Source organism: Lissotriton helveticus, chromosome 4_1 (assembly GCF_964261635.1).
Source record: "Lissotriton helveticus chromosome 4_1, aLisHel1.1, whole genome shotgun sequence".
Classification (NCBI taxonomy): domain Eukaryota; kingdom Metazoa; phylum Chordata; class Amphibia; order Caudata; family Salamandridae; genus Lissotriton; species Lissotriton helveticus.
The window spans coordinates 545,999,243-547,152,675 of NC_136063.1; the positions used below are offsets into that span (position 1 = coordinate 545,999,243).

The following is a 1,153,433-nucleotide window of genomic DNA, read 5'->3' on the forward strand; positions in this document are numbered from 1 at the left end:
TTTCTGATGATCCTTAGGGTATTAAAACTGGCTGAAACAACCAAGCTGAATGTGTTTATTAAAACTTAATTTGTCGTCTATTATTATGCCTAAATTTCTTTCTTTTTGTACAGGAGTGGGGAGAGGTCCCATCTCTGTTGGCCAGCAAGCCGGGTTCCAAAAGAAGGATTATTGCCAAAGAGTATAACCTCAGTTTCCTCAGCATTTAGCTTGAGACAGTGCGTTTCCATCCAGCCACTTACTGCTCTCATACAGTTGTGAAACTGAGAGGTAGTTGCTTCTGTGTTATTTGAGGCTGCCACCACAATTTGGGTGTCCTCTGCATAAAACATAGGGGAAAAACCAACAGATCTAATCAGAGGGGCTAGTTCTGAAACATAAACAATAAAAAGCAGAGGACTCAATGAAGATCCCTGTGGGACCCCACATGGGAGTGAGAAGGAATCAGATGAAAAATTCCCCAACATCACTGAATGATTTCTGTCAGTCAGAAATGATTGGAGTAGAGCCAAGGCGTTGTCGGCTATGCCCAATTTACTGAGACGGTTGACAAGGGTGACATGGTCAACCGTATCAAAGGCCGGCGACAGATCCAAAAGGATGAGTGCTGCGGAGCCCCCCCTTATCCAGGATAGTTCTTAACTCATCCGTTGTTTTTATTAGAGCCGTCTCTGTACCTTGTTTGACCCTAAAGCCGAACTGAGAAGGATCCAACAGATGATTATCCTAAATAAACTTTGATAGTTGTGTGTAGTAATCATATATGAATGCATGTACTTCTTAATAATACAAAGTATTATGATCAAGTTAAAAAAACGGGTAAACCCCTATTGGGCCACCCGCCATCACACAATCAAAAAAAGTATTCATAAAAGGGAAAGAGCTAAATGCTCCACCTTGTTGTATATTGGTTTCTTCTGTCAAATGCAATTTACCACCAATTCAAAAGAGGTGGTATCAGGGACCAAACTATAAAAACAGCCCCAGAAGGCATCAGGGACATGCACAATGGCTGCCCTATATATAATAGCGAGGAGGATGTGGATACTGACTGCTCAGCAGAGGAGGAGAAGACAGGAGAGGATCACGGTTCGATCCCCGGCACCGGCGGCAGATTAGCCCAGCACCATGTGACTCTGGGCAATAGCTTGCTTAATCTTCCCGACGGCCCCCAGCGCCTAGAGACCCTAACGGGTAATTGTGCGCTTTACAAATGTGGATATTATTTATTATTATTATTATGTTTGAGAAGACAGAGGAAGAGATTTTTGAGCAATAGCGGCTGAGTAGCAATAGGATCTTGGAGCTAATGGCTATCCTAAAGCTGCACCTTGAAAGCACTGAGCAGCGCAACAATGCAATACCCACCCATGTCCAGGTTTTCTGCCCTCTCCACCTATTGGCCCGTAGTAGTTACTAAAATGTCATAGCAGTGGCAGGAGGGGTGTCGCAGAGTGTGCTTTCGCGATTCTTTCACAAATTCCTAGATGCCATGCTCCTCTACATACAAAACACATCTATCTACCAAGGGATTATATGAAAATGCAAAATACCAACATACAATTCTACCGGCTAGCCAGATTCTCAAAGGTCATTGAGTGCATAGGTGGCACCCATGTGCACATATGTACCCCATCCTGCTTGGAGTGCATATTTAGGAACCACAGAACACCCATTCCCTGAACATCCAAGTTGTCTGCAGTGCACGCAATATCATCACCGATATTGTGGCCAAATATCCGGGGAGCACACATGACTCTTACATGTTCAGGCACAGTGGCATATACCAGTGACTAGAAAGAGGGGATTTCAATGAAGGATACCTACTAGGTACTGGAATGTATTGTCCAAAGTAAAATGTATGAGCACGATCATTACTCTGTTTATGTTGTCTCACCCTTATATGTGTCTCACCAGGTGACAGTGCATATGTCCTGAGGCCATGGGTGCTCACACCCTACCTGTTTCCCAACAACCCACATGAAAAGCACTACAAAATGGCACATAGACGCACCATGTTCATGATTGAGCACACATTTGGCCTCCTCAAATTGCGCTTCCGGTGCCTTCACAAGAGTGGGGAAGCCTTGCAGTATGTGCCAGAGACTTCGAGCAAGATAGTGGCAACCTGTGCCATACTCCACAACGTTGCCTGCAGGAGAGGCTTATCCATTGAAGTGTCTGGATCATACTCGGAGGATATTGACCCTGGCCCACCTGCCCAACAGACAATGGAGGAAAGCAGAGCTGCATAGGAGGGAAGGCACAGGGACCACAGAAGCAGACATTATTTTGAACAGTAAGAAATTGCCATTTACATATACTCCCCATTAATGACAAAACAACTATTTGATTTTTCAAAATATGCAACCGTTTATTGTGAGGGTTCACTGAAACATTGATGGACAACCTGTCCATCATGTCCATCATGACAAACATAACTTAAAAAGGTGCAAATGTTGTGTACTCCACTGCAAGCACAAAAAATAAAGCAAACACCACAAAGGCAGTGATTGGTTGCTGGTCATGTGAAACGCTACCACTGTTGTGACCCATTTTAATCTGCAGGGCCACGGTACACTAGGAGTGCTGAGTGGTTGCCTGCACTAGCCTACCAACTGCCCTGGTCATTGCCTCCAACCAGATTGCTAGGCTACGCTCTCTGCGCCTTTGCTGGCTTTGATCCTCGGCCAGCTTGTTGCATACTTGCCCAATCACCTTTGTAAGGGCATTGAATTTTGCGACCAGGAGGGCCTGGTTGTCAACTAAACTGCTGGGTAATGCAGGTCAATTCCAGACTCAGCTTGAGATTAATTAACCTCATCTGTTTCAGCTGCAGGCGCAGAACCTGCTGCATGGCCTCCTCTAGGATGCCAAACACCTCCTGGTTGCCGGATCTTGCCTGTAAGCGAGAGTCCTGTCTTGCCTGCTGGTACCTCTGTGACTATTGTGGTGAGCACAACTGCTTGACCCAGGTGACAGGACTGCGTTTGAGGAGTGGCTGGTTGTTGGAAGTCTGGGGCCTCATTAGCAGCTGGCTGGGGTGAGCTGGACTCATGAGAACAACTCATCAGATTCACTGTCAACTCATCCTGTCCTTCCCCAATCTGGGCCTGGTCTTGGTCTTCTCCCTCATCCTCAGCCTTTTTCTTCACTCCAATAGGTGTATCTATGTGGCAAATGGGGAAATGAATAAAGGGAATGTGTGAGATACTATCTCATTGTTTGAACTACATTATTCAACTTATGTCTGACAGTAACTGCACAGTTTATGTATATGACTACATTTCCCATCATGCACCAGGTGTGACTTTTTGATCATCTAAATGGACCATCCAGGTATATAAGTGTGAGGGTGTGTTGCATTCATGTGGAAAGCAGGTTTTTGGTCGGAGTGTTGACATAGTGGTATTACTGCACTTACTTAGGGTTGGTGGGGGTGCAAGCGTGTTCAGGGACTCAAAACCGGCCACTTCCTCTGGCGCCAGTGTAGTCTCCACCATTGACTCTGCAGTTGATAGGGGGACATTAGATGGACCTCCTCCAGTTCCCTGGGTGTCCTGCAGTCGTACTGCCACCCTCTCCTTGACCCGAGTGCTCAGGTCATACCGGCGCTTTTTAATCTCATCAAACGTTTCATTAAGGAAATTATCTTAACTAAAAAAACAAATTAGTCTTCGTAAAAGTTTTCAAAACATCATTATTTAAGACAACCAATACACATTCTTCATTTACGGCACATAGCAAACTTGTACATTTTTTAAAACTAGACACCTGGGAATCAAGGGTGGGATTACTTGCGTTACTCTAACAAGGTTAGTTTGTTGCCCAGAAACTCTTGTAACCCTCAAACTTTGACTTAAAAACCCCACATTTCCCTCATATTCGTGTGATGAAAGGTTCTGGAAACCGTGGGGAGCCACAAACTTCTTCCCCTCAGCATTCCCCCAAGTCTCCCGATAAAAATAGTATATCAATTGTGTGGGTAGGCCTAGTACCTTGGACAGGAAATGGACCAAAATGCAACAGAGATGCATCACTTCTTTCCACTCAAAACTGACATTTTAGCGAGGTGCAACGAAGAGAAATGTTTTCATTTCTCCTAGTTTTTCCCTCTTTCAACGTGTGCTGCATTCTACAGCATGCATCGAAAGAGGAAATCACCTCAAGTGATTGTTTTTGTGCAAGAAGGTACCCCTTCCTGCATAAAAACAATCTCCCCATGACGCAGACATCCTTGCACCATGGTGCAAGGGTGCCTGCTGTGGTGTTTTTCAAATAATGCAAATGAGAAAACAAGTGAAGTTCAGGAGTCCAGTTTAATTGCCTCATCCACCAACAGCTTCAGGTCGTAACTGACCTGGAATATCAAGTACATTCCTATTCTAAGAACATAGAAACATTCCTATTCTAAGCAAGTGAGGTTAGAATCTAATGAGGGAGATGCAAGATAAGGAAGGACAACATAACACATCTCCCTTCTTTACAATAAGTAATGACATGAAGAATAAACCTAAAAGAGAGATAAAAGAAGTTAATAATTAAGAAGAAAAATTGAACATTGCTTACACATAATCTTTCATGTACATTGGAGCACTGCGTAATCTTTGACTCCTCACACGAGTGTTGGGTGAAGAGTCGGCACATGAGCGAGAAGGGTTGCTTATACCAAAAAGATTAGATTTGGTATCCGAGTCAGACTGAGTAATGTTTTTCGATTTAACAACCACTACTCGACTTTTGTTCCAAATCCTCCCATCTTGTGTTTTGATAGCATTACCAAAAACTTTAATGACGGGCCTGACATTAGTATACTTTGACCAAGGCCTTCTCCCTACAGGTGCCTTTATTCTTATAAGGTCACCTACCTTTACCTCATGAAATTTAACACATTTAACTTTGTCAAAATATGCTTTCCTGCAAGTTTGTTTTTCCATTTCTCTCTCCCTCCAAGCACCAACACGATTGTCCACAAACCCCTTCCTCAGATTCATCCAACCTGGACACCACATCGTGTTCGGAACTCTACCCCTGAATAGCTCAAAAGGAGATTTTCCAGTGGTTGAGTGAGGGGAGCAACAATAAGCATCTATTCTTTCCCTTAGTGCATCTTTCCAATTCAAACCACTAGCTCTTGCGAGCTGAATGCATTCTTTCAATGTACGGTTGACCCTCTCAACTGCACCATTAGTTTCAGGGTGGTATAAAGATGTTCTCTTGTGTAATATTCCACATTTTTTAAGATATTCTTCAAAGAAGCTAGAACAGAACTGTGGACCGTTATCTGATAATATGCTATTTGGGAAACTCTCTCTCAAGAATATATCAGATAAAAATTTGATGACAGAATTTGACGTAATCTCACTAACTGCGCGAACCTCTATCCACCGTGAATACAAATCAATTAAAACTATCAGGTAGGGTGTGTCAGAAACTCCAGAAAGAGGCCCTAAAATGTCAATGGCTAATTCATCCCAAGGATGATTGGGTAACTCTCTACATACCATAGGCATTTGCCTGACTTTTAGAATCTTGTCACTTGCACAGCATTCAACGCATTCTCTAACCATGCGTTCTATTTCTAAGTCCATTCCTGGCCACCAAAACTGGGTACGAACCATCTCCTTGGTTTTTACTATTCCCAAATGTCCAGAGTGTGCATGTAACAACAACTTTTTCCTTAAAGAGAAAGGAGGTATAAGCCTCAACCCACGAGTTAGCATGTCATCTGAAATTGATAGCTCCTGAGAAACCAGGGACCAAGGTTTGTCCAGACGTTTGTTATCTTTTAATAGAGACATTACCTTAACCAACTCCTCATCCTTTAACAATTCCTCTTTCCACTCTTCTTTACCTACTACACCCTCTGTAACCTCACAAACATTTAGATAATCATCTTCATCAACATAGTCATCTTCACACCCTGTATCATCACTTTTCACCAATCTAGAAAAGCAATCAGCGGCCTTGTTTGACACACCAGGTAAATATTGCACTTCAAAGTCAAATTCCTGTAAGGATATGATCCACCTTCTAATCCGAGAAGAGATAGAATCTAACCCCTTTTTACAAAAATCTTCTTTTAATGGCTTATGATCAGATTTGACAATAAATTTAGTCCCCCAAACCAAATTTTTGAACTTTTTTAGAGCCCAATATATCGCTAATGACTCCTTTTCAATTACGGAATAGTTTAATTCAGGACCACGAAGACACCTGGATGCACATGCAATTAAAGAGTCATGGTCATGTTTATTTTGTACCAACACCGCTCCTAATCCCTTATCACTTGCATCAGTGAATATGAACGTAGGTAAACCAGGAACAAATGCTTGTAAGCATGGAGCTTTCTTCAATTCCTCTTTTATACCCTCAAATTCCTTTTTGCACTCATCCGACCAGATAAAAGTGACATTTTTCCCAGTGAGTCTCCTCATGTTCTTTGTCTTGTCCGCAAAATGTATGATAAATTTCCCATAAAATTCTACCATCCCGAGAAAGGATAACAACTCCTCTCTATTAACAGGCTCTGCCACATTATTGATGGAGGCAACTAGATCAGATTTTGGAAAAACCCCTTGACTCTTAATACAGTGACCTAGGTAATTTACTTCTTCCAAGCCAAATTTACATTTCTCCTTTTTGAGAGACAAACCAGAGTCAGTCAATCTTCTCAACACATGACACACACGTTCATTGTGTTCTTGCAAGTCTGACCCATATATTAGAAGATCATCTTGGTAACATTTTACTCCTTGAAGACCTTTAAGTATGTGTGTCATGATTCGCTGAAATACTGAGGCAGCTGATATCAATCCAAAAGGCATTCTTTTGAACCTAAACGTACCCATTGGTGTGACAAATGCAGTTAAGTCTTGACAAGAAGAATCCAATTCAACTTGGTGGTAGGCAGATGCCAGATCCAGGGTGGTAAAGTATCTCGCTCCCTCTAATGTGCCTACAATTTCATCTATATTGGGTAACGGAAATCTGTCTACCACCACCTCCTTGTTTAACGCTCTTAGATCAATGCACAAACGAATCTCTCCAGTTGGCTTCTTCGCTACCACAATGGGAGCCAACCATTCTGTGGCCTCTACAGGTTCTATTATGTTATTTGCAATTAACTTCTCTATCTCTTCTTGCACCTTTACCTGTTCTGCAAGTGGAATCCTTCTAACCTTTGCTACTATAGGGATTGCATTTTTCTTAAGCTTAATACAATGCTTATAGCCAATTAAACATCCTAACTTATCCTTAAACACAGAGGGAAACTTTTCTGCAAACATGTCAGACAGGTTTTCTACTTCATGAATTCTCACCTGAGGTGTGGCATTCGGATCAAGTGTAACTCCCAGGTCACGTTGGTCCTTTCAACTAATTAGGGCATCCCCAAAATTGGTAACATAAATTTTCCCTGGAATGATTCTGCATCCCAATTCCATAGTGGCCATAAAATACCCTAAAATCTTAATGGGTTTACTGCCATACCCTAAGGGTAGGATATCACTCTTGAACAATTTTACATTTTTCCCAAACGTTTTGTGCAATAACTCTTCATCAATCATGGTGATTTGGGAACATGAATCAAATTTAAATTCAATCATGGCATCATCCACTTTAACTAAATGTGTGGGATGTTCTAATACCCCACTACTAATTTGAAACGTAACCGTTTTCACTTGTGGTTGTGTCCATTTCTTGTACGTATTGTCCCTTTTATTACCTTTTGTCCTACAACATTTTGAAAAGTGACCTCTTCTCCCACACTCATTGCAAATAGATTTCAGTGCAGGACAGTTTGGTGAATTAGCTAAATGACCGGGATTGCCACATCTGAAACAAGAAAATTTGTTAGACATATTAAAGCTCGGATTAAATCTATTCATCCCATTGTCATTTTTTCCATTGTCTTCTTTTCCCTCTTTTTGAACTTGACAAACAACTTCTTCTACTTTGGACTCAGTTTTCTTTTCAGGTTCCACCATCTTCTCTTTTTCCCTTTTCAGTTCATCTACACATTTGGTCATGTGTTCTACTTGTTTTGCTATTACAAGTACTTCCTCTAAGGGTGGTTCATCCTTTAGCCATAGTTCCTTTCGAATGCTGTCATGAGCACACTTTAAAACAAACTGATCTCTTATTCTTTCCTCTAATGTTTGTCCAAATTTACACGAAGAAGCCAATTTTCTTAGGGCAGATACATAGTCTTCCACAGACTCATCCCTCTTCTGACCTCTTAGGCCAAAATGGTATCTCTCCATTATTGTGCTCAACCTTGGGAGGTAATGACGATCTAATTGTTCTATGGCTATTTCATACTCATTCAAGTTTCTCTGTTCTGCCGCTGTGAGCTCTGGCAAGTGTTCCAATACATCTTGTCCTTCTCCTCCTAAACAGTGTAACAGCAAAGAATGTTTTCTCTCTGCACTTAGGTTTGTGCCGCAAACCCTCGCATAATTTGCGAATATCTTCTTCCATTTCTGCCATTTCACATTTGGTTCACCTGGACTTATCAAAAAGAATGCTGGTTGGGTTACATTCTGCATTTTCTTTCACCTTCTTTGTTTTTTTTTTTTTTTATGTATAATACACACTTTGTTCTTCTTATGTTTTGCTGTGTTCTTTTAATTCTTTTTTTTTTTTTTTTTTGATTAAAAGAACTGTCTTTGTTAAATATCTTATAGTATGATAAAGTTCTGCTAATTTGTTTTCTCTTCATCTCACTTTTTTTTTTTTACTAAAGAAAAGACCTTTATTTCAGTAACAATTGAATTTGCATTGTGAGATCAACCTTCTTTTAGCTTTCTTAACAAAGCCACGTTCTAATCTTTTCAAGAGAACGTTCTTTCCCTTTTTGTTCTTTCTAATTATGAATACGAACAATCAGTGTTCTTTCTTTTCCTTCAGAATGCGCTTTGCATCATTAGTGCGCAGCGAGGCTTGAAACGCAGCGGGACTTCCTGTTTACGTTGCGTGATGCGTCATTGAGACGCACGGAGCCTTCCTGTGACACGCGCTGTCAACTGGATCGCGCTGAGACACGCGAGCAGCGCGAGCGTATCTAACGGCTACACTTTTTAATAACGCGCGTTATATATTTTCTTTCCTTTACGTCCCCCTTTTTTTTTAAATAACCTCCCGCCGTACTCCTCACCGCACCACGGAGTTTTCTTTCTTCTTTTCAATTCGACACTTCAGCCGCTGGGAAGACTTCGCTTCCTTTCTTTGAAGTACAGCCGCTGGGGAGGTAGATCGAGTTGGGGACAGCTGCGTGTTGAGGCTTCCAGAGGTAGGATCGTCGCCAATATTAATGTGGTGTTTTTCAAATAATGCAAATGAGAAAACAAGTGAAGTTCAGGAGTCCAGTTTAATTGCCTCATCCACCAACAGCTTCAGGTCGTAACTGACCTGGAATATCAAGTACATTCCTATTCTAAGAACATAGAAACATTCCTATTCTAAGCAAGTGAGGTTAGAATCTAATGAGGGAGATGCAAGATAAGGAAGGACAACATAACACCTGCGCTAGCACATGTCAGCAGTTTTTGCACCAGCGCAGGGAAAAGCACAGAGATGCAACATGTTGCTGTAAATATGTTGCATCCCTGTGCATCAAAACTAACGCAGTGTGGCGCAGCAAATTAACTTGTGGCAACGCGCTGTGTTAGTTTCTCATAAAATAAGCCCCAGATTCCCTTGCAAACTTCAAACTGTGACAAAACAAAAGCATATTTTCCTCACATTCCTGTGATGTCAAGTTCTAGAATCTGCTAGGAGTCACACACTTCTTTACACCCAGCACTCCCACATCAATTGTGTGGGTAGACCTAGTGCCTTCGACAGGGAAAGGCCCAAAACGCAACATGAATACATCACATTTTCCACTCAAAAGTGATTTTTTTTTTTGTAAAGTGGGTAGCTTTGGATTTTGGGCACTAGCTCAGCCAGCCCCTAGGGCAACATAGAAGCCTGCACATAATTTTAAACTAGATATCTGGGGGAATTCAGGGTGGGGTTACTTGTCTGGCTCTCCCTAAGTAATTTTACCCAGAAGCCCTTGCAAACGTCAAACTTTGGTAAAACATACATATTTTCCCTACATTTCTATGATGGAAAGATCTGGAATCTGTGGGGAGCCAAATATGTCCTACCTCTCTGAGTTTCCATTTGTTCTCCGATAAAATTTGGACCCCACTTATGTGGATGGGACACGAGACTACAACACAAAAAGGCCCATAAAATGCTACATTGAGAGATAAGCAATAGGGATAGCTGTGGTATTTGGGGCTATGCTCTAGTGCTACCCATGCAAACCTACAAACCACAGACATTTTTGAAACCTAGACAATCAGAGGATTCCAGGTTTCCTCTTTCTCTCCAGCAATAGTTTCAATATTTGTCTTGAAATCCAAAGGTAAGTACACCACTCTTCCTTTCAGCCTGCTTTGCAAGTCTCTTGGTGGCAGTTTACCTGTTTTAGGCTCCATCCGAATTATAGTCTGAAAAGGATGAACAGATTGAATTAGACCAGACTCATATGTATTCAATTTGGCCAGCTCCTCCGGAATAGCTACTAATTCCAAGTTATTATGTACTGCTCTAGCAGGCATTTTGTTCTCTTCTAATTTGTTGTAACAATATTTACAAATATACGTTGATCACTACATAACTCAAATCGACCTTCAACAAACAAGTAAATTGCAAATTCTTCCCACTTACCATTGTTCTCCTTTTCACTTTTCAAATACAAATCAACATTCCTACTTTGACTTTTATAATGAGTACGTCGACAACAAACACAACCATAGTTTGCTATTTCAGAGCACACTACATTAAACTTGCAATTTTTTTCTTCAAACTGATTAGTGCTATTCACTTTCTCATCTCCTGCAACATCTGTGCTCTTCTGAACCAAAATAACGCATTTCAATATCATCACACTATTTGAACATCTGATAAAGACTTGTATTCAGTTCACTTAAACATAATGCAGGGCTTTTTACATAGTACAGTTTCTTTACAAACCTCTGCATTTCTGAATGGTGTACAGCTAACATCCTCAAATGATGAAAAACACTTTTACAAACATTTCTTGAAAGACAAGCCAGATAACGCCCATACTTCTCAGTATATTCTCTTACATTACATGGATCTAGTCCTTGTAACAACTTCATCTTCTGTTTAATACTTCTCTGAGTATATTCTCGTAGCAGATTTCGCATTATATCAATGGATTCCTGTTGAATACTACAAATACTACTACAACTCCACTTATACACAGGAGCTTGTGAACATTTCCCTTGCACTTCTTCAGCTATTAATTATTTTGCACTTTTACCAACCATTGCCTCCTTTGGAAGAGAACAACCATCCTGAACTTCGTGGCAAAGTCCTCCAGTATCAACTGCAAATGATAAACTATTTTCCTGGAAGTAACTTTCCTCATTAAAAAAAGGCTCAGTAGTATCAGTATGTCTCCATTGTCCACTAATGATTTTACAAAAGTTGATTATGTTCACAAGTCTCTTATTTCTACTTTTGTCTTTCAATACTTTGACTATTTTATCCAATAGTTTCATTTTCTTTAAAATCAAAATGAATACCTTCTGTTTGAAATTGAAAGCAGTATCCACTATACTTTCAGTAGGCTGCTTCTCTTTTAATTTTAACACTTTTCTTTTATAATTGCAGCATGTTTTCATTAAATTCTGAATCACTCTAGATCGAAAAAGTCTCTGACGAATTTCTTGAAATTGCTTTTGTCTCCAAGCAACAGATATTATTTCTTTATCAAGTTTCCTTTTCCTCGTCTTTAAAATTGAACTCTGCTTCACCTTACATGTAAAATTCTTCTTTTTGCTTTGTATGAAGTTTGAAGATTTTTTCTTTTACTCAAATATATATTTTTCTTCACTTTTCTTTTTCTTTAACTTCTTCTAAGCATTTCCAAATTGTAATCCAAATGAAAATAATTTTCTGAAAAACAAAAAATAGATTCAATTATTTTTCACATTTGTTCACTATGTTAAAATAAAAACATACAATTACAAAACTTCCACTAACGACTTCCAGACCCAGTGCTGCAACGTGATGGAGCAACGCAGAGGAGCACTAGGATGACAAGTAGTGCCATAGAACATACAGCAAGTATTTATTTAATTATTTACATACACCTTTACAATTTATATATAACTGCACTACCTCATACTTTTCACCTCTCCACCACAACCCACCACCCACAGCACTTTCTCTGCAACCCACCGCAGACAACTTCATAAACCATCTTTTTTAAAACTGTTTATGTATGTACTTAGGATAATATTATCAACCAAACAGCACATACAAACATTTCCATTATTAGCCTAACAATTTTATCTACAACTTCACAAACATAACACTGCACCAAGAGCTTTAGGTGGGGGGGGTCTGTGGGGATCTGACCACCAGTTTATTTTGGGGGCCTCGAAACGGGTCTTTATAGGGCTCTATTTTCGGGCCTCACAAACGTAATCCTTTTTTTTCTTTATTGCACTGTAGTGACACTGTGAGAGCATGCACATTGCTCACTATTTAGAAGTGCAGACATCATGCCAAGAAACTCACATTGTAGGAGAATGGAAATCCTTTAAAGAGAGCCAATCTCAGGATTTCCCTTCTCTTTTTGCAACGCAGGAGCAACATCATCGTGGGGTAATAAGCACACAGACCACCAGGAGCGCAACGCCCATTGACCCGAACTCTCTGAGACAGCTTCCCTGGCGCACACACAGAGCCGCACCGAGTACTTCACAATTTTTTTGTAAAGGACACTCTGTTCTTTTTTATCCCTTTTTACAACCCCTACATCCCCACTCTGCCTCTTGCTGAAAGAATTAGGCTCCCTGAACTTTTGCTCTGGTTGCGCCTCTGCAAACGACCACAAGCAGGCAACTCCAGCACGAACCTGCTCTCATCTTACACACGGTCTTATTTTACTGCTACGAAAACACACGCTGTGCCTGCCTCACCTATTTCTCGCACCCCCTCTGTAAATATAGAGCTCAAGGTTCTCACCACTCCAAATTAGCTCTCTGGTATACTTTCTCAAATGTAAGAAGTACATTATTCAGTACCTGTCAGTCACAGCCACTTTAAAAACAGTGTACCTATATACAATTTGACAAAATGCTATGTTTCTAAATTAACATCTTACACTTAAGAGCTCCTTTACATTTTTTTCGCTAGATGTACCTTTGTTTAAAACACCACCAGAGAAGGGTGGTAAAGTATGCTCCACAAAGAGCAACTCAAAGCTTTGTTATTCTTCATAAAAAAAATCTGCCTGTCAATGCTTTTCGCAAGCCTTTTCAACCCCTTAAGAGGCTGGGTGAATGAGTATAATACGTCGTATTTAGGATCGGGCGAACGATGCACGGAAATAAGAACGTGTAGTTGAATAAAGGGCGAGTGGATGCATGGCCAGATCCATCAATACATAGATACATAGATGGATGTATCAATGTATGTATGGATGGAAGGATGAATGAATGAATGCAGGGACCAGTACTTACGATAGACGGGTGGGCTGGTAGATGCTTAGGATTGCTTTTGGGGCAGATGTATCTATGCATATATAGGTGTATGGCTGCATGAATGGCACAGTGCTTACTATAGGCGAGTGGGCTCATAGATGCTTAAGATAATCGCAGGAACATATGTATGTATGTATGTATGTATATAAGTAGGAATATAGGCATCAATTAAAAGATGGCTTTAATTGGGCCGGGTCTGAGGACCAGCACTTATTTCAGGCTCTCTATCGGGCTCTATTTTCGGCCCTCTCAAAGATAGTCAAATTTGTTTTTTAGTACACTGGAGTGAGAGCATGCACATTGATGTATGCATGCTTATTTTTCTCACTACTGAGAACTGGAGACATCATGCTAGGTTACCCACATTGTAGAAGGAACGGGAATCCTTTAAAGAATGTTTTTTTCCGAATGTAGGATAATTGGAGAGGATTATCTAAAGCACACAATGATACTTATCTTGAATTAGACAAGGGCCCAACTTGCATAGCCCACACCCCTTTAAGAGCGTTGCCCCCCCTTTTAGAGCACCCCCACTTTTTTTCTCCCACTTACAACCCTAACTACACCATGATGTTGTGAAGTTAGCACACCAGTAGTTGGGAGTGGGAGGAGCTAGGGGGCCAGAGGAAGAGGAGGAGTGGACGCAGGATATAGTTAGTTAGAGCAGGGACAAGGCAGGGGGCAGAAGCAAGTAATAAAGATCCAGTTAAAGTAATTGCATGTGTATGTGCTAATTGTAGCAGGATGCTACAACTGGCGACGAGGGTGGGATAGATGTCAGCCCCCCTGCACCCAAAGCGCTGAGAAGACGCCCTGCCCGAGCAGCTCTGAAAACGCTGCTGGTCACCGCCTGGAGATCGAGAAAACGAGCGCCAAACTGCGTGAAGGTAAAGCAGTCTGTCGCGCTAAAAATAGCCTCACGCTGGAAGCGTGTGCCTGGTGTGGAGAGCCTGTGTGCAGGGATCGGGAGCCTACTCCGACCCTGTGAAGTGCCCAGAGCGGTGAGAAGAGTGCCTCTGAAGTGTGGACGGCGTCCACAACGTGCCGCCAGCAAGCGCTGCTGCGAGCGCTGAAATCCGAGCCCGGGAGACATCGGACGTCGGAAAACCTCACGCCCGATGCGTGAGGTTTAGGAGGCCATCGGCGAAGACGATCGGGAACTGCGGAGGCGAGCCGGGAGCCCACCCCGATCTCACCTGATGTCCGTGGTGGTGGTGGAGAAGTGAATCCTGGCGTGGACTGCCCCAGAAGCCGACCGCCGGTGAGTCCTGAATACCCCCGAGTGAATGAGCCTGGAGAGCCAGCCTCGTGTGTGCCTGCAAGGACGGCGGCCATCTTGAAGTCAGGCGCCTTGGAAGGACAACCCTGTGCAAAGCAACGGCGGCCATTTTGAAGTCAGGCGCTGGGGAGAAAACAAGCATTGGCAAAGCAAACAAGCATTGGCGACTGTAAGAAACAAGCATTGGCAAAGCAAACAAGCATTGGCGACTGAAAGAAACAAGCACTGGCGAAGACAAGTGAGATTGCTGCAAAATGGCTGACGAAGATGTTCAACTTCCACCCAGTGGATCGCTTTTGCGAGCACCCGCCCCTATCAAGGTAACAACGGAAGGGAGCATGGGCCCCAAATGGCAAGAGTGGCTGGAAGAGTTTGAAGACTATATTGAAGGTTCGGATATCACTGATGAGAAAAAGAAACTGATTGCTCTGCGCAACCTGGCGGGGCGAGAGATAGTCAAAATACTCAAAGACCTGCCCGCTACCGACGTAGATACTTATGTTAAAGCATGTGAGGTCCTGAATAAAAAGTTTCTTCACAAGCGAAATGTAGACTATGAACGACACACATTTCACTCCGCTAGGCAAGGGAAGGATGAGCCCATGAGTGCATTCATGGTGCGTCTGCGGAGACTAGCCAAGTACTGTGAATTTGATTCCTTCTCTACAGATGCTGCCATCAAATCTCAAATAATAGACGGATGTCATTCGGATCAACTTAGGAGGCGACTACTGAGGAAACCACATGGATTGGATGAAATAGAGGAAATGACACGAGCTTATGATCAGGCGGAGAAGTACGCAGCCGTCATGGAAACGGAACACAAAGAGAGTCATGAACACGCGCGACGCGTACACGCCAGGAGTGACAGTCGAAGAAGCTCTAGAGACAAACAATGGAGGTCGCACACGTCCTCCCGTCAAGAACAATCAGGCTATCAACGTCGAGAACCATGGAAGAAGGAGAGAAGATTGGAAAGAGTGAGAAAGTGCTACCGATGTGGGTATGATTACCTTCATGTGGACAGCTGCCCGGCCATGGGCCAGAGATGTCGAAAGTGTGGTCGCACTAACCACTTCGAAGCAATGTGTGGGGACTACAACAAAGAAAAACGAAGTGGCCACTCAGGTACTACACGACCTGACACACGAAGCAGAGCCCCAAGAGTGTCGCGGTCCGACACTCGAAGACACCATGCGCGAGCTGTCCAAGATCAGAAGGAACAGTCCCCTGGATCGTCACATTCCAGCAGAGAGTCACGTCGGTCTCGGTGGGAGAGGAGGTCACCTTCCAGAGAATCCAGACCTTCCTCCCGAGACTCTGCCTACACCATTGAATACCTGAATTTGGCAGCAGATCCGGACCAGCTTAAGAGATACCCTCGGCTGGACATCAAAGTTGGAAATCACGACTCAAAGTTTGTGCTAGACTCTGGTGCCTCCTTAAACTACATTCCAGTTACTGAATATGAAAGGATGAGTCCACGACCTCCACTGACATTTGCACCCGTGAGGGTTTTCACGTGGATGGCTAAGAAGCCACTTCCCTGCCTAGGGAAGTTCTCAACGACGCTTACACACGACAACATAACTATATCAGCGGTCATCCATGTTATCAAAGGCCCTGAAGCAGACTGTCTTTTGAGCCTACCAACTGCTGAACGGCTTCACCTGGTAGAAATTCTTTTCAAAGTTAGCGACATCCGAGACGTGACTCGCCTGTTTCCCAGGTTGTTTCAAGGTTTGGGCAAATTGAAAGACTGTCAAGTGCGACTGCACATCAATGAACAAGTCAGGCCTGTTGCCCAACACCCTCGGCGGGTACCATTTCACCTACAGGCCGCTGTTGAGGAAGAACTCCAAGATTTGTTAGCTGCGGACATCATCGAACGCACTGATGGCCCGACCCCATGGGTTTCGCCAGTCGTCATCGTCCCCAAAAAGGGCACGGCCAACAAAGTCAGACTCTGTGTGGACATGCGCCTGCCCAACACTGCAATAGAACGAGAGCGACACCCGGGGCCACACCTGAGCGACATGATCGCAGCACTTAATGGAGCCACTGTGTTTTCCAAATTGGATTTGAATAAAGGTTACCATCAATTGGAATTGGAAGCAGGGTCTAGATATATCACCACCTTTGCAACTCACCTGGGGTTGTTTATATATAAAAGACTGAGCTTCGGTGTGTCCTCGGCGGCCGAGATATTTCAGGAAATGATTCGGCAAGTCATTCAAAATATTCCAAACACGCTCAACTATAGCGATGACATCCTTGTCTATGGTTCTGACGTCAGAGAACACGACATTGCACTCAATCGTGTCTGCCATGCCCTATTGGCGGCCAACTTGACTCTGAACAAAGAAAAATGCGAATTTCACCAGGCCACGCTGAAGTTCTTCGGTCACATCTTTTCTGGTGCCGGCATGAAACCTGATCCTGACAAAATTGTGACTTTAAACAACACCAAGAGTCCCCGAGATGTCAGCGACCTCAGGTCGTTCCTGGGAATGGCCAGTTATTGTGCTCGCTACATTAGGGACTACGCTACGATCAGCCACCCCCTCCGCATGCTAACCAAACAGGGTCAGCCTTTTGAATGGACTCCCCAATGTGAGCAGACATTCAAGGAAATCAAGAAAGCGGTGGAATCGGCGAATCACTTATCATATTTCAACCCAAAGCGAAAAACTGAAATAACTGTAGATGCAAGTCCGGTGGGACTTGGAGCGATCCTGGCACAGTATGAAAATGACTCAGATCAACGCCGCATCATTGCCTACGCGAGTCGTAGTCTGACTGAGCCGGAACGAGCCTACTCCCAACCCGAAAAAGAGAGCCTAGCCGTGGTATGGGCATGTGAACATTTTCATGTCTTTATTTATGGCAAACATTTCACCCTAATTACAGATCATCAAGCTCTCATCACCATCTATGGAAATCCAAGATCCAAGATGCCCCCGAGGATTGAAAGGTGGGGCCTACGGTTACAAGAATATACCTTCACTATACTTCACAAACCAGGGAAGTCTGAAAATCCAGCGGACTACATGTCCCGGCATCCTCTTCCATCATCAGCTTCCAAATCCTCCATTGCGGAAGAGTACATTCATTTTGTAACAGATCAAGCTCTTCCTCCAGCTATTCCTATGGAGACCATTCGAGAGATTACAGCACAGGATGTCATCTTGCAGAAAGTCCTTCACAAAATCCGCAACAATAGATGGAGGCATGATCCTCAGGACGATAAAGCCGATTCCTTGACCCAACGTGAACTACAAGCCTTCCGGCATGTGAGTGGTGAGCTGTCGGTCACGACTGATGGCATACTGTTGCGTGATCAGAGGATTGTAATTCCTACTCAACTGAGACAAGGAGTGGTTGCTCTTGCACATGAAGGACATCGAGGAATAGTGTCGACCAAACGAGCACTAAGGGAACGAGTGTGGTTTCCGTTCCTCGATCAACTAGTGGAAGCCACCTTGAAAGATTGCCATCTCTGCCAACTCACCAGCAAGAGCGATCCTCCAGCACCCTTGCATATGACCACCCTGCCCAGTGGTGTGTGGCAAGAAATCGCCATAGACTTTTATGGACCCCTGTCATCGGGCAAATATGTGCTGGCCATCATCGATGAGTATTCCAGATACCCCATTGCCTGTTTTGTGTCATCCACGAACACTGCCAGTACTCTTAAAGTCCTTGATGAAGTCTTTGCAACGTGGGGAGTTCCCAAGATCGTTAAATCAGACAACGGGCCTCCTTTCAACGGAAATGACTTTGCTGCTTTTGCGAAGCACCTAGACTTTCATCACCGCAGGATTACGCCTCTCTGGCCACAGGCGAATGGGACAATTGAGAGGTTCATGGCCACGCTCAAAAAGACCTTCCAACATGCTACCGTGGAAGGGAGAGACTTGCAAACAGCACTCAATGAGGTCCTTCGAGCTTACCGTACAACTCCTCATGCTACGACTGGCCAATGCCCGGCGACTCTCATGCTGGGACGTCCCATGAGGAATCGCATTCCCACGTGGGATGGAGCCCTGGAAGCATCATCATCTGAGAAGGACCCGTGTGAAATAGGAGCCACTGATGATCGCAACAAAAGAAAAATGAAGGCCTACGCAGACCACCGGAGGAGAGCAAGGTCATTATCATTACATGAAGGAGACAATGTTATCGTCAAGCAAGAGACGCAGAAAAAGACTGACTGTCCATTCAAGGATGAACCATTGGTGGTCACCAGAAGGAAAGGGACTATGGTAACTGCGGAGTCCGAGCAGCGGCGAGTTACGAGAAACATCTCGCACTTTAAGAAACTGCCACCAGACACCTCAAGAACCATGATGAGTGACATGGACAATCCCAGAGTGGAAGAACCACATTCAAATGGTCAAGAGAACATTGCTCCGATCATTGAGACACTGAGTACCGATAGTCTGAGAGCCAGGTCGCCACGACCTCATCGTGACGTACGTCCACCCAAGAGACTGATCGAGGAGATGGACTAAGAAGTCAGTATGTTCTGTTTGTTTTGTTACAAAGGGGGAAGATGTTGTGAAGTTAGCACACCAGTAGTTGGGAGTGGGAGGAGCTAGGGGGGCCAGAGGAAGAGGAGGAGTGGACGCAGGATATAGTTAGTTAGAGCAGGGACAAGGCAGGGGGCAGAAGCAAGTAATAAAGATCCAGTTAAAGTAATTGCATGTGTATGTGCTAATTGTAGCAGGATGCTACACATAGTAACAAAGAAACAGTGTAAGCTTCCATTGAAATCTACAATGGCACTAAGTTTCATAATTTTCCATCAATGCTATCAGTCTTCTACCACAGTACAAAAGTGTCTATCAGCACAAAGATTTCTTATCCACAGAAATGTTGTGTAATTTGTTTAGCTCTCTGCTGGAACACTCATCACCAAAAGGTATTAAATCATGGGAATTTGCCAGAAAAACATATACCAGAACATAAATGATTCATAAATGGGCACACTGCCACTGCACCACCCTCTTCCCCATCCTTCCTTAACCTTACAAAATCAAAGAAAGAGCCACACCAAATTTAGTAGACACACTATAGCAATACAGGAACTTAATTTCAACAACTGTCTGCTGGAACGCTGATGAGCAAAGTGTATTAAAACATGCAAACATGCAACAGAGCGCTGAGATGCCCATGAGTGGTCACGCGCTTTATAAATCCCACAAACATAAACATAAACAGATGTCTCCCGAAACGCTCAACAAAATGTATTAAAACATGCAGATTTGCGACTAAAACATATCCCATGCCACACGGCGCTTTATAAGTACTCCCAGTGGTATTATATCACCTTTAGCAGCTCTACATCTGCCTGTTACTATATTCTGTGTTTTAATCAGCAACATAACGACTTCCCCATACCCTTCCCCGCCCTTGGTTAACCGTACGAAATCAAACAGAAACCCCCCCCCCATTCCTAGTAGCGCCACTATACCCATACACAGGGTTAACTTTAACAGGTGTCTGCTGTAACACTTATCTGCAAAAATTATTCAAACATGCAAATTGGCGGGTAAAATATAAACCATCCCATAGCATGGTTTATAAATGGGCCCAGTGAAACTACATTACCTTTACTAACTACACATGCCCCCCTTACAAATGTCCGTCTTATAATCAGCAACATACGCACCTCCCGCACCCCCACCCATGCCCTTGCTTAACCTTACAAAATCAAACAACGAGTCCCAGCATTCCCGTTACTGCCACTATAACCATACATAGACTTAATGTCAACAGGTGTCTGCCGGAACGCTCATCAGCAAAAGCTACTAAAAACCTTCAATTTTGCAACTCAAACAAACACCGTACCATAAGATGGTTTATAAATAGTCACAGTACCACTACACCACCTCAACACCCGCCCTTGCTTAACTTACGCAATAAAACAAAGAGCCCAAGCAAACGTAGAAGTGCCACTATAGCCATACAGAGGCTTCATTTTAACAGATGTCTCCCCAAATGCGCATCAGCAAAACGTATTAAAACATGCAAATTTGCAACTAAAACATATCCCATGCCATAGGGCGCTTCATAAGTGCTCCCAGTGGTACTATATCACCTTCAGTAGCGCGACATCTGCACAATACTATATTCTGTGTTTTAATCAGCAAAATAACCACCTCTCCCACACCCACCCCCGCCCTTGGTTAACCATACAAAATCAAATAGAAACCCCCACCATTCCCAGTAGCACCACTATACCCATATACAACGTTAATTTTAACAAGTGTCTGCCTTAACACTTATCAGCAAAAAGTATTCAAACATGCAAATTAGAGGGTAAAACATAAACCATCCCGTAGCATGTTTTATAAATGGGCCCAGACGAACTACACCACCTTTAATAGCTAGACATCTACGTGTTACGAAAGTCGTTTAAACACTCTGTAAAGTGTATAGCAGGGGATGGGGAGAGTAAACAAACTTCTAATTCCCAAACTTTTGATATACCGTCCCTTTACTGTATCTATATTAAAGACATAAAATGAAATGAATACATTGACGAGTGTCTCAAAAGGGATAGTGAACCTGAGCATCGGTAAAACCCGGACCACTTCAACACCTACATATATCCAGCACAGGGACACAGCCCAACAAATAGTATCACTTAAAATCACATGTAGTTTTCTAATGTCAACAAAGTCATACAGAAAATATACCGTACATTTTCACTTCTTTCTTATCTCTCACACATGTATAAAACATCTCTTCTAAAGAAGCACTCCCCAACCCCTTTCTATTCCATAAGAACAGACAATCATTAATAAGTTTACTACCATATATTTTAGTATATCTACCTTTTCATTAATCACTAGTAAGAAACTATAAAAACTGTTAACTATACCCAAATGCAATCCAGAAACCATGTTCATATTATATCTCAACCTAGGAAGACATGATTCAAACTATGCGTACATATAAAAGGAACGTATCACTTTTCCTATCTCAATCTCCTCTCCATGTAATCACCAAACACTGTAGACAGCCTCACAGTACAACAACCTACCTTGACGTACATTCAAATCTACCTCTCAGTGTCAAAAATGAAACCACAACCTGCCCACATATCATTTCTGGGTTTCGTTTTATCGCTTTTAACTTAATAACACATACATCTCCTACCACCACCCGCCCACCCCACTATTTCCACAAAAAGTATAATTTGAAAACGTGCAACATTTTCTTTATCTCCCCGAATACATTACAAATCCAAATTAACGCTGTACCTTATTTTCGAAACTATACAGTCCTATAAAGATGACAAACCGCACTTTTGTGAAAAATTCCTAAACATATATAAAGTATTTAACAACAGCTCAAACTTTATGCATATTTTATAACCACTATCAAACACCACACTTTACTAACTCTATATTACTTTGAAATAAAAAATACTTTCAAAATTAAAAACATCACCTCAAATACTTAATCACTACGACAGAACACATAACACACCTTGTTCATTTCTAACTCACCTTTGTAGTTGTTATGCAGATTTCAAATGTCACACACGCATACATTTCTTTCTTTGTCACATAGTACATGTAAAGCACTAATTTCATCAAGAATGGAACCAGGAATGGCACAATTTCTCTGTTGCTCCACACATAAATACATGTAAAGAACAAATCAGAATACTTCATTCCTTCTACGACATTCCAAAATAATAAAAAATAATAAATGAGTTTCTAAAGCGCATGGTTATACTATACAGTATGTCCCTGCGCTGCAGCAAAATAGACAGTTCTGGACCGATTACGTCAGATACCGACCACCCCTCCCTAAGGCATTAACTGTGGAAAGAGCCATGTTTTTTGCTTCTTTCGGAAAATCCCCTCCGATGGTTCATACCAGAGTGACTGTGGAAGGTCGTTCCATAATTTCGCTGCCAGACATCTAAAAGATCTTCCCCCCATCCATGCTCTTTTGACTATTGGCAGTTCTACCTTTCCTGTACCCATGGACCTCAAAGTTCTAGTCGGTCTATAAGGGATCAGTAGGTTGTGGAGGTAACTCGGGCCCACTCCCTGCAGGATGCGGTGACTGATGCACATTGATTTAAACACAATTCTCTCCCTAACCGCGAGCCAGTGTAGCGTTCCGAGAGCGTTCTTAGATGGGGCCCTTCTGGGTAGCCTCAGAACAAGGCGCGCTGACACATTTTGAATACCTTGCATTCTTTGGGCACACCTGCTATTTACCTCTATATATAGCACATATCTTATCTCCAACTTATCTCCATTGGTTAATTTTGAATTTTCCATACAAAAAGCTACTTAATATTCCGCGCCACATACAGGTCACAAGTTCAACTTATTTTATCACCACACTTTCTGGAACATTCTGACACCTGCAGATTAAAAGTTCATACATTTTTTTTGTAACCTAACAATATACTTTTGCAACATTTTATCGAACATTTAACAGCACGTGCAGGTTAAAAGTTCACAATAGGGGTCAGTAGTTCATCAGCTTTATCCCCAACTCCATCAGCACTTCAGCTTACGCCACCAGCACCATCAGACCCGTAAGAGACACACTCCGAGTACGCATAACTACATGCTGACACTACTTGGACAGATATGGCACAGCGGCCAGAACACATGACTTTATATGACACACAGTTTGGGATCACTCTTTCATCCCCGAGTCCGACAGCACCTCACCGTAGCAGCATAAGACTCCACACACTACCTCACATATTTTCCGTACCCCAGAACTTTCAGACCAGTACAGGTCAGTAGTTTGTCCTAGTAGTTATAAACACAGGCTGACAGTACTTCTACAGCAGCCACTGCACATGACTTCACAGCATAAGACACACAATTTGGGCTCACCCTTTAATCCCTGTGTCCCGCTCCAGCTCACCTTAGCAGCATCATACTCTAGGCAATACCTCACTTAATTTTCGTAGCCTAGGACTTTCAGACTGGTAGGTATGAGTAGTTCACTTCACACCCCTGTATAGAAACCCTAAACACCCTACAGAGGTGACAGTGCTACCACCCTCCTCTTTACTACTTTGTTTGCCCTTTTTTCCCCTTACTCGCTTCAACGGAATCACAAAATGGTGGCCAACACTTCCTAGTTCCATGAGACTCTAGACAGTACCTCACATATTTTCCGTACCCAGGACTTTCACACCAGTACGGATCAGTTCTTCATCCTATTAGGTATGAACACATGCTGACACTACTTCCACAATTATAGCGCAGCGGCAACGGCAGATGACTTCACAGCATAAGACACACAGTTTGGGCTCACGCTTTAATCCCCGAGACCCGCACCACCTCACCTTACCAGCATCAGACTCTACGCAATACCTCACTTAATTTCCGTAGCCCACCACTTTCACACCGCTAGGGGTGAATACTTTGCACCCCCTCTATAGCACACCCTGAACACCCCACAGAGGTTACAGTGCTCCTACCCTCCTCTTTCCGACATTTTTTGCCCTTTTTTCCCCTTACTCGCTTCAACCGAATCACAAAATGGCGGCCAACGCTTGCTAGTTGCAACCGCTCGCACCACTCGCACCGAATCAGCAGCAAGCTTGTGCTTGTAACGCCTCACCCAATCAGATGGCCGAATTCCCAAATATTTATATCTGTATATTTCGATATTTCTCAAAAACTACTGAACGGATTTACACCAAATAAACAAAAGCATGCTTTTTGGACCAAGACCCTTCTCCCTGCCAAATTTGGGGTAATTCCGTTCACACGTTCGACCTGTAGCCTTGTCTAAAGTTTCCTATGGAAATTAAGATAGAGAAAACATGTTTTGGGACCCCCTTTTTTCTCGGTCCCCCCTTGACGAATCACCCCCAAACTTTCAACATAGGAGCTGATATCAGCAAATAATTAGTTTTCAAATTTTCACGAAGATATATCAATCAGCGCCAAAGCTATTGGGATTAGAATGATGCGGTTTTCTTATGGTAACTAGGTGCTAACTATAACTACCTACTGGCGACCGCCAGTAGATAATATACCTTCCATGTACTTATGTATCTATATATTTATTACTTTTCTTCTCATTCAGCATATCCAATGCACTACCTTATTGCTCACCCTACACCCTTCTCAATATGTCCTCTACCGAACTCTCTGACTCATCTCAACCCTCATACTACTACTCTTTCCAAAGCACTACCCTATTCTCACCCTATACCTCTAACAATATATCCTCTACCTCCACTCTCGCATTCATTGCAAACCCTAAACCAATACTATAATCCCCCAAATAACCCTTTCCGGACTCTTCCATCCTTAACCTCGCTTTGAATCATCTCATACCTCTTTTACTATTCAGATCTCCCAAACAAGCCTTTCTAAAACCCTTACATCTGACTCTCCCCCCCCACCTCCCTCTTACTCATCCCAAACCCCCTCCTACTGCTGTGAACTAAAAAAAAAATAAAAGGCTCTGGGCGTGTTAGACCTCCCTTCCTCTCTTCGCTTCCTATTTCTGATGTTAGCTGGATTTAGATGCTCTGGGCGCCATGCCACTGCTACTCAGTGCCACAGCGTGAATGCTCCCTGTGTAAAGATGACTGTATGAATTAGCATAACCATAATGGCAAGATCTGTGTAGCATGTTCTAATAGCGAGTTACCCTCCATTTCACTGTTACTACTGTGAAGCGATCCGTTCTCATAGGCCGGAATGGGCAGGTTGAGGATTGCCTTCTATAATCCTATCTGACCCCAGGAACCTGATGGGAACTTTGAGGCTGATATGTTTATGCTCAGGACACTGAGATACACCTTTTAGTAAAGACCATTTATAGATCCAATGTTTGGAAATGCCTCTTCTGAAAACGCGATAGTTACTTGCCTAGGCTTTACTGTAGACTTTGCTAATATGTGTATTGGCCGTCTGGTTTTGGAGCGGCAGGGCCAGCTGGGTCAGACCTGGCTGGAGACACAGATCGGTATTAGGGCATGGGGAGGGGTTACTTTTTGATCCGAGCAAGGCCGTGCCTGGCAAGGTGAATGATGGCTCCACCTCCCACTGAGCGTCTGATAGCAGACCCCCTCATTCTGAAAGGGCAGGATGTCACCTCGTAAACCAAGTGCTCCCCGACCCGCCAAACTGGTTTTGGCTGGATGCAGTGATTTGTGACTTTAGAGAAAAAATACTTTTTAGGTTTGAAATGCTGCCCTGAAACCTTGTTCAAAAGTGTTTCTTTCTGGATGTCAAGACAAAGCTCTGTCTGAGTGAACAGAAAGCTTGCCGAAGAAACTACCCGAGGGCCTGAATCGAGAGTGCCTCCTGTTGAAGTCTCAGGAACAATAGACTTCACCCTGTCAGCCATTGGAATTCCTGTGCCAGGAATCCTACTTGCAGGTGAGGCCTCCGTCGAGTAATCCGGAGCTGAACCTGTGCGGTCCGCTGCAGCTAAGAGAGAGCTGCTGCCGCTGAGAGCCCGCCTGAATTTGAACCTTCGGAACCTCCGCTAAATCTGTGTGGGCCACTGCAGCTAACCGAGAGCTGCCGCCGCTGAGAGCCCGCCTTCCTTTGAACCCTCAGAACCTTCGCTAAATCTGTGCGGGCCACTGCAGCTAAGAGAGAGCTGCCACCACTGAGAGCCCGCCTGAATTTGTACTTTTGAAACCTTTGCTGAACCTGCGTGGGCCGCTGCAGCTAAGAGAGAGCTGCCACCTCTGAGAGCCCACCTGAAGTTGAACCTTTGGACCCTTAGCTGAATCTCTGTGAGCCGCTGCAGCTAAGAGAGAGCTGTAGCCGTTGAGCGCCCAATGTTGTGCCAGCCTGGTCGCCAGGATCATCCTTCATCCTATGGGCCGCCGCAGCTAAGGGAGAGCTGCAGCCTTGAGTGCCCGCACCTTTGTCAACTTTGCATCATCGTGGTTCCTCATGTAGGCCACCGTAGCTAAGGGAGAGCTGCTGCTGTTGAGTGCCCACACCTTTGCCAACTTTGCATCATTGTGGTTCATCCTGTGGGCTGCCGCAGCTAAGAGAGAACTGCTGCTGTTGAGTGTCCACATCTTTGCCAACTTTGCATCATCGTGGTTCATCCTGTGGGCTGCCGCAGCTAAGAGAGAACTGCTGCTGTTGAGTGCCCGCACCTTTTCCAACTCTGCATCATCGTGGTTAGTCCTGTGGGCCGCCGCAGCCAAGAGAGAGCTGCTGCGCTTGAGTGTCCGCACCTTTGCCAATTTTGCATCATCGTGATTTGTCCTGTGGACCGCCTCAGCTAAGAGAGAGCTGCTGCCGCTCTGTGCCCGCACCTTTACCAACTTTGCATCATCATGATTTGTCCTGTTGGCCGCCGCAGCTAAGAGAGAGCTGCTGCGCTTGAGTGTCCGCACCTTTGCCAATTTTGCATCATCGTGATTTGTCCTGTGGGCCGCCTCAGCTAAGAGAGAGCTGCTGCCGCTGTGTGCCCACACCTTTACCAGCCTTGCTTTATTGTGATTTGTCCTATGGCCGTCGCAGCTAACAGAGAGCTGCCGCCGCTGTGTGCCCGCACCTTGTTCACCATTGTCCAGGATTGTCGCTAACGTCTTGTGGGCCGCCGCAGCTAAGAGAGAGCTGCTGCCGCTGTGAGCCCACCATGGAGCAGCAAGATGAGAGTCATCACCACCACCAGCCCGGGCCACAGTAGCCGCGTGCTGCTGCGAGCCCGTCTGTCCCCGAGTGCCCGAATCATTGTGTGTGCACACTGCGGACCCCTGCAGCCAAGATTTGTGGTTGCTGGGAGTCCACCTGTCACCGTCTCCGCTTCTTTGAGAAGCTGCGTGCTGTGTCCCCTTCCAAATGCAGGTATCTGGTACACAACGGCTCGCGTAGGCCCCGGCCTTGAACTCAATTTTGTATCGCTTTGTTTGCCCTAAGTGTGGCAGGGTATGCTCAGACGTGAGTCCCTTGCTCACTTGGCCACTGGATTCAAGATAGCCTGGCTGATGAGGATTATGAATCCGAAACCGGTCCCAGGATGCTTGTTTCCGGTCCAGGGAAGACATGGCTTGGCAGTTCCGGCTGGACTGTTCCCATGAGGCACAGGGTCAGACTGATTTGCATAAAGCCATGTCTGAACTGGGGTGGCTGAGTGGGCTAAAGAATGGTGATGGATTAAACCCAGATCAGTTGACTGGGGGTGAGTGTTTGATTTGCTCAAACGCTCCGTCCATCATCCCCTTTTGTATCGCTTTGTGTGCCCTAAGTGTGGCAGGGTATGCTCAGACGTGAGTCCCTTGCTCACTTGGCCACTGGATTCAAGATAGCCTGGCTGATGAGGATTATGAATCCGAAACCGGTCCCAGGATGCTTGTTTCCGGTCCAGTTAAGACATGGCTTGGCAGTTCGGGCTGGACTGTTCCCATGAGGCACAGGGTCAGACTGATTTGCATATAGCCATGTCTGAACTGGGGTGGCTGAGTGGGCTAAAGAATGGTGATGGATTAAACCCAGATCAGTTGACTGGGGGTGAGTGTTTGATTTGCTCAAACGCTCCGTCCATCATCCCCTTTTGTATCGCTTTGTTTGCCCTAAGTGTGGCAGGGTATGCTCAGACGTGAGTCCCTTGCTCACTTGGCCACTGGATTCAAGATAGCCTGGCTGATGAGGATTATGAATCCGAAACCGGTCCCAGGATGCTTGTTTCCGGTCCAGGGAAGACATGACTTGGCAGTTCGGGCTGGACTGTTCCCATGAGGCACAGGGTCTGTAAAAACCTGAAGGCGGGTCGGGGACAATCGATATTTGCCCGGCGGTATTGCCTCTGTGACCCTCTAGTTATGTAATCAAATGAAGAGGCAGGCGCTGGAGACTGGAAAGCAGGAAACAAGGTTTTTTATTCTCTCCGGAGGAGAACACAACGAAACGGACAGAAGGTATCGTTCTGAGGTGCTCTAACTTATGTTTGAGGCCTGGCCCCTTATATACAGTGTTTGTGGTTTTTATTACAGTTTACATACATGTGACAAAGCTTTGATATACGGAAAGACATTCCCGGAATCCCCCTTTGGGGCCCGTTCCCACACACATTTACAGTTGAAGTCCCCACCCTAGTCATAACAGGTGATGAGTATCACGCAGCTGGATATTCCGCCGATTCACGGAATGTGGGGGGTTTGATCGGATCTCATGGAGTGGGGGCTTTGATCAACCCGGGGATCCTTTGATGGGGGAAGCTTTCTATTGTACGGGGAGGGGCAAGGAATGGTATCGGCAGAGCTGGGTGTCGGCCTGGGAACGGGGAAGACAAAAGGGGCACACAGGGAAAAAGGGGTTTGCATCTAAGGGCCGGAGATCATAAAAAGGGAAGCAGGGAGGTGTCGCGCTGGGAACAGGATGAGGGCCTGGGGCAGAGCAGCGCCGAAGAGGGGTTTATGATTCAAGGCAGGTGCAAGCAGGGGGGGGGTGGTCAGCGTGCAGGTTTAGTGAAGGCGAAGGGCTACGTCAGGGGGCCAGCGGCATGAAAAAGGGTTCGTTCTGATCGGGGCATCTTAAAAAAATGGCGGGCGCGCACGACAAAAGTGTGGCATCAGGGGAAGAGGCAAGATGGCGCAGATAATGTTCACCAAAACGTACTAATTTTCAACAGTCCTCCCTTTAACATATTCAAGACATCTTGCTGGTTCATTTTCTACTCGGTTCTATTGTGATGGGCATGAGAAAGGAAACGGTAGGAACCCTAGAGGAAAAGAGTTGTAAACAATACATTTTAACATTTCTAGTTTTTTTTAGGAGGTGAGCCTATTTGATAAACTTTGATCAATTTGTTTTAGCAGGAAAGTCATAGAAATGCAATACAAAAACGATTCTGTAGCGTGAGCAGCAAGCATATTTCATACTGGCAAGTTATTACATATATATCAGGTTCGGATTGGAGCATGATCAATACAATGGCGGCTGGGAGAGAAATGAGGTCTAGCAGAAACGGCGATTGGGGATGTCAAATGTTCGAAGTTAACGAGTTCTCATTATTCTTTGTTGTCTTTCGTTGGCGCTGTTGAGCACCGGCGGTGGAGCTACAAGTCCAGCTCTGTTCTAAGTTCTGCGTTGCAGGGCACGACCCTTTCCTCGCGTTTCTGGTCGGAAAGGTCCTTTTCGCCCTGTGTCCTTTGAGGTGATTGTCAGAAAGTTCAGATGGAAGAAGAGCGTACAAAACAGTCCATAGGGTAGGTCAGAGGAAAAGGGGGATGGAGCAAGGCCAAATTAGGAACAAACTAGGGGAACGAGAGACTTCAAATAGGCGGGCGTGTGACCGAATTCAGAGAGCGGGGACTTGTCGACAGACACTGGACACCGAGCAGGGGCATCAGGTCGACCCTTTCTTCTCATGTTGTCGAAAACAGTGCCTCGTCCTGCAGCTCTTTTCTGTCGTGGTCTCGCCTTGGCTAATGTCGCAGGTGTTCCTTAGTCTGCAGTCAGGCCTCGTGCTCCCACATCCGGTCCTTCTCTCCTCCAACAGCAGTACCCTTAAACAAGTTTGAAAAGACAGTCTTTAGAGAATTTGCAGATGAAGATAATCAAAAAGTCTATTTCTCTCCCAGCTCCAGGCAAAGAATGAAAAATGCCCGTTATGTTAGTGTTTACAACTGGCATATGAATGACCGGTGACGGGTTTGTTGGATTTACTATGACTTTCCTTTACGATTAGTTACTACACAGGTATTTTGCTGAGAGACGAACATGGCTGAACATTTCCTTTCTATTGATGCATCCTGCTTTTCAACTACTACGGGGTTCATTTTGATGATTTCTTTACCTTGGACTAGTCTGTTAACCTTGTAAAACATCATTCTGGGTCCTACGTAACCTTTTATAGCCCGATTACTTAATTAGGAAGGACAGGGGTTTTATGGGAAACAACCAGGGACATAGGAAACTTGTGGTAAGGGCACAAATCGACCCATCTCTCACAACCGGAAATGGGGGGGTAGTTTCATAATTCCAGTTTTGGGCGGCTGATACAGGGGAGGTAACAGGGGTGATCATTCTTTCGGTTTGGGTATTGCGACAATTCGGGGAGGGGAGGGTCGCGTATTCTGAGGTTCTTGTTTTATTCCATAGGAGCCGTTGACAGGTAGTTCCCTTAGTTCGGGTCAGATTAGGGAACCTCTGTCGTCTTACCTGTCCTTTCCCTTGCGGTCCAACCTCGGTTCATTGACTTCTAGCGGAAAAGGAGAGGTAATGACGCGGCCTCAGGGTGATTGTATTAAAGACAAGTTTTGTGCAAATACTGACGGTATTTGAAGCCAATTAGGTGGTGTGCTAGGGGTGGCAATCTGCCAATTTCGGGGCTAATCACTCGGAAGAGTGGGAGTGCAAGAATAGAGAGAGAGAGAGAGAGAGAGAGAGAGAGAGAGAGAGAGAGAGAGAGAGAGAGAGAGAGAGAGAGAGAGAGAGAGAGAGAGAGAGAGAGAGAGAGAGAGAGAGAGAGAGAGAGAGAGAGAGAGAGAGAGAGAGTGAGAGTGCAACGGCAGGCTAAATAGTACACGTGCAACAGAGAGGGTGGCAGTGTATTCAAGAAAGGCTATTTAGTGCATTACACAGTAAAGGGCATTCACGGGTCTGCGTTAGAATCTTGTAATCATGCAGTTTGAGCATTAGACAGGGTAGAGGGGACGTGCCTTGAGAAAAAGGAAAGAAGAAAGGAGGTACCATTTTGTCGCACTTTCGCATTCTCGGTCCTTCGACCAGTTGGGTCGACGCCTCAGTCACACACACACATTCCCTCATAGTTTCGCATCATACGTGACATGGGTTCATTCGTCCGGTCTGGTTTAAGGGTGATCGCTTTGTATCAGGTTGTGCTAATTTTTCGGGTTTGTTCGATACGTGAGTAGTTTGCAGGCGTGCTTAGACACCACCTTGCGGCGCTAGTCCGCTTCGTGTATTAGACATGGCAAAGCTTCAGATCTTCGCCACACCTCGGCTGTAATCTCTGATGTAACCTGCAGAGGGAGGAGAAAGGGGGGTGGGGGAGACAGCATTCGCGCGCATTCAAATACATGGATTCATAAGTCCTTTACTTACCTCTTACTCGTCTTTCCTCCTCGGGGCAGGGTCCCTGGGGATATGGTTTCTGGAGTCGAGGGGGGTAGTGAGTCCATATAGGTCGTGTGCGGGGAAACGTAAAAAGGAAACCAGAGGTGCCTAGTGCGAGGTATCTAGTCAAAAGGGTGTATCTCACTATCGGGATCCTTAAACCTCTTTCAACGCTGTGGCGTTCTAAGGTTCTTCGGTTCTTGGATCAGCTCCGTTCCCTGATACTTTGGAACGTTGTACTTTCTAACATTTACATTATTTCATTTCACCCTCCTTTTACATTCCCTCATTTACACCGTTCGTTTTACCCATCCTTGGAGGTCAAGGTCTTCCTCTACGCGATAGTTCATGGGTCAGTCGCGTACTTTGAAGGCGGAGTGTCGTGTTGTCGATCCGATCCGTCCTCCAGGGCTGGGCAACCATCTTCTTTTAACCTTAAAGAGAGAGCAGAGTAGGGTGCACAGAAAAGAACTTTCCCACCGACCCCACATTTTTAAAATAAAGCATGCAATACCCGTCCATGGTTTCAAAAACTTTATTTTGCAAAATCATTTCAGCATGAGGATTATGAGGATGCGGTCGTATTTTGGCCGGTCGTGGCAATGGCTAAAGTGCGTACAGTGGGGGGTGTCGTTTGCGGCAATAAAAACATCGGAAAGTTTTACTCATTCATTTGTAAGAAACTAAAACGTCTATTAATTGGCTGGGGGTTCGGGGGCATTTATTTCATAATTTAGAAGCATAATCATAATAGTGGTAATCAGATTTCCTATATGCATACCGTACGTGAGCGTCGTAAATGAGGTTTACATCAGTTATAAAAATATAATACATTGTACATTTGTAATCAACATTTGTAACGGGGATCCTTTCATACTTGTTCGTCGAGTGAGTTCTCCTTGTCTTTTCTAGCCAAGTGTACAAAGGATCATATAAAATCTCAGAACATCAAGTTTATATTAGTGCGAAGGAACACCACGAGGTGTTCGTAAGTTCCGATTGATACCAGCGCCATTTTGGGCGGGGCCGGCTCAGTCCGGAAGCAGCATCAGGGGAAATGTTTCCCATTACTGGCAGTTTGGACCAGAGTCCTTTTCGGCAGTTCTAGAATTCATGCTAACAGAAGGAGTGGCAATGTCATGTTTGTTTCGTTGGCGATCAAGGCAGCCGTCCCTTACCGGAAGCCTGCAAAGGCCGAAGGTTCCGTCGGGGACCTTTGTAGGATCTTCAAGGCTGCGGAGATGCTGTCGGAGATGGGGGCTCGTGCTCCAGAGGGCAGATGTTCGAGTTATATTGCTGGTCAAAGTTACTCTAGTGGCCGGGGCCCGCCTTCCAGCGGACCCAGACGCCATTTTGAGGCCCTACAGGGGCCACTCTCGTCGAGTTTGCAAGAGTGGGAGAGATCCTTCGGAGTGAAAGGAAGAGGTCTCTGTTTTGTGAAAGCGGGACGTTCGGCTGGGGTGCGGCTGTGATGCCCCCACCTGGGGGCGAGGGAGACTCGTTTGCATCGTCTCCTTCTCCCGGTGCACTCCATGCCGCTCCTTTTCATCGCCCCGCATGAAGGTCTCTCCACATCCGGTGTTCCCCGAGTCCTGTGCTCAGGGCTGTGGAAGCATGGCCACCTGTGGCGCGCATTCGGCGCGGCACGAGTATCAGTGCAGTCATTGCAGGTTCGGTGTTCCGAGAATATGGCCACCATTGTACGTTCGGTGCTGCGCAAGTACTGGGGTGCCACCATGGTGTGTTCGGTGCTGTGGAAGTATTGGCACCATCGCCTGACTGGGGGTGTTCGGTGTCGGGCCGGGGGCTGGGAAACCTCCTATCGGTGGAGGTGGGAGAGGCTCGTCCGCGTCGCCTCTCCCTCCCAGCCCTATTTGGACAAATTGTTGTGGAGGTACGTGCAGGACATCCCGCCGTCCAGAGCTGCTGCGGCTGTTACGGAAGAGAAAAGGAAAAAAGGTGCCTCGTTCTCCTCTGGACATGTGGCGGGACTACCTACAACAGCCCGGGCTGCTGGCTCCTGCCTCTCCTCCGGCTCCCCCATACGTTAAGATTTCCTGACCAAGAGTTGGCGGCCGGGCCCGCCTTATATGGGTTGCCGTTGGTTGGGCGTAGCCGTAACCCTGCCCAACTTTGGAAGGTTCCAGAATGGGGGGGGCGAATGTTCTGTTTGACTTTCATTTTCTACAGTTTACCGTTATTATTCCTTGTTTGTTGTGTTAAATTAAAAGTTCAAGTTCATTAATGGTCTACGGATTTTGTTTTACCATTTCTTTCTTTCAAGGTTGCTTTTATGCTAAGTTTCTGCTAACAGAGGTTGAGTAACACGGAAACACGTGTAGAGGGATGACGCAGATTTGTACATTACATACACACAAACTCAGACGGGGGACAGTACAAGTACGACATACAAAGACCCAAGACAAATATAAAACAGTTATTGGTCATAATTATCTCTTTCTGTCTGTGAATTTGAAACGAGGCTGGGTTCCTGTCTTGACATTGCCCGACCTAGGAGAACTTGAGCATGCCGCTGAGATTTTCCTGGCGAAATCTGTGCCATCGGGCATAATCAAACGTGGTGGTTCTGTCTGGTCTGTCTATGTAAGTCGGGTTCTTCTTTGTCTCGCGCTTTTTCCCGTACTGCCGGTCTGTCGTTCCTGTCGGCCCTTTGCCTTTACTCACGCTCAGTAGAGTCGGGCATTGGGCTTTCCAGTGTCCGACATACCTACAGAAAGCGCATTGGTCTGGCCCTAAGTCTAGTCGTCTTTTGCACAGTGTCGGGGGATAAGTCGTGGGTAGCGGTGTCCTGGGGTTGTCCTGTCGGTATATTTCTCTACTTGGTTTGTCCTCGTCTTTTCTCTGTCGTTTCGTAGCCTCTCTGCGCCACATACCGAGACTGTCGAGCATAATTGGCGTTGTCTTATTATTTCGAAGGGCTATTTCTAACGTTTCTATTTTATCAAGGTCAAAGGATCCTGTCAGTGGCCACTGTTTGTCTTGACTCTCTTCGGTATACCTGTGCCACAATTTATTATAGGCTATGGTGACTAATCCATAGTTTATGAACATGTCCTTATTAGGGGTGCCTTCTAGTGGAGCTATATGGTCCACCTCTAATACGCGGTCCGGGCTAAACAGGCTATTTATCAGTGGGGAGAAGACAGACATGACGGCTCGTAACGAGGGACTAAAAAGTCAGCACTGCCTATCTTATCACTAGGTGCAAAGACCGTACAGAATATTTCTATTCGACGTTGTTTGCAGGCAGTGAATACCTCATGGATCAAAAATAATAATAAAAACCAAACGACCAATAAATAACAATGGGGAGAATGAGTAGGTCCGCAAAGATCTGCGTTACCTACCCTTTTCACTATCTGCAAAAAGGGTGGTCTCTTCCCTGTTTGCAGACAGGGAATCTCCAGGAAACAATAGTTTTGCGAACAACAGTTCAGTTTCAAGTAATTATTGAGTGGGGGAGAAAAAATAAGCACGGCTGCTGCCCTACCTATCCTCCACTGCTTACAAAGAGAGAGAGCCCGTTGTTTCTCCGTTTGCAGACAGTGAATCTCCAAACAAATAAAAAATTTAAAAAAAAGGAGCAATACTAGTATTTTTAAACAAACAAGCAATCAAGCGATTTTTCGCAACTTGTCGTGGTAACACGACCTTACCCGGACCGTATGGACAGTTTCTTGTCTTCCGAATCCAGCGCCCGATCGTCCTCTTTTTCTCGTATTTCTCACGGCACTCCTGATGGTTCCCAGTCAGGACCGTAGATCACTCGAGAGAGGTCTGTTCGGAACTAGTGAAGTTCGGATGATCGGCTGCCAGACGAGGGTCTATTAGGCAAGAGCTCTCCCGATCGTTGCAGTCGTTCACTCTGTCGTCGGGACCTCTCCCACTGGATCCACGAGTCGCTGATGGGCCCCACGCTTGGGACGCCAATTGTAAAAACCTGAAGGCGGGTCGGGGACAATCGATATTTGCCCGGCGGTATTGCCTCTGTGACCCTCTAGTTATGTAATCAAATGAAGAGGCAGGCGCTGGAGACTGGAAAGCAGGAAACAAGGTTTTTTATTCTCTCCGGAGGAGAACACAACGAAACGGACAGAAGGTATCGTTCTGAGGTGCTCTAACTTATGTTTGAGGCCTGGCCCCTTATATACAGTGTTTGTGGTTTTTATTACAGTTTACATACATGTGACAAAGCTTTGATATACGGAAAGACATTCCCGGAATCCCCCTTTGGGGCCCGTTCCCACACACATTTACAGTTGAAGTCCCCACCCTAGTCATAACAGGTGATGAGTATCACGCAGCTGGATATTCCGCCGATTCACGGAATGTGGGGGGTTTGATCGGATCTCATGGAGTGGGGGCTTTGATCAACCCGGGGATCCTTTGATGGGGGAAGCTTTCTATTGTACGGGGAGGGGCAAGGAATGGTATCGGCAGAGCTGGGTGTCGGCCTGGGAACGGGGAAGACAAAACGGGCACACAGGGAAAAAGGGGTTTGCATCTAAGGGCCGGAGATCATAAAAAGGGAAGCAGGGAGGTGTCGCGCTGGGAACAGGATGAGGGCCTGGGGCAGAGCAGCGCCGAAGAGGGGTTTATGATTCAAGGCAGGTGCAAGCAGGGGGGGGGTGGTCAGCGTGCAGGCTTAGTGAAGGCGAAGGGCTACGTCAGGGGGCCAGCGGCATGAAAAAGGGTTCGTTCTGATCGGGGCATCTTAAAAAAATGGCGGGCGCGCACGACAAAAGTGTGGCATCAGGGGAAGAGGCAAGATGGCGCAGATAATGTTCACCAAAACGTACTAATTTTCAACAGGTCAGACTGATTTGCATATAGCCATGTCTGAACTGGGGTGGCTGAGTGGGCTAAAGAATGGTGATGGATTAAACCCAGATCAGTTGACTGGGGGTGAAGGTTTGATTTGCTCAAACGCTCCGTCCATCATCCCCTTTTGTATCGCTTTGTTTGCCCTAAGTGTGGCAGGGTATGCTCAGACGTGAGTCCCTTGCTCACTTGGCCACTGGATTCAAGATAGCCTGGCTGATGAGGATTATGAATCCGAAACCGGTCCCAGGATGCTTGTTTCCGGTCCAGGGAAGACATGGCTTGGCAGTTCAGGCTGGACTGTTCCCATGAGGCACAGGGGCAGACTGATTTGCATATAGCCATGTCTGAACTGGGGTGGCTGAGTGGGCTAAAGAATGGTGATGGATTAAACCCAGATCAGTTGACTGGGGGTGAGTGTTTGATTTGCTCAAACGCTCCGTCCATCATCCTCTTTTGTATCGCTTTGAACTCAATCATTGTCACGTTCTGGTGAATACGCTACTGCCTTTTTTGAGTCCCTACTGGTTGACGTGCATTGTAGCCTGTTGAAACCCTTTGAGAGTCTTGAGTTAAACTTTAGATACATATATTATTTTTCTATACCTACTTGAGTTGTGTCCTTTTGTGGTGTTGTTACTGCCTTATTGTGCCTGGTCACACACTGCCTCTGAGATAGGCCTAACTGCTCATGCTACGTTGCCACAGGGTTGAGCAAGGGTTGTCAAAGGGGGTATGCCACTTGCCCTGACTTAGGGAGAAGGGTCCCTATTTGGACATTGGCACCAGCCACTGCCAACTAGAGACCCCATTTCTAACATTGGCGGTCAGCGGTGAGGATCAGGACTTGCATTTATGATCCACGTACAATAACTGTTAGACACCACTGGTGAGCGTAGACCAAAGTGCAGCCTCAATTTTTTTCTTTTTATTGTTTGGTTGGTTGTCCTAGGATTGAATTGTTAGTCACAGCCATGAGTACTGCTAATATGGGAAGGCCAACCTTCAATGCTTCGGAGGATCTCACCTTTGAGGAGGACAGATTAGATACCTATACTGCCAGACGGCCAAAGTCATTTTGTAAGCAATTCACCGTTCCAGTGATAGACCTCTCTAGGACAGAGGAGTACCAGAAGGCGCTGATGGCCTGGTGGGAAGCGAGAGAGTCCACTGGGGATGAGGAAGAGACTGCTGGAGGGCAGCAGGATCATGCAGTAGAGGGGGGAGATAGCATACCCTCCAGTCCAGGTACTAGTTTATCCCAAAGGAGCCTGACCTCAGAAGAGCTGGAGGACAGGGAGAGAGATAGGAGGCATAGTTTGGAGATGGCTAAATTGGAAGGTCAGAAGGACCTTGAGAGTAAGAAGTTAGACATTGAGAAGAATCGATTGTCAATTGAACTTAAGTAAATGAAAATGGAGCATGAGAGTATGTTGAGGGAGATAGAGATCAGGGTGAGGAGTGTCCCAGTCTCCCCCTCTGGTGGCAGCATACCTTTAGTAACTCTTGAGAGTAGAGTTTATATTCCTAAAGATGTCATTAAGGATTTTCACAAGAGTGAGGATATTGGGCAATGCTTTGCCACATATGAGATAGCAAGGGTGTCCCACCCTGTCCCTGAGAAGGATTGGGGAGTGGGGTTTTGGGGACGCTTTGTGAGTGATGGTAGGGATGCCCAGTTGGACCTGCCTGAGGAGAGCAGGATAGTGTATGCCGATATGAAGGAAGCTTTGATGACCCGTATGGTGTGACCCCAAAAATGTGCAGGCAGAGGTTTAGAACCTGTAAGAAGTTAGAGGGTACCACATGGGTTGAATATGTGTCTTATTTCTGCACAGCAATGGATCGCTGGGTAAAAGAGAGCAAAGTGGAAACTTTTGAGCAGCTGTAGGATTTGTTTCCTTGGGAGCATTTTTCTAGTAATTGTTTTCCAGAGCTATGCCAGCACCTGATTGATACCAAGCTGACTAACCCTAGGAAGCTTGCTGAGGAGGCAGGCCGCTGGGTGAGCACCCGGGTCCGCAAAGGTTTTGTGGGCGACTTCACCAGAGGTGGGCAGGGTGCCCAGCAGAGAAGTGGGGGGGACAGGGGTAAGCCGAGGGAGTTCCGGAGAGGGCCCCAGAGTAATTCCCATGGGAACCAAGCAGTGGCGTCCCAGCCTCCCCCGGAGAAGAAGTCAGTGTCCGCAACAGGTAGGCCTGTTCAGAGGGGGCCACTCGCGTGTTTCAAGTGTGGTCAAATGGGCCACCGGTCTCATGATCCCCGTCCCCAGAGGGACTCCAAAGCATCCCCTAGTCCATCACCCCATGCACCATCCTGCCAGATTGCCAGTGTAGCCCTGGGGGGGGGATGGAGGTCCAAGGTGGGTGGGATCCCGTAGAGTTAACCCTTGTCTCACTAGCAGACTTTGAGAAGGGCCCTAATCCCACACTGCCTAATAACACTAAAAAGTACCGGCAGTTGGTGACCATAAATGGCCATAGGGTGGAGGCTCTCAGGAACACCGGAGCTAGTGTGACTGCTGTCAGCTCCATGTTGGTGTCCAAAGAGCAGGTTGTCCCCCATGCATTCTGCCCCGTAGTGTCAGCAGACAACTCAGAGAGCCAGTGTGATGTGGCTAAGGTTCCCTTCGAGTGGGGGTGGGGGGGGTCTCAGGAACTCTTCAAGTGGCTGTGAGACCCGCCATGCTTGTAGAATGTCTGTTGGGCAAAGATCTAGAGAACTCTCTGTGGGCTACTGTGGCGAGAAAGTCTCATTTGGAAATGTTGGGCCTGCCCGAGTGGGCATGTGAGACCACTCGGTCCATGACAGCTCAGAAGGGTGTTCAGGAGGGCCTGGAGCTGGAAATTATGGCCCAGGTCCCTGCCTTAAAGAGAAGGGGTAGGGAGCACGGGAAACCGGCCCCCACAGTCCCTACGGGGGATGCCCTGGAAGCTACAGAAGAACAAGTGGCTGAACTGGGGGACCTACCAGAGCTGACCCGTTGGAAGCAGAAAGGGGGGCCCTCCATGGAGGAATTTTGCAAGCAACAATGAACCTTCCCTACTCTTGAGGGCGTGTGGCGACAGGCCGCTGCCCAGGCAGCAGGTGATCATACAAGGTCACGTTGGATCTATTGGGAGAATGACGACCTACACTACAGCGAGCCTAAGGTTGCTGAGCCTGGGTCAGCCCATATGCTGGTGGTACCCCAGCGCTTCAGGACCTTCCTACTGGGGTTGGCTCATGATGTGCCATTGGCCGGACATCTGGGGCAGACCAAGACCTTTGAGAGGCTGGCCACCCTCTTCTGTTGGCCCCAGATGAGCAGGAGCTCATTGCAGGACATGTGAGACTTGCCAGGCAGGTGGGAAGAGTGGGGGGACGCTTAAGGCCCCACCACAGCCCCTTCCCGTTGTGCGTACCCCATTCAAGAGAGTGGGCATTGATATTGGGGGGGCCTCTGGATCCCAAGTCAGCCATGGACAACAGGTTCATCCTGGTCTTGGTCGATCATGCCACCCGGTACCCTGAGGCCATCACACTCAGGACAGTGATGGCGCCCGTGGTGGGACGGGCACTGATGGGGATTTTCTCCCACGAGAGATTCCCCAGAGAGGTGGTGTCTGATAGGGGAACTAATTTCATCTCCAAGTACATGAAGTCTCTGTGGGAGGAGTGTGGGGTAAGGTATAAGTTCACCACTCCTTACCACCCCCAAGGTAATGGGCTGGTTGAGAGATTTAACCGGACCAGTTAGGGCATGATTATGGGCCTAGGTGAGCCTATGAGGCGTAAGTGGGATGTCCTCTTGCCATTCCTGTTGTTTGCTTACTGGGAGGTGCCACAGAAGTCCTTAGGGTTCAGTCCCTCTGAGCTGCTCTATGGTCACCCGGTAAGAAGGCCTCTGAGTCTGGTCAAGGAAGGCTGGAAGCAATCTACCAGGAAACCTCCCCAGGATGTGTTTAGTGACATGCTGGCCTCCGGAAACCAGACTCAGCATTTCAAGAAACTTGTTGAGGCAAACCTGGAAGGCAGCCAGGAAGAGATGAAACGCTGGCATGATCAGAATGCCACTCTCATCGAGTTTCAGCCTGAACAAAAGGTTTGGGTCTTGGCCCCAGTGGAGCCCTGTGTGCTCTAGGATAGGTGTACCAGACCCTCTGAGGTGGTGGAGCGCAAGAGTCCTGTTACCTACATGGTGGACTTGCAGTCTCCCAGGAACCCCTTGTAGGTCCTACAAGTTCACCGCCTGAAGCCCCACTTTAGGAGGTCAAAGTCAAAGTCAAAAAGCCTTATATAGCGCAAATATCCTCGTTAGATCTCAAGGCGCTTGCAGACCCTTCAACTAGCTGAGTTCTGTCTCATTTCACTTAGAGAACAGCCATGTTTTTAGTTCACTACAGAAATGTTGATTGTCTGGGATGGACGTAAGGTGGGGTGGAAGCTGGTTCCGAAGATGAGGGGCAGGATAGGAAAAAGATCGGCCACCGTTGCGCACAGTGCGAACCCGCAGGGGAAGTAAGAGGAGTTTAGAACTAGATCCAAGAGTTCTGACGGGTTGGTATTTTTTCAGTTTTTCCCAAAATAACCAGGGCCGGTGCCATAGAAAGCTTTTATGTGTTAGGTCTGAAGTGGACATGCTTCTGGCCACAGATGCTGGGATGGAGGAGGAGAGCAAATCCCTTCCTGATCTCCTGTGTGCCGGGGAGCGACATGGGTCAGTAGAGGGTGTGGTCCTCTCCACCACTCTGGCTCCAGAGCAGCAGGGTGATTGTCGCCAACTGTTGGGACAATTCAGTGATCTGTTCTCCCTAGTGCCTAGTGTCACTGATTGGTGTGTCCATGACGTGGACACCGGGGACAGTCCTCCCATTAAGCAGTGAGCACAAGGCCTACAGTAACTGACCGAGTAAGGGCATACATTAAGGATGAGTTTACCAACATGTTTGCCCTTGGGGTGATTGAGTCTTCTAGCAGCTGTGGTCCAGCCCAGTGGTCCTGGTCCCAAAGCTGCCGCGCCTGGTGCCACCCCAGAACTTCGGTTCTGCGTGGACTATCAGGGCCTCAATTCAGTCACGAAGACTGGCGCACACCTCATCCCCAGAGCTGATGAGATCGTAGATTGGTTGGGGGCTGCCAAATACCTCAGCACATTTGATTTGACATGTGGGTATTGGCAGATCGCCTTGACCGAGGGAGCAAAGCAGTGGTCAGCACTCTCCACACACGATGGGCACTACCAGTTCCGGGTGATGCCCTTTGGAATGAAGAATGGCCCTGCCACCTTTCAGAGGTTGGTCAAAAGGGTGTTGGTTGGGCTGGAAGACTTCAGTGCCGCCTACCTGGATGACATTGCGGTGTTTAGCTTCTCTTGGGAGGACCACCTGCACCACCGCTGGAAGGTATTGAAGGCATTGCGGAAAGCAGGCTTCACAATCAAAGCCAGTAAGTTCCAGATTGGGCAGGGTTCTGTAGTATATTTGGGGCACCGGGTGGGGAGTGGCCAGGTGGCATCCCTTCAGCCCAAATTTGAAACTATCCTGGCGTGGGAACCCCTCAAGACTCAGGCGCAGGTGAGGGCCTTCTTAGGACCCACGGGGTACTACAGGAGGTTTGTCAAGGGATATGCAACATTGTTGCACCCTTGACTGAGCTGACTTCTAAGAAGCATCCAAAGAAGGTTAACTGGACTGACACCTGTCAGAAAGCTTTTGACGCCCTGAAGACTGCAATGTGCACTGCAACCGTGCTTCAGGCACCCGACTTTTCAAAGGAATTTGTTGTCCAAACAGATGCTTCAGAGCATGGTATAGGGGCTGTTCTGTCACAGATCAATGAGGAGGGACGAGACCAACTGGTTGCCTTCCTAAGAAGAAGGTTACTTCCCCGGGAACAGAGGTGAAGTGCAATTGAGCGTTAGGCATTTGCTGTGGTCTGGACGCTAAAGAAGCTGAGACCATACCTGTTTGGGACTCACTTCTGGGCTCAGACAGACCACAGGCCCCTTAGATGCTTGATGCAGATGAAGGGTGAGAATCTCAAGTTGTTGAGGTGGTCCATTTCCCTACAGGGTATGGATTTCACGGTGGAAACCCCCCTGGCAGAGAACACGCCAATGCTGACGGTCTGTCCAGATTTTTCCGCCTTAGTGATGAGAACTCCCAAGGGGATGGTTAGTTCTCCCCACATTTCCGCTGGAGGGTACGCGTGTTAGACCTGGCAACATTGGCGTGGGTCCCCCTTCCTTTCTTCGCTTCCTATCTCTCATGTTAGCTGGATTTAGATGCTCTGGGCGCCGTGCCACTGCTAATCAGTGTTCGAGTTGGTGCGAAATTGCACACCAAATCTAGGGGCACAGCGGAATGTCACATATTCAGTAACTTTTTCCATTTGTTTACCATACTAATTAATCCAAATTCAATCCATGTACTCCAAAACTTTTAATTTCATTCCATTTTATTTTGATCTTTCCACACGTGATTTGCGTTACGTTTTTAAACAGCTGCTCATGCCTTGGATATGCAAATCCATGCCTTTTTCCAGGCACGCAAAGACGTAAACCATCCTCGACTGTTAGTGATAATGTTACCCAATGCATTTCGGCTTAAAAATAGCCCTTCCTCATGGGTTCACTAAAAAAATAAAACAACGTGGCCGTTAAAATTTAGTTGCAAATTACTGTGCTTCACATGCCAAACACTTTACCATATTTCAAAACGACCCATGTATAGCGCTCTCCCTCTAAACCCGGTGCTGCTACGCTACCATTATTCAACATGAAGAATCCTTGAACCACCCTCCTTGCTCCTTATTTGAACCTTCCTTCATCTTTCAAAACATCCCCACTGTTCGATCCCTTTCTAATTAATCCAATCCATTTTCTCCCAATTCTATTCGTGGTCCCTTGGATAATTCAAAACTATACCCCGCCCACCCTATTGATGTTATCGTATGCGCTATAACACTGAACCCTTAATTATATATTTTGCAGATTACTTTGCAACATATACAGCAATAAAAACATGACGACAATAATAGTGTCCAAAAAATCAATGCAACCAAACAATACATGCAAAACGTTCTTCTATGTCTTGACAATAATAGTGTCCAAAAAATCAATGCAACCAAACAATACATGCAAAACGTTCTTCTATGTCTTGCATGCACGTGAGAAGCACATCCAAGACATAGAAGAACGTTTTGCATGTATTGTTTGGTTGCATTGATTTTTTGGACACTATTATTGTCGTCATGTTTTTAATGCTGTATATGTTGCAAAGTAATCTGCAAAACATATAATTAAGGGTTCAGTATTATAGCGCATACAATAACATCAATAGGGTGGGCGGGGTATAGTTTTGAATTATCCAAGGGACCACGAATAGAATTGGGAGAAAATGGATTGGATTAATTAGAAAGGGATCGAACAGTGGGGATGTTTTGAAAGATGAAGGAAGGTTCAAATAAGGATCAAGGAGGGTGGTTCAAGGATTCTTCATGTTGGATAATGGTAGCGTAGCAGCACTGGGTTTAAAGGGAGAGCGCTATACATGGGTCGTTTTGAAATATGGTATAGTGTTTGGCATGTGAAGCACAGTAATTTGCAACTAAATTTTAACAGCCACGTTGTTTTATTTTTTAGTGAACCCCTGAGGAAGGGCTATTTTTAAGCCCGAAATGCATTGGGTAACATTATCACTAACAGTCGAGGATTGTTTACGTCTTTGCGTACCTGGAAAAAGGCATGGATTTGCATATCCAAGGCATGAGAAGCTGTTTGAAAACGTAACGCAAATCACGTGTGGAAAGATCAAAATAAAATGGAATGAAATTAAAAGTTTTGGAGTACATGGATTGAATTTGGATTAATTAGTATGGTAAATAAATGGAAAAAGTTACTGAATATGTGACATTCCGCTGTGCCCCTGGATTTGCTATGCAATTTCGCACCAACTCGAACATTGTTTATTTTCACGTGACAAAAGGGCAGATCACGTCATCCAGTGAGCACGCATACAGACTTAAAACTGAAAGATGCAGTTACAAGGTAAAAAAGGTGAAAAGTGGTGTGCATGGCACTCTTCGAGTACTGCTAATCAGTGCCACCGCACGAATGCTGCCTGTTTAAAGATGACTGTATGAATTAGGATAGCCATAATGCCTAGATGTTTGTAGCATGTACTAATAGCGAGTTACCCTCCATTTCACTGTTACTACTGTGAAATGATCCGTTCTCATAGGCCTGAATGGGCAGGTTGAGGATTGCCTTCTATAATCCTATCTGACCCCAGGAACCTGATAGGAACTTTGAGTTTGATATGTTTATGCTCAGGACATTGAGATACACCTTTTAGTAAGGACCATTTATAGACCTCATGTTTGGAAATGCTTTTTCTGAAAATGCTGTAGTTTCTTGCCAATGCTTTACTGTAGGCTTTGCTAGTATGTGTATTGGCCCTCTGGTTTTGGAGCGGCAGGGCCAGCTGGGTCAGACCTGGCTGGAGAGAGAGATCGGTATTCAGAGCATGGGGAGGGGTGACTCTTTGATCTGGGCAAGGCCGTGCCTTGCAAGATGAATGATGTCTCCAGTGACCCACTGGGCATCTGATAGCAAACCCCCTCATTCTCAAAGGGAGGATGTCGCCTCGTAAACTAAGTGCTCACCGACCCCATCAAACTGGTTCTGGCTGGATGCAGTGATTTTTTACTTTAGAGAACAAAGACTTTTTAGGTATAAAACGCTGCGCTGAAACCTTGCTCAAGTGTGTTCCTTCTGGATGTCAAGACGAAGCTCTGTCTGAGTGAACATAGGAAAGGACTCTGAAACTTTCACCAAGCTTGCTGAAAAAAACGACCCGAGGGCCTGAATCGAGAGTGGCTCCTGTTGAAGTCTCAGGGACAATAGACTTCACCCTTTTTAAGTCACTACAGAAACGTCGTTTGTCTGGGATGGACATAAGGTGGGGCAGAAGCTGGTTCCAAAGATGCGGGGCAAGATCGTGATTTGTCCTGTCGGCCGCCGCAGCTAAGACAGAGCTGCTGCTGCTGTGGGCCCGCACCTTTACCAGACTTCGTTCATTGAGATTTGTCCTGTGGGCCGTTGCAACTAAGAGAGAGCTGACGCCACTGTGTGGCCCGCACCTTGTTCACCATTGTCCAGGATTGTTGCTAACGTCTTGTGGGCCACCGCAGCTAAGAGAGAGGTGCTGCCACTGTGAGCCCACCACGGAGCTGCAAGACGAGAGTCATCACCACCACCAGCCTGGGACGCCGCATCCGGGCGCTGCTGCCGCTGAGAGCCCGCCTGTCCCCGAATGCCCGAATCATTGTGGGTGCACGCTGCGGACCCCTGCAGCCAAGACGTGTGGTCGCTGGGAGTCCGCCTGTCACCGTCTCCTCTTCTTCAAGATGCTGCGTGCTGTGTCCCCTTCCAACGGCAGGTACCTGGTGCGCAACGGGTTGCGTAGCCCACGGCCTTGAACTCAGTCAATGTCACGTTCTGGTGAATACGTTATTGCCATTTTTTAGTCCCTACTGGTTTACATGCATTGTAGCTTGTTGAAATGCTTTGAGAGTCTTGAGTTAAATTTTAGATAAAGATATTATTTTTCTATACCTACTTGAGTTGTGTCCTTTTGTGGTGTCGTTACTGCCTTATTGTGCATGGTCATAAATGCTTCACACACTGCCTCTGAGATAGGCCTAACTGCTCGTGCTACATTTCCACAGGGTTGAGCAGGTTGTCAAAGGGGTAGCCCACTTTCCCTGACTTAGGAAGAAGGGTCCCTATTTGGACACTGGCGCCAGCCACTGCCAACTAGAGACCCCAATTTCTAACAGGACCCTTCCTTCTTCTATCCTTCCACTACTCCTTTTCAATCCAAAAAACAGAATAACATGTCCACCACTCAAATAAATTTCATATTTCCGTATACTAACTCTCTTCCACCTCCCCTTCACTCACCCCAAACTCACTCCTAAGGCAATAAACGCCCCAAAAAAAAGATTATCTAGACCTTTCCCTCTTCCTTCTCAATTGAAATAACTGGCCTTTCCCCTCTTCTATCACTCCATTGTCCTTCTCGATCCAAATAACTAACTAACATATCCACTGCTCAAATTACTTTCGAATTTCACTACACTAATTTAGCACTAATCCTTTGTGGGTTCCGGAGTAGCATGCCACTCACCGAATAAGCGCTTTAACACCTCATCAGGGCTAGCAAGCACTATGTAAATGCAAACACTTTCCCTCCTCTATCCCTCCACTATCCCCATTAATTAAAAAAACTGACTAAAATACCACCACTCAAATTACTTTCATATTTAACTATACTAATTCACCACTAATCCTTTATGGGTTCCAGAGTAGTGTGCTACTCGCCAAAAAAGAGCTTCAACATCTCATCGGCGTAGTAAGTGCTATATAAATGCAATTACATTGCAATACACTTGTAGATTGCGGTAGAGCAGCCTCATAATGTTTCCTATCGTTGGATTCACAGTGAGAACCCCTCTCCTGTGGTACAGGTGGTTTGGCATTACTTGCTTAGAAAGGCCACTTCTAGAACAAGATCCTTCCTGATCATATTAGTTGGTTTTAATCAAGATAAGAAATTAGTCAACATAGCTGGGTGTATTTCTTGTTCCTTCTATTTCAATCAAAGTACTTATTTCATTGGGGGTTTACAATCAAACAGTACATCAATGCATTGATAACATAATAAAAAAATAAATTTCTCTACTTTATTGTCTACTACTCTTTTTAGTCTCCACATTGAGCACACACATAATCATGGAAGAGAATCTAGAAATTAACTTCAGCTAAGTTGTCGTAGCCGAAATATTGAAAACACCCTCACTACTAGGGGCAGATGGACTGTACCCTGACTTGCAGCAATCAAAGAGATTGGAATTCCATTGCAACCCTTACAAATAATAGATCAAAATAGCACTACACAGTGCAATGATGACTAAATATCTACGGGCAAATATTGCTCCAAATGGATTAATAGTCACCACAGCTCCTCAACTGTTCCTGGAAGACATTATCTTAGGAAGAGAGTGGATCCAGATAGCCTGGAAGTGTACTGGTGACTGGTTGGCTATAATCATTAATACCACTAAACGCATGTCCTACGCCCTGAACATTAGGATCAACATCTCTGAGAACACGCTCAAAACAGGGATCAGTATTTCGTCCTTCAAGTCTAGGTTGGCAGAGGGCAACATAGAAATGAACGAGCATAAAGATTACATCATGAAACAAAAATTATCCAAGTTACAAAAGGACATCAGGAGATTTGACAAAGAAAGAGTTTTCCCATACATCAAGGAGGACTACCAATTACCTGGGAGTGACATCTCCTCAGATGATGGATCCACATCATCCCGCAAGTCGTATTACTCCTCCAATACAACAGTGAGTCGAGTAATGAGAGCTGGGAAAGCAGGAATAGCCGACAAGGACTACTCCCCCCACAACCAATATACAGATATCAACCGCCACCCCTCTCTGTCCCGACACAAATGTGGTCTCAAGGATTTCTTGTCCTCAACAGCCACTGCAACCGTTCTTTCAACACCCCAAACTTTTTGAGGCAGAGGCCGTGGCAGGGGCAGCGGAAGACGAAGAGGCAATCATAAACAAGTACCATGTAAAATAGAGATGAACACACAATGGCAAACCCGGAGTCAGAACAAAAAAAACAAATAGTGAACCTTTCGGAAAGGACCCTCATGACTTATGAAGAAGAGGTCCTAGAAAAAGGCCACAACAAAAGAAGACACATTCAGGTTAATAGGAGAACTACACCAGTTCTTCAGAAATAACTGCCTATGTTCCTTTTTCCTAGACAAAGAAACCCTGGACCTCCATGACACAGGGCTATGACCACCATCCAAATGTACCCCTACTGCTGCGATGACACCCAGCAAAATTATCACCTTTGAGAAAGCAATACTTAAAGAAACCAGTGTGCTCAGACCTCATATAATAACCTTTCTTTAAGACAAAGGCGAGCGCTGATAACACTATCAGATGACTTCTTGATCATGATAAAACCAGCAGACAAAGGGGGAGCAACAGTGATCATGAACTCCATTGATTACGATCAGGAGTACCTCCGACAACTGACTAACACTAAATACTACCTCAAATTGGAAACGGATCCCACTGACAGACTTACGACACAAATCAAATCCATGGTTTCCACTGCAGAAACACAACAATGGATTTCCCAGCTTGAAGCAGACTTTCTAGTCAACACTTCTTCCAAGATACCATATTTCTATGTATTACCAAAATTACATAACGGAAATCATCCCCCATCAGGAAGACACATCATTTCGGGTATTGGATCACTCCTAGAACCTCCTAATCAATTTTGTGACACTTTTTTCAACCTCTTGTCCATAACATATCGTCTTTTTTAAGAGACACAGGAGACGTCCTCAACTTCATCACCAATGTGAACAACCCAGAGGAAATCAACAGAAATCAACATCCTGATGACTTTAGATATGGAGGCCTTAAACACGAACATTCCACTGGATGCAACGATTGAAGTGATGGAGACCTGCCTCAGAACTGCAACATTGACCCCAGACATCCCAGTCGACTTCATCATGGATTGTGAGTCGATGGCCCTGAAATACAATTTTTTCAAGTATAAATCTCAACTATTGCATCAAGCAAAGGGCACCTCGATGGGCAGTACCTTTACCCCAAGTCTGGCCTGTTTGTACATGGCCCACTTTGAGACTCAACATATATTTACACCATCCAACCCCTACCAGATGAGCATCATCATTTGGAAACCATGCATCGATGAAATCCTGATTCTCTGGAGAGGAGATGAGACTATATGCCATGAATTAAATGAAAGAACCCACTCTTATAAAAAACTATCAATCTCCGGCATTCTGGTCTCCATTAACCAAGGAGAACTCAGCACAAGAACTTACAAAAAAGAGATTGTAATAGTCTGCTATCTTTTGACAGCCACCAACCAGGAACTCTACACGAGAACCTACCACTCGGCCAATTCTTACTTATAAGAAAGAATTGTAGTACCATGAGTGATTATGCCATACACGTCAACACTCTGAGTAACAACCTCCTGGCCAGGAACTACCCTTTGAAAGTTGTCAGATGAGCTGAAAAGAGGGCTCACAACAACAACCATGAAGCCCTTCTAGAAAACAAAACACGACCCTTGGAAACATCCTCACTTGCATGACCACCTTTACGCTGATCCAGCGCCCCTATAGAAATTCTGTCTCGGCAATGCTACCCAACACCAGATACTCACCATTAATCATAATCACTCATAAGGCCCATTAACCAACTAGACAGATTTTGGGCAACTGAATCATGTGACCTAATTAATCAGAACCTATTCACAAACTATTTACACATTTATATACAATGACCATGGTTTTGCGCATAAAACATTTTAATTAAGTCACTAAGGTAAATGGATCAACTAATGGTAACAAGACCACGAATAAACAAGGCCAGCTTGTTTCTTCAAAATCTTATTTTATTAGCTTTATTCATGTAAGTGCATTTATTAACTCTTTATTAGCAATGTTTGCAGCTTTATTAAGGAATAGCACATTAGACTGTTAATTCAAAGTAAAATCAAATAGCATGATTTAAGTAAAATAAACAGTTCTCATAACCTAAGATCTATTTTCCCTGTCTAAAACTCACTTATCCTAAAGAAAAAGTCAATAACCCTATTGATCCTTATGTGCTCCAAAAAGTCCTTCAGCACGGCACGCCATACAGGATTCAGAAAGCGAGAGACGCCCTCCTGCCCAAGGGGGCAATTTTTATACCTTTTTCCCTAGCTAATCTAACTAGAAAGAATACTTTTTTCCTGCCATCCAAAGTCCTGATTGGCTGACAGACGTCAGTCCACATGGTGTCATCATCTTTTTCGAAGCCTAGTTCGGACCTTTCTATGAGTCTATTGTCTCTTATTCACAAGTCACGCAGCTTCCTCAAAGAGAAACATTTTTGTAAATGACAGTCCGTGACTTCCTTAGCTTGGCAATCTCTGCCGGTTTCCAACCTTGGCTTAGTCCTTCCATGAGCTTGTATAACACATTCTTCAATTGAACTTGCAAAATAATGCCAACGTGATAAAACTTTCCACGCAGGGCTCTTGCTCTTTCTGGACAGGACTCGACAACACCATCTTAACAACGTTAGGCCTCAGACTTTAGGCCTCTCTCATGGAAAACTAGTATTCAAAGAAACACAAAAGAATAATTAATGAAAGAATTAAAATGTGTTCTGTTAACCACCCACCTTTGCTAAATATTAACCCATTAATAAATGTTACCTAGCCAAAGCATTTTAGTACTTACACTGTATAAAGACAAAAAGACATAACATAAGCACACACAAATAAGCACATGCCATTAATTAAACAGCCGCATTTTAATACTGACAAAGACAATAGACAAGGTTAGTTCATTATTTTTCACGTACATGCAGTTGCAACATAGAGCACAAATGTTAAACCCTCATGTCATGTATGCATTTTAATCTAGGTTGATTAATATAATTCACTCCATGCCAATTAGTACAATTATTTAATTATGGAAGTTTAACTTTGCGAGTCGAAATAAAATATATTTCTAAACCTCGCTCCATCAACTCCCTCATCTGGTGATTTGAAAATCACCAAACTACACCCAAAAATGTAGCAAAATTTTATTTCAGAACATGTTTTGATTTTCACTGTGTTAGTATTTCTAAAGTCTTGTCTCAGCTGTTTGCCTGCAACTCTCATATTGAGTTCTACGAAACTCTTCCAGTTCTATTTCTCTCTCCTGCTCCTTTCTGAGCTTATAGATCCTCTTCTTTTCCCTTAGGTACTTCTTTCTCTTATGTAGCATGCAACTGATCTTCAACAAAAGTATCACAAAGACTATAACTAATAAAGGTGTCAGTTTTTTGCCTAAGATTGAACTACCTATCTCTTGAAACCAGGTTTTGATTGCTGAAATTCTTTTGGTCAAACGTTCTGAAAAATCTTCCTCTTCTAAAGGTACAATCTCTGAATGAATCTCTGAAATGTTTTTGATGTACATCTCAATACTCTCACTCTTATCAGGGATATAGGTGCAGCAGTGTTGGACATGTAAAATGCCACAAACTCCTCCCTCTTTTGCTAGCAGAATGTCTAGTGCAAGACGATTCTGCATTACCATGGATCTTATACCAATGAGCTCAGTATCTACTAATTGGAAACCACTAGCTGTATCGGTTGACAACCTGTCAACAATCGTGTACAATTTTCTGATTTTTACTGCATTCAGGGTTATACCTACTATAGGTATGACTGCTTCAAATATGTCTCCCAAAATTTCTGAGAAACTTTCTCTTTTAAATCTGCTCAGATGACTGTTAATCTCAAATGAACCCTCTGCATTTCTGTCAACATGAACATTTTTTGGAAAAACTAAACCAATAAAACAAGTCCCATACCAGTGGTCTGGGAGATTGTAATAAGCTTTGTCCACACATACAAAATAAATTCCAGGGAAAATTGGATCCTTGCCACCTTTGAATCCCCAACCCCCCATGATCTGATAAGTGTCTTCACATTGACTGGCACCTACAAAGTAATTATCAAACAGTGTATTATATCTCCTAATACAGAATTTACCACTAACAGGTTTATCTATATGTATTGCAACATTTTCAAATGATTTGCCATTTAGCTTTTCGTCCTCTATCTGCCAAAATTTCGATTTAGTTTGTTTAAGCATTTCATTTCTCTTATAAATTGCTCTTCTCTCTTCGACCAAATTCAGAAAAGTCTTTTCTTCAGTTCTCAATTTACAAGTCAAATTGTTTTTAAAAGCATACAATCATAGGTAAGCTCATTGGTAACAATAAAAAATTCCCTCATCTGTTTTGCTTGTTTATGCTTGTTTAAGCTTTTGTCAATTTTCAAATTTGCAAAGATTTCATCATGATTGGAATAGTAATATTCTAAACGACCAGTCTGATAAAATAAGCTAGCTATCACACTACAGGTTATGCCATAAGTAAGAGGAAGCATATTATACGTTACTCCCTCCAAAACAGAAGCAGGCAATTTTACACATATATAACAATCCTTGACTTCCATGACTTTTACATACTCAGCCAAAAGCCTTGAAAAAGTATTACTAGAAATCACCAACAGATCTATCTTGGTGGATCTCTGGTTTGTGTTCAATAACTCTGTTAGTTTTGCCTGTTACATCATGATTATCTTGTTTAGCCATAGCTTTACTTGTCATATTAGATTTGTACGTTTCCTTATTAATCCCAAAAGGGAAAATGACAGCTAAAATTAACCAAAGCAAGATTATTAGGATCACACAAATAGAAGACATTTTACAACATCTCCTTAAAATGGAGCATCTAGAATTAGTATTAGTGTAAGTATAAGGCATCTTTCCTCTATTAACAAGAGCCTTGCAAAGAAAACAAAAATCAAAAATTAAAAAATTCTAAATATTTTCTAAAATTTCAACACCCCCCTATTTTTGATTTTTTTTTTAAAAGACCTTGCGTCACATCAATTTGTTTTCCAGCTAACACAATTTCTTCGACCTTGTGTCACCTAACACAATTTCTTCAGCCTTATGCCAAAAACAAAACTTTAAAATTTTCAGAAAAACGTCAATCATTGTCACTATTGTCTTCAATCTCTTCCTGACTACTACTATTCACCTCCACCACAGGTGGGATGATGATGTATGTCCACTCAGGGGACTTGTACTTCTGGTTTGGTTTTATAGCTCTCGTTGCCCTACTACTAATGACTTCTATTTTCTTTCCTGTTTCACTTTTCTTTTCAGGATCACCTATTTGACTTGACACCTCATTCACTTGTTCTTTTGATCTATTCACCAATTTGAATTTTAGGCCTTCATTTTCACTTGGCCAGTTATCACCTTTTCTTGGTAATTTCTTCTTTGGCTCGGTCACATTACATTCTGTTCACCAAGCTCTTTTTCTGAAATTTCTTATTTCATTTTCTTCATCACTCTCTTCAGTTTCACTGTCAGAAATTTGAATTCTAGACTCAGGTACTTCTTTACTCTGCAATTTCACTCTGTTAGGAACTCTATCCTTATAGCTGGTACTTGGTAATTTGTCTTCTTCTTCTTCTTCAATCACCTTCAACTTCCCAGTTTCAGAATTTCCGTTCCTGCTTTCAGAGCTTCTCTTCTGCTTTTCAATACTCTCCTGATCCTTGATTGCTTCTTGTTCAGACTCTTTTTCCGCTTCTTTTCCTAGCAGATCTTCATCATTATCAGAGTCTACTACCACAATCTCCAAATCTTTTCCATTCAATGCCTTATTCGCAGTTGAATTTTCCAGATATCGACTTTCCTGTCGATCTTCAGGATCTGGATTTCTCTCAGGTTCTTCTTCAGAAGCTGAATCTGCTGTAGTGTCACCTTCGTCAGGATTTTCAGGTGGTGGTACACGAATTGTGTGATTTGCGTGAATCCACCTTTTCAAACCCTTGCACTTTACTGCATTTGTTGTGACAAGAATTATCTGTCTTGCCTTCTGCCACCTGGGTACCAAACAATTTCTTCTTCTGTGAACTTTTGTTCTTACCCAGTCTCCTGGTAACAGATCATGTGCTTGCTCTTTGTCTCTTGTTATCACTTCAGTTCCCACCTGATGGAACACAGAAGTCACGATGTCAGAAAGGTTCCTACAATACTCCAAAATGACGCTATCAGTTATACTCATCAGTTTTCCCACAGGTACAAATGCGTGTCTCATGACTCTGCCCATGACAATATCATGTGGGCTTAGCCCTGTCTTTTTATCAGGAGTACTTCTTAGTGACATCAAAACAAGTGGAAGCGCATCTTTCCACTTCATTCATGTAGCTAAACACATTTTTCCAATCCTGTTCTTAATTGTACCATTTACTTGTTCAACAACACCTGATGCTTCTGGTCTGTATGCGCAGTGTAACTTTTGTTCTATGTTCAATGCTTCACAAATCAATTGTAACAATCTGTTTTAAATGTCATCAACTGAGAGTGATTGCCAGCCGACAATCCCGTTACTAATCATCTCTCCAATTTCAGGTCTCAAGCCATAAACAAATCTGTATATGAAGTGGCTCATGTCCTTTTCACTTAATTTTCCATAGCCACTATATTGTTTAAACACCAACAGTAATCTTTCATAAAATGAATGTACTGACTCTTTTGGCTCTTGATTTGTTCTGTCAATTTTAACCCAATCCACTTCTTTCGGGGAATCTTATTTTTCAACCAATAAATTACCTTATCATACAGACCCATAACTTCTGATGATGGAGCACCTGTTACTTCATCTCGAGCAGGTTCTACCTTTGGCCAACTTACAAAAACTTTACATTCTGTCCAAAGATCCGACGGGACAACAATGTCAAAAAATCCATCAAGATCAATCCACAGAACTTTTGAAACTTTTATGAATCTATCCACCTGTCGATACCATTCCACAGGGTTTTCTCTGAGCCGAGGAAAATCATTTGTAAACAACAAGATGTCCTGTCTTGACCAAGGAACATGCACATATCCACCTCCTGCTATTTCCCTCATTGGATACTGATTTGCCACCATGCCTCTTTCTCTCCTTTCTTCCTCTCTTTTCTTTGTCCATTTTACTCTCCATTTGCTTAAATCTCCCAATCTTTTTATATACACAATCAAATCTTTTATATGCAAAATTCTTCCCATTGTATTCAAGCTCTCAATGTCTCTTTCAGTAAAATCTAATCTGTAGTGTTTTCCCACATTCTTCTGTTTGCTCAACTCAATCTCTAATTCAGTAGCTAATTCTTCCAACTGCTCATATTTATTTTTCGTTTTCCATTGTACACTTTTACAAATAAATAATAATTCATCATCTTGATAATGCTTTCAATTATCAGGTCCAATTGTGCCAATGATTAATTCCTCCAAATCTGCTTTTAATCTAGCAACGTCAAGTTTTGGGGAAGTTACATTTGATTTCTCAACACTCTTTTCTGGGGTTTCAGTATCAGATTCTGCACCAATTGGTGTTCTGCATAATGAAGCTGGATTAAAAGTTAAATCCTGCATCATTGTTTTTTCTCGATGTATTTCTGTTAAATCTGAGTAAAATTTTTCAGCTACTTTCTGAATTTCTGCATTTAATGGAATAGTCAAACCTGGATGTTTAATTTCTCCCTGATCGAATACAGGTTGAACAGGACCAATTGTTACCGGAACTGTTACTGCTTCCATGTCTTTAGTTAACTGTCGAATTAATTCCTCTTTTGGTCGTAAATATTCTGAAGCACTTGGAGTTTCCTCCTCTCTTCCAGTTCCCATTTGACTTCTTGAAGTCTCATTTCTCGAAACTGGAGTTTCAGGAAAATGTCTACTTTCACCATATGTACTAGAATTAGTTCTCGTTTCTACTCTTTCAGGAGTTTGCGTATTATTCGGGTAAAATCTGGGTGATTCTTCATTAATTGGTGGTGCACTTGGAGTGATTTCTGTAGAAACCATCGGGGTAGACCATGCGCAAGCTGGTTTAAAAGGAGTCTGTTTCCTATTTGTAAGATAAATCTCTTCTAAAACTGGATCTTCTAATTCACTTTCCTCAATATTATTTTTCTTTTGAGTATTCTTTTGACCTGGTATTTCAGTAACCATTACTCTTACTGGGTAGAGACCACCACACATGTCTGCTTGTCTCCATCGACGCATTCTATCTTCATGAGTTTCTCTATTAATGTTTAATTTTGGACCTTTTGTTACACCTCTGGTTTCTCGTGGAAGTTCAAACATCTTATCTTCCCATTCAACTAAAGCTTCAAATCGTGTAGGTCTAGGCTTTGGCACAAGAGCCATCATTTTTTCTCTTAAATTTTTCAAAACCCTCATATTAAATGATCCGTCTTCCGGCCATGCTAATACACCATCATCTTTAGTATAATCCATCCAATTATCGAGCCAAAGGCAAGTATGATAACCATATTCACCTTCCATATAGGCTGCAGGTGTTTTGTACTTATGAAGTAGTTTTCCACCTCGCGTTTCAATTTTCTTATCAGGTGAAATTATATTTTTCAATTTCTGAAGCCATGTAAGCTTTTTCTCCTCTTTTTTGTAGTAATAACTCATGTTTTAATCAAATCCGCTTAATTCTAAATGATCGTAAACGTTTCCTGGTTGTTCCGCAAAACCAACCAATCCGTGCGCGAAATTCACCAACAAGCCAATCAGGTTAAGCTACGTCACCACCTTGCTCAACCAATAGAATTGCTCTTTTCAGGATGAGCCAATCAGCTAACAGCTCGTCAGAATCACGTGAGCCAATCAGCGCGCTAGCTGTGACGTATGTTAGCCAATCACAGCGCGGACCCTGTGACATACACTGCTGCTGCAGCTTCTCGTCTCTCACTCCTAGAGCTCACCCCTCCTTCACAAAATATTTTCACAGCGCCATTTTAAGAAAACTTTTTCAATGAATTTTGATTAATAACGACAGAAAAACAGACCATTTGTCTGTTTCACTAAAATAAAGTAATAGTTTTTACAATCATTCAAGTATTCTTTGCGTGGAATAGACGTCACTATTCTCACAGAATATTGATTTGTTGATAAAGTAAGACTACTCTACCCTTCCAACAGGTAAAAACGAACTCGCTTCTCTCTGAATGCACATAAAGTGTCAATTCAAAGTTTAACTTAAACGTAATTACAAAATCATTTGCGCACTTTCAAACAGAAGAAAACCTAACCATGCATTCATGAATCTTGGTAGGACTTTAACCAACCATATAAATCCACTTTTGTCAGTAAAATAAACGACGTTACCTTACCCTTCACACAAGCTCAGATAAATTCTATTACTCTTTTGGCAGTGAGTTTTAAAACAGGCTCCAAGTCCGTTTACTCGAAAGCTACGATTTCATGGACAATCCTCACTATACATTTTACCTAACATACCTAAAATCCCTAAACTCGTGTTGTACGTCCACAACACTAGTGATATATAACAATACCACTATTTTGAAACAGAACAAATGCACTGTGCAACTTTACTTGTCACACTACTCTTGTACCGGTACAAAACCAGGAATTTTCACACTGCTGGAAAAAACCTTTCGACTACATGTAACAAGTGAACAAACTCAACATATGTTAAACATTGATCCTATGCAATTACCATGTAACATGTTAGTTACTGTTGGACTTGGGCCTTAGGGCAGGTTCACCCCTAATCTTTTTCCTTTTGTTTGTGACCCAGAGTTAGTGATTTTTGGGTCTCTGCGCACTTTTTCCCTGTGTCCCAGAGTAAAGTGCGTGCGTGTAGTATGGCTGGCCTGCCCTCCCATAGGAATGCATGGGGAATGTGTGTGTCCATGTTAGTTCCTGATGCGTGGGGAGTGCAGGCTCGAGTTTAGTATGTATGAACTCGTGAGAATGAATGCTGCACAATGGTATGTGCGGCTTGTATGTGTCTAGAAGGGAAGTGCTACTTCTGGACATTGATGTATGTGTGCAGTGAGGGTGCTGGAGCGTGATTGGCTGGAGCTGGCTGGCATGCCAGGCTCCAGGAAGTCTGGATGGGTCTGCCCGGTGGTGAGTGTGAGATCAGCATGAGTGATGTGTGGGAGGAGTGCACCTGGGTCCTGGATGGTCTGGGTTTTCCCCACACAATGCTGGCTCCGGTTTGTCTAATGACCCAAGCCTCCCCAGTGAATGAAAGGGGTGGTTGGGCCATCAAGGGTAGTCCCAAGCCAGCTGCAACTGGTTTCCCCCCACCCTGCACCCTGAAACAAAGGATTTCACAGTATAAGAAGGGGCTGTGTCCCCTTACAATTTGTTCTACTTTTGGATCCTGCCAGAGGGGGCTGTTGCTGCTGCTGGGGCCAGGAGGACCGCCACTTGGACTGTCTCCCTGCCTGGAGACCCAGTGTGCTGGCTCTGGCCCTGCCTTGCCCCCCTGCCTGCCTCCAGACTCTGCTGGAGCTTTACCTTATGCCAGAGCGCCTGAAAGCGCTTTTATTTGACTTTAGCCGGTGCCACCCGGCATCTGCCCGAATTTGCGGCGCATCGCGAGTGCCTACCTCGCTTTATATTTCTTTTGGACGCCGGTGCCCACCCGGCATTGCCCCGGTTTATTTTTATATTTACGAGCCGGTGCCCACCCGGCATTGCCCCGTGATCACCGCCGCAAGCCCCGGAGCCGTGAAAACTGTTGCCGGGCCGCTGCCTGCTGCGACCCGGAAGTCCCGCCTCCTGACCCCCAGGGCCGCGCTGCCATTGGCGGCCCCAGCGGAAGTCAGGCGGAGGGCGGCGAGACAAGGCCAGGCGGGAGACGAAGGAAGCAGCCGGCCCCGTCCTCGAGGCTCCCCTGAGTGAAGGAGAGCCCCGCGCCGGCCTGCAGAGGAGACGCATCCGGCCCAGGAGACCCGGTGAGTGCAGAGTGGGGCCCCGGGAGAGCGAGGGAAGGGAGGAGGGCATCGGGGCACATTGTCGGTGCCCGCCCCTCCCCTTCCATGTGCAGGCCGGGCCTGAGAGCGGCCCAAGTGAGTAGAGCCGCCTGAGGCTCTGGGGGCATTATCTGTTTCTGAGTCCCCCGTGAGGGACTCCACCGAAGCTCGCAGTGTGATTAGGAGCCCCGAGGCTCCTGGGGGCAATTTGGTTATTTAGAGCCCGAGAGGCTCCCGCCCTAACTATATTTACGAGCCCCGAGGCTCGAGGGGGCATTTGTTTTAAGAGCCCACGAGGCTCCACCCGCCCCCAATTATTGTTCAGAGCCGCAGAGGCTCCTCGAGGCACCACAGTTGTTGTTTAGAGCCACGAGGCTCACAGCGCCTTCTTGTTTCACGAGCCCTGAGAGGCTCTTGCGCCCACAGTAACTTTGAGAGCCCACACGAGGTTCGAGGGGGCAGTTCTTGGTACAGAGCCCCGAGGCTCCCATGCAGTACTTGCCCTCACCTGTGTTCTTGAGCCCCAGAGGCTCCAACGTTGCCCATCTGTATTTACAACTGTCCAGCACTTAGTGGACAGTTGCTACGTTTAGGCTTTGTGTTCTTGGCTGCCTGCGCAGCCTTCCCTGACATTGAGACTCAGGGCATTTAAGCCCCTTGCGAGGCCAGTTGGCCTGAGGGACAATTCTAGTGTTGTGCTACAAGCACCCTGCACAATTTATGAGTTACTGCTTATGTGATTCCTGCGCAAATGTTCTACCTGCACCTCTGAATGTGTTTTAATGTTTTCATGTGCAATTGTTTGTTATTACCTTTGCTAAAAGTGACCTGCTTAGGTGATTCTTTATGTGTTATTCCCCTTTGCTAAAAGTGACCTGCTTAGAGGAATGTTTGTTGTTACCTTTGCTAAAAGTGACCTGCTTAGGTAATTGTTTGTTTTATCCCCTTTGCTAAAAGTGACCTGCTTAGAGGATTGTTTATGTTATCGCCTCAATGGCGAAAAGACAGAGTTGTTGGTGGTCGGGAGAGCAACATCTACATGGTCAAGGCTATGGTGGCCCAGCGAACTTGGGGACCCCCCCATTCCGAGGGAGTCGGTACGTAACTTTGGCGTTATGTTGGACACCGACCTCTCGTACAAGACCCACGTTAATAAAGTCACAGGGAGATGCTTTGGCCTACTTAAGGTCCTTCGTAAGGTCTTAGACCTCCTACCTGCAGTAGCTAGAAAAACTATTGTTCACGCCCTAGTGACTCCACACCTTGATTACGGCAACGCCTTGCTGTTAGGGCTAAGCCAAAAAGCACTACACCAACTTCAGTGCGTGCAGAATGCTGCCGCACGTCTAGTGCTTGGCCTCCCGCGCAGAGCATCAGGAAAGTCTGCCCTGGCTAAGCTCCACTGGCTTCCTGTCAGGGAGCGTATTAAATTTAAAGCCCTCTGCTACGCACATCGCATAGCCCAGAACAAAGGTCCGGATTACCTTAAGAACCTCCTGGCCATACATCGCCCTACTCGCAATTTAAGATCTTCTGGTGCGATGCTGTTTAAAACACCTCGTATTCTTAGGGCCAGAATGGGCGGACGCTTATTTAGGCACTTAGCCCCCAAATACTGGAATGCTCTTCCACTGAACATGAGGATGGAGCCATCTGAAATAGGATTCCGGAGGAAATTAAAAACACTCTTTTTCCCCATTTCATAATCCCGATCTCTCCGGTCCTCTGTAGAATTTATCAGTGATTAGCGCGGACACACACTGTTCTATGTGTAGCCAGGCGCTCTATAAATGATGTATTATTATTATTATTACCTTTGCTAAAAGTGACCTGCTTAGGTAATTGTTTATGTTTTATCCCCTTTGCTAAAAGTGACCTGCTTAGAGGATTGTTGATGTTTTATTGCCTTTGCTAAATGTGACTTGCTTAGGTGATTATTTTAGGTTTCCTTCCCTTTGCTAAATGTGACTTCCTTAGGTGATAGGTTTTCCTTCCATAGGTCCTGATGATAAGGTCCTAGTTCCCTGCGTGATTTCCCTACAGTGTTTAGGGTGGCGTAGGAGGTATTTACCCTTTACCAGTAGTTACTGGTTGTATGCTACATTTACTATTTCTGTGTTACAGTCATTATATGTTTATGTGCTAAGTGTTATACCTACAAGTATTATTTCTAACAAGTGCATACCCCTGACAGTGGTCCAGGTGGCCCTGTCCTGTACATAATCCCTTGTAAATCTTGCCCGTGCCTGTTGGCACATTGTAAAGTGTGTGTGTTATCTAATGTGTTTTTATTATTATAATACAAAGGCTATTTTTGATATAACCTTGTGTGGAGTTTCCTTTGTGGTGGGCCTAGGGTGTTGTTGCTGGGGTGCGCGCGCGAACGCTTTACACATCGCCTCCGAGATTAGCCTTGCTGCTCGCGTCACGTTACCTAGAGGGTGAGCAGGGGGTGTCTTGGTGTGTAACTCCCTTGCCCTGACTTAGAAATGGCGATCCCTGACTGACTTTGGCGTGAGCGTTGGCCGGCCGGGGGTCCCGTTTCTAACAGTTACCATAGTAACCGAACTCTGCTACCAGAGAATTGATCCAGCGCCCCTATAGAAATTCTGTCTCAGCAACGCTACCCAACACCAGATACTCACCATTAATCATAATCACTCATAAGGCCCATTAACCAACGAGACAGATTTTGGGCAACTGAATCATGTGACCTATTTAATCAGAACCTATTCACAAACTATTTACACATTTATATACAATGACCATGGTTTTGCGCATAAAACATTTTAATTAAGTCACTAAGGTAAATGGATCAACTAATGGTAACAAGACCACGAATAAACAAGGCCAGCTTGTTTCCTCAAAATCTTATTTTATTAGCTTTATTCATGCAAGTGCATTTATTAACTCTTTATTAGCAATTTTTGCAGCTTTATTAAGGAATAGTACATTAGACTGTTAATTCAAAGTAAAATCAAATAGCATGATTTAAGTAAAATAAACAGTTTTCATCACCTAAGATCTATTTTCCCTGTCTAAAACTCACTTATCCTAAAGAAAAAGTCAATAACCCTATTGATCCTTATGTGCTCCAAAAAGTCCTTCAGCACGGCACGCCATACAGGATTCGGAAAGCGAGAGACGCCCTCCTGCCCAAGGGGGCAATTTTTATACCTTTTTCCCTAGCCAATCTAACTAGAAAGAATACTTTTTTCCTGCCATCCAAAGTCCTGATTGGCTGACAGACGTCAGTCCACATGGTGTCATCATCTTTTTCGAAGCCTAGTTCCGACCTTTCTATGAGTCTATTGTCTCTTATTCACAAGTCACGCAGCTTCCTCAAAGAGAAACATTTTTGTAAATGACAGTCCGTGACTTCCTTAGCTTGGCAATCTCTGCCGGTTTCCAACCTTGGCTTAGTCCTTCCATGAGCTTGTATAACACATTCTTCAATTGAACTTGCAAAATGATACCAACGTGATAAAACTTTCCACGCAGGGCTCTTGCTCTTTCTGGACAGGACTCGACAACACCATCTTAACAACGTTAGGCCTCAGCCTTTAGGCCTCTCTCATGGAAAACTAGTATTCAAAGAAACACAAAAGAATAATAATTAATGAAAGAATTAAAATTTCTTCTGTTACCCACCCACCTTTGTTAAATATTAACCCATTAATAAATGTTACCTAGCCAAAGCATTTTAGTACTTACACTGTATAAAGACAAAAAGACATAACATAAGCACACACAAATAAGCACATGCCATTAATTAAACAGCCGCATTTTAATACTGAAAAAGACAATAGACAAGGTTAGTTCATTATTTTTCATGTACATGCAGTTGCAACATAGAGCACAAATGTTAAACCCTCATGTCATGTATGCATTTTAATCCGGGTGGATTAATATAATTCACTCCATGCCAATTAGTACAATTATTTAATTATGGAAGTTTAACTTTGCGAGTCGAAATAAAATATATTTCTAAACCTCGCTCCATCAACGCCTCCATCCAACAAGATCAAAAACATCATTGTGTATCACTAGAATATCCTGAACAAAGACGGTTTGCACCTGGCACACCCACGTTTTGCGTTCAAGAGGACGCAGAACTTAAAAGATGAACTGATACACACTAGACCACAATCTTGATAAGATCCAACACAACCTATTCTCTGGGCCCTACCCCCAGTGACTGGGGACTGCCCATGTGGATCCTGTAGCATCTGTCCTTTCACCACACTCAAAGAAGATTAAACTGGTCAATGATTTCACATGGACGCAAAGACAACACACCAACTGTAACATCAAGAACTGTGTTTACCTCATCACTTGCACATGCAACCTCCACTACGTGGGGATAACGGCCACGACCATCAAGACTAGAATCAGGAAACATAAAAGTACCATCCGATGTGCCAGCAGTGCAACTAAGATGTGCAACCAATTTAATGAGTCAAAACACTCATCAGACGATTTGACATGGACAGTCCTGGAAGTGTGGGACACAATTACACTGTTTAAAACAGAACAGCGTTGGGTGTTCCGCCAGAGCACACATAAACAGAGCTTAAATGATGAAATACCTTGGGTCAATCTGTAAAAGATCAAGCACCCACCTGTTTATAAGACGCAACAATCTCACTTTTTTAAGGACTTCATAAAAACATTCAGGTATGTGAGCCAAACAGATCCTCCACTCTGTCTATTCCGTCACACCTTGACCACCACACACAAATATTTTTTCGTGATCAGCCTTGAGGGTAGCATCTCCTGTCTGTTGAAAATACACAAATACACACACCATGTCAGAGGATTTACACGGTACACTCCGTTATAATATGGCTGTTGGACATGCACGTAAACAAAGACTAATTATAATGACCACTCCGACGACCACACATGTTATATGAACATGTAACAACTCTTAAGGCAATTGCCACAAGTCTAACATTGCTGTGTGCATTGGATACAGAAGATCATCATCAATTTTTGAGAATCGAAAGTTTTTATTTCAGGCCACACTCCGCAAAATCATGGCTGCTACACCTGTGCGGTGCATACCTTCCCATGATTTCCTCCATCTATTACCTCACACTTTAACCACCTCACACAAATATTTATTTGCGTTCATTCTTGATGGCAGCATCTCCAATCCATTGATAATACATACACTATGTATGACTGCCCCTTGATAATAACTATTAACAGCTTCAAACTAGAGGGAGAATCGAAGGGTAACACCCTGCTTCAACATGGCCACCACACTTGCGTGGTGTGCACCTACCCAAGAACCTCGGTAGCTATGCCAACAAAAGCAGCACGCCTCAAATACTCTTCCTAGACCCGGGCAAGCAGAGGGACTGGGTAGGTGCATCTAAGAGGGAGCACTGCAGACAAGTGAGTATCACAACCTATAGATGCTATGAGGGTATCAAATGTCACCATGGACTCCCCCTACTCCTTGCGCTACTTTACTTATTACGGAAAACCTATTCCTTCCTCTCTAACCTCTTACCCTGTCCCCATGCATTTCCACCCTATCTCCTTACAGTCCGCATACAGTGTGCGTCCTGTGCTTCGACCGCTGAGGCATAGCTGATCACCTCTCAGGTAAGAGTATGTGAATTAGGTGACTGGGAGTACTGAGACGAGCACAATTACATACCAGTGACACCAATTATGCACTATGGAAACCAGTGACACCCTTTTTGCACTATGGCACAAACGTATTTAACATACTATACATGGTATGAGCACGAATAACATCGGAGAATAAATGCATGAAAGCTAGAAATTACTCCTTGTGTATATGATTACATTTGTGGTGAGCATGCAACATACCTGTCAATTGATGCATGAGTACTGGGATTTACCCGCTATACTAATATTTACATTTTATTGTTTTACGCATTTGATCCATGATTAAAAGGCTAACTGTGTGCAGAATATGTGAACTTTGGAAACAATATTGCCAGGGATAGACCCTTGGCACACATATGAGTCCACTATTGAGGGCTTTGCCTGGTACACAAAGATGACTATGACAGACACAAAATGAACTAATCAAAATTGTTATGACTATTTTCTTTTTACCGCTCTTTCTCTTGTAGGTAGGACAAGCATTTTTACCACACAAAAAATAACAGGTACCACTCGCAATAGGGTGACCTAACTTTTAGTAATTCCAAGTGGGGCAATTTCACTTGCTATAAATTCCGGCGCCGAGGATCTTTCATAGACCATAGAGGTGCGAAACATGCCGACCAAGCCATTAATTACTAGCTACTTGGGCACATCATAGACCTCATAAGTAGCACTAGTGTTTTTATACCTGACAGGGGAGTCGACAGAATAAAGTCAGTCCTGACATCACTTAGCCAGTTTTAGCTCACAATCACAACACTTCACTGATCACCCTACTTAGGACACCCTCGCACTCATTAGACAGCAACCAAAATGAAAAGACCCGTAGAGCATTGGAGCGCTGGCACAATGAGGAGCACCCGCCCAATGACGAAGCATGACATCCCTAGGGATGTGTGAGGGCAACAAGAAACAATCTTGTTGACTGTCACCCTTATGATCTTTCCACACTTTCTTCTTAGGAACAGTTACCCCAAACCTTGATTTACCTAGAGAGCAATGCCCTCTCAAGTTCCCATAACGTCTGCTGGATCCCAAATGGAAGCGCGGTGTGAACGCAGAACTTTGAATTGTGCCCGGTGACCAAATTGCTTGGTGCAGGGCCCCAAAACCATTACCACATCTAAGGAGTGGGGCCCCTATATCGTGGGGACTTCAACACAAATAAGCATCTTGGATTCACCAGTTGCGTAATCCCGTGTGACCGGATTCGCCGATCGTGCCGTCTCTCTCATGTGACACGCCAACTGCATGCTCATTGCGTGCAGTGTCAGGTTCACGGGGTGGGACCCTAGGAAGTGAGGCCATACCCTTAGTGGTGTGGCGTTCTACCTTGTGTGGCCCTGCTGAACTTGCACCTGAGTGTGTGACCGGAATCGCCTGGTGCAACCAGTATCAACGTGCACCACGCATTGTGCCTCATTTCCAAGGAGGTACAGAATGTACAACTCTTCGTTGTGTCTGACCATAATTGCTTGATGTGACCACTATCAGAGCGCACCAGGCGTTGTGCTCATTTCCATGGAGGTACGGAATTTGCAACTCTTCACTGTGTGTTGCCGGTATCGTCTGGCGTGACCCGTATCAATGCACACCGAATGATGTGCTAAATTTCAAGTAAGGTTTCATTCCGAGAGGTTTCCCACCTTTTGAGTGACCGACTTTTACCCTCAGTCCGCTTCGGTTCGGCATCCTGTGGGTGAACTTTCTGAGTGGTGGACAAATCTCCCATTTAATGACTAGCTCCTTTATAGTCTTGCTACCTACCCCAGCCATCTTCCCTGGGACCCTAAACTAAGTGTGACTTTGGCCATGTACGGCCTAGTATCTGGGGCAGGGCTGATTATCTTTAATCTGTGGGTGTAGGGTTGTCGGGTGAGTTGGAGGGTAGAGGGAAGCTTGAGCCCCAGGGTCTCTGCAGTTTGTTACCACTTGACCGGCTGGATATCAGTTGCAACGCATTACGGTACTGTGTGTGTACATGTGCGATTGCGTTCCACACAGGCTTGCCTGATATCCGTTGTACCGTGTATTTGTACTGAGTCAGTGTGTGTGTGTGGGAGTGACAGTCTGCGGACCGCTTGTGATTGATGACACTGGCCGGCGGTGCTGCGCTACATGTTGATTTCTTGCCAGAAGACCACTACATTTGACATTGGTTTTACTCGTGTGGCCTTGGCCCGCAGTGCTGCTAAAAAGTATTATAATTTCTTGCATAAACATATTTCCAATATTGCTGTGACCTCGGGTGCACCCTATAACTGTGTTGTATTGAATTATAAGAATTATACGAATTGCTATGGTGGGCCTAGGTTTGACAACGTGTTGCACTGCATAAGGGTGCTCTGAGGGTGGGGTAAAGTAGGATCTTTCCCAAGTGTGCATACTACTGATGTAATTTCAACAAGGTTTGACCAGGTATTGCTACTAATATCTCCAAGTGAATTTATGTCCCGAAATACATGATGTTCATGTTGTGTTGATTATTGTGCATGTTGAATACAAACGTTATTTACCTACATCACGTGTGAAGTCTTTTTTGTGAGGCTCAGTATATTCATTGTGAGTGAGTGCTGTGCCAATGCTTTACACATTGCCTCTGTGATAAACCTGACTGCGTAGTGCCAAGCTACCCAAGGGTGAGCTCAGGGTATAACCACCCCTGATGGGAGTTCTAAATTCTGCCTGGCTGGGGCCTCGCCTCAGCCAACCAGAACGTGCCAGTTCGAAAAATGATACAAACGTCTCATTGTTATAGTAACATTAGCCCAAAAATGAGTGTTGTAAAATCACAGCGGGTAGATTTATCAACGTTTTGTGCTGCCAATTGCATGGTGCAACACGTTTTAAAATGAATCTCCGATTTGAAATACATTTTTAAAAAGCCACGCAATATTTAGCTGTGCTGCACCTCTTGCACAACGCATAGTGAATTTAGCCCTAGAAGTCCTTCTACGTGTAATTTTAGGGTGAATACAGCTCTGTACACGTTTACAGCCTTGACTAGTGTGCCAGTTAGACTACCGTCTCCACTGAGCGCTTTAAATACTCCAGCAGGCCTGAAATGAAATATTAACCTGAGGCTGCGCCATACGTTGTCCGTCGCCCCTGCGTGTGCAGAGGCCTCATCACTGCAGACTGCGGATGGAGACCCTCGGCAGTCGGCTCTCGTTCCCCTGTGTCAGCAGATTCCACTCGCCGCCTTTTTTTTCACTCGCCCATATAGACGTTCCTTAATTAACTCTTACTTTATCTCATAACTAGTAGAAATAGATTAACAGTCACCACGGGTCATCTTTCCAAGGTTAAGCAGCGGGGCACCCACCTGCCCCTGTCTGTCACGGATAAATCGACATAGTGCTGAGTGGCCCACTACTGCAGCCATTTGAAGATAGCTATTCCTCAGCGCTGCAGAACGTGAGCAGCCTTTGAGATTTGCTCTTCAGTTTGAGGTCTATATTGCTGGGAGATACATTTTCTCTGGTTGGTTGCCTGGGATGGTTGCCAGTAAACACAATGTCCGTATGCCCAGCTTGTTACCATGAGGCCATTTATTTCTTATTTACACCCTGCCTCAAATGTCCAAATGGACCCAGATTACTTTAATGTGCGAAACTCAAACCCCCCCACCCCCACCAAATGTGTCGAGGGGCCCCTGAGTCTCCCATATCTCACAGATATTAATTGGGCTTTAACTGAATGTGATGAGGGCTGAAGGGTTGGGGCTCCATTGCTGGGGTGGCCAGATCTTGAGAATCAAAAACCAGGACATTTTGGTATAATAGAAAAAGGACTACAATTTTCATCCCCTGAATTTTGCAGAATGACAGCTCTCCTTAACATAGGATCACATACATGTATTAAGTAAATAAAATGTACACACAACATACTACCTGTTATTTAAATTGCTTACTGATAACAGCTGCCAACTAGCACAGCTTTAGAGCAACCAAAAAAGTGCCTCTCAAAGTTTTCAATCGACCCCCTCTAAAAACAGGGACATGAACCAAAATTGCAGAAATCTGCCGGGCAGTTTGTGAAAACCCGGAACTGTCCGGGTAAATTCGGGAAGTCTGGTCACCCTCTCCACTGCGCCTCTGGGTCGCGCGTCACGCCCCTGTTACCGCCACTTCAGGCGGAAGGAAAGTTCTGGCCCTCATTTATGAAAAGTGACGCATCGCTGCGTGAAAACAGCGATGCGTCACTTTTCATTGCGACCTCCTTGCGACACTAATGATGCGTCATATTTACTGTATGACGCATCATGTCGCAAGGAGTTACAGATACGTCAGTATTTCTGATGTATCTGTAAGCACAAAAGTGACGCATTGCTGGAGTGTGTCACAAAAGTGACGCAACTCCAGCAATGCGTCATTTCACATGAGGCAAGACCCATTTGAAAGGGCCTGCGTCAGTCTTACGCCTGCTGTGAGGCAGGCGCAAGATTATGACGCAATGGCGTCCTAGAAGTGGCGCAGTGAAATCTTATAGATTTCACTGCCTCACTTCTACGACCCTTTCTTGCGTCAATACGCCCCCCTTGCATACATTATACCTGGCGTAGATATAATGTGGCGCATGGGTTTACAAAGTGACGCATCTAACTAGATGCGTCACTTTGTAAATATGGCGCAACAAGGCACACTTTTTACGCCACTGGTGCGTCACAAAAAGTGACGCACCGGTGGCGTAAAAGTGACGCACAGCCTCATAAAGGAGGCCCTTTGGCTGTAGGATATATCTGGATTATATATAGGGGCAGATTTATGTTAACTGGCGCATCCCCAGGGATGCGCCAGTTAATGTGCGCCACAGTGCGCCACAGCTCCGCCACCCATGGTGCGCCGCATTTACAATGCGGCGCACCATGGGGCAAAAACGGCACAGATGCGTGACGCATCTGTGCCGTAAAGGCGGCGCATTGCTGGAGTTGCGTCGCAAGCGCGACGCAGCTCCAGCAAGGCTCGGGGGTGCCCTATCTGACCAATGCTGCATCAAGACCTACGCCTGCTTCAAGCAGGCGCAGGCTTTTGATGCAGCATTGGCCTGAAAGTGACTGAGTGAAACCTTATAGATTTCACTCAGCCACTTTTGCGAGGCGCACCTGCCCCGGAACGCCCACCCTGCGCCGGAACGCCCACAAGCGGCGCAGGGCTTTACAATGTGACGCATCTGCCTAGATGCGTCACGTTGTAAATCGGTCGTAGGGATGCGCCACGTTTATGCCGCCTTGCGTGACGCAACAGCGGCGTAAACGTGGCGCAAGCGCCTCATAAATCTGCCCCATAGACTTTTTATGCGCAACAGAGGATCTACAGTTAAATAACGGGCAACTAGAAAGTTCGATGATAGCGCCGCGGTGCGGCTAGTCTCAGAAAAAGGAGAGCGCAGTCCGTGCGTAGCATGTAAGGAGCTAACAGATGGCCATGACGGTTTGAATTGTGTCAGTCCACGAGGAGGCCACTCTCGCACCCCGTTTTATGCACAGACTATCAAACCATACCTGACTAAGTCTTGTCAATGTGGCGATTTATGGCTTCTCGACTGCAGCATCGTAAGTGGCTTGGGAGAAAGGCTCAAAGGCCACTTTCATCCATGATTGGAGTTAAGTGCAATCATTTCCGTATCAAATACCGTCTGTCCGAAATAATGAACCACAGTGAGAGACAAATACACACAACAAACCTAAGCTGAAAATAACCAATGCGTGGAAGAAAGTGGCACAACACAGATTGCCAGGTTGAAAGGTAACACTTAGCAACAGCATCGAATGCAGCAGAACAGACATAATAGATGTTTTTGCACTGCTGGCGGAGACGTCTTCTGGCCACTGCAGAAACAGCACAGAGAGAATAAGAGAACAATGAGTTTCAAGTATGACAAAATTGACATTAAACCCCCGTACATTAGGGAGCAATGCTGTCAATGAAAGCGATGTCGGGGATTTTAATGTACGAGAACACTGTATCGCCATTTTACATTCACTATTATGTAATAGCCCTCCCCCCGTGACGTATTTAATGGTTTGAGATTGCCATCATGAAAGGGTCAATTGCACTTTTATAGCATAGATGCTCTTTATATACTGGATATATGTCATGGGTATTAGTTGAGCAATTATGCTAATGGAAGTACTAGTTTTATCAGTAATTTGCGCGAGCACATATTTGCCTTTTAGATGTCCATCATTATTTAAAATGCATTTTTTTCTCCTGTTAAGTAAAAAAATTGTATTTATTGTTTTTTTATATTCGTAATATGTTTTTGGTTTATCATGCTCAATAAAAAAAGTTTCAGCTATGAAGGGAGAGTCAGCAAACAGGCTCAGAATAAGCTTAACTATAGATGTTAAGTAGGTCAACTATACAGGTATACCACCCTTCATAAAGATCCTGTCTGCACTCTAATTACCAGAGTTATTTTTACTTCCGGTCATTGGCCTGAACAATATGCAAGCTGCTGTCATGGACCCAAAAGAAACAAACTGCGCCAAGTGTCACACAAGAGAAACTAATCTCATTCAGGCGAAGTAGGTCATCTACGGGGTAGTTAGACTTCCACATGTAATAGATGCGATAGACTGAATGCACATATTTGTTTATTGTAGGTCCTTACAGTAGGAGTGATGCAAAATGGCGAATGCCATGATATTTGTATTTTTGGGAAGTAGACTTGATCAAAATTTTAGGGATTCCTCACCGACATTTCCAGGGGGAATCATTTATAACATGGAACATCAGAATTTAGTAAACCATAACCAAATGAATAAAAGTACAAGCAAAACAAAAAGTGGCTCACTCCATAAAAGTGACAGTAACTCAAATCCTACTTTTGTTTTGTAGCATTTTTTACCATTGACTATATGTCATTTGCTAAGCTTAGCAGGGCTAGGAGAATATCTGGGTAGCAAAGATCTTTGCAATAGGTTTGTAATCTGTTGAAAGGTAGCAATATAAATATAATAAACTGTGTACAGCAAAGAGAAAAACGGACTCTTCCGGCCCTAATTGTGACCAAGTACTTCTGACCATAGCCACGATTAACAGCAAACTCATGTTCTTCACCTAAGATACAACACACGAGTCAAACCTTTAAGCAGTCTTTGAAAATTCCCCCATCAGCAGGATGCCTTTAAGTTTCAGAGAATGTTCAATCTCCCTCCCACATAACATATGAACCACAAATGAACCACCTAAACCTGCCCACATTAGGCTACACATTTGAGTCACTGAACAAAACAGCCCCCACACTCACAAATATGAACACTCGAACTCCATCGAAGACTTTAACTCGCGTTTATAGCTCACCCTTAGCCCCAACTGCACAGCAGCGTCTGATGCTACATGATTAATATCTTTGGAGAGACAGAAGCCACAAAGAACTGTGCCTAAAATGAGACACTACAGTGCCATGTCTTCTAATTTCCCACAAGCTAAACCACGTCAGCCCACAAACCCAGCTACACCAAAGGCAACATCAATGGCTGGATTATAGAACTATTCTGTCAGCAAAGGGGCCATTTGCACACACTTTCTACTCTCCTTGGATCCTTTCTTTTCAAACAATTATCGCTCACGTTTCCCCACTGCCTTCCCTGTCACTGATGAAAATCTTGGCCCACAGGTCATAAACCAGTACAATCACCAACTAGAAGAGACATTGTTAGGTGTCCTTCTCAACCCCAGATAAGGTAAAAAGAAATGCCAAATCAGAATCACAAAGCGCTCAAGGAAGGCTGCCTAGAAAAGGAACTAGAAAGCCACTATAGACTACTTTTGGCAGTAGTGGCATTTAAACTCAATAGGCGAAACATGATATTGTTATTGGATTAGTGGAATAAGCATGTGCGACATGGGTTATGTTGTGCATACTCACTGAACAATGAATATATGCAACATTGCATGGGAATGCCCAGAGATCCTCTTTTATGTAAAGTGATGATGCCTTTATGAAAACAATTATAGTGAGGGCAGGGTTTATAGAAAGAGCTGCCGTAGTAGGTATTTGATAGGAAGGGGGGATTGTTTGTTAAAGGGAAGTGGAGATGAAAGATCACCTTTCCTGCCTACAGCCTTGTGGTTCATCACCACCTTGGTCATGAGTGGGAGGTGTCCCTTGCCATCACCTCAACCACCAAAGAAGGATGGAACCCAGATGATATTGTGGCACTTGCATCTCTTTCTTCATTGATTACTGTGGGATTAGTGGGCTGCACACCACCCTCTTTGCCCTTCGCTTTTCTACCAGACCCCTATCGGATCTGAAGCCTTTGGTTTGCTGGAAGGGGTTGGGGCTGTCTGCTCACACCGGCACCAAATGCCTTGCACTTTTCCAGGTCCCCACATATCTGGATATGTGGCACATAGATTAAAGACTCTGGGTTGCCTAACATCTTGTTTCTTGCCATATCATTCTGCCATCTCTGGCATCATTAGTGTGGGCATAGGGGCTCACACTATAGTGTGTGATACCTTCCAAACACTCAGGGCCTGAATTAGATCTTGGCCGATATGGTCCCGCCTTAACTTTTCCGTCGGTTAAGCTGTCCGCCTACTAGGTGGTCTGCCTCCACTCTACTTAGATAGATTGGGTCTATAGACGATAGTCCGTCCGAGTGCCAACATTTCCTCCCACGTCGACGGCGTCATAGGCAAAAGCGGCTGCCAGAGGAAGTTCAGCCAATATTTCCGCTGGGCCAACCACGGATTTCCTTCCCGCTGACGTAACTGTATCAGGTAAACCTCAACACCTGTGTTGGCGATTTGAAAGGGATATAAGTTATAAACATACCTGTTTTTATTTTTTGCACTTCCATTATGAACCTGATTATCCAAGTGCTTCCTTTGCTGCTGCTACTTGACCACACAGCAAATCAACCCAATTGTCGCCTGTATCAAAGGTACGTGTCATTTTTACTTGTTTTCTTTTTAATTATCTCTTTATATTTACTCTGGACTTATGCATTTTTAAATTTCTCTTACAAACATGTTTTTTCTAATGTGTAATGCATATGTGTGTCGTTTAAGAAATTTAAAGAAACACACTTGTATTAATTTCTTATTTTTGTTTTTTTTATTTTTTGCAAGTCATGAGAATGGACACCAAATTTGACATAATACTCCATAATGTGTTTCATACAGGTGTGTTTAATTATAAACATATACTTTACACATGTATTGACTAATTTAAATTTAATAATTCAGTAATTGCACTAGACAAGGTAAATCGTATTTCTTAAATAAATGTAAAATCAATGTTAGTTCTAAACTTAAATCATATTTTTATTTACTTATGTAGCATTTTCCATAATTTAGTGCATCTTCTGTATTTTATTTCATTTTATTTTTTAAGGTGCAATTCATATGTGTATATTTGTTCACTAAGAAAGTTAAAATAAACCCACCTGTATGAACACTTCAAGTTAAAAACTTTAATTGTTTGTTTGGTGTAAGTGTTCATTATCATGATGCATGCTTACACCAACATTTTAATGTCCATTACATTTTCATTTTTTTCTAATGTTTGGACTTAAGAAATATGTAATTTAAAATAATGTTATATATTTTTGGTTATAACTGTAAATATGATGATGTATTTCATATCTTCATCATAAATATTTCTAATAATCAATGAATTGTAAATGAATAATGTTAGGACAAACTTTGTAAAATATTTTTTTTATTAATAAATGAGATAATTCACTCATGAACCATTTTTTAATTAAAATAAAAGATCAGAAGAAAACAAGGATTTTCAACAACTACAACTTGTGGCTTTGTTGCCCATAACTTGCCTTCTAAGCATAGTCCAAACGGCAACTTACTCTGGAAGGGGTCTCTGTTGGACAGATAGCAGGCACCTCAAGGCTTTTATTGGGAGCAATGGATTTAGGTTTGGAAGGGGTCAAGCATAGATAATAGAGTAAATCAGAAGGAGTTGTAAGGGTAGGAGGGCAGGTAGAGGGCTGGCTTTTGGAGGTAGAATAAGCTGGAGTGGGTGATGTGCTTGTGTCTGTATGTTTGAAAGTTTCATGTGGGTCTGGTGGTTGTTGTGTATTTTTGGATGTGTGTGTTTTGGCAGGTGTTTGATATTCTGGTGAGTGTGTGCGTTTGCTTTTAGTTGGTGTTGTTTTGTGTGTAGATTTGTTTTTGTGTGAGTGTGTTGCTTTTGATGAGTGTGTTGTGGTGGATGGTGCAGTTATGGTGCCTGTGAGTGTGGTGGTCGTCGTTGTGCTTTTGAGTGTGGCAGTGGTTGTGGTGGTGGTTGTGAATGTGGTAGTGGTGTTGGTTGTTGTACATGTAGGAATGGTGATGGTTGTGGTGATTGTGAGTGTGATGATTGTGGGTGTGATGGAGGTGGTTGTGGGTGTGGTTGTCGTGGTTGTAGATGTGGTGGTCGTTGTGGGCATGGTGGTACTTGTGGTGTTTGTAGGTGGCGTGGTGGTTGTGGTGTTTGTGGGTGTTGTGCATGTGGTGCTTCCGGGTGTGGTTGTGGGTGTGGTGGTGGTTGGGGTGCTTGTGAGTGTAGTTGTGGGTGTGGTGGTGGTTGTGGTGCTTGTGTGTGTGGTAGTGGTTATGGGTGTGGTGGTAGTGGTGCATGTGAGTGTGGTGGTTTTGGTGGTTGTGGCTGTGGTGGTGGTTGTGGTGGTTGTGGGTATGGTGCTGGTTGTGGGTGTGGTTGTGGATGTGATGGTTGTGGTTGTGGTGGTGGTTGTGGTACTTGTAGGTCATGTGGCGGTTGTGGGTGTTGTGGGTATAGTTTCAATAGCGTGTGTATGTTGTTTGTGTTTCTTGGTGTGCTTCAGTTTATGTGTGTGTGTGTGTGTGATTGTGCTGCTTGCGTCTGTTTCAGTGGGTGCCAGCAAAGAAATGAGTGTGCTTGGGATTGGAGTGGGAGTTTAGATTTGGGTTGAGGAAGGGATCTGAATTGGTGCTGGTTGGGAGGCCGGGGTGAGTGAGGAGGCCGGGGTGAGTGAGGAGGCACTCTCTGCATGCCAGACATTGAATTGTGAATTGCATTCAGAATGCAACTATTTGTTGCATTTGGCAGGATAGTCCATGGATGCCATTCAGTATCGCAGTGTGGCCTACATCGATTCTGCATAATAGGTCAATAGCCTCCTCAGCGCAGCTGGGGTGAGAGGGGGTAAGGTGAATGTGGCAAAGGAGACCCCAGTTTCTTTTGGGTAGCATGTTTGGCCAACTGGGGGGGACAGGAGAGATGGTGGGAATGTGTCTATGGGTGGTGGACAAGGATGGGGCTGTAACAGTTCTGGTAGGGTCCACACCACTAGGGACTGGTCACTTGTGGAGGCCTTCGATGACAATGACAAAGTGGTGGCCTCTGTTCCAGTCCCCACACCCTCCATGCCACTGTGTCCATCGGTGTCCAGCTGCTTCCCTGCCATCTTGACCATTGTCTCCTTCGCCTGCTCTTGAAAATGCTGTAAAGATGTAAACAATAATTCTGTTGTGTCTGTGGAAATATAACTGAGCATGAAGATTGTTCTCAGAACATTTTCTAAAGTTATATATTTCACCTGCTCCAAGGCTTTTAAAATTAGGCGTATTCTTATCTATATCGCCTGCATGTAGGGAACATCTTCAGAAGCCATTTGGTCATGGTTTTGTAATTTTCTGTTATTACTGCAATCTTAGTTTTTTATTATTTTCAATTCTCTTCATGAATGGTTCATATTTGTTTAGTTGAATATTGAACTTATGTTACAACATTTTTACATAAAACAAAATCCTTTTGTATATTGTGTGTTCAAGGTAAAAAGAACTGATTTCTTTAAAAAAAAAAAAATATATAACACAAATTTGATACACAGCCTTTGCTATACAGACAAGGGCCCCACCTCCATCTATTCCGAGATTACTTATGCCAAGCATAATTACCTGCAGAGTGATTTTCAACTGTACCAGCAGATTCCTCTGAAAAAATCCCTCTATTTGTCTTATAAGCGGGATAAGTTCAGTGCAGGAAGCAAACATATGTACTAAGTCTGCTTTGTATAGTGCACATCGTGGGCAGAGCACCCCTTTCCCCTCTCCCCATTTAGCAATTTGATGCGGTGTATAATACAGATCAAAACATGTTTTATAAAACTGTGCTTGGAGATTTGCAAGCATTAAAAACCCTAGATTATTTAAAAAGGCCTCCTGAAACTCACTCTCAGAAATTCCCAGGTTTTCTTCCCATTTTATTGCACATCTATCCAAATCATCTTTCATATAGTTATTTAATAAAACATATAATACCCCGATCCTTGGCATGTCCTATTTTTTTAACTTATCTACCAGGTTGTACCTCTTACAATTCTCACCTCCTTTTTTTAACAAGAAATCTCTAACCTGCAGATATTTAAAAAAGTGTCTCTGAGATAGATCATAACTCCCTCTCAATTCCTCAAATGACTCCATTCTCCCTTCGTAATAATTACTTACTTGGGTTTCTGCCCGCAGGCAGACCGCTTCCCTCGGGATTCTGACAGCGAGGGAAGCGGTCAGCCTGCGGGCAGAAACCCAAGTAAGTAATTATTACGAAGGGAGAATGGAGCCAACATGCTCCGCTAAGGTCGAAATGCCCGAATTACAGAAATCTTTAACCTTTGTTGTTTAAATAGACCCTGCCGCCGCCGCTTTAATAAACCTGATTACAGAATAAAAAAAGTCTCTGAAACCCGACTACCGCAATCAAGACAAATAGGCAAATGTAAGTCCTGACTTTTTAAACTTTCAATAGAACAACAGTGACACCATGCATGTTGGATATACATGGTAAATAGATATAAAGTGTGCCCTTTACCTCTGCAGAACGAGTTGACAGTCAGAAGTCGCCATCAAAACAGACTCATACTTCGTTCACCGCAAAGGTAACAATGAGCGTAACTGACTTGAGGCACTTTTCCAACAGTACAGAGAGGTTCCCTGTCTTAAACGTGTCCCATATTGTTTTCACATAGGTACCCACTAACAATAGCCCTGAAGAAGAGCCTGTTGACCAAGACACAGGCTTGAAACGCGTCGGCTCACCTTTGCTCACTCCAGTTGATGAACCGATTTATCGCAAAGGGTTCTATACATTAAGTGACTTTTTGAGTCAACAGGACAAGTTTTGTATTTTTTGCCCTTGCGATACCAGACCGTAAATATACCAAAGACACTTGATAAAGGTCTGGCGCTGAAATCCGTTAGTAGGGTACAGCCCACACAAATGCAGATTGTAAATGTTGATGTATAATTGTATTATAATTGTTTGTTTTATGTTAAATGTATAAATTTGTATTTAATGAACATCATGTTGTGTATGACAAAGTAAGTCCTCAGACTACTATAAACATTGTTCAAGTGAAGCAATTCGCATTTCACACAAATAATTAAAACACCCATTGATTAAATACAATAAGGTGTAAAATATGCCCAAAATAAAATTAGTGGCAGAATCAAAAAGCGACTGGGTCCTCATTGGTTTTTTCACATATTGTCGTGTCCTACCCAGCGCTATATCGGACACAACCCCTCTCCTGTTTTATCCCTATTCAGGGAATAGCCAGATACTAGGCCAAATCTCTGGGCCTCTTTTTCAATTGTTTTCATTGCCAGTTCGGGATTTGATGTAACTAATGCCACATCTTCAGCATATGCCAACATCTTTTCTTCCTGTACTACATCAAATAGGGGGGGGAATATCTGTTGAATACTCTGTTATATGGGCTGGCTTCCTTCTCGTAGGTAACTAAAGAGTAAGTTGGCTCCTTATTAAGTCGGGTAAAATCTGGTTCGCCATTGGATCCTGAACCACTGGCGGTCATGTCAACACTCAGTCCGGTCTTAGCAGATGCGCTTTTCACAATATATAACATCTCGTTGGAGACGGCCATATTTCCGAACAAGTGGAAAACTGCGCGTGTAAAGCCACTTCTAAAAAAAAAAGGGCTAGCAGACCCGACTGAGCTGCAGAACTATAGGCCAATCTCGCTTCTTCCCTGCTGCTCGAAGGTTCTGGAAACTTTGGTAAATCAACAGCTATCCCTCTATCTGGAACAAAATAACCTTCTGGATCCCTCGCAGTCCGGCTTCCGTGCATCACATAGCACGGAGACCGCACTGTTGGAGGTCACGGACACCATAAGGATGACGCTGGATAGAGGAACCCCAGTGATCCTAGTCCTCCTTGATCTGTCTGCAGCATTTGATACCATCTCGCATAAGCTGCTGTTAGACAAATTGGGGGGGATTGGGGTGAAGGGCAGGGCTCTCAAGTGGATACAAAGTTTTCTATCAGGTCGTACCCAGAGTATTCAGCTGGACTCATTTGTATCGCAGACCACAGGGGTGGACAGGGGTGTTCTGCAGGGATCGCTTCTGAGTCCTACCCTGTTTAATGCATACATGACTCCCTTGGCCAATATCATCAGAGGCCACGGTTTTGCGACCATATCATATGCGGATGACACGCAGCTAATTGTCCCCATTGAGGAGGACATCATGTCAACTCAACTAAAATTTAGGAGCTGCATGTCTAGCATTGTCAGCTGGATGAGGAGGAATTTTTTACAACTCAACTCCTCAAAAACAGAGATTCTGCTGTTCGGGACGGCCGAAGCAATCTGGTCTCCTGAATGGTGGCCTGCCGAGCTGGGTGCAGCCCCCCCCTAGAAGTTGGGCCAATAACCTTGGTATCGGGATAGATGATAAATTGTCAATGGACGAGCAGGTTAAGACCGTGGTTGGTACCTGTTTTGGCATAATGAGGATGCTTAGGAAGGTCTTTCCCTGGGTCCCTCTGTCAGCGAGAAAAACCCTTATCCAGTCACTCCTGGTGAGTCGTCTGGACTATGGCAACTCGCTGCTGGTGGCGGCGAGGGAGGATCTCCTATCAAGAGTCCAGGTGGTGCAGAACACAGCAGCCCGTCTTGCCCTTAACAAACCGGCACGGACCCCTTCTTCCCCCCTGTTGAACCAGTTACACTGGCTCCCGATTAAGAAACAAGCTATATTTAAGATGTTTTGTGTGGTCGTCAGATCATTACAAGGGAGTGGCCCTGCCACAGAAATAAATTTAGCTGGTATCAACCTGCCCGACAACTAAGATCTAGCAATACTAACCTCTTGCGTACCCAGAGAATACACAGGGCCAGGATTGGTGGGAGAGCCTTTTCCTATTCGGCAGCCAGTCACTGGAATAAACTGCCACAGAACGTTAGGGCTTGTAATGAGGTAACTAGCTTCAAGAAACTCCTAAAGACATGGCTGTTTTAGATACGCTCACTCAACTATTATCTTTTCCTCAAAGCGCGAGAGATGCCCTCGGGGATGATTCGCTTGTACTTTAAAAAAATCCACAAGTAACGTAAAGTGAATATTCCAGATAATTCAGGAAAGGATCAATGAATATTGCAAACAATACCAGGGTGCGGGGGCACCCTTGCTGTGTTCCTCTTGTTATTTTAAAAGGATCGGTCAGTCCTCCATTAACCCATACCCTCGCCTCCGTATCTTTATACAAGGCTTTTACTACGCTAATAAACAGTACCACAATCCCTTTCCAATGCAAAGAGGCCAAGGACATTGCCAGGAGACCCTATCAAATGCCTTCTCTGCGTCTGAAAAAATTGCAGCCATAGGGTCTCCTGCCACCTGTCTCGCATCAAAGAGTGTGATGATTTTTCTAATATGTTCTATAGTACCTCTTCCCGGAATAAAACCATGTTGTCTCTGGGAGACAATTTTATGGATTACTAGTGACAATCGGGAGGCCAGGCTCTTAGAATAAATGTTCACATCCCCGTTAATAAGGGTTATAGGTCGATACAACCCTAACTCCTCACTAGGCTTGTTTTTCTTCGGGTAAATAATGATCTTTGCCATTGCCCATGAGTCTGGCGGGCTTATCCCCTCCATAATTTGTACATACTAGGACTCCATAACTTCTCCCAATTGCTCCTGAAATGTCTTATAAAATTCAGTGGGAATCAGATCCGGCCCATAGCTTTCCCTCTTGGTTGGCCAGACATAGCGTAAGCTATCTCATTCCACACTAATGGTTGATCTAGCTGACCGCTCTCTTCATTTGTTAGTATCACTTCAGGAGAATGATCCAGATACTCCCCTATTAACTCCTCCCTTTGCCTTTCATCTCCCAGTAGTTCTTCCATATAAAGAGACCAATAGAAATTACAAAAGGCAGCCCTAATCTCCTTTACCTCTACCCTCCAACCTACCAATGGGTCCCTTATGGCTTTAATTTCATTTTTAGTAGCTTCTTGTCTTCTCCTAACCGCAAGAAGATGACTCTTCTTTTCACTAAACTCATTCATCTCTTCTTGGCGCATTGTGGCTTTGTCAACCGCTTTTTTCAGGAGTTTCTCCCCTATTGCTTCTTTATTTATTGCAACCCTTAGACAGGTATCTTCTACATCATTTTCTGATGTATGGCTTTAATTAAGTCAGATTCAGCCTTGACCAAGTTATCTTTTAATATAAGAAGCTCCTTTTTTTGCTTATTATTGTTTGCTAATGCATATTGCACTATTTCCCCCCGTATCCCAGCTTTTAAAGTATCCCAGACTATGCCAAGGGGAGCAGAATCAAGGTTCCTACACAGGAATACCAGAATCCATCTCTTCATATGTTCCACATAGCCTTTATCCACAAGTAACGCTCTTTTGAACATCCAAGATGAGAAGGTTTTCTCCTGTTCATTCTCTCCCAGCACTTCGATTATCAGCGGATTGTGGTCTGAGAGAAATCTGGGAGCCATTTCAATCAAGCTTCTCTGACTGACCGACTGTGAGGCAAAGAAATAATCTAGCCTTACATGTTTTTGGTGGGGCTCAGAATAGTATGTAAAGCCTTGATCCTTTGACCTTAATTCCGCCCAGACATCCCTAATTCCATGTTCTTGACACATATTAACTAAAGCCTGATACCCTTTTATATTTTTACCTGTATATGATTCATCGAGCCCCCACCCACTGTCCAGATTAATGTTGAAGTCCCACATAATTGGAAACTGCCAATGTGCCAGCTCATTCGATACCCAGCCCAGTAAGGCCGGATCATCAACAATACTGCCATAAAGAGAGCATAAAGTAAACTTAAACCCAGGGGCACTACAACCAGCAATAACCCAGCATCCCAACGTGTCAGCTTTCACTGAGGCAAAATTCAAATTTTTATTACTGGCCAGAATTGCTACCCCCTAGTACGCGAGCCTTGATTGTTGCTCCTATTATACCATATCCTAACTGTTTTAACAGATCTTTTTGGCTCCCTTCCACTTGCATTTCTTGAAGGCAGACTATATCTGCTTGTAATAGTCCAAGCCCTTGGGATACCATTTGTCTCTTTTTTAGATCGTTAAGTCCACAGATATTAATCGTTGCAATCCTTAACTTAGTCATCAATAAACTTTTTTAAGCTTTCCTTCTTCAAATAACTTATTTATCCCAGTTTCATTTCTTACGCCATCCCATTCTGTTGTCCCGGCACCTGAACCCACCCCAAATCTTTTCAATTACCCTCCCCATTCCCCCGCCCCAGAGCCCCCGCTCTCCCTCACCATTCCACACCCACCCTCCCCACATACCTAGGCAATCAGGCATAGCCTGAATGATGTGCGTCTAATGTACTGACCCGCCATCCACCCGTTATACCTCACAGTTCAATCATTAGCGAAAACTCTAGAATACTTTTCATATGCCTTCAGATAACACTTCCTCAATTCTTAGAAGCACCCCCTACTTTTTCTGATTTTACTATTTAATTCAGGTCCTCTTGTGCTAGAATCTCCAAGACAAACATACAAGAAGTCCCTTTATATTTCACTTTCAGGCTCGCCGGATTATGTAGGTAGACCTCTGCCCCTGCTTTTTCGAATGGAGTCATTAGCTGTCTTAGCCTCTATCGCCATTCGACTGTTGCGTGGGCCAGGACTGGTTTGACAAAAAAGAAACTCCATCATATGTTTTTGGCGAGTTAGGTCGGGCTTGGTTGTAAACAAGTTGTCTCAATAAAAAGTTTCCAAAAAATACCAGTAAGGCTCTTGGATGCTCTTGAGGTTGCTTCTTCCACGTTAGGGGACCTGGTGTGCACGTTGTATCTCACAATCCCAGTCCAAATTTACTTGCTCAGAATTTACGATGTATAATCTCGGGTTGCTTCCTTCTACCCTTTCCGGTATCCCCAGGAAGAGTAGGTTGTTTCTCCGCTGTCTATTTTCCTGCTCTTCCAGTTTGATCATGAAATCCATCAGAGCACCCCCTGCCCGACCTTCTGCTCCCTTATGGTTTCGATTTCTCCTTCCAGAATCTCTGTCCGTGTCTCTACTGATGTTAATCTTTCTGCTATATCCACACACTTCTTGTTTATCTTCCGCATCCCTGCATGCACCTTTTTGTATACCACCCTAGCTCTGCGTCCATCTGCTCTCACTTCTTCTTGCATTTGTTGAATAGTACTGAATATTGTGGTTAGAGAGGGTTCTTTCTCTGAACAGTCCATTTCTGCCGCCTCGATTGGCCCTTCCATTTCTATTGGTCAAGTGTCTGAATAATCCGATTTTAGCTGTTTACTCAGGGGCCATTTCCTATTATCTTTATTTTTTATTGCTGCCCCCAGTACTTTTCTTCCTCTAAGTTACTTGAAATGGGTCACTGGAAGAGGTGCTGTCTGAGTCTGAGAACTCCTCGCTAGTGGTAGATGTATCTTCTCTCACTGGTGGGTCTAATTCATCTGTTAGAGAGAGGAAACAGTCCCCCATTCCATCATGAGACAGTTCCCCTCTACGCTGCCGGCCCATTTTTAGGAGGTCACCATCCATCAGATGCTTACACATTTCCTCCCCTTGTTCTGCTCTGAGCTTTGTGTCGTCCGCCAATGTTAACTCGTTGGCCATCTCCACCTCTAGCAGTTCTTGGCCCCCAATATCACCTTCATTTTCCCCTTCTTCAGGGTTTACTATCTTGAGGGCTTCCATTTCTCGTCGTTTGGCAAGAGGGCGTCCCCAATTTCACTGACCCCTAGCCCCTCCACAGGTAGGTCATCTGATTGTTTTTGAATTGTTCTTAGTATAGGTGCATGAGTCTTACTTGTACTTCCTGTAGCCACTAGGTTGGAGAACATGGCATCAATGTGGGCTGAGCAGGATCTTCCTCCTGTTGTTTGCCCGCTTTCACTGCAGTTTGCTTGTTTCCAGGCTTTCCTCTGCCCGGATCTGCACTTTGTTGTTTGGCTTCAAGGGAGCTCCTGACTCCACTCGTATTAGCAGCTCCCGCAGATGCAGGAGAGCTACAGAGGGAACCCGCCGCTCTGGCCTTTAAGGTTTTCCTGCTCCTGGCTGCCATACTTTCTCCGACCGCCCTTCGGAGGCACCCAGCCACAGCGCCTCTCATCAACCAGTGGCAGGGATACACCGACGCGACCACCACACAACTTGCAGCAGTGCCAGCAAAACGTCCACCACACAGCTCGCCTCACTCGTCTTCAGTAGTGGCATTCCAAGTAATCGCCCATCGAAACACTGATCCATCCGGGTGAGACAGCAGGCTACGGCAGTCAATTACACGCCATCTTGCCCCCCAACGTTTCATCAATGTTTAGCATGCCTATTGAGAATATTCAGCCTTGAGAAAGCTATTTATATGCAAAGGGGGTATAAACGTAAAAAAAAAAAGGAATACAAACATGGCAGCTTTTTTCTAACTGGAGAAACACAGTAGATGGGTAAATCTTAAAGAGAGGCAAGATATTCTGAAGATATTCATATGCATAAACTTTAGATTATATCATGTTTTAGAAAAATGAGGGAGGTGAGAACAACTCAATTGGTAGGAAAAGTGTCTACAGAAAGGAAGTTTATAAACTATGTTGAATTTTGCAAAAATAATTGAATTAGGCTGCTAGTCTTATTATATAATAATACAATATTCCTCATTTGCACTTGCACTTTTGCGGTTAGGAGAGACAAAGGGTTTGTATATATTTATGTATTAATGTAATGCACTTTAAATAGGGCTGCTAAAATAGCTGAGTGGTTACGCACTTGCACTTTTGTGGATGGTTTAAATTCAGAAACATTCTTGAAATGGTTATATTACAGTGTATCAGAGTGATGGGAAAGGTAATATTCGTTATCTGTCCATGTATTTGTGGAGGAAGGTTGAGTCAGAAGGGGTAACTAAAGATGCTGATGCCAATAGTAATAATATGGGAGTTCTATGATGAGTTATGTGTTAAGTGAAAAAAGCAAGATTTATGAAATGTAAAATCATATTGAGGTGAACCCACTCAGAAAGTCGACGGGGATTGAGGGAGGGGAGGGTGGAGGGTCTGTATGGGGTGTTAATAAAAAACAAAGAAAAGGTGTGTGGGAAGGAAACCGAAAGTGATTGTACCGTGTTTTCTTCTCTGTTTTTACACACGATAAAATATAAAAAAATATATATATACATAAATCAATGTGTATTAATATTTACTGTAATGTTATACTAATATTTGTATAAACTGAAAGCCTGTTTTTGTTTGGGCTTTTAACAATGGAAAACTTACTTTAATTAACTTAAGTATTTTTTTAAATGTAGAAAAACATTTTATTTATACAGTGTTTAAGTTGCTTATTAATGTATCATGCCCTATTATGCTTATTTATGCTGTGGAAAAAATCCAAAAAATAATTAGTTTTTAGTTTCAAATTACTTTTGCAGCATAAGTAAATACATAGGGCTTGATACTTTTTAAATCCATTTTAGTACAGATATAAAACAATTACAATTTAACTCTAAAATATCTTGTTATTTTTAGTTTGTTTTACCATTGTGAAAACAAAATAAACAAATATTCTGGCTTTCAGTTTAGGCATAACATTGGTACAACTAAAACATCAAAATGCAATTTACTATTTAAAAAATCTAATTTGATGCATTTTAAAAATATTTCTAAATGAGTTATTTTTTCATTTCAATAAGCTGTTGCAATATCCGGTGGAATGTCACAATCAACTTTCAGTAGTGTGCTAAAAGAAGTTCTTTCTTCAATGATGAGACACATCAACACCTTCATACAGTTTCCATGAAATTAGGATGTTGCAAATGTGAAGGGAGACTTTTGTGCTTTGGGTCACGTACCACATGTGTTTGAGCAATGTAAGCAGCACATATTGACTTGGTGAAAACATTAAAGAGAAAACATATCAAATGCAATCTTAAAAACTACAATTCAATCACTCTGCACATTGTCTTCATACAATATATGAACATCCAGCAACACAGGTCAGCTCCCCCAGTGACAGCAGGCTTCGGTGGCTATACCGATGCCGCGGGATGATGATGCCCTTTTCAGTGAAAGGAAGGGGCCACAAAGCAGGCTGGGAGTAGTAGTTATTCCGTTCTCCTTGTCACTCCTGGCCTACAGCAACACAGGTAAGCGACTCCATAAACAGCAGGGCCCAGCGGCTATACCCATGCCATGGGACACTGCTTTCGGCCTCCAAGAACACAGGTCAGCTCCCCCTGTGACAGCAGGCTTCGGTGGCTGCACCCACACCACTGGACGATGAAGCACTTTTCAGCACGAGGAAGGGGCCTCTAAGCAGGCTGGGAGGAGTAATTCTTCCCATCTCCTGGTCACTCCTGGTCTCCAGCAGCACAGGGCAGCTCCCTCAGTGACAGCAGACTCGGGCGACTTTGAATTTATAATTTTGATTTAATTCAACAACTTACAAAAATAAAAAAATAAAAAAACAAACCAACAAAAATAAAAATTCTGGTGACTGAAAATCTTATTGAAGAGCACCCATTGTTTGAAATCCAATGTACAAAATACAACTGGCATCAAAAAGTTGTGTGTACAGTAAATAGTTCACAGAGTGAATGCTAGTCACACACTGGAGAAAATTAGGTTCCGTGTCTCTTGCTGGTGGTGGTGGAGGTGTTGCCATCCTCTCCTACTGGTCTGAAAGAACATCCCCTTCTGAGGGGGACTGGTGGATCCACAATTGCAGGGACTGAGGTGGATGGGGGTGTTTCCGCTTGTGACAGGACCTCCATTTATGTGGCTGAGGCAGATGTAGTAGCCCCAGATGTTGTTGTACCACAGAAAGGGGAAGATGTTGCTGGAAAAGCGCTGCACATATGGGTGAAACAATCATGCAGCACCCCAGTCAGGAAGCCCAAATTCGATTTCAGATCTTTCATCTGAACATTGTGCTCCCTCTGTAACTGCTTCATCTCCCTGAGCTCAGTAAAGACCTGGCCCACCATGTCTTGGTACTGATTGCGAGATCATAAGACTTGGTCAATGGTTGCCTGGATGACAATGAACTCCATGGTCTCACTTGGCTGGCCCACATATTCCCTCCCACGAACCCTACCCTACTACTCTGTGCCCATGACCCAGTGTGCCCCATCCCACTGCTTCCTGTTTGAACTGGAGGTGGCGGTGGTATTGAATCAACAGCAGCCAGAACTGGGGGTTGCAAGATTGGTGTGATGTTGCTTTGGACACAGGAATTGGAGGTATCCAGAAGATGAGGCGAGGTAGCAGCTGCGGTGGGAGATGTAGATGTGGTCCTAGTGAGACTCACTGGAGATTATACATCAAATTAGTTTGAAGCAAAATATAAAGGAACCTAAATGGAAAAATTAAATTATTTAATTATTGTACCTTTTAGTAGTATTATAATGAATTACAAAAACAGTTTAATGTACACTAAAAACGAGTTCAAAATTGCAGGTAAACTGATGCCCTGATATGATTCAACAAATTAGAAAGTATACATGAAATATACCAAACAATTAACACAACACAGTAGAGAATATATATATATATATGTGAAAGAAATAAGTCCAAAGCCTAGCAGGGTAAAAGTCACAAAAAGAAACAACTTAGAATACATAGCATAAGTCATCATATAAACAGTGCATAGTACATTTATTAAAAAACAACTTATATTCTGCATACAAATTAACATACATTATTATGTTGAAGTGAACATACTTTGATTTGTGAAACAAATAACATTAATTCAATAAAATAACAGGAACATTAAAACATGCAAAATTCAACAAAAACATTTCTAAACATAGCATAAAATAGAGATTGATAAATACATAACACTTTAACATATGTGAAAATATGAAAAAAAGAGAGAATGACCAAAAGAACATTGCAATATTATTTTAACAAACAAAAACAACATTATGGTAGTTGTAGTTATTTCAATTATACATTACAAACACTTGCAAAATAGTCAGTTAAACATACTTGGTAAAAAATGCAGTTTAAATAAACAGACTTTTACAATGTAAAACACATACTTGAATTATGTTATTAGGTGAAAAAACACTTACAAGCACCATAACATCATGTGATATTTAATGGAGATTGAAACCTGCAATCTAAAATTAAAAATAACACGAACAAACAAACAAACAAGACAAACAAGGAAAAAACATGGAGAAAAACACACATAATGACATGACATATTAACAATTAGTAAAACAAGAGAAACAACAATAATGCTACAAGTTTCCAAACAACAGCATAAACAACTAATTATATATAGGTTTATATGTTTACAAAAAGGTGCAAAACACATTAGCAACAGCTAAAGTAAAAGCAAAAGTGACATTTAGGTTTAGTGGCGCATTCAAAGGCATAACTTACCAGTCTCCACTCAACCATGGATTCCTGTCAAGCCAAAAGGATGTAGGTTCTGCAAGAACTTATCCTCCCAGTGTAATAGTTATAAGGGGTGGCAGGGAGAAGCACCACCGGTCCTCTAGGCCACCAGGTGATGCTTGGATGCCAGGGAATGAACTCCACCCGACAGGTCGTTCCAGCTCTTCCTAACTTACTCCTGTGTGTGCAGGTTGCTTGCTTCAGCATTCACCCTGTCAACTATGCTGGCCCTCATTTGCCTTTCTGAACTATAATTGTATTTTGTACTTGGGCTCCAAAAAACTGTGGCTCTACTCCACCATGATTGACAATACTCCATCAGTAAAACATGGGTTTATCCTCCATGCCATTATCAAATAATACACTTAAATACATTTGATAACCAACAAGCACAAAAATAAAAATGGATAAAATAAACAAGAAACAAAGAATGTAAAAAAAACTGACTTCACTGAAAAAGTTCTCATCAACAATGTTCTTCTGCAATGGAATGGCAAAGGATCATGGCCTGAAATGGAGTGTGATTTATAGAGTGGTATGCAGGTGAAAACAATTAGTCAAAAAGCATGAGGTGTGTGATGCTAACATCCATCCAAAAGCCACAGGAATAGTACTTAGTTAAACACGTCCCACGATGGAATCCCGCCATCAGGAATCCGCCTCTAGGACAATGCCAACACAACTTAGGAATTTAAAAAGGGTCAGAGCAATCCTGCCACCCTGACGGTGACTGAGTAATGTTAGCCAGCAGAGGAGTTCATCACGTCCTCGGAGGTGAGCTACTTACACAACGGAAAACACTCTGTTAACGTGGATGGAGGATCAACCAGCCCACATCAAAATAGGGCAGGTGGAGTCCATCAGCTTTATGGAGTATCTGTAAACACCGTCATGGAGAGGTCGATGGGAGTCCTGCTAACATCTAAATCAGGCCCTGAGTCCTGCACTGCCATGACATACTAATTATTTCCTAAATGTGCAAGAAATTGATCAACCCAATGAGAGACACCTATAGCTGAAGATTGTAGCACCTGCCATAAAATACAACAAAGCTAGCTTCTTCTTCAGCACCAGTCATACTGCTGAACCAAAAAAGAGCATACAATGCTGAGCCAACCTCGTCATCTAAACATTAATAGTTGAAATGCAATCCAGGATATATAAATGGTGGCTTGTGCAGATCTCCCTTACTTTCTTCTTAGGCACTACTCTAAGAGGAGGCACTATATGACTGATAGAAGTGACTGGTTCCCACTCCAACTTTATTTCTTACAAAATGTTGTCAAGCAGCACAACGGTTTTAAGATACCTGTCAGGTATGCTTCCCTCAGCCCCATAAAATGAATCTGGAAGCCCCTAGAACACATTCTATAAGGAACTTGGGTTCCTCTTTCAATACCTTTCAGGTGATAATTTCAATTTGCCTATTATATGGCAGGAGGCCGATCTGCCTGATTCACCCCATGTGTGACTCTGATGCACCATTCTTTCTATGACATCATAATACATTAGCAACTTTATTGTGTTCTTCCTTATTTTGTTTCTGTTGGGACATGGATGATGCTCCTTCGATTATTTTCCCCATTTTGAATTGTCAAAAAATAACTATTTATGGGTGGAGTGCTAGTATGAATCTCAGCCACTGATTCCTCGGAGCTGCATTCCATTACATCATTCATATTCTACTCAATGAGATGACAAACAAGCAAATCAGCCTCTGTACTATACAGGAACTGTCCATCCCGATCTGCCAGGCTGAGGTCTTTCCTGCAAAACAGTTTTTGTCTGCATTGTTTGTTAGTCCTACCTTCTGGATGGTCTCTACCACATGGATGTACAGTCCCTCTAATCTGCACAGTAACTGTTATTCCCCTTGGTCTAGAAAAATGAATGACACTTTTCCTTGTGCCTCCTGAGTACATTGTCATAATAGCATAGTTTTCATTTTTATTATTTTATAGGGGACGTTTTGAAGCACAAACCTGGTCCCAATGTGCAGCAGAGTGCTGTGAATGCCATCAAGATACAAAGACGGCATGAGAGGATGCAGTAAAATGCATACATTAACGTGAACAGAAGACAACAATAGGAGTTCAGAAACATAGCCTCACAGTGGGATGAGGTGGAGTAGGCAAGGAATAGGATCTAGGAAGGTATGAAGATTGTGAACAGTTATACCTTACAACCTTTTGTTGTATTCTCTTCACTTATGTTTCTCTGTACCCCTTTAAGTCCTGCATTCCATTTTCCCTGATGTCATCTTCTCCTGTGTTCTGCCCTGTCAGTTAGCTCCCTGCTTTCTGATGGGAACACCAGTTATTCTTTGTGGTGCTTAATAAATAGGTATTAAGCCTTACATCTGCCTACTAGCTTCATTTACAACACATGGCGACATCGAGCAGAAGGAGCTAAACAACCACAGAGGGAGGAGTACTCCACTGGTGAAAAGAACCACGCGGATTTTGAAGAAAAAGGAAAAAAGCGCTCCCATTTCAAAGAACCACGCAAGTTTTGGAACAAAGAAGAACCTTTTATTCCATGTCAAAAGTACTGTAATGGAAATATCTTTGCTACCTTGAGGAAGAAGAAATATTACGTTGTGAACTGAGGCCTGCATAGTTTCCAAAACAACTGGTGAGTTTGAGAGAACATTTGCCTATTTATATCTTGTATCTAATAGAGACTTCGTCATGCTGGGATTATAAAGAAACGCACCTAGCTAAAGAAATTGTATCCAATGCTACATTTCGGAAACTTTGGACTAAAAAGAAATTCTTAAGCACGTTTAAAAAAAAAAAAAAAAAAAAAATATTAACGAAAGCGAGGGCGCACATTCTTAAAAGGAAACGGAGCGATTTGTGTTGTATTTGTGTGACATTCAAGATATATTAGACTTTTCCCTCGTCTGAACCGGCATCACCGGTACAAATTCACAGGTTGCATCTTTTAAAAGTCTCCTCGAGCAAAGAGACACACGAGCAGACTCCTCGAGCGGAGAGACACACGAGCAGACTCACCGTTCGATTTCACTGGCATTGTTTTGCTTCAACGGAGCCGCGTCAAGAAGGAAGCACTCGAACAAGAGAGGAACAAACGTCATTGACGGAGATGACGTGCCGGCAGTGACGCGACTGCGCAACGCAACGTACGTGGCGGCCATCTTAAAACTTCTTTGGTATCTTAGCAACTGACATCTCTCCTTTAACATCGCACCAAGTTGAAACCGATGCTTCAAACAGCATACCGTGTGACTGGAAAGAGCCTCTAAAAACGAAAACGAGTGTCAGCAAGAGAAATTTAAGGGTGAGAGTGTCATTTACAAATTGAATTTATAATTTGTTTTTTTGGACTCTAAACAGCGTACATGGAAAAGTCACCACAAACACATTTCCCTACATAGTTAAGGTAGAGAAAGAGTAGGGAAGCACATATTGCACGTTTTAATGAGGAAGAGTTGACATTTTAATCGAGTTTCACTATCTCTGTGTCAAAGAGAACAGTGCTCCTCTAAAGAATTTTGGAATGGAAAATCTGAATGTCATAGCACCTCCATTGTTCCTACAAGCTACTGGAGATCCACCCATTGAGTGGGATGAATGGATAGACATTTTTGAGAACTATATCGAGGCACTTGATGGGAAAGATTTCAGTGCAATTAGAAAAAAAGCCCTCTTGTTAAGTACATTAGGCAAAGAGGGTCAACATTCCTTTAAATATCTTCCAGTAGCAGTTAATCAAGATGGTAGGGCAATAACCAATGTATACACAGAAGCCAAAGCTCGGATGAAAAAACAATACGCAAAAGAAGTAAATATTGTCATGGCGAGGCACAAATTTTACACCCAACCCCAGAGGAATGAGGAATTAGTAGACCAGTTTGTAGCTAGGCTACGTGAGCTGTCAATAAAATGTAATTTTGGAGAGATAAGAGACGAAATGATAAGAGACCAGCTGATAGTACAGTGCCGAAACAAAAAAATGCAGGAGAAACTGTGGGCGGCAAAAAATCCTACCCTACAAATGGCCATCGACATAGCAAAAGTGGTTGAAGAATCGAATGCATGCATGAAAGAGATGGAAAAGAAAGATAACACAAAAGAAAATGTTCAAGGGAATGGTGTTTCTTGTGTTGATCATGATGAAGTTGCTGTTGTGAATAAGAGAAGTATAGATCAAGGGGGAAGTGGTCAGAGGAGATTTAACAATACGTTCTCAGGCAGTGACAGGAATAGATCCCAAGGAAGAATGTGCAGTAGGTGTGGGAGTACTTTTCACAGTTCGGACTTCAGGAGATGCTTTGCTATTGACAAGATGTGTAGGAAGTGTGGGCGGAAAGGACATTTTGCGAAGATGTGTAGGGGTACAAATGTTGATAAAGTAGCTGTTGTCGAAAACAGGGATGAAGTAAGAGACATCGTTAGTATTGAGGGTGCCAACAAAATATTGTGTCTAGGTGGGGATGGTGTGAATGAAGGTGAGCCTGGGAGAAGATTCAGACCAAAAGCCCCGTTCCTTATTGATAAAGTTGAGGTCCAGCTGATGGTTGACCCTGGATCCTTATGGACCATTATTCCCAAGAATATGTATTTAACAAATTGGAAGGATGTGCAGCTATCTCCTAGTGACATTAATGCCTGTGGTTATCAGGGCGAAAGTATAGAGGTGATTGGGTTTATGGTGTGCGTAATATCATTCGAGGATCGCTCAGCCGAAGGAAAGGTGTATGTAGCCAAATCTGGTCCTGCAATTTTAGGATGGGGACAACAGTATGACCTCGGAATAATAATAAATCCTAGGGCAGCACAACAAGTGATGGTGGTAGATAACATAACCACAGATTCGATAGTTGAAGGAATGAATGGTCTGTTTGATGAACGCATAGGAGAGTTGAAGGGTTATGTGCATAAAATTGTTTTGCGGAATGATGCCATACCCATGCAACACAAGGTGAGAAAAGTTCCTTGAATTTGAATTTAAAAGTACTTTTAGAGCGCACGTATACCAGCGGTTTCTTGGCGCTATAGCTAACGGACTCTGAGGTTGCAAACAAGGAGGGCAAAGGGAGTATTTATTCAAAGGACTTCGTGAATAGGTGGGTTTTAAGACATTTACGGAATTGTGGGTAGAGGGCAATGGAACGAAGTTCAAGGGGGAGGGAATTCCAGAGGGTGGGGGCAAGGACAGCGAATTTAGAGCCTCCCCATTTCTTTCTCCGGAAGCGTGGGATGGTGAGGAGGGACTGGGAAGAAGAGCGAAGATCCCTGGTGGGAACATATAAGACAATCTCGGAGGAGATGAACGCTGGCGCCATGCCAAGTCGGGCCAGGAAAGTAATGGATGCGAGCTTGAATTGGATTCTAGCTCGTACAGGGAGCCAGTGTAGGGATTTCAGAAGAGGGGTAGAGTGGTGAAATTTAGGGAGATTGAAGGCCAGGCGGGCCGCCTGGTTTTGTATCTGTTGTAGGCGACGCAGACTGTATGCAGGAATACCGGCATACAGGGCGTTACCATAGTCCAGGCGGGACACCACCATGGCCAGGATGATAAGTTTGAGGGCAGAAAAGGTAAAGAAGCGAGACACCCTGCGAATAGTGCGTAGTGAAAGAAAAGAAGAAGATACCACGGAGCTAACCTGGGAGTGAAGGGTGAGTTGAGAATTAAGTTTTATACCTAGTGTTTTGACTGAGGGAGAGGGAACAGGAGAAGGACCAAGAGAGGGGGGCCAAAAGAGGGAGGACCAGGGGCTGGATGAACCACCCGTCAACACCAGCTCGGTTTTGTCAGGGTTGAGTTTGAGGTGGTTGTGGTTCATCCAGTCCCTGATATGGAGCATCACAGTTTGAAAGTTTCGGACAGCAGAGGGAGAAGAGAGATTGAAGACCAGCTGGAGGTCGTCTGCATAGTTGAATACGGCGACCTCCATCTGTTGAAGAGAGAAAATCAGGGGAGCAATATACAGATTGAACAAGAGGGGAGAAAGAGAAGATCCTTGGGGGACCCCGCACTGAACTTCCCGGACGTCCGCCGTGAAGTCACCCAGGCGAACGGCCTGGGTGCGGCCGCTCAGGAAGGAGGATAACCAGACCAGGGCAGTCCCTCCGATCCCCGCCGCCTTGACACGGGAAAGTAGAATGGTATAATCCACCGTATCAAAAGCGGCTGAGAGATCAAGGAGCACAAGGGCCTGGTGCTGATTAGTATCCATACCCTCCCTGAGGGTGTCCAGGACCGACATGACGACGGACTCCGTAGAGTGTGCGGGGCGAAATCCAGCTTGGCGGGGGGCAAGAGCTCCATACTTCTCCACAAAGGAGCTCAGGGCGCTGGTGACGTGGCGCTCGAGCACCTTGGCCAAAAATGGCAGGAGGGAGATGGGGCGGAAATTGGCGGGGACAGAGGGATCTGCCCCAGATTTTTTCAGGATGGGCACAATTACCGCAGATTTCAAGGAGTTAGGAACTATGCCTTGGGCTAGAGAGCTGTTAAGGAGGTGAAGGGGGGGGTCTGGACAAGAGACAAAGATATGACGGAGGATGTGAGCGGGGCAGGGGTCGAGCGGAGAGCCAGATTTGATCAAGGGCACCAAGGAGGTCAAGCTTTCCAGAGTGATAGGGGGAAGGGTGGTGAATACACCCTTGGGGGGGGGGACAATGAGGATCAACAAAAGATAAGGAAGGAGAAGGGATATTGGCCTTGATGGTGGTAATTTTGTCAATAAAATAATTATTGAGAGAAAAACAGAGTTCTTCGGATGGGGCTGGTTTGAGAGTGGTTCTGTCCGAGAACGCCAGGTTGTGAATGATGGTAAAAATTTCCTTGGACTGGTTCTCCGCGGCTAGGATTTTGGAGGAGAAGTATGATGTTTTGGCCCCCAAGATGTCTTTTTTATACTGGATGAGTATGTTGGTATATTCCAGTTTCAAAGCGGGGCAATAGTTTCTCCTCCAAGCCCGCTCCGCGCGGCGCACTGTTAGTTTGGTGGCCTTAAGCTCTTCATTGAACCACCGGTTGGCGTCCTTATCGCGTTCAGAAGTAATGCGTTTGAGCGGGGCAACAGAGTCGCGGCCGTGGGAGAGCCACTGATCTATGGCTTCAACCTGGGAGACGGTGGTAAGGCCCTGAAGAGAAGGGAGAGAGGAGGTGAGGAGAGCAGAAAGATTCTCAAGGTTGACACGGCCCCATGATCGGACCCAGGTGTTTTTGGGTCGGGGAAGCTTAATTGGGGGAAGAGTAGGAAGGAGAAATGAGATCAGGTGGTGGTCAGACCAAGAGCAAGGAGAGATTGAGAGTGATTGTACAGGGCAGTTCAGGGACCAAATCTGGTCAAGCAAGTGACCTTTAATGTGAGTGGGGGAGTGGACATGGGGTGTGAAATTAAGGGAGTGAAGGGTTTCAGAAAATTCCTTCGAGGATGGGCATTCGGCGGGGTCGGAGGGCCAGAAATTAAAGTCACCAAGGAGCAGGATAGAAGAATTGTTTACTGTAATGGTGGCCAGGACCTCCAAGAAGTCAGGGAGAAACTGTAGGGGGGACTGAGGGGGACGATAGGTAAGAAAGCAAGTCAGGGGAGGAGAGGTGGAGACTGTGCGGATCACCAGAAATTCGGTGGTCGCAATGTTAGGCAGGGATAAAATTTGAAAGGGAAGATCGGTGCGTGCGATGACCGCCACGCCACCCCCGGCTCTACCTGATGGACGGTCCGCCCTGAGGGCATAGTAGGTGGCCGGTAAGGTGGATAAAAGGGCGGGGAGGGAGTCATCGCTGAACCATGTCTCAGTTAAAAAGAGAAGATCGGGGGAATGGAGATCCAGTAGGACCGAGAGCTCATGTGCATGAGCGACAGCGGACCGGGTATTAAGGTAGAAGGCCGTAAAGGTTTTGGGGGTTGATGAAGGAACCGTGCTACCAGACGTGGGAGAGAAATCAACTATGGAGAGAGGAGAGAGAGGGGCGGTGGGGGGAGTTAAACCAAGAGAGGAGATGCGGGAGCAGATGGAGACCGTGATGGGCCAAGGGCCCTGGAGGCTACGAAGTAGGTCCGGGGTGTAGGTGATAAGTGGGGCGGAGTGACATGCCCCTAGTCCCGGCCAGTCGCGGACGGGCGCAGACGGGCTTGCCTTAGGCGCGCCTTCGGCGCGCAATCGTCGCGCCCGCTGCGCTCGTCCGCTGCGCTTCCTGCCAAGACACATGATTTAAGGCAGTGGGACAGGATGTTGGAGGGGGCGTGGCCAACAGAGGGGGCGTGTCTGTGGCGCGCCTCGCGCTCGAGAATGGCGGCAGAGAGAAGGGGGTCGTTGCAGCGTGTAGCGCTGTTTAAAAGATGCCAAGGAGTGCAGGTAGGAGGGAAGAGTTACAGGAACACAGTACACAAACAAGTTTTTTAAAATCAAACTTATGCTTTCTCCCGGCTATTTTGCCTCAGGAGTCCAATCGCTAGTGAGGCGCCTGCCGTCTGCGCATAGTATTTATACAATTTGGCGAGGGGGCGTGGCCAACAGAGGGGGCGTGTCTGTGGCGCGCCTCGCGCTCGAGAATGGCGGCAGAGAGAAGGGGGTCGTTGCAGCGTGTAGCGCTGTTTAAAAGATGCCAAGGAGTGCAGGTAGGAGGGAAGAGTTACAGGAACACAGTACACAAACAAGTTTTTTAAAATCAAACTTATGCTTTCTCCCGGCTATTTTGCCTCAGGAGTCCAATCGCTAGTGAGGCGCCTGCCGTCTGCGCATAGTATTTATACAATTTGGCGAGGGGGCGTGGCCAACAGAGGGGGCGTGTCTGTGGCGCGCCTCGCGCTCGAGAATGGCGGCAGAGAGAAGGGGGTCGTTGCAGCGTGTAGCGCTGTTTAAAAGATGCCAAGGAGTGCAGGTAGGAGGGAAGAGTTACAGGAACACAGTACACAAACAAGTTTTTTAAAATCAAACTTATGCTTTCTCCCGGCTATTTTGCCTCAGGAGTCCAATCGCTAGTGAGGCGCCTGCCGTCTGCGCATAGTATTTATACAATTTGGCGAGGGGGCGTGGCCAACAGAGGGGGCGTGTCTGTGGCGCGCCTCGCGCTCGAGAATGGCGGCAGAGAGAAGGGGGTCGTTGCAGCGTGTAGCGCTGTTTAAAAGATGCCAAGGAGTGCAGGTAGGAGGGAAGAGTTACAGGAACACAGTACACAAACAAGTTTTTTAAAATCAAACTTATGCTTTCTCCCGGCTATTTTGCATTGCACGCGAGGAAGTGAAAAAGATATTGAAAGAGATGCTAGATCAGGGTGTGATAGAGCAGATCGAAACGTCACCCTGGATTTCCCCCGTAGTTATTACGACCAAATCCGATGGAAAATTTCGTTTTTGTGTGGACCTTCGCACCCTGAACCAAAACATTGTAGTAGACAACTTCCCCTTACCGAACATCAATGAGTTGGTTTTATCACTTAAAGGTGGAAAGTATTTTTCCAAATTGGACCTTCGCAGCGCCTATCATCAAATAAAACTGCACCAAGGCTCAAAAGCACTGACAGCGTTCATAACAACCGAGGGAATATACCAATTTACGCGAATGCCTTTTGGACTCGCCTCTGCAGCCGGGGTATTTCAAAGGATGATGGGTGCTGTACTGAAGGGCGTGAACAATGTAGTGTATTTTCAGGACGATGTCCTGATATTTGGAGCGACTATTGAAGAACACAATGTGATCTTGAAGACCGTTTTGGAGAGGATGGAACAAGCAGGATTGACTCTTAAGAAAGAGAAATGTAAATTTGCGGTGGAGGAGGTTGAATATCTTGGGTATACCTTGTCTGTTGACGGGGTAAAACCCAAGAGAGACTTATTAGACTCCATTAGAAATGCACCACCTCCAGGTGATAAAGATCAGTTGAGGTCATTCCTTGGCCTCATCGAGTACTACGCTAAGTTTGTAAGAGATTTTGCAAAGAAAACCGAAAAGATCAAGGTGCTGTTGAGGAATGGATGCAAGTTTGTGTGGGGTGTGGAGCAAGACGAGTGTTTTAAAAGAATCAAGGTGGAAATTTGCGAGGCAGGCATTTTAACACCGTTCGACACCAACCGCAAGTCAGTTTTGACAGTAGACGCGAGTGCTGTGGGTGTTGGTGCAGTTCTGGCTCAAGTACACGAATCTGGTCTTAAAACTGTAGCGTTTGCCTCGAGAACACTCACTACAGCCGAGAGGAATTACTCTATAATCGAGCGTGAAGCTCTAGCCGCAGCATGGGGTTGCGAATATTATAGGATGTACCTGTGGGGGTTCAAGTTCACGCTATTGACAGATCACAAACCCCTAGTTAAAATACTTTCACCTGGCGGCGCTGGCAAGGGTTCTGCCAGGTTAGCCAGACTCGCTGCCAGGATCCAAGAGTACTTGTACACTGTGGAATATATTCCCGGTTGGAGGAATTGCCAGGCGGATGGACTCTCTAGACTTCCACTACCTTGGGAGAGGGTGGACAAATTAGGAGTAGAATCTCTCAACTCAGAGGGTTCTGTTGCAGCTGTAGACGAAGTGGTAGATATGTGTGCTGGGGCAATTAGTAGGAGTTTGTGGAATACATCTATGGCTAAAGATGTGGTGTTGTGTGGAGTCAAAGACCTGATAGCGAAGGGTCCAAGGAGAGAGAGTTGCTTATCTCCCGCACTTCGTCCCTATTTAAAGGTTCTGGAACAATTGTCTATCTTGGACAAAGATGGTTTCATGATTTTAATAGACGACAAATTCATTCCTCCACAAGAAGTGCGTTTTACTTTATTTAAGTTAGCCCATGAGGGTCACCTGGGGCAGTCCCTTACTAAGAAGAGAATCAGGGAGAATTTTTGGTGGCCCGGAATGGACTCCGAAATCTCGCAGTGGGTAGAGAGATGTACCGATTGCTTGGAAAGCGAGAAGAGACTTAAAGTGGGTAGCCATACTGGTTGTGGTTCAATAGTAGATCCCGGGTGTCCTTGGCACACCATATGTCTTGATTTTATTGGCCCATTCTACCAGTTGAGTCAAGATATGAGGTTTGGGTTAGTAGTAGTTGATGTCTTTTCCAAGTGGCTGGTAGTCAAATTCATGAAAGAAATCACTACGAACAGCACCATTACTGTGCTGAGTGAGATCTTTAAAGAGGAAGGTTTTCCCACAAGGATCATTACCGATAATGGGATGCAGCTCACCTCCCTAGAGATGGCTAATTTCTTGGGAAGATGTGGTATTGCACACTCAAGGACCTCACTTTACAACCCCCAGGGGAATGGCATAGTGGAGAGAGCCAACCGCATGGTTAAAGGTGCCATTCAAATGGCGATTTCTTCAAGAAAGGATGTGAGGAATTTGGTTAATGACCTGGTTTGGGCCTACAGGACTACTGAAAATAGTGTGACCGGTTTGATCCCGTTTTCTGTCATGAGGGGACGTTCAGCAGGCACTAAACTGGTGGCTGCGTGGATGAAAGAATATCTGAACGCTGACCTTCCTGCTGCTCCCGATGAACCTGACACCGTGCGTGAATCAGATGGCGCGTGTAGATTTGCTGTGAATGATTGGGTGAAAGTCAAACCAGGTCAAGTGAGTGTCGGATTGACGAAGTTCAGGGGACCATTCAAGGTCAGGTCTGTTCATAAAAGATTTGTCACTCTATATAATGGTGAGAGTTGGAACTTGAGACGTGTGGCACTGTATAAAAAAGCCGAGCAAGAACCGGTGAGAACCGATGAGTCAAATGCCAGTACTACCAATGGGTCTTATGCCAATAGAACTCAGAGAGTAAGAAGACCTCCAGGTTATTTACATGACTATATTTGCAAGTAAGGTTTCTCTCTGTAACAAAGAGCATGTACTTATTATGTTTTTTTTAGATTTACTTTCCTTTGTTTTTTTTTGTTTCTCCATATGAAGGGAAGAGGATATGTTGTATTCTCTTCACTTATGTTTCTCTGTACCCCTTTAAGTCCTGCATTCCATTTTCCCTGATGTCATCTTCTCCTGTGTTCTGCCCTGTCAGTTAGCTCCCTGCTTTCTGATGGGAACACCAGTTATTCTTTGTGGTGCTTAATAAATAGGTATTAAGCCTTACATCTGCCTACTAGCTTCATTTACAACACCTTTCTTCAATTTTACTAACAAATGAGTACATCTGATGTGCAAGGGGGAGTTGTCCCAGAGTCTGGTTCCCTGTGCACAGAAAGCCTGGAATTCCAATGTATCCAAGGATGTGAGCCTAGTAGTGTCTTGAATACTAGATATGATAAATGTAGAGGTGAGGTAGTCATGTTTACTCTTGAGGCGCGCATTATAAATTACACAAATGAATCTGAAGTAAGCTCTTTCAGGAAAAGTAAGCCAATGTAGTTATTTTAAGCTAGGGAAGATAAGTTTGAACTTTCTCTGGTTGATGATTAATCAAGCTACTGCATCGATGTGTGGTAAGGTGGGAGCCAAACCCCAAAATTACAGTTTAACCCATTGACGCTTCTCATTGATCCTGTGATAAGAGACTACCCCCCCTTCAATGCCACAAATTGAGCAGAGTAAAATCATAATTAGAACTGGAACCACTCAAGAACTGAGTTCTAGATCAAAAGTACATTTTAAAAGTTTAATTCAAGATCGTTAAGAAAATCAGTTCAGAGAAAGACATAATTTGCCATGAAGTCTCAGATACAAAAAGCAGTATCACAATTCATGACAAAATCCCTAATTCGCTAATTTCAGTGTCAAACTCATAAAGAGTACTGACAGCAATCTGAAAGAGGAAAAATCTCAAAATTATCAGTTAAAGTTTCGGAAAGAAAATGGAAAACCATCCCTGATCTTTCAAGACCAAGGGTTTTATTTTGATACACAATGTATGCATATTAAATAAAAAATCTGTAAATTCAGCATGGCACAATAATGTTTGGGTTGCATTGGCAAATAAAAAGCATTTTCATAAATTTAAAAGGTTCTTAGCACTAACCCATTTCTTAAGTTAAGAGAAATCTTCTGCTTGCTTCGTTAGCAACTGCTCGCCGGAGATGTACAACACAATATGAAATATTAGAAATAGCTCATAGAATTATGTTCCTCAGCACACCTACAACAGAACTAGTGGAAATCGTTCAAAATTATACATCAGGTACACAATGGAAAGTTTCATTCATAATGCAGGTTTTCTAATACTGCAATCTATTTGTGTAACAGTGCTCTGTGTTCCGCAGATCCTGTGGGGAAAGAGGACTCACAGCAAGTTGTGGGGCGTTGTAGTAATCCAAATGACTTAAAATCACACTGCCGATTACCAGTGCTCTAGAAGAGTTTGGAAGTCAAGGGATAATCTGATACAGTGCTTTAATTAGAGCAAAACAGATCCCTGCTGTCTTATTAACGTGGGGCTCCAAGCTAAGCCGCCTGTCAAAGGTGATTCCCAAATTTGCTGATGGCCTCCGATAGTAAGGAGGTCTTAACAGCGGGCACTGGTCAAAATCAGATGGAAGAGAGGCTGGACACGTATTCATCGGACAGCGAGAAACTCTGTTTTATCTCTGTTGAACTTCAAAGAATACATTTTAAACCAGTTGGTGATAGGTCTCCTTCTAAGGATCAACTGAGTGTCATCAGCGTAGTTTACCAGGCTGATCTTATGATATTTAATAAGTGAAATCAGAGGGCTCAAGTAGATATTAAAAAGTATAGGACTAATCAATGACCCTTGTGGAACACTGTCTTTAACGGTCCTAAACTCGGAGCAGAAAGGAGGGAAACTGCCTGATATGACTGAAACCAACACATCACTGAACCCTTGATACCAATTGAGGATAGCCTGGTCAGTAGGATATTATGGTTAACAATATCGAATGCGGAAGAAAGGTCCAGTAGAATCAATACCTCTGAATGGCCATTATCTACAGGCATTTTAAATTCGTCAATGGCAGTAACCAGAGCTGTTTCTGGGTGGAACCCAAATTTCTCCTCCTCTAAGATTTGGTTGACTTCAAGATACTGAGATAAGGTATTGCTCATGCAACATTCCAGGAGTTTATGGGATAGGGGAGAAGAGAGATATGCCTGTAATTGCTTAAAATTGAGGGGTCCAAAGATGCCTTCTGTGTGTAATCACAGCTCTTTTCCAGTTTTCTGCAACCTCATGCCTAAGCAAAGATTGACCACAGGTAAGGAAGAACTTCATCTGCCAGTTCCTTCCAGACTCTATGAGGAAAAATATCCAGTAGGGATCCATAGGAAGTGGCCATTGATACATCTCTAAAATGTTCTTCTGTAATATTCAAAGTGTTCTAACTTGCTCTTCTGCTTTAAAAATCCCTATCAGAAGGGGAGTAAGCATCTATGGCATTAGATTGAGGGGGACTCATAGGAGCCTGGGACACTAAGGCCGATCCCATCAATAATGTTAACAATTTTCTCCTCAAAAGTTTTTGTCACAGAGATCCCGAGATGCAGGCACATTCTGCTTTAAACATTCTGGATTAGACAATTTGCGCTTGATTTTAAAAACTTCTCTTGCACTGTTGGGTGCGGGCAAGATAGCACCAGAGCAGTGTTCCACTTTCACTCTCGCGATTGCTGTCTTATATTTCTGTGAGGTGGATTTTAAAGCTGATCTTACCTCTTTTCCATAAAACCTGCACCATTTTCTCTCTGCCCTTTTAGCAGCTCAATTTTAAGTCTTTCAGTTTGGCACTATACCAAGAAGCAGATAGTCTCTGTACACTTAGGTCTTTAATAGGGATGACCTTGTTTAAGGCAGTTCTAATATGATTAAGGATGACCTGGTTTACAGTAGTTCTAATGCTCGTTTTAAGTCCAAAATAATCAATCAGTTACGGTCATAAGCTACATTAAAATACTACTTCACACAAACAATAATTATACATCAGAAAAAAAGTTTTCCCCGCAATATGAGGGGTTGTCCCATGGACCGGCAGATGTCTGTCGGTTAGAGAAAATGCTAATTTTGTGCGGTAATGAGGACACGCTCAAACTATGTTAGTTTGAATTTGTAGTAGAGAGAAAACATCCAGATTTAAGTGAGGAAAAGCAAGGGTCTGAATTAAAAAATGGTTTTTGGTGGTGACACTTTGAGGAATAGTTGGGAATCACCTATTTATTGGTTGATATCAATGGAATATTGGCTAAGTTGCACTCCTAGTGTTTCTGTGTGCAGGTTAAACGTCATAGAGGTTAGTATAGAGAACTGGGGAATCTGGAAGGTGACAAGAAGTGGTGGAAAGCTATGGGATTTCAGCTTTACAAAACAGATTTCTGCTAGTGAGATATGAGAAGAACCAATTTAAGAAGATGTTGTGATGCCCCATCCTGAATGACAAGTTTCAAGTGAAACATAGTGGTTGATGATATATAGGCTACAAAAAGGATGAAAATGCAACAAGAGACTTGGACTACCAATATCATTGATTGATAGAATGCCATCTACCTGGATCTTAGCATGCCTCTCTTTATTACATTGAAAGATGGGTAGGATTGGAAAAGGTTGTGGTGCCAAGAACTCTAAGTAACCCGGTATGTGTTGCGATAGCTGATGCTGAACTCCAGCTGCCATATCTCTCAGCTGTTTAAGCCCAGGACTGTTCTCCAGATCCAGCAATATGCTCCCATACTGTGCCAGTGTTCTCCTCCCTGAGCTTTGTAAAAAGGGCAAATATTGGGAAGCATTAACATTTTGAAGCAACATCCCATCAACTTACGCTGCATTCTGACCAATGTAGTATCCACCTTTTCTGAAACTGCAATTTAAAATGATACAAACCAATCTTCCATACATTCTCTGGTAACAACTCTTTTGAGCACTTTTGTCTCACGTCTTTCTACTCCTTGCTCTCTTTCCTTCATCCATCAATAGCTGCTCCAACTGATCTTTCTTTCTGCCGGAGCTCTTGTTTTTTTCTTACACTGATCAAGCTAGTGATATAATAATCTCTATCTGTATCTTTTTCTACCATTTGCATTCTCTTCTTTGTCTCCTACTTCTATGCATGTGTGTGCTACCACTCCTCTGGCTACAACATCTTGCGCCATATTTATGTAGCAGTGATGACGTGCAGCGCAGCAAGTCACCTTGCTGCGCTGTGTGACAGGGAAAGGGCAGGAATGTGCCTTATTTGACACAATACGGAGCATTCTTGCTTTTTCCCAGTGCTGGCGCACAAAGTGCTGCCTAGCACCAATGCAGGCACTCTTGCACCATGGTGCAAGGGTGCCTGTGCTGTAAGCTGTAATCTGGATTGTTTTTGTGCAGGAAGGAGCGCCTTCCTGCACAAAAACAATCCTTCAATTCATTTTTCTTTTTCTATGTGTGCTGCAGAATGCTGAAAAATATTTCACCTCATATGCCTCCCTTGGGATGGAGTAGCATTTTGGCAGATTCCCAGGTCTACCACCAATGGTAAATATGGGAATGCCTCAAAATCCATGGGTGGTGTGTGGGAACACACACATACGCACCACTCATGGAACACCTCTCTGCGGCAGAGTAACACAACTCGCACTTTTTCACCACATTGCGTGGCGTAACAGCAATGCAACCCCTTGATAAATATGGCTCTAAATATTTCCTCTCTTCTCAGTCTTACCATTCTCCCTAATCTTGTCCATGAATGTGAGTTCTCCTTCCCTTCTATCTCTTTGCCTCTTCTTTCTCTCATGACGCCTGTGTATGTCTTCTTTTATTTAGACAGGCTTGCCCTAACCTTTTCTGCATCTTCTGTGCCTTCATATCTTGCTCTAAATTATGTGGGGGCCAAAAAGCCCACACTTGCTTCACCTCTCACACAAAGGGTATTTAAGTAAGTGAAATTAATTAAACCAGAAGCAATGGGCCTGATTTAGAAAGGTAAACTTACACTTCTGTGTAGGTTTACGATTGTTTGCTATTCACAAAGGAATTTACGAGTAGTATCTTTACAAGTACCAAGTCTGCGAAGATAAAAAGGCTTATATTTTTATATGCAGAGACTCCACACTTGTAAAGCTTCTACTCATAAATCCCTTTGTGAATAGAAAACGTTCGTAAACTTACGCAAAAGTGTACATTTACCTTTGTGAAACAGGTGCAATATTTTTAAAGAAACAGTGACAACGTGCAATATTACCTTAGTTCCTACACATGGGCGTTTGTTTATGCAGTGTTAGAATGTATTTTTAGTTCTGTCAACAACGTCCCATTCAGGATATAAGGAGTGAACTTTGCAGACTTTGAACTGTTTGCAAACAATGCCTGGCAAATGTTTGCGCTACTTATCAGAACACTGGTCGGACGTTTGCTGCAGGCAAATAAAGTCTGCTACTTCATCAAATTTTTCTGCAGTATATTCTTTTCTCTTGTGCAATCATTTTACAAATGTGCATTGTGCTCCAGTATTGAAATAAAGCAAAGATCTAGTTAGAAAACTACTTGTTAACTTATCATCATTTTCTGCATACATTTCTGACACTTAAAACATGTTTAAAATGGGTATTTAACTTTCTTATAAGGCCATAGTATATGGTGCAGAAAATACATGCATGCCATAAACGGTTAAATGTCAGCTGTGGACTACAGCACTTATTGTGCAATTAGTAGGGTGAGAAGGAAAACATGACTTCAGGCCTACCACTATAGCCTGACTGCTGCAGTTTAAGCCTTCGCATGCACAGCCCAGCGTTGCATAGTACCACACTACTAAAGCCTTACAGCAGGAGTACATCTTGAAATCAATCAGGCATGTTCAATAATTCATCTTATCATAGTAGAATGAGGTTGCCTATGACAAAGCATGTCACAAAAGTGTGGTGAGGCTTCCTCATCCAATAAAAGTGTCAGAACACCTTTCAGAGGGCCACAGGGCATGCAGGGGTTATTGGGCCCAACCGTGATGGTTGAGGTCTTTTACTCCTGATGTCTCGGTGCCCAACCTACTATGGATCCTGCTCAACTGGGCCAAGTACCCCTTCTGCACTTGATTCTCATTAGTATCTGTGGTCGAACAGTCAAGGTACCTTCAGGGGGGATTTAGATACAGGTCAGTGAACTCCTAGCACAAAGTGCAAACACTACAAACAATAAATCAATGTCCAGCCACTTACCTGCTTTTATAACAAGAGTACTAATTTGTTTCTAACACTACACATGCAATGAAGTAACCCTGGGCATAGTTCGCTTAGTCACGCTACGCGTAGCTACACAAAGATGTCCTTGCACTATGTGAGCTACGCGTAGTTGCGAACACGTGCGTAGTTGCTTGTCGCGCCCGTTCGCGATGCGACTTTCTTGTTCGGGAATGCGTTGTGTGTGTTCGGGGCGCTGTTTGCATGCTCGGGGGATAGTATCTCGCAAACTTGCCCATGCGGTTGCCTATAGGCGCGGCCATCTTGTTTTTCAATTGTCCTGCCCGCTCGCGATGCCTTATTTCCTGTTCCGGGTCACATATAGCGTGTTCGCGATGCGCATGTCATGTTCAGGAACTTGTTTTACTTGTTCGCTATGATTATTGTGTGCTCGGGGAAAATATCGTGCGAACTTACACACACGGTCGCAAAGGGCGCTGCCATCTTGTTTTTCACTCTATGCTATGGTTCTGGGCCTGCTTTTCTATCCTCCCTCAATCTTTGCAATCCTTGGTTTTTTACACTGTTTTTCTGACTTTTATTATTTATCATCTATCTCTCTCTGTCCCTAAGTTTATATTTTGCATTTTATTTCTACTTTTACTGTGTTTTTTTACTTTTCTACTGTTTTATATCACTTCTTTATTTAAGCTCCTACTTCTTCCCCCTAACTTTATTTTTTCCTTCTGACTTTTCTTTTCTGCCTCCCACACACCATAGAACCATGGCAAAGGGTAGCACTACCGGCTCCAAGGGCAAGGCGCCTGAGCCCAAGAGCCACCTGCCTTGCAGCAGAATGCGCCCTGCAGGGGTGTAGGCCTGGCAGCTTTTTTGCGAGGCGAAGGGTGCCACCCTTGTTTTTTTGTCCAGCGCCACCTCCCCTTGACCTTGGCAGCAGGCGGCAGGCCAGGCTCCGGGTACTCTACCCAGGAGCATCACTGTCGGTGGGCGAAGGTGCGCCGGGCAGTGTTTCGCTGTTCTGGGGTCCGGTGCACCCATAACCAGCTGGCCCACTGGTGGTCAGACATCCTGGAGCGGGAGCAGGACGGACTTGCTAGGTGTCGTGGTCATGGGGCTTGGTGAGTAGCTGATATATAGTAGTATAAGTCTTGTGTATAATTACATTTTTTGACGATTAACGAGATTACTGCTGCTTACATTACCGGTAAAGTACGTTTGAAAATCTTCTGTGATTGTAGGACACAGGCGCTCGGCGCTACTCTTACTTGTTTGCAACTTTGCGCTCGCTTGGGCTGATTATTATGTAAGAGTTTACATAGAGAACTTAAGCTAGGTAATGCTATTGCTAGACTCTAGTCCTTCCATTGTCCTCCTGTGAAATAGTGGTGGATGGATTAATACTAGGTTAAGTTAGTATTCGTTCATAATTTTTTTGCGGTCTGCATGACGCCTTCTCTGTCACTGAGTGCTGCTTACCCCAGTCCTTCATTGAACCTTTTGTAGTTTGTTTAGTGAGTGGTAGGCATAGCAGTGTCAGTCAGTAGCAGAACAACATCAGACGCAACCAACCAACAATTTGGTGTATGCACACATTTATGCATGTGTTCTCCATCTCATCTATGCATTTTTGAAGGCTAACAAAAATGGAAATGCAGACTTAGTGAACAATTGGCACGTCTGGAATAGGTGGTCTGGGTCAGGTGGTACTTAGGCTCCTTTAGTATTCTGGAATCAGAATGATTATGGAACACTGGATTCGTTTTCATAAATAAGTAGACGGTCCGTGAATCCCGCAAGCCAGTAGTCGATCTGATTAGATAGGTCAATTTTATTGCAATTGTTGATTCCTAAAATGTTTTTTGAGCGTTTTTTAAAATAATGTATTTGTTTCACAGCACTCATTAATGTTTGTCTCTTTCTTTATTATATCTTACATGATCAGCAGCACCCAGGGGCAAGAAGACGGGGTCCAAGTCGGCGGGACAACCAGAGGACTGCTCCTCTACTGAGGGCCCTGCTGCTGGCCCCAGTAAGTCCTCCAGTGGTTAATATTAACAATTATATTTCCCTAACTTTTACTGCACCTTATTTTTTCTGAACTATTAATTCTGGTTCCACTTCCTAATTCTATTTTTCACAAAAGCTTCTTTGATCTTGACTATCTCGTTCCAAATTCTGGTTATCCCTGCCTCTAAGTTACTTCTAACTGCCTCTGCTAAGACTCTCTGTACTACTACTATTAGTCTGTCTGTAGATAAGCTTCCCCAGTTGTCCACTCTTTATTTAATGTTTTTTTTTTCAATAAAACTCAGATTGACCAATAGCTCTAGCCACCGGGTCCTGTCCTTTGGGTTCTTCTCTTCTAGTCTTCTTAATCTTGAGGCTTTGACAATACCCACCAATAAAATGCCCAACCAGATATTTGACTAGTATTTTTGATGGGATAGTACATACTACTACTGCTGTGGGGATTCTGCACAGCCACATACAGAACTATGCACAAGAAAATAGGATGTTGGTGATGGGAGGTTGGACCTTACTCACACCTCAGTCAGAACCCACAATCCCCTGACGGACTAGCTATAGTGTCTCATTTGGTCCCGAACCCCCACACGAAGATACGCAATTATTACACAATCCAGAACATAACACCCTTTCGCGCACTCACTCGTGTAAGTGCACATTACCACACCAAATACCACAGAGTCTATGTGTAAGTTCAAAAGGTTTCTTTTCAAATAACAAGCTCTGTGCGTTGTTCTATGAAATTACTACAGCCAGCTCCAACAGCAAAATGCATACGATTAAAACAGTAAACATTTGTTACAAGTGCATGATAGAAGACAAAAGATCAGTGTGAATTCTGGGAGACCCCTCACCGTAGAACGTAGAAATACTGGTTACATGCATCATAAGCTCTGCAAAACTCTGGTTTGCAGAAGGGAATTTCCCGCCTATTATGAGAAAAATGGTGCACGTTAGATAGTATGATGCAATTATGCAAGCATTTCACAGTCATGACAAAAAGTGTAACATGTTATGGCTAAGCAATACGGACTAATCGAACTCCATAACAAAGTATCTTGTTTTTCGACCTCTTCATTTGTACGTAACACTCATGTGGGCTCAAAGGCATCTTACTGCACAACAAGCTGCGAGGTAAAATGCTCAAAAGACATGAATCTAAAATTGTTACATGGCTCCGGCTAACTTTCCAAAGAGTAGAGTAGGCCTATATGACTCCAGGGACCATAACACTAATACTGTCTACTGACTCTACTCTAGTACCCGATTTGGACTAGTGATGATGTATGTTGTATATGTATGTATTAACTTTTTTTTCAATCTTCCTAGTGAAAACAAATAAATAGGGGGAGGAGTACAGGCATCTAAAAATGTGTCATGGTTTTTCTAGGCGTACTACCAACAACCAGTGCCTGCGGGGCCAGCGGCGATGGCGATGGGGCCATTCCAGAGGGAGCAGGAGAAGATGCAGCACCTGCAAGAGCTACAAGGGAAGAGCCAGCAGCAGTGGCAGGCGGTGGTAAGTTATATTCATTACTTATTGACATTACAACTAGCTGGAAGGGTACTCACTTCACTCACTGTACTGTTGAGACTTATTAAGTATGAAGTTGCAGTGAACATTATACAACGAAGAAGACCCCTTTACTTAGCATTAGCAATGCATTAGCAATAGCATTAGCAGTGTGAGTTGAGTAACCAATGGCCTCTAGCTGTGAAGGTTTTATGGAGAAGACTAAAAGTCATATCAGATGACTTTGATGGATGTGTTGAACAAAAAGGGAAAGAAGGGTAGAAGGAGGAAGGACGGGCGAGATGTAATATGACTGGCAGAGAAGGATACGTTGGAAGCATGCATAGGTGGCTGATAGGAATCAGATCAGATGCATGTGTTGTTGAAGGATGGGTGGAAGGTGAAAGAAGATGCCTGTCTGGATGGGCGACACAGTATGGGTGGATACTAGATAGCAAGAATCATCAGAGGTGTTTGGGTCAAACTCAAAGCCAAGGTAAGCAAGGAAGGAGCGGACGCATGGGTGGTTGTTGGTAAAACCAACTAATGTTTGTTAAGAGATATATAAAAAAGAATTATAGACATTTACTTTTAATGGATGGATGCCTGGATGTATTCATCATAGACAGCATAGGTGGAAACTGTCACTGGATGCAGAGTCTTACTTTGAAGAGAATGTAAAAGAAACTGCACCAGAGTAGCAAAGCGGAGGGGAGTATAAGTTATATTTTCAGAATACAGTTGACTCACAGTAGTTTGCAAGCACATCATGTATATACATCACATATATATATAATCAAGCACCTTCCTCCGACTTCGAGGACCGCTCCCTACCTATTTTAATTAATTTTCGATTGTGTCAGCCAGCCTGCAAAGGGTGGCCTATCTGTTGGTTACACAATCAATGAAAACAAAGTACCTTATGCAGTAGAAGTCGGTGGTGGCAGTGCTGGCAGGCGGTGATGTGGGGAGAGGGAGGGGCAGGGTGGGGGTAGTAAACTATAGATTGCAGCCAAATACAGGTAAGTAAACATAAAAATAAATAAAATGAATTTCATTGTGCGCACTGCACCGCCAAATGCGATGCAGTGCGCGCATCAAAATTTGTTTTATTTATTTATATGTTTACTTACCTGCAATTGCCATAATCCATAGTTTACTACCCCTACCCCACCCCATGTCACCGCCCGTGAGCACTCCCACCACTGACCGCTACTGTACTGACCTTATGTCGTTGTTCCATATGTAAGCAATGATAATTGGATCAGATATATAATAATAATCTGCCTTTTTGTAGTAGCCAGGGCAGAGTGAAAGTGAAATTGAGCAATTGCCCGTCATGTAACACAGAGAGTATGGCCAGTGCCACCCGTAATAGAAAAATACAAGCTTTCCCACCTGCAGACGTAGCAAATAAAACTAACGGGAGTCTGCGTCATGACTCGTGTGTTTGTCTTTGGTGCAAGCTTAGCTGACTGAGCTGGCATGCCGGCTACAACTAGGTTATGTAATTTAGCTAAACTAGAGATAAGAAAAAGACTGGTGTTCTGTCTACTGGAGTCCATAATGCTAGTATAATGCCTGAAACTCCTACAAATGTTAGAGGCCGAGGAAGTGGGAGGATAGATACTTACCACAAATGTTATGTTCTGCGCTTGCTAGTGCTACTGTGCCACTAGGTGTTGAATACATTTTGTGCTACTGTTTTGCTAAGAGTATTGGTTACAAATATTTTTCTTACTTGATATAGATCTTCCTTCCAAAGAGAAACCCACACGGAAGAAGTTGGCAGCCAGGGCCCGGTGACGGAAACTGGAGGCCATCTGCCAAGAGTAGCGTCGGCTGGTGGCTCAGGCAGAGGAGGAGGAGGAGGAGGCAGCGGCAGCAGATGCAGACTCCTCCAATGCCCCGGACCCCAGCCAGGCCCCACCTCCATTGGTATAGCGCCGCGGTCAGGCAGCTGCCCACCACCGCACTTTGTCAAGCACTGCTGCCCCCACCCTGGATGCAACTGCAGAGCATTTCGCCGCCAGATGCTCCTCCGGATGGCACGCCTAGAGGAGCGAGTTAATATCCTGGTAGACAAACACCTTAAAGCCAGACAAATCTAGAACTGTCTAGGACCCCTTTGCATTGCCCCTTTTTTATTACTTTTATTGGTGGGTGGGAATTGGGCGTTGGGGTTTATAGACATTGTTTGGACTTTTTCGTTTTGGACATTGGTTGGGTTAGGGAGAGGGGTGGGTCAGGTTTGGGATAGTTTATTTTTGTTAGGGTAATAAATTATATTTATTTTTTGCTTAAACATATGATGTCAATGTTTTGAGGGTGGTTTACTGTTTTACAAATGTATGTTACATGGTTTCCTTCATTGTTGGATGTAAATAATCTGCCAATTTTGTAACACACAAACAGATAGATGCGGTACCCCTCACTGAGGTATTTGTCCTACTAGTACTGTCTGTCTTTCCTCCTAGTCCATTATACCTCCATCCAAACTTATCTTACCTGTGATTGATGATGATTAAGTTTGGCACAGTGATGGCTGCATGGTTTCCCAAGAAAATGGAGAAGATGCCATGAATGTGGTGGTAGTAGTAGACACTGGCAGTAGCATTTGCAAAAAGAGACAGTCGCTTGCCTGAGAGACTGTGGTATGAGTATTAGAACTTAAGTAAAGTGTTGTACAGAAGAAGACTGCCAAACAAATAATATTGCAACTGCTAAGGAAAAATAAAACATAATGGAGGTGGGGACAGCCTAATACAAAGAAGTTACAAACTGTAGTTGTGTCGAGTGAGTCACTTAACACAATTCATAACCTTTACTGCTGTGTCGTAGGATGATGATAATGATGATGATGAAATCAATGCCGGCAATTAATTATGATGTATTAGGTCCCTTTGAAAAAAAAAATTGCCTTGCACATAGACTGAGCATGGGTGGGAAAGCAGAAGAAGATCCTCACCCTGCCTTTAAATTGAATTAGTGTTGCTTTCACCACATCTGCCCCGTCAAGTGTGTGATCAATTGTTGGTGTACATATAATGTAGTCACATCACACCTCAATATAAATCACATGGCCCGGGGGAAGAGGGTTAGGGTTTGATGAATGGATGGGAAGGGGGGTTTGGGGAAAGGTTTGAAAAAGAAAAACAGTATGCATGGACACCACAAAAGCAAAACACAATCTTGCCAGACGCGCATGATCTTAACCAATAAATCTGTAAAGGGAGAAAAAAGAAATGCATGCATGATGTATTCATTTTGCCTTGCCTGGGTGTATGCCCTCAGAAGACCCAAATTACATGTTGTATCAGGCTTACTTTTAAAGATAGCGAAGAAAATTAAAAAATAGTTGTAGGGGTCAGTTAGCAAACAAACAACAACAAAACACACAGTCATAATGATTGAAGAGAAAAAAGGAATAAATTAATTAAAAGACGAAAGATGAACGATACTAAAGTTACTGTATTATCCTGGTCAAATTGTGGAGTTGAATCTTGTCATTCCTCTTGGTCCTCCCTTCGATGGACGCTCCGCAGAACAATCTTGGTTGGGTGCCACTGCATGACTGATGCAGATTGAGAGGCAGGTGTGAGATGTTTCTCCCAGTATAGCACAGGGTAATGGCCGGCATGTAAGTGTAGGTGGAAAAGCAAAAGGGGTATTGAAAAATCAATGAATAAAAAAAAAAAGCATCAATTACAGTGGAGTGCAAGAAGAGAAGAGAGAACACTTTCAGACTGAGGCGGCTTGGATATATCGTGTCTACTTGTCTTTTTACAGCATTAAGCTACAACAACAACAGGACAGAGCAGGCCCACATGGCACTGGGCCATGTCCCAACCTCCATTTAGCTTAAATTTTGACAGAGCCACACAAAGGCATATACAGCAACCTTGCATTTTCAAAATAAAGTGACTAAATCAATGCGCCGCTGTCAGTCATACCACTACACTCGACTCCACCACTACACGGACATGTAGGTCTGCTGAGGTTCTGGTTGAATTGTTGTGTTTACCTTTTATGCCACTTCATGAAACGCAGTTATTCCATCAACCATCTCCGATCCTACTGACTGACTGCAAAGATATTATGGTCATTATCATGGTGTTGTACGTGTGTTGTTGTCCAAGTCCAACTCAGTCTGTAGTGTACCGAGTACAACTCTGACTAAGTCCACATTCCATATTAAAAAATGCAACGGATATTGGCCTGCAGTAGTAGGAGTACAATTCAGTTATTTAACAAGAAGGGAAACATAACATTGACTGTCACTTGAGTCACTTTGAGTTGGTAAATAAATTACTAGTACAGTTCGACTTCATTCATGCATAACGCGTCAACACAAAAACAGCAATCACTCAGAGTCTGCATACAACGCATGCCATCATTACCTGTTTTGCTCTTCGCTTTGGCCGACAGATGCCTGCATAGTTCTTCTGACAGGTGTGTTTTTTTTTACAGAGGCAGTGGCCTCATTATTACTCCACATACATTTTGAGTGTTAGTCATTGTTTTGGTTTTCATATTCATCTGTGGCACTTTGTCGTTGTTAAAGTTGGTTCAGATGGTCAGTGCTGTGAGATGAGCTGCAGCCTTGGAAGCGGTCATTGGTCAATTGAGTTTGCAGAAATGTGACATGTCAGGCATCAGCAAGTTATTTGAAGAGTCTTGTCTTTCTCTGCCAAGTACCTTCTGTTCTGACATTAATGAGCTTTTGAATGCCTGCCGACTCCGAGGCGGTAGCCTAGTTCTGACAGTGATAAGTTTCGGCTCGGAATCAAAAGGCGGATAGCTATAGTCACATTCCACTTGTTCTGGAGGGACTGTTAGAGGCAACATTTTTTGTTCTGTTCTCCATCCAATGTCTGGCTTGAGGGAAAAAATGTATTTAGGGCGAGTCAGGAAGATGGAGCAGGACTTTGAGGAGTGGACAGTGAAATGCACAGAGGTGCAACTCCAATATGGAAATCAAATAACAAGAGAAGACAGTGGTGATGGGTTTGTTTTGGTGCGAACCATAAAGACAGAGACACACACAAATAAAGTAAGGAAGAAAGTAACAATTTGAAAGTCAAGCTGTCAGGGAAGAGGAGCTCGTCATCAAACTCTGGTGGTTCAACCAAATGTAGTAGATCATCTAACAGTAACACACTACTTACGTCACTTAAGTCGCTCTCCTCTTCATGCTGTGATTCAGGTATTTTGTAATCCAGTGGTATAAAGAGCTGATTCATTTTGATCATGGTTAACCTCTCCACCATTTTAGGGGAGAGGCTGGTCCTTTTCTCAGTTACAATGGCACCAGCAGCACTGAAAACACGCTCAGAAGAGACACTTGCGACAGGGCAAGCCAGATACTTTATCGCCAGCCTGCTGAGCACTGGCCATTGGCTTCTTTTCCCATACCAATATACCAATGGGCTTTGGTCCATGAAGACCACTGTTGTGTCATCCAGATGGCCTGGACCATCCGCTCAATGTTCAGGGGTGCTCCGATTTGCTTGGCCTCTTTTGCTTTTGCATCAGCAATGGACTTACCATACCCTTTCCGTAGAAACCAATCAGTTGCCGTTTTTTTTTAAGTGACTGATGATCCTGTTGCTGCTGTTGTTAATCTTATTGGAAGTGTTGATGACTGCTGGGAGCCAAACGCACTGCTCTCAGGCTCTGAAGTAGAACTCGACTCTGGATGCCCTGTACTTGTTCTGGCCTTGGGTGGCGGGCCTCTAATTAGGAGTCGTTCATTTTCTAAGTCAGTGGCTTCCTCATCTCTCAAAGTATTGTACTTGGCAACATCCACTTCTGAAAAAGGAATTACTGCATTACTGTTTAGAAATACTTTGTACTATGGATCCAAAATTGCGGCAGTAATGTAATGTGGATGTGACACAATGTTGTTTTGATTCCTTGTATTTTCAGATAAGCGAACAGCTATGGTGTCTGCCAAATAATATGCGTCTACTTTGTCATCAACACCTGCATACGTTTTAGACACCTCCTTCAGCTCTTGCTCTAGCATGTGCAATAATGGGATAGATTGGCCCATAGTACAGTCCTCCATGCTGACTTCACTGTTGAAGACCTCAAAAGGAAGTAGCATCTCTGTCAGGCATTTAACAAGGTCCCATTGGCCCATCTCAACGGTCATGCCTTTCACAGTAGGATTCCCCTAATCTTTTCATGACATATGCATGGAGTGGTATGTTCTGCTCAAGCAGACGATCAAGCATGTTATAAGTTGAGTTCCAACGTGTTGGCAGCTCCTGGATGAGTGCTTTGACTGGCATTTTATGCTCACGTTGAATGACCCTCAGCTTCTTTTGGGCTTTAAAAGAATGGTTGAAATGTGTGCATATTCTTCTGAGGGTGGTCAGTAAGTTGCTGACTTTGCTTTTATTTTTCAGAAAGTCTTGAATAATAATGCTAATGCAGTGTGCCTAACACGGGACCCTGAAATAGCCACCATCTTTCATGGCCCTAACTACATTACTGCCATTGTCCGTGGCAACAAAACCAAAGTTAAGCCCTCTTGGGAGCAGCCACTCAAAAACCTTGCTGTTGAACCATCAAAATGTTTGCAGCAGTATGAGATTTCTCCATAGCAAACATGGCTACAGTTGCATGTTTGCGAGTGTCATTAAAAATCTCATCAGTGTCAACACCTGCAGATATCTTTTCTCTAACACCCGAAAAAGAGATCCAGTGTGCAGTGATGCACATGTAATCAGTGGCTTGACAACTGGTCCACATGTCTGTTGTCAGGTGGATACTCTGAACCGAACTCTGTTTTAAGGCTTTTCCACGCAATTCCAGCACGTCGTGATGTAGTGCTGGAACAGCAACTCTGGCGAAATAGTAGCGGCTGGGAACCTTCCATTTTGGGCAGATGGTTGTCACAAATTCCAGAAAACCCACCCCTTAAACAAAATAATAAGGGAGAAAGACCAGCGCTAACATTTTAGCCAGCTTCGCATTGTACATACGTGCTATTGGGTGGTTGCGTTCCTACTGCCCCTCCGGCCTAGTAAACATGCTAATAATGGTAGGCTGTGGGGTATTCCTTTCTGTTAGGCTCAAAGCCGCACTTTTTTTCATTGCAGTACTCCTTGGTGTCTCAGGATGACTCTTACTCTTGTGCCACTGAGATGTTGCTAAGGATGTGGGTGGTACCACTGCAGTGCTGGGGACAGAGCTACTTTGTGTACCACAACCAGAGAGAATGTCTCCCTCTTCTTCCTGTTCCACCGTGATTGGACCTTCTACTCGTTTAGCGCCACCAACAGCAATGGCTCCAGTTTTTGCAGCGAAGGTGGTCCTCCCGGTTGATCAAGTGGTGTTTTTCAGAAGGGTCATTTGACCTCCGGTACCATAGTTCGTACCAAGCTTACCCCGACTAACAGAGGTATTACAAATGGAGCATATAGCAATGTTCTCCTCTTTTTCGCTAACCGTAAAGACCCACACTGGGGAGGTTAACTTTTGTCTCCTGCTGGAGGTGCCACTTCCAATGTCGGATGAACTGGAGGGTGTGTGTTGAATTTGACTCTGTGCTGTACCACTACCTACTTCTACTGAGGCGGTGCTTGTGCTGGATGTAGGGCACTGCCGGCCTTTGCTAATGTAACTATGGAAGCTGGAGTTTGTGTTAGTGTTACCTGTGTTGGAGTTATGCGTGCTACATCCCTCGCAGCCATTTTGGATAGGGTAATAATGTTGTTCTCCATCTCCTCGGGGCCGGGAGTGATGTTCATGATGACTGGCTCATCATCATTATACTGCTGTTCTACATAGACCTCCATAAGTGTAAGGCTTTCTGGAACTTTCCTTTTCCCTAGCCTGGTCTTGGGATGTGTCTCCCTCTCATGCTCAGGTTGTTGTGGCTCCCAAGTGACATCTAGATCATCAGAACGGATGCTTGGCGAAGAACTTGATGGACTAACCCTCCTTTTCCTTTCTGGGGATTTGTAAGAGAATGGATCTCCTGAATGAGTGGCTTCCTCTTCTTCTTCCTCTCCATGATACTCAATTTCCTGAACTGCGCCTACTTCGGGAGGAACAACAACTACTATTGCGGGCGGTGGTTGCGGCTGTTGTTGTTGACCACTTATCTGCTGTGTTTCCTCCTGCGTTGATTGTGTACTACTTTGAGATAGCGATAAGTTTAGGTCATGCTCAGCATCACTGCTTTCCACCATTAGGCTGGCTACCTCTTCCACACTCATCTGCTTGGGCCTGCTTGGACCTGGGTTGGTGGGTTGGGCCCGCTGAAGCAGAGGTGCTGCCCCCAGCTTGGCCCCCGAACACCGCTGCTGGAGGCGTCATTTTTGGTGTCCCATAAAAGGTTTTGGGCAGCACACCAGACTTAAGTGACACTTCCTTCTTCTTCTGTTCCTTCTTCTCAATAGCAACTTTCTTGGTACTGCTTTCTTTGGGGGCATCTTCTTCTGATGTCAGCAGCACTCAGTTGCACAATTCGCAGAGATGGCTGGTCAGGTCACTCACACGTCACGTCGTGTACAGCAGTAGGATGTCTGTCTGGCACCACAACAGGTGATGATGACACACCTCCTCCTCAGTCTTTTGTGCACCTAAAAGCAAAAAAGCCAGAAAAACATCAGTCAAATGATAGTACAATCAAACTAATATAATATATAACTTCTTAGGGTGTGGTGGTCACAAATATTACATTTTAGTAACTCAGTGAACAACAAAAGTGTAGCAATTTATGAGACTTTGACAACAAGGCCAGGGCTTTCCTGGTGTACTGTACTGTGTACACTCAGGAAGAATAAGAATAGCAAAGAACAAAAGTATAAATGTAGTGGAGCCTGTTTGCCCTAAATTTGTGCATCACGTGGGATGGATGCAGCATCAGGGAGCAACAACAACACATACACAAAAAAGGCATTATTTAACACACTTAATACCCCAGGAAAAAAACACACATTTTGAAATGCAATCCAATGCCATCCATGCCATATATGATGTTAAAATTCAACAGACAACACAAAAACAGTTGTTGTTCTTTCATGCACCCATGATGATTGATGAGTAGTACCTCTGGGCCTACTGGCAGACTAGGCCACAAGCTTGGAGGCCTATGGCAAAAGCACAGTGGTCCCACAAAATGGCCGCCACCACATGGCCAGGCCACTCACAAAAACAAGAAAAGGAATACAAGACAGACAATGCAGGCCTATGGCAAAAGCACAATGCCTAGCTTCACAAAACGCCACCCCCCACATGGTCAGTCCACCCACCACAATAACATGACAGTGAATACAAAGGACAGGAACAGGAAGTTGGAGTCTCTGGGGAACTTCCTCTTTTAAAAAATTAAAAAAAAAAAAAATGACTCCATGCTCCAAAAACCACAGTCAAATGACAACCTGGGGAGTTTTTTAGCAAAATGAACAAAATCATCATTTTCTAGAAGGTTTTTATGCAGCTCTATATTTTTCGCCAGATTGCAAATTCTGCCTGTTCAGCATTGCGAACTGTACAAAAAGTCGTTATTGCATGTGCAAATACGCATATTGAGCACGCAAAGAAGACAAAAACTATATGTCCGCGTTGTCGCGCTGTGCAGAGTTGCCAAAACTATGCGAGCTGAACGCCTAGGGTTACCTACTGGCTGAAAAGCCCTATTTATTTAACACACACCCAATAACTGAAATTCCACTGCAAAAAACACATTTTGCAATTTAATCCAATGCAATCCATGATGTTAAAATTCAACAGCAACACAAAAACAGTTTTTATGCACCCATGATGATGACTACCTCTGGACCTACTGGCAGACTAGGACACAAGCTTGGAACTGCAGCCTACGGCAAAAGCAAGAACACTGCCTGAATGGCTCCACAAAATGGCCGCTAGCCACCCACAACAAAAAAGGAATGGAAGACAGACAATGCAAGCCTATGCCAAAAGCACACTGCCTAAATTCACAAAACGGCTGCCACCCACATGGCCAGGCCACACAAACAACAAGCATAAGCCAAGGGAAACAAAGAAAAGACATGCAGGCCTATATGGAAAAAGAAGCACACTACTAAACTACCACCACAAAATGGCCCAAGCCACATGGCCATTCACAGTCACAACAGGCCATGGAAAAGAATGAACTGAAGCAGGCCTATATATGACCAAACAAAGGAAGCCTGCTAAACAACACAGCTTTAATACAAAAATGCAAAAAAGAAAATCAACAGGTCACCGAAAGGATTGGAAAGTTACACATCAAGCACACACACACATCCAACAAAGGTATTTAACACACACACACAAGCAGTAAAATACACCACAACCACATTTATCAATTCAATCCTATGCCATCCATGCCCTACATGATGTTTAAATTCAACAGACACCACAGAAACATGGACCAATAGGTACCTCTGGGCATACTGGCTGGAATTTCAAAGAAAAACAACAACCAGGCCCCTACTGAAAGTATAGGCCACCTACAACAATAATTTTTTGAAACAATGAAAATCCCAGAAAACTGTAGGTACAAACAAGCCCCAATCAAACAAACATGTACACCAATTCTCCAAGTTACGTGTAAAATGAAATCTCAAATCCAAAAGTCCTCAAATACAACTCAATGATATGATGCAGCAGACAGACACAAAAAGTGATCCTTCCAGATCCAAATGAAAGTGAACAGCACATGGACAAAGCACTGGGAGGAGCCTGCTGGACAGGAACAGGAAGTTGGAGACTTAGGGGCACTTCCATCCTCTTGAAAAAAAGAGTAAAAAAAAAAGGACTCCTTGCACAAAAGACTACAGCCAAATCACAATCTGAGGAGTTTTTCTGAGCAAAATGATCATTTTCGAGAGCGTTTTATCGTGCTCGAGAGATATTCTTTGCCAGATTATAGTTTCTGCGTGTTCAGGAATGCGACCTTACCAACACTGCCACCGGAAGGAAGATAGCGCGTCCGCTTGATGTGTTCGCGTTCGCACAGTCTCGCGGGATCATGCGGCCGGATTCTAAACCTCGTGGCGGCTGAATTCTAAACCTCGTGTCACACGCGAACAGATAGAAAATCGAGTCAGCGAATGCAGAATCACGGTAAGTTGTTACCGCGCCCGCGAGAACGCATTTTGAGCGCGCAAGGAAGAAAAACAGCTACGCTTCGTTGTAGATTGCGTAGTATTCGGCAACTACGGGTTCTACGTGAATCGCGAAGTTACCAAAACTTTGCAAACTCCGGTAGCGGAGCTTAGTTCACCGCCAAGGCTTACAATAAAGTAGGAAATCCAGGAGCATCACCACAATCTTCCTTGAGCTCTAGTAGTTGTCATGCGAATTCCTCTCCCACTCACTTCATGTAATGTGCTCAGGTAATTCCCCATTCACTGGTAGCCATATCAGAGAATGCAAACTATTAGCTGTTACTCCAGAGTTCTCCCTAATCCTGGTCACAGGCAGAGGTATTCAAGAGCTTCTCCTTCTCACACAACCCATCTAGCTGCTTGGAAGATGACAAGTTTTTGGGGACTTAACCTCCCCTTCTCATACTCCTTTTACAGACACCAAGGGCCGTATTACACATTATCATTGTTTGTGCACGGCGCACCTTTTAAAAGGTGCGCCCTATTCAGGCACTCCACACCACTGGAATCAAGCTAGCCGGGCTGATGAGAGGTGTTACCTCGAAACCGGGCCGGTCCTCGGATGCTTGTTTCCGTTCTGGGAAGGACATGGCTTTTGTAGTTCGGACTGGACTGTTCCCATGGGGCACAGGGTCAGCGCTGATTTGCATATCGCCATTGTCTAACCCAGGGTGGTGTGGAGTGGAAAAACGATGGATTTGGGCCCAGATCTTTGGACTGGGGTGAATGTGTGACATTGATCCACATTCTGTCCATCATTGTTGTGTTTGCAGCTATTCAGGGGCGTAACACAGGCCCCCGGAGCCCCTGCGTTGCGGGGGGGCCTTCGTGCTCCAGGGGCCCGCGAGGGACCCCTCACTCAAACTCAGTAGTGGAGCTGGAAGCGCACGCCTTTTCATCATGATGGTGTGCACTGCGCAGTACGCCTCCTTAATAAATTAAATGGTGCACAGCGCCGGGCGCCGGGTGCCGGGCACCGGCGGGGCCTCAATGGCTCTTGAAAATGGTGTGCAAGTTCAACTGCGCACGTGCAAGGCCCCGGCCGGGCCTCCGAGGCTCTCATAAATTAAATTGACGGCGCGCAGTTTATTGTCTTGGCGTCTGCGCAGTCTTCAGGGTGGGTGGGGCTGGCCTGGTCCATTGTCATGTGCATTGCGCACTGAAGCACAATTCAAAGTACGTGTAACTTGACGTGAGGCATCCGATCACAAGCCATGACCGTCCCAGCCAGGCAGCCACGCCAGAGACTAAGAAGGTCCCGAGAGTCGGGACCCAGACCGTCCGTCACCAGCCAGACCATAATTTAAATAATTGCTGCAGGCCAGACCGACCTCAGCCCTCCTCAGGTGAGTGAGTGAGTGAGTGTCTTGGTCTGTCCGAGGCAGCCGCACTTGACTGCTCCGTGGGTGGTGGCTCAAAGCAACCCACTAAATGTATTCATTTCTATAGTTCCCCGAAGCCTCTTGACTTCCTCTGCTTGCAGCTGTCAGTGGGTTCAACCCAGGGACACACTGCAAGCAGAGGAAGCAGAGGAAGTCAAGAGGCTTCGAGGAACTATAGAAATGAATACATTGGGACCAGATTTTGCGATCTAATTTAACCCTGGAGCCCGCGTGTACATTCAATAAGGACAGCTCAGACAGGCGTCCCCAGTGTGTGGACTGCATTGGGCGGTGCTCCAGCCGCGGGCCGTGGAGGGAGTTACGGTGGGGCAGGGAGGCGGGAAGGGGGCGGGGCAGGGTGGAGAGGGCTAAAAACCGGCACCTGGATAATTACAGGTAAGTAAACAATTTAAATAATAAAACGAATTTCGTAGCGCGCACTACATCGCAAAATGAGATGCAGTGCGCACTACGAAATTCGTTTTATTAATCAAATTGTTTACTTACCTGTAATTATCCAGGTGCCGGTTTTTAGCCCTTTCCACCCTGCCCCTCCCTCTCCCCGCCTCCCTGCCCCACCGTAACTCCCTCCACGGCCCGCGGCTGCGGTGCTCTGGTTTGTTTAGCCGGCATCTTGTTTTGGAGGACAGGTAATGCCAGGACACATATTTGGTGAGATTAACATGCTGCAGCACAGCCTTTGGTTACCGGCAGTCATTGGATTTGTGCACATCCTCTCCACTGGCTCAGCTTGTCTGAACCTGTTTCAAATTGTGTAATCTTGAGTGAATCCGTTTATTTCCCTATGCCTAGATCCCGTAACTGACAAACATTTAGAGCTCATATAAACAATCCACTTTGCAAACTGTGCCATGCCTAAAATTACATTCTATAAAAATCATGTACTCATTATGGATAATAGCAAGAACCGCTAGGAAGCACACCTCTCCTTTGAGTGCTTGAAGAGCCAGTCTCTTAGAAATAACGATTGTTGCTGCAGCATGTTGCAAGGATGTTCTGGAAACTCACGGGGCTGCAGTTTCCTTCAGCTCGAAGTCTAAAGACATATGGACAGATGAAAGGTCCTGCTTTGTGCTGAGGATAGAGCTAAGGAACCAGACACCGCATAATGTCTCACTAACAGAACAATGTTTGCTGCTGACATCTGGTGTGATCTGCAGGCCGTGAGTTTGAATGGTGCCAAGGCCTCTGCATGCTTCTGAGGTCAGTTAATTGAGTATCAATAAATTGGGAAAAAACAACAGTGCCTAGAAATGCCAGATTGTGGTATGAAGCGTTTTTTTAATAAAAATGCTATTATTCAACACTGTGATTGTAGTGGCTGGTGGCACTTCACTGTTCCGTCGAGTGTCAAAAGTTGTGTCGAAAGAACCCAACAAAAATATTGAAAAAGTACCCCACCACAGCCTTGAAACACCTCTATGTTCACCTTCCACAGCATGAAGCTACTTAAGACGAAGATAGGAGGTTGCTGTTGGCTTCACATATAGGGAGTATGTGATACCAACACGTGACCTGACAATTTCCAGGCGAGTCTCTGCTCCAGCACATGCCTGTTGTGACTTCTGATACAACAAGATGCAGTTAAACACTCGGAGCTTTGTTTTTGGGTTGGTCTTGGAGACAGCTTTTGCTGCTTTCTCCCCAGAGTATTGTTCTTGCACATAATCGATACATGATATACATATGTAGAGGGATTTAGGCTTCATCCATTGGTATGTTTGTCATTCACATTTTGCGCCCACACACCACACACAACATACAGCATGGGACAGTGGGGCAACCCACTTCACGAGACGACTCGCTTTGAGTGCTTGTACAAAGTCTATGCATATTGTTCAGTTATACCTAAACAGAGGTCCTTTCTCTTCTGTGACAAAGCTGATTGAAAGGGAACTTTTATATTATTTTGTAAGAAAACTTTAATGAAATAGTCAATAAAACTTTAATTATTGACTATATTACTTGCACTGCCGGTCAGATTATATGGTGATTTATTCCGCCCCTTCCCCCGTTTTAGGTCAAGCCTGCAACAGCGCAGGCACTAAATGCGCTCTCACTTGTGAGACACTATTGTTTACAATGAAGGGCTTGGAGCACGTCCATTGCTTACCATTTACTGACTTCAGTGTTACTATTGTTTGCAGCCTCATAATTGGCCAGCGCAGGCCAAGCTTCACTTCCCTTTCTTTCTGTGGAGCACAGACCAAGCACAGGTTGATTCAACCTAATTAGTGCCCATCCGCTGCTCCCAACGGGAACGACGTACTATTGTTCTTCCATCCTCCAACTCTCCCTGCCCCCGTCTGGTGCTCCCTCCCTCCCTCCTCGTTTTGTTTTCCTTATAGTCCCATCTCCTGCTATCCGTTATTGCTGCTCCCTCCCCCTTTGTGTTTCTCCCCCCACATAGTTTTTAACAAATTGCACAGCAGAGTGTGTGCTGTGCAACATGGCCTAAAAAAAGCGATATGATGAGGTCAACAATGGACGTGTCATAACACTTTTTTCTTGACTTTCAGCCATGTTGCACAGCAGCATGAGCAGCTGTGCAATATGTCTTATAATCATTGACAAAGCATATAGATCGTGCATAGGCGAGACCTATTGGCTTTGCCATTGCTTGTTAAAGTTGCCATTATAAAGTGACATTGTAGCTGCCTGCAATTTAAGTGCTTTGTTAGGTGGTGATTTATTGCTGTCGAATAATAACTAAATGCATGGCGCAACTGAAACGCTTTTTATTTTTATTAAAACCACTGATTGTTTTTTATATTTAAAATGTGAATTGCAAGCATATGTAGGCCACATTAAGGTGTTGACCTTCTTTGGGCATATGTTTAAGATTGAAAAAAACCCAGAGATAATCATATTGGCCAATGGCTGGCTTCTCTGACGGTGGTGGAGTTAGCCCATTGATCTGAGATGCCACTATTTCTTTGTTTCACAAACCAAATAAGAAGCCAAAGCTATGTGCTTTATAGTAGCCCACATTGTTCCTCAATCTAGATGCCAATATGAAGGTCCAGGATCCAGGCAAATTAGCTGATTGAGAAGGCTTCTGTTGCCTATACATGTGCATGGAGCTGGTTTTAATCTGGCCGGAGGGGCCCCTCCATGTGCTTTGCAGGGGGGCCCCCTCAAGTTTCGTTACGCCACTGGCCCTATTATGGTGAATGCGCTGCACCCAGGGCAGCTGCAAACTCGTGTTGCCCTGGGGGAGGTGCATTCATGTGAAAACACGGAGCAGCTGCTCCGGGTTTTCACTGTGCAGGTGGGAACATCCTGCACTTTCAAAGGGGATGTCTGCTGGGCTGATAGAACCATCTTTACCCCCTGCAGAGGGCTGCTCTCAGGGGCGCACTAACAGTGCACCACCTTTTAAATGGCGCACTGTCAGTGCGCCTCCTGCATTCTTCTTTGACTCTGCGACCCTGTCTGTAACATTGCGCAGACGCAGAGTCAAAGGAATTACCTCATTTGCATAGGGCACGCCCCTATGCAAATGAAGGAACACCCTCTGAAGGTAGCGCTGGCGCATTAAGTGTGACAGCCCTATCTGTATTATAGAAGGGGTCGCACAAGCGTCTGCTCTCCCTTTGATAATATCAAAGTGCCCCCGGGTCACCTTCTGTAATACGGACCCAAATGTGATTTAGTGTCTGGGTCTTGGAATTTGTATGTTGTGGTGCTGCTTCTTTTGAAGTGGGCACTTATCCCTTTTCTTCTTTCTTTATGAACGATGTCTGCAGGCATGACCCTGAAGCTGATTGTCCACAACACAAATTGTGGGAGTGACCAGAGTTCACACCTGGATGTCAGCCACAGTGAGATATGCATTAAAAGGTTAATCCCAGCCCTACTTTTTATGATTCCCTTAGCAGTCCCGTTACCCTTCCTGAGATGTGTCCAGGCCCCTTCCCTGTGATCTAACACTGAATTAACCCCTCCCATGCTCGTGACGGAACCGTTCCGTCACGAGACTCGGGTGGGCTGTGCTGGTGACGGAACGGTTCCATCCCGGCCCGCTCGCCGCGCCTGCGCGGCATGAATTCCGCACCTGCGCTGATGTTCTAAAGAGCGGGCGGGGCCGTGACGGAACCGTTCCGTCACAAACACAGCTCACCCACGGGCCGTGACGGAGAGGTTCCGTCACGAGTACGGGAGCACCGCGCGGCCCCGCCTCCCCCTTAGCGCTGCGGCGGAATAGCCGCCGCAGCGGAGGGGTTAAAGAGCAGTATTTTTGAAGTGTAAAGGCAGTCTCTTCATTTTTCCTCCAGTATGTCCCTACCCAGCTCCCAGCAATGCAGCAATACACAAATCTGGAGAGATTCCTCTCATTCTCATGCCTTCACCAGGCAGGCCTTGACTTTCCAAAAGGACCCCAGGGTCCACCATACAATGCACTATTGCAAGCGCATTCACTCAGTATACATTCTAAGCACACTTTGGGTGCAGAAATGTTACCTCTATGCATTGTACCCTTATATGTATACATGCATTCAGTACACACATTCAATATGCAGAATCTGTTCTGCACTGAAGCTTTTTTATTTTTAACCGGGGTCTGTTATTTAAAAACACACACACTTCACGCAGGCACCCATAAACCCAGCACATGCTTCCATGAGCACGTACTGCAAATCAGAACATCTCTCAGGTAATGCATTCTTCTCAGGCTTACATACACCAAGCACTTGTACTAAGCACACATGCACGGCTCTGTATTGCTCCATCCTTGTTCTGAACCCTTCCCAGGCACACATACAATCAACAAAGAGTCACTACTCCTACTATACTGCGGAGCACTCCACATCTTATCAGAGGTAGGCCGAGGGTGAGTTAAGCACACAACAATGGGACTTTTAAAAAGGTGAGTGAGTCAGTAGGCCTCACTCTAGTGACACAGGGTAAAAAAGTTGTGTACACTACTACTGATCACTACACGGTATCCTGCCATCAATGCGCATCATGTGCTGCTTAACTCCTGGTGAGTCGTTAGCCTTCTACCACTATGAGATGAGTGCTTTGGGCACCCATCCCAGTCCAACATGGCTGCAATCCCTGAAACAGGCCTATGTAAAGGCGCACACACATGCACCTTTACATAGGCATGACAAAAAAGTCAGCATTAGGGATCCAGACAACAAGTGGGGCATTCAGGACAGGGGTACACGTCTTTACCATGCAGAAGACGTTTTCATCCCAGCAATAGGCATTGTCTTTCTTGTCGATGCAGCCTATTCATTAGTTTTTAATATTATCACCCTGGTTGTGTAGTTTACTGTTAGGTTTAAGAAGGAATTGCGATAACAGTTGACCCTCTTACTCTCTTTTTGTTATACATCAGTAACAGCATCCACCCACACACTCGGTTTTTCATGGTATGATTGTCATATGCAAGAGTCCCCTGCGGTACGGGAATATGTTTCAATATTCTTAGGGGCAGATTTACAAGACCCTTGCGCCACTTTTGCGTCACTTTTCTCATGTTAAAAGTGACGCGAAAGTGGCGCAATGGGCTTGTAAATCTGCCCCTTAGTATTTCATTGCTTCAACATTATTTCATTGTCACACACACACTTTGTATAAGTGTGTTTTATTGTATCCCGAAGAAAATCATGTTGAAATCACAGCAAGGTCACTATATCATTTCTTAATTCCTAGTAGCTTGGTCCCCACCTATTTTTGTAGAGGCTCTAATGAAGTTTGATAAGTGAGCTGCTACTGTGAGGGAAAATGGTTCACAAACTCATACTGCTGGGAAATCATACATTTGCTAGGGAAAGTCGAGTGAGCTTTAGGAATCTGAAAATACAAAATCAACACCACATTTGGTGAGGAAGCCGTGTATTCTCATTGACTACACATATGTATTGCTAACGCGGGATTACTGGTTACTAGTTACCTTACCAAATCCCAAACTAAGTCGACTGAATCGTTGGTACCTGTCATTGAGTAAAAGGTAATCTAATAATAAGTCAATCAATTTAAGAACTTACACCACTCTAAATGACCACTGACCAAATTTAAGTTTCAAAGATTTAATATAAAGTCAAAGATAACTGAAGATACAAACTTCTCAAAATGAGATTCAGAAGATAAATGGGTATCACTATGAACATGAACTTTTTGAATAGTCTGAGTCTGAAAAACAGAATAATGAGTACAACTTCCAATAACATGAGCGTTGCCAAAATGGATACAAGTTGCAACCTCAAAGTCATTACAGAAAAGAAAATTAAGGTTAGTCTGTCCCTACACTATACTAAGTGACATCCCTACTTAACAAGATCTTTACCCCTCTAGGTGTCAGCCGTGATGACTTCCTAAGAAGATCACTCACTTCTCTTTGTCTCTTCTCTGATAATGGGTCTCTCCTGATCAGCCTATCTGCCTACCCATCCGCTTCCTTAGGCTCCCAAAATCATCTGCTCTGCTCTCCTCCCGGGTCTCTTTCCCTAATACCAAATTACATTTCGGATAGGAACGCCCCTTGGGACGCCCCTCACGTGGTACATCTTTGCGCGGTAAACTCCATGATGGTACTCTTCAAGACCCTCGTTAAAGGTGACCTTGGTTCCCGGGCTTCTTCTCCAGTGCGCTGATACCCCCTGAAATTCCTGGAAACTCCTACAGGCCTGCGCCAAGCGCCACTGAACAAAGTCCCTTTCATTCGAGCTGATTAGGACCCTCGCACCTGCATACAGTTCGTCCTGCAGTGGGCCTCAAATTCCAGACTCCACCATATCTTTAGGTCGTAAAACACACTCAAAGCTCTGTGCTGGACACCTCTCGACTTCTTCCCTAGCGAGCACATGGCAGTTCAAACGATATGACATTATCAGTTCAGGCCTACTTGATTTACATGAAGCAGGTCCCTGCACTCTTAAAACATTAACTTGATTTAAACAGCAACATTCTTAACTAGCATACGTTTCTAAAATAACACATCTATAAAGCATATATTTTAACCCTAAGTTCAATAATACATTTGGAAGAACCACGTCAACCTCATCTCACATTATTTAAGCAGCACGTTTAGGTTTGCTGTGAATTGCCCTGAGGCCTACACATTTAACTGGATTTCAGAGTTACATTTAATTCTGACATGATTCTTTTAACATGAGAACGTGAGGTTTTCCTATTCATTCCAACATTTCTACATTAATCTCACACAGTTATGATTATTGTTACTCTACTTAAACCTTCTATACATTTCACTACTGAACATAAGACACTCTGTGTATTTCAATTCTAAATATAAAACACTCGTGTGTAAACATGTTTAAACTAACTACGTGCTTGTAAATATGGTGCACTCATACATTTTTCAGACTTGTGCTCTCTCAATCCCCCCTTTGATGACCTTCAGGGGTCATCACCATCAAGACACCATTACAAAATGTAGAACCCTTCAAAGTGAAGTCGTGGCAGTGCCACCTCTTTTCATTGTCTCTAATGCCTTTAGACTCCTGTATTGGGTGTCCTGCATCGCTGTCAACTTTTCCTCCTGTTTCCTCATAGTTCTCTGCAACCTATTTGCTCTATACCACTGATACAAACGCACCAATCCCCACAAAGTGATTACACAAATCACAATTATGATGATGGGTTTCAGTATGTACCAAACGATACCCTTTCCTAAGTTTGCAAACCAACCTCCAACTTTACCCATTCCATGACCTACTTTTTCCCACACGTTTATCTTTGTCAGATCCTCGATTTCGTAGTGTATGGCAGTAATGTTTCGTATGTACTTCTCTAGAGGTTTTGAATTGTCTGGAATGTAAGTGCAGCACTCCTGGACCTTCAAAGCCTTACAGACTCCTCCCTCTTTAGCTAACAGAACGTCTAAAGCAAGTCGGTTCTGAAGAACCATTGCCCTAATCGATTGCATCTCACCTTCTATCAGCATCAATGATCTAGCAGTACTGGCAGATAGCCTATCTACGACTGTAGCTAACCTCCTGATCTTAATGTCATTCAATATCAGTCCTAAGATAGGGAATGCAGCACCGAGTACATCTCCAACTACTTCTGCTGCACCCAGCCCTCTCTTCCACCTAGTTGGTATTTCTTTCTTTGTCGTTTCTAAATTCTCAACATGATATATTTTAGGGAAGACAACAGCCAGATGGCATGATCCGTACCAATTATCTGGTAGCTTCACATAGGCATTTCTTCCACATACAAAATATACATTTGGAATTGCTTGCATCCCTTTCAAAAAGTCCTTAGAGTAATACTCCAGTTGAAAGGCATGTTCACAATTGACTTGACCTACATAAAAATTCTCATAATAGGAGTAACTCCTGTGGATGCACAGTTTCCCCCGTTTCTCCTTATCTAAAGCAATTGGACCAATACTACCCTTTCTTTGATGTGCCCTTTCCTCCTTGGTCCAATCAGTTTCCCATTGTCCTGAGGCCTTCAGAATCTTCTGCCTCCTGTATCTAGTATCTACCTGCCCTATAAACTTTTTCTCAATTTCTGACACTTGACAAGTCCGATTGTTTCTTCGAGCATGTGAAGTATCTAACGTTTTCCATGGAATAAACCATTTGTGTAATCTGTCTTCGCTTTTGTAGTAGTCCCACTTGTTCAAATGCTTGAAATTCGGGACCTCTGGCAATGTCGAGTCGAAATTCGAGAAATAATACTCAAATCCTTCTCGTCCATAAAATATGCTCAACAACAAACTGCACGTGATTCCATATGTCAACGGAAGATGATGGTATCTGATACCCTCCTCTACCGAAGCTGGTAATTGCATACAAATGTAGCAATTCTTCACCTCCATGACATCAACGTATTCATAAAGCAATTTAGCATAAGCATTTGACCTGAAATTTCCCTGTGACTCATCTGTGTGTAACCTTTTTATTTCTGCATCTAACAACGCTTTGTCTTTATCATTGATGTTTCCCTTATCATTAACAATAGTGGTTCTCGGTGTTGACACTCCCTTGACCTCCTTGACTGCTGTTGCATCTCTCTCGTGTCCCACTATGTATGAGACAGTAACCACTAAAATTATCAGGGAAATCACCACTCCCAACAATGTGCCAACTATACATTTTGCCCTGCGGTTCGGGTTGCCAGCCTCCATGTTCTCAAACAGTGTGGTTCTGGACACTTTTCCTGCATCAACTTCTTCCTTTTTTCGAACAAAGTCTTTTTCTCTTGCAATGTCTCTCTTTTTGAACACTTGGAAGCTTGACAATTTATTTCTGCAAAACAGTTCAAAGTCCAGTAGAAAATAGACAACCCTAGCCCTTCTCCATCCGCTAAAAGGAAACCCCTACCATTTTTCTTCTTCCACTCGGCGCTAGGTTATCTTGCAACAATTTTACAATTTCCTTTCAAGAGTCTTATCTCCGTCTGAAGTTATGTATGGCTCAAGGAGTGACACTACGTCTTCATAAATGTCCATCCGAAGGAACATTCCCTCAAGTTCTGGGCAGTTCGTACAACAACATGGAAAGTCAACTGTTTCTAGGATTATTCTCCGTATTTCGCTCTGGACAAGTGGACGGACGAAATTGAGAGTTAACGTTTTTTTTCAATTTCTACTCCTGGTACTATCAGTTCTACATCCACAATTACAAAGGGGTCCGTTCTAATCAGGATCACTTTCTTCACCTTTCCAGTTCTGCGCCCCTTTGAAGACATTCGCAATATGGTATTAATCCACAACAATGAGCATTCCAAGAACTTCTACTACTCGCTCAAGCATTTCCAAACGAAGAAGAGTTCCCTCCAATATTGGATATCGTGAACAGCAAACTGGAATTTCAACTGTCTCTAAAATCAATTTTCTTATTCCGCTCAGGAGAGGAGGATGAACGATGTTAAGTGTCAGCAACCTTTCGGTCTCCGCTCCTGGCAGTAGAAACCTTATTTGCACTGTGATGATCGGGTTAGTTCTGACCAGGTCCACTTCCCTGATCCTCCCGGTTCTGTGCCCCCCCGACATCTGCAACGAGGTAGGTCCAATCAGGAGTAGAGTATCTTCTACTAGGCACTCGCACCCTCCTTGATCTTCTAAGGCCCTCCTCGGTTCCCTCCTGGGTATCTACTTCTTGATCCGAGTCTTCAGATATAGGAGCAAGGGTTTCTTCCTGGGCCGACCTCAAACTTAGCCTCCTGTCTCTTCCCGGCCAAGTGGCAGCCTCACACCTTGTTCTCCGATATCTCGTCCTCACACTCGGTTCTTGATCACTCTGGTACTGATCCGTGTCTGTTTCGTATTCACTGCTGCTCTCTCCTTCAGTTGCGTCTTCAGTCTCACTGCCGTCCTGCCTTCGCTCTCCTTCTGAATCCGATGCGTTCCCAACTTCTTCCGACACCCCCTCAGCTGCCTCAATCCCTTCTTGCGACTCTTCTTCCACTTCCGGGCTTTCGTCTGGGATAGGAGCTGTTCCTTCTAGAGGTGCTGGAACTCTTCGAGTATGGGATGCATGGATCCAATTTGGCAGCCCCCCGCACTTCACCGCGGTGTTCGTTATCAGGATTACCTGAAAGGGCCCACGCCAGCGAACATCTAGGCAGTTCTTCCGGACGTGTTTTTTAACCAACACCCAGTCCCCTGGGTTCAGGTCATGACACAGGTTCCTCGATGCTGGAACTTCAGCCGCATGCACCTGAAGGGACACAGAATGGATGGCGTCAGACAGTCCTTTACAATAATCCAAGATCAGATCATCTGTAATATTCAATAGGGCAGCAGTTGGAACTGTGGGAAGTCTCATGGCCCTCCCCATCAGAATCTCGTGTGGAGAGAGACCTGTCCTCCTGTCAGGGGTGCTGCGCATGCTCATAAGCACTAAAGGAAGAGCATCTGGCCAACTCAAAGATGTGGATGCCACTACTTTAGCCAATCTATTCTTCAAAGTGCCGTTCACTTGTTCCACAATTCCTGAAGCTTCTGGTCGATAACTACAATGCAGCTTTTGATCGATATTCAGTGTGGAGCACAACATCTTCACTATTTCGCTGTTAAATTGTTTTCCTCTGTCCGATTCCAAAGAGGCAGGCACCCTGAAGCGCGGTATCAACTCCCTGAGCAACAATTTAGCCACTGTGAGTGTATCGCACCTACGTGTAGGGTACGCTTCAACCCATCTGGAAAATACGCATACAATCACCAACACATACCGAAGGCGATTGACTCTTGGCATTTCGATGAAATCTAGTTGCATTCTATTGAAAGGCCCCCCCGACCTCCCAATGTGACTCAGTGTGACTGGTGTTCGTTTGCCTACGTTCAGTTGTTGGCAGGTAACACATCGCTTACATACTGATTCTGCTGCTATTCTAAATTTAGGGCAATACCAAGTTTGCCTAAACACTCTCATCATAGCATCCCTTCCTAGATGTACTGGACCATGTATTTCTCTCGCCATGGGATTAGCTAATTCTTCAGGTAACACAGCCCTCCCATCTGCTGAAACCCAAAAATCCATTTCACTTCGCACACAACCTGCTGTTTCCCATGCCTTTTTCTCGGTTTCTGGTGCATTCTCCTGCATTACCCTCAAATCTTCCCAGGTATCCACGGTCTCTAACATCATGCTTAATTCTGTCCTTTCTTCCGCACCTTCTATTTCCACCTTTGAGAAAGAATAATTTTGTTCCGCACAATAACGTGCGACTTCATCAGCGTATCTGTTGCCTTGTGACACAAAATCTGTATTCTTGGTATGAGCTACACACTTTACTATTGCGATGTCAACTGGACCTTGTAATGCTTCTAACAACAGTCGCACAAATTCTCCATTTCGAATGGGCGAACCAGAGGAGGTCATGTAACCTCTCTGAGACCACAACTGCCCGAAATCATGAACCACACCGAAACCATATTGGCTGTCAGTGTATATGGTGACTCTCTTTCCGTTTCCTGCTATGCAGGCACGAGTTAGGGCAATGATTTCTGCTACCTGTGCGGAATGTACTCCTTCCAGGCAAGCAGCTTCCACAACTCCAGTAATAGTACAAACAGCATAAGCTGCTCTCAACCGACCAGTATCGTCTCTTAAACATGAGCCATCAACAAAATAAATTTCATCGGGGTCAGACAATGGCTCATCCACAATATCTGGTCTGGGTTTCGTGCATAGTTCAGTCACATCAAGGCAATCGTGGTCTTCACATCCTTCGCCTTCTATTACAGTAGGTAATGGCATTAAAGTAGCAGGATTCAAGACAGAGCATCTCCTGAGGGTCACGTTCTTCGCGGCAAGAATAACTTGCTCGTAGCGCGTGAGCCTACTATTGGTCAGATGCTGCGTCTTCGTCCTGGTCATTAACAATTCAACTGAATGCGGTACATACACCACTACTGGATGTCCCATCACAATACTCTCACTCCTTTCAATGCTGACACCCGTTGCAGCAACGGATTTGAGACATCCGGGCAACGCTGCGGCTACTGGATCTAATGTAGCCGAAAAATATGCAACTGGTCTACGGGCATTTCCGTGGGTCTGTGCCAAGACTGACAAAGCACATCCCTCTCTCTCACAGCAATAGAGTGAAAATGATTTCTCATAATCGGGCATTCCCAGAGCCGGAGCACGACATAAATCGTCCCTCAGCTGCAAGAACGCCACCAAGCATTCTTCGTCCCATGGTACCGGATCACTCACCTCCTTGTGCGTCAGTTTCTGTAAGGGCTTCGCTTTCAGTGAAAAGTTAACTATCCACTGTCGGCAGTAACCCACCATTCCTAGGAACATTCTAACTTCTCTCTGTGTTGTAGGCGCATTCATCTTCATTATCGCCTCAATCCTCTCTGGGGACACCTTACGTTTCCCTTTTTCTAACCGATGCCCTAAATACTGTACTTCTGTCAGACAATACTGCAACTTGCTTGGAGATACCTTATGTCCATTTTCAGCTAAATGGTTCAATAAGGCAATCGAGTCTGCTTTACAGGCTTCCTCTGTCTCTGACGCAACAAGTAGGTCATCTATGTACTGGACCAGAACCGAGTTCTGGGGCAGTACTAGATTTTCAAGATTCTTTTTCAACAACTGATTGAAGATGGATGGACTGTCTGTGAATCCTTGTGGGATTCGACACCATGTTAAAACGCGATCTTCCATTTTAAAAGCAAAAAGATACCTGCTCTCTTCATCCAATGGGATTGAAAAGAAAGCCTGGCAAAGATCTATCACTGTGAACCATTCTGCCTGACATGGTATTTGAAATAGTATCACTGAAGGATTCGGTACCACGGGACAACATGAAACGACTATGTTGTTAATCTTTCGTAAATCCTGCACTATCCTGAATTTTCCGCTAGGTTTCTGCAAACCCATAATCGGGGAGTTACAAGGACTACCCACGATTTCTTTCAGTATTCCCTGTTGTATCATTGACTCGATCACAGGTTTTATCCCCGCAATCGTTTCCTGGGACAATTTGTATTGAGGCGTTCTTGGAAACTCGGCATTTGGTTTTACCAGTATTTTTACCGGTTCTACCCCTTTAATCAATCCTATTTCTTCTCCTGTGAAATCCCATACCTCTGATGCCACTGCATCTCTTAAATCTTGGGGAAGATCTTCAACTGTCAGAGTAGGATATAGTTCTACACAGGATTTCGAATTGGCCACCTTAAAGGTAGCATCATCGTCAGTAGTCTGTACCTCCACTCCTTGCGGGGTGCAGTATATGGTGCAGTTCAATTTGCACAACAAATCCCTTCCTAACAGACATACCGGACTCGAGTCACAAACCACAAACTGATGCTCGTTCATGTGGTTTCCTATTTTCACAGACACTGGTTCTGTCAAGGGACTAGTCAGCCTTTTGTTCGCGACTCCTACCACTTGAATTGTTTCCCCTGACATCGGCAAGTCTGGAACCACCGCTGATCTCAGAGTCGATCGAGTAGCCCCAGTATCCACTAGGAACGTAGTGGGACACCCTGCCACTTCTGCCTCAACAAACGGCCCTCTCTGATCCACCTCTAGGACAGCCCCGAGGGTACAGTCCTCTTCACTGCTCACACGTTGTCCTGTCAATGGATCAATGTAATAACACTTTTCTTCCTCAATGAAGAGAGGCATCTGTTTAAAGACCTTTCCCCCTGTCGCTACCTTCGGTGGCTGTGGGAACTAGGCCCGTGGGGCCGAAGTCCCCCCTTTGGCCACCTTGCCTCCTGGAACTGTCACCTTTGGAGTTGGGACTTCTTGAACCTGCTCTTCTACTTCTAGCTCTCCATTTTCAGGGTTAAAGGGACACTCGCGTCGCCAATGCCCCACCTGGTGACACTGATGGCACTTTGTCGTTTTCTTTAAAGTGGCAAAGTCTATCCTAGGTCTCTGCCCGTCCTCATTGTCCTTATTCTGACCGTTTGGCTTTCGTCCCATCCCCTGCTTCTGCTGGCCACCCTTCCCGGCGGACTGCATTTGCACCACCATCAATTTCTCCTTTAAATTCTTGACTTTAGAATCTATCTCATCACTACAGTATCTCGCATAACGTAAAATCTCATCTAGTGGTTTGTTCTGCCAACAGATTAAATGTTGCTGTATCATCAAACAAATATCAGGTCTCAGCCCCAAGACAAACTTTGACACAAATTGTCCTATATCTTTGGGATCCATTACATCGAGTCCACTGTATTGCTTGAATGTTTTCAACAACCTCTCATAAAACTCATGCACGGTCTCCTTCGGTTCTTGCCTTGTTCGATCTATCTTTACCCAATCTATATCCTGTGGCGGTACCTTATCTTTCAACCAAGCTATTACCCTTTCATACTTTCGCATGACAATCTCGGACGGTCCATTAGTCCGAGCATCCCTCACTGGTTCAGAATTTGGCCATTCAACACTAGTCTTGCACGGGGTCCACAAATCAGATGGGACCACGATGTCAAACAACGTGTTCAAATCAATCCACAATACTTTCGAGATCTTGACAAACCTTTCTACCTGCTTATACCACTCTACTGGATTGTCCCTTAACTTCGGAAATGAGTTGGTAAATGCAGCTAAATCTCCTCTACTCCAGGGCACATGTACATAATTTCCATTTGATATTTCTCGCAAAGGGAATGCCTCCATCTGCATTACCCTTCCCTCAGGGGTCATCACATTTGTACTTCGCCTAACCGTGCCCCTTTTCGACCACCTTTCTTCCCATTTGTCCAGTTCTCTCCACACTCTTATTCCAGATATCAACTCCCTTATGTGAGTTTTCAATCCAGTAGTCCTCTTCTCATCTAGGTCTTGGTCTGAGTATTGTAATCTATGGTTACTCTGTAATGCCCTTGTCCTAGATAAATCTACAGCATACCTGTCGGCCAAATTAGTCAGTTTCTCATGGAATGCTCTAGCTCTCCTAGTAGTATCCTTTGCTATGAACAGCAATTCATCTTGTTCATACAAATCGATCCTTTCTAAAGGCACCGTTCCTTCTATAATCTCGTCTAGATCGGATTTTAGACTGGAGACATCAAGCCTTTTAACCTTTATCGCAGCTTTCAGCACCTCTGGTCCAGATGTACCTTCCACATCCTTCCCGTCCCAGCTCCTAGCCCTGCGCCTAGGCACTGGTGAGTTAAAGGGAGTCCTCCCCTCTTCCCATCTCTCTAGGTCCCATGCCTTTCCATCCTCTCGGGGTGGATGATGAAATACTTCCTTGTTTCTCAATTTTCCGCCTTCCCCGATCTGCCTGTTTTCTCTGGGTGCATAGTAAGGCATCCCATTGCTCCCCCTTTCCTCACTATTGCCCTGTGATTCTTGATTACTCGAAGCATGGCGGGACCTGTCACTGTTCTCCTTCCTCCAATGTTGAACGTTTTCTCCGAGTGCATGATGAAGGCACCTGAACCTATTCTGGAAAGCATGTACCATTTTGTCTCCACCTTTCTCCCAGAGACGGGACATCTCCTCACACTCTACATTCCTAGTATTTTGTTCCGGCTGTTCTCCCTGATTTGTAGGATGTGCATCCCCTCTATTCTCTGGACTTTGGCCTTCCCGGCCCTGACTGCTTTCGCTGGCCCCACAATGAGATACAGTCCCATTGCCCCTGGTTTCCCATTCTGGTTCTGTTCTTGTCCTGTTACTCGGGGATACTGTGAACCCGTCCCATTCCCTCAGATCAGCTCTTAATTCTGAATAGGGTCTTGGCCGCGGTCCCCTTAGATCCATTGGTCCTCTCGGACCTCCCTGTTCTGAATTGGGACCGACAGTTGTGTCTAATGGGGTATTCCATGTTACCGATCCTGGCAATTGTTTCCATGCATTTGTCACATTATTCCTCCTTTCCATCTCAATCCTTTCTCTATCCAATTGCCTCTGTTCTTCCTCTCTATCTCTTTCTGGGTTATAGATCGATACTATAGGTCCTATGGTAACAGGCACTTGAAGAGCATCTGGCAATCCAAAGGACTCAACCTTTTCGGTGGCTGGCGTTTTCTGCACCACAAACCTTCCCACTACACTCTGTACTGTGCTAGGTTGAGGTGTCTCCCCACCTTTGGTAGGTGTCCATTCCGATATAGGGAGTGGTGTATACCCCTCTATGGCATTCCCATCTTCCCTTGCGAGCCCTCTATCTTCTATCACCCCCACTCTCGGAGGTGGTCTATCCATTAACAATCTGTTTATCAGATTGTCCTCCGACTCGCTTTCCTCGTCTTCTTCCATGAGGTTTCCTCCTCCTCCTGCCACCTCCCTCATTGGATACATTTTTTCCACCTCAATAGCCTGTACCCTCCACCGCTTTGCTTCCTCATCCCATTTAGAATCTCGCACTGCTCTTACCGATCGCGTCAGTCTTTGTTGACGCCTGTTCAAATTTCTGTCGTGTGCAGCCCTAATCCATGCATTAAGGGCCTCAAACTGTGTTGGTCTGGGCGAGGGTTTCAATGAGGACATGTTTGCTTTTAGCCGATGTAACACTTCTAACTTAAACGTCCCGTACCTCGGGAACTGCATTTCCTCATTCCCTTCCGTAAGCTTATTCCAAGCCCCGATCCATAATATGGTATGCAGCCCAACATTCGTTGCCATATAATGAGCTGGCGTACCCTCCGGCGGAGCCTCTTCCCCAAAATAATGCTCACTTCTTTTTCTTTTAAAAATCCCTTTCAAACACTTAAAACACTTCATGATTTCTCTTTTCTCCGCGTTTATTTACTTCCTGATGATATTCCACCAATCTCAGCACCGTTCTTTACTAACTGGCCTATCTGTACGCGACTTTCCTCCGACGTCACTCTAGCCGCCCAACCAGAGCGCGGCTCTAGCTAACGTCACACCAACCGCTCAATCACAGCGCGGCTCTAGCCGACGTCACCCGTCCCACTTCGCAGCAGTTCCCCTCCTTTCTCAGCTCGTCTCCTCGGTCATGCACGCGTCCCATTCATACTCTGAAAAATGATTACTTCCGTCCAAGCGATCACCTTTCTTGACTGTACGCCCACAGTCTTTTCTGTAGTTGTCACCTTAACTTGGCAAAATGTCTTTCCGTTTACTTCCAGACAATCGCCTTCTCCGATAGGTTACTCACACACAGTAACGTTCGACCAGCGTCCGTTACTCATACACTCACTCTTACTCTCCCCCTATCTTGGATCCACGGCGGTCAATGGTACCTCGTGACCTCCGTACTATGGTCGACAACTACCCTGGATGTTCGATACACCCAAAACCACTTAAGCTCTGGCCTGAACTTAAGATTTCACCAGTTCACCCGTTTACCAGGTAACCAGCTTACCAGGTTGCGCGCGCTCACAACCTTCTCTCATTCACACTACAGGCATTCAACTCCGCAAGACATTACAATACAAATACAACACAAAACACCGCAATCTGTTCACGCATGACCCTTTTTATACTCACTCTCCTCCGATACTGCTGCTTTTCTCGCCCCGTCTGCACCTTTCGGCACACGATTCTTCCGCTGCTCGTTTCTCGACGTCTAGGGGCCTTGGGGTAAACTAACCTCTCTAGATTACCTTCCTCAAGAAGATAACCATCCTCACTCTGCTACCAACTGCTAACGCGGGATTACTGGTTACTAGTTACCTTACCAAATCCCAAACTAAGTCGACTGAATCGTTGGTACCTGTCATTGAGTAAAAGGTAATCTAATAATAAGTCAATCAATTTAAGAACTTACACCACTCTAAATGACCACTGACCAAATTTAAGTTTCAAAGATTTAATATAAAGTCAAAGATAACTGAAGATACAAACTTCTCAAAATGAGATTCAGAAGATAAATGGGTATCACTATGAACATGAACTTTTTGAATAGTCTGAGTCTGAAAAACAGAATAATGAGTACAACTTCCAATAACATGAGCGTTGCCAAAATGGATACAAGTTGCAACCTCAAAGTCATTACAGAAAAGAAAATTAAGGTTAGTCTGTCCCTACACTATACTAAGTGACATCCCTACTTAACAAGATCTTTACCCCTCTAGGTGTCAGCCGTGATGACTTCCTAAGAAGATCACTCACTTCTCTTTGTCTCTTCTCTGATAATGGGTCTCTCCTGATCAGCCTATCTGCCTACCCATCCGCTTCCTTAGGCTCCCAAAATCATCTGCTCTGCTCTCCTCCCGGGTCTCTTTCCCTAATACCAAATTACATTTCGGATAGGAACGCCCCTTGGGACGCCCCTCACGTGGTACATCTTTGCGCGGTAAACTCCATGATGGTACTCTTCAAGACCCTCGTTAAAGGTGACCTTGGTTCCCGGGCTTCTTCTCCAGTGCGCTGATACCCCCTGAAATTCCTGGAAACTCCTACAGGCCTGCGCCAAGCGCCACTGAACAAAGTCCCTTTCATTCGAGCTGATTAGGACCCTCGCACCTGCATACAGTTCGTCCTGCAGTGGGCCTCATATTCCAGACTCCACCATATCTTTAGGTCGTAAAACACACTCAAAGCTCTGTGCTGGACACCTCTCGACTTCTTCCCTAACGAGCACATGGCAGTTCAAACGATATGACATTATCAGTTCAGGCCTACTTGATTTACATGAAGCAGGTCCCTGCACTCTTAAAACATTAACTTGATTTAAACAGCAACATTCTTAACTAGCATACGTTTCTAAAATAACACATCTATAAAGCATATATTTTAACCCTAAGTTCAATAATACATTTGGAAGAACCACGTCAACCTCATCTCACATTATTTAAGCAGCACGTTTAGGTTTGCTGTGAATTGCCCTGAGGCCTACACATTTAACTGGATTTCAGAGTTACATTTAATTCTGACATGATTCTTTTAACATGAGAACGTGAGGTTTTCCTATTCATTCCAACATTTCTACATTAATCTCACACAGTTATGATTATTGTTACTCTACTTAAACCTTCTATACATTTCACTACTGAACATAAGACACTCTGTGTATTTCACTTCTAAATATAAAACACTCGTGTGTAAACATGTTTAAACTAACTACGTGCTTGTAAATATGGTGCACTCATACATTTTTCAGACTTGTGCTCTCTCAGTATTAACGCCCTTTGGTCGTACTGGCCTACTGGGCTACATACGTAGCTTTCTCAATAGATATTGCTACTTAAAGTTAAAGTGCTTGGAAGTTTTCAAAGAACAATCTTCTTCTTATAGCCAATTCTCCGACAGAGAAAGTGTAAAGCGGTGTTGGTGCACCGATTTCCCACGTTTTTCCCTCTTTTCTCCACTGGTCTGTGAGTTCATTCACATATCGTCAGGGTTTTCCTGCCTAAAAGAAAGGAGGGAAAATTCAGAATGTGTAGGTTTTAAACTCAAGCCTTATTTGGACACGAGCTCCCGAATCGGAATTTCCCCACCGCTTGTAGAGAAAGCATCAGCGTTTTAGTAAACGTTAATGTATGCAGAGTGCAAAACCACACGTGATTTCTGGAGAGATTCAGAAACCCGTTGTCAAGAATGGGCTGGGCATACAGAATGAACTGCAGTGTTAACTACAGACAATAATTCCAAAGAGAGCTAGGATTAGACATTATGGGCCAGATGTAGGTGGCCAATTACCGGTCGGTAACGGCCGAATTCGGCCGTTACCGACCGGTAATTGGAATTTGAGATGTAGGGCACTCAATTTTACAGAATCGGTAAATTTACCGATCGGTAAATTTACTGATTCTGTAAAATACCGAGTCGGTATTTTTACCGAATCTGTAAAATTGAGATGTAGGTGGGACTCCTCTGAGTCCCACAAGCCTTACCGAATCGGTATTTTACCATCAAATCCTATTTGATGGTAAAATACCGATTCCGGTGTGCATGCACATGTGTGCATGCACACCTGTGCCATATGACAGGCAGACCTGCCCTTAGGGCAGGTATGCCTGCCACATGGCACCCGAACCCGTTTTGGGGGTGCTAGAGGGTGTCAAAGTGACACCCCCTGCACCCTTGTGAAATTCGGTATTTACCGATTCGGTAATTACCGAATCGGTAATGCCCATTCATTCCTATGGGCTTCAAAGCCCATAGGAATGAATGGGCATTACCGGTCGGTATTTACCGAATCGGTAAATACCGATTTTTACCGATTCGGTAAATGCACATCTGGATTTACCTACATCTCGGTACTTCTATTTTACCACTTCTTAAATACCGAATCGGTATGATTCGGAATTTAAGAGGTGGTAAAATAAAATTACCTACATCTGGCCCTATATTCCATAACCCTGTACAAGTATTTTCTCTAAGAATAAACTCCACTCCTTCCTCTGCTTAGAATTTGATTTCCTCCAGGAGGGACTATAGAGTAAGAAAGCATAAAAAAATGCATCATGTTCATCATCTTTATGTCCAGCCGCAATCTTCCCTTTTCATCTGTGCATTCATCCATTTCCCCCTATATTCACTGACTCTCCTGTGTGTTCTGGTATCTGTTTTGTCTGTGTGTGGGTGGTTTTTCAGTTTGCGCGCCTGTATTTTTATTGTGCTCTGAATGAGAGACTGTATGTTGGACTGCAAGGACCTTTTATCTAAGTGAGACTATTTGTATTTTATTTGTAACAATATGTGACTGTGTGTGTGTCTGTTGTGAGGTTTGTGTATGTATGTGCCTTTATATGTTTCTGTGTGTATGGATGCTTCTAAATATATAATGAGAGTGTGTGTGCGTCTGTTAGGATGCGTTTGTGTGTATCTGTCTATTGTGTGCGTGAATGTCTGTATTTGATTTGTACTGTGATTATGGGTGACTATGGCTGCTCTCCTGCCCTCTTATATGTCTGTTAGGCTGTGAGCATGGGTACCTCCATCTCTACTGTGTGCACTGGTGCGATTTAGTTTCTGTCTGTCTGAATGGGTGTCTTTATTTTTTCAATGGTATGTGTCCATAGGTGCTGGGAAGTTTGCTGGTTTGTGTTCTGTATGTTGTGGTCTGTGTGCAGTGGATTATGCTTGTTCATTTGTCTGTGAGCATGGGTGTCTGTCTGTTGCTCTGTGTGCATTGTGTCTTTGGGTGTGTGGACTGGGTGTGCGTGGATTGATGTCGATGTCTTATCCATGTATTGGTCTTTTAATCTGCCCTTCCCTATCTCTTGTTGGTTGTCATGTTCATCAGTCTGTCCATGTATGTTTTCGATCAATGCTGGGATGTGTGTCTATGTTTTGTGTTGTGTGTGGCTGTATGTGTATGTGTACTTGTGTTCATTGCATATGCACGTGATTGACCTTATGTTTGTTGATCTTAGTGCATGGGTACATTCATGTTTGTAGCTTTGGTGCAGGAATGTCTGTTTGTATGTCATGTTTGTGGGTGACTGTATAGCCTTTGCTCTTTATGTCAGTGTTTGTGGGCTTCCCGGCGTTTGTTGGTCTATGTACATTTGTAGATGTCTCTGAAACTCACATTACTAATGGCCTTTAAATGCTGATTTGGGTGGAGACGTGTTTCCATTTGTTGATGGAAAAGATGTTATTATTTAAAGTAATGTCTGTAATGGTCCTGACTTTGGGAAAGTGTTATTCTCAGCATTACTTGCTGGCTTTTGATGACTGTAGGAAATTGGTTTACTGGTTGAGTACGATGCAAAGGGTGCTAACATGTATGTGAGTCCGAAGGGTTGGACTACGAAGCTGTCACTCTATGTGGTCGAAGCAAAATATTAGAAGATTTTCACTTTTGCCTGTATATCACACTATTTCCCTAACGGTAGACATAACTTTTTACACCTTGTGTGGAGTAAAGAATGGCTCCTGTATGTGTTAAATTAGACCGCCAGTCATGCACTATATTTAGCAGGCTGCTTATCCCACAGAAACGAGCAGTGTCAGTGTGTAATCTAATTTGGCCGAGTAGCTGCAGTTTTTCTTGATTGCAGGGGTACTTTGCTGACAGCTGTGCAAACATGCAGGACTTCGACTTTGGAATGCAGATACAAAACAGCAGGAAACAACGTGTAGTGGCATTGGCATTATATACAAAACCTTGACGTTAGCGAATGTGGAAGAGGTGAATTCTGTTTCATTTCACTTGTTTGGAAGCTTTCCATCTTTATCTGGCTTATGGTGCCTAATAGTCTTTTACATTCTGCCATTTAAGGACGTATATACTTGCACCACTAAAACTAGAAATGTTCAAATTAAGTGGTAAAGAAAATTTGGATTTTATCGATGGGTCTTCTTTTTAGCTCTGGCTAAACCGTGTAATTGTGAGTGTGAACTAATGTTACCAGTTGCAATTAAACCTATTCATTTTGCCAGTGATAGTTTGAAAATGTGCTTTCTAACACACCAGTATTGTGTGAGAGAGTGCCTCCTCTGCTCAGTTTAATGCACTGCACCGAAACCTTATCGCTCTCCATTGTGATGGCCTTCTAGTGACAACCAGAGCAGTCTACCATCTAGCAGGATTCAAAATACACAAGGGACACACACACTCACACACACGTATGCACGCACATCCAGAGAGACACCCCCACACTAGTAATACAGTTATTCAATTTTCAGCCTTATAAAAAATCTTTAAAGATCTTTGGGGCTTTTTGACAAAGGTAACACTAGACGTCTTTATTCACTCGTGTATATTTACTATGCAGCATAGATGTAACTCTACACTATTTCGCTTTTCACCATTTCCGAGTGTAGATTTACATTTAGGTGTAAGATTACATGTCTCCAGACCCTCAAATAAAATGGTGGAGCTTCCCACAATAGGATTTACAAGTGTAAAGTTAGTGCTACTAACTTTTTATCTGTCGGTGGAGATCACCATCACCATGGCGGAGATCTCCTCCTAGAAAAGCATGCAAAATCAGTACTTTGTTTCATTATTTCAAAGAAAATGTAAATGTTTTATTTAAGATTCATATGTACAATAATTTAAATTTTGTATTTGTAATCTAGAACTAATACAACAGTTTACAGTGCAACAGCTCATCAAAACAAATGTGTATTAGTTAATTAAAATATAGTAATTTACTTCATAAATGATCATTTAAAAAATACTTTAAAAAATCCCAACCTCAATAATATGTTACTTAATACATTCAAAAAGTTGTTGTGTTGAATTCATTTAAATTATATTAAATGTTTTAACAAAGGTTTAAATGTTTTATTTATTTTTAAATTATATTCATTATTATATTTTAAAACAATGAGCTAGAATGTATATATATTTTAACACTTGAAAATATGTATATGTGCTTTTTATATAATTTCCACAAGTGTGTGTATCTCTATATATATCGCTATATATGTATACAAATGTACATAACATGCATATATATTATATATATATATATATATATATATATGTGTGTATATACATACATACATACTGAAAAAACAACGGTTAAAGTGATGTTATAGTTACAACTTAAAGGAAATAAATATGAAATTCACTAAAAAAAAAACAAAGGTGTATTGTCTTGTTTCTTTGACTTTTTGACTCATTTGGAACTTTGAAATGTTTTACACATTTTCTTTAAGTTAAGCCTGAATTCTGTGAACCATCTCTACCAGTGATTGAGCTAAGGTTTAATATACTGAAACCTTTGACTATATCTCCATATATCTATCTATATCTGTATTTATATCTATATCTAGTATCTACATCTATATATAAGCACTCACATGCACAAACACAAAACACATGCTAAAGTGATGTTATAGTTAGGTATGTAACATAACGTTTTGAAAGCAAAACGCCACTGAAATATGCCAGTTGTAGTAGAGCGAGTTAAGTATAACTTAAACTTACGCTTCTGCCATGCCGTGTGTATGACCGCACACATTACATAATTCATGCCATGTTCAATGACATCATTGATGAAATCACTGATGACATCAACTAAGTAGAGCAATATGTAACTTTCATGCTGTGCAAGAAGACACAGAGTAGGGCTAACTGAGGGAAATACAGCTTTTGATCCACATAGACTCACAAGCATTTTAATTTTCTACATAAATCAGACCCCGGCAAGATTTTGCAGCCTGGGATGACAAATTTTGCAGCAAAAAAAGGTACATTTGTGATTCCAAACCTCAAAACTAGCTGTACTTTTGCAGCAAGCAGAAAATCACACAAATACCACTTGTTTCTTGGTCTGCACTTTTGGAGACTCTGACAAGTCACAGTCTATGACCTGGCACAGTGTCTATCAGCACCTCTCCTTGAAACAGGAAGGGTATCTGATGCCAGTGAGTGCATTTCTACGTTTGAAAAAGCTTTTATCTCTGGCATCCAAAAACTACTATTCTAAAGCGGCACAGGGCAGCAGGGGGTTAAGGGAGTGGCAGGAGCACAGGAGACTCTGCAATCTGTGAGGGAGGGTTGGGCAATCAGGGTAAGGCGAAAGGTGGGACGAGTCTCCTGGAGTTGATGGGAGAAGAGTAACTTTGGCTCATATATAACTGAAACACAAACAGTATTGCAGAGATTACATTACAAAAGAAATAAAATAATCATGGTGTTCTGGGTGCCACTAAACAAAGGACAGTGGTGAGGGAGGGACTGGGCTTGGCGAGAAAGGCAGGTCATCAGTGAGCGCGGGCCAAGAGGTGGCCCTGCACTTTCCAAGTAATAATCAGAGGCAGGTAATAGAGGATTTTAATACTAATGTCTGGCACATAAAACAATTACAGTAAGATGAAGTAATTATCCAGTTTGATGGGAAGCAAAACTTATATATTCTTGACAATGTTATAATTACAAAACATGATATAGAAAAACTTTGAATTTAACACCTCTACTGCCTGTCATTCACCCTCCTTTTATTGTCTCACATCAGAGCCAACAAAAGGAGGAACGGTCTTGGGGCCTGATTATGAGTCTAGTGGTCCACGGACCACCAGACTCACCTACCCTTCATCTGCAAGATCATTGACAAAGCAGTCTAGGCTCACATCAGTTCCAACCATCTCCTTCATGATTACAACTCTGAGAGCACTGCAGCACGGAGAAGTCTACCTTACACATTGTAGACAATGACTTCCTGCACACAGATGAAGATAACCCCTGCTTCCTTGGAATCTTGAATTAGATTCACTAACATTATCCTTCACTAGTTCCCCTCCTGCCTTTCCAGTCAATTATAGTCTGTTCACATGGGTGTTTTTGTGTTCTAAAAGATCCCTATCGCCTGCAGAGTTGTCAAGGATTCCATAGTGTCTCCTTTCATCTACGATACTACATGGAGCCTCCACAACAACATCAAGACTCACCAATATGCTGAAAATAGACAACTCTATCTAGGAGTCTCCTCTGCTCCAGACATCCAATGCATCAAGCAGTGCCTGTGCTTCATCAGGACCTAGATGTCCAGCTTCTCCCAAAGCTCAACCCAAACAAGACAGAATTACTGTTATTTGCTATCAAAACAAGCAAAAAAGTATCCCTAGTTTAATTACATGAACCTTGATGACTTCGAACTCCAACTTTCACCATCTGCTAAGGGATGTATGACGTTACAACGCAGGCTATTACAACGCCTCCCTTTACAATGCGGTTTTTACATCGCATAGCGCTTTTGGGTGCTGGATAGTGAATAGTTTAATTTACTATTCCAACTCCAGTCCCCGTGGACACTAGGGAAGGTTATTGGATAGTAAATTAACCTATTCCCTATCCTAGAGCGCCCCCCAGAGCAATGCGTTGTAATAGTTTGCGTTGTAATGACCGCGTTGTAATGGTAGTGCGTTGTAAAAGTTTCGTTGTAAGTGATGTTTACCTCTGTTAAGTCTTTTGAACACCAACTCCAACTTCAAGGAACACAATGCCAACACAGCCAAGATGCCCTGATACCAGCTCTCTCTTATAAAGTCATGGTCTGGCCGCCCACCAGATTAGGAGTTTCCTTGTGTCTGGCGGGCTTTGTTTTTGACTTTCCCTTGGCAGTACCCTAAAAATGGGCATCACAATGGGAAAGTCAAAAACAGTTCCTGTACGGCATGGACTGTAAAGTCTATGCCGTGCAGGAACTGGTGTGCGTGCACACAGGGGGGCACATGCTGTTGAACCACCTTTGTTTCCTCTCTGCCACGGTATTCATGGCGGTTCACTACCATGAAAACCATAGCGGAGAGAAAACTCATGATATGCTTGGTGGGACCGCAGTGGTCCCGCCAAGCTTATTACTGCCTCTACATCGCTGCAACACCACCAGGGACTGGCAGTTTCCTGGCGGCGGTAGCAGGCTGTGGTGGTCCAACCACCTGCATTATAGTAGGGCTGTCGGGAGACCGCCACAGCCGCACCCCACGAGTCTGGCAGTCCGTAGAACGCCAAACTCCTAATCGGGGCCTAAAAGTGTGCCCAAAAGCCTAATGCAAATTTGAGAACTTTGTTACCTCCTCAGAGATATGAAGTGCTGTATACATGCTACAACACAGTACAATATAATTCATCCTCGAAGATGTCGATAGATTTGTTCTCCTATCATGTTTGAATCTTAACTTTATGTTTCATCGAACCATAATTTCAGTCAAATTGTGCTTCTCTCCCAATTCCTCCTTTTGTCCTTGTCTGTAGATTATTTTTAAAACCAGAAGCTTACTTTTATTCCACTTTTGGTAATTTACTGTACAATGAGATACCAAGAACTCTAAGGTCCTTCAGAAATTCAAGGGAGGGCTGGCTGAAACAAACTCTCAATAATGGACAACAGGTCTTTGGCAAAGAAGGGCCTATTACCACAGTTCTCATACTATTTTGAGACCATTACAAAATACCTACAATTATATTTGTAGGTAATATTTTATGTAAGCTATGGGCCAGATTCACAAAACATTCAAAAATTAAGTCAGGAATTTCGATTTTAGGCAGTTATACGTCATGAATTGCTGGCTTTACTCAAATTCTCAGATAATTCCAGAACTTCTTCTGGGATACTGTATTTGTCATAGCTTCCATATTAATACTACCATGTGTAATGTCTCACATACAGAAATGTAATTGTGCACCTTAAAATGTATTTCTGTTTCTCCAAGGGGAAACCACATTTTCTCTGTGTAGAAAGCCCTTCCTCCACACCTCCACCTATTTTGGAGGTGAGCCTCTCCATTCCTACCATGCATTTGAACTCACAACTGCTCTTAATAAATCACAGATTATATCCAGTGGGGAAATATGTCTGCCAAAAGATTGTGAATACCCTAAAGATTGCAAGTCTGTAGGTGTTCACCTTCGTAGGTGTGGGACTTCCACCATAGAATGCCGTCAATCCATGCCTGTGAGCAGATGTACTCACAGAGAATATTCTGCAATATTGGCACTGTTGGACCTGGCCTTTTTGTGGAGGGTCATCCACAAACCTTTTGCCTTCACTGCTCCTATTTTTGTTGAATTTGTCTATGTTGGTGTTAGGACTCTGCACACTTTACCATAGCTAACCAGTGCTAAAGTGCTTGTGCTCTCTGCTCAAAACATGATAACATTGACTTATACCAAATTGGCATATCTAATTTACTTGAAAGTTCCTAGTAGAGTGCACTACATGTGCCAACGGCCTGTAAATTAAATGGTACTAGTGGGCATGCAGAACTGATTGTGCCACCCACTTTAATAGCCCTTTAAATATGACTCAGGCCTGCCATCGCAGATTGTGTGTACAGTTTAAAACTTCTATTTTGTCTTGAAATGTAAACCTTTTGCTAGGCTCAAACCTTCCTTTTTAATACAAGTAAGGTACCCCAAAGCTTTGTATTACAGTGCACGGAGCTAGCACTTACAAAACATTTTTTGCCATATAAGGATCAGCTCTACTTGCATGTATCCGGGTCCTCGATGGGAGCGACTTTTGCCCCAAGTCTCGCCTGTATTTCTGTAGGGCAATTTGAAACCCACTATGTCTACGATACCGTGAACCCCTTCCTGGCCAATATTGGCCTTTGGAGGCGGTTCATAGATGACATTCTATGCATCTGGAGTGGCTCAGAAGAGGACCTCCTGAGATTTCTCAACTGGCTCAACGATCTGGACCCATGTCTCAGATTTACATGGACTTACAGTAAAGATGCTGCGGTCTATCTAGACTTGGACATCTACATACAAGAGAAGAAAATCATGACAACAGTCCATCTGAAGCCAACAGACAAAAATTCGCTGTCGCACTATAATTCATTTCATCCACGCGCGCTTCGTGATAACCTGCCGGTGGGACAGTTCTTGCGTTACCGCAGGAACTGTTCCGAGGTCAAAAAATGTGTGGAACAATCAAATGACTTGGCGGTGAAACTCGAGCAACGGGCATACCCTAAGAAAGTGATCAAACAGGCTAAAAAAAGAGCTATCAATACCCCCAGATCAGCCCACCTGGAAAGGAATAAATGTGACTCCAACAAATGCATTCCGGTGGTCACTACCTACGACCCACTGTCGACCAAAATCCGGGGGATTATCAGGAAGCATTGGCACTTTCTTGATACTGCTAACATCAAAATGCCACCCCCCAGATTTGCCTTCAAACGCTCCTGCAACCTTCGCGATAAACTGGTCCACACGCGCCCCATCTCCACTGGCAGAGATATGGATCTACCTAAAGGACATTACCCTTGCGGGGGATGCTCGGTGTGTGAACTGACTGAACCAGTGAAACAGGTGACACTGAATAATGGAAGGATTTGGTACTTAAACAGTCTTAGTAATTGTAATACAACTAACGTTGTATACAGATTACATGTCCGTGCCAACTCCACTATATAGGTCTCACCACCCGCAAAGTAAATATCAGAATTCAGGAACACCTTAGTATTTTGAAAGCCATAAAATTGACAACTAAATTGGTCCAACACTTTGTACAACAGGACCATCACTACAAAAGTTTCAAATGGACCATTCTGGAAAAGGTGACGGGGGACAAGTTTAATATGGACAGCAGACCAGCCACAAAGGAAGCACGATGAATCTACCAGGAGGGTACAGATAATGAGGGGCTCAATGACACCATTGAATGGAATCGAATTGGTCACTAACAATTTTACCACTTAGGAATAGCCTACCCACCAATATCCAGTCATGGTCCCTTCCAGATAGCTCCCATCTCTATACTATAAAATCTCCAACAGATATAGTAATGAGTGATAGCCATTTAGGAACAGTTTCTGGGCTCTGGATGGAGGTGTCAGCCTGTAAATATGTAAGAACTTCTCCATAGGTGAAAATTCAATATAAGTAGATATTTCACTCGGGGCACACATTTTATCGAGGGACCACGCAATGTTAATCTGAAATGACTGAACACTGAATAGGTTCCGCAGTCCTAGGTTTTTAAATCACTGGGATAGACATCTGAGCCAATAAACTCCCATAACGAGCCAGCTATCCTTTACCAGTCTAAGATGGCGCCAATTTTAGCCTTGAAATCATCACGGGCAGTAAACAGGAAGTCAGAGGCGGGACTTCCGTGTAAACACGCTGCGACGGCGCCCAGCTCCAAATATTCGCGCCACCCTTTAAAAGGAAGCAAAAGCGATCGCAATGGGGTGGACGAGTGAAGGCGCTACACCAGCGTGCCCCGGGTAAGGAGTAGTGGGCGGGTTGTACACACTTTTGTTAATGGCGGTATACCTTTAGAATGATACAGATGAACGGTTCTTTACCGGCTATTATCACCAGCCCGTATCCCTTAAAAACTTCCAGTGTCCGAGCTTACCAACATGCAGGGACACAGGGAGCCAATGGGGAGAGACTAGAGGGGTCTGCTTGAATAATGGGACGATAAACTTTGAGTGAGCACGAGTTTTGGAAAAATATCCACCAGACTTCATAGGCTAATTAGTCTTAGGCAGAAAAGGCTCACCATGGGGATTTGTTTTATGGCGTTATTCTACAAACGTGTGATATGACAAAATTGAATATCACTCATATATGCTTTCCTTCTGGCAGGCTAACTACAGTAGTAGGGGCAAGAACCGCAATAGTGACACTAAAGAAAAGGAGGTCACCGGTATGCTCAGAGTGAGCACCCAAGCGGTAACTATGATGTATATGGTTGATTGTCCAAAGGTGCAGCAATGTAACAGCACCACAGGAGGGATACCAATGTGTGTTTTAATGGTGTTGTCTGTTATTTTTAATCTGTTCCCTAGGTTTACACACAAATGTGAAGGAACATTAGAGAAATTGGACTGACCCACGCCCTGAAGAAATTGCCCTTAAATCTACCGGCAATGAAACATGTTGGCCCTCTATGACACAAGGAGGCAACAGAGTGTCTTTTTAATATAAGCAAACCCACAGCAGAGAATAAAGGTGGCTAGCTAGTGATAGCTATAGCTCGTTTTTAACACATAAAGGGGTCCCCAGATGAGAGGATCTTCTTTATGGGGTCAGTCTTAGTGTTCATAGTACCATTTTAGTACACGCAATCAGTATACTCACCACTGATACTATTGCGCACGTGCACTTTGTTATCACTATTATATTTTGTGTGGTTAACATTCCTTTCATGGTATGGATGTGCTGATGATGAGAACCTGAGTCTACTGGTGAGTACCAACCAGTTAGACTCCCATGGTGTTGTTTCCGTGAGGCACTCCATACCACTTTACACATTTTTTCTATCATTTTTCCTATCACAACTTGGGACTCACTGGCACTATTAATTTTTCAGATTAGTCCACGTGGGGTTGCACACCTTGGGAACATGTTTTAATCATTTTCACATAGAACCAGAGACCTATTTAGACAGACATAGGAATATACACCTCTTTTACTGCACATAATAGTATGGCAGTCATTGATTGATATTAGGTCTACGTGTAGAGGTTCTAGTTCTTAGGCCAGGTCCACTATTGTTTTTTGGTTACCCCTAGAATAGGCCCTGGACAGGACAAAAGGCAGGGTGCTATGTATTTAAAAAGCAGAACATGCACCTTTAGTTTTTCATGTACTAGTAGCTAAACACTCTAAAATGTGTTTTTCACTACTGCAAGGCCTATCTCTCCCATAGGATAACATTGGAGTGACCTTATTACATTTTAAGTGTCATTTCCAAAAGGGATGAAATTACAATTCTGACACTTTTAGAAAGTTGACATTTTCATGCCTGATCCAGTTGGTACCTGTAGTCACATGACTAGTTGTAACTGACAACATTGGGATTAGATGTGCCTGGATGGGCCATCTGATGGCAGGATGGGGAGAGCAGAGCTTAACACAGCACCACTTGCAACTGAATAGCCTGTGCTCTGCCTTCACACATAGGGCCTAATAACCCCACATTGTTACTGCAGCCAGCTTGGAGCCAGGACAGTGGAGGCAGGGAATTTCATGCACTTCAAAGGCACTGAAGAATTTGACCACTGCTAATTGAGATATGTTTTATGTATTAATAATTGATGGTATATCGTCTAGATTGTAAATGTTGTGATTTCTCCCGATGAATAGAAAAAAAAAACTTGCCTTTGCTGTACCGAATTCACAGAGTAAGCCAGGAGTAATCATGGCTTACTCCTAAAACACAGGATTATGCCGGGTGTACTACAGAAATAATTCTCACCTACTCAGAGCAAAATCCTTATGGCTTGGGCCCTTTGTTTCTACATCTCTCATTTGCTCTGGACTAAGTGGAGATTTGGACAATCGTAGCCTGGGTGCAAGTATTCACAGATTAACTAACCTGTGCACTTGTTTCAGAAAGAAATCACTTTATCTGCAGCACATGCTTTCACTGCACAAGATGTAGCAACCACAAGGTAATGGAAGGAATGCTTGAATTAATCTCAGCCAGTGGCAATCGCATGGGGCCTCATTTCAGTCCATTGTTTTTTAGGGGTGATTCCTTCACAATGGCAGAGGACCATCGCCCCACTTCTCTTTGGTCAAGAAAAATAAAATGCTAATAAAATAGTTATTAGCATTTTATTTTTTGCAGGTTCGGTGCTTGGTTAGGGCTGGGCAGGCTGGAGGCACAGGGGTGGAGTGGCTTGCCCACTTCAAGTGTACATGATTAATTGACTGGCCCTCTCAGACCAGACAAATAGTCATGCTCATTTTGCATGTTCCCCACCAGGCTGCATTACACAGCCTGGTGGGTAACATGCCCTGGCTTCCAATCCCCATCTGAGCGCCGATCCATGGTGCTCAGACCAATCACAACACTGCACTGCAACGTTGTGATTGGCTATGGGGAGCCTGGGTGCTTCCTAGTTCAGGACTCACCGAGATGCAGAGAAGAGATGCAGCTGGCAGAAGAGGTAAGTGTTTTTAGGTCTCGCGACCTATCGATGCGCGCAAGCGCATCGAGCGGAGCGAGAATTCAAGTAGCCAAAATCCTCGTCAAACCAAGGGCTTTCTGCTGCGGTTTTGTTTAAGTTCACGTGAATCACGTGATCAAACAAGCACGCGCATCAGCCTCCCTCCCTCCTAATTGCATTTTTTTAACGGCCGCCGCACAGCACATCAAAGGGCTTCGCCCAGCGTGCGCTCTGCGGCTTCTCGGCTTCTCCTCCCCTAATTAGTCATGGCTCAGTTTCCCGGCGCACGCATTTGTTGACATTTTTTTCGCCGCTCTCCCCACTCGGCCCCCTCCCCTGCCCGCCGTGTCGCATTTCTCCCCCCCCCTCCCCTTCTCTGCCTTCCATTCCGTCTTGTTTTAATTTATGTTCCTTCGTCCACACTAATTTTTACTATTATTTATAAGTATTTAGTTTTGCAGCACAATATCATTGGTGCAACAAGGATATTGTGCTGCAAAACTAAATACTTATAAGGTCCCACAAGCGAGACCTATTGGCAATGCCAATGCTTGTTTAATTATTTATTTTGCCCTAATTGATAATTGCAAATTAAGTAATGCAAAGCCAAGGGACTAAGGCACCCCGAAGCACCTCCCAAAAATCATTTGCACATGTAAAGTGCATACATGCCACAGGTTCATGAGTGTGCTACATGTATTTTTCAAAATTTGCATATGGTTACCATCGATTTGGAGACAATGGTAATAGCATGTTCCTAAATGCACAGTTTGCTTGCAGAAAATGCTTTGTACATGTGCTAAGGGAATTGCAAGTTGCGATTTCCTATTTGTAGTCACAATTTTAGGTGACAGCTATTTTTGCAATTACCTAAAATTGCGACTACAAAGTCTTTCATACAACTTGATAGAATATTTTGCATTTGCAAACAATTGGAATTACCGATTTGCACCGTTTGCGAATGCAAAATTTTTGATACATGTGACCCTTTGTGTATTTGATTAACCGCATAAGATATCACATGTAGTGCAGACATCGCACCATGGAAACATGGACTGACCAACACCACTAAATGACAGACCATCTGCAGTACGTGTTGACCCATGGAATTAGGATTTTAGCAATGTGCAGCATATGGAGTAATTTCGTAAAAAAAAATGGGGGTTATAGTTCTCTTCTCTTGGTGCACAGAACCTGATGTATCCTTTGTAATCATCTAAAATGATTTCTGAACCAAAAGAGCCACCTACATCAATGTGATGTGGTCTAACCACTACAGGTTTCTGGATTTGTCTTCTCAAGACTTTGGTTCTGGGCATTTGACCAAAACTCAGGATGTTCCAGACCCATCACTTTATGTTCTTGAACATCAAACTGTAAATATATGAACATTCTGGTGCTGTTTTAGCTACTTGTTCTCACAACTTCATTCCCCATACATTATGGTTTCAGCAATGTGGTCTCAACTACACTGTTGGAAAGGGGATTATTAGTAGTGGCAGATATGCATTTCCCATTGGCAATATAGCCACTAACACGCTATAGGGCTCAGATCAGATCTTAGAAAAATGATTCCCATTTGCATCCCTTGGTAGCTTGGCTGCAAGGAGGCAGGCTTATCTTCAAAGACAGGTATGTAAAGCATTTAAAAGCAACAATTCAGTACATAATTAAGACACAACTCACAATAAAAATCCAACACCAATCAATTTATAAAAACAGGAAATATTTGTATCTTTAAAATGACACCAAAATGAAAAAAAATCCACTGTAGGGAACCAAAGATATGGCTTTTTTAAGATTAGTCACTTTTTAGTGCTTAGAAACGAACAGTGCCACTTTTGGACATTTGGTTGCCTCTGAAAGGGACACATTCACATTTAGCAATTGTTCTGGAGCCTTTCTCACCAGACTTGTGCAGTCTCCTCCAGCAGGCTTGATCCTGTTAGGAACTCCTTCTTGAAGTTCCGCTTTGGGGCTAAAGTGTCCTAAACACAGTACAAGGGTCTCAAATCTCTAAGAGGGTCCTTGAAAGTTTGGGACTTCAGTTTCCACAAACCACTTGGACAAAACCCCTGCAAATCCACTGGTAGTACTCCAGGCTGAGGATTCTTTGTGGTGATGGTCCGGGTGAGCTCTGGTAACCTGTAGCTTGCAAGGAGTCCACTCTTTAGTCCTTTTGAAGCAGCTTTGATCCACAGGGCTGTAGCTTCAGATGGTGCAAAAAGTGCAATCTTCAGAGTGCAGGGCCTGGTGAATGCACATCAAACTCTTCAGCGTGGGCCTTTCTGTTTCTTTTAGGTTTCAAAAAACAGATCTGAGAGGCACTGCCCCTCTCAGAGACTTATTCAGTGTTCTCTGGGGTCAAGCAGGAGGGCACTCCTCTCCAATGAGGTGCAGGTCAACACCACAGAGCTTGACCACTTCCTCCAAAGTGTGGCCCAATGCTAACCTAGAAAGCACTATTCCTCCAAAATTCAATATGTCAGAATTTCCAGCAGAGGGAATAGAACTAACTAAACCAGCCCAAAAGATGGCTTCATCTGCATAAATCCACCCCCTTACATCTGGGAAATCTTCCTTAATCCCCTCATCCGGCTGCTGGGCAAAGGGGAGAGGTGCAAATGAAAACTGGTTTCTTTACCTTGTCTCCTCCTTCCCTTGAAGAGCATTATTTACTACTCCTTCCCCCACCTATGCTCAACAACCTCTCCTCCCCGAAAGGCATCCTAACCACAGGGATCATTTATCACCTCTTCAAAGCAGCTACGCTAATCCACTTATCTCTCACCAATAAAGGCAGAGCAATAGAGGGCTGAATTTTGTCTTACAGACAAGAAAGTCATAAAACTTCTTGTCTGTACATTTTAGAATACATTCAACAATACCATATTGTTGGAATTATCATTACAATTCTTCTGAGTCCTTTAATCCTAGTTGTATGGCTTTTCTTTCTCCAGTTATGAACTAATAACCTTTTCCAATGTTAACCTGTGGGCTTGGGATCTGCAATGGAAAATGAACTGGGCAATTTCTCCAGTACCACGGCCTATAAAACAGGTTTTATAAGGACCCTGCTTATACCTACAGGACGCCCCCCTCCGACCCTGGAACACCTAGAAAAGACTTTAGGGGTTCCGAATATATAAAAATATTGCAGATGCTCATTTTTCAGTGCCACTGCACAAAAGTCGATTTTGAGAAGCACCTTACTACAATGTGTGGAGTGAAATGTATAATTTCACTTACCCCAGGGCATTTAAAAACCATTTTATAGGGATTCTCCTTATAAGTACCTGAACTCCACCCCCACCTCTGGGGCACCTAGGGGATACCCACCATGCCCATACATTTTAGTATATCCATTTTAAGTGCCCCAAACACCAACGTCGAGTTTGGGCACAATTTGCATTTTAAAAAGAGTCCTGCAACACAGGGCTGCTTTTAAACTGTCCTCAGGCTCCAGCAGTGCACACATGTAAGAGCAGAAAAGGCTGCTGGCCTATAAACGGGCCTTCCATATTCCACACTAGGGATTTAAAGGTAGTTTTATTCCCCCTGCCCTATATGTACCAGGACGTTATAGGGGAGGCCATGCCAATCACAGGAGTCCCCTAACCTAGAGTGTACCCTAGTGTATGTATGTGTTGTCACTGTATTCTACATGTGTCTTCAGCATAGCACTGGCCCTGGGCCTGGTTAGGCAGAGCCCAAGGTCAATCAGAGGCAGTTACCATCAGTGCCACAGTCAGCAAAAAGTTGGGGTATGCCCAGAGCACAGGATGGCATTGCAACATGCACTCTACAAATCATACAGCCAGATTCATCAACGTAAAATCCGCTCTTAAAGGACCAGATTCTGAGAATCTGGCCCTTTGCGAGCGAAATTTTTGCATTTGGGATTCATCATCCCAAATGCAAAAATCGCAAATTATGAAATCGCTAAATTGCCAAGAATTGCATTTAAGGAATCTCTATTTGAGATTCCTTAAATGCAATTCATGAACCATTTTAGAATTGCGAATTCGCAATTTTTGGCCGCTATTTACCGTGAAGTCTGACTTCGTGGTAAATAGCGAAAACTTAGAAAAATGCACTTTAGGGCATTTTTCTAAGTTGTATGTTACACACACACACATGTCCTTTGGACATATGTGTGCGCAACACCAGTGTAAATCACCATTTCAGGGGTGCTACAGGGTGTCCTTTGGACACCCTGGCACCCTTGAAATCGCTTCCTTATTTGCGATTCGCTAATTGCTAATCGCAAATAAGGAATGACTCCCCATTCAGTCCTATGGGCCTTTGGCAATTAGCGAATCGCTAATAAGAAAGCAGTAGAAATCGCGCCGAAGTCAAGCCAAAGTCCTGCCCGTCTGCGCCCGTCCGCGGCCGGACAGGGCTAGGGGCGCGGCCATATGTACCTCCCTATTCCTCCTCGGCTCTCATCGCTCTTCGTGGCCCTTGGCCCTTAGCAGCTTCTACCATCAGACACATCACTGATTCTGGTCTGTATCTTAATCCCCATTATCCGGTATCCCCCACTTTCTCACTCTCCTCGTCCCACCCACTTGACCCTTCCCCTGCACCTCCTCCCCTCCCTCTATCTCTTATTTTACTTAATACCAGGTCGGCCGTAAAGCACCATCAAGAGCTATTTGTGCTGTTGGACACCCACCGGCCTGATATGTTATTTCTAACAGAAACATGGTTCTGTGAAACCTCATTGCCCTCTCTGTTGGCTGCTCTCCCTACCTCTTATGTGGCCCTTCGTGCCGATCGATCAGGGGGTAAGTCAGGAGGTGGAGTAGCCCTTAATTCTAGAGCCGAGTATAATTTTCAACTCCTTCCTTCCCTCACTATCAACTCCACCGAGCACCTGGTAGCTCGTTCTCTGGCTTTCTCTCCCCCGCTCACTTGCTTACTGATGTACCGCCCACCCCAACCTACCCAGTCATTCCTGCCGGCTTTTCAGGACCTGTTAGCCACCTTAGCTATAAATCATGCCTCTATTCTGGTACTAGGGGATTTTAATTACTGGCCCTCAGACCCTCAGGAAAGCTTAGCTTTCAAACAATTTTCCGACTCACTCACTTCCCTTAACTTTGCCTCTCACTTACACACTCCCACCCACACTCACGGTCATGTACTTGACCAGGTCTGGTCCCTTAATGTATCGGTCTCTTCCATGACCGTGTCCCCATGTCCCTGGTCAGACCACGCCACGGTATCCTTTTCTCTCCACCCTAGGTTGGCAACTAAGACTCCACCTGCCAAAAATATCTGGGCACGCAATTGGAATAGGGTGGACTTTCCCGCCCTGTCATCTTCGCTGCTAACCTCCGCACCTAACCTTGAGGGCCTATCTTCCACCTCCCAAGCCGCCGCCATTGACACTTGGCTTGCGGGAGGCTGTGATAAGGTAGCCCCACTACGACGGATATCCACTCAAAGACCTAAGGAATCCAATCGCTGGTTTGGTGATGATCTAAAGGCAAAGAAGCTGACTCTTCGGCGTGCAGAAAGGCACTGGAGAACGGACTACTGCCCCTTATTAAAAAAGTCCTATTTATTTTTGCTGAATGACTATAAAAAAGCTATATTGAGCGCCAAAACAGCTCATTTCTCAGCGAAAATATTGGCAGCAGAGAACAAGTCCAGGGAGATCTTCTCCATTGTCCAGGACCTGGCGTATTCTGACAGAGCTTCCCCCAAACCTCCCCCTTCCCAGTCCCTCTGCGATTCATTGAACATCTATTTTTTGGCAAAAATTGTCAATATCAGAGCTAACATCCCACCTCCTTCCCACGCTTTTGTGGAGCCTACTCCTCCGACTGTTCATTGCTTTCTTTCCTCCTTTCCTCCGCTCACTGAGGAGGCATTCCTTGCAACACTCCCCAAAATAAAATCTGGTTCCCCGGCGGATACCTGCCCTGCTTATATCCTCCAACAAATCTACTCGGTCTGCCCCAAACCACCTTTATCCTTTCTTAACAGCTCGCTGGCTCAGGGTGTAGTAATTCCAGCCTTGAAATCTGCCACCGTAGTCCCTATTCTTAAGAAGCCTGGGCTGGACCCTTCTATCCCAGCCAACTACCGCCCCATTTCCCTCCTGCCCTATCTGGGCAAGGTACTAGAGCGACACGTTACATCAGTCCTCAGTGCCCATGTGGAAGCAAATGGTGGCCTTGCGTCCAGCCAGGCGGGCTTTCGGCCTAGGCACTCCACCGAGTCCGTCGTGGTGTCGGTCCTGAACCATCTCAGGGAGGGCATGGACCATGACAACAACCAGGCCTTGGTGCTCCTCGACCTCTCCGCCGCCTTCGACACGGTTGATCATACCATCCTACTGTCCCGTGTCGGAGCGGCGGGGGTCGAGGGCCCAGCCCTGGTGTGGTTAGCGTCCTTCCTGAGGGACCGTACCCAGGCGGTTCGGCTGGGGGATTTCTCGGCCACTCAACTTCAACTCACTTGTGGTGTCCCTCAGGGCTCTTCCCTTTCTCCCCTCCTATTCAATCTCTATATCTATCCTTTGATTTTTGCCCTTCAACAGCTGGAGGTCACTGTGTTTAACTACGCAGATGACCTCCAGCTTATCTTCAACCTTTCCTCTTCTCCTCATTCTATCTCTAACTTTCAGTCTATTATGATTTTTATCAGGGACTGGATGAACCACAATCATCTTAAGTTGAACCCTGATAAAACAGAGTTGGTCCTTACAGGTGGTTCATCCAGTCCCTGGAACTCCCTCTTCTGGCCCTCCTCTTTGGGACCCCCTCCCACACCCTCTTCCTCAGTTAAAACATTGGGTATCAAACTCAATAACCATCTCAACCTCCATTCACAAATCAGTTTGTTGTATCTTCTTGCTTTCTTGTTCTCCGCACCATCCGCTCTGTTTCCCGTTTCTTTTCTCCTTCTGCCCTCAGGTTAATCATGTCCGCCCTGGTTGTTTCCCGGCTGGACTACGCCAATGCCCTTTACAACGGCATCCCGGCTTATAGTCTCCAGAAGCTCCAGCTGGTTCAAAACCAGGCGGCCAGATTGATCCACGGACTTTCTCGTTTCCATCATTCCACCCCCCTGCTGAAAGCACTGCACTGGCTGCCTGTGAAGGAGCGAACCTTATTTAAGACTGGCTGCATGGTCTTCCAGGCACGCCAAGGGACTGCTCCGGCCTTCATTTCTTCTTTACTCAAAGAATACACCCCTGTTCGCGAGCTGCGGTCATCTACCCAATCACTCCTACAAGTCCCCAGATACAGACGTAAGAAATGGGGCGGATCCAATTTTTCTGTTTTGGCACCTTCCTTTTGGAACTCCCTCCCTGACCATTTACGTTCGGCTACTCACTACCCTGCCTTTCGAAAAGAGCTCAAGACTTTTCTTTTTACCCAAGCTTTCCCAATGTAATTCCTTCCCCTCCCTGTTATTCTCTAGTCTTGTTTGTGTCACTGCTAAAGTTTGCCTCCATAGCGCCAAGAAACCGCATGGTGAACGTTGCGCTTAACAAATACTTCTTAAATTAAATTAAATTAAATCAATTTTGCGATTTCTACATGCATCCCGTTTTGCGAGTCTTTAATAGCGATTCCTTAATAATCGCTATTAAGGACTCGCAAAAGAGGAGCATGATGAATCTGGGGGATAATGTTTTATTTAATGCGCTACATAATGGGACTGCTTCTAAAATTAAAAAAATAAATTGTAACATATTCTTCAGCTGTCTGGAGAAAGCTTCACACTATATGAAATTACTTAAATAACTTTAAAAACGACCTTTAACTGTAACTGTTCAAAACTGGGAAAGTATCAAATGAGCTCTATGTTTTTCTTTGAATTATTTATGTATTCTTATATTTATACTGTATTTATATCACCGTTGCTTTCTGTAGCAGTGCATGAGCAAAGGTGGTGGAGGGTGCAGAGAATCAGGTAGAGCAAACCAATCCTCAGATCCAACATCTAATGTCAACAGTTGACTCTTAGATGAGTAGTCAGTTATGATGTAACTCAAAGGTGTGCCAGAACAGTTGTGCCTTAAGATATGTAGGTCATGGTTTAGGATGGCACACCACATGTGCCGGAGAGGCTGTTTCAGAGAGCACTGGATCCAGAATGGTGGCCAGAGGATGAAGCTCCTGTTCAATGGTACATCATGATCAGGAGTAAGCTTGCACAGTTATGATATTAGCGGCAGAAAGGTTTTTGGAACAAGGGGGGGTATCGATTTTTTTTTGCCAGACTTCTGCATGCTATTTGATGTCTTTAAAGCCATTTGGCATAGAGTTACAAAGCTTTGGTCCTTTTAGCAGTCATATTTTCGTCTCAAAACATGAATTTGCTAGTGGTTGAAATGATGTTAGAATTGTCAAAGCAGTGTCTTAAGATCCTGTTAGAGTGGTACCCACAGAAGTAATGCAGGTCAGCCTCGTATATCAAAGTGCATTGTTGTGCTGCAACTCATCATGTAATGGATGCCGGTGCCTCCTGGCAGCCATTAGAGGCATCAGAGGACTGGCTTGATGTGATTAGAGGATTTAAGTTGTTGGAGTTTAGTCTTGAGACACTCTTTTGACAGCTCTACACATTTATTTCCAATTATTACATAAAAAATGCAGATTACATCAGGACCAGCTTGGTGAACTTCACTAGCCTAGATTAAGGATTACGTTTTCTCAGAAGGTTCATTGATCTCTCAGATAAACTCCTGGAAGTAACTACAGTTGCGTCAATCGTGGGTTTCCTTTAGAGAGCTGGCAGCATTCCTCCTATTGCTTGAGGTACATCTGTCAATGATTCAGAAAAAATACTGAGATACAACATTCCATGCAGTCTCTGCATGATGTCAATAAGGGTTGAGCACAGTCCTTTGACATGTTCAGTCCAAGAATATAGGTCAACATAAAAGGGCCATGTATGCACTTTGGTCCCAATTCACAAAGGCAAACTTAGACCTGAAGTCTAAGTTTAGGCTTAAAGTGTAAGGGTATCAACAACAAAAGACCTGCCCCTCTATTATGTAGAAACAGCCATTCCCCATACACCTTAACTGATACCTATCATAAGGTGTCAATCACCAGTGAGTAATTTTTACCCTACTGCTTCTATATGCTATAATAGTCATTAACTCAAGTCAAAAAACATCTATAACTGTGTGTGATACTGCAGCAACCCACGCCCCCTCACAGACCCTTCTAGGAAAACAACTTTCAAACAAAGGGGGGAGGGAAGTCGGCAGGGCTTCACGGGAGGAACACCCGGGGAGGAATAAACAGACTGGTACTCGTCTGTGTCCTCATGTTCTCATCATCAGCCTCTGCCAACTTGTAACAAAAATGGGGGGTAACAAACTGTGCAGAAAACAAAAACCATATATGTGCTCTGTATAAGTGACCCAATGCGGTTTGAACCGCTCTGACCTCAAAGTGTGGCACCACCACCGTTTAAAAAGAGCAGAGCTACACTAGCTAAATTACTTTTATTCCATGCTGTGTGCCCACTCTATTAAAATCAAACCAACATGTTTCATTGCCGTGATAGATTTACCGGCAATTTCATCAGGGGTATGCGGAGGCCATTTACCTGCACAATATCGTACTGACCAAGGGCAGTTTTCTGGTACCTGCAACGAGGATACAGGCACCGGTTTTGGCTGATTCTTCTACGGGGACGCTGATATATACGAACACAGCTGCTACCTAGTACAATAAATGGAGAATTAACGTGCAGAGACCGCGCAGACCCAAAACCCTGATGAAATTGCCGGTAAATCTATCACGGCAATGAAACATGTTGGAGGAGAAAGAAAGGTATTTCTCCTTGTTGTGCCACATTAATGCCTTCCCTGGGGAGGTGTTAGAATCTGACACATTCCGAGGTTTATGATACCTTGTAAATCTGGGAATGCGTCATATTCTATGGATGTTGCAATGGAACACCCACAGCAACACCCATGGAACGCTCCTTTTACACAGAGTAATAGATGAAAGGGGCCATAATAACAAGGCCATGAAAAGTCACGCAGAGTGGCTTTTGGGTGGCCTCGTAAATATGGGCCAGCACACTGCGCCACTGGAGCATCAAAAAAGTGACACTCCAGTGACACAAGGGGCTTGTAAATATGTCCCTTAGACTCCAGGTCTAAACTGAGGGGCAGATTTACAGGAACTGGCACATCTCTGCACATTTGCAGAGATACACCAGTTCAATTGCTTGACGGAAAAATAGCCTTCTGCTTTCATGGATGCGCTGCATTTACAATGCGGCCCACCGTGGGGCAAGGACAGACAGATGCGTGATGCATCTTCTGTCGGAAAGGCAACACATTGCTGGAGTCATGTTGTAAGCACGACGCAATGGTCAGAAATGGCTATTCCAACCATGCTGCGTCACTCCTCACGACTGCTTCAAGCAGGCACAAGGTTTTGATGCAGTGGCATCATAAAAGTCACTCAGTGAAATCTTGTAGATTTCACTGCATCACTTTTACGAGGCTTCCTTGCGACGGAACGCCCACAATGCATATATTATACCTGACGCAGGTATAATGTAGCGCAGGGATTTACAACTTGACACATCTCCCTAGATGCATCACGTTGTAAATAAGTAGCATCATGGCACATTGTTTACGACGCCGCTGCGTCACAAAAGTGGCGTAACAGTGGTGTAAAGTTGGCGCAAGGGGCTTGTAAATCTGCCCCTTAGACTTCAGTTCTAAGTTTACCTTTGTGAATCAGGCCCTGTGTGTGTTGAGATCACAAATCGCATGAGCCCACTGTGGCCCATGGCTTTATCCCAAACACAAATCGAAAGTTAAAATAGAAAAAAATACTTTTTGCTGCGAAGTCTGATAGGAAAATGAAAGAAAAAATAAGAGACAAACGAGAAAATAACAATAGTTAGCATCGTTTTATGTATTTATTTATTTTATGCAGCCTATATCCAAAAAGATGCACATAGCGGATGCACAATAGCAGCACGCATACATTCAAGAAATGTTGGCAGTTACAAAATAAGTACCTGGTTTTGAGTGGGCCAAAAGCATTGGAGATTTAAAAGAGTGTTGCTTTTGGAGGGGAAGGGGTGTTTGAAAACAAAAAAGGGTATGGACAGAGAATTTTTTGGCATTCTTAGGTGGAGGAAACGTTGATATTCAAGAGGGTCATTGTGGGGTTTGGTAAAAAGTCACGGGAAGCAGAAGTGAGTAGGATGGTAGTGAGAAATGAGAGATGCCATAGAAGAGGAACCAGGTGAATGAGTGCAGACACGGCACCTATTTTGGGGAAATGGCACTTAATTTTCCATATGAAATATTTACCGAGCTCAGGAGAACCTAAAAAACAGAGTGGCATATTATCAAGAACTATTTATAGGAAGAACAGGAGGAAACCCATAAACCACGTTGGGATGGGTATGTTATGTAAACAAAAAACAATTCCCAACAGGTATTATTGAGAGACAATTTCAATTATGTATGCTTAAAGACATTACTGAGAACAGAGACAAGGAGTCAAATTGGATTTTGAAGAAAGGTGGTATTATTCACCAAGGACAAGGGGTATTAGATGTACATTTACAGTTAGGAACAGCACTGTAAAGATTAGATCTTGTGACAACCCAGTGGCACTTGGTGCAAGGTGCTATATACAGTTTAAAGTGAAATAAAAAAGTGCAAGTGCTTAAAAAACAGCATTTGGTGGCGCATAGAGTATATTGTATACATCAATTACAGCTTCAATTACAGTACAAGTTACAGTCACTTGGAAAGGGTTAGTTTCTTGTAAGAGCTGAATGTGTCATATGCGTCTTTTAATTCAAGCTGTGTGGTCGACGGCGTTTCGATCCCCTTTGGTCGGGATCGTCATCAGGACGGGGTTGTCGATAAGTACAGTGCTGTGGAAGGATGAAGGGAAGAGTGAGTGTGGTTCACCTGGGGGGCGGGAAGTGAGGGTGCAGCAGCACTCAAAGGGTCTAACTCGTAAAGGTATACTGTGTTTAGGGAATGGTGGTGGTGGTGGTGGCCAGAAAGGGAAGAAGAGTGAGATTGGGGGTGCCTATTGTGCAGGTTGGGAAAAATTCTCTCCTGGACAGAGACTACGCCCTTAGCTCGCGCTGCTCAATTGCACGCCTGTTCCACAACGGTGGCATTTCTCCCGATTGACCGCACGCTATCTGTTTCCCTTCACACAGACGCTGCCCAACTACGTGAGCAGACCCAGGACCTCACCGCGACCAGGTATTAACTCCCCCTGCGCCATTGGTTACTCTCACACAAGCGTGCCTATACTTATACCTACCCTTTTTCCTCCAGCTACCGGCGCACAGTTCCCCCGAATGCCACAAGCCACGCATCCCTGCTTGGCTTCCTGTAAGTGTTCATCCAATCATTTATTATTGTGGAACACGTTCCCACCTAGAATTTTTCCCAACCTGCACAATAGGCACCCCCAATCTCACTCTTCTTCCCTTTCTGGCCACCACCACCACCACCATTCCCTAAACACAGTATACCTTTACGAGTTAGACCCTTTGAGTGCTGCTGCACCCTCACTTTCCGCCCCCCAGGTGAACCACACTCACTCTTCCCTTCATCCTTCCACAGCACTGTACTTATCGACAACCCCGTCCTGATGACGATCCCGACCAAAGGGGATCGAAACGCCGTCGACCACACAGCTTGAATTAAAAGACGCATATGACACATTCAGCTCTTACAAGAAACTAACCCTTTCCAAGTACTGTAACTTGTACTGTAATTGAAGCTGTAATTGATGTATACAATATACTCTATGCGCCACCAAATGCTGTTTTTTAAGCACTTGCACTTTTTTATTTCACTTTAAACTGTATATAGCACCTTGCACCAAGTGCCACTGGGTTGTCACAAGATCTAATCTTTACAGTGCTGTTCCTAACTGTAAATGTACATCTAATACCCCTTGTCCTTGGTGAATAATACCACCTTTCTTCAAAATCCAATTTGACTCCTTGTCTCTGTTCTCAGTAATGTCTTTAAGCATACATAATTGAAATTGTCTCTCAATAATACCTGTTGGGAATTGTTTTTTGTTGACATATTATCAAGAACAGCATTAAAATTATCGCCGCCTTAGCAGCAGGAAACTGCCGCTAAAGCGGCGATAATGGGCTTGATAATAATGGGCTTGAATTCCCGTAGAAGCCCAGGTTCACACCAGAACCTGGGCTTCTATGGGAATTCACAACGGCGTATCAAGCCCATTATCGCCGCTTTAGCGGCAGTTTTCTGCCGCTAAAGCGGCAATAATTTTACCTCCATTCCTTGATCATATGCCCCTACTTTCTTTCACAAATTAAGCTATTACTTAAGACGACAGAGGGCTGCAGAGCATGCAAAACGCATCTATTAAAAGAAGAAACAGGTTGAAAGCACAGGGAAAGGAAAGCACGCGGCACAAGGCTGCACGGTCCATTGATCCTAGAACATGGGGTGTGTTACAGCTGGTGACTCATATTTTCGTGCTTCTAAATCTGAACCTGGCACCTGTACGTTCCACTATCTGAAAATCAAATATTAGGCGCTGTAATTGTATAGCTTGCAGGCATTAAACCATGTAACGTAATGTGCTGTCTGTGAAAGTCAAATTGTAATTGGATACTTCCCAGCCACATGAAATCTCTTAATCCAGGCATTGTAAAAGTTATTTCTAGGGCAGAGGTCTGGTTGGGTTTAACCGCGCCTCACAAAGCATGTGGAAAGTCAGCTTTGTTTAGCAGAGCATGACAACAACCGCTGGGATTAAAACTTTGTATCACAATAGAGAAGGCGTCTGAAGAGAGAGAGATTACAAAAGCGTTTTTATCAAACTACTTTGTTGTGTGTACTGCATGCCGTCGATGTTGCGGAGTATAACACGGGTTGACCTTCGCGTAATGAGATTTTCTCTGAAACACATTGCCCTTTCTGCGATCCTTAAATGTCTTGGATGTCATATTCCTCTTATTTTCTGGTTTCTCATAGGTTATAAAGGTAAATTCATTTTCTGTGGAAAAGTGATGTTTAGGATACATACTTACTTTTGATCTGTCTCTCCAAACGGGCGAAATCAAATTTGTAAACTGTGGAGTAAATTATGAGTGAGTTATAAGTAATAGATTTCTGATTGTGGTATGTTTTGGCCCCAGTATGAAAGAATGTTCAAACTTTATATGTCCCGAGGACTACTTCTGTGATATTGCTACAGGCTGGTCAAGGGTACCACTGACAACATTTTTAAAATCTCTATTTACATAAAGCAAATACATGTTCGCATGCGTAATTGTATGTAGTGAAAAAGCAGAAATGTGGCAATGCCTTATATTTGTGCAGTTAGCACTCTTAGATTATTTTCTTTTCATCTCCCCTTGAAAATGGTTGTTCCTTAGAGAAACACATTAGCCTGCATCCAAGCCTACTTCAAGGGTATTCCCATTTCCATTCCCACCCGGTAAGAGATTTACTACTGACCTTCACAGGAGTAAATCCCAAGCCATATCCTCAAAGGGAATGAGCTGAGAAAAGGTATGTGAATTACCCCAATCTCCCATTCTTTATATACTTGCTGGGCACCCCACAATGCAAGCCCATATACCCCACCCCAAAAAGGGCAGTTTTGTCTTCAACATTATTTCACACCATACATTCCCATTTTGTTAAAATATGAATGTGCGCCCCTAAACCTGGCCATTGGCAATATCAAGCTGACCAAATGGCTTTATGAATTGGGGCTAAATGAGTCCCAAATAAGCCAGCAGTTCTAACAAAGATTAGGAAAGCCCAAAGGTCTGGGTATGTGCATGGTTGTGTGGATTGGAGATTGATTGACTGCTCGGAGCCAATGGTTGGATGAATGGATGGTTGAATCAGTGACTGATGTTATGGATGACTGCACAGAACGATGAAAAGGTGAGTGATGGTATAGCTGGGGATGCATGAATGAATGAACGAGTGAATAAGATTGCCTGAATTGATGAATGAGCAAATACAGAGTTTGGTGGGCAGGTAAGTTGATGAGGGACCGCATGTACATAAGTTATATTATCTATATTTGCAGAGTGCATGCAATTTTATTATTTCAGCCTGCCATCCAACCCCTTTACCTACATGCAACTGGTAGAATATGTGAACTGATATAGGCAACATGCCAGGAATTGTAACCGTTAGCCAGGGTCAGCACTATGCAAGGAGTGGTGTAAGAAATTGTGGCATTTGTTGAGGATGGTAAGTGCCTATCTCAAGTAAAAAACCATAAACATTCGTCAATGTGAACACTTAAAGTCTCCAAGTTAACCTGAGCTCATACACATGGTAGCACTCACACAGAGCAGACAAGCTTATTTTGGAGGCAATGTGTAAAGTATTTATGCAATAGTCAATCAGTAATAAAGTAAAAACACAACACAAGAAGAATCCCAAACTAATTTAGACAAATAGAGTACATTTTAATAACTAAAAAGACATAAAAACAACAACAATCCAACAATGGAAACCAGGGGAACCGTTCCCTGGATCTGCAAGACCAGGACCTGAGGAAGATGCTTCTCCTACTTCTCCACCAAGACCTGGAACACCTTGCCTTTTCACCTCTGCCTATGTCCGTCACTTACCCTGTTTGGGAAGGTTCTCAAGACCTGGCTCTTCGAATGAACCTCAGCACACAGTAGGACCTGCAGCCCCGTGCCTTGAGATCCTAGCGGGTGAGTAGCTGCGCTTAACAAATACTGATTAATAGAATGATGAATTTATAAAGTTGAAGGGCAAAAATAGCTCCAACCGCGGTCATATAGTTGTGTAGAAACCTATTAATAAATTAATAAAAGAAGGGTAAGTACGTGGTAAAGCTTAAAGTAGGACTTTCATGCAACACAACTGTGTGAGGACAGCTTCTGTAGGTGGCTGACCTAAAGTACAATGATTCACATGGGTTTTTATACCTTTGGTATGTCTTGTAGAAATAACACAGCCGATCCGGCATGACACAGCATTGGGTCTTTCCAAACATTTATCTAATCATTAATCGAAAACAGGCATTTAGCTATATTTGGATATTGACTTATGAAATGTTCTGCAATTGAAGCAAAAAGGCAGTTGAGATGTACACTCATAGTCTCATGACGTTTCTAGTTTCTGAAGGCCGTGCAGTTATTGCAAGCTCAGTACAGGTCAAATGGCCAGTAGGATTCACAGAATGGAACCTGAAATAAGATTCCACAGTTGTGCTTGATCTTTTTCTAGGCCCAAATGAAGGCTGACTCTGATAGAGGGAGGGTTGGATACAGAGACCAAGTTCCACTTGGTCATACGTTTTACCTTCAGACATTATCTCTATGCTGTGGCCAAAAAGGGTTCAGTGTTGTCAGATGGCCACTGAATGAGGTCTTAGCAAAATTGTTGACTTTTGGCTCTGAGCTGGAGAAAAGTTTCGCACCCAGAGAAGGTCCCTCAATAGACAGATACTTTTGTGGTCTTTGCCCAGTTAATATTTCTACTTTTGGATGTACTCACTTTTTTGGAGATTCGATTCTACCAGTGGACCAAAGCTCCAGGCAAAGAGGGCTTCACGAGACCTGGTACCTTTCTGCGAGGTCCCTCTGACTCAGATTTGCTGATGCGAAAAAGTTCCAAGCAGGAGCAACATTAATTGGATCAGATGGTATACAACCTTTATAACGCAACTTTTACAACGCACTACCATTACAACGAAACTTTTACAACGCAAAAATTATTACAACGCATGTATTTACAACGCATGTTTTTACAATGTAGGTACCTTTACAACGCATACCATTACAACGTAAGTATATAATTATAATTAAAATGTTATATGTTTGGGTTTTTTCAAGGGGTATTTTTAGGGTTCAGGGTCAGTTTTGGGTTTTTGGGTAAAGGGGTATTTTTAGGGTTCAGGGTAAGTTTTGGATTTTTGAGTAAAGGGGTATTTTTAGGGTTCAGGGTCAGTTTTGGGTTTTTGGGTAAAGGGGTATTTTTAGGGTTCAGGGTCAGTTTGGGGTTTTTGGGTAAAGGGGTATTTTTAGGGTTCAGGGTCAGTTTGGGGTTTTTGGGTAAAGGGGTATTTTTAGGGTTCAGGGTCAGTTTTAGGTTTTTGGGTAAAGGGGTATTTTTAGGGTTCAGCGTCAGTTTTGGGTTTTTGGGTAAAGGGGTATTTTTAGGGTTCAGGGTCAGTTTTGGGTTTTTGGGTAAAGGGGTATTTTTAGGGTTCAGGGTCAGTTTTAGGTTTTTGGGTAAAGGGGTATTTTTAGGATTCAGGGTCAGTTTTGGGTTTTTGGGTAAAGGGGTATTTTTAGGGTTCAGGGTCAGTTTTGGGTTTTTGGGTAAAGGGGTATTTTTAGGGTTCAGGGTCAGTTTTGGGTTTTTGGGTAAAGGGGTATTTTTTGGGTTTAGGGTCAGTTTTGGGTTTTTGGGTAAAGGGGTATTTTTAGGGTTCAGGGTTAGTTTTGGGTTTTTGGGTAAAGGGGTATTTTTAGGGTTCAGGGTCAGTTTTGGGTTTTTGGGTAAAGGGGTATTTTTAGGGTTCAGGGTAAGTTTTGTGTTTGTGGGTAAAGGGGTATTTTTAGGGTTCAGGGTCAGTTTTGGGTTTTTGGGTAAAGGGGTATTTTTAGGGTTCAGGGTTAGTTTTGGGTTTTTGGGGTACAGGGGTACAGGGTAAAAATAAAGTAAAATTAAATTTAAATTAAATTAATTAAATTAAATTAAATTAAATTAAATTACATTACATTAAATTATATTAATTTCAATTAATTTACCATTAAAAAATTAATATATACTTACCAATACTTACGTTGTAATGGTATGCGTTGTAAAGGTACCTGCGTTGTAAAAACATGCGTTGTAAATACATGCGTTGTAATAGTATTTGCGTTGTAAAAATTTCGTTGTAAAGGTATGCGTTGTAAAAGTATGCGTTATAACGTCATATATCCGGATCAGATAGGCTTGGCAGGTTGGTCCGGGTCCTTCAGCGGTATCTGGAGGTATAAAGTTTCTAAATCACAGGTTTCAGGAAATGTTAGTAGGAGTACACTTTGACATCAATCAAGAGTACAGGACCTCAGGGCCACACATGCGGGTTAAGACTCACCCCAGCAGAGGCCAGCAGCATTATTTAGGGCAGGTCCAATTGGAACTAGTTAGAGGAAAATTACATAAAAGTCCTCTTTTAGCTTGTTGTGTCCCTGTAGATTGAATAGGAGGTGATCCTTAAGAACCATGCACTCCACTTCTTTGTCTTGGGTACAAGCAGAGCAGAGCTAGTCTTGAGGGCTCTTCTTTGGTAACAGGTCCAATCCTCGTATGTTCTTCCATAGCTCCAGAAGTGTTCTGAGGACGGTACTCTCGCTGTCGCATTTATACCTGACACCAGCTTGTAGGTGCCAGTGACTCTAGGCTTACACTTTACCAATAGCGAAAAGGTTCCTGGGCAAACACACACACTTTTGCAGAACTTCATGTGTGGCCCACTTCAAACAATCCCATAGTGCTCTTTTTTGCCTATAACCAAGATGGCAGAATCTTTTTTCCTCTGTGCAGAGCTCCCATGCCCACCTAAGAAGTGTATCCAGGAAGTGAGCAAGCCCTCTTCTGTGGTCACTCAAAGCTAGTTCTTGTAATAAAGTTCCCTTCTTCAGCAGGCTCTGTGATACACAGATAGGATCTGCGTTAAGATGAATCTACCTGTATAATGGTTGGTGTGTTCCCTCCATACTGTTAAATCTTGACTTAAGGAAGAGGGAGGGACCCTAATCCAAGCCGGAAGGGTAGAGAGGTTCTTGCACTTACTAGAAGAGGTACTGGAGAGATACATCCTTCCTGTTTTTATTATATATTATAGAGTGTCAGGGTTATTTAATAAAAAAGAATTGCTTCCTTCCCAGTCCATGAGTGGATGGTGTACCACCTGATGAGAGTAGTGCCGGAATTTCAAATAAGGTGGGATACTTTTTTGTTTGCCTCCATATACCTTTCTAATGTTCGCTCTTATCAATGAAAAAAACTATCATCACTATAAATATTCTTCATTTAGTATGCACCTGAATAGTTTACAATCTATAGATGCATGATTGTGTATTCATACTGACTTGGGAGGTAGGGAGACTGTCTTGATGTTAACAGCGGTGAGGGGATTAAAATGATCTCCTATCCTTTATGTGAATCTTTTTTGGGGGAAAAGAGTAGGATAGGGATAAATCTGAAAACAAAGTGGATGAATCACTGGGCCAAGACACCTAGTGCTCGGGTCAACATGTTTCGGCCTTGAAGAGCCCCTACAGATCTATGACCTTCATCAGGACCAAAGAAATATATACGGAGGCCTTATACTTCAGGGATTCTTGGATAGTGTGTTAATAGTGAGTGGAAGCCCTCACCTGTCTTTGTCAGGGAGCACACTTTGCTCCAGATGGAACATAGTTATAGGTCACTGGCAGTATTTATTGCCTGTCTCTATACCGACCCTATCTGCACTATAGCTTATGGAAGGGCCTGAGAGACCTATGTCCAATCTGTTCGCTCTGCAGGGTACATAGGGCTACAACTGTTGGCCAAGAGGACACAAGAGATCTACCTGGTGTGACTGAATCCTTGTAATAAATTACAAGAGAGGTGTGGCGCCGCGGCCAGGGCGACTGACGCTGGAATCTGAGGATCACGGTTCGATCTCCGGCGGCAGGTTAGCCCAGCACCATGTGACTCTGGGCAATACCTTGCTTAATCTTCCAGACGGCCCCCAGAGCCTAGAGACCCTTATGGGTGATTGTTCGCGCTTTACAAATGTGGATTATTATTATTATTACAGCTAATGTAATAACAATGTCTAGTAGCTGATGAACAGGAAATACTTCACTGGGCTACTCCAAAATGTGAAATACGCTTTCTTCAAACAAATGCTGATATGGCTGACCCAAAGGAACGAATGGTAGCACTGATAGACAGCTAAAGCTGTCTCTACTACAGCCTAAAACAATTATGTTTATTTAGCAATTTTAAACAAGTAAAGTAGTTTGCAAAAAATAAATAAACACACTTGAAATAGTGTAAATTCATCGGGTTCACCGTGAATTTTTGTTTTCAGTCATTGGGTAGCTATATCTGTTTGTAATCATAACTATTACAATTGAGGGGAGAAATGTAATGTAGGGGGCGAAAAAGACGTTAGCCATATCAGCTCAATCTTAATCTCAGCTCTCTTCTAAATGAAAAACAGCTAAACAGATTCCCACCAACTGTTTCTTAAATTAGATTTTTAAATAGGAAGTTTATGTTTAGTGGTTTAGTGTAAGTCCATTCAGTAGTTTTTGAGAAATTCACATTTCAAAATGGTGTAGCGTGAGCTTGAAAGGGTTAATTCTTTTGCATATTTTGTCAGTTGCCTTTGCTAGCATGAAACTCAAGGATATCATCAATCTCTTTTGAATGTTTAGAGAGATGTGATTGGTTAATCAAGAGCTTGTATTTAATTGTTCCCAATCTTGAAATCAAAAGTTTGATGTAACCCATGAGTTTGCCACGCTGGAATTTTGTTTTTCAGACTAATAGTCAGTCGTGATCAACATTGGTGGAGTTCAGCATGAAAGAAGGTAGCCGTTGAAGTTGTGAAATTGCCTTTTGTCTTGAGGAAAACATATATTTTATGCAAAAACATAAATTCCAGACCACCATTATGATATAATAAGGTAGTTAGTTATATTGTACTTTCCATTGAAAAATAATTGTTTCATTTTGTTTATAATGTTGGTGTTTATAACTTAGGTGCACTTTAACGAGAATGCATAACATTTGACAGACATTTAACATGTTTTTCTTATCTTTGGTATTTTGAGGAAGGGCAAAGTTTGGTGCTTTTTTCATAAATCTGTATCAATCAATCAATTAATCAGGGGTTTATAAAGCGTGCTACTCACCCGTGAGGGTCTCAAGGCGCTGGGTGCAGGTGGTGGTGGGCAGCTCTGTATCAGTCGAAGGGCAAGGTCTTGAGGTCCTTCCTGAAGATGTGCAGGTTGGGGGATCGTCTGATGTTTATCGGGAGTTTGTTCCAGATTTTTGCTAAGAGGTAGGAGAAGGCCCTTCCACCTGTTCTGCTTCTCCGGATGCGGGGGTGTCTCTGCTAGGACGAGGTCTGCCCAATCAGTGCTGCATAATAATAATAATCCACATTTGTAATGCCCATTAGTAGCATTTAACTTACAGGTGCTGGGCACAGGCAGAGCCACCTTCCTAGGGACTTATAAGTAAATTAAATATGCCAATTGGGTATAAGTCAATTCTATTATGTGTTATGTAGAGAGCACTGGTTAGCAGTGGTAAAGTGCACAGAGTCCTAAGGCCAACGAAAACAAATTCTGCAAAAATGGAGGAGTGAAGGCAAAATGTTTCGTGATGACCCTGCAAAAAGGGCCAAGTCCAACATGACCACCCCCTCTTTGCAAAAAGCCAGGGTAGACTAATCAATAAATTGATGGGTTTCCCTGCTTCACTGATAGAACATAGACAAATGTCCTGCTATTCAAGGGGAACTTGTCAGTCCTAAGCCTCTCTGACTTCCATTGGATACTTCAGTATGCATTCTCCTGAGCCACTGCACTGACCAATGGGGAACCTTCCTCCTCATCTGTGTACCTCATTTGTGCAGCACCTAACCTTAAATTGCGCACAGATTCATCCCAGTAGGCAGACAGTACCACCATGGCCCATTCCACTCCTTGGATCAGACTTATGTCCCTAACCTAAGAAAAACTCTGCCCATAAGGACAGCAACCAACAGATGCTACAGACAGCTATCAGTGTCAAGGGCCAGGCCCAGTCCATCTAGGGTTCTCTGACCTCTAAGGTTTCTCAGAGTGGAGGACAGTAGTCCCAGGTATTTTATAACTCACTTCCACTGGCCACTCAGCCCAGTGTCTGTACCCTGAGGCTGAATATTTGCCTGGTGAGCCAGTACTTCCAAGGGGGAGCCATCGGCCCCCTCAGGTGTGACACACTCTGTGTCATGCAGGAGTCTGCCTGGCACAGGTCTCCAGCCCTGTCTCTGTGACAGTCCATAGAGTACCCCCTAGGCAGACATAGCCTCAACACTGTCAGTCTTGGGCTGCTCTGTGTTCAGAGCTGGCAACTCCTGATCCACTGGTCCTCCCACTGTGGACTATTTCCATCTCCTGTCCCTACATCTGGGCTTCAGTACCCCACTGTGGAGTGGTACCCCCGGAAAGCCTGGCAGCCCCGTCCACTAACCCAGACACTATGAAGTTGCTACCAGTGGATGGTGTCTTGGTACAGACCTGATCCCCTTGCTTGTGCCCTACTGAGCGCAACCCAAGCACTAGGGCTTGAAATTGGGCACCCAGGGACTCTGCCCACCAAAACATCCCCTCCTATGCTTAGAAGAAGCATGGGAACCTTCCTCCCCTCACCATACTTGGACCTGTCTGGTTCACTGTGGACACCCCCCCTCCTGTGGGGGGAACCTGAATCATCCTCCTTAGGATCACTCCCCAATTCCTTTCCAGACACTCTGGTAGTAACACAGAGGTCTGCCTCCTTTGCAAGCTCCCTGGGGTCAGAGAGCTTGCAGTCAACCAGGCTGTGGCATAGCTATGGAAAACAATGACTGGACATGTGCTCTCTCCCAAGTCAATTGTACAGCCCTTTAAAAGTGTTTACCTCACTACCCTTCATATTTCCTTAGAAATGTAAACTTGTTTATGTCAGGGAACTGCTAAAGACACGTCAGTCATGATAGGATACTGAACTACAAACTGATGAAATAGAAAGACTGAGAACAGTAAAATATCCTTGGAGCCATACTACCTGTCTTCCATGCTTTCATTTGCCATTGGTCCAGATGGAAACCTGTGGCTAGGGCTACAAATCTGCACATTGAAGATATATGGACATTGTATGTCGCTGTCATCACTTCTGTCAACTCACTTTTATTTAGCTAGGAAGGATGGTCATAAACAACAGGATTAGTTGTACCTGCCCAGATAAAGGACTTTGAAACATAAAGGAAACTGGGGGTTTGACCAAGATTTCTCTTGTTATTTGTGAAGAATTATTCTGAATTCCTTTGGCAAAACAAATTTTTGTTTTTAGCTCTCTCTTTTACCTTTCATAGGGGCATATTATCAAGAAACAGCGTTAAAATTATCGCCACTTTAGCGGCAGGAAACTGCCGCTTTGTGAACATGGGCTGCTATGGAAATTCTCAAGGGCATATTCTCAAGCCCATTATCGCTGCTTTAGCGGCAGTTTCCTGCCACTAAAGCAGCGATCATTTTTACGCCCTTCTTGATAATATGCCCTTATATTTCTAATGAAAGGACTCTACATGGACTGCACTATGTCTTGTTTCAGAATATGAACCTGCTTTATGATTCTGTTTCACTCTCAGAACCCAGCTGCACTTCCAAAACTTCATTGACTGTATCTTTGCCTTTGGCCCTGTCTAGAAGGATGCTGCCTTTTGGCTGGGTGCATGCTATGCAGAAACCACCCACATACGTACATACGGACATTCATACATACCCTAGAAGCAGTTTCTGTTTCAATTTTTGAAACAAAACAATGGTACTATTGTATTTCTTTGGCAACTGATCATGTCTTCTGCAAATATATTAATTTACCAGACCATGATTTATCCACAGCATTTGTTAAGTGTTTTTAAGTGTTTTTTTGTTATTGTAATTTCTAATTAAGGGCCTGATTTAGAGTTTGATGGATGAAGTTAACCCCTTAGGATAATGGAGGACAATACCTTTGCCATTCTAAGGGACTCTGCCTGCCAAATTTTGAGTTGTCCTCGGGCCTGGTTAGGCAACTCTCTACATAGATAGGAGCCTCCATCATGGTGGTACTGGCAGCTCCTCTCAATGTGGGAAACATTTAACAAACAGAAACAGTACTGTCATCCATGATGTCCAACCTTCTCTTTTTAAAAGTTTTAGGCTTTTCGAAAATAGCCTCCCAAAGAAAGGAGTTTATTTATTACCTGGTTCCTCCTTTTCGTGTTCAACAGGAAAAAAAGAATTTACATCCTAAATATGGTGGGCGGTGTAAAATGTATTCTCTGACAGCCCCTAACTCCGTCGGGCTGTTGACAGAAGTAATCCATGGACGAAATCACTGGGGGCTTTGATGATGACGACTTACAGTCTGCTTGACTCTAAATCAGGCAGGTGGACCGAGGGTTTGGCAGACAGAGTATTTTGTTGTGTTTGTGACAGAGTTCATGCCTGCCAAGCTTTAAATCTGATCCTACGTTATCCCCCTTCTTTTGTTTTCCTATTGGTTAGAGTCGCAGATTATTTTTAAGCACAACCAGACGCGATTCTTGGCCTTGTTGGAAGCCTAAAGGAATGAGTTCACAGAAATATGTCTACATCTGCCTATTTGAAAGCCCATTTAAAGTGCACATTTGAGGTGCTTGAGAGAAGTTCCCCGATTTGTTTTGCCGAAAATCAACCTTTTCATTAGTGAGCTACAGGTAGGAATATTTAAGATCTTTTGAATGTTAGAATAATAGTCAGAATCCAATAAAGCTAGTGATGGCTTACTGCTTACATCACCAACAATCACCAGAGACTTAGGACCCCATCAGATTTGTGGGTGCAAATGGTGTAATACAAATTTGCATTCTTCTTTTCCAAGGTCACACACCCCCTCAAAGACAGATCATGTACGTGTGTCTCGATATTTCGGTCTTGCCTATCTTCAAGAGTATTCAGCTTTTTTTGGTAGCATTCATTAACACTATGGAAAATTTCAGTTCCTCTTTGTAAGTATGGCCAGTCCTCATTTAGATTCCAGCATTGAAGGTGCTTAAACCCGAATCATCCCAATTGTTTGGTGCTTTAAAATTCAAGGAACAGTAAATATATTTTCAATGTCCAAGGTTTCTCACCATCAGAGGTGGGGAGAAGCAGGTTTGTTCTTTTGTGAGAACTCCTTAAAAGGTACTTGTCAAAGTAGATTTGGCCTTATGTCATGATTTGGAATGGAAGCTCGAATCTTCCAAGAAACTCACTGAAAGCATTGGCTCATTTTTTCTTCCTCTTAAGATTTTTTGGTCCATTGGGTCAATTGAAGAGATTTATCTCAGGCCTATGTGTAATTTTGTCATATTGTTTATTAAGGTCAAGTGACCCACTTTTGGTGACAATTCAGCAACACTCCATGGTAACAATTTCAAAGACAGGAAGTGACTGAGAATTATTTCCAGTTTATGTTCTTAGTTCGGTGGAGCCTGTTTTGTCAACCTGTCTATCAATGATTGTGCAAAAATCTTTTTTCAAATAGGTCAGCAACCCTGTTTTTTGTGCAAATGATGACTTTGGAGAGTTTCTAAGTCTTGCTTGGATGTAGATTCATTACTCCATCCAGGTTAATGAGGGGTTTGGGGACAGACACCAGAGAAGAAAAAAAACAAGTGATGTGAAAGTGAACGTTGATAAATTCAGTGGCCATAAACCTCAGCTTTTTATTGCTTCAGTGGTCCCTTCTATCCCCACATGTAACCTAACCTACAGGCCATGAAACAGAGTAGCTGCCAACAAGAGGATTCTTGCCTGCACGGAAGCCCTGTATCTCTGGAAGGACTACAACACCCAGCAGCCTCCAGCCAGGAACCCCCCTTCACTGTCACAAGCGCGTCGCTGTCTCAGGCTAGTGTAGCCACCAATGAGAGGATTAATGCCTGTGCAGGGCCTGTATTTCTGGGAGGACTACAACACCCAGCAGCCTCCGGCCAAGACCACACCCCCTCGCACTCATAAGCATGTTGTTGTCTTGTGGCCGGTGTAGCCGTCAACTAGAGGACTTTTGCCTGTATGGGGGCCCCGTATTTCTGGGAGGGCTACAACATCCAGTAACCTCCAGCCAAGACCACCTCCCCCTTTGTGCTCATAAGTGCATCGCGGACTCTCTGCCAGTGTAGCTGCCCACGAGAGGATTCGTGCCTGAATGGGGGCCCTGTATTTCTGGGAGGACTACAACACACACCAGCCTCCAGCCAAGACCACGCCCCCTCACACTTATAAGTGTGTCACGGTCTCGCAGCACGGGATGTGTCCGGGCGAGGTGCCCGTCAGAGTCCAGAAGAGGTTGGGCTGGGCCAACACCCTGACACCTGATTCCCGAGATCAATAATATTGCCAGTATGGGGAAAAGAAAGACCAAGCAAGCGGACTCGGGTGGGGAGACTATTATGACTCTTGATTCTTTCTTGACAAGGGCTGCTGATGTCCTCTCAAAAGAGATAGGACTTACAGAAAGTATGGTGTTCCCTGGAGAGCCTAATAGCAAGGACTCTACTAATGAGAACTGAGTACACTTCTGGACTTTAAACGAACTTCCCAAGAAGAACTGCTGTGCTAAGGACTGCCACTCTGCTGGACTGCTGCTCTGGATGTCTGCTGCCTTGCTGTGCTGCCCCTCTGCTCTCTCTGACTAGACCTTTATCACTTGACTCAGGGTGTCTCCAATGACTAGCTGACTAGCCTTGTGTTCTCAGAAGACTCAGGGACATCAAAGTCTTCCATCCTGCTCCTGTGCCTGGTTCATTGGAAGTGTAACCAGGTCCTTGCTCCAGTGGAACTGAAGCATCCTATACCACGGGAGCAGAATCAAAGCATTGCTGCTGTTGTGGGAACAGAACCGGGTGCATCGCACTAGGAATCAGCACATCGCCACAGAACCGCTACATTGGCAGGGTCGGACTGGAAAACAAAGTCAGACCTGGCAAACTGCTCAGTCGGTCCCAGGGTAAGGGGTTGGTGCAGCCAAGCTGTATGCTAGGGCTGGTTTAAACCAATTTTGTTACAGGGGGCCAATATTGTCAGCTCCCGGTAACAAAAATGGCCCCCATGGGCCCAAAACTAATCCCACCTTGGCGGCCTACTGGGAAAATGCCCGGTGCCTGCTACGGTCGGTCCAGCTCTGCACATCGGAACCAAGGCATCGCTGCAACTGCAGGACAATTGATGCATCCCTTCAACTGTGTGAAGAAACCCAGCACATTGGCTTCAGAGCCAATGTATATCAGAACTGGTGCATCTCCTCGACTGCGGAAGTGACACCCACACATCGCTTGGCTGCACCCCACATCTTGTTAAGGCCTTCGTGGGTCCTGTTTCAGGCCTACCCTCCATCGCAATCCGGCTGAACTCTTGACTTTGTTACAGTCCAGTGCGACCAATTAACTCTTTAGCCGCTTACTGCTTCTAGGTGCTATTTTTGCTTTTAATCTTTAAAAATTAACATCTTGACTTCTAGTTACTGGAGTTACTTTGCTCTTGTTTTATTTTATGAACTCATACTATATTTTTCTAAACAGGAATGGAGTAATTTTGTGGTGTATTCACTGTATTACTGTTTGATTTGTTGCACAAATAGTTTACACATTGCCTCTTAAGTTGATCCTGACTACTCTGTGCTAAGCTACCAGAGGGTGAGCAAAGGTTAACTTATGGTGTATATTTGAATTACCCTGACTAGATGTGTGGCTCCTGCTTGGGCAGGGTGTATACCTTTGCCAACCAGAAACCCAGTCAGTCAGTCAGTCATGCCTGTTATGTGCTTACAGGGAGGTACCGCAGAAGGGAGGTTGGATTCTCCCCCTTTGGGCTTCTGTACAGTCAAGCTGCCAGAAGGCCTCTGAGCTTCGTAAAGGAGATTTGGGAGCATGCTCCAAAGAAAGCCCCACAGCCTGTGGTCAGCTACAAGCTGGCCCTCCACACCCAGATCAAGTGCTTCTGGAAGAAGGCAAAGGAGAATATGAAGCCAGCCACAATGTTATGATGCTCTGGTATGACCAGAAGACCACTCTGGTTGAGTTTCAGCCTGGCCAAAAAGTAAGGATAATGGAGCCAGTGGAGCCCCGGGTCCTGCAAGACAAATGATCTGGGCCTATGAGGTAAAAGAGCGTAATGGGGAGGTCAATAACCTGTTGGACCTCAACCCTCAGGAATCCCTTGTGGGTTCTGCACATCAATGACCTTAAACCCCATTTTGAGAGATCCGAGGTTACCATGCTCCTGGTCACTGATGATGGAGTGTAGGAGCGTAGTGAACCGCTGTCCAACCTTCTCCTTTCTTCCAAGGAACTGGGTGGGTCAGTGGAGGGTGTCAACCTCTACCCTAGCATTGCCCTAGAGCAACAGAGGGATTGTCCTCAAGGGAGAATTGGTGTTGGCAGGATGAGTCATCTCAGACTTGATAGTTGCGGTGCAGCTGTCACCTACCACACTTGCATATCATAAAGGCTCTGCCTCAGCATACTCACAAAATGTTTCACACTAGTCTTTTGTTTCCTCAAACAAGGTGGGGCCAGGGCGGGGAGAAAGGAAATTCCAAGCACCTCTGGCAGTTGACCCTATATAAAAGTCTGTTTCTTCAAAGCTGGCACCAAGGATAAGTAGTGGACCCTCAGACCCAAGTCTTCAGTACACCTCTGGACCTATGGAAGAGTCAGAATGATTGATGTGCTGCTCTGCTGCAAGAAGGACAGCTACTCTGCTGCCCTGCTACCCTGCAACCCTGCTGCATGCTTTCCTGCTGTCCTGCTGCCTAAGTGAAAAGGAATGGACCTGCACCTTGAACCCAGGACCAGCAGAGAGACGCCTAGGGTTAGATTGCTGACCTCCTGATCAAACCCTCTGGGAAATAAATGGCTTCAACCACCTTGAACCCAGCACTGGGACTCTGTCTTCTGTGAGTCTTACCTTTCAAGTGGTGCCACCCCAATCATGAATGCTTGGAGATGGGCATGAAAGTGCTCTGCCAGCCATGCCATGTCTCTTGGGTAAAACCAATGCAGCATGATGTATCTCCTTGTAGCGATGCATCCCCAACACAGGACCTCACATCACACGCCGATGATTTCACTGAAACGCAGCTGCACTATGTATCCTCGGCATGGGATCTTGCACTGCTCCTTAAAGAGGATTTAAGATACTTTGTTCAGAGTGCCCAACTTTGTACCTGTATCTGGCCCACACTCCATCATGGTTGTTCTGACCTTCTGACTTTATTCCTGTTCGGTGCGACCAGATGGCCACAGTTGGCACTTAAATCTTTAAAATTGCATATCTTTGGTCCTTCTGATTGCAGTGGCGGCCAACACATAAAACAGTGTTTGACGGGTGGAGAGGGGAACGGGGGAGTGTGATGGATAATACAAAAAATCAACGTACAAATAAAAGTTACCTGATGATGTTTCAGCCGCCTGGCACCTGCTTCCTGGTCTCAGCAGTACCTGGGACAGCATCAGACTCCCCATCCAATCCCGCACTGCTCTCAGGCATTAAAGTAGCACTGGGTTTGGTCAGAGTGGGCTGGTTTGATGCTCCACTCAGGACAGGGAGTCTGTGCTGTTTTTCCAACCAGGCTGGAGAAACTAAAGTGCGCATGTCAGTTTGCCGACCAGAGAAAGCCAGCCTGATATGTGCACTTAGAAGTGCACAACACTCCTCCTACCCCCTTCCATGGCCTGGTCCCACCCCTCCCTGCACACACTGCTGGCTCAGCCAGCAGATGAGAAATAAAATGAGGATGAAATATCGATTTATTTTTCAGCTGCTGGCTCTCAGCCAGTGGGGCAATGCTCGTCCGCCATTGCGGAAGAGCTGCCGCTGTCTGATTGGATTTTTCTCATTTTGGTCTCACATAATTTATTACATATTACTCTATTGTTCTAAATTAGTGTGGGATTTTTCTTGTATTGTGTTTTCCCTTTATAACTGTTTGAAGTGTTGCATAAATACTTCACACATTGCCTCTAAGTTAAGCTTGACTGCTTGTATGCCAAGCTACGGGAGGGTTGAGCACAGATTAATTTGGGGTTTGCTTATGTTTCACCCCACAATAATTATTTTGCTGCTTGAGTAGGGTTTCACCCCCTCAACCAGCAACCCAATTTCCCATACCCCCTGAATATTATAGCAACAATGTGGTCTCTCAAAGAGCCTCAGTTGATGTGGCAGGGAAGGTGGACAGAACCTCCGGTATAAGCTTTAAATCACAACACATAAATTAAAGTTGCATTAGAGGAAATGCTTTTAATAATGTTTATTATCACACGCAAGTGAATACACCTACGCCTTTCGACCTTCATGGTTGTCCCTTAGACCGTTGGAACTTCACTTTTTGTGCGATTCTGCCCTATGGTAAAACCCCATAAAACCTCAGAAATTAGGCGCTATGGGCCTCATTTATGAGGTTTTACCATAGGGCAGCGCCGCAGGCCTCCCGGCTGTACTGCCCTACGTTAAAAGTAAAGGGCAGGAATGTGGCGTATCTATGCGATACGGTACATTCCTGTCCTTTTCTCCTGTGCTGGCTCATAATGGGCTGCCGTGCACCAACGCAGGCACCTTTTCACCATGGTGTAAGGGTGCCTGCGTTGAGGGGATGATTGTTTTGGTGCAGGAAGGGAAACCTTCCTGTACAAAAACAATCACAAGAAGCTTTTTCTATGTCTGCTGCAAAATTCAGCACACATAGAAAAAGGAAAAGCAAGGAGAATTAAAGATATTTCTCCTCGTTGTGCCTCTTTGACACTGCATCAAGATTCACGATTTCTCGTAAATCTGGGGCAGTGTCAAAATGCCATGGATGTTGCTGGGACCGCCCCCAGCAACACCCATTGAACACCCCTTTAGCGCAGAAAACTGCGTTAAAGAGGACAATATTTACTAGGCAGCATTAAGCCAAAAAAAGTTGCTTAGTGCTGCCTCATAATATGGAGCAGGCTCCTGCACCACGGAAAATCACAAAAAGTGACGTTCTGATGCCTCAAGGGGAGTTTCTAATTCATCCAAATTGGCCCATTTTGGGACATTGAGTTTTGGCACACATTTTGTTGAATAAACATAAAACTCATAAAACAAAACAATTAAAAGTAAAACTGAAAAAGTTCATTAGAAATCACCGATTGTATACATTGTTTTCTGCCTGGTGGCTTCTCATACACGATAAAATATTGTATCATGTAGAAGTTCACTTTAACCCACCTCTTCTTTTTCTGTCAATTTATTGGTCTCGGCTGGTGATAGCAGCGCGCATGTGCTGCTCTGGGCATTCGAGAGCTTCTTGAAATCAATACGGTTGAGGAAGGGGACTTCAAGCCTGAAATGAAATGAAATGAAAAATTATTTAATAAAGCGCACTGCGACCAAGCGGCTTCCTGGCGCTGGGGACCTGATCAGAGCTCACAGGGGGAAACCAGGAGAACTAAGAAGGGAATGCCTGAGAAAAAAGGAAAGTTTTGAGGGCCTTACGGAAGTGACTGTAAATGGGAATGGAGCGAATAGAAAGTGGGAGGCTATTCCAGAACTGGGGGGCAAGGACCGAAAACCGGGTGCCTCCCGTTCTGGATTTGCGAAAGCGGGGGATGTGTAAGAGAGAGAGGGAGGAGGAACGAAGGGTGCGACTGGGGGCGTGAGAGGAGATGAGAGAGGTGATGAAGGAGGGGGCAGAGCGAGAATGAGCCCGAAAGGCTAAGCAAGCCAGTTTAAAGAAGGATCTAAAACGAATAGGAAGCCAGTGAAGGGATTTGAGAGCGGAGGTGATATGGGAGGATTTAGGAAGGGACAAAATGAGGCGAGCAGCCTGATTTTGGATGGCCTGGAGCCGGCGAATTTCGTGGGCAGGTATGCCCACGTACAGGCCATTCCCATAGTCAAGGCGAGAGATGACTAAAGCCATGACTATGGTTTTGAGTGCGTCGATGGAGAAAAATCGCGCGATTTTCCGGATGAGGCGGAGGGATAGAAAACAAGAAGACACGACGGAACTGATCTGACTATGCATGGATAAGTCATGGCTGACTTTATTGCCAAGGGTGCGAACAGAGGAGGCAGGTGAGGGGGGGGCAAAAGAAAGGGGCCAATGTGCAGGGGACCAAGGGTTAGAGGGACCACCAGTGAGGACAAGTTCCGTCTTGTCAGGGTTGAGCTTAAGATGGTTAGCACTCATCCACTCGGAAGTGAAGGTTAAGGTGGAACGAAATTTAGAAAGAGAGTCCGGGGAAGAAAGATCGAAAATGAGCTGGAGGTCATTGGCGTAATTGTACACAGAGACCCCCAGCTCAAGAAGGGAAGAAATGAGGGGATGGATATAAAGATTGAAGAGGGGGGGAGGAGCTTGGCGGGCATCCGAGATGGCCGCTTGAGCACAGCGCTCTCCGGACCCTCGCCGCTCCCGACATTTTATCCTGGCTGAATCCTGATTTCTTGCAAGAATTCGTGTAGGGGACGTTTGGCTGATTACCCTGGCACTTTTCAGAAATCGATTTGGGTCTCGTATTCCTGAGATATGGTGCTCTGAACTTTTGGGCTCCGCCCTTGAGGTGCGCCCGGGACAGGGTGCGGTACTGTAGCCGTCCGCAATTGAACAACAACGGCAGGAGATCTGGCCTTGTGGGTCCCCCCTTCCTAAGTTTCGGTTTCGATTCCGTTCCGACTTGGGCCACGGCTGTGGATGTCGTGTTGCGACTGAGACTTGGAGGCAGATCGGCTGTTGGGCTTTCATGTGACCTATTTGCTGGTTTGGCGACCTCTACCCGAGTTGTGCCCCCTTTTTCTGTACTTTTGATCCTGTACTTAGGGTGTCGGGCCCGTCGGACCTGGTGGCTTGTCCTGTGACGCATCTTCAAAATGGCGGGCAGAGGGGACAGAGAGACGCGCAAGACGAAAACACCTCTGCGCGGAGCTCCAGTTCAATCAAATGTCATGGACCGTTATACCCATTCTAAGGGGTCCCCCGGAGCTGCCCTGCCTGGTTCTAGTATTGCGTCTGAACGAATTTTGGAAGAGTCGGCGGAGCCCTCCTTACAGGATATCATGGGCGCCATCTCGGGTGTGAGGGAATCCATCGGCCTACAGTACGAGGCCTTGGCCCACAAACTTGACACCGTGGCTATCGAGGTGAATCTGATTCGTGCTGACCTCGGCAAGACGAATGAGAGGGTGCAATCACTGGATATTAAATCCTCTAGCCTTACGAATGACGTCTCGGAGCTCCAAACAGAGATTGGAAATCTCCGTCGGGGGAACGACTTCATGACCCGTCGCCTGGAGGACTTTGAAAATAGGGCGCGTCGCTGCAATGTTCGCCTGGTTGGTGTACCGGAAAACCCTGAACCCCACTCGGTGGATCTCCTGGTTGAGGATCTGGTCTTGAACCATTTGGCCCCTTCTGGTCTCACAAAATTTTTCACGGTGGAACGTGCACATCGTGTTCCAGGGGGCAAAGTCAAGCCGGGAGCCCCGCCGAGACCCATTGTGGCGAAGCTTTTTCATTATAGAGACCGGGACGCTATCCTGCAGGCCTCGCGGGTGAAGGGCCCGGTGGCCTTTGAGAATGCTACGGTGAACTTTTACCCGGACTTTTCCCAACAGGTTCAGAGACAACGTATGGAGTTTCGTGGTGCCAAGAAACGTCTCCGGGATCGGGGCCTACGTTACGCCATGCTCTTTCCCACTAGACTCCGGGTTGAATACAATGAACGTACCCTTTTCTTTGATCGGCCAGATGCTGTTAATGACTGGCTGGACTCATTGCCTGACTGTCCTCCTGAGACAGACTCCGCCGCTCACCCTGGCGGTGCCGAAGGTGGTGTGGAGATCTAACTGTTCGGCTCTTATGTCTTATTTTGAATACATTCTCAGGAGTGTTGGCCGGCGTCCCTCTACATTGTGATCATTCTGTCTTTTCGTTTGTTATTTTTGTTCTTGCTGAGGTCGGGGGGTGGATGGAACGGAGACCTTTCCTCCTCCGGGGTCTTTGTGTAGAATAGGGGTTCTTGGGCGACAGGCACACTGCAGGTTGGGGTGGCTCTTTAGCTTTTTGCAGGGGTGCAGGGTGGGGGGTGTTTCTCTTCAGTTTGGGGGAGGGGGGTTGGGAAGTTTTTTCTTTTCTGTGTGTTGTTTTCAAGGCGAGTTGCTCCTGTGTTTGCTGCTGTTTCTGATGTCTAGCTCATGGACGAGGGGTCTTGGCTCGGGTGGTTGGGATGGGGGGTAGAGGGTTGAAATTTCTTTCCTGGAACGTTAATGGCCTGGGAGATCGTATTAAGCGCAGTGTGGTCTTAAAATGTATACGACGTTTGTCACCGGACATTGTTTTCATGCAAGAAACCCATTTGATTGGTAATGTTTGTTATGCGATGAATAGATGGGGCTACCGCCTTGTGGCGCACTCAGGGTTTACCTCCGGATCTAGGGGTGTGGGTATTCTTGTTCGAACCTCCCTCCCCCTGGCTATCGATGAGGTGATTCATGATGACCGTGGGAGATATACTGTCCTGGTGGGTAGATATGAAGGCCGCACCCTATCTCTCTTCAATGTTTATGTTCCCCCGGGTTTGCAGGCCTCTACTTTTACTGACTTGGGCCGTGTTCTGTTGGATCTCCCTGATAGCACTCTCTTTCTTGCCGGTGATTTTAATTCGGTGCTTTCCGGCCTTCACGATCGCCATCCCCCTAGAGATACCCCGCAGGCTCAGCAGTGGTTGGGTGGGTTTTTAGATACCTTTGGCCTTGTGGACTGCTGGCGACTGTTGCATCCTACTCAGCTCCAATACACCTTTCATTCTGGGGCCCATGGCAGTCTGTCCCGGCTGGATTATTTCCTGATGCCCGCAGCCCAATCATCGGCGGTTCGTGAGATTTTACACTTGCCGAGGGGTATTTCTGATCACTCGCCGCTCTGGCTCCGTTTCGAGGTTGGAGTAGAGGCGGCGGGCCGAGTGGCTCCCATTAACCCTTGGTATCTTTCCTCCCCTGAGACTCGTACCCTCTTGCTCAAGTCCATGGATGCATATTTCCTGGAAAATGAGGGGTCGGTCTCTTCGGCTGTGTCCCTGTGGGAAGCTTTTAAAACTGTGATTCGTGGACAGGCCCTTTCCTTGATTGTTGAAGCTAAGAGGGCAGGGAGGAAGGAGGTGGTGGACCTTGAGGGGGAGATCTCTGCTTTGGAGGACGAGTTGGAATCTGGTGTCACGCCTGACAAACTTCATGCCCTGGGTCTAAAACAGTTTGCATATAAATCTCTGGTCACTGACGCTGCGAAGGTGATGTTTCGTGAGCAGCAGGGCAGATTGTACGATGTGGGTGACAAGGCGGGCAAACTCCTAGCGTGGTTGGACAAGAAAGAAAGAGTTAATCGTGTGGTGCCCGTGATTCAGTCTGCGAGTGGTGAGAATGTGATTGATCCGACCGCCATTGTTGATCGTTTTGCAGAATATTTCCGTGTGGTATATGCTCCCGTGTCTGTGAGGGATGTTGCCGACTCCCGCCTTCTTCTGCGTGATATCACTTTGCCCTGTGTCACCGACTTGGACCGTATTGCTTTGGACTCCCCTTTTACGAATGATGAGATAGCCAATGCAGTTCGATCGCTCCGTTCGGGCAAAGCACTGGGCCCGAACGGTTTGCCTATTGAGTTGTACAAATTATGCCCCGATAAGGTGGCGCCGTATCTCCGCGCCATGTTTCTAGAATCTCGTGAGCGGAACATGCTTCCCTATGATCAGCGTCTGGCGACAATCGTCGTCATTCCCAAAGAGGGTAAACCGCGTGACCTCTGTTCCTCGTATAGGCCCATATCCCTATTAAATGTTGAACCTAAGGTGTTGGCTAAACTTTTGGCGACCCGTCTCCTTTCGGTTCTTGGGGAGTTGGTCCATCCGGATCAGTCTGGCTTTATCCCGCATCGCAACACTGCTCTGAATTTACGTCGCCTCCACGGCGCGCTGGCGAGGGCGGGGCTTTTGACTGAACCGGCCATTTTGGCGTCCCTGGATGCCTCCATGGCCTTTGATACTGTGGAGTGGCCCTATTTATGGGCGACACTTGAGAAATTTGGATTCGGGTGCGAGTTTATTAGTTGGGTTAGACTGTTGTACGCGGAACCTCTGGCGCAAGTTGTAGTGAACGGTAGAGTGTCGACCCCCTTCTCCTTGGGCAGGGGTACCCGTCAGGGTTGCCCCTTGTCCCCTCTGTTGTTCGCGCTCGCTCTTGAACCGTTGGCGGCCTGGCTCCGTTGGGAACCGTCCCTTAAAGGTATTCGATGGGCCCCGGACTTCGAAGACCGCGTCTCGCTTTATGCGGACGACATCCTCTTGTATCTTACTTCCCCTCGCAAGTCTTTATCTGTTTTATTTGACGTTCTTGCGTCCTTTGGTGCTAACTCAGGCCTCGTCATCAACTGGTCTAAATCCTGTGTATACGTTTTATCTGGTATCTTGCCTCCGTTGCCGAGTAGACTTCCTCTTCGGGTGGTCCGGGATGGTTTCAAATACTTGGGGGTTTTCGTTACCCTGGATCCGTCCCTTCGTTTTGATCGTAATCTCCTTCCCCCGTTGCTTAGGCTCCGTTTGGACGTTGCCCGCTGGCGCAAGCTTCCCCTGTCTCCACTGGGTCGGGCGGCCCTGTTTAAGATGATGTCACTACCGCGGTTTCTCTACGCTCTCCAGAATTATTATGATCCTGTCCCCAAGACCTATTTTCGGGAGATTGAGAGCCTTCAGAGGCAACTTATTTGGGATGGGCGACCGCGCATTGCTCTCGCGAAACTTTCTATCCCGTGGTACGATGGGGGCATGGCGCTCCCCGATATTAAGAGATACTACTGGGCTTCCCATCTGTCCGCTATTAATCACGCTATGTTCTCTCCGGGTCGTAATCCGGCGTTTGAGATGGATAAGCTTCAGCTTCCGGGAGGTGACTTTAATAGAGTACTCTATTCTCGCTCCGCTGGGCGCCATCTTGTGGGACCTACTTTGATTGCTTTGACAGTGTGGCGTGCTGCGAATGTGAGCCTGGGCTGGGAGGATCGCTTGACGTTGGCGACGCCTCTTTATGCTTCGGAACGTCTGGGCGGTCTTTGGTCTTCCAAGGGTTTTGACCGTTGGGACTTGATTGGGATCTCTAAAGTGGGGGATGTATATTCTAAGGGTTCTGTGCGCCCGTTTCAGGCCCTCCAGGCTGACTATGGCCTGAGTAGTCGGGAATTCTTTCGTTATTTACAGATCAGGCACGCTTTGGTTTCGGTGTTTGCTCCTGGTGAGATTCCGCCTGACTCTTCCCCACTTGAAGACCGTATCCTTGACGGACATCTTCCTGATAGCACTATCTCCCTGATCTATAAAAAGTTGATCAACAATCGGACTGACTTATTGGCCCGACTTCGGGAACAGTGGATGGGAGATGGGTTGGAACTTGATGATGAGGATTGGCAATCGGCCCTCTCCTCTCCGAAGGAAGTGGCTATACCGGCTCGACTCCGTCTGGTCCAATTGAAGATCCTTCATCGGGTGTACGTGACGGGACCGCGACTGATAGTGATGGGCTTTTCCTCTGATGGACTGTGTAAGCGTGGATGTGGTTTGCGTGCTACTTTCCTGCATATTCTTTGGGAGTGCCCGATGGTGGCTGCTTATTGGGTGGCCGTGCTTGATCTGATGACTGTGGTGACGGGGATATCCTTGCGACCGGAACCTCGTCGCTGTCTTTTGAATGTTTGGGAGCCCACGGACTATTCGGTGGCACAGACTAGATGGGCCACCCTGGGCTATATGATTGCGAAGCGAGATATTGCGCAACTCTGGGGGGCCTCCAGGCCCCCTGCCCTCGCGCAATGGGAGGATAATATGGACTGGTCCATGTTCCGTGAGAAAACTGTTTATGTGGCCAGGGGTAGACCCAGGGCATGGGTGAAGGTGTGGGGTCAATGGAACGAATACCGTGGCGACATTTGTACTCCTCCCCTTGTGGACACTATCGAGATTACCCTATCTCCCTAGGCTAGCGTTCCCGGAATCTTCATATAGGGACTGAGCTGGTGTCACCGGCTCTTCCCCCCTTCTTCTTCCTGATATCTGCCCCCTTCCCCCCCCCCCCCCCGCTCCATACTCCTTAGTGCTTAGGATATTATTACTGCACCTTCGCTGCTGTCCCCCCCTTGCGTCCCTTGGGCTGACCTTCAGTGATACACTCTCGCCTTTTTGTATGTTTGTTCTCTCATATATATAAAACCTGTTTTGGTCCTGTATTTAATGTGGAGTATTGCATTGTTGATTGACGGTTACCTCTGCGGGCTTATGTGATATGTGTCTACTCCTTTTTAGCGGCTGGCCCGTGTGGTTGTAGGCCCATCCTTGTACGTTTCTGCTTGCTCAAATAAAGGTTTTTAAAATTAAAAAAAAAAAAAAAAAAAAAAAAGATTGAAGAGAAGGGGGGAAAGGGAGGAACCTTGGGGCACACCACAGGTGACCGGGCGAGGAGGGGCAGAGAAACCAGAAAGGTGAACAGCCTGGGACCTATCCCGAAGAAAGGACGCAAGCCAAGATAGGGCCGCGCCCTGAATGCCCGCTGCGCCGACACGGCCGAGAAGAATGGAGTGGTCAACCGTGTCAAACGCAGCGGACAAATCGAAAAGGACCAAGGCTTGAGGAAGGTTAGAGTCAGCTTTCCCCTTGAGTTCGTCCAAAACCGCGAGGACCACTGCCTCCGTGGAGTGGCCCGGGCGGAAGCCCGCCTGGTGGGACGCCAAGAGGCCGTTCTCCTCGATGTACGAGGAGAGGCAGGTGGTAACATGAGCCTCAAGGATCTTGCTGAGGTAGGGAAGAAGGGAAATAGGTTGGAAATTGGAGGGGAGAGAGGGATCCAAACCAGTTTTTTTTAGAATGGGAAGAACGATTGCAGATTTAAAAGATAAGGGAACAGAACCGAGAGCCAAAGAAGAATTGAGTAGGGCGAGAGGGGGAGCAGAACAGTTAGTGAAGAGGGTTTTGAGAATGCGTGCCGGTGCACAGTCCGCGGGAGAGCCCGACTTTACTTTGAGTAGATATTTAAAGAATAAATCAGGGGAAATAGGGGGGAAAAGAGCAAAGGAGGACAAGGGAGGGGTGAGGGGAAGGGTGGGGCTGGGTTGAGACACAGTGGGAATGTTAGCTTTAATCTTCACAATCTTGTCAATAAAAAAGTCATTGAGTGACAAACAGAGGGACTGAGAGGGAACCAAACTGGGGGAGAAACGAGCGGAAGTGGCAAGATTGTGAACCAAAGAGAAGATTTCACGGGATTTGTTAGCGGAGAGAGCTACTCTCTCCGTGAAATAGGAGGTTTTGGCCGCTAAAATTGTTTTTTTGTATTCGATGAGAAGTTGTTTGTATTTGGCACGCAGAGAGGGGCAGTACTTCCGTCTCCAGAGACGTTCCGACCGTCTAAGGTCGAGTTTTAGCGCTTTAAGCTCTGGAGAGAACCATTTGTGCGAATCATAGGGGCGAACCGCTTTGATCTTTCTGAGCGGGGCCACTAGGTCACACAAAGAAGATAGCCATGTGCTGATGGCATTGGCCTGAGATTCGAGGGGAAGATCAGTGAGGTCAGGGGCAGATGAAGCCAAAGAACATGAAAGAGCGTCAAAGTCAGTGTGATTCCAGTTGCGGGCTGAGATATTTTTCGGAAGGGAGGGCTTGTCGACCACACCCAGGTGAATAGAAAAGGAAATGATAAAGTGATCCGACCAGATGCAGGGAGATATAGAAGGAGGTGAAACAAGAGGACAGGAAGACCAGATTTGATCTAGAATGTGACCTAGAATATGGGTGGGAACTGTAACATAGGATGTGAGATTCAAGCATTGGAGAGTGGCAGAAAAGTCTTTAGAGGGAAGATCTTCCCTAGGATCACCCAGCCAGAAGTTAAAGTCGCCAACAGTAGGACTGAGGAGTTATTGACCACCAAGGTGGCCAAAAGGTCCTGAAGGGAAGCTACAAAAGAAGGCATAGATAGAGGGGGACGGTAGACAAGGACAATAGTAAGAGGGGCAGGAAGGTTGAGGGAGCGGGCCACCAGGTAGTCCACATTAGGTATAGGGGGATGAGAAAGAAGTTGGAATTTGAGAGTCGACCGGATGATCATTGCCACTCCTCCCTCAGCCTTGCCAGCCGGGCGGTCAGCTTGGAGGGCGTAGTAGGTATCGGGGAGGACGGCTAGAAGATCTGGGAGAGAGTCAGCAGTAAACCAGGTTTCAGTCAGAAAAAGAAAATCAGGGGAATCAGTAACCAAAAGATTGAAAAGTGCTGTCTGGTGTTTAACTGCAGAGCGAGTATTAAGTAAGCAGAGGCAGCGGTAGGAGCAGGGGGAGGGTGGGAGACAAGGGAAGGTTTAACAGAAAGAGAGGTGGGGCTATGAGAGGCCCGTGACGGGTGTGACGGGGGAGAGGTGAGAATGCCAAGTGTGTTGAGATGATGCAATAAAAAGGGTGAAGGTGAAGATGTGGCGGAGAGAGCAGTGAGTTGAGCGGGAGTGTAAACCAGTAAAGGAGCAGAGTGTGTGGCCCTTGGTCCCGGCCCGTCGCGGACGGGCGCAGACGGGCTTAACTTAGGCGCAACTTCGGCGCGACTTCGGCGCGCCCGCTGCGCCCATCCGCTGCGCTGCCGGAAAAGAGGAGCGATAATATGGGGACACATGAGGGAAGGAAACTGGGGGCGTGGCAGGAGGGGAGGAGCCAAAGAGCAGCTGCAGCGAGCCCAGACCCGCCCAAGATGGAGCCGCCCGTCCCACTCCGAGCGACCGGCAAGGAGGGGGCGATCAGCGGAGGCGGTCTGGGTAGCGTGCAGGAGAGGGGGCAGCCAGGGAGGATCTGAGCGCTGAGTCCGAAGCGCTTGAAGGCAGTGCAGGTAAGCAAAGCTTAAAAGTCAAGTGAGTAAAAGATCGTTGCTCCCGGAGAAGCCTCGGGAGATCTGGAAGCAGGTTTAGGCGAGCGAGCAGGTGAGTGCCTAAAGTACTTGCCAGGAGGGGAGGAGCCAAAGAGCAGCTGCAGCGAGCCCAGACCCGCCCAAGATGGTGGAGCCGCCCGTCCCACTCCGAGCGACCGGCAAGGAGGGGGCGATCAGTGGAGGCGGTCTGGGTAGCGTGCAGGAGAGGGGGCAGCCAGGGAGGATCTGAGCGCTGAGTCCGAAGCGCTTGAAGGCAGTGCAGGTAAGCAAAGCTTAGAAGTCAAGTGAGTAAAAGATCGTTGCTCCCGGAGAAGCCTCGGGAGATCTGGAAGCAGGTTTAGGCGAGCGAGCAGGTGAGTGCCTAAAGTACTTGCCAGGAGGGGAGGAGCCAAAGAGCGAGCCCAGACCCGCCCAAGATGGTGGAGCCGCCCGTCCCACTCCGAGCGACCGGCAAGGAGGGGGCGATCAGCGGAGGCGGTCTGGGTAGCGTGCAGGAGAGGGGGCAGCCAGGGAGGATCTGAGCGCTGAGTCCGAAGTGCTTGAAGGCAGTGCAGGTAAGCAAAGCTTAAAAGTCAAGTGAGTAAAAGATCGTTGCTCCCGGAGAAGCCTCGGGAGATCTGGAAGCAGGTTGCCCCCTCTTCCCATTGGCTCACCTCATAGCTTAGGCTAAACGCTGGCATTCTATTGTTAAGGAGGCTTTTTAGTCCTTGTTGCCGCCCTGTCCACTTTTGGCCCCCCCCACCGGGACTGGATCTTTAACATGCAGGGTGATATTATCTCCTTTAACTGGTTTGAATGCACTCTTCTTCTTTTCCATCAGAAATGAGGGGCCTCCTGCCCCTGCCCTTGAATAAATCTCTTTCACACCCTGCTCTGCTCATTGTTGTGTCTGCCAGTTGTATGTAACGCCAACTCGCCCCTAAGGCGTGGAAGCTATTTACCCGAGTACCTTTTACATTACACAAGGACACATTCATTTTCAGTCATGGCTACGTAGCCGATGCGTGACTTTGATCTAATGGTCCATAGTCTCCCACTCTGGCCGTGACTTCACACCCTCCTTCACAACACGTTATATTGCCCTCTCACCTCCACACTCTGCGCCGATCTGCATCCGCCCTCACCCCCCCATGGATTTGTATCCCTCTCTACCCCTGCAGCGGCACAGCTCCTTTCCCTCCAATGTCCCTACGAGGATGTGCTTCACTCCCCACCACACTCTCCATCACCCTCCACAGGTGAGATTTTCACTCCACGCATGCATCCTCCACTCTCTGCCCTTAACAGGCCCTCTCCACCGAACACATGCACAACCCGCCCTACACCGTACTACACATGCACTCTCTGCTCTCCACTGTACATAGGCACTCTTTGCTCTGGCACTTTTGTTAAAGCGTTATATTTTTAGTTGTTTGCTGTATGTGCACAAGGTTAAAGCATCTGTAGTGTAATCACAAAGGTTATATGTCCGCCTTATTGTAATTTTTTTGTTAATGTCGCGCTTGTTTGTTGTTTGTTGTATATGCACAACGTATTTTTGCAGCACCTTCTTGTTTTTTAAGACTGCTGTAATGTTATGTGGAATGTAATAGCCAGGGATATATGTCTGCTTTTTTTTTTGTATTGTTAACATTGCACTTGTCTGTCACATGTGCAAAACATGTTTTTGCAGTGCCTACTTGTTTGTTAAACCTGCTGTAATGTCATGTGGGTTTATCTGCTGCTTAAAGTTATTAACTGACAGAAACATTCTATTTTATTTTGTGTAATTTTTTTTGTGTACGGATGGAAGTGTATTTTTGGGTACAGAACGGATTGTGTTTGTATATTGTTTACGTATCTAGATTTACGTTTTATATTTGTTAGATCTGGGGGTCTCTAGTTGGCAGAGGTAGGTACCAATGTCCAAATAGGGACCCTAGCTTCTAGTAAGGGCAAGGGGATACCACTTTAGATAATCCCTGCTCACCCCCTTGGTGGCTTGGCACGAGCAGACAGGCTTATCAAAGGCAAGGTGTAAAGTATTTGTACCAACACTCACAGTAACACAGTGAAAACACCACAAATGGACTCTAGACCAGTTTGGAAAAATAAAGTATCTTTATCTAAACTACACAAGACCAAAACGACAAAAATCATACACAGTTCAAGAATATGATTTTAAAAGAGTTCTAGGGTTTGCTTCAAAATAATCCACAGTTGCATCACGTTTAGCCCAAAGTACCTGTAGATGCGACAAAAGTTCCAAATGGAAGATGCAGCGTTGAAAAACAAGCGATGCGTCACTCCTGAGACCCTGGGGAGGCGATGCGACAGCCTCCCTGCACGCAGCGGACGTGTTGCCACGAATCCGGTCTGTATGGGGAGGGATGCGATACCTTGTATGGATTCCGATGCGCAGGTTCGATAGGAAGCTTCTTGCACAGGCACGATGTGACGATCTTCGGGACGGCGACGATCTCAGGTGCGGCGGCGATGCGCAGCGCAGCATCGATCTTCTCCTCTTGCGGCCCCTCGATGCGATGGCTCTGCGACGATGTTCGCAGCGATGTGATTCGGTACACAAGCAAGCGGTGCGGCGATCTCACCCTGCGACGACAGGCTCTGCGACGATACTTGTAGTGACAGGAATCTTCCCGCACCGGGGCAATGCATTCCGCAAGCAAACGATGCGTCGGTGCTGCGACGATCTCGATCTTCGCAGCGGCAAGAATTTCCTCGCACTGTCGGGGATGCGCTCCGCAAGCGAGTGATGTGTGAAAATTGCAGATTTTCTTCTTTTCTCCTTATCCAGTTCCCCAAACAGCAGGCACAACTTCCAGAGGCCCCACAATTGGACCAAACACTCTAGGAAGGGCAGAACTCATACAGCAGAGTTCAGGGGGAAGTTGGGGGTGAAGTCTTTTGTTCCTGGGACTTCTTAACAGGAGGCCAGCTCTCTTCAGGCCCTTGGAGATCTCTTAAACCAAGGGGACGAAGCAACAGCAAAGCCCTTCCCCTCTCCTTGGCAGTAAAGCAACTGCAGGTCAGCCCACAAACACACAGCAGGACAGTCCTTCCTCTTCAGTCTTCCAGATTTCTCCTTGGCAGAGGTTCCTTCTTGATTCCAGGATGATCTAGTTGTCTGCAGTCTGGGTAGCCCTTTTTATACCAGTCTTTCCTTTGCTCTCTAGAGGCAGAGAGGCCTTGGCTTGGTCAGAACCAGTTCAGGTCAGTTCTTGAGCACTTTGTTTTTCTGTCTTCTCCTCGCCTTTCAGAGAGAGGTGCAGGGTAGTTAGCCACCCAGCAGGAGGTGTAGCCAGCATTGTGGAAGTCAGACACAGCCCTATTCAGGTCCAGGTGCTATCCCCTCCTACCACTCAAGATGCAGATGCAGTCATTCAGCCTAGGGCTGACTCATCTACCCTCTTGGGGGCTCTCCAGCCCCTGTCACTCACAAACCAGACAGTCAATTCACGAACAGACCAAGGCACACCGAAAGGTTAGACAAGAGAACAGCCACTTTCTAAAAGTGATTTTCTCAAACACAGGATTTAAAAACCATCAGTCCTAAAAGATGGGTTATTAAATTCTGAGTACGGGGATACCACACTTTAATTTTCTATCTTGCTCCTATGGGAAGATATGCAGGTAACATTATACTCAGCATTCCCCATTATAGCCTATGGGCAAGATTGCCCTCTCAATAGTGAACAACGAAAATGGCTGTAATTCACTACTTGAGCATGTCACACAGACCAGTACATGCTCTACCTTTCATTTACACTGCACCCTGCCCAGGGGGGTACCTAGGACCTTCTATAGGGGTGTCCAATGTGTACAGAAAGGGAATGGTCAGGCCAGTCCAGTGTGGACACTGGCTAGGTCAGCAAGGCAGTTAGCAACAGCAAACAGGCACTGCGGTGGCAGGCCTGAGACACCATTTTAGGGCTACTCGTGTGGGTGGCACAATCAGTGCAGCAGGCCCACTAGTAGCATTTGAATGACCTGCCCTGGCACACTCAGTGCACTTTACTAGGGACTTCCTGGTAATACAAATATGCCAATCATGGATAACCAATCACAATTACAATTTACTCAGGGAGCACTTGCACTTTGACACAGATCAGCAGTGGTAAAGTACCCAAAGCATCTAAACCAGCAAAAACGAAATCCAGCACAGCGTCAAAAATACAGGAGGTAGAGGCAAAAAGTTTGGGGAAACCACGCCAAAGATGCCAGATCTAACAATACTGTAATAATATGTTTACTTTTTAACCACTGATGCCACATTTGTGTGTTTCTAATATGGTGCTTTTTAGAAAACTTGAAACATGTATCTGCTTTGTAGCAAGGTGAAAGCTAGATTACATTTTTAGGTATGTTTATGTTGTGTTAAATGTGTTTCATTGGCCCTGGGAAGGTTGCGTAGCTTTCCATTTAATTTATTTATTTACAGTACAATCTGTTCCAAACCTAAAACAAGCAATAAAAATGGAATAGGTCTCGCCTTTCATTAAGTTAAAGCCATTTGCTTTGCTATACAATACCATTAGCAAAGGAAATGGCTTTAACTTAATCAAAGGCGAAACCTATTGCATTTTCAATGCTTGTTCTTAAGGCCCTCACCCCATGGTCCATGTCTGTACCAAAAACGCATGGTTATAGTATGTTGACTCCTACCATCTGGCTGCTTTGTCTGCTCCTCCGAGTGTGTATGGAGGTAGGCCATGTATTTCCTTGCAATGAGTAACAGCAAATGTAACTGTAAGGCTGTCTCCTCCTCAGTGAAGTTCCTCTTGAGTATGGCTGCCTGCATCTTGAGTTTGTAGGTGTTGTGTGATGCCCTGCTGTTTGTTAGGCAATCCGAGGGGAAGAGGGCAGAGCCTAGTGCTTGTACTTGTGCTTGATGTTTGTGATTTGTGTCTGGTGACTGTGTTTCCCTATTCCTTCAATTCGGAGTTCTCCGCCCCAAAAGCTGAGATCTTCTCTCACGTGGCAGTGAGGAATTGTCAAGTAGAAACAAGGGCCAAATAGAAATACGACTGGAAATGTACTGCTCAGTTATATTTGTAGGAGGCTCCTCCTCCTGTATGATAAGGAAGAGACTTATAAATCTTACTACTAGGTGGAGATTTCTGCCCAGAAACGGTGAATATCATCCGGGTGGATCTCCACCTAGGCATCGACAGACAGTTGTATGCACAGAGATTTCTGAGCGTAGATTTCACTTTTTGAACCAGCCCACAGAATGGATTGTAGTGTATGTATTTGACTCACATTATAATTGTGTGTAGCTACGTTAAATGCCAAAATTGTAGGCAGGGTTTCTCTTTTTAGTGTGCTAGCGCGCGATTCATAAATATGGCGTTCAGTCCTTTATTCACATGTGGGGCATTTCCAAAATATCTCTTCTCCTCTCGATATGTCTCCAAAATATTTCACAGTATTTACAGTCCCGAAATTGTGTTCTGTTCTTGACTCGTGATGCTTACAATTTTACATGCATTTTTAACTCAAAGAAGGAAACAGAAAGCATTGCAATTTTAATTACTTTTCATTTGGAATGTGATTATTCAAATACACACCGCACAATTCGCCAGGTACATACTGATTGTATGAATCACGTGAGGCCCACATTTAAGACAAAGTTCCAGTCTCATTTACAAGGTGGCTGACGTACCACGTGCAGGTCTTCTTTTAAAGGAAAGCAGGGGGCTGCAGTACCACTGTGTGGTACCATTGTAGGCCTGGCGTGCAGTCAACATGTGCAGTAAGTGACACACCAGAGGCATTCTGTTGAGCCTTCATGTAGTTTAAACAGGAGTATTGACTGATGGATGCTGTGACCGTCAAGCACATGGAGTAAGACTCCACAGCAAGCGTGTCTCAATAGTAGTGTAATTACTATGAAGACCCATGCATTTCACAGTAAATTTCCTGACTTCTAGTGTGTACATCTAATTACAGCACACATATGCTGTGTAATAAGAGGATGCAATGAAGCAAACGGTGTAAAACATGATCAAATAACTAAGGAAACAAACCCGTATTATAATGATTCGTGTTATTATCATTATTATTGTTATTTGTATTATTATTATTGCTGCTGTTATTACTATAGAGTCTTGAAACAAGCTAATGCAGCGTTTCCAAGCATATGCGCTGGAAAAACACACCATTGTAGACCCCGCTTAACAAAGTAGATGGCTGCAAGATGTATTGCTGCAAAGTATTTAAAATGTGCATAAAATGAGCTTTGGCTTAAACCAGAGGACTATTTCTTCCCCATCTCATACTATTAGCTATGGGGTGGAACATACGACCTTCCAGTACGTGTTTCCATTTTGATACATGAGAAACAGTTTTACATTTGAAAAGTACAGGAAATCATCCTCCTGTTTGTCACATTTAGTTGTATTTCCTATATTCGTTATATACAGAAGAGAGTCCTTTTCAGGTCTAGCTTCGCAGCAAAGCTGTTTGCAAGACATATTGCTACCAAATCTTAAAAATATACATAGGGTGGACTTTGGCTCCACCCAGAGAATTATGTTTATGACATCGTCCGTGATAGAGCCACCCTATCTGAAACACCCTGCACCCATTTTAAACCTTTTCACTTGGGCATCAATCTGGAGCCATTCTACCAGCAGTCTAATGGCAATGACAAAGAGAAGGGGTGCTATTGGACATCACTGTCTGTACCCCTTCGTACTGGGGAATGGTCTGACGTTTCCAAGCCCACCCCAACTCTGGCTGACAAGTCTTTGTAAAGAGGTTGTATATATGCAATATATTTGTGACCAAAATTAAGACTTTGAAGAAGGGTGAATAGGTATTACCACCTCACTAATTCAATTCCTTCTCAATGTTTGCTAGCAGGACCACTGCAGGGCCATCCAATCAATACGCCACGGTCAGACCATTGTGAAGCTGTTGTATATTGTGCCTAGTTGTTCAATGGGACATGAACCCAGACTGATCCCACTGGACCAGAACGGAGATGACCCTGGAAAACTAGTCTTCCAAAGCCTTTGCCATACACTTGACCTCAAGCTTCAGAGGGGAGATGGAGCAAGAGAAGGGGGACAGCTCTGGCGAGTGCCCAGGTTTTGGAATCACCACTATTTCAGCTGTGGCCAATCGAGAGGCAAACGATTCTTGTCCCCGGCCTCACAAAGGGCATCCCCTAATGATTCCATGAGTTTAGCTGCATAAAGTTTAAAGAACTATTCCAGGAACCTATTAGGATCCGCCATTTTTCCAAACTGCAAACGGGCCTGGGCCTCTGAAATCTCAGAGGCTATAAAGTCAGTCTTCTTTGGGGAAGGTCATAAACATACTCTTCCAGGGCCTTAGTGGTCAGTTCTAATCTGAAGACATACAATTCAGTAGAATAATTCACAGATTGTATGGGCCATTTCTTTATCTATTGTAATCTTTGAGCCATCTGTCCGTGAAAATGTATGCAATTGGGGTGTAATGCTTTATATTTTGGCCTAAACAATGGTGCATCGTACTTGTTTTGCCCCCCCCCCCCCTGGTAAATGTAACTTAGGGAGGCCAGCCATGCCTTCTGGGCCTCCTCTATCACAAGCTGCTACAATAGCCTTGGAGTATGGTTTATATTCCTACAAATTAATGTAGTGGAGTGTTGAGGTTCTGCGACTCCTGGGCCAGCATGTGGGACTCCAAGTTGGTCACTATTTGCAGTTATTTACATTTATTGCCCATTTGGAAACTTATAATACCACCACTCATGATTGCCTTCAAGGCTTCCCAGAATACTCCAGGGAAATCAACAGAGGTCTGATTAGGTACTACATGCTCAATCTCCATCCCATTTCTGGCTGTTGGCACCCCAATTGGAGGCAACGCGGTAGGAGAATAGATAGTTTGTTGAAGGGGAGAGCGATTGTGTTGGATGAAGGTCTATGTCTTGTCTCTCAACCATCAACTGTCTTATCTCTGCCTCACTCCTTTAATTGCCCTTCTTCAGGTTCTGCAGTGCCAATGCCCTCCAACGTTGCAAGGATCTGGAGCAGTTTCTGCTTCTAGGATGATTCTAAGCTACCTTGGGTGGGTCTCGAGAGGCCAACTTCAAGGGAGGATCAAGGTCCAACTGCAACATGTATAATGGGACCCCCTCAGAAGGACAGGATGTGGCCAAGGAACAGAGGGGAACGTCCAACTGCGGCAGAGAGTTGTAATGGATACCTACCTTCCAGTGTTGGAATGGAGATTAACCATCTTTGCCACCCCCTTATGTCCCTCCTCTGGAGTCTCAAAGAAGGTGCATGCCTAAAATATGACCTTGAGCTTGGCCAGATAAAAGAGCATATAATGAATATTGAGCTACAAAGCTTTCTTTTCGCATCCAAAAATTATTTTATTTGCTATTGGACAAGCCGGGTATATCCGGGAAGGTGAACAACCTTTACAACGCAACTTTTACAACGTAGTGCCTTTACAATGTGGTATTTACAACGCAAACCATTACAACTCATTGCGCTTGGGGGCGCTCTAGGATAGGGAATAGATTTAATTTACTATCCAAAACCTTCCCTACTATCCACGGGGACTGGAGTTGGAATAGTAAATTAAACTATTCACTATCCAGCACCCCAAAGCGCTATGCGTTGTAAAGGCATGCGTTGTAAATACCGCGTTGTAAAGGCATGTGTGGTAAAAGCATGCGTTGTAATGTCATACATCCATCTGGGAAGATTGTGATTTTATGGGAGTCAAAAATCAGAGATTCCTGGTTGCATGCAAAGTGGAGAATTGCATACCTTTCATTGTAGTTAGAAAGCTGGGTTTTCATTTGGTGGATACAGGCCCCTGGGTGTGGCCCTTGTATAAGCCGCAAATGGGACCTGTTTTCTAGTATGGCCTTTCTAGGCTTCCAGCTCCTCAGTAGGTCAGTAAAACTACCTAAGGATGCCCCCATTTATTCCGCCATGAGAGCATTAGTTTAGCCCCAGTCAGTCTCACCGCACCCATATAACTTGAAGGGCCCACTAGCCATAGCAGTGCAGCTCACCAAGAGAAACCTGCCACTTCAAGTGCCAGACTGCCTTCAGCGCCAATCAGACTCACCTCATATGGTGGCTAAAGAGGCACTTGGCCCCCATGGTATCCTGGTACCTCCTTTAATTACTCAGATGTTGAAATGAATGGTCAGAAAAAGTTTATCCATCTATGAAAATTAGGTAGCTTAGCATCCTTATATTTTGCACTTCGTTATATTTATTGGTTTACTTTTTTTATGGGGGTTTTCCCATTCAGTATATCAGATTGTAAATTACTTTGCTCGCTTGGTCCTGCTACTCACTTTTACTCCCTCCATATTCTCTTCCATAGAAATGTGGGTATTATCAACTCTTGGATCATCATCTTCTGCAGTCACACAATCTATCGCCATAATCACTTTTCTCTTCTTGTAGATATTCCCATGAGACAACTCCTCAACAAGTCTACTATTTCTCACAACTTTTAAAATCACAGAAAATGTATGTTATGGTCATTGTTACTCAAAAGGTGCACTAAGCACCTTGTTGGGAAAAATCAAAAAAGGACATAAGGGGGCGGGTGTTTTTAATCACAAATCCTCGACCACCCTTCCCTGCCAGGTCTTGGGGCCCTTCATGGGGTTTAAGGATTCACAAATTTGGTGAGGATTTGTGAATCCTTGAAAAAATTGAATGAAAAAAGCACTACAGCTGTGCTTAGTCCACTGCCACACAGAGGAGTTGAAAACCAATAGGGTTGGCTCCAGGGCCTGGTGTAGGGCAGGCTCTGTGACCAATCCCACAGCACACACCCTTCAACCATCAGCAGCAGGGTGGACTGTAGGCCAGGCCCTGTAGTCATGTGCTATAAACAATAATACATTAATTAAGGGTAATGTAATATGAATTCCAGCTTTAGGATTAGTTAGGACATTTGTAATTGTACATCAATGGTGAGTTTAGCTATAAATTCATTGCAAATGAGTGAACATTTATAACGTGTTTCTGCTTTAACTGAGCCTTGCACATAATATCATAGTGAGTCCTACCATTATAGTTTGTAAGCGAACAGTGATTCGAGTGATTGCATATACACCGAAAAGGTACTATACTTTGTATTGAGATTCCTAACATTTGCAAATCTAACAAGTAAATAAACTATGAATTATTCATTGTTTGTTTGATCTATACACATTGACACCTGATACAATGCAAAGCCAGCTGCACTAAGAGTGAAGTGAATTGCCTTTTTTGACACAGCCCACCTTCCTTGGACCACAGCAGTTGGCGATTAACATCGCCAACATTCAAAAGCAAAACAACTGGGGAAGAAATTGGGATGCGGAAATTTCTAACAATGGCATATTCCTGTAGTTGAATTTTAGAGAGGTTGACTCTTTGTAATCCATTGCTTATGTGAGGAAATCTTCTTTGTAGTACATTGTTTATGTGAAGAAGGCCTTGATTTGTTTCACCACTGACGATTTCAAAAGATAGCCCTCGACTGAGGCGCCATTTATAGCACATTGTCCAAGATTCTTTTCTGCCTTAACCAACTGAAGTAATTGCCATTGCAGTGGCTTATGACAAAAAAGTAGAAGCGCTGTATCTGTAAAATGAAGTTAATTTAGCTGATCCTCTCCCTTAACACCAAACCCACAACTGCCAGAACCAGCTTCCGCAACAGAATGAAGGCTGTCGCCACTTGGAGGAAAGACAGCTGCCTCAATCTCAACTCGCACAATACCGAAGTACTCATCCTGGGTCCCTCCCCTTCAGCCTGGGACAGCCGATCTGGGACCCCATCCCACCCCTACAGACCATGCATGCAACCTGGGCATCATACTGGACTCATCACTCTTTATGAACTGCTAAATAAGCACAGTTTCCTCAGCCTGCTTCTAAGCACTCCGCCTGCTTCGAAAGACATTCAAATGGATCTACACAGAATCCTGAAAGACTGTCACCCATGCACTCATCACCAGCAGACTCTACTCTGGCAACGCACTCTACGCCGGCATCACCCCGAAACAACTCAGGAAATTACAGAACGTTCAAAACGCCGCCACCAGACTGGTCCTTGACATCCCTGGCTGCAGGCACATCACGCAACACCTCCGACAACTCTACTGGCTCCCGGTCAGCAAGAGAATCACCTTCAAACTCCTCACACATGCCTACTAAGCTCTCCACAACATAGGACCAGCATACCTGAACCACTGCCTTACATTCCACTTATTCGCCAGCAACTCTGTTCCTCCCATTGCACCCTAGCCTCCGTCCCCAGGATCCACAAGACCAGAACCTGAGGAAGTTCCTTCTTCTACCTCACCTCCAAAACCTGGAACACCCTGCCCTTCCACTTCAGGCAATCCGTCTTGCTGACCCAATTCAAGAAGAACCTCAAGATCTGGCTCTTCGAACAATCCTCCACACCCAGAAGGACCAGCAGCCCCACCCCCAAGACATGGAGACTCTCATGGGTTGATTGATTGATTGAGTAAACCAAACCCTTCCCAGGCACAGGAGACCAAGTCCCAAGAATATTGTGGATTCCTAGAAAAAGTTGAAGATCGACAACCAGCGGAGTTTGAATTGTATTCTGAGGGCCTACCTTCCTTTTTGATGTGTTGAAGTCCCAGTGGAGGGTGTGGTCCATGAAGCTACAAATACTGCCTGTGATTTTGTGAAATCAAAGAGCATCTTCACATGTACATTGGTTGATGAGAACTTGGGCACGATCTGTACACCATCTAGTAAGGGATAGGGGCATTTTTACAATGCTTTGGCATAGGGCAACACCCCAAGACCTCTGGCTGCGCTGCCCTAAGTACAAAGAAAAGGGCAGGAATGCATCCTATCTACAAGATACAGTGCATTCTTGTCCTCTCTGCCAGCGCCTGTGCACAAACTTCAGCCAAGAGTCAACGTAGTCAACCTTGCACCATGGTGCAAGGATGTCTGTGTTGTTGGCATGATTGTTTTTCGTGCTGGAAAGTACACAACAGCAAACAAAGTAGGCATTTTCTTCGTTCTTTGTGTGCTGTGAAACATAAAAAACGTCTCTCCTCGTTACGCCTGCTTTGACAAGGCATTAGTCTTGGTGCTGCCCCAGAGTTACGCTATGCTGTAAACCAGGGGTAGTGTCAAAAGCATGGGTGTTGCGTGGGAACACCCACGGCATCACCCATGAAATGCACCTTCCACGCACAGTAAGGCATTGCCTTACTTCATATTTACAAGGAGATGAAAAGCCACGCAGGGTGGCTTTGCGTGACCTTGTATATATAGGCCGGCACACTGCGCCTCTGAAGCGTCACATAAGTGAAGCTCCAATGTGCAGCAGGGGCATTGTAAATAAGCCCAATAGTGTGTAAACACACAAAGCCAGGTAGGATGGGGTGAAAATCAACATGCATTCCGAATGAAGCATCTATAATCCCATGTGATTAGAAATAGGATTTTACCGAAGGTCCAATGATATAATATGTGCAGAGGGAGCCTCGCTGTTAGCTCACAGCTGCCAACATTAGCCTTTATCCAACCATAAAATATGCAAAATGTATGAAAATTATGTACATGTAAATAAAACCTGACCTGCTTACTATTGTTTATTATATGTCCTGATTTCCTTCATAGAGGCATGTGTAGATCTCTGACCTTCACCTTGCTTGGTTCAAGGCCAACTCAAGGGTAAATTAATAAATACATACATAAATGATGGAATATGCATTCGATGAGGGGCCTAGATATTGTAGTGACAAATGAGAGATGGGCAGAAATCATGCCCAATTCAAATCTGGGAATACCTGAAGGTTTGACACACATAGGAATGATGATGGTGAAAATTGCACACTGTCAAAACTTTTTAAAAGTAACACTCATTCAGCATCTAGAGATTCTTAGATCAATATAGGATGCTGTATAAGTACATTCAACCATCCATGTATTTATGCAGTCTTCAAGATAGATTGAAACAAAAATGTAATGCATTTCATTGTCCTTCATAGGTTGAAAACACATTTTTGTGAATTCATTAAGCGACTTCTGAGATGTTGATAATGACTTGTGAAAGCTGCTTACAGTACAATGCAAAAATGCTCACACCAGTGTGATATTGTATGTATGTGTGTAAGTTTTGGTATTTCAAAAGTGCAAACCTAGCTGGCTAGCAATCAAGCGCTATAATGGGAAAAGCCCCAATGGAGATACATAGCAGGAGAAAGGACAGAAGGAGGGCACAGAGCTTGTGGAAGGACTGAGTATTCACCTGTTTAAGGTAATTTCCTTTAAAGGGGTAATTCTCCAGTTTCTCCATGAATTTGAGGAGGGTTGGTGCTATTCAGATGTCAGGGAAATGTTGCTCCTGATCCTTAGGGGAGGTGTTAGGAGTTCCTGAGAAGACTTGTTTTCTCCTTCCTTCTGTGTTTAGTCTTTAATTTGGAGAGGTTGTAGCTCCTCAACCGATGTTGACCTACAGATATTGTTAGTTTACTAGCTCTTGGTGTAGAGGGGCTTGTTAGCAATGCATCTGATCTTGAAGATGATCCAGGCTTGCAGGGAGAGTAATTGTAGACCTTTTAGTATGAAGGAGATGTGGCCAGATTTTTTAGCTCTTGATGCTGTGTGCTGCGTAAAGGATGCCTTTCAGGTGAGTAAAAGTGGCCTGTGGGATGCTGTTGACTAGGATGTTGTATCCATTTACATGGGAGAAGGCTAGAGTTCAACCTGTCACTATGTAGTCTTCTCATAGGAGAAAAAGGTTTAACTTTTCTTAGGAGAGAGAGTACCAAGAGGCTTTACTCATCGTTACAATGCGTTCTTTGAGAAAAAAAAGTTCGATTTGAGGGTAAATCCAAGGGAGTTGGCCTGTTCTGCCAGATGGATGGTGAAGTCTGTTAGGTTTAATTTGGAGAACCATGACAGAATGGGAGAAAGCCTGCCATTGATAGCAAATGAGAGGAAATGGGTCTACATGGGGGTTAGCACCATATAGTTTGTTGACCTCCCAGTTTGGATGCATTAGAGGCAGGATTTGAGCCTTTGTATGTTATTGGTTGAGGAGATTTTTGACACAGAGGTGGGTGTCATAAGCATTCTGATGGATCTTGGTGCTGCGCAAACAAAGATGTCTTCCAGGAATTCTATATAAATGCTGAAGATAAAGGGTGATAGGATTGGAACTCTGTGCGATTCCACAGGTGATGGGGAGTGTCTGGGATCTGGTAGTTTCTACCTAAAAGAGATGCTGTGGGTTGGTGTGGTAGGATGTGAACCATTGTTGGATTGTGCCAGTGAAACCCATACAAGGTTTCAGGATATAGATCAATCTTGGGTGATCTCTGACAATGTCCAAAATTCCAGAAATATAATGCAGGGGTTGTTTTTTATCAATGAAGAAGACTTCGTGGACTTGGAACATCATGAAGAATAGTAAGCTAGTGGAATTTTGGGATACTTTTACTGTTTGTTTATAAGAATCTATTTAACATACTCGAATGAGTAAACCAGTTTGAAACTCAAAAGATTTTCAAAGCTTTCAGTCAAAGTTGAACGTTGGCAGAATTATTGCTACTCCTGACCACCCTGATCTCTCCAGCTCTGTATTAACCACCTGACACTAGGGCTGTCTGCAGATACAGCGGATAGCACTACTCATTTGTACAGCTCGCTCTCCCTAAACAACCTTACTGCACCTTTTCCCAAATGTTATCTTGTTTTGGTGGCACTGAGGGGTATATTTACAAGCCCCTTGCGCCGCCTGAGCATCACTTTCATTGGCCCACCAGTGGCGCAGAATGCTTCACCATATTTCCAAGGCCATGCAAAGCCTACCTGTGTGCCTTTTCATGGCCCCCTTTCATGCATTACTCTGCGTGAAAGGGGTGTTCCATGAGTGTTGCTGCGGGTGTTTCCATGCAACACCCATGGATTCTGATGCATTCCAAGATTTACAAGTTTTTGTAAACCTAGGAATGTGTCAGATTCCTATGCTTGCCCAGGAGAGGCAGTAACGTGGCACAACAAGGCGAAATACCTTTACTTCTTCTCGTGTGCTGCACACATAGAAAGGAGGAAAACGCCATCAATGATTGATTTGTGCTTCCTACACAAAAACAATTTTCCATAGTGCAAGGGTGCCTGCGTTTGCACTAGGCAGCCAATTGTGCTCCAGCACAGAGGAAAGCACAGGAATGCGTTGTATTGCTGTAAATACAACGCATCCCTGCACTTTCCTAATGATTCTGCGAAGCAAGATCGGTTGCAGCACCGCACTGCATAATTTTCTAGTAAATATGCCCCTGGGTGTGTGCACGCAATTAGTGCCACTTAGATAAATGGTTGTGCGTGACTGCATGAGCCATGATCTCATGACACAGTCCTCTGCATCACTACGTGCAGCTGCAATATTCGGTGTGCATGAACACCATCCAAAAAACACATGCAATGCACATGGTGCTACAAAGCAAGTTGTCATCTTAGGTAGTGCAGAACATTTTTATACAATGCTGTGAAGATATCTGACGCTGTGAAGGAAGCATTTGGTGACATCTTACACACTCGTTATCGGGTTAGGCTATTAAAATGGCCATCGCTGGATGCTGAGTAAGAGCAGTACAGCTGTATGTTTTGTCACGTCATTTTGTTGAAAATATTTCTTATAATCATTATTATGATAGTTGTTGTTCATCCATCTTTGATAAAATACATTTTATAAATATCCAGGCTTACTCAGGCATCCCCTTTATTGCATCAGAGGCTACTAAACATTTGGCACTTGTCCATGAACCTAGTTTTAAGCGCCATTTGTTCTCTCTGCAAACTAACTAAAAGAGCATCTGTGCCAAAATTGAGCCCTGCCAAATTAATTTCTCTGTCACCACCTATTTTCTGATAATATCTTGCCTCTCTGGCTTCAGGCATTTCCAGATTGTTTGCTATGTTTCAGGAAATAATGTCACAGATATCATCTCTAATTCACCTGAGGCTGGGGTGCTTCCACTCTTTTGGCCATCAAGTAACAAAAGGATTAATTGAATGTGTGGCCAGTAACTGGACAAGGAACAAAAGTGGACTATATCTGAAGGACTCTCAATGTCAAGTGGAGATGGTGATTCGCGGTATCTACCCAGCAGTGCAGTAGTTTTGTACTCTTTGCTATTCAGGCACTATTGCTGAACTGCAACGTAGAAGAGTCTGAGACTATCCGCCACATTTGCCTCCATGTGTGAACGTGCATCACTGCATCACTTACATGTTTGCTGTTATCTGAAGCCTGGTGTGATGGCAGCCTGCATGTATAACCACCTGCAGCCTGGACCCAGGCAGAGTGAGGGCGAGGCGGTGGCCGCTACCACTTCCTCAGAGATGCACTGCCCATGCTGGCTCGGGGCTGCAGCCAGCACAGTGACAGAGTGTTGCAGGGCCCGTCGAAGGACTGTGTTCAGGCCAATAGTGTCCTGGCCACGTTGTACCCCTGATTGGGTGTCAGGCTATAACAGGACAAGCCTAATTAGTGTATTTTCTGGTTAATAGTTAGGTACAGGTCAGTAGCAGCCGAAACAAACAAAAAGTGGTGGATGGGGGAGTGGGTACAGGGGGAAGCACAAGAGAGGGAGCATGGTTGTAGTAATAATAAAAAAAAGACTGAAGTTGCCGGCCGCCTTGCGCCTTGGTGTTCCTCTGCTTCCTGGTCCCAGCAGACACTGGCACAGTGTCAGAAACTCCATGTGCAATCCCTGACTGCTCTCATGCTTTAACACTCGCTCAGCTAACGGGAGTCTATGCTGTTTCTGCAACCCAGCTGTGCAATACATCTGGTTTAGAGAAATCTAACTGTGCATGTTTGTTTGGCCATCCTAAGACAGCCGGTCAATCAGACATGTGCACTTAGAAGTGCACCTACAAATTCATTCCTCCTCCCTCCCATGGCCCGGCCCGCCTCACCCTACACAAGCTGGCTCAACCAGCACCTGAAAAATACAATTATAATTAAATATTGTTTTCTTTTTCAGCAGCTGACTGTGAGCCAGTGGGGTGACGCTCATCCGCCATTTCGGAGGAGCCGCCGCTGGTACAGGTGCTTCCGGTCGGGTTTGGTGAGGTGTCGGTCTGATTTCACCAGGACTTTTTACATACACACAGAGTAAAACGCATACACCCTAGCTCCATCTCTCGGTTTTAAAAGTCTTCAAAAATGTTGGTTATTTTACAAAATATAGTGATTTCTCTCACTGAGTACAACTACCAATACTCTTTTCTCTCCCTTTTTACTGCCTCTGAAACCCCTCTCATGCACCCTGCTTGTGGTATAATGTATTTTAACGTTATATTGTTGAAAAACCTGAAGCTCACACCCACCAATCTTACTGACCAAGCTATGCCCCTGATTACAATAATGAAGGCCATGGGTGTGAAGCAGCACAGAATAATTTCAGATAAAAACTAAAATGCTGTACATAACTGACACTGACCTGGTTTGTGGCTAGACTCGCACCTATCATGCCTGCTTGGAGGGAACAGTTGGGGTTCTTTAATCACACGACACGAGAAGCTGGGGTACTGCGGCCATTTCTCCTCTTGGGACAGCTAGAGCAGCCATTTTGATAGTGCATGCTCTAGCTTCTTGGTGACTCCACATGCACTTAAACAGGGTCGCCATGCGGACGCGCCGACGTCGCGCTAAAGGTGTGCCAAAGACAAGCCTGTCTGCGCCTGTCAGCGTCCCGGAAGCATCCAGCACACTAGCCGCTATACTCTGACCCAGATGCCTCACATGGAATTGGAGAAGGCAGAGATATTATGGTTCACTCTCTCCCTTTCTTGTAAACAATCGATACCTGGGGACCTTATATATAGACCTCCTGGCCCTTCTGGAGGGTTTGTATCCTCCTTCTGTAAAGTTTGTACTCCACTGGCCCTCAGATACAGGCATTGTATCCTGCTGGGGGATTTTAATTTGCATATCGACTGCGACTATGTAAAAGTTTGCCAAAAACTCCTTGAGAACTTATCAGATATGGTCCTTATGCAAACCATCCTTGCTCCTACCCCCGTGGCCGGTCACATGCTTGACCAAATTTTCACTTCAATACCGCCCAAAGCAGATTCCCCTATTCCACTAGTCTGGACCGACCACTATATGCGCAGGTTCAGATGGCCTAAACTTAGCAATGTCCCTCCTAAGGAAAGCTAACTACCCCGTACGGTAAGAGCCTTTCACGAAATTAAATCGGAACTATTAAGTAACAGGTTTGATGCTACTAAGCCCTCTTTCACTGACAATATCACTGAGGATGTAGACCAGGTAGATAGCTGGATTGAGTCCGCCTGCCAAACCCTGGCACCAGTAAGGAGCACCCAACAACATTGTTCGAAAGTGCCCAGCCCCTTAATAAAACTAAATTACCCTGCAAACGTAAAGAGAGGCTTTGGAGGGCAAACTACTGTCAAGAAGTCAAAGCTGACTATAAAGTAGAATTAGGGAAGTATCATAAAGTAATTAAATTAGCACAAGAAGCCTTCTTAGAGTCTAAAATTCTAAAGGTGGGAAACCACTCCAGAGAAATCTTTAAATTCGTTAAATCCTTTTCTGCTCCCGAAGTAGGCTCTAATCAGAAACCCCCTCAGAGGATTGGTGTGAAACACTCGCCTTGTTCTTTCGTGAAAAAATAGATACAATTCAAGCTAGCCTCCCACCTCCCAACATGGGAAACGACATACATGAAAAGTGTTGTCGCTCCAAGGGCAGTAGGAAATCAGGACGACCCGGGCCATGAGCCAACCATGAATGTGGAAGTGTGCTCTCTGAACTCCTTTTGTCCAATCCCCTTGGATAATTCCTTGCATGCCTTAAAAAGCTTCAAATCACGTTCCCCGATGGACCCAGCCCCATCCTTCATTCTTGGTTTGAGGTAGATGCTATAAACCCCCTGGTGAATCAGATACTGAACCCCTCCCCCTCATCAGCCACAGTGCCATCAAATGGAAGCAAGCGTAGGTTATCCCGCTGCTAAAAGAAAATCAGGCAGACCCCTCCAAACCATCCAACTATAGGCCGATGTCCCTCCTTCCAGTTTTTATCTAAACTTTTAGAGAAACCTGTGAACCAGCAGCTAACATCATATCTCGAAATGATAAGATTACTACATACCAGCCAGTTAATCTTTCACACTAATTAAGGTACCGAAACTGCACTGCTGGAGGTAGTTGATTCCATATGACTTGGTCTGGAAATGGGGGACAGGGCGCTGCTAGTATTTGTATTTTGTATTTGTATGGGGTATTTCTAGAGCGCTACCTGTCGCTCCGAAAGGAGCATCCTGGCGCTGAACATGTGTACAAACCAAATGATAAGATCTAACTGGCAGCCATTACAAAACCATCTGACAGACTGAAAATCCAGGTCTTTAAATGCTTCCTGAAGGCGTTTTCCTGTACAAGGAGTCTGAGGTTCTTGGGCATGGCATTCCGGGCATTAGAGGCTGTAAAAGTCCTTCCTCCTTTGGTTTTAAGCTTGAATCTAGGGATGTTGATTAGATTGCTGCCTGACGACCTCAGGCATCTCGGGGGATCATAGCGAGTAAAACGTCTCGCAAGATATCTCGGGCCTGTCTTATTAAGGGCTCTAAAAGAGGTTAGCAAGATCTTAAACAGAATCCTTTTATGCAAGGGTAGCCAGAGCAGGGTCTAAAGCGCAGCTGAGGCGGAAGATCTTCTAGGTAATTTGAGAACTAACCTTGCCGCCGCGTGTTGCACACTCTGTAGTTTTTTTAGCGTGGCTTTTTTTACTCCGGCCATTAGGCCATTGCAATAATCTAATCGCGATAATATCAGAGCCACTGCAACCAACTTTCTAGAATCAGTAGGCAGGAAGTCAAACAACTTCTTAAGAGACTTAATGATGCTAAAGCAGCTTCCTGCCGTATTCCTTAAATGTTGGTCAAAGGAAAGGGAGGAATCAAATAAGACCCCTAGATTTCTTGCAGTTTTTACTGAGTGGGGCGGAGCAGGTGAGTCCTCAGGCCACCAGTCCTTGGGACAAAAGAGGGCCTCCTTGCCCAAGGGCAAGATCTCGGTTTTGTTGGCGTTACATCTTAGGTGATTATTGGCCATCCAACGGAAGAGCTCCGTCAAACATCTTAAAATTTTGTTCCGAATTGGTGGAATTTTTATCCATAGAGACCACAAGTTGGGTGTCATCGACATATGATGTTACAAGTATGCCGTATGACTCTATCAGTGCAATAAGGGGGACCATATAAATATTAAACAGTAAAGGGCTTAAAATGGAGCCCTGCGGGACCCCAGATAAGACCTTTTTTTCGTTGGAAAGAAAAGGGCCCAAAGAGACCGTTTGGGATCTGTTGGTCAAAAAGGATACTATCCAGGTCAGGGCAACGTCTGTTATACCTATACCTATCTGTCTATCAATCAGGATTTCATGAGAGATGGTGTCGAATGCTGCCGTGAGATCCAACAAAATCAGGACAGCCTTTCTCCCCTCATCCTGCACGAATTTAATAGAATCAATAAGCTCAATAAGGGCAGTTTCGGTCGAGTGTCTAGGTCGAAAGCCTGACTGTTGTGAGTGTAGAATGTTATGAGTATCGACAAAATCGTTTAATTCTTGATACACTATCTGCTCTGTTATTTTACCTAAGACTGGGAGGAGCGATATTGGACGAAGATTAGACAAGTCGGTGGTGGGTTTATTGGGTTTCTTCATTAACGGCTTAACAATCGCTTTTTCCCATTCCCGAGGTACAACCTCTGAGCCTAACGACGCGTTGACAATTGCATTAATGGAGGGGATAACTGCATCAATTAACTGATGAAGTATCTGAGGAGGGCACGAATCAGAGGGTGCTCCAGACTTACAGGCCAGAATGACTTCCCTAGTTTGAAGAAGGGAGGCCGGTTGGAAGGCACTCAAGGTGTGTGTCGTATTGTCCCCCGCCCTCAGATGACTAGAGGGAAAAGTAGGGGAAAGGACAAGAAAATCCCTCTGAATGGGCACAATCTTCTCCTCAAAAAAGTCAGCGATTTGATTGCAGAAAGCTGCAGAAGGAAGAATTTTCGGCTGAAGGGCTTTAGGATGCGTAAAGGATTTAACTATGGAAAAGACCGTTCTCTGCTTTTGCTGTGCCTCATTGATGGCCTTGATGTAATATTCCTTTTTGGCCAATTTAATGCTGGCCAGGTAGAATTTTCTTTGCTGAACATAGGAAATTTTGGCTGATTGGTCATAGGATTTCCTCCATTTACGTTACATTTTTCTACATAGCAGGTGACTTTCTGCCAACGCCTGCGAAAACCAAGGGGCATTCGGTTTTCGCCTTATACCCTTATTTTGGCGTACTTTAGGCGGGGCGCATTCTGTGATGACTAGTCCAGTTAGACCTATCAGCCGCCTTTGATACGGTGTCACACCATATTCTCCTGACTCATCTCCACTCGATTTGCATTGGGGGCTTGACCTGGAAATAGTTAGCATCCTTCCTTGAGGGAGGAGTCAGGAGGTACGGTGCCGTCCCTTCTCAGCCAGGTCCCACAAGCTGAAGGTTGGTGTCCCTCAGGGCTCTGCCCTGAGCCCGACCTTGTTTAATATCTATCTTTCACCTATGGCTACTTTGGCTAAAATCCTTAGGGGCGAAAATTGTGGCTTATGCAGATGACACCCAGCTGTTGTTCACATGGAAGAACAACAAGCCCAGCCCAGGCAAGGTAATTAGTACTTGACTCTCAGCGGAATTTGGGTGGCTGTCTATGAACCAGCTGAAATATAATGGGGGGAAGACGGAGCGGCTCTTCATTGGTTTGGATGCAGAAACACCTTTGCAGTCCTTCTGGCCAGCAGATACCCACTCCCCTCATCAAAAATCAGGTGGTGAAAATCTTGGGCTTTGAACTTGATAATCAGTTTCCATTCCATACTCAAGTAAATCCGGTGGTGGGCACTTGCTTTGCCCTCCTGAATCTTCTTTGGAAGTTTCTGTTTGTTTTGTCTGTGGCTGCCCGACAACAAGTGATCCAAGCCCTGATCATATCTCACCTTTATTATGGGAACGGCCTTTACTTAGGCATGCCTAGGTATCTGACAGATAGACTTCAGCTTGTCCAGAATACTGCAGCCCGAACTATCATCAAGCTCCCCCGGGATGCTCATTTGTCAAGCCTGTTGAGGAGTCTTCATTGGCTTCCAGTATGGAAAATAATTATCTTTAAGACACTACTTGTGACCCAGAAAACCTTATACGAATGGGCCCTAGCTACCTAAAATACAGGATCTTGTTCCATGCCCCGCTGAGAAATCTCTGCTTCTCTAATCTTTTCTTAGCCAGTACTCCATGTGTCAAAAAGACTAGGTCGGGAGGAAAGTCCCTTTCCTTCCTGGGCCCGTCTTATTGGAACAAACTGCCTCTGACACTTAGAAGTGTTAAATCAACACCCTTGTTTCAGAAGAAGTTAAAAACATGGCTTTTCTCCTCCCCATAATCCCTTCCTACTCCATCGCTACTTTTTCGGCATTTAGCACCAGGACACTCCTTGGAGTAGCAGCTGAGCTTTACAAATACCCTGACATAGACACACATAGACATAGTGCACAGAGGGTTTCCTACAGCAGCAACATCATCGAGAAGGGCAGTTCTTCGGGCAGTGGCTTCGGGGTGAAGTTGGAGGAGGACAGGGTCATGAGATTGTCTTGGGGCACTACAATCTCAGTGGCAGCAGTGACTTTGGTGCTAGGAGGTGATATAGTCTATAGGGGGAGGGGGGGGGGGGGTTCAGCATGGAAATGATCTTGTGTGCAGCTAGGATTTTTCACAGTGCCAGATGTGCAGCAGGCAGGTTCAGGGTGGCTAATGTTAGCCTGTGTGGAGGCTTTTATGTAATATTCAAAAGAGCTCATTATTAAAAGGGTGCAGAATAGTAATATACACTTTAATTCATATGTGTGCTGAGATTAAACAATTTCAATATGACCTGTTAAAGTGTACTTTCCAGACCTAGGCTATCTAGTCCCCAGCTAGACCGCAATGCCATCTTGATCAAAATGGATGTCGTATTAACTGTTTAATATTTCTGCTGCACATAGTCAAGCAATTCATGTTTGTTTATTTCGGAATTACACTGTTCTTGAAGAAGACTCTCTAACATGGGTTCATTAATGTATCATTTATGAAAGAGTCTTCCTATTGCAGGCAGCATTGCATTCATTCACAATGGTTCACTGTTGTTTTAGTAACTTGTTTGTTCTGACACCTCGGGATGACTATGTCAGAGGAAGCTGAATCAATATTCATGTAGGGGCATACCATCAACGGCCAGCGATAATTATCGCTGGCCGTGTGTAGCATGCAGAAAATTAACGCCGCATATCGCCGGATTTTATCGCCCAGTGAGTGCGCTATCAGCAACGCGCATCGCAGAGGCGATCCAAATCCAGGCAAAAGCTGCGGAAAGTGTAGATATCGCCGGAATTCCAGTAATAGAAAAACACCTTAGGGAGAAACCTTATAGATAGGGAGACGTGGACTCAGGAAAACAATCCACCTCCCATTATACATATGGCTTACTAAGGAAAATAGCAGGCGTTACAAACCGGCAAAAAACCCAGTTAGTGCTGATTTTAATATCGCTATTCGTGTTAGTAATACACTTGAAAATAAGGAGAATCTGGGTAAGCAATAATATCCCATGTTGTTTCATGGGACACACCTCCCTACATCTCATTAGCGATGCAAGGCGATGCGATGTTGAAGCAAGGGGTAATCCCATTGAATACACGTTAGGGTGCTCTTGTAAATAAAGCTATATTTTTATTGATGCATTTCGTCCAAAAACGGTCGCAAACGTGGCGATAAAAATATCGCTAGCCCTTGATAATATGCCCCCTAGTGAGTTAGTTCTTTGAGAGTAAGGATGTATGGTGATTCTAAAGTCTTTTTTCTGATTTGTTGAAAATGTATATCTTTGCTTTTACCATGATGATTCTACTCGTTCTATCCTTGTCTACGGAAACATTTTCTATATAAACCCTCCAATTTGGGGGTGAGCAACAGCCTTTCAAATGCTCCAGGGGGTGTTGTTCGATTTCTTACTAATTTGTCGCATTATTGCAACTTTGTTTATTTTTGATTTAGCTTTTTTTTGGGATGGTATTATTTCTGAGAGCCTTCATGGTAATGATTTTATGCATTTAAAGAAGAAATTACATTGACGCTTTAATTATCCTGAGATGTAACTTTTACATTTTTGCAATAGATCTTTATAAATTTCTCATTCCGCCTCTCATTTAACTGCATTTTTGATATGTTACTTTGCACCATATCATGAGACACATAACCTAATGTAATTGAGGTTAACACCATCCCTGATCCACCCTATTCATTGGCGTGCCCAACGGGCTCCCAGTACAGTTCTATCTCAAATACTTACATATACTGGCCCCTAGACTGCTAGTCACATATGAAGAGGCATTCACAAAGGGCAGACTGCCTCCGTCTAAGTAAGGGGCCCTCATGATAATGCTCCAAAAGCCAGGAAAATCCCCAACAGAGATGGATTCATATAGACCTCGCTCTTTAATAAATACAGATAATAAAATACTGACTACTCTAGTAGTGACTAGATTACAACCACTAATTCCCTTGTTAATCCGACCTGATCAAACAGGGTTGTCCCTGGAAGATCTACTTCAGATAATCTCAGGACTCTATTTGCCCTATTACACCAACTGCGCCCCAACTGTCAGGCAGTCACAGCCTTTCTAGATGCCCTAAGGCAGTGGTTCCCAAACTTTTGACTCCTGAGGACCCCCATTGAGTCACCACTGGAAGCCGGGGACCCCCAAGCAATTTGTATGATTTAAATTTCAAATATTAAAACAGTAATTCGAAAAAAATACACGTGTGCACACAAAACAAATACTCAAAGTACTAAGGATTTTGGGGCCAGATGTACGACCATTTCATTTAGCGCCTCGCAATTGGCGACACATTATGAATGGCAAATTGCGAGTCGCTAAATGAAATGTACAACAGTGTGTTTAACACTGTTTGGGATTCCCAATGGGGTCGCAATTTGTGAGGCTCATTAATATTAATGAGCCTCTCGCAATTTGTGAGCCCATTGGGAATGCCAGCCCTCCCAGGGATGGTGGCCTGCTGGGCTCAGCAGACCACCATGTCTGGGACTGCTTTTAAATAAAGCAGTGTTTTTGTTTTAAAAAATGCAGTCCATTTTCCATGCATTTAAAAAAAAGTAAATGAAACGTTTTCATTTAATTTTTTAGGGTAGGCAGTGGTCCCTGGGACCGCTGCCTGCCCTTAAAAATTGATTTTGCATGCATTTGCAAAGGGTTGGGGGTCCCCTGGGGACCCCTTCCCATTACCATCTACTTGAAGTAGGTGGTAATTGCAATTGTTTTGCGAACGCAATTGCAGTCGCAAAACATTTGTACATGGTTTTGAGGCTCGCTATTTTGAAGGGAATGCCCCTTCCAAATAGCAAGTTGCAAACCCTATTTAGCGAGTCGCAAAAAAATTGCGACTGGCAAAATAGGCTATGTACATGGCCCAATAGGTTTTTGCATGCGCAAACAGGTTCGCGAACCCGTGTGCGCATATAAAAACGGGTCGTACGTCTGGGCCTTAGTATTTTATATTGAAGGATTTTTAAAGAGTACTTGGTCTGGGAAAGCACAAACTCAGGATTCAAAACATAACACAGTGGCTAGCTCTGACTTTAACATTAAAAATGTATTTCCACCCAAATAAATATTTTTAGCAGCATCAGGATAATGAATGACTGGGAAAAAACATAAGTTACTTATGCAGTTTGCAAGCAGCTCTTTGATGACAGTGTATGGGTCCCTCTGCTAGATTACGAATGTCACTTATGAAGTGCACAGTAACAAAAGAATCTCTGGGACAAAAGCAGTAACCACAGACCTATGCACATAAAATACTGCTTTTTAAAATGCATGTTACACGTTCTTAGCAGTAGGCACATTAACCATCTGTGCTACATTAGTTAATCAAAGCTGCCACTGAACAAAACTCTCCTCTCTCTCCAGCAGGTACATTAATCACTGGCATTATCTTGACACTTGTATTGTTGCTCGAAAGCTGCTAATTATACAAGAAACTTTTCAGTGCTTTTAAATTGCTGCCCACGGACCCCCTGGGAATGTGTCACGGACCCCTGGGAGTCCGCAGACCCCAGTTTGGGAAACACTGCCCTAAGGCATTTGCTCATAGAGCCTTATCTCTTCTAAGTGCTGCAACGTAAGGGCATTAGAAGAAAATTGTTGCGCTGTATCCGATTGCTTTATGAGGTACCCACTGCTCCCTTGTAACAGAATGCACATCGCTCGTGACACCAGAAAAGGATATCCGATGTCCCCCATAATGATTGCTATAGCCATGGAGCCCCTGGCTACCAGCTTGTGTCACCACCATGCAGACAAGGGGCATATTCACAAGGGACTGGTGAAGCATGGCATTAAGAAAACATTTCGAACACCACGCTCCGCCATTCTGAAAATGCAGGGATGCGCCGCATTCACAAGAATACGGCGCACCCCTGCCTTTGCCCTAGCGCTGGTTCTAAATCTAGCTGCCTAGCGCCAATGCAGGCACCCTTGCACCATAATGCAAGGGCTTCTGCATTGGGAGAAATTATTGTTTATGTGCAGTAAGGGGGGCCTTCCTGCACATAAACAATCCAGAATGTCGATTTCAAAACTCATATGTGTTCTGCATTGTGCAGCACCCATGAAAGTTTCAAATCGCCATGTGTTTAATGATTGTTTATGTGCAGGAAGGGAAACCTTCCTGCACATACACAATCATTTATTCTGATTTGCTGTTTCTTTGTGTGCTGCACAATGCAGAACACATAGTGAGGAACTGAAATCTGAATTAGGCCCTGTGAGCAGACTACAGACACATAGCAGTAGTTAGAAATTAGCGTGATGTACCTATTAGTTCTGTGAGAGTGTTCTTAGCATTAATAAACTCACACACGTAGTAGCTTAGTGATTGATGTACGCCTTATTTTAGTTTTCGTCTCTCAACGAGCAATATAGATTAACCAGACCAACGCCATTTTGTGGCCTAGCCTGCTCATAGCATTAGTGGAAACCTATAATTACACTTAGCGAGAGCTGTTTTCTCTAGAAACAGCCTGACACATGTAACAAGCTGCTGCTTCTTCATGTTATCGGAAAAGGGGGTGGTGATGGACAGAGCATCTGAATTAAGCAGAACACTCATACCCAGTCAAAAGATCAGGGCTTGATCTATCACCGTTTTTTAGCTCACTGCACCATCCCAGTTCAGAACCTGGCTACATGCAAATTAGTCTGTCCCTGGCCCAGTGCATCATGGGAACAGGGCAGACCAAACTACCAAGCCAATTCTTTACTGGAAAGGAAACAAGCTTCCGGGGACCGGTTTCTGGCATTGCAGCCGTCTTCGGCCCAGCTTGCTTGAATCCTGATGGTGCAGTGAGCAAGGGACTCATGTCTGAGCATACCCTTCCAATCCTATAGTGGCCAAAACGATTCAGAAAAGGGGGTGGTGATGGACAGAGCATCTGAATTAAGCAGAACACTCATACCCAGTCAAAAGATCAGGGCTTGATCCATAACCGTTTTTTAGCTCACTGCACCATCCCAGTTCAGAACCTGGCTACATGCAAATTAGTCTGTCCCTGGCCCAGTGCATCATGGGAACAGGGCAGACCAAACTACCAAGCCAATTCTTTACTGGAAAGGAAACAAGCTTCTGGGGACCAGTTTCTGGCATTGCAGCCGTCTTCGGCCCGGCTTGCTTGAATCCTGATGGTGCAGTGAGCAAGGGACTCATGTCTGAGCATACCCTTCCACTCCTATAGTGGACAACACGATTCAGAAAAGGGGGTGGTGATGGACAGAGCATCTGAATTAAGCAGAACACTCATACCCAGTCAAAAGATCAGGGCTTGATCCATCACCGTTTTTTAGCTCACTGCACCATCCCAGTTCAGAACCTGGCTACATGCAAATTAGTCTGTCCCTGGCCCAGTGCATCATGGGAACAGGGCAGACCAAACTACCAAGCCAATTCTTTACTGGAAAGGAAACAAGCTTCCGGGGACCGGTTTCTGGCATTGCAGCCGTCTTCGGCCCGGCTTGCTTGAATCCTGATGGTGCAGTGAGCAAGGGACTCATGTCTGAGCATACCCTTCCACTCCTATAGTGGCCAAAACGATTCAGAAAAGGGGGTGGTGATGGACAGAGCATCTGAATTAAGCAGAACACTCATACCCAGTCAAAAGATCAGGGCTTGATCCATCACCGTTTTTTAGCTCACTGCACCATCCCAGTTCAGAACCTGGCTACATGCAAATTAGTCTGTCCCTGGCCCAGTGCATCATGGGAACAGGGCAGACCAAACTACCAAACCAATTCTTTACTGGAAAGGAAACAAGCTTCCGGGGACCGGTTTCTGGCATTGCAGCCGTCTTCGGCCCGGCTTGCTTGAATCCTGATGGTGCAGTGAGCAAGGGACTCATGTCTGAGCATACCCTTCCACTCCTATAGTGGCCAAAACTATTCAGAAAAGGGGGTGGTGATGGACAGAGCATCTGAATTAAGCAGAACACTCATACCCACTCAAAAGATCAGGGCTTGATCCATCACCGTTTTTTAGCTCACTGCACCATCCCAGTTCAGAACCTGGCTACATGCAAATTAGTCTGTCCCTGGCCCAGTGCATCATGGGAACAGGGCAGACCAAACTACCAAGCCAATTCTTTACTGGAAAGGAAACAAGCTTCCGGGGACCGGTTTCTGGCATTGCAGCCGTCTTCGGCCGGCTTGTTTGAATCCTGATGGTGCAGTGAGCAAGGGACTCATGTCTGAGCATACCCTTCCACTCCTATAGTGGCCAAAACGATTCAGAAAAGGGGGTGGTGATGGACAGAGCATCTGAATTAAGCAGAACACTCATACCCAGTCAAAAGATCAGGGCTTGATCCATCACCGTTTTTTAGCTCACTGCACCATCCCAGTTCAGAACCTGGCTACATGCAAATTAGTCTGTCCCTGGCCCAGTGCATCATGGGAACAGGGCAGACCAAACTACCAAGCCAATTCTTTACTGGAAAGGAAACAAGCTTCCGGGGACCGGTTTCTGGCATTGCAGCCGTCTTCTACCCGGCTTGCTTGAATCCTGATGGTGCAGTGAGCAAGGGACTCATGTCTGAGCATACCCTTCCACTCCTATAGTGGCCAAAACGATTCAGAAAAGGGGGTGGTGATGGACAGAGCATCTGAATTAAGCAGAACACTCATACCCACTCAAAAGATCAGGGCTTGATCCATCACCGTTTTTTAGCTCACTGCACCATCCCAGTTCAGAACCTGGCTACATGCAAATTAGTCTGTCCCTGGCCCAGTGCATCATGGGAACAGGGCAGACCAAACTACCAAGCCAATTCTTTACTGGAAAGGAAACAAGCTTCCGGGGACCGGTTTCTGGCATTGCAGCCGTCTTCGGCCCGGCTTGCTTGAATCCTGATGGTGCAGTGAGCAAGGGACTCATGTCTGAGCATACCCTTCCACTCCTATAGTGGCCAAAACGATTCAGAAAAGGGGGTGGTGATGGACAGAGCATCTGAATTAAGCAGAACACTCATACCCAGTCAAAAGATCAGGGCTTGATCCATCACCGTTTTTTAGCTCACTGCACCATCCCAGTTCAGAACCTGGCTACATGCAAATTAGTCTGTCCCTGGCCCAGTGCATCATGGGAACAGGGCAGACCAAACTACCAAGCCAATTCTTTACTGGAAAGGAAACAAGCTTCCGGGGACCGGTTTCTGGCATTGCAGCCGTCTTCTACCCGGCTTGCTTGAATCCTGATGGTGCAGTGAGCAAGGGACTCATGTCTGAGCATACCCTTCCACTCCTATAGTGCCCAAAACGATTCAGAAAAGGGAGTGGTGATGGACAGAGCATCTGAATTAAGCAGAACACTCATACCCAGTCAAAAGACCAGGGCTTGATCCATCACCATTTTTTAGCTCACTGCACCATCCCAGTTCAGAACCTGGCGACATGCAAATTAGTCTGTCCCTGGGCCAGTGCATCATGGGAACAGGGCAGACCAAACTACCAAGCCAATTCTTTACTGGAAAGGAAACAAGCTTCCGGGGACCGGTTTCTGGCATTGCAGCCGTCTTCGGCCCGGCTTGCTTGAATCCTGATGGTGCAGTGAGCAAGGGACTCATGTCTGAGCATACCCTTCCACTCCTATAGTGGCCAAAACAATTCAGAAAAGGGGGTGGTGATGGACAGAGCATCTGAATTAAGCAGAACACTCATACCCAGTCAAAAGATCAGGGCTTGATCCATCACCGTTTTTTAGCTCACTGCACCATCCCAGTTCAGAACCTGGCTACATGCAAATTAGTCTGTCCCTGGCCCAGTGCATCATGGGAACAGGGCAGACCAAACTACCAAGCCAATTCTTTACTGGAAAGGAAACAAGCTTCCGGGGACCGGTTTCTGGCATTGCAGCCGTCTTCGGCCCGGCTTGCTTGAATTCTGATGGTGCAGTGAGCAAGGGACTCATGTCTGAGCATACCCTTCCACTCCTATAGTGGCCAAAACGATTCAGAAAAGGGGGTGGTGATGGACAGAGCATCTGAATTAAGCAGAACACTCATACCCAGTCAAAAGATCAGGGCTTGATCCATCACTGTTTTTTAGCTCACTGCACCATCCCAGTTCAGAACCTGGCTACATGCAAATTAGTCTGTCCCTGGCCCAGTGCATCATGGGAACAGGGCAGACCAAACTACCAAGCCAATTCTTTACTGGAAAGGAAACAAGCTTCCGGGGACCGGTTTCTGGCATTGCAGCCGTCTTCGGCCCGGCTTGCTTGAATCCTGATGGTGCAGTGAGCAAGGGACTCATGTCTGAGCATACCCTTCCACTCCTATAGTGGCCAAAAGGATTCAGAAAAGGGGGGGGTGATGGACAGAGCATCTGAATTAAGCAGAACACTCATACCCAGTCAAAAGATCAGTGCTTGATCCATCACTGTTTTTTAGCTCACTGCAAGAAAGTTATTTTAGTAAGTGCACACCTTCCCTTCTCTGATGAATTTAAATTGTGGCTGTAATTGCAAATAGATGCGTGCATAACAGCGCCGTGGCCGTCCCTTTCCACAGAATATCTGTAAGATGCTTCCAAAGGGGGCAACATTGGTGCCCCCGCTGCTGCACTGCGACAATGAGGAGACTTTCCTCCAACGTAAACCATATTTCTTCCAGTAATCAATATTAATCCATTGTAAACAAGTAGAGTAATCCAAGTAATCCCAGTTTTTTTATTCACTCCAGAGACAGCCTGATGGTACTAGAATGTTTATTCCGCATTTTCAAATATCATATGTCGCTGAATGAGCTTAAACATTGATACGTGCTTATAACATTCCTTCGAGCCAGCACAGTAAAAGCCCAATGCATTTCAAACTCTTATAAGTTCTTCCTCAGGGGCACTGTAATGAATCAAAAAAGCTGTATAAACAATGAGACTAAAGCGCAAAATGTATATGGACCATTAAATATGATAACGTAAACACAAACTTCCCCATAAAAAATTACCATAACCCACCCTCTGCTGCACTCCCACAAACAGATCCCATGTATAAATAATCGAAATAATGTGAAGTCCTCTCCCTAACCCTTGCGCTATGCAGACATAAAAACATAAACCTTTCCCACTATTTCATCCTGTTTACTTCCCCAGTGCTTATTCTAAACAGCAAAGACACGACATCGTTCAAATGCTCTCCCCTTTCCCCATGCTGTTCTAACATTCTTCAAAATACAATGATGTTCCCTTTACCTCGCTGCCGAACACGATGGCTTACATTCTGCATGTCTTCTTACGTGTGTAGAAAAAATGAATAAACCAACCGCCCACCACAATCTTCTTTAAATCCCACACGCACATGATCCATCACCGTTTTTTAGCTCACTGCACCATCCCAGTTCAGAACCTGGCTACATGCAAATTAGTCTGTCCCTGGCCCAGTGCATCATGGGAACAGGGCAGACCAAACTACCAAGCCAATTCTTTACTGGAAAGGAAACAAGCTTCCGGGGACCGGTTTCTGGCATTGCAGCCGTCTTCGGCCCGGCTTGCTTGAATCCTGATGGTGCAGTGAGCAAGGGACTCATGTCTGAGCATACCCTTCCACTCCTATAGTGGCCAAAACGATTCAGAAAAGGGGGTGGTGATGGACAGAGCATCTGAATTAAGCAGAACACTCATACCCAGTCAAAAGATCAGGGCTTGATCCATCACCGTTTTTTAGCTCACTGCACCATCCCAGTTCAGAACCTGGCTACATGCAAATTAGTCTGTCCCTGGCCCAGTGCATCATGGGAACAGGGCAGACCAAACTACCAAGCCAATTCTTTACTGGAAAGGAAACAAGCTTCCGGGGACCGGTTTCTGGCATTGCAGCCGTCTTCTACCCGGCTTGCTTGAATCCTGATGGTGCAGTGAGCAAGGGACTCATGTCTGAGCATACCCTTCCACTCCTATAGTGCCCAAAACGATTCAGAAAAGGGAGTGGTGATGGACAGAGCATCTGAATTAAGCAGAACACTCATACCCAGTCAAAAGACCAGGGCTTGATCCATCACCATTTTTTAGCTCACTGCACCATCCCAGTTCAGAACCTGGCGACATGCAAATTAGTCTGTCCCTGGGCCAGTGCATCATGGGAACAGGGCAGACCAAACTACCAAGCCAATTCTTTACTGGAAAGGAAACAAGCTTCCGGGGACCGGTTTCTGGCATTGCAGCCGTCTTCGGCCCGGCTTGCTTGAATCCTGATGGTGCAGTGAGCAAGGGACTCATGTCTGAGCATACCCTTCCACTCCTATAGTGGCCAAAACAATTCAGAAAAGGGGGTGGTGATGGACAGAGCATCTGAATTAAGCAGAACACTCATACCCAGTCAAAAGATCAGGGCTTGATCCATCACCGTTTTTTAGCTCACTGCACCATCCCAGTTCAGAACCTGGCTACATGCAAATTAGTCTGTCCCTGGCCCAGTGCATCATGGGAACAGGGCAGACCAAACTACCAAGCCAATTCTTTACTGGAAAGGAAACAAGCTTCCGGGGACCGGTTTCTGGCATTGCAGCCGTCTTCGGCCCGGCTTGCTTGAATTCTGATGGTGCAGTGAGCAAGGGACTCATGTCTGAGCATACCCTTCCACTCCTATAGTGGCCAAAACGATTCAGAAAAGGGGGTGGTGATGGACAGAGCATCTGAATTAAGCAGAACACTCATACCCAGTCAAAAGATCAGGGCTTGATCCATCACTGTTTTTTAGCTCACTGCACCATCCCAGTTCAGAACCTGGCTACATGCAAATTAGTCTGTCCCTGGCACAGTGCATCATGGGAACAGGGCAGACCAAACTACCAAGCCAATTCTTTACTGGAAAGGAAACAAGCTTCCGGGGACCGGTTTCTGGCATTGCAGCCGTCTTCGGCCCGGCTTGCTTGAATCCTGATGGTGCAGTGAGCAAGGGACTCATGTCTGAGCATACCCTTCCACTCCTATAGTGGCCAAAAGGATTCAGAAAAGGGGGGGGTGATGGACAGAGCATCTGAATTAAGCAGAACACTCATACCCAGTCAAAAGATCAGTGCTTGATCCATCACTGTTTTTTAGCTCACTGCACCATCCCAGTTCAGAACCTGGCTACATGCAAATTAGTCTGTCCCTGGCCCAGTGCATCATGGGAACAGGGCAGACCAAACTACTCACCACCCCCCTTTTTGAATCGCTTCTTCATGTTAGGCCTGTTAAGGTTGTAGGTGGGGGTAGGCCAGATAAGCACATTCCAGGAGGCGCTGTGCAGACTCTCCTAGAGCTGGCAGAATGAGTCACCCTCATCGACCTTGCTATAACGAGCTGAGCTAAACTAAGGATGCTTTGTGTCCCATATATGGTCTTTCCTTTGCACCAACCTGTACCAACTTGTATTTTTCCTTCTTGGGTAACGGTTTCAAAATGTAACAGTATATATGTGATCTCTTGATAATGTGCTGGCAGTCTTCTCGGCGGACCTCGTGGGGTTAGGTCGCGAGTTGTTTAATAAACGATTGAACCTTCTACACTGCCAACTGACTGATTATTGGTAATTGGCATTGGGAGCTATTAGTAAGTATAGCTCTATATGGTCTAATTTATTTTTCGGTACTTCAGTAGTAACAGCAAAATACGGAAAAATTAACCATGTCGCTTAGTTTTGCCAAGGTAAGACCAAGCTTAGCCTGGTCTTAATTTTGGCGCGGCCTCCTATTTGCGCCACCCTTGTAAATAAGGGGCAGCGTCAAAATCAATGGGTGTTGCGGCAGAACGCCCACTCCAATTCCCATTGCCCACCCCTTTCACCGTAAGTGTAGCATGAAAGGGGGCCTTATTTACAAGATTACGTTAAGCCACATTAAGTGACATAATGCCGCCCTGTAAATAAATCACAAAAAATGTAATGTGAGCTTCAGTAGGTGACTGACTGCCAAGCAGCTCACCACTATCAGAGGTCTAATCCACAAAACACCTTCATCCCACTCGAAATATTTATGACTAAGGAGGACTATAAACCATCTGACATTTTGATATGCTACAGACTCAGTAGCGGATGCTACTGGATCGAATGGAGAAAAAAGTTAACTTACCTGAAATGGCCAACATCTGCCTCTCCTCTGTCCTCTTCATCTTCTGGTCCCAGTACCGGCCAGCAGCAGCAGAAGGAAGCACCTGGGCAGCAGGTTCTCCTGAATCAATCACAATACAGCAATGCAGTATTGTGATTGGTCTGAGTGCCGTGATTTGGCGCTCAGACGGGTACAGTGAGGCTTTGAATGTTCCTCACCAGGCTGTGTAATGCAGCCTGGTGGGGAACATGCAAAGTGCACAGGACTGCTTGGCCGGCTCAAGACGGCCGGCCAAGCAGTCATGCACACTTAGGGAGTGTGAACCACTCCTCCCCCTGTGCTGCCCAACCCCACCCCACCCTGTGAAACCACTGACTTCCATAGGAAAAATACAATGATTATAACAATACGTTATTACCATTGTGTTTTTCCTTTGGAGCAGTGGGGCGATGCTCCTCCGCCTTAGCGAAGGAGTTGCCACTGTACAGACTCAGAGCGGCATGCCATGAGCTTGGCCGGGAGTTTCCAGCACCACCCAGCCACCTTCAACACGTTAGAGTAAGTGCCGGCCTTCCCCTCGGCTAAGAGACTGATGTAACGCATTTATAACCTTGGTCAGGGAGAGACCAATACGCTGATCCTCCCGGTAGAAATGGGAGTAAGGCTTATAAATGGCACTCTCTGATGCAAAATGGGGCTATTGCGGCAGTCAGAATGGAGAACTATGTGTGATCTACAAGCAACAGCTTATACAGTTTAATTTTATAACATGAACATACATTACATCTAACAAACTACACAAATTAAGGCTCAGCTGTGACAGGTGTAGGTAGGAGCCTGGGAAATGCTAACACTTAGCATGGTTGTGCCCACGGGTGCATTCCTATTGGAGGGTATAGGGATTTTATGTTATGTTATGTTATGTTATGTTATGTTATGTTATGTTATGTTATGTTATGTTATGTTATGTTAAATGAGCTTGTAAACCGCACACACCAAACGGTTTCATGGTGCTGGAGTCCAGGGGTTACGGACGATTGAGAGGTGTAGTCATATGCCTGGCGGAAAAGGCAGGCCTTTAAGTGTTTCCTAAACTGAGCTTAGGAGGTCATGGAGGGGTGGTTTTGGACATAGTAAGTGAACTGATTACCCTTCCCACTCTTGAGGCAGTCTTAACCCCTTTGCTGCAAGCCCCCCCCCCTGTGCTAAGCCTTTTTTAGGCTATTTAAGGGAGTTTCTGCTTAGTCCCTGTAACTTTTTGACCACATAAGACATCCATGCCAAATTTGTGTCCTTTTCTTCCAACATAATGGGGATTCTAAAGGTACCCAGGGTTTGTGGATTCCCCTGGAGGGGACCCAGAAATTAGACAAAATACAGCAACATTTTTGTTTTTTTGCGAAAAAAGTGCAGCAAATGAAAGTGTCTGGGCGTTTCCCTGCAAACGGTATCAAAAAAGGGTTTGTGGGGCTGAAATCAGCATTTTCCCAATGTTTAGGGAATGACAGACTTTTTTCAGAAAACTAACAGATTTTACACAGTTTTGGCATTTTTCAGGGACATAGCATATTTTTGCTATTTTTCTGCTTTCAACCTCTTTTCAGTTAATGTTAGAAATGGGTATGACAGCAAGAATTGATCCTGGAAAGCTATAAATTTTTAAAAGTAGTCAAAATTCTGAATTCAGCAATGGGTCATTTGTGTAGATACTTCAAGGTTTCTTTATAGAAACTAACAGTTAAGTAAAGGGAAAATTGAAAATTAATTTTAAAAAACAGCCTTTTGTGTCAACTTTTTAACCTGTAATTTCTTCTAATTATGACAGCTCTTTGAAAGCAATACACTGTTACATCCCCGGGACCTTACTTTTTGCGGGGATATATAAGACTTGTAGGTTCACCAAGAAACCGACAAACCCAGAGCCAAAAACTGAGCAGCAACTTGCTATGGTTTTTTATGTAGCAGGTATATTGCAATTACTCTGGGAAAATGTATACATGGAGAAATTGGTATGAAAGACATCTATGTATTTCTGAAATGGGAACAAAATATAGAGTTTGGAAACAGTAGATATGTGCACATTTTCGAAATAGGGAACAGTCATACTAGCATGAGAATTATCGGTTATTTTTCAGAATGACTTCTTTTTTATACATTGTCTTTCATTTGGAAGGCAAAAATGCATTGAAAGTCAATAGGTAATAACAGTTGATTTACAAATCTAAATTACACTAAGTCTCCCGATAAAAATGGTATCTCATTTGTGTGGGTAGGCATAGTGCCCACGACAGGAAACGGCTCAAAACGCAACGTGAACACACCACATTTTCACAATGAAAAATTACCCTTTTTTTGCAACGTGCCTAGCTGTAGATTTTTAACCCTAGCTCTGCCGGCACCTAGGGAAACCTAGCAAACCTATACATTTTTTGAAAACTAGAAACCCAGGGTAACACAGGATGGGGTGACTGGACTGGCTCTTGCCAGGTTCTGTTATCCAGAGTCATTTGCAAACCTAAAAAAATGGCAAAAAAATCACATTTTCCTCACCTTTCTGTTGTGAAAAGTTCTGGAATCTGCGTGGATCCACAAATTTCTACCCAACTCGCGTTCCCCAAAGTCTTCCAAGAAAAATGTAACCTCACTTGCATGGGTAGGCATAATTTCCATGACAGAAAACGGCGCAAAATGCAACATGGACACACCACATTTTCACAGTGAAAAATGACCCTTTTTTAGCAAAGTTCTTTGCTGTAGTTTTTTAACCCTAGCTCTGCTGGTACCTAGGGAAACCTACCACACCTATACATTTTGATAACTAGACACCCAGGGAAATCCAGAATGGGCTGACTTGACTGCCTCCCACCAGGTTCTGTTACCCAGAATCCCTTGCAAACCTAAACAATTGTGAAAAAAACACATTTTCCTCATATTTCAGTGGTGGAAAGTTCTGGAATCTGCGTGGATCCACACATTTCCACCCACCCCGCATTCCCCAAAATCTTCCAAGAAAAATGGTACCTCACTTGCGTGGGTAGGCATAATGCTAGTGATAGGAAACGGCTCAAAACGCAACATGGACACACCATAATTTCACAGTGAAAAATTACCCTTTTTTAGCAAAGTTCCTAGCTGTAGTTTTTGAACCCTAGCTCTGCTGGCACCTCGGGAAACCTAGCAAACCTATACATTTTGAAAACTAGACACCCAGGGGAATCCAGGATGGGATGACTTGACTGCCTCCCTCCAGGTTCTGTTACCCAGAATCCATTGCAAACCTGAAACCTTGTCCAAAAAAACACATTTTTCTCACATTTCTGTAGTGCGAAGTTCTGGAATCTGTCTGGATCCACAAATTTCCACTCAACCCATTCCCCAAAGGCTTCTGAGAAAAATAGTACCTCACATGCGGGGGTAGGCCTAGTGCCCGTGACATGAAATGGCGCAAAATGCAACGTGGACACCCCACAATTTCAGAGTGAAAAACGACCCTTTTTTAACAAAGTGCCTAGCTGTAGTTTTTGAACCCTAGCTCTGCTGGCACCTAGGGAAACCTAGCAAACCTATATATTTGTTAAAAATAGACACCCAGGGGAATTCAGAATGGGGTGACTAGGCTGCCTCCCTCCAGGTTCTGTTACCCAGAATCCATTGCAAACCTAAAAACTTGTCCAAAAAACCCAAATTTTTCTCACATTTCTGTGGTGGAAAGTTCTGGAATCCGTGTAGATCCACAAATTTCCACTCACCCCCGTTCCCCAAAGTCTTCCGAGAAAAATAGTACCTCACTTGCGGGGGTAGGCCTAGTGCCAGTGACATGAAATGGCACAAAATGCAACGTGGACACCACGCTGCCTCAAACCTAAAAAATTGACAAAAAAACAAATGACAGAAAACGGCGCAAAATGCAACATGGACACACCACATTTTCACAGTGAAAAATGACCCTTTTTTAGCAAAGTTCTTTGCTGTAGTTTTTGAACCCTAGCTCTGCTGGTACCTAGGGAAACCTACCACACCTATACATTTTGAAAACTAGACACCCAGGGAAATCCAGAATGGGCTGACTTGACTGCCTCCCACCAGGTTCTGTTACCCAGAATCCCTTGCAAACCTAAACAATTGTGAAAAAAACACATTTTCCTCACATTTCAGTGGTGGAAAGTTTCGTAATAAGCACGTATCCACAAATTTCCACCCACCCCGCGTTCCCCAAAATCTTACAAGAAACATGCTACCTCACTTGCCGGCGCAAAATGCAACGTGGGCACACCACAATTTCCAAATGAAAAATGACCCTTTTTTGGCAAAGTGTCTAGCTGTAGTTTTTGAACCCTAGCTATGTTGGCACCTAGGGAAACCTAGCAAACCTATACATTTTTGAAAAATAGACACCCAGGGGAATCCAGGATGGGGTGACTTGACTGCCTCCCACCAGGTTATGTAACCCAGAATCCCTTCCAACCTAAAATATTGTCCCCCAAAAATGTTTTTCCTCACATTGCTGTGGTGGAACGTTCTGGAATCTTCGTGGATCCACAAATTTCCACCCACCCGCATTCCCAAAAGTCTTCCAAGAAAAATGGTACCTCACTTGTGTGGGTAGGCGTAGTGCCCACGACAGGAAACAGCACTAAACGCAGCGTGGACACACCACAATTTCACAGTGAAAATGACCCTTTCTTGGCAAAGTGCCTAGCTGTAGTTTTTGAACCCTAGCTCTGCCGGCACCTAGGGAAATGTCCCAAACCTACACATTTCTGAAAACTAGGTACCTGGGGTATTCCAGGAAGGTATGGCCTGCGTTGATCCCCCAACGTTTCCTTACCCAGAATGCCCTGCAAACCTCAAATTTAGCGGAAAAAAACACGTTTTTCACACATTTTTGTGTGGGAAGTTGTGGTATCACTGGGCTGACACAAATTTCCTACCACCTAGCGTTCCCCCAGGTCTCCCTATAAAAACAGTGCCTCACTCATGTGGGAGGCCCAAGTACCCGCGACAGGCAAGGGCCCAAAACATATAGAGGCGACATCAAAATTGCCTATCTCAAAACAACCTGGTTTTGCAAGGGGGGTCCCCTGGGTTTTTGGCCCAGTGCTCGGCGGCCATCTAGGGAAACGTACCAAGCTCACACATTTCTGAAAACTAGACACCCGGGGATTTCCAGGGAGGTATGGCTTGCATGGATCCCCCAACGTTTCCCTACCCAGAACCCCATACAAACCTCAATTTTAGCTGAAATAAATAACTTTTTTCACATATTTTTGTGTGTGAAAGTTGTGGCATCCACGGGCTGACACAAATTTCCTACCACCCTGTGTTTCCCCGGATCTCCCGATAAAAATGGTGCCTCACTTGTGTGGGAGGACCAAGTACCCGCGACAGGCAAGGGCCTAAAACGTAGTGAGGTGACATCAAAATTGCCTATCTCAAAACAACCTGGTTTTTCAAGGGGGGTCCCCTGGGTTTTTGGCCCGGTGCTCGGCGGCCACCTAGGGAAACCAACCAAACCCCCACATTTATGAAAACTAGACACCTGGGGAAATTCCAGGGAGGTATGGCTTGCGTGGATGCCCCAACGTTTCCTTACCCACAATCCCCTGCAAACCCCAAATTTTGCTGAAAAAATCACTTTTTTCACACATTTTTGTCTGGGAAAGTTGTGGCCTCACCGGGCTGACACAAATTTCCTACAACCCAGCGTTCCCCCGGGTCTTCCGATAAAAACGGTGTCTCACTCATCTGGGAGGCTCACATACCCGTGACAGGCAAGGGCCCAAAACATATTGTCCCCTCAATATGTTTTGCACCAGTCCACACACAATCCACCAGCTAAGCTAAGGGGTAGGTGGCCTAAGAGTATAAATAAAATATTCACCCCTGTAAAAGGGGAGCAACCCTTGCCCTTGAGGCCACTCCCCAATTCAAAATTTTTAAAACCCCTGTTGTCTAGTGGCTCCTGCCCCCCTTGGGGCAGATGGGCCTAAAAAGATACTGCTGATCTGCCACCCAAAGAGGACAGAAATGGCCACAATCATCCTCACATAAAGGGGAGCGGCCCTTGCCCAAGGGGTCACTCTCCCCCCAAAAAGTCCCTGGTGGCCTAGTATGCCCTAGATAAAAAAAAGGCGAGATCTGCCCTCCCCAATGGGGGCAGACAGCTAAAAACATAGCCCCGAAAGGGAGTGACCCTTGCCTAAGGGGCCACTCCCCACAAAGTATTCAATGGTGGTCCAGTGGGCCACTGTAAAAACAAATGACGAAATCTGCCCCCCGGGGGGGCAGACAGAGCCAAAAAACATTGCCCCCATAAGGGGAGCGTCCCTTGCCCAAGGGGCCACTTCCCACAATTAAATCCCTGGTAGTCTAATGGGCCAAAGGAGAGCCACCCTTTCCCAATGGGTCACTCACCCAAAAACAATTTCCTGGTGGCCTAGTGGACCCTAGATAAAAAAAAGGCAAGATCCACCCCCCCATGGAGGCAGACAGCCAAAAACATTGATGACATGGGGAGGGGCCAGGGGGAGGCAGGGTAAGAGCTTCCCCTGCCTTCCCTGAGAGAAATAAAATGATCGGCGTCCCACGGCCTGGAGCCGTCATGAGCACACGCCCACTGTGCATCATGATGGCTCCAGGCCGTCATGAGCACCGAAGGGGTTAAGATTGGTGAAAGACTTCCTGAGCTCTAACAGGAAATTGATTTCCCTTCTGCTGGTGCTAGCTAGGCACAGAGTAGCCATGAAATGGAATTGGGTGCAGCTGTTCATATTGTGGACATTAGGCAAGAGCGGTGGTGGAAGCATGATAAGGCGCCACATGGGTTTTTGGCTGGGGAGTCCAAGGATGTTTTGCATGCCACAACTCTCATGCCCAGTGTAAAAGATGATGTCACTTCTCAATCTATAACCAGACCACCCAGGATATAGCGGCATGGATTAGCAAATTTAGCGGCACAAATATGGAAATTTAGCGGCATTTTTGCGGCACTTTATTTTACTCATAAACATTTATTTTCAGGCTGAAATCGCGAAATCCTTGAGGGTCTGTATAGGGAAGTAAGATAATGACTATTATCTCATATTAAAAAATAAATTACTCTCCTTTGATTTAGGAACTGAGTACATTTATGTTAGTTCATTACTGAATAATATTTGTTTATCGCATATTCTATTATATTTTGACCTCTCTCGACTTAATTCAATTTTCTGCATCTTTGATTTGGAATTGAAATCGAACTCCTTTTTTGCCTATCGGAATTATTCTTAATTTTGATTTAACATTTACAATGTTATAGTTTGTTCAAGGGCCTCTGTTTTTTGGGACTCACATAACCCTGATCCTGCACATCAGCCCTTTACATTTATTAATGAAAGCATTGACAATTGCAAGTCTGCTTGTGTATCATAATGCTTATACTGGGGCTACGTTCTCACTACCCTTTCCAGCCGAGCTGCTGGAGAAAGTGTAAATTGTTCAAAAGCAACAATGCACTTGCGTGAAATACATCTTGGACTATCTGTACAAACAGAGGAACACAAGCCATGCCTCGGTCTAATTACCTTGCATCCAGCCAGTGTCACAAACTTGAAGATGAAGGTCATGGTGTTATGCCAGGGATGTCTTTCTCAGTGAGGGGCGGAGTCGGCCACCCAAGCATGGTCAATATCCCCTTGTATATTTATGTTTTATATTGCATATTTGCCCCCTGAGACAAGAAAACCCCCTGTGCCCCCAGGGAAGGGAAAGCTTTGAAGGCTTTTTTGGGTGTTTTTTTATTGTTTAAAATGCCCAGGGCTTTTGCTGCCATTTAAAAAGGCTTTTCTGCTGCTCCACAAATTGTTGCTGTAGCCACTCTCCCCAAAAGCCTGGAAGGGAAAATATGGCTGCCGGCATCTGAACAAAGGACTGACCTCCCTTACATAGGTCCTCACTGGGAGACTGTGAAGTGCCAATATTTAGATATACAGGTGGAACACGACTCAAAGACAGCAATATGACCTGAATATAGGATGAGTGGTGACTGGCCTGTCCGCTTCCATACAGTTTTGGAGAACTCTCCTCTGTCCATCATGGGCAGGGTTGCCTTGAGTAAAATTATGTTACTACCCCGGTGCCTATAACCTATGCAGGACACATTCTGTGCTCTTCCAGGCTCCGTGTTCAAGAAATGTAATGGACTGCTGGTATCATTGGTATGGGCGGATAAGAGAAGTAAGAGTCAGATTAGATGTCCTGAAGTTAGACCAGGCGAATGGCAGCCTGGGACACCAGGATCTATATTTATACTATAAGGCAGGGCTCCGGCAGTATGCAGCGCTGTGGTGCACTGAATGAGCTTCACTCGGAGAAGAAGCTCCTGATGGGTCTGGTGGCAGAAAGAGACTTCCCCAGGTAATTCATGTGCAGACGCAAAGTGCCAGAGGACAAACCTTTCATAGTATGACAGGTAGCACAGGTTTGGGAACAAGCAGTAACTCTGGTGTTGAGACGGGCGCTATATGCCAGACTTTCCCACTCTGGTTGCTGCGACCTATTCTCCACATCTGGTCCCTGGTGGACATGCCTCAGTGGACGCTTGCCTGCTGTCAGAGGGCAGTGGATCTGTACCTCAATGGCACATTTGTAATGATAGAGGAGGTAGGGACAATATTTGGAGTGACATCGGAACAGTTCCTACAATATGAAAGTATTTTCTGCACAGCCCAGGAGATACGGACGACATGTCCAGGGGAACCAGAATAATCTCGCGCCCTGAGTGTCATATTGGATGTGGGTTTGTGTAGGGGTCTCTTATCCTGGCTGTATGATGCCTTGAAGGACAATAGGCGCACAGACGCCCACTCGTGATATTTGGACTACTGACCTCGAGGATTTACTCCCAGATGGAGAATGTAAATGGGTTAGGGCCCAAGTGAAGGTAGTCGCCAGAAATAAACAATTGAGGCTCATGCAATTTTATTACCGTCATAGGGCTTACCTGAAGTCATGGCAACTGCACAGACTTTACTTTGGCCATATTTAGCTGGACTTCTTGGATTACCGGCTAAAGCACAACATAAATAATAATGAAAGTCTTGAAATGATGCCCATCGACTAAGGCGCTCTGGTGACCAAGAAAGAGCCTCCCATTACCAAGGCTCGACACAACACAGCATGTGTGTTGTTGCCCTTGCATAGGTTACACGTTGCCAGCAAACTAGACTTGTGCAGAATTGGATGGATTTTTTTTTTTACAAAATTGCCGATTTTGCGGGCATTTTTGCAAAAATCGCGGCATTTTTGCAAAAGTGCTGATTTCGAGGCAAACCGTGAAATCGCGAAATCCTGGAGGGTCAGTATAACAAAACTTTCACTGCTGTTGTACTTTAAATTTGTTTTGCTGAGTTAATAAATTCTTTAAAAAAACTAGGGGATAGAATTGCGTATGAACGGAAGATCGATGAGGACAGGACACTTTGGGAAACAGGGCTGTGGGAGAACTTATTAGAAGCGGCAATAACCAAGGACACCAGAACATTTTGGCATATAATAGCCAATCGGGGTCGTAATACACTTTGAAATTAGACACACAAATTCATTACACAAGTGGGTTAAACATTTAAAAAAGACTGGTATACAGCACCTCCCAAGGTACTCACATGGAAACCATTAATTTGAAACCTAGCTATATCCTCATGCCATTTAATATGCGCCTCCATATGATCCCACTTGAATATGATTTTGTTGCCTCCAATATAATCACCAATGATTCCTCTAAATCTGGTAAAAACCATGCCTCTTTAATCTCTATGGCTGATAACCATTTGGCTGTACTTGCTCAAAGATCTGGGAAGGATGCCGGACTAGATAAAGTTCTGGGGCACTTGTACCACTCAGAGCTGTAAATATGAGTATGCACTGTCAAACGTTATAGCTACTGGAGCCCCAGTTCCTAATTCTTGGGAAGGAGAGGAGATCATTTCAATCCACAAGAAGGGTTATCACAATGTCCCTGGTAATTACCGCCCTATCAATCTAATTCATAATATCAAGAAGATTTTCTGCAATCAAGTCCTTGATAGACTCACAGCATGGAAATCAGAATACTATAGTCTTAGCTACTTCCAGCACTGGGATGGTGGGCCAGGATTTCCGTTTCCTTTTGATTAGGTGGAAGGCAGTGGATGTAGGCCATGGCAGCCTTTATGTGGCTTTCATTAATTTGAAGAAGGCTACGTTTGATATGGTCCCTAGAGGAAAGCTCTTGTAAATATTAAAGGAGGTGGGAGTCCCAACTGATTGATTAGATAGTATACGCCTACATACAAATAATTTTGACAAGGTATGTTGGGGACCAAATGATGAACTTACTGATTACGTACCAGTCAGCAAAAAAGTATGCCAAGGATGTGTCTTGGCGGTACAAAAGGGGGTGGTGATGGACGGAGAATCTGAATCATTCAAACACTCACACCCAGTCAAAAGATCTGGGTTTAATCCATCACCGTTCTTTAGCCCACTCTGCCACCCCAGTTCAGACATGGCTATAGGCAAATCAGTCTGACCCTGTGCCTCATGGGAACAGTCCAGCCCAAACTGCCAAGCCATGTCCTCCCTGGACCGGAAACAAGCTTCCGAGGACCAGATTCTGGCTTTCCAGCCGTCTTCAGCCCGGCTTGCTTGAATCCAGTGGCAAAGTGAGCAAGGGACTCACGTCTGAGCATACCCTGCCACACTTATGGCGGCCAAAAGCGGTACAAAAGGGGGTGGTGATGGACGGAGCATCTGAATCAATCAAACACTCACACCCAGTCAAAATATCTGGGTTTAATCCATCACCGTTCTTTAGCCCACTCTGCCACCCCAGTTCAGACATGGCTATATGCAAATCAGTCTGACCCTGTGCCTCATGGGAACAGTCCAGCCCGAACTGCCAAGCCATGTCTTCCCTGGACCGGAAACAAGCTTCCGAGGACCGGTTTCTGGCATTCCAGCCGTCTTCAGACCGGCTTGCTTGAATCCAGTGGCAAAGTGAGCAAGGGACTCACGTCTGGGCATACCCTGCCACACTTATGGCGGCCAAAAGCGGTACAAAAGGGGGTGGTGATGGACGGAGCATCTGAATCAATCAAACACTCACACCCAGTCAAAAGATCTGGGTTTAATCCATCACCGTTCTTTAGCCCACTCTGCCACCCCAGTTCAGACATGGCTATATACAAATCAGTCTGACCCTGTGCCTCATGGGAACAGTCCAGCCCGAACTGCCAAGCCATGTCTTCCCAGGATGTGTCTTGGAGCCTACTCTATTTCATATTTTTGTAAATGGTTGTGTTGACTACTTAAACAACTCTAAGAATGATTCGTCAACTTTGGCTGCCTTGAAAACACTGGCACTTTTGCTTGTGGATGTCACTCTCTTGACATCAAAAACATTAAGAGGGCTGCAGATCTTGGTAGAGAGGTTTACCTCAACTTGTATGACACACGGTCTAAAGAATAATGCTCCATAGTGAAAATTCATGTCTACTAACTTCCATAAGAAGTGTAGGGGCAAATTATTATTTGGTGACACATACCTTAAGAGAGTATCTGAATTTGAATATTTAGATGTTAGATAATCGAACTCCCACTCCTGGCCTTCACAAATCTCTAAGAGCACCATTTTGCTCAACCAAAGGGCTTCAGCCATACTTAGGTTTTCTAGGTGGTAACAGCTCCACTATCACCTCTACTAGCACAATGTTGTGAAAGAAAGATTTTGGCATTGTGATGGGAGAAATTGCAAAGAGTCCCAGCCTTAGGCAGTCAGTCATGTCAAGTCTTTTCTTTTCACTGACATGTGAGCCACATTTTTAGGACCACTTGAATGATATCAATCCAGTTCCAACAGAATGTCTGTATATTAAACTGAGGCTGGAAATGTTACTATTAGCTTATTTCACTAATGTGTGATGGTCTTAAGAAATAAATACCAAACAGTGTCATGCTTGTCGCTCAGCTGAGGAAAGTGAGGAACATTTACTTTTCTTTTGCAAACCTTATTCAACTCAGATATCAAGATGGGTTGTTCCTCTCTGTTGTTTGTTGGGAATCAGGCATTATAATGTGGCATTGATGATTTTTAAGTATGACACCAGCCTTCCTGTTGTATTTTCTTTCTTAAAATGTATAGAATCTCCCTGACATGTAAGATCTAAACTACGCAGAATTAATTGTTGGACAGAAGTATTCCTTGTGTCAATTATATTTGTTAATCTCATTTAATCATAGGTTATGCATCATAATGAAGGAGCCCTAAATGTTGTATTCTCCTTGTCTTTTTAAGATACACCTTGTAAGTGAACAAAAGGATTGTAATATGTGTTTGTTTTATTTGTCTTTGTTGATGTATTTTATCTGAGGTGACAAATAAAGAAGGGAGCCATTTAATGATTTCCACTTCAGCTGTTGTGCATCTGTGTCTGGTGAAGGCACTACATGACTTTAGTTGTGTACACAGTGAAGGCCTTAGGGTGATCTATTTCCCTTCCCATTCTGGAACGGAGTTATTCCTACCGTAGCCTGAAGTACTTTTCTTACCATTTCCATGGTGCAATGAGGTCGGGAAGGAGTTCTGAAATGGCCACAAATGTATGTTTGTGAGCATTACTACATTTCAAAGGTAACTCATGCCTTTAAATGCCTATGTCTTGCCCTCTGAGTGTGATTTATGAGTGCAGATTTCTCTGCACTCAGAGCAGAGAGATCCACACTTGTGTGACACCTACTGTGACGTAAACGTGTTGGGCCACAAATGTCTTTTTACTACTGAATATATTTTCCCAGTATAACCTCAGCTACCAATTTCTGTTCCCCTTAGGTCCTCCAATAGATCTTGTTCTGTGCTGAAAGGGACTAGAATATTAGGGAGATTAACTATTATAATGTGAGAATCTGGAATAAGATAATAGCATGTATTCATTACCAATGGACTTGTTAAGACAGAAACTGTTCAGGTCAAAAGAATTTGGAAAACATATTAAATGACCACAACAAATGAATGAAAGAGAATCATCAGAATAGTTATCTCAATTGGTATCTTTATCACATCTAATGAAATTTTAATGCTAAATTTAATTTACGATTTATAGAATTTTAATAAGCATTAATAAAGCTGTAAGAATCAAGTTAAAAGGAAATTCTGTCTACGCAGAGGAAGATTGTATCATGAGAAATTAGTCTTTTAAAACAAATAACCCTTATACAAACCCTATAGATGTAAGTTCATAATTCACCAAAATGACCATTCCCAGTTCATATACAGGATTGTCCGCCCCTATCCGCTTCAGCATCAAATGCCACAGCTGTTGTCGGGAAACCTTTCAGCCGGAAAGGTTTCACTTACGCAAGCATACCAGCCGGCAGCAGACACAGTAATATGTCCCAGTTTGTGTTAGTTTCTGGAAGTCCAAATCATCAGTCTGTGAACAACAAGGTGGGTTAAGAAGGTGGGCAAGATAGGAACCGCCCCTGCCCTTACTTTAGGCAATTATACTCCATTGATTTCTGGTTGACCCCACCTGATATGAATTTGATTGGACCATTCTATCCCATTGTCCAGTTTCAAGAGGATGAGATGATTTAGTAGGTAAAGTACACAAATCCTGAAGATTAAGTAATCCATTACTCTGCATTTCCATAAACCCACTGATTTCTATTAATCCAATTGGTTATGACATCTAGGAAGTAGGCAAGTCCATGCTCTCATCCTTTGTCAGTCCTTCCACAAGCATGTACTCTAGGAAGTAACACATTTGTTACAAGTCTGGTGAAGTAAGCTACAAGCGTGAAAGGACTTATTGAGTGTTAGAGCACAAGTAGAAACTTTATGAAAGGTTCTCATAGGTTTCAGTCTATTCAGTTCATTAGTTCATGCTAGGAAGGAAAAGATGTTTGAGGCCTGTACGAAACACATCCTATGTGCACTGCGTTGTGCTAAAATATGAACTTCACATTATTGAATACACTCCTTTAATTCTTTATTTATGTCAATTAATACTTGCACTTATATTATGTAAGTATGAAATACTTATTACAAATTTTTTATAACACTTTATAGCCAGCTCGTATATTCGTTTTTCAATACTCTCTTTGTGTTACAAGCTTATTACATCATTCAGTAATTAGAAGTATTGCTAGGTTTTAACCTTTACAAAGCACAAATTATTATAGCATTTATTTTTCTCATGAATATCAGTGATTCACGTTACTCATTCTAATGTTAATGTCCTTTTTCTGAATACCTAAAACAACTTCATTCATACACATATAAGGGAATTCATGTTATCGTTTGTCTGTTATTGTACACTGATGCATAAAGTAAAGATATACAAATAGCTTTACTTACTTCTCAATAGTTTGATCTGTGGTTAGGTATCATTACAAATCTACGTCTGACATTCTGCATGCATTTACGATGCAGTATCTAAATCAAACTTCAATTCATGCATGGTCTGAAAACATAACTCGACTCACATTTGGCATATCCGTACATTATTGTCACAATCAATTTTTCCAGGGTGAATTCATAGAGATCAGATGAACAATAACATCCAGGCTCTATCACAAGAGTGAAAAATATAAATTTGATCAGAAGACAACACAAGGACAATGCAAAGGCTTCAGTAATATTTACAAAGCCAAGCAAGGGGCGATTTGCTCCACCTTCGTGGCTTTGTAAAGAAATGAAAAGCAACGCAGCTGATTGCTCTGCGCTACATTACATTTCAACATGGGCAGCATTCCATGGTGGAGCATTGGCATTCCCATGCATTCACAAATGGATGTTGGTGCATTCCCAGATTTACTAAAGCTAGTAAACCTGGGCATCCGTTAACCCGTTGGCTGCTTCCGCTTTTTTGCGGCAGTGCGGCCGTTTTAAAAAACGGGCGCGGTCGCGTCGGCCATTGGCCGACGGCAGCACCAGCGAGGTAGTGCTGCCGTCGGCCAATGGCCGACGGCAACAGCCAACGGGTTAAAATGCTAAACCTTCTCCAGTGAGAAGAACAATGTGGAATATCTTTAGTTCTACTCGTTATTTCCTCTTTCCACATGTGCTGCATTCTGCAGCACATGAAGCAAGACCAAAGGACATGAAAGACTTTTTGTTTTGCAAAAGGTGTCCCTTTCTGCACAAAAACAATCCCTGCCTGTAACACAAGCACCCTTGCACTATGCTGCAAAGGTCTCTGCATTTGCGATAGGCTACACAAAGTGTGCCATCACCAGGAGAGAGCAGAAACGCTCCAAATCTTTCTAAATATGGAACATTTCTGCCTTCTCCCTTTCCTGAACGCAACACAGCAACTTTGCTTTTGCTCTGCATTGTGTGATGTGCATAGCTACTTATGTTGGAGGGGGCACTGGAGCATTGTCCATGATGATCCACAAGATACAATCTGGGACAAACATGCATCATCAGGATATATTCTGGGAATTCTCCTTTATATTGGATTAAAAGAGAGTGTCAGTAAGAAAAAAGTCTCTACAGCCTATTTTCTCTTGTCCCTTTTTGACTGTCTACCCGTATATGTCTCACTGCAATCCTCAGTGTCACCGTCGCCCATCATCTTTGCCTGTTCAATTTCTTAGTTTGTCTCCCCGCATCCATGCTGACATATGTTCTTTATACATTCTTGTCATTCTTTCTGTCACATTGTCACTGTCTCTGTGTGCCAGGAAACAAGGTGTGCTAATGAGAATATCCTAAACATATTAGAAAGTAAGACAGCCATCTCCATTGAACATACCAAACACCCCATCAACTGTGAGATCTGTTAACGCTGGAAGTGGGATTCATAGCAAAATAAAACTCACAGAAGAACAGAGATTTAGGGGTACAAATTAGGGAAAGCAAGTTATTGATTACATTTCAAAACGCATTGTCAAAGGCAATTGGTCAAGCCTTGGCAAGCTTTAAATATTTATTTATTTTCCAAACATATGCAATACGTATTAATCGTGTAACCATAAAAAAATAGTAAACATTTTGCCATTTAAATTGCTCTGCATATATTCGCAAAAATGTCAAACATTATGTCTTGATTTAATAAGTTTAAAAACATGAGGTAAAGGCAGACGTGAAGGTAAAAAGCAATTGGTTGTAATGCTAACCATAGTAATTGCTATTGGCTTAAACCATTTACAAGCATTTCTTACATCGCCCTTTGGATGTTTGATGTAATGCCTGAAAGGGCCAAGCATATGCCCAAATATTGGTCCTTTGCTCGCTGTGCCACAGAATCCAAGATATACCTCAATGAGGTAGCCAAAACGGATCTGGGGCTGCTTCTGTTCTCATCAGGCAGTGCAGGATAGACTTCCCATAAGTAGCAACATCAGTAATGATGGACATAAGGTAGGCCACTGTCTAGAATGGCACATTGAGCAAAAAACAATAGGCTGGAATGCTACTCAGAGGGACTGCCTGTGGTTGAGCCTATTTGCAAGCATTCCTCCAATCAAGGTATGTGTGTTTGAAACCTGGGGGTACACCAGTGAGCTTGGACCCTACAGAAACGGATGTACTGAAAGTGGCATGCCAATCACCCCTAAACTAATGAACTTGGAATTTGGGTTAGATTTCTGTCTGGGACTATTATGGTTGGCATGATGGACCCAGAAAGAACAGATGCTAATGGGAATGGTGTTAGGAGGGGCCACAATGTTTTTCCTTACAACACAGCGGGCAATGGCCCCGGTGCCAGGAACAGCACAGTAACTCACACTTTAAACTAGGCTGAGCGAACCATGAGGAGAGCAAACCGGGCATCCACCAATTTTTGGCGAACATCTATTGACATCCCTCCTCTTAACCTAGATCGCAAAGCTTTTCAAGACACCAACATGCTTGACTCTCACATTCCAGAGTAAGGCACGATATGATATGGTCTGGTTATGGGATTTCCCTTTGCTAAAATGATTTCCCATCACTGTTGTGAATGTCAATATAACATATCTTCACATGAGATTCCAAATAGCTCTGAACAGTGCCTGTCACAGTTGCAGGGAATCTCAGATTTTCACACATTGGAAGAAATACAGGTATTTGAATTGTTGAAGAGAGACGGGCCAGAAGTGTCTGTGTTAATTAGTGCGGTGAGGTAAGTTGGGTTTGAGGTAGGTTGGGGGAAATGAATGCAGGTCTCTGCAAGGTAGTCTAGTGAATGTGAAGGAACAGGTTGCTTTGATGAGTGTCAAATGCATCAACCACCGGGCATGAAAAATACGATCAGATTTAAGTAAGTCATAGAGGTCCCTGACAGTGGACTGTAATATTTGCTTTTTTTGAATGGGCTGAAAAGGTAGGTTGATGTAGAGAGACAAAGTCCATTGCAATCGTCAATCCTGAGGAAACAAATGGACTTGTTAGTCTTGAATAAAAGACAGATTATCCGCTTAAATATGAATTTTTACCCAATCTATCTTCCAGTAAAGACTGACCTTTCCAGCACATTCACTACAAAACACCGTCACTGTTTTATGTCGTAGACAGAAAGGGACTCAAATAGGAGCCTGGTCTAGCGGAGAGTGCTAATAGAGGATATGTCAAAATTGTGGACAGTCCAGCCTTGAGTCCTGGTCTGAGTAGACTCAGTAGTGGGCCCAGCAGCCAGCACAGACACTCCATCTCTGACATCCTCGCGACCACTACGGCGCAATGCCAACTCCACCAGTTATGATGCGTTTCGACCGCCCCCAACTCCAGTATCAGGTGGGCAGTTATATGCGTAAGACTCTGAAAACCCACAATTTCTACTATTTTATCTATGAATTCCATTGCCATCTATTGACCTCTAATCGATTCCCTTTTGACCTCTGACCCAAAGTCTTGAATGACGTCTAATCTCCTCACACTATTCTTTATTGCACTGATAGGGATCACTACACTACAGGCACTAAACATAAAATAAATAAACTATAGCGTGTGTTACTTTCAGAATTATACCTGCTAAAGAACTTGCACAGCTTGTTTGGCAAGATGACTTGCTGCTGCTTTCCAAAATTCACAAGAGTTGACACAGTTTGAAAAGAATGTAAATTGCCCTTTAGCTGACAGCTTGTGCTTTGTGAGACCAGGTGAGCACGATCCGATGAGCCTTGCAGCGCTAAAATCATATAAATAATATATAATTGTTGAAATGAATATGTAAAGAAAGAGGCTGTCATCCATGCAATATTTCAGGAAGAAAAAATAACAACAACACAAATCCCATTTTTAGCAAGACGGGTTTGGCACAAAATTTCAACAAGACAGATTTTGCAACATGCTGTTCCCTGTCCTCTGAGATCTAGCGAGAAGGCTTCATAGCAATGAATTGTAATTAATATTGTAAAATGAGCTCGTATTAACATTATCATGTGAAATTCCGCTCAGTTTTTGTGATAGATGTGTTTAGAATTTCACAAGACGGCCCAAGATCAACAATAGCAACACATTGTATCTTAGAAAAATGAAGTGCTTAACATAGGTAGTACTTTTTTAGGATAACCAGTGTCTGCAAAAGGGTAATGTCAGTTTGCATCTAGATAGTTTTTGCATAAAGTAAAAATGATATGCAGAATTGCAAAAAAAAGTGTGTTTGTCACAGAAAAGTTTTAAAATCTGGACATATACTATGTTTGTAGGATATATCTTGTGGGGCAATGGACGCAATAACGTTTCACATATATTGGCAGGCATAACATGTAACAACGAATCCTTTATACACTACTATTCAGGGACGATGGGTAACAGCCCTATGCTTTCTTGCTCGAATGCCAATATCAGTGTACACATTTGCGCCAAGAAGCCCACTTGCGTTGTGTCAAACTCCCTTGAGGGGGATATTTCAGCACATTGATTGCATTTGCATAGTTGCCAACCAGTTCTTCCCACAATACATACGTACATGTAACGTGGGCAGAACTGTTTGGCAACTATGCAAATGCAATCAATAATAATAGAAACTGATTTTTTTAGAAGCAACATTCTATTGCCTTACATAAAGCATGAGCAATTAGCGCAAATGATGCGCCACTCAAAAACCGGTGCAAGCCCTGGGCAAATGCAGTCTATAGAAAATCGGTGCTGGAACATCCCCCTCAAGGCGAACAATAGGAGCAACTTTGGATGTTATCACATGTAGGAATAGAACAAAACAGCAGCACATTACAACAAATAAACCCAGAAGAAGCGAGCGCAGTGAAACAACGGACAAACGGAGAGGCACATTCACCATGAACGGTGCAAATTAAGGAGTGCAATAATTTTAGACATCGTCCAAAAAATACTTGATTCTTGCAGGCAACAACAGGTAGAACGCATAAGATTCCTGCATATGTAAAAAACAACTTGCTGTTCTGCATCTGTTGTCTTCTGACCCCTTCCAGAGCAGATGGGCAGTATTTCTGCATATTTATTATATGCTATTCAGGCTATGATGTTATTAGAGACAGCGATCCCTATCAATGAGCATACAAAACCATAACCACAAAACTACAATCAGAGGTGGGTATATTACTGTCCAAATTGAAGGTATTGTATTTATTTACATAATCAATAAACATGAAGCAGCATATGTAGGGGAGAGGAGTTGGCCTAATGGCTAGGGCGGTTGACCTCGAACCTGAAGAATTGGGTTCGAGTCTCGGCAATGACGCTGAACATCCAGTGATTCTGGTCAAATTCATTAATCTCCCTGTGCCTAACAATAAATGAATGTGTACTCATGTAATGCAACTGGTGCTATGTAAAGCGCTCTGATACCAATTTGGGACAAGTTTGTGCTATATAAAACTCTGCAAAATAAAAAAATACATAAAAATAGTATCAGGAAGTGACGGGGTTCTGGAAATCAACAGATTTCCTGACCTCAGGCTTATAACTGCAAAGTGACTTTTGGTGATACATACTGCTACCCTTGGTCCCTCCTGACTTACAGGGTTCCCTTGTCCTTTGTTCACACGCTTTCATGCTATGATAGCCATCACACCCCACTGCTCTGAAGAGTCCTCAAACCTAGGACCCAAAATGCATCTAGAGAAGAATAGCTTATTATATGCCATGGCAAATTACCTACCTGACATTGTGGCAATAGATTGTACACGTCTCATTTGTACCTCCGATCTCATGGCACTCATATACAGGAGGAGGAAGAGCACATTACATTAATATTACAACAATGATGTGGATATGTTTCCAGGGTCTCAGCTTCCTATCTAGTGCATTCTAACAATATCTGGAAAGTAAAGTTTGAAAGGTGAGCATGATGCATATAGACACAACATGATATCAAGACATTCTACGTTGCACATCTTGCGCTTGTGCATGCGCATTCGCAAGATGTACAATGTAGGGGTTATCCAGTTCAAGCAGGAGGCAGTAGAGTGCAGCCATGGCGAGGAGGAGGCAGCCGAGGCAGCCACAGCAGGTAAGTGCCTTTTTAATGACTTATAATAACTTTGGAAGGGTGGAGGCGCCGGCTTACTGCGCTCCGCTACGGAGTCGTACTTTTGCCTGAACTCCACGTTCACAGCGGAACGCGGAGTAGGCAAAACTCCGCAAACTCCGCTGGCGGAACGTAGTTGCCCACCCGGGGGTTAACAAACACCCACTATTCTCCCAAAACACTGTAATATGATCCAACATCTGGAACTATGCTGAGGATCTATTCGCTCTCTTTCATGTAAGGTAAGAAGAACTCACCTTCTTCTACATCAATCTTAGACAGGAATTCCCCTTTAAACATGGCTGTCTCCATGAAATACCGGAAGCATTCTCTTGTATCACTTAAACGTTAGTGAGACTTTAAATATTTTTGTCTAGGCATGCAGGGAGGCTTTATGCTGTTAGTATTACTAGATTCCGAAATAAGAGTTGGAATGGGTGCATCTGTTTGTTACAGTGTTGAAGTAAAAAGAGGAGAGGTCTGCTGGGCAGTAGACCAATTTCTGCTTTCATACTGTTGTATAGATACAAGAATTGCTAAAGTGTAGCTCGACTGCTGTGAATCCCCTTTAGCGGTGCATATTCAACTCAACCTGAACATAAAATGAGGTGCCATTCATTTTGTGATTTGCATTAACCCCTGTTTTCAGGCTGACATTTTTTACCCTGTTAAAAGAACAGGACCAAGCGGATGATTGATTGGGTGAAGCAATGCTTCCTAGCCTGTGCCGTTCAGGTATTCGGAAATAAATTGTTTCAATGCAATCCATTTCCTGAGAGATAGGAATTCATAGGTGACATCTTACCCACCCTAACCACTACCCTCCAACCGTCTGCTACAACTATAGGATTACATGGTTTACTGGCCCCGCACCAACTACAGGGACAATGGCCAAGTGGTAGAATATAGGGGGCTTCAGCGCTGACTCACAGTGAATACCCACCCTGTCATATAGCGAGCTCATCCCAGGGACTTGAGGCAGTTGCCTATTCAAGCCACCTCAGATGAACAGGAATCAAGCACTGCAGTTATATCATAGCTCGGGCGAGAACCCGTTGTGTGCCCTTATCTCTACCTCAGAGCAAGCTGCTTGGACAGATGTTAAGTGCCAGCCTCGTTGTCATGCTCTGTTCAGTAGCCTTTTTCTGGGTTAATTGAGCCCTCCACTCCATTTAATAGGCTGCTGAAGCCTCATTGACAGAGAGCTAGTGCCACAGGTTAAATACATCGCGGTACAAAAGGGTGTGGTGATGGACGGAGCATCTGATCCAATCAAACACTCAGATCCAGTCAAAAGATCTGGGTTTAATCCATCACCGTTCTTTAGCCCACTCTGCCACCCCAGTTCAGACATGGCCATATGCAAATCAGTCTGACCCTGTGCCTCATGGCAACAGTCCAGCCCAAACTGCCAAGCCATGCCTTCCCTGGACTGGAAACAAGCTTCCGAGGACCGGTTTCTGGCATTACAGCCGAGCCCACTCTGCCACCCCAGTTCAGACATGGCCATATGCAAATCAGTCTGACCCTGTGCCTCATGGGAACAGTCCAGCCCGAACTGCCAAGCCATGCCTTCTCTGGACCGGAAACAAGCTTCCGAGGACCGGTTTCTGGCATTACAGGTTAAATACATCGCAGCACCGCGGTTAATCCCCTCATTAAGTGCGCCACAGTCCGCCAAGCAGCAGCCACTTTGCATATATTACCGCCATTGCTTGGCGCCCACGTCCCCTCCTCCAAGAGATGGTTCCAGTTTGCAAATAATGGTCTTGGAGCTGCCAAGAGGTGACATAACTCTTAATAAAAATATTTGCAATGCTATAGGTCGCACATTCAAATGTGAGACCTTTGGCATTGCAAACAAAGGTACAAGGTACAAAGGTAGTTTATTATGATGATTATTTAAAATCTTACAACATTTTGAACTAAAAAAAAGAAAGAATTTAAGCGTTAGGATCCAGTTTAAAATCATATAAAATAACATTACATCGTCTTTACAACCCATTAAGTATTTGTAATATCTACATCTCTCAGTTTCTTTTTGGCTAACTGTAGGTACTTTACAAAGGCGGAGTTTAAAATGATATCATTTGGGATCATACATTTCATTACGGCCTGCCTACATGACCGTATACCGCGTGACTTGAAATGAGCTTTTAGCAATGATTTTCTCTCTTGGAGGAGTTCGGGGCAAATACACAAAAGATGTTGAATGTCTTCCTCACCCCTATTGCAAAATCTGCATTTCGTTTGGGTTACTTGAAATTCCCATGGGGGGAGATGGCAAAGCCCTGGCATGGATACGAATCTCGCGTTGAGGAGGATCTGCTTGTTTTTTTGCGTCAACGGAGTTATTATATATTGTTGTATCTCCTGCTTATTGTAACCATTTAGCACCATCCAAGCGTGTTTCCTCTTTGTAAGGGTAGCTTTATCCTTTACTATGGATAAGTGTGCTGCGGTTTTGTTAATGATTTTCTTGAATGATGTCTTGGTTATATTCGTTTCCCATATAGTCGTAGCCCCAAACTCGTTAATTGAATCTCTAAGCTATAGAGCTGCAGAGGAGGTAGTATCCTTCTTTATTTCTCTCCATAAGAGCAGCGATATCTCATTTTGTTGGTCGCTTTTTATTTGATTCCAAACTTTTATAAAATGACCTTGCCTTGCATATTGTTGATTGGTTAAACCAAACTCCAACCTTACTTGCGCCGGGGAAGCGTTCACTGGGAGGTGAAATAACACTCGGTATGTTCTGGTTATAATTTTGTTCAAAATATCACTGTCATTACCCATTAAGGCTTCGCTACCATAAGCGATGGTAGGTAGGAGTTTTGCACCGACAATGCTCAAGAGAGGTCCATACGACAAAGAGGGAAGCGATTTCTGCACAGTTATAAATGCAGCTGCTAGTGAGTTCGCTTTTCTTTGAGCGTCACTTTTATGTAACTGGTAGTTGCCCCTTGAGTCAAATAATACGCCCAGGTATTTATAGGCCTCTACTTGTTCAAGTTTGATTTTATCCATGAACCATTGGCTTTTGTATTTCAGCTTAACCTTTTTGGCTATTACCATAATCTTTGTTTTGGTCTCGTTTATAACCAATCTGTTCTCTTTAGAGTAGGTATAGGTCCTTTTCATTAAGCGCTGCAAGCCCACTTTTGTGTGGCTCATAAGTATGACGTCATCCACATACATCAGACATGTGAGCCGCTTGTCAGCTAGTTTGGGGGGGTGCGCGTTTTCCTCATCCAATATTCCTGGAAGGTCCGCAAGAAACAAGTTAAAAAGAAGGGGGGCTAAAACACAGCCTTGCTTCAAACCTTCGTTAGCTGGGATCATCTCGGATAGGGTTTGACCATCCCCCATCCTCATACTCACCCATGTCTCTGAATATAACAGGCGGATAAGATTAAGTAGGGAGACTGGAATTTTCATTTTTTCTAATTTTTTCCAGAGTAGTTTGCAAACAAACATCCGCCACTGTCCCAGCTGCTTCGAATGTGAAGTGGGCATGGCCCACTGAATGTAAGCAAAGCACGTTGTGGTGCCTAACGTAGGAAAAACTCAATATATAGAAAAGAACACGTACAATGTAACAACCAAGTAAAGGGGCCAGTAGCCATGGGAAGATACCAATGACGACATGGCCCTACTAAGGAGGGACTAACAAGCCTCATAATGAATCAAAAGACAGCATTTACAAAGGACAAACACACAAGCCAATAAAAAACAAGGGCGGGGGAGTGGGCGAAGCTTCTCCATAGTGAACTACCACAGATCTTCGCAGAACAGCAATTGCACGCTGGCTCAGGCTCGACCTATAAAGTCCTCCTTTTTAGAGGAAATGAGACTATTATATATAGACCAAAGACCAGGCAGCACATCAGGAAGAGGTAGAAGAAGAGGGAGAGGACAAACCCCCAGACGTAGGTGTGAAAGAGGAAAAACAAACATCCAAACAAAAGAAACAGAACTCAAGTTTTTTTAACAGAGGATACAAACAAGCATATGTAAATGAAGGGAAAAGAAAAGCAGACATGATGACTTGAGTACAGATTTTATTAGATAAGACTAAGGAAAAGAATAAAAAAGTCACTGAGAGAGATAATACAAACTTAGAAATCAGACTCATTCTAACATACAGCAAAGAGAATCAGGAAATCATTAGGATTATGAACAAACATTGGAATATCCTTATGAAAGATCCGGACATTGGTTGTAATCTGAATAACCGACCTATGATAACCTACAGAAAAGCACCATCATTAGGTGATATATTGGTGCACAGTCATTTCACTCAGCCACAATCTAAGACATGGTTACAGAAACATCAAGAAGGCTTTAACAAGTGTGTAAAATGCAAAGCGTGTTGTAGTGGAAAAAATGTCAGAGAAGTGGTGGATTTCAAGGGACGCAAATTCTTAATCAACGAGAAAATCAGTTGTGATTCAACATATGTGGTTTACATGCTAGAATGAAATTGTGGCCAAAGATATATTGGCAGTATCATTTGCCAACTAAATAAATGAATCTTGGAACATATCCGAGCTATTCAAAACAATGACCAAAACTATGCGATGACTAAACATATGACTATTCATCCCAGATACATCTGGCAACACATGAAATACTGGGGCATAGCAACAGTACCGGCAGATGGCAGAAGTGGTGATAGGACAACAAAGCTCAGATGCCTCGAATCCAGACTGATAATACGGTTTTCGACCAAACAACCGTATGGATTAAACGGGTACGAGGAGTTATATGTACAGCTCTAACTGCATACGAATCCCTCCACTACAAAGACAATAATTAAACAACTTATCTTCCTATTACTAGGATCACATTAGTTGGGATGTATGACGTTATAACGCATACTTTTACAACGCATATCTTTACAACGAAATTTTTACAACGCAAATACTATTACAACGCATGTATTTACAACGCATGTTTTTACAACGCAGGTACCTTTACAACGCATACCATTACAACGTAAGTATTGGTAAGTATATATTAATTTTTTAATTGTAAATTAATTGAAATTAATATAATTTAATGTAATGTAATTTAATTTAATTTAATTTAATTAATTTAATTTAATTTAAATTTAATTTTACTTTATTTTTACCCTGTACCCCTTTACCCAAAAACCCAAAACTGACCCTGAACCCTAAAAATACCCCTTTACCCAAAAACCCAAAACTGACCCTGAACCCTAAAAATACCCCTTTACCCAAAAACCCAAAACTGACCCTGAACCCTAAAAATACCCCTTTACCCAAAAACCTAAAACTGACCCTGAACCCTAAAAATACCCTTTTACCCAAATACCCAAAACTGACCCTGAACCCTAAAAATACCCCTTTACCCAAAAAACCCAAAACTGACCCTGAACCCTAAAAATACCCCTTTAGCCAAAAACCTAAAACTGACCCTAAACTCTAAAAATACCCCTTTACCCAAAAACCCAAAACTGACCCTGAACCCTAAAAATACCCCTTTACCCAAAAACCCAAAACTGACCCTGAACCCTAAATACCCCTTTACCCAAAATCCTAAAACTGACCCTGAACCCTAAAAATACCCCTTTACCCAAAAACCTAAAACTGACCCTGAACCCTAAAAATACCCCTTTACCCAAAAACCCAAAACTGACCCTGAACCCTAAAAATACCCCTTTACCCAAAAACCCAAAACTGACCCTGAACTATAAAAATACCCCTTTACCCAAAAACCCAAAACTGACCCTGAACCCTAAAAATACCCCTTAACTCAAAAACCCAAAACTTACCCTGAACCCTAAAAATACCCTTTTACCCAAAAACCCAAAACTGACCCTGAACCCTAAAAATACCCCTTAAAAAAACCCAAACATATAACATTTTAATTATAATTATATACTTACCAATACTTACGTTGTAATGGTATGCGTTGTAAAGGTACCTACGTTATAAAAACATGCGTTGTAAATACATGCGTTGTAATAGTTTTTGCGTTGTAAAAGTTTTGTTGTAATGGTAGTGCGTTGTAAAAGTTGCGTTATAAAGGTAACATACCCATTAGTTGTAATGGTGGCACTCAGCCCTTATATGAGCAAATGATTATCCAGGGGACTACTAAGTATGAACCATTCACTGGCTGGTAACAATAGGTGGGAAAAAGGGCACTTAGCTGGTGATTCATCTACAATAAAATATTGTAATACCTAAAAAATAGTGTAACACAAATAATCACAGTTGTCGAATCAAAAACAATTTTGAAAATGACAGAGTGACTAAAAGCCAGGAAGTAGTCCCAATTAGATATACTTTTCAAATATCATTACGACAATTGTGTAAACATTTTATATGCTTCCTCCCAGTTAGAATTGCTGCATATGTGATACTGTGAAACTTGTATTTTAATGAAGCAAAGTGTTAGAGAACTGCAATTCCCACAATGCCTCATTGTGGGCTAAGTGGGCTAAATTATAAATATTGAAACTGAAAATGGACCAATCTCACCATGATCAAGACCTCAGGGTTGAAACGCGTTGGTTTAGTATGGTGGTGGTGGTGGCAATAATGAAATAAAATTGCCTTGTACAGTGACTCCCTGGAGTGCGAATATTTTCTTGTTTGTAAAATTGTCATGCGGAACTAGATCCATCCCGCTATTCGCACCGGGTCAAGCTGCGCGTTACATGGCAGATCAATTATTGGTTAGAAAAATAAATAAAATATATATATGTATACATATATTCACTGAATAAACCATAGGTTTCAGGGACGTTATAGTTAGCTTAACTAACTATAATGGCAGAATTTCTCAGGTTTTGTATGAGTGAAATGTCCAACTAACAAAAACATCCCTGAAACCTATGTTTTTTTCAGTGAATTTCTATGGTTTTCTAAATGCTAATTTCTAGCTATAATGTCCCTGAAACATATGGTTTTTTCAGTAAATTTCAAAAGTTTTTTAAATGCTAATTTCTAACTGTAACGTCCCTGAAACCTATGTTTTTTAAGTGAATTTCAAAGGTTTTTAAAAAAAACATGTTTATTCGAGATTGTATTCAAAGGTTTTTTAAATGATAATTTCCAACTATGTCTACAGAAGTAAAACATGTGAAGAAAGAGGAAGATAGGTAAAGAAAGAAGCAAGAGAAATGCAGAAAGAGGTAACAGAAGACCAGAAAGACGAAGAAAAATGTAGGAAGAAGCAAGAGATATGCAGAAAGAACCAACAGAGGTGCAGAAAAAGACCTTGTTGCAAAGTCAACCTGTGCCCTCAACGTTTTACTGACTACTACTGCTGGTAACTGACTCTGACTAACCAGGCCCGTAGCCAGTGCGATGCTGAAAGACACTTAGAATACAGTGAAAACACCTACATACACTAGGGTACACTATGGGTTGGGGTACCCCTGTGATTGGCATGACCTCCCCCGTAAGGCCCTAGTATATAATAGGGCAGGGGGATTAAAACTACCTCTAACTCAGAGGTGCAGAAAGAGGCAAGATAAGTGCATAAACAGGCAGGAAAGGTGCAGAAACAGGGAACAGGGGTGCAGAAAGAGCAAAGTGAGGTGCAGAAATAAGTAAGAGCAGTGCAGAGAGAACCAACAGAGGTGCAAAAAGAGGCAAGAGTGGTGCATAAAGAAGCAGGAGAGGTATAGAAAGAGGCAGGAAGGGTGCAGAAACCAGGAAGAGAGGTGCAGAAAGAGGCAAGAGAAATGCTGAAAGAAGCAAAGGTGGTTTAAAAAGAAGCAGTATAGGCAAGTGAGGTGCAGAAAGAAGTAGGAGCAGTGCAGGACTAACCAAGAGAGTTGCAAAAAGAGGCAAGAGGGGTAAAGAAAGAGGTAGGAGAGGTGAACAAAGAGGTAAGAGAGGTACAGAAATATGCAGGAGGGGAACAAAAAGAAGGAAGTTAAGTGCAGAAAGAGGCAAGAGAATTGGTGAAAGAAGCAGCAGATATGTAGAAAGAAGCAAGAGGAGTGCAGAAAGAGGCAAGTGAGGTGCAGAAAGAAACAAGAGCAGTGTAGAAAGAACCAACAGAGGGGCTGAAAGAGGAAACAGAGGTGCAGAAGGAGGCACAAGGGTACAGAAAGAAGGAAGAGGAGTGCAGAAAGAAGCAACAGAGGTGCTGAAAGAGGCAAGAGGGTGCAGAAAGATGGAAGAGAAGTGCAGAAAGAAGGAACAGAGGTGCTGAAAGAAGGACGAAGGGTGCAGAGGGAAGAGAGGTGTAGAAAGAGGCATGAGAGTTACACAAATAGGGAAGAGGGGTGCAGAAAGAGGCAGGAAAGGTGCAGAAAGATGCAAGAGAGGTGCAGAAACAAGTAAAGAAGTACAGAAAGAGGCAAGAGAATTGCTGAAAGAAGCAACAGAGGTTTAGAATGAAGCAAGTGAGGTGCAGAAAGAAGCAAGAGCAGTGCAGAAAGAACCAACAGAGGTGCTGAAAGAGGCAACAGAGGTGCAGAAGGAGTCACGAGGGGTGCAGAAAGAAGGAACAGGAGTGCAGAAAGAAGCAATACAGGTGTTGAAAGAGGCGCAAAGGGTGCAGAAAGAACAAGAGAAGTGCAGAAAGAGGCAACAGAGGTACAGTCAGAGTCAAGAGAGATGCAGAAAGAGGGAACAGGGTGCAGAAAAAGGCAACAAGAGAGGTGCAGAAAAAGAAAAGAGGGGTGCAGAAAGAGGCAAGAGATCTGCAGAATAAAGCAACAGAGGTGCTGAAAAAGGCAAGTCAGCTGCAGAAAGAAGCAAGGCAGATACGGAAAGAGGCAATAGAAGTGCAGAAAGAAGCAAAAGAGGTGCTCAAAGAGGCACGAGGAATACAGAAAGAGGCATCAGCAGCAGCAGTGCAGAAAGAAGCAAGAGAATTGCAGAAAGAAGTAACAGAGGTGCAGAAGGAGGCACGAGGAGTGCAGAAAGAAGGAAGAGAATAGCAGAAAGAAGCAACAGAGGTGCTGAAAGAGGCACGAAGGGTGCAGAAAGAGGCAAGAGAAGTGCATAAAGAAGCAACAGAGGTACAAAAAGGGAAGAGAGGTGTAGAATGAGGCTAGAGTGTTGTACAAAGAGGGAAGACAGGTGCAGAAAGACGCAAGAGGGTGCAGAAACTGGTAAGAGAACTTCAGAAAGGGGCAAGACAATTGATGAAAGAAGCAACAGAGGTGTAGAAAGAAGCAAGAAAAGTGCAGACAGAGGCAACTGAGATGCAGAAAGAGGCAAGAAAGGTACAGAAAGAGGGAAGACAAGTGCAGAAAGAGACAACTGAGATGCAGAAAGAAGCAAGACAGGTGCAGAAAGAAGCATGTAAAGTGCAGAATGAAGCAACAGGGATGCAGAAAGAGGCAAGATAAGTGCAGAAAGAAGCAACAGAGGTGCAGAAGGAGGCAAGAGACCTCCAGAAAGAGGCAAGAAAGTGGCAGAAACAGGCAAAAGCGGTACAGAAAGAGGGAACAGAGGTGTAGACAGAGGCAAGAGAGGTGCAGAAATAGGTACAAGGGTTGCAGAAAGAGGTAAGAGGGGCGCAGAAATTTGCAAGAGACGTGAAGAAAGAACAAGAGCAGTGCAAAGGAACCAACAGAGGTTCAAAAAGAGGCAAGTGAGGTACAGAAGGAGGCAATAGAACTGCAGAAAGAGGCAAGATATTTGCAGAAACAGGCAAAAGAGGTACAGAAAGAGGGAACAGGTGGACAGGCTGAGGCAAGAGAGGTGCAGAAAGAGGAAAGAGGGATGCAAAAAAGGCAAGAACAAATTTGGAACAGAGGTGCAGGAAGAAGCCGCAGCAGTGCAGAAAGAACCAACAGAGGTGTAGAAAGAGGCAAGAGCGATATAGAAAGAGGAAAGTGAAGTTCAGAACGATAATTATAATTAAAGGGGATGGGGGCCCTGTGGCCCCCCTCCTGGGCCATTTCTGGCCTCGGGGATGCCATCCCTCAGGGCCTGGCCTCACCGTTAGGGTCCATGGGAGAAGCCCCAATGCCCACATGGTCCCGCCGGCTCCCCGCCTCCTGTAGGAGCCGGCATTGCTTTGTACTAGGGGAGCTGCTGACATGCAGCTCCCCTTTTTCAAAAGCAATTTTGCTTTGGCTTTTGGAAGCGAGAGCAGGTTTCCTACTCTTGCTTCTAAAAACCAAAGCAGAGTTTGCTATGGAAGGGCGGGAGCCATACTCCCACCCTGCCATAGTAAACAGCAATGTCCCGGGGGTAGACACCCAGGGACATTGCAGTAGCCAGCCCTGGGGGGGTTGCGGTCTACAGGGCCATCGAGGGCTTCAGGAGGGTAAATGCGCGGTCCCCCTCCCAGCATTTGTAAAGCCCCGGGGAGCTTAAACAGTGCCCAGGGGAGGTTGTGGTCCCTGGGGCAGTGTGGGCAGGTGTTCGAGCCCCACCACACTTTAATTTTGAATGTAGCCCCGGGAAGGTGCTGGTCCCTAAAAGAGAAAATAAATTGAATATCATGATTAGAGCTTTTGGTAGAATTGTTATTAATTGCACAAACAGTTTATGATTCATACAAAACTATTTCAAATACACAGATAAGAAGATATCCTGAAATGAAGATAATAAAGTAGCAAGTATACATGAAATGTACCAAGCATTCAACACAACATTGTAGAGAGAAAATATGTGAAATTAACCATTCCAAGGCTTAGCAGGCTAAAAACACAGATATTTACACAACGTAGAGGGATGTTTAGCATTAGTCATCATATAAACAGTGCAGAGTTAAGTTTTCACATATGCCACTTAGATTATAAATGCAAATGTATATGCCTTTAAATTTTTAAGGCCAACAAACTTTGATTTGTGTAACTAATGACATCAATTTGACAAGTAAAGGGCAACACAAACAGCTTACAGAAGAGAGCATTAAATAGAGATTGATCAATACATTACACTTTACCATTTGTGAAAATATGGTCGAAAAGGAAGAATGAGGAAAATTAAATGGCAATCTTATTTTCACACAATTGAAACAAGGTAGTTGTAGTTATTTCAATTAAACATTCACAACACTTGCAAAATTGAAACTTGAACATACCTTGTGGAAATCTGCAGTAAAAAGAAAACACACATTTCTATGTGAAACACATATATTTTATTTGTTATTTGGAGTACAAACATTTACAAGCACCATGACGTAATGTGAAATGTGATGGCTATTGAAATCTTTTACTTAAATACAAATCAGTAAATTCAGACAAACTAACATAAAAGCAAGATGTTACTCATATATTTAAGTTTCTATGTGAAAAGCAAATGTGCAGAAGACATTAGCAACAGCTAACTTCCAATCAAACAGGACATAGGTTTAGTGACACATTGAAAAGTCTAACTTACCACTCTCCACTCCACCAGGGATTCCTATCAAACCTTCAGGATGTGGGATCTGCAACATCTTCTCCTCCCAGGGCAATAGTTGTATGGGGGCCTGGGAGAATCGCCACTGGTCCTCTGGGCCTCCAGGTGATGCTTGGAGGCAAGGGAACACACTTTCCACTGCAGCTAATTCTCCTCTACCTAATTTCCTCCTGTTTGAGAATATTGTTTGCTACAGCATTCCCTCTGTCAACTATTCTGGCCCACATTTGCCTTTTCTGAGATAGGGGTGTATTTTGGGCTTGGGCTCCTAACAAATGTGGCTCTACTTCCTCAGTGAAATGTGGATTTTTGGTCACTGGCAATATGAGATTCTAAACTTAAATGATAGTGATGACACAGAAGATAATTAATAGCAAAAGAAACAAGTGACACAGAAAGCAAAGAAAATCTCACATGAGGAGTGATAAATCGATGTGGGACAAGGTTGTGCTGCTGTTGAATGGCAAAGAATCATAGTCTGAAATGGAGTGTTTTATAGTGTGGTATGCAGGTACAAACAATTAGCCAAAACACATCAGGTTTGTGATGATGGCATCCAGCCTACAGCCACAGGAAAAGTCCAATTCTGACCGCGTCCTGCGACAGAATCACTCCATCGCCAACCTTCCTGTAGAACACCGCCAGAACAACTATAAAATGTAAATAGGCTCGGTGCAGCTCTGCTGCCCTGAAGGGGATGAGGGACTATTCACAAGCAGAGGAGTCTGCTGTGTCGGCTGCGATGAGCCGCATACGCTGTGGGAAACACTCTGTGGATGCAGACATAGATTCAGCCTGCATACATTTAAATAGGGTGGGTGAGATTCCATCAGCTCAATGGAGTATTAGGTAGAGATTGTCGCTGTGGTGGGACAACGGTAGTCCTGTTTGTCTTGATTGACACAAGAGAACTGAATCTAGATTCACGCAAGTATGTTGTTGCAAATGGAATGAGTACACGACGTGCTTCTCCACCAAGTCTTGGGGACATCTCTTTTGCAGAACACCAAAAACTCCTCCAAAGTCTTGCTTTCAAATTGCATTTCAAGAGCTTGATTTGTCCGCAAATCAATAAGATCTTCATTCAGCTTCAGGTTTCAAGCGCCAAAATATCCATCAAAGGATTATTTCTGCATTTCCAAATGAGTCCCAATTTCTTCACGCACAGTAGGAGTTATGAATCCAATTTCATCAATCATCTCTTCAAGTGAAGGAAACCTTAAGGTAAGTTTGAGAGATTGCCTCTTTCAATCATTCAATGCCAAAAAGGTAACTTTTCTTTGAAGGAATTGAACTTTTTGAAAGCTTTCAATATATTTATCCCTTTTCCTTGAGGAGAAACACTCAGATCATTCATATAAATGAAATTGTCAGCCAAGTAAGCCAGTATTTGGGCATATCCCTGTGATTCCAGTGCCCCAAGCAGATCACATTTACGCTCCTGCAGAAAAACTATGATTTCTTCCTGCAGTTTAAAGAAGTGTGTTAAAGCTTGTCCCCAAAGACAAGCAACAAACTTCTGTGTGGAAAAGCAAAACTGAATGCTCACTTCCTTGATGTTCATAAAGTGATTTGAAGATGCAATGGTTCACAGCACACCCCCGGTCCATTTGATGATCTTCACACAAGTATCAAACAGGTACATGCATCAATGTAGGCTTTTGCGATTCCTTAATTGCGATTATTAAGGAATCGCAATTAAGGAATTGCAAAAGCCTATGCATGTTAAATTGCGAAGGACTGACAGCTTGATGCATCGCAGAAGCCCTTTTTGCAGGGGCAAATGGCAGATTTTTGCGAATCGCACCGTTTGCACTCGCAAAAATGTTTGATGCATGTGGCTGATAGACTTTCTTCAAATTTGGAGGCAATGCTTTTGATGTCACAGCATGCTGATGAAGAAAACAATGGGTAACCTGCAAGTCTGGAATCTCTTTTTCCATCACTGCAGCAAAGGCAAATTATTTCAAAACATTGCAGGTGCCCCTTCAGTGCACACAGAACCAATCACTTTTATATCTAAATCATGTTTGGCAAAGAAGTCTTTCACCAACTGCATCACATCCTTTGCAGTTGTGGGTGTTTTCAGATCTTCACAAAACAGGAAATCTTCCTTCACAGCACCATCCTTGACATACCTCACGAATGTAATGGGTTGACTACAACTGGAGACATCAGTTGACTCATCAAACTGAGTAGAGATTTTCAGAGGACTAGCTTTGACATTTGAGATAACTCAACTGATTTGATTGTGAATGACATTATTTAATAGAGGCACTAGTTCAAATTTGTTTCTCGCTTCTTTGCCCAGGGTAATTGTTGCCATTACCAGTGCACATTGATTGATGAGATCGTCTGCAATTGCATGGATCTTTGAGGGTTTGGCAACCTTATATGCCACTGGGTATAAAGCAAGAAGTAGTGGTTGTTCAACAGAAATGAAACCCAACTTTGGAAAAGTTGCTCAAGAAACTACACAAGCTTGATGATTTTCAATGACCAAAAACTATGTCCTTTATCATCAGCTCTGCCGTGCTTGTTCTTGAAGTACTCTTGAAGCTTGGATGGCTTCAGATTTAAGTGAGAAAATAGAAAACTACAAAGAATGCAATGAGATTTTTGCAACTCATTTACTGTTGTGCAAGTGAAACCCAAGTGCTATATAGTCATCATTCTATTTCCTTCTTTTTGACATGATGAAGGGTTAATCTGATAAATAGAAGGAGTAAAATATGAGCTAATTTACCTGTTCAAAAGCCAATTTTATATCTAAATCATGTTTGGCAAAGAAGTCTTTCACCAACTGCATCACATCCTTTGCAGTTGTGGGTGTTTTCAGATCTTCACAAAACAGGAAATCTTCCTTCACAGCACCATCCTTGACATACCTCACGAATGTAATGGGTTGACTACAACTGGAGACATCAGTTGACTCATCAAACTGAGTAGAGATTTTCAGAGGACTAGCTTTGACATTTGTGATAACTCAACTGATTTGATTGTGAATGACATTATTTAATAGAGGCACTAGTTCAAATTTGTTTCTCGCTTCTTTGCCCAGGGTAATTGTTGCCATTACCAGTGCACATTGATTGATGAGATCGTCTGCAATTGCATGGATCTTTGAGGGTTTGGCAACCTTATATGCCACTGGGTATAAAGCAAGAAGTAGTGGTTGTTCAACAGAAATGAAACCCAACTTTGGAAAAGTTGCTCAAGAAACTACACAAGCTTGATGATTTTCAATGACCAAAAACTATGTCCTTTATCATCAGCTCTGCCGTGCTTGTTCTTGAAGTACTCTTGAAGCTTGGATGGCTTCAGATTTAAGTGAGAAAATAGAAAACTACAAAGAATGCAATGAGGTTTTTGCAACTCATTTACTGTTGTGCAAGTGAAACCCAAGTGCTATATAGTCATCATTCTATTTCCTTCTTTTTGACATGATGAAGGGTTAATCTGATAAATAGAAGGAGTAAAATATGAGCTAATTTACCTGTTCAAAAGCCAATTTTGACACATAGTTCCTGAGCAATGTTTCTACATAAATATAATGTCAAAGTGACTTAGCATTCAGAGCAAAAAAAATGACCTACAAATGCCGGCATACTGCAAGGCACCGATTGCACCACGAGTTGGACAACACACCTCACTCTTAGACATCCAAATGCACACTCGAAAACATATTCCAATAATATTTTATTTTCAGCTTTTCCATGAAAATAAGATTTTGAGACTACAGTTTTTGTGCAATAGAGCTTATAAGCACAGCAATTTTTTTTATATACATATAAAAAAAAGCTCCACCAAAAAAAACCTCACCCCGACTGCAATGACAATCTGATGTGGATTGGCGCTCAAGCAATTGAGAAAAGTAGAGGGGAAGGATCACCGATATGGCATGTGTGGGTGTTGGTGACAACGCAGTGCGAGTGACCCTAGCAGCGGATTCAGATACCTGTACTTATTCCCAACGGATTCCTATTATGCATACAGTCCATACTTTCCCTCTTTGTCGCACCCCACAGAAGTACCATCTCGTACCACCTGGTTGGGAACCCCTGGTTTACATGGATTCATGAACATTGCACCAAAGAAGTACCTAGTAAGAAAAGATGAAGCATTTCTGCAGCACATTTCTTGACACTAATCAGGGTTGGAACTGATCGTAGAGAAAGTTGAAGTTTTATTTTAAACTTTATGAGCTAACAAGGCAAAAGACACGTAACCGGTTGACACACAATGGGTAGAGGGTCAGTAAGATATGAAAAAGCACAATGGAAGGTGTGGATGGCAATGTTTAGCAACATCATGGAACATAGATATGATGGAGCAAGAGAAAGGAGAAATTAAAGCTGACCAAGGAACAAATTTGCATTGTTAGCAGACAGGTAACCAGTTAAGGCTCGCAAAATAGTGAGAATTGCGGGTACGAGTGGGAAGGCAATGTACACAGGAATATTGGAAAGATTGGAGCGAGTTAGTTAAATATTTAGAAAAGCCCACATACAATGAAGAACAATAGTTGATACATGACAAGACCAAAGTTTGCAAAAGCATTTTCAGAGTAGATAAATAAAATCCAGAGTTGAGTTAAACTTGAATGGCAAGATCCGAGCAGAGAGGAAAAAGGAATCTGAGTGCGAGGGAACAGAATGGATGAAGGAGGAGATGTTACAGCAGTAGTGGGGAAAAAAGCGACTTACATATTTTTAGGTTAAAGATTAAGAAATTGGGATGTCATTCAGGATTTAGCTGCAGACAATCACTGATGTGGGGAACAAAAAAGAGAGGAAATGAAAAAGATTTTTGAGTCATTAGTGAAAAATTGAGATTTAAAACTAATGATGAGACACTAGAGTATACCGACATTTTCAATGTGGAAACAAGTGAGAGGACTGGGTCTTGTGAAACCCCAAATTGGACAGAACAACAGGTAGTAAGGGAGCCATTTCACGTGACGGAAAGAATGTTTAATAAGTATATAAAAGAGCCAGTTTAAGGCAGAACAAACTAATGCCCAAAGTAGAAAAGAGGAAAATTGTAAACATATGGAAGCGTTTTTTTTCTTCGAGTTTCATAATAATAATAACCAGATCGGACGTCAGAGAACACATTGTATAGAGAAAAAGAAAAACTGGTGCAAATACTACGCACTCAATAATTTTAGACAGATACTTGAATGAAAAATACGACGGAAATTAGAGAGGTGATCAGGATTCAAAGATGGTCTCTTCAAAGTATGGCAGATTTAAAGAAAAAACAAAAACAAAACATACATGCCAAGATTTTAGAAGAGGAAAGTGGGAGATTTACAACAAAATAGTTGGGAGAATCAATTTTTCCATTGGCTTTTATTGAGGCCTGAATCGGGTCTATTTTGCATGTATGGGACTTGCAAGTGTGCTGCTGCAGAATCGGATAATTGAAGGACAAACATATAGTTTTTTTCCCCTACCTGTCAAGAGCACAGAGAAAGCGCTATGGCAGGCAGAGAGAGCGTGACAAATATGTTGTGCATTGGCCTGCATGAAACTGGTTACTGGCAGTGCATACCACAAATCACAGAAGGCCAGTCCCTTTCTGAAGACCACTGAGAGATCAGGTTTTTGCATACAGGAATCAGGAGGTCGGAGACTAGCCTTGAAATCACTTGTCTCCCGCCTTAATCAGGAGGGTTGGTATGTATGGTTAAATAATGGACAGCATAAGAAAAGACCATTTTTGCAAAAACTGCTGTAGGAGGGTCACTTGTAGAAGCAGTAGGTATGGTCCTCTGAATTAGAGCCCAAACCTCTGCTTGGAAAGCAATTAAAATAGTTATGATAAGAGGGAGAAGCTGGTGCAGGATTGTAGAGGTAGGGACGCATAATATTGAAGAAAGAGAAGAAATAGACAAAGTGGTAGAGAGAGAATAAGAAATGTATTTTTGAGGTGAAGTAAAAAGCGAGATCATCTGAGGTACGAGAAGAGTGTTGAGAGAGCTCAGGAGGAGATGGAGAAATAGGGTCCTGAGGGGGCAAAACAGTTGGTGAAGATGGTGAGTCTCGCCCATAAAAAGCTGGTGATAGAAAGCTTCCTTGAAATGTTAAAGTTTAAAGGTATTTGAATTATGGGCCTGCAAAGAAGCATGATATAAGACTGTCCATCTAGTATTTATAAAATTGTTTACAATAGAACCTAGATGAGTAATAGCGGTCAGCCAGAACTGAGGGGATATACGGGTAACTTTAAAGGATTTTAGTCAGGTAAAGGACTTGTGAGAAGAAGAAAGTATATCAAACAAGAGTTTGAAAGATAAGACTAGACAAAAAATGTATAATAGCCAATTTCAGCATGTTTTAAACGTTTCCTGGAGTTATTAGTTATAGCTGGCAGATGTATTGTTTTTGGTGGAATTTTGCACAGTAACCTGGCAGCAAGTGGTTACCAGAGAGACCAGTGTTCAGACCAGGACTTCTCCTTATCTAACCCAATAACAGACACTTTTTCAATTTTGGAGCACTACTGGAATGTTTGGGATTAGGACCTTAAACATCATTTCATATTCACACAACTGATGAACATTTCATGAATGCTACATTGTAAAGTGTTGTGTATATGATAGGCCCATACAACATCTTTGTCATTTCATTTTTTTAAAAGAAGGGAATTGTTCGAACTTTTTCTGTCCTGCATTATTGCATGTGTATACTATAAGGTAAGCTATTTATGATAGCAATAATGTGGTTTGTGATTTTATGATGTGATCTATGTTATACCCAACATGTGTGTACTTCATTTGTTTTTGACCTGGTGTGGGTTCTTCCTCAGTCTCCATGTTAACAGTGTCATGTCCTACGATTTATTTACCAATTTTATGAACAATTGTGGCTTCCATCTATGCTAAATAAGGTGTGAGTTTTCTTGGACCTTTTAATAGCCACCTGTTAGTGGTCAGTGGTCTCTGTCCCTTTTGAATTAGTTTAGTGATTCATATCATTGCCATTGTTGGAAAATGGCCCTCTCTGAAAGGTCTCCCCAAACCTTGTGCCTTCCTCCTCCTCTTTTGATTAACTCTTTTTGTTGACCTTAGGACTCTGAGTACTTTAGCACTGCTGACCAGTGCTAAAGTGCATTTGCTTTTTCTCTACACGTGTGTAATTGATGTATTAATGATTGCCATATTTAATTTAACTATAAGTCCCTTGTAAAATGGTATACCATATACCCAGGGCCTGTAAATTAAATGTTACTAGTGTTCTCGCAACACTGATTGTGCCTCCCACAGAAATAGCCCTTTAATCTTCTTCTGGCCTGCCATTGCAGTGCCTGTGTGTGCAGTTTCTGCCACCTCGACTTAGCAGACTTAGCATTTAGAATTACTTGCCAAGACTTAAACTCCTCTTTTACTACGTATGGTTCAGAAAAACTGAGGGTTGAGGCAATAATACCGCACCTGTCACCAAGAAAGATTTGGCAAAGTGGTGATGGTGCAGGAAAACCAGGAAATGCACCCCTCTCCACTTCCTGTTAGGGAAAACCGTAAAAAACAGTCACAAAAACATGAAATCCACACCCATCAATTGTATAAGCATTTAGAGTCCATTAGACATTGATTGTTTATGATGATCTGAAGAATATGCCAAGTCGTTATGTTCTTATTTCCTTAGTTCCTTTATTTGACATATAAAGTTCTTAAAATCCACTATTCACAATCTTTTTAACCTTTTTAACCAACACGTTTCGTCCCAATAGGGACTTCTTCAGGGCTCAAAGTTATAGACACAGTATATGTTAGTTTTCTGGTAAAAGTCAACAGAAACATCCTAAGACACAAATGGGTAAAGTGTCTTCAAAGTCACCATTATACGGCACGGTAGCCAGGAATAGTTGTCTCTGCCTCCGTTTCCGAAGTGTCCACACCAAGTGAACTAACTATAACCATTCAATTTGGTGTCCTTGCATCAGTTAATCTTGCCTTGTCTGCAGTGCATTGTTCCCAGACACAGAAGGCAGCTTTAATCAAATTCTGCTGCTCGATTCTGTCTCAGTTCTGACATTGATGGTTTGATACTACACTCCTAATGAGGCTCACATATTTTGCTGCAGGTTTGGGTGTGAATGCAGGCTTCTGTCGAGGCTCACTAGCCTTGAAAGGAGTTTAAGGTGTGGGCCCAGAGTGCAATAGAAGTTCAGTCATTACTCTAAATGTATGAAGCAAAGTCAGCCTCCTTTACCGAATCTCTGACTCTGCATGGAGTTCCATGAGTCAGTCCTGCCTTTTCACATTTCTCCAGCCTGGACTGTTGAGGGTGTGAAGCTACCTATCTGTTAAGGCTCACTGTTAATGCATTGAGGGTAGCTTTGAGTGTAGCCGTTTTCAACTTGTGGAGACCTGAAAGGGTTGCACAGCCATAATCTGGTCTGGAGACCACTAGTGAGTGTACTGATAGTTTGAAATCTGGTGATGGCAGGAACGGTTTCACTTTCTTCAGGAGGTTGAGTTGGAATTAAGCAGTGAGTGTGGTTGCATTGACAGGTACTTGCATCACTCTTATCCAGTGTTATTACAAGGGATTTAGTGTATTCTACAAAGGTAGTTTTGCAGTTCAAAAGCTACTGTTGTAAATGTTAGGGAAATTGAGGGGGATATGCTTGTCATAATTACCCCATAATTGATCTTGCTGCCAAATAAATAATTAGTGCAAATGCAGGGGGATATTAGATCTGCTTTTCATCCTCTCCAAACGATAGCATAACCCTATACACAGAGAAAAAAATCTCAGAATAATACAGTTCATCAAACAACTAATTTGGATGCTTCAGCACTGTGGTGATGGCACTGGCTTTCTTCAAAGTGAGGTGGATCTGCCTATAGGCGGGTTTGTGAAGTCAAAGGGCATAACCAACACTAATCATAGTTCTCTTGTCTTTAATGAAAGCAAAATTTGCTTCTAAGACCCTGATTACGAGTTAGGAGAAAATATGTGAGGTGGTTCCAAGTGGCTGGACTTACAGTTTTCAATTTGGTACACGTTTACTGCTATTTTTGTTACACCTCATCAGAATGGGGACTAACTGCACGGCCACAGAACTACTGGGTGGTTTTCTGAGGGGCTTAAAGTACACACGTACCATTTGCTATCAGCTCCTGTCTGGGCCGAAGTCGAGAGTAAGGGGTAGGAATAGCATGAGAAGAAAAAGGAAGATTAGTTCTAGCCGGATCAAGAATGCCCCCCTCTGCTAGAGAAAATAGTCAGGTGAAGCGGGAAACTAACCTTGGTTGTTGTAGCAGCCAAAGCCTCAAGCAATGTTACCATCTGGAATTACCAGCCAGTCCAGTGTCCTTGCAGCCAAGAAAACCAGAAGCATGCAGGAATTCCACCCTGCCTAAATCATAATGAGGTCTTGAGTAGCGTTTCCCCATACAAGTCACTTTTCACATTCTGTACATTTTAAATAGATTTCAGCTTCTTTTGAACATGTACGTTTCTTTTTACTTGAACTTTGATAAATCTCTTCTTTCCTGTGACTTTTTTTATATATAATTGGTTACATTATAGTCAGGAGAAGATAAGAAAATGTATTGTAAGTTTGCAGTATGTGTTGAAGGACTAGCCTTGGCAGAAAACAACTGAGGCCCTGGCCAATCCCTTCATGTGTAGTCACTCCTGTTGCTTGGCATATCAGAATTACGAGTTTAGCAGCAAGCACCACTCCCCCCTCTTTCTTCCCAAGATTAATGTTAGCAGGTCAAACCTGACAACATTTCCTGGGGTGGAAAATGGGTGGTTAATACCGGGACATGCGGATTTTGGTTGTTAAAAGCACAGCTATCACTGTGCTATACCTAATTTTAAGCGCTATCTATCAAACCAGATACATTCCAAGATTGCAGTGTTGGAGTTTACTAGGCGCAATAAATATTGCACCCTCATCCAGGGTACTGGTAATTAGGACCTAACTATGTAAAATGTATTTTGTTCTCATTATTTAGATTGAACTATTGAGACCATATTACAAGAGGTCATGTGTCAAGATGTTAGAGTATGCAAGAAACTTTGGGGCATATTCACAAAGAAATGCCGGAGCACACAGCTGGGCCAAATTTGGCAGCTTCGCGCTCTGATATTTTCAAAATGCAAGTATGTGCCGTGTTCAGAAGAATACGGCGCACACTGTGTTTCCCCTAGCGCTGGTGCAACAAAAGTTGACTAGCGCCAATGCAGACACTCTGCCGCCATTGTTGCAAGGATGCATGCGCTGCAGTGACATTTTTTTTTTTTATTTCCTGCACATATACGTTCAATATTGGAGATTTGCACCTTATATGTGAAGTGCAAAAAACGAGGAGAAACTAATCATTTCTCGTCGTTGCACCATTCTAATGCCTGGTATTCCACAGCGTTCGTTTTTGGCGCTGCCTCAGCCTTGTAAATCTGGGACAGCGTCAAATGCAATGGGTGTTGTGGTGGCATGCCCAGAGGTACACCCATCACACGCCCCTTTGCCTCAGAGGACTGCGACGAAAAGGGGCATATTTACAAAGTGGCGTTAAGTTACGCAAAATGACTTAGCACAACCTTGTAAATATGGAAAATGACGCTGAGCCACCAGAGTTTCAAAAAAGGTGACGTTCCATTGGCACTGAGGGCTTGTAGACATGCCCTTTTATCTTTAAAGTATTGCAGACGTTTTTAGAGGGGTTATATGTAAAAAAACAAAATCTTCAGCTCATACATCGTTCTTAGATTATACAGTGTATCCCTTAGAAGAAAACCTCTCCTCTATGAAATAAGGTCTAGCTCCTTACGTCAGAAAAATCTTTATTTCCTAGATTCAAAGATTTAAAAGGAAAAATACCACGATATGTGTATTACCATATCAACACAAATATATAAAAGTTTGAAAATGTTACTACATTTGCTCAAATAGGGATAACATATGATTTTATTGAGATGAATGGTATTGGATTCTGGTAGTTAGTTCAGTTGGTCCGAAGAGGCAGTTAGCATCAGGAAATTCGGTTGAAGGAAAGCATTGATGCAACATGTTGCACAACTTGATGGGAGAAGACACAACTCTGTCCATATTGGCAGGCCTAAAGTACTTTCAATTACTAGTAGTCAGTCTCTCATTTAAAAAAAAGCTTTCAAAACTTAAGCACCAATACTTTATGCTGATCTAAATTGTTGTCGCTTTTGCAAATTAACGATAATGTAACTAAATGGTGGGGTCATTTGTGAAGTCTTCTTTCCTCCAATGTAGTCCAAGCCTTCCTAGTTCCCGATTCATGAAAAGTGACTTGTGCCAAATACACGAAAACATGGAAAGAGATTTCCCACTTAATTACAGGCTAATTACATTTTGAGACTCAAGCACACACAATTGTGTCTAATTCTTTGAGCATCTAACTGTGCAGAAGAAAAGAACACAGGTTAAGGAAGGAGTGTTCCATAATTCAAATTTTTTGTCACTATGTTTAATGGCAAACCATGCACTTTCGAAGAATTTCACAGTATTAACAGCCACTTTGCTGATTTTTCATACACATTTGAAAAAGTACACAGACTCCTTTTTAGACGCACCTAAAAAAGGTCGGTCTTCTCAGTTGGTGTTCTTATCTCTAATACAAGTTCTCTGCAGACAGTCTTTTAAACTGAGGCAAGGATGCTTCAGATGGAATACAAATTCTTAATAGTTTCTTAAAAAGGTGAGTGTTTTCCACTGTACATATACATATCAGATCATCCAGGTTACAAATGATGCATTAAAGTTGAGGACACAGAATCATGGACTGTTTAACAATGACGTACTTTGATCGACACATATAAGATGGGCATGAAAAGAGGTATAGAGGTCGCCTTGGTGTATTGGGAGGCTCATTTTAATAGTATTTGCTTCCAGGAATTCGAAAAAGCTGTACACCAATATAGGGTTTACACATTTGGATTTCTCATTTACATTAAATTGCACATATTTGCAATCACATTCCCTTTCTTACATATTTACAATGTCTACGTAAAGAGAGATTAAGTAATTTTCAATACGTTTTACTGAAGCCAGATTCATGATAATTATAGATCCCGAATCGGAGGCATAGCTACTAGACCACATCTCCTCCAAGACTATCATTTTTGTGCAAATGTGAGGAGTGTATACCTAAAACACCGCCTCTCCTTCTACACTTCCAACAGACAGCTCTGCTCCACTCAACTGGACCTGGCCACCCTGCTGCAAGGGTAAGTGCATCAGCACATGACAGTCTAAATAATGGCAGCACATTAAGGGGCACTTGTATCAAAATACCTATTTGCGATTCTCAAATAGCGATTTTTTGAGAATCGCTATTTGAGAATTGCAAAATGATATGTATATAAAAAATCGCAATTTTTTGGCGATTTCTTAAAATTCCTTAATTGCGATTAGCAAATTGCTAATCGCAATTAAGGAATAATTCCACATTCATTTCTATAGGCCAGGAGGCTCATAGGAATGAATGTGGAGTTATTCTCAATTTGCGATGCGCAATTTGAGAATCGCAAATTGAGAATAATTTCAAGGGTGCAAGGGTGTCATAAGGACACCCTGATGCACCCCTGAAATTTACATGTGTGCGCATATGGCGCACATACATTCCCTAAGGGCATGTATGTGCACCATATGGCACCTTCACAAATGCCAAAAAGTGCATTTGTGAAAGAAATCTCAAATTACTACCAACTTGAAAATGGTGGTAATTTGAGATTTCTTAAGGAGAAATCGCAATAATTGAATGCTTGATGGATAGCATTTAAGGAATCGCAATTTGCAATACCTTAAATGCTTACGCAAAATTAAGGAATCGCAAATTTTGCGATTCCTTAATTTTGCTATGCAATTTCCTTCATACATACCGTTTAGCGAATTTTTAGTCACAAACGCTGCTTTTTTGCGAATCGCAGCGTTTGCGACTAAAAATTGCTTTGATACATCTGCCCCTAAGTCATGAAAAAGGTTCCATATTTTATGAGATAAGCAGCAATTATGTTCTTTTTTTGTGACACACTGTAGCACAGTAGGTTTTGGTTGCTGTGATGCATTGCATACAAATGTACTAAATGTGAATGATAAGTTATCATATATATTTATTATTAACATTATGCTATGTATCGAAAGCGTTGATTGTATATATACAGAAGTATACATTTTTGATTTTTATTTAGTTTATTTTTTAATTTTACAAAATCCATTCATGTGTTAATTCTTTAATTTTATGTTTAAGATTACTGTTAGACCTGACAGCCTTCAGGTGGTCTTCCCCTAAAATATTTCCATTACTCCTCCAGTTGTGTGAATATTTTTTTTGTTGGCCGTAGGACTTTGTGCACTTTATCACTGCGAATCAGTGCTAAAGTGTGTGTGCTCTCTCCTCTAAACATGGTCAAATGTACACATAAAGTGCTACCACTTTTACCTAGGTCGTGTCATCAAGATGCTACTAGGAGCCTGCAGCACTTATTGTGCCACCCACTTAAGTAACTTTAAACATGTCTCAGACTTGCCACAGCAGCCTGTGTATGCAGGTTTAAACTGCCATTTCGACTTGGCTAAATAAACCTTTTGCAAGGCCCAAAACCTTCTTTTTAATGCACATAAGCCACCCCTAGGGTAGGACCTAAACAGCTTACAGGGCAGGGTGCAGTGTACTGAAAACGTTGGACAGGTACTTTTAAGTTTTACATGTCCTGGTAATGAAAAACTCTTACATTCTTTTTTCATTACTGCAAAGCTTGCTTCTACCTTAGGGTGATATTGGGTTAACTTATTACATTTAATAAGTGATGACTTTCAATTAGGAGGTAGGTAGGAATGTTGAGTCTAGTGTCAACGGATTTGTAATTTAAACCCTCTTTAATGGTGAAGTCAGATTCTAAATCACAATTCTGAAATGATCTATCATTTAGTGCCTGCTGCCTGTATTCTGGGTCACAGGGTGTCCCAGACAATTAGCCAAAGGGCAATAGGCAATGGCAGGTTGGGCCATCCCTGACTTGATGAGGGAGAGGAACTGTCACCTACCACAAGTCACAAAGGCTCTACCTGGGCACACTCACAAAGAGTTCGGCACTAGTCTTTTGTAACCCCAGTCAAGCTGGGGTCAGGGCAGCGAGGCAGGAAATTCCAAACACTTCTAGGGGTGGAAACCTCTAGCATCCTCTCCTACTTCAAAGCTGGCACCAGGTATAAATAATTGACCCTCAGACCCAACTGTTGAGTACATCTCTAGACTTGTGGAAACCTCAGAAGTACTGCTGCCCTGCTGTCCTGTTGACCCGCTGCTTGAGTGAAAAGACTGGGCCTACATCTTGAACGCAGGACCACCAGAGTGACTCTTAGGGCTAGATGGTCGGCCTCTAGATCAGAGCCTGAGGGGCGGAAAAGGAACCAACCACTATGAACCCAGCACCCGGACCCTACTTTCTGTAAGTCTTGCCCCCCAAGTGGTGCCAGCCCCATCCCAAACCCTTGGAAGTGGCCCTGAAGGACCTCTGTCAGTCCAGCTGTGATCCTATGGGCAGAACTGACACAGCATTGATGCATCTCTTTACAGCTCCGCATGAACTGCCGCTGTGTGACACATCTGCGATGCAGGACTTCACATTACAGCCTGCAGGCTCCTTGGAATCGCCCCTGCATAATGCATCCTAGAAGCATACTTTCACATCACAAGCCCCTCGTTAATGACCTCCTCGATGATGATGCAAGACTCCACATCACAGCTGCGCAGTTTCTTCATAACCACCAGTGCATGACACATCTTTGACACCGGATCTCACATCACTCCACAACCAGGTGTTAAGGAGCTCTTGTTCAGCTGGCTTAATTTGGTCCCTGTGCCCAATAGCGATTGCCCTGAACTTATGGCTTTGTCTCATTCCACCGAGACCTTATGACCACAGTTAGGCTTTGTATTTATAGGCACGAGTTGCACGTAAATCTTTAAAAATGCATATCTCTTGTTCCACAAATTGTAATTTTGTCATTTTGGTGTCAAATAATGTACTAGATTGTACTCTAATTTTCTAAATTGGTGTGATATTTTTCTTGTGTTGTACTTTCTCAGTGCTATGTTGAAAACACAGTGAAAAATACGCACATTTATTAGGGTACACTATATATTAGGGTACACTTACAATTGGCATGACCTACCTTATAGGTCCCTAGAAGATAATAGGGCATGGAGATAAAAATGACCTATAAGTCTCTAGTATATAATAGGACATGTCAGTTTAGAGACCAGCTGCCACTTCTGCACTGGCATGCAGGGCCGGACTGGTCCTTCCGGGCACCGGGCAATCCCCCGGTCGGCTGGATGGGGTGGGGGCCGGTTTCGTGACAGGGGGCCGATTCTGTTGTTGGGGCCGATTTGGACCGGCCCCAACAACATAACACAGATAGTTTTTACAGCAGTAGTTAAGCACATCACAATCAGGCTGCCTGGCTGCTGCCTGAGAGAGGCCTGGTGTGAGCTGCGGTGTCGCGCCGATTTAAAGTAAATTATTTCATTTTGATCACCACCTGACCTCACCTCCGTGACCCCCTCCTGTCACCTGACCATGATGTGTTGTTGAAGACGTGCGCAGCGCGCTTGTGTCACTGCCTCCGCGGCGCCGCTGTTTTTTTTTAGGGTGAGGTCTGCAGTGATGCTCATGCGCATTGGGAAATGCGCGTAAATGAGGCGAGGTCGAGGCAGGCATTCAGAGCAGTACAGCCAGGAAAGAGATCCGCACCCCGTAATGTAATCTCCCCTGTCTGCCGCCCGCAGCGCAGGTGAGTGTAGAGTATTTATTTGTTTGCAGTGGTCAGGGGCCAGATTTGATTTATGGGTGGTGGGCGGCACAGCACTACTGTGCAGTGTGCTAAAAAGACATTTTTAACAGCTGGGTGTGAAAGACGGAACTAGGAAAAACACAGCAATCAGCGGAAATTGAAGTGAAATAATCAGGATGGATTTTTTGACTTGTTTATCGACATGGTCTCTCTGTTCAAAGTATAAGCATGTAGTCCTCTTCTTTTATTTTACCTGTAACAGGATGCATACACCCATTGTGTCCCTATTAGACTTCGAGGCGCGCACATCTGTTTCTCCCCATAGATGAATGAAATAATTCAATGTAGATGTATAAAGCACACAGACACAGAGACGGGCGTCCTCGAGCTAGGGAGCATAGGACAGAAAGAGAAAGTCCAACCCATTTAGCAGCTAAAAGACATGATCTGAGGACTTTGTGAAATGAAGTGTGGGTTGTCAGAGTTCTCAATAATAAAGAAAGCATGTTCAGTGACAGCGTGCACCTTTAATTACTTTCCAGAATATAAACGTGCCAGTGTGCAAATGCCTATTTGCCTCTGTAATAAGTGACAGTTTGCTCTCAGTTCGCCCCCTATAAATAGAAAAAAACGTGCACTGTCCTTTCTCACTTGATGGGTTGCGTGAGAGGTTTAAATAAAATCCTGGGTTTCCCTCTTTAGAATAACAAAGCTCGCACTGCCTCGTTTTTCCCTGAAGCACATGACAGGTTGCAAACTCAAGTTTTTTCCTATAACACTTCATAGCCTGCACTTTGCTACTGTTGTCTTAGTGTAGTAGCAATCTTTCATTGCTCTTCTGTTAACTACAACAGGTGTTGCTGGTCTCTACTCGCTGTGCTTTCTTGCGCCACCTCCTTGTTGTAATGCATGTCAGCTCGCACTCTCACTGTTGCTCCCTACACGAGGTGCTTGCTTGCAGTCTTGTTTTGCTTTCTATGGTATTCGATGTTGCTCCTATGAGTGCCGGCTTGCACTCTCCTTGCTGCTGGAACAATTTTCCGAGTACGGCTTCTGCTGACCATTAACTGCACCAAACAAAGGTTCACAGAGGTCGGAAAAAAACAAGTACTACTGAAAATTCAAGTGTAACACATATGTCAAACCTGTTGGGAGAGGGATAGCACACAAATATCCTCGATCATGTGCCATAGATGATCCAGATGTAATGTACGCGTTTGCAGAGGCGTAACTCAGGCCCCCGCAGCCCCCCCTCTGTGCGGGGTTGGGCCCTCAACACAGTACTGAGGCCTGAGAGCTCCAGATGAAATCTGGAGTGTCTGGAGTGGCAGGCAGTGGTGCACGCTGGCACTGGCAGGCTTTGGGGTTGGGCAGTTTCGCACTCGGAATGACAGCTCCTGCAGTGGTTGTCCTCAGGTAGTCCTCACAAGCTTGTCCCAGTGACTCGAAGCACGGCGCAGCATTAGCTACGCAATTAAACTCGGAACCGCAGTTCTCTGACCTTATAGACGTAGTTATTAGTGCTGCCAACTGAGCTGATCCGGTAATTAATAGAAGAGGATCTCACAAAAAACTATTCAAATCTTTTAAAGTACCACTGGGATCATTTAACTTAACACATTTTTTAAAAAAACCTTTATTTATCATTTTATAAATGTAACTAAAATAATTTGGTGAGCCAAGACAACAAATGGAATCCCTGTATTTCCTTCTGCAGCTTTGTAAATATAATCTTCAATTCCTTGAAGAATATCAGTCTTTACCAGGTGTAGTATTATCACACCAAAAGCTGCGTAACTCGCAGTAAGCCCCTAAATATTCTGAACAGAGGGACAGAATATTTTGGTGCACAGGATCCCCAAAACCATTAGGATGGGCATATCATATGATGTGGCTGTGTAGTCATGGTCACCTCTTTAGAATGTTAGAGATGTAATGAGATGGAATGTTGGAAGGCCATAGGGCACTTGATGAAGGCTGAGGTGTCTGAATAAATAATACCTTACTTGAACCGTTTCACTGCCTTTCTTTAATGTGTAATTGAGGTCGACATCCCAATTTGGCAACAAGGGTGGTAGGCAGAAGCTAAGTCATACACCTCAAAACGGATGAGGTGTTATTTGTCAATGGTAAAGAGACTGACTGCAGACTGCTCTGTGTCACTTAGGAGTATTGCCATAGTGACAACTCGAGTGGAAACAGGACCCGGACATATTCCCAGTGACTGCAGCAAGGTGTGCAAAGAGGCATTGAACTAAGTAAGAGGAGGATTTTGGATGGTTATGTCAATCGGAGTGGTGTGTGCATGATCAGCTTGTTGAAGCTCGTGCATCATATTGACTCAGCAGTGAGGTTGGCAAAATGTGTGTGTGGCCTCAACGAGTGTATAATGTCATCGTGTGATGACGTCATGTCCATTTTGGATTGGGATTCAATTACAGAGGAGTGATAACTGCGAGCAGCCATTTTAGAGTGGGTCACTGTGATATTTTGGAAGCATTTACTGAAGTGAAAGGTCCAGACGAAGTTGTCCATATAAAAGTGTCCACTTTGGAAAGTGAATTTTATTTCTTGCACTATGTGTGAGCATAAGGCACTTTATAGTAGTTAAATTATGTAATTTTGAGCAAACAGACAACAATACCCTGACACTTGCTTTTTGCTCTTCTCTATAATATATTCAGGTGTCTAGTCAATTTAAAGGCATTCTTGTAGTAATTTCTGCAGAAACTTTCAGCTCCAATGATTTTTCTTGACATCACAGGGCGAACCAAATCTTAAATGGAAGAAGGTTTTCGGGAATTATGTTTGAGTTTGTGGCACAACAGCGAGGAAACATGCACTGTTATTACATGATTTAGGCACAGAAGGCAAGAGGTGTTAGAAAATGTACCTGAATTGTCTATAGAAGACACAAGGAATTTGAATGAGTACGAAACTGTCTTCCAAAAACTAGAGGAGTCTATGGAAGATCTTCTGACTATTTTGCGCAAACTGACATAAAGCTTCAATTTTGGCAAACCTACAGAGCACAGAATTAAAGACTAATTTGTTTTAAAAAGCGGTAGTGACGAAATACTAGAAGAATTTTGGTAGAAGGTTGACCCACCTCTAGAAGAAGTGATTCTGGTGGCTAAACGTTTAGAACTAATGCTGAAGTATGGGGAAGAGTTGAGTGTAGAGAAGGATGTGAAAACTACTGTGAAAAAGAGGGCACACGTGTTGTGTGTGTTGTCAAAACTAATAGTTAGTTTCAAAAAAGGAGATTTAGAATTTATAGGGACATTTTACAGATGTGGAATGGTGGGACACAGAGCCAGTGACAAGATGGTCCCTGGTTTGTCTCTAATTTGCAATACATGTGGCAGGAGAACTCATTTTAGTAAACAGCCATGAGTAAACAGCGTTGTAGTGTTTTAGAAAAAGTAATACAGCCAGCCTGAGGCCACCTGGCTGTGACCTATGTGACTGACATGTGCCTCAGTCTGTGTTAGCCTCGCCTACACTGATTCACAGACTTCTCAGAGACTTATTGTCCCATGTCGTCGGCTTGAGTGAGTCCACTGACACAATCTAACAGTGTCTCTCTATAATTACTAGGCAGCTGCTAATGTTTGGGGCCTCTAACATCCTGATGGAGGCTCGAGTGTAGGCCCGGCCCGCACGAATCCCTGGCCTGGAGTCCAAAGTGCTGTAATGCACATGCCATTATTATGATTATAAATTCCATGGTAGGAGCCAGGGGGCCTAGTCGGCATAGATTGGCTAATTGTTTTTCCGCTGGCCTGGCAACACACATGTCCAACTAGTGCAGGTCCGATGTTCAATTTCCTGCCTCAGCCTGTGTGGTACAGTGAGCACCAGCATTGATGCCAAAGTTAAAGCACAGCAGTTGAATGTAGTGTATACCAGAACACTCTATAGCACTAAGCCCCAGGAAAGATAACTTCTGCCTCAGCCTACCTACTAGCATGCCAGCACCATTAGGATTCATGTAATTTATCAGATAAAACAGCTCTAGAAGCGCGACTCCGGTACAGTAAGTATTTTAATATTCTGGCAGATACAAAAGGTATTTTTACCCCTATCTGTACATACTTTAAACAGTGCATATAAGAAGAAAACAGTATAAAATGTGTTTTCAAACAAACTGCCCTTATGACCCCTGACTGATAAAGTAAAAAAAGACAGAAAGTGCATTTAAAAAATGAATGCAGACAATTTCTTGCAAAGTTCCCTAAAAACTCAAGTCCAGGCCTTTGCAAACTGTTAAAACCAGGAATGGTAGTATGTATTTTTTCTCCAAAAGGTGGCAATCCTAAATGAGCAACAGTATTGAGGCCGCAGTAAGAGGACAACAGTTGAGTGTAATGTATGTCAGCACTCTCTGCAGCTCTGAGCCCCTGACAGATGGCAGTACAATCCTCTTAGAACGGGGCAGTAGGTTAGTGAACTTATTTTTCAGGTATTTTGTAGTAGTTTCAATATCTTTTTAGAACTTCTCATTATTTGAAAGTGTGTAATTTTGGATATTGATTTCTGTCAATGCACTTCATTGATTGATTTTTCTTGTGAAAGTGTCACTCTAAGTGTTACACATGTTGTCACATATTGCTGTTGAATGTCACTCATAAGTACAGTTAAATCATGAAAATGTGACACATGAGAAGTCAGAATACTTGGCAGCTATGAGTAAGTGCTTGAGACCGAGTGACAGTATAATCTCCAAGTTCCACTTGCTATGTTATAAAATTTGCTTTTTAGGCTGCCATGTGGTCATGAAGAGTCAGATTAATGAGATCAAGTTCTGAGCAGCTGCAGTGCCTACCCTCTGTTTCTGAGAACTTAAGTCACAAAGTCTCTCTCCAGTTAATGCCCTTCCATTTCCCATACTTTGCAGCAGTTTTAAGATCTTCTTAGAGTTTCTTGTTGCTCAAATGGGTGTAAGTTCTGATATTTATATGTTTCCCATGTCTTAATTGCTTGATTTCGCTCGCAAGAAAGTGTCACTCATAGTTGTTGAAATGTCACTCATAATTACACTGAAATTATGAAAATATCACGCATAGCAATCTGAAACCTTTAAGGTCATCATCTACTATTTACTGTGCTTTGAAAGTTGATACAATTTGAATATGTGATGATATGTAATGAAAATGTGCTGTAAAATTCCCCATTTTGGTCTGTCGTTTTCCAAAATTTTCTTAGGGGACAACCCCCCCAAACCCCCATTATTAGCGGTCAGGCTCGCTCGCTACGCACAACGGGGGCTGGTCTGGCAAAATTTGCAAGGGCTGCTTTCAGTTCCCAGTCCGGCCCTGCTGGCATGTGTGCACTGCTGAGAGCCTGAGGTTATTTTAAAGCAGCCCTGTGTTGCAGCACTGCTTTTAAATGTAACTTGTGCCTAAACTTGAATTTGGTGGAAAGGACACATACGTAAAACGTGATAAACTATAATATTTAGGCATTTTAGGTACCCCCATGTACTCCCCTAGGTGTCCCGGGGTGGGGAGTCATGTCATTATAAAGAGGGCCATTATAAAAGATGTTTTATATACCCTGGGGATAAATAAATTGCACATTTCACTTTTCCCATTGTAGTAAAGTGCCTTCCAAAAGTGACTTTGGTGCTAGGAGCACTATCGAGTGAAGATTTACACGGTTATTGCATATTCAGGAGCCCCTAAAGCCTCCCCTATGTGGCTTGGGTGGGGGTTAATGGTTAGTCATGTAACTATAAGCAGGACCCTTATAAAAGATGTTTTATATGCCCTGATGATGGAGAAATTGCACATTGCAGTTTCCCCATTGTAGATGCCTAGGGCCAGATGTACGACCATTACAATTTGCGACTCACAGATTGCACTCCATTGCGAGTCACAATTTGCGATTTGCAAAAAGCCATGTACAACAATGTCTGAGACACTATTTGTGATTCCCAATGGGGTCGCAAATTGCATGCCTCATCAATATTCATGAGGCACTCTGAATGTGCCACCTCATTGGGAAAGGCTGGGTCTTGCAAGGATGGTGGCCTGCTGGGCTCAGCAGACCTCCATGTCTGGGACTGCTTTTAAATAAAGCAGTTTTTTTTAAAGCATCCAATTTTCCTCAAAGGAAAACAGGATGCATTAAAAGAAAATGAACCGTTTTTATTAAATTTTTTAAGGGCAAGTAGTGGTCCCAGGGACCACTGCCTGCCTCTAAAAAATATTTTCCCCTGCATTTGCAAAGGGGAAGGGGTTCCCTGGGGACCCCATCCCTTTTGCGAGTGCATTACCACCCTCCTGAAAAGGGCAGTAAATTGTGAATGTTTTGCAACCGCAATTGTGGTCGCAAAATATTCATACATGGGGTAGAGAGTCGTTATTAGGAAGGGACGCCCTTGTAATGCCCCTTCCTAATAGCGAGTCACAATTCCTATTTAGTGAATCGCAAAATATATATATATGTATATATGGAACTACAGCCCTGTGGGTGTACCCTGTTTCAAGAGGAATAAAGAGTGGACTCCCTGCTAGCTACAGGTTAACAGACCTAACTTGGACCATCCCCACCAAGAATCCCCTGCCTGGAGTGTGCCCAGTGAATTTGTTAGGGTTTTGTTGCAGTGCATCATGGGAATTGTGGTCCCAACCTTTCAAGGACAATCTTGGGGATTCCAGACCCTTGCATTGTGTTTTGAACACTTTTGTACACTCAAGAGGGACTTTAGGAAGAAGTTCCAGAAGTTTGGAGCAACTTTGAAAAAAAGCTCCATAAAGGGACCGACTCAACCGAAAGAGCCAAGCCAGCCACCTTCAACCACGAGCCGGCCTAACCTGATGGTTAATCCTGCTGAAAAGCCCCAAAGGTCCGACTTTCAGAGTTTGTCTGGGAGCTCCCTGAAAAGCAAGCCGGTGATCCCTCATCGAATCTGGACTGGTGAAGAGAATCGAGAGACCCCGGCAGAAATAGCTCCAGAAACGTTTCTAAGCCCGAAGGTAACATTTCGACGAGGCCTACCACAAGGGGTATCCGAGCAGGGCTTAGTTGCAGTTGGCCTCAAACTTTGACTTTGTCCCGGTCAATTGTGACCAGACGTCCCAGAGTGTGGGACTATAGGTTTCTAACTGCTATACAGAGTTAAATCTTTAAAAAATCATATCTCCAGTTACCTACCTTGGATTGTTGCCATTTTGTTGTCATTTTAAAGATAAAAATATTTCCTATTAGTATATATTAGTGTGGGATTTATGTTGTGTGTTTTGTTTTAATTATTTACTGAATTGGTGTTTTTAAATGCTTTACATACCTGTCTCCTAAGTTAGGCCTGCCTGCGCCCAGGTTAGCTACCCAGGGTTGAGCTTGGGAATAATTTATTGAGAACTTTACTGAGCCCTAGACTTTGTTAGTGGCCTTATTGCCAGAGGTAGATGCATATTTACCACTACCAATAATCCACTCTCCAACATTCGGTATATGCAACATTATCTCACAAAGTCAAAAAAATAGTTTACACTTTAGATTAGAAATGTTAATTTTGGGGGCGTGACTTGGGAGGCAAGCATGGTGGACATGTCTCGCAAGAGCTCCGCCGCCCTGAGCCCATTATCATAAACATCTGCCGTCTTTCCTGACCCCAGTGACTATCTGGACTGCGGGACAATACGTGCGGACATCGCCGCCTATCACAGGGCTTGAATTTGGCGGCAACAAGCTTTATTGACCTGGGTCCATCCCAACGTAACTTGGGCCTAGAGCGGAGACAGCATGGAGGGCGTGGTGGGCCGCAACCTTGTGCACCCGAGACGGCACACGACGGTGGCGGCGGAGACCAACAGCTGTGCAGTGTATGCACACGTACCTCTGCTGCTGCCTGTGACTCTCGGTTGGAGAGCCCATCCAGTTCAGCGGGCCAGAGTCGTCCCCATCACGGGACCAAGACACCAGTAAGGCCTGAGGATTACTGGACTTTGCTTCGCCTGGAGCGCCCTGAGGTCGGACGTCTCCTTCTTTCCCCCTTAGTCTCCTTGGAGCATTATGACTGCAGTCCCCGGTCCCTGAAAGGAGGGTCTGGAACTGGACGGGACCCTCGTGAGTGCTGAGTGTGCTAGGCCCCGGGGCTAAATTCCTGATAGGCGTGGGCCTCCCCTCCCGTATACATCCCCACCTGAGTGTGTGGGGCTCCTGAGAAGTGCGCAGGGGTAGCATTGGAACTGACCTGGGTGCCCTCATCGCAGACACTGCATCCATGCCCATGAAGCATTGGGGTGGCCTGCCAGGACGAGGCTGAGGCAGGTCGATCGCAGCAATCCTGAGTGCTCTTGACCGGGGTGGATGTCTAGGCCGGGGGTCTGGCAAGTCTGGTCCCTTTAGGGGGCCTACTTGGCTGCCCTCCCTAGGCAGCGAAAGCGGCTGGGCTAGACCTTGTGTGGCTTGCTGTCGGGGAGGCCAGATTCCGTCAGGCCTGGCCTGTAGCTCTGCCCCGGATCGGATAAGGAAGTTACAGGTGGCATAGTAGGCCTGGCCTGGAGAATCCACATCCGTGAGCCACGAGTTGACAGCGCCGTGAAGGGGCATTCTGGCTTATCTGATCTACCTGTGCTTGCTATATGCTCTTCGTCTCATATCTCCGCCTGCCTCCTCCTCCAACAATGGGCAAGGACAAAGAGGGAGCAGCTGCCCCCAAGCAAAGCACGATGGACCACTGTACCACCACAGGTTCAGGGAAGGAAGACACGAGGGCCCTTCCCCAAACAACGCTGCCCTGTTAGCGGCCATTACCCAGTCACAAGCAGCGCTCGAAGCCCAGATCGGGGCGGTTGAATCAGAGGTATCATTCCTCCGCCAAGACATCTGTAATGCTGTGGATAGGATCACAGAAGAAGGTTGACAAGCTCACAGTCGTCTCACAGGAGTTGGCTTCGCGGGTCGAGGACGCTGAAGGTAGGGCACGGTGCAACAACATCCGCTTGGTGGGCTTTCCGGAGGCTGGCTCAAGTCCCTACTGCCGTCTCATGCTATGTCTCCTTGCTTTGTGATAGAGAGGGCCCACCGTGCCTTGGCCAAGAAGCCGCCCCGCAGGCGTGATCGCCCAGCTCCTCAACTATGCTGACGGCAATGTTATCCTTCGATTTGCCCAGACTCACAAGGAAAAATTGGTCTATAACTCCCATGCAATCATGGTACGCCCTGATTATACCAGACTAGTGCAGCAGCAGCACCATTCCTTTGTGGTTGCCAAGCGGTGACTTCGGGAACTAAATCTGTCCTATGCGCTGCTGTTTCCCACCAGGATGAAAGTAATTTTTAATGCCAAGGCGCTCTTCTCTGACTCTCCTGAGGAGGTATTCGTCTGGATTGACGAGCGGGGTCATCTCAAACCACACTCGCTGCCACCGTTGGATTCCGACTCTTCACAGGGATCCCACGGGAGCCGACAAAACAGAGGCACATTGAGACAACGGCATAGATCTATCTGGGTATTGGAATATAATGCACTGGGGTCCACTATACAGGCTCTAGGCAAGACGGATGGTCCATGTCCCTGGACATCTTGGGTTATGTTTTGTAATATTGGGTTGGGTGGGGTTGGTTGGAGGGACTGCTTAGGTCTTCACGTTTGGGGCCTGAGTTACGTTTCCACCGCAACTGGTACTGCTTATTTTTCGATATATGGGGGGGGTGTGGGGGGGTGTATGGAGTGGGGGTCTATTGTTATAAATGTTTTAAACACCAGACACACTCTCACACATAACGCCTTGGATAGTACACTAACAGCTATGGACGGTGACATGGGGGATGACACAACATAAAGGTAGCACTCCTTTGGGAGAACTAAACATAATTTCTTGCAATGTACGGGGGCTGCTGAACAAAGTCAAGCATGGGGCGGTGCTCCGCCTGGCAAGGCATTATGAGGCTGATGTTATTCTGCTGCAGGGGACACATCTCCTAGGCAACAAAGCTCCTTGTCTTAACAGGTTTGGCTTCGCCACTATATACCATTCCAGATTTTCACAGGGTGCACGGGGCACAACGATCCTTATTCACAGACGTGTGCTGATCCACATCGCTTTACCACAGTCTAGGGCACAGTGGCAGGGGAGCAAATAACGATTGTTAGTATTTATGCCCCCCTTCATTAGGTCAAAGATTTGCAGACAAGATTACACAGCTATGGGGTGGCCTTCCTGGTGGCTTGACGATCCTGAGTGGTGACTGGAACGATACCATGGCCCCCCAAGATAGATGGCACGCGGTGCAACCTGACAGATCCCCTCCGACTTCCAAGCTGAATATACTCGCACACACATTGGGATGGTCCGACACATGGCACACTCTCCATCCTACAGAGTCGGGGTTCTCCTACTCGTTGGCCAGACATCATACACTTTTGCGGCTATACTACATATTTCTTCCACACAGTTATACACACAGATTATTGCATGCCTCTATCTTGGCTAGAGGACTCTCGGATCACTCGCCTGTTCAAATTAAGCTGCGCCTACTGGTCGAACGGACCCCGTGCAGGTGGTGCATGTCCCCATGGCTCCTTCAGGATGCTGAGTATCAGGAGACTTTACGCCTCGCCATTGTAGAATATCTCCGATTTATTGTGGATACCTCTCCTTCGCATATAACATTATGGGAGGCTCTCAAGCCAACGATCAGGGGGACCGACATCAGCTTTCATACAGGGGAGAAACGTAGACGCCTAGCACAGGTGCTGGAACTGGAAGACCGCCAAAGCCAGTTAGAGTCACAAATGTTAGAGGGGTCAGACCCCAGCCCACAATGCAATCTGTTACATAGCACAGGATCTATCATTTGGGCGATAAGTACAGCCAAATGCTTCATCGGCTATGCCCGGCTAGATCGACCCCGGTACAGGTCCTCTTCTGAGGGCCCCGGATGGCACATTATGTATCTCCCCCAAAGCGGTGGTCCAAGCCTTTGCTTCCTTTTATTCCGATCTTTACCGGGAGTGAGAGATGATAGCGGAGCCTCTCATCGACAACTTTCTCTCGGATATTCCTCCCGCAGGCTGTCTGATCAAATGCGTGACCTGCTGGATAGCCCCATATCGGTTGATGACCTGCAAGTTGGAGGCCTGCAGGCAAGGTTCCTGGCCTGAATGGCTTTCCCAGTGACTTTATGCGTCCACACATGGCGATCCTGGACCCCCACCAACTAAAGGCCCTGCATGAAGCCTTAGAACAAACAGTGTATCTTATCAATGGACTGGCGACATGGCGAGATCATGTTGTTCCTTAAGCCCGGTCGTCCCACGGAGGACTCAGCCTCATATCGACCTATCTCATTGCTGAACTTCGAGCCTAAGCTCCTGGGGAAAGTCCTGGTAGACGGTCTCCGGTCTTGCATTCACGAATCCATACACCTTGACCAGGTGGACTTTATGCCGCAGCGTTCCACCAGACAAGGCACAATATCAGGCAAGTTCACAATGCTATCGTGAGAGGGCCCAGCTTAGATAGCCCGGCGGCTGTCTTACTCACCGATATACCTAAGGCGTTTGATTCCCTGAGCTGGACTTACCTTTTCAAGCTCCTGGGAGCTGTGAATTTGGGCCCTCGGTTCATAGCTTATACGTGGCTGCTTTATATGGAAGGTCTGCTATTTTTAAGAAGGTGGCCTTACCGCGCCTACTATATCAGCTCCAAACCTTTCCATACTCCATCCCTCCATTGTGGTTTACGCAACTCAATGCACTCCTGAACAGGTTCCTATGGCAAGGGGGTGCCATTCGGGTTGCGCTTTTCACCTGTACACAATCCACTTATTACGGGGCATTGCAGCGGCGGATGTCCATGCATATTACTCTGCCTCACACCTCTTTGTGATAAACGAGTGGTGGTATGGGCCCCAGTTGGACCCAGCCCACGCAGTCGAGCGGATCGCCATGTCCAGCACCCCCTTGTTGCACCTCCTATATAGTAATGCATCACTAGATACTCTACCTCCGGCATGCCGGACAGTCATACAAACCTGGAGGTGGGTGGTTCGGTCCATGGGTTGGTGGGATGGTGGGGTAGACTGACTGGCTCCACTCCCCTATGGAATTGCACTTATCTACTGCCTATTGTGGCACTCTGTGGGTTCGGTAAATGGGACCTTATTGGGATTTCCACCCTAGGCAATGTCATGCGGGGCACCACTCTTAAATCCTTTCAAACGCTGCAATCAGATTACGACATCCATAAATCACAGTTCCACCGCTACCTGCAGCTTCGACATGCCTTAGACCCCCTGATACGCCTACTGGAGGCCCTGCCTGAGTTCCACCTGTTGGGGGGCCGCCAACTAATGGGGGACATCGGGGATCACAAATTAGGCAAATTTATCAGACACTCAATACACACTCTAAGACCACTATCCATAAAACCAGAGCAGCATGGGCAGTCGATCTGCCGGCCCTCACAGTCGATGACTGGGCCGAAGCCTTGGCCAGCCCCGGTGCGCAGCGATGTCTGCTAGATACAGGCTCATCCAGTTAAAGTATCTCCATTGAGTGTATTACACTCGCCATCGGTTATGGAAAATGGGTGCAATTCAGTCCCCTATGTGCCTCCGTTGCTGCTCTGAGGATGGTTCCTTTTTAGGTCGAGCAGACCTACATTCAATGCGTAAGCATTGATTGTGACTGCTTCAGACCTATTGTGAGCCGTATTTGGGAATGTGGACAACAGTCAGACGCGCGCTTTTTCCTAGTCAGTTTTGACCGCGTGAGCGCGCCTCTGGCTGCTTGCAGTCTGTGCGCGGTTTCGCTTTCTGTTAGAAGCGCGCAGGCAGGCACGCACACACACACACACGCGCACGCGCGCATGCACACGCAGGCACACACATGCAGACACACATGCAGGCACACATGCAGGCACACAGGCCCCCCCCCCTCCCCCTTACCTCACCGGAGTCGGACTCGGGCTCGCACCATCTGCCAAGGGAGCCCCGCAGAGCACTCGAGCTCCTCTGCCACTCTATCAAGAAGCGGAGCTCTCCCCATAGGCATGGGGGCCCTGCAGTCTCCCCGCTGGTCTTCACCCGGGCCCCCTCCTGGGACCCGGGACTTCATGCGGCACTTCTCTTCTCCGGGCTCGCGCTCATCAAAACGAAACTGAAGAGTGGCGCGCATGCGCAGGCAGCCCCCGCCCTCCCACTGCTCACAGGCCAGCAAAGAGCTGATGGCAGCGCAGGACTGGAGTATCTTAATAGTCTTGAATTCGCAGCGCCGTGGCTGAATCACTTACGTCTAGAGAAAGGGAAAGTGCTTACTGGCTGTTGCACGGCTGGCGCCGCCAGCAGGAGGGGCGGGAGACGTGACCTCACATACTGGTTCTGGGAGGAAGTGAGGTCGGGGATTCAGGAAGCGGGAACTCTAGGTGTGCTGCGCGCTGGCGGGCAATCTCACTGCCCTGTCCGTGTCCCGTCATCTCCATAAACACACTGGCTATGCTATGGCAGCTCTGTTCCTTGCATACCGCATGCATTCTGTTAAAATAATCTGACCCAGCATGCAACGTGAACGAAGTCTTGGAGCCGTCCAAGGTGCTGGTGTCCGAGAAGGCCGGTGTCAAAGCATAAGTACACAGACACCGCAGTGCAAGGAGAGTTACCGAGCCAGGCCCAGAATCGTGGCCAAGCCGACGATTGCTGGAGTAGTTGCCGCGGCCACACGGAGGCTGCAAAACCAAGTAAGTTAGTGATTAATTTAACATTTACCTAACCATAGCACCATCGCACTGCTTTCATAATGCCAGTAGCTCACCGCACGGTCCGTTGCGGAGACAGCTAAGAGTACATCTTAGTCTGTTAGACTTGTGAGACACGGCACCCGGGATGTAGGGGTATAACAAGTGGAAGTGCTAAGAGTCACAGAACAACACAGGCCTGTTTAAACTAGCAGCACTGGGCGCGAAACAGGGTAAGACGTCCAGATGCATGTTGTGACCTGGCCTTCTTGACATTAGAGGTGAGCGATAGCTGTAAGAATGCACCGCGTGCGTCCTTTCTCCTGGTGAGGTAGTAAGGCCGTCGGACCCCGCTCCTCTCACGTGTTTGTCATTCTCACCTGGACTGCTGCAGTGTCAGGCAAAGATTGGAACCCTGGGAAAGGTAAAAATATCTGGTTACCTGGTGCGACCCCAAATAGTGAATAACTTTTATCGGCTGAATTTAGTATAATCGCGGGTTGTTGTGAGCAAAAAATTAGATTAAAAAAATCATTTGCAAAATAAATTCAGTAGTTGGCCTTTCCGGGAGAAAAAGCAAACCGACTATTTCACTTTGCAGTGTGTTACAAAGACCATTGTTAAAATGTGTTTTCCTGTGTAAAGTCGTCTTGCAACATATGAGGTAGTAACCAGTGTGATTCTCGGATCAACTTCCTCCCGCCTGACATTATCGTTGTCTTTATAGGAGCTACATCAAAACACAATTTCATGAACGGCTGCTTAAACCAGCTGTAACTCTTTGATATCTAGTTTTCACGTCAGATCTTTTATCTGTGTTTGCCCAGGCTGGTATACAAACAAAGTAATCACAGACAACCATGCCTTTCGCTGGTACAATTTAGTGCTAGTTGCTTCATCCATAAATATATTTAAATCAACAATGACTGTTATATAAATGTGAACCTACATACCCAGTGTTATTTGGGCATCAATCTTTGCAACCATTTAACAACAACTAGTCCAAATATATTCTCTCAATGTTTCAAGCTTTATTACAAATGTCAGAAAAAGATGTTAATATTTCAATTCTATTCTTGGATTTTCGTCACAATAAAATACAATGACCATAATCTTCACAAAAGTTATTTACAAAAGTTTAAACTATTGCAATTATAAATTACCAAAACTTTTATTTAAGTATTAATTATTAAAAAAATGAAAAGCCATTGTTATTTGTAATATCAATACATCTAAGTCACGTAAATACAACACATATCGCATTACAAATGCTTTAGGTGTCACATTTGCGAAAGTTGAAACTATTGGCATTGTAAGTAACAAAGGTATTAATTTAGCTATTTTCAAAACCAACACATAAATAAAAACATTGTCATTTACAATACCAAAAGCTCAAAATTTCCTAATGCGAAACCTATTGCATTGCACATGCTTGTTGCATATGGTGTGAAGTTGCACGGTGATTCAGCCATTCTGGACCAGTGTGGTGTCCTGCCTGGGCCAGATACTGGCGTGGACTATTCCGCTGTACCCCAGACTGGTGCTTCCACATGGCACAGACGACATTGGGGGGAACCGCTATAAAAAGCAGCTTCTATTTTTGGGCCTCACTTTAGCCAAAAGGGACATTGCGCAGCACTGGAAGGACTCCTCCCCGCCCAAGGGTGACTAAATGGAAAGAAGCTTTGGACAGATGTATAAAGGACGAAATTGTGGTGTTTCAGGTGAGAGGGTGCCCTCAGAATCACAGGAAGAAGTGGGCCGGTAGGGCCGCTTATAGAGGTAGAGATCTGCCCCCAATGTCACAGTCTACCTCCCATGCCTCATTGAACAATTGGTGGTTTGCAACTCACTTGGACAGTGTGCTGATCCTGTATATCTGTGGATGGAAATTGGTATATATTGTATGTGTAATGCTTTATAAGTGTGTTTGGTGCTGTTGATGTACCTACGTACGTTATCTCATGCACAATATTTGTATTATCCCCACTGGGCTTAGCCAATTTGGTACGCTGGAAAATCAATAGAAATGTACTGTTAAAAATAAAGAAATGTTCATTTTGTCTAAAGAAGTATTGGTATTTTTTCAAGCCATTAAACTTATTGTTAGTCTGCGAAATGCATGTGTTCTCTTCAATTGAAATATTAAGTTACATTACTTATATGTAATAAATATCAATTACTTTAAGGTTAATAGTATAAAGTATTAATTGTTGTCATAATGCAGCAAAACAACCAAAGATGGGGCTCTGCAGTGCACGTAAATGAAATACAAGAACAACACCATAAATATAAAAAGATATGGAGCTGATTTAATTTCCAGTGGTGCCATACTTTAGGAAGTCATGCGCCAATGCACACACTCTTCAACCATATTAAAAAGGTTTGTGCATTTTCACAAGCATAGATTTGTAATTGAAAATGTACCCTTCCAGGACAGGCATTATGCTTTAACCCCTTCGCTGCTAGGGCTCCCCCCGTGCCAATCATTTTTGGGCTATTTGGTGTAGTTGGCGCTTATCCCCCTAATATTTTGTCCACATTAGGCATTCAAGTCATATTTGCATCTTTTTTCTAAATCCTGGGTATTCTTAAGGTACCCAGGGTTTGTGGATTGATACCCCTGGAGGGGACCGAGAGATTAGCCAAAATGCAGTAAAAGTTTGGGGGGATTTTGAGAAAAATGGGAAAAAAGTGCTGCAGCAGAAAGTGTTTTTCCCTCCAAATGGTAATAATGAAGGGGTTGCGGTGCTAAAATAACCATTTTCAGGAACAGGCACATTTTTGTCATAAAACCAAGTTTTTTATCACAGTTTTGGCATTTTACTGGGACTTAGCCCATTTTTCCTATTTTCTGTGCTTTCAATCTCCTTCCAGTTAGTGGTAGAAATGGGTGTAAAACCAATGGTGCATCCCGGAAAGCCATACATTCTGAAAAGAAGACAGAATTCTGAATTCAGTAAAGAGTCATATGTGGGGGGGTGGAGCTACTCGCCTGATGAAGATGGCCACGTAGACCCTCGCCTCCGCCGAGACTGTCTGCTGGACCCATCATCCTTTTATCTATCCTGACCCCCAAGCCTCGCAGCTAACACCGGAGGTCAAGCGGAGCATGTACAGCCTGCTCCGGAGTCCTGGGGACGTTGTGGGCCGGAGCGGTGCCCGCCACAAGTTTGGGCCTGTGTGGGAGCCGGAGCCAGGGACTGGGGTTTGCGACCCGGCCACTCCCGAATGCAATAACAACGGCGGCCCGAACCGGAAGTCACCGGCCGGGTCCGCCAGAGGGGGAATTGAGGAGAAGGCAGACAGCCGTATAAAGAGCCACGTATAAAGAGCCCCGCCACCTCGCTCCACAAAGCAAGAGGAGAAGCTGAGGGCCCCGGGTCCTGCGGGGCCCTTGGGATCGTCTAAAAGTGGGGGGTAAGTGAAGATCGGGGGTGCGCGGTGCCCCCCCCCCCCCGAACTTCTTATCGAGGCCACGGTGTAGCAAGCAACTGGGAGAGACCCGGTATATTGGGAGCCACCCTGTGTGAATCTGAGGTCCCGGTTCCCTTGCCCATGTGCTGAACCGGATGCTACGGCAAGCGGGCAGACCGGAGGATAGAGTCGCCTGACTGGGAGCAGAAGGAAACACGGTGGCAAATCCAGCATTGTGTGTACAATTGGCCCTTGGGCGCGCTGGTAGATGGAGCTGCGCTGGTGCTGGTGGCGATTGATTGCTACTGGGCAGCGGAGTGTGCGGATGACCCCCCCCCCTGGTGGGAGACTTGTTTGAAATATCCTGCTGAGGGGTGTATCGTTCCTGAGACCCTAGAGCAGCGTGCTCGCTGGCAGGGGAGACTGGACTAAAAACCAAACTGTCCTGTGCACAACACATGCAATGACGTCCAAGCAAGATGGGAAGAGGCACTCCTCTAAGGGGGCAAGGTCACTAAAGCCGGTACAGTCAAACAAGCTTGACTGTTATACTCTACCGAAGGGTCCGCCGGCCGGCCTGGGGTCCTCGACTGTCACGGCTGAGGGGTCCCCAGATCAGGGGGGATATCACGCTGCACGACATTATGGCTGCCATAGATGGTGTTGAATCCTCCCTGGGACAGCAAATGGTAACACTGGACGCCACGCTGGATACAGTCTTCATGGAAGTTAACCTCATAAGAGCAGACCTCACTAAAGTTAATGAGAAGGTTAAATCACTTGATATTAAAACTTCCAGCCTGGTAGATGATGTGGCCCAACTGCAACAAGACGTACGTGTGCTTAAATCCTCCCATGAACTGGCAGAACGCAAGCTGGACGAATACGAAAGTAGGGCCCGACAAAACAACGTTTGTATTTTAGGGGTGCCGAAAGATTGGAGGGCCCTGCCCCGAATCTATTTGTGGAAGACCTTGTCCTCAAACCTCTTCAACCTAAAGGCCTCAGCAAACTTTTTACCATCGAGCGTGCCCACAGGGTTCCAGGGGGGAGGCCGAAGCCTGGGGCCCCGCCACGTCCTATGATCGACAAGGTCCTAAACTTCAGAGATAGAGATGCTATCCTGCAAGCTGCAAGGTCCGGGGACCCTATCCATTATGAAAATGCTGCCCTCTCCTTTTTCCCGGATTTACGCCGGCGGTCCAGAAGCAGTGACGCAACTTTTTGGCTATTAAGAAGAAACTGAGAGAGAAGGGGTTGAAATACGCCATGATTTTCCCAGCACGTCTAAGGGTGGAGGTCAGTGGGAGGGTCTGATTTTTTGACAACCCAGATGCTGTGACAGATTGGATAGGCACTCTCCCTCGGGACGGAACAGGAACTCCAGACCGATCAGAAAAGCATGAGACAGTGGAATGTGAATAATAATGTTTACAATTTTGATGTGTGGCTTGAACCTGTCAGGTATCAGTGATCGTAGGGCCATGGACCTGCCGCAAGACTCTCTGGGAGTTTTGTGTGTTATTGGTGGTAGGGGCTTGGGGGGGATTCACTAATATTAGAAGGGGTCTGGGGTGGGGGCGGTGAAGCTGAACCCTCCCTCCTTTTTTTCTTTCTTTAAATCGTTAGGGGCGACATGCACTCTGCATCTTCTATGGGCAGTTTGAATCCCAGCGGGCAGGGCAGCTGAGTGGGGGGATTTTGTGGGGGGGGAGGTTTGGTTTATATGTTGATTGGTTTGTTTGTTGCAGCAACACAAAATCCTGTTTCAAAAGACGGAATGCGCGGGGCGCACTGGAAGTACCGGGTAGACAATGGTGGGTAGTGAAATAAAAGTATTACGTTGGAACGTTAACGGGTTAGGGGATAAGTTCAAACAAAGTGTAGTTCTTCAATTCCTTAAACGGCAGGCAGCGGAAGTGGTCCTGCTTCAAGAGATGCATCTTATTGGGAACTCATGTAATGGTCTGCACAGAGTGGGGTACAAGGTAATTGCACACTCCGGGTTTACGTCAGGCTCAAGGGGAGTGGGTATTTTAATTCGTAAAGCATTTCCACTGGCAGTCTCCTCCACATGGGCAGATGGGAGGGGCAGGTATATTGGAGTCACGGGCATGTGGGAGAGACAATTTATTTATTTATTTCACGGTGTCCCCCCGCGCTGAGACATATCTAGATGAGAGAGATTGTAATTTCCCCTGGTACTTATTTTGTGCCATCCTCAGTTTTTGCGAACAGCCATGTCTTCAGCTGCCTGCGGAATGAACCTTCACTAGGCTCTGTTCTTAAGGTGATTGGCAGAGTGTTACAGCTTTTGGCTGCTAAATACCTAAAAGAACGAGCCCCATACGGGCCTTGAATATTTTTGGGATGCTACTAACGCCATGTCCCTGGATCTCAGATTTCGTCCTGGGGTATATTTAGTCAGCAATGGTTGCAGGTATCTCGGGCTTTTATGTGAGAGGATTCGGTGGCAATAGCACAGTGCCTTGAACATGGTTCTCTTCTCCACTGGCAGCCAGTGTAAGGTGGACAGGGCTTTCTTAGTGTTGGCTCTCCTTGGAAGGCCGAGAACCAGGCGTGCCGCAGCATTTTACACGCTTTGTAGTTTAGCAAGGCCTTTTTTGGAAGCGCCTAAATACAGTACATTATCATAGTCTAATTGTGAGGTGATTACTGCGTGCACTGTGGTTTCTCGGCTTTCGATGGTAGTAGATCTATGATTTTTCTCAGGGTTCTCATGGCACCATAGCACTTCCCCGCTGCCTTCCGTATCTGGTTGTCGAAAGACAGTTTGGAGTCGAACCAGATTCCAAGATTTTTCACCTCTGATTTTGGGTGCGGGACTTGGCCTAGTACTTCTGGGCACCAAGCAGATGACCAGATGGGAGGTGTTTTACCCACCACCAATACCTCCGTCTTGCTCCCATTTAGCTTGAGGCAGTGGTTCGACATCCAGTCGGCTACCTCCTCTAAGCATTTGGCAAAGTGGGTCGCTGCCTGAGCTTTGTTCTGGGATAACATTACAATTAATTGCGTGTCGTCTGCATAGGACACTATCGACACCTCATGTTTCTCTACACATTCTGCTAGTGGTCCCACATACAGATTGAACAGGGTGGGACTCAAAATTGATCCCTGTGGGACTTCTTGAGGCAGAGAGTAGCTATCAGACTGAAGCGTTCTCTGGGCAACTTGGAAGCTTCGTTCATCTAGGAACGAGGTCAGCCACTTCAGAGTGTTGTTCCTGATGCTGCAGGCCTCAAGTCTTTGAAGTAACAGAGGGTGTGAAACGGTGTCAAACGCCGCGCTGAGATCCAACAAGATCAGCGCAGACCTTTTTGTCTGTTTATCTTCCGCCGGGGTTACAAGGTACAATACTGGAAGATCTGGGGACGGTCCTACTTTCGCTCCCTGAGGGGCTATTACTCTTGGGAGGCGACTTTAATGCAGTCTTCTCTGGAATGATGGACAGGTTCCCCCATTGGAAACAGGGAGGGCGATGCGGTGGCTGCCTGACTTTATAGACGCAATGGGACTTGACGACAGTTGGAGGTTACTCCACCCAGATCAAAAACAGTACACTTTCCACTCTGGGGCACATGATAGTCTCTCGATCCTGGCCTACTGTATGGTCCCCGCTGCACAAGCCTCAAATATAGCGGAGGTTACACATTTAGCCAGAGGCATATCAGATCATTCTCCACTTTGGATTCACATTGTTATAACCCGGGGCACAGCGGGAAGGGTGGCTCCAATAAATCCGTGGTATTTGCGTAACCCCAAGACCCGCAAAGACTTCCTCGCTAAGCTAGATGATTACTTTGTCAATAATGGGGGTTCTGTGTCTTCGCCGAGATCCCTATGGGAGGCCTTTATGGCAATGATCCGGGGCCACGCCCTGTCTGTGATAGCGGGAATGGGGAACATCGTTTACAACAAAACTTTTACCCCGCACTACCATTACAACGCAGAAACGACTTTCGCTGGAGGGCGCTGTTGGATAGGAAATAGTTTAATTTTCTATCCAACACCTTCCCTACTATCCACGGGGACTGGAGTTGAAATAGAAAATTAAACTATTCCACTATCCAGCGCCCCCCAACGCAAGTCGTTGTAATGACTTGTGTTGTAATCCCCGCGTTGTAAAGGCATGCGGGGTGTCCTATTCGTAGGACACCCCCGCGCCGCACGGCCACCAGCTGTCGCGTGTCCCCCCCGCCTGCCGCTGCTCTTAGCCTCGCTGAGCCTTCCCTCCTTCTGGCCACGCCCCCCGCCGCCGCTCGTTGTTGTCCCGTATTTCTGCTATTAGGGTGTTCATTGTAAAAATTGTACTGTATTTTGTATTTCATTCCTTGTTTTCCTTCTGCTTGTATTGTATTGTTGCCCCCCCTGTGCTGCTTTCCCCTGCGCCCACCCGCCCCGCTCCCCGCTTCCCGCCGACGGGAGTGTGGACACGCCCCCTTCCCTCTGTGCCCTCCCCGCTCCCGCCTCCCAGCTGCTCCTCCCTCCCTGCACTTGGCCATAAATGGCGACCGTGCGGCACAGGTGAGTGTGACCTATTCGTAGGACACCCCCGCGCCGCACGCCCACCAGCTGTCGCGTGTGCCCCCCCCCTGCCGCTGCTCTCAGCCTCGCTGAGCCTTCCCTCCTTCTGGCCACGCTCCCCGCCGCCGCTCGTTGTTGTCCCGTATTTCTGCTATTAGGGTGTTCATTGTAAAAATTGTACTGTATTTTGTATTTCATTCCTTGTTTTCCTTCTGCTTGTATATTGTTGCCCCCCCTGTGCTGCTTTCCCCTGCGCCCACCCGCCCCACTCCCCGCCGACGGGAGTGTGGACACGCCCCCTTCCCTCTGTGCCCTCCCCGCTCCCGCCTCCCAGCTGCTCCTCCCTCCCTGCACTTGGCCATAAATGGCGACCGTGCGGCACAGGTGAGTGTGACCTATTCGTAGGACACCCCCGCGCCGCACGGCCACCAGCTGTCGCGTGTGCCCCCCGCCTGCCGCTGCTCTCAGCCTCGCTGAGCCTTCCCTCCTTCTGGCCACGCCCCCCGCCGCCGCTCGTTGTTGTCCCGTATTTCTGCTAATAGGGTGTTCATTGTAAAAATTGTACTGTATTTTGTATTTCATTCCTTGTTTTCCTTCTGCTTGTATTGTATTGTTGCCCCCCCTGTGCTGCTTTCCCCTGCACCTACCCGCCCCGCTCCCCGCTTCCCGCCGACGGGAGTGTGGACACGCCCCCTTCCCTCTGTGCCCTCCCCGCTCCCGCCTCCCAGCTGCTCCTCCCTCCCTGCACTTCGCCATAAATGGCGACCGTGCGCACGCGCAGCGGGCACGCCGATTGTGCGCCGAAGGCGCGCCAAAGGTAAGCCCGTCTGCGCCCGTCCGCGCCTGGACCGCGCCCAGTGCCAGGACCCCTGGCTCCCGCAGACACCAGCCCACCCGCCGGACCTACGCCGCCACCGAACTCTACGCACTCAACGCCGGTCGAATCCCGGGCTGCTATCAAGCCACCCCGAGACGCACCCACGGACCTTCCGCTGCCACTCCTGCAAGTTCGCCTGCATCCGGACCTGCACTACACCAGCACCGACCAAGCCAAACACCAGCAGCAACCACCTCAAGTGCATCCTGCTCAACACCCGCTCCATCCACAGACACGCCGTCGAGCTCTGGAACCTGCTCGACACCACAACCCCAGATGTCGCCTTCCTCACGGAAACCTGGATGAACGCCTCCTCATCGCCCGACATCGCCATCGCCATCCCGGATGGCTACAAGATCATCCGGAGGAACCGCGTCAACCAGACAGGAGGAGGCATCGCCATCATCCACAGGAACACCATCCGCATCACGACCAACACCGACGACACCCTCGCACCCGCCGAACACCTGCACTTCCAGATCCACGTCAACCCCAAGACCACCCTCAGAGGCACCCTCATCTACAGACCCCCGGGACCACGCACACAATTCAGCGAAGACATCGCCGACTGCATCAGCCCGCATGCCCTCCTCTCCACCGACTACATCCTCCTCGGTGACCTCAACTTCCACCTGGAAAACAACAACGACCGCAACACCACCACTCTGCTGGACAACCTCGCCAACCTCGGTCTCAAGCAGCTGGTGTCCACCCCCACCCACTACGCCGGACACACACTCGACCCCGTGTTCTCATCCAGCAAGGACATCACCTTCAGCCACGCCACCGGACTCCACTGGACGGACCACAGCTGCGTCCACTTCAGCTTCAGAAGGACCATGATCCACCACCACCAGCAACAGGTTGCACGCAGAAGCTGGAACAAGATCACAGCCGACCAGCTCGCGACTTCCCTGAGCATGAACCCTCCCACCAGCGCAACAAACCAAAGCCAGGCGGCCACCAACCTCGCGAAGTGGATCAGCAATTGCGCAGATGACCTCGCCCCTCTGAAGACCCCGCCTAGCAGACCCAGCAGCAAGAAAACACCATGGTTCACCGACGAACTCAAGAGCTCCAAGAAGAACTGCCGAGCACTTGAGAAAGCCTGGCGCAGAGACCCAACACCGAACAACATGACTGCCCTCAAGCTCGCCACCCGAAAACACCACCAACTGATCCACGCCACCAAGAAAACTGTATTCAAGGAACGACTGGAGAACAACGCACACAACAGCAAGGAACTCTTCAACATCGTCAAAGAGCTCTCCAACCCAAACGCCGGAAACAACGACATCACCCCTTCGCAAGACCTCTGCAACTCCCTCGCCTCCTACTTCCACAACAAGATCGCGGACATACACAACAGCTTCAACACTCAACCGACGCACGCCATGACTGAACCACCACCCCCCACCACCACCCTCCGCGCCTGGACCCCGATCAGCACCGAAGACACCATCCGCACAATGAACTCCATCCACTCCGGATCTCCGACCGACCCCTGCCCTCACCACGTCTTCAACAAAGCCGACACTGTCATCGCGCCCCACCTGCGGGACATCATCAACACCTCCTTCGACACCGCTACCTTCCCGGAGAGCTGGAAGCACGCCGAACTCAGCCCTCTACTTAAGAAGCCATCAGCAGACCCCACCGACCTCAAGAACTACCACCCCATCTCGCTGCTCCCGTTTCCTGCAAAAGTCATCGAGAAGACCGTCAACAAGCAGCTGGCCGCCTTCCTCGAGACGAACGGATCCCTCGACCTCTCGCAGTCTGGCTTCCGGGCCAACCACAGCACCGAGACCGCCCTGATCGCAGCCACCGACGACATCCGAGCCCTGCTCGACAACGGAGAAACAGCAGCCCTCATCCTCCTAGACCTCTCCGCGGCCTTCGACACTGTCTGCCACCGTACCCTAGTGCAGCGTCTCAGCAACGTCGGAATCCAGGAGAAGGCACTGGAATGGATCATCTCGTTCCTCGCCGGAAGGACACAGAGAGTCTGCCTCCCTCCATTCAGATCAGAAGCCACCGAAGTCATCTGCGGCGTTCCTCAGGGCTCCTCGCTCAGCCCAACCCTCTTCAACGACACCCAGCTGATCCTCTCCCTCACCAACGACCCCGCCACCGCCAGAGCCAACCTACACGAAGTGTTGACAGACGTAGCCAAGTGGATGATGAACAGCCGCCTGAAACTGAACTCGGACAAGATGGAAGTCCTCATCCTGGGATCTTCACCCTCCGCCTGGGACAACTCCTGGTGGCCCCCCGCCCTGGGCAGCGCACCCATACCAACAGACCGCGCACGCAACCTGGGCTTCATCCTGGACTCCTCCCTCTCCATGACCAGACAAGTCAATGCCGTCTCCTCGTCATGCTTCAACATCCTGCGCATGCTACGTAAGATCTTCCGGTGGATCCCCACCGAGACCAGGAAGACGGTCACCCAGGCCCTTGTCACCAGCCGTCTGGACTACGGCAACTCGCTCTACGCCGGAACCACCGCCAAACTCCAGAAGAGACTCCAGCGGATTTAGAACGCCTCAGCACGACTCATCCTGGACATCCCCCGTCGCAGCCACATCTCCGGACACCTGAGAGATCTGCACTGGCTCCCGGTCAACAAGAGAATCACCTTCCGTCTCCTCACCCACGCACACAAAGCCCTACACAACCAAGGCCCAGGATAACTCAACAGCCGCCTCAACTTCTACGCTCCCACACGCCAGCTTCGATCGACCGGCCACGCCCTCGCCGCCGTCCCCCGCATCCGAAGAGCCAACACAGGAGGAAGGTCCTTCTCCTACCTGGCCGCCAGGGCCGGACTGGGAACTGAAAGCAGCCCTGGCAAATTTTGCCAGACCAGCCCCCGTTGTGCATAGCGAGCGAGCCTGACCGCTAATAATGGGGGTTTGGGGGGGTTGTCCCCTAAGAAAATTTTGGAAAACGACAGACCAAAATGGGGAATTTTACAGCACATTTTCATTACATATCATCACATATTCAAATTGTATCAACTTTCAAAGCACAGTAAATAGTAGATGATGACCTTAAAGGTTTCAGATTGCTATGCGTGATATTTTCATAATTTCAGTGTAATTATGAGTGACATTTCAACAACTATGAGTGACACTTTCTTGCGAGCGAAATCAAGCAATTAAGACATGGGAAACATATAAATATCAGAACTTACACCCATTTGAGCAACAAGAAACTCTAAGAAGATCTTAAAACTGCTGCAAAGTATGGGAAATGGAAGGGCATTAACTGGAGAGAGACTTTGTGACTTAAGTTCTCAGAAACAGAGGGTAGGCACTGCAGCTGCTCAGAACTTGATCTCATTAATCTGACTCTTCATGACCACATGGCAGCCTAAAAAGCAAATTTTATAACATAGCAAGTGGAACTTGGAGATTATACTGTCACTCGGTCTCAAGCACTTACTCATAGCTGCCAAGTATTCTGACTTCTCATGTGTCACATTTTCATGATTTAACTGTACTTATGAGTGACATTCAACAGCAATATGTGACAACATGTGTAACACTTAGAGTGACACTTTCACAAGAAAAATCAATCAATGAAGTGCATTGACAGAAATCAATATCCAAAATTACACACTTTCAAATAATGAGAAGTTCTAAAAAGATATTGAAACTACTACAAAATACCTGAAAAATAAGTTCACTAACCTACTGCCCCGTTCTAAGAGGATTGTACTGCCATCTGTCAGGGGCTCAGAGCTGCAGAGAGTGCTGACATACATTACACTCAACTGTTGTCCTCTTACTGCGGCCTCAATACTGTTGCTCATTTAGGATTGCCACCTTTTGGAGAAAAAATACATACTACCATTCCTGGTTTTAACAGTTTGCAAAGGCCTGGACTTGAGTTTTTAGGGAACTTTGCAAGAAATTGTCTGCATTCATTTTTTAAATGCACTTTCTGTCTTTTTTTACTTTATCAGTCAGGGGTCATAAGGGCAGTTTGTTTGAAAACACATTTTATACTGTTTTCTTCTTATATGCACTGTTTAAAGTATGTACAGATAGGGGTAAAAATACCTTTTGTATCTGCCAGAATATTAAAATACTTACTGTACCAGAGTCGCGCTTCTAGAGCTGTTTTATCTGATAAATTACATGAATCTTAATGGTGCTGGCATGCTAGTAGGTAGGCTGAGGCAGAAGTTATCTTTCCTGGGGCTTAGTGCTATAGAGTGTTCTGGTATACACTACATTCAACTGCTGTGCTTTAACTTTGGCATCAATGCTGGTGCTCACTGTACCACACAGGCTGAGGCAGGAAATTGAACATCGGACCTGCACTAGTTGGACATGTGTGTTGCCAGGCCAGCGGAAAAACAATTAGCCAATCTATGCCGACTAGGCCCCCTGGCTCCTACCATGGAATTTATAATCATAATAATGGCATGTGCATTACAGCACTTTGGACTCCAGGCCAGGGATTCGTGCGGGCCGGGCCTACACTCGAGCCTCCATCAGGATGTTAGAGGCCCCAAACATTAGCAGCTGCCTAGTAATTATAGAGAGACACTGTTAGATTGTGTCAGTGGACTCACTCAAGCCGACGACATGGGACAATAAGTCTCTGAGAAGTCTGTGAATCAGTGTAGGCGAGGCTAACACAGATTGAGGCACATGTCAGTCACATAGGTCACAGCCAGGTGGCCTCAGGCTGGCTGTATTACTTTTTCTAAAACACTACAACGCTGTTTACTCATGGCTGTTTACTAAAATGAGTTCTCCTGCCACATGTATTGCAAATTAGAGACAAACCAGGGACCATCTTGTCACTGGCTCTGTGTCCCACCATTCCACATCTGTAAAATGTCCCTATAAATTCTAAATCTCCTTTTTTGAAACTAACTATTAGTTTTGACAACACACACAACACGTGTGCCCTCTTTTTCACAGTAGTTTTCACATCCTTCTCTACACTCAACTCTTCCCCATACTTCAGCATTAGTTCTAAACGTTTAGCCACCAGAATCACTTCTTCTAGAGGTGGGTCAACCTTCTACCAAAATTCTTCTAGTATTTCGTCACTACCGCTTTTTAAAACAAATTAGTCTTTAATTCTGTGCTCTGTAGGTTTGCCAAAATTGAAGCTTTATGCCAGTTTGCGCAAAATAGTCAGAAGATCTTCCATAGACTCCTCTAGTTTTTGGAAGACAGTTTCGTACTCATTCAAATTCCTTGTGTCTTCTATAGACAATTCAGGTACATTTTCTAACACCTCTTGCCTTCTGTGCCTAAATCATGTAATAACAGTGCATGTTTCCTCGCTGTTGTGCCACAAACTCAAACATAATTCCCGAAAACCTTCTTCCATTTAAGATTTGGTTCGCCCTGTGATGTCAAGAAAAATCATTGGAGCTGAAATTTTCTGCAGAAATTACTACAAGAATGCCTTTAAATTGACTAGACACCTGAATATATTATAGAGAAGAGCAAAAAGCAAGTGTCAGGGTATTGTTGTCTGTTTGCTCAAAATTACATAATTTAACTACTATAAAGTGCCTTATGCTCACACATAGTGCAAGAAATAAAATTCACTTTCCAAAGTGGACACTTTTATATGGACAACTTCGTCTGGACCTTTCACTTCAGTAAATGCTTCCAAAATATCACAGTGACCCACTCTAAAATGGCTGCTCGCAGTTATCACTCCTCTGTAATTGAATCCCAATCCAAAATGGACATGACGTCATCACACGATGACATTATACACTCGTTGAGGCCACACACACATTTTGCCAACCTCACTGCTGAGTCAATATGATGCACGAGCTTCAACAAGCTGATCATGCACACACCACTCCGATTGACATAACCATCCAAAATCCTCCTCTTACTTAGTTCAATGCCTCTTTGCACACCTTGCTGCAGTCACTGGGAATATGTCCGGGTCCTGTTTCCACTCGAGTTGTCACTATGGCAATACTCCTAAGTGACACAGAGCAGTCTGCAGTCAGTCTCTTTACCATTGACAAATAACACCTCATCCGTTTTGAGGTGTATGACTTAGCTTCTGCCTACCACCCTTGTTGCCAAATTGGGATGTCGACCTCAATTACACATTAAAGAAAGGCAGTGAAACGGTTCAAGTAAGGTATTATTTATTCAGACACCTCAGCCTTCTTCAAGTGCCCTATGGCCTTCCAACATTCCATCTCATTACATCTCTAACATTCTAAAGAGGTGACCATGACTACACAGCCACATCATATGATATGCCCATCCTAATGGTTTTGGGGATCCTGTGCACCAAAATATTCTGTCCCTCTGTTCAGAATATTTAGGGGCTTACTGCGAGTTACGCAGCTTTTGGTGTGATAATACTACACCTGGTAAAGACTGATATTCTTCAAGGAATTGAAGATTATATTTACAAAGCTGCAGAAGGAAATACAGGGATTCCATTTGTTGTCTTGGCTCACCAAATTATTTTAGTTACATTTATAAAATGATAAATAAAGGTTTTTTAAAAAAATGTGTTAAGTTAAATGATCCCAGTGGTACTTTAAAAGATTTGAATAGTTTTTTGTGAGATCCTCTTCTATTAATTACCGGATCAGCTCAGTTGGCAGCACTAATAACTACGTCTATAAGGTCAGAGAACTGCGGTTCCGAGTTTAATTGCGTAGCTAATGCTGCGCCGTGCTTCGAGTCACTGGGACAAGCTTGTGAGGACTACCTGAGGACAACCACTGCAGGAGCTGTCATTCCGAGTGCGAAACTGCCCAACCCCAAAGCCTGCCAGTGCCAACGTGCACCACTGCCTGCCACTCCAGACACTCCAGATTTCATCTGGAGCTCTCAGGCCTCAGTACTGTGTTGAGGGCCCAACCCCGCACAGAGGGGGGGCTGCGGGGGCCTGAGTTACGCCTCTGCAAACGCGTACATTACATCTGGATCATCTATGGCACATGATCGAGGATATTTGTGTGCTATCCCTCTCCCAACAGGTTTGACATATGTGTTACACTTGAATTTTCAGTAGTACTTGTTTTTTTCCGACCTCTGTGAACCTTTGTTTGGTGCAGTTAATGGTCAGCAGAAGCCGTACTCGGAAAATTGTTCCAGCAGCAAGGAGAGTGCAAGCCGGCACTCATAGGAGCAACATCGAATACCATAGAAAGCAAAACAAGACTGCAAGCAAGCACCTCGTGTAGGGAGCAACAGTGAGAGTGCGAGCTGACATGCATTACAACAAGGAGGTGGCGCAAGAAAGCACAGCGAGTAGAGACCAGCAACACCTGTTGTAGTTAACAGAAGAGCAATGAAAGATTGCTACTACACTAAGACAACAGTAGCAAAGTGCAGGCTATGAAGTGTTATAGGAAAAAACTTGAGTTTGCAACCTGTCATGTGCTTCAGGGAAAAACGAGGCAGTGCGAGCTTTGTTATTCTAAAGAGGGAAACCCAGGATTTTATTTAAACCTCTCACGCAACCCATCAAGTGAGAAAGGACAGTGCACGTTTTTTTCTATTTATAGGGGGCGAACTGAGAGCAAACTGTCACTTATTACAGAGGCAAATAGGCGTTTGCACACTGGCACGTTTATATTCTGGAAAGTAATTAAAGGTGCACGCTGTCACTGAACATGCTTTCTTTATTATTGAGAACTCTGACAACCCACACTTCATTTCACAAAGTCCTCAGATCATGTCTTTTAGCTGCTAAATGGGTTGGACTTTCTCTTTCTGTCCTATGCTCCCTAGCTCGAGGACGCCCGTCTCTGTGTCTGTGTGCTTTATACATCTACATTGAATTATTTCATTCATCTATGGGGAGAAACAGATGTGCGCGCCTCGAAGTCTAATAGGGACACAATGGGTGTATGCATCCTGTTACAGGTAAAATAAAAGAAGAGGACTACATGCTTATACTTTGAACAGAGAGACCATGTCAATAAACAAGTCAAAAAATCCATCCTGATTATTTCACTTCAATTTCCGCTGATTGCTGTGTTTTTCCTAGTTCCGTCTTTCACACCCAGCTGTTAAAAATGTCTTTTTAGCACACTGCACAGTAGTGCTGTGCCGCCCACCACCCATAAATCAAATCTGGCCCCTGACCACTGCAAACAAATAAATACTCTACACTCACCTGCGCTGCGGGAGGCAGACAGGGGAGATTACATTACGGGGTGCGGATCTCTTTCCTGGCTGTACTGCTCTGAATGCCTGCCTCGACCTCGCCTCATTTACGCGCATTTCCCAATGCGCATGAGCATCACTGCAGACCTCACCCTAAAAAAAAACAGCGGCGCCGCGGAGGCAGTGACACAAGCGCGCTGCGCACGTCTTCAACAACACATAATGGTCAGGTGACAGGAGGGGGTCACGGAGGTGAGGTCAGGTGGTGATCAAAATGAAATAATTTACTTTAAATCGGCGCGACACCGCAGCTCACACCAGGCCTCTCTCAGGCAGCAGCCAGGCGGCCTGATTGTGATGTGCTTAACTACTGCTGTAAAAACTATCTGTGTTATGTTGTTGGGGCCGGTCCAAATCGGCCCCAACAACAGAATCGGCCCCCTGTCACGAAACCGGCCCCCACCCCATCCAGCCGACCGGGGGATTGCCCGGTGCCCGGAAGGACCAGTCCGGCCCTGCTGGCCGCCAAGACTTGGAACTCCCTCCCGACCCACCTCCGCCTGACCCAGGACCACCTTGCCTTCAGGAAGCAGCTCAAGACCTGGCTGTTTGAGCAGTAGCGGACCCCCCCTCCCCTAGCGCCTTGAGACCCCCCCCGGGTGAGTAGTGCGCTATATAAATGCTTTGATTGATTGATTGATTGCGTGGTAAAAGCATGCGTTGAAACGACATACATCCCAGACAACTAAGAAGGAGAAGCAGAGGGAAGTTGTGGAGTTGGAAACTGATATCAGCAAACTGGAGGGTGAACTGGAACAGGAAGTAACGCGAGCTAAGCTTCATCAGCTGAGCCTAAAGCAGCACGACTACAGGGCATTGGTCACCGATAGGGCTAAGGCTCTTGGTAGGGAGCAACAAGGTAGATTGTACAAGCTGGGGAACAAGGCAGGGAAGCTTATTGCATGGCTAGATAAGAGAGATTGGGCTTGTCGGTTGGTCCCTGAACTCCTGACGAAGGAGGGGACGCAAATCACTGAACCGCAGGTGATAGTAAACGCATTTGCTGCACACTTCCAGGCTGTATATACATCGGTTTCTTCCTGCCCGGAAGCGTATTCCCACTTATTGCTCCAAGATATACAACTCCTGTGTCTTTCTCTTGACGATCGGCAGTTTATGGACAGTGCGATGACAGCTGACGAGATTGCCCTGGCCATTCGTTCGTTGAACTCGGTAAGGCACTGGGCCCCAACGGGCTGCCCATTGAACTTTATAAGCTTAAACCGGATAAACTAGCCCCTTACTTGAAGGAAATGTTCATGGAGTCCAGTGACGCAGGGATACTCCCTAGAGATCAGAAAATTGCGTCGATAGTTGTGATCCAAGATTAAAATAAGCTGTGCCTGTCGTAATTTGGCAGTGATTAAGTTAGCATTTAGCACAGCTACACGAACTTTCATTATTAACTTGACTATGCTTGCGGAGGCCATTTTGTATTTCCTGGCTTCCATTTCAATGAACATGCTGCCTCGTGGTCAGCATGCCCTTTTGTCCTTTCTCTGTACCGATGACCATTTAACTTGCCCAGCAACTGGCTATTTTTAGCACTGGTCAAGCTCACGCATGCGTGCTCGAACATTTAGATTAGTGAATGGTCACCTCTCAGGAATGTTCTCTTAAACTGACCAGTGGTACTAGATCCTCCCACATGTTGGCTGTGTCCCAAAAATGTCCTTATATGTACCTAAACTGTGCAAAAGTATACCGCCTACCCTTTTTATTGCTGTAAAACTCTATAAAAGAGGTCACGCACCGATGTCCGGTGTGATACTTCTTGCATTACCGAAGGGTGCTGTAGGATTGTACCACCACCCCATGGGGTCTTAATAAACTTGTCTTTCGCATTTCCAGTTTCCGTGCCAACTTCTATTCTACGGTGCTTGAGAGTTTTTTGCAGAGTATGTAGACCTGCTGAAACCCAATACCACAAATTGGCGACCACGAAGGGACTCATCGGCGACTCGGATGCCCGAAGGAGTGGTCGCGACGAAGGATTGGAAACTCGCCATGGACGCGTACGCTGCCACTGAGTGACCCGAGTCTTGGCACCCACGGTGTTTTTTCCTTTCCTTCCGACCTGACCTTCCAGGTGGCGCCAGTCCTCGACTGAGATCCTGATCGGTTGGGTTGTCGTGCAGTGCCCGTTTGGCTGATTCGATTAAGGAACTTGGCAGTTGGAACCTGGACGTTTGAGAATATTTGGTAAGCTTGTGATTGGTAAGGTAGTCTATTGACACTTACTGTGGCTTTTTGGATTTGTTTGAGTTAGCTAACATTTGGACCTATGATTTGAGTTATATGTGGAGTGCACCTCACATAGGCAGGTATGTAGAGATATTTCTCTGACTTTGTATTTGTTTGAACGGCACATCATGTGTAACACATATTAAGTGCCATTTTATGTAATATTGCGCTTTCGTGATATTTTGACATGCCTGTTTTAAGCACACTCCGAGGAATGTGCTGTCTTGGAAAAGGTACCAGTTATCGATTAAATGAATCTCAGCCGGCTCCCCCAGAGGGGACACCTAATCATGAAATGTACATAAAATTTGGCCTTCCCCCTATTATGTACAGTACATTGTGGCACAAATACACGAAAACTGATCATGAATTGCAATGGCCACTACATGGGTCGTTTGATTTGCGAAAGGTTCAATATGTGGAGCAGTGTTTGTTTCAGCGCAGGTCTAGACAGGATGTGTTTGATTGTGTGCGTATGTGGGAGAAAGCGGTGCGTGAACGAATGAAGCGTGCACAAGCCTGGGCAGACAAGGAGCAGCGAAAGGCTGCTCGTGACAAAGCTTTACAGTTGCAGGAAAAAGAATTGCAGGAACAGAAAGAGAGGGAGACTCGAGAACGTAATTTGCAAGTTAATGGTCAGTTTCCTATTCGACGTCCTCTTTATCCTGTCCTTACTAATGAATCTGATGATTTTTCATTGTTAGATCGTTGCCCGCCTCCGTATGTTTTGCCTACGGCTCCGGATGAGGACTCAAGCGAGGATGATCAGAGGGATACTCGTATCAGGATTAGTGTTGAACGAGCTGTGGAATTACGTGGGTTGACTCGTAAACTTAATCTTAATGCTATAACTATTTCAGAGATTGATGACCTTATGCGTAAGTGGTCTGAAAAAGAACGATTGTATTTTCTAGATCATTTTGGAGAAGAAGTTGTTGAACGGTTTAGAAAATACTCATCTGAGTTGGAATCTAAGGATATATCAGTTGGTCATGAAAATTTACGGAAAGGTGTTTTTGTTCTTACAGATGCGGATATGTTTTTCCAGCGTTTGGTTCAGCTACGGGATGAGACGTTAAGACTACGGGCGGCGTAAAAGGCATCGGGTTCGACTACGTCTGGATCGACGGATGTGTCCAAAGAGTGTCCTATCTTTGGTGCAGATAAGAGTGCTACAGTACATATTATGCCTATGCGAGAAGCTGCGCCTTTGTATGTTCCTCCTAAAGGGCAAGGTACAGATGATAATAAGTTGTCTGCGGATGCAAAGGGTTATTTTATATATAATTGGGTTTATACGCCTTGGAATAGAACAGATGTTATGGCGCTTAAGAATGCTTTGCCTGACCCCCGTAAAAATCCAGCAGCTTTCTATGAAGGAGTGGAAGGTGCTATTTCTTCATGTGTTATGACATTAGTTGATATTGATCTTTTCTTTGGGTTAATATTGCCTCCTGATATGTGGAGAGCGATTCGTAAGTTTGATGATCGAACAACTTTAGGTGCAGATTGGAAGGAATTAGCTTGAGCTGATTTGGATAGAGAACCCGCATGTAAGCCATGCCAACTGATTTTAGATCTTCCTGTGGCTATTTTGAATAAATTAAAAACGCTTGTTCCCCCTAAGAAAATAGATTGGACGATGTTGTCTTCTTGCAAACAGAAGCCGGATGAATCGGTTTCTGACTTTTTTTCACGTTTCGAGGAAGCGTTTCATGATTACAGTGGTCAATTATTAACAGAGGACACGGGCAGGCATTTGTTCGTTGATAAGTATGTGGCTAATCTCCTACCGGAGATTGCAAAACGTTTAAAGACTAGTGAAAGTTCATGGACCACGGCAACCCCTGCTTCTTTATTGACTATGGCTCAGTATTATGAACGACAGGAATTGGAGGCTAAGGAAAGTAGTGATAAGAAAGCAAAGGATTTGAAGACGAAGGTGATGTTGGCTCAGGTTTACGCTACACAGCCGAGAGGGAATGATAGGGGTAGACGTGGATCGTATGGTACGTCTTCTGCTCGTTCCGATATTTCTGAGGATCAGTGTGCATACTGTAAACAGTTTGGACATTGGGCTTCAGATTGTCCGGTGCTTCGAGAACAGCGTAATCAGCGTGGTCGAGGAAGTGGAAGGTCTCGGAATAGTTATTCAGGGTCGAGGAGTGGAGCGAATGATCGTGGTAGGTTTGAAGCGAGGGGTCGTGGTCAGGCTGATCATAATACTTTTGATCGACGGAATCAGTATCAGATAGCTGAGGGTGAGTCTTTTGAGTCTCAGGATAATACATATACATTGGATTGCGTAGGATGGGGTGTGGAATCGGTTGAAGTACCAGTAGATCAAAGGGGTCCATATATATCAGCGCATGTTTTCGGTTCTACTGATCAGTTTCTGGTTGATACGGGAGCTACTCGTAGCGCTCTGTCCAAACACTTGGTTCCAAGGGCTCCCCCTGTCTGGCGCAACGATTACATCAATAGGGTTCGATGGAACACCTTCTCTTAGCCCATTGTCTCAACCCCTTACATTTCACATTGATAAGTTTACTGCCCCATGCCCGTTTTTGTTATCTCCGAACACACCAGATAATATTGTGGGACTCGATATGCTTAAACATTTTCGAGCAACTATACGCTGTGCCCCTGCAGGGGTGTGGGTCATTTTGAATGAGAACTATCCAGAGGTTGAGAGATTGTGCCTCATGCAGGAGACCGGTGCGTTAGCTTCTCTTCCAAATACTTTGTGGGCTACTTCCGATACTGATGTGGGACAGATGATTATCCCTCCCGTACGTATTACTGTAAAGGAGGGAGTGTCTTTGCCTCACGTACCACAGTACAAAATTTCCAGAGAAGGTGAAGTTGCCTTGACACATATCGTAAATGACTTGATTATGGCAGGGGTGGTGGAGGAAGTCCCCTATAATGTTTGCAACAGCCCAATTCTTCCAATTTTAAAGAAAGACACAGACACTAAGATTTATCGTTTTATTATTGATTTGAGGGAAATGAATAAGATAGTAGTACCCCAGTATCCGGTGGTGTCTGATATTACTACCTTACTTACTTTGCTTCCTCCTACGGCCACTACCTTCACTGTTATCGATTTGAAGAATGCTTTCTTCTCAAATCCCATTCATCCTGATAGCCGATATTTGTTCGGCTTTACATTAAATAACAAATAATATAGATTTTGTCGGGTTCCTCAAGGCTACACAGAAAGCCCTAGCATTTATAGCCAGGCTTTAAAAAGACAGCTTGATTCTTTCGACTTACAGTCTGGGGTGGCTCTTATTCAATATGTTGATGACATTTTATTAGCAGCAGACACGCAGGAGCAATGTGAGGAGAGTACTCTTTCCCTGCTTTCTTTTCTTGCCAAGAATAATCACAAGGTTTCGAGGAAGAAGTTGCAATATTGTAGACCAAAGGTGACCTACCTCGGTCATCTTTTGTCTAAGGGGGGACGTGCATTGACATCAGATCGAATTCAAGCAATTTTAGATACACCAGTCCCTTGCACTCAGAAAGATGTTCGTGCTTTTATAGGTTTGACGTCCTTTTGTAGACAGTGGATATTAGGGTTTTCACATATTATAAAACCTTTGTTAGCACTGTTGTCCAAAACTACACCGATTCCCCTTGAATGGACGGATGAATGTCAGAATGCTTTTGAACAATTAAAGCAAGCTCTTTGTTCTGCACCAGTGTTAGGTATGCCAGATTATACAAAGATCTTTACATTATATGTCCACGAGAAGGATGGGTGTGCATTGTCAGTCTTAGTGCAGACACACGGAGACAAACAGAGACCTTGTGCGTACTTCTCAGCAGTACTCGACCCTGTGGCTCGAGGACTGCCTGGGTGTTTTCGAGCAGTCGCAGCAACAGCAGTGGCTATACGACAGAGTGAGGGAATAGTTTTGTCACACAAATTGTTGGTGTTAGTTCCCCATGCGGTAGATGACTTAATGAACCAAACGAAAACGCAGCATCTAACTAGTGCTCGTTTAACAGAATACGAGCTAACGCTGTTGGCGCCACATATTACACTGAAGAGGTGCGCCACTTTGAACCCCACTACTTTATTGCCATATCCTGTTGCTGAGACCCAGAAGGAAGAACAACATGATTGTGTTTTTCTGACTGAAGAACAAACAAAGGGTCGTATCGACTTACAGGATACGCCACTTCCAGATGTAGATGGGGAACTGTGGGTTGATGGATTGTGTTTAAAGTTGCCAGATGGTACGACTTCCGCAGCTTATGCGATCACGACACTTAAGACAGTGGTAGAAACAGCACGAATACCGCAAAAATCGGCCCAAGCAGCTGAATTGATAGCCTTAACGAAAGCATGCGAGTTAAGTGCTGGATTATGTGTGAATATCTACACTGATAGTCGTTACGCTTTTGGAGTAGTGCACGATTTCGGCCTACTCTGGAAGGAACGAGGGTTCCTGACCTCGCATGGAGTACACATCATGCATGGAGAATTGGTACGTGATCTCCTGAATGCGCTATTATGTCCAAAGAAAGTAGCGATAGTCAAATGTAGTGCACATAAGAAGGTGACAGACAAAATAGGACAAGGAAACGCTTTTGCAGATCGCATAGCGAGAGAGACTGCAATGTTACAAAATGTCTCTCCTATGTATGTGGTGAAATCACAGGCTGAGCGATGGCATGTTGCCAGAGAGGAAATATTAGACATACAGAAATCGGCATCTGAAGCAGAACTTGCAATCTGGGCAACAGAGGGAGTGTTGGATGATGAGTCGAGAAGTGTGGCTCAGGGGTTAGAGGCAGCAGACCCGGAAGCTGAGATCGGTCTTGGACCAGGGCTCAATTCCCCGCCTCGGCGGGGTCTTGGGCTAAAAATTCCAAGGACTCGATAATTCTCGCCCCGGTGCCTCCTCGACTCACGGGTTCACACTCTGCGACTCTGGGCAATAGCTTGCTTAATCTCCACAACGGCCCCTCGCGGCGGGATGCCTGACTTTCACCTTGTGGATACCCTGCTATCTCACAGGGGAATACCAGGAAGGGTTCCCTAAGCAAGCGCCGGGAAACCCACTGCGGGTAGCTGTGCGCTATATAAGCTGAACTACATTTACATTTACATGAGGGTTGTTGGCGTAGCAAAGATATGGAGAGATGGAAATTGCCTGCTGCTTATGTGCAAGCAATGGTTCAAATGACACATGGGCTGGCATATGTTGGAGCTCTTGCAATTACTAAATTGCTTACACGAGTTTGGGAGCATCCTGAGATTGCCAGCATGGCTAAGAGAGTAGTGCAGACCTGTCTGATATGCTTACAGTACAATCCTGCCAAAGGGACTTATACTCCTAAAGGAGGGTTTGTTCCACCTACTGCACCATTCGAAGTACTGCAAATGGATTACATCCAGCTTGAGCGCTGTAACAATCTCAAGTATGTCTTAATGGTGGTGTGTGCCTTCAGTAAATGGATCGAGGCGTACCCCACGAAGATAATACAGCATTGACAACAGCTACGGTGTTACTCAAAGAGTACTTCCCGCGCTTTGGTGTTTGTAAATTTTTGTGGAATGACAATGGTCCTCATTTTGTTGGGAAAATAGTGGAGTATGTCCTGAAAGGATTGGGAATTAAACAGAAGTTTCACGCTGTATTCCACCCGCAGTCAGCAGGTTTGGTAGAAAGGTATAATGCAACTCTGAAGCTGAAGCTAGCAAAGATCGTGGCATCCACGTCTTTGAAATGGCCGGACGCCCTGCCCTTGGCATTATTGTCTATTAGATCAGTGCCACATTCCCGATCTGGCCTCACACCTTATGAAGTGGTGTTTGGAAGGCCTATGAATATCTGGGGAGTTCCTAAGCCTCGGTTAATACATGATGTGCCTGTATAATGATGAACGATTATTTGGCACGATTAACAAATGATTTACTTTCTATTCATCAGCAGGTTCGAGAAGCGCTCCCAGATAATTCTATTGGAGAGGCTCACGATCTTCGTCCCGGGGATCATGTAATGGTCCGGTCGTTCGATAGATCCAGCAGTTTGGAGCCGAGGTGGCGTGGCCCTGAACAAGTGTTGCTGGCAACTCGGACGGCTGTGCGAGTCACGAATAAGAAGCGGTGGGTGCATTCCACTCACTGTCGTCGTGTCTCTCCGGATCTGGTGAATCCTGTGGTGCTGTCTGATTATCGAGACATCTTGGATGCAGAGAAGAGCCCAGCTACTACGCCTAACGAATCGGAGGGAGCCTTCCCGGACCACACTGTTTCTGGTGGAGCGAATTATAACCTACGGCCAAGAAAATAGTTGTTTTGTGCGAGACTGGTTGAGTTACCTTTCTGAGGTTTGTGAAAACGGAAGCCGAGAATATCAAGGGGGGGGGTCAGTTTTGTCCAGTGTAGCGACACCCGTCTTGAATCTCGGAGAAGAAACCAGCGGCTACCTCGGAGCTCAGCACTCATTTTTATTTTTTAGCTTTGTTTTGAAGATTTTGTTTTTTGAACTATGGCACCTACTATGACGAGAAACAGAAGAATTCTTGGTGCTGTGCTTTTTGTTATGACTATAGTGGTAATAGCAGTAATAGCCTGGATCGTAGAACGATTGATTCCGGCAAGGGAATATTTACTGCCTACCACTCCAATCCCATCTGAACATTTTCATTTCACTCTGCCTTATCATGAAGAGAGACATAGACAGACTTACTTAAATAACAGCTTCATTCAAATTCTACATCATACCCATAATATGACGAACACTTCGAACTGTTGGGTATGTGGAATGTTGCCTGGACATCAGAAGAAAGGAGGAACTCCACTTATTCCTCTTCCGTTCTCTCATAATGGTTCTTGCAATGCTTGGCACACTCTTCTCTTTACCTTGAGATGGCCAACAAAAGGTGGACTGCTTTTTCGACTTAATAAAGTTTGTTATAATGATAGAGATGGTTACCCGTAGGCAGAAGGAACTAAATTTGAATGGGAAGAATATCGGCCGGACAATGTATCTACACCCCGTATTTTCACTAATCAAAGAATTGCAAATATGTCCAGTTTATATGTGATTACAGTTATTGATACTAAAGCTGACTTATGTGTACGAAATAAAGGTACTATTCCGGTAGGGAAAAGTGAATGTACTACTACTCTAACATTTGACACACCAAATGGTATTGCCTTTGTAGCCTCGCGAAATACTTACTTTATCTGTGGAAATAAGGGATACCACCATCTTCCCATTGGGTGGTTAGGAACTTGTTATATTTCTTTTGTACTACCCCCTGTATTTATTGCCCCACCCATGTATCATAATGACTTTGTATTATATCATGATTTTATATTAAATAGAAAACATTAGAGATTGAGAATATTGATCAAACTGACACCTCCTTACAGCAATATGTAGATTTTAATTTAGGCCTGTTTTCCTTTGTTGGTGCTGCCTTAAATAGCAGGAAAATAAGACGGCTAACACGTGTTGTGGAAGCTGTTGCTAATGAAACTGCTTCTGCATTAGGGAACTTGACTGAGGAACTCCAAATTACCAGAATTGTAATGCTTCAGAACCGAATGGTTCTGGACGTAGTATTAGCTGATCGTGGGGGTGCATGCCGCATTATCGGTAGTAGTTGTGTGTACGTTCCCAGATAAATCACCTTCTGTGTATGATGCCATTTCTAAATTACCCAAAATTGCTGCTGAAATTCATCCTGAAAATGGTACATGGACATTCTCTAATTGGTTCTGGACTCTGCTTAGTACTTGGGGTTGGAAACTATTAACTTTCCTGTGTATGATCATTGGAATACTATTCTTCCTTTGCTTATGTATTCAATGTGGCCCTACCTTATGTTCTGTATGTATTACTGCCTGCATTCCGTCCAAACAAGCTATTGCCAAAAATGAGCAAATGATTAGTAAAGAAATCATGAATATAATGTTGATTAATACTGATGATGAATATCCTGATACATCCGTTATGAGGTAGCTTCAGCTAAATGCTAAAAGGGCCGTCTGTCGTAATTTGGCAGTGATTAAGTTAGCATTTAGCTCAGCTACACAAGCTTTCATTATTAACTTGACTATGCTTGCGGAGGCCATTTTATATTTCCTGGCTTCCATTTCAATTAACATGCTGCCTCGTGGTCAGCATGCCCTTTTGTCCTTTCTCTGTACCAATGACCATTTAACTTGCCCAGCAACTGGCTATTTTTAGCACTGGTCAAGCTCACGCATGCGTACTCAAACATTTAGATTAGTGAACGGTCACCTCTCAGGAATGTTCTCTTAAACTGACCAGTGGTACTAGACTCCTCCCACATGTTGGCTGTGTCCCAAAAATGTCCTTATATGTACCTAAACTGTGCAAAAGTATACCGCCTACCCTTTTTATTGCTGTAAAACTGTATAAAAGAGGTCACGCACCGATGTCCGGTGTGATACTTCTTGCATTACCGAAGGGTGCTGTAGGATTGTACCACCACCCCATGGGGTCTTAATAAACTTGTCTTTTGCATTTCCAGTTTCCGTGCCAACTTCTATTCTACGGTGTTCGAGAGTTTTTTGCCGAGTATGTAGATCTGTTGAAACCCAATACCACATGCCTCCTACAGGCCCATTTCACTCCTTAACGCCGAGCCGAAGATTTTGGCCAAGCTCCTGGCAAATAGACTGGTAAAAGTCATCAGCGATCTGGTACACCCCGACCAGTTGGGCTTTATTCCCCATAGGAACACTGCCCTAAATCTGCGCAGACTGCACAGGGTGTTGGCCAGGGCTCACACTCTACAGGAGCCAGCTATAATTGTGTCACTTGACACAACAATGGCATTTGACACAATAGAATGGCTTTACTTGTGGGCAGTTTTGGCAAAGTTTGGGTTTGGCCCCGGGTTTATCGGATGGGTGCGTCTGCTGTGCTCGGAGCCGCTAGATCAAGTAGTAGGGGATAAGAGAGCTTTGGCTCCCTTCTTCCTTGGACGGGGCACCCATCAGTGTTGCCCGCTGTCTACCCTTCTTTTCTCTCTGGCTCTTGAGCCTTTGACCCCCTGGAAATGCTGGGAACCTTCGATCAAAGGTCTGCAGTGGACCCCTGAATGGGAGGACCGGATATCACTGTATGCAGACGATATACTGCTTTATCTGACCTCTCCGCATAAATCTCTTATTGTGGTCTTTGATGTCCTGGCTTCCTTCGGGAGAAACTCGGAGCTTTCCATCAACTGGGAGAAATCCCTGCTGTTTGTATTGAAGGGAGACTCCCCTGTCCCTCCAAGAAACTGTCCTATACAGGTTAACACAGAGGGGTTCAAATATTTGGGTATTTTTGTTTCACTGGATTCCTCGCTTAGGTATACTCGAAACCTTCTTCCTCCTCTCCAAAGACTTAAGAGTGATGTTTCCAATTGGAAGAAACTTCCTTTTTCACTGTTGGAAAGGGCAGCCCTCTTTAAAATGATGGCCCTCCCCCGTTTTCTCTATACCCTGCAAAACACCCTGGATGTGGTGCCGTCTAGATACTTTAGTGAGATAGAGAGCCTACAGCTGAATTTGTTGTGGGAGGGTAGGCCCCGTACTGCTTTGCACAAATTAACACTCTCCTGGTATGACAGAGGCATATCCCTTTCGGATTTCAAAAGATATTACTGGGCGTCCCACCTGGCCGCGATCAACCATGGCACATATGGCCGGATTGATGACCCTGGATATGCCATGCATAAATGGCTTCTCCCTGGTGGTAGGTATAGCAGAGCCCTATGTTCTCGACCTAATAGACTGGCATTGACGGGGCCGACTAAACACTCGGTCAAGGTTTGGCATGTGGCCACGGGTGCACTGGGCTGGAAGAACAAGCTGACAATGGCCACCCCGCTGTGGGATTCGGAACAATTAGGCACGCTCTGGAAGACGAAAGGCTTCAACAAGTGGGATCTCACAGGAATTTCCACGATTAAAGATATCTGGGGCAGGGGGGGAATTAAATCATTCGAAGACATGCAGGTAGAATATAAACTTGCGGAGTCCGAATACTTCAGTTATGGACAGATTCATCACTCCCTTCTCTCTGTGCTTCCCGGGAAGTCGGAGCCACCAGAGGCGTCCCCCCTGGAGGACAGGATACTAGACGGGCACCTACCTGACAAAACTATCTCCTTGATTTATAAGAAATTGATCAATCACAAGCCTGACCCTCTGGAGGTGCTGAGAGACAAATGGACGCAGGAAGGAAGAGAGCTGGATGAGGAAGATTGGCAAACAGCGGTGTCCTCCCTTAAGGAGGTCCCAATTCCTGCCCGCTTGCGATTAGTTCAGCTTAAAATTCTCCATAGGATCTACATCACTGGACCGAGGCTGGTCCATATGGGACTCTCAGACAGGGGGCTATGCAAACGACAATGTGGTCAAGTGGGTACCTTTATACATATCATCTGGGAATGTGAGCTCATCAATAATACATATTGGCGCAATATACACAATAGTTTTAAGGTAGCAGTCCCAAGCGCTCTTGGACTGTCTCACTGTGCACAGACTCTATGTGCTAAATGAATCTGCCAGAGTCTATTGTTATATCCATTATTGTTTTTTTTCATATAGTGTTGTCTTCACACTGATATGGTTCTTCATAATACTTGTTGCATGACAGTTGTTTAAACAACTACATTATCCATAATGCCTTATTCTCCTTCTTTAGTTAGTGTCACAGTTCTCCCAATGCATTTCGGCACACTGTGCCTTCATCAGGGGATACCTAAACAAAAGATACCTTCCTAATAATGTTTAACATGAAGAAAACTTATCGATTAATATACCACCACCTTTGTGTGGGTTTTAGTACCAGTGAGCTGGCTTCGCTACTCGCTTCGAGTGAGATGCTATTGGTGTGTTTTAAGAAATGAGTTTGTGTGTTTAAACAATGACCCCAATTCTACCCTAAGATCGCGTGTGGAACGCGCTGCTGATTATTCGTTAATGTTTCCGTTCTGCCATTATGTTAGTTAACGTGCTGTTTCCATTGGCTCTCTGCATGCATGCGTTCTAATGTTAACCCAGATAATGCTTGGTGTCGTAACGTGCTTATTCTCATCACTACGTGCATAATATTAATGTCAAAGGACGCGCTTACCGAGTCCTCTATAGTGCCGCGCTCTCCGGTTCTCCTATACTCCGTTCTTGGTAAACGCTGCAACTTCTGTGAACAGTTACGCCAAGCGTGTGGCATCTGATGTTTAGTAGCTCTCGCCGGCCACATTTAAAGGGGCTGTGCGCTCCATGTTAATGCAACTGGGTTAATGTGTAAAGTTATATGATTAAAAAAACAAAACAAAAGTGTCGTGCGTGTTTCTATGCATCTAAGGAATCAAAACTTTATGATGTGTTGCAATTGCTAGTTGTAGTATATCCAGAAATATAAACATTAGTATACATATATTCTAAACACTAGTTATAGATAAAGCATACTGTATACCGGTTTCCTGTGAAGATCGTTCTATTGGTTCTGACTAAAGATAACACATGAGTTCAACCCTCTCATTTAATCCATGCGGTTTTAGGGTGTTTAGATAATATATCCAATGATTTTCCCTCTTCAACAGGGTCTTTTTGTTATCTTTGCCTTCAGTTCTTGTTATTAGCTCCAAAATGCAGGCTTTTAGTTGGCTTATCTGGTGTTTGGCTTCCAGAAATTTGAGCAACTATGCAAACAGGATATATCCAAATTGAATACTGGCAAAAAGAAACAACACAACAATTTAACTAACAAAGAGTTTGGCATATTAAGATATATAGCTAACAACACTCAAGTGATATGTCAGAAAGCAGACAAGGGAGGTGCTCTCGTACTAATGAACAGAACATATTATGAAGAACAGGTAATAGACCACTTAAGTGATGAGAACATCTATATGAGATTGGATAACAACCCTACGACAGAAATACAACAAACTCTGGAACAGTTACTTTTGAAAGCCGTTGAATCAGGAATCATACAGGACAAGGTCAAAAAATATCTGACTAAGGAACTTCCTAGGAGTCCTAGCTTTTACATGGTGCCCAAGGTGCACAAAGATCTACACAAGCCACCTTGTCGTCCGATAGTATTGACTAGAAACAGCTTGCACGAACCAGTAGGCAAGCTTTTAGACAAGTATCTACAACCATTCGTAACCAAAATGAACTCCTTCATCAGAGACACCACAGATTTTCTTAAAAAATTGTCATCAATAACCAATACAGAAGAACAACCAACAGTAATGGGAACCATAGATGTCAAAGCCCTGTACACATCTATACTGCATCAATTGGGAATTGAAGCCGTAGAGAGGGCGCTTTTATAGATGGATTAACAGGAAGAAATGAAAGTACTGCTTATGGAACTTTTAGAATTTACACTGATGCACAGTTATTTTACATGGAATGACAAGTGGTATCTCCAAAAAAGTGGGACATCTATGGGTAATTGTGCGGCCCCCACGTATGCTAATATCTTTATGAACGAATTCGAGGAGACACACATTTTGGTAAACAAGAGTTGGAATGAACATATAGGGCTAGACGTAGGTCACCTAATACCGGTCGGTAACGGTCGATTTCGGCCGTTACCGACTGGTATTTGGTATTTGACATGTAGGTGGCTTCAATTTTACAGAATCGGTAAATTTACCGATTCGGTAAAATAACGAATCGGTAAATTTACCGATTCTGTAAATCAAGATGTAGGTGGCACTGAAAACAGTGCCACAGGCCCCTAAGAATTTGTTATTTACCATCAAATACTATTTGATGGTAAATAACGAATTCCTGTGTACATGCACATCTGTGCATGTACACCTGTGCCATGTGACACACATACATGCCCTTAGGCATGCATGTGTGTCACATGGCACACAAGCCTGAATCAGGGGTGCAACAGGGTGTCAAAGTGACACCCTGTCCCCCTTGACAATTCGGTAATTTTACCGAATCGGTATTTACCGATTCGGTAATTGCCATTTGTTCCTATAGGCCTCAAGGCCTATAGGAATCAATGGCAATTACCGAATAGGTAAATACCGATTCGGTAATTACTGAATTTTAAAGATTAGGTATTTTTTACCGATTTTTTACCTACATTGGATTTACCGAATCATAAATACCGAATCGGTAAAATTCGGTATTTATGAATTGGTAAATTCAATTTACCTACATCTAGCCCATAGTTCTATATGTAAGATTAAGACATTTCTACCATCTGGCAGAGTACAAAAGAAGAGTTGGCAATCCAAACAGAAAAGCTCAATATCATAGATGAGAGAATTCAATTCACTTCTGAAATACAAGATAAAACCATCCATTTTCTTGACCTAGAAATAACCAGACAACCCACAGGGTTTTCAACAAACCTTTACAAAAAGAAAACAGACAGAAATAACATTTTAAGGTATGAAAGTTATCATCCCAACCCATTAAAACTTCATCTTCCGTATTCTCAATTTTTTAGGGTGAAAAGGATTGTCTCGGATCCAAAGGAGCTTTCCATACAGAACGCATTGATGACAACACGTTTCAGACAACGTGGGTATCCAGAAAGAGTAATAAAAGATGCCATTGAGAGAACCACTAGAGTGCACAGAGAAGATTTATTTAAAGTCAAGTCAGCGAAGGAGGGAGGAGGAGCTTCGCGGGCATCCAAGATGGTCGCGTGAGCACAGAGCTCCCCGGACCCACACCGCCCCTCACGATTATCCTGGCAACATCCTGATTTCGAGGCCGTTTTTTTTCGCATATCCTTGCTGATCTTCGAACACTTTCAAAAATCGAATTTGGACACTGGGGTCCACTTTTGCATCGTCTCTATTTTTTGAGGCCCACCCCGAGGCGGACCGGGGGCTCGGTTGCTGCACAGGCTGTGGAGTAGTTGATCAACAACGGCTGCTAGGGTCCCCTTCTGGTCGACCCCTCTTAACTTTCGGTTTCGATTTCTGCTCCCGGCTCTGATTGGCAGAGGACTTCACCTGTGGATCCCGGCGTCTGCACTACTTGCTGTATCAGCTGAGTCTGGACTTGGGTCTTTGTTAGGCCTAGATCAGCCTGGGGGTGGCGGGGGGTGAATGGGGACTCTTCCTCCTCCTGGGTTCTTTGCGTAGCTAGTTTAGTAATGGGGCGACAGGCACACTGCAAGTTGGGGTGGCTTCTTAGTCTTATGCAGGGGTGCAGGGTGGGGGAGTAACATGGTCAAGTTGGGGGGTGGGGGTGTGTGTGTGTGTTTTTGTTAATTCACGAGGCATCTATGCTGATCTGTGTAGAATTCTATTGGATCTTTCTGAGGGGCTTCTGATCTTGGGTGGAGATCTTAATTCGGTTGTCTCCGGCACCTCTGATCGTCATCCTCCCAGAGATCTACCTAGGGCGCACAGGTGGTTGAGCGATTTGTTGGAGACCTTCGGGCTTGTCGACGCCTGGAGGCTGCTACATCCTACACAGCTGCAATACACCTTTCACTCTGGGGCACACGGTAGTCTTTCTAGATTGGACTATTTCTTAATGCCGGCGGTCCAGTCCTCCTCCATCAGAGAAATTCGTCAGCTCCCTAGGGGTATTTCCGATCACTCCCCCTTGTGGCTCCGGTATGTGGTAGGGGCGGGCGATGAGGGTAGAATAGCTCCTATTAACCCGTGGTACTTTCAGAACCCCAGGACCCGCTCTGACCTTGTTAAAGCCATCAAGCATTATTTTGATGACAATGTGGGGTCTGTTTCTTCTGCTGTTTCGTTGTGGGAAGCATTTAAAACTGTTGTACGTGGTCAGTCCTTATCCCTGATTGTCGCTGCTAAGAAGGCTGCAAATGTGGAGGTTGCGCGCTTGGAATCTGAGCTATCCGTTCTGGAGGACGATCTCCGGCTGGGCGTATCCAGTACTAAGTTGCACTCCCTTGCTTTGAAACAAGCTGACTACAAGGCTCTTGTGACGGATGCTGCGAAAGTGATGTACAGGGAGCAGAAGGGACGACTGTATGATGTGGGTGATAAGGCGGGTAAATTGTTAGCGTGGTTGGATAAGAAGGAGAGAGTGAATCGTGTGGTCCCCGTGATTGAGAAGCTTGATGGTGAGTGTGTCACTGACCCTGTTGGAACCGTTCAGTGTTTTGCAGATCACTTCGAGACAGTGTACACTTCTGTTTGTGACAGGGATGAGGAAGACTCCCGTTTACTGTTGCGGGACATTGCTTTGCCTTGCCTCTCTGACGCTGACAGAGACCTCATGGATGCTCCACTTACAGTCGATGAAATCGCGGTGGCTATCCGTTCCCTCCGTTCGGGCAAGGCGCTGGGCCCCAATGGTTTGCCCATTGAATTGTACAAGCTGCGACCCGACAAAATGGTGCCCTATTTACGAGACATGTTTCTCGAGGCCCTGGAATATGGCTCCCTCCCCCTTGACCAACGACTTGCTACCATTGTTGTCATTCCCAAGGAGGGTAAGCCTCGGGATCGTTGTACTTCGTATAGACCAATCTCTTTACTCAACGCCGAGCCCAAAATTGTGGCTACATTACTAGCTAATCGCTTGGTAGCTGTGATCGGGGACCTGATCCATCCAGATCAATCCGGTTTTATCCCGCACCGCAACACAGCTTTGAATCTGCGCAGACTCCACGGGGTTCTCGCGAGAGCTGAGACGCTTACTGAACCGGCCATCTTGGCTTCTCTTGACGCTACCATGGCCTTCAACACTATTGAGTGGCCCTACCTTTGGGCGGCCCTCTCGAAATTCGGGTTTGGGTCGGGCTTCATAGCCTGGGTGCAACTTCTTTACGAGAGTCCCCTGGCCCAGGTAGTTGTTAACGGAAGAGTGTCTTGCGTTTTTGCGCTTGGACGGGGCACCCGACAGGGCTGTCCGCTGTCCCCTTTGCTTTTTGCTCTCGCTCTCGAACCGTTGGCGGAGTGGCTCCGCTGGGAACCTTCTATGCGGGGCATCCGGTGGTCCCCTAATTTTGAGGATCAAGTCTCGCTACATGCGGACGACATCCTCCTATATCTCACCTCCCCTAAAAAGTCCCTTAATGTGCTTTTTGATGTTCTTACTTCCTTCGGTAAGAACTCCGGTCTTGTTATTAATTGGGCTAAATCCTGCGTCTATGTTTTGGCTGGAGATCTCCCTCCACTGCCGCGTAGATTTCCGATTCAATTGACGGAGACTGGTTTCAAGTACTTGGGGATTTCTGTCTCTTTGGACCCCTCCAGGCGTTATGAGCTTAATTTATTGCCCCCCCCTTCAGCGGCTCAAGCTTGATGTGGCTCGCTGGCGTAGGTTGCTGCTGTCGCCTCTCGGTAGAGCGGCGCTTTTCAAAATGTTGTCTCTGCCCCGATTTTTGTATGCACTTCATAATTCTTTTGACCCGATTGTTTCGGGCTATTTTCGTGAAGTGGAGAGCCTACAGAGACAACTGGTCTGGGCGTACCCGTATCGCCCTTTCTAAACTCACTCTTCCATGGTACGATGGCGGTATAGCGACCTACGCTCCGGGCCCTGCCCCGGCATTCTCCATGGATAGATTTATTTTGCCAGGGGGGACCTTTAGCAGAGCGTTGTACTCTGGTGGTGTCCGCAGAGCACTGACCGGTCCCACCAAGATTGCTGTGAGAGTGTGGCATGATGCAAATGCGGCTTTGGGCTGGCGGGGCAGGTTTACTCAGGCCACCCCTTTGTATGATTCGGAATGCTTGGGCCATCTGTGGAGATCGAAAGGCTTTGATAAATGGGATATGATCGGTATTAGCAGAGTGGGCGACTTGTGGTCGCAGGGTACTGTTAAGTCCTTTGATGTGCTGCGAGTGGAGTATGAGCTTGGTGATACTGAATTCTTTAGGTATGCCCAGATCCGCCATGCTCTGTTGTCTGTGTTTGCAGCGGGTGTCGATAATCCCCGAGTCTTCCCCTTTGGAGGACCGCATTTTGGATGGTCACGTGCCCGACAGCACGATCTCCCTCATCTACAAGAAACTCATTAATAACAGAGCTGACTTGCTGGTCCGCCTCCGGGCTGCGTGGAGTGCAGACGGACTTGAATTGGACGATGAGGACTGGCAATCTGCATTGTCCTCTCCCAAGGAGTTCGCCATTCCTGTTCGATTGAGGTTCGTCCAACTAAAGATATTTCACCGAGTGTATGTCACTGGGTCTAGCCTGGTTTGAATGGGTTTTTCTTTGGATGGGCTATGTAAGCGTGGCTGTGGGATGTCTGGTTCATTTCTCCACATATTGTGGGAATGCCCGGAGGTGGTCAGGTTCTGGTCTCGAGTGCACGATGTCATGAAAAGTGTCACAGGTGTGTCCCTGCTGCCCGAGGCCAGGCGTTGTTTGTTGAATGTCTGGGAGCCTAATGACTACAGCTCAGCTGAGATTACATGGGCGACCCTTGGAAATATGGTTGCGAAGAGGGGCATTGCCCAGCTCTGGGGTTCGCATAGACCGCCTACCCTGTCCACGTGGAAAGACAACATGGACTGGTGCATGTTCCGGGAGAAGACTGTGTACCTTTCCCGGGGACGGCCCAAGAAATGGGGTAGAATTTGGTCCCAGTGGAATGCTTACCGTGGTAATATATGTACTCCCCCACATGATGTGACCATTGACGTGTCTTTGTACCCCTAATTGGCATTCACTCGACATCTATTGTACTGTGGTCACTTGTTTCCTTGTCCGCCCCTACCCCCGTTTCATCCGACTGTACTATATTAATCTAACCTTTGAGCTCCGCCCACACGGACCCGTGTCAATGTATTATTATGTCCCTGCCTTGTGAAGTTTGATTGTTTAATTGTATTTATGTTTCTTTCAATAATTTTTTTTTTTTTTAAAGTCAGCGAAGGAGGATAAGAGAATAACGTGTGTGACAAAATATTCAAATATGAGCCAACAATACAGAAAGATCATCAAAAGACATTGGGAAATTTTAAGAGTGGAACCAGACTTCAATAATATTTTTTCACAGGATCCATTGTTTGTGTACACAAGATCAAAGAACATTGGAGAAATTTTTAAAACACCCACACAAGTGGACACCACTAAATACATGGGAACAAAACCATGTTGGAATTGTAGCAATTGCCACAACATCATCATAGGTAGTGTTATCACTCATCCCATGAAAGGACAGAAAATACAACTGAAAGTGAACGCAACATGTGACACTATGAATATCATCTACATGCTAAAATGTCCCTCGGGGAAAGCATATATTGGACAGACAGAATGAAAATTAAAGACAAGATTGTATGAACACAAAAGTAACATTAGAACGAAAATGATGAAATCAATTATCACTACCCATTTTCCGGAAGCCAAAAACCAGATAAGCCAACTAAAAGCCTGCATTTTGGCGGTAATAACAAGAACTGAAGGCAAAGATAACAAAAAGACCCTGTTGAAGAGGGAAAATCATTGGATATATTATCTAAACACCCTAAAACCGCATGGGTTAAATGAGAGGGTTGAACTCAAGTGTTATCTTTAGTCAGAACCAATAGAACGATCTCCACAGAAAACCGGTATACAATATGCTTTATCTATAACTAGTGTTTAGAATATATGTATACTAATGTTTATATTTCTGGATATACTACAACTAGCAATTGCAACACATCATAAAGTTTTGATTCCTTAGATTCTTAGAAACACGCACGACACTTTCGTTTCATTTTTTTAATCATATACCTTTACACATTAATCCAGTTGCACTAACATGGAGCGCACGGCCCCTTTAAATGTGGCCGGCGAGAGCTACTAAACATCAGATGTCAAACGCTCGGCGTAACTGTTCACAGAAGCTGCAGCGTTTACCAAGAACGGAGTATAGGAGAACCGGAGAGCGCTGCACTATAGAGGACTCGGTAAGCGTGTCCTTTGACATTAGTATTATGCACGTAGTGATGAGAATAAGCACGTTACGACACCAAGCATTATCTGAGTTAACATTAGAACGCATGCATGCAGAGAGCCAATGAAAACAGCATGTTAAGTAACATAATGGCAGAAAGGAAACATTAACGAATAATCAGCAGCGCGTTCCACATGCGATCTAAGAGTAGAATTGGGGTCATTGTTTAAACACACAAACTCATTTCTTAAAACACACCAATAACATCTCACTCGAAGCGATTAGCAAAGCCAGCTCACTGGTACTAAAACCCACACAAAGGTGATGGTATATTAATCGATAAGTTTTCTTCATATTAAACATTAATAGGAAGGTATCTTTTGTTTATGTATCCCCTGATGAAGGCACAGTGTGCCAAAATGCATTGGGAGAACTGTGACACTAACTAAACAAGCAGAATAATGCATTATGGATAATGTAGTTGTATAAACAACTGTTAGGCAACAAGTATTATGAAGAACCATATCAGTGTGAAGACAACACTATATGAAAACAAATTCAATAAAGGATATAAATAAGAACAATAGACTCTGGCAGATTCATTTAGCACATAGAGTCTGTGCACAGTGAGACAGTCCAAGAGCGCTTGGGACTGCTACCTCAAAACTATTAGACACACTCCCGAGTAGGGAGAGTATCACTGGAGCATGACAAACATTTGAAATAGCGTTAAAAACAAGTGGTGCACGATCCACTTTCATAAGCAATATACACAATACCATACATAAAGGCCTTGGTGTCTCTCTTTCACTAGAGGCAAGGAGGTGCTTACTTAATATCTGGGAGCCTACTGATTTGAATACCGCACAGACGCAATGGGCTACTTTGGGATTCATGATTGCTAAACAAAATATTGCTCAATTGTGGGAAGCTGGCCAACCTCCCACCCTGGAATGTGGGAAAACAATTTGGACTGGTGCATGTTTAGGGAGAAAATGGTATATCTTGCGAGGGGATGCCCTTGAAAATGGTCATTGATTTGGGCGCCTTGGAATAGCTACAGAAGGGGAATTTGTACACCACCCCTTGCTGCCACTTTGGACGACCCCCTTCTCCGTGAAGTTCCCATATAATCATGAAGGGAAACATCACTTACAACGAAACTTTTACAACGCACTACCATTACAACGCGGTCATTACAACGCAAACCATTACAACGCATTGCGCTGGGGGGCGCTCTAGGATAGGGAATAGGTTAATTTACTATCCAATAACCTTCCCTAGTGTCCACGGGGACTGGAGTTGGAATAGTAAATTAAACTATTCACTATCCAGCACCCAAAAGCGCTATGCGTTGTAATGGTATGCGATGTAAAAACCGCGTTGTAAAGGCATGCGATGTAAAAGTATGCGTTGTAACGTCATACATCCAATCATGAACGTTGTTTAATATGTTGCCCCCTGATGTATGCCCAGCTGCTTTAATTGACCCTCTGTAATGTGAGTTAACTGATGCTTTTTCAATAAAAAAGAGTTATAAAAAAAAGAGTGATTTGTGTAGATCCTTTAAGTTTTATTATAGAAAGTAACAGTTAAAAGAAAAAATATTGAAATTGATTTGAAAAAAACAGCCCTCTGTGCAAAAGTTTTCACCTCGAAGTATGCCAGATATTTTAAAGCAATATACGGTTACGTCTGCTGGACACTTCAGGTTGCGGGGAAATATAGAGCTTGTAGGTTTACCAAGAACCCGAGATACCCAGAGCCAATAACTGACCTGCCCTTGCAAAGGGTTTTCATTGTGTAAAGGCTAAAGGCTCCACAGAAATTCATTTAGAAAAATATAAAGTGAAAAATAGGTATCAGGGAAACCTACGTATTTCGAAAATGGAAAAAAGATATGGAGATTAGGAGCAGTGGTTATTTGCACATCTCTGAATTTCTGGTACCCATACTAACATGTCAATTAGAGGGCATTTTTCAAAATGCCTTCTTTTTTACACACTGTCTTACATTTGGAAGGCACAAAGAAAGACAATTGTAATAACATTTGTTCTACTATTCTGTGATCTCCTAGGTTCACTGAAAAAAATGTTACTTCACTTGTATGGGGAGGCTTAGTGGTCGTGCCAGGAAACGGTCCAAAACGCAACAGGAACACATCATATTTCTCCAACGAACACGGACCCTTTTTTTGCTATGTGCCTAGCTGTGCTTTTTTGGGCCCTAGCTCAGCTGGCATCTAGGGATACCTGTACATTTTTTAAAACTAGACACCCAAGGGAATTTAGGGTGGGCTGACTGCATGGCTCTCATCAGGTACTGTTTCCCAGAATCTCTTGCAAACCTCACAATTTGTGTAAAAAAAACAAATTTTCCTCTCATTTCTGAGATGGAAAGTTAGGTAATATGCAGGGAGCCACAAACTTCCAACCACCAAGGCCTAGTGCACACAACAGGAAACAGGCCAAAATGCAACATGGACGCATCACATTTTTCCACTGAAAACTGTCCCTTTTTTTGCAATTTGCCTAGCTGTGGATTTTGGGCCACAGCTCAGCTGGCGTCTAGGAAAAATGTAGCAAACTTCTACATTTTTTAAGACTAGACACCCAGAGGAATCCAGGGTGGACTGACTTATGTGACTCTCAGCAGGTTCTATTATCCAAAATCCTGTGCAAACCTCAATATTTGTCTAAAAATACCCATTTTCCTCACATTTCCGTGATGTAAAGTTCAGGAATCTTTGGGGAGCCACACACTCCCAACCACCCAGCATTTCTCCAAGTCTTCTGCTAAAAATGGCGCTTCGCTTGTGTGGGTAGGCCTAGTGCCCGCGACAGGAAATGGCCAAAAACCAACATGGACACATCACATTTTTCCACTGAATATTGACCCTTTTTTTGCAATATGCCTAGCTGTGAATTTTGTCATATACAAAAGAGGTTGGTATGGAGGAATTAATATAAAGAATTTTATTTACGAATAGAGCACATTCAATTACCCTCTCATTAAAAAGGAAAGAGCCCGCCCCGGAAAACAAGGTCTGAATCCTGGAAGTGGCTTTCCAGCCACACCAGAAGTGATTGCCACAGTCCAGTCATCATAGGTGCAGCGGAAACAGCGAGTCGGTCTTGTACATAGAGAAGTTTTGGCACGCACGACGGAAAGTCCGCCTCTGTGAAGGAGAGGTGGTTTTACCTCGTGTGTGGGGCGCACGTAGAGGCGTAACAGACATGGTCTGTTTACACAATTGACCGGTACAAATATTGATTTTTTTTTCATTGCCTTTGTCCCGAAGAGGCCAAGAAGAACCTCTAAGGCTGAAACGCGTCTGCGTCAACATCTATTAAGGAGGAATCTTTAGCATATTCATAAGGAGTGGTTTAATAACAATTTGATGACACAATAAGAGCTATAGAAAATAAACCCCTTTGCCTTAAGTGTCAATCTATACTACCTCTAAGTGTATCGCCCAGAATGAAAGGGTGAATACGTGTATCAATTGATATGGGTATTGGCAATGTATAGTTGATTGTATGATTTTTGTATATATATTTTTTACATGTTATTCTGTCTGTAGTTACGTGTTGTTAATTGACTAGATGCCATTGTATATGTGTGCCGTTAACAATGAAATAACATGTGTTTGAAGGATAAAAAACTGATGAGAGGGTAATTGAATGTGCTCTACTCAAAAGTAAAGTTCTTTAATTCCTCCATACCAACCTCCTTTTGTATATGATAGTGTCCCATACCCAGGTAGAGGAGGGTAATTTGGGTATATGTTATGTTATGTTACATACATTTGTAACGCGCACAGCTGCCCCAGCTAAGGGGCGTCCTGGCGCGTGTCATCAGTGATGTCATTTGAGATGTCATCAGTGATGTCATCAGTGATGTCATATGAGATGTCATCAGTGATGTCATCAGTGATGTCACTGACCATGTCATGAATGATGTAATATGTGACATGATCAGCAGTGGATTGCGGGTGCGCGATATATAGTTAGTACAACTAACTATATATGGAATTTCAATGGTTTTGTGTGAGTAAAAAAAAGGTTTTTTAAATGCTAATTCCTAACTATATATGGTCTATAACCTATGGTTTTTTCAGTGAATTTTCAAGGTTTTGTAAATGCTAATTCCTAACTATATATGGTCCATAACCTATGGTTTTTTCTGTGAATTTTAATGGTTTTTTAATAGCAAATATCAAAAGCTTTAAAATGTATTCTTCTTTAAATCAAAAAATATATTTTATATGTTTATTAATAAAAAAAAAATTATTATTATGTTTTGGTTCGCTCCCGGTCCGCGAACCGGGTAGCTTCCTGTTAGCTCAATTTGGTGCCGCGACTCGGTACGCGAACCGGTAAACGTTCCGTTAGTGGAACTGCCGCGTTAGAAATCAACATCGTGACGCGTCGCGGAAGCGCGACGTACCGCGTTGTCGCTTAATGCGTCTTATGATGCGCCGCATTAGCGCACCCGGAAGTGCTCCGGTACGCGAACCGAGGCGCGAAGCGCAGCTCCCCGGAAGCAATCCGGGGCGCGGCCCGCAGCGCGTAACGTAAGCGTAACAGGTCATGTGACTTGTTAATAAAACTTTTCATTGGTTCATTTCACTTTTGGTTTCCTAATGATGTAAGGCTAGGTCATGTGACCTAAAAATAACACTTTTCATTGGTTTAGAACTATTTTATTTCCAAAATGATGAAAGCCCCCACCTTTTTTCACACTCTGACTTTCAACTTTGTGAAAGGAAGACCTATTTTGCTTAGTAGAAAATGGCTTCAGTAGTAGCTGCAGCTGGTGCACCCCCACCACCACCACCAAGGAAGAGAGGACCACCTCCACAGTTCCTTCCCAACACAGAGGAGGAAGAGGATGAAGAAGAGGAAGAGGAAGTACAGCCAAGACAGTTTTTACGTGAGGAGCCCCGGATATCTCACCACAAAAATAGTTTTATTTGGCAGTTTTTTTCTTTTCCTCAAGGACAAAAAAAAGTGAATGCTCGCTATGTGACATGCCTCATATGCAAAGAAGATTTATCTAGAGGCACAAATAAAAAGTATAGTTTCGGCAACTATACTATGCACCGTCATATGCAGAGGTGGCATCCACTGAATTACAGCATGGCAGAGATGCGTGACCTCCAAGACAACCCACCAACTCCTGTGGCCAGTACATCGGCACAGGTAACTCTGTCGGGGCCAGAGGCACGGGAAACAGTGCCAAACATTCAAGAAAATTTTGTGCACATGAAGATAGTGTGTCTTTATTGTGGTAACTTACTCTTAAACAGAGCATATGAAAACCACAAATGCTCAAAACTCGTTGTTTCCCCCCCAAAAAACCAAAAAAAACATAAAATTGTTCAAAAAATATAAAAAAAAAAAAAAATGTTCAGAAAAATAAAAAAATATATAAAACAACAAAAACATGAAAAAAAAGTTATTTTCAGAACTACCTCCCCTTTATAAAAAAATTGCTAGAATGTTTAGCACTCTGGCAACCTCTATTTCTTTTGGTTCGCTTCCCGGTTCGCTCCCCGGTACGCGAACCGGGAGCGAACCAAAACATTTTTTTTTTAAAAAGAAGAGTAAGTATAAGGGAAGTAAACAGAGAGTAATGTTAAAAGAAAGACAGCTATAGGGACTAAACCAGAGATACTGTTTAATAGATCTATTTACCGAAGAAAAGATGGAAGAGGGTATAATTGTGAAAAACAAAATAGATAAGGAAGTGAAAGAAAAAAAGGAGAGTAGAAGAATAACAAAGAAGAGTTTCTTAGAGAATGTGAGTGAATGTTCAAAATAAGATTAAAACATGTGGAATAACAGAGAGAAAAAACAGAAAGCAGAAAAGAAGAAGTAACGGAAAAGGAATAATTGAAACAGCAAAGAAATGTAAATAACATAGGGGCATATTATCAACATAGGCAATAAAAGTTTTGCAGCTTTTATTGGCAGAAATGTGTCGCTAAAGCCGCTTTTGCAGCAGTTTTCTGCTGATAAAAGCAGCAATAATTTTATTGGCTGTGTTCATAATATGCCCCTTAGTGTGCTTCAACTACACAGAGAAAGCATAATGAACAAGTAGTGAAAGAGTGATCAGTCAGAGACAGTGAGAGTAATAGAGACGTAGTACAAGAGTGAGGAACTATGAGAAGAGAGGGACTGAGAAAAGGAGTGGAAGGAGTAGAGTAAGTAAGTAATAGAGAAAGGAATGAGGGAAGTAGCAAAGGCAGGAAAGTGAGGGTTAAAGAAATGAAGCAGTGGAACTAATAGTAGTTAAATGTGATAGAAATGTAACGAAAAGAGTACAAAGAGTACAAAACATTTACCTTATAATTGTCGTTAACTTAGTCACTTGTTATTTTTATACTTTCAATCTGTGAAAGAGAGAACAAACATTTGAAAAATATTAAAACATGTATTTAAAAATTAGAAAAGACAAGGGAAAAGATTGAAGGACAAACAGTTTTTCAACAACTTTGACACTTACAGAAGCCTCTGCTTCTCCAGGCCCCCCACACAGTCCTAAAGATATACATTTTAAACTAACAGTATCTTGATGCAGATGAAGTGAGGCCTATCTTGGAACATGGTGCATCTTTTGCACTGCTGTTGTCTCACAAAAGTGACGCAATGGCAGCGCAAAAGAGGTGCACAATCATCATAAAACTGTTCCTAACATTTTAAATGATTATTTCAGGATGGCAATAAGGTGTGTCCTATCCAGACGTTTGTTTCAGGTGAGGCCTACTCAGGGTTGCAGATGAAATTTAGGCTTGTTGAAGAGTACAGAGGAGATAATACATGTGCAGGCCTACCAATAAAGTTCAGACCTCCTCTGTTTCCCTGGACAAGCCTAAACTTCATCTGCACAATGTGATTCGTAATGTTAGGAAACACAGGTGATGTATTTGAAAAACGTGCAATTTCTTTTGCTCATTTCACAATCACATCACTTGTGTTTCCTTTGGTTAGGTATCTCATTGTGCAGATGTAGTCCAGCATATGAAAGAGTATGCACTGCATGCAACAACTTTGACACTTACTGAAGCCTCAGCTTCTGCATGCCCCCTACACAGTCCTAATTATATACATTTTAAAGTGACGGTATCTTACTGGAAATGAACTGAGGCATATCTTGCAACATGGTGCATCTTTTACACAAAAGTGACGGAACAGCGGCGCAAAAGAGGCACACAGCCTTCATAAAACTGCCCTTAACAATTTAAATGATTGTTTCTAGATGCTGATAAGGTGTAGCCTATCCACAGATTTCTTTCAGGTGAGTCCTACTCAGTTTTGCAGATGAAATTTAGCTTCTTGAAAAGTACAGAGGAGATAATACATGTGCAGGCCTACCAACGAAGTGAGTCATGTCCACTGCACTCTTGAACAAAGGCCAGACCTCCTCTATCTCTCTGGACAGGCCTAAACCTCATCTGCACAATGTGATTCGTAATGTTAGGAAACACAGGTAATGTAATTGAAAAATGTGGAGTTTCTTTTCCTCATTTCACAATCACATCACCTGTGTTTCCTTTGCTTAGGTATCTCATTGTGGAAATGTAGTCTATCATATGAAAGATTACGTAGAATGTGAGCACTGTATGCAACAACTTTGACACTTACAGAAGCCTCAGCTTCTTCATGTCTACTACACATTTCTAAATGTATATCATAAATACAAAAAGTACAGAATTAATTATACATGTTAAATGGTTTATTTTTGCTGTTCTCAGAATTTATCAAATTTCACTAAAAACAGTGACTTGAAGGTATTCATCATATAACAGCGGGGAAAAAAACCACAATCAAAATGATTGTGTTTAAAAAACCCATACAACATGACAAATCAGAAATCAGAACTCCTTAAAATTAACTTACTTTCCATGACGTCGAATGATGTCCTATGAACAGCTTACACTCTGTTGTGCTGCTATTATTTTCAGCCCGCCACTTTCTGAAAGAAAACCTCCATCGTTTTGAAAAATATGTTACATACAATAAATGACTTCTCGCTCTCTACCACACGTTTCCACAAGGCCAAATCGTGTAAGAGCCATTTATAACTCTTGGAATTCTTCTAAGCAAATCCCGTCATTTTGTATTTCCGCAACTTTGAGAAAGAAAACGTTCAAGATCGCTTTCACAATCCTGGACTAGTAATATCTTACCCTTCTTGCTCACTTATGTTCCACATTTCCTATGACACTGATACTGCTTACTATGAAGCAGACTTACACTACCTCTATGACTACTACAATTATTTAATTCTCTACATCACTTTTAATCACAAAGCAATTTAAAACAGTAGATAACATTATATCAACCCCTAGAATCATTATAGACCAGTTACCTACCCTAAATTCTCTTTCCTGAAAACAGAAAGTAAGAATATTTGTAAGTAAATAGTCAACATTGTATCGTAGTCAAATAGGAATCATTTACGAAACAGCAGCTTTTTTTACATTTTCAATAAGCTGTGTAATAAGCGGATCTTGTCAAAGGACCATCATGTCATATAATAGCTGCAGTTAAAAATGTTCTTCCTAAAATAAACGACTGTGTAGCCACAACATTTGTAATTAAAGTTGAAGACTTACTTTCATCAGGTTTATATAGTTGGAATTTTAAAATGACATTATAACCAAAAGTTTGGTCAAATAATCTAGACAGCATTGCAGACTTACATTACCTCTACTCCATGTTTTTATTGGCTGCTTGAATTAGCTTATAAAAAGAAACAGTTTTTCTGAACTCATTCAAAGTGCAGCTATTTTTCCATGACGTCAAGTGTTATGGTAAGAACACCGTTTGCTTTGGGAAATACTCTGTTGTCCTTTAACTAATCCGTGCCCACCACTTTCTGTAAGAAAACCTTCTTTTTTTCCAGGAACTATTTAAAACTCAAAAATAACTTTTGACTCTGTACTACACTTATCCTCAAGGCCAAATTGTGTAGGAGCCATTAGAACCTCTTGAAATTCCTCAGAGCAAATCCTGAGATTCCTTCCCTAAAATTTTGGTTTTAAAAACACCAGGTAAGAATTTTTAAGGTCAAAAGGCAATTTAAAAAAAAAAGTTAAAACAGAATCATTGCAGAATGACCAGCCATTTCTAGACTTTAAATAAGCTGTGTAATGTCCTGATGTTATTGAAGGACCGTCATGATATATAATTGCTGCAGTTACAAAAGTCCTTCCTGATATTGACAACTGTGAAGCCACAAAATTTTTAATCAAAGTTGTCAATTTTGTTCCATCAGGCCTACATCGTTGGAACATTAAAATAACATACTGGCCATATGTTCGTATAAATAATGTTGACAACATTTCAGACTTACATTGGCTACACTCCATGTTGTGATCAGCTGCTTTTACTAGCTTATTAAAGGACACTGATTTACTGTCTGGCAAAGTTAAATATATAAATTTTTCTGAGTCTACACTAGTAGTACTTGATACCCTACAGTTCTCGCAGTCATGCTGCCATTGATAAGAAAGCCCAAACAGGTGATCTACATCTACACCTTCATCATGCAATACATCAAGCATATACATTAAAAACCCCTGACAATCTTGCTGAATGTTTTGAGAGAATTGTGTTTGACCTGAACATCTGGCTAACAGATTTCGAATTTCAGACACACTTTCTATTTTTGTTCTATCAGTGCTACATTTCTCTAACACAGAATTCAACAAACTGCAAAATCTCTGATCCGAATTGACCACCATCTCTTGTTTTAAAGTTTCTAGAGAAAACAAAACATTAACCACTACATTAGCATAGCAGTTGACACCAGAACTGTTTTCAAATTGAAAACCAACAACATCTTCAACAAAATCCTTTTCCTTTCTGCTTATAATTTCTGGTTCATCGACTTTTGGTCTTTTTGCTACAACCTCCCTACTATTGGTCACATTTCTTCGTTTCCGGCCTACCACACGTTTCTCAAACAAAGGATATTGAGGCAAATGTGGCGCATACTCTCTTCTTAACCTATTGTATTCCTTAACACAGTCTAGATCCGCACAAATGTTTGTGACATCACACTCAATCAAGTACAATCCCGATAAAGTTCTGACTCGTGACAATGCCACATATGCCATACCCTCCTTGAACACAGAACTGCCAATATTCACCAATGCACTGTCTACACTTAAACCTTGCGATTTATGGATTGTCACCGCATATGCCAAGCAAACAGGAAACTGCTTACGGCGAACATATAAGTCTTTCACAAGCAAAAACCTAGCAGAGCAACGACCAATTAGCTGTACTTCGTCAATGCCATCAAATTTAATTTTTAAAAATTCAATTTCATCCCTATTTCTGTATTTCACAAAACCAACAACATTACCCATTGATCCATTTACCAGACTTCTTTCAACATGTAAATTCCTTCTTAAAATTATACGGCAATTTAAGCACACATTCAGAGTCTTTTCAAAACCCGCAGTTTTAGATATACTCTTCTCTAATGAATCCAATTTTTATTTCAAATTCTCAGACAAAATAATTGTTGATCCCATATGCTCTACTCTGTCAATAGCTTCCAGTTTCACAATATCTTGGTTTTCTAAATACAACATTTTGTTGTTGAAGATGGCACATTCTGCAAGAGTTGGCATCAAACATATTCCAGATTTCTTCTCAGTAATTTTCTGAAAAATATTCTCAGGCACAACGTCTTGTTCTGGATACAAATTTGACAGTAATCGTGCATGTAAAGCTTCTTTCCCATGCTCGGTCACTTTTCCGATTCTAACATCTTGTAGAATATTCTTGTAATCTTCATCCTTCGCCTGACGCATATTTTCATGCAGTTCAGCATAATTGAAGTTTAACCATATATTGACGTTGCCAATGCTCCCTAGGCACTTCCTGGTATCTTCATGCGTGAGCATTTTGAACACAGGTTGTCCTTTCACTGGTGTCAGCTGCAGAAGATCACCGAAAACAATGATGTGTTTGCCACCAAATAACACATCATACTCTGTTTTGAGAACTTCTTGCATTCTCAAATGCACAAAGGCAAGCATGACATTGGAAACCATGCTTACTTCGTCAATGATAAGAAGTTTCATTTTCTTCAAGACTCTTGAAACTTCACAACAAGCATCTCCAGATAACTTGTGGTATTGTAATTTGTTATCATGCTCCACTGGCAGCATCAGTAGACAATGCAAAGTAATACCTTTAATGTTATGTGCTGCCAGTCCAGTTGGAGCGGTGACAACACAAGACAGCGATGACTCAGTCCTTTTCTGCAAATAACATGAAATTGCTTTAATGAGGAAACTTTTTCCAGTTCCCGCTTCTCCACTCACGTACAGTCGGACAGGTTTCAACGACGTACATGAGCACTCTTTCTTCTCATGACTTAATCCATGATCAATTTGGTTGGTAACTTCGTCATATATTTTCCTCTGCTCAATGTTGAGTTTTCTTGCCAAGTCTTCTAAGTTAACCGCATCCTCCTGAGCATGTGCCATGGCTCTTTCCACTTCAATCATGGCAGTGGCAGCTTCATTTTCGATAACTGGTCCTCCTAGTGGATCCTGACTCAATGAAACAGAACTCTGACTGTCTTGAGAACTGTCTCTAGCAATCTCGGCTGCAATCGTTGCTTCCTGCTCGATTTCCGCATTCAACATTTCTAGATATTTGAGAAAAACAGGACATTCTATGGTCTCCTTGGCGGCATTGAAAGAGTCTTCGTAACAGAGGAAATCTCCAAGCAGTTCCTCTTCTGCACGCCAAGGCTTGAAAAGTTGCAAAAGTGCTAAATAGAAAAATTCTTTTTTTTCAGGAGATTCGCCACTCAATTTTCGATGGTTTACCAAGTGGCATTTTCTTTGCTTCACGAGACATCCCTCACTTCCAATTACAGCATACACTCCTTTATCAATATCTTCTTTGATGTTCCTCTTGAATATGTAATTTTGTAGAACCTCATACAGACAAACATTCTCGAGGTGTCTGCTTCTATTTGGATAATATGTATCCAACATGTTGGTCTTCAAAATATCAGTACTGTTTGGCTCCTTTTCCGCCAAATACTCAATTTCCCGCACAGGTTTCAGAACTCGATTACGCGTTGCAGCAAGACCAAGACTCGCCCAAACGATACTCCTGGATTTGGCATAGAGACTTGCTGAAGACAACCGGTCAGAACATTCGTAAGCTCCGATTTCTCGATGTGACAACATCTTCAGACTGAAACTGTACAACTTCTTACTGAGGCTCTTTTCATGGGAAATGTCCTCCCACATATCCTTCAATTCTGTCTTTTCTTTTTTGGTGATGTAAGATGTCACATACCGAGCCACAGCCATACAGTTATCAGCCACGAACTGTATATCCATGTTAGCATTCCACATGGACAAAATCACTGGGTTGTAGTCGTTGATATACTTGGACTCTTCGTTCCTTTTCAAATTGTATGTGTTTTTAGGGGATTTCTTCATCACATTATGTCGCAGCGAAGACATCAAACTGTTCACTCTTCCTTTAGAAATCACCGGTCGTGGAAAGGCGAAACGACATTTGGTGTAGAACTTGTCCTTGTTTCTGAATTTACGACGACAGTACTTTCCGCAACGATGGCTTTGGAAGCGTAAAACTTCTTCTCTTAGGCTTTTGTCCTCCTTTGCGTTTGGAACAGCACATGTAGAATACTGTTCTATGAAACTCATCACTAAGTCTTCTGGATCTGTTCCAAATTTAGGTGCATCCTTGATCCACAGCAGCATATGTATATGAGGAGCACCTCTTGCTTGGTACTCCTTTCTCCAGAAGAAATCCAACACCTCTCCAAGAGGTGGATTTCTCTTGTTCATGATGAAAGACATCATAGCTTCAAATCTATGATGGAAGTACCTGCATACATTCACTGGATCCAAAGAGCACAGTGCTCCGGGTGTCTTGAATTCGATATTTTCAATGTTTCCATTTGCCTCTCGTAGAAATTCAAGTAAGTCTTCCCAGCCATACTCGGCACAGCTGAGAGTGAGGAACCATGTGGGAGTTCCTAAGTTCCTCAGCATACATTTTAAATCACCATGACGACGGTACCAGTACTCATTAGTACCACGCTGACACGCCATGAGATTAATCAGGTGAGAATCCAAAATACTGTCTTGCACATTGACTTTATCCATAAAGTCACTTGCCGAGATCTTTTGCAGCTGTACACCACTTTTCAAGATGTGGTTCACTGCATATGACAGTCCAGACAGATCGCTTTCAAACAGGAGATGAAACAAATAGGGAATGCATTGTCGAAACCTAGGATCTTCTGCATACAATCGTAAAGTCCGGTATTCAGAAGCAGGAATTTGATGAGTTCGCTCATCATATCTTCCTCCTTGACCTGTTGGAAATAGCTGTGGGAAACACCGACCTTCCAAACTTTCCTCCCAAACACTAATGGGACTCCCTTTGGCTTGTTTCATTTGAAACAACTCAATAGCATTCCCCATGACTTCCTTGGAATGCAAAGGATGAACACTATAATGTTCATATATTTCTTCACTTTTAGAGGGTTCTACTTTCTCAATTTGACCAGCACACAAATCGCTATCCTCTTCTTCACTTACTTCCTCTTCTGCAACATATACATTCTTATAGTACTTATTGTTTTTTTTCAAATACAATGTTGCCTTTTTGACTTTCCTAACATCCACTAAATCTTGCCATATTTTCTTACTCTTTGTTGGAACCCCATTAACTAAGATAACCAGAGGTTCCTCTTCCACTTTTCTACTCCAATTGTATTAATGTTTTTCTTCAAATCTAGAGGCAAATAAACAACTCTTCCCTTTAATCCTCTCTGTAAATCTGATGGAGGCAATTTTCCTGTCTTTGGCTCCATTCTTACAATAGCCTGAAAGAGATGGATACTTTGAATCAAAATAGATTCATAAGTATTTAAATCCTTCAATTCAGAAGGAATCTCAACCAATTCCAGATTATTATGAACCGCTCTAGCAGGCATCTGGTTTTGATTTAATTTGTTACAACAATAAGTACACACACGTTGATCCAATCCCAAATCAAAACAATTTTCTACCATCAAGTATGTTGCAAAATCCTTCCATTCACTATTATTTTCCCTTTTACTTTTTGCATATAAATCCACTAACTTAGTCTGATTCTTATAATAAGTGCGTCGACAACACACACAAGTGAAATTAGGCCTCTCTCTTGATTTCACCTGAAACGTGGCAATTTCCTTCTGAAAATTATCTGTACTGGAAACCTGTACACTATCTTCCACATTACCCTCTTCTTCTGGGTCAATTTCAACATTCTCCTCTTTACTTCCAAAGTAACAAAACTCAATTTCTTCACAAATATTCTTCACATCTATTTCAGAACCATGCAAAAGAGCAGTGCATAATTGTTTAAGCATAATTGCTGGACTCTTAGCATAATACAACATTCTAACTAATTTCCTCACTTTATTATGATGCACTGCTAGCATCCTGAAATGAAACAAAACACTCTGGCATACTCTCCTGGAAAGACAAGCCAGTGAATGACCATGCAAACCTGTCACTTCTCTCACTCTGCAAGGATCTAATTCTTGCAACAACTTCATTTTCTGCTTCAAACTTTTCTAATTAAATGTCCGTACAAAATCACAAAGCAAATTGATGGAATCCTGTCGCACACTGCAAATACTACTACACTTCCAGGTGTACACAGGTCCCTTAGGACGTCTTCCTAAAACCTCATTACCTAACACCTCTTCTGCCTCTGTTGTCACAAGTTTTTCTTTTTCAACTGGACAACCATCTTTCACCTCATAAGCTCGACCACTGATGTCAACTGCATGCACCAAATCATTATCCTGGAAATAACTCTCCTCATTAAAAAATGCCTCACAACTTGAACTATGCATCCATTCTCCTGAAAAAACTTCACAAAAATTACTACGATTAACTGTTCTCTTCCATCTACTATTTGTTTTGAAATCATAAATTGCCTTGTTTAGCTTCCTAATTCTATTGATTATCAAAATAAATAACTTTCGCTTAATTTCAAGTGCCTGATCAATAACTTTCTCAATTTTTTTTTTCTCTTATAAAAAACCACTTTCTGCTGACCTTTCTTAATATTTTTTAACAAATTGCCAATAATCCTGTTGCGGAACATTCGTCTACGAATGTCCCTAAACTGATTTTTCCTTCTACTACCATGCACAGAGTTATCTCCTGCTCTAGCAGTAACATTTTTGATTGGCCTTCCCTTTCCGTTTAAATTGCTTCTCTTTTTCTGGACTAAAACATTTTCTGTAGTACTACTTTTTTTTCTACAAATGTTTCTTATGAATGATTTCTTTATCTTACCCGGACCTTTCTTGGTGACTTGACAAGTTTTTATTGTAGAGGTCTGCTGCAATAATTTTTTAAGCTGCTGTCTTTGATGTTTGGTAGCCTTTCGCCTTCTGTCCTTCGAAGGCATTCTTTAATTTTGAAATGATCTGCAGTTGAATCTGTGGTAAAATATAATAAAAAATGTTATTAACCACTATTAGCAAACAGTAAATCAATAACAGTCATCAAAAATTTAACACACTACTTGTCATTTTTAGTGCATTGGCAAATTTAGAAATCACAAATAGTAGCAAAGAAATGGAATGCTTCTATATTTTACCTGTGCTGTTTTATATGTGAATCTGACCTAATTTTATGAGCATATTTTACTATTTCATTAAAGACACTACACATAACCTGTTTTTAAGTTGTGTTTAATTTTAAATGAAACGGTTTACATTTTTACTTTTCATTTCAAGTAAATTTAAAAATAAATGTTTATAGTTCCATAGGCTCAAGCAGGTCAGCTTCCCACCCTATGTCATACAATTCTGACAAATCGGCATCCTCATCATGTTCTTCATCATCCTCAGGATTTAAATCATCCAAGGGATCTACTTCCACTGACGTTTCAATTACAAGTTCAATGATAAGGTCGAGATCAACTGATTGCTCATTATCACTCATGGTTGATGTTGTCGTTATCTTTAAAGAAAGAGAACAACAATGAGATGTTGCAGAGTAAGAGACAAATCTCAGAGATTATAATAGTAAAATTGTTTAACAAGAGTAACATTTTGCAGCTATTATTTAGCCATGTCCAGCGATGCTGAGGAGGTGAGGCCTATGTCCAAGTTTTCAGTGAACAGGACTCATCTCTTCTTAACCTTGGATAAGCCTCACCGACTCTGTGTCCCCTGCTCATACTTAAATGTAAAGGGGCAGATTTATGTTAACTGGCGCATCCCCACGGATGCACCAGTTAATGTGCACCGCTGCTCTGCCACCCATGGTGTGCCGCATTTACAATGTGGAGCACCATTGAGCAAAAACAGCACAGATGCGTCACGCATCTGTGCTGCAAAAGCAGCACATTGCAGGAATCACGTCGTAAGCGCGACATGCATACTGCAATGCACAGGAGGAAGCCTCACATTGCATGGTGCATCACTCCTTATACCTGTTTCAAACAGGCGTAAGGATTTGATTCAGCAATGCTATAAAGCTGACTCAGTGAAATCTTCTAAATTTCACTGTGTTAGTTTTACAGGGCTTTCATGCAAATAAATGCATACCCTGCAACAAAACACCTATATGAAAACTGACGCAGGTTTCATGTGGCACAGGACTTTACAGCATGACACATCTGCCTAGATGCATCAAGTTGTAAATATGTTGCCACATAGCAAATCTTTTGCACCACCGCTGCGTCACAAAAGTGACGCACAGTGACGCAAAAGAGGCACACACCTATCATAAATCTGTCCCTAACATTTTAAATGATTGATTCAGGATGACGATAAGGTGTGGCCTATCCAGAGGTTTGTTTAAGGTGAGGCCTACTCAGGGTTGCAGATGAAATTTACGCTTGTTGAAGAGTACAGAGGAGATAATACATGTGAAGGCCTACCAATGAAGTAAGTCATGTCCACTTTACTCTTGAACAAAGGCCAGACCTCTTCTGTGTCCGTGGACAGGCCTAAACCTCATCTGCACAATGTCATTCGTAAACTCAGGAAACACAGGTGATGTAATTGAAAAATGTGGAGTTTCTTTTCCTCATTTCACAATCACATCACCTGTGTTTCCTTTGCTTAGGTATCTCATAGTGCAGATGGAGTCTAGCATATCAAAGAGTACACAGAAGTTCAGCAGTGTATACAACAATTTTGACATTTACAGAAGATTCAGCTTCTTATCTTGTTGGAGATGAAGTGAGGCCTGTCTTGCAACATGGTGCATCTTTTGCATCACTGCTGCATCGGTTTCATGTGGCACGGGACTTTACAGCATGACACATCTGCCTAGATGCATCAAGTTGTAAATATGTCGCCACATAGCAAATCTTTTGCACCGCCGCTGCGTCACAAAAGTGACGCACAGTGACGCAAAAGAGGCATACACCTATCATAAATCTGTCCCTAACATTTTAAATGATTGATTCAGGATGACGATAAGGTGTGGCCTATCCAGAGGTTTGTTTAAGGTGAGGCCTACTCAGGGTTGCAGATGAAATTTACGCTTGTTGAAGAGTACAGAGGAGATAATACATGTGAAGGCCTACCAATGAAGTAAGTCATGTCCACTTCACTCTTGAACAAAGGCCAGACCTCTTCTGTGTCCGTGGACAGGCCTAAACCTCATCTGCACAATGTCATTCGTAAACTTAGGAAACACAGGTGATGTAATTGAAAAATGTGGAGTTTCTTTTCCTCATTTCACAATCACATCACCTGTGTTTCCTTTGCTTAGGTATCTCATAGTGCAGATGGAGTCTAGCATATCAAAAACTACGCAGAAGGTGAGAACTGTATGGAACATGGCTATGTAAGTCAAATAATCAAAATCTAAATTTGCCAAGCACACATGGGGGTGTATTTACAAGGACCTTCCACCACGGGGAAATGTCTTTAATTAAAATGGGAAAAATAACATCAAAGGGACTCAAATGCCTTTTAAATATACCCCAAGCAACCTATGAAACTCTAGCACTACATATCAAGAAACCTAATTGATTTCAAAACTCGTTTTTAAACACATCATCTAAATCAATGATATACCTACATTCAAGGGGAAATGACTTAAAATGGCCTCAGACACATGAAAGCGTTTTTTTAAGGCCCTTGCACCATTTTAGGTCGCTTTTAACATGGCTATGTTAGTCAAAGAATTAAAATCTAAATTTGCCAAGCACAGATGGGGGCATATTTACAAGGAACTTGCACCACGGGGAAAGGTCTTAAATTAAAATGGGAAAAATAACATCAGAGAGACTCAAATGCCTTATAAATATGCCCCAAGCAACCTATGAAACGCTAGCACTACATATCCAGAAACCTAATTGATGTCAAAAAACGTTTTAAAACACATAATCTAAATCAATTATATACCTACATTCATCGGGCAGTGACTTAAAATGCCCTAAGACACATGAAAGCGTTTTTTTAAGCCCTTGCTCCATTTTTGGATCACTTTTAACATGGCTATGTAAGTCAAATAATCAAGATCTAAATTTGCCAAGCACAGATGGGGGCGTATTTACAAGGACCTTGCACCACAGGGAAAGGTCTTAAATTAAAATGGGAAAAATAACATCAGAGAGACTCAAAGGCCTTATAAATATGCCCCAAGCAACTTATGAAGCTCTAGCAGTACATATCAAGAAACCTAATTGTTTTCAAAAATCGTTTTTAAACACATCATCTAAATCAATTATATACCTACATTCAAGGGGAAATGACTTAAAATGGCCTAAGACACATGAAAGCGTTTTTTTAAGGCCCTTGCAACATTTTTGGGTCACTTTTAACATGGCTATGTTAGTCAAAGAATTAAAATCTAAATTTGCCAAGCACAGATGGGGGCATATTTACAAGGACCTTGCACCACGGGGAAAGGTCTTAAATTAAAATGGGAAAAATTACATGAAAGGAACTCAAAAGCCTTGAAAATATGCCCCAAGCAACCTATGAAACTCTAGCAGTACATATCAAGAAACCTAATTGATTTCAAAAAACGTTTTTAAACACATCTTGTAAAGCAATTATATTCATACATTCATGGGGAAGTGAGTTAAAATACCCTAAGACACATGAAAGCATTTTTGTAAGACCCTTGCACTATTTTTGCGTCACTTTTAACATGGCTATATAACACAAAGAAACAAAATCTATTTCTAAAACACTTGACACAAAGCAACATTTTAAATACACAACTTTCTTCATAATTTTCTCCCTAAACCATACTATTCTCTATCTAATTTAAATGAATCTTTTCTCACCTTAGCAAATACTTTATGAGTTTCAAAACAGTCTCAGAACACACCAATTTGTCTTTAGCAGAGCAAAAGGTATGCACTCCAGAGTCTGCAGCCATAAAAAGCACAGAAAAGCTGTAATTCATCACACATATCTCTCATGTCACCCAATCAAAACTCTTCCCTCACTTTTTTCAAATCAACACCCTTCCCCCCTCTGCCCTTTCTGCCTTTTTTGCATAGCAACCACCTCCTGAAAGACCTCTCATGTTTGCAAGTTCACACAACAATGTTTCAATTGAACTCTGAACTCTCAGTACACCTGCGTATCCAGTGCAATCTTTCATAAAATGATTTTTTTTTCACCATTCAAATTACATCTTTCAAAGAACTCATCCATGCACCCTAACTTTCTGTTTTCAGCAATCAAAATCCACCAATCACTGCTACTGATTAATTACCACAGAAACTCCACACTTTTTTTCATTATACACTCTTATTTTTTCAACTGCCATTTCATTGCCACACTTCTTCTGACTGCAGCAGAACCTTCTCTCACCATGTTTTCTGTCTGGATTGTTGGACATAGTTATATCCACTGGGCTCAAAGGTTTGCTGATAACAGAAATTTACCTAACCTCAATTTACAAAATGTGGAAATTAAGTGGATTAGCCACAGAGGATTAAAATGTCACCAATTGATACCATTGGTGAAAACCTTTATGCATTTGCCAACACCTGACCTGTTAATTGTGCACTGTGGAGGAAATGACTTGGGCACTTTGACTGGGGTAGGTCTGGAAATGCTTTTAAAGGACACCTTTGACCAATTGATGGCACTTATTCCTCAAACTGCCTTGGTATATTCAAATATATGCCAAAGACAGAAATGGAGGTGGTCGAACCAATTTTGTCCACAAATTGAGAAATCGAGGAAGCATGTAAATAAGTCTGTTTCAGCTTACATGAGAGACCATGGAATGGGCTCCATGTACAACAATAACTTGCGTTACTACATGCAAGATATCTACAGAGCAGATGGAGTTCACTTCTCAGATGAGGGGAACAGAATTTTCATCCTGAATTTAAGACTGTGCATTGGTACCTACTTGTAGGTACCTAAATCAGCCACAGGACCCAAAAGCTCTTTTCAGAGCTACCCTACATCTGATCACTCACAATTATTATTTTACTCTAACTTTTTTCACTAATTTTCAAAAAAGTACGCTCCCCGGTACGCGCACGGGACGCTAACCGTGCGAAATTTAAAAAAAATAAGTTTTTTTTCTCGCACATATGGGCCTCCTCAGCCACCCTCAGAAAACCTAGGGGTTCAAGATACGTCTACCGTGCCCCCTTCTACCCATTCTGAACATTATTTGCCCTCCATCTTGTATCTTAATTCGACCGAAACACAAAATGGTGGACTCCCGTAACGCTGCCGGTTCTCGTACCGGGGCGCGCACCGGGAAGCGCTCCATTAAAAAAGGTGGGAAAGTAATTTACAGAAAAAACCCTGGAGACAATGTCACCAAATATAGATTAACTCATACTACATACCAATCCCTACCATTTTCACAAATTTGGTTGGAATACCATTTAGCCATTTAGCCTGTAGACCTCTCTAAATACCCTGAGGTAAATTACTTCACAAAACACATCTGAAGTGTTGGAATTGACAACCAATTAAAATGTTACTTTCATTTTCTACTTTTTTTACCTGACATTTGATTGGTTATATACCTGAATATATATATAAAAAAGAGAGAAAAACACAGCCATTTTGACTACTACTTCCTGAACTACATTGCAAGATCATTTTCACTCACAACTTAAACTTGTTTTTAAAAGGTAAGATATTATTTTATAAATTTGAAAACATTTTCAGATAGTTATATACTATCCCTCTGTAAGAGTTAGACATTGAGAAAGGCTTGTTTATTATAATTATGGATTGATTTAGGTTTCTGTGGTATAATTATGAATTTACATAGGCTTTTTCACAGGCACTTTTTAATAGTACTACTTCATGCCTCAAAAGTACCTGTCTGAACTTAAACCCAACAGTGCCCTATCTCTACTGATATATTTATTTTTTATTCAAATTTCAGCACAAAAATGCAAGGAGAACAGAACGTTTCCTTTGAAATTGTCCTAGACATGAACAATGAGGAAATAATTGAACCCATTGACTTGGAATTCATGGATGAATCACGAGACCATGAACTTCTACAATGTGTAGAATCTGTGGATTGTTTACTTCATTATGATGACGGTCAAATGTGGGAAGTTATGTTCACTCAACAAGAGGACATATCGGACAGTCAAATGTTAGACGTTCTATTAAATTTTGAAAAACAATCCGAAAAATACAATTATATTTAATATTAAAAAATTGTTTGAGTCTTTAATCATTTTTATATGTAATTCATAAACTAGTACCAAATTGATTATAATGTAAATTCATACTTATAGTATACTGTGCACAATTCCAAAAATACATTTATATTTAACAATCATTAATACTGCTACTTAAATAAAAAAAATAAAAAAGAACAATCAATAAACATACAATATTTCAAAATATCATAGTCTGCGTACCGGGCGCTCCCCATGCAAAAAAAACAATTTTTTATTTTTTTTTGCCCCGCGGGGCCCTTTTAAAGCCTCCACATCAAACCTAGGGGGTCAGGGAGGATCTACTATGCCCCCTTATGGTCATTTCCCCCTTTGTTTTGGCCTCCTCTTGTCTCTCGATCATACCGAGAGACAAGATGGCGGCCGCTCCGGACTGTTTAGAATGTTGACAGACACCGGAGAGCCAATCAGCTTCGCTTCGCGAAGTCAGGTACGCGAACCGGGGCGCTGCCCGGAGCGCGCTTACAGATATATATATTTTTTTGAACGTTAATTTCTCAAAATCCACTGGAGCACATATATTGAGACCTAGCAAAGGCACATCGGGCTACCAGTCCCTACAATTTTGCCAAGTTTCGTGCAAATCCATTCAGCCGTTCGAGCTAAAAGTGAGGCCAACCGCCCTATGGAAATTAACATGGGAAAAACGCGTTTTGGGACCCCCCTTTTTTCTCGGCCCCCCTTGACGACCCCCCCCAAAATTTCAGTGGCTGCTCAGAAACAAAATGTTCCATTTTCCTGAAAATTTCAGCCAATTCCGTCCACAAACGCCAAAGTTATTAGACATAGAATTTTCAAAAATCCCATAGAGAAAAAATCCTAACTATATATACCTACTGGCGACCGCCAGTAGGTAATATATATATATATATATATATATATATATTCCAAACACAAAGTGATCCAGCAGATCATGAGAGCGCTCAACAGCGTGTGCAGCGCTCAGGGGTCGGATCCAGACCCTTAAATCATTTTTTAGCGCAAAAGGAGCGGCACACCCAGGATATTTTCAAAGCTTGTTTATTAGAGCTTCACCCCACCAACGCGTTTCAGCCTCAACAGGCTTTGCTCACGGTCAGTTAGTCCTTCCACTCTTTTTCTATTTATACTTGCCCATTTTAGCCTTTAGGTGGCATTATGGGATACGTAGTTTTTTTACACAGTTACACAAAATTATTTTCAAAAGAAAGACTGGTGTATATCTGATTTTTTCGTTTTTGGTAAACATGCGCTACATATTCAATTCATATGGGCTAAGTTTAAGTCTCAAAGTTCATTAGGGGAATAGTTCCCAATTAGTTTTCAAAGTTCATCGGGTGTAGTACCCTTTTGTATTTGAAAGAGTCTAAGCTGGTATTAGTAACAGTCACTCTAAATGTACGTGCAGGTCCTCCCCAAAGTTCATTCCTCTCGGCATTTTTGTGCGTAAACGGATGATTAGGCGTGACTCCATTTGTCTCAGTTTACGAACTGTGTCACCGCCTCTCTCTGTTTTCGTAAGCATTTTGAGTCCGTAGAACCTCATAGATTTCCAATCACCGTTTTGGCATGCATTGACATGTTTTGATGTTGCATAGAGCATGTTTTTGTTCTTAACCGCTCTAATGTGCTCCAAAATTCTTTTTTCAACATACAGGTCGTGCTGCCTATATATTTACTGCCGCATTTGCACTCAATGACATATACAACATTTTTAGAAGTACATGTGATCTGTTGGTCAATGTGCATCATTTTGCCATTGGGTTCCTCAATGCATTTTTTGTTCATGCCGATTTTGCAAGCCTTGCAGTTGGAGCAAGGTTTGAACCCCTTTCGTTGATTTGTCAACCAATCTATTTGTGTCTTTACTTGAAAATGGCTGTTCACCAAACAGTCTTGAAGAGACTTATTTTTCTTGTAGGTTATTTGCGGTTGCCTTCCTACTATCTGTCCTATATCCGGATCCCCAGATATAAGATGCCAGTATTTCTTCATTTTGTTGGCAATCATTCCACTTTCTTTGTTGTATGTGGTTATAAATCTTGGCGGGTCTTTGTCCACTGATTTTTTTGGTTTTTCCACCAGTAGTTCTGATCTTGTTTTTTGGTCAACCTTCTTTTTACAATTCTTTAGGACTCGGTCTTCATATCCTCTCGATTTGAATCTCATCTTGCTTTCATTTATTTTTGTTTCTGCATCATCCGATTTGGAGCAATTTCTTTTGAGTCTAATGTATTCTCCATAAGGGATGCTTTTCATCAATGCTTTCGGGTGAAAACTGGTGCCATGCAGCACACTATTGGTGGCTGTCTTCTTGCGGAAAAGAGTCGACTCTAGTTTACCATCTGAGATATAAATCTCGGTGTCAAGAAAGGCAATTCTTTTGGTACTTGTGGCGCATCAGTGATGTCATCAGTGATGTCATTTGAGATGTCATCAGTGATGTCATCAGTGATGTCACTGACCATGTCATGAATGATGTAATATGTGACATCATCAGCAGTGGATTGCGGGTGCGCGATATATAGTTAGTGCAACTAACTATATATGGAATTTCAATGGTTTTGTGTGAGTAAAATAAGGTTTTGTAAATGCTAATTCCTAACTATATATGGTCTATAACCCATGGTTTTACAACGAATTTTCAAGGTTTTGTAAATGCTAATTCCTAACTATATATGGTCTATAACCTATGGTGTTTTCAGTGAATTTCAATGGTTTTTTATTAGCAAATATCAAAAGCTTTAAAATGTCAAGTACGTGGTAGGTAAAAACATTTTCGTGTTTATGCACGCTGATGTGCTTTGAACGCTGCCCCCCCCCCTCTTTTCTTTTAGGAGTATTCTCTCTTTGCAGATAGTGAAGGGTAGGTAACGCAGGCCTTTGCCCCCGTTGTAATCCGTCGTGCCTGCTTCCCTCTCCATTTGATTGATTGTTATCCAAGCATTTACTGTTTTGGAATTGCTTCTCTTTGGTTCATTCTCTATTTACAAACAAGCACAGAGTCGCAATACTCTGTTTAGTCTTTGCAGATAGTGAAAAATCGTTAGAAAAAACAAAAGGAATCAAGCAAAATCAGTAGGCCACTAATGGGATCTCTTTTTGACCTTGCTAAAATAGAAACATTAGGAACAACCCCTCATGAGAAATATGAAACTAGTGAGAGGAACCGAGCTCGACGCCATGATGGCTGCAAGACAGCTCGGCTCCGCCGCCCACCCCGCCCAAAATAACGACAAACCCTATGCAAATATTATAAATATATACAACACACCAGCAAAGTAACAGGGTAAAACGTTTTATTAAATAACTATTTACATGGCAGCCTGCTGCAACATCGATCCAAATGCATGCCGCCGTTCCCGGGATTTCTCCCCGACTACTCTGCTGCCTACGAGATGGAGAGGCCGGGGCGTTGACTAGGCGGGGCCTCCGGCCGCAACCACAGCGCCAACGATCGCTGCTGACGGAGGGGAGCCTTGCCGGTGAGACCACTGATCTGAAGAACCGCTGCCTGCGGTGCCTCCCTGAGCCGCTTGACGGAGGCCCCCGAGGGGCGGTGTGGTGGCGCGGACTCGGAGGGGGCGCTTGGCTCCTGCCCCCTCCCCAAGTCTTGTTGCCCTGGTGTGGCTTGAGATCTCCCCCGACATAGGCGGCCGGCTCCCGGGGTCCGGCGGAACTTTTTGCCTTTTGGTGACTCTTCCATTCTGGACCTTGTCCCACAATCCGTTTGACCTGAAGACACGTCCTGCGGAGCCCTGGTCCGACCATCACATATACCTGCGCCAGGAGACGGCGTGGGGTGCACTGGAAGGGAGAGGCGGCGTGAACGAGCCTCCCCCACCTCCCCAGGTGGAGGTTTCACAGCTGCACCCCAGCGCTTCACTCGACATAGGCGGCCGGCTCCCGGGGTCCGGCGGAACTTTTAGCCTTTTGGTGACTCTTCCATTCTGGACCTTGTCCCACAATCCGTTTGACCTGAAGACACGTCCTGCGGTGCCCTGGTCCGACCATCACATATACCTGCGCCAGAAGACGGCGTGGGGTGCACTGGAAGGGAGAGGCGGCGCGAACGAGCCTCCCCCACCTCCCCAGGTGGAGGTTTCTCAGCTGCACCCCAGCGCTTCACTCGGCAGCTGAGTTACGCCCACTCTTGCGGCACAGTGCCTCTCTCGGCCAGCTGAGTTGCGCCTGCTCTTGCTATTACAGCGTCTCACCCGCCATCCGGCTGAATTGCACCCACTCTTGCGGTACAGCGACAGGCGGCTGCCACGGAGCTCACGAAATGGCGGTCGGTTCCACAGACTTGGGCCTGGCCTGCAAGGATGGCTCTGGGCAACCCTGGAACTCGGACGCTTGACTGCTAGGGCATGGGCCCCATTCCCAAAAGCGTCCCCTCAGCCTTGAAGATTCTACAAGAGTCACCGGGGTCCCCGACTCCCGCAGACTTCCGGTGGGGAGCGACTGCCATGATTGCTCGCGGAACGGTCACGACGTAGCCACGGGGTGCTCTCATGCTGATGCCAGCTTCAGTCTGAAACATCCAGAAACACTGTAGTATCGCGTTGTCGCGTAATGCGTCATATGATGCGCCGCGTTAGCGCACCCGATGCGCGAAGCGAGGCGCGAAGCGCAGCTTCTCGGAAGCGATCCGGGGCGCGGCGCGGAGCGCGTAACGTAAGCATAACAGGTCATGTGACTTGTTAATAAAAATTTTCATTGCTTCATTTCACTTTTGGTTTCCTAATGATGTAAGGCTAGGTCATGTGACCTAAAAATGACACTTTTCATTGGTTTAGAACTATTTTTTTGTCCCAAATGGTGAAAACCCCTCCTTGTTTCCTCACTCTGACTTTCATCTTTGTGAGAGGAAGACCTACAGTGCCTCGCTCGGCCACCTGAGTTACGCCCGCTCTTGCGGCACAGTGCCTCGCTCGGCCAGCTGAGTTACGCCCACTCTTGCGGCACAGTGCCTCGCTCGGCCAGCTAAGTTCCGCCCGCTCTTGTGGCACAGTGCCTCACTCGGCCAGCTGAGTTCCGCCCACTCTTGCGGCACAGTGCCTCGCTCGGCCAGCTGAGTTCCGCCCGCTCTTGCGGCACAGTGCCTCACTCGGCCGGTTGAGTTTCGCCTACTCTTGCGGCTACAGCGTCTCACCCGCCATCCAGCTGAGTTGCGCCCACTCTTGCGGCCTATGACATGGAGAGGCCGGGGCGTTGACTAGGCGGGGCCTCCGGCCGCAACCACAGCGCCAACGATCGATGCTGACGGAGGGGAGCCTTGCCGGTGAGAGCCACTGATCTGAAGAACCGCTGCCTGCGGTGCCTCCCTGAACCGCTTGACGGAGGCCCCCGAGGGGCGGTGTGGTGGCGCGGACTGGGAGGGGGCGCTTGGCTCCTGCCCCCTCCCCAAGTGTTGTTGCCCTGGTGTGGCCTGAGATCGCCCCCGACATAGGCGGGCGGCTCCCGGGGTCCGGCGGGACTTTTAGCCTTTTGGTGACTCTTCCATTCTGGACCTTGTCCCACAATCCGTTTGAGCTGAAGACACGTCCTGTGGTGCCCTCGCAATGCGGCCTGGTCCCTGAATGTGTGCAGGGGGACGGTATTGATTGGATCAAGATGGCGGCTTCACACAAAGCTGACTCAAGTGTTGCTGCTGATGCTATGCAGACAAAAACTGGTTTTCAGTTTGTACATTCTTCCGGATTTTTCCATCCAAGGCTGGTTGAGAGTTTGTAGAACGATGGCTTCAGATTTTCAACATACTACTCTTCAACATTCTTCATAAATGTAACAATGTGAGACTCACTAGGAGAACGGCCGTTTATCTTTCCTTTAAAAATGCTGCCAACAATATTTTCTGAATGGAAGACACCATCTTGTAGCATAAAGGGCTGCGTCCAGGGTGGTATTGCCCAGAATGTCTTGTTTTCTAGTGCTCGTAATGACGAAGCCAGAACTGCCTAAAGGGATTCTGGTCCTGCCGCTACTTATTGGAGACATTGAACTATACTCTGGACCTGCCTGGCCTCGACCAAAATGGCGCCAGTATGGGAGCGACTTGCAACTCCTTATGACGTTCTAGTTACTTAGCCTTGACGTTATGGGAGATGTATGCGGTCTTTGTGCACATGGCGGGCGGGGAAGGGTACTGACTGGGAATACGGACAACCCTATTGATGTCGATTTTTCATTATTGATTATTGTATTAATAAAGCTTCGAAGTAATGTTACCCATGATACTCGCCCATGGTGTGCGTATGGACGATTTTATTGTAACTGATCCTGTTATACTTTCAATTAAAAAATCAACCTTCACTGATTCTGCAACCGTTTGTCACGTTTAGTTTTTTCAATTAAATGGCTCGCTTGTTACATACTCCTATACCCCTGGCTTTTGAAAGACACCATCTTGTAGAATAAAGGGCTGCGTCAAGGGTGGTATTGCCCAGAATGTCTTGTTTTCTAGTGCTCGTAATGACGAAGCCAGAACTGCCGAAAGGGATTCTGCTCCTGCCGCTACTTATTGGAGACATTGAACTATACTCTGGACCTGCCTGGCCTCGACCAAAATGGCGCCAGTATGGGAGCGACTTGCAACTCCTTATGACGTTCTAGTTACTTAGCCTTGACGTTATGGGGGATGTATGCGGTCTTTGTGCACATGGCGGGCGGGGAAGGGTACTGACTAGGAATACGGACAACCCTATTGATGTCGATTTTTCATTATTGATTATTGTATTAATAAAGCTTAGAAATAATGTTACCCATGATACTCGCCCATGGTGTGCGTATGAACGATTTTATTGTAACTGATCCTGTTATACTTTCAATTATAAAATCAACCTTCACTGATCCTGCAACCGTTTGTCACGTTTAGTTTTTTCAATTAAATGGCTCGCTTGTTACATACTCCTATACCCCTGGCTTTTGAAAGACACCATCTTGTAGAATAAAGGGCTGCGTCAAGGGTGGTATTGCCCAGAATGCCTTGTTTTCTAGTGCTCGTAATGACGAAGCCAGAACTGCCGAAAGGGATTCTGGTCCTGCCGCTACTTATTAGAGACATTCAACTATACTCTGGACCTGCCTGGCCTCGACCAAAATGGCGCCAGTATGGGAGCGACTTGCAACTCCTTATGACGTTCTAGTTACTTAGCCTTGACGTTATGGGGGATGTATGCGGTCTTTGTGCACATGGCGGGCGGGGAAGGGTACTGACTGGGAATACGGACAACCCTATTGATGTCGATTTTTCATTATTGATTATTGTATTAATAAAGCTTCGAAGTAATGTTACCCATGATACTCGCCCATGGTGTGCGTATGGACGATTTTATTGTAACTGATCCTGTTATACTTTCAATTAAAAAATCAACCTTCACTGATTCTGCAACCGTTTGTCACGTTTAGTTTTTTCAATTAAATGGCTCGCTTGTTACATACTCCTATACCCCTGGCTTTTGAAAGACACCATCTTGTAGAATAAAGGGCTGCGTCAAGGGTGGTATTGCCCAGAATGTCTTGTTTTCTAGTGCTCGTAATGACGAAGCCAGAACTGCCGAAAGGGATTCTGCTCCTGCCGCTACTTATTGGAGACATTGAACTATACTCTGGACCTGCCTGGCCTCGACCAAAATGGCGCCAGTATGGGAGCGACTTGCAACTCCTTATGACGTTCTAGTTACTTAGCCTTGACGTTATGGGGGATGTATGCGGTCTTTGTGCACATGGCGGGCGGGGAAGGGTACTGACTAGGAATACGGACAACCCTATTGATGTCGATTTTTCATTATTGATTATTGTATTAATAAAGCTTAGAAATAATGTTACCCATGATACTCGCCCATGGTGTGCGTATGAACGATTTTATTGTAACTGATCCTGTTATACTTTCAATTATAAAATCAACCTTCACTGATCCTGCAACCGTTTGTCACGTTTAGTTTTTTCAATTAAATGGCTCGCTTGTTACATACTCCTATACCCCTGGCTTTTGAAAGACACCATCTTGTAGAATAAAGGGCTGCGTCAAGGGTGGTATTGCCCAGAATGCCTTGTTTTCTAGTGCTCGTAATGACGAAGCCAGAACTGCCGAAAGGGATTCTGGTCCTGCCGCTACTTATTAGAGACATTCAACTATACTCTGGACCTGCCTGGCCTCGACCAAAATGGCGCCAGTATGGGAGCGCCTTGCAACTCCTTATGACGTTCTAGTTACTTAGCCTTGATGTTATGGGGGATGTATGCGGTCTTTGTGCACATGGCGGGCGGGGAAGGGTACTGACTGGGAATACGGACAACCCTATTGATGTCGATTTTTCATTATTGATTATTGCATTAATAAAGCTAGAGGTAAGTCAAGTACGTGGTAGATAAAAACATTTCGTGTTTATGCACGCTGATGTGCTTTGAACGCTGCCCCCCCCCCATCATTTAGATTACCACCGCCCATTGCACAAAAGTGTACCGGGCGCTCCCCATGCAAAGAAAACGATTTTTTTATTTTTTTTTGCCCCGCGGGGCCCTTTTAAAGCCTCCACATCAAACCTAGAGGGTGAGGGAGGATCTACTATGCCCCCTTATGGTCATTTCCCCCTTTGTTTTGGCCTCCTCTTGTCTCTCGATCCTACGGAGAGACAAGATGGCGGCCGCTCCGGACTGTTTAGAATGTTGACAGACACCAGAGAGCCAATCAGCTTCGCTTCGCGAAGTTCCGTTACGCGTCAAGTACGCGAACCGGAGCGCTACCCGGAGCGCTGTTACAGATATATATATTTTTTTGAACGTTCATTTATCAAAATCCACTGGAGCACATATATTGAGACCTAGCAAAGGCACATCGGGCTAACAGTCCCTACAATTTTGCCAAGTTTCATGCAAATCCATTCAGCCGTTCGGGCTAAAAGTGAGGCCAACCGCCCTATGGAAATTAACATGGGAAAAACGCGTTTTGGGACCCCCCTTTTTTCTCGGCCCCCCCTTGACGAACCCCCCCCCCAAATTTTCAGGGGCTGCTCAGAAACAAAATGTTCCATTTTCCTGAAAATTTCAGCCAATTCCGTCCACAAACGCCAAAGTTATTAGACATAGAATTTTCAAAAATCCCATAGAGAAAAAATCCTAACTATATATACCTACTGGCGACCGCCAGTAGGTAATATATATATATATATATGTATATATATATATACATACTTACATGTATATATGTATATATAAATATATATATATCCACAACAACAGGAAACCCATTCGAAGTGAAGCCACACAAAGGTAAGTTTCAGCTCACATTTATTGATGCACAGCCTGCCAGCAGGAACCATCAAGGATTAGCAGAATTCAGTGAATGTACGGCAGACGAGTTTCAGGGGTAAACCTTTCTTAAGTGGCGTATCTTGCAGAACGACTGGAAGCGCTGTTGAGAGCACACCAATTATTTCCAACACCTGCCCCCGTGGGCGTGGCCATCCTCATGGTCTTATGGGTGATGTAGTCCTCTCGTTTGTTACCCCAGTGGGAATGTTGTAAAAGTAGTGGCCTGGCACACATTTCCTACCACCCGGCATTCTCCTATGTCTCCCAATAAAAATGCTTCCTCACTTGTGAGGGTGGGCCAAATGTCAGCGACAGGGAAGGACCCAAAAAGTATTGTGGGGACTTCAAAATTTTCTATCACAAAATGACCTGGTTTTGCAAGGGGGCCAACTGCGTTTTTGGACTGGTCTGTGTGCCATCTAGGAAACCAACCAAACCCAGATATTTCTGAAAACTAGACACCCAGGGTAGCCCAGGGAATTGTGGCTTGCATGGATCACCCAACATTTTCCCACCCTGAACCCCCCAAACCTCAAATGTAGCTTAAAAGACCACATTTTCCTCACATTTCTGTGTGGGTCACCATGCTGGCATAAATTTCCTACCACCCATCATTCCCCTTGGTCTCTCACTAATTGCCCAAAGCAGAGTCAACCTAAAAACATGCCCCCTCAATCTCTACATGTTTTTGGCCCTTCCCTGTTGGAGAAAATATGATTATTCCCTGGCTTCTGGTGGGTTTTGGCTCCCCGGGGAGCTGATCGACCTAAAAAATGGCCGAATCAGCTCCTGTGGGGGTCAAAACATGGACCAAACATGCCCTCAGGGGAGCGAGCCTTGCCTAAGGGGTCACTCAAAGTTGGGCGTGGTGGTGTTTTGGTTGGCTAAGACGATGATATAGCCAAGCAGAATTTACCACTCCTGTTAAGGGCAGGTGATTACACTCACTGTATAACCTGAGCTCACCCATTGGTAGCATAGCACTGAGCAATCATGCTTATTACAGAGGAAATTTGTAAAGCATTGGCACAGCACTCATTTACAATAAATACCTGGTGCAGTACAAAAGAGACTTCACACAAGACTTATGTAAAAATCATCATTTGTATTCAGCACATGTAAATAAACAATGCAATATGAACATATTGTACTTTTGAGAATGTCACATTTAGAAATATTTGTAGTAGTACCAAACCCACTTGTGTTGTGATAAAATGAATAATATGCATTCAAGACAATTCCTAATCTAACCCCCCTACCCAGCACACAGCACCCTTATGCAGTGCAACACAATATCTACCACAGGCCTCCCCAAACAACCCTTTTAATTCAATCCCACACAGTTATGGGGATACCCTGGGTCACAACGAAATCAGAAACATGCACATTCAGGAAATTAGACCACTTTTTAGCGGCACCTCGGACCGGGGCCACGGGGGGTAAAACCAGTGTCAAATGGAAAGTGCTTTTGGCATGAAATCAACATAGAAATCCTCACCGCTTACCAATGTTGTGATACACCGGCCAGTGCATACTGTGACACTCCCACACACACACAGTCACTCACTCTGCACCCCCACTGATACCCACCTAGACCGTACATTTTTCCGGGTCCCTCCAACTTGCCTAAGGGGTATTGTTCTGCTCACCTTGGGGTGGGAATTGTTACACTGCAAGCATTCAGATGCAGTATCATACATACTGAGCGGCCATCCTTTATTAGAGAGGAGGTCTCATGCCCCTCAGGAGGCGATAAATCACTATATATGGTCCTGATGGATTGCCAACTGACCCTTTGGGCAATCAAGGCCTGAAACATGTTGCCATCACTTTGCTGACAGCTACCTAGGTACATTGTGACTGGATGATAGTGCCACTGTTTTTTATTTAGTCCTGGTACCCTTACCCCTTAAAAAATGTTTTTAGGACACCAGAGTCTATTTTAGACACTCCTCACTTTTTACTTGACACACTTTTGTGCAGCCCCCTCTCAAGTATTCACCTAAATGGTGAATTTGGATCAAAAGATCCTGCAGGCATTGCTGTGCTGGCCAGACGAGGAGTGCCCAATGATGAAGCATGACACCCTAACAGGCGTGTGAGAGCATTTAGATCTGACCTTGTTTTCTCCCCATGATAGCAGTACTAGTCACGTCTTCTCACCACTTTGTGACCACTCAGACTATGAGGAACTACCCTTACTTTGGTGGTCAAATAGTTTACATCGGGAACATAGGTGCAGAATCTCCATAAATATTGAGCCCTTCATCCACCTTTGATATAATAGGCAAGTTCAGCAGAGCCACATGAGGTAGAAAGACGCCCTACTACTTCAGAGGGGTGTACCCGATGAATTGGTCGCCCCATACAAAGAGCATGCAGTCGCCATGATGCATGAGAGAGATGCAGCACAAACGAACAAACTGGCCATGCAGGGTCCCGCAATAGGTGATGCCACTCACCACCAACAAGATACTTATGAATGTCAGGGTTCCTGCAGTACAGGAACCACACACCTTAGATTCAGGCAAGATCCCTGGGGCTCCAAACTAATAAATTCGGTCTCCAGTGACAGTTCTTGGTCCAGCGCCCATGCCTCGCTGCCCCATTGGAGGAAGCAGATGAAGTAGGAACCCCCCTCCAGATGTCAAGTAGATGGTGTAGGCCTCTTGCAGGAAATCTTTGATGTCCCTGGTATCTCCAGGAGAGCAGGAGGCTCACCGACAGGTCCTTCGAGAACACACTTCAGGGCGCCACAATCCAGCAGGTTGTCGGCCCAGGCCAGCCACTAGTCAGACAGTTATCCGCCATTTGCACAACAGAATTATCTGGCAGTGTGCACTATGCAGTCCGGATTCTCTTGTCCCACGTTCCCGAAAGCATATCTTACCCTTTTGCTGAAGCATGGCACCAGTCGTTAAACTGATGTGTGCCTTTGAATTTGGGGTTGGTAGAGGGATTCTCCCTTTGAACCTCAGATGTCTCCCCTAAATTTCAGCCTGTCTGCCATGGGGCCCTGGAATGCAGATCCCAATTGTTCGTGGGGCTATGATCCGGCCCGAGAGGCTATGTTTCAAAACCTCACCTACCAATCAATTCCACTCAGCCCTGGTAGGGGTGCAAAAACCACAGTTGATAGCTTGATTCCAGTGGCATAGAGAGCACAGGACCCACGTCTGGACATACCCGTCCAAATGCAAAATCAACAGTTGATGAACAGAATGCAGAACAATGTCATATCAAATGGTAGAGGTCTGTTGTTCCAGGGCATGCCCATTGTTTATAGTTGCCTTCGAGGAATGCAAAGATGTGCTCTCCTGGTGTCCTGGTATTGACTGGAGCCAGGTCCCAAGTCACACAAAGATTTTTAGAACAGAGAAATGTCCATATTCTATAAGTGGAATTTATAAGCGAGCTATGCCTGAATCCCCTTTACCATTGGAAAGGGGTTGGCATTGTGAATCCCTTGATAGGAAACGCCATGAGGCTGCTCCACTGCAATCCACTGTTGCAGCCCAAAGTAAAGTCAAATACGTCCTCATGTTGGCTTATGGGAAGAGCAAGCCTAATAGGTAGAGAAAACGCACTTAGGTATTTTACACTTACTGAGTGATCATGCGCAATTGATCAACCAGGCCTGAGATGGCAGGCTGGACACATGGACCCTGGCATCAATGGTGCCAGTGCACTCACAGAAGCCTACAGGGGCAGGCTGGGTACAGATTTAACCATTTAAGAAGCAAATGTACTCTCACAGGCCTGAAGAGCCAGGCCCGGCCACATAGTCCTGGGCACCATAGGTGCAAGTGTATACGCACAGGCCTGCAAGAGCAGGTGAGACATGTAGTCTCTAGTGTCATTGGTGTGAATGCACACACACAAGGCTGCAGGGAGATGGGACACGAGTTCCTAGTGCCATTGGTGTGACTACGCACGCACAAGCCTGCATTGGCAGGCTTTACACAAGTTTAGCCCCCACGGGGGCAAATGTGCTCACACAGGCCTGCGATGCAGGCAGGCCACCTAGTCACTAACACCACATGTGCAAGCAGATCTGGGAACATCATAGTGGTAGGTATGCACACACTGGCCTATGATGGCAGGCCAGGCACCTAGGCCAAATACCATATAGGCAAGTGTGCACCCTTCAGTCTGCAACTGCAGGCTGGACATATATTCAATCCAGCACAAAGGCCAGGGCGTACACCCAGGCCCGCAGCGGCAGGCTGGGCACCCAGTCTATACCCCACAGGTGCAAGTGTGCACACACAGGTCTGCAAGGGCAGACCAGCCCAGATCTCAGAACATCATGTTGGCGCCTCTTCCTAACATGTCTAGGGAAGTGCTTGCCCTACCCCACTGTCTTTATGGAGAGGAAGTGCCCCGGGTCCTAGGCCACTCAAGAGCATCGGCAACACCTAAGGAGTACCCCATATGGAGTTACTCTAAGGCAGGGGGAATCCCACATGGGGGCTCCTCACTACCTGGATGGGGGACATCCACCTTTCCCTGCCCTGCATTCAGCCTACCACCCCTTCACCCCTAAGGGATTCCCTGGGGGTTGATCTCATTGTATCAGAAGGTCCACTCAGGATTGGCTGAGGCTTGAGTGTTACCTACTAAAGCAGGGGTGCAATGGAGCCCCACAGGCCTACCATGGCAGGTCCCATACATGGTTGAAAGGGTATCTAGTGGGTGGCACACTCACTGCTTTGTCCCACTACTAGCCAGTGCTGTACTCACCCCGGGGTGTGTGGGGTACCTATTTAAAGGCCACATAGAGGTACAGTACTGAAATCCACCATGTATGCACCCCCTTCCTGGTGAGTGCACGACAGGCATGTGCACCTTCCCTCTGCAGCACATCAGGAAGGTGCCCAGAGTCCTAAGGTCATGTAAAGAGAGTCAGCAAAAGCTAGAAGGAAAAGGCAAAATGTTTAGGGGCAATTTCTCTAAAAATGTCCATGTCCAACACTCCCCCAACAACGAATAAGAAATCCCTGGTGTTCTAGTGTTGTGGATTCCTGCTCCACGATCGCGGCCCCACCCGCGATCATGGAGCAGAAATCCACTATAACCAGACACAGGCGGAAAGGAAAAACTCTTTCCTTTCCCCCGTGTCTGCTTTCCCCCACCAAACCCCCCGGGAGAAGGACTCAATTGAAAGGCTTCCTGTCTCTGGACGCGTTGGATGCAAATGGTTTCCAGTGCATCCCTAGCTACACTTGATGACGTCAGCGCAACTTGTGTTCACTGACGTCATCAGATCACCAAAGAAGGGTTGGGGGTGGTAGTGGAAGCTCATCTGCTGCCATCCCCTGTGGGGGCCTGTAGTTGGGAAGAGCATGGGGGACCATCAGCGCTTACCCCCTGGGTGCGTGCTAGGACGGAACAGTTCCATCCTCAGCCATGGTTCTCATGTGCTGAGGACAGAACTATTCCATCCATAGCACCCAACTGGTAAAAAAAATTAAACACTTGTTATGTTCGCTGGTTAGTACTGCGCTTGCAAATTGTTTTCAGATTTGAGTGATTTTAACTTTTCTGAAACCTTTCGCCACAATCATTGAGGCACAAATGTTATATACTAAATCCTTTGATTATAGTAACTAGTGGTGTTTGGTTGGTAAATCACCCTAATATGGAACCCAAACTTGACTGAAATGTACACAAACTAGCTCATAGCACTAATTTGATTTACTTTGCCTAACTTACAGATGCAAATCTATGTTAGGCCTTAGAGCATATAGTACAGTTAGGTAGATGTTTTAAAATATCTTGAATCTTCATGAATCAGATAGAAGTGAGCTGAGATTTACAGAAAGGTTTGCCTTTATTCAGAAATGATTACTGTAAGCGTATTTGTGGAGCTTAATTTCTGAGGGTACGATCAATAGAATCGTGTGTTCAAATGTCATGTTTAATAAGAATAAATACACTTGAGGTACAATCCAATGGGACTCCACATATCTTAAAAAGCTGTTACTAACATTTGAAAAATATAGCAAACAATATGTAAGGATCTTTTACATGTTTTGAACATACCCTTACAAAGTCTATATTGTCCATAACCTTGTACAATTTGTCATGCTTCCAGGGTCTTTAGTATTTTGCCTTACATGTACTTAAACACTGTGTGAGAAGTTTGTTTTAAAAGGTTATACTAATATGGCATTACTGATTCTAAAGGAAAATTCGGATTTTCTTCTGAAAAGTTGTTTCCACTGAATGAAAAATATTAAAAAGCCCCACTTAGCAAAATATTCAGTGAATGGGACATTCCAAATGTGTGACAAATTGGACCTTCAGCTGCAACTAAGAACGTTTTTATGCAAAAACTATTATTAGAAAAATGTTTTCTATGTATGTTTTTGCCAGTACTGTAGCACTAGCCAAATTATGGATTCAATGCCCCTCTCCCCAAAATCGCCCTGCATACCTCTACCACACATATCTATATCTAAACTAACACCGCCCCTCCTTAAAAAGTACGCCTAAACAAAAGAATTGCTTATAAACAATGGAAATACAAACTAGGACAAACTCATATTTCCGCACAATGTGACCCATTTTTCTGCAAAATATAAAGCAACTTACCATTATTAAATTTAACATAAGAAAAATTTGCAGTGCTTATTAGTTCTAAATAAATGATACATGTATTCAATCTGCATTTTACATATATTAATTTTCATATTTTTCCGAAATTAAAAAACAATATTCATGTTGGGAGATAAATATATATAAATTCACAAATATCTTCACAAATCAAAACATTTGTTAATTTTGACAATTATTGATTCTCACAAAATGTGAAACATACTTTATCATCAAAGATTATAATACAGCTCTAAAATGAATATTAATATAAAACTTCAAATTAAGATTTTTTTAAAATTGAATTTATATTTCATTTATAAAATGTGTTTAATATTATATTTATTTGGTACATTATTTAACAATTTCAAAAATGCTTAATTTTGATTGTGATAAAATCATATCACAATATAACATATATACCTTTGTCTGAAGGCAGTTATATTCATACAGTGCAAAATATTTGCTTTATTTCAAGTAGTTATCATCACATTTACACTACGATCATTATGTTGTTATTGTACTTTTACTCATGAAATCATGAAATACGTTTTCTGTTTTTTAGCCATCTCAGTGGAGATTTATTTACTTTCTATCTGTGTGCAATACATCATAGCAGAGTAACTAGATGAGATAATGCGTATTGTATATTTTAACAATGTGTTATTATTCATGGTCTGTAGGTACATGGGTAGGAGATGCATGCATAATAATCAGAAATATATTCAGAAAAAGCTCTTTAGATGTCAACATATACACATTATAAATTATGTTGATTTAGCCCATAAATCCCAAACCTGGAACAGCCAAGGAAGAACAACAACAATTGAATCTTATGTTTCAACTATAATTAATATTTAGATGATGTCATTCAGGCAATTTCATCAGCATAGTAAGGTCATATATAACCAGCCAAACACAGTTTAAACATGAAGACCCCCATATAAGGATTTGTGGACATGGCAAAGAATTTTGATGTGTTTGATTTGATGGTATTTTGCCTGTTGAGGTAGTACTACCGGGCTTGTATATGTTTGACTCTCAAATATGCAGTGACAAATAATACATCACATCCTCAATTTATAAAGGAAGTGATACCACTTCCTGACGTCTGTCTACTTTCAAAAACATCTTCATGGTGTCCTATCGGCTAAGCGTCTCCAGCTAAGGTAGGCACCTTAAAAGGGCAATATTTTTTTGTGATACAGTACCTCTCCCACTGATACGTACATGGTAGATTATAACCAAAAAAACAAAGGGGGGAGTGAAGAGGTAGCGCTCCAATAGCATAAGAGATGGATACGTCCTTCTCTAGTCAATATATGTTAAACAAAGGGATCCATCCTTATAAACATGGAAAAATGGAAAAAAGTGACCCTCCAGAATTTGTGTGTCTCCTACGTTCAGGGAAAGCACACAGCTTTGTTAAAATACCCCTCACCCACCAAAAAGACCCCTGGTGGCATGCTTCATCATCGGGGTCTATCCACTGCGGGACAGGGCGTGCTATGACCTACGACTACGCGGGAGTACTGATTACAATACTATGTGTGATGTAGAAGTGTGAGTGGAAGGGTCAGAAGTGTTTAAAAGTGATGAATAATTAAAAAATACCTGGCTCAGCGGAAAAAATAAACTTTAATGTTCCTGTAAGCTGGTATTATTAAAAGTGGGGAAGAGACAGACGTACTATGCTTTGATGGGACGTACTTCCTTTGCCGACATGTTTCGAAGGCCTCCCGTGGCTTCTCATCAGGACCTAGTGAGATCCCTGCTACACTCTAAATACTAAAGATAAAAAGTGAATTGTTTATAAGGTAATCACTATGTGGTGCTGGATACTACCTCACCGTCGTTCTATGGAGCCACGATGAGGTAGTATCCAAGCGAGGTAGCAACCTTGATGACTGTCGGACTACAGGTGCTCATTCCCTTCCGTTCTACAGGTTCATGGGTCACTAGATGGGCTAATTAAAAACTCATACCAGCACAATACCTATTGGTACAGTATACAGGGCATGTAGATTGTAATATGCAGCACCATATAGTGATTACCTTATAAAGAATTCCCTTTTTATCTTCCACTCACACTCCTATATCACACAAAGGGGTATATTCACAAGAACATGTGCTAAACGTCACCATAAAATGTTAACGCACCTTTACACATCGCAGCCCTTCGCGGGAAAATAAACCCAAGTTAATGTAAAATTCAGAACATCGCAGTACCATACGATAGTTCACCAAAAACGTGGCCAATGTCTGCGATACAACCACTGCGAAGGCGATACAAACACAAACCTCAACGCGAAAAAACGTGCGATGAGCCCATTCGCGATGAGTAAAGCAGGGATAAGCACTGCCAGGCCTGCGACACACACAGAAGTGAAAACCACACTGACTGAAAGAGAGAACGGTGAGCCAAATCAGAGCATAAGGGACAACCCACAAACAATGCAGCACACACACATAGAAGCAGAGCACCCCAACATCGAACATAATGTAGTACAAACACCAACATTTGCACTACCGAACACAGGACACAAGTGCACCCACCTGTGGCCTGTAAACGGCCATACACACCTAGCAAAGCACAAAACAGTGACACGAGAATGCACAAGTACATACCCACAGTCCTAATGGGGTAGCAATGCACGTATGGCTCACTTTAAGTTGTTGGTAGTTCCGTGGCTATAAACCCCACAAGTAACACACTCCATTCTAATGAAATAGGATTCTTTCTTAGGCACCTGTTTTCTTCCAGTTTGATCTCTGCACTTTCGGCTCTACCCCATCTGAGAACTTCATCGTAGCATCCCTGTATTGTCGGGGCCTTAGTCGCCTTCCATCGCATTGTGATTGCTCTTTTGGCCAGTATCAATGCCAGGTTGGTAAAACGTTGTTGTACGTTCTTCTTCTTGTGTTTGGGATCGAGACCTAATATACAATTTTCAAAAGTAGCTCGGTCCCTTCCTTGATCTATGTCATGCAGGATCTTTTGCACCGTGGGATAACTGTGGGCAAGCCCATATCATATGCAATAAATCCACGTTTGAGGCGTGATAGCGTGCTCATGAGTCAGGCATGTCTGGAAACATTTCATGCAATTTATATGGCGTCAAATAAGTGCGATGTACCATCATGGTTTGGATTAGCTTAAACTTAGGATTGCGAGATATCTTCTTCGGGTACTCTAGTATCACCCCACATTCCTTATCTGTCAGTTCTTTTCCTATATCTTCATTCCATTTATCCTTAAGCACCTGTAGTGAGTTGGCAGCATGCGTTCTTATCCCCCTATACAACCATTTGGAAAGGTGTCTTCCAGTGCCCATTAAATACAGCATGTGTACAAGGGTGTGTGTCGGAGGCTCATGTCTGTCCAGTGCCCAGGTATTTCTAGTATATCTACTATAGTGGAGAAGTGTGGCTCAATGGTTAGAACAGGCAGACCTTGATGCAGAGCTCTGGCCAGGGGACCAGGGTTCGATTCCCGCCTCGGCGGGCCTCCGGTTCATTAATTCCCCAGACTGGATATACTCGCCTCAGTGCCTGTTCTGATCATGGGTCCCACGCTGCAACTCTGGGCAATAGCTTGCTTAGTCTCCACAACGGCCCCAAAAGCGCTGGGATGCCTGGCTGCACCTGGGGGGGTGACCAGGAGTGGACATTTCCCAGGAAAGCCAGGAAGGGTCCCTAAGCGGTATACGGACAGCGCCGGGACACCTCCGGTGGAGGTAGCTGTGCGCTTTACAAATTCCCACATTTACATTTTTACTAATGCTCGCGGGGAGCAGATACAATATGTTAGTTACACCCTGCTCTCTGACAAATGAGTCATGGTCCAGTAGTGTGTTAGCTGCAAATAGCATTCCCACTGTATTTACTCCTTCATCTGCCAATTTGGATATACATCTGCGGGTGATTATCCCAGTCGGTGTGGGAAGCCCCAGTAGTAGGATGTTGGGGGCATAGGGGAGTAGTCCGTTTGTGTAGCGAATCCCCTTACTCCAGTATGCCAAGGTCGCCTTTAATAGCGGGGACTTTATCGTTTGTGGTTCACTATTTGGTAGCAGCAGCTTGTGTAGCTCTGCTCTCTCCCATGCTCGTTTTGTCATCCCTATTTCTTGTAGATGACAACCTGCTATCCAGTATGACAGCCATTGTATTTGGCAAGCGTAACAATAGGCTTTGAAATCAAGAACCTCCAGCCCTCCTTTGTCTGTGTCTAACTGTAGCTTGGACAATCCTATACGTCTGCGCCCCGTCCACATATCAACTCTACCTGCAATGTATCTATCTGTTTGAACACGGATGCTGGGATGAATATTGGCAAGTTAGTAAAGAAATATAGTAACCTGTGGAGCATGATAATTTTTGAGATGGCCACTCTTCCTGCGATCTCTAGTGGTAGGGAATTCCAAAACGCTGTCTGAGTTTTTAGTGTGGTAATCGCTCTGGTCAAGTTACTATCTAATAGATCTATTGCCGTCCTGTAAATGTGTATACCAAGATATCTGAAAGTAACCGCTGCCATGGGGACCGTTTGTGGGAGTGGATATAGATACATTCTGTGATATCACCCCCTCGGCATTTGGATAAAAAATTCAGGAGAAAAAGGTAACCCAATACTCCTCATCCACATGACAATCCAATGTTGGTGCTATTGTTGATTTGAGGAAAGGGGCATTGATAGTACTCCAAAAGTCCCTAGAGGTTTTTGAAATTGCAGCTAGATGGAGTTTTTCCCAAGCTTCCTCCTTTAGAGATTTAATTCTAATCTTCCGGGTCTCTTTATATTAGAGACGAATGAGCTTAACTAGAACCGTATCTCTGGGGCTCATTCTAAGACCCTGGTGCAAAGCTGCTAGGGACTCGGTATATGATCGGTCAAACCATTTGGAACCTGATGTTTTGACCTTCTTGAGAAGAGGATGGGGCTATTGGATCCCATATTAAACTGGTTGCATCATTCCTTTATAATATATATATATTTTTTATTTATTTAGTTTTTTCTTTAGCACGAACAAGACCCAAAATGTGGGTGTCAGAGTGCTTTACATTTCAATCCCCTTCAAAATCCACAGAAATGTAATTCTATAATGTCAAGAACATGTATACGCATTCCAATAACATTGGCATATGCTTACCTATATACAAACCACATAAAATGATGAATACTAGAATCATTAGATTATAGTAAAGCATGTCTTATCATAATTACATTTAAAAATAATACCACTCTTGAGGTCTTAGATATCCACACTGGTCGAGGTACCTGTCCATAGACAACATCGCTGTTGGTAGCTGAGGGACTAACTGTATCCCCTTAGCTGAATATAGCCATTAGAGCTCAATCCATGGCAGTAGATTGAATCATGAAGTGATCAGATTCTTTGTTCTGCGATTAGCAGGACTTTAGTCCTGCTCACAATAGCTTACTTGAACTGCTGAGTGAAGAGGATTGCCGGGACGACTGAAGATTTCCCAAACATTTTAGTAATCCCAGTTGTTTGTTATGGGAGAAATGTACCCATCAGAAAGGAGTTAGTCTCCTTTCTGAACCGTGGAGCATCGGTGATTCTCCTAATATTTGGTGGGAGCGAATTCCAAATCCTTGGTGCATCTCCTGTGAACGCTATATCATAGGTTCTTTTCTTATGGAAAAGTGCTGGTTTCAGTAAAAAATCCTCAGATCCACTCAAGGGTCTACTGCCTCCAGACAGCTTAATTTTATGGGCCAGGTAATGTGGAGTTTTGTGGTGTATTGCCTTGTGTGTAATACATGCAATCTTTAGCTCTATTCTTGCCTCGTACCCTAGACTTGAAGATGAGGCTTGGAGTGCCACCCCTAACGCAAGCAAGAGAGCTGTGGCATCCAGCATTAGCATTCTCATGTAAGGCATTTTCCATGCAAAACTGATGTATGATATCTCTCATGCTACTTGGTGAGGAGTCACTGATGAGGTATAAATGCATGAATAAAATGTGAACGTGGTCCAGGAAAGCAGAATGACTACAAAGATCTAGTTGTCCCAAAAGGCATTTCATTCTTCAGGGTTAACCAAAAACCTAAATATTTTTTTTTACCTGAAGAAAGGGAAAAGATGCTGATACTTAAAGGAAAGGATTAGTTATAGACAATTCAATACTGTAGAAAACAAAACATAGCTTATTGGACCTTTTCATGCATGACAGAACCTGGAAGCTCTTTTTATCTATGCTCATGGTTGGGATCTAGTCTACTGTCTGGGAATTATTTTAATTAATAACTTTTTGAAGTAAGCATTGCATTTACCTACAATAGGCACACCAGATGATCCAAGCCCTTTACAAGGGCTGTTGGGTTATGTCAAAGACACGCCAGTTAAAATTCGGAAACTCCATGCTATATTACTTCTGTTCGCTAAATGGTGCATGGACATACATTCGGGAAGGAAAGGGACTCCCAACGTAAAGGATTGGTTGCACAACGTAACATCTGGCCATTTGCAATTAACCACCTTTTGAATCAGTTTACTCCAACTCTGAAAATAAAAAACTTAGGGGTCATTGTGGACAATAGATTGACTTTCAATGATCACATAAGCTCAGTAGTTTCCTCCTGCTTTTTAATTTTGCGAATTCTGAGGAAAATTAAACCCTTTCTTTCTCAAACGGACTTTAGGACAGTAGTCACAGTCCTTGTTATGGCATTTATCTGAATGGTACAAAAGGAGGTGGTGATGGACGGAGCATCTGAACCAATCAAACACTCACACCCAGTCAACAGATCTAGGTTTAATCCATCACCGTTCTTTAGCCCACTCTGCCACCCCAGTTCAGATATGGCCATAATCAAATCAGTCTGACCCTGTGCCTCATGGGAACAGTCCAGCCCGAACTGCCAAGCCATGCCTTCCCTGGACCGGTAACAAGCTTCCGAGGACCGGTTTCTGGCATTTCAGCCGTCTTCAGCCTGGCTTGCTTCAATCCAGTGGCAAAGTGAGCAAGGGACTCACGTCTGAGCATACCCTGCCAACTTATGGCGAACAAAGTGGTACAAAAGGAGGTGGTGATGGACGGAGCATCTGAACCAATCAAACACTCACACCCAGTCAACAGATCTGGATGTAATCAATCACCGTTCTTTAGCCCACTCTGCGACCCCAGTTCAGACATGGCCATATGCAAATCAGTCTGACCCTGTGCCTCATGGGAACAGTTCAGCCCGAACTGCAGCATGCCTTCCCTGGACTGGAAACAAGCTTCCGAGGACCGGTTTCTGGCATTTCAGCCCTCTTCAGCCCGGCTTGCTTGAATCCAGTGGCAAAGTGAGCAAGGGACTCCTTGTGGAACCCCAATTTGAAATGGAGATGGTGGGGCTAGCTTGTTGTTCACAAGGAATCTTTGTGATCTGTTCTTTAGGAAGAAATGAAACCATTTCAGCACTGTTCCTGAGAAGCCCATCCTATTCTCTAGGGGTTCTGATAATTAGGGATGGTTTACTGTGTCAAATGCAGACGATAGGTCAAGAAGGATCAGGAGACCGGTTTCATTACGGTCGAGAGCCAACAGAGCCTCAGCTACTATGTGTAGAATTGCTGTTTCCGTACTGTGATGAGATCTGAACCCTGATTGGCAGTCATTTAGTAGCTCAAATTTAGTAATGTGTTTACTTAGTTGTTGTTGAGCACATATTTCTAGTACTTTGGCTTGTAGGGGAATGGTTGTTACCGGTCAAAAGTTGTTTGGGTCAGATGGGTTCTTAGTAGGTTTCTTTAAAAGCGGGATGATCTGGACAGTTTTTAGACAGTGCAGAAGAGATCCTTAGGCTAGCGATTCATTACCTCCTCGTCAGCCCTCCCCGTCCCAGTCCTAACTACATGAGCATAGCTCCTCCCACCAGAAACTCCCAAGCAACTTGAAACCCATCCCTTCCCTCCAGGCCACACCCATACCCTGAGGCATATAACCCAGTGACCTGCCAATCAACAACCTGTTTGTTTTTTCTGCGGAATCACTTCCGAGCAGACTTCGTCGAGGGGGGCACTGGAATTGGCCTCCTATCTGGTAAGTGTGAAACGGGATGTTATGTGTCTGTTTTTATTTTACCTTGTGGGCATTTACTTTGAGTCCCTGCTGTAGCGGGACCATGGGGTTGGGGGTCCGGACTGCCTGGTGGTGGTGGCTCCCTGCTGCGGCCTCCCCTCTTCCGGGTTCGTTCCCTGCTCTAGCGGGTGCTCCCGGGGAGGGAGGGGGGGTGTGGCTGGCTTTTTCAGCGCGCCGAGGGCGTGCCGGTTTGGCTTCTCTGTCTCTTTCCATACTCTCGGTGCTCGTTTCTTTCGTGCCCGTGTTTTTCCCCTTTTTATTGCTTCCTGCAATCCTTGGTGGTGTCTGGGGTTGCGGGGAGGGGGGGGAGGGACTGCCTTTGTGTGGTCTGTGGGGGCCCGATGTTAAGGTTCAGTCCGACTTTGATTTTTCCTAGGTTAGGTTCTCTTCCCCGCGTTTCTGTCGTTGGAGCTCCCTCTACTGGCGGTCCTAATTGCCGTTTTTGTGTTGCTGGTGGGATTTGCATGGGGCTTGATTTCGAGTCTTGGCCTCTTGCTGCTCTGCTGTGGTGGGGCCCTATGGTGTTTTTCCCTGTCCTTGGCCTGTCTCTGCTGTCTGTGGGGGTCATGTGGGGTTTGGAGGCTCTGCTCTCCTGCAGTTCTGCTGGGGCGGTGGGGAGTTCTTACCTCTGGTTTCACTGGTTCCTGGGGCGGGGTCTTCTGGGTTTCTTCGTGTCCTTACAGTTGGGCCCTGTTCAGTCATTTCCTTTTGTAGGTTGGTGGTCTTCACTGATAGGGCGGTTTGAAGCCCAGCCTTCGGTCCTGTGTAGGGATTGGCTCCCGGTCTAGGTGGCGTTCCCTGGTTGGCCCTTGGGGATTTTTGCTGGAGTGGTCTGGGTATATCTTGGGGTCTGGGTTTCTGTTCTCCTGTTTACAACATGGAGGGTAGAGGTGCAGACGTGCGTGAGCTCGGCTGTGAGGGTGGAGAGGTTCTTCCTCTGCTCCTTCCATGGCGGATATTCAAAAAATGATTGAGGCTGCTGTGGCGGCGGCCTTTATGGCTCATGTTCCCAAGGGGCCTAAGAGACAGAAATTGGATGCCTCGGCTGAGGTAGATCCGGATGTTGACTCTGATGAGGAGGTGAAGGGTCGTTTTGTCCAAGGGGCTGACCTTCGCTGTGTTTTGCAGCATGTTCGAGACAATCTGGGATTCCCTGATCCTGTGGGGGGTGGAGAGTCTGAAGACTTCTTCGCCAATTACCTGAAGGAAGATCCGGAAAGCCTCCCCATTCATACGTCTGTGAGGAAGGTGCTGGAGGGGGAGTGGAAGGATGTTGACAGGCATGCCTTTCCCCGGTTTCTGGCTAAGAGGTATCCCTTGCAGGGGTTCACGGAGGAGTTTCCGGCTGTGGTGAAAGTGGATTCTCTGCTGGCTGGTATGGCGTCTCAGAGCCTGGTGGTGTCTGAGGATGCGGTACCTTCTGATCCTGGGGACAAGCGGGTTGAGGGGGCCTTGAAGCGGTCCTTTGCGGCCTCCAATCTGGCTGTTCGGTCTGCAGCTTACACCAGCTATCTTGTTCAGTCGCTTCTTAAGGACTGTCAGGGTATTTCTGCGCAGCTCATGCAGGATGAGGATCCCTCTGAGTCTTTGTCCATGTTGGAACAACAATTGCATTTCATGGCTGACTTGTCCTTCGACTCCCTTAGTGCTGCGGCGGCGGCTGCTGGTGCCTCGGTTGCTGCTAGGAGGCAGTTGTGGCTTAAGTCTTGGAAGGCGGAAGCTGCTCAGAAGGCGGCCGTGATGAAGATTCCCTTCACGGGCTCTAAGCTGTTTGGGGAGCCGTTGGAAGCTTTGATTAAAAAGACAGCTGAGGACAAGAAGTTGTTGGCTCCGGTCCGCTCTTCTCAGAAAGGGAAGTTTGCGGGTTATAAGCGGGCTTTTGGGCAAGCGTTTCAATCTAAGATGGCTGCTCAGCCCTTTCGTGGTAGGGGACGTGGCCGGGGTGTCCCTTCCTTCCACAAGTCCCGGGGTCAACAAGGTGCTTCCTCTTCTGCAGGTCCCTCCAAGTCGTGACTATGTGATGGATTCCTTGAAGGTGCCGGTTGGGGGTCGCCTCACCTCTTTTTTGCCAGTCTGGGAGGAGTTCGTTCGGGATCTGTGGGCTCTGCAGGTGGTACGGCTGGGCTACAGAATAGAATTTGGGACTCCTCCGGTGGATGTGTTCAAAGCTACCCCTGTTCCCAGGTCTCTGGCAAGATGTTGTGCTCTATTGGACGGAGTTCGGGACTTGGTGTCAAAGGGTGCTGTGGTGAGGGTGCCTGTGAGTCAACAGGGTCGGGGCGTGTACTCAATCCTGTTTTTGATCCAAAAGCCAAATGGGGACTTCCGTCCGGTCCTGGATCTGAAGGCGGTGAACTTGTGTGTCCCTCATCGGTCCTTCAAAATGGTGACTCTACAGTTGATTCTTCCCTTCCTGTCGGTGGGGGATTTCCTGACTTCTCTCGATCTACGGGACGCCTATTTTCATGTGCCAGTGCACGCGGATTCGCAGAGGTTCCTGCGTTTCTGTGTGGGGGTGGATCACTACCAGTTCCAGGTATTGCCGTTTGGCCTGTATGCCTCTCCGAGGGTGTTTGCTAAGGTGTTGGCGCCCTTGGTGGGTTTGTTGCATGCTAAGGGTATACAGGTTTTCCCTTACTTGGACGATTGGTTGATTTCTTCCTCTTCTTTCCTTCAGGCTCAGTCACAATCCCGGGAGGTTTGCAGTCTCCTTCAACGGTTCGGGTGGATTCTGAACTTGGAGAAATCCCATCTTCACCCCACTCAGGAACTGTTGTTCATTGGGGGGGTTTTCAACACCAGGTTGGGGAAGGTCTTCCTGTCGGAGCCCCGCAGACTGACTCTTGTGCACGAACTGAAGAAGGTGTTGGGGGCTCGGTCTTCCACGGCTCGCCAGTGGTTGCGTGGTCAGGGGCTGATGTCAGCAACTGTGATGATTGTTCCTTGGGCCCGTTTACACTTATACCCCCTTGTGAATCATCTTCTGGAGCATTGGGATCCGGCCTCTCTGGATTACGAGCTGTTGGTTCCGGGGAGTGTGTCCATCGCCCGGGAGTTGTCCTGGTGGCTGGTGGATCGGAACCTCTTGCAGGGCTCGCCCTTTGTGTCCCAGGTGAGGTTGGTCCTGACGACCGACGCCAGCGTACTGGGTTGGGGTGCGGTCTTGGGTCAGGAGTCTGTGCAGGGTCTTTGGTCTGTGCCGGAGGCGGAAATGTCCTCGAATTGGCGAGAATTGAAGGCGGTTCAGTTGGCGTTGTCTCATTTTCTGCCTTGGGTCCTCCAGAGGGATGTAATGGTGCGGTCCGACAGCACGGTGGTGGTGTGTTATATCAACCGCCAGGGGAGCACGAGGGTGGCTTCCCTCAATTTGTTGGCTCAAAGTATAGGCCTGTGGGCGGAGTCTCACTTGTTGTCTCTGAGGGCTTTACATCTGCCTGGGATTTTGAACTCGGAGGCGGATCGCCTGAGCAGGGTGTTTCCCTCCCTGTCGGACATGTGCCTGTCTCAGGATGTGTTTCGCTGCCTGATGGCCTGGTTCAGGGTCCCAGTGGTGGACCTGTTTGCAGCCCCGGGGAACGCCTTGAGGGAGACGTTTTGTTCTCTGGTTCGCTCTGCCGAGGTTTGGAGGGTGGATGCCCTGTCCTTCCGGTGGGAGGGGGGCCTGATGTATGCCTTTGCCCCTATTGCCCTGCTGCCGCGTGTTCTGCTAAAGGTCAAGTTGGATCGGGCTTCCGTGATCCTGGTGGCTCCGGATTGGTCCAGGCGGCCTTGGTTCCCTCTGTTATTGAAGTTGGCAGTGGGGCCTTGCTGGAGGTTGCCAGTGGTCCCTTGTCCCTTGTCGTTTCCCCCTCTGTCTCTGGAGTGTCTGGTCCGCCTGAGGCTGGCGGGTTGGCTGTTGAGAGGATGAACCTTGTGGCGTTGGGGTGTTCTCCTTCTGTGGCGGAATTTATTCAGAGGTCCAGGCGCCCTTCGACTCTCAAATCCTATGCCCGGCATTGGGTTTCTTTTCAGTCTTGGTGTACGGCGCGTGGGTGGTCTGCGTTGGCGGTGGATCCAGTATTGGTCTTGGACTTTTTGAAGGACGGCTTTGACTTGGGTCTGGCTGTGTCCTCCCTGAGGGCTCAGTGGGCTGCTGTTCGGGCCTTTCGGGGTTCGGTCTGTGACCCGGTGGTTCCCCTTGTGTCCCGTTTGTTGCGGAGTTGCTTCCTTCAGAAGCCTGTCATTCGGTCCTTTGCTCCTAGTTGGGATCTGCCTCTGGTTTTGGGGGCTTTGCAGGGGGCTCCCTTTGAACCTCTGCTGGAGGTGTCTTTGAGGTTTCTGACGATAAAGGTGCTGTTCCTGGTGGCTATTACGTCGGCTAGGCGGATTGGGGAGTTGGACTCCTTGCTTTGTTTGGCCCCTTTTTTACGTTTCTTTCCTGATCGGGTGGTACTGCGGCCTGATCCTTCCTTTGTTCCCAAGGTCCCTTCCTCTTTTCACTGCTGTGCGGATCTGGTGCGGCTGCACTGTTTGGACGTTCGGAGGGCTCTGGAGATCTATTTGTTGCGTACTGGGCCGTTTCGTAAGGTGGAATCCCTTTTTGTGACCTTTGGCCTGGCTGGTCAGGGTCTTAAGCCTTCTGGGGCTACCCTCAGTCGTTGACTGCGATGGGCTGTGGGTGCTGCATATGAGGCCTGTGGTGTGTTGGCTCCAGGGTCTGTTCAGGGGAGGTCGACTCGGGGGGTGGCGGCTTCCTGGGCTTGTTTTCAGGGGGCTTCCATGGCTGAAATCTGCAGGGCTGCTACCTGGAGTTCTCCGCACACCTTTATGTCCCATTATCGTTTGGTGGTTGGGGGGATTGATTCTGCTGGGTTTGGGGACGCTGTGTTGCGTTCTACTCCGGTGGTGTGACTTTCTGTGCTTTAATAAAGTCTGTTTTTTGCTACTGAGTGAAGCCGATTATTGCTTTGGTATCTGCTCATGTAGTTAGGACTGGGACGGGGAGGGCTGACGAGGAGGTAATGACCGGTTACTCACCGGTAATATTCATTACTCCGAGTCGTAGCCCTCCCTGTCCCAGTCCAGGTTCCCATCCCTCCCTCCCTGTTTCGGCTTCTTGTGCTTGTTGGGTACAGGTTGTTGATTGGCAGGTCACTGGGTTATATGCCTCAGGGTATGGGTGTGGCCTGGAGGGAATGGATGGGTTTCAAGTTGCTTGGGAGTTTCTGGTGTGAGGAGCTATGTTCATGTAGTTAGGACTGGGACGGGGAGGGCTACGACTCGGAGTAATGAATATTACCGGTGAGTAACCGGTCATTAATTATCTTAGTCCAAGAGGGTTATTGTAATGGTTTTTTGGTTTGAAAGATAGAAAGATTTTGGTAATGCCATGCTGATCATATAGTTTGAAGGTTGACCGGTGAGCATTATTTTTGGGCATTACTTGAGCCGGTAGGGCAGGATTCTTCCCTTGTTTACTCCTTAGATTTAAGGCTTTTTCAGTGGTATTTTTGAGTTCTCCCTCCAAGGAGCTGGCTTTATCGGTAAAGAATGTTGAAAAATCTACTCAGTTCAGTTCTGATGTAGAAGTTAATAGGGAGGATTTGGCTAATTTGTTTGATTGTTCTTTTAGCAGATAGAAGAGTTGCCTCGGTCTGTTCTTTGCTTTTTCAAGTTTATTTCTAAAACATTCTTTATTTGATTTTAGTACGCTTTTATTGTAGCTTTTTCTGGGCATTCTTAATTACTTTAGGTGGGGAGATGAAGGATTTTGTCTCCATTTTCGTTCTGTTAGTCTGAGTTTATGTTTTTCTTCATTAAGTGACCCATTGAATCATGGGTTTTTATCTTTAACCTGTATTCTTTTAAGTTTTAGATGGGCTATATTGTCAATTATTTTAGATATCGTACAATTGTTATCATCTCCAAGGTCGCTGACATCCGTCAGTTCAGAAGGGGGATGAAGATCATTCTCGCCTTGTATTGTTAGACTTTCTGAGTTCAGATCTTTGGTGTCTCTCACCCATGTTTGGGTTTGGATGGTTATGACGTTGTTTACTTTTTTGTGGCTGGCATTTGGAAAGTGATGATGTGGTGATTAGACCAGTCACAAGGAAAGATTGACAAAGATTGGATTGGGTTTTCTTTGGAGATGATCCAGTCTAATGTAGCTCCTTTGGAATGGGTTGGCAGAGCACAAGCTTGCACTAATGAGTGGTCGGCTAGGAATACTTTAAGAATGTTGACCTGATTATCCTGCATGTCGTTCCAATGAAGATTGAAGTCCCTAGGAAAATACCATTAGAGTGAGGTTCTGATATAGCTGTAATAATTTCCATTAGATGGTCTATGAAAATTAGGTTTCTGCCTGGGGGTGAATGAATGTGTGTAATTTGTACACTTGGTTGTATGTGAATTGTACTGAGAGCCCCAGGCATCCACATGAATCGATAGGGTCTGAGAGAACTTTAGAGATGGTGAGGTTTGATCTGTGTATACAGGCCACATATCCTCCTGTTTCGTTTAGCCTCTCTAGTCTTACAATATTATATTTTGGTGGCACAATTAAGTCTAGGCATGGGGAGGATGATTCAGATAGCCATGTTTCCATTAAAATAGACATGTCAATGTCTTGGTTCATGATTAGGTTGGCAATGTCAGTGGCATGTTTCATTGCTGAGAGGCAATTGATAAGTAGGCATGAGATCTTTTTTGTAGGGTTGTCTAGGTTAGAGTTAGAGTCCTGTCCCTTTGGGGATAGCATTATTTCTTTCAAGTTATTGGAGTTTGGCCTTCTGTGATTAGTATGCTTTATTCTGTTGACATTAGTTGGAACAACTTAAATCTTCTGTTTATTTATCTTATCAGGGAGATTGGAAGTCGTATCGTAGGAAAATAGTAGGTTTTGTGTTTCAATGTCTGACAGATATCTAAGGAAAATATGTGGACAGTAAATCCTATTAGACAGGGGCAGTGGGGTAGTGTTGAGCTTATTGCGGGGAATTTGTATCAATTTTTGACTCAGGATAACTTTGGAGAGATAACTTTGTGAGAGAAGTAGAGTAATCTTCGTGTTCCTAATAGCGTTTTGCATATCCATAGCTATCCTATCTCTCTAGGCAATGAGAATTTCTAATTCCATTCTTGGAGGGTGGAGGGAGTTGATGCTTTCGAAACGTGACTGCAGGCATGTGGAGTGGTAAACCGATGGTTCAACTTCGACAGTTTGTGGATACCTTTAGTTCCTTCTGAAGTTTTTCTTTGATCTGAGGGGCAAGTCCTATATTATTATCAGTCTTGTGTTTTATTATCTCGGGGTACTGATTGATGGGTGCTGAGTCCAAGAGGTCGGCTATTTGTGAAGTTGTGGAGTTATTAGGCTCTGATGTGTGCAAATTTGACGGCTTGCTAGACTTTAATTGGTTTGCTCCTGGGGATTCATTGATGATTGCTTTGTCTATGTCCAATCTTGGAATGTTTGCTATAAGGCGTGTCTTTGTACTTTGTCTAGTGCTGGAGGATCTAGATTGTTGACTCTCCTGAGCTGTACTTATATCTCTTATTGCCTTTACCCTCAATGGTTTATGGGTGATGGTGTCTAAGATGTCACCTTGTTGGTGAGCTAGGAGAGGGATGTTATAGACCTGATCTTTTAGTGTGGTAAAGTATTCATCAAATAGTTCAAGATCTTTGTTGGCAGCTTGGGTGAGTACTGTGCCATTTTTGTAGTAGGTTATATTTAGTGTGGCCTTTAGATTTTTCGAAGGTTTTATAAGCAGCTTCGTTCCGTAAAGGATGTTTCTTGTTTCTTTGATGTTTAGCAATTTCGACATCGTAGTGCACCATTTAGCCAGTGATCTAGTGTAGAAAATGAAGTTGTTAATAATCTCTCCGTTTTTAGAGTTGAAGGAGGGATCTGAGATAAGTGTTTCAGGGTTTTTCCTGAGCAAGTTGTATTTAAAGGTTTTGGCTGCATTTTTAGAGAGATTGGAGGGGTATGCTATTGCTCTGCATTATTGCCTGCAGGAATGAGATTTGCACCTTTCATTTTGTAGCTGATGCGTATAATTCCTCTTGAGGAGTTTCCTCCGCTAATTAGTGAGCGTTTATGTTTTAATGCAAGTGGTACTCGCTTAATTACTTCTGAGAGTGCCCTTTAATGAGTGATATTATCTATGTTCTTGAACATAAGCATTTCGTTAACCTATTATCATGGCCTACTATTTCCTTTAAACATCCTGACCTCGTCTTTTGGTGTTAGTATTCTTTGTGTTCCACGTGTTCATTTATTTATTAAATCAACGTCCTCTTTCTGCTGGTTATGATTGACGTTCTTAAGTATTAATATGTTTTACATTTTTATATATTCTGGGAATGCTGGATTATCAAAGTTATTAAAATAATTATTTATGCAATTATTTATTCTGGGAATGCTGGTCTTTCCTAATTATTTAATTAATTATTAGATAGTTATTTGCACTGGTTTTTTTTTTTGCACTGTTCATACACATGGGAGAGCTAATAACAATCGTCTTTCATTCCTGGTTTTCTTGATGACTGTCCTTTTTCAGTTTCCTGGTTCCCTTGACCGTTGTCCTTTTTTTCAGTTTTGTTGGTAATAGGGTGTTAAATCCAACCTCATTTGAATGGTGTTTTCTTAAGGTGTTGCCAGTCCAATTTCTGTTTCTGTGTATTCTTGATCCCTTCTCCTTAGTCTTCCTTCCATTACTGATGTGGGAGGGGTTAGATTAGAGCTCTGCCATTTTGTTGTTTTTGAGTAGAAAATGTGAAGAGCATATCGTAGCAAAATAACCAAATATCGTGGCAGTAAATAGTGGTTATGTTAGTCTAGATGAGCTCATATCGGGTGCTTTATGTCCCAATCATCTGTGACTGTCTGTTTGATCTTCTCCCCTACAGGCCTCCTCAGATGTCCAGGTGTCTCTGGAGCCTGCCTTTTCTGCCGCCTCTGGATGCTCCTTCTTATGTTAGCAAGCGGCGCTCTATTTTAGCATTTAGGGCCCATCCGGAGACGGGGAGGGGAAGAACCGACCAGACACAGGTGTAAAGTGTGATAAAGGCCGCTTTTATTGGAAAACAGGTGCATCCTGAAAACATACCCCAACCTTGGCCTTTGCCGTACAAAACTAGGCCTAACTAAATATACATATACCTGACCAATACCCCCACCCCCACCCCTAAACAGTTCCCCGACAACATCATAAAAAACCCTTATCAGTTACCCAAACGCCTGCCTCAACTGTTTTAACATCTGCCATATATACACTCCCTCCCCTTCAACCAGTCAAGCTCCTTCCTCCTATCCTACCCCCCCATTATAACTAGGGAAAAGCGCCATCCTACATAAACTCCTCCAGCACCTGCTCCAGCGACAACACTGTTCAACCCTAACACAGAAAGCACCTGCAACCAACAAAAACCCCCTCAATGTTCCCAACCTTGGAGAGAAGAACAGAAAGAACCCCCCCCCCATCCCAAGGGAGGGCGGGTGGGACAAAATACTCCGAGCCCCCCGGCTGCTGGGTCACTGTCCCATGAAATGGTGACCAGTGACCCAAAATGGCAGTTTTTGTAACCAAAAGCCCAAAAGGAGCCCAAAACCCACCAGCAAGCCCAACCAGCCCAAAGTCCCTTCCTGGTGTCCCTCCTAATCCTTCCCCCCCTCCCCTTCCTCCCGGGGCCCCAAACTCCCCGGGGGGGCGAGCCTCCCTCCGGTCGGCCACCCCCGCAAAGCCCCATTGGGGTCCATCGGGAGACGGGGAGGGGAAGAACCGACCGGACACAGGTGTAAAGTGTGATAAAGGCCGCTTTTATTGGAAAACAGGTGCATCCTGAAAACATACCCCAACCTTGGCCTTTGCCGTACAAAACTAGGCCTAACTAAATATACATATACCTGACCAATACCCCCACCCCCACCCCTAAACAGTTCCCCGACAACATCATAAAAAACCCTTATCAGTTACCCAAACGCCTGCCTCAACTGTTTTAACATCTGCCATATATACACTCCCTCCCCTTCAACCAGTCAAGCTCCTTCCTCCTATCCTACCCCCCCATTATAACTAGGGAAAAGCGCCATCCTACATAAACTCCTCCAGCACCTGCTCCAGCGACAACACTGTTCAACCCTAACACAGAAAGCACCTGCAACCAACAAAAACCCCCTCAATGTTCCCAACCTTGGAGAGAAGAACAGAAAGAACCCCCCCCCCCATCCCAAGGGAGGGCGGGTGGGACAAAATACTCCGAGCCCCCCGGCTGCTGGGTCACTGTCCCATGAAATGGTGACCAGTGACCCAAAATGGCAGTTTTTGTAACCAAAAGCCCAAAAGGAGCCCAAAACCCACCAGCAAGCCCAACCAGCCCAAAGTCCCTTCCTGGTGTCCCTCCTAATCCTTCCCCCCCTCCCCTTCCTCCCGGGGCCCCAAACTCCCCGGGGGGGCGAGCCTCCCTCCGGTCGGCCACCCCCCGCAAAGCCCCATTGGGGTCCATCGGGAGACGGGGAGGGGAAGAACCGACCGGACACAGGTGTAAAGTGTGATAAAGGCCGCTTTTATTGGAAAACAGGTGCATCCTGAAAACATACCCCAACCTTGGCCTTTGCCGTACAAAACTAGGCCTAACTAAATATACATATACCTGACCAATACCCCCACCCCCACCCCTAAACAGTTCCCCGACAACATCATAAAAAACCCTTATCAGTTACCCAAACGCCTGCCTCAACTGTTTTAACATCTGCCATATATACACTCCCTCCCCTTCAACCAGTCAAGCTCCTTCCTCCTATCCTACCCCCCCATTATAACTAGGGAAAAGCGCCACTCGAAAGCCCCCTACCGCTTTCGACCCCCCCCCACCCCCAGGACCCTTGCACCTTTGGATACCTTTGCACCCCTATTGCCCGATCCAATGCTTCCTTCATTTGTACAATATAGAGCTCCATCCCGTATCTCGACAAATGTACCCCATCCTCCATAAAAAAGAAGACCGCCCCATACCTCAGTTCCGGATGCTCCATTCTACCTACCCCTTCCTTCTCACAAAAGGCCCTCATCTCCCTGTTAATCTTCCTCCTAGTCCTGTCAATAGCCCCTGGTCTCTCCGCTCCCCTCCAACATCTCCTAGGTATGAACTCCGACCAGATGACGTAACACCCTGCCCACTGCCTCTTGATCTCCAGTAAATCCCTCCTCATCTGCTTTACCAGTGCCAGTCCCTTACACTGAACCAGGTCGTTTTCCCCCAGGTGCACCACCAAAACATCTGGGCACACCCCTCCCCGCACAACGTTATTCAACACCGGCACCAACTCGTGCCAACGCATGCCCCCTTTACCCCTCCAATGACACCTAAACAATTGCTCATCCAATTCCAGGTTAAGGTTCCTGTATTTTTCCCACTCAGCCTTCTCCGCTCTCTTTACAAAAGAATGGCCCACCACGTATATAGACACAGCTGCCGCTGTAGGCCCCGCCACCGCACCTGGAAAGAAACATATATGAGCAGCAAATCCAAAATCCAGTTTAGTCCACCACTACCCCTCGCAACCTGACATACGTCTTATAACAGTCCGATTTCCATCGTCCCAACTGTTTAATTTCCTCCTTCCCCCAACCTTTACGCGCCGCCTCCGTCGCCGCCCCGATGCGAAACGAATGCGTCCCGAAGTCTTTTGGCTCCTCACCCTTACACCGCAGGGTGTGCCGCAGGACCCATAACAACTGCGCAGCCGTCACTCGTCCCGCCTCTCTCCTGCCAAACACCTCTGCCCCAACCTGCACCCCTCCGTCCGCCAGCCGTCTCCCCCATGCCACCGGACACACCGCCTCTGTTCCCCTAGGACCCAGCAACACCCAAGTACCCCTCCCGCGCTGATCAGTCTTGGAACGTTGCAGCCGCACTGCGACCTCCATGCCTCGGAACTCCACTTCCCCCCACGTCAGCCCCGCCTGCCCCTTCAAACCCACCAACTCTGACACCCGAAAGGCCCCGAAATACATCCATGACATCAATGTGGAAAAAAGCACCGTCTCCCCCTGATCTCTGCACACTACCGGCAAACAGCCCACCAGTCCTTCCAACATCACCTCTGTAATTGGCCGTCTCCTCCGCACCTGAGCCCCTCTCTCTCTCTCCCAACCCTCCAAAAGACGCCCTCCCACTTCACCCGCCGAGGGGGCATAACCCCACCAAAACTTGCCCATGAGCGCCAAACCTGCCAGTTTACCCGCAATTGTCACTCTCGCCAGACCTTTGTCCATTAACCCCAGCACGAATTGCACCACCTGCTCTTCCCGACGCCACTTGTCCTGCTGCCTTACCGCTCCAAAACGCAGAAACTCCAGCCAGGCCTGTTCGTAACTCTTCCACGTGGACGCAGCCATGGACGACCTCACCAATTGAACGACCCGCGCTCTCCCACCAACCACATCTCCTCCGGCACCTCCGTCTTGACCGCCGCCGCCTCCGTGGCTAGCCCATGGAACCTCTGCCACTGTTGACGAGACAAAGCATCCGCAATGTCATTGTCCACTCCCGGCACGTGCTGAGCCCGAAACAAGATATTATGTACCAAGCACCTCAACACGAACACGCGCATCAGCTTTAGCACCTGGGGCTCCCTCGCAGACTGCCGGTTCACCACCTGCACCACCGACATATTGTCCACCTTGAACAACACGCGCCTGTGCGCCAACTCACGTGCCCACACTGTCACAGCCACCACCAGCGGGAACAATTCCAAAAAAGCAATGCTTCTCCCCCCCGCCTGCCACTGCTCCGGCCATTGTTCCACGCACCACCGACCCGCCCAGTAGAGTCCGAAACCTCCGACGCCCGCCGCATCCGATGACATCGTCACGTCCCACTCCCATTCCTCCGGGGGCGCCATGGGAACACCGTTGAAACGCTCCAAAAAGGCCAACCACATGCACAGATCTTCTCTCGCGCCCGCCGATAGCCGTACGTGATGGTGAGGCAGCGACAAACCGGACAAGGCCAATCCCAACCGCCGACAAAAGGTCCGCCCTGCTCGCACAACGCGGCACGCGAAATTCAAATGCCCCAGCAACACCTGCACCTCTCGCACCAACACCTTCCGCTTGGCCAACATGCCCTTCACCAAATCTATCATCGCCGACCGCTTGTCCTCCGGTAGGCGTGCTTCCATGGCCGCTGAGTCGAGCTCTATCCCGAGAAACGACAGCACCGTGCTGGGCCCCTGCGTCTTCTCTGGCGCCAAAGGCACCCCCAGGTAATCCATCAGGTCCGTAAAACTGCTCAGCTGCTGCTGGCAGTCCGTCGAACCGGGGCTGCCCACCAGGAAGAAGTCGTCCAGGTAATGCGTAATCGCCTCAGAGCCTGTGCGCCAGGAAAAAGCCCACTGCAAACAACACGGAGCACCCCATTGGAAGCGCTCGATCGACAAAATTGAACCCATCCAGCTGGATCCCCAGTAAATGATGATCAGCTGGATGAACCGGAAGCAACCGAAATGCCGATTTTACATCGCATTTTGCCATGAGCGCCCCCTGACCCGCCGTCGTCACCAACTTCCTCGCGACGTCCACGGACGAGTAGGACACCGATGCCAAATCTGCCGAGATAAAGTCGTTCACTGACGCGCCCTCCGGCCACGATAGATGTTGAATCAGGCGGAATTGACCTTGCTCTTTCTTTGGGACCACACCAATGGGAGAAATTATCAAATCTCTCAACGGCGCCACCTCGAAAGGTCCCACCATCCTCCCCTCTTTCACTTCCTTGAAGAGCTTCTCCCGGACGATACCCTTGTGTGCGTTCACGGACTTCAGGTTCTCCGCCCATCGAGCGATCCGCGGACCCTCGTACCCCAACCGGAAACCCTCCCTGAAACCCCGACGCAGCACCGTCGCATCGTCCGCCCGCGGATACGCCTCCAAGAAAGGTTCCAGCCGATCCAGCCTAACCGGCGTACGAGCCTTTTCCCAGGGCACTCGCTCCCCCCCTACCCCCTCCCCTCCCCCTGCCGGGCCCGGGAGCCGGGAATTGACCCTGTGAGGGGCCTCCCCAAAGCCCCCAGCATCGCGCCTCTGGGTGACGTTTTCCACAAGCGGAGCACTCATGCCGGAAGCGGCACGTCTGCCGGAGACAGGAACCCCTGTTAAAATCCCAGCATGTCCCAAAACCGGGACTGCTCCCGGCTCCCCCCGTCCCCACCCCCCCACGGGTGGGGCGGGCCGAAAAGGGGGGAGGAACCAGCGGCAAGCCACTGGCCGTGTAGATAGTGCGGCCGAACTTCGCCCCACTCATCGTCTGCTGGTACAGGTCCGCGTCTAACTCCCCCCACTTAGCCTCCGGGTCGGACGCCATGCGCGCCCGGAACTCCTCGTCGTAATGCGACCAAGCGTTGCCCCCGTAGGTCACTTGCGCCCGCCGCACCACGTCCATGTATTTAAACAGCACGACCGCCCTGTCCGGGTACTTCTCACAGTACACACTCGCATAAATCAAGAAAGCCGCCGACCAATTCTCGATAGTAACCGGCACTTTCGGCCGCCTCGCCAATTCCTGTTCCTCCTCTTTCGACCCTTCCTTGGCCATCAATTCCCGGTGGAGCAACTTCAAAATCTCCACGTACTCCCCCTTCCATATCTTCTCCCTAGTTGCCAACGACAAATGCGCCCCCAATGGCTTCGCTACCCCCATGTACGGCAGCTTCTTGACCGGAACCTCGCAGCTCTCCTTCGCCCCGGCGCCCACCGCCGCTGACCCGCCAGCCGCCACGCCCGTCCCCGAACTCCCCGACGCCGCGCCATCCGCCTCCGTGCACACCCCGGCATCCATCACATACCTACCCTTCAACAGTCTCACCTCATCACCACCCACCGCATCCGTCCCCACCGACACTTGGCAACTGCCAACCCTACTTCCACCCGCCTTGCCTCCATGAGGCGCGCCCAAGCCACTCCCCGACCCCGTACTGGTCTTACCTGGCGTCAATGCTGGCGTCCTCACCGGATCCCGCCGCCTAACCATTTCAGCTGGGGGGGCCGTCACTCGCGGCACCACTTGCCGGGGGCATTCCTGCAAAACACTGCCAACAACATTACTGACCTCCCCCCCATCCTCCTGCAGCTCCCCCTCTTCCTCCGACTCCATCTCTGCACTCCCTTCTCCGACAGCCACAACCCTTCCCGGGGACACCCTGCTTAAACCTGCCTTCGCCCTACACTCCGTCATCAAAGTACCTAGGTCTACACTCACTCTCCTCCCATGCTCTTGGTGGTAAGCTGAGTAACCTGGCACATCGTTGCTCCATCCCCGTCCCCCGGCGGCCGGATCGACCCATCGGGAGGGGGGCGTCGGAGAGCTATGGCCCATCCAACGGTCGTCTGTCCACACCAGGTCCCTCGTTGGAGCGCGACCGCCCGTACTAGGCAGAGCCGGCCCATCCACTCAGCGGGGTGGAGCCGCATGCTGCTCACCCGAGCCCCTGCCCCACTGCTCCTGCCAAGAGAAAAAGGGGGAAGTCCAGCAAGCCGAGGCAAAACCATCTCCGTCGCATCCCCAACCGCCTCTCCCCCGAGCCGCGGAATGACCTCCTGCCCTCTCCCCGCCCCCCCTGCCACCTCAACAATCCTGTGCACCCCCCCTCCGCCCCCTCTCGGCGCCCGGCCACCTCTTCCCCCCGCCGCCCCCCCAAAACTGGCCTCCTGGCTCTGCACGTGCACGTCCCCACCACTCCCCTTCCCCCCTTCAGGGCTGCCTATTTCCCCCACATTCCCCGTCGCCCCCCCAGGCACCCCTCCTCCTCCCCCCGCCCCCCCAGGCCCTCCGCTCCACCAACAAACTTCAACGGCGCCTTCTTACGGCCCCCGCGCCTCAAACCAGCTCCTCCTCCCTTCTTGGGCGCCCCAGCCGCCCGCCGACCGCCACCTCGCGCCGCGCCTCTCGCGGCTTCCGCTCCCTCCCCCAGACGCGCCCGCGAACGCGGAGGCTCGCACGCCGCCACAGCCGCCGCGGCGCCATCAGCAGCGCGCCGCGGCGGCCTCACCCTTACCTCGTCGCGCAGGAGGTCAGTCCTGCCCGCCTCGCCTAGAAGGCGCAACGCTTCTCGGACCCTGGGATCTGCCATCGCCTCCGCCGCCATCACGACACAGGTAACTCCGCAACAGCCCGCCGCTCACAAACTGCCACCACAGCCTGTCGCACACCACCTCTCACAAGAACCCTCCTAAAAACTCCACGCTATCACCCAGAAGCCCTACAGCTATCTCAATACCCTATATCCCGCCCAAACGAACAAACGCTCAAAACGCTCGCCTCAGCACAAAATACTCCGAGCCCCCCGGCTGCTGGGTCACTGTCCCATGAAATGGTGACCAGTGACCCAAAATGGCCGTTTTTGTAACCAAAAGCCCAAAAGGAGCCCAAAACCCACCAGCAAGCCCAACCAGCCCAAAGTCCCTTCCTGGTGTCCCTCCTAATCCTCCCCCCCCTCCCCTTCCTCCCGGGGCCCCAAACTCCCCGGGGGGGCGAGCCTCCCTCCGGTCGGCCACCCCCCGCAAAGCCCCATTCTCGATCCTCATGCTTCCGGATGCCCAGAAGGCTCGCTGAGCTTTGGCTCACCTCCCAGTATGTGGAAGGAGCAGCCGTCACTGCTCCCGTTCCTGGCGTCTTCTTTCTGCTTACGGTGTGTCTCCTCCCCCCGGATTGTGCCCGGCATGACCGTCGCTGCTTCTGGCTTTCTCCTCTCGGCTCTCTCCTCTCCCCTTCTCCCCTTCTCCCCGGATGTAGCAGTATCAGCCGTCTCGACCTTCTGCGGGGTAGGTGGGGTCAGTAAATCGCTCTCCTGTCTACACGTATGCATGTGAGGACAGGTGGGTGAGTACAGACCACTACTACTTCATGCCTGTCTGGCAGCCCAGTAGTGGGGAAGATCCAATCCAGCTATGGACTCGTTGCATATCCCGAGCCTCCCTCCTCCAAATCCACAACAGGAGCTCACCTCGCCTCCTCTGGATGCAGCGTCGAGGACCCCGTGAGACCCAAGGACAGTGCTAGCAGCTGTCAGTCCTTTGGGGCTTAGATTTCTCCTTTCTGTATCTTCTGGCAAGCTGGTAGGGATGAGTGTGTGCGTGATCTACGACGGGTGTGTGCAGACTTAGCGGGGATTTTTGTTAAAAAGTTATCCCCAGCCAGGAGCTCCTTCTTCAAGCTCCTCTCCGACCACAGGCCATCTTTGAAGATAGACCCCAAAGAATCAAAATCAACCATACCCTTTTGGATGCCAAACCCGTCACGATTGGAGTTCCTCAAGAATCCACACTCTCACCCACTTTATTCAGCTTGCTTATGGAACCTCTTACCGATCTGCTTAAACTCTCAAACAATCACTACCACTTTTTACGCAATTGAAGCACAATTGTATTTGCACATTTCCTCTTCCGAAGATATTAAAATGCTCAACTACACCCTAATGAATACCCCACAATGTCTAACTGGCAATCACCTACTTCTTAACACCCTCAAAATGGAATTCCTCCTGTCCCCCTCCCAACCACTCTGTACCCATAGAAGAATGTCTCAAACGACTAAATGCTCTTAACTGCGCTTCACGCATGATATATACACTAAATCACTGAGTATAACTCTGGACAAATACCAGAATATGCCAGATCATGTTATTGCTACCACCAGGGAAGCCAACTACCAACTAAACACACTAAGGAAATCAAGCTTTTCTTGCAGCAAACTTACTTTCAGTTAGCATTCCAATCCCTAGTCATATCCCAATTAGATTACGGGAGCGTTACTTGCTGGATCTTCTTAGGGCCACTTCCAACTCTGCTGCTAGGCTAATCTCAGGTTCCAGAAGATTCAACAACATTACACCTGACCTAAACAAGCTGCAATGGCTCCTGTTTGAAGGAAGAATCCATTGGAAGATACCTTGCATTACACACAAAGCCCTGCACCACAACAAAACTGTCTACCGGGCCAAAAAAACGTGTACTATCTGAGGGTAGTCACACCTCAAGAAGCTTCTGAAGAACAGAGTCCTTAACTAGTTATCCTTAGCCACTCAGCATGACCATTTTCATGTGGATTTTGGTATGCTGTGTCTGTATTTGTTTAGTATTGCTTACCGCATATTCCTTCTTGTACTCTCTTCTTATATGTATGAGCTTACTGCTATACGCTAGTGCTCTGATACCCTGCAGGGTCACGTTTATGCTATAAAACTCCTCAAATAAATTAGTAAATACCTGGGATTGGTTAGAACCTCAACCCTAGCTAAAAACCACAAGAGGAGTCTGGGAAGCCTTCTGCATTCCACAAATGTCTGACATGTCTTTTAGTAATCCGACCTAGCGCTGGCACCTGACACTGATAGAATGATTCCAGGTTACAACTAATTTGTGTGGTTGAGAAGCTTGGGTCACATAACATCTGGGAAGGCAATATAAAATGATGTATTGCGTGGGAAAAAAGACAAAAGTGGATAAAAGACTTCTAAAATTACTCCAGGAAAGAGGGAAAGGTTTATTGAAATGTTACAAAAGATGTATTGTTTAATATTCCATTTCAATATATTATAGTTACAAATGAGTCCATTAGATCAAACTACTGCACTTCCGACTATTTCAGTGTTTACATTGATCTTCTGAGACATAGCCAATGTGTCTAGGGCCTTTATATACATCAGCAGCTGAGAAAAACCTCTTATAAAGTACTACATCCAAAAGGAAAGATTTATTGAAATGATGACTTACTTTTTGCTTATTTATATGCAGTTTGATATAGCGTGCGAACAACCAGCGTGGATAGCAAAGCACTTTACTCACTTTAATTACATACAGGGTGAGACTAAAGGTTGGGGAAATTATATAAAAGACACACAATGTAAGGAATTAACAACAGGTTGGGGACATTTCCACATGGTTTATATACCTGAGCCAGCATAAGGGATCTGTTGGCGGCATTTAAACATAACAACGCTCCAGCATAAATACTTAGGTTACTACATGACCTCAACAAGAAAAAGATTTATCATAATAAAAGGTTTAATCCTGAATGGAAGTGGTGATGGAAAAGTAGATTTTTAAGTTCTTTCTTGAAAATAGAGTATGAGGGTTTGGTTCTAAAACTGACGACATGCAGTTCCAGATTATAGGGCACAAGAATTACTCATTACGAGTACAGGCATTTTTGAAGAATGGAGTTTCCAGTCAATGAAAGTACACATTCAGCTTCCCAGTACCAACAGGACCTGCCTGCACCAGCTGGAGCCCTGATGCTGGCCTCTGCTGAGGTGAATCTCCAAGTGGTGTCCCCCAGGTTCTGGACACTTAGGTGACATCGGAGAGTATTCCTTCTGAAGAAAAGGTGAAGATACAGATGTTTTGTGCCCCTGCCAACATGTACCGCAGGGCTTGAAAGGTTTATTCTTCATAGAGACGATTCTGGTCTGTATCCACCCATGATCCATCGCAGTTGGCCTGAGCTTGAGACTTGCCCCCGGTGCAGCCCTCTTAGATAACAGAGATTGGCACAAAGTACTATTAGGTGATATTTTCTTCTGAAACCTTAAAAATTAATATCTCCTGTTCTACTGATTCAATTTTGTCGTTTTGGTGTCATTTTATTTATTAGATTTTACTCTATTTTTATCAATTGGGTTGGTAGTTTTCTTGTGCTGTATTTTTATTTTATTACTCTTTTAGTGCTGAATAAATACTTTGCCTCTAAGTTGTTTAACTGCTTTTGTGCCAAGTACCAGAGGGTTAAGCACAGGTTAATTTAGTGACTTTTATGCTTCACCTTGACAGGAATGGTGTTTATTATTCGAATCGGATTGGCCATATCTTCTACATCTACATATCCTCTGAGCTGCAGCATTGAGGGAATAGCACTCGTTACAATGCGTACCAATATAACGCATACCATTACAACGCAGGTATTAGTACGGGTTGTCAATTACAACAAGATACCATTACAACGCAAACTTTTACCCTGACTATGCCTTCACCACGCATGCCATTACAATGCAAAAACATGCGTGGTAAAGCTGTAGTCATGGTAAAAGGTTCTAAGGTAAGTGACAGTCCTCTCACTACATTTACACTACCCTGCACGACCCCCCTACACTAGCCTAAGTCCTAAAACACTACACTACACTACGCATACACCACTACACTACCCTAAACCGTAAAACACTATCCCCAGCACGACCCCCTACACTACACAAACAACCCACAAATACCCTAAACCCTAAACCCTAAAACACTACCCCCAGCACGACCCCCTACACTACACAAACACCACAACATTACGCTAAACCCTAAACACTGCCCCCAGCACGACCCCCTACACTACACAAACAGCACTACACTACCCGAAACCCTAATACACTACCCCCAGCATGACCCCCGACCTCCAGTCCTGTCCCTATACTAAAACACTACCCAGCACGACCCCCCTACACTACCCTAAACCTTAAAATACTACCCTGAACTACACAAACACCCTAACACTGCCCTAAACCCTAAAACACTACCCCCAGCACGACCCTCTACACTACACAAACACCAGTACACTACCCTAAACCCTAAAACACTACCCCAGCACGACCCCCTACACTACACAAACACCACTACACTACACTACCCTAAACCCTAAAACACTACCCCCAGCACGACCCCCCAACTCCCTAAACCCTAAAAAATAACCCTCACCCCATGCCCAATCCCCCTCATCTCTCTCTACTCATTGTTCCTCTTTCCTCCTGGTTCCTGCTTCACATCGATTTTTACACAAAGTACCTCAAATGCGTCTAAATCCACAAGGCAAAAACAGCCGCAGTAGAGGGAAGCATGGGAAAACACAGCAATGCGTCAGTTCCTGAGTCCTTGGGGAGGCAACATAACAGTCCTGCTGCACACAGGAGAAGTGATGTGTCGAATCCAGACCATGATGTGTCGATTTTCCAGGCGATTCTGGTCTGCGGGTGTTGCATTGGAAAAACTTGCCGCACAGATGTGATGAGTGAGTAAATTCAGATGCTCCGGTGCTGCGTGGATTTCCATAGCCACTGAAAGGTAAGGCGTAAAATTTGTTTAGCCTGCTTTGGAGTCGGTGTGCGGTGGTTTCTCGGGTCGCGGTCAGGCACTGAGTCAATTTTTTCAGCCATATGGGGCTATGCGTCAGGAACTGCTGCATCAGAAAATTCAGCCTCAAGAAGAGTGAAGCATCGATTCTATAGATTTCTTCAGTTCTTAACAGCTTTCTAAAGCAGTAACAACCTCCAGGGGCTCAGAACCGGAATAGGCACCCACCCAGGCAGGTCAGAACTCCCACTAGTGGTGTTCAAGAAGAGTCTAGGTGAAGTCTTTGTGTCCCGAAGCCTTAAGAATAGGCGGCTAGCACACACAAGCCCTTGAAGAATCCTCTTAAGCAGGATACCACAGCAATGAAAAAGTCCAGTCCTTTCTACTGTCCACAGACCTAAGCAGCAGCTGCAGGTCAATCCAGCAAAGCAACACACAGCAAATGGGCAGAACCCCTCCTGGAAGCTCTTCGGTTCTTCTTTTTGGCATGGTCCTCTTAGTCCAGAAGCAATCTAAAGTTCTGGGGTTTTAGGTCTAATACGTATACCCCTTTTTCCCTCTGAAGTCTTTCTTTAGAAAGTCTTTCTTGCTCAGTAAATCAATTTTTTTCTCCCTCATCAAGTTTCACTACAGGAGGTGGAGACAGCATTGTGCAGAGCAGCCACAACCTGTTCAGGTGCCAGTAATAACTACTCCCACCACTCTATCCCATGATGGCCCAGCAGCATATGCAAACTGGGATGGTGCAATGAGCTAAAAAACGGTGTTGGATCTAGCCCTGATCTCTTGACTGGGTGAGAGTATTCTGCTTAATTCAGAGACTCTGTCCATCACCACCCCTTGTTGTAAATATTTTTGTCCACCCTAAGCGTGGAAGGGTATACTCAGATGTGAGTCCCTTGCTCATTGCACCATCAGGATTCAAGCAAGCCGGGCCGAAGACGGCTGAAATGCCAGAAACCGGTCCCCGGAAGCTTGTTTCCTTCCCAGTGTAAGAATTGGCTTGTGTAGTCTGGTCTGCCCTGTTCCCATGATGCACTGGGCCAGGGACAGACTAATTTGCATACAGCCAGGTTCTGAAACTGGGATGGTGCAATGAGCTAAAAAACGGTGTTGGATCTAGCCCTGATCTCTTGACTGGGTGAGAGTATTCTGCTTAATTCAGAGACTCTGTCCATCACCACCCCTTGTTGTAAATATTTTTGTCCACCCTAAGCGTGGAAGGGTATACTCAGATGTGAGTCCCTTGCTCATTGCACCATCAGGATTCAAGCAAGCCGGGCCGAAGACGGCTGAAATGCCAGAAACCGGTCCCCGGAAGCTTGTTTCCTTCCCAGTGTAAGAATTGGCTTGTGTAGTCTGGTCTGCCCTGTTCCCATGATGCACTGGGCCAGGGACAGACTAATTTGCATACAGCCAGGTTCTGAAACTGGGATGGTGCAATGAGCTAAAAAACGGTGTTGGATCTAGCCCTGATCTCTTGACTGGGTGAGAGTATTCTGCTTAATTCAGAGACTCTGTCCATCACCACCCCTTGTTGTAAATATAGGAGAAGCCAGAGGGCACAGGGACTGGCACGTGGCTTCAGAATGCAAGCACAGATACCCTAGACTTGAATATGAGGCTTGGAGTGCCACCCCTAACGCAAGCAAGAGAGCTGTGGCATCCAGCATTAGCATTCTCATGTAAGGCATTTTCCACGCAAAACTGATGTATGATATCTCTCATGCTACCTGGTGAGGAGTCACTGATGAAGTATAAATGCATGAATAAAATGTGAACGTGGTCCAGGAAAGCAGAATGACTACAAAGATCTAGTTGTCCCAAAAGGCATTTCATTCCTCAGGGTTAACCAAAAACCTAAATATTTTTTTTTACCTGAAGAAAGGGAATAGATGCTGATACTTAAAGGAAAGTATTAGTTATAGACAATCCAATACTGTAGAAAACAAAACATAGCTGATTGGACCTTTTCATGCATGACAGAACCTGGAAGCTCTTTTTATCTATGCTCATGGTTGGGATCTAGTCTACTGTCTGAGAATTTTTTAAATTAATAACTTTTTGAAGTAAGCATTGCATTTACCTACTATAGGCACACCAGATGATCCAAGCCCTTTACAAGAGCTGTTGGGTTATTTCAAAGACACGCCAGTTACAATTCGGAAACTCCATGCTATATTACTTCTGTTCGCTAAATGACGCATGGCCATACATTCGGGAAGGAAAAGGACTCCCAACCTAAAGGATTGGTTGCACAACTTAACATCTGGCCATTTGCAATTAACCACCTTTTGAATCAGTCTACTCCAACTCTGAAAATAAAAAACTTAGGGGTCATTGTGGACAATAGATTGACTTTCAATGATCACATATGCTCAGTAGTTTCCTCCTGCTTTTTGATTTTGTGAATTCTGAGGAAAATTAAACCCTTTCTTTCTCAAACGGACTTTAGGACAGTAGTCACAGTCCTTGTTATGGCATTTATCTGAATGGTACAAAAGGAGGTGGTGATGGATGGAGCATCTGAACCAATCAAACACTCACACCCAGTCAACAGATCAGGGTTTAATCCATCACCGTTCTTTAGCCCACTCTGCCACCCCAGTTCAGACATGGCCATAATCAAATCAGTCTGACCCTGTGCATCATGGGAACAGTCCAGCCTGAACTGCCAAGCCATGCCTTCCCTGGACGGGAAACAAGCTTCCGAGGAACGGTTTCTGGCATGTCAGCCGTCTTCAGCCCGGCTTGCTTGGATCCAGTGGCAAAGTGAGCAAGGGACTCACGTCTGAGCATACCCTGCCAACTTATGGCGAACAAAGTGGTACAAAAGGAGGTGGTGATAGACGGAGCATCTGAACCAATCAAACACTCACACCCAGTCAACAGATCTGGGTTTAATCCATCACCGTTCTTTAGCCCACTCTGCCACCCCAGTTCAGACATGGCCATATGCAAATCAGTCTTACCCTGTGCCTCATGGGAACAGTTCAGCCCGAACTGCCAAGCCATGCTTTCCCTGGACCGGAAACAAGCTTCCGAGGACCGGTTTCTGGCATTTCAGCCGTCTTCAGCCCGGCTTCCTTGAATCCAATGGCAAAGTGAGCAAGGGACTCACGTCTGAGCATACCCTGCCAACTTATGGCGCACAACGTGGTACAAAAGGAGGTGGTGATGGACGGAGCATCTGAACCAATCAAACACTCACACCCAGTCTACAGATCTGGGTTTAATCCAGGGAAGACATGGCTTGGCAGTTTGGGCTGGACTGTTCCCATGAGGCACAGGCTCAAGACTGATTTGCATATGGCCATGTCTGAACTGGGGTGGCTTGGTGAGCAAAATAACGACGGATTAAACCCCGATCTGTGACTGGGGGTGAACGTTTTGCCATTGTGCAACATTCCGTCCATCATCTTGTCTGTTTTGCTGATCACCCTATGTGGGAAGGGTATACCCAGACGTGGGTCCCATGCTCACTAAGTCACTGGAGTCAAGCCATCCTGGCTGAAGACGGCTGATAGCCAGTAACCGGTCCTAGGATGCTTGATTCTGGTCCAGGGAAGACATGGCTTGGCAGTTCGGGCTGGACTGTTCCCATGAGGCACAGGGTCAAGACTGATTTGCATATGGCCATGTCTGAACTGGGGTGGCTTGGTGAGCAAAATAAAGACGGATTAAACCCAGATCTGTGACTGGGGTGAACGTTTTGCCATTGTGCAACATTCCGTCCATCATCTTGTCTGTTTTGCTGGTCACCCTATGTGAGAAGGGTATGCCCAGACGTGGGTCCTGTGCTCACTAAGCCACTGGAGTCAAGCTATCCAGGCTGAAGACGGCTGATAGCCAGAAACCGGTCCTAGGATGCTTGATTCTGGTCCAGGGAGGACATGGCTTGGCAGTTCGGGCTGGACTGTTCCCATGAGGCACAGGGTCAAGACTGATTTGCATGTGGCCATGTCTGAACTGGGGTGGCTTGGTGAGCAAAATAACGATGGATTAAACCCAGATCTGTGACTGGGGGTGAATGTTTTGCCATTGTGCAACATTCCGTCCATCATCTTGTGTATTTTGCTGATCACCCTATGAGGGAAGGGTATGCCCAGACGTGGTTCCCCTGCTCACTAAGCCACTGGAGTCAAGCTATCCTGGCTGAAGATGGCTGATAGCCAGAAACCGGTCCTAGGATGCTTGATTCTGGTCCAGGGAACACATGGCTTGGCAGTTTGGGCTGGACTGTTCCCATGAGGCACAGCGTCAAGACTGATTTGCATATGGCCATGTCTGAACTGGGGTGGCTTGGTGAGCAAAATAGGGATGGATTAAACCCAGATCTGTGACTGGGGGTGAATGTTTTGCCATTGTGCAACATTCCGTCCATCATCTTGTGTGTTTTGCTGATCACCCTATGTGGAATGGGTATGCCCAGACGTGGGTCCCGTGCTCACTAAGCCACGGGAGTCAAGCTATCCTGGCTGAAGACGGCTGATAGCCAGAACCCGGCCCTAGGATGCTTGATTCTGGTCCAGGGAAGACATGGCTTGGCAGTTCGGGCTGGACTGTTCCCATGAGGCACAGGGTCAAGACTGATTTGCATAAGGCCATGTCTGAACTGGGGTGGCTTGGTGAGCAAAATAACGATGGATTAAACCCAGATCTGTGACTGGGGGTGAATGTTTTGCCATTGTGCAACATTCCGTCCATCATCTTGTGTATTTTGCTGATCACCCTATGAGGGAAGGGTATGCCCAGACATGGTTCCCCTGCTCACTAAGCGACTGGAGTCAAGCTATCCTGGCTGCAGATGGCTGATAGCCAGAAACCGGTCCTAGGATGCTTGATTCTGGTCCAGGGAAGACATGGCTTGGCAGGTCGGGCTGGACTGTTCCCATGAGGCACAGGGTGAAGACTGATTTGCATATGGCCATGTCTGAACTGGGGTGGCTTGGTGAGCAAAATAACGATGGATTAAACCAAGATCTGTGACTGGGGGTGAGTGTTTTTCCATTGTGCAACATTCCGTCCATCATCTTGTGTGTTTTGCTGATCACCCTATGTGGGAAGGGTATGCCCAGACGTGGGTCCCGTGCTCACTAAGCCATGGGAGTCAAGCTATCCTGGCTAAAGACGGCTGATAGCCAGAAACCGGTCCTAGGATGCTTGATTCTGGTCCAGGGAAGACATGGCTTGGCAGTTTGGGCTGGACTGTTCCCATGAGGCACAGGGTCAAGACTGATTTGCATATGGCCATGTCTGAACTGGGGTGGCTTGGTGAGCAAAATAGGGATGGATTAAACCCAGATCTGTGACTGTGGGTGAATGTTTTGCCTTTGTGCAACATTCCGTCCATCATCTTGTGTGTTTTGCTGATCACCCTATGTGGAATGGGTATGCCCAGACGTGGGTCCCGTGCTCACTAAGCCACAGGAGTCAAGCTATCCTGGCTGAAGACGGCTGATAGCCAGAAACCGGTCCTAGGATGCTTGATTCTGGTCCAGGGAAGACATGGCTTGGCAGTTCGGGCTGGACTGTTCCCATGAGGCACAGGGTCAAGACTGATTTGCATATGGCCATGTCTGAACTGGGGTGGCTTGGTGAGCAAAATAACAATGGATTATACCCAGATCTGTGACTGGGGGTGAATGTTTTGCCATTGTGCAACATTCCGCCCATCATCTTGTGTGTTTTGCTGGTCACCCTATGTGGGAAGGGTATGCCCAGACGTGGGTCCCGTGCTCACTAAGCCACTGGAGTCAAGCTATCCTGGCTGAAGATGGCTGATAGCCAGAAACCAGTCCTAGGATGCTGGATTCTGGTCCAGGGAAGACATGGCTTGGCAGTTCGGGCTGGACTGTTCCCATGAGGCACAGGGTCAAGACTGATTTGCATATGGCCATGTCTGAACTGGGGTGGCTTGGTGAGCAAAATACCGATGGATTAAACCCAGATCTGTGACTGGGGTGAATGTTTTGCCATCGTGCAACATTCCGTCCATCATCTTGTGTGTTTTGCTGATCACCCTATGTGGGAAGGGTATGCCCAGACGTGGGTCCCGTGCTCACTAAGCCACTGGAGTCAAGCCATCCTGGCTGAAGACGGCTGATAGCCAGAAACCGGTCCTAGGATGCTTGATTCTGGTCCAGGGAAGACATGGCTTGGCAGTTCGGGCTGGACTGTTCCCATGAGGCACAGGGTCAAGACTGATTTGCATATGGCCATGTCTGAACTGGGGTGGCTTGGTGAGCAAAATAACGACGGATTAAACCCAGATCTGTGACTGGGGTGAACGTTTTGCCATTGTGCAACATTCCGTCCATCATCTTGTCTGTTTTGCTGGTCACCCTATGTGGGAAGGGTATGCCCAGACGTGGGTCCTGTGCTCACTAAGCCACTGGAGTCAAGCTATCCAGGCTGAAGACGGCTGATAGCCAGAAACCGGTCCTAGGATGCTTGATTCTGGTCCAGGGAGGACATGGCTTGGCAGTTCAGGCTGGACTGTTCCCATGAGGCACAGGGTCAAGACTGATTTGCATGTGGCCATGTCTGAACTGGGGTGGCTTGGTGAGCAAAATAACGATGGATTAAACCCAGATCTGTGACTGGGGGTGAATGTTTTGCCATTGTGCAATATTCCGTCCATCATCTTGTGTGTTTTGCTGATCACCCTATGAGGGAAGGGTATGCCCAGACGTGGGTCCCGTGCTCACTAAGCCACAGGAGTCAAGCTATCCTGGCTGAAGACGGCTGATAGCCAGAAACCGGTCCTAGGATGCTTGATTCTGGTCCAGGGAAGACATGGCTTGGCAGTTCGGGCTGGACTGTTCCCATGAGGCACAGGGTCAAGACTGATTTGCATATGGCCATGTCTGAACTGGGGTGGCTTGGTGAGCAAAATAACAATGGATTATACCCAGATCTGTGACTGGGGGTGAATGTTTTGCCATTGTGCAACATTCCGCCCATCATCTTGTGTGTTTTGCTGATCACCCTATGTGGGAAGGGTATGCCCAGACGTGGGTCCCGTGCTCACTAAGCCACTGGAGTCAAGCCATCCTGGCTGAAGACCGCTGATAGCCAGAAACCGGTCCTAGGATGCTTGATTCTGGTCCAGGGAAGACATGGCTTGGCAGTTCGGGCTGGACTGTTCCCATGAGGCACAGGGTCAAGACTGATTTGCATATGGCCATGTCTGAACTGGGGTGGCTTGGTGAGCAAAATAACGACGGATTAAACCCAGATCTGTGACTGGGGTGAACGTTTTGCCATTGTGCAACATTCCGTCCATCATCTTGTCTGTTTTGCTGGTCACCCTATGTGGGAAGGGTATGCCCAGACGTGGGTCCTGTGCTCACTAAGCCACTGGAGTCAAGCTATCCAGGCTGAAGACGGCTGATAGCCAGAAACCGGTCCTAGGATGCTTGATTCTGGTCCAGGGAGGACATGGCTTGGCAGTTCAGGCTGGACTGTTCCCATGAGGCACAGGGTCAAGACTGATTTGCATGTGGCCATGTCTGAACTGGGGTGGCTTGGTGAGCAAAATAACGATGGATTAAACCCAGATCTGTGACTGGGGGTGAATGTTTTGCCATTGTGCAATATTCCGTCCATCATCTTGTGTGTTTTGCTGATCACCCTATGAGGGAAGGGTATGCCCAGACGTGGTTCCCCTGCTCACTAAGCCACTGGAGTCAAGCTATCCTGGCTGAAGATGGCTGATAGCCAGAAACCGGTCCTAGGATGCTTGATTCTGGTCCAGGGAAGACATGGCTTGGCAGGTCGGGCTGGACCGTTCCCATGAGGCACAGGGTGAAGACTGATTTGCATATGGCCATGTCTGAACTGGGGTGGCTTGGTGAGCAAAATAACGATGGATTAAACCCAGATCTGTGACTGGGGTGAATGTTTTGCCATCGTGCAACATTCCGTCCATCATCTTGTGTGTTTTGCTGATCACCCTATGTGGGAAGGGTATGCCCAGACGTGGGTCCCGTGCTCACTAAGCCACTGGAGTCAAGCTATCCTGGCTGAAGACGGCTGATAGCCAGAAACTGGTCCTAGGATGCTTGATTCTGGTCCAGGGAAGACATGGCTTGGCAGTTTGGGCTGGACTGTTCCCATGAGGCACAGGGTCAAGACTGATTTGCATATGGCCATGTCTGAACTGGGGTGGCTTGGTGAGCAAAATAGGGATGGATTAAACCCAGATCTGTGACTGGGGGTGAATGTTTTGCCATTGTGCAACATTCCGTCCATCATCTTGTGTGTTTTGCTGATTACCCTATGTGGAATGGGTATGCCCAGACGTGGGTCCCGTGCTCACTAAGCCACGGGAGTCAAGCTATCCTGGCTGAAGACGGCTGATAGCCAGAACCCGGTCCTAGGATGCTTGATTCTGGTCCAGGGAAGACATGGCTTGGCAGTTCGGGCTGGACTGTTCCCATGAGGCACAGGGTCAAGACTGATTTGCATAAGGCCATGTCTGAACTGGGGTGGCTTGGTGAGCAAAATAACAATGGATTAAACCCAGATCTGTGACTGGGGGTGAATCTTTTGCCATTGTGCAACATTCCGTCCATCATCTTGTGTGTTTTGCTGATCACCCTATGAGGGAAGGGTATGCCCAGACGTGGTTCCCCTGCTCACTAAGCCACTGGAGTCAAGCTATCCTGGCTGAAGACGGCTGATAGCCAGAAACCGGTCCTAGGATGCTTGATTCTGGTCCAGGGAAGACATGGCTTGGCAGTTCGGGCTGGACTGTTCCCATGAGGCACAGGGTCAAGACTGATTTGCATATGGCCATGTCTGAACTGGGGTGGCTTGGTGAGCAAAATAACGACGGATTAAACCCAGATCTGTGACTGGGGTGAACGTTTTGCCATTGTGCAACATTCCGTCCATCATCTTGTCTGTTTTGCTGGTCACCCTATGTGGGAAGGGTATGCCCAGACGTGGGTCCTGTGCTCACTAAGCCACTGGAGTCAAGCTATCCAGGCTGAAGACGGCTGATAGCCAGAAACCGGTCCTAGGATGCATGATTCTGGTCCAGGGAGGACATGGCTTGGCACTTCGGGCTGGACTGTTCCCATGAGGCACAGGGTCAAGACTGATTTGCATAAGGCCATGTCTGAACTGGGGTGGCTTGGTGAGCAAAATAACGATGGATTAAACCCAGATCTGTGACTGGGGGTGAATGTTTTGCCATTGTGCAACATTCCGTCCATCATCTTGTGTGTTTTGCTGATCACCCTATGAGGGAAGGGTATGCCCAGACGTGGTTCCCCTGCTCACTAAGCCACTGGAGTCAAGCTATCCTGGCTAAAGATGGCTGATAGCCAGAAACCGGTCCTAAGATGCTTGATTCTGGTCCAGGGAAGACATGGCTTGGCAGGTCGGGCTGGACTGTTCCCATGAGGCACAGGGTGAAGACTGATTTGCATATGGCCATGTCTGAACTGGGGTGGCTTGGTGAGCAAAATAACGATGGATTAAATCCAGATCTGTGACTGGGGGTGAATGTTTTGCCATTGTGCAACATTCCGTCCATCATCTTGTGTGTTTTGCTGATCACCCTATGTGGAATGGGTATGCCCAGACGTGGGTCCCGTGCTCACTAAGCCACGGGAGTCAAGCTATCCTGGCTGAAGACGGCTGATAGCCAGAACCCGGTCCTAGGATGCTTGATTCTGGTCCAGGGAAGACATGGTTTGGCAGTTCGGGCTGGACTGTTCCCATGAGGCACAGGGTCAAGACTGATTTGCATAAGGCCATGTCTGAACTGGGGTGGCTTGGTGAGCAAAATAACGATGGATTAAACCCAGATCTGTGACTGGGGGTGAATGTTTTGCCATTGTGCAACATTCCGTCCATCATCTTGTGTGTTTTGCTGATCACCCTATGAGGGAAGGGTATGCCCAGACGTGGTTCCCCTGCTCACTAAGCCACTGGAGTCAAGCTATCCTGGCTGAAGATGGCTGATAGCCAGAAACCGGTCCTAGGATGCTTGATTCTGGTCCAGGGAAGACATGGCTTGGCAGGTCGGGCTGGACTGTTCCCATGAGGCACAGGGTGAAGACTGATTTGCATATGGCCATGTCTGAACTGGGGTGGCTTGGTGAGCAAAATAACGATGGATTAAACCCAGATCTGTGACTGGGGGTGAATGTTTTGCCATTGTGCAACATTCCGTCCATCATCTTGTGTGTTTTGCTCATTTATCTGAATGCCCAAAATCAACACCTTAATAGGCTTCAGATAGCTCAGAATGCAGCCGCCAGGCTTCTGACCGGCATACCAAAATTTGTTTTGGTAAAAAGAGAGTTAACTCGGCTACATGGCTTCCGATGAAGCAAAGGGTTCATTTTAAGGCCTTATGCATAGCATTTAAGGCTCTCAACGGTACCATTTGAGGCAAAAATTCAAATGGTAAGCCCCGACCAGGACCCTGCGGTCTAAAGGAGCAAAAAATGTCCAGATCTCCATTGTTAGGAAATCCAACTGGGAAGGCAGGAGCTTTATTACCTGCGCATCCAAGGCTTGGAACGAGCTTCCGTTTTTTCGGAGAAATGACGGAGACCTTCACTCCTTTAGAAAGGGTCTGAAAACCTTGCTCTTTACTCATTGAACCCTCTCCAACTCTTGTTTAAGCTGAACTCAGCGCCAGGACACCCGAGGGTAATCATGCGCTTATATTAATTGAATTAACATAACACAACATAACATAACTAATGCCATCAGCATCCAGGCCTAGAGACATATGGGAGCAATTTGTGTAATGGGCTCATGAGCAACAGGAGGCAAGTGGGGGGATCCGGAGACAGCAGAGACTACGTTGACCAGTGCAGCAGGGTCTGGGTATGCGGAATGGGTATGCCCAGACGTGGGTCCCGTGCTCACTAAGCAAAATGCAGCACACATAGAAAGAAGAAAAACTAAGAGAAATAGAGGTATTTACCCTCATTGCACCTCATCTTGGGAGGCGTATGGATTTGGCACTTTCCCGGGTGTACATGATTTTTTAAATGTAGGGCAGTGTCAAAATCTATGGGTGTTGCATGGGGAAACCCACAGCAACACCCATGGAATGCCTCACCGGCGCAGAGTAAGGTGATGCATTGATTTGCGCTGAGTTGCCTTACTCAAGATTTATGAGGCCATTGTAAGCCATGCAGGGTGTCTCTGCGTGGCTTCATGAATTGGATTGAGAACCCTGCATGTACCACCTTACATGCAGCAAAAGTGGCACAGTGCTCTCATAAATAGGCCCCTGGGTGTTCCCACGCATCTACCCAGGGAAAAAGGAAAACACCTCAGATGATGGCCTGCACAAAAACAATCCTGGCTGTAATATAGGGGGATCCTGAATTAGTGTTTGTCAGCCACAAGTTCACCAATGCAGAGAAAGAGCAGGAATGCACAATATCTTAGTAGATATGGCACTTTCCTGCCCTTTCCACTTGAAGCAGCGCAGCAAGTTTTCTTGCTGGTTTGTGTTAAATATTAATAAATATGCTCCTCCATATTTTATCAAAGGAAGATCCACACTGCCCCTTTCATTACAAATAACTAAATAATGCCATTGTATATATTCATCTCTTCCCCATACTTAACCATTAACCCTATCCTTATCCCTTATTAAAAATGTGTATCTGTCAATTTTTGTCTTCTCGATTTTTTTCTCCAAAAGTGTTGTAGCCCAATATTTGTTCCCGAAAATGACGTCCTTCTGGGCTGTATTATGAGAGCATTATCTATTAAATGTATTGTAATGGTTAAATTATAAAAATACATAAAACCAGTCTATTGAATACTGTTTCTTTGACACAGAAAACTCCGTGCTTATAACTATTAGTCACACAGGATGACATTTTGACAAACAGAAATTTGTTTATTGAAAATACATAAACTAGAGGTCAAAACATGTCTCTGTTCACCTGGACATCAATCAGCAGCAGTCGCCTGGATTAGCTTGTTTTCTGACTCTATGGATCAGATGTCTCCCTTGAGTGTTAAAATAAAATTTAAGCACACATCGTCGTTCTTCTTACCATCAACAAATCCTTTCATGGCAAATGTGTAGGTTCCCTATGAGGAAATAACATGTAACACAAATTATATATGTAAAGGCTCACCAAACAAAATCTAACATCTATTTGCCAAAGACATACAATTAACTGATGTGCGTCAATTAATGGAAAATGAGAACTAAGAAACCACATTAGGGGAAATCAAATCATGGAAAATCAATTTTAAGGAACGTCAATTTTAAGGAAAACACACAAATAAACAAAATTAAAGGCAACATTTCAAAGGAAAGATAATTTTAAGGAAAAATCCCAAAATGCATTGTACTTGGGTGGAGTTTAGGACTACTGCCGGATTTTTGAGTTGAGGGGAGGATAATATTGAGGACGATGAGGAGTTTTTAGGGGTCAGGAATAACTGAAGTCCAGGCATAGAAACAGGTTTTTGGGGTTAAGAGATGGGTAAAGTGTAGGGGTGGTGAGGGTTTTTTAGGGTTTTTGGATGTGGTGTGTTTAGGTGTCTGAGGTGTTTTTATGTTTCAAAGATGGGTGGAGTGTAATGGTTTTAGGGTTCATGGATGGGTGCAGTTTAGGGCTGGGAAAGGTTTAAAGATTCATCTATGGGTAGCGGCTGAGGTGGTGAAGAAATTTTAGGGTTCAGGATGGGGTGGAGTTTGGGTGGTGAGTGGTTTTAAGGATTCAGGGACGGGTGGAGTTTAGATGTAAAAAGGTTTTTATAGGGTTCAGGTATGAGCAGTTTAGGGTGATAAGGAGATCTTATGGATCATGGATGGCTGGTTTTTAAGGGCACCTATTGTTTTAGAGATCAGGGATGGGTGGAGTTTGGATGTGCTGAGGTGTTTTAAGGGGTGTGGGAAGGTTGGGGTTTAGGCGTAGGAAGGGGTTTTTAGGGTTCAGGAATGGGTGGGGTAGTGAGTGAGATTATGGTTTAGGGATGGTGGATTTTTGGGATAGAAAGGGCTTTTAGGCTTCAGGGATGAGTGTAGTTTAGGTGTGGTAAGGGGTTTTAGGGGCATGGATTAAAGGTGTTGAGGGGTTATGAGGGGTCAGCGATGGATGGTGTTGAATTAAAGTCATCCAAAATAATTGTTTGATAATGTAATAAATATAAATAGGAAGTAATGTCTTCTAAAGTAAAGCACTGGAAAACATATCTCTGACAAAACTGTTTCCAAAAGTATGACCTGCAACCACGGAATTTACACTTAAGAATTAAGCATTCAAAAGCCAATTTCGACCAAAAGACATTCTATGAATTGATTTCTCCAAAAAGGTAAATGCTATTCAGTCTGAAAATTTCCATTAAACAGTTTAGATTAAATGGTTTCTCAGTAATGGTGTTCCACGAATTTATTTTTCTATGAAATCACATGCGAACGCTTTTAACACAGTTCAGTATTGGATTAGAACTGTGAACCTTTTCTGACTAATAGGAATATGCTTTCATTCTTTTTTTGTAAATGGGTAAGTACAATTTGATTTTTCATGGGTGATGTAATTAAAAATATATAGTTATGAACAATACTGAGTTTTCTCACCAGGTAATACTTCTCAATGTGAAGTGTTGTTTTATGTGCTCTGATTTGCTGATGAAATGCTACAACTACTCACATCACAATGAGTCTGCAGATCCTATGATTTCAGATTCAAAAATAACAACCTTGATTCTGTGAGTAAGCCAGAAGACTTTGCTGTTGTACTAGGAGTGCTGTCCGACACTATCTCAAGTTTGCTGCCCACTTGAGACATGCAATTATTTCTGGTTTTGCTTTCTCCGTATAATTTTTATATCAACAGCCTTTATGACTTTGAGTCTGTATTGCTTAATTTCTGTAGTAAAACCCTTTGACTTCATTTACTTACAAATTGTATTTCCGAATTTTGATGCTTTGGGACGTGCCTTGATGTGGGGACACATTGCCTCATGAAATTGAGCTATAACAACATCTAAAATCCAGTGAAATGTGGGCATTCTGATTTAGAAAAATGTTGCCATGTCTAAAAGTTTGGAGTACCCTGCGCCCACAGTGTTTGGTAGCAGAGTATGATTTTGCATTAAAGAACACCTCATTTCTGCTTTTAAAATTCCTTTTTTGTCCAGTCCTTAGTGATAATGGACTTTCCTTTGTGGATTATCCAGGAGGGTTTTACAGAGAACCTGGCTAGCATGCTATTCATAAACAATTTTAATTGTAAGTATGAATAAGATGGAATGATTCTGGTGGCTGTGAGTGTTTCTGGGCGTATTGGCAAGGTGTGAATCTTATCCTGACAAATCGATGGTTATGATGTAAGTGAGGCATTTAAATATCTGATGTTGGTTTTGGGTTCAATTGCTGGTTTGATCACTGTTGTTCTTATGAACTATTCTTATTTGTAGTTTACAATGAAGGTTTGGTTTATTATGGCTTGGTTTAATCTAAATTCAAGATCTTGAGATATGGTGGTTTTGCTTGCCTGCACAAAGGTAATATGTATTATGATGTGCTGCTTGCATGCAGGTAGGATTTTTTGAATTAACAGATTTTCCTTCTGGGAGTTTGTGTGTCTCATCTAGGTTAATTGTGGGTAAAAGTGCTAGGGATTCTTTCTCATAGTAGTGTTCATGTATTCTGAAATAAATCTTGATAAACTCTGAACAGTAGCTTATATTTAATTAATATTACAAAATGATTCCTTATTTAAACATGAATCAATATTAACAAAACTTTAACTTGAAAAGAACAATACAAGACGATGTATACTTATTGAAGCATACATTTATGTTAAAAAATGAGAAGTTGAAGCGTACACAAAACAAATTCACATACAGACAAAAAGTAACCGAGATTTAGCAATTTTTTACAGCATTTCTCATTTCATTACTACTTTTGTAATCACCCATTTCATATGTTATATAAATAGAGAACTAAATAGAGAACTTGTCACCAATTTTGTAAGGAACAATTCCTATGAAGAAAACAATTACAATGGCATGAATATACCGCTTCTAGTTTCCATTAAATGGTATCTTTAACATAAGAAAACTATATTTCTTGTGCAAATTTCTGAATGAATGAAAGTTGCTACCTAGACCAACAGAGTTTGAGGCATTAAATTAATGTGATTGAATGGTTACAGAGAAGGAAAGACAGAAAATGTCATGGCTGGTGAAGCGTTTATTTAGACAGTCGCTTAAAGGCAAGTGAGATTGAAAGATGCGATGCTGGAGGGATGATATAATAGAGGGAATGATAGTTTTCCCTGCAATAGTCATAGAGACAACAGACAAAAAGAAAACTGATGAGGGAGATAGAAATAAACAAAATTAAGATTCAGATGTGGAAGATAATATAAAATGTCCTAGCTATCATGAAGGAAAGTTTCAATTCTATTAAGAGCGCAGAGGCGAGGATTATGCTAAACTCTCTTTTATTTTATTACTCAGCAGCCTTTAACAAATAGCAACAAAAGACTACAAATCCCATGAGTCTTTGTGCAGCTCAAAACAACCATAGTGGCAGTCTCATATAAACAACATCAAGGCATAGCACTTCCTCTTATTTCGGGCATAACACCTGGTCCCACATTCTGTTAATAATCTTGTTTCTGATTAAAGCCTGGAAAAATCCATGAAACAGAACGTCAATGAAGCAGAATAATCAGCGATCCACACATTAAATTCAGCCCACATATCGAGTCCATGATAGGCATCTCCCCATAACCCTCTGGAACTACATTATGTAGCCAACATGAAGCTTTTCAATATCGAGGGAGAGTAGGAATAATGATTACTGTGGGTGGGATTATCCTCGCCTCTGCGTCCTTAATAGAATTGAAACTTTCCTTCGTGATAGCTAGGAAATGTTATATTCTATGTCATGACCAGAAGCTCGGATTATGCTATTTCAAAGTTGATTGACACAGGATAGGTTTAAAATAAAAATTCTTAAAGGTGGAGTCCGAGGATCAACCCGCTGCTCTCAGTATGCCCTTGATCCACCCCCCAAGGGCGAAGGCTTTCGAAGCCATGGCTTCCCTTGCTGAGTGGGCCCCAAAGGCCGTTGTATCAATGACAGCTTCCTGAAGCAGCCATCCCACCCATCGGGCAATCGTGGCAGCTGCCACAGCTTTGAAAGGCTGCTTGAGTGAGAGAAAAAGTTGTGATACCCCTGGAGGTCTGTATTCCTCCATCATCATATGCCCTAAGACATTGAACAACACACAGCTTCGGATGACCCGGGAAAGCCGGATAGTGAACCACTCTAGTGTTTGACTTTGTATGTTGCGCCACCGTGAACGACACCCCTTCCAGTGTCAGACAACTATGCACTCTAACCTTGTTTTGTGCGTAGCTAAGTTTTGCAGAGAAGCAATGGACCAACTTCCCAGGCCCCTATACTATAATCCGTGACTATAGCCCACTTAAGTTACGTGATAGGAATAGGGGAGGAGGGCCGGATACTGAACGTTAGTGGGCTCTGGGCTCTTGTTGTCGACCTGCAAGGCAGCAAGATGAAGGTCACATCAGAACAATTTAACAGTTTAACATAAAGGAAGCTCTTTTTGTATCTTTTTCAGCTAAACCTTTTTTAACCAAGATTCCCTACCTGCGAACTAGAGCTTGTAAGAATAACGTCCGAGTATTTCTTTTAGGGGTCAAGGATTGATTGCAGAACTGGTAGAGTTGAAAGGATGTGATTTAAGGACGATTCTTCTGAAGCATCATCATCCTTTGAAGTAATAAAACACAAACTCTTATTACTATGATTAATTCTAATATATAGTATAGTTTAAACTGTTGTACTTTTGTGAGCAGCTTACTTTCTTCAATTCTTTGTACAGGACCGTTCTGCTTCTAAAACAAAAAAGAAACAGAAATGAAAACCCAAACAACAAATTCACAATACGAATTCTGTTGTGAATAAAATGTTCATCAAATGTTTTAAAAGTAATATTTTTCCTATTATAAAAAATATTGCAATTAAATGTTCACCTAATGTTCCATGTAGTCCTTTTCCTTATAATAAAAAGTGTCCAAAAATGTTCTTGAAAGATGCTGCTAAATGCTTCTTTCTTGCGATGGGCGCCAATAAGATGAAATTGTACATAACTTTCTTTTTTGTCTTTTTCTTACAGGTATCACTGCTGCCAGGATCTCCAGAAGACTCCAGAAGAAAGAAATCCAAAAACAGGAACTCTGAGGCATTGAAGTCAGGTAAGACAATCCCAATGCAGATCCGTTCGTGAAGGCGAGAAGAAGGCTAAGCACCTTCTGGGAGATGGGTGTGGCCTTAAATAGTAAGACTACACACAAAATGGCCGTCACGTTCGTTCCCGTTTAACCTGACGTGACGAGCAGCAAGATCGGAATCTTTTGCCAAAGTGATCACCAAAGAGGAGCGCCTCTGCCTCGTGAGTGTGCACAATATGCAGTTCTTTTATCCTGCAACCTTACTAAGCGTGATTTTCTTCTGGCAACATTGTAGCTAGTATTCTCCTGTGTTGAAATCAATGTGAAATTTCCAAATGCTTGATATTCGGAGCGCAGGTGTCCCAAATACCGAACAATGTCCAAAGTCAAAATACATTAAAAAACTAAGTTTTCACATTGTGCACATAATGTTAAAACACTACACATATCTTCTAAAGACATTACATTTCAATCCACATACCAGTGGTAAAGCTGGATGCACGGGAAAGGGGTGGGGGTTTTATATATTAATAACTTGCACTGTACTGGGGAAATGCGTGCTTTGCAAGTTACTTATGCTTGATCAGGGTAATCATGATATCCAGTGTGAACACATGCTCTGTAACCTCCAAGGCTCGGACATCCAATACCAGATTGCACGAGATAAGGCAAAGGAGCATTGCTATCTTTCCTGTCAGCGCCTTACGGGAAAGATATTGATTGTCTTGCCAAGATTGCAGAAGACGTAGCACCGTATTAACGTCCTACAAGAAGAAGTACCTCAGAAGGGGAGGAAACTACAGGCATATGCCCCTCAACAATCCACAAACCAGGGGATGTTTCCCCACTGGAACCTCGTGAATGGGCAAGTGGCCTGCTGATATCGTGGATCTACTCACGTTAATCGAACGATAGGCCAAGCCCTGATCCACTAACTCCGACAAGTAGTTGACTACATAAATTACATCGACCCCCCATGGGATCCAAATCCCGTCACACGCACCTGCTTGACCACTTTCTCCAAGATGATCTATATCGCTTGACCATAGATTCTGCCCATGCCTTCCTGATAAGGGAGGAAGTTCTTGCCGAAAGGCCCGGGATCTCCCAACCTCCCCTGTAATTCTCCAACCCATAAGGCTGAGGCTGCCCTCCCAAACCAGAGGGTGCAAGTTGCCCTGAGAGTCCGTCAGAAGATGAGGTGTCCGGGGAAGTTGGATTAGAAAATCCATAGAAAGTTGCAGAAGAACTGGATACCAGACTTGAGATTTCCAATGTGGCGCCACCCAAATTACCTCCGCCTTCTGCCTCCAGACCAATGCTATGAGCCTGCGAATCATAGCAAATGGGTGAAACTCATAACCCCGGAACAGGCTCCAATCCTGCAAGAAGGCGTCCATTGCCTCCACCAGTCCAGCTGAAGAAACATGGAATCTAATAGTTGAGGCGTGATGAAAAGAGGTCCAGCTGACATGGACCCTAACGAGTCATCAGAATCTGAAAGATGGTCGAATCCAGCTTCCATGCACTGTAATCTTGTAGATGTCTGGAATACCAGTCCACCGTCTGTTTGAAAGATACCGGAAGTTATTCTGCTGTGACCAACAGTTTACTAGACATGCAGTACTCCCAGAATTTTTTGGCCAAATCTGCTAAGAGTTTGGACCAGGTGCCTCCTAGCCGATTGGTATATCTCACCGCCGAGATATTGGCCATCTTCAGTAAGATGGCACAGGAGATCTTGTTGGCCACTAAGCTCTGAATCACAAAGGAACCTGGCCAGGAGCTCTAAGCAATTGGTGTATAAAGATTGTTCGTGCTCGGACCAGTGCCTGCCTGTACTAACGTCTCCACAGCGGGTGCCCTCCCCTGATGACTGGCATCTTACTCGATCACCAAATCAGGGGCCGATCCGAAAATGGCCCTCCCGTTCCAGGTCTGCATGTGTTCAAGCCACCAAAGGAGCTTGTGATACGTGAGACCACGATGCAGGTGTCTTTAAGCGTTGTAGGGCCAGGTAATGCAACAGGCCCGGAAAGATTGCCTGTTTTGAAGGTGACAACAGGCCGATGATCCAGGCTAGAGGACGTCTCTTTCGCCAGAGTCCGGCGCAGTTCTCTGCGGATCAGGCGCATTGTCTGTTGGGTTAATCTAAGGCACTGCTGAACCGTGTCGACCTCGAAGCCCAAGAAGGATATCTGGTGGGACGGTACATAAACTGAGTTCTGGTAGTTCAAAATGAAACCTAGGCTCTGCAGGAGGTTCTGAGTCAGTCGGAGCTGAGAGACCAGAGTATGCTCCACCTGGTGCATCAAAAGGATGTCATCCAGGTACACTATGAGCCTAAAACCTTCAGCCTGGATTCACTCCATGGCTGGCTTCAGCACCTTGGTAAAGCAGCAAGGAGCTGGTGATAGCCCGAAAGGCAGAAACGTAAACTCGTAAATGAACCCGCCCCACTGGAATTGAAGAAACCGACTGAAGGGTGGAAAATTGGTATTGTAAGGTAGGTGTCCTTTAGGTCAAGCCTCACTAACCAATTGTTTGGGAGCAACACATCTCTGAAAAGGTGAATGCCCTCCATTTTGAAATGGCGATACACTACCCATTGGTTGAAGTCTCGGAGATTGATCACTAGCCTGAATCCCTTGTCCTTCTTCTCGACAAGGAAAATATTGCTCAAAAAACCTTCGGGATGTAGGGATGTCTGTACGATGGCCTTTTTGTCTAGGAGATCCGGAACCTTCCTGTATACCACTTGGGCGCCCTCCCATGAGAAAACTATTGGGTGGGGGTGAGAGAGTTGCTGAGGTATCCCATGGAACTCAATATGGAAGCCCCCACCATATACAACACCCAGGCATCCCCTGTAATTGCTGCCCAGTTGTGTCCAAACCACTGCAGCCTTCCCTCCACCTCTGGTAGGAATAAAGGGATAAGCCTTACCGGTGGGTCCACCTGGTGCGTTGTTAGCTCCTATGGGGTTGCCTCTTCCACTTTGCTGCATCCTCTCGAGGGGTAAAACCCTCTGAACTTCTTTTGGTCCTGCTACTGCATAGATCATTTGGTCTGGAACTTGTGAGGGTAGTTAGTGTAAGGATGGCTGGTGGAGCACCCCCTACTTCTTTCTGTCCATCCACAAAGTAGTTGGCTAAACACTTTCTTTATAGTCTGTTGGGCCTTCTCAAGTGAGGAGAAAGTATTGACAAAATGGGATAATTCCTTAATAAATGGTTCTCCGAAGAGACCTCTGTTTGCCATGGCCCCGGCCTCCATAAAGGCCAACTTGCCAAGTCTGGGCTCAATTTTGATTAGTAAAGAGCGCCTACGCACTGTTGATAACACACAATTAGCATTGCCAAGGAAACACAGGGCTCACTGCGCCCAGCCCGAGAGAATCTTGGGCTCTATAATGAGGTTTTTCTCTTTGGCATCTTCTGCCACGTCTAGAATCTTCGTAAGTGGCCCCAGTACATCAAAGAACTTATCCTGAAAGAATCGCTAGGATCAGTCCAGACCCTTTTTAAGGTTTTTGATGAACTTGCCAATAAAGGTGACCATTTTGGCATAGATCTCTGGAGTACACGCCACTTTACTTGGTAGGGATGGTCGGAGACATTCCCCTTTCAGCCGACCACGGACCTCTTGATCCATAGGCTTCCGAATCCGGCTAGCCACATATGATGCCACCAAGGGTGCCAGAATCCAATCTGCAGAGCGGGGGTGTTATATGTCCTCTGGGTTAAGCATACCCAAGATATCTAAAAACTTCTGGGTGTGAGGCACATCCAACCGGGGTTTTTTCATACCCCCTTCCATGCGCCAGGGTCTGCTCGGACTAGGCTCTTTGTCTGACTCCCCATTAGAGGTGTCTGTGTCATCCCCGGTATATTCATCTGCCCCAGCTTGGGGGCAGGAATCGTCTTCAGGGGTCCCCTTCGGCTGGGAATCCCCTTGCCTTTCTAGGCCGTCCGAGCGTCTTTTAAGGAAGGCCTGCCGCAGCCTCTCAAAGGCATAGGAATAGGCGGTACTCCTGGTAGCCTTGGCCATGGCTTTGGGCCTTGCCCTTACACTTGGAGGATTCTTTTGTGTTTGGGAGCATGGACTCCCTCCAATCACCCTCAGTAGAGGAGACCACCCTGCCTCGGACCGTAAGTTCAATGACACAGCAGCTCAAGGGTTCAAGGGCCGAGGACACCTCCCTCTCTAGTGCTGCGTTTATTGCATCCACCAACCCAAGTGAATGGGGAGATGTGAATGATCCTCCTCTTTGGGTTTCCAAGAGTTAAACTCACCCGCCATCGCAAAGAGGATTAGAAAATGCCCAGAGTGTGTTGGCAAAAAATGGCCCAGAAAAACAAATAGATGATTGGAACTGCACCAGCACAGGCCCAATGAGGCGATTGGAAGTGCCAAGGCTTGTGCGCTCCATTGCGGTGGTTTCTGCCAAGGCTTGTTGCCCAACAAATACAGCGACTAACGTAGAATATGTCCTATTTCACAGACGCACAAAGAAACTGACAGTCCGCTCTACGGGAAGCTGTCAGAAGCGCCAATGGGAGCAGAGGAATTACAAACATGCGGAGGAATACCCCCTCCCTCCTTCTACCCTCTAACAGGGCTGACGGTGCACCGCAGTGTGAGGAGAAGGGAGCCACACCGCAGGGTGAAGCCCCACCCCACAGCCAGAGTGACCGTCAGGTCGGAGTGCAAACGAGGTGCTGCAACATGCTATTGCATCGGCCGAAGGCAGAAGTCGTTAAGGGCTCGTAACACACACCACGCAATCCTGACCTCCCGGGAATCCCCCCCAGCCCGCGGATTTCTACAGTGGCTGACAGTGACCCTCACTTAGAGAAAGGTTAGTGCTGGCACACTGTTAATGAGCACAACCACGTCTCGAATGCCCCCAATGTTCTCACAGTAAATATAATACGATGTCCCTACAGACATAAACAAGATCAAGGAAAAGCACTTATCTGGCTGCTGAGCAGCAAAGAAAGAGGAAGTGCTGTTCCTTGATGTTGTTTATATGGGACTGCCTCTAAGGTTGTTTTGAACTATGCAAAGGCTCCTGGCATTTGTAGTCTTTTGTTGCTATTTGTTTAAGGTTGCTGAGCAATAAAATAAGAGAGAGTTAAGCATAATCCTCGCCTCCGCATCCTTAATAGAATTGAAACTTTCCTTTATGATGCATTTGCGCTAGGATGCAAAACTTAGGGCCAGCGCAGGGGAAAACACAGGGGTGCACCATATTCTTGTAATTATGGTGCAGTCCTGCGTTTCTGAAGTGGCGGAGCGTGTCGTTAAGCCAAGGCGGCTAACGACACGCTCCGCCACCTCTTTGTAAATATGGCCCTATGTGTCTTGGAAAAGAGATGATGTTTATACTTTTATGACAAACTTTCTAAAATTGTGAGAGGAACCTGAAAAGTGATACAAGGAGGTTCATAGGTTGACTACTTATGCAATAATGCTCTGGAATGATTTGAATTCCGTTGTTTGAGATTGTAGTTCTTAGTGATTTGTGGTCCGAGTGTAAAGTTGCTGTAGCTTAGCCAACTGAAGAATCAGCTAGAGTAGAGCCTAATAATGCTTCTTCTGATGTAGTTGCTGACAAATACACGGAGAATATAGAGCATTTGAAAAAGAAGGTGCCACAGAAAGACATTAATTGGACAACGATTTTAAGACCTTCATAATAGCTAAAGGAGTCAGTACATGCCTATTATGAGAGACTCGTGCAGATTTTTAAAATGCACAGTGGAGTTAAGTATCCTTAGAAAGATGGTGCTAGCGTTTTTATTTCTTCTTTGGTGATTTGCCCAACCAAAGTAGTTTGAGAAAAATAATAGAAAGCAGTTGATGAGCTCTGATTTTGGATACATCCCATCTGGAAATACTAGAATAAATACTTTAAATCTCACCTTTGGTTTAAGAGCCTGTAACGGCCGTACTAGGTCTGACATCCCATCCAAATGTACATTCAACAAAGTAGGGAGACAATCTAGATTAGATTACTTCCTGGTACAAATGCAGGCATGGAAAAGGGTAGTGGATTTTAAAATAATAGACAGGTATGACAGTGACCACAATGCCTTGGAGTTAGATTACACCGTCCCTTATTCGGGAGAGACGGAGTTATGTGCCCCGGAACCGATAGGAGGACACCTCCTGGAGAACAACAGGAGGCGGATAAGATGGGAAAGGCTCGCATCCAGTGGAGAGAAGCTATCTGCCCTCTACGCAGGGATTATTCCTTTGCTCGAGAGGGCTTTTGACCTAGGGAACCTTGACCCCACGAAAGATGTTAGTGAGGATTTAGCTCAGTTACATCTACACCTAAGTAAGAAGCTCGAAGACCACCTCTTCAGCGCAGGGCAAATAAGAACACAGGGTTCGACCAAAAACACCTGGTACAACAGTACTTGTAGACTGGCAAAACGAGACCTTCTTTCTACTATAAAAGAAGGAGGCACTAGGGAGGAGATCCGCTCCAAAAGGAGTGCTTACAAATCACTTATAGCTAACGCTAAAATAGAGTGGGACGTACGGCACTGGGAGAACCTAGCGGAGTCACTAGCCGAAAGGGACTCCCGTAGATTCTGGAGAACAATCAACCATGGAAGTGGGGATCTTCCATCGGCTATCGAACCAAACATTGCGGCGAATGTTTGGCAGGATCACTTCCAGCAGCTATATTCTTCTGAAAATGAAGAGGTAGTAGCAACAATCACCCACAATACATGCACTTCTGTCCCTCTTACCATCAAAGAAATCAGGGTGGCAATAGCAGGGCTTTCCGCCGGAAAAGTCCCGGGTTTGGATGGGGTGCCGGGTGACCTGTTTAAACAGGAACCTGGGATTTGGGCACCCTACCTGATGGTGTTGTTCAATTCAGTGCTGGGAGGGATGAAAATACCGGATAGTTGGCTGGGAGCGGAGGTGGTCCCGATATTTAAAAAGGGGTCGCCTCTGCTCCCAGTCAACTATCGCCCAATCAGCCTCATTGATATAACTCAAAAGCTGTTTGGTAGACTAATCCTGGACAGGCTTCAAAACTGGATGGAGGAGACTGACATTCTGAGCCCTCTCCAGGCGGGATTTAGAAAAGGAGTCTCAACAGTTGATCAAATACTTAGATTAAACATCTTGTACTGGAAGACAACGCTTTTAGAAGGTGGAGCACTGTATGCGGTCTTTGTGGACCTCCGTGTCGCCTTCGACTTGGTCCCGCGGGCCAAGTTGTGGGCGGTACTGGCAGACCTGGGCATACCCGGGGACATACTCCAGATTCTAATTAGGCTACATACAGACAACTATGCCCGTGTAAGATATGGAAAGGGCGGTCGACTGACAGATAGGTTCCCTGTCCAACGAGGGGTAAGGCAGGGATGCGTGTTGGCCCCGACCCTTTTCTGTCTATTTACGAACGGGGTGATAGAGCATCTAACCAGGATCCCTAATATTGACGCACCACAACTAAACAACAGCAGGGTGCCTGCGATCATGTTCGCGGACGACACCCTGCTGTTGTCAAAAACACCCATGGGACTGCAGAGAATTTTGAATGGGTTCTTGGAGTTTTGTGTATAAAGGGGATTAGAAATAAACCCCTCCAAGACCAAATTCATGATCCTCAGCAAAAAACCCAAAAATTGCCCAAATCCCTGCCTGGGATCCATATCCCTAGAAAGAGTCTCCGTAATTGAATACCTGGGTATAACTCTGAATCAGAATTTAACTTGGCTACCACACAAGACTAAGGCAACCACTAAACTCATCCAGAGGGCTGGTGCTATTACGAGAATTGCCAACAAATCCTATTTGCGCCCTCTGACTCCTGCAATACATATTTATAAAGCACAAGCTCGAGGATGTATCACCTATGGGGCCGAGTTATGGGGACATACACCGCTACAGACTATACAGGTCGCAGAAAATAATGTTATTAGACAACTAGCGGCCCTCCCACAGAGTAGCCCTCTTCTTCCCCTAAGAATGGATTTGGCACTTCGTCCAATAACTGAAGAACTGGGCCTTAAACCTTTGGCATATTGGAGACGTCTGTGGAGTAGTCAGGACCTGGGACACTACAGAAGTGAATTACAGGAGATACTTAGGTCAACACATTCGTCCAAAATTCCTTGGCTGAAATACATCAGGGACATGTGTACGACCCTTGGAATCCCTGAACTATGGTGTAATCCGGAAGTGACGTCCACTAGGCTTCCGAGGAAAGAACTCTCCAGATTGTTTTACAGCTTTATGCTTCAGAGATCTCTGAGCTTAATCCGGGAAGGTTCTTTGACGGACACATTTATCAAGGTAAAAGACTCCTATAGCCCGGAATATGTCTTAGATGCCATGTGCCCCGTGTATGCAAGAAAGATTTTTCTGCAATGGAGATACGGCTCGCTTCCGCTGAGGTCCTTTACTAAATCCTGGGATGGTAACTCGGGGTTGGTTAACTGCCCAGCATGCAACTATAAACTGGAAAGCGACCTTCATGTGGTCCTGTTTTGCAGAGCCTACAGTAAGATTAGGAGCTACTGGCTGGTCCCCTATTTAAGGAATCTGGGTTTTCGATCTTATGCCCCAGCCTACAGAGTGCTTAAAACGGACGTAACACCTCCAACAGTGTTTGTTATGGCGAAATTTTTGTTGGCAATGTGGAGAGTACGCACAAGAATCATAAAGGATGTTATTTAGGCATGTTTTATTAACTCTTAATCTTAATCTAATATGTACTTACTTTTCTAGACTGTAATTACGAACTTTTAAACTTTCTAACCCGGAATCCTTTTTATAAATCTTATGCTTTGTTTTTGTGTATATCTTTGATGATCTGCGATGATCGAAATAAAGATTATTTGAATTTGAAAAATTTGAGAATGAATGTGATGTCCTCAATACAAGGTGTGAAAATGAGTAATGGGATGGTACAGATGTGGGGTCGAGTAACAAGGAATGTGAACAATTCTGCTACAAATGCAAATATGTTGAAGAGCACTGCTTGTCATTTCTATAGTGAAATAGTTAATTGTAAGTGGGAAATGTTGACAAAATCCAGATCGACTTCAAAGTGATTTTTTGCCCCAGATGCAGAGAAATGTAAATCATATATTAATAGTCATAGGCCCAAGCCCAACCTGCACCTGTAGAGAACATGTATGATCAGAGATATATTAGTATGAATATGCTGTAGCCCCACTGTTGCAGCAAAATATGAAAAACAAAATACCATTTGATCCAAGGTACTAACAGAATCCATTGATTCTGAGTTATAGTTTTCCTCAGTTATCTCCAGAGAATAATTCTCAATGACAGTTCCTGAGGGGGTAGGGGTTGCTTACTTGGAGCAGTCTTGGAGGTAGACCACAGTGACCCATACATTGATGGTGAAGTCAATGGCCAGACTATTTTTATCTTGAAATATGTGGGGGCTTTATGATCTACAGTTCGTTCTGTAGAGATTCCAAACCGACCCTTCTTGGGGAGAGAAGTCCACCTTGTGGCATCAGTAATAAACAGAATGTAGGTAACAGCAAATGTTCTTCTTAAAATAGGGTCAATTTAGAATAATCATCAGTTCATTCTGTGTGATCTGAGCCCTGTAAATGTGTTGTGGTTGCTTCATTGCCAAAGAAAGGAGAAAATGACTGAATGTGCTTTCTATCAACTTGAAGAAGAATCTCCAAGGGCTTGAACTAGAGCTTGCCTCTGGCCTGAAATCTCAGGGATACAAGACTTCACCAACCAGCTCCCCGCTGAATTCCCTTTCTGGGAATTGTAGTGCCTGCTGTTGTGCTGGGCCTTCTGAGAGACTGCGTGTTGCTGGGAGCTGGAAGCGCGACACAACGACAAGAAGCCTGTCGCAGTAGCTGTCGTCGTATCGTTGAGGAAGCGAGCCGCCACTGTCATCATCGCATCGCCGAAGCGCAGCGCATCACCGGAGAAGCTGGTCGCCGTCGCATCACCGGCGAAGCACGGCGCAGGGCCTGTCGCGGCTCCAAAGATCATTGAGTCGCCGCACAGCCGTCGGGCAGGCACGCATCACGCCAACATTGTCGCATCGCAACCAAGATGCCAGTATCGCATCGAGGTGCCATCTTGTCGCATCGTACCGGAGAGCAGTAAGAAACCGATGCATCAACTCCCCAAACAGTAAGGAAGCAAGCATAAACTCCCCTGCACAGCCGTAAGGAACCGCCGCATCCACTCCCCTGCGTGTAAGGAACCGACTCATCACCTTCCCTGCGATCCTTTTGTTTTCTTTGCATTACGCATTCAAGGTACATTGAGAGTAAAGTGTTGCATTCACAACTTGAGAGAACTGAGCTATTTTATAACATTCTAAAGTCTATTTTTGAGTACAGCATTGTGGATATTTGTTGTTTGGTCTTGTGTTAAGTCTATATAAAAACACTTATTTTTATAATATAACTTGTGTGGTGTCCATCTGTAGTGTTGTCACTGTAATACTGTATGTGTTCACCAATTCTTTACACACTGCCTCCGAGATAATCCTGCCTGCTCATGCCAAGCTACCAAGGGGGTGAGCAGGGGTTATTTTAGGATTGTAGCCCCTTTCCCTGACTAGACGCAAGGGTCCCTATTTTGTCAAAGGTACCTACCTCTGCCAACTAGAGACCCCCAAATCTAACAAGACCTAATTCCCGAAGCTATTTCCTAGCTCTTTAGTGTCTTCAACCCCTCTTTTTAGTTTGGGTTCAGAGGCGCCCCCCTCTGTAAATTCTAACAGCCAGGGTAAAGCCTAGCTTACCCACAGAGGTCACCCACAGCTTGATCAACCCCACCATGACCAATAGGGTCAGGGGGCCTAACTTGTTATTTGGCAGGGAGCTAGGCCACCATGCCAAGGACAGTGCTGCCATAAAGGCTAACACCCAACAGAGGCTACTGACAGCTGTCAGTGCCCAGAACCACACCTTTAGCTCCTCACTGGTAAGTGAAGGGGCTACCTTACAGGCTTCTTGGGGTCCTGCTTGCCTCTCTGCTGCTTTAGGGTAGGGGACACCCTTCCTCCACCCTCTGTTGTGCCAGCAGAGGAGCCATCAACTCAGGCAGGACAGTTGCCTGACTAGTCAGTTCTTTTTGTTGGATAGGGGGGACTTTAATAGTGACACTTTTGGAGTTCTCCCTTACTGGGATAGAATCTCCCTGGCCCACTGAAACTGTGGCTAACAGTTGCCCACCTTTCCTACACTGTTTCTTCTTTTTCTTTTAGGGCTGAGTAACTAACTGCAGGTTGAGCCCCCCCAGATTTCTTGGGTGAGGTCTGGCATTGGACCAGCACCTCTCTTTGGCTTAGACCAACCTCTGGGTGGTCATTCCTCAGGAGACAATCAAGGGGGAGGTCTTTACTGACTACCAACTTTCTCCATCCAAGGGTCCCAGCTATTTCTAGGAGCACTACAACCACGGGCCTTACAGTGACCCCACCCGGGACAGTCCTTACTCTTTTTGTTTACATTGGGACATACGGGGTTGAGAGAACCAACGAGGCATGCACCACAGTGTGAGTGGCACAGGTATCTCTCAGGGCAGTGGCTGGGATTCCATTCGCCAGTAGGTGGTGGAAGTGTCTACTCCCCTCTGGAACTTCCAGCTTACCTCATGGGCCCATTTTCCAGTTGAAGGCCAGAAGGACTTCCTCATCTGAGGACCCCTCCTCCAAAGCTACACTGGCAACCCCTGGAGCTACACTGTTCACCCCTGGACCTGTACTGGGGCCTTTGTTTTTAGGACAGCTAGGGTCCTTGGTGTGGTGTCCTTCCTTTTGACAGTTATGACACCATACTCTGTTGGGATTCCAATTCTTACCTTGGTACACTGTTTTAATTTGTGAGGTGTCTTTGGGCCCACCATCCTGGACAGGTTTTTGTGGATCTACCTGGGACTCTTTCCTCTGGGGAGGCTTTGTAACCCCTTTCATTTGGTCACCACCTGTGGACGTCCTAGTTACCCTTGTTTTGACCCAGTGGTCTGCCTTCTTTCCAAATTCTTGGGGAGAAAGTGGACCTAGGACTACCAGGTACTGATGCAACTTTTCATCAATGCAATTACTTAATATGTGTTCCTTCATAAACAGGTTGTAAATTCCATTAAAGTCATGCACATTGTTTTCAGTTAACCAACCACCTGGTGTCTTTACTGAGTAGTCTACACAATCAATCCAGGACTGGTTTTGGGTTTTGTGAGCCCCCCTGAATCTAATTCTGTACTCCTCAGTTGTGAGTCCAAATCCCTCCATCAGAGTTCTCTTCATGAGGTCATATGACCAGCATCTGCCTTAGAAAGGGTCAGGACTATGTCTCTGCAGTTACCAGAGAACAGTTCCCAAAGGAGTGTCCCCCAGAAAGTCTTCTTCACCCTTCTGGCTTCACAAGCCCTCTTAAAGGCTGTGAACAACTTGGTGATATCATCACCCTCTTCATATTTAGGGGCAATCCCTTTGGGGATTTTAAGATTATAAGATTGCTTTTCATCCTTGTTATTTTGATTGTTTCCACCATTGATGGGTGCTAAACCCATCTCCTTTCTTTCTTTCTCTAGAGCCAGGAGTCTGGACTCTAGGGGCCATATGTATCAAGCCAAATTGACTTTAAAAAAATTCCTAAATGCCCTTAAGGAATTGCAAATTACCACCAACTTGTAGTTGGTGGTAAAATGTGATTTCTTTTACAAATGCACTTTATGCAATTTGTAAAGGTGCCATGTGACGCTTATACATGCCCTTAGGGCATGTATGTGCGCCATATGCGCACACATGTCATTTTCAGGGGTGCAGCAGGGTGTTCTTGAGACACCCCTGCACCCTTGAAATTATTCTCAATTTGCGATTAGCAAATTGCGAATCGCAAATTGAGAATAATTTCACATTCATTCCTATGGCCTCCTGGCCCCTAGAAATGAAAGGGAAATTATTCCTTAATTGCGATTAGCAACTTGCTAATCGCAATTAAGGAATTTTAGGAAATCGCTAAAAAGAAGCGATTTTCTACATACATACCATTTTGCGATTTCTAAATACCGATTCCTTAAAAATTGCTATTAAGAAATCGCAAAAGGGTATGTTGATACATATGGCCCTAGATCCAGTCATTTGGCCAGTCTTAATAAAAGGCTGTCCTCCTCATTGAGGCTGCCCTCAATGTCCTCACCAGGACCTGAACCACCTGTGTGGCCTCCAGGTCCCCAGAGGTTAACTCTTCAAAGTAAGTGTACAGGGACACTTTCATCCCATTGAAGTGGTAGAGGTGGGTACCTATCTCCATCCTCCTCACTCCTTTCTTCCTCTGACTGGTCATCTCCATTTTCAGAGGGGTGGACCTTTACATACTCAGCCAACAGCTCCTGGAGCCTTTGTTTGGTTGGATGTGGTCCCATTGCTATGTTTTTAACTTTACATAAGGACCTTACTTCCTGAAAAGACAAGTGAAGGTAAGGGGTGAGGTCAAGGTCCTCAACCATGTCCTGTATGTCATTATGGTTATCTTCACTAATAGCTGGATTCTGTTTTCTAACAAAAAAGTTCTAACCCCTCTACCGTTGACTGTATTGACTTTTTATTTTCTAAAATTCTAAAGGGTCTTAAGCAAGGCCCTAACAAGACTCTTAGTAGTTTGGTAAAAATACCAAAATGACAAAATCAGATTTCTAAAGGTAATTTAAGAGTTCTGTTGTGTGATCAGGTGGTAACTAAGTAGTCCAACAAATGCAAGTTGTGTATCCCACCGCTGATCCACCAATGTAAGAAACTGGCTCTATATATACTACACCAAAATGAGGAATACTGTGTATGGAGTCCAAGTACTAAGCTCAAACTAGAAGCAATTGAGTTCCGTCAAAAAATAAGACTCAAGGCTTTTTTTGCTAACCAACCACCAGCTTTGAGTAATGAGGCTACAGGGCTTAGGAATAAATCTAGATTAGTACCCAGCCAGAATATCCCAAAACAAGTACATGCATTTGAACAGGTATTGTTGTCATCTATTAACAAATTAGAAAAGACTAAAAAATACGTACAACAAAATATTAGTCTTGGGCAAGGAGCAGCCATAAATAGCTTAAAAGAAGACTCTTCAGTAGTGATAAAACAAGCCCGACAAGGGCGGAGCAGTAGTGATCTGGCCCCGCGACATGTATTTATCTGAGGGATTAAAACAAGTTAACAATAACATATGGGACCGTAAATTGTTGGAAGACCCGGTTAAACAGATTCAAGGAATGATTTCAGACATTTTGCAATTAGGTAAAGACGGTGGTTTCTTAGGTCCTAAAGAATGTGATTTTTTGGTAAAAAAATTCCCCAGAACCCCTGTTCTTTATCTTTTGCCAAAGATTCATAAAAATCTTAGTGAACCCCAGGACGTCCAATAGCCTCGGGTGTGATTCCTGCCTCTAGCCTATTTCGAAATACGTTGACTTTTTTCTAAAGCCATTCTTCAAAGAAGTCAAATCGCATCTAAGAGATACCACTGATTTTCTGACTAAAGTAGAAGGGACCCCTTTTGACCAGGCAACTAAAATAATGGTGACGATGGACATCACATTGCTCAACACGCAGATTCCTCAAGATGAAGCGTTGGAGGTGATGGGACTATACTTAGAAAGTAGGGAGAGACCACATAGAGTGCCAACCTCATTCATTCTAAAATTGGCTGAAATTGCTCTCAAAAAGAACTACTTCTCCTTTAATGATCAATTTTTCATGCAAGTAAAGGGGACGGCCATGGGCTGTCCTTATGCTCCAGAAATGGTGGTTCATTATATGGCCGAGTGTGAGAAAAGATTTGTGGAAACCAATAATCCATTTAAAGATCACATTAGTCAATGGTTACGCTATATTGACGACGTCTGGCTCCTGTGGCAGGGGAGCCAGGCGGAGTTACTAGCATTTCATGGATGGCTTAATGCCAGACATCAAGATATAAAATTCTCAATTGAGTATTGCCAAACCAGGATGACATTTATGGATGTAGAATTAACATGTGTAGAGGGACAACTCAAATCATCTTTGTATAAGAAAAGTACTGACAAAAACACCATCTTACATCACAGAAGCGCACATCCCAGGAATCTAAAAGCTAATCTGCCATATGGGCAGCTCCTGCGGATAAGGAGAAACTGCACGGAAGTAACGGACTATGAACAACATGCATACACCTTCTGCGGAGAAATGGTACAGAGAGGGTGCCAGAAAAACGTCTTAAACATACTTTTAAAAGGGCACGATTAACTCCGCGGGAATGCCTTTTCCAGGTCAAAGAGAAGCGAGAGCTAGACAGGCTGGTATGTGTTACAACGTTTGGACCTGATACCCACAGAATGAGACAGATGGTACTTAAAAACTGGCACCTCCGTGAAGGTCTTGAATGTCACACCAAATGGTTCCAATATGGCCATGGTTGCGGTGGAGTAAAAGGCGTGGCGCTGTGTAGCTGGACAGAGAGGAAATGGTTTAGCTCTCTAATCCGGCGTTTGTAATATATCAAGGTCGCGCGTGATTCTTAACAAAGCGCTAATGACATGTGGTTGCGCACTAAGAGTTGGTTGAATCGGGATATTGAGACACTACTAGTTCCACAATTCCCTAGGTTGTGAGGAAGATACATATTCAATGATTCCAATATGGCCGCGGCTGCAGTGGAGTAAAAGGCGTGGCGTTCTGTGACTGGAGAGAGAGGTAATGGTTTTCCTCTTTGCTTCGGCATTGTAACAAACTTTCAAAGTTTCTCTGGATTTGAAACAAAGTATTAATGACACGTTGTTACGTACTTGGAATCAGCTGAAATTGGCAGGAAGTCGGATTCTCGACAGTGAACCGGTCGAGTACTACAATCAGGTAGGCAGGCATGAGAATGTGCGCCTCCGGTTGTTTGCTGGCTCGAATTTGTTCTGTGCTTGATTATAAATGTCCCCCCCATTTGCTTTTGTTCGCCAGCTTGATACACAAGAAGCTGTGTATAGTACAAAGCGTGTTTGGAAAAGAAATAAGTCGGCCCGTGCAAAATTGTAAAGGTATGTGAAACACTCACAGTTTAAGCACCTCATGTAGGAAGCATATCCAAAGTGGGCAAGTGTAGTAACCACAATGGTTGTTTATTTATTAGTAGATTACGAGTGGAAATAAAGATTGGGCCCCTCCGTTTTCTTCAAACTGAGACATTGACTCGATAAATAGAGGTATGATCTGAGAGTGCCATGTTGTCAGTTTCAGCAGGCTTTAAAAAGAACGTGAAATAGACAGCTTTATTAGAGTGCAAATTCTTTCTTTTAGGAACCAATAACTCAGTCGATTGAGAAGAAAAACCAGGATAGTTTAATCCGAACACCAAGAAGGCATAGTTGGCCTAATTCACGCAGCTATATATATAGATCGCATTAGCGTAAGCAGTGTAATTGGAGTGAGAGAGGCATTTTTGAATCAATAAATAAAACTTTATTGTTTTAACACCTATTACAGATAAGTGACAAAGTCCTGATGAGAATCCAGGAACTAGTTTCCCTGGATTTGAAACGCGTCGGCATATTTGAAGGAGCAAGTAACATCATTTATTGTGTGAACTAGCGGTTGCTAGGTCCCCAATTGGTCACCGTTTGGTGAAGTTGCCTCCTTGTTTGACTTTGTCCCCAATTGTTTTGGATATTGATTTATTCATCAGTCTGTAAATGTACAAATATATATTGTTTGTTTGTATCGAGTATTGTGATTTAGGATGTATGTTTTTTATTTTTTCACTAGTAATGATGTGGATTGTTAATATGTGTTTGTAAAGTTTGTTGTATATAAGTGTATATAGTGCTGAATGTATAATTGTTCCTTTTCATACACAAATGTGTTAAAAAGAATGTACAAAAAAGAATTAAATAATTCAAAGGGTATAAATAAAAGTACCCGGACAAACTAAAATAATTATTATTTGATCCTTAAGTAGATTTTTTGAAAGTAAGTTTGGTGTGGGCACATTTTGTATTTTTTTGATAAATAAGGTCCAGCCCACTCCATGTCCAGGGCCTAACTCCTTAGCTTTGCATAGATTCAGTACTAGGACATTTCCTGAAAATAGGTAAGAAAATAAGTTTTGGTTATTTGTGCGATTTTTAAAGAATATTTTTAGTTTTCAAAACTTCACACTTTGAAACTTTTTGGAAGAAAATTGTCATTGTTATCCTGTGTAGGATAAACAGGTTATCAGTTTGCAGGTAAGGAATCAACTGTGGGAGTTAAGGTTATGGGGTTAGACTCAGGGGTCCCCCAAGGTCCGTGATGCACTGGTGTTGCACCCTCAGCTGCACTAAGGTGGCTGGGTACAGAGTGTTGAGGCCCAATGTTATCCTATGGAGGATAGGGGGTCTCCGGTTGGTGGCTGCTGGCAAGCAGGCCACACGGCTGTGGGAGCAAAGCTCCTTGGGTTTAGCTTATGGCAAATAGGGGACCAAATTAGCACCAAAGGTGCACCCTCAGCGGCACTAGGGCAACCGAGTACAGGATGCAGTTTTGAGGTTGGGTGCCCTGTTGTTTCCAAAGGAGAGCCTCCGGAACAAACAAACACAGCAGGCTCGGAGACGGGGATCTTGTAGGTGCGACCACCACTTCGAGGGGTAAGTTGGGATGTTGTGGGTTGGTTAGGCACCGTCAGTTTGGGCACACAAGGCTGTGGGGCGTCGGGTACAGGGGTGCCTTGGGACGTCGGAAAGTCTTACCTGCTCTAATCGCGGGAGAGGGGATCCTCTGGATTAAGGCTGCAGGCATCGTCTGGAGGCATGAGGCAGGTCACGAGTCCCCGGATCTCGGGTCAGAATTGCCGGGGTGACGTCCTCGTGGTGTTTTTCCAATCGAGCTTGGGCCGGGTTCGGCGGGTGCAGAGTGGGCTGGATTTGCGGTGTCGGGCCAGAGCCAGAAGCTTCAGTTTGAACAAGTCCGGTGATCACAGGAGATTCAGTCTTTGAAGTGAAGGCAGGCAGGTCCTCTGGGATTTTTGAGGTTGCTGGCTGCAGGACATACCGGGATTTCGCAGGAGCAGGTTCGAGGGGAAACAGGCCTGTAGGGCTGAGGCCAAGTCAGTGGGTGTCGTCCTCTTGTTAGCTCTGCACAGCTCTTCAGCCCTTCTTCTTATCTTCTTTTCTTGTTGTTTCTTGATCTGAAGAAGCAAGGTTCAGGGTGCCCCCTAAATACTATATTTACTGGCGTTACAGGTAGGTAAAGGACAGGGACCAATGGGTCCCTTCCCTGGTTTAGGTACACCCCCTATTCTGCCACTCTCCAGTGGGAGGGGGCATGAGCCTGTCCCTGGTTGGCTGGTTCCCCCCATACTCAAGATGGCAGGGACTCGAAATTGTCATTCACCGCGCCTCCCCCACCTGAGGGGTGGAGTTGGCAGAGGTGGGCACACCACCTTTCCTCACTTGTTTTTCCAGATGGTTCTCTCGCCCAAAGTGGGGGGTAGAAACAGTGGGGACCAGTTGCTGAAAGCAGCACATGGTCTGGAGAGGCTCACAAAGGCAGCATGCCTTTGAAGCTTCTCCTTTGTGAACCCTGCCCATCCTGGGGGAGGAGGCTTGGCACCTCGTCCTAGGATGTGCATTGTTTCAGGCCCCGAGAGCAGCAGGCTCTCGACCCAGGTTTCCAGAAACATGTCAGGTGAAGGCAGCCTAAGCAGCCACTCAGTCAGGTCACTAGAAGTTGGTCGAATTTCAGGGGGCATCTCTAAGATGTGCTCTGGTGTGCATTTTACATTAAATCCCACACTGGCATCAGTGTAGGTTTAATGTGCTGAGAAGTTTGATACCAAACGTCCCAGTCTTCAGTGTAGCCATTATGGTGCTGTGGAGTTCGTATTGACAAACTCCAGGCACCACATACACTTACTGGCAACACTGCACTTACAATGCCCAAGAACGGACTTGGGCAATTTAGGGGCACAGGGCTCATGCCCTTCAGCTCTCACCACTGGCATAGTGCAACCATCTGGAGGGGTGGCTGATTCTAGGCCAGGCCAGTGGTTTGTTAGGCATGACACACAGGGCTGTATGCCATGTCGACTCTTCACTTTGTTCTGCACCAGGACACTCAGCCTGCAAAGGCATTGTGTGTGTGAAAAGGAGCAGGGTCCCTAAAGGTGGCACTCTAAGTGCGGCAGCCTTTAGGGGACTGCCCTGGTCACAGTACCCTGGATACCTATGGTACCATTTACCAGGGGCCAACCTGTGGCCAGGGCTACCAATTGGGTTGGTTTTGGGTAAAGAAGACAGGTCCTGGGAACCTGAATGGCAGGGACCCAGGGCACACCAAGATGAAGTGCATCAGTAACCAGGCAAAAAGTGGAGGGATGTTATTGCCACAGAAACCCACTTTCCTACAACAGCACACTACAGGCAGTGCTCTGTTGCTGGGCTCTGTAGTCACTAGCATCTGTGAGGCTCTAGGCAGCTGTCCAAGGGCAATGTCAGCCCCGGCTGGCACATAGCATCCACCCTTAACTAAATTGACTCTACACCACTCCTGTTACTGGCTGAAGTTCAGACTCCTTGCATTAATTGAGCAAAAAAGGAGATAGTTGCAGTGCATTGTCATACTGAAAAGCTACACCTTCGGTTGTGTCACATGAGGGGGCTAGAAGGGGCACTGGATGTCCAACCACACACAAATGTCATTCACTCAGAATGCACTAACAGGACTTGACATAGCCTAGCAGCATTCCCAACAGGACAATTAGATGGGCACAAAAATACCCTTTGAAATGAATGGTGTTTGCCTACATGTCTGAAACATAAATGACACACAAAGACCATGCAGCACCCGGCATTGTCCCTGAACAATTAGATGAAATATCTTGGACCTAACAAGCACAATCCACTTCAGACAGTATTGTGAGATCTCCTAATCCATATGTAACTAAGTCACATGTGTGCCACCTAACCTGATATGGCTATTACACCCTTTGGCAAATATAAACTGTCTGCCGTCTTAGGTACAATGTTAGGTGTGTCATATCGCATCTCTGAATCAAATGCCTGAAAGAACAACATTTAGAAAGTGTGCCCATATGTGAAATGCACTAGCAAATTGCTCAGTTGGGTGGAAAAGGTAGACACATACTCATGATACATATCCCTATGACGACACAAATAAACCCTTGTCAGACCAGGATACACAGAAGGTTTCATTGAAGCAACAACATTAAGCTTATCACAATTGAAAGAAATGTTGAACAAACAACAAAAACACAAGCCTGAAGTATCATGCATTGTGTCTTGGTTACAGTTAGCTTGTCACACATCCTCTCTGGCCATGTAGACACACTCAAAGTCACTTTTTGCACAAATACTCATTACAAAGCTTGTACAACATATTGCAACTAACATCAGCCTGCGATAGACCATTCATTCAGATACCTCTGCTTAACATACTCTGGTCTGGTGCATCATATATCTGGCTGTAGGAGTAAACGTATGGCTCTGTGTGCCCCAATGCAGAATCCAAAGAAACATCAAATGAGCATGATGTGGCAGAGTCCATTTCTCTGATTTGTGAAATGGCCAGACTCTCACGCTCTACATGTGTCATAAGGCCAAAATGAGATGCAGATTACAACACTGGGTACTGTACAACTCTACAATCACTGCATGTCATCACTCGCATTCTAATTGTGACACAACCATTCATGCACCATATGCTGTGTACACATGCAACTAACACCTACAACAATTGTGTCTCTGTAAGGACAGTAAAACACTGTAACTTACTGAGACATGTCCTGGACACACATCATCCACATGATGTCCCCAAACAAAACCAGGTTGGAATGAGTGACATCTCATTGAACAGGCCCTGGACAATACAGACCTCAGACACCTTGAATAACAAGAATATCTGCAGAAAGTGCAGTCCTGGGAGGCAACTTTTTCGGGACACTGCCAGAATAATGCCTACCTTACACTCACCATGGGCACAGGAACTGTATCAGATGGGTCCACAGCCTTGAAGGGTATTAGCCTACTGTGGCATGCCACCTGTGCAAGTCTGCCAGATCTATAGAAGACACAGACATGGGTCCATCACTATATAGACACACATTGTACCATTACTTTGTGTACGTGGGTGTGTCCATAATCACTACCATGTAGTCAAAGTTCCTATGTGTCCAGGTGTATTGATGAGACAGTTGCCAATCTGCACAGTACAGAAATATGCAGCATGCTTCTCCTAAACTGTTGCATGTTACGACACTTGTACTATGTTGACATCTGAAAGCATGAACCAAGTGGAAGTGGGTTTTCCTAAACAAAGCGTTGTGACTTCATGTCACACTCATAGCCAACGTAGGCACAAAAATATAGATACATACTAACGAAGTGCTTGTACTCTATGGACCATCTGCAATCCACGCCATACCAACATCATTGTATACTTACATCACAAGTTACACATGAATGACTGTTAACCAGAAATCCATTAGGAGGACACAGAAATATTAAATGAAAAACAGAAAATGCTTTAATCAGAAACATAAGTGGGATAGTGAGTTAAGAAAAAGTTCAATAGCCAGTCCAATATAGTTCATGGCTTTAATGGGACAACCATATCATGGCCTTCATTTCTTGCCTGCACTTCTCCTGCAAAGGGACACCTCCCATAGGAGGGGCATCTATGGGGCAGGCCAGGCACCAAAGGGACAAAACCAGGGAAGGCTGGTTTGGGTTTTGGTTTGGATGGAATCGGGAGGGGGTGGGCAAACTGCAGAGGTAGGGTCAGATTGAGGGGAGTTGGCCAACTGCAGTGGGAGGGTAAGATTGAGGGGGGTGGGTCAGCTGCAGCGGGAGGGTCAAATGGAGAGGGGTGTGTGTCAATTGCAGTGGGAGGGTCAGAAGAAAGAGGTAGGACAACTGCAGTGGGAGGGTCAGATGGAAGGGGGTGGGACAATTGCAGTGGGAGGGCTGCATGGAGCTTGGGATGGGCTGGGATTTACAAGTTTGGGGATTCTGTAATTGTCAATGGTGTGAATGTGAATAGGAAGTGGATGTGACTTCTTGGGGTAGTTTTTTGGGTATAGAGGTACTGGTCTGGTGTGGGGAAGTATGGATTTTTGGAGGGTGTTGGGTTTTCACAGACCAGGGTGATTTTCTACTGGAGGTGATTTTGGACTTCTTTGCTTCTCAGTGGGTGGGAGAGAGGGGGCAGATGGAGATGGCAGGACCTGAGAGTGGATTAACTCTTCTTCTTGGGAGGGGGTTGGTAGGTATGGGTAGGTATGGCAAAGAGGTGGAGTGTCTGGTCAGGGGGGTAAGAGGAGAGGCAAGGGTAGGGGTTGTGGAGGAAGAGTGGTGTGAGGTCTGCAGCGTGGCTGTGGGGGCTGGTATGGTGTCTGGTGGTATGTCTGTAGGGGTGAGTGTGCTGTCTGTCTTGGGAGTGTGCGTGCTTGTGGATTTATCCTTGTGTCTATGTGTTTGTATGCTGCGTGTGGCTGTTAAGGGGGATGCATGCCTATGTTTGAGTGTACTTGTGTCAGGGAGGGTAGTTGGGACTGTGGATGGGGAAGAGGCAGGAGGGGTGGGGGTGAGACAGCTGGAGCTGAGACACTGCTGCCAGCAGTGTGGAGGCCAGAGCCTGGTTTGATCTCTGTAGGGCAGATATTTCAGATGTGAATGCCGTCCAGGATTGATACCATTTGTGTGAGATGATTGGTATGTACCTGGAAGACATTCAGCACTGCTGTCTGCCCCACAGATATCTGTCTCAGGATGTTGATGGCCTCCACACTTAGGGCAGCAGGGGAGACAGGGGCCAGGGAAGAGGTGCCTGGCATGAAGGAGATGCCTCCCCTTCTAGGGGAGCAGCCACTGACAATGGGCTGGGGAGTACCTGGAAGGGTAGAGATGGTAGGGGTGGTGGTGTACTTGGATATAGAGGATTCAGTCTCTGGGTCATCCACCACCACATGGGAGTCCTCACTGGAGCTTGAGCTGGTTGGGGATCCGACAGATGTTGTGTCCGATGTGCCCTCGGTGAGGCTCACCCCACCCTCCATGCCACTGGTTCCCTCCTGCTTGGACTCAGCACTGGAACCAGTCTGGCGAGCTGCTTCCTCTTGTTCCGTGGCACTTCCTCCTCCGCTGGCTAGTTCTGAATCTGTGAACAAGAGGGAAAATGAATCACTTGAGTCATCCTTATGTATTCGACACATAGGTATCATCGCAAATATTCATATATCAACCAACTACATCATTTGGACTTGTGCAATTATCTTTTGATACTGTTACGTAAATACCACAGGCCAGATTTACAAGCCCCTTGTGCCACTTTTGCGTCACTTTTCCCATGTTAAATGTGACTCAAAAGTAGCACAAGGGTCTTGTAAATCTGCCCCCAAATGTTAGTACGCAAGTTGACTTATGCACCTTCACACATGATGTTGTCTGCAACATTGGATGCAGCAATATCAAAATCCACAACCACAATGTTCACTTCTTCAATATGTACCAGGTGATGTATTGTCTTTTGCTACTGAAGGTCTTGTGTCATGACATACCTGTTTCATCTAATGCCAGGGATTTTAAACCTCACAATGGGAATAGGAGTCACACAATTGAATTAAGACATGGTATCCATTCTGCAATCCCAAGTCATCAATTTGGGTACCATTGTGTCTAATGTTACAGGTCATATAACTTTATTGTCATACATCAAGCTGGCGTAGTCATTGCATAAGTCATATCACACAGATAACAGTGAGTGTGCTCATTTGTCCTGTAGCTTAAGTTCTTTCCTGTCAGGTCGCACATCTAACTCTTATTGTGGAGACACCAAGGTAGTAGGCATAGCTAGGGTGAGAGGTATGTCTCCCACAGTCTTGTGTCATCTATGCACAGTGTTAGGAAGATGAATCAGATTATTGTGCACAATGGAATCATCTCACCAATTTCACACGTGAACCATGCTCAACACATTCCCAAGTCCAGTGACTGAATCTTCACAATGATTTAGGTTGATCACTATGCCACTGGGCCTTCTGGGTGCATCGTCTGTAAATAATATTAGTATTTAACATATTTTCTTTAAAAGTTTATTCAACATTGTGTACCATTCTGTCCAGATTGCAGCGGTCCACATTTGTAGAGGCCAAGTCTGAATGTCCCTCACTTCTTTTTGCCACCCTGCTTACCTTGTACAGCTTAAATTGCCCTTGTTAACATCTCATTTTGTTTAATTACTTCCAAATGAGGCACATGTGAAATCACTGAATCGAACAGTGATGCATCAAACACATTATTTTAAAAGGCATCAGGTATGAATAGTCAAGAGCATTTACACACATGGGAATCATTGTGAGTGTGTATCTAACATCATACCTTACAATTACTGTCTTTTCCACCAGTGAACACCTTTGTTTGCCACAAAATTGCATGTGTTGTCACCATTACAGAGTCAGGCACATGAGCTCATTCTTTGGAATAAAGAGAATGAAATATTATACCCAATCATGTGAAAAGCTAGTGTGACAGGTGACCAAAGTTAGCATACCTGTATTTAGCCCAAAGGATACATTGGAATACACTGAGCACCGCAGCTGGGACCTAACATCGGCACTCTGACAAAACAAAACTAACCAATGCCTCAACATTGACATCACCTGCTACCGGGATGTATAGCATGGGCTTTTTACAGTTGAGTGCTCCAACAAAAACATACTTCACAGATTTGATGTGACCACACAGAGAACGGTTCAGACATTAGTCAATGTGCTGACTCATGTTGAGCAATCACATTATTCCGGAAGGTTATCTCCATGCACATGTTTTTGTAATGAGTTCAGATCACATGAACATAGAACTACTGTCACTACCCTGAACATATTTTCCTCACATGTTCCAGATGAAAGGGGCATAACCAGGCATCTACTTATCCTTGTGCTTATGCATTCTTTAAGACTGAACAGTGTTTTTGTGTGTCTTACAACCTGTGAAAGGGCCAGCAGGCTAAGAGACTTCAACATGCATGGTTAAAACATTATGCAAAAAGGCACATACTCACCCCCTCCTTGCTGCTGTGTGGCTTTCATATTCCCATCCAGGTCAGAGAAGAAGCATGTGCGGGGTCAGGGTTCGACGGGTGCCCCTCTTTCCTGGAGATGACAGGCCCAGTTGGACTTCTGCAATCTTATTTGTCCAGCCTCTCAGGGCCTGCCACAGTTTGCGACAATGATGGGTGTGCCGATTGGCGACCCCCACGGAGTGCACCTTCCAGGAGATGGTCCTCCTTCTGATGGGAGTTGACCTGTAAGGATGACATGGTTAGAGACCCTTAGTTCACATGCAACATGTTTCTGAGTCAAAAAACTGGTACACATAGGTCATGGTCAGATTGGCAACATATCTAAGGGGTTGGCAAGTGGCATTATGTGCAGTTCTCCTGTGTTCAATGAGGATTCCATCCCATGAGAACAATGATAAGATGTTTACAACAGTACATACACTTCTACAGCAGTGTACTTGCCCAGACCAGTAATCTACACACTTTGACACTTTCAACTAAACAATTTACATGTTTGTCTGTGAGATTCCTAATGCCAGTAGTGCATGGTTATTGAACATGTCAAATGACAATGCAGTGTGATCATCACTCACCTGCTCCTCTTTTTTGCCATAGAGCTGCCTGCACAGAGGCTGGGGGGTGTCCAGCAGCATCTGGTTTTCCTCCTGGGTGAAGGCTGTGGCCTGGCCCTCTGTACGTGCCATAGTAGCTCCCAGAGGACAGCAGCAGAGAGATGGGTAGGTGCAGGAATAATGCAGGTACTGTAGGCATGTGAAGTCTCTAAGGAACAGACAGACTTATATCTAAACCGTAGAGGCATTCTTCAGTCCATGCGTCCAAAGCGATAGGTTCGCGTCGGTCACATTTTCCGAATCGGTCCAATGCATTACATTGCTTGCAGTTGACAGGTCTACCGTGCGGTTTAAAAAATAGCAACGAACCACGAGTGACTTTGATACATTACCAATGGGAGTTAACAGCCAATTTCTGCATCCCAACCAGTTATGATGCGCCTACAGCCTCCTTTGAATAATTGGCCAGTAGTGCATACACTTTTGGAAATGTTGTATCATCGTGAAAATACATGGCTGGAGGCAGATTTTTCCTGGTGAAAAGGAAATCTAATTGAATCACTCACACTCCTATGAGGATCTAACCTTAAGGGGCATATGACACACTGATTAAGAGGCTCATACTTACAGGCAAACAAACAATTCCATTTAGCCTCTTAGGCTTGGTCAGAGTCAAAATGCATTATTGGGGCAATTCAAGGACAGTCTGTACCTAGTCACTGCATTACGGGACAGTGTGACCCAGTGTGCAATCCGTGTGATGTGAGACTGAAAAGGTGGTGTTTTTATAAACACCTGGATAATGGATTTTCCAAGGAATTACTACACAGTGACATTAAGCAGCCACATAGGCGTAGTTTTTATGTGTGATTTACTAGTCTATATTTTTGTACCACACTTAAGTGGCTAACCTCATCACATGCAACTCTACATAGTTAATGGTTTGTGTATGTAATTGTTTTTGTAACACAGACATGACAACATGACATTGTCCACCGTGTGACAGTAGTGTGCATACTTTACTTTGTGAGATGCTGTGTATGTGGTGTCCCACATATCAGGCATTACATGATCCTATTGTGGGTACATTTGAACCATATGAATGTTTTCACAAACCTAAATCTAGGTTTAATGTTTATGAGTTGCTGTGTAGGTCATGCTTTTTTTTTAGTCCTCATTTATCCTTAAATATGCTTTAAGTTCAAGAATGGAAGTTTTCCGCCTATCACAGGTAGCCGGATGTTTGGGGAGGCTTCCGGTCACTCCTTACAGGGAGGTGGAATGTCCTGAGACTCCGGAAGAACTTCCCTCCAGCTTTGTTGTAAAAGGGCCAACCGCAATCTTGATTCTTGAAGGGGGCTTGCCCCACTGACATCCCCGATCCTTAGGGTCTGTTTACAGCATATTTTATAATCATTGGACCCGACAACGCTAAATAATCTGCACCCGTGCCCCACCACAAACCCAAAATAAGTGTATAGGAAAACCATGAATCCACATTTCAAAATTGTATAATACCTTAACTAGTGTAGGACCCCCTGACCAGGAAATGTAAACCTAAGTCCCAGAACTCATCTTCACCCACTTATCCCAAATTTCCCAAATAATAGTTTTTTCCGCTTTGTGCCAGCTTGATCCAATTTTGCTTCCCTCTGAATGGAATATATCCACTCACCTTCAGTCGGAGGACATGCTAAGATTAATGTAATGCACAGTTCTCTTTGTGCCAGAAGTATTAGAGTGAAAAACAATGCTCTATCTTTTTTTGTTAAAAAAAACCCTTTAGATCCCTTGGCAGAATCCCAAATATTATAGCCACCGTTGTTAATTTTATTTCCATGCCCTTAATATCTGAAATGGTCATACCTATTTTCTGCCAGAACGAATATATTACAGGGCAACTCCAAAACATATTCACCTCATTTGCTTTTTCTTCCCCACATTTTGGACACTTCTTGATTTCTTGACTTCCCATTTTCGATAATTTCTGGGCTTTCCAGTAGGATGTATGGACTGTGAAGAGGTGATTTTTTTTTTAAGGGTGCAACATTCACATATGACCATAAAACGACATAGATACTTGCCCAATTATATCGAGGTCTTCGTCCGGCAGGTTCTTCTTCCAAGTCTCATTGAATGCGACCTGCATATCTTCTACATTTTGGGCTAGTAACCAGTACCACTCTGCTGCTTCTTTAGGCTTTGTTTTGTACACACAACATTTTGATGCCAGTCCCAAATTCCCTTGTAACTCTTTGCCCACAGATCTTTCCCAAATGCTCAACTGCTAATATTTAAACTTCGAAACGGAGTCCTCACATACCGCCGAGAAATGAGGCCAAGAAATCAGTTTTGCTTAAAAAAATCAGTTGTCCCCAGGTAGTAATAGCGCACGTGCGAAGGGGGGTTGCAAGAACATCTTCCAGACATAAGGGTGTTCCTGGAGAATCCCAAACGGGAGCTCCCTCATTGTAGTATGGTATCTTTAAAAGACGTCTAACGTGGTTCCAAAGCTTTATAGCTGAGACAAGCATCTTTAATTTGACCTTCCTAAAGTATTTTGGGTGCCCGAATTTTAATAAGAAACACCCTGCTTGTTGGGAGAACTCTGCTGTGAGGGCCTTATAGGGTGGAGAAAAAAATTCACTTTCCAGTGGTAGTTGTCGAAATTTGTTTAAATGGAAAGCGCAGAAGTATAAGAATAGATATGGGATTGCTATGCCACCGTAAGCTTTTTTCTTTCTAAGTTTTTTTAGGGAGATTCTGGGATTTTTTTTCCCTAAATAAAACTTGAAAAAAGCCCCTGCACTTTTTTAAACCACACTTTTGGAAAATCTAGGGGAATGGAGTTAAATAGAAAAATTTACTTTGGCAGGATCAACATTTTCAGTAGATTTTATTTACCTAATAGTGAAAGTAAGATTTCAACTGTGATCTGAATTTTTTAGTAACTTTTTCAAAATTCACCATTGCTATTTTATCAATATTATGGACTATTTGTATGCCCAGATATCTGATTTCTTTCTTTGTATATGTACTCCTAAAGTTGGTGTTCCATTTCATTAATTCAGTTTTTTGTTGGCTGATACTATACCCAGAGACCTTACCAAAGTTCTCAAATTTAGACCATATCTCTGGAAGCGATCTTTCTAGATCGCTGGTATAAATTATGAGGTTGTCTGCATATAACCCAATTTTTTTACCCAACCGTTACAGCTGAAAGGGATGATGTTCTAGCAATCTCTCAAAATACACGCTAGGCGATCAATGTAGATATTAACAAGTAATGGGACAGGGGACACCCCTGTCTAGTGCCCCTGCCTATTTGTATTGAAATGGTTAGTTTCCCATTAATGAGAATTTTGGCAATAGGATTCTTATAAATGGCTTTGATGGCTAACAATAGATTTTCACCTAAGTCATGATGTTGGATTACTTTAAACAGGAAAGCCCAATTGACCTGATCGAAAGCGTTGGCAGCATCAAATGTAATTGCTGCCAAAGGGATTTTATGGTTCTGTGCCATATCTATCGCCGCAATTAGGTCATTAGTCAATTCGCTGAGTTGCCTCCCTTTCATAAACTCATTTTGGTCGGGGTGGATTAAGCTACCCATGACTTTATTCAGGCGTTTGGTGTTTATCTGGGAATAAAACTTGTGATCACAATTTAAAAGTGAAATGGGTCTATAAGACTCACAGAGTCTAGGATTGTTATCTAGTTTCAGTAAAATGGTTATCGTGTCCTCTTCCCATGAAGCCGGGGGGCTCAGACCTTCGAAAAAGCAAGAATTAAAAAGTTGAAGGAGGAAAGGAACAAGTTCATCCATTAGACTGATGTAAAATTAGTTGGGGATTGAATCTGGACCAGCCGCTTTCCCCCTTGTTAGAGAACTGATCGATTGGATTATCTCTTCTTTTAGATATGGTGAGGTTTAATTGTTCCTTTTCATCTCGATGTAAAGAGGGACAGAAATTCCTCCATTATAACTTCCTCAAGTGGAGTCTCATCGGTGTATCAATTCTGAAAGAACTGAACAAAAGCCTCCTCTATTTCGGAATCATCCAAAATGATTTTACCAGTGCTCGAACATCGGAGGTCCCTAATCCAGTTTCTTGTTTGGTCTACCTTGGTTTTCCATGCCAAGAGTTTGCTGCAACCCTCGCCATACTCATGATGTGATAATTTACTGGCGTCCCACTTTTTTTTTTTTTTCGAATTCCCAAAAAGTCAGCGAGCTTGTGTTTCGCAATGTTTATTTCTCTAAGAATGTTAGAATTCCCCTGATCTTGTTCTAGATGCTCCTGCAGCTTCTGAATATCAGCTTCCAATTTTTGGGATTCCTCTTTCACCTTTCTGGCCTGGAAGAACGATATAGCTGTAAAAGAACCTCTTAAGTAGGCCTTATAGGTGTCCCAAATTATTCGGAAGGATGCTAAGTTTACATTATTTTCAAAAAGTCCCTTTGTCTCCTCCTTCAACTTTCCAATTACATCTTGTAGTAATACTCGGTTAATTGTCCATCTCCGAGGGGGAGAACTTACTCCCACTTCCTGTTCTAACACAACTGCTAAATGATCAGAAAGATGTTCCGGGACGTGACTAACTGAATTGGTGTTTCTGCTTGTGGCAATGTCGACTAAGGAGTCAATTCTGGAGCAATGTCCACACTTTGTGTTATAAAAGGTGAACTTCCCACCAAATGTCTTGTGTTTATTGGACTTCTCTCTCCAGATATCTACAAGCCCGATGTCGGACATTAATTGTCTCAGGGCTGTTCTCATTTTTTGAGTATTAGAATCTACTCTAGTCGATGTGGAGTCTTGATTTGGGTCAAGGACCATATTAAAGTCCCCCCCTACTATAATGCGCTTGTTTACATTTGTTAGGTGGAAAAGTAAAGTATATAGGGTGGCAAGGTCGTCTAGGTTTGGCCCGTAATAACTTACAAAAGATGTCCAGGTATCATTTATCTTAACTCTTGCAATAACCCACCTTCCCCGGGGGTCTACCATACATTCCCCTAACATAGCCTGGGCTGATTTTTTTATTAAAATGGTGACTCCTTTGACTGTACAGGATTGTGTTGTACAGAAGCAGTGTTCAATCCACTTTTGCTGTTTTACAACCCCCTCCCACTCCTCTTTAAGTGCGATTCTTGAACCAAAATAACATTACACTCTGACAATTTTAAATATTCTAATATTCTTTTCCTTCTGGAGAGACATGGTTCGTATTTTATTTATTTTTCCCTTGCACATAAAAGCCGGCCCAGGACATACTGAATTCCCTGCTGTCATTTGTATTTTAACAAAGGCCCCAAAGGTCTACATACCACCCTTGACATTGAAAGAATAAATTAGGACCTTTTTTTCTTTTTTCCCACTTGCTTCCCCACCCTGTGTGTGATATTTTTAATTTTTCCATTTTATATGTGACCCTCCCACACTCCCCTGGGGAACCCTCCCTCCCCTTGGGAACCCTCCCTCCCTCCCTCCCCTGGGGAACCCTCCCTTACTTCTGGTAGAGGTGAGATTGGATATCTCTGATTTTTTGTTTCTCTCTCTGATCTGGCACAAAACTCATAAATCTGTTCATTTGGATGTGCTCTTTATTTGCTTAATTAATGCATTTGCCTCTTCCGGATTCTTAAAGTTGAACACTTTATTGTTCCACATGACTTTGAGAGAGGCGGGGAAACTTAAATTTGCTGTGGCACCCACGTTTCTTAGTCCCTGCATCGATTTCCCTAACTCCCACTGTTTGTCCTGAGTTATATGGGAATATCTGACCTTATGCAGAAGGACCAGTCTGCTTTCTTATACATCCCTGCTTTTAACCCTGCTGCCAAGATTTTCTCTTTGAGTACATAAGTTTTAAAGTTTACTAAAATACTTCTTGGATTTTTTCCCCCGGTCTTTTAAAGAACGGGTCCCGATGTATTCTTTGTATGTCATCATCAAGGGTTTGCTTCTCGATTTCAGGGTGTAGTTCTGCAAGCAGGTTGATTATAAAGGTTCTGATGTCCCCACACTCTGTATCTTCAGGAATATTCAAGAGCCTGATATTATTTCTCTGTGCGTTATTTTCCAAACTTTCCATCTTTTCCAGCAATATTTTGTTGCCTCTCTTTATTGTTTGAATATCCCATGTATTTTCATCTACTTGCTTTTTAAGTTCCTGTACGGCTGACTCCACTTCCCCTACTCTTTCAGATATCTCATTCATTTTAGCCTCTAGAGTCTCACAGACCGTTTGTATTTTCAATTGGTTACTCTCGGAGACAGCACATTTGTCTCTTATTTCTGTTAGAAGAGTCGTTATTAAGTCCTCTGTAACGGAGTGAGCTCCTGTGAAGCTTGTTGTTATTGGGGTCCCCCTTGGTTCCGGCTCATCTACTACAGTTAAATTGCCTCGTGGGGGATTTGATTGTATGCTACCAGTGCTGTTGACCAGGATCACTTCTCCACTAGGTTGAGTCTCCATATTGTCTTTCTCTTTAGAGGGGGGAAGTGAAGAGATACTAACACTGGCACCGACATCAGTTAAAAGGGCCAGGGGATCAAATCTGTTCTTTAGCCCTATAGGCCCTATGGAATCCATTGATGTATTGATTATAGGCAGTGTATCTTGGACTTTAATGTATGATCTTTTGTTTTTTACCAATGGGAGTCTTTCCCAGGGGAGTCTTTTTATACTGAACCAGGGCTGAATTTTGGGTTTGTTTTGAGTTCTTGGTTCTAGACATTGACACCAGGACTCTATTATCCGTCTCTGGGGGGGACTGGTTTTGGCCCCAAATATCCCTACTCATGAGTGTATATGTATTTAGTTTATTTGGTCCTGTTCCTAGCTCTTCCTGTTTTTCTTCCTCTGCACCACCATGCTCAATCTTCAGTTTGGGCCCCCGGCTCGCCCCTTCCTCCTTAACGGGGTCATCTGAGGAGGCCAAGCATTGAATACTGTTTTCTCTGGGTCTAACAGATCACTTCCCTCACCCTCAACCCGTTGTCTTTCTATACTTTTGATTTGTTTTATTTTATTTACTTTGTTTATTTTATGGGTATGATTATTTAGTAAGCTTTTTGTGGGTGTTACTCCTGACCTAGTAACCCAGCGCAAAAAGGTGGAGGCGGTCGTCCTATCACCTGCACCCCTGAATCTGATTTCGTCGACAGCACGTCTCCCACACGAGATCCGCTCTGCCGCTTCCAGCCAGCACCCCCCACGGTGTCGTTTCCCCCCTGACCGCCACCTCTATTTTAATATTTGGGGTGCTGAGCCTGAAAAACCTAACGGCCGCCATTTTCCCCAGTCAGCTTCTCCACGTGGCCATTGTGTAGGTCAATCTTGCTTTACATGAACAGTGACAGACACTAGTGAAGTTTACACTGCTGCACTCTAATTACTGTGTCACCATACCTTGGAAACATGTCCACAGGGGTCAGTATGCTGTGCTATGTATGTGAGGTCAACCTCATACATTGAAATGTGTATTTTCATTGACATACAGTTTTAGGTGTGGTCATTTTTGATTTGCTGTTTGTTGAAGTGCATGCTGATCGGTATATTGTGAACTAACACCAACTGTGTTTATACTCTCCACATAGGTATTGCAGACAGCCTCCAGTGTACAGGCCCTTTCCAGACCTACAAACAATGGAAAAATGGGACATAATCAAGAAATATTGTTTCACAAGGGCAACAATTGATGAGTTTTGCCAGCAGTGGTCACCTCATTTGCGGGCTGGTCACACTTATCCAACAGCACTGAGCCCCAGGCTGAAAGTGATGGCAGTATTGCATTTCTTTGCCACTTGAATATTCCAGTACACAGTAGCAAGCGGGTGGAATGTCCTAGCACATGTTCAGCAATGTCCTCTGGGATGTGTTGCAGGCATTGCTCCGTTACATGGACCACTACATAAAGTTTCCTAAACCTGGAGTGTTGTCTGACATCAAGGGTGACTTCTAAGCCTTTTGAATGGATACCCCATGTCATTTGAGCAATTGATGGCACCTATGTTGCGTTGATCCCACCCCAGGCCAGTTAATAGGTCTATCGCAACCGCAACCATTACCATTCCATCAATGTCCAGGTAGTGTTTTTGGTTGACATGTGCATCACACACGTCTGTGCCTTTTTCCCCGGCTCAGCACATGATGCATAAATCCTGTGAAAAATGTCATCCCACATTTGATGAGTCAACTGCAACCTGACCGGGCCTGGCTTGTTGGTAGGGGACTTATGTGTATGTTGCAGTGTGTGTTAGTTGTGTATCAGAAAGTGATCTGTTGTCTTTTATGTGTTTAATGTAGCAGATTTTGGATACCCCAACCAGCCATGGTTACTGACACCACTGCGCAACCCAGTCACCCCAGCAGAAGTGTGCTTTAATGAGGCCTATGGTAGGACCTGGTGGATAGTGGAGCAGAGTTTTGGCTTCCTGAAGACAAGATCCTACAGTCTGGACAGTAAGGGTGTATCCCTCCAAAATCCCCCATTTGAAGGTGTGCCAGATCCTCACGGCTTGCTGCATGCTACACAACATGGAAATACGTGTGGGCATACCTCAGATAGTGGACAACGGAGGCCAGCAGGTGCCACTGAGGGAGGATCTAGGACTGGGCCATGATGACAGAGGTGATGATGATGGCATGGATTTGAGACAACAGCTTATCCACAACGTTTTCACATGACTGTAGATATGCAATGAGAGGAGGTGATTAACCCCAATTGTTTGTTGTTGTGGTTCTGGTGGACAATGTGTATGTATGCTTGTGATTGTCTGATAATTGTCTTAAGGTTTTTTCTAAGATGGGTCTTTGAAATAGGCAGATTGACATTTACAGTGTTACCGTGAAGCCTAGCTAGTGTTCACACTGACATTTCCGTGCTCAGAATTGTGCTACCTTATTCCTGATTTCCTGACTCTGTTCTATGTTTTTTCTTACCAGGGTACTTTGCCATGTCATCTACAGAGTGGACTTGCAAGTTGTGACCCCACCAGACACATGATGCTTTGACAGACTCTAACATGGAACTGTTGCTGAACTCCCTGGCACATACTTCCTTCAGACCTGATAGTCAGTTAAATTTGTTTTTAGTGCCTTTTGGTACTGTGTGATGTGATGTGACTTTGTGTTCCGGCACCAGGTTTTATATGGAGAATAAACCTGTGTTTCACATTGAGGTGTGTCTTGTCTGTTATCACACATACAAAGTTGTGTCAAATCAAAAGTTGACTATGATGAGCTGGAATGCTAACAATGATTGCTGATTGTGCTGGCAAATGGTGATAGATTTGTAGACAATTGACATTCCAGTGAATCTGTATTGTGTACTATGGGTTGTGTGATAACCTAGTTGTGTACATCTATCATGCTGGGCCAAGGTACATTTACTCACTTACTTTTTGGAAGTAATTTGTTACCAATGTTGTTGACACTTTCTACTTTGTGATTTTGTGGGTCATTACATGTACATTTGGAATTCAAAGGCACAACAGCATTGTATTTCGGGGTAAAGTGTTTTTTTGTGTGTATAAAGTAAGACGAAGGAGCCCGTCATTTGCGCCCTTATTCTGTCTTGGCTGGACTACGCCAATGCCCTGTATGTGGGCATCCTGTGCTATCTGTTACAAAAACTCCAGGTGGTTCAAAATGCGGCAGCCAGACTCCTTCTTGAAATTCACGCCAGGACTAGCATGAGACCCAACCTGTGTTCTCTGCACTGACTCCCGGTAGTCGACCAGGTCAAATTCAAATCCTTGGTCATGTCCCATCGCGCTCTTCATGGTCATGGCCCCATCTACTTGCAAAACCGCTTTGCCTTCTACACCCCAGCGCGTTATCTGCGTTCATTGTGCCAGCACCTCACTCTGGTCCCCCGCTTCAAACGTCAGAGGCTTGGAGGCAGCTCTCTAGTGCGGAAAGCTGCTGTTGCCTGTTGCCTCTCGCCCTTCGGAATATTCAGGACCCGCTGATCTTCAAGAAGTATTTGAAAACGTATCTTTTTGCTTAATTCTCTGATGGTTGCCCCTCTCTGCTCCTCGCCGGGACACTTCCGACTATCTGTGTGCGCTACAAAGTAAATTAACATAACATAACAAAGTGATAAAATAAAGCCACACAATGGTGGTGTGCTCACAAAAAATCAGGTCATGCAGATAGGAGTTGATAGTGTTTGTAGATGAAATTCGCCAAGGTAAAGCCACAGTTATCCAAAGTCCAACTGTGTCTAATGTCGGACAGTTCTTGCTAACAGTCAACAAAGTGAACGCTTGGCACACACTGGATGATATCCGTGGCACATTGTCACTTCCTGGGGGTGGTGCATTGCCATCCAACTCTCACTGATTTTTCCTCGGAAAACCCTTTCCACGTTTGGTTGGGGGACCCACAGCTGCAGGCTCCTGGGGTACTGGGGACTCTCTGCCAGACTCCACGCCCCTCCCTGTGACTTGTGCAGATGTTGATGCACCAGATGCTGTGTGCACACAGGGAGCTGTGGTCAAGTGAGTTGCAATCTGGCGGAGGCTGGTACCAATGTCCCGCAGCACCCCAGTCACCCCATCAATTTTTTTATTAGAAATGTCCAGCTGTTGGTTTTGGCCTGACTACAGTTGCTCGATGTTACATGGGATCGCTATTACCTGGCCCATTTCTCCCTGGTTAGCCTGGTAGGCATTGATTACCAGGGAGAGTTTTGGGTGATCATTATCGGCAGCACCAGTTGCTCAAAAGCAAAGATCCACTCGGCCCCTCCCACCACTCCTACCTACCCGAGCAGGCCCAGTTGTGTGTGGCACAGTCAACACTGAGCCTCCTTCCTCATTGATGTGTGTGTTGTTGTGAGTCAACTCCAGAGTGCTCTGTGTTGCTGTGCTGTTGGCGGTGTCCCTGGCTGCTGTGTCCGTCAGGGTAGGGGTCAGGTGGGAGTGGTTGCAGTGGATCCTGCTGTAGTTGCTGGTGCTGTGTGCCAACCCAAACCTGATGGACCATGTTGGTCCTCATCATTTGAGAATGTGTAAGAGTCTGCATTGCCAGAGAGAGACCTCCTGGTCGGCCAGACTCTGGGAGTGGCTGTCCAGGGGTGTCCCAGCTCGCCCTGTGGGTACAGAAATGACACAATCATTATTTTGAATGTCCAGTGCACCTCAAATCATACCCATTACATAGATGACTGAACCTAACAATAAGTTAATAAAAATAGATTGGCCTCCTTCAACCCTGATGCTGGCCTATGTTTTTGGAGAATAATGAAAAGATGGGGATTGATAATCACGTCCACCTATGTGCATCAATGTGCATGTTGTGTTTAGTTCTCATTGCATGTCCAAAGACATTGACTGGTATCTGACGCTTTGTGGATGACACTGGTGGATTTGTGTTCTCCACATCTGTAGTTTAACATTGCCACACAAACTCTTTAGTGACCAATGTTGGAGTTTGTCAGGCCTGTGTACTGGGCTCAGTCCATGTCTCAGCAGTCAAATAGGTATGGCTGCCTACACACTCATAGTCTGTTGCATTCCCTTGAATTTTGTGGTCATGGTATGAATGAGGTGCTTATGGTTCTCATCTCATGTCACACAAGTGAATGCCTATAAGGAGCCAAATGTGTGACTGCTTAGCTTTGTGCCTACACAGATAATGTATTCTGTAATATGTCTTCATAGTCAGATGAGATCACAAACTCTGCTTTCTGCTATTCTGTGACAAGCTAATTTCATGAGCTGAGGTTTGAGTGCTGATGGTCTATTTGTGGAACTTACACTCTTCCTCCCACCCAGCCCGACCAAGCCACTGGGAAGAATGTTGTCCAGACAATGATGGGAAGTGTACTTACAAGATGGTTGTCACTGGTACCTAGTGTTTGGAGCACAAGGTCCAATGTGGTAGTTGTGATAGGGTCAGATAGCAGTCCCCAGTGTCAGCCATCTTGCTAGTGCACCTTCAGTAACTGTCAGGTAGCCATAGGCCCAGGTCAAGTGGTTGTGCTGGGTGTGTGGATGAGTGGATGAGTGTTTGCTGTTACTCCATCTCTCATCAGGCCCGGTCCCTTGCTCACTTTGCCACTGGATTCAAGCTAGCGTGGCTGATGAAGGGTGTTAACCAGAAACCGGTCCCAGGATGCTTGTCTATGGTTCAGGGAAGACCTGGCTTGGCAGTTTGGGCTGGACTGTTCCCATGAGGCAGAGGGTCAAGACTGATTTGCATATAGCTGGGTCTGAACTGAGGTGGCGAAGTGAGCTAAAGAATGATGATGGATTCAACCCTGATCTGTGACTGGGAGTAAGTGTCTGTAAAGTTTCAGCACTCCGTTCATCATCTCCTTGTGTTTGCCCCGGTCCTACATACACCTTTCAACCCAGCCCAACCAGCACAGCTGTAGCTCGGTTTTTCTGACAGTGAGTGGACATCTACTTGCAAGATGGCTGACATTGTGTACTGGTGTCTGACTTGACCACAACTTCCATCCAGGCCCCAGTGTCAGCCATCTTGCCTGTACAATTTCAGTCACTCTCAGGAAAACAGAATCACATCGGTTCTGTTTGGAATGTGTGGGATGTGTGTGTGTATGACATTGCCTGGAGGGAGTTGGAGTAATGGAAACCACTCATCCCCCCCATAGCACAACCACTTCATCTGGGCACAGGCTAACTGACAGGGAGTGGAGCATGGACTAGCAAGGTGGTTCATACTAGGGACTGAGCTTTGGTGCACACAGCCATGATGGTAGTTGTGCTCAATTCAGATACCAGTGATCATTGTGAGCCATCTTGCTAGTACACACCCCCTTGCTGTCAGATAAGCATAGTTCCAGGTGGGCTTGTTGGGCTGTTTGGGATGAGCAGAGTTTGCACTGACCCAGGCCTTGTCCTACACACACACCTTCCCACCCAGCCCAGCCAGCCCCCCTGGTACTCTGCTCTCCTGACCATGAATGGAAATGTACTATCAAGATGTCTGACACTGGTGTCTATTGTATGAGTTGACCACAACTCCCATCCAGGAATTGTGTTCCAAACACCAGTGCCCACTATCAGCCATCTTGATAGTACACCTTCACTCACTGTCAGTAAAGCATGGCTCCAGGTAGGCTTTTGGTGCTAGGTGGCAGGAGGAGTATTTGCAATGGCAACATCTCCCATCAGGCCCTGTACTTCACACACTCTTCCCCCCTGAAACTATGATTACCTGACTGTGAGTGGAAATGGACTAGCAGGATAGATGACACTGTTGCATGGTCTTTTACTTGAAGCCAACTCCCATCAAGGCTTTGTGGTCCAAACACCAGACACCAGTGTCAGTCATTTTGCTACTACACTTTCATTCACTGTCAGGTAAGCATAGTTCCATGGGTGCAGTTTGTGCTGGGTGGGAGGAGGAGTGTTTGCACAGACTCCCTCTCCCATCAGGCCCTGTCTTCCACACACCTTCCCACTCAGCCCACCAAGAAGGGTGTTGTTCTGATAATGAAGAAAAGTGAAATGGTAACATGTCTGAGACTGATGCCTGTGTTCTGTGTTGACCCCAACTCCCATCCAGGCGTTGTGGTCCAAACACTTGTCCCCTGTGCTAGCCATCTTTGTAGTCCCCTCACTGTTAGGTAAGCATAGTTCCAGGTGGGCTTGTTGGGCTGGTTAGGATGGGAATAATTTGCAATGACTACATCTCCCATCAGGCCCTGTCCTACAAACACCCTCCAACCCAGTCCAAACAGCCCACCGGAAACCATGTAAGTAGAAATGTACTCTCAAGATGTCTGACCGTGGTGCCTGTTGTCTGAGTTGCCCACAACTTCTATCATGGCCTTGTGCTCCAGACACCAGTCCTCAGTGTCAACTATCTTGGCAGTACATTTCGGCTCACTATCCGTGACAGCTTAGTTCCAGGTGTGCTGTTTGGGCTGGGTGGGAAGGTGTGTTTAGGACAGGGCCTGATGGGAGATGTAGTTAGTGCAAAGACTCCTCCCAGCCAGCCCAAACAGCTCATCTGTGCCAAAGGGTACCTAACAGTGAATGGAAGTGCACCATCAAGATGTCTGATACTGGTGCATGGTGTGTGGAGCACAAAGCCTTGATGGGTGTTGGCTTTAAGTTCAGCACCAAGCAACAGTGCCATCTTGCTAGTTCACTTCCCCTCATTGGGAGGTAGGCATAGGCCCAGGGAGTTACCTGGGCTGGATGGGAGGAGGTGTATTTGCAATGGCTACAACTCCCATCAGGCCCTGTCCTACATACACCTTCCCACCCAGCCCCAACAGCCCAGCATGAATGATGCGTTCCTCACAGTGGTTCGAAATGTTCTATTAGGATGTCTGATAGTGGTGCCTGTTATCTGACTTGACCACAACTCCCATCAAGGCCTTCTTCTCCATACACCATGCAGCAGAGTCAGCCATCTTGCTAGTACATTTCCATTCACTGTCAGGAAAGCAGACTTCCAGGTTAGCTTGTTGTGCTGTGTGGGGGTAGGAGGAGTGTTTGCTGTCACTACAACTCCCATCAGGCCAGTGCACACACACACACCTTACCACCCATCCCAATCAGCCTACCTAGGATTCAGCTTTACTTAGAGTGAGTGGAAATGTGCTGGCAAGATGACTGACACTGGGGTCTGATGTTTGGTGCATAAAGACTTGTTGTGAGTTATAAAGAAATGTGTAGATAGTAATAGTTTTAAGCGTTTACATTTTCATTGCAGGTTTGTGGTTTATATACATATGACATACACATCACCTGCTCATTGACTATTGTTTTTAAAAAATGTAAAAATGGTCAATTAGTTAACTCTGTCCTTTACAGTGATGGCTGTAGAGGTGTAATTGCTAACTTTAGTGGAATGTGGAGTAGCTACTCACCAGACTCTGGTCCTTCTGTGAGTCCACACACACTTTCCGGCAGAAGGACGGCACACACCTTCTCCTTCCAGGAAGTAAAGTGCACAGGTGGTGCAGGAGGGCCTCCTTCAGTCCGTTGTGCGTTCAGATGTTCTTCTGCACACAGTTTTTGGACCATCCTTCTGACTTCTTACCACCATACCTTGACATGCTGACTATCCTATTTTTTTAGGTGAGGAGGGTCTTTTGGACTAGGTCCCAGATAAAGGTGGCTCTTCTCTGATGATTTCATCTGCAAGCACTATCAACTCCTTCTCTGTGAAACAGGGCTGCTACATCTGGGGCATGGTGAGGGTGAAGTTGAGGGTGAGGGTGAACATAAAATAGAGGGAGTATTTGAAAGAAGGTATTTAACAAAAAAGGGATCTGTGCAAGTTGTGTGGTGGATAATCCTCTATGGGTTGGCAGCAGTATTGTGTAAGCAAAGGATCATGGTCATTTTTTGCTGTTTATATAGGTGAATTGATGGGGTGCCTAATATGCAAATTTTCTTTTTTTTTATTGGCTCTGTCTATGCTTGTTGTTGTGACTGATTTTGGCATTTTACACTTGCTTTGTATAACGCAAACTGACACGGTTCTGAAACCTAGCCGGATGCATCATTATCTGTTCGGCTGGTCAACCGAGTCTTGTTTGTAACCAGAATTCCTATGCGACGGCATTTCCGACCGACTCGGTAGGTTTGGAATTGCTTCTGACCGACACGGTTGAACGGAATGGTTTCAGACCGACTCGGTCAAAGTTTTATCTGCTATGCATCGTAATGCAGCAGTCGGAGAGATCGCGGTCGAGTCGGTCGTAATATTTCCGAGGACAAGTCGGTCGAACAGTCTTTCCGACTGACATCGTAATAAGGCCCTTGGTGTTTAAAATTGAATCACATGGTTCAGAGTTCAGTTATTCCCAGGTGTTACAAAAGATGACTTACCTCTGCATTTAAGACATACTGTCAAAAGAAGAGCTATGGGATTCTACAGGAAAAGAGACAGGACTGAAACCAAATGCAGTTTTCCCTAGAATTAAACAGTACAAAATAGTATTGGGAAAAACAGGGGGGAAAAAATATTCACAGAGGGGGTACAAGATCTATAGGTTTACAGTTAATGGAGGGGTGGTGGGGAGAGAGGAGCGATCACCACTAGTTTGTAGCGGCTACACATAGGTCCCACGGACCTATTTGCCTGTAAAGGGGGGGAGGGGGGTAGGAGACTGAGGGGGGGAGGGGGGGCTTAGGGGGTAAAAAGAGGGCTGAAAATACAAAAACAGAATGTGACTTAGGGGATAAGAAACTGCACAGGAATTCACAATTCAGCGCGCAGGGAGCTAAAATATTGCAGTACGCACTAAATACAAGTTGGCAGATACTTGACAAATATCAGATCGCATGGTTGGCCAAAACCTATGATGTATTTTAATGAGTTGTAGAATCGCTACTATTAACATCTGTGGTTTGAACGATTCTGGCAAAAGGTTAAGGGTTGCGGCATTACTTAGGACACTACAATTGGATTTGGTCTGCTTCCAAGAAACACACGTTGAAGCCGCTAAGAGCTATCTGTTAGAGCAATTAGGTTTTTCCCTTCTGGCAAATTCTAAACAGGGTACTAAGCATAGGGGGGTGGCAGTATTAGGGAGATCCAGTGATGTAGAGGTGATAAAGAAGAAGGAGGATCAGTGGGGAAGATGGGTGATATTAGAAATAAGGTTTAAGGGGGAGAGGTGCACTATAGTCTCCGTGTATGGTTCTACAGAAGACGATCCGGAGATATTTCAATTCTTGGACACTGAGCTAGCTCTGTGGCTTGAGCCTATTGTTTGCTGTGGGGACTTTAACGTCCACGATCCCAGTAGCTCTTTTTTGCAGACGGGGAGGATATATGTAGGGAGAAAAAAAAGAACCCACAGGGCATTGACAGATATGGTGGCAAATGACTCTCTAGTCGACCCATGGATTAAGCTAAAACCAGGAACAGATGGCAGCACATACTACTCAGCTCCCCATAAGTTACTTGTTAGGTTGGATTACTTTCTGATATCTACCCCCCTGCTGGCAGGGGCCCAGATAGAGAAACAGCCTCGAATCGTTTCGGATCATAGCCCATTGATTTTAACCATGAAAATAGGTCAGGCTCAGCGCAAGGTTACACAGTGGACATTTGATAGAACCCTCCTGAAGGATGAAGCATATAGGGAGTATATGACAGCTTGGATTAGGGTTTTTTGGGATATCAATAAAGGCACGGCTCCCTTGGGGGTAGTATGGGATGCCTTCAAGGCCAGGATAAGGGGGGAAACAATGAGTTATGTGTTCTCAGCTCAGAAAAGGGCCCGGCTCAAAATTAAGGAAATTTATCAAAAGTTGACAAGAACTGAGGAGGAACTGGCGCGGGATTTGCGGGAGAATGCTCCAATCGAAGAACACTTGCTTAAAATCATGGCCCTTAGGGTAGAAGCGGCAGAAAGCATCTCAAAGAAAGCAGCAGAGAATGACCTAACTAAGAGGGAAGCTGTTTACGAGTTAAGCGAGAAGGTGGGTCACTTATTGGCAGTCCGTACTAGACAAAGGCTAGCAGCATCAGACATTACGGAGATTATGGATGGGAACGGGGTCATGGTCACTGAAACAGCAAAAGTAAGGGAAGTGTTTAGGCAGTTTTATGAAGAATTGTATACTAGGGATAGGACAGGAATTGTAAGTGAGGTTGAAAATTATCTCAGCGACATTATCCCTTCGGCTATATCTAGGGAAGAAAAGCTTAGATTGGATTCTCCCTTTAGTCTTGATGAATTTATAACTGCATTGAGTACCTTACCATCAGGTAAAGCAGCCGGTCCAGATCAACTCCCGGTAGAGTTTTACAAAGTATTTCATCAAGCTATAGGAATGGATATGTTTAACGTCATGCTGGAGGCCCAGAAGGGGGTCATGATACCCGCCTCATGGGGAGAAGCGGATATCATTGTTATTTTAAAAAAAAGGTAAAACCTCAACACACACAGGTTCTTATAGGCCTATTACATTGATGAACGCAGATACCAAGGTGTACTCTAACATTTTGGCAAGAAGGCTGGCAGAGGTGATAGAGGGGTTAGTAAGCCATACGCAGCATGGGTTTATCCCAGGCAAAAGTACTACGCAACACATCAGGCAGGTGGTTACAACTTTTGATGCGGCAGACGTTCTGGGAGATCCTATTTCGGCACTCTTTCTGGATGCCGAAAAGGCGTTTGATAGGGTCTCCTTGGAATATCTGTGGCAAACGCTAAGGTGGTATGGAATGGGGAACAGCTTTATAACTGCGATGCAGACTCTGTATAATAATCCCTCGGGAAGGATCAGAATCAACAGAGGACATTCATCAGCAGTTAGGATTGAGAGAGGGACTAGACAAGGCTGCCCGTCTTCCCCATTGCTCTTTGCTCTTTATCTCGATCCCTTGATAAGGAAACTGGAGGGCAACCCAAGGATTCCATCAATAAGGTTGAATGGGACCGAGGTAAAGACGCTAGCCTATGCGGACGATGTGGCTATTTTGACATCCAATCCTAGCATGGCTATAGGGGAAATAGAATCCGAAGCGCAAAGGTTTGGACAGATATCTGGATATAGCCTAAAGAGTTCAAAAACTCAGATAGTCTGTAATCACCACATCATCTGTAATGATCCAAGAGTTGTGAGCTCAGCGGTTTACTTGGGGGTCGCAATTACAGCTGATTTAGACTCGCTGGAACAGAACAATCTTGCACCCCTAATGTCAAAGGTCAAAATGGATCTAGATAGAATGAACAATTTGCATTTGTCATTAGTAGGATGTACCAACGTCATAAAAATGTTAATATTGCCAAAATTTTTGTATTTTTATAGGACAATACCGTTATTTTTTGAGTCAAAATGGTTTAGCGATCTCGAAAGTATCTTGAATAGGTTTATTTGGGCTCACGGCAAGACTCGCAGGGCGTATCGTTTTATGTCATTGCCCAGAGAAAGAGGAGGGTGGGGCGCGCCCGATTTCAGATTATATTACTGGGCATCTGTATTGCAATATATGCGGGGACTGATTGGAGGGGGTGGGTTGGACGATAGAACAACAAATGATTCAACTAGGATATATTCAGTAGTGTTGGGACCTGAGGTAGAAAATTCTTTTCTTAATTGTACTGATTTTGCTTATTTTAAAAGAACGAGGTTTAAGACTGTCCAAGCCGCAATCAAGATATTGAATGCTGTGATGAAAAAAATTGGCATGGGCCGATATAATTGGTATACCAGATTGTATAAAAATATATCCTTTCCTGTACAGATATTTGGGGATACCACGATGGCAGGTTGGACGGAAAAGGGGATTGTTCAAATAGGGGATCTGAGGAGCACGGAGGGGATTGTTCAATATACAGAACTAATGAGCAAATTTGGATTAGACAGGAGAGACTTCTTTAAATTTTTACAAGTAAGAAGCTTTCTCGGGAATAAGCAGGGTGGGGCTGTGGGGTTTGGTAAGGTAGAAATATTGGAGAAAATCAGGGTAGGAGGGGATTGCTCGATTCGAAGCTTCTATGCAAGCTTGTTAGCAGTAAAAATAGATGATAGAGACAAGTATAGTGTTAAGTGGGCAGATAAACTGGATGGGGAGGTTAGTTGGTTTCAAGAGTCATTGGACTTAGGTCGCACTCTGCTCTGCTCTGCTCAGCCCCGCTCCAGTCGCAGCAGTATAAAACTCTTTATTCGCTATACTACACACCAGCAAGGATAGCACAATGGGGCGATAGTGTAGGTATCACGTGTCCAAGATGTAGCTCCCCCGATGCAGATCTAACACATATATTTGCTACATGTCCACAACTGCATACAGTGATAAAAGAGATAGAGAAGTTTCTAGATACCTCCTTGGGTATCCAGATTACTCTAACACCGGTAGAAATATTGTTAGGAATAGTTGTGGATAGCAATATTACTCAGGGGGACTTTGTCTTTGTTGCTATGGCAGTCTATAGGCTCTGCATAGCCAGGGCCTGGTTGCATAAAAATCCCCCAGCAATGCAAGTTTGGCTGTCTAATCTCCTGTCAACTTACAATCTGGAGAAAAACATATATGCTCGGAAGGGTAGGAAAAGGAGGAGACTGGGGTTAAGGATATGGGACCCTATTATAAAATGGAGAGAAGGTTTGGGGATGGCTGATTAGGTTAGGAAATAATGGAGGTTTTTGGCTCTAGCCATTGTAGGAATATGGAGATGATGTTAACTCGCTGAACTTAGTAGGATGTTTAGATGAATAGTGATCTTGATGAAAATGATTCTGATAAGTAGTGTACTGTAAGAAAATTAATTGCATTATTTGAGATTGTGCGTTGTAATGTGAAAACTGTGCGCTGGTTAAAATAAATATATTTAAAAAAAAAAAAAGAATTAAACAGTACAAACTTTCAAAAGAGGCAGCAGAAGGAATGAAGCCTGTTATTAAACAAATTATTAAACAGGGAATTCTTAGGGTAGTGCTTGGTAGTCCTTCCAACACTCCTGTGAAGGGAATTAAAAACATGAGTGGCAAATGGAGAATAGTGTCGGATTTGAGAAAGATAAATACAATTGGGATTACATGTTGTCTGGTGACACTGAATCCAGCAGTAATGCTATTACAGGTTCTATCAGATGCAGAATGGTATACGGTCATTGACTTATGCCAAGCGTTCTTCTCTATTTTTCTACATAAATATAGCCAGTACTTTGTATTTCAATTTCACACTAAAGGGCCTGGTTTATAAGTTGGTGGTAAGCATACACCATAGCAACAGAGTATAATTTCCATCAATATAATGTTCCACCTGCTGAATTTAGATGTGCGTTGACATTTGGTTAAATCATGGCAGAGACTATTCTATTTCTATCATGACTTCATCATCAAACCTTTTATTTCGGCTAAAAGCCATAAAAAGTTACACTCAGAAAACATAAAATTCCGTTTCAATAAAAACATCATACAAACATCCTTTTGACATCAAGTTAAAATCAGCGATGGTTAAGATTAGTACTTATTAAATAGAAACAGTTCTATACTATTGCCAATAACAACTGAATTAACCTATTGTACAAGTGTTCATCATAGGGAATAACAAAATTCATGTGTAAATAAAACAATTTAATAAACAAGTCATAAAAATTACATGATCGCCAAAGTCGACACTTAGGAGTATAGGACATGGAAGAGGGTAAGACGCTGGATAAACCTTCCATGCCTTTCACTACGGACTGGCTATCATAAAAGGCACATTTTCTATGGGCTTCTTCTGCTGATTCCAAGCACAGTGCAAATAATGCGAGACTGCCACGGCTAGTAATTCCCTGGTGTCGCTCTTAATGAGCCTTACTGCTTCCCTACAGCGTCTCACTCCCAAAGGTTCTAGTGCCGGTTTTAACTATTTCTTGTGTGCGTTTCTATACTGCTGGCAGGAGAACATAAAATGTTCCACCGATTCCGCAATGTAGGGGCAGTTTAAGCAGAACTTGGAATTTTAAAGTGTCTTGTCCCATTTCATAGTGCGGGTTCTCAGGAGCAGTATGCCACACCAGAATTGGACATATAAACGTTTGGAACGGCTTGGGTACATTCGATCCATATAGGGGTCTAGGCTAGGTGTACATTTTTTGGTTAAGGAATTGACCCGTTATACTGTTTCCCTGGTATAATTTCCAAGTTTGCTGTTGAATTTCCTCCCAGAACTGTTTTTTTGCTTCCTGAGCATCACTTTTGATAATCAGCTCTGGGGTGTTCCATAATTTAACCATGCCTATTCTCTGTGATATGTCTTTTACCACCTACAGCCAGGGTATGCTTTGGTCCCTATCAAGAGACACTGGCTCTTTCACACAGTCCCTATAGGTTACTAATTCCCTAGTGGACCAAAGTCTAATCCAATATAGCAATTGTTTAAGTAAAACCATTTGGTGTATTGGGTTAATGGGTAGGTCAAATCTCAATGGGGTGATAGGAAAACTTGGGGAGAGTTTGAAAAGGCCCCTTATAAACTTATTTTCAATCCTTGTCAACATCTCTGCCGGGGCATAACCCCAGATCTCAGCTCCATATATTGCTGATGCTACAGCTGATGCTCTGTAAACGGTAATAACCGGAGACAGAGCACCCCCCAAAGCAGCTGTGTACTTTCTCCCTATGGCTGTGGTTTTTATTTGGACGATGGCTTTACTTTTTTTACTTGAGGACCCTATGTCTGGCTCTCACTTAAACTTACTCCCAGGAAGCCAAATACAAGATTTTCTCGAGGGGGACCCCCGCTATAAACACATTTTCTCTATATGTTCTGTGAGGGTTAATAGTCATTACTTTAGACTTCAAAGAGTTTAATTCTAAACCTCTTTCCTCACAGAAGGAGACAAAGGCATTTAATTCTTCTTGTAGCCCCATTGGATACGTGAAATTAGCAGGGTGTCATCCGCGAACATCAAAATAGGCATAGACACACCTGCTATTTTATGAGCATCATGTTTACAGTCCATCAGTCTGCCTACTGCTCCGTTAATATGTAGGTTAAAGAGGGTGGGGGCAAGGACACATCCTTGTCTCACACCTTGATTGATCTCAATCTTATCTGTCAGGACCCCTGCGTTATTCCACCTGACCTTTGCAAATGTGTTTGTGGGTAGGGCTTTCAGTAGCCTTAGCAGGTCTAGGGAATGCCATTCCCATCCAATACCTCCCATAGTGTTTCCATTGGGACCAGGTTGAATGCCGCTCTCAGGTCTATAAAGGTGACATTTAGATGGTCACGCTTCAGGGTGACATATTTCTAAGTTATCACCTTGAAACTGAGGACCTGGTCCAATGTACTAAACTTTGGTCTGAACCCGGCTTGTGCCTCTTCTAGGATATTATTCTGATCTATCCAGTTGTTAAGTTTGAACAACACCTGCCTGCAGAATTTTTTTGGGGTGTTATCCAGCAGGCTGATGGGTCTGTAGTTGGAAGTATTTGCTATTTCTCCCCTTTTGTAGACCGACCGATTACGATGTTTCCGAACACCGTTTGGTCAGACTCCCATTGACTTCAACGGGAGCCTGTGTTCCTATCAACAGTGCAGGCTCCCATTGAAAGAAGGGGTGAGCGCAGAAAACCTTGCACCCTGTGGTGCCTGTCACACCATGCATGACTAGAAACAGAGGACCCATGGGTACTCCCATGGGCCCCAACCGGAGGTCTCCTGGTGAAGCGGGCCCCCAAGGTCGGATTTCAACAGCCGATCCGTTTCAGACAAACCGATTCGGAAAGGCTGTCCGAATCCAACATTATAATGCGTCGGTCGGAAATGCTGTCCATAGGCCTCTACGATTCGTCTCTGACTGACTCGGTTTCTCCAAATGCTGAACGGAACCGATTCTGAACGACTGAACGGTTTCCGACTATCATAATTGGCCGGTCGGATGCGTTTTCCGGGTTGATCAGAAACTTGGGTTCTGAATCGGATTCAGACAAACCGTTCAGAGCCTTTCCGACCAACATCGTAATGAGGCCCTTAGTGTCAGATCCCAAAATGCTATACTCCAAATCCTTCAATTTTTTCTCACATCCTATTGAATGATTTAGAAATGTTAAGGTTGCCGTGCAACTCAGTCCTATTGCAATATAAAGATGATTTACGAGTTGCATCTGAGACAAAGAATGATTGTAAACTTGACATAATTGCCCTGTTGAATAATTTGGTTGACAATTGTCACAACGTTTCACCTACAAAAATGCAGAACTGTAAAAAGGAAGTGGTTTATATGGCGCATTACATTCAGAAAGGAGCAAGGAAAGTCTAAGCAAAACGTGTTTCTGCAATTATGAAAAATAAATCCTACCTCACAGTGGTGGATGAGGATGCTCCTAGGAATAGTTGACTACTATCATGAATTAATTCCAAACTTGTGCTTGATTGCCAAGTCTTTAGTAAGGCTGACCCAAAGTGTTATCAAAATTCCAGTTCCATTTGATGGAAAATGTGTATAGGCCTTCTGGGTGTTGAGGCAAAGTTTATGTAATGCACCTGGAAGGCCTGACTATAATTTAGAGTTATACCTTTTATGTCATGAAAAAAGCTAAATTTGCTATTGTAACACAAAAACACGGAGGAATCATATAGCCAGTCCCTATTTTTAAGCTGCGTTAGATGAAGTAGCTGTAAATCTTCCTGGTTGTTTAAAAGCGGATTGTTTGAAAGCAGACTTAGCAAAGTGAGGGGATTGAGATGGGACATACATTAATTGCGTTTGTTTGTTCCACACTCTGTTGAGACTTTGCTGACTCATAAAACTCAGCACATGAACAACTGTTTTGATTGACCAGATAAGTCATACTGCAGCCGAAAAAAATCTCAATCCGATTAAACCCTGCAATGTTGATTTCCTGTTCCAAACAAAGTTAGTGAAGATAAAAACAGGAGTGATGATAATAATGATGATGATGATAGACCAGAGCATGACTGCATCAGTGTTAAAGAATTAAGGGGCATATTATCAAGGGGGTTTATCACCGCTTTTTTGGCTTTAAAAGCCAAGAAAGCGGAGATAAAATTATCTCCCTATTACCTAGCTGTCGCTAACAACAGTTAGCGACAGCTAGTAGGAGATAGCGACCATCTTGGGCTCCGCTTTGCATGTCAGTGATATTTATCACTAATGACATGCAAAGTGGGCGTGCCAAGATGTTAGCGACTGGAAACAGTCGCTAACATCGCTTTCTCCTATTACCAACTTTTGGAGATATTCGCGCTAAGCGCGAATATCTCCAAAAGCTAACACCTGCCCCTGAGCAGTTCTTAGCCATGTTATCCAATGGTAGGTGGATAACATGGCTAAGAGCATTAGCTCGGTAATGCATGAATATCGCGGACTTTTCAGCGATATTCATGCATTTCGGCCGATTTTTATCGCTTAGGAGATATACCTTGATAATAGCAAGGTTCCTAAGCGATAAAAATCGCCGCAGCTCGGCGATAAAAATATCGCCGCTAAACCAACATAGCGATAATTATCGCTAATTGTTGGTAATATGCCCCTCAGGGCCTTATTATGAGTACAGGGTCCACAGGACTGCCGTACTCACAGTGGCAGTCCAATCACTGCCACCACTGTGGGTCCGCCCGCAGTATTCAGAGTGTGACGGTTGGACTGCCGCATCTGCCAGGGATTCAGGATTCCGCAGCGGTTGTGCAGTGAAAGGGGGCACCAATATGCTGGCGATGCCGCTGAAGCACCGCCATGCATATTACGAGTTGCCTGTCCACCGCCACTCTCAGGTCAGTGAGCCCACCATGAAAAGGGTGGTAGAGAGGCAACTAAAGGGTCCCTAACAGGTCCCCTACTGCTCCTTGGTGTACATGAGGGGGGCACATGCCATGCCACCCTGGAATTGCACCCGAGTTCCTGCATGGTGTGATATACATGTCACCCTTTGCAGAAACGCGATGCAGGTGCTGTCAAGGCAGCGTCTGAAAATAAGGCTCACCAATGAGCCTTATACAACCGCAGCCGTGAGACCGCTGTAGCACCACCCGCACACCATGGATTATAGTTGTAATCTGGTGGGCGGGCTCCACAGGCGCGCCAACAGGAGGACCCCTAAACTCATAATAAGGCCTTTGGTATCAAACTAAAACCAAATATTAAAAAAATTACTCTTCAAATGGCCAATCTGACTGTGTTTGTTGATGGAACCTATTTAAGAGATCATTATGGAGTTTTATAGGCTGCTCATGTTCCATTTCTGTTGTTCTTGAGGCATCACACCTGACGGACATAACTTCAGCAAAAGTGACAGAATTGGTTATTTTAACAAGAGCTTGTTGTCTGTCAGTAAATGTAAATATGACAGACTATCCAAACAGCATATATGGTTTAGGAGTGGTCCATGATTTTCAACAAATGTGGTGATAAAGGGAATTTAAGACATCTTCTGGAGCTCCCAACACGAGCAGATTCTATATACATCATTTATTAAAAGTAATAAAACAATCAAAGGAAATTGCTATAGTCAAGTGTATGTAAGGCTGGAAACGATATCGCCACTAAAAATAAATGAATAAATATTCTGATCAAGTGACCAGATATTGAGCACTTGAGACTGAAATAGTCATTCAAGTAATGAAACAAGATGAAGCAAGAGACAATTATATGGTGGATATAGAAGATGTGAATTGTTTCTTTTTATTTCCAGATGAGACTTATTTAAGTCAATTTAGAGATCTCCAGGGGAAAGTTCCAGAGGATGAGAAAAGACAAAATGGGAAATGTTAGGGTATAAGAAAAATTACCAGGCTACAAATATCACTCCTGAGTATACATATGTATTACCTGACACAATGCTACATTGTCAGAAAAAATACTTAAGGCAAAAGATCTAGTGATCTTATCAGCCATATTGACAAATCGGAGGACCCATTTACAAGACTTCAGGCAAAGTTTGTTGAAATGCCAGTATGCAATGGCCTGAAATACATTCCTGTGTTTGTCTGTCTGTTTTCTAAGTGGGTCGAGACTTATCCCACCCAGAGATCAGGCAGTCTGACTCTTACTAAGAGGATTGATTCCATGATTTAGCTTCTGACTTATACTGAGACAGATCATGGCTCCCATTTTGAAAGTGAAATTGTACAATTGATGTGTAGAGCTCTCCAAATTGACCGGAAGATCCATTGTAGTTATCGTCGTCAGTCATCCAGAATAGTTGAGAGAATGAACAGAACCATAAAAAACAAACTGGCCAAAGTATTTATTTCAACTGGATTTAAATGGCTAGATGTTCTTCCTCATGTCGTGATGAGTATCAGAAGTACACCTGACACAAAGACTCGTCTCTCGCCCCAAGAAGTATTAATGTGCAGAGAAATGAGATTGGCTTAATCTCCTTCAGCTGCACTTGTTTCGATTACTGGTGACATCGTTCTACAATAATGCAAAGGTTTATTGCATGTTGAAATCTGTTTCTCATCAGGTGAATTTGGCAACAGCACAGATCAAAGAAACGTAATATCATCCATTAATTTCAGGTGATTGGGTGGTTATTAAAAGAAATAATCACGGTAATTGGCTTGTAGAAAAATGGTGTGGTCCTCTTCAAGATATACTAGTAACTAACACTGTTGTGAAGTGTGCTGAAAATCCACATGGATCCGCCATCACTCACACAAAAAGAGTGAAGGTGGTGGATAAAGAAGTTGTGAAAATAGCAACTGATTCATAGGGGTCGATTCCGATGTTGTTCGGAAGGGTGTCCGAATCAGATTGAGGTTTGATGAATCCGATCCAGAACCCTTGTTTCCGACCGATTTGTACACACTTCCCACCGACCAATTATGATGCCTGGAAACCGTTAGGGCTGTCCTAATTGGTCCCAAAAGGCATATGGACAGGTCTCGTCTATTGGAGCCAAATAGCACAGCTCTATGGACTCGGTTTCTGAGTGAGCAAGTACGATGACTGATTCGGACAGCTGTTCTGATTCAGTTTCTTCTGAACAAATCTGCTGCCGAAATCTCTCTATTTGGGGGCCCATAGCAGTTCCCCCTTCACCCAGAGGTTTCCAAAAGGGGGCCCAGGGGGGTACCAAAGGGACCACCCTTTCCAACCATCCACAAAGTGGCAGGCACCAGGTTTTCCTTAGCCATCCCTTTATTCAATGGGAGCCTGTGTTCTCGTTCGGATTTCAGGCTCCCATTGAAGTCAATGGGAGTCCAGGCGAATTATATCCAGAAGCATCCAGATACATCCAAATTGCTTGGTTGGACCCGTCTGATCTGAGTCGTCCAGAAAGCATTCTGGAACCGATTCAGTAGGACGGCTTTCCAAACGACACTGAAATCAACTCTATAGTGTCAAGCTCAAGATCACAGCTTGGATCCAAACAGGGTGGAAACTTTGCAAATTAAACAGGTGAAGCAGATAACGAAATAGAAATTCTTGATGAAAGTGAATATCCTAGTGGAGGTGCTAGGGGTAAGTTTCAAGGCAGGGGTCAGTTTCAAGGCAAGGGTCAGAGCAAAGAGCTGTTGCCATGCAAAAGTTAGACATGAGTGGTAGTAAGAAAAAGTAGTCTCTGAAAGTCTGTAGTTGAAAACGTGAGTTTCAAGAACCCACAAAGGAAGAAAGCAGTTCAATGCTGATCGAAGTTCAAGTCTATCAGTGAGTGGAACACAATCAGGGGTAGGGCTGCCTGAAAATATAAGGGCTGAAGCAACCAAGCGGTTAAAAAGTAATGCAAAAGAAAGCACTGGCAGAGTGAAAGATGAAAGGCATTCAATGAAAAATCTTCAGTTACTGAAATTGACACAGAGAATTGTGAAAGTGAGTCACCAGCTCCTATAAGCCCATTGAGGAAAAGAGCTCCGAACAAGAAGTATGTTTCAGCTGAATGGGTATATCTAGCATCTGCAAACTAAGGAAGAAGAAGAGTGAAAAACGTAGAGCTACATTCTAATAAACTGTTACGAATACACCTTTGATAATGAATTTGAAGGTGAACTTGAAGAAGAAGAAACACCTTGAAAATCTTAAGAGACTGTTAAGGACTAAACCTGGATGGTGAAATTGTAAGCAGGATCTTGATTAAGTAGAAGAAAATTTTCTTTTTCTGTTTTTTGTAAGTCTGTTTTGATTTTGATTATTGTTTTCAAAGAAATATGAAGAAACAAAGAAAAGCTATTATTGTTTTTTTTAATTGTTAATTTAGGAGTTTCTGATAAGTTTCTGTTGCTGATCTCCGTAAGAAATGGTATATTGCAAATGTTTTAAATATATCAGTCTGATTACCTTTCTAATGATACTTATAATATGGCCTGCTGTTTTGCCTCCTTTCACCGATGGGATGTGCCTACACAGAAGTTAAATTAACTACAGTACATTCTGAAATATATTATAATACACTGACATGTAGGGAACATTTAGCTAGTGGATTTAATTATAATATCTGTTCTGAAATGTCAAATAAAATGTCCAAAGCATGGAAGTCAAAGATTGCTTTCTGTGTACTTCTGTTCCCTTTTCTGCAAGTGAAGGTACTACATACTTGCAGCTACCAATGTCTGATAGGTTGTTATAGGAAATTGGGTTAGTAGTTGTGCAGGATTTGCACAAGTAATAGGAATACAATTTCCCCCTACTGGGACCCAAGCACCACGTTGCAGAACTTGACTCTGTCAGGGTATTGAAGCAGAGCAATCCAAGGCCTACTCAGGGAGGTGGTGTGGGCTAGTAAACATCATTCGCTGGTCCACAATACTAACACTCAATAGATGGTTGTCCAGTCAGTGCATATTCTTTGAAAAGGGTGAAGAGAATTTATTACACACAATACTAAATACTCTGTATTCATTTACAAATACATGCATAAGGCAGATGGTGACACTCTGAAATCACACTTAATCAAATAGGGGTCATGACTCCCAAAATCACAGTACCCATCTCACCTGCATCAGATAATACATCATATTACAGGTGGTGTCACCTTAAATAAAACAGGCCTATTAGCTTTGTCAAGGTGTCACTGTAACAGCATATCTGGAAAGTCTATTAGTTTTGTTAAAGGTTTACCATATTAAAAGACAAATAATGCACATGGTAAAATCATCATCATTTCCCTGCAATCAATACTCATGGGTAAATGCAATTGTTAATGTCAATAATACATTTCAATATTTATCAAAAATCATTGTCAGCATTAGATTATTAGTAAAGCATTTGATTTGAATATCATATGTATCCGAGTCTTTCTTAATACATTCAGGCCACATACATGGCAGCCATATAGCCAACTGAGAGAGGGCATTTCAATTCCAGCTGGAAAGTAAAAGCTCCAGCCTAAGGAATGCTTTGAAAACTATTGTAAAAGCCTGGGGATCATGCAGAAGCATAGGGTCAATTCTAAAAATGTACTTGGAGGGTGGCTGCTGGGCCTTTTACAGCCCCCACAACATCAGCTGGTGGTGCCCTGGCTCTTCAGTGGCACAATCAGAGCCACATTTAGCACTGTTACATGCCCCACATACATTATAGGGCGCTCTCTCTGAGGAGCAATGCATATTTGAACAGTGGCTCCAGCTGCGTTCTTTTAACGGTGTTGACCTCACGCAGTGCATCATTTCTTCTTTTTTTGTTCTTTTTTTTATTTTAAAGGAGGGTGCCCAGTCCCAGCAGGACACCCCCGTCCTTTAATTTGGTGGAACCTTGCAGGGAGACCATTCCTGTGAAGCTAGGCCGGCTCCTTGTATGACCGGCACTGTCCTCACTGGCACACGAGCCGGCAGTCTTATTTCCACTGCCCGCTTCATGCATGCAGAATATACTTCTGCAGTGGTGGCTTCCCCACTCCCCCCAGTCTAGGGCAGAGGACTGGGGGTGAGGCTAACGCCATAAGGGGGGCTCAATGATGCTCCTCTGGTCTCTCTGTGTGCATCAGGGCCCTTAATTGGGGTGCCAGGGTGCTTTCTTGTGTTTGCACCTGGGGAGATGGGGGACGCTGCGGCAACTGGACCATGGGGGAGGAGGCCATTCACATACCCACTCTCCCCTCAAAATAATAAATCTTGGAATCCTGGAGCCTGTGCTGACCCACTCCAGGGGTTCTCTGCAAAATTGCTATGGAGACCCATGTGCTCTGTTGCTTAGGTGGGAAATCAATGATCACATGTTTTGGAGCTGAATATAACAGAACCTGATGGGCCAGTTTTAAACCTCTGGGGCTCATGGCGCTCCTGGTGACAATTCCTAGGCACATGGAGCCTCTTCAGCAAGCCTCCTGGCCTAAACCATGATGTACTTTGCAGGGGGCTGTTTCCACTGGCTTCCTGCACCAGCCTTCCTCTCTTCCTGGTGTCCCTCTCCCCCTGCTGGGCACAGAAGTCTAAATCTGCCCTCCAACATGTCCTTATGTGGTATAAGGGAACCAACCTCACTGATCCTAGAGAGATCCATTAGTCCTGGGGTCAACTGTAGGCAGAATCCTTAGTACATTAGGGAAACAGGAGGCTTGTCCTTCCAGTTGGCCATGGTGTTGCTGCCGTCCAATTCTAGTGTCAAGCTCCAACAACTCCCTCTTCTTTGTACAATATTTTTTTAACGGGGCAACAAGTTCTAGATACCTGGCACCTCATGCCAATCCTATAGAGCCACATCACCCTTTCAACCCATCTCACTCCTTCTCCACAGCATGCTGGGGCAATTCAAGATGGCACCATCGAATGGTTGCTGTTCACATCTTCTCTAGAGACCTCAGCCTCTACCCTAGCTGCCTTCACTGCCAGGGACTTTTCCACCAAAACATCAAAGGGGAGCTCCCTACTGTGTTGGCTACAAAGGTCTGGACTTCCACCTTTATTCAGTGGGCTGGGGCTGTCACAATCTTAGCACAGTGTGACAGCTAATTAACAGATGCACATTTTCTACCCCACCCCTTCCTCCACAGGAGCTGAGTGAAGCACTATTAATTGTTCTTTTTGTGTGGGGAGGCATTTGTTTTCCCTGCTGGGCAGCAGTGTCATTAACTTGATTCGGCAGGGTGACAAAAGACCTGGACTGTAATCCTGAGCTGCACCAGAGACATATGAAGATTCTGGCTGACCCATAAAGTGTACCTGTAGGAGATTGGGACCTTCATGATGAAACTTGGCACACATGTTTCACCCAAGTTTCATACCTTGCCAGACTTTGTAGGCTTAAGGGAAGCAAAATTGCACTTTAAGGCAGATTTTGCCATGTGTGCATAATATAGTATCACTGCAAATAAACCAGTAAACCCTACTGACCTTACTTATGATTGCCCACTAATATTATAACAACGGAAAAATATGATGGACAAAATGCTAAACACTGTCAAACATTCACCCCCAGTCAGAGATATGGGTTAAATCCATATTTTATTTTACTCATCATGTCAACCCAGTTTGGCTATGAATGATGTGATAATTAAACAATGGTCTACCCTTCCGGATCAGCTTGCTTCTAACATGTTTGGAGCCCTAACCAAAATTAAGTAATTCTGTGATAATTGCAATGCAGGCAATGAATATGCAAAACTGCTTAGTATTAGATATCCTTCTTGTGATATTTCCAAGATACTGAAGTTGAAGGAGTGCTGTACCTTCATACCAGATAAGAGAAAGGTTATTAATAAAAATGTACAAAATATTACTAATATTTCTCATGAAGTCAAAGCTTTAGAGGATCATGGCTTGTGGGAAAGAGCAGGTTTCTGAGTTGGTGGGATTGTGGTATAGGAAAGGGTTTTAGCAAGGTTTGTAAATGGTTTGATAGTGAGAGGGGGAATGCTAAGACTAATTCTAACTTCTGTAATAATTGGAATGCTTTGTACAATTGTCCTATTTCTCTTGTTTAAAGCTTCTGGGTGAGCCAGTAGACATTCCTATTCTACTAGGGATGTCCGGTACGCTCTCAATTTTGCTACCCACTTGGACTTAGAATAATTTCTTATTTTGCATTTCCTATATAACTTCAATATGAAGAGCCTTTATGGCATTGACTCTGTATGCTTATTTTTTAATTTAAATAAAACCCTTTAACTTTTGTTTGATAGTGAACTTTTTGGAGTGAAACAATTTCTTTACAATTTCCAAATTTGTATGCTTGGGAAATGCCTTAGCACAGGGACACATTGCTTCATGAAACGGAGATTTAACACGGTCTCCGATCCAGTGAAATATGGGCATTCTGATTGAAGTAAATTTGGGGTTATCTAAACATTTGGGTTACTCCGCACCCACAGTACCACTAAAAAGGGTCTTTTCATGAAGGTTACCCCTTTTAACATATTAAGAGAGGTACATCAATTAGAGGTAAACCTTTTGGGGTCATCTCATGACATGACGATTATACATACCTGAAAGACCATATTTTCAAGTTTGAATATATCCATGTGTATTATGCTATGGGGAAAGACTTGTAGTAAACTGAAAGCAAAACCTCCTAAAGGTCCCACAATACTGGAATAACCCTTTATTGAGATAAGACATCCTCTTACTTCAAAACTTGTTCCAAGGGGGCATTTTCATACAAAGACTTAGGACGCTCTTTCTGAAGCACTGTCACGTTATGCAGATTGACTAACCTGGTTTGTTCAAATACAGCGGGAGCGATGTTGAAGCTAGTTTCTCTCCTCCCTAGATGTGTACCACAAGTGAGTCTTTAGCTGAACATCACTTGAGAGGACACCACCCAGGGAAGGGGAAAAATGGAGAAATAAAATAGAAAAAAGGCTGGCAGCCATAAACCATCCACAGGGCTCGACAATAGGAGATACACCTCGCCTACGTCGGGGTACAGGTTCCTGTATGGAGACACAAAACACACAGGATTCACTCTCTGTCTCATATACAAGGCCACCTCTACTTGTCTATACTTGAATACACAATATGCTTACATGTCAAGGCTCCAGCAAGCACTCCAACACATCAGGGCAAAAAGTAGGAAAAATAAAGTAAACAACAAAATATAGTAGGTAACTGCCCATGAACCCTAAACGGAAAAAGACTAACAGAGTCTCTGTGGATTACCCATAGTCAATGTAAACGCTACTTATCTGAAGCGTAGTGTGTTCTCTGTAAATGCAACTCGACCAACCCCTGGTCAGCTGCAAAGTTCCTTGTGGAGAAAACCCGGTCCGAGCTACTCAACAGCTCAATGGAAAACCAAACAAGTTCAGCAAAATCCAAAATCAGGAAGTAGCAGATAAATAAAACAAAAGTACACTCCACACGCTAGTCCGCCACTAGCTTTAGTTCCAAGAAAAACGAGAAATTAGGCGAGGCAAAAGGGGAGCTGGATTCAAGTCATCCAAAGCGGGTCACAGCGCGGCTCCAAAGCGGGTCACAGCGCGGCTCCGAAACGCGGTTCCAGAGCGGGTCACAGAGCGGCTCCCCGAGCGATTCCAGAGCACGGCGCTCGAAAGGTCAACAGTTTGCCGACCCCCTGCAGATCCAAAGGAGCCGGATATCACATGCAAGAAGAAAGCGCCCAACAAGGTTCCAAGTGCAGAAATATGGCTAACACAGGTGACAAGCACCGAGGGCTTCCTCACAGACGGAGTTATAGAAGTGGTGAAGGACAGAGCAGAAGAAAGGGAAAACAGACTAACCACCAAGCATTCTGGGACCTGTAGTTTCCCCCATAGGCGCCTAAGTTGTGACAGAACCCCCTCTCAATGACCGACGTCCCGGCGGTCCTCCAGGCTTAAAAGGATATCTGGAATGGAAACGTCTCAGTATCCCAGGACAATGCAAATTAGAGCGAGGTTCCCATGAGCGTTCCTCAGGTCCGTACCCTTTCCAATCTATCAAATATTGTAAGGCACCCCTCACCCTTCTGGAGTCAAGCACGGCTCTCACCTCATACTCGACATCCCCCTCTATGACCACTGGCTGAGGTCTGACCATCGGTCTCGTGCCCTTCACATAGGGTTTCATCAGAGATACATGGAACACTGGATGTATATGCCAGGAGGAAGGCAGCTTTAGTTTCATGGCGACTGGATTAACCACGGCCACGATGGGATAAGGACCTACAAACTTAGGTTGCAAGCGTGTATTCCCCTTAAGCCTCAAATGTTTGGTACTCAACCACACCATATCGCCCACTGCATAGACCGGCTCTGGAGTTCTCTTCTTGTCAGCCTGTACTTTGTCGCGGTTTCTGGCTGCCGCCAACTGTTCTTTAGCATCATGTAAAACAGAATGAAGATGCTCATGATGTTGCTGTATGGTAGGATGTGAAGAAGGACATGGCTGGTCAAAAGGCAAAGAATTGGGATGATAACCCGTAAGACAAAAGAAGGGGGAGCATCCCAAGGAAGAATGAGTGGTGTTATTGTAGGCAAATTCTGCCATCCACAATAACGTTCTCCATTCTTCTCCCTGTTGCAGTGTAAAGCATCTCAGATACTGTTCTAGCGTCTGATTTAGTCTTTCTGTTTTACCATCTGTCTGAGGGTGGTAACTGGTTGATAGTCGCGCATCTATTTTCATAACTTCACACAGAGCCTTCCAGAATTTAGAGGTGAACTGTGAGCCTCTGTCTGTGATAAGCACAGAAGGAATGCCATGTAAACGTACCACATGTTGCATAAAGGTCAGAGCCAATTCTCCTGATGTGGGTAACTTAGTCAGTGCAATGAAATGACCCATCTTAGTGAGATGGTCAATCACCACTAGAATAGTGTTGTTGCCGAAACTGAGAGGCATTTCTACGATGAAATCCATCGAAACCGTGTGCCATGGAGCTGAAGGTACCGGTATAGAACGTAGTAACCCACTGCTTCTTTGATGTTGAGCTTTGGCTTGAATGCATATAGGACATTTGGATACATACTCTTCTATGTCTTTCCGAATGTTCTCCCACCAAAAGTACCTCAATGTATGTTGGAGGGTCTTGAGGATTCCTGGATGGCCGCTCAAGGGAGAATCATGTGTCCATTGCAGAACCTGAGACTGTGATTCCTGATCAGGGAGATATAACTGGTTGTCTCTGAAGAGAAGCTTCCCTTTTTGTTTTCTTTGTCTGGGTTCGTTAGCTATCCATGAGGGAGCATCCACCAAATTGCTTTTTTCTTCCACATGTCTCAGGAAATCAGTGGGACTTGTTATGGCTGACACATATGGACTAAATGTCGCTTTGTTAAGAAGAAGGGGAGGTTCTTCAACTTCCAATGTCGACTCCGGAGATACTGATTCTGGTCTTGATAAAGCATCAGCCTTTCCGTTTTGAGGGCCAGGGCGATATTTAATTACAAAGTTGAAATCCGAGAAAAACAAGGACCACCGTAACTGGCGAGGTGTTAACGCCTTTGCACTTTTCAAGAAAAGAAGATTACGGTGATCTGTAAAGATTTCCACGGTGTGTCTAGCCCCCAACAGATGATGTCGCCACTCTTCACACACCCGTTTGATGGCCAACAATTCCTTGTCTGTAATGCTATAATTAATCTCACTGGAGGACAATTTCCTTGAGAAATAGGCGACGGGATGAAGTTGGCCTGTGCCCGGATGTCTTTGGGATAAAATGCCTCCAATAGCGTAATGTGACGCATCTGTTTCCATCACGAAAGGTTGAGTGGCATCCGGATGACGAAGAATGGGTGCGGAAACAAAACGAGCCTTCAACGCCTGAAACGCCTGTTCAGCAGGTTCCGTCCATTTGAAAACTACTCTCTTCTTTAGCAAATGTGTCAGAGGCTGGATGATGGTAGAAAATCCGTGAATGAATCGGCGATAAAAGTTTGCAAAACCTAAAAAGCTTTGCAAGGCCTTCACACAAGAAGGGGATTCCCATTGTATTATTGCTTGAATTTTCTTATGATCCATCCGTAGCCCATCCGGACCAATGATGTACCCTAGAAATTCGACCTCCTTGGTATGGAAGAGACATTTCTCTAATTTGGCAAAGAGTTCGTGTCTATGCAGTCTTTCTAAAACTTCCATCACATGCTGAAGGTGTTCTTCTTGCGTGGCCGAGTAGATGAGTATATCATCTATATAGACGATGCATGACACATCTAGCAAGCCCCTTAACACCTCATCCATAAAAAATTGAAATGCAGCAGGGGCATTGCACAAGCCAAACGGCATGACCTGGTACTCGTAGAGCCCGTATTTTGTGCGGAAAGCGGTCCTCCATTCATCCCCACGGCGGACCCTCACGAGATGATAGGCACCACGCAGGTCAAGCTTGGTAAAGATTTTAGCGTCTTTTAATTGGTCCAATAGGACAGGTATCAGAGGAAGAGGATATCGATTCTTTCTGGTGATTCTGTTGAGAGCTCTATAATCGATACAAGTACGCAAGCCCCCTTCCTTTTTCGGTATAAAGAACAGAGGTGACGAGGCTGGAGAGGTAGAGGGGCGTATGAATCCTGATGCTAAAAGTTTCGTCAGATACTGTTGCAGATAGGCGTTTTCTGCTTCTGTGAGGGCATATATTCTGCTGCATGGAATATTGGCCCCCGGTTCCAGGTCGATCACACAGTCATATTCCCTGTGGGGGGGTAACTTGTTGGCCTCTTTTTCGTTGAAAACGTCCTGGTACTTCCTGTAGACCTCTGGAAGGATAGAGATGGCGTTCACACTCAAAGTCCTCCCTCCACTTGCTAGAGTACTTGCAGGGGTTTCCATCCGGATGTCCTCAGAAAAGCAAGGCAGGGCACAATGTTCAGTACAGTAGAGAGAACTGAGGGTGATGGTACGAGCAGCCCATTTCACTACAGGGTCATGTAAGGTTAACCACGGCATACCCAAAATTAAATTGAACTGAGGGGCATCTATCAAGTCAAATGAAATGAGTTCGTAATGGTTTTGTCCTATTTGCATCATTACTTGGCGCGTATGATAACACACAGGTCCTGATGTTAAATCAGACCCATCCACAGCCTTCACAGCTTCAGGCGTTTCTTTCAGGATGCATGGGACCCCCAATCTCTTGGCATATTGTCGATCGATGAAATTGCCAGTAGCTCCACTGTCCAGCATGGCATGCACCATCACAGGAGTTTCCCCCGGCCATGTGATGGTGACACATACATTCATATGAGGCACAGCAGGTTGCATAGTGTTTGCAACAGCGTGAGAGACCTCTTTGTCAATATCATGGCTCAAACGAGGGGTCTTGGACTCATTTGAGCGTTCTCGTTTCCCGAAGTATGTACAGGATATTCCAACGCAGAAAGATTTCTTGCCCCTTTCGTCTTGACTCTGCAATCCTTGATGAAGTGTCCAGGTTTTCCACAGTACATGCAGAGTTTCTGCATCCTTCTACGTGTACGCTCTTCTGAACTCAAAGGACCTCGTATTCCTCCTATTTGCATGGGTTCTGTGGTATCTGAGGTAGGAGGGTTTTCTGAGACTGCTCTGGGTTTGGTAGGAGGGAAGCGGAACTCATGACGATATTTGTCGCCTTTCCGTTCTTATAGTCTGTGATCTAATTGAACTGTGAGATCTATTAACTCTTCACACGTAGTAGGCAAAGACACCACCTGGGCAAGAACGTCCTTCAGTTCTCCTTTCAATCCTTGATAAAACAAGGACACTCTCTTTGCTGGTGGCCAATCAGTTTCAACAACAAGACGATTGAAGTGTGTTATGTAAGACAGCAGATCTTGCGATCCTTGTTTAAGCGTAATCAATTCTCTATCTAAGGATAGCATATGTGCCTTACGATCAAACAACTTCCTCATCTCCGCAGAATTCCTCAAAATTATTCAGAACAGGATCATTTCTTTCAATCAGAGGAAATGACCAACTAGCTGCATTACCCCCTAGATAAGATAACATGAAAGCTGTCTTGGAATGATCGTCGGGAAAGACAGCAGGTTTACACATGAAATGTAACCTGCACTGTCCCAAAAATGTACTGAATTTTTTAAGATCCCCTAAAAACCTTTCGGGAGGTGCCAAAGGCAACTGCATTGGTTGAATGACATTAATGGTGGAAGGACCTTGAACTCCTTGAGCAACAGAAGATTGGGACTGAAGAGGAGGAGGTAACGTGGCATCTCTGATGTAATGGGCTCCTCTACCACTAGTGGGACCTGACCGTGCTATCCCCGCTACCTCTTGTCGTAGAGTAGTCATTTCAGTCCTCATATCGTGGTTCTCTACCCTCACAGCATCTACCTCTACTCGTAATGCGTTAAGAGTTTCTAGCATAGTAGCCAGGACTGTATTAGTATCCATCGCTCAGGCCGTAATACAACGTGGGCTTGTCACTCTGTCACGTTATGCAGATTGACTAACCTGGTTTGTTCAAATACAGCGGGAGCGATGTTGAAGCTAGTTTCTCTCCTCCCTAGATGTGTACCACAAGTGAGTCTTTAGCTGAACATCACTTGAGAGGACACCACCCAGGGAAGGGGAAAAATGGAGAAATAAAATAGAAAAAAGGCTGGCAGCCATAAACCATCCACAGGGCTCGACAATAGGAGATACACCTCGCCTACGTCGGGGTACAGGTTCCTGTATGGAGACACAAAACACACAGGATTCACTCTCTGTCTCATATACAAGGCCACCTCTACTTGTCTATACTTGAATACACAATATGCTTACATGTCAAGGCTCCAGCAAGCACTCCAACACATCAGGGCAAAAAGTAGGAAAAATAAAGTAAACAACAAAATATAGTAGGGAACTGCCCATGAACCCTAAACGGAAAAAGACTAACAGAGTCTCTGTGGATTACCCATAGTCAATGTAAACGCTACTTATCTGAAGCATAGTGTGTTCTCTGTAAATGCAACTCGACCAACCCCTGGTCAGCTGCAAAGTTCCTTGTGGAGAAAACCCGGTCCGAGCTACTCAACAGCTCAATGGAAAACCAAACAAGTTCAGCAAAATCCAAAATCAGGAAGTAGCAGATAAATAAAACAAAAGTACACTCCACACGCTAGTCCGCCGCTAGCTTTAGTTCCAAGAAAAACGAGAAATTAAGCGAGGCAAAAGGGGAGCTGGATTCAAGTCATCCACTCACCCTAGAGCCATATCATCTCAGCGCGGCTCCCAAAGCTGCTCCCAAGCGGCTCCCAGCGCAGTTCTCCAAAGCGGGTCACAGCGCGGCTCCCAAGCGGCTCCCAGCGCAGTTCTCCAAAGCGGGTCACAGCGCGGCTCCAAAGCGGGTCACAGCGCGGCTCCGAAACGCGGTTCCAGAGCGGGTCACAGAGCGGCTCCCCGAGCGATTCCAGAGCGCGGCGCTCGAAAGGTCAACAGTTTGCCGACCCCCTGCAGATCCAAAGGAGCCGGATATCACATGCAAGAAGAAAGCGCCCAACAAGGTTCCAAGTGCAGAAATATGGCTAACACAGGTGACAAGCACCGAGGGCTTCCTCACAGACGGAGTTATAGAAGTGGTGAAGGACAGAGCAGAAGAAAGGGAAAACAGACTAACCACCAAGCATTCTGGGACCTGTAGTTTCCCCCATATGTGCCTAAGTTGTGACAAGCACTTAGGGCCTAATTTAGACTTTGTTGGTCCTGCCGCCACTTTTTGGTAGTCCGACTGCCTGATTATGATGTAGGCGGTGAGCTCACTATCTGACCAACTCCACACTGCCACCACTGCCGAGATCTGAGGTCCTGCGGCACTGGGTTAGCAGAAGCCAATGGTGGCAGTGCCAGCATGGGCACCGCCATCAAGATTACAACATGCCTCTCAGCCAACCCGTTCATTACAGGGACACTGCCATGAAAAGGACAGCAGAATGGTAGGCTTTGGGGTACAAATATTTCTCCATGGTGAGTGTGCATTGGAGGCATGTTCCTCGTACTTTCCTGTGTGTGCCCTCATCGTTTGTGCAAGTTGGCATGCACTGTTCCTCCTGCAGACCGTGCTGCAGGAAAACAGTGCACCCATCTGCCCGGAGTCTTCTAAGCATGGCCAGCATTGGATGCGCTTCTTAAGTAGAGCAGTAGCATTGTGCCGCCATGACTGCACCACAGGCACACCACCAGCCCTGCGGTGCTATCGTTTTTTGTTTTCACATATACCCTAATAATACATAAAAGCTGTTCATGGCTATGAACACACACCTTGCATGGAAAACTTTGGGGTGTGAACTGTGCTTCAGCACAGGCTTTCTGAACTGTATTAGCTCCAGTTGTCACGTTGATGTTTTCTCATGTTCACTGAGATCCACATGTAAGAATGATAAAACTGACATTTTAATGGCAAGTGTCCTCTTAACTGGCAGATAGCGTGCATTGTACTGTAGCATTTATATAACACTAAGGGCCAGATGTAGGTGGCCAATTACCGGTCGGTAACGGCCGAATTCGGCCGTTACCGACCGGTAATTGGATTTTGAGATGTAGGAGCATGCTTTACAGAATCGGTATTTTACCGAATCTGTATTTACAGATTCGGTAAAATTACCGAATCGGTAAATACAGACTCGGTAAAAATACCGAGTCTGTAAAAGCATATGTAGGTAGCACATCTTTGAGTGCCGCAGGCCTTTCAGATTCGGTATTTTAACACCCAATCCAATTCGGTGTTAAAATACCGAATTCAGGTGTGCATGCACATGTGTGCATGCACACCTAGCCATGTGACAGACAGACATGCCCTTAGGGCATGTCTGTGTGCCACATGGCGCACATGCCTATTTTTGGGGTGCCAGAGGGTGTCAAAGTGACACCCCCTGCACCCTTGCTAAAATCGGTATTTACCGATTCTGTAATTACAGAATCGGTATTGCCCATTGATTCCTATGAGCCCATAGGAATCAATAGGAAATACCGATTCGGTATTTCCAGATTCGGTAAATACCGAATCTTAAAGATTCGGTATTTACACATCTGGAAATACCTACATCTCCCCCCTTCATATTTACCACTTCTTAAATACCAAATCGGTAAAATTCGGTATTTAAGAAGTGGTAAATAAGATTTACCTACATCGGGCCCTAAGTACCCACCAGATTACAAATTTTCTTATGTTTGGCAGGAATTTCATTGGCGGTACCCCTGAAAAAGGGCACCACAAGGGGAGCGTCATAGGCAGTTCTTGCATGTCATATATCTGCAGACCCTGCTGTGGAGGAACTGGAGTGCATGCACACATCGGGGTAAAACATGTGCCCCCTGCATGCACCCCATGGCCCTGAGGTAACAGGGCCCCCACCCCTTTGTTTCCTCACTGCCACAGTTTTCATGGTGGGCTCACCACCATGAAAACTGTGGCAGAGAAGAAACACGTAATATGCTTGGTGGTGCTGCATATGCACAGCCAAGCCTAATGCAGCCTCAAGACAGCCGCAACACCATAAAGGATCTCTGATCCATGGTAGTTGTGGCAGTCCAACTGCCTAAGTTGTAATAGGGAAGTTGGACCGTAGGTGCGACGGTGCCCGCACCGCCACCGTGGCTACAGCAGTCAATCGGACCGCTGCAGTCATAATCATTAAGAAATCTGGGTAAACCAATCAACCCTTGTAGGCTTGGGCAATAAACAGTACAGTGTAAAAGTTGTCTACAAGGGATTTTGTTTATAATCCAGTTCAGGTTATTTGTTGACTTTTAATCGTTGAGTGTGTCATATACGATCAAACTCGAATGTGTCCAAAGTAACCCTGGGCGGGCAACTTCGCTACGCCCACGAAGTGGGCATAGTGTTGCCTACTTCGCCCTTTGCAAAGTAGGCGAAGCAAGCAACACTACGCCCACTCCTTAGGCGTAGCGAAGTTGCCTGCCACCCGCCTCCCTCCCGCCCTCCCGAACATAATGCGGGCGGCAGCGCATGCGCATTTCTGACAAGAAATGCGCATGCGCGGCCGCCCGCGCATGCGCATTGGTTAGTAGATGGCGGCGTGAAAGAGCAGAGGGAGCCACGGGACGCCGCGGACAAGGTAAGTGCATTTTATTTATTTTTCTTTGCCCATTTAATTCAATTAGGGTTGTAGGGGAGGGGGGCATGCGGCGCGTAGTGAGGCTACGCGAAGTGCGCAGGATGGCGTAGTTTCTCGCCCACTTAGCGTAGCTTCGCATAGCCCCACTACGCACACTACGCCCAGGGTTAGTCCAAAGGGCAACAGCATTAGATGTAGATATTGAATCAAAAGAGAGGAAGAAGCACACGGAAAATCCTATTTATATGAAAATATATTTGTATCAGAAGTTGATTCAAGGGGATACAGCAAGTAAGATATATTAAGCAAAACTGTCATGAAAAGATGTATAAATCAATTAAACAAATCAGTTCATAACAAACATCAGCTCCTGGAAATGAAAAGAGAGCAACTGAAACCAACAATGAACAAATGTTACTCTTCAGAAAATAAATCTCTTTGGAGATGATGGAGAGGTCGACGTTTCGGTCTTTGTAGCAGTAGTCTATAAGACCCTCATCAGGACAATTGAATATTGCAGAGGAAGCCCCTTAAATATCAAAATGGATGCGGAAATGCACAATTGATGTCACCTCAGAGGTAGATTAACGTGACCGCAGAGTCTGTCGGTCTCTCGGAGTAGATTTCTACTAGTTGGAACCAGAGATCCAGCATCAATGATGGAAAGCTCATATGGAACGAAGTTGTCCGTATTAATTTCCGGCACGGTGTTGCAGCAAACGCGATTCGGCAACCCAAAAAGTTATGGGGATTAAAATCCTGGATCATTTCCAGGAGCTGATGTTTGTTATGAACTGATTTGTTTAATTGATTTATACATCTTTTCATGACAGTTTTGCTTATGATATTTTACTTGCTGTATCCCCTTGAATCAACTTCTGATATATAAAATACAAAATATATTTTCATATAAAAAGGATTTTCCGTGTGCTTCTTCCTCTCTTTTAATTCAATATCTACATCTAATGCTGTTGCCCTCTGGACACATTCGAGTTTGATCATATATGACTCACTCAACGCTTAAAAGTCAACAAATAACCTGAACTGGATTATAAACAAAATCCCTTGTAGACAACTTTTACACTGTAGTCATAATCAGGCACTAAATCTGCTCCTGCGTTCCTTTCAGCAACAAACAACACGGAAGATGAATGCTAATCTGTCCACCATTTTCAAAACCATTGTTTTTTTGGGGGGATATTTGACTTTAGCAACATATTTAGGTCCTCCTTTAAAACTTTTTGGTGCAGGCGGCACAGGAAGGCTTCTTGCTGCGCTGCCCTGCATCAAATGAAAAGGGCAGGAAGGTGCAGTATTAACGAAATACAGCACATTTCTGTCCTTTCACCCTGTGCCGGTGCACAAATTGGTGCCCAGTGCCAACATATCCACCCTTGCATCATGGTGCAAGGGTGTCTGCATTGGTGGCACAATTGTGTTTGTGCAGGAAGGAACACCTTCCTACACAGAAACAATCAATGGAGGTATTTACCTATTTCTATGTGTGCTGCAAATGTCAGCACACAAAGGGGCTTATTACGAGTTTTGGCGGTCCGAGGACTGCCAGACTCACAGGGGTATGGCGGTGGTGGTCTTCTGACTGCCCTATTAGGCCCAGGGTGGTCAAAGACTCAAAATGAATCTCTGATCCCTGGCGGTTGCGCTGGGCTTGAGGTCGCAATATGCTTGGTGGGGCTGCTGAGACCCGCCAAGCATATTACCAGTTTCCTCATGCCACATTTTTCGTGGTGATGGGACGGCCATGAAAAGTGTGGTGGTGAGGAAACAAAGAGGGTCCTACAGGGGCCCTCGTGCCTCACACCATCTGGATGCACATAGGGGGGCACAACATGTGCCCTCCTCTGTGCATGCACACCAGTACCTGCACAGCATTGACTGCAGCAGTCTATGCCATGCAGGTACTGCCTTTGATGTTCCAACTGCAGTGCCTATTTCATAGGCACTGCCATGAGAACAGCAAAGAACCACCGGCCAGATAGGAGAAACCTCCTGATCTGGCAGGCGGTTTCTACACAGGTTTGGTGGTGCAGTAGCAGGGCAGCCCCACTCCCGCACTGCTTAAAGAGAAAAATACGAGGAGAAATTAAGTTATTTCTCCTCATTACGCCTCCCCTGGGGAGTACAGTTTTGACTCATTCCTAGGTTTACAGATCCCTGTAAATCTGGGAATGTGTCAAAACCCATGGGTTTTGCGTGGGAAAACATACCACAATGCCCATGGAATGCCTCCTTGACGTAGAGTAAGGCGAGGCAGTACTTTTCGCTGCCTTGTCTTACTCCATATATGAGTGCTGAGTGGCTTTGCACAGCCTCATAGATAAGATTGAGAAGCCTGCGTCACCAGAGTGTCATAAAAAATGACACTCTGGCAGTGCATGTCTCTTGTAAATGAGGCCTTTAGTTTTTGTGTTTTTATTGGTTGTAGACTATATTATCTCAATGTATTTGAAGGCTTTACTCTGAGAGCAGACACAGTACAGCAACTCCCATTCAATACCCTGCACATACATACTTTTAGCCTACTAGCCTTCTTGCAGTTCACAATTTTGTATAATTGAGCTTTATGTTAACCTTATTGAAAACAACTTGTTTTCTATTGGAATAGGTTTTTTGGGGGGAGGGGGGTACGCCTATTTTTTCCAGCCAATCTCATAATGATTTCACTACAATCCTGAGGATTTCACATCTCACTCCTAGCTGTACTTTTCCTCTATGTTTGGATATAGAGCGACACATAACTCTCCCCATTGCCAATACCTTATACAAACTGTAAGCAAATGGATCTCCGCGATAAACTGCTGTACTCTGTGTAGAAGGAAGACTTACGTCAACGTTTGCAAAATGTTGCCAAAAAATCGAAAGTTTAATTTTCAGTCAATCTTTTCACCAATTAGTCAGGCAGAGAGAGACTTTTTCCCATCTATATATTTCTTCAGATTTTAGATAATTTGGCTATTGCAGTTTAGAGTCCTTTGGTTAGTCGCTCTCAGCAAATGGGGAATAGTAGCTGCCAGTTCACCTGAAAGAGGGTTTTTACAAACTGTAGACATGACTTAGTGAATATGGAGCCAAAATTTAAAAGCAGACTGTAAGAAATTGGATTATTGGTTGAAGGGGCAACTAATAACCACAATCCTTGTCAGAGTGAGCTAAAAAAAAGTCATTAAATAAATATGTGCTTAAATCTCTGGTTGCTTGGCACAAAAGCAGTCAGGTTTAACTTAGGGGCAATATAGAAAGTATTTATGCAGCAGCTGAACAGCAATAAAGTGAAAAACATGACACAAAAAATCCAAATATATTTCTTTTAATAGAGTGCATTTAATAAATAAAATGACATAAAAACTGCAAAAATCCAATCAGTAGAATTGGAGTTATGAGTTATTAAAGTCTCATGTAAAAATAGCACCAAAAGGTGTGAAGTACTGACTGCAGGTATCTGATCGCACAACACCGGGACAAAGTTACAAATTAAAGCCGACTACAATGGAGTGTGGGCAAGATACAGGACCAGGTTCGTCCCTCCAGAAGTTTTTCTTTTGACTTTGATGTGATATCTGTGCAGCAAGACTTTATGGTGCTAGATGTTGCTCCGCGAAGTTCTGTGTTGGATCCAGTGAGGTTCTCAGTCGGAAGCTTCACACTTAAGCACGTGAACAAAGGGCAAAATATTGTCACATTTCAATGCCTTTTTAATTCCTACTAGATCTGTGGCCAGGAGAGACCAGACCTACTTAAAGCCCCACCTTCAGCATAACTACCATTGGAGTGGATGCACTGAGGCACAGTGGAGTGCTGATCAGGGGTTATTTGTTTTCTCACTTGCTCTGCGTTCATTCTTGCTTTACTCAAACTCAAAAATGTAGTTAAAAAAACTATGCCAATCCACAGTCTGTAGGTTCCATAACAGACCAAACTATTTTTTTTTAAAGAACCGTTCTAGGAAACCCAAAAAACAAGAAAATCTATTTTTAAATAACTAATTTATAAAAAAACAGAATCAGATTTGGGACGTCCAAATTCCCTTAGAACCATCCAGGAAAATTAAACCTACAAATAATAGACAAAACACCCCCCAGCACATACACTACATTCCCAAATATATATACATTCATATTATTACTCTACACAAGACTAGTCAGCAATACATACAGTACACATAACTTACATTCAAAAAACACTTTAATTAATACAACAAATAATATACCTACGCATCACCAAATAGCATGCAAAAACTATAAAACATAGAATAAACTCAACAATTAAATCCACACATATATACACAACTGTCCTACCACCCCCCCACCTTACAAATACCTTAAAAATAGATAGAAATTAACTTACTGTTACCGACGAAGAGCAGCACCCAACCACCACTTCTTTCCTCCAAGAACTCCACGAATGACACAAAATAACACCAATAGACTACTAAATTGAGTCAGTGGTAGAAACAAAAATGGCCCCAAGCAGGCGAGAGGTCGGGTAGGTGCAAGAATCGGTGCCCTCCGATGAAACTATTGTGACGGCCAGCACTCTCTCGCTATGATTGTTTTTTAATTATTATTTCTTTTAGAGTTTTATATAGCGCAAACTAGACCCGAGACATTGGGTATCAGACCGCTTTACATGAGCACCAGTTTGTGTAGCGCGCACTATTACTCTAGAGTGTGCTGGTGCAGGGGAGAGCTGGGGTAGAGGCGAGATTCAGATTAGTAAGTCTTGCTGAACAGATGTTTTTTTTTTAAAGTTGAAATTCTTGAATGAGTTGAAGATCAGGAGGAAGCGTATTCCAGGCCTCAGCAGCTTTGACAGAGAGTGACTGGCCACCCAGCCGCAATCTGCGGAAGCGCTGGATGATCATCCGGCGGCGACACGCCGATCGCAAAGGGCGATTCGGCACATAGAAAGCGAAGTGCTTCCTAAGGTAAATGGAACCCAGCCCATGAAGGGACCGGTGGGCCAGAGTGATAGCTTTGAACTGCACCCGCTGAGCCACCGGCAACCAGTGGAGTTCCCGTAAGTATTGGCACCCGCTGGATCTCCTTGAGGCATTAAAGAGGAGCCTAGCTGCGGCGTTTTGAATAATTTGGAGCCTGGGCAACAGGTATCCAGGCAGGCCAAGGAACAGAGTATTGGCATAATCCAGTCTAGACAGGATCAGAGCATGGGTGATCGTCTCCTTGGCTACTCTTGGGAGAAGAGGAAATATTTTACTGAGTGTTTTGAGGGTGCCAAAACAGACCCCTGTCAATTTTTTTACATGGTCACTAAATGGTAGGTCCTCGCTAGCCCATACCCCCAAATTTTTTGCTGGCCCGCCCTCGGACTGCGGGCTAGGGTGGTTAGGTGGCCACAAGCGGTTTTCTGAAGTCTGCGGGGAACTGGCCATACAGGAGGACCTCCGATTTATCCTCATTACATTTGAGAGAGGCCTGGGCCATCCAGTGAAATACTGAGGCTAGGCACGTCTGGGCGCTACCGTATTCAGGTCTGAGCCACCCCAAGTAAAGAGCAGCTGCGTGTCGTCAGCATACGCTATTACTTTCGCGCCCAGCTCCTCGGCCAGACAGACCAGTGGAGTTAAGTAGATATTAAATAAGAGAGGGCTCAGGGTGGAGCCCTGGGGAACCCCGGTAGCCAGGTTCCTGACAGAGGAAGCACAGGCAGCCATGCAGACCTGTTGCGAGCGGGAATCCAAAAAGGATTTAACCCATTCCCAGACCAAGCCCGAAATCCCAATTGCAGATAGTCTGGCCATGAGCAGCTGGTGGTGCACCGTGTCGAAGGCGGCAGAGAGGTCAAGTAAGATCAGGGCCGTCCTGCCGCCTCCGACATCTCCACCAGAGCAGTATCTGTGCTGTAGGCAGATCTAAATCCTGACTGAGCTGGGTGGAGCACCCCTGATGTTTCCACAAACGTCTCAAGCTGAGAGCCAGACTTAAGAGATCCCAGAATGGCTAGAATATCTGCCTCAGTAGTGGGCAGAAATTAGGTGAACTGGGCGGAAACTGCAGAAAGGTTAGGGGGGGACCCCGGAGAAGGGGTCTCCACTGGTCTGGAAGGTGGGCCAACACTCTCCTGAATCTTAAGAATCTTATCAACAAAAAAAGTGGATAGCTCCTCGCACCACTCATGCGATACTGGTAGCGAACTTTGTTCGGCACAGGGGGATAGGAAGCTCCGGATCACAGGATGTTGAGCATCGTTGCTGAGACTCAAACCTGGTTCCCCAGCTTCGAGGTCAACCGCTATAGCCGCAAGGCTACATCCTCTCCCCATATGGAGTAAACTACCTTTACTAAATAGATAGCACCACTACGTGGGTTCTCGAGTGGAATGACTTGACTCAATAAGGCCACCGCATAACCCCTTTTTCCCATTACCTTAATCACTTCCCTATAGTCCTGAAGAAGTGCAAAGGATCTCCTCCTGAGACCACACTATAACGCGAAACACGTCGACCCCATTCTCTTTTTAAACAAACACTGCACTTGTCTAGCTACTGAGGATCATAACTACCCTCAAGCAGCACACAACCGTTTTTTTTTAAAACTATTACAGAGGGATCCCCCTCATTAAATGTAGTCTACCTTAAATACTCTATAGTCATTTTTAATTGTCACCCCTCACATAACACTGTACACTGACCCGCACACACTATATGACTAAATCACAAAGAAGATCTCTGACAAAGTGACCCTTCAGGGGACCCATAGGGCATTGCAGCACTGGCCCGATGAGGAGCACTGCCCCATTAGAAAGCATGACATCCTTAGGGGTGTGAGAGAGCATCAAGTAAAAGTCTCTCCGACTCTTTTCAATTTCTCTAAAAACAACTTTTTTCCTATACTTATCTCAGGAACAATGACTCCTTAATAAATGTAAAAAAAATTAATATTCCCCCATAGGAATCAATGGGATAAATTGCAGAGATGTTTGAAAATATTAACAAAATATAGCACATGAATAATAGTGTTCCAAAAAGTATTACACATTTTGTAAAATATATAATAAATAATATTATAACATATATACAATTATTTAATATATATTAATAATGTTTATGATAAATAACAGTATGAAATATATCTAAAATATGATTGTGAAAAACATAAAAAATGTCAAATGTTAAAAAAAATATGAAAATGTATATTCCTGAAAAGGTATTCGGATACATATTTGCTGTATTTAACAACTATTAAAGAATGTGTTATAGATTAAATAATATTATAACATTTATAAAAATATTTAATATATATGAAAAATAATTATGTTAACTAACAGTAGAGAAAGGTATGTAAAATATGTTTGTGAAAAATAATGAAAAATGAACAATGTTTAAAAAAATATAAAAATGTATATTACTGAAAAGGAATTCAGAAACATTGCATCTGTATTTGTTTAAAAACTATTAAGAAATATGTTATATATTCAAGAAAATAAGGATAACTTTTTTTAACAACTATATATCGGAAATATAAAAATATATTTAAAAAGTTGCAATAACTATTTCAAATTTGCCACTCCAATAAATAAGTCAGGAAGGTGTTGGATACTAAGGGGCAACAATTAAAATTCCTACTCCAAAATAACATAACACAGCGAAGGTGCTGCGCACAAAAATAGCAACATTACCCAGTCCCACTGCAATAAAACTTATCGCAGGGAAGGTGTGGACACTCAAAGGGTATAAGAATATATTATTCCCACTCCAAGATAAATTATGTCAGGGAAACCTAACACAGGGAAGGTGCCGGACACTAAAGGGGCAACATTAACCATTCCCACTGCAATAAAACGTATCTCAGGGAAGGATTAGGACACTTAGGGGTCGATTCCGATTCGGGAAAAAAACCGTCCGTACGATTTGTATCCGGAGCCCTCTCCGTACGAATCGTACCCGTCCGTCCGAGTCGCGAAGTACGATCCGTATTCCGTGAATCCGTCCGAATCGTCACGATCCGTACGTATTGCAAGGTTGAAACCGTGAACCATACGACTCGTACACATACCGTACGACTCGTACACATGCCGTACGACCCGACGAGTACGATCCTGACCGGGGTATGAGGACGCGATTTTAGGTCAGGGAAGGTTTTGGACACTAAGGGGGCAACATTTACTATACCCACTACAATCTACCTTAACTCAGGGAAGATGGTGGACACTAAAGAGGCAACATTAACCACTCTCACTGCAATACAACTTATCTCAAGGAACGTTTTGGACTCTAAAATAGTTAAATACACTATTTCCACTCCAAGGTAAAAACAACTCAGGGGATGTTTTAGACACTAAAGGGGCAACATTTACTATACCCACTCCAATAAAACTTAACTCAGGGAAGGTTTTGGACAGTAAAAGGGATACATATAGTATTCCCACTAAAGATAAAATAAGAAAGGGAAGGTTTTGTATACTAAAGGGACAACATTTACTATTCCCACTCCAATCTAACGTAATTCAGGGATGATGCTGGACACTAGAAGGGAAACATTTACTATTCCCACTGCAATATTAACTAATTCAAGGAAGAAGGCGGACACTGAAGGGGCACCATTAACCAATCCCACTGTGATAAAACATATACCAGGGATGGTTTTGGACACTAAAGGGGCAACATTTACTATTCCCACTCAAATATAACTTGATTCAGGGAAGGTGCCAGACACAAAAGGGGCAACGTATCATTTCCGACTGCAACAAAACTTATCTCACAGAAGGTTTTGGACATTAAAAGGTTTAAATATAATATTCCCACTACAACATACACTAAGTCAAGGAAGGTGTTTGACACTAAAGGGGCAAAATTTACTATTCCCACTCCAATGTAGCTTAAGTTTTTCAATAATTCGTTCCAATTTTCTGAATTAAAAAAAAAATTATCCAATTTTCAAAAACAAATCTAAAATGTTTGTAACTTATGAAAAAAAGTAATATTAATAGTTTAACATCACATAGCACAATTCATTTGAAAAAAAAAATTATTGTTAAAAATAATAATTTACCTATTTTGGGGATTTTTTTTTACAAATATAAAAAAATTTAATTAATTTTCAAAAAATTATCAGATTAAAATATAATTTTTCACATAAGCGCCCAATATTAATTATAAGCCCCACTTCAAAAATGTTTTAATATGTAATTTATTAAATTTAATAAACATGCATCCAAAAATACACACTAACACAACATTTTTTTAAATACTCCCCACCCATATCCCCCATAAACCTAACATCCCACTCCTAAAATGTAAACATGTTTTTCAAAAAATTGTTTTTTATTAACATTAAAAAATACACAATAATATAAAATGTATCCCGCTCTTATATCCTATAAACCCAATATCACACTCCTAAACATTTCTTTTTTTTTCCTAAAAATGTAAAAATAAACATATTACAATATACACTAATACCTTATTTTTAAAATACTCCCCATCCTTATCCCTTATAAACACAACATCCCACTCCTAAAAAATATAAGTTTGCTAAATGAAAAAATAAAACAAATTAAATTACAAGGAAAATAGTATTAGAACAAAAAATTACAAAACAAATGATAAACAATTACTGTAAATAAAAAAGACATATAAAAACAAAAATAGAATATATTACATACTATTTATCACTAAAAAAATATATCATAAACAACAAAATAAACTACATCGATACTAAATACATCAATATTAAGTACGACACCAAAAACAATAATATATCGCTATTGCTTTTGCGTTTAATCACATTAAACGCAAAAGCAATAGCGATATGACACTGCGACTCCTCGATATGGGTAAACAATGTGACTCGCTTCCCCCACAGATCTACTTGAGTGCCCACAAACCGTTATCAGGAGGCGAGTGGTGGCCCAGTGACAGAAGGATAATCACGGGGAAGGGAATACCCTGAATGATAGAAGGTACGTATAGATTAGACTAAACATCTAGGGCCCGCATAGATTTGAAATAACGAAGTACAACAAAAGATTTTTACCCCCATTGTTTTTTATCAGGGGCCCCCATGTGCAACAGAGTGGGGATATAAGCCATAACCTGCAAAATCCGGCTTTTAATTAATGAACTAAGGAAACTATATCCACAAACCTGCGTGACGAAACAACGGTAAATGCCAAACCTGTTAATGATGTTTATGTATCAAAAATTAGGCAATTTGAGGCCAGACCAATAGTTATTCATATATTTACACATTTTGTCATCAGATCTAATCAGAGCTAGTATCGAATCGATCTACACCAGTGTCTGGCTGTGTGTGGAAATTGTCCATCACTGTGACGGGAAAACCATAATCCTTAATTAAAGGTCAGTATATCTGAGGGAATGGCACTACAGTTAGAGTAGAACTGGTCACCGACTATATTATAATGGAGGGATCAGCAATCAAAGATGTGTTATATGTTATTGAATTTACAGAGAATGAGATAATTTAAGATAAAAGAAAGAAATGTGACGAGATCACTTGAACAAGTAGGCTAATATTGCAAGAGAAAAGGTTTATTCGAATGTACAGAGGTAACTAACAAATATTATAAATTAACCTGTAGTTCTCCGGTAATATAGTTAGAAGATTATGCCAATACACAAAAGTTACAATATATTGACTGATACTTCTCTCACACACAGAAAGGATATCTGTTAACTGAATCAGATGACCCCAAATGAATTTGATTTGTCCTGATGAAGGTGTGACCATATCTACGGGCCGATACACCGAAACGCATCGACGCTTTTGTTCCAAATAGAATTCAAGCTCAGGGGATTCCTGATATTTTGCATATTTTAATACTGGAAACCCTAATGAATTACTGTGAAGGCTCTTGAATCTGATAATCTGCAACTATATTAGGTGTTCCATTTGTATGAGGGGTTTCTTTTTATTCCTTTTTTTATTATTCTCTCTTTATTAATGATAAGATCATGTTGACGATTTAGAGAATGTACTCTTTTTCCTTTTGATATGTAGTATAATGTGAAAATGTTTCTAGTTTCTTTTTTAATCCAGTGTAGTTTGACATGCTTTTATTTCATATGTTTTCAGTAGAATCTAATCGACTCTACACTGAAATTTTAACAAATATGTGTTTTAATAAAAAGACTGTGAACGTTATAAACTAGTCTGTGACCAGTGATTTGAATAGCAATTTGAGTATATACTGTGAGTGAGCGCTATAGTATTCCTTTACACTAACTCTTCCAGGGATAGTTCCTTGACTTTACATTGTCCTAAGTACCCTGTTCCCTGGAACTTGTGGGGTCTTCTCTCTTTTTATCAGCAGTTTCTGACCACAGAGCTCCATGAGGCTTCACCGTCAGAAACGTCAAAATGTAATGCATAAACTAAAACTACAAGGTTGGTAGATGCAGTACTGTTGCCTGCCTCTAAATGAGGCCACTGACCTATGCTGTATACCAACGTTGGGGCTCATTACGTTGGTGGACGGACTTCAGTCTGTCCGCCATCATCACCTATTTGGGACCGCCCGCCAACCATGCGGCAGTCCCACAATAGGATTTAACGATGCGACTGCCATTGTGGCGGTCGCATTACCCACCTTTAGCATTGCGGCGGGTGCTGCTGGCTGCAGCACCTGTCGCAATGTTAAAAAGGGATGTTTTACATATCCCTAGACTACGTGACAGGCACCATGCGGTGCCTGTCACTTGGTACAGGGTTAGGTTGGGGGGCACCATAGGTGCCCCCAAACACCCACAGGAATGGTACAGGGTGGAAGAGGGCCCCGCTACTGGCCCACAGTGTCCATCCCCACCATCCTATTCATGGCGATTGAATTGGCATGGAAAAGCAGACGGGATGGATATCATATTCTGTCTGGTGGTGTTTACCAGGCACTGCCACCATTCTGGGTATTGTCGGTGGTCCATTTGGTGGTCGGATTCTATCTGACTGTCTGGACCGTGGAAGCCGGATTTACTGACTGCCCCTGATCCGACCGCCATCATAATGTGGCAGTCTGATCGGCCCCTAGAATAGGCGGGCGGACCACCACCGACTGGCTGATGGTGGCAGTCCTCCCGCGAACGTAATGAGCCCCTTTATACGGTTTTATATTGATATGTCTTTGCATCTTGCCTGTGGCTTTACTGAGCACCAAGTTGGATTAATTATTTCTTTTTGAGTTCAAAGTATTTTATTGGTTTTTAGAAGACAACACAAAAAAGCATACGATATTATATATAACATAAATATGTTAAAACTTTAAAATACCGTATTTGAGTTCTAAATATACCTATAATAACTAAGGGTCTGATTATGAGTTTGGATTAGTGGCAGAGGGCCACAACGCCAGTGCCCTGCTGCAACGCCGCAAAACCTGTAGTAAGATCGCCCTCCGTATTCCAATTGAAATACAGGTCGGACGATCCTGCGGCAGCGGTCCCACGGCGTTGCCTATCAAAGGCTCGTATGTGAGCCTTAGAAAAGTAGCACCATGGGACCACCACTGCATGGCTGGGTCTGTTAAGTTAATTCTGTGCAGGAACTGGGGGTGCATGCATAAAGGGGAGCAAAACATGTGCCCCCTGCAAGCATCCCCTGGCCCTGAGGTAGCCCTTAGTTTCCTCACTGGCACACTTTTCATGGCAGGCTCACCGCCATGAAAACTGTGGCTGTGAGGAAACTCGTAATATGCTTGACAGTGCTGCAGCGGCATCACCAGAATGTTGCAGGTCTCAGACTATTGCAAGACCGCCAGGGATCATGGATCCTTGGCAGTGACAGCGGCCAAACTCATAATACAGTGGTTCGACTGCTAGTGTGGCGGTGCCCGCACTGCCACTGTGGCTACAGCAGTCCATCGAACTGCCGTAGTCATAATCAGGCCCTAAGAATCATGTAGCTAAAAGAATAGAAATGAATACTATGGAACAAACAAGAGCTTCCCCCTATGAATAATAAACAATACATTCAATTAATAAATATATTACATGTATATATCAATATATTTATCAACTAGTCTCAAAAGCTTTTGAAACACTGGAGAATTTGTACATATTCCCGTAAAAGTTAATTTAGCTCCACGCCTAGTAAATGTGACCCAGGACAACCATGAATGAACTGATATTGCTTCAGTGGATTTCCACTTAGTCGTAATGGATTTAATGGTATAGAGATAATAAGGTCAAGAAGTTTACTATGGGGCTCGGTTAGTTATAGAGATAATAAGGTCAAGAAGTTTACTATGGGGCTCGGTTAGTTTAGAGGTAAGTGCAATAGATTTACATATAGCCATGCTATATGTCAGTGTATCAGTGAAGGGAAGAATTTTGAGTATAATACTCCAAACATTTCTACAAAACTGTGATATTATTGTACTTTCAAATTGAACATGTTTTAGAGACCCTACATGTTGTTTGCAATGCCAACAAAGAGGGGAGTCAATAAGCTTAGCATTGTGTAAGTTTACTACTTTTTATTATTCACAAAGGTAATCTTAGACCAAAAGTCAAACTTTACAAGTTTTCAATATTCACAAAGGTAAGTTACTACTAGTAAAGTTAGACTTTTGGTCCAAATTTACCTTTGTGAATACCAAAAAGTAGTACACAGTTGGACTTTTGGTCTAAGTTTACCTTTGGGAATTCTGAAAAGTAGTAAACTTACTCAAAAGTGTAAGTTTACCTTTGTGAATCAGGCCCAGAATTTCTAAGTATTGGTCGCAGAGCTATCTTTACTGGTGACAACTGTTTCCTTAGCAAAGTCTTGATGAATGAAGACTTTATTACCATTAACCATAAGTGAGGGGATCTCTTGTGCTGCTTTGCATATAAGAGCAAGATGATGATGACGAAGAATTTGAAAATTACTTGTAGCGGTTTGGCTTAGTGAGGTTTGCGAAGAGAATAATGCGCTATATCGATTTAAAATTTTTCTGTTAATTTTAAAATTTTAAGTGATTAGGGAGTAGGTTCTCATGATAATGCCTGCAATCACTTCCCTCTATGTCTTCAGGTAAATTAAAAATCGCCAGTTATATTGCCTATTTGGATTTTCCAAATCCAACTATAATGTATTCGAAGGAGGAATTATTGCAGCAAGTGGAATTAGTTGGTCAATTCTTGTTTTATTGTCATTAATTTTAATTTCACTATCTTTAACATTCATGGAGAGACCAGTCATGTCTTTATGAATATTTTATATTTCATTAGCAATATTGTCAGTGTTAGATCTACCAACTTGCAATTCCTCCAACTTAGGGCCTGATTTCGATGCGGTTAGGAAATCATTCCAACCGAATTAGTTTGGGAATGGTTTTTGACCGACTCGGATCAGGAGAGTCTGACCAACTGAGTACGATGCTTCCAGATGCTTCCAGATAAGATTTGGCTGGACTCCCATTGACTTCAATTGGAGCCTATGTTCCGACCGAATGCATAGGGTCCAATCGAAGAAAGGGGTGGCTGGGGAAAATCAGGCACCCTGTGGCGGGCACCCCCTGCTGCCTGTCACACTGTGCATGGCTGGTAAGGGAGGGACCAATGGGTACCACCATTAGTCTGATTGGGAAGGCTCAGGTGCAGGGGGGCCCTCTACGGGTCCCTAAAGTCTGGTTTCAACTGCTGATTCAAGTCGGGCGGCTCAGTTGGAAAAGACTGTCTGAATCCAGCATCGTAATCGGTCACTCGGAAACGCGGCCCGCAGAGACGTACAATTCTGCTCTCTACGGTTCGGTCATTCCAAATGGCGTCTGGGTCAGTTTGGGATATTCCTAGCGCTTAAATCGTATTGTACTCGGTCAATCAGAAATCTTTCCGATTCCGGGCCCAATTTGGATCTCGGTCGCAAAGCATCCCGACCGATTCAGATCTGGAATGCTTTCAAACCAACTCGACCACGAGCCTTCCGGTCGACGGAGTACGATGCATCCCATCTTAAACACAACTGAGTCGTACGGGACACTATCATTCCGAACAAAGACTCCTTAAACCACACCGATGCAACTGACTCATTTGCAAACGCTCAAGAATAGCATTCCACTCGTCTCAACACACGAGCAGATGACATTGCATGAGACTTGGTTTCGGAACTGTGTCGGTCTGTGTATTAAATGTCAGGGAGGAGTCAAAAACAGTCAAAACAACCATTGGCAACGCCCAAAGAAAAATTAGTAAACCACACCCACAAATCCACGTATATAAAGGGCCAACACCATGACCATGTTCCTTTGACACAACTGCTAATATGTCCAAGGAGCTACCACCACACATTCCCTGCTCTCTGCCTCACACACTCACACACCACACACCTTGAACAGATTTAATTTTATACAAAACTACACAAACGTACACTTTTTTCATATTCACAGTCACCGCCACACTCACCCTCACCTTCACATTCACCCTCACCATGGCCAAAAGGAAGCAGCCAAGTTTTACAGATAAGGATTTGGAAGCGCTCGTAGATGAGATTGTCAGAGTAGAGCCACAGTTATTTGGGAACCTAGTCCAACAGACCCCCCTTTCCACGAGAAATAAGATGTGGGAGAGGATAGTTAACAAGGTGAATGCTCAAGCACCTTGCCTGCGTACAATTAATGATATCAGGACCAGGTACTATGATGTGTGAAGGAGGGCCAAGAAGCTGATGGCCAGGGAACACTTCTAAAGCCAGCAGACTGGCGGTGGCCCTCCAACACAACCTGTCCACTTCACCTCCTGGGAGGAGAAGGTGCATGATATCCTTCCGCCAGAGGTTGTCTATAGAATACAAGGAGCAAAAGAGTCTGGTGAGTACACAAAACACATTCAAATAAAGTTATTAATTACACCCTTAGAGACATCACTGTAAGGGGTACAGTTAAACAAAGGACAGTAAAAATCTATAAAATGAACTAGATTCTAAGAGCATGTGATATGTATGTCAGATTAACAAAAATACCTAAAATGAAAATGCACTAAACGATAACCATGTATATACTTCTCACAAACTCACACCAAGGCCTTTTGCTCCAAACAACATGCACCAAGGTCAGACATCTTGGCCCAGTACTGTTCCACTCACTCACTGGAAAGCTCAGTCATAGGTAGGCTGTTTGGGATGGCTGGGAAGGTGGGTGGGGCACAGGACTCATGGGACTTGCAGTCATTGCAAACACTCTTCCTCACATACAGGCCACACAGTCCACACAGACACACTGGGACTATGCAAGCCTCACAGTCAGTGGAAATGTACTAGCAAGATGGCGCTGACACTGCTGCACAGTGTCAGGAGCACAAGGCCTGAGGGGAGTTGTAGTCAAGTCAAACAACATGCATCAGCGGCAGACATCTTGGCCCTGTACTTTTCCACTCACTCACAGGAAAACTCAGTCATAGGTAGGCTGTTTAGGATGGCTGGGAAGGTGGGTGTGGGCACAGGCCCCATGGGACTTGAAGTCACTGCAAACACTCCTCCTCACACACAGGCCACACAGTCCACACAGACACACTGGGACATGCAAGCCTCATAGTCAGTGGAAATATACTAGCAAGATGGCTTACACTTCTACATGATGTCAGCCTGACCACAACTCCCAACATGGCCTTGTGCTCCTCACACCAGTCCCCAGTGTCAGCCATCTTGATAGTATATTTCAGGGATAGCATAGTCCCAGGTCTGGTGCCTGTGCTGGCTGAGAAGGTGTGTGTAGGACAGGGCATGATGTGAGTTGAAGTTAGTGCAAACATTCATCCTCACACACAGCCCAAACAGACCCACTGGAACTATGCCAACCTCACAGTCAGTGGTAATGCGCTAGCAAGATGGCTGACACTGCTGCATGGTGTCAGGAACACAAGGCCTGAGGGGAGTTGTAGTCAAGTCAAGCAACATGCACCAGCGGCAGACTTCTCGATAGTAGACTTCCATTCACTGTCAGGTAGCCATAGGCCGACTTCCATTCACTGTCAGGTAGCCATAGGCCCAGATGACCTGATTGGGTAGTGTGGGAGGGAGGAGGAGGGTTTGCACTGACAACATCTCCTATCAGGCTCTATCTTACTCACACCTTCCCACACAGCCCAATCAAGCCACCAGGAAGAGTGGTGTCCTGACAATGAGTGGATGTATACTTGCAAATTGTCTGACACATGTGCATGGTGTCAGAGTTTACCACAACTACCATCATGGCCTTTTGCTCCTCACACCAGTCCCCAGTGTCAGCCATCTTGATAGTACATTTCCATTCACCATCAGGGACAGCATAGTCCCAGGTCTGCTGTCTGTGCTGGCTGGGAAGGTGTATGTAGGACAGGGCATGATGGGAGTTGAAGTCAGTGCAAATACTCATCCTCACACCCAGCCCAGCAAGACCACAAAAAATTGAGCTTCCCTGACAGTCTATGAGAATGAACTGGCAAGATGACTTGCCCTGGGGATTGCTGTTTGGAACTCAAGGCGCTGTTGGTGAGTTGTGGACAAATCAGACACCAGTCACCAATGTCAGACATCTCTGAAGCACATTGTCACTCACAGTCAGGTAGGTAGAGTCACAGGTTAGATATTTAGGATAGTTAGGAAGGTGTGTGGAGGACAGAACATGATGGGAGATGGAGTCAGGGCAAAACTCATCCTATCAACAACACGAGACCTGTCCCTATATTATGTAGAAACAGTTGTTTCCCATAAATCTTAGCAGAACCCCTTCTTAGGGTATCAATAAGCGTGGGTAAATCTTGCCCTACTGCTTAATTATGCCCTTGTGGTCATGAGTTTCAACTTAAAAATAGTGTCTAAAACTGTGTGTGGCACTAAAAACAACAACACAACCTCACCGCACCTTCTAACGAAAAGAATTTAAAAAAAAGGGGGGGGGGAGGTGGCAGTGCCTCACGGGAGCAACACCCGCGGAGGAATAAACAGACTGGTACCCGTCTGTGTCCTCACGTTATCATCATCAGCAACTGCCAAGTGTAACAAAGAAAAGGATAACAAACAGTGCAGACAACATAAACCAAAAATTTGCTCTGTGTCAGTGACCAAATGGGGTGCAACCACTCTGATCTCATAGTGTGCCTCCACCACCGTTTAAAAAGAGCAGAGCTCCACTAGCTAAATTACTTTTATTCAGTGCTGTGTGCCTGCTATATTAAAACCAAACCAACATGTTTCATTGCCATGATAGATTTGTCGGCAATTTCGTCAGGGTTTTGAGTCTTCGCGTTCTCTGCACGTCAATTCTTCATTTATTGTACCAGGTGGCCGCTAACCACTTATGTACCAGCGCCCCCGTAGAAGAATCACCCAGCCCGGTGCCTGTAGCCTTGTTGTAGGTACCGGACAACTGCCCTCTGTCAGTGCAGTATTTGTGCAGGTAGCTGGCCTCCGCTCAACCCCTGTGTGAGCGGAGGCCAGCACAAACAGACCACCAAGAAACATACTTACCTGATTGTGACTGGAAATCTACTGATGAAATGGCTGACACTGTGGACTTCTGTCTGGACAACTACTGAACAAGAGCCTGAAATATTGAAAGGCATACCAAACCGGGATAGGCATGTGTATACAACGGTCGCCTATGACTTCCCTGCCAAAAAGGAGCAAAGAGGATTCTTGTAAAAATTGTGTGATATGTTTTTAATAAAAGCCGATATTTAAATCGATGCGGCTACAGAGGTCACCGAATTAAGACTAGCCCAACGCGGTATATCAGACGTGCGGTTCTGCTATAAGTTGACCAATTTAGTAACCAGATAACGGGGACGTGTTCACAAGAAGTCGTCCAGAGTGGGAGGTGTCCGCATAACGCTAGGGCAGACTTGGTCTATATTGCCTCATATTTTAAAAGAATGGGAGTAATAATCCTACAGTCTTGAAAAAGAAGGTGTATGTGAATATACCTTCGAAATGCGTCGACGCTTTTAGTACAGCCACAAATCTAATTGTTTAAATATCACCTTAGATGCAGATAATGTGGTATGCAACAAAGTGCATATGATAGAATTTTGGTTGGGTTAGATTGTGGCAATTAATATCAAAGAACATTGTCTGCTCATACTCTCGTGCAATACATATTTTTCATGCTTTTAACTACGATTTTTTTTATATTGAATGTATTGCAATCGTCTCGTGATTTCTTTGACCAAGTGATTTACTTTTATGTAATTATTTTTTTAAATACATTGTATTAATAAATTTCAACCATCATTATATACAATATGGGTATTTTATGCCAATATTTAGTGGACTTTAAGATTCAGATGAGGTTGGTATGAATGAATATGTATGTAGAGGATTGAGAGTAGGAGAGTGATTTGAAATTGAGGCCAATGATTAGAGATTTCCCAGAGGATGTTTTTACTAAATAGTTCTTGTTTGAACCTAGTCCTTTGGGTAACCAAGGGTCCCTCTCTTTTTGATACATTCTACACAGTATGCCACAGGATTATAGTTACATCAACTTTCGATATGAATTTGGCATGGGTTTCCATGTTGGCCATGACAATCAGGTCGCACCTTGTGTGTGATGGTGCTCTAAGCACCTGAGGTTTGGTTAAGAGCATGTATTATAATTGTTCTATGAAAACTGTGTTATATATAGTTTTTGGAATATAACGTTGCAATTTGCATTACTTTTAGCCCTGACGATGTCATAGGGATATTTCCCAGTTACGACGAAACACGTGTTCGCTAAGGCTAAAAGAAGATCATCTGACGAAGATTAAATAAAACACAACACCGGAAGACAAGACAACCGATCATTTGTATATTTTGAAATCTGTTGATCCTTTGTACAAAACTGTAATTGATTGAATGGCGTGTGCTTCAAGCCTTTAAATTATGTCATGTTGGGTTGTACGCCCTGGGCAAGAACGTGTATATAGGACTGCCCTGGTGTGACTTGGAAGAATAGTAAACAGTCCTACACACACAGCACACCCTTTTCATCAAGGGCTATGTCTATCTCACAGTGAGTTCATGTGCACTATGTGCTACAAAGACCAGCCAACATAGACACATATCTTTCAAATACACTTACAAACATTGTCTGGATAACACTCTTCCTGGTGGCCTGGTGGGGCTTGGGGGGAGGAGGGATGTAAGTTTCACAAATGGAGAACAAGCACCCAAACATCAGTTTATCATAGTTCTTTGCCACAAAGTGGCACAAAAATGAGTTTGTGAAATCATTTGACCATGGAGCCAATGTACATGGATCTGTGTATCTACAAAGTTAAACAGTCACACAATTTTGCTACTCACAGCCATTCACATGTGTAGAGTAAGATGATAACAAGAAGCACCTCCCACACTCAATTCCCACAACTTTCTGGCTAAGTTAACAGAATGTGAGCGTGTAGGCAGCCACACCAATGTGACTGGTGAAGACATAGCCCAAGACTAGTAGACAGGCACAAAAAGTACCCACATAGGGAGAGAAAATGTATGTATCACACTGTGAAAGTAAAGATCTGGGCAACCTAAGCACACCTGTATCATTCACAGGTTGTCAGGAACCAGTAAATGTCTTCTGACATGTAATGTGAACTAAATCAACAGGCCCATTTATGTACCTAACTGCTCATGTCCATCAATCCCCCTATTGTCCAAAAACATAGTCAGCCCAAAACATAGGCCTGCATCATGGATGAATGAGTCCAATCTATCTACAGTAACTCATCATGAACTTATGTAGCCTATGTAATGTGTATGATTTGAGGGGCAGCAGACATTCTTAGAAGTCATTGTTTTATGTTTGTACCTACAGGGCCAGCTGAGGACACCACTAGAACCATCCGGGACAGCCAGGCCCAGAATCTGGTCCCTCCAACGTTGATGACTCTCATCATTCTTCGGACGACAGGCCTGGCCCTTCAGGTATGGGTCACCCCACAGCACCAGTGGCAACAACATCCGGATCCTCTGTGACCACTCTCACCTCAGGTGCCAACACCCAGCTGACCGCTACCCCCAGGGACACAGCAGCCCAGGACAACATCAACAGCACAGCAACAAGGGGCACTCTTGAGTTGCCCCACAACACCAATGCCAACAATGAAGGATGTTCTGTGTCTACTGTGCCAGCTCCAGCTGGTCCTGCTTGGGTGGGTACGGGTGGTGGGAGGGGTCATAGGGACTGGCACCATCATGCAGCTGGTGCTGCTGATGCAGAGACCCAACACCTCTCCAGAATCCCCCAAGCACATGAGGATTCACAAGGAGGGATGGGCCAGGTCATAGGGATCCTCAGGACCCTGCAACTGCAGCAGGCAGAGTAAAATGAATAACAGGACAGGTTTACTGACAAAATTGGTTGAACAGACTGCGGTGTACAGGGACATTGTCACCTGCCTCCGCCAGATTGCCACCAACATCTCCACACCTCCTGTGTGCCTACCACATCTTGTGCAACAACATCTGCACCAGCCACAGGAAAGGATGTGGACCCTGGAGGAGAGCACCCTGCAACATTGCTGCCTGCACCTGAGGGTCCCCTGGAAAAACGTGGGTCAGTCATCCAAAGAAGAAACGTGAGCGACAGATGGCTACGCATCACCCCCAGGAAGTGACAAACTGCTCCTGATATCCCCCATTGTGTGCCAAGTATTCAATTTCTTGACTGTCACTGATCTCTCCCACATTGGATAGAGGGTCCAAGTTGGACGATGAACTCAAATAACTGTAGATCTACTTTGGAATACTCTGCACCAAAAATGTGCACATGTCGTTACTTTGAATAACAAATGTAATAACTGTAATGATGTTAAAAAAAAGTCAAAGAAGAAAGTGTCCAACATTGCTAACACATCACTTTGAAGAAGTGCATTACTGGATTATGAGTATATGAATATTGTCAAAGTATGATAGATAGACACAACAAGGTCATGGCACAACCCATAGGAAATGTTGCAGATGCAATGCAAGTCTATTGCTTAAAATACTAGCACCATTTTCAAGCTCAATAAACAAACATTTTTAGCAAACCAGTGCATCATGGAGCATGTTTAGTTTAAAAATAACCTTTGGATGTGTGAAAACAGACAAGACACAAATCTATGTGTATCCTAGGTTATTTTCCTGATACAACCTGGCGCTGGAATAAAATTGCTGGAAGGGGAACATGGCGACTGTGAGCTAAACAGTTGCGGACCGCTGGGGTGAGGAGCACATCGGATCGGAAAAATTGCTGTATAGCATGCGGTTTTCCCCTGCCTGTAAAATGTACTGTATTGCTAGGCTTCCTTTCGACTCTTTGAGGACCAATGCTGTTTTCTCTGGCATTGTGCGGCAACCTTCGGAGTCATTTGCTGCTCGGAGTCGCCGCCTTGACATGGAACAGAGTGGCAGTAGAGTGGAGACGTGCATGGGGCTGTCCGTATCCTTGCACGTAGAGGCAGAGGCAGCAAAGGTTGGTCAGAAATCGGCAAAAGTGGCGTTCTAGTTTGCCAGGACAAAAGGAGATCTGAGGTACAGAGGGCAGAGGCAGTTTTTGGTGGGAGTGGAGGTGAAGAAGTGGACATCCCTGTGTATGGAATACAGATGCAGCAGGTCGGAGATCTAAGGGACCCGGGGTACTCTAGTGGGCAGGGGAGAGCCTGTATGGAGAAACCTATAGTGCCACTGGATAAAACAGGTGCCCTGCCATAAAAAATCTCTAGATACACTCTGCGCACTCGTGCAGTGGGGAAACCTGGGACAAGTCCAGACCTGTTTGTACCAGCGGTTTCAGAGGCTCAGACTGAGTCGGTTAGGAATAGGGTGGTGTAAACTTAAAAAATGGGCAGGCCGGCAAAACAGCAGGGGAAGAGCCCTCGAGGAAGGGGAAAGAGAATCTCGCACTCCCCAGGTTAGAGTAACTCCCTTGCTTAAGACCTTTTACAAAGTTATATCTCACTGTACCTCGCTTCCTACCTCAAAGGGGATGAGTAAGGAGGACACGGCGGCTAAGACTCAGAAGAAATTAGGAGGGGGAGGAAGCATGGGCGAGGCCCCTGAAAAGCCCATCTCAGCACCAGTAGATGTAGGTGGGCGAAGAGGCAAGAAATGTCCCTGAGGGGCCTGTTGGAGGTACTTTCCAGCTGTTAATGTAGAATAGGTTTACCGCCCTCGAAATTGGGGGGGGGAGTTAAAGTTGAAGATGGAGATGTGGATGGAGATGGAGAGACCCCTACCCAAAGGGGCTACCCTGAGATAGCACCAATCACTGAGCCTGGGATTGAAGCTGGGTCTGGGAATTTAAACCTATACACTGAGACTCACTTGACTGCCATACTACTAGGATTAAAAGAAGAGATTAGCTCCATATTTAAAATGTCAGAAGCAAACCAAGCTGATACACAAGCTTCCTGCACTTCTTTGGCACAGAAACTGGATGAAGTTGTAGTACGCACCAAAGTGCTGGAGGAGGAGGTAGAGGTGTTGAGACATGACATTGCTAAAAACTCTGAGGGGGTGGGTGAGCTAGCCAGGGGAAAACATGGGACTCCGGGCAGATTTGGAGAGAATTAAAAATCACACCCAGAGGAACAACCTGAGGCTTTTAAACATCCCCGAGGCGGAAGAAGAGACAGAGGCTTTTGTCATTAAAATGCTCTGCGAAATGGCCTTAAAAGATAGGCCAGAGATCGATCTGGATTGTGAAGTGCAATAAGTTCATCGCGACCCCTTCAAACGGAATCCTCAGAGGCAGAAGCCGAGGAAAATTCTTATACATTTTCTATCATACTCTGTTAAAGAACTAATACTGTTGGCAACCCTTAGAAGCAGTGCATATTCATACCAGAATGTTTCTTTCAGTATCAGGTCAGACGTTTGTTGAGCCACAGATTTGAAACAATGGGAACTTGGCAAAAGGATGGACAAACTAAATAAACTCGGAGCTAAGGCCCAATTAAAGTTCCCAGCAAAGCTTCGAGTAATGTGGGACAATCAAATGCAAAACTTTAGGTCAGTGAAAGAGGCAGATCACCTAATAGCCACTATAAAGAAGCGGGGCACTCTCTGAAAATCCCTGAAAGTAAGGCAGATGACACAATAGCTACTATAAAGAGGTGGGGCACTCTCTGAAAATCCCAGGAAGTAAGGCAGGATATTTCGCATAATTGACTAAACTCTGGACAAACTATATAAATTGAATATAGAACTGTATAAGTTGAGGTACACCTCAAATAGTTTTGGACGGGAAAAAAAGGGGAAAAAAAGGCACACATTCACACACTGCAACATCCACATGCAGCACACAAACACAAGTTGCAAACCACCCACACGCACACTCAGGATACAGATAACATACTTCCCCCGGGACGTGACAGCATATGACACCCATGCATCCAGTGACACCCTGCATACCTCACAATCCTCTGCCTCCACAACCCCAACCATTTCCTCTCCTGTTCCCCTCTCAGCCCAGGCACCCCACCATGTTCCCATTGAATTCTTCCCTCCCCAAGCATACACCCCCTCCTAAGAAGAGATAGTACCTCCTACCTGACCCACCATTGGCAGCAGCAACCCAACCCTCCCCTGAGTAGAAACAGAATACAACAACTCCCCGCAGAAAATCCCCCGGTCCCAGAAAAAAACTGCCATTCCTGCATCACATAGCTCCCCAGACCTGCCAAGTACCTCTGCCACTAAATACCCCTCCCCTAAAAAGACATCCCCCATCCACATTCCAGACACACCCATGAAATGGTACAGAATTCTAAAATAAGTTGGGGTCCCCAGATCCATCTGCCCATACTGCTACAGCTGCCCCCTCACAATTAGAGCCTAATACTGCAGTGGTATGATGTATTCCTATAGGTTCTGTATCGATCCCCCTATTCCTGACCCTATTCTGGTTAACAAACTAACAAGTTAACTAGCAGCCATCCCATGAGGCAGAAAACCCCCATGATGCAGGAACCGTTATCTGATAAAGCCACACTACGGCACAGGAGCGTGTTATCTGATTAGGTCATAACGCTTGCCATCTAATTAGACAAGCGATATTCCTCCAGCCCCTGATAAGGCATACGGAGTTCTCATAACAAATCAAACCTATGACACCTTGGGAAAAACCCTGCGGCCATTGTTTTGATTTCACCGAGAACTTCAGCAAAAGAATGTGCTAACGACCTGGTCGTATGACATCCTTATTGACGTATCTATGTCCATCCTTACGTCAATCTCGGCACCTTAAAGGTATAAATATTACCGATATTGCCCTATGCAAACACACGCGGTGGTGACGAGGACGGAGCAGCCAGACTTGCCGAAGCCCAGAGCAGAGCAGACCCCGCTGGCGCAGCCCCGCCTTCCTGACGCGCTGAGAACGAGAAGCCGTTTTTCTCCTGCCGAGAAATCCAGCTCCGGCGCTTCCGGGTAGCCCTCGCAGGCAGCCTGGAATATCGAGACCAGAGACGAGAGATACCATCCCTCATCCATCCTAGATTCCAGGTACAGAACTGAATAACCCCTCACAGAGAATTCTTTAGTCAGTCACTTGGCAAAAACAAACTTAACTTAAACTGTAACTTTCTATTCCCGCCCACGTATTAGACTTAGGTCAGGTACACAGGGTAGGCTTAGCTAGAAACACCAGTTGAGTACGATTAGTCAAATGTATATGTGTATGTAATATATTTTATTCATTTTAAACCTTCATATGGCTTAGAAACCATATCAATGTTTTTACAGTATTATTTTATACTTCTGCTTTTAATGTATGCACTTTACTTAATCATAAGTATTGCAATAATATCGATCCATTTCTCTTGTACGAGAAAAGAGACTGATCAATAAATAACATCTTTTATTGAACACGCCCGTCTCTTCCTTTTCTCTACAATCTGATGAGACTAAGAATGCACGTACTGACTGAGTAAAATAAATTGCCTTTCGTTTTCACACGACTCTCGAGATACACTCTTGATTAGGGGAGAGCAAAGTTGTCATGTTCTATGGTTGTCAGAAACTAAATCCCTTCTTGTCTATCCAGGGAGGTTCAACTCCTCCTTGCCTATTCGAGAAAGTTTCTAGTGAACTCTGAGCTAGCTGGCAAACCCAAAACTTTAAGTCTAATATCGACAGTAGTAGACCTAGTTAACGTCTGGTCTAGGCCTATACTATTGAAGGTATTATTCCAATGCGCAGAGCCTATTGGGATAATAGGAACTACACTACATGGCGCCCAACGCGTTTGGAAGGGCGATAAAACTAACGTAAGACATTTAGAGTAACTCAGTCGTGCTTTCTCACTCAGACCCCTTTCTCCCATAATACTCCAAAGACGTCTGGAGTGGGTAAAAGGTAATATCCGCCAAACCTCGCAGGAGGAAACTCCTATGTATGGTACTTGGTTTAGTCAACGTTGAAGGATACACCGTTCCAAAATATTGTGCATCTAATCTTTGTTTCCATAAGAAACCTGATCTGCAAACAAACAAAGTAACCATCCTGTCGGTAAAATGGTAGACAGTGATGATGAAAGAGAGGCAGTTAGATTAGCAACTGAACTCGCAGCAGCTGATGCTGCACTGCTAGACGCAGACCAGGATATAATACTCATCCCGGTCATTAAAAGGAAATCTATAACCATAAAACTTATAGAAAATGGACTGACACCTAGAGGTGGTACGGTCATATTCGTAATTGAGGCACACGAATATCGGCAGACAGAGGTATACTATTCATGGATACATTTTCCAGCAGCAAATGCTGTAACAAAGTACTTCCACTATTACAAAACAGAGGAACCTCCTGGAGATTACACTCCTTTCGAGGAGGTGGAAGTACCACTTAAATTTCAAGAGCATTTGCTCTTATTTAATGGCGCCCTAAAACATAATAATCACATCACCAGGCTCGGTCCTTTAGGTAGACCAGGAGCAACGTGGCCGGTCCTAGCCGGATACACACCACATCCAGACATCAATGGGATGTCTCAAGCAGAGCTTTTAACACAGCTAAAACAATTAATAAAACTACATAGACAATTAGTCCAATATGTGATGCGGACTTCAACAATTCAACCAGCAATTAAAATTCCACAACTGACCCCTCACCAGGGGAACACAAATAAAATTACACCACAGAACATACAATCCTGCCTAGGTAAAGTACCAGCTAAACGCGAACAAATACCATTCTGGTTAGCACAAAAAATCACCCAAATAGAGGCTGTGTTTCCAGACACCACCCCGTTAGAAAAACACAGGATTCTGACTATCTGTCTTCCAATGGGAATCGCACCACACATTGAGGACTGTGACACTTGGGGTACAGTCTTTGCTTCCATCTACACAAAAACGCACGGTGTTCCATCCATTTCGGTAATACCAGATGTGCTAAAACAAATTCAAGATGAATATGGTCCAGAGCCCGCTTTAACTCTTGGTATGAAATTACTAAAAGACTTCAAGCAGGTCTCGGCTATATTATTAGCCAACATAAAGGGAGAAGCAGCAAACGTGGCGATTCGCCAGAGGTTAAAAGAGACAGATATAGCAGACCAACCAGCTGAAATAGCCAGAATCATAGAAAAATCCTATGAGGAACTAGGTAGAGATAGTTTAGGTGGAATACCAGTAAAACCACAACTGATTGAAAGTCCTGAAAAAATATTTTTTAATAATAATTCAACATCACAAAAAAAGAGCTGGGATGGAAACAAACAATCCAATCCTAAAGAAAAGAAATTCCAGTCCAGAGGAAGGTCTCCTCGGCGGAGAGAAAAATCTCCGAACCAGAGACACAGGTCACCCCAAAGTGACCCCTCTGGGAAAAGATATAACCTTAGAAATAGGGATAATATTAAGAAGCCTGATAGATATCAAGACATTGATACACGTCCCTCTCAATCTTTTCAGACTTCCTCGCAGAAATCGGAAAGAAGAGGACGATCAGAACAAAGAGAAGAGCACGCCAAGTCCAAAGACAAGGAACCTGCTCATCTAAAAAAGAAATTACAATTTCCAAAAAAGAAGGTAGCCAGTATCAAGGTAGTTAACAATGCCGAGAATACTGAGGACACAACTGAAAAACGGAGAATGGGCTCAGACAATGCTAGACAGCGCAGCAGAAGTGAGCATAGCTCGCAAAGTCCTTATGAATCATCTGGAGACAGTGGACACGAATGAATATCTTCAAGTGGAAACTGCAGACACCAGAGTTAGCAAACCTCACAAAATATATGAAATAACTTTACGTATAGAGGGGGATAAGACTAGAAAAATAAGGGGACTATTTTGGGATAATCTCTCCAAGGGTTATGACATCCTTCTAGCTGAAAAAGACTGGCCACCAGAGTTTGTCAGGGAGTGCCCTCATGGCGAAGAAATAATTATGCCTGCCTTCTCAAATCACATCCCAATTCATAAAAAATACACACTTGCTAGAAAGTGGGCAGTAGCCCTAGCTCCTGCTTTATATAAAAATCACGTAGGATGGGATGAGGACTCTCCTCCTCACAAAATCCAGTTAAAATCTCAACCTACTGCACAAAGGCAGTACCCAATTAAGCAAGAAGCTAAAAAACAGGTAAAAGAAATCCTAGATCAATTAGAATACCAGGGGGTGATTGAAACTTGCACCTCACAAATGAACAACCCTTTGTTTCCGGTCTCCAAACCAGACAATTCATATCGTCTAGTTTTGGATTACCGACACCTTAACTCATGTTGCAAAACTTTTGCAGTACAAAACTCGCATAGTGCTGCACTAATGAATAACATAGTGCGCAAAAAATACAAAACAACATTAGACATCTCTAATGGATTCTTTTGTCAAAACATAGCACCAGAGAGCAGATATTTGTCTGCATTCTCAATAAATGGCACTCAGAAACAATTCTGTCGGTTAGCCCAGGGGTACAAGAATAGCCCAGGGGTATTCTCAGCGAGAGTAACAGAATTACTACAAACATATGACGACGAAGCATTATCGTATGTCGACGACATATACTTAACAGATGATGACTTGGAGACTCACTTGAAGAGAGTGAACACCATAATACTTGGGTTCGCAGCAGAGTGTTACAAATTCAACTTTAAAAAATCCAGAATTGCCCATCTAACAGTCCTGTTCTTAGGATACGAATTATCAAGTGAAGGCAAAAGCCTGCCTGACAATTTCCTAGAGAAATATGCCGTACTCCAAGCACCTAGAACACTAAAAAACCTACAGTCAATTCTAGGCTTCCTAAATTTCGGAAGAACATACATTGCAAATTACGCAGAAAGGGTCAAACCCCTTTATGATCTAATAAAACCAGATTTTAAAAGAACCAATTGGACTCAAATACACACAGAAATTCTGAGATCCTTACAAACAGACATGCTAATTAAAACTAAATTAGAAACACGTGACAACACACGCAATCTTGTGATTCGAGTCATCCCAGGAAGATGCGGATTCACATACCTGACCTCTAATGAGGGAGAAAAGGTACCAATTGCATTCAAATCACACTTGTACACTAAGGCTGAAATGAAATTCAGCCCAACGGAAAAAATTCTAACTGCACCACAGACAGCTATAGCAAAAGAACGAGCCCTGGCACAAGGTAAACGAATAATAATCGTGACACCGATACCAGCCCTGGAGGCGGTAACAAAGGCAAGCATTCCAAATGCTAAAGCGCTCCATCCGAGATGGATACAATGGGCTAATTCTCTTGCTGCAACAGACGTGGCATACGAATTTGATCCTAACTTAAAAACACAAGAATTTCTCCAATATGAATTTGAATGTCCTCCGCCGACCGAAATTCTGCCTCTAGACCATTACGGCTGTATAATATACACAGACGGATCAGCACAACCCGCAGTAGGGGGTAAACAAGCCTACAGTGCTGCGTGCGCGATCGTTAAAGGTCGCTGGCACGAAGGGAAATTTAAACCAGCTATCACTAAAACACAATCTCTAGGAGATTGTACAGCTCAGCCAGCTGAATTACTGGCGTTCAAGATGGCGCTTGAAAATACCGATCGAGAATTCCTCACACTCATAGTGTGCGATTCGTATTATTGCGTTCAATCTTACAATGAATACTTGCAGATCTGGCTTCAGAATGGTTTCAAGGATGCGAAAGGTGGCACAATCAAGCATAAAATGCTCTGGGAACAAGTAGTTCTTTTACAGAAAGAACTACCAAAGACTCACGTGATACATACACTGAGTCATCAACGTGATGGCGTTCACGTTGCAGGGAATTCATTGGCTGATGAGGCCGCGAAAGCAGCTGTGCAAACGGCTTCCGTAGCTGCCATCACACGGTCAAAAACAAAAATAGACAGCGAAATATTACAGGCTGTCAGCGCTACAGAAAAGGATTCGATAGAAACACTCCCGAAAGGCTTTCCGGTAAAATACTCATACATAACTGATGCAAACAATGTTCCTTTTGCTCGAATCCCTGGAGTGGGGGATAGGGCAATTCCAAACATGGAACATAGGTTAGGACTAATAATAGCGGCACACGAAGGGCTTGCTTCTATACATGCTGGCATCTCAGCCACAGTATCATTATTAAAACAGAGATACTGGTGGCCACAAATGAGAAGACAAACAAGGAACTATGTTTTAGAATGTGAAATATGTCAAAAAATGAAAGTATCAACGGTGAGACGTCCAGCACAGACGCCCCTTCTAATCTCGGATAAACCATTAGCCTGTGTTTACCTAGACCACTGTGGTCCCTTACAAAGGGATGGTAACTATAAATATATCTTGGTTGCAGTGGACTCATGCACGAGATTCATATGGATGTGGCCCCAGCGAACGGCTGACGCCAGAACTGTTATAAAAGATTTGCGAGTCTTTATCGGCACATACGCAATTGGCATGCTGCATTCGGACCACGGTCCTGCTTTTAGCTCTAGAGCTTATAAGGAGGCCATGGTCAGCATGGGCGTGACATTGCGGTACTCTTGTCCATTTCACCCTGACGGGAACGGAATTGTTGAAAGAAAAAACCGTGACATAAAGCAATCTATAACGGCAAAGGTATTAGGTTCGGGAGCTGGGTGGGTCAAACATCTAATAAGTGTCCAACGTAGTCTAAATAACCTGCCAAGAAATTCTCTGAAGGGATTCAGTCCGTACGAATTATTATTTGGAACTAGGATGTTAATCTCTGACCTTGACAGTCAGACTTCAGTGGTAAAGGAAAAAAGCTTTGATATCAAAGATCGTTTGGCTATTTTACAGGACTTAAACGAAACAAGAAAAGACCTGAGCAACATAAAGTTGAAACAGCAGCCAACAACCACTGAAGAACCACCACGTGTCCCAGCAAGACCTGTCTGGATTCCAAAAGTCGGGGATCTAGTCAGAGAAAAGATCGCGGTAAAGAAGGAATTTGGGCCTTCTTACAGAAAAGCAGTTCCTGTCTTGTCTATCAACGGGACAAGATCAGTTGTACGACCGCCGCTTGCTGGTAAAAAGGAGAACCGAGTTGTATCCATCGACCTGGTAAAACCACAATCATGTGGCCGATAACAAACAGTAGGCCAAGTGGACTCCCCATGAGTAGCAGAACACCAAGGTTTGCTACCAGTACAGAGGTCCTAACAAAGAGGCTAATCACATTCGAAACGCCTACAGAAGAACAACAAGGACTATGCAACAATGCAATGGAACTTAGACCTCTGAAAACCCAAATAAAAACATTTAGCAGAGACACACCAATCTATAATGAAGTAACAAACGACTATGCAAGAAACAGTAATCCTGAAACAATTGGAACAATGGACAGAACTGCATCCGGCTACTTCATAAACTTCGATGATTCCTCTGAAGGCTTCACTGAATCAAAGACACAGCCATCAACAAAAACCTTTAAAGATAAAGTTAAAGAACTTTTGAAACAATTGAAAGAAACATATCTGATTTCTCCATGGATTGAATTTTGGGTGGGTTTTGGTGCATTTATCCTCATACTTTGGCTCTTCATGATACTAACTTTGGGACGCTTCATTGAGGGAAAATATGCTAAAATGGACACAGCAAGTCAGAAAATCAACTTGATCCTCAAACCACACACATCTTCACACGTCGAGAAAAGAGAACTTTCTTCAGTCAACTTCACAGCCAATCCTATACCGGGTGGGGTAGCATGGGACAACACTGACTACGAAATCTATGGTCCGGTTGAAATCCTGAAATATCCACACCAAATTAAAATCTCATTGAGTGACTTCGTAAAACCAAGCACATTTGCTGATGATTGGGACTTTGAAAGTATAAACAATATGATGTCTGACTTAGTGATGTCTGCTAAATTTACCGAACATGATTATTTGCAGGGTTCGACAAATTATGATAGTATGTACTGTTATAACCACTATGGTAACCATTTTCTACATAGATCTGCACAACCTAGAAATGTTTTTAATTATAATCAATGGGAACATTGTGCAACCCCTCCAAAAGGAAGCTCAAGAACCGTTTATGACAAATATTCATACTTTTCAGGTTTTAACATAAGTAATGCTGAAACATTTTATTTCAAATTGTCAAATAAGACAGGGACAAAGACCATGATAACCAACACAAAATTGATATATTCAGACTCATTCTTTGAACAAATGAATACTTTTGGTTATGATTATTGGGACAAAAATGTTGAATTGAAAAGTGTTTGGGGCACAAAAGAATGGCAAGTACAGGGTATAGAATCTTTGTTTAGAGCCTGCATGATGCCAGAACAAATTATATTTTTAAATGACACTGTTCAACAAACTACCTGTCTTGGCCTAGCCAAAATCAAAGAGTTAAATAAACCGTCTATTCCAAAACCAACATTGAACAGCAATAGCTCCACAGATGAAGAGATAGACGTAAATTATGTACTAAACCAAAACAGAACACATCCTGATTGGAAACAGTGGTTGATCTGGCCCACAGATACTAATAACTGTCAAGACAGATTCCTGAACAAAACACAGGGGTTCAAAATGACCAGGCCAGACCCTAGATATTCCCAAAGACAACACCCAGGAATAATAACCACCTACAGTGTGGGCAAATTATGCCTTCAGTGGCTACAGACTTCCACACTGGCAGAAATTAAGCAACACCTAACTTTACTTACTGATGGTGCTGACTTGCGTGATTTCATTATGGGACCGCGCAAACAGCGTCAGAAACGTTTCATAGCAGCCTCTGTATATGCAGCATATAACGAGGCCTGGAAGGTTACTCAAATTGAGACAGCAGAAAGAATACGGGAAATTGACCGTATTAATTTGGAAAAATCACTTTCTGTAGTGGACAATGGGTTAATGACTCTGTCCTCCAGAATTTTTTCTTTGGACAGCATTGTGTCTTCAGCAATCGACATAATATCGCAAGACTTACTGTTGTTACAACACGGTCAGTCTCAATTGCGTTCTATTGTACAGCTTGGCTGGACGTTACAAAATCTGCGTTCAGGCTATGTGCCTTGGCGTTTAATCAACACAACGTCACTTTTCAATATCTTTAACCTTACTGATAAACAAATCAGTATGGCCCAGAAGGGTGCTGATTATACAATCCTGAGCATTGAAAAACTCGAAAGATTACCAGTGACAATGTCAGAACGACCTGTCAGTGAATGGATAATACATGGGATAATTAATATTCCAATCTCAACCTTCAGGTTTCAATACTGCCAGCAATATATACAGGCTGGCATGTACGAAAAATTGGGAAAAGGGTACATTAAAACAACATGGAACCTGCCCTATTCACATGCATGTGTCAGTAATAAAGGACAGAAAGTGTTTCTTAGTGGCAATAATTGTGCGATGTCACTAAGCGGTACACTTCTGTGTAACGGAATTAGTTTGCATGGAGCCTGTGAAGGGAACTCAAATAACCTTTCATGTCACCAGCTAGGCACACCTGCTACAGAGATAGAACCATTCTTTCAAAGACTCTACAATGGGAGTTACATTCTAATTGTGGACCGCAGATGCTGTAGTCTTATGCCCGGGACTCCTTATCTCGTAACTACGACTGCGAAGGTCAAGTGCGGTGGACGCCTTTTGTTCCCCAGCTCCTTTCCAGACAGGGAGGCAAGGGCATGGCCCAACTTGAAAATTACTTCTATTCGAATAGATACTTTAAGCAGAATGAAAACAGTGCTTCTTCAGACGCCGACCAGACTCACGTCATCAAAAGAAACGTATGATCTCCTAGTCGCAAGGACGACTGCAGAGATACATTCATTGTTAACGACTAATTCCCCCATACATTTAGCAGAAATCCTGAATGAAATCTTCAATATTTCTGATACCAGTGGAGTCTCAAAAGTATTTAAGACAGTATTTTCGATGGCATTAACACCATTCAAAGCCATACTGGGTATTTTTCCAGATTTCGTCCACTCGATTTTTGGCGGACTTCCCCTCATTTTGGGACTAATTGCAGGAATCCTATTCTTAGTCCTCATATTTCGTTATGGCAAACCATGTCACAGACAAAACACCTGCGACAAGGGAAGAAACAATCCTAGCCATTGGATACCGGGACCGGATATCAAAAATCCTGGGACTATCCCGGCTTAGAGACCTGAACATGACTTGGTTTCTATCATTTCGACCAATGTGGCAACGATGTGTTTTACCTGTATTAAGGTGCCTGCTATGCAGAGAAGAATGCGTGTTAGACACCTGTCTGATGCTACAATCGGATGCGCCAATGGATGCAGAAACATTGTTGAGTCCAACAAAGGCTCATGCTTTGTGCTGCCCTCAACGGCTACCAATCCTGATGACGGCATTCGTGGAAGCTTCACCACTACGATTAAGGGGTAGTGAGGTTCAAAATGAAAGCAGCATCGATCAGGTACGACCTTCTGTCAGCAATCCAAATCAAAATGTCAATGGAGACAATCATGCGCACAAATGCATGGTTACACCTATTTCCGAGTTAGTGGAACTCTCCCAGGAAGCTGTTGACAACTTTTTCGAGAGTCTAAATGATATGATGTTCTCACCAGAGCAGAAATAGAGACTTTTGAGCAAGCTCGTACACGGCCTTCCCTGAATTTGACCTTCAACTAGAATAGCAAAATACCATGAACAATTTTCCCTCCAGTTCACGGACAGCAAATTTTTTCAGCAGCCCCAAAATATTTTTGCATATTTTTCGGGACACTTTCTTCTGCTTAAAGTAAGGACTATTCTTAGAGAACTAAGATTTCTACTTTTAGATAGCTTATAGACATTAGCTGCCCGCTGGTATGTTCGTAATTATTGTATTCTGTGATGGAATGGTCTCGAAACTTTTTTCTGTATTAAGAGCCATTTCATGTGTAAATTCTCATATACCATTTAGCAATAATGTATACATATGCGTGATTACTTTAGCATTATTTCACAGCTTGAGTGCATACAATACATGTAAATGCTTTTTTTCCCGTATATTTGATAAATTCAAAATGCATTTATGTATTTTGGGGTGGTAAGGTATACACGATACTCTACAGTATGTTTTACTATGCATAGATTAGTAAATATGTCCATAGTTAGCGTGGAGTGGGTGTGATGTATTCCTATAGGTTCTGTATCGATCCCCTTATTCCTGACCCTATTCTGGTTAACAAACTAACAAGTTAACTAGCAGCCATCCCATGAGGCAGAAAACCCCCATGATGCAGGAACCGTTATCTGATAAAGCCACACTACGGCACAGGAGCTTGTTATCTGATTAGGTCATAACGCTTGCCATCTAATTAGACAAGCGATATTCCTCCAGCCCCTGATAAGGCATACGGAGTTCTCATAACAAATCAAACCTATGACACCTTGGGAAAAACCCTGCGGCCATTGTTTTGATTTCACCGAGAACTTCAGCAAAAGAATGTGCTAACGACCTGGTCGTATGACATCCTTATTGACGTATCTATGTCCATCCTTACGTCAATCTCGGCACCTTAAAGGTATAAATATTACCGATATTGCCCTATGCAAACACACGCGGTGGTGACGAGGACGGAGCAGCCAGACTTGCCGAAGCCCAGAGCAGAGCAGACCCCGCTGGCGCAGCCCCGCCTTCCTGACGCGCTGAGAACGAGAAGCCGTTTTTCTCCTGCCGAGAAATCCAGCTCCGGCGCTTCCGGGTAGCCCTCGCAGGCAGCCTGGAATATCGAGACCAGAGACGAGAGATACCATCCCTCATCCATCCTAGATTCCAGGTACAGAACTGAATAACCCCTCACAGAGAATTCTTTAGTCAGTCACTTGGCAAAAACAAACTTAACTTAAACTGTAACTTTCTATTCCCGCCCACGTATTAGACTTAGGTCAGGTACACAGGGTAGGCTTAGCTAGAAACACCAGTTGAGTACGATTAGTCAAATGTATATGTGTATGTAATATATTTTATTCATTTTAAACCTTCATATGGCTTAGAAACCATATCAATGTTTTTACAGTATTATTTTATACTTCTGCTTTTAATGTATGCACTTTACTTAATCATAAGTATTGCAATAATATCGATCCATTTCTCTTGTACGAGAAAAGAGACTGATCAATAAATAACATCTTTTATTGAACACGCCCGTCTCTTCCTTTTCTCTACAATCTGATGAGACTAAGAATGCACGTACTGACTGAGTAAAATAAATTGTCTTTTGTTTTCACACGACTCTCGAGATACACTCTTGATTAGGGGAGAGCAAAGTTGTCATGTTGTATGGTTGTCAGAAACTAAATCCCTTCTTGTCTATCCAGGGAGGTTCAACTCCTCCTTGCCTATTCGAGAAAGTTTCTAGTGAACTCTGAGCTAGCTGGCAAACCCAAAACTTTAAGTCTAATATCGACAGTAGTAGACCTAGTTAACGTCTGGTCTAGGCCTATACTATTGAAGGTATTATTCCAATGCGCAGAGCCTATTGGGATAATAGGAACTACACTACAGTGGAGTCCCACCCCACCATCAGACCCTACCACTGAAGTGGACCCTAAAACCTCTCCTGATCCCATCCCTCCGAAAACACAACCGAGTCCCCATTAGTTTGTCCCCTTTGGTTCCTGGCATGCCTCCGAGATGCCCCTCCCAGGGGAGGTGTCCCCTAGCAGAACCAGTGCAGGCAAGAATATGTCGGCAATATTTATTTGTTGCTCATCATGAAACTGGACAATGATGGACTGGCCAATGGCCATTTGCAAATCCTTGGATTTTTATTTTGAGGCTGAATAAAGCATTATATATTTTTGGTTACAATTTTATGTGTCCACAAACTTGTTTATAGTTAACTGTATGAAATGTACAATCAGTAGTTTACATTTCCAATGATGTTATTATGTTATGGATTGCATATGTTCCATGGAGTCAAAGCACTTTGAGAGTCTGTATACAAGAATTCTGTGACTACATATCCTGGGTGGCATTGTCAACATCAGTTTTGGGTAAAAGTATGACATGAAGTCACAAACTTCATAATTCTCTACACACACGTCCACATACATCATGCTTTCATTTGTCAACATTGTGCAAGTGAATCTATGACAAAAAATCGAGGTACCAAAATATCGCAACAAAAATATTGATGACAATAATATCGGGATCCTATCTCTAACAAGGTAAGTACAAAAATATTGAAAAAATATATCGATGTCAAAAATATCGTTTTTTAGAAAATATTTTTTTTATTTAAAAAATGTAATATTAACAAAATAATACTTATAAATATAATAAACATAGTTCAAAATATATTATAATATTTAAAATTAATAAATAATGTAATTAAAAAAGTAATAATAAAAATATAATACATAGTACATACTTAATTAATATACATAAAATAATAATATAAATACCAATTAATAACAATGTAAAACTAATAAAAAAAATTAATTACATTTTGGATAGCGTACGGGTAAAAAGGACTATTCCCACTCCAGAGAGTGCAACAGTAGGGAACGTGTTGGATAGCGTAGGTGTAATAATTACTATTTCAACTCCAGAGAGTGCAACAGTAGAGAAAGTGTTGGATAGCGTAGGGGTAAAAATTACTATTCCCACTCTAGAGAGTTCAACAGTAGGGAAAGTGTTGGATAGCGTAGGGGTAAAAATGACTATTCCCACTCCAGAAAGTGCAACAGTAGGGAAAGTGTTGGATAGCATAGGGGTAACAATTACTATTCCCACTCCAGAGAGTGCAACAGTAGGGAAAGTGTTGAATAGCATAGGGGTAACAATTACTATTCCAACTCCAAAGAGCGCAACAGTAGTGAAAGTGTTGGATAACGTAGGGGTAAAAATGACTATTCCCACTCCAGAGAGTGCAACAGTAGGGAAAGTGTTGGATAGCGTAGGGGTAACAATTACTATTCCCACTCCAGAGAGTGCAACAGTAGGGAAAGTGTTGAATAGCATAGGGGTAACAATTACTATTCCAACTCCAAAGAGCGCAACAGTAGTGAAAGTGTTGGATAGCGTAGGGGTAAAAATTACTATTCCCACTCCAGAGAGTGCAACAGTAGGGAAAGTGTTGGATAGCGTAGGGATAAAAATTACTATTCCCACTCCAGAGAGTGCAACAGTAGGGAAAGTGTTGGATAGCGTAGGTGTAAAAATGACTATTCCCACTCCAGAGAGTGCAACAGTAGGGAAAGTGATGGATGGCGTAGGGATAAAAATTACTATTCCCACTCCAGAGAGTGCAACAGTAGGGAAAGTGTTGGATAGCGTAGGGGTTATAATTACTATTCCCACTCCAGAGAGTGCAACAGTAGGGAAAGTGCTGGATAGCGTAGGGGTAACAATTACTATTCCAACTCCAAAGAGCGCAGCAGTAGGGAAAGTGTAAGATAGCGTAGGGGTAAAAATTACTATTCGCACTCCAGAGAGTGCAACAGTAGGGAAAGTGTTGGATAGCGTAGGGGTAACAATTACTATTCCCACTCCAGAGAGTGCAACAGTAGGGAACGTGTTGGATAGCGTAGGTGTAAAAATTACTATTCCCACTCCAGAGAGTGCAACATTAGGGAAAGTGTTGGATAGCGTAGGGGTAACAATTACTATTCCAACTCCAGAGAGTGCAACAGTAGGGAAAGTGTTGGATAGCGTAGGGGTATAAATTACTATTCCCACTCCAGAGAGTGCAACATTAGGGAAAGTGTTGGATAGCGTAGGGGTAACAATTACTATTCCAACTCCAGAGAGTGCAACAGTAGGGAAAGTGTTGGATAGCGTAGGGGTATAAATTACTATTCCCACTCCAGAGAGTGCAACAATAGGGAAAATGTTGGATAGCGTAGGAGTAAAAATAACATACTTATAAATAAATGTTTTATTTTAAATAATAGAAGTATTAACTATTAAGTAGATATAAACCATTTACAAATACCAATACATAATTATTAAAACCATGATGAGCAAAATATATGTAATTAAAAAAAAAAAAAAAAATACCATTTAATAATATTTAATTAACAATTAATAAATAATTACCAATTAGATAATTAACAAAACAATTAATTAAAGAACATTACTTAATTACATTTAAATTACTTCCCAACCTATTCCCCTATAAACCCACAACCCACTACAGAACATAATTATCAATTAATCAATTAATTAAAATTAATTACCAATTAATAAAAAATTATTATCAATTATTAAAAATTAATTTATAATTCCTACTAATTACTAATTATTTTAACATAATTAAATTACTTCCCACCCTATTCCCCTATAAACCCACAACCTGCTACAGAACATAATTATAAATTAATCAATTAATTAAAATTATTTACCAATTAATTAAAAATAATTACCAATTAAAAAATATTAATTTATAATTCCTACTAATTAATAATTCATTTAACATAATTAAATTACTTCCCACCCTATTCTCCTATAAACCCACAACCCGCTACAGAACATAATTATCAATTAATCAATTAATTAAAATTAATTACCATGTAACTAAAAATAATTACCAATTAATAAATAATCATTTATAATTCCTACTAATTAATAATTAATTTAACATAATTAAATTACTTCCCACCCTATTCCCCTATAAACCCACAACCCGCTACAGTACTAAAATACAAAATGTAGTTACATTTCATAAAATTAAATTAAAAACATAATAAATACATAATAATATACACAAAAATATTTTTAAAATCGATATTAGTAACATCGAAATTATTAACATCGATATTACTTACATCGATATTTTAAACTTCGATATTACTGATATCGATATTAAATATATCGATATTACTTACCTTCTATATTTTGTCCCTTCGATATTAAAACTTCGATATTAGTGTATGTCGATATTAAAATTTCGATATTTTGTCTGCATACCTGTGCAAGTGTCTCAAAGTGCAACCATTTATGCGTTGCATGATGCATATGTTTGGGATGTGCAGAAAGGCACCTGTCTCATCAATTCATTTGGATACATGTGAATGTTGACTACATGTCAGTGACTTTGGGCACATCCATGTACACAAAGTGATGCTTCAATACTTGTATGTGACTTGATGGTGGTGGACCCATGTCTGTGTTTTCTTCAGATCTTGTGGAATAGTGAAAATGTCAACCTTGCAACAGATGGCATGCCACTATGGCCAAAAACCCTTCATGGATGTGAACACATCTGATGCATTTCCTGAGCCCATGGTGAGTTTAAAGTGAGCAGTATGCTCACAGTCTTCCGACCCTCTGCCTCAACAGGACTCCAATTACTACATGGATTTTTGTTAAGCAAGGTGTGTGTTTTCTTAATAGTGTATTGATCACTCATTTAGAACTTGTTCATGCCATCCTGCTTTTGTTTTGTGAAATTACAAGTATGTTGTTTATGCATTGTCCCAGCTTAGATTGCATTTTGCAACCACACACCAGTTGTAGTTGAGCATATGAATTGTGTGTAATATGTATTTTGTGGATGACTGCCAAGGGTGTTGATTTGAGCTTAGATGGAGGCTGTTCCATGTCACAAAAAGCTGAACGATGAGTGCTACGATGTATGTTAAATTGCCAAGTGGTCCATGTGGTAAGGCAGGTGGACAGTGAGTGCACAGAAAGGATGTATGTCTATCTACTGTGCAGATGCTCCAAGATCTGGAGTCTCCGCCATGCTCTTAGTTGCCACACATGGGAGAATATGTTGATGGAAACATGCGTCCTGGCAGCAGATATATATATAAGGGTTCATGCTGCAGGTACAGAGCTTGCTTGAACAAGGGTGAAGGTGAGAGTGACTAGTATTTTAAGTATTGGTTTGAGTGGATACACATACGTCATGGTGGCAGTACAAATTTAGTGGTTGTCAGAGAGTATGACGTATGAGTTGAGTGCATAGGAAGAGCTTGTGTTGTAGACATGAGTTGGTTCCATGTTTAAATATTGATGTGAAAAATATCGATGAAAAAAATATTGATGTAAAAATATCGATTACAAAAATATCGACTCCCTATACTTAATCAGGTAAGTACAATAATATTGACTCAAAAATATCGATGTAAAAAATACAGATGTAAAAAATATCAACTTTAAAAAATAACATAACTTAAATTAAATTAATTAAATAATAATATTATTAACAGAATTAATTACATTTGATATATTTTAACTAATTATAGCAAATAAACTTAATTTAATAAATATAAAAAACAATGTGTACATATGTTATGTTAAATATATTTGTACAGCGCACGTACACCGTCATGGCGATCACGAGCAAGAAAGGGGCTGCGGCACCAATGCATTTGACTTACAGATATGCCTGGGTAAAGATAAAGGTTTTAAGCAGTTTCCTGAACTGCACATATACATATTTATACTTAAATACATTTTATTAACTATTATCTTTATTTAATTTATAAACTTTTTCAATTATATAAAAATAAAATATACACATACATAAATAATGTAAAATAAAATAATATATTCTATATTTTAATTAACACAATAAACTATTATTTTTTTAAATATATACATTTAATAATAAAATCAAAACATAAGTAGTTAAAACACTGGGTAGCGAGGGGGTATTACTATTCCCACTCCAGTGCGTGCAACAGTAGGGAAAGCGCTGGATAGCGTAAGGGTAAAAATTACTATTCTCACTCCAATGAGTGCAGGAGTAGGCAAAGCGTTGGATAGCATAGGGGTAAAAATTACTATTCCCACTCCAGTGAGTGCAACAGTAGGGAAAGCGCTGGATAGCGGAGGGGTAACAATTACTATTCCCACTCCAATTAGTGCAACAGTAGGGAAAGCGTTGGATAGCGTAGGGGTAAAAATTACTATTCCCACGCCAGTGAGTGCAACAGTAGGGAAAGCCCTGGATAGTGGAGGGGTAAAAATTACTATTCCCACACCAAAGAATACAACAGTAGGGAAAGCGTTTGATAGCGTAGGGTTAAAAATTACTATTCCCACTCCAGTGAGTGCAACAGTAGGGAAAGCGCTGGATAGCGGAGGGGTAATAATTACTATTCCCACTCCAGTGAGTGGAACAGTAGGGAAAGCGCTGGATCCCAAAACAATAAAAAACAAAATCATCAACATTTTTATTACATTTAATTTCCAATATTAACATAATTAATATATACATTTAAATATATTGTTATTAACAAAGATAATAGAAAAATAAATAATTACACATTATTTAACACTATAATATCCACCACACACACCTACAATTAATTGCACAATGAAATTGAATAATTACTAATTAATTAATGAAAATTAATGTATAGTTATTTATTAAATAGCCAATAAAAAAGTAATTCCTTACCACCTTTCACACCATTTACACATTTAAACACACACAACACACACCTAAAATTAATTACACAATTACAATTACTAATTACTAATTAATTGATGGTAATTAATTTCAAAATATGTAATAGTTAATCAATAAATAATTAATTACTTACCACCCTTCACATCATTTACACATATAAACACCACAACACACACCTACAATTATTTAAACAATAAACATAATTAATTATTAATTGACTAATTGAAATTAATGAACAACTAATTATTAAACTATTATTAATTAATCAATTAACACATTAATTGTTCAATACATTTTATATAATTAAAAATTGCTTCCCACCCTATTCCTCTATAAACCCACAACCCGCTAGAGAACTAAAAACGCAAAATTCTAATTTATGGCGGCAGGACAAATTTAGTGGTTGTCAGAGAGTATGACGTATGAGTTGAGTGCATAGGAAGAGCTTGTGTTGTAGACATGAGTTGGTTCCATGTTTAAATATTGATGTGAAAAATATTGATGAAAAAAATATTGATGTATAAATATTGATTACAAAAATATTGACTGCCTATACTTAATCAGGTAAGTACAATAATATTGTCTAAAAAATATCGATGTCAAAAATATAGATGTAAAAATATCAACTTTAAAAAATAACATAACTTAAATTAAATTAATTAAATAATATTAATAATAAAATTAATTAAATTTGATATATTTTAACTAATTATAACAAATAAACTTAATTTATTAAATATAAAAAAACAATGTGTACATATGTTATGTTATGTTATGTTATGTTACGTTAAATATATTTGTACAGCGCACATACACCGTCATGGCAATCACGAGCAAGAAAGGGGCTGCAGAACCAATGCATTTGACTTACAGATATGCCTGGGTAAAGATAAAGATTTTAAGCAGTTTCCTGAACTGTACATATACATATATATACTTAAATAAATTTTATTAACTATTATCTTTATTTAATTTATAAACGTTTTCAAATATATAAAAATAAAATAAACATATATAAATAATGTAAAATAAAATAATATATTCTATATTTAATTAACAATACATACATTTAATAACAAAATCAAAACATTAGTAGTAAAAACACTGGGTAGCGAGGGGGTATTACTATTCCCACTCCAGTGCGTGCAACAGTAGGGAAGTCGTTGGATAGCATAATTGTAAAAATGACTATTCCTACTCCAGTGAGTGCAACAGTAGGGAAAGCGCTGGATAGCAGAGGGGTAAAAATTACTATTCCCACTCCAAAGAATGCAACAGTAGGGAAAGCGTTTGATAGCGTAGGGGTACAAATTACTATTCCCACTCCAGTGAGTGCAACAGTAGGGAAAGGGCTGGATAGCGGAGGGGTAATAATTACTATTCCCACTCCAGAGAGTGCAACAATAGGGAAAATGTTGGATAGCATAGGAGTAAAAATAACATACTTATAAATAAATGTTTTATTTTAAATAATAAAAATGTTTACTATTAAGTAGATATAAACCATTTACAAATACCAATGCATAATTATTAAAAACATGATGAGCAAAATATATGTAATTAAAAAAAGTAGTGCAACAGTAGGGAAAGCGCTGGATCCCAAAACAATAAAAAACAAAATCATCAACATTTTTATTACATTTAATTTCCAATATTAACATAATTAATATATAAATTTAAATATATTATTATTAACAACGATAATAAAAAATAATTAATTGCACATTATTTAACACTATAATATCCACCACACACACCTACAATTAATTACACATTTAAATTGAATAATTACTAATTAATTAATGAAAATGAATGTATAGTTATTTATTAATTAATCTATAAAAAAGTAATCACTTACCACCTTTCACACCATTTACACATATAAACACCACAACACACACCTAAAATTAATTACACAATTACAAATAATAATTACTAATTAATTGATGGTAATTAATTTTAAAATATTTAATAATTAATCAATAAATAATTCATTACCTACTATCCTTCACACCATTTACACATATAAACACCACAACACAAACCTAAAATGAATTAAACAATTAACATCTTTAATTATTAATTGACTAATTGAAATTAATGAACAACTGATTATTAAACTATTATTAATTAATCAATTAACACATTAATTGTTCAATACATTTTATATAATTAAATTGCTTCCCACCCTATTCCCCTATAAACCACCAACCCGCTACAAAACTAAAAACGCAAAATTCTAATTTAAAAAAACAAAATTAACTACTATAAATTATTATTTAAATCCATATAATTAAATTACTTCCCACCCTATTCCCCTTTAAAGCCACCCCCGCTACAGAACTAAAAACGCAGAATTAAACGTAAAATAGATTAATAACTAGTAAAACTCTAAAACATATAAAAAAATGACAAACAATTCTCATTAGAAACACTAAAATACATATTATCAATAAATCGATATTTTTGTCAACTATATTTTTGTAAACGATATTTATTACAACGATATTTTTGTAATCAATATTACTTACCTATCAGTCGATATTCTTGTCAAATATATTTTTGTTGTCGATATTTCTTCCCCACAATATATTTGCAGCAATATTTATGTCCTAGTATATTTCTCCGTCGATATTCCTGCTCTGCACCCATGAGGTATCCACATTCCCTTATGTGAGTGTTTACAGATAAAATTATGTGATTCAGAGTATGCAACTGGTTACATTTTGTGCAAGGTATGGGATGAATGGGTAGAGGAGATAAGTGTTGAAGCACTTAGACAAGGTTTTATTCTTGCAGGTGGTTAGCTGTAGTCTGTGCGGTGAGGGATAACTGTAACAAGGCATTTTCAAATGAGTGAGGATAGTTGTTGATGTGCAATAGTCAATGGTGGTATTGAGCATATAAGTCATATGTGGATGTGACAGTGCATGTGAAGGGTATACGCCAGTTGTGTGCTTTAGTGTGCAGAAAGGTGAAATGTGTAGTGTCATATAGTTGATGTATGTTGTTATTGGATTTGTGTATGCATATGTTTCTGAAATGACAATCTGTGTAACTTAAGCAGAGTAGGGTGGGTGTGTGGTGATCTATGAATGACTGAGAAAATATCTATTGAGCAATGTAAGTGTCTTGTTGTGAGATGTGGTGATGTATTACGTTTGCTTGTCAGAGTGGGCAGTGATGCTGCACGTTGTGATATGATTGCAGTCCAAATACATTGCTGAGGGTGCTAATGGTGATGAGCGTGGCCATTTTTACATGGAAAGTTTGCCGTCTGCTGAGGAGGTGATGAGTACAGTACACAGTGTACATGTCATGTTTGTGAGAGTTGTGTACATAGTCATGGAGAGTGGTGCCATGCATGTTGGTGTGTATGTGAGAAGGGCAGTGCATGAGTGAGATTGTGACAATAGTGTTTGAACAATTTGAGTACAAGGCTGTAGCTTGAGGGACATACACGTTTTTCCAACTAGCTGCAGCAGAGGTGGCTTATGGCATGCTTGAGTGTTTGATAGTTTTGAAAGTAGAGAATGTGAGAGGGGTGGATGTGAGAGGGGTCATACCTGCACAAGTAGAGTTCATACATGCCATGAGGTAATGTTGATTTGTACATATGTGTAGGTTTTGTGTATGTAAGTAGTCAAATACAGTTGCCAGAGTAAATATGAAGATGTGGGATGTGTTGTCTGCAGCTTGCTGTCTGCCAATGGATTTTCATGACTGATTGTGTGAATGTCCACTTTGAGTACACTGTCATATGCAAGACCTATTGACATCACTGGAAAAGTTTTTTTTTTTTCCTTTTATAAAACCGTTATTGAGCATTTCAAGTGTTTACACCGCTATTCAGCCAACAACCCGGGGGCAGGCAGCATTAGAATCATCAATTGGACCCTATTTTGCAGTCTTGTTTATACACACTTGTACAATCCGTTCAGCATAATATTCCGTAGAAGCAATAAAACCAAACTAACCGAGCTATGTGCATTGGTGTGAACAAATAGTCAACTCAATTGTGATATGTCAACGCCACCAGAGTATCATTCAGTGTCGTACAAGAGGAGGGGGGGGGATGGGACCAGCCATTCCGGAAATCCTATGTCATGCATCCTCCCCTACCGTCTCCACGTAGTCCCACGGTCCCTGCCCACTCATCCTCATCCGCCACAACACCCATACATCTCCTCACTGCCCCCGCACATATAGCACTCGAACCACCATGCAACCTATCTATCTCCAAGTTCCTGATGCGTGCCTGCCGCACCAGTCGCATCACTCGTCCATCTCCTCCCCAGCCAACCAGGTCGTCAGGGGTTGCCAAATATCCGCAGGTCTGGATCTCAGAGGAAGGAGTTCCCAATATGTGTTCAGTTGATCTCGACAGTACATCGCTGAGTTTATCCATCCCACAGTTGTCGGAGGTGTCCTCCGCTTCCAATGTAGTGCGATCTGCCTTTTCGCCAGTAAGAGCAACAATGCGGCTAGTTTCCTTGAGGCACTTGGTATGTTTGCCACAAAACCCAGGAGGGCCACGAGTGGATCCGGATCTAGCCGTTCCCCTATTATGCGTCCCAGTTTCGAAAACACTTCTACCCAATATTGCTGTATTGGCGTGCATTGCCATGTTAGGTGAAAGAAGGTTGCGCCCTCCTCTCCACATCTCCAGCAGCTAGCCTCAGATAGCAGCCCCATTTTTAAGAGTTGCGCCGGCGTACGGTACGTTCTATGGAGGTTGAAATGAATTAATCTCAGCCTTTAATTTGGCGACAAGTTTTCGAGTTGGGTGCAGCAAAACTTCCACTGTTTGTCTGATATGCATATTCCCGCCTCCGCCTCCCATTGCGATTTGGAATTAGGACGTATCCACGGCGCCGTGTCCTGTGTAATTTTGTAGATCCGGGTAATCAGCTTGCACGAGGAGCTGTTACCTAATATGTCCTCCAGCGCCGAAAGCGATGGGGGCGCCGCCGGAAACATTGGGTATCTGGTCTTACATGCCGCACGCAGTTGGTAGTAGAGGAGCAATTCAGACGCCGTAGGTACTTCCGACGCACACATATCTTCAAGCATCAGGAACGTGTCGTCCGGGTAAAGGTCACTAGTGAGCGATAGCCCACAACTACGCGCTCTCTCTGTTATTGCCGTATCCTGTAATGGCCCCAGCAGCGGATTACCACCCAGTGGCATGGAAGAAGCGTATAGTTCAGTAATGTCCGCCCGCTTCGCAATATTTTGCCAGGCCCATCTCACTGTCTCCACCGTGTCCACGTCCTCCGGGGAACATTTGAATTTACGATAGAGCGTCGTATTCAAGGGGGTGGGCGCCGATATGTCCTTCTCGATCGCCACATGCGGCTGATACGGGATCGGGTGTTGCCAGTAGTACAGGTACTGGGCCTGGGCGCAGTAGGCATACAATTCAAAGTCCGGGGCCGCAAGACCTCCCTGACAGAAGGGCAGCGTCAGAACTTTCCACTTAACTCTAGGCTGTTTGCCCGCCCACACCAATTCCAAAAGTGCGGTTCGTATGCGTTTAAAGAAAGAGAGTGTAAGCGGCAAGGGTATGTTCGAAAATAGGTATAGGAATTTTGGTAATATAACCATTTTTGTTATGGCTATACGCCCCGTAAGGGAAAGCGGCAGGGCCACCCATTTCTTTACCTTGGTCTCGAGCCAGTCCACCGCAGTGCCATAGTTTAAAAGCCACAAGTCTTGTATAGAGCGGCTAATGTGGATTCCCAGGTATTTCACCTCATCCTCTACCCAAGCGATGGGGAATTCCGTGTGACACTTGGCCGTGTCGTCTGTCAGTGGTAGCATCGCGGATTTAGACCAGTTAATATTTATGCCAGTCAAACCACTATACCGCACCAGTTCCCTCATTAGTGGGTCGAAATTTTCCGCCGGGTTCTGCATAAAAATGGTTATGTCGTCTGCGTATAGAGACACCAAGAGCCCCCTAGACGTGAAGCCAACACTGCGTTGGGAGTGGTGCTGCCTCAGTCTTGCCGCTAGTGGTTCTGTGGCTATTGCAAATAACAACGGTGATAAAGGACAGCCTTGCCTGGTCCCCCTCGTGATCTGTATAGGCCTCGAGACCTGCCCATTTACCTTCACCCTAGCCGTAGGGCGATCATAGAGGATGCAAATTTTCTGAATAAACAGTCTGCTGAACCCCATCCTGGTAAACAGCGCCTGCAGAAATTTCCACTCCAGAGAGTCGAAGGCCTTAGTGGCATCCAACAAGGCCGCTGCAGCCTGAACCTTGGGGTCCAGGTAATGAAGTAACCCAAACAGGGTGCGCAGGTTATGCGAGGTTGATCTGCCTGTCACGAATCCTGACTGGTCCGACAGTGCTATCTGGGGTAGCATCGGCTTCAGTCGTTCCGCGAGAAGCTTAGCATAAATCTTGGCGTCTAGATTTATCAGGGAAAGTGGCCTGTATGAGTCCGGATTTGTAGGGTCTTTATTGGGCTTTAGGATCGTAATAATCATGGCTTCACGAAGCGATGGTGGTAGGCTCCCGGCCTCAATCGCTTCCATGTACAATTTATGTAACCTAGGCACAATAATATCAGCGTATTTTTTGTAAAACGACGCAGTGAGACCATCAGGCCCGGGCGCTTTACCAGAAGGCATGCCAGCTATGGTCTGACGTATGTCCTCCTGCGTGATTGGCAGAACCATGTACTCGCGCGCTCCGTTGTTAACCCACGCCAATGCTATAGTATCCAGGTAGTCCGTAATCACCTGGTCATCCGGCCGCACCCTAGAGGTGTACAGCGTCTCATAGTACAATTCCATAGTTTTCAAAATATCCCGCGGCGCCCGGACAGGCTCACCAGACTCAGCTGTGAGTTCCAGAATATATTCCGAGCCCCTAGGTTTCCGAAGCATAGCGGCTAGTGTCCTTCCAGGGCGGTCTCCCTCCCCATATCGCCTAGCCTGTGCATATTTATGCAGGAATTTCACTTCTCTTTCAGCTTCCTCTTGATACTGGGTGAGTTTCGCCCTAAAGTCGGCATGGGCTGCAGCAGTGGGTGATCTGGTTATAGTGGCTTCCAGAGCCGCTAATTCCTTTTCGAGCCCGTCTAGCGTGTTTCTAATGGATCTCAGCACTTCCGCTTTGTGCGCCATGCAGTGCCCCCTTGTTACTACCTTACAGGCTTCCCAAAGCGTCCCAGGTGAATCTACCGTCCCCTCGTTGAGAGTAAAATATTCCTCTAGTTTGTCTCTCAGCTCTTCCCTGAAGACCTGGTTCAGTAGGGCCTGCGATGGGAATCGCCAGCTGAATGGTTGTATATATTGCGTGGGGGTGGCAATCGTCACTCCCACTGGTATGTGGTCAGATAGCGATCTCGGAAAGTGTACAGCTTCCAATACCGAAGTATGAAGTCTCTGGACAAGAGCCAGTAGTCAAGTCTCGACCATGCAGCCCTGTGCGCCGTAATGCAAGTTCCCGCCCGCGCATCGGGGTGTAACAGCCTCCAGGAGTCCACCAGGGAAGCCTCCTCGATAATGCCTCCCAGTGCCTCAGCCACCTTCGGGTGGTGTTCCCGGGCAGCGCCCTGTCTGTCAGCCGCATCGGACAGCACTACATTGAAGTCTCCCACCCACATTATCGCCACATTGCCAAAGGTACGCATTTTATCCCATAGTCTCTCATAGAACTCAGGAGTGTCGCTATTCGGGCCATACACATTCACCAGCAACATCTGAACACCACACAGGACTCCCAGCAGCAGTATGTATCTACCTTCCTCATCCCTCAGTACCTGGTGTGTCACCCAGTTCAGGCCTCTGCGGATCAAGATCGCCACCCCTCTGGCATAATTCGAGTATGGGGCATGTATAGTCTCACCCCATCTAGTGTGTTTCAGCTGTGAAGCATCAGTAGTGCGGAAGTGTGTTTCCTGTAGCATACAAATGTTGAAGTGCTTCCGCGATAAATACGCATGGACAAGTCTCGCTTTCCTCCTATCATTCATTCCTCTCACATTCCATGATAAACAGTTTATCGATGAATTTGGAGCATTCGCACCAGTGTTCGCTGTCTCACCAGTTCCCAATCCACCTCTTGATTCCATCACAGTACCAAGACAATGTAAGTGAATATCAATCGGATCATCAGAGTGCACAATGTAAGCTGTTGGTGGGATATAGGTTCCAATTCCACAGGCAGCAGTAAGGGTGTCAACGACCACCCCTTCCTCAGGCATTCAGCATCGGTGTCAACTAACACAATATGAGCAAAGTTCGGTATCATTTGCATCATAGCTCTTTCAGAATTTAACAGAGTGAACCAAACAGAACAAAACCCCCCTCCACCCCTTCCCCCTGCTCCAACCCCCCAATCAGGTCGTGCATTTACCCCCCCACTGCCCGCCCCATCAAAACCAGAGAACAGCAATAGTAGATGGGAGAACCATACTTTGGGAGTCATTCCTCGGGGTACGCAGGTATGGGCCTACTAACCCTGTGCTCATGACAGGGTGATCGAGCGCGGACCTGAGCCCTAGTGCTCCAGGACCCCCCCAAACCCCAGTCCAAACGAAGCAGTAACCACCCATGAATGTGGATCGCAAGCATTAAACTGGAAGTGAATATGTTCCATCTCAAATTTACAACGTGTCTCTAACTGTTACAATCATGAATACAGAGCATTATTCTACGTCACTTAGCTGCTCAGTAGCACCCCGCTCCTCCGCCGCCAGTTGTCCCTTCTGGTCCTTAGCAAGCTGTTTGGCAAATTTCAGGGCCGCCTTTGCGTCTGTGAAGAAAGTGGGTTTTCCCGGCCCTTGCACTCTTAGTTTAGCCGGGTAAATCAATGAGTATTTCGTGCCGGTCTGTTGAAACACCTTTTTCGCGGGCAGAAATTCTCGCCTGGCCATCTGCACTTGGAGAGTAAAGTCAGGGTACAAGGCTATTCGGTTGCCTTTGTACTGCAGATCCACCATGTTGCGCGCCAGTCTCAGTATAGAATCTCTATCCCTATAATTCAGAATGCGAGCCAGAATGGGCCGCGGCGGGGCTCCTGGTTTGGGCGTCGGCCCCAACGTGCGGTGCGCTCTTTCCACCTAGAACATTGTCGAAAGGCCATCTCCAAATAAATCTCTCATCATCTGTTCAACATAGCATTCCATATTCTCAATGTCTGTTGATTCTGCCACGCCCGTGATGCGGACGTTATTCCGTCTGGACCTAGCTTCCAAATCCTCGTTCTTCATTTGTATCAAGGAGAGCACCTTGTCCATGCCTCGCAGCTTCTTGTCTAGGTCTGCTTGGCATTCTTCCGTCTCCGTCACTCGAGTTTCCAATACACCGATCACCCCTTCTTGCTTATCCATTCTTCTAGTCATGCAGTCCATCCTGGCAGCCAATGCGTCCATTTTGCCATCTATGCCATCTATGCCTTGCAGACTTGTTTTCAGATCCTGGAACATAGCCTTTATGTCATCTGCCGGCAGCACATTGCGGGCCTCTCCCGATGTCTCCTGGTCCAGTGCGTCCGGGTTCGGAGTCTTTTTAGTCATTTTATCGAACGTGATCCTGGGTTGTCTGGTGTCAGGCTTTCCCATGGCGACGTTTAGCTCCTCCGTACTAGCCGGTAGCCGCCCTGAACCACTCTCCTTCCTTCTGCCCCGGGCAATCAGGGTGGGCAGGGAGGCAGTCACCGCGGCCGTCGATCCTAGCGTGGCACCTCACTTCCGTGCCTGCAGCAGCAGTACTAGCCTCCACAGCAGGCCTCTGCCAACAGCAATCACGTCTCACGGTGTAGAGCGTCTCCGCCTCTGACTGCACTCCGGCAGGGTCCGATGCGTCCTGGCAGGCTTCTCAGCACCGCGTGACAGTACTGACCTCCAGGCCCCTCCAATTCGCCCCCGTGATTATGCGGGCCTGTGTGTCGCGCTCCCACCAGAGCCGTCAGTAGCTTCAGCCGTAGTGTCTGCCACCCGGTCAAAATGGCGGTTCGCGCCTTTTTTCCCCCCGGTCCGCTGCTAGCGCCGTCGGACGTTTCTCGTGAGCCGGAGGACTCACTAATCATGAATTCAGCAGCGGTCGCACAGACATCACTGGAAAAGTTGCCTCAACCTAGCCTTGCCTTGTCTGAGTTGTGTGTTGGCCTATTTGGCATTTCACCCTTTTGTAGGTATTTGTACTCAATAATTAGTCATTATTGGCCTTGCAATGAGCCCTGGGATGGATGTGGTGATTGCTACATTTGTTATATCATGAATCTGGAACATTGGATGGCATTCCATTCCTTTGAGGAGTTACAGCCCCATCAATGTTCAAGTAATGAATGTGTGTTGTTGTTCTACCTGGGGTGAGACTACCCCAGGTACGCATGCCCACACTTGCCAGTACACTACACACATGGTTATTGCTGGCATTCTGACTTTGAATGTATGAGGTGTGGTGACACCAAGGGAGATGGAGTCATTGTGATGATGTCTCTGGTTGTGCTGAGGAAAACACATTGCACTGTGGACAAACACACATTTGATACTGGAACCAGACACCCAGTTCCATGAGTGTTTGCATTCTCAAAACTTTTTTTACCTCTGATCTGGTTAAGCAAGTGTCTCCCTTGTGTGTGTCTATGAGAGCTCCCATTGTGCACATTAAATACTGACTTAGGGCCTGATGGTAATATGTGTTTGTTGAAAGTCTCCTTGATGTTTCCATAGATTTTCGGACATTGTTTCAGTGCCAAATGTGGACAAAGCGGGCTTAATTCTGCACATGTCCTTCATCCTCACAAGATGTACCCATATTTCCTGGCTTCAGGATGACTATATCACTTGTGTTTTTGAGCACAGATTGAGCCACCACCCTATCATCCTCACCCATGCTGGCAGCTTATCTTACACAATGAGCTGTACTAGACAAACCAACACTGTTTGTGGATCCTACATCCTGTGACTCATGCGTACTCCTGCCACTAGGCAGGACACAATCTGCACATTCAAAATGGGATTATTAATTTCCGGGATACACTATAGATTGAGGGGCTAGATGTAGATTAGATGTGAATGACATTCTCAAAAGATAACCGTATACATGCAGATTGGCATTTGTGTACAGCTGCACCAGTCCACACATGGGGACTGCATCCTACACTGTTGTTGGCCCATGCTTTTTTCAAAACCAATATGGAGTTTGACTACAAATATTTCCCTGACAATTCTGACAAAACCACTTCTGTGTTGTTGTAGTTGGAGACAATGAACTCAGTACTTAGGGGCTGTGTCTGTGGACATGTGTGTTGTCTGGGCCGATATCCTCTGTGCTTTATTGTACACCAAAGCATTACAATGTCATACTTTTGTGTATATTGGAGTTCTACTGTCCTATGATGTTTCTGTGTGCATTGTGGTGGATTCAGGCATTCACTTTGTGATATCATGCATTCACTTTGTTATACACACATATGTGTGGTTAAATATTGCAATTCCTGGTCCAGAATCAAATGTGTTATTTCCCTAGTATTTAGCATGCTAACTGTACCTACCTGACGATGACATTCCCTCATTATACCTACACGACATACTATTGACCCATGTTTGTATTGTGATCACAGTGATGCTCAGGCCCTCAGAAAGTAATCAGCACACAATCTGTGATCATCTCTTGAACCTGGCCTCTGTACTTTTACCGGTCAACGGTTTTGTTGTAACATAAACACTGCTGCTGATCAAGGGTGTGGTATGTAGGGCAGACTGTCCAGTTGTGAGTTACCTACCTGCAAGGCCCCTAAATTCAACGCAACCTCCCTGCACCCGCCGTGACCTGAAAGTGATATTCGTGTGGTGGAGATGACACAACCTCTGTCAAGGCATGTAAGGTAGTGCACGATGGTGGTTATGCACCAAAGGCTGACCCCCGGCCTCTATTTACAGACAGCTGGTGATCCATGGAAATTGTGGTCTAATGTTGCAGTGGCCTGGTGGGGACTGTGTAATTGGGTAAGTCCATTTGTGTGGTATACGAAGGTCCACCAAACCATGGCCGACAGGTGACCTTGGTGCACCTGCCCATCGACCAATGCGCAAATGTCATCATGGTGATTCCAAGGGTATGCTGAGCACTTCATCCCAGGCTAAGACAGCTTCTCCACACACACATACAGTCCTTGAGTTGCGGTAGGTGGCTGGTCTTTCTTGTTTGCATATCAGCCCCCAGTATTTCCCAGGTTTGTAAGGGACCATTTAGTAGATGATGAGTCTTGGTTTGTTTGCTAATGGTCCCTGGATCATTTGCATCTCCACTCTACCCATTCCTCAACATTCTCAGTTACTTTTGCTGCAACAGTGTGTGAATGCATTTCATTGAAAAAGACCTATGTGATTGTTTATGTAGACATTCCTGCAGGATGTATTCCACCTGTAGGAATTTAGGGACTTTGTTTGAGCAGACTTTACATTGCCCATTTACACATTGCTGGAGTTAATTTCCCCCCCAAACCCCATATATGAATTTACACGCATGGGGGTTTTCCCCCAACCCCAGATATGCATCTAAATGTATGGGGATATTCCCCAAAAATCCCAGATATGCATCTTCACCTATGGGGGTATTTCCTCCCAACCCCAGATATGCATTTACACGTATGGGGGTATTTTCCCCAACCACAGATTTGCATCTACTTGTATAGAGGTATTTCCCTCAAACCCCAGATATGCATCTACACATTTGGGGCATTTTCCACCCCCCATATTGACTCTACATTGATTCAGGGATTTGCCACCCCCGTATTGATTCTACATTAGTGTAGGTATTTGCCCAACCCACATATTGACTCTACATCGCTGTGGGTTTTTGCCACCCTCCATATTGGCTCTACATTGGTGTGGGTATTTGCCACCTCCCATATTGACGCTACATTGCTGTGGGTATTTGCCATGCCCCATATTGACTCTACATTGCTGTGGGTATTTTCTACCCATAAATACAAAAACAGTATGCAGTTCCTGACCGGGAATACAGGTCCTGTGTAAGAAGAGGGAAATATAGAAAGAGGAGGGAATTCCTCTTGTCAGAATTGGGACCCTCAAGCACCCAGCCTGCTGGGTGTCATGCTTCATCATTTTGTCAGGTCCGCGCTGCAATACCCGAATGGCACTCATGAAGGGGCTCTTTAGCGGAGATCTTTTATTCCTTGCCGTAAGGTGCAGTGCGTGTAAGGGGCCTAGTGAGTGTAGATGTAAGTGAGGTTAAAATAGGAGGTTAGGGTCCAATCAGAACAATTTTAATGAGTGTGGCTACTCTCCTAATTAAAAACAAGTGAGGCACGCCCCTGTAATAATGTCACAGGGTACAGCGTTCAAAAGGTTAACATGCTTCATGCCAACTATCTATTGGACGGCAATTCTTCAGGACCAGTATTAAATTATTCTACACTATTAAGAGTGGTCAAATGTGTTATTGTGAGACCACAAACAGTCCCCTAAAATTAGTATGTGTCACTCTAGAAGGACAACTCCATTAGACTCATACTGTCTCATCTACATATTCCAGCAGGTGTAGACACTGTAAAGATTAGTGACGTGTCTTTTCCGTACATTGGCTGACGACCTTCTCCTCACATTCCTACCCCACATATTGACTCTACATTGGTGTGGGTATTTGCCACCCCCCCATATTGACTCTACATTGCTGTGGGTATTTGCCCAACCCACATTGACTCTACATTGCTGTGGGTATGTGCCACCCCCTTAGTGACTCTATATTGATGTGGGTATTTGCCAGCCCCCATATTGGCTCAACATTGATGTGGGTATTTGCCCACCCACATTTGCCCACCCAACCACAAATTTGACACTACAATGCAAATACTATTCCCCCTCCTCTTTTGGCTGTGCTTGCGACCCTGCTTTCTGTTGTATTGTCTTTCGAGGGGTAGTTACGTTCTGTATGGGTAGGTGTCGGATTTACCTTCTGTGATGAAGGTGTTGGTTGCGGTTGTAGTATTGCTCAAATAGGTAGAGTATAGGGATGACATGCATGATGGGATTCATGGCTGCACCGTCTTGTTCGCAGGGTTCGTGTTGTGGCGCAAATCGGAGCTGGAATACTCCCCTTCAGGCTGGTCTGACATGTTGGTTATGGTGACAGATTCGGTGCATGGGAAGTACGCATCCCACTTTGGCGTTCAGAATCTGCTTTGGAAATGCCTCCAGACGACTCCATTCTGCGTTTCCGGAGGCTTTTTATTTGGACAACGAGGACGGAATTGGAGTGACCATGTCGTTCGGTAAGTAAGCGGTTTTGGGCATCATACTATGTAGTTTGGTTTAACTGGCTCCCAGTACAAGTCGGATGTACTATGTGGTTCCGGATGCATCTGGGAGGGCCTTCCACACAACATCGGAATAGGCCTCTCGGTCGGAAAGACACGTTCCTGCTCCGATTTGGACGGAGCAAATGTTATTGGGAGGCCGTCCTAACCGCATCAGAATTGGCCCTCAGTATTAAGTGAGGGTTCAGAAGAGTCAACAATTTTAGACTTCAGAGGTGGTGGAGATATTGCTTTCTTGTGTTTATTAGCAGCGGAAGATGTAGGTTAGCCCTCCATATTAAAATATAAACCAGTAAATATATATATTGATAAAAGTGAAATGAAAATATAAAAAGAGAATCCAACCCAATGTTAAGCTGCTATTAACAGGTGCTACAGCTAAAACTGACTGCAGTGGATTCAGACCCAAAGCCCAGCCCTTCTCTGGTGGAACTCTGCCTTTTCTGACAGAAACGCCAGACTGAAACCAAACTGAGCCAGGGTAAGATTCCTGGTGCTCCTCGGAAGAGACAGGCAAGGAGCTCCACTGTAGAAACCCCACAGAATATTCCTCATGAAATGGGGGTAAGGTGCTGATCAATATTATGTATGTAAGTAACTAAACTTTATTGTATATAGTTATTTAAAACTGATACAAATGTTGCGATAAAAAAGAGCGTACAAGTGATGCTTGTGAATGACTAAGACAAAATATTAAAAACAGATAAGAACATTTGATGATTAAAAAAATTGTCATGCGAATTGCCAGGCCCAGTTAAGACAATGTTCATGAGTGTTTGGGTTCTGACCCTCCTTTGCGATTGCTTGATTTGTTCTTCAGACAGATTTTGCAGAGGTTCATATCAGTTCATTGATCGTTTGCGCTTTTCCCGCTGAGCAATGGACTTCTAACATTTACCTGTGATATTACCACAATTTCCCAGCTTCTCGTCTATCCATGTTAAGAATTTTACTAGCTTGCAGTTCAACTGTGGGTCGTCTGAGTTAAAGCAGGTTATCACTTCGTGATAACCTCCGTGTTCGGATCCCTCGCAGATTGAAGTGGAGCTTGAGCAGACACGATCTTTCTCTTCTTAGGCTGGGGCAGGTGTATATCAGGTGAGCCATCTCCTCGAATCTGTTACTGCACAAGCTGCAATCTGGAGACTTTTGACCCTGTAAACATGTTGTTAAATGATGAAAGGCTCGCAATTCTCCTAATCGATGTTTAAGGAATTACTCCTTAATGGTCCTGGAGTACCCTGCGCTAAAGTATGGTTGAGGTCTCAGTGATACATAGCCGTTTATTGTCATCCAAGCATGTTTTCTCTGCACGAAGGTAACTTTATCTTCTACAAGTGACATACTCCTTATTGTATTCCCCACAATTTTCTTCAAGATAGCATGAGCGGTCGGAATTTCCCAGACCTGGCTGAGACCAGTTTTCTTAGGACACTAAAATAGATGTTTGCTTGCCGGAGCCGCTGTTCTCTGTTGTAGGTCATGCCACAGTAGATGGCTTAGACTGTTTTTACGATGGCATTCTTGATCTTGTGCCAACAAGTTATGTGCGTACCTGCCTTGCTTACTGTGTTTGATGAAGCCAAATTCTAGCCCAATCTGGTGGCGGATGCCTATTCGGGGATGTTAAACATGATTCTGTAGGCCGTGATTAAGGAGCTGTCCAGAGTGTGAGCATCTCTTCCTTTTAGCACTTCGCTGCTGTATGTGATCATGGGCAGGATTTTGGCTGTCGTAATCTAAAGAAGTGGAGAGAGCCTCGCGCCCGTGAGCTAGGTATTTATAAGCCTCAGCGTTGTCGTAAGGGCAGCTCCTTTCCTTTTATTTGACTCTAACTGACTTGTAAACTGGCCTCTATTGTCAAATATTACCCCTAGATATTTGTCATTTGTTGTGTTCTGTAATGGATTGTTCCCTAAGTGCCAGTGGTGGGATTTTTCCCCTCACCTTTTAATGGACATTGAATACATCTTTTCCAGATTTACTTCTAGAAGATTGGCATTCGGAGTATTTTTGAAGAGCGTTTAAAAGATGTTGCATACTCACATACGTGTGACTAATTAGGACTACATCATCAGCATACAGGATGCTTTTCAGAGTCTTACCTCCTAACCTTGCAGCATGTGCATTGCATTGGTCTAAGGTCTGCGTCAGGTTGGCCATATAAAGGTTTAGCAGAGTTGGTACATGCACGCAGCCCTGTTTAAGCCCTTTAGTTGTTGGAATTCACCTTGACAAGCGTGTGACGTCGCCCAGTATGACCTGCACACAGGTGTCTGTGTGAAGGGATATTAATGCACCTAGCAGTGCTTGCGAGATCTTCCAGTTTGTCAGCTTTTCCCAAAGTTGTGCTCCCATGATGTTATCAAAGGCAGCCTTAAAGTCTATGAAACACAGATGGAGTGCCTGTTTTGTTGCTGTTGCCTTGCCCATGAGTAATGACAATGTTAAGATATTGGTTAAAGTTCCTGTGTTTTTAGCGAAGTGGGTTTGGTTGAGTGGTATAATTCCTGGCTCCGTTGCCCATTGCTGAAGATCCTCAAGTACGGTGACCATGTAGTATTTAGGTTAGTTATCAATGAAAGCAATTAGACAGTTGTTTTTGGGAGCAGATTTCTCATTGCCTTTATAGCTAGGGTCAATAATGGAACCTTTCCAAGAGGCCTATAGTTGTCCCAATTGTCTGACTTCCTGGAATAGTGGGACAAAGGCACCTGCCCAAAAGTCGACGTCCTGCTTAAAAAGAGCGGGGGGATCCCGTTGGTCACAGGGGCTCCTTCTCTCCTGCCTTTGGCGATCTGGCGTTTAATTGTAGCGATGTCAGTTTGTTCTTCCATACCATTACACAGTGTGTCCATTTTAATTTCATCCTTAAAGTCAGTGGTTTCTTTCACCTTTGGGGCCTGTCTCCTTGCGCCATTTCGGCTAATCCCGATGATTGAAGTGAGATGTTAGAAACTCTGACTATACCTCTTCTGTGATATATGAGGTTTGACCACTGTGCGACGAGCGCATTATTTTATTTGCTGTACACCAGAAACGAGTGGTGTTATGAGTTTTGGAATCATGCCATAATTTTTCCAATAGCTTCTCTACCTTGGATCTTCTTAGTTCCCATTTCAGCTTCTTGAGGCTTTTCCTGTGTTGTTGCAGGGATGCTGTGAGATCAAAGTCTTCCAGTTTAAGCCTCAGAAGTCTCAGAGTTTTGTTTAAATCTTTTTTTATTTTTACCAGAGAGCCTATCACTTTCCACAGGATCATTTGGCGGCCGATATTTGGCTACTGTTGAGAAGGTACTTGATAAACAGACTGTATGTTGTTCTCAGTTTGCAATTGGGCATTTTATGTACTCTTTTGGGTTCTGTAACATGTCTTTTGCAACCTGGAGTACCTCCCCCGTGTTTACTAGGCACTATTTTATTCTTCTGAGATTAATTGTATAGTTGGAGAGTGGGCCCCTTAGTAATGGCTCAAAAATTGGAGAAGCCACCCGGAGAATGACTTCCTGGGGGGCAGTGGTCCCTATCCGCCTTGTCACCAAGCTGGAAGGTGACCACATGGTGAAAGAATGAAAGGGAAAGCAAAGTGTAGTCCAGAGTTGAGTCTGCCTTTTTAGAATAAAAGGAGGTAGCAGCTGGCGAGTCATCAGGAAATCTGCCATTGAGGGCCCTGAAGTTGATGTGCTCCAGGTCATCCAGAAGCCGTTTTGCTGCAGAGCTCACTTTACGTTGAGGTTTGTGGTTTTGTTCCAAGCTGCTCCATGCCACGGACTATGCCAGGGTCTCTCAATCCCCTGAGGAGCCTAAGAGGTGGAGAATAAAATCCCCTGAAAGCACCATATTCGGGGTTTCAAATTTTGTAATGTGTGTCAATAAACAGTCCACCAGGAGATTTGCTTCTTTAGATTTAGTTTGCGGATTAAGGTATATGTTCAAAATTAGCGCCTCCTTTCTTTTCCCTTTGGAGTTGAGATTCATCCTAATCGCACTGACATTTGACTGAGGAACCAAGAGTTGTTTTATTGCGTTTGAGATAGTAATTGATACATAAGTGGCCAAGCCACCTGACAGGTGGCCATATTGTGAAGTTCTAGTTGCTGACATGTGAAAGCAGATGTAGCCCTGCTTTTAAATGGTTCAATTGTTCATGTTTCCTGGAGTAGAATTATATTGTGGGTTCTGAAGTATTGAAAGAAATCAGGATCAGCAGTTTTACCTTTTAACCCATTTACGTTCCATGAGCAAAGACTGATGGTTTTGTTGCTCTTTCTAGTTGACCCTTGATCTTGCTTGCTTTGTCATTGGGGAACTCGGTCCAATAGACAGTTCAGGTGATTTGCTCTGGTACTTGATGTGTCGGTGATTGTCGCAGGGGCTGCTGGCCGTGACTGTAGCAATCATTTCTTACAGGGTTCCTCATAGGAGATCTGGCACAGGACCCCTTGAGTATTGAATTTTTTTTTGTTTTGTGGTCAATATTATGCCCTTTGTTGGTAAGTAGTGGAGATGGGTATCCTATGCTCTGGTAACCAGATATGGTTATACCTCATGCCTCAAAGATGGCTTTTTTTTCAAGGACTTTGTTGGCATAGTCGGTGAGCCCCATGTAGCCTTGGTTGTCACCCTCTCAAAGGGCTGATCTTGCTTAATAAATTCTATTGAAAGCAGGTATGTTGATCTTATTTCTTTTAGAGTTGGTATGGCTGATATTAGTTGCAAAATGTTGCTTCTTTTAAGGGTTTTCAAGGCCCTTTACAGTTGAATTTTGTCTTCAGAAGCATGATGCAATTATCCATTGGAGAGCTTAGCAAGTTTGCCCTTGGGCCCTCTGGTCCCTGTAGCGGCCATTAGGAGAAGTGGCACTTTCTTCTCTCCACACCTGAGTTTGTTTCAGTTGTCAGTTCCAAATGAGGGACACTCCAGTAAGTAAAGCCTGGCATCCGTTGGCTGCGGATTGCTTAAAGTGCCTGTTTTGTCCCGTTTTTGGCACTTGCTTCATTGAGCAGTTTTGACAGGTGGTTATAAGCGCATAGCTGCCCGTCGTGTCCGCTTTTCCGCTCATCGGAATTACTTGTGCGATCGTTGTGAAATCCCTGTCCTGTTTTCAGTTATTGCACTTTCTCTCAATATTTCTGATTTTCTTGTGTAGGCCTGTCGCATGGTTTGATGGACAACTGATTGAAGTGTATGAAGTTAAGAGCGGTGTATCTTGATCTCCACTTGGGGAGTTAAATCCTCATGATGAGGGGTGTCTGTAAGTAAGCTAATTACTCAAGTGTTGGCTTTCCTTTGTGCAGTGGTCTCTGTGTAGTGCAGGGCCCTAGGCCCCCATTCACTTAAAGTAACCCATGGATAAAGAGGATGCAGGGTACAACTGACCACGAGCACTAGCGCTCTGCCCCTTTTATTGTCAGGGCCACCTGACTGGTGACTCCTGTGAGGGGTGGGTGTAAAGTGTGGATTGCAACATCATGCTGAAACACTAGAACAGTGATCCGACGATCACTACATCCCTCTCAAACTTTCTTAAAAGTCAAAACAAAGTCCAAACCTGTGGGAGGGAAATATAAGGGACTCAAAATACAATACAATAACAAAAGTCTCTTTAGCTGCTTGCCAATCACCAACAATGGCATCCTTGCAGTCGGGACCACTAGTTGTCTTTGGCACGATGTCAGGGTGCCCTGTGGATCTATTCTTTCTTGGACTCACAACATAGAAGGGTATTCCACAGTCTGGAGGCAAAGGTATGTGTTGTCTTCAGCCACATGGTCCTGGTTAATGTATTCTCTCCATATGGGTAGTAGTGATTCTCTCGGCAGATAGGTTTGCAGTTGCAGGACGTCCCTCTCACGGATGCCCCTCTCTCGGGGGTATCCCCTCTCTCAGGATGACCAGGAGCCTCTCTGTCACCAAGCTTCCATTGGACCGGGTGGACCTCCAGCGTGTCCCTCCAACCACTTTGGAGGATTCGCTACGGCCACCTCTCGTGTCCCACGCTCCGCCTGAAAGGTTTGTTGTTGGCTCCTGCCCTTTTGCATGCTACCTCCGTCATCCTGGCATTTTCATAGTGAGCCACCATAGTCCATCTCTTGTGTCGGGACCCGCTGCCACTGGCATCCCTGAGGCCTTTGCCCCTTGGATGTCCACGGTCTGGTGTCCGTTCCATCCCAAAGGTAGTTGTTACCAATGGACCAGCCTGCTCGCCTCTGCTGTCACCGGGTGATCTGAGGAGTCGCAGGTAGATGGTTTACTCCCAGTGCTACTGATGTTCTCCAGTCCCTGTGCTCTGATGTTCATGCACTTTTCATCTTTCCCTTCAGGTGTTTCCCTTCTGGTGCATGAGTTGACCTGTCACACATACCTCTTTACTCTTCCCCTCTGCTTTTCTTCTTCACCATGTTGTCTTGCCATTCAACGTTTCTCTTCTCTTTTCTTCCTTCGTGACGCGGTCTGGTCTTCTCTCATGCTTGTCTGCCCTAACCAGGCTTCTCCGTGTAGCGTGCACTCCACACGTGTCTCCTTAGTCTTGTTCTAACACTAGGACACTGCCTTCACTTCACTCTGTGACTGGACCTGTCGTCGTGACCATCTTTCGTTCAATTACTTCTGACTTCGTCAATATCCATAGATTTCTCCTCGGTCCTACTCTAACACCACGGTATTACCTCTAGAAAAGTCTATCACAGGTGAGAATCCTGTTTATGGTACTCACAGATGTGGCAACTGTCACACATGTAGTTCAGCAATTGTGTCTGCGGAACTGATATGGGGTGAGAGAAAATTTACTATGAAAGAAATGACAAATTGTAGGTCGGCCAATGTGGTTTACCTCATTTTATGCCCATGCCCCATGGGGTTTGTTGGCGAAACAAGCCGCGAGTTTAGGATTAGACTCAATGAACACAAGTTCGCCATCAAAAACAACAAAAGAGGGGCCCCTCTAGTTGCACATTGGCAGGAGAAGCAGCATTCACTGTCTGACCTGAAATGGAGAATTCTTGAGGAGGTCCACAAACCGCAGGATCATAACATCAATGGCCTGAGAGCGAAAAGAGAGGTCTTTTGGATCTATACTTTGCAGACAGCAACTGCTGGTCTCAATGAATCGATTCCCTGGCAGAATGCCTTGTTATGATGGGGAAAATATTTATTTTTCCCCATTGTAAGTTGTTTTTTTTTGCGGTTATGTTCCCCCTCCTTGTGGGATATATCCTTGTCTTCATCATGATTGGAGTCATTCTTTTCCTATTTTACAGACCTTTATTGTATTATTTAGTGTCGGTAATATTTCTCTTTCCTTGATGGAGGCTTCCATCTCTTTTTCCATCTTGGTCTTTCATTGCCTTTTTGGCTGGTTTCCATGTATTTATTAGATTCTTTAGTATTCATGAGTAAAATTTGGGACGGTCTTTTGCTTTGGCCGACCACTGGGTTCTTGTACTCTATGTCTGTGTTGAGTTACAGAATTATTCTTATGACTGCTATGTAGTCTTTTTAATTTCTTTTTTCAGTTTTTTTGTTCTTTTGTTAGCCTTTATTGCATTTTTATTTACTATGAAATTGAGGTTTGATTTCTTTATTTAGTATGTGTATGGACCTATTCGGGGCTGCTTTGTGAATCCTTTAGGGGGCTTTCTGCCCTCCATCTTGGCGCTTTCGAAGAACTCGGTCTGTCTGGTAGTCTTTTTCTCATTGTAGCGACCTGTTTAGCTATGATCCTCTTCTAAGATGGCGCGCGTCGTTCGAAGTCTTGGGCAGCCGTTGTAGTCCGCACTCTGTGTTGGCATTTCTCCCGAAGATCACAGGTGGCCTGTATTCGCTTCCGTGAGGAGGTATTTATACGGGCACACTTCGCAGGTGCAATCTGCCCTTAATGGCATTCCAAAAAAAGTTACTGGCAGTGAGGACCTCTTTATTCGCCCCAGGTATAGAAAAGGCTCTTCGTATTAATTTTGAGTTGGTCCCGGTAACTTTATGGTAGAACCTGGGGACGTCTAGGGTGTGTCTACCTGTACTTCTGACCAAGGTAGTGATTAGTTTTGTTTTATCTTTTCCTCAGTTACCGCTTAATGCGGGGGGGGGCCAGTAGGTTGTGGATTATCTGTCTATTCCCTGGACCAGGTGCTATGCTCCGTGCTCATTTGATTAGACGTGCTCATTAGATTCCCTGCCCATTTACAATCGTTGCAGGTATGTGCACTGCCTCACTTTGTGCGGTATTTTTATGATCTCACTGTGACTAGGGGTATTAGGTCCGTTTTTAATATGTCCCTGTGTATTTTGTTTTCTATATCTTTTAATGCAGTTATCTGGACACTACGTATAGTGAAATTAACGTACATATATTCCGGGCCCTTGGGATACTCCTTGAGAGGGTTAGTCACTCTGTATTCTATTTTTGTAGCGCGATGACGCCCAACGTATGGGGTTGCCTCGAATTGATTGAGTTATGCCCAGATCTATATGGGGTGTTTGGAGTGGAGTATATCTATTTCAGGCAGGCCTATTGTATGTGTGGGCGATGTTGTCACCTGTAGTTGAGGAATTCATTTGGTTGTTCCTCCTCGGTGTAAATATCTTAGGCGTGCCGGATCTTCACCACTTGTATCCTTTTAAGAGCGTGGCTTTCATCCCCTTATTCGATCTCAGGAATATGGTGCTGTGATAATGTAGCCCTAGTTCAGTGTACATCTAATTATGTAGTGTATGTTTGTATTTTCTCAGCATCAGGCCCTCAAGTACATCGGGGTGTGGCTGGCTACACACCTAAGCGGCTTTGATTCTAATGGCTGTATTGGATATTCAGTAGGTTCTCGTGATATCCTGGATATGGGATTAATGTATGTATATTTGTTGTTTTTATTTTCACAGGTGTTGGTTCTAATCACGTTCTAACCACTTTTTATATATTTTCTTCAATTTTTACCCTTCGGTGTATGAACTTGGGGTTTCTTTCTGGCCTCTTTTATTTTTTATCACTGTTCTTAATGCATTGGACATGGAGGTCTATATGGTTCTTCTGGATAGTGGCTTTATATTCTTTTGAGGTTCTCCAGCAGCTTAATCTTTTGATTCTCAATTGAAATATGTATATGTCTGCTTATTCTTGTTCCATTGTCCCAACAGATATTCTCTATTTGTATATATTGATTTCGAGACTGAGGCCCCCAGTCTGGTTACATCCTGAATTATTTACCTGAATTATCTACATGATTATAAACTGAAGAAATTGATTCCTCAAGAAAGTCTACTGAAAATGTATTTGCGCCCTGACGAAGGAACTGTGGACAGTCGTCCTTTCCGAAATGCGCGTCGGCGCTTTCTCCTTTGTTTGCTTGTGTTTGTTGAGTGTTTATCATTGTATTGTCTTTCTTCCTTTTTTGTATTGTCTTTCCCATTTGTATTGTAAATATTTTATGGAATTGTATATGGTTGTTGAGTGACTGTGAGGATGTTTGGGTGCTTCAGGATGATTGGGGGTTGTATTGTATATTTATATTGACAGTGTATTTTGAAATATTTTGATGATACTTTCTTTGTGTACCTATAAAAAGAAATAAAATAAGAAATATGTTTTTCAAATAACTCTTGGTGTGTGTTGGACAATGTTGATATATATGGATCTATGGGTGTATCACCTTTAGACTTATTGTGTTCTAGGAGAGGTTATGTGTTTCTGCTTGTATTTGCTCCCTGCCTTCTTCTCCTAGTATTATTATTACCAGGGACCATTGTTTGTTTTTGCTACTCTCAGACTGCTCCTTGTTCTTCTTCGCAGACCTATCCTTGTCAGGTTACTTCTCTCTGACCTCCTCCTTGGTGCCTGCTCTCTGACCTCTTCTTCTGTCACTGCTTTCTAACCTCTTCTTCGGTCACTGGCTTCGCCGACCTCTGCCCAGGTCGCTTCTCGCGCTCGAGATTCATCCTGTACCATCCGCATCCGGGGTTCATCTTCTGCGCCACGCCACTTTGTGCACTCTTTGCTCATCTACGCCAGTCACTTGCAATGACTCTCCCGTAGCCACTGCCCGGAGCACGAAATGGATTCATTCCTACAGGCACCTCGAATTACACAGGTCCTGCAGACCGCATAATCTTTCGGATCTCCTTGAAAACCTGAACGCCTGAGTCACACGCCAGCGTTGACCCATCCAAATTCTGACCAGCAAGATTGTCTTCCGCTCTGCCTGCCTGTTACCGAGGGACACACAAGCAATTCATTGGTCCACTACCACGAGAGACACAACACTTCCAATCAAGACAACCAAGTCCTGATGACGATCCCAATCCATTGAGGATCGAAACGCCGTCGACTTCACAGCTCATTTATTGGCGCATTTTTCTACTGTGGCTATTACTTAATTGTAAATTGAACATCAAAGTCACCTGATTTGTTCCCTTGACCCAGCCACTCACTGTATGATATTCTCACTTATGTTTACACTGCGCCGCCCTTTGCTGTCTTTCACACCTCTTGCGTCTCCCTTTGTCACTCATGCACCTTTGAGCACCAAGTATAATTTTGGTTGTCATTTAATTAGCCTATTACAGTGCTGCTTTAATTGAATAATCATGACCCTGAAAATTTCTTTTTTCTAAATACAATTTGAATAATTTCGATATAAAAAATGTACAGCTGTCTCCTTCATTTCGGTTCTTGTAATGCTTTTTGCATACATATTTAATTGTCTAGTGAATATTACCTGTTGGGATATTGTTTTTCGCTCCAGTCACTTGCAATGGCATCCTCCTGCTGCTGCAGTGACAACCTGTGGCCACCAGGTATCACTGCACTCTCTGTCTCAGCCATGTTCAGTGCCTCTGGTGGTCTGCACAAACCACTCCTTCGACCTCTCTCTCTGGTCGCCTCTTTGGCGCGCTTCTGATTGTGCCCTTCGTTTCGTCTTGAGGTTCCTTTCTGTTTTCACTTGACACCCCAGGTCTCTCCTATTCCCCTTGCTGATGGGTACTTGCTTACTGCCTTCTTGCAAAAGCACAACCACGTCGTGGGGTTATCTGGCCATTCACTGAAGTCTTTTGCGCTCTCTTTCCCATCACGTTTGGGTTCCTGGAACTCCCCCTGTGCTGCATTACTATCCTCCTGTCACACCGTCACCTTACAGCCCAATAGCTCATGTAACTTATTGCAGTCCCTGCTGTGTACTGCTTAGAAAAGTGAAAACACCGGGCACGGTGTGTTTTACATTAGGCTGGCATATCAACTCTAGACTACATTAACTACTCAATCAGTGAAAACACTAATACTAATACAGAATAAGTATAAACAGTTTATTGTTTTGTTTTCTTATTAATATTCTTATACCTTTTCTGTAGAATTTTTTGGGAAATCATGTATAGATAAAGATAAATATATTTACAATCTTAATACTAGATTATGAACAACATGTATTCTCTCCCTTTGACAGTTGGTACGTTTCATATGCTATCATTAATCTGTGTTTCAAGTAGCGAGATTGACATAATTTCAATTCATTTGTACATACATCATTTTTTTCCCTTTTTTCAACTTTAGTCAAAAGAAGTGTATATTAAAACCCATAAATAACGTAAATCTTTATGCACAGAGACTGGCGGCTTATTGACAAACAACACGTGTTGGCTTGGCCTTCGCCAGGACTCCGTCACAGTGGTTACTCGTAGGTGTCTAGGTAGCACTGTCCTCGAGTAATATGCGACATATAATGTCTCTATCCTGGATATGTGGTGGCTTCTTTTTAAATCTTCTATTTATGCCACTATATAGATATCATTGCGATGCAGCTGCAGGTACACCTCGTCAAGATGCTATCCATATTTCTTCCTTCCTGCTGTACGTCTAATTGCCTCTCACCGGCTCAGAATCTTTCTGCCAAGTGGTTGCACAATATTGATGTATGCATTACTTAGGTAGCAGAAACATAGGTTACCACTATCCTGATGGCGTTAGGTTGAACTATGCATTAATGCAGTATATTTTTCGATGGGTCAGGATAAGTTCTCTATTTAGGTCACAATCACATGACGATACTATATTTTCTTTCATCCGTGCTCTCTGCTTTCCCAACGCCGAAACAATCAGGGGCCCGTCCTTTTCAAAAATAGTCCCTGCTGTGTACGCCTTCTGTCACAGTCTTCTATTTAGTATTGTTCGTTGTGGCCCTGGCTTCCTTTTCCTTTTCATTTTGACTACTGCATGTCGATAGGTACTTCTTTCTTTGCTGAGGAAAGGCACGGGTGTGCTGTCTCTCCCTATCCTTGCCTCTGATTATCGTCCCCTCCGTCTGCCTCTTTGCTGCAGATCTGTCCTTGATGGTAATTGCTTAACCCCTCCCATGCTGGTGACGGAACTGCTCCGTCACCAGCCTCGGACGCACTGTGCTGATGATGGAGCGGTGTCGTCACGGCCTGCTCGGCGCGCCTGCGTGGCGCTGATTCTGCGCCTGCGCTGGACGTTCTGTTGAGCGGGCGGGGCCGTGATGGAACCGCTCCGTCAGAGGCTCGTGACAGAGCGGTTCCGTCACGAGCATGGGAGCACCGTGCGGACTCCCCTCCCCCGTAGCGCTGTGGCGGAATTGCCGCCTCAGCGAAGGAGTTAAAGTCAATAGCGCAACACCGCCACATGGCCACTAGATGGCAGTGTAGCACTTATTTAAAAAACAAGGGCGGCTTTGTACATGCTGGTGGTCTTCGTGCTGTTGCCCTCGGCGGTTTACCTGCTTTCTACCGGTGCACATTCAATGGGCGCCTCTGCTGCAGACGACCCTATGCCCCACAGCCCTCGTGTGCTTTGGCCTTTTGCACTTGAGTGCCGCCTGGGCTACGATCTCACCTCCAGTGTTCTGATCGGCCTCAGCAGATTCCCCCATGCTGCCGGCCTCGCGTTACTGTCTCTTTACCGTCGTGGCCGCTCCTGCTGCTCCCCTGCAGTCTTGTTGCTCCGACTGCACTGGCACCACACAGCAGGCTGGCATGGCCTACACTTTTGCTCCTGCCAGCCACGCATTTGTAGAGAGCCACCCGGCCTCTTGACAACACTGTAACAATTCGCACACACGCACGCCTTCACCCTCGGGACAGGCACGCCCGAGGTATATAATAAAAGCGTGGAAGACTGCTCGGGGTCTTTCCGGCATACCCTCCAGCTAACGTGTGTGTGTCCAATTACTATAATATATCACTGTGCGTGAGGCCCTGACCTCGCCCACCACACTGGCGACGAGGCCGGTTCTGCTCCCACGCGTGCCTGGCCGCCTGCCGGAGCCGTTCGCTCCTCACCTGCTGTCTGCTGCCGGCCGCTTCTGCCTGGCGGTACCTCTGGCCGCGGAGCTCGTCCGCCGGCCTGCTTTGTCCGCTCGAAGTCGGCTCCCCGCCCACGCGCCTCCCAGGTCGGAGCGCGTTCAGCTGGCGGGAGCCGCCTGGTGAGTGCCTCGCCCCTGCGGCCTTTGCCCGGCCCCCCCCGTGCTGCGAGAGCTGCTGCCTGGGGCTCGCCCCGCTCTGCGCGCAGCGCGAGCGCGCCTTCCTAGCGTGCTGCCCCGGCGGGGGAGGGGTGAAGCGGGGAGACGCAGCACGTCAGCCCCGAGGCCCGACCACGTGGTGCCTCCAACGCCTGTCTGGCCCTCCGCCTCCACTCGCTGTGTCCTGCGCGACGGTGCCGGCCTGCTCAGGCCCTGCACGCTGGAAAAAAAAAAAAGGAAAGGGAAACAAGCATTGAACACTACAGTGAAGAGAAGGGGAGTGAAAGGATTCATCAAGCACTGGCAAGTGCAACTGCTGTCTCGCCTGGAGACATTCAGTATAAGGTGGCTGACCGACCACCACCCACGCCACTTCCCCTGGACGACACCCGTGTTCACCCATCCACCCACACAGAGTGCTAATCGCCTGCGCCGCCGTTTGCCCACCTCACTTCGCACTGCGCAGCCGGCGCAGGGGTGGAGTGACTCAAAGGAGAGGTCACCAACATGTCCAACCCCACCACAGGTGGCGCATCCACGGCACCAGCCACAACTGCCCCCACAGTGACTGCCACGACGGCCGCAGTGCCGGGACCAGCTGGACCTACTCCACGCCAAGACGCGGTTTCCCACGTGGTCAGTCATGCCCACACCGGGGCGGCCCCCATCCCGCCATTCAGCGAGACTGCGGACCCTGCCACTGCGGCGCCGCGATGGAAGGCATGGTTGGGGCGTCTAAACCTGTACTTTAGGGGAACCCGAGAAACCGATGACACCGTGAAGAGATCGCTCCTGCTCCTCTATGGAGACCCCGAAATATACGACCTCTTCGAGTCTCTCCCGAACACTGGCGAAGATGATGACTATGATGCGGCAGTAGCCGCGCTGAATACCCACTTTGACCCCCAGGTGAACACCGACTATGAAAAGTTCAAGTTCAAGCGGGCGTGGCAGACGGAGGCTGAATCCGTGGACATGTATTATGCGAGGCTGCGCCGGCTGGCCAGCAGCTGCCCATTCGCCGACCCGCGCGAAGAAATTAGAGACCAAATCATCGTGAATCATCGGGAATCACTTTGGACGCCATTCTTGTCCTCGCTCGCTCCCACGAACTGTCGAACTCCAGAGCTGACGAGATGGAACTGGCGCTACGGTCCCCCATAGCTCCGCAGGCCGTGCCCAAAATGGCGCCCATCAAGGAGGAAACCGTTGACGCAATACAAAGAAGACCGACGAGCGGAAGAACACGACAGTGGCAACCCCGGGACGCTCAGTGTGCCTACTGTGGGGGAGACCATGCAGCGACCGCCGTGTGCAACGCAAAAGGAAAGACGTGCTCGAAGTGCGGCAGACTCAATCATTTTGCCGCTGTATGCCAAGAAGGAAGATACAGGCCCAATGCCCCGAGGTCGCGAGGCCGTTACGGGTCTCGGTCGGCGACATCCAGAGTGAGACAACTATCACTAGAACAAGAACACCCGCCGCCAGACACGCAAGCCCAGGGGCGGAAGCCGTATTATGAAGACGAGGAGGACGATGAGGTGTATGTAGTATCCTATGTCAGCAGGATTGCCACCGGAAGAGGCCGCCGCCAATGTGCACGATATCCGTGGAAGGCTCCGAAATCAGAGCACTTATTGACACGGGAGCCTCCGTGAATGTCATGGACTCTGACCAGTATGACCAAATGTCGCCTAAACCCACTCTCAACCCGTCGAACGCCCGGATATACACCTATGGGGGCACAGAACCCATGCCGCTACGCAGCGTCATCAGCACCACCATTCGCAATGGTGAGTACACGACAGAAGCCCGGTTCCACATAACCGAAGGGAAGAAAGGTACATTGCTCAGCTGCAACACAGCAAAAGATCTGGGACTGGTTTTCTTTGCCAACCAAGTCCACCAGTCACACGCCGACAACATGCTTGCAGAGTTCCCTGCACTCTTCAGTGGCCTCGGAAAGCTCAAGGGCAAGAAAGTCAAACTGCACATAGACACTTCCATCCGTCCTGTCGCCTTGCGACACCGAAGAGTGCCATTTAACCTCCGCCCTCAGGTGGAAGAAGAGCTGAAGAAGCTTGAAGACCTTGACGTCATCGAGAAGGTGTCGGGACCGACTCCCTGGGTGTCCCCACTGGTGGTAGCCCCCAAACCCAAGCAGCCTGGCGCCATCAGACTGTGCGTCGACATGAGATTGCCAAACACAGCAGTGAAAAGAGAGCGCCACATCACGCCCACCATGGACGACATTGTCGCTGACCTCAATGGAGCGAAGTGGTTCTCTAAACTTGACCTCAACGTGGGGTACCACCAGTTAGAACTTGAACAAAGCAGCCGGTATATCACGACTTTCTCCACCCATGTCGGACTTCGGAAGTACAAAAGACTCAGCTTCGGAGTGTCGTCAGCGGCCGAGGTGTTTCAGAACGCAATTAAGGAAGTTCTGTCCGGGCTGAGTGGGGTCATCAATTTGAGCGACGACATTCTCATCTACTCAAACACACTGGAGGAACACCATGCACATCTTAGGGCCACCCTACAAAGGCTACAGGAACACGGACTAACCCTCCACAGAGAGAAGTGCTCATTCTACCAGGAAGCAGTAGACTTCTTCGGCTACCGATTCACCCGCGAAGGGCTCAGGGTTGACCCAAAGAAGGCGGAAGCCATCCAGAATGCCAGCACGCCCAGGAACCCCACCGAAGTGAGGAGCTTCCTCGGGATGGCCACGTACTGTGGCCGATTCATACCCAACCTGGCCGACCTGGCCGAGCCCCTTCGCGCACTCACAAGACAGGACCAAGAATGGGAATGGACGTGCGCGGCGAACCAAGCCTTCCAGGAAATCAAGGCGAGCCTTCTGGATAAGGCCACGATGGCCTACTTCCAACCGCGCCGGAAGACCGAATTGGTCGTGGACGCCAGCCCGGTAGGTCTCGGCGCAGTTCTACTGCAGGAGTATGGCCAGAACGAATGGAAGCCCGTAGCGTATGCGAGCAAGGCCCTCACAGACACCGAAATGCGGTATGCTCAAATCGAGCGGGAGGCGCTAGCCATCAAGTGGGCCTGCCACCACTTTCACTTATACCTCTGTGGCCAACCTTTCACCGTCGTAACTGACCACAAGCCGCTCCTACCCCTGTTCACTGGATCCTCCAGGCTTGCCCCCCCGCGGATTGAACGATGGGCCATCCAGCTACAAGGCTACAACTTCACCTTGGTCTTCCGGCCGGGCGCCCATAACCCCGCAGACTATCTGTCCAGACACCCCGATGTCACCAGGAAAGCAACCCCGCTGGCGGATGGTCAAGTGGTGGAGGAATTCGTCCACATGGTATCCATGGCCGCCTGCCCGGAGACCCTCACCCTGCCGGAGATCGGAGAAGCCACTGCGGAAGATGAGACTCTGACCCGCGTCAAGAAAGCCCTGGAGACAGGAAGCTGGACTCGTTTTCTGGACGGAGCACAAGGACTTCGACCGGAAATAAGTCATGCCCGACAGCAGCTATGGCAGATCCGCCATGAGTTGAGCGTCGGTGATGAAGGCATTATACTGCGAGGACATCTCATTGTGGTACCTGCAAGCCTCCAACAACAGACACTCGCGATCGCCCACACGGGCCACCAGGGAACAGCCAAGACAAAGGCCCGGCTACGCAACAAAGTGTGGCTCCCAGCCATGGATCGCATGGTGGATGAGATGGTGCGCTCCTGTCATGCCTGCACCATCACGGGGTCAGATCCAGCTCCGGCCCCAGTCATCACCGAAGAAGCGGCGACAACACCCTGGACTCAACTGAGCATAGACTTCGGGAGCTTCCCAGACGGGCGGCCCACGCTGGTAGTTGTGGACTCCTTCTCGAAATTCCCCGTTGTGGAATTGCTATCTTCCACAGCATTCGGACCCGTCAAAAGGGCATTGGACTACATCTTTGCCACAATGGGACTCCCGGAGGAGGTGAAATCGGACAATGGACCCCCTTTTCAAGGGCGAGAATTCCAGGCGTATCTGGATGGACTGGGGATTAAACACCGCAAAATCACACCGTTGTGGCCGCAAGCGAACGGCGAAGTAGAGAGGCTCATGCGGACTCTCAACAGGGCACTCCGCATCGCCGTCAATGATGGCAAAGATCCGGAAGCTGCGCTGGACCAATTCCTGAGTGCTTACCGACAGACCCCGCATACCACCACCCATTGCGCACCGGCACATGTCTTGTTCAAAAGGGCACCAAGGGGCAACATCCCTGCGTCCTCTACGTGGACCCCTGAAGAGAGAGATGGTGCCGCCATCCAGGCACGGAGAACTGTCACGAACCAGAAAGCCAGTGAAAGGAGACATGCAAAACACCCCGGGTTGCAGGAAGGAGACACCGTTGTGATACACGATCGGCACCCTGGGTGGAAATTCAGAACCCCGTTTGAACCGGAAAGATGGATCGTGGAGAAAATTCGGGGAACAATGGTGACTGCCCGTCTCGCCCAACAGACCGTCACACGCAATGTGTCCTGCTTCAAAAGGATAGGGGGACCAGACGGGGTTCCCAGGGACGTCGATGAAACCATCGAGGCCGGATCAGGCGGTCAGGATGATGTAAGATCGGGGGACCAAAACTCAGAGCCCCTCCAGAACCATGACCAGCCACGAGAAGACAGACGACAACTTGTCAGGCCCCAAAGTGAGACACCCGGGTATACCTCTTCCGCCCGAGACGATGAGACAGCTCCGGCTGGAGCTGTTGGATCTCCTATCCGGCACAATCACCGATATCACCTGCGGCCCAATCCCGGGCCCAGCCAAAGACTCCGAGACTTTGTGTGCACTTCCCCTTAGCTATGTGCATGAGCAGTCTGGGACATGATCTAAATTGAAGGAGGGATGTAGAGAGCCACCCGGCCTCTTGACAACACTGTAACAATTCGCACACACGCACGCCTTCACCCTCGGGACGGGCACGCCCCGAGGTATAATAAAAGCGCGGAAGACCGCTCGGGGTCTTTCCGGCATACCCTCCAGCTAACGTGTGTGTGTCCAATTACTATAATATATCACTGTGCGTGAGGCCCTGACCTCGCCCACCACAGCATTCACTCTTTCTTCGGACGGTGCACTGACACCAAAGGCTGCACTCCTGCACACACGCCACCGGAGGCTACCTCCTCAGTCAGTCGCAGCCTCATCCACGGCAGCTTCCAGGACTCACACAGGCATACAGACCCCGCCGGAAAGCTTCGGCTTCCGCACCATAAGTGTCCTGTCTTTTCTGTTTGTTTCACTTGAGAGCCGGGCCCTTGCTAGGGTGACCATAATTTTAAAACCAAAAACCGGGATATTTCCCAAAAATAGAAGGACTACAATTTTACTTCCACACAGCGCACAGAATGACAGTGATCCTTAGCAGAGAATTACAGAAGAGACAGTAAGAACAAACATAAAATGCTATTTTTAAAACTAGTAGCATGCCTGTTAATTGAACTGACTTCTTATAACAGCAGCTAACTATCTCTGCTTTGCAAAACTTAAAAAGATACCTCCAGGCGTTTTCAGCTGACCCTCTCTAAAAACCCGGACATGAGCTTAATTTCTTGAAATTTCCTGGGACAGCTGGCGAAAAACGGGGATTGTCCGGGCAAATCCGGGACACCTGGTCACCCTAGCCCTCGCTGCCACACGCGTTTTGGGGCTGGTATCTCGGTCAACTTTTCTGGGCACTTTCACTGCAAGTTGGGCTCTCTCTCTCACTGGCTGCTCAGCGGCGCCCCCGCTCACCTCTCATTCCGGCTTTCAGAGTCAGTTCACTCGTGACCTCCTCCTTTTTTATTTTATTTTTTATTTATTTAATGCCATTTTTAGCGCGAACATTACCCGAAGGTGTCAGAGCGCTTTACATAAGAACCAGTTGCGATACATAAGGGCTTAGGATTACATGCGTTACATAAAAGATACAAACAGAAAAAAATAGCAAATCTACAGTTATAAAGTCACACAAGGAAGAGATATTCAAGGAAGGGATTCAAATGGATATACTCTAAGAGTCACATAGGAATGGTAGATAGTACACAGGTCTACTGCATATACTAGTGATTAGAGTTATCTCTATATACATAGGGAAGGGATATGAATGGATATACTCTAAGAGTCACATAGGAATGGTAGAGTACAAAGATCTACTGCATATACTAGTGATTAGAGTTATCTCTATATACATAGGGAAGGGATATGAATGGATATGCTCTAAGAGGCACATAGGAATGGTAGAGTACAAAGGTCTACTGCATATACTAGTGATTAGAGTTATCTCTATATACATATATATACAAATAGTAGATTTTCTCAGGTCAAGACCCAGAAAACCAGGAGAGCAGAGTTCCATTAAGTGGGGTAGGAGGGGGGACGCAGTCACAACACCAAGGGAGGGTAGGAGGTATACGAGGGTATGGAGAAAAGGCAAATCAGAAAAAGGAAGAAACATTTAAGGATCGTCAAGGCGGAAACGAGGAAAAAGGGCAAAGGACGAGGGGAGGGACAAGATGGCGGGTCAAGGTCCAGAGAAAAGCGGCCGAGAACAGCAGCAAAATGGCGAGCAGGGCAAAGGAAAAAACGTAAAGAAGTCCATGAGAGTGACCCAGTGAGTATGAATACCCCCACCGCCGCAGCCTTGCTCATTCCACTTTGCTGCTCGGGGGGGGCTGGGGTTGGCACCAGAGACTGCTTGCTCCGTGGTGGGGCATAGTTTCTCTTCCTTGCCGGGCGGGGGAGTGGGTAGCTACTCCACTCTCCGTCCTCCCGCTATAGGTTCACTTCCTTGCCTCCGGAGCCAGGGCTCACCTTCCGTCCCCCGTCTCCTCAGGCGTCTCTCCACTCGTGGCAGTCTGCGGCCGGCATCTACACACTCGGGAAACATCCTTTACAACAAAACTTTTACCACGCAGTGCCTTTACAACGCAACTTTTACAACGCAAACCATTACAACGCATTGCGCTGGGGGCGCTCTAGGATAGGGAATACGTTTAATTTACTGTCCAACACCTTCCCTAGTGTCCACGGGGACTGGAGTTGGAATAGTAAATTAAACTATTTACTATCCAGCGCCCCAAAGCACTATGTGTTGTAAAGGTATTCGTTGTAAATACTGCGTTGTAAAGGCATGTGATGTAAAAGTATGCGTTGTAAGGTCATACATCCACACACTCTGGCCTTGCTTGTCCTGCGTCTCCGTCACCACGGGGGCTCACTCCATCCTAGACAGCTCGGCAGCCGGCTCTTCGACGCGGGGTGGGCTACCGCTCGGCTCTTTCACCCTCGGGGCTCGTTACACGCCCGCTGGACTTCTGCTAAGTTTGGCGCCTGCTACCGGTGGTGCCCTCAGCACGGTCTACACACTTTCCCCCTCACCCCTATCCAAAAAGGCAGATGCACACGTAGGATTAGCTCGCTCCTCGCCAATGTGATAGTGCATGTAAGGTTTGGTGAGGGGCTCTAGGCCCTCATTATGCTAAGGTTTGGAATCAGACACGGACACCAGAGTAAGGGTTAGGTAATGGGCCCTGAGCACGTGCGCACAGCCCCTTTTATTGGCCAGGGTCATCTGACCTATGACGCCTGGTGGTGGGTGGGTGTTAGGTGTGCTGATACATGCAACTGAGACACTAGACCGTGTCTTACGTTACTACAGTGCAGGGCCCTAGGCCCTCATACACTAAAAGTAACCACACGGACAAAGTGTACAACTGGCCAAGAGGACCTGCGTTCGGCCTCTTTTATTGTCAGGGTCACCTGACTGGTGACTTTTGTGAGGGGTGGGTGTAAAGTGTGGATTGCAACACCATGCTGACACACTAGACCAGTGATCCGACGATCACTACAGTCTCTATGAGTCCTTCTTTGCCGGAGTTGGCCCCTTCCTAAGGGCTTGGTCCACTATCCCGTCTGTGATCAATATTATGAATTAGTGGCCCCAGAAACTGACGTAAATAGCTAGTCGGGCCTACGGATGTGCAGCATTGTTCTGTGCAGTCTAGTGCTTGGGAGGGCGGAGCCAGGAGGAGGAACAGGAGGAGCTGGGACCGGCCGGCGGGCAGTTAGAGTAGGGACAGGGAAGAGACTGGATGTGTATAATAAAGCTCCAGTAAGATACCAAGCAGTGTCTGTATTTATTTGTAGCACGATGCTACAACTGGCGACGATGGTGGGATAGGCATGACCACTGCCCACAGAATCCCACGAGAGTGCCCTGTCCCATGCAGCATCGAGGAAAGGAGAACGCTGCCGTGTGGAGCTGCCGCCTGAAGAAACAGGCCAGCAGCAGGTGACCTTCTCCCCAAGCCAGACGACGAAGGGAGCACGAAGGAACCGGGAAAACGAGCGCCAGAGCGCCTGGAGGAGAAGCGCTCGTTCGCGCCAAAACGCGACTCACGCGTGATGCGTGGGAATCGGCGTGCCCTGAAAGAGCAGAAGTCGGGAGCCCACTCCGACTCTGCCTAGCGCCCCGCAGTGGTGAGGATCGCCGTGGAAGAGGGCGCTGCCCCCAAGAAGGCCAGCCGGTAAGCGCTGTCGAGCGCAGGGAAACGGAACTTGAGCGCGCCCCGACATCGGGACCTCACGCCCGATGCGTGAGCTTCGGCGCGCTGTCGCCGAGTGAGCGCGAAGCGAAAAGAAGCAAGGTGGGAGCCCACCCCAACCTTACCTGAACGTGCTGGCTGTGGACAGGTGTGGAGAACTGGAGAGGTGCTGGTGTTCCTAGGACCGGCAGCCGGTGAGTCCTGTTTTGAATCAGACAGGGTCTGAATGGACAGAGAGAAAGTCTCGTGTGAACTGGGATGTCAGAGACGGTGGCCATTTTGAAGTCAGGCGGCCACAAGGACAGACCCTGTGCAGTGTGAGAGCGGCCATCTTTGAGTCAGGCAGTGCCAAGTTAACAAACCTTGATCAATGCAAAAGTAAGATAAACAAACAAGCACGAGTCAGTGCAAGGAAGAAGCAGCAGACAAGCACGGGCAAAGCCACAAGTAAGATAAGCAAACAAGCACAGACACATGCAAGAGCAAGATAGAAGCGATATGTAGACACAAATGATCACGAGCAAATGTAAGGAGTATAATAAGAAAACAAACCCAAGCCAACGCAAGAGACGTAATAAGGAAACATAAACAAGCACCAGGAAAGACGAGGACAAATACAAACAAGCACGAGTGAATGCAGAGAGTGAACCAGAAAACAAGCAGTGACAAATGTAAGTGAACTGCAAGGACAGGCATTGGCAAGTCTAAAGGAACAATCAGAGGCAAAGGTATAGAACCAAGCACTGGCAAAAGCAAATGCGCGAACACTGACAAACGTGAAGAGAACAAGCACATGCAAAGGAAAGGGTGAAACAAGCCCGAGCAAACACAAGAGCTAACAACACAAGCAAGCATGAGCAAAGACAAGTACCAGACAAGTACCAAAGTAAACTTCAGCACCACGTGAAGACAAATAGCTACGAAAGCAGAAGAAGTCAAGAAAACAAATGATCCAGAAGCAGGAGCAAACAAATATAAAAGAAGTCTTCTCCCGTCAACTAAGTGACTGGTTAATCTGCATTAGTTTGGAACGAAACGCAAGAACACTGACAACGTTGCCACGTATCATTGCGGAAGCACCACCGACCACCTGCAGTTAGCACGCAACACCAAGGAAAGCGGGAATTCGCAGAGCCACGAGTCACGTATGGTGCAGCTGAATGGTGGCCAGTTGACCTCAGGAAATCCATATCCAACTCACAGAAGCATACCGAGACAGTCGTGCCAAGGGCGGACAACATACAGTATTCACCCGGGAGCGGCGAACCGTACCACAATTCAAAGGAGGAAACAGTCCTGTGACATCGGCATGCCAGCACATTCCACCATCATGTTGGTGAAAGAAGAAACACATACATCGAGCCCCTGCATTGGAGTGCCGCCCCCAGTGACACAGACCAGCGACCAGAGTTTGGGTCCAGAATGGAACCGGTGGCTGGAGTCACTGGATGCATTCCTGGACGTGATTGGAGAGCGAAGAGATAGTAAACGTCTACTACTACTACTCCAATTGGTGGGTCACGAAGGCCGACGCCTGATCAGAACCTTCTCAGCAAAGGATACCGGAACATATACGAAACTCAAAAAGGCGTTATGTGCTCATTTCATCACAAAGGAAGATGTCGATCATGAACGCATTGTTTTCAATGCAGCACGGCGGGAACCAGGAGAATCCTTATCAAACTTTGCAACGCGGTTACACAAGTTGGTACGATACTGTCAATTCAACACATTCACAAATGAGGAAGCTATCCGCCTGTGGGTGATTGAAAGCTGTTCAGAACCGGACGCACAGCGCAAGATACTTCAAAGGCAATTCTCGTTGAAGGAAATTGTCAGGAGGGCCAAAGCTGGAGAGCAAGCCGAAACAAGAGAATTGTCAAGAGAGTTGCACATCAACGCAAGAAGAGAAGATAAGCGAAAGGAGACCTCCCTCAGGTCTGAGCATAAGATTCAAGAGGCAACTGAAATCAGAAAAAGGAAGGGCGAAGGTAGACTAGAGACAAGACAGTGGGAGAGGCAAAGTGACATAAAACACTCCGAGTCAACAACGCGAAGACAAAAGACTGGGATGATCCAGAGTCATGTCAGCCTCACAGACATAACCTCAGGGAGTTATTCAACTTCAAGGAGTCACTTAGCAAATGACACAAACTATTCTGAAGTAGAGTCAAGTGAGATAGCTCACAGGGATGGAAACGATGTCAGCCTACTCAACGAACATGAAGAAAAGACAAGCTATGGAATATCGGACCAGTCATGTCAACTCTGGGAGCCGGTACACGAGCACACCCGAGCAATCTGCGGGTCACCGACCTTCACAGACAAATCCGAAGAAACATGCAGTCGTAGAAAACACCACTCCCCGGACACAGACATCAGGGCTCCCAGCGAGCCAGAAGACGAAAGAGACCTCACAAAACTGGGTGATTCACTCCGACACCAGAAAGTGAGAGGCAAGTACACTCAGGACACCCATGAAAGTGAGGGAACTGAGAGGAGACTAGCAACATCATACGAGAAGGGCAGCAACGAAAAGCCTCGCGATCGAACAAAAGAAATACACGCTTGGCTTTCAGACAATCATTTTACTGTAACAGCATGGAAGACATGGCGAGACACCTACCCCAAGAAGTGTCCCACGAACGACTCTAAAACTGAGAGTCGTTTGTCACAGCCGACCAGTTCAAGAAGTGCATCTGTCCAAACACATTTGAAAGAAGGGTCTCGTAGAAAAGCAACAAGAGATCTCTCTGATTCAGAGGACAGGTCGGTACAATCACTGAGGTCAACAGAATTAAGTTCACGACAACGTCCATGGCACCGATCACCTGAACGGACCTTAAACTCAGAGACTACTTCACTCATCCAAAACGGCATATTGCACGCAGATGTCTCGGAACATTTGATTACCCCGTCAAGCAACTTGTCCTGTCTGTCGCAGTCATATCCGGACTTGAGGAGGATACCGTCACCCCTGACGGGGTTTGCGAGGCTGACTCCAAGAGTTGTCAGAAAAGGGGCAGCCATATGGGGCACTGCACATTGGCGTGGGAAAGGACTGTCTCATCACTCCGTCAAGGAGACAAGGTGTGTTGGCAAAGATGGGTCCGCATCGCGGAGACAAGAGGGGACGAGAACTGAACTTGCCCATACTCCCATGCTCGAAGAGTTCAACATCTACAAACGCAAGTGGGAGCAGATAGAATCAATAGGATCTGAAAACCCCGTGCTCAATGAGTTCAACATCTACGAATGCGGGTGGGAGCCGAGAGGATCAATAAAATCTGCAGATGAGTCCCGCAACCGAACCAAGACACTCGGTGCTCTATCCTCCAACATGCAGGATCGTGAGCACGAGAGCATTGATGCCCCTGACCGAATGGGTAAAGGAAGTGAACTCACAAGCGGATGCTCAGGTAAACATGTGTCACAATGGAGAACGGACTGCCACTGCCACGCCGAGATACCAGTAGTTACACAGCAGAACGAAACCGTGATACCTGTGGAATCTGGGAACAAGCCGTTCACGCACGATATCTCACGCTTTCAAGAACGCGTTCCCGTAGTCAAAGTTGTTTGTGGTGAGACAATCGAAAGATCGACCAAAGACAGACCCATCACTGATTCAACCTTGCTGATGCTTGAAGACAGGACTGAGTCTGAGTTCATGCATAGAGACACCCTCCTGTGGCCCACACAGACTGTTTGCCGACTCATGGGGCCGAGTGGACAATTGCGAACTTGGTAGAAGTTAATTTCATTTTGTTAAGAAAGGGGGAGATGTAGCATTGTTCTGTGCAGTCTAGTGCTTGGGAGGGCGTAGCCAGGAGGAGGAACAGGAGGAGCTGGGACCGGCCGGCGGGCAGTTAGAGTAGGGACAGGGAAGAGACTGGATGTGTACAATAAAGCTCCAGTAAGATACCAAGCAGTGTCTGTATTTATTTGTAGCACGATGCTACAGGATGCGCCCTAGATCAGCCATGGGTGGCCAGCTTGAATTGCGTGCTCTCGCGTTTCCTACATTTATTATTTCTGAAATTCTAAAAAACGCTTGAATAATGCACTGGAATTAGCGCTGTACATTGACAGCTCTCTTCCCTTCAAATCATATATTTTCTCTATTTTTCCAATGTACTTTTGTCAACGTTACCTTTAAACTTCATTCCAACCATGCACATCCCGAAATGTAACTGCTACAATTAGAGACGTTTTTTTACAACTGTCTTCCTTAACTGACTTCTACATTAACATTCTGGAATGGCCATGTGGAAAATGCCCAGCTCAACAAAGTGTAGAATTGTAATTAAAGCTCATATCAAAACACTGTGTAAAGAGAAACACTCGTTTCACACAGGGCATTAAAACAGAGTAATGGAATTTGTATGTTTTGATTGACTGCCATCAATTTAGGCATTTTAACCCAAAAAAGGTGAGATGAACAATAAAAGTTCTCATGTTTAAATGTTGTCTTTCACATCCTATTCTTGTCCTGTTTCTTAGAATTCAAATTGAATTTGTATCAATTGAAAATGTTTAGTTTGCTCGAGCATATTCGTAAGGAGTTATATTAAAATGTATTCACCATTTTCTGCCCTACAGCGCCATCAAGTGTAGTATTACAGTACTGAACTCTTTTTACAGCACTATAAAACATCTAAAGAAGAGAAACATACTTGGTGATTGTTCATCTCATACATTTATAATACATTATATATGAAAGATGCAGTAATCTTTGAGTGCAGAAAGGAACAATTACATATCTGCGTTGAATTTTTCTAACTCTCTGTCTCCACTTCATTTATTAGTAGGAATCTTTTCAATTGGAAACACGTGAATTTCTGTTTTATCATCATGATGCTCTCTCTGGGGCAGATTTAGGAGCCCCTTGCGCCACTTTTACGTCACTTTTCCCATGTCAAAAGTGACGCAAATGTGGTGCAAGGGGCTTGTAAATCTGCCCCTCTGTGTATATGTTCTGCAAGCACATATTTAAAGTTTTACTTTGTACTATTTCAAAGTGTTCTCTAATATCCGGTTTGCGTAAAGGTGGATAGCGTTCCTCTATACAATTAAAACCAGGAGCAAATTATGCTATGTACAACAAAAATAATAAGGCTGTTCATGAATAACATGACCTGAAATTTAAATTTCTGTTTAGCTATACTTTCAAAACTTTTTAATGATTTGTGCACATTTTGCATATTGTACGGCATCGGAATAAAAAGTATCCATCTTGAAATGGGGGAAGACAGCAAATGTCTGGGTCATCGTGGGAGACGAAATGTGATCTGGTTGCTAACAATGTCACCTAAATTTGGTAGCTTTCTGAATCCAGCACATTTAATTAATTTAATTCAGTGTTTCATGTAAGCATGCGCCCGTGATTGCTTAAGATTTTACAGATTTTTATTACATTTCAGAAGAAATGGAAACAGAATATGCCTCTCAAAAACGTAAGATGAATAACAATTTAACCCATGCATCAGTCAAGCTTTATTAAGCTACACAAATAATAAATGTGAATGTCCTGTTTGATTACCATATTTAACAAACATTTGCAAAACGAATACGCCTTACCTTTGAAATGCATTAGCTACCCTTTTGGCTTTGCCAATGCTTGCTGTTGATGCAGCATTGGTTAAAATATGCTTTTTAAAGTTTGTTGCTGCTTCTACACAGCTTTGGCAAATAAAATGTCTGACTCAGCATGATGATGTCCACAAGCGCCTGCATCAACATGAATGCACAAGTAATTGTGAAGACACTGCAGCATTCATTTTTGTACTTTTAATTTATTATTCCAAGATGGTTGGTGCCAATCTTGCAGTAGAACAGTAAACAGTTAATAAAAGCTCATTATCAAGAAAATTGAGATAATACTACTTAATAGAGACCTCCTGAACATGTTGGTAGAAGAATATCGAGGACTGAATATAGTGAAAAATATATCAAAAGGTAAGTAAATTTAGGGAAGTGTAGATTTACTAGGTAATGAGACAGAATATTGAGGCAAAACATTCGAACCACATTAATATAGAGTGAGAAATATCGTGGCATGGAAATATCGAGTGCAAGAACATCGTTGTCAAGAATATCGATTTGAAGGTAAGTAATATAGATTTTAAAAATATAGAAGTCAATAATGTCGTTTGCAAAATATAGTTGTGTAAAATATCTATGTTTTAATTAGTGTTATGTATTTTAGCATAGATTTTAAATGTGTCATATAATGTTTTGTATAAGTATTGTTTATATTTTTTAATATATGTGTTACATTTCTAGTAGTTATTACATTTTATTTAATTACATTTTGCGTCTTTTGTGGGTTGTCGGTTTATAGGAAAATATGGTGGGAAGTAATTTAATTATAATAAATTAATGATTATTTTGTATTTAATTATATTTAATTGATATTTAATAGAGTTAATTGTGCTTTTAACTTCTTTTGGTTACATTGTATGTGTGGGTTGTGGTGTTTATAGGGGTTAAAGGTGGGAAGTAGTTTATTTTTAATTCGGTATTAGGCATTAAATAATATTAATGAATTAATTTACAATTAATTATGGTAATTGGGTAATTTTTTAAGTGCAGGTTGTGAGGCTAATGGGGAAAGGGTGGGAAGTCATTTATTTTTAAATAATTAATAATTAGTTGGTAAATAATATAAATAACTTAATTTATCATTAATTATGGTAATTGCTTAATAAAACAAATTTGGGTGTGGGTTTGGGTTTATAGGGGTAAAGGGAGGGGGAAAAATGTTATTTTACTTAATTTATAAATAGTTGTTCAATACTATTAGTTATTTAATTGAAAATGTATTTTAATTGTGTAATTAATGTTTTTACAGTTCAATTTTAGGTGCAGGTTGTGGGGATTATGGGGTAAATGGTGGGAATTTAATCAATTTTAACACATTATAATGTGGTTTTTAATTAATAATACTTATTTACTGAGCAAAGATATAGAGGGGGGAAAACATGGCGGCCGGCTAGGTAGCAGGTCGCGGATGTCAGGAGCAGTGGCGGTGCCTGAGGGGTGATTATCGGTAGTGAACAATACCGAGTGCAGATGAAAGAAAGCGCTTACTTTCGTGATGATATGGGCTGTGGCTGGAAAGCACTCATTGTGATAACGCTAGGACTGTGAGGCTGTTTTGTTTAGCGGCTTCTCTCGGCGTATGGCGGCGGCTGGGTCGGAGACCTCCGTGCAGTTGTGGGCGGAGAACGAGGAGGAGTCGCGTCTCCCAGCGGGACCGCGGAGCGGGAGCTGGGGAAGGGTGGCTCTGGAAATCAGCAGAGGACGCCGAATGATAGCAAGAATTGGAACGCGAACGAGTGGAGGTCGGGGAAGAGGAGAGGAGCCCTTGGATAAGATTGTGAAGGTAAAAGGTGGTGAGGATTTGGTGGGAGACACTCAGACATTGATTAGTTTGGAACAGCCGAGGAGTGAGGGACAAATTAAAAAATTGGCGGCAGGGCGTTCGAGGTATTTACTAAGGAGTATTAAATCAGATGTTAATGAACCTGCTCTGGGTAAATTAAAAACGCTACAAAAGAATCTTAAGAAGTGCTCCATTAAAGAAGCTAAAAATACCAAGACAGGAGAGCTGGCTTTAAAAAAAGAGACAAAGAAAGGAAAACAAAAGGGGCCTGAATACAAGGTAGCTACAACCCCATCACTCAATACATATTTTAAGCCAGTTCCTAAAGTACTGGTTTTGAAACCTCATCATACAATGTCAACTCAGGATACCATCTCTGATAAAGGTGCAGAATCAGCACAGTGTATACTTAACGGCTCAGAGGGACAGGATTGGTCCGCGCATGAAACTCAAAATCCCTTCCAGGCTTTGGCAATCGAGTTGGAAGAAGAAGAGGGAGTAGCTACGCAAATGACTGTAGAGATGACTGATGTAGAGACTTGACAACAGTCGAATATAACACTAGTATCTGATGGTGTTGCAGGGGCGGTAGGAGGAGTAAGTGAGGAAGTGCTTGAAAGAGGGAACGTTGTAGGAAAAGCAGATGAAGGGATACCCTCAGTTATAACAGTGAAAATGACAACAGGGGAAATTTCGACACCCCAGGAAGATTTGGAAAAGATGCAGAAACCTCTCCAGCAGAACAATTCAGACCCCTCAGATGTGCCTGTGCTAGCATCGCTAAGGAAATTGGAGAGGGATATCCATTTGGGCTTCGAAGCCTCAAAGAAAAATCAGGAGCGTATAAGTGCTACATGTAGCCTACTAGAGGATAAACTTGATAAACTGAGTACTCGTACAGAAGTGCTTGAGACTAAGCATGGGCGTAAAATCTGCTCCGCTCGCGGATTTTTCGGATTTTCGGCAAATTCGCAATCCGCGAACTCTCGCGAATTTGTCGAAAATCCGTGAATCCGCTCGCGGCGGATTTTTTGCTTGGTTGCGGCGCGCGGCGTGGTGCACGGCGTTCACTTTCCGTCATTTTAGCGTTTGCCGAGTTGTTTTTCTTTGCGAGTGACGCGCCATTTTAGATCTTGCTGCGTGTTCCCGCGGGAGTTTGTCGCCCGCGAATACGTACTCGCGGCTTGCCACCTTGCACAGCACACCTCGCGAGAGTTAGCAATTGCGAACACGTAGTTGCGGCGGAAAGGAACAATCTCGCACTTGCGAAATAGAGATTTTGCAATTTCGCACAAGAAAATCACCAGCAAACAGGATAAACCTTCAGAAAATTATGATTTTTATCAGAATCACTCCTCAGGTTGACATTTGCATGGCCTTTTTTTTTGCAAGGAGTCCATTTGGGGGGGGGGGGGGAAGGAAGTGCCCCACAGTCTCCAACTTCCTGTTCCTGTCCAGCAGGCTCCTCCCAGTGCTTTGTCCATCTCCTGGTCACTTTCATTTGGATCTGGAGCTGGAAGGATTACTTTTTGTGGGTGCTGCTGGATATTTGGATTTGAGGCCTTTTTGACTGTCTTTGGATCACTTTTGGATTAGAAATCAACTTTCACAAGTAAGTTTGTTTGGGGCATTACAGTTGCTGCAAGTACAATTTTTGAACTTTTTCAGAAAATTAAATAAATTATATTGTGGGTAGCCACAGTATCCAGTAGGACCAGGGTTGGTTATGGGTGCATGATACAACTGTTTTGTTGAATTTAAACACCATTGAGGCCATGGATGGGCTGGGATTGTGCAGATTTTATTGTTTTTTGTCGTTTTTTTGGGCCTGCTGGTGTGGCCCTTTGCCCAGGGGTGGTGAGTGAGTGTTGCATGGGCCTAGTCTTTCTGTGGGGTGTCTTCTTGAATTTAAACATAATTGAGGCCATGGATGGGCTGGGATTGTGCTTATTTTATTGTTTTTTGTCGTTTTTGGGGGGCTGCTGGTGTGGCCTTTTGCTTGCCCAGGGGTGGTGGTGGTGCATGGACTGAGTGTGCCTGTGGTGTGGTCTCACTCTCTTTGATGTAAACATCATGGATGGCATTGGATTGTGGTGATTTCTGGCTGTTTTTCTGTTTTTTGGGGGTGTACTACTGTTGATGTGGACTGGCCATGTGGGTGGTGGTGGTGGCCATCTTGAGTGCTGGCTGGTACAGGCAACATGTGCTTGGGGTGTAAGGGGGCCATTTTGAGGAGAGGCAGTGTCTGAGGCCTGCACTTATTTTGCCTACTTTTCATCCCTTATGCCCAGGGGTAGTGAGTGTTGCATGGGCCTAGTGTTTCTGAGGGGTGTCTTCTTGAATTTAAACACCATTGAGGCCATGGATGGGCTGGGATTGTGCAGATTTTATTGTTTTTTGTCGTTTTTTTGGGCCTGCTGGTGTGGCCCTTTGCCCAGGGGTGGTGAGTGAGTGTTGCATGGGCCTAGTCTTTCTGTGGGGTGTCTTCTTGAATTTAAACATAATTGAGGCCATGGATGGGCTGGGATTGTGCTTATTTTATTGTTTTTTGTCGTTTTTGGGGGGCTGCTGGTGTGGCCTTTTGCTTGCCCAGGGGTGGTGGTGGTGCATGGACTGAGTGTGCCTGTGGTGTGGTCTCACTCTCTTTGATGTAAACATCATGGATGGCATTGGATTGTGGTGATTTCTGGCTGTTTTTCTGTTTTTTGGGGGTGTACTACTGTTGATGTGGACTGGCCATGTGGGTGGTGGTGGTGGCCATCTTGAGTGCTGGCTGGTACAGGCAACATGTGCTTGGGGTGTAAGGGGGCCATTTTGAGGAGAGGCAGTGTCTGAGGCCTGCACTTATTTTGCCTACTTTTCATCCCTTATGCCCAGGGGTAGTGAGTGTTGCATGGGCCTAGTGTTTCTGAGGGGTGTCTTCTTGATTTTAAACACCATTGAGGCCATGGATGGGCTGGGATTGTGCAGATTTTATTGTTTTTTGTCGTTTTTTTGGGCCTGCTGGTGTGGCCCTTTGCCCAGGGGTGGTGAGTGAGTGTTGCATGGGCCTAATCTTTCTGTGGGGTGTCTTCTTGAATTTAAACATAATTGAGGCCATGGATGGGCTGGGATTGTGCTTATTTTATTGTTTTTTGTCGTTTTTGGGGGGCTGCTGGTGTGGCCTTTTGCTTGCCCAGGGGTGGTGGTGGTGCATGGACTGAGTGTGCCTGTGGTGTGGTCTCACTCTCTTTGATGTAAACATCATGGATGGCATTGGATTGTGGTGATTTCTGGCTGTTTTTCTGTTTTTTGGGGGTGTACTACTGTTGATGTGGACTGGCCATGTGGGTGGTGGTGGTGGCCATCTTGAGTGCTGGCTGGTACAGGCAACATGTGCTTGGGGTGTAAGGGGGCCATTTTGAGGAGAGGCAGTGTCTGAGGCATGCACTTATTTTGCCTACTTTTCATCCCTTATGCCCAGGGGTAGTGAGTGTTGCATGGGCCTAGTGTTTCTGAGGGGTGTCTTCTTGAATTTAAACACCATTGAGGCCATGGATGGGCTGGGATTGTGCAGATTTTATTGTTTTTTGTCGTTTTTTTGGGCCTGCTGGTGTGGCCCTTTGCCCAGGGGTGGTGAGTGAGTGTTGCATGGGCCTAGTCTTTCTGTGGGGTGGCTTCTTGAATTTAAACATAATTGAGGCCATGGATGGGCTGGGATTGTGCTTATTTTATTGTTTTTTGTCGTTTTTGGGGGGCTGCTGGTGTGGCCTTTTGCTTGCCCAGGGGTGGTGGTGGTGCATGGACTGAGTGTGCCTGTGGTGTGGTCTCACTCTCTTTGATGTAAACATCATGGATGGCATTGGATTGTGGTGATTTCTGGCTGTTTTTCTGTTTTTTGGGGGTGTACTACTGTTGATGTGGACTGGCCATGTGGGTGGTGGTGGTGGCCATCTTGAGTGCTGGCTGGTACAGGCAACATGTGCTTGGGGTGTAAGGGGGCCATTTTGAGGAGAGGCAGTGTCTGAGGCATGCACTTATTTTGCCTACTTTTCATCCCTTATGCCCAGGGGTAGTGAGTGTTGCATACTTGCATGTCCCTAGTCTTTCTGTGGGGTGTCTTCAATGTAAACATCATGGATGGCATGGGATTGTGCTAATTTTTCTGTGTTTTGTCGATTTTTTGGGGTGTATAACTGAACTGATGTTCCTCTGTCTTCCATTGCTTTTAGGTGCACAAGGAGACTCAATAGAACCACCAGTGCCAGGAAGAAGTCCTGCAGCGGTGTGTGCAGCATAACGTCACGCGACGTCACGTCTGGACACAGAACCCTCTGCAACTCGTGCAACTGCTGCCTGCTGACCTGCTCTGAAGAAGATGGCCCCAAAAAAAGTAACCCGTAGCTCCTCTAGCAAGAAAGATGCCAGTAAGGAGCAGAAGAAGCAAGTTACCAAGGACACTGGTGTGCCGCCCGCCCCTTTTTTTGGGAGTAAAAAGAAAAGTATGCCTGCAGCAGCTGCAGCGGGATCTGCTGGGGACCAAGCTGGCAGCAGCACCCCCGCTCCATTGGGCTCAGTGCCACCACCACCACCACGCCAACTTAAGTCCAAGCCCTTGAGTGCTGCAGAGGCAGCCAGTATACTTCTTCAATCACCATCGACCAGTGATGTTGGCTCATCGCAAGAAACCAGCAGCAATGTCTCTCAATCAACACAGGTTGTTGTAGCTCATCTGACGAGTGTTGAACAACCACAGCCGCAACAACAATCACATGTGCAAGTACAAGCCCAAGTACATGTGGAAGGAGAGGCAGCGCAAGGAGATGCGCAAGCAGAGGTGCATGGAGGGTCACAACAAGTGCCCACAATAGTTGTTCCTCCCGAAGTAGGGGCACATCAGGAAATCGACAATCAAGGCGAGGTATCATTTGAGGAAGCCACTCCTCCTGATGATCCTTCATTGTCTTCCACACCCCTAGCAAGGAAGAGATCAAGGGTGGTGTCTACATCCTCTTCAAGCACACCTCCTTCTGATGATACGGATCAAACTTGGGAACAAACAAAGGTAGTTAAGCGTAAAAGGAAGCTCGTCCAAAGTCTCAGAGTTATGGAGTGTGATGAGTCTCAACAAGAAGTGGCGGATACTGCTGCTGATGAAGACTCTGCCAACGACGACCCAGTCATCATAAAGGTCACTGCAGCCCCAGCGGGCATGCAGCAAACAGACATTTTGACCCTAGCCCGAAGAGCTGCTGAGCGTGATGATGATGTTGTCGATGAGGAGGCAGTGGAAACACCACAATCATTGGAGTTAAGTAGTACACCAACTCGTCCCGCTTCCATATTTCTTTCGGGCAAGAAGAGACCTCCGTCAACCTCGACCTTAATTAGTGGCGGTGAAAGTGCAAAACGTACAAAAGTTGGGCAATCCACATCCTCCACTTCATCTGGCATTAGCTTCATGACCACCACCACCAGTATCGCCGCCTCCTCCATGTCCCACAGACACTTCAAGTCCCCAGTTTGGGACTTCTTTACTGTTTGTCCAAAAAATCCAAAGTTTGCCATTTGTACCATTTGTAAGCAAGCAGTTAGTCGTGGTAAGCCAGGTACCAACTATGGTACCGGAGGCCAGAGAGGTCATCTTAGGAGACAGCACACTGTCAAATGGTTTGCGCACCTAGATGCGATCAAGAAAGGCCAAATTCAAGGAAACGTTGATGTTTCATCTGATGATGACGAGCAGGAAGAAGACGTGTCAAACACTTCCCTTACACCCAGTACCCCTGTCAGCAGCACACCCAATGTGAGGCACACTAAGAGTGTTGGAGCGAGTGAGACACCAACGCACAAAAGTTCACCAGCGAGCAAAATTGGGTCAACGAAGTCATTATCAGCCCGTAAATGCTTGGTCCAGGGCAACATTAGAACAATGCTTACTTCAGACGTGCCATATGAACGCAACCACCCACTGACGCGTCTGTATAACACTAAGCTGGCTAAAATGCTAGCTGTGGACCTTCTACCTTTTTCTTTTGTAGAAGCGGTAGGTTTTCTTGAATTAGTGGCAACGCTCTGCCCTAAATGGAAGGTTCCGAGCCGGTTCTATTTTGCCAAAGTTGCGGATCCAGCACTACATGAAGATGTGCTGCAGGCGATTGGGGCAGCTTTGCAGAAGAGTGCTGTTCACACAATACATCTGACAACAGACATGTGGACCAGTGGCGCAGGCGCTGATTACATGTGCATCACTGGACACTGGGTCTCTTTTTCAGGTGTTTTAGCAAAGCTAAACGCAGGTGTTGACCCGGACAAAGTTTTCAAAGCTGCTCGGAAGCATGCAACACTAGCCATGTTTGGCTTGGAGAAAAGTCACACAGCAGAAAACCTTTTGGAAGAGTTTAACAAAAAGGTCTTGAAAATGCTATCCCCCCTAAAACTCAAGATTGGTTATGTTTCCACGGATAATGGCGCCAATGTAGTTAAGGCCATGCAGATAGGTGACCATGTTAGAGTGCCGTGTTTGGCGCACTGTATCAACCTGGTAGTTCAAAAATTCTTGAGTGATAAAGACAGTACAGCGTTCGAGGTAATGGCCACCTGCCGCAAAATGTGCAACCATTTCAGCCATTCTTTTAAGGCCCGGAAGCATCTGCGGAGACTGCTATTTCAACGTGGAATGCCAGTGAAAGCACTCATCCAGGAGGTGGCAACACGTTGGAACTCAACCTTCTACATGCTTGAGCGTCTGTATGAGCAGTATACGGTACTCGATCACTATTTCTTCACAGAGGGTACATCTCAGAAGGAGGACCTGCGGATGAGTGCGGCGCAATGGGACATAGTTAAAAGCCTGACAGACATGCTTCGTCCTTTTGAGTTCTTCACGCGTGCAGTCAGCCAGGAGGACTGTAATTTGGGAAAAGCTATCCCATTGTTGTGCATGCTGGAGCACCAACTGATGGCGGTGTCTTCTGAGTTTGAAAAAGATGTACAAAAAAAAGACCATTTTATTTTGTCTGAGAAATTATTAGAGCGCCTACGTGGTGATGAACGTCTTCAAAAGATCAAGTCAGATCAGCATTACATTTGTGCTACTATTCTGGATCCACGCTACAAAAAGGCGCTGGCAGGCGAAGCATTCTTTCCTTTTGCTGATGCAGATGTTCAAAAGTACAAACATTGGTTAGCCTGGTCAGCCAAGAGGTTTGAAAAAGAACGGCAGGTTATTGAAGGAGAAGCCAGTACATCAGAATCAGCATCAGCAGGCCATCCCCAGTCACAAGAATCCACTTCTGCACCTGTGGCTGGGGCACAAGTGACCTCTCAGCCGTTAAAGACACCGGCAACTGGATCATCTGCACCACACACAACAAAAACAGTGGCTGTTGTAGAGGATTGGCTAAGTTTGCTTGGGTATGGTTCTCGAAAAAATGTCACAGCCACAGCAAAAAGTAAGCAAAGTGGAGGAACCGTTGCTGACCTTGAGTCGATGGTGCAGGACTATCTGAATGACTCAACAGTGGTCTTTCTTAATGATGAGCCATTGCAGTATTGGCATGGCAAAAAACAATTGTGGCCACAGCTCTTCAACCTGGCTATAAACTATTTGTCTTGCCCACTCGCAAGTGTGTCTTCTGAACGTGTTTTCAGTGCTGCTGGTGGCATTGTAACTCCCAAACGGAGCCGCCTCTCGCCCAAAAATGTGGAGCGGCTGACAATGATCAAGATGAATCAGCACCTCATACCACCAGATTACAAAGTACGAGAAAGCACGCCGCATGAAGACGAGGAGGACGGCAACGTAGATGAGGGGATTTGTTCTCTGTTCGGTGTCACTGACCTCATCCAGCCTGAATTCGCAGAGTATGATGACGAAATCTTGTTCTTATTCCCTGACACCGAGCCCTGAAAATGAGACAATCAATCAAGAACTTTCTTTTTCGTCCTTATTCACTTTTATTCCTGTGTGCTTTGTGTCTCTCTTTCTTTGTTTTGCACAGTTAATTTAATTCAAACTTTAATCACCTAATCCCAAAAACAAGACCATCATCAGAACTGTCTTCACTTGTTTGCTTATTGATTTGAAGGTGCCGCAGTCTACATTCCTCAGGTTCACAAGTTCTGAAGAACATGCTCCTCTATCCTCCTCCTCCAGACTGCGATTTCCCTCCAAGCAGAGTGCTGGATTACGCCCAATGAAGAAAGACTCAGCACTTGTGGGGGTGTTGTACTTCTTTGCGGGTGAGTTGACGGATTTGGGCCCATTGCTGTGAAGCTCTAATAATGGACAAAAGTGTTTTGGACCAAATATGAGGTGGAAATTTCTTGCCGTTTTTGCTGACTTGCTTGCCTTTGAGGTGCTCTTTGGCGGGGTTCCGGGTGTTTGTGGGTAATTTTTGGTGTCTGTCAAAGCACTGATGCGACATTCTAATCTTGATTGCATTTGCTTTTCAGGAAATCCGTGGTGGAAAACAGGAGTTATGATGATTGATGATGATGACCTAGCTGAACAGCGCCGCATTTGGACCGAAGGCCGAGAGATATTGTAAGTATGAGATTTAGCTTTTTCGCTGTTTGGGGGTGTTGTCGGGTGCTTTTTTGCGGGTGGGTTGGCGGGTCTTGCCTGGGGCATTCCTGGGAAGGTCTAATACCGGATAGAAGTGTTTTGGACAAAATCCATAAGGAACAGCCTTTTTTTTGCTATTTCTTCTGACATCTTGCTCAATGTAGCGTTTTGGGGGGCTTCCTGCTGTTCGTGGGTGGGTTGCAGCCGGGGTCTCTGTCTTGTCGAAGCACTGCTGCGACAGTCTAATCTTGATTGCATTTGCTTTTCAGGAAATCCGTGGTGGAAAACAGGAGTTATGATGATTGATGATGATGATGACCTAGCTGCACAGCGCCGCGTTTCGACCGAAGGCCGAGAGACATTGTAAGTATGAGATTTAGCTTTTTCGCTGTTTGGGGGTGTTGTCGGGTGTTTTTTTGCGGGTGGGTTGGCGGGTCTTGCCTGGGGCATTCCTGGGAAGGTCTAATACCGGATAGAAGTGTTTTGGACAAAATCCATAAGGAACAGCCTTTTTTTTGCTATTTCTTCTGACATCTTGCTCAATGTAGCGTTTTGGGGGGCTTCCTGCTGTTCGTGGGTGGGTTGCGGCCGGGGTCTCTGTCTTGTCGAAGCACTGCTGCGACAGTCTAATCTTGATTGCATTTGCTTTTCAGGAAATCCGTGGTGGAAAACAGGAGTTATGATGATTGATGATGATGATGACCTAGCTGCAAAGCGCCGCGTTTCGACCGAAGGCCGAGAGACATTGTAAGTATGAGATTTAGCTTTTTCGCTGTTTGGGGGTGTTGTCGGGTGTTTTTTTGCGGGTGGGTTGGCGGGTCTTGCCTGGGGCATTCCTGGGAAGGTCTAATACCGGATAGAAGTGTTTTGGACAAAATCCATAAGGAACAGCCTTTTTTTTGCTATTTCTTCTGACATCTTGCTCAATGTAGCGTTTTGGGGGGCTTCCTGCTGTTCGTGGGTGGGTTGCGGCCGGGGTCTCTGTCTTGTCGAAGCACTGCTGCGACAGTCTAATCTTGATTGCATTTGCTTTTCAGGAAATCCGTGGTGGAAAACAGGAGTTATGATGATTGATGATGATGATGACCTAGCTGCAAAGCGCCGCGTTTCGACCGAAGGCCGAGAGACATTGTAAGTATGAGATTTAGCTTTTTCGCTGTTTGGGGGTGTTGTGTCGGGTGTTTTTTTGCGGGTGGGTTGGCGGGTCTTGCCTGGGGCATTCCTGGGAAGGTCTAATACCGGCTAGAAGTTTGTTGGACAAAATCCATAAGGAAACACCAGTTTTGTCACGTTTTGTAAGTTAGGGTTCGTTAGGGTTAGCCCTAGCAGCAGGATTGCATGTGTTTCGGGGGGTTCTATTGCAACGCCGTTCTGTTGTTGTAGAGCACTGTTGGAGCGATGCTGGCTATGGATACTTTTGCTTGCTTGCAAGTGGTTTGAATACAATCCACGGTCTGTATTTGGGCCTACTGTTACTTTCAAAGTACGTTTTGTAACCATTTTTCTGGTAGGCATCGTTTTTGGAGATATGATTGGGGTTCTTCTACATTTTTGCGACTGGCTTTAGTAAGGGTCTTGGTGGGAGCATTGCTGGGAAGGTCAAATATTGTTCTAAAACACAGTAGTACACCTACCTTGAGGGGAAAGATCCGCTATAATATTTTGGCCATACTTATTGATCCTTAAAAAGGTGACTCAGACAGAGCACGCAATTTCAAAAATATTGTACTGTCTATTAGGGAAATCAAAGTGTCACTTTTTGAACCACACAGCGTACATACCTTTTATTTATTTATCAGTGTTATTGTAATAGCACTTCCTGTTTTCCGTTCAATAATTACAGGCCGGGTTTCAGTCAACATCCGCCAGGCAGGCAGTGGACAGGGTGTCTTCTGTCAGTGGTCACCACATTGATGGACGAAGCGTCAGCTGGAATGGAGGAGTGCCGCCAATAAGAGGAATTGTTTGCTGCATGCAACTTACTTACCAAATTCAACAGGACAACTCCAACAACATACGCAATACAGATACAGTATCCATTTTTGGCTTTTATTCTATGAGTGTGACTGCATGTGCTTACCTTTAGTTTGTAACCAAAGATTGTCTGTATCTTCAATTATTGTTTGTCCATGCTCTGCTTTTTTTTTCTTCTCTCATCAAAACCTACCCAAAAAGAAACCCCCATTCCCATCCATTTTACAAACCCTAACCCTCTTCCCCCGGGCTGTGTTGTTTTGCTTGATGTCTGACTAAAATGACATCAATAATTCCACACACTTGCTGGGGAGGATAAGGTCATAGCAACAGGCTGGTGAAGGAATACGAGGATATCTTCTAGACTTACTCAGCTTCAGTACTATATCTTCTAGTAGTAGTAGCCAATGTCAAATAAATTCAACGCAAGTACTAGTTATACTTGCAAGCAAATACTTTATCATTTGTTAGGCTACATTATGGTACTGTTCTAGTGTATTGTCACCTGCTATTTTCTCGATCGTACCGTAACCGTTGTAATGCTACAGTAAGGAGGACAAACAAGGTTTCGTTTTCTTTTTTTCCATAGGCATGCAACTGCCACTGTGTCACACCACTAGTACCACCGCAATGAGGAAATGTCACCCGCCCAGGATTGACAACGTTAATCCCCATTTCACCTGGAGCCAGCCCTGGGCCTAGCCCTAATTTCTAACACAAATTACAGGTAAGATAAGCGTTTGGTGGGAGGTAGTATAATGGAGTATTATTTCGGAGTAGACAAGAGATTGACGGTTGTACTACTAAAGTCCTACGACTGTTCAGGAAAACAAAGTTACTGTTACACCCCCGCCCCCCACCCACCAGACTGAAAAGCAGTAAAAAACAGGTATGGTCAGATAAAGTTGAAAAATATATTTATTTAGCCCTAACAAAATAATCTCCCTCACCCACCCTAACCCCAACGATTGTCTCTGAAACGTCCCAAAACGATCCCAACTCCCAAATCCCACCCCCCAAAAGTCTATAAAAAAAGGGCAAGGGACACTCCACTACTGGAGGGTGCTGGTGCTGGTGCATGATGCGGCATGGGCATCATACTCCTTGCGGAGGGTGGCAAGCTCGGAGCGGAGGCCCTTAACCAAGTTCTTATACCTCAGGACCTCCTGCTCCAGGTTGGACATGCGGACTCGTAGGCGGCGTTGGCGGTCCTTGCAGCTCCTGTGGGGGGCAGCTGGTATTTCGGTTGCTTGGCGGTGGCGGTCGTCTTTCTTAGCCCGGCTCGGTCCCGCTGGCTTAGTCACGGAGGAGGATGCAGTGGTCACAGTCGAGGATGTCGTTGTTGCCCCGCTCGACTGCGTGTCCTCCTCCTCCTCCAGGGCCACCAGCCGCCGATATTCGGCGACAGTGGCCTCCAGCCTCCGTTGCCGGGCCAATCTAGCCTGCTCCCTCCTTGTTGTTGATTTGGAAGGAGCAACTATATGAAGAAAGAAAGACATAGTCTGTAACCAATGCTCCTTATTAATAACACAAAGTGATTGAGCCGAAAGTTGGGTCACAGAGTACAAGTAGCAAATTGAAAGCACAGTACATAACTATTGAGGACAGTATCTATGTAACCTCCCACTTCTGCAACCTTGCTCTAACATTAGTGGTAGTTCAATGAACAAATTCTACGACCACTATGGACTTCCATTACAGTCGACTATGACAGTACACCAGTCTTATTCTTCTTCTTCTCTGTTGTTTAGGGAAATTGGTACGTTATCTTATGCAAGCCGGCAGAATGACATGGACAGCACAGTGAACTTGCACCCGAGAAAAAAAGTTGCACACCATGATGAGTGAGACAGACTTGCGTTACTGTACCGGTCCAGTACATGCAGGTGGTGAAGCTATTACTTTTCTATTACGGGTGGCACTGAGAATACTCTGTTACAAGGGCTACTGCTTAATTAATTTACCTTTCACCCTACAGTGCAAATGAGTACTAGAAAAAGAAAATGAAGAAGCTAACTAATTTGATTATCTATCACTTCACATGGGACGTATTTAATGACAGATGAGATGACTTTAGGTGCTTTGCTTAATATTGAGTGAACAGTGATACACCCACACATGAATGACGTCATACAAGTAAACTAAAGTTATTAAGAGAGGTACGGAGTGTCCACCGTAATAACCAGATATATGCTGTGATTGCAAACGCAATACAAAGTACTGCTACTATTCATGGTAGTATTGGACACATTTACAATTTCTTTTCCTTGCCTTCCCTGCACTGGAACGGACGTGCGGGTGCGGTGGTACATGCTCTTCAAGGTAACACTTACTTCACCTGGCGACCATCTACTCTCTCTAGATACACATGTGCTATCTAAGAGTCAGAGAATACCATGCTCCAGGCATCCATTCAGTCAAAGTATACGCACACATACAGTTTCTGTTTCACCCACCCAGGCTGCTGTCCTTCCACCCATCCTTGCTTCATCATTGACCCAGCCATGCACCATACCATATTCTTTCCTTCCCAGCCCCCTCGGGGGCCAAGCAAACACATATCGTTCTTCTTTGCCAGCCATCATACAAGTTCGCGTCCCACTTACTTACACCCTTCTTTCGCTTTTCGTTCATCCCATCCATCACGTTCGTCTAAGAACTTATTGGGATTCTTCTCACCAAAAAGTTCACAGCTAAGTCGGAGTACATTTCGAGGAGGCTACTACCTGGTTGATTTGTAATACACCCGTGCAGAAAGCACACTATGCAGTCTTCAATCTCAATAAGTAAGGAATATATAGCTTACCTGTTTCCGCCACCACCGTTTGATCCCCCACAGGACCGTCCGCCGGCTCTTGCACCGCCTCCTCCCCAGAGGCCTCCGAGTCCTCGCCCAACACAGCCACCTCCGCGCTGGTCCCGTCACCAGATGTTACACCTACAAAGTACATTTAAGAATGTTAGAATACACCACTCACTACTATATAATATTTGGTCTAGGAGAAATGTTAAAAAAACAGAATACAATGTAATAATTTGTGACTGTCTACTCCATAGTAAAAATGTCCCATTTTCCAGGGAAGGCTGTTGTCTTGCTGCACTTTTATGCACAACTGATGAATGCTTGCTTTTGATTTTTAACACGCACCACTTTTTCTCCTAACAGACAGAAGCTTGACTCCTAAGAACACGACCAGGATCAAGTTCAAACAAGGTGAGAGCTCGGCTCGACCACAAGAAATGTGTCCAATTAATCGTCAGCACTAACCACTTTTCCGTTTTCAGTTAAATAGTTTTATGACAAAGTAGATTTTAATAAATGTGTTTACTTTTAATAAAGCTTTTAAACTTAAATAGACTCTGTGGTTTTTGTTCCTCTAGACTAGAGTGGATGAGCTAAAGGTTTTGGAATTTTTGCAAGCATGAGTGCCTCTGACACTTCTTGACTGTGCTGTGACTCCGTACTACTCTCTTGTCCTGCGTACGATAATCTAGAGATCATTGGGGATCTATAATCGGTGACTTCGGGAGCTGAATGACTCTGCCACACTATCTAGTCAGTAAGGAGACAGTGCATAGAGGTATTGCTGAATATAATGGGAGTCCAATGGAATTGCCAAATGTCCAATCTTAGTTAGCTACACAGACAGACTAATAAGAATAGTCTAGTAATACCACAGGGAGTCATATTCGAGGCAGGATAAGAATTTATATCCAGTCTACAAGAAGATCAAAGACGATTTAGAAAAAATCGAATGAGGAACGCTAGGAAAAAATAGGTACTGTTTATTAAAATGTAAACTTACTGGGGCCAGCAAAGGAGCCCTCGCCTGCCCGATCCTGGCCTGCATCCTCAGCACCCTCCTCCTGTGTCCTCTTGCCCTTGGGGGGAGCTGATGTACAACATGAAAGAAAGAAAAACCAGAAAACATGGATGAGATTTTTCAACCAAATCAAACATTTCAAAAGAACAATAACAAAATATTTTGGAAAAATAGCAAATAGATAGACCACTATTCCACGGGATCTATCTCATGTGGTATACTACGTTATTCGTATTGCCTGATTTGCGGAACGTTGACTTAGAAAGTTCCTATGTAACTCAATAAACAGACTACTAAAGAGGTTTGCCTAGGCCTGGCACTGCAGGCAGCAGTGCGCAGCACGCGAAGTGACAGACAAAGTCCATCCTGCTTGCAGATCAGTGAATACTCAACCTATCAATCCACCCGCCACCACCGCCACTATTTCTTCTTATAGCCATGTGTCTAAAGGAAGGACTGGACTTCAGTCTGTTGGGGCTGATTTAGAAGTCCCTTGCGGAAGTTGCGGCTCATTTTCCTCCATTGTTGCGTGCCTTTTGTGACGCAGCGGCAGAACAAAAGACTCGCCATGGTGTTGGTGCGGCGTATATATTAAAAAAAAACACATATGGGCATATGGGCGATGCATCACGTTGTAAAGCCCTGCGCCATCAGGGGGCGTTCCGGCGCAAGGGAGGGCATACCTGCGCAGGAACGAATCCTAAAAGTGGCTGAGGGAAATCTACAAGATGTCAATCAGTCATTTTTAGGACAATGATGCATGACTCAAACCCTGCGCGCTTGAAGCCGACGTACGGCTTGATGCAGCATTGGGGAGATAGGGTACCCCAGAGCATTGCTGGAGCTGCGCCATCGTTGGCACGCAACTCCAGCAATGCGCTGCCTTTACGGCACAGATGCGTAAGGCTTCTGTGACGTTTTGGGCCAATGGGTGGTGGTGGCATGGCACACAATTACTGCCGGATCCCTGCTACTTTGCAGGGATGCGCCGGTAATTGAAAATATGACCCTTACTGTCTAGCATTACGCAGTTCTTTTCTTTACACTACACTCATACATAATTTCTCAGGCCAATGAAATGCTTCTGAACACAACATACAAAACAAAGAAGCATAGTAGCAAGCAAGGCTACTGAGAAGGAGAGCAGTGCACCTCAAATGCATAGAAGATTTTGAAATATAATTTACCTCAATGTAATCAGCAGCATTATTGCTCTTGGTAAAGAACAAAGATTTGCAAATAACAGAGCAGGATAAAACAGAGTAGTAAATGTACTACTACTACTACTCACCAAGCCCGGGGACCTCTACGCCGAGCGCGTCCAGCAAGTCCCGCTCCCGGTCCATGACATCGGTCCAGCGGTGGGTGGCCTGGTTATATGTGCGCCGGACCCCAGAGATCTTGTACATGGCCCGGCACACCTTCTCCCACCACTTGCGACGCTCCCGGATGCCATAGCCAGTCGCGATCTTGCCGCCTCCCAGGATCGTCTTGGGGAGGCGGCGCTGGACGTGGAAGATCAGTGCCGCCACTTCCTCCGCGCTGAAGATCTCCCTCGGGACCACTTGCTCCCCCCTTAAACGCCCGCACGGGAGCCGGGCACGGGGTGCGGGACCCTTCCCCTTCTCAGGGTGCTTCCCGGCTCCCTTTACCATGGTCTGGGCAGAAATAGAGTTAAATGATAAACAAGAAATAGAATAGTGAAGAAGAAAAGAAAAGAGTTTAAAAAAGTAGTTTAAAAGTAACTAAAAGCTGCAGAAAACACAAAAATATAGAGCTAGAAAAATAGAGGGATAGATAATAAGTAAAATTAGATCAAAAAAACTTCAAACAAGCAAAGGATGGCAGAGATTGAGAGAGGATAGAGAAAGCATGCCCAGAACCATAGCAATGAATGAGAAACAAGATGGCCGCGCCCGTTCACGACCGCGTGGGTAAGTTCGCGCGAGATTTTCCTTGCGGGTACGCGCGAAATTGTACTAGCGAGCAGCACACTTTGCGAGATTACACATAGCGGGCGGAAACGGAATTACGTCAGGCCAACAAGATGGCCGCGCCCGTGTACGACCGATAGGGTAACTTGGCAAACGTATAGCTAGAAGCGCCTCGCGAACACGCGCAAGATCACGCGAACATACACGTCGCAAAAAAACAATTTTGTATTCGCACGTATTCGCGGCTTCCGAAATCGATCTCGCACGGATTTGCGCCCCAAAAAACGCGCGAAATTGCAGAAAAAAACGATTTTAGCTAAACTGAAAGCAATGAGCAGGTGCAAAAGTTCAAACTTAACATTAGTAACATTCAAGGTAGTGCTTCCTGAGGGGCCCCTCCAGAGTTTGCAACTATTCTATGACCCTGCTATGACCCAAACAGCAGGCTCATAGAATAGCTACAAGTAGACCATAAAGGTCTCTTAAAAAAAAAATTCACTGCAACAAAAAGCAAATTACAGATAAGGAAGGAAGCAGGTGCCAGCCAGACTGGAAGTTTCAAAATTACTGACACATTAATGACCCACAAATTAATTGATGGCAGTTGAAGAAGGGCAGGTGTGCTTGCTTTTTTCAACCACCATAATCTACAGTGATAAATAAACCTAATGGGTGGCAGTGAGGATGTACCAGAGGGTGGCATGGGTGTCCCAGAGGGTGGCAGTGGTGAAACAGAGGGTGCTGTGAACCTGTGATGATAAACAAGACGTAGAAACAACATAGTCGCGGCCGTTGCGAGCCGAAAAGTAAGTTCGCAATTGCGAACTTGTCCCAAAATCGGCGCGAACGCGCGCCAACACAAGAAACGGGAAAATCCGCAAATCCGCTAGAGTTCGTGGATCTTCGCGGATTGCGAATCCGTAAATCCGCAATTTCGCGTACGCGAGATCCGCTAGATCCGCCCATGCTTACTTGAGACGGAAATGAAAGTGATGCAGGGGAGACTTTTGGATAATCGTAAAGAAATAGAAATCATAAAATTTAAAGAGCGGGAGAGTGATGAAAGAGTTGAGAGATTGGAAAATATGCAAAGACGCAATAATTTGAAGATCTTAAAATTACCAGAAGGAAAGGATGGGACAGATATAAAAAGATATGTAGTACAACTACTAAAAAAGGAGTTACAGCTAGGAGAGACAGAAGAAATGTTACTAAGACATTCAGAGGATTCACCGTGATCCCTTCCGGCTGAATCCAAGCCGCTCGAAACCTAGAAAGATACTGATTAATTTTTTAACGTATAATTTAATAGAGAAGATTCTGACAGCAGCCCTCAAGAAAAACAATATAATTGTGGATGGAACTGCTGTAAATATTATATCAGATTTATCACCTGCTACAGCAAGTAGACAATGGGAATTAGGTAAGCGAATGGTGCCACTCAGAGCATTGGGGGAAACAGCTCAACTGAAGTTCCCTGCTTTTCTAAAAGTAATGTGGCAAAATAAAATGTATACGTTTCGTGCAGTGGAAGAGGTAGATGCTTTTTTGGACCAATGCTAAGGAGTATAGTACTCAGGTTAGGGTAGAGCATACGGGGGAAAAAAAAGTCAGACTACCGTTTAACACCCATGAATCACTGAATAATGAGTATAGGAAAGAAGAGGCACCGCTACTGCGGCATCCAATGGCCTAGGCCATGGGAATTTTGGTTGGGTTTTCCAGGGAGGGGAAAGGGGGGGTGGGGAACACGGGGTTCTGGGGGCACGGGGGGAGGGGTGAGGGGAGTGGGACTAAAAAATAAAATCCTCAGGAGCATTCTTGCCACCAAAAAAGGGAAATGCGGGCTAGTCTTTATAAGTGGGGCTAAGATTAGGGAACTAAGGTTCCTTACATGGAACGTTAACGGTTTACGAGTAAAGTCTAGGAGGCAATTAATATTGAAGTATCTAGAAGATTCTCTTGCCCACGTGATAATCTTACAAGAAACGCACTTGACTGAAAAAGAAAGTAAGGAGATTTTCTCCGCTCAGAAATGGATAGCTAGTGTGCTTTTCACACCCCAAGAGATAGTTACGAAAGGGGTAGCAATTTTGATTAGGAAAGGGGTGGACATTGTCATGGAAGACAAGATAGCAGATAAGAGAGGAAGATGGGCGATTGTCAAAATAAGATTGACAGGGGAAGCGTTAGTAGTAGTTGGTTATTACGGACCGAATGTGGATGATCCATCAATTTTAGATAATCTAGCGGCAGAACTTCTAAACTTTTCGGGAAAAATAATTATGGCTGGAGATTTCAATACAGTCCTAGATTGTAAACTAGATAGGACAGGAAACAGTAGAACTGTGGTAAATGGCAAGATGTCATCTAGGCTAAGGTGGATTATGGCACAGCAAGGGTTATGTGATATTTGGAGACATAAAGCAGGCCAGCAGCTAGGATTTACTTTTCATAATAAAAAATATAATCACAACTCACGAATAGACTTCTATTTAATTGATATTAGGCTGAAAGATTGGGTAACTAAAGTGACACACTTAGGAGCGCATATGTCGGATCATTCGGCTGTTGGATTAGATTTGGAATTAGGAACAGATGGCTCGAATTCAATCTGGAGGTTGGACTGTACAATCCTTCTAGACGAAGACTATTTAGGTATATTAAGAGAAGAGGTACAGGTCTTCCTAGATAATAACGAAGGATCAGCTAAACAAGATATAGTTTGGGATACATGTCAGGCTTTCCTGAAAGGGAGATTGGGAGCCCAGGGGGCTAAAAAGAGGAGACTATATTATAGTAAGGTTTCGGAGTTGGAAAAGGAAATATGATCTTGGGAGGGTAGAGGAATCAGAGTAGGGGGGAACGTAATGGAGGAGGAAGTTAAAAACAAGCTCTTGAATTTAAAAATAGAACTTACAGTAATTTTATCACAAAGAGTTAAAGAAAGATGGGAAGCCAGTCAGTTGGCTCACTTTTCATATGGAGAAGGATGTGGTAAACTGTTAGCGTGGAAATCCAAAAAAGATTTAATACGTAATCAAATTAAAGAAATAAAAAAGATGGATTCAGGAGAAGTCATAACAGACAGCAAAGGAATTGCAGATGCTTTCCATGATCACTTTGTAAAAGTCTATACGGAAGATCTTCGTCCAAGACAGGCTGAAATGGACATATGGTTACAACTCTTGAAACCTCTCTCTGAGGACTTGAAGGGAGCACTAAACAAAGAAATTTCGCAAGCTGAGGTGGTCAAGGTGATTAAAGGCAGTAAAAGAGGGAAAGCGCCTGGCCCTGATGGCCTTCCGGCTGAAGTACCTAAAGGTTCAGTGGATTTGATAGCTCCTACAATGTGTCAATTGTTTAACCACATTTTTAGAGGGGAGGTATCTATACCTAGCTCCTGGAACGAGGCAACAATTTCTCTAATACCTAAACCAGGAAAAGCACCCAGCACTCTAGACGCATATAGACCTATGTGATTATAAGTTTTTCTCAAAAATCTTAGCAGATAGACTCAGTAAGGTTATTCATAAACTGATACATGAGGACCAAAAAGGTTTTGTTAGAGGGAGATATCTGAAAGATCTAACTTTCACTCTGATTGGAAAAATAGACATGGCTTCAACACATGAGTTTCCCTTGGCGGTGATTGCTTTAGACGCCGCCAAGGCTTTTGATCGAGTCAACTTTGCCTATTTAAAATCACTCTTACAGTATCTTAACCTAGGAAAGAATTTTACTGAATCCCTTTTTTCTCTTTATTGTTCTCCGACATCACGTGTTTTAGTCAATGGGACACTTACTCAGTCTATTAAAGTAATGCGTGGAACTAGACAAGGGTGGCCTCTATCACCCTTGTTGTTTAATTTATATATTGAGCCTCTAGCCTGCAGAATTAGAGCCTCAGAGGAGATACCCCCTTTCATAGTTGGTGACTAGTCAAAAGAATTGGGCCTATACGCAGATGATATTATTATTTACTCATCTAATTTACATAATTCTTTAGAACACTTGGTGAAAATAACGGAAGAATTTGGAACCGTTTCAGGCTATCAGATAAATCAGGATAAAAGTGAGATAATGGCTTGGAATCTAAATACTGAAAGGATAATTAGTAAATCAGAAATGAGGTATCTGGGGGTTAGGATAACCCAAAATGTTGGAAATCTGGCTAAAGTGAATTTTTTTAAAATTAAAAAAGAAGTTGCGGCCATTTTAAAAGGGTGGATGAACCTTTCCTTGTCGTTATATGGTCGAACTAATCTTGTGAAGATGGTGGTTGTGCCAAATGTTACGTTCTTATTTGAGACTTTCCCCTTGGATTTAGAAAAGAATGGATAGCTAAATTACAGAGTGAGATAGTATCATTTATTTGGGCTTCAAAAGGATCACGATTATCGTGGAAAAAGTTAAGGAGGAGAACCAACAAAGGTGGTCTGACGGCTCCAGAGTTGCAAATCTACGCTTGGGCTTTTTGTTTAAAGCACTGTAGGATGCTGCTTGGTACCCTAACTAACTCAACGATTGGAGAAATACTTGGTGTGATGTTGAAAAGCTGTGGATATAATGATTTTGGTTTTCTATATAAGTTTGCAGACCCTACATTTTTCAAAAAGGTGAGATTAAAGGTTTTACGGGATTTGGCGGAGGTATGGTACAAGATAAGAAGAATATTGAAATTGCCTTATTTCAGTTATATGGCCCCAATATGGGACTCTCCTGGAGCGCCACTCTGGACAAAAGATGCTCTGGCTGTTCAGTTAAAAAAAGAGGATGATATGCAGAGATGGAAAGATTTGTTCCAAGAGGGTGAATTAGTGCCCTGGGGCCATTGTCAACAATTGTGGGGCCAGGTGTTTTCAAGATATAAGTATGTGCAGATTCAGAGTTGGGCAAACGATCCAGAAAACGTAATTGGGACTCAGAATGACTTTGAGATGAAGTTGGGCCTAGAGACCTTTAAAAAGGAAGTGGCTACATGGTATTGGACGATATTGGAGATGGAAGATGGACCCTTTCTACTTCCGGAGGTGCTGTGGAAGGAGTGCTTGCCGAGGATCGTGACAGAGAACCAATGGCAAGTAACAATGTCTATGCTTCACAGTATTGTTAAACCTGCAAATTTAAGGCGAAACCTTTTGTTTACTATTCATAGGGCATATTGGTCCCCTCGTAGACTATCTAAATTCAAAAATGGCGGAGTTGTGGTGTGCCCGAAATGCAAAACCCCTAATGTGGATGATCTACACATGTTCGCCTTTTGCCCAAATATAAGACAATTCTGGCTGGACGTAAGTAATTGCTTATCCCAAGTTCTGAATCTGCAAATGGAGGTAAGCCCCGAATTAATAATAACAGGAAGATACGACTTAGAAAGTAAATGCATGAATGATAATGTAAGACTCACTTTCTATGGTTTTTCATTAGCTCGAAGAGAATTATGTAAGTTATGGGTCTCACCGCTTAGCCCCAGCTTAATGGACTGGGTATTAGCTATGAGGTATATAGCTAAGCTTGACACTTCAGATCACACCAAGAGAAATCTGAATTTTTGGGCACCTGTTCTGTTATGTTTTGGTTAAATAGTATTATTTGACACAATTTCCGATGATTAAGCCCCCGCCTATCTCGCTGGTATTTATTATATGGGACTTCAGGTCGGAATGGAGTAAAGGGTGGACACACCTGGTGAGTCAAACGGGCTAGAAGGAACGATCGACTGGGGACCGGACTCAAAATAGGTGGAGTTTATGCCTCAATACTCTAAGTAGCTAATGAGATAAAAAAGCCCAGTGGTGGTTTAAGTTAGAAGATATGGGTGGCGAGACGGCAAATGAGGAAAACAAAAATAAAAAAAATAAAAAAAATAATACGTATTTATTTGATAATTATGTTAATTGTTCAAATATTTTTTTTTACATTTTAGATGTGGTTTCTGGGTTTTGTAGGGGTATGGGGTGGGAAGTACATCAATTTTAAGCAATAAATAATTAAAAAAATATATATTATTATTGATTTGATAATTAATTGTGTTGTTTGTTTTGTGGGGTATATTGTGGGAAGTACATTTAATTATAATTATTAATAATAAATATTTAATTATTGAAAATTATTTTGTTGATGAATATTTATATCAATTGTGTAAATATTTTTTTAGATGCATATTGTGAGTTTTGTGGTGTTATAGGGTGGGAAGTAACTAAACTAAATTAATGTAATTAAAACATTTATGTTTTTGTAAATAAATAATTTCTAAATAAAAATATTTATTTGTATGAAAATCATTTTAGTATTTTATTTTTTATAATATTTGTAGGTATTTGTGATATGTATTTAACATTATAATACATTTTATTTTTTTAGATTTATATTATTAAATATATCTTTTTTTAACATATTTATATATTTTTTCATTTACTTTGTATGTAATGTTGATCTGACTGGTGTGGGAATAGTAAATTTTACCCATCTGCTATCCAACTCTTTCCCTAGTGTTACATTTACTGGAGTGGGAATAGTAAATTTTAGCCCTTTGCAATCCAACACTTTTCCTACTGTTGTACTGACTGGAGTGGGAAAAGTAAATCAAATTCATTTCCTATTTTATATTTTATGTTTCTGGTACATTTAAATATGTTTACATATATTTGTGATAATATTATGCTATTTAAGATTTTTCAAATCATAATATTGATTAAAATATTTGTTTATATTTTGTATTTAGGTATAGTTATATATTTATATACACATATATATAGATATATATAAATTTTTAAAAGGAAGTGTATTTCTTGTATATGTTAAAATATACATGTAATTGTATTGTGTCTTATGAATTAATGTTAGTATTTAATTTATGTTCATTTTAATATTTTAAATTATATATATCTTTAAATCGATATTTAATTCAACTATATTATTGTAAACTATATATTTTTTTGATATTTTTGTACTTACCTGTTTAAGTATAGGGAGTCGTATTTTTGCATTGTATATTTTTACCTCAGTATTTTTTGCATCTATATTTTTGTGGCGATATTTTGTCAGTGAACCGATTTTCTATTCTTAACTTCACATCTACTTACAATGAAGATATATGTACCTCGTTGCTTCATATATGTGGAGTGAGGTATAAAATATCTAGACTTGCTTACCTGCTGATATTTCTTTTTTGATATTTTTTCCTCAAAATTGTGTTTCATCAATATTCTGGGGTTATTATTCAGGGTGCACACCGAAAAGCGGGCTCTGAATCAAATTGCTGCTACAGGGCCCACCAAAAAGGAAAGAATTGTATAAACGTGGACACAGAGGGTTGAAAGGGCAATTAATTAGTTTTGGTCATAGTTGCAGATGATTTTCTAATAGTAGTTGATGACTGATTGTTAAAGATCTCCTTGTGTTGTTTGATAGGCCAATCATTAATTTTTTTCTTGACTCTGCCACTGCAGCTGTATTGTCCAGCAAGAAAGTGGCTTATTAATTGCGGTGGATGGGGTGTCCAGCAGAAGGAATAAGGCCACAACCTGTTACGGTAAAACATAGTATCAATAATTTAAACTTGGGCTCAATCCCCTAATAGCTATGGCACAGAGCAGACAGGTATAACTTACAAAGATTTGTAAAGTATTTAGCAGTAACAAAGCAATTAAAAATTCAAAACACAATTAAAATCCCACAACCAATTTAGGAAAACAGATAAAAATGTAATCGGTAAAACGACAACAAAAATATAAAAATCCAATAATGGGAACTGGTGCTATAAAGCTGAATCTTTGTAGCCTCCAAAGTCTTCTCTTTCGGCAAATACTTTTCGGGCCTTCACCCAGTCAAGATTTCTAACTTCAGACTGAGGGCCTGATGAGTTACTCTATCACAACGGTAAGGGATATTCCGTCCTCTAAAATATAAAACTCATAGGATATAACGGGATTTATATTTTGGCGGTCCGGATATCCATCACTGTTGTAACAAATTAATCCATCTGCAAAGTTCTAAATCAGGCCCTTAATCTTTTTATGGAGCTCAAAATCCTTCAGCGGGGTAATCCTGAAGCTGTATCTAACAAGGTTCCATTGAAATTGGACACCTTTGCTATGAGGTCCCGCTGTCGCTCTGGAGTCTTGGAGGTCCAAAAATGTATAAGTCCCAACATTTCGGAATTTCTGATGCAGCTCCTCTTTGTCACTTCTACGGCTTTCAGGACCTTGGGAACTTCACTTAGGGAGCAGTATTCACTCCAGCGGAGGCTACCAACAGAGTCCAGTACAGTTCCAGTTGCTTCTGGTTGTGTCCCTGTAGCACACAGGGGATCAGCCAGCTGACCTTTGGCGTCCTGGTTACAAGTGGGAGCAGGTCCTCCTCTGCTAGTCCAGAGAATGTTCTCATGAGCTGTGGGTGTGGTGTCAGTCTTGTAGATATCACTAGCCTGTGAGTAGGTGTGACTCTTTGACACTCCCTAACCAATGCGGAAAAAAGTTCCCAGGAGCAACCTTTGCCACTTTTGCAGCATATCTTGTTTGCTTGACTCTAAATTAATCAAGTTCATTTTTCTGAGGCAAATCCAATATGATAGAATTGTTATGCCCCTTAAGGGAATTTGACAGCCAGCCAGGGGTGTTTTTAGGGAAATGGGCAGTCCTTGCCTCTACAGCTACACCAAAGTGGTTTTCGGGCCAGCTCTCCTTCCTACTGGGCTGCTGTCAAGCTGGATACAGAGGGCCTACAGAACAAAGTCTTCTCTTCCCCAGGCCTCCCTTTACACTTAACTCTGATTGGGCAGGCCTTATTCTAGTCCCTTTCAAGTCAATTAGGTTCATGGACCCTCCCCAGCTGTCCTACCTGAGCTGTCATCAATCACGTGCCTCACACTTCCTGTGAAAAATCGCAAGCCATTGTTCGTGCTTCCTCATTAAGGGGAGGCGCTGGCAGGACCATCTTCCAGTAGGCTAATGCTAATTATCTGACTATAGACTGAGGCAGGTAAAAAAAAATGTTTTTAAAGTCATTTTTCCTAAATACTTCACCACTGAAATGGATTGTTAATACATTTTAAAAACAGTGTTTGAATCAATCCAATACCCTGTCCCAAACTGGAGGTATCAAATTGTATTCTGAATTCTAGTTTTTCTTTTAGGACATTTGCAGTCCTTTAAGTAAAAATAGCTTTTGGGGACTTGTCAGTGTTGGTATATGCCAACGTTGAATTAATTCTTGCTTGTACTACTTTTAAATATGATGCACCATACTTTGTGGGCTCCTAGGCTTGCTTAGGAGTGAGTTAATATTTAAAAGTAGGATTCTTTTGTAGAAAAAAGGATATTTTGACAGGTTTGTCTGCAGGTGTAAAAGCTACAGGAGTCAGGCTAGATAGGTAGTCCTGAGGCTGTGTGTTCTTTCTTAGGGACTTAATATGAGTCTGGTGGTCCATGGACTACCAGACTCGCAGGGTCACAGTGGTGGTTGCCCAGCCACTGCCGCACCGGCAGTCCGACTGCTGTATTATAAGGTTGGCAGTCAGAATGCCATTTGAAAACCACAACTGCCAGAGAACTGCGTTCCCTGGGTGGTGTGGCAGTCATGGTTTCACAATATTGTGTCAGTGCTGCTGCGGCTGTGCTATGCATATTTTGAGTTTTCCCACCACCAGCCTTACATGGCGGTCAGCACCACCATGTAAAAGCTGGCGGTGGGGAAACAAAGGGGCCCTTAAAGGGCTCCCCTTGCCCCATGACGGTAGGTGCATGCAGGGGGCACATGTTGTGCCTCTCTGTGTGCAAGCCCACTGCAGTTCCAGTATGGCATGGACTTTGATGTCCATGTCATGCTGGAACGCGCTGTGGCGGTCCCACGGTGGGGCAGTTTTAAAGGCTCATTTAGCCTTTTTACTGCACCGCCTTGGGAGCGCCACACTGCCCACTTCCCCAGACAACGATTTGTATTGTAATCTGGTGGGCAGGCAGCGTTTAGGTTTGGCGGTGCCGCAGCGGGTGGTGGGGAACGGCCCTACTCCCACACCGCCAAACACGTAATGAGGCCCTTAGTCTAGTGAATGGCACAACATGGGCTGCAGTTCACAGGTGACTTCTAAGATTTCAATGCTATTAGTGTAATTCTTGCACCATACACTATGGCCACATTGGGAAATTATATACGCCATTTAGGAGTTAGCCAATGTTACCATGTCTTAGGGGTCAGAACACATACAGTGGGGATTGTACAGCAGTTCTACAGTGTGCAGAGATTGAAATGCAGGGATCGAAAACCTGCCGCATCAATCCAAATAAATGACAGTGACCATGCAAAACGAGGCACTTTCTCACATGTCCTGACACTGAATGATTTAATTTCATTTTTGTCAGGTTAATCCTGTCATGTGCTTCCTAAAGACCCACTGTCTTTTCTCCCTTATGTTAGCTTAACTGCATACATTAAAAAATAACACACTTGTTTTTGTGCTACATGTTTAGTTTGGGACAAGGCTGCACATGTTTTTTTTTTTCCCTGCTGGGATTCAGACGGAACATTTCTTACACAAATCAAAAACACTATGCTCTGTTTTCTCGGTGGTCAGACACTAATGTCTAGCCCTAATAGACAAGTCCAGTTGTTGTTTTGAATGAGAAAACTGTTATCATATAACCCAGGACCTGATATTTTGTGAACAGAGAGGACACATTCTTGCAGAGCTGAGGTTTTATTATGAGGAAGTGCTCCACAACCTGACATGTAGAACAATTACCTATGTATGGCAAGTATGGGGTCCCCCGCTAATCCAAGAGATCGCTAGATATATCCCTGTGCTTTCAAAGTGAGTGTAAGGTTAGGCAGATTTGTCTTCTATAATGACAGGGATTTTTATTGTGTATGGTTTGCTTGCTAGACTTATTATATTTATTATATGCATATGTCTACTAATTGAAGCACAGTCATTGCAACATAGAGCACGATAACTTTCAATAAATACTGTATTGTTTCTTCGTGTCTCTTTAGTGTTTATTGTAGATATGTATGAGTGAGAGGACAAAAGGTGATGACCTGCTACTGCAATCCCTGAGAGTGTTGTGCCAAATTACCTGTCTCTCTGGGAAGGTTAGTAGGGCAGGTAAGGCACTATGAGCTAGTCTGGATGGGCCCATAGGTACTGATTTGGTATGGGGAACTAAGGGCCTGATTACGAGTTTGGGGCAGCGGCAACGGTGCAACCCTGGCTCCGCTGTGCCAAACCCGCACATGGACCGCCAGCCATAATACGAGTTGAACTTGTGTTACACAAGTTCAACTTGTAATACAGTCAGTGGTCCTTTCGACTTTCCCATGGCGGTGCCTTAAAAACAGGCACCACAATGGGAACAGCCAAAATGTTCCAGCAAGGCATGGAAAGTACGTTCATGCTGTTGCTGGGGGAATACAGAGAGGGGGGCACATGTTGTGCTTCCCCGAATGTATTCTCATGGCGGGGGCATGGGGGCCCTGTAGGATCCCCTTTATTCCTGCAATGCCAGTCTTTTCATGGTGGGGCTCCGTCATGAAAAGGCTGGTTGTCCAGGAACTCAAAATATGCTGAGCGGGACTGTGCCATTCCCTGCTCAGCATAAAGCTTTGTGGCGCTCCTGGCCACCACCAGGGAACGACTGTTCCCTGACATAGCCGGTAGTCCACCACTGATGCAACCTACAAAGTCGTAATTAGCAAAATGGTGGACCACCACTCGTGCGCCACCGTGAGTCGGGCAGTCACAAGACCGCCAGACTCGTAATCAGGCCCTTAGTTCCTACATACTGATGTTCTATGGCCCCGGTATAGTTCTGTTTCTAAGCAGATCCATGCAACAAGTCACCACCAAGATTTTGGCTGGTACTTTTTTACGGGTCTCCTGAGTAGTGTTGTGTGTATCCACAATAACCTCACACCTTTACTCGGAGACATCCATGGTGTTTGGGGTTCATCCTACACACTGTTTAGGAAGCACTGTAGGTTTTTGAAGCTTGAAAGTTTCAAATGATAATACCCAGTTTTGTGTTGCACTTTGTTTTACATTCTGTTTATGTATTGGCACAGCCTGTTGCTATTCCTGTAAATAATAGACCTGCTGTCCATGCACACCTAATGTAACATTGTCTTGCTAATGTGGGTGGTGCTTTTATTTTCATGGTGAAAGCAGATCCTGCTTTCCACTTTGACAGGTCTATTATCCTGCTGAGAATGTGAACACTAACAAATTCCACACATACACTATACCTCCAGTACCTAATTTATATAGACCTTATCAGCTTATAGAAATACCACTGACTTACTGGAAACACAATACTTGGTGCCCTACCCCACATGGATACACCCGTACACATGGGTCCCCCCAGTAATAACGGGGTGACCTGGTTGGCATTAGCCGGATATTCGCCCTACCCTAATATGGTGGCTCTTAATTTAGTTCAGACACAAGCCCAGCATGAAGCTCCAGTTGTCTTGTACATATGCTTAGCTCAATTTATTTTGCGTACCTTGCTGCAACAGCCAGCAAGAGTTGGCATGTCAGGGCTAGCCCAGTTGCTTGCAGTGCCTACAATAAATCCTGTAATGTTTTATTCAGTATTGGGCAAAATGCCCACTAATCATGAGAAAATTCTATTTTGGATCGCCCACATAGAAGACCAACTAGAGGCAGTGTTTCCCCTTATGAGAACGTAAGACAAGCACAACATTTTGAATATGGGATTACCACATGGAATGGTTGCTGCTATTGGAGACTGTAACAACTGGGGAGGGCGGTGTTCACAGCTGTCTATACGATCAGTCACAACACTCCCTCAATGTCCGTCTTATCAGACATTTTAAAACAAATAAAGAAAGAACACGGGGCAACTGCTACCCTGGATTTGGGGATGAAACTAATGGGACATTTTCCCACAGTGTCCTCGATGACTCTGTCAAACATTAAAAGAGAAACAGCATCTCTGGCTTTACGCTGCGACTCGCAATGGTCGCAGTAGTCTACTCTGTATGTGAGTAGCATATAAATATTGCTGATGTTTATACATCCCTAGGATGCAATAATTTGGGAACCAGACCTACAAAACCGCCTCTTAGCAAAACTAGCATTGACAAGGAAGCCAAACAAACCTGTGAGTCTGTTAAAAAACCATGGGCTAAATCTAAACAAATACAGAACGGTAAACTTCGCGGAGGTTCTCCACCTTCTGATTCGTCTGAGAGGCGATAAGATTTTCGTGATTGCACTAAAATCAAGACTCCAGACAGGTGTCATGTTACTGATGCACGTTCTCATCATTCCTTTCAGGAATCGTTGACAAGCAGTAAAATGGAGAAGAGCGATATGAACACAGGCAAGAAGAGTACATGCCACCGAAGAAGGAGACACAATGCTCGTCTACGTGGGGATAAAACTAATGGCACAACCTTCTCAATATAAAGCCCCTTCTTCGAAAAAAAAAGTCACCACCATAATCGTTAAATATGCCACAGATCCTGAGAACCCTCCTCCTTAACAGAAGCTGGGCTGTGACTCTCCTCCACAGCACAACAGAAGTCACCATAGAACGCTGAAATCTCCAGGAGTTTCTGGAAGTGAAAGCAACTGATACTTTTATTACAGGTGAGAACCCAGAAAAGTGCATAGCCTCTCCAGATAGGTTGTATCATCTTGATATTCAAATTGGAGGTGACATACGGTGCACCATTAAAGCTGTATTCTGGGAAACTGTAACTCTATCTTATGACATTCATCTGGCAGGGGTTGATTGGCCCCCACAAATTGTACAGTTGTCCCCACAGGGTGAGGACGTAATACTTCCTTCTTGGAATGGGAACTTGCACTAGCCCCTGCATTATACCGCAACCATGTTGGCTGGGATAAGGACTCTCCTTATCATAATATACCTAAACGATCCAGCCCTCAAGTGCATACATTATACCCAATTAAACGGGATGCTAAAACGCCTGTTAGAAAAATACTCTCCCAATTAGAGAACCAGGAGTAATTGAACCTTGTGTCTCTCAAATGAACAATTCTCTTATAAAACCTGACCATTCTTATTGTATAGTCTATATATATTTAAATAGTCATAAACACAATTTTGCAATACAGGACACACATAGTACGGCACTTACAAACAATCTGGTCTGTAAAAAATACAAAACAATCTTCGACATTACCAATGGGTTTTTTCAGTCAAAATCTCACACCTAATAGCAGAGATTGGATGGCATTTTCAGCGATCGGTTTCCAGTGTCGATTCCCACGTCTGGCTATGGGCTATAAGAATAGTCCTGGACTATTTGCTGCACACATAACATCAATTATACACAATATTGATCATGATGTGTTGTCCTACGTGGATGACATCTTGGGATTTGCTGAACTTGACTATACGTTCAACTTTAAAAAGTCTAACATAGCTTTTCTTAGGATATAAAATCTTGCCCCTCATTTTTTTGAGAAATGTTCACAATTGCAACCTCCAAATACATTAAGGAAATTACAGTCCCTGAAAGGCTTTTTTAATTTTGGTACAAGATACATTCCAGATTATGCACCATGCATCACACCTCTTTATGAATTAATACATCCTGATTTTTCCACTACAAGCTGGACATCAGAACACACAGATATTTATTTATTTATTTATTTATTTATTAATGGCATTTATAGAGCGCATACAATTACCCTTGGGCGTCTCGGCGCTAAAAGAGCATCAATGTCTCACCATGAACAGAAGTACGGAAAAGAATCACTGATTAAATAACCATGTTTTCAGGTTTTTTCTAAACTGAAGAAGTGTGGGACTTGTTTTTATATGATTAGGTAGGGTGTTCCAGAGTCTAGGGGCCGCGATAGAAAAACAGCGGTCACCCCAGGACACCGTACGACTTCGCTGAACCACTAATTGATTGAGAGATGTGGATCTGAGGGTTCTGGATGGATTATAAGGAATCAGTTGGTTTTTGAGGAAACGAGGTCCTTGATTCTGTAGAGACCTATAGACTGTGCATAAAGCTTTAAATTTAACCCTATTTTGAATAGACAGCCAGTGGTAGCTTTTGAGCGTGTCTGAGATAGGTGCAAACTTGGGTTTTTTTGACAGAACGCGAGCGGCCGCATTCTGCGCGGTCTGTAATTTCTTGGTAACTCTGCTCTGGGCATTGAGCAGCAGACCGTTACAGTAGTCTAACGCTGGGAGCACTAAAGAGGTGACCAAGGTTTTTGCTGCTGAGTCTGGTAGATAAGGTGTAATTTTTCTAACCATTCTCAGTTTAAAATGGGCGTTAGCTGCTACCTTGTTTGCGTGGGCCATAAAGTTAAGCTGGTCGTCGAAAGTGACCCCTAAGTTTCTGACTTTGACCGTAGGACTGGGAGGCGTGCCCAAGGCTGTTGGCCACCAGGTTGCCGACCAAGCTGGAGAGAGATTACCAAAGATGACCACCTCCGTTTTATCGGAGTTAAGCTTCAGGCAATTCTTTGCCATCCACTCACCGATAGCCATCATCCCTCTTTGGAATCTCTCTGCCACCTTCTGTCCATCGCCCTTTATGGCCAGCACCAGCTGAGTGTCGTCAGCGTATGAGGTTAGGCCCATCCCATGTGCTTTGATGACACTAGCAAGGTCCGACACGTATATATTAAACAGTGTCGGACTAAGGGATGAGCCTTGAGGTACCTACACTCAGATACTTAAAATCTGATTTACCCATGTACACGTGTCAATATCACAAACCAGGTTATCAGAATTATACTGGGTGTGATTGGATTTACCTATATCACCTTTAATAAAGATGAAGCAGTGTTGATTGCATTTATATTCTAATGCTGAAATGTGTTTTGCTTCCACTGAAAAAATGCTGACTGCAATGCAGATGGCAGTTCTTAACGAAAGGCCACTAGCACAAAGTAAATGCATTATTGTCTTTACTACTATGCCAGACTTAGAGACTGTCACAAAAGCTAGCATTCATAACGCTAAAGCCCTCCATCCTAGATTGATACAATGGGCATCATCCTTATCAGCTGTTGATGTAAACTTTGGAACATCGCAAATAAAATGATGAGTGGAGTGTTGAATCTTTTCAAACACTCACCCCCAATCACAGATCTAGGTTTAATCCATTGTTATTTTGCTCACAGTGTCACCTCAATTTGGACCCAGACATATGCAAATCAGTCTTGACCCTGCTTACCATGGGAACAGTCAAGCCCTAACTGCCCAGCCAGGTCCTCCCTGGACTGGAAACAAGCATCCTGGGACCAGTTTTGGGGAATCACCTCTCATCAGTCAGGCTAGCTTGCCTCCAGTAGTGCAGCTAGCAAGGGACCCACGTCTGGGCATACCCTTAGCCACGTAGGGCACACCTAGTAACATCACAAAATGAAATGATGGATGGAGTGTTGAACCTTTTCAAACACTCACCCCCGTTACAGATCTGGGTTTCATACATTGTTATTTTGCTTGCCACGTCACACCAGTTTGGACCCAGCCATATGCAAATCAGTCTTGACCCTGCTCTCCATGGGAACAGTCAAGCCCTAACTGCCCAGCCAGGTCCTCCCTGGACCGGAAACAAGCATCCTGAGATCAGGTTTGTGGAATCACTCCTCATCAACAGGCTAGCTTGAATCCAGTGGTGAAGCGAGCAAGGGACCCACATCTGGGCATACCCGTAGCCACTTAGAGCGAATATAGCATAAAATACAAAATAAAAGTTTCAACACTCCGTCCATCATTTTATTTTGTGATGATGTAGACTTTGGCCTGATATAGACCTTGGTGGATGGGTTACTCCATCACAACAGTGACGGATAATCCTGCCCGCCGAAATATAAATCTCTTAGGATGTAATGGGATTTATATGTCGACTGATGGGATATCCGTCACCGTTGTGACAGAGTAACCTCTCAGCCAAGATCTAAATCAGGCCCTTTGTCTTTGACCCACTTTTGCAAACACACAAATTCTTCCAATATGAGCATGTATATCCCATGCCCAGTTCCATTTTACTGCTTAATCAGTATAAATACAACATTTACAATGATGGTTCAGCCCATCCTGCAATAGGTTCTAAACAACATAATTCAGCGGTATGCACCGCCATTGTCAGTGTGATATTGAACAGCGATTTCCAATCACAAAAAACACGCATTCAGTCCCTGTAGGGTCCCTGCTGGATTTCACTGTGCATTTGGCTCAACTGAATACCTTACTTCTTGCACTTGTCCTGAATTCCCAACACTTATAGTGTGTGGTTAGTAATAGGGTGTGCAATCCATTTAATGATAATCTAAATTACTGGAAATTAAACTAATTTACAGATTCTAAAGGCAACACAATTAATCATAAGACGCTTTGGGTAAAAGTGGGGGACCTCAAAAATAGGTTACCACAAACTCATGTTACACATACATTGAGTAATCAACTGGTGGGCATACACATTTTAGGGAATTCTCTGGCTGATGAGGCTGCCAAATCTGCAGTTGTGATTGCCACTGTTGCTACAGTTACTCATTATGAAATGAGAATAGACTCTGAAATCTTGCCTGCTGTTAATGCTAAAAAAGAGGGCACACCCTTACCTAAGGGATTTCCATCTAAATATATCTACCACTTAAATGAACAAAACATAGCTTTTGTTAGTATTCTCAGTAGTTGGTGATCGCTCGATTCCCAACCAATGTCGTAGCCTAGCATTAGCTTTAGCTGTGCATGAATGTGTCACCTCTGCACACGCAGGTGTGGCGGCCACTGTTACAGAAACACTATTGGTGGCCAGGGTTATATCAATAAACTACGAAATATGTTCTGTGCTATGACATTTGTCAACAGTTTAAACCTTCCACAGTGCCTCACCCACCGCAGACACACCTGTTTATTTCTAACTGACCATTAGGCTGCATTTATTTGGACCACTGTGGTACTCTTGCTTCAGATACAGTGTTTACATTTATCCTAATTGCAGTTGACTCATGCTCCAGGTTCCTCCGGGTTTGGCCACAGCATTTGGCTGACGCTTGAACTGTAATTAAAGACTTGCGAGTCTTTATCGGCTCACATGCATGCAGTACACTCAATTCGGACCAGGGCCCGCTTTTATGTTCAAATCTTACCGGGATGCTATGGCATACTCATCTTTGCAGACTCAAGAATTCATTACAATATGAGCATATATATCCCATGCCCAGTTCCATTTTACTGCTTGATCAGTTTAAATACATCATTTACACTGATGGTTCAGCCCAACCAGCAATAGTTTCTAAAGAACATCATTCGTCGGCATGCACCACCATTGTTGGTGTGATACTGAACTTTAAATCCCAATCACAAAAAACTCACACACTGTCCCTGTGGAGTCCCTGGGGGATTGCACCCGGCAGTTGGCTCAAACCAAAACTTTACTTCTTGCACTCGAACATACGGATCCCGAATTCCCCACACTTATAGTGTGTGATTCATACTATGTTGTGCAATTCTTTAATGATAATCTACATTACTAGAAATTAAATGAATTTGAAGATTCAAAATATAAGAACAATTAAGCATAAGACGTGTTTGGGCAAAATTGGGAGACCTCAAAAATAGGTTACCGCAGACTCATGTTACACGTACATTGAGTCATCAATGTGTGGGCACACACGTTTTAGGTAATTTTCTGGCTGATGAGGCTGCCAAATCTGCAGTTGTGACTGCTACTGTTGCTGCAATTACTCATTATGAAATGAGAATCGACTCTGAAATCGTGCCTGCTTTTAATGCTAACAAAGACGGCACACCCTTACCTAAGGGATTTCCAGCTAAATATACCTACCACTTAATGAATAAAACATAGCTTTTATTAGTATTCTCAGTAGTTGGTGATCGCTTGATGCCCAACCAGTGCCCTTGACTAGCATTAACCATAGCGGCGCATGAATGTGTCACCTCTGCACTCGCACGTGTGGCGGCCACTGTGACAGCAACGCTATTGGTGGCCGGGATTATATCAACAATATACCAAATATGTCCTTTGCTATGACATTTGTCAACAGATTAAAAGTTCCACAGTGGCTCGCCCACCGCAAACACACTTGTTAATTTCTAGCAAACTATTTGGCTGCATTTATTTGGACCACTGTCTTCCTCTTGCTTCGGACTCAGTGTTTAAATGTATCCTAGTTGCAGTTGATTCTTGCTTCAGGTTCCTCTGGGTTTGACCACAGCATTCAGTTGACGCTTAAACTGTTATTAAAGACTTGCAAGTATTTTTGGTACACATGTGTGCAGTGCACTCCAATCAAACCATGGCCCTGCTTTCGCATCCAAATCATACCGGGATGCTATGGCATCCCTGGGTTTACAGGTGTATTATTTTTCTCTATATAGGCCAGAGGGCAATTCTGTTGTGGAAACAATGAACCATGACTTAAAGCAGTCATTAACAGCTAGAGTATTAGGCACTGTGGGCAGTTTGATACATCACCCCTATGGGGTTCAACAAGCTCTTAATAGCCTCCCTAAGAGATCTCTAGGTGGACAGACCCCATACGAAGTACTTTTTGTCATCAAGATGTATGTTCCAGGCCTTGACTGTTCATACATTGTGGCGGCTGCCATGGCCTTTGATGTAGGCAATCATTGTGCTGTCTTATAGGATCTACAAAAGTTGATTCACACCAATTCTAATGAATAGTTGAAGACATCTCCGTCTTTGAGAATTTTGGAGAAAGCCCAGCCCTCTGTCTGGATTCCAAAGATTGGGGCTTTTGTTTGTGAGAGGGTTGCAGTAAATAAGGAGTTCAGACCATCAGACCAAGCATTGGTGCTAGTCCTTGGCATCCAAGGCAAAATAACTGTTATCTTGCTACTGTTTCCTGGTTCCAAAGACAATCATTTTGTCTTTATTGATTATGTCAAACTATACCATGTGGCCGATTCTTAACAGTAGGCCACGAGAAATCCTTGGTAGTCCCCTAAGCCCTCTCGCCACCATACAGGACAGTCCTCTACAGATGGTAAGCACCACCAAAGCTGTTTCTCCCCAGCTGGGGGTGGGGGGGTGGTAAGAATTCACTGCAATGAATTCCTCCATCCACAACCAGCAACACTACTGAAGTGAGTACTGCTGTTACGACTGCCCCTTCTGTATATGATGTTGTTTATGCTGATCCACCTTTAGTGGAGACGATTCTTGATGATTTTTCAAGAGATTGTGATGATTTTTCTTCTGACAGTTCTCCGGTTTTTTAAACTCCTCCTTTACGGATCTGGTGTTTTCATTTCATAGGTAAAACATACTTATCTAGTCCCAGCTTGGATATATGTTTGGATGGCACTTACCTTGTTTTTTTATTTCTGTGGATTGGATTCCTGACTGTTTTCTTTCTACTGATTTATGGCCATTATCTTCCAGAACGTTCTGCTACAGAATTAGTGATGGGTTGTTGGCCCCCTACTCTTCTTCTCATAGGCTAAAGAGAGACTTACCCCTCATAAATATTTCTGTGGTTCCAGTAACTGATGGAAATCCATGGGATAAAGTTCCATTTGATATATTTTGCCCTACGTAGATCCTCCAAATACCATATGTGTTTCGAGTTTCTATAGGTGATGTAAATTTGGCTGGCTTGCATTCAAATGGTTGGGAAGTTGAAACTGCAAACTCTATGCTCTCGGAGCTGGAATATTATACTGTTTTTTAATCATGGGACTTGTACCTGAACTTCTAATTATGGAAAATGTTTTGTTACCATCATGTTCTACACCAAACTACTGCCCCATTATTAATTATACACAATGGGAACATTGACCAACTCCGCCACAAGGGAGTTTTAAAACATATAAAGATGAATTTACATATTTTGCAAGGTATGATACATCAAAGTCAAAGTCATATTATTTCAAATTAGTACCTATAACCCCAAAGAAGTACATGTTTACACAAACTAAGCTAATATATGCAGCTTCGTTTGTTACAGAATTAGCCGTTTAAAGATATGATTATTGAAAAGACACCATTGAAATGAAATCGATTTGGGATACCAAACCTTTGCAGGTTCAGGAGACAGAAACTATGTTTAGAGTATGTTTAATTCCAACACAAATGATCTTCGTGAATGACACCATCCAACAAATTACATATCTGGGACTGGCTGAGATCAAAGATATGAATGCTCCAACTATTCCCTCTATTGCCCGCTTTGAAAATTGGCAAAATCTTACGGAATATACCGAAGAACGGCTCAATAGTATGTTGCAGAGAAGTACATTTAATTCCACATTTTTTGGTCCTCATGGGTGCTTATTGTGGCCAGTAGACACCAATGGTTGCCGTGCTCATTTTTTGAATTCCTCATCAGGGTTTAAAGTAAGCAGACCTGACCAGCAATACTCCCACTCACTACTATCAGGTATCATTAACACCTATTCCATGGAGAAATTGTGTCATAATGGTTGGAACATTCCACACTATCTGCAGTGAAACAACATATTTCTCGCCTGTGTGAAGATATGGATTTGTCTGATTTTTTATTAGGCCCAAAATTTCCATGTTCTAAAAGATGTATTTATGGCACATATAATCAAATGTGGATTTTGTCACAAATGGAAGCTGCTGCACGCTTAAGACACCACACCAGACAGAGTGGAGTGGTGTGGCTCACTGGTTAGAGGCGGCAGAACCGGAAGCAGAGAACGGCCCGGGACCAGGGTTCAATTCCCGACGCGGCAGGGTCGTGGACCAGGGTCAGCGGACTCGACAATTCTCACCTCGGCGCCTACTCTAACCAGGGATCACACTCGGCAACTCTGGGCATTAAGCTTGCCTCATCTCTACAACGGCCCCCCACAGACGCCGGGGATGCCTAGTTTCACCTTGGAGATACCCAGAAGGGACCATCTCACAGGGAAAGCCAGGACGAGTTCCCCAGCGGTCTCCAGCGCCGGGACGCTTACGGGCAGCCGTGCGCTTTACAAATCCAACACATTTACAAATCCAACACATTTACATAAAGATAATTTGGGTAAAGTGCTTGCTGTTGATGAAAATAGAATTAATATGCTGGCATCTTGCATTTATAATATGAATAACATTGTGTCATCTGTTATCGATAATATGCAAAGTGACATGTTACCATTGTATCATGGGCAGAGCCAGCATAGATCTGTAATGCAACTTAGCTGGACATTACAAACCCTTAAGAATGGGTGCATCCCTTTGCGCTGTTTGAACACCTGCAACCTCTTCTTGCTCTTTAATTTGACAAGTAAATCATTTATGGTGAAAAAGATGCCACATATACAATCCTGCATTTAGAGAAGTTAGAACAGCTCCCATTTACAGTGGCTGAAACACCTTCAGCTACATGACAGCTATATATGGAGTAATATCATTACCAATTTCAAAATTTCAATTTACAGCTTGCATTAAACTTTTCGCAGTTGGTAGATATGAACCCCTGGAAGGCAGCTACTCACATGAGTTATGGTCACTCCCATTTTTAGGTCGAGCGTAAGCGTACGACCTCTTGAATGCTTTAGTATACTTCACTTGTGGGCTTAAACCCATCTGATTAGTTTGTTGCAGTGTCCTTTAAAAATCTTTGATTGCTAATGGTCAGTTCTGCCTCTTTGTCCCTCCTTTTCTCTTTCTTTCCTCCCACACAGCAGGGACTAACAACTGTATCATTACACTTTGAAATGTTCATGTGTCCTTTGGGGGACTTTCTTTTCTTGGTTTCGTGCTTGTTTCTGGTGAAGCTTCCCTTTTCATTCACAGAACCAGGCCGTTTACAACTGCAAAAATGTTTTTTATGTACAAAATCGCAATTTGGGTTTGCAATTCGGTATTTTGAATAGGTGTGTTTACCGAATCATAATGTCATGTATTAATGTTTACCAACCTAAATATGGTCTCGAAACATTAATATTTTAAGAACACCTCAAAGGAGGTGGTAACCTGTTCGCAAACTATAATGTTGACAAATACATTTTTACGTTACACTGTTTTCCTTTATGGAAAATGGATAGCATTTTTAAAAAAATGCTCTATTTAAGGCAGTCACAAACAAGATGGTCTTCTGACCTCATCAGACGACCATCTCTGTGATGGGTGTCATTCCTAATGGGTCAAAAATTGCAACCGATCTCATTATTATTTATGAGGAATTTTGATTTGCCTCCCACTAGGACTAGGAATAATAAAAAAATAAAAGTTTCACCCATTAAGAATAGCGTTTACCAAAAAGTGATTCAGGTGCAACTGCCAAGAAAAGTGTGGCGTGAGGCAGCAAAGGTTGCCTCAAGCCATGTGGATGCACCCTGTGTGCATGCACACCAGTACCTGCATGGCATGGATTGCAGCAGTCCATGCTGTGCAGGTACTGCCTTTGACGTTCCCATTGCGGTGCCTATTTAATAGACACCGCCCTATGAAAATGCCAAAGAACTGCCCGCCAGACAGGAGAAAACTCCTTATCTGGTGGGCAGTTTGTACATGGGTTTGGCGGTGCGGGTGCGGGGCGTTCCAGTCCCACATCGCCAAACTCCTAATAAGGCCCCAAGTATCTGATTAATGAGGGCTAGTGAGTCCAGCAGTCAGAGTCCAATGGGAGAGACCAGTTAAGATCTCAAAGGCTTGGAAATGAGCAGCAAGGTGATGAAATCTGTTAATACACACACATCTATTTTCTTCCTATATCCAAATGTCAGAGGCCTAGATCCTGAAAAGAGCTGGCATAGACATGATTTTGAAGTGATGGGAAACTCATCCAGACTGAGTGCACCCGACGGACTAACATGCTTCACTGGTGCCAATTGGAAACTGCAATTTAGGGCATTGCTCCAACCATAACTCTTCTACACTTCCATACGTGTTGGTGCTAGAGAGATGGTTGAAATGGTTCATTGATAAGGGAAACCCTCCTCAGCTCATTGAGCACAACTACAAGTCCTGGGGTAAAGTTGAAAAATCTCTATGGGCATGATTTATCAAAATTTGACACAGTGTAATGCAGCAAGACAACTTGTTGTGCTGAGCTGTGCTGCACCATGGTGCAAGGGTGCCTGCATTGCACGCAAGATTATGCAGAAATGGACAGCTTCCTGCACAAAAACAAACCTTTAAAACTTTCGGAAACAATGAAGAGAAATAAAGATTTCTCCCCTTTCCTCTGGGAAGGCATAGCATTTTGACGCCTTCCCAGGCTTACCAGTCTTGCTAAATCTGGGCATACACCAACATCCATGGGTGGATGTGTGGAAACATCCATGCCCCACCCATGGAACTCCTTACCCGGGCAGGATAACGCCAGGCAGCTATTGCGCTGCTTTGCATTACTCCAGATTTACCAAGCAACGCAGGGCCACACAAGGCGGCCTTGCATTGCTTGGTAAATCTGACTTAAGGATTGGATTGCCAATTAAACACCATCCATGACGTAAAGGCAACTCAATCTAATGATAATTCTGGCCCTATGGGTTTTGGGCAAATATGGGATGATGTAGACTCATCAATTACTTTGTCCTTCTAATGAAGCTTCTCAAGTTTGGGTGCACTTTATTTTCTTCTTGATCAAGCTAGCAAACTGGGCTACAAGTTTCTCATGGTTCCTTGAAAATTCACATCCTTAATACACCTATGTCCTCAAGTACCAGTCACATTACCCCAGTCATAGTACGAGTGAGTAGTAGCTGCCCTCCTTTGCGGATGATGGTACTTGTAATATGCACCTCCTAACCAGTTAAACCTGGACTCTACCATAGAATATCACACAGAATCATGAAACACCTCAAGTCCTCAGGTTTTCGAGTACAGAAGAAGAAAAGGTAAGACTGGCCAGAAAAACAAACAGAGGTGGGCATATACTATTACCAGTCCATGCTAGGGCTGCTTTCACCACATGTGCACTATACAAAGCAAGAAAAAAAAGTTGCCACGGCCTCAAGTCACTCATGAGTTGGGCAAACTATGCGTTTTATTCTTAATTGAGCCTTAGAGGGTTTAAGATTGATTTCACAATGCCAGAAAACAAGCATTCAGTGATATATGACACAACAGAAGATATGGTATAAAACATGACATTTTTTTTATAGTATCCACCTTCCATGCATAGTGACATATTTTGCATGTATGTGTGAAACAATAAAAAAGGCAAGAAGAGATTTTAGCAAGGTTAAGCAATGAGAAATCATACCTTGTTGAGTAGTCTTATGGGCAAAGCCTTGTGAAAGTTAATCCATATAGTCTCTGTAAAATAGACCAAAGATATTGTTAATCTCGTGGACTATCCAGTGAAAACTAGTCAACAAACATGAATACAGGTGAAGTTTAAATAAATGAGAGAATTTAAGGTGTCACCAAGCACTCAGTAGAACTCTGCAGAACAATCAACCCTCAAAGCACAAGGTGCGCACCAAGGGCCCGATGTAGGAGCCCTAATACCGGTCGGAAACGGCCGAATGCGGCCGTTTCCGACCGGTATTACGGTTTTCTTATGTAGGGGGCTACATAAGTACAGATTCGGTAATTTTACCGATTCTGTACATTTACCGATTCGGTAAAATACCGAATCGGTAAATGTACAGAATCGGTAAATAGAGATGTAGGTGGCACTCTGAAGAGTGCCACAGGCCTTCAAGAGTCGGTATTTTACCACCCAATCCAATTGGGTGGTAAAATACCGAATCCAGGTGTGCATGCACATCTGTGCATGCACACCTGTGCCATGTGACACACAGACATGCCCTTAGGGCATGTCTGTGTGCCACATGGCACAAAAGCCTGTAATTGGGGTGCTAGAGGGTGTCAAAGTGACACCCCCTGCACCCTTGCAAGAATAGGTAATTACCGAATCGGTAAATACCGATTCGGTATTCCACATTGATTCCTATGGGCTTGAAGGCCCATAGGAATCAATGGGGGATACCGATTCGGTATTTACAGAATCGGTAAATACCGAATCTTACAGATTCGGTATTTACCGAATCAGAATTACCTACATTTCCCCCCCTCTAATTTAGCACTTCTTAAATACCGAATCGGTATGATTCGGTATTTTAGAAGTGGTAAATTAGATTTACCTACATCGGGCCCCAAGTCACTACAAACGCTGCCTGGCTTGAATGAATTAATTTATTAACGTCGATTAATTCAAATAATTACAGTAAAAGGCAAGAACATTGTTAAAAAGCAGTTAATGTCTTTGACTTATAAATGTTCATTGACCTTTGGCATATTTGTGCAAATCCTCGGAGTTACTTATATTTTCATATTTAAATAAACAAATAAGAGCTGGAACTTTTGAAAAAAACTGGGGGCCAGATGTACGTCGCTTTTTAGCGTGCGCAAACGGGTCTTAGACCCGTTTGCGTATGCTAAAAAGCAAGGGCCAATGTACAAACAGTATTTTGTGAGTCGTAAATAATTTGCGACTCGCAAAATACTGTTTTGCGTCTCGCTATCAGGAAGGGGCGTTCCCTTCCTAATAGCGACCGCAAAGCTATGTGCCAATGTTTAACGACCGTAATTGCAGTTGCAATACACCCGCAAATTACCACCTACTTCAAGTAGGTGGTAATCATTCGCAAATGGGAATAGGTCCCCACGGAACCCCCTTCCCCTTTGCAAATGCATGAAATATTACTTTTTAAGGGCAGGCCCTAGTCCTAGGGACCACTGCCTGCACTCAAAAAATAAAACAGAAACGTTTGATTTTTAAATGTATCCCGTTTTGCTTTAAGGAAAACAGGCTACATTTAAAAAAAGAAAGCTGCTTTATTTAAAAGCAGTTCCCGACATGGTGGTCTGCTGGGTTCCATGTTTAAATATCGATAACAAAAATATAGTTAACAAAAATATTGATGTAAAAATATCGATTACAAAAATATCGACTCACTATACTTAAACAGGTAAGTACAATAATATTGACTCAAAAATATAGATGTAAAAAATATAGATGTAAAAAATATTGACTTTAAAAAATAACATAATTTAAATTAAATTATGGAAATAATATTAATTTCATTAACAAAATAAATTAAATTAAATTTATATTTTAACTAATTATAACAAAAAACTTAATTTAATCATTTATAAACACAAAAAATGTGTACATATACATTTATTTACTTAAATACATTTTATTAACTGTTATCTTTATTTAATTTATAAACTTTAATAACTATTTAAAATACAATAAACACATATACAAAACATTTTAAATAAAATAAAATATTCTATATTTCATTAACACATTAAACTATTAAAAAAATACATACATTTAATAACAAAATAAAAACATTAGTAGTTAAAACATTGGATAGCGAAGGGGTAAAAATTACTATTCCCACTCCAGTGAGTGCAACAGTAGGGAAAGCGCTGAATAGCGTAGGGGTAAAAATGACTATTCTCACTCCAGAGAGTGCAACAGTAGGGAAAGCGCTGGATAACGGAGGGGTATAAATTACTATTCCCACTCCAGTGAGTGCAACAGTAGGGAAAGCGTTGGATAGGGGGAGGGTAAAAATTATTATTCCCACTCCAGTGAGTGCAAAAGTAGGGAAAGTTTTGGATAGCGTGGGGGTAAAAATTACTATTCCCACTCCAGTGAGTGCAACAGTAGGGAAAGCGCTGGATAGCGTAGGGGTAAAAATTACTATTCCCACTCCAGAGAGTGCAACAGTAGGGAAAGTGTTGGATAGTGTAGGGTTAAAAATTACTATTCCCACTCCAGTGAGTGCAATAGTAGGGAAAGCGCTGGATCCCAAAACAATAAAAAACAAAACTATCAACAATTTTATTGAATTAAATTTCCAATATAAACATAATTAATATATAAATTTAAATATATTATTATTAACAAAGATAATACGAAATAATTAATTACACATTATGTAACACTATAATATCCACAACACACACCTAAAATTATTTACACAATTACAGTTAATATTTACTAATTAATTAATGAAAATGTATGTATTATTATCTATTAATTAATCAATTAAAAATTAATTACTTACCAGCTTTCACACCATATACACATATAAACACCACAACACACACCTAAAATTAATTACACAATTACAATTAATAATTACTAATGAATTAATGGTAATTAATTTAAAAAGTATTTAATAATTAATCAAGAAAAAAGGAATTACTTACCACCCTTCAAACCATTTACACATATAAACTCCACAACACACACCTAAAATTAATTAAAGAATTACCATAATTAATTATTATTGACTAATTGAAATTAATTACCAAATAATTATTAAACTATTATTAACACATTAACACATTAATTAATCAATTAATTTTATATAATTAAATTACTTCCCACCTTATTCCCCTATAAACCCACAACCCACTACAGAAATAATAACACTAAAATACATAACATTATTGATAAATCGATATTTTTGTAAACTATATTTTTGTAAATGATATTTATTACTACCATATTTTTGTAATCAACATTACTTACCTGTTAGTCGATATTCTTGTCAACTATATTTTTGTTGTCGATATTTCCTCCAAACTATATTTCTGTGGCGATATTAATGTACCACGATATTTCTCCGTCGATATTCCTGCTCTGCACCGTCTGCTGAGCCCAGCAGGCCACCATCCCTGGGAGTGCCTGTCATTCCCAAAGGTTGTCGCAAATTGTGAGAGGCTTATATTCATAAGCCTCGCAATTTTCGACCCCATTAGGAATCGCTAACAGTGTTAAATACACTGTAGTACATGCTAAATAGCGCTTTGCAAATTGCGAGTTGCAAATGTGACGCAATTTGTGAGGCGCTATTTGGAAGGTCGTACATTTGGCCCGAGGACTTTAAAATTCTGGTTTGCGAGTTGGCCTTTAAGTAAGGTGGGGAAACGCCTTGGTGCCTGTCAGAGGTCACCCTGCCTCCTTCAGCGTGTTATAAGATGTGGCGAAACAGATGGAATATCTTCTGGTGCCTCATTTCAGACGATCCTGATCAGATGCGTGAATTTCCTGAGTCTTGCTAGGTTCGTTGTCTTTTGTTTCATGAAGCATAAGGCAGAGACCTCACTACAGGACTTTGCACCATTAGCAATAAATATCGGGCAGAGAACGCACCGACGTTCATTATTCAGTTTACCGCAACAGCACAGGAGGTGCCGCCAAGATTCCTTGTGGAAGGAACATTGTCCGCACTCAGTGTTTTCACCTGGCGTGCCCATGCTGGGTTGATGTCAATGACGCGTGACGTAATAAGTCTCTTAGTGAGAATATACCTGCGGACCTGTGACGTCTAAGCCTCATTTAAATAGTGGTTTGGCTTTCAAGGAATGTATGATTTGTCCAGTGGCTCTAAGATAGACCTCGGGCAGAGGACTTTGGTGTCTTGAGCAAAAGATGTTTCCAAGACCTGCTTATTTACTGCTTTCTTCAAGGCGGAGAGTGGAATTTCCAATAGTTGGAAGCTTGCTGCCTCAATCCTCAGTGTGTTGATGGCATGCTCAGGGCTGGCACGCCAGGCTGTTCCTACCTCTTTGAAGACAGATCATAGCTGGTATTTGAATGACTCCACTGGAGCCCTCAAGATCCTGAGGTATAGGTCTATCAAATCCCCCAGGCATATCTGGTCGGGCCTCCCGAGGCTAAGCACCAGTCTCAGTCTTGATTTCCTGGCTGAGCGTGTGATTAGCAGCACTGATGTGTATGCTTTACCTTGAGGTGTATTTAAGAACTCATCCAGCCATCTAGGAAAAGCCGAATGTCCATAGGTTATGGCTGGTAGCAGTTTTGCTTTTAAGAGTGTCAGTATTGGCTCGGCTGATGGGCTAAGCAAATGTTTGGTCAGTTGTCTTATCAAGTGTAGAACGTGGTTAGCCTTAGAGTTCAGATGTTTTTTGATGGATGTTTAAGTTGGCCCTTTCTGAGAGCCAACCCCCAAGTTAATAGTAGAATGTTACTTTACCAATTTGCAGATCATCCAAGGATCACTTGGCTTAACTTTTAAGTTGATGTCTCCCAAACACAATTGCCTTGGTCTTCCCTTGGTTAACCTACAAGTAGTTGGCTTTGTTAAAGTGTTCCTGTGCTTGCAGGGCTCTTTGGAGGCTCACTCTAGTATGGTCCATTATTACTGTATCATCTGCGTATTGCAGTACCGCCAACCTCACACTTCGCAGCCTTGGTGCTGCTAAGCTGGCACCTTGCAAAGCGACCCCCAAGTCTGCGGTATTCAGATTAAACAGGAGGGGCGCCAGCACGCAACCCTGTATCAGCCCAGTGTTTGTTAAACTTTTTGAGGTCACTGTATTAGCACTTGTTTTGACCCGCACCCAGGTATCTTCATAAAGCGATTTTATTACATTTAATAATTTGGGTGGGATTCCCTAGCTGTCTAATTTACACCATATACTTTGATGGTCCACTTTATTGAAGGCTGTGCTATAATCAATGAAGCAATTGAATAATGGAAGACTGACTGTGTTGATAGGTGGGCAAGCGCTATGATGTTGACCAGGGTCTGTGACCTAACTCCTGATTGATAGAAGGGAATTATGCCTTTTTCTTGTATCCAAGACTCCAGATCCTTTAGGAGAAGTTGTGCATAAGCCTTTGCTTTGATATCTAGCAGGGCAATCAACAGCCAACTCGCCACATTCATTGAAGAACACAACATCCTCGACCTCTCCCAATCCGGCTTCAGAAAAAAACACAGTACGGAAACCGCCCTCCTAGCCGCAACAGACGACATCCGCACCCTACTGGACAAAGGCGAAACAGTAGCCCTCATCCTCCTAGACCTATCAGCGGCGTTCGACACAGTCTCCCACCGCACCCTAATACGCAGACTCTACGACGCAGGAATCCAGGACAAGGCCCTCGACTGGATCTGCTCCTTCCTCTCCGGCAGGACGCAACGGGTCAGACTCCCCCCTTTCCTCTCAGACCCCACACCTACCACCTGCGGACTCCCCCAGGGCTCCTCCCTCAGCCCGACGCTCTTCAACATCTACATGGCTCCACTTGCCCCCATCGTCAGAACCTACGGACTCAACATCGTGTCATACGCAGACGACACCCAGCTCATCCTCTCCCTATCCAACGAGCCCAACACCGCCAGACGCAACTTTCGAGAAGGCATGGAAGCCGTCGCCAAATGGATGAAAAACAGCTGCCTACAACTAAACACCAACAAAACAGAAGTACTCATCATGGGCCCAAACCCCGACGCCTGGAGCGACACCTGGTGGCCCACCGCCCTCAGAAACCCGCCAACCCCCACAGACCACGCACGCAACCTGGGAATCATCCTGGACTCCGAGCTCAAAATGGACCGCCAGATCAACTCTGTCTCATCTTCCTGCTTCCACACCCTCCGCCTCCTTCGTAAGACCTTCAAATGGATCCCCCTCGAACACCGAAAGACAGTCACTCAGCCCTGGTCACCAGCAGACTCGACTACGGCAACGCACTCTACGCCGGAATAAACAAAAACCTCATCCGCAAGCTACAGAACATCCAGAACGCCGCCGCAAGGCTGGTCCTCAACCTGCCAAAACACTGCCACATCTCCCAGCACCTGCGCACACTCCACTGGCTCCCCGTCGAGGCGAGAATCACCTTTAAGATGCTCACCCACGCACACAAGGCCCTCCACGGCACCGGACCAGCATACCTGAACAGCCGGCTCAAATTCCATGCACCCCAAAGGACCCTACGATCAGCCCAGCTCTCCTACGCCGTGGTCCCCCGCACCAGAAAGACCAGATCGGGAGGCCGCTCTTTCTCCTTCCTCGCGGCCAAATCATGGAACGCCCTTCCGCTCCACCTCAGACAGACAACATCGCTCCCCATCTTCGCAAGAAACCTCAAAACCTGGCTCTTCGACAGACCCCCTCCTTGATGGAATGGAACCTGCACCCCCCCACCCCTAGCGCCTTGAGACCCTTACGGGTGAGTAGTTGCGCTTTAACAAACTCCTGATTGATTGATTGATAAGCCTTTAGTTTAATGGCTTCATCCGGTCACCTTTTTTGTAAATAGGGACAAGTATAGAACCCCTCCAGGAGTCAGGCGTCCTTGCTGTTGAAAAAATGTTATTAAAAGACGGGGATAGGATTGCTGCCCTAAATCCGGCGCTGTTTTAAATACTGGCGCTGGTAACCCATTTGGCCCTGGTGCTCCATCGTTCCTCATTTTCCTGAGTGTCATGATAACCACGTCAGCATTTATTGTTGTACCTGGCGACCTGCAGAAACCCTCTTTCAAGCTGATGGATTCTGTAGGGCCTTTATCAAGGAGGGCGCTCCAGTCAGGTTGTTTTACATTAGTTGACCTGGTCTGCCCCACTCCCTGGTTAATCACTTCTGTGGGGTCTTTGTCAGAGGAAGCATTCAGATATAGTTGTGTTACATGATTTCAACCACTCTTGCTCCGCTACTCCATTTTCTCTTGGAGCACCTCCATTGCTCAACTGACTGATATGTCTCTACAGCCCAGAGGGGTTACTCACTTTCAGTAGAGAGAACACTTTGAGCCATTCCTTATCTGTGTGTTCCCTTTTCTGTTCCCAAACTTTCTTTCTATAAGCTGACCTCAAAGCGGTAATGGAACGGCCCCGTAATTATGTCCCCTCTTTTCTTCACTTCCAAGTCCTTATGTAAGGCATGTTTGCATTTGAATATGGCCATCGAAGCGCGTTTGTTTCCAAGAAGCTACGACAACTTGGTACACACGCGTTGGTGTCAAGCATTTCCCAGCTTTTGTTGGAGATCCCCTACAATATTCTCCCAGTCCTTTATTGATGATGCATAAGTTGGTGGGGTCCCTTCCTTCTTTGATTCCAGCTATGTTTGTATCTTCTCTCCGATGTTTCCAGACCATTTGATCCTTTGGAGGACCATATGCTTTTTTCCCCTCTCGTTTCTCCTAATGGCTATAAGATGGTTGCTGTTGGAACTTCAAGCTGAAAACCCGCTCTCAGGGGTCTGTGATCATTTTCGGCACTGTCCTTGACTTCGAATTCTAGCTACAATGGTTTCGCTGACTAGGATATCATCGATTGGAGAGACATTCTGGAAGGTTGGTTTTGGGTGCCAGGATGTGGAGCATGCTTCCTTTAGTGTATGAGCTGAGCATAGCTTGTGGTTTTTGAGGAGATTGAAAAGGGGTTCTGCCCGGCCCCTGCACCAGGGCGTGTTGTTAGTTTTGTCTAGATTCCTCAGATTAAAATTCCCCACTATGATTACCTGATAGGATTTATATTTGATTAAGAGATCCTCTAGAGTACGTATCAGAACATCCATTAAATCTTTCATGAAGGTCTGTGCTGGGTTGATGTAGCAATTAATTACCAAGAGGCGAAGCAGTTGGGACTTTGGATTCAGGCCACCAATCCATAAAACTTGAGTCTCTGATGATTTTGATTGGATTTCTGTAGCCATGAATCTGCAGGCATGATTTAGGAAAACGGAGAGTTCACCCGATGGGCGCCCGAAGATGTTCCTTTTTATTGCTGCTACGTGGTGCTCGTATTACCCTACCAGGGTGGTACTGGACAGGGCCCATGTCTCGTGGAAGAATAGTATATTGCCCTTCTCTGGAAACTCCTTCGTACTTTCTCCTTTTGTGATTTTACTGATCCCTGCTATGTTCCATGAAATTATGGACAGTTGATGGAGGGGCAGGTTTACATCCATTTCCTCCACCCGACCAAGCCTACTGCCATGTTTGTTAGGAATAGTGATGCTGCGATCTTTGCGCTCCTATTTGATCTGGGGCGAGGTGGTTTGAGTATACTGTCTGATGATTATTGCGGCATGTGATCCTGATGCCAGTATTGGCCTTAAGGCTGGTACGGCTGCTGCTATGGACTCCATAACTGTTGGTCCCATGCAGTACGGGCCGGACACCCTTGTCTCTTTTGTTCTCAGCGAGGATGTTCGGGTATTTTCATTTTGACAGAGACTGGGCATCTATACCCTATTCAGTGAGTTGTTGTGTTTCACCCAGTGGAGAGTCAGGTGTTGGTTTGTCTATCGGTGAAAAGGGGCTTGAGATCGGTGGTGGTGGCTCGGTTTTCTGGCCATCTTGGCCAGAACTTTTAGTCCAATGGATTTGTACCACTGTCTCTAGGGTGTGTTCCAATTTTGGCTGTACTGCCTCATTGTTCCTGCTAATTGAGTGTTCAAGCACCTTTTCCATCACCTTTTCTTTCAAGATAGGTGTATATTTTCACCAAAGTGCAATTCAGGGATAACAAGTGAAGTATCGACTACCTGCTCTCTCCAACTTGCAGGACTTGAGAGTGATCTCCTTTTGGGGATTTGTGAGCTCTGGGGAGACTCTTGGCTCGCTCTTGTGTTGCTAGTTGCCTGTAAGATAGAGGTATCGAAGCTGGGTGTTGCTTCGTCCTGAGGTCAATCCCATTGGTAGTCCTGAGTCGTGCTAGGATTACCACTTTTTGGAGAAAGTGCATAACTGATTCCCTTAGCGGGCGGCCTGGAGGACTTTATTGGAGCACTGAGGCTGTGTTGTGGATACCTAAGTACTGCCAAGTGGGGTGTAATGAGGTGTAGTGATGCAGACAAAGAGGGAGGGAGGGAGAGGTGGTTCTCGCACTTGCATAAAACTGGCAGCCTCTGTGAGGTTTGGTGATGCCGCTGCCCTAGCCACTGGAGTGCCGCCCTCCGCCTGCCACCGCCGCCGTGCCTCATCGTGACTGTCATGCCACCTTGCCGACCTGCTTTGCCTTTGAGGTGGGGGGGGGGTTGGTACATGGCCAGCAGGCAGCACCTCACAGCAGCTCACAGTCGTCACAGCACTTGGCACCCGCGCCCGCAGCATACTGCACAACTCCTGGCTCCACCCTCTGAAAATGATCATAGCCAGTAACCCTTCACTACCTAAGCAAAGCAAAACATCCTGTCAGAAATGGCTTAGCCAACTCTGTTTTGATCCTGTTCCTACCAGTACTTTTAAACAGTTTCCTCTCTTACAAAAACCTCTTCCCAAGACAGTTTTTCATTCTTCTTTATTTAAACTAACAACACAGATTGGGTGCACAATTCAATCTACTTTGGCTTTGTTCTATTTTATTCTAAAAACAAACTAATAGTGATATGTCTGTTAGTAACTGGCCAATGCAAGCACACACATGCTGGCCTTTATTTCCCTCTCTCTTGAATGCTTATTTCTCCATTAGCTCTATGAATTCATTGTACAGGTGTGATGATGGATTCTCAGACCTAACCCTCCCTACAAACATGTTTTATGCTGTTTTTACGGTGCTATGTTATATGCAATGTTACTTTATGTTCTATTATGTCATGTTATCACAACTAATAATGTGTTTTTAGCAATGAACCAGTGTCTTAAAGGGCTTCAAATCTGATACAGTCTGGAGGTGCACAGTAAGAATATTTAACAGTGTGTGCCTCTGGATTACAAGTCTCCAATCTAGTGTGCAAACTGGGATGAACATTGAAGACAACCTTTTGCGTTTTCGGGGGAAAAAGTCAATAATTAGAGTGACTATTGTGTTCTGACAATATTGTGACTTTATTAAATTGAAATGCCTGATTCATTTTAAAGTATGAAATAGAAGTATTATTTGCCTGACTTTGAAGGATTTAAATTAGGAGTGATATTAAAGATAATTTACTTGGAGAGCCCATTCACATTGGGGTGGTCTGACCCTGGACTGTGTTTCACTGTAAAGTCCATTCCCTCTAGGGAGATGGACCACCTCAACAGTTTGGGATTCTCACCCCTCACTCATCTGCATGAGCCATCTGAGGGGCCTGTGGTCAGTCTGAACTAGAAAATGAGTCCCAAACAGGTAAGATCTCAGCTTCTTCAGTGCCAAGTCCACAGCAAATGTCTCTTTCAATGACATTCCACCTCTGTTCCTGTGAAAGTAGCCTACTACTAATGAAGGCTACTAGTTTTTCTACGCCCTCTTCATTTAGCTGAGCTAAGACTGCCCTAATGCATTGCTCTGAAGAGGTGCAGAGATAGAATATTGAATCAAAAATATTGATTTACACAAATATAGAGTTAAAAATATCATTGCTCAGATATATCGAGAGACAATTTCTTGTGGTCAAGAATATCAAATTTAGGTAAGTAATATCGATGTTAAAAATATCGAAGTGTAAAATATTGTTTGCAAAAATATAGTTGTTAAAATATTTTTATTAATTTATGTATTTTAGTATATATTTTATATGTATGTGGTGTATGTTTTTTTTTATAAGATTTGTTTGTATTTTTAATATATGTGTTAAATGTTTAGTAGTTATTAGTTCGTTTTTTTATTTGAATTCGGCGTTTTTAGTTCCGTGGTGGGTAGTGGGTTTATAGGGGAATAGGGAGGGTAGTAATTTAATTATATTACATTTATTAAATATTTTTATTTATTAATATATGTTTAATTGAGATATCATAGTGTTAAATGGGTAAAGTAATATATTATAAATTAATTAATAATTGGTTATTAATTAATTTTCAATATGTAATTGGTAATTAATTATGGTAATTGTGTAATTATTTAATTATTGTAAAGGGTGGGAAGGATGGGAAGTAATTTATTTTTAATTGCTGAATTAATTAGTTGTTAATTAATTTTAACTAATTAATTACTACTTAATTATGGTAATTGTGTAAATTATTTTAGGTGTGTGTTGTGGTGTTCATAGGAGTTAAGGGTGGTAGGTGTTTAATATCCAACACCTACCCTACTTTTGCACTCACTGCAGTGGGAATAGTAATTTGTACCGCTCTGCTATCTAACACTATCCCTACTGTTGTACTCTTTAGAGTGGGAATAGTAATATATTCACCCTTCCGCAATCTAAAACTTTCCCTACTGTTGCACTCACTGGAGTGGAAATAGTCATTTTTGCCCCTCCACAATCTCATATTTACCCTACTGTTGCACTCACTGTGTGGTATTGGGTATTTGTGGTATTGGGTTTCGTCAGGTCTACATACTCTGCAAAAAACTCTTGAACACCATAGAATAGAAGTTGGCACGGAAACTGGAAATGCAAAAGACAAGTTTATTAGGACCCCATGGGGTGGTGGTACATTCCTACAGCACCCTTCGGTAATGCAAGAAGTATCACACCGAACATCAGTGTGCGACCTCTTTTATACAAGTTTAACAGTAATAAAAAGGTAGGCGGTATACTCTTTTCACAGTTTAGGTACATATAAGGGCATTTTTGGAACACAGTAAGCATGGGCGCAAAATCCGTTCCGCTCGCGGATTTTTCGGATTTTCGGTAAATCCGTAATCCGCGAACTCTCGCGGATGTGGCGAAAATACGCAAATCCGCGCGCGGCGGATTTTTTGCTTGTGTTCACACTGCTCGCGAGCCGCGGCGCGGGCAGCAACAATCTCGGACTCGCGAAATTACAAAAATTACAATTGGGGAGGGGTGAAGGAAGTGACCCAGTCTCCAACTTCCTCTTCCTGTCCAGCAAGCTCCTCCCATTGCTTAGTCCATTTCCTGGCCACTTTGAATTCGATCTTGACTGGGAAGGATTACTTTTTGTGGATGCTGCTGGAGATTTGGCTTTGAGGCCTTTTGGATTACTTTTTGATTAGAAATTTGATTTACAAGTAAGTTGATAAGTTGATGTTGTTTGTTTGTGGTGATTTTTGTGTTTGTTTTTCGACTTTTTGGGGTGGGTTTGGGGGCTGGCTATGTGTGGGAGGCCATTTTGAGGCATGGTCCTGCAGGTCCTGGCCATGTGGATGGGGTCAATCGGCCATTTTGAAGTCAGGCAGTGTGTTTTGTGCCCTATGCCCACCCAGTCTGCTCTGATTGCTTTCATTATGCCCAGGGGGCCTCGAACTCCCGCGGATTACCCGAAAATCGGATTTTAAAATTTTTTTTTGCCTGTGTTCGCACTGCACGCGTCCCGCGCAGCAACAATCTCGCACTCGCGAAATTGTAAAAATTACAATTCTGCACATGAATTGAAAACTACCAGGCTTAGTTATGGGTGCATGCATGATACAACTGTTTTCTTTAATTTTAACATTATTCTGGCCAGGGCATGGATGGCATTGGATTGTTGTGATTTTTGTGTGTTTTACGACTTTTTGGGGTGGTGTTGGGGGCTTGCTATGTGGGTGGGGGCCAGTTTATTGCCTGGTCCCGTGTGGGTGGGGGTCTAGGGGCCATTTTTAAGCCAGTTTGTGTGCTTTGTGCCATAGGCCTGCACCCAGTGTGCTGTGATTTTATCATGCCCAGGGGGCCCAGAATCCGTCTGTTCGCGGATTTTGCTGGTTATTCGCCACGTTCGCGTCGTGAAGCAACAATCTCGCACTCGCGAAATTGCAAAAATTGTAATTTCGCACCAGAAAACCACCAGCAGGCAGCATAAACCTTCTGAAACTTGATGGATGGCATTGGATTGTGGTGATTTGATTGGTGTTGTGTTTTTTGACTTTTTGGAGTAGGGGTTGGGGGCTGGCTATGTTGGTGGGGGCCATTTTGAGGCATGGTCCTGGCCATGTGGATGGGGGTCAAGTGGCCATTTTGAAGGCAGGCAGTGAGCTTTGTGCCATAGGCCTGCACCCATTTTGCCTTGTTTTCACCCATTTAGCCCAGGGGGAGTCAGTGGTACATGAAACTATAACCCTCTCTGTGTGTGCTCTCTTGGATCAATGTTAAATTCCTGTTTCCCAAAAATTTAGCAAATCCTAATTTTGAAATTTCCATATTGTGTGGTGTGCATGTTTGTATTCATAAATGCCTACTTGCAAACTATTTATTGAATCGCTACATATGCAACATATATTTACTGATGTTCCTCTGTCTTCGTTTGCTTTTAGGTGCACAAAGTCAATAACTCCGCATCATCGTTGAGCATCAGTGCCAGGAAGAAGTCCTGCTGCGGCCTGTTGTTCCAACATCTGAAGAAGATGGCTCCAAAAAGAGGTGCCCGTAGCTCCTCTTGCAAGAAAAATGTCTTTACTAAGGAGAAGAAGCAGCAAGTGGCACCACTTACCAAGGAGACTGGTGGCTCGACCACTACATTTTGGGGGAAAAAACAAAGGCCCACCATGAGTGCTGCACAGGTAGCCTGTTTAGTAGTTCAATCACCAACGACCAGTGATGTTGGCTCATTGCAAGAAAGTAGCAGCACACCATCAACACAGGTTGTAACTCATCTCACAAGTACTATTCAACAACCAAAGCCGCAACAACAACTGCATGGGCTACTAGTACAAGCACAAGTACATGCGCAAGGAACTGTCCGAGAAGGAGCTGTCCGAGAAGGAGCTGTCCGAGAAGGAGCTGGCCGAGAAGGAGAAGGCAGAGAAGGAGAAGGCCGAGAAGGAGAAGGCCGAGAAGGAGAAGGCCGAGAAGGAGAAGGCCGAGAAGGAGAGGTCCATGGAGAGTTGCAAGTAGAGGTCAGTGAAGAGGCCCATGTAGCGGCGCATGGAGCGGTGCAAGTGCCCACAATGGTTGTTCTTCCAGAAGTAGGGGCACAGGAGGAAATTGACTTTGGAGTCGGGGTATCATGTCAGGAAGACGAAGGCATTCCTCCTGATGATTCATTTTCTCCCAGCTCCCCACCAAGGAAAAGATCAAGGAGTGTGTGTAGAAGTTCCTCTTCAAGCCCCGCTCCATCAGATGATGATCTGGATCTAGATTGGCAACCATCTCCGACGTCTGAGAGGGAGGCACACCATGAGCTGCGAAAGGTATCAAATGTTAAAAGGAAGGGCCCCGGAAAGCTCATACTTATGGATCCGAACGTCGGACTTGATGAAGTGGTGCATTCTGATGTTGTTGAACAGGATGACAGCAATGACCTAGTCATCACACACGTCATTCCAGCCACACCGGCCATGCAGCAGACAGACATTTATACCCTATCCCGACGTCATGCTGAGCGTGACCCTGGCGACGTGGCACTGGTAGCACCACCAACGCAGTCAAGTAGTACAACAAGTTCAACAAAACCTACAGCTCCCATATTTTCTCCCCAGAGGGGGACTCCATCCAGCTTGACTCCCTCAAGTAGGGTTGCTGCAATAATTGCACAACCCAGTAGATGTCTGCAAGGCTCATCCAACACTGCTTCATCTGGCATTGGCAGTATCATCTCGTGCGGCAAAACCAGAAGTTTCCAGTCCCCAGTTTGGAATTTTTTTAGTGTCCATGCAAAGTATGATAACATAGCCGTTTGTTGCATTTGTAAGACTAGAGTTAGCCGTGGTAAGACTGGTACCAACTATGGAACCGGAGGCCAGATAGGTCATCTTCAAAGAAGGCACGCTATCGAATGGTTTGCGCACCTAGCAAACATCAAGGGAAAGCAATCCCAAAGGGCAAGTGGCCAAAATATACCCATACTAGGTGTTTCATCTGAAGATGACGGGGAGGTAGAAGAAGCGTCAGACATTTGTCCGGTTGCACCCAGTACCCCTGGCAGCACCACACCCTCCGGAACACATAGGAGGCACACTGAGAGTCTGGGAGACACACCAATGCGGAAAATGTCAACACTGAGCAGAAGTGGGTCGAAGAAGGCATCAGCATCATCCAGTAAATTTGTCCAGCGCACCATTTCAGCCATGTTCTCCTCAGATGTGCAATTTCAACGCAACCACCCAACTGTACGCCTGTATAACACTAAGCTGGCTAAAATGCTAGCGGTGGACCTTCTCCCTTTTTCGTTTGTCGAAAATGTGGGTTTTCTTGAACTCGTGGCAACACTGGCCCCTAAATGGAAGGTTCCTAGCCGGTTCTATTTTGCCAGGGTTGCTGTTCCAGCACTACATAAAGAGGTGCTTGAGTTGGTTGGGGCAGCTTTGCAGAAGAGTGCAGTTCACACTATACACCTGACAACAGACATGTGGACCAGTTGCCAAGCCCTTGATTACATGTGCATCACTGCACACTGGGTCTCCTTTTCAGGGGTTGCACAACAGATAAATGCAGGTGGTGACTTGGTCGAGATTTTTAAGGGTGCTCGTAAACATGCAACATTAGCCATGTTTGGCATGGAGAAAAGTCATACTGCAGTCAACATTTTGGATGACTTTAACAAAAAGGTCTCACAATGGCTGCCCCCAAGAAATTGCAAGGTTGGTTATGTTTCTACTGATAATGGCAGCAATGTAGTTAAGGCCATGGAGAACGGTTACTATTTCAGAGTGCCGTGTTTGGCGCACTGTATGAACCTTGTCGTGCAAAAGTTCTTGAAAAAAGAACTTGCAGTCGACCAAATACTGACCATCTGCAGAAGAATATGCACACACTTCAACCATTCTTTTAAGGCCCGGAAGGAGCTGAGGCGCCAGCAAAATGTACGTAGAATGCCAGTGAAAGCACTTATACAGGAGGTGGCAACACGTTGGAACTCAACCTTCTACATGCTTGAGCGTCTGCATGAGCTGTTTCCAGTAGTCAATGAGTATTTCTACAACCTGGGTGGTGATACGACAGAAATGATGCTAGCGGTGGAGCAATGGCAGCTAGTTAAAAGCCTGACAGACATGCTTCGTCCTTTTGAGGTCTTCACGCCAGCAGGGAGGACTGTTCTTTGAGCAAAGCTATCCCATTGTTGCTGAAGCTCGAGCACCAAGTCAAGGTGGTGTCTTCAGAATTAAAAGATGCTGGAAAGAATGAAGCATATGAGTTGGCGCAGAGATTATTACATCGCCTAGTTAGCAATAAACGGCTTGTAAATATCAAGAAACAACAGCACTACATTTGTGCTACTATTCTGGATCCACGTTACAAAAAGCCATTGTTTGGCAAAGTAATAATTCCTTTTGAAACATCAAATGTTACAGAGTACAAAGGTTGGCTAGCTCAGTCAGCCATTCGTTTTGAAAGAGAGCGGAAGGAAACTGTAGGAGAACTTGAAGACAGTACTACTAGTGATTCAGCAGGCCATCAGGCGTCCCAAAAAAACACTTCTGCATCTGTGCCTGTGGCAGAAGTGAGTGACTTTTCCTCTGAGCCGTTAACCACACCAGCAACCGTATCATCTGCACCAGGCCCAGGAGATATGTCTGAAGCGGATTGGCTAAGTGAGCTAGGGTTTCCTTGTCCCAGAAAGGACACAGAAGTGCAAAGTACAGGAATCCGGGAGAACATTGTTTCTATGGTGCAGGCCTATCTGGATGACTCAACAGCGGTCAATATTACTGAGGACCCATTGGCGTATTGGCATGGGAAAAGAAACATATGGCGAGAGCTCACCAACCTGGCTATCAATTACTTGTCTTGCCCACTCGCAAGCGTGTCTTCAGAACGTGTTTTTAGTTCTGCTGGTGGCATTGTGACTTGCAAAAGGTCCCGCCTCTTGCCCGCAAATGTGGAGCGGCTCACCATGATAAAGATGAACCAGCACTTCATACCACCAGATTACAAAGTACGAGAATGCACGCAGGAAGAAGACGAGGACACCGACCTACCTGAGGAAAGTTCTCCTCAGTTACCAGAAGTACTACCGACTCAATTTGCAGAGTTTGAGGACGAGCTCTGCTTCCCTGACAGCGAGTTCTGAAAATGAGTCAATAATTAATTAACTTTAACATTAGTCCTTATTCATTTTTATTCCTGTGTGTCTGTCTTTCTTTTTTTAGCAAGTGCTTGCTCACATTCACAACAAAACTGTAATCACCCCATCACAAGCAACAACAAGCCCATCAGCAGAACTGTCTTGATTTTGATGCCGCAGCATTCCTCAGGTTCACAACAGTTAGTTGACAAGAACTCAGTCCTGGTCGTCTATCCTCCTCCTCCAGACTCACCCTATCCATTTCCCGTAATGCTGATGCCTGGAATCTGCACAATGAAGAAACTTACGTTGACGAGTCCCCTAAAGAGGGACTGTCTGGAAGTAGCGAGTCCTCATTTTAATACATTTTGCTAAGTGTGACTTTTTTGCGTTTGGGTTTACAGGTCTTGGCTGGGCCATTGCTGGCAAGGTCTATTAAGGGATGAAATTGGTTAGGCATTTACTTTGGAAAACATTTGGCCTATTACACGTGAACGTTTAGGCGTTATTATTGCTCGCTTGCCTGTCTTAGGGGTGCTGTCTGTGGGGCTTCTAGGATTTTGGGGTCTGTGAGCACCGCTGCCATATTTCTAATGTTGATTGCTTTTGTTTTGCAGAAAATCCACGCCGGGAAACTCCAGTTGGGGCCCTGCTGCAGAACGCTTTAGGACACCGTGAATTCCAGGTGGAGCCAGCCCTCAAACACAAATTACAGGTAAGATAAGCGTTTGGATGGGAGGTAGTATAATGGAGTATTCGGAGAGGCGAGAGAGTGACAGTGGTACTAGTAGTAAAGTCCTAGGGCTCTTGAATTAACAAACTCTGTGACAGGCATTTACTTTGGAAAACATTTGGCCTATTACACGTGAACGTTTAGGCGTTATTATTGCTCGCTTGCATGTCTTAGGGGTGCTGTCTGTGGGGCTTCTAGGATTTTGGGGTCTGTGAGCACCGCTGCCATATTTCTAATGTTGATTGCTTTTGTTTTGCAGAAAATCCACGCCGGGAAACTCCAGTTGGGGCCCTGCTGCAGAACGCTTTAGGACACTGTGAATTCCAGGTGGAGCCAGCCCTCAAACACAAATTACAGGTAAGATAAGCGTTTGGATGGGAGGTAGTATAATGGAGTATTCGGAGAGGCGAGAGAGTGACAGTGGTACTATTAGTAAAGTCCTAGGGCTCTTGAATTAACAAACTCTGTGACAGGCATTTACTTTGGAAAACATTTGGCCTATTACACGTGAACGTTCAGGCGTTATTATTGCTCGCTTGCCTGTCTTAGGGGTGCTGTCTGTGGGGCTTCTAGGATTTTGGGGTCTGTGAGCACCGCTGCCATATTTCTAATGTTGATTGCTTTTGTTTTGCAGAAAATCCACGCCGGGAAACTCCAGTTGGGGCCCTGCTGCAGAATGCTTTAGGACACTGTGAATTCCAGGTGGAGCCAGCCCTCAAACACAAATTACAGGTAAGATACGCGTTTGGATGGGAGGTAGTATAATGGAGTATTCGGAGAGGCGAGAGAGTGACAGTGGTACTAGTAGTAAAGTCCTAGGGCTCTTGGATTAACAAACTCTGTGACAGGCATTTACTTTGGAAAACATTTGGCCTATTACACGTCAACCAACACGATGACAGTGTTCAGTTAAATGAACTTACTGCAAAACCACCACCCACCAAGCTCAAAAGTAGTAAAAAAACAGGTATGCTCAGATAAAGTTTGAAAAAGTATATTTTTATATCCCTAACAAAATAATCTCCCGCAAGACCCTCCCTAACCCCAACAAATAAATAGTCATTCAAAAGTCCCCAAAAAACCCAACTCCCAATTCCCACCCCCCAAAAGTCTCTAAAAAAGGGGCAAGGGACACTCTAGGGATGCACAGTGTTGAGTTTGGCCTCCAGGGCATCATGCCTTAGGGCCAGGGCATCGTACTTCTCCTGGAGGGTGGCGTGATCTAAGCGGAGGCCCTCCACCACATGCTGATAGTCTTTCCATTTCTGGACCTTCGCCTCTAGGTCGGACACTCTGCGGAGTGCTCGGCGCAAGCGAGCCTTTACACTGCTGTGAGGTGCAGCCTTTGCTGCTTGGCGGTGGCGTCTGCCAGCACGGCTCCGTTTGGCTGGAGCACTGCGCTTACCGGCAGAACGTGGGGTCACGGAGGAGGATGCAGATGTTACATTTGATGCACTGGACTGCGTGTCGTCCCCCTCCAGTTCCACCAGCCGCCGATATTGGGCAACAGTTGCTTCCAGCCTCCGTTGCCGGGCCAGTACAGCCAGAATACTCCTCGTCGGTTTTGAGGTTTTAGTATTACCAACTATATGAAGAAAGAAAGACTTAATATGTAACCAATGCTCTTTAAGAATATGATTAACACAAAATATTTCAGCAGGAAGTTGTGTCACAGTACAACTAGCAACTAGCCAGCGCAGTACAAAACTATTCAGGCCAGTATCATGGGCGTCCGCAGGGAGGGGCAAGGGGGGGCGCTTAAATCACCATTTCCCTTCCCACAACTCACTTGTATCCTTGGTTTGATGCTCTTTCATATGAAAGAGATCTGGCAGAAGCCCAGGCGATATGTCTGTTTCCCTCTCTCTCTCTCTCTCTGTCTCCCTCTTTATGTCTCCCTGTGTCTCCCTCTACCTTGCTGTCTCTCTCTCTCTGTCTCCCTCCCTCACCCTCCCTCTGGCTCCCTCCCTCTCTCTCTCTCCTTCTGTCTTCCTCTCTCTCTGTCTCTGCCTCTATCTGTCTGTCGGTCCCAGCCTGCTGTAATTACCATATTGTAATTTGTCACTGAGCCAGCACTGGATACACATCATATCCTATCTAAGAGTCAGATAGTACCATGATCCAGCTTACCTGTACTCGCCACCGCCACTGTCTGCTTCCTCACAGTCTGTTCATTGGCCACTTGCGCTTCATTCTCCCCAGAGCTGTCCTCGGACTCAGAGTCAATGATCACCACCACATCCGAGCTGGCCCCGCCACCAGATGTTCCACCTACAAAGTAGATTTAAGAATGTTAGATTACACCACTCACTAGTATTTGGTCTATGAATGAAGAAATGTGAAAACAACAGAAAAATTAATTGACTGTCTACTCTAGTCTAAAGTAAAAATGTCCCTCCTTCCAGGGAAGGTTGTTGTCTTGCTCCATTTTTTTGTCATAATTGATGAATGCTTGATTAATTTTAACACACATCATTTTTCTCTGAACAGACAGAAACTGGACTTCTAAGGACAAGAGCAACATCAACTTCAAACCAGGTGAAAGCTCGGCTCGACCACAAGAAATGTGTTCCATTACTCATCAACTCAGCACCAAGCACTTTTCCATTTCCAACTAACTTTATTTTAATATATGTGTTTACTTAAACTTTTAATAAAGCTTTTAAACTTGAATAGACTCTGTGGTTTTTGGTCCTCCAGACTAGAGTGACTGAGCGAAAGGTTTTGCAATTTTTGCAAGGAGGAGTCCGTGCCGCTGACACTACCAGGTTTATACAGTGTGCCAAACACGCCACTCTGAAATATTATTACTCTGGTCTTTGGTGTCCATAGTTCGGTTTGTGGAGAATTGTCCCTGCAACAGTAGTATTATTGATTTTGCTCCTATCTAAACACTATTTCAAAAAAATTAAATTAGGAACGCTTGGACAACAATAGGTCCTCTATATTTAAATGAAAACTTACTGGGGCCAGCAAAGGAGCACTCGCCGCCCTGGCCTGCATCCTCCTCCTTTGGAGCCACTGCATCCGTTTTTTCTGTCCGCTTGCCCCTGGGCGGACCTGACGTACAACATGAAAGAATGAAAAGAAAACATTGATGATTGCTGCTTGCCGATGTCCTTGTCAGCCAAATCAAACATTTAGAAATAACAAGATCCAACTATTTCAGCCAAAATGAGGGCTACAAAGGAAGGACTGCACCTGAGCCTCTACTCTAGGGGCAGATTTACAAGCCCCTTGCAGCTCTTTTGCTCCGTTCTTGCGTCACTTTTATGACGCAGCGCCACAACAAGAGAGGCGCCATGATGTGGCGTATATTAACAACGTGACGCATATGGGAGATGCATCCCATTCTAAAGCCCTACGCCATAAGGGAGCGTTCCAGCGCAAGGGAGGGCGTTCCTGCGCAGGAACGCATGCTAAAAGTGGCTATGGGGAATATATAAAATTTCAATCAGTCATTTAGGACAATGATGCGTCACTGAAACCCTGCGCCTGCATGAAGCAGACTTACGGCTTGACGCAGCATTGCTGGAGCTGCGCCATCGTTGCAACGCAACTCCATCAATGAGCCGCCTTTACGGCACCGATGCGTAACGCTTCGGTGACGTTTTGGGACCATGGTGTGCCGCATTGTAAAAAAGTTAAAGCAAACATTTGCAATATAACACAGTCACACAGAGCAGGAGAAAAAACAGAGTAGTGAGTGATGAAAAAATTGCTACTACTACTCACCAAGTACGGGGACCTCCACTCCCAGCACGTCTAGCAGGTCGCGCTCTCGGTCCAGGATATCGGTCCAGCGGTGGGTCACTTGATTGTAGGTGCGCTGGACCCCCGTGATGTTAAAAAGGGCCCGGCACACCTGCCCCCACCGCTTCCGTCGCTCCTGGCTGTTGGTATAACCAACAGCGATCCTGCCGCCTGCCGCGATGGTGCTGGGGAGACGGCGCTGCACATAAAAAACTAGTGCGCCCACCTCCTCAGGGCTGAAGATCTCCCGGGGCACCACCATTTCCGCCCTCAAGCGGCCACACGGGAGCCGGGCACGGGCTGCGGTGCCCGTCTTGGGCAGCTTGACAGCTGTCTTCACCATGTTCTGGGCAGGTGTTAGCAGTAAGGAGACAAAATGAAAAAGAATAAGAGTAGGGAAGAAGGAAATAAAAGTTTAAAAAAGTAGTTGAAAAGTAACCAAAAGTAGCCTAAAACACAAAAATATAGACCTAGAAAAATAGAGGGATAGAAAAAAAGTTAAATAGATCAAAAAAATATTAAAACAAGCAAAGGATGGCAGAGATATACAGAGGATAGAAACACCATGCCCAGACACATAGGAATGAATGAAAAACAAGATGGCGGCCCGAACACGTGCGTGTAAGTAAGTTCGCACGCGATTTCTCTCGCGAACTCGTGCGAACTTGCATTCGCAAGGCGCTCATTGCGCGAGATTACACATAGCGGGCGGAAACGGAAATACGTCACGCAAACAAAATGGCGGCGCCCATACTCAACCTTGGGGTAACTCGCACGAGTTTGCGGCTTCCACGGTCGATTTCGCACGATGCCGCGCCTCGCGAATAGGGCGAAATTACCGAAAAACGAGTTTTGCAAAAGCAAAACCAACGAGCAGGTGCAAAAGTTCGAGCTCATCATTTGTAACCATTTACATGTAGTGCTTCCTGAAGGGGCCCTCCAGAATCCGGTTGCCTACTTGCAACTATTGTGTGACCCTGCTCTGACAGTCACAGAATAGTTACAAGTATGCCATTGCATCCTGTTATTGCAACAAAAAGGAAAGGGAGCAGACAAGCAGGTGCCAGCCTTCATTAATGTCAGTTGGGGCAGGGCAGGTGTTGTTGTTTGCAAAACTTAGTGCAGGTGTGCTTGGCTTTGCCACAATAATGTACACTCACTAGTCAATCAGAGGGTGCTGTGATGACACCGAGGGTGGCATGGGTGTGCCAGCCAGAGGGTGGCATGGGTGAACCAGAGTGCTTGGAGTCAAGCTAGCCGGGCTGAAGAGAGGTGTTACCTCGAAACCGGTCCGGTCCTCGGATGCTTGATTCCGGTCTGGGAAAGATATGGCTGTTGTAGTTCGGACTGGACTGTTCCCATGGGGCAACAGGGTCAGAGCTGATTTGCATAAAGCCATTATCTGACCCAGGGTGGTGTGGAGTGCAAAAAAACGATGGATTTGGGCCCAGATCTTTTGACTGGGGGAGTGTGTGACATTGATCCACATTCAGTCCATCACTTGTTGTTTTTTGCAATTGCCGCCCTAAGTGCGCTGGGGATGCCCAGACGTGGGTCCCAGGCACTCCACACCACTTGGAGTCAAGCTAGCCGGGCTGAAGAGAGGTGTTACCTCGAAACCGGTCCGGTCCTCGGATGCTTGATTCCGGTCTGGGAAAGATATGGCTGTTGTAGTTCGGACTGGACTGTTCCCATGGGGCAACAGGGTCAGAGCTGATTTGCATAAAGCCATTATCTGACCCAGGGTGGTGTGGAGTGCAAAAAAACGATGGATTTGGGCCCAGATCTTTTGACTGGGGGAGTGTGTGACATTGATCCACATTCAGTCCATCACTTGTTGTTTTTTGCAATTGCCGCCCTAAGTGCGCTGGGGATGCCCAGACGTGGGTCCCAGGCACTCCACACCACTTGGAGTCAAGCTAGCCGGGCTGAAGAGAGGTGTTGCCTCGAAACCGGTCCGGTCCTCGGATGCTTGATTCCGGTCTGGGAAAGATATGGCTGTTGTAGTTCGGACTGGACTGTTCCCATGGGGCAACAGGGTCAGAGCTGATTTGCATAAAGCCATTATCTGACCCAGGGTGGTGTGGAGTGCAAAAAAACGATGGATTTGGGCCCAGATCTTTTGACTGGGGGAGTGTGTGACATTGATCCACATTCAGTCCATCACTTGTTGTTTTTTGCAATTGCCGCCCTAAGTGCGCTGGGGATGCCCAGACGTGGGTCCCAGGCACTCCACACCACTTGGAGTCAAGCTAGCCGGGCTGAAGAGAGGTGTTACCTCGAAACCGGTCCGGTCCTCGGATGCTTGATTCCGGTCTGGGAAAGATATGGCTGTTGTAGTTCGGACTGGACTGTTCCCATGGGGCAACAGGGTCAGAGCTGATTTGCATAAAGCCATTATCTGACCCAGGGTGGTGTGGAGTGCAAAAAAACGATGGATTTGGGCCCAGATCTTTTGACTGGGGGAGTGTGTGACATTGATCCACATTCAGTCCATCACTTGTTGTTTTTTGCAATTGCCGCCCTAAGTGCGCTGGGGATGCCCAGACGTGGGTCCCAGGCACTCCACACCACTTGGAGTCAAGCTAGCCGGGCTGAAGAGAGGTGTTACCTCGAAACCGGTCCGGTCCTCGGATGCTTGATTCCGGTCTGGGAAAGATATGGCTGTTGTAGTTCGGACTGGACTGTTCCCATGGGGCAACAGGGTCAGAGCTGATTTGCATAAAGCCATTATCTGACCCAGGGTGGTGTGGAGTGCAAAAAAACGATGGATTTGGGCCCAGATCTTTTGACTGGGGGAGTGTGTGACATTGATCCACATTCAGTCCATCACTTGTTGTTTTTTGCAATTGCCGCCCTAAGTGCGCTGGGGATGCCCAGACGTGGGTCCCAGGCACTCCACACCACTTGGAGTCAAGCTAGCCGGGCTGAAGAGAGGTGTTACCTCGAAACCGGTCCGGTCCTCGGATGCTTGATTCCGGTCTGGGAAAGATATGGCTGTTGTAGTTCGGACTGGACTGTTCCCATGGGGCAACAGGGTCAGAGCTGATTTGCATAAAGCCATTATCTGACCCAGGGTGGTGTGGAGTGCAAAAAAACGATGGATTTGGGCCCAGATCTTTTGACTGGGGGAGTGTGTGACATTGATCCACATTCAGTCCATCACTTGTTGTTTTTTGCAATTGCCGCCCTAAGTGCGCTGGGGATGCCCAGACGTGGGTCCCAGGCACTCCACACCACTTGGAGTCAAGCTAGCCGGGCTGAAGAGAGGTGTTACCTCGAAACCGGTCCGGTCCTCGGATGCTTGATTCCGGTCTGGGAAAGATATGGCTGTTGTAGTTCGGACTGGACTGTTCCCATGGGGCAACAGGGTCAGAGCTGATTTGCATAAAGCCATTATCTGACCCAGGGTGGTGTGGAGTGCAAAAAAACGATGGATTTGGGCCCAGATCTTTTGACTGGGGGAGTGTGTGACATTGATCCACATTCAGTCCATCACTTGTTGTTTTTTGCAATTGCCGCCCTAAGTGCGCTGGGGATGCCCAGACGTGGGTCCCAGGCACTCCACACCACTTGGAGTCAAGCTAGCCGGGCTGAAGAGAGGTGTTACCTCGAAACCGGTCCGGTCCTCGGATGCTTGATTCCGGTCTGGGAAAGATATGGCTGTTGTAGTTCGGACTGGACTGTTCCCATGGGGCAACAGGGTCAGAGCTGATTTGCATAAAGCCATTATCTGACCCAGGGTGGTGTGGAGTGCAAAAAAACGATGGATTTGGGCCCAGATCTTTTGACTGGGGGAGTGTGTGACATTGATCCACATTCAGTCCATCACTTGTTGTTTTTTGCAAATGACACCGAGGGTGGCATGGGTGTGCCAGCCAGAGGGTGGCATGGGTGAACCAGAGTGCCAGTGTTGACAGAGGATGGCAGTGCTTTGCTTTGCCCCAATAATGTACACTGGTGAACCAGAGGGTGCTGTGATGACACAGAGGGTGACATGGGTGAGCCAGAGGGTGGCATAGGTGACCAAAGAGAGTGCCAGTGGTGACAGAGGGTGGCAGTGATGAAGAAAGCCTTGCAAACAGGCTGGGCACGTAGAAACAACAAGTTCGCAAAACTGGCGACCCGACAAGTAAGTTCGCAATTTGCGAAATTGTACAAAACCCTCGCGAACTTGCAGAAACCCGTGCGAGCACACACCCCCCCCAAAAAATACGCAAATCTGCGAGAATTCGCGGATTTTGCGGATTTTCGCAATCCGCAAATACGCAAATACGCAAATTCGCGGATTGCGAATCCGCAAAATCTGCCCATGCTTAGAACACAGCCAACATGTGGGAGGAGTTTAGTACCACTGGTCAGTTTTGGAGAACATTACTAAGAGGTGACCGCTCACTAATCGAAATGTTCGAGTACGCATGCGTGAGCTTGACCAGTGCTAAAAATAGCCTGTTGCTGGGCAAGTTGAATGGTCATTGGTACAGAGAAAGGAAAAAAGGGCATGCTGACCACGAGGCCGCATGTTCATACAAAATGGAAACCAGTGAATACAAAATGGCCCCCGCAAGTTTGGTCAAGTTAAACACGAAAGTTCGTGTAGCTGAGCTAAATGCTAACCTAGTCACTGCCAAATTACGACAGACGGCCCTTTTAGCATTAAGCTGAAGCTACCTCATAACAAAAATAATCAGGATACTCATCATCAATGTTGATCAACATTATATTCCCTATTTCCTTGCTAATCATTTGTTCATTTTTGGCAATAACTCGTTTGGATGGAATGCAGGCTGCAATACATACAGAACATAAGGTAGGGCCACAGTGAATACATAAACAAAGGAAGACGAGTATTCCAATAATCATACACAAGATAGTCAGTAATTTCCAACCCCAGGTACTAAGCAAAGTCCAGAACCAATTAGAGAATGTCCATGTACCATTTTCGGGATGAATTTCAGCAGCAATTTTATGCAATTTAGAAATGGCATCATACACAGAAGGTGAATTATCTGGGACGTACACACAACAACTACTACCGATAATGCGGCATGCACCCCTACGATCAGCTAGTACTACGTCCAGAACCATTCGGTTCTGAAGCATTACAATTCTGGTAATTTGGAGTTCCTCAGTCAAGTTCCCTAAAGCAGAGGCAGTCTCATTAGCAACAGCTTCCACAACACGTGTTAGCCGTCTTATTTTCCTACTATTTAAGGCAGCACCAACAAAGGAAAACAGGCCTAAATTAAAATCTACATATTGCTGTAAAGAGGTGTGAGTTTGATCTGTATTCTCAATCTCTAATGTTCTCTTAACCCTATTTAATATAAAATCATGATATAATACAAAATCATTATGATACATAGGTGGGGCAATAAATACAGGGGGTAGCACAAAAGATATATAGCAAGTTCCTAACCACCCAATGGGAAGACGATGATATCCTCTATTTCCACAAATAAAGTAAGTATTTCGTGAGGCTACAAAGGCAATACCAGTTGGTGTGTCAAATGTTAGAGTAATAGTACATTCGCTCTTCCCTACCGGAATAGTACCTTTATTTCGTACACATAACAGTAATCACATGTAAACTGGACATATTTGCAATTCTTTGATTAGTGAAAATACGAGGCGTGGATACATTGTCCGGTCGATATTCTTCCCATTCAAATTTAGTTCCTTCTGCCTGTGGGTAGCCATCTCTGTCATTATAACAAAATTTATTAAGTCGAAAGAGTAGTCCACCTTTTGTTGGCCATCTCAAGGTAAAAAGAAGAGTGTACCAAGCATTACAAGAACCATTATGAGAGAATGGAATTGGAATAAGTGGAGTTCCTCCTTTCTTCTGATGTCCAGGCAACATTCCACATACCCAACAGTTCGAAGTGTTCATCATATTATGGGTATGATGTAGAATTTGAATGAAGCTGTTATTTAAGTAAGTCTGTCGATGTCTCTCTTCATGATAAGGCAGAGTGAAATGAAAATGTTCAGATGGGATTGGAGTGGTAGGCAGTAAATATTCTCTTGCCGGAATCAATCGTTCTACGATCCAGGCTATTACTGCTATTACCACTATAGTCGTAACAAAGAGCACTGCACCAAGGATTCTTCTGTTTCTTGTCGTAGTAGGTGCCATAGTTCAAAGAACAAAAGTTTCAAAACAAAGCGAAAAAATAAAAATGAGTGCTGAGCTCCGAGGTAGCCGCTGGTTTCTTCTCCGAGATTGAAGACGGGTGTCGCTACACTGGACAGAACTGATCCCCCCCCCCTTGATATTCTCGGCTTCCGTTTTCACAAACCTCAGAACGGTAACTCAACCAGCCTCGCACAAAACAACTGCTTTTCTTGGCCATAGGTTGTATTTCGCTCCACCAGAAACAGTGTGGTCCGGGAAGGCTCCCTCCGATTCGTGAGGCGTAGCAGCTGGGCTCTTCTTTGCATCCAGGATGTCTCGATAATCAGACAGCACCGCAGGATTCACCAGGTCTGGAGAGACACGACGGCAGTGAGTGGAATGTACCCACCGCTTCTTATTCGTGACTCGCACAGCCGTCCGAGTAGCCAGCAATACTTGTTCAGGGCCACGCCACCTCGGCTCCAAACTGTTGGTTCTCTCGAACGCGCGGACCATCACATGATCCCCAGGACGGAGATCGTGAGCCTCTCCAATGGAATTGTCGGGGAGCGCTTCTCGAACCTGTTGATGAATAGAAAGTAAATCATTTGTTAATCGTGCCAAATAATCGTTCATCATTATACAAGGCACATCATGTACTAAGCGAGGCTTAGGAACTTCCCATATATTCATAGGCCTTCCAAACACCACTTCATAAGGTGTGAGGCCAGATCGGAAATGTGGCACTAATCTAATAGACAGTAATGCCAAAGGTAAAGCGTCCGGCCATTTCAAAGACGTGGATGCCACGATCTTTGCTAGCTTCAGCTTCAGAGTTGCATTATATCTCTCTACTAAACCTGCTGACTGCGGGTGGAATACAGCGTGGAATTTTTGTTTAATTCCCAATCCTTTCAGGACATACTCCACTATTTTCCCAACAAAATGAGGACCATTGTCATTCCACAAAAATTTACAAACACCAAAGCGCGGGAAGTACTCTTTGAGTAATACCTTAGCTGTTGTCAATGCTGTATTATCCTTCGTGGGGTAGGCCTCGATCCATTTACTGAAGGCACACACCACCACTAAGACATGCTTCAGATTATTACAACGCTCAAGCTGGATGTAATCCATTTGCAGTACTTCGAATGGTGCAGTAGGTGGAACGAACCCTCCTTTAGGAGTATAAGTCCCTTTAGCAGGATTGTACTGTAAGCATATTAGACAGGTCTGCACTACTCTCTTAGCCGTGCTGGCAATCTCAGGATGCTCCCAAACTCGTGTAAGCAATTTAGTAATTGCAAGAGCTCCAACATGTGCCAGCCCATGTGTCATTTGAACCATTGCTTGCAAATAAGCGGCAGGCAATTTCCATCTCTCCATATCTTTGCTACGCCAACAACCCTCATCATCCAACACTCCCTCCATTGCCCAAGTTGCAAGTTCCGCTTCAGATGCTGATTTTTGTATGTCTAATATTTCCTCTCTAGCATCATGACAACGCTCAGCCTGTGATTTCACCACATACATAGGAGAGACATTCTGTAACATTGCAGTCTCTCTCGCTATGCGATCTGCAAAAGCGTTTCCTTGTCCGATTTTGTCTGTCACCTTCTTATGTGCACTACATTTGACTATCGCTACTTTCTTTGGACATAATGGTGCATTCAGGAGATCGCGTACCAATTCTCCATGCGTAATGTATACTCCATGCGAGGTCAGAAACCCTCGTTCCTTCCAGAGTAGGCCGAAATCGTGCACTACTCCAAAAGCATAACGACTATCAGTGTAGGTATTCACACATAATCCAGCACTTAACTCACATGCTTTCGTTAAAGCTATCAATTCAGCTGCTTGGGCCGATTTCTGCGGTATTCGTGCTGTCTCTACCACTGTCTTAAGTGTCGTGATCGCATAGGCTGCGGAAGTTGTACCATCTGGCAGCTTTAAACACGATCCATCAACCCACAGTTCCCCATCTACATCTGGAAGTGGCGTATCCTGTAAGTCGATACAACCCTTTGTTTGTTCTTCAGTCAGAAAAACACAATCATGATGTTCTTCCTTCTGAGTCTCAGCAACAGGATATGGCAATAAAGTAGCAGGGTTCAAAGTGGCACACCTCTTCAGTGTAATATGTGGCGCCAACAGCGTTAGCTTGTATCCTGTTAAACGAGCGCTAGTTAGATGCTGCGTTTTCGTTTGGTTCAATAAAGCATCTACCGCATGGGGAACTAACACCAACAATTTGTGTGACAAAACTATTCCCTCACTCTGTCGTATAGCCACAGCTGTTGCTGCAACTGCTCTAAAACACCCAGGCAATCCTCGAGCCACAGGGTCGAGTACTGCCGAGAAGTACGCACAAGGTCTCTGTTTATCTCCGTGTGTCTGCACTAAGACTGACAATGCGCACCCATCCTTCTCGTGTACATATAGTGTAAAGATCTTTGTGTAATCTGGTGTACCTAACACTGGTGCAGAACAAAGAGCTTGTCTCAATTGTTCAAAAGCATTTTGACATTCTTCTGTCCATTCAAGGGGAATTGGTGTAGTTTTGGACAACAACGCTAACAAAGGTTTTATAATGTGTGAAAATCCTAGTATCCACTGTCTACAAAAGGACGTCAAACCTATGAAAGCACCTTTCTGAGTGCAAGGGACTGGTGTATCTAAAATTGCTTGAATTCGGTCTGATGTCAATGCACATCCCTCCTTAGACAAAAGATGACCCAGGTAGGTCACCTTTGGTCTACAATATTGCAACTTCTTCCTCGAGACCTTGTGATTATTCTTGGCAAGAAAAGAAAGCAGGGAAAGAGTACTCTCCTCACATTGTTCCTGCGTGTCTGCTGCAAGTAAAATGTCATCAACATATTGAATAAGAGCCACCCCAGACTGTAAGTCAAAAGAATCAAGCTGCCTTTTTAAAGCCTGGCTATAAATGCTAGGGCTTTCTGTGTAGCCTTGAGGAACTTGACAAAATCTATATGATTTGTTATTTAATGTGAAGCCGAACAAATATCGGCTATCGGGATGAATGGGAATCGAAAAGAAAGCATTCTTCAAATCGATAACAGTAAATGTAGTGGATGTAGGTGGAATCAAAGTAAGTAAGGTGGTAATGTCAGACACCACCGGATACTGGGGTACTACTATCTTATTAAGTTCCCTCAAATCAATAATAAAACGATAGATCTTAGTGTCTGTGTCTTTCTTTAGGATCGGAAGAATCGGGCTGTTACAAACATTATAGGGGACTTCCTCCACCACCCCTGCCATAATCAAGTCATTTACAATATGCGTCAAGGCAACTTCACCCTCTCTGGAAATTTTGTACTGCGGTACGTGAGGCAAACACAATCCCTCCTTCACAGTAATACGTACGGCAGGGATAATCATTTGTCCCACATCAGTATCAGAAGTAGCCCATAAAGTGCTTGGAAGAGAAGCTAACGCATCGGCCTCCTGCATGAGGCACGATCTCTCAACCTCTGGGTAATTCTCATTCAAAATAACCCGTACCCCTTCGGGGGCACAGCGTATAGTTGCTCGAAAATGTTTAAGCATATCAAGTCCCACAATACTATCTGGCGTATTTGGAGATAACAAAAACGGGCATGGGGTAGTAAATTTATCAATGTGAAATGGAAGGGGTTGAGACAATGGGCTAAGGGAAGGTGTTCCATCGAACCCTATGGATGTAATCGTTTCGCCAGACAGGGGAGCCCTTGGAACCAAGTATTTGGACAGAGCGCTACGAGTAGCTCCTGTATCGACCAGAAACTGATCAGTAGAACCCAAAACATGTGCTGATATATATGGACCCCTTTGATCAACTGGTACTTCAACCGATTCCACACCCCATCCTACGCAATCCTATGCATAAGTATTATCCTGAGACTCAATAGACTCTCCCTCGCTATCTGATACTGATTCGATCAAAATTATTATGATCAGTCTGACCACGACCTCTCGCTTCAAATCTACCACGATCATTCGCTCCACCCCTCAACCCTGAATAACTATTCCGCGACCTTCCACTTCCTCGACCACGCTGATTACGCTGTTCTCGGAGCACCGGACAATCCGAAGCCCAATGTCCAAACTGTTTACAGTATGCACACTGATCCTCGGAAATATCGGAACGAGCAGAAGACGTACCATACGATCCTCGTCTACCCCTATCATTCCCTCTCGACTGCGTAGCATAATCCTGAGCCAACATCATCTTGTCTTCAAATCCTTCGCTTTCTTATCACTACTTTCCTTAGCCTCCAATTCCTGTCGTTCATAATACTGAGCCATAGTCAATAAAGAAGCTGGGGTTGCCGTGGTCCATGAACTTTCACTTGTTTTTAAACGTTTTGCAATCTCCGGTAGGAGATTAGCCACATACTTATCAACGAACAAATGCCTGCCCGTGTCCTCTGTTAATGATTGCCCACTGTCATCATGAAATGCTTCCTCGAAACCTGAAAAGAAATCTGAGACCGATTCATCCGACTTCTGTTTACAAGAAGCCAACATCGTCCAGTCAATTTTCCTAGGAGGAACAAGCGTTTTTAATTTATTCAAAATAGCCACCGGGAGATCTAAAATCAATTGACATGGCTTACATGCAGGTTCTCTATCTAAATCAGCTCGGGCTAATTCCTTCTAATCTGCACCTAGAATCGTTCGATCATCAAACTTACGAATCGCCCTCCACATATCAGGAGGCAGTATCAACCCAAAGAAAAGATCAATATCAACTAATGTCATAACACACGAAGAAATAGCACCTTCCACACCTTCAAAGAAAGCTGCTGGATTTTTGCGAGGGTCAGGCAAAGCATTCTTAAGGGTCATAACATCTGTTCTATTCCGGGGCGTATAAACCCAATTATATATAAAATAACCCTTCGCATTTACAGACGTCTTATCATCATCTGTGCCTTGCCCTTTAGGAGGGACATACAAAGGCGCAGCTTCTCGCATAGGCATAACATGAACTGCGGCGCTCTTATCTGTTCCAAAGATAGGGCACTCTTTGGCTACTTCCGTTGATCCAGACGCAGGCGAACCCGATGCCTTTTTTGCCGCTCGTAGTCGTAACGTCTCATCCCGTAGCTTAACCAAACGCTGAAAAAACTCATCCGCATCTGCAAGAACAAAAATACCTTTACGTAAATTATCACAACCAACTGATATATCCTTAGGTTCCAACTCAGGTGAATATCGTCTAAATCGTTCGACAACTTCAGCTCCAAAATGATCCAAAAAATACAATCATTCTCTTTCGGACCACTTACACATATGGCCATCAATCTCTGAAACAGTTATAGAATTAACATTAAGTTTACGAGCAAACCCGCGTAATTCCGTGGCTCGATCAACACTTAGCCTGGTACGATTATCCCTCTGATCATCCTCGCCCGAATCCTCATCCGGGGCCGTAGGCAGAACATACGGAGGCGGGCAACGATCTAGTAATGAAAAATCATCTGATTCATTAGTAAGGACAGGATAAAGAGGACGTCGAATAGGAAACTGACCATTAACCTGTAAATTACGTTCTCGAGTCTCCCTCTCTTTCTGTTCCTGCAATTCTTTCTCCTGCAACTGTATAGCTTTATCACAAGCAGCCTTTCGCTGCTCTTTGTCCGCCAAGGCTTGTTCACGCTTCATTCGTTCACGCACCGCTTTCTCCCACATACGCACACAATCAAACATATCCTGTCTAGACCTGCGCTGAAACAAACACTGCTCCACATATTGAACCTTTCGCAAATCAAACGACCCATGTAGTGGCCATTGCAATTCGTGATCAGTTTTCGTGTATTTGTGCTACAATGTACTATACATAATGGGAGGAAGGCCAAATTTTATGTACATTTCACGATTAGGTGTCCCCTCTGGGGGAGCCGGCTGAGATTCATTTAATCGATAATTGGTACCATTTCCAAAACAGCACATTCCTCGAAGTGTGCTGAGAACAGGCATGTCAAAATATCACAAGAACGCGATATTACATAAAATGGCACTTAAATATGTTTTACACACGGTGTGCCGTTCAAACAAATACAAAGTCAGAGAAATATCTCTACATGCCTGTCTATGTGAGGTGCACTCCACATATAATCAAATCATAGGTCCAAATGTTAGCTAACTCAAACAAATCCAAAAAGCCACAGTAAGTGTCAGTAGACTACCTTACCAATCACAAGCTTACCAAATATTCTCAAACGTCCAGGTTCCAACTGCCAAGTTCCTTAATCGAATCAGCCAAACGGGCACTCCACGACAACCCAACCGATCAGGATCTCAGTCGAGGACCGGCGCCACCTAGAAGGTCGGGTCAGAAGGAAAGGAAGAAACACCGTGGATGCCAAGACTCGGGTCACTCAGTGGCAGCGTACGCGTCCATGGCGAGTTTCCAATCCTTCGTCGCGACCACTCCTTCGGGCATCCGAGTCGCCGATGAGTCCCTTCGTGGTCGCCAATTTGTGGTATTGGGTTTCGTCAGGTCTACATACTCTGCAAAAAACTCTTGAACACCATAGAATAGAAGTTGGCACGGAAACTGGAAATGCAAAAGACAAGTTTATTAGGACCCCATGGGGTGGTGGTACATTCCTACAGCACCCTTCGGTAATGCAAGAAGTATCATCCCGAACATCGGTGTGCGACCTCTTTATACAAGTTTAACAGTAATAAAAAGGTAGGCGGTATACTCTTTTTACAGTTTAGGTACATATAAGGGCATTTTTGGAACACAGCCAACATGTGGGAGGAGTTTAGTACCACTGGTCAGTTTTGGAAAACATTCCTAAGAGGTGACCGCTCACTAATCGAAATGTTCGAGTACGCATGCGTGAGCTTGACCAGTGCTAAAAATAGCCTGTTGCTGGGCAAGTTGAATGGTCATTGGTACAGAGAAGGGACAAAAGGGCATGATGACCACGAGGCCGCATGTTCATACAAAATGGAAACCAGGGAATACAAAATGGCCCCCGCAAGTTTGGTCAAGTTAAACACGAAAGTTCGTGTAGCTGAGCTAAATGCTAACCTAGTCACTGCCAAATTACGACAACTAAAGTGGGCATATTCATTTTTACCTCTTCGCTATCCAACATTTTCTCTCCTGTTACACTCACTGGATTTGGAATAGTAAATTTAATTCCTCTGCTATCCACCACTTACCCTACTTTTGCACTCACTGGAGTGGGAATAGTAATTTTTACTCCTCCGCTATCCAACACTTTCCCTACTGTTGCACTCTTTGGAGTGGGAATAGTAATTTTTGCCCCTCCAAAATCCAACACTTTCCCTACTGTTGTACTCACTGGCATGGTAATAGTCATTTTTTCCCCTCCGCTATCCAACATTTTCCCTACTTTTGCACTCACTGGAGTGGGAATAGTAATCCAACACTTTCCCTACTGTTGTACTCATTGGAGTGGGAAAAGTCATTTTTGCCCCTCTGCTACCCAACCTGTTCCCTTCTGTTGCACTCACTGGAGTGGGAATAGAACTTTTTACCCCTCCACTATCCAACATTTTCCCTACTGTAGGACTCACCGGAGTTGGAATAGTAACTTTAATTCCTCCGATATCCAACACTTACCCTACTTTTGCACTCACCGTAATGGGAATAGTAATTTTTACCCCTCTGCTATCTAACACTTTCCCTACTGTTGTACTCTTTGGAGTGGGAATAGTAATATATTCACCCCTCCGCTATCCAACACTTTCCCTACTGCTGCACTCACTGGAGTGGGAATAGTAATTTTTACCACTCCGCTATCCAACATTTTCCCTACTATTGCACTCACTGGATTTGGAATAGTAAATTCAATTTCTCTGCTCTCCAACACTTACCCTACTTTTGCACTCACTGGTGTGGGAATAGTAATTTTTACTCATCCGCTATCCAACACTTTCCCTACTGTTGCACTCTTTGGAGTGGGAATAGTAATTTTTGCCCCTCCACAATCCAACACCTTCCCTACTGCTGTACTCATTGGCATGGTAATAGTCATTTTTACCCCTCCGCTATCCAACATTTTCCCTACTTTTGCACTCAATGGAGTGGGAATAGTACTTTTTCTAAAAAGCACAAATGACTCACCCCCAATACCGAGAGAAGGGATGTACTTGTACTAATAACATAAAAATCCCTTTTCAAAGTAACAACCCCTTGGCCGCAACGGTAATTCCGCCGCGGCGCTGGGGGCGAGGGGGGGCGCGCAGCACCGCTATGCTCGTGATGGAACCACTCCTTCACGAGCCACATGCGTGCTGTGCTTGTGATGGAGTGGTTGTTCCAGGTTTGGTGCATAGCCAGGTGCATCGAGGGGTGCTCCTTTCGTTGGTGCGGCAACCTCCTGCTACGTTACCACGGCTTTTCACTGCACAAGGTGGGGGACACGACGCTACGAGGCTGGAGGACTCCATCCTGCCAAATGCTTCTTCAGCTGAGTTGAAGAAATGTGTGGATCCCTCTGCCATCACTTGGAGTCATGCAGAGAACAGAAGCACAAGAAACTAACGTATGTTAATTCTTGGAGGTGCCGCTTAACTGCAAGAAAGGGTGGCAGTGTATGATAGTTAGTCCTAGGCAAGTCAAGCACTGCCCACTTCCATGCATTTTTGCATGTGATGGAGTGCTGCAGGGAGGAGGGCCCAGTGTGACATCAGGTTGGCATTCCCACCAGTAGTGCATAGGGTTGTTGTAGCCAGGGCATGCTTGCTCGCGCCCTTAGAGCTTCTCTAATTTGCGCCCACCATTTTGCACCCGTTGGTAACACCCTGCCAGTATCCTGTTGTCAAATCGAAGGTACTGAGGAACTTGGCAGTGTCCAGCCTGTCGATGAGCTCTTATGCTCGGGGAAGAGGGGTCATATGTTCTGGTGACTGAATTGAGAGCTCTTTAGTCCACACAGAACCAGAATTCTGGTGTGACGCCTGGCTGGGCAGCCTTGGGTACCAACACCACAGGGCTGGACCAGGACCATTTAAGGGTTCAATCACCTCTAACTCCAGCATCTTCAAGACGTCCTCCTTGATGCTAGCTCTCACCCTGACTGACAACCTGTAAATTGTGTTCTTTACAGGGGGCTGTCCACAGTGTCAATATCATGGATGCACAGATGTTTGAGTTCAGTGGTGAGAGAGAACATTGAGGCAAACTATTCCAGCAACTGTTAGCAGTCTCTCTGCTGTTGTGGGGTCAGGGTAGAAGAGAGGTTGACACTCTCTTCTCTTCTCACCTATCGTGTTCCTGTGCAGAGAGAGGTTCACTCACCTCCTGCCTCCCTCCTTGTCACAAGGAGCATGCTCACTTCAGACATCTCAAAGTGAAGCTTTAAGCTGTTGACATGGAGCACCCTTACGTGTTTTCTAGGGGTCTGGAGGTCCACCAAGTAGGTACCCTCCCCCTTACTCTCCTTAATTTTATATGGGCCAGTCCAGCAGTCCTGGAGAGCTCTGGGCTCAACTGGCTCCATGACCTGTACCTTCTGGCCGGGTTGAAACTCTACCAGAGTAGCCTTCTGGTCGTACCAACATTTAATTACTTCCTGGCTGGTGTTGAGATTGCTCTTGGCATTCTTCCAGAAGCGTTGCATCTGGTTGCGGAGGGCCAGCATGTAGCTGACCACATCTTGGGGGTGCATCCTGGGAGCTTTCTTCGACCCCTCCTTAACAATGCTCAGAGTTACTCTAACAGGGTGGCCTTAGAGGAGTTCAAATGGGTTGAACCCTACTCCTTTCTGTGGCACCTCCCTGTAGGCAAAGAGAAGGTATGACAAGAGGACATCCCATTTAAACCTCATGTGCTCAGGTAGGGCCATAAGCATGCCCTTCAAAATCTTGTTGAAGCTTTGGAAGTCATAGGGTGTGGTGAACTTGTACGTTACCCCACACACATATCACAGAGACTTAATGTACGCAGACATGAAGTTAGTGACTCTGTCAGACACTATCTCTTTGAGGAACCCAAAATGGGTAAAAATCCCCATCAGAGATCTAGACACCACTGGTGCATTTACCGCCTGCAGAAGGATTGCCTTTGGGTAGAGAGTTGCATGGTCCACCAAGACCAGGATAAAGCTATTGCCTAGGTCTTGTCTTGCCCTAAATGTCCTGCCAGGGGCATGTTGTGAGCCAAACCCAGTAGTAAGATCTGGTAACACGGGCTGCCGAAGTACAAGGAACTTAGGCTCACTGTAAAGGAGATTATTCTCCCAGTAGATAAGGTGATCCCAGAGCATTCACTTGCTGCATAGGTGGAGGCCTATCACCTCGAGCCCTCAAGAGTGACACACTCTCTCTGCGCTTTGCAGAATTCCTCCCTGGTGGGCCCACCCTCAACTTGTCAGCCAGCATGTTCAGGTAGGTCACATAGGATGACACTGTCCTCCCTGGTTGGTTCAGGGGCCTTCACTTCAGGGACCCACTTCACCATGGGAATTTCAGGGACTGGTTTCCCATGTCCCCTGCCCCCTGCCCCTTCCTATGGCAGCTGTCTGGGCTATTGTTGAGGGCTCCAGATGCCCTTGACTCCCTTCCCAGGACGCCATGGATTGTGTGGGCATACAGACCCACTCAGGCAATCCCATCATCTCCATGTGAAACTTGAGCTCTACCTGTTTCCAGGCGGTATGCTCCAGGTCACTGCACAAAAGACAATTAACAGGCTTGGCAGAGCTCACAGCAACTTTCATGGAATCTGAGACCCCACCTATCAAAAGGAACCAGACCCACTGGTAGATGGCTCTCTCAATGCTCAACAACTATAGCTTGGTATAATGTGTTTGGTAGAACCTGATCTGCGGACACCTGGTGACACATGCTCCTGTGTCTCGCAGAGCCTTCACCCGTTGCCCATTAATGGTGACCCACTGCCTATAATTGGAAGTATTTGCAGGCATGTTGACTTTTGGCACAATTTCTGTAATCACCAGGGAAACTAGGGTCACCTCTCAGAACATTTGGAGTCACCCTTGGAGTGCCTATATTTGTAGCACTCAGTGCATTGGGGTACACACTTCCCTCCCTCACGGTAAAAGAATCCTTTCTTTTTAGAATCAGACTAGGACTAGTTACCACTATTATTCCCTTGGGAATTATTTTGGGGGCCTTTAGAGAACTCCTTATTTTTAAGTGTATCTCCCCCCTTTTTCTTCTGTTAACGATTATGCCTTACATTGATTGACAGTTGGAATTGTCACAGTAAGTGTGTTAAAAACCTTTGAAGGTACCTTTTAATATAAATTATATGATTGGTGGTCCTACTTCTACATGCATTCATTTGGTAAATTAGCTCTTCTATTTCTTTAAATCAATGGCTTGAAAACCCATGCAAACATTGTGAAAGGATTTGCTAACTTTTGTGAAATATTTACCTTTGATGTTTCTGTGGAAGTGACAGATGATATGTCCTTCTTTTGTTATAATATGTGGAGAATACCACTTTTTGAGGGTGACATACTTCACTGGCCTCTTCTGCTGAAAATGCTAACATGCAGTGGAAATGCAATAATATGGGATCCCATGCTGTGACTGAAATTGGTAGATGGTGCGATCACATCACACCGATCACTAATTTCTTTCAGGTCTTTTTGTAGAAAGTTAGATTGGGTAGCAGCCTGGACAGAAACAGTCTCCATATGTCAGACCCTGTGGCATAAAGGACCTGGTGGTTGAGCACGGAGGTCTCATGGGGAGCACAATTTAAACTTGTTACTGTGGCACCAAGTCAGAGTGCCCACTGAAGAATACAAAGAGCAGTGCGCTGTTTACAAGCAGAGAGCATCAGAGGGAGTGAGCCAAACTGCCCCAGTGACATAGAGACACAGAAGTAGTTGTGCTGTTACATTTTGCAGCCACTTCAGATGATCAAGAAGAAACTGATGGATAGCAAAATATTCCTCATTTGCAAAGTATATTCTTGAGACTTCCAGAGCGATGCTGCGCAATACCCTATGTCAGTGTTTCCCAAACTGTGCGCTATGGCTCCCTGGGGAGCCATTAAACCTAGCCAGGGGACCCGCACACCAAGCACTTTAATGTATTTAATGTTAAAGGGTCTGTTGGCTTCAGTTAAACTAATTAGACTTAAACGCATGATGATGATGATGATTTGTAAGTGACATGCTTAAAGCTGCAAATGTAGTGCTTAATTCATGGCATGTTGAGGGAGATGACCTCCATATTTCCCTGGATCTCCACTTTCCAACACTCCCAAAGTAAGCGGAAGATGCCTGAATAATTTTGTTAGACTCGTTAATAGTTTTGTTTTTTTCTAAATGTATTTTACACCAATGCAAGTTATAAGGAAAGTACAGTTGTCCTGTCTGTTAAACACACTACGTATTATTAAATATTGACATTTGTACTTGAATCATTAGTACTTCCAGTACACATTTCTTTTCAGTACACACACATTTCCAAACAGGCCTGCTCTCTCCTTGAGCACAGGGAATAGCAGGCCTAATGACATAATGACCAACATTTGGAAAAAAGCAAGAGGGGCGTTAAAAAAATAAAATAAAATCAGAGGAATTTATTTTACTTGCATGGATTTAGAGGATATGTACACGCAAAAGAAGCTACCCTGAATAAAAATCGGATTCTGTAACCAGGCGCACTACGCTTCCTTATGTGGGATGCTAGGCATCTAAAAAAATGTGAAGGACTGTCCTCACACACCACCAGGTGCCAAGCTTCATCATTGGCAGTCCTCGCTCTCTAGAAACCACGTTTGGTAGAGAGCGGGCCTTCGCCTGAAGACAGGGAGGCACTTCTAAGAACGAAGTGGGGGGACCCGTGAAAAAGTGAGAGTTTTAAAAATTAATGCTAACACCGAATGTAATTTATTTATTAGATGTTGACTTAATATTAAAACTAGAGTGTGGGGATCAGGGGGTTTAGTACCCCATCATCATCCATGTCGTCACCATGTTTCTGCTGTGTTGGCCCAATGGGTCCATGGCTAGCTAGTCTCTTGGGACTAAGATGTGTCCACGAGGTCGGCTGACCATTGAAATAGAGGGTTTTTCTTGAAACCCCGGATCATGGGGTTGGGATGCCCCATGGGAAGGGGGGAATGAGAGACCCCTGTAGTCACACTTGCCTCAAGGTGCGTCCCTGGTAGTAACCGTCCTTGCCTCTTCCCCGCTTACAGAAGAGACAGCAAAAATAAATCTGTATGTGGCTTAAAAATCGCAAGTCACCCTGCTTTTGCACAAATGACATGGGTAGAAATGGAAGTGCATGCAAATATTCTTCAAGCGCAGAACCACTTTGGAAATGGGGCCTTCACTCATAGAGGTGCTATTTAGCACTGTAATTGGGATAAAAAAGTTTGAGAGGGGACCATAAAAAAAGCATGGGCAAAGAAGTGTAACTAGGAATATTTTATTGGAGGCAACGCCTTAGTAATATGAATCACCCTGTGTATATGATTGTAATACCTTCATCAGCTTCATCACAAATATTTTCAGGAAGAAAAATGCAAGTACTCCCAAGGCTGGCCCACCCTTCTAAAAGTAACAGTGGGGAGCCAGGGGCAATGGCCAATGGGTCAAGGGAGCCGCGGGTCAAAAAAGTTTGGGAACCACTGCCCTATGTAGAAAGGCAAGCATTTAAAATACATTGCACTTTGGTTTTCAGGAAAACAAATCCTTCACATTTGTAAACTCATCAGGAAAGGTTATAGAAGTATAAAATTAGCCAGACCAAGGGGATCACAATTGTTCGGATCCCCCAACAAGGCACGCCATTGTTAAATCTCAGACCACCATGATATTGTTCTCTCTAAAATGTAATCTTTAGTATGTTGTTTGATATTGATTGATTGATGGGAAGGAGTAGTCTGAAAGTGGACTACAACAGATAGAAAATAGAACTTGGAATAAAACTTGCTGTATACAGCACTGCTGTAAAAGCCAACACTATAAGAGCGCAAGATTGAACTTGAGTTTACTATGCTCTATATTCTGTGTAAATTTCAAGTTTAATCAATGCTATTATGTGCATGTATGATGTGGCAGTCTCCACTTTGTTTAGCTAGGTCAGAGTTTCCATTGGAGGAAATTGTTTTTGTTTTGCTAATAACTTTGGTGCCATTTGACGAATCTGAGCAAAGCGTTTTAAAAACAAAGTTCATCCACCTCAGCTCTTTCCTGTGAATTTGTGCATCAATCAGTTAGATAGGGTCCAAGAGAAAAGTGAGGGTCCCAAAACATTAATGTCCCATTAATCCTTTAGGAGCCTTTGCTCTCTTATACTGAAAAAAACAGTTGACCAGAATTACACCAAGTCAGGCATGAACAACTTTAATCAGAAAGCATACTTTTTGTGATTTGATGTGAATCAGTTCAGCCGATTTCGAGAAATTCTCAAAGAAGTGCTGAGAGTTGCTTGAAGGGGTTAAAATGCTAGGTATTTCTGGACAGTTCTTCACATGAGAGTAGAATAATACAGTAAATTAACAAAATAGGGCCCTCTGATAGGCTGGGGGAGCTTTTTCTCCTGTGGCCCATTGCAATACCATGGGACAGGGCCCGGGACCTGTCCCATGGTACAGAACAATCTGATTGGCTGGCCCCAACCCATGGAAAAATGTTGCAGCTGCCATTACAGGACTTGGTGATTCAATCCCTGTGTCCTGAAACTGTTTAAAAAAGAAAATACAATGTGTCAGGATAGGGGCACTCATACCCCAATGCTTGTAGGGGGACACAAGCATACGCCCCCTCATCAAGTGGTCCAAACTATTGAAACAAGTTTTGTGCTGCGGATACCCCAGTATTCCCATGAGACCGTATGTGGCCCTCCCATGAAGTACTGCTGTACTCTCACAGAAACTTGTACCACCACACCTTTGGGGTGAAGCTTGAGCGCTGGTACCGCAGGAGTACTGCATTAACTGTAATTAAAATTAAATGCAAAATGTGCGTTAGGTGTCTGTGTTGGAAGGGCATCCATAGGGCATTGGCCACTGAGCAACCTCCTGATGTGCATGGCTGAAGGCTGTAAACAAAGGGTGGTTGGCCACCCATGGGGGGTTGGGTGTAGGGCCTAGCCAGATGTTACCAATTGTGTCATCTGAGATGCCATCAGTGATGTCATCAATCATGAGTGATGTAATATGTAGGGGTGGGCGATATATTCCACTACACCAACAGAATTGGTATAATTTGGGCCACTCCGCGTTATGCCAAATTCTACCAACCGCCGCGTAGCTGAGTTTTTTCTCGTGTGTGGCTCAAAAATGGTAAGTTGGGGAGCAGGAGGGATATTTGACCTCCCCTAGCGCGATTCTCACTTGCTGGAAGTGCACCCAGTGAGATTTCTCCAACGTGGGCGGTCACAACCGTTTGCCATCAGAAAGCCGCAGCTTGAGTAGAAAATCTGCTTGAGTGGCAGCAAAATCAATTAGAAGAGCCGCTCCCTCTGGCATGCTGTGGGGTGCTGTTTGGGCTGATTTCTCAGCACGGAACAAGTTCATGGAGCTAAATCACAGTGCGAACAGCACTAAGTGCCTATTTCCACCTTCCTCCTTTAGCGGAATTCCTGTGGAGTTTTATTGTATCTCTGAAGATTTCTGTGGCGTGAAACTCTGGGAGTTCTGTCCAAGGCTAGTAGTATCCCACGTCATAAGCAGTATATGGCGGGGCATAAGATATAGTTAGCTCACTGAAGTCTGTTTTGTATACCTAATTATAACGTCACTATGTGGAGTCTCTGAACATAAAAAGGTAGGAAAGTCCTATCTTTTTTGTGCGGAGACTCCACGGTCGTAAAGATAGTACTAATAAAATTAATTTGTGAATAGCAAACAATCGTAAACTTACACAAAAGCATAACTTTTCCTTTGGGAATCAGGCTCTCAGTTTTTTCAGTAAATTCTAATTTTTTGAAAAGTCAAGTATAATCAAATTAACAAAGTTAAAACATATTATGAATTTTGCCTCTATATTTTTTATGACTTTACAGTCAATCCTTTAATGCTATAAAATAACGTGTGCTGTTGATTTACTTTCCATGGTCATGCGGTAGTCATGCAGGACGAGTACAGCCAATGGTGGGCCCAAATCGGAGTTCCGTATTGGTTTTACTTCCTGTTTGGGTCTCACAGGAGTACAGCGAGACCACCGAAAATAAAAGGGTTGAGCTGGGAGCCTTTCCAATTGGGTCCATTCATTAGGATCTCTTGAGTCTCTTTTGTATAGTTACCTGGTTTTTAAGTGTCTCAAGGGTCCCAAGGGGTACAGCAAGAGTATGGGATCGATACAATGTATAGCCCTGGTTGATTGATTGAGGGTTAAGTCAGTGTGGAGAACAACTGTTCCAAGAACAATTCATTTTCTTTTTCTCTCCCCAGGTTTATATGCTCTGTTTTTGTTGCTTCAAGTTGGTCCCCCCCAAAAAACTAAAATACAAAAAGAAATGTAAAAAGTTAAAATCTACCAAAAAAGGTTATTATCACTGTAGAATTCAGCAAATTGCAACTGCCCTTTCTTGACATTCTTGTCTTTCCCAAAGATGGTAAACTGGCTTGTGAAATCTATAAAAAACCAATGTCCAGAAACTCACTTTTGGCATATACCAGTCATCATCCCCAGGCCTTACGGGATAATCTCCCGATAGGACAGTTTCTACGAGTTCGTAGAAACTGTTCATCTAAACCTTTGTTTGACAAGCATGCACGGATTCTATCTAGACAACTGGAAGATAGACAGTACCCGCGACATCTGGTTCGGAAAGCTTGGAAACGTGCCTCTAATAATAACAGAGAGGCACTTTTGGAGAAAAGACCAGATAAAGAATCCTTAGACAGATTGACGTTTGTCAGCACGTTCAACGTCCTGTCCAACAAGATTCAGAAGATGGTGCGCAGACATTGGGGAATTCTTAATACAGCCCACACCAAGATAACACCACCTTTATTTTCTTTCACAAGGGGCCGTAGTATCAAAGACAGTTTGGTCCACACTAGACCAAGACTGAAAACGCCAGAAAATCACAACACACTTTGGAATATCCAACCAGTACGTGGCCACTTTCCATGTGGCTCTTGTAGTGCATGTCCTCAAACATATAAAACTGACCATGTTGACATAGGCACGGGGAAACCGTGGTTACTCCGAAAACATACCAACTGCAACACAGAAGGAGTGATTTACTTAATTACCTGCCCATGTTCACTGCAATATGTTGGTCACACAACAAGGAAAATGAAGGTTCGCATTAGCGAACATAAGAGCACTATCCGGTGCCACAAACAATCCACCTGTTTGACAAATCATTTTTTGGAGATAAAACATCAAGCTGAAGATATGAAGTGGGTGATTTTAGAACAACCATATATCCCACCTCATATCACTGATAAATCCAAATTCCTCTTTGTCAAGGAGCAGAAATGGATATTTCGGCTCCGCAGCGATAGTAGAGGACTGAATGACTTAATTCCGTGGATTTCAATCTGAACGAGGTGGAGATATTCTATCGATGTCTATTAACTAGGCCATCACTATCAATAGGTATTTTCATGGGAACTTCTCCTATCAACCAGCAGTGACATGTTGCACAGAAATGGTTATGATTATTATCATCATTGTAGTTGTGCATTCAACCTTCAGCACGTATCATCCTTTGGGCTCTAGACTGGACTCACACTTGTTCTTCCCTGTTTCTAGAAGGATGTAGGGTCCCATATACCATTATAGTGCCTGCCACCCAGTTGAGTCAGTATTTTTGCTCAACAAGTATTTTTGTTACCAGACTTACACCACCATCACTGTCCTTCGCGCATTGTACGACGATCTTTGTTCTGTCAGTTCACGCACTGTCGGCATGCGCGTGCGCGTCCGAACAGTTATTATTTTTAATAGCACATGCCGTAACAATGCATACACGCCTCAATCGATGTTTACCATTCAAGCAAGAAGTCTGATAGTGTATCTCTTCTTTAAAGAGTCTCTTTTGGCCAACTTACATCGATATTTACACTGCTCTCTGTGACAGTTATTATCAATAGGGCATTCATTTCTCGTGCATTTAACCTTCTGTATACAGCACGTATTAAACAATAATAATAAATGTGGCGTTACGTCTTTGTGCCCGCCGAGCCTCGCAAGCGACCGGGTCTTTTGTTTGTTTATTTACGTACGCGTCGCGTTGTCACTACACGCATGCGCGGTTGAATAGTGCTGTGTACTATACACCGGGAACAGCGCATGCCCAGGAAAAGAAGCAACGATGCGTCTGCACACGCGCATTCTTTCATGCATCTCCAATACGCATGCGAATGACTACACCCTCTCTGGTTTGGTGGGTCATTAGCTTCTTAATGAGCTAATTACACAAAGTGGGTGGACTATAAATAGGTGGATCCTGTATCCGGTCGGTACCTCCACTTCCTCTCGGACGCCTGAGAGAGGTACCGACGGACAGGTAAGGACACCCTCTAACTGGATACCAACATACTCGCTATTCTAGTTTTTTTACATTGATATGTTTTAGTTACTCTTTAGATAGCCCTATTTTAATAAGCTATTGACTGAGATTTAAATAATTCTTTCAACTGAAGTGCCTTTTGCTTGGCAAATTGGTCCTTGGTTGATGTTGACTTTGTTCACAGTTAGTGGGTTTTGTTTTAGGATGCTTTAATGAATTAGATTAAGCAATTAATTTATTTTTATAAATAATTGCTTTTTATGCACCTTAGAGCGGGGCCTCATTTTCCCGAGCGGAGACCGGGTGAGGTGAGGTGTTTCTCCACGCAATGCGCGGTGAGTATTCACAGTTAGCAAAATTATTCTGTGAATGAGTAAAATTACTCTAGAACCAACAAGGCATATTTTCACCTTAGTTGTAGAGTGTTTTTGTACAGTTTCAAGTAGGAATGTGGCTTTATTAATGAATGCACATTGTCTTGTTTATTTTTTTCACAGGATTGTTACCAGAGATTTATCTCCTACATGGACATTGGGGCTCCAAGTTCATGATAGATATATGCATTTCATATTTTTCTAGCACTATTTTTCTTGATATTCACGTTGTTGCAGTAGCCCATCATTTAGGTCCTGATGAAAGCCCGACAATAAGTCTGGAGGGCTGAAACATGTTGACCATCTGCTCAAGCGCCACAGTGTAGTCATAAACTTCAACTACCTGGCGTGTTTTTAACATTGACACTCAGACATCTTGATTAAATATAATTTTGTCTGAGTCGTCAATTTTAACTTTTTCACCACAGCACTGCACACACACCTAAGTATCAGTTTGGCTTGAGTGTACATCTTCTCATCCAACTCCGCACCATCGGCTGATGGTTTGGGCGGCACTTTTTGGATGTTATGACAATATATCCCATATGATGAGACTCCGCCAAAATATGGGTGGTCGGATGGGAATATCTCAGCCTACGGATACTCTCACATTTACCTTAGCCTGATCTTGCAGTCATTTGTACAAACACACACCTTAGACCTCTCATTTTCTTTTGTGTATTAGATATTATCACAACCACCTTGACTGTTTTAAACATAGTAAAAATGAATCTTGTTTTTCATGTGTGTCTCTTTATGTAAGTGTATCATAATAGGCCTCTGTACCAGACTATACATAATAAAAGGTATGTCTATTGTTGTAAGTAAAACACTAATAGATTTCTGTACGATTGTCAAAGATTTAGCTTCAGGTTTGCGTTACTTTTTAAATGCAGCCCTGACACAAAATTCACATTGGTATTTATAAACCAACAAGAATCACTATTTGTGTTGGTTTATAACCAGAAACTGTCAAGGGGGCATTCCATAGTTAGTGTATAGACGTTCATGAGCATCCACTTATAGAGTTTGATACCAATTCATATCTACAAACACTTGTAGATACTGATTTGTGCTAAAATCGTGTGCCATCTTGAGGTTGCTATAACACAGATTTCTTTTTTCCCCCTTTGGAGTTTTTCTCTCAGCATATGTGCTGCATTCTATGGACAGAGCATCTGAATTAAGCAGAACACTCATACCCAGTCAAAAGATCAGGGCTTGATCCATCACCGTTTTTTAGCTCACTGCACCATCCCAGTTCAGAACCTGGCTACATGCAAATTAGTCTGTCCCTGGCCCAGTGCATCATGGGAACAGGGCAGACCAAACTACCAAGCCAATTCTTTACTGGAAAGGAAACAAGCTTCCGGGGACCGGTTTCTGGCATTGCAGCCGTCTTCGGCCCGGCTTGCTTGAATCCTGATGGTGCAGTGAGCAAGGGACTCATGTCTGAGCATACCCTGCCACTCCTATAGTGGCCAAAACGCATTCTATGGTAAACATACATAGAGGAAAAAGCTTTAGAGGATAGTTTACATGGAGGAAGAGACTCCTTCCTGCACAAAAACTAGCCTACGCACAAAGCAGACACACTTGAGCCAAGGGGCTTGAGTATCCTGAGGTAGTGAGTTCTCAGTGAAGACTTCTGTACAAGGTGAAGAATGTGCATAGTGTGCCCCTGTGTTGCGGTCCAGAAAGATTCATAAGCTCTGGCCATGATTTGTCTATGAAATTCCATGCGTTGGTCATGACAGCTATCTGCTTTTCAAGTTTCCATATTACCTATGGATACCGCTATTATAGGGCTGAAAGTCCTACATTAGAAATGTTTGTGGAATCTCCAGAACCACAGAATCATGACCTTTTCACTCTCCCGCCACTAATCTGTTATTTGACCTTTGGACTGTAGTGGTAATACCTGACAGTATCCCATCTATGATTGATGTATATCCGACAGTGTGACCTCACAGGGAGTTGAGCGTTCTCATTGCTGTATTGACCAATTTATTTATGTAATGCTCGAGTCTTGTTTTCTCAGGAGTGTCGTGATCCCATAAGCTAAGTCCCCAACTTCACTCTGTCATCAACACATGCCAGATTCAGACACTGATACATGTGAGGGTGACTAGAGGGAAACAAAACAAGGGTAGGAAGGGGAATACAAGAATTCTTCAGTCTTCACTATAATTGAATATAAGATTCTTCCTCAGTGTTATAGGTGCTGTTGTTAGATTCTCCCTCAGTGTTTAGGCGCTGCAATAAAAAAAAACAGAGAGTGAATAATAGCTTCTTCCTAGTATCTCCTGTTTCTATAATCGTCTTTAAGATATATGTATACCTGTAATATGCAATCTGTGTTTCTGTATTCTGTCCCCTAACCGAGGCGTATACAAGGGTCTTCTGATTGATGTGAATTGAGAATTCTAAACATAGAAGGACATGAATTAAGGATTATGAATCTTAAGGTCTCAGGATCTATATTTACAAGCTTCTGCTTAGGCTCACCTTAATTCGTTAATAGATGAGGCTTAGAAGATAGGATTCAATACTATTATAATGGAACACGCCAAGATGGTATTCCGAAATCATATGGCTCAATATACGTTTCTCATCAAAGCCTGTTAACCTGTCACAGACTCTTATAATATTCTCGAATTAACCAGAGGAAAGCTTTAACATCAGTGTTCCCTAAAGAATTCTGTTAGTAAACAAACAAAACTCCAGGAGGAAATCCCACCAGGGATCAAGACTTAATGCATAGAAACATTTGCGCCATTAAGCGCTAACTGAACAAACAACCCGTAGTATAAACAATCGCTAACACTACGGCGGACCGGAGGCCGAGTTCACGACCTAATGCAACAGAAACGTAGGATCAGAATTATGCGCGGGTGCATAGATTGCAAATGAACCCGCAAAATACACTTACGCGCGGTGACTACTCACGCTATAAGCCGCCACAGACCAACGAGCTTCACGCAGATCTCCTACCTCCTCGGACGCCGACAAATGACCCGGAATGGAACAGGAACCTGGCTCATTAACGCGAAGCAAGTCCGTAAGCGTGGGGCGGACTTAAATTTCTCATTCTTCGATACTGCGCATGCTTTGATCTAGCGCATGTGCAGTAGTAGGAACTCCGTGAGTTTGCCAACCACCGTCCGGGCTCAAATGCCAACCACGTCTGCAATCATGACAGAACACCCCTCCCACAGAACCCCCCACAGGTTTGGGCTTGTGAGGGTATCGCCTTTGAAAAGCCTTAACAAGACGAGGAGCATGTACTTGACTGGCAGGCTCCCACGAGCGTTCTTCAATGCAATAGCCTTTCCAGTGAATTAGATATTGGAGACGGCGTCCTACCCGTCTCGAATAAATTATGGCCTCCACTTCGTATTCGTCGGAATCATCGACCAATGTGGGGTAGGGTATGGCAGGAAGACGTGTGCCAGGTACTACAGGTTTTAAAAGGGAAACATGAAACACTGGGTGTACTTTCATTGACTGGGGTAGTATCAATTTCATGGCTACGGGATTTATAATTTTCTGTATGGCAAAGGGACCTACAAACTTAGGTTTGAATTTGCAAGAGCCTTTCAGTGCTAGGTATCTTGTAGGGAGCCATACTTTGTCACCTAGTACATAGACAGGTTTGGCTTTTCTACGGGAGTCTGCTTTTTTCTTGTAGTCTGTTTTTGCTTTATTTAGATTACTCTGTATGTTGGAATGTACACTTTGAAGGTGAGCAACCAGGTCTGATACGGCAGGAGTGGCACAGGTAGTCGACAGTGGCAGAGGCAGTTCTCGAGGATGAAAGCCATGAGATCCATAAAAAGGAGTGTATTGCGTGGAAAAATGACAGCTGTTATTGTAGGATAATTCAGCAAGCCAAATTAACTCATCCCACTCGATATGTGTTTGTAGTAATTGCCACCTAAGGAACTGTTCAAGACTCTGGTTAACCCTTTCAGTTTGTCCATCCGTTTGGGGGTGATGGCTGGAAGATAAACGCATGTCTATGTGTAATGTGTTACATAATTGTTTCCAGAATTTTGATAGGAACTGTGTTCCTCTATCTGTAATTAACACTGAAGGTAAACCATGCAACCGAACAATGTTCTGTAAAAAGACCGTTGCCAAAGTACTAGAAGTTGGAAGACTCTTTAGGGGGATGAAATGGGCTGTTTTAGTGAACATATCCACCACAACAAGAAGGGTAGTTTTCCCTTTCTTAGGGCCAGATGTAGGTAGGGATTTACCGGTCGGTAACGGCCGAATTCGGCCGTTACCGACCGGTAAAAGGAATTTGAGATGTAGGGGGCAAATTATTGCAGAATCGGTAAATTTACCGATCGGTAAATTTACCGATTCTGTAAATTACCGAATCGGTATTTTTACCGATTCGGTAATTTTGAGATGTAGGTGGGACTCTACTGAGTCCCACAAGCCTTACAGAATCGGTATTTTACCATCAAATACAATTTGATGGTAAAATACCGATTCCGGTGTGCATGCACATGTGTGCATGCACACCTATGCCATATGACAGGCAGACCTGCCCTTAGGGCAGGTATGCCTGCCACATGGTACCCGAGCCTCTTTTGGGGGTGCCAGAGGGTGTCAAAGTGACACCCCCTGCACCCTTGTGACATTCGGTATTTACCGATTTGGTAAATACCGAATCGGTAATGCCCATGCATTCCTATGGGCTTCAAAGCCCATAGGAATGAATGGGCATTACCGGTCGGTATTTACCGAATCGGTAAATACCGATTTTTACCGATTCGGTAAAAAAACATCTGGATGTACCTACATCTCCCTGCTTCTATTTTACCGATTCATAAATACCGAATCGGTAAAATTCGGTATTTATGAGTCGGTAAAATAGATTTACCTACATCTGGCCCTTAGTGTCTAGTAGTTCGACAATAAAGTCCATTGATACTGTATGCCAGGGATTAGGGGGGGTAGGGATAGGACGTAACAAACCTACTAGGCCTTCATGTGAAGGTTTTCCTTGTGCACACACATGGCATGTGCGTACAAATTGTTGTACATCTCTTGTCAAATGAGGCCACCAGCAATATCTCTTGACTAATTCCAGTGTACTTTTGTATCCCTGGTGACCCACTATACCAAGAGTGTGACACCATTCTAGTATCTGTTGTTGGAGGGTGACTGTAGGGACAACTAACCCTCCTTGTACGTAATGTAAGCCTTCTTTGATGTGTGATACTCTTTGTCCTACTAGTTGTGACATTGAAGGGTCTTGCTGAGCGTCATGGATCTGTTGTAGCAAGAGTTCCTCTCCTGAAAGTGCTCCTATCATTTTATGTGAGCCAACAATGTTAGGAGGGTCTTCCGTGATAGAGGAAGGTTCGAATCCTAAGCGTGACAAGGCATCTGCTTTTCCATTTTTTCTACCTGACCGGAAATGAATAACAAAATCATACTCATTAAAAAATTGTGTCCATCTTAGCTGTCTCATAGATAACGCTCGTGCTGTCTTTAGGTATTGTAGATTACGATGATCTGTTATGACTGTTACTGTATGGTGAGTCCCCAGGAGATATTGGCGCCATTCTTCTAGAACCTTTTTGATGGCAAGCAGCTATCTTTCTCCTACCGCATAGTTGACTTCCGCGGGTGTCAGTTTATGGGAGTAATAAGCTATAGGGTGTAACTCCCCTGTGTTCTCATCTGCTTAGGATAAAACCCCTCCTACTGCAATCTGAGAGGCATCCACTTCCACTACAAAAGGGCTTTTCGGGTCAGGGTGTCTTAAAATTGGTGCCTGAGTAAATGCATTCTTCAAGAGATCGAAGGCCACCTGTGCTTCATTAGACCACAAAAAGGGAGTTCCCTTGCGCAATAACCTAGTAATCGGAGCCACAACACTGGAGAATTGGTGAATGAATCTCCTATAAAAATTCGCAAAGCCAATGAATTGCTGGACTTCTTTGACATTCTTAGGGGATGGCCATTGTAGAACAGCTGCAACTTTTAGGGGATCCATTTGTAAGCCCTGAGCTGAAACAATGTAACCTAAAAAGTCTACTCTATGTCTATGAAAAAAGCACTTATCTAGTTTACAGAATAATTGGTTATTCTGTAACTTGCTCAACACGTCATGAACATGTAAGATGTGTTCCTCCAGAGTCTTGGAATAGATAAGCAAATCGTCAATATAGGCTATCACGCATTTATCGAGGAGATCTTTCAATACCTCGTTGATAAAATATTGAAATGCGGAGGGAGCATTACAGAGCCCAAAGGGCATCACTAAGCATTCGTACAAACCATACTTAGTACAGAAAGCGGTCTTCCACTCATCTCCCTCTTTAACTCTGACAAGGTGATAGGCTCCTCGCTGGTCTAGTTTCGTGAACCATTTGGCATCCTTAATTTGATCTAGTAGAGAGATGTGTGGTAACGGGTATTTGTTCTTAATAGTGATTGCATTGAGCGATCTGTAATCTATGCAACAGCGCAGACCGCCTTCTCGTTTAGGGATAAAGAGGAGAGCTGAGGACGCAGGTGATCTAGAGACACGAATGAAACCTAATTCCAGCATCGTATCAAGATATTCTCTCAAATACAGGTTTTCTTTTTCGGTTAAGGAGTAAACTCTACTAGTAGGTATACGTGCCCCTGGTTGTAGATCTATACGGCAATCGTATACCCTATGATGTGGTAAACTGGTTGCTTGTTCTTTATCAAAAACAGACTGAAAAGATTGGTATTCAATAGGCAAAACCACGTCTGGTGTCTCAACTGTGTATTCCTCAGGTATGGGGGCAATCGGATTCACCATTGTGTTTTGAAGATCAGGTTCAAGAGAGCCTTTTACTGTGATAGCACCTGTTGTTGGCGTCTTTATCATTTCTGCCGAATCTTTTAAGTGGGTCATGCAATTTTCATAATTGAACAAGATTTGAGAATGCTGCCAGTCAATAGAGGGATTTATGATATCGTAACCAGGTATCCCGAGTACTACAGGGAATTGGGGTGATAAAATCAGATCAAAAGTGAGCGTCTCCCAATGAGTGGAATAATTACAGAGTTCTAGAAGAATGGTATTATTCGTAATGGGACCTGATTTGAGTGAACTCCCATCAATAGTGAATACCTCTTCTCTGACCTCTTGAATACATCTGGAATGGAGTGTTCTATAGCCCATTGTTTATCTATGAAATTTCCAGATGCTCCTGAGTCTATCATAATGGAAACGTTTACAGTACAATTATTCCAATGGAGTTGTGCAGGAATAAAAAAGTGGTCTTTGTTAATCAATAATGATGAGACCATGTGTCCAGAACGAACCGATGGTGCAGTCTCTTTAACCTTCGGGTCTCCTAGTTTTCCGCCTTACGAAACTGTTTGGGCTTTATTGTGCATTATTTTAGAAAATGTCCCGCTTTCCCACAATACAAACATAATTTGTTGTCCCGTCTCCGCTGTTTTTCTAACTCAGTGAGAGGCCCTTTAATGCTGCCAATCTGCATAGGTTCAGAATCATCAGGTTTTGTTTCAGTTTCTGGTTTCTTCTCACGATTTCCTGTTCTACTGTAATCTAAACGGAATCTATCCCTTCTTCTCTCGCCTAGTCGGTGATCTAATTTCACGACTAGATCAATAAGAACGGTACAAGACTCTGGAGGATCGACTACATGTGCAAGAGCATCCTTTAGCTCATCGCGCAAACCTTTGTAGAAGAGGGCACTTCTTTTCTCAGCTGGCTATTCTGCTTCCGCTACAAGTCTACTAAATGTAGATATGTAGGTAGTGATGTCTTTAGAGCCCTGCTTCAGGTTTAACAACTCTGTATCCGCAGCATATGTGAATGTATGTTTATCAAATAATTTACAGAGTTCTTTCTTGAAATCCTCATAGTTTAATAGCAAGGGATCATCTTTTTCAATAAGAGGAATGGTCCAATTTGCAGCTGAACCCCCCATATAGGAAATAACGAATGCCACCTTAGCTTGATCGTTAGGAAAACAGGATGCTTTACATAGAAAATGTAACTGGCATTGGGTGAGGAATGCTGCACATTTTGTGGGATTGCCATAAAAGAGTTCAGGAGGGGATATGGGGATGGTTTGGGGAGTTACTACTTGCACTACTGGATTTGGAGCACTAGCCCCGGCACCTCCTTCTCTCTCTCTGTCTCTGTGTAAAGTTTCTACTCTATTAGAGAGGGCTTGGGTTTCTTGTTGGAGATTCCCTATCATTGTGGCTACATCGGTAAGCGTGAGATCCATGGCACTCGGGAGACAAAGAGATAAAGGCTTCGCGTTCTGTAATGCTTGAGTCTTGTTGTCTCAGGAGTGTCGTGATCCCAGAAGCTAAGTCCCCAACTTCACTCTGTCATCAACACATGCCAGATTCAGACACTGATACATGTGAGGGTGACTAGGGGGAAAGAGGGAAACAAAACAAGGGTAGGAAGGGGAATACAAGAATTCTTCAGTCTTCACTATAATTGAATATCAGATTCTTCCTCAGTGTTGTAGGTGCTGTTGTTAGATTCTCCCTCAGTGTTTAGGTGCTGCAATAAAAAAAAACGGAGAGTGAATAATAGCTTCTTCCTAGTATCTCCTGTTTCTATAATCGTCTTTAAGATATATGTATACCTTACCACGACTTGCGTTGGAGGGGGTGCGGACTTAGGAATTTTTTAATTTACTATTCCAACACCATCCTACGTACAGTAGGGAAGGTGTTGGATAGTAAATTAAAAAATTCCTTGTCCTGCAGCTCCCTCCAGCGCAAGTCGTGGTTACGACTTGCGCTGAAAAGACCGCGTTGTAACGGCACGGCGGTGTAACAGCCGCGTCGTAAAGGCTGTTCACCGATAGGATTCAATACTATTATAATGAAACACGCAAAGATGGTATTCCGAAATCATATGGCTCAATATACGTTTCTCATCAAAGCCTGTTAACCTGTCACAGACTCTTATATTATTCTTGAATTAACCAGAGGAAAGCTTTAACATCAGCGTTCCCTAAAGAATTCTGTTAGTAAACAAACAAAACTCCAGGAGGAAATCTCACCAGGGATCAAGACTTAATGCATAGAAACATTTGCGCCATTAAGCGCTAACTGAACAAACAACCCGTAGTATAAACAATCGCTAACACTACGGCGGACCGGAGGCTGAGTTCACGACCTAATGCAACAGAAACGTAGGATCAGAATTATGCGCAGGTGCATAGATTGCAAATGAACCCGCAAAATACACTTACGCGCGGTGACTACTCACGCTATAAGCCGCCACAGACCAACGAGCTTCACGCAGATCTCCTACCTCCTCGGACGCCGACAAATGACCCGGAATGGAACAGGAACCTGGCTCAATAACGCGAAGCAAGTCCGTAAGCGTGGGGCGGACTTAAATTTCTCATTCTTCGATACTGCGCATGCTTTGATCTAGCGCATGTGCAGTAGTAGGAACTCCGTGAGTTTGCCAACCACCGTCCGGGCTCAAATGCCAACCACGTCTGCAATCATGACAGAACACCCCTCCCACAGAACCCCCCACAGGTTTGGGCTTGTGAGGGTATCGCCTTTGAAAAGCCTTAACAAGACGAGGAGCATGTACTTGACTGGCAGGCTCCCACGAGCGTTCTTCAATGCAATAGCCTTTCCAGTGAATTAGATATTGGAGACGGCGTCCTACCCGTCTCGAATAAATTATGGCCTCCACTTCGTATTCGTCGGAATCATCGACCAATGTGGGGGAGGGTATGGCAGGAAGACGTGTGCCAGGTACTACAGGTTTTAAAAGGGAAACATGAAACACTGGGTGTACTTTCATTGACTGGGGTAGTATCAATTTCATGGCTACGGGATTTATAATTTTCTGTATGGCAAAGGGACCTACAAACTTAGGTTTGAATTTGCAAGAGCCTTTCAGTGCTAGGTATCTTGTAGGGAGCCATACTTTGTCACCTAGTGCATAGACAGGTTCGGCTTTTCTACGGGAGTCTGCTTTTTTCTTGTAGTCTGTTTTTGCTTTATTTAGATTACTCTGTATGTTGGAATGTACACTTTGAAGGTGAGCAACCAGGTCTGATACGGCAGGAGTGGCACAGGTAGTCGACAGTGGCAGAGGCAGTTCTCGAGGATGAAAGCCATGAGATCCATAAAAAGGAGTGTATTGCGTGGAAAAATGACAGCTGTTATTGTAGGATAATTCAGCAAGCCAAATTAACTCATCCCACTCGATATGTGTTTGTAGTAATTGCCATCTAAGGAACTGTTCAAGACTCTGGTTAACCCTTTCAGTTTGTCCATCCGTTTGGGGGTGATGGCTGGAAGATAAACGCATGTCTATGTGTAATGTGTTACATAATTGTTTCTAGAATTTTGATAGGAACTGTGTTCCTCTATCTGTAATTAACACTGAAGGTAAACCATGCAACCGAACAATGTTCTGTAAAAAGACCGTTGCCAAAGTACTAGAAGTTGGAAGACTCTTTAGGGGGATGAAATGGGCTGTTTTATTGAACATATCCACCACAACAAGAAGGGTAGTTTTCCCTTTCTTAGGGCCAGATGTAGGTAGGGATTTACCGGTCGGTAACGGCCGAATTCGGCCGTTACCGACCGGTAAAAGGAATTTGAGATGTAGGGGGCAAATTATTACAGAATCGGTAAATTTACCGATTCTGTAAATTACCGAATCGGTATTTTTACCGATTCGGTAATTTTGAGATGTAGGTGGGACTCTACTGAGTCCCACAAGCCTTACAGAATTGGTATTTTACCATCAAATTCAATTTGATGGTAAAATACCGATTCCGGTGTGCATGCACATGTGTGCATGCACACCTATGCCATATGACAGGCAGACCTGCCCTTAGGGCAGGTATGCCTGCCACATGGCACCCGAGCCTCTTTTGGGGGTGCCAGAGGGTGTCAAAGTGACACCCCCTGCACCCTTGTGACATTCGGTATTTATCGATTTGGTAAATACCGAATCGGTAATGCCCATGCATTCCTATGGGCTTCAAAGCCCATAGGAATGAATGGGCATTACCGGTCGGTATTTACCGAATCGGTAAATACCGATTTTTACCGATTCGGTAAAAAAACATCTGGATGTACCTACATCTCCCTGCTTCTATTTTACCGATTCATAAATACCGAATCGGTAAAATTCGGTATTTATGAGTCGGTAAAATAGATTTACCTACATCTGGCCCTTAGTGTCTAGTAGTTCGACAATAAAGTCCATTGATACTGTATGCCAGGGATTAGGGGGGGTAGGGATAGGACGTAACAAACCTACTAGGCCTTCATGTGAAGGTTTTCCTTGTGCACACACATGGCATGTGCGTACAAATTGTTGTACATCTCTTGTCAAATGAGGCCACCAGCAATATCTCTTGACTAATTCCAGTGTACTCTTGTATCCCTGGTGACCCGCTATACCATGAGTGTGACACCATTCTAGTATCTGTTGTTGGAGGGTGACTGTAGGGACAACTAACCCTCCTTGTACGTAATGTAAGCCTTCTTTGATGTGTGATACTCTTTGTCCTACTAGTTGTGACATTGAAGGGTCTTGCTGAGCGTCATGGATCTGTTGTAGCAAGAGTTCCTCTCCTGAAAGTGCTCCTATCATTTTATGTGAGCCAACAATGTTAGGAGGGTCTTCCGTGATAGAGGAAGGTTCGAATCCTAAGCGTGACAAGGCATCTGCTTTTCCATTTTTTCTACCTGACCGGAAATGATTAACAAAATCATACTCATTAAAAAATTGTGTCCATCTTAGCTGTCTCATAGATAACGCTCGTGCTGTCTTTAGGTATTGTAGATTACGATGATCTGTTATGACTGTTACTGTATGGTGAGTCCCCAGGAGATATTGGCGCCATTCTTCTAGAACCTTTTTGATGGCAAGCAGCTATCTTTCTCCTACCGCATAGTTGACTTCCGCGGGTGTCAGTTTATGGGAGTAATAAGCTATTGGGTGTAACTCCCCTGTGTTCTCATCTGCTTAGGATAAAACCCCTCCTACTGCAATCTGAGAGGCATCCACTTCCACTACAAAAGGGCTTTTCGGGTCAGGGTGTCTTAAAATTGGTGCCTGAGTAAATGCATTCTTCAAGAGATCGAAGGCCACCTGTGCTTCATTAGACCACAAAAAGGGAGTTCCCTTGCGCAATAACCTAGTAATCGGAGCCACAACACTGGAGAATTGGTGAATGAATCTCCTAAAAAAATTCGCAAAGCCAATGAATTGCTGGACTTCTTTGACATTCTTAGGGGATGGCCATTGTAGAACAGCTGCAACTTTTAGGGGATCCATTTGTAAGCCCTGAGCTGAAACAATGTAACCTAAAAAGTCTACTCTATGTCTATGAAAAAAGCACTTATCTAGTTTACAGAATAATTGGTTATTCTGTAACTTGCTCAACACGTCTTGAACATGTAAGATGTGTTCCTCCAGAGTCTTGGAATAGATAAGCAAATCGTCAATATAGGCTATCACGCATTTATCGAGGAGATCTTTCAATACCTCGTTGATAAAATATTGAAATGCGGAGGGAGCATTACAGAGCCCAAAGGGCATCACTAAGCATTCGTACAAACCATACTTAGTACAGAAAGCGGTCTTCTGTGGAAAAGTAAATTTTGCCATGTTCTGTGTCCCTACGTGTTCCCCATCTTATGTTATATGTGCATGATTAATATGCATATGTATTCCCTTATGATCGATTAAAGACGCAATTTTAGTTGTGTCCATCTCTAGTATGCCAGTTTTCAGTTCTCGTTAAAGCTACGAGCATCAGGCCTATGTAAAGTTATGTTGCCACGTTTCACAGTGTGCACGTTATTTCATTGCAAAGTCCCCGTTTCTAGGCCTCAAAAGGGCCCGGACTCAGATTCAGCTCCTGTCTCCTGAACCCTCGCTGAGGAGCGATACAGCCCCCACCTGTATCCCTGACCCTTCACTTACTTACTGCCTCACAGTGCCCGGCTCGGCCTGGCTCTGCCTGCCAGTCTGCCAAGAGTATGTTATGATTCCAGTTATCAGTCCAGCTCTCCTTCCCTGCATTCCTAAGCTACTGAATCGCATCAATAGTTTCAGTCATCGTCTAGCCTTTACGTCTCCATGTAAGAGAAATACTGTATTTATGGTCATTTAATATTCCTCAACACACACTACATGTAGAATAATGCATGCACCAGTCTTAGAATCTGTTAGCCTTTACCCTGATAACTTGTGGATTCTATCAACATGTTCTCTAAACATCAGATACTAGATAGCGTTTAGGTACATGTCGCTCTGACTCTCCAGACTTCAGTCTCTCCTTCTAGCGCAGAAGTCATAGCCCCCAGCTTCTCCCTAGTAACACGTCATTGTCAGTTTGCGCGCACCACTAGGTTAGAGGTCCCGGCTCCTTAGGTAGCCCCCTCCATGTTTCCGCCCCATTCATGACATATTCTGTTACGTTTACATCACATGTCTATGTATACGCCCTGTTCACGCCTCTTGTTACACCTACTTTCACCCTTATCTTTCGCGACTGCTACAGGCCCTGCCCACTGCTACGCCTATTGTATTGAACATCATGTATTTTGTTTAACTATATATGCTTGTGCACTGTTATTAAAAGTTGCTAGCCATTCCAGATCTTGTCCGTGCAGGTTGTCCTGTTCCTGTCCTTTATGCTGTATTAAACCTGCAAACTCCTACTACCTCGAATCTTGACTCTTATTTATTGAGCTATCTGTTATTGTTATATCCAGTCAAAAATAGAGGTATTATTTATTTATTTACCACATAATGGCGCCCGAATAGGGACTTGCCCTTTCCCCACGCGTCGGTGAAGCCACGCAAGCCCCCTGATCCTCTGCAGCCGTGACGGAACCATACCGTGCACGTGCAGATATTTCTGCTTCAAGTATCCCTCAGGCCCACGGAGGAGACGGAGGTTGTGGTCCAGCATCCAGACGAGGCGGTGGAGGAACGCGGCGAGTCCCGACCAGAGCCCAAGCCGAGAGTCCAAGGTCCGAGGTACCCGGAGGCCCACCCGTAACAGAAGTCCGAAGTTCGTCCGTCCGTCGTCGAAGCAGTCCAGTCCAGTCCGAGGCCTTCCGTTCTTGCTGCCCGGTGAGTACCGTTGCTGGGGTAGTATCTAGAAAGGGTCAATTAATTTGTCTCTGGTCCGTGGGTTTGGGTACGCAAATCCAACACGAAGTGTCCACTTAGGTGGATGCGGGTCCTGACGTGTCTCTTTATGAGACCGGTAAGTTTCGTACTGTTTTAGCAGTGCATCTAGTTTCTGTTCTAGTCCGTTCTGTTCTCGAGAAATTCATGTATTCTGTTTTCAGTATTCCAGGTAGTATTTTGTCAGAACTGCTATTTTAAATGTCATTCATGTATTTCAATGTCGTGGTATGAAAGTGGTGTATCTTCAGTAATTATCGTGTTCATTGTGTATTGTATTGTGTCTAGGCTCCAGCCCAGTCATGCCTTTGTTTTCCAAACTACGTCAGTTAAAAACTAGAAAAGGTCTGTTAGAGGAAGCAGTTCCTGTCCCGCCTAGGGATAGTCCAGGTCATTTTATGTATCAAAAGCATGGCATAAGTGCCATATTATATCTAGATTTATGGGTGGAGTACACCAAACAGTTAGAAGAAAAGTACAGATGGCCCGTATCGGGTACATGGGATGCCGAGTGCATCATGCGAGTAGAGGAAGTATTATGGAAAAAGAAAGCCAGACAGTCACAGAAAGATGCCATCGAGTTATGGCGCAAAGAATCTCATAAAAGAACCGAAAAAGAAATCAGAAAGTCAGAATTAAGTAGAGAATCCTTAGAAAGAGCCCAAGAAAGGGAATTAATCGAAATAGGTGAACGAGTTAAAACCGAACAATCAGACAGACAGAGGAATGCCCTCATTAAGGGTATGTATCCTCTTCTTGCCGAGGGCTTGTCGAAAGCAACCCCGGAGGCATCCAGAAATTTTCCGCCACCTTTAGTTCCGACCAAGCTACGTCACAAACCGACCGCAGCTGATATTTTTCTCTCGTCCTATTTGGACGACACAGTCCCAGAATATGCAAATCCTGTTCCGCCAGCTCCTGTAAATAATGTAATTCATGGTCTTCCAGTCACCGGGGCACCTGTAGCAGGACCTGTTACGGTACCCCCGGTCCAGCCCGTAGTACAAATTCCCGCCACATCAGTCACTCTGCCAGCACGAAGAGTATCAGTCGACGATTCCAGTTCAGGGGCCGCGGGAGGAGGTCCTCCTGGTACCCCGCCGCCAAGTAGACGTTTAGGAGCAGTCGAGTTACATGAACGTGCGTTACAGCATACGCCCAAATATAAGTCTATTGCAGAAATCAGGCGACTTCTTACTGAATGCTGTTATGATCCAGTCCCAGGCGAGGATAGTATGGTTATATATTCCGTACGTATAAGACATGTGTCCGAGTATTTGGTCACCCTACCGAATATGAAAGAAGATCTAGACAGAATGTATTGTTTCATTCGTACAGGACAAGATCCAGAAAGTATTGCTGAAGTCATGTCTCTCAGGAAATCTGAGATCCAGTTCATGTTATTAAAGTTTCTGATCAATTGTTTAATACGGGAACAAGATTCCCCGACTAAAGATCCGACCGAAATGAAAGTTCTGACAAGGTGGAGTGATAATATAGCCGAGGGTAAGCACAAGACACTCAATAGTATAGAGAGTATGTACAAGAAAATACGTAAAGAAATAATAAGGTTACACGAACAACGCAAAGAAGCTCTAGGGAGCGAGAAAGAAAATGACTCTTCTACTGAAGAGGTAGAGGACGAGAATACCGCCAGAATAGCGTATGTAGGTAAATCTAGATTTCCAGACCGACAGTCACGCCTAGAACACAAGAAAGTTTTTCATCTTCCAGCACCGGAACAAGGTTCCCTAGAACAAGTATTTAAAGCTACCGATCAAATTCTGAAATCGCGAATCGGTTATAGTGAGTTAAGTACTATGCATGAACAAGAACTAGCCCGATCAGCAGTCCGATGGATTACTGATTCTACCACTTTTCCAGACGAAATAGTGGCACAAATGTTTCTGAAACTGCCCCCAGCCGAGCAGCGACTGGTGGGTATGTATATGATCCAGCACCTCATTACACTGTATGAGGGTCAACATTCTGATCCAGGTCCGTTACATGATATTCTGAACGAGTTACTCCAGTATAGATGGAAAGGTTTAGGTACTGATTTAATTAGTGTCATTCTAGAACAACGCCATAAATATAGAACGTTTCTGAACCCACATTTTGTTCATGTCTCACCTCCAGAAAGTAAACCGTTTTATATAGATAGACAGCATCCGTTACGAGAAGTACACCCAGTTAGGACACCAGATGGTGAAATGCAACGAGTATTTGTTTACACCCCAGTTACCAAGATGGAACTCTTAGAGATGAAGAAATTAATTCCCTGTCACGACAAAGATCCAGCAGGGTTCCACCGAGAATTAAAAGACATGCTCCGTATGGGAGAATACACGTATCCAGATATTATTAAAATGTTAAAAGTCCTGTTGCCTGCGGGCATATATGAAAAACTCAAAGAAAAAGATTGGGAGGTGGGAGAGAAAAAGATCGATTGGACAGCTCTAGAAGCTGAAGATAAGATACGAGTACCAGGTACCGGTCTTGGAGATAAATGTAAAGAATTACCTGAACTGTTAATACAAGTTTTGCCTAGATTATTAGCCACTAAAAAGGAAGACTGGGATGCAATCTCAGCCTGTAAACAGAAACAAGACGAAGACACTAGTGATTTTTATTCCAGATTTGAGAAATGTTTCATAATAAACAGTGGTTTGAAGACGAGTAGCGAGTCATACCCTCATCTTTTTGTTACTAAATTAGTCGAGAATTCAAGTCCACAAGTTAAGAATCGAGTTTTGAAAGTCGAAAGTACATGGCAAGCTAGTACTCCGTCCCAGATGTTACAGATGCTCCAGTATCACCAGAATAGAATCAGAGAAGAGCAAGAACATGAGAAAAGACGTATGAAAGACACGAAAATGAAAGTACAAGTTGCACAATCTGTTCCTCAAGACAGTCAGAAGAGGGGTCCGCATCAAGCCAGTCATCCTGCAGCTCCCGTTAAAGGGACATGCAATTATTGTAAACAGCCAGGTCATTTTATAAACGAGTGTGCAGTTCTGAAACACAACATAGCCACTGGTAAAACTAAAGAAAGACCACGTCCGCCTAGACAAGAACAAGTTTCACAGACTTCTCAGTCACCCCAGAACGCACAACAGACAGTTCCAGCACCGCAGCCTATTGCTGCAACACAGCATGTTACACAGCAGATGTACCAGTATGCCCAGACAGAGTATCCAGAGTATCAAGCGTATTCATGAAACAGCCTAGAGAGGGAGGTAGGCTTGCCTCTCATCGAGATTCCTGTAGATCAAGAAGGTCCCTATGTTCATAGTCAAGTATTAGGGAAAGACAGAAAGTTTCTGATTGATACAGGGGCAAGTAGGACTACTATAAGCCACGACGAGGTTCCAGGGGCTCCGCTCTCAGGCTCTAGAAATGTTTCCCTTGGATTTTCAGGAAAGCCTATTGTAAATGAGATATCAAAACCAGTTACTCTAGAAGTAGGTCCATTGTCCCGAACTACTGATCTATTGCTTACGAAGTCATGTCCAGAAAATTTGTTAGGCATTAAGACACTGAAAGAATTAGGTGCAGTTATTTGCTGTTCCCCAGAGGGAATACGTTTGTTTTTACGTGACTTCAAGGGTCACTATGTATTACGGGATTTTGATCCAAGATTGTCTAATGTCCCGCAGCATCTATGGGCGCAAGGTCCAACTGATGTTGGTTTCATGCAAATCACACCCCATCGTGTGACTCTCAAGCAAGGTATAGTCTTGCCACGAATCAGACAGTACAGATTGCCACCTGAGGCTGTAGCAGCCTTATCCAAAATTATTGACGAGCTCATGGCTCAAGGAGTAGTTGTAGAAACTGACTCCAATGTATGTAATTCTCCGATCATTCCAGTCATGAAACGTACTGATCCAAATGCACCCCCAGTATATCGATTAGTGATTGACCTTCGAGAACTCAATAAATGTATCATTCCCCAGTATCCAGTTGTTCCAGATATCTCATCCCTATTGACAGCTATTGATTCTGAGGCAATATTTTTTACAGTAATCGACCTCAAGAATGCATTTTTCAGTGTCCCCATTCATCCAGACAGCCAGTACCTTTTCGGTTTTTGTTTAAATGGAAGGAGCTATAAATTCACACGAGCTCCTCAAGGTTTCACAGAAAGTCCTAGTATTTATAGTCAAGCACTTAAGAGACAACTAGACAATATTCACATGCCAACTGACACTGCCCTGCTCCAATATGTCGATGATCTACTGATCACAGCCCGTTCTGAACGTGCTTGCGAGCGAGCATCACTTACAGTTCTGTATTTCCTAGCCGAGATGGGGCACAAGGTGTCCCCTTCGAAGCTTCAATTCTGTGTCCAGCAAGTGATCTACTTAGGCCACTTACTGTCCAAGTGGGGTAGGCAGTTGACACCTGACCGTATCCAGTTAATAGCGAGTCTTCCTCAGCCCAAGACCCAGAAGGAGGTACGTGCTTTTATCGGCCTCACTTCTTATTGCCGACAATGGATTCCTCAGTATGCATTTCTAGCCAAACCGCTGATACAGTTAACGACACAGGAGGCAGCCGTATCGACTGTCCTCCCTTGGACATCTGAACATACACTTAGTTTCAATGAGTTAAAGAAAGCTTTATGCCAAGCACCCGTTCTAGCTACACCGAACTACAGTAAGCCTTTTACACTTTTTGTCACAGAACGTGATGGTACAGCATTATCTGTTCTCACACAAGATCAAGCCGGACAATACAAGCCCTGTGCTTATTTTTCGAGCACACTAGATCCAGTAGCCCAGGCTCTGCCTGCGTGCCTCAAGTCAGTTGCAGCCACAGCACTAGCTATCAGACAAAGTGATTTCATAGTATTAGGACACTCCTTGACAGTACAAGTTCCACACTCTGTGGAAGTTCTTTTAAACCGAACACAGACTCAGCACTTGACAATTGCACGTTTGACAGGTTATGAACTGACACTGTTCCAGCCACACATAGAAATCAGACGCTGCAACGTTCTAAATCCTGCTACACTGTTACCGTCAGTTACTTCGAATCCTGCCACACATGATTGTGTGGAAGTAGTTAACACTATGACTAAACCAAGACAAGATCTGACAGATATTCCATTACCAGATCCCGACCTGACACTTTATGTGGATGGTTCATGTATGAGAACAAGTACAGGAGAACTAGTAGCCGCGTATGCAGTGACTACTGACACTGAAGTTATTGAAACACACCGTATTGACACCCTGTCTGCTCAAGCAGCAGAGCTAGTTGCTCTGAAACAAGCCTGCATACACGCCAAGAACCTGAAAGTTAATATTTACACAGATTCACGCTATGCATTCGGAGTTGTACACGACTTCGGAGTGCTCTGGCAGGAGAGAGGTTTCATGACTTCTCATGGAACCAAGATTCAGCATGGTCTCCTTATTCAAGCTCTGTTAGATGCAATACATTTACCGACATCCATCGCTATCATGAAGTGCAAAGCACATACTAAAGTTACTGACATTATTTCCCAAGGTAATGATCTAGCAGATCGAACAGCCAAGCTTACAGCTCAGACACCAGACATACCAGTTAACAAGATACCGACATCCACTCTAGAACAGACTACTTGTATGACAGTTAAGGACCCTACTCAAGATGTCATAGATATCCAGTTACATGCTACTCCCGAAGAAATCAAGAAATGGTCCGAACAAGGAGGGGTCCAGACAGATCAGGGATGGTTGACGAAGGGAAAAGCCACATAGTTTCTCCCCGACTCAATGGTTCAAGTCATTATCAATACCGCACATAGTCCAGCACACTTAGGAGAAAAAGCCATGTTAGACAGTATCCAGAACATTTGGTTTAACAAGCATTTACGAGCTGCAGCCAAGCAGAAAGTCCGTACCTGTATGATATGTTGCCAGTTCAATCCAGGTAAAAGTGTCCCGGTGGAACAAGGTGGATTCCAGCCCCCTGACCACCCTTTTGAAGTCCTCCAGATGGATTATATTCAGATGGAGCGATGTCGAGGTTTCAAGTATGTCCTTGTAGTTGTATGCGCTTTGTCCAGGTGGACAGAAGCATATCCAGTCCCAGATTACACAGCCACGACCACTGCCAAGCAGTTGGTTCGTGAATTCTTCCCCCGTTATGGACTCCCTAGGGTCATATATTCTGATAACGGCCAGCCATTCTCATCTGAACTAATGAAGCACGTTTCCCTTTTGTTAGGGTACCAGTGGAAGTTCCATTGTGTACGCCATCCAGAAGCAGCCGGTCTCGTAGAGAGACATAATCAAACCTTGAAAATCCGTATTGCTAAAATCTGTCAAGAAAAAGGTGTAGACTGGTTAGTTGCCCTGCCAGTCGCCCTATTCTATATGCGCATGGTCGCACATTCCAGATCAGGTCTGTCCCCTTATGAGGTCGTATTCGGCCGCCCCCGAACATGTGGGGTACACCTAGACCCCGAAGTATTACAGATGTTTCCAGTAATATGCTGACAGATTACCTAGCTTCCTTGATGTCTGCCCTACACTCTTGTCGTTCACAGGTTGCCGCCGCATTTCCAGACAATACCGAGGTGAAACCGCATGAAATCGTTCCAGGAAGCTTGGTTCTCGTCCGGAATTTTGATCGTTCAAGTCCGCTGGAGCCTCGCTGGAAGGAGCCGAAGTTAGTCCTTTTGACCACCCGTACTGCCGTCAAGTTAGAAGGCAGGAAGGGGTGGGTGCATCTGTCACACGTCAAGAAATTTCATGGACTCCGACTACAAACTGTTTCCAAGAATAATTCCAAGGATTGTCAAGATTTTAAAGACTGCCAAGATACTATTATCAAGGACTGTCCCGCTAATGACTTTGATTCAAAGCCTCCCCTGTTAGAGAAAACTCCGCAGCAGGAGTATAAAAAGAAGCTCCGGTCTAGTAAAATAAGTCAGCCAGTTTAATTGTCTAAGTCCTCCCCTAGGTGAAACGGTTAGACAGGTATCTGACATGTATGAAATAGACCCCCATAGTGAGAGAGTTAGTCAAAACTCAATCCGATGTATCGTTTTCCTAAGTTTCATATTGTTTCTCAGCCTGATGGTTACCTGCACGAGTTATGCATTTCATTTATGTTTTCCAATTTCTCATGTAAATAAGTTTTCTAATGCTACAGTAGAGCACACGTTTAGTGATCTGCCTCCTCACGAACTATCTTATCGTCTTGCTATGCGCAACAATTCCTTTATCCGTATGTTACACTATTCACACCAGACCAGCAATGCCACTAATTGTTGGGTGTGTGGTCGACTCCCCCCTTTTCAGACACCGAAGGGAGTTCTGCCACTGTTTCCTTATCCATTTTCACATAATGGTTCCTGTGGAGCCTGGTCCATGTTAACGTCATCCACAACAGATATGTCTTTTTTGAACAGTACATGTTTTCCAGACAAGCAAGGTCTTCCCCACAGAACAGGGTTAGATCTAGAAAATGAAGTTTATAATTTGGGTAATTATTCTTCGAATTTCATGGTCCTGAATGTTCAGTCTGATCCTACTCCAGACTTACCTGCTATTTCAGTACTACCAGTCAAAGGCGAATTATGTGTCAGAAATAATGGTTCCGTACATGTAGGACACAGTGATTGTATTACTATTGTCGAGTATAGTGACAGTGGGAAATCTATTTTCAAAGCTTCACGTCATTCTTATTTTGTTTGTGGTCAGACCGCATATGTTCGTCTGCCCCTCGATTGGGAGGGAACCTGTTACATTGCATTCCTACTGCCACCAGTTTTCCTAGCCCCATCTGATTATCATAGAAACACACATCTAGTACACATTAGACATAGACGGGAGATCGAGTCCCCAATTGTCGATCAAACTGAAACTGCTCTAGAACAATATACAGATTTCAATAGAGGATTCTTTTTCTTTATAGGACCTATCCAGAATAGTAAGTTAATACGTAGATTAACCAGAACCCTTGAAGCAGTAGTGAATGAGACTGCCTCTGCTCTAGGTAACTTAACCGAAGAGCAATCTGCTATGAGATTTGTCGTGCTCCAAAATCGTCTCGTTCTTGACGTCATACTGGCCGATAGAGGAGGAGCATGTAGAGTCATCGGATCTAGTTGCTGCATTTTTATTCCTAATAACGCGCCGTCTGTTTATTCAGCTATAACCAGACTTCATAAAATTGCCCATCAGTTACACCAGAATCCAGGCACCTGGACATGGTCCGGTTGGTTTTGGAGTATAGTTTCCGCCTGGGGATGGAAAGTATTATCATTTCTAGGTATTGCAGTAGCGATCATATTCAGTTGCTGCCTCTGTATACAATGTGGCCCTGCGATTTGCGGCATTTGTGCTACCTCTTGTATCCCTAGTCCCAAGTCCCGTCCTAAATCCCGTTCCAAGACAATTCGAGACGAGCAAATGATACTATATGAAATGATAGATGGTATCATGAATATTGATGTTTCCTGATGGAAACGTAGTGACAAGGAGGGAATGTGGAAAAGTAAGTTTTGCCATGTTCTGTGTCCCTACGTGTTCCCCATCTTATGTTATATGTGCATGATTAATATGCATATGTATTCCCTTATGATCGATTAAAGACGCAATTTTAGTTGTGTCCATCTCTAGTATGCCAGTTTTCAGTTCTCGTTAAAGCTACGAGCATCAGGCCTATGTAAAGTTATGTTGCCATGTTTCACAGTGTGCACGTTATTTCATTGCAAAGTCCCCGTTTCTAGGCCTCAAAAGGGCCCGGACTCAGATTCAGCTCCTGTCTCCTGAACCCTCGCTGAGGAGCGATACAGCCCCCACCTGTATCCCTGACCCTTCACTTACTTACTGCCTCACAGTGCCCGGCTCGGCCTGGCTCTGCCTGCCAGTCTGCCAAGAGTATGTTATGATTCCAGTTATCAGTCCAGCTCTCCTTCCCTGCATTCCTAAGCTACTGAATCGCATCAATAGTTTCAGTCATCATCTAGCCTTTACGTCTCCATGTAAGAGAAATACTGTATTTATGGTCATTTAATATTCCTCAACACACACTACATGTAGAATAATGCATGCACCAGTCTTAGAATCTGTTAGCCTTTACCCTGATAACTTGTGGATTCTATCAACATGTTCTCTAAACATCAGATACTAGATAGCGTTTAGGTACATGTCGCTCTGACTCTCCAGACTTCAGTCTCTCCTTCTAGCGCAGAAGTCATAGCCCCCAGCTTCTCCCTAGTAACACGTCATTGTCAGTTTGCGCGCACCACTAGGTTAGAGGTCCCGGCTCCTTAGGTAGCCCCCTCCATGTTTCCGCCCCATTCATGACATATTCTGTTACGTTTACATCACATGTCTATGTATACGCCCTGTTCACGCCTCTTGTTACACCTACTTTCACCCTTATCTTTCGCGACTGCTACAGGCCCTGCCCACTGCTACGCCTATTGTATTGAACATCATGTATTTTGTTTAACTATATATGCTTGTGCACTGTTATTAAAAGTTGCTAGCCATTCCAGATCTTGTCCGTGCAGGTTGTCCTGTTCCTGTCCTTTATGCTGTATTAAACCTGCAAACTCCTACTACCTCGAATCTTGACTCTTATTTATTGAGCTATCTGTTATTGTTATATCCAGTCAAAAATAGAGGTATTATTTATTTATTTACCACACTTCCACTCATCTCCCTCTTTAACTCTGACAAGGTGATAGGCTCCTCGCTGGTCTAGTTTCGTGAACCATTTGGCATCGTTAATTTGATCTAGTAGAGAGATGTGTGGTAACGGGTATTTGTTCTTAATAGTGATTGCATTGAGCGATCTGTAATCTATGCAACAGCGCAGACCGCCTTCTCGTTTAGGGATAAAGAGGAGAGCTGAGGACGCAGGTGATCTAGAGACACGAATGAAACCTAATTCCAGCATCGTATCAAGATATTCTCTCAAATACAGGTTTTCTTTTTCGGTTAAGGAGTAAACTCTACTAGTAGGTATACGTGCCCCTGGTTGTAGATCTATACGGCAATCGTATACCCTATGATGTGGTAAACTGGTTGCTTGTTCTTTATCAAAAACAGACTGAAAAGATTGGTATTCAATAGGCAAAACCACGTCTGGTGTCTCAACTGTGTATTCCTCAGGTATGGGGGCAATCGGATTCACCATTGTGTTTTGAAGATCAGGTTCAAGAGAGCCTTTTACTGTGATAGCACCTGTTGTTGGCGTCTTTATCATTTCTGCCGAATCTTTTAAGTGGGTCATGCAATTTTCATAATTGAACAAGATTTGAGAATGCTGCCAGTCAATAGAGGGATTATGATATCGTAACCAGGTATCCCGAGTACTACTGGGAATTGGGGTGATAAAATCAGATCAAAAGTGAGCGTCTCCCAATGAGTGGAATAATTACAGAGTTCTAGAAGAATGGTATTATTCGTAATGGGACCTGATTTGAGTGAACTCCCATCAATAGTGAATACCTCTTCTCAGACCTCTTGAATACATATGGAATGGAGTGTTCTATAGCCCATTGTTTATCTATGAAATTTCCAGATGCTCCTGAGTCTATCATAATGGAAACGTTTACAGTACAATTATTCCAATGGAGTTGTGCAGGAATAAAAAAGTGGTCTTTGTTAATCAATAATGATGAGACCATGTGTCCAGAACGAACCGATGGTGCAGTCTCTTTAACCTTCGGGTCTCCTAGTTTTCCGCCTTACGAAACTGTTTGGGCTTTATTGTGCATTATTTTAGAAAATGTCCCGCTTTCCCACAATACAAACATAATTTGTTGTCCCGTGTCCGCTGTTTTTCTAACTCAGTGAGAGGCCCTTTAATGCTGCCAATCTGCATAGGTTCAGAATCATCAGGTTTTGTTTCAGTTTCTGGTTTCTTCTCACGATTTCCTGTTCTACTGTAATCTAAACGGAATCTATCCCTTCTTCTCTCGCCTAGTCGGTGATCTAATTTCACGACTAGATCAATAAGAACGGTACAAGACTCTGGAGGATTGACTACATGTGCTAGAGCATCCTTTAGCTCATCGCGCAAACCTTTGTAGAAGAGGGCACTTCTTTTCTCAGCTGGTTATTCTGCTTCCGCTACAAGTCTATTAAATGTAGATATGTAGGTAGTGATGTCTTTAGAGCCCTGCTTCAGGTTTAACAACTCTGTATCCGCAGCATGTGTGAATGTATGTTTATCAAATAATTTACAGAGTTCTTTCTTGAAATCCTCATAGTTTAATAGCAAGGGATCATCTTTTTCAATAAGAGGAATGGTCCAATTTGCAGCTGAACCCCCCATATAGGAAATAACGAATGCCACCTTAGCTTGATCGTTAGGAAAACAGGATGCTTTACATAGAAAATGTAACTGGCATTGGGTGAGGAATGCTGCACATTTTGTGGGATCGCCATAAAAGAGTTCAGGAAGGGATATGGGGATGGTTTGGGGAGTTACTACTTGCACTACTGGATTTGGAGCACTAGCCCCGGCACCTCCTTCTCTCTCTCTGTCTCTGTGTAAAGTTTCTACTCTATTAGAGAGGGCTTGGGTTTCTTGTTGGAGATTCCCTATCATTGTGGCTAAATCGGTAAGCGTGAGATCCATGGCACTCGGGAGACAAAGAGATAAAGGCTTCGCGTTCTGTAATGCTCGAGTCTTGTTGTCTCAGGAGTGTCGTGATCCCAGAAGCTAAGTCCCCAACTTCACTCTGTCATCAACACATGCCAGATTCAGACACTGATACATGTGAGGGTGACTAGGGGGAAAGAGGGAAACAAAACAAGGGTAGGAAGGGGAATACAAGAATTCTTCAGTCTTCACTATAATTGAATATCAGATTCTTCCTCAGTGTTGTAGGTGCTGTTGTTAGATTCTCCCTCAGTGTTTAGGTGCTGCAATAAAAAAAAAACGGAGAGTGAATAATAGCTTCTTCCTAGTATCTCCTGTTTCTATAATCGTCTTTAAGATATATGTATACCTTACCACGACTTGCGTTGGAGGGGGTGCGGACTTAGGAATTTTTTAATTTACTATTCCAACACCAGCCTACGTACAGTAGGGAAGGTGTTGGATAGTAAATTAAAAAATTCCTTGTCCTGCAGCTCCCTCCAGCGCAAGTCGTGGTTACGACTTGCGCTGAAAAGACCGCGTTGTAACGGCACGGCGGTGTAACAGCCGCGTCGTAAAGGCTGTTCACCGATAGGATTCAATACTATTATAATGGAACACGCAAAGATGGTATTCCGAAATCATATGGCTCAATATACGTTTCTCATCAAAGCCTGTTAACCTGCCACAGACTCTTATATTATTCTCGAATTAACCAGAGGAAAGCTTTAACATCAGCATTCCCTAAAGAATTCTGTTAGTAAACAAACAAAACTCCAGGAGGAAATCCCACCAGGGATCAAGACTTAATGCATAGAAACATTTGCGCCATTAAGCGATTACTAAAGAAACAACCCTTAGTATAAACAATCGCTAACACTACGGCGGACCGGAGGCCGTGTTCACGACCTAATGCAACAGAAACGTAGGATCGGAATTATGCGCGGGTGCATAGATTGCAAATGAACCCGCAAAATACACTTACGCGCGGTGACTACTTACGCTATAAGCCGCCACAGACCAACGAGCTTCACGCAGATCTCCTACCTCCTCGGACGCCGACAAATGACCCGGAACGGAACAGGAACCTGGCTCATTAACGCGAAGCAAGTCCGTAAGCGCGGGGCAAACTTAAATTTCTCATTCTTCGGTACTGCGCATGCTTTGATCTAGCGCATGCGCAGTAGTAGGAACTCCGTGAGTTTGCCAACCATCGTCTGGGCTCGAATGCCAACCACGTCTGCAATCATGACAATTTATATACTCATGAATGTATTTTGATACAGAGCCCCTCACACCACGTAATTTATATATGTTCAGGATCTACGGATGGTATCTGATCACCAAGTGAATTGTATCTTCTGCACCCTGACGTATGAACTGTTGGCAAAGGTTCCACCCCGAAACACGTGGCGGCGCTGTTTTTTGTCTTGAAATTATTTCTGAATTTCATTTATTGTAACTTTTTTGTAATATTGTGAGTCGTGTTCAATTTTCGCCTCCCACAATTGTTATATGTATGGTATGATTGGTGTCTTTGTGGTATGTGGTGTTATTTTGCTGTTGTATATTTTTTTAATATTTGCTTGGGGCTGCTTTACTTGAATTCTGTACAGTAATGTTTTTTATACAAATGAATTTATATATAAACTAAAAAGAGATTTTTGATCAAATAAAAGTTAAAAAACAACGATCTTGTGGGACAAAGTTGTGTTTTCGAATTTAGGATGTATTACCTGTGTATTAATGTGTAGGGAGAGGTTCTTTGTTTTTGTTCATAGTAGGGGCATGACCATCTAATGGGATTTGGGTGTCTGGAGGCTGAAGGCAGAAGGCTTCTGTGAAGACTTCTGTACAAGGTGAGGGATGTGCATAGTAGGCGCTTGACCACCTAATGGGTCTTGGGGGCTTGGAGGCAGTGAACTTTCCGTAAGGACTTCAGTACAAGGCAAAGAGTGTGCATAGTAGTGAGCACAGGAGGGACTTGCCCACCTAATGGGATTTCAATGTCTGTAGAAACTGGCCTCTCCATGATAATAGGTATTCGGCTATGTAATGGGACTTGGCTGTCTGGAGGGAGTGGGCTCTCGATGAGTACTTCTGGAGAAAGTGAAGGGTGTGCGCAGTAGGGGGTTGTCCACCTAATGAGGCTTGGGTTTCGGAAGGGAGTGGACTCTCTGTGACAAATTCTGTACAAGTTGAAGGTTGTGCTTTGTAGGAGGGTTTTGCTAGCCCAATGAGGCTTGGGTTTCTGAAGGGATTAAGTTCTTGATGCAATTGAAGACAACACTAGGGAAAGTGTTGAAGAAGACTTCATTCTGTTACACGACCACAAGCCAGTCAGCTGGAGTCAGCTGTGGAATCTTCAGAACAAGGTAAGCATGAACCAAGGGGGAGGAAGGAGGGGGGGTCGGAATGTACCAACTGCCAGATTATAACAGTTCTCCATGAAGACTTTTGTACAAAGCAAAGGATGTGCTTAGTAGGGGCTTTGCCCCCTTATGGGGCATGGGTGTTTGCAGGGACTAGGCTCTCCATGATGACTTAAGTACAAGTTGAAGGGTGTGTGTAGGAAGGGCTTGACTACCTCATGGGGCTTGGCCAACTAAGGGGGCGTGGGTGTCTGGAGGGATTGGGCTCTACGTGAAGACTTCTATACAATTGAATCGTATGGGTGGTAGGAACTTAGCCACCTAATGTGGCTTCACGGTCTGGAGAAATTGGCCTCTCTATGAAGAGCTGTGCACAGAATGCTAAATAAATACTTGAGTATCAAATTCCCATTTCGAATAAGTGGACTTTCCTTGATGTCTTCTATTCAAGTTGAAGGATGTGCATAGTAGGGGCTTGGCTGTCTACTAGGTCTTGGATGTCTAGAGAGAGGGGTCTGTCTGTGAGGACTTCTGTGAAAGGGGAAGGGTGTGCTTAGTAGGGGCGTGGCCATCAATAGTGTTTGGTTGTCTGAATTGAGTAGGCTCTCTGCGAAGATTTCAGTACAAGGCGAAGGGTGTCTGTAGTAGGTGCTTGGTCACCTAATAGAGCGTGGGTGTATGCAGGGGGTAGGCTCTCCATGAGGACCTGAGTACAAGTTGAAGGGTGTGGATAGTAGGGACTTGGCCAGTTAAAGGATCTTGGGTGTCTGGAGGGATTTGGCTCCACATGAAGATCTCTATACAAGGTGAAGGGTGTGCATAGTAGGGACTTCTGTCTCGAGAACCTGCCATTCAGTGAAGAGTGATTGAGTATCGAATGCGTCTTGGATGACTTGGAGGAGTGAGATTTCCTTAATGACTTCTGTAAAAAACAAAGGGTGTGCATAGTTGGGGCTCGGCCACCTGATGAGGCATGGTAGTCTGGAGGGAGCGGGCTTCCATAAGGACTTTTGTACAAGGAGGGTGTACTTAGTAGCGTGGTTGCCACCAAATGGGCTTGGTTTTACTGGAAGGAGTGGTCTCTCTGTATATAGTGGGGGCTTGGCCACCTAATGGAGCTTAAGTGTATGAAGGGAGAGGGCTTGTCTTATCGACCGGAAACGATTGTTCTTCTATGATCTTATTTCTATTTTCTTTAACTCTTGTCTGCCTCTGGCATTTTTACGGCCTGCGCCGCCCGGCCTCCGGGATTTGGGCTAAGTGGCTGTGTGATGTTTATTTATGCCCTGTGGACAACAGCTGCCAGAGGCAAACCTGTAGAGATGATTGCTTGTATACCCCTTGACTCTGCAATAAAAATATAATTTACAGTCTGATGTAAATGATCAAAAAACAAAAAATGAAGGGAGAGGGCTCTCCATGATGACTTCAGTACAAGGCAAAGGGTGTACATAGTAGGGGAATGGCCACCTAATAACTCTTGACGGTCTGCATGAAGAGCTCCATGAAGATCTGTGCACAGGGCAAGGTTTATGAGTAATAAGTACTTGGCTATCTAATGGGGCTTGGGTGTCTGGAGGTAATTTGTAATCGCACCAAGCAGCAGGGTCCTAGACGACTGCACTGCCAACCTACTGCCTGAAAGACGGCTTCCGGACACGGCTCCAAGTACATGCTGCAGCTGCTATGGGACTCGGGGATACCCAGTGAGAATTCCTCTCGCTTACTCGAGAGTACAGCTTTTCTCCATTCAGAAAATAACAAGTTCTCGCTGCCTCCTTCACTACATATGAAGGAGTATCTTTTGACCCCAAAAAATGTTCTTGCCCTGAAGAAGCCCATGATTGGGTAAACGCGTTGGCTGGTTGCGTCATCTGCATAACTTGCATAGCTGAAAATAAAAGACGAAAATCAAAACATCTGATTATGTTGTGTCATTGAAGACTAACACTTTGTTCTGTTCTATATATGTTGTCTCTCATCTAAATGAGCTGTTGTCTGGAGCTAGTAGGCTCTCAGTGAGGACTCCTGTACAAGGTGAAGTTTCCCGGAGGAAGACGATTCCTAAATAGGTAGCCTGTGGGTCAGTGCATGGCACCAGGCTAGGTTAAAGGATAGCTGCTGCGAGTGGGGCAGGGGGTAATGCAGAACAGTCAGTGCATAGTAGAATGGAGTGGAGTGGAGTAAAGTAGTATGGAGTGGAGTAGCTCGGAGTGGTGTAGAGTGAAGTGATGCAGAGTGAAGTGGCATAGAGCGAAGTGGCGTTTAGTAAATTGGTGTGAAGTTAAGTGGTGTAGAGTAGAGTGGCATAAAATGGAATGGAGTGGCGTACAGTAGAGTGGACTGGCGTAGAGTGGAGTAGAGTGCAGTGCCATAGAAAGCAGGGGCATAAAGTGGAATGGCATAGCGTAGAGTGCCATCGAGTAAAATGGGTAGACTGGAGTGCTACAGAATGGAGTTGGAAAGAGTAAAGTGGAGTGGCATAGCGTAGAATGGTGTGGAGTGGAGTGAATCGCAGTAGAGTGGCATGGAGTAGAGTAGAGTAGAGTGGCTTAGATTAGAGTAGCATAGAGGGGAGTAGAGTGGCTTGAAGTGGTGTAGTGTGAAGAGGTATAGAATAGAGTGACATTGAGTGAAGTGGAGAGGGGTACAGTGTAGAGTGGCACTGTGTGGAGCAGCGTGGTATAGAGTTACATACGGTGGAAGGGAGTGGCATAGAGTTAAGTGGTGTAGAATAGCGTACAGTAGAGTGGGGTAGTGAAGAGTAGAGTAGAGTGCAGTGACACAGACTACAGATGCATTGTGTGAAGTGGTGCAGAGGAAAGTAGAGTGGCGTAGAGTGCAGTGACCTAGAGTGCAGTGGTGCAGAGTAGAGTGCCATAGAGTGGAGTAGTATAGAATAGAGTAGAGTGGCTTAGAGTGCAGAGGCATAGAGTGCAGTGGCATAGAGTGGAGTGGTGCAGAGTAGACTAGAGTGGCATAGAGTGCAGTGGCATAGAGTGAAGTGATGTATGTCTTTCCCATCTCACACCTTTCTCTACCACATGCTACATCTCTCTGTGCCTGCCTGTCTCAATATATTTACTTCTATATACTCCTTTCTATTGCTCGACTCTCTTGCTACCTCACCTTTCTCTCTGCACCTCACTGCTGTTTCACCACGCTGTATTTCTACTCATCTATTTCATTATTGTCTCACTTCTCTCTTCATCTTCCTGTATTGTACCTCTCTCTACCTCCCTCTCACCTGTCTCTCTACATCACCTTTGTGCACCTCATTTCCCTACCTCATATTTCTCTCACTATATTATCTTTCTCTACCTTGCCTCTCTTTAACTTCCTAACTTTATCTAACCATTTGTCTAACCTCTTCACCTCCTCTACTCACCATACCTATCTCTACCTCACCTCTCCCATTATATTACTCCTTTCTTGCTACCTCTCTTTTTCTACCTCTTTTGTTCTGTCAATATATGTTTCATTGTCATCTCTCTTTGAACCTCCTTCTATATTGCAACTACCCTCTCTACCTTGCCCCTCTTTCCCTCACACTCCTTGTACATTTCTCTACCTCCCCTCTGGGAATATCTCACTCTCTATGTCATAGCACTCCCTCTACCTAACTATCTGCCTATCTACCTCTATATCACCTTTCATTGTCTGTCTGATACTGTCTCTTTAATTCACCTCTTTTCTCTCAAAACTGCATGCATCTTTCTACATTTCACACCCTCACTACCTTTCTCACTGACTAACTACTCTATTCGCCTAACCTGCATTCTTCTACTTCTTCTGTCTGTGTCCTGGTGTCTACCTCAAAACTCTCTCTAGTCTTCTCTTGCTACCTCATGTCTCTCCTTCTAGCTCTTTCTGCCTCTGCCTCTCACTAACACACTTGTCTTTCTATCTTACCTTTTGCTCTACCTCAATCCTTGTATACTAAGATATTCCTCTCTAAATCGCCTTCTTCCTCTTACATGGCAGAATCAGACATCACTTTCTACAGAGCTAAGTGAGTTTGGCGGTCCGTGAACCGCCAAACTCATGGTGGCAGTCCGGCCACTTCTGCACCAGCGGTCAGACTGCCATTGGATCTCCGCAACTTTCAGGGAACCGCGTTCCCTGGCGGTGTAGCGGCAGTCAGTGGCTCACAATATCCTGGTGGTGCCACTGCGGCACCACTATGCATATTATGAGTTTCCAGACTGTCTGTGGTCTCATGGAGATTCTTACTCCATGAAACTGCTGTTGGTCAGGAAACAAAGGGTTCATACAGGGCCCCCTTGCCGCATGTGTGTTGGTGCATGCAGGGGGGCACATGTTGTGCCCCCTGTGTGCAAGCACCCTCAGTTTCAACATGGCATGGTGCTAAGCTGGAAAGCGCTGTGGCAGTTCTGCTACAGTGCAGAATTATGGTTTCACATTTCAGGCTTTTTACTGCACCGCCACAGGACCACCCCTCCACCTGCTCACCAGACTATGATTTCAGTCATAATCTGGCAGGCAGTAGCCCTGTTTGGCAGTGTGGGAACGTGGCAGTGGTGTGGCAGCCTGCTCCCACACTGCCAAAACTCATAATCGGGCCCTAATTGTGGACATAGAAAGACGAAGGAAGGCAAAGAGAGTGGAATTTCATTTTGAAGACTTATCAGATTTCTCCCAAATGAAATGGTGAACATCCTCAAAGCATTATTTTGATTGTCACCATTGCTGTGAGAATGCCGGATGTGAATGAATATTTAATTGCGATTACTCAGGGCAGTTATTGTTAAAGTAACAAGGATTTGGCTAAAAATGAATAACAAAATCAAATTTGTTCCAAATAGTGTCAAAGCGGTCTGGGGGTTGACTACAGCAGGAGCAGCCATGCAGGCAAGATCGGTGGCGCTGTGGGCAGGGTGGCTTCGGATTTGACAGAAGACAACAAGGGAAAATGAAATAAATAATTAATTTCCCCCGTCGTCGTCTTTTGAATCACCCACCACCACACCACTCTTACCTGCACAGGATGCTGACAGTAGAGGTGCACTCATAGGTCTAGTTGTGGGGCTCTCCATGCTGATGGTGCAGGTGAAATTACAGCAGAGGAAGGGGAACTCATTCTGAGCAATTCTATCTTCATCTTCAAAAAGACATCGGCACATTTGAGGTGAAAGTTCAACTTTCAGGGGCCTATTCCCAAACTCCATTTGTTAGTATGTTTTGTAGTACTAAAAAAGGTCCTACAAAATGCAGGTCACAAACCTACGTGCAGGGTTTAGGCCTCTACCTCTCCTATCTTTTTCTGTGCTTAGATCATTGCCCTGGGTGTGAAGTCTCTGCACAAGTAAATATACATTTCTGTTGTAAATGTGGGAAGAACAGAGGGGAGTGTACAGAAAATGCAGAATACTTACTAATAGAGAGGGGAATGGGGAGTGAGGGGTTAAAGGATAGTCAGGGAGGGGTTTAGCGAAGGACGTTTACCCACCTACTTAAGAATACCCACATACCTATTCACAAACTGCCCTTATAAAGTTACAACAGCCAAGGAGGGTCCCAACATGGTAGTACTCAGAGCTGGAGTAGGTCCAGTATGACATATAGCCTACCACTGGTACTTCAACACCCTTCCATAGAAACCAATTGAGTTAGGGACATCAAATAAAACGCTATAGGAAATAATGTTAACTTAAATTAAATTCATTCACTATAAATAAATATAATTTAATGTTAAACAATATATACAAATAGTGCATACTTTTAATTTAATCATAAAATATGTTTGGGGATTTAAATATTGATGTGAAAATAACTGTTTTGTATTATTTCTGTACATCACTTTTAACAATTATTGATGCATATAAATGTAGGTGGGAAATTATTTTTTAATTTATTTCAAAGAACTAATTGTAATTGAATTGAAACTATTTTGAATAATTACATTTTTAAGTAAATATTTTGTCAATAGTGCTTTAGTTTTACATTTAAAATAAATATATAGAATTAACGGAAATTAATATTTTTCATAGCACATATTGTTATAGACTTTTTCAAAGTTGAATAAACCTTTTTACTTTTCTCTATACTTTGCCATAGGGAGACTCCATAGTTGGGGTGGAGATCTCCGCATGGTAAAGTCTAGGAACAAGTTTTTAAAAAAGCTATTTCAACTTGGTTAATGTTAGTAAAAATATTTTCACGTTAAATGTTACTGCAAATTATTTTTATGTTTACTTTAAATGAAGAAATAAAGTAAGAAATGCAACATCAATGTTAACTAAATTTTGAATTAAAAATAAACTATTTAACATACATTTTTATGTAGGTTAAATTAAAAAAAATATTTTTACATTATTTTTTAAATGCAAAGAAGTTATTAAAATATTTGATAATTAAAATAAATATGAGCAGTGTTTTATATATTTGTTAACATTAAATTATATTTATTTATATTCATAACTATTTGAAATATTTTAATTTAAATTAACATTATTTCAAATGTGGATTACATTTAAGTCCCTCCCTCTATCATTTTCTTTGGAAGGGTGTTGCACTGCCAAGGGTTGGCCATGTGTGGTGCTAGACTTAGTACTGTTATTTCATTGTAATTTACACCTGTAATGTAGGCTACTCCCATTTTTTCAGGGGGTGTGGATGTGTAACTATAAACTTCTGAGCAACTGTACACTAATTGCTATGTGTGCAGATTACACACAAGCCTAAGCTAACTTTGTTAATTTGTCCTGTACATCTTTATTGCACAGCAAACAATAGGTGATGATGGATGGAGTGCTGAAAATTTCCAACACTCACCCCCAGTCACAGATCTGGATTGAATCCATCATCATTCTTTAGCTCACTTTGCCACCCCAGCTCAGACACAGCTATATGTAAATCAGTCTTTACCCTGTGCCTCATGGGAACAGTCTAGCCCGAACTGTGAAGCCATTTCTTCCCTGGCCCGGTAACAAGCATCCTGAGATCGGTTTCGGGCTAACAGCCCTCATCAGTCAGGCTAGTCTGAATCCAGTGGCAAAGTGAGCAAGGGACCCACGTCTGGGCATACCCTGCCAACTTAGGGCGAACAAAGCAAACCCAAGGAGTTGTTGAACGGAGTGCTGAAACTTTCCAAACACTGATCCCCAGTCACAGATCTGGGTTGAATCCATCATCATTCTTTAGCTCACTTTGCCACCCCAGGTCAGACACAGCTATATGCAATAAATGATTCAACCCAGATCTGTGACTGGGGGTGTTTGAAAAGTTTCAGCGCTCCGTTCATCATCTCCTTGTGTTTGCCATCTTTATTGCACAACACAAATCCCTCTTTTGGTATGGAAACATCGAGCCGAGTTACATACCTCCTTTTAAGTTTCCACAAAATTCCATTTCATCATCATGTCCAGTGCATGCATCGAGTGTGCGTTCCAATATTTTCATACTCTCATACCATATGTCCAGGATCACGTAGAAGTTTTTTACATCAAAACCTAGACAAAACAGAAACATTTTACTTAGTGTGCTAACTTTAATTCACACTTGGGCGTACATTGTTGATAGTTGAGGATGCTTGTTTTATTAAGAATCCTACAGCTTGAGCATTTTGATGGATGTGAAGGTATTACCAAATCTACCATGCCAACTGTCACTGTAAAACCTCATAAAGCACTGTATCAAACAAAGATCTCAAGGTATCATACAAATGCTCCCCCTGAAGTAATGTATTATTCTGATTCGCTAAGGCACTTCACATCTTGATGTTCGTTTCTTTAATTCTAGCATTTCCCTCTAGTCATAATGTTCCTAGAACACCTGTCCATAAATTATGACCCAACAGGGCGGAAATATAAATAAGTTTGAAATAAAAATAGCGCCAAAAAGTGTTAAGCACCTACCGCACTCAACTGGACATGGTAGATTGCAACCTAGGCGCACATTGATGCCAACCAGTGAAAAGGGATAAAAACAAGGAGAAATAAAGATATTTCTCCTTGTTATGCCTGCCCTGGTTAGGTGTACAGTTTTGACGCATTCCCGTGTTTACAGAGCCTTGTAAATCTGGGAGTGCATCAAAACCCATGGGTAATGCGTGGGAACACCCACTGCAATGCCTCCTTGAAGCGGTGTAAGGCAATGCAGAGACTTGCGCTGTGCTGCCTTGCCTTACTCCATATCTACAAGGCCATGAAAAGCCATGCAGAGATACCTTGCATGACCTCGTAGATATGAGCCTGCACTCTGCGATGCCAGAAAGTCATAACAAATTATACACCAGTGGCTCAAGGGGCTTGTAAATAATCCCCTAAGTCTCAAAAATGACTGGTTGGTACATTTGTAAATGGGCTGATTCTGTGAATTGGTCAGTTTGCTAACGCAAAATAGCTTCATGCGTGTGGCCCTCGGTTACTTATTTCAAATAAGCACAAACGCCTCTTTTACCTCTTTCAGAAGTAAAACCAATTGCTGAAAGTCCTTCAATACAAATTGTATTGAATTGACAGGCAGCCTCATTTTGCAATCTTGATTGGTTGGCATATCTAAGTGTGGCTTATTTTCCCATATTAAAAGTGATGCACTGGTGGCGAAAGGGGCTTGCAAATAAACCCCCTAAGTGTGCTCGTACTTCACAGATCTTCAGTTTTTCTGGAAGCATTCTTGATCCAAAATATGGCACACTATGTTGCTTTGCAATTCCCTTCGCGATTTTATGCTTATCCCAAAAGGATTGGATTTGTTCAAAATGAAAAGCAAGGTGACTTACTTAATGAAAGTTGCCGCAGCGGGAAAATATCAGAAACATGGAAAAGAATCTTGAGTCTATAGACATTTTTGATTCCGTCGTCGTTTTAAGATCCTATATTTCTTTACATTTCTAGGATTGGCTTTATCAGTGCCAAATTATTCTGAAAATACAATTAGGAGTGCAAGCTAAGCTGCTGGCTCCGTAATTAGCGCCATGCTTCCAGAACGGACTACCACTTCTGCACAACATTCCTTATACAGCACTTTTTATTGGTCCGATGTTGGTATTTTTTTTATGTGACACCAGTTAAATAATTGTATTTGTTTCAAAGCATAATATAAGAAAGGTACATAAATTGACCCAAACATTTTAACAAGCGTATATCTCATGATATAAATCAGTAATGCGATAATAAAAGTATCTATTTACATATCAAGATTCTATCTTCGATCATATGAAGAAAAGAAAAGTCTTTGTGCTTGAGTGCTATGCATTTAGAAAACAGAATTACTGGGGATTACTAGTATTAAAGAGTGAAACATAGTAAAACATAATTTTTAAGATTTTAAAAAATGTCAGATGAATAAGGGGGCCCGAAAAAAGGTAAATTAGCAAAGTAATGCCAGTTCTATTAAATATTAACTACTAACACGTGATATCAAGTAATATGATCTAAAAATTAGATTACAATAAAAAAGCATATCATATCTAAACCTATGTAAATTTATGGAGGCTTTGGAACCTCATGGATTGATTCAGATGAAACATTCTTCGTGTACTCTTATTTTTTTCTTTTAATATTTTTTTATTATTGCTTTTTTCCAAGAGACATTACAACCAATCAAGGATTTAACAAGCCAGTGCTCCACAATAAGCTGGACCAACATTGACATCATTTCAGATATAAACGTCCTCTTGCAAACAACACAAAAACTTAAACTATTACAGAGGACCAAAGTTCACATAATGATCCAACAAAACAGTTACAGTACAGGAATCTTACGAAATACAATCACAGTATTATCACAGTCACAGAGTCTCGAATAGTGCTCTCATTGGTTGTATCTAATGTTGGACATATTACCAGGTTGACGTGATAATAACATACCACCAACGTGTAGATGTACTCATGGTCTTAGATCTATGGAATGGGCCTGTAGGTAGCTCTTGAGCAGGTGCCAAATGTCACAGGGTCGCAATGTGGCGGGTAAAAGTGTGGCATATGTATCACACAGTATCACAATAAATGAGATCCCGAATCCATGTCCATAGTAATGGTGTTTGCGTTCTGCCCCAGTGTAGTGACACCCGTCGCTTAGCTATCAACAAGGCCATTGATCTTGCCTCGTACACAGACGACACCCAAATTGTGCTGTCCCTGCTACCCGGGCAGGAGGTTGGGATGGAGAAACGTTTTCAGGACTGCATTGAAGCAGTAGGCAACTGGATGGGGGACAATTGTCTAAAACTTAACTATGACAAAACAGAGGTAATTCTATTTGGTAATGACCCTATCTTCTGGACCCCCAACTAGTGGCCGTCATCCATGGGCTCCATTCCTGTACCTGCGAAGAAGGTGAAGAACCAAGGTGTAATTGTTGATGACAAACTTAACTTCGGAGACCAAATAAATGCAGTTTCTTCTAAAACCACATTTGTACTTAAAACAATAAAAAAAATCTGCTTTTTCTGCCATTGGGCAGTCGACAGACGGTGGTTACCGCTTTGGTCCTATCAAAGCTTGATTACAGCCTGTACTTAAACATCCAGGAACGCTTTATGAATAAGCTCCAAACGCTGCAAAATGCTGCAGCTAGGCTTATTACCAGCATACCAAAGTTTGCCTCAATTTCTAGAGAAATAAAAAAAAATCATTGGCTCTCAGTGAGAAATAGAGTTCGCTTCAAGGCGCTGTGTACGATTTATAAAGCTCTACATGGAATTGGACCTGAATATCTCATTAAACAATTCACATGGTATACATCGAAAAGGAATCTTCGCTCTTCTGGAGCCAAGTTGATTACAGTGCCAGCCATTAAAAAAGCCACTTGGGGAGGTCGAAGCTTCGAACTCGGGCAGCAAAACCCTGGATTGACCTCCCTGACTATCTCAAACATTCCACTGATTTATTTTCTTTTGGGAAAAGTCTGAAACATGGCTTTTTGACAAATAGTTCTGTTAAGTAATGACACATTCATCTCCCATTACGCCTGCTGTTTTATGTAATGGAAGGGTAACTAGCGCCAGGACACCCCTGGGTAATCGAACGCTATATAAGCTGCCAAAACATAACATAACATTGCTGAAAATATTCTAATGTTTCTCTTCAACGGCTTGACATATCCCAAAAGGGCCATCAAAGGGTTGGGGGGTATAGGTTGTTCTATGATGATGGACAGTTGTCAAAAAATGTCTTTCAAAATGTGCTCACTGATGGGCAATGCCATGCAAGATGTAAAAAATCAGCCCCAAGGGTGCCACAGCGCACACACGTGCTTGAAACTGCAGGGTTCATCTTTGCCAATAGCTTGGGAGTAACGTAGGCTCTATGAAGATATTTAAAATGTAATAATTTATGTCTATAGTTGCCTGGGACATAGAGCGTCTGGGAGCAACTGTAGTTCCACATGTCGTCAGTGATAGTAATATCTAAATCTTGCTCCCAGGATACCCGTACTTTAGAGCCAACAGGTTAGCATAGGGAGAGCGACATGTGATGCATGTGTGATACTAAATGTGCACTGTCTGGTGAAGTAATAAGAAGTGTGAGTGGTGGAAAGTCTAATTGTTCACAAGAGGAGTAAGGGAGGGTCTTCAATAGGGAGATACGTATTCTATGGAGCAAGAAGCTGTCCATGTGAGTCGCAGTACCACGTGCGGGCAAGTCGGCAGTCGAACATGGTTTAGAGTCATTAAACAAGTCACCCAGTTTTGAGAGTCGATGTGTAAGTTGCGTTCGTTTAGTGAGAGTTTCTATAGTAGGGGGTATCCATGGGTTAAATGTGGTAAATGGGTTAAACCAGTGGTAAATGTGGGGAGTATAAAGATGTGTATTTTAGGTATTTGTGCAACTTCGACCATGCCCAACATGTGTGGGGACATTTTGAATTTCTGTAGGGCATCATGGAAGGCCCATGGGCAGCAGTGTAGATAGTGGTTGGGGATGTACCTGAGAGCCATCAGGTTTGAGGTATTGAAGTCGGGCATCTGGATGACACCAGTAATATGTGAAATGGACTTGGGCCACAAGATAATATAAATAGAAGTCCGGGACACCAAATCCCCCCCACTCAAATGGCATGGACAAGGTTGATCAATTCACTCGCGGTTGCTTATCCGCCCATGCCAATCTTATGAGAAGTGACCGGAGTGTGTTAAAAAGGTCAAGGTTAAAGCAATGGGGATATTTAAAAAGGTATAAAAATGGTGGTAGTACTACCATTTTAATGATGGCAATCCTTCCCGCCATAGAGAGCGGAAGCATTGTCCATTTGTTGATTTGTCTTGAGGCGGTCCGCTGGGCCATAATTTAAACGGATGACCTCCGGGGCTTTACAGTGTAAGTAAATGCCTAGATATTTAGGTGAATCAGTGCACCATTTCAAGGGAAATTCCATGTCACTCCGGGTCGTGGCGGGAGTCAATGGGAATATTTCGGACTTGGTCCAGTGGATGACCAGTCTCAAGTAAATGTCAAAGCGGACCACCTCCCGCAATAGAGGGGGCAGATTATCAGCAGGGCTGTGTACAAATAGCATCACATCATCCCTGTCTGGTGCTCCGTGTCAAAGCTAATGGACAAGTGATCGTACCATTCACTTTCAGTCTTGCAGTTGGGTCAGAAATATATTAAATGAAAAAGATTTAGAAAATCAATGGGGATTCCTAATTTTTACATGACAGCGTACAAAAAGGACCATTCTAGGGAATCAAAAGCCTTCTCGGCATCCAGCATAACTGCTGCAGCTGGTAAAGAGGTCTCCATTTAGTTTATCACCGAGAAGACTGTACGAAGGTTAAGAGTGGTAGACCATCCCTGAATGAATCGAGTCTGAAAGAGGCACAGGGTGGTGTTGACTAGTAATGCCAGTCAGGTAGCAAGTATCTTGGCTAGCACCTTGTAATCATGATTAGTGACAGTGGCATATAGGATTGACATTTTTTGGGGGGATTTATCCGGTTTGAGTAAAAGTGTGATAATGGCTTCACACATTGTAGGTGATAGTGATCTGCACTGCAGGGCCTTGTCATATACCTCCAAGAGATGGGGAGCAAGTTTGTGTTAATAGGCTTTGTAAAAATCACCAAAGAGCCCATAGGACCCCGGGGCACAACTGCTGGCCATATCATTAATGGCCTGCTTGATTCCATCAGTGTCTATCGGGGAGGCCAGGAACTCCTGCTGTCTCTTGTTTAACCAGACCATGGCTATCTCTTGTAAATAGGCAGACAGGGCTTGGCCCGTAGGTGGGTTTCGCGTTTGGTATAATTTGAAATAATAATTGAGAAAAGCTGTGTTAACGTCTGACACATTTGTGAGTAAGTCACCAGAGTCTGTAGATAGGTGAGTTATGTATGTCAACTGGTATTGTGTTCTAAGGAGGTGTGCAAACGTTCTACCAGGTCGATCCCCCTCGCCTTACACCCGGGCTCTAGAATATTTACCCATGTACTTGCCTTTCCGGCAGCTGCGTCAGTAAACTCAGTCAGCAGCTGGCAGCGGTCTCGGAGTAGTGTCAAAGACGGAGAGTTTTGCATGGTAGTGTCGATATCCTTTAACTTACTCTCATTTTTGAAAATTCATCTCAAATTGAGCTCAACACACCAACATGTTTTGAGTGCAAACACCCAGAATAAAGGCATTACACGCATCCCATAGCACAAGTTGGGACTGTACAGTGCCCATATTCAATTGAAAGAATTCAGTGATAGCTTCCCCCACCTCACTGCAAAATGCAGATTCCAATAAGGATTTAGCGGGGAATCTCCATAAAGGCCGCTGATTAGGGACTGTGCCAAAAACCATGTCTAGTAAGACCAGGGAATGATCAGATATGGCACAGGGTAAATATTTGACTTTCTGTACGTCTAAGAGAAGCTGTGGCATAAGGTACCAATGGTTAATTCTGGACCAGGTGCCATGTAAGGCAGAATAAAAGGAATAATTACGGGAGCCTGGGTAATTGCTGCACCAAGGGTCTGCCAAAAGTGCAGCCTGCAAAAGATAGAGGAGGTCCTTTGTAGCCTGTGGTTGATGACACAATCAGATCCGGTAGTGTCAGTGGCAGGGTCCAGTATAAGATTGAAATCCCCCCCATTAATATAGTGTGGAATTCAGTCGGTCTATATGTGAAGCTATCGTGGAGAAAAAAACAGGCGTGTCAACATTCGGAGGATATATATTGACCAGAAGCAACTGTGTCCCTCCAAGGGATCCCTGAACTAAGAGAAATCTGCCCTCTGGGTCCCTCACAACCAATAAAACTTGGAAGGGGAGAGAGGGATGTATTAAAATGCACAGCCCACAGGAGTAAGTGATGTAGCTGGAGAAGAAATGGTTTTGTCCCCATGACGCAGCAATGCCATGGGCTCGCAGTGATGCATAGTGTGTCTGCTGTAGGAAAGCAAGTTGAATGGAATGCCTCGCTAGATAAGCTATCACGTGTATACCTTTTTTGGAGCAGGAAAGTCCTTGTACATTCCAGGATAAACATCTAAGGCGTAAGTAAGCTGTATGTACCCTCCTAACACTCATCTAACCACATATATTTCTGTGAAATGCATCTGGGAAGAGTGGATCGTGCCGTGTAATGTTGCACAAGACAATATACTCCTGATAATTGTAAATCGCTAATAAAAACTAAACCAAAACAAACATCCCCATTCAGCCCCCCCATGACCCCCTTCGGATACACAAATAAATGGCACCGGGTGAATCCTTGAAGAAGAGCATGAAACAGAGGGAAAGGAAGGGGAAAAGGGGGAGGGAGGAGGGAAGGAGAGAATACAGGAGCTTATCATGGGGGGGATGATAGCACCTCTTTGGTAGATCCATCTGTTGAGGAAATAGTTACTGCTCGAAATGTGTCCACCCAGCCCGGTAACTGTCAGTTCAAACCCATACTACTAGTTGAAGAGGTGACATGGAGGACCCTAATTTCAATCCTTATATAATTTCCAGTAGACTCTGCATGGTTCTGCCATACCATACTCTGTTGGTAAGTCAATGCTATTAATGCCTCCGAGATGTGCCACCTCAACCAATCCAGCCAAACATTCAAGAGTTAGAGTGAAGCCGTCATTCTTTTTCTTGTCACTATAATTGAAGAGTTTAGCAATAATAATCCTAGGGGTCGCCCGGGTGGAGAAGGGGGACCCAACGATCGATGTGCTTGCTCGATAGCGAATGTAGCAGAAAAGGATTCCCTTCCAAACAGGTCTGTCAGGATGAATTCAATGAATCTGGGCATAGGGCTGGTGTTGGTAGATTCTGCAATTCCGGCTACAGGCAGAGTTTTCCTGCTGAAGCGCGCTTCTAAATCTTCCGCTTTTGTTGCAATTTACTTGAGAAGGCCCTCAGCCCTATCTAATCGTTTCTGGACATAGGGTTGAGTGTCCTCCAAATCAGAGATCCGGTGCTCTGCTTTATCTATCCTGGTGTCCTGTGCTTCGAAGCGGCCAGAAATAAAGTTGAGGCGGCTATTAAGGGTGTCTAAGCGAGCGGCGATTGATTGGAAACCTGCTCTCAGTTCGGTCATAATGGCCGCTGCACCATCCAGCTGGCTCTGCTGTGGGTCGGTGGCACCCTCAGTGTCATGCCGCCTGGGAGTCTTCCCACCATCAAAATTCAATTGCTGTTGCTTGGTGTCTGTGTGGCCCATATTTGCTGCCCAGAATGCAGAATGGAGATCCAGGGAGAATATTATACTGTATTAGGACACTTAATATATACAGCATGCAGTCAGCCGGGTCAGTGCGTGGTTTGTGGGGCTAGGGCGCTCCATTGCTGTAAATTCAAGCCTGCTCGTGAGTTGTATTTGCTTGTAGCCGATGTCCCCTGCATGGGGAAGATTATGCTGAAGCACTTAGCAACCATACAATCAGCAAACAAGGCAGTCTCGGGCAGATGGAGGCAGCGTGCATGTGCGCATATAGTTAGAGCAGGGGTCTCCAACCGGTCGATCGCGAGCTACCGGTAGCTCGCCATCAGCCTACTAGTAGCTCGCGGTCCAATGCCCACTTTAGTACCCTATCACTGTCATTATGTCTTTTTAGGCCTTTTTGGCCTCTTGTCTGTTCTTGTCGGTGTTTCTTCCGGTTTCACAGTGCTGCTATTGGCTATTAAGTTAGCATGGGCGGGGAGAAGTGGGTGATGTCGACCTGGCTGAAGCAGGGTTAGTTTGCATCTCTACGGGGACCTACAATCAAGGTTGCCAGGTTGGGCTATTTCCCACACTATTGGGCAACTTTTTTCACAGTTGTGCGAGAAAAACCCATGCCTGGGGGGTCTAGTTTTTGGGCTACATTTGTGTTCATGTGCGCAAAAAAGTGGCTTGGGCGGGCGCCCACAATCACACACACTCTCAAAGCGGATTGCGCTTCGCGCAAAGTCAGTAACTCACTGATTGGAGGTCTGAAGATTAATGGGCCTGCCTCTGCGCAGGCACCTGATGACCCCGCCCACCCCTAGAGCAGAAGGCAGGCAGCCATAGAGCAAAGTCTGGCATCCATCAATGATTGTGGCCTGCTGCAGGCCTGGCTCAGTCCTTGCTACATTCTTGCTTGTGTGTTATCTGGTTGCTTGTCACTGTAATTCATTTGCTGGACGGCACGGTGCACACACACTCACTCCGCACATGCGCGCTGTACCTGGACGCCCCCCCCAGGTCACCACCTAGCTTTGTTGTTTGCTTGCAGTTGCAACGTTACGCCTGGAGCCATTTGCCACAATAAATTAGCCAATGTGAGGGTCCCCCAGGGCCGTCATTCGTGTAGCGCGCGAAAACGCTACCAATGACGGCCCTGGACAGCAGTTGTTGGTCAGCCCCCGAGCGCTTCCCATATATGCGGGGGGCTGACATGAGCACGCTCTGTTTCGGCGCGGGCCCTGGGGCGGCGGACGGTCTGTGATGTTAGTGGTGGTGACTAACAGACGGACTGTAGACCCGGGCTGCTTGCTGGAGAGGAGCGGAGGTCGGGAGGATGACTCGTGAGACGTGACACTCGTCGTGTGTCACACACCACAGTCAACTTGCGACAGCGCCCAGGCCCAGCCCCAGCCCCAGCACCAGCCCTTGAAGAGCACAAGACACGGTGACGCACTGACTCAGCAAAGGTAGGCAAACTGAAGCCGACACCAGCCTCGGCCCCAGACGATGCCAGGCCCAGCGGCCCAGCCGGGCCATCCTTATCTATTTTATTTTATTTTATTTATGCGTTTTTATATAGCGCAGACTTTACCCGAAGGCGTTGGAGCGCTTCACAATAGGAACAGTAATGATACATGAGGAGAAAAGCTCTCTGTGCCGGGTGATGGAGTCATTACGTTTCAGGCCGCGGGGTCTATCTGGACCCTTTGCAATTGGGTCATCATACAGTGCATTGCAGTATCCCAGCTGAGAGAGGACAGCAGAAGGTGGGACAGACAGAAGGTAAGTCAGTCCGATACTCATCCCTTCATGCCAATTGGATGTGGTCTGCATATCACGATAGTAAGTGCTGCATCGAAGGCGGCGCTGCGATACAGGATCACCACAGCAGCACTAAGGCCCTCGTCCCAGAGCATGGTCAGGGTGTCAGGTACTGTTGGCAGGGAGGGTTCTGCACCGTGCATAGGCCGGAGCCTACTTGGGTCTTATCCAGGATTGTATTAGCTTCCATGGATGGTAGACGTTGTTTACCACCTTCCTATTACAGAATCTTCACTTAGAAGGGAAATCGAGAAATTGCCCTTTAACAGCTGCTGAGGGTACATTGTACAGACACTGTACAATGCACTATGTGCTGCACTATAAGGCGCTGCAATCACACTGCACTTAACTTCACTGACCTACCCCGCATGCATTCACTGCTCAATGAACCTACTGTACAGAGCACGGCACTCAACATACTAGGCTTCACACAGGAAGGAGCAATATGTTGCAGATGCTGACCGCCAGTCCCGCCGGCGATCGCGCGAGCATGAGGAGAAAATTACAAGTGAACAAATTACAAAAGCAGACGTTAAGTTACATGAGGTAAAAGTGACAATTGTGAGCAAACAAAATACATGAGGTAGCAAACAGTTCATTACAGGAGGAAAAGTGACATGTGTGCAGGTTACAAGAGAAAACAAAGTACAATTAGAGGTATAATACTGCAATATATGCTAGACACTCAGGCACAAGAACAAACGTTACGTAGGCAAAGGTGGCACTTGTGCAAGTATCAAAAGCAAACAAAATGTGAGAGGTAGCAAACAGTGTGTTACAAGAGAAAAGTGGCGTGTGCATGTTACAAAAGAGTACCAAACACAGGTACAAGGATGATACTGCAATAAATGGCAAACACTCCAACCACAAGAACACACTGGGAAGGCACTTCCATAGTCATGGAGAATAGAATTTTCAGAAATGGGAGGTCTTACTTCAGATAATAGAGAGGGCGTGAATTACTTTTGGTGGTGTCTTTGGAGGAGGAGAACTTTGAGGTCCGTTCTGAAGGCCTGGGAGGAGTCACAGTTAAGACTGGTCTTAAAATTGAGTAGCATTAATCCAGGTGCCCAGTTAACGCCCTCCCACCATCTGTATATTGAATACAATGTATATTTGTCCTTAAAATTGTTTCTGATGATAATTTGTGCATAATTTCAGACTTGCTAATTTGGGCTGGTTTTTTGGCTGGAACTGGTCTGATTGGGCTATTTGTGGGCTTATATTTGAGCAGCTTTGGGCTTGGGCCGGGTATAAAAATCTGATAACACTATCTGCCTACCATGCACAATTTGTACATCACTGCGGCATTGGGGCTGGCTGCGTGATTCCAGCAATCAAATGGAGAATCACTCAGCCCTGCTACGGCCTCCTTAATACCACGTGGCCTGTCACAGCATGAGCATCACCGAGCAGTGCCCTCATGAATCAGCGGGACGGTTCTTTGCCTTTTATTTTTGGCAAGGCGCGCCTGCCCAACCCCCATGACCCCGCAGGGTGTCTGGACAATGTCGATAATAGCTTAAATTTGCCATTCCTGGTGCCAGCCGCTGCTAGGCTCAAGTAGCACCTTTTAACTATGTAGTAGGCAGAGGAGGTCATGCTCTTTGGTGCTGGATGTACTATGCATCGGAAAATGTGTGTTTTATTTCTGGGGCCACCCCACCCCAAGCACTAGTGGACAATGATTGCCGCCCAGTGAAAACAGGAGGAGCACTGACCTGAGACTTCCTGCGGGGGTTGGAGGGTGCATAGGGCACACTGTCGCCCCAGATTGTATAGAGAGGGCCCTCTCCTGACGGACCTGCATGTTGGAGTGGCTGGGGCACACACCTGTTGTCTGAGCTGTCTTTAAAAAGACTGCTGCTGCCGTTTAAAAGACTCCTCTGCAGCCACGGTAGAACAGCATTGCAGGCAGCATGCAGTCCGTGCACTCTGCTGAGCCCCAGGCTCAGTCAAGAGAGAAGTCTGCATTTTTGTCTAGCATGACGCCATCAGCAGAGCAACAGCACTGACTGAGGCCACAGAGCGACGAGTGACGCCTGCAGCCAGCAGTGTCCTTGACATGATACCACTCCACCTGCAGGAGCATGCCCCCTTCAGAGAGAGCGCCTCTGCCCCTGTTGTACGTGTGATGCCAGCAGATTAGCACCGCAACCACCAGCAGTAAGACCAAGTTATGGTAAGTCTACTCTACATTTAATAATCATCTGGGTGCACTTTGTGGAGAGCCAAATAAGTAAGTCATAAGCTTAGTTTATAACAAGTCTTAAGTAGTTTAAAATACCTTGGTGCAGCCTACATGTGTAATCGTTTTTGATTTATGCTTGGCCTGAGGTCGCTGTGTAGCATTGCATAGAGGGGCGTCTGTATCTGTATAAATTAAACAACAAGAGAGTAAAGTATGCATCTCACCCTTAATTTATCCTATTCTTTTTTTTAAAAAGAAAATAGACCATGACGCCTTCTACTAATGTCCATAAGATCATGCATTTTGTGCGGTTACTTTTTAAGTCTATGACCAAACTGCTTTATTTTGACACTAAATAAAAAAATATGCTTTCCTCTTTAAAGGGTGAGCATATAAGTGAAGTTATTTGAACTAATTTTTCGAGGCCTGCTCTGTTTTAAGGTCAGACACTGTGGTTCGTGACCTTCCATTTGAGAAGTTTTTTATCTGTTTCAGAACTTTTCATGTTTCAGAAGCGGGCAATTTGTGATATTTGTTTCCATGGATATTATGCTTAAATGTCATACATAAGCTGTTTCTGGCCACAAACCGGTCCCAGGAACATCATTTTACATCATTTTACATTTCTTTTTTGATTAAAATGTAATGAAATGATGAGAAAAGGGTATAATAACTTCCTGGCTTCGGTTTGTGCCTAGGGACAACTTACAAGAGATACCTTATTGTAAAAAAAAATCCCTGAAAAACACGGCTTTAATTTAATGAAATACTGCCGCTCGTAGGCTGGGATTCTGTTGCCTGCATCCGAGTGCTTCGTGACCCTGCTCGTAACTGCAACCTGAGGAGTATTACCGGAGCGCATCTTTGACTTTTTCTGCCAGCGCCGATAGCGGCGAACTAAGGGCTTCGCTTGCCACGTGGAGGACACCAGGGACTCGGGACTGCGAGGTCCAGCGGGCCTTGCTCCATCGATATTGGCCACAGCTGGGGCCTCTTCCCGAGCCCGCCCACTGGCCACTGATCGTAGCTCATTAGTAGTATAAATCACGCCCAGGTACGCGCATGTGGGACGCGCACCGGGACGAGGACCGGAACGAAGCCCGGACAAAGGGCGGACAGTCTTAGACAGTAGTCTGAGACAGGACGTGACTGGACTGGGCCAAGAACCCTGCCCGAAACTAGCGTGAGTCGTACTATCTTAAATTCTGCTAGTCTCTGATAACTTTTGCAGCTTCGTGGACAAATTGATTACACGTTTAGCTCAGGACCCTATTATATCCTTGGGGATTAACATACTTGCATAGGTTGTTATGTCCAAACTAAAGAATACCATTGTACCTAATAATACCATGGATAATTACCTTGTACAGGTTGTTGCAAAAATTAATAATATGAGAAGATCTTCATTGGGCCTGAGTCAGTCCCCTATTCTCCCTTTGTCTGAACCTATTAGAGGTGATTTACTGGAACTGGATACTAGCATCGAGGCTCCTGTGGCTGACCAGACTAATAATTATGTTTTTGTACAGAATATGTCGGCAACTACCGTGACTGAGATAGTAGCTGAGGATGACCCAGACTCAGAAGAGGAACAATCCCCACCCCCAGTACCCGTGCCCGCACCTAGAATCACCAGAGGGAGTAATAAGGGCCTACCCAAACAAGGTGGGCTACGTTCAAGTAGAAAACGACTAGCCTCCCCACCTAAAAAATGTGATATAGCCGAAGGAAGGGGGAGAACGGTGGGTGTAATTCCTTGGATGATGCCCAGCTTAAGAAATTAGTAAACATGTTCGACTCGAAGTTGAAGGGTATTATTAAACCACTAATTGCAAAAATTGATCAACTTACAGAAGAGGTTCATAGACTAGGGGGGCTTCTAAAGAAAACTATAGAGGAGGTGGGTGACATTCCGAACCAAGTGGTATGTAGAGTTGACCCAAAAATAGCACCTGTGGGACCGGTGGTGGGGGGTGGTGAGAAAACAGTACCTAACCCTCCCCCTGGTCATTATCAAGAGGCAGGGGGCCATGTACTATCGGAGGAAGGTTCCTCTGCAAGGCTAGCGGGACAAATTACATTGTGCCCAGAGAAAGGCCCAGTAGAGCTGATTGTAGAGTCCTCTCCCCTTGTTTTGGTTTTGGCTAATGTACCACCCCTGAAGCCTGGCCAGATGGAAACTACACCATCCCTAGTAAGTAAAGCACTATATTGGTTATCCAATAACATGGCTATATCCCCATGGGGTAAGCAGCAGCTAACAGGGGAAATAGTCACGGCAAGAAGAGTTGTTTGGATAGGGAACAACCCCAAAAAATTTGGGGGTGACTGTGTAGTGTTGCATTTTTCAGGGCCCGAGGTACTTCGCAATATCCTGCCAAACTTATTTCCCCCTCAACGTAGAACTGCAGATATAATCCCACTAACTCTTGATTTCTTTTACCCTAGAAAGGGAAATATTCTGAATTCAAGCATACTGAGGACTAAGTGGAATTTGGTGTCAAAGGGAAGGGCTAGGGGTGGACAAACCTGTGACTGGGGTTTGAGTCTTGAAAATAGGTTCGCAGCACTATCCAATCTCAATGAATGCGATTGACTTAGTTGTGGTGAAAGCACTGTATTCTATGATTTAATAGGGTTAGATGGCCTTTGTACTACTGCTGATAAGGCCAATGTGGTTACTGTGCCCCTAGTAAGAAGGAGGGAACTATCTAACTTAAAAGAAAAAGGGCCCAGCAGGGAAGTCCCCGTACTGCGGATTGTGAGCAATTTGGAGAGAAATACTGGTTTTGGGCTTGTAGCCTCTTCTTTTGAAATATTAGACCATTCCCCCATTAATCTAGACCCTGAAGCTGATTTGGTATCGGTAGGTTTAGACAGGCTGTCATCTCCAGGGCAGGCTTGTCTACCTACAGATAAGTCAAGGCTGTCTTTCCTTTCTTGGAATCTCGCCGGGATAGCTAATAAATTGATTTCCCCAGAATGGTGCGACTTTGTTGACCAACATGATATTATCTTGTTTCAGGAAACATGGTCGCTGAGCCCAGTTTATCGGGTTGGGTTTCTTAACTTTCATATTCCAGCTATTAAAAGTCCCAAAGGGCGCCCATCCGGAGGCCTGATTATATGGGTGCGCCAATCGTTACACTGTAAAATCCAACAAAGGACCCTTATGTCGCATGATATATTACCAGTGAACATTACATGGGCCAATGGCCAAGGGTTGGCTATTTTTAACATCTATGCCAGGGGGGTCGGGGGGGAACACATCTGAAGTAATATCTGCCCTTGATCATGAGCTTGAGATGTTGCCAACCAAGCTATCTATAATAGTAGGGGGTGACATAAACACCACCTTTGAACCCCTAGGACAAGAGGACCAGTTTTTGGCCGTAGGTGAGGATAGCAAATGGGGAGTTCCCCAGCTTGAACTGGCTATGGTCAAGAGATGGTCTGCTGTGGCCATCCAAACAAAGAGTTGATGCTTAGCAAGGGGTCTTAGAGCAGCAAATGGCCGCACCCTATCTGATCGTCAAGGGAATAATACATTTGATAATAGACGGACAACCAGCCGAATAGATTATTTTCTTGTGGATGTTAGGGATTGGCATAGGCTGCAAGATATGATTGTAAAAAGTAGAATTGAAAGTGACCACAACCCAGTTTGCATGGATTTTCTAATTAATCTAGGAGTGAGAGAATCAAGCCTTGGGAATGGCAAGGTGACCCTGGATATAGTTTCCTCAAACAATCAGCGCCATGTAAAATGGGGTAGATTGATAGAAGACCCTAAGCAGATTGAGGATCTTAAGAGAGTGTAGGCTGAGGAAATAAATATTTTGAAACCACATAGCGATAAACTAAATTTCCCTGAAATTATGGCTGAGTCTTACCCACATTTTTTTACTAAACTCCAGGGGTTCTTTTTGAAAACAGTAGTGCAAAGCAAGGTTAAGAAAAAGCTTCCCAAGCTAGGATGGTATGATCAATCTTGTAGAATAGCCCGCCAGAATCTAGGAACTGAGCTTAGGTCTAGGAATATTATAGGAGTAAGGAAGGCCAGGGATATATATAGGTTAGCCCAAAAAAAAGCTAAGTAACAGTGGGACGAAGACCATTGGCGTGACTTGAAATCTGCTTGTTCCACCAATGATCAGAAGCAATTTTGGGCAATCGTTAAGTGGGACAGAGGAGGGTTACCAGATGCACCTCAAAATAATGTTGCCAAAAATCAGTGGATAGATTTTTTCAAGCCTCAGCATGCCTGTAACTTAGCTGTAGATTGCTATCCCCTACACCCCACGGTCTCCTACAGCTGCCAAGTATTCACTACAAAAGACGTCAGCATTGCATTAGACTGTGTGACAGGGGGAAGAGCGCCAGGCATGGATGGCATCCCTGCTGATGTGTTTTTAACCGATCGGGAATCATGGTGCCAGTACTTTTCATGGCTAGCCAATTCGGTGGCACAGGGTGCTCCTATACCCACTTCTTGGAAGGGTGCGGAAATAATACCAGTATATAAAAAGGGTGACAAATCGCTACCCAGTAACTAAAGACCCATCAGTCTTATAGACTCAGCACAAAAACTGATGAGTCGATTAGTGCAGAACAAGCTTCAATCCTGGATAGTCGAAAAATATATTTTGTCTCCTTACCAAGCAGGTTTCCGTCCCCTGACTAGTTCAATTGACCAGGTTTTCTATTTTTTTCCCTCTATTGGAGGAACGTGACCTTGATTAATGGCCCGCTATATGCTGTATTTGTTGACCTAAAATCAGCTTTTGATTTAGTACCCAGGCCAAAATTATGGAGTGTACTTGCTGAAGCTGGTATAAGTCCAGAATTACTAGCGCTGCTTGTCTGCTTACATGAAAACAACTTTGCTAGAATTAGGTGGGGGGCACAGGGTGAAGTGACTGATCCCTGCCCTGTGGAACGTGGGGTTAGACAGGGGTGTGTCCTGGCCCCTACACTGTTTTCCATATACATTAATGGTATTGTGGACTATTTAAGAAGGTTCCCCACCGATGCACCAGTCCTAGCAGGGGCTCGTGTGCCAGTGCTCATGTTTGCGGACGATACGCTAATAGTATCACGTATTCCTAGTGGGCTTCAGAAGGCAGTTAATGCTTTTGGTGAGTTTTGTCTGATTCGCGGGCTAGAGTTGAATACTTCCAAGACCAAGTTTATGTGTATGAATCAACGGAAGGCATTTAAAGGCTCAATTACTTTCAATGGTGCTCCCTTAGAGCAGGTAGAGGCTTTTACATATTTAGGAATATCCCTTCAGGGTAATATGAGATGGAATAGTCATATTGATATGGCAATCTTAAAATTCCACCAACTAGCAGGTGTGGTAGCGCTTAAACATAGAGCATCACTGACCAAGCCAATCACCCCTGCTTTAGAAATTTACAACATGAAGGTGATAAGTGCCACACTGTATGGATCGGAGTTATGGGGATTCTCTAATCTGAAGGACTTGTCATTGGCATAGAAGAGGTTCTTGCGGTGCCTGGTTGGGGCACCACAAAGTACTCCTACTGTTCCTTTGCTGCTCGATCTTGGCAGGAAAAGTATAGAGGACCTAGCTCGCTTACGCCCCCTGTTATATTCGAGGCGGATAATGACTACCCCGGAACTAGCTCACTACGCTGCCGCGCTAACAGACATTAATAATACTGACCGCTTCCATACCATTTTGTGGCTTAAAGAAATTAGGGGCCTATTATCCAAGCTGGGTCTCGACCATTTATGGGCTAACACCAATGCATCATGTTTTCCAACAAAGTTTATTTTGAAGAAAATGTATTGGGACATGGTTCAACAATCTGGTTCTTGTATTGGATTTAATTCCAGATTAACCCGACGTTTTCTTGACATCAAAACAGTACCATCATGTGAACCCTATTGGGATACCATTGAAAAGCCGTTTGATAGGAAATTGTATTTCCAATTTAGAATTGGAACTCTTCCTTTAAACGCATTTACACAAAACTGGTCTGTAAACCGAGAAGAGAAATGTCATTATTGCAAAGATTTAACTGGGAATGTTTCCCATTTACTATTTGTTTGCCCTCTTTACGATTGCCCACGCCGCAAATGGATAAAACCAGTGTGTCTTAATCTAGGAACACGCAGACACACAGAGGCGCTTAGAATACTGGAAACAGATTGTACACCTTACTTTGCGATTGCTGTTGCAAAATTTTTAGGATGGGCTTGGGCTATTCGCACCCGTAGTTTACAATCACTCGATGCAGCCAAATGAATTATTGTAACCATGTTTTTTAAATATGTTCAGTTTTTATAATAATTCTAGATTAATTATTTTAGATCATGTATTTTAAGTGACAGCACAAGTGTTTAATGTTTGTTTTAAACTGTAGGTTTAGTATTTATTGTGAAGAGGTAGGATGTAACTGCTTTTATGACTTGCTGTCGAATAAAGCTTTTGAATTTGATTTGGAAATACTGGGAGAAATTTAAAATCAAGTTTTAATTTTATGGCACAATCAGCATTAGGCTCAACACCTCACTTTTTTTTTAAATGTATCCCATTTGAAAAAAGAACCTAACCCCTGCAGTGGCTATATTTTTCTGAGGCCAATGAACAAGGAAAGCTGAAACATGAATCAAGCTTAGGTGTATGACCCCTTCCTTGCACTAGCACATGTTGTTTTAAAATATTGCAAATGAGGACACAAAAGTCATGCAATAATGGTATCCATTAAAAAATGACGTTGTTTTCTTTCTCCAACATGGAGAAGCATTTCAACAAGTTTTTAAACATGAAACAGTCATGGACTGCCACCGTCCCTTGTGTTATGACAATGCAATATTAATGTACTAAGATGCAAGTCATGTGTAACAGCTTTATATGAAATGAATGAAATGAAATGAAAATGAGTTTTGTAAAGCACAGATAGCTGCCCGGAGGCGTCCAAGCGCTGTGACTAAAAGGTGATCCAGCAGATGGGCGGATAACACGAAGGATGGTGAAAACCTATTTATTGAACAAAAATGTTTTCAGTTGTTTCCTGAAGGCGGTCAGGTCGGGATTGGACCTTAAGTAAGGTGGGAGAGTGTTCCACAACCTGGCCACGTTTAAGGTGAAAGAGCGTCCCCCAGCTCTAGTCCGTTTAACCCTGGGCACAACAGCAAGAAATGCATTAGTTGAACGCAGCTGTCTGCCAGGGAGATACGGAGTGATTAAAGGAAGATTAATTGCTGGACCTGTTTCCCAGAATGACCGGTGGGCGATACAGAGGGACTTGAAGCTAATCCTGTCCCTAACAGGGAGCCAGTGCAATGATTTCAGGCCAGGTCTAGCAGAAAGCCTGCGGGGAATTTTCAGTAGGCTGCGGGCCGCACAGTTTTGGATAACTTGCAGTTTCCGCAATGTGGTGTCGGGGGCTCCAAGATAAAGTGCATTCCCGAAATCTAACCTAGAGTGGATCAGTCCCTGTACAACAATTTGTTTGGCCTTGAATGGTAACAGGGAGAGTATCCTCCTTAGCATTCTGAGAAGGCCAAAACAGGAGACCGATAGCTTGGTGGCCTGATAATCTAATGTCAGGGACCTATCCAGCCAGATGTCCAAGCTCTTAATGGCATTCTTGGGGGCTGGAGGGAGCCCAGACAGGCTGGCCAGAACGAGTCTACCGAAGATGGAGCTGAGCGACCCAAAAGCATGACCTCTGTCTTGTCCCCATTAAGCTTGAGACAAGACAGGGTCATCCAGCTGTTCACTTCACTCAGGCAACCTGCCAGATCTACCATGTCCGCAGAGCTCTCGGTCCGAGTCAGAGAGACCACTAGCTGGGTATCGTCTGCATAGGTAACGATCTTAATACCATATGGACGGACGAGCCCAGCCAGCGGCCTCATGTAGATGTTAAACAACGTCGGGCTAAGCGAGGAGCCCTGCGGGACCCTCTTGGGTGAGATATTTGCACAGTGCACACCCTGACCTCAAGCATTTCAAGTTACAGTTATGTGTGATAATAAAGAAAAAGAAGGCACAATATAATAAAATAGTTGTATCGCAGCATTTATATTTAGAGCTTATTACCCCTTTGTGGGGCACTGAGGTACTTGCATACATGGCCAGCAAGCTATGCCATGTAGGGTGTGTGGTTGGTATGGTGTTGTCATTGTCTTGTGATCCTGTGTGGCAGCGTTTCCGTGTCATACGTGATGACCACCAAGGTACCTTTTCTGTGTTATGGGACGGAGCAGGAGAGTGGATGACCAGGTTTGAGAGACAGACATTCAGTTTATGGCTTTCAACATGCCGGTAGCTTTACACAGCTTCTTGCCGGTCGGAACCACTTGCTGTCGGGATTACGTTGTCGGTTTCCCACAGCCATTCCGTGCCTGCCTGTCCGACACAGAAAGGTTTTGCAAAGTGACTTTGGGGGCCACTAGCACTACGGTTGGTGGTCGAAGGGCCTAAGGTACCCCCCTGTAAAAACTGTGTGGGATGCCTGCCACAGGGTGCAGGGTGTTACACATACACACACACATTTCTCTATAAGAGCCTGCATTATGGCTGGTTTACAGCAGTGACTCAAGCTCCCATAGAGAAAAGTGAGTATCTGAACAAACAGTGTTTGATTGCATGTCAATTAGGCGGTCGGAACCGCCGACCAGAGGTTGGTCAGTCGGTCCGGGGACCAAGACTGTGTAGTTCGGAGGCAACTCCGACTGACATCGTAATATGCCCCTTACTCAAAAGTGAAATTTGTGAATCAGGTTAAGTGGTGCTACAAGCTGAGCGAATTTTATAAATGTTAAGATGTCTTGTGAGGATCCCTTCCTGTTTATATTAATTAGACATGTTGTTCTGTGCTCTCTGCCACACCCGTCTCCCATTTTGTTCAACAAAGAAGGTGTATTTACTGGCCTTTTTTATCTCTGGGCTTTGAGTCAGCCTTAGCTCTCTCACTAGACTTGTTTTCCCCAAAAAGTCATAAATAATACACATATATAGAAGACATTTTGGTCAGCAAGCCTCATTCATTGATCTGTTAAACTATCACTTATATTTTGCTTCTGCCCACCACTGGATTCGTTATTCAGCATTCATCTTGGGAGAATGAGCAGGCCACTTTACCCACTGGCTCTGTTCACTTTGAGTGGCTGCACAAAGCCTGTGTGAATTGTTCACATCTGTCAAGAAATAATGACTCTCTCTTCAGTAGCACAGTATTTTCAAAGTGCAATTTTGTATTTATTGTATTTTTATATTAACATTTACCTTTTGTTTCTGGAATCCATTGTAACAGTTTTGTTACAAAGGGCCCCATTATGATGTCGAGCGGAAGGCCATCCGTCGGCTTGTCAGTCCCACCTCCATATTATGATAAGGGCGGTCTGACTGATGCCTGCTGGGGGAATCCGCTCCACCATCAACAGGCTCAAGGAGCCCGTCGGGGCAGAGGGTGGATCGTAATCCCCAAAATGGGGGTAGTGACTGCTCAGGTACCATCGTGGGATTACGATGAATGTCTCCTAAAGCCTTTCTCTGGCAGTCCAACAGCCATAGAAAAACTGATGGAAACAGACAGTGGGGGCCCCTAGCAGAGCCACCGTCAACCTGCTGCCTCAGCTATGAGGCCTGAGGGACACCATCCATGCTGTATGCGGAAGGAACAGTGCATGGATGTTTGAAAAGTGCAATAGGAACAATACACTTTCCTACCACCGTGAAGGCAGTTGCATCCTAATTTGGGAAGCGGGACCACCGACTCCTTGTCAGGTGGTTCCATTTCCAAAACAAATGCTTGTCTGACCGGCATCGTAATGGAGCTTAAAGTGTTTAAGTGACATTGTAACTACCTGCTGTGTCAGAGGTCTGTTAGGTAGTGATTTATTCCTGTCTCCTTCACAAATAATAACACAATGCATAGTAAAACTAGTTAATCAGCTGCATTGGTGAATGCCCATTAAATTAAAAATTATTGCAAGCATAAATGAGACACATTTATGTAAATACATAATTAAATGTTTCCACTCTGTTCTAGCTTCATATGCTTGCAGTAAAAAATAGCCATTTCATCAGCTTGCCATAGCAACAACTATTGGTTCTGCCAAAGCTTATTTAAAAATTAAGTGCAGAGAAACAACAATGTGATACAAAGTGATATACGAATGAGGAAATAAATTAACATATGGTGACAACAGCGTCGTGGTCTCCTTGTTTAATGTATCACAGCTTGAAAACAACCAGCCGACACGTGTTTCATCGCATCACGCGAATCTTCAGGGCTCTAAACGGTTGTGCTTGGACCAGGAGGTCGCTCTTCCGGTGATAATTCCAATAGTCAAGTAGTATTGTTAAACTTACGAGCGTAGTGCGCTCTTTGAATCACCCGGGAGATAGTTTAGCAATTGAGCGGCAGGAACACAGAGACCCGGGAGAAACGATTATAACGAGACGCCATCAGACACCAACCGCCACGAGGCCATAGAGCGACCTCTATCAGCTTCGGTGAATGTTTCGGATACCGAGGGTAACGGCACCGCTCAATTGCTAAACTATCTCCCGGGTGATTCAAAGAGCGCACTACGCTCGTAAGTTTAACAATACTACTTGACTATTGGAACTTCTCATGGTTTTGGGTCCATCCGGGTTGGAATTATCACCGGAAGAGCGACCTCCTGGTCCAAGCACAACCGTTTAGAGCCCTGAAGATTCGCGTGATGCGATGAAACACGTGTCGGCTGGTTGTTTTCAAGCTGTGATACATTAAACAAGGAGACCACGACGCTGTTGTCACCATATGTTAATTTATTTCCTCATTCGTATATCACTTTGTATCACATTGTTGTTTCTCTGCACTTAATTGTTAAACTAGAAATGGCCACACAGTGACCTTTTTACTTACTAAGTGTGTGCATAGGGTATGTCTTCTATTTTATTTTTGGATTAGGACAGTTCGCTGACCTCTCCATTGAGTGGTTACATGGTTGTCCACTCGCCCAGTTGCACCATTATCTATTATTCTTTTCAAGTGCTTCCATATTGGCAGTGCGCCCATTCTTTGACTTCCAAAAAACCATTTTCCCTTCTTAAAGCTTATTTAAAAGTTGATCTCATATCAGCCTATCATGAGGTGAAATGACGTCTTGATTCTAAAGATTTCACAGCCTTTTTAACTCCTACCGGCTCATTTCACTTTACATGGATGCTGTTTGGTTTACTTTCAGCAATATCAGTGTTGCAGAGATCAGTTAATCATCTATTGAAAATCTTGGTGGGTGTACAGTTGTTTCAAGATGATGTGCTAATTTATGGAAATACCCTGCAAGAGCACTATAAAAGAGCATGAAATGCATTAAAAAATGTAAATGTGAATTTGCTCAAAGGAAAATAAAGTATTTAGGTCATTTAGTGAACTACCAAAACCAGAATTAGTTAACATCTCTGGGAAGTTTTCATAACCGAGAAATAAGGAAGGACATGTGTTCTTTTAAGCCATAATCAGAAAATATTTTAAATTTAATCAAATGTTTGCAAGTAAAAATGTGTGCCCAAGGATGTTAACAAACAACATCTGGTTGGCATGACATTTGTTAGAATTAGTTTAATAAGGTGAAAAAAATCTAAAATAGGTCCATCCTCTACAAATATGTGACTCTGTATACCCTTACAGTGTTAGCACACATGCTAGAGAAAAGGATCTGGGGGCAGTTTTGAAACAAAAAGTGGAAGGCAAGGAGTTATGGCCTTTACTCCAAGCATTAGGTCGGTTGGAACTGAGATATTCTGTGAAAGAAAAAGAACCATTGACAAAAGAGAAATGAAAAAGAATTGTGATGGACAACATTTTGCATTTTTGCAGATCATAAGTGTTTTCTAAAAATGGCATAGATTCCATCTGTTTAAGAATTTGTAAATGGGTGATCAAGATGCAAGATCATGATTGTGACATAAGATCTATATTCCAAGTGTACATACTAAAACTGCTGACTTTGTACATATTTATTTCTGAAGTAGAAGATAATATAATCATACATGATGATGTTGAGAAGGAATGGGAGTATGTAAAGGTGTGTATAGTTTCTCTTCGTGTTATTGCTGAGTATCAGTGGTGTGAGGACCTACTCAAGGATATTGTATTGATGTAAGTTCCATAAACTGTGAGAAAATCAAGAAACAATTTAATTAGTCGTAGACTATTTTTGTTAATCAAAGAGGAACTGTCTGGGTCTGTATCAGAAGAGGCATCTGGAAGTTTCCCAGAATGTTCACTGGAGCAGAATGATGCCTTTTCCCAATGCCTCTCCAGAAACCCCTCCACGCTCCCCCAGAATATTTCTAGAGAGTATGAAAAAACTCCCAGGGGGGGAAGGGGATGGGAACAGAGAAGGGACAGCCTTATCTTCTGAATGACATCTTCAATTTACTGCTACTTCTAGACCTCTTCCTTCGCAGTCTTTCTATCAATAGATACTGTAACACAAGAAACACATTTAATTAGTCTATTCTATACTTTATGACAATCTTAGTGTATTCTATGCTTCTCCTCACTACATACCCATAGTCGACTTGGCTATTGCCACCCTTCTAAGTAGACTTAAAAGTATGGTTGATAGAATACTCCACAGAAGATTGGGTGAAGCTCACTTAGGAATATAAAGTGATTTTTTTATTCTACACCTAAATGCCTTCCTTTCTAACGTGTGATTGTAAGATTAAGAATTATAAACAGATTCTGAAACTCTTTACTTTGTGGTAGATTAAACGCTGAATTAATAAGTCTTTTCATTCTCTATTTCTCTTGTAGGTTGCCTGGAACTATGCTCAACAGGAATGACTGAGATCCATGTAAGAAATAACGTATTTTTAGTACATAATGTACTTTGCCTCAAATCAATGGTACTTGCGTGACAGGAATAATCAGGAATGGAGCAAGGAACAAACTTCCGATAACTCTTCAGGAATTCTTCTTGACCAACCCTGAATCACTCACTCGTGAAAGTATTCCGACGCATAGCTAAACTCTAAACTACCGCCGGTAAATGTGCAACGAAATACTAGGCTACACTGGGCTAACCCTGACGAACGTTGAAAAGCTGCCGTTCGCCTTACGAGCTTGGTGAAGTGCGCATTAATGGGGAACAGCACGAGCCTCAGCTGTGTCTGGAGACTCGCGCTCAGAATCAGAAAGCTGTAACGCTAACTCTGCATTAGCGGCCATCTTGGAGTACTGCAAATTGAATAGCGCAGTCCATAATAGGTTGTGCTTCTTTCTGTGAGTGCGGGATGCCTTGAAACATCTTTTGATGGAGGGGGCAACGGTAGAACCCACTAACTGGCATGTCCCTGTGCTTCTTAGACCTCAATCCCTGACAGTCTGTGCTGATCTTTTGAGGATCTAGAATAATCCCTCCATCAATTGACAAAGAGCATACCATAGATCCCCAGGGACATATGGGCATATGGAAGACCAAAGAACAAATCAAATGGATTTTCTGTGGTCACGGTGTGATTTATATATAGAAAGTAAAGTTAGACATCATTTAGAAGGCCCCGGGAGTGACATCATTTGTAAGAAACGGATGAAATTTTATTTTGGTTACTGTTAACTTGTTATCTTGGTGGCTGGAAATTTTAAGTATGTCAGATATTACAACTCAGACAGCAATTAAATTCTTTAATTATGTTTTGGATAAAGAACATTTTCCAAGGACATTACTTACAGTTAGTTAGTATACTTTATTCAGCTCTATACAGACCCATTAAAGTGCAATAGAATGCAAAATACAAAATAAAACAGCATGTGATAATATAAATAGGATAAAATATGATATACACATAAGTTACATGCATTCAAAATATCCGCCATTAATCAACTGATAGGTGCTATACCCCTAAATAGCAATTAAAATGCAGCACAGAGGATAAAATAGATAATACAGTAGTTAGACATTTATACTTCTAGGATTAAACAGAGAGAGCACCGGATTAATGAGTGGCATATATAAGTCTAGTTCACAAAAACCTCAAAAAGGTCTGCCAAGTTCATGAACTCTTGGAGCAACTATTTCATGATTGCACATAAATTAAGTTCTTTGTGGTCTATAAATATTTGTATCATGACCTAAGGGTATAGTCAACACTTGTGCATGTATAAAAGCTGCAAATGTATTCTCAAGGATCCATACCAATAACAAGTTAAAAGGACATAATTTCTCAGCCTGATCCTTATCCTCTCCATTGCTAGCACTTGCATGATAATACTATCAGGTAGAAGCTCAATCACCAGTGCATTCACACGAGCTGAACTGCAAACAAAAACCTACCCAAGCTAAAGACAATATACATAGATGAATAATTTTTCAATAATCTTAAAGCTTGAGCATTTTGTCTAAAACCAAAGTTGAGACGTAGTGGGCGTATCCATTTCTTTCTGGGCTTCCCATACACTGGACAAAAAAACCCAAGACATGCACCACATTCTCTTTTATAGAAGTAGGGCACAAAGTGCAATTACAGTCATCATGCTTGTTATCGCTATTTTTCCATTTCAATATGGATGCAAAAGGGCGTTACTTTATAGTCAAAATTTAAATTGATGACACAGTTCTTTATTTAATTAATGTATATGGTCTGACAATTGATGATCCTGAGTTCTGGTCTCTTTTTACTACGAAGTTGCTTCAGTTATGTAATGTTCAACTTATCATTGGGGGAGATTTAACCTCTTATATGGTCCTTTATTAAAGAGAACATCACAAACCAAATATCATCCTCCCAAAGCTTTTTTCAAGTTAAAGCCCTTTTTTTCAAACAACAAAGTTGGTCGATATTTCATGGTTACATCATTTGACCGAGACTTTTTTTTAAAAAATTCTAATCCTCATAACTCTTATTTAAGATTAGACTCTTTTTTAGTTTCTCATCAATTAATTCACTCAGTTTCTACTCCAGTTATCTTAGTTCCACTTAACTCCCTTAATACATATGGCTTATAAACACACATATTGTTCTTAATGAAAATATAAACCAAAACACTTGTCAGCACTACAAAATTATTTTAATCCAGAAGGCTTTACATCTTTAATGACTCGACAGGATGCATTTAATCTATTTATTAGAGGGGTAATCATTTCCCTCATGGCTCATGAAAATAAATCTTATAACTCTAAAACCAAAGATTTGGACAAACAGTTTGCAAAATTTGAGAGACTCTTTATCACATTTAGCAAGTTTACAGATAAAATACAATTGCAAAAACTTTATGAACTTCATTCAATTTTAAGCAAAATGGCTGGCATACAACTTTCTAATAATAAAGCCAAGTTCTGTTTTAATGGTGATAGGTCTGGTAGATTCTTTACAAATTTTATGTGTATTAAAATAGATAAAACAAATTAATGCAATTCACAAATTGAATTGCAAGATTGCTTTAACCCAAAAAGATATAATTAGTGAATTTTAAAATTATTATTCAACCTTGTACAATAATCCTACTTCTGAGGATTCTTCACCTACTGGCACCTTTTTGCATAAATATGGATTAAAAAATATCACAATCAGTTAAAGATGACTTAGACTCACCAATTACTACTGAGGAGATTGATCTGGCTATTAAATATCTAAAACTCCATAAATCTCCTGAACCTGATTGCATCCCAGCTGAATTTTACAAATAATTTTTTTTGCTTCTTATTCCTCATTTTTTAAGACTTTTACCTATTTTAGTTCCTCTGGAATAACATTTGGATCTTTTACTGAAGTATTGATTATCGTTATTCCAAAACCTAACAAACATCCTAGTATTATTTCGAATTATTGTCGTGTCGCATAAATAAATCAAGATTGTAAGATCTATGCTGAAATTCTTTCAACCAGATTAAACTCTGTATTGGATTCACTTATACATACTGATAAATCTGGATTCATGAAACATAGGGCCTCATTACGATGGTGGTGGGACTGCCACCATCAGCCCCTAAGTGGTGGTCCCACAGGTATCAGAACCTACATTACCACCCCCGCATTATGATGGTGGGCAGATGGTTGGTGGTCGGAGAGACCGAGGCCAGGGATCCGACGGGTTCAAGGAGCCCATTGGACTGTTGAAGGGTCTGCTATCCCTACAAATGTGCCGTGCCTGCCAGGAACCTCCATAGGGATTACGATGTCCCTTCCCGCAGGCCGTTTCATGGCGGTTTACCTACCATGAAAAGGTAGGTGGAGAGGGACATTAGGGGCCCGTAGCGGGCCTCACTTCCTCCATAGCCCTCCGACTTGGGGCCTGGGGAGCACCTATGGTGCCCCCCTACATATCCCTGCACCATGTGGCAGTCACCGCATTGTGCCTGCCACATAGTGCAGGGATATGTACAGTGTGTATATTTTGTACTACAGCGTGTGCTGCAGCCTACAGCACATGCCGCAATTCAAAAGATATACATTGCGACCGCCTTGAAGGCGGTCGCATCGTGATACCAGTTGCTGGACCACCGATAGCTAGTTGGGCTGTCCCGTTTCCGAAGGGATCCAACCGCCATCTTAATCAGGCCCATAAAAACTCTGTAAACAATACTAGAGTCTTAATACATACTATTGAACAAGGGTCTTCCTTATCCTCACCTTCTGGAGTACTGGCATTAGATGCTGAAAATGCTTTTGACAAAGTTCATTGGCAATATTTATTTTGTACTTTATTTGCATTTAATTTTGGGGATACGTTTACTCACATGATTTCGGCTCTATATTGGCCCTTCGGCTCACCTGTTCATTAATGGACACATTTCTAATCAATTTTTTACTTTTTATGGGGTACTAGACAAGGTTGTCCCTTGTCTCCTTTTTCTTATAGTTGTTGAACCTTTACTCACTGCTATTAGAAATTATATAAATATTAATGGCATTAACCTTAAAGGCTTATTCTGATGCTCTACTTTTGTTCATTAGCCATTCAGAATCTTCCCTTCCTCCTTTGTTTAATTTAATTTCTTTATAATCAAAGATTTCAGGTTAAACATTAAATACTAATAAAAACAGAATGTTTTCCTTTAAATGTTAATTTCTCCCATGATATGGTACTTATAAAGGAAATTACTTGTCAAAAGGATAAACTTAAATATCTTGGTAGATTGTATTGCCATAATATAAAAAAAATCAGATTAAATTGTGAAAAGTATTGTAAATTGTACGAAAGATAAATTTAGCAAGTGGACCGCATGGTGGAGGAAAATAGATTCAATGAAAATGGTATTAGGGAGGCGCTAGGGGGCGCACAGCGGGATGGCTGGGTGATACCGCAGCTCTGCCGGACGACCACGACAATGTTGGTTTTTTCCTGCCTGGAGCCCGCAAACCCGCCCGTAGACACCGCAAACGGGTGAGGGAACATCCAGAGCGCAATATGAAGGAGCGACAAGATACTGCAGCGTGAGAAAGCAGTGGTACACAGCGGAAAACGGAACTCACCGGACGGCGGCTGCAGTTAAGATGGCGGCCGGCTCCAGCGCCGTCCCGGGCAGGGGACTGGAGCATTAGTGAGGGGCCGATGCCTGGAGTGTGGGTGTAATTAGGCAGCGAGGCTGTCATTTGAGGGCAGACAACAGCGCAGACGTCCTTGGTGCCGGTAGCGAGCTCGCCCCACATCGCTCGATCGATCATCGGACCAGGCTGTAGCGAGGTCAAGATGGCGGCGCCCTAACGGATTGATCGGAGAGCTGCTGGAGCCGGAGGTATTTGGCAGACAAATTGCGCATTCACGTAGTGTCGGCTGCCGCTGCTCGGAACAACTGAAGCCCGCATGGAGAGATTTGCGGTAGACGACTGAGGCGTGGTCTGAGGCGCATCCACCGCCAGAGCAGGTACGAGCTGTGTTGTCTGGGGTCCCCGCGGCGCTGCGATGACGGATGCTTGTAAAGTGGACTAACGCAAGGCACTTGATGCTCTAACTTGCTACCACCGCAATGAGTGCGATCTATAGCCCATCAGCGCGTCCAAAGAGACACACAGCTACGGCCTTCACGATGCATTGGCGGCATAATGGCAGTGATTGCATCACCAAAGTTCATTAGCAGAACACCACACTCCTCACGCAACGCTACCGAGCTGAGGGTCTAGAGGGAGTTTGGACGCCGGCCCTGGAGCAAAACAACGAACTGGTTGGTCGGGGCACAAGCAGTACTGCTCAAACCACGCAGCGAGTAACCACAGAGCGCGCCGGCTGGCATTAAGAGCAGTGATAGGACCCACAGAAGTACAGCAATCCAGTGGGAGCTGAGCAGTGTGCAAATCGGCGGGTACCCACCCTCTGATCAAACGTACATGCAGTGTCCCCTGTGACACCGGGGTGCAAAATCTCGGCGCTTCTCAAGCTCAGCTCTGGGCTCAGGGCTGCGCAGGGCATCGTGTTCTTGCCCAGACTGTGAGCGAACTGCAACTAACCGCATTAATTGTGGGCTGACGCAACATAATACTCTCCGCACCCATCGACTGCCTATTTCACGTTACGGGGAGGCGCGGGGACCGGAGACACAGGCGTCCCAACCCAAGCGTGCAACACTCGGTCAAGCGCCGCCCCGCGGTAAACACGGCGACGTCAGACAGAGTGACCAGATCATCGCTCCAAGCTGCACAGACGTGGCGCCCGCCCCAGGCGAAGATGGGCAAGCCTGATAGGCAACAGCAGAAGATTTCCTTTGAAAGCAGGAAGGTGCCTAAACCCACGGAACAGATGGCTGACAGTGACGTACCGACTGACCTGGCGCCTCATACCAACATGGAGAAAATACTGCTGGCCATACAGGCGAACCTACAGGACATTAATGGCAAGCTGGATAATTTGACATGCAGGATGGATGGCATGTCTGCGAAACTAGGCAAGCATGGTGAACGGTTGGATATGGCTGAAAACAGGATATCCACGGTGGAGGATGAAACACGTGCTGCTTCCTCTAAATGCACCGGCATGGAACGCGTCTTGGAGGTGATAAAGGCGAAGGAGGAGGAGTTGGAAGCGCGCTCCAGGCACAATAATGTACGCATCACGGGCCTGCCGGAATCGACCAACACCGGCCGCATGGAGGTCTATATAGAGCAGTTGTGCAAGAATATATTCGGCGTGTAAGCACTCTCACCGATCTTCATCGTGGAGCGAGCGCACAGATCCCTAGCACCACGCCCGCCACCGGGAGCTACACCGCGACCTATAGTGGCTAGGATTCTAAACTATCGTGACAGAGACACTATACTGCGACTGGCCCGCGAGAAGGGCACGATTACTCATCAAGGGAACACTTTCTAATTTTATCCGGACCACACTGTTGCTGTACAACACGCGAGGAAGGAATTTGCGTCTGCAAAGGCCAAACTCAGAGAACTTAACATCAACTACTCCATGCTGTACCCGGCCAGATTGCGGGTGTCTTGGGAGGGTAAACCAGTGCTATTGTCCACGCCTAAAGCCGCACAGGAATTTGTAAAAAAGGTGCAGCAGCAGTCTAGAGCGCAGGCACGTGAGGAACAACAACGGGATCCGGACTGAAGGTGAAAAGCGAATGGGCCGAACTCCTTCATGTTCTGCGGTAAGATGTTGGATGCTTGATATGTGGACTGCTGTACCCCAAAGAGGGTATGACTATGGCTGCGATGTGATGCCCCAGATTTGTTGTCCGGGATCACGCCCGGCGGCCAGAATTGACTGTTTGGGGAGGCTGCTGTCCTTCCAACCTTATACCTGGATTGATAACGTGTGAGTGCGTTCAGAGTGGCAGCACTTGGAACTGATCAGGTATATGGCCATGTGAACTGAGATGCCCATACGCTCATGACCATGGTGGCACTGCGCCTTAATTCTAGACTTTAGGGGGCCCATTGTTAACACGCACTACCTTGTTGACCTCATGTGCTTCTGCTTTCAAGATACCAGACACTGCTAGATGATGGGTCGATTCGGCCGTCTGTACTGAACAAGCCCCCCTTTGGTTGACATATTTGGGCTGTAATTGTCTCGCACTGCAGCTTTAATGGTGAACGTGCCAATGCATCGCATGGGCTGTTGTCAATTCTCTGGTTGGGACATTGATGGACAGTGACACTTGCACTATCGGCCTGAAACGTATATGGGGCCCATCGTTGTCTTCCTCAATAAGGTGCTATGAGAGGGCCAATGTCAACTGTAAACATGTATACAACCATGTCACACGTTGCTGTCCATACTACATACCAGCTCTCTCTGATCGGAGACCGCACACTAAACTGATTTGTTCATTGAGTGTACTACTGCTACTATTCACACTTTGTGTCATGACGTCATGACACTTATGGACTGCGGGCGGGACCGGGGTGGATGGGCAGAACACACATGTGTGAATCGTATGATATGTGAGTCGTCTGCACCCATTCAGTTGGGAGTAGAGTTGGGCCCCAAGCGGACCTCCACAAGGGTGATCCCCACAACAGTTGCTTGTATTTGACTACCTTTCAAGGGATGTTTAAAGAGGGTGAATGGCTTCGGCAGGTTTGGGTTGCTGGAGTGGGAGGGGGAGGGGGGATTAGGGGAAATGTTCATGTTAAGAGACCAAAGCAGCTAATACATGTTTATTTACAAGGTATTGTGGGGTGACGGGTTGCCCGGGAGCACTTGACCTCACCTGTGAAAGCACTGTTGGGCGCTGTCTGTGCTTCTAGTCTGTTAATGGAGTGGACCCCTCGGTCTTATAGATGGCCCAGGTAACCAGAGCTACTGGGAGAACTCATGTCAACTTCCTCACGTGGAATGTGCGAGGTTTCACACAGCCGAAAAAGATAAGACAGGTGTTTGCCTACTTGAATAGATGGAAAGTTGACATTGCTGTGCTACAGGAGACGCACATCGCGCCTAACACACACAAACATATAGGTGGGCGCTGGTCGGAGTCCTCATATATGGCTAACTACTCCTCGTATTCAAGGGGAGTGATCACACTAATTCGTAGGGGTGTGAATTTCACTGTTCACCAAGTTATCTGCGACCCTAATGGTAGATATGTGATGGTGTCTGGCACCCTACGTGTTCAACGGATAACGCTTCTTAATGTGTATGGTCCAAATATTGATGCACCCGAATTCTTTCAGGAACTATGGGGGCATTTACAAACGCTCGCAAACACACACATCATATGTGGGGGTGACTGGAATGTGACTGTAGAGGATGGGGTGGACCGTTCCGTACATTCATCAGAACCGCATAGGCAGGCCAGGGCGAAACTCCTTCATATGCTCACAGATCTGTCGTTAACAGACATTTGGAGACACAAATTCCCTGATACACCGGGGGCCGCACACATTTCAGCACTCCATCATAGCTGGTCACGCCTGGACTATTGGCTGGGCACGGACAACATTGCACTATGGACACGAGAGCTGCGAGTCCTACCCAGAACACTGTCAGATCATAACCCTGTGTTGTTAACCCTAATGATCCCAAATTATACTCCGCCCCCTTTTCACTGGAGGTTTAACTCCCGCGCTCTCACAGATACAGTCTATGCAGATGCCATCCACAAAGCGATTACAGACTACTTCCAATTAAATGAACCTGTGGTGGAAGATCCGGGGCTACTATGGGAAGCCTTCAAGGCCACAATACGGGGCGTGTGCATGAGCACCACGATAGGCATTTTAAAGGATATACGGCGGCAAATTACACGTTGCGAGACACGTATGAGGGAGTTGGAGACAGCCTATGAGACCACTCGAGATATCACCCTTTTGGGCGAATTGCGAGAGCTGCACTCAGAACATCAGACATTTGTAGAAGACGAAATAAAATACATGGACAAGAAACACACGGCCAGGTCTTATGGGGAGGGTGGTAGACCACGAAGCGTACTGGCGGCCAAAATATGTGAGGGTAAAAGTCACACAGCTATACTACGCGTTAAATCTGAAGATGGCGTGATCCATACACAAGCCCCGGAAATTTTGCACTGCTTTGCGGGCACATACGAGGATCTATATAGATCGCGTCCGATCGCGTCGACGGACGAGATTTTTAGTTATCTAGAAGACGTGGCAATAGGGTGGCTGTCGGATGGACAGAGGGAATTATTAGCATCACCCATCACGGTAGAGGAAGTAACTGAGGTTATCGGATCTCTCCCTAATGGGAAAGCGCCAGGTCCTGACGGATACTCGAATGAATTTTATAAACGATATGTTGATATCCTTGCCCCCCATATGGTGGAAATGTACGGTGCAGCTTTTGACAGGTCGGAATTGCCCCCAACACTACGTGAAGCAGTAATAATCGCTCTTCTCAAACCTGCCAAAGACCCAGAAATATGCGACTCTTACAGACCGCTTTCACTTATCAATGTGGACTCCAAAATATTGGCGAAATTATTGCCGATCCGACTGAAACCACTGATGACGAATTTGGTCCTCCCGGATCAAGCAGGCTTTATCCCTACGCGGTCCACTTCCCATAATACTAGATAATTGTTTGCTCTCTCGCATTATCTTCAACCATCCACAAGAGCAGTGGCGGTGATGCTGGATGCTGCCAAGGCTTTTGATTCTATTGAGTGGACATATTTGATTGCTATTCTACAGAGAATGGGTTTTCCCAAGCGCTTCGTCCAGTGGGTGTCACTGATATACACCAATCCGTGCTCGCGAGTTCGTATTAACGGTTACGTATCAGACTTATTTGACATCCAGCGTGGTACTAGGCAGGGGTGTCCGCTTTCACCTTTATTATTCGCTTTAGCACTCGAACCCCTAGCCTGTCTCATCCGACAGAATTACAAATCGTCAGCTCTACAGTTCCCATCCAGACCATTACACATCTCTCTGTACGCAGATGATATGCTGTTGTATTGTCCGCGATCCCAACACGCATTTAAACCAGATATTACGAGAATATATCAAATTTGGTGGGCACTCAGGTCTGGCCATAAACTGGTCCAAATCCTCCATTATACCACTAACAGATTCAACAACTCCTCAGGACACTGAATACCCATTGGAGTGGCAATCTGATCCCATAAGGTATCTGGGTGTGATGTACCATAGAGATCCCGAAGTGGTTATCAGGTCTAACTATGGGCCAGTTATATCCAAATTGGAAGATAAGATACAACGTTGGATACAATTGCCACTGTCCTTAGCGGATCGTATAGCGATCGTGAAAATGAATATCTTGCCTAAAATACTATATCTTTTTAATAATATCCCTATTACGCCCCCTGGCGAGATGTTCCGCCGCATAAAATCGCTTGTACTGAAACTTATAAGGGCAGGCAAACAAGCACGTGTGGACCTCCAAACACTAACACTTCCTTATATTCGGGGAGGTTTCGGAGTACCGGACTTTCTACTGTACTATTTATGCGCACAAGCACAATACGCTGCATATTGGTACCACGAAATACCATACCTTACACACACTGCTATCGAGGAGGGAGATGCATTGCCGATACCGCTAACGGCGATCCTATCCCATGTACGGCAGCCCCTGCATGCTCAAGACATCAACACCGTGGACACCACCGTTAAAGCCTGGAGGACATTGGGCCGACTGGCACATAAGACTCCATTAAATGCGCCTGCAATGCCTCTACATGACCATCAGGCACTATCGGTCACAAGTGAAAAAGTGGGCATGTCCCTCTTACAGCAAGTGGGCATTGAAAGACTGGGTGACCTGTTCCACGAGGGCACATTTGTAAACACAGAGGACCTAACATACATCCACAATAAAACACTTATGTTTCGATTCACGCACTATAGATTGAAACGTGCAATGCAGGTACACTATCCAACATTCCCTACCGAACCTGATTGCCTAGACACACTACAGATGATCATTACAACCCAAGACTTATCACACCTGGTTTCTAGATTGTACACCACAGCACAAGCTGAGATAACACACACCACTGACAAAGCCAAAGCTAGATGGGACACGGTACTAGTGGAGCCGCTGTCTGAAAAGGAATGGCAGCAAACTTGTGCATTAACGCAAATACTTACTCCTAACGGAAATCTAAGAATTATCCATTACAAGTTTGTGCACCAGGCATCCTACACACGCGCGTATGTGCAAATTTGGCCTGCAGGATAACGACAGGTGTAAAAGGTGTAACAAGGAGGGTGCAGGGTTTGTGCATTTGGCATGGTCCTGTCCTAAGATCCATGATTATTGGACGGAAGTGATAACTGCCCTATCCGCTATGTTAGGGGTGGAAAGGGAATGCACAATACGCACTTGCCTGCTCGGTATCGTACCACAACTCAAAGCTACCCGACGTAAATTTTGTGTGATATCACTGTTGTTAGCCAAGAGACAGATCGCAAAGTGCTGGCACAGCAGGCAAGTGCCCAATACGTCCGTATGGTTACAGGATATGTCCAGCTGTAGGGACAAGCTACAGACCTACGAGGAAGAACTACCTGCAAAATCTAGGCCCAAGGACTTTTGGTGCTATCTCACAGACTATGTGCTCACACTGGATGCAGGTGACGAGGAATGACTCATGTACGCAAACTACTATATAGGAATTGTGCGCCTTCCAGCCCTGTATGCCTATGAATACCATGATTCGCAATCATTACACTGTTACAACAGTTAGCTTGTAAGGGTCTCATATTTTATGTTGCTACTTTGTTTTGTTTTCTGTTCACTGTTGAACATCTCCAAAATCATAAAACTGTAAGACCTCAAGTTCTGCAATACAATGCCGGATCTGACGTTATTGTACTGAGTAATGTATGTATAACTCATTGCTATGTCCTATCTACTAATTTGCTGCCGGCCCCAGGGTTGTAGGCTCGTGGCTGTGTACGAATGACTAGTTGCAATAAAGGTCTTAAAAAAAAAAAAAAAAAGGAAAATGGTATTAGCTCCAAAAATATTGTACTTTCTTGCTATGGTTAATATTCAATTCCCTTTGCAATTTTATAAAAATGTTGATAAACTTTGTTCTAAGTTTATCTGGAACAACAAAACTCCACGTATATATGTTATAAAAAAAATTAAGATTGCAAAATGCAATGGAGGTTTTGGTATACCAGATTTTTTTTTTAATTATCATACAGCATTTATGTTAAAGCAAAGTTTTCGTTGGTTTGGAGGCGCTAGGGGGCGCACAGCGGAATGGCTGTGTGAAACCACAGCTCCGCCGGACGTCCGACATCCATCGACGAAACACTCTGCTGATCCGACCGAACATGCCCAACAACCACTGATTTCTGGAGCGGAACACATAGCGCTTCGGATGTGGTGAGAAGCTTTCGGTCAGCGGGCCGACAACGGGAGATATCTGCTGATTTTCTCGCGGGTGCGAGCGACGATCGTGATGGCGGCCGTCCGATAATTTGACTGTCCGGGACCCTGGCCGAGGTCATGGTCACATTGCAGTCCAGCGGAGTGGAGGGGTCTGAACTATATGGCGAAATGCACCCCCACGGCGGCACTGAACTATAAAGGTGAGACGAGGATTAATCCCTGACTCTGTGCCCCTTGGGACCTGAAGGCGACAAGATGGCGGCGCCCAGGCCGATGAGAATCGGCTAGCTCCGTCCGGGAGCATAGGAATCCAGAGAGTTGCTGCTGTACCTGCGGCGCTGAGGAGCGGTGAGTCGCCCTTCGCCCCCTGACATTCCTGCGCGAATATTAGGGGTGAGCGCTACACCCAGCGTAATTGTCCTTCACTGCTCGGAAGAGGGAGCCCATTGCTGAGGCGCTAAGAGGCGTGAGACTGACTTTCATAGAAGCGCGCCCGCCTCACAGAGATCGCACTGCCCGGGGACACCTGCTGAAGCGACGGCATACCACGGATGAGCGCGAGGGTGCAAAATAAAGAAAACAGGGGGGAAAAATAAAGAACACAAACAAGGAAGCTAGCGGGGAGCACTATGAGGAGTACCCTCGACCAGTGGGGGGCTTTTTGATGGCGGCATGTGAGAGGCGGCACTCTGAGGAGGTCTGGCTGGGGACTCACTCCATAAACTGACACTGCTTATCACCACAGTGCCTGACAAACCAGAGTGCCTCTGTTGTTACGTAGGCCCTAACACTGCACGATAATACATTTCCAACGCGACCGGGTGTCCCGCTGAGCCATCCTTCCCCCACCTCGAGGCTCCGTGGGAGTAATTCACTTACCACGATCTTCGGCGACGGCCGGGGGGGAACAGGTGGGCCACCAAAAACGCTGTGCATCCGAGGTCGCCCCCCTCAGCCACAACCAACGAGAACATTCACGGCCAAGACGGGGTCGCCCACTGCACTACCGAGATCCACAAGGCAGACCACCAAAGCCCAGCTTGCCTCGCGAGGTATGATGGTGAGACCCGATAGGCAGCAACCGAAGTTGAGCTTTGAATCAAAGAAGCCCACTAAAAACGCGGAGGCCATGGCGGAGGGTGGAGGTCACTCTGAAGCGCCCGCAAGCAACAACATGGAGAAGATTCTTCTCGCCATACAGTCAAACCTGCAAGACATCAATAGCAAGCTCGATCTTCTGACGTGCAGAATGGATGGCATGGCGGACAAGCTCGAAAAACATGGGGAACGGCTAGATGCGGCCGAGGCGCGGATTTCAGAAGTTGAGGACGAATCCAGAACCACCACAGCGAAATGCAATGGAATGGACAGGGTCCTCGAAGTGATACGTGCCAAGGAGAAAGAGTTGGAAGCGCGTTCTCGGCGCAATAATGTACGCATCACGGGAGTTCCGGAATCGACCAACACTGGGCGCATGGAACTCTACGTTGAACAACTGTGCAGGGATTTATTCGGAGCAGAGGCTCTGTCTGCAGTCTTCATTGTTGAAAGAGCTCACAGGTCCCTCGCACCGCGGCCTCCCCCGGGTGCGACTCCCAGACCCATTGTCGCGCGCATTTTAAACTACCGCGACAGAGACACCATCCTTCGTCTGGCGCGTGAAAAGGGGCAAATAACGCACCAGGGAAACAAGCTGGAATTTTACCCAGATCACACAGTCGCTGTTCAGCAGGCTCGGAAGGAATTTGCTTCAGCGAAAGCGAAATTACGGGAGTTGAACATAGTTCACGCCATGTTGTATCCGGCCAGACTCGGGGTGACATGGGAAGGGAAACCTGTCATTTTGTCGAACCCTAAAGCAGCAATGGAGTTTATCAAAAACGCCAGGAAACAGACGAACAAGGCATCCCGTGATGACCAAAATGCGGACGCTGACTGAGATGGTAATGTATCACGACGCTTAATCCCTACTGGGCACTCCCTACCTACTACTCGGTAGGGGGGTGTCCATCATCGCCGTTGTTTTCCTATCGACTTTCACTCTATTGCCACGTTATTGCACCCACGTGCGATAGACATTGTTGCTGAGCTGGCTCCTGACAATAACTTTACTCCGAGCTCTGCTTCCTCCGTGGTACTTTGTATAATGTTCTTGTTGACGATATACCTGTAGCCCCATAAGCTCCTTCTTGTGCCTTATTCTGTGTCGCCAGGTCTTCTAATTATGCAAAGTTACAAATGTACATATGATGGCCGTTCAACTCTCCACGCTCTTACTGTATTGCTTTTCACCGGTCATATGGGAGACGTCTAAATGCTTGCAAATGTTTTCATTCCTGATCACGCTGCCTCCCAGCTGCCCTTTCCTTGATAGGCTATGTTGCATGGTCCCAAACATGCTGTTATTACTTTGCTGGCTGTTGCCTATCTATGCTACTCCTCCCATCCATTTGCCTAGTTTTGCAGGGTGAACCCCCCCCCGACCTATGCCATGGGCTGGTCTGTGCCTACCCCCTCTCTTGGAAGGGCGTGTTCCACTGCATGGCTCTTGTGACTTTCGACCCCATATGGGGGTACTTATCTGACGTTGGGTCCCTTACCCTTCTTCTGGTCTGTTGCAGTTGACTCTACTAATAGGGTCATTGGTGGTGCACTTGCACTGAGGTGGTAGACGCACAGTTAGTCTGTACTCTGTTGGCTTGCCAGGTCCCTTGCTGCGCGGCCTGGCCGCATTTAATAACGAGGTCACGGGGAGGGGGGTTATGAGATGGGGAGGTTGTGCTTGGTTGCGGCCCAGTGTGACTGGAGAGTGGGCGACATGTGAATAGGTTTATGCAGTGTTACCGGCACAAATCCAGATGCATTAGAGACGTCCGCGCCCGTACATTCGGGTGTTGAGCTGTGCCCCCTGCGGTCCTCCAAAAGGGTGTTCCCCGCAAAGTTACTTGGGATGGGGAACTTACTTTGTCCTTTTTGTATTTGGGGTGATTGTTCCTGGGGAAAATGGCTTCGGCAGGTTTGGGGTGCTGAAGTGGGTGGGGGTGGGTGGACGGGGTGTTTTGTTCTTGATTTGAGACCGATTGCTCTGAACCAAAATTATGATACTATTTTGTCACTTGTATGCTCCTGTTGCATGGACCGGCGCGGCCAGTGCCTCTTGAAATTCACACTGTTACGATGTTTGTTTTCAACACTGTTTACGATGCTATCACGGAATTATGGCTACTGTGAACACTAATAGACACAGAACACAATTGTGCCTCCTCACTTGGAATGTCAGGGGGTTCTCACAGCCAAAAAAGATTAGACAGATATTCTCTTACTTGACAAGGTGGGAGGTCGATATCGCATTGATACAGGAAACCCACATCGCTCCTGACTCAAAACTGACCCTAGGTGCACGCTGGGCCGAATCTTCTTACACATCACACTACTCGTCCTATTCCAGAGGAGTGATTACCCTAATACGGAAAGGTACGAACTTTGAGCATTTGGGGACGACTAGTGATCCCGAGGGTAGATTCACCATTGTAAGCGGCATACTACGCGGCCAAAAGGTTGCAATACTCAATGTATATGGTCCTAACGTGGACGCACCAGAATTCATTCGGGATTTGTGGGGCCGACTTCAAAATTTTCGGGATGCACACATCATTTGTGGGGGGGACTGGAATATAGCTTTGGATGATGATCTAGATAGGTCGCCAAACTCACACGAACCGCACAAACAAGCTAGGCTGCAGCTACATCACTTAATGCGCGATCTGGCTCTCACGGACATCTGGAGACATAGGTTCCCAGTCACCGCTGGCGCAACACACATATCACCGGTACACAGCAGTTGGTCGCGCCTAGATTACTGGCTCGCCTCGACTGACATCGCACTTTGGACCACGGATACACGGGTGCTACCCAGAACACTCTCCGACCACAACCCTGTCCTGCTTTCCATAACTATCCCGAACTATGCTCTTCCCCCCTTCCAATGGAGATTCAACTCTAGAGCTTTGACTGACTCAATTTATGATCACACTATACACACGGCCATCGTGGACTACTTCCAGCTGAATGAACCGTCATCAGATGACCCTTGCGTACTCTGGAAAAGCTTTTAAGGCCACGATTCGGGGGGTTTGTATCAGCACTACAGTGGGTATACTAAGAGATATACGACACCAGATCAATAAGCGAGAAAAGCGAATGAGGGAACTAGAAAAGGCTTTCGAGACCTCGCAAGACATCTCCTTATTGAGCGAACTACGTCAGTTGCACACAGAACATAGCGCTTATGTGGAAGATGAAATCAAATACTTAGACAAGCGCTACTCTGCCAGGGCTTTTGGGGAGGGCGGAAGACCTGGGGGAATCCTGGCTTCTAAAATCTGCGGGGGCAAAAAGCGCAATACTGTCCTACGAATACGATCCGCTGACGGGGACTGTAAGACACAAGCCTCTGACATACTGTCCTGTTTCGTTGACGCTTATAGCGCACTCTACACTTCCCGTGCTATAGCATCCCCTGATGAAATATTCAGCTATCTGGAAGACGTAGCCATAGCCTGGCTGTCAGACTCTCAGAGGGAGCACTTGGCCGCCCCCATTACAATCGAGGAGGTCACGGACATAATTAAATCTTTACCCAATAACAAATCCCCTGGGCCAGATGGCTACACTAATGAGTTTTACAAACGATATGTGGACATTCTGGCCCCGCATCTGGTGGCGATGTTCGGCGCGGCGTTCGATCAGGGAGAATTGCCACCCACTCTCAGGGAAGCTGTAATCATCACGTTGTTAAAACCGCACAAAGACCCCGAACTTTGCGAATCCCACAGACCCCTATCGCTCATAAACGCCGACTCTAAAATCCTTGCCAAAATCCTAGCTGTCAGACTCACCCCCCTAATGACTAACTTGGTGCTGCCTGACCAGTCAGGGTTTATCCCCACTCGCTCCACAACGCACAATACAAGGACACTATTCGCATTATCCCACTACCTGCAGCCTTCCACGAAGGCCGTGGCTATCATGTTGGACGCCGCAAAGGCGTTCAATTCAGTTGAATGGAGCTATCTCGTCACCATATTGCACAGAATGGGCTTTCCTAAAAGGTTTGTGCAGTGGGTGAGACTACTTTACACCAACCCTGGTGCTAGAGTACGAGTGAATGGCTACATATCCGACGGTTTCCCTATAGGGCGTGGTACGAGACAGGGATGCCCCCTGTCCCCCCTATTATTTGCCCTCGCCCTCGAACCACTTGCTTGTCGCATCAGACAGGGATACAAGTCCTCGGCACTGCGTTTTACTGATAGACCTCTGCACATATCATTATACGCAGATGACATGCTCTTGTATGTGCGAGATCCAGCTACTAATCTAAACCCACTACTAAGGGAATATGTGAAGTTCGAGGGTCACTCCGGGCTTGCCATTAACTGGACAAAATCCTACATTATCCCATTGACTGATATGGCTGAACCTATCCACACGGACTACCCGCTGGTCTGGCAAACGGACCCGATGCGCTATTTGGGGGTCATGTTTCATAGAGACCCGGAGGTGGTGATTAGGGAGAACTATGGCACCGTCATTTCCAAATTGGAAGACAAAATCCGGCGCTGGATACAACTCCCTCTGTCCCTGGCAGATCGCATAGCGATTGTTAAAATGAATGTCTTGCCCAAATTCCTGTACCTGTTTAACAACATCCCGATCCCCCCCCTGCCGAGGTATTCCGTCGCATTAAAACGCTCACGATACAGCTCATATGGGCGGGTAAACAGGCGCGTATAGATCTTCAGACTTTAACGCTCCCATATATCAAGGGGGGCTTTGGTGTCCCGGACTTTTTATTATATTACCTTTGCGCTCAAGCTCAATATGCCACTTACTGGTTTCACGAGGTCCCCTACCTCACGCACACAGCAATAGAGAAAGATGATGCGGCGCCAGTACCCCTCACGTCCATACTCACGCACAAGCGCCCGCCTCTCCACTCCCAGGATATCAATCCGGTGGATACCACCATTAAAGCATGGAACAAATTAGGTCATCTGACGCATAAAGCACCATTGTATGCCCCTTCCCTGCCGTTGGCACATCACCAAGCTCTGTCCGTCACAGGGGAATCGGTGGGCATGTCTATGCTACAACGAGTGGGCATATCCACGGTTGGCGATTTATTCCGTGAGGGGGACTTTATCGAAATAGATGACATGACGTATATACAGAATAAGTCTCCGCTCTTCATATTTACATATTACAGGCTGAAACGGGCATTAAAGGAACACTACCCCACCCTCCCAAAGGAACCAGACACTTTAGCCCCCCTACAACTCTTAATTGCATCCCCTGACACCTCCCATATGGTATCCCGGCTGTACTCCTCAACTCAGGCTGACTTACCTTACTCCACGGCCAGAGCCATGAGGCGTTGGGACATGGTCCTTGACGACCCGCTCACTGAACAGGAATGGCAGCAGGCATGCGCACTGACCCAGATCCTTACCCCCAATGGCAATCTCCGCATTATACACTTCAAATTCCTACACCAGGCATACTATACCCCGGCTCGCATGCACAAATATGGATTATCAGATGTCGACCAGTGTAAACGATGCGGGAGGGAGGGGGCGGACTTCTTACACCTGGCCTGGTCATGCATGGCGATCCAGAACTACTGGCACGAAGTCTTCACTACTCTGCCTGCCATGCTGGGCTCTGATGTGCTGTGTTCTATAAGAACGGGTCTTCTGGGAATAACGGCCCAATTTAAGGCCATTAAACGTAAATTCTGTGTTATTGCACTGTTGCTGGCCAAGAGACAAGTAGCTCAATGCTGGAATTGCTCCAAGAAACCAACTGTAGCCAGATGGCTGGGGGACATGGCCAGTTGCAGGGATAGGCTCAGGACCTATGAGGAGGACCTGCCAGCGAAGTCCAGACCACAAGACTTTTGGTGTTTTCTCACTGACTTTCTAGTTACAGGACAGGCTGATGTGGAGGATCAAAGAGTCCCCGAATTGTCGCCTGGGTGATGTGTCTTTACTGATTGTCATTATTCTTGGGTGCACTGGTCCAGGTACGTGCCGTTGTTTTGCGAACAGCACTAATCTTGTTTTTCTTTCAGAGGTAATGGTCTCCAGTTTAATGTTGTACCTGGGTCTGCTAGTTGTTGCCTAGGTTGCCTTACAGTACAAAAAAAAAACATAAATACCGTCACGAGACCCAACTGTATGTTTTACACTGCCGTCCCGACTGCTTGTATCTATGTACAATACGCTTTCGCAGTGCCCTTCGCTCTCGCAGCCGGCCCCAGGGCTGTAGGCTACAGGCTGTGTAATGTTTTGACTTTGCCACAATAAAGGTCTTGGAAAAAAAAAAAAAAGTTTTCGTTGGTTTAATCAATCCCATCATAAAAATCCTCCTCCAGGGCTTTTCATAGACATAGGGTTGAAAATGCCATTTTCTCTGCCTGCATTATTAACTATGTCTAATGCCTCACGTCACGTTACTTAACAAATCAATGTTTTTTAAATCCACCAAGTTAATATTACATGATCTAGATTGTTTTTTTTTCAATTTTCTATAATCCATACCTTAACTATATCATTATAGTATCATCCACTGTTAAAACTTTCTCTAAATTTAACATTTTGGCTGTCTTGGATTAATGCAGGTATGTTTAATTTTAACGATATATATATATATATATATATATAATACTTTTTTATCATTTGATAAATTGAGACAAAAATGTTGTTTGCCTCCTTCTGACTTTATTAAATATAAGCTTTTATGTAATTCTATCCTTGTTTTTTCCTAATAATATTCCTTCTAATGTTCTTTTTGATAAAGAAATGTATATTAAAGCGGTGGTTACTTCATCTCATGCAGTATCATTAGTTTATAAACAAGTTGAATAGTTTTCAGGAAAACAATATTACTATATTATCAATATAATGAACCCTTATTATCATTATCTCAGGATATATGAAGAAAATGTGGTTAAATAATATTTCAGGATTGTTACCTGTGTTCTTGTATCAGACAAATTCTTTATTCTTTTTACTTGCTTATGGACTCCTTTAAAGTTATTCAGGCTAAGCTTTTATCTTCTTCTCATTGTTGTCATTGTATGCTGGTTCGTTTAAACACACGCTTTATGGCGTGGCCAAGATGGTGGGGGCCGGCGGAGGTGCTCCCTGCCGACATCGGAGCAGCAGAGCGGCTTTTGGGTGAGCGCGGTGGCTCGAGAGCGCTGCAGCCCCGCGCGGCCTTCCCGACGCGGAGCTGGGTGAGACGCGAGGCAGGCCAGAGAGCTGTGGGCCCTCCCCTGACGGCAGAGAGTGGAGCCGGATGGCGTAACTAAGGACGCAGTGCCGCGGAGTGGGTGGAGGCAGCGACGGCAGAGCTGAGGTGAGGAGAGAGGGAGCGGTCCCAGGGGAGACCCAGTGGTTCGGTCCGTGCTCCGGCGGACGGTGCGGTGCGGCCTAGCAGCGGGAGCGGGAGTCTCCGGAGCCTAGGGCAGGGCCTGGGAAGCTGTGTGTCTTTGCTCGGGATCGGGTGGCTACAGGAGCCCGGCCGGGGAGCAGAGCTGATCGGGGGGTGCGTTTCCCTGCCTACACCCCTACTGGAAACTGTTGAGTTGCTCGTTTCGGCCCGCATTTCAGCGGGGGGACCGCGCTACGGGTGGTCGCCTGGCAGCCCTGGCAGTGCTGGCGGGCTTTGGAGCGGCCCCCTCAGGAGCAGTGATCTCCAGGCCCCGCAGTAGAGAAGGCCCTGCCCTTGGACGTCGGGCCCAGCTCCGCTGGCCCTTTCGGAGGGCCCATTACAGTGCTGTTGCCTCCGGTAGTTGCTGACCTGCTGGAGGGACCGGTCTAGATTGCCGGGCCCAAGCCTGACATTAGACCCCTTGCGCATACGGCCCGCCACTGCCTCTAGGAGTATGAGACTCTTTTGCACAGTTCGCTGGTGCCAAGCATTGTGGTGAGACGGTGCGCAGTGTAACATACCTGGCACGGGATCAGCTACCGCGTCGACCTGCCTGTATAAGTATCAACTTCGGCTGGGACAAGATGGCGACAGGCAGGAATAGAAAGGATAAACCTCCGAAAGATACGCCTTCGTCGCTAGCGGGTCAATCCGCCCAGCGAGCTACGGATAAGTCACCACGGCCTGGGGATGACGACGCACCCGCCACCAAGGCCTTCATGGTGGAGTTGTTTTCGGCCATCAAAGAAGACATATCGGAGCTGCACTGTCAGTTGGCTTCTGACCTGCGGGAAGTGCGGCACGACGTGGATGCGATAGGGGAGAGAGTGGCGACACTTGAGGAGCATGACTTAAAGATGGCGGGCGACATACATCAACTCCAGCAGGATGTGATCCGGCTGACTGAGCAGAATTTAGACCTCCAGGAGCAAGCTGAGGACTTGGAGAACAGATTGTGCCGAAATAACATTCGGATTTGGGCGGTGCCTTGGAAAGGTGAGGGGTCTGACCTTCGTGAATATGTGGGAGCCCTTTTCCGACAGATTCTGGATGAGGGGGGCCTACAGGATATCCAATTTGACAGAGTACACTGGGAGGGCCTAACGAGGGGGCCCAAGGCTTCCCCTCCTGACATCTTGGTGTGCGTTCACGATTACCAGATCAAGTAGCGGATTCTTCAGAAAGCTCGAGACCTCAGCCCCCTCCAATTCTGTGAGCACCACCCGCTGCTCCTTCAGGACCTTGCGACATCCACGTTGGTCAAAAGAAGGGAGTTAAAGCCTGTCACTACCTACCTGAGGGAGCAAGGCATCCCCTACTCGTGGGGGCACCCGTTCAGGCTAATCTTCAAGCTTTAATGGAAAGCTGATCCAGGTTCGCTCCCTGACATCGGCCCTCGACCTTCTGGGTCTGGAGCTCTCCACTCCCTCACCAAGTGATGCAGAGTTTCCCACCAGACGACGCAGGCGATCGACGGAATGGCAACGGGTCGGCAAACCGGCACCTGCCGCAAAACCTGATCTGTCAACAAGCCGGCTTGAGAGAGGAGCAGCGGTTGCGTCTGTGGCCCTGGTGACAGATGCGTAGGGGGGCTTCTGAGGAGAGAAACCTACGAATGGCACTGAATGGGCCAGTGGATGGCGCCGGAGGAGGCCGACTACTGGTAGCTGGCTGTTGATTTTCTTATGTCCTTGATCAGGAACTGGTTATGTGGTCTGTTGGTGCCATGTTCCCCAGCTCTTGGGGCCTGTCTGACGAACTGTTGTTTGCTTCTCCTTTTTTTCACTGTTGAAGTTTGTCTGATTGGGGTTTGTGTGTGTGGGGGCGTGGGTGTTCGACTGGAGTTGGGGGTGTTTTACGGTCTCCGCGTCAGCTGGGGGGGAGGAATGGGAAGGGGTCCGGGGTGTGGTTGGGGCATGGAGGACCTTTAGGAGTCACAGCTCCGGGAGGTGTACAGCAGGTCTACCCCGCTTATCAGTATGCAGCATAGGGAGTTGAACATAGTGAGCCTGAATGTCGGAGGCCTCAATAGTCCGATAAAGCGGGCGGCCATTTTATCCTTGCTAGAGAGTTCGGAGGGTGCTATATGCCTGCTACAGGAGACCCATCTCCTCTTCAAAGATACACGGCGCATGGCAGATAGGCGCTTCCCGCTACAGCTTTGGTCTTCGGGGACTTCTAAGAAGAATGGGGTGGCGATTCTCTTTAGCACGCGTGCGCAGTGCAAAATTATCTCCCAGGTTGTAGATGTTAAAGGAAGAGTCTTGGCTGTGAGAGTGCAATGGGGGACACACGCAGTTCACGGTAGGGTCCAATTATGCGCCGAACACTAACCAAGAGTCCTTCCTGCAGTCGGCGCTTTCGCAGGTTTTAGCTACCCCAGATGCCCAGATCCTGGTGGGTGGTGATTTGAAAATTGTGATGGAGGCAGAGACTGACAGGTCAGGACAGCGGGTGTACCAGATGGGGGCATTATCGCAGAGAGGGAACCAGTGGCTGTTGGAGGGAGGGTTGCATGATGTGTGGCGTGTTCAACATTCCCAGCAGTGAGATTATACCTACTATTTGGCAGCTCACAAGACATATGCACGCTTAGACCACTTTCTGGCCACAACCTCCCTCTTGCCTCACTTGTCAGCGTCTGACATTATGCGGCGCTCCTTGTCGGACCACGCGCTTATCTCAGTAACCTTCACTTCTAACGGGGTTAGGGCGCCGTCGGCGGGATGGCGCCTTCGAGACTCCTTGCTCCACTCCGAGTCGGTAGTCACGAAGATCAGAGAGACAATAGTCCATTACCTGGCTGAGAACGAGGTGGAAGACACACCCCTGATGGCAGTTTGGGAGGCCCTAAAATTAGTGACGTGAGGCGAATTTATAGCTCTTGCAGCGACGTACTCCCGCTTGCGCAAAGAGAAAAGAGCGGAGTTAGAAGGGGACATTAGTGGCCTAGAGGCAATCCATAAGCGGACTGGGGCGCCAAGGATTTGGCGGGAACGGAAGACGAAGAGGCGCATGCTGAACCACTTAGATACGGATAGAGCTATGCATGTCCTACTGCGGCTGCGGCACAAGTTCTATCTCTGCGGAGATAAGGCAGGATGGATGTTAGCTCACAGGCTGCGGGCGCGTTCCCAACTGACCACTATCCACGCCGTTCGGGATCGGAGCGCGACTGAACACACCATGGACTCCGCCACTGTAGATACCTTTAGGCAGTTCTACCAGGCCCTGTATCACAAAGAGGGCGCAACTTCCTCCGGAATAGCAGACTATTTGGAGTCCTGTAATGTTACACCCCTCCTACAGGGCTCCTCGGAGGCCCTTGACATGCCAATTCGCATCGAAGAAGTCATCTCGGCCATTACAAAACTGAAAGTGTCAAAATCACCGGGGCCAGATGGCTTTTCTGCAATTTTTTATAAAACTTTCTGCCGGGAACTGGCCCCGCTCCTGACCCGCCTTTTTTTTGGTCAAAGATATGTTTATTGGCATTTGATGACATAGCAGAACAACATGCGACAGTCCCGCACATTTCCCCACGCAGGGGGTAGCATGAGAAGCATTCCAGGTTAAGCATTAGAAACTGGGGGAGGTGCACGTGACCAAACAACAAGCATATGAGGGGAGGCCCCCTGTAGTAGCCAACTGTGGCAACTGAGGCCCCATCTGGCTCGCATTGGAACTAGGAAGGAGCTAAAAGTTTGGATAGTGCTAGGTCATACCAGTGCGGTCAAGCCTCCAAGCCCCTCGGGTATTGTGACTCGAAGCATGCTATATTAACGCTGTCAGGACCTTCCGCAGGCATTCACCATGGCATGCATTAATTTAAATGGACATTGTGCAGGATGTCGAATTGAAACAACAACAGACAAAACAACCCCCCCTTCCTCCACCCCCCTCCTCCCCTCCCCCCTGTGGTGGTAGCAGTATACAACATACAGGGGACTAGACTAGTGGCTGCAGGGAATCGGAGCTGAAACAAGTGGAGAGCTCTAACGCTAGGACACACTGCCGATGGTAGGCCCTTGGAAAGGAAAGCGACCAGTGGGCCCCAGCGGAATTCAAAATTCTTAAAGTAGTCTAGAAAGATATCAGCCATCCTCTCCATACTCAGCAATTTCCAAAGCCGTGAGTGCCAAAGGGAGGCGGCCGGCGCCTCCTTTTTCTTCCATGCTGCAGCTAGGGTTATTTTGGCCGCCCCGATGCAGAGCCACATGATCCTCTTATCCGCCCTAGTCTGATGTTCTAGGCTAGGATCACGGAGCCCCAATAGGGTAGAGGCCATTGAGGTAGGAATGGGGTACCCCAGCATATCTTTAATTTGGGCGAGAATTCCTCCCCCGAACGGTCGGATAGTGGGGCAGTCCCACAAAATGTGCTGGAAGTCCCCCAAGAGCCCATACCCCTCCAACACCTATCGGAAGTGTCTGGGAAGATCTGTTGCAGCTTGGCGGGGTAAAGGTACCAGTCCATCATGGTTTTCATGTGTGCCTCCCTAAGCTCCACTGAATGATTAAACTTGGCAATGTCGGACCACAGGTGTGTTCACTCGACCTCCGGGATATCCTGGTGGAGGACCGCCTCCCACAGGGTCATGTGAAGAGGCCTAGGGGTAATTGTGGTGGAAAGTAGGAACCCATATAAGAAGGAGATGACACCTTTCATGGAGGAGGACTTGGTCAGGAAGGCTTCGAATTTCGTGAAAGATCTAGTGGCCGCCTCCCTCCCTCACCTGAGGGGAGAGCGCCCAGTGAAGAAGTTGGGCATGGTGGTATCGTTCATGGTCCAGGACCCCATAGTGAGTCAAAATTGTGAAACAGGTGTGTGAGCGCTAAGCATCCGCCCTCCCTCCAAGCCTCAAAGGGCCCCTCGGTGAGTGCTGGGGGAAAGGCGGGGTTAAAATGTAAGGGCGTGAAGGGAGAGGGGAAGGTAGTCCAACTGTCATCTCCGGAGACCGAGTCCCAGACCTTCAGGGTGGTGCTAGTGGGGGTACTGAGATATGCATTCTTGGGCCTGTCGCACTTGGGCCTCCACACCAAATTCCAGAATGTCCTCCCTGCAATACTCCTATCCATATGCAGCCAGTGTTTTTCTGACTCTTGTTGGGACCACTCCACTAGGACGCAGAGTTGTGCAGCTTTATAATATAAGTGTATGTCAGGCAGCCCCACACCTCCCTCCCTCTGCGGCCTGCATAGGATAGTGAAAGTGAGATGCGCACGACCCTCCTGCCAGATAAAACGCAGCATCATAGTCTTCACCCGCCTGAAGAAGTCCCCGTCCAAGTCTATAGGAAGGGCCTGCAATAGGTATAGAAGCTTGGGGAGAAGGGACATTTTAACAGCGTGGATCCTGCCCAACCAAGAGATAAACATGAGTTTCCATCGAGCCAGATAGAGCTATGCATGCCCTACCACGGCTGCGGCACAAGTTCTATCTCTGCGGAGATAAGGCAGGACGGATGTTAGCTCACAAGCTGCAGGCGCGTTCCCAACTGACCACTATCCACGCCGTTCAGGATCGGAGCGCGACTGAACACACCACGGACTCCGCCACTGTAGATACCTTTAGGCAGTTCTACCAGGCCCTGTATCACAAAGAGGGCGCGACTTCCTCCGGAATAGCAGACTATTTGGAGTCCTGTAATGTTACACCCCTCCTACAGGGCTCCTCGGAGGCCCTTGACATGCCAATTCGCATCGAAGAAGTCATCTCGGCCATTACAAAACTGAAAGTGGCAAAATCACCGGGGCCAGATGGCTTTTCTGCAATTTTTTATAAAACTTTCTGCAGGGAACTGGCCCCGCTCCTGACCCGCCTTTTTTTTTGTCAAAGAATGTCCTCCCTGCAATACTCCTATCCATATGCAGCCAGTGTTTTTCTGACTCTTGTTGGGACCACTCCACTAGGACCCGGAGTTGTGCAGCTTTATAATATAAGTGTATGTCAGGCAGCCCCACACCTCCCTCCCTCTGCGGCCTGCGTAGGATAGTGAAAGAGAGGCGCGCACGACCCTCCTGCCAGATAAAACGCAGCATCATAGTCTTCACCCACCTGAAGAAGTCCCCGTCCAAGTCTATAGGAAGGGCCTGGAATAGGTATAGAAGCTTGGGGAGAAGGGACATTTTAACAGCGTGGATCCTGCCCACTAAGAGATAAACATGGGTTTCCATCGGGCCAGGTCGGTCTGGATCTAGGCTAGAAGCGGAGGGAAGTTAGCAGCGTAAAGCTTCCCCAACGTGGGAGTCAAGTGGACCCCTAGGTATTGGATAGAGGAGTCAGTCCATGGAAGAGGGGTCAGCCACTTAAGATGTAAAACGTCGCGCTGGGGAACTGTGAGGTTAAGGACGTAGGATTTGTCGTAGTTAATTTCGAATCCCGCCACCGCTTCAAAGCGGTCCAGCGTGTCTTGTACTTGAGGGAGAGAACGGCTGGATCGGAGAGGGAAAGTAGGACATCGTCTGCAAAGAGAGAAATCTTATGGGACTCCCCAGTGAAGGGCAGTCCACAAATGTGTGGATTGGACCTCACCGCCGCCGCCAGCGTTTCTATGCTAAGGGCAAAAAGCAGCGGCGACAGCGGGCATCCTTGCCTAGTACCCCGGGAATGCTCAAAGAAGGAAGACAGGTGGCCATTCACCGCTACCCAGGATCGGGGGGAGAGGTAATTCGCCCGAATCATTGTTAAGAATTTGGATGAGAAGCCGAAGGCAGCCAGCGTGCGGAATAAAAATCCCCAGTCCACCCTGTCGAACGCCTTCTCGGCGTCCAATCCCACCAGTACCGCCGGGATTTTATACTTGTTGGCTTTTTCAATCAAGTGTATCACCCACCGGGTGTTATCGTGGGACAGCTGGCCCTTTATGAACCCCGACTGGTCCGGGCCATTGAGGGCCGGCATCAGGTCGTTGAGCTGCTGGGCAATGATGTAGTTGAGCTTATATAGCGCACAGCTACCCGCAGTGGGTTTCCCGGCGCTTGCTTAGGGAACCCTTCCTGGTATTCCCCTGTGAGATAGCAGGGTATCCACAAGGTGAAAGTCAGGCATCCCGCCGCGAGGGGCCGTTGTGGAGATTAAGCAAGCTATTGCCCAGAGTCGCAGAGTGTGAACCCGTGAGTCGAGGAGGCACCGGGGCGAGAATTATCGAGTCCGTGGAATTTTTAGCCCAAGACCCGCCGAGGCGAGGAATTGAACCCTGGTCCAGGACCGATCTCAGCTTCCGGGTCTGCTGCCTCTAACCCCTGAGCCACACTTCTCCACATGATAGAGGAGTAAAGCTTGGCGTCCAAGTTTAACAGGGCAATCGGCCTATATGAGGCACATTTCCCAGGGTCTTTACCGGGTTTGGGTATGACGGATATTAGTGCCTCGGCCATTGTGCCCGAGGTTTCACCCTCCTCCGCCATGCTATTGAACAGTCGAACCAATTAAGGGCAAAGTTCAGAGGCGAAGGTTTATAGAAAATGGCTGTATAACCATCCGACCTGGGGGCCTTATGGGGTTTTAACGACTTAATGGCAGCCAATACCTTTTCCCTGGTGAGGGGGGCAGAGAGCGCCTCATTCCATTCCGCTGAGACCTGGGGCAACGCCAATCCCTGTAAATAGTCAAGTTGCGCAGTAGTGTCCAGGCTGTCCCCCGTGTAGAGGGTCTTGTAGAAGGTCCCAAAGAGTTCAGCCTTAGCCTCGTCCTGATGTATCATTCCCCCTTGACCGTCGTGCATCCCCCAACGTATTCCCGCTCCCTCTTGTCTCGAAGCTGTCTGGCTAGGTGTCTCCCCACCTTATTGCCTTGGGATTAGGAGAGACACCGCAATTTTAGCAGGGCGTACTCGGCTCTGTTATTGTAGTGGGACTAGAGTTTACCTCTGACGGCCGTTAGCTTCTGTAACCCTAACCTGGAAGGGTTCTCTTTGTGCGCTTTCTCTAAAGCGGAAAGCTCCTCCTCCAGCTGTTCCCTTTCCCGACTGCGTTGCTTATTAAGAGCAGAATTCAACGCCAAACAGTGCCCTCGAAAATACGCCTTAAAGGCATCCCATGTGATGAAGACCGAGGTGTCTCCTGGGTCATTAAGTGTAAAGAACTCGGAGATAAGGCCTCTCAGAGTGGTACAGGAGGACTTGTCCCGAACAAGGGCTGCTGGGAAATACCATCTAAGGCCGCCCTTATTCTTCGTGCCCGAGTGGAGGCCCATCGCGAGCAGGCTATGGTCAGAGACAGAGAGTAGGAAGATCTTAGCCTCGCGGAGGTCCCCCCGGAGGGATTGACTCAAGAAGAAGTGGTCAAGTCGAGAGTAGGAGCGGTGAACATGAGAGAAGAAAGTGTAGTCTTTGGATTGGGGATAAAGGAAGCGCCAAGCATCAAAAAGGCCCAAGTCCGAGATTTTTTGTTGGGTATCGGGGGAGAACGTACCCATGTCAGATCTTTGTAAGTGAGTGCTATCCAGACCCTTCTGCCATATTAGATTAAAGTCCCCCATAACGATCAGTGGCCCGTGAGCAAAATCTACAAGCTTCCCCATCAAGGTTTGGAGGAACACATTCTGGCCTGTGTTAGGTGCATACAACACGAGGAAGGTGCATAGTCTACCCCGCAAGAGACCATAATCCAGCGCCCCTCTTTATCACTCTGTACCCCCAGTGGTTGGAAATGTAGGGTCGATCGAAACATAAGGGCCACTCCCCTCTGCTTCGTGGTGGCGGAGGACCTATAGATCAATGGGAACAGTGTGTGCTTAAGACGTGAGTCCTCCGTTCTAGTCAGGTGGGTCTCTTGGAGGCCAACTATGTCTAAGTGATGGTCAGTGATATATTTCCAAACCTTTTGGCCCTTCTGGGGGGAGTTCAGCCCTTTAACATTCCACGTCCCTAATATCAATGGCATCATCGAAAGTCCTCTCTATAGTGCTCTGAAAGGGTCGCCCGCCCCAGGCTGGACGTGGTTGATTCCTACACCCTCCATTAGTGGCCAAATCTCGGGTACAGCATGATACCGCCTAGTCAGACCAACACCACTCCCTCCTTGTGGCCCCTCCACCCCGTGTGTCCCTGCCTCTCACCCACGCCACCTTGCCCGCAAGCCTCCCCGAGACAGCATTCTGCCCAACCCCCTGCTACCACCACTACCCACCCCAACCCACCCCCCTGCCTCCCCTAATGTCCCCAAAAACACCCCATGTGGAACCCCCGAGACACTCCCCTCCCAAGATCCCAAACAAACAGAGCAAAAGGGAACAAAAGAGAGAAGAGCATGAAAGCTCGTGGCGCGCACCTTAAAGGTGAGGGGTCATGGCACAAGTCAATCATATTGTCAGTTCCCGAGACATGACTCTGTCGAGTCTTGGACATAGAAGAAGTAGGTGGTACCTTCTAAGGGTCATCCCTTCTGGCGCCAGCCATGAGCCCTACTGGTGCCATGGAAAGAGTTAGAGCCTCAGGTGCCCGCTGAAGCCTCCATCATCGGGGCCACCGGGGCCAAAGCTGCTCCGCGCTCCAGCATGCTCGTTGTCAGGTTGGGCCTCGCCTTGGCGACCGGTTTACCCACTCTCTGCCACTCGGCAGACCGCCTCCGTTGTCTACTGGGAGAGCCGATGGTTTCGGAGGTGGAGGCCTCCTGATCCTGTCCCAGGATGGTACGAGCTGTGTCTAGGGACCGCACCTGAATGAGCTTGGCCTTCCACTTGAAGATGAGGTGGAATGGGTGGCCCCAGGAATAGGGAACATTTTGCTCTTTAAGATAGGTGGTAATAGGCTTAAATGCTCTTCGTTTCGTCAGCGTGGAGGCCGCGAGGTCCTGAAAGAGCAAGGGATGATGATCTCGGAACTGTAGGGGGGCAGTATCCCTAGCTTTTCGTAGAATCCGTTCTTTAGTCTGAAAGTCGTGGACACAGACCAGTATGTCCGGAGGAGGGGCCATAGGTCCCCGCGGAAGCCCCACACGGTGCACTCAGTCCATTTGAATCTCATGCGCTTCCTCTTCACCAAGAATGTGTCGAAAGAGGGACTCCACGTATTCTCTTAGGTCTGACCCTCGCCCTTCCAGGGTACCGCCCGAATCCGAATGTTGTTGCGGCTGGACCTATTCTCCAAGTCTTCAGCGTGGGCCTGCAGGTCCAAGTTTTGTTCAGTGAGGCGGATCATATCTTGCTGGAGGTGGTGGATGTCCTCCGGAGTGCTCAGGTCGTGTTCTTCTAGGCTCGCCACCCGCTCCCCACACTATCGACATCGCGCCGCACCTCGCGATGATCAGAGGCAAGCTGAGAGTGCAGTTCCGCTATGTCCTCCTTGATTGCGGAGAACAGCTCAGTCATGAAAGCCTTCGTGGCTGGGGCTTCCGCATCGTCCTTCCGCAGCAATTTATCTGCCGTCTGCGCGGTTGTCTGCGCCACCATTTTCGGGGAGCCCTCCTTCATTGTCCTCTCCTTTCTGTTTCTGACCATCGACATTGCTAGGCCCTGGAGGGCCCAGAGTTATGTGGAGGTAGCGGCGGGGATCGTGGCTTCCAAACCCCGGATGGACACTGCTCCCAGGCCTCCCACCAGCCAGAAAACTACTCAGCTGCCGCTGAGGATTCTCATAGGGCCTCTTTCCCCCCCCAGGTGCCGGGAAATTCGGGTCTGGCGTGGGCTGAAAGAGCCGGTCTATAGCGACCCCCGGAGAGGTAGGTCAGTGGTGGAGGAACCGCCACCCCCTGCTATTCAGTGGTATCCAAACTAGCGGACAGCTCTCAGGTAAGGCTTAGCCGGGCTCAGGCGACAGATATGGGCTCCAAGCTGCTCACAAGGCGGGCGTTGCAATGCGTGGGTGAAGGGTAGTAGGAGCCGGTCGCGCAGAAGGTGGCCGCGTTCCCGCCGAAATGCAGGTCGAGGAAGGGCGTACACTCAGGCAGCTGCAGGGGGTGGGGGTGCCATGATACAATTCAAAAATGCAAGTTCTCCTGAGCCTCCAGTGTCTGCCCCTATTTAGGCCCAGAGACGTGTCTCAACACTGTGAAGAAGGCAGGGCCCCCGGACCCTCAGGACTCCAGGACCTCCTCCTAACCTCCCAGAGCCTCACCGCCCGCCGTATCACGGGCCGACAAACCGTGTCCCCCGAAGGGCCAGCCACTCGTCTCTCACCTTCTCTGCACCTTAAGGCCGTACTGCTTCGCGAGGGAGAACTGACCCGCAGAGCAGGGATCTCACCACCACGGCCGCTCCAATCTGACGGCCCGATCGAGCCCCAGCCACCTGAGGCCGCTGCAGGCACCGGGCCTTCCCCTCGTGATCGCACCGCCGGGCTCGTGTCCTCGCCGTCGAGGGGGGCCGGGGCGCCGCCTCTCACCCCTGTCGCCTCCTCCATACTCTCGTCATGGCAAAGTGCTTTCAGGGGCCCGCAGCGGCGAGCGGCAGCCCGCGCGGGTTCCCCGGAGTCCAACACGCACACTCTTCGCCCTTTATGGAGGTTGATCGGGGCAGGCGTCTGGGAGCTCCGCCTCCACTGCTCAGTGTCACCAGGCCCCGACGTCCCCGGCCTACTCCGGCCACACGGGATCAAGCCCTTCCTTCTGCAGAGCTGTCAGGTCACTCGCGGCTGTTTGCCCCAGGCCGCTCGTCCGCAGCCTCTAGCACCTCCGCTGCCGACGCCCCAGGGCCACTGGGGCACCCGCACTCCTCTGAAGGAGTTCCGTGCGGGGGCCCGGGGCAGCACTCGTCTTGCCACCCGACCAGGCCGCACCACGCCACACCTCCACTCTCAGCCGATCGGGGAGAAAGGGGGTTCGGACGGCACCTCACGGCCTCCTGTATCACGCCAGCACAATTTCAGGCGTGGATGGGCATGTGGTAGAGCGCTAAACAAAGCCTTGAGAAGCGCAGCGCCGGAGGGACCGAAAGCACGTCCTACTCCGCCGCCATCTTGGCCACACCTGCCTTTTTAACTCTTTTCTGGACACCGGGGCTGTGGCGCCGTCCATGTCAGAGGCGGCCATCACTGTCATTCTCAAACCCGGGAAGGATCCCAAGTAGTGCGGATCGTATAGACCGATCTCGCTCCTCAACATTGATGCCAAGCTGCTCGCAGGGGTGTTCGCTGCCAGACTTAGCCCCTTGATGGACAGACTCATCGAGCCCGATCAAGCGGGATTCATCCATACGCGGCAGGGAGGAGACAACACTAAAAGATTGCTCCACCTCATGGACTTAGTCCATCTTTCTTGGTCACAGGCTAGATGTGGAGAAGGCCTTTGACCGCGTAGACTGGGACTACTTGTTTGCCGTGTTACGGGCGTTCGGGCTGGGGAGTAACTACATACAATGGATTCCGTGTCTTTACGCAGCCCCTAAGGCGGCGGTGCGGGTCAATGGCTGCAGGTCGGCTCTTTTCCCTATCGCAAGAGGAACGCAGCAGAAATGCCCCCTGTACCCGTTGCTCTTTGCGCTCTATATGGAGCCCTTTGCTCAGCGGGTTCGGTCCAACGTGGACATATCCGGGATCAATTTTGGGCGGATACGCACAAGATTAGTCTGTATGGGGACGATGTCATCCTCTCACTTACTCACCCCCACTCTTCCTTGCAGAGCCTTTCGAAAGAACTGGCGGAGTTCCAGAAAGTGGCAGGTTTTAAGGTCAATTTCACCAAGTCGCATATCCTTAACCTGTCCATACCAGAGGCGGATGTCCTGGATCTGAAGCAGGACTTTGAATTCCACTGGGCGCAATCCGATATTCAGTATTTGGGTGTCCGTCTAGCACCTTCAATTTCTAAAACTGTGTCCCTGAACTATAAGATGTTGGTTGAGCAGGTCACTAAGGCTCTCTCCGACTGGTCCCGGTTTGGGAGACTGGCAGCTCTGAAGATGACTGTTCTCCCCCGCATACTGTACTTGTTTCAAATGCTGCCGCTGACTCCGCCGCAGGGCACCCTGCGGAAACTGCAGGGGCTCCTTAATAGATTCCTGTGGGACAATAAATGACCGCGACAGGCACTGTCCGTGGCGGTTGCTCCGACGGCGGCTGGGGGATTGGGTTTTCCCCTATTATCTGCCTGCTTCCAAGCGTCCACCCTGCGATACATAGTGGAATGGAACAGGCCCATGTCCAGTAAACACTGGAACTACATGGACCAGACGGTGGTGGGTTGCAATATTTGGCAAGGGCTTTGGTTGCCCCGCAAGCATAGAGCATGGGGCCTCTACTCGTCCCCGGTGACGGCGCCGAATCTTAAGGCATTGGACCAACTGGCGCACCGAAAGGGGTGGACTACGTTCTTCTGTCCAAAGACCTGCGAGAAGTAACTTGCCCAAAATACCTGCAGATCCTACAACTCATCCCCTTAGATTCGGATAGAGCTAACCCAGTGGTTTGAACCTTCCCTTTGAGATTTGATGGCTTTTTGTAGTAATTCTACAGTTCAAGCTGACGCGGAGTGGGGTGGGATGGGGAGGGGGGCTGGTATGTGTGTGTGCGTGTAGGTGGGGCGGATGGGAGGGGGGCGGGGTGTTTGTTTTTCCATTTGTTCAGTTTCTGAAAAAGGCGGTGGCCATAGCACAGGTGGGGCGGTCCTTTCAGGTTCATAGGATTTCGCGGGGCCGACCTCCGGGTTGTAGGCCCAGACGCTGTGTTGATGCATTGTGTTTACGCCCTGCCAGCAAGTTGATGTAGGCAGCTGGGCTGTGTACCATATTTCTTCCCGCATAATAAAAATGATTGACTCTAAACGCACGCTTTATGACTGTAATCTTGTCTCTAAGTTTTGGATTGAGGTTTGGGATGTCATTCAAAAACATATTACATTTCTCTGAATCTCTTTCAAATAATATGTTAAATGGTATATCTGTTGCTCTTTCCACGAATATATCTCATTTACATTGTAAAATCTTAGATTGTTCTATTGCCGACAACCTTTAAATCTATTTTTGCAAATTGGAAAGATGTTTCAATGTTATCACTTCATACATGAAGAGTTGGTAATCTGTCATTGCAGGTGTTATTCATAATAACTCTACTTATCATTCATAAAATAAGTATATCCACTTGGTTATTTACTCCTTTATTTACAATGATTTTAATGTTACTTTATGTAGTACTCAATTGCATATTTATATTGTTGATAAATGTAATTTTCCTTCCCCTTTTTATTTCATTTCCATCTATATATCATATCATATTATAATTGTTTTTGCATAGGTACTGCTATTATAGTACTGCTCATATTAATGTTTATATTAATGTTACTTCTATAACTACCTATTTGGTGCTATTTTGTGTATTGTCTTGGCTTTATTATAAACTTCAATAAAATATTTAGAACAGAAAAAAAATAGAATTTTTAAGTGTCTTGTCTAATGGTCGCTGTATAACATCCAAAAAATAAAGGTATAGGTTTGACGTCTCAAAATTTTGAAGTCAACCTCCCTTTATTAGGTCACCTATGCAGATTAGAAATAGCATATTTCCAAAAGATGGCCTTCAAACTCTGCTTGGATGCCATTGTTAGGCAGGTTTGATCAGTCTAATAAGTCTCAATACCTAAGATGCCAAACCAAGATTGCATATGCAGAAACCATGGGAAAACAATGGAGTTATCAATCATAAGCGCCATGAGACCCTCCCTGTAAGGTGCTAACTCTGGTGCCCTCCAGATCCTCAGCCAATAGAGTAGAGTTCTTACTACTGCCAGATGCTCTATCCTGTTCAAACCTATGTCAAAAGGGTAAGTGGTGTATTCTTCGGGATGCATAATAAGCTCTTATGAAAATTATCTCATCTGATGTCTATGGGTTCATATTATCTGTGCTCCAGATACCGGCATCATATGAAGCAGTGGCTTGAGCTAACCCTTTATAAACTTATACGGCAGGGGAGATGGCTTTAGAGATCATGAACTCTTACATATTACTGCGGCTCTATGGTGGAGAATGGCTTTGCCTTTTTTGATATGTGAACTCCATGTCATCTTACTGTCTAGTGTAGGACCCAGATACTCAGAATTTGTGTACACGTTTCAATCTTTTTCGTCCCAGATATATATTCCTTTTTAAGGACTTGTGTAGTCTTACTGCCATATATTTAGTTTTGGATACAATGATCTCATGCCCCTTCTTGTCGCAATATGCCTTAAAATTATCCAATAAAATATGCAGCCCCATGGGTGTTCATGACAACAAAAGGGTATAAACCACACATTGACAAGAGGGGATAGAGACTCCCTCTTTTTTGGGGGGAGTCATTAGGACCTTTATGACATAAATCACATACAAAGCAAAGAGTGTGGGTGTGAGTACACAACCCTGTCTAACTCCCCTTTGTATCTGGATGTGATCAGTAAGTTTGCCCTCTGATCCACTAGCACACCTATGCATAGCTCTTCTCATGCAATCTTAATATTTGCAAAGGAATAGCATCTGGGACACCAGCCAACCTGAGGGAGCCCCACAGTAAATACCTTGTGACGAGTTAAAATGACAGCCTCAGATTGAGAAACGCTACATTTAGTTGGTCATCCCTTATTTTTATGTATTTCCAAATAATGATGGAGAGCCTAAACACCTGGTCTACTGTACTGACCTTTATTCTAAAGCCTGCTTAATATGGGAAAAGATCCTTAGTATCCCCTATCCACATATTCATTTAATTCAAAATCTGTTTTGCATAGACCTTTTGCAGAGAGTCAAGTACTAATTGGTTAAAGGTTGCTAGGTTCATTCTGGTCTCCCTTTTTACAAAAACCATACAATGGCGCAAATGTTATGTTAAAATTCCCATTGATAATTAATGGACATTTAGTCTCTAGGCTATTTAGGTAGTTTTCCAGTGATACAATTGTTGAAGATTCCATGTTTCTGTATCTCGGCCTGATGCAAAGAATAGATAAATTCATTACAATCCCCCTAGAGGTAGGTCTTTTAAGTCCTAAGATGTCTGGTGAGCCAAAACGGCTACCTAAGTATATTTTAACCCAAATAATAAGTCCCCCTGAAGGTCTACCCACAGAGGATGAAATAGCGCTAACAAAATATGTTTTGTAGCCTAATCTATGAGAGGGTGTGTTAGCCAAGTTTCCTGGAAGATACATTCATTCATGAGGTCAATATATTCCAGCCAACCATGATCACAAAGTGTTGGCCCAAGGCCAGCAACACTCCACGAAAGTAAATGAAAGGAACTATTGCCAATTTTATCTGCTCGGTTAAAGGGTGTAGGAGTGTTCTTGGCATATTCAGTAAAAATACCTTCATTGGCATCATCAATTTTGATACTAGGTAAAGCAGAAACTAAAGAACAGGAAACCGCTATAGGAGATGATGTAGGGTCCACACATTGTGTCATTGTGGACTGATATAAACTCTCTAGAGAGATTAGTCAATCAACACTTGCCAAATTAGCAGACATTAGATCTAAATTGCAGGGAACTGCTTGACTGCTGACATTTTCTGGAACATTACAGATAATGGGGTAGAGTTAAGATCCAATATGATAGAAGAATTTTTGAAAGAGCGAGGCATTACATATAAAAGCAGTGTCTTACATCATGCACACACAAATGGAAGGGTAGAAAGGTTTAATAGGAAAATAGAGGAATGTATTCATCGTGCAAAAAGATGTGGACAATGTAGGAAAGATGTACAGAGAGAAAGAATAGTGGCAATCACTTGACCCCTTATGCATCAATTAGTAAGGCTCCTTTTGAACTGAATTGAGGGGATCGACCCAGTACTTAGATATGTCATGGTTGAGTGAACTGCAATAAGGTTCCAGTTGTAAATGAAATTGGAGTTGATTGGAGAGTCAGAGAAATAACAAAAAGGAAATAGTGGTTTGGCAAGAAGCATTCCACAAAATTGACTAAAGTCAAAATTGGTTATTTGGTTGTGGTTAACGTTCCTGTGGGGTGAAAAGAATGGTCTAACTATGTGTATGTCTGGCAAACAGGTTAGGAATGTGTTTAAGGCTTCCAAGCTGACACCTATGATTTGCAGACCTCAGGAATGTCAAGACTGTGGTATTTTTTGCTCTATAAAACAAGCCAGGCAAAGAACAAGTGAGTCCCAAGTAATAGATAGATTACTGTAAACGTCGATTAGCACTCAGCTCCCAACGATGCTGTTGCTACAGCAGAAAAAGCAGCAAAATCAAATCAGAGTGCACTCAGAATACAGTAAAATAATTAGATCCCATTTAATAACAATAGTGCATTGATTTTCATAGATCCTATTTATTATAAACTTCTTTAAAACTACTTACTGCCAATGTGTTTCATTCATAGAATGTCTTCAGGGCATTCCTCAATATGACAGCATCATGAGGTAATTTCGGGTTGATGACATCTCGATAAGCAGTGTTTGAAAGTTGAAATCTCCAGAGGTCTAGCAATATGTCTTCAAATGTATTGGATATTGCATATGGAGGTACCTGAGTGCGTAATCCACACTGCACGTGGGAAGTTGGCATTCCAACAAACATTAACAAAGGCAATAGGGCAAGGTTTTAGTGTGCTACTGCATGCAGTGTTAGCACATTAGAGCAACTTAAAAGACAGGGCTTTTGTTGTCAATTAGTCCCTCATGCAGTTTGAAATGAACAATGCACTGAGGACGGACGTATAAACACAAGCTGCCAATGGCATTAGGTGGGAGATGACTACTTCACTGGGCTGAGCTGAGACATAATTGGCAAAGTCTCAAGCCAATGACTGAAATAGGGTGATAAAAAAACAATGATTAAACAGTGTGGCCCAAAAGCACACTCCATTTATGACATGTATATTTGATAGCTGCACTGTTAACACCAGGCCTAAAGACCTTGAAGACAAAAGTAGATGCATTATTTAACCCAGTATTCAGGGCTGGTGCAAGCTTTTGGCAACTAAGCACTTGCAGAGAATAACACAGTTTGAGCAGTGGTGGCAGGCATGAAGGTCTGCAGCCATCGCAATACAGTCACGTTTTGGCAGAAACATGAGTTTTTAAAATGTACTTTTTATATTCCATCCATGGCATCAATGGATTGGGAAGCCGCCAGAAGTGTGAAATTTAAAAAAAAATTAAGACAGTAGGCATTTTCCATCTATGCACACAAGATCTGGCACAACATCCCCATATCCATCAGGACAGCCACAACACTGTCCCAGTTTAGAAAAGAGATAAAAGCGTACAATTTGAAAGAACGCAATGCATTAACCTTGCACAACCCAGCATCTTCGCTATTACTTGTTGACTTTATGCTTGTCTTTAAAAACTTACAACATTCTAATTCCTTTTGGCAAGGTGTGTGATATAGAAATAGAACATACATGCATTAAATCTTGCCACACAATTTCCTATTGCCTCTGCTCTTCAGCACTTGTTGGGACGGCTTGATAGCAGCTTTAGGGCAGGCCACACTGAGGCACCCTGAGGCCTCGGCTGAGCAGGCTCACCTGCTGATGTTCAACCATATGTAGTCGGGAGGTGTTACAATAAAACAAAAATGTCTGTGTATCCCCTTGTAAGGTTACATCATTTAATTATTTACATGAATGGCATGTATAGAATGCATGTTTGTTTAATGTCACTTTTCCCTGCAAAGTGAATAATCAAGTCTGCTTGAATATATTCACAACATCTAATCTGAGCTGCATTCTCTGTTCTGAAATGATTGCTGAATTTTGAACAAGATTCCATGAAAACTGATAATTTTATTTCTCGTTTATTATTATTCACAGAATGAAAAAAGGTGAAAGAGCATCAGACTACCCTCTGATAACTGGTTATTTAAAAAGAGTTGCCATTGGCCTGATAATGAATAAATTAGGAACAATGTGAGAAATAGCTAGGGAAGAACTTTATGCCTGCAGATGTAGATGTGACAGGCCATACAGAATCGTTTCACCTACACTCACTGAACACTAACAGAATCTCACTCCAGCTTAACGTGCTGGGGCTTATCATCCTTTTCTCCTCCAGAGATGAGACTAGCAGACTAATCCATTCTAATGAACAATGATTTCATCTTTCGAAACAGGTAGGAGAGTGTGAACCCTCTTTAAAACGTGATTAAGTGCTAAAGTGCTTGTGCTCTGCCCTGAAAACATGTTGAATTGACTGACACCCAATTAGCATGTCTTATTTACTTGTAAGTCCCTGGTAAAGTGGCACTACCTGTCTCCAGGTCCTTTAAATTAAATGCTACCAGTGGGCCAGCATCACTGATTGTGCCACCCACTTAAGTAGCACTTAAAACATGCCTTAGACCTGCTATTGCAGACTGTGTGTGCACAGTTTTAAGCTGCCATTTCAAACTGACAAAAACCTTTTGCCAGGCCCAAACCTTCATTTTTAATACATATAAGACACCCTTAAAGTAGGCCATGAACTGCCCCTAAGGCAGAGTGCAGTGTATTTAAAAAGTAGAACATCTATTTGTAAGCTTTACATATCCAGGTAGTGAAAAACTCTTTCATTCATTTTTCACTACTGTAAAGCCTACCTCTCTCAAAAGTTAACTTTGTAATAACCGTATTGCATTTTATAGGTGTAATGTTCAAATGGAAACATGTCTCTATTCATGTTTGGTGTCTCAAGAACCACAATTTAAAATTCTAACTCATGGTGAAGATTTTAAATTATAATTTTGAAAATGCCACTTTTAGAAAGTGGCATTTCCTTGCCTCAGCCATTTGGTACCTGCATCCTGTCTCTGGGTCACCCGACTAGGTGTGGATAACAGTTGGGCTTTGTGTATTTCACATAGACAGCCACATACAATGGGGAGCTTAGGTATGACTGGTAGGATGGGAGGTAGGAGCTGGACCCCACCCCACTTACACATGAATAGGCTGTATCCTGTCCCCATAAAAAAGGATGCATACCCCCTGTATTTAGTGTGGAGCCATGGCTAGGAAGGCAGGGCACCTGTGTACTTCAAAGGCATACCCCTAGAACTTCTCTCCACTTTGAAAGGCCCAACTCGCTATAAATGCTGGACTTCAGACATCACCACTTCCCAAAACTTCTGGACCTGTGGATACTCTGCCAGAAAGAAGGAATGTTGTGCTCCTACAAGGACTGCTACCCTGCTATACTGCTGCTCTGATGGAAATGCTGCCATGCTGTGCTGGCCAGCTGTCCTATTGCCTGGATGAGAAGGACTGGATGTGCATCTCTTGAACCCAGAGTGACTCCAATCGTTTGTTGACTGGCTTCCTGATCTGAAGCCTCAGGGACATAAAAGGCTTCCAACAACCTTGCATCTGCATCTGGGCTCTGCAATCTGTGAGTCTACCCTGCCAAGTGCGCCACCCCAGTATTAGACCCTTGAAAGTGGGCTTAAGGTGCTCTGCCAGCTTCTGTGGATCCAGCGGAACTGACACCTTTTGGCTACTGCATGGATTGAACCCATCGCAAAGACCTGCATCACCGCCACAGCCTGCATCACCTTCTGACCCACCGATGTGCAACGCATCCTTGATGCAGGCCCTCGCATCCCTCATCGACGGCAGCCTCGTCGAGAACATCTGGCTTTGCATCGCAGACTCGCAGCTCTTCGGAACTGATGCAGCGCCTCGACTGCACGGCATCCTTGAAGCCGAACTTCTCATCGAAAACTCTGTTGATGGGATCCTCGATGATTATTTAGGCCCTTGCATCACAGACTCTCTGTGTCTCGTAACTGACTTATCGTGTCAGCTGCACAGCACATTTTTTACACGGATCCTCTCAATGTTCCGCAAACCAGGATTTAAGGTAATTTGGTCATTGGGCAAAACTGGGTCCCTGGAGCTGGCCCTCGCTCCATCCTTGTCAGCCTAAAATTGTGCCTTTTTACCGGTCCAGCATGACAGATATCCACTGTTGGTGATTTGCGCTTTCTGGTGCTATTTTCACTGAAACCTTTAAATTTGAATATCTCCGGTTGTACTAATCAGATCTTTGTAGTTTTGGTCTTGTTTTATTTATTAAAGAAAGTTTTATTATTCTAACTTGATGTGTGTTCCTTTATGTTTGTTGTTTTCACTTTAATACTGTTTGAAGTATTACACAAATACTTTACACATTGCTTCTAAGTTAAGCCTGACTGCTTTGTGCCAATCAACTAGAGGGTTGAGCACAGGTTAATTTAGGGTTGGCTTATGCCTATCTCTGACAATGATTGAGGTTGCTGCTTGACCAGGGCTTACACCCCAGTCAATCAGGTTCCAAACTTCTCACACAAAAGGTCTAGAAATCCTAATTTCCAGGAAGTGTGCTAGAAAATCGAGAAAACCTACCATTTTGGCACCCAGTGTGCGGCACTATCCTCTGTAACTTTAGATGATACACTCAAAGTATAAATTATTACAGTTAGTAAAGATGTCCATTGTAATATTGGATAACTGTGTCAGGACAGATAAGGGCTCTACTTTGGGTTTATCAGGTGGCTCACTTGCAAAAAGTTATTCTCCATTTTGACTTCAGTTTTGAATTTCGTGTTTTAAATCTGTTTGCTTGTTCCTGACATAAAAAGAGGTGATCTAGTCGTCACCAAGAATCTGGAGGAGACTCAATCCTGGAGGAGACTCTGTCCCCTGAGCCGGGAAGAAGATCTCACTAAAAAAGAGCGATGATGAGCACGTTGTACAGGAACACTGACTTTCCGATACAAATCCTTGGTCATACGCCAGGAGTTTCTATTGACTTATATCGATACTACCCCACCCTAACGAGAAATGTTTACTAGTTAGCCCGACACGTATTTACAGTATTTATATGGTAATCTCAGGTTATACGACACTTATATACCTCAATCAATATATTATTGAGAATGTTTATGTTATTCGAGTATAAGACACACTAGACTTATCTACCTCACTCATTCTATTAGTTGTAATTGCTTTATATGTGAAGTACAGCTCTACAGAATGTATAACTTTATGTGAAGCGCTCTGATACCCACGGGTCAAGTTCGCGCTATATAAAACTCTCTAAATAAAATAAAATAAAATAAATACAAGCTGCTCCTGTTACAATAGGTGTACATTTGAGTGCACTAGTCACACAATATCTCCTTGCTAGGTGTTTCCATAACATAGAGGTGGGGTAACTTTTGTTGAAAATGCACCTGCTGCAAATACTTTTGAAATTTTCTACTGATGGCAGGAGCACTCCCAGCTAATTGACCCTATTGAGACTTAGAAGTCTCTCCCCACCGTGGTTACCTGCCCCGGCGGCGACTGGTGACTTGCATGGATCTCACCAAGCTTTTTTGGAATAAAATCCCTTGAAAACTTCAAACTTTGATTAAAATACCACATTCTCCTCATATTTCTGTGATGGCAAGTTCTGGAATGGGCAGAGAACCACAATCTTTCTTCTACCCAGCATTGCCCCAAGTCTCCTGGTAAAAATGGTACCTGAGTTGTGTGGGTAGACCCAGAGCCAACAACAGGAAACAGCCCAAAATGCAACATGTATACATCACATCTTTTCACTCGAAAGTTATCCTTTTTTTGCAAAGTGGGTAGCTGTGGATTTTGGGCCCTAGCTCAGATGGCAACTGGGGAAACCTAGCAAACTTGCACATTTTTTAAATTAAATACCTGGGGGAATCCAGGGTGGGGTGACTTGCATTTTTCTCACAAGGGTTGTTTTACCCAGATTCCCTTCAAAACCTTAAAACAATGCATTTTATTCACATTTCTGTGATGGAAAGATCTAGAATTTGTTGGAAACCACAAATGTCGTTCTACCTAGCCTTCCCCCAAGATTCCCAATATAAATTGTACCACAGTTGTGTGGGTAGGACTACTACCCGTAACAGGAAACAACCCAAAACTCAGCACGGATACATCATATTATCCACTCAATACTGGCCCATTTTTTGAAAAGTGGATATCTGTGGATTTTGGGCCCCAGCCGGACACAAGGAAACCTAGCAAACTGGCACATTTTTGAAAACTAGACACCTGAGAAAGTTCAGAGTTGGGTGAGTTGCATGGCTGTCACTAAGGGCCTAGTTACATTGGCGGCGAGACCGCCACCAACAGGCTGACGGTCTCCCTGCTATCTTAACCCACTTCACTTCGCTCCACATTTGGATGGCGGGTGGCTGTGTGGCGGTCGTAAAAACTGACTGCCAGGGATCCGACGGGATCAAGGAGCTCGCCTGTCCATCAGATGATGAGTAATGCCTACAATGGTGGCGGTGCCTACCAGGTACCGCCAGAGGCAAGGCATTACAATGTTCCTTCCCTCCGGCCATTTCATGGCGTTGGACGAGCCATGAAAAGGCTGGAGGAAAGGGACATTGGGGGCTCCTAGTGGGCTCCTCTTAGCCTGACCCACAGACACAGGACTACATATCCCGGCACCATGTGGCAGGCACCGCATGGTGTCTGCCACGTAGTGCAGGTATATGTGTGTAGTGTTTGTTTTGTACTGCGGCAGGTACTGCAAAGCCCAGTACCCGCCGCACATGGACAATGCAACGGCCATGGTGGCAGTCGCATTCTAATTTGCCCTGTGGGACCTCCGCCTTGTAGGTGGGCAGTCTCAAGAATGAAACGATGGCGGACGGACTGAGGTCCATCCCCCATCTTAATAGGGGCCTAGATGGTTTTTTTTCTTTACACAGAATCCCTTGCAAATCTCAAACTTTAACTAAAAACACATTTTCCTCACATTTCTGCGGTGGAAGGTTTTAGAATCTACAGGGAGCCACAAACACAGCATTCCTCCGAGTCTCTTGAAACAAATAGTACCTCACTTGTGTGAGTAGGCCTAGTGCCCATGACAGGAACCGGCCCAAAATGCAAAATGGATACATCACATATGTTAACTCAAAATTAATTCTTTTTTGCAAAGTGTGTAGCTGTGAATTTTAGGCCCTAGCTCAGCTGGCACCTAAGGACACCCAGCAAACTTGTACATTTTTGAAAACTAAACACATGCGGTAATCAAGGGGGGGTGACTTGCATTGCTCTCACCAGGTTTCTTTGCCCAGAATCCCTTGATACCTTGCAAACTTCAAATTTTGAATACAAAAATGCATTTGCCTCCCAATTCTGTAATGGAAAGTTATAGAATCTCTAGGGAGCTACAAAGCTCATTTTACTCAACATTTCATAAGACTCCTAATATAAATAGAATTCATTTGTGTGGTTAAGCCTAGCGCCCATGTCAGGAAAAGGTCCAAAAGGCAACACAGGTACATCAAATTTTTCCACTCAAATCTGACCCTTTCTTTTCAACGTGGGTAGCTGTGGATTTTGGCTCTAGCTCAGCTAGCACCTGGGGATACCTAGCAAACCTTTAACACCAAACACCTGGTTCAATCCAGACTGGTTTACTTGCATGGCTCTCACCAGGTTTCTTTTACCCAGAATCCCTTTGGGAAGTTCAGGGGTGCATCACTGGTGTGGTTCTCACTAGGTAATATTACACAAACCCCTTGCAAACATCAAGCATTGGTAAAAAAAAATCACATATTCTTCAGTTTTCTTTGACGGAAAGTTCTGAAATCTGCAGGGAGCCACACATTGTCTACTACCATGAGCTCCCCCATGATCCCCAATAAGAACAGTACGCCACTTGTGGGGGTGCACCAAGAGACCATGACACAAAAGGCCATCAAGCTCTTTGTTGCTAGATAAGCAATAGGGGTAACTGCGGTATTTGAGGCCGTGCTGTGGTGCCACCCATGCAAAGCTATGAACCACAGACATTTTTGAAAACTGAACAACCACGGGATTGCAGGGTGGTTTGCTTTGCATGGAACCCACAAGGTTTTTGTACCTCTCTGTTGGAAATTTCCGGAATCCGCAGGAATTCCCAAAATTCCTACCACACTAAGTTACCCCACTTGTGTCAATTAAAAAATGTGCCCCTCCTGTGTGGCTGGGCCTAGTGCCTGCAACAGTAACAGATAAAATGAAGATCAATGGGAGTCCCGTAGCCAGCTGAGCTGAGTGAGATGAGTAAGCATAGCTACATTTTAAAAAAATGCAAACGTGCTGAGGAAGACTTCCTAAGTTCCTAAAAGAACACTTCAAAAATGAATCAAGACCTTATGTTTTTGCCACACAAGGTACTCCATGACAACATGGCTTATGTTCAGTCCACCATGTGCTGTGTGGGGACTCTAATGCAATTGTCATTTGGCGAACAGAACACCTGTCACTGTCCTAACGGCGTATAAAGATGTCGAGCAAGCCATAACCAAGTCCATGATTTCCTCAAGTTGAGGAAAAACATTTCTACTGCTGCTCGCCTAGTGAAGTAGTAGCCTATGGAAGGTAGGTGTCCATGCACATTTACTCAACAAAAAGGCCCGGTTGGGACTGACACACAATAAACCTATGAATTCTTAATCCATTAGGTATCAAATACAGCTCCGGGGTTCTGCTTTGCTTATAGTATATAGTCATACCTCCCATGTGTGTTCAATTAATTCAAAAAAACATCCAACCACAAACGCATCCCAATTATCCCAAAAATTGAGGATGATACTGGTACATTGGTCATGAAAAATGAGAAAAAATATGAGGTGGGCCAGAAAGTGCCTCACATGAGCAACATCCACAGAGCTGCTGGTAGGTACTCACCAGTGTGCACACTTTGTCATCATCAGTGCTTTCATGACAAGAAATATATAATTGTGACCTAACTCAAAAAAAATTGAACATTTAACCCATAAATTAGAAAAGTGTAACAAATAATAGTGTAAACTGTCTACCATTTCTACCCCGTAACGTGTAACAAAGAGTCAACTGCACTCCCTATTAAAATAGGTTGAGAACACCTATCATATGTATTTAATGTTTGTCTAATGTTAAAAGCGGCATGTTTAGACCATTTTAAGCTGAATGGCAGACATGTTTTGTTTCATTATGTTAGAATTTTGCTGCAATTTCATCAGGGCACGGGGACACATCTCCACCTCAATAATACGCTATTCCACTAGGGGAAATGACACAACTGCAAAGAAATTGCAGCAATGATCAGATCTTCATGAAAGAACTAGATTGATTTAAATCACGGTTAAAAAATAAGGGCTATTCTGAAGACATTTTATCAAAAACAAGCAATAAGACCGCCAAGACCAAACATCACTCACTCTTGAAAAATAAAACCAAAAAAGCAACATTTGGCCTTGATTAGGAGGTTTTCTGAACAAAGTCAACATAATAATAAAATATTACACAAACACTGGCATATACTGGAATTGAACCCCACCATTAAACACATATATCTCGTAAACCAAGGAAAACAAATATCTTTATTGTTACTAATGAACTCACCTATGAGTATGCTTTTAGAAATAATTTGACATGTAAATTAAGAACTGAGGAAAAATCATTCTTGAATTTATTCGAGGAGAGAAGAGCAATTTATAAAAGAAATTAGATGCTCAAGCAGACCAAATCTAAATTTTGGCAGTTGGAGGACGAAAAACTTAATGGTAAATCATTTGAGAATGTTGCTATACACATTGACAAACCAATTAGTGGTAAATTTTGTATTAGGAGGGACAACACATTGTTCGATTACTATTTTGTGGGTGCGAGTCATTGTGAGGACACTTATCAAATCATTGGGGGTTGGGGATTTAAAGGTGGCAAGGATCCCATTTTTTCTGGAATTTATTTTGTATGTGGAGACAAAGCTTACTACAACCTCCCAGACCACTGGTATGGGACGTGTTTTGTTGGATTAGTTTTTCCAAAGATATTTCATGTTGACAGAAATACAGAGGGCTCATTTGAAATCAGTAATCATCTAAATAGATTAAAAAGAGAAAGTTTCTCAGAAATTTTGGGAGATATCTTTGAAGCAGTAATACCTTTAGTAGGTATAACCCTGAATGCAGGAAGAATTAGAAAATTGTCTACAATTGTTGATAGGTTGTCAACTGATACTGCTAGTGGTTTCCAATTAGTGGATACTGAGCTCATTGCTATACGATCTATGGTAATGCAGAATCGTCTTGCTTTGGACATTTTGCTAGCAAAAGAGGGAGTAGTTTGTGGCATTTTACATGTTCAACACTGCTGTACCTATATTCCAGATAAGAGTCAAAATTTAGAAATGTATATCAGGAACATTACTGAGTTACAATCTGAAATTGTACCTTTAGAAGAGGATGATTTTTCAGAACGTCTGAGCAAGAGATTTGAAGCAATCAAAACTTGGTTTCAAGAGATTGGAGGTTCAATTCTAGGCAAAATACTGACACCTTTATTAGTTATAGTTTTTGTGATACTGTTATTAAAGATCAGTTGCATGTTACACAAGAGAAAGAAATATCTAAGTGAAAAGAAGAGAATATACAAGATCAGAAAGGAACAGGAAAGAGAAATAGAACTGGAAGAGTTTCGTAGAACTCAATATGAGAGTTGCAAGCAAACAACTGAGACACGTCTTTAGAAATACTAACACAGTGAAAATCAAAACATGTTCTTCTATGGAATAAAATGTTGCTAAATTTCTGGGTGTGGTTTGGTGATTTTGAAATCACCAGATGAGGGAGTTGATGGAGCGAGATTTTGAAATATATTTATTTGAAATCGCAAAGTTAAACTTCCATTATAAAATAATTATACTAATGTGAATGGAGTGAATATTATTAACCAACCTAGATTAAATTGCAGTTCAAGACACGCGGGAACTAATATATGTGCTCATTTATGTGCCTTATGTTGCAAATGCATGTTTGTGAGAAATAATAAATTAATTTTGTCTATTGTTTTGTCAGAATTAAATGCGGCTGTTTTATTAATGGCATGTGCTTATTTCTGTGTGCTCACGTTATGTCTTTTTGTCTTCTATGTTGCATGAATCTGTTTGTTGCTTTATTTGCTTCTGCTAGGTAACATAGATCAATGGGTTAATAATTAGCAACGGTGGGTGGGTAACAGAACGAATTCTATTTCTTTCATTAATTGATGTTTTGTGTTTGTTTATACATTAGTTTTACGAATGGGCCTAAAGAAAATGACTGGCAGTGCTGCAGTTTTCAAGACTTGACCAGAGTGAAGCTTTCACTCATGCGCAGAGTATTTTGCTGAGCTGACAACGTTTTGTGCATAAATAATTATGGTTGAGTCGGATGTGTTCTTGGAGTGATAGCCAAGGACAGGATACTGAATGGCCTGCCAAGATTAGGAAGTAAATGTTTGTCCCCGTGAAAAAGTATCGTTTTGAGGAAGCAAAGAGGATGGTGAAACTAAGAACAATAAGGGCTATGATGAGGCCCCGGACTTGATCAGGAAAGTGTGACCTAACAGTGGACTGACATGGCTCAGCCAATGGAAAGTTTGGATTGACAGAAGAAATATGCGATATAGATACTTTAGTTAGTCAGAAAGGGTATAAAAACTGACCCCTTTGGAGGGAGGGCATCTCTCACTTTTCCAAATTCAGAGGGGCGTGACGTGCTGACGGACTCTTTGGAGCACGTAAGGATTAATAGGGCTAAATGACTTTTACTTTATATTCTTTTAGGCAAAGTGAATTTTAAACAGGGTAAATAGGGCTTAGGTAATGGAAAATTGTTTTGTTCTTCTTATAACATGCTATTTGATTCTGTTTGAAACTGACAGACTAATTTGCAATTCCTCAAACAATGCTTCTTAAATAAAGAGTTTCTAAATATAATACACCTTCTTTGAATAAACAGTTATTAAATAAGATTTTTGTAAAGACAAGCTGGCCTTGTTATTTCATGGTCTTTTACCATCAGCAGATCCATTTGCCTAAGTGACTTAATTAAATATAAAGTTTTACAAAAACTATGGTGAAATCATTATACTGCAGTTGTATATAAATGTATATATATTTTGTGAATAGGTTTTATTAATTAGGTCACATGATTCAGTCGCTCAAAAATATGTCTTGTTAGTTTATGGGCCTTGTGAGTGTTTATGATTAATGGTGAGTATTGTGGAGTTAGGTAGTGTTGTTATGACATATTTTCTATAGGGGCACTGGATCACAATCAAACTGGCAGACAAGGACGGCGGGATTGTCCTACTAACCAAAGAGGCATACCAAAAGGAATGCCCAAGACTTCTAGCCAATGAAAGGAACTACAAGCGAAGCAGAGAAGACCCTATAGAACGTCTACAGATTGAAATCACGAGCATGGTGGAGGAATTGGATTACCGAGAAAGAATGAGAGTTCAAAGTGAATGCCCACCCAGTCACACCATACTTCTACACTATCCCAAAAATTCATAAATCACTAGAAAATCCACCAGGACATCCAATTGTTTCTGGGATCAAATCCATTTTGGAGCCACTCTCCAAGTTTCTGGATGCCTTCCTGCGCCCCCTGATACAAAAAACTAACACCTACTTGAAAGATATCAAGGCAGTACTCTGCCTCCTTCAAGACCTGCAGTACGACCCAACATCCAGCATCCTCATCGGCTTACATGTGGAGAGCCTGTAACGGAACTTACCCCATAAAGAAACCCCGGACATTATAAAAGAGGTCCTTTATGAGGCAGAATGGACCTACCACACACCAAGACACCTGGTCCTAGAATGCTGCAAGTGGGCCTTGACGGAAAATTACTTTAGTTTTGAGGAAACCCTGTTCCAACAACAGCATGGGACCAGCATGGGCAGTATTTTTGCACCAAGTGTGTCAGGATTATATGTTTACCACCTTGAAGAACACAAAATCCTGTCCGACAACAACCCACACCACCAAAACATTCTACAATGGAAAAGGTACATCGATGATGTCCTCTTTATTTGGAAAGGCGACGAATAAGAAGCCAATGATTTAATCGAGTGGCTAAATCTACAGGACCACTATCTAAAATTCACTCACACCATGAGCAGGTCAGAACTGATGTTTTTTAGACCTTAATATCCACGCTGCAGAAGGTGTACTGAAGACAACAACCCATTTCAAACAGGGCCAGACTGGGGACCAAACCCGGCCCTGGCAAAGTACTCGGCCGCGCCCTCGGAGGATTGTGGGTGCCGCCGAGCTCTTTGCCGGGGCCGGTTTTCGGCCGGTTTTGTTACAGGGCCGATTTTGCAGCTATGCTGAAAAAACAGCCATGTAAAAAAAACGGCCCCCTGGGGCCTCAAACCGGCGCCCACCTGTGCGGCGCACCGGGGGATTGCCCGGTGCTCGCTACGGACAGTCTGGCCCTGACTTCAAACCAACTGCAAGGAACTCTCTGCTCTTATACGACAGTTTCCACCCGAGACACCTGAGGAAGACCTCCCTTTTGGACAGTTTCTCAGGCTCAGGAGGAACTGTTCAGAAATGAAGGACTACAAAGCACAGGCCAATGACCTATCGGCAAAACTTCGGAAGAGAAGGTATCCAGTGACTATGATCAATAAAGCCAAGAAAAAAGTGGAGAACAATCATAGGGATGAGCTCCTTGAAACATATCAGAAGGAAGACAGGGAGAAAGACAAAAGACCCATATGTTTTACAACATTTAACATCACATCCGACAGAGTCACCAAAATAGTCAACAAACATTGGCGTATCCTTAACAGTGGCAAGCTAAGCATCCCAAAACCCATGTTCTCACATAGGAAAGGGAAAAGCCTTAGGACCATCCTGTTACACACCCGTGCAAAACCTCCACTCAGAAATTAAAACAGCCAACAGGTGATTAGCACTCTACCAACGGGCCACCTCCCAAGTGGCAAACCACAGCACGGAAACTGCGATGCTACACATAGTTGATGACGCCTTACTGGCTATTGACCAGAATGAAACATGTCTCTTAATATTGCTGGACCTGTCGTCTGCCTTCGACACGGTGAACCATGCATATATACTTGATCGTCTGAAAAACAGGATGGGTTTTGAAAATACGGTGCTAACCTGGTTTAGCTCCTTTCTGGAAAATAGATCACAAAAAGTCATTGTCAGCCAAACCCTTTCAAGCGCAACCAACAATAATATAGGAGTTCCGCAAGGCTCAACGCTATCTCTGGCTCTTTTCAATCTTTATGTAGAACCTCTCACAGAAATTCTACAAAAAGACAACATTGCTTTCCATATGTATGCTGATGACACTCAGCTGTACATCAAGGTCGCTTCGTCGGATGTTGTTATGTTATGCTTTCTTATTATAGCGCAACGAATCACCGTGAGGCATCTCGGCGCTTACTAAGAACACAGCCCTAGGAGAAAACTAAGAAAGGGGAGGCCTTAATAAAGGAAGGCTTTTAAATGTTTCCTGAAAATTTGATAGGATGAAATTTCTCGCAAGGAGAAGGGAAGACAATTCCAATAGACGGTTGCTAGGTAAGAAAAAGCCAGCCCCCCTGACCTATGACGTCTGATTTGGGGAACATGTAATAATAGTTGCGAGCTGGATCTAAGAGTTCGGCTCGGGATGTGTTTTGTCAGATTATGTTGAAGGTATCTAGGGCCCTGACCCTGTAGGGCCATAAATGTCAAACAACAGATTTTGAAAAAGGATCTTTGCTTTACAGGTAGCCAGTGAAGTTTTCTCAATAATGGTAGCGAAGAAGATCTAGCAGGCATATTCAAAACCAGCCTGTCCGCTGTGTTTTAGATCACTTGTAATTTCTTGAGAGAGGTCAGCCCTACTTCTGCTAAGAGGGCGTTGCCGTAATCCAAACGGCTAATAATCATGGCTTGTGTCAGGGTTCTACGATGTTCTGATGGAATGAAAGGAAGGATCTTCCTAAGCAATCTTAACCTGAAATAGCAGGATCCAGCAATGGCCGCGACATGGTCCTGCATTGAGAGAGCGTGATCTATTTTGATACCTAAGTTATTAACACACTGTTTAGGTATAGGAGGGGTGCCCAACTGTGCCGGCCACCAATCCTTGGACCAGACAGTCGCCGCCTTGTCCAGCAGCATGACTTCCGTCTTTCCTGGGTTCAACTGGAGGAAGTTGTTGGTCATCCAGTTGGAGATTTCCATGATCCCTGTTGAGAAGCAGAGTCTGTCTGCCTCCTGATTGGGGCTGTATTAAATAGCAATTGTGTGTCGTCGGCATATGAAATAGTTTCGAACCCCAGGGATTCCACTGCCTTAGCCAGAGGTGCCATATAGATGGTAAAAAGGGTGGAGCGCCTTTATCCAACGACATTTTCTCTGCCCGATAGGGACCCATGATGACCGTCTGGGATCTATCCATCAGAAAGTTTTGTTGCCACTTAAGGGCTAGCCCCTGGATTCCAATAGTACTTAACCTCTCCAGCAACCTAACATGTGAGATGGTATCAAAGGCCGCGGAGGGGTCAAGAAGAATCAGGATTGCCGATCCTCCGGCATCTACCGTCATCCGCAGGGAATCCGTTACAGCTGAAAGTGCTTCTTCAGTACTGAAACCCCTACGGAAGCCGGACTGCGAGGCGTCCAAAATGCAGTTTGATTCCAGGTAAAGGTTCAGTTGTTGGTTGATCATGCTCTCAAGTGCTTTACCTAGGAGAGGAAGCAACGATATACGCCGATAATTACTCAGCTCTAATGGGTTAGCCGCTGGTTTTTTAGTATCGGGTGGACAAAAGCTTCCTTCCAGAGGACCGGAATTTCACCCTCTGAAATTGATAGGTTGAATATTTTCTCGATCGTGGGCGCCAGTGAGTGAGACAGAAGTGCCATAACGCTTTATGAGTTTCACCTATAGTGATTAGTCATAAAGTCATATGAATCTAGCTTTAAAGAGAACCCTACTATGGTTAACCAAGAACCACCTAAAGCTAAACCCTCAGAAAACTGAATTCCTACTGATTACTCCACAGAAAAGTAAAATAATGATTGCAGACCGGTCCAACCTCATCACTGCTCTAAATTGCACTCCGAAGATTGTTGAGTCAACCAAATCCCTGGGCATCATTCTGGACAAAAATCTTAACATGTCAGCGCATATCAACACAATGGCAACAAACGTTAGGTTCCACTTAAGCTACTTACGAAGGCTAAAACCTGTACTAAATAAAGCTGACCTTAAAACAGCAGTTCAGGCACTGGTCATCTCAAGGATTGAATATGGTTGCACTACCTTAGCAGGGCTCCCTAAAATCTCAACAGCCCCATTGAAAGCATGCCTTAATGCATCCACAAGACTGATAGCGGGATCAAAAAAATGCGACCATATCTCTCCGCATTTAAAAGCTCTCAACTGGCTTCCGTTCGAAGCACGAATACAGTTCAAACTAGCATGCATCACCCATAAAGCAGTACACAACAAATCCCCAGTCTATCTTGCCCAGAAACTCACTCTGTCAGGAGGGTCTCGCTCCTCCAGGAGCAAAGAGGATATACTACTGAAACCAGCACGTTTCCATAAGAAAAAAACCTATGACCAAGCATTCTCAGGGGCAGCACCGAGAATTTCGAACGCCCTCCCTCCGGACATAAGAAGAATTCCATACATCACAACATTCAAAAAGGAAGCAAAACTATTTTACATGAAGAGATTTCTTCCCTAATACCTTACTGCTGAACTATGTATATGTCATGCTCCCTTGCTGTTCGAATGCTAACTCAAGCCCTCTTTGCAATTACGGGACCTGTATATTCATGTTGTAATCTTATTATGCTAACTAATGGATCTGTATATTCATATTTTGTCTTATTATGTTGTTTAGTGCTATAATAAGCTATCTGTTTGAATACTGTATATTTAACTATGCCTTTTGTAATTCTAATTGTTTCAAACCAGTAATGACGCAGAGTATGTATGGGTTGGAGTGTTGTAAGACCCTATAAAGCGCTCTGATACCCTGTACAGCGTCATGATCGCGCTATAGAAAACACCAAAAATAAATAAATAAAAAGTGTGTCACCTAATCACTACCACTAAGAAAGTGACCTTCAATACAGGAACAACTTGGGAATTGCAAACATTTACCACCTGCAACACCACAGGAGTGGTGTACATGATCACGTGCATCTGCAATCTGTACTATGTGGGTATGACAACTAGGAAAGTTAGTACTAGAATATGTGAGCATCGCAGCAATATCAGATGCCAGCACAAAATTGACATCACATTTCAACGCAATGAAACACACCCCAAATGATCTACGTTGGGTAGTGTTAGACCACATCAAACACTGCGACAATCTAGAATGGAGGTTACTAGAAAAAGAACAGAGATGGGTGTATAAATTGCACACAGACACAGAAGGCCTGAATGACAATATCCCATGGGGGCAGTTCACAACATGATAACATGAACATGATTTACAACATCACCCGCACACCGTATAAATATAGGTACTCTACCCTAAATACCACTTTGGGTAGAACTCTACGTTGTGGTAACAAATGACTAAAAACATCTTTAAAAAAAACGGAAGGACATTCCTTTCTCTTATATCTACCGATATTTTCATCGCTCACTCTCTATCCCTTTTCCTTTATTATTATTATTCTTTTCCTTTATTATTATACCACCATGAGGGGTCAACTGGTTTAGTGCCTTATGACCCTTATGGACCCACCATTTGCCATGGGGGCATTTTCTGTGAACGGCATGTGCTGATTATGACCCTTTTTTGAAATCTGACCTCTCTTCCTCTCTCCCCCACTTTTTTTGCACCATTAATGAGCACAGCCTTCATGCGATGACACCAATTTAAGGGTCTTCAAAAGTTTTATTTTCTTCTATTGATTCCCCACACATTATGGCCCCACATAGAGCCATTCATGGTGACCATTTTTGGTTTGTTTTTGGTCTAGACGCAACCCGATTTGGTAGCCTTTTTTCTTTATTTATTTGATATTCTTTAATTATTTTTTATACTTTCTATTATTTTATTTTGAACCGCACTATTGTTTTTCGCTGGTCACGGGCATTATGCCAGGGCTAGGGGAACCGATACGGTCACTTGGATAATTTCTCCCACGAAGGTCTGTGGTCTTGCCACCAGCAATGGCCATTTTTCTTCCTTTTTCAATCAACTTCTAGTTGCACCTCCGACCAGCTGATTTGAATGTGCCCCGGGAGACGGACGCGGTAAGATGTGGTCCGCCCGGGTGCCATTAGGTGTTATCAGACAGAGGTGTGCATTAATGAAGTAAGTTCTCCAACCCCGTTTTTCCTCAATAGAATTTACGGACAATTTGAAGAAAAACATCTCCCATCCATGATTTGGGTAGACACAGTAAAGTGCCTGTTTAGGGAATTTCTTCTTTATTTTCTTTCTACTTTAAGGTAACTAAACTAAACGCTCTATATCTCTTTAGGGTATGACTACAAGCTCCTCTACCCCTGAAGACCATGAGGTATAGTTCTGCCTAAACATAAGTATGTTTTAGGATGTCTGCGAACTATATGTATATATGTTGAATGTCATGTGTTGTTTATTCACAAGTGTTTTTTAACTTTGCATTTAACCACGATTTCTCACAAAGCAGACATGTAATGTGTTTTATTCCACCACATTGGATATAAGCACTACTTAACTATTATCTCTAAGATCACTTACACTAACTATAGAGGAGCACATTGATCGGAGTACCACAATTTGGTCTGGGCCTGCCTATGTGATGGGTAGGCAAGCATCATGTGTTAACTTCCAATTCTGTTTTATTCCCCAGCAGATACTACAAGTCAAGGGTTTACCGGTATGTATTTTAGATAGGTGCTCACACATTAGATGTGCATCTTGTTTCCTTATTACAGGTTTTCACTAGGAGTGGCACACACGGGGCTGGTCTGCGTGTGGTCCTGAAGAAGAGGTTTAGGGATACCTCGAAACATGTCGACCAAATACTAGGGACTCTATACACATAATAGTTATATTTCTCCCTATTATTAACCCCTTTTTATTCATACCAACTAGGAGCAAGAATAAAATATTAGCTCACTAGCTAGATATTATTAGCATAACTTTCCCACTCCACAACACTGCACTACACATTTTTTCACAAAAGTGCTCCTATGTAGTTTCGCAAGTTGCACACGCCCCAAACGGCGGCTGTTGGGAAGGCCCCAATGATGAAGCATGTCACCTAGGGGCAACTCTGAGTGAGGGGGCTCAAGAAAAGAGTTCCTCTTTTCTTAAGATAGGGGCCCTTTTTTGCACATTCAGCGGAATCCCTATACAGTTGGTTAGGATTTTGATTTGAAAATTACAGATTTATTTTTCACTATATGTACCTTGGAGGGTGAACCTAACCTTTACCTCCATCTCCCCTCTCATTTTTGATTATACAGATAGGGAACCAGATGTGTTTTTAGGAGATTGAGTCATTTGTAACATAACATCAAATGGACACATTATCTGTATTTGTAATAAGTAAGAATCACTGCCATTAATATTTGTTCCAGAGAACATAGGATAACTGACATGATCTACATACTAGAGGATCTGTAATATGACTGATTATTAACTGTAAAGTTTCTTCTGCATTGTCTGATGTACAAACCTGTAACTTACCATGGGTAGGAATTGGATTCAAAACATACATGTTAGAAAGGACATAGCTTTGATGTTTACCATTAATAACAACCATGTTACCTACTTGCTCTTTTATGTCACTTTTGAGGTGCAACTCCTCTCTATCTGTGTCTCTTTGCATAACTAATCAATCACTGCTCAATGGGCTTTTGGAGGCTACTTGAGGCACGTTAAGAGTGTATATGGGATCAATATGTAATACCACACATCTCATTTTGAGACTTTTTTGGCTTCAGAACATGACTGACACTTCTTTCAGGTTTCTACACTTCTATAAGCTGATAAATAATTATAGGAGTTCTGGAGATGGCTTACATACTTAATTGCCTTGTTTGTTTTCCCCCATGGACACTTTAAAACAGAGACCGGCAATATGAATATCATATACCCATTTCAGAATTGACACTTTTCTGCAGGTGCAGCTACTGATGTTACTGAATAAGATATAGACTTTTTATATAATTTGAGGCATATGAAAAATGGACAAGACCAGCATGGCATGCCGACTTTCTTGTTACAGTAAATCAACAAAAAATACCTGGGGTCCTATTAATTTGCTTTACATAAAAACACAATATATGCTTTTAGCGGTTTGGGTTATTCGTTTTACCCTTCATTTATTATTTTACGAAATTCTTCTGTGGGAAATCTCTTTTTTCAGAGAAGCACATCTAACAATTTACCATTCAAAAGGCCCTTCCTGGGTTCTGTCAATTGGGCCTAACCCCCTTTTGGAGCCGACTTTCTTGTTACAGCACTAGTCCTATTTTCATCTTCATGATCCGAGTTCTGGACTAACACAAATATGAGGACTGTTAGACATACTCGGCCCTCTTCTTCCGGGAAGCCAACAACAGTTGACAGAAACATACGAGGTACAGGTATGGGGGAACCAAAATAGAAAATGTTACATTTGGGAATGCCCTACAAATATAGACTTGATACAATGAGGGAGTGACTCGCATACGGCTTTGGACTAACAATGTTTTTGCTGCGAGGTGGGATAATATCATCTCTCTTTTTATGGAGGCATCTTCCATAACTACTCAAATGTTGGATGCATTTACCTACTAAGATCTACCATGCACCATTGTTTGATAGATTTTTTATTGATTTTGGACATGAACACTAGTGCTCTCAAGTCACACTTTGGACTACTAACGTCCATATAATAAACTGCAAAAGTCCTTAAGCACAATAGTCTTTTTGATATAAAAAATGTATTGCACATAACTATTGTGAATATTATATGTAGATAGACTGGATATTGTGAAGGAGGGATTGGCACATCGCTCGGAACTCACAATACTTCTTTGCGAGTTGAGATATTTCATCTGAGTCTGTACGGATAGACAATTTCCACAACCTTGAATGTAGGATGTCTTTTACCTCTAACCTCTACCACTTCCCATGCACCATCTTACCAATATATATTTTTGACAAAAACGTTATCACGCTCCCCTCACACTTTGGACGATTTACGTCCATACTTTGGACCGTGAAAGTCGTTGATCAAAATATTTTTTAATGAATATGTATTGTTCATGACAAGAACAGTTTTGATATTTACATAAGAGGCTTATCATAGACTCATTTGCGTCGACCTTTTGACACTGATTCACAACGTAAGACTTTTCACACTGCTTGTCAGGTGGGATGCCTACTCATTATGACTTAAAATATGAGTGTCCTGACCTAGATTTTACATGAGGTGTAAATAGTATTATATTTCTGTAGGACACATTGTTGTGACCATTAACTGATTGGGAGGGTACTCAACCAGAACAAGAATAAGAGGATTTGAGACAACCCAGGTACTCTTGACGGTGTATGGAAATAATATACCCACTACCATTTCGCTTATGTTAGTTGATTTGACTTCACTTCCCTAACACAAGGTTTTTTCTTAAAACGTGCTATCTGTGTGAGGAAGCTTACAATACCACCCTCTTCTACCATCATCTTTTAACAGTATCAAGGATACTACTCAAGGATACTACTTGATGCACATCTCCACCTGACAACGTGAATGTATATTTGGGTCAATTTTTTAACACTTTACTTTTCGTTATCATTTGGGGCGACTTTGATCTCTATAGGTGAAGGACATTCACTGTTCACCTCAAAAAACTTGTATCTGAATCTTTATCTTAGCCTTTCACATTAAGGACTGGATAACAACCCTTACAACAGCATGGTTAGGTTCACTTTCTTCTCTCTTCTTTGTACATACCACGGGTGCAAGATAATTAAGTGCAAAACACTCTGTTCATGATGATACTACGTTGCACCGTCTTCTTTCCTATTGAGTAAACACCACAATTTAATAATATCTCTTAACTAAAAAGAATGTTTTACCTGAAAATGTATGTTGTATATCTCTGTATTTGTATATATAGGATTACAGCCTTGCAGAAGTCACTGCGTGATGAAAAACATGTCGGCTGTTTTCCCATGGTCATAATACAAGCTTCAGTCTACAACCACTGAAATCTTTCGTCTATTTTTTATGAAGAATCATGTGCATATAGAGCATTGAAGCTGCTGTTTAGGAAGTGACTGAACAATACCATAAAACTATAGTGCTCTATTTTGAAAAATAATTATTGAATAAGATAAGTGCATATTGGACTTTTGTCATTTCAAAGGTTTCAAGCATCTTGAGTGCGACCTGATTTTCGTGCATGCTTTGTTTTGAAATAATTTATTTGGAATCAACCATCAATAGTATCACTTAACATGAGAGTAGTGATTGGACCAGGAGGGTTGTGGCAAACATACTACACTGTAATGCAGTTAGCAAACATTAAGGGCCTGATTACAATGGGGTCGGATCTCCAACTGCCATCCTATCAGGCAGGGGACCGTCCGACAATAAGTCGGCAGTACCACCCACCCTATTAGGATAGGACGGCATGCGTAAAATGATTTGTTCTACTGCTGCTTTTGCTGTGGCCCAGGAAAAGGGCTGCAGCACAAGCCACAGTAGAAAAAGCTGCTTTGTGCACACCCATGCTCTGTGTGCCAGGCACCATGTTGTGCCTCGCACACAGTGCATGGATGTGTGGGGGGCACTACATGTGCCGCCAGGCCACTTAGTAGGGGCCCACAGGGGACGGGGGACCTGCTTGGGCCCCCAAAGTCTGTTTACTTCTGCCTTTCCATGGCATTGAGACCACCATGAATAAGCAGTCAGAAAAGGTCATCCTAATCCTTACGGCGATGCCTGTGCGGGTACTGCCTTCATTGTACTGTTAGGAGTCTGACTGCTGCCCAGACGGGATCTTGGTTCCTGGCAGATGTGGCGGTCTTCCCTCCGACCTCTGTGCTCCAACCGCCAGTATTGTAATCTGGTAGTCAGTCCAATGTCCTCAGATCCCTTTTTCCCCTACAGTCTCAGCATCTTCATTTCTTGAGATACTAATGCCACTGCCATCAACATCTGAGCAAAAGTAATGAGACTGAACCGAAAATATGGAATAATTGGGTGACTTACATGTTCCAATACCAAAGAAAATGTATGAAACAAACATATAAAAGAACCGTTTCTATCTTTCTTTTTTCTTTCCTAAAGCAATTTTTGTAAAGCAGTAGGTAATTTTGCTGATTCTCTCATTTTATCATTGCAGCAATATACAAATAGGTATGTCACATATAGCTTTATTATCATTCTGGGATGTTATAATTATCATGCTGTTACTCTTCTTGGCATCCTCCTACATCTGTTAGTCATTTAAGTATGAATGGCAAATGTAAGATGCACATTTGCTTAATATCACTTTTCCTCACAATCTGATAATCGAATCTACTTGAATACATTAACATTATTTAAGACCTGAATATGAGTTTGGCTGTCTTAACGCCGTACCACTGCGGCGGCGGTCCCAAGAAGACCGCTGAGCCAGTAGTCTGCCACTGAGCCGATTACAATGTTCCCGGTGTGCTACTGGTCTGTCGGTGGTGGTGTCCGGACTGAGTGATGTTTCACTGCTGGAATGATAGGTAAGTATGTGTGTAAATCTGAAACACATTTATATGTTGTGTATATGTCGTAATGTATATGTAGATAATGTGTACTGAATGTTTTGGTGCATGTTAAATATAATGAACTGTTACTGTGCACTACATAAGAGATGGGATGGCGAAGCCTACCTCTGATTCTAGCAACCACAGGGTGGCAGAGCATCGTGATCTAATAACAGCAGGACAGGAGGGACCTGGAAAATGGTGTCCGAAACAGATTCAAAAGTGAGATACCGAAGAAAGATGAGTTTACCCCTCTTTTTCTTCCTTTCTGCCAACATGCGCACGGCGGTGTCCCAGCCAGGAAAAGATTGACGTAAAGGCTGATCGTAATCTGGATGGCGGGAAGCCTGTCGGGACTGCCTCCAAGATCCGGCTGCAGGATTCTCAGCGGTGGCGGCAGTCTGCATCGTAATACAGCAGTCAGACCGCCAACGCTGCTGCAGTGAATCCGATAATGTTTCGATGGTAGTTCACTTACACCCAGTGGTAGAAGTGGGCGGGGACGGAAGGGCACGGCGTGCCCCTACTTCTAAAAATGATTTCAGTCCGTCCCCCTACTTCTTACTTTCAGAAAAGCATCCCGGGACGGCAAGAATAGTTATACTTAAAAAACGCTAACTTTTTTCATTCAGCTTCCAGGGGCTGCTCGCACTTCTCTGTTTAACTCCAGAGGCTGCAGCAGCCCCTCCCTGAGCTTGCACAGGCTGAGGGTAGGCCCATTGTCATTCCAATTGAGGCAGATTATCCCCTTTCGAATGACAATGCGCCCGCCCTCTGCCTTTAGCATATCAAGAGCCAGTGAGAATGGAGTCATTCTCCGTTGTGTGAGAATTGTTATGGTGATTGTTGTCTCATAACATGAGATTAATATTGGGCATTAACTTGGTATCTTGTAGGACTCCGTAACACACGCACCCGTGGTTACGTCTCTTTGGAAATTGGAGATTCTCCATTATCGGAAATATACGATGTCGAGTGATAATAATTTTTGTAACTTGGATTGAGGATTGACAGTCCATAGCGTGGATTTCGAAAAATTTGTGGCGACTGATTTCGTGTATATACATTACAAGGTTACCCTTCCGGGTTGGAATTATCACCGGAATTGGGCCTAGGAATTTACATCGCAGCATTTAAGCCCTGAAGAGTTGTGGTGTCTGTTTAGGTACAGTCCCACAACGAAACACGTGTCGGCTGGCTGTTTATACATTACCCTATCTGCTGATCTAATAAAAGGAGAGACACAAGAACCTCCAATGATAACGACGCTGGACAAGACTTTCTCCTTTTTTTGCTAATTTGAATTGACTTAATAACATTGCTATTGTGATTTTTGTTGAGTGCGCAGGATCGTGTTTTTAGATTGGAGTCAGTGACATCACTAGGGGGGTGTAGACCACACCGGGTGACACTGGGGGAGGTGGGGGAGTCAGGAGGGCAGGGGCCGGTTAGGCAACAGACGACGAGTGAGAATACTTTTTTTAAAGGTACCTTGGGCATGTTGCACTTTTGGACCCCCCCACAGCTACGCCACTAGTTCCTCTGGCTTTCAATGAAACCGAACAGGACTCTTCTCACACTATTGAAGTACTGATCCCCCCCCCCCCCCATTCCAGAGAGCATTCTCATCCTCATCCATCATATCTACTGTCATCACCCCTTAAACAATCCTGATAGTTTACAGGAAATCCTATCCCAAAAGCACCCACCTTGCACTTCAGCACACTGACACGCATTTAGCAGAGAGGGGTGGCATGGTGGGTGTGCCATTCGCAAAACGTTTTCAGATGAAAAAACAACATGTCAAAGTGACTGACTTGCAGAGCACACTTTGCGACCCACATAACATATCAAAGGAAACGGAACATGTAATGGACGTCTCCCTTTATTTCACTAGCATGTATACAATCTATCAATGCTTTGCGACAGAATGTATCACCTACTATGCAAATGTAAAAATAAAAACTATCCTGAGCTCCATGCCTTATTTTGTGCAACAGTAGATTTTGCATTTGTAGATTGTGCAGTAGTAAGTGGATTTTTTTAAAACAAATGCATTCATACTGATAATCTTGCAGCATTTATTGAGTGGCATACAATTACCAGAAGTTTGCACAAGACAAACCCACATTTGTACACCTCATGTTTTTTAGCGTAGTAAAGAGCAGGGGGTGACACCAAGATTTACCGCACTGGGTGACACTAACCCTAGTGGCGCCACTGATCAGAGTTGGTGATTACAGAGGAGCTTTCCCCAGACAGAGTACTGCAGGGAACTTGACACCTTGTGTAATTTGTCAATGTTGTACACAGAGTGAACTGGACAAGAGCAGTGACCAGACAGAAGAGGCGACAGGGCAGGAGAAGTGACGGGGCAGGAGAAGTGACGGGGCAGGAGAAGTGACGGGGCAGGAGAAGTGACAGGGCAGGAGAAGTGACGGGGCAGGAGGAGTGACGGGGCAGGAGAAGTGACGGGGCATGAGCAGGAGTGGTAACCGGACAGGAGCGGTGAATGGGGCAGGAGAAGTGACGGGGCATGAGCAGGTGTGGTAATGTGAAAAGGTAGAGCCGATGTCGACCAAGAACCTTCAGTGTTTGCCCGGCGTTAGCCGCCTCTCATACCATCCGATATTACCAAACAAAGAGGCAGGCGCTGGAGACGGAAGTCAGGAAACAGGAGTTTATTCCGACGGAGCAGAACACGTCAAATCAGACAACAGGGTATCTTCTCGAGGTGCTCTAACCGCATCTCTGAGGCCTGGCCTCTTATACACAGGTTTATGGCTTTATTACATACAGTGCATCTGTAATGTTTCTTTGAAGGACAGAAAAGACATCCTCGGAATCCCCGGTCCAGACCCGTTACCACACACATCTACAGTAGAATTCCCACCCCGATCTCAGCATGTGGTGGTTATCGCGCAGCTGGACATTCCGCTGGGAACGGGGATGTGTGTGATCAGTCGGATCTTCGGGGTGCGAAAGCATTGATTAATCCCCGCTCCTTTGATGTGAGGCGAGGTCCTACTGTAGGGGGCAATAAACTGCATCTGTTGGGCTAGGTGATAGCCTGGGATCAGGCCGGACAATCGGGCAGGGAGGAAGAGGTTATCAATAGGGCCTGTTCTTTGAATGAGATGAAAGAGCGAGTGGGTTCAGTACGGGATGTGGCTCGGAGACAGGGTCGCGTTAGAGGTGCGTTTATGGCCCAAGCAGGAGAGACCGGGGGCAGTCGGGGCGCGGGGGAATGCTTGCGAGGCCGGGGAGTGAGGGGGAGAGACGCGCAGGCTATTGGCAGTGGGCAGAGAGGCCACGACACACAAAATGGCTGCCACTTACGTGCATGATGGGGCCTAAAGGGACAAGATGGCGTGGCCACTGTTTCACGATTTTCACTTTACTTTCAACAGTGGCTGTGGTGAACATAAATGAACGCCGCTTATGTATACCTAATTTTAGTCATTTTCCACAGTCCCCAGTTTTTATCATAAGTTAGTTCATTCCTGTTCATGTCACAGGTGAGGATGTACAAGCTGACATTAGTTATACAATTCGCTTTGGTAGCCCATATGCATTACAGGCAGATGGAAATAATTCTGCTATCAATGCAGACAGAATCGTACATAACCATATGTAGTCAATGTGATGGGCGGGGAGACAGTGCATACAAAATTACATTAGCTGCGTCATACGTTAGACCTTGGAGGTGGGGACATTACTTTAGACGATGTAGGAGATTCGTCCGAATACAAACATGATGTCATACAAAAAATGTTCTGGCAGGATAAGGGCTATTATCACTTGAGGTCTGGACTCCATGGGGGTCAAAACTAGACAGCATGTTCATGTGCATGACTGGTGTTCTACAATCATCAAGATACAGAGTTAACGCCTTCTTAGTTATCCATGTACAGTTGAAAGTGACCGATGTAAGGTTTCGAAAGCTCAATTGGGTGGTAATCAATACAAAAGCGGTTGGGAGAGGAATTCAAATTAATACAAGGGACAGTCAAGGGGTGGCAATGTTCAAAAAAGGGTTCGTCTTTCCAGTGTCTTATTACAGCGAGCCATCACTGGTAGGCTCTCATTGTTCTTCTTCTTTCGTTGGCACTGTTGAGCACCGGCGGTGGAGCTATGCGTCCAGCTCGGGTTCAGATTTTGCGTTGCAGGGTGTGGCCACTCTTTGCTCTCGGACCACAGTCCTGTTTGTCCTGTTACCTAACTAATCTACCATAGGTACTTTAGTCGGGGTACCCGTATTCCGTTCTTCTTTCGGGACAAACCCTATTCTATATTTTGTGCTGTGTTTTTTTTTTCTTTAAGTCAAGTTCAAAAACTCCATATGGAAAAAGGTGTGATGGGGGCGTGCTTTGGGAGGCCGAGGGAAAAGAGGGTGGAGTGGGATCAGGTCTGAAACGGACCAAGGAGGGCAGAAATTTCAAGCAAGTGGGCCCATCAATCGGGCACAATGGGCTGGGACTTTCGGCACGAGCTCATCAACATGTAGGGGCTTCTGGACAGCCCTTCTTTCCTTCACTTTCCACGTTGAGAATGGTGCCTTGTCCCGCAACTCTTTGCTCTGTGGCTCCACCTTGGTCGAGGTCATAGATATTCCCCGATCTGCAGCCAGGCTGTGCGTCACGTCCGGCCCCTCTCCTCCGATGACCGCACGTTATATTTAAATGAGTACAAAAAAAACAAGTCTTAGAGAACTGGCAGGGGAAGATGTTTACACACTTTAATTTCTCTCCCCACCCCAAGTAGTTGGGGAAACGTTTATTGGTCACGATAGGGTGGATGCTTAGTAATCCTTACATCGGTGTATGCTGTTAACTCATGCATCATTGCTGTGGTGCAGGTCTGCAAGTATCTTTCTATTTTTAAACATCATGTCTGTCTGGTGTTTATTCCTGTTATATTCGCGAGCGTGGCAAGAAGTCTGATATCCAACAATTACATGGTTCATCGAATTCAAACCGGCTCCTCCAGTAGAGACTTGTGTTTTTCTAAAACAAATCCTGTTGAGCTATATTTTTCTTCAAGGTCTGCTAATTCATAAAAAGTGTGAAGTGCTTATTATCATGGGCTTACAGCTACTTTTTCCAGGGAAGAACATACGTTAAGCATTTTTTTCTTTCTTTTCTGACAGCAACGGCTAACTTTTATCAGTTTTTGGACGATTTATCTTTAAAAACAAGGTCATCAGCTACAGTCTTTTAAGATTTTCTGGGACGGCTGGTTACAGAACTGGGACCATTCTGGAAAAACGGGGACGTTTCGGACATTCTACTTTTGTGCAATGGGCGGTGGTAATCCAAATGATGAGGGTGGTGTTACTAAAGCACTAAAACAAAAGCCACTGACATATAGTTCCCTTTTAAGGGTCAGATTAGGGGACATTAGTCGTCTTACCTGTCCTTTCTTTCTCAGCCAATTAAGTTCCATCATTTTACAGAAAGGAGAGGTAGTAATATGGCAAAATACGATCGTTTTGTTTCTGTCAATTTGTTCAAACACTGTCGTGTCTAAAGCCAATTATACCTGTGCCGGTGAGGTACAGTGTCGTCATTTATTCAAAAGGGAGCAAGGGAGCCCTCAGAGGGAGAGAGCGTCGTGTGCACCAAATAGGCTATTAGTACACGTACAACATAAAGAGAGAGAGAGAGAAACGTGTATAATAATAGGTTATTCAGTGCACACACATATAGAACAGTACGGGTCGGTTTCACATATAAAAGACAAGCTGAGGGAAAACATAAATTCATAGTTTACGTACACACAAATACCAGATAGGGTGCGACAGTACATACATCAAGTACGGAAACCTAAGACAGAACACAGAGCTATTTTGGGCAAAAGGACTTTGTCATGCATGTTGCGTATTCTCAGTATTCCCTTTAATTCATTCAGGGGGGTCGAGCTCTTTGTTCTCCTTCCTTCCTAATAGTAGACAATTTTTGTTGGTAACCTCGCTTCAAAAATACTTACTCCTTTTTAATTGGTCGGACACTAGTCCAGTCGCGCTTATACTCACGGTGGGGTCTTCCAACATCTAGCAAATGATGATCCAAGCTGAGGTAAAGGAGGGGTGTCAGTCGGACGTGCGGTGGTACAATTCTGACTTTTCTATGAGGGTGGAAGAAGAAGGGGTAAATCTAAAAAATAAAAATATCCCTAATATCTGGGCTGAGGGGGATTTTGGATGAACCCCAACCCGGGGTACTCTTAACTTTTCTTATTTAGTCAGCACATAAATTGACTCACTGGTGCGCATTATTTTGGGTGTACATTTGGGATATCGGTTGGGGTTGGGTTCGTCGTACTGAAATAAGACTTCGAGTTTCTGGTGTAGGCCACTCCCCCATTCGCTAGCTCCAGAGGGAGTCGTTCCTAAGTAAGGAAAGTGCTATATTTTTATTCGTCTTTCACATGCAGGTACCATGTTCGGGCTTAATTTTACTATCCCATTAACCGTTCGATCAACGCCTCAATCATACAAAAAGCATTCTTATTGACCCAGACGTGCGCCACACATACGCATTCATACCGTACACATCAGGGCCCATGCGCATATTCATACCATACAATTTTTCACGCTCCCAGAGATAGCTCCTACATATAATGTACCGTCTCACAGAGCTAGCCTATTTTCCTCGCGTGGAACACGATGCGGTTTTAGGTCTTCTCCATACTTCAGCTGAAATTCCGATGTAACCTGTAAAAAGGAAAAGGGGGGGGGCAGCGTTCAAAGCACATCAGCGCGCATAAACACGAAAATGTTTTTACCTACCACGTACTTGACTTATCTCCCTGGGACGCAGTCCCTTATATCTCGGCATTGAAGCCCAGAGGAACTGGTAGTGCGGCAAAGATAACCAATGGTAGTCTGTTCATTACATAGATCGCCCGAGGGCAGTAGTACAGACCGCGTGTAGGAGAGGGTCAAAGGCCAGGGGTATTCAGTATAAGGTGGGGGGTGACGGATTCATGTTTTCATTCGAGGAAAAGAAAAGGTTTACGGTGGTATAGGGTCGTTCCTGTTCGCAGAACATGGTATTTAAAAAAACAACCCTATTAATCTAAATGACTGTTATGATGCTAGTTCCATATATATTTTTCTTTTAAAACCTTGATTGTAAAAATGTCAGCATTCAAATACGGGCCTCCAACCATACAGGCCGGCCACGGGGCAGACGGGAAACGCATGAGGTAAGGAGAGATTACACTGTAGTATAGGAGTACGTAACGAGCGAGCCATTTAATTGAAAAAAACTAAACGTGACAAACGGTTGCAGGATCAGTGAAGGTTGATTTTATAATTGAAAGTATAACAGGATCAGTTACAATAAAATCGTCCATACGCACACCATGGGCGAGTATCATGAGTAACATTTACTTCGGAGCTTTAATAATACAATAATCAATAGTAAAAAAACCCGACATCAATAGGGTTGTCCGCATGCCCAGTCAGTACACTTCTCCGCCCGCCATGTGCACAAAGACCGCATACATCCCCCATAACATCAAGGCTACGTAACTAGAATTGTCATAAGGAGTTGCAAGTCCCGCCCATACTGGCGCCATTTTGGTCGAGGCCAGGCAGGTCCAGAGTATAGTTCAAATGCCTCCAATAAGTAGCGGCTGGACCAGAATCCATTTCGGCAGTTCAAAAAATTCCGTTAACGCCAGCAGAAGGGACAGGCGGCATGAACCGCGACTTAAAGGCGAGGAAGGCAAAATTTTCCCTACCGGGTCACGCTGAGGTCCCACCGGAACTGATCGAGTTGGCAGTCTACAGTGTCTCTTAGTAATTCGGACAAAAGCTGGTGTCAGCATGAGAGCATCACCATCTTGTGACAACGTTGTGGCCACTCCGGAGAGCGGGACAGCAGGCGTATCCCTTCACAGATGCGTTGAATCAGTCTTTCCTACGGCACCAGATGTGGATAAGGCGGCGGTCGCCCGGGGCAGCGGCATATCCATGGGGGATAGTCGAGCAACAGTGGCGGTTGCCCCCACCGGAAGCCCGCGGGAGTCGAGGGCCAACGACTCTCGTAGAATCTTTAAAACTGAGAGGACGTCTTCAAGAGTGGGGCTCATGCCCGAGCAGGCAAGCATCCGAGTTCCATGGTAGCCCAGAGCCATCCTAGTGGACCAGGCCCAAATCCGGGGAGCCGGCCGCCATCTTGAGAGTCCCCCCCTCCCGCAGCTGTCCTTCACCACAGCCACCGGAGCGGGTCCCCCGGCCAGTCAACCGCGGGGGCTCGTTGAGTGGAACGCTAATGGCAGTCTTAGTGCGGGAGAGGAACCTCCACCTGGGGGGGGCGAGGGGGCCGTCCGCGCCGCCTATCCGCGGGCGCCCCACGCCATCTCCCGGCGCAGATACACAAGATGGCCGAACCAGGCAACAAAGGGGGGAGCCATCAGCAGGGCATCCCCCGCACACAACTTGCTGGACACCACCTCTGGACGATCTGGGTACGGGCCTCGGCGCGTGGTGTAGCCTCCGGCCTATTCGCCCAACGGTCCTCCACCCCAGGCCGCCACCGACGCTACCTCGCCGGCTGATGGCTTTTGTAGACTTTCTATAGCCCAAAGCCAACTAAAAAGTAGCCCAAAGTAGCCCAACATTGCTACTTTAAGGAAGGAGGGACAGGAACAGCGTCAAGCAGACGGCGAATGCATTGGGATTGATGTTGCAGCCGGCTGCCATGTAAATAGTTGTATTAATAAAACGTTTTAACATATTACTTTGCTGGAGTGTTGTATATATTTATAATATTTGCATAGGGTTTGTCGTTATTTGGGCGGGGTGGGCGGTGGAGTCGAGCTGTCTTGCGGCCATCATGGCGCCGAGCTCGGCTCTTCTCACTAGTTTCATATTTCTCATGAGGGGTTGTTCCTAATGTTTCTATTTTAGCGGGGTCAAAAAGATCCCATCAGTGGCCTACTGATTTTGCTCGATTCCTTTTGTTTTTCCTAACGATTTTTTATGTTATAGTTTGCTAGCACGATACAGCGGCTAATCCGTATTTTTATATATATGTCCTTTTTATTAGGGGTGTCCTCCGGTGGAGCCGGATGATCTACCTCTAATAACGGTCCGGGCTGAACCAACTACTGAACAATGGGGAGAAGATAGGCATGACGGGTTACAATGGGGACAAAAGTCTGCACTACCTATCCTTCACTACTTTGCGGAGACTAGGCAGAATATTTCCATTCTACAGTATTCGCAAATAGGGAATACCCAAAGAGAGAACTAATTCCAAACAGTCAATGTTTGGACAAACAATCAATCAAATGAGGGATAAAAATAGGCACGACGGATTACGATGGGGGCAAAAGCCTGCGTTACCTATCCTTCACTATCTGCAAAGACTAAACAGAGTATTGCGACTCTGTGCTTGTTTGCAAATAGAGAATGATCCAAAGAGAACCAATTCCAAAACAGTAAATGCTTGGATAACAATCAATCAAATGGAGAGGGAAGCAGGCACGACGGATTACAACGGGGGCAAAGGCCTGCATTACCTACCCTTCACTATCTGCAAAGAGAGAATACTCCTATTCTTCCCTGTTTGCAGACAGAGAATCTCTCAGAAACAATCAAATGAGTAATACTAGTATTTTCAAACAATCAAACAATCAATTCGCAATTTGTCGTGTTACACGACCTTACCCGGACCGCATGGACAGTTTCTCGTCTTCCGCTTCCAGCACCTGATCGTCCTCTATTCTCCGTAATTGCTGTGGCACTCCTGATGGTTCCCAGTCAGGACCGTAGATCACTCGAGAGAGGTCTGCTCGGAACCAGTGAAGTTCGGATGATCGGCTGCCAGACGAGGGTCTATCGGGCAGGTGCACTTCCCGATCGTTGCAGTCGTTCACTCTGTCGTTGGGACCTCTCCCACTGGATCCACGTGTCGCTGATGGGCCCCACGTTTGGGACGGCAATTGTGAAAAGGTAGAGCCGATGTCAACCAAGAACCTTCAGTGTTTGCCCGGCGTTAGCCGCCTCTCATACCATCCGATATTACCAAACAAAGAGGCAGGCGCTGGAGACGGAAGGCAGGAAACAGGAGTTTATTCCGACGGAGCAGAACACGTCAAATCAGACAACAGGGTATCTTCTCGAGGTGCTCTAACCGCATCTCTGAGGCCTGGCCTCTTATACACAGGTTTATGGCTTTATTACATACACTGCATCCGTAATGTTTCTTTGAAGGACAGAAAAGACATCCTCGGAATCCCCGGTCCAGACCCGTTCCCACACACATCTACAGTAGAGTTCCCAACCCGATCTCAGCATGTGGTGGTTATCGCGCAGCTGGACATTCCGCTGGGAACGGGGATGTGTGTGATCAGTCGGATCTTCGGGGTGCGAAAGCATTGATTAATCCCCGCTCCTTTGATGTGAGGCGAGGTCCTACTGTAGGGGGCAATAAACTGCATCTGTTGGGCTAGGTGATGGCCTGGGATCAGGCCGGACAATCGGGCAGGGAGGAAGAGGTTATCAATAGGGCCTGTTCTTTGAATGAGATGAAAGAGCGAGGGGGTTCAGTACGGGATGTGGCTCGGAGACAGGGTCGCGTTAGAGGTGCGTTTATGGCCCAGGCAGGAGAGACCGGGGGCAGTCGGGGCGCGGGGGAATGCATGCGAGGCCGGGGAGTGAGGGGGAGAGACGCGCAGGCTATTGGCAGTGGGCAGAGAGGCCACGACACACAAAATGGCTGCTACTTACGTGCATGATGGGGCCTAAAGGGACAAGATGGCGTGGCCACTGTTTCACGATTTTCACTTTACTTTCAACAGTGGCTGTGGTGAACATAAATGAACGCCGCTTATGTATACCTAATTTTAGTCATTTTCCACAGTAACGGGACTGGAGCGGTGAACGGGGCAGGAGCGGTGAACGGGGCAGGAGCGGTGAACAGGGCTGGAGCGGTGAACGGGGCAGGAGCGGCGAAAGGGGCAGGAGCAGTGAACGTAGCAGAAGTGACGGGGCAGGAGCAGTGAACGTGGCAGAAGTGATGGGGTAGGAGAAGTGAACGTGGCAGAAGTGACGGGGCAGAAGCAGTGAACGTGGCAGAAGTGACGGGGCAGGAGCAGTGAATGTGGCAGAAGTGACGGGGCAGGAGCAGTGACAGGACAGGAAAAGGGACAGGGCAGGAGAGGCGGCGGGGCAGGAGAGGCGACAGGGCAGGAGAGGCGACGGGGCAGGAGAGGCGACGGGGCAGGAGAGGCGCTGGAGCAGGAGAGGCGCCACGGCAGGAGTGGTGATGGGGCAGGAGTGGCGATGGGGCAGGAGTGGCGATGCGGCAGGAGTGGCGATGGGGCAGGAGAGGCGATGGGGGCGCCGGAGCAGGAGAGGCGCCACGGCAGGAGTGGTGATGGGGCAGGAGCGGTGAACAAGGGCAGGAGCGGTGAACAAGGGCATGAACAGGCGAACAAGGGCAGGAGCAGACATTTCCCAGGGCATCTGGAAGGGTAGGGAGCCAGTTTAGTTTGGGGGGACAGGTTTTGTACAAGTGCAGGAGTTTTAAAAACACTGCAAAGTTATTTGTATATTCAGAAGGTTTCGGTCAACACGTGCCAAGATAACTTTGGTGATCAATGTACCTGCTGGAGAGAGATGGGAGCATGTTTTGTCTAGTGGCTGTTTTACTCATCTAAGGTAGCGCAGAGGGGTAATATGCCTGCTGCAAAGAACATGTACTATGCATATCAAAGAGCAATATGGTATGTGCATTTTTCAGTGGGTACTGCTTTGTGTTCACTTCCCGAATGAAAGGACACTTGAATACATATGTCCTGGCAGTTCGGACTGGACTGTTCACATTGGGCGCAGGATGAAGACTGATTTGCATATGGCTGGGTCCAAACTGGAATCGCAAGGTGAGCAAAAAACGACGGATTTAAGCCCAGATCTCTTAACTGGGGTGAATGTATGACATTGTTCTGCATTCTGTCCATCAATTGTTCTTTTTGCATTTGTCACCCCGAGTGGGACAGGAATGCTCAGACATGAGTCCCGTGCTCTCCATGCCACTGGAATCAAGCTATCCTGGCTGATGAAGGCTGATAGCCCGAAACCGGTCCTAGGATGCTTGTTTCCAGTCCAGGGAGGACCTGGCCTGGCAGTTCGGGCTGGACGGTTCCCATTGGGTGCAGGATCAAGACTGATGTGCATATGGCTGGGTCCAAACTGGAATGACATGGTGAGCAAAGAAACAATGGATTTAGCCCCAGGGCTCTGTACTGGGGTGAATGTATGATATTGTTCTGCATTCTGTCCACCAGTTGTTCTTTTTGCTATATTATGAGTTAGCAGCTAGCTGGCTGACATGAATATGAAGGAGCCTTTGTGGGTTTCAGTGAGTCTAGATTCTCCTGAAGAGTCCCTTTCCCTTCTGAGCCCTGCTTAACACGTGTACAGGAGGAGCCCTGTATTCATGACCTCAATGTTTGAGACATAAAATAATCATGGATTTCTGAACAATGAGAGTAAAAGCATTAAGGTAATATGTTGTTCCTGCTTATATTTCACACACTTTACATAAACCTGTATTCCCTATGAGTGTTTGCTTTTTCCTGAATTAAACCTCAAATAAACATGTTTATCCATTGTTTTAATTAAATAACGTTATAAGCTGTAACTGGCCAGTGAAATGCTAAACGTACTAAAAATTGGTATGTTTTGCTATTCCTAGCCACACCCCTGACTCCGCCCACTGATTCAATCTTTGGTTATTCCCGCCCCCTGATTCTCCACCCACAGTTCCCCTACTTTTTTTTCCCACTTCGACCACTGCTTACACCAAAGTCATAATCAGGCCCTTAATCTGAGCTGCATTCTGTGTTCTAATATAATTATTGCTGAGTTATGAATAAGGTTTTCTGAAAACTGTCAATTTCATTTTTCGGTTATTATTATTGTTCAAAGAGCATGGTTTCAGAGAATGAAAATAATTGGAAGATCATCAGGCCACTTTTGCTTAACGTTATGTAAGTTAGGAACAGGGTGCCTCATTTACAATATTGTGACGCACAGCAGCACAGTAAGCCTTCCTGTTGAGCTGCCGTGCATCAAAATAAGAGGGCAAGAATGCGCTGTATCTACAAGATATGACGCATTCCTGTCCTTCACCACCGCACCAGCTCACAAACAGCAGGCGTGTGCCAGAATAGATACCCATGCGTCACTTTGCAAGGGGTGCCTTTATATGGACTTATAACTGTGGGGAAGCCCCATTGCACTATCGTGTGTCAATAAAAGTGATGCACCAGTGGTGCAGTGGGCTTGTAAGTAAGCCCCTCAGTGTGAAAGGTCTAGAGAGGAACTTTGTACCAGGAAACTGAGATGAGACAGGCCATGCAGAATCCTTTGACCTATATTTTGTGTGAACTCTTAACCTCTACAAATAAACTTAAAGAAATGACTTACTTGGAATCCAAAATATATGAATATTCCAGACGCCATTCGGACGGCTATCACAGCTGTGCACAACTATCTTTGGTGCATAACTTGCTTTACCTAAAGAATAAATATGAAGTTTTACAGTGATTAACTTCCAAAAGCATCATGTAAAACAATTTTACATTTGTTTATAATAACTGTACTAACAATAAAAAACAAATTCCATAAGCCATTGTCTGTGTGTCTTGAAAGATAATTTCTGTTAAACTACATTACCACTACAAAAGTGTATATAGAGCATGCAGATATCTTCACACCTTAAGAAGAAATGAATTTAAATATCAGTACCATACAGGAGTGAAGGAAATAATATTTATGGAGCCTATAGTACACTTGCGCTATTAACATGCTTTTCACTTATAAGTACTATTGCCTGAATAAAAGTGAGCAGGGGGTCAACACTCATAGTAGTAGGGGGCTTTCCACTGGTTGTAGGTTAAATGAATGCCAGCCCCTCAACTACCATGTTACATCTGAAGGCTTCCTTAGCACCCTTGTTAGGATCTATGCTAACAGGGGTGGGCTCCTTGAATCTTCAGGCCTCTTTTTTGGAGAATCACACCTTTGTTCTAGTGACACCAGTGTTTAGGTGTTGTGACGCTGTGCCACTATTCCTGCCTCAGAGGGTGATATTAATAGTACACTATCTTCTGTATGAAGGATGATACAGAGGAGAAGTGGACCATTTTGAATTTAAAATGACCATATGGAAGGTCAAAGATCTTTCATTCCTTTCTCAATTTAGGTAAGTTTAAAACATAAGACGATCGAATGGCAACACTTCGAGTCACAGATCAAAAATGTTCTGCCTTGTCACTAATAGAAGTCTCTGGCACTCATCAGGATCACAAGCCTCAAACCACAATTCCTACTGACTATGCTTGGTACCTGGCTGGGAGTAGTACAATCTAAAGAAGTATGTGGAATGTATAACAACAGTTGAAACAATATTAAACCAGTCATATCATGTATATGTGATCATTAAAAAACCACTGCTCTAAATTTTTGAGTGGTGTTGGCACAAATAAAGAGAAAGAAGACATATATCCATTACTCAAATCCCTTTACCTACTTAAACTGTATTGCCAAATGTCAAGATGAACATAGGAAAGAGCCATAATCTAAGTAATCTGGTTTCTATGTCAGAATGCACTAGCATGAATAAAAGATACAAGAGCAGTGAGCTGTTCCACACTTCACATATCCTACTTAGCCATAGAAATATGTTGGTCAGTAGTAAACATGGGGAAGAGGAAAAAGAGAAAATACTGAATATTGCAGTCTGACTCTTCACTCTGCTGGGCACTGAGGTCGACTGGTCACAGGAGATATCTAAAAACAAGATTAATGTCTTTACCTTATATCTCTATTAACACATCTGTCATTTGCTTTAAAAATAGTATAGCGTCAGAATTTCTTTATGTCTAAGATCTGTGATTTAGGGGAAGGCTAACATTCCTAGAACTGGAACATAAACAAGACATTTGTAGTCAATGCTATTCAAACCTCTGACATAATCTCACTCTCTTTTCTAATAAGGTAACTAGTTCCTATTTTTGTGAGTACAATCTCTAGTTCCGTTATACATTCAGCCGAATGTTTTCTTAAGATCACAATGCAACATACATTCATCAGAAATATATATAGATCACTCTTATAAGAAGTAATCAACATAATAGTACTGATTCACTAAGTTAACTTACACTTTTGAGTAATTTACACTTTTGAGTCGCTTTACTACTTTTTGGCTATTCATAAAATCCAAGTGTAAAGTTACTCAAAAAGTGTAAGGCACATGTCTTCACCACCTGAAAAAGAGTGTGGAGACAAATATATGAGTGTAAGTTACTACTGCCAGAGTAGTAGTAAGGCCAGCACCACACATGGCCAACCACTGGTAGGGACTTTAAATAAAACTCAATAAGAATTATTGCTGTAGCAGTTATCAAATTAATTAACATTAATATGTAGCATAAACATATTTAAAATATTTTGTATTTTTTTCTCAAGTGGAACTCTAAAAATGTTCCCTATACTTTACCATACAGAGATCCTTACCCTGATTGTGGAGTGTCACTCTGGCAAAGTATACCAACAAGCAAATGTGTTTATTTAACTCAAAAAAACGTATTACACATATTTTAATTTAATAAGATTTTTTTTAAAAAGGTTTCATACGTTTTTACATTACAAAATGGGTGAAATGGTTGAAATATATCAAAAATAAATAATGAATATGTCCTCCTATTGTTTTCTTCCATTACATTAAAAATATTTGTATGTTTAACTATTTAAAATAATGCAATTTAAGATAGCAATATTTCCAAGGGGTTTTATTAAAGTCCTTGCCTCCATTATTATTTTCTATGGGATGATATTGAAGTACCAGTGGTTGGCCCTTTTAACGTTTAGCTAATCAAAACAATTTGGTACAAGTTACTACTAACATTTTAGTAGCAAGTCAAGCACCACACCTACCCGACCATGGGTAATGCAACAGTCTCCCATAAAAAATAATGGTACTAGAGACTTAAAATAAAGCTCAGGAGGAAATAATTGTACATTAAACTAAATTATTTAAAATAGTTAAATAGTAAAATAGTAAAAAATATAAACAAATCTAATTGAATGTTACAAAATATATCAACATAGTATATATTTAATATTCAATTATAAAATATTTTAATACCATATTTTCAATTTAAAAATCAAAATAACAATTATTTTTTACAAAATATTTGATTGTTAGAAGTAAAATATTTTTTCTTAATTCTATATATCACTTTGGATAATTATTAATGCATAATAAAACATTACTTTTTCTGTTGGTGGGCAATATAGTTTTATTTAAGCTTCAGAATGCTAATCTTAGTTCAATGTATTTCCATTAATTTAAAATGTATTTCAAAATGTAATTAATAGTGTTGTCACATTTTTTGTTCTACATTTCAAATAACGATATTAATTAAGTAGCATACATTTTTAATATAAAGCTTCCTGGACTGTTTATTTTCAAGTTAGATATGTTTTCCCTATTCTTTACCACAGGGACACTGAGCATTCAGGGCAGAGCTCTCTGCATAAGTAGCTATAGGGAAAAATAAGAGCATTTAAACTAAAAAATGAAGATTAAAAATACTTTTTATTTAATAACAATATAAATTCACATAATTATTTTATTTTAATTATAGAACAAAACTAAATGAAAGTTTCAGCAAGTCTATTGCGCGTCTTGCCTGTTATATCCCCACACAAAACTACTTAATATTCCATCTAATCGTCTAAAGAATAGATTTGTAACATGTAACGGAACAGAGCGGAAGATGTAGAGAAATGTGGGCAGGATCTTCATTTTTATGATGTTAATTCTGCTAATAATACCAATAGGCAGCTTATGCCTTTTTTTAAAGATTTAATTATCTCTTTTAGCAGAACATCATACTTTAATGACAATATTCTATCTACCTGGGCTGCTATCCTTATCCCCAAATAAGTAACAACTGAACATACTCCTGGCACTGGTATCAGTGGTTTATAGTTAAGAAGAACTTGGGTCTTATTGACGTTTAGTTTGTAACCTGAAACTGATCCAAACTGACCGGCTGCTTCTGTGATCATTTTGAATGCTTCTCCTAGTTCTGTTGAACTACTGGCGGCCGGTCCCTGCACGGCTAGGGTGGCTGGGGGACTTAATGGACCCCTTTGTATTTAAAAACCCAGAAACTTCCACATCAGATGTTTGCCCTGTTTGTACTCCCTTTCTCCACCAAATCATTTGAAGCTGGACTGTACAGTGCTATTGAAAGATGCCTGATATTGGTTGATCTGAAATATTGTTGCATATCTTTTTAAATAAAATGTGAACTGTTATCAGTAAAAACTTCTTTGGAAAATACAACAAAGAAGAAACCTTTCTCTGAGAAACTAATCACATTTTTAGTGTGTGGGGAATTTACGAAAGCAAAGTAAATCCATTTTGAAGAGTAGTCAAGTACAATTTAAAATCAATAATTAGATGGAAGCAACTAAAAAGGACCTGAAAAATCTGAAGCTATTATTTCCCAAAGACTATCAGGTAAAGGAACGGGGTACAAAGGTCTGGTATATGTCTTCCAATCTTTGTCAGAGGCAATGCATTCTGGGCAAACATTGATTAGAGTTCTTACTTGATCATCCATTTTGGGCCACCTCTAGATTTTTTTGTTAACATTTGCAAGTAGCGGAAATGCCCAGGTGGCTGTCATGAGCCACTGTAATAATATCTTCACGAACGCTTTGTTGAGGTACAAATCAACCACTTCTAAGACAAATCTGATTCTCACAGAGCAAATCAGACACAGCTTGCACAAAGCTTTGCAACTCTTTAGTGAGTTGCTTAATGTTTGACCTCTTTAGTGTAAATAAAAACTTTCTGCAAAATCAGATCTTCCAAAGAGGCCAGTCCCCAGTCTTTATCAGTAAACAGTCCATGAGTGCCATACACCACATCAATAGTAGCCATAACATACTCAGAATAATTCTCATCAACAACATCCTGTTCAGAAACCAGTAAAGGCCTTCGAGATTAGCCATCTGCTCGAAAATTCTTTCCTCCTTGGGCGTACTTCACTTTGACTCTGCATCACTAAGTATCCTCAAACAAACGCTACAGTTACTTCTTTCCCATCAATAATTTGGCCAAACACTTCTCCAACTCCTTTTAAGCTAGGATCTACAGAAATTAGGCTCCTGCCTTCAGGATTGTAGAGCAGTAAAGCTGGGGCATTAACCACTTAAGCCCTTGATGTCACTAAAAGCTTGATTAACTTCAGCTGCCCACTCAAACTTTTCACCTTTGCGAAACAAGTTTCTCATGGGCTGTCCAAGTAAAGCATAGCCTGGAACAAAATGTGATAATATTCACACAGGCCCAAGAAGGACTGTAAAGATACTTTATCATATGGTGGATGGGACTTTGAAATTGATTACAAATTGTCAAATGTAGGTTTTATACCTTCTGATGTAACAGTATGGCCCAAATAATCAACTTTAGACACTAACGTTTACATTTTCCAGGTCTTATAGTCATACTTCTATTCATTGAAATGGTCAAGACTCTATGTTCTTCTTTATCTTTATGAAAAATTAAAATGTTGTATTGGAAAGCTTGAACACTGCTCAAGTCTTTTGGAAGACACTGGTGGCTGATGCCATGCCAAACAATAGTTTCAGGTACTCCGTGGGGTGTCAAAAATGTATTAAGTTTGTGAGGCTTTTTGCTTATAGCAATTTGGTGGTAAGCAGAATGAAGGTAGATGGTGGAAAAATAATTTGATTCCCCAGTATTAGCTAACATTTCTTGAATATGGGGAAGGGGATGACAATCTACAACACTGATTTGGTTCAAGGATCTTAAGTTCACACACAGCTGTAACTCACCAGATCTTCTCTTTTCAAAACAAAAGGCGAAACCCACTCTAAGCACTCTGTAAGTTGAATGATTCCTTCTGGTCACAAATTATTGAGCAATTCTTTAAGGTCCTTATGAACGTTAACAGGAATTGGTCTCACTTTATGAACAATCAGACAGACATTTTTTTTAATTCAATGAAGTGTTCAAAACGTTTCACTGAGCCAATATAATTTCTGAACATGTCAGAAAACTTCTCATTAATCAACTGGAGAACATCCTCCTTAGTTTCAATGGCACATATGGGCAATTCTCCAAGGATAATAGGTTTGTCATGGCCTGGCCTCAAAATGATCCCTAATCTGGTCAAATCCTTCCAACCTACAATGTCACATCCCTGGACTGCTACTTATATTTGGATAATAATGTGTCTTCCTACACACCCTAGACTCCCTTTAAAGTAACCCAATAGGTCTACATTAAATTCTCTAAAAACGTTGGAATTTATGTCAGAGTCTTCCAACTTAAAAGCTCTAGACCTATACCTAAAAAATATATGATCCACTGAAATTGTTAGAGGTGCCCCTGAATCTGCCATGCCAGGAATATATTCACCATTTACCTGAACTTGCATTGAAGGGTTCTTGATTCTTCTAGACACATTATCGCACCTAGTGTCAATTGTTAATAAAACATTACTGAACTGTTCAGCCCAATCTTGAATATATATGTTACTTATCTTCACAGTATGACTTCCTGTTTTCAGTCAGTATGGAAATGACCCAATTTTTTACAGCCATTACATTTCTTATTAATTGCCGTGCAAGGTGGGTTGTTACTGATATATGCATGCGAACCCCAACGGAAACAAAATATTTTCCTCTTTTTCCTAACTTTTATGCTGGCAACACATACTGAACTTTCATCTGAAACACAAACAAGACTTCATTTCCAGACAAAGCTTGTGAGGAAATGATGGATCTCTCAATGCTTTAGGTTTTCTTTGGAAAACAATTGAGTACGAATGGATCTCTAATATACACATCAACTAAATTCTCGAATTCACAAGCTGACGCTAGGACACTCAAAGCAGCACTGCTTTGCTTGCGCTTGCAGAAATTGTGTCGCTCTAATAACACACTTGTTTCTTCTGAATATTGTTTACGTAGTATTTCTTTAGCCCCCTCATATACATTCCAGATAGTATCTTCATTGTTAGAAGGTGTGACGGTAGGTAAATTATCAAACATTCTTTGACCAGCAACCCCCAAATGATTGAATAAAAGAGACAACTTTCGATTTCAGTCATGTCTATTTGTGTTGTTAGCCATGAGATAATTCTCGAGAATACCCAGCCATTGTTTCTATTTGATCTCCCGCATGCTAGGACTCTGAAGAAATGGAGGAGGCTGAACTACATTGCCTCTTTACTGATGTTATTAGAACTCGTTGACCATTCCAATTTCCAAATGACCAAACATGCAGGATTAAAGGAACAGTGAAGAAAAAGGAACTACATTAACATAAATAGCATTGGTACAATAATATATGACATGCTACATACTACAGTTGCCCAATAATCTAACATTCCAAGTCAGGATCTTTAATGTCATGTTGTGAATATCTTGCTTTCTAATCTACCCCACAATGGGGCACTGTCGCTGACAAAGCAAATGTATGGTGAACTATACCAAAGGCAACATGGCCAGTACTGTTATTACAGCGTGCACCAGAAGGACTGTTAACACTCCATGCCCCCAACCCCCACCCACACCAGGCCCCAATCACCCAGTGATATCCCACAAAAAAATCCAGTCAAACCAACAAATGAGTACAAACATACGTTGGCTTCGACAATTGCATATAAAAACAAGAGGCTACTTACAAGAAGGTGCCAGAGAAGCAACTAGAGTAAAATTATCCCTGCCAGCAGATTATTCCAAAGTATTATGTGGAGACATTTAGCAAGTAGGCAACAGGGAATATACAGTCAGCATCAACTAACCCAATTCAGAGATCTATAACATCTGTGGATATATGCGACAGAAAGCAAGTTGACACAAACCAGCAAGCTGACCACCCTCACCACTGTCCATTTTGACCTACTTTTGTGGAGGTGCTTGTTTTTTCATTCAACATCACTGACTTTCTGTGACAATCCCTCCGTTTGTGGTGTAAATAGGTTTTGGCACACCTGGCATGGCAATTCTACCTACCGGAGTACTTAACCTGACATGATTTTGACTTAGGGGCCTATTTATGAAGTCACCTTGCTGCGCTCCACTGTGTGACAGGGAAGGGCAGAAATGCACTATATTTAAGGCAATATGGCACGTTCCTGCCTTTTCCTCCGTGCTTGCGCCCTTTTGGCAGCCTAGTGCCAATGCAGGAACCCTTGCACCATGGTGCACGGGTGCCTGGGTTGCATGCATGATTGTTTTTGTGCACCTTCCTGCACAAAAACAATCCTGAAAGGAATATTCCTCCCTCTACGTGTGCTTTGAATGCAGCACACATAAAAAGAGGAAGTAATGAGGAGAAATAAAGATATTTCTCCCAGTCTTGCCTCTCCTGGGAAGACGTATCTTTTTGGTGCAATCCAAGGTTTACTAGTTCTGGTAAATCTGGGAATGCGCCAAAAACAATGGGCATTTGTGTGGGAACACCTATGCAATGCCCATGGAACCATTTGTGCTGCATTGCCTTATTCCAGATTTATGGAGTCACTCAGGGCTACTCAAAGTGCCCTTGAGTGGCTTCATGAATCTGACTTAAGATTTCCGATGCTTCTGCACCACGTCCCATGGAGATTTGCTCAACTGAAAGAATGTATTTTTTTCACTTTTAGGAGCTCAAAGAACTTCATAAGGCTATACCTGAAAAGGTAACCTAGTTGCAGATTTACAGGTGTCGCCTTAGAAAAAATTACATGATTTATTTTCATATTGATATCTCTCCAATGAGGAACTGACCAAGTTGTATCCACATTGGGGAAAGTGAGTGCTTCAGTGCAATTGCACATTGTTTACTTTTCTTTTTCTTTCTCTATGCGAAAAAAATCTTTCCCATGAAGGCACCTCTTCCACTACACCTAAGTGAAATGTAGAGGTGTTTAGCACCCCATCTTACCACGGAAATGGATTTATTCTAGCCTTCACAGCCCAACCATTTCTGGAGAGGGAAATGCTCAGGGAGGAGTTAGTGAGTGGTCGCAAAAACATGTTTTGTGACATTCATAAACTTTCAAGGTAGAACACGACGTGAAACACCCCACTCCATACTCCTTACATGGGACTTACTCCTTTATAATATTACAGTGTTGTGAGGGCAATACTAATTGTGGATAAAATGATTTATGACAGCAAGATCACCTTTAGTGAGCACCTTGTGCATGTTAATCCAGGTATTTGCACAGGTAAATCTGATTTCGAATGCAAATTGCTTTGTGAAGAGGGCCCCTGCTTAAATAAATATTTACATTTCCACACATTCTAAAGCTTCTTTCTTGTTTACTGAATCTTTTAGTTCTGCTTTTTTGACTGATTTTGATGCATATATTTCTCTATATTCTTGCCCATACAGCACCATGCTATGGATGACACACATACAAAAATATGAGGTATCTCTGTTGATGATCAATTTCCTACATAGGTGAAATGTCTAAAACCACAGAAGTCGTCAATTCCTGTGTCAGTTTCTTGAAACTACGTTAATATTTCAGGTTCCATTCACACTGCACGCATTTCTTTAGTAGCTCTGTCAACATCTTCATTTTGAATGGCTAATTCAATGCATATTTCAGACAATGTACTGGCATATACACAGAAAGAAGCGTCACTTTTATTTGCCATCAGGAATAAGTTTGTGTTTACCACTCTTTCCTCTAGTTTATTTCTTAGTTTCATTCTAAGGGCCTTATTACGTTGTCGGTCCGACAGTCATCCGTACAACGAGGCAGTACCTGCAGTGGCACTGCCATAGAAATTATGATGGCCCTCTTCCTTTGCATGGCGGTCCAGTCACCATTTAAAGGTACAAAGAATTGGACTTTTGGGGCTCCTAGCAGGGCTGCCATCTCCTCTGGGCCTCTGCTCAGGGCCCAGGGGGCACATGTGGTGCCCCCCCAAACATCCATTCACAGGTGCATGGATGTTAGAAAACTGCTCCTTTGCATTATGGCTTGTGATGGAGCCCTTTTCTAGGGACGCAGCACCAGTCACAATGCAAAAGATAAGTTACCGACCGCCTGCATGACTGGCGCATTGAAATTGGGCAGGTGTAACCACTGAGATGTAGTCAGTGGACACCTGTCCAATAAGGTGGCAGTCGGAATCTCGTCCAACAGTCATTGTAATGAGGACCTATGTCATGAATTTTCATGATCTCAATATGTAACCAGTCAGTGTCTATGCAACATTTCTTCCTATTGATACTTATACTGTTTTCTTGCAAATTTTTCTGAATATGTCTCAATCTCTGGTCGCCTTCCTCACTGCTGCTACCAAAAACAAATATTTAATTCTGGAAGCACCTCACTTTTGCTTAAAATTGGACAATGTTAATAAACAACTTCTGAAAATAGCATTGAGTGAGGCTAAGTGAAAAAGTATCCAAGCATATCACACGTGTTAGACCGATCAACCTTAGGGTGGTCTTCCACCAAAACATTTTTTCTTCACCCTCCTTTTTTCAGAATATGTTTTTGCTGGCCTTAGGACTCAGTGCACCTTTCCACTGCTAACCAGGGCTAAATAAAGTGCTTGTGCGCACTCCCTAAAACATGGTAAAATTGGCCTACCTCAAATTGCCATATTTAAAATACTTAAAAGGCCCTAGTAAAGTCGTATACCATATACCTAGGGTTTTTTAACTAAATGCTACGAGTGGACCTGCAGCACTTATTGTGCCACCGACATAAGTAGGCCATTAAAAAAGTCCCAGTTCTGCCAACGCAGTCTGAATTCAGTTTTGAACTGCAAAGTCGACTTGGCTAATTAACCCCCTTGCCAAGGGTTAAACTCCCTTTTTACTACATATAAGGTAGGCCCTAAGCCGCCGACAGAGCAGGGTGCAATGTAATTAAAAGGTTGGATATGTACTTTTAAGTTTTACATATCCTGGTAGTGAAAACTTCCTACTTTTTTTTTTCCACTACTGTGAGGCCCAACTATCCCATAGGATAACATTGGGTTGCCTTATAACATTTAATATCAGCTAACCTTTGGTTAGGCGATACAGAAGGGGGTGGTGATGGACGGAGCATCTGTACCAATCAAACACTCACACCTAGTCAACAGATCTGGGTTTAATACATCACCGTTCTTTAGCCCACTCTGCCACCCCAGTTCAGACATGGCCATATGCAAATCAGTCTGACCCTGTGCCTCATGGGAACAGTCCAGCCCGAACTGCCAAGCCATGCCTTCCCTGGACCGGAAACAAGCTTCCTAGGACCGGTTTCTGGCATTTCAGCCGTCTTCAGCCAGGCTTGCTTGAATCCAGTGGCAAAGTGAGCAAGGGACTCACGTCTGAGCATACCCTGCCAACTTATGGCGAACAAAGCGGTACAAAAGGTTAGGAGCAGGAAGGCAACTAATGTTTTGTGTCTAAGAAATTGTAATTTAAAATCCCCATTAATTGAGTCGGATTTTAAGTCTCAATTTTTAAAATGCCACTTTTAGAAAGTTGCCATTTTCTTGCCCTAGCTATTTTGTGACTGCAGCCTGTTCCTGTAGGTGCCCTGGCATCTCTTCAGTGCCACCTTGACCTCACCGTGCCCTTCTGATTCATGTTGTTGTCTGTGTTCTTGCTTTTTTCTTGATGGCTGCTGCTCGTTCTGCCCCCGACTCAGTAACTACTCTTTCTTGTATGTGCCGTCTGTTCTATCTGCCCCCTTCCTCTGTTTAATTCCTCCTTTTGCATCTTTTGTTACTCTTGATTGTCCCTTTTTTGCATCTTTTGCTTCTCTTACTGCTCAGTTATACATATTAGCTCTTCTGTCAGTTTTTGCTCCCAGACTTGCTCTGCTGATCGCATTTTCCTACCTTGCTGGTCCCAGCTAACTTCCCTTCTCTCCTCGCCATACTTTCCAGCTCATGCTGAGCAGGCCCATCACTCGACTGTGCTCCTACCTATCTGCAAGGCCCTATTTAACCTAGCCCACAACGCAGGCATGCAGTGGACGCATGCAGTAGGTGTGCCTCCATCATGCTAAAGGCACTCCAAAGGCAAGCCCATCTGCACCTGTCACCACCTGGACTGTGTACAGCACCAGGGACCGGATTTAAATGTCTCCAGCAGCTACATTGCCAGAAAACTCTACCTGTTCAACCCTGATGCTGCTACAAATGCTGCTGCTGAGCCACACCTCAGTTCACTGTGGGCACAGTTGCCTGCTCACATTGGCACTTCATCTGCCTCCATACACCCACTACCACCACCCACACACACACAAACCACCACCAAGTCAAAACTCAAGACCCACACTCACACAGCACCACACACCCACCCCACATAACAACACTCACTCGCATGCATGCTGCTGAATACACGATCACTCAGCAAGTAGTTCACCGAGATTTGGGACCTCATTGAGTCCCACGCACCAGATCTCTTTTTCAGCAAAATGTGGCTCAACCCCCACATCAGTGCCAGACATCGCCACAGCCAACCCTACAGGATGCCAAATACTGCACCAGGGCTGACTCGATAAACCAGGAGGAGGACTCACCATCATCCACAGAGATACTTTTAAGAGTACCTCTTACACTGACCCAGAAACCACTTTTATGGAATATATGCAGTTGAAGCTTCAGATGGACGGTAAATCTACTATCAAAGGCACCTTCACCTACCAGCCCCCAGGAACTCTCATCCACTTTTGCAAACTGCTCACTGATATCACCACACCTCTCTGCATGGGCACCAAACACTTTATACTCCTAAGTGATCTCAACATTCATCTCGACGGCCCATGGAGCCCAACTCCACGGACAGCTTTGAACCTCTACAGAACAACAGCCTCACTCAGCTCATACAAGGCCATACCCACATTGCTGGCATACCCTGGATCCCATCTTCTCCTTCACTAACAAGATTAAAGTGAGACACAACACTACACTCACATGGACAGACCAATCCATCATCCACTTCCAAATAACAGGGCCACCAACCACCCGTATGGAGTCTAGCAAAACCCAAAAGTTACTGCTGGAATAAAGTTACAGGAACGGAATGGCACAGCACCCCCAACTAAACTACCCAGACCTCATCAACTATCTAAACAACAACACAAACAGCTTCAACAACTGGATCACCACCTGTGCCAATACCCTGGCACTGCTGAAGAACACCAAACCCTAAACCCAAAAGTTACAACAAACAAGCTAGCTGGTGCAACGCTAACCTTAGAGAATCCGAGAGTTTGCAAACAGCACAAAAGGAAATGGAGAACCACCAAAGGAACAACTGCAAGAAACACCTAAAAGGCCGCACCTAGACACTATCACCATCAAGTAAAAGAGACTAAAAAAGGCCCTGACCCTGAGAATTGAATTAAGCTCCAACAACGCAAAGGAACTTTTCACCATCATCAAGGAATTCACCAACCCAACAGCCACAACCCAAATTATCACTCCTACATAAGAACACTCCAACAATTTCTCTGACTTCTCTCACAATAAAAATATCCAAGGTCTAGAGCAACTTCGAACCCCAGCCATCCCCCATTAACCTTTCCAGCCTGCTAACCTCATGAACCAAAGATTACCAACCGACAGCATGGAACCCTCTATCCATCGAGGACACTGCAGCAAAAATGAAAATAGTCTACTCAGGGGCTCTCACCGATCCCTGCCCCCACAATATCTACAACCTGGGAAGAAGCACGATCAGTGCTGCACTCACTTCCATCATCAACATCTCCCTCAAGACAACTCCCTTCACAGATAGCTGGAAACACACTGAAGTCACCTCCCTCCTCAAAAAACCCTCAGCTGACTCTGAAGTACTCAGTAACTAGTGACCAATCTTGCTGCTCCCCGTCTCAGCCAAAGTCACTGAGAAGTCCATTAGTAGACCACTCTCTGCCAGAAACTCCTAGATGACTCGCAATTAGGATTCTTGAACAACCACAGCACCAACACAGCTCTCATCACTGAGACAGATGACATATGCACCATCCACAATCGTGGACAGACCACCACCTTCTTCCTCCTCAACATCTCTACCAGTTTTGACACCATCTCTCTCCACACACTCATATCTAGACTGCACATAGCAGAAATACAAGTACCAGAGCTCAAATGGATAGCTCACTTGCTCTCCAGCAGAACAAAAGAAGTCGGGCTCTTTCTGTTAAAATCAGAAGCCAAGCAGAGTCCCACAGGGATCATCACTCAACCCTACACTTTTCAACATATACATGGCTCTTCTGGCAAACATCACCAGATCCCAAGGAATCAATATCATGTCCTATGTTTACAACACTCAGCTCATTTGCCCTCTCAGATGACACCGTCACCACCAAGATAAACTGCATGACCAGCATGGTCAATTGGATGAAAGAAAACTGCCTCAATCTCAACACTGTGATACATAAGTTAGTGTCACAGTGTGGTCTCCACTGTGACACTAACTTATGTACCACATTGTACCCGAGTCCAGTGGCTTATCGGGTTACCCCATTGCTATATAACCCAGTCTTAACTATGGCAAAACTGAAGTGCTGAGCTTGGGGAATACAAGCTCATCTTGGGGCTCAACCTGGTGGCCCGCTGATCTTGAATCCACACCTACTCCAACCAACCATGCTACGAACCTAGGCCTGGACACCAACCTCACAATTAAGTCCTGGGTCAACAACGTCACCTCCTCATGCTTCCACATCCTCTGCATGTTATGTAAATTCTTTAAGTGTCTCCCACTAGAAACTGATCTTCACAGACTTCAAACAATCCAAAACACCACTGCTAGACTTGTCCTCGAACCTCCTGCACCACACCCACACCACACCACTCCTGAAAGAACTCCACTGGCTCCCCATCCAGTAGCGGCTGGTTCAAACTTCTCACACGCACATTCAAGTCAACACGGGTCCTGTATAGCTCAATCACGGGCTTTGCTTCTACCAACCCACCAGACAACTACACTCAGTGACACTCTCATTTACAAACACACCCCACATCGATAGAAGCAGAATAGGAGGTTTATCAATCTCCTGTTGAGCCGTCAAATCCTGGAATGACATCCCCTATCACATCAGGGCCTCCTCCACTCTTCTTGAATTCCTAAAGAAGCTGTAGACCTGGTTATTTAATTAGTCTTCTTGGGGAACTATTGAGACTGCTTACATTCAGTCCCAGCGTCACCCCATGCCTGCACTGACCTACTCATTGCCTGGATACACTCACAGGTGACAAGCAGCATTCTACAAATCCACCTTACATTACATAATATTCCTGGTACATGACTGGGTGTAGTTGGCAGTTGAACTTTGTTTATTCCTCTCAGATAGACACAAAATAGAGAGATTAGGTGTGTCTGGATGGGCAGTAACTGGTAGGATGATTGGGCAGAGCTGGCCAGAGCCCCACTTGGCAATCAATAAGATGCGCCCTACTTTCAGACAAAGGACATCACACTACCTCATTGTGCCTTTAGTCAGGCTGGAGCCAGGGCAGGGAAGGCAGGAAATTTCAAGCACTTCAAATGAAAATCTCTAGAAACGTCTCCTAATTCAAAGAAGGAACCAGGCACAAAAAATAGGGACCTCAGACCCACTCTTCTGTTCACTCTCGGGACTCTTAGAAAAGTGTCAGCTGTTGTGGCCTGCTGTGCACTTCAGAAGACTTTTTTGCTGCGCCTGGAAGGACTGCTCTGCTGTCTGAAACCTGCCTTGATCCCTCAGAGGCCTACCTTACTGCTTGTGCCCTGGTCCACTTCTTGAACCCAGGACTGTCACTTTGACTCCAAGAGCTAGTTGGCTAGCCTCCTGATCAGGGCTTCAGGGACAGAAATGCTTCAGACATCTTGAACCTGCACTTGGACTCCGAATGAGTGAGTCCTGGTCCTCCAAATTATGCTTCACCCATCCTGGACCCTTGGCAGTGGTGCTTATTTGGGACTTAGAAAATTTTTAGCTAAAAAGTGCTCTGAGAACAAAGAGAAGACTCAGACCTACACACTTGCTGATCCGCCAAAGGTGCCACGCCGGTCAGCTAAACTTCACAGCAGCTCCCACTACATTCTTCTCCACAGCAGCAAATCCTGTTTAGCGGTCCAACGCAGAAGGGGGATCCAGCCTTGTGGCACCCTTGTCAGTCACAGCTTGTAACTTTGTCCTGCTGGAGATTTTTGACTTTCAAAAATGAGACAACATCTGAACATAGAAATCTTCACTACGTCTTTAGATATCAGCATCCAGATGTCATCTCCCTCTCTGATTCTGTCTCCAGTCTTTCCCCACTGAACTTTACCTTCTGAGACCTTTACCACAGAATTTACATTAAGTCCAAAGGTAAGTGCAGACCGGACCCAATCCACTCTTTGGATCTGACTCAAGGGAGATTTCTTCCGTCTTCCAGTCGATATGGAATGTCGAAGGTCCAAGATTTATGTTTCAGAGTTTCGTCCAGGGTAATCTAAAGTCTCAGGGACTGGGTTCCTATACTTATACTATGTTTAGGGGTTGGACTAACTCTACGGTCCCACCTATGGGAGGACCGGGGGAGGGGGTGGTGACACCCCTTCCCCTTTGTCCAGTTTCGCGCCAGAGCTGGGGCTGAGTGCCCCAGCAACCGGTTTGAACTGGGAAATGCATGGAACACCTTGTGTGCCCCAGGCACTGTCTGAAAAGCATTCACTGAATGCAACCCACCCTGCCCCAAAAGACTAAAGCCTGTCTGGGGAGGGACAGGAAACCAATTGTCCAGGCCTCCCCTGCCGGAGTTTCGTCCTGCAGCAGGAGGTCAGACTCGTGTCTGTGGCAGCAGCGTCCATTTTGTGATGCTGAGGCTCTTTTAAACATTTACAGGGTAAGTGTGTACATGTCTTCTCCCTCTAGAAGGGTGGAATTCTACCCCTGCTGCCAGGACTGGCGGGGGTGTAGGATTCCAAAGTGTTTGACACCAAACACGACATGTTTTGATAAAGCCATTCCAAAGTTAGCATTAACCGCCAGGATTATAATGCACTTAAGTGTATATGATATGGCTATATCATAGAACAGCTATAAGGAAGGGTTTCCAAAAGTTGCAAGGGGGCTCAGCTCATGCTAGGGCACCCTCTCACATAAAACCAAGCACTCTGCCTTCAGGATTGTGAAGGCATGCCATAGGAGTGACTTATAGGTTAATATGTGTCTATATATATTGGTAGATATAGGTATACTATATCTAAGTAAGGGGTGTTTACACCACCTTACTCAGGCTGCAAGTGCAGACCTGTTATGCCATTTTGGAAGGCTTCCCAGGGGTGGCATAATATATGCTTCAGCCCCTGGTAAGTCTCTGGGGTGCCTATGCCCTTGGTACCTGAGGTACCATATACCAATCAATCTGCGAGAATCTAAATGGATGCTGTAATTGGATTCAATTGCCAATGGTCTGAACGAACTTGACACAAGTAATGTACAATTGGCATGCCTGAGCATAAGATAGGTGATAGTACCTCCTACACATATAGTATCGAGACTTACTCCTGTGTGGCCGACTTTCTAAACTGTTTCTGTTTGATGCACCGATAGGCTGTTCCCATTAGGCCTCTCAAACACTCCTACAAAATTGACTCCATTGTACAATTACGTTCCCCTTCTATTCACGTTAAAAAAACTGGGGTCGCTCATACTATTAGTAACTGTGATGATTTTTCCTTCCAATATAATAAGTGTATAATAACCATCTGTTTTGATTGGTGACCCTTACTGTGTTTAGGCGACTATCATCATTGTTTGAATTCACATGTGGCCATTAGACCTTTTTGTGTCAGACATTTTACATTGTGCTAGATCTCTTTTTGAATGAGAGGTGGGCCCCTTTGCGTTGAAATCTATTTGGAAACATCCTTATATGTTTAGCCATTGGCACGTCACCACCTGGCCATTGTCATTGTGCAAACAACACGTTGCCCCTATTATCCTGGTGTACCTAATGATTCTGTCTAATTGTAATACATTTTCAACTTTATTCTGTTTCAACCTTTAATGCCGAAAATACCCATGATATTTTCCGTTTATTTGCAACCTTCCCAACACAGTGCAAACATCCCCCAGCCAGCTTACTTTATTTGGAATACACAATTAAAACTGGAGGCCACGTCATTTTCCCTTTTCATTTTTCGAAACACCCTCCTTGTTAATCACATCATTTCCAGCAGAGCGCTAGCATCCTTCAACCTGTTTACTATGTCTACCATGACACGTCACGCACCACCACCAGCGTGCAAGCTTCAGGCGTAGACCGCGTTTAAATACAGAGAGCGCGCTGCCTGCAGGTTGTTCCCTGAGAGATTGCACCCCGGAGACACACCTGTAAGATGCTAGCCACCCCCGCTCCAATATTTATGATCACTACCCGACTCCGTAACAATAACTTATAATGTCACGATCCCCAGTGATTGATACGTCCGTATTATCTGTTTTGTGCTCACTCACTCACCCGTGTGTAACCACCGCGTGGGCCACTTTCTTTTTTATTTTTCCGACGCAGGCACTGTCACCGAGGTTATAAGCTGATTACTTGCCATCATAACTACGTGCTTTCTGCAACGGATTGGTGTCACTATATCGCGGATTATTACAACGCATTCCGTTACATCGGAATTTTTACAACGCAGGATCTATTACATCGGATGCCATTACAACGCATGGCATTACATCGCAGATGCTATTACAACGCATGGCATTACATCGTAAGTATAGGTAAGTATACTTTTTTTAAAAATTGTAATTAATTTAATTTAATTTATTTAATTTATTTAATTTAATTAAAATACATGTTAAAATAGTAATTAATTTAGTTTAATAAATTTAAATCTATTTATTTAATTTAATTTTAATAAAAATTGTAATTAATTTTAATTAATTAATATAATGAAATTATTTTAATTTAAATATGTTTAAAATTGTAATGAAATTAAATTAATTAAAATAATTTTTTTAATTTAATTAATTTAATTAAAATGTAATTAATATAATATAATTAATTTAATTTAATAAATATATTTTAATTAATTTATAAATGGTAACTATAATTTATTTAGCCCTAATCACAGACCCAATCCTGAACCCTAAAAACACCCCTGTACCCCAAAACCCAAACCCTACCCTGAAACCTAAAAACACCCCTGTACCCCAAACCCAAACCCTACCCTGAAACCTAAAAACACCCCTGTACCCCAAAACCCAAACCCTACCCTGAACCCTAAAAACACCCCTGTACCCCAAAACCCAAACCCTACCCTGAAACCTAAAAACACCCCTGTACCCCAAAACCCAAACCCTACCCTGAAACCTAAAAACACCCCTGTACCCCAAAACCCAAACCCTACCCTGAAACCTAAAAACACCCCTGTATCCCAAAACCCAAACCCTACCCTGAAACCTAAAAACACCCCTTTACCCCAAAACCCAAACCCTACCCTGAAACCTAAAAACACCCCTGTACCCCAAAACCCAAACCCTACCCTGAAACCTAAAAACACCCCTGTACCCCAAAACCCAAACCCTACCCCGAAACCTAAAAACACCCCTGTACCCCAAAACCCAAACCCTACCCTGAAACCTAAAAACACCCTTGTACCCCAAAACCCAAACCCTACCCTGTAACCTAAAAACACCCCTGTACCCCAAAACCCAAACCTAGCCCTGAAACCTAAAAACACCCCTGTACCCCAAAACCCAAATCCTGCCATAAAACCAAAAAATACCCAAACACCCCAAAACATATACCTCAGTACACCAAAACATATACTCCTATACTCATACTTATTAAAAAAATTACTTAAATTAATAAATGTAATTTATAATATTTAAAAACATAAATAAATATTTTTATTTATTTTTATTTATAATTAATAATAATTAAATCAATTATATAATATTAAATAAAATAAAAAAAAATTATATACTTACCAATACTTACGATGTAATGGTATGCGTTGTAATAGCATATGCGATGTAATGCCATGCGTTGTAATGGCATCCGATGTAATGGATCCTGCGTTGTAATAGCTGCGTTGTAACAGCATTACGACGTAAAAGTTGCGTTGTAAGTGTGCATCACCTTCTGCAACACCCGCATTTGTGCTCGTTTTTTAGGTTTCGCCCTGGGCGTTGGCAACTGCGTAGCAGTTGCCCCGCCCACGGCGAAACCTCATGATTCTACATATGTACTTTGGTTCAGCCTCTGTCTACCATTGGCTAGCTCCATAAATGGAGGCTAGCCATTGGGAGACAGAGGCTGCCAATCACGCTTTCTCGTGAAAGCGCGATTCGGGGGCGTTTCTGGGACTTTTTTTAAGTCTCGCCCCTTTGTCCCGGGCCGCGCTGTCATTGGCTGCCGGCCCGGGACACCCCCGTGACGTCATCCCCGGGCCGCGCTGTGATTGGCTGGCCGGCCCGGGACCTGACTTGTTTTCCTTGTTCTGCCTGTTCGTCGTCTACAATTGTGCTGTTGTCTTTGGCCGGTCTATCCTATTGGGCGATCCAATGTACTTGCGGCTACGGCCGTTCTAGCACATTCCAGCTTTAATTCGACAGACGGTTTTCCTTAACTATTATTGTGTAACGTCTACCAGCACTGTCATTCTGGAGGGATAACCCCAAGTTACTGTGCAACCGGAGTTGTGCGCAGATAGATACTGACTGGCCGAGCAGGCTTGTCGTCCGAGTTACGTCTGTAGATTTCCCGTCAGAAGGTGCTGTTTTATGTCGTTTAAGTGCTCCCCACCGCTTCCTGATGGTTTTGAATAACCACGCAATCTATAGGGTCAAAACGTCGAAGCGTTTTTAGTAGTCCAGACAAAAGCTCCGCCTGCCCCTGGGACTTCTAAGGAATCCTTCTAGCTGCCCTTTGCGCATTGGCAGGCGGCTTGCGCACTGCGTTTCCATTTTACTGTAGTTTTATCTTTAGTCACTTTTTCTTCCCCGTCACCACACACGAGCGCTTACAATCACACTTCTGCACATGTGGGTCCCTGATAGTTTACGCCGACCCTGAGACCAGCTGTGGAAGATGGCTGCGCGCAGTGTGACGAGTTCCAGCGTCCCAGGCGGCTGAACGCTATCTAATCACCGAGCCACAGCCAGCCCATGGGAAACAGGACGAGACAACAGGATGAGATATGTGCACGCGAAGGCAGCGCGTGCTTATCGACAAAGCACTTGTATATATAAAAGTGCGTCGACCGCAACAAATACAACTGCGTCTCACGCCAATTGCAAGAGTACAGACCGCGCGGCTCTTTCAATTATTGTTTAGCCCAGCAAATTATATGCCCTATCTCTGCAAACAGTACTCCCCTTTCTTTCTAAACCTAATTACTTGATACTTTAAAAATCCAGGGATGATAAAATATGAATGTGGAAGGGACCGGGTTGGGATCTGTCAGCACTGGAAGGTAATAATATTCGGCTTCAAAGGTGTAGAGCAGCGAGCACTGGGCCCGAGCCAAGAGGCTTTTAAAGAACAGGTGTACAAAGGAGGCCTTAGTTTCCTCAAAATGTAAATAATCCAACCAATTTAGCAACTGCTTGTAGGATAAACCACTTCACCCCATAGTTGGGAGATGAGTTTGGGTCCTACTAAGAATGTGGGGAGAAAAGGGAAGATCTGCTGTGAGCTATGGCATTATTAACTTACAGAGCTTTGAAAAGATCTTTATGAATAACTCTGCTGTGATTTGATCTGAAAACGAGTGGAGCAGCTTAACAGACCCCTGCAGCAGAGGAGCGGGGAGAGGTAGGTTGCTACGGCCTGGAAGACAATCTGTCTGTCCGTATCTGTTAGCGCCAAGTTATTATAATTTAGGAAACCAAGGTCAAAAGTGGAAACTCAGTATCAACATGGAACCTTGGTGAGAAAATAATAAGTGCATATTTGAGATTTTCCTGTCTTTAAATGTGAATGCTGGCACCTGCACAGTAGTTTCTGTTTTCATACAAAGTTATATGAAGTTAAGAATTGATTCCGTTCAGAGTCTAAAACAGCTCTATGGCGCATGTCTTCCTTTCTAGCAGGACACACCGATTTCCCTCTATGACATGTCTAGCGTCTTTTCAACATCAGTGTTCTTTCACATTTTATGTGTGTGTCTTCAGGACACGTGACTAGATTATTTGAATTCACGACTGCCCCTACACTGAGGGTCTGACAGCCCGATGGGTCTCCCTCGCATGGAAACCTTCCACTCGTGGGTGCAACCATGCCTCCTCTGTCTGCAGAGAGATGAGATCGAGGTACAGATGCTAAATAGCTTTTTTGAGGTCCAGAGCACTATTTTTAAAGCCTTTGCCTCAAACACACACAATCCACTCCACCAAGATCACAAACCTAATTCTACACTTGGTTTCCAGCCTCTCTTTGGCTCAGGCGGTGGTTTACACAGTGCGCACCTCTTCCTTCTTCAAAAAACACTCAAATGAAAACTGCACACCCCTCCTACCTGCCGTCCCTTGATTAAGTCACTGAGCTGCAGAAAAATATTTTCCAAAAGCATTCCAGCCCCCACTTACCAAGGGCACCTGCAGTCTAGCCGGTTATTAAACAATCTCGCTAAATTACATCAAAAAATCTTTGGCACAAATTTACAAACACCTGTTTTCACATCAAAGCAACCTTAGGGTTTGTGCTGGTCTGTACTTAATCTTGTAGTTAATGTAGTTGACTGGAACAGTCCACTTATGGCACCCAAAACTGTAAGTTACACTACAGCTGCAACATTTTCTTCCTTAAACCCACGTTACTGCTCCAATGATCAGTGCAGAATTTTCTGCCGGAATCTCACAGATTTGGAAATCACCTCAGGCCTTAAGTCACACATGGGCTTCCTATCACAAAGTGACTCCAGACCAAGAACCTTTGTATTTACTGTGCCCTAGACCTAAAAAGATCTCAATGTATTTATGAAGAACCTGGACACTGAAAGACTTCAGGGTGCTCAGACATCAACAAAGCCTGACCTACAGTAAAACAACAACAGACAGAAAATGTTTGATGGCCTTGTAGTTCTCCAGTTTTTTTTAATCTCCAAGTGGGATTTTGTTTTTAAAGTTTGTGTTCCAAATAACGAGCTAGCTTTGCTCCCTTTCAGGACAGCAGATGAGCCCCCATTAAATATTTGAATATTCCAAGAAATTCATTTTTCGGCTACACTTTCTCCTCCCACACAAATTGTAAAAAACACAAAAAGTGAAATTTACATCGTGTCATGAGCCTTTTCTATTTTTTGCAGAGGCTGCCCCCAAAGGGGGCTCGAGGGCCGGCGCCATAACCGACGACGAGCCTTGGCAGGATCGGGTTCTAGGCACCCTAGAGCGCCTAGATGCAGAACGGTGTAGCCCCGCGCCCCCCATGACAGGCACCAAAGAGGTACCAGGCCCCCAACCAATGGGGCGGCCTGGCGAGGTACAAACCGCCCAATGGGGTACACCACTAGCAAGGCGGGAAAGTGTGGAGGGGGATATAAGCTGCCGCTCAGGCAGGTAGCTAGTATCATCGTAGAGTAGGGGAGTGGTGAGGAACATCATTTTTGTACCTGTACGCAACGAGGTGGAGAGGCAAAGCTCTGTGTGGTAACCCCTTAAACCTTCCGAAAGTCGAGACGAAGCTCCACAAATTCTCATCAGCAAAGATCTGGGTAGCTCCACCCGGTTAGCTGCAGTCGTCGTTGCCATCCTATCCACTGGAGCACAAGATCGTGCCCCCCCCCCATCCTGCCGCCGTTACCGTCCCTCTGTACCCACGAAGGATCGTGACCTGGGTGCAGTTTGAATTGCTAGGCCCGCTGGTCTTGGCAGAAACTATCTGGCATAGTGAGCACCACTTGGTGTGCTCTCCCTTTGGGCCTGTGATGGCCCTGTGCCTGTGCGTGTCGAGGGGCTGTCTGGAGCAACATGGAGAAGATTGAAACTTGCCCCCCAGAAGAAGAACAGCCCCCACACTGAAAGCAGCTAAAGTCCGGTGTGGCGGGGAAATCTGCCCAAACACGCTGAGTAGACAGAGGACAGAACCAGGAAGTGCCGTGGCTCGCCCCTCTCTCGCAGCAGTGTGTCCCACGGGCAGAGGAAGTCCAAAAAGGAGCAGGAGTAAGTTGTGTTTGTCGTTCCCCGCCTTTCTCCTAGAGACAACGGCACGATCTGCGGTCCACGGCTCTAGTGCGGCTGGGGGGCTTTTGGGGGCAGGGTCGAAGTGTGCATGGCAGCGCTCTGCCCAAAAAGTTAAAATAAGTACAGTGGTTTTAAAAGACGTTTCTTACATGAGCGCTTGAGCTTGGAGTTGCATGCGCGTGCAGCGCCAGAGGGTGACACGTCCAACGACTGGGGAGCAGCGGCACGGCCAGGGACACGCCCACGATCAGGCAAAACAGTCATTTAAAATTGAGGAAGAAACCAGCGCGTAGCGGTGCGGCGCTCGCGCACCCTAAAATTAGCACAATCTCGGAGAGGCAAGCACAGAGAGCGGCCGGAAGGCAACATTTGAGTTTTTCTGGCCAAAGCAACTTAATTACTCAGGGAAAGACAGCGGTTAAAGAAAACTGCTACAAAACTAACAGAAAGAGAGCCAAACTTTTGCGATCCACCGGCAAACACAGCATAAAACTCTTGGTACATAAGGAGCAGCGGCAGCACCCAATTAGTGAGAAAGGGTAGGAGTGCTGGCACACTGACTTGGTCAGATGCAGATTTGGTAGGCTTGGTGTAGAAAGAGAGCGGCAGCACCCCGCAAACGCTTTGGAGGGCCAAGGCGGACACGGCAACCAGAGGACCTGGGGGAGTTGCTGAGATGAATTTGGGCAGCATCAGAGATCCATTGGACCAGATGGCTGCAGTCACACTTAGCCCAAGACGCAGGAGAAGGGCCAAGCAACCAGCTGCCTGAAACCGCTGGCATGCCAGCCCCCAAGAGGAGACGGAAGGTGGCAACCAAACCACCAGGGACAGTGGCACCCAGGAAGGGATGCCTGAGGAAGAACCTGTCGTCTGTAGGCAATGGCAGGACCAAGCAGTGGGACCATTGACGCAACAACAATGGGTGAGCATATTGGTTCCATAGTTCAGGAATGCTTAAAATCAATGGCACCACTGTTGCTTAAGGGACTGGGTGAACAGGGGTGAGAAACAGCGGGATCTCAACCACAAGGGGAAGTATCCGGGTTGCCTTGGCATTTGATAGACCCAGGCTGCGGCGACAAGAGCGCTTGATGGGACAGGTCACACAGGCGGCACAGGAGACCTAGGGTTCCCCCATAGCAGCATGGGGCAGTGCAAGCACAGCAAGCGACTCGGCCAGAACAGCCCTGGCATCAGAATCATACACTAGGCTCTCACCTTGTCAGCACTAGTAAACCAACCCCCCGCCCCAGAAGCGGCCAAGCGCTACAAAAGGTATGCAGAGACGGTGATGCAAATAGTAGTAATTCAGACACTGGGAAACTTGGGCGACACAAAAAGGACATCCAGTGGGAATTTACCTGCAAAAAGTCCAGATCGTGGGCCCAAGCCCATTTGTCCGCAGTGGCTCATTATACAATGCTCGGGAAAGGACAAAACACCACGGGTTCCCATTACATAAAAGCATTAATGAAAGGGTGGAAAAGCGCAGAGGCTGTAAAGACAGACAGCAGGCGACCAATAGACATCACAAGATTGGGTCAGTTCTTGGACACACTTGGGAATATAACAATGGAAACCTTTGAGCTCTACCTTTTTAAGGCGGTGTAACATATACCGCAACTCATCACAAATTCCTTAGTGGATCACTTTCGTTTATATATAAGCCACAAATGTCGCTCAAAATAGAACAGGTTCATACATTCGGTGCATAATTTTATTTTTGCACATCTTAATTTCTAAAGTGTATTAATCTCATACATTAGAATGGACAATATTGCAATTGATGCATTGACAATATAAATCAGCTTAGAAAAAGCACAATTATATACAATAGATACATTCAAGTATGTTGACGCGCTCACGGTGCATAGAAAAGAAGGTATTTAGAAGGGATGGGTAAGTGGGGGTAGAAGTGGGGACCGGGTAAAGGTGGTGTGACTAGATTATAATCACAGTGAAAAATGAAAGCCTTTACAGTCTATATACAGATCAATGGGTTCCAAAATAATCTCAGGCATAGGTTCCGTAATCATCCATTATTGAGTCCTATGCTTGGAGAGATAAACAGTATCGGTTGTCGACGTTTCGACCCCTGAAGGTAAGGGTGATTCAAAACCTCAGGCTGGGGTCTTCATCAGGACACGTGGTGTAGCAGGAGCGCCTATAAGTAATGCAATAGTATTGAGTGTATCTGGTGCTCACATATATCATTTGATGCACTCGAACTAAAGTGAAAAATTTCATACTTTGCATGGGGCCCGGGTTGGGCATCCAGCTTGGGACCTTCCTGGGTTCCTATGTTATATGATATGCCTGTAAATTGAGTGAAAGGATCATCATTAAAGTGGGCTGTCCAACCTGTGGACAGAGCACCAGTGTAACATACAAACAAGTTAAAAACGGGGGGAGCACTTACTGGGAGCTTTGCAAAATCCGGTTTACTCTCGTTGGATTTTCTGGCCAGCTAGACCGGCCGGTCCCTGGGGGAATCCGTATGTCTCTGAAAATGAAATATTGCACATGGATCGGATCGGCAATATTTCATTTTCAGAGACATACGGATTCCCCCAGGGACCGGCCGGTCTAGCTGGCCAGAAAATCCAACGAGAGTAAACCGGATTTTGCAAAGCTCCCAGTAAGTGCTCCCCCCGTTTTTAACTTGTTTGTATGTTACACTGGTGCTCTGTCCACAGGTTGGACAGCCCACTGTAATGATGATCCTTTCACTCAATTTACAGGCATATCATATAACATAGGAACCCAGGAAGGTCCCAAGCTGGATGCCCAACCCGGGCCCCATGCAAAGTATGTAATTTTTCACTTTAGTTCGAGTGCATCAAATGATATATGTGAGCACCAGATACACTCAATACTATTGCATTACTTATAGGCGCTCCTGCTACACCACGTGTCCTGATGAAGACCCCAGCCTGAGGTTTTGAATCACCCTTACCTTCAGGGGTCAAAACGTCGACAACCCTGTTTATCTCTCCAAGCATAGGACTCAATAATGGATGATTACGGAACCTATGCCTGAGATTATTTTGGAACCCATTGATCTGTATATAGACTGTAAAGGCTTTCATTTTTCACTGTGATTATAATCTAGTCACACCACCTTTACCCGGTCCCCACTTCTACCCCCACTTACCCATCCCTTCTAAATACCTTCTTTTCTATGCACCGTGAGCGCGTCAACATACTTGAATGTATCTATTGTATATAATTGTGCTTTTTCTAAGCTGATTTATATTGTCAATGCATCAATTGCAATATTGTCCATTCTAATGTATGAGATTAATACACTTTAGAAATTAAGATGTGCAAAAATAAAATTATGCACCGAATGTATGAACCTGTTCTATTTTGAGCGACATTTGTGGCTTATATATAAACGAAAGTGATCCACTAAGGAATTTGTGATGAGTTGCGGTATATGTTACTCCTAATATCAGACTCCTCCCACTTCTATATGTACCTGATTAACTGACCCAGGTCAGAGAGTTCTTAGGGTCTACCCCGTTGTAACTCACTACCTTTTTAAGGCAGCATCCTCCACCGCATTCTTTGGGGCATTTCACCTCAGTGAGCTAGTAGCGCCCAGGAGGACCAGGCCTGAAGGCATTGTTTGCGGGCAGCCAGTGTCAAACCCAAAACAGCGGAGATTGAGTTACTCCTGCGGTGGTCAAAGACACATCAGGCCGGGAAGGGGGGGGGGGGGTAGTACGTTTGCAATGCATCAAGGATCAGAGGTACTGCGCGGTATGCTGCCTCCTTACATACACCACGGACTTGAAATGTTAAGCAAGCCGTGTTGATAAAATTGAGTTTCACTGGATCCACTTACTTCTATGGAGTGGTTACTCTAACTGGAGATATTTGATACAGGATGAAGACCACATTTAACGAATAGTGAATTGTCGGATACCAAACAACGCTGGGTCCTGAGGATGGTCTGAAGGATCTTTATGACCCACATAAGACCGAAACGTCGACTTACTGGACACCCATTGTGTGTATGTATGTTAACAAATGTTGATAGTATGTTGTACATATTGGTAAAGAAAGATACTATCTATCAGAATTGAAATTGGTTATTGGATATGATTTGTATACTAAAGATTGTGTTCAACAAGGGTGTCACACTACTATGAAAGCTGAAAATGTTAGTAGTAACAGTGTTGTTTCGGAGTTGATTTTGATTTAAATTCATATCATAAATATAACACTTTTTGAGTATATCCCTTGAGTGATTTATTTCTGTGCCCATTCCTATGGCTGTGTAAAGTATTGAATGCTGTGTATAACAAATTCTTAAGGCACATTTGTATAGATAACATTACTTACATACATGGTGGCGCGGCCAGAGGGTCCTCTGTTCAAGCACAGAGATGGGAGCCACCTAAGCAAATTTCAGTTCACAGCTGTGATGCGCCAGGCCCTCGACAAAGCAGGGCTACCCCCAGCGGCTTTTGGCGCTCACTCGTTCAGGATCGGGGCAGCAACAACAGCAGCACAACACGGGATGACCGAGGCAGGGATAGAAGTATTAGGAAGATGGCGGTCCCGGGCATTCAGGACCTACGTTAGACCCCAACCGTTGTAGAACCGCCCCCTAAAAGACACAATTGTCACTGCATTTGGGGTAAGGGGCGCCGCCTCTAGCACAAGAGGCAGTCTGACATTTGTGATCATTGCTTCAGCAGGAGAGAGACCGCACCTGGTGTAGTTAGAATTTTGCAATTGATGAACTCAGGTGGACTGATTTTACGTTATGATATGTTAGCATTTAGAAGGCTACGATTAGCAGTAACCGCTAGGCCTAAAATGTCCCCCACTGAGTCATATTTACAATTTAAGCTTAGGTTAGCATTTGCGGCTCCATTTTGTAGTTTGTAGGCCATGTTAGGTGGTAACAGATTCAAGCTCCTCTATCTGTATTTCTTGCCTCAGCAAAAGACTGTTCAGCTATTTTTCTCTTATGTTCAAGGCTGGATTTTGACTCACTAATGAATAGGCCATTCTGCCTCTGCATGCCTATCCTCCTCCGTAGCCCTGCTCCCATGTTACGAGGAGCCAGGCTCTGCAAGGCAACCTTGAGATAGTGATAGCGTGTACCCACTGGGCAGGTGGCAGCCGTCCTTCTGTAACTTCTTTGTTCATGTACGGCTCAGGCCGGTAACTTTCCACTGGGGGCGTGGTCGGGGGTTGTCAGAAGAATGAATATGCGTTACCAAGTGTTGGGTAACCAGTCCCCATGACAGTCATCTCCGGGTGCTGATCACATTGGGCCAGATGCAGTGTATTTTTACTAATAAATGATTGTTTGTATTCTCTGCTGTCTGATCGACTCTTCACTTGTTTGGAAGGCTAAGAGGTAGTCGTGAGTGACCCGGGAGGCCCTAATCGGGTCACTTCCTTCAGTGTGGGTGGTGGGCCTCTCCTTCGTATTCTGGATGCAGTCTTGGTGACAGCGGGGGGTCCACAAGCAGACAGAAAAACCAGTCAACACGTGCATCCTATGGCTGGGGCAACCAGGGATGAGATGGAACTAGCTGCCAGCGACCCTTAGGGACCTGCAAGCGGACACAGCATGGCACCCCGAAATCTTGATAATCCACCTGGGAGTTAATGACCTGGCCCAAAAAGGGAGGAAGGCATCCAAGACATCCAGACAGACCTCACGGAGGCGGCGAGGTCTTTTGGGAGTACAGCCCTCATTTGTTCAGAGCTGATCAGCAGAATGAAGTGCGGGGAGCCGAGTCACACAAGGCAGTTGAGAACTCAAGGGGAAAGCTGTAAATTGCTGTTAGCAAATTCTGTAAAACCAATGGGTTGGAAAGTATCAGGCATGGGCTATTCCACCCAGGCCGCCCAGAACTCTATGGGCGGGACGGTGTCCACCTGTCAGGAGATGGGATGCAAGTTTTTTGGGCACAACCTGTGGGACACCATGACTCTGGCTGGTTGCAAACACCACACCCAAAAAAAAAAGAAATGTGTGAGGTGGAGCCACAGGAAGACGTTAACCTCCCTGATGGCGTGGCGAGGAAGTAAGGGTAAATGGTTGGTTATGGAGACACACCGGCAAGGCGCTGTTTAGGAGTAGGGCCACTCACTTTGGGATGCCTCACGGCAGGGTGAGTTGGCCTATCAAAAAGGGGGTAGTAAACGGAGAAGGCACTCACAGCCCAGATCCCGCCAGACGGCAGGGCACAAAAGAGTCTAACAGGGTAGCGAGTTGGGTCCTAACTCCGGGTTGAAGCTACTCCCCCACACAAAGAGCGTGCAAATCCAACCGAACAATGATATGACCCAGAAGGGACAAGAAAGAAGATGAGCCTACAAAAGAACTAACCAACCAACTGTCAGTCCAATTTCCGAATTGGTGATGTACATATGATTTATGTAAAATAAGGTGTATGACAAACAAAGCATATAATTTGTGGCCCGAATTATGACAGTTCACCAATGATGATTTATGACCAAGGTCATGCAAGTGATGGCAAAATTATATACATGTATTTATAATAAAACTGCGGCCAACAATGACCACTATAATCGCAACTTATGTTGACTGTTCTATTCTAAGGAATACAAAGATGGGAGATTGCATGTACACTGGAGTGGGCACAGTGCAGGGGTTATGCTTTTCACTTTTGGAATTTTTTATCGCCACATTATCTGCCACATTGGAACTGATCAGGGCCCTTCAAGACCTAAGTGACCTTGAACCTCAAGTCAGGCATCCTTCAGCTCCCATTACCCAGCCATTTTATTATTAGTTACAGTATGTGGTGTGCGCATTGTGTTTTATTGCCTACTGCCGGTCGCAGTAGGTAGTTATAGTTAGGATGTAATTTCCATAGCAAGAGCATTTTTTTACTTTGCCGTTGTTTGACGAATCCATGCAAACGTTTCAAAACTAGTTTGAATCTCAATTCAGCTGTTGTCTAGAAAGTTTCAAGGTGATAAGTCAAGTGAGGACTGAGAAAAAGGGGAGGGACCCAAAACATGTTTTCCCCTTGTTCATTTCCTTTGGAACTTTAGACATGGCTGAAGTCCGAACTGCTGAATGGAATCACACTAAATCTGGCAGGAAGGTAGATGCTGGTCCAGGGAAGTGCTTTTTTTGTGATTTGGTGTAAATCTGTTCAGTACATGCAGAGTAATTTAAAGAAATGTGCAGTTGTATATATAGGGATGCAGAGGATCCGAGACCCCTTCCGATCTCGTGCTTAGATCTGATTGACTGCCAACACTTCAAACCAGGAAGTGTTGACAGCCCAGCTTGAGCCAAGGCCCAGAAAAAACATTTGAAAAAAAGAAAAGTGGGCAGGGTAGGAATACCCTGACCCCCTAGGCCTCTTGGTGGGGGGTCCCACAGGGACCCTGCAGGGCCAGAAGAGCATTTTTTTAAATGTTCAACAGGATCTGCGGATCAGCCCCCGGGTGGGTCAGATCTTGTGCATTTGCATAAAAAAGGAGGGTGGCTCACAGGCCACCCTACTGGGGCTTATTAATACCACAGGGACCACCACCTCCGCAGGACTTTTTGATATATAAACGGGGGACCTTTGGGCCACCACAGGCCCAGGTGACTTCCACCTCCCTGGGGCCACATGTCACCAAGTAATTGGGGGGCTTCTTGGACCCCCATGCCCTGGAGGACTACCACCTCCCTGGGGCTTTTCATTTTAAAATGGGGGACCTCCCAGACCCCGCTGGCTCAGGGGACCACCACCTTCTTGGGTCCTAATCAATAGGTGTTGGGGCTAGCTAGCTTCTAGAGGCATGGCCTGCAGATCAATAAACACCTTTTGGTCAGCCATTTCACCCGGCCATGTACCGAATAATGAAGTGGCGGTGGGTAAGCACCCCCTAGTCTGAAGTTTGCTACATGGTATCAGGCTCTCTCTACCGCCAGATCCATGCTACTCTGCCCTTTGGGATGTGAACCAGGTTCTTTCTAGGAAGGAATTGTCTGCTAAGATGGCTATGCTCCTTTGCCTCATCTCCTGCTGCCGTGTCTCGGATGTGAAGGCATTGGACATGACGAACAATATGTTTTCCCCTAATGGGGTGATGTTCACTCTCTACAGAAGAACAAAGTACCACACTAGAGTTATCATTTACCCAGAATTCCCGGACTCTCCTAAAATTGTGTGTCGTTAGATGCCTCAAGGCTTATGAAGCAATGACTGAGAAGTTTCATCCTCCAGCGGAGCGTCAGATCCTCATTGCACTGCGTAAACCATTTAAGGCAGTTTCATCACCCACCATAGCTAGGTGGGTTAGATGGGTGATGTTTGAGGCTGGAATTAGCCTTTGGGATTTTGGGGCCCATTCGGCAGAAGTGCAATGGGCACTAAGGCATTTGGCTTGGGTGCCAATTTGGAGGATATCCTTTACGCAGCAGATTGGTCTTCGGACTCTACCTTTAAGAGGTTCTACTTCAAGCCGGTGCTGGACATGTATCACCTTGTGGTGAGCAAGCTTTAAACTAGCATTATCTTCGCCTCCAGTCCTGAAATAGAATGAAAAACGTCCTAGCTATCGTAACAGAAAGTTTCAATTCTATGTCAGGACTGGAGGCGAGGATTATGCCTTCCTTCTCCACTTTATTGCATAGCAGCGAAGACAACAACAAAAAACTACACTTCCCATGAACCACTGGGAAAGTGTAGTTAAACAAGAAACTACATGGCAACAGCCAATCAGCAGTCCCGAATACAGTGTCCAATTAGGGCCCAGGGAGCCCAACATAGTCCTTCAACAGTGTTCTCTCCTCTTCTTTCTTCGCTGCTACGCAGCAAGATAAGTACCCTTCAGTGCTTTTTTGTCTGTGTGGTACTGTGAAGAATGTTCTGAACTGGTATTTTGCATACTGTTGTTTCCTTATGTTTGCACAGGCTTGTATAAGCTTCTATTTGCTAGTTTTAGTGATCATAGTTAGCGCGTTGTGGAGTCTTTAAGCTTTAATTTCTTTGGCTTTTCCTAACGCTAATTTTGAACTGTGTTCGTGTGCGGCTTCGCTTGGCGTGCGCCGCTTATTGCTGTTTTCTTTACACTTTACAGGAGTATGTAAGCATATGCTTATAATTAGCTTACTGCACTTTAAACTTGTGCATGTATGGGTCGGGCGAGGTACAGTGTTACAGAATGCTCCTGGATATGGCTGTCATTAGACATCTATCATCTCACTTGGAATCTCATCGCTTCCTCGTCAACTTCCAGTTCAGCTTTCATCCACCCTTAGAAACAGAAACCACCTCAATCAATATAAGTGATGAACACATCTACCCAAAACTAAGTTTACATATACATAGTATTGCTGCTTGTCCTGTCTGTGACTTTTTACGCCACCGACCCACAATATTCCTGAAGAACATTATTACACATACCAGGTATGATCACAAACTGTTTGTATTCCTCCTTAAAAACCAGACACAGTAATTTAATATGAGCACCCACCTCTCCAAAGTTGTGTCCTTTCACCTGTAGTGTCTACAATATCACTGTTGTTGTACAGTGTATACATGATCCCTCTTTTCCAAATCATTGATTGCATACTAGTTTAAGGTTAATCACACAACTACACCTAAAACTTCAAGAGGGATCGCTGACGTTAGGATTACCCAGAACATATGTAAGAAACGATTTACTAAAACCTTATTTTCCAAAATCCAATTAATATTGAGGCCTACGGTCGAACTCTTTGATCCAGCTCACCATTCATCAAAAGGAGATCTTCCTCCCTCTTGACTGCCCCTCCCCCCACTACCCATCAGACTTGTAGGTGGTTTTACAAAACTTCTCCAGAGGGGTTAAGACCCCTCTGTTGCTGCCAGTTGCAGACACAATGTATAGTCCATTCATTTTTAAGTAACTTCATTCAAGGTAACGGAATGGATGAGCTGACACAACTTATTCCCTCTCTACAACATGAAGTGTTTTTAAGCAGCCATAAATAAACCTATAAGTAACTAAATAAATAAGCAAACAAATAAAAACAAAACTCTATGGCAAAGTTCTAATAGCGTCAGACAGGACTTTCTTCCAGTCTCTTATCTATCCTAACCGGGTTGTCCTCTGCCAACTATGATATACCAATTTAGATCACCTACAGCAAAATACTCAGTTGCGTTCTATAGCAGAGTCTCAGTGACTCTCTCGGTAATAGTGCAGCCTTCTGACCCAGTAAAGTGAATTCTGTACCATGGGATCTTCAACTCCCCTTGTAATACTAATTACATCTGAAAGTGAACTCTCTTTACTGTTCAAAATCCACATAGGGAAGGTTACTCATCCAATCGGCTGAGTTCAGTCCAAAGTGTCTCGCAAGGCTCAGGTGCAAGGTCCTCATTAGCATAAGACCACCATCTTTGTACTGTGTCTATCCAGCATAGGGAAGGGCCAGAACGTGAACACCTTGTGTAATTCCTATGCAATTCAAAGAATATTTATGAACAATATATCAAGCTCTGAATTGCTTCATCTGCACTATTCTGCATTTGCAGTGGGACCTATAGATCGGGTATTTCCAGGGACTTGGAAGCCAAAGCAAGAATGAAATAGTTTAACATCCACCTAATATTCCACCTTCCCAGTTCTATGTGTGGCTGTGAGGACCATTTAGCTGGGCAGAAGAGGGCCAACTGCAAAAAACTGGCAGATGCTCCACCTGTCCACTTTGTGGGTGTACACTGCCCGGCCTAATTTTGAGGCAGGGGACCGCCTGGGTTGCAACAGCAGTTCCTTTTCTGACTCTTATGTAGAAAATCCTTTGCCATAAGCCTATTTGCCAGCGGTGTTCCAGCTTGAAAGCGCTGGAGGGCCATCCTATTCAGGGCGGACCTTCTTGTGTTGTTTCTGCTGTTTGCAAATGCTCTGTAAAGCACTGGGGTTCTGAACAGGAAAAATCAACAAAACTCGGAGGACCTTTGCCATTTTGTATCGCAGAAGCAAGTCCCCGGCTTCAGGAGTTTGTTTCTGGGGAAAAAACACAAATAATTTCAACTGGCGCACCATAACATGGGACTTGGGTGGTATTAGACTTTTGCCAAAAGTGTTCCCACCATATTGGCCACTTCACTTTCTGTGAAAATTCCCTCGAGTGCTTTGGGTAAAAATCTGGCGAACTACAGAAGTCTAAATTACCTTTAATCTTACGTTAGACCAACGCAAATTAAAAAAAAAACATAATATAAGTGATATGCTAGTTTGGCATGGTATTTTATTGAAATGTACATGTTCATCACAGACCCTGTCCTCTCTTAGGCAGGGTTTTCTTGACGATAGTATATGTTATGCCAACAGCAGTTTCAAGGCTTCACAGCTTGGCTTCTTGCTGCAAAGGTTTCTCAATGAAGGCACTCATGTACGGTTCAATGGTAAGTTGAGATCAAAGAAAAGTCATATTTGCTCAGCTCTCTGGTTACCTGGAAACTATAATGATACGAGAATTGTTTAACACCCAGTGCCAAATACATGCTTTCCTAAATTATGTAAAACGAAGCTGCTTTCATAGGAAAGTCTTGGCCCTTCGGTTAAGGAACACACATTCCTGCTTATTTTCGTATGGGGCGGGATGTTTCCAGGAGGTCTGCTTCATTCACCCTTACTCCCACCAAATATAAAAGCATGAGCATGGCTAAAGCAGATTCTGTCCGATTTAAACATTGTTACAACAAAAGCTAAATAAAGGCTGACTGCGAACGCTTTAGGCAATTTTTAAAGCTAACATTAATTGAGGCTTTATTTTGCTTTGTAATTCAATGTTTTTTTTGCCACAATCAGGGAACATGGAGATCTGTTATGTTTTTAAAAATATTTCGACGATTTGATCATGGAAGAAGCATTCGCTTTTCAATCTGATTTCTTTCGTTGTTGAAAAAGTACATCAAAGCAAGCTACTTTTGTCTGTTTATTACAATTAGTTTGTCTGTGAGGAGTGATGGGCACAGGAGTGTTTCCGAACCTTATCATCCTTGATTACTTACATCAGTCACGAATGATCTGAGCGGCACTCGGCTCTATTCGAAATATATCAACTCAGTCCCAGAAATAAAGAACAAGCATTTTCAATGCAATGGTTTCGCCTTTGGAAAATTTAGAGCTATTGGCATTGTAAATGTCAAAATTTGAATTTATGTGTTTGTTTTGAGAATAGCAAAATAGATGGCATTGTCATTTACATTGCCATTAGCTCTAACTTTTCCAAAGGCGAAACCATTGCATTGAAAATGCTTGTTTGTTACATGCTCTCTGTCTAGGCCTTTACTTATACAGTTCGGATTTCTATTATTACTGAGCACCTAGCCTTTTGCCGCCGCACATCCCGGTGTTGCACAGACAGGATTGATTGTTTAAATTGGTGATGCCTCAGCGTCTCAGCCATGTGCATTTTGGGTTTTAAAACAACTGTTTCCACGAATCTTACTCTCGGTTAAATTTTTGTGGACTCTGTATTCTCTAGTTAACACTTAAATGGACATTTCACTCCGACATTAGTATGCTCATTTGTTAACCGCGCGCCTTCTCTCGCATTGACATTGTTCTACATTGTAGTTATGCTTCCCCTGAACCGCATGCGGTCTTATAGCTGGTTTATGTCTCCCTCTCTTTTAGATTGACTCCCCCAACATGCCCCTGATTTATTCGGGCAGTTGACGCCTTGTGATACATTTCAACTTGGAAAGGATCCACTTTTGTTAATAGGATCCGTGCACACTACGCATTAACATGCAGTAAGTGTGCAGCCCTGATATTATTTTTCAACTCGGGCTAACCTACTGTACTTGAGGTTAACTGTCACCTTTATTTATTTTTTAAGGTGATTGCTCACTCTTTGCCTACTTTCAAGAATCACGGAGAACCAAGAAAACTCCCATTTTTCACAACTGAACTGTGAAAGACGCCCTTCCCCCTCCCGTGACAGTTGCTTGTCCTTCTGGTAATTTTTTCTCAATTACTATTTTATTTCCTGTTTTTTACCCCTACTATTAAACACTAGACAGGCACTTACCCATGCCGCTCCTCTCTTTTCCTAGGTGCCACACGCCCCCTCCCTCAGTACTGCACTCTTGAGTCTCAAGAACAATACTGAGATTGTTATAAAAGCGGCGGACAAGGGTGGTGCTATTGTCATCCAAGATACTACAGCATGTAAAACGGAGATTCACAGACAACTGCAAGATGGCATCAGTTATGCCCGACTAAGAGCTGACCCCTCCAAAGACCTGGCCACTTAAATCCTGATCCTCACATCAGAGGCACATGAACAAGGCTTCCTAAGTCAATTGGAGTTTGAGTATTTGAACCAACAACATCCACGACTACCGACCATCTACACGTTACCCAAGATTCACAAGGATTTGATTAACCCACCTGGCAGACCTATTGTTTCAGGTTGCGGCTCCCTGCTTGAACCTCTCTGCAAATACATTGACATTTTTCTAAAACCTATAGCAGAGAATACATATGCATATCTACGGGATACAATGCAAACAATCACATTGATAGACCAACGCCCATATGATCCAACCAAGCAATTGTTAGTGACTTGTGATGTGGTCTCGCTCTACACTAGCATTCCACAAGATCCAGAACTGGATGTCATAACACAGTATCTATATAGGCGACAGGCACCAATGGAAGTACCAACCAGTTTTATCATTGATCTACTCAAGATAGCAATAAAGAAAAACTTCTTCATGTTCCAAGGTCACCATTATGTCCAGACAAAGGGAGTGGCGATGGGGGCAGCCTTCGCCCCCGATCTGGCGATCATCTACATGGACCATTTCGAGCAATCGTTTATCTTCTCCAACAACCCTCACTATCATATTTATAGATCTCTGGAGGAGATACATAGATGACATTTAGATGATATTGTCAGGATCTGAAAATGAACTTTCACTCTTCTATGATTGGCTAAATCATTGTGATTCCGACATTCAGTTCACCAAACAGTCTCATCCTACTGAAATTGCCTTTCTTGACATTAAAATCTGTCATAACAATGAACTATATACCACCGTTTACCGAAAACCCACGGAAAGAAACTCTTTACTGAGATATGATAGCCACCACCCGAGAGCACTACGAGACAACTTGCCAGTTGGACAGTTTTTAAGGATCAGAAGAAACTGTTCCCAAAACAACGACTACATGGAGCAATCTGACATCCTGGGAGCAAGACTTCGAGCCCGCGGATATCCAAGAAGGATGATTAGAAGAGCACAAAAGGGGGCATGGTTCAGTCCACGTCATGCACTCCTAACACCAAAGGGCCGACAAGACCCCTCCCTCAAAAGACTAGTCTGTGTAACTACTTTCTCGACAAGGAGCAATGCCATCAAGAAAGTAATTAACAAGCACTGGAATTTGGTGGCCGAAGACATTCAACAACGAGAACCACCAATGCATGCTTTCAGAAAAGCGAAAAGCATAAAAGATCATGTGGTCAACTCCCTACTGCCCATTGAGGATAATCCTACAATTCACTCCATGTGGAATCTACCTCCAATTAAGGGCCATCACAGATGTACCAAGTGTAAAGCGTGTGCAACCACTGTAGAGACAAAAACCTTCAGACACAAACAGCAGACCATAGACCTAATGGATTTTACCAACTGTAATTCATCAAATGTGATATACGTTATCATATATCCCTGCGGCATACCATACGTAGGTCAGACGCAACAAAAGGTCAAAACAAGGATCTTACAGCACCAAAGTCGAATACGATGTCAAGTGCAGGGAGCGCCATTAGTTGAACACTATGCCAAACAAATCCTTCTACCAGATCAATTGCAATGGCAAACTGTAGGCTACGTCATTTTCCCTTTTCATTTTTCGAAACACCCTCCTTGTTAATCACATCATTTCCAGCAGAGCGCTAGCATCCTTCAACCTGTTTACTATGTCTACCATGACACGTCACGCACCACCACCAGCGTGCACGCTTCGGGCGTAGACCACGTTTAAATACAGAGAGCGCGCTGCCTGCAGGTTGTTCCCTGAGAGATTGCACCCCGGAGACACACAGGTAAGATGCTAGCCACCCCCGCTCCAATATTTATGATCACTACCCTACTCCGTAACAATAACTTATAATGTCACGATCCCCGGTGATTGATGCATCCGTATTATCTGTTTTGTGCTCACTCACCCGTGTGTAACCACGGCGTGGCCCCTTTCTTTTTTATTTTTCCGACGCAGGCACTGTCACCGAGGTTATTAGCTGATTACTTGCCATCATAACTACGTGCTTTCTGCAACACCCGCATTTGTGCCCTTTTTTTGTTACATGCTCTCTGTCTAGGCCTTTACTTATACAGTTCGGATTTCTAATATTACTGAGCACCTAGCCTTTTGCCACCGCACATCCCAGTGTTGCACAGACAGGACTGATTGTTTAAATTGGTGATACTTCAGTGTCTCAGCCATGTGCATTTTGGGTTTTAAAACAACTGTTTCCACGAATCTTACACACGGTTAAATTTTTGTGGACTCTGTATTCTCTAGTTAACACTTAAATGGACATTTCACTCCGACATTAGTATGCTCATTTGTTAACCGCGCGCCTTCTCTCGCATTGACATTGTCCTACATTGTAGTTATGCTTCCCCTGAACCGCATGCGGTCTTATAGCTGGTTTATGTCTCCCTCTCTTTTAGATTGACTCCCCCAACATGCCCCTGATTTATTCGGGCAGTTGACGCCTTGTGATACATTTCAACTTGGAAAGGATCCACTTTTGTTAATAGGATCCGTGCACACTACGCATTAACATGCAGTAAGTGTGCAGCCCTGATATTATTTTTCAACTCGGGCTAACCTACTCTACTTGAGGTTAACTGTCACCTTTATTTATTTTTTAAGGTGATTGCTCACTCTTTGCCTACTTTCAAGAATCACGGAGAACCAAGAAAACTCCCATTTTTCACAACTGAACTGTGAAAGACGCCCTTCCCCCTCCCGTGACAGTTGCTTGTCCTTCTGGTAATTTTTTCTCAATTACTATTTTATTTCCTGTTTTTTACCCCTACTATTAAACACTAGACAGGCACTTACCCATGCCGCTCCTCTCTTTTCCTAGGTGCCACACGCCCCCTCCCTCAGTACTGCACTCTTGAGTCTCAAGAACAATACTGAGATTGTTATAAAAGCGGCGGACAAGGGTGGTGCTATTGTCATCCAAGATACTACAGCATGTAAAACGGAGATTCACAGACAACTGCAAGATGGCATCAGTTATGCCCGACTAAGAGCTGACCCCTCCAAAGACCTGGCCACTGAAATCCTGATTCTCACATCAGAGGCACATGAACAAGGCTTCCTAAGTCAATTGGAGTTTGAGTATTTGAACCAACAACATCCACGACTACCGACCATCTACACGTTACCCAAGATTCACAAGGATTTGATTAACCCACCTGGCAGACCTATTGTTTCAGGTTGCGGCTCTCTGCTTGAACCTCTCTGCAAATACATTGACATTTTTCTAAAACCTATAGCAGAGAATACATATGCATATCTACGGGATACAATGCAAACAATCACATTGATAGACCAACGCCCATATGATCCAACCAAGCAATTGTTAGTGACTTGTGATGTGGTCTCGCTCTACACTAGCATTCCACAAGATCCAGAACTGGATGTCATAACACAGTATCTATATAGGCGACAGGCACCAATGGAAGTACCAACCAGTTTTATCATTGATCTACTCAAGATAGCAATAAAGAAAAACTTCTTCATGTTCCAAGGTCACCATTATGTCCAGACAAAGGGAGCGGCGATGGGGGCAGCCTTCGCCCCCGATCTGGCGATCATCTACATGGACCATTTCGAGCAATCGTTTATCTTCTCCAACAACCCTCACTATCATATTTATAGATCTCTGGAGGAGATACATAGATGACATTTAGATGATATTGTCAGGATCTGAAAATGAACTTTCACTCTTCTATGATTGGCTAAATCATTGTGATTCCGACATTCAGTTCACCAAACAGTCTCATCCTACTGAAATTGCCTTTCTTGACATTAAAATCTGTCATAACAATGAACTATATACCACCGTTTACCGAAAACCCACGGAAAGAAACTCTTTACTGAGATATGATAGCCACCACCCGAGAGCACTACGAGACAACTTGCCAGTTGGACAGTTTTTAAGGATCAGAAGAAACTGTTCCCAAAACAACGACTACATGGAGCAATCTGACATCCTGGGAGCAAGACTTCGAGCCCGCGGATATCCAAGAAGGATGATTAGAAGAGCACAAAAGGGGGCATGGTTCAGTCCACGTCATGCACTCCTAACACCAAAGGGCCGACAAGACCCCTCCCTCAAAAGACTAGTCTGTGTAACTACTTTCTCGACAAGGAGCAATGCCATCAAGAAAGTAATTAACAAGCACTGGAATTTGGTGGCCGAAGACATTCAACAACGAGAACCACCAATGCATGCTTTCAGAAAAGCGAAAAGCATAAAAGATCATGTGGTCAACTCCCTACTGCCCATTGAGGATAATCCTACAATTCACTCCATGTGGAATCTACCTCCAATTAAGGGCCATCACAGATGTACCAAGTGTAAAGCGTGTGCAACCACTGTAGAGACAAAAACCTTCAGACACAAACAGCAGACCATAGACCTAATGGATTTTACCAACTGTAATTCATCAAATGTGATATACGTTATCATATATCCCTGCGGCATACCATACGTAGGTCAGACGCAACAAAAGGTCAAAACAAGGATCTTACAGCACCAAAGTCGAATACGATGTCAAGTGCAGGGAGCGCCATTAGTTGAACACTATGCCAAACAAATCCTTCTACCAGATCAATTGCAATGGCAAACTGTAGGCTACGTCATTTTCCCTTTTCATTTTTCGAAACACCCTCCTTGTTAATCACATCATTTCCAGCAGAGCGCTAGCATCCTTCAACCTGTTTACTATGTCTACCATGACACGTCACGCACCACCACCAGCGTGCACGCTTCGGGCGTAGACCACGTTTAAATACAGAGAGCGCGCTGCCTGCAGGTTGTTCCCTGAGAGATTGCACCCCGGAGACACACAGGTAAGATGCTAGCCACCCCCGCTCCAATATTTATGATCACTACCCTACTCCGTAACAATAACTTATAATGTCACGATCCCCGGTGATTGATGCATCCGTATTATCTGTTTTGTGCTCACTCACCCGTGTGTAACCACGGCGTGGCCCCTTTCTTTTTTATTTTTCCGACGCAGGCACTGTCACCGAGGTTATTAGCTGATTACTTGCCATCATAACTACGTGCTTTCTGCAACACCCGCATTTGTGCCCTTTTTTTGTTACATGCTCTCTGTCTAGGCCTTTACTTATACAGTTCGGATTTCTAATATTACTGAGCACCTAGCCTTTTGCCGCCGCACATCCCAGTGTTGCACAGACAGGACTGATTGTTTAAATTGGTGATACTTCAGTGTCTCAGCCATGTGCATTTTGGGTTTTAAAACAACTGTTTCCACGAATCTTACACACGGTTAAATTTTTGTGGACTCTGTATTCTCTAGTTAACACTTAAATGGACATTTCACTCCGACATTAGTATGCTCATTTGTTAACCGCGCGCCTTCTCTCGCATTGACATTGTCCTACATTGTAGTTATGCTTCCCCTGAACCGCATGCGGTCTTATAGCTGGTTTATGTCTCCCTCTCTTTTAGATTGACTCCCCCAACATGCCCCTGATTTATTCGGGCAGTTGACGCCTTGTGATACATTTCAACTTGGAAAGGATCCACTTTTGTTAATAGGATCCGTGCACACTACGCATTAACATGCAGTAAGTGTGCAGCCCTGATATTATTTTTCAACTCGGGCTAACCTACTCTACTTGAGGTTAACTGTCACGTTTATTTATTTTTTATGGTGATTGCTCACTCTTTGCCTACTTTCAAGAATCACGGAGAACCAAGAAAACTCCCATTTTTCACAACTGAACTGTGAAAGACGCCCTTCCCCCTCCCGTGACAGTTGCTTGTCCTTCTGGTAATTTTTTCTCAATTACTATTTTATTTCCTGTTTTTTACCCCTACTATTAAACACTAGACAGGCACTTACCCATGCCGCTCCTCTCTTTTCCTAGGTGCCACACGCCCCCTCCCTCAGTACTGCACTCTTGAGTCTCAAGAACAATACTGAGATTGTTATAAAAGCGGCGGACAAGGGTGGTGCTATTGTCATCCAAGATACTACAGCATGTAAAACGGAGATTCACAGACAACTGCAAGATGGCATCAGTTATGCCCGACTAAGAGCTGACCCCTCCAAAGACCTGGCCACTGAAATCCTGATCCTCACATCAGAGGCACATGAACAAGGCTTCCTAAGTCAATTGGAGTTTGAGTATTTGAACCAACAACATCCACGACTACCGACCATCTACACGTTACCCAAGATTCACAAGGATTTGATTAACCCACCTGGCAGACCTATTGTTTCAGGTTGCGGCTCTCTGCTTGAACCTCTCTGCAAATACATTGACATTTTTCTAAAACCTATAGCAGAGAATACATATGCATATCTACGGGATACAATGCAAACAATCACATTGATAGACCAACGCCCATATGATCCAACCAAGCAATTGTTAGTGACTTGTGATGTGGTCTCGCTCTACACTAGCATTCCACAAGATCCAGAACTGGATGTCATAACACAGTATCTATATAGGCGACAGGCACCAATGGAAGTACCAACCAGTTTTATCATTGATCTACTCAAGATAGCAATAAAGAAAAACTTCTTCATGTTCCAAGGTCACCATTATGTCCAGACAAAGGGATTGGCGATGGGGGCAGCCTTCGCCCCCGATCTGGCGATCATCTACATGGACCATTTCGAGCAATCGTTTATCTTCTCCAACAACCCTCACTATCATATTTATAGATCTCTGGAGGAGATACATAGATGACATTTAGATGATATTGTCAGGATCTGAAAATGAACTTTCACTCTTCTATGATTGGCTAAATCATTGTGATTCCGACATTCAGTTCACCAAACAGTCTCATCCTACTGAAATTGCCTTTCTTGACATTAAAATCTGTCATAACAATGAACTATATACCACCGTTTACCGAAAACCCACGGAAAGAAACTCTTTGCTGAGATATGATAGCCACCACCCGAGAGCACTACGAGACAACTTGCCAGTTGGACAGTTTTTAAGGATCAGAAGAAACTGTTCCCAAAAAAACGAGTACATGGAGCAATCTGACATCCTGGGAGCAAGACTTCGAGCCCGCGGATATCCAAGAAGGATGATTAGAAGAGCACAAAAGGGGGCATGGTTCAGTCCACGTCATGCACTCCTAACACCAAAGGGCCGACAAGACCCCTCCCTCAAAAGACTAGTCTGTGTAACTACTTTCTCGACAAGGAGCAATGCCATCAAGAAAGTAATTAACAAGCACTGGAATTTGGTGGCCGAAGACATTCAACAACGAGAACCACCAATGCATGCTTTCAGAAAAGCGAAAAGCATAAAAGATCATGTGGTCAACTCCCTACTGCCCATTGAGGATAATCCTACAATTCACTCCATGTGGAATCTACCTCCAATTAAGGGCCATCACAGATGTACCAAGTGTAAAGCGTGTGCAACCACTGTAGAGACAAAAACCTTCAGACACAAACAGCAGACCATAGACCTAATGGATTTTACCAACTGTAATTCATCAAATGTGATATACGTTATCATATATCCCTGCGGCATACCATACGTAGGTCAGACGCAACAAAAGGTCAAAACAAGGATCTTACAGCACCAAAGTCGAATACGATGTCAAGTGCAGGGAGCGCCATTAGTTGAACACTATGCCAAACAAATCCTTCTACCAGATCAATTGCAATGGCAAACTGTAGGCTACGTCATTTTCCCTTTTCATTTTTCGAAACACCCTCCTTGTTAATCACATCATTTCCAGCAGAGCGCTAGCATCCTTCAACCTGTTTACTATGTCTACCATGACACGTCACGCACCACCACCAGCATGCACGCTTCGGGCGTAGACCACGTTTAAATACAGAGAGCGCGCTGCCTGCAGGTTGTTCCCTGAGAGATTGCACCCCGGAGACACACAGGTAAGATGCTAGCCACCCCCGCTCCAATATTTATGATCACTACCCTACTCCGTAACAATAACTTATAATGTCACGATCCCCGGTGATTGATGCATCCGTATTATCTGTTTTGTGCTCACTCACCCGTGTGTAACCACGGCGTGGCACCTTTCTTTTTTATTTTTCCGACGCAGGCACTGTCACCGAGGTTATTAGCTGATTACTTGCCATCATAACTACGTGCTTTCTGCAACACCCGCATTTGTGCCCTTTTTTTGTTACATGCTCTCTGTCTAGGCCTTTACTTATACAGTTCGGATTTCTAATATTACTGAGCACCTAGCCTTTTGCCGCCGCACATCCCAGTGTTGCACAGACAGGACTGATTGTTTAAATTGGTGATACTTCAGTGTCTCAGCCATGTGCATTTTGGGTTTTAAAACAGCTGTTTCCACGAATCTTACACACGGTTAAATTTTTGTGGACTCTGTATTCTCTAGTTAACACTTAAATGGACATTTCACTCCGACATTAGTATGCTCATTTGTTAACCGCGCGCCTTCTCTCGCATTGACATTGTCCTACATTGTAGTTATGCTTCCCCTGAACCGCATGCGGTCTTATAGCTGGTTTATGTCTCCCTCTCTTTTAGATTGAATCCCCCAACATGCCCCTGATTTATTCGGGCAGTTGACGCCTTGTGATACATTTCAACTTGGAAAGGATCCACTTTTGTTAATATGATCCGTGCACACTTCGCATTAACATGCAGTAAGTGTGCAGCCCTGATATTATTTTTCAACTCAGGCTAACCTACTCTACTTGAGGTTAACTGTCACCTTTATTTATTTTTTAAGGTGATTGCTCACTCTTTGCCTACTTTCAAGAATCACGGAGAACCAAGGAACTCCCATTTTTCACAACTGAACTGTGAAAGACGCCCTTCCCCCTCCGGCGACATTTGCTTATCCTTCTAGTAATTTTTTCTCAATTACTATTTTATTTCCTGTTTTTTACCCCTACTATTAAACACTAGACAGGCACTTACCCATGCCGCTCCTCTCTTTTCCTAGGTGCCACACGCCCCCCTCCCTCCCACATCACTAGTCCTGAAGAAGACCTCAGCAGTAAGGTGCAAGATACCTACGGATATAGGGGTCGAAACGTCGACTTCACAACATTTGCCAATTCTTAATTGACAGTGATTAATTAACTGTGTTCATTATGGTCGTATGGCATACATAACGTATATCAACTGTGGTTTTGTACCATCTGGTATACGATGTATACAGATAAAAATTGTATGTGATTTTCTGTCACTTCCACCCAACTTTCTCGTTTCAGTTCACTACTTATTTTACTTTTTCTTCTCCCCCATCCCTCTTGGCACCACACACTCAAATGTGCCACCTGTTTAAGGTTCTGTTGTAAAATTGTTCTACTAACAGTTTCTAATGATTTTTTGTTTTCCCAATGTGATTAAATAACATTGGTGATACATTTCCTTCTTCTCTCATGACTTGTGTTTTGTGAATATTGAACCCCCCCCCCCCCCCGCTCAAAGTGTTTATGACGCTGGGACAACTATACTTACCGTACCATATACTAGGGCACAGCTTTCCAAACTTTTCATGTTGGTGACACACTCTTTAGACATGCATCATTTTGCGACACAGTAATGCAGTGTAGCGAGTGATTGTAGCGAGCGCGACCCACCTAAGAGGGGGTTCGGGGGGTTTTGAAAAAAGTGGGCAAATGGTGCATTTTCAAGAAAATTTGAGAAAGCAGGAAGGTTAATAAAGCAATTTTGAATCTGTTCTAACAAAGATAGTGACTGGCAAAACTCATTATGGCAGAATATATACTGCCTACTATTGGGAAGTGATACTCTGCCTGTGGAAGTATTTCAGTTGTGCTAAAAAAAACAAGGCACGCCCCTTTTCCAATGCAAGTTTAGGTGTTTGAGAGTTTTTGTGTATGAGCAGGCACTTTCTGTTTAAGTGCCTGCTCATACAAAGGAGTGTATGAGAGAGTGTGGAGCCTGAAAGGCACTATGAGACAGTCTGCCTGTGTATACATTCAGTGTCCACGGAGCTCTGCCTTAGAACACTGGTTAAGTGTGTAGATATGCGTGTTCCTTTTAAAAAAAAAAAATTTAAAAAATCGGTAGTAGTTCAAAAGTGTTTAAGAAGCTGATAAAGGTCAGAGCATGCCTGAATGCAAACATCAACTGTGCACATTCACACACACTGTCCGAACTAGCGATCAGCTTCTGACTAAAAACATTAAGTGCTTATGAATGGTTATTTTTAATTTAAGCATATCTTTACTTACTTTATTGATACCTATAACAAGTACATTGGGGCAATACAACAGAGCTCAGGTAAATACTTGAAAACCCGCTGTATTGCACTCCCCATCGAAGGCGAAGGGATGAAGTCCCAGGGTGGACAAGGCAGAAGGGGCAAATCCAGCATAGGCAGCAGGGAGGAACAAGGGCCACGCAGGAGAAGCTGGCCCATGTAGGGTGCACACTAACAGGAGAAGTCGAGAAAAGAGTAGTGAGGTGAGTAGTACTCGTTAAATCAACAAAATGTAGCAGTGGGTCACAAGAAATGATTGCAGCAGGGAGGAACAAGGGCCACGCAGGAGAAGCTGGCCCGTGTAGGGTGCACACTAACAGGAGAAGTCGAGAAAAGAGTAGTGAGGTGAGTAGTACTCGTTAAATCAACAAAATGTAGCAGTGGGTCACAAGAAATGATTGACTAACTATGTATCTGAAGAAACAGGAGAGAGAACCAAAGTTGGTGGTAAATCTAAATCAATTCATTACGTGACTACGTGACATTATACTAGTCAGCCGGGTACTCTTTCCATGTGAAAAAATACCCATCAGTTGTCGATCGATACCGCCCTGTTCATCATATGGGATCCTTCACACCCGGAAGGTAAGATTTTTTACCCACTGCAGATTAGAAAGATGTATGTAACTCATCTGACCAGTGAGGCCCAGTGATTTCTATAATGTATCTGGGTGTAAAGTGACAACTGTAGAGCAGTGCAAAATAACGTGAAACAAATAAAAAGTGAAAAGAAGTGTGCTTCAGTAGCTAAAATTGGATAGTGAAGAGGCCAGGAAACTTTAATAAACACCTCTTTGCTCCCAAGTCAATAAAAGAGTGCGGCAATAGCAGTTTCAACAAATAACTACTACTCAGTGTATGAGGTCAACATGTTTCTGCAGAATAAGTGGAGCCTAAAAGGTATCCTGCTGCTTTCATCAGGACCATTATCGCTACTGCTCAAATTTTTAGGTGAAACAAAGAGATTTATCACCTGGGTATCATGAAGGTCATCATTCTCCTGGCTTATGGTTCCCAGAACATCAAGTGGACAGGAAACTCATGAGTAGATACATACAAAGACAAACAAACAACAATAAGTATAGGTTTAGTTACAGGATCGATATATTTCATAACAACTGATCCAATTCTAGGCAGATTGTACTAACGTTGACTGCCTATCCGGTGTCAATAGAGGCACGTATACTATCATATTAGTAGAGTATACACTCTCACTTACCTAGAGGGCAGGAGAGAAAAACTCCAGCTCATTTGGCCACAGCGCAGGTAAATGGAGCACCGCTCTGGTGAACAAGAACATTAAAAAGAAGGGATTAATATGAGACGTCAGTCAAAACTGACTTCATAAGACCGCTCAAAGTGACAGAGTGCAGAGATGGGTAGTCTGCATGTCTACTTAAACGTTTCACATCCAGCTCACAATCGAACCCTTTGGACTGTATCGATTCAAAACCATACCGTGCAGAGGTTGTAGTAACCCAAGATTCGTCGACCCTCACTGTGCACGGTGCCTGAGATCAACTGGAAATAGCACGATCATCATGCACGATGTCCCATGCGCACCCTCGCACACATTGCCTGTAATTTCAGTCTCCTGATCTATGGATCATCCAGTTATCATTCGTAACTCGCGGTTGCCGGGAATATTGGTATCTCACTCAATGTGGTGCCTTGTTCATACAGCTAGCCGAACAACGCAACAACACTCCCCATGTGAAAACGCGCCAAGACATAAAGCTATTCTAAAACAGGCGCGGTTATGGGGACAAGCGTTCTTACCTTCCTGTCGGACTCCTGACGTCCTTCTGGGCTGTCTCGGGGAAGGTACCGAACAGGACAGGAAGCCGCGTATTTAAATGCATCATTGTGCAAGTCATGCGCGTAATCTGTCTGCGCCGAAGGTAAGAACGCTTGTCCCCATACCCGTGCCTGTTTTAGAATAGCTTTATGTCTTGGCGTGTTTTCACGTGGGGGGGTGTTGTTGCGTTGTTCGGCTAGCTGTATGAACAAGGCACCACATTGAGTGAGATACCAATACTCCCGGCAACCGCGAGTTATGAATGATAACTGGATGATCCATAGATAATGAGACTGAAATTACAGGCAATGTGTGCGAGGGTGCGCATGGGACATCGTACATGATGATCGTGCTATTTCCAGTTGATCTCAGGCACCGTGCACGGTGAGGATCGACGAATCTTGGGTTACTACAACCTCTGCACGGTATGGTTTTGAATCGATACAGTCCAAAGTGTTAGATTGTGAGCTGGATGTGAAACGTTTAAGTAGACATGCAGATTACCCATCTCTGCACTCTGTCGCTTTGAGCGGTCTTATGAAGTCAGTTTTGATTGATGTGTCATATTAATCCCTTCTTTTTAATGTTCTTGTTCACCAGAGCGGTGCTCCATTTACCTGCGCTGTGGCCAGGTGAGGTTGAGTTTTTCTCTCCTGCCCTCTAGGTAAGTGAGAGGGTATACTCTACTAATATGATAGTATACGTGCCTCTATTGACACCGGATAGGCAGTCAATGTTAGTACAATCTGCCTAGAATTGGATCACTTGTTATGAAATATATGGATCCTGTAACTAAACCTATACTTATTGTTGTTTGTTTGTCTTTCTATGTATCTGATTATGTGTTTCCTGTCCACTTGATGTTCTGGGAACCATAAGCCAGGAGAATGATGACCTTCATGATACCCAGGTGATAAATCTCTTTGTTTCACCTAAAAATTTGAGTAGTAGCGATAATGGTCCTGATGAAAGCAGCAGGATACCTTTTAGGCTCCACTTAGTCTGCAGAAACATGTTGACCTCATACACTGAGTAGTAGTTATTTGTTGAAACTGCTATTGCCGCACTCTTTTATTGACTTGGGAGTGAAGAAGTGTTTATTAAAGTTTCCTGGCCTCTTCACTATCCAATTTTAGCTACTGAAGCACACTTCTTTTCACTTTTTATTTGTTTCACGTTATTTTGCACTGCTCTACAGTTGTCACTTTACACCCAGATACATTATAGAAATCACTGGGCCTCACTGGTCAGATGAGTTACATACATCTTTCTAATCTGCAGTGGGTAAAAAAATCTTATCTTCCGGGTATGAAGGATCCCAGATGAACAGGGCGGTATCGATCGACAACTGATGGGTATTTTTTCACATGGAAAGAGTACCCGGCTGACTAGTATAATGTCACGTAGTCACATAATGAATTGATTTAGATTTACCACCAACTTTGGTTCTCTCTCCTGTTTCTTCAGATACATAGTTAGTCAATCCTTTCTTGTGACCCACTGCTATATTTTGTTGATTTAACTGTATATGTTGGGGGCTGTAGCAGTGTTAGGTCATTAAACATCCCCTTGGACCCTCCTCTCCGTCTTTTTTGTTCGTGAGTAGTACTCGTCCATCTTAAAGGCTGTTCGGTGTATAATGACTCTTGATGTCACTCTTTCTAGTTTCACATAGTCCTCGAAGGGCCCTCTTGACTGGTTGACATCTGCTGTCAATGGTGTTGGCAGGAATGACTGAAGTACACTGCCATCTTGTGTGTTCATTGCCAAAGACTCCTTGTTTTCACTACAAGTGCGAGTCCCTTTTGTTTAGAAAAGCATGTTATAGTCGGGGCTACTGAAATTAAGTGACAGGGAAGGACCACATTATGTGGCAAGGGTGACTAAATTAAGCAGCAAGAAAAGGCACATTTTTGTGGCAGCATTACTTCAATATTTTGTGATTTTCACCCATGTTAAGACTCCCTCTGTAGATACACATGGGTGTGCCTGTTTATTAGCCAAATACAGCGATAAGTGACTGAAAGATGACCATTCAATGTTTGCGAGAGGTTTTCCAGTGTGTGGTAACATGAAGAGTGAGATTTTCCGTAACTTTTGATCATTTGAGCTAGGAAATTTTTTGGGGTAAAATCTTCAAATTATGCAGGAGATGATGGATAATGGGGCAAATGTGTCAACTCCATTATTATACGGACAACTTTGCAGAATCACATAATTCCAGTGTTCCTGATTATAATTGACATCAGAGCAACAAATGTCAATGTTTGACTATCACCCGTGTAACCATATTTGCCCTACATTCCTTTATTTTCCTTTGTTGCATCCTTCGATCAGAGCAGCCCATACACATCTCAAAACTGCATGGCTGTAAATGCTTTTTAAAAACAAGATTCTTGCAAAACATCCATGGAAAAGAACTTCGAATGCACACTCTGGTGAGACGATATATAGAACTGACAAGGAAGCCACTCAGGTGTGATTGAAATTGGAAGTAGCACAACAATTCCAAATAGTCGTTCACCACCAAACACTATAAATGTGGGATTGTCAGTATATTGTTAGGAAAGTAATAATGCCTGCCTTTTTTATTGGATGACATTTTCTATCCTTCTCCACTTCTGCGCTTGAGCACTGCTCAATGATTTTTTTTCTTCTACTTTCCTTTTCTATTCTTCATTTATTAAACTAAGAATGCACACAAAAAACAAGCAAACGCCTTAAAAGAAGGGCGACTTCACATAGGCTAAGAAGGGCGACTTGTGACAGGCACACCAGCTCGGTCCATTCATGAAGGCTAGAAGACACTCACTGTTTCAGTAACTTCTCACAGCTGGGACAGCCCCCTGCTTGCCCTGTGTGGTGTTCATGATGCTATGGAACTACCTGATTGACAGCTGGATATCCGTTGGTCCATCCACAGTTTTGGTAAATACCGAGTCTAAGCTTCCACATTTGCTAGCAGCAGGACTCCTACTGTGTTCTTGCCATGCCAAGTACAGATGAAAAATGATGCAGTCTGATGGCCACATTCAGAAACCGACAAAAACAAAAATGTGTGTGGAGGGTCAAGGGGCATATTTACCGACCTGTCTGTTACCACCCCTGTTCAGACTATGAAACATACAACAAAACAGATCAGGTCTGACGATGGTGTGTAATTGTACAGTTACACACCATCGTCAGACCTGATCTGTTTTGTTGTATGTTTCACATTCAGAAACCCCCGCCTAAACTTCTCGTTCAGGTCGGTATATTTTCTTTCTGGTGTATCAAATATTCAAAACCCATACTAGACGAGATAAGACTGGTATAGGTACAGAGCTAAATTATTTATGTCCTTAAAGCATTTCCGTATTTGCGGAGCACATGGACCCAAAAGAAAAATCCCCCAAAAATGTTTTTTGACTAAGGCTAGCAATTAATATACCGTTGGCATCATGAGAAGTCCTAGGAGTCCTGGGCAGGGCCAGAGAAAGGGGAATTCAACCATGTTTCAAGCTGCTGACAGCTGCTGGCAAACTTAAACGGTGATGTGGCGTTGTGGGAACAAATGCAACGAGCAGCGCTCTCACGGTTTGAATGGCAAGCACCTTGAAGCGGCGTACTGGAGCGGGCCCCTCAGCCGTCCAGGTATTCACACGTTACTTTCAGGCTCCAGGCGGGGGCGAAGCAGGACCAGCGAATATTGAAACACCACATGAGGCAGAAAGGCGCGGTCTATGGCCCTACCCTACTTGAACACCTGTACCTGTGAGAAAGTCTTGAGTGTCCAGGCCTTACTTACGGTGTGAGAATGAAGGGTAAGGCAGGTGGTTCAGGCCACCTGGAGGCTCAATGCTCTTGGTGCGGGGGCTCTGACACACAACGGAGTTCGGATTGTTCTCCGGGCCTGCCATTTTCTCTTCGTCCCGGGCTAACGCTCCACCCGTGAATGGCTCTGTGGACTGAACTGCGCATGTGCCGCATGTGCTCACGCTCGCCAAACGGTCTCCCTCTGCTTTCTTCGCGTATGTCTGGCGTACAAACTGTGCAGTATCGGCATCATCCCGCGACACACCCACCATTCACAGGCAACACAGTACTGTGTCCCGACACAGAGTTTGGAAAGCTCTGTACTAGGGACTCACAAGGGTAACCCAGTAACCAATTTGGAGTGTACCTAATGTACAGGTAACCAATTCAGAGAGAGAACAGCTTGGCTGTGGTCTTGATTAGCAGGGCCAGAGCCAGACTAAAGTCGATAAACCAGTGAAACACAGCAAAAAGTGGGGGTAACCTACTCTACAGATCCTACTCTCCCAGGTCTATGTTCCACTGTATAGTCCATCCCCTGTAGGGAAATGGACCACCTCAAAAGTTTGGGGTTTTCACTCTATCTGTTTTAGCCATAAGAGGGGCTTATGGTCTGTCTGAACTGTGAAGTGAGTGCCAAACAAGTATGGCCTCAGCTTCTTCAGAGCCCAAACCACAGCAAAGGCCTCCCTCTCAATAGCTGATCAACGTTTCTCTCTAGGGGTCAGCTTTCTGCTAATAAAAGCTACTGGCTGGTCCTGACCTTCATCATTTAACTGTGACAGCACAGCCCCTACCCCCAACTCAGATGCATCTGTTTGGACAGGGAATTATTTGAAGTAGTTGGGACTTTGCAGAATTGGTGCAGTGCACATGGCCTGCTTCAGGTCATCAAATACCTTTTGACAGCTGACTGTCCAGTGAACTTTCTTAGGCATTCTTTTATAAGTTAGGTGATTCAGGGTTGTCACTATGGAACCATACCCCTTGACAAATCTTCTATAGTACCCAGTAAGGCCCAAGAAAGCTCTGACCTGAGTCTGGGTGGTTGGAGCAACCCAGTCCATTATGGTCTGGATTTTGCTCTGCAATGGTTGAACCTGGCCTCCACCTACAAGTGGCCCAGGTACACAACCTGACTCTGCCCTATCTGGCACTTAGTAGCCTTGATAGTTAGGCCTGCTTTTTGCAGGGCCTCCCAAAAAAATTTCAGGTGGATCAGGTGATCTTCCCAGGTGGAGCTAAAGACCGCAATATCATCTAGATATGTTGCACTATAGTTCTCCAGGCCTGTTAAGACTTTGTTCACCAACCTTTGAAATGTTGCAGGTGCATTTTTCAGACCAAAGGGCATTACTACAAATTGAAAAAGTCCACTAGGGGTTCAAAATGCTGTTTTTGTCTTTGCATCATCGACTAGTCTGATCTGCCAGTAGCCAGCTGTTAAATCAAATGTGCTCAGAAATTGGTAGATGCCAAAATATCTATGAGTTTATCTGCTCTAGGAATTGGATGGGCATCAGTCCTAGTGACTGCATTGAGACCTCTGTAGTCTACACAAAACCTCATCTCTCTCTTACCACCCTGGGTGTGAAGTTTGGGTACTAGGACTACTGGACTAGCCCAAGGGCTATATGAAGGTTCAATCACTCCCAGATCCAACATTTTCTGGACTTCTGTCCTGATATAGTCCCTGACTTGATCAGGTTGCCTGTAAATCTTATTTTTACCAGGCAGACTGTCCCCAGTGTCCACTTCATGAGTGCACCAGGTAGTCTGACTTGGAGTCAGTGAAAACATATGTATAAACTGTTGGAGAACTTGTCTGCAATCAGTTTGCTGCTGATCAGTGAGGCTGCCTGCCAAGGCTACTCCATCAACTGATCCATGATCAGGGTTCTGAAAGAGCAAGTCTAGGAGAGGGTCACTCTCTTCATCCTGTACTTCATCAGTAGCCATGAGCAAGCCCATGTCTGCCCTGCCAACATATGATTTCAGTCTGTTGACATGAAGCACCCTATGGGGGCTCCTGGGAGTTCCAATATCTACCAAATAGGTGACCTCTCCCTTCTGTTCAACAATAGAGTGGGGTCCACTCCACTTGTCTTGGAGAGCTGCTGGGGCCACAGGCTCCAACACCCACACTTTTTGTCCTGGCAGGTAAACCGTCAGTACAGCCTTTTGGTCATACCAGGCTTTCTGTAATTCCTGGCTAGCCTCAAGGTTTTTAGTTGCCTTTTTCATGTACTCAGCCATCCTGGAGCGTAGACCAAGTACATAGTCCACAATATCCAGTTTAGGGGGTTTGAGAGGTAACTCCCATTCCTCCTTCACCAGACAAAGTGGTCCTCTGACAGGGTGTCCAAACAGAAGTTTAAATGGGCTGTAGCCAACCCCCTTCAGGGAAACCTACCTGTATGGAAACAAAAGGCAGGGTAGCAGGATGTCCCATGTCCGCCTGAGCTTTTCTGGGAGACCCTTAATCATACCCTTTAAGGTTTTGTTGAACCTTTCAACTAAACCATTGCACTGTGGATGATAGGGTGTGGTAAACTTGTAGTTCACTCCACACTCCTTCCACATTGCAGTCAAGTAGATAGACATAAAGTGTGCACTCTGTCAGATACTACCCCCTTAGGAAACCCCACTCTTGAGAAAACTCCCAAGAGGGCTCTTGCCACAACAGGTGCTGTAGTGGTCCTAAGGGGAATTGCCTCTGGGTACCTAGTGGCATGATCCACTACCACTAGGATAAATCTGTGCCTAGATGCAGTCTGAGGATCCATTGGTCCAACAATGTCAATCCCCACTCTTTCAAAGGGAACCCCCACCACAGGTAGTGGTATAAGGGGGGTCTTTATAATGCCACCTGCTTTGCCACTGGCTTGACAGGTTACACAGGAGCGACAAAACTCCTTGGTCTCTTCAGACATGTTGGGCCAGTAACGTGAGGGACAATTCTGTCCCAAGTATTGTTCTGGCCTGGGTGTCCTGCTAAGGGAATATCATGGGCTAGTGTCAATAGGAAGCCCCTGAATGCCAATGGTAGGACCAACCTCCTGGCTGCACCAGGCTTGGAGTCCATCATCCCAGTAAATGTTATGGGTGCCACGAGCATTCCCAGCAGCCTCAGCAGCAGCTTGCTGTCTGAGGGGTTCAAGAGAAGGGCAGCTCAACTGCGCCTGACTCAGATCTGCCCTAGAAGGGCCTCCTGTCCTTAAGAACTCAATCTGATCAGTCTCAAGCTCCTCTGGGACAGTTCCTTCTTCAGGCTGACAATCCGCTTCCTCAGAAGGCTGATCCTCACTCTGAGTCAGGGAAAAGGCACTGCCTTAACCCTACCACTCCTTTTCTTGGTAAGCAACTGGTCCATTATTCCAGAATCCAGTGCCTGTCCAGTGTTAGACTTTCTAATATGTGACCTAGTCACAGCAAACACATGTGCAGGAATCCCAAGCATGGCTGCATGAGTCCTCAACTCCACTTCGGACCAGGCTGAAGTTTCTAAATTATTGCTAAGCAAGCCTTCTACAGGGTGGCCTGCACTGATCATAACCTCCTTAAGGCCAGTTACCCCCTCCCCAGGAGAAATCAACAACTGCCATGGCATGGGTAGTCCTGACATTGCTGGCGTTGATCACTTGGTAAGTCTCACCAAGTATGATTTGTCCAGGGATCACAAAGTCTGGTGTCACCATTGTGACACTTGCCCCTGTGTCCCTCAGCCTTTTTCTCATTAATTAAAGGCTGTTGTCTGTACTTGCCCAAGTTACTGGGACTCACGGAGGAGGTCATATCCATGCCTCCATCACAGATCAATACAGCCTGAGTTGGAACTCTGACTAGGCCAGAGTCCATCTCAGATCCCAGGGTTAACCCTACTACACTCTTCTGTTGGGAACAATCACTTGGAGCTGAACTAGGGGGAACAGTTGCCTTAGGGGCAATGGTGGCTGGTGCTGTCTCTGTTTTGGTGCAATCACTCGTCCAGTGACTTTTTGGAAGATTGTGGACCCCTACCATTAGAAGCTTTTTGGGGACCTCGTGAAGACTTCTGGTCTTTACCTTTCTTCCCACCCTTTTGATCTTGCTTCTTTTGGTCACCACCTTGGTTCTGTACCTTCTGCTTCACCCTGGTTCTGACCCATTTGTCTGTCTTCTTTCCCAATTCTTGGGGAGAGGTCAGATCAGAGTCTACCAGGTGCTGATGCAACAGCTGGTTCTGACAGTTATTAAGAATGTGTTCTCTCGTGATCAGATTATACTATCCTGTATAGTCGCACACTTTACAACCCAGTAACCAGCCCTCCAGAGCCTTAGTAGCACAATCTACAAAGTCAACCCAGTCCTGAGTCTATGCCTTCTGGGTGTCTCTGAACTGTATCCTGTACTGTTCAGTGGTTAAGCCACACCCATCTATCAGAGCACTCTTCAGGACCTTGTAATCATCGGCATCCTCTTCTCTTATAGTGAGGAGCTTGTCTCAACCTTTGTCTGCATACTTACCAGGACTCACAGCCCTGTTATGTGTGGCTACGTTTCGGGCGTGCTCTTGCGAGGGATCCTCCCACCTCCCACTTCTCACGCAGCGCTTCACTTCCGACCGCCGATTGCCGTATTCTGTCTCCCGCTTTGGACGCCGTCATCGAGAGCCGCACTGCCGGAGCTGCTTTTGAGCACCAGGGAGCACTTTAACTCGCGAAGCTCAGCGAGTTTGAGGAATCAGCTTCGTTCATCTTTCCTTAGAAAAAAAAAACGCGATTAACACGGTAGGGCACGCTGCAGACCAGGAGCCCAGTAACGGGCGGTGTGGGAGCTGCGAGGCTGAGAGGCAGGCTTGTTCCCAGCAGCAGCCACAAGGGGACAGAGCCTGCATATATCCTATTGAGAAGACGGAAAAGTGAATGCCGAGAGGCGCATTTTATTCTATGCAACTGGCAATGTCTGAAGACTCTAAGAAATGAAAGGGTAATTGGCACCCAGCTGCAAGATACAGATATAGGTGGCGAAGTGCAGTTAACCAGAGTCCTTCCCAGATTGAGGGAATTAGGCTGTATATTGAGAAGTGGTGGAGGCAAGAGTGCGGGCCCACAGAACAGAGGTAAGTGGAAAATATCTTTCTTCTATCCAATATAATAACAAGGGAACAATAAAGTGCACAGGGGGACCTGGACCTGGAGCTCTAGTGCACACATAGGGTAGCTGGAACTCTAAGATAGTGAAGGAAAAGGACTTCATAAAAGCAAATACCCCGGAGGAAGGAACCAAGAAGAAGCAGAAGCATTGGCCCTAGGGAAAACCAAAACCCGGAAAGTCACGAAAACCCTAAAGAAAGCAGGAAATAAAAGCCTTGAGACTGAGGATATGACTGATCTACCAAAGAGTTCGAACAATCAGCCTGGGGAGATGGTGACTTCCTTCGGAAGTAAAACACCTGTGAGGGGGTCTACCCCTCCTTCGGGCGCATGCCTACAGAAAACTCCGACAACTTCTAAGACTGTATGCGCAAAAGGTGGCTCAGCAGTTTCAAAATCCATTAAAGACTTTATTGGCAAGCACTTCAAACCAAAGGAGAGGTTCGATAAGGAGATGAGTGTGATAGAGACTCCGCAAGTTATAGAGGACGTTGTAGCTATAAGTGCGGAGTCTTTGAACCAAACTAACTTTGATATCGCTGAAATTCCGATAGAACCACGTCTATCTTCCTCACTGCGGTTATTCCAGTCGTTATCTATTTATGACAAGGAAGTAGAGGTAGAGGAGGTAGAAAGAGAAAAACAGTGTAAATCCCTGGGTGAGGAAGACTTTGCCCGGAGGGTATTCAGTGCGAGTGGGAAAGAAAACCCGGGCACCCCCAAAGCCGCCCACTCTGAACTATCAGACCTTCGGCCCATAGCTTGGAGGTGACAGGTTCCTCCAGTGTGTCTATGCTTGAGGTAATGTTGATGCTGCAGAAAACCTTGCAGGGCATTTTAGAAGTCTCTGTTTTAAATAATGAGATAATAAACACCAAAGGGGAAGAATTAACAAAGGTTTTACTCCACTCGGCACTAATAAAAGTTGCAGTGGAAAAGGCAGAAGCAGAGTTGCAAAGGGAAGGAATTAGGCTAATAAAAAGAGAGGATGTGATGATGGATAAACAAGGGAAATCTTTCCTTAGGAACCATGCGGGGCTGGGAGAACGGCAAATAAAAATGACTATAACCCCTAAAAATCCAGGATGGGAAGATATAGATGTCCTAGCCGGGAATAGATACAGAGAATTAGCCTATATGGATGGTGAAGAAGACGGGTACTTGAGCAATGTGGATTAGGAACTAGGGCCGTCGCGCAGCCTAGCCTTTCTGACGTGGAATGTTAATGGATTTAAACGAATATCAGGTCACGAAAGTTTCAAAGATACTCTTAGGAAGACCGATATCGCCTGTTTACAGGAGACTTGGCTGTGCGACGAAACCCCGGCCATGGAAGGCTATACGCACCATGTAAAACCCGCAAGAAAGAATATACTAGGAAGGCCATCAGGTGGACAGTTGACACTGGTTTCAACAAGGATAGCTAGGAATATAGAACCCTTAGAACTTAAGTGCAATTGGGCACTAGGAAGTAGGGTTCTGACATTAAATAATAATGTAAGTGGGGGAGGCTTTTGCATTATAAATGTGTATATCCAGAAAGGGAGAATAAATGAGTATAAGGCGGACCTTGAACTATTAAAAAAGGACTTGGAGGGTTTACAAGATATCTACCCTAGAGATGTTCTATTGCTTTTGGGCGATTTTAATCATAGACTAAACCCTCAAAAAACCGACTCCTGGCAGAGGGAGTTGTTAAGTGTGTATAACATCGAGTTTGCAAAATTCCCTAGGTGTGACAGCTCAACCCAAGACGTGGAGCTTGGTAAGTTGTTGGGGGCCATGGGCCTGGGCTGTGCTAATGGAAGAAATGACGCAGATCGACCCACAAAGCGCACATTTAAAATAGGACAACAAAATTGCCCTATAGATTATGTATTTATCCAAGCATGGAACTTTCACTTAATTAAATACTTTGAAATAGGCAGGGTAGATGGCAGTGACCATTACCCACTACACATAGAATTAGAGGTAAATAGCGCCCCGCAGAGACCAAAAGTTCTGCAAGTAGAGGTCGATTACCCCAAGCGTCTCACAACCAGGATTAGCGAAGAACATATAAAGAAACTGAGTGCACTCCAGCTAATAGTGGGGTTAGAAAAGCTACCAGCAGGAGCCGATATAGCCTGGTTTGAGGATATAATAAAGCAACTGGTAGAATGCCTCAGGATTAAAATTAAAGGGGGTAATCAAGGCCCACATTGTAAAGCTAAGGTAAATCCTATTAATAAACCATGGTTTGATGATGATTGCCGGAAACTAAAGGCCATGATAAGACGACAGGAAAGAGGCCTAAGATGTAGTTACAACGAGGTATGGCTATGTGAACTTAAAAAATTAAGGATAAAATATAAAGCAACTATCAGAGATAAAAAGAAATGTTATAAAGATAAATGTTGGATGAATTTACTGGAGGTAATTGAAGATAAAAATGTTAAAGGCTTCTGGAAATTAATACAAGAATGCACGGGGAAAGTTGTAGGGACCCTGCAGTGCTCAGTTGTGGAAGATAAGTGGGTAGTTTATCTAGAAGAAATCTATGGTAAATGGCCAAGGAGGGGGGAAACCGTATTAAATAACTGGCAAGGTGTCAGGGAGGAGGTGAAACAGTATTTCTCCCCAACTCACATTAGAGGTATCATAGCGGGGTTAAACCTTACACGAGCGGCAGGGCCAGATAATCTGCCAGCAGTAGTAATAAAAACAAATTTCGACTGGTGGGCCGAATTTTTCTCCAATATGTTTCAGAGGGTATTAAAAACAGGAACTCTGCCAGATAGTTGGAGAGGGGCGATCATTAGGCCAATACACAAAAAAGGCGACGTGAACTCCCCTAAAAATTACCGCTTAATAAATCTCCTGGACAATGGGTGAAAAAGTATACTCCAAGGTAATCCTGGGCTTACTAAAGGATTGGGCTAACGATAACCAGATAGTACCCCCAGAACAGGGTGGCTTTAAAGAAGGGCACTCAACGGTGGATCACTGCTTTGCTCTCTGGTCCATTGCGCGGAAGTCGATTGAACAGAGGGGTAATTTATTCTGCTGTTTCGTGGACTTCCGCGCAGCATTTGACCTTGTGGACAGAGATCAGCTGTGGGCAACCCTGGTAGAGTATAAAATACAGGATGATCTTTTGGCCTTGATCCAGGCCTTACACACTGAAAACTGGGCCCAGATAATCTTGGATAAGGAGGGAGGTTTGACTGAGAGGATCCAGATCGGAAATGGTTTGAGGCAGGGGTGCGTACTGGCCCCTTTACTCTTTTCCCTGTTCATAGCCGACCTACCTCAGGAACTGAGGGAGGTTAGAGGAGCTAGCCCGAAAATGGGAGGAAACCATGTACCATGCTTACTATATGCGGATGATCTGGTGATTATGGACCAGACGGAGATAGGTCTCCAGAGAAAACTAAATAAGTTCAAAGAATATTGCTTAAATAAAAAATTAGTAGTAAACATGGAAAAGGCCAAAATTCTATGTTTCGGGAGAAGTAAAACTAAGTTTCGATGGTACCTTGGTTCAGATATTCTGGAGAGGGTAATAGAATATAGATACCTTGGAATGTGGTTCACGAGGAACTTAAAATGGTACACCCATCTGGAAAGCTTAAAAATGAGGGCAGAGACCTCTGTGAAGGGTTTAAAAAGATTCAATAGTATTTATGGAGATATGTCGGACAGGCCGGTTATAAAGGCCTATCTAGCAATGGTCCCTCCTCAATTCCTGTATGGGGTAGAAGTACTCTACTTAAGTGGCAAAACCTGTTGGGATAAAGAAGAGGGTAATATTCTAAAAAGCTTGTTCTCGCTACCAAAATCATCCATGGTACAAGCAGCAAGACTAGAGCTGGGTATTACCTCGTGGGCCATAACAGCTTGCATGGCCTTAGTACGCTTTTGGCAGCGCCTAGGAGCAGAAGAGCCCCATAAAATTTCCCAGTTGTGCAAAGCTGAAATTGCCATTAGTGAGCGTTCTTGGGCAAAAGAGATAAGAGCCTCAGTAAGGGAAGTGTATGGAGTATTAGACTTAAGACTTGGCCCGCAGTTAGGACATCCACAATTGGGTAAGAAGGAACTTAGGGCACTGGGTCGGGATACGTCCCGTATACACGATAGGGAGTACCTTTCGCGGAAAAATTCAGTGTCACATATGATCCTGGCTTGGGAAAAGGATCAACATTATCCTTACGTTGATAGGTTACCTAGCTACCGCTTACGACGTGAGGTATTAAAAGCACGAATTGGGATAAATCCCTGCTACATGAATAATGGGGTCAAAAACTTTATGATTGGTTATAATGGGAAATGCACTTGCACTTTGGGCACCCCATGTGATATTTTACATGTCTTACTTGATTGTATGGAATTATTAGATATCGGAAAGGAGATTTTATGTCCAATTTTTAAAATATATAGGATAAGAAATAGGATGCAAGCTGTTGACCTAGTAGTAGGAATGGAGAACTTAGACAAAGTAAATAACGTATGTGTTCACTGAGGTTATTACAAGTCTGTGCATCTAAAGGATAATAGTACGGTAGCAGACCTAAAGGAAATATTTTAAGTCACGTATGAATTAGTTGGTTTTTACCTTTTAACAATAATATGTATCTTGGATTTAAAGGAAACGGGTGTTTTTATGCATATTGAAAATGTGTCATATTGTTTATGAATCGTTTGCATATGTTTTAAACGGAGGATAACATGTAAAGTGTACACTTTTATGGTTGTAACTAACCAAATAAAGTTTTATTGACTGACTGACTTTGTCTGCATAGGAGAGTCACAAGATTGCTGCCCACTGCTCCTGGGGTACCTTCTGTACTTTGCAAGCCCTCTCCAGTGCAGTAATCCATTTGTAAATGTCCTCCCCATTCTGATAGGGAGGGACAATCTTGTTTAAGTTTCTATGGTCATAAGACCTACCCGTCCACTAGGGATATTGCTGCCACCATGGGGCTCTAGCCCCATCTTCTTTCTTGCTCTTTCAAGCTCTAGGGCAGGGGTCTCCAAACCGGTCCTGGAGGGCCGGATCCATTCCAGATTTTGTGCATATCCCCATTTAGATACATGTAGTTATTTTAAAAATCTGGCATGGATCCGGCCCTCCAGGACCGGTTTGGAGACCCCTGCTCTAGGGTCTCCTTCTTTAAGGTTACTTCTTGTCTCCTTATTCTCAGCTGGGCTTCTTTCATCCTAACATGATGCTATCTCTTCTCAAGTGAGGTACCCCTCATATGAGCAGAGGCAGAACACCCTACAGATGTGCTATAATGATTAGACTCCTGTGAAGGAGACCTTTCTCTTCTAGGCCCACCACCAACTCTACCTAGGGGGACAAAGTGAGGGCCTCTTTGGCTTTCATCATTTCCAAGCAGATCTGGATTCACCAGGTCTAGGTCATTGTCACCTACCTGGTCCACATCATCATCAGAGTCTTGGTGAGGTAACTCACCAGTGTTCTCTTCTTCAGATGTACCCACCCCATTGCCTACTCTGTCAGGATCTGATGCTTTCTTAAAGTCATCAAGCAATAACACCTCTCTAAGGCGTTGGGTATTGGGATTCTGTCCTGGCTTAAATTTTCTTATGGCACACAGACCCCTTAACTCTTGGAAGGAGAATGTGTCCTACTTAGATGTCTGCACTTGGCAGACATCTGGAACAGACCCACTGGGTCCCTCCCTTGAAGACATGACTAGTGAGGTGTGGTGTATGCACCTACCTACACTATTTGGTTTCCTACTAAACCTCTCGAGTTGTAGAAAGGGTGTGCTAGGCCCTTGACACACAACTCTAAGTTCAGTAGAACTTACTGTATTATAAGCTTGTATTATGTGTACCTATGGAACCTTTAGTGGATTTTCAAATGATATTCTCAAGATTATCTGGTAAAACAATGCAAGCTGGAATCCCACATGCTGCACACCAATGTGAGAAGTTGGCCTGACATATGATGTCCACTATTCTAGTGGGCACCTTGCACCAGTCCAAACGACCCTTATTGATGGTAGGTTTAAGAACACCTTCATAGAAAGTTATCCTAGGGGTATCTGTTGAGAGCAGACTTCAGGCTAAGTCTTGAAGGAATGTAAAGCAGCTTGTTTTATCAGTCTATAATCTCTTGAATGATCAAATGAAAGAGCACCACACCAGGTATAAATATAAAATACATGTATTTATTCTAAAACGCACCCCTCTAGTCTCTTTATGAGGCTAGAGGCAAAAGTAAAATACAAGAACTTAAATAGCACACAGCAAATTATTCGTTTTGCCCTAGGGCCTCACAAACCATATACTAAGAAAGTGGTATAAGTACCACTCTCAACACAGAGACCAGGTCTAGAACCTGTAGAACCTCTGGGGCAACCAGGAACCACCCAAGGTAGGGACGCGAGAGATCTAAACACAGCCGCGAATCACCATTGACTTCTATGGAGAAAGTTAGAGTTACAATTTTAAAGAATAAGGACACTTAGGAGTGGACTACTGTAAAACCCTTTCAGTACTGGACATTTCGAGAGTCAAGACCCATGGGAGCACTTGTGTTACCTCACCCAGGGAAGCCGGGTGCATAGGTGTCTTTTCGCGTCGGGTTTCGTCGTTGATTCCAATGGAGAGCTGCAAAGAAGTGCTGCAGGCGTCCAGGTGAAGAGGGTCCGGATGGTTCCAAGAGTGGATCGGAGATCTGAAGAACCTGAAAGCAGAGGGGACAGAGTCTGGGTCACTAGCCAGTGACCAGGAAGATGCCAGCCGATGTCGGGTGCTTTCAAGTGAAGGAGGTAAAGCTGGACTCTTCAGCCACGAGGTCCAGGAGGCGTCGATGACAACCAGGAGCTGGATTAGAGCTGTCCCACATCCGATGTCGAGTGCTGCAGCATCGGTATCCAGATTGGACCCAACAAGCCTTGGCAACAGCAACCCACACAAGATGACAAGATTGGCTTCGGTGCAGACCAGCAAGGTCTGAGGTACTCACCCTTTGAAGGTGAGTCAGGGCACATTTGAAGCAACCAGGGAAGCCCTAGAAACAAAGTGAATTCTTTCGTGGAAACCCACTATCCAATGGACTAGGGATCGCGAAGGCGCCTCAAGCTGAAATGCTGAAAGTGGGCCCAAGGAACACTCGTGGAGTGTAGGCCCACAATCTTTGATGCAAAAGGTGCTCAAGGCTTGGACTATAAGTAGCCGAATGCACAACTTCGCGAAAGCTCGGGACGTTGGCGCACTAGTAAATGTGCAGGATGTCCAGGAGTTCCGATCCCACGTCTCTCGTGATAGCTACAGGTCTCAGCTTCACTGGGGACTCGTGTCAGCCTCGGAGATGTCTGGAAGTCCTTGTCCTGCATCACAGATTCTTCGGGATCCTTTGGGAGCATTGAAAATGCATACTGGCAAGATGCGTCTTTGGTGCCTGTTTGAACAGGGGAGTCACTCCTTGACCCCAAGGGAGATTTCTTCCAGCTTCCAGTCGATATAGAATGTCGAAGGTCCAAGATTTATGTTTCAGTGTTTCGTCCAGGGTAATCTAAAGTCTCAGGGACTGGGTTCCTATACGTATACTATGTTTAGGGGTTGGACTAACTCTAGGGTCCCACCTATGGGAGGACCTGGGGAGGGGGTGGTTCACCCCTTCCCCCTTGTCCAGTTTCACACCAGAGCTGGGGCTGAGTGCCCCAGCAACCGGTTGGAACTGGGAAATGCATGGGACACCTTGTTTGACCCAGGCAGTGCCTGAAAAGCATTCACTGAATGCAACCCACCCTGCCCCAATACACTAAAGCCTGTCTGGGGAGGTGCTGGCACATCCCTGGACAGGAAACCTATTTTCCAGGCCTCCACTGCCGGAGTTTCATCCAGCAGCAGGAGGTCTGACTTATGTCTGTGGCAGCAGCATCCATTTTGTGATGCTGAGGCTCTTTTAAACATTTATCGGGTAAGTAAGTTTGTACATGTCTTCTTCCTCTAGAAGGGTGGGATTCTAACCCAGCCGCCGGGACTGGTGGGGGGTAGGATTCTAAAGTGTTTAACACCAAACACGACCTGTTTTGATAACGCCATTCCAAAGTTAGCATTAACCGCGAGGATTATAATGCACTTAAGAGTATATGGTATGGCTATATAAATAAACATCTGTTATTCAGCACCAGGACACCTTTGGGTAATCGTGCGCTTTACAAATATACCTGTTATGTTATGTTATATCATAGAACAGCTATAAGGAAGGGTTTCCAAAAAAGCTGCAGAGGGGCTCTGCTCATGCTAGGGCACCCTCTCAAACAAAACCAAGCACTCTGCCTTCAGGATTGTCAAGGCCTGCCATAGGAGTGACTTATAGGTTAATATGTATATATATATATATATATATATATATATATATATATTCACTGAAAAAACCATAGGTTATAGACCATATATAGTTAGGAATTAGCATTTAAAAAACCTTATTTTACTCACACAAAACCATTGAAATTCCATATATAGTTAGTTGCACTAACTATATATCGCGCACCCGCAATCCACTGCTGATGATGTCACATATTACATCATTCATGACATGGTCAGTGACATCACTGATGACATCACTGATGACATCTCAAATGACATCACTGATGACATCACTGATGACATCTCATTTGATATCAATGACCACATCACTGATGATATCATTCATGTGACAATACAATGCATCTCCTCACATTTTAATATAACCTCTCTTTCACCCAGTGTTAAAAAGAGTATAATTTTTGAAACCATTGACACACCAATACTAGTTACTACATACGCACTCACTGATTGCTACGTCTACACACACCTTCACTCATTCACCCATACAATCATTCATACATACAATCACTCATCTTTACAACACTATCATATGCACTCATACACCTATACAGACACTCACAGTCTGCCACTCATCCATGGAGTTACTTACACACCTAGTCAGTCCTGTAAAGAATCAATGAGACTTCCATTTTCTTGTCCATACAGTTAAACATAGAGCACCTTACATTTTCAAACATGTACTAACACATACTTACTTTCTTATACAATCATTGATACAAGTACAGATTGATCTGCACAGAGTCACACACCTCCCAGCTAGCCACACACACATTCAGTCTCCCATACAAATACTTGGGCAATCAATCAATAACCCATATAGTTACTCATATAGCTACTGATCAACACATGCAGCAGTTTACAGAACAACAGACATAATGATGCACAAATTAAGACAGTTTAGTCACTAACCCATGCACTCAGTGAGACACATTTAATCAGTCACTCATACATTCAGTCATGCACCTACTAAATCCTTCGTCCAGACACTTACACATCCACTCATTCTTCAATATGTAAGACATATTTAAACTTTATAGAAACAAAAAATCACTGGATGTTGTTATCAGTGATGTCATCAGTGATGTCATTTGAGATGTCATCAGTGATGTCATCAGTGATGTCACTGACCATGTCATGAATGATGTAATATGTGACATCATCAGCAGTGGATTGCGGGTGCGCGATATATAGTTAGTGCAACTAACTATATATGGAATTTCAATGGTTTTGTGTGAGTAAAATAAGGTTTTTTAAATGCTAATTCCTAACTATATATGGTCTATAACCTATGGTTTTTTCAGTGAATTTTCAAGGTTTTGTAAATGCTAATTCCTAACTATATATGGTCTATAACCTATGGTTTTTTCAGTGAATTTTCAAGGTTTTGTAAATGCTAATTCCTAACTATATATGGTCCATAACCTATGGTTTTTTCTGTGAATTTCATTGGTTTTTTAACAGCTAATATCTGTAGCTGTAAAATGTATTCTTCTTTAAATCCAAAAATATATTTTATATGTTTATGAATAATTTTTTTTTTAAATATTTTTTTTTCTTCGTTCCCGCTTCGCAAATCGGGAAGCTTCCCGTTAGCTGACCTTGATGCCGCGAAATAGACTGCGAGCCGGTAAACGTTTCTTTACCGCAAGTGCCGCGTTACAAAACAACATCGTGACGCCTCCCGTCCGCATGACGTTTCACGTTGTCGCGTGATACGTCATATGACGTACTACGTTAGCGAACTGGTACGCGAAGCGAGTCGCAAAGCGCAGGTTTCTGGAAGCAAACCGGGAGGCCCTGCAAAGCGCTTAACGTAAACACAGCAAGTCATGTGACTTGGTAATAACACTTTTCATTGGTTCATTTCACTTTTGGTTTCCTAATGATGTAAGACTAGGTCATATAATCTAAAATGAACACTTTTGATTGGTTGAGAACTCTTGTTTTTCCCAAATGATGAAAATCCCTCCTTCTTTCCTCACTCTGACTTTCATCATTGTGAGAGAAAGACCCTTTGTGATCACTGAGCAATGGCTTCTTTAGTAGCTTCAGCTGGTGCTTCCCCACCACCTCCACCACATCCAAGGAAGAGTGGACCACCTGCTCAAGTTGTAATTCAACAAGAAGAAGAAGAAGAGGAACAGGAGGACGAGCACGAAGAGAGGCAGTTTTTGCCTGAGCAGCCCAGGACGTCTCACCGGAAAGAAAACTTCATTTGGCAATTTTTTTAAATTCCCAAAGGTCAGAAAAAAGTAAATGCAAGATACGTAACTTGCCTTATATGTCAAGATAGACTGTCCAGAGGGACCGACAAAAAATACAGTTTCGGAAACTACACAATGCATCGCCATATGACTAGGTGGCATCCTAACAACTACAGTGCTGCACAGTTTCGGAACGACCTAGATAATCTCCCTATTATGGCCAGAAGATCTGTTGTACCGGAAGTAACAGGACCAGAGGGCAGGGAGATGGTGCCAAATATACAAATGAGATTTGGTGATGTAAAACACATCTGCGCATTTTGCGATGGATTCATTTCCTACGGAGAAAAAAGCATCACTCTGATCAACAGAGCTATTGACTATCATATGCAAGTTTGTCCGAAACGCCCAAAATAATAAATACTTCTTTTTTTTGTTTTGTTGCTCCTGTTGAGCCCTTTACAATGAATCGTTTTCATTGCCCCCTCCAAGAAAAACCCAAAAAAATATAAAACTGTTCCGAAAAATTCAAAAACAGTAAAAAAATGTTCAGAAAAATAAAAAAAAAAGTTCTTTTCAGAACTACCTCCCCGTTATTAAAAAATTGGTACAATATTTGGAACTGTGCCAACCTCTATTTCTCTTAGTTCGCTTCCCAGTTCGCGAACCGGAAGCGAACCAAAAACAGTAAGTATAAGGGAAGGAAACAGACACTTATGTTAAAAGAAAGACAGCTATAAGGGAGTAAACTAGAGATACCATTACCCGTAATCCACTGCTGATGATGTCACATATTACATCATTCATGACATGCTCAGTGACATCATCAGCAGAGGATTGCGGGTTTTTTGGCAACATGCCTTATCCACGGTTTAATAACGCTGCCTTTTGCTTTATATAAGTTTTCAAATTGTATGAAATATATACCAATAGGTCGTTATGAACCTTTAGGTAGTGCTTTTCTTCATGAGGTCTGGTCGCTTCCATACACATACAGATGTTTCAAAGATGATCAAGAAGTTTATCTGAATGGAGAGGAATGCACTGAGACGCCAGATCATTCACTAATGTGTAGGCACATACAGTTACACGGTTCATGCAACAAACACCGACCAAATATGGCTTGCGTGTTGCAAGGCACGCCAGTTCCTGCTATCATCCCCATGTTCAAGTTGTTGGAAAATGGTAGTTATTTGATGCTCAATAATGAAGATTGTTCTGAGTTAATTAAAAGTATTCCTTTTATCGTAACAGTAAGTGAACGGGTTATTTGCTGCAGAAATGTTCTATTTCCTCCCACACATGAACATAGGGAGTTTTCAATCTGGCCACAAATACCAACCTTGGGACACGTTTCAACGGCATGGCAAGAATAAGAGCTCTTTTGTCTCAGAGAGAGGTGGCCTTGAGTTCGGCCCGTGAAACTTTCGTACTTCACATAGCGAACACCCGTACAGAGGTGCACACCCTTTTCAATTAAGATTTGCCTTTCAATTTCAGCAACATGTTTCCGACTATCTTTAACGCATCCTCCACAAAGTCCCTGGCACACTTTTTTAAAGTTGTTACCAGTGGTCTCGTGACTTCATTTGAGAAAATCTTTGGAGTCATCCCTGCTTCCTTTCATTGTATTTTCTGCACTCTGGTTCGTGGATTGGCATTTTTACTTGCATTACCAGCGGACGCTCTTGTGCTTTTTTACATTTTTAAATATGGATGTCCCTCCTATGCAACCTCCGACCCTGCAGCTGCTGACACTGTTCCGCAATCGCATGCTAGAATATTATGGCACAATGCCGTTGGCGATATTAAGCACGGCATATGGATTATCTTTTCGGTTCTCCTACTTCACCTGTGTCCAGCCTGTATTTCACTGCCTGACCTGTGATTTCGATTGGGCCATTGATTTGTGTCTCTGCGGACCGGTTTCTCCTGACGTCGACTTTAATCAGCTGATGACTCCTATCATTACTCACGAGTTGGTTTGTCCTGGCGAAAGGATTATGGCTGTGGCATTGATGCATGGACTACTTGGTCCCTGGAATTTACTGGCGGCAGCACAGTCTTTCTTGGAACAGAGCTTTCTTGAAAACCCACCGAGCTGTCCTCTGATGGTGATAGAGGATCCGGTGCTGGGAGAGCACGTATGTTCTTTTCCGCTTTTAAATTGGATGGCTGAACTGTTTTCGGATGAAGACGGTGACTTCCTATTGGAGGCTGTTGCAGCTTATTTTGCATACACAGTTATGTCATAGACCTTTTTCATGTTTGATATGCTGAGTACTAGCATTTCATTGACAATTCATTGACTTATTTGTCAAGTTTTTATTATTTACCTTGCCTATTGGCTTAAGACTCGATAAAGTACTTGGCTGTTTTATTTTTCTTTAGCATTAAATTTTCCTAGTTTTTAATGCTTTACCTTGCGGACCGTCCACATATAAACTTGCAATCTGCTCTCATGAGATGGCACTTCTATTATCTTATTCAGTTCGTTTCCGGATCATGAGGAGGTGTCATCTAGGTCCTGGATATCTTTACACCGTGTTAAGTTAGCATGGGCTCATTACCGGTTTAAACGCCATTTTTCCTTTTTTGCAACTTCTGCACACAACACTTAGTTGTTGCTTTAGCTTTCCACCTAGTAGTTCATCGTGGTTTACATGAGAATAATATGTTATTGGTCTACTATCTGCTTTACTTGTTAAACTATATCTGTACAGCGAGTGCTAAAGTTTCAAGAACAACACGATACAGAATTGTTATGAGGTCTGATCTCCACGACTTCATACTCATAACATAAGTGCAACTTCTGCCAATTCTGGGCATGAGGCGGGTTTTATATTGCTTTGCCGAACACACATACACAACAGTTGATGCGGTTCACATGAAGAGAGAGCTGGTGTATGCTGATGTGATTCCTTCAAATCTAAGACACTAAAGTATAGGCACGCCCTAAACCAACACAAAGAGACCTTCTTAGCAAATAATATAATATGTGTATTAGGGAGGGTGAGATATAAGCAGCCGCGGGCCGTGGAGGGAGTTACGATGGGGCAGGGAGGCGGGGAGGGGGAGAAGCAGGGTGGAGCCCTCTCTACCTTGCCCCTCCCCCTCCCCGCCTCCCTGCCCCACCGTAACTCCCTCCACGGCCCGCGGCTGCTTATAAGTGTTGCTAACTCTTATTCATTTACAGCATGTTAACATACTGTCACCATTCGCTTTTTATGTACTAGTAACTATGCTGGTAATTTTGCTACTGATAATATGTGTACTTGTATTCTCCACCCTGCTTCTCCCCCTCCCCGCCTCCCTGCCTCACCGTAACTCCCTCCACGGCCCGCGGCTGCTTATAAGTGTTGCTAACTCTTATTCATTTACAGCATGTTAACATACTATCACCATTCACTTTTTATGTACTAGTAACTATGCTGGTAATTTTGCTACTGATAATATGTGTACTTTTATTATCTAAGGTACTACGCCTGAGAAGACGGCATTAGTAAATAAACATTTCAAATACACATCTGTTCTTCTTAACTCCATGTTCTGGTTTCTAAGAAATCTATAACGACCGACTGTTCATGAGTTCCACGTATCCTGAGGTACTATAAGTTCATATTCTGGATTGTCTAAACATTGAGAGTTTGTTATATCCAATGTGACACTGTACCTAGCTTGCTAAGGAGTTTTTGATTACTAACGTGAGTTTTGGGACACCCTAATTCGCCGAGGTTCCAATCCTCTGTCCACAGTTCTGTGTGAGAACAGAAACCCTGCGACAGGGGCACCCCCGACCCTTGCTGGAGCTTCATCACACTTGCGATACAACTCCAGCAATGCATTCGCCGAGGTTCCAATCCTCTGTCCACAGTTCTGTGTGAGAACAGAAACCCTGCGACAGGGGCACCCCCGACCCTTGCTGGAGCTTCATCACACTTGCGATACAACTCCAGCAATGCGCCACCTTTACGGCACAGATACATCACGCATCTGTGCTGTTTTTGCCCCATGATGCGCCGCATTGTAAATGCAGCACACCATAGGTGACGGAACAGCGGCACAGAATGACTAACACATCCCTGGTGATGCGCCAGTCATCATAAATGTATCCCTATGCTTCTTATCTTGTTAGAGATGAAGCGCCATATGTATCATCAAAGTTTTTTGCATTTCCTAAATAGCGAACTTTAAGGAATAAATAGCGATTCTTTACCATTCCTAGTTTGCGATGAGCTATTTGCTAATTAGCCGAATGTAGCCCAATGAAGCCCAATGTAGCCCAATGTAGCCCAAAGATGGCCGCCAGACACACAAAAAAACAAATGTAGCCCAAATATCAGCCAGATGTAGCCCAACTATAGCCCAGTGACAGAATGACTAATCAGCTTCGCAAACCTCCGTTACGCGAAGCGGAGCGCTGTTACAGATATATATCTTTTTTTGAACGTTAATTTCTCAAAATCCACTGGAGCACATATATTGAGAACTAGCAAAGGCACATCGGGCTACCAGTCCCTAATATTTTGCCAAGTTTCGTGCAAATCCATTCAGCCGTTCGATTATTATTATTATTATTTTTTTTTGCCCCGCGGGGCCCTTTTAAAACCTCCACATCAAACCTAGGGGGTCAGCGAGGATCTACTATGCCCCCTTATAGTTATTTCCCCCTTTGTTTTGACCTCCTCTTGTCTCTCGATCCTACCGAGAGACAAGATGGCGGCCGCTACGGACTGTTTGGAATGTTGACAGACGCCGGAGAACCAATCAGCTTCGCTTCACAAAGCTCCGTTGCGCGAAAAGTCCGCGAACCAGAGCGCTGCCCGGTCCGCTGTTACAGATATATATATTTTTTTAAACGTTAATTTCTCAAAATCCACTGGAGCACATATATTGAGACCTACAAAAGGCACATCGGGCTACCAGTCCCTACAATTTTGCCAAGTTTCGTGCAAATCCATTCAGCCGTTCGGGCTAAAAGTGAGGCCAACCGCCCTATGGAAATTAACATGGGAAAAACGCGTTTTGGGACCCCCCTTTTTTCTCGGCCCCCCCTTGACGAACCCCCCCAAAATTTTCAGGGGCTGCTCAGAAACAAAATGTGCCATTTTCCTGAAAATTTCAGCCAATTCCGTCCACAAACGCCAAAGTTATTAGACATAGAATTTTCAAAAAACCCATTGAGAAAAAATCCTAACTATATATACCTACTGGCGACCGCCAGTAGGTAATATATATATCTCTATATATATATATATATATATATATATATGTATATAGGTATACTATATCTAAGTAAGTGGTTCTTACACCACCTTACCCAGGCTGCAAGTGTAGACCTGTGGTTCCATTTTGGAAGGCTTCCCAGGGCTGGCATACATGCTTCAGTCCCTGGTAGGCCTTTGGGGTACCTATGCCCTTGGTACCATATACTAGGGACTCACAAGGGTAACCCAGTAACCAATCTGGAGTGTACCTAATGTACAGGTGACCAATTTCGAGAGAGAACAGCTAGGCTGTGGTCCTGATTAGCAGGGCTACAGCCAGACTAAAGTCGATAAACTAGTGAAACACAGCAAAAAATGGGGGTAACCATAGGAAGCCGATCCTACTCTCCTACACCGAGGTGCATGCCCTTTTGAATACTGATCTCCCACTGCATTTTGGTGCTTTGATTCACACTATATTCAATGCCTCGTCGACCACCGATTTGGCGCACTTTTTTAAATTAGTAAGTTCTGGCCTTATGACCTCATTCTAAACTATATTCGGTGTGATGCCGGCGTTTTGAATGGGCTCTGGATTTGTGTGTCTGCAATACGGTGTCTCCAAACCCGGATTATGATCTACTAATGAGTCCCTTAGTTGCTCATGAGTTTGACTGTTCTGGTGTCAGAATAATGGCCCGCGCAGCGGCACATGGAGTCCTTGGTAATTGGAATAAATGGACTGCAACCCATGATTGTCTGGCACGCAGTTATCTCAAAGAACACCTGAGTTGTCCTCTGATGGTGCTAGAGGCTCCGGCTGTTGAAGAACATGTGTGTTCTTTTCCATTACTGGATTGGATGGCTGAAATGTTCACTGACGATAACGACTTCCCATTGGAGGCGGTTGCAATGTACTGTGCCTATATGCTACTGGATTGAAGTGACATTTTTGTTTTTACTTATTAGACACCTACTGGACTCATGATTTTTTTCATCATTTTTTCTTTCTATGCATTACTTGTGTTACTATACACCCCTGTTGGGTTTTGAATTTCATGTGGTTACTAATTCGGAATTTTACTCCCAATTATCCAGTTTGGCAACATTTTTAACGTGGTTGTGTCTCATTCGAACTTGAACTCTGCGTTCTAAAATTGCCCCCCTTCTTGTGCGTTTTCCGATCAAGGAAGGGTGTAGTGAAGGCAGGCCTCTGCTTGCGCACATTGCTATGTTAGCATAAGCTTATTAGAAAATTAAACACCATTTTGCCCTTTTGCCGCTTTTGCACACAACACTGCAGGTAGCTGTTGTTGTAAGTTTGACTGCGTGAATATCTTCACATGAGAATGGCTTGTTTTCAACATCTCTAGACTTACACCACAACCTTAGTCTGCACAGTGAGTGCTAAAGCCTCAAAGGTTATCATAACAAATGTTAGCTGTTATTCGGGCTGATCGGCTCACGTTTAGACACAGCATACACGCAGCTGCGGTTAACTGAAATTCTGGCGCCTTTAATATGGCACTGCATACATGATTTGGGACACTTGGAAGAATTCCATTTCCAGAGAGACAGAGAGCTTTTGCAGATCCTGATGTGATTCATCTTGCTGGTCTTAGAGGTATGGGGTCCCACATTCAAGCCTAAGAGACCTACATTTTATAAAACATAGTTCCTAGCTAGTGGGGGTGGCTGGAAAGGTGGTGTGGTAGAGACCTGCAGAGGAGATACAATATTAAACACACAACACCTCCCTCTTAGCTAGTCCATATACGCTAACATTTACTACACCTTAATTAGATACCACAGCCTTGTTTTTAACGCTACCAGAGGCCCAGATATTAAAGGTAGCCCTTGGGCACTGGGACCACTGGATAGCTTTTAACCTGTTCACTTATCACTGCACTCTCAGCAACACACCTGCTCCGCTGTAACACAGGCGTTGAAACACACCCGGGACACATTTGGTGTCAATAGGTGGGCCTGATGATGAAGCATGCCACCAACTAGGTTGGTGGGTGAGGGCTTCATGAAGGAACACAATCTGTTCCTCGATGCATACAGTTTTGAATAATTATTTCTAATAATTATTTCCAATAGGCCATATAAAGTTTGGAACAAAACAAGAATAATATTTACACAGTCCTAAAATGGATTTTACTCCAACTGTGTCAACAGGAGCAGGTGCGTTGATTATTGCTTTAAGTAAACCTTGTCTGGGTTTGACACCTTCTTGAGTAAGAAGATAGCCCTAATATTCAACCTCAGTACAAAACAATTTACATTTTTCAGGTTTTAAAACAACTCCTTTTCTTTGGAAAATGTCAAGAACTTTACATTAAGTGGCATCATGGGAGGAATCCTCTTTAGCAAATATTAAAACATCATCCTGGAAAACCAGAACTCCATCAATTCCCGTCAATATATCTTGTATAACCCTCTGAAACACAGAAGCGGCGGATGCCAGACCAAAAGGCATCCGCCGGTATTGGAACGTACCTAGAGGAGAAACGAATGCTGTCAGATGGCGTGAGTCGGGATGCAACTCAATCTGGTGGTATGCACATGCCAGATCAAGCTTTGAAAAATACTTGGCTCCTTTGATACATGCAAACAAATCATTAATTTTTGGCAGAGGGTGGGAATCTACCCATATCTCCTTATTTAAAGGCCTTAAGTCCACACATACACTAAGCAATCAACACCGTTTTCTGGCCACAACTAAAGGAGATAACCACAACGATGACTCTGTGGGCTCAATGATCCCTCTGTCACACAAACTCTTCAGCTCTACATCAAGACCATCTCTCACACTGAATGGAACTCCCCTTAGTTTGTGTTTCACTGGCAAGGCATTATCTTTAACTATAATTTTATGTTTGAATCCCTGAATTTTGCCCAACTTTTCTCCAAAAACTGAAGGAAATGTACTCTTCCAATTCTGTCCACTGTCGTCACAACTGGCAATAACAATCTGTTCAGTGGCGCCTGGTTTCAATATTATTCCAAAAAGTCTGTTGTGAAACCAGCCCAGAATGCTGAGACCTTTAACCGCAACATAAACTTTTCCTCTTATCTTTCTACCCTTAAATTCCATCTCATCTGCAATAAAACCAAGTAATTCAATTTGACGTCCTTCATAAGATATAGGACACCGGTCAGGTGGTTCTAACTCTCTTCCACCCCAAGTTTCTTCGAATAATTTTTCAGTAATCATGGTGATCCTGGCTCCAGAGTCAACCAATAAATTAAGTACATTCCCACCAACACACACCTCGGCAATAGGATCCACACACTTAGAAGGATCACCAGTCACAACAGCATTTGTGTCTTTTTGAAAACACCCTAGATTGTCTGTAACAGAAACAACTTCAGTGTCTGAATCTTCTCCAGATTCAACAGTGCAGAGAGTAGATTTCTTGTAATTTGTAAGTTTTAGACAGACTTTAGCAAAATGTCCAATTGATTTTGCAATAGTTACATGTAACATTGTTTGCAGGACATTTCCCACCTTTGGGATGTGAAGAGTTACCACATGTCATACAAGTACTGATGTTGCTAAGGAAGGTATTACTAGCTTTGTTCTTGACTGTGATATTGTTGTTGGCACGAACATTTGTCTGTTTAGGCCTACTAACACTAACCGCACCGATAGTCTCAGAAGGTTTATCTTCAAGTTCCTTTAAAGATACAATAGAAGTTTCAATACTTTTAGCCACTTTAATGGTTTCTTCTTATGAAAGATTCCCCATCGCTAATAACTTTTGTCTGATTTGTTTCTCCCTACATTGACAAACAAATTTATCACGGATCAATTGATCAGTGAAACCTTCGAATAAACAAACTGCAGCTAGCCGCCTTAACACCTAAATGTAAGCATCAACATCTTCACCATCGTTTTGCTTTCTCTTAACATATTTATGGCGAAGAACCACAAGACTTGGCTGTTTATGAAATCTATTCTTCAACTTAATAAGGGTTTCTTGATATTCCTCAATGTTGTCCTCTTCAGCTCTTACTATATCAGGAGATGTTTAAAAATAGATTTTCCTTCAAATCCCAGAGAGTGCAATAATAATTTTTCCTTTCTGTGCAAAACCTTGATGCTCCTATAGCCCCCAAATAAGTTTCGAATGCGTCAACTCAAACCTCCCACCTCACCAGTGGTTCACCGGGATTGTCTGAAAATGATGGTGGTGGTGTAACAGATTGCATCATACACATTATATAAAACCAAGTAGTAATCAATAGATTGATTGCCAGGATAAATGTAGGTTTAAAAAATGGCAAAATCAGTGTTGAAACGACTAGAACAATTAAAATTATACAACTGCAAATGGAAACATACAATTAAAAAAATTAACGAAGTCCCTTTAAAAAATAATAATAATAATTGGTATGAATCACCATAATCCACACAAATTGAGAATGAAAATATGTTTATCCAAGTGTGATAAGCCATGCGTATCGGCAAAAATACTCTGTAGACTGTAGTGTACAAATCTTTGCAGAAATAACAGGTAAATACGTGAGGTCGTAATAATATAGCCACTGCTGATTAAAGTTTTTGGGAACAGTAGTGGAGAAAACAAACAATTGAAGTAAAATGGCCATGTGTGTCGGCGTTGACACGCAAAATGTGTTACTAGGTTACTGAATGTTGAATAGTAAATGACGAAGAAAATGGCCGTGCGTGTCAGCGCTGCCACGTAGAATGTGTGCTGAACGCAATGGCGATACTGTTGTAGGTTACTCCGTGTGAGACAAAATTGTTGAACAAAATGTCAGTCCGTGTCGGCACGGACACACATAATAATGTTGCTAGGTTACCCGTATAATGCTTCCTACGAGCAGCACTGCTCATGCGTAATGATTTCGATTTAAATCAATCAATCAATCAAGCATTTATATAGCGCACTACTCACCCAGAGGGTCTCAAGGCGCTAGGGGAGGGGGGTCCGCTACTGCTCGAACAGCCAGGTCTTGAGTTGCTTCCTGAAGGCGAGGTGGTCCTGGGTCAGGCGGAGGTGGGTCGGGAGGGAGTTCCATGTCTTGGCGGCGAGGTAGGAGAAGGACCGTCCCCCTGTGGTGGCTCTCCGGAAGCGGGGGACGGCGGCGAGGGCGTGGCTGGTTGATCGAAGCTGGCGTTTGGGGGCGTAGAAGTTGAGGCGGCTGTTGAGGTATCCCGGGCCTTGGTTGTGTAGGGCTTTGTGTGCGTGGGTGATGAGACGGAGGGTGATCCTCTTGTTGACCGGGAGCCAGTGCAGGTCTCTCAGGTGTCCGGAGATGTGGCTGCGACGGGGGATGTCCAGGATGAGTCGTGCTGAGGCGTTCTGGATCCGCTGGAATCTCTTCTGGAGTTTGGCGGTGGTTCCGGCGTAGAGGGAGTTGCTGTAGTCCAGACCGCTGGTGATGAGGGCCTGGGTGACTGTCTTCCTGGTCTCGGTGGGGATCCACCGGAAGATCTTACGTAGCATGCGCAGGATGTTGAAGCACGACGAGGAGACGGCGTTGACTTGTCTGGTCATGGAGAGGGAGGAGTCCAGGATGAAGCCCAGGTTGCGTGCGTGGTCTGTTGGTTTGGGTGCGCTGCCTAGGGCGGGGGGCCACCAGGAGTCGTCCCAGGGGGAGGGGGAGGATCCCAGGATGAGGACTTCCGTCTTGTCTGAGTTCAGTTTCAGGCGGCTGTTCTTCATCCATTCGGCTACCTCTTGCATCCCTTCGTGAAGGTTGGCTCTTGCGGTGGCGGGGTCGTTAGTGAGGGAGAGGATCAGCTGGGTGTCGTCGGTGTAGGAGATGATGTTGAGGTTGTGCTGGCGTGCGATGTCTGCGAGGGGTTCATGTAGACATTGAAGAGGGTTGGACTGAGCGAGGAGCCCTGAGGAACGCCGCAGATGACTTCGGTGGCTTCAGATCTGAACGGGGGGAGGCGGACTCTCTGTGTCCTTCCGGCGAGGAAGGAGATAATCCACTCCAGTGCCTTCTCCTGGATTCCGATGTTGCTGAGGCACTGCACTAGAGTACGGTGGCAGACAGTGTCGAAGGCCACGGAGTGGTCTAGGAGGATGAGGGCTGCTGTTTCTCCGTTGTCTAGTAGGGCTCGGATGTCATCGGTGGCTGCGATCAGGGCGGTCTCGGTGCTGTGGTTGGCCCGGAAGCCAGACTGCGAGAGGTCGAGGGATCCGTTCGTTTTGAGGAAGGCGGCCAGCTGCTTGTTGACTGTCTTCTCGATGACTTTTGCAGGGAACGGGAGCAGTGAGATGGGGCGGTAGTTCTTGAGGTCGGTGGGGTCGGCTGATGGCTTCTTTAGTAGAGCGCTGAGTTCGGCGTGCTTCCAGCTCTCCGGGAAGGTAGCGGTGTCGAAGGAGGTGTTGATGATGTCCCGCAGGTGGGGTGCGATGACAGCGTCGGCCTTGTTGAAGACGTGGTGAGGGCAGGGGTCGGTTGGAGATCCGGAGTGGATGGAGTTCATCGTGCGGACGGTGTCTTCGCTGCTGATCGGGGTCCAGGCGCGGAGGGTGGTGGTGGGGGGCGGTGGTTCGGTCGTGGCGTGCGTCGGTTGAGTGCTGAAGCTGTTGTGTATGTCCGCGATCTTGTTGTGGAAGTAGGCGGCGAGGGAGTTGCAGAGGTCTTGCGAAGGGGTGATGTCGTTGTTTCCGGCGTTGGGGTTGGAGAGCTCTTTAACGATGTTGAAGAGTTCCTTGCTGTTGTGTGCGTTGTTGTCCAGTCGTTCCTTGAATGCAGTTTTCTTGGTGGCGTGGATAAGTTGGTGGTGTTTTCGGGTGGCGAGCTTGAGGGCAGTCATGTTGTCCGGTGTAGGGTCTCTGCGCCAGGTTCTCTCGAGGGCTCGGCAGTTCTTCTTGGAGCTCTTGAGTTCGTCGGTGAACCACGGGGCTTTCTTGCTGCTGGGTCTGCTAGGCGGGGTCCTCAGGGGGGCGAGGTCGTCTGCGCAGACGCTGATCCACTTCGTGAGGTTGGTGGCGGCTTGGCTGGGGTTCGTAGCGCTGGTGGGAGGGTTCTTGCTCAGGGAAGTCGCGAGCTGGTCGGCTGTGATCTTGTTCCAGCTTCTGCGTGCAACCTGTTGCTGGTGGTGGTGGATCGTGGTCCTTCTGAAGCTGAAGTGGACGCAGCTGTGGTCCGTCCAGTGGAGTCCGGTAGCGTGGCTGAAGGTGATGTCCTTGCTGGATGAGAAGACGGAGTCGAGTGTGTGTCCGGCATAGTGGGTGGGGGTGGTCACCAGCTGCTTGAGTCCGAGGTTGGCGAGGTTGTCCAGCAGGGTGGCGGTGTTGCGGTCATTGTTGTTCTCCAGGTGGAAGTTGAGGTCCCCGAGGAAGATGTAGTCAGCGGAGGGGAGGGCGTGTGGGCTGATGAAGTCGGCGATGTCTTCGCTGAATTGTGTGCGTGGTCCCGGGGGTCTGTAGATGAGGGTGCCTCTGAGGGTGGTCTTGGGGTTGACGTGGACCTGGAAGTGCAGGTGCTCGGCGGGTGCGAGGGTGTCTTCGGTGTTGGTCGTGATGCGGATGGTGTCCTTGTGGATGATGGCGATGCCTCCTCCGGTCTGGTTGATGCGGTCCCTTCGGATGATCTTGTAGCCATCTGGGATGGCGATGGCGATGTCGGGCGCTGAAGAGGCGTTCATCCAGGTTTCCGTGAGGAAGGCGACGTCTGGTGAAGTTGTGTCGAGCAGGTTCCAAAGCTCGATGGCGTGTCTGTGGACGGAGCGGGTGTTGAGCAGGATGCATTTCAGGTGGCTGCTGCTGTTGCTCGTCTTGGTCTTGGTCGGTGCTGGAGTAGTGCAGGTCCGGATGCAGGTGAACGTGCAGGAGTGGCAGCAGAAGGGTCCTTGGGTGTGTCTCGGGGAAGCTCGGTAGCAGCCCTGGAATCGGCCGGCGTTGAGTGCGTTGAGTTCGGTAGAGCTGTAGGTCCGGCGGGGGGGCTGGCGGCTATGGGGGCCAGGGGGTCTGGCGCTGGGTGCGGTCCAGGCGCGGACGGGCGCAGACGGGCTTGCCTTTGGCGCGCCTTCGGCGCACAATCGGCGCGCCCGCTGCGCGTGACCGCTGCGCGTTCGCACGGTCGCCATTTATGGCAAAGTGCAGGGAGGGCGGAGCAGCTGGGAGGCGGGAGCGGGGAGGAAGGGGGCGTGTCAGCACTTCCGGCGGCGGGAAGCGGGAGGCGAGGAGCGGGCACGCAGGGGACAGCAGCACAGGGGGGGGACAGAGAGGCAAACACAGGCAGACAGGAATGAAAATACAGAGCAAGTTAAATTACAAGCAAAATACAATTACAGCACAATTTAAAGGAAGGAGCGCAATGCAGGGGTGCGGGTACGAAGATCGGCGGTGGGGGGCGTGACCCGAAGGCGGGAGGCTCAGCGAGGCTGAGAGAAGCGGCAGGCGGGGGCACACGCGACAGCTGGTGGCCGTGCGGCGCGGGGTGTCCTATGATACGCATCCGAGGAAAATACTTTTGTAGTGCACTGTAGAGTAGAAACGATGTATAATTATAAATCTTCCAAAGTCACTAACTCCAACAGAGCACGGGACAAGGAGCCAGGTGCGACAGGAGTTTACGGAGAAGAGAAATGACACCAGACGTGTACAGTAACAGAAATAAACAGCAGGCAGTAGGATGACCAAAAGTTACGAACATCGATGAAAGGATGGATGGATAACCAAATTCCAGTAGAATATGGAAACTTAAAACAGTCACACTCTCACCTTAATTTGCCGAAATAATGAGTCAACTTGTGTACACCGGAACAGTTCATAGTTTGAAGAAGCAACGAAGATGACTCAGGCAATGGATGGTATATGAGTTGCGTAAAGTACTTGTACAACGGTCATCGGAGAATATGTAGAAGCAAACAGGAAACAGCACGTTGAAAGGCTCGTCCATGTAGTTGAAACATCGCCAACAAATTGTAGTAAATAGGCAGCAAACCAAGGTAAGTAGAAGTATTTATTGTACAACTACACAGTTGTGGAGTCAGTTACATAAGCTCCACCATGAACAAGCTAAAAATAAACTGTAACATAGATTCAATAAATACATTCTTAGAATACTTAGAGCAGCCCCATCACCCAGCAACCCAAGAACTCTGTATCGGAATGCAGCACCCCACAGCCTTAGAAACAGGCAGTGAAAAGTGACACACCCACACAGAAACAAGATATAACATTGGGTTTGCCATTTTATTTGATTCTGGCAGGTGATTTCAGTGCAAAGCTGGAGTTTCCATTTTATCTGCATCAACTTTTTCACCCTTTTCATTTGATGACAGCTTGGAGGTAGATTTGAATTAAAAAAAGAATTTGTTACTTACTTTTTTGGTAGCACATGATTTGGAGAGTGCAGTTATCTATTCATCATCAAGACAAGTCCCGACTTACACATGAAGGGGGCCAGGTGCTACAATCAATTATATTTTTTTAACTCAAGAAATATGCAATCATTTGTTACTGAAGGGGAGATCCTGTCCGTTAATAGATGGAGATCATAATCCTATTATACTTTCATTAAATATTCCTGGGACAGAGACAAAGGGAAACCGTGAATGGACCAAAAGACACAGGACCATATTCTTAAGGAGCTATCGCAGATTTAACGGCACTTTATCACAGCCAAAGTCATGGTAAATTTACCACCCCATTAACAAGCTGGTGCAAACAGCCTGTATCACCAGTTTTCCGGTGATAGCATCCACATAAAACATCGCCACAGATGACCCAGGCAACTATCGCTAATGACATGCAGAGTAGGCGTTCCTGAGCAAAAAGCCGTGACAACACCACTCCGCAACATTCCCAACGACCAGCCTGATCTGCGATAAGATCACACAACATGCGATAAGGCATGTTAGCACCAGGAAACTAACACCTGCTCCGACCTGGTGCAAAGTTGGACTACAACCTGCACCTCAAAAAAAAAGCCCAGCCCAGAGTTACACCTGAAGAACAGATGCCATGGAGCAACTGAACATGCATGCCTGACACCCAAGAGGGCCACAACACCCACCGCCCACCATGTTCCTCAGCAAGCCACAAGCCTGTGGACATGGCACCCTCCATATCGTGCAGCCTCACAGGCCACCAGGTTTCACGTTTGGTGCTGGGTCTTGATTACTCCATGGCAGAGGACATACCAGTGCACCCGGCCTCATCGCAACTGCACACCCGCTCAGCCCCATAGGTGCCACTAACTCTGTGATCCAGTAGGCAACGCCACGTGGCAGTAGGCCCGCACTGCCCGCTGGCTGTGGCCTACACTGCGTCCAGCAGGGCACACAAAACCTGAGCCGTCCGGACCGCCAGGATGGGGCATCATTGCAGGCTGCACACCCGCTCAGCACTTAAGGTGCCTCTACCTCAGAGCACCTAAAGTCACCATCCTGTGGCAGTGTGCCTATGCCGTCCGCAGTGTATCCGGTGCCAACAAGTCTGTGCCCCCACAGTCATGGCCCCTCTATGATTGGGTATTGCAGTGCGGATGCCATCATGTCCCCTCCGGGCCTACGGAATGTGATGTCGCATGGGGCACAAGGTCAAGACTGATTTACATATGGCTGGGTTCAAACTGGAATGGCACGATGAGCAAATAAACGATGGATTTAGCCCCAGATCTCTGTACTGGGGTGAATGCATGACATTGTTCTGCATTCTGTCCATCAACTGTTGTTTTGGCAGGTCCCTGGGCCCCCGTGCCTACATGCACACCACACGGATACACCCCGAGAGAGGATGGAAATGGCATTGTGCACCTGCGCCCGGCCCTTTTTATTGGCAGGGTCACATGTGCTGTGACGCGTGTGCTGAATGGGTGTGGTGTGCGTGCAAACCAGCCGTGAGGGACTGGCCGTGGCTGGCTGACAACTAGACCTGTGAGCAGCAGATCACTACGGGGGGACCTTGCACATGTGGCGTTGTTGCCCCCCTGGAGCGTGAGCATAGTGGGCTGGCCTGACGTATGCCAGTCGAGCATAAGGGTTTGAACAATGACCTCTGGGCGTGGATCCGTACATGGAAGTAACAAGTGCATGTATCGCTGTTGTTGCGTCAGCGCCAACCGGACGACAATCAGATATGTGTCACCCTGTGACCCCTGTTCTACGACATGAGCCACATGAACGTAATAGGAGTCCAGTGAGTCTACATTCATCCACACTAACACACTTGAAAGACCATAGAGACGACACATCTGTGTGATTCGGAATGTTAAATGCACATTCAGTGGAGTGTTGCATCTGGAGCAGTAAAGGGCCATGCAAACCCCACTTTCATAGGTTGGCCCATGGAGGGTAAGCCAGAGTCCTTCAGGGAATGAGAAGTCCAAAGGAAGAGGAAGAGTTCAGTCCGCAGTCTGATAGCTGTGTCATTGGCGATCAAACAGAATATGACCGTCCATTGCGAGGTCCAAGGTGAGTGTTGCAGATTATATCGGGGACAGTGGAAGGTGATGATGCAGAGGACAGAACCAAGCTGAAACCAGCCATGAGGTGGAGACGAATGCTACCGCTTCCTTCTGACCACTAAGGCAGATTCATCCGCATCTTCATCCTCTGCTGTTCCATGTGCCTCACGTGTGGGTGTTGCTGGCCTTTCTCCAGCACTGTGTGGCAGTGACGCCTCAGGGGCCGGAGGTGGAATGTCTGCCGCACTGTGTGGCTCTGACACTTCAGGGGGTGGAGATGTGGATGTAGTGGTGTACAGTCATAATATCGAGTCTTTTATTTCGACTGGACAGAATATCGAGTAAAAAATATAGAATGGACATAATATCGACTAGACATAATATAGACAACAAAAATATCGACTAGAGAAAATTAATATCGAATAGAATGGACATAATATCGAATCAAAAATATAGAATGGACATAATATCGACTAGACATAATATAGACAACAAAAATATCGAATTTAAGGTAAGTTAATGATAATTTTTATTTTTTGTGTAATATAAGTCTGTAGCGGGTTGTGGGTTTATAGGGGAATAGGGTGGGAAGTAATTTAATTATAATTAATTAAATATGTTAATTTATTTATTGATATTTATTTAGAATTAATTGTTAATTAATTATTAATTGGTAATTAATTCAAATATAATTGGTAATTAATTATAATTGATTAATTGATAAATATTTTAATTTTAGTAATTTATTTTCTGTAGCGGGTTGTGGGTCTATAGGGGAATAGGGTGGGAAGTAATTTAATTATAATTAATTAAATATGTTAATTTATTTATTGATATTTATTTAGAATTAATTGTTAATTAATTATTAATTGGTAATTAATTAAAATATAATTGGTAATTAATTATAATTGATTAATTGATAAATATTTTAATTTTAGTAATTTATTTCCTGTAGCGGGTTGTGGGTCTATAGGGGAATAGGGTGGGAAGTAATTTAATTATAATTAATTAAATATGTTAATTTATTTATTGATATTTATTTAGAATTAATTGTTAATTAATTATTAATTGGTAATTAATTAAAATATAATTGGTAATTAATTATAATTGATTAATTGATAAATATTTTAATTTTAGTAATTTATTTTCTGTAGCGGGTTGTGGGTTTATAGGGGAATAGGGTGGGAAGTAATTTAATTATAATTAATTAAATATGTTAATTTATTTATTGATATTTATTTAGAATTAATTGTTAATTAATTATTAATTGTTAATTAATTAAAATATAATTGGTAATTAATTATAATTGATTAATTGATAAATATTTTAATTTTAGGGTTCAGGGTCAGTTTTCAGTTTTTGGGTAAAGGGGTATTTTTAGGGTTCAGGGTCAGTTTTCAGTTTTTGGGGTAAAGGGGTATTTTTAGGGTTCAGGTTCAGTTTTCAGTTTTTGGGGTAAAGGGGTATTTTTAGGGTTCAGGGTCAGTTTTCAGTTTTTGGGGTAAAGGGGTATTTTTAGGGATCAGGGTAAGTTTTCAGTTTTTGGATAAAGGGGTATTTTTAGGGTTCAGGGTCAGTTTTCAGTTTTTGGGTAAAGGGGTATTTTTAGGGTTCAGGGTCAGTTTTCAGTTTTTGGGTAAAGGGGTATTTTTAGGGTTCAGGGTCAGTTTTCAGTTTTTGGGTAAAGGGGTATTTTTAGGGTTCAGGGTCAGTTTTCAGTTTTTGGGGTAAAGGGGTATTTTTAGGGTTCAGGGTCAGCTTTCAGTTTTTGGGTAAAGGGGTATTTTTAGGGTTCAGGGTCAGTTTTCAGTTTTTGGGGTAAAGGGGTATTTTTAGGGTTCAGGGTCAGTTTTCAGTTTTTGGGGTAAAGGGGTATTTTTAGGGTTCAGGGTCAGTTTTCAGTTTTTGGGTAAAGGGGTATTTTTAGGGTTCAGGGTCAGTTTTCAGTTTTTGGGGTAAAGGGGTATTTTTAGGGTTCAGGGTCAGTTTTCAGGTAAAGGGGTATTTTTAGGGTTCAGGGTCAGTTTTCAGTTTATGGGTAAAGGGGTATTTTTAGGGTTCAGGGTCAGTTTTGGGTTTTTGGGGTACAGGGGTACTTTGTAAAAATAAAGTAAAATTACATTTAAATTAAATTTATTTAATAAAATTAAATTATATTATAATATTTTTTATTAATGTATATTCAAAAAATTATTATATACTTACCAATACTTACGTTGTAATGGTATGCGTTGTAAAGGTATATGCGTTGTAAAATCTTGCGTTGTAAATGTATGCGTTGTAAAAGTTTTTGCGTTGTAAAAGTTTTGTTGTAATGGTAGGCGTTGTAAAAGTATGCGTTGTAACGTCATACATCCCTGGAGTGGGAATAGTAATTTTAACCTCTACGCTATCCAGCGCTTTCCCTACTGTTGCACCCACTGGAGTGGGAGTTATAAATTTTACCTCTACGCTATCCAACACTTTTGCTAATGTTGAACTCACTATAGTTGTAACAATAAATGTTAAACATTTTCTAAAATGTTATATATGTTATATATATATATATATATATATATATATATATATATATATATATATATATATATATATATATATATATATATGTGTGTAATTTTTGGTGATATAATTTTTTAAATTATATAAATTATTTATTAAAATTACATTTTTTATTAATTATTTCTAAGTTTATATTAAATATATTTATTACTATATTAGTTTTAACTTAATTTTAAGACATTTAAAAAAATCGATATTTTGACAGTCTATATTTTTGTAAGTCGATATTTTGGAGTCGATATTTTGGTACTTACCTGTTTGAAGATAGGGAGTCGATATTTTGTCAATCGATATTTTTGACTCGATATTTGTGTATCTCGATATTTGTGTCGTCAATATTATGTCAGTGATCCGGATGTAGTGATAGCAGCAGCATGCATCAGCACCAGGCCTTGTGACAGCAATGCCATGAGGATGGTTTTGAGGCCATTGTGAAACCCAGCGCCCTCTCACTGGTGTGCAGCCGTGGCAGCTGCCCTTTCTGCATTGGCCTGCTCCATGTTCTCCATGAGCCTCCGCATGAGTCCCAACTCCCGGGCAAGCTCTCTAGAACCACTCTGACTGGACAGTCGTTCTTGTCTCAACAGTCAGGACTCTAGCGATGTTAGCCATGGTTCGTTGCAGAGCATAGAGCGGATTGTTGGTGTCCGTTAGGGACTGTGAGTGGTCCCTGATAAGGACTTAGACACCCATGTATGGAATTTAGTTTGTCTGCCATGCGGTCGAAGCCCACCCGCATCTGTTCAGCCAGCTGTTCCTGGCAAGCCAACACACGGCGATGGAAGGCCATGTGTTCTTCATGGGGGTCCTGGGAGGCGGCCGTGGTGGTGGGTGCTGCCTGCTGTGTGGTCTGTGCAGGGGGGGGGCCACATTGCAGCTGGGCTACCCTGCTCCTGGAGGTGGGCCGCGGAGACTGTCAATGAACTCTTGGAGGGCGTCGAAGGTGCTGTGGTCCTCTTCGTCATCAGAGAAGAGAGGTTGAGACTGCTCTGCAGGAGGTATTGATTGTCCCTCTGCAATGTGAAGAGGAGATGCAGTTCAACAATGTGTTCACATGTGTGTTGTCGCATTGTACATGTTTACATACAGACTGCATGACTGTGTACATCGTGGCTGTTTCGGAGTGGCTGCCCATTTGCTGAGGGACAGTGGACTTTTCGACACCATCACGGCTGTGTGTTTGTACTTGTACAATATCAACTCACATTTCCCTGCAATGCCACTTGTGATTGGCCAGTGTCTACACCCAGTCTGCATCAGTTGTGTCCTGTGTTCTGGTGAGGACGTGTTGCGGATTGTGCCACATTGTTGTCAGTGTTGATGTGCTCTGTCTGTGATGTGTGTGTGAGTGCTGCATTTTGGGGGAGTCACCTCTGCAGCTCTGATTTGGCTGCCCCTTATCCCTTACATGTGGCGTGCCTCTGACTTCAGTGCTTATACAGTGCTGAGATGTTGCATACTTGGGTACATTGTTCTCTTGGTGAGATCTGGGGTCTGGGGCATGGTTTGTCCGCAGATGGGCTCAGTTCAATTGTGCATGTGTGCCATTGTTCCCATCTCCCCTCAGTCCCTTGTCATTCCTCACCCTGGTGATGTTGTGTCCGGTCCTGTTGAGCAGTGTCTGGTCCCCTGACTCCAGCCACTGTCTCCCCACTGATGACTGTGGACACCATTTCCTCCATGTCGTCCAGCTGCTCCTGTGGCGCTGGGCTTCCACCTCCAGTCTGCCTTGCTGCCTTCCGGTTGTTTGCGAGTTTCAGCTTGGTTTTTCGCTTGACGTCATTACAGCGCCTCTTGACCTCTTCCATTGTCGTCTTCAGCAATCCCACTGCATTCACCTTGTCCACCATGGCCTGCCATAGTCCATTGTATGTTGCCAATGACACAGTGGAGGTGACGAACAGTTGTTGCTGGTGTTTGACCACCTCCGTTATCAGGATCCTGTTTTCCTGTGGACTGAAATGCTTCTTCCTACTCTTCTTCTCCTTGGGCTTCCCTGGCCCAGATGTCCAGGGCAGGTCCTTCGGGGGGCTTGTGGGGGTTCTGTTTCTCCTCCGTACTTGGTCCAGAAACATCCATGGTTCTTCGCTGTTGTTTGGCATTTGTTTGCCTGTTTTTTTTCAGCTTTTATGGTGATTATTTCCGCCTGACGTGTGAATTGCAGGCCTGTAGCTGGTTTTTGCTGACTTTTGTATCACGTTTGTCCTCATTGCAGCTTTTTTTGCATTCGTGTTTTGAATTTTGGTGGCGTGGCATTGATTTCAACGCAGCCACTTGACGCGTTACCTGGTGTCTATCACATGGTACTGCTGTGTTGTGAATACTTGGTTAACAAGGTGTAAATTTCCCGAGATAGACTGCGATGTTGGGAGTTGCGTTAAGTTACTTTTGCGATGGTTATCGCACGTTCTTGAGAATATGCCCCACAGGTTGTTGACTAATTTGGCGTTCTGCAAATATGAAGATGATCATGAGTAAAACTGTTAAGGGGTGTAGGGGGCGATTAACCTCTGTTTAGACGAGGAAGCAGGTCACGATGCGAGAGGAGTTGTTAATGAAGCCCATTGGAAATAAAATGAATTACAATAAATCCTGGTTCAATACAGTGTGTAGAGAAGCCAAGAGTAGGCTGAGAAGGGATTTGAAATGAACCCCTATGGACCAGGAAGCAATAAGCATTTGTAGAAAGGCCTATACCCAGGCACTTGGGAAAAGAAAGGCTGATATAAAAGTTGAGAAATGGGAAGCTTTGGTACACGCTTGCCAAGTAAAAGATTTGCAGGCTTTCTGGAAGGCTGTACGTTTCGGCCTCTCCCCAGGTTCCACTTCCAATAAAGTCACCTTCTATATAGGCCCAGAGGAATGGGTGTGTCACTTTAGCAGGATTTACCACTCTAATTATCTTGCTCAGGAAGGAGACTTTAATGAGTGTACAATGCCCCTGATCATCTATTTTTCTCATGAAGAGTCATTCGATGTCATCAATAATAGTCCATCTAAAAAAGCTCTGGGCTCTGGTGGGATACCCATAGATATATATATATACAAGGAAAACTCAGAGCTGTATGGTCCTTTGCTTACCAATGTCCTCAATTCCACCTGTAAAGGGGGGGGGTCTCCATCCTGATGGTATGCTTCTATTCTTGTGCCAGTTTACAAAAAGTGTAATGTGCAGGACCCAAAGTGCTATTGTCCAATCTTGTTATTAGATTCTACTGTTATGATTATTGTAAGAATAGTTTTGGACAGGTTGCTCCTCTGGTCGGGTCCAAAACGGCTTCAGAAAAGGCCTTGGAACGATAAAAAAGGTTTCAATCAAACAATTATAAACACCGCGAAACATCTGTGAGGGTCTTGATGTGCTGGAAATGTTGGCTGCTGAGTGGAGGTTTGTTCATTTGAACATCCATGTCTTGGGTTCTTTCCTTAACTGCTGGAGCGACGGGAGGGTCCTGAGTTGCAGGGGAAGGTTGTTCCATGCCTTGGCCACCAGTTGTGAGAAGGCTTGTTCTCCGTTGTTGGTTTGGCAAATCCTGTGGGGTGGGGGCTGTGAGGGAGAGGGAAGCAGATAAGTTGGTGGAAGGTCAGGCCTTTGTGGATGTGCAGAGATTTGTAAGCCTGGCTCAGCATCTTGAACTGGCATCTCTTCTGGATTGGGAGCCAGTGTAGTTTCTTGAGGTGGGGTATGATATGGGTCCTTCTGGGGAGGTACAGGATTAGTTTTAGATCAAGCGGAAACTTCAGAGCCAAACTGATCAGGTAACAATCAGTTTGTTTAAAATATTAGGGTTCAGATGATTATTGGAGTTTGGCACCCACAGACTGAGCATATATGCTTCGACTACTTTGGACACATAAGTACAAATCGTTTATCTCAGTTCACCACCTTTATTCTAGCATGGATTCAGACTGACACTTGTAACTCCAGAGACAAAAAGGCCTCTGAATCTGTTACAACTGTTGTCCCCTCATCTGAGTCTCAGGTTTTGAAGTCCAGGGCGACCAGGTCAATCAACTCCAAATTAAATCTACATCTATTAATTTCCAGGTATACATTTTCTAAATCTAGTCCAATTCACGGACCATTCATGGATCTTTCATGCGCATTTGATTGCATTAATATATCCAAGCTTTGGGACATTTTAAGTACTGTGGGCGTAGAGGAGGATTTGGTGATATTCTTGCAGTGCCTTCGCATGGACCTGACTGCCTCTGTGAGGTATGGGGATGGAGGTGAGTGATCTGCCCCTTTCCCAGTCAAGCGTGGGGTACGTCAGGGTTGTGTAATCACACCCATCCTGCTTTTACTTTATATAAGAGAATTGGAAGCAGCTTTAATTAATTCAGGGGCTGAAGTTCTAATGGTTCATAAAACAACTTGTTTATGCGCTCTTACACGCAGATGATGCTTTGATGTTAGACAGGACTGCCAATAGTCTTAAGGTTTTGATCTCCATAATTGTGCTGTTTCTGAAGGATTTAGAGCTGGAAACCAATTTCACTAAAGCTTTTACCAGGTTTTGTGGCCCTAAAATTTTTAAAACTTATCGCATCAGCTTTTGGGAAATAATTATGGAGAGAGTCACCCAGTTTCAGTTCTTACTTCATAAAACTTTATTTCGACACACATGACCATACAAGCACCCTTAAAATAACAGTTTAAAATACAATAGATTATGAACAGTTTAAAAAGGTGAAAGAAAATAAGTCAGTATTCCTATTTCTCAGGCAGCTTTTCCACACATCAACAATATTTGTAAACCGGGTATAAAGTTCTTGTACAGTGAATAAAAGAAGGCTATTTCAGGGGGTCAATTTTGCACCATTGCTAGTTGCATTTTAAGATTACAATACACATAGAGTAGTAACAGATAAACACAGAGGCAGTGCCTGTGCAACACATTAGTCAAGATAGTCATATTTGAATCTTCAAACTACAAGTTATTTTAAAAGAAAATGCTTTTAGGAGAAAGTGTTCATCTCCCTAAAGGAAACGACATTTACACAGCCATCATATTTGCCCCTACTTAGCAATTACAAATTATCTAGAGCTGGAACCTTGAGGGGCAACAATATGTATAGGGAATTGGTCTTTAAAATTGCTCAATCATTTTAATATAAACAAGATAAAAACAATAAATGCAAAATTCAACAGTAAGGTGATTATGTCAGGAGGAAGTGTTCATAAGTTAATGCCGTTCCTATTAGTAGTGACTTTTTTTTTTAAATGGCTCTACGGGTACACCACATAGTAAATAAAAAGAGAGAAATAGAAAGCACGATTGGCATATGTGTGTCAGATTTTAGCAGCCTGTACACCTCGCTACAGTGTCTAGACCCCAGATTCCTGCAAAGTTGAAGTAGCCAATGAGACCTTGCCTTCCTATTGCCCTGGCAAAATAATAACACCTGAAGCTCCGTCTCGTCTGCATTATTGCACGCTGGACACTCCCCATTGTTAGGGCCCTCCCAATCTTTTGTGATTGAGCCCAGCGGAAGGACTCCATGTCTAAATTGTAAATAGAGCTTCTTGGCGAGGAGTGGCTGAATGTCGTCCAACACCGATTTTAGACTAGATCTATTTTTTACTTCCAGAAATTCAGCAGTCAGTCGACCCGCTGTAGGCCTCCTCTCAAGCTGGGTTAGTTTGTGGTCTCTATAACTCTCTACCAGGGTGAAGTAATCACATTTCACCAGAGATAGGAGGAAACTCAAGGTTTATTGACTGTATGTCTCCACAGCTTCCAGGAACTGTCTTGGTTTCACTGAGATTCAACCAGTACCATTCTATCACTATGACAATGACATCATAAGGAGGAATAGCTCCAAGTAAGACTGCAGAGTTATCACATAGCTACTACAACATCTCCTATCCTTAAAAGAAAACTTCAACAACTAAAGAAAGAAACAAATGAACCAGAAAAAGAAACAAAAATAACCTAAAGACACAGCGAAGCAGGAACGAAAAATAGAGCTAGAAGAACAAGTGAGAAGAAAACACAGAAGAAAACAATGCAGAAGACTACAGAAATTACAAATTTAAGCGATTAGGCGGAACACAATTCCTTGCAGATCTACGTGAAGAACATATTTCATGGGATTCTTAATATGTTCAGTACTTGAAAACTGTGGACTCTTTAGAATACCCTCTGAATTGAGTCCTAATTGCAACACGACTTTAGGAAGAATCTTGTACACTCAGTCCCCCACTTTAATTTTATCATAACAATCTAACTCCTTGTTCTTTAGCTGAGAAAAATCAGAAAAGAAACGGGAGTTCGCAGTATCCTTGATCTCACATAAACCCAAAACCATCCCCCACTTCTTCATCCATGCTGGACACATGTGGAAAGACGCTTCCCTTCCTCTTAGTAACACAAAAGGACTAGAACCAGTGACAGAACTGGGAGTGGTGTGATGGGCCCACAGCATACTTTGTACAGCCTCCTTAATGTCACCATTGCGGACACTGCCCATTGAATACACTCAACTAAAATGCGGTTATTGCGTTCAATAAAACTATTTGCCTGTGGGTGATACAACGCCACACGCCGGTGTAAAATTCCAGATTGACACAAAAACTCATTCATTTCCTTTGATGTGAACTGCACACCATTGTCAAACAATTTCTTTAGGAAAACCTTCCCTTCCAAATAAACTGTGCAAAAACTTGATGACTTCCAGCGAATTAGGATCTGACATAAAGTGAACCTCCCACCATTTTGAGAAATAATCCCCCACCACCAAAGCAAATTTGAAATTTCTGGGCAACACGTTGAAGGGTCCCACAAAATCAATGGCTAACTTTAACCACGTACCTTGAGGAGGATCAATGCACTGAACAGGAGGTGAAGTTACTTTTATCACTTTATCACTGATGCAACACGAGACACACCCCTCAACAACATCATTAATCTGACGGTCCATTGAAGGCCACCAATAAACTGCACGTATTCTTTTTTTTGTATTGGTTTGTCCAAGGTGCCCTTCATGACCAAAACAAATGATTTGATATCTAAGAGATGCAGGAGGAATAAAGCGATCTCCACGCATGATCATACCAACACCCTCCAAGGTAAGTTCCTCAGCAACTTTAGCAAAAGGATGAAGATCAGCATCCAAATGTTTCTCCTTAGGCCACCCTGACACCATGAACTCTTTGACTTTCTTGAGCAAACCATCAGATTCCATACCACTTAACCAATCCGACTCAGAAAAACACCCACAATGACAGCCATCAACAGCTGCAATCAAACACTCATCTTCAACTTCATTAAGACAATCGCCCTTTTCAGTAGGTAAAGGCGATCTAGACAAATAATCAGCCCTTGTATTTTTTCCTCCAGGAATGTGAGCAACTTGAAAATTGTATTGTAGCAGTTTTGAGCTTAATCTCGCAATCCTGGGAGTGTGATCTTTAACAATTTTTCCTTCCAGAATAGGAATTAAAGGCTTATGGTCAGTGAAACGCTTAAAAAACTTACCCCACAAAAAACACTTAAAACGTTCAACGGCCCAACAACACGCAAGCAACTCTCTCTTGATCACGGAGTAGTTTTTCTCACTAGCACGCAAAGCACGAGAAGCAAACCCCACAGTATACTCCTTCCCTTCCTTCATTTGTGAAATCATCCCTCCAAGACCATCAATGCTAGCATCTACAGATACAATACACTCAAGAGACGGATCGAAAGGAGTCAGAATCTTGCAAGTACCCATCTCCTTCTTGATTTGAAGAAATTCTTGTTGACACTAATCGCTCCAGAGAAAAACTTTCCTCCTCTTAAGCAATTCCCTCATGTGGACAGTCTTAGCAGCAAAATTTTGAATACATTTTGTGTAAAGCTCACACAAACCGAGAAAAGATGAGACCTGCTCTTTAGACGTAGGACACGGGGCATCAGAAATGGTCTGAATGAGACCCACTCTTGGCACAATCCCCTTGCCGGAGATGCAATGACCCAAATATTCTATAGACTCAACTCCAAAAACACATTTGAGTCTGTTCGCCACAATACCCTTAGACTCCAACCTTTTCAAAACAGTGGTAAGATTAACATCATGCTCATCCAAATTTTTACCAGCCACAAGAATATCATCCTGAAAAACCACTGTCTCAGGAACACCCTCCAACACCTTCTCCATAATACGCTGAAAGACCGAAGCCGCTGACGCCAAACCAAAAGGCATTCTGCGGAACTGAAATGTTCCAATGAGTGACACAAAAGCAGTTAAATGTTTGGAAATGGGATCAAGCTCGACTTGATGATACGTCGATGCAAGATCGATCTTAGAAAAATACTTAGCATCGGCAAATTTGGAAAGAATGTCATCAATGCGTGGTAAGGGATGTGAATCAACCCAAATCTCCCTATTAACACTGCGCAAATCAATGCATACCCTGAGATTCCCAATTTTTTTCCTCGCTACTACCAAAGGACTTAACCAAAGAGAAGATTCTATTGGCTCAATAACACCACTTTCACACATTTTCTTCAATTCTAGAGACAAATCATCTCTTATGCTAAATGGGACGTTCCACAATTGATGTTTAACCGGAGAAGCTCCTTCCTTAGCCTTTATGAAATGTTTAAAACCAGTAATACACCCTAGTTTATCACTGAAAATGTTCGGGAATTGCTTAAACCAGCGACCCAAATTCTCCTCAACTGGCTGGAGTTCAACAATAGAAACCTGTTCTTTAGTACCAGGCCTGAGTCATTTTAAATAAACCTTGGTGGTACCAACCAAGTATGTTAAGGCCCTTCTTTGCAACATATACTTTCCCTTGAATACATTTCTCTTTAAAACCTAATTGAGCATCAAAAAATCCAGATAACTCAATGTGTCTGCCTTCATAAGAAACTGGACTCCTATCAGGAGGGTTGAGATCTTTATCTTTCCAGGTAGAATTAAAAAGTTCCTCAGTAATCATAGTAATCCTTGCCCCTGAATCAACCAACAGCTGTAAAGATTTCCCATCCACTAAGACATCAATAATGGGATCAACACATTCTTCCGACCCATCCTTCACAACAACAACAAAATCAGTTAAAAAACTGACAGCTTCATACCCAGGATCATTCTTCGATTCTTCAGAATACACACCATTCACACCACCACGAGAATTACACATCTTCGCAAAATGTTCTTGTTTCCCACATTTCCTACAAGTTACAAATTTCGCTGGACACACTTTAGAATCTGGAAATTTTTTTTGAAAACCACATTTGTTACATGCATTTTTAAAGTAACTACTCCTTCCTCCTGTTCTATTTGTAAAGAACGTATTGCTCTTCTGTTCAACATTAGGTTTTACTTTTTTTACTGGAGTCTTGTCCTCAACCAAATCCTTCTGTTCTTTGACAGCACCAACAGGATTTTTTTCTGTCTTAAGCTCTCTTTTTGATTTTTGCGACAACTCAATACTTTTTACAATGCTAATTGTTTCATCTAAAGTTGGGTTCTTTAATGTCAAAAGTTTCTCTTGAACCTTACTGTCCCAACAGTGGACAACAATTTGATCCCTAATAAGTTGTGTACAAACATTTTCAAATTCACACTCAGACGCCAAAATCCTAAGCACTGCGACGTAAGATACAATGCTTTCATCAGATTCTTGTTTCCTTGTAAAGAATCTGTGCCTGGACACTACAAGACTGCTCTCCACATCAAATTGTTTCTCCAACATTCTCATCACCTGGTCATAAACATTTAACTCTTCCTCCCCCACTTCTGCTACAATAGGAGGTAAATGTTGTAAAATGGCTTGTCCTTCAAAACTAAAATTGTGTTCTAAAATAAAACGCTTCCTTTCTGCCCTGAACCTTGAACCCCCTATGGCTCCAATATATTTTTTCAAAGGCTCTATGCCAAACCTTCCATTTAACTGGGGGATTCCCTGGAAGCTGTAAAAATGGTGGTGGAGCTTGTACATTTTGCATAATGTAAAATCAAAAAGACAATGTCTTCAATAAACACCTAAAAGAAATGAGGTTAGTCAATACAATAAAATGCACAAAAATAAAAAGAAGTAACTGCCAGGAATATTAACTGATGAGTATCCAAAACAAAAAAATTGCGCTGCAGGACAAGTCTAGAAAAAAAAACGAACAACCAATTGAGTCAAAATGTAAACGTAGAACCCTTCAGGATTGTATGCGTAGACTTCACAACTGTGCTGCAGTACATTAGTGAATTGATAAGTTAACTGTCAGTAGAGTACAAAAGTACCATGAATGTAATCCACTCGAAGAAAAAAAAATTATGAAATATCCTTTGCGTTTCCTCAAATGAAGGAGTTCACTTTTTTTTAAATAAACTGACCGTAATCCTTTTACTTGTGCCTGAAGCCTTACTCAATTCCAAGCTGTTTCAAGTTGTTGGTGAACGCATATAACCCTTAACCATGTTCGTCTTCGAAATGCACACCGGAAGACTGAAGAAAACTGAAAAGCGTAGACCGCTCTCTGCTCAGGTGGCACGTAGATCCCACGTAGGTCAGCACGAACGTGACCTGAAGATACGTCGTGACGCTGACTCCTCTCCACTGAATCCTAATGTGGATTCCAACAAGTCATCAGTTGTAGACGGAGCGCGCAGAGCAAACATCCAGTTGATCAGTTAGATTAACTGTCACTGTGCCAGGCAACGACAAAAAAAACGACAAAAATGTGCAAAGGACGATTTCTACACCTCCAAAACAGTATCGACTTCAAGTAATACAGAGCTTGAAGAGAGGTAAACTTTCCCACGTTTTTATTTTACTCGAGTCTTTAACTTGAGTGCGATTGAAACCTCGCTGTGACAGAAAGAACTTAAATGTAATCAGTTATAAACAAGCACAGGATACTCCAGCACCTTCTACTTCGTGTAAGATACACCACGAACAGTCTGCAGAATTGTTTCTCCAGTGCGCAACTGTCTCTCGAGGGTTTCCTTCACACGACACTTTCTCACACTTCCGATTAAAAAGACTCTTCCACCACGCTAGTTTTAGGAAAAGGGGCAGATATAGAACTCGCTCACCTAAATCCATACATTGGAAAGTGACAAACTAGCGTGAGCTTCAATTTCTTTGAGGATTGAAGACAATCTCTTGGCTTAATCTTCATTCAGCCAGTTGATACGTAGGAAATACACCAAGTATGCACACGTGGGTGGAGACAGGGACAGTCCTCGTCTCCAATTTGAAGTAATCACATTTCACCAGAGATAGGAGGAAACTCTAGGTTTATTGACTGTATGTCTGCACAGCTTCCAGGAACTGTCTTGGTTTCACAGAGATTCAAACAGTACCATTCTATCACTATGACAATGACATCATAAGGAGGAATAGCTCCAAGTAGGACTGCAGAGTTAACACATAGACTCCTACACAGGGCCTTTCTGGAAGTCATTTGGGAGACTTCTTCTGCTTTGCTCTACAGACTACCTCTGTCTAGGCCCACAAATGTGTTCTTAATGTACACCAACCATGGTAACTTCCCTGCACCTCGCAGCCCCAAAACTTCAATCAGTTTTTCCCTGTATGGGGCTGGTTCAGTGGTGCTCCACAGGCAACACCAATACAATAAGGGTCTAAGAGCAACTTCATCCGCCGTGGGCCTAATCCAAAGATCCATACGGAGAGGTGTTAAAGGTGTGCTAGAGGGGAGACCCATAAGTTGTCTAGAGAATAAATTCTCGGTGCGTGACAACGAGCCAGATGCACAGTGTCCCCATAATTCAGCTCCACATAGGGCAGGGCTTCTGACCTGTACTTTATAAATTTCCACCTCTGGGCTAACCAATTTATCAATACAGCTCCTATATAATTTCAAAATACCCCCGTTGTCTGAGTAAGTTTCAGGCTTGCTTTGTTAATTTGAGCACACCAGTCCATTCTCTCTGTAAGCGTAATTCCCAAATACTGAAAGATTATTACCCTCTCCAGGGGTCTTCCATCCAGGCGGGGATTAGGGTGAGTAGTGTTGCCTACATTGAAGGCCATGTACGTTGTTTTTTGGAGGTTGATCTCCAGTCCCCGGTGTTTGCAGAAGGCACTAAAGTTGTCAAGAGTCCTCTGAATTCCCATAGGGGATTTTGCAAGGAGGAGCGTGTCATCTGCAAACATTAAGGCTGGTATTTTATGCTTCGCCTTCATGGGGGCATTGATGTTATTTCCAGCATTCAATGAGTCTATTAAGCCATTAATAAAAAGGCTGAAGAGAGTCGCGCCAGGACGCAGCCTTGATAGACGCCTCTCTCTAAAGGCAGAGGGGATGAGAGTTTCACATTTTTGCCATATCTAATTTGGGCAAAGTTACCCTCGTGTAAGCATTTTAACTGATAGCAAAGGTACTCTAGGACTCCTAAATCTAGTAAAATTGCCCAAAGTTTGCCCTTCAGTACCAGATTGAAAGCAGATTTAAGGTCTACAAAGATAAGGTAGAGGCTGCCACCCTCTATACAAACGGTTTTCCAGTGTATCAATTGTAGCCAAAACATTTGATCAGTTGTTGACGTCCTTGCTCTAAACTCGGCTTGAAGGAAAGGAGGGTAAGAATGTTATGTTCCTCCATCCAATTCTGGAGTTGCCCCAGTAGGACACGGGCAAATATTTTTTGGCTTACATCTATGAGGCTAATAGGGCGATAATTGACAGGCAAAAGCGTGGAGCGCTTTTTATAAATAGGTATTATTTCAGCCCCTGCCTAGGTGGTAGGAATCACCAGGCCTTGTAAAATAGCATTAAACAGAAAGGACAGATAAGGAGCCCAAATAGTGGGCTCGGAGCTAAAGAGGACATCAGGGATCTTATCCAGCCCTGCGGCTTTGGCTGGTGTTATCTTGCCAAGGGCATTGGTGACCTCTCTCAGAGAAATTGGAATGATGCCTGCAGATACTGGGCCAGCGGGCAAATGTCGTCTAGTCACTGGCCCATCCTCATCCTCAGCCTGTGTGTAAACAGATTCAAAGTGAGCCTTCCATACTTCTTCACCTATATTGGGTTCTATGGCCAATTTGCCATCCTGAGAGCCTGAATTGATAATGTTCCTGAAGGTCCTCAAGTCATGCTTAATTAAGGCGCTTCTAAGGTCATCCCATTTTTGGGATTCCCGGTCTCTTTTGGCCTTAACTATAGCACTCTTATATTTTGCCCTTGCTTCTTTGGGCACTGACCTGACATAGTTTTTAATGACAGAGCTGAGGCCAGTTTTAGCTGCTCGACAGCTTGCTTTGAACCATGGATGCTGGGGTTTACTAGTCACCCTAATCTTTGTATTTTGATAGAAGAAAGCGGCCATAGAGGCAAACAGGTCTTGGTGGTTGTAAAAAATTCTCAGGTGGAAGTTGAGTGCCCTTAGTCTCTACGCCTTGGTTTGCGACCATAAGGTATGGAATAATTTGGTGGTAAAGCATGGCCAGTTTTTCTTGTGATAGGGAGAATTCACCCAATCGGACTCTCCTCCTCCAATGGACTGAATCAGGCTTTGGTCTGTTGCTGACAAATTAACAGATGCATTCCTGTCACATGGCGGCGTTATTTCTGAGGTGAGAGCATTGTGGTCGTTATCGTAGGGAGGAGTGATTTAAAGTCTATCACTCTATGCCATTGTTAGAACTGGCACTGTTGGCGTGAGTCTCCCTTCCATTTTTTGCTGTTGCCTCATGTGTTTTTGCTGGTTATAGATGCTTTGGGCACAGTGCCACTGCTAATCGGTGCCACAGTGCAAGTGCTCCCTATTGTAAATTGACGTATGGATTAGTGGCTCCATGATTGGCTGGTTTGGCTTACTTGTCAGACCCTTGTACAGTGCACTGAGTGTGCCCAGGGTTTGTAAATCAAATGCTGCTGGTGGACTTGCAGCACTGGTTGTGCCACCCACAGAAACAGCCCGTAAAGTGTGCCTCGGGTCTGCCATTGCAAAGTCTGTGTGGGGTCTGGTGCTGCCATGTTGACTGGGAAAGTGCACCCACTTGCCAGTCCCTAAACCTTCTGTTTTCTGCATAGTAGTTACTACTATGGTAGGCCCACGCGCAGGGTGCATTGTAGGTAAAAGGTAGGACATGCCCTGATGTGTGTGGCATGTCCTAGTAGTGAAGTACAGCCATTTTTGTTTTTCACTATTACAAGGCTACCTGTTCCCCATAGGCCAGAATGGGCAGTTTGATTATATCATCTTATAATCCTAACTGACTCAGGGAACTAGGTAGAAATTCGAGTTTAGTATGCCTGAACTCAGACTGATAAAATACATATTTTAGTGAAGTTGGTTTTAACATTCTGTGTTTGAAAATACCACTTTTATGAAGTAGGTATTTTCTTGCCTAACTATCCAAGCCTGCCTCTGCAAGTTGGTGTATTCCTTGTCTGGAGTTTGAGTGACAGGGGCTGGGGGATTCCAGGAGACAGGGTGAGTCAGCACAGTGCTGAATAGAGCTATCTGCATGTACATGGGTGGGAGGAGTTGCACCTGGGACCTGAAGAGGGCTGTGCCTGCCTTCCTCAAGGCTGGCTCCACCTGCTGTGGTGAGTCTGATGTCCCTGGCCCACATTGTCAATGGAAAGAAGGAGTCTTGTCAACAAAGTGCTCCAGGCCTGCACAAAACCTGTTTGGACTGGGTACAGCACCCTCTGCCTTCAGAGGACAAAGGATTTGCTAGTATAAATATGCGGACCCAGACCCCAGAACTTTAGATCACTTTTGGGAAACAAGAAGAACCTTTGCTAAGGAGAGGAACCAGAGAGAAACTGAAGGAGGAGACTATCCCTAAGCTGAGTGCTGTTTGGGGGATTGGCCTGCAGTGGTTGCCTGACTGCCAAAGAAAATAGAAAGGAACTTTGTGCTACTTTAATCAACTTGTAGGGGATCTCCAAGGGCCCAAGGGCTTGGAAATTGAGCTTGCCTCTTGCTGAAGTCTCTGGGATAACCGACTTCACCAACCAGCTCCCCAGAGTTCTTTTGAAGTGCCAGCTGTTGTGCTGGGCCTTCTGAGGGACTGCGTGTGGCAAGGAGCTGGAAGCGTGACTCATGAAGAAGAAGCGTGACACCGCCGTAGCCGCTGTCGTCGCATCACTGGAGAAGGGTGTCGCCACTGCCGCTGTAGCATCGCATCGTAGGAGTGCCTCGCATCGCCGTAGAAGAGTGTCACCGTCGCAGCAGACGCCGTCACATCACTGGAGAAGCGTGTCACCGCCGCAGCTGTCGTATCGCATCACTGAAATGCCTCGCATCATCGGAGAAGAGTGTCGCCGTCGCAGCAGACTACGTTGCATCACCAGAGAAGCATGTCGCAGGGCCTGTAGCGGTTCAGAAGATTCACTGAGTCACCGCAAGGCCGTCGGGCATGCACATTTCGTTTTTGCATCAAGAAGAAGACGCTATTGTGTTTCATTGCACCAGATCTTCATCGCATCACGGCGTTGTGGGCCGCATTGCCACAGAAGCGCAGTAAGAAACCGACGCATTACTTCCCTATGCAGAAAAGAACCAACACATCACCGTCCCCTACGCAGCAGTAGGTAAACAACATATCACCGTTCTTGCATGTAAGGAACCAACGCATCACCTTCCCTGTAACACTTTCACTGTATAGCGTTACGCATCCAAAGGTACATTGAACTTAAACTGTTGCATTTACCATCTCAAGAGAACTAAGCTATTTCTACCATTTTTAAAGTAAAGTATTGTGGATTTTTGTCGTTTGTGGTCTTGTGTTAAGTCTGCATAAAAATACTTTTTTATACTACAACTTGTGTGGGGTCCATCTGAAGTGATGTCACTGGGTTACTGTATGTGTTCACAAATGCTTTACATACTGCCTCTGAGGTAAACCTGCCTGCCCGTCCCAAGCTGCCAAAGGGTTTAGCAGGGGTTATTTTAGGAGTGTACCGCCTTACCCTGACTAGACACAAGTGTCCCTATTTGGTCAAAGGTACCTACCTCTGCCAACTAGGGACCCCCAAATCTAACAGCCATGATTTGGTATCTACCAAAATGTCAAAAATAATGGAAGTATGCCCTGGTCTGTTGAAGGTGTGTTTCCCTGGGGAATCAGATGTGGTGTGTCCGTTACATGCTCTCAGTGAAAAGTTTAATGTAAGGGCAAATATCTGCAATGCTAACGGGGTCCAAGCCCTTGTTGGATGAATATTAGGCTCTGGAATGGCCCAATATTGTCCCTCCTTGCTAAGAGTACAAGCAACCAAGCCGTTCAGGGGTTCAAATTGGCAGTTGAAGTCTCCACCAATGATTACCCCAGAGTTTGCTGGAATGGTTGAGAGAAAGGTAGTTAGCTGTTCAAAAGTGGGGGGCTCTTGGCCTCGAAGTACCGGTCTAGAATATACATTAATTAAGACTATGCTTATTTTCGTGTGGAAGGATAAAAGAACACAGACGATGTCACGGGAAGAGCTCTCTAATTTTTTTGCTTCACAGCCCGCATGTACTCTGACCCAGGTACACAACCCCCCAGATGGTCTCCCCTTCCCCGCATGGGTGGCTGGGATGCTAAACGGCGCATTGCCCATTTTGTGTGTTTCATCCCTAGCCCATGTTTCTTGGAACATACAGATCTCATGTTGCTCCATTAAGAGTCTCTATTCTGGACTATCCAATTCAGAGGACAGTCCAGCTATGTTCCAGGAAAGAAGCTGTAGGCTTGGAGAGCCCACTTGATTTGTTAGACTAGGGTAATTGATGTCTTGGTTCTCTTGGGTGCCCCCGGAGGATTAGCAGGGCTCCTTAGGATCTGCTGGTCTTCGTCTAGTGTTTGGATCATGTAGGCCCTTAGCAATGAATAAGGGGTTTACTACATCCCGCAGTTCTGAATTGGATATCTGTGTATCCTGTTGGAATGGATCTGGGATCCGTATGCTGGTAGTGATAATTCTCTATTCACCCCTAGCTAGTCTGTATTTTCCACCCTCATTTTCCAGGACCGGCACCTCATTCTGTTTCAGGGTGCCTCTCCTCTGTGGAGTCTCCCTCAGCAGGTGATAATCGTTTTTTTTTTCGTATGTGGGCTCAATTTTCATAAGTCAATCTACTGACTCAAGGGGGTCGAATCTGTTTGATACAGGAATGTTATAGAATAAGGGGAAAGGTTGATTTTGTCCTGGTGGGAAGAATTGATTTTTCTGCGACCACTCCCCCCTCAGCTGACTATTGCTTCTTCTTACAGGTGGTATAAGGCCTGGGGGGTAAAAATATCCTAATGGTAATTAACTGATGCCCCCCACCTCTTCCTGTGATAGCGGTCTAAACGGGATTCCACAATCATTGTATTTCTGAAAGTAATCACAACACAGTCACCAGTGATATCTTTCGGTCTCCAGACCACCCAACCCACCCTGCGAATCATGAGGATTTCGCTTACATCTCTATGTGAGAATTGTTTGTGGCTAGTTAGCCAGTGTAAGCATTTTTATCTTAGATCGAAGTACGATTCTCTACTCTCCTTGGTCATCTTCTGGACTCCTGCTAATATAACTGCAAAAGGGTTGAGGCCGGGGGAAGGTTAATACATGGTAGAGCTAGCCCTGGATTATGACTTCCCTCGCGTAAGACACTCTTCTGTCTGGGCCTCTCGCGAGGAGAGTTGCTTACGTGAGGCCTTGGTTTAATTAAATCATTATTTCTTCTTCCTATCTGTGTCCCCTGTTATGCCCCTGGCAATGAGTACTCTTTCCTTTTCATAGCCCCTCTAAAGTAGTCAAGTGTTTACCCTCACCCTCCTGATTAGGGTGAATTGCCATCCTGGAGGTGGGCATATGTTCTATTATTAGGGGTTCAGGGTTGATTCTTGTGGGGGCCGACTTAAGATTCAAAGGGTTAACCGGTCGTCCCTTTTCCCTCAGAACTGCCTCTGTCCTGTCCACCCAAAGTTCAACCAATTTGGCGAGCTTATCTACCCGTTCCCACAAATTTTTTAACTCGTCCTTTACAATAGTCCTTACTTGGACCTGGATATCCACCATCATGTCCGTGACCCAAGCTGGCTGCTCCAGGCCTGCTTGGAGTGGTATTCCTATTACAGCCTCCCCCGAATTGCCAGACAACGCATGGTCCATGCTTTGTTTGTTACGTTTTGGTCCTGTTGATTCAGCAGTTTTGGTCTTTCTTTTTATTGAGCGAGCACCTTCTGGATATTGCTCATCCACACGGCCCATTGTACGGATCCTTGAGTGGGAGATTGGGGGTTCCTGGTCGATAGACATTAGAGATACTGTCTTGTCATGGAGACTGATGGGTTGGGCTAGACCAGGGGTGAGTGATAACGTCTTTCAGTTAGTTCAATCTCTGTGGCAACTACACCAATAGCTATCTGTAGCATCTTGTCTATTGACGTTGGTTGGAGGGAGGAAGCCAGTTGCGTTAGAGCCGCCTGAGATTTCCCCACGCCAATTTGCCTGCCCATGCTTGCAGGGGAGTCCGGGTGATACCCAAAAGAGTTGTGACTGGAGCTAGATTCACTGACCTTGAAATTGTTAATGCTGAATCCAAATTTCTGAAATACGTTGATCTCCCGTTGGGAAGCTATGGGTGGTGGTCTAGCCTGGCCTTTTCCGGGCGCTGACGGGCGCAGATGAGCCCGCCCTTGGCCCGGGCACGCATGCGCGCATCCTGCACTGCCGGAGCCCGCCCTAGGCTTTAACGCGCATCCGGGCGCGGAAAGAAGCATCACTGGTGGCCCCACTGGGCTGCTGGGAAACGGAGTCCCTGCTGCTGGCCGTTCCCCTCATGGCATGCGAGTCCGTGTCCTCGGGCTTCCCGCACTGCGGGAGCCTGCCGCAGGCTTTAACGTGACTCCGGGCACTGAAAGTAGTGTCACTGGTGGCCCTACGGGCTGCTGGGAAACGGAGTCCCTGTTGCTGCTGGTTGTTCCCCCTAACTGCTTGCGAGTCGGTGTCCTCTGGCTTCCCGCACTGCGGGAGCCCACCACAGGCTTCAACGCGACTCCGGGTGCGGAAAGAAGCGTCGCTGGCGGCCCCTCAAGCTGCTGGGAAACTGAGTCCCTGCTGCTGCTGGCCATTCCCCTCACGGCATGTGAGTCGGTGTCCTCGGGCTTCCATATTGGTGTAATGTATGACAGTGCACGTACTTGGACCCAGTGTATCAATGATAGGAAAATTCGCTTTTTGCATGCAATTGGTACAATATTTTCTCTTGCCTCTTCCATTGGTAATAAGCCTATCCTTCCCGTGATTGAAATATATATATATATATATATATATATATATATATATATATATATATATATATCAAACAGGAAATCTCCCATATACCAGGAAACGTACGACAACACACCAGGAGCTGCTGTGCTTCAAGAGTTTATTCCGGCAGCAAAACAAACAACGCGTTTCACCAACAGGCTTGGTGATCAAGCCTGTTGGTGAAACGCGTTGTTTGTTTTGCTGCCGGAATAAACTCTTGAAGCACAGCAGCTCCTGGTGTGTTGTCGTACGTTTCCTGGTATATGGGAGATTTCCTGTTTGATATTTGGGCCGCCGGAGCCCTAACGACGACCCGCTCGTGAGCAGGTACTGGCCGGACACCGGAATTGTGATTCGCAATATATATATATATATATATATATATATATATATATATATATATATATATATATATATATATGTCTGCCTATATTGACTTATGGAGCAGGGGGTTGGGGTTATAGAGATGTAAGTAGTGCCCAATATAAAGAAAATAGGGTGTGCCATCATCTCTTGGAGGTCCTTTTGTCAACATCACACCTTGCTATTCATCAGGAACTGGGTCTGGAAAATATTGAGGATCAGGTCAATCTTACTCTCCTGTTGTTGTGGTTGTCAATTTGGTACAAGGAGGAAGCTAGCCTGAATAGGGAAATTATCCTTGACTACCACTCGTGTGACTACGGGAATGTGATAGCCTCGCTTAAATACATTCGGGAGACAACCTAGGCCTTAGGTTGCCCATCAATTTATGAGAAACCCTCAGACATTTCTCAAAAAAAGACAGAGGGCGGATCAGGGAGTGTTTTCTCTCAAATATAAGGGCCCAGGGAGAGGGCAGTGAATTATTGAAGCCTTTGGTCAGTCTCACACAAACCACACTGGGGGTGGCTCCCTACTTGTGTTTGGCATCAGGTACCTGGAAACATTCACTGATGTCCCATTTTAGGCTGGGCTTTGTTTCCCACAAGGTCAATTTGCTGCTTCTAATCTTTGCACATGTCCATGTGATTAGATGTCAACACAGACATTTAGTCTTTTTTGTAGATTTTATCTTCCTCTGACTAAGTGCTATCTGTTGCCTGTTTTAAAGAAGCACAATTTTAACAAATGTAGAGTGCCACTTTTATATTTGTTGCAACTAGGTTGTCTTGATGTTGGTATAGCAGTAGGCTCTGTTCTGGAAAATTAACTTTCTTTGCGCAATTCACTGTTTAATGCTCGCTTTCAGCCTTTATTGTAATTCTTTTATCAAATGTTTTTATTAATTTTGTATGTGGGTGTTTGTTTTATTATTTATGGATTTTATATGTATTTTGAGTCTTTTATGATCAGCTCTGAATGTGTTTGAATAAATATACTGATGTTGATGAAATGCTCAACATGCAAATAAAGGAAAATACCATTAGGCTAGTAGTAGTTTAAAGGCAAAGGCCAGTTCTGAAAAATCTCTATATACAATGCCAATAAGAAGACAAACATGGAGTCTGCCTTCAAAGGGAGCAGGGAACAGACTTGGCTCACATCTCGGAAACAGTGTGTTAAATAGATTTTCATCAGAACAAAATCAAGCCTTTTGTATGGTGTAAACAGGCGTGATGGGCTACACCAATAAAGATCTGTTTATATAAATAATCATAATTTTGCAGGTACATTATGTAGCTTACCCAAGAAACCCTCCTCAAATTAATAGTCAAGAAGAACTTTTAACCTACATACAAGTGGAAGTGACATGGTCTTACTCAACAATAGATGTTTGAAAATATGAATAAGGCTCAGTTCAACAAGCAACATCGACCCTGAACATTGAGACATTCTGTGTGTTTCTCATGCAGTCTTCTTCTGGAAAATTACAAATACAAAAAGAATTACATTTTAAAGTACAGCTGAACAGGACTGTATAACTAGGTGACTTAAAGACTTTTTTATAATGTTGAAGAACCCATTTTAACGCGAGCTGTACAAGCAAAAACAAGAAAGCACATTTTAAATGTGCACAGTAAAGTACATGCAAATGGATCTTAAGCCTAGTTATGTCCCCTTTAAAAAGCTTCATTATGAAAAGACAGTCCACTTATACTGTTTGCCACTCATTAACTGTAATTAAATACATAAAATGTGTTCATTTTAGATTCCCTTTCACAAAGGGGGATATGGGAAGTACACAGAACGTTACATTTTTCTCTCGGTGTATTGGCTAAGCATTTGAGGTTCAGTTAGAGAATTTTGAATTTGATATGTGTCCTTACTTGGAGCTAGTGGAATTATTTCTGTAGGACTTGAAATATGGGTTTCCCTTTTATAATCTTGACTCGCCGAACAACTACTCTTTGTTCTTAGCAAATCAATCATTACATTTGTAAAGCGCTCTACATACCTGTGAGAGTCTCAAGGCGCATGGGGTGGGGGCTGCTACTGATCGAAGAGCCAGGTCTTGAGGAGTCTTCTGAAAGCCAGTAGGTCGTGGGTCTGCCGTATGTCGGTGGGGAGAGTGTTCCAGGTCTTGGCGGCGAGGTAGGAGAAGGATCTGTCGCCGGCTGTGGTTTTTCCGATGGGTGGGACTGTGGCGAGGGCGAGGTTGGGAGAGCAGAGGCTGTGGGTGGGAGTGTAGAAGCTGAGTCTGTCGTTGAGGTAATCTGGTCTGGCGTTGTGTAGGGCTTTGTGTGCGTGGATGAGGAGTTTGAAGGTGATCCTCTTTTTGACGGGGAGCCAATGCAGGCCTCTCAGGTGGGGTGTGATGTGGCTGTGTCGGGGGACGTCTAGGATCAGTCGTGCTGAGGCGTTCTGGATGCATTGCAGCCGTCTCGGTGCTTGGTTGTTGTTCCTGTGTAGAGGGTGTTCCAGTAGTCCAGTCTGCTGGTGACGAGGCCCTGGGTGGCGGTTTTCCTCGTGTCGGAGGAGATCCATTTGAAGATCCTGTGGAGCATTCGGAGGGGGGTGAAGCAGGATGCGGAGACGGCGTTAACTTGCTTGGTCATAGAGAGGGCGGAGTCGAGGATGACCCCTAGGTTGCGAGCGTGGTCGGTGGGTTCTCGGGCTGTTCCTAGCGATGTTGGCCACCAGGAGTCGTCCCAGGCTGATGGGGTGGGGCCGAGGATGAGGACCTCCATCTAGTCTGAGTTCAGCTTCAGCCTTCTGTCCTTCATCCATTCAGCGATGGCCTTCATTCCTCTGTGGAGGTTGGCTTTGGTGGTGTCGGGGTCTTCGGTGAGGGATATGATCAGCTTGGTGTCGTCGGCGTAGGAGATGATGTTGAGGCTGTGTTGCCATGCGACGTGGGCGAGTGATGCTATGTAGATATCCGCATCGGGGTGAGGGAGGATCCCTGTGGAACGCCGCAGATGATCTCGATGGTCTTGGACCGGAAGGGTGGGAAGGGGGGAATGCGGACGCTCTGGGTTCTGCCGGAGAGGAAGGATGTGGTCCAGGCCAGGGCCTTCTCTTGAATTCTGGCATCATTGAGGTGTGCTCTTAGGGTGCGGTGACAGACCGTGTCGAAGTCTGCTGATAGGTCAAGGAGGATGAGGGCGGCTGTTCCTTTGTCCATCAGGATCCTGATATTGTCGGTGGCGGCGATGAGGGCGGTCTCGGTACTATGGTTGCTGCGGAATCCGGACTGGGATGGGTCCAGGATGTTGTTGTCTTCGAGGTAGCTAGTCAGCTGTCTGTTGACTATCTTCTCCGTGACTTTCGCCGGGAAGGGGAGCAAGGAGATGGGCCGGATGTTCTTGAGGTCTTTGGGGTCCGCCTTGGGTTTCTTCAGTAGGGCGTTGATCTCTGCGTGCTTCCGGCTCTTCGGAAAGGTTGCTGTCTCGAAGGAGATGTTGATTGTTTTCCGGAGATGGGGTGCGATGGTAGTGCTTGCTTTGTTGAAAATGTGGTGAGGGCATGGGTCAGATGGGGATCCGGAGTGGATGGAGTTCATGGTTTTGATGGTGTTTTCGTCATTGACGCTGGACCAGGCGGTCAGGCGGCTGGTGCGGGTGGGGGTCGCAGGGGTGGTGGTCTCGGCGGTTTAAGCTGTCGTGGATGTCGGCGATCTTGTGGTGAAAGAAGGTGGCCAGTGAGTCGCACAGGTCTTGTGATGGTGGAATGTCGTTGGTGTTGGAGCTGGGGTTGGAGAGTTCTTCCACGATGTTGAAGAGCTCTTTGCTGTTGTGTGCGTTGTTGTCTAGGCGGTCCTTGAAGGAGGTCCTTTTGGCGGTCCTGATTAGTTGGTGGTGCCGTCGGGTGGCGTTCTTGTGGGCTGTGTAGCTGTCTGGTGTTCGGTTGCGGAGCAAGTTCTTCTACAGCTTCCGACAGGTGCGCTTGGAGGCCCGGAGGTCTTCGGTGAACCATGAGGCTTTCTTGTTAGTGTGATTGGGTGCGGAGGTCTTGAGTGGGGCGAGGGTGTGGGTGCAGTGGTTGATCGACTGTTTGAGGTCGGTGGGGTCTGCGGGTGGTCCCAGGGCGAGGGTGGTGGTCAGTTGGTGATCTTGCTCCAGCAGCGGCATGGCAAGTGTTGGGTGCGGTGGTGTGTGCTGGGTTTCCTGAAGGTGAAGTGGACACATCTGTAGTCTGTCCAGTGGGGTTCGGTGGTGTGGTTAAAGGAGACGTGGGGACTTGCGGAGAAGATGGGGTCCAGTGTATGTCCAACGGCGTGGGTGGGTGTCGTCACAAGCTGTTTGAGTCCAAGGTTGGCGAGGTTGTCGATCAGGGCGGTAGAGTTGGCATGGTTGTTGTTCTCTAGGTGGAAGATCAGGTCCCGAGGAGGATGTAGTCCGTGGAGGCAAGGGCGTGGGTGCTGATGAGGTCGGCGATTGTCTCGCTGAACTGTGGTCGGGGTCCGGGTGGTCTGTAGTAGAGTGTTCCTCTGAGGGTAGTGTTGGGATCGGTGTGGATCTGGAAGTGCATGTGCTCGGGGGTGGGGAGAGTGTCGTCGGTGTTGGTCGAGACTCTGAGGGTGTCCTTGTGGATGATGGCTATTTCCCCTTCCACTCTGTTGGTGTGGTCTCTGCGGGAGATCTTGTAACCCTCTGGGATGGCTATGGCGATCTCCGGTGCCGAGGTGGCGTTCAGCCAGGTCTCCATCAGGAAGGCGCTTCGGGGGTGGTTGACTCTAGGATGTCCCAGAGTTCGATGGCGTGCTTGCGAGCTGAGCGGGTGTTAAGGAGGATACATCAGAGGTGGTTGGGTTCTCTGGTTGATGATTTGGCGGTCCGGAAGCTGGTGAAGCTGCAGTTCCGGCAGGTGAAGGGCCCTTGAGTGCGCTTCGGGATGGCCTTGTAGCAGGAGTGGTCTCGTCCGGGCTTGAGTGCGTGGAGGGTGCTGGAGTCGTAGTGCAGTCTGGTGCTGTAGCGGCATCGGGGACCAGGGTTTCTGGCGCGGGGCGCGGTCCTGGCGCAGACGGGCTTGCCTTTGGCTCGCCATCGGCGCGCGTCCGCTGCACGTCCGGGCGGCGGTTGCCATTTAAGGCAGAGAGGCAGAGAGGGAGTGAGGAGCAGCTGGGAGGCGGGAGCAGGGCGGGGAGGGGGGCGTGGTCACAGGAGGCAGCGGCGGGGAAACCGATGGGGTACAGAAGGCAAAAGGGGGATTAGAAGGAGGCACAAAAAGTCAAAAAACAGTGAAAAGACAAGGCAAGCACTAACAACAATCAGGGGACGCTGGCAGATCTGGTCAGAAGCGTACTCAGCGGCCTCAAACTCGCGCAGGTGGGCAGCGGCGAGACGAGGTCAGGCGGAGCTGAGAGGCGGCAGGGGAGGCGACCTGGCTCGCGGGCGGGTCAGGAGTCACCCTTGCCGCCCGTCAGCGGTGGCATTAAGAGATAGGGAGGGAGGGAGGAGCAGCTGGGATGCGGGAGCGGGGCGGCGTGGCCGCAGGAGTCAGCAGCGGGGAAACCGATGGGGTACAGACGGCAAAAGGGAGATTCGAAGGAGGCACAAAAAGTCAAAAACCAGTGAAAAGGCAAGCACTTAACAACAATCAGGGGACGCTGGCAGATCTGGTCAGAAACGTACTCCGCGGCCTCTAACTCGCGCAGGTGGGCAGCGGCAAGACGAGGTCAGGAGGAGTTGAGAGGCGGCAGGGGAGGCGACCTGGCTCGCGGGCGGGTCAGGTTCTAGTAGGTTAGTAGCGTGGACGACCTGCACTAAAATTAGTCGACTTAGAAGAATGCAGCGATACTGGCAGCTGATTTTAGCGTTCAAGCTTAGATCAGGGGTTTTAAATAGGAGATGTAGTAGACAGCTGTACTATAGAAGCATGAGGTGCACCTATGGTGGGGGCACACATTGAGGGTCTGCTGTTTACACATTTACATTGAGACCATTCCTCATCATCATCTCCCTAAAGGCAACTAATGTCATAGACATCTCCTGTAGGGAGGTGGTATTTCGGATATATTTCATCTGTGCATGAGTAGAAGATTTTGAATCCAGGAAAAGTTTCTTGGGATCAGGCGCCCAACACCCATTGGGCTCAAAGGGCTTCAGCCCCCCCACCCCCTTAGGTGCCAGCCCGGGCTTAGACAGGTTCCCGGGCTGCGACCGTCTTATTGCAGCCGCACCCGAGTACTACACAGTTCTTTAAAATACCATTTACTTGTTAACCAGGCTTTGTTGTGTTTTAACTCCTTCCTAGAGCCCTTACATCTCCACTCTGACTGTTGCTGGAAGAATTATCCCCCCCCCCTCCACCACCCAAAAATCTTATTAGCCCTCCTCTCCCCCCGAAATGTAGCTCTAGTTGCGCCTCTGCTTGGAATGTATATATAAATGTTGAAAAGGATGCACTGTAGATGGAAGCGCGTGGATAGCACATGTGACTGGTACAGTCTCTTACATAAAGGGGTTGATTATTACTCATTCAGAGTGGAATGAGCTGCTTTGGACCAGAGATGCCCATGTTGAATACTGGTCTGTGGTGCCCCAGTATATAATTGTATAAAAGTTTTTTCTAAATGCCAGTAGTTTGTCCGGTATTAAGTTCAAAGTGTTCTTGTGTGAGTGTTTGCACATTATTTCTAACATGTTCAAGCAGCCACGTATAGAAGTATTTGCTCCTGCTGTGTAAATGCAGTTTTAGGTGCTGGACGGGACACTGGGGACAGGAAAACCTGCAGCATGTGCACTGGCGTAACGAAAACTGAGGGGGCATCCCTGCACGGTAAGTAGAGGGGCCCCCTCCTGGCTCAATCATGAGCTCCCGGCAAGAGTGCAGTGCCGAGGGGGCCCCTTGGAGCTTGAGGCCCCCCCGCACCGCGTGGGCCTGTGTTACGCCCCTGGGCATGTGCACCTCCACTGATCAAGGTTGAACCCAATGTCAATGCCCTATTTCATGGGCGTAGGAAGTGTGCGGGACACAGGGTATATATCCCCCCGATTTTGGAGTGGGGGGGACAAGGGTGGGACGGACAAGGGGACAAAAGAATTTCCCCTTTCCATTCTGTTATTCACAGGGCCATTAGTGCGCGTAAGCACCACCTAATGGCCCTGCACTTGACCTGCCTGGAGTCAAAGAAGCTACCCGCCCTCTGCCCTTTGTTATGCTGCAGGAAGGCCCTCTGCCCTTTGTTATGCTGCAGGAAGGCTCTGCGTTCTGGGAAGGGCAGAGAAGGAAAAAAACTCTGTCTCTCCTTCATGCGAGAAGGCAAGGACAGTGTCCACTTCTTCTGATCTGCCTCTGGCAGCTGCCCTCCTCCCCTCTCTCTCTTTATTCCTCCAGCTCATTCTGTCTCTGTCTCACTCCTCCTTACGTCCTGATTTCAAGAGACAGCTCTTGTACTATTTCTCGCCTCTCCTTTTCTTTATTTGTTCCCCTGTGAAAAGGATCCAAAAAAGGTGGAACACTTTGGCTGGAAATGTCCTCATTTTCTGGCTGTTTTCTATTCAAAAGAAAAATGTCAGGATGGAGAGAAAAAATAATTAAATACCTAAATAAAGCAGTGCAGGGTGGTCAGCAGACAGGCCAGATTGTTATTTACACCCACACACTTTAGCGCCACTTTACATAGTTTGCCAGTGAAAGCACTACTTTCTTGTTATCTTCTTTCTTTGAACAACATTGTTTTCCCAGGGTGGGGAAGTGCACCATTCCTAAAGGGACTGCAATACCTGGTTGATGGGTGGAGTGGAAACGTTTAATATGATTGTTTTCAACTGTTTTAATTATTTTAGCTTCAAAAATGTGCACCACAGCTCTGCGTTCAGGATGTGGTCTTTTTTAAACCAAACTGCTTACATTTTGAAAGGGTATAAGCAATGGTCATTGTCACGGGTCCCTTCCTGGTCCTGTAGCCATGTCCTGAACTTTTCAGGCAAAATCACTTACTGATTTCTGAATAATGAGTTTAAGACTGTTAAGGGAACAATGGTGTTACTGATTACAGTTCACATTCTTTGCTTATTCTTGCATTCCCTATGAGAGTTTCGTTTTTTCCAGGGTGGTATTAATATTTTTCAGGCAGCATTTTACTGCTGTCTAGTGCATACTTTGAATTTAGCTGCAGCACAATTGAGTTTTAGCTTAGGCAGTGCCAGTTTCTCTCAGTAGGCCAGTATGGTGTTCAGTGTGGGAGAGGATGTGGCACTCTGGCCAGAGATGCTACATTGGGAACTGGAGAACTATGTTCAGCCTTCATGACCAGTCCACCAGACCACACTCCTGACAGAGCTCATTCCGATGCCACACCTTAGAAGGCCCGATAGACCTTAGAAGCCCTGGTGTCTTAGCACCTGCTGCTGGACCCTAACGGTGGCAAGTGTGAGTTAACCTTGAAGGCCTGTCCACCAAAATCCATACTGCAGTTCACCTCCAGTCTTGCGCAGTGCTTAATTTGTAAACAAATAGGTGCTGGGGCCTTCGTGATGGGCCCACCGCAGTTTGCACCACACATTTCCCCTGTCAGCACTGCTAATAACAGAACTTACTAACCATCACACTGCTACAAGTGTGGGAATTCATACCCCAAGCTTTAAAAATGGTTTCGTTGGCTGGTATTACTTGTTTTAAACATGTATTGAATTAATAAATAACTGTTTTACTGCTCATCCTTAAATGAACAGCTGTTCCAAGTGCCGGTTCTGTCAATTAAGTGCATTTGCCGAGCGCCGGAAAGCACCGGCTCAAATTAAGCACTGGTCTTGCGGGCAGGCATACGAAGAAGCAGACACTAGATCGACAGCGACTCTGTCACTGAGGACACAAGCCTCTTGAGGCCGGTCCACCTCACCCATTGGTACTTCCATTGGCCTTTTTCAGCAGTAGTAGTGCAACTTACCAGGGGTTGGCAATATAGGTTTTGCGAGCACACCAAACTTAGGGGGTGATTATAATGGCGGTGGGACCGCCACATCACCCCGTCGGTGGCAATCCCACTGCCATCAGTGACTGCATCACCGCCCGCCATGTTACAATGGCGGACAGTTCCCTGGCGGTCGGAAAGACCAACCGCCATGCACCCGACGGGCTCCTTGAGCCCGCCAGTGTGGCGAAGGGGCTTGTGGTACCTACAATCCTGGTGGTGCCTACCAGGCACCGCTGTAGGGATTACGATGTCCCTTACCCGCCATGGAAAAGCTGGCAGAAAGGGACATTTGAGGGCTGTAGCAAGCCCCTTCCCCCCAGCCCCCAGACATGGGACCTGGGGGGGTACCTATAATGCCCCCCTACATATCACTGCACCATGTGGCAGGCACTGCATTATGCCTGCCACATAGTGCAGTGATGTATTTAACATGTCCCTTTTTTACATTGCGGCAGACATTGCAGCCAGCAGCACCTGCTGCAATGTAAAAGATAGGCACTGCGAACGCCAGAGTGGTGGGTGCATTGTAATGCCTATCGCGGGGCCACCACCTTGAAGGCCTGCGGTCCCATTCCCCGATTCGATGGCGGATGGACTGAAGTCCGCCTGCCATCATAATCAGCCCCTAAGTTTGCAAACTTCATGGTCTCTGCTTCCTGCACAAACACTTTTAACACATGCAGCTTGCTTTTGGGTCACTGGAGAATGAAGCAATGGAGGCCAAAATTATGTTGCAGTGTTGACTAATTATGCAACAATACAAAGGCTGCACTGTAATGCAGTACATTTTATGATACTTTATTATTTTGACATATGTATACATACTAACAGCCTCTGCAAAGCTTTTGCCTCATTAGTACCTGTGTAATATACAAATGCAGCAGTTGGAAAGGTGACCAGTAAACCTTTGCAACGGGACCTATACTTCACAGCAACATAAGTCACATTTCTTTTAGTAATTTTTGATCCAATTGAGCGACAAAATAGTTTTTGGTGAAACAGTTAGATTATGCAGCAGATGATGTATTATGTGGCAAATATGATACAGCCATAGTTAAGTGGAAAACATTTTTACACTTAACTTAATTTTGCCCCAACATTGTAGTTGATCAATTTGTAAGTTCCCAAACCCAAAAGTCGAGTTTGGGCACAATTTGCATTTTAAAAGCAGTCCTACAACACAGGGCTACTTTTAAACTGACCTCAGGCTTCAGCAGTGCACATATGCAAGCGCAGAAAGGGCTGCTGGCCTCTAAACTGCCATGTCCTATTATATTCTAGGGACTTAAAGGTAGTTCTACCCCCCCTGCCCTATTATGTACTAGGGCCTTATAGGAGAGGTCATGCCAATCATAGGGGTACCATAACCCAAAGTGCACCCTAGTGTATGTAGGTATTTTCACTGAAATGTTTAAGTGTCTCTTTCAGAATAGCACTGGCCCTGGGCCTGTTCAGGTAGAGGCCAGGGTTAGTCAGTCAGGTACCACCAGTACCAGTCAGCAAAAAGTTGGAGAGTGCCCAGGGCGGCTTTGCAACACTAAAGAAGCACAAACTCAGAATTTAAAACATAACACCATGGTTGGGGAGTTCTCTTTAATAATCAGAATTGATTTCTATCCTAATGAACCCATTTTCCAACATTAGGATAAGGAAAGACTGTGGAAAAATCATAACGTTCTAATCTATACCTTGAAGTTTTCATGCAGCTCTTTGATGACGGTTAATAGCTCACTGTTCAATGTTAGGATTTTAACTTATAAATTGCAAATACCAAAGGAATCTCTCAGAAAAAAGCAGTAACTCACTGACCTATTTACATGATTTGCATTTTGTGATCTGCGTGGTACATGTTCTTTACAGCAGGCATATTACCCCACTGTGGCTAACTTACCATGAGTCAAAACTTTCACTAGACCACGTGTACTCATACTACGGCCCGGCAAGCCTTCCTTGGCAGCCCGCGGACCTTGCAGACATCGTACCTGTGTTAAAAAAAAAAAAATGTAAAGTGTGTCAGCAAACACCGCCACCGCAGCGTGGACTTTGAGACACTCTGCTGTATGGGGGCGGGGCGATTCATAACAAAGCCTCATTAACAAGTAAATGGTCTTTTAAAGACCTGTTAAGTACTCTGGTGCGGCTGTGTGTGTGCCAGGGAAGCTGGGATGAGGTGACAGAGGGAGACGGAGGGAGGGAGACGGAGGGAGGGAGACGGAGGGAGGGAGACGGAGGGAGGGAGACGGTGGGAGGGAGACGATGGGAGGGAGGGAGACGATGGGAGGGAGGGAGACGATGGGAGGGAGGGAGACGATGGGAGGGAGGGAGACGATGGGAAGGAGGGAGACGATGGGAGGGAGGGAGACGATGGGAGGGAGACGATGGGAGGGAGACGGAGACTGACAGAGGGAGACGGAGACTGACAGAGGGAGACGGAGACTGACAGAGGGAGACGGAGACTGACAGAGGGAGACGGAGACTGACAGAGGGAGACAGGGAGGGAGGGAGACTGACTGCGGGAGGGAGACAGACAGACAGACAGAGGGAGGAAGACCGAGGGAGGGAGTCCGGGGGAGACAGCGGGAGGGAGACAGACAGAGGGAGACAGAGACTGACAGAGGGAGACAGAGAGCAAGAGAGAGAGAGGGAGACAGAGGGAGGCAGAGAGAGGGAGGCAGAGAGAGGGAGGCAGAGAGAGGGAGGCAGAGAGAGGGAGGCAGAGAGAGAGAGGGAGGGAGAGAGAGGGAGGGAGACTGAGGGAGGGGGACAGAGGGCGACAGACAGAGGGAGGATACAGACAGCGGGAGAAAGATGGAGACAGACAGAGGGAGGAGGGCGACAGACAGAGGGAGGTGGGCGACAGAGGGAGGGAGAGAGGGAGACAGAGAGTGAGAGGGAGACAGACAGAGGGAGACAGAGTGAGAGGGAGAGGGAGAGAGAGAAGGAGAGAAAGGGAGATAGAGAGAGATATAGAGAGAAAGGAGACAGAGGGGGAGACAGAGAGAGGGGGGAGACAGACAGAGGTAGAGACAGACAGGGACAGACCGACGGATGGAGACAGGGACAGGGGCAGACAGAGGCAGAGACAGAGATGGAGAGGGAGACAGAAGGAGGGAGACAGGGACAGATAGAGGTAGAGACAGAGACAGACAGATAGAGGCAGAGACAGGGACAGACAGCTAGAGGCAGAGACAGAGAGGGAGTGGGAGAGGGAGGCGGAGGGAGACAGATGGAGAGAAAGAGAGGGAGACTGATGAAGACAGAGGGAGAGGCAGAGGGAGACAGAGCGAGAGGGACGCAGACAGAGGGAGACAGAGAGAGGGAGACAGAGGGAGGGAGACAGAGGGAGGGAGACAGAGGGAGGGAGACAGAGGGAGGGAGACAGACAGAGGGAGACAGACAGAGGGAGACAGACAGACAGAGGGAGGGAGAGAGACTGAGGGAGGGAGACTGAGGGAGGAAGACTGAGGGAGGAAGACTGAGGGAGGGAGACAGGCACAGAGACAGAGGGACAGAGACAGAAGGAGACAGACAGAGGGCGCCAGAGGGAGGGAGACAGAGGGAGATAGACAGAGGGAGACTTACGGAGACAGACAGAGGGAGAGAGAGGGAGAGAAAGAAAGAGATATAGAGAGGGAGGGACACAGAGAGGGAGGGAGGGAGACAGAGAGCGGGAGAGATAGAGAGAGGGAGGGAGACAGAGAGAGAGAGAAAGATGTGGGTATGCCGGGTCTGGTGGCTCAGTGGACAAAGGCGTCCGCTGCAGGGGCCTGTGTTCAACCTTATGGTCATAGTTTTTTTTCCTCTATCCCTGCCTCCCACCCCCACTGACCCCGCCCCCACCGGTGCGGCCCTCGGCCACAAACCACACTGTAAATGTGGCCCCCGCGAGAAAGTTTGTGAGTACCCATACACTAGACAAACCTCCGAAGTTATCTTCACATTTTTATTGTTGCCTGAAATTTGCTGGAGACCAGGAATACAGCAGCAGGTACTTTTCAAACCATAATGCACTTGCAAACACAACGCCCCAACCTAAGTCAGCGACCTTTGTTTGCTTGGTGCATGGCGATGCAAGATTCATAATGTTTTTTTTAACATTTGGTCTGATCACTATATGAATGTAAATAACAATAAAGCATAATGCAAACTGTGACTACATGCCTGCTTTTCTCAATATTTCACTTCAAAAGTATGCGATTGTATTTGTTTAATTGCGGTGATCAGGGCCGGACTGGGAACCAAAACCGGCCCTGGCAAAATGCTCGGCCGCCCCCTCCCCCCCCTCACAGGGGTTGGGTGTGCCGCCGAGCTCTTTCCCGGGGCCGGTTTTCGCCCGATTTTGTTACAGGGCCAATTTTGCAGCTATGCTGCAAAAAAGGTCCTGTAACAAAATCAGCCCCCACCTGTGCGGCGCACCGGGGGACTGCCAGGTGCCCGCTACGGCCAGTTCGGCCCTGGTGGTGATTTGTATAGGGTCACTGGAAAGTCCACACGGTTGTCCCTGTCCCCGTCCCCCGTACCCCCTCCCCGAATTTTAGTGTCTCCTAAGCCCCTGCCCTATTTCCTTTATTTTAGTTGATCAGTAGGTTTTACAACTGTTTTCTATAAAAAAGCTTTCTAGCATTTGGGATTCGAAGCCTATTCTTTTGAGGGTATATAAAAAGGTCACTTTCAAATTGTGTTTTTCATAATTTATTCACACTCTTAAGTTAATTGCAATTGACTAATTTGCCATTATTAGCTTCCCCTGCCACAAGGAAAGCATCGGTTACACAACAATACTCGTGCCAAATACGGAACAAGCTGTCTACTTCATGGTACCAGGAACTCTGTGAAAATAAGGCCGTTTTTTCCACAACGATCCTTTATTTCACAATGATACAAATCTGAGATTCAGCACATTGAATCCTGCAAGGGAGCGCTTTGCAAATACTGGTCGGGCTTTTGAAGAGGGTATTATTGTCTTGGTATACAAAAAGAAGCAAACTCATTCAGCGGACATAGGACCCAATGTAAAATGCTACACTGGCGCAGGTGCAAATTTGCACTTACTTTTCTACTTCCAGGCACATTCAAACACATTTCAACACGGTGATCAGTACACAATTGCGTTTTGCACTAGTCCATACTTAAAAATGTTGGGACAAATGTTAGTGCAAAACTGTAATGTCACCAGTGTAATATCAGAAGTGTAGAAATATTGATGGGAAACGGCGCCGGCTTTGTTGTAAAAAATAGAATTAGCGAGAATGTAATTTCCTCGTGGTAACAGTGTCCACAGGCTTTGTTATAGGTGATAACGAAGCACACCATAAACAGATTTTCTGATAATGCAGACCAACACTTTCCAATCTTGGGAATTATTTCATTCTTTCTAAAATGTAGCAATAAACTATGTCTCCTGAAAGCAACAGTGGCACACTGTAAATAAATCACCTTGAACGGGTGCGGAGCACTGTGACCAGACATAACGTCATGAAAACGTCAGCTACACAAAAAGGACCCAAATACAGTCAGGGAAGATTCCTTGCATTGTTGTTTTCGAACAGAAATAGTGCAAAGAGGTCTGTAATAGCTGGGATTAAACGGAGTGCGCACGCACAAAAGTCTCCACGGTTCTATAAATGCAAAGGAAGCCAGAACAAGAGGGCGCGCGCATAATCAGCCCCAGCCGTGCATCTGTGATTGTGAGTTTACGATTTCCCAAAAATAAGCTTCGCCAGTATGACACTTCTCCAACCTTTGGGTTTACTCACCGCAATAAACGTATTCCATCGTTAGATATGGCGAAATGCACAAGGTATGTTTCTCTGGTTCTCGACAAAAGGCCAGAATGAAGAGAGTAAGTAAAATAAGTGGCCCCAGAGTCGCCATTCTCTACTCCTTCCCGACAGTAAAGAGGAACACGTTTAGGTTTCGTTATTATTAAGAAGCGCTCCACGTGGCTTTTAAACAAAAGCACATTAACTCTTTCAGATAATGATTGAGTGGCTGAAATACGGAAATAAACACTGACAAAGCCAATAGCTTAGCGTTTATTGGGGCATGCATGCAAGCATAGGCAGGAACAAAAGGTGTGTACATGGAGGCTTAGCAACCAGTGGCAGCTGGTAATGTTACCAGAGGTGGAGGGTGACACGTGGAGAAGTGTAATCTTGATCCCATTTGAGATATTGTAGAAGTGCATCATAATTCTGCATAGTCCGCACTCAAACATATTCTGTGTGATTAATGTTACTATGGAGAGTGGAGTATTTCATATTTAAAGTGCCCCATATGAAGAGTTTGGGTATAGAATGTGTTTAATAAAGATCTATATAACATTTATAAATTAATGTGACAGGAGAAGTTAACAAAATGTGTCTCATTGTGAGGTTAATAGATTAGAATGTGAATGGGTAAACAAACATTTAAAAGTTATACGTGTAACAAGAAATATGTTCATGCAGGTGCATTTAGAATGACATCTTTGTAATTCTCTACAATTTATACATGTATTAAGAAGCTGCGTTTATTGTCTGTGTAGAAATGTACAAGTATTCTGTAACCCAGTGCCCAGTTGAAGTTGACTAGAGTGGGCCTCAAGAAACAGTATAGTTCATGCTCACTTGAAAATGGGCTCCTGAGGGGGGACCCAGGGAGAGCCAGGCGCGAGCCGGTCTCTCCCTGGGTAGGTTCGCGCGAGGATCAGGAAGCAGGTGGGGCTGATGAGCGGAAGGGATAAAAGGGGAGGCAGACGGGCGTTTAGGAACTGCGTGGCGGGAGGCGAGAAGGGAGGTGTTGTTTTGCGCTCGCGGTTACCTGGGTCATGGAGGAAGCGGCGGAGGTCAGGCGGGCTGTACAACTCCTCTGTGCGGCAGGGCGTGAGGATTTGTTGATGCCAGGCGTCCCGGAGGAAGCGTGGGTCGGCTTGGCCCGCCCCCCTCGCAAGGCTGCGGAGGGCGTCGCCGGGGCGGTGGAGGCGTGTCTGTCGCCGGGCCCCGAGGACGACGAAGACGGCGAGGCGGCCATGCCGGCTGACGGGCCTGGGCTTGTTTTGGCTGACGAGGAGGCAGGACCCCCGCCGTGTGACCCGGGCGCCCTCCAGCAGGTATGTGAGTTCCCGTTTTTCCCTGCTGGTTCTCGAGGGGCGCCCGGGGGAAGGCGGGGGCGTTCTGCGGGCCGGTTGACACCGCGCACAGGCGGTTTGTCTTCTGGGACGTCGGGGAAGCAGCAGGCGGGCCCCAGGCCCAAGCGAGGGCGCAGCATGGAGCAGCATGGGCGCTCGCACGCCCCCCCCACTGCTGCGGTGCCCCTTGCCCCTCTGTCCTCTGTGCCGCCTTTGCCGGATGGGGCCCCCCCATGCTTATGGCTCAATGGGCAGTGTTATCTGCTCTCACCTGCCATGTCGGGGCCTGTCCCTGCCCCCCCCCACGTTGTTGGCCCCCCCCACACGGTTGTCATTGATGCTGGGCACCCCCTGGCTGCGCTGCCGACGCACCCCCCCCTGAGGCCCCGCCCCCGGCTCCTGCTGTGGTCTCGGTGGGTGCTGCACATGCCATGCCGCCTCCCACGGCCCCCGAGGCTGCTGTAACTGGTGCTCCTTGCCCCCGGCCCCCCCCCACCCACAAGTCCATGTCCCTGGGTGGTAAGGGTTTGCTGCGCAAGGGGGCGCCCCCGGCCACTGGTCAGTCTCTGTTCCCGGTCCCCAGGGGCCGTCCGGGTGGGCTTCTGGGTGGTCCTGAGGCTGGGTCGGTGGGTGTATTTGGTCTGGCGTCGGGGGGTGAGTGCGGTTCCTCTGTGGGGGGTGATGTTTTAGGGGCTGTTTCCTCGTCTGGCTCGAGCGGCCGCAGTTTTCACTCTGCGCCTTCGGCTGGGCGGCTGTTGGCTGATTCCACGGGCCCGGGAACTGTCCACACGGCTGTTTCCAGTGGTGGGCTTGCTAGGGGGCTGTCTGGAGCGGGCGGCTCTTCTACAGCTTTCAGTGCCCATAGCTTTCACGACATCGACTGGCAGTTTTATGATGGGGGTATCGGTGATGGGGCTGTGGAAAAGTAAATTTTGCCATGTTCTGTGTCCCTACGTGTCATCCATCATATGTTATGTGTGCATGATTAAATATGCATATGCATTCCCCATGTTCGATTAATGACGCAATTACAGTTGTGTCCACCTCTAGTATGCCAGTTTCCAGTTCTCGTGAATACTACGAATATCAGGCCTATGTAAAGCTACGTTGCCACGTTTCTCAGTGTGCACGTTATTCTATTATAAAGTCCCCGTTTCTAGGCCTCAAAAGGGCCTGGACACCAGATTCAGCTCCTGTCTCCTGAAACCTCGCTGAGGAGCGATACAGCCCCCACCTGTATCCTCGACCCTTCACTTACTTCCTGCCTCGCAGTGCCCGGTTCAGCTGGCTCTGCCTCTGAGTCTGCCAAAAGTATGTTATAGTTCCAGTTATCAGTTCAGTCCTCCTTCTCTGCATTCCTAAGCTACTGAACTGCATCAATAGTTCCGTCATTGTCTAGCCTTCACGTCTCCACGTTAGAGAAATACTGCATTTAATGGTCATTTAATATTCTTCATCACGCACTACATGTAGAATAATGCATGGTCCAGTCTTAGAATCAAGTCAGCCTTTCCCCTCCTAACTTCTAGTTTATATCAACATGTTCTCTAAACATCAGATACTAGATACTGTTTAGGTACATGTCGCCCTGACTCTCCAGACTTCAGTCTCTGCTCCTAGCACAGAGTTCATAGCCCCCAGCTTCTCCTAGTGATACGTCATTGCTAGTTTGCGCGCACCATCAGGTTAGAGGTCCCGGCTCCTTAGGTAGCCCCCTCCATGGTTTCCGCCCTATTCATGACATATTCTGTTACGTTTGCATCACATGTCTATGTATACGCCCTGTTACACCTCTTTTCGCCCTTATCTTTCGCGACTGCTACGCGTCACGCCTTCTGCTCCACCCACTGCTACGCCTACTGCAATGTAATGCTATGTGTTTGCGTTATGTATATATGCTCATGTATTGTTATTAAAAGTCAGCGCGCTCATCCCAGATCCAGCCCCAGCAGCTGCTGGGCCCTGTCATCCTATTCCTATGCAGGTTGTCCTGTTCCTGTCCTTATGCTGTATTAAACCTGCAAAACTCCTACTACCTCGAATCTTGACTCTTATTTATTGAGCTATCTGTTATGATATATGTCTAGTCAAAAATAGGGTATTATTTATTTATTTACCACATAATGGCGCCCGAATAGGGACTTGCCCTTTCCCCACGCGTCGGTGAAGCCACGCCGACCCCCTGACCCTCTGCAGCCGTGACGGAACCATACCGTGCACATGCAGATATTTCTGCTTCAAGTATCCCTCAGGCCTACGGAGGAGACGGAGGAGGCGGTCCAGCATCCAAACGAGACGGTGGAGGAACGCGGCAAGTTCCGACCAGAGCCCAAGCCAAGAGTCCAAGGTCCGAGGTATCCGGAGGTCCACCCGTAACTGAAGTCCGAAGTCCGTCGTCGTCGTAGCAGTCCAGTCCAGTCCGAGGCCTCCCGTTCTTGCTGCCCGGTGAGTACCATTACTGGGGTAGTATCTAGACAGGGTCAATCTAAATTGACTCTGGTCCGTGGGTTGGTGGTACACAGACTCACAAACGAAGTGTTCACCTAGGTGGATACGGGTCTTGATGCGTCCCTTTATGGGACCGGTATTTTCCGTACTGTTTCAGCAGTGCATCCAGTAACTCTAGTCTGTTCCGTTCTCGAGAAATTCTTGTGTTTCTGTTCTCAGTATTCCAGGTAATATTCTGTCCGAACTGTTATGTTATGATGTTGTTCAATGTATTTCCAATGTCGTGGTATGCCTGAATTGTTCTCCAAATTGTTATTGTTTCTCGTGTATTGTATTGTGTTCCGATTCAAGTTTACAATGTCTCTCTTTTCGAGATTACGTCAGCTAAAAACTAGAAAAGGTTTGTTAGAAGAAGCAGTTCCTGTTCCGCCGAGGGACAGTCCAGGTCACTTTATGTATCAGAAGCATGGCATAAGCGCCATATTGTATCTAGATTTATGGGTAGAGTATACCAAACGATTAGAAGAAAAGTATAGGTGGCCCGTATCGGGTACATGGGATGCCGAGTGCATCATGCGAGTAGAAGAAGCATTATGGAAAAAGAAAGCCAGACAGTCACAGAAAGATGCCATCGAGTTATGGCGTAAAGAATCTCATAAAAGAACCGAAAAAGAAATCAGAAAGTCAGAATTAAGTAGAGAATCCTTGGAACGAGCCCAAGAAAAAGAACTAATCGAGATTGGTGAACAAGTCAAAGCCGAACAGTCAGACAGACAGAGGCATGCCCTTAATAGGGGTATGTATCCTCTCCTTGCCGAGGGCTTGCCAAAAGCGACCCCAGAGGCATCCAGTAATTTCCCGCCACCATTAGTTCCGACCAAGCTACGTCACAAACAGACCGCAGCTGATATTTTTATTTCGTCCTATTTGGACGACACTGTCCCAGAATATGCAAATCCTGTTCGCGCTCCGCCAGTCCCTGTAAATCAGGCACTTCCCGCTTCTCCAGACACCGGAGTACCTGTCACGGTACCCCCGGTCCAGCCCGCCATACAAGTCCAGCCTACATTTCCATTTCCCACTCTGCCAGGACGAAGAGCCTCAGTAGACGACTCTAGTTTAGGGGCCGCAGGGGGAGGTACTCCTCAAACCCCGCCGCCACACAAGCGTTTAACGACAGCCGAATTACATGCACAAGCGTCACAGCGTACGCCTAGACATCAGACTGTGGCAGAAATAAGAAAATCCCTTGCCGAATGCGGTTATGATCCAGTCCCAGGCGAGGATAATATGGTTTTATATTCATTCCGCGTAAGAAAGGTGGCCGAGTATCTAGTCACCTTACCGAATATGAAAGAAGATCTAGACAGAATATATCGTTTCATCCGTACAGGGGATGATCTAGAAAGTATTAGCGAGGCCATGTCTCAAAGGAAAGCCGAGATCCAGCTCATGATATTAAAGTTTCTGATCAATTGTCTAATAAGAGAACAAGATTACCCGTCTAAAGATCCGGCCGAAATGAGAACCCTGACAAGGTGGAGTGATAATATAGCCGAGGGTAAGCACAAGACCGTCGGTGCTATGGAGAGTATGTACAAGAAAATCCGTAGAGAAATAATAAAGATACACGAACAACGTAAAGCAGCACAAGTAAGCGAGAAAGAAAGTAACTCTGATACTGAAGAGGTAGAGGACGAGAATCCCGCCAGAATAGCGTATGTAGGAAAATCTAGATTTCCAGATCGCCATTTACGCCTAGAACACAAGTCTATTTTCCATCATCCAGCACCAGAACAAGGTTCACTAGAACAAGTGTTTCAAGCTACCGATCACATTCTGAAATCACGAATCGGTTACAGTGAGTTAAGTACCATGCATGAACAAGAACTAGCCCGATCAGCAGTCCGATGGATTACTGATTCTACCACTTTTCCAGACGAAATAGTGGCACAAATGTTTCTGAAAATGCCCCCAGCCGAGCAACGACTGGTGGGTATGTATATGATCCAGCACCTCATCACATTGTATGAGGGTCAGCACTCTGATCCAGGTCCGTTACATGATGTCCTGAACGAGTTACTCCAGTATAGATGGAAAGGTCTAGGTACCGACTTAATTAGTGTCATTCTAGAACAACGTCACAAATATAGAACGTTTCTGAACCCGCATTTTGTTCATGTCTCACCCCCAGAAAGTAAACCATTTTACATGGAGAGACAGAATCCGTTACGAGAAGTCCACCCAGTTAAAGGAACGGGTGGCGAAATGCAGCGAGTGTTTGTTTACACTCCGATTACAAAGATGGAACTCCTCGAGATGAAGAAATTAATTCCCTGTCATGACAAAGATCCAGCAGGGTTCCATAGAGAATTAAAAGACATGCTCCGTATGGGAGAATACACGTATCCAGATATAATTAAAATGTTAAAGGTTCTGCTGCCCGCAGGGGTGTATGAAAAGCTCAAGGAAAAAGAATGGGAGGTGGGAGAGAAAAAGATCGATTGGGCAGTTCTAGAAGCTGAAGATAAGGCACGAGTACCAGGTACCGGTCTTGGAGATAAATGTAAAGAATTACCAGAATTATTAATACAAGTTTTACCCAGATTATTGACAACTAGAAAAGAAGACTGGGATGCAATCTCAGCCTGTAAACAGAAGCAAGACGAAGATATTAGTGATTTTTATTCTAGATTTGAAAAGTGTTTTAGTATCAACAGTGGCCTCAAGACAAGTAGTGAGTCATACCCTCACCTTTTTGTTACTAAATTAGTCGAGAATTCAAGTCCACAAATTAAAAATCGAGTTTTGAAAGTCGAAAGTACCTGGCAAGCTAATACCCCGTCCCAGATGTTGCAAATGCTTCAATACCACCAGAATAGAATCAGAGAAGAACAAGAACACGAGAGAAAACGTATGAAAGACACGAAAATGAAAGTACTAGTTGCACAATCTGTCCCTCAAGACAGTCAGAAGAGGGGTCCGAATCAAGTCAGTCATCCTGCAGCTCCCGTTAAAGGGAATTGCAATTATTGTAAACAGCCAGGTCATTTTATAAATGAGTGTGCAGTTCTGAAACACAACATAGCTACTGGTAAGACTAAAGAAAGACCACGTCCGCCTAGACAAGAACAAGTTTCACAGATTCCTCAGCCACAGAATGCACCACAGACAGTTACCGCACCGCAGCCTATTGCTGCAACACAGCATGTTACATCGCAGATGTACCAATATGCACAGTCTGAGTATCCAGAGTACCAGCAGTATTCATGAAACAGCCTAGAGAGGGAGGTAGGCTTGCCTCTCATCGAGATACCTGTAGATCAAGAAGGTCCCTATGTTCATAGTCAAGTATTAGGGAAAGACAGAAAGTTTTTGATTGATACAGGGGCAAGTAGGACCACAATTAGTCACGCCGAAGTTCCAGGGGCTCCGCTCTCAGGCTCAAGAAATGTTTCCCTTGGATTTTCAGGAAAACCTATCGTAAATGAGATATCAAAGCCAGTTACTCTAGAAGTAGGTCCATTGTCCCGCACTACTGATCTGTTACTTACTAAGTCATGTCCAGAAAACCTATTAGGCATTAAAACACTGAAAGAGTTAGGTGCAGTTATATGCTGTTCCCCAGAGGGAATACGATTGTTCCTACGTGACTTCAAGGGTCACTATGTATTACGAGATTTTGATTCAAGACTGTCTAATGTTCCACAGCATCTATGGGCGCAAGGTCCAACTGATGTAGGTTATATGCAAATCACACCCTATCGTGTGACTCTCAAGCCAGGTGTAGTGTTACCACGAATCAGGCAGTACAGATTGCCACCTGAGGCTGTAGCAGCCTTATCCAAAATTATTGACGAGCTCATGGCTCAAGGAGTGGTTGTAGAAACTGACTCCAATGTATGTAATTCTCCGATCATTCCAGTCATGAAACGTACGGATCCAAATGCACCCCCAGTATATCGATTAGTGATTGACCTACGAGAGCTTAATAAATGTATTATTCCTCAGTACCCAGTTGTCCCAGACATCTCTTCCCTATTAACGGCCATTGATTCCGAAGCCACGTTCTTCACTGTCATAGACCTCAAGAACGCATTTTTCAGTGTTCCTATTCATCCAGACAGCCAGTTCCTTTTCGGATTTTGTTTAAATGGAAGGAGCTATATGTTTACACGAGCTCCTCAAGGTTTCACAGAAAGTCCTAGTATTTACAGTCAAGCACTCAAGAGACAACTAGACAATATTCACATGCCAACTGACACTGCCCTGCTCCAGTATGTCGATGATCTACTGATCACAGCCCGTTCTGAACGTGCTTGCGAGCGAGCATCACTGACAGTTCTGTATTTCTTAGCCGAGATGGGGCACAAGGTGTCCCCTTCTAAGCTTCAATTCTGTGTCCAGCAAGTGGTATACTTAGGACACTTACTGTCCAAGAGGGGTAGGCAGTTGACACCAGACCGTATCCAGTTAATAGCGAGTCTTCCTCAGCCCAAGACCCAGAAGGAGGTACGTGCTTTTATCGGCCTTACTTCTTACTGCAGACAATGGATTCCCCAGTATGCATTTCTAGCCAAACCACTGATACAGTTAACGACACAGGAGGCAGCCGTATCGACTGTCCTCCCTTGGACATCTGAACATACACTTAGTTTCAATGAGTTAAAGAAAGCCCTATGCCAAGCTCCAGTTCTAGCGACACCGAACTACAGTAAGCCTTTTACACTTTTCGTCACTGAACGTGAAGGTACAGCATTATCTGTTCTCACACAAGATCAAGCAGGACAATACAAGCCCTGTGCTTATTTTTCGAGCACATTAGATCCTGTAGCCCAGGCTCTGCCTGCGTGCCTCAAGTCAGTTGCAGCCACAGCACTAGCTATCAGACAAAGTGATTCCATAGTCTTAGGACATACCTTGACAGTACAAGTTCCACATTCCGTGGAAGTTCTTTTAAACCGAACACAGACTCAGCACTTGACAATTGCACGTTTAACAGGTTATGAATTGACACTGTTCCAGCCACACATAGAAATCAGACGCTGCAACATCCTGAATCCTGCTACACTGTTACCCTCAGTTACTTCAAATCCAGCCACACATGATTGCGTGGAAGTAGTTAACATTACGACAAAGCCAAGACAAGATCTGACAGATATTCCGTTACCAGACTCCGACCTGACACTTTATGTGGATGGTTCATGTATGAGAACAAGTACAGGAGAACTAGTCGCCGCGTATGCAGTGACTACTGACACTGAAGTTATTGAAACACACCGTATTGATACCCTGTCCGCTCAAGCAGCAGAGCTAGTTGCTCTGACACAAGCCTGCATACATGCCAAGAACCAGAAAGTTAATGTTTACACAGATTCACGTTACGCATTTGGAGTTGTACACGACTTCGGAGTGCTCTGGCAGGAGAGAGGTTTCATGACTTCTCATGGAACCAAGATTCAGCATGGTCTCCTTATTCAAGCTCTGTTAGATGCCATACATTTACCGACATCTATCGCTATCATGAAGTGCAAAGCACATACGAAAGTTACTGACACTATTTCCCAAGGTAATGATCTAGCAGATCGCACAGCCAAGCTTACAGCACAGACTCCAGACATTCCAGTTAACATGACACATACTCCAGATCCGGCTACATGTATGACAGTTAAGGACCCTACACAAGATGTCATAGACATACAGTTACATGCTACTCCTGAGGAAATCAAGAAATGGTCCGAACAAGGAGGGGTCCAGACAGATCAGGGATGGGTGACGAAGGGAAAAGCTACATGGTTTCTCCCCGACTCTATGGTTCAAGTCATTATTAATACCGCACATAGTCCAGCACATTTAGGAGAAAAAGCTATGTTAGACAGTATCCAGAACATTTGGTTCAACAAGCATTTACGAGCTGCAGCCAAGCAGAAAGTCCGTACCTGTATGATATGTTGTCAGTTTAATCCAGGTAAAAGTGTCCCGGTGGAACAAGGTGGATTCCAGCCCCCTGACCACCCTTTTGAAGTCCTCCAGATGGATTATATTCAGATGGAGCGATGTCGAGGTTTCAAATATGTCCTTGTAGTTGTATGCGCTTTGTCCAGGTGGACAGAAGCATATCCAGTCCCAGATTACACAGCCGCGACCACTGCCAAGCAGTTGGTTCGTGAGTTCTTCCCTCGTTATGGACTCCCTAGAGTCGTATATTCTGACAACGGCCAGCCATTCTCATCTGAACTCATGAAGCATGTTTCCCTGTTGTTAGGGTACCAGTGGAAGTTTCATTGTGTACGCCATCCTGAAGCAGCCGGTCTCGTAGAGAGACATAACCAGACTCTGAAAATCCGTATCGCCAAAGTATGCAAAGAAAAAGGTGTGGACTGGCTAGTAGCTCTACCAGTCGCTTTATTTTATATGCGCATGGTCGCACATTCCAGATCAGGTCTGTCCCCGTATGAGGTCGTTTTCGGCCGCCCCCCAAATATGTGGGGTACTCCTAGACCCCGAAGTATTACCGATGTTTCAAGTAATATGCTGACAGATTACCTAGCTTCCTTGATGTCTGCCCTCAACTCATGTCGTTCACAGGTTGCCGCCGCATTTCCAGACAATACCGAGGTGGCACCGCATGAAATCGTTCCAGGATCCATGGTGATGGTCCGCAATTTTGACAGATCAAGTCCGCTGGAGCCTCGCTGGAAAGAGCCCCGACAGGTCCTCCTCACCACCCGTACAGCCGTGAAGTTGGAAGAACGCAAAGGCTGGGTGCACCTTTCTCATATTAAACTTTTTAATGGACTGAAACCCGTCTTAAAGAACATTTCCCAGGATTTGAAGGATTGCCAAAATATTGTTCTCAAGGACTGTCCATGCAAAAGACATTGCTACAACCCCTCCCCTGTTAGAGAAAACTCCGCAACAGGAGTATAAGTTAAAACTCCGGTCTAGTAAAATAAGTCAGTCAGTTTGATTGTCTAAGTCCTCCCCTAGGTGAAACGGTTAGACTGTTTCTGACATGTATAAAATAGACCCCCATAGTGAGAGAGTTAGTCAAAACTCAATCCGATGTATCGTTTTTCTATGTTTCATATTGTTTCTCAGCATTATGATTTCCTGCACCAGTTATGCATTTTTCTTGTATTTCCCAGTTCTTCATGTAAATAAGTCTGCTAATGCTACAGTAGAGCACACGTTTAGTGATCTGCCTCCTCATGAACTCTCTTACCGCCTCGCTATGCGAAATAACTCATTCATCCGTATGTTACATTACTCACACCAGACCAGCAATGCCACTAATTGTTGGGTGTGTGGTCGACTCCCCCCTTTCCAGACACCGAAGGGAGTCCTGCCACTTTTTCCTTATCCATTCTCACATAATGGTTCGTGTGGAGCATGGTCCACGTTAACGTCATCCTCAACAGATATGTCTTTTCTTAACAGTACATGTTTTCCAGACAAGCAAGGTCTTCCCCACAGAACAGGTTTAGATCTAGAAAATGAAGTGTATAATTTAGGTAATTATTCGTCGAATTTCATGGTCCTGAATGTTCAGTCTGATACTACTCCAGACTTACCTGCTATTTCAGTACTACCAGTCAAAGGCGAATTATGTTTCCGAAATAAGGGTTCCATACACGTAGGACATAGTGATTGTACTACTATTGTCAAGTATAGTGACAGTGGGAAATCTATCTTTAAAGCTTCACGTCATTCTTATTTTATTTGTGGTCAAACCGCATATGTTCGTCTGCCCCTCGATTGGGAGGGAACCTGTTACATTGCCTTCCTACTGCCACCAGTTTCCCTAGCCCCACCTGATTATCATAGAAATACACATCTAATACACGTTAGACATAGAAGGGAGTCCCCCATTGTCGATTATACTGAAACTGCTCTAGAACAGTATACAGATTTCAATAGAGGTTTCTTCTTCTTTATAGGACCTATCCAGAATAGTAAACTGATCCGTAGGTTAACCAGAACCCTTGAAGCAGTAGTCAATGAGACTGCTTCTGCTCTAGGTAACTTAACAGAAGAGCAATCTGCTATGAGATTTGTCGTTTTACAGAATCGTCTCGTCCTTGACGTCATACTGGCCGATAGGGGCGGGGCCTGTAGAGTCATCGGATCCAGTTGCTGCATTTTCATTCCAAATAACGCGCCGTCTGTTTATTCAGCTATAACCAGACTCCATAAAATTGCCCATCTGATACACCAAGATCCAGGCACCTGGACATGGTCCGGTTGGTTCTGGAATATAATTTCCGCATGGGGATGGAAAATATTGTCCTTTCTAGGTATTGCAGTAGCGATCATATTCAGCTGCTGCCTCTGTATACAATGTGGCCCTGCGATTTGCGGCATTTGTGCTACCTCTTGTATTCCTAGTCCCAAGCCCCGTTCTAAATCCCGTTCCAGGATAATTCGAGACGAGCAAATGATACTGTATGAAATGATAGACGGTATCATGAAAATTGATGTTTCCTGATGGAAACGTAGTGACAAGGAGGGAATGTGGAAAAGTAAATTTTGCCATGTTCTGTGTCCCTGCGTGTCATCCATCATATGTTATGTGTGCATGATTAAATATGCATATGCATTCCCCATGTTCGATTAATGACGCAATTACAGTTGTGTCCACCTCTAGTATGCCAGTTTCCAGTTCTCGTGAATACTACGAATATCAGGCCTATGTAAAGCTACGTTGCCACGTTTCTCAGTGTGCACGTTATTCTATTATAAAGTCCCCGTTTCTAGGCCTCAAAAGGGCCTGGACACCAGATTCAGCTCCTGTCTCCTGAAACCTCGCTGAGGAGCGATACAGCCCCCACCTGTATCCTCGACCCTTCACTTACTTCCTGCCTCGCAGTGCCCGGTTCAGCTGGCTCTGCCTCTGAGTCTGCCAAAAGTATGTTATAGTTCCAGTTATCAGTTCAGTCCTCCTTCTCTGCATTCCTAAGCTACTGAACTGCATCAATAGTTCCGTCATTGTCTAGCCTTCACGTCTCCACGTTAGAGAAATACTGCATTTAATGGTCATTTAATATTCTTCATCACGCACTACATGTAGAATAATGCATGGTCCAGTCTTAGAATCAAGTCAGCCTTTCCCCTCCTAACTTCTAGTTTATATCAACATGTTCTCTAAACATCAGATACTAGATACTGTTTAGGTACATGTCGCCCTGACTCTCCAGACTTCAGTCTCTGCTCCTAGCACAGAGTTCATAGCCCCCAGCTTCTCCTAGTGATACGTCATTGCTAGTTTGCGCGCACCATCAGGTTAGAGGTCCCGGCTCCTTAGGTAGCCCCCTCCATGGTTTCCGCCCTATTCATGACATATTCTGTTACGTTTGCATCACATGTCTATGTATACGCCCTGTTACACCTCTTTTCGCCCTTATCTTTCGCGACTGCTACGCGTCACGCCTTCTGCTCCACCCACTGCTACGCCTACTGCAATGTAATGCTATGTGTTTGCGTTATGTATATATGCTCATGTATTGTTATTAAAAGTCAGCGCGCTCATCCCAGATCCAGCCCCAGCAGCTGCTGGGCCCTGTCATCCTATTCCTATGCAGGTTGTCCTGTTCCTGTCCTTATGCTGTATTAAACCTGCAAAACTCCTACTACCTCGAATCTTGACTCTTATTTATTGAGCTATCTGTTATGATATATGTCTAGTCAAAAATAGGGTATTAGTTATTTATTTACCACAGGGCTATGCCCAGTGGGAGTGAACAAGTTGCATTTTCTGATGAAGCTTTCTGTGGGAGTTTTCGTGATGATGATTTGGAAGAAGGGGAATTGAGAGAGAAGGATGTTGGGCTTTTGGCAGCACGGGCCCAGGGGGGCGGGTTAGGGCAACCCGCTGTTTCTCGTGTTTTGCAGGAGTCTCGAGCGGACCTTGCAGGTGTACGAGGGGCAGTGTGGTCTGGACCTTCTCAGCGGGCTCGTGGGGCTGTCGCACAGCAGTCGGAGCAGTTACCGAGAGGTAAGGATGGGTGGTGGTCTGTGTGGCAACCTAGGGAGAGTCTCCCGGTTAAGAGTACAAGATCTGTTGGTACGGGTGATGGGGTTGTGGTTGAGCGAGTCGCTCTGGCACCGAGGCTTGAGCGGCCCGTAATTTCAAATGTTTCTACTGTGCAAGTTGCAAAAGAAGTTTCTATATCGGGGGATGGCGGGGTGGCTGCCACTCGGGTCACGGAGGATAGTATCCTACCGAAAAAGTTGCCTTATTCTGGGGTGGGGATGCCCTTGGGGTCCCATTTGTCCGAAAAAACAAAGAATCTGATATGGTCTGGGGCTTTTGTGGATGTTTTTCGACTTCTCCACAGGGATGTCCAGGCAAAAGAAGGGTCGAAAGAGGAGGAATTAGAATTGGCTCGGAGGCCTCGTGTTCCGAAGTCCATAGAGAACTGGACTTCGGCCTTTCTCATTTATGCCAGCGTTTATTGTCAACGTCATCCTGAGAAAGCAATAGACATGTTTAAATATGCAGATGTCATCCGCAAGGCTCACAGTTATTTTGGCGGCTTTGCTTGGTTGTCCTACGATGACGAATTCAGGGCGCGCATGGCCGCTTTCCCTGAGCGTTCGTGGGGTGCGGTTGACTCCGAGTTATGGTTGCAATGGATGGCGTCGGCAAACCCACCTGCTACGACCCACACAGCTAACGGGCAGCCTGTGTTTTATCGGCCCTTTTCAGCTCGCCCCGCTCAGTCTGGGGCGGGGGTTTAGGGCAGAGGTCAATCAGCCGCGTCTGGCACATGCTGGCATTTTAACAGGGGTTCCTGTAACAGACCCGCTTGCAGGTACAAACATGAGTGTTCGCAGTGTGGAGGGAAGCATGCCCTCACCCAGTGTTTTCCCGGCCAGAGATGGGGTGATCAGGGACGGGGTTCTGGGGGCAGGGGGCAGCAACATCAGTCTGTTTACAAGGGCCCCTACTCCTATTAGGCAGGAGGTTCTCGATCTCTGGCTGGTGGATTATCCGGATTTTGAGGCCGCTAAGATTTTGTCTTGGGGTTTCAAAATTGGGTTTCGGATTGGGTATCAGGGACCCAGGGTGGGCAGGTGGTCCGACAATTTGAAATCTGCGAAGGAGAGTCCACATGTGGTGCGGAAGAAACTGGATGCGGAGCTTGCGGCTGGTAGGATTGCTGGTCCTTTTGTGAATTGTCCCCTGCCTGACTTGATTGTATCACCCCTGGGCGTGGTGCCCAAGAAGGCGGAAGGGGAGTTTCGTCTTATTCATCACCTGTCCTGGCCCGAGGGTTCATCAATCAATGACTTTATTGATCCAGCTGACTCAACTGTCAATTATGCTTCGGTGGACGATGCCTTACGGCTCGTGCGCACGGCTGGTTTTGGGGCTTTGCTGGCGAAGAGCGACATTCAGTCGGCTTTCCGGCTATTGCCCATTCATCCTTGGGATTTCAGTCTGTTGGGAATGCATTTTGATGGTAGTTTCTACGTGGATCGGGTGTTGCCCATGGGCTGTTCAGTGTCATGCTCCCTTTTTGAAACCTTCAGTACCTTCCTACAGTGGCGATTCACTTTTGTTAGTGGCCACGTGTTGGTCTGTCATTAACCTTGATGATTTTCTTTTCATTGGGGAAGGTCGCTCTGGGCAGTGTCAGTCGGCTTTGAACATCTTTCAGGCTCTAGCGGAGGAATTGGGTGTACCCTTGGCGCCGGACAAGACAGAGGGTCCCTGTACGTCCCTGACTTTCTTGGGGATCGAAATTGATACTCTGTCTATGGTGGCGAGACTACCTGTGGCTAAAGTGAAGGAAATGTCTGCTTTCATACATCTGGTGTTGGGGGAGCGGAAAGTTGTTTTGAAAACTGTTCAGAAGTTGTTGGGTTACCTCAATTTTGCTTGCCGGGTTGTTCGGGCGGGCAGGACGTTCTGCAGACGTCTGGGTCTGTCCATGTCCGGAGCAAGCCTTCCCCATCATAGGGTGCGCATTACCACCGCTGTGCGTGCCGATTTGACTGTCTGTCTTCGTTTTCTACAGGAGTTTAATGGCGTGTCCTTGTTTTTTGCGGATGAGGACATGGTGTGGCAAGTACAGTTGTTCACTGATGCGTCAGGTGCTCACGGATTCGGAATATTTTGGGAAGGTCGATGGTGCGCGGCCGGCTGGCCGGCGCACTGGAAGGATCAGGGTCGCAGCATTGCGTTTCTGGAGCTCTTCCCGCTGCTGGTTGCTTTGCACCTATGGGGGGAGGAGTTTCAGAATCGCTCAGTCTTGTTTCACGTGGACAATTTGGCTGTAGTACACCTTGTCAATCACCAAAAGGCTCGCGATTTGCGGGTTTTGAGGCTCCTGCGCGCATTCATGCTGCGGTGTCTGCAACTAAATATTGTCTTTAAAGCACGGCATGTTCCTGGGACTTCTAATTGCATCGCTGACTCTTTGTCTCGCTTTCAGTGGTCCGAGTTCCGCAAGTTAGCTCCTGGGGCGGACCTGGAACCAACAGCGATCCCACAGTACGTATGGGACCTGGGGGATTGAGGGTTCACCACTTGGTGGAAAATTCTGTGGCTGAATCCACCAGGCGGGGTTATGTGAAGGCCTGGACTGAGTTTCTGCAGTTTGGTAAGGTTTCGATGGGGCCGTTCAGGGCTGGTTGGTCCGATGAACAATGCATCTTGCAGTTTGTTTTACATTTGGCGGACAAGGGCCTATCGCCCAATACCATCTCGGGCAAATTGGCTGGGGTTTCTTTTTATGGACAGCTTTGGTGGGGGAGGGATCCGGTTGGGGGGGTGTTGGTTCGTAAATTGTTGAAGGGTTTGGCCAGGCTCCGGGCTGGGGGTCAGCAGCTCAGGCAGCCAGTGACGTTTGAATTGCTGCAGTTGATGTTGCTGGAATTGGAGGTGTGTTGTCATGATGCTTTTGAGTGTGCCAAATTTCGTTTGTGTTTTGTTTGGTTGTTCTTTGGGGCATTTCGGGCATCAGAGTTGCTGGGGTTGCGGGGCAGGGTTGGTATGACCAGTAGCGAGGTGGTGTTGGAAAGTGACCGAGTGCGACTTTGGCTGCGGGCATCCAAAACAGACCAGATGGGGAGGGGTAAGTGGGTGTTCCTTGGTAGGAGTGGTGTCTCTGCATGTTGCCCGGTTGGGGAATGGGAAATGTTTGTGTCCTCTCCGCATTTTCTCCAGGGGTCCATATTTTGTCATGCGGATGGTAGTCCCATAGTTGCATCTCAATTGTTGGCTGTATTACGTAAGGTTTTGTTGCGCTTGGGGAAGGACCCTGTTCAGTTTGGTACCCATTCTTTCAGAATTGGTGCGGCGACGGAGGCCGCTCGGTTGGGGTGGGACTGGTCTCAGATCCGACGCATTGGTCGTTGGCGTTCCAAGTGCTGTGAAAAGTATGTGAGGAAGTAGTGCATTTTGGCTTGTCTAACATTTCTTTTTCTCCTAGGTCCTTGGCCATCAGTCGCCGGATGCAAACGGAGGGTGTGGATACTGGGGCACTCTTTTGTTAAACGAGCAGCTTTAGCCGCTGCCAGTCAGCTCTGTGGGAGATCACTTGGTTTGAACAGTATGACACACGAAGTCTCCTGGCATGGCACAGGGGGAATGCGCTGGGGTGGGCTTTTTCCCGCCTTGGCTGCTTTGGTTTCACAGTGTTTGGGGGGCCCTCCGGATCTCCTGGTGCTCCATTTGGGAGAGAATGACTTGGTTTCTCTCTCTGGGTTGACTTTGTTGAAACTTATGAAGCAGGACCTGGAAATCATCAGAACCACATGGGTGAGCACCATGATCATATGGACTGAGTTTGTGCCTCGGCTGCAATGGCGTGGGGCGCGGAACCATTCCGCCCTGGAAAAAGCTAGAAGGAAAATTAACAGGACTATGCGACCTTTTTGTCAACACTGGGGTATCTACAGTTTGGATCATTATCATCTAAAAGTCTCTGAACATCATTTATTTTGTGAGGACGGTGTGCATCTCTCAGCTTTGGGTATTTCTTTTTACCTTCTTGAACTCAGGGATTTGATTAGCAAGGTTCTTCAGGTACAGTTGTGGTGTGCTCCTTCCTTTCGTTTAGGTGGGGCAGGAAAACGCTAAAGGTTTTCCTGGGTGGCGGGTTTTTGGTAGTGGGGGTGGACAGCCTGGAGCGGGTTGGCCATCCTGAAGGGTAGCGTTGGGTAGGCTAGGGGTAGTAGGCAGGAGTTTGTTCGGGGGTTTTGGGATTTAGGTTTAGTAGGCTCACTGTAGAGTTGAATTATTTAAATAAATAAATAATGAATGTGTTCATGAATTTTATGATGCACCTGTCCTAAAATAAAGTGGCCTTTCTTGCTCCTAAAAGAAGGTGTGGACAATGATTTCTTGCGCGAGGGGGGACCCAGGGAGAGCCAGGCGCGAGCCGGTCTCTCCCTGGGTAGGTTCGCGCGAGGATCAGGAAGCAGGTGGGGCTGATGAGCGGAAGGGATAAAAGGGGAGGCAGACGGGCGTTTAGGAACTGCGTGGCGGGAGGCGAGAAGGGAGGTGTTGTTTTGCCCCACCCACCCTCCCTCTTTTTTGATTTAATTCTGGGTTTTCCTTTTCTTTTGCGGTGCTCTAGGCGCTGTTTCGTTTCTTTAGGCTTGCCACTGTTAGGATGGGTGCCTTTGTTCTTTTGGAGGCGGGTTTTTGGTAGTGGGGGTGGACAGCCTGGAGCGGGTTGGCCATCCTGAAGGGTAGCGTTGGGTAGGCTAGGGGTAGTAGGCAGGAGTTTGTTCGGGGGTTTTGGGATTTAGGTTTAGTAGGCTCACTGTAGAGTTGAATTATTTAAATAAATAAATAATGAATGTGTTCATGAATTTTATGATGCACCTGTCCTAAAATAAAGTGGCCTTTCTTGCTCCTAAAAGAAGGTGTGGACAATGATTTCTTGCGCGAGGGTGACACTTGCAGAGTGTTCACCCCCGGGCGATTTCAGACTTTGGTACGCCCTTAGCCTCGTGGATTTGGGAGCAGCTGTTTTGGCAGGGGCACGAGACACAGAGGCCGGCTCTGACGTCAGCGTTAATCACACAGGTGGTGCAGGGCGCGTGAGCCGGCTCTCCAGTGTCATCGTGTTCGAGGCAGCCTTTCTGTCAGGAGGGGCTGTAGGGAGCTGCATTTTTGGTATTCCTGTCAGCGCTGCTGTGCGATAATATATCGCTTTATCTGACAGTATGGAGCAAGTTTCTGCTTCGGTGAGAGAAGCGCTACGCATGCTGGCTGAGGCAGGGAGAGAGGACCTGCTGGTTCCTGAAACACTGTCTCAGGCGTGGCTCGGCCTGGAGAGGGGAGAACGTCCGACTGCTAGAGGAGTACCAGCAGCTGTAGCAGCATGTGTTTCCAGTGACGTCTCACCTGCAGGTTCGGAAAAAGATGAGCCTTCGCCTATGGATGTTTCTAATGCTGTTTTACCTCAGAAACAGCAGGAAAGCGCGCTTGTGGCCCAGTTTAGCAGTGCACCCTCCCCCCACGGCAGAAGGGTAAGGTTGGCAGGCCACTTACTAACACTGTACATGCCAAGAAAATGACTGGAAAATCGATTTCTAAGAGCAACAAACCTCCGTTAATACTTTCTACACCACAAGTTTCTCCTTTGCCTTCGTCTCCACCTAGTGGTTTTATTGAGAATCGGCCTGCTTTACCTGCTACGTCACAGGATGTTTCCAACAAACTCTTTATTTTTGGCAAGTTTAAAGATAATGACACTGTTTTTTCTTCTGCAACGACTAGAGATTGGGGGTTATCTCCCATTATTTCCCATGTACATGGAGATTTTGTGGTGGAGCAGGGACAATTTTCACAGCAAGCACAACGTGAGCGTTTATTCACCAGTAATAGCGCCACGGCTGCCTCTAAGGCCTCTCACATTTCAGCTCCAGAACTTTTACCTACCCCCGCCATAGACATAATCGCTCCATTGACTGAGATACACGGTTGATGTTCTACCCAAGTTGGAGTGCAAGGAGATTGGCTTTGGATCCCTCGGGATATTTCTGATAAGGCCAGATTGAAGAAACTGCAAGAGGACTTTACATCTCCGACTGCAAAATTTGGTGCTTTGCGGTCCCACGAGGGTTCGACACTGTCAGAATCAGCAGAGGGCAGTGAGTGCTTCAGTCAGGTTTCAGGCGTCCTGCTCCTTCAGCAATATGAACATGCGGGCAGTTTCGGCGACTTTCCCGACACCAGTGGCTAGCAAGAGAGCGGCCCGCTTTCAGAAAGCGGTAAATTGGAGGAAATTTGATGGAGGTGTAGGGGATGGAGAACTCCCTGGTAGTAGCTGTTCAGATGGTAGGTTCAGACGGGATGGGGTGGTAGCCTCTTGTTCAAGAGATGAGGGCCCTTTCTTTTTAGAAGAAGAGGAACTGTCTGAGTCTGCCGACAGGGAAGTGGTTTTACCAACATATGTTGAGGGTACGGGGGGGGTGTTAGAATTGGGGGTCTCTGGTTGGCGCAGGTATGTACTTGCGACAAGCAGGGACCCTCTCCTCTAAGTCAGGGCAAAGGATTATTCTCAGGAAATAACCCCTGCTCACCCTCTAGGTAGTGTGGCGCAAGCAGTCAAGGCTAATTTCTGGAGCACATACGGTTAAGCATTTGAAGCATCCCCACAATGACCATCAACCCACCACACAAGGACACAAGACTAGGTTTGTAAAAATATATATATCCTTTATATATAACTTTCAAGCAGGCTTCATAAATACAGTCTTTAAAGGGTCCAGTTACTCTCAGTATGCCACAGTTCTTAATATAATGGACAGTCCTTAGAATAATTTCAATCACTTCTCAAAAACGACTTCCCAGCACTTCAGAATGGTTCAAGTTACTTTACAAATGATGCCACCATGCTTAAATATAATGGACAGTGTTAACAACGACTTCACAGTACTTAAATGGCACCAGTTAGGGTAAAAACTGACACCACGATATTTAAAGCAAGATGCAGTTCGTTTTGGCAATATTCGTTAAGGCTGTACGCCTCGGAGCGCTCCTGTGCACCTCTTACGATTACCGGTAAAACGCCCTACCAAGTCTCACGCATCTCGCCTGAGATGCATACACCGCGGCCTGACAAGGGGTACGAGTCGTACTACTGGTGTGTGACTCGTACTGCGGTTACAACAGCCCACGCCTCGCAGACACCTCTGTCTGGGCGCACACACAATGCGGAGCGTACCAGGGGCTGCTGAGGCACAAAGGGCGGTGCGAGCCGTTGCTTCAATGCAACTCGCACCGTGCACAAGTACAGTACCTTGGTCTCACTGTCACAATCGAAGGGGGCGAGGCGTACCGGGGGACGCGTCTGGCCAGCTTTAGAGGCAGGAGGGGTGTACGCTGCGTCCAAGGCGCTCGGATTCACAGACACAAAGCGCACAGTTCTTTACCTTCTTCTTGATCGGGCCGTCCTGGATGGCGGGGTGGCGCAGGGGCCACTTCTCTGTTGGTTGGCGGTACTTCGGGGGACACAGGCTCACAAGGGCAGAGTCCTGGGGTCCTGAAGAGGGGGCAGCTGCTTGAGGTCTATCCAGCGACGTTTCTCCCAAGGAGGGGTGGTGAGCGCCGATGCAGGCAGTCTTTGTGGTGTGTTCCACGGCTCGGGGCTCAGGTTCACGTTACTTGGACCAGTCAGTCCGTTCTTGCGGTGCTCTCCTGACTCGTAGCAGCAGCTCACGGTGCTTGTGCTAGACGGGGCAGGCCTTTGCGGTGTGAGTTGCGTTTGCAGGTGTCCAGGAGTCGCGTTGCTCGGCGGGATGAACTGCACGGGCTCTCAGAGTGCGGGACAGCTTCCCTGATGCACTCAGGTCTCGGGTCAGCGCTGAAGGAAAAGTTCACACCAGCAGCAGCTTCCTTCTTTCAGGGGGTTAGCGCCCAATGTTCCTGGTGCGCAGTTCAGGGGGAAAGTTCACAAGCAAGCCCTTGGAGATCTTTGTAGAAGAACACACAAGTTGAATAAATAAAGTCTTTCTCAGTCTTTTATCTTCTCTCCTTCTTGCAGCAAGGCACCCACCACAGGCCAGACTCTCAGGATTAGAGACAGTACTCCTCCATGCAGCTTTCCCAGGTCCTTCTCTTCAGGCAGAGTTTCTTCTTAGCGCAAACAGGATCAGATTTGTTAGGAGCTTGGCTCCTACTTTTATAGGACATTTCTTTTGTTCTCGCAGGCCTGGGGGGCCTTTGCCTAATCCAGTCAGTCTCTGAGCACTTTGTTTTCCAGGCTCTGGTTTCTTCTTTCAGTGTGAGGGGCAGGGACAGCAGACGCTCCGCAGGAGGTGGAGGCAGCATTGTGATGTCAAGTACAGTCAGGAGCACTTTGACAGTTTTCCCTCTTCCTGGGCCAGGTGTCGGGCAGAGTCATCAGTCGCTCCTCGGGGGGCGAAGCCAGCATTGTGGTGGCAGAGCACAGCCCTATTCAGAGTCAAGGGGCACTCCCACCACCCACTCTGGTGTAATCCCTCTATTCACCACCTGTCATCCTCAGCCCTGTCACTCACAGAACCCAGACAGCAGATATACATACTGGCAGAGGCGGGCTGAAATGGTTAGGTAATCAAATACTAACTTTCTAAAAGTAGTATTTGCAAACACAGGATATTAAAATAAACTTTACTAAAAGAAGTATTTTATTATTCTGAGTTCAGGCATACTAAACTTGACTTTCTACCATGCTCTCTGAGTCTGTTGGGATTATAGAGTGTAATAATTCCAGCAGCCCATTCTGGCCTATGAGAACAAGTAGCCTTACAATAGTAAAAAACGAAATTGGTTGTAATTCACTATTAGACATGCCACACACATCAGGGCTTGTCCTACCTTATGCTTACAATGCACCCTGCCCTTGGGCCTACCATAGGGGTGACGAATATGAAGTTAAGGGAAGGTTTAGGGACTGGCAAGTAGGTGTATTTGCGCAGTTAGTATGACAGTACCAGACTGCACGCAGGTTCTGCAATGGCAGACCTAGACACATTTTACTAGACCTCTTCTATGGGTGGCACAACCAGTGCTGCAAGCCCACCAGCAGCATTTGTATTTACAAGCCCTGGCACTCCTGGTGCACTTTACTGGGGTCTGACAGTAAACCAAATAAGCCAATCATGGAAACCAATCACATATAGCAATTTACAGTAGGGAGAGCATATGCACTTTAGCACTGGTCAGCAGTGGTAAAGTGCCCAGAGTCATTAAACCAACAAAAACAGGCCAGAGAGAATATTGGAGGAAGGCAAAAAGTTCAGGGATGACCCTGCCAAGAGGGCCAAGTCCAACAGGGGGTCTTCTAAAGACCTGTCCAGTTTTTATTTCTTGCAGGCTAGCGCAAAGGACAACGACACTGCCAAAGGAAAAAAGAGGAACAAAGGGGCGATGGAGGCTCACGTGGCAGAATACCACACTTTGAATAAGTCAGGTGAGCAACACTTGCAGAATGTGAATCGCATAAGATTGGACAAGAGTGTGGGCACTGAACACGGGGATACACTGTCTAACATAGTTCCAACATTGCCAGCTAAGGATGCTGACAACAAACCAGATTCTGCCTCTCAACAGACTTCATTTCAAACGTTTGCCCTACATGGGTGTTGCTATGCCTTTGGAGGCACATTTGAGCAAAAATACAAAGGATAAGATATGGAAGGGGGATTTCATTGATGTTTTTAAACTTCTTCACAGGGACATACAAGCGAAAGAGGGTTCCAAAGAAGAGGCTTGGTAACTTTCTAAACGGCCAAGGGTTCCTACCAATATAGATTCGTGGACTTCTGCTTTTCTTATATTTGCTAGCGTATACTGCGAACAATTTGCCGACAGATCTGTTTCCCTTTTTAAATATATCGATATCATTAGGAAGGCAGCTAACGAGTTTGGTGGGTACGCATGGCTCCATTATGACGAGGAATTCAGGGCCAGGTTATCACTGATGCCGGACAAACCTTGGGGGGAAGTTGATAATGAACTATGGGTTCAATGAATGTATCCTCAAAGGCCACCCCCTTCCTTACACATGGCCAGCGGCTTAGTGGTGACTTACAGGCCCTTTCTGTCTAGACCCACCTCAAACAATGTCATCCGGCGCATGCTGGAATTTCAACAAAGGCTACTGCACTAGGAACCCTTCCAAATTCAAACACGAATGTTCCAGATGTGGGGGTAGACATGCAGTCACACAATGTTTCGGGGACAATATGCAATGGGGGAACAGTTTTCTAGGCAGAGGGCGAGGTTTTCCACCACAGTTTGGCAACAAAGGCTTTTACACCAATCAAGGTGGGCATACTATGTAAATGGTTGCGTTTATACCCTGATACTCAAGTTGCTAACATGCTACACTGGGGCTTCCAAGAAAGTTTTAGGCTAGGTTATCAGGGTCCACGAAGTCCCAGGTTTGCACAGAATTTAAAATCTGCTAGGCTTTTCCCTCACATAGTACGGGAGAAACTTTTGTCCGAGGTTAGTTCAGGCAGGATGACGGGACCTTTCAATCAATGCCCTTTAAAACCTAATTGTGTCTCCATAGGGCGTTGTTCCCAAAAAGGCTGAAGGAGAATACAGAATGATTCAACACTTGTCTTGTCCACAAGGTTCTTCAGTTAATGATTTCATTGCAAAGGAGGATTCCATGGTGCATTTTGAGTCAGTGGATTCCGCTTTGATCATGATAAAAGACATGGGTGCGGGGTCACACTTAGCTAAGTGTGATATTAAATCCGCTTTCCGATTGTTACCCATACATCCTTCAGATTTGTCTTTACTAGGCATCTTTTTTGAAGGTCAATACTTTGTTGATAAGACCCTTCCTATGGGCTGTGCCATATCCTGTAAACTGTTTGAAGCATTTATTTAATTTCTCCAGTGGTGTTTTTCGTTCCGCACAGGTCACAAGGGATTCACACATTATCTGGATGATTTTCTTTTTTGGAACAAGCTAATTCACAACAATGCGCATTTGCCTTAAGGGAATTTCAGCTACTTGCAGAGACCCTGGGTGTGCCGTTAGCAGAGGACAAAACTGAGGGCCCTTGTTGCCTCACGTATCTGGGCATAGATATAGATACTATCACGATGCAGGCTAGACTCCCTCCACAGAAGATTACGGAAATTACAAGACTGTTAGTACATGCACGCTCTGTACATAAATTGACGCTGGTGGAAGCACAACGTTTGCTAGGTCATTTGAATTTTGCTTGTAAAGTCATACGCGCTGGCAGGTCTTTTTGTAGGAGACTTGGCTTCTCTATGTCTGGCATACAGCTTCCTCACCATAGGCTTAGAGTGACGGCACACATGCGAGCTGATTTTGAAGTGTGGTCCACATTTTTATCAGATTTCAATGGCCTTACACTTTGGTCTCTTGGCGAAGATTTCTTTTGGCAATTGCAACTTTTTTCGGACGCCTCTGGCGCACATAGTTTTGGCCTATTCTGGGACGGTAAATGGTGCGCAGAACGATGGACTGACAATTGGGTTTCCGAGAAAAAGCATTGCTTTCTTGGAGTTTTTTCCCCTCCTCGTAGCACTCACGGTATGGGGTTACAAATTGGCTAATAAAACTGTACTATTCAATGTGGACAACAAAACAGTGGTGGATTTGGTAAATGGGCAGAAAGCAAAAGACAAGCAGATGTTGAAGTTGTTACAGATCTTTATGTTGGGATGCTTAAAATGTAACATTGTTTTCAAGGCCAAACACATTGCAGGTACAGCTAATAATATCCCGGATGCCCTGTCTCGTTTTCAGTGGGAGAGATTCCGTGGTTTGGCGCCCGGAGCAGAGTTGCACAGGACTCCCATTCCCAGCGAGATATGGAGTTTGGGGATATGACTGCTTATCTGCTCGTTGAGAACTCTCTAGCACACAGAACCAAGTTGGCTTACAGAAGAGCTTGGCTGGAATTTTTGGGGTCAGGTGCCACATTTAGAGGTTGCAATGGACCAGGTTTATGTCAGTGTAGAGATGATGTAGTAAACTTCGTTATGCTTAATATCAAAAAGAATGTTTCCTCCACCACTATTGCTGGTAAACTGGCAGGTATTTCCTTTTACGGGAAATCATTTTGGGGTTATGAGCCTTCAGCTGGGGAGATGGGAAAGTGCATACTTCAAGGTTGAGCTAAGTCCCAAAAACTGGGTTCATATCAAAGAGAACCTATATCACTCCAACTACTTGCCAGGATTCTCAAAGTTCTTTCCCAAATCTGTTTTTCTAAATTCGAATTTCATTTGTTCAAATTGTGCATGGTTTGGCTTTTTTTTTTTTTTTTTTTTTGGAGCATTCAGGGTTTCAGAACTCCTGGGGTCCACTCTTTACGATGACTTAAAACTCTCCAACGTTTCAAGGTTTTCCTCACATATTGAAGTTTTTCTTGAACAATCCAAAACTGACGGGCAGAGGTTCTACGGTTGTGTTACAGGCTATAGGAGGCCCCCTTTGCCCTGTACAGGCCTGGTCTGACTTTTTGACCATAGGTGGTGCACAGTCCAATTTTGTTTTCCGCCACCATAATGGCTCTAGACTTACAGCGCCACAAGTTCTTAGTATCCTTAGGAAGTCTTTGAACATTATTGGAGAGAATCCCCAGCATTTTGGTATTTTGCGGCGGATTCTGAAGCAGCTAGGTGGGGTTTCTCTGTGGGTGACATTAAGAAGCTGGGAAGGTGGTCTTCTGATTGTTTTTTACGTTATGTTCGACATTTGTACGTTTTAATCTGATTTCAAAGATACTAATTGTCCTTTCCTTCCAGGCACGAAGTCACCTCGCAAGAATGTTTGGGTCATCGACCATTCGTTTATAAAATGGGCGGCTACACAGGCAAATAAGAGACAGTTTGGCACGCGCCTGGGGTTTTCCTCTGATGCAGTGGCTATCTAATGGTGGGGTAAGAGTGGTATGCCATGGGGCCAGTTTTTACCTTTGGTTGCCGAAATCCCTCCCCAGAATATGCCAGATATTCTGTTAATACACCTGGGGAGAACGATCTAGCACAGCTATCAGGTCTAGGTTTGATAATAGAAATGAAGACAGATCTAGAGCTCTTCATAAAGACTTGGCCGCAATCACGACTCATATTCACTGCTCTCTTGCCCCGGAGAGTGTGGAGAGGGGCGGACAGTCATACTGCCGTGGAGAGATCACGTAGGAAAGTCAACCGGGAAATGCAATGTTTTTGTTTCATTAACAGAATCTTTTTGTTAGTACATGATGAAATTCAACTGCGGATTTTCAATTCTTCCGGCATGATGGGGTTCACCTGTCATTCATAGGGAATGAAATGTATTTGTTGAACATTAAAGACATGCTGGCCGTAATTTTGTGCATTAATCCATGGTGTTAAATGGGTACTGTTATTGCGACAGCGGGCCATGTTTATATGGTTATCAATAGCTTTGTTAGTTTTTCCTATTTTTCCCTTTATCTTGTCTGTTTCATCCAGGTTTCTTCACCTTTCTTTCCCCTCTCCTTTCCGGATCCAACACCCTTCTGCAAATCCTGTTTTTTCTCTGCCTTCCTCTGTTTTTCATGTTTTTCCCTCCTTCTTTTCCAATTCTTTCATTACCTTTTTTCACTTTCTTTATAAGAGCAGTTTTTACAGAATTTTCGTAGGAAAGCGTATTTTTTGCTATTTTGTTACAATTGTATTGCAATAATGTGTTTTTGGCAGTTCTAGCGGCAGTTTCAGTTGTCGTTTCTGTTGGTTCACATTATCGTGGTTGTAATAAAGTTTTTCCTGTTTGGCAACAGTGGTTTTCTTTCGGTAACAATTTTACGAAACCAACGGTTACGGGAAGGGGAGGGGGACAGGAAAAACACCTGTGAATGGGTTTTTCCTGGTGGCAGATTTGGAAGAAAGCAAAACAGGCAGGAAGGGTTGGGGGCATTAGGAATAGGTTTGGGCAGAGGGAAGCAGGGGAGAGTAGTTGGAGCCAAGAGGTAGGCAGGAGACTGAGTTAGGCGTTATGGGAGGAGCTTTTGGATGGACAAGGTGGGGAAATAGTGGTTAGGGGGTCATGCTTTGGGGATGGGGGTGTTAGCTGGGGAAATGTCTGTATATGATATGTATGCATTATTATTCTGCCTACCTGTCCAATAAAGCGGCCTTTTGCCCCACTTTGGCATGAGGCGTGGTTATTGCCCGATGGGCTCCTGGGGGTGACACTCGCAGAGTGTTCTCCCCGGGCGATTTCGGGCTTTGGTACGCCCTTAGCCTCGTGGGTTTTGGAGCAGCTGTTTTGGCAGGGGCACGAGACACGGAGGCCGGCTCTGACATCAGCGTTAATCACACAGGTGGCGCAGGGCGCGAGAGCCGTCTCTCCAGTGTCATCGTGTTCCAGGCAGACTTTCTGTCAGGAGGGGCTGTAGGGAACTGCATTTTTGGCCCTCCCTCCTACCCCTCTATTTCTATTTTTGTGCATATCTGTTTTTTATGCCTTTTACTGTGTTAATAATGTTTTTTATAGTTTTGTCGTCGCTAGGACAGGTGGCAGATTTGGAAGAAAGCAAGACAGGCAGGAAGGGTCGGGGGCATTAGGAATAGGTTTGGGCAGAGGGAAGCAGGGAGAGTAGTTGGAGCCAAGAGGTAGGCAGTAGACTGAGTTAGGCGTTACGGGAGGAGCTTTGGGATGGACAAGGTAGGGAAATAGTGGTTAGGGGGTCATGCTTAGGGGATGGGGGTGTTAGCTGGGGAAATGTATGTATATGATATGTATGCATTATTATTATTCTGCCTACCTGTCCAATAAAGCGGCCTTTTACCCCACTTTGGCGTGAGGCGTGGTTATTGCCCGATCTAACATGTAATTCCTATTTAACATACAGTGGAGAATGCAGTTCCTTGTATTTTATTTCCACTGCAGGTATGAATAAAATCTCATTAGTTAGCATAGAAGGGTTTTGTTTTTGTTAGATAGCAAGGTATGCGAAGACGAAGTTGGCAAGGAGGAGAACAGTAACGAGCAAGGAGGTGAGTTCTCATGGGAGAGGAGAGAAATGACCAAGGACAAACTAAGTTGCAAATTATCAATGGTGGAAATGTACTGGCAGGATGGTTCTTCAGCTGATAAAGTATGAGCAGGCATCTCTGGACTATGTGTAAATGCGTGAGGGTCTTGGGTGCTTGGTAGGTGCAGGGATTGAGAGTTGTCTAGCATGAGGACTATGGGATGCTATTGTGGGAAGACATCATGTCAGGAGACTGCAAGGGCTAGACTGCAGGGCAGATCCAGATGCTTAGAGTGCACTGCTGCTCAAAAGGAGGAATACGCCCTTGTACTTAAGGATTGGGAAGGTGCCCCTGAAACCACTAAGAAATTTGCATCTAAAATTTAAAGCACTCTGAATGGCTGAAGTCTTAAAAAATACCTGCCACTCATGCAGCACTAAAAGCCCCTCAGTAAATGCCGTGGGGATCGGGGACACCTGCCGCATTATCAGATCCCATCTTAAAATCATCCTCAAGGAGCCCACAGTCATCCAGGTCCCTCTTGGGGAGCAGAAGCATTGTTGTGCTATATTTCAGATTGCCCCCTTGAGTTAGGGTGGGGTAAAAAAAAAAATATCCGCCAGGTGCCTGGGGAAACTCCATGTCTGCTCTGAGTGGCTCTGAGACACAGGGGGCTTCTCAGGCACAGAGTAAATGGATGTGCTGCCTCCCACCTCATTTCCATGCTCAAGACCAAGCAACGAAAAAATGTGGAAGGAGGGAGGAATGCCGTCTCATAGCCCAGCATCTAGAAGAGCTTTCTGGGCTGGCAGAGAGTCAGCTTGCTGTGTGTGAGGGCAGTTTTTAAAGCATGGTGCATTCCCCTTTCACTCACCCATTGACACTTAATATCACTATATTCTTTTCCCTCTTCTTTTTGTGATTGACGTCTGAGCGGGAGGTCGAAGAGGGCCCTTATCCTCTCACCCCTCTGTCCTATTGTGTTCCTTCTGGCAGAGAGTCAGCCTGGAAAGTGTGGGATTTGGGGCTCCCTTGCAGTCTCTGGTATTTAGGGCAGGTTCAGCAGCCTGTGAAACAAATAGAAGAAAGGAAAATTTCATTTATTGATTGCCTGAATTGTCCTGCAGCCAGTGTGAAGGATTGCCCCATGACCCTTCTAATTTACATATTGTTTTTGCTCAGAAGTGCTGCATTGTGTTATGGGGCCAATCAGGAGCAATGTTTGGCTCCTTGTAACCACCCCAACATTTTTAGGAAAGGCAGTACCCTATGTCTACCATGGTGGAGAACTACTAACCCTGGGGGAGGTTTCGGCGAATTTTAAGCTCTTTGAAGGCTGATATGTTGTAAGTCCTATGAGTGTGTGTGGAGTGTTGGACGTTTTAAGAAATATATAATTTTTAATAGTGAATGGAAGAATAGAGAATGATACTCCTGCAAATTTTACTCCTAAATACTCTCTCAGCTGTTCAATCTTCGATTATGTTATTGTCCCATTTACTGCATTTAGCATGATCCCTGATATGAATGTTCACAATGACCCCTATAGTGATCATAAAAGCCTTTTCTTGCTTGATTGATATAGTACTGAAGGAAGTAGGGCCCTGAAATGTCAAAGATACAACAGTAAGGTTTGAGAAATCAAATGGTAGAACTCATTGGAATACCAAGTCAACTGTCAGAATGAAAGAATCTTTGGCAGCATTAATAGTGGAGCACCAGTTTTTGTTTCCGGGGGCACTACTCAAGTATGAAAATTGAATGAAGTTCTTGGTAGCTACATGAAAAAATTTAACAATTCAGTTTCCTTAAGAACACCAAATTCCAATCCTGACATTCACTTAAATAGGGAGATAAATAGACTAGTGAGGAGTCAATTCATTGTTTTCTCACCAGAAAGTAGCAAAGTAATCAATCTCTTAAAAAGAAGGCAGAGACTGAAATTGTCCTTCAAGAACGAGAATGACGATCATAATTAGTTTCAGTTAAAAGAAGCTGCATCATGCAGAGATGTTAAAAAAAAAGATGCATTTTTTAAAAAATTTTGCAGCTCTGGAATAAAACCCCTCCTAATTCCAAAAAAGAAAGCTGAATGAAGTGTTTACTTTGATGAATTGTAGTCATGTAATGCTGGTGCAGATTTGCCTTCTATTCCTTTGCCTGATCTTCAATCCTCTCCTTCAGTATGTGGTGCTCGTAATACAAAAGACATTGAGGTTAGAATTAAGGGAAGGAGATCTTCTGGGTTAATGGGGCCCAATGAGATTCCCATCACAGTTATTAGGAGGGAAGAATCTCAATGGCCCACGCTCCTCATATCTCTTTTTGCATATTGCTATCAACATGGAGTAACCCCTCCTTCTTGGTCTATAATGATCCTAATACTACTACACAAAAAAGGACCCTAGAAATCTCCCCTGTAATTACTGCCAAATTGCCCTGCACAATGTGGTAGGGAAAATATTTCCTAATGGCATCTTGGGACATCTTTCTGAGTTTCTAATCCTCACCACCTCATCCGACGTAGGAGATGCGGAGGTCGTTCCTTCTCCTACCTAGCAATGAAGAAATGGAATGAGCTTCCCTTTCATCTACGGGCCTTCCCATCTCTTTCAGAGTTCCAAAAGTTCCTGAAGACCTGGCTATTCAGCTAATCAGCTGGGCTCTGCCAGCACCTGGATACCCTCTTGAAGTGACAAGAAGTGGTCTACAAATCTACTGATAGATTGATTCATTGTGTTAAAGAGAAACAAATTCTTTATATAGAACAAACAGGCTTTGGGAAGTAACATTGTACGCTTGATAATATTGTTATGTTCATGCTCATAGTAGAGCAGTATGTTTCTTTTCGCGGGCTTAATGTATATGCTGCATTCATTGCCTTCTCTACAGCTTTCGAACAGGTGGATCGCACAACATTATGGAACACATTGATGAAGTTAGGTATGCCCAAAATGCTTCTTACATTAGTTATTGCTCTTCATTCTTCCACTTAATGTCAGGTGCTACTGAGTGGGGATCAGGGACTGTCCTCCATAATTCCAACTAAAAAAAGAATTGAAACGGGGTTGGTGGCTCCAGTCCTTTCTATCCTTTCTTCATTTTATGTTTCATACCTTCCTGATAGTTTGGCAAACAGTAAGGGGTATGCCCCTAGTATTTGGTGGCTGTTTTCCATGCTTGATGTATGTGAATTATATAGTTATTAGATTTGACTTCCAAGGGCTTGAACAATAGATTGGCCTATTTACAGCAGTTTGTTAATCTTCATTTTAAATAATTATTGTATCACAAAGTAAGGTACTGACTTTTAAAGGTAGAAAAGTCAGGTAGACCTGTAATTATGTCTGGGTTTTGGATGCAGAGATGCTGGAGGTACTAAAATCATATTCTTTATGGGGAACATTATGATAGGCACTACAAGTGAAAAGGATTGCCCAACCACTGTTCCTCCAAAGTCTCATCGCATGCCAATGAGCTAAGAGCCTTTTATAACGATATGGGTCAGAGAGACTTCCTGCACTTGCTATCTGTAGCTTGTGCAATACTTTTTTGATCTAAAGTGTTCCAAATAAAGTTCTTCTGACTGTCTGTCTATCTGTATGGAAGGTGAAAGTTCCCCTGACAATATTGTATGCCATTGAATCAATTTTTTGCTGAAGTAGTATTTTCTAGAGGACCTTGAAGGTCAAATACTACGTAAATTGTGCGATTTTAACTCCTCTGTTCCGTTCCCGCTTTAAGACTGGAATTTGGCTAAACAAGTTGCTATGTGCAAGGATTGGCTAGTGTGGTTCGGTGGGGGGTTCAGCTTACGAAGAGCAAAGAGGACTCATTGAGAACCAGAAAAATATGCATTTTCCAGGAATCCTGAAAATGTGTAAACCAATTTGACTTAAAGCAAACTTCACTGGCCTCTTTTTCTCATATTTAACTCAAACGCTTTGTAAACCATTCGCCCAGTTTTATTAGCAAATGGTTGGATGTGAAAAAGGTCTTCGTCAATTTTGGACATTATTGGTATGAATTTGAGTCCTTTAAATGTTTAAACAGCGAACTGGTTTAACTCCAGAGACTAAGAGAAATTGTGTAATCTATGAAATATGAGTACTCAGGATTTTCATCATATATTATTGGTCTGTGCCGCTTTGATCCTTCTATGTTGTTCCATCCTGAGGCCAACGTTTTTAAAGAATAATATTAAGGCAGGGGCACAACAATTCCTCTTTTTTCCTAAAAATGTGGTTATTTGTATAAAAGTAAAAAAAAAATTAAATGTATTTTAAATGTATATTAATGTGATTAATGTGTTTTGTCATATTATCTCATTTTATGTGGAGTTCCAGATCATGAATACATTTGAATTTAATTGAACTGTGTGGATTAATTGAGTTTCAGGGTTTTCAGTAGTTACCAAGCAATTTGATTTAATAGCAGAAACATGATTTCCATTTAAATATGCACCGTTTCGTATTGTTTGCTATGGAAAATATGTCAAAGCTCATAGGTATGACTTTTTATAGTGAAAGTTAAAATATGTGTATTTTTCTCATAATATTCTGGAAGGCTAAATAATATGGAAATGTTTATATTTCATTGTTAAATGCACGGTGACATCCTTGGACAAAGCCAAAAGGCCAGGATTTTGATTAGTGCATACATTGCTGTAAGCGTGCATGGAGGTATTATGTTTCTAAGAGCCATAGGGGCAGACTTACCAAAAAGTCACGCAGCGCGGCCCCCGAAAAGGCTGTGCTGAGTTGTGCAACACGGAGGGAGCAGGAAAGTGCCATATCTTCAGAGATATGGCTCTCTTGTCCCCTTTCCCTTACCCCATTGTACGGGAACCTTCCTGTACATAATAGGATGCCCCTACACAATGCAACGTTTTCCCTCTTTGTAACGTGCAGCACAGTGCAGCATGCATGCAAAGTCGGAAAAGGAAGGAAAAATTAAAGCATTTCACCTTCCTAGCACCTACTTGAAAAGGGGGCAGTTTTCTCACACTAAACATAATCTATTTTATTTAGTAAATTGGGTTTAGCGTGAGAAACTTTGGCTATTTGCATGGGAACGCACATGTCCCAGTCTTGGTATCACCCATGGCGTAAAGTAATGCAAAACAAACAAGTTAAGCGCTGGAAAGTAAATTAGAAAAAAAAAATTGCGTTGATTTGCGTCACTTTTCGTTTCTTCATCCAAATTCCAGCTCCCAAGTACACCAGTACAGCACTCCCGAGAAACTTTCCATCCAAAAGTTTATTTGGGTTCTTTGTAACACAAAAGACGCGTTTCGGCGATTGCCTTTGCCAATTTCACACGGCAGCCCGAGACAGCGGTATTTAAATCAAATGTCAAAACAATTCATTGGATGTTCGTAGTGAGGTACAACCACAACAAACAAAGGACTAATCAGATGAACTTAAAATACATTTCGACCATCTTAGAACGTGCAAATTCTTATAATAGTAGTGCAAGTAAGTGCAACTATTTACCATCTTATAAATGTGCATCTATGTACATATATACATAATAACACAAGAATTCCTAAGAAATAATAATAATTCCCTGTATGGGCCCACGTTATGCATTGGTTCATAATTAGGTTGTGAATAGCAATTTAAGTAACCAAAATGTAACACGATACCGCCCTGGATGGGCATATTGCCTAAACATTCAATATTGACCTCATCAGTCTGAACTTAATGCCAAGGAATTAAATCTATACATTTTATATAAACTGTACAGATCACAATTTTTTTTTCTCATGATTGAAACTTAAAATTCAAAATTACGAATGGAGACACAACTTCTTCATGTAAAAGATGATAAACTGATAATCGAGGAGCATCGGAAGTTATAATGATGATGAGTTCCAATCTATTATAGACAGAGAAAATTAAAAAATGGACTCGTACAAGATGCAACAGTTATCCCACAGTGCATCCAGTATTTACAAATATGTACATATATTTACACAAGATCATAGGTGCACAGCTAGTTCCTCACCACTGTTGAGTCCCTGAGGTATTTTGGTCTGCATGTCGATGATATAGTGGGATTCTAACCTGCGGAGTCTGAGTAATCTGTCCCCTCCGCGAGAGTTACTTGGCACATGATCCAAGTAGAAGTAGCGCAACAGGTCCCTATTGCTACTATGGTGGCTTTCAAAGTGGTGAGCGACCGGATATGATTCATACTTATTAGAAATAGCTTGCATGTGTTCAAGGATCCTGATCTTAGTAGGATGTATGGTATTACCAATGTACCTAAGTCCACACGGAGATACCAAACAGTAGACCATGTGGCTGGTGTTGCAGTTCATACATTTTTCAATTGTTTTAGGTTTCTTCACACCTGGTACATCAAACGATAAAACCTTGTTGCTGTTTTTACACGTCTGCACTTTTTGCAAGGATGAAAGCCTTTTATTGGGCCCAAACGAGCCTCACTCTTTTGTAGAGAAAAGTGGCTCTGGACTAGATAATCTCTTAGGGACCTTGACTTTCTGAAAGACAGTTGGGGTGATTTTGCTAAGTCCTCTCCAATGACAGGATCAGGTTTGAGGAGATGCCAGTTTTTTCTCCGAGTTTGACTCAACTCATTATGATTATTTGAGAAATCCGTGATCAATCTACACTCTGTTTTTTGGGTAAGCTTGGCTTGCTCTCTTCTCTGGGTAGTTTTTTAAATCCCCCATATTAGGTCTGTTCTGTCTTTCGTGTCTACCTTCTGTCTGGCGTCTAGCACAGCTTCTGTGGAGTAACCACGTATGTGGATTCTTGCTGTACTCTCCCTAGCTGCTGCTTGGAAGTCGCACTCTCTGGTACAGTTCCTCTTTATTCTTAGCATCTCGCCAAATAGTATACTTTTTTTGAGTTTATTCATGTGGCAGCTGCTTGAATGTAAGACGGAATTGCCCGCCGTAGATTTTCTGTGTAGGACTGTACATAGTTTCCCTCCGAAATGAAAACTTGTAGATCCAGAAAGTTCACGGAGATCTTACTGATCTCTCCACTGAACTTCAAATTAAGATTGTTCCTGTTCAGAATCTTAACATAGTCCCTGGCAGATTTTTCTGTTCCGTTGTACATGATGAATAAATCATCAATATACCGGTTCCAGCTGACCTCTTTGTTAGCCCACTCCTGATTGGCATTCGACCAGGCCACCTGCTTCTCCCACCAGCCAACGAAGAGATTCGCATAACTGGGGGCGAAGCAGGTGCCCATGGCCGTGCCCTGGGTCTGTCTGAACAGCTGTTCCTGGAAAAGGAAAATGTTGTGAGTTAAACAATACTTTACAGGTTCTAGGATCATGCAATTGTGTTCCATATATTTTATGGAACGTCCTTTTAGAAAGTATTCAATGGCTTCCAAACCTCTCATGACTGATACTGGTATATAAACTGGAGATATCTAAAGTGATCATCACAAAATCAGATTCCCAGGTTATGCCTTCAATTCTTTTTAAAAAGTCTTTTGTGTCCTGAATTTACGAGGTCAGTTCAATTACAAAATTAAACTGAAAGAAATCAATAAATGTGGACATGTTCTCAGTTATTACTCCCTTTGAGGACACAATGGGCCGCCCTGGGGGTTCACATTGTCCTTATGCAGCTTTGGGAGGTGATAACATGTTTGAATGACAGGATGTTTACAGTTAAGAAATATATACTCATTATCATCCAACATACCTTTGTTCTTCCATTTAGTGATAAGTTGTCCATAGATTTCAATACTGTTGGAGTACTCCTTCATGGAAATCCGTACATAATTGGATGCATCGTTAAGCTGTTGCAATGCTTTCTTGCAGTAGTATTCAGCGGTGAGCAAAACAACGTTCCCCCCCTTGTCCGAGGGTTTACACACAATTGTTCGATCATCCTGTAGATCTTTAATGGCCATCCTTTGCTGTTCCTTTATGTTCTTATCGTGTCGAGACTCTTCTTTAAATCTCAACCTCATCAGATCTTTTGTGACCTGTTCAGTAAACAAATTGATGGTGTCATGCGGCATCTGGGGGCAAAACTTTGATGTAGGTTTGAATGGACTCCTCGGGCTCTCTTGTGATATGGCCGCACTATCATTGCTTTGTGCTGTATTAGAGTTCATGTTGGCAACCTGTGTGTACATCATACTCTGTTTGTAACTCCTCCAGTACTGCCACTGCACTCAGTTCATGGCTAGTTAAAAGCTCTATTCCTGCACTGGGAATTTCCAGCTGGCCAATACGATTCCTTGGGCCTTGTAATTTGAAAATTTTTAGTAATTTGACCTTTCTAGCAAATTTAAAAAGATCGATCCTAGTTTGTGTGTACTCCATTCTTTTGGATGGGCAAAATGATAAGCCCAGTTGTAGAACTGATTTCTCGTGTTCAGTAAAAATTCTTGGTGTAAGATTCACGATTGTTAGATTGTCAGCGTTTGTTATAGACGCCTGGTTACCCGTTTGCTCCTGGTTATTCTTGGCGATGCGCTGCTGGTGCTTGTTCCAGCCTCCCCTTCTTGTCCGCCTCGTCGAACATTTCTTTTGGCCCGTTCCGGTGGCTTGCCACTGCCACCCCTCCCTAATGTTTGTCTGATTAGGAGAAACTCCTCGTGAAAAGGAGCCAGCTGTTCGGTGCACAATTGTTGCGCCAACCTGCAATCAGAGGACTGCTCAGAGTCAGTTACATCTGATTCAGATGTCTCAGCTTGTTCCACCGCTTTCTTGCTTCTGTTATCTCTTAGCTGTCTTTGTGGTGCATCAAACTTCTTTGCAAAAGCTAGGACTCGTCCTAACTCATAGTCTTGGGCATCCCTTTCAAACTTATCTTGTTTGCGTTGTGTGGCATCCTGGCCATTGGTGACATGTAGAACCATTGTGAATGTGGGTGGGTCTGCACACCTATGGTACACTGATATTTTTGTCCGATGAAAAAAACAATATTTCTTATGTGTATGCGTGCGGAGCAATGGGAAGGGATACCACCCCCCCCCTCAGTATAAATGTGTTTGATAAGCCCCTGGAAACCAAGGGCTGTGCTGCGCACAACTCTCAGGCCAACAAGCCTATTACTATTTTTCTTCTGTTTTAAACAGACATTTATTCAAGTGTTTTGTATGTAGTTCAATCTCATACTACAACATCGTAAACTTCAAAATAAAACAGTTTCATGCCCTTTTAAAGCATAAATTTCAAAAATGTAACATAACATTTCGTATTCAAAGGATGTAAAATTATAACGTTAGAAACCCAATGCATTTCGGGTTCACACTGAACCCTTCATCAGGGGTTATAATATCTCTTGTTAAAGTTGAAGTTCCTCGGGATAGTTCAGTTTTTCGTGTCTACAACAAAAAGATCAATTTTTTATATACAATGTCCATTGTAAAAAACATGCTATTTTATAAGTTAACTCCTTCACCAATGGTCTCAGGGTTTGCATTCCTTCTAATATCACAAAAGGTTTGTGTAAAGGATCATAAATGAGTGAGGTTAGATAAACAAGTGGTGAAAGTCTGAAAAAAGGACAACTAATTATGAGTGTTCAAGGAAACATACAGCACCTCCAGTGAATCCCAGAAGAAACAATTCCTGCATGTGAAGTTAATCAGAAAAAATAGTAAGTGAACAGAAACCTCCTCGTGACTAAACTCCTAATAAACGTGATAAGTAAAGAGTACCTCAAACTTACAGGCAGTCTGTCTTGTTATGTACGTTCAAAGGCCTTGCCTTCTTTTATTCTGTAAAGTAACATCACTAGTGAAACATTCACCTCTAACATACTTAGCGCCTAGTCCACACTGAAGTCAAAGTGTATTAACCTACCCTTCGGAACCACTTGTCCACGACGAAAATACACGCTGTTTTCAAGGTGAGTATATCAATCGTTAATGCACATAATCTGTGTAAAAATATAAATACTCCGTCTAAGTTCCCCATCTTAATGTGTTTTCACTCAAACGTTAATCACCATGTAAAAACACGGGGACCAAAATCTCCATCTTACCTATTAGAAAAACGTTATGTTCACCTGCATGTTATTGAGCGACGAAAATCTCCAAAATTACTTCTCCTGCAAATGAGGGAAAATCGCACTAAGTACTGGATCTAAAGTAATGCTCGCAGTGAGTATGCTGACTTAACTGGCAGTGTATTCCAAAATGTTACCTCCGAAGTGATCCTGTCACCGCCACGATCAGACCCCTATACACTGCTTGTCCACCAAGTCTACAAGCCGACTCCGCGACTCTAATTATTTAAAGTTTTCGCGCGTCGCTGCATCATAATCATAGAAAGAGGACTCTCTAAAAACCAGTAACCAAATCCAAGATGGCGCTGGTTTAGGGATTGCGACCCCGTACAAAGTCTAGGGTTCGAGACTGTAGTTGAATTACAAGTAAAGTTTTAGAATGAGGCAAAATCCAAGTGTTTAAAACAAGTGGAACTTGAAAAAAGAAGAAGAAAAAGAAATGATAAGAGGTGGATCAATTATCCATAAGTTATGAATTACAAAAAATGCAATAAACCCCTTCCACTCTAAATGTTCAGATAATTCACAAGAAGCACAACATTTCATAATGGTCATTAAGACCCCCCGGGATTACAGTTCCAAGTCTCTTAATCCACTCCGTTTCTTTGCGGGCTAGTGTAATGTTTATGTCCATGCCTGAAAAGGGTGTAACATGTTCTAGAATGATGAATCGTAATTGTGGAATAGTGTGAGCGGCATTAACCCAGTGTGCTGCCAGTGATGAGTTCATATTTTTATTCCTGATGCGGCTCTTGTGTTCCACTATTCGCTCGCGCTGGTGAATGAAAGTAAACATTGCTTCAGTCTGTAGCGCAAGGATTTCAGCACGTGTGGCAAACATCACCGTCGAGCTTATCAACAAGGAAAATATCACTGCCGAGTGAATCAAACGTGTGTGGCAGTGCACAAAGCTCATTTGGAGATACACATCAACATAAGGCTTGGGGGCTCGAGTTCAGTCTTTGCGTGTGTTCAAAAGTGAAGGGAATTAAACAACTTGTGAGTGCGATTTCAGTCTTATTTTCTGCTTAACTATAAAAGAAGATTAAAAGAGAGTATCATCGTGTTTAAGTCTTCAAGTAAAATAAACACTCATCCTTCAGCTTGATCTACAGAGTGCACCTTTTTTGTCAAGTCTTCACCACATGGATGCTAAAAGACTTTTGATTGGTCATGATGCTTTCCTACATATTTTCATAGAAGGATGCTGATTGGTTACTGCATTTCCTGGTTTTCTTCATAGAACAAAGCCAATTCTTTGGAAAAACAAGACCAGATCCTGATAACAACTATTTATTTTTCTTTATTTTTTTTTTTTATTGTTCTTTGCTCCCTGCATTGTTGTGTTTGAAAATGGATGGTTTTGTAGCCCCTGCACCTTTCTTACCCAATCCAGGTGAACCTGTGCTTGACTGGAAACAGTGGAAAGATTGATTTCTAGCTTACTTAGAAGCCATTGGAGGTGAAGATTATACCAGTGAACGTAAACTGGCAATTCTTAAACATTCATTAGGTGCTGAAGGTAGAGGAGTCCTGAGTTTGTTACCACCTGTTGTTCTGGGAGACGGTGAGGATGATGGGGATGTGTATGACACAGCCATATCACAATTAGACTTGTTATATATAAAGAAAACCAACGAGGTAGTTGCTAGGCATACGTTTTTAAGTAGGGCACAACTACCCAATGAATCTGTTTATTCATTTTTAAAGGGTTTAAGAGTTCTGGCTGCTAAATGTGTATATATGGTAATTTTCAGGACCAGATGTTATGTGATCAACTAGTACATAAAATTGGAGATACTAAGTTGAAAGAAAAATTACTAGCTGCCAAAGATCTTACGTTAGATAAAGCACTTGATATTAGTCATAGATTTGAAGACATGAAAATAGGGATGCAAGAATTGGCTGCAAAACCCACTTCTGAGGTACAAATTGTAAACAAAAAAATGGGTGATGTTAAGGCAGAAGATAAATCTTGTCCTGCTGTGGGTCAGATGTGCAGATACTGCAGAAATAAATGCCATTATTCCAGAATGTGCAAAAACAGGAATAGATTTTCCAGTAAACCTGCCCAAATCAGAGAAGTTTCTCAAGAATCATGAGGAGATGAGGAACTCATGCTTTGCATTTATGAGGTCAATGAAAATAAAAGAGATACCCCATTGTGTGTAATCAATGTGGATGGTATAGATATAGAAGTGATGGCCGATTCTGGTGCTCGTCACACTTTAATTGGTAATAATTACCTTAAGAAATTTCCTAATATTGAATTATTGCCTTCTGATATAAAGCTAGTTGGGTATGGGAACAGACCCATTAATGTTTTGGGATATTTTGTTGCAAGAATTAATTTTAGTCCATTTTAAAGGCATTACTATAACTGCTAATGTGTATGTTGCCAAGGAAGGTTCTTGTCTATTAGGATGGCCACAACAAAGGGATACTCATCACCTTAGATCCCAACCATTCTAAACACGTGTTAGGTTACACTGATTGTATTGCTCAAGTTCAGGATGATAAGGTAACTGAGTGGGAGAGGCTATATACAGACGTTCTTGCAGATAAACTGGGATTACTAAGAGATTTTTTTCATGAGATTAATTTGAAGCAAAATGTTACACCCAAGGTCCATAAGGATCGAAATGTCCCTCTAGTTATGAGACAAGCGGTTAAAGAAGAATTGGATAGATTGCGCAGTTTGGACATAATTGAAGAGATCGAGTTATCCGAATGGTTGTCTCCGGTCGTGGTCGTGCACAAACTTAATGGAAAAATCAGATTATGCATTGATTTGAGGGATTTGAACAAGTGTGTGTGGGTTGATCGGCATCCGTTGCCCATTATAAATGAGATGTTCTCAGTTTTGAAAGGGGCTACTGTATTTTCGAACCTGGACCTATCGAATGCCTATCACCAGATTGCTTTGCATGAAGATAGTAAACCATACACATCTTTCATCATTTCTGAGGGTGCTTTTAGGTACAAAGGGATGCCGTTTGGCCTGATTTCAGCCTCAGCAGTGTTTCAAAGAGTGATGCACAAATTGTTTAAAGATGTCAAAAATACATTGTATTTTCAAGATGATATTTTGGTTTTTGGAAGCAATAAGCAAGACCATTCTGAAACATTATGTAAAGTACTGAGCATATTGCGGAACTGTGGAATGACTCTTACTAGAAAGAAAAATGCAAATTTGAAAGGAGCTCTGTTGACTATTTAGGTCATAACATTAGTGGTAAAGGTATATTACCCAAGAAGAATTTAATTAAAGCAATTCAAGAAGCTCCTGAGCCTCATACTAAAGATCAGCTCAGATCCTTTTTGGGTCTGGCTGAATATTACTCCAAATTCATTGCCCTATTTTCGGATAAGACTAGTAATATGAGGTGTTTAATGAAAAAGAATCAAACATTTGTTTGGTGTGAAAAGTGTGCTACAGAATTTTCAAATCTTAAAGAAGAATTATCTTCAACTTCTGCTTTAACGACTTTTGATACACACTGTAGTTCTGTCATTATTACTGATGCCAGTAATATTGGTATTGGGGCAGTTTTGATGCAAAATCAGAAGGGGAAATTAGTTACCATTGCATTTGCATCTAGACCTTTACGAGATGCTGAGGTCAAATATTCGACACTTGAAAAGGAAACTCTGGCATGCTGGTGGGGTATAGAGTATTTCCGGAAGTACGTATATGGCACAGTATTCAAGGTTAGGACACATCATAGTCCATTGGTGGAGTTGTTTACCACAAAGGGTTGCGGGAAAGCTACACCAAGGATTGCCAGATGGCAGTACGAACTGCAAGATTTCCATTTTAATGTAGAGTACATTCCAGGGGTCAAGAATGTTTAGGAAGACTGTTTATCCCGTTTACCCGTCAAGGAAGATTGTGAATCATTTATTCCTGATGAGAATACTGAAAAAGTTATATCTGTTTGTATGTTATTTAATGGGTGTATCAAACGAGTTAAATGGAGAAATCCTTGTGCAACCGATGAGGAAATTCAAGAAGTCATCAAATATATTTCAACCCAATGGCCGTTAAAAAAATATTTAGATAAAGAGTTATTGCCTTATTTGTATGTGGCCAATGAATTGTCAATTATTGATGACATGTTATTTCGAGGTGTACCATTAGTAGTGCCTAAGGATTTGCGGGAACAAGTATTGTGTTTGGCACACGTAGGACATCCTGGGATGTCGAGCATGAAAAACAGATTAAGATCTGAATTTTGGTGGCCAGCCATTGACAGATTTATCGAGTCAAAGGTCAGATCGTGTATAGATTGTGCTATGAGTGATAAGTCACAAAGAGTTGTCAAGTATGAAAAGACTCCTGTAACAAGGCCTGAGGGTGTTTGGGAAAGAGTTTCTCTTGACATAGCTGGTCCAATTTGTTTGCCCAAGAGTCCGATGTATATAATTGTTCTTATTAATCAATTATCTCAGTGGCCGGAGATTAAGTTAGTGCATCATATTGATACTCACACAATCATTCAATTTTTAACTGAAGTTTTTAATAAGGAAGAGTTTCCCAACTGTTTGGTTACCGACAATGGTACTCAGTTAACATCCACCCAAATGGAAGATTATCTGGTTAAGCATGGAATTTCTCATATGAGAACATCAGTATAATATCCACAGAGTAATGGAATTGTTGAAAGGTGGATAAGAGTTCTGAAAGAGGGTGTACAATTGGCGTTATCTTCTGGCAAAAATTGTTCTCAGTTCCTCAAAGATTTGGTGTGGAGTTATAGGGTTACTCCTAGAGTGGTTGGTGATCTGTCTCCATTTGAGAAAATGAGGGGAAGGAAGGCTGTTAGTGATTTGAATCAGTCGAGGATGTTAGAGATGAGAAACAAAGTTGGCCAATCTAAATTCAAATCCAAAGTTTCCAATGATAAGGGTCGTTGGCTATCCAATAAAAGGCAACTATCATCTTTGAAGCGTGGTGATACTTTGTCCCAATTTCATATTGGTGATTGGGTACGAGTGAAGAAGGGGAGATTAATAAAGGCTGGAGAATCTAAATTCTCTATGCCAATGAAAGTAGTCAGAGTTGGTCATCAGGTTGTAGAGCTAACTGATGGGAATGTGTGGAGTTTGAGCAAGTTTGTTATAGTGCCTGCATGTTTATGGTCTAATCTTGATAAATCTGCTGGAGCAAATAACACTTCACTACATCAACAAAAGCATAATGATACCAAGTATCAAGCCACCTCAAGAATAAAATTCAAACCAGTTTGGTATAAGGATTTTGTCATGGCATAATTTTCGTTCATCTTAATTTGATATTTTTGTTAGGATTGTATATGTTTTGCAAAGATTTCAGCTGAATATGTTTTGTATCTTTTATCTTTTCTGCTATTTAATTTTGCTACTGATTTTGTATATAGTTCAATTATATAACGTGTTGTACTATTCTTTTGATAACTATGTAACTTGCAATATTTGTGTTGACGAAAGGGGATGTGTGGCATCCTGGCCATTGGTGACATGTAGAAACATTGGCCAGGGTTCTACATGACATATACCTCTTCTGACCCTTATTTGGAAACATTACACGTGGTCTTATCTTTTGTTCATATTTCGTGAGGCTTTTTTTCATAGCTTCAGTTAATTCGTCCACCTTGTTTTTATCAGTGTGCGCAGCCAATTAGCTCTCGAGGACCCCAATTTCCTCCAAGGCTCGGGCACGATCACTCCATGCAAATTTACCTAAATTTCGCAACATGCCTTGCGAGGAGTGGGCTATGTGTTTTGCCCATTCTTCAAGCAGCCTGGGATCTGGATTTTCATAGGCTGGGACCGTATTGATCCTCAACCCTCTTGGTATTCTTTGTTCATCAATGTATTGTTGAAGAGATGTGGCTTCCCACCATTTGCGGTTTTCTCTTTCATACAGCCTTTGTAATGTCTGAAACTTGATTTTCAGAGTATCTCCCCTTGGATGGCAGCTCAGGTTTCAGTTCTCTGTGTGCCTCCCTTTTGTTTGAAAACTTCTGCCTCATGGCGTGCCGCGTCACTAAACATAATGATGAGCGCTTGATGGCTCTTACTGTGTGTTATCTAGTTTCTCTCGCTCTGCCGCTTTCAATTAATGTGCATCTGGCGCCACAATCCTTTCTGGCTATCCAGAGTCTGATTACCTCTTTTACTGGATTTTGATAAGTGCATACATCATGATTTTCTGTAAGCGTGCATGGAGGTATTATGTTTCTAAGAGTCATGGGGGAGATGTACCAAAAAGTCACACAGCGGAGCCCCGATGAGGCTGTGCTGAGTTGCGCAACACGGAGGGAGCAGGAAAGCGCCATATCTTCAGAGATATGGCTCTCTTGTCCCCTTTCCCTTACCCCATTGTACGGGAACCTTGCTGTACATAATAGGATGCCCCCAAACAATGGCAAGTTTTTCCCTCTTTGTATGCATGCTGCACAGTGCAGCATGCATGCAAAGTCGGAAAAGGAAGGAGAAAAGAAAGCTTTTCACCTTCCTAGCACCTGCTTGAAAAGGGGGCAGTTTTCTCACACTAAACCCAATCTACTTTATTTAGTAAATTAAGTTTTGCGTGAGAAACTTTGACTATTTGCATGGGAATGCACTTGTCCCAGTCTTGGTATCACTCCATGGCGTAAAGTAATGCAAAGCAAACAAGTTAAGCACTGGAAAGTAAATTGGAAAAAAATTATTGTGCGTTGATTTGCGTCACTTTTGTGATGCAAACATGGCGCATAATCTTAGTAAATCTCCTCCCCATGTGTGTTAACAGGTTAGGGGGTTCTTTGAGTACTACAAATCTTTATATATATTCCCATGCAAATAGCCAAAGTGTGTGTGTATATATATAAAAGGGGCTGAATTCTGAGGAAGAAATGGCTTGGTTTTTGGGTGAATAACCATTTAGTATTCCAATTCCCATGATTAATTTGACCTCACTGTATAACAACTGCTATTACCCCTTAGCTATGCCCGATTGCTTTGTTCTGTTTTGAGATGAATAGATATGATACTGAGTCTAATTGTCCCCATATGTTTTTATGCTCACTAACATGCACTTGTTTTTAATCAATGTAAATAGGAGTCACATCAGGTTATAAGGTTGAAGGGAAAATCACTGTCTGAGCAATAATGAGCCTTGGGTATTTCCTTTTCAGATTGGGATACATATATACCCTGTGAATTTGAAAAAATGGGAAAAGGAGCCCTTTCTAAGCAATTAAGAAAATTGAAAGAATGAACTATTTGGACTATATATGAAATTCCCCCAGTTGGAAAACAAGAAAAATTACAATGGAGAACAAGTACTATACCCACTTGGGCATTAGCGATATTATGTTTATATGTGATTTGCAACACATTTGTGACTGATTGATTTGATTCTTCAACATTGTCGAATTGGCATTGGGTAATTGTAATATGAATGTATCTGTTAAAATAATTAGTTTGTGTTATTATTTTTTCAAAGTCCATAGCCACAGGACAAAGACACGGCCATGGCATATTCATGAATATGTTTACATTCGCTCTATTTTTGAGTATTACTAATTGATATGTAACCCTAGAACCCAGTTCCGACCTTGGATTTACCCATTTGGGATTTACATAACTGATTAACTTGATTTATAATGTGTTTTACTTTGAGCCATTTGGCAGTAATCCATATTTTCTAGGTTCCAAATTTTCACCAACCCACTTGGGAATTTTCTGATTGATGACCCATGACTATGAGGCTCACGATTGTGTCTGAACTACATATGCAATGTAAATATGTGCGTAAGGGCGATTAACTGGAACCATACATCTGATATAGCAAACATACAAATATGTATGCCCGAAACCTGTAAGGTGAATATAACTTACCTATATAAATAAGGGGTACTTACCCAACTATACAAAAGGATGACGCAATGAAAATAAGGTGTTTTCTTTATTATGTACAAAGGTATCGGGCTCAATGTGTATTTACAGACACTTGTTTTGTTTTTTACTCAATGTTAGGAATCAATTGCGGATTTTCACTAATTTGGTTATTGGTAATGTAAGATCGCCCTTAGCTTAATTTGAACTATGAATTTGTTGTTACGCTAAAGTGCAATGTAGAATAATTGACATGTTGTGTTCATGAACTATGAGTTACATCAACCCGTTCAAAGATGGCCGACCCTAAACAACTTTGTTAGTCCACTTTTAGTGTTGTTTGTTTGTGTGTAATCACGTGCACTAAATATAAGCATTGGCCATGTAGTGGGGCTTTACCCGTGAGCAAGGCGGTTATCGGCCGAAACGCGTAGGGTTTTCTTTTTTGGCTTATGGTTATGAATAAAATCTAATATGACCATACGGACGGAGTACTAATCATAATTTCCTGTGTGGAGTGCGTGGTACTAGTATAGTACGTGAAGTTGCATATATATATATATATATATATATATATATACCATTGGAGCGTACAAAGTACCCTCTCGAGACAAGTGGACACGGACACATTGGCAAATTCTGAATGTATCAAGGTATTGAACTAAAGCCGTGACCCGCCACAAACACTCACCTGGTGCCATAAAGCTGCTAGAATACGGCGGACCTAGACAACTAGGTGAGACGCTGATAACCCCTTCAGTGTCTCCCATCTTGTGCACTAGGAAAGCCCGCGGCAAGAGAGAATGGGGGCAGAGGCATGCAAAGCAAGATCTACAGAGCAGCTTCCCAAAGCACCGGCCTGTCGACATGCAGCATTGTGGGACTGGTAGTCTCCAGTATCGGCGCAAGTGGACGGAAACGGAAGCAGGCGGGGCCTCTAAACCACCTGGAGAAGAAGCCCATAAAACACCGAAACAGGGGGAGCATGCAAATTTGGACACGAGCATCTGACGAAGGAACACGCCGAAACCGGTTATGCTGATTCCCAAATAAGGCAAGCCTCTACATATCCCGCAGTGTCCTTTGCTTTCTTTTACCGCCAGGAAGGAGAAGTTGATTTATATTTTGACGCTCTGCCATTGGAGTGTACAAAGGACCCTCTCGAGACAAGCGGACACGGACACATTGGCAAATTCTGAATGTATCAAGGTATTGAACTAAAGCCGTGACCCGCCACGTACACTCACCTGGTGCCATAAAGCTGCTGGAATACGGCGGACCTAGACAACTAGGTGGGACGCTGATAAACCCTTCAGTGTCTCCCATCTTGTGCACTAGGAAAGCTTGCGGCAAGAGAGAATGGGGGCAGAGGCGTGCAAAGCAAGATCTACAGAGCAGCTTCCCAAAGCACCGGACTGTCGACATGCAGCATTGTGGGACTGGTAGTCCCAAGTATCGGCGCAAGTGGACGGAAACGGAAGCAGGCGGGGCCTCTAAACCACCTGGAGAAGAAGCCCATAAAACACCGAAACAGGGGGAGCATGCAAATTTGGACACTACATTCCGAAAGCAATGCACACAGGCTCGGACGCTAACATCTGCCAATCACAACCTGTTAGCAACTCCAAACCATCCATGTGCTGCCTCCAAGTTCTGTCTCTTCTGTCCTTTAAGTCCCCTACACTAGAACCTAGCACCACCAAGCATTTTCTTCAAAATCTCAAAACTAAACTGAAAGAAATGTGCTGCAATTTGAACATTATGTTTATCTGTCTCACTCTCTTACTACCTTTTAAGTCCCCTACATTGAACCCAGCACCTACAAGCCTTCTCTTGCAGAGTTCAAAAACACACTGAAAATACCTTTTGCTTCAGCTTGAATCACATGAAGGATGACTGGCATACTCAGTTATAACTATGAATATTACAGGCCTTTATTTTCCCTTAGCTATTTGATATGTTTTTCTCCACCAATAAGATTCATATATTGATGCAAATTATCCAAACCTAACTGTTAATTTTCCTAACTTTGTTAAAAAGCATACATTTGTTTCCTATGTATCACCATCAGTGCTACAAATTTTCATAAGAATAAATCTGCACTCCAGGATGTCATTTGGAGCTCTAATGTAGAATACTGTATGTTATTGACAGCTACTCATCTGCAAATTTCTGTGATGTATGCCCAATGATCTCCGTCCCCTGATGAGCTGATTCCATGAAATAACTGTGCAGGGAAAATGGGTGAGCCTTGAATCATACATAACATGGACTAATCTCCCTCACTTCCCCCTTCACTGACCCTAATGTAGAACCGCCATGTTATTGATAGCTATCCATCTAAAAATGTATGTTGTGTATACCCAGAGATCCTCTGCCCCTGATGAACGAATACCATGAATCAACTGTGCATGAGAAAAGCAGTCAGAGGTAAGTCAGTGAACCAAGCACAACATGGCCGGACTTCCCTTAGCTCACCTCCAATGACCTGCATGTTCAAACTTACGTACACCTGGAGCACTGTCACCCAGTGTAAACACCCTCTAGTCATCTCCCTTCTCCAAGCCTTCCTCACAACCACATCAGTAACTTTAGCTTACCCTAAAGCATATACAATACCTGCCATCCTGTCACTCTTCACTACTACTATTAAGAACATCTTCCTCCTGAGACAGTCTCTGGTTTCCTCTCTTACTATCATTTGTCCCTTTACTCCTCCACCTAACTTAAGGCCATGCTGTCCTGTCTCACAAAGAGAGGGGAGAGCCAACAATGCGTGTAGAGCACCTTTGTGAAAATTGATGCCAGAATATGCTACAGTCTTCTGTCTTCTCTGCAAGTCTATGCCAGCTAACAGGGGAGGTAGCAGGTGATGGCATAAGAGTGCCACCCATGTTCCTTTCCTTTCCTTGGATATTAAAGATACACACTAGATGGAAAAAGGCAGGTGAACAGGTACACTATCAAGCAGTATTTGATCTCCTCCTGGGGTCCCTTGAACCCCAGGACAAGCAGTAGACCAGCAGGGTCCAGAGGACCTGCTTGTGACCCCTGTTTTTCACTGCTTTGATGTCACAGCAATGAAATACAAAATTAATTTTTATTGCCCTGATGTCAAAACAGTAACCAAGTTTAAAATCCAGTGTTTGCTATAAGCTTTTCCAGTGGAAGCCATACATATTTTTTTATTTTATAGAACACCTATTTTTATAATAACGTTTTTGAGAAAACACACTTATTCTGATTTGTATTGTTGAATATGACAGTTTGTAAATGAGTTATATAATTGTTCATGTAGAAAAATTGCTGATCGATACTTAAATATTGCATTAACATTAAATATCATCATGACTTTAGTTTGTGAGTTGTATGTGCTAAACTGTAAAATAATGCAAAAAAACAAGATGATGGATAGAATGCTTGAATTTTTGGTGGCTGCCCCGAAACAGTGGAATACTCTTCCCCAAAATATCAGGCAAAGTTCTTCTCTTTTTCATTTCCGTAAACTTCTAAAAACTTGGCTGTTTGACCAATGACTCTTCATCATGGTTTAAGCTCTCTTCTTTACAAGCAAGTGCAGTTTAGCGCCAAGACGCCTACGGGTATTTGTTGCGCTCTAGAAATGTCAAAAATAAATAAAATAAATAAATAAATTAAACTCAGCCCCTGGCAATCGCTTGGGCAGCATCCCAAACCACCCTTTTTTGCCCAGCATGCCACCTCAGCTTGGCCCCAGCCATATGCAAATCAGTCTTGACCCTATTCCTCGTACCAACAGTCCAGTCCGAACTACCAGGCCAAGTTCTACCTAAACAGGAACAAAAGAAACCTAGGACTGGTTTTGCCCTAGTTATGGCTCTTTCAGCCTGGTATAGCTTGGTTCAAGTGGCATAGTGAGCTGGGGCGCCTATATCTGGGCATACCTGCCGCTCTAGGAGTGCTGCAGAGGGACTGACATCAGCAAGCATAACAATACATTATGTACATTTAGAAAACAATGTAAGCACGCCCACCATGGAATTTTCCAAACAAATGCAGCTGTATAATAAATTACAAAGGAGTAAGTTTAGATTCTGAGGCCGGGTTCACACTATCTACGAGTCAAAGTCATTCTGCCTGTGCCCGCCACTAGACAAGTGGGAGAAGGCTTACATCTAAAGGAAAGGTATTATCTAATAAGAACAGTGCAATAATTAATGTAGCAAAACTCGGCTCTGGAGAAACATAACTTAGAGAAGGCCGTTTCTCGGAATAGGCGATAGATGGGTTACGATCATGATGCAAAATGGCGCCTGTACACAAAATGGTGCTGCAAATGCTAACTTATGTAAAGCAATGCGAAAGCATGATTTTTATTCCAACACACTCGCAAGTTGCATGAACTGTTGCTTCTGAGATCACCTTGCTACGGCAAGTGGTGGCTCCCACCATACTGGTCTCTGTTTCACCCTCATTAAGGTATACTGTGTGTACTTCTCATTACTAAACCCAGGCTCTTCTTTTCACTCCGGTTCACTTTCAGTTCAGTGATTTGCCTATTTGAGACATTGCCTCTTACAAAAATAAAACAAGTCATAAAAACCTGTTAAAAAGTCAGATACAAGTAGAATGTATACAGTAATTCAACAGTATTCAATTAAAATCCAATTGAAGGTACAAAATAATTTACGTGCATTAAAAATCTAGCCAGAGAACACATTAGATTCATAAATAGCATTTGAAATAAAAAGCAGTGTATCTTTACCTAATAATCTATTAAAAAAATAGAGGTTTTAATGAAGTGTGTGTCCATGGGTGTAATCCTATTCTGAATTTAAAGCTAGTGCTATGCATTTGGGAGTTCGGGAGGTTGTACGGATAAGGAAAAATAGTGTTAGCTTTCCAAACTTCGCAAAGTTCTGCAACTAACGGCTTGCTCTTTAAGTACCGGAGATCCCTTTCTCGTGACTCTGTCCCGCACAATTCAGAAAGTTATTTCTTAAAATGCAACTCTGTAATTATTGTTCCTCAATACGTCTGCCATCGCCAGTAGCTGCTTCCTAATCGTATAGGCCCAGATGAGATCACTAGTACGGATCTCATCCTTACATAACATAGCTGTTTTGGGTTGCTCATATGTAACCAGTTTGTTCCAGAACCTCACTGTGTGTACCACTGTAGTAACAGGCCAGGTTTGGAGTCTGACCTCCATTCTGATACCTGAAGCCACTTTACATTAACAGATTATTTAGACAACATATTTTTCGACAACCCAATCTAAAACATTACATAAGCCCAACACTTCTACTATGTATACAACTTTGGGGCAGGATCATGGCTTTGTAGGCTACTAGGATCAGGGTAAGCAGAGGTTAATCATGTTTGAATTTTTTAAAGCCATCTATTTGTCAATTGAGCTTTTGCAGTTAATGATTCAACATTGAAAGACCATGTCAATGATTTATTAAAGACCATACTTAGATACTTAAATACTGTGGTTTCCTCAACTCTAGTTTGCCCAATGGACCAAACAAAATGATATGCCTTCTTGCCAAAGCCCATAACTGATTGTTTATTTTTTTAGGCAGTACTTGTTGAATTCGCCAATTTTCTTTGCAAGTCCAACTGGGGTCAACAATTATAGGAATCAATAATTATGAAGTCATCTGCTTCTCTTCCAGGGGATCCTCATCAAAGTCATAAGCATTAGAATATTCCCGCCCATGTGCGGGACCCCGGAAACACTATATTATATGTGCCCCACATATATATATATATAAATACATATATATATATATATATATAAACATGCAATAGCAGCCAAATAAAATCAGAGCTGAAATATGCCGTGTAGAATTTCCACCATACATGAATAATAAGCATTAGAAACATGAGAAACAACAACAAAGTTTGTTTAGAAACTGTTTTAATGCTCAGAAAGCAGTAGAAATTCTCATAACTCACTGGAAGCATAGAAAGCTCCCAGGCTGCATTGCAAACACACAGTCTAAAAAGACTGAAAAGCTAACCTGTAGCTGCATAGCAATAAACTGACACTGTGCCTTTAAGGCACCCATGACCCCCAGTATCCCATCATGCCTCAGGGGTGACAGTTAGGTCAGTTGTTCTTTCCGGCTCCTTCAGGAAGGATCCTGGTTACACAGCTCCACTAGTTTTCTGTTTTCTGACAGAAAAATACTTCACTTTTGTCTATTTTTACACTTACTTTGACGTTTAACAACTAGTCAAGTAAGATACTGTCTTTTTTAGTCAGTTTAGTGAACATTTACTTCTGAGAATGCCTTCACTCTTTGACAAATGTCCATCTTGTGGCAACAAGAAGGCAAAATCCGACAATCACGACGTCTGTATCTTGTGTCTGCCTGAAGATCATGATCCAGACACTTGTCCTCACTGTGAACACCTGTCAGGAAGAACACATAAAGACAGGGAGAGGATTCGCATTTATGGCCTGGCTCACAGGTCATCCAGAGGAAGATCTCCGGTGAAGAAGGGTTCCAAGAAGACTCAAACATCTTCAAAAAAGAAGTCTTCACATCCTTCAACATCAGCGTCGGGCTCGGCGCTGAGAAAAGAACCACCGGTTGATCAGCTCTCGTCTAAACTACCGTCGACGGCGGGCTCGCCGTCGAAGAGAAGACCAGGTACGTCGAAGGATCCAGTCCGGTCGTCGAAATCCCCTCCGCCGTCGTCAACTGGGCGACGATCGGCGTCAAGGAATGTGACTCCGCCGCCGTTAACCGGGCGACGGTCGGCGTCGAGATCAAAGGCCCCTCCGCCGTCGTCAACCAGGTGACGATCGGCGTCGAGAAGTGTGACCCCTCCGCCGTCGTCTAAGAAAAGACGTTCGGCGTTGAGGACCAAGACCCCTCCGCCGTCGACAGGGAAACGTCGATCGGCGTCGAGGACGCAGTCTCCGTCGTTGTCTCGTCGACTCTCGGCGTCGAGGGTGTCCAATACCCCTCCGCCGTCGTCGCATAGACATTCGACGTCGAGACAGAGGGCTCCGTCGACAGCTGGTCATCGCCGTTCGACGTCGAGACAGAGGACTCCGTCGACGGCTGGTCATCACCGGTCGACGTCGAGACAGAAGACTCCGTCGACGGCTAGTCATCACCATTCGACGTCGAGGCAGAAGACTCCGTCGACGGCTGGTCATCACCGTTCGGCGTCGAGGCAGAGGACTCCGTCGACTGTTGGTCATCACCGGTCGACGTCAAGAGACCATAGATCCTCGCATCGGTCGCCGTCGAGACATTCGAAGTCGAGATTGTTCGACCCGCCGACCCCCCAGAGGCGTTCGACATCGAGAAAAGAACGCTCAACGTCGAGACATTCAGAAAGAAACTCTGTTATCATGGTTACGGAGTCAGCTTCTCGTCATTCCACTTCAGTCTTCTGGTTCCTCAACAGCATCCGCGAGGTCCAGAAGCCCTGTATGCAGATCTCCTGTGCGTCAGCCAGATCCTTCGGCTGAGGAGATCAGACTGTCACATAGATGGTACAGATCATTGGACCATTGGCGAAATTCAGGAGCTGCCAGACGTATGTATGAGTATGCCAGCTCTCAACACGGGTCTCCTCTTCAGAATCTGGTGGAGGAGATGGACAAGCGTAGCCCTCCCAGGCGCAAATCACCTGTGAAAACACCAACCAATTCTCCCAGAAGGGAACTTCCGGTTAGACCCGGATCTCCCAGAAAAGACAGTCCGGTCAGGCCTCGCTCGCCCAGAGGGGAAGATCGGGTCAGATCTCGCTCTCCTAGAAGGGAAGAGCATCCAAGAAGATCGCGTGAGAGGAGGCACAGTGCTCACCGTAAACATCAAAGGATTCCGTCTACTTCATCTACCTCTTCGACCAGGTCTTCCAAAAGAGATTACTCTCCTACGCTGATGGATAGTCCTACCTCTAGATCCTCTCCAGTGGATGACATCGGCACTTATCTGGATGTCCTACAAAGAGGAGCTCAGAAGCTGAGCATTGAAATGTCTGTTCCTCAAGTTACTACGACAGTAATTTTTTTAAACTTTACACAAAAAAATCTATCTCTTGTCCACTGCTGCCTTTAGTCCCAGGGATTATGGATCCTGTTAAGGACGTTTTCCTAATCCCAGGTTCCAGCCCGCATACAGAAAAAAGACAAACCGGCTTCTTCTGACCCAGTTTTTGTAAAATCTGACCCTCCAGCAGACTCTGTGATAGTGGCAGCGGCGAGAAAGACACATGCAGTGGCCGCTACCTCTTCAGTCCCACCAGACAAGGACAGCAAATCTCAAGACTCCTGGGGTCGCAAGGTGTGCAATTCAGCTGCCTCCACGCTGAAGGTCTCCAGTGTGGCTGCGCTGCTGGGTAGATACGACAGAGCCTTATGGGACTCCATGGAAAGGTTCAAGTCCAAACTGCCAAAGGAAGACCAGAAGGACTATGAAGAGACTATGACAGAAGGATGTCTGGTGGCGAACCAGTTAATAAGCACAGCTGCGGATGGTGCAGTGCTAGCGGCACATTCCTACTCACATTGGGTTTGTGCCAGGAGATCGGCTTGGTTGCGCCTTACAGGGCTGAAGCCGGATGCGCAGCATCGCATCCTCAATCTTCCCTTTTCGGGTTCCTCTCTCTTCGGGGAACATGCTGACGAAGAGATGGCCCGTATGAAGATTGAACTGGACACAATAAAAGCGGTGGGTTTGGAAAAGAAAAAAGAATTCAAACGCCGCTTTAAGACCAACAGGGGGAGAGGGTCTCAACAGAGGGTTCAAACCCCTCAGTGGTCCCAAAGTAAGAACCAGGGAAAAACCCAGTTTCGAGGCAAAGCCAACAGAGGTAGAGGAGGTCACCAACAATCCTCTAACACCACGAGAGGAGGAAAGGCCTGAGCAGTGGCTTCCTCTGGCGCCGTTACCCACTCCAGTGGGAGGAAGTGCTTCACAACACCTGGCAGAGTGGGTCAGCATCACAAAGGATCAGTGGGTGCTGAATATACTGCGCAATGGATACAAGCTTAGTTTCCGTGCGCTTCCAAAGAGCATTGCTCCAAAGAACTCTTGCCCTCACCAGCTAAGCTCGCTCCGAAGAGAGGTGAAAGTTCTACTACAAAAAAGAGCTATAGAGGAGGTTCCCCCCTCTCAAAAAGGAAAGGGAGTCTACTCCAGGTACTTTCTTGTCCCCAAAAAAGATCAGGAAGACAAGTTCAGACCAATACTCGATCTGCGTCTCTTGAACAAAGTCATCGTCAGAGAAAAGTTCCGCATGTTAGCTCTTCACCAAATATGCCCACATCTTCAAACCGGAGATTGGATGTGTTCGGTGGATCTGCAAGATGCATACTTTCACATTCCGATTGCTCTACAGCATCGCAAGTACTTGAGGTTTGTAGTGGGAAACAAACACTACCAGTACAAGGTGCTACCCTTCGGTCTCAAGTCCGCACCACGAGTCTTTACCAAATGCATGGCAGTGGTGGCGGCTTTTCTTCACAAAAAGGGTCTCTTCATCTACCCATACCTGGACGACTGGCTCCTAAAGGGCTCGTCTCCGGTTCAGGTAAAGCACAATCTGCAACTTTGCCTACACCTGTTGCACAGACTCGGTCTCCATGTCAACCTGGAGAAGTCAGTCCAGCGGCCGACACAGTCCATCCACTACCTAGGCTCCGTTCTGGACACAAAATTGGGAAAAGCGTTTCCTTCGGAGGAGAGACTTTTTTCCATGAGTCAGAAATGCGAGATTCTACTAGAGTCTCGGTTTCCAACAGCCCGACAAGTAGCATCCCTGCTGGGTTCCATGGCGTCCTGCATTTTCCGCATTCCAAACGCCAGGCTGAGAATGCGTCCTCTGCAACAAGCTCTAGAGGACCAGTGGGACCAAGCGACAGGGCATTGGGAAGATTGTATTACTCTTTCCCAAGCGACGAAGGATGCCATCAAATGGTGGACTCGGAGAAAGAATGTGCCATCCCAGTCGATAGTGACGGATGCCTCTCTGCAAGGCAGGGGAGCGCACATGGGTCCACTTCAAATTCAAGGTCAGTGGTCTGCGCAGGAGCAGACATACCACATCAACATGCTGGAGCTCCGAGCGGAGTTTCTAGCTCTCAAAGCTTTCTTTCCAGCGATCGAGTCCAACTCAGTCCTAGTTCAGACGGACAATACAACCACCAAGTTCTATCTGAACAAACAAGGAGGCACACGATCTCGCCCACTCTCCCGAGAGGCTCAAACCATCTGGCACTGGCTTCTCTCTCGACAGTAGTGGCTGTGCACCTTCCAGGCGAGTTGAACGTAAAAGCAGACTCACTCAGCAGGCACTTCGAAGATCAGCCAGACTGGGTGCTAAACGACGAGGTGGTAGAAGAGCTTTTTCATTGCTGGGGTCGTCCAGCCATAGACTTGTTTGCAGACGACGAAAACGCCAAATTCCATGCCTTCGCGTCCAGGTTCTACCGACCAGGGACGCAGGGGAATGCTCTTCTGATGGATTGGTCAGGAACATTCGCTTACGCGTTTCCTCCCCTGGCTCTGATTCCGAAGGTAGTGTCCAAGCTCCTCAGGTCGGACATGGAGATGATCTTAATAGCTCCGGATTGGCCACGGCAGTGGTGGTACCCGGACCTTCTACATTTCTCTGTGTGTCCACACAGACGACTTCCTTGCAGGCCGGACCTGTTGAGCAAGATGGACGGGAGGATACTGCATCCCAACCTCCCATCGCTGAACCTAACAGCATGGCACCTGAGGTCCTGCAATATGGACATCTAAGCTTGCCTCCCGAATGCATGAACATTTTAAAGGAGGCGAAGAGGCCTTCCACGAGAGCGTCTTATGCGTTCAAGTGGAAGAGGTTTTACTTATGATGTAGGGATCATCATCTGGATCCTACTAAAGGGCAGGAGGAGGTAATCCTGCCATACCTCCTTTCCTTGGCAACTTCTGGATTGAAATATGTTTCCATTAGAGTGCATCTGTCAGCCATAGTGGCGTACAGGAAATCGCCTCATCAGATTTCTTTCTTTCAGGTTCCGGTGGTTAAGGACTTCCTCCAGGGGTTGAAGAAAGTCTATCCCCCTGTGCGAAATCCTTCACCTCCTTGGGAATTGAACCTGGTTCTGTCCAGGTTAATGTCACCTCCTTTCGAACCTATCCACAAGGCTTCTTTGCAACATCTCTCTTGTAAAGCAGCCTTTTTAGTGGCAATCACATCAGCGCGCAGAGTAAGCGAGATACAAGCTCTCTGTGCGAAGGAACCATATACTGTTTTCCATCACAATAGGGTTGTCCTGAGGGCTCACCCATCCTTCTTACCTAAGGTGGTTTCTGATTTTCATATAAATCAGTCCATTTCCCTCCCTTCTTTTTTCCCAAATCCAGCGACCCCAGCAGAGCGGTCGTTGCACTCATTAGATTTGAAGAGAGTGCTCAAGTTCTATTTGGAAAAAACCAAGGGAATCAGGAAGTCGGATCAGCTGTTCGTGAACTATGGTTCGATGAGAACAGGCTTTCCGGCGGCCAAGAGGTCCATCTCTAGATGGATTGTCTCTTGCATTAAATTGGCCTACCAGCTTGCAGGCAAGCCTTTGTTGGTGTCACCCAAAGCGCATTCTACTAGAGGGAAAGCAGCCACAGTAGCTTTCTTGCACGACATTCCAATGTCAGAAATATGCAAGGCTGCGACATGGAAATCAGTTCATACCCTTACGAGGCATTACTGCCTAGAATCTGATTCCAGGGCCGATACTAAAGTAGGACAAGCCTCTTTGAGGAATCTATTTGGGTAGCCTGCGGCCTGTACGAGCTTAGTTGTTACTAGGCTTAGTATGGGTATTACTGTATTGTTACTCCTTTGCCCGCAGGGAGATGAGGTGAGGCTCGCTATTCTATTCTAATGCTTATGACTATTGATGAGGATCCCCTGGAAGAGAAGGATTAGTTACTTACCTGTAATCCTAGTTCTCTTCCAGGGGTATCCTCATCAAAGTCATAAGCAACCCTCCCGCCTCCCCGGGCAAAGGAACATTCTTTAATAAGGAGATATTGTTAACCTATTTGTTACTGGGTTTGTTTTCAGTCTCCGAAAAGAACAACTGACCTAACTGTCACCCCTGAGGCATGATGGGATACTGGGGGTCATGGGTGCCTTAAAGGCACGGTGTCAGTTTATTGCTATGCAGCTACAGGTTAGCTTTTCAGTCTTTTTAGACTGTGTGTTTGCAATGCAGCCTGGGAGCGTTCTATGCTTCCAGTGAGTTATGAGAATTTCTACTGCTTTCTGAGCATTAAAACAGTTTCTAAACAAACTTTGTTGTTGTTTCTCATGTTTCTAATGCTTAATATTCATGTATGGTGGAAATTCTACACAGCATATTTCAGCTCTGATTTTATTTGGCTGCTATTGCATGTTTTTATATATATATGTATTTATATATATATGAGTATATATATGTGGGGCACATATAATATAGTGTTTCCGGGGTCCCGCACATGGGCGGGAATATTCTAATGCTTATGACTTTGATGAGGATACCCCTGGAAGAGAACTAGGATTACAGGTAAGTAACTAATCCTTATAGCAGACAAGATATATGTGAGCCACCCTTTTTAGGAGAAAAGGAGTGGGTATCTATAAGGGTTTTTGGGAGGTCAGCTTAATACAGGGCAAAGAGAGTTGGGGCCAACAAACATCCTTGATGCAACCCATTCTTAATGCTTATCTTCCGAGTATTGCTACCATGAGCATCCAATTCCACACATGCCCAATTGTTCCTATGGAGTTCTTTAAATATCCCCAAAAGAGTAGTCAGGATCTCCATCGATTCCAACTTGGCCCACAGAGTTCTTGATTCCACCAAGTCAGAGGTGACCCGGAAATTCACAAAACAGGTATACAGGGAGCCCCTGTTTCTATGGATTTTTGTGTTATAGTCAAAGACTGAAGCAATTATCAATAGTGGAGTGCCCAGCTTAAAAGCCTCTCTGTTCTAGCTGGATCAAATTTGCCTCGTCACTCTATCGGGTTAGAGTCTGAAGTAATAATTTTACATAGACTTTTGCACCCACATTAATTAGACTGATTAAGCAGTAGTTTTATTATCCACCAGATCACCCTTTTTGTGAAAAAAGTTTTATGGTGGCACCTTTCCAATTCCCGGACTAAGTCTGAGCAGATTTATATTGCCCAAGATCAACAAGATTAGCATGCCTTTTTGGTAGGCGACCTTGAGTCAATTTTAAGTCACCTGCACCTTTTTACTTTCCTTAAATGAATAAAAAAACAGCTGCGCTATAATCAGGCGTTGAAGCACACCTTGGAGGCATCCAGCTTCGAGGCTAGGTACACAATGATGAAGCATGTCACCAACTAGGTTGGTGTGTGAGGGTTATTTTAAAAACCCTGAATGTCCCCCCCCCCTGCATTACTGTAAGTGACAGACTCCAAAGGGTCATATTTTAGGTAAACAAAGCACTCGCTCTTGGTGTTTGATAGATATTGCTTGAAAAACCCAGAACGAAATTCTGCCCAACATTTTGAGTTGGTGTTTGCTTTAATTTTCCAGCAGATCGTTCGGTCGGGCACATTTAATTAACTTTGTTTACGTAATTGTATCGCTAACAGCAGACTGAGACAATAGGGAAAACAAAGTGGTATCAACTGAAGAAACCTTAATTACATCATTCTGTTTCCCAGCATAAGTTGGTGATTGATGGTCCACCCAACCCTCTTCAGATACTATACTTCCTGTTCTTGTATCCATACCGTGAACCCCTAATCACACAAGTTTCCAAAATTGCTAAATATCGTAAGTAGAGATTACAACCATTGTTTCATCCCACATCCTTTTATATAATAACACTTCATTCTTCTGTATGCCTGCTTGACCATTCTTAAAAATGTCATAATAGGAACTATGATCAATACGAGAGATGTCTTCCTGTTCCATTTTCCTTACCTTCTTTTTCAACACATGACACTGAGCACCAAACCAGGCTTCCTTCTTTTTCACTTACCAGCGAAATACAGAAGGCTTTTTGAAGGAAGTGTTCCTGTTCCATTTGAAGCAGTTGACCAAGTCTTTTATTGTTTCTTCATAATTATTAACGTGGTTATTGGTTGCCGAGACCAAGCTGTTTAAGTCAATGTGTTTTTGAAAATGTAGTAATGTTTGAATGTGGTGGGCACTTAGTCTAGCAGCAAAGCATCTTGGAAATTCCACATCAAGGGGCAGAACTCTATCTCTAGTCAACATTTCCAACTTCAGTTGGGCCCTTAGGGAAAGATGATCATTTCCTATAAGTATAAAAGGCTGAAAGTCCCAAACTAGAGAGAAACCCTATAGATTTCCAAATTTAAATGCCTGGGCTGCAGGGGAATCAAGTTGGAATCAACCATTAAGGCAGAAAAAGTTCCAGCTCTCCAGATTGTTTTGCATTAACCCCACTATCCTTGAACTTTTGCACTTGGGGAAATTTGCTAGTGGAATTGCATACGTGCTCATCAGTTCAACAAAATTGGCTGCTTCTGTCAGGGTTTCAGATGCATGTTGAAGTCGCCCAATATTATAATGACATCTTTGGCAAACCATGAACAAATCTGGCCCAAGTGCCCAATGAGAAGAGACAATTGTTTAGAATTATTGGGGATTTCCCTAAAATTTATGTACACATATATAATTATATTATTTTATATTGCTGCATTGTTGAGAAAGTTCTTAATTGCACGCAACCATTCACTTTGTGAATATCTGAGTTACCTCTTTAGCAATCCAGGTTGATACTAAGGTAATTAACCAACTCGATTTAAGCCCTGAACTGTTCTGAACCGCACCTCACAAGATTTGAATAAAATGTGTAAGACTTATTTTTCTCCGGTCCCAAGTTTTGTGAAAATATAAAACATCAGTTTTGTCCAACAGTTCTACAAAACCTTCTGATTGAAGCAAACTATTTAACCCATGAACATTCCATACAACCAATGAAAAACTTTCTAAGGGCACACGTCCTAATCAAGTCCACTGAGCTTCAACCATGGAAGACCCTCTGCATTTGCGTCGTCTGGTATCTCTCACTGTAACAAACATGTGCAGATTATCTGTGTCCTACTTAACTGACCTATATGGCGGATTCCTACTTCTGCCCTTCCATCCTTGTGTGAAAGTTTAAAAAATGACTTGAGCCCAGGGGTCAATGTTCAGTGGTAGGCACTATCCTGATCCCTTGGGCAGATAATTTTCCACTGCTCAAATAATCCTCTCACACAAGAGAACAATGTGACCTTAGTTATTTCACTGGCTAATTGCCCTAACATAAATCCCACTGCTGCAGTCCCCAGTAATTTGGATCTGCTTAATGGTTTCATGTTGCTCCCTTTTTTCCCTCCTTTTAGAATACCGAAAAATGAACTAGTGAATTGCCATGCAATTTTTAACCCTCAGTGAACTGAACCATCTTTCAAGGAGGATTTATCTTGGGCATAACCATATTTTCCTTAGCAGTGCTTTGGTAATTTTGTTTAGTTACCTTTCTCTCAAGTTGGAAGACAAATGGAGTGAAACACTACAGAGGAGGTCATTTTCAATGTAGCTGACAGGGGTTCAGGTTTCATGAAACTATCAACTTTTTGTTGTTAATAGGGGTTTGTACTTTTTGTTATAGGTATACCGGTCTTTGACTATGCAGGTAATTTAGATCTCTTACTGCTCTCTCCAACCTTGCTAAAACACCGAGGGTTTTTGTAGACATTTATTAAGTAATTCTATTTACTTTTCCTTCAATAAGCTCTATGGGATAGAGTACGCCTTTTATAGGATACATAATCCCCTCTTTCTTTGCTAGTATGGGAATCTTCTAGATGAATATGTCAAAGACTGCATCCACCCTTTACACTGGGCTTTGTCCTTGTCCATAAGAGGCTCTACATGACGGGCTAATGTCAGCATATACGCATTGATTGCTTTCAGCTCATCTAAGATACTTTTTTTAATAACCAAGTATCTTTTTTTGATTAGTCATTGTTTAGCACTACAGATTTAAAATCCAGTGAACTGCATGATTAGTAACAGATTCAACATAAAGGGCCCATGCACTGCTAAGGTGTCATTATGTGAAGCATGGATTGACTGGATTTGTTGGTTGTAGGGTTATCTTCTGGATAAACCTGGTTAGTAAGGGGGAGTGGCTTCGGCACCAACGAAGATGGCTGCCTTTAGGTTGATTTTTATTGTGGTCTGAAAAAGTAGAAAAAAATATTGTTAGGAGTTTGTGAAAATTGTAAAAGTTTAACTGAAATAGAAGAACATATTTTTGGTTATGGAAGAACAGGGTAATGTTTTGGCTTTTTACAATACTTTTTGTCTTTATTCAGAACAAATACATTTGTGTTTATTTTGCAATATTTATTATTGTTTCGGAGAAGTGCATTTTGTCGATTTAAAATATTAATTTTTTTACGGTTCAAAAACTCTATTCACACTTTTTTTGATGTAAAAATTACCTTGTAATATTTTTTGTTTTGATGTTTTACTTTTAGAAATGTTTTGATGTTTAAAGATGTAAAATCTGGAAGAAAAAATACCTTCACATTGTTTTAAAAAATGTAAATTGGATGTTATTCTATTTTGCCTTTTTAAATCATTTTCAGGTCTTCTGTTGATTAGTAATTTTGCACCCACCACTATCCAGCACTTTCCCTGAGGTAAGCATACTTTGGAGTAGGAATACTAATTTTGGCACCATCACTATCCAGCACTTTCCCTGAGGCAACCACCCTTTGGAGTAGGAATAGGGATTTTAACCCCACCACTATCCATTATTTTCACTGAGGCAAGCAGTCCTTGGAGTAGGAATAGTAATTTTAACCCCACAATTATCCATTACATTCTCTGAGGCACGCACTCTTCGGAGTTGGAATAGCAATTTTAATCGAACCACTATCCAACACTTTCACAGAGGTAAACACAGGTTGGAGTAGGAATAGTAATGTTACCCTGACCACTATCCTGCACTTTCCCCAGAGGTAAGCACCCTTTGGAGAAGGAATAGGAAAATAAACCTCACCACTATCCAGCACTTTCCCTGAGGTAAGCATCCTTTGGAGTAGGAATAGTAGTTTTAATCCCACCCCTATCCAGCGTTTTCCCTGAGGCAAGCAGTTGTCTATAGTAATTTTATCCCCTCCACTATACAGCAGTTTACTTGAGGCAAACCCCCGTTGGAGTATGAATAGTTATTTGGCCCCCTACGCTATCCATTAATTTTCCTGAGCTAAGCACCTGTTGGAGTAGGAATAGTATTTTTGTCCCCACCACTATCCAGCATTTTCCCCGAAGTAATGTTCCTTTGGAGTAGGAATAGTAATTTTGCTCACACTACTATCCATTAATTTTCCAGAGGTAAGCACCCGTCGGAGTAGGAATAGTAGTTTTGTTAGTATAAGATTTTTTTTAAACAAGCATGATTATTCATTTTAGTACTCTAGTATCAATGTTAGTACTCTAGTATTCATTGTAATACTTAGTACGAATTTTAAATATCCATGGTTTAGTACACTACCCCACCCAAAACCCCTATTTTTTCTGCATCCCGTCCCAGGGGTTTATTAAATAATTTATTTTTTAATGTGTTGTAATTGTATGTGTTGTACTAGTATGCATTGTGATGGTTCATTTAATGCATTAATATATGTTGTAATGGTATGCATTGTAAAAACGTGATGTAATGTTACTTGCTTTGTAAAAACTGCGTTGTAATGGCTTGCGTTGTAACGTCATATATTCTGAACCGACAGATAACTTTGTTTCCTCCACATGCTTCAACACCCTTCGCAAGAGCTTCAAATGGATCTCCCCCGAATCCAGAAAGACCGCCACCCATGCACTTATAACCAGCAGACTGGACTACGGGAACGCCCTCTATGCTGAGAACAACAAATCTCTACTCTGCAAACTCTATACCATCCAGAACACTGCAGCTAGACTTGGCATCCCACGAAAAGACCATATCACCCAGCACGTGTGAGACCTCCTCTGGCTCCCTGTCTAAGAGAGTGACATTCAAACTGCTCACTCACGCCTACAAATCCCTCCACAACACCGGACCCCAATACCTCAACGAAAGAATCTCCTACGCAACCAAGAGAAACCTCTGCTCCGCCGACCTTACCCTGGCCTAAATCCCACACATCCACAGAGTCAGAACGGAAGGAAGAGCCTTCTCCTACATGACAGCCAAGACCAGGGCAGAACTCCCCCTCAGCATCAGACGGACTTCCACTTTGCAAGCTTTCAGGAAGAGCCTCAAAGCCTGGCTCTTCGGCTGAGACAGAGCTGCAAGCACAATGCACCCCCCCATCACCTCCCCCCAGCGCCTTGAGACCCTCACAGGTGAGAAGTGCGCTTCACTAATCCCTGACTGATTGATTGATATGGGAAGGGTCTCTGCTCTTGCCTTGTTTGGTGGCAGGAGTACAAAAAGAAATACATCATTTACCTAAATTGGAACAAGATGGAATATGTCGATAAAATGAATCTGAAGTGTACATGACTTGCCATGCTTAAGTACCATTCATGAGACATTTTGTCAAATAAGCTCAAATCATGGGAGAAACAGTGGAGTAGTATATTACAGCTCTAAGAAATTTGACATCCACCTGTAAATTTGATATTTTAACCATTGAGTGCGTCAGAGATCAATTTCTGTTGACTGACTGTTGGGAAAGTAAGAGAGAAGCTGAGGTTAAAAAAATAACCACCTCAATGCAAGGTAGTAATTATAGCAGAGCCTTGGCACACAAGAAAATGTGATGAAGAGAAAAAAAAAATAACGGTGACAAAGTTGGGGGGTCAATGCAGTTAACAAGCACAAAACTGAGAGCAGGTAAAAAATGGAAGATGACTTTATAAAAGAAGGAACATTTTCCTGTTAATTTCAAAGAGGTGGCTTTATCGGACATATGGCAAGCAACGAGAGCCCTTTCATAAAAGCAGTTTGCAAAAAGTGTGGTAGGAAAGGGCAAAAACTATGACTGGGAGGCAGTTAAGAGAGATGTGTGAGGAGGTGATGCTGTAGCTAGGAAGCAAGTTTAATGAAAATATCAGAAGTAGTGGATGTGAACATTAAAGGAGTTAAGATGGTATTCAATTGAATTAAAGAATCACCATTGTGTTCAATGAAATGTATAGCCAACTGGTTGGAGGAGTGGTTACCTTATGCTGGGTGAACATCCGGCCAAAAGGTTATTGGGGAAACACCATTAGAATGAAGAGTTGTTTATGCTACTATGCTACAATGGAGTGGTTGGCACCAATAGTGGTGGCTAGGAAGGTATCAGGAGAGATACCGTTGTGTGGATTTGGGGTCAAAGCATAAAGAGGTAATAGCAGACAAATTGCCTTTCCCAAACAACACTTAGATGTTTTCCTTACTTGCACAGTAAAACATTTTCATCACTCTAGACCTGGCCTCTGTGTATCACAAAATTAAACTTCTGCACACTAAAAGGGTTAACAATGTCCTGGGTTGGTCTGAGCTTTGAGGACCTAGAACAGTTGCTCTGGAAGAGAGATAATCAATTACCTAGGACACTGCATCAAGGTTATTGGAGTTAAGCCAAAAAAAGGGTTGGTGAAGACCATACAGAGTTTGGAGGTTCTACATATCAAGGACGAATTGCTGTTATTTTAGAGAGGCTGGGAGAGGAAACTAACTTCAAAAGAAAGTTGTTCAGGAAAAACCTGGAATTCAAATGAGATGAAAGTTCTAAACGACTCTAGAAAAAAAAGACTTACAAAGATTTGCAACTTATGTCCCAGATAAAGACAATATAGTGGATATGGATGAGTGTTGTAACAGGGCAGGGGTGATGTTGTACAGGAGTGTGAGAATAAAATTAAAATGTCACAAGCATTGAAATGGGTTAAACTGAACAATTGCATGATTGCTAATGAGGCCTTAACATTTAGCTGGGCAATAATTACATTTCAGATTTTTCTGTTGGGTGAAGTGTTGAATGTGAAGACTGATCATTAAAAAAATATGTGAGATATTCAGTAAAAAGTCACTGAATGCTGTCTATGTAAGAAAAGGTAAATGGTATGCAAGTCTTCAGGAATGCATGTTTCATGAAGAGTACATATCAGGACCAAAAAAGTATGTGGCTGATTGTTCAGATTTGTGATGGGCGAGAAAATCGGAGATGATGAGTTTGAGAAGTTGCAGAAGTGTACATGTTATTACCAGAGGGATACTCCTAGCTGAGTGGAGAGAGGAAAAGTCTAAAGATTTGGTAATGTAGAAATGAGCAGATGCATGAGAAATGTGTGGATTATTAGAACATTGGAATGTGAAGCACTCCATTGCAGACAATGGAGTGCTCCATGCTTCTACGGGCCGGTAAAAGCTTGCAGAGTAACATTCCAATGTTGTTTAAACAAAGGCCTTTCAGAGCCCAAGGGGATTTCAATTCCCTTGGCTCCAGTGTTCCCAGTAACGTGCGCGGCCGCGCGGGCGCCCATGTCTGATCCCCCGAGCGCGCAGTGCTGCGTGTGGAGCGCGCATCCACAGCACATCTCAGAAGAGCATTGGCGCCGCCGCTTTCAGTACAGGAGCGGGGCGAAAAATTTTAATTTACGGCTTCTGGTGGCTCCTGTACTTGCTGCGTTTTTTCCTTCTCAATGGAGCGCAGCTGGGGGCTGTTTGTGGACCATTGTGAAAATACTCCTGTTAATTGTAGCACCGTAGTGTGCTGCAATTAACATAAATATTTTCACAATGGCCCTCAATCAGCTCTCAGCCGCGCTCCATCAAGAGAAGAAATGCAGCAAGTCCAAAAGCACGACGTGTGCTTTACACGTCGTGCTTTTGGGCTTCATGCATGTCTTCCCTTAAATGGAGCGCGACTGAGAGCTGATTGAGGGCCATTGTGAAAATATTTATGTTAATTGTAGTGTGCTGCAATTAACAGGAGTATTTTCACAATGGTCCTTAATCAGCTCTCAGTTCGCTAGCGGCTCATGTTCACATCTTTGTCGTTTCATGTTATTCCTTGATTGTGCTGTTTGGCTTCTGAACCTGAAGACTAGAAAACGGATATCCATTTGAAGATTTCAGTTTAATTTGCCTAGCTGTATTTTTCTACTGTGTTTCAGCCAAAATGTGTGTGTAAAATATAACTATTGTGTTATGAAAAATCTTTATTGCCACTCTGCATTAACCTGTTTGCTAGTGTGTCGGCCAGTAGCTGGCAATTGAGCACCCTTCCTAGCGCTGGTGTCAGCCATAGGCAGACACTGGGGAGGGTTAGAAAGGGTTCCCAAGCAGCTGTTTTTTTGATGTTGTATGTAATGTCTATCAGCGCGCAAAGCACACTGATGTAATTACATACAAAAGTGAACGTTTACAGAGTCAAAGGGCTCATTTGACTTTCTGAATCTCGCTCGACCTCGGACCTGGGGGAACCGGGTTCGAGTCGCGGTAATGTCGCCAAAAAACCTCCTGTGATTCTGGGCAAATCACTTAATCTCCCCGTGCCTAACAAAAATGAATGTGTGTACTCATGTAACGTAACTAGTGCTATGTAAAGCGCTCTGATACCCGGTTTGGTTCGGGTCAAGTTTGTGCTATATAAAACTCTGCTAAAAAAAAAAAGAAAAAGACATGCAACCAGCGCAAAAGAACGAAGTGTAAAGCACACATTGGGCTTTTTGGCTTGCTGCACACCTTTTGTTAATAGAGCGCGGCAGATTGTGTGCCTTTTTAAAAGTTTTCATGTTAAATGCAGCCCGTGCATCAGTATGTCGTGCTCTGCAATTAACATGAAAACTTTCCAAAAGGCACGTAATCTGCCGTCCTCTATCAACAAAAGGCATGCAGCAAGCCTAAAAACATAACGTGTGCTCTTACAATCACTAATATATGCTAGTGATTCTAAAGGCACACGTCCTGCTTCTGGACTTGCAGCATGCTTTTTGTTAATAGAGCGTGGCTGTGGGAAGATTGTGTTATGAACATAAACAGACTTCAAACCTAGGAGGGGAGACATGAAGAATTTGTCCAAATCTGGGAGCAGTAACTGAAACCAAATAAGTGAAGTTCTGATTTGATTTTGCATTAGATTGTATATAGGTTTTCTGATTTGAGATCGAGGTGTGGGGAGGAAAGTAATGAGTAATAAACAGGACTACTCTTGTAACATTTTAGATTAATTAGCTATTGCATTGTATCTTATTTCCACTCTAGAAAAACGCATTAATCAATGATAGATTGCATAAATGTAAGACACAATGAGAATGTGGCTGTGTTGTATAGTTTCAGTAATTAATCGTATTTATTGATACTAAGAGTGCCATTTATACATAAGCTGACAGCAAAGGCCACATTTACCTGCACCATAGTAGACATGTATTTTACTATATGGAGGTGCAACCTAGATTTCACTCAACCTCCTTCAGCCTTGCTACTCTCTGCCATGCTCACCACCATGTTTATAGCAGCAGGGCCTCCTATGCTGATGTTACATTGACGGGACAAACTAAAAAAAGCTTCCCCGTCCCTGCCTTGTTACGCTGTTGCTGATGCCTGATGACTGTACTATATACTACACCTGAAGGAATCTTGTACTGTGTATGTGGCTGTGGTTTGCACAGTTGCTGCTCCAAAGACCAAGTGTGCACTCTAAGCGAGACCACATCATTCCATTCCCTTCAAAGATGAGACCATATGAAGCCTATCTGCAGATGGGAGCGTAGGGCACATAACATAGCATGTACAGCGGACAGGACCATACATCAGCAATTGTGCACCACGGGCAGAACCATAAAGTCCTGGACATAGCAAAGAGTACAACACAAAAACAAGCCCACACTTTAGATAGGATCAATAGTGCATGAAATCCCATGACAAGGAATGCATGCGTCAATCTGCATGGTTGGCCTGACCCTATCATAGTTAGCAAACATGGGGTCCTATGTTTGGAACCCTGTGACATCACGCATGCACTGTGGGCTTCAGTTAGTCTGCACAGTGGGAGTACTTCAGCACGTCAGCCTTGCAAGAGCCTGTCTCTGCAAACTAGAGGTGGTCACCTCAACAAGCAAAATAGCTTGTTCCTTTAGAAGTTTTCCATCACACTGGGTACATTACTGTCACAAGATTACGTCAACTATAAACATGGTCTCATATCTAGAGGTTGCCATAGCGCAAGGTGGCACTGCAAGGCTTCAGCCCTGTGCCAACAATTGATAACTCCTCCGAGTTATGAGATAATGAAGGTTGCAGATCCGCCTAGAAAGGGATGCAATGGAGGGAGTGCACATGACCGTTCCTTGTTAGGCAGGGTCTTGTATACACACAGGGATCTCAAAGGTCTCCCAGGCGAAGGCTGCATTGATGATACCCACAAGCTGTTCAGCTAGGAGCAGAGCGTCAGGGTCATGGAGATTCTCAGCAGTAATCTTGGCTAGGACAGGAAGGTTCCCATCTGGTGGCAATTTACATCAGCCCCCTCTGGAGGTTAGAGAGGCCTCAAATGTAGCAAATGCCACTTATAATTGGTCACTTACAGGCTTGAAAGTTGAACCAATGGTTAAGCGAGACTTGCAATTGTAGCCCATGGCTCGCCAAAGCCCAGAACACCCAGATGGCTCAAGTAGAGTGACCCCCAACCGGGCATGCCCTGATGACCTTGAATAATTCTTAAACAGATTGCAAATGGCATTCTCCTTTCATTTTTTTTATCTGGGTAATGTGTGAGATTGTATTATAGACATTATTTGACAAATGTGTTTCTTTTAGATTTAAACAGGATCTCGGATATGAGAAATGGGAGGATGTCACAGTGATTATTTGCAGTGGTATTAGTGGGTTTCTACTGTGTTACAATATTGGAAAAATACATCACTATCCCTGAATATTAACTATAAACACATTTGGAATTTGAACCAGTGTGTCTGTGCACTGTTTGTGATCTGGCCAAAAGGACATGAGAAACTGGATCATAAATTCAAAGCTGATCCGCACAGAGGCCCCCAAAATACGTTTGGCAGAGGGCGCTCAAAGTCCTTAAGATGTCCCTGAGCCGCCGCTGTGTAGTTAGTTAGTAAAGAAGAGGTTCACTGGCACTGTGGAATGAGGCTGGTTGCCCCGTTTTCCTAATATATATATATATATTCGTGTAGCTTTGTCGAGGTTGCAGATGCTCTGCACTGCACTCTTTCATTTCGAACATGACACAACCATTGTACGCCAGTCACCAACACGAAGGCCACCCTCCTGGCTGGACTGGCCTTAGCAGGCATCAGGCGTTTGCCTGGAAGGCCGGGGGTCAGTTTTGTAGCAGTGGGGTCCAGTTGTGTTACTGGGGGCTGTTTTGCAGTGATGTGGCAATATGGGCCCTCAGTAACAAAAGCACCAGTGCTGGGGACCGGGTTTAAGCAGTAGTGCTTGAAACTTGGCACCCCCATCTCTGGTGGGTGGGAGCCAGTGCAGCAAAATTGCCAGCGCTACTTTTTTGGGTTCCCAGTCCGGACCTGCCTGCCCCATCAAACAGGCCTCCTCCTTTCTAGTACCTAGGTCATTTATCTGCACAATCAAGCAGGAACTCCAGTGTCAAAACCCCTGTCGCTGCACCCACACACGCTGTCGGGTTCTTGGCGCACATTACTGTGGCTGGAGCGCACAGAGACCTCACACTGCCGCACACAGAGGAAAAAAATTAGAGGGAACATTGCTTGGCTCCAAGAGGCCTTTGTTTAATTTGTTAGAACATTCTGCCCTCTAGTGGCAGAATGTTCTAATAGTTTTGTAGCCCTTCCTAGCTGGGCTATACGGCTATAAAAAAGGTCCGCTCCCTTGTTAAAGGCCCCAGCCGAATGCTGGAGCGGTACTTTAATAGCCAGTATAGCCCGCTACGGCGGGCTATAAGGCTATTGTAAAGGCAGTCTCACACCAGAGATCGAACCTTACTGGATTGTAAAAATGTGAATTGGCAGCGAAGGATGATTTATTGTTCAGTGGGACATAGCTGACACCAACAAGTTTGTTGAGGAAAAGATTGACAGAATTAGCACACAAACGCTATCTAGGTGCGGTAAAAACCAAGAAGACAATATGACTGGACTTTTGGTTGCCTTGTTTAGTCCTCGAAGTTGGGACGTCTAACAGAAAATGTGGAAAGTTTTGCAAGACTGATAACAGTTCCTAAGAGATACGTCTCTCATGTACCGTAGAAAAATACCACATGGACTTAGGAAAGAAGTAACAAAGGACATTATGGGTCTCATCAAAGGAGAACTGGCTAAATCTTACATCTTCATTTTAGCGGAATCATTCTCCCAGTGGCCTGAAATACAAAAGGTCAGTGAAAGCATTTCTTGTGGCGTAATAACATTTTCGGAAAGGGGCTTTCATGGAGCGGGTTGCCAACAACAATTAATACGAATACCAAGTGGCATTTCTGTTAAAGGGAAGTGGAGTTTTTTCAAACGTGCATTCACACATAAAGAGTGCGCTTTTATCATCCTGAAGGCAACGGCAAGGTTTATTGATTGAACTTAATGTTAAAGGAAGGCATTCAGCTAACAAGAGTCACTGGGTTTACTTGGAAAGCAAAACTCCAGAATAGATTGGTGGCTTACAGAATGGCATCACATCAAACAGAAGGAACCCTAACAGGCTGGTGCCTAGATCGATGGACTGCCAGATAGGACGTTTTGAGGTGTCCGCAAAGCATGAATGGAGAAAAGGGATGAGATTATGTAGAGATTTGTAGCGCACCATGGGGAAAGTTTACAGGACCTTCATAGGTTTGTCAAAAAAGGCCATAAAAACAGAGAACAAGAGAATTTGGAACTTGTCTCTTCTGTGTGATGACATGGAGGAAAAGAGGTGTGAAGAGGAAAATTTGAAGTTATGTGGGAATGAGAAGTCCAGAATGGGAAGGTTTGGAAGGTAAGATATTGTGAGAGGTTCAGGAGTAACCAGGCGTACGCAGAAAAGAAGTATGAGAAAACTAGCACATTTAAAAGATGTTTCATTTTAAATAAGGCTCTTTGCTGTTCCAGTGGGCTACATTTGATATAGTCTTTTATTGCTGCATGTTGATTTTAAGTCTTATTCATTTTGTTGTTCTTCTCATTCTGTACAGTCTATTAACTTCCATCCTGGTTTATCTTCACTCAAGGAGTCTTCTAGGTTTCAAGATAAGACAGCCGAGCTGGTGGATGAGGCTTTGTAATAAACATAAACCGAGCTGATCCGGAGTTTGCCACCTGATGCAATGTTTTACACTATTAATACTGATTTTAGTTGATCTACTTAGTGCATTAGATGTATTTTATCTATCACTGTTTTAAAGAGGGACACCTAACCAGACTATGCTGCTTTCCGTGCGATGAAAAGCCTGTAGAAAGTGTGCATAGATAACATGAAAGTAAAAGCATGCATCTGAAACACTGTGAAGAGGTTGCAATAAATCACCTATTAACGCTAATTGTAAAGAAACGCCCCCGGTTTCTCTTAGTGTAAACCGTTCACCCTCTTTGGGAGTAAAATGATGATTTGGATAAATAAGTATGTTCCAATCAAAGGAAAGTTCAGGACAGATTTACATTACACTGTGCACAGAAGGTGAGCATGCGATGTCAGTTTCAAAAGGATATCTAAAATGGAGCCCACAACATATATGCACCTTGAACGATTTTCTTCTTCCTGCTTAAAACATTGTAATATTAGTAATGCACCTATAACGTTTCTGTAACCTGAACGTTAATGTCTGTGTGAGCCTGTATTATCTGTCTCGCCCTGCTATCTTAAGGCCCAGACCTGTGTAACTGAACTTTTCCATTTATCCTTTCCAAGAAGATCCTCATTCATAATATTGGAGTAAATCTCTCAATGGAAAGGGAACTTTTAAAGTTGAATATATAAGTGAAGCAAGATGCTATGAAACTTTTGTAATATGGTAGGCCATGTGACAGTGCATACCCTGATCATTTCAACCGCCTGTAATATCTATTGCATTTTAACTATTTCTTGGAAAATAGGCTTAGAAATGCACGATTGGTCAACATTTTATCACTAATTTCTTCTGGAAGGTGAAATTACTATGTGACTGTTTATGCTCGCGTTTGCTTCAGCATGAACGTACTGGAGCACTTACTGAGTCTCCCTTCAGAACTTGTAATATTTGACCCAATTTAGGGGGCAATAATACTGTAACAAGTACTATTTTGTTCAATTTTTAAAGAATTTCCGCCTGAAGAATGTTGTTTTTGTTCACATTGCTTTTTGCAATCTGGAGCGGGCTTTTATGCCCCACTACTTTTTAAGTTCTCTAGCCAGGACCAATGAGTTATGCAAGGTGTGTGGGTGTTACAGTAGTATGAAAGCTATATCTTACAAGTCAGGCTAGATGTGTGCTATCAGAGCTTTTGAAATATCTCAATACTGGGTTGCCATTGTAGAGTCCAAGACTAAGTATAGGAGCACTGTGAAATCTGTTGATGTCTCCGTATTCTTATCCATGGAACAAATATTAAAATGCATTGCACAAATGAACGATCAGGTCCAGCATTATACATAGGGTGCACTGTGTTTGTGCAACAACTCACCTTTCAAAAGCTATGCCTGGCACAGACCAGAATAGTGTGCCCTATCATCATTAGGGTGCTGATCTCAGGGCAACCGCAAACTGAGTCTTCCTTGGGGGCAGAACATTCACTGAAAGACCGAACGGCTGCCTATAAGCCACTCCGTGTATCACAATGCAGGTGGTAGTTGCCTACACTTTGAAGAGGGGGAAAGAGACCACCTGCAGTCAGGAGCAGTGACTACCTGCACCCGCCTGTCTGGGGGATCCATGGGACCCGATTTCCCTCTTACAGAGGTCCATCCTCAGGGGGTACAAGAGCAGTACACCACCTCTTGTAGTGCACTCTTAATGCGCTACTTAAAGGCCGGTTAGCCTCTGCGTTTGCATCAGCAATAAGGTTCTGTTGCAGAGGCAAAGTGATTCCCTCATATACATGGGGTCACACCCCATGCAAAAAGAGGAAACATCTTCTCAAAATAGCACGTCCATCAGAGCGATCAGTATTACAGAAGGGGCCGGACAAGCTTCTGCAGGCCCTTCTGTAATATTATAGTGCTGCGGGGGCACACAAAGTAAGCCCAGTGCGCCCCCAGGGAACTATGAGTTATTCAGCTTCCATTGTATAAAAAACATTAGTAAAATGGCTGCACCATTTTTAATACGTTTATTGCACGTATATGGCCCCTACATTTAAGTGGCTTCATGTCTTTTTTTTAATTCTTGTGGCATATGCTTGCAATATAAAATATTAACCATTGCACCAGCTTGCCATGACCTGACCTATTGACTTTGACAATCCTTGTTTAAACTTTACAACGTGTCCTCACACTTCCAAGAGCCCGGTTTCATTTTGATGAGCCATGCATTGTATTATTATTACTTTTATTATCTGTGTAGGGGGAAAGAATAAACCACCACCTAACCAAGCACATATATGCAGGCTGGTACTATGCCAAAAGGAACTGGAAAATTAATCACTGTCTAACTTGGCACACGAAAACCAGGCAAAACGAATAAAGGGTATGTAAAGAGAATATAAAAAACCGAACAGAATAACACTTTTTTACCAAAGAGAAAAGAACAATTTTAGGTGGATGTGTACAATGTTAACAGGCGTTCTGTAGTTACTTAAAAGCGAAGAGAGGCAATGGCTGAAATAGTGTGGCCAACTTCCCCAAGTAGTATGCATACTAGGCGACTTGAGCACCTAGGCTGTTGACCCCTACAACTCCTGTGTCCAAGGGGTGGTCACTCAAATGGACAGGTAGGTGTTCCATCAGTGAGCTAAAGACATACCATGAAGCACGTCATATTCACAACCGCCTGTTCTTTCTTAAAGAATGTATGTCACTACAACGCACACTTTTACAACGCATTTTTTACAACGCAACATCCATTACAACGCATTCCATTACAGCACATACCATTACAACGAAAATTAAAAAACTACATTTACAACGCATTTCATTACAACGCATAATACCTTTACAGTGCATACCTTTACAACCATAACATTACATTGCATGTTTAGGTAAGTATTGGATAGAGTAGGGGTAAAATTACTATTCTAACTCCAGGGGGTGCAACAGGAGGGTAAGTGTTGGATAGTGTAGGGGTAAAAATTACTATTCTAACTCCAGGGGGTGCAACAGTAGGGTAAGTGTTGGATGTAATGTTATGCGTTGTAATGACTGCGTTGTAGTGGTGTGCATTGTAGTGTCATGCGTTGTAATGGTTGCGTTGTAATGGATGTTGCGTTGTAAAAAATTTGTTGTAATGGTAGTGCGTTGTAAAAGTTGCGTTGTAAAGGTTGTTTCCCTTCTTAACACCTACTTAAAAATACCTGAATACTTACCTCTCTCCTGACGCGACTAGATCCTCATCGTCGTCTAAACTGTGGAGTGAAGAATGTGCTAAACTCCAACCCCTGTCTGCCACAACTGGCCCTTTCATATACTTCAAATTCTTCCAACTCAATATCTTCAGAGGTACAGCCAAGTGATATCCATTCATGGGATCGATTAACCTTGTGACCTACATCCCAATCTATGCATTTAACTGTTGCTTCCTGCTTCTACTCCTGGTGGCAAAAAATCTGAATTTCAGGCTCCAAGGGCTACGTTTTCTGATGGGCCTCGTCTTTGGCTTCAAGTCCCTTGTCTGGACTGACACCTTGTAGGACAGCCCCTATTCACCAGGCAAAGCAAGGCTCAGTCTTCTGGAGCATCTCATTCTATTGAGCTATGCTTGGCTTATATCGTCAACTTAACTGAAGTATCCTGGCAGACTTCCCCTTTCCATAGTGGCCTACATGCATAAGCCATTGGACTTTCGATTATTTTAAATCTATTTGATGCATTGTTAATCCCCCAAAGACTTTTCCATAAATGTACTCAATAATTCTGTCATTGATTGTTTTTCTCATATTTTGTGGTAAACTTTCAATGTCACTATTTTGACATTTTTGACCTCCCTGAATTATAATCACTTGTAGCACTCTTGTGTATTGTTATATATGGCCCATGTTTTAAAAGACTTGATTGGGAAGCCCCAGTTTTGGTTTACTGCCGACTATAGCTGGACCTACAAGACACAGCAGTAGAGTATATTGGTAATTCATACTCAGCACTTACGTGGTCTCTCCGAGGGTGACACTCCGTAATGGGAAACCATCTTTAACACCTACCATACTGGCCACCTTAGGTGTGTTTATGCCCTGCGTCATGACATGTAACACTTCTAAAGAAATACAAAATTACATCTGATAAATCACAACATTCACTCAGCAAAGTGCTTATAAGTGAGGCAAACCTCTCTGGAAGTCTTTTCCATTGTTTTCCCCTGCAAAACAAGATTTTCGACCCCGATGGACTTAAAGATCTGATTAAAATTCCAATGCCTTGGAAAATGCTAGGCCTTCCCTCAATTAAGGCATAGTTTGCACGAAAAGGTTAAAGGTAGGTATTTCTCCTTCTTTGACTTGAGATGAAGAGAAGACACAGAAGACTTTACAGAATTTATGGTTGTTCACCCGCTTGATCATCGACAAACAGTAAAGAAAGCCCAAAGGATGGCATAGAAAAAAATAGCTGATAAGAGTTTTGCTACTGAGCAGCTGTCTGTCAGCCCTTTATTTTTAGTATACAAACAGTGGACTTGGAACCCAGACGAAATTTGCTTATTTGGTTTACCAGCCCCTTCAGCTTTTGCTTTGAGACTTTGTCCATCACATCTAGCCCAGACAAGTATATATCTCTCACTTCATGGTAGTGATTGGTTGATGTATCATTACAATTCCTAGCGATTCCTACTGCAATGCATAAGGGACTATTTTACATCTGCAGTGCATAAGGGACTATTTTACATCTAAAATCACCATGCATTTGATCACAATCAGTCCTTTATCTAAAATATGCATTTTAAGAGCAAAGCAAACATTTTCTCACTAAAGCGTGCATTTTTTGCATGTGTAAGGAATAAAGTGTGAACCTGCCTTTAAGATAACCATTCTTATGGTGTACCACTTTGCTGATCGAACAGCATGCCACAACTAAAGACACCTGAAGTCTTGTGAAATAAAAGCACAAAAATATGTGATCTCACTGGACTGCATGTGGCCATCCTGCTGATGAAAATGTGTATTTGATGAAAAAGGCAAAGTTATTGCTCAATCATGAGTGCCCTGTATTCCCACGCACTACCCCTGGCTGGTAACAGTTGGATATTGATTTATTTGCAAAGTTTTATATAGCGCTGGCTAGACCGGGAGGTATCAGTGCGCTTTACATGAAGATCAGCGAGTTACAGGTTCCTTAGTTATATCAGTTGGATCAGCGAGTTACCGGTTACAAAGTTATAACAGTTTAAATCAAAGAAACAGAGGGAGTAGGTGGGGGAGGGAAGGAGACACAAACGGGGAGATGAGGAAGACAATGCCAGATGACCGGCTGGTTAGGTGACGGCCAAGGGGCCAGACTCCTCTATAGCTGCATAGGACAGCTCCACCGGTCATCGGCCAAGGTTGCTCAGGCTCCGCTGTAGGTATCTACATCAGTTGAATCAGTTAGTTACAGGATACATCAGTTAGAATCCAAAACAATCGCAGAGGAGGAAGGAGGGAGGAAGGGGAGGGAAGGGGACCGAACGGGGAGATGAGTAAAACAATGTCAGATGTCAGCCTGGGTAGGTGACGGCCAAGGGGCTAGACTCCTCTATAGCCTCATAGGACAGCTCCACCGGGCATCGGCCAAGATTGTTCAGGCTCCGCTGTAGGTATCCACATCAGTTGAAACAGGGAGTTACAGGATACATAGTTACAGCAGTTAGCATCAAGAGAATCAGAGAGGAGGGGGAGGGAAGGAGACCAACCGGGCAGACGCGGAAAACAATGTCAAATGTCCGACTGGGTAGGTGATGGCCGAGGGGCCAGACTCCTCTATAGCTGCATAGGACAGCTCCATTCGGCATCCGCACAGGTTGTTCGGGCTCCGCAGTAGGTATCAACATCCGTTAAATCCGCAGGTAAGTACAAAACAGTATCCCTTTCTTCCCACAGGGCATCGTCCAAGATCAGACTCATTAGAGGACGCAAGGAGAGATCGAAGGAGGTGGAAAAGGAAATGGCTACCTGGAGGAGGGTGATGTAGAATCGTCTTGCTCAGGGGGGGACTATGTGCAACCACAAGGCCCTAGGCACACACGAAGGCTATCTAAATTTCGGCTAATTACCTTTGGGGACTTGTTCCCTGTGGGGGGCACATATTCTCACGCACGGAGGACCCTCGCCTTCGGGAAGCCACGACTTTAGACCATTTTGTGTTTATACGTGTACAGAAGGCGCTACGTGCATGCATGGAGAGCTACCCTTTGGCGCCCACCGAATTTCCTCTTCTGACTGGGGTCATTAGCGGAGGAGATGGAAATCACTTGGTTGCCAGACTGTACAACGGGGCGATAGAAGGGCTCCAGAGTAGAGACACGGCGGTGAGGGCAGCCTGGGAGGGCGATCGTGGCCATCCCCTAACTGCCCTTCAATGTCGGCGATGCGGTGCACAAACGCGGCAAGTATCGCCGAACCACCGTCGAACTGTTGCGTTTTAAGTTTTTGCGGCGTGTATATATCACCCCTAGCAAGCTACACCGCATTGACCCAGCGCGGTCTGACGCCTGCCCGAAATGTAATGCCCTGCATGCGGACTTTTCCCATATGACGTGGACATGTCCCAAGTTGGAGGATTACTGGAAATCAATTTTCAGTGAGATATCTAAGATGGTTGAAATGGACATAGCACCGTCACCTCTCCTAGCCCTCTTGGGGTATGTCAATGACCTCTCCAGATACCGGCGTCGTTTTGTAGTGATAGCGCTTCTGCTTGCCAAACGGGACGTGGCCATTAAGTGGGCGGGTAAAGCTGGCCCTACACTCCACACATGGTTGCACAGCATGACATACTGCAAGACCACCAGCGATACACATGCTCAAATGCAGCCGCCCGCCTCTAGACCGGTGGACATTTGGCAACCCTTGTAGCATACCTACAGCGTTCGCAGGAGCCTAATGGTACACCTACACAGAAACCACGGGTACAGTAGGGCCAAAGGGCACAATTAGTGTTGTACCCTGATCCTAAATTATGTTGTACAGTAACACTACACATGACTGTAGCTGCTGCATGTTCATGACAATGATTGTAAAGTTGAAACCAGCAGTGTAGATGTGGATGCACACCATGGGGTACTTGTTAGTCGTGTACTAGCCACCGGGGATATTCCTATTGATTGATATGTGTTCCTTGCGCTACCGCAGACTGTGTAAGCTACGATCCTGACCGGCTGTTTTCCTTTATTTTTCTTTTTGTATGTCTTTTCTTTTGAAAATGCAAATAAACAAAACATTTTAAAAAGTTATTGCTCAATCCACATTGTGTATTGTGTTTATGATGGCAATTAATAAATAACTTTTGCACGAGTTGCACTGGCATACAATATGTTGAGGAAAGATATTTTAAAGCAATAGTTCTCCCACAGAAACTTTTCTTTAATAAGTTCAGGGGTTGTGCATATCACTGTTGCAGGGCATATCGCTAAGCAGGTTCATCTTCCAGAGATTCTATAAAACATTTACAAACAAATAAGATTATTAAATGCTCATGTGGCCCTGAAGGGCATATCTTTAAGGTTAATAATTTTACATCAATTATAGAAGCAACAGTTAACCTGACTTTCACTGTACTGTGAGAAGGAAGTCGCACCAGTTTAGACGTTTGTTCATGATGTTAAGATACCGTTGCTCTTTACTACATTGTATGAGGGTTTGGTTGGGTTGGATTAAGAATTGCTTTCGGGGATTCTTCCCAAATTTAACATTGAGAATTGTGAAGATGTAGTATTGAAAAGACCTAGGACGCACTGTGAGTGCAATGTATTTTTCAGTAATTTAATTTTGTAGAATTTAGATATACTGAGATTACTTTTTACATCCTTCTACATTTCATATTTCAAATATTAATGCCACTCTGATTTTTAAAAGGATTTTTAAAAGGTGTTTTTGTTCTTATTCCCTTTATTTTTTACATGATGAGCTGTAGATTTTACAGTTCACATACCCTAATAAACTTCTATTAAAATGCTTATAGCCAATTAGTAGAAAGTCCTACACTATTTTCATACGATATTTAGATAGTAAATAAAGAAATGTTATGATGATATGTTCACCGATGAAGAGCGGAGAGTGGAGAAGCAGGGGTGTAGAAAGCTAGAAAAATCCTGGAGGAAGTTACATACACCTCTTAGCAGGAAGTTGTACTCCGAGGCTTTGGCCATTTATCATAAAAATATAAAATTGGCCAGGAAGAACAGTCTCGCTCTACAACTGACCGAAGCTGGCAGAGAACTTTACAAAATTATTCAATCGTTTGTAAAACCTGTGGCCTGTGAAAGTCCTGATGATTTTTCTCAAACTCTCTGCGATGACATCTCAGCATTTTTTGAAAATAAAATAGAGTTAATACATGAGAAAATCACGAAGGTCGCAAATCTCAGGAGTAATGCTGACTATTCCACGCTCCGGACACCCAAATGTGAAAGCATTTTTCTTTCTGCATTTCCGGAAGTCAGCTTAACTGATGTTGCCTCCCTATACACCCAAATTAAGACAGGGTCTCCAACGGATATTATTCCTGCTAAAATGGTTGCTCCTCTAGGAAATTTGCTCTCCACCGGCATCCAAACGGTGATTAACCTCTCCCTTAAAGAAGGGCGGGTGCCCAGTGATTGGAACAAGGCGATAGTGAATCCCATTCGGAAGAACGCGGGGCTGCCTTGGTCGGACCTCTCCAACCTTCGCCCGATCTCTCTCCTACCCTACCTTAGTAAGATGGCCGAGAAATACGTGAATACACATGTGTCTAATTTCATCGAGGCAGCGGGCGGTCTGGACCACTCGCAATCTGAGTTCAGACCCAACCACAGCACCGAATCAGCTCTCCTCTCCGTGACCGATAACATCAGGATGACACAGGATAGAGGAGGCTCTATGATTCTGGTGCTGTTGGATTTGTCTGCTGCCTTTGACACGGTGTCACACGAAATTCTAATCGGCCGTCTGATGAGGGTAGGGATAGGTGGATCTGCCCTGTCGTGGCTGGAGAGTTTTCTCTCTGGCCGCTCACCAACTGCTCGATTGGGTTCCCATTTTTCTATCTCTAGGGAGCTCACCAAGGGGGTTCCTCAGGGCTCATGCCTAAGCCCTACACTTTTTAACGTGTATGTGGCCCCCTTGGCCGACATTGTGAGAAAATATGGGTTCACGCCCATATCGTATGCTGATGACACCCAGCTCTTATTTCCTTTCCAGACCCTGACGTCAGCAGTCAAACACACTTTTGCTGCAGGTATGAGAGCTGTAGCCGATTGGATTACCTCTAATTGCCTACAATGCAATGTGTTTATAAAACCAACGGGGTTGACCCTGTGTCCCTCAGAACCTGGGTAAAGTGTAATTTAGAAAAAATGGTTCTGTCGGGTTCGAACAACAGATAATTAATCGGAAAAAACAGAATTTCTTCTGCTTCTAATAGAACCAAGAACATCCAAAATGTAATCACAAAACCTTATAATGAATAAATGAAAAAGACCTATGCATTACTTTGTCATCTCTTTATAAAGTTTTTCAAAATCAAAACTTATTTCTATACATTATATACAGTAACTGTCATTATACCAAATACAGTGCAAAGAATCAAGTGACATTTAGTGAGTAGTGAATTCGTGAAATACAAAATATCCAACTTCTTTTATAAAAAACTGTACATGTATGTACAAAGTCTCATTTCGTAAGACCATCAACTAATACAATCCCGTAACCTATCATTTCTTTCAAATTTATTAAGAGTTCCGGGTTTATATGGCCTGAAAATAGATGTCGACGTTTCGACCCTTGGAGCGCAAATGTTTTCAGTCGCGGCGGGTCTTTATCAAGACAGTAGTATGCAGCAGGCTGGTTTCCAGAAGCAGGCTCGAGATCCGTAAAATTGTTCATACAGATTCTCCGTCAAAGTTATTCCCGGCCAAAGAAATCACCGTTCCCAAATGACTATTGCACCTGGTGAATAGGACTGTCGTGCTGCATACTACTGTCTTGATAAAGACCCGCCGCGACTGAAAACATTTGCGTTCCAAGGGTCGAAACGTCGACATCTATTTTCAGGCCATATAAACCCGGAACTCTTAATAAATTTGAAAGAAATGATAGGTTACTGGATTGTATTAGTTGATGGTCTTACGAAATGAGACTTTGTACATACATGTACAGTTTTTTATAAAAGAAGTTGGATATTTTGTATTTCACGAATTCACTACTCACTAAATGTCACTTGATTCTTTGCACTGTATTTGGTATAATGACAGTTACTGTATATAATGTATAGAAATAAGTTTTGATTTTGAAAAACTTTATAAAGAGATGACAAAGTAATGCATAGGTCTTTTTCATTTATTCATTATAAGGTTTTGTGATAACATTTTGCATGTTCTTGGTTCTATTAGAAGCAGAAGAAATTCTGTTTTTTCCGATTAATTATCTGTTGTTCGAACCCGACAGAACCATTTTTTCTAAATTACAATGCAATGTGGGCAAGACGGAGGTCATGCTTTTTGGAGAAGCTTCCCTCCTCTGGTCACCTGATTGGTGGCCTCTGGATTTGGGACCTGCCCCCTGCCCTAAACAGGTAGTTAAAAATCTTGGGGTATGCCTTGATCAGCCACTGCTGTTAAAAGATCACGTAACTCAGGTAACGGGATCTTGTTTTAGGGTCATTGGGCTTCTGAGGCGTGTATTCCCGTACCTTGCAGGTAGTCTCAGGAAAACACTGATTCAAACGCTTGTGATTAGCAGGCTAGATTACTGCAATGGGCTTCTTCTCTCTGCCAACGAGGAACAACTTGGCAGATTGCAGGTAGCCCAGAATACGGCAGCCAGACTGGTCCTTAATGCTCCAGCCAGATCCCCCTCGCGCCCTCTTCTGAACAAACTCCACTGGCTGCCCATCCGCCAGCGGGTTAAATCCAAAATATGTTGTATAATCCATAAATGCCTATTTAGCACTGGCCCAAAATACCTGACCGAGAAATTTAAACCTTACGAGCCAAATCGCTCTCTGCGCTCTAGGAACCAACTGTTACTTCACGTCCCGTGGATTAAGAAGGAAAGGCAGGGTGGTCGAGCACTTTCCTACAGGGGTCCCACTCTCTGGAACACCTTACCCCTCACCCTGAGACAAAATTCCAATCTAAGAGCCTTCAGGAAACTCTTAAAAACACATCTGTTTCTGACTATTTAATCCTCGTATCCCTCCTATTTATTTTTTGGTCTCTGGCTCCTAGCTTATGGTAAGAACACAAGCGCGGAGATACCCCTTCGGGGGTCGAATTCCTGCGCTATACAAGCAAATAAATAAATAAATAAAACCATCCTTTTTAGGTCGAGCCTAGAGTCAGAGGGCAAGCGCTGCTCTAGGGAAGATCTGGGGTAGTTCAGTACGGGAGAGATGTCCCGCCCACTACCCCGCTATATTTTTCATTTGCTTGTGTCTGTCCTTCTTTCATGCTGCCTCCGGATTCCTTCATAGGCTTTTAGTCCCTCCTTAGTGAGGTTAATGTTGTAAGTTGATTCCTCCCATGGCTACTGTCCCTTTTACTTCGGTTCTCAAACCGTAAGCCCTATATTCTTTATTGGGTTTGTCCTATTTGAGGCAGGACGATGTGCTTTGTTTGCTTTCAGCTCGCTTTCACTTTCGGAACAATCTCAGCCACTTGTTTAAATAGAAGTACGGTGTTTGGTTTGCTTTCTGCGTGCTTTCACTTTCGAGACAATCTCGACCACTTGTTTAAATAGAAGCAGTGTTTTGTTTGCTTTCAGCACACTGTGCGTGCTTTCACTTTCGGGACATCTCGACCGCTTGTTTAAATAGAAGCACGGTGGAGGTCGGAGGTCGCACTGATGGCTGCAGGGAAAAGCTGTGGGCTCTCCGCCTAGGGGCCTTCCCTCCTGTTCTTCGACTTTGCTGTGGGTGAGTAGGTTGCTGTGTAAGTCTGTATGTTTGAGAGGTGGGTGGTGGCTCGTATAACGCGGAGTGGACAGGTGGTAGAGGGTGCCTTATAATTATGTGGCACTGAGTGGTATTATGTGGAGTGTATTTATGTTGCATTGAGTAGAGTGTAATTATGTGGCGTGTAACTATGTCATACTGAGTGGTATTTTGTGGAGTGGGTTTGTTGCATTGACGAGAGTGTAACAATGTGGCGTGTAATTGTGTGGCACAGTGGTATTATGTGGACTGTATGTTGCATTAAATAGAGTGTAATTATGTGGTATTGAGTGGAATTATATGGAGTGTATTTATGATGCATTGAGTAGAGTAATTATGTGGTGTGTAATTATGTGGACCTGAGTGGTATTATGTGGAGTGTACTTATGTTGCATTGAGTAGAGTGTAATTATGTGGCTTGTAATTATGCAGCACTGAGTGGTATGTGGGGTGTATTTATGTTGCATTGAGTAGAGTAATTATGTGGCGTGTAACTATTTCACACTGAGTGGTATTATGTGTAGTGTATTTATGTTGCATTGAGTAGAGTGTAATTATGTGGTGTGTAATTATGTGGCACTGCGTGGTATTATGTGGAGTGTATTTACATTGCATTGAATAGAGTGTAATTGTGATTATGTGGTACTGAGTGGTATTATGTAGAGTGTATTTATGTTGCATTGAGTAGAGTGTAATTACACGGTGTGCAACTATGTGGTATTGAGTGGTATTATGTGGAGTGTATTAATATTGCATTGAGTAGAGTAATTATGTGGCATGGTATTATGTGGCACTGAGTGGCATGTGGAGTGTATTTATGTTGCATTGAGTAGAGTGGAATTATGTGGCAAGTAATTATGTAGCAGTGAGTGGTATTATGTGGAGTGTATGTTGCATTCAGTAGAGTAACATATGGCTTGTAATTATGTGGCACTGAGTGGTATTTGTTGGAGTGTATGATGCATTAAATGCAATATAATTATATAGCATATAATTATGTGGCACGGAGTGGTATTATGTGGAATGTATTTATGTTGCATTTAGTAGAGTGTAATATACGTGGCACTGATTGGTATTATGTGGAGTGCATGTTGCATTGAGTGCAGTGTAATTATGGGGATAATGATGTGGCACTGAGTGGTATTATGTGGAGTGTATTTATGTTGCATTGAGTAGAGTGCACACGGGCAGCTACCATTGGCATCACACAAGAAGGTTATCTCTGGTACCACGGGGGGACAGCAACCACTGGCATAACACAAGAAGGCGAGAACTGGAACCACACAGGAAGAGAACCACTTCCACCACACGGGGACAGAACCACTGGCAGCACACGGGGACAGAACCACTGGCAGGACATGGCAACAGCAGCCAGGTGCACCACGCGGAGATATAGCTACCACTGGCACCACATGTCAAGGCGGGAACTGGCACCTCACGGGACGGCAATAAACATCACCACACACAGGGCCGGAACCACACGGCAAAAGCCATCGATGATAGGGCACAGGGAAAGCCTCTACAAGTAGGTACCACACAGGGTAAGCCAATCCTGGCCTCACAATGTGAAAATGAGAAGTGGCAGCACGTGGGGAAAGCAAGAAATGGCAACACATGGGGGGAAACTGACACTGGCCCCACGGGGTATCTAACTTTAACACTGCAGCGTTTTACATGATGGCGATTACAACACAAGTCTTACATGGCCATTAAGTACACAGAGTCCTTTTTAAGAGCTTTTTGTTTCAATATTTATGTCATTTAGAAAATGCGGTTTAAGGGTTAAGGAAAGTGATATTAAGGGATCAGTGGTAGGTCGAGGTTTAAGTACACACATTTATGCAGCTATATATTGATAGGCAAATTGCTAGATAGGGGCACGCCTAACAGCTAGTGCAGAAGTGGTAAGAGGACCGTAATTCCCCAATATTTCTTCCAGAACAAAAAAAAAAATAAAATTGCTGTACCCGAACTTAGTTGTGGCGGGTTATTCCGACAGAACATTAAACCACTCACGTGTTTAAACGAAACGGAGTTGCTCACGGTAGGGGAGTCCCTTTTTCACGTCAATTTGAATACAAAATGCCCATCTTGTCAATAAAAGCATTTAAATACTCACCACAATTCCCAGAAACGTTGGTGGAAAAAACAAAAAATGACAGTATACGAGGATCATAATATAATATATATATCCCCTTAGATCTGCATATAGTCCTAGGAAGCAAGAGCTACAACGGACACGAGATATGGATGCAGCTCACAACCGAATGCGAATTGTAGAAAAGTTAAAGTGACCGTGAAGTGAAAGCAGCTGCGCGCATGTGTGAAATCTGACACAAAACAGACTGCGCGCTGCTGCCCGTAACCGCAAGCCATAGGCCTTTTCACACGCATGAGCGTGTGAAAAGTCCAGAGCGATTACAAAAGGTCGTTTTACTAGGCAGCGCATGTGCGCTGCTCTAGGCTCGACCTAAAAATGGGAAAATGTCCAGTGCTAAACACTTGCTCAGTTACTTACTCCCTCTGTGTAATGTTTCAGCTCACTGGCTCTATTGCAGTACTTGCACACACTAATCTTCTTGCACGTGTGTGAGGTGAAATCTTTCACTTAAAAGTTTTGCAGTCTCGACAACTACCGGAAAACAGCTCACAAACAGGACAGGCTCCTTTCCTCGCCCATGGGTGGGGCAGGAGCGCATCGATGCCTTAATGGGTCAGGGCAGCACTTGGCAGTGCTTCCTGTTGGTGCTAACTAATAATAGTGACCATCACCTGCACGGGACACCCAATCTCCTCCCTAGCATAGCGTCAGAACGGGACCAACCCTTCCCATAAACCCCTCTCCACCAGTTTATATCTATGGGTCATCGTGGGTCACTTCATGCAATCCACTTCCAGCCCTGAAAGGTCGCACTCCGTTACCTGGAAATGTTAGATCTTTGGGGTTTTCCAAAAGGAAGAATTTGGGTTCTGAGTGGAAGTATATATAATCAGTCAACACTATAAGCTGCGCACCTGATCAATGTCCTGCTGACAAGTGGTAATAACCGACCACCTGGCAGCGCTCAAGCACGATACACGTCTAAACGGCGAACAGGACACCACTGGGGAGTTCAGGATAAGGGCCGCACTCAAGGGGTGGGCCAGGGACGAGGGTAGGTCCCCCGACAAGAGAGCAGGGATCGAGTTCCCTGCATTACGACGTATGGTTGACGCACTGCCATCTGTAACGCACTCAGCGTTCGAGACACAACTTTTCTCAACAGCCTTCTGTTTGGCGTTTTTTGGTGCCTTCCGGGCCAGCGAGCTGGTGGCGAAATCTAAGGAGGATAGGTCGGGGAGGGCCCTGGATATGATAGATGTTTGTGCCAGGGATTCGCTAGGTCTGTGGTTGCGCAAGTCCAAAACGGATCAAGCTGGCAAAGGTGTGGCGATAACACTGCATGCATTCGAGGACCCCAGATACTGCCCAGTCTCCTTGGTTAGGGAGTACTTGAAGATAAGGCCATTGCTAGCGGGCGCCTTCTTAATCAACAGGTAAAACATGATGGCGGGGCCGTCGGGGAAAATTGCGTGGGGTAACACGGGTTCCTTGCAGGTGCTGGCTCGGAATAAGTCCCGACGAAGTGGGTTCTAAGACTCGTGTACTTTCTCATCCATAGGTATATCATAAGGCAGGAGCATTCGCGATGAGTTCCCACGGCGCTGCGTTGCCACAGGAGGGGCTATGGGCAGAATTCTTGGCGATCGCGCAGGCTAAGGGGCCAGCTTGGGCTCAAGGCTTCATCGAAGGGCGCCGGCTCGAAGAGGCTGGTAGGCCTGTGACACCCGAGGACGCCCCGGGCACGTCAGGGGAGGCAACTCGACGGTCCACCCGCAAACGGAAGGGCACACGAAAGGAGTCCCCAGCCGCCCCGACACGCGGTAGTAAGACGAACAAATCCGCTCCGGCCGGGCCGCCAGTGGAGATTGCCGCCGCACCTACCGTGGTACATGAAACAGTTGCAGGAATGACGGACTTAGCCCAAATGGGTAAGACTATGGACGAGATGTTGGGGTTGATGAATTTATTTCAGAAGCGTTTAGACACCATGGCAGCTGCACAGGAAGGGTCGGTCCCACCGCTTAGGCCGGCAGCAAGGGATCCGGTGAGTCAGGTATGGGCCCAGTCGGGGTCGTCATCTTTCATGGGGCCGCCACCACCGGTCGGACCGTCAGCAGTGGCAACCCCAAACAGTGTCTATGTTTCCACCACACTGAGTGCTCCGCCAGCTGGTCAGCAGAGCACTGCAAATAATGTTTCCACGAATGTCGCCCCAATGCTCACGGTCACCCCGCAGATTGTTAACACTTTTAATTCACAGAATGTATCAGCAGTCGCCCAGCTGACTGGTACCCCGGCAGTGCATCAGGGAATGGCCCCCGGCCTCTCAGCGGTTGCCCCGCAAATTGTCAACTCTCAGAACGCACAAGGCGTCGGCCACCAAGTCATAGCTCCCGTAAGTGTAGCTCCCGTAGTTCCCGTGAGCGCGCCGCCCATCAATCTCCCAACCCAGACCGCAGCTTCCAACACACAGGCAGTAGGGCTTGCACCGGCTGGGGAAGGGACAAGGAACGTTATAGGAGGGGCAGTGGCCGGGGCCATTCCAGTCCCAACAGTGGAAGCACAGCATGGGGCCTCGGCAAAGCAGGGCATCAAAACAGGAGGGGGGTGCTCCTTGTCTAGGCAAGTCCCACAAGCTGCAAAGGAGGGTATATGGAGAAGGGAATACATAGACATCCTGACATTATTAATGCATGACAGTGCGGGGGCGGACACTAGGAGGATGGGAAAGAAGGAGGAAGACAAAGTGCGCTTCCAGCGCTGGCCGGAAAAGACAATAGAAAACTGGACGGAGGCATTTAATATACTGGCGGCTATTGTGGTGCAGAAGGACCCTGCTCAGAGCGAGCCCCTCATGGAATATTCGAACTCCATTCAACAAGGTGCAAGGGAGTCCGGGGGGATGGGTTGGTTCACATACGACCAAGAATTTAGAAAGTCCATGGCCAGTTGTCCCGAAATAGGGTGGGATCACACCAACATACAGCTCTGGTTCAAGCACATGTGCAGAAATGGGAGCAACAGGAGGGATACACCCCAGAGAACACAGAGCGAGGGTACAGATGCCAAAAGGTGGGAACCAGATCAAAGGTGGGAACAGTATCCCAGGCGGTCCTTTCAACAGCCCTTTCGGGGGGGGCGGGGAAGGGGTCACGGAGCGGGTACAAGACGATTTAATTCAGAGACATGCAGGCTGTTTAACAACGGGGCATGTTCATGGGGGAGGGCCTGCAAATTCGCCCACGAGTGTAGCAAGTGCGGTTCTCAACATGCGGCAATATCCTGCACCAACAGCCAACTCCCAACTACCACTTCAGCACAAGGGTCAGATGGCGCACGGCAATAGGCCACAGGGAGGGCAGAGCGGACGGGTTGAACAGGACAAACAGGACAACGGGAATTTTGGCATCCCCCCCCGGCGGCATATGGAACACGAAGCAGACACCAGGGGCCACGTGACTACCTTAGAACAGGGCAAGGGTCTTCCGGATTGCCACAAGCAAACCATTCACTCCAAAGGTCCATCTCCCATAGTGCTGCAGAACATTCTACCTTTGCTCAGGATCTACCCACTCGTTAAAGAGCGGGAGACACTGGTCGACGGATTCGTTGACGGCTTTAGGATCCCATACAAGGGCCCCCTGGGTCCCAGGGACGCCCGGAACTTGAAGTCGGCGAGGGATCTGCACCAGGTAGTCAGTGTTAAGATCAGGAAGGAAGTTGACCTGGGGAGGGTGGCGGGACCGTTCCCTTCCCCCCCCCCCTCCAGAATTTCTTAGTTTCCCCACTAGGCGTGGTCCCGAAAAAGATCCAAGGGGCTTTCAGACTTATTCACCACCTATCATATCCAGAAGGCAACTCAGTTAACCACTGGTTGGAGGAAGGGGCATGTTCGGTCTCATATTGCTCACTGGACATGGCCATTGATCTAATCAGGAGGACAGGCAAAGGAGCTTGGCTGGCCAAGGCAGACATCGAGTCAGCGTTCCGCCTCCTGCCCGTTCACCCTGACAGTCAGCACCTGTTGGGTTTCAAGTGGGAGGGGGCATTCTTTTTCGATCGCTGCATGCCTATGGGTTGTGCGGTCTCATGTGCCTACTTCGAGGCATTCAGCTCCTTCCTGCAGTGGGCCCTCACGAACAGACATGGCATTTCACAGGTGACTCACTATTTAGACGATTTCCTGTTCTTCGGCAGGGATGGTTCCAATGAATGCTCCGATGCATTGCGGGCCTTTGAAGCCTTGTCAGAGCATCTGGGGGTCCCCTTGGCACCAGGGAAGACGGAAGGGCCCTCACAAGTCCTCACATTCTTGGGCATAGAACTCGATACGGTGAAAGGTGAGTCCAGGCTTCCAACAGAAAAGGTATGCGAATTGCGAGGGGACATCAGCGCAATCATTGGTAAGGGCAGTGCCACGCTGGAAGTTGTACAGAGCCTGTTGGGGAAATTGAACTTTGCTGCAAGGGTCATTCCAGCGGGCAAGGTTTTTTCTCGCAGGTTGGCAAAGGCCACGGCGGGGGTGAAGAAGAAGCATCATCTAGTTCGACTAGGACCTGGCCTGAGATCAGACTTGTGCATGTGGGACGAATTTCTAAAGAACTTCAACGGTACAGTAATATGGAGGGCCCCATGGGAAAGCAGCCAGGGCTTATGCCTTTTTTCAGATGCTTCTGGTAGAGTAGGCTTCGGGGTCATCTTCAGGGAAAAGTGGTGTGCTATGAAGTGGCCAAACGCTTGGCGCAAGAAGGGTGTGACGGCAAATATCACGGTACTGGAGCTGTTCCCCATTGTGGTGGCGCTACACATCTGGCCAGTTGGTTTGGGCAACAAAAAGGTGGTGTTCTGGTCCGACAACCTAGCCGTGGTCCAGGCAATCAATGGGTCGACTGCTAACTGTCCGCTAGTCTTAAGCCTGCTGAGAGAACTGGTCAGGGCTGGGCTGCGTAACAACATTGAGTTCAGGGCTAGACATGTAGAGGGTGTCAAGAATGTGGCAGCTGACGCTCTCTCTCGCTTTCAGCTGTCACGATTCCGGGAAGCTTGGCCGCAGGCTGTGGAGGAAATGACACCGTTCCCGGCGGCGTTATGGCGACTACTTCGGTGGGAGAGCGGCTGAAGAAAATGGGCCAACGATCACTGGCTCAGTCAACCAGGAGAAGATACGAGGCCCAACTAACGACAGTCCGAGCAATAATACAGGCATTGGGAGCATCAGCGTTGAGTACTAAGGACCAAGTTGAGGGTTTTGTTGTTTGGGCTAGGGAGACGGGCAAGTCCCACTCCTGGGTATCCAGCCACCTGGCAGCGCTCAAGCACGATACACGTCTAAACGGCGAACAGGACACCACTGGGGAGTTCAGGATAAGGGCCGCACTCAAGGGGTGGGCCAGGGACGAGGGTAGGTCCCCCGACAAGAGAGCAGGGATCGAGTTCCCTGCATTACAACGTATGGTTGACGCACTGCCATCTGTAACGCACTCAGCGTTCGAGACACAACTTTTCTCAACAGCCTTCTGTTTGGCGTTTTTTTGGTGCCTTCCGGGCCAGCGAGCTGGTGGCGAAATCTAAGGAGGATAGGTCGGGGAGGGCCCTGGATATGATAGATGTTTGTGCCAGGGATTCGCTAGGTCTGTGGTTGCGCAAGTCCAAAACGGATCAAGCTGGCAAAGGTGTGGCGATAACACTGCATGCATTCGAGGACCCCAGATACTGCCCAGTCTCCTTGGTTAGGGAGTACTTGAAGATAAGGCCATTGCTAGCGGGCGCCTTCTTAATCCACGCCGAGGGCACGCCATTAACACAGTTCCAATTCCAGCGAGTTATGGCAAAGGTGTTGGTCAAAGCGGGCTTGGCGCAGACCGAGGGTGACAAAAAATTTTCTAGCCATTCATTCAGAATAGGGGCAGCCACGGCCGCTTTAGGGATGGGTTGGGCGAAGAAGGGGTCATGAGGGTGGGGAGGTGGTCCTCCTCTTGCTACCAGCGTTATGTGCGCCCTTGATGTGCGGGTCACTAGAGAACTGGGGCGTGGGTGAACAATGCCATACGAAGACTGGTCCAAGGGGGCCAGTACAAGTCTGTAAAATGTCGAACAGTTTTAGGCCAGCGGCAGACAGTCAAGTGTGTTGTTGTGTGCGGTTTTGTGTTATTTTACAAAGAAAAGAAAAGGTCAAAGTAAAATAAGTGGCTTGTCGCTGTGGTATGTTGTAAATAAAAGGTAATGTTAATACGGGTCCGTTGCTAGGACAGATTTAGGCCAACGACGGGTCAGTCATGTTAAGTTCTTTGTGTACAGTGTTATGTTAATTTCTTTGCGTGCAGTGTTTTGATATGTTACAAATAAAAGGAAGAAGATAAAGCAAATTAAGTTGTTTGCTTGCTGTGGTTGGATAAATAAAAGGTAATACAAGTTGAGTTGCTGAAAATTAAGTTGTTTGTTGCTTGGTATGGATAAATAAAAGGTAATACAAGTTGAGTTGCTGGTGTGCCGTGTGATGTGATTATAAAGGTTAATGCCCACGGTGTCTTTCTTGCAGCCAACTGTCGCGTGTGGGTGATGGGCCATTCATATGTCAACAGGCTCGAACAGTGGGCGTCATACCGGAAATGGGATGCGACCTTAGCAGGAACCCAAATTCTGTGGTTGGGTTGCCCGGGCATGAGATGGGTACAGCTGAGGCGCAGGATCGATCAATGTTTGACATCGCAGGGGGGGCCTCCCAACATCCTCATCATCCATTTGGGCGGTAACGACCTGGTGACCATGGGAAGGAGAGCGCTGTTAGAGGCAATGCAGAGGGACACCATCGCGATAACGAACAAACTGGGGGCCACAGAAATAATATGGTCGGAGATCATTCCCCGTAGGGTTTGGATGGGGGCGCGGTCTGCAGTTGCCATTGAGCAGGGCAGGAAGAGGGTGAACAGGGCCATGCAGAGATTCATGGAGAAGAGGGGCCTGGGGTTCATCAGGCATGCGTTGATTCAGGATAAGACTGTGGGTTACTACGATAAGGACGGGGTGCACCTGTCAGGTTTGGGCATGGACGTCTTCCTCCTGGACCTGGAGGAATGCCTAACAGCAGCAGGGTGCCAGTGACCTGGCGGACAGGTAACATACACTGATACAAGTGGAAAACAGTAGGAAGGAAAGGTGGTGGGGGGCTCTGTCATCGACGGGGGCCTCCTCCAGAGCTGTGGCGGAGTACAGGGCGATCTGGAGGCAGATGGACAGTAGGGGTACCTCTGCGGCAGAAGGACACAATCAATACCTCTGCCTGGCACAGTAGGGGTGCCCGAGCCAAGAACCTGGAGCCGAGGGGGTTCCAGCGAACAGCGTCGGCGCCCCGTTAGTCCTTCGGGCGGTCGGGGGGCCTGAACCGACCGGGGGTGTGCCTCATCGCTCCGCCCTGACAGGGGGGGCGGGAGTGAACGAAAGAAAGTAAGAAGGGACTGCACCGTCAGAGCATCGACTCGCCGTGCAAGAATGGCTCATTAGGCATGCGGGACAGCGAGGGGCTGCCGTATTGGATCGCCCGTAAGATGACCCACCTTATTTCCACTTGTTGTGCAAAAGAAAACCTGCACCACGGTTTTCCCACTAAATTGTCTCATGGTTTCCTTGGTATGTGAGTTGAAGGGGCGCAGATGGGAGGGAGCGCTGGGAGTGTGGGCACTATGCCGCTGGCCGCGCGACGCGAAGGGGAGCTAAGCGGAGACAGCATCTTAGTCCCACATTCCGCGCGCACGCCAGCTGTGATCCGCCCCCTTTCCAGGCTTGGCCTATGGGCGCAGGCCCCAGGTGTGAGGGGCGGCCCCGAAGGAGTTCAAAACCAGCGCGGCAGCGAGGCTCGGCCTTTCCTGCCGTCGCTCCGGGCTGCTCTGCGCTTCTCCCACCCTGACCCAAACCCAGCGGCAGAGCGGTAGGCGGGCGTGTTTGGAACTGTTAATGGTCTGATTTTGTGTTGCAGGCGGAGTCACAGGGCGATCTGGAGGCAGATGGACAGTAGGGGTACCTCTGCGGCAGAAGGACACAATCAATACCTCTGCCTGGCACAGTAGGGGTGCCCGAGCCAAGAACCTGGAGCCGAGGGGGTTCCAGCGAACAGCGTCGGCGCCCCGTTAGTCCTTCGGGCGGTCGGGGGGCCTGAACCGACCGGGGGTGTGCCTCATCGCTCCGCCCTGACAGGGGGGGCGGGAGTGAACGAAAGAAAGTAAGAAGGGACTGCACCGTCAGAGCATCGACTCGCCGTGCAAGAATGGCTCATTAGGCATGCGGGACAGCGAGGGGCTGCCGTATTGGATCGCCCGTAAGATGACCCACCTTATTTCCACTTGTTGTGCAAAAGAAAACCTGCACCACGGTTTTCCCACTAAATTGTCTCATGGTTTCCTTGGTATGTGAGTTGAAGGGGCGCAGATGGGAGGGAGCGCTGGGAGTGTGGGCACTATGGGTTCTGAGTGGAAGTATATATAATCAGTCAACACTATAAGCTGCGCACCTGATCAATGTCCTGCTGACAAGTGGTAATAACCGACTATGACTCATTGTGCACGAGCTGCCTTTATTGGACCCGCAGCATTCACAAGGACAAACCACGAAAATGTTATTAGATGGGGAAATCTGGGTGGACTCTACCACAGAGAATGGGACAATTCTTTTTTTTGAACAAACATCGTTCGCAATATAAATATTATCAAGCATACTAATGTGTTCATAATTATATTACAAAATCTTTGATGGCAGGTGGTAATTGCATGCATGCATGGAAGCAAAATGGACTGGGGTTAGGACCATCGGGTCAGTGTCCTAATTAGCAATGTAAATGACAATGCCTTTTATTTATGTTTTAAAAACCAACACATAAATAAAAGGCATTGTCATTTATAATGCATATAGCTCGCACTCGCGTAAATGAGATAGGCGAGTGAAGGTGACCTACACAAGATAGAACGCCGCAGAGTCAAATGCTGATTTAAAGACGGAAAACTGTAAATAAATTCGCCTTTTTATGACCCATGTTTATTATACGGACTTCAGTGCCGTGCAGGAGGTGCAGGCTTAAGTATTACAATCTCCCCAGAATCTCCTTGGTTTGATGAGATATGGCGTCAGTTGCTTGTGTTCTTGTATATAGTTTTATTTTAAGAGAAAGGGAAGGCATTGGCAGAACTCCCGGACACCGATCGTGAAAGTCATTATGGAGAAATGCTGTGCATATGTCGTTTCACAAATCCCTGATATATTCAATAAGAACTTGGTCTTTCAGTCTGCCTGCTTCCCCTCTGCAGCTGCTGACTGCTCTGAATTTAGTTGATCAACAAGAGGCTGTTTCTATTTTCTGAGACAGCTTTGTGCTCACTTTAGGGCTGCATGCAATTTTTATGACGCTGTTGGTACTTTTCCGTCGCATAACCTTAAAGTGATATAAAGCAGAGTAAAGTATATCTATGCACACGGCACGATTGAAAAAAATCAATTTAGTTCCACACTTAAACAGGCAACAGCTTCAAATTGCTAGAGACAGTAGAAGAGACATTGTGCAGCATTTCAAGTCCGATGATATCTCAGGGCTGAGGTTCGTCCTTCGCCTCTCAGTTGCCTTGTTGTTGGCACTGAAGGGCAGGGCACGAGGTGGAAACTACTGGAAGTAAACAGGGCTTGCAGAGCACATGTAGCTCCTTTATGACTAGAGTGACCAGATGGCTCAAAGTACCCACTGGCCAGTACTTTTCCCATTCCTGATCTTTTCTTTTACATACCTTTGTTATCAGATGTTGTGATACAATTGGCTCAAATAAAATGAACCAAGACTACATCCCCCATAATGCACCGATATGTAGGTTACCCTACTCATAACTCTGCAGATGTAGCAAGTCTACAGTACTAGCCACGGAACATAGCTGGCAGACCTGCTAGATCTTCAAGATTGTGCTATTTTTGAGAAATGTCACAAAAATCAAACCTAGTAATTAATAGTTGCCAAAAGAGTGAGTTTTCTGAAAATCAATCTATATTGAGTAGCCCAGGAAATCAAAATGATTTTGCACTGCATTGGAGTGATTAGAATTTTGCTGAATTTACTTAAATACTGATTTTTACCTAGCAATATTTTAATCACTTATTTATGTCCGTCGAGTGGTAATCGTGAAGTAACAAACTCTAAACTCTGAGGACGAGCCATAAGCCAACGCTATGATTTTCAGTTATGAAGACCATGATGTGCAGTTAAGTCCTCAGAAGGTGTATATGGTGTGTCACAGGCCACTCTAGTCAGATATAACAATGATGTCATATCACTTACTGCAGTGCTTAATTTGAGCAGGTGGTTGCAGCACCCAGCATAATGTGCTGCATGGTAAATACTTATAAGTTCCCAAAGGCGAGACCGATTGCATTGCAAATGCTTGTTTGTGTACGTTAAGTCCTTCAATCAATAGCTCCTGGGTACAATTACACAGTGGCAGACGGGTATAATTTTTTAACAGCAGGACTAAAAGTGTTAAACGCATCTGAATACTGCGTCAAAGTTAAATCACTCAAAAACACACCTCAAGTAAACATGTAATGAACTAGGTTTTTTACCCACAGATTAGATGAAGAATAACTGCTTGGCTGTAGTGTGGTCTCTATTGGTCTTTTTGTCAATCCGCAAGAAATGTTGTTTTAAAAAAAGTGCCAGACAGATAATGAATCAAATAGTTTTCTTATAAATGGTGTGATGATCTGGTGAATCTGTTCACCAGATGATTCGGCTTACACTGCCGACTGTCCCAATAAGAAAAGGCATTTATTTACTTTAAAACAGATATACACCTGCAGCTCAATAAATGTATATTGGCTCCACAGTGACCACAAATGATCCTTCAGATATTTATTCAATGATGAACCTTACACAAGTCATGTCACACTATAAAACCTTAAAGATGCACCAAAATACATTAAATATATAATCAAAGGACAATTCAGACTCCAGCCTGCAATGGAATGGTAAAGGCAGGCACTCCAGAGATCAGAAGCACGATGAGCCCTTCCTAACCGTTAATGTTAATTTGAATTTGTATAGCGCACTCATGGCAGACTGTGCACTAAAAAGATGCCAATAACATAGCATAGAGTGGTTTTACAGTTGCTAGGAGGTTAACCCTACTGGGCCACTAAATGGTAATGTTATAATCAACACAGTAATTTAGAGATGAGCATACATTTTATTCCCAATTTAACAAGATCATTGATTCTAAAAAGAGTTTAATTTAAAATGAGTACGATTCGACTTCTTGACTACCTTCGCCTAAGGACTGTATGATAAAAAAAAGGTTCCATCTTGGAACCTGTGTTCCTCACAAGAACATGGCTATTATCTCTGCCCAGAGTTTAGCAGCACTTTGGCCGTGGACTCTTTTATAGCAGGGCCTCCTTCACCTGCTGCCTTCCGAATGGTGCTCGTGGGGGTACCCAAGGGATCCCTCTTTCAGACCATGCACACTGTGGCAGGCACCAAGGGGTGCTCACCACAGGGTGCACGATTTCCCCCACACACCCCTTTCTTCAATGGGAGTCTGTGTATTCGGTCAGAACATAGGCTCCCATTGAAGTCAATGGGAGTCCGACCGAATGGTATCCAGAACCATCATCAGTCGGTCGGACTCTCTGAATCTGATTTGGTCAGGAACCATTCCGAGTCCGATTCGGTCGGAGTGCTTTCCGACCAACATCGTAATCTAGCCCTAAATATTTAAAGGAAAAAAGTGTACAATCCATAACGGTTGCAATTCGACTTTATCCTGCAGCCTTTTACAAGCAGCTATAGAAATGGGTTCCAAAACAGAATAATCTGTGATTGGGTTTTGAATACCTACGTTTTGAAATCACTACGTGTTCCAATGATACAAAATTGGATGGTCACTGAAAAAAATCAACACAGATATGTTGTGGACTTTAAATATGATTTGACTGGGCAAAATAGTTTGGCAAAAAAATAAAATCGCAGCGGAATGCTCATAATCTTATTTATGGTCCTCAGACTCTTTTAATTCTTCAAAGTCAAAGGTGAAAGGTTTATCATAGCCCATCAGGTGGCTATATTCTTGAGGACTGTTGAACAGCATTGGATTGACAAGCATCGATTTATTACCAGCATAAAAAGTTGTGAACATCTTGCTGACACCTGGAACCTTAACATCTTGTTGATGGAAAACCGTCCTCTTTTCAGCAAGAAATGCATTGTAGGTAACTGCTGTGTAGGTATTAGTCTCTTGCTTGTGGTACAGGCGTACTACGTAGCCCTTGGTAAGGAGGTGCAAGGTAACTGGAGTTACAAAAGTGAAGAATCCCATAATGCTGTAAAACACCATCTGCAGAGCAACGCTGTCAGCCCCAACTCCAGATTTAAACATAACGTAGGGCATCACACACAGGCTGAACATGCTGGTGGAATAAGAAAAAAACTTCACACCTATAAAAAGAAAATTAAAATAATTAGTTTTGATTACATCTTTAATATACACTTTCCATGTATCATCAACAAATAGTATTTAACAGCTCAAACATTTCCTTTTTATGTCTGACCTAGACACAGCTTTAGCTCCTTGACCACCATCATATCATTTAAAAAAAAGCAAGCATTGGAACAAGCATTGGAACAGCCAATTGGTCTGTTCTGTCACACAGCTACAAGACCAGAATTAGTTACTAGAGGCCTTCCTTGAGTCGAAAGCAACAGCTTGAAGTCTTTAACAAGGTTGCAGACTATCAAAACGTTACTAGAAGTCGCTCTAAAGTCAGAAGCAACTGCTTAAGAAGTCAGTCACAATTCTGCAATAACTCCAGCTGTTACCAAATGTCCCTCTTGAGTCAGATGCAACTGTTTCAAATGTCCTTCAAAAAGTTAAGGGAGTGTAGCTTCAACTTAAAAATGTGCAACACTTTTACTACCAATAAACTATCCTTGTTTTGTAAAGCATAAGTAAAAAAAATAACCTGTGCTTAATACTCTAGTAGCTTGGCACAAAGCAGTCAGGCTTCACTTAGAGGCAATGTGTAAACTATGTATGCAGCACTGAAACAGTAATAAAGTGAAAACGCAACATGAGAAAAATCTAAAACAAATTTCATAAAATAGGATAAATTTTAATAAATAAGATTACTGGAATGACACAAATTCAAACTGTAGAACCGGAGATATTGAATTTTAACTGTTTTTAGTAAAACAATAGCTCCAAAATAAGACAGCACCATCTGGTTGCTCAGGACTGGGACAAAGTCACAAGTTCAGGCCAACTGCAAGAAAGCATAGGCAGGGCACAGGGCTCAGTTTGACTCACTGGGAGTTCCACCTTATGTCCTTGATTATAGGTGTGCGCAATGTTGCTTTGTGAGACTTTGTGCTGCTGGGCATTGCTTTCGATGAAGCTTTCAGATGTGAGGCAACACTTTGTGGTGCTTCACGACACTCTGCATCGGTTCCAATGAAGCGGTTAGCTGGGCAGCGAGGCTTTGCTGGGTTATGCGTCGCTCTGTGTCGAAATCAATGCAGCATTCAGATGGGATCTGTGCTGCCTTGTCCTGCGAGGCTTTGCGCCACTCGGCCTCGGTTCCAGTAAAGCCTTCAGATCGGAGCGGCACAGTTTTGCACGGCCTTGCATCGCTTCTCACCCGATCTGATGGCAGGATGGAGTGCTCTCTGATGCCACCCAAGGGTCCTGGACCTGAAGGGCACATGTAGGGATCAGGACTCACTCCAGCAGAGTTCAGCAGCAGGACTCAGGCAGGTCCTGTTGGTGCTGGTCAGCTGGGCATCTTCACAGCAGGCCTCTGGAAGCTTTTTGTGTCCTTGGATCTCAAACAGGAGGTCAGCCAACTGGCCCTTGGAGTCACTCTGGGTAGCCTGGGAGTAAGGCAAGTAGGTCCAATCTTCCTTCAGACAGCAAGGTGGTCTTCAAGCAGCAGGACAGTCTTTCTTATGGAATGTCCACAGATGCAGGAGTGTTCCAAGTTAAGGTTCTGAGAGCACCACTTGTTTAGCTAGCGCGAGCCTGTGTGTGGGGTGGTATCCCCTTTGTCTAATCTTACTCTTTCCTTGGTTTGGCTCCAAACTGGGTAGGTTCAACAAAAGACAGGCAAGTCCAAGAAGGTTCAGTGCCAACCCCCAGGACATCCTGCTCAGGGAGCCAACTTTCTAAAACTGTCATTTTCAAAATAGTAACTTAATATCTGACTTTACCACTAAAGCGGATTTTAGATTCAAGTGTAAAGAGTATTTTTCTATATGCCCCCAATTTAAAGTAAGCACTTATTCATTGAAATAAGGTAAGTCAGTGTTAGTCTATGAGAGAGCTGGGAATAACAACAGTAGAGAACAACTATAGGAGTTTTTCGCTGCCAGGACATGTAAAACTTAAACTCACATATCCTACTTTTTAAATACTAAGCACCTTGTGCTAGAAAGTGTTAGGTCCTAGCTTTGGGTGACTTATAAGCATTAACTAGGAAGGTTTAAGCCTGCAAAAGATTTATTTTGCAAGGTCAAAATGGTAGGTTGATACTGCACCACAGACTGCAGTGTCAGGCATGAAACATGTTTTAAAGTTCTACAATATTGGATGGCACAATGAGGGCTGCAGCCCACTAGTAGCATTTAATTTACAGGTTCTGGTTACATGCATTACCATTTACTATGGAATAATAAGTATATTAAATGTGACAATTAGATGTAGGCAATATTTACCATGTTTGAAGGAGAGAGTACAAGCACTTTAGCACTGTTTAGCGGGGGTAAAATACAGGGAGTTCTAATGCCAACAAAATCTGGTAGAGAAAAAGTTAGGAGATGAAGTCAAAAGATTTGGGGGATGTCAGGTTTAACTCTATGGAAGACAAACTAGTATCTACAGGTAGTAGCAGTCACTGGCTAAATCGTGTGTCTTCAACTGTATTGTTGGGAAAATGTTTTTTGAGTAGCACTAAATTTGTGTCCCAGTGAAATTCCCACTGCTGTATGCCATGACAGAAGGAAGCAAAATGCAAAAGAAGATATACATAATATTATGTACTAATAGTTAGGATCATGTTTCCAGAGGTAATGCATTTTTGCATTGCTTATATTTGACGCTGTTTAACGAATCTTCATGGAACCTTCCCCCAAAAATATTTTTCGCCTCATTTCTTTCCTGGAAAGTTTCAGGGTGACCCATCAAGTGTGGCTGAGAAAAAAAGGGGGGGGGGGGGTAGGGGTAATTCCAAAACATGTTTTCCCCATTCAGTTTTCCATAGAAGTTTAGACACAGCTATAGCCCAAACCGCTTGACGGATTTATGAATGTGATTGAGAGCTTGATCTTGGTCCAGAAAGATCGCTTTTTGTGATTTGGTGTAAAGCTGTTCAGTATTTTTTGAACAATTAATGCTCAAAAACTTTCTATAGATCATGCTGCTAAGGATCTGCAGAGCCAACAGATCTGAGGCTGAGATCTGATTGGCTGCCTCCACATCAACAAGGATGTGGCAGCATGCATATTTCTGCACAAAAACAATCTTTAGAGCCTTAATTCTCTTTGTATAGGTGTTGCAGAATGCTGTACACATACATAGATAATGTAAGGAGGAGAAAAAAAAATATTTCACCTCCTTAAGCTAGCTTCGGATTGGCGCACTATTTTGGCGGAAACCCAGGTTTACTCCCCTTAGTACATCAGGGTGAATGCACTGGAACGCCATGCTCCACTCATGGAATGCCTTTCTGACGCAAGGCAGCGTGATGTGCTGCCTTGCGCTACTTTTTAGAGGAAATATGACGTAAAGCGATGCAAATCAAGATTTGCATGGCTTTGTAAATCCAGACGAACATTTTGCGTCATGGCTGTACCACAACTGTGGTGCATACAATGCAAATTGTTAGTAAAGCTGGGCCTAGAAGTCACTAAATGCATTCAAACCTATTCACAATAAACTGGCTTTTGAGCCACACTGTACATTTTTGTCCATAATCCCAGTCCCTTATAACTGCCCTATGCTATAGTAGGAAGAAGCAACATATAATTTTTCGTGGAGCAACACAATACATAAGGATATTTCAAGAAAGGTAATTTTACTCACACACATATGTGGGTGTACATATATGTGCATAGCTATAATTCAGTCCACAGGAAAAGTGTTTTTTACTAGTTCGTGCAGAGAACGTTTCGGGGTGATACATCAAGCGGAGGCCGATAAAAAAGGGGAGTCCCAAAACGCTTTAAGAAGTGCTACCACAAAAACAGCTAAACATAATTACACCCAAATTGACAGGAAGCTAGATCTTGGTCCAGAGATTGTGCTTTTTGTAAATTGGAGTAAATCCGTTCAGTAGTTTTTGAGAAAATAAGGGTAAAAAATATTTGTATATCTGGATTGATGGGTCAGCGAGAGGCTCGAGAAACTCTCATGATGGCATCAATTCAAATATAGGGCGTTAAGATTGGCTTTATTTCTCCTAAGCCACTTCACTCCTGGGGAATCTTATAGGCTGCTCCGTGTTTCACAGTGTTGCATACAGTGTACCCAGTTCTTAGTAGATACTTTACAGAGGGCATAATTAGGCACCGAAACATACGCTGCCGAGGCAATATTGGCGAAAGCTAAGGCCTAGGTCGGAGGCAGCACAACCCAGGGGATAGCTCTGAGCAGAGCGGGGGATTCCTTGACGATCCCTACTGAAACACGGGAGAAAACTGCACTCCACCCCCTCTACAAATTAACTGGTCGATTCACCTCAGACCTGGTGGTAGTAGTTAATAGGGGCAACTATAGGAGACCTGGAGAGTTGAGCGCAAGAGGTGTTGTCTGTGCTCTGAAGGGACCTTGTCCAGCAGCTTCCAGCTAGATCTTGACCCCCCGCAGAGAAGGGGAGACACCCAGGGCAGCAGAACAGGGACTCCCCCAACACATTTTGTGATCACACTAGCCCCACACTACAGGGCCTAGTTCCACCCTTGACAGTGGCACAATAAAGGGTGGGGGCACTCCCACTTATAACAAGAGGCGACACAGACGGATTGCCCTGGGGCACCAAAAATAGGAAGTCAAGGCATCCACCAGACACAAAAGGGATGGCACAATTAAAGACCTTCTAAGACCTCATCATCTAAGCAGGAAGAGGGCAATGAGCCTCAAAATACAGGCTGGAGAGCAACACAATAATTTTGGGGAGCCCACCAATGATGACTAGAGGATCACGAAGAGCTTCTTGACCCAAATGTTTACGGACCTCAAGAAAGAGAGACCTGAAACAGAGCCTTTCGAAAATCCACACAGACCTGGATGACCTGGTCATAGGGTCAACATGTTGGAATCTGCCCAAGATGAGAGATGTTTAGACCTCGAGGCATATAGTTTCCTCTTGATAGAGTTGTAGAACTAGGTGAAACAGATGCAAGAAAAACAAGAAGAGCTGAAGAACAGATCCCGACGCTCTAACCTGCGCATTCGAGGAGTCACACCTGAGAGGGTGAGTAAGGACGTTCAACAATGTATTCAGGGACTAGGAGAGATGCTACTGGACGTACATAGCCCTGACCCTCTCTGCATATATCGAGCACACAAAGCGGTTCTATCCACCCAGAATGCGAGAAACCCCTGATAGCCTGGTGTGCTTTTATCATTAGGAGTGGAATCCTCAAGACAATGAGACGTGGTGGTTCAATATATTACACCGGCAGCAATCTCCAAATTTTTCAGAATGTCTAAGCCATCACCATAACTAAAAGGTGGGTCTTTCACCCAGTCACCTCATTCCTTAAGGATTATACATTAGATACAGATAGGAGCACCCTTTAGGACTACACTGAGAAACGAGGGCGACTAAATCTCTCAAGAAAGCATGCACAATACTTGATCTGCCTCCACCAGAGTCAAACCGAGACACATCGGAGGAGCTGCCATGCCCACATAGCCAGACATGGAAACTGGCGATAAACAAAAAATGGAGGAACCCTTCCAGCACACAAGACAGCACTCAGAAAGGTACACAACGTTAGTAGTGGACTGTTTTCACAGCAGCTACCTGAGTCACAGTCAACAGATCAGTGAACCTTCACAAGCAGACCTAGAGGCCCTCGTCGGGGGCAGCAAGTGACGACCGATGCCGACAAAGGCTTACTCACGACACACTTTGAGACGACGTTCAAGTTCTGTTCTCATTTAAAGAACGCTCGGATGACTTCGCCAATGCTGAAGTCCCAACAGTTACGGGACCACCTGTTCTCATGTTCATATGGTTTAAATTGATTACTAAGCTTTGGGAATATGGGAAGTTTGAGAGGGTGGGTGGGAGAGGGTAGTTGTCTATCCAAAACAGCATCACAAGATGCCAGACGATACAGGGAGCAGCACCCCATCACCCACACCTCCAACCCTGTTGGCATATACAATTAATGGCTGAATAACCACCTCAAAAGTTGCTCCATCCTACAGGAGCTAGGCAGGCTAAACACAGATATTAGGCTTTTGCAAGAGGCCCACCTTTTGAGACAAGAATGCAGTCCTTAATTTGCGCTGGTGGTTTCCGGTGCTTAGCACCGGCACCTATTTCTCATGGTCGAACCTACACACAATATCGGCTCACTAAGTTCACACGGTCTACCTGGTGAAGAGCTGATATTGCAGCGTATATCCATGCCTGCTTGGGTTCAGTGTTGCCAGATTGGGGATTTCCTGCAAAAACTGGCAAAATGTTTCTCACTTGTGCGGCAAAAAAAAACCACTGGTGGGTCACTGATTGGGCTGGGTATGGTCTTGTGTGTGTAACATTTGTAATATTGGACGGCGCAGCAACACCCCTTATCATGAGGCATACACTGCCAGAAACTGCCTGGGTCCCTGCCTCAGTATAACAAGTCCATCAATCATAGTAGCGCTAGTGTGCTACCAAAGACCGCTAGCAAAATAGATGATTAGCCCACCCTTCCCTTCTTGGTTTTGAACCGTCAAGTGTGTCAGAGTCAGACCAATGTAGATCAGTGTACCCACTTTTCGCCTGCCCTAGCATACTGGGCTGCCAAAGCGCTAGTTAGACGACGGAGGAAGCAAGCAGCGTTTCGCGCAGTAGCAGGCCTCAGATTCATTAAAACTTAAAGGCAGGAGGGGGGCGTGGCTAGCAGCCAACGATGGCGGCCGCAGCTTAGAGAGGCTCCCGAGAAGAGGCGGCTTTCCCGCACTAATCCGACATATTTATCCTGAATTTGAAGGTGCCAGAAGGGGTGGACCGGACCCGGAGTCCTTGCAGCGTCCAGCGCTGCAATTTTGGGACGGTGACGGCAAGTCTGCAGACCCGAGGGGAGGTGGGGCCTAGCGTCAGCCTGCAAGCGGCGGAGTGGCGGACAAATCTGAGGCCGACCGGAAGTTGTTTCTCGGCGGCAGTAATTGGCCGGAAGTGCCGGCTCATCGGGCGTATTGCCCAGACATCCATGAAATACCCCCCGAGAGCCCGGTGGCGCGGGCGGGATTCCGCAACCTCCAGCAGCAGCCGGAGTGGCCGTGGGATCGGACCCGGAGGTGCGGCCAACACTACAAATCACAGATGCGGAGCCGCCATTTTAAGCGCTGGACGCGCGTCACATCTCTGCAGCAGCGGCCCTCGTTTGGCGGAGGTCGGGCCGGCGTCCCGGGTGCTCGCATAGGGATCCGCGACCTAGACAAACTCACCCTCGACGGTGGACGGGCCGGTGGTGGCCGCAAACGGCGGGGGCTGGGCAACTGACACCCCCCCTCCTAATAAGACTCTGTCAAGGGCGGAGGGACCATTGGCAGTACACACGCCGAAGGAGCGCCTCATCTCAGTGGAGCACGGGGACACGATCAGGAACTTATCCGGGCCCGCAGCACCCCGCCGAATATAAGCTCTGTGGGCAGCATATGTTGGTACACGGTAGGGTGAGAAACCGCATCAATTTCCACTCGTGAGCGCAACGCCCTACCTGCCCCCGCGTGGTGATCATAGACAGACCCAGCAATCAAAGGCACACGAGGAATCACTGTTTTCCCTCACTGAGGACATCGCAAGTCGGCGGGTGTCCAGCCCACCTTGACCCGGGCACCGCTCTCCGGTGACTGGCTGCTACGCAGGTAAATCGGTACGCACTGAATCATGGCACACAGAGGCCCCCGACAAAACGCTACCCAGGCCAAACTGGACAAATTCGCCTATGTAAGGCACTCTCCTCCCCAGGAGCAACGCAAGACGGCGGGGAAGACGGCGGAGACTGAGGGGACGAAAAAGGCCACTATCGAGGACGTCTTGGCGGCCTTGGCGCAGGTACAAGCGACAGTGGGAGCTACAGCCGCTGAGGTCACCTTGATCCAGGCGGACCTCCAAAAAATGTCCGAAAGGGCCAAACAGGTGGAGGTTGTCACCAAATCCTTGGTCGAAGATGTGTCCGAACTGCAGACGGCAATGGAGCGACTGCAGACGGACAACAAACTGCTTCGAGACAAACTGGATGACCAGGAAGGACGCTCCCGGCGCAACAATGTCCGAATTTTGGGTGTACCAGAATCGGAAGACACGGGGGCAATGGACCTCTATGTGGAGGACATAATCAAAACCAGGCTCCAGCCTAAGGGACTGTCGAATTTCTTTTCGGTGGAGCGGGCCCACAGGGTGCCGGGGGGGAAACCTAAGACAGGAGGACCACCTCGGCCAATATTGGCAAGGCTATTCAATTTTAGGGACCGCGACGCCATCCTGCAGGCCGCAAGAGTGGCGCCGGCCATCCAGATCCAAAACTCACGAATAGCATTTTTCCCGGACTACACAGCGGAGGTTTCTAGGAGGAGGAGGACGTTTTTGGAAGTAAAAAAAACATTGAGGGAAAAGGAACTGCAATACTCGATGCAATTTCCGGCCCGACTGCGAGTTGTGGCAGACAAAAAGGTGTGGTTCTTCGACACCCCGGACGCTGCCCGGGACTGGCTGGAGGGATGGCGTACCGTGGACCGGCAGCGGAAACCACACAGACAGAATCACGACCGCGGAGGGACCAGCGGGACAGGCTCACAAACATCCGGCCGAGGAGGAGCGGAGGGCTCGCCCTCACATGGATTTGCAGGAGCTGGCGGTGAGGAATGACCCCTACTTGGAAGATGGCTTCGGTGAAGATTGCTGACCGCTGACACATCGTTTAAAAGCTGCTTATGGACTCTGGCGAGACTACCACGGAAGCACGCAGGGATGCCGCCTGCTCGGGGAGACACTCTCCCCTCCACATGCAAGTACTCTGGTTGTGGGATAGGTAGAGCACTCTGCTCAGTTGGGGAGGCGGGCAGTTGAAAGTCCGTTAGGCAGGGATGCAGGGAGGGGGAGTTGGGGGAGGGATGGTTTTTTAAAGTTAGGAACACACTTAAACGGTCAAAGACGAAAGCTAGACTTCCATATGAGTCAAGAAAAGGCGGGAGGAGCGGGCAGGGGTGTGCAGCTCCCAGAAGATCCTTCGGCACTTGCATATACAACTACACACCTGGCGCCGGTACCGCACTTGCCCATAGATGCACCAGGGACCCCATAGTATCCAATGGCTGGTGTTCCAATTCCTGATGGGAGTGGAGTAGGCGTTGAGACACAGTGCCCCTCATTGCGCCTCATGACCTGGAACTTGAGAGGACTGGGGGACAAGGTGAAACGGGGGCTGGTACTAACCGCGCTTAAGAGACTAAAACCCACCATAGCACTACTGCAGGAAACTCATTTAACTGGGGGAGCCACCAAAGCCATGGATAGGCGAGGCTACAAGATGATAGTCCACTCTGGTTTCACGTCCGGCTCCAGAGGGACCGGCATCCTGATACACAATAATACACAATTTATCCCCTACTTACTAAGACTGATGATCAAGGCTGTTTCGCAGCCCTGCAGGGGCAGTGGGAGGGGAAACTTCTCAACCTAGTTTCGGTATACATTCCACCGGCACTACACTCTGTACACCTCCCAAAATTGGGTGACTTTATTCTGACTCTCCCCGAGGGGGAGGTTATCCTTGGGGGGGATTTCAACGCTATTCTGGATGCACAACTTGACCGGTTTCCGACGCCAATACCCGCGGGAGGGATCCCCCGCCTCCAACGATTCTTAACAGCCATGGGCCTGATTGATATCTGGAGACACCTCCACCCCGGTACGAAACAATACACCTTCCACTCTGCGGTACATGGGAGTCTATCGAGGATAGACCACTTTCTGACCCTGGGAGATGGTCTCCGACACGTAGATACAATGACGATTCACCCTCGAGGAATCTCGGACCACTCCCCACTTACTCTCACACTCTCTTCCCAGGAGCGAACACACAAACGCATATATCCCATACAGGCTACTTATCTCAAGATCCCCCAGGTCTGCAAGGCTCTTAAAAAGGCAACAACACAGTATTTCACCGAAAATGTCCACTCCGTGCGCTCATCCGAGGTACTCTGGGAGGCATATAAAACAGTATTGCGGGGTCAAGCCATAAACACCATCACAGGTTACAAACGGGCACGTTCACAGGAGCTAGATGATCTGGACTTAACTTTGCAGAAATTGTCGACGGCGCACGAACAACACCCCACTCCATCCACTCTACACGCACTGGCACTGCAACAACAGCTATATAACGATCACTTACGCGTCCACGTAAAAGGACAACTAACTGACACTCAAAATAGGATCTATGAGGTAGGCGACAAAGCGGGGAAACTCCTGGCTTGGCTTGACAAACGGGAGGGGAGCTCGAGGGGAATCCAACGTTTGAGGGACGAAAATGGAGGGATGCATACTAACCCGGAACGAATTGTAGAACTGCTTGCGACCCACTTTGAACAGGTGTACACCCCTGAGCATATAATTACTTCTGAAATGGCCAGGGAGGTACTAGCGCCGATCGAGGTTCGGACGCTGTCCTCGGAGGTGTCGTGTGAGTTGGAAGCGGACATCACCGCTGATGAAATACAACTAGCTATTCATGCCTTGAACCCAGGTAAGCCTATGGGGCCTAACGGGATACCAGTAGAGTGGTATCAAGCGGTGCCTGAGACCCTCAGCTCACATTTGCTGGAGATGTTTAAAGAATGTCTGGAGAAGGGTTCACTCCCGCCAGACCAGAGAGCAGCGACTATAGTGGCTATCTCCAAACCAGGCAAACCTCCTGACGAATGCTCCTCATATCGCCCCATCTCGCTGCTTAACGCGGAAGCTAAAATACTTGCCAAACTCTTAGCGATGAGAATCTTGCCCCATTTGTCGTCTCTCATACACCCGGATCAGTCCGGATTTATGCCACACAGAAATACGGCGTTAAATCTGCGCAGACTGCACGGAGTACTGGCCAAGGCAGACTCGGTCACGTCACAAGCAGTGATTTTAGCCCTCGATGCCAAAATGGCTTTTGACCTTGTGGAATGGACATACTTGTTTGAGGCACTGTCTCGCCTGGGTTTTGGTCCCCGCTTTGTTGCATGGGTCAAACTGTTGTACACTGACCCGGTTGCCCGGGTGGTGGCCAATGGCCATATCTCGCGGAAGTTCCCATTAGGGAGAGGTACGAGACAGGGTTGTCCCCTTTCACCGTTGTTGTTCGCGATCTCGCTGGAACCCCTTGCCACTCTTATTAGAACCTCGCCCCTATTAAGGGGCATATGCTGGAGGGAGGGTTGGGAGGACAGGCTGTCCCTGTATGCGGACGACATGCTGATCTACTTAACTAATCCTGACAGCGGGGTGCCGGCCCTATTACATCTCTGTGATACTCACGGCATGATATCCGGCTATACACTTAATTGGAGTAAATCGGAACTATATGTTCTGAAGGGACAGGTTCCGGCCCTCGACGCGGGATGTCCCCTGAGGATAGCGGGCTCGTCGTTTAAATATTTGGGCATCCACGTCACCAGAGATCCCACAGAATACATGGATAAAAACTTGAAACCCCACCTAGATAGGCTCAAGCAAGACGTAAAATTCTGGTCGGGACTCCCACTAACGCTCTTGGGACGAGCTACACTTTACAAAATGATGGCCCTGCCAAGATTTTTATATGTCCTTGAGAACACACCTTACCCGGTAGCCCCTAAATTCTTTCAAACGGTTGCTGCATTGGTCTCTAACCTTCTATGGGGTACCCTCCCCGCTCGCATCGCCCAATCCAAACTGCATAGGGGCTGGTTTGACGGCGGTATTGCCCTACCCAACCTCAAACTGTATTACTGGGCGGCGCACCTTAAACCCATCAACCAATGGCTCCACACTTCACAAACGGAACCAGCATTCCAGGCGGACAGGGGGCAGCTGGGCACTGACAGCTTGTTGGCTCCATTATATGACCACCGTAAAATTTGCGCCTTAATAGGACCCACCAAACTAACGGTGACACTCTGGCATAAGGCGACGGCTGCTCTGGGCTGGAAAGGGAAGATCACCAGACTAACTCCACTGTGGGACTCTCGAGTCCTTGGCCACTTGAGGAACAGCAAGGGATTTTCACACTGGGACACTATAGGAATATCTACGGTGGGCGATCTGTGGGAAAGGGGGGGTGCCCTTCAATAGACTGAAAGAACTGTATGAACTCAGCGAGAGGGAACTCTATAGATACATCCAGATACGGCATGCATTGTTAGCGGCTTTGCCCATAGATACAGACTTGCCTGAATCTTCCCCGCTGGAGGATCGCCTCCTCACTGAATTCATGGTGGAGCGTGCAACATCTCTCACCTACCGCAAATTACTCAACAACTTACCAGACCCAACACTGACCTTAAAGGCAAAATGGGAGGGGGACACTACTGAAATGGACGAACATGAATGGAATGGGGCACTGGCGTCACCCAGGGAAGTAGGCATCTCCGCAAGACTACGACTAGTACAACTTAAAATACTACACAGGGTATATTACACAAGGACAATGCTACACCGTATTCACAGGATAGAGCACCCTTACTGCCTACGTGGGTGCAGGGAGGAGGGCTCATTCTATCACACCATATGGGATTGCCCCCGAATCCAGGAATATTGGAAACAGGTACTGCGAACAATCTCACAGTCACTAGAAACTACACTATTACCTGAACCGAAGAGGTGCCTTTTAAATGTATGGGAACCTACAGAACTTTCCAGACACGGGCAACTCTGGGTTACAGTAGGATTGATGGTAGCAAAGCGAGATGTCGCACAGCGCTGGGGGTGCCGGAAGTGCCGACCAAGTCACTGTGGTGTTTAAACATGGATAGGGTAATGCTGACAGAGAGGGCAGTGTACTCTAACCGTGCCTGCCCGAGAAAGTGGAATAAAATCTGGACCAAATGGAATGAATATAGAGGGGAGATTTGCGACCCCTTACCGGAGGATGACCAAGACGAGTCGGATGACGAAGAGGTAGAGCGCTAACGGAGGGAGCGTTTTATGATGGGGGAGAGACCAGGGGTTGGGAGAGTGGCTTTTTTATGCATTACTACGCAAGCTTGACGGGCAGGGAATATGAGGAGTGCCACATCGAGGGCTTACATACCGATACACGTACATGACCCTTGGGGAATGTACCGAGACTAGGGGGGAGTCTGCCGTGAGAAGTCTGGAAGAGATGTTTACACGCAATTAGTATTGATATATAAATGACCATATGATTGTTCCTACCAGTTATTTTGTTTGTTTTTGTTATAAACACCGGAAAAACCAAAGACCGTTAACTTCTGAGAAACTGATGCAGGTGCCGCACCTCATTATTGCTGCACTGTAATACAATGTACACTATTAACAATTTCATCAGAGATTTTATGATGCGGTATTGAGATTGAATCCATGCTATAGCGGCCAGCCCGTTGGGTTGTTGGCATTACGCTGTGTAACCAAATGGCGCAATAAAGGTTTTTGCACAAAAAAAAAACTTAAAGGCAGTAAGTAAGGATTTCATAACATACAAGTAGAGTGAAACAAATAATTGGAACGTCAAATGTACTCGCACCGCTTATAGCTGATCCTGGAGACAGATAAGGAGCCGCCAAGCCACCCGCGCTCTCTAGAGGTGGAACCTCACAAGGCAAACTTATTTGGATTAGTAGTTAAGATCAGCCTCCTAGCTGGGGGAAGGCACACACCAACACCCTATGTTCCTCTTCGGAGGCCTGGATTAGTTCCCAGGGCTCGGGCCTGGGCCTTTATAGGAAGACATTGTGTTGTTATTGCCATCTAGCTGCGCTGGAAAAAAGATATGAAGAGTGTATATCGCTGGCTAATGAGGGGCTCTATCGGCAGGATTGTAAATAAGCTCATGGCAGACACAAACGTCTTACATGAAACATGACCTTTGTACATGAGCAAATACCATGCAGTAATTTATCCCAATGCTGCTGGGAGGGCACAGGCTTTTAGGCCGAAGATCACACAATGAGACAACTGCAGTGTGGAGTTGAGACCACATGTATGAGCCCCTGAGCCCTCAAATTACTTTGATGCAGGAGTACCCTCGCAATGACTGTAGCTTGGTTTGAAAGGAGCCAAGTGCACACCTGGGCAGCATTTTATTTTCAGGAAGTGGGCCTTCTTGTGAGATGGCATTTAGTGGTTTGTTGATTTAAGCACCTATTGGCCTTTGGCACCGATTTAGATGTGGTTGTTTCATTGCTCGCCCAGTGATGGCAGCGGAGAGCTGTCTTCCACGTTCACGAAACAAAGCATTTACCACATTGAAATCGCTACACATCAAATCACAGTTTTTGGTGCATTTACTATATACAAAAATAACAAGCATTGGCATTGCCAATAGGTCTCGCTTGTGGGACCTTATAAGTATTTAGTTTTGCAGCACAATATCCGATTATGCAACAAGGATATTGTGCTGCAAAACTAAATACTTATAAGGTCCCACAAGCGAGACCTATTGGCAATGCCAATGCTTGTTATTTATCCAATACATTAAGTGCTCTCACGCCGTGGATCGGGTTTAGGCTAAGACCGCGCTACATAACAATTAAATACATAAAAAGCTCTACAAAACAGCCTTTGAGAGGCATCTATGGCTATGGACTTTTCGCCATGGCAGCCGCCCCAGGCAGCCTGGACTTGGTGGCATAAATCTTTTTTACGGATACCGCGCTGTTTCACAATGTGCTCACAGGTCTCGTGCTGACACTTCCTCCGCGCGGCGAAGCGTTACGTCACCAGGACACAGCTGCAGGACAGGACACTGAAGAGGAGGCGTGCGGGAGAAACGAAGATGGCACAGAGAGAAGTAGAACCAGGGACAATAAAAGCAACAGATGTGAGGTAAAGAGGGGGTGCCAGATAAAAGAGTGGGATGAGCAAGTAAGTGAGAGGGTAGAACGCAGATTAACATACAAACGAGAGCCAGAGTGAAGAGTTAGAGAACAAGAGGCATGGGAACGACAACATATCTAGACAGACGGAAAAGGAGAAAATACGAGTGTTATAGACGATAAAGTACAAACATGAATAACTAGAGAAATCAGAAGAGATGGGTGGAATATTGAATACATGGGGAAGTATGGAGACTAAGAAAAGGAGACCAAGAAGCAAGGAAATGGAAATTGAAATAAGAAGAATGAAACTAAAAGGGGAGGAGGAGAAGAAAAAGGTGGAAGCGATGAAAAAGAAGAATCTGGGAATATGGAAACAGGAGAAAGAACACGCAAGTAAGAAAATAAATATATGCACACTTTGGCAGTCCCCACAAAAACGCAATTAAAAGCTGACACGAGAGAGCAACAAAAACAAAAATGCAGAGCGGGAAACTGAAAGTACGGCCGGCCTGCGGCCGGCCATGATTCAATTAGGGGAGGAGAAGCTAAATGCAGAGCAGGAAACTGAAAGTACGGCCGGCCTGCGGCCGGCCATGATTCAATTAGGGGAGGAGAAGCCGCAGAGCGCACGCTGGGCGAAGCCCTTTGATGTGCTGTGCGGCAAATGGAGGGAGGCTGATGCGCGTTCATGTTTGAACACGTGGTTCACATGAACTGCATGAAAACGCCAGCAAAAAGCTGGTGGTTTCATGATGTTTTCGCCACTTGAATTCTCGCTCCGCTCGATGCGCATGCGCGCATCGATAGGTCGCGAGACCTTAAAATGTCAGAAAAACATCTCAAATTAATTTTTGTGCATGAGATTCAGGCACAACACAAGCGTTCTAATTTTCATAGCAGGGAGTCTGCTTGCAGAATCATGTGTGAACTCCAAATAATGTCTGACTTGCTGTGAGCACCTGCAAAGTGCTGCCACAGATGGCATGCTCATATGTCAAGGAACAAGCAGAATAAAATGTGCGTGCTTCCTATTCCCATAATGAACATGCATAAATATGTCACCTCTGCAGGTCAGTTGAGAGTTCAGACATACACTTGATTATGAAGCACCTCTGTCAATTTTAATTTCAGTCAGGGCAGCCATAAAGAAAGTGCGTAAAGCGGTCTTCTTCGCGGGGTGTAGCATTATGCTGCAAGACGGCAAATGATGGTTCAGTCTCTCTCTTTCGTGAAGAGCTCGTATGCCAGTCAAAAAGAGAATGAATTCTACCCGTCACCTTCGCTATAATCTCGTCTTTCAGATCAAAATGTTACCCTTTGATGTCAGAAAAACCTGCCCAATTGGTGACAGGGCTACTCTGCATAGTTGCAATTATTGATTTAGGCTCATTTACATAATCATACTCACAACATATTGATTGTGGTAGAAACCCAGAGGCTACCTTTTTGGTATAAAAGAACCATACCTTCACTAGATAGACAGAGGAGACACTTCCACACTGACACAAGATACCGGGGTCCTGCACGCTGAAGATTCAACACGCAGCGGTTTAACATCCCTTGCAGGATGTCCAACTTGTGACCAAGACAGGGTCCTTCAGGTAATGGGGTTGGCTCTTTCCTATGGGATTCTTGGCTTTACACCCACATACATACTAGGTACACTTAGGTAGGGTCCGCATCGTAGGAGTACACTTGATTACTGTCATGTTTATATGCCTGCATACATTCACTGTTTTAGCACCATGGTAGAATTCTACCTTCTATTTACTCTGTTGGTGCTTATTTGATATTTGATATTTGATATTTATGGGTTTTTATAAAGCGCGAACTATCGCTCCGGGAGGAGCATCTTGGCGCTGTGCAAGCATGAAGTAGATAAGTGATCGATGATAAGTGGTGAGGGTCTGGAACTAAATGGCTGCCAATACAGAGTTGTCAGGTTGTTGATATACCCAAGTCTTAAGGAGTTTTCTGAATTTACTCTCTTTTTCAGTTAGTCTAAGGTTGACGGGTAAGTTGTTCCATGCCCTTGCTGCCAAAAAGGTAAAGGTTTTCCCACCCCTAGTCTTGTACTTGAACCTGGGAATCATTATGAGATTTGTTCCAGAGGATCTCAGACATCGTGAGGGGTTGTAAAAGGTGAAGCGTTTTTGAAGGTAATGAGGCCCTGTGCCCTTCAGAGCTTTAAAAACGGTAAGTAAAAGTTTTAAAAGAATTCTTTTATGGAGTGGTAACCAGTGTAAAGAATTTAATGCAGCTGAGGCAGATGACCTCCTGGGGAGTTTCAGGACCAATCTGGCGGCTGCGTGTTGTATACTCTGAAGCTTCCTCAAGGTGGACTTTTTCACTCCCACCATTAGGCCATTGCAGTAATCAAGTCGGGAGAGGATTAAAGCTACCGCGACTGATTTTCTAGCTGCAATGGGGAGGAAGTCAAAGAATTTCTTTAACGATTTGATAAGTCCGAAGCATCGACCAGCAGTGATCCTGACATGATCGTCGAAGGAAAGGGAAGAATCAAATTGCACGCCCAGGTTCCGCGCGGAAGATGCTGCACTAGGTGGGGCCTCTGATCCTATGGGCCACCAATCCTTCGGGCAGAAGGATAGATTTTTTCCTAACGGTATGATTTCAGTCTTTGCACTGTTACACCTCAAGTGATTTGTATTCAACCATAGAAAAACATCAGAAAGACAGGTCCGGAAACGCCAAGCTGCGTCCGAACACTTTTTATCAATGGTGACGACAAGTTGTGTGTCGTCAGCATATGACGTGACGAGGATCCCATGGGATTCTATCAGAGCGAGGAGGGGGGCCATATGGATGTTAAAGAAAAGGGGGCTTAATATGGACCCTTGAGGAACTCCTGATGTAGTGGGTTTTTCGCTAGATAGATAGGGACCCAGAGATACAGTCTGGGACCTGTTGAACAGGAAAGATTTAACCCATGACAGAGCTGTATCAGTCACGCCGATCTCTCGCATTCTATTAATCAGAATAGTATGAGAGATAGTGTCGAAAGCTGCTGTTAAATCGAGCAGGATGAGGACGGCTTGCCTTCCTTCATCCTGCAAGAACTTGATGGAATCAGATAGTTCTATCAAGGCTGTTTCTGTGGAATGACCGGGGCGAAACCCTGACTGTTGAGGGTGCAGGATGTTGTGAGTCTCTACAAATATTTTTAGTTGTTCATATACTAACTGTTCCGTGATCTTGCCAAGGACAGGCAGTAATGAAATGGGGCGCATGTTCGTGAGGTCAGTGGGAGATTTATAATCTTTTACATTTGCTTCTGTCTATTCATTGTCGCAGAAAACATGTTTTATACTAGAATGGTGCTGGTTCAATAAATGCTTATTGAAAACGTTGCCAATGTGTGTTCTGTGTATCTCTCGGTGACTAAGCAAGCACGAATGACTGGGCGAAAAGTACTGTACTGTTTCCACGATGGATCAAGGGTTGTCATGTTCAATGGCTGTCAGAAACAATGCGCTCCTTAGTAAGGTTTGGGGACTTATGGTGGCACTGTGACTTAGCTGGTGTATAGGCGGACATATCTTGTGTGGGTTTCTGGAATTAGTCTAGACACCAATCCCTCAGTTTATGTTGTTGAACAAATGCGCAGATCCTACTCGACATGGCGCCACCAACGTTGGTTTGATTCTTATTTAACGGCCAAATCTGAGTTGTTCAGTCGTTCTTTTCTCAGAGACCCCTACTCACTTTTAACTAGAGACATCTGGAGTGGAAAGGGAAACCACAGCTGAGTAGGTAGACCCTATGCATTGACTGTAGGTTATTAAAGCTTTAAGGATTATAGTTCCCCACACTGTGCAAAATCATATCTCTTTTCCTTATTACTTCCTCCCCCAATGTCTGCAGCTGGAGACGGCGACAGATAGGTGCAGGGGAAGATCAGGAAGTTGCTCTTAACATTACTGAAAATAGCAGACATGCAGTTACTATGAAATTATTATGCTACGGCCTACCGGCAGCGGGTGGTAGTGTTACCTTTGTGATTGAGGCACCCAAGGCATTCAGAACAGAGGTGTTCTATTCTTGTGTCAAATTCCTGCCTGCAGATGCACACACACATTTATTTCATACTTACGTTGAAGATGACACACCTAAAGAATACTTTCCATACGTGGATGTAGAAGTCCTGTTAACATACCAAGAGAATATTCATTGGTTTAAAGGCACCCTCCCCCACACGACAACAAATGTGAGAGACTGTTCGCTCAGCAGAGAAGGAGCAACCTAGCTGGTCCTAGGTGCTTACACACCACATCCAGAGATTGATACATTGCAAGCAGCAGAATTACGTACACTTTACACAGACATAGTAAAACTGTACAGAAACCTTACACAATTCGTAATGCGAACTCTTACAATTCAACCTGAGAGGATTAAGCTGGTCAAACTCAAATGACTAACAAATATCAGCCCACAAACGCTGAACGCTATTATGGGAAGGTTGCCCACCAAACGGGAGCAGATGCAGTTCTGGATAGCACAGAAAACAGCACAGCTTGAAAAAGTATTTCCCCATACGGGACAGCAGGAAAAACACAGAATACTTACAATTTGCTTGCCAATAGGACTAGCTCTCCCGATAGAAGATTATACCACATGGGGTACAGTTTTCGCTGCTGTTTATACCAGAATTCATGGTACACCCTCAATTGCAATTATACCAGATGTATTGAACCAAATACAGAATGACTTCGGGGCAGAACCTGCCCTGAACTTGGGGATGAAACTGATGGGTAATTTTACACAGGTATCAGCAATTATGTTAGGTAACATAAAAGGGGAAGCAGCAGTGGTGGCTATACGCCAATGCCTAAGGGATTGCACTCCTGCACAACAGCAGTGAGAACTAACCAAGATTATCGAAGAAACCTATGCTTCGCTAGGTAGAGATAACTTGGGAGCTGGACCTGGGATACCACAAGTGATGGGTAATCCTGAAAAGGATAACTTGAAGCAAGCACCCGATTCTTCTAAAAAGAAATGGGATAACAAACAATCAAAAATAATAAGCAGAATGCATCACGATCACGCGGTGGGTCTCCGCAACAGGAGCCCTCTAAAAAAAGGTATAACCTTAGCAACCGTGATAGGTATCAGGATACTGATACACGCTCCTCTAGTTCCTTTCAGGGTTCATCAAAACACTCCGAGAGGGAAGGACGGTCAGAACACAGATCAGAAGTACAAGTTATGCCGACAAGGGAGACCCATCGCACTTCAGACTACATTATCAAACAAGAAGATAAACCCAAAATGAAACCTCAATTTAAAAAGAAGAAGGTAGCTGGCCTTAAAATAGGAAATGCCCAGGCTATTGAGGACTCTGCTACTGAACGGGGAATGGGCTATGACGATGCTAGACAGCAGAAGTAACAATAGCTCGCCAGAACCCGATAGAATTACTGGTGACAGCAGCGTTGAATGAACATATCACAGTGGAGATACAAGGTAAGTGTCCCACATAGTTTATATGAAATTACGCTCCAAATGGAGGGGAACATACTCAGGAAAGTGAAATGTCTTTTTTGGGAGAACCTGACATTTTATTTATTTATTTATTTTGGAATTTTATAAAGCGCTTAGTTACGCTCTCCGGCGTGTCCCTGCGCTGAGAGTGAGCATGTGAGAGGGTGGAAAGTTAAGGCAGTGCTAGGCGAAACAGGTGTGTTTTGAGGGCTCTGCGGAATTTCACCTCAGAGGATTCAAGGCGTAGTTCAGTTGGTAGCAAGTTCCAATTCTTGGCTGCAAGAAGTCTGAACGATCTGCCCCCCATACGGGCTCTACGGATTTTGGGGACGGCGGCCAGACCAGTGCCAGAAGGTCTAAGCATCCGCTCTGATCTGTAGGGGGTAATAAGACAGTTTAGGGGGGCGGGTGCTCTACCTCCCAAGATGCGATGGCACATGCAAAGGGCTTTGAATTTGATCCTTTCACGGATCGGCAGCCAATGAAGGGACTTTAGAGCAGCTTTAGAAGAAGTTCGCCTAGGGAGCCTTAGCACCAGCCGGGCTGTCGCATTCTGCAATACTTGGAGACGGTTGAGACTGCTGGCCGTACTGCCCAGGTAAAGGAGATTAGCATAATCGAGTCTCGATGTTACCAGGGCGTGCACAAGGGTGTGTCTGTCTCCAACAGGGAGCAAGTCAAGGACCTTATGCAAGGTCTTGAGTATCCCAAAGCACATTCCCACTACCCGATTAATCTGGGTTGCAAACGACAGTTCGGAGTCAAATAGTACCCCGAGGTTTTTGGCCTGGTGACATGGCGCAGGAGTAGGGCCCAGACAGTCCGGCCACCATGCTGAATTCACCATATGAATGTCAGCAGTCCTACATGCCAAGAACATATGGATACGACATCCTTTTGGCTGAGATTGTCCGCCAGAGTTCGTTATGGAGTGCCCTTAGATAGAAGATGTCATTTTACCAGCTTTCTCCGACCTGGTTCCAGAGTCACTTAAAAATTCAAATGCGCAGGAATGGGTGTTAGCGCTAGCTCCTGCACTTTAACACAATCATGTAGGGTGGGATGCTGTGTTACCTCACCATGAAATCCCATTAAAATCTACTCCTACTCCAAAGAGGCAGCACCCAATAAAACATGATGCAAAGAAGCAAGTCAGGGAGATCTTAGATCAACTTGAGTACCAAGGAGTGATTGAAAACTGCACTTTTGTTTCCCGTAATGAAACCCGGCAATTCATACTGTCTAGTTTTAGTCTACAGGCATTTGAACACATGTTGTAAGAAAGTGGCTCTGTATATACTGGACCAAGTAAGGTACAGTGTGCACAGAGTCCACAGTCCCCAGAGGTTTGGCAGAGGCTAAAGTTAGATTTAACCTTACTCTCTAAAGTGGTAGCTTGGTTGAGCAGTAAGGCAGTATCAGAGGACAGTGTAAAGCATTTGTGGTACCCACTCAGTCAGCAAATGGTCTCGCACACTCAAGAACTGAACTCTAGGCCAATTGTTTTGTATCAAAATATATAGTTGTTTTATTTTTAGAACCTACGAGGTATCAAAATATACTTTCTAAGAATGAGTTACTTTAGTTAAATACTTTTCAAATAGGCTTTTTGATTACAATAATTACAGTTGTTGCAATAGGCAACACAATTTCAAACAATGCAACATTGAGCTCAATGGGAATTTCTAGTTAAATGCAATTAGTTACTTTGTAAATTACTTTTCTAACCACAGGACTGGATCCTAGATTCAGTCCTGGGACATTTCCTGTAAACAGTAAAGTAAAAGCGTTTTGGTTGCAGTAGTGATTTTTAAGGAATATTATTGTATTTTAAAAGTTAACAAAAACTTTTTCACAAAGAATACCCAATGTTATCCTATAGGAGGAAATTCACTTAGCAGGTAAGGAAGATGCTACTTACCAGTATGCATCTGTTCTTGGCATGTAGGGCTGCTGACATTCATATCTTAGCATAGATCGCCGCCTAGTGTTGGGTCCGGATGTTTGCACCTTGTTGTCTTGGAAGAGTCTTCGAAGTCTCACGAGATAGGTGACTCCTCCCCAGGACTACAGTGCGCATGGGCATCTTCTCCATCTTCAGATTGTATTTCGCCATTGTGGCAAAGATGGAGTGTTGGAAAGTAAGAGATGACCATGCAAATGTATGTAATTAAAATAACCCTGCAGCTGTGACAGGCACCGGGGAGGAGGGTGGGCGATATGAATGTCAGCAGTCCTACATGCCAAGAACAGATGCATACTGGTAAGTAGCATTTTCCGTTCGAGGCATGTGGGCTGCTGAATTCATATCTTAGCATAGACTGTATAGCAGTTTCTCCTCTAGCTGTGGTTGCCTGTATCAGCTGCAGTGGTTTGAAATAGAGTTTTAAGGACGTCCTGGCCTACAGCAGCTTGTTGTTTAGCTTGCACGTCAACACAGTAGTATTTTGGGAAAGTGTGTATGGTAGACCATGTAGCTGCCCTACATATGTCTTCTAGGGGAATATTTCCTAGGAAAGCCATGGATGCCCCCATTTTACGCGTTGAGTGTGCTTTAGGGGGAACTGTTAAAGTGCGTTTTGCTTTTTGATAGCATATTTGAATGCATTTAACTATCCATCTCGCTATTCCTGCTTTGGAAATGGGATTTCCCTTATGTTGTGGTGAAAAAGCGACAAATAGGTGCTTTGTTTTCCTGAATGATTTGGTTCCGTCAACGTAATATGAGAGAGCTCTTTTAACGTCTAGTGTGTGTAGAGCTCTTTCAGCTACAGATTGCGGGTTTTGAAAGAACACAGGCAACTCTATGGAATGATTGATGTGGAAAGTGGATATAACTTTTGTCAAAAACTTAGGGTTTGTGCGCAGCACTACTTTATTGTGGTGCATTTGTATGAAAGGTTCCTGAATGGTTAGTGCCTGTAGCTCACACACTCGCCTGAGGGAGGTAATAGCAATTAAAAATGCCACCTTCCATGTTAAGAATTGTAGGTCACATGAATGAAGTGGTTCGAAGGGAGGTCCCATGAGTCTGGTAAGTACTATGTTTAAGTTCCAGACTGGAGAAGGTGGATGTTTTGGAGGGATAATTCTTTTTTAAGTCCCTCCATAAAAGCTTTGATAGGTGGGATTCTGAATAGGGACATGTGTTGTCTGTTTTGAAGATAAACTGCTATAGCAGCGAGGTGTAACCTTATGGAGGAATATTCTAGGTTACATCTCTGAAGATGTAACAAGTAACAGATTTTGTTTTGGATGGAGGCATCCAATGGATTGATTTGGTTATTATTACAGTAGATAACAAATCTTTTCCATTTAGCTGCGTAACATGCTCTGGTAGTGGGCCGCCTTGCTTCCTTAATAATGTTCATACAATCTGGAGGCAAGTTAAGATATCCGAATTCTAAGACCTCAGGAGCCAGATCGCTAGATTCATCTGATTGGGATCTGGGTGTCATATTTCTCCATGGTTCTGTGTTAGCAGTTGTGGCGATAGGCACAGTCTTTGATGAGGAACTACTGAGAGCTCTAGGAGCGTTGTGTACCATGGCTGTCTTGCCCATGTGGGAGCAACCAGGATCATTGTGATTGTTGCTTTAGCTTGCGGGCCACTAATGGAATCATTGGGGTTGGTGGAAAAGCGTACGCAAATCTGCCTGACCAGTTCAGCCATAGCGCATTGCCTTGTGACACCGGGTGTGGGAACCTGGCGGCGAAGAACGGGCATTTTGAGTTTTCGTTTGTGGCAAACGAATCTATGTCTGGATGTCCCTACTTTTGGAAGAATGGTTGGAGAACTTGAGGATGAATCTCCCATTCGTGTATTTGTTGACCGTGTCTGCTTAGTAGGTCTGCTATTTGGTGGTCAGTCCCTGGGAGGTGTTCTGCCAGGAGCTAGATGTTCTGAGGAATTGCCCACTTCCATATGCTCTGTGCTAGGTGAGATAGTTGCAGAGAGTGGGTGCCACCCTGTTTCTGGATGTAGTATATGGCTGTCATGCTGTCCGTCCGGATCAACACAGTCTAGTTGCACAAGCATTTCTGAAAAGGCCTCATTGCTAGGAATACTGCCAGTAACTCTAAGTGGTTTATATGTATAGTCTTTTGTTTGACTGTCCAGAGACCTTGGACTGTATATTGAAGGAGATGGGCTCCCCAACCTGTCAGTGATGCGTCCGCTGTTAATACTACTTGTGGAACCGGCTTTTGGAACAGTCGCCCCTTGGAAAGGTTTTGTGGGTTCCACCACTGCAGAGACCGGTACGTGCAACTGTCTACCAACACTAGGTCTTTTAGTTGTCCTTGAGCTTGGTTCCACTGGCGTGCTAGGCATTCTTGTAAGGGACGCATTTGAAGCCGGGTATGAGGGACGATGAATATGCAGGAGGCCATCATACCTATGAGCTGCATGAACACTCGAGCTGGCAGTGAGTGTTGTGGCTGAAATTTTTGAATGAGAGATTGTATGTTGGCTATCCTGGCTGTGTTTGGATATGCTTTTGCTACGGAGGTGTCTATCGTTGCTCCCAGATATTGCTGTATGTGGGAGAGTTGCAGATGTGATTTTGGGTAATTTATTGAAAAACCAAGTTTGTGCAGTAGCTGAATCGTCTGAGGTATGGCTGGCACACTGTACGTATGAACTGGCTTTATGAGCCAATCGTCGAGGTAGGGGAACACATGTATGTGTTGCCTTCTGAGGTGTGCTACCACTACTGCTAGGCATTTTGTAAACACCCTTGGTGCTGTATTTACCCCGAAGGGGAGGACTTTGAATTGATAGTGCTGACCTTCTATTGTGAACCTGAGGTATTTCCTGTGAGCTGGATGTATGGGTATGTGAAAATATGCATCATTGAGGTCTAATGTTGCGAGAAAGTCGCCTTGCTGGAGTAGTTGGAGTACTTGTTGATGAGCAATCATATGGAAATGACCTGAGTGAATGTATTGGTTCAAAGGTCTGAGGTCCAATATTGGTCTGAGGGAGCCGTATTTTTTGGGAATGAGGAAGTATAGAGAGTATACCCCTGTCCCTTGATGTTGTAATGGGACTGGCTCTATGGGACCGTTTCCTAGCATGGATTTAACCTCCTATTGTAACAGCGTGATGTGTTCTTTGGACATTTTACGGTGTTTGGGTGGCATGTTGGGTGGAGTAGATTTGAGTTCCAGGCAGTAACCATACTGGATAATTTGTCTTACCCACCTGTCCGTAGTAATGGTATTCCAGACTGGTAGGAATTGTGTTAATCTTCCTCCGACTGGTGTTAAGAGGTCTGGAGGGAGTGTGAGAAAGTCACTGTTTGTTGGCGGTGGAGGCTTGGGTGTTATTGTTACCACGTCCTCTGCCCTTGTTATGGTTTCCTTTATAACCCCCTCTATTGGAGTTTTTATTAAAGGTGCCCTGTGTAGTGCTTTTAAATGATGAGGCAGTTTGTGATGTGTAATCTCTGCCTGAGCCTCGAAAGGAGGAGCAACGAAAGGAGCTCCTAGACTGTTGGAATTGAAGTGCACCCATGGACTTAGCAGTGTCAGTATCCTTTTCATTTTTTTGAAGATGGTATCCACTGCAAGTCCAAATAAGAAATCCAGATTAATAGGTTGATTTAGTATGGTGGATTGCACTTCATTTTTAAAACCTGAAATGCGATGCCAGGCATGCCGGCGTAGCAACACACTAGTGTTGACAGACCTAGCGGCTGTATCAGCTACATCAAGCACGCATTTAATCGTTGCTTTACTAATGATTTTCCCTTTCTTGTATTAGGTCATTAGCCTTTGCTTTATAGGGTTCTGGTAGGTGTTGTAGTAATCCTTCTAGTTCGTCATAGTGTGCTCTGTCATAGCATGCTAGGAGAGCTTGTGTATTAGCAATCCTCCAGGTATTTTCTGACTGAGAGGCCACTCTTTTACCTGATGCTTCTAGAATTTTTGACTCTTTGTCAGGAGGGGGAGCATCACCTGTTTGTGAGTTTGCTCTTTTCCTAGCGTTAGACACAACTAGGGAGTCTAGTGGCAGTTGAGACCTGATGTAGATGGGGTCTGTAGGGGCCGGTTTATATTTCTTTTCAATCCTTGGATTGAGGACACGCGCCCTGGTTGGGTCTTTAAAGACGTCTGGTGCGTGCTTTAGTACCCCTTTTATCATAGGGAGCATACGTACACTTTTTTCAGATGTAGGGAAGGTGTTAAATAGGAAATCCTCCTCTATAAGGTCAGTGTGCATGTGTACACCATGATACTGAGCTGCTCTGTCCACTAGTTGGTTAAAAGCTACAGTGTCGTCAGTAGGAAACAGCTTTGTGGGTATGGTGTGGGATCGGGTATGGGCTGTGTGTAATCTGTGTCATCAGGGTTATTATGATCACTCCATGTGTCATCTGGGTTTCCTGGATCGTCAGGTGGTATAAAATCATCGTGAGGATCCTCCCCCATGTCTTCTTCCTGATCATAACCTACATTTGAAGGAGAATATGGCAAATAAGGCATGTTGGGAGCAAAAGGAGGAGGTGTGTAAGGTCTTGAAGGAGGTGTCCCAAAGTCCTTTTTCTTAGGAGGAGCAGGGCCTTCACTGTCCAGTCTTCTTTTATGTTTATTATAGACTATATGTCCTGTTTCAGGGTCTATATACAGTCTTTGTTGTGGATCTGGGTGAAAGAGTTCTTCCTCCTCTGTCTTTGGCTGTGGCGCCGAAGATTTTGTTTTTTTCGGCTCTACGGCTTTATCGGGTCGAGTGTCTCTTAGGCTGGACTTTTTTATGCTGTGAAGCCTTTTTAGGTTCGACAGGCTTTTTCGGCTCGATACCTTTTTTTGGTTCGACGGCCTTTCTGGGTCGACGACCTGTTCCTGCTCGACAACCTTTTTTGGTTCGAGAGCTTTCGGCTCAGCGACCTTCTTCGGCTTGACGGCCTTCTTCGGATCGGCGACCTTTTTCGGTTCGAGAGCCTCTTTCGGCTCGACGACCTTCTTTGGTTCGACGGCCTTCTTCAGGTCAGCGGGTTTTTTCGGCTCGACGACCTTTTTCTGTTCGACGGGTCTTTTCAGCTCCACGGCCTTCTTCGGCTCGTAGGCCTTTTTTGAGTCGACGGCCTTTCTCGGGTCGACGGCTTTACTGGGGTCGACAACCTTTTGAGGTTGGGTGGCTTTGCTCTGTCGGAGGTACCGGAAGGCTTGGGTCTGGTCTTCGGAGCCGAGCCGTAAGGCGGGGCTTCTGAAGCGGTGTTTCGTTCGCGGCTAAGGCTTTTAGGCGATGCTTTGACCTGAGCCTTGTGTGGAGGTGGAGGCGTGGTAGAGGCTTTGGTACTCACGGTTTGCCCCGGTGTGATCTGGTCATCAGAGTCTGACTGGTCCTCTACAGTGACTATTTTGAGATCTTCTGAGCCTTCCGCCTCTGGGAGTTCCTGTTCGTCGTCGAAAATGTTTTCCGGTTCTGGTGCCTGCCGCTGCATCTCTAGTCGGGCAGCTCTTCGGTTCTGGATAGTCTTTTTGGACCGGAACAGAGCACAAGCTGTACAGTTTTCTTCGTTGTGCTCCGGAGATAGGCACCTGTTGCATGCTTGTTGCTGTGTGGAAATTTGGCTCCACACTCTGGGCATTTTTTAAACGGGGTCCTTTCCATCGGCAGAAGGTCCACGTGGCGTCGAAAAGGCCCAACGGCCCGAGTCGACGACCGGAGAGAAAGGAAAGTTTTGTCGAGTCGAGGGACACCGAGCGGAAACAATACCGTCGAAAGTATAAAGTTTTAGCGTTGGAAAGTTGGAAAACTTCGGTCCCGAAGTTGGAGTTGTCGAAGTGCATCCGAACCCAATGGCGGAAAAAAAACAATCTGAAGATGGAAAAAATGCCCATGCGCACTGTAGTCCTGGAGAGGAGTCACCTATCGCGTGAGACTTCGAAGACTCTTCCAAGACAACAAGGTGCAAACATCCGGACCCAACACTAGGCGGCGATCTATGCTAAGATATGAATTCAGCAGCCCACATGCCTCGAACGTAGTGTTATTACTTTTTCTTACCCAGGGTTGGATCCGGGATCCAGCACTGGTGCATCTCCTGTAAACAGCTGAGAGAATGCGTTTAAGTCATACAGGCGATTTTTAAGGAATATTTGTAGTTTCTGAAAATCGACATGGAGAAACTTTTCTGGGGAAAACCAGACAATGGATTCCTATGGAAGGAAATTCAAGTTACTGGTAAGTACGGTTAGGATTACTTTTCAGGGTCAGTGCTGGGCTAAAAGATGAAGCACTGGGTTCTCTCCAGATAACAGGTGAGTAAATCGGAATTCGTTGTTCAGCTGACTTTAGGTGAATATTTTAAAGTTTCAAAAATCCACACTTAGAAGAATTTCCAAGTGAAACCAGTCAATGTTAGCCTATGGAATAAAAGTGAGTTATCGGCTTTTGGGTAAGTACTCGACTGGCAGAGTTAAGGTTCTGGGCATAGACTCAGGGGTTTCCCAGGGTCAGGTAGGTACAGTTGGTACACCCTCAGCGGCACAGGGGCAGTCGGGGGCAGAGGTAGTTACGCCCAATGTTATCCAATGAGAGGCAGGAGGCCTTTGGTTGGTGGCTGCTGGCAATAAGACCACTCTGCTGAGGGAGCTGGGCTCCTAGTCACTTGCTCAGGACCAAGGTTGCACTGCCAGGGGCACTCGGGCCGCTGGGTACTTTTGAGCCGTTGGGCACTCAATGTTATTCAATGGAGATCTTGGAAAGTGAACAAAGGCTGCAGGCTCAGGGACGGAGTTTCTTCAGGAGCGACCAACACTTCGAGAGGTAAGTTGGGATCTTGGAGGATAGGTAGGCACCCAGGAGTTGGGCACAGGGGGCCGTGGGGCGCCGGGTGCAGGGGTGTCTTTTGACGTCGGGAAATCTTACCCTCTGCTGGTCGCAGTTGGAGGGGTCCTTATGAGGCTGCAGGCGTCGTCTGGGTCGTCGAGGAGGGTCCTTGGGCACTGGATTCCAGGTCAGAATTGCCGGGGGGGGGAGCGAGTCCTCAGGGTCTTTGTCCACTCAGGCACAGGCCGGGATCGGCGGGTGCAGAGTGTGCTGGATTCGCGGTACCTGGCAGACACCAGGGGTTTTGCTGTTTGAGCAGAACCACTGCTCATGGGAGTCCCAGTCTTTAAGAGGTTGAAGGCAGGCAGGTCCTCCAGGGTTTTCAAGGTTGCTGTCCGCAGGAGTCGCCAGGATTTAGCTGGAGCAGGTTCAAGGATCAACAGGCCTGTAGGGCTGGGGCAAAGTCAGTTGGTGTCGTCCTCTTGTTAGCAGCTGCACGGCGGGTCTTCTTCCTGATTTGCTTTCTTGTTTTCGAATCGGGATCTCAGGAAGGAAGGCTCTGGGTGCCCCTAAATACTAGATTTAGGGGCGTTACAGGCAGGGCAAGGGCAGGGACCAATAGATCCCTGTCCTGGGGTGAGTACACCCCCTAACCTGCTCCTCTCCTGTGGGTGGGGGGCAGGAGCCTATCTCTGATTGGGCAGGGCTCCACATCTTCAAGATGGCCGGAGCCCGGAGTTGTGCTTCACCTCGCCTCTCCCACCTGAGGGGTGAAGTTGGCACAGGCTGGCACACCCCCTTTCCTCACTGAGGGTTTCCCGCCAGTCTTCCTGCCGGAGTGGGGGGCAGAACTGGTGGGGGCCAGTTGCTGAGTACAGCAAGTGGCCTGGAGAAGCTCACAAAGGCGGCATGCCTTTGAAGCTTCCCAAGCCCATCCTGGGGGAGGAGACCTAGCAACTCGCCCAGGACGTGCATTGTTGCAGGCTCAGGAGAGCGGATGGCTCTCTACTCAGGGGTCCAGCAACATGTATGCTGTGTGGCAGCCTAGGCAGCCTCTCAGACAAGATGTGGATTGTAGGTTAGGTTTCAGGGGGCATCTCTAAGATGCCCTCTGTAGTGCATTTTACATCAAATCCCACACTGGCATCAGTGTGGGTTTAATGTGCTGAGAAGTTTGATATCAAACTTGTCAGTCTTCAGTGAAGCCATTATGGTGCTGTGTAGTTCGTAATGACAACCTCCCAGCACAATATACTCTTAATGGCATCACTGCACTTACAGTGCCCAGGAATGGTCCTGGGTACTGTAGGGGCACAGGGCTCATGCACCTGTGCCCACACCACTGGCATAGGGCACCCAGCTAGAGGGGTGACCGATGTATGCCAGGGCAGTGGGTTTGTGGGCATGGCACACATCACGTGGTTGCAGGGCAGAACGCGTTCTCGGGCTGCACGCATAATAATTAAGCTGATGAAAATTATGAAAGTTAAATGGCGAAGAAAAGGTGTGCACTTTCACTCTTGATGTTGTTACACAGGGAGGTGTGCCATGTTGACTCTTTGTTTAGTTCTGCACCCGGACACTCAGCCTGCAAAGGCAGTGTGTGTGTGTGTGTCAGGGTGAAGGGCCCCTAAAGGTGGCACAACAAGTGGTGCAGCCCTTAGGGGTCTTCTCTGGTCACAATGCCCTGGGTACCATTTACCAGGGGCTGACATGTGGCCAGAGATGCCAATTGGGTTTTAGTTTCAACACAGTTTTAGCGAAGGAACACAGGCTCTGGGCACCTGATTGGTAGGAGCCCAGGGCACACTCAGCCAAAGCACATCAGCAATTCAGCAAAACGTGGGGGCATACTATGCAAGAAAGATGGCACTTTCTCACACATGTGCACGAACAATTGCAGTACAAAAAGCACACAGTGCCGCATTAATGAATAACATTGTGCGGAGAAAATATAAAACAACACTAGATATCTCAAATTGGTTTTTCTGCCAAAATATAGCTCCTGGAAGCAGATATTTGACAACATTCTCAGCTCTCAATGCCAAATCTGTAGACTGCCCAATGGGTATGAGAATAGCCCCGGGTTGTTCTCAGCAGGAGTAACAAGAGTTACTTCAAAATTGTAGTGAGGAGGCATTGTCCGATGTAGATGACATTTACCTGAAGGATGATGACTTAATGGAACACTTGAACAGGGTGTACAACAGAATTCTGGGGTTCGCCAATTTGAGCTACAAATTTATCTTTAAAAATCAAAAAGTGCCATCAAGTGAAGGGAAAAGCCTGGCAGCTATTGTTTTAGAAAAATGTGCCCTGCTCCAACCTCCAAAGACTCTGGAAGGTTTACAATCCATTTTAGGATTCCTACATTTTGGCAGAACATCCATTTTGGATTATGCTGAAAGAGGGAAACCTTTTTACGACCTAATAAGACCTGATTTTTCTGTCCAACATTGGACACAGGAACACACAAAAAGTCTCCTTTCCATACAAGCTGACATGATAGCTTCTAAATACTTACATACGTGTAAATACCACTAATTTGTTGAGCTGTGTAGTCACGGGTCAATCCGGGTAAACTTACCTCGCCTTCAATCAAGGCGAAACGGTACCCATAGCATACAAATCACATTTGTACACAAACGCTGAAATACGTTTTGCATCGATGATAAAGATACCGACAGCAGTATAAACTGCTGTAGTGAGAGAAAGAGCACTAGCACATAATTGTCGTGACTCCAGTACCAACCTTAGAGGCTGTTACCAAAGCAAGCATTTCGAACGCAAAAGCACTGCATCCACGATCGATACAATGGGCCAATTCTCTCACTGCAACAGATGCAGATTACAGATATGATCCTACACTGAAAACACAAGCATTTCTGCAGTACGAATAAGAATATTCTCTCACAAATTAAATTCTGCCTCTCGATCAGTATGAATACATCATTTATACTGACGTATCTGCCCAGCCTGCCACAGGAAGTAAACAGCAATACAGCGCAGCATGTGCGATTGTAAAGGGACGTATGCGAGACTGCAAGCTCCGTCCTAGCAATACACAGACTTGACTCTAGGAGATTGCACGGCACTGCTGGCAGATCTTAAATACTGGCAATAAGAAATATGGATCGGAAATTCCCCGCACTTATTTTGAGTGATTCATTTTATTGTGTCCAGTCATACAATGAATATCTTCACTATTGGGACCAGAATGGGTTTAGAGATTCCAAAGGTTACACCATAAAGCGTAAGCTGCTTTGGGAGTAGGTGGCTAAGCTGAAAAAATGCTTGCAGTGGGCTCATGTAAATGTTAGTTGGACCATCTTCCATCTGGTCATCAGTCTAGTGTCCTTCTGACCGAGCCCGCTCCCCTACAACTGTTGGAACGGTTTGCAACTAGGTATGACTTTTGACAAGGATTTATCTGTTGCACCCCAAATAGCTAAAATCTCCTCAGCTTATTTTCGTTACTGTAGGGTCTAGTAAAGATTTTTTCGCTTTTCTCCACCTCAACATCACTTAACTGTCATTTAAGCCACAGCTGTCTCTCACCTCAACTATGGCAATGCTCTTTACTTAGACCAGTGTTCTTCAATCTGTGGGGTGCGCCCCCCTGGAGGGGGCACAACGCCATCTCAGGGGGGGCGCACACTCCACCCTAAACTCTTACCATTATTTCCCATATCGCAAGTCATTTTGGTTCCGGTATTTCTTTACCCATTTCAAATGGGGATTTTAGATTGGACAGCTCCGGAACAGCAGCCCAATCAGCACATAGGAACGTCACCACTGACTTTCACCAATGAGGAGGCGGCAGCATAGATGGCAGGACGTGCCGCGAAATTTGCTTGCAAATAACTCCTGCATACACCTACTCATTTCTTCATTCCCGATGTTGGTTTCGTGCATGCTGCCTTTTCTGCCTTGATTCTTCTTTGTGTGCTGTGGAGGCTTTCCTGGTTTTACCGCCGCACAGTGAAGGAGTTTGCTGGTCTCTTGATACCTTGGAAGATCACCAACAGGTAAGTGAAATGGGCTTTTGTAATGGAATTGCGCCCCAATATACTGCTAGGCCATTTACTGCTGCCCAGTTTTCGAAGTCCGTGGGGGAGAGGCATGGGGGGACATGGAAGGGGTTCGGCGGTCACGGAGGATTGGAGGGGAAATGGCTGGGTCACGACGTGCCCATGCTTTTTTAATTTCAAGGGAAACTTTGCCTCCCTTCTGGGAAGACCGTACCGTACCAGGAATGGGTTAATTGCTGGAGCTGAAACTGTTCAGCTGCAGTGGGAGGCAGGGAGTCTCCTCTGCTATGAAACCGAAAGCAAACTAACAGACACAGTGGACTGTGTTACTTTGTGTTCCATTTCATGGCAGAGGAGACTTCCTGCCTCCCACTGCAGTTGAAATGACTGTCTGTCCCTGTATCTAAGTGATTGGTGAAGTGGCATAACACAAAAAGATGCCCCCCTGCAGAATGTGTGGATAGGCCCCAGAGTTTGGCAGGTAATGGGACTCAGGAGGATCAGTAGTCCTGATCCTACCAGATCTCTCCGCGGCATTTGATACCATTTCGCACTCAATGCTCGTGGAGCGATTATACTCCTGTGATATTCAAGGCACAGCCTTAAAATGGCTGCAGAACTTTTTGTTGGATAGACTACAAACTATTATGCTAGGGCCTTACTTCTCAGAGAAAACTCGGTTGGACAAGGGCATACCCCAGGGCTCTTGCCTAAGCCCGACATAATTTAATGTTTATATGGCCTCTCTCGCGAAAGTTGTAGAACAACTAGGGTTCGAGATAATTTCATATGCTGATGATACACAGCTTATGTTTACAATTGGTCCTAATTTAAAAGCTGAGAACATTTGATTTTCGGCAGGTATGCTTGCTATTTCAAAGTGGATGACGGAGAACTGCCTTCAGCTGAATCCTAGTAAAACAGAGGTCATGTTAATAGGGAAAGCATCAAACATTTGGATGGATGATTGGTGGCCGCTCAGCTGGGAGCAGCCCCCACCCCTAAACAATGTGTAAAAAATCTTGGATTAAAGCTTGATCAGACATAATCTATGAAAGATCACATTGCGGCAACAACTAGCTCCTGTTATTATAGCCTACGTCTTCTACGTAAGATGTTGCCTTATCTGCCCACCAACAATTGTAGAACCCTGGTCCAGGCCATGGTAATTAGTCGACTTGACTATGGAAACGCATTGTTGGCTGAAGTGGGTGAGACCTCGCTTGCTAAATTGCAAATGATTCAGAACACCGCAGCAAGAATGACTACAAATCACACGGCAGGCTCTCCCTCAGGTCCTTTGCTGAGAGAGCTTTACTGGTTACCTGTGAGGAAGCGACCCAACTTTAAAATTTATTGCCTCACCTATAATGCCTTGAACGGCAAAGGCCCCTACTACCTGCAAAAGAAATGTACTAAATATGTATCTGGTCGAAATCGCAGATCTAATTCACTAGCTCTCTTAAAGGTCCCCCGAATACGTCTTAGTCACACAGGGGGCAAAGCTTTCTCGTACCTTGCTCCACGGTACTGGAACCAACTACCTATTGCTCTGCGAGAATGTGCCTCATACAGAACCTTTAGGAAACAATTAAAAGCCTTCCTGTTTTGAACTCTGCAGTAATATGGACTCTGGTTCCCACCTTTCAGCCTCCCCTTTCTCTATGCAAGCGCTGAGATGCCCCCAGGTGAGTCGTGCGCTATAAAAGTACGCCTAACATAACATAACAGAGTTTCACATATGCTTATTGGTCTTGGGCTGAATGGGGTGCCACCTGAATGGTTGAGGGGCCCCTTGCGCCGCATGAGTTGCAGGGGCCTGTTTTGCGCCCCTGGCTTGGTGAAGTTAAGCTGCTTAGTCTGAGTGTATAATGTAGGTAGGGACTGTTCCATTAGCTGGATAGGAATGGGAAGCATTGGAGTTTAGCTAACTTCCAAAGAGCGTTCATGAAAGCATTGGGGTGAAAAACGGAGATGGACAAAGGACTTGCAGGATACAGTTAGAAAGAAAATGAGGAAGGAAATGGCCAAAGGTCTGCTGAATTACATTTTGATGTCTGCTTGTTGAGTGAGTTAATCATTTCACCCCTTAAGGTGGTGGTGAAAAGAAGAAAGTGTCCATACATGCTGCCTGACAACCTATCATGGTCTGAAGCACAATCACTTAATGAATGAATGAGTACATCTGCCATCAAAACTGAACAGTGAAATACATGAACCTGCCTCGGGTAGTGATGATGCTGTGAAGCTGCCGCTGAAGCTGCTGCTGCTGAAACAGCCAAGTGTAGCATACATTCTACCTTTACCTTGTTCTGGTTCACTCGGCAGGTGTAGTTGAAGGGCTGGAACATGGGCACAAGGTGTTTCCAAAGGGATGCTTTGTGTCATGACTACTTTTATGGCAGTTAAGTACTGTCAGGCAATTGTTTACAGTGACCTCAGGATCAGGACAGTCGATGCACTACTTCGACAACTGCTCTTGGGAGGTACGTGAGGCAAAGGCTGGTGCAAGTATCCCACAGGTTTTTGAAAACACCCGTTTTTAGTCCCAGAGAAAAGTAAGCCCCCAGACCAACAGACGAAAGCTCAGCTCATAATTAATGTGAAATGGTGGGTGAGTGAGTAAGTGAAGGGATGGGTGGATGGCGGAGTGGATTAGTGAAAGGGTGAATGGATGGATAATGAGAGAATGGATGGATGGGTGAGTGGGAGGACGGATGAGGTAAACAGATGGATGTATGGGTGGAAGGGGATGAATGAGTGAAATGATGGATGGATTGAAAAGTGAAAGGGTGGATGGACAGATGAAAGAAAGGGTGGATGTAAGGATGGATGAGTGAGTGAAAGGGGGTATATGGACAAAAGGATGGGTAGATAAGGGAAGGAGTGAAGGATGAATGAGAGGAAGGATGGATGAGAGAGGATGGATGAGTGATTGGGTCAATGGATGGATTCATGAGTTTTTTAGTAGATGGGTGGGTGGGTTGATTGAAGGCTTAATGTATGGCTAAGAGAAAGGGGGATGGAAAAAGAAAGGGAGGATGGATGACTAAAAGGGTGAATGGGTGGAAGGGCGAGTGACTGGGTGGATGGATGAGTAAGTGAAAGAATGGTTGGATGGGTGAAAGGGTAAATGGCTGGATGGATGGACGAGTGTACGGATGGATAGGGTGAAAGGGTGGATGGAGGGATGGATGAGTGAAATGATGGATTGAAGGATATATAATGGATAGGTTTGCAAATGGTTGAATATGTGCGGCCATGGATGGGCACACAGATGAAAGGACATGGTGAAATGAATGAATGGTGAACGACTTAATGATGGATGAAAGAATGATTACACCTTGTAGCCCCATTATCTTCAGAACATTGACTTTCACATTTATATGAGTCATTGTCATTATATAATATGTGTGATGTAAAGCACTCCGACACCCTGCTGTGCATACTTGTGATGAGTAGCACTATAAAAGAAATCAAATACACAAGAGGGACGGTCTATGCGAAGATAAGGGGCACCATTGGAGGGTGGTAGCAAGGCTGACTGGCCGCACCGGGTATCAGGCGTTTCCCTGGGAGGTTGGAAAGGTGGGGGCGGGTTTGTTACTGGGGGCTGACACTGCAAAGTTCCTTGTATATCAAGCATTTTTTATGCAACAATAAAAGAGGCATCACTTATATTCAGGTGTGGTTCACCAGGGTCTGGTGACTAATGTACCTGCTGGAAGATTGAGTTTTGAGCTGTGTAATAAGCCTCTCATTTAACCACACCCAAACACAAACCTGCAGTTAACTAAACACACTTATTGTGTTGGACATTATTTGCCGGTTATGGTCCGAGATAAGTGGGTGGCGGTCGATTATGTGGTGTACGAGATTCCAGGAATTTCTGTCAGGTGGTGGGGGGGGGGGCAGACATTTGAAAAAAATCAGCTGGGGGGGGCTCAGCCTACAACAGATTGAAGATCTCTGACTTATGGTTTCTCGACCCATCATTTAAAAATTATTCAAACACTGCCACCCATCTCATTTTGGGCCTTCTCCCTAGTCTCAATTGAGCACCACCATCCTACACTTCATTGGCACTCGATATCGAAAAGTAATGGCTCTAAAAAGGATCTGCAATAGCAATAAAGCATTCACTAATGGAGACCAAAATTTGCAGAAACCTCTTCTCCCTCTACCAGTCAAATTGCATCCGGCACAGAACCGTGGGGCCTGAGCAAACACACTGTCCAAATTGACGTCCAAGAAAGGAAATTCTGGAAAACCCTCCTTATGCTTCTAGCAGGATTCCCAATAATTGCTCTAGAATATGACATCATTGGATTTAACTCCATTCTCAACAGATGCCAAATGGTGCCTATCAAATTCAGCCTAAAGAGCTGAAAAACAACAAGAGCAACCTTGCATGAAAGAAACACTTCACCATGCAGACTACATCCAAGTACACCACGCCCTGGGAGAAGGAAGCAAAACGATTTAAGCACGTGCTGGCACCCAGCAACCTATGCCTGGGTCTCTTCACGAAAAAAGGAATTTAACACCACTGTGCTGAAAACCTTCCTAAAACTCCACCTTGAAGACAAGAACAAATTGATGTCGCCGGTCTGTTTGCACTTTCTCAACATCCCCACCATATCCTAAGACTGACCAACTTTAGTGAGAGGAGACTGCTCAACATGGCAAGAAATGAAGCCCTCTTGCTAATGCCTATTTATCAAGAAAAGGAACTTTGTAGTCTCTGATGAATAGGCATGATGCCAAATAGAATTTGTATCCTGTTTCCTGCTGAAAAGCCCTCACTACTAATCAATCTGAGGAAGTATATTGTGTCTAGAGAGCAGTTAGAGATTGTGGAACATTTTCCATCTACTCAGCGATCTGTTTGAGGCAACAAGACTCATGGGCTGGTCCCTGTTCAAAATCTGGGACAGAAGACATCAAGAACTGTAGACAATCTCAAAAACCAAAGAGGTTGCTATATCAACAGGAAATCGAAATAGCATGACCTTTGGTTATATTAACATCTTTAAGAGCATCTTTGCTTTCCTCTATTTTTATTTTTATTTTTAGGAACCTAGAGGTACTTTAAAATTAACACTGTATCTTTACCATTCCTTTTTACTTTTCCCTTACTATAAATATGCTTTGTTAATTGAAAATGTATGTGTGAAAGGTGTTACATTGTGTGAGCTTGTAGGTGTTCTTAGGGCTTGTGTCATTTCTGAGCTTGAAGAATGCTAGGAAGTCACTGGGACAGAGGAGATGGAAGCTGGAAGGAGGTGGAAGCGCGTCTCTTCTTGCGCTGTAATTGAGGTTCAAGTCATCATTAAAGCTAAGTTTTCAACACTACCTGCGTGGATTCATCATTGCAATAATGGCAAAAAGTGACTTGACCCTCCATGAAACCACATTTGAGGCCACCCGACTATAGAATTCAATATTGTGTGGTGAAGAGCGGAGACTGAAGCTGTATTTTCGCTAGCACAGTGTTTGTGAGGACTATTTGGAACATATGCGGAGTGCCTATCTCCTTGTATACTTGACTGTTGTAATGTGCAACATTAGTAGTTCTTACCGGTGTGTCCGTGTGGACCGTTGCTGCCATGAGGAATTTGCGCAAGGATGAAGTGTGTGAAACGTCATAGTCCCGTCAATTGACACGTCAGATGGTCGAGGTGGAGTTACGTGGTACGCCAGGGAGCGGTGGTATCTGCTTTGTCGCTAAGCGTATTGCGGATAGATGCTCTACGGTGTGATGCATCCAGCACACGTTTGTTCAACAACAGCGGCCATCTTGGAACGTGCCCATATTTCTTGGACAACACTGCGTCAACCCACAGCAGTTGGAAGGTGTTGACCGCTTTCTCCACTGGCTCTTATACAGCGTCACGTCGATTCAGTGCAGGAGGAAGGAGTCAATGACTTTCACCACAAGCTGTCTGCAGTGTTGCGGTGACACGCACACCATGCGTGTTGCTTCAGGAGAGTAATTTTGAGCAGGTACCAGTCATAAATACACAGGAACAGGGTAGCAGATCACGTTTCAGGTACTGGTCATGTTACATAATTGTATGCGTATCAGTAGGCAGAAGGGTGTTAAGCACCTTTTATACACAGTGATAAGCAGACCAACTTTGTTTGCAGAGCATATCCTTCAGCAGCAATGGATGTCTAGTTAGTAGCTTTTCATGTACTTCCGCTAAGGGGTCTTTAGTAGTGTTTAGTTTTGCAATTCTTAATTTTGTGAATGTATAGCAGGACCATGGCCACAATGAACCTCCCTGCCCAGCAACCTTATATGGTGAAAGATGATGAAGTTAGTAACCTGAGATGGGAAGAATGGAAAGACTATCTCATAAATTACATTGACACCTTCGAAAGTGAGGAACTGTCTCCTGACAAGAAGAAGAAAATTATTTTGCATTGCTTGGGACAAGGTGGTTTAAGGGTTTACAATCGTATGGAGAAGAAACCTCACTCTGGGGAAACGTATTCACACAAGCCATAGCAGACTTAGATGACTATTTTCCACCTACAGTGTGTAAAGCTGTACATCGTTTTAACTTTTATCATCGGAAACAAGGCCAGAGTGAGAAAATTGAGGACTATGTGGCTACTTTGGTGAAATTAGCATTGTCATGTAAATTTGTGGGAACTGAGGATTAATTAGTTTTTGACCAAGTCATCATGCACTGTAATAATCCCAATCTACAAGATAAGTTATATATCCATGGAGACTCTAGTTTACAGGAGGTGGCAGCCATCATTAGCAAGTCTGAGCTTACTTCCGGGTGTGCTAGAGTTGTTTTTGCATCAAGTAAATAGGGGATTAGTGAGGATATGGTCAAAATTGTTATGGGAAGGATTTCCCATAAGTGACCAGGTCAGGCTCAAAAAAGAAAAGAAAAGTATGAAAGTGAAAAGTGTGAGCAAACAAAACCAGGAGGAGAGATTTTCTGATTTAAAAGGGAAGTATTACATCTCACATCTAGCCCAGGATAAGAGGTGTCCTGCACTAGGCCAGAAATGTGCAAAATGTAGGCTCACAGGACATTTCGCATGTGTGTGTCGCAAGTCGAGGTTGGTAATGTGTGTGGTTGATGAGCACGACCAAGAGTAGGAAGATTCCCAAGTCCTGTGTTTACATGAGGAGATGAGTGGGGCGGATGGCAGACAAAGGAAGAAACCGGTTTGTAAAGTGATTGGTGGTGTGCAAGTGACCCTAATGGCGGATTCAGGTTTGCCCTACACCCTCATCAACAAAGACACTTGGTTGGATTTATTTTGTGGGAAGATTGGTGTACATTTAGAGAAGTGAGATGATCATCCAGTGAGTTACACTGGTGAAGCTATTGATTTACTAGGGTATCCTAAACTGTTGTTCATGTTTAAAGGAAGGCAAGCTGAATTCAAACTCTATGTGTCTGTTTCTGGACCTTGTTTTTTGGGATGGTGGGATCAAGGGGAGCTGGGTATCCTACTTAATCCCAATAGTCCAGATCCGGTTTTAAGTATAGATAAGGGAAGGGAAGAAGGAAGAAGGAAGCAGTGAGTTTGTGGTGAATTTTCCCAAGGTTTTCACTGGTTTTGTGGGGGTACTTAAAGGGTTTTCTCACAAAATAACTTTGTTAGAAGGTGCTTGCCCTTGCATTCACATATTAAAGAGCATACCCATGAGTGTTAAAGATGAAGTGATCAGTGAAATCAATAAGTTGGTAGGCAGTGGGATTATTGAGCAAGTATAGTCTTCAGATTGGGTCGCCACCTTGTTGTAGCATGGAAGGCGTACGGCCACATGCGTTTGTGTGTGGACTTAAGGAAACTTAATGGATTGCGAAGTTGCTGTCAGTCACTAGGAGTATGGAGTGGTTTTCCACTATATATTTGACTTCTGTATACCATCAGGTTCCCCTGCATAAGAGCAGCAAACATCTTACTGATATTATCACCCAGATTGAGATGTTCCAGTTTAAACGGGTCCCTTTTGGATTGGCATTGACTGCTGCCATGTTTCAACGCCTAATGTTTAAACATATGAGGAATGTAACTTTCTTTTAAGATGACATTTAAGTCATGGGCAGGAATAGAGAGGGACATGATAGATTTCTGCTGGAGGTACTAAGAAAGTTGGAATTTTATGGATTGACAGTAGAAGAGTCCATGTGGAAGTTTGCAAGGACGACCGTAACATACATATGGCATGAGATCAGTTCACGAGGGATAAGTCTTAGGTCAGACTTAGTGGAAGCTTTCAAGGAAGTCCTGGTACTCCAGAGTAAGGATGAAGTAAAGTCTTTTTTAGGTTTAGCTGAATTCTATTCTAAATTTGTCTACAAGTTCTCTGAGAAAATGCTTTGCATTCGGCAACTACTTAAGAAGGGGTGCAAGTTTGTATGGACTGATAAGTGCCAGCTCAGCTTTGATGGCATTAAAAAGGATATTTGTTCGGGTCCAGCCCTTCAAGGTTTTGAACCTAAGCTCAAGAGTTTCATTATTACAGACACGAGTGGTAGAGGATTGGATGATGTGTTGTCCCAAGTGCAAGAGGATGGAACTGACAGCATGGTAGCATTTGCGTCCAGATAACTTACATCAACGGAGTAAAGGTACTCCGTTATTGAGAGGGAAACTTTGGGGTTTGTGTGGGGCCTTAGACAGTTTGTGTGGGGTACCATTGTCATAGTGAGAACAGACCATAAACCTCTCAACAAAGTCCTCACATCATAGGATCTATGTTAATTGTCCCCCACAATCTCACGCATGTCCATGCAGCTGTTGGATTTTGTTTATGAAGTGAAGTATGTGCCCGGTGTACGTAACAGAATTGAAGATTTTTTGAGCAGATGTCCTCTACCAGTGGAATGTGAAGTAAAGAATGATTGGGATGGTTGGTTGGTGGCGACAATTTTTGGAGAAGAATTGCATAGCATTACTTATGCAGAATGGATCAGGGCTATTTCCCTGGAGGATATCTTGGTTACTTTTTGTAAATATGTTCAAGAAGGTTGGCCAGAAAAAGCTCACAAAGGGTAAAGATTGTATTCCATTTTGGGAAGTTAAGAACAAGTTATCCCTTGAGTAAGAGTTGTTGCTCAGAGGAGGCAAGTTAATCCCACCAAAGGCATTCAGGGACAAGGTGATTAATCTTTGCCATGAAAGACATCTGGAAATATCGAAAACCAAGTGTAGAGTTAAACGTTCTTACTGGTGGCCTGGGATGGAATAAGACATTGAGAGGGTTGTCAGAGAATGTGCGAAGTGTATTAACTCTGATAAAACTTTGATCACCCTTAAACCTATTGCAGTTCCAAGTATGCCTTGGGAGAGAGAGTGGGGATTGACATTTTTGGCCATGTGACGGATGTTAATGGTCTTCAAAAATAAATTCTGGTGATTATTAATCATTTCTCTAAATGGCCAGAAGTCAAAGCGGTCCAAAGGGCAGATTCTGAGTCGTTGTATTTCATGGGAGAGGTGTTTGGATGTGAGGGGTTGCTGAAGGATATAATTTCAGACAATGGGGGGGAAGATTGTGGCTGACTGTTTCAAAGGTTTCATAAAGAAACCTGAAATTGTACATAGAACCACATCCCTTTATCATCCTGAAGACAATGGAAGCATTGAGAGCTTTAACAGGGTTATAAAAGGAATCATTGAACTGTCAAACAGTAATTGAATGGATTGGGGGAGTGAGTTAACGAAGACTGTAGGGGCCTACAGAGTTACTCAGTGTGAATCCACAATGCATAGCCCATTAGAATTGACGAGGGGAAGAGCACCACATACTAAATACAATATGGGTTGGTTAAATTGCAAGAAAGTTGTCTCATGGTCAGCAAGGAGGTTAAAGGATTCCCTAGAATTGAGTCAAGTGAAATATAAAAACACGTATGACCACGTACATGGAGTGAAAAAAGTGAGCCTGCGTGTGGGAGATGTGGAACTAAAAAAAAGGAGATTGACTTGCAAGGGGGAAAGTAAATATTCTACTCCTCTTAAAGTAGTGAAGATTTTATGTAGTTCTGCGCTGCTTAGTGATGGTAAGGTATGGCATGCTAAAATAATTGCATTATTCAAGGTGAGTGCTAAAGCTGGTTCAGAAGGAGATAGTTCTGGTTTGGGCAACGGGGTATGTATACATCCGAGAAAATATGATTGGGTTGAAGATGTAATTCCTACGGAAGTAGTGACTGAGGGTTTCACACCTGTAAAGGCGCTAGTGTCGCTGAATCTACAGAGAGTGTTTACCCCAACCCTGTGCAGCAAGAGCCGGGAGCAAATGAGGCTGGTTGTGTGGGTTCGGATTGAGGAGTGTCCAAGAGTGGGATGGACACAGGAGAGTTATATTACACATATATGTAATTAGGTGCTTATGAGTTATTTACGAAGGATTTAATCTCTTTAGAATTTTATCAGAGGGGTTTTAAACTCCTCACTGCTATTTGTTTAGCACAATTTTATGCTATACATTTTCCTGTATTATTTGTAAGAAATGGTAAGTGTTATATTGTGCAAGGTTGTAGGTGTTCTGGGGTGTGTGTCTTCTCCGAGTTTGTAGAATGCTAGGAGGTCACTGGGACAGAGGAGAAGGGAGCTGGAAGGAGGTAGACACGCATCTGTTCTTGCGCTGTCATTGAGGTTCAAGTCATTATTAAAGCTAAGCTTTCAACACAACCTGCGAGGATTCATCATTTCAATAAAAGGCAGGTATACAGAAAGCACTTTAATAAATCAAATATACCAGCCAAAGAACAGTTTGCATTCGGCCTTTTTCATTCTTTTGAACAAACCGAACACCAGGAGGGCTCGTCAATGAGGACATTTGCGGTCTCTGCATGCTGCCATTTTCTAGAACAAACAAACTATAGTGCCACTGTATGTTCAATTGTAAAAGATTTAGGACATTTTTAAAATGTGGCTTTTTTATTAAATTATCCCTTGCTCCATAACCATCTAATTTTCTCATTTCGCTGACCACTGGAATGACGCAGAGGATTCTGGTCTCCCTGGCACTACATTCTCTCACATGAAAGGAGTAAGACAGCATAAAGTCTTCTCACTGGACCACTTTTTCGAAGACTGCACCTCCGCTGTGATGGGCTAAATTTTCACAACTGCATTTATGATAGCAAGGCATTTTTATGACCCAGTTTCGTCATCCTCTTTTTCCTCCAGGCCACACCATTAAGGTTTGACTTCTTGTATTGTCAACATTTCTGGTTCCCACAATGGCCCATGTGCTTTTGGAGGTACTTTTTTAAGAATCTGTTAGTTGCTTGCTGTCATTGTTGGTTTCTCAAAATCATTGAGAAAGCCAATAGATCTTGCAGAGGCGGGACCCACTGGCTTTGCCTATACATCCTAACATTACTGTATCAGTCCAGGTTGTTTCAGTCATCACATCTTTACAGTCCCACCTGGCGTTAGAAAATGCAGGTGTAGTAACCCGTTTCATAAAAACTATTTCACAGGAATAGGGTGCAAACACCCTCAAAAGAAAAACGTCATAGAAGAAAACTTTAGGTAACATACATACCAAGAACTGCTCTTGCCAAATTGCCAACGTAAACCAATCTTCTATCTTCTCGACTGACAGACGACGAGGATGTGGTGAAGTTTCTCAAGTAATTCACACAAGAAACTGATTTCTGCAAGATATGATCAACATGCTGATTAAAACACTTCTGAACTCTAATTAAGTATTGCTCTTCTGTTTAAGAAACCTCAACCACGAATTGCGCACAGGTCATCTAGAAATTGTTTCTAGAGCTCCTATTTAGCCGAATAACTCTCCTTGCTCTAGTGCTGCGTGATTCTAGACTTACTCCAATTTTACATTAGCTAGCGATGGGTCCAGGAACTGCATTAATGACAGTGATGGTTTACCATTTCTCAACAAAAAAGAAGGGGGGGGGGAATAAAAAAAATTAAAAAAGAATAGGACCTACATATAATTGGGCATGTAAATGAAGGCCACAACAGACCAAGACAAGCATATGATACATGAAGCACACTGACAAAAACTAGTCTGAATATAGGACTCGTGCTGCACACACAGAGCATAGTTCCTTATTAAACACATACCAGACGAACCCGGAGCTGATGCCATAAAAATGCTGACAATTAATAATTATGTGCTGGACAGTGGTATTTTGGTTATATTAGGAACACTTCTTGAGTTCAAAAATTTGCCGCTGCATTGCTATCTTGGCAGTAAAGAAATAGAGAAACCTGAAAAATAGGGCTACTGCTTCTGCTAATCGAAGTTTAGTGTTGGAAACATGTGGTCATCTAAAGCATAAAGGTCGTCCATCATTTCTATGGACATGCATCCGAAAGCTTGATGGGAGTGACAGAAAATGGGAGGCTAAGTGAATTGAATGCCCCGCTTAGGCATATAAAAAATGCAAAGTATAATGGAAGTATTTCAAAAACACAAGAGCGGCTCATATTCCCATGTGAACTGGGTATCAGCTATTTAGCTAGCAACAACTGTTCACAAGGAACTCATTTTGAACAAAGTTGTATTTATCGCAAGTTTTGACTTTTGCAATGATTTAATCAAACAGAAAAAAAAAATGGAGTATAGCATACGGTAGAATCAATCTACCTAGATTAATTAAATAATTACAATAGTATTTGATGCTGTGAAAAAGGTAGCCAAGGAATATTAGGATTTTTACTAAATTCAGCCGAAATTAGTAATATATTTATTCATCATTACAAACATATTTATAAAATAACACAGCAATTCATATTTACAGTGCAAAAGCAATAATTCGTAGTTTGTTAACAAGGAAAAAACTGACTTTTTTGGCCCAGTGAAGGGACCATAACGAGCGCTCATCAGGACATATAGTGACTTTTAAAATTTCAAACAACAGGTTACTGGAGATAAAGAATGTCTTTTGTGATTCTGGTTCACTATTTCAGACCAAGGACCAGATTCTTCTCTGGTGCTTTTAAGACTATCCTTAATGGTTGCTGATGACATTTCGACCCCTCTGAGTATATGAGGGTCTCTCCAGGACTGGGATTTCCTGGGGGCTGCAAAGCATTGACTGAAGTTAGTAGGGTCTAGTCGGTGGTGTGCGAGGGCTACTTGAAGGAAAATGCTACTTACCAGTATGCATTTGTTCTTGGCATGTGGAGCTGCAGAATTATATACTTGTGCATTGATCGCCATCTGGTGTTGTTTGCACTTTGTTTTGGTATTGGAAGAAGTCCTTTTTTTAGTCACTAGATAGGTGACTCCTAGTTAGGACAATAGTGAGCATGAGCATCAACTCCATCCTCAGATTGTTTTTTCGCAATAAATGGTGATGATGGAGTTTGTGAGAAAGAGATGTCCATGTATGATGTATATAAGTAAGATGGCACTGCAACAGATAAAGGTACCAGGGGGGGGCGTATATAATTCTGCAGCTCTACATGCCAAGAACAGATGCATACTGGTAAGTAGCATTTTCCGTTCGAGGCATATAAGTTGCAGAATATATACTTGTGCATAGACTGCACAACCTGTACTCTTCCTAGCGGTGGTCATCTGTATCTGTTGCAGTGGTTTAAATAAGTGTCTTTAGTACAGCCTGGCCCACACTAGCCTGTTGTTTTGCCTGCACATCTACACAATAGTGTTTTGTGAAAGCGTGCTGTGTAGACCATGTTGCTGCTTTACAAATGTCATCTATGGGAATTTTCCCTAAGAATGCCATAGAAGCCCCTAGTTTGCGTGTGGAATGCACTCTAAGGGGAATGGATGATGTACTCTTTGCTTTTTGGTGGTATATCTGGATACAATTAACAATCCACCTGGCAATTCCAGCTTTTGATATAGGATCGCCTTTATGTGGTGGTGAGAAAGCTACACAAAGTTGTTTAGTTTGTCCTTTCAATGTGGTAAAGGAGAGCTCTTTTGACTTCAAGCGTATGAAGAGCCCGTTCTGCTACTGAATCTGGTTGAGGAAAAAAGACTGGTAGTTCAACAGACTGGTTAAGGTGGAAAGCAGAAACAACTTTTGGGACGAATTTAGGGTTCGTCCTAAGAACCACTTTGTTGTGATGCAATTGTAAAAAAGGTTCTGGTATGGTTAATGCCGGGAGTTCACTAACTCTTCTGAGAGATGTGATCGCCACAAGGAAAGCTACTTTCTATGTGAAAAATTGTAGCTCATATTTATGTAAAGGTTCAAAGGGGGAAAACCCATGAGCCTGGTAAGGACAATGTTTAGATTCCACACTGGAGAAGGTGAAACTCTGGGAGAATTTTTTTTTTGAAGGCCTTCCATGAATGCTTTAATGGCAGGTACCCTAAACAATGACAAGTGTTGTCTGTTCTGTAGGTAAGCAGCTATGGCAGCAAGATGTAATTGTATAGAAGTGAATGCTAGATTACATTTTTGTAGATGCAGGAGGTAACAAATAATGTTTTGAATTGAAGCATCTAGTGGATTGATTGTGTGGATATTGCAGTAGATCACGAATCTCTTTCATTTAGCTGCACAACATGCTCAAGTTGTAGGACATCTAGGCTCTTTAATGACGTTCATACAGTCTGGCGGGAGATTGAAGTAACCAAACTTTAAGACTTCAGGAGGAAGATCGCTAGGTTCAGCTGAGTTGAATCTGGATGCCTGATCTCGCCATGGTTCTGCGTGAGAAGCTATGGGGAAAGGTGCAACTTTTGATGTGGGACTACTGAGTTCCAGCATGGTTGTGAACCATGGTTACCGTGCCCATGTTGGAGCAACTAGGATCATTCTGAGAGACTGTTGTTTGAGCTTGTGCAACAGTAATGGAACGAGCGGGAAAGGCGGAAAAGCGTACGCAAATCAGCCTGACCAGTTCATCAATGGGTGTGGATACCTGGAGACGAAGCTTGGGCATCTTGTGTTTAAATGTGTGGTGAACAGATCAATGTCTGGGTGGCCCCACATTTAATAAAACGGATGAAGAACTTGCGGATGAAGTTCCCATTCGTGGATCTGTTGTTTCGGTTGACTGAGCAGATCTGCAATCTGGATAGTGTTCCCCTGGAAGATGTTCTGCTAAGAGGTATATTTTCTGAGGATTGTCCCATCTCCATATGCTTTGCGCTAGGCGTGAAAGCTGTAGAGAGTGTCCCCCCCTGTTTTCGTATATAGTACATTGCGGTCATATTGTCCGTACGTACGAGGACAGCTTTGTGTACAAGATGTATTAGGAATGATTTTAATGCGAGAGAAATTGCCAGTAATTCAAGGTGATTGATGTGGAGCAATTTCTGTTGATGGGTCCACATACCCTGAATGGTATAGTTTAAGAGAGGAGCTCCCCAGCAGGTGAGCGATGCGTCCGCTGTTAGCACTATCTGTGGAACCGGGTCTAGGAAGGGCCACCCTTTGGAAATGATTTGTGTGTTCCACCACTGCAGAGAGCGATGTGCGCAGCTGTCTACCAACACCAGATCTGTAAGTTGATCTTGAGCTTGGTTCCACTGATGTGCCAAACATTCTTGTAATGGACGCATTTGGAGTCTTGCATAAGGTACGATTAAAAAGCAAGAGGCCATCATCCCTATTAGTTGCATAAACACTTGAGCTGGTAGTGAGTGTTGAGGTTTAAATTTAGTAATGAGAGCTTGCATGCTGGCTATCATGGCTGGGTTGAGGTATGCAAGGGCTTTTGAAATATCTATTCTGGTGCCTAGATACTGTTGGGTGTGGGACTGTTGAAGATGTGACTTGGTGAGGTTTATTGTGAAACCGAAGTTGTGCAGGAGCTGGATTGTTTTGTGTGTGTGTTACACACAATCGCTGCGTGACTTGGATTTTATGAGCCAGTCGTCAAGGTAAGGAAACACATGAATGTGTTGTCTTCGCAAGTGAGTTGCTACTACTGCGAGATATTTTGTGAAGACTCTGGGTGCTGTAGTGACTCCAAATGGGAGCACTTTGAACTGGCAGTGCTGACCGTCCATTAAAACCGTAGATATTTCCTGTGAGCAGGGTGAATTAGAATGTGAAAGTAGGCGTCCTTGAGAACTAGAGTGGCAAGGAAATCGTCTTGTTGGAGCAATGGGAGGACCTGTTGGAGAGTGACCATGCGAAAGTGGTCAGATGGTATGTACAGGTTTAACGTTCTGAGATCTAATATTGGCCTGAGAGTACCGTCCTTTTTTAGTATGAGGAAGTAAAGGGAGTAAACCCCTGTGCCTTGATGGTGTATAGGAACTGGTTCTATTGCGTGCTTTTGCAAGCGAGAGAGAATCTCTTGTTTTAGAAGTGTGACTACAAAGAACTTCTTCCAATACAAAAACAAAGTGCAAACATCTGAGCCCAACACCAGATGGCGATCTATGCACAAGTATATATTCTGCAGCTTATATGCCTCGAACATATTTTTACCCAAAACATTAAATGCTGTTTTCACTCAAGACTTTTAATCTTAATCAAAGTTATTGCATGTACATTCAATCTCTTCATTTTTTTAGCAGACAAATCAAGCATCAAAGGCAGACCTGTTAGACCTGTTAAATGCACCTCACACACAGTTCCAACCATTTAAAGCCCAGTGCACTTCTTTTCCAGTACCAGCCGTTGTTTGATACTGTTGCCCTGCAGAACCCAATTGCAGATAGAAATGGAATGGTGCACCCAGAAATATAACAGTCCACAAATCTTCCAATGCATTTGAACTTCATCAGGGCTCTAGTATGTTAATATTCATCAGAATCCTGGTTCGAAAATTAGTGATAGCACTATCAAAATGCATTGGTCAGATCAAGCAAAGCTGCAATTGGATAATCTCCATATTCCCGAGCCAAAATATATACAGCTGATCCAATATAGGGTGGGGCAATAGTGTTACCCATGTGACACCTGAATTCGTATCACAATTGGCCTTCCATGTCTCTTCCTAATGCCCTAATCATCTAATTGCAGCTTTGCTTGATGTGATCAATGATTTTGGATACTGCTATCACAAATTTTCAAACCAGGATTCTAATAAATATTAAGATACTAGAGCCCGGAAGAAGTTCAAATGCTTGTTTGAATAAAACACGTTGGCTGGATGTTTGTTTAATGGAATTTTGTACACATCATATGAAAAGGAAATAAAGGAAGAATATTTTTTTAATCACCACTGAAGATTTGTGGACTGTTATATTTCTGGGTGCATCATTCCACTTCATTCTACACTTTATTTTTTAACTCCAACAAAAAATTGTCTAGTAAAACTGTATCACACCCATATGTCAAAAGAGAGATGTGAGTGCCAGAGACATGTGGATGAAATATTACACCATATGTATGTGGGAATTCGCTCACACCTGTAGTAAAGGATAGTACAGAGGTAGATCCACTGTGTTCTGGGCCTCGTTAATTTGTGAAAGGCAGCGAGTCTTCTAAGACCCCCAATGCTGCCCGGCGTAGGGTTCCACCTCTAATTCACCTTGGGTTCGTTACCAAAATAATGAGGCAAGCGCTGGGAACTGGAAGACAAGAACAAGGTTTATTTCTCATGAGGAGACCACGTCAACTGCAGACACCGGGATGTCTGAGGGAGGTGTTCTGCCGGCAACTCTTTTGGCTCTTCCTTTTATACAGGTTTGACACAATGCATTTGTTTCATCAACATGGTTACACAAGCTTGGAGTCCCCGCCCCGGGCAGGTTGTTACACAAGCCCAACATTGTTTCATCAACATGGTTACACAAGCTTGGAGTCCCCGCCCCTGGCAGGTTGTCACACAAGCCCAACAGTAATTCCCCTCCCACCCAGGTCAAACAGACAATCTTAGTGGTGAAAACAAGTTTTGCTGTTGGCAGTGCAATAAACCATGTTTGTGTGACCAGGTGCAGGGAGGGATAGAATGGCCAACGGCTTTCCTTTAAACAGAGATGAGAGGAAGAACAAGTTTTATGTCAGCAAGTGGGGCTGAGGTTTGTTGTGGCAATAGAGTTCATAGCCCCCAGCACACATACCAGGTCAGTCAGAGGGTCAGAGAGATGCTAGTAAGGGCAGGGTAAAAGAAAGGTCCCCAACAGAATACAAAATGGCTGCGGTCGGTCAGAATGACTGCAGCTTATGTGCACATAGGAACTTCCACCAGACAAGATGGCCCAGGCAATGTTCATGATTGTCGTTTTCCTTTTAACATTTAGTTAGCCAGTCTATCTCATCGCCAGTCTACTATGGCTCGCAGCTTAGATTATATTAGTGTCATCAGGTTTCTCCCATAAAACAGGTCATCTAGTGTCCTTCCCAGATTGGGCTATCCCCAAGCACTCTAACAGATCAATAGGCTTTCTGATTCTTTTTTGCACTTGCTAGTTTTTCTAGTAAGGTTGCAACTGTCATGGTATCCAACATGCCAGGCGTTGCTTGTGTTCCATTTTGGAGGGGTCTGGCAGCTCAAGCTGGATTCTAACTATTCAAGTAGGAACAGGTCTGGTTGGCATTTGGTTCGTCCCTGTAAAGTGGTGATGGAGCAGATTTCATCTGGAGCCAGGCATTGTTTATTTTTGTGCTTCAGACAGACTGCATTTAAATTGCCACGCACATTTTGGTGCAAGTTAAAACACATGGCCCATGAAAAATATGAAAGTAAGGCCTAGTCAGTCTGAAATGCTTGTGCTGAATTAACATGTGTTTTTGCAGTGTAGAGAAAAGTGGCCTTTTTAGCTTTGAAGATTAATAGAATGCGTTTCTCTCTTCCCAGCTCATCCTTGTAATCTAAATTCACTATTTCTGTCTTAATAGACTTTGGCTTGTTGCATATTTGAAATATATATATATATATATATATATATATATATATATATATACATATACACACTTCAGTTTATAACACCTCCTTTTATAATGTGTGTGAATTAACAATGCACCAAACACTACACATGGGGCCAAATGCTTTTTTGCATGAAAAGCTATCTAAAACATTAAAGCATGTTGCTGTGTGCGCTGTATTAACTGTGTGCGCTTTTACATTTTACACTAATGCATAATAATGCTATGTTGTACATTGCACATTTTTGCATGTTGTACACAAATGATAGAAAAAGCTGCTTTAAACTAATAGCTTGGCTAGGTAAACATTTATAAGGGGTATTAGTATGAGGGAGGGAAACATAATGGGCTGATTTACATGAAATTAATATTCTCTTTTGTGTCTGTTTTGTTTTTGGGCCTACCATTAAATGACTGCCTGTGAACACAGCAAGGCTGTGACTTGCATTATAGAGACGAAAGCATGTGTAAACTGTGCCACCTTACCTCAGGAACAGAAGGAGTCAAGGCCACTTTGAACTTTGAACATTCTTGTGATTGAGCCAATGTACCAGTTAGCTAAAGTATCCTTCTAGCCTGCGCTGTGGAAGGAAGAGGAAAGGATAGAAACATTTTTCCTAGCAAAAATGTTGCAAACTTATAAAATGTATTTACTCATGTATGCTTCTTTCGTTAAAACTGGTATAGTCAGGATTTTAGAATGAGTCAGGATATTGTGACCTCATGCCATCATGGCTGACCAATCACGTACAAGTTTTCCTGAAGATGCAACATTTTTGTGTCATCTGCCAAGAATTAGAGTATAAATACTGACCTCTTTTGAGGCGTGGTTGGCTTCTAGGCTCATTAGGCTTTGGGGGGCGTGTGAGCTCTTGAGCAAAGGAACAGATTAGACCAGACATTCTATGGATTAGGTACGAGATTGTAGCGGGTGCAGCCTTGGGCGTCCGAGCAGAGTCAGGTAGGGGGTTGCCAGCTCATTTTTTCCAAAGTCCTTGCACGTCATATTTTGGCACGGAAGGCCATATTCCTTTGAGGTCTGGTGAAGGTGGGGCTGCTTGCTCTTTTAGACACACAGAGATGCAGAGAGCAGCAACAGAGAGAAAGGCTTTTTAGATTTAGATGCTAAACTTTAAGTTTATGCTTTGACTAATTAATTAGGTCTGAAATGATGTTATTCGGGATCTGTAAAGACAGAGATGTTATTCAGCTTTATTATCCATATAGATTTTTTTCTTTATGGATTTGGCAGTTGCTCGATTATGAATAGCCACTATGTGATTGAAACCAGAAGCACCATCGTACGAAATGTGGCGTGCCAAGGTCTATAATGTCTTTTTTATTTGGAATTTAACCTGTATCGTATTAAATCATTGAAGAAAAAACAATTAGGGATTAAGATTTGGCAGCCCATGATACAGCATATGGAGAGTTCGCTTTCTGTTTAGTGTTTATGCTTTTGTTGTTTTGATTGCTTTTAGCCATGATATTTATATTGTTTTTTTCTTTTTGTTCTTGTACAGCACAATGAACATTGCGTGATTTATGCGTGATTTTTACTTGTTATATATGCTATGAACTGAAAATAAAAAAAATTTAAAAATTTAAAAAATAGAGATGCAGAGAGCAGCAACAGATAGAAAGGCTTTTTAGATTTAGGTGCTAAACTTTAAGTTTATGCTTTGACTAATTAATTAGGTCTGAAAAAATGTATTTGTCTTATGCATTTATTTCTCTTAATGGGAGATTTTTGCAACCTATTTAATTACTGATTAGCCTTGCAAGACAATTTTTCTTACAAACTCTTTTAGAGTTTTAACTGATATTTTGCTCCACATTTTCTTTTCTACATGTGATGCTTATATGCAGAATGTAATGTGTTCTGTATTAATGCTATTTTTCCTGTTTTCCAAATTCTGTAACCTGATTGATATTTTGCTAATGAATAAAGGGTCAGAGAAAAAACTTAACTTTTGACTACAAAATAAAACCCTTTAAAATACTCAACAACTCTCTTCATCGGCTTAAATAATAATTGCATTTTGACTATTCATAATTATTTAAAGTCTCCTGAAGGTAATACATGGTGTGAAGGGCCCAACACCTTTTCAGCGGTAAAATAGAGGTAGCATGAGGGTTTTGCATTGAGAAATTACCAGATGAAATTACCACTATCAGTGGCACAGTGGGCAAGAAAAGATGTATTGGAATGTAACCCATAGAAAATGCCAATGTTTGAAATTATTCCAGCATTTAACGCATCAAAGTTTTTGTTTTCTAAGGTAAATAGCATTTCTTCACAATGACATTTTTTTTTTTTTTTTATTTCTTTATTGAGAGTTCATACCAGTAAATACATATTCATAAATGCATACATAAATACAAAAATAGATACGAAGAATTATACGATCAAGTAAAAGAACAGAAAGAATAATAAACAATGAATGGTAGGAGGCGTGGCCAGGCGCCGACGGAGATGGCCGCCTAGCTCCGGAGCTCCGCCGGGACGACTGCTGTCCCCGAAGAAATCCGCATTAAATCCTGGCCGGAGCGCTCTCAGCTAAGCGCACCGGCCCCCAGACCAGTTCCGCGGCTGATCCGATTTTTGAACGGCGAGCGCACTCCCTACGGAGACGAAACGCCGCAGCGTTCGTCTTGCGGGCGGGCTCGCGGTCGCGGCCAGAGCGGCCCAAAATCGAGGCCCCGGCTTGCGGCCTACACATCGACGGCCGGAGTCGGGCCAAATCTCTGCTATTCCGGAGGGGGGTGGCCCCGAGCTGCACATCGCTTGGACTAGCATGGCTCCCGCACACCGGCACTAAGGAGAGGCGGAGAGCCCGACGCAGACGCCGTGACGGCCTGGGTCTGCGGCGCTGCCTGATGCCGAGTGCCACCGGCCATCGACCAAACTCCGGAGGTGAGCGCGAGAAATCCGGAGGGGGCCCGCAGCGCCGGCCGCTGTGAGGGGGAACCCGCCAACCCGGCCCACGGCCAGGCTTCCACACATAGTGCCACCATCTGAGGGGGGGCCGATCGCCCTCAGGCCGCACCGGGGGTGATCTCGCAGGGCCCAGCCGGGCAGCCTAACGCGGAGCAATACAGTCCCCAGCACGCTCCTGGACTGAATACGTGTAACGGCCTACCTGAACGGCCGAACTTAATTACCGAGGGGAGCAAGTGGGCCGGACGGCTACAGCAGGCCGGAGCTGTGGGATCCTCCAGTGTAAAGGCCAGACTCCTGCACAACTGATATACACCTGCCCGGAACAGAGGTGACCGTCGCCGACTGTTGGCCACGGGAGAAGGGGCCCTGATCCACCATGAGGCCCAAAGCGGTAGTCCCGACCCAAACAAATAAACTTGACAAGTACGCGGTGGCTACAGGACCCGCGCAGTCGGGAGCAAGGGGAGGAGGCACCTCGGACGCAACCGAACCCTCACTGACGTCCATCATGGCCGCAATCCAGACGCTCGGCACCACTCTGGAATCCAAGATGGACAAAGTCACGATTGAAGTCAATCTGCTGCGTACTGACCTGGGCAAGACCACTGAAAGGTCCAAGGCCAAAGAAACTGACATAGCGACGCTCCAGGCCTCCTCAAAGCAACTGGAAGGCCGGGTAAATGAACTCGTCCACCGACACCGGCTAATGGCTCTGAGACTCGAGGACCAGGAAGGACGGGCCAGGCGCAGTAACATTCGCGTCGTAGGTGTGCCGGAGGATTCGGAGAAGCAAAGCACGGAGCTGTTCTTGGAGGACCTCATCCTGCGCCATCTTCGGCTGAAGCGGCTCTCCAAGTTTTTCACCATCGAGAGGGCCCATCGAGCCCTGCTCCCCAAGCCCAAGCCTGGCGCCCCGCCCCGCACGATCATAGCGAAAATACTAAATTACCGTGACCGGGATGCCATCCTCCAGGCGGCCAGGCAGCAGGGGGACCTGCAGTATGAGGGAACCACCATTAGATTCTTCCCGGACTTCACCTTGCAGGTTCAGCAGGAGCGTCGCTCTTTCATGGGGGTGAAGGCAGCACTCAGAGAGCGAGGAATCAAATACATGATGTTCTATCCCGCTAAGCTCAAGATCATATTTGGTGGTAAATCCCGCTTCTTCACCTCGCCGGAGACGGTCCAGGAGTGGCTCGACGAGCAGGCGCCGGAGGCACAGACAACGCAGAATCGAGACGTCTGGAGAGAACCGGGGGCCCCCTCCCCCGGGTCGGCAGATGGGGGAGCTGCTGGGGGCGAACAGAGCCAAAGGTCGTGGCGCTCCAGATCCAACAGTCCTCGTTGGGACTCCCCTCATGACAACGCAGCACGGTGAGACACCGAACAGCATCTACCAGCCACTTGGCCATGACTGCGCTGGCATCCACAGCGGTAAGACTCCTACACTGCTTTGGGGTGCGGGCACACCTACCCGTGACTATTGTATTACTGGGCTGAACGCCGCATCTCCATAGACTAAAGGGACTTCCATGTCGGGGACACGGGAAGGGCGGCTGGAGTTGGGCCTGGCACACGTGCCTACTACCAGAGTTCCTCGGGGGGGAAGTGGTTTACTCTCTCCGGGGTGGGATGGGGACGACAGGCGCTCTGCTAATTGGGGTTGTGGGTAGTTCGAAGCCTACGGAGCAGGGGGCAACGTGGGGGGCTAGTTCATTGTGGGGGGGGGGTTCTACGGACCGAGAAAGGGATTGTGCAACATTGTTCCGTACATGATTATTCTGTTTGCTTCACATATTACTGTTGGGAGGGCAATTGGGGGGGGGGGGGGGGGGAGGGGGAGTGTTTTATTGTCATGTGTAGTTCTTACTGTCGGACTTGGCCCGAGCGCCGGAAGGCGGCCACAGTTTACCTCACACAGTCACGGTTATGGCTAGACGCTGGGAAAAAAACCTCAAGATCCTGAGCTGGAACGTGAATGGGCTTGGAGATAAACTCAAGCGCACCATAGTCCTCCAGTTCATTAGAAGGCACCAACCTGACGCAGTACTGCTGCAGGAAACCCACCTCCTGGGAAACACATGTCAGGCCCTCAATAGGTTGGGATACACTCTTGTAGTGCATGCGGGCTTCACGTCAGGCTCCAGGGGGGTGGGGATTTTGATACGCCGGTCACTTCCCATCCACATCACAAACACTGAGTCGGACCCGCAGGGCCGCTTCGCGGTGCTGTCCGGCAGGTGGGAAGGGCAACACCTCAACCTACTGTCGGTATATATCCCGCCAGGCCTCCAAACCCAATCATACGCGGATCTGGGCAAATTGCTCCTCTCTCTTCCCCACGGTCGTCTCGTGCTGGGGGGAGACTATAATGCTGTTGTGGCGGGCACTTTAGACAGACACGCTCCCAGAGACACACCACAAGGGCAGCAATGGCTGTCCACCTTCCTAGAAGCTTTCGGGCTTACCGATGTGTGGCGGCTGCTGCACCCGACTGACAAACAATATACCTTCTTCTCCGGTCCCCATGGCACATTCTCCAGACTGGACCACATCCTCACCCTACTAACCCAAGACATGACGGTACATGACACGACGCACTTACCGCGCGGCATATCTGACCATTCGCCAGTGCTCGCACACTTCACATTCGGGACTCGGCGAGAGGGTTGTATAGCGCCCATCAGCGCATGGCACCTTAAATCGGAAGAGACTAAGAAGGCGCTCACGAAAGCGATAACCCAGTACTTCGATAGTAATGAAGGGTCTGTGGACTCCCCGGTCATCCTCTGGGAGGCCTTCAAAACGGTGCTCAGGGGGGAGGCTCTGTCACACATAGCTGGGAAACGGAGGGAGAAAGAACGCCAGGTCACTGCAGTAGAAGCAGACCTGGCGGCCCTTGAACAGGAGGCGAGTACAACCAGAGCGCCTGCTGTGCACCATAGGCTACGGCTCAAAACGGCTGAATACAGAGAACTAGTCACGCAAGACGCTCAAAGGGCAGCCAGACACGATGGGCAGGATATACGACCAGGGCGATAAGGCCGGGAAACTGATAGCGTGGCTGGAGAAAAAGCAACAGGCCACCAGGGTGGTCCCCGAAATCCTGACGACTGAGGGGGCGACGGTAACAGAACCCCGAGAGATTGTGGCGGAATTTGCGCGGCATTACAGGCAAGTATACAGCCGGGTCTCGGACCGCCCGGAAGAGGACTCCTTGGCCCTCTTGGCAGACATCCAATTGCCCTGCTTGTCGGAGACGGAAAGAGAATCCCTTGAAAGCCCGCTCGCTCCCTCAGAACTGCAGCGCGCAATTGTAGACCTACGCCCAGGCAAGGCCCTGGGGCCGAACGGCCTTCCGATTGAGCTCTACAAATTGCAACCAGACGCCCTCAGTAGGCGCCTTAAGCCCATGTTCGAAGAAAGTCAGGAGTATGGCATCCTGCCCAAAGAACAGCGGCTGGCCACTATTGTGGCGATCCCCAAGGAAGGAAAACCTAGGGACCAGTGTGCCTCCTACCGGCCGATCTCGTTGATCAACGCAAAGCCGAAGATTCTTGCCAAAGCGCTCGCGAATAGACTCCAGCCGGTCCTGGCTACTCTGGTCCATCCGGACCAGTCAGGGTTAATGCCCCGCCGTAATACGGCGCTCAACATCCGCCGCCTGCACGGGGTGCTCGGTCAGAGACATAAACTGCAAGAGGACGCGGTGGTGGTCTCCCTCGACGCCACCATGGCATTCGACACCCTTGAATGGCCGTACATGATCGCAGTGCTGCGCAAACTGGGATTCGGACCAAACTTTATATCGTGGGTGCGCCTCCTCTACACCGAACCTCTGGCCCAGGTGGTCGTGAATGGCAAGGCGTCGGCAGTCTTCACCCTCGAGAGAGGGACCCGACAGGGATGCCCTCTCTTTCCTCTCCAGTTTGCGCTCTCACTCGAGCCTCTCGCGGCCTGGATAAGGCAGGACGTATACCTCAGAGGTATAGCCTGGACGGAGGAATGGGAAGACAAGATTTCCCTGTACGCCGACGACATCCTCCTGTACCTGTCCAGACCGCGTAGGTCCATCCTGGCGGCGCTTGACATCCTCACCAGTTTCGGCCGCAACTCAGGGTTTAGAATTAATTGGACTAAGTCGCACCTATACGTGCTACGCGGGGACCCCCCAAAACTGCCGGCCACCTGCCCTTTACAAGTGGCAACGGACGGCTTCACATACCTAGGAGTCTTTGTCTCCACTGACAAGACCTTGCTATATGAGCGCAATCTACTCCCTCCCCTCAGACGGCTTCAGCGGGAGGCGAAATCCTGGCAAAATCTTCCACTGTCATTGTTGGGCCGGGCGGCCCTATTTAAAATGGTGGCGTTGCCTAGGTTCCTCTACGCGCTACAGAACTACCCGGACAGAGTGCCCAATGCGTACTTTGTGGCGGTGGAGGGGGCGCAACGTGAACTCCTGTGGGCGGGTGCGCCCAGGATCGGATTGCACAAACTCACACTAGGGTGGTACGATGGTGGGATCGCCCTCCCCGACATCCGAAAATACTACTGGGCAGCACACCTCGCCGCCATTAACCAAGGGACATATAGTAGTGGGGATGACCCCGGGTACGGGATGGACAGGTGGCAGCTCCCTGGAGGGAACTACGAGGCCGCGCTCTACTCAAGGCCGGGGAGGTACCGACTTACTGGACCGACCCAGCACTCAGTTCAGATTTGGCACACTGCTCACAAAAAGCTGGGATGGTCCAATGTCCTCACCATGTCCACGCCTCTGTGGGCTTCTGAAAGGCTGGGTACACTGGGACGCACCAAAGGGTTCCGCAGCTGGGACCTGATAGGGATTTCGCACATTGGTGACCTATGGGGACCGAAGGGTGTCCATACGTTTGCACATCTACGAGACACATACGACATGGCGCGCACTGAGTACTTCCGATACATACAGGTCCGACATTCACTGCATGCGAATATCCCGCCAGACACCACCTTGCCCCTGGCCTCTCCACTGGAGGATAGACTACTTGACGGGCACCTTCCAGAACACGCCATCTCCCTCACATATCGTAAACTAATTAACAACCCCCCTGACTCCTTACTTCCTCTTAGAGACAAATGGATCACTGATGGGCTGGAGATAGATGAGGAGGAGTGGTCTCACGCACTAGCCTCACCTAGAGAAGTAGCGATTTCGGCCCGACTAAGGCTAGTCCAACTAAAAATCCTCCATAGAGTCTACATTTCCTGCACTAGGCTGGTGGCGATGGGGAAGGGTGGAGAAGGTCTCTGTAGAAGGGGTTGTGGAGGGAAATGCACCTTTTTCCACATACTATGGGAGTGTCCAAAGGTGCACCGATACTGGAGGAGAGTGATCCACTGTATGCAGGAGGTTATGGAGGTAGACCTTCGCCCTGAGGCCAAGCGATGCCTCCTAAATATATGGGAACCCACGGACCTGTCATCCAAGGGGAGGGTCTGGGTAACACTTGGACAGATGGTGGCAAAGAGAAACATAGCGAGACTCTGGGGAGCCCCTCATTCCCCGACACTGAGAGAGTGGCAGAGCGACATGGACTGGTGCATGCTGCAAGAAAAGACAGTCTATGAGACAAGAGGTTGCCCCCGCAAATGGAACGATATATGGTCCTGCTGGAATGAATTTAGAGGTAATATCTGTGAACCCCCCCTGGCCACACAGGCTGGACGGGAAGACATAGACTAAGATCCCTAACGAATGGGAAGATCAGATAGCTGTGTTATTGACACTGCGCTCGTGGCGCTGACACTGTGCTGAAGGAGATCTAACTCACTGACCAAGTTTTTTCCTGTTTCTAGGGTAAGAGTGGGTGGGGGGGGGGGAAGGTTTAGAAGTTGGGTTTGTTATGATGCACACTTTGTTCCACTGCACGACATCCTTCAATGCGCTACTTATTCGATGGCACAGGTTGATACTTGCTCCTCTCACACCTCCGTCCTATCGCCACCGGGCCTCAGGGATGCCGGTTTAAGGCTGTGTCTGAATAATTGCATACTCACTGCAGATTGCAGGGTAGCCGCCGGCCTCCGGGTTGTAGGCGTGCGAAACAGTGTATTGAAGTCAACATCAATAAAAGCAGTTGAACTAAAAAAATAAAAATAAAAAAAATAAAAAAACAATGAATGGTAAACAGTAAACAATAAACCATAGACAGGTTAGATAGCTACAATGCCAGTAAATCATTCATTTGCACTTTTGCTGTCCTCCAAATAGCTACTGGGGCCCAAAGTCGCTTACCCATATCCCTTATCTTAGCTCCCTTTAAATCATATAGTGCTTCCTCAATGTTATGTATACCCAGCATTCTGCACATCCACATTTGAAATGTAGGAGCTTCTGTATCCTTCCAGGCTGCACTAATTAAAATCCTAAGGACTGCTACAGAAATGAAAACTAAAGCTTCAGCCTCAGTACGCATATTTAATTTCACATCACAACCAATTATTATCAGGGTAGGGGATAGATTGATTTTAACGTCGAGTAACCCCTCTAAAAAATGCACTATTTCAGTTTTAATACTTTTTAGTTTTTCACACCCATGGAACATATGTATGAGATCAGCTGGACCATTTCCACACCTGGGGCAGTTGCTATCTGCCGCTTTCCCCCAAGAGAATAATTTTTCAGGAGTATAGTATAGATTGAATAGCGTTTTATAGTGTTGGGCCCCGAGATTCGAAGAGCGCAGAAACCTCTTATCCATAGCTAATGCCTTGTCAAGGTCTACTTCGGGATCCCCCAATTTTTTGGACCAGGCGGATTCCATTTTTCCCATATCATCCATCGATGCATCATTGAATATTGTATATATGTCCTTAATTCTATGGCCCCCCGACTTCAGGTACTCAATTAATTCAAATCTCCCAAGCAAAGTGATACGTGGCCTAATTCATTTAATCCTATCAACAATCTGTAAGTATTTAAACTCTTGATAACCTTGTAGGGAATAGTGTTGCGTAAGTTCTTCAAGTGTTCTACAGTGATCTCTAATCATTATTTGTCCCAACTCCACAATGCCCTGACTCTTTTTCATTGCTTTTACACCATGTCAAGTTATTTTTTTAGTATATTTTATTCATTTTTCACCAGAGAGTTAGTTATGAGACTCGCTGGGAATTCCAAAAGTTACCAGTTAACAAAAGCAGGTAGAGACACAGCGGAGATGGGAGGGTTTGGCTAGGTAGAAGCAAACGGGAGAGAGAGCAGCACACAAGGGAGAGAGCAACACAGAGGGTGGGGGTATTTGGAAGGAGAGAAGTATTCAAGGCAGAGAGCTAGAATGCACATGCACTCTCCTGGAGTGCTAAAAATGTAGATCCCTCACAGTGGAAGAATACAAGTCAGTCAATCAAAAGGATGGTCAAGGGGCTATATGCTCCAGTAGATGAACACACACAAGAAGAGGAGGTAAAGCCATCGATAAAAAGCAAATAAAGTTAGTGACAACAAATCCAACCAATGGAAGCAGTTGACAGGCCCTAACCCCACTGTAAGCTACTGGTATAGCCTACAAAAGTTATTTCGCAACCAGACAGCTAAAAGCTTTCTAGTAGGCAAGACCTCAAAAGTGGACCTCAGTCTTACTCATGAAAACAATCCCTAAAAGGTCGACATTTGTAATCCAACTTCATAGGTGGATTCCATCAAATGTTGGTAAGAATAGCCATATGAATTAGGCATCCTTATGTAATATGCACCACAATCTGCAAGTCTAAGTTGAATAACCACATGTTCACAGACACTGTCACAAGCTTACATAACAGTATATTGGACTGATATATTATTTCTCAAACACAACAATGTCAACAAAGTATGTTTATAAACACTCTCACAAAGTTATGTTACAGTGTACATGAGTTATCAGTGTAGTGCCAAGGACTCCACAGAAGAAGTACAGAACCTCCTTTTCCTTTGAGTGGAAGAGAAAAAGGCCATAAATGGACCACTTCCCAAGGAGCAAAGTTCCTTCTTGTGAAAGAATCCACAGACAACCAGGATGGCCAATCGTGTCTGGAGTAGGATCCATATTAAAGTTCATTTGAAATTCAGCTATTTCTTTTTTAGGGTAATAGTGCTTAGTGTGCCATTTTATAGATAGGGCACAAAACAGATCTTGAACGACATGGAATTTGATCCAATAAGGGATACTCTTATTACTCTTGGTCTGAAAGCCTTGTACACTACCATTTCCCAGATGCTACTTTGAAATCAGTGAAGAGGTGGTTTAGGAATCCGGAATGTTTCTATGACACACCAATGTCCTCTGCCTCTATTAATATATAAGTGTTGAATTCTCTATTTGGTACCCAAGGAGGACTGGTCCCACAACACATACATGAGAAACCCATGAATACCTGTTGCCACAACGAGGGTATCCCACTTCCTGAATATTTCTTAAGGGACAGGGTACTCACCTTTTCAACAATCGCATCACATGAACAATATTCTAAGGTACTGTGCAACCTTCCACACATTAACAACATATAGATCGCAAAGGCTTCCCCAACATGGCTTCCACATTTTTTCAATCAAGAGCACTCCACTAGAGTACCAAAACAACACAGATGGGTAATATACTACACCTTCCCAAGCTTCCAACTAGACTTGCACTAGTAACCATTAACACACAATCAGAACGTGTATGTACAACATTTACACATACCTCGTTTCCAAATCACAACCTCAGGATGGTACGATCTTTCTTTGCCAAACCTGCCACCAAAACTCAAACATGGACGAAGCATCAAATACCTGAACCGAAGGAAGTGCTAAAAACATCAGAACCCAAACACTCATTTTTTACCAATAGCATGCATTTCCCAAGACAAAAGTTATACAATGTTCCTTAATCTGCAGACTAGAAGTAGAACTAATTTTAACACCCAATATTTAAAATTGCGAGCTATTTTGTAAGACATGCAAGTGAACAAATATATGAAAAAGGCCCCAAAGTTTTTTCAAGTATCTCATTTTTTCCAAAAGCATTCATGGCTAAGCAATCAACAGGTCCACGCAGCTCCACGAGCTTGCACATAAAGATATTTCTGCCTCTTGTAAACACAACCATTGCATCTAGCTGCTTTTCCTCCTGCTGCCCATTGAAATTCAAGAAGATCCATAAACATTTCCCACTCCAATCTCACTGTCTTCTCCAAGTGAGTCCTGAAAAATGACAGTTCACACAACAAATGTTCTAGGTGAAATGCTGATGAACCTCCCAGGTGAAGTGTTGACACACAGAAAGCCATAACATGCATCCAATAAAACCTACTCTAGGTGACCTTCCTCCCTTCCAACATCAAGGAACCCAGAGTTGCACATAAAAGCAACACAATCTGCCCAATCCCTCATGCACCAACAAAGCTTGTGGGAATACCGAATATTATTGCACCTGTTATAAACCGAGAGAGACAAAAAAACAATCCCACCTTGCCAATATCCCAATACCCCTGATAGGTTTAACCCCTTTATTTGGTCCGGGCAGCCGCCACTGATACTCTGCTTTCCAGATACTTCCTTAAACAACTAACATTATAATACTGACCAGAAGATTGTGAACAACTTTTCTAATGACATAATAAACATTCTGATTCTTAACCATTTATTTATTTATATAGTTTGTAAAGCGCCTGGTTACACTAGCTAGTGTGTCCCCGCGCTGAGTATTGCTGACTGACCAGTCTAAAAGCAAGAGTGCTGGGCAGGCCATACTACCTACGTTAGTCTCTCGGAAACAGGATAGTTTTTAACTTTTTGCGGAAAACCGCTTCCGATGGTTCGAGTCGGAGCCACTGAGGAAGTCTGTTCCAGTGGGTAGAGGTCAACACTCTGAAAGATCGCCCTCCCATTCTAGCTCTGTAGATTCTTGGTATCTGGACTAGCCCGGTTCCACTTGATCTCAGAGATCTAGTAGGATGGTAGGGGTCCAGTAGATTATGCAAGTACGTGGGGCCCTTCTTCTGAAGGATCCTGTGGCCTATACAGAGTGCTTTGAAGACCACACGTTCTTTGACAGGCAGCCAATGCAGAGTTTTGAGTGCTTTCTTAGCCGACGCCCTCCTAGGGAGCATCAGAATTAAGCGGGCTGCCGCATTTTGTATGCGTTGCAGCCTCTGTATGCATTTAGCATTGGCTCCTAAGTACAAAACATTTCCATAATCTAATCTGGATGTAACTAGGGCATGGATCAAGGTCTGTCTAGCCTGTTGTGGCAGAACGTCCAGGGTTTTCCTAAGGACCCTCAGCATCCCAAAGCAAGTGCCTGCCACTTGTTTAGTCTGGTTCTCAAATGAGAGTTTGTTATCCAGCCAGATCCCTAGGTTTTTCACAGAGTTACTGGGAGTGGGCAGCTCACCCAGTGCGGTGGGCCACCATGCCGAAGTCCACACTGAGGGAGCCCTGCCCACAATCAGAACCTCCGTTTTGTTCCCATTTAACTTAAGGCAGTTATCGGCCATCCAAGCTGCAAGTATCTGCATACACGCATTGAAATTGGTGGCACATAGCTCTTTGGGTTGTGTCAAGGTCACCATCAGTTGCGTGTCGTCTGCGTATGACACCACTTCTACCCCAAACCTGTCAGTGATGTCTGCAGCAGGTGCCACATACAGATTGAAAAGGGTGGGACTAAGGCTGGAGCCCTGTGGTACACCCTGTTTAAGTCCAATTTCTTTAGATCGAAGGGGTCCCTGTGCTACTTGGAAGCTGCGGTCAGATAGAAATGATTCCAACCATTCCCACGCTTTGCCCACCACTCCTCCCATCTTCAGACACCGTAGCAGAGTGTGATGAGCTACGGTGTCAAAGGCGGCACTCAGATCGAGCATAATCAGTGCCGCTGTTTGGCCCTCATCCACATATTTCCTCAGGGTTTCAGTTGATAAAAGGAGGGCTGATTCGGTGGAATGGAGAGCCCGGAACCCCGATTGGGAGGTATGGAATAGGCCATTGGCCTCAATATGTGCCGACAGCTGTTTATTAACGGCTTTTTCTGCGATCTTTGCGAAGTATGGGAGAAGTGAAATGGGTCGCAGATTCTCAAGTTGTTCCGTACTGATGTTGTTTGTCTTTTTTAGCGGGAGAACCACTGCCTTTTTCCATGATTTGGGCACCTGTCCTGAAGCAAAGGAGAGTTCGAATATGTGTCTAATGTGTGGCTCAAGTATTTCCACACTACCGTGGAGTGTTTTGGGGGGTGATGGGTCAGATGGGGAGCCTGATTTGATACAACCAGCAATCTGGCATAGGGTCGCCCGAGGAGGGACCTCAAATGCTGTAAGGTAATCCCTGTCCAGGTGAGTGGGGGTGGCATTGGTGTAGCACCCTTCCCTAGCTGTGTCCACAAAGGTGGCGTAGATCTTACGCACTTTGTTGGCGAAAAACTCTGCAATCTTATTACAAGATTCTACTGATCCCATTGCCGTGGAGATGGTTAAATTGGACAGGTCCGATAGCTCTTTATATACCATGAACAGTTCCTTCATGGAATTATCAGCTCCCTCAATTCTATTACAGTAGTAGGCTTTACGGGCCTTCCTTATTAAGGCATGATATTCCCTCAGACTAGTCTTGTGGATGTTTCTCTCCAGTTCCGAGAAGCTTTTTCTCCACATCCTCTCCAAGTGTTTGCACATTAAAAAGGTGAAATGAATAAAGGACACAGCCACACAGACCGTTCTTTTATAACATATAATATTTACAAAGTTTGTCAATAAAATAGGGTATTTACCAAAACAAATTAGCTTAAGAAACATAGTTGTCTAAGTAAAGTAGACTCGTCACTAAGTCCTGATCTGCTTTTGCTAAAAGCCTTACTAGTTATTAGCCTGTCCTACATGTCAACTATTCCTGTAACTCCCTCTTCTTCAATCCCCATCCTGGAACTTCCCTTATAATTTTCATTCAAACAGTCATAAAGATTCCTAATTTAAAGAAAAATGTATATTATTACTCTCCTCTGCAGTATTTTTACTGCCCAATTCTGCTGTTCATAAAAACATACACCACCTTTAAGGGCTTAGAAAATACACTCTCCCCATTTCTAATCTTCTGAGGCTTCTTGACCAGCATAATTTTATGTCCCGCGTGTAGCGTTGCAGCGCAACGTGCTACTCGCTCTGCGAGAACTCTTGCAATGAAGGACATTTCAGAAGGGGGGTTTAAGCCCTGCCCCTCATTTCCATTGGCTGGCGTCACTGTGTATGCTAAACGGTGGACGGCCATTGGAAATTAGGGTTTTTGGTTGACGCCCTTTGGCCTCCAGGCTCGCCTGCTTTGCTGCTGTCGCAAAGCACTTTCTTATCTTTATGGGGCCATGTGTTTCCCCATAAAGATAAGAGAACAATGCTTGTTGTGCTTTCCTTCCAGTTTACATCTGTTCTAGCATCAGTGCCCCCGGGCACAGCAGCACTTTATAAACTGCTTATGACGTGGATACAAGAGTAGCATAGGTCGTATCTACAAATAGCGCAGAAGACAACCCTAAAATGAAGACACACACTCAGGTGTCTGTGTTCGGGTCATGACAAACCGACATCAGCCCCATCAGGCCATGATCCAGGTGTGTGTTCAACTCGGCTGGAACATTTCAGCTCCTACAGAAAAGGTGGCTTCGAGATGGGCGTGGAGGAGTGAAGTAGCCTCTCTGGCATGCAGCTCGGTCTAGTTTACACAAGAAACCGATGTTTTACGGTGCCATAAATGTGTTTGACGAGCAGGGTTTGGGGATCTGAAGTGCGCTGTCAGGAGTTGCTCGAGAGTCGCCTTCCCTGGGAGGGGAGGGCGCCTCCAGAAGTCCGGGCCCAGGCTTGCGCTGCCAGGCAGGCCCGCTCCAGTGGAGCCTCGCCAGGATGGTGTTTGTTGTCCAGGGCGGTTGTCGTGAGGGGAGGGGGAAGTCCAAGACACTCAGCACAGAGGCTGCACTAGTCGCAGCACACCCCCTAAGCCAGCTCTTGTGCTCTGCAGACACATCCTATGTTGTCCCCAGCTTCTCTTTTCGTTCCTCGGTAGTATCACTCCTGCGCCGATTGAACCCATTCTTATTTTAGTGTCCACCGCTTTGCTGGGAGGCTGCAGATGCCACTTTGAGAGAGAAATTTCCAGCAAAACAGTAAAGGTGGACACTCTAAGACCAGCACCAATTATGTAGCTAGCAACTGTGAGGGGTGTGTTTGAGGGGGAACGAGCACAACTCAACATCCTCTCCTGGAGGGCAATACAGTTTTAATGCAGAGTACACTACCCCCTTAAGGATCAATGTTTAAAAACGTAACAATGTTGTATGATAGGAGCGTCACTGCTCAGACCACACGTTTTGGGGAAATTTGATTGATAAGGTCTTTTTAATTGCATTTAAATTATTTCATTAGCACAAACAATACGAAAACACAACACCTTGTTCGCAGAGGCTCTGAGCTGGCATCATATATCTAGCCAAACACCAGTTAGGACATTTGTAGACTGAAGGGAAAGTCACCCTTCTATAACTGTTCAATCCTTGGTGTAATCGAGGTTGAGCAGACACAGGACCTAGTTGGAACTTGCTTTCCTACCAGGCTCACATTGTAATGCTCACTCACGTATGACACCCCCCCACAATGATATTGGTGCGATGGGTATGCACTGGTATATGTGCAGCACACGTTTCAGCCCGGCATGTTGGAACACACCAGGACCACGACTGAAACAAGGATGTGCTTGAGACTATAAATTCAAGGCTCAGAGGACCCCCAAATAGGTATAAGGCAGGAAGGCAACCCTTAATGAAGTAAGTCTCTGGGCAAATTTTGGAGTGGATTGGCTGCACACTTTTACAACCGGTACTAACTATAGCGCTCTTCTTTCTGAATCTCTCTGTGTGGCTACAGGGACTGTCCTTGCCTGAGAACTTGTAGAGCCATAAGCCTTTGATTAACAGCATAGGTCACTAGGAGCTAATGGTGTCTGTGTGTGTGTTCACATTACACACAGTGGGTTTGATTAACTGTGATGTGTGCCTCATTAAGAGTGCTTGAGTGCCGAGATTTCACGTGTGGATGCCGTGACGCACACACCTAGTATGTTGTAGCACTTAGAATTTGATGCGTGAAGACATAATTATGTGCCAAGTATGAGAAATTATAATTTATCTTTGTGTTTCTCTCTCGTTCTAGACATATATAGGAAGATCTGATTACCTTAAGTCTGGACGGAATTGGCGTGCATGCTTGTCAGTGAGTGTGATAGTGGCGCAGCATTCGAATATTAGATATGGGGTAAAGCACATCATAGTAGAATAAGGGTTAGACTCATTTTGGTCCTGAAGAAAAGCCCATCGACCCTCAGGAGTGCTTAGTGGGGCTAAAACATGTTGACCCAATCCTGATGGTTGGGCCATTTTACCCAATGACATCAATTTTATTTTTAATCTCAACACAGGTACTCAGATTAACAAGCATTTGCAATGCAATAGGTCTCGCATTTACACGAGTTTAAGCTATTGGCATTGTAAATGATAATGCCTTTTATTTACATTTTTAAAACCAAAACATAAATAAAAGTAATTGTCATTTACGATGCCAATAGCTAAAACTCACGTAAATGCGAGACCTATTGTGTTGCAAATGCTTGTTCCAATCGCACCAATTTACCCCCTGACCTATTGTCATGGCGCTTTTTATACACTCCTTGTGTTAATGTTTTACCCAACCACATTCGTAAACCAATTAATTTGTTTGGATTCTGACACCCAACTCTGAGTGTCTTTGGTAAACTGGATACTGTGATACACAACGGTGAATGGGCTATATCCAGTGATTATGGAGTGGGGGGTATAATACATCCAAATAATTTTTTCAACCTTCAGTATCCATTTCCTCTTCCGTTTCTTAGCTGTCTGCAAAAGTTCTTTCACTACTTAATTAAATCGTTCAACTTCTCTATTGCCCTCAGGTTGACAAACAGAAGTACATCGTGCTCAATACCATTGCACCTTGAAAACTTTTCTACTTTGTCAGCCTTAAACTGAACACGATTATCAGTTACAAATCTCCTCAGTAACCCTTCCCTCTGGAAAAGCTCATCCAAAAATGTCACTACACTTGCTGAGATGGCACACATCAAAATTCACCTCGAGCTATTTTGAAAAAGAATCCATGCCTACCAAAGTAATATTAATTTCTCCATTTTCATAAACTACAGGTCCCATTATGTCCATTCCTACAGTTTCCCCTAAGCTATTCTTTGGCTCTTTGTAGGACATAAAGGTGGTTTTAAAGTAACCTGTGACTTATCAGCATTCTCAAACTAGGGCACTCTCTCACAATTCATTCCACTTCAAGGTTCATACCAGGCAACCAATATCTTTTCCTGACATTCTTCATGCTTTTCACAATACCCAATTGGCACAACTCCACGATGCTCTTACTTGTTTTGTTCGGCTGTACTACTCTTATTCCACTCAACAAATGTCAATGTCAATTAAAAAAATCATCACAAACTCCCAAAACTTCCCAGAAAAGACGACATTCCTTTCTCAAATTATTTTTATCAGCCCAGCCTTTCACCACAAAAGACGTCACTTGTTCCAACACCTCATCCGTTGCAACAGCTTTGTTTCATTCATCTACAGTTATGGCATTCATTCCTTCCCTTTCTGCCCAAGCTCCATTTAAAACTTCCCAGTTGCCATTAAGTCCTCATTCAAAGGCACAGGCAATGACAAACAATCTGCTACCTTATTTTTGACCCAGGGAACATATTGTACTTTATACTTGTAATCCATACTGCTGAAGGATAAACAGGCAAATCTCAGGGTTGAGGATAACAAGCCATCTGCTGATATTAAATTAGTGAAAGGTTTGTGATCATACCCAATCAAAATATGAAATCCCCAAACAAAAATTCCCAAAATGCTCAGGACCCCACACCACCGCTAGCGCTTCCCTCCCTACCACAGAATAATGTTCTTCAGCTGGTGACTAGGCTTTTAAAGTGAATAACGCAGTGACTTCCTTACCACTGCAATCTGTTTGGGACACAGCTGCACCTATTTCTTCGCAGCTTGCGTCAACAAGAATGATGAATTTACATTTGCGGACAAAACCATGCCATTCATTTGCAGAACAAATATCCTTAATAACAGATTCACAGTTTGGCTGCATCGGAGTTGTCCACACAAATTTCACTTTATTTTTCAACTGTTCTCTCAAACTGGATGTTTTCTAAGAAAAATTGGCTATAAACTTGGCATAAATTCTACCAGCTCTAGAAAACAAAAACATAAGTCATGTTATTAGAGGGTGTTGGAACTTCTTAAATCATACTCAACATTCCTTTCTTTGGTTTGATTGTTTCCTTCTTAGCTTAATGCCCAGTATAATTCACATTTTTTACTACAAATTTACACATTGAAAATCCTGCAGTCAAACTACTCCTTTGCAAATTGACCAAGATCTTTCTCAGGAAACACTTTTGTTCCCAATTGCCAACATATAATCCTAAAAACGTGGTTTCTTCAAAACCATTAAACAATTTAAGCATCAACGTTTGGAATACCGCACCTGCTAAAGCCGACCTAAATGGCATCAGCTTGCATCTCTAGCATCCCATGGGTGTCATGAATTTGGTTACATTTTTTCTGTCAGGGTGCAAGCACACCTGATAAGCCAAAGAAAGGTCAATGGAGAAAAACCACTGCATTCCCTTGATCACGTTGAGCATTTCACTGATCTTGAGAAACAGAAATTTCTCAGTTACTATATTATTATTGAGGTATCTGAGATAGATACACAATCGAATTTTGAAGTGAGGCTGTCTAGCCACTAACAAGGATGTGATGCATTCCAGACCTTACACAGGCTCTATCAGCCTGATTCATGTACGGGCCGTTTTGCGTGGCCCTAATAGCGAATCATAGCGACTCGCTATTGAGGACACGCAAAACGGTATTCATGTAGGAATTGCTAAATAGATAGCGATTCCTACATGTTCTCTATTTGCGAGTAGAAAATTGCTACTCGCAAAAAAAGGAATAACTCCCCATTCATTCCTATGGGCCAAAAGGCCCATAGGAATGAATGGGGAGTATCCCTTATTTGCGAGTAGCAAATTACTACTCGCAAATAAGATAGCGATTTTAAGGGTGCCAGGGGTGTCCAAAGGACACCCTGTAGCACCCCTAAAATGCACATTTGAACAGGTGTTGCGCACACACATGTCCAAAGGACATGTGTGTGTGCAACATGCAACTTAGAAAATGCTTTTAAAAGCATTTTTCTACGTTTTTGCTATTTACCGAGAGGTCTGACCTCTCGGTAAATAGCGGCCCAAATTTGCAAAATCGCAATTTTTGAAAGTGTCATGAATAGCATTTAAGGAATCTCTAATAGAGATTCCTTAAATGCTAATTCTCGCATATTAGCTAATTCTTCATTAGCGATTTTTGCATTTGGGATTGTGAATCCCAAATGCCAAAATTGCACTCGCAAAAGGCAAGATTCTGAGAATCTTGCCCTTTGCGAGTGCAATTTAGCTTCATGAATCAGGCTGTTAGATCCCAACTTTTAAAAGTTTTTTAATTTCTAGATTGACCTTCTCCCTCACTATCCATGGTAATGTCTCACCTTCTGCACTTTTAGGTTTGCTGCCTTATTTAATACAATTATATGAGAAAACTCCTAAAAGGGTACCAGTTTTCCCAGAGAAAAGGTCAGGAAACTAGGTAAATAACTTGTCCTACTGGTTTACTATACAAAACTATTAGCACCTCCAATTGGCTGTTGGGATACAAAAATTCCTTGGCCAACCCTTCATAACACTAATCGGCTTTCCTCAGCCCATAGAACTTTCGTGTAGACTTCCTATTCTTGAACTCAAAACTTATGGTTCATGTGTGGTCCAACTATTGGCATTGGTTGACAAGAACAATTGCAACTATTTCTTACCATACTTTATCAACAGTGGTTTATTTGGAACCTAAATCTGCTACCATCAAAATCTGAATACCATCCTCACCCGCCCCCGGCCCCGCCCCCGCTTAAATGCGCATACAGGTGTACTATTGCATTTCTTTGTTAGACTACCAACTACCCCTGATTTGGTTTGATATCGTTAACACCTATAACTAGAACACAATCTTTAGTAGTCCATTTACTGTCTTAATCCAATAAGGTGTATTCAGACTCTGAATCTGTAATTTTCTTAACTATATTGATTCTATTTCCATATTTTACGCAATATATGGGAGCCTTCTCTGTAAAACCTGCTCATTGGGCACCTCCTGTCCAATAGTGAATGCTCACATCCCTTCCAGTTGATTTGATGAGCAGCAACACACTACCTGTCCTTGTTTCAGGGCCCCACTCAAAGAGGCTATCTCGGCCCTTTAAAGAATTCCATTACACTCCTAAAGTTCCTCTGCATCTATACACAGTTTCTTTGAAACCCGTCTTGCAAAATTCTTGTTGGGTTCTGTGCATGACCATAGTTAACAAAGCAGGTCACATTTTTGATGAACATTTGAAGGAGCAGGGTTTTGAGAAAAGAAAACCTTCTCAAATTAACGCCCCAGTAACACATGCGAACAGTGTGCTGTATGTTTAATTTGCACCAACACTAACACAATGGGAGAATGCTTTGCGCATGCGTGCAATAACACGAGACTAATCCATGTCAGACTAGGCCGCACTTTTGCGTTCTGCTTCTAAAGTCAAATAAAATAATGCTGCTTTTACACATTAATGCTTTTGTAAGAGATTTAACATGGGAGAGTACAATGGTGGGTGGTAAACAGTAAAAAATAAATTTCGTGAAATTAATAAAGGTCTGTGTTCTATTCATTATAGAGAAAAACATCGGCCTATAATTCTGCATGGCAATAACGGGTTAACAGGAGAAATCCATTAAAATGCCGAAAAGCGAATTTTGAGAGAGAAATCACAGTGGCTGAAGCTAGTAACCTTCACGAGGCTTTTGTAGGACTGCCAAGAGACGGAAGGAAGGCCATGAAATGCAGAAGAAATGTGCAAACTTCTTCCGTAGAAAGAGTCTACAGAGAACAATGAATGTGTATTAAACTGAAACTTGTTTTCTAGAGGAAATATGAAATTATCGGACGTGGATAACGTAGTGTAACTTGTGTAAAACAAAGAACATTAGAGAAATACAATTGTGACTATGGTGGTGTGATAGAACACCCCGCCCCTCCCCCCCCCCGAATCAACCAATCAAATACTGAGTTTTCCCAAATGTTTCAACTATTGTGGGTTGGACATGTAGGGTTTAGGGTATAACTGGGGTGCTCTAGGAGGTGTGGTTAGGGTGGCGTTGAGAGAAGCTTAGAGGGAGATCGTCTCTGTCCGTCGGTTTGCTGAGGCCTACTTGTTTTCCTGTTCCCATACTGCATCAGTATTCCTGTAATATTTGTTCCCTGAATCTATCTCGGGGGACCTCCTACTATCTCCGTGGCCAGGGGGTGGTATTTTATTTCCTTAAGTTAGTATTTAGCTAAATGATCTGTACTTTGCATGATTATTTGCAAATGTATTTTGTCTCTGAAACTTTTGTCTCTTTGCCTATCCACTTCTTCATATGCATTTTGTTAATTAGATAGGAGTTTGATACTGCTTGCATTGATAAATGTTTTCTTTCTTTCTCTGTGATTAATGCACAGTTTGCTTTGTAAATCTGTACATGTCAAGTTCTTATTCACTGCATTATTTGGTGATAAACTTTATTAACTTTACATCGAGTTTGTGGTTATTTAGTAATAAGGATAGATAGACAGTTATTATTATTGCCATCAACTTCAGGTCCATCGACCAGAGGAAAGAAGTTGGTATGCAGACTCAGTTATGTATTTAGTGTGTAAGATACAAGTCTGTATAATGAACAACTGATTTTGAGTGTTCATTGGTGTTGAAACTCATCTCAGCGTCAATTCAGCGGATGTTGTGTTGGTAAGTTTGTTGTATGGTCCTGTGTGTATTTTGTTTATCGATTATCGATGCCCGATTGGCGCTGGATCACATTTAATCAACAAGCAGGAGGCCTTGCTGATGGTTTTAGTTCTTGGGAGATGACCGGTACCAACTGACATATCACACAAACCGGCCCCCAAATTCCAACACAAACCATATTATGCCATCAGCAAGGAACATGAGCTCATACAGGGGGGTGAGCACGTGCAAGTACAAAGCAGTTGATGCAAACATAACCATTACTACAATCAAAGTAAATAGCCAAACAAAGAATAAACTTACCCCTGATACAACTCTTGGAAGACACTGTAGTAACACTAATGCCCTGGACCTGCTTTAGTAGGAGACAACTTATTTATTTCATGGAAGGTTGTTGCAATATATATGTATATCCATTTAAATTCATATGTATGCACTCACACTAACATGAGGCACAGAGCTCCAAAGGGCTTCCTATCTGACCTTGCCTGTACAAGCTTCCAGCAGCTATTCTAAATCAGCCTTCGAGGTCACTTTCCTTGTTCTGACATCACCATATGTTTCCTTATCTAGTTGTGCAAGTTGCTTACACAGTGCAGAGCCAGCCTTTCTGGTCAGCACATATGTAGTCATTTATGATTGCCATGTTACACATCCCTACAAATGGGGGTGGGGTCGCACACTACTCACACATCCCGGTTAGCCTTATTTGGCTTGGTGCCTTATTCTAGTTCTGCTGACATGGCATTTCTAAATGTATATAGCACCTAGAAACCTGTCACTCTGGGAAGAAGCGGTCTGAGAGCCCCTAAGGCAGGAGATCTGACTTCTTCCTTGCTAATTAGCAAGGATGCATGCTTTTTGGTACCAATAAATGAATTTCGCTCTGTTTCTGAGCAAACCTGCTATGTCTGGTGAGTTTCATTCATTTGCTCCTGGGAGGGTGCCAGTATTTCCCCATCAAAATGGTGTCAGAAAGTGGGATATTGGAGGACTGTGATGTCACTAGTTAGTAAGTGAGATGTAAGCTAAATACCTAACTTGCCTTGCTGCAAGTGACCTTTGAGTCTTTCAAATGCGTATTTAACACACAGTATTAATAAAAGGGCATTGACTGGCATTTAAAATAGACAGGGGACTGTAGAGAATGTTTTTAAAATATTCTTTGTATCAATACACTAACTGATACGTGGCATACACTGCAGGAGAGCCTGGGTTAGAGAATAATTTATGTGTACCTACACATATAAGAAGTAGTGAAACAGGTGACTGATAAGTAACTAAGTTACTTTATGTCAATAAATATTGACAAATGGCTAGACCCTTGGGGGTTTTATAAAAATCCATTGCAGGAGAACCTGTGCTAGGATGGGGTATTGATTTTACTCACGAAAAGAAACCCTCCCAGAATATAGTGAGTGGAGCTTCTGATTGGCAGATTGCCTCAAACACAGGGAAATGATTTTGGAATATGCGTAGTTATGTCATGGATGAATGACTGCATTTGAATAGGGCATTAATATCCAGTACTGGACCTCTATGTTTCCTTGAAATGTTTCTTTGATTTATATAAAAAATGGAGCGTGTTAGTGCATGAGAGAAGGATGTCTCTGGCTGGTCCATAACTGTTGATTTCCCTCTTTTTAACTCATTCTATCCACTACCTAACAACTTTTCCATTGTAGGAGACCTTTTGAATTTATCTTTCAGGGTGTAAGCGCACATTGTGAGTAAAAAGCAAATTTCACAAGACCGGATCTCAAATGAAAATCATGGAAAGCTCACTAGAAAGTGGTTAAAAAAACAGTCAGGAGTGAAAAATTCAAATGAAGGTAAGAATATGAATTATATCAAATATGTTAAGTGGCTGTACTCTACTATGGACAGTGAAGCAGTAACAAAGTATAGATGTGTGACGCTTCAAGCATTACATTGCCACATGGGCAGGTTGCTTCATGTACTTACTTGTCCTGTAACAAAATCCACTTGTCCCTTTTGTGCCATGCAATGCTGTGAGAAATTATGGCAGCAATCTCCTTATATAAGAATTCTGATATAGCATCTCTGATTATGCCAGGGCGCCTACCATAGTAGGGATTGAATATTAGCAATTCCCTTATGTTGCCATGTTTCTGCAGGTCTACATACTGGGGCTGAAGTTAGTGGTTAGCAATAGTTCCAGGGTGGAAGGCCCTTTTGAGTCTGTGCAAAAATACTAACTTGCATGTTTTAAGGGTTTTCACCAATTCTTCTCTAAATTTTTTCTCATAATGAGAAAGGTTGGAAATTTACTCTCGACAGTGGCAGACGTAAAATTTCTTCCAGTGTTAGGAAAAAAGTGGTTGGAGGAAAAGTGAACTTGGAAACATTCAGATTTTCACATGAGCAAATCTACAAATGCAAATCTGCTCATGGAAAAATGCAGTTCACAAATATTTTCTAGGAGTACTATTTCTTGGCCTACCACTGTAAATTCTTGTGAACTCAAGAAAACCGTATATATGCAAGGATATATATACCATGCATTACCTTTTGAGACTTTATTTAATATTTGGGCCTCTAATTAGGCCTGGCGTTAGCCATGACCTTTTGTGTATATTAAAATTCTGCCTGTCACTCTCTCGCTCTCTATCAGCTGGCATCACTGTGATTGACAGTATTCTGCTCTTTCACAAGGAGCATATTGACACACAAAGTAGTTTTGTACAGTGCCCAGAACACATAAAGTAGTTTTGTACAGTGCCCAGAACTCCTGTGGCAATGTGTACTTTGAGACCCAAAAATAATTTTTGCTTTTGCCAATGATTGTTAGAACGGTGAGAGCCCAGCAGCTCCAACACTGATATGGTTTTACAAAAAAGACTGACCTCTTATTTCAGACCTACTGGCTTTGCCAATGCTTGTTTATTTTTGTTTTCTGTAATTGTCTTTAAACTTGTTAAATTGATTTTCCATTATGAATATTTTTGGGGAATACTAGCATACATCAACATGTTACTAAATAATGCTGCAAAGATATGGTACCTAAAATATTACAGTAGTTTAGAGCATTGGTTTTTTTCCTGCTTGCATTTATCGTGAACGTTTTATTTTGAAAGCAAAGAATCATCACACTTGCTTTCAAGTGTCTACAAATATTTGCATATAATAAGAGAGGATTCTGGGAGCATTATACATAGCCTCATATTACTAAACTTTGAAAACGTGTGTAAAAATTTATACTGGAACAACCGTCAGTAGTGCAGTCAGAGCTTACAACATTTACTTTCAGTGCTCATCCTAATAATAAAGTCTTATTGTAACATGGTAATGTTAAAACTAACTTTTCCTAGGAAAAGGGCACTAAATAGGAAAAGAGTAGGCCTCTCAGAAAAAAATCAAAGTAGCAGTAAAATGTGCACAAAGGCCTAGAGTTTCAAAAAGGCTCCTGTGCAAAATGTTACATCACTCTCCTTAGAAACATGATATTAAATATTTAAAGCATTCACATTGTATGAGTAATTGGTGGCTGCTGTATGGGTAAAATGCGAAAATGAAAACGATAGATTTTGACTGGCGTGAAATGCCTGGGTTTTAATAGAATGAACAGAGCTGACTCCCAGCACCAGCTGCTGCTTTCTCTCCTGGGAAGTGTGGAGGGGTGACACCTGCCGGTCATAAAACACAGCTAGATAAATAGACCGGGCCGACCAAGCAAAGATCATGGCAACTAGGTTTGAAATTAGTATCAAATAGCACATACAATCACATGCCTTGAAGACAAATAGTCTTGAAAGTTTGAAATAAGTTGATTATTTTGGATAAAAGAAAAAAGGATGACAGTCAGGACTTTCTTTCCTCAGAAGCACATTTGTGGATCTCATTGTAAATAATTACTTATTTCTAAATGGTAAATAATGCCTTATTTCCAAAAGTGTAAAATAACTTTCTATGTTTTATTAAAGCTTCTGTGCTTAGGGCCAGATGTATCAAAGGGTTTTACCCATTCTGTGTCTACGGGAAAATGTGTTCATACATATGGTCCCTAGTTTTAAAAGAAGCTTTGTAGGGGTTATAAATAAATGCATTTAAAGACAAAATGAAAGGAATGAGGCTTGCTTTTCATATGTAGAAACAAAAGGGTTAGTGATTATGAATTCAAAACTGACATGTAAAAAATTATCAAAAGTTATTGCACTAAAATCGTTTTTGCATAATTATGATCCTTATAATGTCTAATACCACTATTGTGAAAATGTAATCATATTTAGCACTGTTGGAAATTATCCTGTGCAAAGTATATGTTCACATTTCAATGTGCACATTAAGATTTCTATTTCCAACTGGTTAAAATATGTTTTTGCACCAAATTAAAAGGGTGAATATTAAGTTTCTCTAGCAATGACAATAGTTCTGAACCTTAGGGACAACCTTAAAATATGATTCATAATATGGCCTACTGGCTGCAGTCTGAAATGCACCTACAAATGTATGCAAAGAGTAGCCGTACAGACATGAGAATTACATTGCTCGCCTTAATGCACTAGTTCTGAGCAAATTATGGCATTCTGAAAACTGAAATTTTGAGCCAATTTTTTACGTGCTAGAACGCACAGTGCACAATACATAAATAAATAATAAAGAATAAAAGTGCATCATAACTTTAAATTATTAGCTCACAGGCACGAAACAGGACTGCCTTTCAGCTGTGATTCTCCAGAGTTGCTTTGACTTGGAAAAACCGCATGGCATAGCCTTTTCTCAGACAGGGGACAACAGGTTTAAGGGTTAGAGGCCAAGGTCTGTTTTTAGAACTGACCTGCCCTACTGAACGTGCAATTTCCACGCAGGGAGCCACTGTGACAGTATGTGATTTCTACATTACACTATGGAAGCTTGTAATGTTGAAGAGTAGTTTAATCAACCGATTCCTTTCTATTAATTAAAATTTCTGATTCTAACATTGAAGGATAAAACACTACATGTAATTTACAAATAAGCTCAGAGCATTTAAAAAATTGCTCATTTATGAGAATGTTAAAATAAACTTGGCTCTGATGATGTCTGAGGCTATCATGAGCCTAGGAAAATTTGGGTCAAATTAATGCTCAATTCATGTTAATAGTATTCAGGAGATTGTCATTAGTAATTGAACTACATTTAATAAATGGAAGACTTTACCTAGATGTTACAATGAAATTATGGCCTTGATTTAGCCTTCCTGGAACTAGATTGGACAACAAAGATCTGTTTTAGGTGCCATTAGCTAAAGGAAATATTGCATATTCATTTAGGAGCAGATGGGGATAGCACTGTTTTCTTGAGAAATAATACCTTTGTAGGAGATATGCAGGGCAGGCTTAACCCCACTGAATAACATTATTAAGGGGTGCAGCGTAGATACCAGAGAGTAGATAAGAGTATGGTATCAGTTTTATTGTTGCACAGTGTTTCAGGATGAAGATATCAGGCATGCCCAAGGAGAATCTCATGTTGCCACTAAGGTGGCAATGTTTCAACAAACGTGGGAGATAAAGGGATACATTTCGCAATTTTGATATAAATAAATATAATTTTTTGCAGCAGTATATACATTTTTCTTTTAATAAATAAAATGTACTCACAAATACCTAAGGATAGGTTAGAACAGGGCACTTACTGCTTGCAGCTTCAGTAAGGATTCTCTGTTGTACGCAAACCCTGTAGAGCGCGCGTGGATGTGTAGAGAGATGATGAATGATGCTGTTAGGCTTCAGTTTCTTGCATATGCAAAGTAAATGGATGGATGTACATATAACTAACAATAAGGTTATAGATCTAGGGGATGGAGAGGTTTGGAAAAATACCCTCATCATAAAGTGATATTTAAAATAAATAAATAAAACATTTAAAAAGAGAGGGTGGTGGAAACATGCTGTCCCCATAAAGTGATTACCTTATGAACTTGTGGCTCCCTTAGAGCCCGTTGCGCCTGACACCAGTACTATATTATTTATACCTGTAGAGGCAGAGTATTTTTCTCTTCGCAGTGGGTTTTAGCAGTGGAGTGCATCCACAGGGTGAAAGCCTCTTTGCCGTCATGCTGGGATACCCAGTACACTTCGTTCACTTGAGTCCCAATGTCAATGTGCAAGCAGTAAAGAGAGACTTGGACCACCTATGCCTGGAAGGTGGTAGCATCGTCTTACAGTAGGCTGATGACCTCCTTGTGACATCTCCATCACTTGAGGCCTGTGAAAACTTGTGAAGGAGACACTGTAGCTCTGCTGAACTACCTCTAGGAGAGAAGACACAAAGCCTCATTGTAAAAATGCCAGAGCTGCCAAAAAGAGGTGACTTACCTGGGTTATGTGATATTACAAGGTACACGCCGCTTGCCACCTGACAGAATAAAATTGTTTCAGGGCATTCAGCTCCTGCCCACCAAGAAAGGAATGATGTCCTTCCTGGGGATAATGAACTGCTGCCACCAATAGGTCCATAAATGCAGATGCTATGACTAAAGAACTTGCAAACTGTTTCAAGAAATTGAAAGACACATTTTCTGCTGCGCCATCATGGGGACAGCCTGACTACAAACTGCATTTCCATCTCTGTTTCAGAGCAAAAAAACATTGCAAATAAAGTGGTGCTGCCAATGGTGTGCTGAAACAGCTAGAAAAGAAAGGCCTGTGGGACACAACTATAGGACTTTGGTTTCTGCAGTGATTAGGGGTCAGCAGCTGTGATGGTGGAGAGGACGGCTATCATTGTGTTTGACAATACAGGTATAGTCCAGGTGCCACATTTGGTATGGTTGTTGTCTGGATCAACAACGTTTTCTGCTGGAAGGTACACAGGCTATAATGGCACCATGTTGTCTAATTGTAATGTCGTAATAAGATGCCCACCTGTTAATTTGGCAAAAGTATTACTTGCAATAGGTTACTCTGATGAGATCCATTCTCTTAGAAACAGATAAGACCCCATGAGTAAGTTGGTGTTGAGATTGTAGAAATAGGCACCACGCCAAAATTAGACACCATTAGAAAACGGCGACTATATAAGTGGTACACTGATGCTTCCTCCAGCAGACTGTTAGACACTGATTACAGAGCAGGGTATGCTATAGCAATAGCTGAAGTGCAGCTCTGCCACTTGGAACATCTACCCAATAGGATGAGCTGTATGCTGTAACAAAATCATGAATACTAGTCAAGGGTAAAACTGTTAATAATTTACACTGACTCACATTATGCTTTGCAGTTCTTATTTGTGGCCACCTGTGGAAGTATCACAGATTCATAACAGAAGCAGGGCGCCTTATTAAAAATGGTCCTTTAGTACGGATCTAGTTAAAAGTAATATTATTATACACCAGGATAGCGGTAATAAAATGTGAAGCCTACGCAGGAGCTAATACTAAGTTAGCCAAAGGTGATGCCATCGCTGACACAGCATTAAATGAAAGCATGTTACAGCCAGTGCAGATGGGACTAATGAACAAAGCATTCCAAAAATACAGCTCATTCGGAGACAATTGTTGCAAGCTAATGTAAAGGAAGTACAATGGTCTGCAACACCAGATGAACATAGAAGGAGGATGGGAGCCTTATAATGAAGAGAGTGTGTGCCTACCAGGATGAGATGCCTGTGTCCCCACGCAGTATGTTGCTTTCCAATGGGGCAAAGACATCTGAAGCGATTATGGAGCCATGGTCATAGTGAGAAAAATAAAAGCTGTTTCTTTTAGTTCTAGGTGGACTGGACCATAGACGGTGAACCAACGCTATGAATGGATTGAGGGGGCAAGATGCAGGGCAGCACCCTAACGCCTGAAGCGCCTTGAGACCCGACGGTGATTTGGAGCGATATAAAACCCAGATAACAATAACAATAACAATAACAACGGTACCAGAAATTGATAAACATCTGGCACCAAAGGAGCTGCGCAGCACAAGTCAAGAAGAGGACCTACCAGACCTTTTCTACGATGCATGGTGGCCTATCATAAAGTATCAGAGGGACGCGACATCTACTGATGCTATTGAGTGAAGTACACAACACAGTCTCGAAGAAAGGTGATGGTCTGCACCTGCAGAAAAATAGACTGAAGAGGACAACGCAGGGGAGGTCCGTGAAACCACCCTGAACAAGTCGACTGCGGCCCAGGAGGAGAAGCAGATGACTGCTCACTGTGTGTCTTTAAAGTACTGACACTTGCCAAAACTGCCCGGGAACTGAGTGACTAAGTGACACTGTAGCCTTATGCATTGCATTGAGCAAACAATATTTGTTGGACACCTAATTAGGAGTATGCTGCCGGTATCACAACAGCCTGCTGATATAATAATGATCTCATCAGGATGCATTATGTGACAATATATGGAGTTTATGCAAACAATGTGTAATACCATCCGAAGATATGTAACTAATGTTTCCTTCATATATACATATATTTTGGTTTTACACTAATGTTGGATAGGTCTATCGAAAAGGGAGGATTGTTGCAAAATATATATGTATATCCATTTAAATTCATAGGTATGCACTCACACTAACATGAGGCCCAGAGCTCCAAAGGGCTTCCTATCTGACCTTGCCTGGACAAGCTTCCAGCAGCTATTCTGAATCAGCCTTAGAGGTCACTTTCCTTGTCCTGACATCATCATAAGTTTCCTTATCTAGTTGTGCAAGTTGCTTACACAATGCCGAGCCAGCCTTTCTGGTCTGTCCATATCTACAGGGATGTGGAATTCCTATAGCCCGACGCCCAGGACATATTGTTTGGGGTCAAGGGCAACAAGTTTTAATGTGTATTTTGTCCTTGGGTCAAGTAGGCCCAACCCCTTGCAGCACAAACCCTTTGGCTGCCAGTTTGCAGTACCACATTAAGGGTCAGGGAAGGGCACTGCCTGCAGTTAAGTTAATGTTTGTGTGCATAATTTAATGTTGTTCAAACATGTATTTATGATTCATTAATTGAAAGCTTTTATTATTAAGGTGAGCGCTCTAAGTAAATTTAAGTTCTGACTGCACTACTGACAGTGGTTCTAGTATAAAAATGTGTACACACTGTTTCAAAGATGCTCCCAGAAGGCTCTGATTAGATGCGCATATTTGCAGAAGCTTGAAAGCAAAATTAATGATTCTTTGCTTTCAATATAAAATGTTCCTAAACAAATGAAAGTAGGGAAAAAACATTTGGCTAAACTACTGTAAAATTTCAGGTACCCTTTCTTAGCAGAATCATTTAGCAAAATGTGTTGATGCGTGCTAGTATTTCGCAAAAATATTCACATTGCAAAATCAGTGTAACCAGTTTCAATAAGGAAACAAAATTAAACAAGCATTGGCAAAGCCAGTAGGTCTGAAATTGGTGGTCGGCCTTTTAGTTTTGGCAATGCGTGACTTGTTTTGGCATGGTTTTTGTAAAACCTTATTGATGTGAGAGCTACCAGGCCCTCACCATTATAACAAACATTGGCAAAAGCAAAAAATAGTTTTTGTTCTCAAAAAAGCACACACTGCCACATTAGTATTGGCACTGAACAAAACTACTCTGTGCCGATATGCTCCTTGTAAAAGACAGAATGCGGTCACCACAGTGAAGCTAGCCAATACAGAGAGAATTTTAATAAACACAAACGGTCATGGTTAAAGCCAGACCAAATTAGGGGCCCAATTAATAAAGAAAGTCTCAAAAGTGCACCCTTGCATTAAGTGCAGCTATAGGTCTCTCGTGAATTCACAAGAATTTACAGAAGTAGGGCAAGAAATTGTACTTCTAGAAAATATTTGTGAACTGCATTTTAGCATGAGCAAATATGCATGTATAGATTTGCTAATGCGAAAATCTGAGTGTTTGCAAGTTAATTTTCCCTCCAACCACTTTTTCCCCCCAACTCTGGAGGAAGGTTTACCATTGCCATTGTCAGGAGTAAATTTCCAACATTTCTCAGTATGGGAAAATATTAGAGAAGAGTTGTTGAAGACCCTTAAAATATGCAAGTTAGTAGGTTTGCACAGACTCAAAAGGGCATTCCAACCCTGGATCTATTGCTTGCCACTACCTTCAGTCCCAGTATGTATATCTGCGGAAACGTGGCAACATATAGGGATTGCTAGTATTCAAACAAGACTATGGTATAAGCCCTGCATAATCAGAGAGGCTATATAAGGGCTCCAACATAATGAGATTGGTGCCATGTGTTGCTGGCACTACATGGCACCAGAGGGACAAGTGGATATTGTTACAGGACAAGTAGATTCATGAAGCAACCTGCCCCATGGACAAGTAGATATTTTCATAAATTCCACACCCCTGATATCTAGTCATTTATGATTTCCATGTTACACATCCCTGTTAGCCTTATTTGGCTTGGTGCCTTATTCTAGTTCCGCTGACGACATGGCATTTCTAAATGTATATAGCACCTAGAAAGCAGTCTGAGAGCCCCTAAGGCAGGAGCCCTGACTTTTTCCTTGCTAATTAGCAATGATGCATGCTTTTGGTACGAATAAATAAATTTCACTCTGTTTCTGAGCAAACCTGCTATATCAGGTGAGTTTCATTCATTTGCTCCTGGGAGGATGCCAGTATTTCCCCATCAAAATCCTGGGAGGAGGGTGCCAGTAAGTTCCCATCATAGGTTACCCCAACCTTACATACATCCTCACATTGTCACAACCTCACCGCTCACCATTCTACAGCAGTGTTTCCCAAACTGTGGTCCGCGGACCCCCAGGGGTCCCTGACACATTCCCAGGGGGTCCGCAGGCAGCAGTTTTAAAAGAACTGCAAAGTATCTTGTTTAATTAGCAGTTTTAAAGAACAATAAAAGTGTCAAGATAACACCAGTGATTAATGTCCCTGCTGGAGGGAGATGAGAGTTTTGTCCAGTAGCAGCTTTGACTTATCTGATGTAGCACAGAGGGTTAATATGCCTACTGCAAAGAACGTGTACCATGCATTTTAAAAAACAGTATTTTATATGCATAGGTCAGTGGGTCACTGCTTCTGTCATAGAGATTCTTTTGTTAAAGTGCAGTTCATAAGTGACAGTCATAATCTAGCACAGTGACATATAGACTGTCATCAGAGAGCTGCTTGCAAACTGCAAGGTACAAGTTCATGACTTATGTTTTTTCCCAGTCTTTCATTATCCTGATGCTGTTAAAAAGGTTTATTTGGGTGGAAATGCATTTTTATTGGTAAAGTCAATGCTACCCACTGTGTTATGCTCTGAATCATGAGTTTGTGCTTCTAAAGACCAAGCACTCTTTAAAAATGCCTACCAGTATGAATGGCGTGAATTCTACACCTTGTAGTCCCCTTTGACTTATGTAACATTTTCTATACACTTATTTACACGTATGATTCACTCTCTCTACATGTGTGTGATGTAAATTGCTCTGACATCCTACAATGGTATGAGAGATGCTATAAAAAAATGAAATACACGTGACAGAGGGGCTATGGAGAGATGAGAAGCACTGTTGGAGGGTGATAGTGGGGGAATCATTGAAGAACCCCAGAAAGATTTTTGTTTTCTGATACATAGTCAGGTCTTCATTTACTATTCTTTAAAAGCTAATACAATTCAATATATAATGATAAATGTGTTGTAGACTGCACCATTCTTTCCTAAATTTCTTAGGGGGAGAGCCTCCCAAAGCCCACTTTGTACTGGTCAGGCACACTCACTGCACTTGGTGTGCACAGTATGGGAACTGGTCTGAAATCATTTGCCAGGGCTGCTTTGGGTTTCCAGTCTGGCCCTGGCAGGAGCAGGAGCATCGTACTGCGAAATAAAACCAACCATTGAAAAGTTAGTCACGGAGACGCAGCACCAACCTTCGCGTTAACCTTTTTTCGTTTTCTTGCAAATTCATATAAAATACAACAGAAGTAGCGGAGAGTGTCGTTAGCCTCCTCGGCTTAACAACACACTCTGCCACTTCAGAAACGCAGGGCTGCACCATATGTACAAGAATATGGTGCAACTCTGCGTTTCCCCTGCGCTGGCGCTACACTTAACCGGGAAAGATTGTTTATGTACAGGAAGGTCCACCTTCCTGCACATAAACAATTTTGAAATGTCGTTTTGTCACTTCTATGTGTGCTGCTTAATGCAGCACACATGGAAGTTACAAAATGTCTTTTTTTTTTAAAGATTGTTGATGTGCAGGAATGATCACATTCCTGAACATAATCAATCCAAGGCATTTGCAAAAACTAGGAGAAATTAAGAATTTCACCTTGATTTGCCAAGTTAAGACCAGGTTTTCCCTGGCATTAATTTTTGGCGCTGCCTCCCATTTACGCTGCCCTAGTAAATAGGGGGCAGTGTCAAAATCAAAGGGTGTTGCGGGGAAACGCCCACCGCAACACCCACTGCCCACCCCTTTCACGCTAAGCATTGGGTGAAAGGGGGTCTTATTTACAAGGCACCGTTAACCCACGTTAAGTGGCTTAACTTTGCCTTGTAAATAAGGCGAAGCCCCTATCGCCACTGGAACATCTCAAAAAGTGATGTTCCCATGGTGATAGGGGCTTGTAAATATGTCCCTAAAATCATTTGTAATTCAAGTATTTGTTTTGTGTGTGCATGTGTGTTAATTTTTTCGAATTACTGTTTTAATGTTTGAAATTTAAATCCTACAAATTGCTTGGGGGTCCCCGGCTTCCAGTGGTGACTCAATGGGGGTCCTCAGGAGTCAAAAGTTTGGGAACCACTGTTCTACAGCATGTCTACACAGCCAGTACATAGAGACATCCCAAGTCATTATGTTACCCAATGTCCTTACATACATGACTAAAAGTTAGACCATGTCAGAACAGAAACCGTCAAAGTTAAGGCACCATACAGAGCTGTGATCCCCGGGTTCTTTTCCTGCCGGAAAAGGACCACTCCATGGCAACTTTAAAACACTCCATCGAGACATGTTTCAAGGGGAAAATAGAGTCAGGAGGCTGGTCTGACCATTCACATAAAGAAATTAAGCTCTACCTAACGCAAAAAATGCTACCACACGCCCATTTAGCCCCACGACGCTCTCTGAAGCGGAAACCACAGGGGAAAATATGTTAACTCACTTCTTTCGAAATTTTAGTCCTTAATCAGTTTGCTTTCCTTTGAATAACAACTTGACAGAAACCCTTAACACCTTGTCACTGAGACAGCACTTATTGAGTTCGGAGTCTTCTTTTTAGAAATGCATTCATTGCATTAGCTGAATTGTTCCTAAATAACAGAGTCGAGACTACAAATTCCAGAATGCACCGTGTTTTTTAAGCACACATAAGGACTGGAAAACTGTAGCAGTGATTTCGTTCAATAAATTATATTAGGTTCTCACCTGTCGGTGCGTCGCGAAAGCTCCGAGTTGGAAGAGCATTTGGTGCCCCGTGCCCCGTATGCTGGCATGGCCGATACCACTTCTTTTAGTGTCCCGCTTGACCACTGTTGGCGCTACCCCAGCCGTGCGACCTGTGTGCAGCCGAGCATAGACTCGACCTAACCGGCAACGTAGAGCCACCCCCGCTGCATCAAGAAGCATTGTCGCTGAGGCTCACATGCGTCTGTCCCTGAAATATTTCGACGCCCTGTTTGCCTGCAGCAAGGGTACTACTAGCCCCACGGTGTATATTTGAATGCTAACAGAATCGCCATCTTGGAGTGGTGCAGTTTCTTTAGTGTGATATTTTAATACATACGTTCGGTTTCACCATAGAAACAACGTTCCCGCTCCCTTAACTAAGATTGCTTGAGGAAAAATGCAAGAACTTCAAACTTTCATGGGAGAGAGTATGGAAACGCATATAAAGTAGGTAAACAACAGACCTTGTACTGAATCTGAAATAAAAGATGTCTGTTTATTAATCGTGCTTATTAAGGCGAACGTAATTTCTAATTTTTTTCTATAGCTTTTGATCAGCATAAACCTTCAATTACATACAATAATCTGCCATTGCAGCTATTTTAATATTCAAACACCACCAGAGGTGTCTCTCGTCGATGTCTCCTGCAGGGCCAAGATTGGCTAGACATGTACTATTATTTGGTTGTCTGAATTAGGTAGCCAATGGCCATTTCATAAAGTTGTTTGCCGTTTCCAAAACAATGCATGCTAACGCACAAAGCTCACTCTGCTACCAAATTGCAAGAAAGCCGAGAAAAGTTGAGTCGGAATTGGTTTACTTAATATGAACTAAAGAATTGGTTTACTTAATATGAACTAAATGTCGCATGCTCTAAGCTCATTAGGCTTCGACTGTGTGATGTACACTTAACACACAAGAAATCAAGAGCACAATCCTAACACAACTAATGCACAAGAAACAAGCATTTGCACTGCAATAGGTCTGGCATTTTATGAGAGTTCAAGCTATTGGCATCGAAAATGACAATGCCTCTTATTTATGTGTTGTTTTTAAAACTAATAAATAAAAGACATTGTCATTTACAATGCCAATAGCTTAAACTCTCGCAAATGCGATACCTATTGCATTACAAATGCGTCCGGCGTCTATGCTGTACTTTTTTTTAAAAGCGTTAGGAGAAAGCGTGTCTGACAAAACTTGGAGGGCTTGGAGGCTGTAATTAAAGCAGGGGTCTCCAACCTTTTCTGTAGTGAGAGCTACTGCTAATCAGTGAAAATCGTCGTGAGCTACTAAAGGCCTAGCAGCTTGCGCATTTTACTGAGAGACCTCCCCCTACGCCCATTTGTAAGGGCTACACTAGTATTTGAACTACAGTTGACTGCGCAACCGCAGAGTGTTGTTGTTTGTGTATTGTTGAGGGCAGGAAGGTAATATTTGTACTAACATTAGTACAATACTATCATGGCTAGCCAAGTGACCTCATATCGGTTGTAACACTTTCAGACAGTCCTGGCTTTCAGATTAAATTTTGCATGCTGACATTTAGAGCCTAAACTTCCAATTACAAAAGCACATTCACAAGGCCCAGAATGCAACGTGATATTGGGTAGAAAGCAAGATTGGATGAGAGTCTCATGTGACTAGTCTGCTAGCATCTCTGGAAACGGAAGATGGACATATATTTTCATGAAGACACATTTACACATTGCTCTTCCAGCCTTCTTTTGTTTTAGTCCATTACTTAAATTACATTATTTGTGATTCGAAGCGTTCCTATTTGTAGCACACCTTGACTGCCATCTGTTGTGACAACCGAGACCACTACCCATCTCCTGTGTAAAGATGTTTGATTTGTAAGATAACAGTGGGGCAGAGTGTGCCTTGGGCCCTCCGACCTTTGCTACTTCCAGTAAGGCAGAGGTAATGCATATGATGAGCATTGTACACCCCCTGACAGCACAGACACTTGGTACCTAATTGATGTACACTACAGCGTGACACACCTGACAATACACACACTTGGTACATACTGGATGTGAAGTGTAACACCCCCTGGCATCAGGAACACTTGTTACGTAATGAATCATGAAGTAACCTCCCTCAACATCCCACAGGTGGACACTTTTTGACATTCCAACAAGCATCGCCTCACCCTAAAAATGATCTGGCATAAGACTAAACACGAACATGGTAGCAAGCATGCCTAATGTTTTATTTAAGCGAGCCTTTGAAAGTTGCACTCCTATGAAACACTGTTTTATAACGTTTCAGCTAAACCTGGGAATGTGAGCACATACCCTGCCTATTTTATGCAATTGAAGTGTTTCTCTGCAAATGAAGAATTGCTTGTGTACGATTTTCATGGTTTTTACCTTTAACATGTTTCAGCTCTTGAAACTATTCCTTTCAACAGAAAAATAAATCACTTTCTGATTTGTTACAGTGTGCAAATATCAAGTTAATTTAAAAACAAGAGAGATCATCACATAAATAGGAGCTGTAGCGTTTAACTCCGTTTTTTTCTGTTAATGGTTTCATGTGACCTGGACTGCCACTGAGCCGCTTCACCTATAAAACTATCAGGCCAGGGCAGGGGCTCGCTATGGGTGTGGAGCTTATGAGGCCTGCATAGGGTTTCTTAGCTTACCTGCTGCTCCGGTCAAACAGGTGGTACGGGAACGGTAGCAGTTCAATACTGCTTGCACCACCTGCACGTTTTCCAGCACCTGCAGCTCCTCTCTACAATGCCTGCTGCTCTACACCGGCAGTCAACGCGCAGGATGAAAAGCGTGGTGGCAGGATGTTAAAGGCAGGTGGTTCCGAGACTTCCGGAGGAACAACGTCATCCTCCTTATCCTGCCCACCCCTCCTCAGCTACACTCAACTAAGTCGGGCAGTCAACATTAAAAAAGCCGAAATACTCTTAACGATGTTAATGGGCTATTAAATTATGACACTACTAGGGCGAGCTACTCACTGGGCCTTGGCGAGCTACCGGTAGGTCGCGATCGACCGGTTGGAGACTCCTGAATTAAAGCCTACTGAGTAACAACACACATAACAGGGGGTAACGCCATCGGAGGTTACAAGATGAGACAAGCCGGTACTAAGGAGGGACTACTAAGCCTATTGACCAATGAACAGCCACAGTTTACAGTGGACAATGACACAAGCCAATGAAAAATATGGGCGGAGAGTGGGCGGAGCTTTAAGTCCCTACCTGAATACAGCTAGCCTCGCAGAGCAGCGTATGCGCTGCCCAGGCTCAACCTAAAAAGGAATTGTACTAACCTACTTATTACTAATCTTGGGTATCGGAGTAGCGTGCTACTCTCTGCAAAAAGCCCTTTGATGCCTCTTCAGGGGTTGCTGGGCTATATAAATAGATTTACAATCACAATTTATATTTTTCTTTATTTTGCCTTTTTTCTGTTTAATGCCCTAGTTATGTCTAAAGTGCTTTTTAGACTATGTGTGTAGGCTTCTCCAACATTGCTCTTATACAGGCAGCAGGGGAATCTACAAGCCAGAACATATTAGTCTGTCAAAAATATTAGTATTAGGGGCTCAAATGGCAAAATATGATTTATGCAGTCATTGTACGATATTTGAACTTATATTGTGCCTCAAACCCATGAAGGTGCACTGAAGCCATAGCTGCCAAGTTTTCAAATCACTTATGTGTGACATTTCTATGTTTTCATAGTGTGATTAAGTGCTGTTTTACTGCTCAATATGTGACACGTTGAGGGACACTTGCTTATTTTTTAATTTTGTTAAAGAGTTTTATATAGCGCATACTAGACCCAAGACATCAGGTATCAGAGCACTCTACATGAGCACCAGTTTCGTTACAGACGGGCACATTCATTTTTGTTAGGCACGGGAAGATTAAGTAATTTGCCCAGAATCACCGGATCTTGAGCGTCGTTGCCGAGACTCGAACCCGGTTCCCAGCTTTGAGGTCAACAGCCCTAACCTCAAAGCTACATCCTCTCCTCTTCATTTTAAATTAAAGCAACAACTAGTATTTATGTACCATAGCTACCAAGTTTTCAGATTGCTTATGTATGACATTTCCATGGTTTCAGTGCACTTATGAGTGACATTCAATGATCAAATGTGACACTTAGAGTGGCAAAATCATGCTATGAAGGCCATCTAAGAAGATCTTCAAACTGCTGCAAAGCATCTGAAATGGAAGGGCACCAACCTAGTGCCCTTGCAAGCTGATCATACAGTAAAACAATTGTGTAACAGTGATATTAAACAATAAACATGTCTTTCATAAGTAGTACTTGTAGTGACGTCATATAGAGTTTAGAATGTTGCATGTAGTCATGGCGGCATATAGAATGTTAGGTTTAAAAAATGTACCAGTGTTTACTAGGAATGGTGCTGAGGAGCAGGGCAGAAGGAGCTGTGCCAGTGCGTCAATAATAAACGTATTGGAGCAGTAATCCAGGCACTGCGTCATTGCAGATTGGCGATGAGGATGGGATTTTGTGCACATATGCAAACACACACACTGTTAAGTACAAAACAATACTTACTAGATGCCACAAATTGTCACTATTTATTTATTTATTTAAGAAGCTTATAGAGCATGCAGCTACCCAAAAGGGTCTCCCGGCGCTAGAGGCAGACAGTAAGCAGAGATGCTAAATCAAGCGGGAGACACCGCAACATAACCAAGTGACAAAGAACTCAGTCAGGGCAATTGAAGACCATGGTTTTTAGGTTCTTACGGAAATTAAGCAATGAGTTACAATTCCTAAGAGCTACCGGGAGAGAGTTCCAGAGTTTAAGTCCTAAAAAGGAGAAGGAGCGCCACTTATTATGAGCTATACGAAACCTAGGTGTGGTAAACAGTGCAAGTTTAGCTGATCTCAGTGATCGGGAAGGGACATAAGGAGACACCAGATCTTGGATATAAGAAGGGGGGAGACCGTGTCTAGTTCGAAACATGTAACATAAGGGCTTAAATGTAATCAGTTTGTCAACCTGCAGCGAATGTAATTTGTGGAGCAAAGGAGAGGCGGAAGCGTATCTAGGTAGCCGGAAAAGAAGGCAGGCGGCCGCGTTTTAGATGATCTGCAAGCGATGAATCAAGGCTTTATCAGCTCACAGATTCAGTACATTCCCATAGTCAATTCTAGACGTTACCAGGGCCTGTAGCACTGTTCTCTGGGTACTTAGAGGAATCTTGAGACATTTAAGAATGGAAAAGCAAGAGGCTGTGACCTTGGAGACCTACGGCTTAAGGGAGAGATTCTTACCAATGATGAAGCAGAGATTCTTGACCTTATCAGCCGGCACGGGTAAAGACCCCAGTGTGACAGGCCAGTGGTTAACAAAGTTTGGGATTATTTCCCAGAATCAGGACTTCTGTTTTATTGAGTTTTAGGGTGTTTCTGTTCATCCAAAGATTGCCAATTAAAGAGGCCCTGACTGAGTGGGGAAGGATCTTTATTCTGAACATCATATAGTGAGAAAATAATCTGAGAGTCATTTGCGTACGGAAATACGGTGAGACCAGACTCTTCAATCACTTCCATCAAGGGGCGAAAACAAGCAATGTACTATTAAAGTCCATACATACACACAGTAAAGACCAATTACAACAAGTGCTTAATTTGTGGAAAAGGAAGTGCCCGGGCCTAAGTTATTACTCAGGAGGCCACTGCATCTATCACCACCCACTCACCCTACCAGTGCTGCCAAGTGCCTGTACCATTACTACCTACTTACCATCACACTCCTGCAAAAGTGACAATACTGGCTATTATTGGCCTTCCACAACTGTAAGAATGGCCTGGAGGTGCAGGTATTATTATTTTTATGTATTTTGCTTTGAGTGCCACCAAGTGGTAGACTGTCATAAAAATGCGTGCCGGTGTCAAGAAATAAGTGCCGGTGCCAAGCACTGGCAAACACCAGCATAAATTAAGCACTTCCTTTCCTTTACCTGGGCCCGGCTCGGAAGGTTCTTAGCTGAACACACATAAGTGTACTGGGCACTTTGAGGTTAAAGCTGCAGTGCCTCATACACTGGAATTTTTCATTATTTTGAATGATAATGCATTATAATGCAGTGATGCAGACAAAAGCATTACAGAGCGTTATACTAAACCCCGATATATGGCATGTGGGAGGGCTGCAAAGCTCTTTTGCAAATGGGTGACATACTACTATGATAGAGTGTTATGCAGGGGTGTATGTTTGTTATGGGGCCCATTTTGAGTTGTGGTTTGATGTGATGCAGGAGGACCATTTTTGTGCTATTATTTTAGTTTTGTTACTGCGCCTATGAATGAGTTTGAAGTGAAGCGTGGTGAGAGATAGAGCCCTTAAGCTGCACATGCCAATGCATCTGGTTTAGGCAGGAGATTCACACATGTAAAGCCAAATATGAATTTATTTTAATGATCTCCTGCCTATAATTCCCTCCACTTCAATACAAGTACAGCAGAGTGTGATGTGTTGGTAGACAAAGTCCGTCAATGACATATTGAAGTATTGCAGTGAGATGTAGGATACAAAGAAAGATCAAGAAGTACATGTTTGCACAAATTAAAATGATTCATAGGTGTGGTTAGAGAGGGTTTTTTGTGTGAGATTCAAGCTTTGATTCTTTTCTGGGTCAGGCGAATGTGAGTGTGCAAGGAGTCAGTGTTCAAGGTGGTGTTCAGTATGGGCAAACAGAAAATGAAGTGTCTCAAGGAAGTGGACGTTTTGGTGAAGATTCAAATGGGAATATGAGCAGTAGCGCTCTCGAAAAGAGTACACAATGCCATTACTGTTACAAGATTGGACATTGGAAAGAAGAGTGTAGACTGAATCACAATACAGTACTGATACTCAGGTAACTTCTTAATATCAGACCATTAATGTGATATATCAGAATTGGGCAACGCAGTCAGCAACCTCAGCCCGATGACCCCTGTGAAAAACATGCAGAATCAGAGATCATATATCAGAAAAATGCCACAAGCCCCAATAATTAAGCCAAACATGCACTATACAGGATTTCATTTTCAGAAAAATCTTAGATACAAGCAGAACTTTTTAATAACTAATGACAGTTTTCTCCAGTTTTCCACTGCTGCTGAAAGTCTAACTGGACTTGGCCTAACTAATCACAATGATGGTGCCTGAGGGAGGAGAAGACTTTAATGATTGGTGCAGTCCTAGGGGTAGACCAGAGTCCTTATGTAGGAGGTGAAGTGAATGTTCAGCATGTATAATTATTGATCGATACAGGTGCTGCCTCTTCCAATGTAGGTTCCAAAACCACCCCTTCCTGAAAAATAAATTAATTTTGTAGGCAATGCAAATAGAAAGCTGAACAAATCAGCAAACATCCCTGAAAGGATTGCCTTAAATTAAAATAATCACCAATTCATAATAAGTGAGACAAGTCCTGTAAACTTGTTGGCAAAGGACCTTTTTTGCAAGATGGTCTGCACAATTTTCTGTACGCCAATTGTGGCAAATCAGACCCAAGAAAAATACCCTGACTTCACAATAAAATCACAAGGGCTAGATATGTGTTTGTTCCCTGTTTTGTCAAAGAAAGATTTACCACCTGATTTAGAATTTGCTGTTAAGAAGGACGTTTGAGATTTTACAGGCAATAAATTTAGATTGATAAAAGATACTGTGCCAGTAAAAAGTAAAGATGAAACTAGATGCACTTTATCCCACCCACCCCAATATAATCTTACTCCAGAAACATTATCAGGAATGAAGTCAGTGATTGAACAGGTGATATATCCTGTCATTTTAAAAGAAGTATTGGACTGTCTCTGCAATTCCCCAATTATGGGACATCATAAGGCGAATAAAAAATGGAGAATAGTGCACCACCTTGAGAAATGAATAAAAGTGTAATTCCATGTTGTCCTGTGGTACAGAATCCTGTCATAATCTTTTTCCAAATTCCATCAGATATGGAGTGGTTCACAGTCATAGATTTGTGCCAAGCAGTCTTCTTGACAGTGCTACTCTAGGACAGTCAGTTTCTTTTTGCCTTTGCATTTTTTAACAAAACGTTGGTTTGGTGTAGGGTTTGTCAAGGTGTTGCAGAAAGCCCTTCAACTTCTAATCTGATCTTGAAGAAAAATTGGGAGACCTTACATTTGCCCTGTAATTCAGTGTGCTGGTTCAGTATTTAGATGACCTATAGATGGCATCAATAACAAACAAAAGCTGTGGGTTAGACACAATGCAGTGGTGAATCATCTTGCAGTTATTGGACACAATGTGTCTCCTAATAAGCTTCAGTATTATCAGAAAGAGGTCATACATTTAGGAAACCACATTAAGAAGAGAGTGATAATGACACCTCCAGAGGAAGACAGATTGGATGCAACGAAACTCTCGTGAACGCGAAACCACAGATATCTCAGAAAGAGAAAACTCGGTGGATAAAGAGAGCGATCATCCACTGCTCCATAATATTCAGCAGATGGAAGCAATGGCCCAGAACCAGGAATCCCTGGCTGAGCAGCAACAATGGCAACAATCCGAAAGTGGCGAAGAAGGTTGAGATGAAGGGAACCGCCCGAAGACAATAAGATTCTACCGGGGTCTGGTGGACATTACAGCATCTTGGCCCAAGGTGGTGAGACTGTACAAGCCTACAAAACACGTTATTAAATAGTTGATTGTTTTTGGGGTGGGTTACAGACCTCTTTGACACTTACCTGTGCTGGTGTTGTCATGTTGACAAATTAGGGGGCGGCAAGCATAAGGGAAGAGCGTAGGGAAGGGGGTAAGTTACATAATGGGAACAGTTACGCAGTAAGTTCACACACAAGAGAGTCACATCTTGGATGCATACACATGTATATCGAGAGAAGAGGTGAAGCGGTGGGCAGACAGAGATTGGACAAGAAGAACCATATTTTCAGGGACTCACGACCACATTGCAAATTAAGAGAGGGTTGGTAACTAAATATTTGAAAAACCTCAAGCCCGACATAGTCCTCCTACAAGAGACTCACCTGACGGGCACACAATGCTCTTTCTTGGGTAGAGGGCAGTACATTACACTGGCGCACGCAGGGTTCTCCACTGGGTCAAGAGGGGTAGCCATACTGATTAAGAGATCACCCCCTTTTCAGATCACAAAGACATGATCAGACCCCAATGGGACATATGTGGCGGTCCAGGGGATTTGGCACAGCAAAGAACTCCTGCTGATAAGCGTATATGCCCCAGCGCTTGCAGCAGAACACACTGGATAACATTGCAGGGATACTCTTGCAGTCAGGGCCTGCCACGCCCATAAGAGGGGCGATTTTAACGTTGCGATAAACCCACAGCTTGATCGAACACGCGTGAGCCCAGGAACACTGGGCCCTACACAATTAGCACAGTTCCATGACACAATTGGGCTGACTGATTTATGGTGGCGTCATCACCCAAATACTCGTGCCTATTCCTACTTTTTGGGGGCACACAAAGTATACTCCAGGTTGGACTATCTTTTTACCCCAGCTGGAGAGATGGAGACAATTAAAAAGGCGGAATAATCTTGCATGAGGTATATCTGATCACTCACCCATATGGCTTACAGTGGGAGGGACATCCAAGAGACGCAGCAAAGATTGGAGATTGAGTGCCTGGGCCCTTCGAAACAGAAAGGTAGCTAAGGAAATTCGCACAGACGCCGAGCTATATTTCAAAGAAAACAATGGGTCAGTGGAATCGGTGGCCACCCTATGGGAGGCGTTTAAATCAGCGATAAGTAATAGAGCACCGAACAATATTGCATACAAAAAAGAGCAGACGCAAAGCAAATTGAGGCCCTGGAACACAAAGTATTAGCTTTGGAAACTAAGGTCATACACAACACAGACCTCCACGCCCTCCATCAGGCAGAGGTGACTAGACAGGAGTATAGTGCACTAGCCACCCAGGAAGTTAAAGCCCACAATCTGGCCACTCAGCACCGCCTATATGAGACAGGGGATAGAGCAGGGAAATTACTGGTCTGGTTGAGCAGGAAGGAGACTGGGGCAAGATGGGTAACAAAGATACAAGGACATGACCAGATTTACACGTCACCTCAAGACACAGCGGGCGCCTTTGCTTGCTACTATGAGGCACTTAATAGAGCCAGGCACCTAGCAAGCGAGACACAAATCAGTTGCTACCTCGACACAATTGAGACACCCACTCTCTCACAGGAGGATCAAGACGGGTTGGATAAAGACATATCCCTAGAGGTAACGGAGGCAATTGGATGACAGAAGTCAGGTAAATCCCCGCAACTAAACGGATTACCCGCAGATTTTTTTTTACAAAATGTTAGTTTACTGGGCCCACACTGAACATGTTCTTATCAGCAAACAAGGATGGGATCGTCCCTCCTGATCTGCAGACAGCCATAGTGGGGGTAATCCATAAGTCAGGAAACCCCCCGGAGGACTGCGGGTCCTACCGACCGATATCACTGCTCAACATAGAGACCAAGATCCTAGCGTCCATCCTGGCAACACGCCTCTTAGCAGTAATAACCTCTCTAATACATAGAGATCAATCCAGCTTCATGCCTAAACGAGCCACATGCCTTGATCTCAGACTGCTGGCCAACTGGATGGACACAGTTAAGTATAGGGATAGCCCACATGTGTTTCTCTCCCTGGATGCCGAAAAGGCATTCGATACGGATCATTGGCCATTCATGAAACAAACCCAGTGGCCAAAGTCTGAGTCAACAGAGTGACGTCAGAATCCTGGACTGTCCAAAGAGGTACCAGACAAGGCTGCCCGCTATCCCCACTATTATTTGCCCTAGTCCTGGAGCCTCTGGCATGTAGAATCAGATCTCATCCTGACCTCAGCAGTTTCTCATACGAGGAACAACTTCTAGAAGAGGAGCGCATATCGCTCTGCGCAGACGACATCCTGCTATACATAACAGAGCCAGTCAGGATGCTCCCACTGATCCTGCAAATATTTGAGGAATATGGCCATGAAGCAGGATATAGTATTAACTGGAGTAAATCCAATCTCCATTCGGTGCATGGTCCTTTTTAACCTCGAGAGTTCCCGAGATGTTTACAAGTTTCCCCAGATGGTATACGATACCTCGGCCTTCACATTACAACTGATGAAGCAACCAACCTGACTCAAAATATCAAGTAAGTTCTAGCGGAATTTCAAGGCGATTTCAAGAGATGCAGGGAGCTACCTCTGACAATAATGGGCAGGGCCGACATGTATAAGATGATAACGCTCCCAAAGCTCCTTTATATATATTGCACAACACCCATATTAAAATACCGGAAAGCATATTCACGACTCTGAATAATGAATTACGAATACTTCAATCGGACGAGGCCCACCCAAGATTGGCGCTACAAACGCTCCAGCACAATCCGTATAATGGAGGTCCGACGCTGCCAGACATTAGAGCCTACTATAGAGCAGCCCATTTAGTTGTCCTTAATGAGTGGGGTCATACGCCATGGGACCATTCCACATACGCGCTGAAGAGGCTCCAATTCCAGCACCGTACACAGCTCCATTATATATATGGCGGGAGGGGAGTCTCACGTCTCTTGCCGGGAACCCAAAGAGTAATTGAAGCATGGCTAGGTGCAGAGAAATAGATGAAATGGGATAGTAGACCCACGAGAGAGACCTCCCTGTGGGACGGGACGACTCTACCAGAGATGGGGAAACTTAGAGGATTCAAGCATTGAGATACGATAAGGATATCCAAGTTGGGCGACATACTAGAGAAAGGCACCCTTGCTCCCTTTAGCGCACTCCAGACTACATACCAACTAAATGACTGTGATCGTGGGGGTAGGGCGGGGCGGAAAAACAGGCGTGGAGGCTGTATAAGGTGTGCAATGGCTTCGGTGTTTATTAGTGACAGTACAGTCAAGGGTCGATATAAAGAAAGAATACCAAACAATCTGGCTCCAAAGGGTAGGCCTCCGGGTCTTCGTCCGGGGAACGGGTCTGGAAATCAAGGGGGTTGAATCTCGGCGTCTCCTTAGGGTTGTTCCTCTGGTAGTCCTCGGAGGGCGTGTGGGAAAACAAAAGAAAGTAGCCGTTAGTCCTATTGGACTATGTATACGGAGCACCGCTTACCGAAACCCGGGATGTGAGGGGTGTTAAGCGAGACGGGGAGGAGGGAAGGGGTATCGATAGTAGAACGGGTCGGAAGAAGAGAAAAAACAAAGAGCTATCAACGCTAGGACGGAAATAGTTTTGGGGTTCTGGAGGGAAGTGAAAACCGGGTTTAAGGGAAAGGGGTAGTGATACTCCAAGGGTGTGCTATACAATATTTATAGTGCACAGCGTGAACCGTCGGTGGCAATTACTATATACAGTGCACCTATTGTGTTTTCAGTGTCTGCTCTCAGGTAGTGGGTACTCACCGACTCCGCCGCAACTCTCCGATGAGTTGCGGTCGCTCAGCAGCCACCTCCTTTGGACACCACCACTCCTCGCTCCACTCGTCCTCTTCCTCGCCCGTCTCCGTCTCTTGTTCCGCTGTTCCTTCGGTTGGGATCTCCTGCCACGCCTTTACTCTCCCGACAGCCTTTGCCTCCTGGTGTTCGGCGCATCCTGCTTTCAGATCCTGGTGAAGGGTGGGACTTCCGGGGTCGGCCGGGTGTCCTTCCGGTTCGTCCTTGAAGGGGATTGGTTCCTGGAATGAGAGAGGACACAGGGGTGGAGTTCTGATCGCTACGGACGCTTCAGGGTCCGTGTTTGAGTAATGGTGAAACCCGGTATAGCGCCGATAACCGGAGTCAGGTGAGGATACCGGGTCACATCCCCTTCCCCTAGCTGTCCTTCTTGTACGGGTTGATGAGGAGGGAAAAACCAGCGGAGGACTCGGTCATTGTGTCCTTTGTTGCGAGCCATCCATTCCAGTGGTGCATGGTCTGTATACAATGTAAAGTCACGGCCCTCTAAATAGTACCGAAGGCTTTCTATAGCCCATTTGATAGTGAGGGCTTCCTTTTCTATTACTGAGTAGTTTCTTTCTCGTGGAAACAGCTTCCTGCTGAGATATAGTATTGGTTTTTCATCACCATTGACTTCAGGTTGGGAGAGAACTGCTCCTAAGCCCTGATCTGAGGCATCTGTCTGGAGTACAAAGGGGTGAGAATAGTCGGGGCTAGCTAATACAGGTTTAGAAGTAAGAGACAGTTTGAGCCCATTAAAAGCCTGCCAGAGCTGGGGTGTGGGGTTTTTCAGGTATTCCTCTGTTTTTACTGTCTTTTTTTAGGAGATCTGTGAGAGGGGCAGCCCTTTGGGAGAAATTGGGGATGAATCGGCGATAGTAACCCAAAAGACTCAAAAAAGCGCGGAGGTCCTTTCGGGATTGGGGAAAGGGAATGGCTTGTATAGCTGTGATTTTGTTGTCTTGAGGGCGATGACCCCTTCACCCAGAAGGAAACCAAGATATTATACGGTTTGGGCGGCTAGGGTACTCTTGGTGGGGTTGATAGTGACGTGGTAGGTCCCCAGAGATTGTACAACCTGATATGAGTGTGTTAAATGCTGCCCCCAAGTATTGCTGTAGATTACGATGTCATTGAGATAGGCCCCAGCGTATTGGACATGGGGCCGCAAGACAAAGTTCATGGCCCTTTGAAAAGTTGCTGGAGCGCCATGGAGTCCAAAGGGTAAAACCGTAAATTGGAATAATCCCTCCGAGGTGGAAAAAGCTGTTTTCTTTTTATCCTGTTCTTTTAAGGGGATCTGCCAGAAGCCTTTACACAGGTCGAGGGTGGTGATGTAATTAGCTTTCCCTATTCTTTCTATCATTTTATCTACACGAGGTAGAGGGTAGGTGTCAAAGTTCGAGATCTTATTTACTTCACGGAAGTCAATGCAGAAGCGAATTGACCCATCGGGCTTTGGAACTAACACTATGGGGGAGTTCCAATTGCTTATAGACGGTTCAATGATCCCCATGTGTAACATCTGTTCTATCTCCTGTTTAATGACGGGCCTACAGGCTTCCGGGACCCGGTAGGGTCGGAGCCGTACAGTTTTTCCCGGATCCGTCTGTATAGCGTGTTCAATTACTTCGGTACGTCCGGGTAGATTGGAAAATACATGTTGTAGGGGTTGGAGGACGTCCCGGAGGTCCTGTTTCTGGGACTCCGTCAACTCTGTATCAAAACAAAGATTCAAAAGGGGAACAGGGTTTTAAGGTTTCCCTGACAAGACCGGACGGGGACCTTCCCATTTTTTAAGGTGGTTTATGTGATAGATCTGGGTGGTCCCTCGAACTTGATCCAACTCTAGTTCATAGGTAACAGGAGTTACTTGTTGGAGAATGGGGTATGGTCCCTGCCATTGCCCCAAATGTTTTTGATCGGAGGAAGGCATCATCAAGAGTACTAGGTCCCCTACCGAAAAGCTTCGGGTTTTGGTGCCCTTGTCATACTGTCGTTTTGGGACACTTGTGCGTTTTCCAAGGTCTGTCGGACAATATCCCACATTTGTTCTAAATGGGTCTTAAGGTTGTCTATGTACTCAGGGAAAGCTCGAGTTTGGTCTGGTTCTGCTCCCTAGACTCTTTAGCCATGTCTAATAGGGTTCGGGGGGGATGTCCATAAAGGAGCTCATAGGGGGAGTACCCTGTGCTGCTCTGTACCTTGCACCGTATAGCAAAAAGGGCTAACCGACCCGACGGTCTCACTGCAGGGTAGATGGGTGACGGAAGTGGTTGACATGGATGACTCAGAATGGCAAGAAGCCCTGGCGTCGCCCAAAGAAGTGGGGATCTCTGCCAAGCTTCGGCTAGTACAGCTTAAAATCCTGCATGGGATATATTACTCCAGAACCACATTGCATAAACTACAAAGGGCACAACATCCATATTGCCTTAGGGGGTGCGGGGAAGAGGGTACTTTTATACACACCATGTGGGAATGCTCAGCAATAGCAGATTATTGGCGACAGGTGCTACGCACAATATCACCGACAAGGGAGGTATCACTTCTGCCGGAACCACGAAGATGCTTACTCAATATATGGGAGCCCAATGATCTCACACGCCACGGCCAGATATGGGTAGTGTTGGGCCTCATGATTGCTAAGAGGGACATTGCGCAGAAATGGGGGGGCGGCAGACTTACCTTCGTTGACAGCCTGGTGCAGGAACATGGACCTGGCTATGATCACAGAACGGACAGTGTACGCAATTAGAGGGAGCCCCCGGAAGTGGACTAAAATTTGGGCGGCCTAGAATACTTTTCGAGGGAACATATGTGATCCGCTGCCTGAGTCCGATACTGATAGCTCGGATGAGGAATAAGAGTGGGGGGGGAGAATAAGGGGAAAGGAGGTGTCGAAGGAACTGCCACCGGATTTACAATATATTATTGATTTTGTAAGGAAACTGTATTTGGATATATGTAAACGAATCATGCTAAAAGGCTGCTTGATTACTGTCAGTACTGCCTATTTGTTGATTGCATTTAATAAAAACATTTTTTTAAAAAGGGCTAACGGCAGCATCTCCTCCCACCTCTTGGACTCCAGGGCCAGCAACTTCTTCATGGTTGTTTTGAGAGTAGCATTATAACACTCTACCAACCCATCGGTCTGAGGGTGGTAAGCGGACGTACGGATTTGTTTAATCCCCAGTTGCGAACATACTTGTCTCATTAGGGCGGAAACTAAGGGGGTACCTTGATCTATTAAGATCTCCCTTGGGAACCCCACTCGAGCAAAAGTCGAGATCATGGCTTTTGCTATGTTTTGGGAGGTGGGGTGTCGCAGGGGTACGGCCTCCGGGAAGCGGGTGGCATAGTCGACAAGGACCAAAGCATATCGACACCCGCTTCGGGAGGGCAGTAGGGGTCCTATGATATCCATACCCACTCTGCTAAAAGGAATATCGATGACAGGAAGGGCTGAAGGGGTACTTTCGGGGGACGATATCTGCTGTTTCTCTGGCAGATAGGCCCGTACCTGTTGGTAAACCCCAGGCCAGTAGAACTTTTCCAAAATAGCCTGTTCAGTTTTTTCATCACTAAAATGCCCCCCCTAGCAAGTGGCTATGAGCTAGAAACAGGATCTTATCACGAAAGAAGCCCGGAATCAACAATTGGGGTGATTGGTTAGGTCTGCCTTTTCGGTACAGCAAGCCATTCTTTTTGAAAAAGTAGGGAGCCTCGTTTTCCAAGGTTTTTCGCCAAGCTTCGTGCAGTACGGGGTCTTCTCTCTGGGTGGCTCTGAATTCTCTGTCCGTCTCCCATGGGTGTTCTTCGGTCCTGACAGGGCAGACCGTGACATACTGTCGTTTCTCTTTTCTTTTTTGACCCACGGGACTTCCGTTCTTTTGACGTTGAGCCCGGGGGGGGTTGTCTTGTGAAAAAGTTGCCTCAGCCACCAGTGGGATAGAGAGTCGGACGTATCCTTGAGGAGACTAGGAAGGCCAGAGTAATCGCTTCCCAGGATTATCTGCTCTGGCAGCCTGGGAATAAGGCCCACCGTTAAATCAGTTCCAGGGTCTGTGGGATGTTGAATGCGTACTTGAGCGGTCGGGTACCTTTTGGTGTCCCCATGGACACACTGTATAGCGACAGTGCCGGTGAGGGGGCCAACAGGTGTATTTATGTCTTGGGGTCGGAGCACGCTCTGTCTACAACCTGTGTCAGCTAAAGCCAATACAGTCTGTCCATGAATTTTCACTGAATAGCAATATGGTGGGGGAGTTGTCTCTGGGGTTGCACATAGATGGTAAACATCGTTTACCACGAAGTTTTTACAACGCGGTACCTTTAGCACGCATCCCTTACAACGCAAGTCGTTACCACGACTTGCGCTGGAGGACGCTAAAGGATTAAAAATAGTAAATTTACTATCCCAACACCTTCCCTAGGGTCCACGGGGACTGGTGTTAGAATAGTAAATTATACTATTCGAAATCCGCGCCCCCAACGCAAGTCGTGGTAACGACTTGCGTTGTAAGGGATGCGTGGTAAAGGGATGCGTTGTGACGGTATGCGTTGTACCGTCATACATCCCACATAGATAGTTCCGGGCTATCCCCACCTCCATAGGCTCTTCCCTCTGAGGGCACATTCTGGCTATGTGTCCATAAGCCCCGCAGTTGTAACACTGTGGTCCGGGATTAGGAGGTCTGAATATGACAGGGGTTGGCAAGAGAGGGATAGGTTCCGGTTTCCAGGGTATGGGGCCACAATGAGGTCGGGAACCGGTTGGGGTGCCTGGCCGGGGTGCATGCTCTTCTTTTCCTTTCTGGAGTTCCTGGGCTCAACTAAACACACTAGCGATATCAACAGCACTGTCGAGAGTGAGGTGAGCATGCTGTCTTACCCACCTCTGTGTGGGAGGGTGTAAGGAGGCCAGGAATTGCTCCAGGTAGATTTTGGCTAAAATCTCTTCTTTTGAGGAAGTGGCGGGTCTGAGCCATCGGTCTTTAAAACGAAACGATAAGGCCCTGGGGGTCTCTTGGGGCCCCTCTTTAGCTTTTCGTAGTTTGACCCTATATGTCTCGTCGTCAATGCCTAAACACTCGAGGATGCACCTTTTGATGTCTTCATAGGGGGTATTGCCTTGGATATTTGCTTGTTGGTAGGCGGACTGTAGATCCCCCGTCAGTAAGGGGCCCAAGTACTGGCCCCAACGTTCCACAGGCCAGGAAGCGGCCTGGGCCATCCGCTCAAAATTGGTGAAGAAATAATCCGGATCTTCCCCCTGTACGTATTTCTGTAATACTACTGAGGGAAGGGAAGTGACTGGTCTTTGTTGTCCCATGACGTCGGTGAGTTTCCCTAGCGCCAAGTCATGTGCCTCCCCTTGGCCTTTAAGTACATCCTGTAGCTGTCCCCGGTCATCTTCCGCCACTTTGAGAAACCTCTCCATCATTCTTCCCAATTGTTCCTGTGTTTCCACCATTTGTTTAACCGCGGCCTCCATTGTTCCGGCAGATCTCACTTCAGACACCAGATGTGATCGTGGGGGTAGGGCGGGCCAGAAAAACAGGGGTGGAGGCTGTATAAGGTGTGCAATGGCTTCGGTGTTTATTAGTGACAGTACAGTCAAGGGTCGATATAAAGAAAGAATACAAAACAATCTGGCTCCAAAGGGTAGGCCTCCGGGTCTTCGTCCAGGGAACGGATCTGGATATCAAGGGGGTTGAACCTCGGCGTCTCCTTAGGGTTGTTCCTCTGGTAGTCCTCGGAGGGCGTGTGGGAAAACAAAAGAAAGGAGCCGTTAGCCCTATTGGACTATGTATATGGAGCACCGCTTACCGAAACCCGGGATGTGAGGGGTGTTAAGCGAGACGGTGAGGAGGAAAGGGGTATCGATAGTAGAACGGGTCAGAAGAAGAGAAAAAAGGAAGGGCTATCAACGCCAGGACGGGAATAGTGTTGAGGTTCTGGAGGGAAGTGAAAACCGGGTTTAAGGGAAAGGGGTAGTGATACTCCAAGGGTGTGCTAAACAATATTTATAGTGCACAGCGTGAACCGTCGGTGGCAATTACTATATACAGTGCACCTATTGTGTTTTCAGTGTCTGTTCTCAGGTAGTGGGTACTCACCGACTCTGCCGCAAGTCTCCGGTGAGTTGCGGCCGCTCCCCAGCCACCTCCTATGGACACCACCACTCCTCGCTCCACTCGGCCTCTTCCTCGCCCGTCTCCGTCTCTTGTTCCGCTGGTCCTTTGATTGGGATCTCCTGCCACGCCTTTACTCTACCGACAGCCTTCTCCTCCTGGTGTTCGGCGCTTCCTGCTTTCAGATCCTGGTGAAGGGTGGGACTTCCGGGGTCGGCTGGGTGTCCTTCCGGTTCGTCATCGAAGGGGATTGGTTCCTGGAATGAGAGAGGACAGAGGGGTGGAGTTCTGATCGCTACGGACGCTTCAGGGTCCGTGTTCGAGTAATGGTGAAACCCGGTATGGCGCCAATAACCGGAGTCAGGTGAGGATACCGGGTCACATCGACTCTCAAAGGTATGCCTACATTAGACTGCTGCAAAAACAACAGTTGATGGACAGAATGCAGAACAATGTCATACATTCACCCCAGTACAGAGATCTGAGCCTAAATCCATAGTTTTTTTTGCTCACCATGCCTTTCCAGTTTGAACCCAGCCATATGCAAATCAGTTTTGACCCTGTGCCCCATGGGAACAGTCCAGCCCGAACTGCCAAGCCAGGTCCTCCCTGGACTGGAAACAAGCATCCTAGGACCAGTTTCTGTCTTTCAGCCCTCTTCAGCCAGGATAGCTTGATTACAGGGGCATGGAGAGCACGGACTCACATCTGAGCATACCCGTCCCACTCGGGGTGACAAATGCAAAAACAACAGTTGATGGACAGAATGCAGAACAATGCCATACATTCACCCCAGTACATAGATCTGGGCCTAAATCCATTGTTTTTTTTGCTCATCATGCCTTTCCAGTTTGAACCCAGCCATATGCAAATCAGTCTTGACCCAGCCCGAACTGCCAAGCCATGTCCTCCATGGACTGGAAACAAGCATCCTAGGAGCGGTTTCGGGCTTTCAGCTATCTTCAGCCAGGATAGCTTGATTCCAGGGGCATGGAGAGCACGGGACTCACGTCTGAGCATACCCGTCCCACTCGGGGTGACAAATGCAAAAACAACAGTTGATGGACAGAATGCAGAACAATGTAATACATTCACCCCAGTACAGAGATCTGGGCCTAAATCCATCGTTTTTTTTGCTCACCATGCCTTTCCAGTTTGAACCCAGCCATATGCAAATCAGTCTTGACCCTGTGCCCCATGGGAACAGTCCAGCCCGACCTGCCAAGCCAGGTCCTCCCTGGACTGGAAACAAGCATCCTAGGAACGGTTTCGGGCTTTCAGCCCTCTTCAGCCAGGATAGCTTGATTCCAGGGGCATGGAAAGCACGGGACTCACGTCTGAGCATACCCATCCCACTCGGGTGACAAATGCAAAAACAACAGTTGATGGACAGATTGCAGAACAATGTCAGACATTCACCCCAGTACGGAGATCTGGGCCTAAATCCATCGTTTTCTTTGCTCACCATGCCTTTCCAGTGTGACCCAGCCGTATGCAAATCAGTCTTGACCCTGTACCCCATGGGAACAGTCCAGCCCGATTCCGGTCCAGGGAAGACATGGCTTGGAAGTTCGGGCTGGACTGTTCCCATGAGGCACAGGGTCAAGACTGATTTGCATATGGCGATGTCTGAACTGGGGTGGCTTGGTGAGCAAAATAACGATGGATTAAACCCAGATCTGTGACTGGGGGGGAATGTTTTGCCATTGTGCAACATTCCGTCCATCATCTTGTTTGTTTTGCTGTTCACCCTATGTGGGAAGGGTATGCCCAGACGTGTGTCCCATGCTCACTATGCCACTGGAGTCAAGCTATCCTGGCTGAAGACAGCTGATAGCCAGAAACCAGTCCTAGGATGCTTGATTCTGGTCCAGGGAAGACATGGCTTGGCAGTTTGGGCTGGACTGTTCCCATGAGGCACAGGGTCAAGACTGATTTGCATATGGCGATGTCTGAACTGGGGTGGCTTTGTGAGCAAAATAACGATGGATTAAACCCAGATCTGTGACTGGGGGTGAATGTTTTGCCATTGTGAGACATTCCGTCCATCATCTTGTTTGTTTTGCTGTTCACCCTGTGTGGGAAGGGTATGCCCAGACGTGGGTCCCTTGCTCAATACGCCACTGGAGTCAAACTATCCTGGCTGAAGATGGCTGATAGCCAGAAAGCGGTCCTAGGATGCTTGATTTCGGTCCAGGGAAGACATGGCTTGGCAGTTCGGGCTGGACTGTTCCCATGAGGCACAGGATCAAGACTGATTTGCGTATGGCCATGTCTGAATTGAGGTGGCTTGGTGAGCAAAATAACGATGGATTAAACCCAGATCTGTGACTGAGGGTGAATGTTTTGCCAGTGTGCAACATTCCGTCCATCATCTTGTTTGTTTTGCTACATTAGACTGCAGCACGCCTGGAAGGTAGAGAGATTGCACACAAGTGAAATACCTGAGTTCTCACCCTGGAGGGTAGACTCCTTCAAGAGGAAATCCCGAACAAGGCCATTTCATGGACTTACAGAACTTTACTCAATAATATGCCTTATAATTTGGGTCCATCCGAGAGCCAAATTGGAGCTTACCACAGGACTATTAGAAGGCATAGATTGCGAAACAGCCCTAATGCATCCAAGCGAAGTGCCAATAAAATAGAGGCTACGTCTCATGCAGTATAAAATCCTTCACAGAACCTACTACGATCAAGCGTGACTACATATCATGGGACGGGCAGAAACCCCTGACTGTCTCCGATGCCAGAGCGACCTAGGCACTTTCATACACACACTGTGGGAATGCAGGGAAATACAAAGGTATTGGGCACAAATATTAGGAGAATTGAATAACATACTGGGGGCGCAACTCGAGTGGGAGGCTAAATACACCGTCCTGGGTATCCCCCCAGAGATTTATCTAACACACAGTAAGCTCACACTAGCCAATCTGGGGCTGGGAGTGGCTAAGCGGACGTAGCCCGTCACTTGGGAGATTGTGCTTCCCCCATGCTTAAAGAATGGAAGGCAGGTATGGACTTGTACATGATGGCAGAGAGGGTCTCGTACAAGGATAGGGGGTGCCCTCGTAATTTTAAGAAAATATGGGCCCTGTCGATAGAGTACTACGGGCTTAATGTCGGTGAGACAGAGGACGAACATGGACTACTGGGAGGAGAGCCAGAGAAAGGACCACATTAGATTCCATGCCAGGGATTCCATGAATGATCATACTTTGCATGTATACAACCCTCAAATATTGTAACAGGGCAAATATCGGTTTGTTTGTCTCTGTCATGACACTCTGCATACCCAGTAATGTAACAATGCTTTGCACTCTATGTATCTCTGGTATATAAGACTTTATTATTTTCACTGTTAACAAAAATTAAAATATTTTTTAGTAAAAAGAAGAGAGTGAGAAAGGGGGTGTGGGCAAGACGGTGACCAGAGCGGATGTGCATTAATTAGCTCAGTTGCGGCCCTCTACAGAATCCTGTCACAACCGTATTCACACAGCAGCTCTAAAGCCCCTTAACAGCTCTAAGCCTTTGGTGGGGCCCTACAGACCCATGTGAAGCAGCTTGGTGGCGTTTAATGAAGATATGGCAGTGGGCGCACTGGATAGCTGCGACTCTTTGCGGCTGTCGGGACAGGCAGGGTGGCGCTCCTTGCTTGGCAGGTGATCCGTACGCAGAGTGCAACCACGGCTGTGTAGAATTTACTGCTGCACGCGATATGGGAGGCGCGCTGCGGCTGCTAAAGAAATACGTCACACATATGTTTGCTCACACGGCGTGGTCCCGACTAACTCGCAGGGGCATCGCCTCTTTATTTTATACATGCGTCTGGCGTCACACGCCAGCACCAGCGCATAGCGTCCGGCTGTGGGTAGACTGGAAGGCTACCCCGCCGAACACTACATTCCTTCTAACCTTTATAAAACTTGAACAAAACATCAACATGTTGATCTGTTACTAGTTTCGGTTGGGCCACCTGCTCTCAGCTCCTGCTCAGTCACCCGTCTCATTCTGCTGTGAGTCTTTGGTTAGTCACACCATGAATCCCGCTAGACGGAAGGAGGGAGCCAGATTGTTCCACAGGCAGTATCTGGAAAACTCTCCCCGTGATGACAATGGGGAAGAGTCACTTCCTGCGAGACTTCGCCCTCAGTAGCTCTCACTGAGGCACTGGACTGTCGTCTGTCCAGACTTCCGAGAGGGGATGGTTCAGCTTGGTCAGATCTGTCCTGATCATTCATAGGAATGGATCCTTGGCCCTCTTCTACTTCCTCATCCGCTGTCTGCTGACTTGGACCGGCCTCCATATTACCCTGTAGTGGAATGTTGCATGTCCCTGCATTAACCTTTTTGAAGAATGATACATTACGTGTGAGTTCTTCTGTTCTCTTCTGAGCTGTGATCATCGTGCCAGTCCTGCAAGTCACTGTCCATGGGCACTGTTCGAACGGGAGACGGAACTTGCTCCCTGGGTGCCTGTCTTTGACATAGACTAGGTCTCCTTCTCTGATAGTCAACTCCTTCACCCTTCGGGTGACACTGGCATGGTCATTGGTACGGATCCTTTTAGCTAGGACCCTTGTAGTGTCAATCTGGGAAGGGGCCCAGTTCGGGTGATGAGGAGTGGTGTCCCGCACCACTCGACCCATATTTGCTGGTCCCGGCGCTCTCTCAGTTGTGAGATGAGGTGTCAATATATATTCTCTCAGGAAACTGTAGATGGCTCTCTCCGGAGGGGCTGCTTCAGCATGCACAATGCGAATGACTTTGTTGAGAGTGCGCATGAATCTCTCAACTTCCCCGTTTGCTTGGGGCCAGCGTGGTGGTATTTTCCGATGTTCAATGCCCCAAGACTTGAGATAGTCCGGAAAATCTTGTCCCTGTAAAGATGGGCTGTTGTCAGTCTTCACCACCTCAAAGATCCCGTGAGTTGCAATGGTTTTCTCTGACTTGGTGATCACTTCGGTAGCTGTTTGACTCCCCACGAATTCTATCTCGTTTTTTTTGTTGTGAAATCATCAATGATTACGAGGGCATAGCGTCCATCCGGAAGATTACCAAAGTCGACACTGATGCACTCCCACGGTCGTTGCGGGTTGTCTTCAGTGATGACAGGGTGAGGGCGATCTGATTGACCTGGCACCATTGGCATGTTCTGACTGTCTGCTCGACCATTGGGTCCATCCCCAGGAACCACACTTTCGCTCTCAGCCAATCTTTTGTCTTCACCACGACCTGGTGTCCTCGATGTGCGAGATCCACGGCCTGTTGAGTCAGGACTGACGGAATCACTAGCCGCGGACCTCTGAGTAGGCACCCACTGCTGTTGACGGAGAGTTCGTCCTTGATTCGCATGATTGACTAAAGCGTGGCCTTTGCTAGGGGGTTCGTTGGGCCGTTGTGATCTGAATGGGGCACCAGTCGTTCGTCCAAACTGCGTTAATGGCTAGTTGTAGACACTCATCATTATGAGTGGCTTCCACTATGGCTTCAAGGCTTATCGGAAGTGGTCAGGACCTTTCCGCTATGAAACTGACATATTCCTCGGTGTCCTCGGCATCTTTGTCCTCTGCTTTGGGTGCGGCCCTCGGATGTCTTGGGAGGTAGTCCACTGGGTTGGATGAACCTGACTTTTACTCTACCCGGTAGTCGTACCCCTGCAGCTGAAGGATCCATTTTTCTATCTTCAGGGGGGCTGTGATGCGGACCTTTGAAATAAGGGTACCAGAGGCTTGTGGTCGGTGGAGACTTTAAACAGGTGTCCATACACGTAGGCATGGAAATGCCTACAGGCCCAGTGGATGGCGATCACCTCTCTCTCTATCTGGAAGTAGAGCTTCTCCGTTTCGGTTTGGGAACGGCTTACGTAGGCAATCGGGCCCATTCATCATTGCGTTGTTGCTGCGTGAGTACGGCCCCTAGCCCGTAGGGACTGGCATCAACGGCGACATTGGTGGGCTGGGCCGGGTTGAAGTACGACAGCGTGGTATCAGCCGAGAGGGCTGCTTTAGTGTCTTTAAAGGCTTGTTCTTGGTCGGGCCCCACTGCCATGTGATGGTGGACTTCGTCAGCTCCCTGAGGTGCTTCGTGATGTTTGTTAAATCCGGAATGAAACGCCCACAGAAGTTTACCATCCCTAGGAAACTCCGTACTTCCGAAATGTTGGAGGGTGCCGGATCTTCCTGAATGTCTCGCACCTTGTCGGGGTACGGGCCACTCCTTTGTCTGAGAACGTGTAGCCAAAGAAGCTGATTTTGTTCTTCAAGAACTGGCACAATTCTTTGTGCAGGGTGAGTCCGGACTCTTTGATCCATTGGAGAACACTGCAGAGTCTTCTGTGGTTGTCTTCCACTGACGAGGCGTATACCAAAAGGTCGTCACTCACATTCAAAACCCCTGGACGTACGCTGAGGACTTCTCTGATGGTGTTCTGAAATACCTCAGCGGCACTCGATATCCCGAAGTTGAGACGCTTGCATCGCCTAAGGCTGACGTGGGTAGAGAATGTGGTGATGTATTGAGAGTCCAGATGTAAGGGCAGTTGGTGATACCCTGAACGTAGTTCCATCTTTGAAAACCACACTGCACCATTCAGTTCCCCTAAAATATCATCGATGGTGGGGGTTAAGTGGCGTTCCCTTTTCACGGCTGCATTTAGGAGGCGCATGTCGACGCAGATGCGACCTGCTCTGGTTGTTTTGGTTTTCTCGCCACTATGATCGGGGATACCCACGGAGTAGGCCCGCTGAATTTCTCTATTATCCCTTGTTTCTCCAGTGCCTCCAGTTCATCTTTAACCTTTTTCCGTATATGGAATGCAATGCGCCTATCTCTCAGCGCTACCGGTTCGACTGGTGGGTCGATGTAGAGGGAGACCTCTTTCCCTTTTAGGCATCCTATGCCCTTGAAGATGTCGTCGAACTCCTCCATGATGGTCTCTATTTCTTCTTCTTAGACCACGAGGGCAAACAAGATCATCTTCAGCTCTTTTGCCATCTGGCCGCTTACTATCATCCTGCTTCCTTCTTTAGTCACGTATACTGTGGTGGGACCTGGAGGTCCTGGTGTCTAAGGTCCGTTTTGAAACATCCCAGGAGTGGGATGGGTGTCTTCTGTCCGTAGGCAAATACTTGAATTTTGCTTCACGCAAGGGTGGTCGTGGACTCAATTGGTTGTAGACGTTGGCAGTCATCAGTTCAATTGAAGCCCCTGTGTCTATGGTGGCCCGTACGTCTTGATGGTGAATCTTGAGTCTGCACTTTGGAAGCCCCCGTCTTTTCTGGGGTGGTTGACCCACTGCGAAAACATAATGGATGAGGTATTCTAACATGGCGTCGTCCATATCGTCGCTGTCTTGCCTTTCAGTTATGGTCCTTGCTGTTTCTTTCCAGGGCTTCGATGACCTGCATACCACTGCAAAATCGTTCATCCACCCACAGGCTGTGCACCTCTTCCCTTTTGCCGGGCAGTCTTGCATGCGGTGGGGCGTGCCTCCACAGTAGCCACATTCTTTCTTTCTGTCTTGCAAGCGCTTTCCCAGGCTTTGACGCTGCTTGGCTCTCATTACGTTCACCTGCTCCGCCACATTCACCTGTTCCGTCTTGATGGGGCAATGGAGGGCAGCCTCCATGTGGGATGCTCTGGCCTTTGATAATTCTTTGGACCGTCCCAAAGTGAGGATGTCTGCCAGGGATTTGCCTGATTCCTGGAGAATATTTTCTCTGAGCTTTGACGAGTAACAACCCTGGATTACCTGGCCCCTGATCTCCTCTTGTTCATCCTGGAAGCCACACGTGCTGGCGAGTTCCTTCAAACGCCCATGAAAAGTGTCCAACGACTCTTCCGCTTCTTGCTTGGCCTGGCGAAAGACAAACCTCTCGTAGTCTCTGTTCGCCATCGGCTTAAATTGCGCATTGAGAGCGTTGAGCAGTGTCACGTACGTTTTGGGGGTTACCTTTACCAGCGTTTTGTGAATGCGGTGTATGTCCTTGCCCCCAGGTGGTGGAGTAGCTCTCTGCGCCTTTCACAGGATAGCCCAGCCCCTTCAAAGTAGAACTGGAGACATTCAGTCCAGTCCCTCCTTTTCGGGACGAGTGGAGGAGGGGGCGCCGTCCACAATGAACGGTTCAATCACAGGAATCGCTGTCATCAGGGTGTGGACGTGGGCGTACCTCTTGGCAAGCGCACTGCCTCTTTGAAAGGCCTGAGGGCAGCCACCCAGCCGAGGTCGTGCTTGGATTCTGTGTACCGTGGTGTGCCAGGCTGTTTCCAACTATCAATGCCTCCAGGGATTGCTGCACAGTGTGCTATGTGAGGTGACCCCAGAGCAGGGCTGCAAGGGTTAATATGCCTTGTGGGCTCTGGATGTTAATAGGCCTTGTGGGCTTTGGATGTGGCTGGGGCTACAAGGCCCTCTCATGTGGGAGTAGGCTGTCTCTTACCGGGGCTTTCAGGCTCTCCCTGGAGGCAGCAGGCAGCAGGCAGGGCATCTATGCAGGGCGCTGTGAATTTTGCCCATACAGTTCCCTGGCGTGAGTACAAGAAACCGCCTTTTTTTTTTTTTACCGCCTCGTCACCAGTGTAGAATTTACCGCTGCACGCGATATGGTTGGCGTGCTGCGGCCGCTAAATAAATACGCCACACATGTTTGCTCACACGGTGCAGTCCCGACTAACTCGCGGGGGCATGCCTCTTTATTTTATACATGCGTCTGGCGTCACACACCAGCACCAGTGCGTAGTGTCCGGCTGTGGGTAGACAGGAACGCTACCCTGCCGAAAACTACAGGCTGCATTAGATCGAAGTGGTGCCCCGAAAATGGAGATGCTTTGCCATACCCCCTCCTGATACAGTGGCACGAGACGGAGCCCCGGTTAGTGAGGGCGCAGTCATCGCAGGGAGCAGGCCGTCAGAGGGCTCAATGAACTTGGACCTAGGTGCGGCCTTCTGGGCGTACAATGCTCCGGAGCGGTGATACAGGCCTCGGCCCAGCCACACCGCCTCCTCCCCCATTCTGAACCGAGAGACTACGGATCTCACAGGGAGAACGCGGGCGGCTCCCGGAGTCCCCTGCAGCTGGGCATACTTAGGATGGAGTAGAGAGGTCCTCCCCCGTGGAGAAGCGTGGCTCAGTGGTTAGAGGCGGCAGACCCGGAAGCTGAGATCAGCCGTGGACCTGGGTTCGATTCCCCGCCTCGGCGGGTCTCGGGCTCAAAAATTCCACGGTCTCGACAATTCTTGCTCCGGTGCCTACTCGACTCACGGGATCACACTCTGCGACTCTGGGCAATAGCTTGCTTAATCTCCACTACGGCCCCTCGCGGCGGGATGCCTGGCTTTCACCTTGTGAATACCCTGCCGGGGTATCTCACAGGGGAATACCAGGACGGGTTCCCTAAGCAAGCGCCTTGAGACCCCTGGGTGATTAGTGCGCTATATAAATCGAAATACATTTACATTTACATAATGGCAGGGATGCCGAGACTTGAAGCCGAACCCTGTAGCGGGAGACACACCCCATAAAACCAAAACGTCTGGTGGGGTGAAAAGGTGCTCCTACATTGATGCAGAGGCTGTAGCACAGGATGGTGCCACATCACAAATTTCTGAGGCCTGTGTCAGCCTGAGAGCATGCAGATCAGTATTTAAAGGCTCAGTGTCACAAGAATATTCCACATCGGCGTAAAAGCTGTGTGGGTGAATAGGAGGAAGCAATACACTGGTGCTCACTACTACAACCACCCACTCCCCCCTCCCAAGAGGGGTGCAGGGCCAGAGACTCAAGAGTCACCAACATTTCAACATTACATAAACCGGGGACTCAAGGTGCCTCTCAATACGCAGCACACCATGGAGTACTAACAGTCACTGCTGGATGGGGTTGCAGAGGGTGACGGCCTGGACGCATGCAGGGGAGGCTGTAGGCTGCACCTCCTCCCTCCTGGAGGAGCAGAATCGGACAGTAGACCCAGCTGGACTCCATAGGGGAAGACAACAAAAAGGACATTCACACACATTGCCCCCCACCAAGATGGGCAGGAACAAAATGGATAGACCTCAGGCACAAGCAGGGGATGCATCCAACCCCGCAGACAAATTGTTGGACAATACCCAAACTGAAAGACACAAGCTGGAAGCCCCACTCGATCACACACATCACTTCAACAAACTCATGGCAGCAATCCTGGACATTAAATCCACTCTAGAATCCAAAATGGACTCATTATACATCTAGATTGGTCTCATGCGAGAAGATCATTAGCGACAAAAAGACTGGACAGAGAACTCGGAGTTAACACTGGTGGCCCTGAGACCCACGGTTAAGAAGACAGATCTAAATGTAAATGTATGTGTCTTGTAAAGCGCACTGCTGCCCTGAGGCGTCGTGGCGCTGTAGACCGCTGGGGAACCCTGGTTTAGCCGTCCTGGCTATCCCTGTGAGATGGTCCCTACTGGGTATCTCCAAGGTGAAACCAGGCATCCCCGGCGAATGTGGGGGGCCGTTGTAGAGATGAGGCAAGCTAATGCCCAGAGTTGCCGAGTGTGATCCCTGGTTAGAGTAGGCACCGAGGCGAGAATTATCGAGTCCGCTGACCTTGGTCCACGACCCTGCCGCGTCGGGAATTGAACCCTGGTCCCGGGCCGTTCTTTGCTTTCGGGTCTGCTGCCTCTAACCAGTGAGCCACACCACTCCACTTGAACCAGATGAACAGACCCTACAAAAAGAAGTAGAACATCTGCAAGACAGGTTGGAAGACCAGGAAGAAAGATGTTCGTATAGTGGGCATTCCGGGATGCACGGAAGGCCAAAGCATGGAACTATATCTAGAGACATGGTTTGCTGATTCGATTCTACAGGGCAAACAATCTAAGTTCTTCTCTGTGGAAAGGGCCTACAGAGTGCACAGGGGCCCCCCTCACTTGGGAGCCCTGCCGAGGCCAATGGTGGCACGTCACTTCAACTACTGTGACAGGGATCACATATTGCAGGTCACAAGAGCACGCGGCACATGGACAATCGAAAATGCCATGATTCACATATACCTTGACTATACTCTAGCCGTACAACAACGCAGGTCCGCATCCTCCTGGCTAGGAGAGAAATCTGCAAAAAATGGAAAGACTCTACACCACCCTCCTTTTTTGATTGGCAGGCATCAGTATTGCAGGTTTCCAGACTAGACCTAATAAGATCGGGCAACCAAAATAAAAGAGCATTTTGGTATCTTCTAGAGTGGGGAAACAGTGAGACTACGGATGGGGTTTTTATTTATTTTTTTGAAAAAAATGTTCCCCTGTCTAATGATTACGCTGCCCCTCTTTCTTTTCCCAGGCATATCCTGACACATCAGGTTGCGCCCTTGTGCCTGCTTGGATGTATGCCCAGTAAGGCGGCCCCCCTAAAGGTCTCTAAATAAAAATCCCCAGAGGTTCTGACATCACTGATAGGCAAAGGTTACCTTTTTATATGCCTATTTATCCAGTGTACTGAGGCAGTGTGTCGCTCGCTATGGGTTTAATGGAGCATCCAGGGCGGAAAATGAGGACAAAAAAACCAAAACAAAAAAAACAACGCTGGTCCTCCTTCCTAACAGTAAAAAAAGTCCTGCGAGAACATAATGCAAAATACACCCTCCTTCTTTTCCCAGGCATATCCTGACACATCAGGTTGCGCCCTTGTGTCTGCTTGGATATATGCCCAGTAAGGCGGCCCCCCTAAAGGTCTCCGAATAAAAATCTCCAGAGGTTCTGACATCACTGATAGGCGAAGGTTACCTTTTTATATGCCTATTTATCCAGTGTACTGAGGCAGTGTGTCGCTCGCTATGGGATTTAATGGAGCATCCAGGGCGGGAAATGAGGACAAAAAAAAAAAACAACGCAGGTCCTCCTTCCTAACAGTAAAGAAAGTCCCGCGAGAACATAATGCAAAATACACCCTGAAATTTTCAGCCACCCTAAGAATACAGCATGAAGGTAAAACCAATTTCTGCACCATCCCGGAGGCTGCATGGGACTGGATCGAACAGAATGGCTTAGCCTCCAACAGTGAGCCGACATTTGCACCAGAACAACTGCAAACACAGAGACGCAGAGGACAACATTGCAAACACCAACTACAGGCACCTACCAAGATCCAAGCGGCCAAGGAAAGGGCCCAGATGTTGAGGAATGCCAAAAGATATGCTTCATCCCGCCCCCTCATCATCCGGGTCTGAGGTCGAGAACCCGGCGGAGGACACTCCATCTTTGACGGACTCGCAGCGGGTAGCAGTGACAGAGGGTGACAACCTGATGTGATACACCCTATACAGATTTGCTGCATTGTTCACAAGCATGTGTGTACAGCCCAGGGCCACTATGGCACCCCTGCCTGATTAATACTCTATATGACACTCCAAGGCCACGAACAATAAACTATAAAAACAGGCATCTCGGGACTGCCTCATGGCCCCTGCCCCCCACGCACTCTCTGTGACTGATACAGGCCTGTTATTTAATACTTCTCATTGTATCTCTCCTTTCCCCCTTTTTTTTTCAATTCAACCTAAGTTCAATTGTGTTGTAGTTTAGTGCAGATGGCCGGCTGCAGGTTGGCACTTAGGCCCGGGAGTGGGAGTTTGGGAATGTTAATGTTTGCACTGCTCTATCTGTGCCATGACATGGTATCCACCACTATAGAGGGACACTACCACCTGCACACCAGGCAGGGCACACATATCGGCGAGCGGGCACGGGACATGACACTGACACAGTGGGACTTGGACCAATACCCCACACTAAACCTACAAAAATGGGTGCACAGGAAACTCCTATTTTACTAATGACATGGAATGCCTTTGGATTTACCAATACCTACTGAGGCGGGGATCACCATTGCTTTATTTCAGGAAACCCACCTGACCACTTAGATGCTTGCCTCAATATGCAAGCTCTGGAGGGGTACAATAGTGGGAATCACATATTCCGGATTTGCAAGGGGGCTCTGATATGGATGGCGGCTGGGACTCCAATAGAGGTCCTTCATACACGTACTGACCCGAAAGGACACTTCACGATATTAGAGGGGGCTCTGGATTACCAACTAATTGCTGATCTCTCTATATGCTCCTAACTTCGGCCAAACCCAATTCCTACAATCAATGACACCAGCACTATTACATGACACCTTGCCGCCAACATATTGGGGAGGGGACTACAACTGCACTTCAGACTTAGAATAGGATCGCTCACGCCCTCCACTCCCGGACGCTTAATCTATTTCTTTATCACAACACTTGCAGACATGGGCCACCAACATTCACCTACAGGACGCATGGCGCTGCTTACACCCCACTCACATGGAGTGCTCCCACTACTCAGGGCTACATGAGCTACACACGAGAATAGACCTGGTATACCATGAAGCCCTCCCTATGGTATCCTGTGCAGAATGCCTTGCCCGCACACTTCCAGCACACAACCCCCTACAACTAAGGCTGTCATGGGAACGACTAGACCCAGCATCCCAACTTGGCTCTTTCCTTTGGAAGCACTTAAAGATGGTCCACTGCGTGCCTCCTTAACACAATCCATCACAGCATACTTCCAGGATAATGAGGACACAGCATCCAATGCAGGTCTGGAATGGGACGCATTTAAAGTGTTCATGTGTGTGCATATGATAAAAGCAGTGTCTGGAGCATGTATGATCCTTAACAAGGAACTAGAGGGCCTTGAGGAGGAGATGCAACTGTGCGAGTGCCAGCTGCCCACTAACTCAAAGATTATGCCAAAACTAGCCCAAGCGAGACTGTCGCACAAGGAGATGCTAGATAAACTATGTGATGTAGACTACAATAAATATCTGACAGAAAACACAGAGAAGGTGACCAGGCGGGCAGGATGCTAACCTGGCTACTGAAGACAGATTTGTCCTAAACACCTATCGCCGCCATCCACAATTCAGAGGGACACCTGGTTAACACACAGGCTGAGAGCAACCTAGCCTTCCGTCAATATGACACCGCCCTATCCAGTGCCCCCCGCCTTATGACATGGCAGAGTTACAGTCCTTCCTAGAACAAATAACACTCCCCCAGATAACAGAGGCTATACAGCAATTGGCAGGGGGGAAACTCAGGGGGGCTGACTAGCCCCTGAAATTCTAAGGCTCATTCAGAGCGCAACTAGTTCCCCGCCTTTATTGGGTTTACATAGACGCTCATGACCGAGGCATATTACCGTTTTCACTAAGGAAGGCCGTACTAGTGGTGCTTATAAAGCTGGTTAGAGACCTGCTACAGATGGGATCATATCGCTCCCTATCTCTTATGAACACAGATTACAAAATACTGAGCAGGGTACTAGCCAATAGGTTGATGGAGATCACACAGTTGTTGGTGCATTCAGACCAAAATGGATTACTCCCCGGAAGGAGCACCAGCCTTAACTTGTGACGACTCTTCCAGCTACTAAAATGGGAAAGCATAACGGGGGAATCGACATGTATCGTCTCTCTGGATATAGAGAAGGCATTTGATACCCATGGATGGGAATATCTAAGTGCGGCACTGGCAAGATATGCCAAAGTCCCTACGTTTTAGCAATGGATCAAATTATTATACAGAACACCACAGGTGGGAGTCAAGACAGGCTTCCTAATCTCGGACTCTTTCAATATTGAGCGAGGCACCAGACAAGGGTGTTCTCTATTACCTATTATCTTTGCCTTGGCGATGGAGCCCCTAGCCTGTGCAATGCGTAACCATGTAATGAACTGGGGAATCAAGGCACACATTCAATGGCATATCATCTTGCTTCAGCCGATGATGCCCTAATATACCTCTGAGGCCAATGATAAGTGTTGAGTGGTTTGATGGAACTGCTGGACCATTACAGGCGCATCTCTGGCCTCAACGTGAATTGGGAAACATTTCTCCTATTTCCAATGACCCCTGAGTTCTCGGAACAAAGAGCAGCTTTACCACAGGCCCCCCTCACCTCGGCATATGATTTGTTAAATACCTAGGAGTTCAAATATACCACTACCAAGCAGACACAACAGATGGTAATCTGGGTAGAGCAATCACCAATCCTCGCTACTCCATGGCATTCTGGCCGGAACTGCAAAACACACAAGATGATGGACGGAATGTTGCACAATGGCAAAACATTCACCCCCAGTCACAGATCTGGGTTTAATCCATCTTTATTTTGCTCACCAAGCTATCCCAGTTCAGACATGGCCATATGCAAATCAGTCTTGACCCTGTGCCTCATGGGAACAGTCCAGACCGGACTGCCAAGCCATGTCTTTCCTGGACCGGAATCAAGCATCCTAGGACTGGTTTCTGGCTATCAGCCGTCTTCAGCCAGGATAGCTTGACTCCAGTGGCTTAGTGAGCACGGGACCCACGTCTGGGCATACCCTTCCCACATAGGGTGAACATTCTGGATGGAACTGCCACACTCCCCAATGGGGCGTATAGCCGTATCCAAAATGCTGCAAGAGAAGGAGTGGTTCAGGCAATGAAAAGATCGCACTTGCCAACAAAAATATTGGAGGAGTATAAATATTTCTAATGAAACTGAAGCACAGCCCCTCTCTACTTTAAATGGAAAACAGCTTCCAAAACAAATTGATTATCGATGGTTCAACACTCAAAATTAGTGGTTGTGTTGAGTGGTATATGTGGTTCCATAATACCTATTTGGTTCTTACAGAATTCTTGCACTGGAAATGATAAAGCTTGGACCATTCTAATGCCAGCATACAATAAGGAACTGGCGATGTATGTCTATAAGTCAGAGGTATGCCTAACTGAATACTTTCTAATCATGACTTTTAGAATCAAAACAAACTCTATTTTTACATTAATTGTGGTCCACAATAACTAAAGAAAGATATTTCTTTCTTGAATTTGTATTCAAAGTATCATGATAACTCGGTGTCTTATAAATTTGTCGAGAGTCTACTGTACAAGCACAAGAACAAAGAGACTAAATGTCATTCGTAATACTTGTCATTGGAATAAAAAGAAAAATTGTGGATATGTAATCAAACAGTCACAAAGAAAGATACTATAATTTGTTATTGCTCATATGTGCTATTTCAAATACATGTGAGTCAAATCTGTGGTTTCTTTGGAGGCTACTCTAATATTACAATATCTCTTAAATGTCTGAATTGTTTTAATTATACAAATGTGAACTGTTTTAATCGTATGTATATATTGTAACTATTTTCTTATGTGTTGTGTATATGTTTTGTAGCCCTGAAGAAGTCCTTTTTGGACGAAACGCGTTGGCTACTGTGTTTATCCTTCATTGGCGCACTGTTTATAAGAAGAAAATAAAAATAGAATGACTGAACAAAGAAACTCTCCTCATATGAATTAATTATATGCTGGGTGCTGATGCATCATGAACATTGTTGTTGTGAAGAGAATGAAAACGTATGCTGAACTTTAAATGCATTTTACTAGAGACAACCACTAATTTTGAGTGCTGAACCATCGATAATCAATATCCAAAATGCTATTGCTCCCCAGGTTTTTGTATTTCTTTGCAGCTCTCCGATTTCCACTACCGCGTAGACTGTTTCAAGACCTGAAATCACTCCTAACATCCCTAATATGGGGCAAGTCCAGAATCTGTGCAGCCCGTACAAAACTCTATGCCTCAATCACAGAAGAAGGATTGGGTGCCCCTAACTATGAGCATTACTATGCAGCTGCACAGCTCCAATGGCCAATGAGATGGCTAGCAAGCACCGAACTGGGACACTGGTCATCCCACTTAAGTCAAACGACGATCCTGGAGTGGCGGTACAGTTCAAACACAGTGATCCCGAAGAACCCAGAAAAAATATTAATGTCTACGGCGTGCAGCTGCTGGAACTAGCACCTGCGGACCAGGCATTCTCCCCCACCTTCCGCTCCTGAACTCCCTCTTAGTGTACTCCCCGGCACTAAAACAAGGGTGAAACGCCAGGAAGTGGTGGACTGGTCCTCAGCTGGCCTAATGACTTAGGGAGACTTAGTTGACTCCACGCTCTGCGAGTTTGTAACTCTTGTGGATGATTACGGAATTCCCCCTGTTTCATTCCTATTATACACGTCGCTCACGCTTCAGTTATTAAAGACATGGGGCAATACAAGAAACAAACCCAAAATGTCTAAACCACTTCAAACGCTATTAACACACGGAACAGGTAAAAGGACAATCACCATGTTATACAAGTCCCTGAGACCAGACACTACACCCCTCATGGCGCCACTCAGAGAATACTGGGACATGGCACTATCAACCACACTAACTGATAAACAATGGGCACAAAGCATTGGCTAACCCTAACACAATAGCCACAAATGTTAGAATCGAATACACTCAATTTAATTATCTTCACCATACACATCTAACTTCACACAGGCTAGCACAAATGTACAAAGGCTCCCAGGACATCTGTCCTTGTTGCCTCAACCTCGAAGACATTTTCATCCATATGGTTGGGGAATGCCCTCAGATAAGAGTATACTGGAATGGGGTGGAGGCTACACTCTCAGAGGCTACAGACACAATAGTTGTAGCACAAGGACCCCACTTTCTGCTTGGTATAACTAAGCGCAACGTACGCCGTAAAACTAGCAATACATTTCTGGACCTGGCACTCGGTCTATCCAAACGCAGGCTGACAATGTCATGGAAATCGAAATCACCCCCACATACGCATGTATTGCAAACCTCAGCAGGGCACTAGTTGCCAAACACGAGTTGACACAAGACAAAATTCAAAAACACTCTACAACTACTAATTCTCCAGACAGGCAAAAATATCGAACATTTATAGACTCAAATCTACACCACGCCAAACTCATCACCAGATTCTCACAAGATCAATCCAACTCACAACGACAGTCGTCATCCCCTTTCAGATGGCCTCAAACATAGCGGAGCTAACCTGCCATCTCATCTCTTTCTCCACTCTGCCCTCTCACCTCCTTCCCCCTAACCAAGATGAAAAGCACAGCCTCGTTATACTCGTACACCTATGTGCTCAGCCTCACACAGTCAACTAATTCCCCCTGCACATAAACATCACTGGTCTGAACCCAATGCCACAACTCGGCAAACCACAACACACTGAATACGTCAGCGTAACTAGCCCCATAGGTCTGTCCAACAATCACAAGAGGCACATGATAGTTGCAAGTGAGTTATAACTTACGTTAGTAATGTTTTATAGTGTTGCAGTAGACGGAAATGGGATAGACAACAGCTATATATTTGTGACACATGTAGAAATTGTTACTTTGCATTAAGTTGTCATGGAATGTAATGTATACATCCCACTGCCTCACTGGCCACGAGTGTTACAGTGAAAAATGAATAAACACTATTCAACAACAACAAAAAGAGTGAGAAAGGTGTCCAAAGAGCACACCTCCAGAATCCTGGGAATTAAACCACCCATGAAACAAAGAAAGGTGAGTGTGTTCCTGGGAATGGTTGGCTATTGTTGTAAATTGATTCCTAACTTTTCCTTAGTGGCAAAGCCACTATAGAGGTTTACTCACAACGATGTGAGTGATCCATTACCCTGCAGTGAGTGCCTCCCTAGAGCTTAGAAACAAACTCTGTAGTGCACCAGCACTATGAAAGCCAGATTGCAAAAGGGATATCTGTTTGTTCTGTCACAAATGTGACGGGTGAGCATTGTCTGTATTGGCACAGAATCACAGAGAAGTGAAATGACCAGTGGTCTACTTTTATACCACAATGGACCCTGTGGCCATGGCACTTCATGGTTGCCTCAAATCAGTAGCTGCTTTCTGTGTGTGTATCCAGCAGAGTGAGGGAATTGTGAAGGGTTACACACTTACTGTGATGGTCTCTCATTCAGTCAAGATTTTGCCCACTCACACTCGAACTCAGCATAAGACAAGCAGCCTTTTGACAAAGTATGAAAACATAATCTTGGCAGCTGAAAACATTTCAATTAGAAGTTGTAAAGTTCTGAATCCTGCAAAACTTTTGCCCATTCCAGATCATGACCATCAGGAGAGAAATTTGGACAGTGACTGTCTGAATGTCACACAATTATGCCACAAGCCAAGAACAGACATACTGGATGTACAATTTGAATCAGACGATTTGTCATAATTTGTAGATGGATCTTATTTCAGAGATTCATACTGGACCCTGAGAGCAGCGTATGCAGTGTGTGCCATGTCTGGTATTGTGCAAGCATCATACATGAGCAATGTATCCTCAGCATAAGTAGCCAAATTAATTGACTTATCGAGAGCCGGTTCTGTGGCTGATGATTTGACTATTACCATCTGTACTCACAGCCAGTACGGGTTTGGTCCATGATTTTGGCCAGTTATGGTCACAAAGGGGTTTTATGACATCTTCTGGATCCCTCATCCATAATAGCATGTGGATTCCCAATCTTCTTGAAGCTTTACAGTTACCTAGAAAAACTTCTGTTGTGAAATGCTATGCCTATAAGAGCGGTAACAATATCCTCACATTGGGCAATAGATATGCCAATATGCTGGCAAAATTTTGCGTTCTTGAATCCAGCTCAGTCAATACAGATGAATCATGTGAAACTGACAGTGACCATGTAACTAATATGTTGTTGACAACAGTCCACCATTCAATGAGCTGAGGGAACTCCAACATGAAGCACCCAAAATGTGAAATAAAAGTGGTTAAAAATAGGATTTATCAAAGATGGAAGTGAGACTTGGCTTTCCAATTATGGCAGCCCTGAGTTATCAGATACTCTGCTGTCCGCAAAGGTCTGATATGACACTTTCATGGACTCACCCATATTACGAGGGATGGGATGATTCGCACATTTCAAACCAATTAGTTTAACATCCATTTCAGATCCATGGCCGAGAGCTTCTGTCAGAGGTGCATTACCTGCCAGCTATTAAATGCCTGCAAAAATAGAGTTGTGACCCTGGCTCAAATTGAAAGTCTGGAGCGCAATTTACTCGAATGCAGTTAAAGTTTGTCGAAATGCCCATCTGTAATCGGCTAAAATATATTCTTTTGATAGTGTGTCTGTCGTCCGGGGGGGGGGGGGGGGTGTCAAGGCATACCGTACTGAATGAGTGATGTACCATCACCTTCCTTCCCCATTTCTACGCCTTATCCTGCAGTGTGTTTATAAATTTGAACTAGATCTTTGGAATTATGATGTTAATTTGGAGAATTTGCCTATTAGAGCCATGCATTCATGTTATGGAAGCAAATGCATTGGGAGTATGTCTATATACATCGCATACAGTACACAAATTAGCTAAACTAACAATGTTGTTAACAAGTTTACATGTAGAGTAAATAGATATGAGAAGGAGTTTGTGGGAGAGCTCAATGGATGGAAGGTAAGATGCAATGGATTGTTGGAGGAGGAGAGAGAGATTGAGTTAGAAAGAGAAGAAGAGAAGGTCAGAAATGCAAGAGTGCACCCAAGACTCAGCCTTAACCAGGCACGAAAGGAGAACATGTGTATGTTGCATGAAAAGAGGCTGAACAAAACAGTAGAAGTAACAGGTAAGAGTAAGTATGAAGAAAGTTATGTGGCAAATAATATGATTTGACTGGATGTGAGCTCATTATCAAAGGATTTATTATGTGTGTGGTAGGACAACCTCTTAAAATTCCCTCATAATTGGGTGGCTAGCTGCTACTTAGGCTTAGTTTTTCCCTGTGTTTATCAGGTGTATTAATTTAGTGAGAGGGATGAATCAATTGTAATAAGAATCAAACATGGCTATGATCAAGTGTATGGGGATCTATTTGGTGAAATGATTCCATGCAGTGGAGTAGCTTTGATTGACACGAAGATCAAAAAGTTATCTACCTAAGTGGATCGGTTGGATACTAATACTGATATGGCCTTTACAACTATTAACAAGGAGCTAATGGCTATGCAAATTTGGCTAGCTTTCGATATATTAATAGTTATGTTGAGGGTACAGCAATGTTCCACGTATGTATGTGCCTTATAAAAGTAACCAAATTAACAGTTATGCTTCAAATATCACTAAATGTCGTGTTTAGGAAAGACAAGGGTTACCCTACTCACCTACGGGTGTGCACCTCACACTCTGAAGGAATACCATAATAGATTCAGGTGTCTCTCATTGTTAGGTCCTGTTGGGACCTCCTATTGTTTGAGAGGTCGAAACTCCATTGACACGCTTGTAAAATGAACCAGGGTACTCAGCTTTCATCATTGTTACTAAAGGCTGTGAATAATTATTGTATATTGACTAGATGGTCGTTTTTAGGTTGAGCTGGCGTTGGAGCGCGAAGCGCTCCCGCCAGCGATTTCTAAAGTCGACGTGTTCACTGGCAAGGGAGTCTAGAGCTGTGCACGAGCCGCTACTGGCCTGTGCACGAGCCGACTCAGCTCTGTGGACGCGCACGTCTCCGGAAGACGTGCTGCGCCCGAGCCGCCTCCCGCTTGTTCTTTCAGCAAATATTCTCGGAGCCGTAGGGCAAAGTTACCGAACAGCACAACAGGTAGGCTTTTTACATTTATGAAGACAGTATGATAGGCCTCGTACACACACCTCCCCTTCCAGTGCCATACTAAATCAATCTAGCAGTGTACCCTAGGTATTGTTGGGTACAGAGTATTTGAGATCTTGCTGTTGGCTATAAGCTATTAACGATGAAAGTATTCTCAAGCTTTGTCTGCGCAATTACATATTTTGTGATGATCATCGTGATTTCCTGTTTGGGTTTTTCGGATCCAAGAGAGGTGTTAACAGTCGATACAGTTGATGTTTATAAAACTGTAATAAAGCGTCCTGTCTCTTTTTTGTGTTAAGCTTTTTTTTGTTTTCTACACGTAGTATATATATATATCTATATATATATATATAGTCCAGGGCAGACAACCAAAGGAAGAAAATAATTTCGCGAAAGGCGTGTATTGTATTGTAGCTGAATGTATATAGTGCTTCTTACCTCTGAGGAAGTGCACTAGAAGAGGGGTAAGCACACTTACAGAGTGCAGTTTCAGAGTGCAGTTTCAGAGTGCAGAGAGTGCAGATTGAGAGTGCAGATTGAGAGTGCAGATTGAGAGTGCAGATTGTGAGTGCAGATTGTGAGTGCAGATTGTGAGTGCAGATTGTGAGTGCAGATTCAGAGTGCAGATTCAGAGTGCGGATTGTGAGTGCAGAGTGCAGATTCAGAGTGCAGATTCAGAGTGCAGATTCAGAGTGCAGATTGTGAGTGCAGAGTGCAGATTCAGAGTGCAGATTGTGAGTGCAGATTCAGAGTGCAGATTCAGAGTGCAGATTCAGAGTGCAGATTCAGAGTGCAGATTCAGAATGCAGATTCAGAGTGCAGATTCAGAGTGCAGATTCAGAGTGCAGATTCAGAGTGCAGATTCAGAATGCAGATTCAGTATGCAGATTGTGAGTGCAGATTCAGAGTGCAGATTGTGAGTGCAGATTGTGAGTGCAGATTGTGAGTGCAGATTGTGAGTGCCGATTGTGAGTGCAGATTCAGAGTGCAGATTCAGAGTGCAGATTCAGAGTGCAGATTGTGAGTGCAGATTGTGAGTGCAGATTGTGAGTGCAGATTCAGAGTGCAGATTCAGAGTGCAGATTCAGAGTGCAGATTGTGAGTGCAGATTGTGAGTGCAGAGTGCAGATTGTGAGTGCAGATTGTGAGTGCAGAGTGCAGATTCAGAGTGCAGATTGTGAGTGCAGATTGTGAGTGCAGATTGAGAGTGCAGATTGTGAGTGCAGATTGTGAGTGCAGAGTGCAGATTCAGAGTGCAGATTGTGAGTGCAGATTGTGAGTGCAGATTGTGAGTGCAGAGTGCAGATTCAGAGTGCAGATTCAGAGTGCAGATTGTGAGTGCAGATTGTGAGTGCAGATTGTGAGTGCAGATTCAGAGTGCAGATTCAGAGTGCAGATTCAGAGTGCAGATTCAGAGTGCAGATTGTGAGTGCAGATTGTGAGTGCAGATTGTGAGTGCAGAGTGCAGATTGTGAGTGCAGAGTGCAGATTCAGAGTGCAGCTTGTGAGTGCAGATTGTGAGTGCAGATTGTGAGTGCAGAGTGCAGATTCAGAGTGAAGATTCAGAGTGCAGATTTAGAGTGCAGATTCAGAGTGCAGATTGTGAGTGCAGATTGTGAGTGCAGATTGTGAGTGCAGATTGTGAGTGCGGATTGTGAGTGCAGAGTGCAGATTCAGAGTGCAGATTCAGAGTGCAGATTCAGAGTGCAGATTGTGAGTGCAGAGTGCAGATTCAGAGTGCAGATTGTGAGTGCAGATTCAGAGTGCAGATTCAGAGTGCAGATTCAGAGTGCAGATTCAGAGTGCAGATTCAGAATGCAGATTCAGAGTGCAGATTCAGAGTGCAGATTCAGAGTGCAGATTCAGAGTGCAGATTCAGAATGCAGATTCAGTATGCAGATTGTGAGTGCAGATTCAGAGTGCAGATTCAGAGTGCAGATTGTGAGTGCAGATTGTGAGTGCAGATTGTGAGTGCAGATTCAGAGTGCAGATTGTGAGTGCAGATTGTGAGTGCAGATTGTGAGTGCAGATTCAGAGTGCAGATTGTGAGTGCAGAGTGCAGATTCAGAGTGCAGATTCAGAGTGCAGATTCAGAGTGCAGATTGTGAGTGCAGAGTGCAGATTCAGAGTGCAGATTGTGAGTGCAGATTCAGAGTACAGATTCAGAGTGCAGATTCAGAGTGCAGATTCTGAGTGCAGATTCAGAATGCAGATTCAGAATGCAGATTCAGAGTGCAGATTCAGAGTGCAGATTCAGAGTGCAGATTCAGAGTGCAGATTCAGAGTGCAGATTCAGAATGCAGATTCAGAATGCAGATTGTGAGTGCAGATTCAGAGTGCAGATTCAGAGTGCAGATTGTGAGTGCAGATTGTGAGTGCAGATTGTGAGTGCAGATTGTGAGTGCAGATTGTGAGTGCCGATTGTGAGTGCAGATTCAGAGTGCAGATTCAGAGTGCAGATTGTGAGTGCCGATTGTGAGTGCAGATTGTGAGTGCAGATTGTGAGTGCAGATTCAGAGTGCAGATTCAGAGTGCAGATTCAGAGTGCAGATTGTGAGTGCAGATTGTGAGTGCAGAGTGCAGATTGTGAGTGCAGATTGTGAGTGCAGAGTGCAGATTCAGAGTGCAGATTGTGAGTGCAGATTGTGAGTGCAGATTGTGAGTGCAGAGTGCAGATTCAGAGTGCAGATTGTGAGTGCAGATTGTGAGTGCAGAGTGCAGATTCAGAGTGCAGATTCAGAGTGCAGATTCAGAGTGCAGATTGTGAGTGCAGATTGTGAGTGCAGATTCAGAGTGCAGATTCAGAGTGCAGATTCAGAGTGCAGATTCAGAGTGCAGATTGTGAGTGCAGATTGTGAGTGCAGATTGTGAGTGCAGAGTGCAGATTGTGAGTGCAGATTGTGAGTGCAGAGTGCAGATTCAGAGTGCAGATTGTGAGTGCAGATTGTGAGTGCAGATTGTGAGTGCAGATTCAGAGTGCAGATTCAGAGTGCAGATTGTGAGTGCAGATTGTGAGTGCAGAGTGCAGATTCAGAGTGCAGATTTAGAGTGCAGATTCAGAGTGCAGATTCAGAGTGCAGATTGTGAGTGCAGATTGTGAGTGCAGATTGTGAGTGCAGATTGTGAGTGCAGATTCAGAGTGCAGATTGTGAGTGCAGATTGTGAGTGCAGATTGTGAGTGCAGATTGTGAGTGCAGATTCAGAGTGCAGATTCAGAGTGCAGATTCAGAGTGCAGATTCAGAGTGCAGATTGTGAGTGCAGATTGTGAGTGCAGATTCAGAGTGCAGATTCAGAGTGCAGATTCAGAGTGCAGATTCAGAGTGCAGATTCAGATTCAGAGTGCAGATTCAGATTCAGAGTGCAGATTCAGATTCAGAGTGCAGATTCAGATTCAGAGTGCAGATTCAGATTCAGAATGCAGAGTGTGAGTGCAGCGTGCAGATTCAGAGTGCAGAGTGTGAGTGCAGCGTGCAGATTCAGAGTGCAGAGTGTGAGTGCAGCATTCAGATTCAAGATTCAGAGTGCAGAGTGCAGATTTAGAGTGCAGATGCAGAGTGCAGTTAAAATGTTGCTAGGCTAGGGCTTTAAAGACACCCCAAACGTGGAAAAGACTGCTGTTTTTCTTTGGTTTTGTCCAATCTTGTCCAGACGGTCACGCCTAGTATTTTTTTGCAACTATCTTTTCTCCTAAAACATTAATATGCAGGATTGCTGAGGGGTCTCCCCTGTCAGTCCTCGTGGTTGTTTTTTGTGAAGCCCCTGCAAGAAATGGCCATAAAACAATTGGCTGTTTCAGTTGTCTAGAAACACCACTGATTCTGCTTGACCTGGGCGTGCTCCATGACTTGCAAGTGGAACTTCACAGACAACTACATTAAAAAAAAGCATTTGCAATGCAATAGGTCTCGCATTTGCGAGAGTTTAACCTATTGGCATTGTAAATGACAATGCCTTTTATTTATGTTTTAAAAACCAACACATAAATAAAAGACATTGCCATTTACAATGCCAATAGCTCAAACTCTAACAACTGCGAGACCTATTGCATTGTAAATGCTTGTTGTATGTTGGGAACCTATTCGTATGTTACAACTTGTCACCTGTGTATATAGGTTCTAATTTCACTTGGAACATCTTACACCACTTTTCTAATTCAATATTAATTTTTGATATAAACAATATTGCATTTTACCCTTTGGGTTTTTTGACTCTTCTTCTGGGTTTGTGCATCCTTACCTATATTTATTGCCATTGTGCTTAACAAATATCATTATTATTAGTACCATTGTTATTGTTCTAATTTTTCCACAGTTACCATTGTCTTTTGATATATATCAAACATCACAAATGAGTTGAAGGTTTTTGAAGAATCAGGTGCATTGGAGGGAATTAGCTCAGTATTCATGTGCAATTGGGAAAGGGTTCTCAACGCTTGGTGAGAGGTTTGGCAAGATAGAAGTTGTCCTTAGTCTCATACTAACCCTTATAATTGTTTTCATTTTTGTAATGAGTGTTGGATGCCATATATCAAGGGGAGAGTTAAAGTATGGGGGGTGTGAAGAAGCTGAGATGGCTTTATGGCCAGAGCTTCTGACTTTGGACCCAGGTTTGAGACTCTGTGTCAGCTCAATAGGCTGAGATTCTGGGCAAATCATGTAATCTTCTCATGCCTAAATAAAAATTAACATGACCTTGTGTAATGTAACTGGTGCTAATGTAAATCACTCCAATACATTCAAGTCGAGTTTGTGCTATGTAAAACTAAAACAAACTGTCAACAACTGAGTGGAAGACAAATGAAAACAGGAAGATTGTGAATTTGAGGACATCCGATCCAAAGTGAATGATGAGGTGAAAGAGTGGGAGGGAGCCAGAAGCAAGAATACTAAATCAACAAAATTGTAATATAAGGGCAATTAGTTAATAAAGTGTGAATTGTGGTGTTTTCAAAAATCTTCAGAAGTGGGATTGATGCAGAGCTTTATAATTGTATGCACAATGGCATGAACTCGAAAAAAGAATATTAACATGTGGAGCAGTGTAATTTAGGCTCCCCCTTTTGCGTCATGAATATACATTTATATTCTCATATACAACATTTGTATTCAACGTGAGGCTTAACTTCATTAAAGTGTGTCACATTTAAATGCACTAATATAGTGTATCCATTGGTACGCTAAAGATTTATACATAAGAGTATTAAAGTTGACGAGTTGATGCTATAACCATGTTTTGCATATTCACATTCAACTTTAATTATTGCTTCCAATGTGTGTGTGCGTGTGTGTAAATATATATATATATATATACATATATACATATATATATATATATATATATATATATATATATATATATATATATATAATATATAATATATATATATATATATATATACAAGGTGCCTCTGATCTTAGAAACGCCACTCCACACAGAACTGGTTAACACACCTTTTATTCAATGCATCTGCATATCAAAGGCTGGTGATTTAGTCTCCGGCGCGTTTCCAAGCAGCATGCTTCTTACTCATGGGGTAGGCAGCAGTTGACGAAACCGGCCACAGCGTCACTTCCCCTTTTGTAGTATGCTATCTCCAGTGATGCATACTGGGCGCTGTAGTCGCACAATTCTTCTCTTCAAGTAGAGTTCGTCATCAAGCCTAAATTTCATTCTTGCCTTCTCTGTTTATTTTCCACAGTCCTCCGGTGGGCCCCAGACCTTCAAATGCCGGTGCCAAATTAGAAAGTTCTTGTGCGTTGTATCCAGGCTGAAAGGTGACAGCCAGGCAGACCCATTCCCTGGTAGCTAGGCGGTGCGTTCCCCGCAGCTGAGGCCGCCGCGTCACAAATCAAATCCAAGGTGCCTCTGATCTTAGAAACGCCATTCCACACAGAACTGGTTAACACACCTTTTATTCAATGCATCTGCATATCAAAGGCTGGTGATTTAGTCCCTGACGCGTTTCGAAGCAGCATGCTTCTTACTCATGGGGTAGGCAGCAGTTGACGAAACCGGCCACAGCGTCACTTCCCCTTTTGTAGTATGCTATCTCCAGTGATGCATAATGGGCGCTGTAGTCACGCAATTCTTCTCTTCAAGTAGAGTTCGTCATCAAGCCTAAATTTCATTCTTGCCTTCTCTGTTTATTTTCCACAGCCCTCCGGTGGGCCCCAGACCTTCAGATGCTGGTGCCAAATTTGAAAGTTCTAGTGCGCTGTATCCAGGCTGAAAGGTGACAGCCAGGCAGCCCCATTGCCTGGTAACTAGGCGGTGTGTTCCCCGCAGCTGAGGCCATCCGCGTCACAAATCAAATCCATGGTGCCTCTGATCTTAGAAACGCCACTCCACACAGAACTGGTTAACACACCTTTTATTCAATGCATCTACATATCAAAGGCTGTTTGTTAGACCTGTCAGCCCTTTGGGTGGTCCCTCCTGTTATTTATTTATTTTTGTCCCCTTTTTGCCCCTCAATCTGTTTATTTTTTATGTCCACTGGACTTTTCAGGTGTTGACCTAGGAGTTAGGTGCTCTTTGCCCTCATAGTCTTTTTCCTGGAGCCTAGGCGCTTTTCTGACTGGATTCACAAGACCCACAAAATGGTGGCCTGTAACTGCCATAACGGTCACCTCAGAGACTGGACCCATAGGTTAGAACAGGGACATTCCAGAACCTTCTGGTTCCTTCTGGACCTTTTGAGGTGAGCCTATATAAGGCGGAATGTTGGGCAGCCATTTTAGAAGGTGTTGAGTGGAGAAGAGAGCGGGAGGACAGGAGTACAGGCGGTGGAAGGAGGAGATTGGTGCACTGTGGGGGTTGACAGACCTGTTGGGCCGCTATCCCTGCTGTCTGACGCTATCCCTCATCTGCTGATCTGACCCTGCCAGGATGTGGGCTTGAGATATCCCTGACACAGGAGAGACCTGTGAGGAACTTAAATGGGATAAATGAGGCGAGGACAGTAAGAACCCGCCAGGAGAGGGCGACTGAGGCTGACCCCTGATCTCGTGGCTTCCCTGAAGTGTCCCGCCGAAGTCGGCTCTCTGAAGTGAGGGATCGCTAAATTTACTTGCCTCCAGTAATTGAAGTATCCTCTGGAGAGGCACCGCATCTCCCCGCCTGGCGCAGAGTCACGCTCTATGCGCAGGCCAAGTGAGGAGCTGGGCGGCTCCACAAGCGCAGAAGTGTCTTGACGACGCGCAGGCCCAGAAGTGCGCTCCCCAGAGAAGTGTCCCAGCGAGGAGCGAGCAGCCTGCGAAGAAACGCCTGTGAGTAGTGCGGCGGCGTCTGTTACCCGCGCAGGCCCAGAAGCGCGCTCCCCAGAGAAGTGTAGCGAGGAGCGAGCAGCCTGCGAAGAAACGCCTGTGAGTAGTGCGGCGGCGTCTGTTACCCGCGCAGGCCCAGAATCGCGGTCCCCAGAGAAGTGTACCGAGCGGCAGTGTCTGGCTCCTGCGCAGGCTCTGGGGGTGAGTCGGCCCGACCAGCGAAGGAGGCGCACAGAGAAAAAGGAGTGTCAGGAGGTGCAGTTGTGTCTCCGGGCGCTGGTGACAGCCTGGGTTTGACCGGACATCGAACTTCCCATAAGTAAGCCGGGCTTTGCTAGCTGGTAAGGGTGTTTGGGAATTGGGAGTTGACGCCACGGGGGCTGATGGCTGGACTCCTCCTATAAGCCCAGAGGAACTGTTAGCACCGCCTAAGGGAGCAGACTAAATAAAAACAGTAATAACATCAGAAGAGGATATAGAGTGTAAAGCTAATGCTGGTTCGACAGAGAAGAGAAGCAGGGGATAAGGTTTGATGAAATCCCAAAGGCATTATATGAACCCCATTGAAACCTTTACCTGTTTAATCTGATCAGAGAGGAGTAACATAGGCAGAGCTGGGCAGGCATTGAACTGAACTTAATGGAATGTGAAAACTAGACTGCATTATTTTTAAGATTCTTTTTCTTGCTAAAAGAATTGAATAAGCTATGTGTTCTATTCCATGTGAAAACCTATCAAAGTAACCCTAAACCTGCTTATGCCTGCCAATATCAAGGTGGGGGGTTTATTTTAAGTGTTGGCGGGAGAGTTATAATTTTGAGACGCCCTTGCTGAGGAAAAGTGGAAGTGATAAATGCTTGATGTACCATCTCATGGGTTAAGTTTACAAAGCAAGACATCTTAGAGAACTTTTATAAAACGATTCGTATTTTTCTAAAACTGTTATAGTGTTATTTTTGAATGGATGAACGCTGAGTTACTAAAGGGTGTGGCGCAAGCTTTACACTTTTGCCTCTAGATTTTGACTGTCTTACACTGGGCCAGGCTACCCTATGTGATCTGGAAACGCCAGGTCCAACACTGGTGATTTAGTCCCCGACGCGTTCCGAAGAAGCATGCTTCTTACTCATGGGGTAGGCAGCAGTTGACGAAACCGGCCACAGCTGTATCCAGGCTGAATAGTTACAACCAGGCAGACCCATTTCCTGGTAGCGAGGCGGTGCGTTCCCCGCAGCTGAGGCCGCCGCGTCACACAAATCAAATCCAAGGTGCCTCTGGTCTTAGAAACGCCACTCCACACAGAACTGGTTAACACACCTTTTATTCAATGCATCTGCATATCAAAGGCTGGTGATTTAGTACCCGGCGCGTTTCATAGCAGCATGCTTCTTACTCATGGGGTAGGCAGCAGTTGACGAAACCGGCCACAGCGTTACTTCCCCTTTTGTAGTATGGTATCTCCAGTGACGCATACTGGGCGCTGTAGTCGCACAATTCTTCTCTTCAAGTAGAGTTCGTCATCAAGCCTAAATTTCATTCTTACCTTCTCTGTTTATTTTCCACAGTCCTCCGGTGGGCCCCAGACCTTCAAATGCCGGTGCCAAATTAGAAAGTTCTTGTGCGTTGTATCCAGGCTGAAAGGTGACAGCCAGGCAGACCCATTTCCTGGTAGCTAGGCGGTGCGATCCCCGCAGCTGAGGCCGCCGCGTCACAAACCAAATCCAAGGTGCCTCTGATCTTAGAAACGCCACTCCACACAGAACTGGTTAACACACCTTTTATTCAATGCATATGCATATCAAAGGCTGGTGATTTAGTCCCCGACGGGTTTCGAAGCAGCATGCTTCTTACTCATGGGGTAGGCAGCAGTTGATGAAACCGGCCACAGCGTCACTACCCCTTTTGTAGTATGCTATCTCCAGTGATGCATAGTGGGCGCTGTAGTCTCACAATTCGTCTCTTCAAGTAGAGTTCGTCATAAAGCCTAAATTTCATTCTTGCCTTCTTTGTTTATTTTCCACAGCCCTCCGGTGGGCCCCAGACCTTCAAATGCTGGTGCCAAATTAGAAAGTTCTTGTGCGCTGTATCCAGGCTGAAAGGTGACAGCCAAGCAGACCCATTTCCTGGTAGCTAGGCGGTGCGTTCCCCGCAGCTGAGGCCATCCACGTCACAAATCAAATCCATGGTGCCTCTGATCTTAGAAACGCCACTCCAGACAGAACTGGTTAACACACCTTTTATTCAATGCATCTGCATATCAAAGGCTGGTGATTTAGTACCCGGCGCGTTTCATAGCAGCATGCTTCTTACTCATGGGGTAGGCAGCAGTTGACAAAACCGGCCACAGCGTCACTTCCCCTTTTGTAGTATGCTATCTCCAGTGATGCATACTGGGCGCTGTAGTCGCACAATTCTTCTCTTCAAGTAGAGTTCGTCATAAAGCCTAAATTTCATTCTTGCCTTCTTTGTTTATTTTCCACAGCCCTCCGGTGGGCCCCAGACCTTCAAATGCCGGTGCCAAATTAGAAAGTTCTTGTGCGCTTTATCCAGGCTGAAAGGTGACAGCCAGGCAGACCCATTTCCTGGTAGCTAGGCGGTGCGTTCCCCGCAGCTGAGGCCGCCGCGTCACAAATCAAATCCAAGGTGCTTCTGATCTTAGAAACGCCACTCCACACAGAACTGGTTAACACACCTTTTATTCAATGCATCAGCATATCAAAGGCTGGTGATTTAGTCCCCGACGCGTTTCAATGCAGCATGCTTCTTACTCTTGGGGTAGTCATGGGGTAGGCTGCAGTTGACAAAACCGGCCACAGCGTCACTTCACCTTTTGTAGTATGCTATCTCCAGTGATGCATACTGGGCGCTGTAGTCGCAAAATTCTTCTCTTCAAGTAGAGTTCGTCATCAAGCCTAAATTTCATTCTTGCCTTCTTTGTTTATTTTCCACAGCCCTCCGGTGGGCCCCAGATCTTCAAATGCCGGTGCCAAATTAGAAAGTTCTTGTGCGCTGTATCCAGGCTGAAAGGTGACAGCCAGGCAGACCCATTTCCTGGTAGCTAGGCGGTGCGTTCCCCGCAGCTGAAGCCGCCTCGTCACAAATCAATTTCAAGGTGCCTCTGGTCTTAGAAACGCCACTCCACACAGAACTGGTTAACACACCTTTTATTCAATGCATCTGCATATCAAAGGCTGGTGATTTAGTCTCCGGCGCGTTTCAAAGCAGCATGCTTCTTACTAATGGGGTAGGCAGCAGTTGACGAAACCGGCCACAGCGTCACTTCCCCTTTTGTAGTATGCTATCTCCAGTGATGCATACTGGGCGCTGTAGTCGCACAATTCTTCTCTTCAAGTAGTGTTCGTCATCAAGCCTAAATTTAATTCTTGCCTTCTCTGTTTATTTTCCACAGTCCTCCGGTGGGCCCCAGACCTTCAAATGCCGGTACCAAATTAGAAAGTTCTTGTGCGTTGTATCCAGGCTGAAAGGTGACAGCCAGGCAGACCCATTTCCTGGTAGCTAGGCGGTACGTTCCCAGCAGCTGAAGCCGCCGCGTCACAAATCAATTTCAAGGTGCCTCTGATCTTAGAAACGCCACTCCACACAGAACTGGTTAACACACCTTTTATTCAATGCATCTGCATATCAAAGGCTGGTGATTTAGTCTCCGGCGCGTTTCGAAGCAGCATGCTTCTTACTAATGGGGTAGGCAGCAGTTGACGAAACCGGCCACAGCGTCACTTCCCCTTTTGTAGTATGCTATCTCCAGTGATGCATACTGGGCGCTGTAGTCGCACAATTCTTCTCTTCAAGTAGTGTTCGTCATCAAGCCTAAATTTAATTCTTGCCTTCTCTGTTTATTTTCCACAGTCCTCCGGTGGGCCCCAGACCTTCAAATGCCGGTACCAAATTAGAAAGTTCTTGTGCGTTGTATCCAGGCTGAAAGGTGACAGCCAGGCAGACCCATTTCCTGGTAGCTAGGCGGTACGTTCCCAGCAGCTGAAGCCGCCGCGTCACAAATCAATTTCAAGGTGCCTCTGATCTTAGAAACGCCACTCCACACAGAACTGGTTAACACACCTTTTATTCAATGCATCTGCATATCAAAGGCTGGTGATTTAGTCTCCGGCGCGTTTCGAAGCAGCATGCTTCTTACTAATGGGGTAGGCAGCAGTTGACGAAACCGGCCACAGCGTCACTTCCCCTTTTGTAGTATGCTATCTCCAGTGATGCATACTGGGCGCTGTAGTCACACAATTCTTCTCTTCAAGTAGTGTTCGTCATCAAGCCTAAATTTAATTCTTGCCTTCTCTGTTTATTTTCCACAGTCCTCCGGTGGGCCCCAGACCTTCAAATGCCGG

At 44.7% G+C, this 1,153,433-nt stretch overlaps 2 protein-coding genes across 4 annotated transcripts; both read right to left on the reverse strand.

Annotated features, from left to right (window-relative positions):
* Positions 1 to 408,977: 408,977 nt before the first annotated feature.
* Positions 408,978 to 914,314, reverse strand: LY96 (lymphocyte antigen 96). Of its 3 annotated transcripts, none has more exons than XM_078685616.1 (5): positions 914,183 to 914,314; positions 792,234 to 792,323; positions 692,383 to 692,511; positions 610,108 to 610,160; positions 408,978 to 409,156 (listed from the first exon to the last, which is right to left on the reverse strand). In XM_078685616.1, the coding sequence occupies exons 1-5, from the start codon at positions 914,298 to 914,300 to the stop codon at positions 409,061 to 409,063; spliced, it is 486 nt and encodes a 161-aa protein (XP_078541742.1). In that variant the 5' UTR covers positions 914,301 to 914,314; the 3' UTR covers positions 408,978 to 409,060. The 3 variants fall into 3 exon arrangements, with proteins under 3 accessions (XP_078541742.1, XP_078541744.1, XP_078541743.1); XM_078685617.1 differs by lacking the exon at positions 408,978 to 409,156 and adding an exon at positions 435,281 to 435,350; XM_078685618.1 differs by lacking the exon at positions 792,234 to 792,323 and having other exon boundaries at positions 914,183 to 914,312.
* A 98,764-nt stretch (positions 914,315 to 1,013,078) lies between these two features.
* TMEM70 (transmembrane protein 70) lies at positions 1,013,079 to 1,101,984 on the reverse strand. The gene is made up of 3 exons (XM_078687133.1): positions 1,101,662 to 1,101,984; positions 1,058,187 to 1,058,298; positions 1,013,079 to 1,013,529 (listed from the first exon to the last, which is right to left on the reverse strand). The coding sequence occupies exons 1-3, from the start codon at positions 1,101,860 to 1,101,862 to the stop codon at positions 1,013,081 to 1,013,083; spliced, it is 762 nt and encodes a 253-aa protein (XP_078543259.1). The 5' UTR covers positions 1,101,863 to 1,101,984; the 3' UTR covers positions 1,013,079 to 1,013,080.
* Positions 1,101,985 to 1,153,433: the final 51,449 nt, after the last annotated feature.

What these genes read in the sequence shown, in the direction of transcription:
- LY96 (XM_078685616.1), bottom strand. Translation starts at nt 914,300, where the DNA reads ATGGCGACTCTGGGGCCACTTATTTTACTTACTCTCTTCATTCTGGCC. An exon ending in TTGTGGAAACTTAAAAGGAG is followed by an intron (nt 610,161 to 692,382) that starts GTATGTAACTCG and finishes TCTATTTTACAG; the next exon opens with AGACTATATGGATTAACTTT. An exon ending in CCATAAGACTACTCAACAAG is followed by an intron (nt 409,157 to 610,107) that starts GTATGATTTCTC and finishes ATTTCCTCATAG; the next exon opens with GGAACCTACACATTTGCCAT.
- TMEM70 (XM_078687133.1), bottom strand. Translation starts at nt 1,101,862, where the DNA reads ATGCTTCTTGATGCAGCGGGGGTGGCTCTACGTTGCCGGTTAGGTCGA. An exon ending in CTTTCGCGACGCACCGACAG is followed by an intron (nt 1,058,299 to 1,101,661) that starts GTGAGAACCTAA and finishes CATATCTTGCAG; the next exon opens with AAATCAGTTTCTTGTGTGAA. An exon ending in TTTGGCAAGAGCAGTTCTTG is followed by an intron (nt 1,013,530 to 1,058,186) that starts GTATGTATGTTA and finishes TTCTTTTTATAG; the next exon opens with GTGTGAAGTTTTTTTCTTAT.